The following is a 1,153,433-nucleotide window of genomic DNA, read 5'->3' as shown; positions in this document are numbered from 1 at the left end:
CAGAGCAAGATTGTATCATAGCTACATATTTTGCACCAACGCCAGAATGTTGCAAAGTTAGTTTTAACTAGTGCTAAGCCCGACCAGCAATGCTGAACATTCATCAATTTGTGTGGATTAGATATTTATGTTTAGTTGTGGCCAGGCTGCAGTCAATCACAAATACTAATGAACTGTCCAATCAACAATCCTACCGCCAAGGACACATCAAAATGCATCTGTGTTGTGGGCAGAATTACTGAATCAGAAAGTTTAAGTCTTAAAGGATTCTTTCTACTTGTTGTCAATGTTATTAAAATCGGGCTGCTGGGAAATGGACAGATGCCAGTTTGGGTCAGAATCTTTCTTTTGACTTATGGACAGATAGCTAGTGGAAAGAGGTGAGGGGGAATAGGCAGAGCAAGAGCTGGCAAGTGATATGTGGATCCAGGCTGAGGTATTTTTAGCAGATGATTCGGGGGCGGAGGTGGGGTGGGGGAGAAGGGTGGAGATACCAAACCAGGCTAGAGGGAGAGGAAAAAAGGGAGCAAATAGTGGAATCTGACAACATAGGCAGGTAGGAAGTGAGATATAGAACCTGAGGTGGGAGGGATAAGTGATGAACGAATGGAAGAGAGGAAAGGGACTGAATGGCAGGAGGGGGGCTAGTAGCAAAAGAAAGAATGACGTGTGTGATGGTGAGAATGCTGGAGGGTGGAGAAGAAAGTAGGTGGCGGGTTAGCTGACATTAGAGAATTCAATGTTTGTACTATTGTATTACAGGTGAACCAAGTAGAATATGAGATACAGTTAATTCACTCTGCATGTTGTCTCATTCTGAGAGCGGGGAAGGAAGGCCAAGGATGGACAGCTCGGGATGAGAATGGGAAAATAAACTGAAGGCTTGCAATTGGATGTCTGTCAGCTGGCTCTGGAAGACAGATCCCTGTGTCTACAGTTGGTCTCACTGATGTCCAGGAGGCCAAATTGCAAGCCAAATGCAATAGAGGAGGTTAGAGGAGATGTATATAAATTGTCTCACCTGGAAGAGCTGTTTGGGGTCGCTGAATGGGGAGGGAAGAGGTGGAGAGAGGGGGTGTTACACCTTCTGCGATTGCAGGTGAAAGTGCCTGAAGAGGCAAAGTGTGGGTGTGGAGGGATGAACAAACCAAGAATCACAGAGAGAATTAAGTCTGCAGAAAGCAGAATTGGTTTTAGGGTTTTTCCAGAGATAGTGAGGAAACAGGCCCTTTGGCCCACTGGGACCATGCAGACAACAATACAATACAATACAATACAATACAATTTTATTGTCATTTGAGCCCCAGTGAGGCTCAAACGAAATTCTGTTTCCACAGCCATACAAACAAAGACAATTTCCTAGACATACACACAATTTAATTCACACAAACATCCATCCATGATGGAAGGCAAAGTCTTTTCTCTCCCCTGTTCTCCATGTCTCTCCCGATATCCAAGCCCCAGGTGGGCGATGATAAGTCCCACGGCCATTTTAGGCCGTGCCGGGCGATTTACGGCCCCGCTCCCGGTCTAAATGTCACAAAGTTGGAGCCCCCGGCAGGCGCTGGAATGTCCCACGGCCATGAAGCCGCGCTGGGCGATGTTCGACCCCGCTCCGGGTCGTTCCAACCCCGCGACACGGGCTGGAGAAGTCGCGTTGCGGGAGCTCCGGGAAGCGGTCTCTCTCTCCCCCCGGACCCGCGAGCTCCCGATGTCCCAGTTCACCGGACCTGTGGCTGCGTTGCTGGAGCCTCCGAGCCCCAGGAGTCGAGTCGCAGCAGCGAGTCACCACCGCTCCCCACGCTCCGAGGCCGGCCAGCCCCACGATGGTGAGTAGTCCGCAGCTCCGCAGTCTCCCGAGCCCCCGGGTCGTTCAGGTTGGAGGCCGCTCCACGGTGCTAGGCCCCAACGACAACGGAGACCGACAGGGAAAAGGTCGGGTCTCCCGAACAGGGAAGAGATTTTTAACGGTTTCCCCCTCCCCCCCCCGCCCCCCCACATATACACATTTAAAACTAGTATTAAAAAACACCAACACTACATTTAACTAGACAAAAAATAAAAAAAGACAGAGACAGGCTGCAGGGGCCGCTGCAACTGCAACTGGTGAGTCGCGCCGCCAACCAACCAACCAGAGGGCATCTTGAACAATCACCTTGTCACTTGTTCTATCCTACCTCCCAGGCACAATTTATAGAAGCCATTCAACCTATAAATATCTTTGAAATGTGGGAGGAACCCGGAGCACCAGGAGGAAACCCACATGGTCATAGGGAGAATGTACAAACTCCATACAGCCAGCATAATCAGCATTGAACCAGGGTTTCTGGCAATGTAAGGCAGCAACTCTACCGCTGCACCAATGTGCGACCTGTTGTAGCTTGGAAGGTGACTGGTGGTGGGATCTCATTGAAACTGATGAAAATGTCAGTGATTGATGTGTTGGTTGCAAAGGCTGGGGGAGTGAAAGGAAAGGACCAGGGAACTCTTATCCCTGTTGTGTCTGGGGGGAGATGGAGGGAGAGCAGAATTGTAGGAGACACCAACGAGGGCTCCGTCCACAACTGTGGAAGTAGGGAGTTTGGAATGTTTCCTGAAGAAAGAGGACATCTCGGATGGCATGGAGTGGAAAGCTCACCTTGAGAGCAGGTGGCGAAACTGTGAGAAAGGAATGGCATGCTTGCAACAGAGAGGGTTGTGGAGGTATTGTCAAGCAAGCTGTGGAAGTCAATGGCCTCCTGGTAGATGTTTGTGGATATCTGCTTCCTGAAATGGAGACAGAGAGAATGGCCAGCTCTTACTCCACCCCATACATTCACCTCTTTTGACATTCCATCTGTCCGGTGCCCCATCAATCTGACCCAAAAAGTCGTCTGTCCATTTCTAATTTACGATGCCTTCATCTGTATTTTTAATGATGGCACAGGGAATGCTAAATTAAAATGATAGTTGGTGTTTGCATCTCCCACTATTATTTTCTTCATTACCTTTCTCCCTTCCGTTGGCATGTACCTTGTAACTTAGCATTCTCTGTTAAGATGGCTCCAGCTAATTTTGTCATCACACTGCATGACTTGTTTTGGGACAGCACATGTTTTGTGATATTTCGAGATTGCATGGAACATAACTTTACCGTGACTGATGAATTTTCATTAATTTGTTTCACATGCCTCTACTAGAATTTAGCTGAGGTTGGAAAAACGTAACATTTCTGAGAAATGTTATTCCCTTGTGAGTTTCTTGATGTTTCACAATCACAACCAATCACAATCACAATAATCATGATCATATTTTATTAGCCAGGTATGTTTTGTAACATATACGAGGAATTTCATTTGCCAAATCAGTCATACAAATAAAAAGCAATGGAACATATAAAGTACATTTTAACGCATAAACCACATACAAAGTACATAAACATCCACCACAGAGATTCCTCCACATTCCTCTCTGTGATGGAAGGTGAAAAAAAAGTTCACATCTCTTCCCTTTCCCCTCCCACGGTTGGGGGCCTTGAGCCCTCCGTTGACGGGACGATCTCGACTCCCGCAGCCGGTGGCGTTTGGGCCCTCCGCATCGGTGAGATCAGCTCCTGCATCGGGGGGGATGTCAGCTCCCTCGCTCCGGTGATTGGATCCCAGGATGGGGCTGGTCGAACCTTCCGCGACGTTAGAGCTCCCGACTAGGCCTCTCCCGAGATTGCGAGCTCGCGATGGTAAAGTCCGCAGGCTGTGGTTGGAGCGATCCCAGGCAAGGAATCAACTCCGATGTTAAGTCCATGCCTGCGGTGGGGCTCAAGTTCAGTCCGAGGAGGCCTCCAGCTCCATCGATGGTAGGCCGCAGAGTGACTGGAGATGCGATCGCGAAAATTATCACATCTCCGGCAAGGTCGGAAACTGGAAAAAAAAGTTTCCCCCTCCCCCACCCCCATCCCTCCACATAAACAAAATTGAGAACATTTACACAAACTTAACACACTAAAAATAAAAAATAAATGACGAAAAAATGGACAGACAGTTGGCAGGGCTGTCAATCGTGCCACGCCCCTGTTTCAGTATCTTGGCAAATTATGTGTCCAAATGATGTTCTGTATGTACAGACGCTGGTATTTTGGGCAAACTCAATGGGTTAGGAAGTATCTGTGGAGCGTGGACATTGCTCATATGAAATGTCATCAGTCTATTCCACCATAGATGCTGCCTGACCTGCTGAGCATTTACTATGCTTGTTTGAAAGATGCTTTTACATGTAAAAAAATGTGACGTACTCTGTGGCTCCACGATATTATGGCCAGTATTTGAAACAAATGATCTGATTATTTATTCATCGCCATTTGTCAGACTTTGTGTGCAAATTAGGTGGATCATGAATTACTTCAGAGCTATGTCAATGGTTTGAAAGTACATTCCTGACTGCAAAACAATTTGGGGCAAACTGAGATTGTGAAATACATTATTTTTTTGTAGCTTCTGTTTTACTCAATGATAATACCTGTATTTGTTGTCCTCGGGGAGTTAGAATTAGAAGTTAGAAACCTTTGTTTTGTTTCATGGAATGTCAGGGCATACAAGATTTGTAACTGTAATTAATGGTGACAATCCCACATTATATCCTTGCTTTCTAGTATTCTCTCATATATTCTGTGATACAATATATCACATCAGATCATAATTTACCTAGACATGACCAGCTCTCTGCCTTCCATTTTCCTCTCCTTTGAGTTTAATGTTCAGGGAAAAAAAAAATCAATTTATAGGCCGCTCCTCGACAATTTTCACTTCTGTTTGACACAGCTCCCTTTGTCAGCATTGCAATAATGCTGGTGCTGTTCACTCAGGTCATGACCTTAACAATAGCATACCTTATTCTGCTGTGTGATGTTCAACTAGGTACAATGCTGCAGCATGCTGAACTCATCATACTCTATAATATGCTGTCCACAGCCGCTCAAGGTTACAGCCATTCAATGGGCCAGAGATTCTGATTGCTTTGTGACTTAGTTTGTACCATTCTGCTCGGCCGATCAAACACTCAGGCTCTGTGGTGCCCAACAGACCTACGTTCTGGATGCACCTGATTTGCCCTCGGTGAATCATGTTGTTATTGATGCTGCCTGGGTACTAAGGACCCATGACATTGCTGCACTGAATTCCAATAATAGTGGCCTTTCCTTCACTTGGGATTGGTTGATGCTGATTAAAAAAAAAAAAAAAACCCACTTCATTTCCTTTGACAGTGAAACAGGGAAACAGGAAATACTGGACATAAATAATAACTGTCACCATTTGTGAACAGTAAAAGAGGACTTTAGTTTTCATCGGATTATCTGGAAGAAGGAATGAGCTATAAAAGATGTGTGAGATTTGATTGACCTAAAATGGCTGCTTAATTATTACTCTGTGCAAAATAATTCATGACTGAATGTTTGCCTTGTTAAATTTGGACCTGGAATGCCTGTCCTTAAGTACTTTTGGTTCTGTTGGGTCGCAAAATGACAGTGGTGTGGATGCACACATGTGGCATAAATAGTGTTACACACTATTTTGTTGCAGGTTTCAGCTAACACTTGGGAAACACATTGAAACAAGTATTGAGTCACAGGATGGATAGTCCTATTATACTGTTTATTGAGAGCACACACTATTTACAGCCTAAATGGCAGATGAATTAGTGTGGCATTTGCTGTTATTCTCAAGTACAGAGCCTCACGTACTTAGTGGACTCGGTTCGCACGTCCACTGGAAGAAGAACAACACGAGTCAAAGGATTTGGAGCAGTGCAGTGGCACAGCACATAGACTCCTGTCCCACAGCAGCAGAGACCTGGATTCAGTCCAAACCTCAGGGACTGTCGGAGTGAAATTTGCGTGTTCCCCTCATGATCGTGTGGGTTTCCCTGAGTGGGTTGGTGTCCTCCACATCCCAAGGACATTGGTAGGTTAATTGGCCACTGTATATTGTCTCTCATACATGGACACGTCTTGGAAGTACTCGTGGAATTAATGAGAATGTGGAGGGTTTAATATAGGAATAGTGTAAGTTTCTAAGTCCATAGGTTATGGGAACAGAATTAGGTAATTTGGCCCATCAAGTTTACTCTGCCATTCAATTATGGCTGATCTATCTTTCCCTCTCAAACTCATTCACCTGCCTTCTCCCCATAACCCCGACACCCATACTAATCAAGAATCCATCAATTCCTTTAAAAAATATCCATGAACTTGGCCTCACAACCTCTTGTGACAACAAATTCCACTGATTCACCGCCCTCAGACCAAAGAAAATTCTCCATTTCATTTTCTAAGGATGTGTCCATTTATTCAGAGGCTATGGCCTCTGGTCTTATAGTCTTCCACTAGTGGAAATATCCTCTCCACATCCACTGTATCCGGGTCTTTCACTACTCAGTAAGTTTCAGTGAGATCCCCCACATAAATGGGTGGCTGGTGCTCAGTGAAGATTTGATGGGCCGAAGGGCCTGTTTTTGTGCTGAATCACTCTATGACTGTGATTCTTTGATATTGTGGTTTCCACATGGAGATGCTCTGAGATGTGGGTGCATTGCCAGAAATTCCCTTGATATTCAACAAGACTGGAGTAGCCTCAAACTAGATTTTAGTGAGCGACAATTGAGTTTTGCCTTCTTTAACTAATACTTAATAAAAAATTATGTTTAGTAATTTTATTTCTCCGATTTTTAAATAAGAATCTCTTTGAAGCGAATGAGCAGGGGGGGTGAAAATTTCAAGATACCCAGTTTAGAAAAATCAAACGGATTAAAAAACATTGACTTGGTTTCCATTTCTGTTCCAAGGTGTGTCTGGATGCTAATCCATGTTTAGTTTAGTTTAGAGATACAGTGCGGAAACACGGCCTTTGACTACCGAGTCCGCACCGACCACTGATTCCTGCACATTAACGCTATCCTACACACACTAGGGACAATTTACACACACCAAGCCAATTAACCTACGAACCTGTCTTTGGATTGTGGGAGGAAACCGAAGATCTCAGAGAAAACGGGGAGAACTGCAAGCGCTGTAAAGCAGCAACTCTACCGCTGCACCACCGTGCCACCCTAACTAACATAACTGAGGAACGAACTTTCAGTTTGACTAGGTGCTTTCACAACATTGCTCTTATGAATGATTTCATGACCATTTCCACCAGGAGATACAAAACTGGGCATACATTAAGAATCACAAGATTAATATTGGGTAGAGTTTGTGAGGAGAGTCTGAGTTACTGAGAATTTTTCATCAGGTGTAGACAAAGCTGAAAGACGTCATTGCAGGATTTTATTAACTGTTTTGGAAGAGTAGGAAAGGTTATTCCCTCTGGTAATGGAGTCATTATGATTAACATTTTGCTTTATTAAGAGTGCGAGAGAGTGGGGAAGACAAATGATTTTGTAATTAGGCTTGCTGGTGGAGTGGAAGGCAGAGACTATCACATATCCTTTCTGTGACTCTGTATAATGCACACAAACATGACAGATCGTACCACAGTTCATTGTTCTTTCCTTACCAATTGGATAAACTCATTAAATGGTAGTCACTTTTTCAGGATAATCTATTTCCTAATGTGTTGCGTTCAACCATACACCACTTTTCACTGTTGCCACATAATTAACAGATAGTGTACCTTAGAAAATTTTACTACTTTGTCAGAATTTCAGGTCAGATTTTTGCATATTGGGAATAGCGTAGCTATAATTTGGGGATAGCTAAAAAATTGTCTTTGACCATCTGGAAGAAGCTGGTGGTTATTTGTCTTTCCAGCCCTTTCCATTGTCCTGTCACTGAACAGACGAAGGGACATGACCAAAGAAACTAACATTTATCAGATTAATCCTGGTTGCAATTAATTCAGCATTTTTGTATCTGCTGGAGTTGTTGGGAAACATTCAGATTGTAAACATCAAAAGTTGTCCTCTCATTAATGGCCTTCCACAGAGGTGAGTCATAATTCACACTCATTTATCACCAACTTTTAGTTTATTTCACCGGGACAGACTCAGTTGCCACCCTATTGATGACAATTCTCTTTGTTCTTTCCACTTGTCACCAACCATGGAAAGGGTACAGAGAACATTGACAAGAATGTTGCCAGGACTCGAGGGCCTGAGCCATAGGGAGAGGCTGAGCAGGCTGGGACACGATTCCTTGGAGCGCAGGAGGGTGAGGGATGATCTTATAGAGGTATACAAAAACATGAGAGGAATAGATTGTGTACATGCACAGAGCCTTTTGCCCAGAGTAAGGGAATTGAGAACCAGAGGACATTGGTTTAAGATGAGGGGGGAAAAGATTTAATAGGAACCTGAGGGGTAACTTTTTCACACAAAGGGTGGTGGGTGTATGAAACAAGCTGCTGGGGGAGTTAGGTTACACAAAAAAGCTGGAGAAACTCAGCGGGTGCAGCAGCATCTATGGAGCGAAGGAAATAGGCAACGTTTCGGGCCGAAACCCTTCTTCAGACTGGGGGAGTTAGTTGAGGCAGGTGCTATTGCAACATTTAAAAAACATTTAGACAGGTACATGGATAGGACAGGTTCAGAGGGTTATGGACCTATGCTGGCAGTTTGAACTAATATAGATGGGACAAGTGTGAAAAGGGCCTGTTTCCATGCTGTGTGACTCTGCTGTATGAACCCACCCTCTGCCATCACAGCTTCCAAAAATCGTCTCACATTTCCAGTTTAATGCGGTCCCATCCAATTGTTACATTAATTATCTTTCACCCATGATAAATTTTGCTTGCTTTGTTATTTTCTCCATTTTCCATTTTAATTTCAGATTTCCAGCATCTGCATTTTTTTTTTCATTTTTCAATTTGGAGCAAAGTAATTTGGTGTAACATTTCCATCCGCCCTTTTGTTGATGTTGTTCTCTCTGGAAATCGTTGGAACTGTGAAGTGCTTATAGCATGTCATAATAAATTTGAACAGCGAACAGCAAAGCAAACAGTTTATGTCTGTAACTACAAAGGTGTAAGAAACTTATAATGGATTTGCAATATAAGAAAAAAGAATGGGGTGCATGATTTAATTGTCAAATAAGGCACAAAATAAAGGAAAAAAAGGGAAAAAAATGATATTAGAAGACAAGGAAAAAATAAGCAAGCAGTTAAATAGAATTTTAGATATCAATAAAGTCTCGTTGTCTTTTAAAGGAACATGACGCTATATTTGATTTCTCACACTCTAGCTTGAATGAATTGGCAATAACGAACCATTATGATGTCAGTAAAAAAGATGGTTTGGCTGTTCACTTCTCGTTTGGTTTCAATGATGAATCTGACGGGCAGTTAACCTGCAGAGAGAACAACTTAATGAAATTCATTTGGTGGCTCATGGCCACATGCACAAATGATCGTGAGCTGTGGTCATTCAGAATTCTTGGAGCACCTCATTCTTGCCACAAGTGCCAGCCACTTTGTACATTCATAATGCCGTGCATTACTCAAACAGTGTAATGTTTTCAACAAATTCTCTCAGTCTCACTCTCATTTCAGTGTCACTGCCATAGATTTAGTGGCTGAACTGTGTGCTTTTATTTAAATTCGGCACCTCAGATACAATAATTGGATGTGCAAAAGCATTTATTCCACAAGCTTAGCATCTCCATTTAGTCACCCAACTTTGTAAAATATTTGAGGCAGGGGTTAAACATCGTCCCACTTGTTGCTAACAATTTCAGCTAACATATTCCACTAATATGGACCTCCTCAACTTTGGAGATTGCAAAGGATGTGGTGCTGATGCACTTAAAGACCATTAAGGTGGATAAGTCCCCAGGGTCTTAAGGGAGACAAGAGAGTAGATTATAGGGGCCTTGATGAGGATTGTGTTACAATGGAACTTGTGCCAAATGTTTAAACTGTTTAAACGTAGGTACGTAGAGCAACAATCTGAAATTTACTTATTTTGCCATTGGTTCCTCTAAATTCATCTGGTGGATTGTCCGACCTTCTGCACGATGGCATTGCAGTCCCATTCTCGCTCTCAGACCTGCAAAGTATCACAGAAGATTTAAATACATACTCTTGTTTCCACTCTTTAAAGAATTCCTGTCATTTGCCAGAATTTGCCTTGCCCTCCCTTTATTAGGAATAAATTACCCAGCACCACCTTGGGAGTACCTTCAGCTGAGGGACTTCAGCAGTACCCAACTCCAGTGACCTATGTTTAATACCGACATGTGGTACACTCTGGAGTTCTCAGTTCTACAGTGACTGCTTGGATTTATTCAAGTGCTCTGATTGCTTCCGATATTCCAAAGCTTAATTGATGACTGTAAATTGACTCTAGTGTATTGGTGAGCGTTAGTGTCTGGCAGAAATTGATGGGAATGTGGGGAAAATTATTTACACGGGAAATTAATAGGGGAATGGGATGACCCTGAGCTGCCATGGACTCATTCTATGTCAAAGTAAGGTATGATACATACTGTTCAAGAAAATGATTCAACAACTTCTCCAGAGCAATTGGGGATGGGCAACAAATGCTGGCTTGTCAGTGATGCCCAGGTCTGGCAAAAGAAGACATTTGCAAAAGTAAAGGGCCTGTCCCACTGAACGAGGTAATTCAAGAATTCTCCCAAATTTCCCCTAATTCGAACTCGGAGAATTACGGCAATAGCCGCTCGTAGGTACCCGGGGTTCTCATGGACATTTTTCAACATGTTGAAAAAACTTCACGAGCTTACCGCTTTTCCCGAGTACCTGCCGTTAGCGTTACGGACCACTAAGAGACATCCCGAGCTCCTACGTACCCGCTACGTACATTCTACCTACTTACCACGAGTTTGATTTTTTTTTTAACTCGGGAGAGGTCCTTGGGTAAACTCATATAGTGGGACAGGCCCTTTACTGTGATATTGACTGCTCTGTTCCCAGTAATGTGTGAAGTCAATGCACACTACAGCTGCTGCTGACTCCACACAGACAGCAGTTAAAGCAAAATACATCACGAGTTTAACATGCAGCTCACATCGCTATATAAATATGCCAGGGCTAATTGTGCATTCAAGACCAATACATCTCCCCTCACCATGCGCACATGCCATCTATTTCTGTTTAATTTGTCATAGACCACAGAAAGAATAGTGATCAAAGCCTCTCCACCACAATGAATGTGAAGAGGTTCCCAATTGCAGAGGCAGCCGAACAAATTGCTTATTATTTGTATTCTATGAGGAGGCGACAAACCAAATTGTGCTGACTGAGGCCAGAGCCAACTATCAGCTTTCAGCTGCTCCCAGGTAAGTAAGTGGCAGAATTGTGCTGATTCACCATGAAGTCTAGGCCACGCGGAGTGATGGATGTTGACATGTGTGACACCCTACTACTCCTTTACTGGAGTCCTTGCAGATTCCAGACCTGCAGAATAGGAGGAATAACAGCCATTATTTGCTTTTGTTGCATATTTTCAGGTTGATGATATTTTCTCCATGCTTTTTAACTATTTTTTAAGCTAGTTATTTTAATTGTAATAGTTTTATACATCTCTCAATATCTGAGTAATTTACTATCTTTTAAAAAGACTTCCAATCTGGTTACCTGCAAAAGCAGGCAAAGGCACCTATCCTTTTTCTCCAGAGATGCTACCTGACCCGCTGAGTTACTCCAGCACTTTGTGTCTATCTGGAGGGGTGGGCCTTCGGCAGTGTGTGTGTCCACTACTAAGGCTCACTCACTACTGAGGCCACTCACAACTGAGGTTTGGTTGCAACGTTACCTCGCTGCCTGGGAGAGTCAGTGTATCCATTCAGTGGTATCTGGCTCAGATAAGTACAGGCAGGAGACCCAGTTTAAATCCAGGTTTGTGGCGTCCAGAAATAGTTTAGTTTAGTTTGGAGATACAGGGTGGAAACAGGCCCTTCGGTCTACCGAGTCCACACCGACCAGCAATCCCTGCAAACTAACACTATCCTACACATTAGAGAGAATTTACAATTATACGAAGCCAATTAATCTACAAACCTGTACGTCTTTGGAGTGTGGGAAGAAACCAGTGATCCCTTAGAAACCCCGCACAGGTTACAGGGAGAATGTACAAACTATGTGCAGACAGCACCGGTAGCCAGGATCGAATCCAGGTCCCTGGTGTTCTAAGGTGGCAACTATACCACTGAGCTACCGTGCCACCTCAGAACTTTAGTAATAGGACCTTATTCTCATTTATAACTATTTCTCACTTTCAAACCCCCTCAAACACCTGAATATGCCTAACATTATTATTTTGAAAAGAGAAAAAAAGTAAACCTTTCCTCCAAATTCCTTCCAATAGAAAAACATGACAACATAACACGGTTTTGACAAGCAGATTTATTAAGCGATAAATGAACGTGAGCAGATGACACACTGTAGATACAATATCTGGTTATTGCAAGCTTAACAATCCTCCAACGGATGATTGAAATTGGAGATAATAAATTCAATGTTGCATCTGTTGTGCTGAGCTACAGTGTGAGCTGGGCTTCACCAGCTATTCTTCCATATCATTCCGGTGTGACGCTTTCCTTCTGCGCATTCATGTGGTTGCTCTCGTCAATTTATCATTCCCTGATGGCTTTAAATCTGAACTAGACAGGTTGATAAGTAGTAGCAATATTCAGTCGGAAAATAGGAAGTTTCTTTAACTCAAAAATCAATTCTAATCAAGAGTATAGAGAGAGCAAAGCCTGCCTCATAATTATGTTTGAACTGAATGCTGGCGGTTTTTTTTCCCTTTGCATAATAGAAAATGTTATCAGCTGTGATTTTAACCTGATTGTAAATACTTGGCTGATGTCTCTATTGATGCAAAATGAAACATTTTCTGTACGGGCACGTGCCTTTAATCTCATATGTGTGGAGCTTGAAAGAAACCAGAACATTGATAAGGCATGCATGAAAAAAACATGGAGCTGGAAGACCCTGAGAACAAGCCAGTGGGTGCAAGCAGAGGTGGCAGTGGCTGCATGCAAGGACGCCAGTGGAGGCTTGCAGCGCCATCAGTGGGGGCATGCAGCGCCATCAGTGGGGGCATGCAGCGCCATCAGTGGGGGCATGCAAGGCTGCCAGTTGACACATGCAGAACCACCACCTAGCTGCCAAGCATTCAGCCATGTGACCCTGGGCTTCCACATCTACATGCTGCAGTGCAGAGCGACAGAACTTGTTGAAGCTCAGGCGGTACCATTCCCAAAATCCTGATGTGCACGTGGGACTCTCCAGAGTTGAGGGGCATTGAGTCATGATCTGAGCTGCCCATCGCTACCCATTCACCATGAACCTCAGTCCCCCAGCAACCCTTCATACCTGGTTCTCAGAGTTCACACCAATCATAAAGGCGACACAGTGGCGCAGCTGAGGAGTTGCTGCCTTACATTGCCAGAGACCCGGGTTCGATCCTGACTAGAGGTGCTGTTAAGTTTAGTTTAGTTTAGAGATACAGCACGGAAACAGTCCTTCGGTCCACCGGGTCCTCTCCGACCAGCGATCCCCACATATTAACACTATCGTACACCCACTGAGGACAATTTTACCAAGCCAATTAATCTACAAACTTGTACATCTTTCGAGTGTGGGAGGAAACCGAAGATCTCGGAGAAAATCCATGCAGGTCACGGGGAGAACGTACAAATGCCGTACAGACAGCACCGGTAGTCGGGATCGAACCCGGGTCTCTGGCGCTGCATTCGATATAAGGCAGCAACTCTACCGCTGTGCCACCATGACCGCTGAGCCACCGTGACATCAATTTGTATGATGTATTCAAGAGAGTTAGATATAGCTCTTATGGCTAATGGAATCAAGGGGTAGGGGGAGAAAGCAGGAATGGGGTACTGATTTTGGATGGCCAGCCATGATCATATTGAACGGCAGTGTTGGCTTGAAGGACCAAATGGCCTACTCCTGCACCTATTTTCTATGTTTCCTCCCAGTGAATGCGTGTATTTTCTCCTGATGCTCCTGTTTCATCCCACATCCCACATCGCAAAGACCTATGTGTTTTTAGGTTAATTGACCTGTAAATTGCCCCTAGTGCAGGACAGAACTGATATATGGGTGATCGCTGGTCAGCACGGACTCAGTGGGCCACAGGACCTGCTTCCACGCTGTATCTCTAAACTTCAAACTCTAATGCACTTGTCTCATCTGGGATGGCCATGTTCATTGAATGTGGTCACTGACCTTAGTGACACTTACTTCCACTATGCTAAGTGGAAGTAAGTGTTTTCTTGTAACTTTGCTTGAAGTAGATTAATGTTTTAATTAATTTATGCCAATTCATAGTTTTTGAGAATGTATCCTTTATTGGTAATTCAATACCATTAATTTTAGAATCATAGTCATAGAGCATGGAAACGGGCCCTTCAGCCCAACTTGTCCATGCTGACAAAGACACCACATCTTCACTAGTCCCACCTGCCCGCTTTTGGCCCATATCCCTTTAAACTTTTCCTATCCATGCGCCTGTCCAAATAACTTTTCAACGTTGTGATAGTACCCACTTCAACTGCCTCCTCTGGCTGCTCATTCCATACACCCAACTCCATCTGTGTGGCAAAAGATACCCCTCAGGTTCCTATTGAATCTTTCCCCTTTCACTTTACACCTGTGCTCTCTGGTTCTATTATTTTTGTTTCAATTATTCCCAGACATCATTGCTTCTACAAAACCTCGCATGGGGAGACTGAAGCCACGAAAAACAAGGGAGAGTTCCACCATTGCAAACCTTTATTCAGATATAAAAATGTTTGATGATAATGTTAAATTTGTTACTTAGCTGAACTGCAAGACGTTGGAAGGGAATGCTGTCTAAAGCACTTGGACAAAAGGATCTCAAGGACTTGACTGGTTTTGTGGCAGATACCAGTTGCATATTGTGAAATGTGAATCAGTCGTTCCCTTGCTTTTGCAGATTGGTGGCGTCTGATTGATCACGGTACCTCTCAGACACTCGCGCAAGTAAAATCAAGCAGAGCTAACACCAAATGCTACCAATTAGATTGCACCTCTCAATTTATATATTTCCCACCAGTAAATATTTTTGCAAAAAGTAATAGGCATCTCTAATCTTTTGATCATTCGTATATCTTTGAACACACATCAAGCTTATTCAGGAGCTCGGATATATAGTATGAGTAGCATTCCACTAGCATCAGTTCCTCAGTGGACCGTTGAAGCAACAAAACAAATCATAGTGGAGCATTGCTACTGTGCAGCAATGACACATACGGTCTGAGAATCTAAGCCAGCGTTTCTCAACTTTTTTACCCTTGCAGAACCCTTGAAAATGTTCATGTCTCAGGGAACTCCTACATAGAAATTATTATATCTTTATTAATCTCTTTCTTTCTCTTTCATAAACCTAAAGTTCATAAGGCAAACATAATATATTTGCTGATAACTGGTTTATTTGACAATGCAAAAAAAAAAAAAAACTGAAATCAAACTGCTTGTTCAAAACTGAAGCAAATGAAGGCAAACAGAAGAACTAATGGAGGGGGAGAGGGGGGGGGGGGAGAGAGAGAGAGAGAGAGAGGGAGGGAGAGAGAGAGAGAGAGGAGAGAGAGAGGAGGGAGGAGAGGAGAGAGAGAGAGAGGGGAGAGGGAACCGTGCATAATCTGTTCTCGAGTGAGTCACTTGATGATGCACAAATCCATCACGTACAGCTCCTGTCCACTGACCACTAAAGGCCGTTTCACACTGGTGCCGTACAGACGTTGCTAAATATGATGCCGCTAAATATGTTAAACAGACGTCACTAAATATGCCGTACATGTATAATAAAATTACCAATATGTAATTAAACACAAAAATGACTCAAAAACACATTTACATATGATTAGCCTATTTATCACTATTTCTCTCAGAACCCCGAGTGACCTCTCGTGGAACCCTAGCATTCTGTGAACCCCGGTTGTGAAACGCTGATCTAAGCCGTTACCAAAGAGTATTTAACAAAAAGCATCCTTCACAATTAAGCACCCCAGTCACTTCATTGGGTTCAAAGGCATCGCCCAGATATCAGATAAATATATTTTGAACCATGTCCTCCCTTTCAAGGCAAAACAAAAGTTGGTTTACAGGAGTCCAGATCATAATAATGAAAGCTTGTCTCCTCCTCACAGCTCAGTTAGAATTTTTAAAACCGTACAATTTTCTGGACAAGGAAAGCTACTTCCTTGCATCCTAATTCAATTACACTATTCCTTGATCAAACAGGCAGTTGCAACTGAAGAAGCTGTGATGGCAGCTTCTGAACAATATTAGCAGTTTCTGCAGCCTGGATAAACCATATGATACTTGTTCCTCAATCCACCCGGATAGATATGTGACACCGACTCTTTGTTTCACACTATTTCCAGACAGCAGCAATCTAATTCAGGAGGCAGGGTGCCTGCATCTCATAGTATTAAACAAAACAAGTGTTTTCTTGGAATGCAATGGCGAGGTGCTAAGGTGCCGTCATTGTGATCCACTTTCGACAGAAATAATTCAATCTTATTTCTCTTAAGAAGGAGATGTTTTGTGACTTCAGATGTGGTGGGATTCATTCCACGGTCACTGCAGCTGAGAGTGAGCAAGAAATGTAGAAACATTATTCTAGATGTGTTGCTGGATATGCTGGAGAGGAGAATAGAGGGGCGGAGAGCAAAGTAGAGTCATACCCCTGGTGGTGGAGAGAAGGACAAAGGCCTGTCCTAGTTTGGGTGGAAAGCAATCAAAGCATCAACACAAACGACAGTGAGAGAAAGCAGCAGTTGACATGAATAATTACAAGAACTTTAATACAGTGATAAATGCCCAAATACACACCTGATCAAAGACAGCGAAACACCCTGCACGACTTGTCCCAAATTCTGCACAATGCAACTGGCTCCCATCGACTGCCTGCCAACAATCTCCATCAAGCAGGATCGGAAATAACATTCATACACATAGACATAGAGTTTCAAAAGCTGAGGCCAAAACTCAAAGCTTTGGCATGCAGTCAGCTTTTCATATCTGGCCCATCTTTGGGACACATCGAAAAACACTCATTAAGCTTCTCTCTGTGTGAGACAAGTTTCACACTGGCAATAGCAGACTTTATTTTAGAGATACAATCATAGAACCAGGCCCTTTGGCCCATGGAGTCTACGCCGACCAACGATCACCCGTTGCCCCTACACACAAGGGGCAATTTACAGATCCCAATTAATCTACAAACATGTACGTCTTTAGAGTGTGGGAGGAAACCGGAGCACCCAGTGAAAACACACATATCACAGGGAGAATGTACAAACTCCATACAGGCGGCACCCGTAGGTAGGATCGAGTCCGGGTCTCTGTCGCTGTGAGGCAGCAACTCTACCACTGTTCTGACGTGTTGGATGAAGTGTGCCTCCAGGCTCACCTGGAGGCACACTTCAGTGCCATCCCCCAGGAGGAAAGAGCGCTGGCTAACTAGATTTAATCTCTGTTGAACTCAGCGATCTGAAGCGAGACACAACATGGTTGAGTAACTCAGCGGGTCAGGCAGCATCTCAGCAGAAAAGGAATATCTGAACCAGTGTCTATTTTGCATATGTAGAAGTCACCTTAGTATGGCAGTGTAAATTCACATTTCTGGTGCCATGTCTCTTGCATTGAAAGGAGAATTAGGTGAGTCGCAGCACTTCACCAATCTGAACTTGTAATTGTAAGGATAGCTGAGGCACTGCCTCTTTAGATCCAGAACCACTTAAGGACATCCTGTGAGACTCCCTTGGGTGCAAATCGTTTTCACAGCAGTGCTGCAGGCAGGGCTGATGAGGAAGTTGGGTGGCCATGCTGTAGGAGCAAGAGCGGAACTCGCTATCAAAACATGGAGGGGACGGGGGACACAATTTTTTGGCGGCCACGCGCGCATGCGTACACACACGCACATGCACGCGCGGCTTCGGAGGCTCAATCCTGCGCTAAAAGCGGAGATTTTAAAATCGGGATCAAAAAAACTTGGCGGGGATGTCCCCCACCTCTCAAAACATGGGTCCCCTCTGGCCTCCCCGGGTTTTCCGCCCCTGTGTAGGAACATTCAGACAGCTGAGACATGCAGTAAAAAGGCACTGAAAAGACCCTTCCTCAGTCTCGGCCCAAAACATTCTCTCCAGAGATGCTGCCTGACCCGCTGAGTTACTCCAGCATTTTGTGTCTATCTGCTCAGAAGTCTTGCACAATCTGGACACACTACTGCCTGACCAATTTATCACTCGGTGGAAACCATATTAAAGCATGCAATTGGGTATTATTTAGAATTGGAGGTAGTTCTTGTTGCCATGTTGCAAACAGTCTTGTTGCAATGTTTCAAATTTCCCAGCCATGTAAATGTAAAATTCAGTGATTCCATGCTTTTACGTTAGAGACTTTTCTCAGAGGGAGCCTGCCAAAAAATACAACTCTGCTCCAGTAACCTGTTCTCTGACCCAGATTTCCATCAAGTGATGCTGTTGCCTGTAGTACATGGTACAAATTGTAATCTTTTCCATCTTGTAATCTTTTAAACAGGACTTCAATTTGTCGCCAATATTACTGTCACAAGATTTGCTTTCAGTGATACTTAATAACAAAAGTAGCATTTCCCTGATAATTCTTTTCCAGGGAATCGTAAAGGTTTGCAGTTTGAATGCATGACAGCTGAGTCAGGATTCATTTTGTAATTTCTCGTTGCAGAGATCCTTCACACACTGTTTGAGCTTTCCTAATGTATGAGAACACCTTTTGATTTATTGCTCAAAGCCAAACGCCATCTAAATTTAGCTAAATGAGATACCTGATGAATAATCTGCTTTTAGCCCATCGGATTTACCTGAATCATTTTTTTACATCCTGTTATCTTACCCCAGGGCCTAGTGTTAAATGATCTTCTGTAAACTGTGCAGTTGTTGAGATCATTACGGCAGATCCTTTTCCAAATCCAACAAGCATATACTCTATATGCAATCAGGAGTGCGAAAATGCATCCAGCTCGCAGATTTTACTTTCGGAGATACGGACGTGAGTGTGGTCGACATGTTTGAGATAAATGTACATACATAGAAATACAGTGTGGATACAGGCCCTTCCGCCCTCTGAGTCCATGCTGACCATAGATCACCCGCATGCTTGTTTTGTATCCTACGCACTGGGGGGACTATTTACAGAATTACCTACAAACCTGCATGTCTTCGGCTAGTGGGAGGAAACGGGACCACCTGGAGAAAACGCATGTGGTCATCGATTGAACATCGCACCGGCAGCATCTATAGTCAGTATCGAACCCAGTTCTCCGCCACTATGAGGCAGCAGCTCTTCCACTTTTCTACATCTTCCTGCTCGGTGCATGTAACATGAGTGCAAGGCAGGGAGGTTCACAGTGAGTTAGATAGCATTTGTTGCTGCACAAGCAAATAAATCATTGTGTTGCCTTGCATCGCAACAGTAACTAATTTTTTAATTGTGTAAAATGCTTGTGCAAATTCCAAAAGATCATAAAAGATAATGTCTAAATGTGCAACATATACGGAAAATAGCCAACTTTAGTCTTAGCATGGTGAAATGTTTTACGGTTCACTTTGCCCTTACGGGATACAGGATAGGAGAAGCAGGTCGCTGACGATGTAAGCGCTGTTTGATATCTGTCAGAAACATCCATGCTATTCACTTCTTTGATAGCCACAGAGGGTGTGGGTCAGGGACATTTTATTTCAATTTCACTTTAAAGGAAATAAATGTCTGATTCATTGAGCTTCAGGACTGGCTGGGTGTGTGTCTATCAACATCCAAGCCGTCTGTTACTTTGATGGAGCCTTGATTCATACCTGCTTGAGGATTCCAATTCCCTTTTGGTCCGACACATGATCCATCAAATTTCTATGATAGTTGGTTCTTCACACTTAAAAAATCTCATCTCTTTGTGATCAAGAGATATTTCTTCCCCCTCCCTCCCACCTTTGGATTGACCTCACACACATACTAAATTTTACCATCAAACTGGACCTTGCAAATAGATTAGATACGTAAAACCTTCTTCCAACCACTATCACATTCTCTGAAAGCTCAAGCATTATTAGTCCTGCAAGCTTCAAATGTATTGCTGAAAAATAGCATTTCTTGCACATTTCAGAGCACAGATTATTCCAATTAATGCGCAGTTCATATCTAAAGCAAACCTCTTTGTTCAGCAGTATCTTTAATACGATCAGATTAGTAATTATTCCCCAGGCAAGTTAACATCTGCACACTGTTGATCATCAAATTAGTCCTAAACCTCTCCACGTCTGTTATCTAATATTTCTGTGGATTTTCTTGAGTGTAAAATTTAACTTAATTACATTGCGTATTCTCCTGTTAGCAATAGTGGCAGCAAATTAATATTTGGTATGTGGTGGAGGCACATCTATAAACTAATTGGGGAAGCAGCACATTAGATTTGTGCTTTTCGTCTTTGGATTGATTGAGATGAAAATAATCATTACTACAAGACGAAAGTATTAACCACTGATTTGGCTGAGTCTGGACATGACTTGGGTTAGACACTGAGTTTGATCTTATTGGCTATGTCGTTCACAGTTTCTGAATTGGAAAATTCCCTGTTGGCACTTTAAGCTGATCTTGGATGCTTGTTCATGGATTTCCTATGGTTTGGTATGCTGCCACTGGTGTGCCAGCAACAAAAAAGCTGAAAAGAGGGAGAATATGACACATGAGACTACATGGGAATATCTTCTTCCCTAATCCAGTTACAGTGTTCATACAAAAAGATCACTAATGCCAATAAGAATTAAGTCATAAGGTGAAAGCAATTCTGTTCAGGAGAGCTACAAGGTATTCCCGCTCCTGATCGACATTCCGCACACCAGTGGGTACCATTTGAGGAGCTCTGACCTCTCACTGGCATTTTAACTATTGATCAAGAGAATTTATAAACGCTGTCTTGTTCAGCCTGAATTCCCAACACCATCTTTGTTTGGTTTAACGAATAACATGCTCTAACATTTATGGGGATGTTTTGATCTTGGCTTTTATATTATTCCTGTCATAGCTTTCAACTGGAACCTGGTTCATTGAGATGAGTGATCTTCATAACACTCACCACCAGCGCTTCAAGCTTGGTGCCAGTTTATCGTTGAGATTAGTGATTTTTTTGTGATTGTTTGTAATATACGATTGGCATCTCCAAAATTATTAAAAGCTAGATTTTCAAATGTTTAAAATTATTATTTGATTTTATACTTTTTTAGTTTGTAGTTTAAGTGATTAGAAGTGATTTAGTCACAAAATCAAAACAAAAGAAGAGGGTATATTGATGGAAACAAATTGTTCACGTATGTAGCTTCATTTTTAATTGCTTTACTTAAGATTAGTTTGTTGTCATGTATACCGAGGCACAGTGAAAAACCTTATTGTTGCGTGCTATCCAGTCAGCGGAAAGACTATACATCATTACAATCAAGCCATCCACAGTGTACAGATACAGGAAAAAGAAATTATATTTACTATAAAATAATGTCCAGTAAAGTCCAATTAAAGATAGTCCGAGTGACTCCAATGAGGTAGATGGTAGGTCAGGACTGTTCTCTAGTTGAAGATGGGCATAATTTGTATTCATACCAGTATATTGTTGTCTACTTAAAAAAATATTTGTTAAGATCACTAACTAGGGAGAAAAGGTGGCATTGAGAACAAAAATAAAAGTGTATCTTGTCTACTACCTTTGGCCAGCTGAGTACTGTGCTGGAGTTGAACACAATTCATAGTCCTTTGTCAATAGTGCTGGAAAAGACTGTTTAAGGGTTCAATAACATTATTTAAGTTGTGATTTTAAATTGCATTGCATGGTTGTACACACGCTTTGAAAGACTATACCCTGTGGAAAATATGCAGTTACCTCAAAAGATGTTTAGTGAGCAGGATTTCAACATAGGATCTAATTGATCAGTGTTAGTCAGTAAAAATTGATTATTTATAGAAATTAATGGTATAGGTTGTACTGCCTTGGCCCTAACACCTGGGATTAACCTTGCTAAACTAAATCTGGATGATAATGGATGCCCAGACTCTGCCAGTGATAAATAACAAGATCTTTGGTGAAAAGAGACAATATGCTGGAGTAATTTAGCAGGTTAAGCATCATTTCTGGAGAACATAGAAAGGTGACATATCGGGTTGGGACTGTTCTTCAGGCTGATTGTAAGGTTGGTGAGGGAAAAAAAGCTGTAAGATAAGAGAGGCAGGGCAAAGCATGGCTAGTAATAGGTGGACACAGGAGAGGTGGTGGTAGCCAGATGGTGGGAAAAAACGCCAGAGATTGGAACAAAAGATGTGAGACAAACAAACTGAAGAGTTGCGAATAGTGGAATCAGAGAAAGGAGGGAAGGGGGAGGGGGAGGAGAAAAATAGGTGTGAGTGCAGGTGGGGTGCAGTGGAGGGAATGGGGGAGAAAAAGGTGTAAGCTACCCAAGTAGAATATGAGGTGCTGTTACTCCAGTTTACAAGTGGCCTCGCTATGGCAATGGATGAGACCCAGGGTAGAAAGATCAGTATGGGAAAGGACGGGGTGTTAAATTGGTCAGCAACCAGGAGATCCAGTAAGCATTAGTGGACTGAGTGCAAATCTTCAGTGAAATGGTCTTCAGTGATGTCAGAACTTTATGCAATGTAACTGAGTGATGAATTGAAAGGCTCGAGCCAAGGAGACCTTTGACACATTTTTATGGTTTTCCCACATTCTTTCTGATTGTCCCATCTTTCAGGACTGTAAGTGTCTCTCAATATGTCTGATTTTCCAAAACCTTAAATAGCTGGCAATAAAATAAAAACATAATTTCAGTTTAAAAAATAAACCCAGAACACCCAGAAGTCAATTAGAACAGAATTGGGGTTCTTATTATAAAGGATATAAGTGCATTGATAAAAGGCACAGAATGTCAGAGAAATTCAGCTGATCAGGCAGTATCTGGTGAGGGGCTGAGAATTTTCCATGGCAAGTTTTCGAAAAAAAAGACAAGAGGGAGTTAGATGTGGGCCTTGGGGCTAAAGGGATCAGGGGGTATGGAGAGAAGGCAGGGATGGGATACTGAGTTGGATGATCAGCCATGATCATATCGAATTGCGGTGCAGGCTCGAAGGGCCGAATGGCCTACTTCTGCACCTATTTTCTATGTTTCTATGTTTCTAGTTCTGGTGAACTGGGAAATAATAATGTTTCACTCAGAATTGTTCAAATATGTTATCTGCGAGTTATCACATTACTATAACGTGAATGCGTGCTCTTCATAAATTGCTTGTGGCATTTTACTTCATACAACAGAGGACCAAATTTCTTAAGTATTTCACTGGCTGTCAAACAACTTGGAGAATCCTGAGAGGAACATATAAGCTATTGCATAAATGCAACACTGTTTTCTGGTTACTATTAGTCTAGCTTATTGAATGCAGAGCTTCACTATCAAAGCATTACATTTCCTTGCTGTTTTCTACAGAGCTGCTGTCGCTGCAAAATTCATGGGGCAGAATGAATGAAGCTCTGTATCGCACTTATTCAAAACTTTGAATTATAAATTTAGGCATCTGCAGTGGAACAATGAAATCTCAAGGAGAAATAATCAATGGTTTTGCATCAAATAACTGCATTAAAAACTGAACCACTGCTCAAGGGCATCTGAGAATAAAGAAATTCTGATGTTAGGTCCCGTGCGCTCCTATTTCTCCATTATCCTGGAACATTAATACTCACTAAATACAAGCCAATTGTTCTATTTGGCTTTAATGGTCTCTGTACTTCAGATCACAAATATACCACCACACAATGAGGTATGAAGTCTTGAGTGAAATGTCAAAGCAAAGCAGCTCAGTAGTGATAATGGATCTCTGACTGAAACTCCTGAAAGAGATATTCCTTTTCAACAGGAATGGCTTGATGTTATTTTAAAGCATTCAAGGCTTTGCTGGAAGCACTGGAGGAATAAGGCATGGAGTGAGCATTCTAATTTTCAGATGTAAATTTGGTGCCTTAATACATGAAGTAGAGAGGAAGGCCCACTGAAGTCTATAATACATTGACTGCGGAAGCAGCTCAGGTGAAGTCAACATCAGGAGTATTACATCCAGGTCGGAGATGAATACTAAAAATTATTTAAAGCCCACACTCGGTCAAATTTATTGAAGACAAATGCCATCTTCCAGCAGCTACTCTGCCATCCTCATCCACTGATCTGGATTTTACACCTTTCTTCACCCGATATCAGTCTCCATTATTCGTGACTCCCTGCTCCTATTCACATGACCCACAACGGCCTCTATGTTCAATTTCCCTCCTGGGATAAATAATGTTCTACTGATACTAGAAAACACATCAAGACACCACACAGGCTTGCACATGCACATGGGGCTGATCAACCAGAGTGTACAGGTTACCAGATTAACTTTGCTGTAAATGATGGCAGAAACACCAGTCAAGAGCCAAACTGTGATTAATAGCTCTATGGGCATGACAATGTTGCCCATTATGTCAGGCTGTCTAGGCTGCTCTCGGTCATGACTGACCATGGATGATGCATCCCGGTCGGATGCAAGCCTGGGCGATGTCATATGGAGGACAGGCTGTTCCCATGCAGCACATCCCCCCTCTCCACGTCGCTGATCAATCCAAAGGAACAGCAGGGCCATTACAGTTTGGCACCAGGAGCTGCCAGAGCGAGATTGTAGACAACGCCAAACTGCCTTAGGGGCTCTGACTCCGGATTTTCTTGAGGCTTACTCCTGGGGCCTTTTCCATGATTGCAGGGCCGACCTTAAGCCAATTGGACCAATTGCTCCCAATTGGGCACCGCGCCTAAGGGGTCCCCGCGCTAGAGTAATCTGCTCTCGGCTCGGGTAGATCTACCCGGTGGAGGGGGGAGAGAGGGATGGTGAGGTAGTAGAGGGGGACCCTCTCCTAGATGAACTGCCTTCCCAGGCTGACCAGCCACATCTGCCCGAGACTTGTGGGGGTGGGACCGTCTATCTTCCCGGGCAGGTCTATAGCACCTGCTCAACCATTATGAGAGCAGTCATTACAATCAGAGCACAGAGATCACCATAAGCAATGGAATAGCCACACCCAACATACCTTTGAACAAACATTTTCACCCATCCCACAATCTATTGTGCAAGATGAATATAGTGCCAATTGATGTATTTTGCCCCATTCCTTTATCGTGTTCCTATTCTTGCACCTTCTTTACATTGAATTCTCCAACTTCTATTAAACCCCTCTACCACACTTTCTTCTCCGTACTCCCAGCCCCCATCGTGTTCTCACATTTTTCCCACCATCTCTGGATGCTGCCATTCTTATTCAGTGAGGTCTATATATGAAATAAATTTAATAAACAGATCAATAGATGGTCTTTGATGCAATGAATTAATTGAAGGATGAAAGTGAGGTAATGGAAGATTGCACACAAGGGCCTGTTTGAAGCGAGTTGGCATGAATGTAAAGGATGTAACAACTAATTAATTTGAAGCCCGAAGTGCTCATGAAGAGACAAGGCAAGAGCCGGTGGTTCTTGTGAAGGTGCAGGACAAACATTGAGGACTGATCTGTTTCCGAGTCCCCACTTTCAGCAAAGCCTACCTTTGCTTAATGAGTTATTTTTACGTGTAGAGCCAAATCTCATTTTTAACCACTGCTTTTGGAATTATTCCGCTGGCAAGGTGATGTTCCACTTAGATTGTTCTCGGGATGATAATTGCCATGAATTTGCCAACTAATACATTTTGCCATGCTTATGTTTGAGAGTAGAGACAAAACTATTGAACATAAGACTTATGGGGCTGTCCCACTGTATGAGCTAATTCAAGAGTTCTCCCGAGTTTCCCCTGATTCGAACTCGGAGAATTATGGTAATAGCCGCTTGTAGGTACTCGGGGCTCTCGTGGATATTTTTCAACACGTTGAAAAATCTTCACGAGTATTCCCGAGCTTACCGCGTTTCCCGAGTACCAGCCCTTGGCGTTACGAGCCACTAAGAGATGTCCCGAGCACCGTCGTTGCCGCTACGTACATTCTACGTGCTTACCACGAGTTTGATTTTTCCCACCATCTCCTACCTCTCCTCTCTCTGATTACCCTACTCCTTTCCTCCCCTTTGTACACTAATTTTCCATCCCCAAATCTCCAATTTCCCTTTCCCCCCTCTTCTCCCTCCTCCCTTTCCTTCCACCCATATCCCTCCCTCAAGGTTTACATTTCACTCCTCCTCTGTGCTCCTCTCACTTTTATCACCTCTCACTTTTATCACTTACTCCAACCATCTGCTAATAAAATGCTCCATGCCCGTATTCACCGATCACTTCCCAGGTTTTTTTTCCTCTCCCACCACCTTTGATTTTTAGATTTCTCCTCCTCTCTCAATATTCCAATCCATCTGAAGTAGGATCCCGGCCCAAAATGATGCATGTTCAGTCCCTCCCCAGATACTCCCTGACAAACTGAGTTCCTTCAGCACTTTGTGTTTTGCACAAGGCTCCCGCATATGCAGTTTAAGTGCAATGGAATCAAGTCAGAGAAAGTGAACCAGACTGATACTGTGGTCGGCATGTTGTCTAATGGGCAAATGTTGGATCGGCTCAACTTGTATCTGCTGAAGTTTGGAAGAGTGGGAGGCGATATGCTTGGAGTATGTAAAATCTTGAAGAGTTTTGACAATTTTGGAGCAAATGGTTCCTGACAGGAGAACCTAGAAATCAGATCATTGTTTAAACTTGAGGGGTTATCATTTGAAGTCAGAGAAAAGATGAAACCTTTTTTTCTCAGAGGGTTTTGAGTCTTTGGAACATTCTTCATGGGCATTGGATGCAGAATCCTTGAGTACTTTGTAAGGAAGAGCGGGATAAGTACTTAATAGGCAATAGGGTTGAAAGGTTATAAGGGATAGGTGGAAATGTGAATTTGAGGTTATCGTCATCTTGCATATGGCGTGCACAGCCTAAAGTTGTAAGACAACTTGTTCTGTTTGACCTTCTGTTTGTGCATGCCAGGTTGATTGCATTCGTCAAAACAGGGTGGACCACATGAAGGTTGCAATCTCCCACCCCAGATTTGAGGTTATAATCACCAGTTAACTGAATTACAAAGCAATCTCCAAAGCTTGAATGACCTCTTCCACTCTAATTCATGTATGGTTGGCAAAGAAAACCACGTATAAAAATTGAGGATTTACTCTTTTCCTATACTTTCTTCCCTACAATCTGAATTTATACTAATGGGTTTGTGGATCCTACACCAAATATAATCTGCAACAGATTCACCGTTGGAAAATGCCAGGGCATCTCAGGAGGAATCAGCTGCGCTGCTGGGCTACAGTAGAGGATAGCCAGCCAGGAAATAGACTGTGGAACTTCGAAGAGCACACAACCTGCTTGCATAAATCATCAAAACCTCTCACATGTGCCTTTACTCCAAATTCTTTAGTACTCCTTCCGAAATTGTGATTGCATAGAGAAAAAAAAATCTTCTCTTAAGATGTGAGGGTGGCATTTCAGTCTTACGATGTCAGCTTTCTGTGAACTCCCTCTCAATCCCCATCTGACAGATAAATGTTAACACCAATTAGTCCTGAACTTTGCTTTGGAAATTGGATTCAAACCAGCCAGTTGAAAAGGCAATCTTTGTGGTCTGGCTTTGTAATGTATTATCAATGACAAGGAGGATAGCTGGGCACAACAGTACAAAGCACGCACAGTTTACCCAACAGAATACTCTATCAATTAGTACAGCTGTCAATGTGCCAAGCGCCCATCATCCTTAATGATACTACCTGGTCTATCTCAGCATTGATAAATAAAATGCGCGTTTTGACTGTCTGGTACAGGTGGAGGTAAAGAAAAGGGGAAATGAGCTTGGATTCAGACGGTAATGAATTGACATAAAACTGCATTTACGCAAACAATTGGCTATCTCCTCTCAGCCTGCAACAGTTGATTGATATATGACAGCTCTTTGATGCACTATGCTCAGAGATACAAAGTGTTGGAGTAACTCAGCCGGTCAGGCAGCATCTCTTGCTGCTGTTTACTTCTCAGTTCATTCACTATTCCTTTATTTCAGTCCTGGCCTTTCCTTCAGTTGTGATTGTCATATTTTATCTTTCAGTATAGAATATTCAATTTCTATTTTTTCATCAATAGATAGTTACTTAACCTGATCCCACATAATTCACATTAAATGGTCCAATAATTCTCTTTTACCAAAACAAATACATTACTGTTGAAATACTCATATGGAAAGTTTCATATTTAATTTTTAGTCGACGATTGATGGAAATATATTGTATTGATTCTGCTCTTGATATTATCTGGATGGAATTATTAGATGAAAGGTGAAAGCCTGATGACAAAATCAGACTTGGGTTGGTACCCCAATAGTACAATAGATTCCTGACAGTCATGGTCAGTCACATTGATGAGGAACAGGCTTCTGGTTGAAGCCCCAGCCCTGCCAATGGCTGGAACTAGCCTGACCTGGCACCCACAGTCGGTGACTGAAGGGGTGAAATGCAGGAAAATGGTAAAGCACAGTGAACTAACGTCAGGTATCACGGGTATAATCTATTACTATAGATAATACATATTTTATATGTATCATATGTCCCACCAGCAGATGGGATGGCAGATGGTGAATCTGGAGCAAAAAGCAGACTGCAGGAGGAACTACTGATACATTACCAATTACTCTCATCCCAGAGATTCTGCTCGACCCACTGAGTTCCCCCGGCAGTTTGTTTTGATGTGCATTGCATTGTTTTGAGAACACAATAAAGAGGGTTCACAACTGATTTACCATAATGAAACATCATCTTCATCCATTAAAAAGCACTCTTCTGGAATCAAAAAATAAGAAAAAATGTTTGGCAAATTTCATCGGAACAGGGCATTCCAGATGCCTGTGTGGAATTTATCGTTGCAAAGTACAAAATCCAGATTAATAATTGCAGTTGCACTTTAGTTGCAAATATTATCTTTCCCATAAATACTGCCCAACCCGTTGAGCTACCCCAGCTGTTTGTGTTAGTTTTAGTTTTAGAGATACAGCATTTAGAGGACAGGCCCTTCTGCCCACCTAGTCCATGCCGACCCTTGATTACCCTGCCATACTAGTTCTATGTAATCCAATTTAAACATTCACTCCTTGTGTACTAGGGACAAATTGCAAAGGCCAATTAATCTACAAACCCGCACTGGTCTTTGGGATCTGAAAGGAAACTGGAGCACCTATGCAGATATGATTTACGAGGATGTTGCCAGGAGGATCTGAGATATAGGGAGAGATTTGGCAGGCAAGGACTCTAGATAGATAACAGATCGGGAACAGATAAGGTGAATGCACAGACTTTTACTTAGAGTAGGGAATCAAGAAGCAGAGGTCATACCTTCAAGGAAAGGAGGGAAAGATTTAATAGGAACCTGAGGGGCAACTTTTTCACACAGAGGGGTGGTGAGTATATGGAATGAGTTGCCAGAAGAAATAGTTGAGGCAGGTCATAAGGTCATGTGATAGGAGCAGAATTAGGCCATTCGGCCCATCAAGTCTACTCCACCATTCAATCATGGCTGATCTATCTCTCCCTTCTAACCCCATTCTCCTGCCTTCTCACCATAACCGCTAACACACATAATAATCAAGCCTCTATCTATCACTGCCTTAAAAAATATCCATAGATGGCCACCACAGCCTTCTGCGGCAAAGAATTCCACAGATTCACCACACCACGACTAAATAAATTCCTCCTCTGCCTTCCTAAAGGAACATCCTTTAATTCTGAGGTTATGACTTTGAGTCCTAGACTCTCCCACTACTGGAAGCATCCTCTCCACATCCACTTTATCCAAGCCTTTCACTCTTCGGTACATTTCAATGAGGTGCCCCTCATTTTTCTAAATTTCAGCAAGTGCAGGCCCAGTGCCATCAAATACTCATCATATGTTAACCCACTGATTCTTGGGATCATTCATGTGAACCTCCTCTGGACCCTCATCAGGACCAGCATATCCTTCCTCAAATAAGGTGCCCAAAACTGCTCACAATGCTCCAAATGTGGCCTGACCAGTGCCTCACAGAGCCTCCGCATTACATCCCTCTTTTTGTATTGCACCAGCACTCACAATTCCCTTTGCACCTCCGATTTCTGGATTCTCTCCCTAGTTAGAAAATAGTCTATGCCTTTATTTCTACTGCCAAAACGCATAACTCCACACTTTGCGACACTATATTCCATCTGCCACTTCTCTGCCCACTCTTCCAACCTGTCCAAGTCCCTCTGCAGAGTCCCTGCTTTCTCTGCATGACCTGCCCCTCTACCTTTTTTCGTGTCAATAACAGTTCGTATCAGGTACTATAACAACATTTAAAAGTCATTTGGACAGGTACATAGATTGGAAAGGTGGAGAGGGATATAGGCCAAACATGGGCAGGTGGGACATGTAGTTAGGGCATCTTGGTTAATGTGGACAAGATTCCATGTTGTATGACTCCATGACACCCAGAGGAGACCCATGCAGTCAAAGTGCAAAATCGACACAGATAGCATCCGAGGTCAGGATCGAACCAGGTTCGCTGGTGCAATGAAGCACTGTGCCGCCTATTTTGATATACAACAGTGTTTTGAGAATACTGTAGCGAGGGCTCATAGTTGATTTACCATGATGAAACATCATGTTCTTATATTAGAAAGTGATCTGGAATTGAAAATAAGAAAAAGTATGTCAAATTTCATAGGTAGACGACATTTAAGATGCAAGTGTGAAATCCACCTGTACGAACCAACAGTTTACGTAATTATATCCTTTAAGGATAAAAGAAATGCTGCCATTCTTATTCAGTGAGGTCTATATATGAAATAAATTTAATAAACAGATCAATAGATGGTCTTTGATGCAATGAATTAATTGAAGGATGAAAGTGAGGTAATGGAAGATTGCACACAAGGGCCTGTTTGAAGCGAGTTGGCATGAATGTAAAGGATGTAACAACTAATTAATTTGAAGCCTGAAGTGCTCATGAAGAGACAAGGCAAGAGCCGGTGGTTCTAGTGAATGTGCAGGACAAACATTGAGGACTGATCTGTTTCCGAGTCCCCACTTTCAGCAAAGCCTACCTTTGCTTAATGAGTTCTTTTTACATGTAGAGCCAAATCCTATTTTTAACCACTGCTTTTGGAATTATTCTGCTGGCATGGTGATGTTCCACTTAGATTGTTCTCGGGATGATAATTGCCATGAATTTGCCGACTGATACATTTTGCCATGCTTATGTTTGAGAGTAGGGACAAAACTATTGAACATAAAACTTATGGGGCTGTCCCACTGTATGAGCTAATTCAGGAGTTCTCCTGAGTTTCCCCTGATTCGAACTCGGAGAATTACGGTAATAGCCGCTCGTAGGTACTCGGGGCTCTCGTGGATATTTTTCAACACGTTGAAAAATCTTCACGAGTCTTCCCGAGCTTACCGCGTTTCCCGAGTACCAGCCCTTAGCGTTACGAGCCACTAAGAGATGTCCCGAGCTCCGTCGTTGTCGCTACGTACATTCCACGTGCTTACCACGAGTTTGATTTTTTTTTTTAACTCGGGAGGGCTCTTGTATTAGCTCGTACAGTGGAACAGCCCCTTAAAGAATATATATTTATGTAACTATTGTATCTGTTACACTTCTCTCACAATGTATCCTATTTTTTTACTATTGTACAGCATTGATCCAGCAATATATTCGTTTAAGATTGACCTTGAGACCTGTTAGAATCCTGCAATATGTTTGCCTTTTTATGGTACTCCATGCTTTTAAGATTTATACATTTGCATTATTTCCTTCTGTCTGTTCTATTGTCTGATCCTATTACTGCTGGTTCATTGCAAACATCCGGTGTTCTATTGTGGTGACTAAATATTCAGGAAAAGAAATCTTTTGCACATTTGCAGGGCAAGAAGAGGTAGCAATATTGAAAAAAAAATGATGCCTGTCACCCGGTCAAGTGGTTGGAGTTATTTATGAGGTCAAGAAAATCTTTTATGTATCTAGGATAGCTTGGCCAGGCAATAAAATGTTAATGGCATTAGGTTCTCTGTCAGAACTACTTTGCAGTGTTTTCTCATGCAAAATACACTGTTGTGACAAGCAACCAATGCATGAAAGGGGAATTTAAAACAAAATCGGGAAATAGATTACCAGCTTCCACAATATTTGCTTCTCAATTGAAAGAAATTTGGGGCCTAGTGCTCGAACATAGAACAGCACTGGGACAGGCCCTTTGGCCTGCAATGTTGTGCCAAACATTTTCCAAGTCAAATAATTTCCTGTGGTGCACTTGATCCATATCCCTCCATTTCTTACATATGCACCTATCAAAAAGCCTTCTAATTGCCACAATCGTATTTGCCTCCACCATCGTCCCCCGGCAGCTCATTCAAGGCATCCACCACTCTATGTAAAATAAAACCAGTCCTGCACATTTCCTATCAACTTTGCGCCCTCTCAGCTTAAAACTATGCTTCCTAGTCTTTGACATTTCTACTCTGGGGAAAAAAAGTCTGATTGTCCACCCTATCTATGCCTCTCATAATTTTAACTACTTCTATCAAGTCACCCTCCAACGTTTCCAAAAAAAAACACTTTCCAACTTTGTCCAAACCTCCTTATAGCTAACTAGACCAATTGGGACCTGTTGGGTCCCAGTCACACGGGAAGCCTGGTCCCCCAACGCAACCCATTCCCAAACGCAATATTCCACCCCTCACCCGTTCCCCCAACACAATATTCCACCACTCATCCAAGGCACGGCTCATTTCCCCTAATCCCCTCCCACACCTATTCATGTATGGGAGGGGGGGGGAGGGGAGGGGGGAGGGAAGTGGGGTGGGTGGCGGGCGGATGTGTGTGTGAGGTTGGAGGGGAGGAGGTGGTGTGGGGTGGGGGATGGGGGGGTTGTGGGGGCAGGGGGATGTGGGGGCCAGTGGCGGGGCATGGGGTGGGGCGGTTGTAGGCGTGTGGGGGGTGGGTTTGTGGGGGTGTGACGGTTGTGGGGGCATGCGGGGGTGGTGGGGGCGTGGGGGGTTGTGGGGGGTGTTCTTTTATGTTCTTAATTTTCCTGTGTGGTAATGTTATTTTTATTTCATTTTTTTATTTTTCAAAATATTCAAACAAATTATTTGCAGCAGTGTTTTATAGTGTTGAAATAGCTCTTCAAATTCTTACCTCCCGTGTAAAGATGTCAGGTCATTTTGGAGGAGTTGCGTTACTGGGTTGTGCAGTCTGGGCCAAGTCACTGTTTTGATTTTACTAACCCAGAGTTGCAGATTCAGTTCATCTTGCCCTTTGTCATCAGCCTATGCTGGAGATGAGTCTGGGTGGCAGGGATCAAATCCAGCAAGGTTTGACCCAACATTTGTTGCTTGAAAGAAGCATTGAGATTACGGTGTTAGTTCAACAATCACACCTGAAAAATATATGTTCAGCCGTCGAAAATAAACCTTGTGATAATCAACCAAAATGTCAACTTCTGGCCTGGTTTTCAGCGAAAAATAAACTCATCGATGGTATCATTTGATGCTACTTTGTTTTCCTTGCTGCAAAATGGGTCAGGCACAGCATAAAAGCATAGTCAATGACTATTGTGTTGTTTACTGACAGTAGAATTCTTAAGTCAAGCCCTGGAACTTTCTGTGCTCTTGAAATACTTTATTCTTCGTGGCATTACAACTACTTTCAAATGCCTTATTGATCATTGGTGTCATTTTAAGTCTGGAACTCTTTGTAGAGAGGAAGTCGATTGTGAAGAAGAATGAAGTGAATTACTTGTTGTGAAAGTCCGTTGATCCTTTTATTTTGACACCAGTAATCCATCTATCGTACATTGGCTCAGTCCTGGCCCAATAAAAGGTGAGTATTATAAGCCCCATGTAGTAAACCGTGGATTTTAGGGCTTCTTCCAGACCCTTAACATTGGAAGTTGCAGTTCATCACGTCTGTCAAAACCGAGAGAAGGGGCTTTCATGGAACAAAATCTGCACCACCACTTTACTGGCAAAATTATAGCTTATACTTAAAAATATTTTTTTCAATCGAGATAAAGTTTCTGCATTAAAGAAGCCACTTCTGTACTTCTTCAGCAGCCACTGTTTTCCAAGCATAAAATGCATTTTGCATTAACGTTATTACAAAACAATTAAATGTACAAGCAACATGTTTTTGTGCATAATTGGAAGACTTCTTTCCCCTTTTTTAGTTTTTTAGAGTAGAGGCACAGCACGGAAACAGGCCCTTCGGCCCACTAAACTCCGTACAGGCAAGCATCTGTAGTCATGATCAAACCTGGGTCTCTGGCGCTGTAAGGCAGCAGCTCCACCATTGCTCCACCGTGCTGCCTTATGAAAATTTAACTTTGTGCTTCTTTGCAGCACTGAATGAGTGCTACACAGTCAGACCAATATCTAATTACTAGCTCAGAACGACGTGGAAGATTCAATAACACTATTTCAAGGAGGAGCAAGCAATTTATATTCATGTCCTAAGCAATATTTATACTTCAATTAAATTGCTAAAGTGGATTATCCGGTCATTACCACTGATGCCTGAGGGAGCTTGTGGTAGAGAATTCATTTTGCATGATTTCACTTGCATGTCCAAATTAATAATTTAATTTTGAATTGGGAAAATAGTCTAAAGATGTGTCCCAGTATAACATGAGCACAACCTCTACAGTTGCTTGTATTGTTTGGCGTGTCCCCAGAAACTCTCACCATCATCTGCAGATCCGCTGGAGAAAGTATTTCACCGGGATGCATCACAGCATGATTTGGGGACTGCTCCATCCAAGACCGCAAGAAATTGCAGAGAATTGTGATCGAAGCCCAGACCATCACACAAGCCAACCTCCCTGCCATTTACTCCATGGATGCCTTACACTGCCTTGACAAGGTCACCAGCATAATTAAGGAGGAGTCTCCCCCAGTCATACCCTCTTCTCCTCTCTCCCATCAGGTACAGATGTGTGTACGGATCAACGGACTTTCACAACAAGTAATTCACTTCATTCTTCTTCTTCACAATTCCTCCAGATTCAGAGACAGTTTCGTTCCAGCTATTAAAACGCAACTGAACCATCCAATGAATAGCTAAAGAGCAGTCCTGAGCTGCAATCTACCTCATTGAAGACTCTTGGACTCTCTTTAATTGAACTTTACTGGATTTTATCTTGTATTAAATGTTATTCCTTTTATCATGTATCTCTACACTGTGGGCAGCTCGATTGTAATCATGCATAGTCTTTCCGCTGACTCTTATTAGGCCCCCTTCAGTCATGGCTGACCATGGGTGTCTCTAGGGTTGGAGGATGCCAGTGTGTGACTTTGTTTCACGTGGGGAGACTAGTGCACGGACAGCCACCACACGGTCCTTGACAAATCTGGGTCAGGATCCAGTGGCATGGAGTCCAAGATGACTGGAGACCCTTTTCTGCAGCAGCCTTCATCCGCCTTCCCAGCCATTATGACGCTCCACTAAGGTCAGCCATCGTCCTCGCCCTGTCCCACCATTGAGATCTTGGTTGGATTACTCTTTGTCAGAATCCTCCCCCTCGCCATGACCTTACAGCCATGGGTGGCCCTACCAGGAGCATCGCTCTCAGGACCACACAAGCTTCTCCACCACAACAAGGTGACAATCCATGGAGACTGTTTCCACTGACTGGTTAGCAACAAAAAAGCTTTTCACTATACCTTGGTACACACGACAATAAACTAAACTAAACTAAACTAAACACTGTTCTGGAATGACTATGGAGGATTATTTCACCATCAACATTGAAATCTCATGATGTGTTGTCTATGTGTGGCTTCTCAGAATGCCATATGACAGGTCAGTTTCACATGAAGGCTGTGAAGCCCATGATTAATCTGACTAGAACACAAACACCCAACGGAGAAGGCAATGTAAGTAAACAGGTGATGACTATCCTCCTCGACACCGATCAATTTGTACAAATATTCCCGAAAGCTCACTGTAACAACTCCATCTCCTTCTTGAAGGCAAATGCTGAGGTTCTTCCAGAACCTGGACACATTAAACCACACAACATCCTCCATGAAGTGTCTGGTTAAAACACATTCAATAAACATTCATCATTGTGATTGCACAGACTCAGGGCATTGTAGTGTGCAGGATATCTTTATTAAGCTACTAACTCTCCATTTCAATGCACATTTCAATGAAATGGTTCGGCTATAATGATGTATATAAAACATTTTATTGAACATTAACCTCACAGTAATGATGACTGAGGAAACAATGACTTGACGATGAAACAAACTAATAACATATGTTTTTCCTTGGGTGATAGTTTTCTATGTGTTTGCTGGTTCTATTACACTGTACATTGCACTGTAGCTGCGGCAGGATGATAAAGCACTCCTACCTTAATTGACCAGCCACTTTTAATGCCTCCAAATCTATTCCAACGTAGAAAATTATCTTCTACTTGGCAGCAGTCTTCTTCCAGCAGCAGTAGTCTGCCTCCTATTGTCACCTCCCTGCTCCTTCATAGAACATCAGTCTGCTTTTGGCAGCTCTTTGTTCCTGAAAATCCATATCATTTGATTGAGTGGCCCAAGAACACAGGAGCAACAGATGACTTTGATGGCCTCTGTCTGTTCCTCAATAGAAGCAACATCCTTTTCCAAGAGTCACAGCACCAAGATAAAGTCAACTATGCTTGTCATTGAAACATGCAACACTCTAGGTAACTCTTTACGAGACCTGAGAGGTCAAGTCACTTGTGCTCCTCAATATCTCCTGTATTTCATCAAGAAGGTTGATAGCGTGGCTGGGATTTTTACACAAAATCTCAGCCACTTTCCTCCCCTAGATAATTTCTTACAAGACATGAGAGGTCAAGTCACTTGTGCTCCTTAATATCCCTTGTAGTTCATCAAGAAGGTTGGCAATATGGCAGGGATTTCTACACACACCTTCGGCAGCTTTCCTCACCCTGCACCCAAAATATCATCCTCATTTCACCCGCTGAGTTTCTCCAGCATTTTAGTCTATCTTCGATTTTCCAGCATCTGCAGTTCCTTCTTAAACCTCATTGAACTACTCCAGGCAGGCCCGATATCTAACTTCTCCCTCAGGGAGCTGGACCATAGACTTCCCTATCATTCGACTTAGCTGTAACCTACTCATCCCATGTGCCTCTTAACATGAAACACATGCCCCTAGTTGCACCAGTACTACCCTGAATATGATTCTATCTAAGCTAGTGCATGCTGGCATATGGCACAATAGTATAGATCTTTCTTCACTTACTCATCGTCCTCTGTGAAGTGCTGCTCCTGTGGCAGGGTAAGACTTGTGTAACTAAATGGATCCTTTTCTGAGGTATTGCATTCTGAAGGACAGAAAGAAGATATTGGGAGTGGTGAGTGCATGATGGTATTCTGAAAAGCACCCAGCAGACATGCAGCAATGAATAAGGCATTCAAAGCCATGAGGGAGAGAGGCGCAGTGAAAGGCCAGTGATCAATGTGCACTTGGCACAACTAATACATTCTCAGCACCAGCAGACATGATAGTCATGTGATCCCAGAGCTCAGGTGAAGGAGAATCATCCCTTCCAGGTACAGGAAGGGATCTCCTTCAAAAATGATTTCAATGGATGCCAGCTGCAAGTTATTATATACTGCTAGACAAAGAGGGAAGTTGATAAGAAATTGCTGCAATTACACGGTTGTTGGGGCGGTGTGTGCTTTGAGCTTTGCATTGCTCGGAAGGGCAAAGTTTGTAAAGGATAGAAGAAGTGAACTTGAGAAATGGCTGCTCGATTGAATTATGCATGTGAACGGCTGTCATTATTTCAAGACAGCAGGTGAAATTTAGATCACGGTGTCAAAGCATTAATTGTGATGGATCTTGTAAGGTTGTAGTATTTCTTTCCACAATTCGCCAAGATCCAGGAAGATCTAGACATGGAATGATCTGCGATCACCTCCTGCCTTTAGTCCTGTACTTCTTCTCTAGAAGTAATAATCTGAGAAAAGGAAGATAGTTCTTGCACTCCACTACAATTCCTCTGTGATAGAGATGCAGGTAAGAGAGAAGGAAGGGGTTTACTTTTTCATCAGGGATGACATCATTACAGCGCTAGTGAGGATATTCTTGAGGGGGAATCGTTTAGTGAGGCAATATGAGTAGAAAATAATCGGGAAGGGAATGATCACTTTGATGGGGCTGTCCAAGAGTCAATGGAAATCAGAGGAGCAAATGTGTATGGAGATTGATGATATCTCCAGTGACAATAATTATTTTATTATTAAAGGAATTATGGAGAAGGATATAACTAGTCCACAACTTAAAGTACTAAATTGATGCAAGGCCGATATTGGAGGCTTTGGGTGGGACTTGCAGAGATCAATTGGGTGAGTGTCTTTGTAGGTAAGGGGATGGCTTCCAAAAATGAGATCGCAAGACTACAGTGTCAACATGTTCCTGTTAGGGTGAAGGGCAAGACTGTCAAGGTTAAAGATCTCTGGTTATTTCAAGATGTTGAAGCACTGGTCAGAAAAAGAAGGAGCAAATGAATGTCAGATTTAGATAGTCGGGATCAAGTGAATCCCAAATGGGAACTGTACATGAATGCACAAAAAAGCAACTAGGAGTGCAAAAGAGAAAATAAACTGGAGTTAACAGGCACAGTGCAGGAAAATCCTATGATATTCTACAGATATATGGAGAATAAAAGAATGGGTCGGGAAATAATCGTTGTCTTTAAAGATGAACAATACCATCTTTATGCAGAGCGACGAGATGGGAGAGATATTAAATGAATATTTCTCATCCATTTTTACTGAACAAAAGATTATATACTAATTACCAAAAGAGGAGGTACTGGCTGATTTAAAATGCATTAAATTGGATAAATCCTGCAGGGCCTGACCAAGTGCAGGAGCCCTTGCAGAGATATTTGCATCATCGTTGGTCAATGGTTCAACAGTTCTTTATTGTCACATATACCAAGGTGCAGTGAAATTCTTTTTTTTTTGCATACAGTTCAGTAGATTATTGTTCTACATATCTACAATCCCAGATTAAGTACAGAATGTAGAGAAATAGCCCACAGTCTTTTTTCTATGAAAGAGGATTCTAAAACTAGAGGCCCTAGTCTTAAGGTGAGAGGGGAGAGATTTAATAGTAGTCTCGGCCGCAATAATGGCATTCAGAAGGTAGGCCAAATCTAGAATGAGCCTGAAGAAGGGTCTTGGCCCGAAACGTTGCCTATTTCCTTCGCTCCATAGATGCTGCTGCACCCGCTGAGTTTCTCCAGCATTTTTGTGTACATTCGATTTTCCAGCATCTGCAGTTCCTTCTTAAACACTCTAGAATGGGCTGCCAGAAGAAGCTGTAGAAGCAGATACAATTATGACTTTAAAAATGTATTCGTACAGATATATGAATAGGAAGTGTTTAGAGCGATATGGGCTAAATACAGGCAAATGGGCATCATACACGGGAGGTATGGCGGGGCATACAAGACATTACCAACTACAGAGGCTGTGCCACAAAGTCAGAAGACCTGAGTGCGCCGCTGGCAGAAAAGCTAAATTGCTTCTTCTCCCGCTTTGAAACATCACAACAGCAGCACTCACCTGCTACAGCCCTGTTTCCACCCTCACCTAGCTCCTGTACTACTCCACTCACTGTCAGGGAACACAATGTCAGACGGGTGCTCCTGGCAGTGAACCCCAAGAAGGCTACCGGCCCAGATGGAGTCCCTGGTAAGGTGCTCAAAGCGTGCGCCCACCAGCTCACTGCCATCTTCACCAGAATTTTCAACCTCTCCCTGACCCAGGCAGTTATTCCGTCCTGCCTAAAATCAGCCACAATTGTCCCTGTGCCGAAGAAGTCTACCATCACCAGCCTTAATGACTACCGTCCTGTGGCCCTCACTCCGGTAATCACGAAGTGCTTCGAGAGGTTGGTCCTCCAGCACATCAAGGACTATCTACCACCAGACCTCGACCCCCACCAATTCGCCTATCGCCAAAACAGATCCACAGAAGACGCCATCACCGTAGCTCTCCACTCTCTGCTGAGCCATCTGGAGCAGGGGCAGAGCTACGTCCGGATGCTCTTTGTGGTTCAGCCTTTAATACAATCATTCCGGACATTCTCATTGGTAAACTGGTCACTCTCGGCCTCCCCACTGTCACATGTGCTTGGATAAAGGATTTCCTCACCAACTGGCCCCAGACTGTGAGACTCGGCCCCCACCTCTCCTCCACTCGCAGGTTGAGTACCGGTTCCCCACAGGGCTGTGTGCTAAGCCCCCTCTTATACTGTCTCTACACCTACGACTGTAGTCCGGCCCACAACAACAACCGCATCGTCAAATTTGCTGACGACACTACTGTGGTCGGACTTATTTCGAAGGGAGACGAGGCAGCCTACAGAGAGGAAGTCCTGAAGTTGACAACCTGGTGCTCAGAAAACAATCTGGCTCTGAACACCAGGAAAACAAAAGAGCTCATTGTCGACTTCAGGAGGCACAGCACCGACTTAGCCCCCCTACACATCAACGGCGAGTGTGTGGAGAGGGTCAACACCTTCCGGTTTCTCGGCGTCCATATCGCTGCTGACATCTCCTGGACGGACAACACGACAGCGGTCATCAAGAAGGCTCAGCAGCGGCTGCACTTCCTGAGGGTCCTCAGGAAGCACAACCTGGACTCTAACCTGCTGCTGACCTTCTACCGCTCGTCCATCGAGAGCCTGCTGACATACTGCATTACAGCATGGTACGGCAGCTGCACCATGGCAGACAGGGAGAGGCTTCAGAGGGTAACTAGGACAGCGCAGAGGATCATTGGCTGCCCTCTCCCCTCCCTGATGGACATCTACACCTCCCGCTGCCTTAGCAGGGCAAAGAAGATCATCAAAGACAGCTCCCATCCTGCGTTTGGACTGTTCAACCTGCTGCCCTCTGGAAGGCGCTATAGGTGCATCAAATCCAGGACAAACAGACTCAGGAATAGTTGCTTTCCGAGAATTATATCTACTATAAATTCAAATTCACACATGCACTGACTACACCGCCCAACACGGACTTCCATCTGTATATATTTATATATGTATGTAGCGCCGCAGAATTTGTGCACCTATTCCCCCCCCATCCATCTCCCTTCTGTTTTTTGTTTTTTCTGTTTTCTTGTTTTATGTGCTAAATTGTATGTATGCACTGAGTACGAGCAGCTTTCAGTTTCACTGTACATGTATAGTGACAATAAATGGCATATCATACAGAATGGCAACTTGATCAGTGTGGACAAGGTGGGCCGAAAGGCCTGTTTCCATGCTGCTTGGCTCTATGGTTCGAGATATTTACATGCAGAATATGATTGGATACTGCTTCCGACCTAGACTGGCGTTTATCGGAATGGGTTAACCAAGCAGCACAAGATTTGAGTCCCATTTACGCGCGATCAAATTTCCAGGCACGTCCATTTTGGTCTTTATCTCAGGCTCCTTTGATGGTTCTTTTCTGCAAATTTATAGTCAATAGCATTTCGGATCATTCGTACTTGGCGTGGAAAAAAGTAAATTGTTTATTATCCTTCAAGCAATCAATCCAAATATTAAGTAGGATCAGATTGTGCTCCATCTTTAGTTCATAGAATGAGGAATCAGTTTGTGCATCACAGTAAACTGAGCAATAGATTTTTAAGTCAAATAGGCTTTACTGATATCGCTTTGCAATTATTATTACATCGCATTATACTTGCATGGCCTTCACAATTTCTAAAAGAGGGATTTAACTTGTCCATCGTGTTTCACCACAATTACAGTTCCTGTGAATAAAAGCAGATTTTCTATAGAAATAGATACAAAGTTTGCTGAACGCTTTGACTTCTATCACCAAATCTAAGTTTATGAAAGTACTTAATGTAGTTTAATTTCTGAGACAGCTTTTATCATATTGACCTTCCAAACACTAAATAACTGAGGGATCCTTTTAATGGTATTGCTCATATATATTTGACAGGGGCCGCGGAACATTTTTGAAAGTGGGGGGCTGAGTGTTCACTGATCACCTGCCCCGGGGGTAAGCGGTGAGGGAGCGGAGAGACCGAGCAGGGGGATGGTGTTGGAGGGCGGAACAATTGTAATTTTTTTGTTGTTGCTCGACCTCCAAAAACAGGGGATAATACAGGCCATCCCCCAACTTAAAAAGTAGGGGATATATCCCCTCCCCCCCCCCCCCCCCCCTCTCTCTCTCTCTCCTCTCCTCCCCCTCTCGGGGACAACTCTCTCTCTCTCTCTCTCTCCTTCCCTCCCTCTTGGGGCCGCCTCTCTCTCTCTCCCGGGGCCCTCACTTCCGCTCGGTGGCTAATCACAGCGCTTCGTTCACTGCCCCATAATCTCGACTGTGAACCGCGCTGTGATTGGCCGTTGAGCGGAGGGGAGGGAGGGTTTTGGGGGGGTGGTTGGTTTTCGCCACGACTGGTCGTGGTTTTGCCTCGCTCATTGTGCGCTTGTTCCGAGATTCTGGATGTCGGTGGTCCTCAGAAGAAGAGAAAAATATGCTTGCGGGCCCGATATTTTTGGGTTATGATGCATGTCTCGCCAAAAAAGTGGAGGGGCTGCAGTTCCCCCCCCCTCCCTCCCCTGGTTCCGTGGCCCATGTTTGAGAGAGACATATTCCAGATTTACTGATTACTTGTTATTTGAGTAATGTTGGAGCATAACGTTCCTCACTGTAAAGTCAGTAACTTGGAACATTTGTCAACAGGCAGCTGCTGGTTTTGAAATATATTTCAATATGCAAAATTTTCCAGCATATTAATCTTTTAGCCTTGTTTGCAATAGTTGCGGTTTTTTTTAATCTTCTTTGCCAAATCTTTTATTTTATTATTAAAAGAGTGTGAACATTTTTCACAAAATTCAAGATTTGCATTTTAAATAAACTATAAAGAATGTTTTGTCTCAAACTTATTTGTCATTCATGACGTTCAATTTACGGCAGCTCTTGTTATGTAAAAGTGATTGCAGTTTATCCTTGAATTCTCCTTTCAAATATCAAGGAAAATAAATGTTTTCTCTTAAATTATCTAATTGAGGCATTTTCTGTGAAAAATAGAACATATCCTTCCTCCTGGCTTTGCAATTCAGCCCTCTTCTCTCCTATGACAACCTTTTGTTTCACTTTCACCTCTAGCCTTTCTCACTTACGCTATGCATCTGGCAAACTAACCCCCTCCTAACCCGAATGCTCCTATCAGTTGCCAGGCTTTGTCCGACCCCAACCTCTCTTTTCCAGCTCTCTCCTCCTTACCATAGTCAGTCTGCAGAAGGGTCCTGACCGCAAACGTTGCCTGTCCATTCCCTCCACAGATGCTGCCTGGCCTGTTAAGTTCTCCCAGCACTTTGTGCTTTGCTCAAGATTCCAGAATCCACTGTTCCTTGTATCGTCATTAAAAAAGACAAATAGATATTTGAATTCCAAACATCTTTTAAGGATCATGAGGTTAAATAAACCTTCAGAGATGAGTTAAGATGAGATGAGATGAGATAAGATGTAATCATCTTCTGTCGTGGACTGAATTTGCTGACATGAATTCTAAGTTTTGCTGTGGCTTCATTCTATTAAGGGCCTGTCCCACTAACGCGACTTTTCAGCAACTGTCTTCGACCTTCAAGCTCGAGGGCACTCGCCTGAAAATCCTCGAGCTGGATCGGCCGTAAGTGATGAAACCTCGAGCTGGATCAATCGTCAGCAGCACGCACACACACACACACACACGCACACACACGCACGCACGCACGCACGCACACACGCACGCACACACACACACACACACACACACACACACACACACACACACACACACACACACACACACACACACACACACACACACACACACACACACACACACACACACACACACACACACACACACACACATCGCGAAGGCGGGGGCCAGGAAAAGCGGGGGAGCGCTGTCTGATATTCACACCCACGATGAACAGGAAGGTAAAAGACGTCTGGCACAGTGTACGGTAAGTCCTTTAGAGAGCGGGGGGGGGGGGGGAGGGGGGGAGAGAGGGAGGGAGAAGGGGGGGGAGAAGGGGAGAGAAGGGGGGAGAGTGGGGGAGAGAAGGAGTGGAGACACTTTTAAGAAGCCAGACAACTTTTAATAAAGTTTAGCGGGCATTTAACATTACCGGTTGGTTTCCTTGGTTCTGATAACGCCAATGAGCCAATTAAAAGGCCTGGTCAGCGAAGGAGATTGCCTACGGCAACCTTGACTGCCTATAACTACATGGTGACCCCACTACCACTGCACTACGAATTCAAAAGAAGCATGCCGACCAATTTTTACGCGACCAAACTGAGGCCGCTAATATGCGGGAACTTCTCTCAAGCACGAAGGAGAGTTACAGTGACCTCCTAGGACCACGTGTCAACCATGCTGCAAGTTTGTGGCGAGTGCAAACTCTTCTAAACACACAAAATAGGTCGCCATAGTGGGACAGGCCGTCAACTGCTGCATACTTTGGAGCCTGCATAACTTCCTGGCCACATCAATGATACATCTTTCATTGTTTTGTTACAAAGGAGTAGCCAATTGTTCCTCTCTTTTGACAGAAATAATGTGTCACAATTGGAATCATGTTCTACCAGTTCTCCAAAAGCACATGTAACACAACTTTGTGGAGAAATATTAAGTATTTAGGTTGAATATCTAGGGGCAGCACAGTGGCACAGCAACACAGTTGCTGGCTTGCATTGCCAAAGACCCGGGTTTGATCCTGACTACGGGTGCTGTCTGTACGGAGTTTGTAAGTATTTCCTGTAACTCCGTGAGTTTTCCCCGGGTGTTCCGGTTCAAGGCTACTGAAGTAAAGCTAACTGGTCTATAATTCCCCGTTTTCTCTCTCCCTCCTTTCTTAAAAAGTGGGGTTACATTCGCTACCCTCCAGTCCACGGGAAGTGATCCAGAGTCGAGAGAACATTGAACATGATCACCAATGCATCCATGATTTTATAGGGCCACCTCCTTGAGTACTCTGGGATGCTGGCCATCAAGCCCTGGGAATTCATCTGCCTTCAGTCCCAAAAGGTTACCTAACACCATTTCCTGACTAATGTGGATTCCCTTCAGTTCCTTACTCCCACTAGATCCTCGGTCCCCTAGTATATCCGGGAGATTGTTTGTGCCTTCCTTAGTGAAGAAAGAACCAAAGTACTCGTTTAACTGTTCTGCCATTTCCTTGTTTCCCACTATAAATTCACCTATCTCTCATTGCAGGGGAACTACATTTGTCTTTGCTAATCTTTTCCTTTTTACATATCAAAATAATCTTTTAGTCAATTTTTTAATATTTCCCTTAAGCTCTTTCATGCTCTCCCCCCCTCCCCTTTAATTAACCCCTTTGTCCTCTGTTCAGTTCTAAATTTCTCCCAGTCCTCCGGTTTGCTGGTTTCACTGGCCAATTTATATGCCTTTTCGTTGGATTTATCACCCCTGTTACAATGTAGCAATATTGATTGAGGACAAATTTCTTCATGTCGACTTTTTTCTAATCGCATCAATTTTTTTATGCTTCATGATATAATTTGACGTTTTAAGACAATTTTATAACAATTAAACGTATGCCTGAGATGATGCGCTGAACTGAGAGCTGTATATAATAGCATCTGAAAGTCAAATAATGACACTGAAATAAAGATCATGTTTTTCAGCACTTTAGAGAATGTGAACTGTTTTAAAAAAGCTAAAACTAAGGAGTCTGTCGATTTGAATGTAAATTAAAAAAAATCTATGCAAGCTCTTTAGCTAGAGCAGATGCAGAAAAGATTTTCAAGGATGTTGCCTGAACTGGAGGGTTTGATTGACTGAGAAGATTGGCAAGCAGGGACTGTTTTCCCTGGCACATTGGAGGCTGAAGGTTGACATAATAGACTATTATATAATTACTAGACCAAGTGTGGACCCATTTGGCCCGTCCCCCAACCCAATTTTCCACCGCTCACCCATAGTCACTAACTGCGCCGGCGCGGCTAACGGGGTCACTTTGTGACGTCAGAGATCCATGTTGTTACTCGATTCACGGCTACCCTCCCCCAACTGCGCAGGCGCGGCTGGCAAGTAGTAGCGCGACTGCAACGTTTTTAAAGTTTAAAATGGCAATCACGTAAAATATAAAATCATTGTGAACGCATCTCACTCTCCCTCTTCTGTCCCCATCTCCTCCTCTATTATCCTCCCTCTCCACACCCCCCACCAACCCTCCTCTGCTTCCTCAAATCACTCCCTCTCTCCCCTACTCTTTCTTCCCCTCCCCTCCTCCATTATCTCGCATACTCCCTCCCCCTCCTCTTCACCCTCCCTCTTCTTTCCCCTCTCCTCCTCCTCCCCTACTCCCTCCTTCACCTCTCCCTCCCTCTCCTTTGCATTATTTTTTGCTGGTGCACATGTTAACCACAACCCACACAACTCAGTAAAGGAGTAAACTGCAGATCGGTGGGTGAGGATGGCAGAGTGGTTGCAGGAAGATGGCATTTGCCTTCAGTGAATTTGACCACATGTGTGTGTGGTTTGCAAATATTTATTTAGTACTGTCTCTGTATCCTAGATGTGTTACTTCAGCTGCTGACTTCACTTGATCTGCTTCTGCTTGCGCTTTATTAGTGAGTTCAGTGGCATTTTGGGTCGTCTCTTCTCTATCCTTCATGGTTTAGGCATCCACATTTACATCAAATAATTAGAGCACCCACTCCCTGCCTTATTCCACCATTGCTTTTAGCCTTGAACTCTTCAAAATAACATCAAGCAGCTCTTGTTGAAAAGGAAAACCTGTCTTTCAAGAGTTTCAGTCGGAGCTTCATTATTGCGACTCTACTTTGCTTTGAGTTTTCACACGACTTCAAACCGTAGTGTGTGGTGGTGTATTCACGATGATGCTACAGAGACCAATATAGGCGAACTGAACAATTAGCATGCATGTAGTTAGTATTAATGGTAGCTACCTTCAGAAAGTCTTTATTCTCAGATGCCCTTGAGCAGTAGTTCTGTATTTATGCAGTTATTTAATGCAAAACCATTGATTATTTCTTCTTGAGATTTCGTTGTTCCACTGCAGTTGCCTACATTTATAATACAAAGTTTTGAATAAGTGCTGTACAAAGCAGAACAGTAAGAGTCATTCATTCTGCCCCAAGAATTTTGCAGCGACAGCAGCTCTGAAGAGCACAGCAAGGAAATGTAATGCTTTGATAGTGAAGCTCTGCATTCAATAAACTAGAGTAATAGTAACAAGGAAACGGTGTTGCATTTATGTAATAGCTTGCATGTTCCTCTCAGGATTCTCCAAGTTGCTTTACAGCCAGTGAAATACTCAATAAACCTGGTCCCCTGTTGTAAGAAAGGGAATGTCCCAAATGATTTATGAAGAGCACGCAACCACAGATAGTAATAGGATTACTTGCAGATAACATATCTTAACAAACTTAAGTGAATTATAAATATTGCCCAGGACAGCTGGAATGACTTCTCTGATTTTTTTTTTCAAAATCTAGCCATGGCTATTTTACATCCAACCAAGGGATCAGAATGGCATTGACTTATCAAGCTGAAGATTTTCATAATCAAAGAGAGATACAGAATGGGAATGGGCCCTTTGGCTTACTGAGTCCATGTTGACCATTAATCACCCTTTACACTAATTTTACATTAATCCCATTTTATTTAATCTTCGATCATTCTCATCAACTCCCCCCAGATTCTATCACTTCTTCTTTTGTGTCCTTCATCTATGTTTCAAATGTTTGGCCAGGCTCTTGCACAATGGACAGCCTTCACGTTTGCTATCAATTCTATCACTTACCTCCACAACAGGGACAATTTACAGTGGCCAATTAGTCTACCGATGTTGTACCTGAATGTCTTTTGCAACGTGGGAGGAAATTAGACCACCTGGGGGGAAACCCACACAATCGCAGGGAGAATGTGCAAACACCACACAGACAGCACCTGAGGTCAGGATCAAACTTGGGTTTCCAGCACTGGGAGGCAGTGGCTCCACCAGCCGCCCACTTTTGAACCCATGTTTCTTGAATGAGACTCAAATCTAGTCTTTTGACTCAAAGGTGAGAGTGTCATCAAGTAAGACCTTGCTGATACTGTCTACTATGTTTCATCCTCTCACCTGCACTGGCTGAGGACCTTAAACTGGGCTGCAATACAATATTCAGGACCAAAATCCTCTCCTGAGCTCCACTATTCTTGTAATGTTTTAATGATAGATGCCATTATTGTTCTGTCTTGTTCATTCAAAAAGCATATGAGTGCTCTGGTTTCCCATCTGCAATCTCCTCATTGCAGTTTGCAAATTCACTTAGAGTCCACTTAAAATATTTTACACATTAATTATCCTGCACAGGATGTGAGATTCGTATCTTGAGTGATTATTGAGATTGAATTGGAAACCAAAGAATCATTGTGGAACACATTAAAATAGATTTGTATCCAGCCAATTTGTAAAATACTAAAATGCATCAGTAAGATATAATTCTGGAGGTAATTATTGCCTGGGCATTATAGTTCACATTCACTGAACTTAGTAACAATAAATGAACAAATCTTGTTCCATGTGTAGCTGAGAAGTGTACGATACAACATGATATGAGAGGGAGGGAAATTGATGTCAACAGTCATAAAACACAAGATACATGAAACGCACTCTTAGCTTAAACCTAAGTAACCCATGCAATACGCTGGTCTAAAAAACAAGACAAAATAACAAACAACAAAATAACACACAATGTGCTGGAGGAACTCAGCGGGTCAGGCAGCATCTGTGGAGGGAATAGATAGGCACAATTTTGACCTCTTCTAGATGCTTAACAACAGCAGGAGTTGGCCACTTGATCCCCCAGACTCACCCCACCATCAATATTTATCCTCATGCCTCAACTCGTACCTTTAGAAAGGAGATGAAATGGGAATTTCTTTAGTCAGAGGGTGGTAAATCTGTGGAATTCACGTGGCTGTGGAGGCCAATTCAATGGATAATTTTAAGGCAGAGATTGACAGACTTTTGATTAGTAAGGGCGTCAGGGGTTATGGGGTGAAGGCAGGAGAATGGAGTTGAGAGGGAAAGATGGATCAGCCATGAATGAATGGTGGAGTAGACTTGATGGGCCGAATGGCCTAATTCTGCTCAAAGAGCTCATGAACTACTCTTTTCTGCCCGCATTTCCCATTCCTTTAAAGTATTATCTGTGTAGAAAGGAACTGCAGATGCTGGTTTATACTGAAGATAGACATAAAGTGCTGGAGTAGCCCAGCAGGTCCGGCAGCTTTTCGGGAGAAAAAGGATGGGTGATGTTTCGGTTTGGGATACCTTTTCAGACATTATCTTCCTCCTCTTCAAATAACCCCCAATCTTCTAGCCTCCTAACCCTTTGGGGTGGAGAATGCCAGGAAATCTGGAATGTGCTGAATGAATTCTGAGCGTGTTACATTAATGGATGATAGCAGCTCTCCATTCCCTTTGTAAATGACTGGGCACTCACTTTAGAAAATGAAAGCATATAGATTTTGCAAAACAAATCTGTATGTCTTCCTATCCACCGCCCCTTGGATTTCTAATCAATGATTCAGGGTTATTAATTGCAATAAACTATTCACAGGTAAACATATTTCACGAACCAGAAATTATTTTAATGACCATATAAGAATTTTTAATTGCGAATGCAGTGCCTTTAGTAAGCTGTTTGTTTTCCCTGTGGGGAGATTTCCTTGCCCGTAGCTTTCTCTAGATGCTGCACTAACTCATGAATAAATTGAAATCCTGCACACTTCTTATGCTGTGCTCATAACAACTCCCTGATGTGATATTTTCTCTTACAAGTCTGACCATTTTTCACCCGACTACTGTCAGATAGCCTGTTATAAAATGTACACTTCTGTTCATTATTACTTCTGTTTTGAAAGTGATAAATAATCGCAATATGCAGAAATGGTAAAAACCTCAAATTATTATGTGCTGGTGTGCCATCTTCGTCATGTGCGGTTATTCTTTTTCCCCATCCTACCCTGCCATAAAATTGACTGTTGGCGTATCCAATAATTGCTCTATCAACAATAGCAGTGTCTCCAACTAACGTGATGCACTTTCTATTTCCTTTGAGCTATTTATATCAAATTACCTTGGACACCAGAATCATTTCAGTGACTACATTTACAACAGCTCTGAAAGCAAAGCTTTAGTTTTTGTTTGCAATCATCAAATCTCACATGCCAATCAGATGGCGATTTCAGCCAGTTTTCAGACCGTAGGTTAGGATTTCATCTATAACCCCATCTGTTACAGAAAAGGAAATAATTTTAATAGTTGAGCTGCCTTTTCACCTCTACTCCGAAATATCTTGAACACACAGCTACATAATTCCCTGAAAGTGGTGACACAGGTAGACAGTGTGATGAAGAAGCCGTTGGCAATCTTGCCTTTATTGGTAAGGTCAGGAGCAGGGATGTCACGCTGCAGCATGTTGGTGAGACCACATTTGGAGTAGAACATTGTACATAAAACAGTTGAACATAGGTGCAGGCCCTTCTGCCCACAATGTCAGTGTTGAACATGATACCAGGACCTACTCAAATCTGTTAGCACATTACCTGCAGTTCTGTTGCCCTGCCATAGAAAGGATGTTTAGTTTAGAAATACAGCACAGAAACGGACCTTTCAGCCTACCGAGTCTCCACTGACCAGCGACCCCCAACACTACCCTACACACACAAGGGACAATTTACATGTATACCAAGCCAATTAACCTAGAAATCTTTGGAGTGTGGGAGGAAACCGAAGATCTCGGAGGAAACCCACAAGGTCACGGGGAGAATGTAAAAGCTCCGTATAGACAACACCAGTAGTCAGGATCGAACCCGGGTCTCTGGCGCTGTGAGCACTGCAAGACAACAACTCTACCACTATGCCACCATGCTGTCCTGCCATTAAGCTGGAAAGGGTACAAAAAAAACTCTATGGGTTGAGTTATGAGAGGATCTATAGCCTCGGACTAACTTCATTCCGTTAGCCCTAAGAATATCTAACACTACAATATCTAACACTCAGTGATATTGATAACGCCCAGTTGATCCATTCTTTCATCATATGTCAGTCCCACCATGTGTGGTCTCACCAGGGCCCTGTACAAGTGCAGTAGGACCTCCTTGCTCCTATATTCAAACCTTCTCGCTATGAAGGCCAACATGCCATTTGCTTTCTTCACTGCCTGCTGCACCCACGTGCTTATTTTCAGTGACAGATGTACAAGGACACCCAGGTCTCATTGCACCTCCCATTTTTCCTAATCTGACACCATTCAGATAGTAAGGTTTCAAGGTCAGTTTATTGTCACTTATACCAATTAAGGTACCGTGAAATTTGAATTACCGTACAGCCATACTAAAAAAAAAGCAACAAGACACACAACTACATAAAAGTTAACATAAACATTCACCACAGTGAATTCCCACGTTCCTCACTGTGTTAGAAGGCAATAAGGCCCAATGTCCTTCCTCTTTATTCTCAAACGGCCGGGGCAGTCGAACCATCCACAGTCAGGGCGATGGAAACTCCCGCGTTGGGGCGATTGAAACTCCCACATGGGGGCGGTCAAAACTCCTGCGGCTTGGAGTCTCCGACGTTAGTCTCTAACCAGAGACGGTGGGCTCCATGATGTTAAAGTCCCTCAGGCTCCCATGGTTTGAGCCCCAAAGCCGACCCATGACTGGGATCGCAAATTCAGTGATGGTAAGTCCGCAGGTTCCCGCGATGGAACACCCGGTCGATCTCCAGCAAAGGCCGCCATCTCCACGATGTTAGGCCGCAGTGCGGACGGAGATACAATACGGAAAAAATTGCATCTCCGTCGAGGTAAGAGATTAGAAAAGGTTTCCCCCAACTCCCCCCCAACCCTCCACATAAAACAAGTAAAGAACAACATAATTAACACATACAAAACAGACACAAAGAAGGAAAGGACAGACAGACTGTTGGCAAGAAACGGGCCATTGGTCCACAGTGTCTGCTCCAAACAGCAAGCACCCATCTACTCTAATTCCCATTTTCCCTCTTGTATCCCCATGAAATCTTCCTGCCACCATCCTATTGAGAACAATTTGCAGAAGCCATTTATCTCAACAATAAACAAGTCTTTGTCAGATGTAAAGAGACCAGAACATCTGCAGGAAACCCCAGTCATAGGAAGAATGTGCAAACTCCACAGAGATAGCACCAGAGATCATGATTGAACACTGGTCGCTGTAAGGCAGGACCGATCACTACAATGTCACTGGGCCGTGTAAGGTATTGTATACCTAGAAAGTCATCATCCACCTGAATCATCAAGTAGTTACACAAAAAAGTTTGGAATAACTCAGTGAAACAGGCAGTAGCTCTGGAGAAGTGGAATTGGTGATGGGTCGAGACAGTTATGTGTCTTGTAAGGTCTATAAAAAGATAGATATTGTCCTAACATGCAGAGAGCTCTTCTGGACTTCTTATGATCATGTACCTTTGAGAAATCTGAACCAACAATAACTTTGTCCAATAGATTAGTACTCTGATGTTCTTTTTGTTCTGATGCAATTTCAGCAAAAAAAAAAGTAATGGCAAAATAAAAATAACAAAAACAGCAAAAAAGCCAAGTATGATATTTCTTTGCAATGTAAAACTGGAAAAATATGATACTTTGCTGCTTGCTGGTTTTGGTATCAGTTCTGTTCCGTGACGTTGAATTTGAAAATCCAAATACAATTCTCAAGATAATTCACAGGCTAAGGGTGAAATGTTGGTTTATGAAGCTGAAGGCAAAGCATTGTGAATTGGATAGGAATCTTTGGCTATTCATGTTTACTCATCTCCTTGCCCAGGATGTACCACATACAAATAATACAATTTGCCGTTAGCTTTATTTTCCTCAGCAAATTCTGCTCCTTCATGTTCAAAAGCTAGCAGTCCAAGAATGCAACTACAGTTGAATCCAAAGCAAAGCTTTACCACATTCCTCTCCTACCTTGTTTACATGCTTGAAATTACATTCTTCTGTCAATGCTTGGATGAGATTGCCAATTAGTGTCAAATTGGCATGGGTTTTCTTCATAGTTCATCTAATTAGGGTGAGTTTTCATCACAGAGGCCAGTTGGAAACTCTCTTTTGCATTCTTTCTCATGCCTTCTTTGTCTCTCTCATCTGAATTTGATAGTGTATGTTAGGTCTGTATTCCTGGACTTGAGAGAAACAATTCATCCTGTTGTTGTCCAAGCTAACTTTGAGTATCCAGCAACCATTGATCATTAATTCATTTGTTTGCTGGATGTCACTGCGCAGAATTTAAATTTTGTTTTGGACTGCATATCTGTACTATAACTGCACTTCAAAATAATTCATTATCCCTGAAATGATTCAAGACATTTCTGAAAGCTGAGATAATAGGCTGCATTAATATAAACCTACCTACCTATCTTTCCTATGCCATGAAAGTTCCTGGCAGCTGGAAGAAATAAAGACATTGATTTCATCAATAAGAAATAAGTTCAAACTAGGTCCTAGAGCTAAAATGGTAATGTAACAACCCATTGCACCTCACAGTCTCTTGAAAAATTGCATTTTAATACTTCATTGAAATACGGTAAAAGGAATAATTTATTTTCATATGTCCCAGAGAGAACAATAAAATTCTTACCTGCTGCAGCACAACAGAATATGTAAACGCAGTACAGCTGCCCCTCGACCTTCGATGGGGTTATGATCCGATAAACTCATCGTAAACCATTGTCGAGCGTTTGCCAATCAATGTCAAAATATCGCAAGTCGAATCATCGTAAATCGGGGAGGATCTGTACACTGTAAACAATATGATAAACGAGAGTCTCGTGCTGGAGAACATGCCATGAGAATTATTTGCTATAAATGGCCTTTTAAAATTAAGGTCAGGTTGTTATCTTAGATATCTGTGGTTTTCTTGTAACGTCTGATACAGTTGGTATTGCTTCTGCAAATAGTGGTAACAATTTGTAATTTTGATCTATGACATTTAAGCTTACCATTAGTGTAATTAAGTTGCCATTTAATCAACCTCATTTAAGTTAATAATTAATTAATATATTTGTGTCTTTATGATCTGAATCAGTAGAATGGCAGTTTCGGCGGTTTTCGGAAAGTTAGCTGAACTCCCTTGATGGCTCAGCAATGTTCTCCAGTGCACAGCTGAGTTTAGCAGATTAATCGGCCAAACCTTGCTGGTAGAAGCTGACAGTTCCGTGCTGAATTCTCAGCACAATTGCCACAAAGTTCACAATTCCCATTTCTCTGCAAAATACCTAAGTTGCCGGAAACATGACATTAGTCTTTTCCTAACTGCCCTCAGACCCATGAAGTCCTGAGGTAGAGGGAAAGAAGTCTGATGCAATTAGGAGGCAGTGATGCAAGGGAGTCTATCCATTGCATGAATGCCAAGTTTCCAAATCCATTTGAACAGAGAGGAACATGTTGCACTAAGTTTTAACATACATTTATTTGTCTAGTTACATGGTTTTCACTTTCATTTCTTTGCATATTTTTAATTGTATAAATATTTAATTCATCAATTGTGATTGAACATCATTTTACTGGTTCTGAATGTTGGGTCTGTTCTCAAGCCAACTTCAAACGGTTTTCTGTTGCTCATTGAGTGGGCTTGCAATATTTCACCCACTTGATGATGCTAGACAACACACTTGTCAGCCTTTATGCATTGCTTTGCCATTCAGGGCTGGAATGGTTTTGGGCAGGATATCGACTGGCAGATGGTGCATCATTCCTTGCAGGCCTGCATGACTGGATCACGTTATGACCCAGTTGGTATACAAATTTGATCTTTGGTCTGTATTAATTTAGCTACTTTATTAAGTTCTCCCTCTGCAGTTAAACAAATTATGTAACAGGTCTAACATTGTTTGAAAACATCTTAATTTTTGCTATAAATATTTTTGAAAATGCTGTATTAAAACAGTGTTAAAATGACAAATTGACGTGATGAAACTCGTGCACTTTGAATGGTTTACTGTGGTCACCGTGCAAGGTCCCGAATGTTGTTTGCCATTTTAGTAATTACTAAACATCTGCCCAGCAATTTAGTCAGGTATGCTTACTTATGGGAAAAGACTGAAATGCATGCAAATTGGAAAACTGTAAATCAGTAAAGATTAAATATTAGCTGTTACCAGGCGGCATTTCATTTATATCAAAGCATTGGGCGCTGGTTCCTATTTCGGTTGTAATAAGGCAATTTTATGAAGAAAAGCTTGAGAAATTTAGCAGTTACTAAATTCCACAGCAAGGATTTTCAGGTTAACTCAAGTGTGTGAAAAGATTGTGAGTAACAGGTAATTTTACCATGCTGTATACTTCATTTGACCCGATCCAAATTAAACACACAATCAGTTGAGTTCACTCACATCTACCCAATGCAGAAGCACAGAAGCTATTGTTGTGCCCGAATTTCAAACTGAGATAAGTTCATTTTGCATACAATGGGGTATAAAATATGGTCTGATTATTTATGAGATCATCCTGAGTTACAGAATTGTTACAATATGGTAAAATAAATGAGATCAATTAAATTTGATTTCATTATCAGCCACACCTGGAGTTAGTGGCATTGCCATCATTTGATATTGACAGCCTCCGTTACTGACGCATGTGTTAATCTAATCCAAATTAGAAAATTAATGTAAACTCAGCTACCGATTAATATTTAAGCCTTACATAGCTATAATGCAGAAGTTATACTATAATAGCTGCTGGTTTCGTGTTTTAAAAATCTTTTTTGAAAGACTTGATATTTTTGAAGGGAAGATAGACACAACAAGCTGGAGTAACTCAGCAGGACAGGTACCATCTCTGGAGAGAAGGAACAGGTGGTGTTTTGGGTCGAGACCCTTCTCCAGACTGGGAAGGGTCAGGTTCTGGGGTCTGGTGATATTTATACACATCCTGAAGAGTAGATAAGAAAACATTTGGTTTGTTGAGACTGAGCATTTAAAATGCTGAAGAGATGATGTTGGATTTGGAAGTCTTGTAGGCAGTAAACTCCAGGTAATGATGTGGAATCAGCGTAGGTTGGCCTTCAACCAGCTGGAACATGTATTGTTATGTATCCGGAATATTTAATTGAAGTGTTATACTTACAGCAAATTGGAAATATTTGAAGTCCACTGCATTGCAAACATTTTGCTTCATACCCCATCAGCAACATTTAAACTGATACTTTGGCGGTCTGATAAACGACTCCTGGAGTTTTCAACCAATACTTTATTCAAAAGCTTAAGTTGCAGCATAGACGTTTAACAGACACGTCTGGCCACATTGGTGGTCAGCGCTGAACTAACGCGCTCAGGGAAAAAACAGCCCCTCCCGAGTCATGTGACCGCGGCTTCCGAACGCCGGGTTCTATACCTGCGTGCGCTAGCAGGCGCTGCTACAATACCATGATAAATTCATTAAGTAGGTATGTTACAAAACCTACCTGAATCGTCATTGGGAATCTGCCCACAGCCAGGTCCGTGATTTTGGCGCTGTTTGGAGGGGGCGGGTTTAAAACGCGATTTTTACTAGGCTGTACTAATCGCAGATGTTCAGCCTAGTAAATCATTAACGAAAAATCGCTGCAAGACCCGGTCGCAAAAGGTATTATTAGTTTTATAGGCCTCGATAATATAGTTATAATTGTTTTAAAATTACTGTCTCATTCCGCAACCTCTCGCAGCCCCAGGATTTTATAAAGCAAACAATTAAAGGTATGTACCTTATTTTTACATTAAATGGGGCATATATATAACCCTATATATCAATTTATCTATAGCGAGTAGTTCATTTTGGGCTTTTTATATCCCGCAGTATTTTTCTCGGCATTTGAGGGCACTAATCCAGCCCGATGTCAACGTTCTAAACCAGCGCGTTCACATGAACCCACTAGAAAGCCGATTTAAATGGGCATTTATTTACAGCAATTGAACACTAAATTCCTTCCATTTGGCCTATAAATTAATGTAAATTAGATATAAAAATCATGTTATATTGTGAATTATTTGTGAATAATCTTTGGACACTTAGGCTATTTAAAAATGTTAATCTTTCCTTAAGAAATGGGCTTTTGACTATCCAAGATCACAGCTTTTTTGTAATGTCCATTGAAAATCAATAGGGAACAAGATGCTAATTTCTGAGTATGAAAATGGCCATAACTTTTTTAATACTTGAGATATGAAAGTGAATTTGGTGTCAAATTAAACTTATTGTTATGCTTTATCTGATGGGATAAATTGCAGACTTGATTTTTTAAATCTCAAAATATTGTAACATTGCTACATTAAGGGGTAAATTCACCGATGGAAGAAACAAGTTTCTGAAATCTACACATAAAGTTAACAATTCAATACCAGAAACACATCCGTGAGTTCACTTCTGTATCTGACATTTGAATTCCATTCCCTTCTTGCGATGACTCCCAGAGAATTCAAATACCTTTGATGCAGTCTGTGTGGATGAGCTCAACGAAAAATGAAAGTTGTACTTTTCACCCCTCTGCTTCAGTTGCACACAATGAAAGTGCAATGGGATACAAGGCAGAAACATAGAGATAACATTTAGATACAAGCGGTGGGAAAAAAAATCAACCCAACAAGTAATATTAAAAAAAATCTAAAGCAGGCATATTATCTTGGGATTCAGAGAAAAGACATCACATAGAATAAAGTTTTAGGGTTATTCATGAGAATTGAGCCTTTTCCCCACAAAGATGAAATGGAATGGTTCTGAGTCTCTTTGGTGAATTATTGGAATTTGTATGATGGCATTGTGGTTGAATTACTGGATTAGCAGAAAGAGTTGTAGAATTTTTGCTCCAGGGACAGGAATGTGAATCCCACCATGCAAATGGGAAAATTATATTCTAGTCAAGTCCAGTAAATCTTAAATCAAAGAACACATGTGTGCATGGTGGCGCGGAGGTAGAGTTGCTGCCTTATAGCGCCAGAAACCTGAGTTTGATCCTGACCATGGGTGCTGTATGGAGTCTGTATGTTCTCCCCATGACTTGTGTGTGTTTTCTCCGGGATATCCAGTTTCCTCCCACACGTATGGAGGAACAGCTTTGTAGGTGAATTGGCTTGGTATAATTGTAAAATTTCCCAAATGTGCGTAGGATAGTGTATCTGTGTGGGGATCGCTGGTTGGCATGGACTTGGTAAGCCAAAGGGCCTGTTTCGGCACTGTATTTCTAAACTCTAAACAATAATGCAATTGGGTTGCTCCTTGAATTTCAGCTCCTCTAATATCCTTTAGGGAACAAATCTGCTATCTTTACCCAATCTGGCCCCTATATGATTGCAGACCCACTAACATGGATGACTTTCAACTGACACTTCAGTTTAGAAGCAATTGAGGATGGACGATTGAATTGCAATATGCACACATACATTGAATAAACAAAGCAAAATTCTTGTAATTTTGCCAAATCTGCAATTAATGTTTTAATTCATCTGCTGGTTTAACTCACAAAGCATTTGTTAAAATTAAAATCACTATGTCAAACTATCAAAAGTCTATATTTTGTCAGGGAAACAAAACAAGCTGAGAATAGACCATTTCTGAAACATTGACAACTTGGGCAAGATTAATTGTCACAGAATCAGCTTTGTGTGGTTAGAAGCTGAACCTCGGAACGCCCAACATTTTCCATCCTGCAATACATGAAAGCTTAAAAGGAAATACAAATATAGACGGCACAAAGACAATGATCTATTTCAGATATGGTTCCGTGGAAATTTCTCTTTCACAAATCCATTTTAATTGGACTCGGTTTTACACATCACAGTGAATAAACTTAAATAAAATATGTGGGAAATGCTGAAGCGAGAATTTCTTCTAAAACAATGAGATTTCCTCAAACATTCCACTCTTGCTTCCAACTGGTAAACCTATCAATTGATAATGCTTATCTTATACAAACCTATGCCTTCTCCTAATTCACTTTCGCCTCCACCCCCTTTAAAAGGTTCACATGAACATTTTCTCCCTCCGTGCATTCTCTTTAACTGTTTAATCCAGTTCTTCTCTTCTATCAGTCTCTTCAGTTGAAGCTAAAACCCCTTTTCACACATTGACCTAATTCAATATTTTAAAGCCAATTCTTTTGCTTAGCCATCATAAATCACAGTTCCAAGTGTTTCCTTATATTTCCTGCAATATTACTCCTCAATTAGGTCTTACTGGTATTTTTTCCAACCTCCAGTTACCATCCTGGTCCTTTAATCTTTCATACATTGAACTTTAATTTCCTTGCCTCTTCATGCTAACACTATCCAAGTTTCATTACAGACTGCTGGTGTTTCAGAGAAGTGCCCATTAGCATTCAAACAGTTCCAAAACAACTTTTGTTTCCCCTTTGGAATGACAGTGAGAGACACTAACTTTTGTAAACAACAGCTAATTTGCTGATTAGACCAATAGCCTCTAACAATTCATTCATAAGTTCATGAGTTCTAGGAGCAGAATTAGACCATTCAGCCCATCAAGTCTACTCCGCCATTCATTCATGGTTGATCTATCTTTCCCTCTCAAGCCCATTCTCCTGCCTTCTCCCCATAACCGCTGGCACCCCTTCTAAACAAGAATGCAATAATGTGCAAACAAAGACCAAAATCCTTAAGGGCCTGTCCCACTTGGCGATTTATTTCGGCGACTGCCGGCATCATTGACTGACATATCAGGTCACCGATAAATTTGCGGCGTGACACATGGTGTTTTTTCAAGTGTCGCAACATTTTTTTTGTAGCCGCTGGGTTTTGAAATGTTCAAAATCTTTTGGCGACACTGATTTGACACCGGCAGTCACCGAAAAAAAAAAAGGGCAAGTGGGACAGGCCCTTTAATCCCTTTTTTTCCCATCTTAACAATCAATAGTAACAATTCTGAGTCCGATCAAATGCGATGTAATTGTATTTAAATTTACCATATTTCGTGATTCTTTGAACTCTTGGTAGTTTATACTGTGAAAGTCACTCCAATGCATGAATTGACTGTTCTATTCATCCAGGGCTTTGCACTGATGGGTTGCATGTCAGTTTGACCTCCACTACTCATAGTTCCTTGTGGGTTATTCCTGTCTCAATTTTATTTGGTTTTCTATGATAGTTCACCTTTATTATTTAAAGCTAACACAAGCAGAAATCATATTTAATTCAAATGTTAAATGAAAGTTAATCAAAAGTTAAATATTCATGCATTAATTGCACATTTGCAGTTGATTACTAAAGCACCAGATGATTCGACAATGATTTTTATTTACTGTCATGCATCGAAGGAGAAGTGTTTACCCTTAGAGTGCAGACTTTTGCTCTAAAGTCAAATGTTCAGCCCAGACTGGAAAACAAGGTTGTTGGGAATCTCCAGCTGAAATGAAACAACAAAAAATGTCACCCTGCGCATCAGGGTGGTACTCCAACATCTTCTGTCACATAAACTAGATTTTAAAGAACCATTTCCTTAAAATCTAGTTCATGCGACCGAAACTTCGGCCCACTGAGTCTGCGCTGATCAGTGATCCCCGTACGCTAGCACTATCCTACACACCAGGGACAATTTTTAGCAAAGCCAATTTACCGTAGAAACCTGTATGTCTTTGGAGTGTGGGAGGAAACCAGAGCACCCGGAGAAAACCATTGCAGTCACGGGGAGAGCGTACAAACTCTGTACTCACAGCACCTGTGGTCAGGATCAAAACCGGGTCTCTAGCGCTGTTGGGCAGCAACTCTACCACTGCACCACCATGCAGCCCACTAATTTGGAAGCACACCTGAATATAAGATGGGGGCAATGGTATTCTGTTCAGAATCCTTGCTTCTCTTTGAATCTCTCAGGCATTACTGATGAAAGGAGTAGAAGATATAGATATAGATTGGATTTTATGAAAGGAGAGAAAAGGATGCTGAACCTCTCTCCAGGTATTTTCTAAAATAGGGTTCTATGAGAAGATTTTCACAGATGGAATATATGTGCAGTTCCCAATTCTGCTTCTGTATTCTGAGAAGTTTATTGAAGTAACTTGCTAACTGTATGATGTATGATCAAGGGATGTTGCTGTATTTACCTTCTGGTGATTTGGGCTCCTGTATTCACCAATCATTGTTTCTTGTTGGCAGCATTCAGTGTGGCATGTTTCAGCAACCAAGGCACAACCTATCGGTAGATGAAAAGGGAAGATTAATGGTGTGGGAAAGCTTAAAGAGATGGTGTGAACACTGAAACAGGAGGAAGATGTTGCAGGGGTAAAATAGGAGTTTGAAGAACCTCAATTCCACCAGTATCATAATGTAACAAAATAAAATTGCATTAATAATGGAGGATTTAGAAAGGGTGCAGAAGAGGTTTACCATGATGATACCAGGATTAGATTGTATTAGCTGCAAAATGCGGTTGGACAGACTTGGATTTTATTTTCTCTGGAATGCCAGAAATTGAGGGGAGACCTGATAGAAGTATGTACAATTATTTGAGGCATAGATAGAGTAGACAGTCAAAACCTATTCCCAGGATGGAAATATCAAATACTAGAGGCCATTGATTTAAGGTGAGAGGGAGAAGCTTAAAGGAGATGTGCAGGACAGATATTTTGCACAGAGTATAGGTGGTGGTGAAGGCAGATACGATAGTGGCATTTCAGAAACGTTTAGATAAGTGCATAGATATGCAGAGAATGGAGGTATATGGATCACATGCTGGCATATAAGAGTTTGTTTTGGCATCATCTTTGGCACAGACATTGTGGGCTGGAGAACCTGTCCCTGTGTTGTATTGTTCTATGCAATTGGCGTTGTACGGGAATCTCTACCTCCAGCGATGAGTACTACGTTCTTGTCATTCTCACGCAATAAGCTGAATGATATTCACCCCATGACCATGTGATTGGCAAGGTCTGCTCTGGGTCTCGAGAGGGTCTAGTTTGGGTCTGTTCTGTGTCTAGTTTTATTAAACTTAATCACTCCTGCCATCTTCCAAGATTCTGGCTCTGAACAAAAATGATGAGGTTAAGAACTTTTATGCAAGTTGATGTGCAATTGAACTTCACAACTTGAGCCTCGGTAGAACAGATTGAGCTGGACCGTACAGGGTCATGAGCTGTCCTGACCTCAACTCTAAATTGTTGAACCGCCTGCTGAGCTTGGACTCAATAGAGGAAAGCTTTTATCGAAAAACTGAAATTACATAATGTGAGGGAGTCATTTGGCCCCAGTGGCTCAGTGTTCTCTCTTCTATTTCCATTCCTATTCAAAAAAATCGACTTTCAAATATAGCTTCTGCAATCCAGTTTTAATTTATGCTTCATTTGCATTAAATTAATGTGGTAAAGTATTGCACCCCCTCGGTTTCCTCCCACATCCCAAAGTCGTGCTGGGTTTGGAGGTTAATTGGCCTCGGTAAATTGCCTCTGGTGTGTAGAGAGTGGATAAGAAGGTATTGTAACATAGGACTTGTGATTGACTATGGGGCCAGAACATATTAGTGGGATCAGTGGTATCGTGACTTGTGCACCTTGCCAATCAGTTCCGGTGTAGTTACAACACTGGCATTTAGCTGAGAATACCGAAAACTGCTCGAATAAATGCTGTTCACAAGATGCAGTACAAAGCCAATCCAGATAATTACCAGTCAATCAGTCTACTTCCAATTGTCAGTAGAGATGGAAACTGCCATTGACAAGTGACATTCACTCACTAATAAAGACACACCGTGCTGGACTAACAAGTGGGTTAGACAGTGTCTCTAGAGAACATGGATCGATGACATTTCAGGTCAGGATCCTTCAGAATGAGGCAACATCACCTATCCAAGTTCGCTGGAGATGCTGCCTGACCCGCTGAGTTACTCCAGCACTTTGTATCTCTTTTTGTAAACCAGCATCTGCTATTCCTTTTGTCTACCTTTCACGCACAAATAACCAGCTCACCAATGGCAAGTCTGGGTTTTTCCAAGACCACCTGGCTTCAGAACTGACCACAGAATTGGTCCATGGACTAGTGAGCTGAATTCCAGCAGTGAGGTATGAACAAGAGTGACTTCAACGAGCTCTGGTAAAATGGATTTAAGGATAGTGGCCAGTTAGCTCATCAAGATTAAATTAAAAGGGGCATAAAGCCCTGGTTGGCTTAACACCTTCAGCAATACAACCAGAGAGAAGACTCTGCTGTAATCTGCCTGCTGCTTGCTGTCAAAACTGGAGGATGCAACCATGCTGCTACATCAAGGGAAACATCAGATAAGGTTAATATATTCTTTGTATGTCTCATCTGATCATGTTTTAATTTAGTTTAGAGCTACAGCGCGGAAACAAGCTCCACCGAGTCCACACCGCCCAGAGATCCCGGCACATTAACACTATCCTATTTACATTTATACCAAGCCAATTAACCTACAAACATTTACATCTTGGGAGGAAACCGAAAATCTCGGAGAAAACTCACACGGAGGACGTAAAACTCTGTACAGGCAAGTAGCCGTAGTCAGGATCGAACCCGGGTCTCTGGCGATGTAAGGCAGCAACTCTACCGCTGCGCCACCATACACCCTATGTGTTGTAATAATGACAGAAACTGGTATTTTTATGAACTAATAGACCCCATTATTGTGCAGCCCTGTCAGAATAATCTGCAGTGAGGTAGAATCAAATCTTGTACAATTTTAGGCAGTTTAATCACTTCCAAGTTGAATTGCTTCAACATCGACAACTTTGCCTTCAGCTTCTTTTTTCTTTAAAATCTGCATCTTTGATTATTCTTTGCCCTCATATTTTGGATGCCTTCAGGTCAAATTTTATTAAACATTCCTGGACATAGATTTTGAATGTTGTTAGTGGACAATGTACCCCTAAAACCTTTGGTGTCTTACTTTGTGAGCAGCTGAGACTATGTTCATGAGGTAGACAAATGGCTGTCTCCCAAAGTATGCTGCATGTAGTTAGATGGTGGGATAAAGAACATTATAAGAAGAGCGCCTCACAAGACACAAAATGATGGAGCAACTCAGCAGAACAGGCAGCGTCTCTGGAGAGAAGAAATGGGTGACGTTTCTGGTCGAGACCCTTCTTACATGATGAGTGCAATCAACTGTGGCTTCAGGAGTCACCGCATAATTTGACTCGCACAATGGTACATTAGTCTGCCTACCTGAAGTCACGAGGAACTCTTGAGGACAAGTGGAGGTGTGCTTGAGTGTCAGTGTTGGATGGATTACGAGCGTTGCCAGTGTGTTTGTTCTGTGTGAGTCTTCTGACATGATGCCACACACTTCTCACATATAATAGAAATCCCAGGGAAAAAAACATGAAATCTATGCTGCCAAGAATTTGTGATGAGAAATAACAATGAGGTAATCAGCAATTACTGTCATAACTGGAGAAATCTGACAGGAAATTCTAAAGTATGTTCATCCACATTTAAATGGGAAATCCTGACAGCACTGTTGGGCACACAGGGAGTGCAGTAGCAGCATTCCGCACCATTCTCTGAATAGTCGGCACACTGTTGATAATTTCATACGTTCAAATAAAGAACATCGAACATAGAACAGTATAGCACAGGGACGGACAGTTCAACCCACAATCCTGCCGAACATGATGCCAAGTTAAACTTATCTTATCTGCCTGTACATGGTCCATATCCCTCTATTCCCTGCACTTCCATGTGCCTTTCTTAATTGCCACTGTCGACTACCATCGCAGGCATTGCATTCAAGGCTCCCAACAGTCTTGGTGTAAAAAACATGCCCAGCACATCTCCATTATACTTTCTCCCTCTCACCTGCCGCTAGTGTTGGACATTCCCACTCTGACTGTCTACTCTAACTCTGTCTCGCATAATTTTATATACTTCAGTCAAATCCCCCTTCTCCCCTCGACTTCCGACGTTCCGGAGAAAAGCACCCAAAATTTCCTTACTCAGCCACGTGAAACGCAGCTTGGATTTAGTGATCTACCACACGATGTTTAACAACTCTGAGCCTGAAAATCAACATTTACATGAGTGTATTTTTATTTTTTCAGAAAAATATTTCAAAATCCCAATATATTAACAAATAAAATAAAATATTTGAAGTTGAGGATAATTCAGCTTTTGCTCTAATCTGTCAGAACTTAGTTTTATGCTCCGTAAAATGCGTATAAAGCTATTGAAAATGCTCTTTGTTGTTTTGGATGGCTCTCTGTGAAACTGTTTGGTGTAACTGGCTGCTCAGCCTGATGAAATACATCAATGTTACTGGATGCCAGGGAGTTGATGTCTGCTTGCAGCTAATGTTGGGAAAGTGTAACGCAACCCACAAAGATCATTAGATGTGGGCTGCTGTCTTCAAATTCATTGATGAGCATCGCTGCTTGGTCTGACCACAATATCCATTGTTCAGCCTGGCTTGGCACTTTTCCCTCCTTATTTGATATGATGAATAGTTTCTGCTCTTGATTATAATATTATTTTGACTAGATCCTCTTACTTTATTTCTGAGCATATTAAATTATTTTTGGATGGTCTCATTCATAATAGATGGCATATTTGGGAGAATTTATTTTTATAAATGACCAACCAAATCCTAATGCTATAAGCTGAAGTGGCACTGACAGGAAAATCTATGTTATTTAAGCCAAAATATTCTTTTTTTTTAAGTCTGGATTCATAACCAGCTGACATTTACACAGATAAAGTTATAGATTTGAGATTCTTTCACCATCGTACAGGGCTAATGAAGTCCTGTGGGAATTCGAAATGATTTAAATACATTTAACGCCGGATAAGGCAGGCTCTTCTTTCAACAAATTAATACCCTTGTATTATGTATCATTGTCACAGAATTGCAGAAGCCAGGTCAGTTATCACAGCCACTATTTTAAAGTGGCATGACATTGAGGCTGTATGGTAATGAGAATTCGATATGCTGTAGTAATGCTTAAAATACACTAATTAAGCCAAAATTATTTAGGCAAAATTATTGAGTGCTGTTGGTGTTGAGAGTAAATTTCAACAGATTCTAGCATGAAATCTTACACATTTCACCTTCTGTTTAATGTATAAATTCAGACTGAACAATCTAATTAAAAATAACTCACAGGTACCCTTTACCTCTGTCACCTCAAGATTCAGGGAACGTTTCTTCCCAACCGTCATCAGGCAACTTAACTATTCAATCTACTTCATAGTATGTACTTCATTGGGTGTCCTCCGACGATCTTTTAATCGGACTTCACTGGACTTTATCTTGCACTAAACTATTCCCTTTATCATGTATCTGTACATTGTGGATGGCTTGGTTGTAATCATGTATTGTCTTTCCACTGAATAGTTAGCATGCAGCAAAATGATTTCACTGCACCTCGGTCGGTACACTTGACAATAAACTAAACTACACTAAACTGTCTCTTGGGTGAAATTAGCAAATTCTCATTGTTGGTGTTTCACCAAGTGACTCCTCTTCTCTTGGATGCCTGGGCTGCATCAGCATTATATTGAAACATTTGGAGGAACATATACAGAAGCAGGACCTCCAAAAAAGATAGAAATCGTTGGCGGCACTCAGTAAGTCAAACATCGAAGTTGGGAGAAAAGCAGTTGTAATTTCTCAAAGGCATAAAATAGACATGATGATGATGGAAAACTGACAAACTAGCTTGCAGTCCTTCCAAGATGCACAGTGGAAGGAGGTGTTGACAGAAACGCTGTCAGAGTTAAATGCTTTGAATGTATATTGATCACGAACCTCTCCCAAGTTGGAAATAAAGATGTCCAGACAGAGAAAGATGGAGTCAAATGTAGATATGTGAATGTGGCAGCAGTGTGGAAGAGGGAAGTAAAGGCAATGAAATTGTCAAGTCATGGTATGAGTGAAAGAAGAAGTATCATTTCAATCATCATTGTGCTGGGAAAATAGTTTGGAGTGGGAGCCCGAACATGATTGAAACATGTGCTCTTCCATGTATCCTACGGTGACATCAACATTATTTTTCAGGTTTATTTTTTTAAATAATTGTGGCTAAAATAACAGGCAACAAGAAGCTCAAGTTTGTCCTTGCAAAATGTAGTTTCCCTGCATCTGCACTCCAAACTCGTTTTAACTTCTGAATTTCAACCTTTGCAGTGAAGTCTGAACAAACCAGTCATCACTGTTCAAGTCGGGACAAATTTCCTCTGGACCTTTCCAAGGTCCTGAAATTCATTTGAGGACAGATGTAAAAGACTGATGATGCTGGTGATGCAGAATAAAAAAGAAGAAATGTTTGAAACACTCAAGGGACTGTCCCACTGCGGCAACCTAATTGGCGAGTTTAGAAGAGTTTGCCCTTGACTCATACTCGCAGCATGGTCAACATGAGGTCCTAGGAGGTCTTTGTAACTCTCCTTCATGCTCGACAGTAGTCCCTGTGTACTCAAGGCCTCAGCTAGGTTGCGGCGTATTTTTCAACATGCTGAAAAATGCCCGCGAGTAAAAAAAGATTGCCATGGAAAAAAATCTATGTTTTTTTTTTAATCGTAGGTTTAGTCGAAGTAGGTCGTAGTAGATCGGCATGTAGGTAATCGAAGATAATCGTAGATCGTCTTCAACATAGTCGAAGAGAGGTCGAAGGAGGTCGCCTTCACTCTCCACTATCAGTGTCCAATTTTCCCGAAGCTAGTCTTCAACATTAGTCAAAGGAGGTTGAAGGAGGCCTTCTACATAGTCGAAGGAGTTCTTCAACATGACACTTTTTCAAACTCTCCTAAACTCTTCTAACCTCACCAATTAGGTCGCCGCAGTGGGACAGCCCCTTTACTGAATCAGAGAGAAGTAAGTAACAGGTATGAGTTCAGATTGATGGCCCTGATTGAAAGCTGTTAGATCTGAGAGAGGACTACCTTCTAAGTAAGTGCAGACCAAAGGTGAATAGAAACATAGAAACATAGAAATTAGGTGCAGGAGTAGGCCATTCGGCCCTTCGAGCCTGCACCGCCATTCAATATGATCATGGCTGATCATCCAACTCAGTATCCCGTACCTGCCTTCTCTCCATACCCCCTGATCCCCTTAGCCACAAGGGCCACATCTAACTCCCTCTTAAATATAGCAAATGAACTGGCCTCAACTACCCTCTGTGGCAGAGAATTCCAGAGATTCACCACTCTCTGTGTGAAAAAAGTTCTTCTCATCTCGAAAGGATTTCCCCTTTATCCTTAAGCTGTGACCCCTTGTCCTGGACTTCCCTAACATCGGGAACAATCTTCCTGCATCTAGCCTGTCCAACCCCTTAAGAATTTTGTAAGTTTCTATAAGATCCCCTCTCAATCTTCTAAATTCTAGAGAGTATAAACCAAGTCTATCCAGTCTTCTTCATAAGACAGTCCTGACATCCCAGGAATCAGTCTGGTGAACCGTCTCTGCACTCCCTCTATGGCAATAATGTCCTTCCTCAGATTTGGAGACCAAAACTGTACGCAATACTCCAGGTGTGGTCTCACAAAGACCCTGTACAACTGCAGTAGAACCTCTCTGCTCCTATACTCAAATCCTTTTGCAATAGGACTTTCTCTGTTTGAAAATGGAATATGTCGAGAAAGGAACTGAATTAAGAGACACTCAGAGAGAAAAGGAAAGAGGCAGAAATAGGGAAGCACATGTAAAAAAAAGCACTTGGAAACTGGGACTCCCATAAAGTGAAACAACATAAAATTCATGAATTGTATCGAGTGAGCGCAAGACATAGATGAAAGAAAACAACGAGGAATTAAAGAATAGCAGAAACCAGATTGCCAAATACCACAACACCACAATAAAGCGGGCGCTTGGGTAACAACTTACTAATGTATTTGTCCATTTGTATAGTAATGTGAAACAAAGTGTTGCCAATTGCTTTAATTTTACATTGCTTCATACGTTATGTCACTTTGGTTCAATTAATGTATTCATATGTGAATATTTTCAGTTACATTTATTATTCTGTTTAAAATTTTACCAATAAATGTAATTATTTACTTCAGTTGTAGCAGTTTTAATTGTAATCACAGAAGTATATGAAATTATGACAGGCGTTGATGGGGTATTCTAAGATAACCTTTTTTCCGCAAGGACTAGAGGACAAAGCTTTAAGGTGAGAGGGACAACGTTTAAAGGGGATGTGATGGGCTAGTTACCTTCATACAGAGAGTGGTGGATGCCTGGAACACACTGCCATGGTTGGTGGTGGAGGCAGATATGATGGTAATGATTCTCTCTTTGATAGGCACATGGATATAAAGGGAATGGACGAACATGGATCATATGATACGATGCGATAGAACTTTGTTTATCACAGAAGGGAAATTGGTCTGTCAACAGTCATAAAACACAACAAGATACATGAAACATGAAATTAATGTTACGTGGGAAGTCCAGGATTGGGGATGCAAAGATTGGGGTGGGGGGGAAGGGGGGGGAAGGGGGTGGGGGAGAAGTCTACCCTATGACAGAAGTGGGAGGAGTTGTACTGTTTAATAGCCACTGGGGAAAAGGATCTACTTTCATGTGCATGTGTGGGCAGAGGAGATTAGTTAATCTTGGCATGAAGTTCGGCACAAACATTGTGGGCTCAAGGGCCTGTTCATGCCTTGTATTGTTCTATGATCTATGTTTATAAATGTCAGTAAAAAATTGTTTAAAAGAAATACTCGCAAGTTCAAGTATTGGCAAAACTCGCCCTCCAGTTTTAAATCAGAACTTAAAGGACAATCTTAGGGGTGGGTCATCCTCACTGCAGCACCTGAAGCTCAAGAGCCACTTAGATTGCACTGATGGGCATCAGGATGCATTGATCTGGGGATATCTTCACTCCACATTTGGACTAGATAAGTATGGGTCTGGCAGGCAGGGGAGGAGGACAGGGAGATGTGCTGCTGGTTGGGCTGCGAGGGATGAGGAACTGAGTCCACTTCTTTTGGACTCCTTCTACAATATCCTTCTGATAATATAATTGACATTTTAATTCCTTGTTTTCTGGAAGGGAAGCTTATAGCAACTACTGTATGTTGCCCTCATTACTCTTCTGGTCCTTTGCTTTTCCCCAAATGGTCTTCAGGAATATCATGTACCATCCTAATTCCATCAGGTTGGAGTACCATCATGCCTCTTATGCACTTCATGTTACTCGTCCCAAGAGTAACTATCCTGCATATTAAATAGTGTACACCAGTGGCTGTGAATAAATAACCAATTAGTTTCCCCTCAAAATATCATTCAGGATTTGCATTTCCATAAACCACAGATGAAAGGAAGAAATTGGGCTTGCTTAATATCACAACCTGTTTGGCTTTTCTCTTAAAATGATTGATCACAGTGGCAACAGCCAGAATTACTGAACAAACCCATATTTCACACAGCAGGCTTTGGACAGTTAAAGTGAAATTTGACAGATTGATTGTATTTAATGTTGTGAGCATTCAGACTACATAATTGAAGGAAAGTTGTGCTTGCTTCAGGTTGGGTCAGTGTCTTCGAACAATGCTGAATGTGTTGATAAAGAAGTGCACAGCTGCATTAAAATGCCACGCATGATTTGATCAGAATCTGTCATTTCTCCCATTGGCGGCAGAATATATCTAAAATTCAGAGCATTCTAAAAGTTCTTCCTCGAAGTGAACCACATTTTCATAATCTGATGTCCAGTTAGTAAATCATTTCTTTAATCATTTCTTCCATGGCCAGTTTCGAAGGAAAAAAAGATGTATTATTTTTTTTCTTCACACTTTTCGTGACTTTCGACAAAGATGAAGGGTGGCAGTGGCGCAGTGGTAGAGTTGCAGTCTTATACCGCTAGTGACCTGGGTTTGATCCTGACTACAGGTGCTGCCTGTATGGAGTTTGTATGTTCTCCCTGTGACCGTGTGGGTTTTCTCCAGGTGCTCCGGTTTCCTCCCAAATTCTAAAGACGTACATGTTTGCAGCCATACTAGAAAATGCAAGAAGCCAGACAACTACATAAAAGTTAGCATAACCATCCACCACAGCGGATTCCCCACATTCCTCACTGTGATGGAAGGCAATAAAGTCTAATCTTCTTTGAACCATCTGTAGTTGGGGCGATCAAAGCTCCCATGTCGGGGTGATAGAAGCTCCTGCATCCCGGCGGTCGATGTTCCTGAGGCTTGGAGCTCCCGAAGTTGGTCCCTAACCAGGGACCGCGAGCTCCACGATGTTGTTCACAGGCTCCCGCAGTTGGAGTGTCCAAGGTCGATCCCTGGCAAAGAGATCGCCAGCTCCACAATGTTAAGTCCTGCAGGCTTCCGTAGTGGCCGCCAACTCTACGATATTAAGCCGCTAGGGAAAAGGTCCAATCTCCGTCGAGGTAAGAGATTAGAAAATGTTTCCCCCCACCCACACATAAAACAAGCTAAAGAACACTAAAACATACATTTAACACATACTGAAAAACAACAAAGAAAGAAAAGGACGGGACAGGTGTTGGTGAGGCAGCCATTGCAGGCACCACCCATTGGTGGTACATGGATGGGCAGCTTGGAATGAAACCAGCCAGAGCCATCACAGATCAGTTAGGTTGGTTTACCAGCAAAATGGAAGCATTATTGAGACTGGCCAGCTAATTTTAGGGGGAGAGGGGCATTGATGAGTGTGGTCAAAAGCATTGATGAGGGAGGGTCAGTCCTGGACACTAAGTGATGGGAAGAAACTAGGACAGCATTGTTGGGGGGAGGGTCAATGGCACCAGTGTTGAAGGGAAAGGATGGTTGTGGGGGCTGCACTTTTCTCACTTCTCAAAATCTCTGAGGTCAATTCTATATGGTTAACATAATGTTCTTTTGGGGAAGCTCGAAGGTGGTTGCCCAAGGACAATATGGTCTACGTTCTCCAATAGTGGAAATACAACAAAGGAATGCCAAATAAGGAAAAACGTCATCACATTATATGAAAATTGTGCAGCATTGTAATTGGTGCAACTTGACCCAAATGCTATATATTCTGCATTAAATAATTTACAATCACTTGCCATTTGATAAAGCAAAAGTAATGCATTTAATTTTTCAGGTAACACACTTATATTCCGTCACCAATCATGGCAGTATAGGTAAATAAACTTCCCACAAACAGTTTAGTGACTGAAATAAAAACAGAAAATGTTCAAAGCATTCTGACCAAGCAGAATCTATTGACAGAAAACAATTTAACATTTCAGTTTGAAGACTCTATATCAGAATGAGGTGAATGAAGAGGACATCTGGCTGAAAACATTGCTAGAATTACTTGACTAAATTGATTTTTTTAATAGCCACCAAAATGATTTACACTGCTTTGGTTAAGTGTCTCATTGAAAAGACAATGCAGACATTTGAATGTTTCCAGTGCTGCATGAAGCACAAAGCTCAGGCCGGGGCAACGTTGATGTGCCGGGGTGCTTGCAAACTGTTTACAAAACAACATGCCACTAAATTTCTTGGAAATGTCTCAATAAGTTTTGGAAATAACAAGCTGTTTGTTTGAGCTATGTCAGCTGTCTCACAGCCTGGGCCTGTTTCTGCCAGTTTGCATCTGACCGGCTATAATGCAGGATGAGACAATTCTGCTTGATGAATTCATGCTGGCTCTTTGCACAACAATCCCACTAGTCGCATACCCTCTTGTATTTCCCTGTGACCCATTCTCCCTTATATGTCTGTCATCTCTTCATTGATTCTTCAGCCACTTGCCAACACTGTGTGTAATTTTCAGCTGACAAATAACCTACCAAGAAATGTGAATCTGCGGATTTATCTGCCACAGAAGGCAGTGGAGGCCAATACACTGGATGTTTTCAAGAGATAGTTAAGGGGCTGTCCCATGTGGGAGACCTAATCTGCGAGTTCAGGCGAGTTTGCCCTCGACTCAAACTCGCAGCATGGTCGACATGTTGTCCTAGGAGGTCCTATGAGTTCACTGGAACTTCCCTTCATGCTCGAGGGAAGTTCCCGCATACAGCTAGGTCGCGGAAAAATTTTCATCACGTTGAAAAATTTTCCGCGAGTAAAAATTGGTTGGCATGGTTCTTTTGAACTCGTAGTGCAGTGGAGTGGGGTCGCCGTGTAATTACAGGCAGTCGAGGGCAGCCGTAGGCAATCTCCTTCGCTGACCAGACATTTTAATTGGCTCATTGGAGTTTTCAGGACCAAGGAAAACTGACCGGTAGGTTAAATGCCCGCTAAACTTTATCATACTTCGACTCCACTCCTACTTTTCCCCCCTTCTCCCCCCTTTCCCCCCCTTCTCTCCACATCTCCCCCCTTCCCTCCCCCACTCCCCCTTCCGCTCGCTCGAAAGGACTTACTGTTACTGTGCTTTTAGGAAGGTCTTTAACCTCCTCTTCATCGCGGGTGTGAAAAAAAAAAATATATATATACTTTGTAAATTTAATAATTTCAAATGTTATTATCCATCACAAGTTATTAAAGATTAAGTTTTAAGTTTTTTTTTTACATTAAGAAGTGGGCAAAAATTATATTAACATTCACAAACACTTTATTAATTTGTATCATAGTCTTTTATCTTTGCGCAAACTTGCAACAATGCAGGCATTGTCTTTTTATCCGTTAATAGACAAACCATTGTCTGTTTGGAACAACACTGCGGTTGGACTTCGGAAGAGATATATTTTGCTCTGAGCATTCTCTGTTCCAAGCATTCAGTTACATTTCACCAGTTTTACAACAGTTCTAATCAGCGCCAAACATTCACAGGAGGCAGACAATGTGCATACAAAGCAGAAACCAATCGCATATTTTAAAAGCTGCATGTGATGTCTGGCTCTTAAAAGCTAATTGCAACACATCCTCTCTTTTATGCTACAGCAATTGGGCCTCTGGTTTCAGAAAAATCAAAAAATAGTGTATGAAAAGGCTAAGATACCTTAATACCCAAATATCCATCACAGTAACAGCTCTATGAGACATTTAGTACTTTGAATAGGCACAGCTCCCTGCATAAGCAAAACTGGTCTTTGCAATTGATTCTTGAGAGGTTTGAGTAATGAAGCATGATGCTTCAATGCCCACTATCAAGGCAATTGTTTTCAGTCTGCTGCCAATGGAGTTGACAGATAATCATGGATAGCTTTCTGATTTGTTTTCGGTTTCAAAAGCCAAGACAATAATGATTCATTAGAAAGATGCTTTGTACAATTCATTAAACCAGTGAGACACTTGCATTAAATTAGTTCCATGGGTCCTATCTTGCCTGCGGAGAGCATACCAATATCCTTCACTGAGATCTGAATGCCACTGTGGGCCTTGCCAAGCCATTAAAAAAAAAACTTTAAATAAATAATAAATCAAAGGCAATATTAGTAATTTGGAAATTAAAAGTAATTTGTTACTCTCGATATTAAAAGCGTTGTACACAATAGTTATTGAGGCATTGTACTGTTGAAAATCTGTGGTGATCATGAAGCATTAAGAATTTAAAAAAATCCTTAGACTCAAAATAAAATTGTACAATTTGATTTCTCTGTGGCTGGTTTGTTTCAAGCGGGTTGAATTATTCTGAAGAAAACACTGAGATTTTACTTTGCCAGACATGGTCCCTGTTTTCAAGACGTGGGAGGAACATATTGTTCTGCATGAGAGATGTTCCAGAAAGGAGCTTGACAAATTATGCTGCCACATATGTTACATTTATTGACAGGATGCGAATATTCAGAACTGGCTAATGGGTGTCATGATTACATTTTCCAAAATGTCATTAAGTTTGATAGTGTGAATGATCTATTAATATCTCTGAATTAGGGTTCAGAATTGAACCCAAAATAATGATGGGCACCAAAGACAGTAGATTTATTGAATTCACAGCTGCTGCACCATCACACTTCAACAGCTGTCAACCCGGCAATTACATTTCTTTGCTAATGAGAATAAGAAACAGATTACATGTGAAATACTTTGTGCGTTGCTGTTACTCAAGTCAAGGGTGGAGTGGGGCTGCTAATTGGGAATGTTTACCATTTGTAAATAGCACCGGTGATGAATTCTCAAGATATATTTCTGCATTAGTAAATAAAAATACATTGACAAAAGTCATTAAGTTTACTGTCCAGATTTGGCAACTTACTCTGCAGTTCAGGCCTGTCACTGCAAACAATGTCTTGCTGTGATGCTGACTGATGCCAAGATATAGATACATCATAAAATATTCAAAATACTCAGGAGATCCGCAGGTATATTTTGAAGACGTTATATATCTTCACTCCAAATCCTTTTGCTTCAGCAAAGTGATATCTTTGCCAATAAAATCTTTGCCATAAAAATCATGCGTTATCTACAACCAAAAGTTTCCTTCAACTTCAAAGCTCCTGAGAATTCATCATTGTGTATGTCCATCAATATTGATAGTTGATTCAATTTTGACTAATGTATATATGTCTATTTATGATAATTTTAATGAGCTACATTTCCTGCAAAAAGCCTTGTGTATTCTTTGATCTGACTGTATCCTTAGTCATTTGGCCCCTGTTGAAATTTATAATAGTCTTTTCATTTTGTATCAATCAAGCTCAGTCCACACAAGATAGAACTATTAATAGTACATATGCAATTCTTCTCAGACATTTCATTATGTCACCAGCTTTAGTAATTTCAACACAGAACAACATGAACTAAGCAACACGGTTTCACACAAATTGCTTCTAAAACTAAATTCCGAGATGCATCCTTCTCCTATGCGGAAAATTTATATTGGACACTGTGAACAGAAAGGTTGTGTTTTTCTTGTTGCTGAATAGATAACACTTTTGTGAAAAGATCAGAAAAAAAGGTGATTTTTATTAATTCATATATGTACTATATGGTAGAATCACCTGGAAATTTTACCAGAAAATGACTTTAGCATCATTCTCTGAACTTGAATGTGGAGCGGGAACCTTTTTTTTGGACCTTACTCAAATTGCAGATAGAGGCCTTTTCATCATGTCAGACATACTTAACATGTCTCCTGAATGCTCATGGACTAGACAATATTGGCTATAAGGTTGGGCAAACTATGATTGTTTTCTCTGAGGCATCGGATGCCGAGGGGGATATCTGATAGAAGAAGATAAAATATGAAAGGTGTAGATAGGGTAGACAGACAGAAACTTGGTCCTAGGGTGGAAATGTCAAAATTTAGAGGCCATAGTTTCAAGATGAGAGGGGCAAAGTTTAAAGGAGACACACAAGGAAAATATTTTTTTCACAGAGAGTGGTGGGTGCCTGTAGGCGCAGACATTATGGGATGTAGGTTCTCCAGAGATGCTGCCTGACCCACTGAGTTACTCCAGCATTTTGTGTCTTTTTTTGTAAACTAGCACTTGCAGTTTCATGTGCCTTGGCTTGTTCCTGTGCTTTAACATTTGATGTTCTGTGTTTATGTTCCAATCCACTTTTCTGCTGTCGAACCTCTGACAACCTAATTTAGAGACTTAGGTTCTGTCCCACTGCGGCGACCTAATTGGCGAGTTTAGAAGAGTTTGCCCTTGACTCATACTCGCAGCATGGTCGACGTGAGGTCCTCGGAGGTCTTTATAACTCTCCTTCATGCTCGAGAGTAGTCCACCACATACTTGAGGCCTCAGCTAGGTTGCGGCATATTTTTCAACATGCTGAAAAATGCCCGCGAGTAAAAAAAGGTCGCCATGGAGAAAATTGATATTTTTTTACTCGTAGGTTTAGTCAAAGTAGTTCGTAGTAGATCGGCATGTTATTTGTAGGTAATCAAGGGTAGTCGAAGGTAGTCGTAGATAGTCTTCAACATAGTCGAAGGGAGGTCGAAGGAGATCGAAGGAGGTCGTCTTCACTCTCCACTATTCGGTGTCCAATTTTCCCGAAGCTAGTCGAAGCTAGTCTTCTACATAGTTGAAGGAGGTCTTCAACATGACACTTTTTCAAACTGTCCTAAACTCTTCTAAACTCGCCAATTAGGTCACCGCAGTGGGACAGCCCCTTTATTATAAGAGCTTCCCTTTCCAATCTAATGCTGAATGAATCTCAGCCTTCACACCATCTTCTTAGCATGTTAATTGGGCAAGGCATCTTCACTTACCTTCACTAATACACTCCAACTATTTTTAAAAGGAGAAGCTACCACAGATTAAGAATAAAACAAAAGAATCACGTCAGCATCATTTTGAGAAATATGAATTAGAATTCTTCCAAACCAAAGCAATTTTGGAGCATTAAGGTTTTCTCTTGTTGATCTTTAGTGTTCGGCATGAGATCTACCGTTATTCCTCCATCAACCCAGTGTAGGTTTCCATCAGGAGAAATAGGTTACAGGCTGCAAATACACGCCCTCTCTTTGTCCTTAAAATGCATTGCACCAATGGTGAATTGTACAGATACTGTCCCACTTGCATGCGATTGTATGCGTTTGACACGACCAAACGGAAGCGGAGTTCTCGCTAAGTACGTACGTGATGTCATTTGAATCATACTTACCAATCAGCAGGGCAGGAGGCGGGCCGACTGAATTTGGACGTTGTACGGCGTCGGGCGGTGACGTCATCACGCAATGCCATGCCGGGCGGTGACGTCACCGTGCAACGCCATGTGTTAGGTGTACGCCATCAAGATGCTGCAGATGCCATCAAGACGCTGCGTACACCGTCAAGACGCTGCGTACGACCGCAATGTGCCTGCGTGCCGAAAGGTTGTTGGCGCGCAAAGATTTTGGACACTGTCAGATTTTCGGAGACGCGCACGATGTCGGGACCAGCCCCGCAAAACTCCGCGTTTCTAAGTTGGACCGGCCCCGCGCGGCCATACGGTGCCCATAAGCCTCAAGCGACCACGTTTGGTCGCGCCAAACACATGCTATCGCAAGCAAATGGGACAGGCCCTTACCATTTCTGGCACATATCTAGCAGGACCTTCTGATAAACATTTTTTTACATGGAAAAGCATTTCCCTTAAACAAATCCAGGGACATATATGGGTAGACATTTTATGATTTGAGTGAGGAAGACGGGAACAGAAATTTTAGACATTCATATGATATATTTTGGCAATTCTCCTATTGTCAACAGTCTGCAGTAAAAAGTTTGGACCTCGAATTACTCCATATATTGTTTTGGCACGAAAACAATACGGCATTACTGTTTATGGAAATTGCATCAATGACAAGAAATTCTATTGCAAGGTTCACAGAACATGGCGCTGGGTCTCCCTGCAAAATGCTATGCAGGGAAACTAACAGTGTTCATTTCAGCATGGCATTGTGACAGATGTGTTGCAAGACCTTGCAGTTGCCAACACATAGCCTAACACACACAATTATTCAGCCAGCTTTTAAAGGGGCATCGCATAAAATAAAAATTTTCAGCTACAAGGGAGTTCTGTTACTGAATGAATAGATGTCACAATGATGGAAGGGGGAGGATGTTTCCACTCATGGTAGAGTCTAGGACCAGAGACCTTAGCCTCAGAATAAAAGGACTTTAGAAAGGAGATGAGAAGGAATTTCTTTCGACAGAGGGCGTTGAATCTGTGAAGAAGGCTGTGGAGGCTGTCAATGGATATTTTGAAGGTGGAGATTGATGAGAATGGGTGTTGGGTTATTGGGAGAAGGCTGGAGAATGGGGATGAGAGGGAAAGATAGATCAGCTGTGATTGAATGACAATCAACTTGATGGGTCGAATGACCTAATTCTGCTCCTGCAACATGAGCTTAATGAACTGTTGTAGTAAGGTGGATGGACCTGTGCAGGCTGATGAGGGGCAATGTCCACATGAGGCATGCTCGGGCTTTGTGTAATGGGTCAATAGTGGCCCTCCAAGAGATTGCCAGAAAGGTATCTGTAAGAGCTAGACTACAGTCAATGAAAGCCAACACACTCTGGAAGGGAAACTGCAGCTTGTGGTGCTCCACTCATGGGCTGATAGAAAAATAGATGAAATCGTCTCTCTTTGATTGTGATTTTGGGCAACTTTTGGGATCTAAGTTGTGAAACGCGTTTGAAACAACAGCAGCAGCAGCCTTGAAAGGTCCTGGAGTTTGGAAGCTCAGAGTGAGCTTGACCCTGAATCCCATGAGCAAGACAATCAAGAGTTTGTGCGAGGCTATGTTTGACATTTCATGTGGTTGTAGCTCAGCGTGGGCAAAATAATTCCATTTGTGTTTTGTTTTTTTGAATAATAAAAGTCAGGAATAGTTTCTAAAAGCTGGAGATTTTCTGAGTGTGACTGTCAAAAATCTCCAACCAGTGAAGTGACAAACTTCACTGCAGGAGGATTTTGATTGTTGTACAACTGAGATGTTATTTTGAAGAACTTTACACCAGAATAAAAGTGCAAGGGACTGCCAGAACTAAGAGGAGATAATTGTCTGAGCAGCTTTTAAAATAGCCAGGAATGTTTGAGAAATAGGTCGACTTTACATTAGGCCAATCTTCAACAGCACAATAATTGTTTGTAGACACAAGACACAAGATGCTGGTTTACAAAAAAAAAAATAGCAACACACTGCTGGAGTAACTCAGGGGGTCAGGCAGTACAATTTAGTTTGGAGATTTCAACAAATTGAAAAACCCAGATCCAGTAAAATCACAAAAGACTAATTTATGATTTAACTGCACTGTCATTGCTTAGAAGTATTTATTTAACATAATTCAATGAGCTGAATTACCTGTAAATGGTAAGTGTGTCTTTTCCCACAAAGTTGCTAGAAGATCTGGCACATTAATGCTATTAAGCAAAAATGCTTCACTATCCCATTATTTTTTTTTATGCACTGAGAGGTTAAATTAAATTATTTTGGCTGATCACACAGTAATACATTTAACTTTACAATTTAACTTTACATCTTACTGCAGAAGTTTTTGAAATATTAACAAGGGTATCGGGGGTCATGGGGAGAAGGCAGGAGAATGTGGTTTGGAGGGAGAGATAGATCATCCATGATTGAATGGCGGAGAAGACTTGATGGGCTGAATGGCCTAATTCTGCTGCTAATAATTATGACCTTAAGGCAGATATGATCCCATTCCTGGCAAATTTATTTTAATTTTAAGGCAAGATATTGAAAATCAGTAAAGACACAGGCAAGGTATTGGCATTTTGTTCTGAAGTTGTGCACTGACTGGGCATGGTGAAAGAAAGAAGTCCAGATGTGGTGGAAGAGTGTGCTGGATGTTTAGTTAGGGGGTGCTGTGGCATATGATAGTGGGCTGGCAGGCAATTTCTTGCTGCTGGGGGAAGAGTGCAGTTGAATGTTGGGAGGTAATCCTGCCAATAGTGTTGGCGGCAGAGCACAGCCAGCTGGCAGAAGCGATACACTGTGTAGGAAGTAACTGCAGATGCAGGTTTAAACTGAAGATAGACACAAAATGCTGGAGTAACTCAGAGCAGTGCTGAACTACTAGCTACCTCTTTGATGACCCTCGGACTATCCTTGATCAGAATTTCCTGGCTTTACCTTGCTCTAAACGTTATTCCCTTATCATGTATCTATACAAATGGACTGCCATCGATTTTCAACCTCTCCCTGGCCCAGGCAGTTATTCCGTCCTGCCTAAAATCAGCCACAATCGTCCCTGTAAAGTCATGTATTGTCTTTTCACTCCGGTGACTGGTTAGCATCAAGGACTATCACCCACCAGCAAAAATTCGCCTATCGCCAAAAACAGCTTTTCATTGTGCCTTGGTACACACGAAGAAGGGTCTCGACCCGAAACGTCAGCTATTCCTTCTCTCCAGAGATGCTGCCTGACTTGCTGAGTTACTCCTCCATTTTGTGTCTACCTGACAATAAACTAAACTGAACTGAACTGGATATGCTGTCTACTATCTGTGCCTAGGGTTGATTGTAGGATGGAGTGGCCGGTGGTTAATTGTTGCTATGATCTGAGATCGAGAGGTCATGTGGTGAGTTGATATCATGGAGTCAAGGGTGTTTGGGAGGGAGTCAGGAGCTACATACATGATCTGCAGGGAATTGTGGGGTTTGTTTATCGGCTCCCTCAGATCAGGATTTAGGGAAAATAGACATAAAATGCTGGAGTAACTTAGCCGGACAGGAAGCATCTCTCGAGAGAAGAAATGAGTGACGTTTTGGGTCGAGACTGACATAATCTGACATCATAATTTCCCAGCAACTGCAGTTCCTTCCTACACATTTTGTCTGCTTCACTGCAAAATCTATTCAGGGTTTAAGGGCTCATTCAGGACCCAGAAATGCTGGGGAATAGTTTTACTGCCAGTGGAACAAGGATAGGTCAAGGTACATCAAGGTATGCCTTGCTGGTCCCCCATATTGGGACTGACAAAGTAAGATTATGTTTCTCTCAATGTATCTAATGATGGCCCCTTGTCTAACGTGGTCAATTTGTACTTTCTCAGGCAAAACTCACAGACAAAATCCTTTGGTGTTACAATGGTTGACAATTGGTGGCAAACATTAAACAGCGAGGAAATGGCGGTCATCATATTTCAGTCATGCAAAAATGGATTTTTCCTTTTCTCCAGAGATGCTGTCTGACCTGCTGAGTTACTCCAGCTTTTTGTCTTCTGTATAAACCAGCATCTGCAGTTCCTTGCTACAGAATAGAATTATAATTCTGTTTTAAAAAGTTGATTTCAGTCAGTTTCAAAGCGACTATCAGGGTTTTTCAATGAATTGTTTCTCCCAAACTTAATGAATAATTTGTGGGGGAAGGAACTGCAAATGCTGGTTTACACCGAACATAAACACAAAAAATCTGATGTAAGATCTGTCATTTTTTATATCTTTCGTTAATTTGTTCTCTGTACCTTTTCATATCTCTCGGTTCCCTCTCTCCGTACTCTCAGTCTGAAGAAGGGTCTTGACCCAAAACGTCATCTATTCCTTTTCTCCGGAGATGCTGCCTGACTCGCAGACTTCTCCAGCTTTTTGTGTCCAGTTTAGTAAATAATTTGTTGATCAATGCTTCACTTGAAAATGATGGTAGATCACTTGGTATACACAGAATAGTGTTGGATTCACTGGTGTTTGTTTGTGTCACCCTGCTGAAAATAGATATATTTTATATTCATCATTTGTGAAAATTGTGTGGTAAAAGCAGGACACAGCATACACAAAACATTTTATTTTTATTTTGAAGTAACCCGAAGAAAATTTAATGAAAACAGTTGCTTAAATGCATTCATTTAAATTAGCTACTAACGTCATTATTTGAATTGGAATCATGTAAAATAATGTGTGTAAGTAGCCTTGAACAAAATTCATGATATTTGATTAATTAATATTGCATTTTTTGAAATTATGATTTTAATTGCAAAGGCATAGCAGTCATAATTGCACTGCTTTAACTCAATTAGGTCAAATCCAGTTGATTCAAAAAGCATTCTGACGGCTTGCCTGTCTAATACTTTGATCCATTGTGAATGAACTGTAGAATGTAAAAGTCTTTATACATTCTCCTTTAGTAAAAATGTTAGACTCTTTGTGTAGTCAGCAATAAGTGACGGAAACCAATTAAACATCAAGTAATTAATTTTCTCACTGTTTCTTTCTCTGCGACTTCATTTCCTTCAAAGGGTGCTAATTCACTGAAGTTCTACATAGGCAAAACTTCCATGAAAATTCAGGTTTTGAATCCCTTTGTATTTCATATGGCAAAAGAAAAATACTGCATTTACTGAAACTCTGAAAATAAAAGAAAATGGTAGAAATGTTCAGCATGTTGGACAGCAACCATTGAGGAAAGAAGTAGTGTTAACGTTTCATTCAAGTTAATGTTTCAGGTCAATGTTTTTTCATCAGAATTGGAATATCAAATCTTTTTCTCAACAGATGTTGCCTGAGCTGTTGGGTTTTCCTGATATCTCTTGGCTTATTTTATAATTTATTGACAGGATCTTGACTTTATGGAAGTAGGCTGTTGGTATGGGCTGGTGCAGGTAAGTATGGGTTCATCTATTCATTCAAAGGAAGCAGAAACACCACTATTAGAATTATAATTGTATGGTATTGCAAAGGTGGACACAGAAACGTTAAACAAATTTCTACCCTGAACATTTCTAACAACAGGCAAGTGCTGGCCAAACCTAGTAAACATGGGCATTTCTCCCAGGGAATCAAGTTTCACTTTGCTTACTCTACAAGATTTGCTGGGATGGTGCTGGGAGCTGGGAGTTATTATGGGGAACAAGGAAATGCCAGATGAATTGGACAGGTACTTTGGATCTGTCTTCACTAAGGAGGATACAAACAATCTTCCTGGTGTACTAGTGGAAATGGGAAATGGTGTTGGGTAGACTGATGGGACTGAAGGCTGATGAATCCCCAGGGCCTGATGGTCTGCATTCCAGGGTACTTAAGGTAGTGGCTATAGAAATCGTGGACGCATTGGTGTTAATTTTCCAATGTTCTATAGATTCAGTGTTTAAGAAGGAACTGCAGATGCTGGAAAAATCGAGAGTATACAAAAACTACTGGAGAAACTCAGCGGGTGAGGCAGCATCTATGGAGAAACGGAGTAGGAGACATTTTGGGTCGAGACATCGCCTACTCCTTTTCTCCATAGATGTTGCCTCACCCGCTGAGTTTCTCAAGCATTTTTTGTCTACTTTCTATAGATTCGGGATCAGTTACAGTGGATTGGAGGGGAGCTAATGTTATCCTACTTTTTAAGAAAGACAGGAGAGAGAAAACAGGGAAATATAGACCAGTTAGCCTGACATTGGTGGTGGGGAAGATGCTAGAGTTAGTCATAAAAGATGAAATAGACACATTTTGATAGCAGTAACAGGATCGATCCAAGTCAGCATGGATTTACGAAGGGGAAATCATGCTTGACTAATATTCTGGAATTTTTTGAGGATGTAACTAGGAAAATGGACAAGGGAAAGCCAGTGGATGTAGTGTACCTGGACTTTCAGAAAGCATTTGATAAGGTCCCACAGAGGAGATTAGTGGGCAAAATTAGGACACATGGTATTCGGGGCAGAGTGCTGACATGGATAGAAAATTGGTTGGCAGACAGGAAACAAAGAGTAGGGATTAACGGGTCCCTTTCAGAATGGCAGGCAGTGACCAGTGGGGTACAGCAAGGCTCGGTGCTGGGACTGCAGCTATTTACAATATTCATCAATGATTTAGATGAAGGGATTCAAAGTAACATACGCAAATTTGCAGATGACACAAAGATGGGTGGCAGTGTGGGGCAGTGTGGTCCCAGAACCAGGGGCCACAGTTTAAGAATAAGCAGTAAGGCATTTAGAACGGAGATGAGGAAACACTTTTTCACACAGAGTAATGAGTGTGGAATTCTTTGCCTCAGAGGGCAGTGGAGGCCGCTTCTCCGGATACATTCAAGAGAGAGCTAGATAGGGCTCGTAAAGATAGTGGAGTCAGGGGATATGGGGAGAAGGCAGGAATGGGGCACTGATTGTGGATGATCAGCCATGATCACATTGAATGGCGGTGCTGGCTCAAAGTGCCGAATGGCCTACTCCTGCACCTATTGTCTATTGTCTATTGAGGTGAAAAATCTGCCAATTATTCCATTTCTGATTGCTACACAATTCCGCATACACAAAAAAAAGATGTTTTAAATTGCTGTTGGGTGAGGATAGGAGCAGCTGACTGCAGCAATTGGGTGATGCATCCCACCGTGAAATGTTGAGTTACCTTCCACACCTGACATGGTCACATTAAGAGTAGACTGTCGCATGAAACTGTGACTAGAACCCTGCACTTTTCTAAACACGCTTCAGCGGAATCTAGGGCTAGCATAGTTGTACGAGAACGGGGTTGAGAGGGTAAGATGGATCAGACATGTTTGAAAGCCGGAGTAGACTTGGTGGGTCGAATGGCCTAATTTTGTTCCTATAACTTATCAACATGAATTTATGACTATGACACCTAATAAGTTGGACAATAAAATGTTGTGGAAGGATATGTGTTCAATGTGGCCTTTCAAAGCATATTTTAAAATTCTAGATTTTGTAATGCTGAGTTATCAAAGATATAGTTGTACAACATTACCCTGTATTGTTAAACATTGTTTGGGCATTTTCAAATATTCATGTACAATCTTTAATCTATTTAAATTACTTGTGTTGCAACTAAAGGATGTAATTGCACTTAAATTAACATTGCACAATTTTATTTCAAACTAAAGTCATTGCAGGAAAATCCCTCTGGAAATTCATTCTCCAAAATGTTTCATCTAAGTGGATTATTTGTCAGAATAGTTTGTGGTATGAGTAAAGCATGTCGGCAATCCTCATCTACAAAATAATGACAGCACGAGAGTTCTATCATCACGATTTCTATCTTGATATAGGTTCCACAACAACAGTAGTTTTCAGCGGTCTTATTAAACTAAGAGACGCAAGGAAGGAAATGGAAGATTTGACCATTATTGTTCAATTTCTTGTGCCTGAGAGTGTGGTGCGGGGGGAATGCAGACTACAATGAAATAAATACCATTGTTTGAAACAAGAGAAATGGTTTAGATGAATAACTGCAGGTCAAACAGCAAAATCAGTAGTCAGCATTCTGGAAGGAGAGAAATCATTAGAAGGTCACAGATTAATAATAGAAAGTCAGCAGAGATTTGTTCAGAGAACATAATATTTGACTAACGACTGAACCTTTTGAAGAGGCAGCCAGGAAAGTTGATGAGGCTAATATATTTGATGTTGTCGGCATTGACTTTAGCAAGAGCTTCAATGGTATTTTGCATGTAGACTGCTCGGAAAGGTAAAATCCGAAGGGATGCGAGGGAAAATGGCAAATTGAATCCAAAACTGGCTCTGTATTAGAAAGCAAAATAATAATCGAGTAGTGTTTGAAAGGAGTTTCACGATTTCAAAATTAAATTGGCAGTTATTTTATGGTTAATTTAAACTTAAATACACGATCAAGAAATTTGCAAGTGATACAATGCAATTGAAAGGGACAAATACAATTGTGGACTGCATGGAGATATGGTCAAGTGAAGCAAAAAAAAGATAAGTAGACTTCACTTCAGAAAAATATGAGGAAATGCATTTTGGAAGAACAAAGCAGAATTGTACACAGTAAGGAATAGCAGGGTAAAGGGTAACATGAGAAGGGTAAAGCAACAGATGAACCTTGAAGTACCTGACCACAGATCTCTGAAGATAGCAGGTTGGAGAGGTACGATGGTAAAGAAGGCATATGATTTTGGTCCCTCTCAAAGAATGCTATATTCAGATCACTAAATTTCAGGAAGACTGTGTTGGCACTGGACAGTAAAAATAATGCTTGGGTGAGAATTGTTTTGTTAATTATAATAGGATATGGTGGCAAAATGATTAATTTACTATATCAGTGATCCAAAGGATTGGAACAAGGATTCAGATGCAAGAGTTCAGATTTTACAATCACAATGGAGACATTTAAATTACTAATTAAATAATTTGGAATTTGCATTAAAACTAGTCAGAGTGGGCATGAAACCACCTTATAGTCATTGGAACCTCATTTTAATTCAATGATATCCTCAGGAAAGCAATCCTGGGATCTTTATTTAAACTGGGTCTGATGTGACAGTGACTTGCCGGAATGTGAATGACAAAAATGACCTTGCAGGCTTTTCAAGTATCTAAGCCCACAATGTTTAAACACTGATCTAAAAATATTCTCAGAGCATCTATCAGACCGACTGCAGAAGTTTATGAAACTCACTACCAGTGCCTTCTCAAATGCAATTTGTAAGAAGTGGTGAATAATGATCACAAAGTCATAGAGGATGACAGCACTGAAACAGGTGCTTCAGCCCAACTTGTCCATACTGACCAAGATGTCCCATCTACACTAGTCTCATCTGCATATGTTTGGCCTGCATCGTCTAAAACTTACCTATCCATGTACTTTTCCAAATATTTTTTACATTTTGTTGAATTATCTGCCTCAATTGCCTCCTCATGCAGCTCTTTCCATATACCCACCTACCTCTTTGTGAAAAGGTGCTCCTAAGTTTCCAAGGAAAACCTGCCCTTGTCATCGTAAACCAATGTCCTCTGGTTCTTGATTCACTTACTCTAGTTAATAAAAATCCTTGCATTCACCCTAGCTGTTCCCCTCATGAAGAATGGTTTCGGCCCGAAACGTTGCCTATTTCCTTCGCTCCAAAGATGCTGCTGCACCCGCTGAGTTTCTCCAACATTTTTGTGTACCTTCGATTTTCCAGCATCTGCAGTTCTTTCTTAAACACTGTTCCCCTCATGACTTTATACACCTCTGTAAGATCACCCCTAAGCCTCCACATTCCAATGAATAAAGTCCTATGCTTCATGTAACCATTGCCATTTAACCATGCCAAAGCCAAGCCAAAATCAGGTATACCTATGTAACATAAATATTGAGGAAGAAGGGGAAATATGTCTTGCTTTATTTGCAGTGATGAAATCTGAAGGGAGTTTTAGCTGAGATGCAAAAGTTATAAAGTGGGAAGGAATGACCTATGGAGGAGAATTCAATTTGTATAATTCAATAGCTCTGGAAATGTTGGGGTAATTGTGAGGAAAATAAATAGTTCAGGGAACAGGGGAGACCTTAACCTCCACAGTCTTTAAAGATACTTGAGATGAGTTCTTCATGTAATTTAACCTGTGGACTAAGAAATAAGATGGACCAAGAAATAAGAAGTTTAATTAGTCTACAATTTTACCAAAATTGGCTATCTACCGAACGGCCTCCATTTGTGCTATTTCTACGATACTGTGATTTTATTTATTAGTTTATAGTAGGACAGCTCCATTTGAGGGAGCTTGTGAGAACCTGCAGCAGGTAAGCCGTTTCCACTAGCAGATTGCTGATATAGCTGAGGCATTGCCCCAGCCAAATGGCACATGAAGCTTAAACTGCAGCCTAGCATCCTGACACCCCTGACACCTTAACTGGTCCTTTTCATCCAGCCCGCCAGCCTGTTACTGCCGGTGCCAAAACGGTGCGATCCAGAGCTGGACCATCCTGAGCAGCTCCAGGTTATGCTTCACTAAAGGCAGCAGCCTGCGATGAGCCATGCTGCAGCTGATAGCTTACACCCATGAAAGGACTGGCAAAGCACAAGGAAGGCAGTCGCATGGGGAATGCGCAAAGGCAAGAGTTGAGTGGGTTAGCATATGATGAGCGTTTGATAGCACTGGGCCTGCACTCGCTGGAGTTTAGAAGGTTGAGGGGGACCTCATTGAAACTTACAGAATAATGAAAGGCATAGATAAAGTGGATGTGGGAAGGATGTTTTCACTGGAGGGAGAGTTCAGGACCAGAAGTTATAGCCTCATTGATGCTCTTTCAGAAAGGAGGTGAGGAGGAACTTCTTGTCCGAGGGTAGTTAATCTGTGGAACTCCTTGCTACAGTGGGCTCTGGAGGCCAAGTCAGTGGATATTTTAAGGCAGAGATAGACAAATTATTGATTAGAACGGATGTCAACGGTTATGGGGAGAAGGCAGGAAAATGGGAATAGGAGGCAGAGATCAGTCATGATTGAATGGCAAAGTATGGACTCAATGGGTTGAATCGCCTAATTCTACTGCTGTGATCCTGTACAGAATACACTAAAGATTAATGTATAAATATTTGATTTTGTCTCCCTTTTTATTTTTACACTGTGCCCAGCAGTAACTGTAACAGTGAGCAAAAGAGGGAAAATATGATAATCGAGTCATAGAGCACGGAAATGGGCCCTTCAGTCCAACTTGTCCATGCTGACCAAGATGCCCCATGTCAGCTAGCCCCATTTGGCCACATTTGGCCCATATCCCTCTAAACCTCTCTTGTCCATGTTCCTGTTATGGCATTACATTGAATGGCATACTGAGATCTGAAGTGTGGTTATAAGAATCATATGCGTGATCTCAGACTATGAGTTGATCCCTCCCTTCCTTTTCCTTTTCTACCTTGTGTCTTCACTTTTGCGAGCCAAATGATGTGCCTTTAAGATGATGAGGTAATTCAGTACCTCACAGGCCACATTGGCTCTTTCAAGGTACCATGGTATGGATGTAATGTCTGTGCCTGTGCAGACTGGACATTAGGGTACTGTTAGATAAGTCTCTGGTCCGTATGTTTCACTTCGCAGTATCATATGATTGCTCAGCGGAATGGGTAGCCCATGTTCACAGACCACCTGTTGGTTTATCATGGTGGGTGAAATGCAGTTGGCACCACAGACAGACCCAGAATAAAATCGTTGTGACTGTTATTAGAACAAGGGACATTGACCAATCTGATTTATTATATCATGCAAAACTTCCCATTGTACACTTCACAATTACTGAAGAAAGCAGCCAACATTATCAAGGACCACGCACACCCCAGTCTTTCCCTCTTATTCCCTCTATCATTTTGAAAGCACGTACCACCAGAATGAAGGTCGGCTTCTTCCCTACTGTTTTCAGACTCTTGAACAGATCTCTCAGAAGCTAAGGATGTATTTCTCATCCTACAAACCCCCTTGTTGAGGCTCTTGTACCCTTTATTTTATTTGCACTTTTTCTGTAGCTGTAACACTATATTCTGAATGATTTGGTTGTATTTATGTATGGATGATCTTCATGGATAGCATGCCAAACAAAGTTTTTCGCTCAGTATATTTGACAACAACAAAGCAGTAATCTAATAAGGGTCTTGAAGATCCAAACATGAAAATCAGTCAATAAACCAATACCAATGTTTTCTGCTCATTTTTCAAGTCATGTTGCAATGCAAGGGAATGCCTGGTTATGGCGTCTGTATCTGGCCTCAACTGACTTGTGCAGAGAAATTGATGTCCATCTTTAATATGACACAGTTTCCTGTAGATATCTGCAATATATCAATCAACTATGAAAGCATTAAAGTCATTGAATCATTTGAAGAGCAAGAAATAGTCAGCACTAGGCTGTCAGTAGTTGAAGACCCCTTTAGTTGTGCTGGTGGAATATTAATGTGTTTTCAGGCTTTGCGTTTAAAAGGAGATACTTGTTGAAATATCAGGTAGAGATCCGTCACTTACATTTTGGACGTTGATTGACTCTATGCAATAAATTCTACACAATGTTGTAAGTTGATGTACAATCTGGACTGCCCTCACCAATGTGGCAATCATTGCAGCCAGTTCACACAAGCACAGTGGCTGTTTCATGCATCACCTCAGAAAAAGGGGTGTTACTTTGCATTTTTATCCCTGTTGTACTTAATTAACTACAATATTCTTAATAGTAATTCACATATGTTTTATGCATGTCAGGTGCAGATTAGTTTAGTTTTGTTTAGTTTATTGTCACTTGTACTGAGGTACAGTGAAAAACTAGATCTGAAACTTGCTATCTTTACGGAACTAGCAATGAATGCCAAAGTGTTAACTGCATTATATTTCTGCTTTGAGTGATACCAAATTGAAAAAGGCAAGGGAAGCTGGCAAATCAAGAAAGGATAAAACGTCTTATTTTAATTTGGTCCATTTATCATGAATAGTCTTGCGGAAAGAACCCCACTTAATAAAATTGAAACCTCTGCACAAAATAGTATTTAATGATCAGAATTCATGGAACCAAATACTCTGTGCAAGATGTAATGTGATAGATGATCAATATGAGAAAGAGCTGCCATCAGGGCTGTGAGCAGGATATGCCTGGACAGTAATTTTACTGCAAGTCAAAAATAGAGACAGGCAACTACACAATAATCATAGGACCACTGACAGAAATTGTGTATGCAAACAGTCCTCCATTTAGTCAGCTTTGATGTTTACATCTTGAAACAGTGCCGTGAAGGAAAAATCAATGCTAATTTTTGTAGCTCAATGATTTGTTAAACAAAAACAAATGAAAACCGTAACAGTACTGTGCCTACGTGATCATTTGTAACAATTAACTCAAATAAACTGTGCTCAGTAGCAAGAGCTAAATAGTTTTATCAAACAGTTCCTTTCCTATTTTACAATCTTATGGAACGTTAATTTAAGTGTGGAATTTTCTACCCATATTCTCTCTGAACATTAACAGTGAGAATGTCCACATATTTCTCATGGCTGGCCACTGTAACTTAAGAAGATTCTTCCAGAAAATGTGAACAGCTGAAAAGGAACTTAGGGAGGCATGTTTTCAGTATCAACCAAAAAAAGGAACAATGAACTTCAACCAGATTTTGGCTGAATGTAGAGAGTGGTGAATGTCTGCAGTTTTCTGCCCTGGAGGGTTGTGGGGACCAAATCATTGGGGAAGTAGATATATTTTTGAAAGATCAGGGAGCTGACACAGAATATGGGACAAGACCTTGGGCAGATCAGCCAATGTCAGATTGCATGGTGGGGGCAAGTTTGAGGGGTCAATTGGTATACTCCAGCTCCTATGGTCTGATGTTCTTATACTGGTGGCACCAGAGCTTTGAACAGGGTACTGCTTTGAACCTGGAAAGTTACAACTTATAACTTGGGCTCATTCGTTCTCTGACACATTGACAACTCCATTATAATCATTCCCGCTTTTATGCAGACATTGAACTTTTCGGCACTTTTGTTACCAGTTTCCCCAATAATCCCAGTTCTGCTAGAGACTTAATAGTTGGTACCAACCAATATTAGTGCACTACCAAACAAAATGTTTGGTCTCTAGTTCTCTGTAAGATCAATTAGGTCTTTTAATCTCTGTTTAAAAAAAAAAAACTATTTTCTCATTCTTCTTGTTAGGTAAATGCTTATCAGAAAAATAAATAATAAACTTTGTCAGTCATTATCCAGAATCCAGCCTGAATGAAGCGTCTGGGGTAATATTTTTCAATTTGTACAAATTCTAGTTTATTTCTGTTATATTTTAACTGAATAATTTCAGATTTTTTGCAGTGTAATGTTTGAATATGACAAACTTTTGAAAGCTACAATATATCTTTTTTTGGAAACAGCTTGTAAATATTTCTGTCCTCATGAACGTTCTTATGTTATCAGTACAATTTGGTTCTAAGATAATACACGTTGTGTACAGGTGTTATGAGCAACACTAATGTAACCTGTTTTTAAAAGTTCACTGCTGGATGGTACTCGGAGCATTCCAAGCCTCCATGTTTGATAATAATTCCTCACCATTCAGCTTGCTTGTATTTTTTATTTTTTATTTTAATTTAAACAAACATAATTAAATGATTTTCCTGTTTGGATTTCAAGACCATTGGTTTATCGGTTTATTGTTATCATGTGTATCGATATACAGTGAAAAACTTTGCTTTGCTTACTATCCAAGTAACTCATCCAGACATGAATATAATCAAACCATGCAGTATATAGTGTTAAAGCTAAAGAAAAAGTGTAGCTAAAAGAATGAGTGCAAAGGGTATACTGAGGTAGATAGGGAGATCAGAAATACACCCTTAGCTTATAAGAGGTATTTTTAAACGGGGATGAAGCTGTCCATGAAACTGGTGATACATGGATTCAAGTTTTTGTATCTTCTGCCTGACGGGAGATGGAAGATGATAGGGGTGTGAGTGGCTTTTGATTATGTTTGCTGCGTTTCCAAGGCAGTACAGTGTAGATGAGATATGGGGCTAGCGTGGGAGGCTGGTGTGCATGATGTATTATGCTGCATCAACCACTGTTGGCATGTTGGAAGCTCTCGGATTTCCAAGAAAGTTTCAATGTTATTGAAATCATGTGCAGATCAGCTTAATATTTGCTTCCTGCCAATATCACCAGGAAAATCCACTGGTCTATAATAGGTGCAAAATAAAGTTGTTTTCCATTTACAGCTGTGAACCAAAATTGATCTTTGCCTAACTCCAAATTAAAATAGCTCAGCCCAGACTGTCAATGAAATAAAATGTTTATGCTTGTCATTTAAGATTTGGTTTAATATTGCAAGAGATTCTATATTAGATCACTTCTCAATCCAATCAGTACACATAAATATCTTCAGCACATTGTTAAAGCCTTTTATTTTTGTCCCCTCCATGTTATGTTATGCATTCTTTCTGGCATGTTATATTAGAATATGAATTTCAACTGTTCACTCATTGAAATCTTCCTTCGTATGGCACATACAACATTACCTACATTGTAATTTGGCTATGTCAAAATATCTAATTGGCTGAAAGTGAGTGGAAATGTGAAAAGTGAGATAAATGGAAGTCCTTATTTTTTTAATGAGAAGCAGAGATGAAGTATGGCAAAGGAAGGTCTAGATATGTGCACCTACTGCTTCTGGGATTTTTCCAAATGCACTCATGGAGAAAGGAGAATGTTCAAATTCATGTACATTTTTTGTGGAATCTTTAAAAGTATATTTTGTTCAGAGGCAGAGTTTTGTGCTCGACATATTTTTAATCTGCTATCTTTAAAACCATGAAAACATATGACTGGCTGATTTCCTGTGCATTTATAGTCTTTCTGAAGCTACATTTGGATACTAGGTTCAATTGTAGGCCAGCTGTGAGCTGCAACATATCATGAACCATGGCCTATAACAGCTGTGTTTCTGGTACATGGTTATTCGGCAGGAATAGTCGTTATTATATTTGTTTGACTGCATGTGGATTGTCGTGTGTACTTCTACTTGCCCCACTATAGGAAGGATGTGCGGCTTTGGAGAGGTTCAGGAGATGTTTACCAGGAGGCTGTCTGGATTAGAGGATATTAGTTATAAGGAGAAGTTGGACCAATTTTGATCAATTTCTCTGGAGCGTCAAGGGAGACCTGATAGAAGTTTACAAAATTGCGAGGAGTGTACATAGAAGTGTCGGTATACAGTCAGATCCTTTTTCCAAACCTGGAAATGTCAAATAGCAGAGGGCAAAGCTTTGTGAAAGGGTAACGGTTTAACAGAGCACAGTGGGTAAGTCAAGTTGAGTTCATTGTGATGTGCACAAACTAAGGTGAGGTACAGGTACATTGACACATATGCCTGGAACACATCGCCAAGGGTGGTGGTGCAGGTAAATACAATAGAGGCATTTAAAAGTATTTTAAATAGGCACATGTATATGCAGGGAATGGAGGGATATGGATCACATGCAGGCAGAGAGGATTTGTTATTGTGTTCATCACAAACATCGTGGATTGCAGGACCTGTTCCTTCGCTCCACATTTCCATGCTCCGTGCTCTTACACTGTTCAGGCCAATGTAGTAATTATCAAATCTAAGCTATTCATCAGTTTATTCATTTTTTCAAATTTATTCCAAGCTGATGATTCTAAGGTTGTTTTAAAAATTGGGTGAGATCATTATTTAATGTTAACATTTTATGTAATGTAACATAAACACAATTTTTTTTATTCACAAATACGTAAACTCCTCAAAATGCTGCATATGCTCAGTTGTCAGAGTCTGCAGATGGAAATCACACAGGTCCATACTTTAATGGGGGGAAAGGAAAGCAACTGGGAAAGCAATTGTTAAGCTATGAATTGTTTTCCACTCTATCTTGCCTGGCGATTCTCTTTTGCTTCGAAATTGATTTTCAATGGCAACTCCCTGTTAATCTTGTTTACAAAATACAACCTTATCTCATACAGACCTCTCAGCAGAAACTTGTTCAAGATGCTGGGAGGATTCCAGTCACAAGGCTTCTTCAGCAGCAACCTTTTGCTTTATCAGAAGGACCATTAAGCAGCAGCCAAAAACTGTCTTGCCGACAACACAAAAAACAAACCTGACAGCCAACTATGTCATCTACCCACAGTTAGCCTCCAGATGTCTGAAGCAGGGTCTTGACCCAAAACATAACCTATTCATGTTCTCCAGAGATGCTGCCTCATCTGCTGAGTTACTCCAGCACTTTGTGTTCTTTTATGTATTAATCAGCATCTGCAGTTCATTGTTTATGCATATGGACATAACAATTTAACTGAACATGCCTTGTATCTTTCACCTGGCAAGAGAAGGAAGTGAATTGGGTTTACCTCCTTCTCCTTAGATAGAGAGCAGCAGATGGAATACGCATGGGAACAACCCAAACCCTACTTCCCGAATCCAATTTAAAGGGACACAATTTATTCACACTTTTTTTAGACTCCACTGAAACGTTGAATCTGGCTCAGCACACTCCCCACACTGGTTTACCAAACATCCAACTTACATTATCTCTGATCATCAATCAGCACACCAAATATCAATGCTTAATTTTGGGAACTGCTTCAGGAGATCAGTTTTGCTTGAAGGACACAATTTCCATCTGTACCACAGTGACAGCTACAGCTAGAACCAACAACAGGAAGTACATCTGCGGTTGCAGCATCACTTCCTAAATATAATTTGATAAGCAACAATATAGCTCCCATGACTGAGCGATTGGCACATACAGCGTGGAAACAGGCCCTTCAGCTTACCGAGTCCACGTCGACGTTTGATCACCCGTTTACATGAGTCCTGTTATCCCACTTTCACAACCTTCTTGCACACACCAGGCAATTTATAGAGGCTAATTAACCTACAAACCTGCATGTCTTTGGGATGTGGGAGGAGACCGGAGCAAACCCCACACTGCCACATGGAGAACGTGGAAACCCCATACTGAGCAATACAGATAAACATACAGATTTAGGAAGGAGGTGGGTGACTATTATGGAGTGGGTTCAAAAGGAGCAGTACAAATACTGACTGCAGAGAAGCTGTACAGAGAAAGTCAGGGTTTTTGATCAAAAGCATGGGCTTGATGGAGATGGGAATATTTTTTGATGTTTTTATTCACAGTATCTAATAGAAAATAAAAATTGAAGTTATACCAGAAGCACAGATAGAAACCTCAGGGGGGCAATCCTATTTCATACATTACCAACAATAGGTGGAATATTTTATGCAAACGTATATATGGATTGCTCAGTATTTGATCCTCATATTTTTGGCATTCATGTTCTTATTTATTCACTGCATGGCAAATAAATAAATAGGATGCCAGTGGAAAAGGATATTTTTAACTTTTTTCATGTGTGATTGGTATTGGTGATTGGTCAATTTCACCCATCCTTCATTATTATTAATTGAAACAGTCTCTTCTGTTTTTGAATTTTATGCCTCTCAGCCAATTATTTTGACTTGTTAATACATATAACACGTTTCTGCTGTACATCTTAAAAATGATCTGAGATTTGCATGATGGTCAAGATGCCTCTTTTGGGCCTTGGCATCGAGCAACTAGTTCTTGCCATTAGTTATGACATTATTAACTGTCAATAAGCTTGTTATACTTTTAGGAAACAGTTTCTCAACTGTTTTCTGTATATTTTCAAAAATTAGCAGGAGAGAATAGATATAAAGTCCAACTAACAACCACTGCATGTTCAACTCTGCGTGATCAGGTTATATATATTGTTGAAAACCGTATATAAATACCTACCATATTTGTTGAACCTGTCATGGACATTTTCGAAACTGTCAAGGATGGTGACAGCTCTCCATTAGGCATTGAAACTGTCATTTTACTATTTGAGCTTCCCAGTTTAAGATTACATATATCCACACAAATGCCTCAAATTGGTGTCTTAGTTTAGTTTAGAGATACAGCATGGAAACAGGCCCTTCGGCCCAAGCCAATGTACCTACATACCTGTACGTCTTTGGAGTGTGGGAGCACATCGAAGATCACGGAGAAAACCCACGCAGGTCAAGGAGTGAACGGACAAAGTCTGCACAGACAGCAGCCTTATTCGGGATCGAACCCGGGTCTCCGGCGCTGCATTTGTTTATTTGTCAACAAGAGACTATTTAAACGTTTAAGTGGAATTAAAATGTATATATTTCACGACAACTCTTTATTTAATTGTGCTTTGTGTATGATGACACAAATGTAACTCTCTATTTGAAGAATAATACCTATTCAACATACCCACACTTGAACTTGGTGGCTGAGTCCACAACTGTGAGACAGAGTTCAATTTACCTTGTGCAAACTGAGCATGTGCATTGGTCTGATTTCCCAAAATGCACTGTGTCCATCAGCTGCTCAGATCCATTCACCTCAGTTGCTGACTTCCAGGCTTCCAGAAAATTCCATCTGTATTTCGTCCTATATTTCATCCTAAATTCCATCCCATATTTCAGCATGAGAATCAAGGCAAAGTTTAATTTTTTTTTGAGGTAAACCTTACTTCTCTGGAAGCAATTTCTAAATATGAGCAATAATACCGGCAGTCTTAAGAAAACCTTCAACAATTTTTAGTTTATCCAGAATGAAAACCACGTGAACTAAAGGAGATAGGAGCATTAGCAGTATGATTATTTGTTTCTGGTTATATAGTTTGAAACAGCTAATAATGTTATATTGGCAAGATCTCTGCTAATTACATTACCAGGCAGGAGTTGAGATGCTGAAGGGGTAATAGAGAAAAAGAAACGAGTTATTTCCAAAAAACTTCCAACTTTTTAAATAGTATTTTGAAAGCAAATTAATTAAAAATTAAAGGGATAAGATGGATAGTAGTAGAGGAAACTTGCCAGAAACTTGGCATCAAGTTGGGAAAAGGGGACGTATAACGGGATCTGGGGGTCCTTGTACATCAGTCTATGAAAGTAAGCATGCAGGTACAGCAGGCAGTGAAGAAAGAGAATGGCATGTTGGGCTTTATAACACTTTTTCTCACAGAGAGTGGCGAGTCTGTGGAATTCTCTGCCTCAGAGGGCAGTGGAGGTGGATTCTCTGGATGCTTTTAAGAGAGAGCTAGATAGGGCTCTTAAAAATAGCAGAGTCAGGGGATATGGGGAGAAGGCCAGAACGGGGTACTGATTGGGGATGATCAGCCATGATCACATTGAATGGCAGTGCTGGCTTGAAGGGCCGGATGGCCTACTCCTGCACCTATTGTCTATTGTCTATTGTAAGAGGGCCCATTATTTATTTGCAGCTGGAAGCTGGATAAGGTGCAGAGAAGATTTACAATTGTGGTTGTTGCCAGGACTCGAGGGCCCGAACTACAGTGAGAGGTTGGGCAGGCTAGGAACCTTCCTTGAAGAGCAGGGATGATCTTATAGAAGTCTAAGAACTTATGAGAAGAATAGATCAGGTAGACACAGAGAGTCTCTTGCTCATAGGGGAATCGAGAACTAGAGGACATATGTTTAAGGTGAGGGGAGAAAGATTTTTCACACCAAGGATAGTGGCTGTATGGAATGAGGTGCCAGTGAAGGTGCTATTGCAATGTTCAAGAAACATTTAGACAGGTACATGGATAGGTCAGGTTTAGAGGGATATGGACCAAATGCAGACAGGTGGGACAAGTGTCGATGTGATATATAGGTCGGTGTGGGCAAGTTGTGCAGTAAGACCTGTTTCCATGCTGTATGAGTCCATAACTACTCATGAAGTTGGGATCAGTGAAAAATGAAGGTGATGTAATTGGGTTTGGAAGAAGGGATCAATGCAGGTGTGAAGCATGTTGACAAAGCGGCTAGATTAGATAAATAAGGACTGATAGAAAAATGGCTAGTGGGAAAGTAAGATTATAGTAGTAAGGGATATCCAGGTTAAATTGAGTGGAGATGAGCAGTTAGGCACCTTGTTTTATATCTTTACCATTATCATTGTTGAAAATGCATGGAGAGAAAGAGTGTGGCAGCAAAGAAATGGATTAAAAAATAAAAATAAAAAGATATACGGTGGCACATGTCCCTGGATTGTTCCTGGTGGAATGTGTTTGATCATGGATTATGTATTCAATGCATAGTTGAAGAAATATATAAAGGCCTTCAGCTTCCTTTTGACACAAGTGTATTTTAGATTTTCCATCGATGGATTTTGCCTCAGAATGGCTCGGACCAGCACCGTCTTTGGAAGGTGGGTTGTTAACTGTTGGGGGGGAGGGGGGGTTAAACCAGTTAAACCTGACTCGATGGCTGACCTGTAGAAGCTCACCAGCAGCTGTTGTGGGAGACGTGCCCTCTTCAAGCACCTCAGGAAGTGAAGCCTTTGAAGTCCTTTCTTGGCTGTCACCGTGATGTTGACGGTCCAGGTCAGGTCGTGGCTGATGTTGACCCCGAGGTACCTGATGTTCTGCACAGCCTCCACTGTCTCGCCGTTAATGGTGATGGGCTGGTGGACGAAGGTCTTCGGTCTCCTCCTGAAGTCCAGGATCATCTCCTTTGTTTTTGCTGCGTTGAGGATCAGGTTGTTCTCACGGCTCCAGCTCACCAGGTTCTCTACCTCTGTCCTGTAGGTGGCCTCATTGTTACTCGTGATGCTGCCTACCACGATGGTGTCATCAGCAAACTTTAATATGGTGTTGGCCTCGTGTGTGGATTTGCAGTCGAGAGTGTAGAGAGAGAAGAGGAAGGGGCTCAACATTTGAACATCAATATTACTCAACTTTTACCATTAAAAAAAAAACCTCTGCTTTCCTGTTAAGTGCACAAAAGCAGGATCTCACATTTCTCTACATTATATCCATTTGCCATTTTCTGGTCCACTGGCTCCATGTGTCCATATTATCCACCTCTTGTCCATATCATCCTCTTCCATACTCGCTCTTCTACATAATTTAGCGTCATCAGTAAAAATGAAACTCTGGCATCGGGTCCTCTCTGCCAGGTCACTGATAAATATTGTGAAAAGCTAGGATCCCAAGCTTTCATGCTTGTGGTACGTACTAGTCACATCCTTTCAACATGAGATGATTTTTCATTATTCCCACTCTTAGCTTTCTGTTTTATGGCCAACCTTCAATTTGTGTTAGTGTATTACTTCTATTTCCATGTGCTCTAACCCTGTTGACTAACCCTAATGTAGAACCTTATCAAATGCCCTCCAAAATCCCAATAAACCACACTGACAGCTAACAAATCAATAGTTCCCTGATTTTTCTATACCATAAGGTCACATTATCCACATTTCAACTCGCTCGAAAACTTTGGAAGATAATAACCAGAGCATCCATGATCTCTGAAACAACAATTTTTAATTCATTTGAGTCCTTGACATTTATCAGCACTGACCATTTATTTAGTTATTATTTCCTTCAGTTAATCTTGCTTGTCCATTGATTTTCTTATATATGTGGTAGTTTTAATGTAATTCCTTCTCTGCAGAAATGCTGCCAGTCTCGCTGAGTTACTCCAGCATTCTGTGTCCATCGTAGATTTTTATATATCTTTCATGAAGAAAGATTCAAAATATTTCTCCTATTTTGTTATTCCTCATTGTAAATACTTACCTGTATTTGAGGTGCCCACACTTGCCCTCACTTGTTTTTACCTTTTCATGTGTCTCTAAAAGATCTTGTAGTCCATTTTGATATTTTTTTGTCAGTCCATTCTCATAGTCTGTCTTGCCTTTTACTTGATCCTCCTTTGAGTGCTAATGTACACCCAATCCTCAGGCCCACTCCTTTTCCTGCCAACTTTATAGGCTTCTTCCTTCGATGTAATACTAACTTCGATTTATCTTTTCAGCCACTGACTGTGTCAAAGAATACTTCCCCTTGGCAATAGAGAAGATAGCTGAAGAGTGAAGGAATAAATGTACTGGATCAAATTAATTTGTATCCCATTCAGACTAATACCATCTCCAGTTATTTTCTTCGCAAGGTTACTTAGCAAGCAAGCGAGCGTCCCATAAATGTGAGATGCCATTTCTCTAGTCGAAAGGACGATGCTAATTGCAGGATTTTTTTGCTACAATGGACTGAAAGTTCCTTTTCCAGTAAAATGGGCAAAATACCCCTAAAGAATTTGAAGCATACCCAGATTTTACAGGTGGGGGCAAGCTTTGACTGCCGGTGCATATTAGATGTTCATACTGACAGTCCAGTATCATATTGTTCTTTGAAGGCCACTTTCATCTTCAGCATTAAGCCCCTGAATGACAGATTATAGATTATTCCCCACATGGCTATTTAACCTGAAATGTTCCCCAAATCTTCTTCTTGTCTAGTCGACACACACGATTAGAAGTTGTTCAGCCAGAGCTGAACACACTTCTCGGCATCTGCATACAATGGTGCCTGCTTGCGCTTCTTGTGCTTCTCGTGTGTGGTGATGGAAAGATTGGTTAAAAATAGGGCCGCGATGTGAATGCTCTTTGCTTGACCCCTCCCCAAATCTGGGTCCATGATTATTTGCCATTCTGAAAACTAAATATGGATATATTTTACACTTATTTTTAAATAAGCTTGGAAGTGTAAATAATTGTAACAGACTTTAACTCCCCCTCCTATTCCCACAATGACCTTTCTGTCCTGGGCCTCCTCGAATGTCAGAGTGAGGCCCAGTGCAAATTGGATGAACAGCACCTGATATTTCGCTTGGGCAACTTACACCTCAGTGGTATGAACACTGACTTATCTAACTTCAAGTAAACATTGCTTTCCCTCTCTCTCCACCTCTCCCCTTACCTAGTTCTTTGACCAGTCTGGCTGTCCTCCTGACCACCAGGTGGCGCCGTACAGTGGCAGCCTCGTCAATGGTCTGTTGTTAAATGTATGTTTTAGTGTATCTTTAGTTTTGGATTATGTGGGGGGTGGGGTGGTTGGGGGAAACTTTTTCCTATATCTTTCCTCAACGGATTTGCAACTTTTCCGTATCGTATCTCCGTCCGCGCTGCAGCCTAACATCGAGGAACTGGCCGCCTGTTGCTGGGGATCGACTTCGGGAGCTCCAACCATGGGAGCCTGCGGAATTAACATCGACGAGCTTGCGGTCCCTTGGTTAGCGACCTCAAGAGTCAAGAGTCAATTTAATTGTCATTTGGACCCCTTGAGGTCCAAACGAAATGCCGTTTCTGCAGCCATACATTACAAACAAATAGACCCCAGACACAACATAATTTACATTTTACATAAACATCCATCACATTGCTGTGATGGAAGGCCAAAAAAAACTTATCTCTCCACTGCACTCTCCCCCCCCCCCCCCCCGATGTCAGAGTCAAAGTCAAAGCCCCCGGCTGGCGATGGTGATTGTCCCGCGGCCATTAAAGCCACGCCGGGTGGTGCAAGGTCGCACACCGGGTCTTGATGTTGGAGCCCCCGGCGTGCGCTCGCAGAGTCCCGTGGCCATTCTAAGCCGCGCGGGGCGGTGATGTCAGGCCCCGCTCCAGGAGCTCTTCGACCCCGCAACTCGGGCGGGAGAAGTCGCCGTTGCAGGAGCCCTGAAAAGCGGTCTCCCTCCAGGGACCCGCGGGCTCCCGGTGCCGCCGTCCGCAGACCCGCAGTTGCAGCCTCCGAATCAGCAGCAGCAGCAGCAGCAGCAGCGCTCCACCACCGCTCCACCCGCTCTGGACTCGGCCAGCTCCGCGACGGTGAGGTGAGTCGGCACCAGAGTCCCCGGTCTTCTTCTGTTGGAGGCCGCTCCTCATTGCAGCCCCAACGACAACGGAGACCCGACAAGAAAAGGTTGGGTCTCCCGTGCAGGGAGAGATTTAAAAGTTGCCCCCTCCCTCCCACACCCCCCCCCCCCCCCCACACACATACCCCAACAAAAAAACTAACAAAAACTACATATAAACATAGACAGAAAATAATAAAAACGCAGACGGGCTGCAGAGGCCGCTGCTGACGAGAGTCGCGCCGCCTACCGAACTCCCTGACCTACTTCGGGAGCTCCAAGCCGCTGGAGCTTCGTCCGCCCCGATCGCGGGAACTTCGATCCCCTCGACGTGGGAGCTTCTATCGCTGGCTGTGGGAGCTTCGATCACCCTGACTGCGGATAGTTCGACTGCCCCGTCCGCGGGAGAATAAGGAGGAAAGAAGATGAGACATTGTGACCATGTGGGTTTTTTCGAGGTGCTAATTGGCTTCATTAAACATGTAAGTTGTCTAGTGTGTAGGATAGTGTTTGTGTATGGGAATCACTGGTCGGTGGGAACTCGGTGGGCCGAAGGGCCTGTTTCCGTGCTGTACCTCTAAACTAAACTAAACTAAACTAAAAACTAAACTTTATTTCCTTTCATCACAGTGAGGAATGTGGGGGATGTTAATGGTAACTTTTATGTAGTTGTGTCTTGTTGCTTTTTGGTATGACTATGGCTAATCAAATTCCTTTTATGTTTTTACATCCTTTAGTAATAAATTAATTACAATACAATATAATGCAATTAAGTTTTATCTTGGTATACTTCGTTGTCACCTTCTCCTCGCTATCAATGATCTATTCTACATTAAACTGCAACAACTTTGATGCCTCGTTTTCACACCTTAAACCTCATCTCTATATCTCTCTGGTCCCCTGACTCTCAGTCTGATGAAGGATCTCGACGCGAAACGTCACCCATTCCTTCCGTCCAGTGATGCTGCCTGTCCCGCAGAGTAACTCCAGCATTTTGTGTCTATCTTTGGTGTAAACCAGCTCTTGCAGTTTTTTTCCTACATAAACCAGAAAGGAAGTTGTGAGAGAGAAGACATTTTATTTGGTCCACTGTTTGGTAAAAATACAATATCCTTTGTGATTATTTTGATTGTTTTAAATAATCTGAAACATGCAGATTTTCATTTTCTTCAGAATTATTAAACATGGAGAAAGCAATTTGGTTAATGAGGTTGTAAAGGAAAATTAAATACGTTGGTAGATGAATGATGCATTTATTAGGTATTATCTTGGTTGTTCTGTTGAAGGGAATTTGCACTGGAATAGTTAAATAATGCAAACTAGAGATGGATCCTTTATATACATTTCAAGTAATAGCTCTGAAGGCGTTCCAGGTGGCAGTGTATTGCTGAACCACAGAGAGGAGGTCTGATTTCTTGTTGCAGTAAGTAACTTAATCCCATCCTTGGTGGTGATAGGATTTTAATTCAGCCTCCATCGTTTGGCTTTGGGTGGTGAAATATCAGCCAAGTTCTTACTACTGTCTGGGGACTCCTACAGCATGATGTGCATATTTGGATGTCAGGTGGGGATGTGATTGCTCTAAGTGTAAGGCCCATCAACATTAAGTACCCGAACAGCCCTTCCTGCCAAACTCAATCTTTTGTGAGAGATAGTAAAATATATTGTAGTGGCATGCATAATCTTCTTAAAAGGGCATTATGTGTTTTTCTAATGGCCTTTAAAAGGAAATCATCTCATTATGACAGTGGAATTGCTTCCTACATAAATTAGCAGGGAAATGCCACCTTTCAAAAACATGAGGTACTTCGGAAGAAGCAATGAGTCATTTGATTTTGTGACACACTGATTTTATTGATGTTATTTGGAATAACATTTTATTATTTGTTGAACCAATATTATGAAATATTTTAATGTAGTATGTATCAGGCACAAGATAATACAAATGCAGAATCTGGAATTCTATTTGATTGCATTATTAAATATGACATTGGTTCAAATTGCTCAGAATCTTGTAAAAGCAGCATATGTCTACTAAAACAAGTGACGTTTTGCATAGTTTACCGATGCAATTCAGAAGAAAAATGGTACATTTTAATGGAGACACATGCAGTTGCTATTACTTAAAATATGATTTTCTCAATTGGTTCACAATTATACTGGAAATACATTTTCAAATCTCTCACATAAAGGCAACATTTCTTTCAACCAATATTCCTGGTGAAATCACTTGATGACCAAATGTAAAGGCACATTTGTAAATTAACTTAATGGTGAAAAAAGGAGATTCAAAATAATTTTAAAATACATTAGTTTGACAATATTCCTTTAACATTTTCCATAACAATGCACAAATATCTATTCACATTTCATAACCCATATCCACTGATAAAACAGGAATGAAAGTAATTCAATATTGCATTCCATCATCCTTTTTGAAAGCTAAGTAAAATGATTCTTCTGTCAATCATACTTTGACAGGGTGGAATCAATTTTTTGGGAAAAATCAGTGTGACTACTATAATGATGGTTCTCCCAAGGAATAACGCAGGTGAGCTAACACGGTGAGATTTTTCTTACCGATATGACATTGCAGCCCTGAATAAACTAACTTCTAATACAAGACTCCCACTAAGAGCTGCACTTGAAAGGTTTACTTGAGATTGACTGAAATTTTGGATCGTAGGAACCATTTCATGCCATATGATTGGAAAGTTTACTTACCCCAAGTATTTTTCTGATCTTGGGCCAGAAGTGTAGGCGGGTGGGTCTTCATCAATTTTGCATGGTCAATTTTGTCGCGTTGATAACAGAGCACATCTGAGCAGTGTGTATTCAGGTAGATTTGGCGATGGATTTTGACTAAAGCTTTTTTGCTGTTCAATTGCAGGAAGTGTTGCATATATTTGAAATCTACAAACATAAATAATGCCCACCTTAACATCATCTAGATTGTAAAAAGTTGTGGGAGTAAAAAGGGGCTGTAAATCAACTCTCTCTAAATTTATCTGAATCTCTTCCTTCTCACCCGCTGTGCATGTGACTAGTTTCACCTCATCAAAATGTTATACCAATATATATTCAAAGCCCTTTCCAAAACCTTGAGAACTTTCAAGTAGAAAATGCCAAAAGTCATCCTGCATGTAGAAACACTCAATTAGGCCATTTTCAGATCATGTACTGGAATCGATACGGAAATATTGATATGAATGGACACCAGGGTTTTCTGCTTATAAAACCTGCATATTGATTTATAATCATGTTCAACGAGCCCAAGCACGTGAGCGATGGAATGGTCCAGTGTCTTGGGCCCGCAGCTACCTCCTTTGGCCATGACACATTCTTGTGGACTTCACAAGACAGTTGGTTTCTTCATTGATGTCCACTTCAAACCCAACAACAAGGTGGCATGGGTTAAACCTCTCACTCACTCTCTATTGTATATAACATCAAATTATTTTAATGTGGAAAAGATATCACTTACTGCACATAATGCTGGCTTTGCCAGAACTTAAGATGTTGTCAAATCAAAGTCTATAAATAATACATCTCTTTCAACCTTTCATTGACATTTATATCATAATCAATAATATTTATCCACTATTGCTGACGTATGTCACTACAATGAAATAAAAAAATATCTGCAACTTGTACAAAATAATGACCACAGAATAATTATGTATTGACTCGTGCAGATGAAGTTGTATTATTGATATTCTTTCACTCAGAGGAAAGGCTAGAAGCTTACATCCATTTATAGAGTAGTACAAAAAGTTTTCCAGTCCACTGAAAGTACTGGCACTGTATGTTGTCATATATTTTTCAATTTCATATTTTACTTTATTTTAAATTCCATCACCCATTCACAATGTGGCTGACAGCAGAAGTAATTTATTTTTGTTTTAATTTGTTGCACATAATAGGAATTCATGAAAATTGAACCTTTTCATACCATCAGTGTCCAATTTTCTTTGTAAAGTTGTCTTTCATTGTCATTAAATGCCTTTAATTACTTGTTAAAAATGGCAATTATCTGCATTAAACTGGGTTTTGTGCTATGATTGCATTTTAAAGCAAAAAGCTTAAATATGTAGTATTCCAAAATGATATAGACAATTTGCATAACAAAAGAAAATTACTTGATCACGATAAAGATGAAAGACTAGTAAATGATGAATTGCATATCTTAGTTTCCTATTAGTGCATTGCTGACAGCCACCTGTTCCACCGGTTTGAAGAGGAATCCACAACCGATTGAAAGTAATTAGAAGAAGGATTGGAGGACAATTGACATTCTTTTTATGTAGTTGGTGAGATGTGTTTGAAATTCTTGGCCTGACAGGTGAGGGGGGAACGTTTAAGATGAAGGGGGAGTGATTTAATAGCAACGTGAGGGGTAACTTTTTCACGCAAAAGGTAGTGGATGTTTGGACTGAGCTGCCGGAGGAAGTAGTTGAGGCAGGTACTATCGCAACATTTCAACAGGACAGGAAAGGTTTAGAGGTATTTGAGCCAAAAGCAGGCATGTGGTACCAGTGTACATGGGTCATGTTGGCCGGTGTGTGCAAGTTGGGCCAAAGGACCTGTTTCCATGCTGCAAGACTCTAAGGCAGAAGCACAGCACAATGTAAAAACTGTACAATGAGGCATTTGAAGTGATGTGATCTATAAGGCTGCAGGCCAAGCAGATAAAAGAGGAATTGGTTCTTTGCCTGCTGGTGCAGACTATATGGGCTTTATGACCTCACTCTGTACTGCAATGACAATTTTCAGTTGAGTTATTTAGCGTAAAGTGAATGATACCTTCCTTATGTGCTAGGTTTAAAAAAATATACATACACTATATATCCAGGTATTTTAACCTTCATTCATCTTCCTGCAATCAGTATTTCAAATGTTTGCCATTTGACATTGAAAATTAATGTTCCAGGAATAATACCTCATGATGATACCATTAATGTTCACATCGAAAGCTTGCTGATTATAGTGAGTGCTGTGACTTGTACGTCTATCGCTCGTGTCGTAGATGAGCAACAAGCCTTTTTTTCCGACAAATTTTATGTTCATCAAGATTCAGAATTAAAATGTGCCCTTTTGAACTGGAATGATGATATAAATGCAAATTTTAATTGCTAATCTGCAATTCTATTTTTAGTTATTAGTTCCATCAATTAGATTTACTATGGCCTTTCAACAAACACTGAAGCCATCGAAACATAATTGGCAGTCAGTTGTACTTTGTGTTTGAAATCATTTCCTGACAAGTAGTATTGTCTGCTTTTTGCCACAGAGCCCTCTTGTGCCTGAACCAAGTGGGGGAAACAGTACTTTGAGTGGATGTAAAGGTGGATTATGAAAGCTGCATTTAAATGGAAAATGTATGTTAAATTTAAATTAAAAAAAATTATTTATGAAACAATGGATCGTACTGTATATTTCTCAGCAAGAGATTTCTAATTATTTTGTCTTTCTCATTACAGTGAAGTGCTCGGAATATCATACTGATAGGAACCACTCCTCTCCACCATGTGCATCTTCTCACCAATGCCATAAAAAAGAGCAGGGGTAAGTGCTGGTTTTCTCAATGTTACTAGTGTGGGTCGATTGTAATTATAAAACGTGCCAGGAATTGCATATTCTTGGCACAAGCAGGTTTTATTCACAAGAATCACAATGAAAATGTTCACCCAAGACCTTGTTGTTGATATAAATGCACCTGGATAAAAAAGAACACTTGTTTCTGCAAAGCTGAAGTGGCGTTTGACGTGTAATATACGGCACCTCAAATGCTCTTGCGACTTACTCGAGGTCATTGAGATAGGAACCTATGCCAAAGACTCCAGATAGATTGTAAATGCTGTATTGTCAAAATTGCCCAAATATAACTTTGTATCACAGCCTAAATGGCAAATTGGTTTCCAATCATTGATAAATGTTGGTCGGAAGACCTCCCAGCAAAGTACGTAGAAGGTAAAATATTAACAGAAAATGGTGACAGCATTGAGTAGACCAGGCATCATCTAAGGAGAGAGAAAGGAAGTTAATGTTTCAGGATAATAATCTTTCATCAAAATGAGAAAAAAATAGAAATCATACACATTTTAAGAGAATGATGAAGAGAACAAAGGAAATATCTGTGATCAGATGGAGACCAAGAGAGAATAAACGAGACAAGTGGTGCTGGTTGAAGAATGGTGCTAAATGCTTGAAAATCACAAGTGACGTGACTGGAGGAGTTGGAAGCAGTTGATTCCTCTCCCCACTGAACTTGATGCATCTTCGATTTACCACTTTTCTGGACAAATCAAATCCCATCATCACATATTCAACAGTCCCTGCCCCTCGGCCAATTCCCACCACCACATGTACCATTCAATGTCCTGTACTCTCCATTCATTCAGAGACATTCCCTTTATTCTATACAGGTTGAAACACATCTGATTTCCAACTTTTCTCCGTTCTACTGAAAAATCATTGACCTCAAACACAAGCTATTTCACTCTCCCCAGTTTGTGTCTCACCAGCTGAGTACATCGATATTTTCTCTTTTCATTTCCTATTTATCTTACTTTCCATTACTTGCCTTTCCAGTTTTCTGAATATGGTTCACTAGCAGGCCAACAGGTTTTGATAGATTTTAAAAGAATTTCTCTTGATAAAAATAATTTTAAATTAATTTTTGTTTTCCAAAACATCTAAAAATCAAGACCACACTTAAAAATATTTCAAATGCATGATGCATACCTCACACTGAGTAGACATGATTGAAAAGGAGTGGAATTGAGGGGTGAGAGCTCAAATTGCTAAATACATTTATTTAAATAATCGTGCATGGTGCCTAGACATGGATGAAACATTTCAAAAAACATTCGTAAGAGCAGCACATTCATTGCAAAATCAGCTAAATGGGATATTGTGAGTTCAGAAAATTCAGTGCAATATGTGTTTTGATTCTGCTTCCCTTCCACCTGTGTGGTCTGTGCAAGCACATCAGGCACGAAGTTCTTAAGAGCTTGAGGGCACAGCAGACCCATGCCAATTTTATGCAGGCTGTGGGGAGAGTGATATCCTTCCATGTATGATGTGCAATGAGACATGCATGTAAGTATTGTGGTTTTCTGTGGGACTATGAACAGTAATCACGTGTTACATCCAAAATTGTGTGAAATAACAGAAAAATAAATGTGTGTGTCCTCTCTCGTGGTAGGGATTTACAACGTGGCAGTTCTGAATGGAAGTCATTGCTTCAGATACTGGACCTGATATGAGGCAGTTTTACTTTCTCATGGCTTGCTGGCATTTGGCACTGTATGTCTCTGATGGCTATTTTTAAATCATGAAAGATACCAGGACAGGCTATGTGGCTAGGTTCAGTGAGAACTCCTCAATGTGCCATTTAATAAACTGGAGCATACTTTTTTATCTCATACTTGGGCCTTCACAATTATATGTGACCCACGTGGTTTCTTCCAATGAACGTTTCTACCACATGTATGCAGTTTAAACACAAATGAAAGTTTAAATATCATGGAAGCAACATCTGATTTGCACTGTGATGGACAACATGACTGCACACTCAACAATATTAAGAATCTTTTAAGGTCTTGACCACAGAGAATTGCCAGAGCTGAATCATTGAATATAGTCACGGCTCAGATGACAGATATTTCAGCTCTCGTAAAGTCAAGGGTTTTGGGAATAGGACAGGAAAGTGGAATTGGGGGCAAGATCGGGGTCAATGAACTTATTAAATGACTGAGAGGGCTCTTGCGGCTAATTACTGCTTTTATATTTTTCATGTCATCTTGTGGTGCAAAAAGATCATGTGACTCAAAGTCTAATCGACTGGCTGTTCTTTAAAGTACCATAAAACAACAAATGTAAAAGTATCAAAGAACAATTTTACATAGCGAAAAATTGTTCAGTTAAACTATTTAGTGAGGTTTACATTTTTGATTGATAAAACAATTCAATTTAAAAAGTGACACTTTAAAAAAAAAAAAATGTGTAAAACAACACTTTGCATATCTGTCAACATTCTCCCAGTCTGGGTGTCTGAAGCCTGACCATTTTATGATTTGTTTTAGGGATGATTTCTCTTCATAGTTCCTGGATTTAAATAAATGCATGTCATTTTTCTCAAAAGAAACCTTGTGCTGCTTTCTATGTATATAGATCTTGTGATAAAGATTAATGAAAAATTGAAACGTAACTATGCATGAGCATCTTGAAAAGGTTGTGTGCAATGCATCATATTTCTAAATGATTTAATTTAGAACACACATGACCCCAATTTTCTTTGCCTGCACATGGGAATGGCAAAGCATTCATGTCTGACAATTCCAGATACAAACTGTTTCCCCTGTCTGTCATATGAATACCAAATTTTAAATCATCATCATCATCGTTGTAAACATCAACGGGCACGGTGCCTTACAATGCTATGTACGACAGTGATAGCAACTTCTACTGAAGTGTGGATGGCTGTTGGCTCGCTCGGAGCTCGTCCACCCTTTGACAGGTCTTGTTTTTGGTCCTGCTGTGGGTCCACAGCCCCCTCCTCACCTGGCAAACCACGGGATTACATGGCACCTGTGGCGGGGGGTACTCCTAAATGTGTTTATATTATGATGCAGACCCAGAAAACTGAGCAAAAGTGCAAGCAAACTACTTACTTGAATAAAAAGATATGTTTATGTTTTTTGGTCTTTTCTAAATAAATAAGTTTACTTAAATATTTTGGAGTACATTTTGAATTATCTGTTATTTTCCGTGAAGAGATGCTCAGAAATTATTCTTTGGCTTCATTTTTCAGGTACATTTTCTCCATTATCTTCTCAAACCGTTTTTGTTGAAAATTTCATTCGGCATTCAAACTTGTCCATCAACAGAATTGTAAAGTAAGGCAGATGAGTCATGCAAAGTGTCATGATGAGAAAAGTAATCAGTTCTTACAGTATTAGCCCCATGACATCTGTTATAAGTCTGAGATGGGGAAAAAAACAATACATTTCAGAGTCCATCAATTATTCTGCCATTAATCACGACTTAATTCTTCCATATTTGGAATTAAGTGTTTTTTTACTGAGTTCTGTCAAATAGAGTCCTGAAGATTAATAATTATAAAATCATAATCTTGCAGCTCTAAGGAGAGTTTGATCCAATGTGAATATGCTGGCTATTTTAAAGTACTATCAAATTAGTTCTGTTCTCTGGAACTGTGTTGTCTTGATATTTATGTTTGTTTGAGCATAAATGCTGAATTTTGAAATGAATTACCTACAGTCCTCATGAGATGAATATTGAATGAAGAGACAATCTATGATACTTCATTATGCAACAGCAGAAATTCGGATAACGGATTACGAGACAAGAAAGAGAGAGATGCTGGCAGGCGTTTTTTTCTTTTTTCTTAATAACATTAAGCAAAAACTACACCTCCTACTTGGATATTGCCAGAACAGTCAGTCTATGTACTTCCCTCAGTTTGAGTAAACCATTGCTCAGTCAAGTTTAGATGGCAACAGTGCCTATGTTATGCAATAATTATGTTCTTCAATCAAGGGGCCAAAAGAAAACAATAGCAGCATCATTAGAGTTTCAATCAAACAACTTCCAATTAGACTGCTTTATATGATTGGCTTGACTTCCTTCTGTCTAGGAGCCATCGTCTTTCCTTGCCATGACCTCATTCCAAAGCTATGATGCCTTGTTTGTAACCTTATACTAGGTTAATTCCCGGAATGGCGGGACTGTCATATGCTGAGAAAATCAAGCGGCTGGGCTTGTATACTCTGGAGTTTAGGATGAGAGGAGATCTTATTGAAACATATAAGATTATTAAGGGTTTGGACACACTAGAGGCAGGAAACGTGTTCCCGATTTTGGGGAAGTCCAGAACCAGGGGCCACAGTTTAAGAATAAGTGGGAAGCCATTTAGAACGGAGATGAGGAAACACTTTTTCACAGAGTAATGAGTGTGGAATTCATTGCCTCAGAGGGCAGTGGAGGCCGCTTCTCCGGATACATTCAAGAGAGAGCTAGATAGAGCTCTTAAAGATAGCACAGTCAGAGGATATGGGGAGAAGGCAGGAACGGGGTATGGATTGTGGATGATCAGCCATGATCACATTGAATGGCGGTGCTGGCTCGAAGGGCCGAATGGCCTACTCCTGCACCTATTGTCCATTGTCAGTTGTTTGAACACCATACCTTTCAATCAGCAAAGTCAAACCCTTATTCTACACAATGGCCTGTATCATATTTTTAAAAATCTGTTTTCACACAAAAGTCGAAGTAAACATTGAGTTGGAGATCTTTGTGCTTTCCCTTAACCTACGGAACATACTCAATCTATCCACCTAAACCTAAATCATTATATTAGGACAAAAAAAATAAACTCCTGCAGTTGAGTTGAGATGAGAGGAATTGCCCCTGGATGTAAAGGTAACAATTGACTCTTTGTAGCATTGAGGAACCTGGGTAGAAAAAGCAGAATCTTCAACTCTTTGGAATCACTTCCAGCAGCAGGAGAGTGGTGATGTATTTTGGAGATCAGATATCGTAGGTCCTAGTCATTGTCAAAGTATAGTTGGCTTGTGAATATATACAACTCAGGCTTTCTTTGAGTTATTTTCCAAAGAATAACTGCCCTCACTATTTCTTCTTTCAGAGTGTCACACTATTTACTTTTAAATTCATTTGCTAATTTATTGCTCATTCTTTACGACTATGAAAGTCGTTCTGTTTTGGATGCATTATTGTTCACTGTGAATACTGCTCTCTAATGTGATATCACTCCACAAATCTTGTTACTGCCTGTTTGATTTCCAAAAGAATGCATTTCAGTAAATGGTGAAAATATAATGATTCAGATAGCAGTCTATTTTGAGATCTATTGCTAACTTTCATAAATTTGAGTAACTCACTCTCATCCTATATTTTACAATTGTGATTAACTGGCTGTTCATAACGCTCCCTCTCTCACAAATGCAGATGGCCTGAATGAAGCCATAAGCATTTCCTGAATATAGACCATGTGTATATTGCCTCAAACTTTATTTTAGTGATTACTGTGGAATAAGATCAACCACTCTTTCAAGCAATGCATTCAAATGTTAAGGAATTTGTTAGATTCTGTTGTTTTTTTCATTATCAGCATGTTCACCCCAGGGATTGAAAATGTAGGCTAGCATTTCCAGGTCAACGCTGATGGAGTGCTGCACATTCATTGGTGGGGTAGAAGAGAAGAACTTTAGGTTGAAATATTGAACAAGAAACTCTGTCTGCTCTCTTGGGTTAATGTAAACAACCTCTTTTGTGCTACTTGTGAAGGAAAATCTGGTGCATTCTCCCAGGTGCCTTGGCCAACATTCCTCACTCAACATCAAAATGCTACAAAAGTATTTTTATGAAAACTGGTGAGAATTGCTCAAATGGATGCCCTGTATCATAAAACCAAAATGATAATTTTAAAGTATTTTGTTGGCATCAAAATATTTAGCTTTTTGAGGGACTGAGAAAACTACTTTAGAAATGAGCACTATATTTCAACTCAGGAATTAATATAGCATAGAGTCATAGTCTGAGAGTTGCACAACATGGAAACAGCCCCTTCAGCCCATCTTGTCTTTGCCGATCAAGTTATCAATTTGGGCTGGTTGCCTGCATTTGGCCCCTCGCTATCTAACTTTCTGATCCATATGTTTTCTGTTTCTGTTTCTCCAGCTTCCTTTGACAGTCCATTCCAGATTTGGGCTACTGTCTGAGTGAAAATGTTTCTCCCGGGATCCCTTTTAAATCTCATCCCTCTCACTGTAAACTTATGCCTCCAGGTTTGGAATTCTCTACTCTGGGGGAAAAAAGACTGAATATTAACTTTATCCATGCCTCTTTAGATCTTGTACACTTCAATAAGATCATCCCACGGTTTCCTGCACTCCAACAAAAAGCCCCAAGCTATCCAGCCTCTTCTTATAACTCAAGGATCAAGAGTCCATAGTCAAGAGTGTTTATTGATTTAACAAAGGTATCTGCTATGGTCATGCTTGTGTACTAAAATAAAGTGATCTACAAAGCCATCCCCAATTTGCATTTGCTTTCACCAATGTAACATAAACCACATTGGAAACGCAATACAAAAAGGTGGAAGAAATATACATTAAAGTGGCAGAAAATACAAGTTAATCATATTCTCACCTGCACAATGTCTTTTGGTTCCTGGATAGTGAGACAAAGGAAATATTTCAAAGGGAAAACTTCCTTTGTTCATTCTTCCATCTCGATTGACACTATCCCTTTCTCATGGTGCGTTTTGCATACAACTGCAGAAGGTACAACACCTGCCTCGAAATATGTCCCTTTCTATAAGACACAAACAATCCTTCTGGGCAAAACAGCAATTTGTCTGCACATTTAGTTTAGTGCATTGTTATGCCTCAAATCAGTGTCTCCAATTTGTAGAAATGCTGCTTAAAATCAGCTGATCCTAATATCAGAGAGAGCATTTGGATCATCTTATCTGTATTATCTTTTTAAATTGTGACAATTTTAACATGCCAGTAAAAATTCAGAAAAAATGTGGCAAATTTGTATGGTGTTTCATTTTGAAAATATGTCAGTCACAATTTGTTTTCTCAAATGTAATCGAGAGGTTTTAAATGTAGAGAAGTGATTAATGAAAGAGAATATTCCCTAAATTGAGGAAAGACACAATTGCTGGAGTAACTCAGCGGATCAAGTTCAAGTTCAAGTTCAAGCGAGTTTATTGTCATGTGCCCCTGTATAGGACAATGAAATTCTTGCTTTGCGTCAGCACACAGACCATAGTAGGCATTTACTACAAAACAGATAAGTGTGTCCATATACCATGATATAACTATATACACACATGAATAAATAAACTGATAAAGTGCAAATAACAGAAAATTATTAATAATCAGAGTTTTGTCCGAGCCAGGTTTAATAGCCTGATGGCTATGGGGAAGTATCTATTCCTGAACCTGGTGATTGCAGTCTTCAGGCTCCTGTACCTTTTACCTGAAGGTAGCAGGGAGATGAGTTTGTGGCCAGGATGGTGTGGGTCTTTGATGATACTGCCGGCCTATTTGAGGCAGCGACTGCGATAAATCCCCTCGATGGAAGGAAGGTCAGAGCCGATGATGGACTGGGCAGTGTTTACTACTTGGAGAACACGGATAGGCGACGTATCAGGTCAGGACCAGTCAGTCTGTGGAAGCTTCCCGCCCCAAACCGTCACCTATCCATGTTCCCCAGGGATGCTGCCTGACCTGCGGAGTTGTTTCTTCCATGTTTCTTGTTCCTTGTTTCAACCCACCCCAAATTAAGGTTACTTGTCAATAATTTACAACTGGAAAATATTTGAAAGATGTACCTTTATCTTGGTACAGTTTGTTTGGCGTTAAAATCTTCTAGAGCTCAGATTGTGAGAGCTGAAAAGTATATAACATGTTATTCTTGAGAAGGTCCTTGATTATCATCATTAGCTCTTGCAACAAGACCTGTTGGTTCCACAAATAGGTGTTTATGTATGCTCTGAAATATAGAGTACTTAATTGACATTTGAGTACATGGAACAATTATTTTATCACGACCCATCATTTTATGCATTGTTTATAGACTCCAGCTAGGCGTTCAATACCATCATCCCTTCCAAGCTGGTTACCAAGCTCACGGAACTGGGCCTCTGCGCATCCCTCTGCAATTGGATCCTCAACTTCCTCATCCACAGACCACAATCTGTTCAAATTGGCGGAAACACTTCATCCTCAGTAACAATTAGTACGGGAGCATCTCAAGGCTACGTGCTCAGCCCCCTGCTTTACTCACTCTATACCCATGACTGCGTAGCCAGACATAGTGCGAACTCCATCATCAAGTTCGCCAATGACACCACTGTTGTTGGGCGAATCGTGGATGGGGACGAGTCAGAGTATAGAAGTGAGATCGACCGACTGACCAAATGGTGGCAGCATAACAACCTGGCTCTCAACATCAGCAAGACCAAGGAACTGATTGTGGACTCTGGTAGGGGAAGCATGAGGACCCACAATCCTGTTCACATCAATGGAACAATACCCATTGATCAATACCATTAAATTCCTGGGTGTGCATATTTCCGAAGATCTTTCCTGGACCCAGCACACCGATGCAATTATAGAGAAGGCACATCAGCGACTCTACTTCCTGAGAAGATTACGGTGATTCGGCATGTCGAAGAGGATTCTCCTAAACTTCTACAGGTGCATGGTAGAGAGCATTCTGATTGGCTGCATCGTGGCCTGGTTCGGCAATTTGAATGTCCAGGAGCGAAAAAGACTACAAAAAGTTGTGACCACTGCCCAGTCCATCACCGGCTTTCATAACTGGAGTAAACAGTCACAGATTTGGAAAAGGGGCTGTGCTGATTAACATTCTGGGGGCATGTGCATTTTTGGTTAATTACAAAGTCTGAGTCCTCTAGATTAGAAATTTGTGGGTTTTGATAGAGTAAGAAGAAGCATGCATTTAGACTGAAGAAGGGTCTCGACCCCGAACGTCATTCATTCCTACTCTCCAGAGATGCTGCCTGTCCACTGAGTTACTCCAGCTGTTTGTGTCTACCTTGCATTTTGTTTAATATATATTGCAGCTGAATTCAACAATTTGTTGCGGGGAAGAGGCAGAAACAAAAGTGTGTGTGTACATTATCACTGTTTGATTGACTACTGGTGGAACAAATGTGTTTGAGTCGGCATTTTTTCTCATGGCTTCAAACATTTTGTTTAAGATTCAACATATTCCTCAGGCCACTGCCATCACCTTCCAAACCAGTGCATTGAGCAGAATTATTACTCAACACCATTGAGTATTGCTTTCTCTAGCGAGTTATTTTGTTTGTGAACGTACTAATTCATTAAATTAGGAGCATAATGATGCATAACTGCTTGTCACAAGGAATATTTTGTTTGAGATCGATGCTTTCATCTTTAAATCTTCCACAAGTGATTTTTTTTTTTCAAGATTCTCAATGGAGTGGAAAATGGAATGAAATATATTTCTAATCATTTTCTAATCTTTTTTCATGCTGAGTTGTATTTGAGTTAAATCAAGTTGTATTTTGGCACCTATTTAAGTAATATAAAGATATTCAATAATGCGTTGTTTATCTTATGTGGTGAAGACTAAATTATGCCATGGTGTGCCGTAGTTGACTTTTGTTCTGGGTAAAATGCAGTAATAAAGAGGCTGTTAAATTCTCCCGCTGGGACAAACAGCCCTATTCCGCTTCACTAGGGATGCCTGCGAGAAATCACTCTAGAATCTATCTCGTAGCAAATTGCTGATCCTTTCAAAAGAAGATCATTTTTAGCCTACTCCTTATATTGGACAAGATGTGAGCCTGTTTGTTGGGATGGTTAGTATCTGTGCAATTTCTTGGACACAGCTAAATCAAATTGTAGAGATTTGGGAATGTGTTTGTAAAATTGTTCTCTGAATAACCATCTTCGAATGCTTATAACCCACACTGGATCTGTGTGAAAGCAATCAGCTCGTCCCTCTCCCATCAACCTTACAAATAATTTCCTTTCTCGTACTCATCCTGCTCTCTTTCAAACAGTAAAATATGTCTCCACTATTTTTCCTGGCAGTGGATTTCACGCCATAACCACTTGCTACATAAAAATAGTATTTTCTCCTGTTGCTTTTTAGCCTTTTTGCCATTCACCTTCCTCGATTCAAAACTCCTTTAGGCAATTTCAACCTTACCACTGTCTATTCCTCTTTATGATTTAATAGTAAGATTAAACGAGAACTTACCAGTTTGAAGTTTGATCTGTATTTTATGAAGAGTTACGATGAGGGATTACGTGAAGAAGCCCGCCCCAGGACGCATTGCGGCATAACTTCAAAGCAGCGGTGTGGAATCACAGACAGACACGTATTTGAAGTAACATAGTAAAGAATAAAGAGACATCAATTATCAGTTTGATCCATGTAATGAGGGTGGGAGCGGAGGGCACGTAATCCCTCATCGTAACTCCTCATAAAATACAGATCAAACTTCAAACTGGTAAGTTCTCGTTTAATCTTACTATTTTACTTTCGGTCACGTGAGTGACTTCGTGAAGATTTCAAAGCTCTGTGATTTCAAACCGTGTAACAGCTTATATCACTCGCTGCCGAAGCCTTTGAGGGAGGAAGCGTGTTATCATAATCAACCAATGATTCTGTTTATAGAAAAAACCAATGGTATTTTTACAATAACACTGAAGAATTTTAAATGCTCCCCTTGGCTAATTTGAATATTTGCAGATTGGAATCTTCCTGCAAATAAAAACAGGTTTTGTCAACAGTATATAATTATTTATTTTTCTGAACGTTTTACCCCCACTATTCTGCTGTAGCCAGGATGTGGTTTACAGGCACGTCCATTCTTTTGCCGTTGACGTGGAAGCTTCTCCTGTGGGATGACAACTTTATACATGTTAGTTTATCCCAGGAGCTTTAACCTGCTTGAGCCATTTCAAAAAAGGCTTGTTACCCGACCACAAGGTGTTTTGTGACCAACCCACAAGGCTTTTCATCTCCCTCGCATAATTAGGTTGTGTCTATGTAAGGTAATAGGGTCTTGGCACATACCGTGTTTTCTGGCGGGTAGCCCGGTTTTATGACTGGATAAGGTGTTCCTGGTCTGGTTTGACCATTCCCTGAACAAATGATAGAGATCTGGTCTGAAGCTGTGAGCATGGTGTCCAGTTGAAAATAGGAGTAGTGACTGGACACTCTGTGCTGCTCCATGTGCCTTTAACATATGTTTTAGTGCATAGAAGGTTCAGGTTTAGGACTCTGGCTGGTGGGATCCCCTGAAGTGTGGTTAACCACTGTGACATCCCATATATAGGTGTACCTAGTCTAGGGGTTTAGAGTTTTAATACCCTTCAAATTTACCACCAGCCAGTGACCCCATGGCCTGTTGTCCTGTAGCTGTTTTGAAAAAGAACAGGCAGGGCAATTCTAGCTGTGTTGATGGCACTGTAGCCGAATCCTTCATCATGATGAAGGTTCTCCAGGAATTCCAGTTCGTAGTACCTGTATCGGATGAGTAGGTTCTCCCTGTAGCCTTGCAGTACTTCTCTTGATGCTGGACAAGTGTTGTAGTCCAGTGGATGTTCAAAAGGATGCTGACATGGTGTCGATTATTCAGTATAACAATCCCAGTCCCAGAGGCTTGCGCAGAATCTGCAGCTCAGGAGCTTATTTCTCATGGCACAGTTGATTTGTGCCCGGCTCCGATATTAATAATTCTGGGTACTGGAAAAACACCATCCAAGTTTCAACAGCCATGTCATGGCGTGAAGTGAAACAAGGGCTGCGTAAGTCCGTCAGGTACTATCAAATACCTGAAGCAGAATCCTTTTGTACTGTGCGTTGTTCTCGATTGGTGAGGCAGAAGGGAAAAATACATAAAATTAATTTCACCAATGCAGCGTGAACGCATTTGTCTATCAATATTATAAATACATTCTTGAATGACAACATGACCTATAGGTCAGAAAAGTTAATATATATAGCTGACGATCTTTCTGCTGGAACTATCTGTCCCAGAGAAAATTTTTTAATGAGGATTCCACTGGCCCAGGGTCTGGTTTCCCCCCGCGACATACATAGGACATCCCCAAACACCTGGTGATATAGCGTTAATGCAAATAATCGATATCAGTTTCACATTCCATTTTAATTGTCATTGTCAGTGTACAGTACAGCGACAATGAAATGCATTAATATCTGTTGCATCATATAGCTTAATAGTTTTGTTAACTTTATATGAAAACATCTAATTGATGTAGTCCTTAATATTATGTGACCTGGTGTCTGTCACTGTATTTTCCTTACCGCCCAGGTAAGTTGTTGATAGTCAAATACATCTATGGATATACCATTGCCAAATTGGTTTGACCAACTTCTCATATGATACCGACTTTATGCTGCCATATGGTTAATATAGGCCACCTCCATAGTGTAGTCTATTTATACCCATACATGCAAGTGCTTTAAAACTCATAAAATTCACCCGAACATTTTTTAGATAATTAATGCCCAGTATAAGTGGTAACCCCACCACTGTCTTTCTGATATTACTTCAGTGGGTAACTTCATGAGATGCTCAATGACAACCTATATGTTGTTTTTGATACTAACATCTGAATGATGTAGACAGAAATGGTACCATTTTTTCCCAATTACTCTGTTATTTGTCGAGTAGTTGGTAGTTTGACCATTACTTTGTGCTTGTTTGTGCCAATTCAACTATGTTGTCTCTTGGCATCCTTATAGTTACGTGGACTGAATTAATATGAAAGCCAAGATAGTCCAAGAAAGCGCTCTATATGCTGGTAGGAACCAGACCCACCTACCTCCATGGTTATTGGCGGTTTTGTGTTTTCTGTTTTCTGAGTGCTTTTGTTCTGAGGATGTGCTGGCGACGTTGGGGGGGGGGCACATTTTCCAGGGGGTCCGCGGCGGGCCCTGATCTAAAAGATCTTTGGGGAAAGTGCGGCCCCAAGCTTTCACCAGTCCCATATTCTAGACATAGACTGGTGGATGCCGTGAGGTGCTGCTGTTAGGGTATCGAAAGTCGTGGTTTGCTCGTCCCTTGGCCTGCCCTCATGATGCCGAAGGTTTTTGATACCTCTTCGATCTCCTTGAGCTTTTTGTTCAGATCTCTCCCAAATAGCAGTGAGTCTGCCTCCGCTGCTGGGCTTTGCTCAAGCCTGCATCTTTGAGATTGAGGGCAGGTGTTGTATTTCCCTTCAGAGATTATTTAGTTCGAATCGTGGTACACCTTAATACCAGCACTTTCTGGTGGCATGTGTTGATCTCGTTATCTCCACAGAACAAGCATAGGCTGTGATAGCTGACATCAGAAGCCTTCGGATCCGCTGTAGCTTGAGTTTTTATGCCCGCATAAGGGCCCCCACAACTTCCAGATTTTGCTGTTTTAGGCTTATTCCCCTTAAGGCCTCATAGTTCTCTGGTGCTGTATATTCTTGCTGGCTGCCATTGTTTTGGCTCCGGCGGTGCTCCAGCCCGTGGGGTTGCTACGAAGCGGTCCACGACACCCAACAGCTGTTCCTGATCCTGCACCTCATGCATACTCCCGATTTTGTCCGCCTGCCCCATTTGCAGACCAGCCCTGCCCTGGTCACCAATGCTAGCCTCCTGCTCCAGCCCGTGGTATGAGGGTAGCAAAGGGCAGTGCCTGAACGACACTATGGAGGAGGTGCCTGTCCTGTCTCACCGGGAGCGCTGCTGTTCCCGGTGGACCTTCTCCTCCAGGAGCTGCTAAGTGCAGCTCAGGCGGCTGTCTCTCTCTGCTTTGGTAGAGACATGTCCCCCTCCGACGAATCGGAGACGACCGGCCGTTTGGCTTCCTGGCCGCTTTCCCAGTCCGCCGTGTAGGCTCTGGCGAGACTGGCTTGGCTCGGTCTCAGGGATAGCGAAAACGCTCTGCGAGCGACGCTGCCGCCGGTTGCTGCCCCGCTGGTAGAGTTGGAGCGGGGCAGTTTCTCTTTGCGAGCTTTTTGCGTTGAGTTCCTGAAATCTGTAATAAAACACAACTGCAAACTCACCTTTCCAATGCCCAATTGCCGCTCCTGCAGCTCAGGCGGCTGTCTCTCCCCCTCCTGGGTGGAGAGACGTCCCAGTCCGATGTCAGCTCCACCGCCGGGTTTTACACACATCCAGCCCGCTGCTCAGGTGCTAGCGGGCTGGCTCGGTCGCGGTGTCGGGTTTGTGGACCGCCCGCTAAGCGGTCCACCCCTGTTTGCTGCCCAACGACGTCCTTTCGTCGAGCGGGCAGGTGCAGCATTTCCCCCCCCAAGCCCGCAGCTGATGCTGACGGCTTGGTGCAGTGTCGGGAGCGGGCCGCTGATTAGCGGTCCTTGCTCTCTCTCTCTCTCTCTCTCTCTGCACTCGGGCTGCTGCTCACCTGCACTCGGGCTGCAGCGCACTCCACGCCAGCACTGCACAGTGGGTCCCCTTACCGGCTCCGCAAATGTCGGAAGCCTCCTCCCGCCCGCCTGCCTGCCTCACCTGGACAGTACTCGAGGGCGAGCGAGGACTGAGGGGAACCCCAACGCAGTGCCAGCGCCGTCTTCCTGCGCTCTCTGGATGTCGCCCCTGTGGAGTGTTACCGGCACCGGCACAGCTCCCATCCATGGTCCGCCGGTGAGTGCGGTCCTTGTTGCGTCTTTCCTCCCCTCCCGCGAACGGAAAAAACTCCTCCCGGAGTCCAAGGGGGCCGCTTGCACGCCCTGCGGGGAACAAGCAGACGCAAAGGGGCTGTAACAGTAAAGGTAAGTACTTACCTAAACTTAGATTTTTTCTCGTTTCTTCGGGAGCCCTGGCTCCCGGCTGCCGCTTTGCATGTCTGAAACGTAATGCTGCAATGCGTCCTGGGGCGGGCTTCTTCACGAAGTCACTCACGTGACTCCGAAGTAAAATTACCTCTCTCGGATCCTCTTGTAACCTCCTCTCTTCCAGAGATACTATCCCAACAAAACTAAGTCCTGTAAACTTAGCATCATTTTATTAAAGAATAAAGAAGGGTCTCAACACGAAACGTCACCTATTCCTTCGCTCCATAGATGCTTCCTCAGCCGCTGAGTTTCTCCAGCATTTTTATCTACCTATCATTTTATTAAATCTCGTTTTCACTTGTCCTTTTTCACCCACTTTAAGGCCTTTGTTTTCCTTAATATGTGGTACTCGGAACTGGACATGATACTCCATATGTAGCTATCCTCATCTTTTGCTTGCTCATACTCTCTGTCTACTTTCAATAAATTAAGCACACAAACAAACAGACAATTCTATTGTATACCCTCTTTACAATTGTTTTTTTTATTTTTCTCATTTATCTAAAATGTATAATTTTGCATTTCTCAGCATTACATTTCATTTGTCACCTATCTATCCCCTTATTCCATCAGTCCATCTATATCTGCTTGAATTCTATTACCATTCTTCACACAGTTCACTACACCCACAACTTTTGTGTAATTGCCATATTTACTTTGATTAATTAATAGATTTGCAATGAAAAATATGGTCAGAAATTATGTTGTATTGCTCTGCATTTCAAAGTGTTGTTAGTGCACAGGCAATTTATGCTTGTGGAAATGATTGTGGATTGACGAAGAGTTAGAGATAAGTGTATTGTGAAATAGCAAATGTTGAAAGCATTCATCAAGTCAGGCAACATCTGCAGGAAGAGAAACAGCGATAACATTTCAAGTCAATGACATTTAACCAGAATTAGAAAAAGCTAGACATAGGTGAGGTTGTAAAATGTAGAGGTCATCCACGCTAAATTGACTTGGTCCTCAGTGAATATTTCTCCTCTCTTTTTACCACAGAGGAAGACATAAATACAAGGGGATTTGGGAAAGATAACGGTGAATGTCTTGAGAACAGTTAGTATGATAATCAAATAGTTGCTGAATTTCCAGAGATGAATGAAGATAGATAAATCTCCTAGGCTTTATCAGATATATCAAAGGGCACTGTGGGAAACTAGATAAGAAATTGCAGTCCTGGCTGAGATATCTGAAATCAGTAGACGCAGGTGAGATGCTGGAAGATTGGCTAATATTGTGTTTCCACTTAGGAAGGGCTGCAAAGAAAAACCTGGGAACAATAGATTCAGTTAGCTTTGCATCTATGGCTGTAAGTTACTGCAGAGGATTCTGAAGGATAAGATGTTTTTGCATTTGGATAGACAGAGGCTGATTAGGGATCGTTAGCATTGTTTTGTACATGGGAGATCGTCTCCTACACATTTGATTAAGCTTTTTTGAAGAAGTAACCAAGAAGGCTAACGAGGGCAAGGGACAATGTAGACATTGCCTATGTGGTGATCAGTAGGGCCTTTGAATAGGTTCCACAAGGCAGGCTAATCTCGAAAGTAGATCACATGGCATCCAAGGACAGTTAGCTGCCTGGATACAGATTTGGCTTAATGGATGGAAAGTGGAAGGTTGCTTTTCAAACTGAATCCCCACTCTCTTCTCATTGCACCTCTCCACAAGGCTGCCCATTTATATTTTACTATTCTCTGATCCGAGGACTAGAACAGTCCTTCCAGCTAAAGCAGCAATTCACATGTGCTATTGGTGATATGGTCATGGCTACATCAGCCCGGGGGGAGCATTTGAATGGATTTAGATGTTTACTTCTGGAACACCATATACTCATTTTGGACATCCAGTTCCATGTTACTTCAATTTGTGAACTCACTTATACACATTTGCCTCCGAAACTGTTCCGATGTTGCCAAATGTAAACTTAAGGAACAGTATCTCAGCTTCTAACTTGGAATACTGCACCCTTAAGATTCAACACTGAAGTAAACATATTTCAGAACATGCCTGATTTCTGACCTTTTCAGGTCAGGATAAAAGCATTAACTCAGTTTTTCTCTAAATGAACATTGTGTGACTTCCTGAGTATTTCCAGTATTTTCCACTTTAATTGCAGATATGCAGTATCTGCACGTTGAATGTTTTTATGAGTATTCAAACATAAGCATTTATTTTAGTTAAACTACTCCCAGCTCCATAAAAACACCATTCCAATTTCTATACTGCCTCTCAAAGAGTTAAAACCCAGGACAAAGAAAAGGATAGCATTATAATTGCATCATCTACGTGCTTTCAGTACCTCATCTCCACAGGAAGAAAATGACTATTTCAAAAACTTCAGTCATATATCTCCTACCTCATTGTGAATAAGGAAAAACATGTAATTGTGAGTCATCACAACTCAGTCTGAAGAACAGGCAGCTATTCAGAATTGTCATTTATTTTCAAAGTGATTTTAGAAATAGAACAAATATAACTGATCTACATTCTTTATTTATTCTACTGAGTTTAGAGAGGCAATTCCATAAATGATGATTTATCGAGCCAGCAAAGATTGTAGCAGCAGTTCGCCTACCCTTAAGAGGTGTAATTATTTGTGAACTGCAAAAAAAGTATATGCACACACACACATATATGCACACACGTACACGTGTGCACACACACACTCGCACACACTGCACACGCACAGGTTGATTAGCCAAGCTAAAGTTGAAATAAAGAAATTTCACCAGTCACCAGTTTACCAGAAAAGTCACCAGTTCTGTAGCTCAGATATTTGACATTATATATTTTTATGGACACTCATATTGCATAAAATTGCAAAATGGCAGAGATCAATACAGCTCATGGCAAACTTATCAAATCAAGCATAATTTAACTTTCCCAACCCTCTGCAACAAATGATTTTGGTCTGCCAATGCATATTAAAACATAGAAACAGTACAGCACAGAAAATAGGCCCTTCAAACTCTCAGTGGGGGGGGGGGGGGGGGGGGGGGGGGGGGGGGGGGGGGGGGGGGGGGGGAGTTGCTCTACATGTTTCCTTTAAATGTTGCCCCCTCACCTTAAAGCTTTGCCCTCTAGTCTTTGACATTTCTACAGAGGAAAATAATATTCTGATTGTCTACACTATCTATGCCTCTCAATTTATAATTGTATCCTTGCAGTCTCCAATGTTCCATAGAAAACAATTTATGCCTGTTCCTTACATTTAATATTCTGTAATCCATGCAGCATTCTGGTGCACCTTCTCCGTAGCGTCCAAATCCTTCACGTAATGGGGCAAAGAGAACTGCATGCGATACTCCAAATGTGCCCTAACCTAAATCGTATAAATCTGCAATATGACTTTATGACTCAATCCTTTAACTGTGGAAGGGAAGCATAGATCGGGTAGACGCACAGTCTCTTGCCCAGAGTAGGGGAATGAAGAACCAGATGACATAGGGAGGAAATATTTAATAGGAACCTCAGGGATAACTTTTTCACACAAAGGGTGATGAGTGTATGGAACGAGATGCTGGAGGAGGTAGCTGAGGCAGGTACTATCATGAAAGAAACATGTAGACCGGTACATGGATAGGACAGGTTTAGGTGGATATGGACCAAATGCAGGCAGGTGGGACTAGTGTAGATGGGACATGTTGGCCAGTATGGGCAAGTTGGGCCGAATGGCCTGTTTCCACCCAATAAGACTCTATGACTCTATATGCCTTTATATTAAAACATCGACCAAGTTTTATGGCTTAGAATGGATCTTCTTCTTGCGTTTGAGGCAGCAGAGGTTATGTAACACCCTCCAGGCACTGAAGCCAGTTCAATTGCTGTTGTCGAGGGCCGTGAGGGTTACCCCTCCACCAGGGGGCGTAGGACAGCGCAGTCAAAAATGACGTGCTGGGCTGTTTGCTGGTCTGCTCCATACATGCAGGCTGCTGATGAACTCAGCCCCCAGAGATGCATGTTGGCGTTTCACCGGCTGACCTCTGTACGGAGCCGGTTCAGGGCGACCCATTCCTTGCGGGGCAGGTCCGAGCCGGGTGGGACTGTGGTGTTCAGTGCCACAGTGAATTATGGAATTCATGAGTATGTTCCCAGCTGGTTCTCCATGCTCCTAGTGTGTTGAAACCGGAGCCACAGAGGGTCGCTGCGTGACGGGAGAAGGGGCGACGAGATGACAGGCGTTGAGGTCCTGGGCGAGTTGATGCAAAGGATGTTTGGTGTCTGATGGGGCCTTGCACACCAGCCTGTGGGTGAAGTACTCTCTGTGAAGTTTGGCGGGTGCGATGCCTGCGAGCACCGGCAGAAGATCCGTCGGAGAAGTGCGTAGGCTGCCGGTGATGATCCACATGGTGTCGTGGAGGAAGGCATCTAGCTTGCTAGTATGAGCGCTGCGGCACCGTGCAGGGGCGGCGTACACAGCGGCGCTGTACACGAGTGCAAGAGCACTGGTTCGGTGAGTAGATGTCCTGGTGCCCCATGACGATCCAGCCAAGCAACGAAGGAGGTTGTTCCGCGCCGAGACTTTAGCATGGAGAGCCTCAAGGTGTTGCTTGTAGGTCAGCTGCCGATCTAGTTTCACCCAGAGCTATGTAGGAAATGGGTTATAGTGTAGGGGTAACCCATTGAGGGTGACGGTTAGCTGGCATTGAGCTTCCTTGTTGTTCAGAATGGATTGAAATTGCGAAGTGACCTTGGCTGAGTGTTATTTTCTGTCTCTTTTCCTACTACTTAAAATGCAACACCAGTGCCAATCACTATTGGTTTACACATGTTCCACATTAATGCTCCTAGCAACATGAGAAGTAAATGGATTTCTGGGCTTTTTTTCTTAATGTCATGTCTTTATCCACCACTAGTGAATAATTCCGCTGATCTGCTTTTATTCAAATTTAATGTGTCGCTCTTTATCAAATATTTCACTGTTTTTAATTATTTTCACAGACTAAGAGATCAGGCAAGTGTGAGATCTTTCGTGAGATGAAAACTCAGCAATGCATGGTCTCCAGTGGCGGTCTTGTTTTAGATATATTGTCAAGACCTCATTTTTCCCATCCTGCTCTGCTTGGACAGTAATGTAGATTACAGTTATGAAATGATTCCATAGTTAGAATTTCAGCTTCAATATATATGGCTGATAGAGATGGAAAGAAAAGTGGGACACAGAGACTTGAGAGGCAAAATATTGTTTTAGATAGATTTATTCTTCCGATTTGTTTGACTAGACTGTAAATATTGCCCATATCTGGCCACCCTGAGTGTTGCCACATGATAATGAAGTGCAAGAAGTTGTCCATCCTACCTGTGCAGGTTCTCTGGGCAATTCATGGCCTTGACTGCTCCTCTTTCCTCCACTGTGGTAGAGGGACTGCCAGCTCTATATCCATAACACCACTTTTAAAAGTTTGATTTTGCAAACTCCACTCTTTCTGGCAGTGCACATCATCGCTATTAATTGCTTTGAAAAGAAAGTACCTCTACCATAACATCCGAATGAAAGATGCAGGGCCATAATTTGATGTGGCAGGGCATTTTATGGTGCTTGACATTAATTAGACATTTCCTGTCTAGTTAAGGTCTTGTGTTTATTTGTGGGAATTGTTTAAACATCAAAGATATTGATTCAGTTAGCTAAGCAGAAACTGGGACACGAGTTTGCTTCTTTACCAATTATGTTAAAAGCTTATGAAAGAGTGTAAGGATAAAATGCAGGTGTGAATTAGAGTAAACAAATTCAATGTCAAATCAGATGGATAAAGAGAAACAGAGTGAAGAAAAGGATTGTATGCTTGGATTAGTTTAGATTAGTTTAGTTTAGAGATACAGCGCAGAAACAGGCCATTCGTCCCGCTGGGTCCGTGCTGACCGGTGATCTCCGCATATTAACAGTATCCTACACATACTTGGAACAATTTTTACAATTACCAAGCCAATTTACCCACATACCTGTACGCCTACAGAGTGAGGGAGAAAACCGAAGATCTCGGCAAAAACCCACACAGGCCACGGGGAGAGCGTACAAACTCCGTACAGACCAGCACCAGTAGTCGGGATCGAACCTGGGTCTCTGGCACTGTAAGGCAGCAACTCTACTGCTGCGCCACCGTGCCGCCCCATGGGAGAAAAAACATGGAAGTGTAAATTTAATATTTTAGTAACATTGCTAACAGTTCTTATTTAATCCATTTTCAGGATACGTACATTGCTGGCTAAACCAGTATCTCTTGGCTATCCATCCATTATTTCTAAATTTAAAAGAATAACTTTTTGAAAAAGTGTTGATGAGCTGCCTTCTTGAACCATTACAATCCTTTTGGTGAAAGTGATTTGGGGGAAGGGATTTCCAGATCTGAATTCATCAATGATCAGAAAATAACGATACATTTCCAAATCATTACTGCATTCCTTGGAGGGAACTTATATGTGTTGCTGATCATATGTGCCTGCAGTTCATGTCTTTTTATGTGGGGTGGTAGATGGAGGTGCTGTTGAAGGACCCTGGATGAGTAACCATAGAGTATTTGGTCCATGGTAAACATTGCCATTACTGAAAGAACGAAAATGTCATATTTGCAATAGCAAGAAAGGAACCAGGGAATTATGGAACAGCAATTGTCTGGAGATTACTGGAGCCTATAATTAAAGATAGAGTAACTCGACACTGACAATATTCAATTGGTCAGAGGTTTATAATGTGTAGGTCATGTCTCATGAACTCTACTGATATTTTTAAAGTGACATTTAAGTGAGTGGAAAATGAATATTACATATATGGATTTTTATAAGGTGTATGGCTGTCTCCCGCAATAGACTGTTACCTCAAGTTAAATCGCACAGGGTTAAAGACAATTTATTGACCTGGAAAGGAAATTGCCTCAGCTATTAGAGACAGAGTAGCTACTTAAATGAGTAGAACAAGGCTGCATCTTGGCAGCATATGGCAAGGTTCAACCTTGGGGTTTCACCTAATTATATTTACCATTAATCTAGATGACGAGGTTGGCAGACATTGTCCAAGTTTACCACTGACTGGGAGGACCTCATTGAAACATCGAACAGTGAAAGGTCTGGATAGAGTGGATGTGGAGAGGATGTTTCCACTAGTGGGAGAGTCCAGGACTAGAAGGCATAGCCTCAGAATAGAAGGGCGTACCTTTAGAAAGGAGATGAGCAGGAATTTATTTAGTCAGAGTGTGGTGAATCTGTGGAATTTATTGCCACAGACGGCTGCGGAGGAAAAGTAATTGGGTATTTTAAGGCCCAGATTGACATATTCTTGATTTGTAAGGGTGTCTGGGGTTATGGGGAGAAGGCAGGAGAATGGGGTGGAGAGGGAAAGATAGATCAGCCATGATTGAATGGCAGGGTAGATTTGATGGGCTAAATAGCCTAATTCTGCTTCTATAACTTATGAACATGACTGAAAGAGTCGAGAATGAAATTTCAATGGAGTGGGTATAAATTCAATGGATACAGCTCAGATTCGTGGAATTCAATAGTCATGTCAGAGAGGCAGACCATTTTGGACATAAAGAGGATGGATCAGGTGACTTACAGAGAAGAGATGGAACCAGTGGAAATCTAAACTGACTGGAGAAGGGTAAAAGTAGAATTAATGGGAGCTGGGCCGAGGTCACTATGATGGTATCCAGTTTGCTGGAGAAAGGGGGGGGGGGAATCCATTTTCACAAATCTACAAGTACAGAAAATCAACGGAAAGAATTCTGTAAAGCAAATCTTTACATCTGAAGGACGTGGAAAATATACATCAGTCATGCTGTAGCTGCACACTACATTGGATCAATCTCACCTGGTACAACGAGCAATTATGGGAGAGTATATTGCGCTCAAAAGTTAAATTACCAGAAGGAGATGCAAACATTGCAGATGTATCCACTGAAAGTTAATATGCTAAAAGTGTTTTGATTCATAACCATGATTTTGATGATAATTGGTAATGAAGATAGTGGTAGTCATTTCTTAAATGTTGAGCAGTCAAGGAATGCAAGTAATTGTCCAAAAGATATGATACAATACAATACGACAGAACTTTATTTATCCCAGGAGGGAAAAACCTCCTCTCAGGAATGAAGTAAGAAACAATTTTGTTTGCGTAGGCTGGCAAATGTTTGTACCTCTTACTGTTAAATGGCATTTGATGTTGGGGAAGTTGTTAATTTTACATTTAAGAAGCATATCTATACGTTTTTTACACACAGTAACAAGATGGTCTTTTCAAAATGTAAGTTATGTCAGAATAAAGAAAATTAATTTATCAGCCATCATGATGATTGGTCGTGCAAGCTCATGGAGCAAAATAGTTCAACCCTGTTCGTGTGTGAACTATTTAACAGTCAAGCCCAATGAATTTGATCAACAATCATAAAGCATTTACCATTTTGCTTCATTGTACTTGGAGTGAAGTAGCAAAGAACTAACTTTAAACAATCTGCACAAATTCAACATCTTGTATTTGGTGCAATCTTGAAGAATATCAGTGAACCATTTGGGTGCTATACAGTTTTCTTGGTCAGTAATCTGGTGCAGAACCACAGATTGACAAATAATTTGAACTTCCATTTCAGAACTTGAGTCACTCATGCTCATCAACTTTAGCCTGAGTGCTGACCTCATGCAAAGCAATTTGGTCTTGCTTATGGTTGACATTTTTAGATCTACAAGACTTTAAAGATTATTTGGTGAATCTTATTAGAATTAGAGGATGCTGCACCATCAGATGGAATTTCATGACCTATGTTGCACAAGGAATAACATTTACCTTTTTTTGCACTTTGTTGAAACTCATCACTAAAACCATGTTCATTGTCACTGAGAACTGGTTTTATGCAGTGATTTACTGACAAGGACTTCAAGAGATGAGAGTATTTTCTTCGGTACTTAAGGGAGAATGAATCGCCATGTGATTTTTATCCTTCTATCTGTTGTTGTCAAGCAAAATTGCAACAGATATTCCGGGGAAAAAAGGCATTTATGCCTTCCATCACTTCTGCTTTTCCACGGTTAGTCCTAGTAAATTGATGCAAAAATACCCATAGAAATTCAGAAAATTGGGTTATGCCATGTTTTGTCGCGTGAATATTAAAACCTTAGGAAAAATAAATAAAGGATCAATTGTATTATAGCATGTCATAAAGTTTGGGTTCACCAGTTAGCATAGAGGGCCACTGATATCAAAGTAATCTTCCGACTAAGAAGTAGCGAGCTCTGTGGTGTGGATTTTCCTTTATTTTACAGAAGTAGCTGCCTGGAGTCACCTGTAGATGATCTGTGACAGGCAACAACAGTGAAATGAACATGACAGATCAAAAACCATAACATAAAATAAATCTAAGTTTCACTATTGTGAATGGAGATTGGGATATACAAACAGGACTTCAAGTAGAAGCTGAAATGCATCAAACCAAGAAAATATGTTATTTTGTGTGCTTAAACCATGATGTTTTGAAATGATTATTCAGAGAGAACTGGTATTCGTGAATGCATAATTCAACCTGGCAAGAAATATCAAATGCAATTGAGTTTATTGGAGTTTTATCTTATCTTTAAACATACAAAAGGTGTTATATCTTCAATTTAAATGCACCCTGTATTTTTCAATGGATTAGTGAAAACAACTTTACTTTCAATTTGAATTATCCATAGAGAGAAAAAAATGAAGTCAATGGTTCTGCGAAAGAAAATAACAGAAAAGTGGAGTATTTTTAAATAAGACGAGATGGAAAAAGTGTTATTGTTCACAGTCACCTGGGTGTCTTGTACAAATTGCCAAAAGCAAATATGCATGTGGGGAAGCAATTAAGAAATAATATTGTATGCTGGCATTGATTAAAATATGATTTGAGCACAAGAATAAAGCCATCCCAATGAAATTTTATAAATACCTTGTGAGACCATAATTGCTACAATAGTCCTCCCATCTGACGAAGGGTATAACTGTGATAGAGGGAATGCATTAATGATTCACCAGGTTAATTTCGGAGATGAGAGCATTGCTCCATGCGGGGATGTAAAGCAAAGTGGGGCTGCACTCTCTTTGTAGTTCAGGAGACTTTGACGAAGTCCCACATGAGATAGGTTACTCTGGAAGATTAGGGCTCATGTTATCCAAGGTGAGCTAGTCAATTGGATTCAAAATTAGCTTGGAGGCAGGATAGTAGAGTTTTAGTTTAGTTTAGAAATATAGCATGGGAACAGGCCCTTCGGCCCACCGACTCCGCACCAACCAGTGATCCCCATACATTAATCTAATCCCACACACATTGGGGGCAATTTACAATTATACCGAGCCAATTAACCTACAAACCTGTACATCTTTGGAGTGTGGGAGGAAACCGAAGATCTCCCACGCGGTCACGAGGAGAACGTAAAACTCCGTACATACAGCACCCGTCGGGATCCAGCACTGCAAGCGCTGTAAGGTATTAACTTTACCGCTGCTACCCTAATAATTCATGACTGTGATGAGAAGCTTATTTTATTGCACTTCAAAAGGTACGGAATCTTTGGAATTATCTATTCAAAAAGTCTCTGGAGTATTAGTCATTGAGTTTATTTCTGATGATTATTATGGGAATTGAAGTTTGTGAGTTGATGCAGAGAAAAGGACCTGAGATCCGCAATCAGCCATGATCTCATTGAATGGTGAGGGGAGTATCATAGAATGGAATGACCTACTCTCGCATATGTTTCATATGTTTTTATCTAAGCTGCTTAAAAACTGAATTGCTTTGCTTTTAATAAACACTGCAGCATAGTGGCACAGCAGTAGAATTGCTGTCTTGCAGCATCAGAGATCCAGCCTTGATCCTGACTATAGCTGCTGTCTGTACAAAGTTTGTACGATCTCCCTGTGACCGCATGAGTTTCCTCCAGGTGCTCTAGTTTCCTCCCACATTTCCTCCCATATAGGTTAATTAGATGCTGTAACATGTTTCTAGTGTGTAGGATGCAAAACCGGGATAACAGAATTTTGTGGCATATTGGTCGGCATGGGCAAGATGGGCCAAAGGGTCTGCTTCCACGCTGTATGACTCTATGACTTCAACTACGACACCGATCATAGACTTGATGAGCCGAAGAGCCTGTTTCCACGCTGTATCTCATAACTTAACTAAACAGTATTTAAAATGTTAACAAAGATATATTTTTAATTTCGAACTTTCATCAGATCAGTACTTGCATACCTTTTGCACCAGATAAAATTATACTAATTCTCTGATAGAACAGAGCACCGCTGATTGCAAATTCTGGATTTCCACATTTAAATGTCAATTTGCAGAGGGTGTCACAAATAAGTGACATAAAATACTGATAGTGTTTCCTTGCCATTGTCATTTCATTACTTTGTTTTTTTTTGCAAAAAATCTATTTTTTTTGTTGTTGTTCTGTGAATACTGTCGAGTTATGCTTGTAATAAGGCTCGTACCACGACGTAAACAGAGTATACCTTTAATCTGTACAATAACAACAGCCACTGCAACAGCCTCGTGTAAGCCCAGGCCTCTCTCTCCAACTGCCGACACCCTGGGTTTTCCAGACACAACCGGTTACTGGAGCCTGGCTTCTGGCAGGGTCCTAGTGCCCCTCTGCTCAGCCTTACTCTATTATTGCATAATACCACATCTCCCTTTCTTTGAGAACAAAGGGTGGACTACCTTTGTCTCTGCAGGTCTTAAGGGGTTTATTCTGCCCTTTTGCTGGAAGACCTGTCCCTGATCTAAGCATGCAAAATAGAAATAAAATAACTTACACGTTACCATACTGTGAACTATTCTTTCAGGTTTCAGGTAAATGTAACAGGTTTACAGAACATTTCCACATCACATTTCACTCTCTCTTTTTCTTTATTGTAGAAAACAGATCAATAAATCACAAATCAAGTCTCTGCGGCTTTCTAACCTCTCTCCCACACCTAGTCCGCACAGTCTCTGTGGTGGGGCCCTCTCCGCTGGGTGATGCTGTCACTGGTGGAGCTGGGTCTGGTGGAGCTGGCTCTGGTGGAGCTGGCTCTTCTCCCACCGGTGGCTCATCCGCGTCGACTACCTCACTGTTGGTCTGCAGCGGCACCAAGTGCTGCCGGTTCCTCCTCAGTGTGCCCTGAGGCACCTGGACGATATAAGAGCGAGGTGCATTGTGTGTAGATAGCACTTTGCCCTGGACTCGTGCATCGGTGATCCACACATCCTCCCCAGGTATTAGTGGCTCCAGATTTCTCGCTCCGTGCCTCTTGTCAAAGGATCTTGCGTCGTTCCACCTCTTCTCCCTTTCTTTGGCCCCCAGCGCGTTGTAGTCAGGCAAAACTGGATTCAGCAGGGTTGGAAGGGCAGGAACTGTAGTGCGGAGGCGGCGCCCCATCAACAGCTCGGCCGGGCTATAGCCATTCCGTAGAGGGGTTGCTCTGTAGGCCAGCAATGCAAGATATGGGTCTGACGCCTTTGTTAGCAAGTTTTTCACGGTTTGTACAGCGCGTTCCGCCTCCCCATTGCTCTGAGGAAACCTGGGGCTGCTCGTGATGTGCATAAAGCCATACTCTGCTGCAAAGGATTTAAAGTGGCTACCTGAGAATTGGGGCCCATTGTCACTTTTAAGAAATTCACAAATTCCATGACGAGCAAATATGGATTTCAGGTGCACCACCACATCTGTGGACCTTGTGGGTGATAGTAGCGCAACTTCCACATATCTTGAGAAATAATCTACGACTAGCAGATAAGTCTTGTTTTTCAGCGTGAATAGGTCAGCTCCCAAGGTTTGCCAAGGCCTGTCTGGCATCTCCGTTGGCATCAGCGGCTCTTTGACGTTCCTTCGCTCTTGGATGCAGGTTCTACATTTCAGCACCATGTCATTCAGCTGGCTGCTGAGTCCTGGCCACCATACCGTCTGTTTGGCCCGGCCCCTGCACTTTGTCACCCCCAGGTGTCCTTCGTGTAGTCTCTGCAGCACATCACCTTGTAAGGCTGATGGGATGACGAGCCTCGTGCCCCGCAGCAGCAGCCCATCGTGCACAGTCAGCACTGCTCTATCAGCCCAGTAATGTCTCAGCACTCCCTGCAGTTGGCTTTTGTCGGGCCAGCCGTCTGTGCAGTACTCCATCAGTGCAGAGCATGTGCTGTCTGCCTGTAGGTGCTCACGTAGGCTGCTCAGATAATCTCCACTGACAGGAATGTTGCTGATGACAGAGTCTACATAGATGTTGGTGTCCTCTAGTAGGCTTGTGTCTGTGTGTGTTCTTGCGGCTCTCAGAGGAGCACGAGATAAGGTGTCGGCTGTCCACAGGCTTTTGCCAGGGACATGATCTACTGTATAGCTGTACCTCATGAGTCTCATCCTAAATCTTTGGATTCTTGGTGGGAGGTCATCCAAAGCTTTCCCTCCCAGCAGACTCACCAACGGCTTGTGGTCAGTTTCCAGCTCGAATGGTCTCCCCAGGATGAAACAGCTGAACCTTTCACATGCCCACGTCGCAGCCAATGCCTCCTTTTCTACTTGAGCATAGCGCTGCTCTGTTGGTGTCATTGCCCTGGACGCATATGCCACAGGTGACCACATGGCATCGCTCTTCTGCAGCAAGACTGCCCCCAGGCCAAAGGAAGAGGCATCAGCAGAGATCTTTAGAGCACTGTTTGGGTTATATAATGTGAGCACTGGTGTGGATGACAGCTCTGTTTTTAACTGATCAAAGGCGGCCTGCTGCTCTGTCCCCCAGTACCAGTGGTTCTTCTTGGACAGCAGGTCTCGTAGCACTTTGTCTTTTTCAGCCAGGTTTGGCAAGAAGCGGCCCAGCTGATTGACCATGCCCAGAAAACTCCTGAGTTCGCTGACATTTTTGGGTGCATCCAACTCTTGTACTGCTCTCGTCTTCTCTGGATCTGGCTTCACTCCATCTGCTGAAATCACATGACCCAGGAATCTGACTGTGTGGCGTGTGAGCTCACATTTGTCCATGTTGAGCGTAATGCCGGCCTTTTGTGCCTTCTCTAGCACCGCATGTAGCCGCACATCATGCTCCTCCTGCGTCTGTCCCCAGACCAGGATGTCATCCATATGACACAGTACCCCCTCCAGGCCACCGGTCACTTCTGTCATCATCATCCTTTGAAAGTGCTCGGGGGCTGATGCTATGCCAAAGGGTAGACGGTTAAAATAGTAGCGCCCAAAAGGCGTGATGAAGGTGGTGTATTTGGCAGACTCTTTTGTCAATGGTACTTGCCAAAAGCCCATGTTGGCATCTAATTTGCTGAATACTGTTGCCCCAGCTAGCATGCCCAGAGTGTGCTCTACAGAAGGTAGGATAAACTTTTCTCTGCATACTGATCCATTCATCATTGTGAAGTCCACACAAATGCGAACATCACCTGTTTTTTTCGGCACCACCACCATCCCGGCACACCAATCAGTCGGCTCCTCAATCTTGGTGATTACGCCCATCTTCTCCATACGGTCTATCTCCTCCTTCACTTTTCCCATAAGCGGCAGAGGGACTCTGCGTGGCGTGTGGAGAGAGAAGGGCACAGCCTCTGGCTTCAATTTAATTGAGTATGGCCTCCGAACAAGACCCAAGCCGCTACACAGCTTCGGATATTGTTGTCTCACAGATTCCAAGGTGATGCCGTCAACCCTGCACACAAGCTTAAGCCTTTCTATGGCAGGTCTTCCCAACAGTGCAGTGTGGAGGTCTTTTACTACATAAATGTCCTCTATGGCTGTCTTGTTGCCTCTGCGCAGTGTTTCTCTGGCTACGCCCAGGACAGAGAGTGCATTGCCCCCTGGCCCAAACAATGGGCGTGTCGACACTGCCAGGCACTTCACATCATGCCCCCCTGTAATGTCATGGTACACCTCTGCTGGCATGGCGGTCACATCAGCACCAGTATCTATTTTAAAGCACACTTTTTGTTGTCTCACTTGTAGCTGCACCGTCCATGGGTCTTTTCCAGCATCCACGGATCCCAGGAAAAAGCTCTCTTCTTCCTCTGTAGTGACAGCATTGAGAGATTTAGCACTGTTTCTGCACACTTTGCCATAATGTCCCTTTTTGCCACAGTTGTGACACACAGCATCTTTAGCAGGGCATTCCAATTTTCCATGCGAGGGCATTTTTCCACATCTATAGCAGGCCTTTGAACCTGGCTGTGGCTGTGTATTAAATTTATTTTTGCCTGGTGTTTGTGCTTGTGGCTGAGGCTTTGAGGGAAATTTGGGTTTTCTGTAGCTTTTAGCATGCACAGCATCAACACTTGAGCACTTGCTAGCACCGCTATTTTCTCCTCTTAAGTCAAACCGCTGTCGTCTAACTTCTTCAGACTGCCTTGTCTTTGTTATAGCAGTTTCAAGGGTTAGGTCTCTGTCTAGCTGTAGCTTTTCGGACAATGAGACGTTTCTCAGCCCAACCACTAACCTGTCGCGGATCAGCTCGTTCTGTAACTGTCCATAGTTGCAGTATTCAGCTAATCCGTATAGAGCAGTGATGAAGGAATCCACCGTTTCTCCTGGCAGTTGCACACGCTGATTGAACTTCGCTCTTTTCATAGATAACATTCTTTTTAGGCACAAAAAATGCATCAAAGCCTGTCTTGACATCCGTGTACACCCTCCTCTCATCTGCAGTTAGCGTTAGCCCCTTTAGCACATCTTCTGCATCATCGCCCATGCAATACACTAGCGTGTTCACCTGGTTTTCTGCCGACGTCGCGTTTAAATTGCTTGCAAGCCTGAAGCGGTCGAATCTCCTGATCCAACGCTCCCATTCTTGAGGCTTGGTAAAATCGAATGGCTCTGGAGGTTGTATTGTGAACGTAGCAGTTGGTGTAGGTTGCGCCATATCTGCCAGCTCGTCTCCTATTTCCCGCCAAAACGATACACCGTCCTCTTCTTCTTTAATTATTTTCTTGCTTACAAGTCTCCCAGTTCTGGCACCATGTCGAGTTATGCTTGTAATAAGGCTCGTACCACGACGTAAACAGAGTATACCTTTAATCTGTACAATAACAACAGCAACTGCAACAGCCTCGTGTAAGCCCAGGCCTCTCTCTCCAACTGCCGACACCCTGGGTTTTCCAGACACAACCGGTTACTGGAGCCTGGCTTCTGGCAGGGTCCTAGTGCCCCTCTGCTCAGCCTTACTCTATTATTGCATAATACCACAAATACAACCATCACAATTTGCTTTGAGCAGAGAAATTACAACCATTTTAACATGCCATTTGACCAGAGTCCAAATCTGAATATGAATCTTCTGTTAATGCTTTTGGATCCCCCGAGAAAATAAAAATGGCCCAGTGACAGGTACTTACTTAAAGAGTGCATTCTTGTGTCCACAGATTTTATTCTGAACATTGAAACTGAATGAACAATTTAGAAGCTACATAAATGTTCCGGATACAAAAAGATGGGGATGTTGATAATACTCTGCTGGCAGGTAGCATCTGTGGAGGGAAAAATAAAGTTCAAGTTTTAGGTCGATAAATTCAAAACAAAATAGAAAATATTAAATGCTGCTGCGGCAGATCGATTGGTGTGGATGATGGCCCTAAACACGAAAGGAGTGGCATTCAAGACTGGGGCAGCCTAACAACTTTGAATGTAATTTGATGATGGTTATTGAAGATAGCTAGTCCTGTCTTAATGCCACTTCCTTGCTTTTCTTGCTGCAGTTAAGTGATATCCAACAAGGTGGAGTATAATGCTTAAGGTAAAGAAAGGTATTCAGTGGTAATAGGTAGATGTCCTTGACCTTATTTCATGAGGTTCTAGGCGCTTGCAGACAATGTTAAAGACTCCCAGCTGCTTTCCATCCTTACTGAGCACCACTGTATTACAGTATCTCTGGTGCATCCAGCCTACAGTCACACATAACATGCCCAGGTTAACTGATGGAGGCACCATGGACATTAGCTGAAGTCCGAACATGTCCATGTAGCTCCAAGGCTGGGTGCACCCTCGTCATATTACTTGGTGCTAAGGTCAATGTCAAGTGGGTTGCATGGTTGTTATAGACAATAGGTGCAGGAGTAGGCCATTCGACCCTTTTGAGGCAACACCGCCATTCAATGTGATCATGGCTGATCATCCACAATCAGTACCCCATTCCTGCCTTTCTCCCCATATCCCCTGACTCCGCTATCTTTAAGAGTGCTCTCTGGCTCTCTCTTGAAAGTAACTAGAGAACCGACCTCCACTGCCCTCTGAGGCAGAGAATTCCACAGACTCACAACTCTCTGTGTGAAGAAGTGTTTCCTCGTCTCTGGTCTAAATGGCTTGCCCCTTATTCTTAAACTGTGGGCACCTGGTTCTGGACTCCCCTCAACATCGGGAACATGTTTCCTGCCTTTTTTTAATATTTTTCTATGGATGTACGGAAACGTAATTATTTATTTTATGTAAAGCACTTTGGTTTCAACGCGAGTTGATTTAAACGTGCTATATAAATAAAATTTACTTACTTATTTTAGCGTGTCCAAACTCTTAATAATCTTATATGTTTCATTAAGATCCCCTCATCCTTCTAAACTCCAGAGTATACAAGCCCATCCACTACATTCTCTCAGCATATGACAATCCTGCCATCCCGGGAAGTAACCTTGTAAACCTACGCTGCACTCCCTTCATAGCAAGAATGTCCTTCCTCAAAGTAGGGGACCAAAACTGCACACAATACCCCAGGTGTGGTCTCACTAGGGCCCTATACAACTGCAGAAGGACCTCTTTGCTCGTATATTCAACTCCTCTTGTTATAAAGGCCAACATGCCATTAATTTTCTTGTACATTTTAGTTTGTAACTGAGTGTGTCCCAGTTCACTTGAAAGTAGTTGCAAATCAACACCATGGATGAAACAACAGGTGGATTACATTCGGGTAGTTTGGAAAATTAGATGAAAATAAGTTCCTGAAGACTAATGACAAAAGGAGAAAGTCTGTAATTCTCAATTAGATACTTAGATACATAGATAATAGATGCAGGAGTAGGCCATTCGGTCCTTCGAGCCTGCACCGCCATTCAATGTGATCATGGCTGATCATCCACAATCAGTACCCCTTTCCTGCCTTCTCCCCATAATCCCTTGATTCCTGCTAGCCCGAAGAGCTCTATCTAACTCTTCTTTGAATGCATCCAGTGTATCGACCTCCACTGCCTTCTGTGGCAGAGAATTCCACAAATTCACAACTCTCTGTGTGAAAAGGTTTTTCCTCATCTCAGTTCTAAATGGCCTACCCCTTGTTCTTTAACTGTGGCCCCTGGTTCTGGACTCCCCCAACATCGGGAACATGTTTCCTGCATCTAGCATGTCCACTCACTTAATAATTTTACATGTTTCTATGAGATAATCTCTAAATTCCAGTGAATCCAGTGAATTAATGTTATTATATTATATAAAATAACATGGGAAAAAAATGGATAAATAATGAAAACATTGATAGTCTCCAAGAAATAACGTTTTGCTACCTCCTTTGTATTCAATGGACCGTAGCTGAGTAAACCAGTGTCAACCAAAATTAACATATAATTTACTGAATCGGTCATGTTAAAAGCTGGCTACAATTGGTGGCAGTACCTATGTATTCTGTGTCAAACTGATCATCAACTCTCTCCACAAATTCGTCACACGTTCTGCATGGCACAAGTCACAATTGTGATGAAATAATCTCAAATTCCTGGACAATTGCTGCTCTAACAACTGATACCATTTAGATTTGGTGCTGGAAACATTTAGATTGAAACATCCTGTATGATTGGCACCACATTCACAGACTTAGCAAATCACTTCTTCCATCACCAGTAGACCGTGCTTTAGTTGTGTCAGCTGCAACTTACACAAGAGTAACTTGCATCTTCGATAGGTATCCCCAAATGTATGACCTCCAGCATCAAGATGGTGAAGGACAGTGCCTGAGTGTTCTTCCATTAGTCTCATCAATATTTGTCATTCTGTTAGCTGCATTGGGGCAAAATCAGGGGATTTCCAACAAAAAGAAATATGATTGTCACATGGCCTTCCTCAAAAGTCGACTCAATACAACCTTCAGCATTGCAATTACAGCTGGGCGATGTATGCATTGAAATACATAAAATAAATGTAGAATGAACTGCAGAACATTATATAACAATCTGTGTAGTTGAATGAATTGATTCTGGAAAGAAAATGTTGATTGCGTTTCACTTAACAAATAACTGTGTTAAATATTTTAAGTTAATGCTCCCGACTAATCATCCAACTGCTTGAATATATGAGAAACTTGTATATCACATTGACTGTAAGTCTTTAATAATACAGATATACCCAGAGCTGAGTATAAACTTTGTATCATAATTTGTGGTGGACACATTTTTCACTTTTATTTTATTTTCACTCAAATGCAGTGAGCAAATAATTCACTGTCAAATAAAAACATGAAACTACAGTAATATTATGTTTTTACCTAGATTGCACACCAGTTAACTATGCACAGGATAAAGTCTATTTTGTTAATTCACTGCCACTGATTTGTAGTTTTTCGTACCGCACATGCAGTTGTGTTAAAGGAATAATTTATATTGTCTATTGCTCTTGAATGTACGGGACTGAGAACATGTTCACTGAAGGCCTGACAATGCTTATATTGGAAGTTGATTGCCTTCCTAAGGTAAATTAGAACACCAGTTAAATGATCTCTTATCAAGAATTGGACACAAATCAGTCATGAATTAAGCCATCTTGATTTAGTTATTTAAATACAATAAACATTTCCTTGCTGCACTTTTAATCCAAAATGTGTTCAGATACATTTACACGGTTTGCCAATCATGTTAAATTAATATTTTCCCAATCAGTTGGTTGCAATGTTGTGGTAATTGCACATCCTTTCAACTCTCAGTGGAGTTGGTGAGCTTGGTGGGTAACGCTCCCACCTTTGAGTCAATGGATAGAAGTCTCTTGTCACATCATAAATGCAGCAGGATAGATTATGTATTCAGCACTGAAGCTATAGCATGGGCTGTTCTTTACAATTTTCTGTGGGATTTTGCAAGGTTATTGTCAATCCTCCTATTCAGGAATTACAGAGTTCTCTGCATGGATTTTGGCGCATGTGTGATGAAGGTAACCAGCCGTGTCCTCGCAATCAGTCATACTGAGGAGTAATTTATAAGTTACTATCACAAATGCCAGGTGGGATAATTAAGCCAAATTTAGTTACAGGGAATGGAATAGAGGAGCAAAGATGAGTTGGATCAGAGGAGAATCAGGACAAACATCCGGTGCTAAATTGGGCCTGGATGCTGGGGACTGCTTCGTGATTGATTTCAATGCAGAGGAAGGGATACAAGAGTCTAATCCTGAACAAGTGATTGAGTTTCCAACATCAATTTCTACTTGTTTATATAAATTTTGTTCAGAGATTGGCAGTGGACAAACTTGCCTCCCACTGACCACAAACTCCAAGAAATTGTGTGAATTGAGTTATTTAACCCTTACAGAGCTTGTTTGGGTTAGTTAGTTAAATATTGTTAGTAAATAGCAACATGTAAGGAGTCTGAGCATCATGTTCAGACTGCCTTGAGTCAGTGGACTGGAACATATTCAAGGCCACCTCATCCAGGCTGAGTGAGTACATCTCAGTTATCATCAAACTTATCAATAAATGTGTTGGTAACTAGATAGATAGATATAGATATGCCATTTATTGTCACTATACATGTACAGTGAAACTGAAAGCTGCTCGTACTCAGTGCATACATACAATTTAGCACAAAAAAACAAGAAACAGAAAAAACAAAAAACAGAAGGGAGATGGGGGGGGGGGGGATAGGTGCACAAATTCTGCGGCGCTACATACATATATACATATATACAGATGGAAGTCCGTGTTGGGCGGTGTAGTCAGTGCATGTGTGAATTTGAATTTATAGTAGATATAATTCTCGGAAAGCAACTATTCCTGAGTCTGTTTGTCCTGGATTTGATGCACCTATAGCGCCTTCCAGAGGGCAGCAGGTCGAACAGTCCAAACGCAGGATGGGAGCTGTCTTTGATGATCTTCTTTACCCTGCTAAGGCAGCGGGAGGTGTAGATGTCCATCAGGGAGGGGAGAGGGCAGCCAATGATCCTCTGCGCTGTCCTGGTTACCCTCTGAAGCCTCTCCCTGTCTGCCATGGTGCAGCTGCCATACCATGCTGTAACTGCACTTCAACAAAGACAATCAGGGTCTATACTAATCAGAAACCTTTGAATAAGAAGATTAATTCTCAGTCGGTCCAACCCCCACTGGATCAGTCCCTTATATCTCAGGGGCAGAAGTCAAATCTGCTTTCACATGGGTAAACTCTCAGAAAGTAGCTGGCCCAGATGGAGTACCTAGATACAGTCTAAAATTATGTGCCAATCAGCTGGCCAGTCTTCACCGACATCTCCCTCCTCTCACTTTAACAGTATCTGCACCAGTCAGCTTAAAGGAAACCTCCATCCTTTCAGTCCTCAAGAAATGTCTCATGACCAACTATAATGAACTGCTTTATATGATTGGTAATGTCTCACATTTGTGCTAATTTCTTCGACAATCTAGACCCTTTACACTTTGTGAAAAATAGGTCTATGAAGGATGCCATCTCTCTTGCACTACATTCAGCTCTGGATCACATCAACAATCAGAGCTTCTTTGGCAGGATGCTATGCGTTGACTACAACAGCCTCCATCACCATAATATCAACTCAGCTGATTTCTAAACTCTTCGACCTTGGCCTCAGTGCCTCTATCTGCAGTAGGTTTCTGGACTTCCTGACCAGGAGATCTCTATCAGTAAGATTAAGCATAACGCTTCCTTCACCCTGACCCCCAACACTTTTGCTCCTCAGGGTTGTGCACTCAGTTTCTTACTCTACTCCTTGTAAAAACATGAAATGTGGCCAAGTACGGCAGCAACTACATCTTTAATTTTGCCAATTATACCACTGATGGCAGCCAGACTACAGCAATGATGAAATGGAGTGAAGGGAAGAGATCTAGAACCTGCTATCATGGTGTCAGAACAACAACTAAGCCCTTAACATCTGCATGATGAAATGATTCATTGTTGATCTGAGGAAGCAGGTCAGGAGGGCGGGGTGAACATTCTGTCCTCATCAAAGACGCAAACCTTAATTTAAATAAATGTCAGAGGCCAATTTGTTGCATTGTCTTTACTGTAATAGTGTTTTAACCAAAATTCTACTTTGAATTTCTCTACTCTTGCCAAAGGACAATCCATTCTTGTATAGAAAACGTATCACTTAAATTGTAATTAACATAAATTGTAAATTTTTAGAATAAATCAATGTGCAGAATTTTTTCAAATACATATTTTGCAGTATCAAGGAACATGGAGAAGTCTCTCTGTAGAGAGGGTCGACAGCTTCTAGTTCCTATCCATCCATTTTATGAGCAACCTGACAAGGCCTCTTCACACTGCTGTGCTGCTCAGAAAAGTGCATAGGCATATTTACTTTCGTAGATGTCTGAGAAGATCCAGAATAGTCATGGCGATTCTCTTGAACTTCTACAGATGCGCTGTAGAAAGTATTCGGACTGAATGCATTTCAGCCTGGTGTGGCATGTACTCTGCTCGTGATTGCCGGAGAGTGGTGAGCACAGTAGAGGCTCATCAGTGGCTCATCACTTTCTTCACAGTGCCAGTTCATCTTCATGGTGCATTCCACCAGGAAGGTTGCAGATATTGTCAAGCATGCCTGTCACCTTGGCCATGCCCCTTTCCATCTTATACCTCCCAGAGAAGATACAGGAGCATGAAAGTTCAGATTTCCAGACTCAAGATATGGTTCTTCCATATTGCTTTTCATCTCCTGAACCAATCGCCCCTTTCACATCCCTGTCCTGGAGGTGCTGCCACATACTCTTGGTCTTAACTCTACCTCGTTTGTTTTTTCCATGGTTGCACATTACATTTTTTTTTCACGCTATTTCAGATTGCACTTTATTCATTACACCATTCTGTTGTTTTATCCATGTACATTGGCTCATCTGTGAGCTTCATGCGAACAACCCATTTCATTGCATCCTAGTGTATATGACAAACTAACTTAATCTAATCTGTCATTCACAATAATTGTGGCAAGGCATATTTTTTCTAAGACTGTGACATTGTGCATGCTTCAACCCATATCTTACAAAGGATCACTCCTTCAGAATGGCTTTGGAAGGAATAGAGGATGTGGCTTATTTAGCTGTCGTTTGCCTTTAGCTCACAAGGTCATGGCTTCCTGTCGCACTTTAGAGATCTGAGCAAAAAAAAAAAATCAAAACTGACATCCATTGTTGTGGAATGTTAAAACTTATTTCAAATGGAATGTTAAACCGAGGTATTGTTTGCATTTTGTGGTTGACATAAAATAAATCTAAAGTTCAATTTTGAAGATGAACAACGGAGATATCAGGGCCAATACTTCAATAAGTATCTCTCGGGTTATTAAATGATATGATTATTCTTGCATGGCTACTAATGGGAGCTTGTTGCGTGCAAACTGTTTGCTGCACTTCTTGCGTGAGAGCAATGGCAACATCAACTATACCAATGGCTGCAAAACCCTGCAGTCAAGAAAGGTGCCTATTGCATGCAAAAATGTTTTAGCTTACAAGAATTAAGATGGCTAATTAGCAAGAGTTCAATCTATACCACATGTTAATCTTCTTTAATTAGCACTAAAGGATGTGTTAACATCTCATTGAACACTGCTGACTGAAGTTTTGCCCAAACAAATGTTGCTCTCTGCAATATTGAATAATTTAATAAATCATTGAAGGCTCTAGCTCATTTTACAAAACAAACCAAAATATTGAAAGCTGATTTAGATGCTTCTTCACTCTTTTGGTTGAAATGCTAAGAAAAGGAGATGAAGTGAAAGCCATTTCACTAGCCGAGATCCCACAAAATTTTACTCAATGGAGTATTAGGAGCCAATATTACAAAAGCCATTATAATTAATGCATCATGTGCTGTGTATTTAGAATTGTGATTCAAATTATAATTATGAAGTGATGGGCTGTCCAATATTAGTAGATATAGCTTTTAAACAAAAACATTAAGAGGGCCTGCGGTAAATTACACATACATTGTTAAAGATGACTGAATTTTGTGAGCCTAATGCAGATAGATTTGGGGATCCTCTGCAGCACTAGCCTTCTCTTACTGGGCTCTCCCTGTTAAAATGAATCTTCCCATTCTGTTATATAGCTAATAATATTTATTTCTTCTGTCATCCAGATAGATGTCTTGGGATCATCAACACAAGTGTGGGTTTGTAACTACATTTTCTACCGTCCACTTAGGTCCTGGTACAACTGCATTATAAATCAGTATCTGATTTATTATAAATTCCACTCAGAATTCAATTAACAAGAAATGTTAATCTCATGATTCACCCAGCATAATCATCACCTGCGGAAACACATCAAAACTCCACCACCGTCAGTGTGCAGAAGTATTTCTTAAATTTACTCCTGAAAAAGCTGGCTTCGATTTTTAGACTTTGGCCTCAAATTCGCTTCTTGGCAGATAAGATTAACACTGCCCTTATATCTCAGCATCCCACTAATAGCCTACGGTCTTTCACATTTTAAGTTCTCCAGTTTACATATCTTCTGTCACATCTTAATTTTTCAAGTTCACATGTACTTCTCGTAGCTCTGCACCACATACCCTCGAAATCCAATATACTGTATCTTTATTGTAATGTATTAAGTGTAAAGATACATTTAAGTACTTACTGTGGATGAAGTATGACTTCTGCAAATATTTGCAGCAGCCCATACTGCCAACTGGGAATTAGTTGCCTTCAAAGAATAATATTTTGTTCATTGTTCTACTTCTTTTACTTGCTTTTGCATGCAACAGCACCAAAGACACAGCAGGTGATATACTTCAGATGTGGTACCCAGAACAACTCTCGATATCCAGGACAGGGTGGAACTAGAGTTTATTTAATTCCTATCTCCTTGCACTCTTTTCCATTTAATGTAAAGGGCAGCATTGTATAAACTTTTTTGATTTGTTTTCTATACTGCTCAACCCATTTTGAAGTATGATTTGATTTGTGAACACCCCCCCGCAAACACTTGATATCTCCACCATTGATAACATGCTAGGGCCAAAATCGATGGCATTAAATTTACATTTTCTGAAATCTATTTGCCACTGCATTACCTCATTTATTTTATTGATGTAATGCTTTTATCTATATTGCATATAACGTGAATCTTGGGTATGTAACATTTAATCACATAACAAAGAGCTATGATTTCATATGGAATATCACTTGTCACATCAAACGTATTGGAGTATGTTGACCAGTATCTGCACTTTCTGTCTAATAAGTTTGCTCATCAATTCAATAATTTACCTTCAATTCACGAGCTCACTGTCTGTAATCAAGACTTTATCAAATGCTTCTTGGAAGTGTATTTAAATGAGATCCATAGACATTCACCTGCCCTACCGCTGTCACCTCCTCAAAATATTCAATCAGCTTCAACAGACATGACCTACCCTTTTCAAAGACATGCTGGCTCTCTGTGATTAACTGAAAAATATGCTTCCACTTACTCTGTCTTTAATTAAAGACTCCTTCATTACCTGAGAGCAGATGCTCAGTAACTTTTCAATATTCCATGCATTCCTCCTCACTGAGGTTCAATAGTGATGTGACAATCTAAGGGAATGGTTTCATCAAGATTAATGTAGTGTCATGCGTCTTTATTGTAAATATCAATGCACGGTAACCTTTCAACGCATTTATTATTGCCTGAATTTATTTCCAATATCTTTGCAATTTGTTCTAGGTGACCTATATTGTTTCTGACTCCTAATTTTTTCCCAATATTCTAAATAATATAAACTTTGGTCTCCTTGTAAATTTGTTTTTATTCTCCCTTTTGTAGATTTAACATTTGTTCAGTTAATATTTGTTTTTCTCCACCTCTCCTCACCGCTAGGATCTGCTTCCTTTTGACACTCCTTTTTTGTAAGTTTGTTGTGCCTTAGACCACACACACACACACACACACACACACACACACACACACACACACACACACACACACACACACACACACACACACACACACACACACACACACACACACACACACACACACACACACACACAAGAATTATTACAGCAGAGAAGAGGTCAGTCTTTCCAGCTTTAGCTATGCTTTACCAAAGACAAAAACAAATGCGATCTTGTCTTCCCATCTGCACACCATTATGTTCCACGAATTAGTGGCTTCATAGGACCAGTATGTGAATTTTCGAGATGTTAGTTATCTCAAATTAAGTTTTTTTTAAAACCTTCTTTACTCAGAGAGTGGTGGCTGTGTGGAATGAGCTTCCAGTGAAGGTGGTGGAGGCAGGTTCGTTTTTATCATTTAAAAATAAATTGGATAGTTATATGGAAGGGAATGGAAGGTTATGGTCTGAGCGCAGGTATATGGAACTAGGGGAGAATATGTGTTCGGCACGGACTAGAAGGGTCGAGATGGCCTGTTTCTGTGCTGTAATTGTTTTATGGTTATATGGTTATAATGGAGACACAAGAGTCTGCAGATGGTGGGATCTTGAGCAAAAAGTAAACCACTGGAGGAACTCAATGAGTCAGACAGCATCTAATTCCCTCCACAGATGCTGCCTGGCCTGCAAAGTTCCTCCAGCAGTTTGTTTTTTCAAACATTATTTTTTAATCTATTTTAAATTACTTAATATTCTAACTACAGGCTTCAAACCAACCATCCATTGGGTGTGTTGTGTACAATTCCTCATAATGGGCGGAAATTGCTTTTAAACCAGGGGGGGGTTTATCTAGGACAATGGTCGGCAACCTATGGCCAACTGGCTGGATCCGGCCCGCAGGTGTTATTTTTTTTTTAATTGTTTTTTGCGACCTGGGAACTGTGGGCTGTCCTGGGGCAAGCGAACTGACCTGGGCACTGCAGCCAGACCTGCTAGCCGACCTGAGTGCTACAGCCAGTCCCGGGGTAGGCGAGCCGACCTGGGCGCGCAGGCGACCTGGGAACTGCAGGTCCTTTGGCCCACCGTGTCCGCATCGACCAACAATCACCCCGTACACTAGCACCATCTGAGCACCATCTGACACACTAGAGACAATTTACAATTTACCAAAGTACTTAACCTACAAACCTGCACGTCTTTGGAATGTGGGGCAGGTGAGCTGACCTGGGCACTACAGCCAATCCCGAGGCACGCAGGCAACCTGGGCGCTACAGCCAGACCTGTGGTAAGTGACCGACTTGGGACTGGCTATAACGCCCAGGTCACAAAACATGGGGGGGGGGGGGGGGGGGATTGCCCCCCACCTCTCAAAGCTGCCCCCTCTCCTCTCAAAGCAGTCCCCCCCCCCGTCCACCCCGTCCCTCCGGGAATAATTTACTCTGTGAAACTATCCATTATTACCAACGTATTTTGCTGCTAAAATGGTTCTTATAATTAATAATTTCCTTGATTAATGGAACTAATTTCAATTAATCAAAGGCAATGAGTTCTGAAAACAATTTAGGGTGCAATCCCAGTTGCATCTTACCACAACTACTCCAGCATGAATAATGCAAATATGATATGTAATATATTTACTAAATGTCTTATTTTGACTAATCTCAGTAATTTCTGTTTGTGCTTTCATGAAAATGATCAAAATTTGCACTGTTTATAGTGGAGGAGCTGATGAAAACAGGGATGGGAGTGAGCACGAGGGGAGATGATGTGTGTACGTAATTATTCTGAAGATGATTATCGACATTTCTTTATATCTTAAAGATTAAGTGATGGACTGTTTGTCCAGATGAGGCACTAATAGCTCAATGAATTTTAGTCGATTTTTTCGTACATATAAAGAAAACTGATCACTGAAAATCATAGCCCTTCTGCTGAGCTTGAAATGTGATAATTAGTACTTTCCGATTCCAGTCATGACTCCTTCTTGCTTATGGCGTGCACAGCTTAAAGTTGTAGGACAACTTGTTCTATTTGATCTTATTTGATTGTGCATTTGTCAAATGCACGTGAAGGTTGCAATCTCTCACCCCAGTCATGACTCCTTTGAAAAGTAGAACCTTAAAATTAGAAATATATATTTCGTCCTCTATGCTTTAATTTAATGAATTTGGTTTCAAATTTATTGCAAGTTTGGAGTTTTACATAAGTGCAGCGGATTGTGTGCCTTGTTTAATAAACATGTCTGTTGAAACTAAAAAGACTGCCATAAATAATAATGTTTGGGAAGCAGGAAGTATCAGATATGAATGCTTTTAAGACCTTCCACTACCTGAAACCTGAAGGTAAGAACTTCCACTACCTGCAACCACCTTCAACTAGCATCGCAACCGGCTTCGACTAAAAAATTACCGATTTTTAAAACGGCAACCTATTTTTAGTCGAGGCCGGTTTTGAATTTTTTGAAATAATCGCCGGAACATAGAAGAAGCAGAAACTACTTTCGACCATTAGGGAGACTGACAAAAACCGCACGGAAACCTTGGGTGGGGCACAAAGTCTCCAGAGGTTTCCGTTCAGGTTTCCTAAGTGGGACGGGCATTAGGCTATTACTCTTTTTGTAGTAGCTATCTACCACTTTCCTACCTTTGCCTTCAATGGTTGCAGTGTGACTAGCTCGTCAGGTGTACATTCCACCATATCATCAACATCATAGATGCTCCATAGTGAAGCTACCCATGGTTTCAGCTACAATCTGCCTATTACACTGACATAGTTTGTCTTCTGTACTTCAATGAATCTCACAACCAATTTTACCCCCTCAACTGTACGGAAACACTGGATCATTTCCGCTTTGTTTAAAAATTAAAAAAAACCTCTTCAATTGCCCAATCGAACTTCACAGCAAGAATATTGTAGCCATTCCAGTGCGGGTATAATCGAAGCTGCTTGTACATCTCAGAAATAGACCAGAGATATTCCAAACGATTGAAAGGTCTGACAAAAATTGGAGCAAATAAATCACATTAAAACCACCATTTGTCATTAATATTCTGAGAGCCACAGAACACGTTGAACATTTCTGGGCATTCATATTTTACTGCGGAAGTCCTGAGGTTGCTGCAGTTAGTCAATACACATATCAGTTGCTCTGTTTTGAACTTTTTCCCAATAGAATGAGGGAAATAACCTGTGTGGGATTTAAATTTATGAATTTAAATTGTGAATTTATATGCTTGACCTGCTGCACAATATCCTGAAAATCTTTATATTTTTATGTCTGTGTTATTAATCATTTATGAAGCCATAATTGCTGCTTAGCTAACCATTTTGCTTCAAAAAAATGTTATGTTAGATATGTGTATTGTAATTCAGTCACTTGAATATTTCATAACATACTGTAAAGGATGTATTTTTGAAAGTTCATAATATTATAGCTCGAGTATTAATCGGAGTGCTCTCCTCATATTTTATTCAGGACTCTACCAAATGGTTGAGATTTAGATTTATTATTAGTATTGTTGCGCATCAGTTCCTTAGACAAACTCCAATGTCCTCAATGGGGTAGAGGTGAATCTAACGGTATCCATGCTTACGGTTCAGAAGCCTGATAATGAATGGGAAGAAGCTGTTTCTGAATCCGCTTTCAAGCTTCTCTACCTTCTGCCGGAGGGAAGCAGGGAGAAACAGGAATGACAGGGGTAACTAGTGCATTCTGTTTCCTATTATGCTCTTTGGAAAAACAATTTAATAAAACTAGCTTTTTTGGCAGCCTGATGACACTATAGCTGCAGGACAAAAGAGATCCTTTTTAACATTGATTGAGGCTGGAAAAGTTGAAGTTCTTGTCGTTGCTATTGCTTGATCTTTATTGGATGCTTTCTTCAAAATCAGCAGTCGGTGGTGTTTCTTCACCATTGGTCATGAATTCTAGCTTGTTCAATTTCCAGCAGTGAACAATCTAAAAGGGTGACACATTATGATATACATTTTGGTATTACTTAGCAAGCATTTAAAATATGTCTGCATTTTAGCAGGTTGGGGATTACAATTGCCTAAAATCATTTTCAATCTCGCAAGAGAGCATGGTATTGGGGGTATGGTGTTGACATGGATAGAAAATTGGTTGGCAGACAGGAAGCAAAGAGTAGGAGTGAACGGGTCCTTTTCAGAATGGCAGGCAGTGGCGAGTGGAGTGCCGCAAGGTGTTGGGGCCGCAACTGTTTACCATATATATTAATGATTTGGAAGAGGGAATTAGGAGCAACACTAGCAAGTTTGCGGATGACACAAAGCTGGGTGGCAGTGTGAACTATGAAGAGGATGTTAGGAGGTTGCAGGGTGACCTGAACAGGTTGAGTGAGTGGGCACATGCGTGGCAGATGCAGTATAATATAGATAAATGTGAGGTTATCCACTTTGGCGACAAAAATAAGGGGACAGATTATTGTCTCAATGGGGTTAGGTTAGGCAAGGGGGAGGTGCAGCGAGACCAGGGCATCCTTGTACACCAGTCACTGAAAGTTGGCGTGCAGGTACAGCAGGCAGTGAAGAAAGCTAAAGGAATTTTGGCCTTCATAACAAGAGGATTTCAGTAGAGGAGTAAAGAGGTTCTTCTGCAGTTGTATAGGGCTCTGGTGAGACCACATCTGGAGTATTGTGTACACTTTTGGTCTCCGAATTTGAGGAAGGACATCCTTGTGATTGAGGCAGTGCAGCATAGGTTCACGAGATTGATTCCTGGGATGGTGGGACTGTCATATGAGGAAAGATTGAAAAGACTAGGCTTATATTCACTGGAGTTTAGAAGGATGAAGGGGGTTCTTATAGAAACTTATAAAAGGACTGGACAAGCTAGATGCAGGAAAAATGTTCCCAATGTTGGGTGAGTCCAGAACCAGGGGCCACAGTGTTAGAATAAAGGGGAAGATCATTTAAGACTGAGGTGAGAAAAAACTTTTTCACCCAGAGAGTGAATTTGTGGAATTCCCTGCCACAGAGGGCAGTGGAGGAGAAATCACTGGATGGATTTAAGAGAGAGTTAGATAGAGCTCTAGGGGCTAGTGGAATCAAGGGATATGGGGAGAAGGTAGGCACGGGTTATTGATTGGGGATGATCAGCCATGATCACCATGAATGGCGGTGCTGGCTCGAAGGGCCAAATGGCCTCCTCCTGCACCTATTTTCTATGTTTCTATGTTTCTAATTTATGTATATGCTACTTGTAAGTGTACAATTTAGGACTTTCACAAAAATATATAATAATTGTACGGCACAAGGAAAATGACAAACTGTGTCAATACAAACAAACTATTTGCGATCCATGAAAAAAGATCAGAAATAAACTCAAGTTGCTTAATTTGGTCTGGTGCATATGCCAGTTTTATGTGTAAAACGTTGTACTGCTCAGCATGTTGTATGCTATCTGTTGTTAAAATCATGTGTGTGTTATTTTTGGGGAAACAATAATTCATTGAAACATGTTGAACTAAAGGGGTTTTTTTTTAAAGCACTTTCCTAACTGGCAGGCCTGGGATCTGTATTGCAACCAACATAGTATTACACGCTGTGCCAGATCTGACCTGCCACAGGATCAGAGAGACAATTCCCGAAGGTAATACAAGGGAATCCCAGCAAGAGTGTGCTCTGTCACTGCAGTCTATGTGTTGCCATCTGTTACTCGATAGGTCTTGGACTTTTGTGTTCGGCAGCACGTACATCTAAGTCTCGGAGTTAATGAAGTTACAACAGCTGAAAGCTGACATTTTCAATTGGAACTGTCAATTCCAACCCAGCAAGGCTTACCCTAATGTAGATTGCTTTAACTTTCCTGCTCATAATTTGGTAAACGACTGGTGATTTCTGGAACCGAACAAAACCAGAATTATACTCCCTTGAGAACTATTGATCAACATTTTTCTTAGTGGTTTACTGTTCTTAATTTACTTGTATTGCAATGGTCTCAAAAGTTCCTGACATGATTTAGCCCGTATTTGTGTTCATCATTCTCCAGTTCAGCATAACTTGAATTCAATATAAAAGCACAATGTTAAATGTTATTGTTGAATAGAATCATAGGAGGCTTGAACTTGTCTTTGCTAATTTTATTGTCCAGATTGCTTGGATCACTGGTCTATTGACCAGTATGCCCCTTCAGTGTAATTTGTTCCTTCATAAAAAATATCCCTGAATAACAGGATTGGTATTGTAGCTGTTAACCTTGGTGCCGATAAATTGTTTTTGGTTTATAACTATTGTTGCTCGCTGCTTCTTTGGCCTTTCGTATGATAAGTCTTTGATATTTCCCTGTTTTCTCTCAAGATGATTCTGCTTTCTTCTACTGCATTTGTTACTGCACATGGTTGGCCTTAATTAACTCTGGATATAAAATAGATTGGGGCATATTTTTGCTTGCTGTGAAAGATTGAAGATTTCTGCATTTGATAATCAGCCTTTTACTTGTTCAATTTCAAGATTCAAGATTCAAGGGAATTTATTGTCATGTGTCCCAGATAGGACAATGACATTCTTGCTTTGCTTCAGCTTCTGGGTGTAACTGGCATTGCAATTATTTATTGTTTCATCTTTAATTCTCATACTTAATACTCATGGGTCAGAAGATCCACAATTTACACCCAGGATTGAGAAGGGATGGATTGTATACAATCCTGAGGTGAGTGCATTTGATATTTTCACATCTGCATGAAGCCCTTGTTATTTGGGTGGGGTAGAGGGGAGGGGTTGGGGGGTTTAAAGGCTGCATATTTGGGAGGTACTGTTGAAGTTGTGTTGCTGTGCAGTGCATTTTGTAGATGTCACCAAGCACTGGTCAGGGAGATAATGAATATTTAGTGTTCGGCAGCATGTACATCTAAGTCTCGGAGTTAATGAAGTTACAACAGCTGAAAGCTGACATTTCCAATTGGTGTGTCGTTTGGGTATCAGTCATGAGGACAGCTTAACCTCAGCCATGGATATTCTCGGATATTGCTTGTATGGCACTCGAACAGACAAGTGGAGAGTATTCCATCAGACTCCTAATGTTTGACTTGTTGATGGGTGAAAAGGTCAGGAAGGAGGAGACCCAGCCTCTTAGATCTGCAGTAATTAAGTGGCTGTTCCAGTCATGTTTCTGGTCAATGGCCACTCCCAGGATGTTGATGTTGAGAGATCTCTGCAATGTTGATGTTGTTGAACGACAAGAGTTGGTGATGCGCCATTTTGTCCAATGGTGCTTCAACATCAAGTGCACTCACCTCAGGATTGCAACTCTTTGGTTGAAGTTTAGATCAAGTTATTGATGCGGGGCTCTGCCCAAAATGGACACCAGTGAGCAGATTATTGGTGTAAAAGTACTTTTTCAATGCCCTATGGCCATTTTGCTGGTGATTGATAATAGACATTGGCAGTATTTAGCCCATTTTGGATTTCTCCCATTTTGTTTGGTGTGTGAGCAGGATTTATCCTTGCATATTTCAACATTATTGGGCGGATACCAGTCATGTCTTTGTAATAGTGGTGTAGCTGTAATAGCTCTGTTGTAGCACAAAGCATCAGTATTAGATATGGGATGTCAGACTGTATTGAGTGCTCTCAGTCATTTCTGGAAATCAAATGGGATCAATGAAAATGTCTGCAGACAAGCTTGCACCACGGTAGGTGTCTCGGGAGGAAGCTGAAATAATGATCCACTTGGCATTTTGGGGTGAATATGGATTTGAACACATTGTTATATAAAGTATCTATTCCTGTGGGTGATTATGATTTTCTTATTTCAGAAGTACACTCTTCAATTTGATTGTTAAATTATACCCCTGAGGTGTTTTGATATTTTCTCTGAAGGGATAGTCACAAGCCACATTGTTGGGAAATTAGAAGAAGAAAAGACATTCTCTAGTCAGATTAATATTCATTACATTATACTTTCTGACATATAGAATAGTCATATAGAATAAAAAAACATTCCTTTAAGCTGTCATGTTCATGCCATCCCTTTTGCCCATGAACCCCATCTGCCTGCTTATGTATCCTTAAATGGGGTGAATGTGTTTGGCTTATCATCACCTCTCACTCCGAGTTGCAGATATCAACCACTCTGGGTGTGTCTGTGTATGGAAAAATATTCCCTTCAAATCCTCGTAAAATTCCTTTTTTTCAGTTTAAATTTATGACTTCTTGTTTTTTTGTATTTATTGACAATGTTTAACATTGCAATGTAGGGATGTAAGAATTGTTGCATTCTGCCAAAAGTACAACAGCTGCAAATGCACCAGGTCAAATTTGTAAAGGCTCTCTGCTCTGCTCTTATGGCCATTACGTTGTCAAAACTGTGAGTTAAACTTCTGAGCATTGGTGATGTCCAAGATATCGATTGCAATAAAAATGACAGGTTTACTCTTCGTCAAGACATTCATTACCAAACAATGAGATTGCAAACATTACCTGTAGCTAGGAGCTTCTATCCACTGTCATTCACTTCATTATTGGAAAAGTTTAAACTCACTGGTAAATTGTTATCAAAACACCCAAATTATGGTAAATAAAGATAGGGAAGGTTAGCCGAATTGGTGAGCTGAGGATCTATCCCCAATGAACACTTATAATATGATGATATTGTGGGGCTACAATTTGTTCTGAACATCTGATTTGTGGATTTTCAAACTTCAGTTTTTCTTTGGCTAATTTAGTACAAAACTTGGTCAAAAGATGCACTGAAATTGATAACAGCTGTTCTCACCTCTCCTCTAGGATCCGGCTGTCATGTTCACTCTCCTCTTCATTTCTGGATCAATGCTTAGATGAAGTTGTCACTGAGAGGTTTTGGGATGGAGTCAAATAAAATGATTGTACTGTAGAGCAAGCAGATTGTAAATTATGCTTCCACTCATAAAAGCTGGTTGTTTCTGAAGCCCTGGCTGCTCGATGTTCCACTTCAGTGCTAAGTTGAAAACTGCATATTTGCCATTCTTCTTAATTAGTGTTTTCTTTCAGTTATTTTGTTCTAAATTGTTGGTCTGATTTCAATATTACAAAAGGGTGCAGGAGTATGAGTGAAACAATAAGTATAAAGCAAGAATGCCTCTTTCTACATTTGTAACACTTTCCAGTTATGTAACCCTCCAATATCTCTGTGGTCCACCATTTCTAACCTCATCCCCATTTCTAACCTCATCCCCAGTTGTACTTCCTGCTGCCTCATTGTTAAATTCTAGAATTTCTCCATAAGGTCTCTGCCTCAATCTCGCTTCTCCTTGCATGCACTTTGTGTTGCAGCATTATATAGCATTATAGCATTCCCACCAAAACAGAATTATAGCATTTCCTCCAAGTGCTTTCAATGGTACCATACCAAGGCAATTTGCATAGCATAATTACTTTGTATAATTAAATATGCAATAAAAATGAACTGTAGATGCTGGCTTATACATAAGATAGACACAAAATGCTGGAGTAACTCAGCAAGTCAGGCAGCATCTCTGGAGGAAATGGATAGGTTACATTTCAAGTTGTTTTGAAAAGAACTTCACAATAAGCAAGCAATACTGACTAGGAAGGAGATATTTTGTCAATTGACAGAATTAATTGACCTCAGAAGGTTCTTAAAAATTCTAAAGGATTAAATGTAAGTTGAGATCTTCACACTATTTTTCACAGTGGCACAGCTGGTAGAGCAGCTGCCTGAAAGCGCCAGAGACCCGAGTTCGATACTGACCTCAGATGCTCTCTGTGTGAACTTTGCACATTCTTCCTCCCTTTGACCATGTGCATTTCCTTTGGATGCTCTGGTTTCTTCCCACATCCAACGGACATGTGGGATAATTCACCTCTGTAAATAGACCGAAGTACGTAGGTAGCGGATGTGAAAGTGGGATAACATAGAACTCTGAATGGGTGTTTGATGGTCAACGTGAACTAGGTGGCTTAAAAGGCCTGTTTCAATGCAGTATCTTCCCAGCAATTCAAGAAAAAGGTCAAAGCTATTGAAGATATTCTTGGTATATTTTACAACTTGCAAGAAGACGAGTTCCTTTAAACAAAGAATGAGATGGTCAGAGCTGTGACATTCTGTACAGCTGCCTTGTGACTGACCAATGTTTGATCGTATCTTGATGAATGTCACATTGCTTTTTCGTGAGGAACAATGCCATTTCCCCATCCAGCACTTCACCTGATGTTATGCCGAGAAACTGATACAACTCAACCACTTGAGAATGAGTTGAAGCGACAAGCATACTTGAAACACAAAGTCACAGATCCTTGGTTGGGAGCGAAATCTTCTGACAGCTTGAGCAGCAAGCTGTCTCTCAATCCGATTTTTAATTAAATATTCTGTGATTATATCAGAAACATTGGTGGAAGCGATGTCACCCATGACCTGACACTTCTGTGCTTCTCAGTGAAAAATATACTTTCAGATGCGCGTATTAACAATGATCTAGTGGAAGGAACTGTGGACATGTCATGTTTGAGAATTATGAAGTGCATCAGAGAACCTAACCTCGGTTGTGACAAGGGTTCGACTTTGAAGGATGTTTGTTTGTACTTTCACCATTAGCACTATAGAATTCAAATTTGCCATGCTACTTTCTTTATCTTGCGAGTCGGGCCCAAAGAATCATTCGACTCTATAAAATATAGGGCTGCTCACACCATCTGTTTCAAGTTATTTCAAGTTCTTTATTGTAGTCAGATTCAGTAATGCATGCATTGTTTATTCATGCTGTTGGTAATTGTTCATTGGCCTGAGGTTACTGTCAAATAGAGACTCTTGGACACTTTAATAAAGCAGATATTCACTGCAAAAGCAATATTCAGATTACAGGAAAAAAAAACACTCGTGATCAGTTTGAATTGCTACATGTTAATCATAATCATCATAATCATACTTTATTAGCCAATTATGTTTTGCAACATATAAGGAATTTGATTTGCCGTACAGTCATACCAATAAAAACCAACAAAACCACCAAATACATTTTAACATAAACATTCACCACATTCCTCACTGTGATAGAAGGTGAAAAAAAAGTTCAATCTCTTCCCTTCTTGGTTCTCCGCGTCGGGGAGATCAAGCTCCCGCATCGGGGAGATCTCAGCTCCCCTGCGCCAGGCGATCGGACCCCAGGCCAGGGCTGGTCGAACCTCTTGCGACTTTGGACAACAGTCTCTATCCGAGACTGCGAGCTCCTCGATGGTGAAATCTGCAGGCTGCGGTCGATCCCAGGCAAGCGATTGCAGGCTCCGATGTTAATTCCTTGGCCCCCGCAGTCGGGCTCAAAGTCAGTCTCGAGCAAGGCCTCCGGCTCCATGATGTTAGGCCGCCGAGCGACCGGAGACATGATCCGGAACACAATCGCAAGGTAAGAGAATGGAAAAAAAAGTTTCCCCCAAGCCCCTACCCCACCAAAATAAATTAAATTCACGTTTTTTATTAAGTATATTGGTGCAAATGTACAGGAATGCCCTGCAGAATAATTGTAACATTTACATTGCTTATGCCTGAATATTGTCTAGATCTTCTTGAATGGAACAATGTCCTGCTGCACTTACTGAGAAGTTGCCAATAGAATTGCACATTGTGCAATCATCTGCTAACATCCTCATTCTGACTTTATGATTGTAATAAGCTTATTTTTGAAGTAGGTAAGCATGTTTTGAAGCATGTAAGCATGATCAGCCCAAAGACTCTTTTTCACATGGTTTCTCTTTCCATCCTGTCCAAATCAATTTATCCCTCCAGGGCTGCATCATATCATTAAGCCTTGTGATCTCCTCAGCCTCCTCCATTAAATGCTTCTAGTTCAGTATCCTAGGCATTCCTGGTTTCCTTCAGTGACTATGTGTGACACATGGACAGCAAAGTGGCACATCTAGTAGGGCTGCTGCCTCCCAGCGCCAGAGACCCAAGTTCAATCCAGTACTCAGAAGTTGTCTGTATGTAGTTTATATGTTCTTTCTGTGGCCGCATGTGTTTCCTCCGGGTGCTCCATTTTTCTCCAACATCCCATACATGTGCGGGGTTGTAGGTTATTCAGCTCGGTAATTACCCCGAGTGAGGCGAGAGTTAATGAGAAAGTAAGATAACAGAGAAATAGTGTGATTGGATGATCGATGGTCAGTGTGGATTCTGTGGGCTCCATGCTGTATCTCTAAACTAAACTGAACATGCTTTTGCCCAAATAAAACATAATTGTCACTTGTCTGACTGCATCTGCATAACCACTTTCTGCAACATCTCTGTCAGTCTGCACGTGCACATAAAAATGATAATCTCAAATACCTTGTGATGACTTTGTACATATGCATTTGTAAAACATATCCAAACCAAAGATCACAGCAAGTTAGTTTCTCAACTTATAATCTCCGTGCCGGTCAGACCTCCTCTTATACTAGCTGAGCCACCGTGAAGATCATTTCTTGAAGGCTCTTTTCCAGACCTTGAACATTTGTACAGAAACCATTGAGTCCTTGGTGTTTTTATTTGATCCTTCATCTTCTACCATAATTGAATCACACAGCTCATTGACTCTGAGTCCACATCCATGTATTATCTTGCTTTGGATATATGCTGTGCGTCCAGTTAAGACACTGAATTTTGTACTTGGATTAGCCTGTACATTTGACATCATGTTTCAGTATTTCTCTCTAATATTCTGCAAAATGATCAATGGTTCAAATGAACAAGAGTACTTTGTTGAACAAGAGTGTATTCTGAATAACAGGATCTTTATTATATGTTACTTCCATACAGAGATAAGTTCTATCCTGATCTACAATTATATGTTTTTAAGTAACATTCAAAAGGCATGATTACATGTACTAATATTTAGAGCCACTATCAATATTACATAAGCCATAGACATAAGCTGAAGAAGGGTTCCGACCCGAAATATCTCCCATCGTTTTTCTCCAGAGATGCTGCCTGACCCGCTGAGTTCTGCCAGCACTTTGTGTCTATCTTCGGTATAAACCAGAATCTGCAGTTCCTTCTGGCACAAGCCATTTCTGCTCTAATACCCAAGATCCAGAAAAAGTCCCATTGAGTTGTAAGGTAGTAAATGTCATTAGTCTTCAAGAAAGGGAGTTAGGAAAGAGTACCTATGGCCCAATTATCCTGGCAGCAGCTGTCAAGTAATAAGTAAATCATGATTTGATTAAACAGTCACCCCTGGTTTGCTAAAAGAGGAATCATGTTTGACAACCTTTCCCATTTAGACAATATACTTGGCAGACAGATAATTGTTGAAGGAACTTGGGAAGATGTTGGGTACATCATTGGATGTGACATTTCTGCTTTTGAATAGCTCTTTGAGATACTGCATAAAATGTTGAAGCACAAAATAAGATCACATAGAATTGCAGTAAAACATTTGATTTAGTGGCACAGCTGATAGAGCTGCTGTCTCACAGTGCCAAAGACCCAATTTTGATCCTGACCTCGGGTGCTGTCTGTAGGGAGTTTCAACATTCTCCCTGTGACTACATGGGTTTCCTCCGAACACACGCGTTTTCTACCACGTCCCAAACACGGGTGGGTTTGTAGGTTAATCGGCTTCTGTAAATTGACCTAGTGTGTAGGGAGTGGATGCGAAAGTGGAACAGCATAGAACTAGTGTGAATGAGTGATCGATGGTCAGTGGTAGGTTGAAGGAACTGTTTCAATGCTGTTTCTCTAAACTCAACTGAACTAAACTAAAGGGATTGGTAGAGGGGAGAAAACAATGAAAGGTCATTTTCAGGTTGGCAAACAGTCTTTGGGCCAGGTGTCATCAGTATCTGTGCGGGGGCTTCAGCCAACATGTATTAATGACTTTGATGAGGGGAATGGTTGCAACACATCCAGGTTTGGCAATGATAGAAAGCTAAGAACAGTGAGTATGTAGGTTGTAGTGTGTAGAATGTGTAGGTTGTTTTGTGTGGCTGCCAGCACAGACAAATAGAAGACAGCAATTCCTTACTCGTCGGTGAATCAGCTACCAAACTTCAACATAGTCAGGATCGAACTCGGGGGCTCTTACATTGTCAGAGACCCGAGTTTGATTCTGACTGTGGGTGCTTCTCTGTACGGGGTTTGTACGTTCTTCCCATGATCTGCGTGGGTTTTCTCTGAGATCTTCGGTTTCCTCCCACAATCCAAGACATACAGGTTTGTAGGTTAATTATGTTTTTAAGAAGGAACTGCAGATGCTGGAAAAATCGAAGGTACACAAAATGCTGGAGAAACTCAGCGGGTGCAGCAGCATCTATGGAGCGAAGGAAATAGGCAACGTTTCGGACCAAAATCCTTCTTCAGACTGATGGAGGGTTTTGGCCCGAAACGTTGCCTATTTCCTTCGCTCCATAGATGCTGCTGCACCCGCTGAGTTTCTCCAGCATTTTGTGTACCTTGTAGGTTAATTAGCTTGGTATAAATGTAAATTATCCCAAGTGTGTGTAGGATACTGTTAATATGCGGGGATCGCTGGTCAGTACGGATGCGATGGCCGAAGGGCCTATTTCCATGCTGTATCTCTAATGTTAAAAAAACTTAAACTAACTGTTCTTGGTGCAATAACGTATCGGGCACCACATGATTCAAAGCTGTTCAGAGAGTTATTATACACATGCTTATGACACTGTTATGTCATACGAAATAACAGAAGATGCAACAAAATTCACTGGATTGATTCCTTGATTGAGAGTAGAGATTGACTGGGATTATAGTCTGGAGTCTAGAATGAGAGATGGTCAAATAAGGTCAGAAGTGATAGTAGCCGAATTAAGCCATTCGGCACATCACGTCTACTCTGTCATTCAATCATGGCTGATCTATCTCTCCCAATCTCCTGCCTTCTCCCTATAATTCCTGACACCTATACTAATCAAGAATTTATCTATCGTTGTCTTAAAAATATCCATTGACGGCGTGCACAGCCTTCTCTGGCAAAGAATTCCACAGATTCATCACCCTCTGACTAAAGAAATTTCTCCTCATCTCCTTCCTAAAGGAACGTCCTTTAATTCTGAGGCTATGACCTCTAGTCCTAGACTCTCCCACTGGTGGAAACACCCTCTCCATGTCCACGCTATGCAAGCTTTTCACTATTCGATATATTTCAAAGGTCCCCCCTCATTCTTCTAAATTCCAGCAAGGACAGGCCCAGTTCCATCAAACGCTCACCATATGTTAACCCACTCATTCCTGGGATTAGAGAGATCAAAGGTACAGCTTTACCTGCTGAGTTACTCCAGCACTTTATGTCCTGTAGAGCTGTAATAATGGTAACAATTTGTGCTTCGTTACCTTCACGAATCTTAAATCAAGGACAATAGGCCATATTAATTGGTTATGTACATATTGTTCCAAAGAACACACTGCACTTATAGGCTCTTACAAAAGCATAGGATGGAATTAAACCGAAGATAGACCCAAAAAGCTGGAGCAACTCAGCGGGTCAGGCAGCATCTCTGGAGAAAAGAAATGTTGACATTTTGGGATGAGACCCTTCTTCAGACTGAGAGTCAGGGTAAAGGGATATAGATGGTGATATATAGAGAGTGAGATATGGAACAAATGAAGGCAAAAAAGTATCAATGATCAAGTTAAGCCGGAACCTACAATAGTGCATTGTTGGCGGTGGGCTAGGTAGTAACGAGTTATGCAGACGATGTAAACTCAACAGGATGACGGTGAAACTAGTACGACAGCTAGAGTGGGAGAGGAGACTTAAGGGTTACTTGAAGTTCGCGAAAACAAAATTCATACCACTGGGTTGTTAGTTGCCTAAATGAAATATGAGGTACTGTTCCTCCAATTTGCATTAGGGTTCATTGTGACAATGGAAGAGGCCACAATTTACATTAGGGTTCACTCTGACATTGGAGGAGGCCCAGGACAGAAAAGTGGGAATGGGAAGGGGAATTAAATTGTTTGGCAACCAGCAGATCATGCAGGCCAAGGCAGACTGACGGAAGGTATTCAGCAAAAAACGATCGCCCAGTCTTCGCTTGGTCTCGCCGATACTTAAGGTTATAGGTGCTTATTCTATATATGTAATTCTAAATACCATACACTCTATTGTTATATGTTTGCCTGCTTTATTTCTGTCACAGAACGCAACTATTTTATTTTTGCACAATTACAGTTATTTTATGTTCGTAAAATCTTCAGCAAATTCTCAGCTTACCCTAAACATTAAATTATTGTGGAGGAAAAAAAGCAGATAAATATATTAATAACAATGCATTTTTAGGAAATGAATATGCGACCATGGGATGCCTTAAACCAATATTATCGCTTCTGAACATCTTCATTAAGAATATAGCAGGTGTTTTGTGCCATTGGAACAGAAAGCATATGCTACCATTTAAGAAGATGGCCAGATGAATACATAACCATGTATGATTCAAACCTGTCCAATTTGTTTGTCCAATTTGGTCAAGAGCGTTTTATTCTCATATGTACTGAAATGGAACAATGAAATTCTTACTAGCAGCAGCAGCAGCATTACGGGTTCATTCAACCATCCACTTACTCCCATTGTTTCCCTTGCAACACTTGGAAATCATTTTGTTTTTTAATATGTCAAGTCATTAAGGTATCATTCCGAGTGAGGTTTATTGGATATGGTCAGAATATTCCAGTTTTCTGCCAAAAGTACTAACATATTCTAAAAATGGGCACGAACGAGCAAATGTCATTATCAAGAACTCGGGTTACATAGAAACATGGAAACATAGAAAATAAGTGCAGGAGTAGACCATTCCGCCCTTCAACCATGTTCGTTCAATGAAAACACAGTGCAAATTTCAGTTTTAAGCTGGTAGAATAAAGCTTTAAGATATCAAATCATTCTTAATTCTAATATATCAATTATTCATTCACTAATGTGGATATTCATTCCATGAAAATGCAATCAATGAAACAAATTACAGAGCAGGTCTGAAACAATAATGTAAAACGAACACTTCAATGATTCAAGTTAAACACAAATAAAATGACTTTGTTTCCAACTGTGCTCAACACGCTCACCTTAATTTCTCGTACCTAATTTGAATAAATATTATTGCAGACAATAGTTTATCCTGGGGATGGAGTTGTAATAACAGGCTGAGATGTGGTTGGAAGCTGGGATTGATTGGTTGCATAAAAGAACAAGAAAATGAGGGCATAGTGTAAACAAACACTTAGTTCTATACTGGTAACACTCAGTAAGTTTGCTGTAAATGTGAAACAAGATTATTGATTCAACTCAATGAACTTCCATTGGGACTGATGAAAGATATAGGTGTTAATTGTTACACAACTGAAAATCATTATTCCAAACGTGTATCAAATCTGGCTATTTGCAAAATTTCTCAACATCGGACTTGACACCGTCAGTGTTTTGACATCATCAATGTACATTTCTTATTTAGAGCATTTCCTGAGGAAAATTAATATATTTTCTGCTTTGGATATAATCATCCACTCAGAGCAAAGCTTGTTTTCAAAGCATTTTACTGGTTAACTGATTTAAAGGGCGCTTCGTACAACATACCCACCCTTTTGCAAATCATTGTCTTGCACATTAGAGGCTACCAACCTATTGGGAGGCTGTCATTATTAAAACAACAACTCTGCTTGAGGTGTAGTGACATTTGTGCACATTACCTCCTTGCCATGAATGCTTGCATATTGGAGATAGACACAAAAAGCTGGAGTAACTCAGCAGGTCAGACAGCATCTCTGGAGAAAATGAATTGGTGATGTTTCGGGTCGAGCCCCTTCTTCAGACCATTCAGGTCTCGACCCTGGTTTTCTCCAGAGACGCTGGGTTACTCCAGCTTTTTGTGTCTATCTTTGGTTTAAACCAGCATCTGCAATTCCTTCCTACAATATTTTGTCTGCTTCCATGCTGGCCTTGTTTACCATGCTGCTCAAGATACCCATTCCCGGGTGGAAATGGCTGTGGGTTGAGGAAAGAGGGAAAGAATGTTTAATTCTGGTGGCTGTGGTTCTTCCAGGTCTCTGAGCTTTCACTGAGCCTAATCTGAGAGTGATTGTCAGCTTCCACAACTAAAGCTATAGCCACAGGCTGTGCCGAGATATCACCTTGAACTTTGCAGCCCCCAGGTTATTTCAGATTGTGTCAGCAATCTGGCCCATGTCTCTTTCAGTTTGCTGCACATTGCATTTGCTACACAGTTCAGGACAAGGTTATATACTTAATCCCCCACTCTTACCACAACTTTGCCATCAGGATACAACCTAACTCTGTAGCAGGAGGAGGAGGAACAGATGAAACGGGTTGAAATGCTGGGTGCCATGGCAGACTGAAGAAACAAGGAAGCTAATTTCTGGACATGCTGCTCCGTTGTCTTAGGTTTCTCAAGAAGCTTATTAGGCTCAAGAACCCAGGTCTGCAACCCAGGGAGGGAGATAACAAGCATGTAAATGTTGAGTCCACTTGTAAGACCTTATGTTATATTCAACTGCAATGTTCAGATATTGCTGCCTGAATCTCACTCTTTACACGCTGCAATTGACAATAGCTCTGATCGTTTCCTGAAGTCTCAAACCTTGCCTGCTTGTTGCACAGGTCAGCTCCCTGTAGTTGTTCAATCTCCATTCTCAGACTGGATATTTCCTATGATTATGTGAATGAAGCCACCAAATGAAAACTTTCTTCTCTTCAAAATAATTTGTTTTGTCTCAAACTGGTAATCAATCCCCAATGGTTCATCATTACTGAGAGGTGCAATAATCATGCTGTTATCATCAAAAAATGTGCTCTTTAGAACTTCTCAACATACAAAGAGCAATTAGTTAGAACCATCGGGTAGATGCATCTTAGCGATGAGTGGTGTTATTTGAGCTCTGCAGTCTATGAACTCACGACCAATTGATTGCTTTTATCACTCCCAGTGAAGTCTGGAAGATCTCATTCTGTGATTGTAAAGCTTGATATCTCTGCTGTTAGAATAGTTATTGAACAAAAGTTTTCTATCCAGAGGTAGAGAACAGTGATGGGGGGTTTGGTGATAATCAGTCACCTTTTAATATATTTATTTACTGGGATACAGGCGTCACTGACAAGAGTCGCATCGATCCCACAGCCAAGATACATCCAAGCTCAGTGGCTTGCTGCTCATTTCAGAAAACTTTTAAAGATCAACTTCATGGATGGGTCAAAAGTTACATTTTGGTTAAACGAGTTTTGTAAGTTTGCTGATAATTTTAGACCCTCAGTGATTGAAAGGATGTAGGATCAGGAAAGAAAGTGCATGAGAAGGACAGTCTTAATAAATGCAATGCAGTCTTGAAGGGAAATGTGCCCTACTCCTAATTCTTAAATTCTGAAAGACCGCAGTGAAAAAAAAGTGTTAACTATGTACAGAGAGTGTGGACAAATTACAAAAGGAAAGATACCTAATGATGTATGCTTGGGACACAGGAAATAAAACATGAGAACAATATCAAAGGGAATGAAATTGACAGGGAATCAGTCATAAGGAACAAGGAGAGTGATGGTGTTTGAAGGGAAGACACAAAGCCTCAATGAAAAATGGAAGTCAAATATAGTGGTAAATAAAGGGGGTTTAAGGGAGTGGAGTTATGAAAGTCAAGACATTAGTTGAAGAAATGAAGGAGGACGAAGAAATATTTGAGGGGAATCCCACATTAAAAAAAATACAATTGACTATGCGGACAGTTTTATAAATGTGATGGGTTTCAAAATGTCCAGTCTTCATGGAATTATTGTGAATACTACTGAGCCTAAAACATGTAATTTATTTTAAAGCTTCAATCCTTTGTTAAAATATGTTTAATTTGTAATTATTTTTGTCTGAAACCTTGCAATGTGTTTTGGCTGATACAAGAACAATACAGGGTTACGTGGTGAAATTCTGCACACTTGCGCCTGTGACTAACCAAGTGTATTTTAAGTAATTTCTAGGAGTCTTAAACACTTTAAGATTCATGCTATTACTGTGAATACACTTACAGTCAGTGGCATGGATCCACTCAGACGCGTAAAGATTAAAGAGAAATTGTAAAAGCCTCAGCCATTTATATCAGGAAGCATCAATCATATATTTGCCATGTAACTTTATTACTTTTCAGATAACGCAAATGTTAGTCCTGGTAACAAATCCTCTGCTTTCCAAGGACATATATATCATAGTAATGGTTTCACTACTCAACATATGGGTGACTGATTGATTGGTGGAGTGCAAGACATAAGTTATGGCTAAGTAACTGCAAAATTAACAGGAACCAACCTAACTCAGTTTCCTTAATTTCTTGATATGCTATAATAGGAATTAATATATACAGTTATTAATATCTTGCTGATAGCTCTCAAACAGTACTTCATATTTCAAATCTTTATTGGTATATGGGAAATCACTTAGTTCTGTGGTGTCAAATCAAATTCACACAAATATTGACTGTGGTGCATGAGCTGAAATTCTGAGTTGCATTAGAGTTGCAAGCTTTCCTAAGTGTCATCATATCAGTGTTTCGGAGATAATATTGGCAACAGACTTCACGCTGCACCCATCCAAATGGGGTAAAACTAATTACGGTTCACAAACCAGAACATCCCATTTACCAAGGCACTTTGTACTGAGCAAATGCCACCAAGAATTTACTCCCATTAACTCTTTAGAAGGATGAGGGGAACCTCGTTGAAACTTACTGAATAGTGAAAGCCCTGGTTGGAGTGGTGTGGAAAGGGTGTTTCAACCAGTGGGAGAGTCTGGGACCAGAGATTGTTGCCTCAGACTAAAAGGATGTACAGGTGCACAACCTTTTATCCGGTGTTCCAGAAACCGAAAAGCTCCGAAAACCGGCCATTTTTTCCAGATGTCGTCTGCGCACCAAAGCTCGCGTTTGGCGCCAAACTTGACCCAAAACGACCCACGGTCAACCCAGGTCTGTACTACTGTAGCGGCTGCCTCCTCCCTGGAGACCGGGAGACGCTTAAACATCTGTAAATCATTGCTTAAATGTTAGTCAGTTAGTTTGGAGGGCTTTTATGTGAAGGGGGGTGAAGGGGTAAACTTTAATTCTTAGTCCCCTACCTGGTCGGAGAGGCGGGGAGCGGTCAATGCATTACCGGGTCGCCGTGCAGTAAGCTCCGCAGCGCTGTGGCCGGTGGGGCTGCGGGCGACGCCGGTTGTAGCTCCGACCCCGGCAACTCTACCCCTGGCTGCGTGGCGCTCCAAATCCAGCGCGCCCCAGCTCCACGAATGTTGGGAGTCGGCGGCATCGCAGCGCTGGGATACCAGCGGGGAGCGGGCAATGCCTAACCGGGTCGCCGTGCGGCAAGCTCCGGAGCGCTGTGGCCGCCGACACACAACATCGCGGAGCGTCGCTGGATTTGGAGCCGCGCAGCCAGGGGTAGAGTTGCCGGGGTTGGAGCTCCAACCGGCGCCGCCCGCGGCCGGACGGAGCCCCCAGCTCCGCGGCTCCAAATCCAGCGACGCTCCGCGATGTTGTGTGTCGGCGGCCACAGCGTTCCGGAGCTTGCCGCACGGCGACCCGGTAAGGCATTGCCCGCTCCCCGCTGGTATCCCAGCGCGCGACGCCGCCGACTCCCGACATTCCCGGAGCTGGGACGTCCGACCGCGGGCGGCGCTGGATTTGGAGCGCCTCGCAGCCAGGGGTAGAGTTGCCGGGGTCGGAGCTACAACCGGCGCCGCCCGCGGCCGGACGGAGCCCCCAGCTCCGCGAGGTTGGGAGTCGCCGACCAGGTAGGGGACTAAGAATTAAAGTTTCCCCCTTCACCCCGACTCCACCACCACCACATAAAATCCCTCCAAACTAACTGACTAACATTTATGCAATGATTCTCCCGGTCACCGGGGAGGAGGCAGCAGCTCCAGACTTTTCAAGCCGCCCGCGCTACCTACCTAATCTACGCTAAAAATCTTCCATTCTGAAATCCGAAAATGTCCGAAATCCGACAAGTGTCTGGTCCCAAGGCTTTCGGATAAAAGGTTGTACCATTAAAAAGGAGACGAAGAGGAGTTTCTTTAGTCAGAGGGTAGTGAATCTGTGGAATTCATTGCTTGCTACAGAAGTCTGTGGAGGCCAAGTCATTGGATATTTTTAAGGTGGAGATTGACAGATTCTTGATTTGTATGGGTGTCAGGAGTTATGGGGACAAGGCAGGAGAATGGGGCTGAGAGAAAGATGTCAGCCATGATTTAATGACTGTGTCAACTGAATGGGCCAAATGGCCTAATTCTGCTCTTATAACGTGATCTCATGAACTTAACATCTATTTGATTCTGTTCAAATTATAAACTTCGTCTGCATTTCCTTGACATAATCCTTAAGTTTTGCTGCATGAAGGCACAGGAAACTGCAGATGCTGGAGTCTTCCTGGAGGAACTCACTAGGGTCAGGCAACATCTGTGGAGGTTTTGAGTAAGGGCCTCAACCTGAAAGATTGTCTGTCCATTCGTTCCACAGATGCTGCCTGACCAACTGAATTCCTTGTTGTGTGTGTTTTGTTGAATTATTTTGTCCATTGTTCAATGTGGAACAGCTTCCAGCAAAGTCCTCCCTAAGATCCCTGTTTGTATAATTCATGAGTCACATCTAAAACAATTTGAATGACAGAACAAAAATGCTTTGGTGAGGAAAAGGCCAAAACTTACAAGAATTAAACAGAATCCTCAAGTTTCTCAGTTACCTTGCATTGTCAGGCATTCAGCAAGAATGTATGATCCATGGTGATTCTGCCTCAGCCTCTTCCACACCAAGGATAACAAACCCAGCTCTACACAACCAATATGCTCCATCCCAGATAATATCCTAGTGAATCCGCACTGTGCGCCTTCTCCAGTCGAGTGTTTTATTAAACATACATTCCAAAATGAAAAATGAAATTGTGACTTGCAGCAGCACAACACATATGTAAACATTGTACTCAGCAGACTAAAATGAACGACAAAAATTTCAATATATAAAAACAAACAATATAGTGCAAAGACAAAGGCAAGCCCCAAGTCCCTAACGCAGAGTTGTGCCAGTGTGGAGTACTTCAGGTATTGCATGAGAGAAAATATAAATAGAGTACTGAAGAAAGGGTTACACCTCCACAGTGTGGATAAAAAATAAATGGCTAGGCCACAAAGAGGTAGGTTGGAAGATCGGGTAATTCATCCCTTGCATATGAGAAGTTTGTTGAAGAGTCAGTTAACAACAGGGAAGAAGTTAATCTTTAATCTGGTGGTAGTCACAAAAATCTGGAGTAACTCAGCGGGACAGGCAACATCTCTGGAGAGAAGGAATGGGTGACGTTTCGGGTCATGACCCTTCTTCAGACTGGTTAGGGATAAGGAAAACAAGATATATAGACAATGATGTACAGAGGTAAAGAACAATGAATAGAAATGCTAAAAAGTTACAATGATAAAGGAAACGGGCCATTGTTAGCTGTTTGTAAGGTGAAAACGAGAAGCTAGTGTGACTTGGGTGGTGGAGGGATAGAGAGACCAGCGAATGCTACCTGAAGTGGGAGAAATCAAGATTCATACCACTGGGCTGTAAGCTGCCCAAGCGAAATATGAGATGCTGTTCCTCCCCCATTTTCAAGCTTTTGCATCTTTTTGCCCAACAGAAAACATACATATTTCTTAAAGGATTGGGCTGGCTAGATGCAGGAAAAAAAATCCCCATGTTGGGGGAGTCCAGAACCAGGGGTCACAGTTTAAGAATAAGGGGTAGGCCATTTAGGACTGAGATGAGGAAAAACATCTTCACCCAGAGAGTTGTGAATCTGTGGAATTCTCTGCCACAGAAGGCAGTGGAGGCCAATTCATTGGATGTTTTCCAGAAAGTAAATTTAGCTCTTAGGGCTAAAGGAATCAAGGGATATGGGGAAAAAAACAGGAACGGGTTACTGATTTTTGATGATCAGCCATGATCATATTGAATGGCGGTGCTGGCTTGAAGGGCCGAATGGCCTACTTCTGCATCTATTTTTCTATGTTTAGATATTTCTATGGAATAGAAAGCTGGAAGAGAGATGGGGCAGGACAAAATGCTAGTAATGCCGATTAATTTAATGGATAGATTGATGGAGATAGTCATTGCTGGCACTCCTGTTAAACAAATGATACTTGCCAATTATCAGCCTATGAAGATATATTACCTGCATTTTGTTGGTGTGACGGGACATCAAGTAAAAGTGTTAACATTGTGCTGAATCATTTGTCTATTTGCTTGAAACACTTGACAGTCAGTTTATTGTCTGATAATACTTTAATATGAAAGATAGACACAAAGTGCTGGAGTAACTCTGTGGGTCAGGCAGTGGAGTGGCCATTTGGCTTAATTTTGTGTGTCACAGTTATGGCATTTGCCTTTAAATTTGGTCTGCCTGTAATTATGTGGGTGGAATTTATTACGTAGTCGTAGGTGTGTCTCTGGAGAAAAAGTGTGAATGACGTTTCGGGTCAGGACCCATCTTCAGACCTGAACTAGGGCTTCGACCGGAAAGGTCACCAATCCTTTACCTCCTGAGATGCTGCTGTTGAGTTACTCCAGCACTTTGTGTCTATCTTTGGTATAAACTAGCATCTCCAGGACTTTGTTTTTACAATATTTTTATATGTAGGGCAGATGGACTTTGCTACTATTTGCTCTCCTAGGTTTTGATTACAGATTTTTAAAGATGGCAGTGGCTACATCCCAAGACAGAGTGATATGTAAGAGGAAAATAATCAGTTAGATTGCACTTCTAGAGTGTTGCCTCATTCCTTCCAAGTACCAGTTGGAGAATTGGTTTGATCCTGCAGAATTTCAAATACATTCTGCTGATTAACAAGACTCCATGGAGGGAGTGCATTTTTGCTGAACTTACACTGAGTTTGTGTGCACAATTATGGGACTTTCAAAGGTACGTTCCATCATCAGAGAGGCTCGTATCAAATCACTGAACATTTGATCAAACAAAAATATATTCATAGGTGAACAATATAAGTTCAAGTGAGTTTATTGTCCTGTGTCCCTGATAGGACAATGAAATTCTTGCTTTGCTTCAACACACAGAACATAGTAGGCATTTACTACAAAATGAAGCAACATAAGCAACAATTCATGAATAATAAAACTTTGTTGTAAAATAAACCACTGAAATAAAGTGTAATTATAATTGAGGAAACAAGGAACTGCAGATGCTGGTGTACAAACAGAGACACAAAGTGCTGGAGTAACTCAGAGATTACGGATTTCTTAGTAATCTCTGGAGAACACCACCTCCAGTTTAAATTCCATTTGGAATATTTTGGAGGACCAAGAAACCAAGAACCAAGAACCAAGAACATGGATTGGTGATGCCTTGGGTCGGGTCAAAGAAGGGTCCCGACGCGAAACGTCACCCAGCTATGTTCTCCAGAGATGCTGCCTGTTCCACTGAGTTATTCCAGCACTGTGCATCTTTAGTTATAATTGAGATGATTGATAGACATGTTTGTAATCTTGTATTTTCTATAAATGATGTTGGAGGCACAGGTGCTCAGCCCAGGTATCACCTGTGGGAAGTTAACTCATAAGTAGCCTTGAAAACAAATGATCAGCAAATAAACATCTCCATTGCTCTTCCAATTCAAAATCTTGCTTTATTTCTTCATTTTGAAAAAAAATGGCCAGACAGACAGCAGCACTCTGACATTCAGATAGTTAAATGTATTAAAGTGAAGCAATAAGTAGAATTGAAAACAAAATGTGAAGTTAACTAAAATGCCAAATGCAGAAATAAGTAAAGCAATTTTATTTGAACATGTTCATTTTTAATTTGTGGATTAAGTTTTGTAATGTCCTCTGAAGTCATTTAAGTCTTAGATTCTGTCCCTCTTCAAATATATTACAAGATTTGAGAGGTGATTTCCATGGTATTATGCTTATTTCATTTCCTGCCAATAAATGCATCCTGCCAGAACCACCATCAACAGCCAGCATAATGCAGCTCCATTAAGATTGTAATTCTGCAAATTGAGTTTGGCAGGTAAATTGCATAAAGTATTTACTTTGGATAACTGCGCAATTCCACACATAATTTTCATCCAGATTACTGATTATACCCAAATGTGAAATTCCAATTTCCTTCACTTTTTTAATTACTGATCTGGAATGCCTGCTGGAAATGAACATTTGATCTTGATTTTTGATACCTAGATTTGCTGAAGTTGTCCTTTCTTTATTGCAAGTAACTTGCTGTTTTAAAGCCTTTTCCTCAATCCAAATATCAACACTTTGAAACATGTTTCCTCAATTTTAACCATTTCCCGCTGTGTTTCTCTTCAAGCTTTGGATAAAAACACCAGGGGGTTTGTTGATAAAAACTAAAGGAGGTCATTCGAATCTGGGCAAATTGATGAATTCTCATAATGTTTGGCCAAATATTCTGCTTTGTGAAATTTAAAAGTTTGTTTCCTCTGGTGAGGAAGATGGTGAATGTTTCCAGCTGATACCAATTGATTTAATATTACAAGATCAGCAGTAAAGGAATTACTGATAGGTGTTTCATATATGCATATCTATTGACGTGCGAGAATGTAATTTTTTTTTAATACACTGGAACATCTGAATCATGTAGAAATGTTGGATGTAAAATCCCCAAATCCCAGAATAATCGAAAAAGACAGTGAACATGTGAATCTCTACATCATGCAATGAAGAAAAGCCTTAATTATTTTTGTGTAATTTGTGTCAGCTATATTCACTGATAACGTAACTACTTTGCTTGTGGTTGATTTAGAAACTATTGTGGATGGGGCATGTTAGTTGATCTGTTTCAGAAGATCTATAAGCTATCTCGAATCATGCTTTCAAGTTATAATGTAATTTACAAATTTTAAAATAAGAGGGTACTTACATATGTGAGTTTAATTAGTAATGTATGATTGAAAGCACATTGACAGGAATGGGGTACTGATTGGGGATGATCAGCCATGATCACATTGAATGGCGGTGCTGGCTCAAAGGGCCGAATGGCCTACTCCTGCACCTATTGTCTATTGACTCAACCTGTGCAGTGCAGTGCACCTGGTAATTAGAAACGTGTTTGTAATGAGGAGAATTAAGAATCATGCCTTCAGTTTGCATTAAATTTTAGTTGCTCTTGATTTACTTACACTTAGCTAGTGTTGTGGCCCCAGAGCCCCATTTCCTGAACGTAAGCCATAATGACACCATTTGAGCTCTATCTCGACTACGCATGCTACATTAAAGGTGGCCTGCCCTGAAGTCACCAACTCTTTCTGCTCAGTTGGCCACCACACGGACCGCTGGTTAAGAGAGTGGCGAGAAAAACTAAATGCAGACTGTTCCCCATGCTGTAAACTAAGCTGAGCAGTTTCCCATTTTGCTGTTATGAAAGCCATCTACAATCGTATTCATTCAGAAGCTTCTTTTTATCTGCTACCCGTGGTCGGATGCTTTAACCTATTTCGAGTAGATGTATTCATCTGTGTCAGTATTTTAACGTCCTTTAAAAGCAATTCACAGCAGTGTAACTTTGATCTTTGTTTGTTGCTGACAAAGAAGCACTTCTGACAGTTACTTCATAAAATATTCATATAACATTATTAGACACATGCAGTCATGCAGTCTGGGTTTAGGTAAAATATTTAATTTTGAGTAGAAATTGGATGGACAGGCCAACAGATAAGAAACAGATCCATCTGGCACAGGAGAAGGCATAATGACTTTAAAAGCTTTGGGTACATTAAATGATTTTCGCAATCACTGTCTTTTGAAGCATAGTTTATTTTTCAGTGGGTTTAAGATAACAAATTGCCTCAAATTATGTTTTAAGAGCAGTTCATGGAAAATTGAATGTAATTGGTAGGTGGCAATACTTGAAAAGAGAAAAGCTATTACTAGAAAACACGCATTTGCCTTTCCTTGCCAAGGAGCATTTTAATTTAAAAACACAACAGTAGTATATGATAAGTAAAAATGCTCTATTTATGAGTGTCAAATGCTCGATAACAACATAAGAAAATATATGCAGAGACCAGAAGCATTCATCACGAGGCTGTCCATGCTACTTACCTGGGTCCATAATAGCTTCAAAATTTGATTTGAAACTTGTCTGGGGGTTGGTGTCTCAATGTAAAATGTTGGTATTGATTTTTGTGGTTTTCAATCATTTTAGTCAGAGTTAAAATATTCAGATCCAAATAGCACGATGTTTGTGCTGCATTGCAATGACAGAAGCTGCAGTGATAAAATGATCAAGGAGGTATTTGGAAATTCAGAGGAAGGTGCTCAATAATGAAGATAAACCAGTTCAAAATTTAGAACGTGAAGAGATATTGGGAAGATTTCTACTCATGGTTATGAAATAGCTGCGCATGACAAACTACTTTTTCTCTGATTGATGAAGCGTAGTGCAGTTGGATTTCTGCTAATTTGAGCAAGTTTTAGCAACAGAACCTGTGGAATCACAAAACATTGCAAAATGAAATCAAGCCCATATGTGTAAATTAAATAAATTGTTTTAAAAATAATTTTACCTGCAGTCAATGCACCTTCAGAAAGGAGCAGAATGATGTGTTGTCAGCAATTTGTACCTATTAACAAGTCTTTGAAGAAGTTTTACAATTTGTCCTTAATTACAGCAGAATTAGTGGAGGCATTTTAAAAGTATTTACATATTTAAATATTTTTAATTACTTTAAAAAAAAAGGTGACCACAGTGAAATGAGATTAGTAAATGGTTCAGGGTAAGCTTTGAAGGTAGACAAAAATGCTGGAGAAAATCAGCAGGTGAGGCAGCATCTATGGAGTGAAGGAAATAGGCAATGTTTTGGGTCGAGACCCTTCTTCAAACTGATGTGAGGGTGGGGGGAGCGGGAAGAAGAAAGGAAGAGGCGGAGACAGTGGGCTGAGGGAGAGCTGAGAAGGGGAGGAGAAAGCAGGGACCTGAAATTAGATAAGTCAATGTTCATAGCGCTTTGAAGTCATTTTCAGTTATTTCAAAGTTGGGTTAGCAACTAGTAGACCAGGTCATTGAATAAAATGACATTGTTTACGATTTATAAACCCACTTTGAGCAAAATGTAAACTGGTATCAGGATTTTTTTTTTCTTCATTTGTTGAAGCTTTGTGTTATTTTTGCAAACATGTTTTAGGGGATATTTTTTTCCGTATTTTTCTATGTTCTCTCAACCTCCCTGTTGTGTCTAAACTAGAAACTCTATCCTGGTGGTTAACAACAATTTAATATTTTTGATTATTGTCAAAAATGTAACACAGGTAGTTTGTAAAAGAATAATTGTGTTGCAGAGGTAAAACGTCAAAATACTGTGGCATTACTTGCATGGTTGTCTGACTATCTTGCAAATCTATTAAAATACACCATGCCCATTTGTTAAAACATACTGAAATGAAAGAGAGAGGCAAAAATGTTTTGTGCCTTTCACATTCCTTTCAGAATGTTACAATGTGCTTGAAGGAACTGCAGATGCTGGTTTAAATCGACGATAGACACAAAATGCTGGAGTAACTCAGCATCTCAGTTTCAGGCAGCATCTCTGGAGAGAAGAAATGTGTGACGTTTCGGTTCGAGACTCTTCAGACTGATCTGTTCCAATATGCTTTATATACAATGCAGGACGTTTGAAGTGTGCTCACTGTTTCAAACTGGAAAATATAACAGGAAAAACAACCACAAACAGCAACTTAACGATGACCATATTGGAAGGATAAAGGTTAGCAAGGACACTGGGAACAATTACAATTCATTGAGTTCCATGACAACATTCAGGGGAATATCTGTGTGTATTTCTCTTGAGACTGACAGGTTTTGTTGCTGACTCAATTTTGGCAAAACAAGGAAAATATGCAGTGCAATAGATTGGAAAGTTCCATTTAATTTCTGACATACAGCATCTTATCTGTCCTTTATAAATGAAATAAAGATTTAATCATTGTTGTTGCTGTAAACTGCTTAACTGAAGCTGCTCGTGGATCAGGAGGAATTGTCACTCAATTGGTAATTCATTTAAGGAAATAGTAGGATGACTGATCGGTGGAATGGAAAGAGAATGTTTAACACTATTTGCGTGCATTTCCCAAGTGCTTTCAGTTCCAGCTCCTGTTAGTACACGACCCTTCAACTGACAAAGATGGCAGCTGGCTTTTTCTGTTTCTACATTTCTTTTGTCAGGTACTTTACAGTAAATGAAATGATTGGGTGAGAATCATAACACACTGCAGCTCGAACATGCATAGCATAATTTGTACAGTATAATAAAATACTAAGGTATATAATGGGTCAGAAGTACAAAAACATTGAATTATGCAACTGACCAAAGAGCTTGGCCAAAGAGCAGGATTATATATTGAGTGGTGAGAAATTTTGAAAGGTTTAAAAATGAAAAAATATATATACATTGTGTTAGATCTAGCTGGCTAATGGGACAGCCATTAGTTGTGGGGAAATGTGAAGGCAATTCTTTCAAAGAACAGAACATTTGGTGAGAAGTTATTACACTGCAGGTGTCATACAGGTTAACTTTAAATGAACATCTAATATTTAGATCTTTTAGATTAAAAGTTCTGAATTTCAGTGAGGACGGGCTAAGGGCAAATATCAACAAAGCTGCCCCTCAGTTTCCTATTAAATCTTTCCCATATTCAGCCTGGGAAGATGATTCTGTGGATTCACCCTATTGATCCCCCTCATTATTTTTTAATAGATCTCCATTTGGTCACCCCTCAGTGCTCCAAGGATTAAAGTTCTAACTTGCCCATCATCCCTGTTGCTCATGCCCACCAATCCTAACAACATCTTCATAAAAATTCTCTGCACTTTCCTGCTTAGTGGCATCTTTCCTGTGGCAAGGTAACCAAATTGAACACAATTCTCCAAATGCATCCTTATCAGCACCTTGAACAACTGTAACATAACATTCTAACTTCTACAGTCAATTCCCTGACTGAAGTTCGGTGTGCCAATGGTCGTCTTCACCATCCTACTACTTTCAGGAAACTATATACTGATGTTCCTAGATCCTTCTTTCTCCCCAGGGCCCTACCGTTCACAGTGGAGGTCCTGGCCTGGTTTCATTTCCCAAAAAGCACCATATCTCACTTAACTGAATTGTACAATTCCTTAGCCCATTTGCCCAGCTGATCAAGGTCATGCTGTAGTTCTTGACAACAATCTTCAGTGACTATGACATCATTATTTTACTGATAACTGCAAACTTACTAATCATGCCTTAAACATTCTCATCCAAATTGTTGACAAACAAAAATGGGGGGCAGCACCAATCCTCCACGCGCAGCACGCATAGGCCTCCAGTCCAAAAAAACAACCTTCCAGTATCATCCTCTGCTTCCTATCATGAAGCAAAACCAGTAAACAATTAATTAAATTTGCAAGACATGATCATCCATGCACAAAACCATTCTGACCATCCCTAATCAATCAAGTATCTCTTCAAATACATCTATATGTTATACCTCACAATCCTCTCCTGTAACTTTCCGACCACGGATGTTACACCTACTGGTCAATATTTCCCAGGGTAATCTTTGCAGCCCTTCATGGGCAGGCACAATGTTAGCCATCCTCCAATCTTCCAGGACCTTATTATGAACCTTCTCTGCCTCAGAGTGCGGTGGAGGCAGGTCTCTGGATGCTTTCAAGAGAGAGCTAGATAGGGCTCTTAAAAATAGCAGAGTCAGAGGATATGGGGAGAAGGCAGGAACGGGGTACTGATTGGGGATGATCAGCCATGATCACATTGAATGGCGGTGCTGGCTCGAAGAGCCGAATGGCCTACTCCTGCACCTATTGTCTATCGTCTACTGTCTATTAAATCTGATGATGATTCATATACAGTATCTCAGCCTGGGCTACTGCAGTTTCTTATTTAGCTTTCCACAGTGTCCTTGGATATAACTGGGATATTTATTTAACTTCGTATGCCTTCGAACATTCAGCATGTCCTCAACTCTATTAGGGACTGTCCTCAAAACATCTTCATTAACTTTCCCAAGTAAAAACCATCATATCTTTCTCTGTGGTAAAACATGGGAGAGATATTCATTATAAATTTTAAAATAGATAGTGACTGGATTTCGTTTAAAATACACAAATCACATGGATAACAAAGAGAGAAGTAATAAAACTAAGAATGTCTGATACCACAGCCCTATTGTCCCTGTCACATTTTGAGTAACATCACAATGAGATGTGGTTTAAATGGAACAATTTCTCCAACATCACAATCATTTACCACAATTATGGCGAAAGATAGATAGATAGATAGATAGATAGATAGATAGATAGATAGATAGATAGATAGATAGATAGATAGATAGATAGATAGATAGATAGATAGATAGATAGATAGATAGATAGATAGATAGATAGATAGATAGATAGATAGATAGATAGATAGATAGATAGACAGACAGACAGACAGACAGACAGATAGATAGATAGATAGATAGATAGCCAGCCTTTATTGTCATGGATCCTGCCTAATGTTTACTAATGGATTTGGTGCAACACATCTGCCAGTAAATCCAGAAGATAGACACAGAAAGGTGGAGTACCTTAGAGGGTCAGGCAGCATCTCTGGAGAAAATGAATAGGTGACGTTTCGGGCCAAGACCTTTCATCCTTTTGATCCAGAATGTCACCTATTCATTTTCTACAGAGATGCTGCCTGACCCGCTGAGTTACTCAAGCATTTTACGCCTATCTCTGGTGTAAGACAGCATCTGCAGTTCCTTCCTGCACAGTAAATCCAGAACCTGTGCTTGACAGAACAAATGTTGAAGGCCCAGCCACGCTGCGACTCATAATGACCATTCATAACATCTGACACATTTTTGTTTATTCCCTGTATATTCTCTTTTTGACATATCTATTTTTATGTGTGAAGGGAATAAAGGGATTACAGGGTTTGTGGAGGGAAGTGCATTTCAGGTAAAAGATCAGATCATTTACCTGCATGGTGAAAGCACTAGGACCAGAATGGTGTGCTAGCTGTTTCAATTCTATGCTGTTTTGCCATGATTCAATTTGGACGGCACAGTGGCGCAGCGGTAGAGTTACTATCTTACAGCTCTTACAACACCAGAGACCCAGGTTCGATCCTGACTACGGGTGCTTGTCCGTACGGAGTTTGTACGTGGGTTTTCTCCGAAATTTTTGGTTTCCTCCCACACTTCAAAAATGTACAGGTTTGTAGGTTAATTGGCTTGGTACAAGTGTTAATTGTCCCGAGTGTGTGTAGGATAGTGTCAATGTGCGGGGATCACCTGTCGGTACGCACTCGGTTGTCCAAAGCACCTGTTTCCCTGCTGTGTCTCTAAACTAAATTAAACGAAAGTTTCATAGCTAATGCAGTGCAGTATGAATATGTGTATGCCTGAAGGACCATGCAGCAAAATCGGTTTCAGCATTTTAACTTATTTCCCCATTAATAAAGATTTAATTAATAGACAATAGGTGCAGGAGTAGGCCATTCAGCCCTTCAAGCCAGCACAGCCATTCATTGTGATCATGGCTGATCATTCACATTCAGTACCCCGTTCCTGCCTTTTCATCATATTCCCTGACTCCGCTATATTTAAGAGCTCTACCTTTTGATTTTCTCATTGAAAATGATCCTTTTTGTAAAAATTGCATATTTTCTAAACATATTTCTGAATGAAAAAATAGCCAATGCACTTTGTGCTCTAGAAGTCAGACGGTACATGACTATTGTACAGGAGTTTTATTTTTGCAGCACTATACATGTCTGGGAGAGGAAAGTGAGTGATTGTCAAAGCGCCTTTATAAGATTACTCTGTAACCCTTATGTTGAGAAAATGCAGTGTCAGTTGCAGGAATGCATACTCGTTCAGGTAGTTTTGTTCATGAGTAATTTTGTAAGTACATAGTAGAACATGGTTATTTTATTACACTGTACTTCACTATTATTGATTCTGTAATAGAGTTCACATGAGTCAAATCTCAAAACATAAATTTTCCTTACTTCATTCCTTCACCATAATGCAAATTAATGCAAATTTATACTTGAACAGCAGTGAAAAATTTGAGTTATAGGCAGCGTATTATCAATGTATGAGGTCTGAAAAGGTGCAAATATACCAATGAACAAATTTAATGTTTCAATTATTTGATGACAGTCATCTCTTAAATGTTATAATTTTTTTGTGAGTACAGGTGCACAACCTTTTATCCGAAAGCCTTGGGACTAGACACTTTTCGTAATTCAGAATTTTTCGGCTTTCGGAATGGAAGATTTTTAGCGTAGATTTTAACGGCTGGCTCAGTGGTAAAGTGCTCGGCTCATATCCGCAAGGTCGCGAGTTTGCGCCTCGATCCCGGCAGTTACTCGATCGCGAGTTTGAGTCTTCAATGTAGTTTTTTCTTGCAGAATAGGAGAGAATAGGGAGGGTTAGGCTGGGATCATTCTCTGCGAGATGATCTTAGTGCGGGAGACAAGTGTAGGAGAGGTGTACTGACTGTGTGGGCAGAACTTTGGAAGTGATTGCCCACCATTCTCAAAAGCCGCTGTGTCTCCCTGTCCCTCCAACTCCAGAGGAATCCGCTGCCCGATGGGCCGCTACGGCGACAAGTGGCAGTTCGCCCACAGCCCGAGCTGCGCCCCTTCATCCGCAACCCGGGTTCCTCTGGAGTTGGAGCAGGGCTGGGCTAGAGTTGTTGCTGGCTGTGAGTCTCTGGGATCTCCGTGCTTGCAGTGGGCCTGGGGGTCGGTGTCCCGATGAGGGGGCGCAGCTCGGGCTGTGGGCGAACTGCCACTTGTCGCTGTAGCGGCGCATCGGGGAGCGGCTTCTGGTGGTCCTGACGTCTCTCAGCTCCTGTCCAGAGGGATGGCCGGAGACGTCAGGACCAACAGGAACCCACTCCCCGATGCGCCGCTACAGCGACAAGTGGCAGTTCGCCCACAGCCCGAGCTGCGCCCCCTCATCCGCAACCCGGGTTCCTATGGAGTTGGAGCGGGGCTGGGCTAGAGTTGCTGCTGGCTGTGAGTCTCTGGGATCTCCGTGCTTGCAGTCGGTGTCCCGTTGGTCCTGACGTCTCCGGTCACCCCTCTGGACTGGAGCTGAGACTGGGAACTGTACCGCCCTTGCCCCCTCCCTCTGCAACTGCAAACAACCCCACAGTTCCCAGTCTCAGCTCCTGTACAGGGGGGTGGCCGGAGATGTCACAGCCCGAGCTGCGCCCCCTCATCCGCAACCTCAAGACCAAGAAGCACCTTGCACACCATCAGCTTCGGTCCCTACGGGGAGCGTGTTCCTCTGGAATTGGAACGGGGCTGGGCTGCTGCTGGCTGTGGGTCTCTGGGATCTCCGTGCTTGCAGTGGGCCTGGGGGCCGGTGTCCCGTTGGTCCTGACGTCTCCGGTGATTGGCACTAGCTCCGACGTGAAGACAGTGCAAAGCCCCCGCGCCGGTGCAATGGGCGGGGAGCTGGAGAGGGGAGGGAAGGGGTCACACACATGGCCGGGAAGCAGAGGGGTGTAGGTGGGGTGAAACTTAAGGGAGCGACTATTTGCTGCTGCCTGCCCGCTTAGTTAAAAAGTTCTCATGCAAGACTCACGATACACTGTGTATCGTGAGTCTACCGTGGGAACCTTTTAACTGAGCGGGCAGGCAGCAGCAGATTGTCAATTATTAACCCTCCCGCGCAATATACCCTCACCTTCTCTTTTATGAATGGGGATTTAGTTCCCCTTTCTTCGAGGACCGACCGGAGGTTCCGCTGTCACCTCTGCGGGCCGCCCTCGGTGAACGTTTTCAAGGACCTTTCTTCAAGGACTGAAAAAATGTCGCTATTCGAAGGTTTTCGTTATTTGGAACTTCGGATAAAAGGTTGTGCACCTGTATCACATTTATTTGGTAATGGATTTCAGGATGGTTTAATTTTAGTTTAGTTGAGAGATACAGTGTGGAAACAGGCCCTTTGGCCCACTGAGTCCATACTGACTGGCGATCCCCACACATTAACACACACAAGGGACAATTTTACAATTATATCAAGCCAATTAACGTACAAACCTGTATGTACTTAGAGTTTGAGAGGAAACTGGAGATCCCAGAGAGAACCCACGCAGGGCACGGGGAGAACCTATAAACTCCATACAGGTAGCACCCCTAATCAGGATCAAACTCATGACTGGCGCTGTTAGGCAGCAACTCTACCTCTGCACCATCTTCTTGATGCATTCTTACTGTATCTTTCTGCATACAAAAGTTGGTAGTAAAATAAATACAGTATTTATTCTGGATTTCCATTTATCACATTAAAAGTATTTTATTGAGGCAGTATAAATAGTATATAAAGACTTTTATTTGATGTAATTCTTAAAATTTGACTGGTAAGGTATCTTCATTGCTTGTGTTTTTATCGAGGAACTGGTAAAGTAGTCCATATCAAGGACACCCAACCTCTTCACCAGTAATTCAAGTGGAATAAGAAAGGCAGGGAGCAGGACACCTAATTATGCTGAAAATGAAATTGTGCAATTATTTTATTGCTGGAACCTTCGATATTATGCTACATTATGATTAATATGTGTGCTTAGGTACAGAGGATTCGGTCTCCCAAAATAGTGGAAATTTAAATGGCTTTCTACTCATTATTTTTATGGCTGTTCAAATAACTGCTCTTTGGATAGGTTTCAGAGAAGTTTAATTTTTAGGTTATTATATGAATGAAAACTCATCACTGCAAATCATGGTGAATGATTATGATGTTTTTATTATACACCGTTTTTACATTTTTAAGAAATCTTAAGAGAAATTGCGATGAATAATGACGCGAAACACATCATATCGTACCTTTTGATAGTACATCTAAAATCTGTGCATTTCTTTTGTGAGGTCAGCATCCCTCTTCCCATCAGAACTGCCCCTCCATCGACTCCTAAAACTCATCTCTTCTGTCAAGCCTTTCTTGACGTCCTCTGAGCGAGGACAATATGTATGTATTTATGTATGTATTTAATCTATGAACCACTGTTGTATAACGTTAGTACCTCCACCAATGTAAAGCACTTTGGCCAACGAGAGTTGATTTTTAAATGTGCTATTTAAATAAAAGTAACTTAACTTGACTCAGGTTATTAATATTTCCAGGTAAAATGTACACCAATATATTATTTCAACTTATTCATGTCTTTAGTGGTAGCATTTTAATATAAAAGCCATTTGAATATGAATCAAATTTACTTTATGACTTTAGAAAAATGACATTTACCTCCCCTGAATTGAGAATAATGCTAGACTTTAAATCTTCCCTTTTTTCACTTTAGTTTAGTTTAGTTCAGAGTTACAGTGCGGAAACAGGCCCTTCGGCCCACCGAGTCTGCGCCAACAATTTACATTTATACAAAGCCAATTAACCGATAAACCTGAACGTCTTTGGAGTGTGGGAGAAAACCGAAGATCTTGGAGAAAACCCACGCGGTCACCAGGAGAACGTACAAACTCTATACAGACAGCACCCGTAGTTGGAATCGAACCTGGGTCTCTGGCACTGAAAGCACTGTAAGGCAGCAACTCTACTGTTGCACCACCGTGCTCTGTTTTATACTGTAAAAGTGCATCTCACATATGGAGTACCTGTTCAGAATGTGATTCGAGCAATTTTGAGAGCAATTGAGGATTAAAAAGATGATGTTTATAAAAAAAATCCACTTTAATAGTTTTTCAAGGCATCTGTCTAATTATTTTTGATTCAAATACCATAATAAGAATGATTTGGGGGAAATGAGGTAACATTTCTTGGAGCTAAGGACGGCAGACATCCTTGTGTTGTTGAGCTGGTGTGTCTGCTCAATTCTTTTTGAAAACTGTTCCAGGAAAATGTAGTCAATTGTTGGCACATTTCCATAGCCCAGTAGAAGTTGCTTAAGTAATCTGTGTTGCATCAGTCTACTTTCCATCTGTAGGATTGTTCTCTGAGGGACCAATTTTATTAGTGAAATTTTAATAATTTTGCACAAGTGAACATTTGCAAGTAAGATTGATAAGTTTATGCATGCATTACATGTCCACTGTTTATAGCGTGTTCTTTTGGACTAATTTCAACATATGCATCTTTGCAACAACTTCAGCCCAATCAATAGTCATGTTTGCTCAACTTGAAGGACATTTTCAAAGGGTTCCTTGCCAATTTGCGATCTCCTATCTGTTTGCAAAAGAAAGTTGGATAGTTATCGAGAAAGTGTGTTTGAAGTTCTTGCATCACAATGCCATAAAAACCGCAGCATGATGAAGATATATTGATTACACAACAAACATTCCCCATCCAAGTAAGAATACAATAGACAATAGGTGCAGGAGTAGGTCATTTGGCCCTTCGAACCAGCACCGCCATTCAATGTGATCATGGCTGATCATCCACAATCAGTACCCCGTCCTGCCTTCTCCCCATATCCCTTGACTCCGCTATCTTTAAGAGCTCCATCTAACTTTCTCTTGAAAGCATCCTGTGAATTAGCCTCCACTGCCTTCTGAGGCTAAGAATTCCACAGATTCATAACTCTCTGGGTGAAAAAGTTTTTCCTCATCTCTGTTTTAAATGGCCTACCCCTTATTCTTAAACTGTTGCCCCTGGTTCTGGACTCCCCCAACATCCAGAACATGTTTTCTGCCTTAATAATCTTATATGTTTCAATAAGACCTCTTCTCATCCTTCTAAATTCCAGTGTACACAAGCCCAGTCATTCCATTCTATCAACATATGAGAGTCCCGCCATCCTGGCAATTAACCTTGTGAACCTACGCTGCACTCCCTCAATAGCAACAATGTCCTTCCTTAAATTTGGAGACCAAAACTGCACACAATACTGCACACAATCCTCCAGGTGTGGTCTCACTAGGGCCCTGTACAATTGCAGAGAGACCTCTTTGTTCCTATATTCCTCTTGTTATGAAGACCAACTTGCCATTAGCTGTCTTCGCTGCCTGCATGCTTACTTTCAGTGACTGATGAACAAGGACACCCAGATCTCGTTGTACTTCCTCCTTTCCTAGCTTGACACCATTCAGATAATAATCTGCCTTCCTGTTCTTGACACCAAAGTGGATAACCTCACATTTATCCACATTAAACTGCATCTGCCATGCATCTGCCCACTCGCCCAACCTGTCCAAGTCACCCTGCATCCTCAAAGCATCCTTCTCACAGTTCACACTGCCACCCAGCTTTGTGTCATCTGCAAATTTACTTTTAATCCCTTCATATAAATTATTAATGTATATTGTGAATAGCTGCGGTCCCAACATTGAGCCTTGTGTGACCCCACTAGTCACTGCCTGCCATTTTGAAAGGGTCACGTTAATCCCTACTGTTAATGCCTGTATATGTAGCAGCACATGCAATACATTTATCTGAACTAATCCAACCAGAAACTTTGTTTCACTATTGCTCCCATTACAAATGTCTGATGACAGGATCTGCAGCTAATGTTAAATTAGTGGTTAGAATATTTATAATTTATGACTTGCTTGATAATGCATACAGCATGTACAATTTCCCAGTATAACACCAAAACATTTCCAAGCATTGCTGATCCTTCCAGTCACAATCTTTCATGGTGAATTATATTTGACCTATGCTGCTGTCACTTTGCAGAAAACAATTGCTTGCAACAATAGCTGCTGCTTGGTGCTACTTGTAAAGCAAGTTTGTGGTGCTGAAAAAGTAAAAGAATGTTAAAAATGATAAGTAGTACCTGGCCCTATCATTGAGCAAAATGCTGTGCTTGAAATGTTCTGTGAAACACCAGTAGATTATCTCACCTAAAGATAGTTTAGTCGCATTGTGAGCCACACAAGGTTAAAAATAAAATGAGTTGCATATATTAAAGAAAGTGATGATTATTCTGAAGTGCATTGCAGCGTGTAATATAGCGTGAGGATTATCATGCCACTCAAGCTTTGATTTGGGATAATGCATGGAATTGGTTATGCATCTTGCTGGGGGGTTTTTAGATCTTGGAGTGAACAAATGACAGCCATTTTTATTTGTTGTGGGAGAAACACTGTTAGATATTTCTGAACTCTTGTTAAGCCTCAGTCAAGATGCAAAGTCTTCATCAGAATAACTCATTTGCACTATCTGCTTGAAAACCATTCCAGTCAGTCAGTTTGTAAGCACCTAATTATCACAATGACATTTAAATGAAAGGAAATTAAGTGCCACATTTAGCTTACAGGGCACAGCCTTAAATAAAACTTAAGCATTTGTCGTCTCAACAAGTCATCATTATAATCATAACATTGTTTTGTCTTTGGCCCAGTTATGTTTTTGTTTACCCACATTATTCATTATTAAGGAACTTGGCAGATCCTTAACCTTCAACAAAAATGATTCAGAGTGTACATAAATAGATGGGAGATAAACGGATCTCAACCAAGATGTGCGTTTTTATTGAAGATACCTTTGCAGACTTCCGCTGGAACATTCTGTACACATAGTTGCAACCAAACAAGCAATTGGTCACACTTTCTTATTGGGGGTGGCAGTCTAAAAATAACAATTACTACTTGCAAGGAATATTATACTCCTTTACTTTGATTGTTTTTCCAAAAGAATACTTGACTGACTGAAGAATGTATCTGACTCATGGAATTGAGACCACCTGGGATCATGTCCGTGCTACAGGTTCCACTTGTATCGAGCTTGCAGCTCTCATCTGTATCCACCTATTGTTAAAGTCCGATTCGCTTCAATAGACGACAACACAATAAAGTTAGTAAAGCAGTAAGCCTTTATTACGCCAGGCGGGAGTGGAAAGGACAACGCTGGGTATCTATCCTCAGATACACAGAGCTCCTTGTGTTCCACTCGAAGATGTAATGTTCAATCAGATGTACTTATACCCCTACAGCCAGCAATTCAGCAATTCTTTATCTATAGAACATTCTCGTACAGTCCCACCATGTCCATATATGGTAATATTAAAGCTCTGTAGTCCCTTCCTAATTCAGAAAAGCTATTGTCTATATATGGTTTTGCTCAAAGAAGGAGTATTCCTTAACTCTGCACATTCAAGAGGTCTTGCTTCTGACCTTGATGACTCAATGTATATACATTTCAATCTGGCTGACTATTCAGACTAAAGGGCAAGGTACCCATTTTGTATTCTTCTAAATCTACAAGCAGAGTTTCATTTTTGTAACCTACTAACATCATAATTACTTTAACTCTTTCACTATCACTTGCCAGACTTTGTCTCGCCCCCCAGTTCTCTATCAGCCAGACTTTATCTCCCCCCCCCCTTCACCGATAATCAGTCTGCAGAAGGGTCCTGACCCAAACTCTCGCCTATCCATGTCCCCCAGAGATGCTGCCTGACCCACTGAGTTACTCCAGCATTTTGTATCTTTTTTAAATTGATCCATGTTCTCCACCATGTTGGCCCTTCAGGACTCTCTCGTCAGAAATAATGTGGTTTGCATCTTCTTGAATGATTGTTAGTTTTGCTTCAGATCTTTGATCTCGGAGCCCTCTTTTTATTTCCCTCATCCTGAGATCAAGATGTCTGTGTAGAAATGTATAAATTTCTTACCCAACCTTTGCAAAATATTTCTGAGAACCATGTAATTCAGCTATTTCTCCAATATCCTACCTTCTCTCTGCTGAAGCATCAGCCAGTCTCTGCTGCAGAATTGTGTCACACAGTCTGATCCTTTTCTCACAGCAGTTTATATGATAATGCTCATTCAGGTTGAACAGATTCCTTCATTTCTTATTGCAAATTAGTCTGAATGGGACAGCTTCAATGTGAGACATCTTTGTGTCAGCAATTCCTGCAAGTTTCTATCCTGTTGTGGACATGGCATCATTTTCCAGCCTGAAAAAAAAATGCTAAAATGCTTCACGGTAAAGTCCAATGAACCTTTCATAACTCATTTTATATATATCTCTCCTTTAAACTGCAAACAGGCCTTCCCATTTCATAATCTGAAGCTGGGTGGTGGGGATAAGTATTTTTTTTCCCTGATTACAATTCATAACTTGTTCAACCTGAACCAATCTAAACTGCGGACCATTATTTTCCAGGAGATTGTACAGCAAAGAATGGTCTTTAGTCCATATTGACTGTTTCCAAAGAGTTTTGGACCTGCACAGCACAGAAAAGGCCTTCAGGCCCACCCTGTTCACATCAATCATCAGATACCTGGCTACACTAATCTGCTTTACCAACATTTGGTTTATCACCTCTTCTGCATTTCCAATTCAACTGCTTGTCCATATGTTAAATGCTGTAAGAGAACGTGTCTCCACCATCTTCTTCAGTAGTGCATTGCAGATTGCACCCACTGGAGTAAAAGTATTCTTCAACAGATCCCCTTAAACTCTTACTCCTCACTTTAAACCGATCACTCTGATCGTAGAAAACCTTGCCATGAGAAAACGTTTCTGACTATCTACCCCACCTGCACCTCACATGATTTAGTATTGCTCAGCCTCTGTTGCCCCAATGTAAAACAAACCTTGTTTAACCCAATCTCTCCTCATAACTGGACCAGTCGAAACATCCCAGTGAATGTGTTCTGCATCCTTTCCTGTACAATCACATTGTGAAGTGAAAACAACTGCACACAATATTCCAGCTGCGGTCTTTTTTATATTTTTTTCATAAAAGTTTACCAAGACCTCCCTGCACTCATACTTTCTGCCCCAGCAAATAAAGATGAGTATCAAATATTTCTTATCCATTTCCTTTTCTATCTGTTCTGGCACCTTCTGCGATCTGTGGACTTGTTGTATATAAATGTCCCTTTGTTCCTCAACGCTTCCAAGGGAAATATGTTTGTTGACCTCCATCCCCCAATATGCAGCACCTCACGCCTATTAGGATTATATTTCTTCTGCCACTGCCCTGGCGAATTTAACAGCTGGCCAATGTCATTCTGAGCTCGATATCCTTCGCCTTCCCCTCACCCTCTCATGGTTTCCTTCTATCCACTTCGATCAACACTAAAAACTTGTGCAGACTTTATTTTCTCCAATAACCCATATGGTCAGATTGGAATGGTTCTGCTGCAGCTAATTTCACATCTGGAATGTTCCTTTAGAAAGTTAAGTTAGTTGAATTGAGTTTATTGTCACATGTACCGAGGTACAATGAAAAGCTTTTGTTGCGTGCTAACCAGCCTGCAGAAAGACAATACGTGATTACAATAGAGCCATCCACAGTGTACCACAGTGTACATTATAACATGAATAACGTATAGTGCAAGATGAAGCAAGTAAAATCCGATCAAAGGGAGTCCGAGGGTTTCCAATGAGGGAGATAGTAATTCAGGACTGCTCTCTAGTTGTTGATAGGATGGATCTGTTGCCTGTTAACAGGTGGGAAGAAACTCTCCCTGAATCTGGAGGTATGCATTTTACTAAGTTAAATTTTAGAATCTTGACTGACTGAACACCTTCCCTCTAACTCTTCTATGACTGTGACGGACCAATGGATAAATCCTTCAGTCGCCCTCAAGGTCCCATTAAGCCAAATAGGGACTCGATGTTTGGTTACAGCAAACCTCTGAGTATGGGTTAGTCTGGAGAGTCTATGGGACATGGGGTACTGAGCTCCACCTCATATGTGCTGATCACCCATTCAGGAATCCAGAAATTGCAGGAAAAATGTGAAAACTGCATTCGGAGCTGAACACCGCGTGAACCTGATAAACAAAGGCAAAGGAAAGGTCAATGAACATTTCTTTGTTCGACCTTCTGAACATCCCTCTGTTATTACTCCTAACTCTCAGTGGAAGTAAAAGCAGTGGAGAAAAAGCATTGCTCCCAATTTCAAGCAGTTGAATCTGCACAGCGATTTCTCAGGGATACCCAAAGGTAATAAAGAAATCTTAAAAGATAACGGCTCACCATATACATCCAGCGATGCTGTTAACTCAGCCTTTACTAAGGCCCTCAGGAATACGTGACATGTTGGACTGCATATGCCAGAAGTTGTTCATTTTCGTATCAGTTGGTCAAACGTTCAGTAACCTCATGCAACACTATTACTCATATCCTTTGATTCACTGTTTTCAGTGGATTTAATCATCACCTTGAAATTTACACTTTCTTATTTCAATTTCCTTTCATTCGCTAATCAACCATTTCATATTACCGTGTTGCACACAAGGTAGTGATTATCTCTTTAGTATAATTATCTGTTTTTGTCACAGCTTGATTCCTCTAGGTAAGATTAGATTTTTAGATCTTCAGTATCCTAATAAAGAGAGATTTTTAAGCTGTGTTCGTGTAATGTAATTCTTCTTGATCTTCAGACAAATAATGGATCAGATATTGGACTCGTCCGAAAGTCTAAACTGGACCTTCCACAAGCTCAATATCAAAGGTGTTTTTCAGCAATCAGTTATCTTCATTGTGAATTTTGAATATGCGTTCATAAAGCGTCACAACACAGTTATTAGTTCAAAAGCAATATGATATATTTCAGAAACCTGCCCACATTTACAACCACATTTTTTTTCCATATAAAATGTCATTTATGGTCACTGTGAAAGCCTTTGATAAAGGGCACACTAGACTTATTAACACATTTAATCCAACTATATTTACACGGGAGTATGATGTTGGTGACGAAACAAAGCACAAAACAGCGATGAGTCCATGGAGTTGATATAAGGACAACACTTTCTAATTCACTGGAGGTTTAGACCTGGAGTTGTGGGCATATTTAGTTATCTTGTACAAAAGGTGGAATTGCAATAAATTAGTAAGTGCCTGAAAATGAATGGTTGTGAATTTGATCCTGAATGCATTTTAAAAGTGGCAAATTTTCAAATACCAGATAAATAAGCACAAACTTTATTTACCAAAACGGTGCACATTAGAATCAGTACATCAGCAAATAACAGCATCAAAATTGTATTCTTAATCAGAGAAGATAGTGCAGTTTTAATACCTATGATAAATTTAGGGAAATGTATTTTATTATTTCAAAGTACTTGCAGCTACTAAACATTTCTACCTGTATATGTTACTGACCTAAAACCCTCATCTGTACTTGCTGCCAACTCTTCTCCAATCTCTCCCCAATCTCTCCCCAACAAACTCCTCTGATCTTGTATGTTCAGGTGTTTGTAAGGTTGAACATCCGGGACCTGTCCAAACCCAAACCAATTAGGAGCAGACGAGGGCATGCAATCCAATTTGTGATCCCAGCTACAAAGGCAGATGTACACAGCAATTTGTTCTTCCCACGCACAATTAAAGCATGGAATAATCTCCACCCAACTATAATTACCCAACCAGATGCAACTAAATTTAAAGTAGCTCTTTCTTCCCAATAACCCTTTCTAGTTTAAGCCCTCCCTTCACCACCTCCAGTTTAAATTCCATTTGAAATATTTAGGAGGACCAAGAAACCAAGAACCAAGAATGTCTTGCACACTTGTATGGGAAGCCAAATGTGAACAGTTCTTATATTAACAAATGTCTGTGGTCTCTTGCAAAACACTGCAAATTTGCCAGTAAAAATCCAGGCCAACTATTGTTTCTGGCACTTACTGTAAGATGTGGAATGGCATAAAATGCAAAGCCCTTTTATTGTTGAAATATTGAATTTAAAAATGTTTTCACTCAGTGATTTAGAAAATGCAATACTGCGAGCTGTCAATTTAGCAAGGTGCACCTCTTGTTTCCTAATGTGGGAGAAACTGATTGCTGGCAATGACAGTCATTTAATGTGGTGCTGCATCATATTTCACTTTGTTATTTTGATATTTATTGAAGTACATAATGTGCAATATAAGATACATTTTCTGATACAAAAATCTTGGTCTTGAAACATAACTTCCCAAATCTGTCAGCAAATCCAACTCCAGTCAGTTGTCATTTGCATTTGATTGAACTGTCTCTTGTACAGGAGGGTGAATTACACTGTCAGATTTGCATTAATGCTATGGTAAAGAAATAGTTTATTTGCAGGGGGAAGCATCAGCATGGGAATCCCGCTGCAAATAATCTATGAGCAAAAATAGCAAACTAGTATAATAATCTGACAGGAAAACACTGGCAGTATATTTTGGCACTTGAATTTCATTAAATTGTACTGAGAATCAAAGCAGGCTATAGTCAGTAGATTCACATCCAGCTCACTTGGTTCTGGCCACATATAATTTGGATGGTGCTATAAACGGATGTATCCGTTTCGTTTGTTAAATGCTTGGAATTTTAATGTTGTTTTCTATGTTACAAGATTGACTTCTGCCACATGAATAACCTTTAATATGAAATTACCAGTACACAAGCTTTATATTTAAGTGGTTGGTCAAAAACTGTAACCTTTAAAATAAATGTTATGTTTGACTGATTGAAAGGATACAGCCTGAAAACAGGCCATTTGGCCCACAAAGTTCACACCGCCCATTGTTCCCTCACACAAGATGTAAGTTATCTCACTTTCGTATCCACTTCCTACACACTAGAGGCAATTTACAGAGGCCAATTCACCAATAAAAAGGTGCATCTTTGAGATGTGAGAGGAAACCAGAGCATCTGGAGGAAACCTACATGTCACGTGAAAATGTGCAAACTCCACATGTAAATTGCTCGTTTCTAAGCTTCCCCCAGTCTAGTTTCAGTAAAAACACTGAATCAAGCACTTGAAACAACTAATCTTTATTTTAACAAAAGCGCAATTACAGTTCGACTACTATACCTTTCCCACTGCGGGTTCGATCCTCGTATCTGCCCGATCAAGCCCTCTAGGCCTCGCTCAAACAGAGACACTCCAGAAAGTCATGCAATCCCAAGCACTCTCCCAGAAGATCGACCCTGGACCTCGTGGCAGTGGACATTTATAGGTCCCGGGATCTCGCGGGGCCGAACCATGGGGGTGGTCTCTTAAATCCAATTACAGATATTGATTAACCCCATACATAACAGACATTTCCCTAACTCAATAATACAGCAGCTCAATACATTGTATTCAAACCGGACTTCTCAAGGAAGCCAACTTAGAAACATTTACCCTGATCTGCAAGAAACCTAGACAAGGCTCAATACCTCATCCAATCAACACTCGGCAAAGTTGAACTCTGCAACATTATTTACAAGGTGTATGTCTGGTTTGCATTCCATCCAATCCATTCTATGCATTTTGCACCTAATTGATAGGGTCTGCAGATGTTCTTATTTTTTTTCTTGCAATTTGTATCTAGGCTCTAGTCACACTGGCACCACTCCGCAGTTTGTCCCAGCTCTGCAGAGAGCAATTCCAAATTGACCAAATTTCCTAGAGGCCCTGAAGCTTTTACCCTATTTTGAAGCCCTAGCCTCTCCAATCTAGCCAGGATTAACACACACAGATAGCACTTGAGATCAGGATCCAACCTGGGACACTGACGCTGTGAGGTAGCAGTTCTAGCAGCTATGCCACTGTGCAGGCCGCTGTGACTTGCAAGAACGATTAGCATCACAGGTCAATACTATACTCGCAGTCTAAAATTGTTCATTTGATTGAAAAAGATCTTTCTGATACCTTAAACATAATGTCTAAGAGGTTGTACAAATACATTACAAAATGGCAGAGAATCCACTTATAGTGCCAACATTAGGAAACCTACATAGAAAGTTAAGATGCTCATCAACATCTGATATGTTACCTCACTAATTAAAATGAGTAGCCTGGACAAGAAAGGAATCTTATCACCTCAGATATTCAAAGAGCTTTACAGCCAATTTACAGCTTTTCACTGGTATTTGAAATGTTGCAACATTTCAGCAGAGTTCTCATTTAATGAATAAAGTACTTATATCCAATGTACACAAAAAAAATCTGGAGAAACTCAGTGGGTACAGCAGCATCTATGGAGCGAAGGAAATAGGCAACGTTTCGGGCCGAAACCCTTCTTCATACTGGTGGGGGGAGGCGGGGAGAAGAAAATGGTTATATCCACTTGACCATGAAGATGAATGTTGTCCTGGAAGAGGAAGTAACAGATTTGCCAACTAATCAGACGTATCTGACTTTGATTAAAAGGAACCAATATTGTGATATGGCAGTTTTCTTAAATGAATATATAAAGTCATTATATGAGATTATTGATTGCCGTTTATATATAAATATATCGCAAAGGGGATAATTGTACAAAAACAATATTGCCCTGAATCAACCTTGATCATCTTATTTGACATCAAATAACCATTTTTTTAAATAAGCCAAGATGCATAACGATTTTGACAAAATGCTGACTTGCTTTTCTAGCTGTAGTCTTCCTAACAAAATTCCATGTATTTATTTCTCTGTTTGTGCTGTCCACTGTACCACAATCATAGAGCTGCTGCCTCACAGAGCCTGGGACCTGGGTTTGATCCTGACCTCGGGTCCTGCATGTTCTCCGTATGACCGCATGGGTTTCCTGCGGGTGCTCCGGCTTCCTCCCACACCCCAAAGACGTGCGGGTTTTTTAGGTTAATTGTCCTCTGTAAATTGCCCCTCATGTAGGGAGTGGATGCAAAAGTGGGATTACATCGTGCCTGTGGTGAATACATGATTGTCTACCAGCATGGACTAGGTGGGCCAAAGGGCCTGTTTCCATGCTGTATCTCTAATCTCCTATCTTCACCTTTTCTCACCCAAATTGCTAACTGCTGCACACCAAGACTGTGTCGCGAAATGGCAACAAAATCCCATGAAAGAGAAAGGTAATTGGACAAGAAATTATTATTCCTCGGAAATAAGAAATAGTTTTGTACACATTTATTTAGGATTGATTGCCTTGAAATGTTCTGCTCTGTGGGTCAGCATTGTATGCAATATTCAGGAGCCAGGTTTAGAGATCATTAATTCCAAGAAGACATAAGAATGCATTACTTTTATTCCATAGTCATGTTTTTTCAATGCCAATGTTATCATTCTCAGTTAAACTGCCATTCCCTTGCCCTTTATGAAAATGCTAATTTATTTTTCCTATTAAAAAAGAATGAGCTTGCTCTGCATAAGCACTTTGAAAGGTTTTCTTTCCAAGTTTCCTCGTTGTGCTTTGGTTTTTACTAGTCTAGCATCTGTTTGTGTATACGAACACCTTCACAACTGATTGAGTCGGCAAACTCTGACTCAGCTGTTCCTGCCCCTGTGGCAGGACTATAATTTGGGCATTTACCAGCAAATCTCATTTCTATTAAATGCATTTCAAGAATGTAAGTATTGCCAGAAATCTTACCAAATCCTGCAAAGAAATTATTACATTTTGACAAATATTATAGGTACACCATAATGCTGGAGAAACTAAGTGGGTAAGGCAGCATCTATGGAGCGAAGGAAATAGGGTTGAAACCCTTCTTCAGACTGATGCGAGGGGGGGGGGGGGGGGGGGGGGGGAGAGGAAAGGAAGAGGTGGAACCAGTGGGCTGAGAGAGAGCTGAGAAGGGGAAGAGAAAGTAGGGACTACCTGAAATTAGAGAAGTCAATGTTCATCCCGCTGGGGTGCAAACTGCCCAAGCGAAATATTAGGTGCTGTTCCTCCAATTTACAGTGGTCCTCACTCTGACCAAGGAGGAGGCCCAGGACAGAAAGGTCAGATTTGGAATGGGAGGGGAAGTTAGTGCTGAGCCACCGGGAGATCAGATTGGTTATTGCGAACCGAGCGGAGGTGTTCGGCGAAGCGATCGCCAAGCCTACGCTTGGTCTCACCAATGTAGTTGGTTATTGCAAACCGACAAATATTATGCTTGGGCAAGTTGATTATATTTTGAATTCTCAATTTTGTTTTCTTGATGCTTCTGAGCACTTGGCTCCATTTTTTTCAGTGCAGGTTATTAAATCAAATAGATAATCTCAAGAGTTGTGTACTTCAAAAAGCACAACTGTAACCTGTACAAAAATAGTATAGTTCTGGAGAGAGGCCAAAATGATGTCAACATGTAATATACAGTATTTGTGCATGTATCTTCAATATAGATCGTAATAACAGAAGTCTCTTTTCCCAAGAGATAAATGAACTCAGCTGCTGTGGCTGCACTTTCCCAGAATCGGAAATAAACTTGAACCGGAAATAAACATTTGAAATACGCTTAAATGTTATATATGGGGAATTACGAACCAAAGTAGAAAGTTATTGTATATTTGGAATGCTAGGACAAGTATTGCAAGCCTTAGACATTTTACTCCTTTCCAGTTAAAAAGTTGATCATTACTGTCAGAGATAATGGGTTCAAGTTGGGTATGACCATGAGACAACTTAAGTTGTCGTTATATTTTCTTGTTGGATAATTTTTTCAACCCATTGCACAATGATCTTATTCTGCAATAAGAAATCCCAATCAAATTTCAAAAAGTGTCAAGTAATGGGACTAAACACAATGTCTAGCTGGAATAACTCGGGTCAGGATACATTTCAGAAGAACATTAATAGGCGATGTTTTGGTTCAAGACCCTTCCAATGTAAAGTGTGGAAATGGATACACTAGGAACTACAAAAGATTTATACTAGTAAATGATGCAAGCTTGCATAGAACACAAACTTTGAGCTCGAACAGTGGCCCAACCTGACACATCGCCTATCCATTTCCTCCAGAAATGTTGCTTGACCCACTGAATTAATCCAGCACGTTGTGTGGAAATAGATACAAGCTGTTAAGTGCTTCCGATATCACCTAATTTTCATTTAGATATTGTAAAGTCACATCCACCGCAATTAATTTTAGAATTTATTTTAAGCACATAGTACATAAAAAGCATACACCCAAGAAGTAAAATACCAGGTTGGTATGCAATGCACAAGAGTTCACACCAACCACTTTTACGCATATTCTCTGATGCATTTTGAATAGAATCATTACAGCAGAGAAAGAAATCGACCATGCCTTGAGAATTTCAGAGTAAAAGCAATCCTATTATACCCTTTGCCAGAATGTTCCCACAACTTTGATTGTCTTTTTCCCTCCAAGTTATTTTCTATTTCCTTTTCGAAAAGGCAAATAAAATAGTACTCTTTGTATTCCAAGCAGTAAATTCCATATCATAAACTATTCCGTGACAAAAATGCCTCATCACCTGTGGTTTTTTTCACAATGAATGGGGAAATTTTCCTTATCTTTGATGTATCAATTACTATTTTGGGCATTGTAATTTTTTTGTGATTGATATTTGGGTAAAATGTTACTCCACTTGCAATTTAAAAGTAATTATGGTGGATTTAAATACTAAGAAAGTATTTAAAGGAATAGTTACGAATGACCTACTAGCCATTTTCCCCAAACTGAAATGGGATAGAAATGTTAAATGGTTGACAAATTAATTTTAGTCTTCACCAATTATTGCTCTACTTTTGCCTTGTCCAGATTCTTACTGATTTTGGACTCTTTTGTCAAATTGCTTCTGCACTAAAGATGAAAATACCAATAATGACAACATGAGTCACCGCACTGCAGTAGGAGTATTCTTGACCAATGATTCCACAACAGACAGTTACATTCAGAAATCTGCTGTAATGAAATATCACAATACAGGTGCACAACCTTTTATCCGAAAGCCTTGGGACCAGACACTTTTCGTAATTCAGAATTTGTCGGCCTTCGGAATGGAAATTTTTTAGCATAGATTTTAATGGCTGGCTCAGTGGTAGAGTGCTCGGCTCATATCCGCAAGGTCGCGAGTTTGCGCCTTGATCCCGGCAGTTACTCGGTCGCGAGTTTGAGTCTTCAATGTTGTTTTTTCTTGCAGAATAAATGTCTGTATGAAATGCAGTGTGTTGAATGAATTCCTGAATTTGTAAATGTGCCCGCAGCATTGAATCACCTCTCGCACTCATGTCACCCTAGTGGGGCTACATGCCCTTAGGCGACCTAGCACGGGGATTCTTGAATCCCCGAGCTAGATCGCGAGTTTGCGCCTCGATCCTGGCAGTTACTCGGTCGTGAGTTTGAGTCTTCAATGTAGTTTTTTCTTGCAGAATAAATGTTTGTATGAAATGCAGTGTAGGAGAGGTGTACTGACTGTGTGGGCAGAACTTTGGAAGTGATTGCCCACCAGTCTAAAAAGCCGCTGTGTCTCCCTGTCCCTGGGATAGCAGGGGGCGATCAAACAGCACAATACCCCCCTCCCCCTCCAACTCCAGAGGAATCCGCTCCCCGATGGACCGCTAAGGCGACAAGTGGCAGTTTGCCCACAGCCCGAGCTGCGCCACCCCAAAAACAAGATGTACCTTGCACACCATCAGCTTCTGCCCCTATGTGTTCCTCTGGAGTTGGAGCGGGGCTGGGCTGGAGTTGCTGCTGGCTGTGGGTCTCTGGGATCTCCATGCTTGCAGTGGGCCTGGGGGTCGATATCCCGTTGGTCCTGACGTCTCCGGCCACCCCCCTGGACTGCAGCTGAGACTGGGAACTGTACCACCCTTGTCCCTCCCTCTGCAACTGCAAACAACCCCACTCTCCTGCAAGGGCGGTACAGTTCCCGGAGGATGGCAGGTGGCCGGAGACGCCAGGACCAACAGGAACCCGCTCCCCGATGGGCTCCTACGACGCCCCGAGCTGCTCCCCATCATCCGCAACCCAGGTTCCTCTTTAGTTGGAGCGGGGCTGGGCTGCTGCTGGCTGTGGGTCTCTGGGATCTCCGTGCTTGCAGTGGGCCTGGGGGTCAGTGTCCCATTGGTCCTGACGTCTCCGGTGACTGGCACTGACCTGCTAGCATCACCGACGTGAAGACAGTGCAAAGCTCCCGCGCCGGTGCAATGAGTGGGGAGCTGGAGAGGGGAGGGAAGGGGTCACACACATGGCCGGGAAGCAGAGGGGTGTAGGTGGGGTGAAACTGAAGGGAGCGACAATCTGCTGCTGCCTGCCTGCTGAGTTAAAAAGTTCCCACGCAAGACTCACGATACACTGTGTATCGTGAGTCTACCGTGGGAACTTTTTTAACTCAGCGGGCAGGCAGCAGCATATTGTCAATTATTAACCCTCCCGCGCAATATACCCTCACCTTCTCTTTTATGAATGGGGATTTAGTTCCCCTTTCTTCGAGGACCGACCGGAGGTTCCGCTGTCACCTCTGCGGGCCGCCCTCGGTGAACGTTTTCAAGGACCTTTCTTCAAGGACCGAAAAAAAAAAATGTCCGCTATTCGGAGGTTTTCGTTATTTGGATCTTCGGATAAAAGGTTGTGCACCTGTATACAGATTCAATCTAGTACATGACAACAAAAACCTGCACCATGTACATTTAAGGCATTAGCCATTAGATAAGAGAAATCAACATGTAACTCAACAGGCATCTGGGGCAACAGAATTACTAATACAATATAACAGTGAGGGGAATTTAAAAAATATATAGAAGGAACGTAAGCTAATAAACACGATGAGATGATTAAATTGTTTCACTGATAATTTAGAAGGGAAAAGTATTTTGCAGAAGCGTGTTCGGTAAATTCAAGTGATGAAATACGGAACACTCATTGAAATAGCGGATGAATGGTCGTGTTTTGTTTAAGTTTGCACCAAGATGATTCATATCAGCAATCAAATTAGCAGTGATTTTCATGATAAATCATGATTTTTGCACTGGGCATCCTCCAAAGTCTGTTTGTTGGAGCCTTAATGGCTTTGAACTGGAAAACAGCAGATGCCTTGGGATTCAGATCCACCAACCATTCAAAACGAAAGAAGAATGTTGAACCATTTTTCTTTCTAGATGTGTATTGGATTCCTTGCTTGATAAAACGGGTATAACCAAAATAGAAAACAAATCGTGACTTCACAGAAAATGAATCTCATCGAACCACTAAAAGGTAAGTGAGGCTGAAGAAAAAATATGGGCCTATGGGGAGGGCAGTGGAGGGTTGAGGCAGGGAGAGAGGATACTACAACCAAATGTTTGGAGAGACGAGGATTTGTTGAAAAGTAGAATGCTTTGTCAGATAGTGGTGGGATTAATAACTTAACAATGAGAAGTGAGTAGGTATCGAAAAGAGAACAGCTAACAGCATACAGGTGAAGGTCTTGGAAATAGATTATGGTAGTTGTATCTTTCAAAGCGCATGGATACAGATGCAATGGGCTGAATAGCATAATTGCTGTGCTGCAAATCCATCATCTATTAAATAGAGTTTTTCAAAACAGAGAACATTTGCTAAGTGTCTTTGAATCGAAAGGCTTTAAATCAAAGTAATTTGACTCGGGTAAACGAGTGGAGCATTTAATGTTGCACCATTGATTGAGACTTGCCTGATTTAAGCCACAAATATTGGAAAAGATTCCATGAAGATTTGGTTGTCAGTTGGAACGAGAGAAATGTACGTTGAGCTAACGGTATTTTAATGAGCTACTGTACACTGATCCGACAAAAGTTTTCAATGTCCTGAGACAAGATGACAAAATACTTATCATCTGTGAATTGATTTATCACCCAGCATCAAGAGAAAAATGCACCAGGATGAATCGTATCTGCAGTCAAACACCGTAAAGTTGAATCTTAAAGGAATATTATTCATCATGTTCATTTAATACCAACATTTTGATTACGTTTTTATTCAAGTCAGAAGAAAATGAGAAATCCCAGCCAATAAAACAGAGAAACAATAATTGTATCTGAATGGCATAGACATTTTGAAGTTTAATTCGGATCGTTAAGATTGACAGCATTGCATGGTTTGATTTTCGATCCTTCAAGTAAGATGTGATTGAAAGTCTATGCTTAGTCAGTTGATTTCAGGCAAAATTACAATGATAGTCTGATGATGTGTGACCTCAAGGTCCAGCATATCCCTTTACTGTTACAATCAAGCAAGGAGATTGAGGCTGGTATAATGAAGAGTGCAAAAGAGCAAGTCAGGAACAGCATCAGACATACTTAAAAATAAGACAGTAAACTGGTTAAGTTCCATCACAGGCTGACATGTGTGCCAAATAGTTTGAAGCAGAAAGAGATATTACATTGCAGTCAAAAAATTAAATTAAAACTGCAGTCATGAATGGTGGTAGACAATTAAATAGGTAACAGGAGAGACAGTTCTAAGAACAGCTTTTTTAATAATGGAAAGTAAATACAGTATTATAATCTGGAATGCTTACAACTGCAGTATGTTGAGTCAGATGTACAAACAGAAAAACCTTTCTGCTGTTGGTTGTTTATTGTCACGTTGTACTGAGATAGAGTGAAAAACTGCCTCATGAGATCTCCATTGTCAAAGAAGTTTGGCCTCAGCCAATATACTCTCCACAAAACATCAAAAATAGCGAACATCACTGAATGATCTTCCATGAGTCACTTTAACAAACTGTACCTAAAGCTACACAAAAAAGCTGGAGAAACTCAGCGGGTGCAGCAGCATCTATGGAGCGAAGGAAATAGGCAACGTTTCGGGCCGAAACCCGTACCTAAAGCGCATTCAGGCAGTTATATGAAGGATTTAAACCCCTTCAATCCATGTATCAACCTGTTTTGAAATCTTCAAGGATTTTATTACCTTTAATTGTAGTAAAAAGTGTTTATATTAAGTACATTGTTTATACTTTTGCCAAATCGGTGGTACAGTGGTGCAGCAGTAGAGTTGCTACCTAGCAGCACCAGAGACGTGGGTTCGATCCTGACAATGGGTGTTGTCTGAATGGAGTTTGTACGTTCTCCCTGTGACCACTTGGGTTTTCTCCGTGTGCTCCAGTTTCCTCCCATACTCTAAAGTTGCACACGTTTGTAGGTTAATTGGCTTGGTATAATTGTAAATTGTCCCCAGTGTGTAAGATAGTGCTAGTGTCCGGGGTGAATGCTGATCAGCGCAGACTCGATGGGGCGAACGTTCTGTTTCCGTGCCGTACCTCTCTAGTCTAAATACCTCAATGAGCATATTTGAGCATTTGCTTTTGTTTAGGTACAGAATGACAAACAATACATCCATTTTATGAAACATATGAATCTCACACTGAGACACTTTTCAGTTTGGAGTTCACATTGGGTCAAAGTGAAAAGCATAAAAGGCACCTGTTCCATTCACAGCAAATTGATATCATCCAAGTTGCCTCAACTGGCACAAACTGTTCATTTACTATGCACAAACTGCATTAATTTCAATTCTCGTTACCTTATTCCCTTAAGCCTCAGTGAACACAACCACTAACAGGAATTCACACATCAATGATTCACATCAGGAAAATAGTTCTCGTTCCAACTGGAGGAATGTGGAATCCATTGTGGTGGATGTTTATGTTGACTTTTATGTGGTTGTGTGTCTTGTTGTTTTCACTTACTATGCCTGCATGGTAACCCAAAGTACACTGCACCTAAACTAACCTTGAAACCTTGAAACTAATGAAGGAGAAAGCTAATGCTTGATTTCAATACTTTATACATATGTAAGGTTCCAAAAGATGAACAGTTTATAGTTTTCTGCTGAAATTTTTGTAAATTGTTTTAACATCAAATTTGTTTTTTTTAATTTCAATCTACATAGATTGGTTGTGACATTATGGGGTATTTTCACTGGTCTTGATACTCAGTGGGCATGAGGAAGAAAGGAAGTAGATTTTTTCAAATTATTCCGAAAATACAAAAACTGCAGATGCTGAAAATCTGAAATAAAAAGAGAAAATGCAGTAAAAAGTCAACAGGTTAGGCACCAGCTGTGGAATGATAAAACAGAATGAGTGATTTACATTCAGAACTTTTGATTAAAAGTGATCAGTAACATAAAATAATTAATTATTCCATAACTAAAATGTCCTCTCTTTGTAAATTTGCTGATTATGTTGATTCTTAGCTCTATATCTGATTTCACCTGATCCTCCTAATATTCAGAATAAAAGAGGGGAAATTGTGCTAGCTCCTCATTTAAGATCCAATTGCAAATCTATTTTATTAAACTGTAGGAACTCGAGTTGGAAATTGATGCGGCACCTGCACTTTAACAATGATTACACCTGACTAGCTCATGCAATTACAATAAATTGAATGTTATACATAGTAGTTTGGTTTTCCTATTTTTTCCTAAAGTATCAATTTTTTTTTCCATGCCGACCTTTTTTTTACTTGTGGACATTTTTTATCAGGCTAGAAAAAACGCCGCAACCTACTTGATGCCATGAGTACCTACGACTAGCATCACGATCTGCTATGACCTACCTACGACCTCATGGCGACCATGCTGCGAGTATGAGTCACGGGCAAACTCAGCAGAGGTCGTGAATTAGGTCGTGAAAGTGAGACTCATTCCTCCAGCAGCCTACTTTTTGCCTACGATTTTATCTTTCTGAGAATACTACCAATGCGAGCTGTTGAAGCAAAATTAGTGTGTGTGTTCCGAGAGAAACCACATAAAAATAATTTCTGAACAAATGGAATGAAACGCTTGGTTGAGTGCTGCTGAGATATTTAAATGTTAAAAGGCAAAGATTTATTGCAAGTACAGGCATGTTAATAGCTAAAATCTGTATTTCTGAGCTGTTTGTGGGTGGAATGGAACGGCTCCACTTTGTAAGTGTGTTATCTTTCCAGTACTCTGATTACAGTAGCATCACTGTGTTGTTGCTGCATTTGAAGTCAATTTTCAATCTTTCTCTGTGTAAGTGGATTAGCTTGTTCCTGATGTGGATGTGGTATTCATTCCATATCTGACAAAATTATCAATTCATGCTAAGAGTAATCTTTATTTCTTGTAGCATGGATTGAATAGCTGCTGGAATGGGGCAGATAATTTTTTCAGCCTGATGGCCCCAAGAACAGTGACTGAATTCTGGCACTAGACAGCTTGTGCTTTCCATGTGAGAAATAAATAAATTGATTTTGTTTACTGTACAGTCTGTTTTTCTTTCAGACAAGAGGTTTATAATCTTTTCTTTTTCTGCCACCTCTGGGGCACCAAAGATATGTAAGGCCACTTTCTTGTGGATGAAGTGCAGTTTCAGTGCGTTGACACAGTCATTTTGATATCTTGATTGACTTCTTGTTCCTTTGTGTGCTTTTCCATCATTGCAATAAAAAGTCCCCAGAGGGGCGGCAATTTATTCTGCTTACCAGCCATACAATGACATGCTCAGGCCTACCTTACATTTCAGATGCCATATGTTATCGTCACAAAAAACTTTGCCAAAGGGCATAATGAACAAGCATCATCAGAGACCCACACACCATGGCTATGTATATATACACACATTTAACTTTTTTTTTTCTCGTTTATTATATTGTTTACAGTGTACTATGTTTACATATTCTGTTGTGCTGCTGCAAGTAATACTTTTATTGTTCTATCTAGGACGTATGACAATAAAATACTCTTGACACTTGAATATTGTGGACCCAGCTTTATCCATTTAATCTGGTGATTTTTCTGTCATTATTTGCACAGCCTGCACGGGTATCCCCCGAGTATAAAGGTTGGCCTGGTACGGTTCTGTCAAGAGTCAGCTATCTGTGGTGTAATCTGGTGTCCCAGATTACTTTGCATGTATTTTAGGAGTAAAGCAGATGCAAATCCCTGGGGTAGCTCTCTTGTAAGAGAATTATAAATATGCAAATATCTTCTCACAGACATTGAATCTACATTGTTCCACAGCACAGAAACAAGTGTATTGCCGCCTGATTTACTCGTAGCATTTATGTTCAGCACTTTGTTCATTCTCATTCTTTTCATGTGACCCTATCAGCTTTTGCAATGGCAGATTCACCATTCATCGTCATAGAGTTATAGAGTGGTACAGTTTGGAAACAGGTCCTTCATCCCAACTTGCCCAAAACGGCCAACATGTCCCAGCTACACTAGTCCCACCTGCCTGCACTTGGTCCATATCGCTCCAAAATAGGCCTATCCATGTACCTGTCTAACTCTTTCTTAAATGTTGTGATAGTCCCAGCCTCAACTACCTCATCTAGCAGCTTGTTCCATACACTCACCACCCGCTGTGTGAAAAGGTTGCCCCTCAGATTCCTATTAAATCTTTTCACCTTGAACCTATGTCCTCAGGTCTTCGATTTCCCTACTCTGGGCAAGAGACTGTGCATCTACCCAATCCATTCCTCTCATGATTTTATACACCTCTATAAGATCACCCCTCATCCTCCTGTGCTCTAAGGAATAGAGACCCAGCCTACTCAACCTCTCCCTATAGCACACACACTCTAGTCCTGGCAACATCCTCATAAATCTTCTCTGAACCCTTTCAATCTGACAATATATTTCCTATAACATGTAGCCCAGATCTGAATGCAATCTATACGTGGTCTTATACAACTGCAACATGACCTCCCAACTTCTATATTTTCATACTCTGACTGATGAAGGCCAATGTGCCAAAAACCTTTTTGACCACTTTATCTATCTGCGACTCGACCTTCATGGAACCACGCACATGTACTTCCAGATCCCTCTGCTCCACAACTCTTCCGAGAGGCCGAAAATTCACTTAGGTCTTGACCTTGTTCGACGTCCCTAAATGCAATACCTCACACTTCTTTGTATTATATTCCATCAACCATTCCTCAGCCCACCTGGCCAATCGATCCAGATTCTGCTGCAATCTTCTACAACCATCTTCACTATCTGCAAAACCACCCACTTTTGCATCATTAGCAAACTTGCTTATCTTGCCCTGTATTTTCTCATCCAAATCATTAATGTAGATGACAAACAGTAACGGGCCCAGCATCAAACCCTGAGGCACACCACTAGTCACAGGCCTCCAGTCCGAGAAGCAATCTTCTACCGTGATTCTGAAATAACACCAAAACGGTACATGAGAGTGCTACAATTTTAGGCCCACCTTACTCACCTTTGTCATGAGGTGTGCTGTGGCAAGTTTTGTTTAGATTGTATATTTTACAAGTTATTCACATTTTCATGTAACCTTGAATAATTCACAAGCTTGTTAATTTTATTCAACTGAACTCACCCAACATCTCATAGAGCATTGATCAAAACTCAAATTCTTTATTTTGTGGTTCCATACAAGTTCAAAAACCAAACTGTGGTCAGGCAACATCTGTGGACTGATATGAACACAGAACATTTTGTGTCAGCCTTGTATCACCATACAATCTGTGATGAGTTGATTTTATCTCTGTGCGTATTTTTAATGTGGAGATTGATACATTCTTGATTTGTAAAGGTGTCAAAGGTTATGGGGAGAAGTCAGAAGAATGTGGTTGAATGGGAAAATACATCAGCCGTGATTGAATGGTGGACTAGACTCGATGGGCCGAATAGCCTAATTCTCCAATATCTTTTGGCCTTATGTCATGATGTCCATTCCAAGAAGCAGCATTTACCAGATAACATGGAGCAATAACGTTTACAGTGTACTTTTGATACAGCCATACCATGTCGTGATGGATCCAAATTCTTCAGCTTGTAAGAAAGGATAACGTAGTATTGTGTATATTAGTTATCCTTTTCCAGCTGAGGAAATTGAGGTATTTGGTAACTGTAATATTTGCAATTCCATCTTGTCCAGCGAATGAGCAATTGAAAGTGCTGGAGCTGATTATTGAAAAATATACAAGCACTTCCTCCGAGCATAATAAACCAACCCATTTCGTGTTAACTTGCACGCCAGTGAATTCTTGATCCAGGCTTAGCATTTAAATTTATAATCCTACTCCAAGCATAAAATGTTCACCACTCATCTGTGTTTAAATTACTTTATACTGTGAATCTTGCCAGTCAGCACATATCAGTCATCTTTTATGCACTAATATCTTACTGTAATAAACCTTATTTTGCTTCCCGACCTTGAACTTTAATTTAGATTCAGGATGAATAATTAAATGAGCAAACTACAATATTACGTCATTGATTGAAGGTTTGCATTCAGAGGCAATATGACATTTCCCACTGACATGGGGAGGTGGGAGTTGACAATTTGCTTTGTTCATGTACTTGCTGCTGTTCATTGGTACCCAAGGCACCCAACAGCTATGACGTCATAACACTGGCTGAGCAGCCTGTGCCATTGAAACATTCGCACATCTGGGATATAAAGCACGATGCACTTTCTAAAAGTTGGTGAGAATCTGTCAGGTGTCCTTTACATGAATACATACATTATTCATCAGAAGCCAGCCAGATAAATTAATGGTACAAATAAAAATGAATGGGAATAATGTTCAGTAAATTTCAAATGATCTACTATCAGACTGCTGAGAAATTCCAAAAGGTTCAGCATATGGTTCCTCTGAGCTCACAGAGGTCTTGTTTTACGCACTACCCCTGTCTCCTGTGCTCCCCTGAATCTTCATAACCACTGCAAATGTTCTTGGTTCTTGGTTTCTTGGTCCTCCAAAATATTCCAAATGGAATTTAAATGCGTCTCTGCAACATTTAAAAACAAAAAGTTATTTAATTAGGTGTTGTGCATTAATGGAAATAACATCCAATGGTGCAGAAAAGTTTGGCACCAGCAAAGTCCCAAGGGTGGTGGATAATCAGTTTTACTGTAATATGCATTAAACATTTGCTCAGTGGCCAAGGCTGGGAATTAGATATTCCGGGTCAAGGACCAGAGGGCATATGTATAAGATGAAGGGGAAAAGATTTATCAGGAATCTGACGGGGTAACTATTTCACACAAAGGGTGGTGGGTGTATGAAACAAGCTGCCAGAGGATGTAGTTGAGGCTGGGACTATCCTAACATTTAAGAAACAGACAGGTACATGGATAGGACAAGTTTGGAGAGATATGGACCAAACACAGGTAGCTGGGACACATTTGATGGTGTGGGAAAGTTGGGCCAAATTGCCTGCTTCCACACTGTATCACTATGAATCTAGGTCATTTAACATGCAAAATAGAAAAGTAGGTGAGATATCCCTGATAAAAAACCATGGGTTTAAAGGTAACAGAAAGAAGGATTATAGATTATAAACTGAAAGGGAGTTGAAAAGAAGAAGCAGGGAGGAGAAGTGAATTGGCAAAGGTCATAGTAGATGGAATATAATGTGGCAAAATTTAAGATTATCCACTCTGGTGGAAACAAACAATGTGGGACAATAAAAAAGATGAAAGATGGAAAGTTATTGGTATTTGGAGGGACATTTGTCTTTTTACATGAATCACTGAAAATCAATATGCTAGTACAGCAAGCATTTATGAAAACAAATTGAATGTTGACCTTTTTGTTTGGGGATAAATGCACATGTCATCAAAATGGCATCCTTCTACAATTAAATTGGATATTGCAATGGGGACATTGTGCACAAGTCCAGTGTTGGTCGACAAGAAAGGCTATACTAACATTAAAGGGGGTGCAATCAAGAGTCATCAGATTGACTCCTGTGATGGAGGGTTTGTTGCATGAGGAATCATTATGCAGACTGGGCCTACGATCAGATTAGAAAAGAATTAGAGATAATCTCATTGAAACGTTCAAGATGCTTTTGGGTCTTGATGGAGCAGATAGATGCACCGTCCCAGGTCAAATGACTCGAACTAGGATCCAGTACTCCGAAAGGATTATTGAAGATAGACACAAAATACTGGAATAACTCAGCGAGTGTAAACCAGCATCTGCAGTTCCTTCCTCCACAAAGGTTTATTGAAATTTGGTCCTCAAGATCAAGTGACTTTTAGGATTAAAGGAAAGCAAAAACTATGGGATTAAGACAGAAAATAGCCATGATTTTATTGTATGGCAGAGCGCATCCCGGGAACTGAATAGTTTCCACCTGCTTCTATTCCTTATATTTTGCACTTCTTATTTAAAAATGCCTGTAATTTGAAATATTCCTTTGAGGGAATTTGCATCCAGTCACATAAAATTAAATTATGGGCTAGGCAATTTGCTATGCAGTAATTAAATCTCAAAATGCCATAAACATCTCACATAATCCTTACAGAACTGAGCATCATTTTCACAGCATTTTACAGACAGAGTAAGACTCGTAAGAATCAAAGTCTTGGAGTCTTGCCCTGGTAAGACTCTTTAAAATAAAATGCAGCCTGATAAGGCACACTAAAACACTGACAACAGCTGGTGGATCTCCATATTAGAATGATAATTCTGAAGTTGCTGTCAGATGCATGGATTAATGATGTGTGAACAATGGTAGTTTGGCCATTACATCTACCGCAATATATTCTTAATGTTTGCAATATATTCTCTAGGTTTGGATGAAACATTTTAGCAACAAGTACTTCTGTGTTTGTGCTTCTGCAAAATGAATGACTGTAGTTATTTTCAATTATATTTGGAATTGATGCTTATTATAGCCTTGAGCAATTAGAATTGCCTGAAATGGGGATTGAGACTACATTGGCCTGGAACCTGCATTGCCATTGTCTATGAAACACAGACCAGAATCACCCGTATCTCCCAAGAAAAGGCCTGGTTCCAATACAGGGACAAGTTAAACTTTCACTCTGTCACTGTTGTTTGCCAGCTGCTGCCCTTGTGCTATATCAGTGGAATCCTTGTAAAGTCCAATGGTACGGCACGCACTTGTGCAAGCTTACCAGCTCTCAGGGTGTTAAATGTGCTCACTGTACTTGCATCATGCGTGACTTGGCACAAGTACAGTGGTTCTATTTGGATGAATTGGAAATATCAGCTGCATGAGCAGAAAGGAAAACAGACTCTTTCATTATTTTTTGGTTGGTTTCAATGGTTTTAACTTTTTTATTTATACGAGCATTAAGTGATAAAGCAATATTTTATTTATTAATGTATTAAGTGATAAAGCCATTTCATTTTTTTTTAAACAGTTTTCCAAATGTTATTGAGGTTTGGTCAGTGTCAAAGATGTTGACTAAAATTCAGTGGCCTTGATAACACTGACAGCTGATCAGCCTGGGGGCAGTGTCCCACAGATGGTGAAAGCTGCTCTGTGTTAACACCATTGTCTGCGGTTAAAGACTCTCAATGCTGCACTTTGCCATGCCCCAGTGCTGGGAGCTGGCTCCTAGCTGGAGGCTATTGTGATGGTCAAACTGAAACAGCGACACATGGACAACAAAAACCAGCATCTTACATGTTAATAGTAAGATTGAACGAGAACTTACCAGTTCAAAGTTTGATTGTTATTTTATGAGGAGTACGTTGAGGGAATACGTGAAGAACCCCGCCAGGACGCATGCGTGTCATTCTTCAAAGCAGCGGTGTGAAATCACAGATAACTGTAATGACTGAACATAGTAAGATTAGAGAAGAAGATACCTGTTGATTATATGATCCAGGGTGGGAGTGGAGGGCACGTATTCCCTCAACGTACTCCTCATAAAATAACGATCAAACTTCGAACTGGTAAGTTCTCGTTCAATCTTATTATTTTACTTCGGAGTCACGTGAGTGACTACGTGAAGGTTTCAAAGCTCTGTGATTTCATGCTGTGGAAACGAGTCCATGCATCACATCTGCCTTAATTGACTAAGGGAGGAATTGTGTTAGCATGTTTTAACATGAATTCGACATTGAAATCCATGATAAAGTTATTAACACCAAATTATAGCCCCAATTTCATGGGGTGAATCATATTACAGAACTTAAAATTGATTCTGCAAAAGTTCCAGGTTTAACCACTGGTTTATGGTAGAATTGTTGGAACGTTTTTTCCCTTGACCATCCTGCTGTCTCCAGGATTTGGTCCATCGGTACGTCCAACTCCATAGCTGCAGATGTAACTGCAGCCCTGGTGGAATGAGATTTGAATATGTTAGTATCCAGTCCAGCTGTTGTTAAAACCTGTTTCAGTCATCTGGAAATAGTTTGAACCGACACTTTTTTGTGGGGTTGCTTGTGGCTAATTAGTAGTGCCATCTCATAGCCTCTGATGTTTTTGGTGTTCTCCATATATAACAATGAATGTCTTATTATACAGAGATGATCATCTATAGGGTAAGTCCTAAATTCTATTTTGAGGCCTGATGGTCCCGGTCTGTTCTGTTTGACTAATTCGTGAACATGAAAAGTTATATTTCTTGTTGAAGAAGTCATATTGTCCAGCCTTAACTTATGTAAAGACTGTACCCTTTGTGCTGTGACCAAAGCCATCAGCATGACTGTTTTATGCGTCCGTTTTTGCTGGGACAGAGCTGTTGCTGGAGACCAGTTCCTTAGCAACGTTATGACAATACTCATATCCCATATTTGAGAGTACCTGGTTCTTGGGGATTGATATTAAAAAAATTCCCCTCATAAGTTTGGTTACCAGGGGGTGAGTCCCAACAGAATGACGCTCTGACCCTCGCCATAGATATGCTGAAAGGGCACTTCTGGCACAGTTAATGGCACTGTAACTGAGCTCCTCATCATAATGGAGGCCTGCCAGGAATTCCAGAACAGACGTTTTTGTTCGTCGTACAGTAGTGATGTTGTTCCTAGAACAATATTTTCCACTTCCTGATGTGGACCCAATATAGTTTCTTCGTGGACTGCCTGTGAGCCACTGTATATGTTCTTTGTTCGGTTTGTTAGTCCCAGGTCCGGAAATGGTTACTTAAGATTCTGCTGACAAACACATTTGTTCTATTATGGTAGGGATGATTTTTTCCCCCCATTACGGGATGAACCAACAATTTGGTTATTTCGGAACGGAGAGCCTAGTTTAGTTGTATTTTGCGTGATACCCAACTGATGAGGCAGAAAGGAGGGAATGCATAGAAAGAACAATCCCCCCCCCCCCAATGCAGCGAGAAGGCATCCATTGCTGATGCCCCAGTCTGATTCCCAAGAAACACAGATAGTCAACTGGTGATTAAGCCGAGATGCAATAGATTAATCTCTGGTGTTTCATATCATGCTACAATATCAGCAAACACTTTGCGGTCCAACATCCATTCGATGTTTGTCATGAATTTGCGTGACCTGGTGTCTGCCACTAAATTTGAGGTTACCTGGTAGGTAACTAGCTGATATTAAAATATTTTTCTGAATACATCATTGCCAAATTGTGTTAGCCGGATTATCACATGATACCGATTTGATTCCACCCATGTAGTTAGTATATGTCACCATGGTAGTGTTATCAATCTGTAGTCTAACATGCAGGTGATGCATTTCTGAACAGTATGATTTTAGTCCATAGAACGCACCCAACAATTCCAAGTATTTTATGACATGTATCTGAAGCAATGATGCTTCTTGTGCATCCCATCTATATCCACAACTAGAGATGGGGTTAGTAACACGCCAACCATGAACACTGGCATCAGTTTGTAGCATCACTGAATGGTTGCTGACAATGATAGGGTTTGAACAATGCCCAATATTTCTCCTATCATTGTAATTCCGTGATTGCTTAGATTCGTAGCCTCATTGGTCTCTACACATGACCAGTATTGATTTTAAGTGCTTATACCTTTGTCCTTGGAATTATTGGTAATACAAAGGTCAAACAGTGTGGCTGGAAAGGCCACAGTATTGCCAATTACTCTTGCTACCAGTCGAATAGGTGGTTTACTGATGTCAATGAGGTTATTGGCCTCAGTTAAGTCTGTACCTTCCTTTGATAAGTTACCCACATGTAAACTAAGTCAAAGGTGAATCCCAAGTAGTCCTTAGTGGTGGAAGGTGTTAGCTTAGAATTAATAACTTCTATAATCCTTCCGCATAGGCACCGTATAGTAAGCATCTTTTAATGGATGCAATTCATAAAGTAGCCTATGGAATCAATTGTTTGGCAGTAACAAAGGTTTCCAATTTCGAATGAATTTACTGCACAATGTATTCAGGTTTGTCAGACCTGAATGATTGGTAACCACATCTTTTTGTTTTTCGTAAAGATATTGACACGAATTCCAAAGAGTCGTGTTGGGATTTCCCCATGATTCCCTAGCATCTAGCCTCTCCAGTTCAGCATGCGCTTCCAGTTTTTCTTATCATGAAGGCACGAACATTCAGTTCGGTACATGCTGAACCGGGAAATCTTTTGCACAAATTCAATTGTATATCCCTGAACACTAGGTAGAAAATAAGTGTTAGTAGTTATTGCACTCCATGCCTCCCAAGAAAATGTAATCTACACACCAATTTGTGTTATTTACACCTCCTGTTTTTTGGAAGAGACCAGACCCCCCTACCTCCATGGTGACTCCTCTGCAGTTTAGATTTGATTATTGGAAACTATTCATAAAACTTTTTTAGGCAGCTTTGGCTATGAAACAAAACTGCTATATTTTCTTCCCAATGCAACAGAACGCAGATAATAAAAGCTTTCCTTAGTTGAGTTTCTAATATTCCAAAAATGAATTTGGAAGCAAATCATTTTTCACTTTGATAAATTATAAGGAACATCTACAAGAATTGAAGCTGGAAGCTGGAAATAACGTAGTGCAGTATCTCTGCAGGCACAGCTTGCACTTTAATTCTGAGTCTTATTCTGTATCATCGAGGTTCAAATCTTAACTTTCTTTTGCATATTTCACTCATTCGCCAGAGATTTTAACAACTCACATTCACTAAAATTATGCATTGTAATTACTTGGTCAACTAGTCAGTGCTGTACACAGATACTGAATATTCTCCCATAGCAGACAGCTAACCAATTTATCTTTTTCCTTTCTGCAAGCAAAATTAAATGAGTACAATGTAATGTATTGTCAGTGGAAACACTGCGCTTAATCATCATGTGTCACGAATGTTCTGAAATTTTTAAAAATGTTCAAGTCCGTATTAAAAATCAGTGGCAATTTGTAGATGAAATTATGAATCCATTCTGTGCTCCATAATCAAACCATCTGAGGCCTGTCTGCTACCACTGACTTCAGAGTTTACATTGCTAAAAGAAAAACATGATTTTTTATAGTGTAATAAATTTAGTGCAAATAAGTGGCTGAAAGATCACTGCAATTCTTTATAATAAAATTAAGTGGGAATGAACTTTGGAAACTGGCACCGTTTTGAACGTAAGGTTGTGTAATTGAGATGGAAGAATTAAAGAGTGTCAGTGAAGCAACTAAACTGGCAATAGGTATCTTTGAAAACTAGTGAATGCTTTTTAAGTAGCATTTTGGCTGGTACATATTGCAAAATTTATGTGAACTAAAATAAGGTTGCAATCATTAATGATATGGATAAGTTCCATCTGTTAAATTAAATAAAACTAAACTTGGGATCTACTTGCTGCTTTTAAACCCAATTTTTGATTCTCAGAGCACTGAAGATGTAATTAATTCTACAAAATATGCAAAATGTTACAAAAATGCTGAAATTAGAGATTTTGTCGGCATTGGAGATGGTTCAGTAACGTAAATTGTAATTCAGAATGCCGAAACTGAGTTTTCCCAAATATTGGACTTAACAATAAAGAAAAAACAAATATGAAATCATCCATCATGTCACAACTAGAGAGGGAAGTAATTTGGCCCCATTGTTTCTCTGCTGACTGTGAGCATTTGCATCAATTCTATTCCCACATTAATGTGTATGTCCAATCGGCCAGTTTTTTTTTTCCTGAACCTGCCAAGCATCATTTTCAAAAGTGTATGCTACATACACCCATTTACATTCTGATGATAATTCCTTCATTTCTATTCACTCCCATCATAGTTGCATGTACTTAACAAATCTGTTTTAGTTTGTTAAAATCAAAGTTGGAATCTTCACGCACTTTGCTTAAAAAAAAGATGCTTGTTTGGAAGGCATTGACAAAGATGGATGAAATTTAAAATGAAGAGAAACTGAATGCTGATAAATGTAAAGCACTATACACAGTTGATAAGTAATGTACTATGTTGTCCCATCAACAGTCATTGCATAAGCACAAAGCTGCAAGAAAACTTACGATTTTAGATGGCAGCTCAACCTGTCCAACTGCTGCAGATTGCCAAGCAAGATTGTGACCTTTGTTCACTCTGGTCATTGAGAAACAAGGATGTTTGAAAAGCAGTGCTCAAAGGCTGATCCCTAATGTCAAAGATCTGATTTTGAGAGTAGAGGGACAGAACCTGTGAATGGAATTTCATCACTAGTCAGCTGTGACAAGCATTATCAAAAGTCCTGACCATGTTATGCTTCCAAAGCCTGACTTCATTGAAGTCAATGGGGCCAAGTTGCAAAAGTGTGATAGGACATGCAACTGATACTTTTGATGCACTACTCGGGATTAGAATGTAGGGCTTTGGGAATTGCAGAATGCTACGACATTTAGTTGGGAGAATGGATAAGACCATTTTTTCTGCTTTGGATTAAGGAACAAATTAGCAGAAGGTCAATTTAGCACTCCACTCTCACAATTCTGAGTAAAACTAAAATATTCACCACATGGGATAGTTGTTGAGGAACTGTGTGGCATTAGATCCTTTGGAATCTTGTATTAATGTATTGGAAATGAGATTGGGTTGGTGAATATGGATTTTGTGATTGATTTGCAACATTGAACTATGATGCTTCAAAGAATAATCGTCTGTAATTACAGCATGATGAATCACATTTGCCTGCATGGATTAAGTGGACTTGTGTGCCATTAGTATGTTTGTGCGAGCAAGCATTTTCTCAGTTATTGTTGAGGAAACAGTCACACTCCAAGTTTAATTAACAAGCAATGGGATTTTTACTGGTTAAAACAGAATTAGCTGCTTGAAAAGCAATTAAGGGCGACTTAAAATGTTGTTTTTAGAATCATAAATTTGAAAGGTGTACCATTAGAAAGGTGCAACCTTCAAATCTAAACATCAGTTCACTTTAATGGCACACTCATCAATTACAGTGAAATGTGTCTGCAGCCATTTACATAGGTGAGTATGTTGTCCTCCTGTAGCTCTTGGTATTATCCATTGGTGTTATCTATCTAGGCACGATTGCCCTCCAGGGGTTCAATTCTTATTGGCCCAGTCATAGCCAGAGAATCACTTGCAATGCCTTTTCTTCCTACTTGTGCACAGTAATCTCTGTAGCTGACCATGAGTTTGTCTATTGCTCCATTTTCTTTCTCATCTATTACATGGATAGAAAAGGGTCAGAGGGAAACGGGCCAAATGCAGGCAAATAGGATTAGCTTAGATGGGGCATCTTGGTTGAGTTTGGCTGTTTTGATGCAGTAATTGCTTTTCATGCAGATAATTCTGTTTTAACCTGTAAAAAGACCAGTGTTTGTTAATTAAACTTGGAATGTGACTGTTTCCCAACAATAACTGAGAAAATGCTGGTTTGCCCAAACATACTTAGGCACACAAATCCACAATCCATGCAGGCAAAAGTGATTCATCATGCTGTAATTACAGACAATTATTCAGTGATGCATCATACTTCAATGTTGCAAATCAATCACAACATCCAAATTCACCAACCCAATCTCTATTCCAATACTTTAATACAAGACTCCAAGAGATCAAATATCACACAGTTCCTCAATACATATCCCATGGGATGAATATTTTTGTTTTAATCAGAATTTTCAGAGTGCTGTGCAAAATTGACCTTCTGCTAATTTGTTCCTTAAACCAAAGTAGACTTACTGAGCATTAGTTCCTCCCACACTGTTAAGTGCATTGGGCAGCAAGCTTTCGCCATTCTGTTCGGTTATGTACGACGTCCTCCACCCTCGATAGGCTTCCGTCCCAGGCTTCCAAATTCTCTGGAATGTTTGCCTCCATGTGAGCTTTGGTCGGCCTCTTTTCCTTCTTACGTCAGGTTGCCATGTCATTGCTATCTTAGGTGCACGTTCTGGTGATATTTTAAGTACATGTCGTGCAAATTTCATCCTGCGTACCTCTATGTCCTGACTGAGAGGCTTTGTTGCAACTTCACGGTAGATCTCCTGGTTTGTGATGTGGTCTCTGTAGCTAGTCTTCAGGATCTTCCTCAAGCAGTGTTGTTGGAATGCATCCAATTTCTTTTTCATCTTCACATTGATTTTCCATGTCTCACTGGGAGGACTATGGTCTCGCTGTAGGGAGGACTATGGACTGGAAGAGTATGACTTTTAGCATCTTGGATATCCCACCATATGGCTGTATTCATGTGAAGATTGGTGCAACTTTACAAATTCGGCAGTTGATGTCAACCTCGACATCTCCATCTACTGTGAACATACTGCCAAGGTAGGTAAATCTTGTGGCGTTTTCCACAAGTTCCCCATTGAATATCAGTTGGTCTATTGGCTACTGGTCTCCAGTCTGCATGGTCTTAATCTACCGGCAGCTGATCTTTAATCCAACCTTTGATGCATTCTCCTCCAGAGCAGTTGTCATCTCTTGAAGGGTATGCCTCGACTCTTCTAGTAGTGCAATGCCATCGGCAAAATCTAGGTCTGTGAGGCGTCTACCTGTTCTCCATGCTATTCCAAAGTCAGGTTTGTTCATTATCTTCTGCATGACATAGTCGATCGTGACAATAAACAGTAAGGGGGATAGAAGGCAACCTTGTCTTGTGTCGCATGTAGATGGTTTTAATATGTGCACATGATGGACCCGGGTGAATCCACCACTCTCTGCAGCTTCTTGCATTAGAATTGCGATACCAGGCCATGATGCAACCAGTTAAGATTTACGGTACATCTGCAGAAGTTTGCTGAGGTATTCAGTAACATGCTGAATCTCTTTAAAGGAAAAAAATAGAGGCGCTGACATGGCTTCTCTATGATTTCATTGATGCGCTGGGCCCAGGACATCTGAATTATTACACCTTAGGTTGTGAAGGAGCTGACCCTCTCTACCAAAGATCCATCAAAGAAAACTGGCGAGTGGTCTCCCTACGGCTTCTTTTCAAGGTCATAAACTCATAAGGTCATAATGATATGAGCAGAACTAGGTAATTTGGTCTATCGAATCTACTCTGCCATTCAATCATGGCTGATCTATTTCTCCCTCCTAACCCAATTCTCCTGCCTTTGCCCCATAAGCCCTGACACCCATACTGATCCAGAATCTCGGCCTTAAAAATATCCATTGACTTGGCCTCCATAGCCTTCTGTGGCAAAGAATTCCACAGCTTCACCATCCATTCAACAAGGCCAACAATTAGTTCCTTGGTCTCGTTGACGTCAAGCGAGAGGTGGTTGTTGCAGCGCCACTCGTCAGATGTTCTTTCTCTGTCCTGAATGCTGACTCATCACAACCCATGATTCAGCTAACATCAGAACTCATTGGCAAATTTATAGACGCCCTGGAGATGTGCTTAGCTACACAGTTGTTGCTGTGTAGAGAGTAGAGAAGGGAACTAACAGGCTTCAGGTGCACCTGTGTTGATGGTCTCTGAAGAGGAGATGTTGTTTCCAATCTGCAGTGATTGAGGTCTGCCAATGAGGACATTAAGAATCCAGTTGCAAAGGGAAGTACAGAGGTCCAGGTCTTGGACATTCGAGATGAGCTGGGACAGGCTGATAGAGTTGAATGGCGAGCTGTCATTGATAATTTGCAGCCTGACGTATGTACTCCCATTATCCAGAACCAGAACAGAATGAGTGACTGGAGAAATAGCATCTGTTGTTGAATTATTGTGGCGATAGGCAAATTGAAGCAGATCCAGGTCATTTCTCAGGTCATCTCTGTGCATTTATTATGTGAAATGCTTTTGCAAAGCTCTCTCGGCTGAGCCATTCTCTATCTTACAAAGCATTATCAAATCACTGCTGTTTCGTTTTTGTTATCACCAGATCTTGTTCAACCATTACCTCCTGTGCTTGCTGACTTGCATTATCTCATTGCCCAGAAATACCTCGACATATGTTCTCAATAGTGTTTTCACATTTCTGCAATGCCTTGCCACTTACAATCTCTGTGACCGCCTCACGCATTTGCAATATTTAGTTTAGTTTAGTTGAGAGATACAGCATGGAAACGGGCCCATTGGCCCACCGACACCACGCATTGATCGCAAGTTCGCATTCATTCTCTGTCTTCCCACATTTACATCATATTAGGGCTAAATTAATCAACAAACTTGCATGTCAAACATGCCAGGATACTGGAGGACCCTGAGAAAACATATAAGATCACGGGCAAACTCCAAAGGGACAGCACCCAAGGTAAGAATTGAACAGGGCCTCTACTGCTGTGAGGCAGCAATTCTACCAGTTGTGCCATTGTGTCGCCCTAATAGTTCGGACGTCAATATGTTGCTCCATTTCCAAGTTTAGCTGCTTGAGTTTCTCTTGTTGTTAGCCCCCCAACCTCTTTTTGTAAGCCCTTCAAGCCCACTAGTGGCTGTATCTTTAGATGCCAAGAGCCTTAGCTCTGGATTTCTCTTCCTGAGTCTCTCCACCTTTCCTCTTCCCTTTCTTTTCTTTCCTCATTTAAGGTGCACCTTAAAAGCTCTGGTCAGAATATCTTCTTTCATGGTTGATTATGTTCCTGTAGATGCTTTGTGGTGCCTTCCCAGAAACTCTACATAAATCCAAGTTATTTGGAGTAGGGCCATTTAAATAAGAAAATGCAGATTTTGACTAAAAGCCAAATTAAACAGATTGTACCAGTACCATGCCAATCAACGACTAATATTATTTTTAAAACCATGGTTTAAACTGATTGTATATTTATACTTTCTTAAAAAATTATTGTTGTCATAATGTTGGCATCATCTTGGCATCAATCTGTATTTTGTATTTGAAGTTACACCTCAATTTTAATGACATTTGAAATGAGTGCACTCTATCAATAAATTTTAATTGTGTTGACTAATTTATGACATTCCTGTTGCAAACACAAAATGATTGAGTCCCTAAATCAACATCTAAATTTAATTACCATGTCAGCCCTGACATTTTATGTAAGTTTACAACCAACTAACTAACTCTCGGTAATGCAAACTAAGTACTTGGCATGCATTACTACATTATTGCCAGGAACATGTTTTTTTTGCACATAAAGGAAAAAAAAAAAACCTTTCCACAAATGCTTCATTTTTTATTGTAATATACCATTTTTCATACATCAAAAATATGATCATTCAGCTAGACTTGAACTTGGTTTGCATAAACAGATTGCCGAGTAATCATGCTTGTGGCATTTGAATTCAGGAATTTGATTTTGTTTTCTCATTGTGATAATCATTCAAATGATGAGATAACAGAATGTCTTGTTAAATGGTTGAATGTTGCATTATAACAATAATCTTAGGAAATGCCCTTAGTTATTTATCTCCTGAATATGCCACAATATTTCTTTGAATGTATGTGTTAATAACTGCTGACAATCTTTCAGTCACCAAAACAGTAACTGCTGCCTATACCTAGTCCCATTCTTCAAGTTTGAACATTATTGGCCAGTTTGAAAATGACAAATTAAGTGCTTCCACTTAATTTCTGTTTTTCTGATTTATCTCTTTCTCCACTTTCATTTTCTCTTTGCAGTTGATTTGGCATTGAATGTGTCCATAATTTATTCTTCTCAAAGTATTCTGTTTACTTTGTGATTCTTAAATACTATTTGTTGAGGATGTTGCCTTTAGTTTACAGTATTACAAAAACAACTTGTACTTTGCAGGTCTGGCAGCATCTGTTGTCAGAGAAATAGAGTTAACATTTCAGGTAGAACTTCTCTGATTAAAGGTAGTTAATGATGATTTATTACCAGAACAGCCATGATGAAAACTCAGTGACCCATAGCATTAATTATTCCGCTCTCCACAGATCATGGCTTATCTGATGAGTATTTCTAGTAGACACAAATTAACTTTGTGGCACATTTAGAGGGCAGATAAATCCAACAACGCTTCTTTGAAGCATGTTCTGTTTTTAATTCAGTAATCCAGCATCTGTAGTATCTTGTTCTTGAATTATTATAAGCTGGACATGCTCAATAGGTTCTTAAACTCTCATGAAGTCCTTTGCAAAGTACATGCACTTTTACTCAGAAATCCCAAAGAGCTAATTTATTGAAGGGCTCTTCACATACAACCTCTGGGTCTATCTGAATACATTGAATTCAGATTGAATCTAGTCACATGACACAATTCTTAAAGAGGTAACTTGTTTATCTTTTTTACCCAGGTCTCAAATTTCCATCACTATCAGACCCAGTTTTTACCAACTCCATCAGAAAAATACGTTATAAAAAGCCATGCAGGGAAAAAGCTACGCAATGCGACATTGTGCATTTTTTTTCCAGGCTTGTTAAAATTTGATGTAACTGTATGTTGTGCATCAGTTGACCATGGGATTTATTCCAAGCATATTATTTTTGTCTTCAACCAGGCAATTGTCACGACAACATCATACATGCCACTTGACCAGCATATGTATTCAAGACACAAGACTTCAACCTGCCATCAATCATAAATGTGTGTTGCAATTTCAATTTCTACTTTGATAAAACTCTTCACCTTGCTCCCTATAAGCCCTCAAAGTGTCCTGCTGAGTGGCAGCCAATGAAGCAAAACAAACCAAAGTCAATCAATAGGCAGTGAATACATTCTGACATAGAAATATTGCTCAATTGTACGGTTTGTACAGTAGCAGTCAAGCGGAGAGGAAAATAAATCAATGCAAATTTTCAGTGGAAATTCTGAAATAAATTGAAGTCTGGTGGAATTCCGAGGGGACTGCTGAATAATAAGGCTGTTAGCAAGCCATAACCCTGACTGGCCTTTTTGTGACAGACGTAATAAGAAACAAGTACAGTCTGAAGTCTTCACTGACAAATGCTATGAAAAAGAGGTTGCACCTGTAAGATCATATCCTTCAATGGAGGATAGTCGAGAATAATATTGTCCAAATTTGATTCTGCTGGTTAAAGAAAATAACGAAAGCATTTAAATTTTGAGTATTAATCATCATAAAGTGGCGCTGGTCAGCTTTTCAATTGATTTCATGACATGCAAAAATCTTTTTTTATTAAGCACGGCTGACAATTTTAGGTCTGGCTGTTTTAATAACACAGTGCATCAAGTAACGTACTCTTAGTTACCTTATGAACTAGCTACCCCTAGTACTTAGATAATGGAATTTCTGCACATGATTTGTGTGATCAATAACCAAATGGAGCGCATTGCTTTGTGGCCCCAAAGGCATTCAACATATGATGGGGGGAAAGAAAAGGTCTGAAAAATGACACGGTGTGATGACATGTCGGAACAGCAATGAAAATATTATGTCATCACTTCTGCTTTTTTCACTTTATGTTTTGTAGCTGATCGTATATTTTTTAGATTTGTATAACGACCAATTTCTTGGTTCCTTCATTAATGAACATTCAAATATCTAAATATGTTCCTCATGCAGTGTACTTATATTTGTGTGTCTACAGTGCAGTTCAAGATAAAACAAATAAATGAATAATCCTTCTGCCTATGGATGAAAATTATATACTGTCGATAGGTACTAAAATCTTGCGTGACATTAAAATATTGCTAGCATCTGCTTGTAGTAGTTTGTTGTCTGTTTGATATGATTTCCTATTTTCCTATGTGTAACTCACATATCCCTTAAAGAGTATTTTGTTAGTTTACTTTTGTTATAGTTTTCATCAGTCCCCTTGGCTATTTACAACATTTTATTCTGCAATTAAAAAATCAAATTCTCGCAAAATGCATAACATTCTATTCTCTCTCCTCCTTGTTCAAATGAAAATGACTGGAATACACTTGATGGTGTGACATTCCCTTCTCCACTTAACACGATACAATTATTAGTTTAACTGTGCATGATGAAACATATTAAACAGTTCAGAAGAAGAAAACAAATCTTCGCCACTGCATATTACAGCAATTTCAAAAATCAGATAATTCCTCTCCCCATCCCGATGGGAACCAGGCTCTCAGTGAGGCAATTTTTCTTCAAATCATTCAAGGGATGTGGGCTTTGCAGGCTGAGCATGCATTTAATGATCTATCCCTAATTGTCCTTGGAAAAGATGGTGGTGAGCTGTTGTTTTGAACCGTGACAATTCTTGAGGGGAGGATATGCTCACAATGCTTTCAGGCAGGGAGTTCCAGGATTTCACATCACAGTGATGGAACGGTGGCAGGTGGCGCAGAGATAGAGTTGCTGCCTCACAGCACCAGAGACCCGGGTTTGATACTGACGACGGGTGGTCTGTACGGAGTTTATATGTTCTCCCCGTGACCTGCGTGGGTTTTATTCGGGAACTCGGGTTTCTTCCCACATTCCAAAGACGTACGGGTTTGTAGATTAATTGGCTTTGGTAAAATGGCTTCGGAGATCACCATTTGACGTGGGCCAACTGGCCTGTTTCTGCGTTGTATCTCTAAACTAAACTAAACTAAACTAAACAGAACGGTGATATATTTCCTTGTCTGGTTAATGTGCGGCTTGCAGGGCAACTTGCAGGTTGTGATGTTCCCATCTTTTAATCGGCCTTGTTGTTCCAGCTAGTAGAAGTTATGAGATTGGAAGGTGCTGTCTAAAGAGTCTTGGTGAGTTGCTTCATTGCCTCCTGTGGACAGTACAAACAGCTGCCACTGTGCATCAGCGTTGGTGTGACTGAATGGTTGTGGGCGGGTGCCTATGAAGTGGGCTGATATAGCCTACATGGTGTTAAGCTTCTTGAGTGTTGTTGAATCTGCACTCATCCAGGCAAGTGGAGAGTATTCCTGATTTAAGCCTTGTAGATGGTATACAGGCTTTGGGGAGTTCGGAGGCGAGCTACTGGCCTTGAAATTTCCAGCAATGTGCACATTTGTTTCCAACACTTTAGCCTAGCTCGAAGATTTGAGGCCCAGTGATGTGAATCAAACAACTGCAGAAGCTCTGAAATGAGCAAGAAAACGCACCATTGAACATTGCACATAAAGTGAGTTTCTGTTGCATGTGGATGATGTGACATAGCCAAGGAATCAAACTGCAGATTTCAGATTTGGTTTGTTAGTGTCAAGTCCAGAAATAATCAAGTCACTGTTTCCCTTCTGACAGCACGTTCACTCTGCTCCTCCTTTTGCAATAGTTTCCCCTTAAAACTCCACTAACCACTCTCCATTCTCTGAAACAGAGATATAACTTCAAGTAACACTACACTCCCTCTCTCTCCATCCCGCCCCCACCTGTCAAACCACGTTCTCTTTCTCCCCTAGCAAACAGCTAACAATGGCCTGTTTCCTTTATCATCGTTACTTTTTTGTATATCTTTCATACATTTGTTCTATATCTCTGTACATCACTGTTTATATCTCTCAATTCACTTTTTCCTTGATTAGTCTGAAGAAAGGTTTCAACCCGAAAAGTCGTGCATTCCTTTTCTCGAGAGATACTGCCTGTCCCATTGAGTGACTTCAGCATTTTGTGTACATGATCCAACCAACTCACTCTTTCTGAATGTAAGCACACTTCTGCCCACTCCCCCTTGCACTACCCTGGGAACCACATAATTAAAAAAAGATTAAAAATGGTTTTCAATGCAAACATAGTTATATTAAAGTAAATATTTGGCAATTAGAAAAATATAATAATTGAATTAAGCCTGAAAATAAGTAAGGATTGCAAGGCAAATATTTGGGTGAAACATTTGCAAACAATTGATGTAAGCAAATGCAATACAAATAATGATGGGAATGATGTTAATTATTTTATTGACCTTTATATGCTCATCATCAATAATTAACTTACATGACTGTGATCACGTTGTCCAGACATTGATTTTTTTAAAATTATAAACATACATTTGAAAGAACCAGGTTAATTTATGTTGAAGAAATATTTACATAGAGATTTTTGGATAAGATATGAACAACACATCCATGAAATGATTGGTGACAACAAATCTGGATATGGTAATGGAGGGGAAGTTGGACATTTGGGTTTTATGTCTTGCTTCTGAGTAGTTGCTCTACAGAATAGATACCAGTGAACAGATGGTGCAGGACAGTGGGGAATAAAGGAACTGTTCAGTATATTTATTGATATATGTTTGCTCACCTTCATTTTTCAGAAGGGCAGATAAGCAGCAACAAATATGGCAACTTTACACACGTCTATTGGACACCCCATATTGCACCCCTTCTATAGGTGAGCGGTAGATGAATTAGAGTGAGATGAATCTGGAAGGTGTGGTTTGGAATAGGGGGATGAAGACCAGGTAATCAATTAATCAGTGAGAATATGTGCAGGGAATTAAATGGGGAGGGGGGTGGATTGGGTTGCTCTGAGAGTTGGCATGGATTTAATGCACAAAATATCCTGAAGATATATATGGATGTGAAAGTATTTGATGCTGACCAGTTGTATTTGACGTCCTTGTGAAAAGATTGCCATCCAATAGTCCTTACATTGTGTTCATAATCTCCTATTGTTCTCACCTTCATATTGTAACTATTCTAAACATTGCTGTAAAGTTAGCAATCACAAAGTAACTCACAAGGAATGTACCCGCTGCATGCTTATGTTCCGGAATTAATTCCATGAAAATTGTTTGTTTTCAATAAACAACATAACTGCACCAGTTACCTTAATGGACCTTTTTTCTGTCCAAGCTGTTGACACTATTCACTGGAATGATGTTGTGCTGCAGTTCGCTTTAGTTTAGTGATACTGTGAGGAAACAGACCCTTCGGCAGAACAAATGGTGGGTGAATACTGGTGTGTGGGGTTTTGATTGTCAGATGGGTAGATAAACGCCAAAAATGAGACGGAAACAAAGACTGTGAGATAAGAAGCAGGGAGTTGCAAAATGTGAACCCAGGTGAAATGAAGTGCATGAGTTTAAGACTGATATGTACCTACTTTAAACATGAAAGAAAAAATGTTTATTATTTTTGTTTTTACAGTTTGAAATATTTATCTGAGGGAATTTATAATGTGCACCAAAATCGATCAATTTCTCTTAACTTAAATTAGCAAAGTAATTCAAATTCAGATTCAGATTCAACTTTAATTGTGGCTCACAAGATATCACTTGCACATCAAACAAAGTATATCATTTTCAGAGTCTTTTATCATAATAGTAAATATCTGAAAAGCTTGACAGTTCATGATTTCAAGCGCATACGTTGAATGCAGCTTCAAAGTTGCTCTCTCTGTCAACGTGCTGGGAACTGCTGACAGCAACTTCTAGATTTCTGTAGTGCACTGCATGTGGTCAGATTCTAGAACATGCTGTCAGGTTCATGCTGTGTCAAGGACAATCACTGACATTTTTGTCGTCATTACAACGGCAAAATCTTTAGTAAATTTTGAGAAAGGCAACCAGAACGTGTTACAATTGAGTTGTTTTCTGGATTCTACAGTGGAGTCATGTTAACTCCACGATCCTTACATGTTTTCTGAACGCGATTTTTCTGTTTGTAGCGCTGTGCATTCTTTTTGCGTATGATTTGTGCTTGGATGAGTCATATTTATAAGATAGATTTATAGATAGATAGATATGCCATTTATTGTCACTATACATGTACAGTGAAACTGAAAGCTGCTCGTACTCAGTGCATACATACAATTTTACACAAAAAACAAGAAACAGAAAAACAAAACAGAAGGGAGATGGGGGGGGGGGAATAGGTGCACAAATTCTACGGCGCTACATACATATATACATATATACAGATGGAAGTCCGTGTTGGGCGGTGTAGTCAGTGCATGTGTGGATTTGAATTTATGGTAGATATAATTCTCGGGAAGCAGCTATTCCTGAGTCTGTTTGTCATCTGTCTGACCCTTTATTTTTGTCCTGTATTTGATGCACCTATAGCGCCTTCCAGAGGGCAGCAGGTCGAACAGTCCAAACGCAGGATGGGAGCTGTCTTTGGTGATCTTCTTTGCCCTGCTAAGGCAGCGGGAGGTGTAGATGTCCATCAGGGAGGGGAGAGGGCAACCAATGATCCTCTGCGCTGTCCTGGTTACCCTCTGAAGCCTCTCCCTGTCTGCCATGGTGCAGCTGCCATACCATGCTGTAATGCAGTATGTCAGCAGGCTCTCGATGGACGAGCGGTAGAAGGTCAGCAGCAGGTTAGAGCATTTATTCTTGATTAGTGCATGGGTCAGAGGTTATGGGGAGAAGGCAGGAGAATGGGTTAGGAGGGATCACTCTTGTAAACCTCCTCTGGACCCTCTCCAGAGCCAGCACATCCTTCTTTAGATATGGTGTCCAAAATTACTCACAATATTCCAAATGCAGCTTTACCAGTGCCTAATGGAGCCTCAACATGACATCCCGGTTTTTGTATACAAGCCCTTTTGAAATTAATGCTAGCTTTGAGTTTGCTTTCTTTACTTGCAAATTGTTGATAACTAATTGTTAATATCTTCAATGATATTTTTTTACTGCAAAATAACATTGATGATTAGGTGATCAATAGGAAACACAGTGCATTATTTACGACCTAAAGGGCCTGTCCCACTTGCCGATTTTTTTTTGGCGACTGCCGGCGTCATTGTCTGACATATCAGGGTCGCCGAAAGATTTTGAACATTTCAAAATCCAGCTGCAACAAAAAAATATTTGCGATATTTGAGGAAACACCGTGCGTTAATACGTCATCATGCCGTGTCACCACGGCATCATGCCGCGACTTTTTCGGTGACCTGATACGTTAGTAGCCGAAAAAAATCGGCAAGTGAGACAGGCCCTTTAGACTTCATATTTTGTTATGTACTTTAGCAGTTTGCCTGCTCTATAAATAAGCAATGAGCTGAAAGTTCACAAATATATAACCTCTATCTATTACTGCATTAAATTTAACATTTATCCTTTTGACTTGGTAATTGCTTTACATTTTCATTCCAAACCATACCTTCTATTTACCAAAAGATAAAAATAACTTGAACAATTGCTTTAATGCTCATTACTTAATTAATTACTGATATAGTCCATTCTGAGACTAGCAAATGGCCATTTTGCTTTGGTCCCAATTATCTAATTGACATGCCTGAAAATGCCAATACTCCCATTTGTAGTCAATGGGTAAACAGGGAACGTGTGCTATAATTTCTCTCGAGCAGTCCCATTTCCTCAAATTCCTCATCGGTGAGTGGGAATGAGTCTCAGTGTAGTGAAAGTGAAAATTGTAGTGGATAATTTAACATACTTAAGTGAAAAACAAGCTGGGTGACATTTAGTCTCTTCAATGTTTTTACGTCTGTGAGAAATCCAAATATTCAAAAAAATCAAGAACCGGAGACAGTTCTTGTCAGAAAAAAACGGCTTTAAGTGTCAAGCGACGTCCATTGAGAGGAGACTTGATAGTAGTATATAAAATTGTAAGACATTGTGAGCTGAAGGACCTGTTCCTGTGTTATAATGTTCCACGTTCTATGTTTGTGCTGAATTCTAGATTTTAGAAGATTCTGCCCTTTCAGCAGAAAGTCACTGGATATAACAACCAGAAGGATTAAGTTCACAACATCAGTGAAAAGATTTATGAAGCAAGGATACTGGGTGTTTGTCTCTTCACAAATTAAGGAATGAGAGATGTCCCAATTCTTGAGAATAGACAGGTAGTAATGGTTAAAAATTGATAGCAGACAGATTGCCCATTTTGCATTTTCAAACTGGAATCCCAAATGCTTGCATACACAAGTAACATTTTAAAAACGCTCGATACTCTCAGCCTCAGATACTATAAGATGGAATAATAGGAAGAAGATAAATCTGCCTTCACATTGCAATTTAATAAGCATGCATCATCCAAAAGGGTTACCAGTTAATGAAGTGTTTTTGATGTATAGTAACTCTAGGAGGACACAAAGATGGCAGCTGTGTTGTGCGGTAATGAGATAATGACCAGACAATCTGTTTTTTGTGATGATGTTTGAGAGGTAACAACTCCCCTGCTCTTCAGAATAGCACCACTAGCTTTTTAACATCCATCCAACACCAGATAAAGCCTTGAATTATAACTCAATGGAATCACACCTGGAGTTTTGTGTGCAGTTTTGGTCTCCAAATTTGAGGAAGGACATTCTTGCTATTGAGGGAGTGCAGCATAGGTTCACAAGGTTAATTCCCGGGATGGCTGGACTGTCATATGTTGATGGAATGTTGAGTGACTGGGCTTGTATACACTGGAATTTAAAAGGATGAGAGGGTGTCTTATTCAACCATATAAGACTATTAAGGGATTGGACAAGCTAGAGGCAGGAAATATGTTCACGATGTTGGGGGAGTCCAGAACCAGGGGCCACAGTTTCAGAATAAGGGGTAAGCCATTTAGAACAGAGATGGGGAAACACTTTTTCACCCAGAGAGTTGTAAGTCTGTGGAATTCTCTGCCTCAGAAGGCAGTGGAGGCCAATTCACTGGATGCTTTCAAGAGAGAGTTAGATAGTGATCTTAAAGATAGCAGAGTCAAGGGATATGGGGAGAAAGCATGAACGGGGTACTGATTGTGGATGATCAGCCATGATCACATTGAATGGCGATGCTGGTTTGAAGGGCCAAATGGCCTACTCCTGCACCTACTGTCTATTGTCTATTGTCTATTGTATTCTTACTTGGATGGGGAATGTTTGTTGTGTAATCAATATATCTTCACCATGCTGCGGTTTTGTTGGCATTGTGATGCAAGGACTTCAAACACATTTTCTAGAAACTATCCAACATTCTTGGTCTATGTTCTATTGTCTATTTCACCAATTGAAATAACTTTCCCTCTTGCCTCTTTCTCTTTCCTGTGCCTCCCCTCACCCACTTTGTTGTACCATCTACCTCACCCACTATCTCACCTTTCCTCCCCCCCCCATTCCCTTCCACCCGTATCCCTCCCTCTAGTTTAACATTTAATTCATCTTCTCCCCTTATCTGACACCGTTTGTCTTCTTTTCATCTCTCTCCTTTGTCACATACTCCACCCATCTGTAAATTACCCCTCTTAACTCATATCCACATGTTACTTGCCAGGTTTTGTCCCACCTTCACCTCTTTTCCAGCTTTAACCCCCTACTATAATCAGTGTAAAGAAGGGTTCCAACCAAAAATGCTGCTTGTTCATTCCCTATACTAATGTTATCTGAACCACTGAGATTCCAGCATTTTGTGTTTTCCTTGAATTCATATCTGTACGAAGGAGGATATCACTAGTATCCATTGTTTTTTCAGTGTCACATTGAGGTTTTTGGTCAGATGTCAGAGTGTTGTCCACTGACCCTCAGTTGCCTGGTAATGATTGGTAAATAAATAGGCTGAGATGGCAACAACTTCAGAAATTATAATTGAAGACATGTTCAATCAATAATAGGACAAATATTAATTGAGCCGAGGAATGAAGAAACTGGAGACGCAAATAATTGCAGATCTTGGAATCTTCGTTAGAACTTAAAGTGTTGGAGTAAGGATCCCGGCCTAAATTGTTGCCCAACCTTGTCCTCGGGAGATGCTGCCTGACCCACTAAGTTACTCCAGCACTTTGTGCTCTCTTGAGAAAACTGGGTTGGTTAAGTTTTGGAAAAAAAGTAACAAAGTACAGTGGCACAGTGGTGCAGCAGTTGAGTTGCTGCCTTGCAGTGTCAGAGATCCGGGTTTGATCCTGACTATGGGTGCTGTCTGTGCGGATTTTATACGTTCTCCCTGTGACCATGTGGGCTTTCACCAGGTGCTTCAGTTTCCTCCCACACTCCAAAGACATATAGGTTTGTAGGTTAATTGGCTTCTGTAAATTGTAAATTGTCCTTCGTGTGTAAGATAGTGCTAGTGTTTGGGATGATCGCTGGTCGGCGCGGACTTGGTGGGCTGAAGGACCTGTACCATGCTGTATCTCCAAAGACTAAAGTCAGACACTCAGTGAAGCTCCACAGATAGATGTGTGAGTGGATATCAAGAACCACAGATCACCATCGCACGATAAGGGCTTGACCATTCAGAAGTGAGATGAGCTGGAAAAAAAAAGACATTTTCTTCTGAAAGAAAAGAGGCAGACCCATAGTGTGCATAGTTCATTAAAATTTCATTCAGTCTGATGGCAGGCAAACAGCCTGATTTGCATACTTGTACAACCATTTCTTATTTTGTACATGTTCACTTAAAGACCTTTATGGAAGTGGATTATGAAGGGCTACAAAATGTATATGATCCAGACGATTTTTCTCCTTGGAATTCTAATTTTTAAGTTGAGAAATGAAAACGTGGAATTGAAAGTACACTTCTTCTGATAACTAATAAGCATGTGATTCTGATCTTTCTTTATAAATCCTATCTTTGTAACTGGGGAATGGATGCAGATCTGTTCTCCAAATTATTTTCAAGGATGAAATGCTTGTCAGCCCTTAAACATACTGCTATGGCTGTTGACTTATTGTTGCCAGGTCTTAGTCTACCAAGTATCGAGGATCTTTCAACTATTTAAATATTATTCATGGACTACATAATCTGTCTTATTTATTCTTGAACATGTTCTCCAGAGATGCTGCCTGACCCATTGAGTTACTACAGCACTTTGTGTCTTTCTTTCTAACCCAGCATCTGCCATTCCCTGCATCGATGTTTTAAATGTAATCTTGCTTTGTTGGTCTTATTTTATTATTTTCTACTTTCTGCCATGCCTTCCCTCTTTTGTTGTCCCTCTGTTTTGATGATTTCACTTTCATGTTTGATATCCAAGTTGATCATTGTGTTTAAGACACCAGGTTTTCAGGCACTCCATTCTGTCTGCCCTTGAATCAACCAGACCAGCCATATGAATCCGGTGGCTGCTGCAAGATCTTGGTTTCTTGTAGCAGGGCACTCATCTCGAAAGGCCACAATGCCATTGCACCATATAAGAGATTTATTTGTAGTATAATTAAACACCTGTGTGGATGACAATATCTCCAACTCTGTCAAACATCACGGAGCAGCAGTCTTTATATACTGCAGTGGCCGTAGCATGTACAAGATGCATCACAGTCACTCAGCAAACTCTTCTGGCCACACGTATGACCTTAGCCACCATGAAGAACAAAAGTCAGGAAACACCAGCTCCTGCAAATTCCCCTTCAAATCCATCCACATAAATCACTTTTCCTTTATTTTAGGAATTCCCTACCTATCTAAATTGTGGAAGTATCTTCATTCAAAGAACTGCATAGATTCAAGGACAATAATCTGGTCCTCATTGGTGTTGATGTCGTTTTAATCTCAGTGAGCAGCTCTTGAAATTAGGACATGGATTTTTTTTAAATCCATACGGTACATGGAATAAGATAATTTTATAAGAATGTGGTTGTGTATTTTTTATGCATGTGTTTTTGCATGCATATATTTTTTTTTCAACAAACACATATCTAAATAATCCCTTGGGATATTGAATATTAGGGAAAGGCCAACTGGCTCTTTGAATCGTCAAATTGTGTTTTTTATATGCTTATGAATTGGTAGCTGGAATCATGGTTTAAAAGTTCACCTGGAAAACCTTACCTCTGACATTAATTACATTGCCTCTTAACACTACAAAGAAATGGAATGTATGTGCTGAAGTCCATCACAAACTTCTGCCTCTGAGCGTAATCACTGAGCCAAGTTATTGCACATAAAACTAATTCTTATTGATGATAATAGATAATTAAATTAGAACATTATAATTAAGTACGATTAAATTCAGCTACAGAAATAAATGAGATAGACATTATTTTGTCTATTACATTTCAACATGTCATTTGCACAGTTGATTAATTACCTTGTAACTTCACACTTTTTTCTAAATTTTGCCTGGTTTAGGTAATGCAATCTTGGGTGGGAAAGGCTTTGCATCCTTCGATATTTTTTGAGGTAAAGTGGAAACTTGTTTGTGCAAGCAATTAAAAGGCGTTTCACTGTAACAGAAATAACTTTTCAACGGTCTTTATTTTTATCAAACGCTTTGAGCAAAACTTTCTGTTTTGGACTCAGTTGATAATCTAAGAATAAATGGCGCTACTTTTCAGAAGTGTTTTTTTAACGAGTTCATGATCAAATTAATTAACACATTTTCAAAATTAAAAATATTTCATGAACTTGGGCAATAGATTTTGGAATTGGAATCAAAAATACTTCTGGTATATTTTGAAGTGGTAGTCTGGTGGAGTTTGATCCATTGCATTTGTGTAATTGATGCTAAACAAATAAATGTAACATGTAGAAACATTGTTCAGATTCATTTTCCAAGTTTCTATGAAATGTAATGATTTAATTATTTAGTACATCAAAATAAAACATTATGAAAAGGTGTGTTCTGTCGCTTTTGTGCCAAAGTTTAGCAGTGTGCAAATACTACAAGCAGGCACGATTAACCAAACCTGCTATGGGGATTAAGCCGATCTGGGACCATGGCCAAATTTGTGTGTCAGATGAGCTGTGTCAGAAGTTCTATCTTTTTTAAATGTGTGCAAAAGACTGCAAAGCCCTTGGCGCTTGTAATTCCTTGATCTTTTTGCTATAGTATGTTGAATTTCAATTTAATTGCTTCCAGGCTGACATTGTGGAAATCGAAAACCATTCATTCACTGAGAAAAATACTGTGCTTCTCATCGAAACTGCTGATAAATCATGAGAAAGAGGAAGGATGTGTTTCATCATTGGGACCAACATTCTTGATGCAAATCATAGGATTTATAGTTATGACAGTTAATGCAATATTGTTATTCAGCAGGAATTTGCTATTAATGCACGTCATAATTTAGACTGACTATAAAATATTTAGATTAGTCTCCAACTCGATTTGTTTAATCATGAACATATTCCAGACGCTTTATGATGGTTTAAATCAGGGGTCGGCAACCTTGTCCTGCATAGCGGCCGGGACACATGTCTGTGAGTAGATGGTGGGCCACATCTATCACGTGGCCACATGGATCCCGCCCTCTGGATGGCAGGCATCAAATCACGTGTTCACAGGTAGAAAAAAATGGTGGAGAAACTCAGCGGGTGAGGCAGCCTCATGCAATCCTTGCATGTCTCACCCGTTGAGTTTCTCCAGCATTTTTTGTCTACCTTTGATTTTTCCGGCATCTGGAGTTCTTTCTTAAATGTGTTCACAGAAGGTGCGTGGCCATGCTGGTGGCTTTGCAAGGATATAGTGCAGCCAGAGATCGGCCACTGCTCGGGGATCTCGGCCGCTGCTCGCGGAGCTTGGCCACTGCTCAGGGACCTCGGCCGCTGCTTGGGGGGCTGCTGCTTGGGGCGCTCGGCTGCTGCTCAGGCAGCCTGGCGGGCCGGATAATTGCGGGGAAAAAAAAAATCCTCCTGTGGGCTGGATGATTTTGGGTTACGGGCTGCATTCGGCCCGGGGGCCGTAGGTTGCTGACCCCTGGTTTAAATGATGATCTTCTTCAAATGTTTCTCTGTTAGAATTATCTTATTGCAACGTTTGCTTTCAATAAAATCTCTTGTCACTAATCTGATAATCTGATAATAATAATAATAGAATCTGGCCAAGACTGATGGTAGGTGCGTTTTCCGAATTCCACCTTTTGCAGCAGGTACAGAAAAATAAAATCTCCAAAACAATACCTTTCCATGTCTGTATGATCCAATAATACAAATCATTCACAACATTTTTTTGTTTATTATTCCACAAAGCTCTCCATGCAATATACAGTTAGTAATTTAATATTTGTTCACGACTACTCTGCTTTTCGAAATGGTTTAAAATTAAGGATTAGTTTGCATTTAGAATAATACACAACCAAAATTAAAATAAGAACATAAGAGCATAATTAAAGTGCATCATTTGCTGCCGTCTTATGCCTTTTAAACTTTTTATAACTTTGGAGGGGTAAAGACATGTCGGGATCTATCTCTTTTTATAATGCCATATCGGCAGACACATGCAAGCGCTGATGATCAGCAACAGAATTTGGAGCAATGACTAAGAAGGAACTGCAGATGCTGGAAAATCGAAGGTAGACTGGAGCGAAACATTGCCTGTTTCCTTCATTCCATAGATGCTGCCTCACCCGCTGAGTTTCTCCAGCATTTTACGTCTACCTTGGAGCAATGACTGATGGCATGGTTGAATAATGTGATTTTGAGAACATGTATGAAAATTGAGAGAGGAGTAGTGAGGAGGAGAGAGAGAGAGAGTGAGCCAGGACAAGACAGAGACAGACTCACCAATTGCAAAGAGCAAGTACAAAGAGCTGAGGCAGGTACAATTGTCCATAGTTTTAAGCGAAGATGGACACAAAATGCTGGAGTAACTCAGTGGGTCAGGCAGCATCTCAGTACAAAGAGCAGGGGCAGGCATAATTATCCATAGTTTTAACCAAAGATAGACACAAAATGCTGGTGTAACTCAGTGGGTCAGGCAGCATCTCTGGAATAAAGGAAAAGGCGAAGTTTTGGGTCGAACCCTTCTTCAGACTGACTGAACAGAGTTCCGAACTGAAAAGTCACCTATTCCCTAACGGGAATGAGCAAGCTTGAGCCTCAGTGCCTAATGGACTGTACAGGAAGATTGGGCTGTCAGTGGCGATGAGGTCTCAGGTGTCCTTGCAATTCCCATGCTTCCCTCTCCCTCCCCAACCCCATCACCGTCCACTTATCCTGATCATCTCATGGCAGATTTTTGAACAGATTTAAATGTCTACTAAAGAAATTCATAACCTAAGAAAAGCTGTAAACCCTAACATTGTTAATGTAGAGGGTGGTATCACCAAGCCAAATCTGACCACAACAGGAAAATCTGAAGGATGTAACAGATCCCACATGGAAGAAAGTGTGTAGAAAGGCAGTGTGTAAGAGCCAGCAGGCTCATCTAAAATTTTTGTCAAAATATATTTTTTTCTGTAAATGATAATCAAAAATGATAAGAGCTGATTGGCTGATTAAATGGTTTAAAGGAGATCAGGAAATTACATTTGAAAATACATGTGGGTGAACTGTTTGAAATTGAGTTTAAGAATTGCTCGTTTGAAAGGGTAAAAACATGTCGAGATCAGAGGAGATAGAATCTTCTGAACTGCTGGTTTCACGACAGAGCACGGTGCAAATTAAGTAAATGCTTTTAACGAGACAACACGGGATTGTGAGGAAACTGCGTGGGAAAAAAATGCTATTTCTGTCATCAACTACATTATTTGAATAATAAACTGCATTTGTTTTTGTGGGTTGGATTTCTGACAATTGATTAATAAGCTATCAATTCATTCACTCATAGATGCCAGTTGTGTTTGTTGCTCGTTTGGAATAACATTTCTAAATCCTGCTAAATCGTTGACAACAACATTGGAAATTCTTTGACCACAGGAATAAATTATTTGGAACTAGTGTTTAGTCCACATTAAAATGTTGCAATTTGTGTTCCTCTTTATCTTGCACGAATGAACATGTGACTGGAAAACAGTCAATCAAAATCCCAACCCATATGTCCAATGAGGCACAATTGAAAGTTTCTGTTAATTGACCTTGTTTGTGAGCTGTCTGAGAGGATCCATAATTTATTTTTTGGATGCAAAGATTATGACAATCTAAGCAAGTTTCTAACAATTTTGAAACAGTTCGATCAATGGGAAAATAATGAGAGTATGCGTAAAGAACTGGAAACTGGCTTTCATTTATTTGTAGTTAATTTCAAATGGGAAGCTTGTAGAGATGGTCCAGAGGATCAAAGAAATTGTCAGAATGGTGATCATAGAGTCATACAGCATGAAAATAGGTTATTAGGTCTAACTAATCCATGCCGACCAAGATACCCATCTTGTCCCATTTGCTTTGTTTTTGTGCAAGAACCATGTTCAGCTGCAGTACTGACATTACTGCACCTTTCATTTTTATATGTCAAGGAATATGCTTCTTATGCTTTAAAGGTAAAAAATAAAAATAAACTTTTAAGCAGGTAATTGATTAGGCAATGGAGCCAACACTCCAGGAAGCATTGCATTTGCAGGCATACTCAACAAAGGCTCAGATTGTCAGCAAATTGGGGCCCAGCTCCTTAGCATCTTTGGGAAAACAGATAAACTGCTTGAAGGAGATGTAGCACTGCTGGAGCAGCTTGTGAAAACAGCCCAAGAGTACAGGCAGAAAGCAAGATACAGTCAAGTAGTATGAAGCCAGTTGGGAAAACAAACATTGAAGGGCATTGCAGACATGAAGCCAGTGATGATATATATCAGCAAATATTAAAAAGTTTTGCAACATTAGCTATGATTAGGATATACTGAAGAAAAGAGCATAAATGGGAAAAAAACACTGGTATTGGTGTATCAGTGCTAAATTGGCAATAATATAAGAGGGAATATATGCAGTGTAGATCAAGGAGCTATCTACTTATCTTTGTACCTGCCCTGAGATATGTGTAAGGTTAAAGCGGGAACTGGTGTGATTGAAGCAAATCTCCCTTTTCACAAAAAGAGTAAATGTTTCAGGTCAGTAACCTTTCATTAGAATCGTTCTGATTACGAATCACAGACCTTGAAACATTAAATCTTTCTCTCTCGACAGATGCCATTTGACCTAGAGACTAAAAGTCTTTGGTGCAGCTTGCCTCTGCCGACCAAATTGGCATACTGCCCTAGTTCCAACTACCAGCATTTGGCCCATACCCTTTCAACACTACCTATCCATATATTTGTCCAAATCTCCTTTGAAAGTCATAATTGTAACTACATCCTCCAGTAGCTCATCCAGATATGGACTACCCTCTGAGGTAAAAGTTTGTCCACGAGGTCTCTCCTGTACTGTATGTCCCCTCTTACCTTAAGCCTGTGCCCTCTACTTTTCAAATTATCTACCCTGGGAAAAACATATTTTGTGTGTTCATTCTATCAGTGAAAATCTGCGGAATAATTCCAACATTTTCTATTTTTATCTTAATAACATTTGACAGATGGCTTAGAAACACTCCAGATTGAAAGAACTCTCAAACCTGTCAAAGTTTTTAGACAAATAAAAAGCTGGAGGAACTGAGTGGATCAGACAGCATCTGTGGGGGGGGGGTGGGGGGGGGGGGGGGGGGGGGGGGGGGGGGGGGAGAAATGAACAGATGATATTTTGGACTGGGTATCTACTTCAGACTGCTAGTTTTGAAGATGGTGGCTTGGTGATTGTGGATCAGATCATAGTCAAGGGGTCGGTATGAGGAGGTGTTTGAGAGCTGAGACATGGTCTCAGCACGGTAGAGGTAAGTTTGCCAGACTGCAACGACACCATCCATTATCAGCGGGTTTTGTTGACAATATTAGGATTCGTATTGTGTGAGAGGAGGGCTGCGCAATTGGAGGGGATGAGATTAGCGTAGGTAAGAGGAGTGGAAAAGTCAAGACGATCCATATTGCGGTGGGAGTTGGAAATGAGAAGGTCGAGAGAGGGTGGAAGTTCAACAAGGGGTATCCAGGACGACGAGGAGTGTTGGAGATAAGAGAAAGGGACAATGGTGATTTGCAAGAACTCCTTGCCAAACAAATAACAACAGAGGTGGAGGCAATAGAAGACGAGCTCTATGATATGGTGGGCGCGGAACTCATCAATGTGTCGACACTAAGATTCAAAGGTAAGGCCGCTGCCGTGAGCAGGCTATTCAGCATCGGTGAGGGTAGGTCAGGGGGGTTTGGTGAAGATGCAACAGGATTGGGTTCAGATGCAGGAAAAGAAGAAGAAAGCTGAGGTGGGGAGGTACTGCAGAGGAAGGAGGGAGGCTCATGGGCAAGAGGGGATTTGGGGGGTGGTGTAGGACTGTGGGGTGGGCAGCATCAGAACCTTATGGTTTTGCAATATATATATATATATATATATATATATAAACTGAAAATCTTATTTAACAGTTTAAAGAAAACTCAAATATTTTTTTCAAGAAACTGAAACACAAATACAAATGAACACTTTCAAATAATGAAAGAAAAAGTAAATTAAGTTCATAACATTTTAGTTAGTTAATGAATGGACTCTGTTTTTTGCTAACTTGGTAGATTCAGCTGGCAGACTTCCCGGTGTAACTGCCAGGGAATTGCAGCAAATTAGTGTCCTGCCAATGGTTTCCATGTGGAATTGAATGTTAGAGCAGAGCTGGCAAACAGCAGACAGGAAGCTTGGGACTTGTGTATTCACACAGGAATCCTGGACTTGGTGACACTTGAGAAATGCTGGCACAAAGCTGCCAACGTTTCTCAGCCAGTTCTCCACCATGAGCTTCCTTGTAGCCTGAAGAAGCAATCGCACAATAAGTGCAAGAAATTGTGTTATTATCCACCCAGAATGGTGCTTAGAGTTTTAGATAATCATAGAGTCATAGAGTGATACGGCATGGAAACAGGCCCTTCGGCACAACGTGTTCACACTGGCCAACATGTCTCACCTACACTGGTCCCATCTGCCCTTGTTTGGTCCATATCCCTCCAAACCTGTCCTATCCATGTACCTGTTTAATTGTTTCTTAAGCATTGGGATAGTCTCTGCCTCAACTACCTCCTCTACCTCCTCGCCTTACAAATAAAATATAATTTAATTTATTAAATTAAACAGGTGTGTGAAATCAGGGTTCACCCTTTGAATAAAAGCTTTGAGCAGCACGTATACCCAGTGAGTACCCTGTAAAATATCAAGGAATTGTTGAGAAACCATTAAAAACATTGTTGAGTTTTTCAATCCATAATTGTTAAAATACTGCCTTCATATTTCCTGATGGTATTCTTTGCAGAAACCTGTAGCCGCTGTGCCTTTCTCATACTCACCACAGATTTTCCTGATGGTCTCGGTACTGTGGCACAGAGGCTAGCATGGGTGTTCAGAAAAGCATTGAGGGAGGTGGGGTTGTCAGAGGAAGAAGGTGACGTAATGGTCTAAAATGTGCATGGAAACTCATTCCACGATACTGTAGCTCATTGGTCCCCATGCTGTGTGGCACTCAAGCGACTGAAGCTGCAGGATCAGCAGAAACGATGGCACCTTGCACTCAGATGCATAATGTAGCGATGCATACAAAATATATGACACAGTAGATCATTTGTGTCGATTGATGCCTTTATAATAACAGTAGACTTACACCTTGAAAATGATTCAAAGACTTTATTAACTACATAGCAAGCACAACATATCGCTTGCACGTTCGACTTATACTCAAAGAATGCAGCAAACAGTGATAACTGAAAAGCTAGTGTGCGTAACTACAAGTGCATGACTCATAACATGAGTCACTAATCTACAATTTGGTCCTGCAAGCCTATTCCTCCAGAAGTAAGATTTTACTGAATTGCATGCACCACAAACAAATTCACTGTATCTAGTTGCACGTGACAATAAAGTACCTTTGAACCTTTCAGCTCAATTGTAGCCAAACGCTTATCTATAGGATAGACACAAAATGCTGGAGTAACTCAGCGGGCCAAGCAGTGTCTCTGGAGAAATTGGACAGGTGACGTTTTAGGTCAAAGAAGGGTCCCAACCCGTAACTTCACCTAACCATTTGCTCCAGAGATGTTGCTTGACTCACTGATTTAATTCAGCATTTTGTGTCCATCTTTGGTACAAACCATTGTCTGCAGTTACTTTTCATTATGATTTATCTTAATGGCTTTATTCCTGATCTCTCCATACCCTTTGCTGCCTGTGATCATTGATGTCAGTGGACAAAAATTATTGTGCAGGTTCTGTGGCCAAGATGTCAATGTCCCAAAGGAGCCATATGCTTCCCTGTCATTGCCACCTTGTGAGGCATTTGTTTTGTTGTGAATTAGAAACCGAGGTTGAAGGTGGGACAATTCTGTGTTCTCTTTTTGTAAACCGGCATAGGCAGTTATTTGTTTCTAGTAGTCTCTGTCAGTTTCATGTCATGACCAAGATAACTTCCAATGCCACTATCTCCACAGAAAATCACACTAAGCTTTTTCCCTGATCTTGCAGATTTTTTTAAATTACGCCATTGGGTCATTTATATCCAGTTATCAGACTTGCCTTATGGGCCTGTCCCACTTAGGTGATTTTTTTTAGGCAACTACAGGCGACTAGTTTGCACCACATGTTCGCCGGTGGTCGCCGGGAGTCGTCTCCTCAGTCGCGCAAAAAGTCGTAGCATCTTTCTAGTCGCTGCTAAATTTTCAACATGCTGAACATTTTTCGGACACAGTGGGTTTTACGCCAATGAGCGTAGCTTGACTCCTCCTGACGTAGATGCTGTCGTATGTTGTCGCCAGGATGACGTAGGAGGTCACTGGTTTTTCGGTGACCTGCTACCACTATGACAGTCGCCGGCAGTTGCCTAAAAAATTGCCAAGTGAGACAGGCCCATCAAGCACTAAGAACAATAGTGCCCCCTTGATCATGTACTGAAGTATCAGCACACTTTGTTCCAATTTTGCTCCAGTTACGGTTGAAAAGTGAAATTCACCCCAATAATTTTAAAATAGGGTGAACAAGTTTATGGAATAGAAATTGCAAAATGAGAAAGAATTAAACCGTTACATATGTGGCTCTTTCTCATTTTGTATTATTGATATGGCTTTCGCAAAGTGCTTAATTTAGTTCTTTATTTTCCTTGGTGTGGTCTCACTTTAAAGTGCAGAGGGGAAAATGGCAAGTGGGAAATATGAAAAGTGGCAACACTTACATATATGTAGCGATGTAGAAAGTCTGCAGGGAAAGCCTGATTGTGATCTGAAATCATTGGATTTGTGCTTAAAATATTAAAATTTATTCCATACATCTTCAAAGACTAAACAGCTGTGACAGTTTGAAATGAGATGGGAGAGGAATCCTCACTCTTCATCGGGTTCACTGAATATTACAAATTGGACAATCAAAACCCTATTAGAAGAAAATTGTTATGTACCCTTCAGACCAGGTTTTCTTGAATGGGTGCACTTTAGATTCATAAAGCTGAATGTTGAGGGCCGATTCCAATGAAGTTGTGCTATCGCCAATTGGTTCCGCACATTTTCATGATTACATTGATTGAAATGGGTGCAATCGGAAAATCTTGTGACGTTTAAGGGTAAGTAACAACTTAAAAGAAAATTAAAAGTAATTGTGAACTCTGAACATTTAAGCTTTCTAACTTTAATTGTCATATCTATATTTGTCACATTTGATGGGTTACCCGTATACTGTACAATTTTAAATATATTGTTGTATTATGTAAAATTACATTATGTAAAACACACTTCTACATAACAAACCATGAGAGCAGGTTACAGCAAGATAGTATGAAACAGGGCACCATATTTGCTCTGGTCGGAGGGTGAGAATTTTAGCTTTCATATTTTTATGTAATGATTTAACATTGTATCTAATATTTCCTTTTCTAGTCGTACTCACTTTCCTGAAGGATCGGAAACCTTAATTAAGAGTTTGACAAGTTTTGGATGCAAGTGGGATTTTAAGGGGTTAACATGTATTCATATAAATACGTTTATCTTGCAGTCATACAGCACCAAACAGGCCCTTCTAACCAACTTGTCGATGCCGACCAATCTACACCAGTCCACCTGCTTACGTTTGGCTGATATTCCTCTAAAGCTTTCCTATTAATTTGACAATTCCCTTCACTTACACTGTCTCTCTGTCACACATCAAAGCAGCTTTTTAAATGATACAAGAACACTCCTGATTTATTCAACAGGCAAATAAAACTGTTTTCTGAATGTTTGTTTTGGTGAGGTACTTCTTGCACTCTGTACTCATGGACGTCATCATTATTTGTTTTAGTGTTTTTGATAAGCTTTGGATGGTCTATGAAAACCAGGGAAACTTGTTAAAATTTTGCAAACGCTGGAAATTAATTTTCACAGCTGCAGCGACCAGTCTCCTTGCAACAAACCAGTTAATTTCATTTTTTCTATTTTGGGTCCTGTGAGATATAGATGAGGCACATTAGTCTCCAGTATTTTTCATGTGCCATAATGTTCTTTTATTAGAATTGATATTTGCAATGTCTGAAGTGTTCATATTCTGAGTGAAAATTAAAATGCTTGTGTAATCATTGGGATTATTCTGTCCAAGTCAATTCATTACCTCTCAAATCATAATATATTTCAATTTGGAGCAAAACTACCATAAGCTACCACAAAGAGATATAAGGAATAAAATTCTCGGATAAACGAGGATTTGCAGCGAACTAATGAAAAGCTTCAACAGTGGTATGTGGTATAAAATCCTCAAAAGGGGAAGAGGGATGTGCACTTGTAGTGATGATTGAGGAAAGAATCCGGTGCATTGGTTAGGCTACATTAGGGGTATTACGTGCAGTTCTGGTTACCCCATTACAGCAAGGATGTGGAGGCTTTGGAAAGGGTGCAACGGTTTGCCAGAATTATACCTGGTTCAAGGTGTATGAGCTACAGTGAGCAGTTGGACAGAATCGATTTGATTTCTTTGGAATGCCAGAGGTTGTGGGAAGACCTGATAGAAACATAACATTCTGAGAGGCATGCATTGGGTAGGCAGTCAGATTTATTTCCCAAGAATTCTACAGTGTGTAGCTTTAAGGTGAGACAGACAAATTTTAAACGAGATGCGTATGGCAACTTTTTTACACAGAAGGTGCAAAGTGTCTGGGATGTGCTGCCTGGGGTGATAGTTGAGGCAGATACAGCAATGGCATTTAAGGGGCTTTTGGATAGGCATATTGATATGCAGGGAATAGATGGATATAAATTATGTGCAGACAGTTAAGAGTTAGCCGTTGCATTATGTTCAGCAAAGACATTGTGGGATGAAGGGCCTGGATAGACTCAGCTTGTACTCGCTCGAATTTAGAAGATTGAAGGGGGATCTTATAGAAACTGACAAGATTCTTAAGGGTTTAAGAGGGAACTGCAGATGCTGGAGAATCGAAGGTTACACAGAAAAGCGGGAGAAACTCAGCGGGTGCAGCAGCATCTATGGAGCGAAGGAAATAGGCAAAGTTTCGGGCCGAAACCCTTCTTCAGACTGAAGAAGGGTTTCGGCCCGAAACGTTGCCTATTTCCTTCACTCCATAGATGCTGCTGCACCCGCTGAGTTTCTCCAGCTTTTCTGTGTAACCCAAAATAAAGGGATCAGGGATGGGTATGTTCCCGATGTTGGGGAAGTCCAGGTACAGGGGTAGTCTAAGATAAAGGGATGATCATGGAGAGAAAGCAGGTACAGGATACTGAGTTGGATGATCAGCCATGATCATATTGAATGGTGGTGCAGGCTCGAAGGGCCGAATGGCCTACTCCTGCACCTATTTTCTCTGTTTCTATGTTCTTGTGCTGTACTTTTCTATATTCTATCAGTCTAAGACAACTATTAACAGAGCCAGAAATATTGGGACAAGTTGGTAAAACAACATAAGGACATGCATAAGGTGTGAACAGGTGAGCAATTTGTGCCTGGAAATGGTGATATATCTGGGAGGACATGTTAGACGTGTACAGAAGAGCCCACTTATAACCATCTGGGTCATTGGCACCTATGTAACATACATCAGTTCTTCTTGTGAGACTGTTCCAAGACCATGTTTGGAAGCAACAACTTTTCAAGAGAGAGTTAGATTTAACTTTTAGAGCTAAGGGAATCAAGGGATATGGGGAAAAGTCGGAACGGAGTACAGATTTTGGATGATCAGCCATGATCATATTGAATGGCGGTGCTGGTTCGAAGGGCCGAATGGCCTACTCCTGCACCTATTTTCTATGTTTTTATGTTTCTATGTGAGATCTGTTCAGGCATGTATTCTGGCTGGGTGGACAATCATCGGAGCCTGATAGTAATGGATGATAGCAAGGGAATTGGTGTTTGGAAGTTGCTCGTAGGGCTTTGCCTAGCCAGTGGAATTGAGAGTAATTTCATAGTTGTGGTGTGCCAGATTGGGGGAGATTGAAATTGTGCGTAACTGCACAGTAGAAGATTTGGGTTGGCCGCTTATGTAGAATATTGAGTGATTGGCTGATTGAGCAGTGATGGGAGTGTGAGCTGATGCATTGCTGAAGTGGGTGGGTAGGGGATTCATTTCTCCTCCTCATTTCTCTCATCCTCCTCCTCACTCCCATTCCCTGTCCCAGGACCTACCCAGGTTGTATAGCAATGCCAGGGTCTGGACAGCTTGAGAGCCCATTGTGATTGGTGCACTGTGAGAGGCATTGTGACATCATCACTGACCACTCTCAGAGTAAGTGGTTTGGGCTTTATTTTAACTTTAAATCATGAATAACTTCGGAAATATAGGCCAGAATGCAACGGGAAGATGTTTATCCCTTCGACGGGAAAATATTGAGTAGAATATGTCAAAATGGGAAAGCTGTGGCGTAGCGTTTTGAAGAAGATAGGAAAAAGCAGAGCACAGGGACACATTTCTGGCACAAACAAAGAGTTTTAGTAATATAGATAGTCAAGCTTGAAAGGGTTCAGAGAAGATGATGTTGCCAGGATTAGAGGATGTGAGCTGCTTCCCCAATGCAATATTCCACCACTCACCTGTTCCCCCAACACAACCCATTCCCCAACACAATATTCCACCATTCATTAGCAGGTGTGGTTCATGTCCCCACCTCCCCCACCACTCCCTCCTTACCTCCCCCACTTTCCCCCTCCTCTCCCTCAATCCCATCACCATCCCTCCTCACCTCACCAGGATCTTACCCCTCTCCTCACTTCCCCCAATCCCTCCCTCACCTATTCCCTCCCTCACCTTTCCCCTACCCTCAATCACTCCCTCCCTCCATAAAAAGCAGCATCTGCAGTTCCTTCCTTCCTCTTGTTAGCTGTGGTTTAGATCCTGTTGACTTCAGGATTGGACCAGTTTGCATCATGCGTGAGAGTTAATCTCTCAAAGTCCATAACAAAATGCTCGGCCACCCTGCAACCCGATTCTTCCTCCCTCCTTCTGCCCACTCCGGCTCAGCCGTTGCCCATCCCCGCCCTGTCCACCCGCCTACCTGCCTGCCAGGGGAGTTGTGGGGGGGGACAGTTGTGGGGGGGAGAGGGGTGTGTGGGCGGAGGAGAGTGAGCTCGGAGAAAAGACGGTGTAAGAGCCATGCAGGAGAGGGGGGGGGGAGGCATCACGGCAGAGGGGGGCAGGAGCCAATGAGGGGGACCAGAGGGTTGGTGGCTGGAATTGGTGGTGCGAAGGGGACTCACAGCGGCCGCTGGTCGTTCTTCTCCTCCGGAATCAGAGTCTCCGCTTTTCATTTGGCGACATCGCCGACTCCAGGATAGACTAGGTCTGGGTCTCCGACTCTGCGCTAGGTCTCTGACTCTGGTTCTTGGTTTCTTGGTCTTCCAAAATATTCCAAATGGAATTTAAACTGGAGGTGGTGAAGGGAGGGCTTAAGCCAGAAAGGGTTATTGGGAAGAAAGAGCTACTTTAAATTTAGTTGCATCTGGTTGGGTAATTATAGTTGGGTGGAGATTATTCCATGCTTTAATTGTGCGGGGGAAGAACAAATTGCTGTATACATCTGTCTTTGTAGCTGGGATCACAAATTGGATCGAATGCCCTCGTCTGCTCCTAATTGGTTTGGGTTTGGTGTAGGTCTTGTAGTCTATGTCGAGCTGACCATTTAACATTTTGTAAAAACAGGTCAAATGGTGAGCTTCACGTCTGTCTTGGAGAGGGTTCCACCCCAGAGAATTCAGAAGTTTGATGACACTCACTTCTCTCTCATGGGTGTTAGTAACAAATCGAGCTGCCTGTCTTTGGACACGCTCGATGGAAGAAATGGTCTGGGTCTCCTACTCTGGGCTGGGTCTCCCACATTGGGCTGGGTCATGCCTCCGACGCTGGGCTGCTGCTTGGGGCAGGGGGGGGCTGCTGCTTTGCTTGGGGCGGGGTGGGGGCTGCTGCTGCTGGGGGCGGGGCTGCTGTTTGGGGCGGGGCTGTTCGGGTCCCTCCGAAAGTCCGGTTAGAAACCTCCGCCAGCCACCCTCAGCTCCAGTAAAGACGCGATGGTGCAGGAATGGGCGGATCGTCCCAGGGAGTGACGGGGAAGAGGCTGATCCACGCGGCATCGACTGGCAGGAGAAGAGATTTTTAAATCCCCGCTAACTTTTACGACATTCAACCGATTGGAACAAAACTAGGCGCACTTGCAGCACAGGAGAACGGTGAGTAAACTGGTGAAGAATCGCAGCGCTATCGTGGACCGTTGTTGTGCAAATAGAAACACTGCCAAACCGGAAAATAACAAGATCAGAGTTTTAGTTTGGATAGATAGATAGATAGATAGATAGATAGATAGATAGATAGATAGATAGATAGATAGATAGATAGATAGATAAATAAATATTGAAAGATTCATGATTAGTAAGCGTGTCAAAGGTTACGGGGAGAAGGCAGAAGAATGGGGTTGAGAGGGAAAGATAGATCAATTATGATTGAATGACAGAGTAGACACGTGGGCAGAAAAACCTAATTCTGCTCTTTTGACTTATGAACATATGAAATCCCTTGTTTCTCTTTGGGACATGCAGATTGCTTGAAGGTCAGTGCCAGATTTTAGTGTGAAGTCCTTTACTTCAACAGAAAAACAAATGTTCCTCAGAGTGCAGGCTGCTCTCTGATGACAGTAACTTCAAAACATCCATTTGTGTGCTGTGCAAGTGGACTGAAATTCTGTCAATGAGGAAGGGTCCCGACTTGAAACGTTGCCTATTCATGTTCTTCAGAGAGGCTGCCTGCCCTGCTGAGTTACTCCAACATTTTATGTCCTTTTGTATAAACCAACATCTGCAGTTCTTTGTTTTATATTAGTTTCTGTCTGCTACATGTTGTGACCAAGTTACTCTTCAATGTCACTACCTCCACAGAAAATCAGACCAAACTATTTCCCTGACCTTAATGAAAGAAGGTAGTATAGAGATAGCTAGTTTTTTGAAGTTGTGCCATAGGATCTTTTATATACAAATAACGGGTTTGCCTTCAGCAATCACCAGAACAATACAATGGTGTCCTTCAATACTGTACTGAAGTACAAAGTACTGCACTAAACTTTGTGCTGATCAGTCTGTGGTTGGTTTTCACCTCATTTTTAGTTCAGGCAGATAGACGACTGCCACTGGGCGAAAGCCAGTGACAAAGACAAATCCTCAACTTTTTTTTATAAGTTGTGGGGAAATAGATGCAAATATTTTGCCGTGATTTCATTGTTACTCCACAAGCTAGCAAAAAAATAGCAAAGTAGATCTTGCTGTCAGTGGCAAAGGACAAGCCAACTCCTCGTGGATACCTTGATATAAAATTGCATTCCCAAACCTTACATGTGGCGCTTGCAGGATGACAATACCTTGCACGATTTATATTATATATTGTTTCGAGGGAACTGGGTGACATCGTAAGCCTTGAACACAGAACACATGGAAAGGCTTTGGCATCAAGTTAAGGCTACCTTTCTGAATTAGCCAGCTGCCAAACCTATTAAAATCTTTGAATATTTCAGGAAGTCTCAGGAATTAAGAAACATTTTTTTTAAAACGTATCAAAATTTTTAAAAGGCAATAAAATATTTAAAAAGTGAACACTCTTGAAAACCCAAGCATTTATCACTATTTAGAAATATTGAACTAAACTCAGTTAATTAAAAAAAATGTGAATTGCCTAACACTTATTCCCTCACTGCTATTCCTCACTCTATGCAAGGAATGGAAATATTATTCCCAGAGTAGATGCATCGGGGAATTCTCCAGCACAAGTGCTGGGGACTTGGTGCAAATCTCTCATTTGGAGTCTAACATCAGTTTGCTGATGTGAACTTGGCAGTGAAGAGATTCCAGTAACTTGGAAACATTTTGCATTTAAATCGGAATCGCAAGCTTAGTGAGGCTTCTGCACTAAGATTTTGAAATTTCTCCTTATTAATATTTCACCAAATGAAATAGCCTCAGAAAATCCCATCTTCATAAATTTATGATCTTAATGGAGTGTTTAGTTATGTGCTCTTTCAGTTTTGGCACATCTGAGGTGTAAAAGTTAGTGAACATATAAAACTTGCAGATAGACACAAAAAACTGGTGTAACTCAGCAGGCCAGGCAGCATCTCTGTAGAGAAGGAATGGGTGAAATTTTGGGTCAAGACCCGAAACGTCACCCATTCCTTTTGTCCAGAGATGCTGCCTGACCCGTTGAGTTACTCCGGCTTTTTGTGTCTATCTTCAATTTAAACCAGCATCTGCAGTTCCTTCTTACATATAAAGCTTACAGATTGTTTCAGATGATTTACTCATAAATGAAAAAGACAATATTAGATTTGAAGACCACCTCCATTGAAGTCCCAGTGATTCACAAACAGAAAAGACGTTTTCCTGTTCAGCTATATTGATTATCCAGTTAAGAAATGAGACAGTTTTTCACATCTAAATTACGTAAAATACTATGCCCGATCCACATGATAACTCAATATTATATAGAACCTCTACGAATGTATGGTTTACATGATCTCAAGCAACACATAGCTTTAATAATTCCCACAACTATTTTAAATAATCTGTTTCCACAGGAGTAAATTACTTTACAACTGTAAGCACCCTCTGGGAATATAAAAACCTCCATTAACGGATACCATAGGGTGATTACTCTTGCAAGTAAAACCCACACTTGTGGTTTGAGGCTCTGTGCAAAGTGTCTTATTTTGCTTATGTTAGTCTAACAGTATTCCACTATTATCTAATTAAGCATTATTCCTTGTCTTTACAGTATAACGTTAAATATACCATTGGCTGGTGTTGAATGAAATAATTAGAAGAAAGAGTTCTGATTTGGTGTTGAGGTTTGTGTCATCAACATTTGATACTTTTCCATTCTTTTCTTACCTGGTGGCTTACATTTCCATCTCAATTACAGCAATTTTCATCAGAAGGATGCCAATGTGGGTGGCACAGTGGCATAAAGGTAGAGCTACTACCTTACAGTGCCAGAGAACCGGGTCCAATCCTGACTACGGGTGCAGACTGTATGGAGTTTGTATGTTCTCCCCGTGACCTGCGTGGGTTTTCTCCGAGATCTTCATTTTTTTTTCCGCACTCCAAAGAAGTACAGGTTTGTAGGTTAATTGGATTGGTGTAAATATAAAATTGTCCCTAGTGTGTTGGGTAGTATTAATGTACGGGGATCGCTGGTCGGTGCGGACTCGGTGGACTATAGTGCCCGTTTCCACACTGTCTCTGCACCAAACTGAACTAAACTTAACTAACTGTCTTGCAGATTGCAGAGGTTGATTTTATTCTTATCGTAGCATTTGATAATCCACAATATTCCACATTAAAAGAAAGAAACAGGAAATTGGTTTGCTCAAGAGTTTTTTACTCCAACAAAATAATTTTGCTGAGTACATTTTTCTGAACATGTGAAACTTTCAAATTGTTATAAAAGCATGAATAACAACATTGTTCATTAGTTACAATGATAACTGTCTGTCACTTGCAGTAGTACTAATGTCCAAGAAATCTGCTTTGGTGATCTTGTTTGAGGAATAAATAATAGCCAAGCGTCCATGGAAATATCCCGACATGCATTGAGATATTGCAAAAGGGTCTATCTATCCACGAGAGAAAGTTGACAGTAAATCGGCAGAATGGGTCTCCACTTTTGTCTTGACTTTTGTGCAAGGGTCTATTGATGTGTCTTAAACCAAAGCCTTCTTTCACAGAAGGAATTGTTCTTCCCTAGAGCCACCTCGTGAGGAGGCTATTTTTTATAACGTAAAGCGTGTAGCTATTCCCCTGAAATAAGGTGTATGTGTGAATCACACCCATATAGTTTGTATATTTTAGCGATGGTATCAAAGGAATGAAAGATGGATTATTGATGAATTTGCATCACTTCTAGGCTCAAGTAGATAGAGTGACAAACATATTCTTATGGACCAGGAGTGGGTAAACGTCTCTTCAGTTTTAATGGTTCCTCTCAGGAGATTATGACAGTCAAGCATATTGGCCGTCGTGGTATTCAGTCTATAGTTTCATAAATTCGGTAGAGTTCAATGTTCTGAAGATCATCATTCATCATAATCTCAAAAGAAAATCAAATGAAAGGTTTTCATGATAAATCAGCAACTTTACTGGAATGCTGCAGCATCTTTTTATAACATTTTACATGTATAAAAAAACCTAAAATATTTCATTTTCTAGATTTATAATTTGTTCTTTAATTTTTGATTGGCATTTATTTCGACAGACAAGATGTGACAAGTTGCATGGAAAAAGTGCTGTGTGACTTCATGCACAAAGCTTTTTGGAAATGTAGTCATAAAGTAGCAATTTAAATTCAAATAAATCAAAAGCTTGACTGGTTCACTATTGCAAACTGTGTGCTTTGTTATTCTCAGATTGGATGCATTTTGGTTAATATGACCATTTTGCACCCCTTGGAAAATATATTTGTATAATCCAATATGTTTCAATGTTCGGCTGCAGTCTGGAAATTAAAGATAAGTCCATGGTTTAAAAATCTGTCAATTATATGCTTGCAATTCATTGTTCTTGATGTATATTGACTGGCCAGTGATATATTTTGGGGCAATATACTATACTACATGCAGAGCTTGGCTGAGTTATTCTTTACCTACAGATTTGTTCTTTACAAGTGAAGTCTATGGTCACTATTATAACGTGACAATACAGCAGATAAAATGCAAAGGTTGCAAATGAATTTAAACCTGCCTGACAATAATTCCAAAACGCTGCACCAATAATATTGAAATATCATATTTCAGCCATTGTATTTAAAATCGGTGCAGATTTATTGTGGAAATGTTAATTGAGCCACATTTTGGAATTACAATTACAGTTGTGAGGTTATCACACTCACAGGTATCATAGGGTAGATCTTAGGGTGACCTGGAAGATGGCCAGGCTTCCAGTGATGCTTTGCTCATAAGGTGTTTTGTCAATTATGTTGGTAGACATGAGATTGAAGTCTTGGTGGAAATGAAAAGTTGGGACGCCTACAATTAGTTTGACATTAATTGTTTGGTGTCCCAGAAGTCAAACTTCTTTCAAATTATGTTTTTATTCATTTGATAAATGCTCTATGACTTTTGCAAATGTATTATTCACATAAAAGATACGTTTCCATGAAATTGTGTTTTCACACTGTATTAAATAAAAGTGTCAATGGAGTAAATGTTCCACCCTGGAGACAGAAGTCAAGACTGTTAAATGTGTGGCTTGATCTGAGAGGTGATTTGTGCTGAATAATCCTGGAGCATTCCTACATGGGGATGCTCCATCAGTCAAGCAAATTGATAGATTCACTGAGTCCAGCAAAATTTACAAATGGCATCAGCACTGAAGATGAATTAAACATTTATCAACCTAATAAGGATATCTTGTTTTTTTTTTGTTCAACAAAAGTTTATGAAACAGCATGCATCAAGCCATATAAATACTAGTACTACAAATTGTCAAAGATTTTATGATGTACGATATGACAAACCATTGTATGCTAATCTATATATTACTAAAACTCTCATCTTGTTTGTTTGTATCCGTGCGTGCGTGGATGTGATATGCCAAAACCCTGCCCAAACAGTACATGATAGCGCTACATTTTTGGGCCCATCTTATTCACCATTGTCCTGGGATGTAAATGAAACAAGTTTTGTTCGGATTGATGTTATATTTTACAAATTATTGACATTTTAAACTTTACAAAAACACTTAGCAAACCAATTTTCCACTTGCCCTGCCTGTCTGTTTCATTTAAAAACACAGCATGATTTTCATTGTGGGGGGGGGGATAGGGGAGGTGAGGATAGGGGGAGGTGAGGACTGGGGGAGCAGGGCATAGAGGGAGAGGAGAGGGGTAGGGAGAGGAAGGGAGGGGAAAGTGGGGTAGGTGAGGATGGAGAGGGGGGGAGGGGGATAGAGGGAGAGGGGAAGGGGAGTGGGTGGGGGTAGGGAGTGGGAGATGGAAAAGGCTGGGGTGGGGGAGTGGGATAGGGGGGAGGTGAGGAGTTGGGGAGCAGGGTGATAGAGGGAGGGGAGGGGATAGGGAGGGGAGAGGGGCTATGGAGGGAGGGAATGACTGTGGATAGGGGAAAGGAGAAGAAGGGTGAAGAGGAGGGGGGAATGGAGGAGGGTAGGAGTAGGAATAGGGATGGGCAGGTGCAGTTTGGGGAGGGTTGCCATGACTCGCGTCACAACGGGGATCTCTGGCATCACAATGGAAACCTGTCAGCCACGCCTGTGCAGTTGGGGGCTATGGGTCGGTCGTGGAATATTTTGTAGGGGGATGGGGCCCAATAGGTCCACACTTGGTCTATATATGACAAACCATTGTATGCTAATATTATTTATGGATTTTGTACCTTACGCGGCTTTGATTTACAATCATTACGCATGACAGATTTTCACATATTCCTACCTGTGATTCTGTGCTGGAAATCAACCTGATGTCAGTCGTTTGCACATTATTGAGGTTTGTCATTACCCTCATTATTTGGTAATCTAAAAGTAATACTTGTAACCATTTAACTGGCATGATCTATCCCTTTAAGGTATGGTACAGAATATGTAAGTCATATTGGAATATTACATGGATAGGACAGGTTTAGAGGATGTGAGCCAAACGTGGGCAGGTGGGACAAATGTTGATAGAACATGTTGGCCAGTGTAGGCAATTTGGGTCAAAGGGCTTGCTTGCATGCTGCAAGACTCTATGACTATATTTGTGTGCCATATATTCCCTGATATGAGAACATGACTCATTCATTAAAGCTATGTTAAATCTTTGACCATCAGTGCCACAAAGATAGGAAAATTGCTTTTTCAGCTTTTCAGGATGTTGAAAGGTTGGTGGAAGGGCCTCACTCTAGTGGTCATTCTTATCTAATCAGCACTAATGATTTTTTGGGGACAGAAGCAGACACATCAGCAGCCTTCTTTATTTAGGTGTGGAAGTGAAGCTTTATAACATTACCACACTGTGAGGTAAGCTTGTATTTATCTAAACAAGTTCTTCAGCCAGTTTGAAAAGCTCGGCATAATCCTCTGGATTCCTCACAGCACGCTGGGGTGGACTTTTCAGTCATTATGTGGTCAACATTGTTCGCCATGAGTTGAGCATTTGTGTTACTGTTCATTAACATAAGGATCCTTAAAACTTTGAAAAATCATGAATCAGTGTGGCAGCGGAAGAGTTACTGCTTTACAGTGCCAGAGACGTGGGTTTGATCCTGACTACGGGTGCTGTCTGTACGGAGTTTGTACGTTCTTCATGTGACCGCGTTGGTTTTCTCCAGGTGCTCTGGTTTCCTCCACATTCCAATGATGTGCAGGTTTGATGGCCAATTGGCATCTATAAAGATAATCCTTCTTCTTCTTGCGTATGGCGTGTTGGACAACTTGAGTAATTTTATCTTACTTGATTGTGCATGCCAGGTTGATTGCATTCGTCAAAACAGGGCAGACCACGTGAAGGTTGCAATACCCTACCCCAATATAATCCTGAGTGTGTAGCATATAAACAATGTGTGGGTGGCACAGACTCAGTGGGCTGAAGGGTCTGCTTCCACGCTGCATCTCTAAACTAAACTAATTGAAGGCTACAACCAGAGCAGGAACGTTCAAATGAAAATGAAAGGATTTTTAGGAGAACAGGTTGAAGACCAGAAAATTAGTTAGGTTGGCTACTAGTTGGCTAAGCCGGATAATCCATGATTAGCTTTTCCTTCACTTTGTGCTGATTTATCCAATGCTATACAGGGTGATGCATGCACGATATGGGATCAGTACCCTTGTAGTAGGGAAGGGATAAATAAACCAGATTGATTTGTTCTTCTGATGAAATCAAGATGCTGGCTTAAGGCAGGATTGGACTACTTTAATGTAAAAGGTACGGTTAAAGTTCCCGTACAGATAACGATCAGAGGGCCACCAGAGGTGCAGAGTGCTTGTTAATTTACACTTTAACAAAGTTGAACAACTTTCAGAATAGAATGTGAAATATGCTGGCTAGAATATGGCAATATAAATAAAGCTAGCTTATTTTGTAGTCTGAAGAAGGGTCTCGACCCGAATTGTCACCTAACCACGTTCTCCAAGGAGGCTGCCTGAACCGCTGAGTTACTCCAGCACTTTACATCCCTTTTACCTTATTTTAAAGGTGTGATTGGTAGCAAGGTTGTTCTTGTTTCTGTACTTGCTGACTTCCAAGTACTCCATAAATTAACTTTTTCCCTGTGTTACACCGCCCGTCAGAATTTGTAAATGTAAATACAACTTGGGGCTATTTAAATCCATGATTATCTATTCAAGCTTTAAACTCCAGTCAGAATTTATCAGGTTGATGGAGCTGATGATTTCTTTGGAATAACTGAGAATAAGGATTGTGTCATGATGGCAAATCTCCAGTTTCCCAGCCATTAGCTTAATGTCTACTGAAATGGGAACTAATTTAAGAGCCACATGAAAAAAAACAGTTCGATATGAATCCATTAAATTCTAGTTATTTACTGTGAGCCACTCTATACGTGATTCAATAACAACTCTTACAGAACTGAGGTTTATAATTACCCAGGAGTATACATGTCTGGCAATGTTATGGCACACACACATACCCTATTTTGTTCCTAGCCTTGCAGTCTATCTTAGTTGGGCAATTTATAAAGAGAAAATAGCGGCATTATATTGATTTGACATGTTATGTTTCCAGATAGCATCTTTACTTGCCTTTTTTCTACTTAAGGTCACTGTAAAAATTACCAGATATAAGCTAAATATAAGCAACAGAGAAATTTACAGTCACAAGCTATTGTTTTACTCAATATAATTTAAAAGATGTGATAAACAATACTTTTTTTTAATGAAGATGAGAGTTCATAGCGGCCTTTTTGGTGAAAAAAGTTTCATTTCAACTGACACAAATGGGGTATCATTTTTCTCACAATTAATTTATTACGTAATATAACTTTATATCTTGAGAATGTTACTAAAGTATATCTTGTTGATTTGCATATTGAAGACTGACTTCCACCTCATAGCCTTTGTGAATATCTCACATTGGTCATTGTGATATAACGGATATCTAAGATTGTGCTCGAAAGCAAGCTTTTATCAAAATATAAACACATATTTGTGTCATTTGAGTATTGTTTCAAATATCTTACCAGATTCTCTGCCTTTTTTAATGTACAGAACTGATATAAATATACTATTTGCTAGTTTTATGAAACTTTGCTGAATATAGAATCGCATGGTTTTAATATATTCTGTAAAAGTTTATATTTGGTCTATTCAAGGTTTGCTTTAAAAAAAGTCAGTTGAGAACTGTCACTAAGTACGTCTCAAGTCAATGGATATTTTTAAGGCAGAGATTGACAGATTATTGATTTGTAAGGTTTTATGGGGTGGAAGGCAGGATAATGAGGTTGAGAGGGAAAGATAGATCAGCTATGATTGAATGGTTGAGAAGACTTGATTAGCCAAATGGTCTAATTCTGCTTCGAGAACTGATGAATTTATGAACTCTATGCCACTACCTCATATCTCCCAATCTCTCAGATTGGTGACATAAAAATATGGTACAAGATCTACAATCCTTTCCCTCCAAATTGACTATTTGGCACAGCTACAGAGAAGTGATAGAACAAAAATCGGAGACCAAATAATTAATCAGCATTTATAATGCTGTTGGTAGTTCATTCAATTGATAGCCTATACTGATAACTTTCTACAATATGTTTAATCTTCTTAATTATCACTGAAGTGCAACTGCTAACAGGATGGGATGTTTCTCCCTTCAGCCATTTTCAGCGATATACTGTTCCACCACCCACAGCTATTCTTTAGTTATTTATGTGCATCTTTTAAGATGTTAAATCCTTCAAATGTATCGACCCTTTTCATCATGGAAATGCTCTCCAGCAGGCACATTTTGTGACCAACTTGTCAGTAAGTAGGCAAGGTAAAATGGCATGAAGACCATTTATTGATAATGTTATAGGTGCCAATTCTGTCAGTTTGTTTCTCATCAATTATTTTGCATGGACTTGATAGATGTAAAAATATGCCATGCTTTCAAGACTACTCAATAAGGCAGTAGAACACTGCTGCCTTAAATTATCTTGGCCAAGCTTGTGAGATATTTAAAAGTAGACAAAAGTGCTGGAGAAACTCAGCAGGTGCAGCATCATCTATGGAGTGAAGGAAATAGGCAACATTTCAGGCCAAAACCCTTCTTCAGTCTGAAAAAGGGTTTTGGCCGGAAATATTGCTAATTTCCTTCGCTCCATAGATGCTGCTACACCTGCTGAGTTTCTCCAGCACTTTTGTTTACCTTCGATTTTCCAGCATCTGCAATTCCTTCTTAAACACAGATGTTTAAAAGTCTTCTTGTGCTACCTTGCCCTTCGTCCTGTAGCCTAATTGAGATAGCACTGGCATCTTCAGTTCAAATTACTTTGGGTTCAGTCTCCTAAAAGTTAGTTTTTTGGGGGGAGGAAACACAGAAGTACTGTGGGATTTTACAAAAATTAGGCAGTTTTATGATCACGATTGGTACTAAAACTTTATGTAAACTAACCTCATCAATAATAAACCTTCACAGAATTTTTAATCTATAGTTACAAGGACTCTTGTGCTCACTTTTTCACTCTTTATTTACTGTCTGCCTCTCATGCTCCTTTATCTTATTAGTCAAGATTATTGGTAGGACTGCACTTGGAATTGAGCATGTTTTTGCAATAAATATAAACTGGATTAATTCAAAGCTGTCAAATTGTCTCAAGGAAAGACACCTTAGATTGATTAATTTGCCTGTTTAATTCTTTCATTAATTGATTCAAATCTATATAATGTTATTGCGATAAATTCAGCAACTGGTTATATTTTACTCATGCTGCAAAAAAAAATGAGGTGGAGAAAAAACCCTTGGCTGGGAATTCAGTCTGATTAAAAAAAAAAAAAAAGAAAAAAAAAAGTCTTCAGTAGTTCATCTTTATCTTGCCAAAAAAGTGACATGCAGTTGCAAAAAAAACACCCAATCGATTTATTGTTCATCGCAATTTCTTGTGCTTCAGATCATGCTTCCAATCGGAGTTCTTGTACAAAAATCAGCCAGTAGTTTGTAATGTGTTCGCCGTATCATATTATACTGGACCCAGTTGGCTACATCATTTATTGAGGTTTGTGTGTGTTTTGACACCCATTGCTTCATCATTCTCAGGAGCTCAATTCCACCAAGCTCGTGAGGATTGATATTCAGCACCATCCTGGAAGAGCTGACTTGAGCAATCATCAAAGTTAGACACAAAAAGCTGGAGTAACTCAGTGGGACAGGCAAATCTCTGCAGAGAAGGAGTGGGTGACCCGACAGTCCTTTCAGGTTAGGCAGAGGTTCATTTCCTCCAACCTCATCTACTCTATCCTTTGTTCAACATGTGGACTCTAATATATCGGTGAGACCAAACGCAGACTGGGTGATCGTTTCGCAGAACACCTTCGCTCAGTCCACGTGAACCAACCTGATGTCCCAGTTGCTGGACACTTTACTTCTCCTTCCCATTTCTACACAGACTTTTCTGTCCTTGGTCTCCACCAACTAAATGCAATTTGGAGGAAAAGCATCTCATATTTCGCTTGGGCAGCTTACAGCCCAGTGGTATGAATATTGATTTCTCTCACTTCAGGTAGACCCGGCAATCACTCCCCCACCTAAGTTACACTAGCTTCTCGTTTTCACCCAACAAATAGCTTGCAATGGCTTGTTTCCTTTATCATCGTTACTTTTTTGCATATCTTTCATTCATTGTTCTTTATCTCAACACATCACCGTCTTGTTTCCCTTATCCCTAACCAGTCTGAAGAAGGGTTCTCGACCTGAAACATCACCCATTCCTACTCTCCAGAGATGCTGCCTGACCCACTGAGTTACTCCAGCTTGTTGTGTCTGTCTTCGGTATCAACCAGCATTTGCAGTTCCTTCTTACACATTGAGATATCATCATACTGAATGGGTTGAAATGCAATCAGAATGGTTTTTCTCTTTATGAATTGATTTTGTCAGCAAAGTTAATCTTCTCTTGAGTCACGAACAATAAAAACAATTTCAGTCACGCATGTGGCAAACCAAGAACATTCCTAATTTAAAGTGAATGGCTGGCTTTCTATTGCCAATGTCCATCTCTGGTTACAATGGATTAAATCTGTTTCATCCCTGGAGAAAAATGCACTATGCAAAAACTTGCTTGATAAAAGCTAGCAAGATGATCTACCAAAGCTGACCAATGTGGAAGATTTTAACTGAGAGAACCTTATCGCAGGTTTGATTAAAAATACCCAAGATAACATAAATAGTAGAAAATCTTTCTCTAGCACAGTAATGACTATATGCAAGGGTGCATGAGTTTAGTGTAAAAGTCTTAGATGGGCTCTGAGGAAGAATGGTTTCTTTGAGAGGGGTAGGAATCTGGAATGCAGTAGAAGCTGAGTCTCACAATATATAGGATGTATCTGGACAAGCAAATGAATCATCATTAACATAGAAGGCCCTGGACCAACTCTTGGTAAATGTGACTAGTATGGAAGTATACTTGAAAGTTAGCGTAAACATGATAGGCCAAAGGGTCTGTTTCCATGCTGTAGGACTGAAAAAATACCACACAATTTCTTGAAAATCCAATACCCCTACTGGAAGCAAACTTGCCAATTTCCAACTGCTAACAATCGTAACATCAACCCAGAGCAGCAGTATCAATTGAACAACAATCATGGTCATGACCAGCTCAAAGATTTAGAAAATAAGAAGATTGGAAACAGTTGAAAACATAGACAGTATTCTTCAGTAAGGAAGTCAAGTACACAATCACAAGTCTTACTGGAGGATGCAAGTGCAAAGAGCAAATTCATAAGTGATCAAAAATAGCAGGTTGACAAGCCCTGTTAAGAAATTCCACAGAGAGGTCAGGAGAACCGCAAAACAGCAGAACTCCAGTTCATAGTAGAATTTTATCTCGCAAGCTTATTCATTCAGTTACTTGGAAGATGTCATAGAAACATAGAAACATAGAACATAGGTGCAGGAGTAGGCTGCACCGCCATTCAATATGATCATGGCTGATCATCCAACTCAGTATCCTGTACCTGCCTTCTCTCCATACCCCCTGATCCCTTTAGCCACAAGGGCCACATCTAACTCCCTCTTAAATATGGCCAATGAACTGGCTTCAACTACCTTCTGTGGCAGAGAGTTCCAGAGGTTCACCACTCATTGTGTGAAAAATGTTTTTCTCAAAATTGGGGCTATTAAACTCCACAATGCGGTTGGGTGGGATTATAGCTGCAGAAATTGATGATTAATTTGAGCATCTGACTTACAAACCAATCAATGTGGTTCTTGTCATCGTGTGTACAATGAATCAAAATCAAGTACTGATCTATTTTCTATTTATCACCAGAAAACTGCACCTGAGTAGATAATGCCAATGATTCACAATTACCACTGGAATAGGCAAGGTTTCACAAAAAAACAGATGCATCATTGCTGAAAGAGTAAGTTTTGCTCATGATATTGAGGATACTTTTCAAGATCACAAAAGGCAGGTGTTGTGCAGGTAGGACCAATAACAACATTTGACTTCACTGACCAAAAGGTAATCAGTGTAGATTATTCCATATAATTCCCGACAGGAGAATGGTCATCGTTATCATTATATTAAGCATATACTTCATACGTTAAAATGGGATTACTGTAAATGGTGACCTGGTGAGTTGAAGGGCCTGGTGCCATGTTCTATGACTCAGGAATTTCTCACTCAAGTTATGATCGTTTTGGAATTCTGCACCATCCATAGCTATCATGGAATTCTCACTATATTTAAGCCAGAGATCAATATGTTTTTGGTTCTTAAAGCATAACAGGGGATCATGGTGTAACCTAAGCATGAAGCATAGGATCTTATTTAGTGCTGGAGCGGATTTTTGGTGCCACAATACCCCTGTTACTCATGGTCTTATGTATGCTAGTGATTGTCTAGTTTGAGCCTCTGATCTCTTTAAGTATCATTCTGATGTTTTTCACCATCCCAGTTTCTCAGACTAGTGCATTTTTGGATTTGATGAAAGCTGGTCAGGATTTGAGAGAGCTTTGTCAGAACTATAACATACCTATATGATGCCTTCACTTCTTTCAATGGTCCAGGCAACAAGATCATGAGATGAAGTGGTCAATAATACGTGTCCCGACCGTTAACACTGCTATAACCACATCCCATGTCATTGACATTCTGTAGGTCATTGCTGTCTTTGATTAATTGATTAATCTTGTTTTCCTGCAGTGGGGTAGCTTTTATTGCTCAACTTTTGCATCATCTTTGAGTCGTGATCTATCTTGTTTTCAATCCAATTCATTTCAATCTCTGCACTTTAGACGCTGACCCCTTGATGAGGATGTATTTGTAAACTCACAGATATGTGTCAGATTGTATAAAATATATTGCCATCACATGTTCATCAGTCCTATTGAAATCTCTTGACTTTTAAAAGGAACAAGTTACTTCTAAACATCAACCCACTTCTAGCAATAATTTGGTCTTGTTAATGATGGTGCCAGGTATAAAAATGTAAACGGTTTTTACCTTTTTTAAAGGCATTGTGAGGCCTTGAGGATCCACAGCAAGTATGAAGCTGTAAATTCAGTGATAAAGTCAATGCCACGCAGCCAGCAATTTGTTTCCGTATCTTATGGGGCTGCAGTGGAGCATTAAAGTGTGGACCCTTGGCGTAGAATTTCCCCATCAAAATTTATAGAACGTTTTTTTCATGCGATATTATGCAGTTTAATGTCGCAGCCTTTTGAATGAGCTGTCTTCTTTTTCCGTGCCTCTTCCACTGTCTTGGGAGTTGTTACAACTAACAAGTTTTTTGAGTTGTGCTTTCACTGAATAATCGGAACCGCAGTGTGAAACCTTGAGAGAGAATGGAGTCTTTTGGTTTATGTGGAAACAACTGAATTTTTATGGCATTAATTATCTGCATGCTAATTATGATCACAATAGCTGTTTTGCTTAGGCTTGGAGTTTTGGATGTTGCTGGCAGACACGCACTCTAATAAAGTACTGATTTCCCATGAGGGAGCTTAAAAACACTGGCATTAAAATTTTCACTCCTGTGATGAATTAGAGCTTGGTAATCATTTTCTGTTGTTGGCGGCCATTGGGGACACCAACAGAAAGACCAGATGTGCAAAGTTTTTGAAAGATTATATTTAATTGATTGATAAATATATAAAAATCCATCTTGGGTGGTCCATGTTTTGTTGTAGAATGATGCCAAGTGTGAATCGCTCAATACAATTTCACACTAGATAAACTTTGCAACCACTATTGTAATTTGTTCATTGTTATGTTTACCATAAATGCAGAATCGGTTTGGTGTTGGATATTTTATTTTATCTTTCAATATATCTCACGTCCCTCCTTTCTCTCTAATCCACCCTGTGCACGCATCATTTTTTTTGTGTGGGCAATTATCAGCCTTTTGGTTAATCTGACCTGCTTTTAAAGCAGCTCCACACCTGATGCATGGAGCCTGCGGTTGATTGTCTCAAACTTCCATTTTATTTCCACAATGCATCTGTTCGGAACCTTGCGTAAGGTGTTAGCGAGTTATCGTTATGCAGCGGAATGACAGGGGAGAGAGGGAGAAGCAGAATGCCAATGTCAAACCACTCTGTATTAATGTAACATTGCCATGCACACTGGACAGCCTTAAAGCATTGTTTGATATCATTTTGATATTTCAAGATAAAGCATATCTTATTGGGCACTGATTTTAGTTCCCTGGGGGATTTTTTTCATCAATAATGAACAATGTACTCTTTATCTACTTTGAGCAGAAACATGCATCCACACATTTTCCATTTACCCCCATAAATGCATTTATTTGTTATCAGTGAGAAGGAGTGACATGATTGCAGAAAAGTATAGCAATTCAGATACCTTCAGCAGAAGACCTTTGTTGCTTAAAATCCCCTTTAATCCTGGTTAATGCTAAAAAGACTAGGAGGTAAAAACGCCCAGGGCAAATACACATTTAATTGAGAGTCAGTGATCAAATCCTGAGGGATTAAAAAGATCAGTAAAGGTTACAAATTGGCAAGTCATAAGAATGTGATGGTGTAGAATTGTTTTCACTGGTGCTGCTGATATATCATCTCAAATAACCTGTTGAATGAAACAGTAAATGTGTGTGAGGTAATGAGTGTATTCTATCTATGACAGCCTGGTTTAACAAAATATTTGTACTCGGTCAGTTTACTTGCTAATACGTGTTCCATATTTATTCAGCTTATTTGTGTGTGGCTGCATCTTTTATTGAAATAACTGATCTGTTCTCCTATGCAGTTGCCTGCGTATTAATGCTGACGGATAATCATTTCAGTGCCAGTTGTGGATCAGCCGACGTACTGAGTTTCTCGAGGTTTAATTCCCCTTCAAAGTCTTTTCATATAAGCCCATTTATTTTGTATTAGTTTTGTTATCGCAACACTCCAGTACCGCATATAGTACATTTGTTCAGCTGAAAGATATTAAGCCCTACAGTCTGAACATCCTATCCAGTGGAATATGATGTTAATACTGTTGCCAATATTCTCAACAAACAAAATATTTTGTTGTATTTTGCCTGCACAAATATATTTTACGTTAACCTTGAGGCATTCCAATTTTTCACAGACTAATTCACTGTGTTCACTCAAACTATTTTGCAAAATTAAGAATGAATACATGTAAGTTTAAGTGGCATAAGGCTTATGAAATACAAAATATTTGTTTTAATAATTTTAGATGTTTATCAATTTAACTTTGATAAAGCATTCATAAAATATTTATAAACATTTTTAAATAATATTTCCAGCTGCTTTATTAAATACTATTTATGAACCATGATTGATGCCGGTTTTCAGTAGTTTTGTTTTCCCATACAGATATATAACATACGATATGTTCATGTGCATTTGAAAGAGAACTAGCTAGAGATCACTAAAAAAAGTTAAATTTTTTTAAATAATAATATAAAAAAAACAATTAGCCAGTGGAATATGTATTAATTAATAAAATATTTAATGACCGGGCATATTTTATTAATGGTGGAGCTTTTTCGATGAGGGAGCAGGTGAATAATTACAGTGCAGATGGTATTGTGTTTGAGAAAACACAAATTAAGCTTGTTGTCACTGCTGAATCCCATTGGATAAATGAAGCAAAGGTGCACACATACAAATTTGATTCAGATTGAAAAACAACACCTCTGTAGATAGCTTGTTTTTCAGACTGAAGGGAGGTATATAGTGCAGGTCCCCAATGCTCAGCGCGATGAAAAAGGCTGATTTTGATACAAAGTAATAGCTTGGCCTTGAACGTATTGTTGTAATATTCTGCAAGAATACTTATTCTCATCTGTTCAATGAACACATAGCAGATGAAATGTTATTGTTGCTCCTTTGAAATTGGCAAGGCAGGTTTGTTAACTTCATTGGCCTGATAAAGCATTTGGGATGTGAGACGAGGCAGAGAGGTCAAAAGCTTAGATATTATGTGCAACCTATCTAAAACATGAGTTTGGTCCCTGCTGGACTATTATTGATGCCACGCTTTATGAAAGATAAACACCAGCAAAAGATTTATTACGAAATGTGTTATTACATTGCTTTCAGATACAAGGCGTTTGAATGGATACAGGAATGGGATTATTCTGCTTAGAATGAAACTGATTTAGAAGCAATTAAGAAGTATGTTTAAAACCATGATTACAGTGGTAAAGCAAAGACAAATTGTTCAAGAACCTGAAGGACATTAATACAGGTTTTCATTGATTAGCAAACATTTTTGAAATGCACGGCCTGATTGTGTAAAGCATATAGAATCAAAATAGAAGTGAATAACTACTTGAAGTGCAGAAAATGCAGGTATCTAAGGGTCGAGCAGGGGTGCAGATGAATTAAGAGACACAAGGATCTGCAGATGCTGGTTTACAAAAAAAGACACAAAGTGCTGGAGTAACTCAGTGGGGCAGAAAGAATCTGCAGAGAACATGAAAAGGTGACTTTTCAAGTCAGGACCCTCCTTCAGACTGATGGGTCATCAAGTTCAAATGAGGTGCTATGGTGGATTAAAACAGATCAGTCTGAAGAAACACCCCAACCTGAAATTGTACCTAATTATGTTCTCCAGAGGTGCTGCCTAACCCACTGAGTTACTTCAACGCTCTGTGCAGATGAATTAGACTGTCATTAGCGATTACTTGAGACTGGATGATTTGGAGTCTCGGTGCTGTACTCTTCCATAATTCCATGATAAATTGGTTGAAATAAAACATTTTTTGAAAAGTTCTCAATTAGATTTTAAAGATAGAGTTGCTACCTTACAGCGCCAGAGATCTGGTTTTGATCCTGACGATGGGTGCTGTCTGCACGGAGTTTGTACATTCTCCCTGCGACAGCATGGGTTTTCTCCAGGTGCTCCGGTTTCCGCCCACACTCCAAAGAAGTGCAGGTTTGTAGGTTAATTGTAAGTGATCATTGTAAATTGTACCCACTTTGTAAGATAGAACTAGTGCGTAAGTGATCATTGTTGGCTGTGGACACAAAATGCTGCAGTTTGAAGAAGTTGTTGGATGTGGACTTTGTGGGTGAATGGGGCTGTTTCCGCACTGTATCTCCAAGCAAATAATTATCTGCGTGCATATTGCTCTTCTGTGCCAGACTTCATTTGGTCTCTTATTTTCTTCCCATTTCTTTTTTTTTGTTTTTTTTTGTTGTTTATTTTATTAGAAGTTAATACAGTACAAAACAGTACAGTGGAACCTAATTTTAGGTGCCAACTATGTCATACTGTAATCCATTCTATGTACAACCTCTTGTTTTATGTTTTGAGAAGGAAGTAAGCAAGACAAGAAAAAGAAAACAATAGTAAAGGGAAAGAGAGGAAAAATAGATGGTAGAGAATAGAAAAACGTGAAGTGTGTATATAAAAAAAGAAAAAGTGGAAAGTAGAAATAAAAGAGAAGGCCCCTTAAAAGAGAAATTTTCAAATCTTTATTTGGAGATGTAGATCTATCCGCGGCATGAACTGAAATCAGCAATCTTTACGGTACCGCTGCATCACATGATTCCAAAAAGTCGATGAAAAGAGACCAACTCCTTAAGAATTGGTCATATTTATCTATTAGTTGGAGTCTCATTTCTTCAAGGCGTGTTATGTCCATCATATTCCTAATCCACATTTTAACAGTTGGTATGGCTGTATTTTTCCAAAATTTAAGTATCAATTTCTTTCCAATTATTAACCCATAATTAAAAAAAACATTTTGGTCTTTATTTAAATTGATATCTTCTACTATTATTCCAAATATAATCCATTCCGTTTTAGGTTCTATTCTTGACTTGAAAAGCTTTGTAAATATATCAAATATATCGCTCCAAAATGTATTCAACTTTGTACATCCTTTGTACCTTTTCTTCCCATTTCTAACTGAAATATACACATTGCCGACAATGCCCCACCTGTCAAATCCAATAATTGTCCCAATCTGTTTTAAACAATGTGCATGTGGAAGATCAAAGTGAGGAAGAGTTAAAAAGTTATGCTCTGATATTTAGTTACTGGCCTGCCTTAGAGCTTTTCTGAGAAGCTAGTGGATTTGTTTTGACAGGTCCACTGAGCCTATGCTTTGTCTTTGGGACAGACCAAAAGCTGACCTTATTTCACTCAGTTCAAATGGAGTGCTAAGCTAGATTAAAAGAAGTAATTTTTTTCGAGACAAGAAAAGCAGAGGATTACTCTGATCAAGTTGTGCTGTAAAAAACAGACAGCTGGAATCAATTTTAACTGTAAAATGTAACTTGTTCCAAGGGCCCCCATTCTTAGACACTTTAGAGATACAGCGCGGAAGCAGGTCTTTCGGCCCACCGAGTCTGTGTCAACCAGCGATCGCCCCCTATACTAACGACAGACAATTTACAATTTTTACAGAACCTAATTAGTCTACAAACCTGTACGGTTTTGGAGTGTGGGAGGTAACCGGAGCACCCGGAGAAACCCCACGCGGTCACGGGGAAAATGGACAAACTCCATACAGACAGCACCCATAGTCGGGATCCAACTGTAAGGCAGCAGCTCTACCGCTGCGCCACAATGCCCACACATGATCAACAAAAAGAAACGTAACCAAATTTAGTATATGCAGTGATTCAACAATAATAAAATGAATTAATTTATCACTTGGGTTTGACACCTAGCATCAGGTGCAGAGCTCGTGGAAGGAAAATATAGAAAGCAATAACTGAAAATATAAGCATTTTTTAGTGGTTCGCCCTATCCATTCACTAACCCCCAACCTGCTTCTGAACAATTATACCCTCAAGGGTTATAGTTTGATGTAGTTGCTGCAGTAGTCTTGTCAAAACTGCCTTTTTGTGATAGAACAGCTTTTCCAAATACAGCAGCTTGACCATTTTGAAAGAATTAGAACAAGTTAATACATGAAATGATAATACATTAGTGCCCAGTAGTATGTCTTTAATTCACCATGTTGAGGTAATGGTTGAATGGTACGTTACAGTGAAATCCTTTTTTTGCATACAGTTCAGTGACAATTCTACTATACATTAGGCACAATCATACTAAGTATAAGAGTGTGAGATAGTCAACCCTATAAACTGGACACTATAAATGGTCTTTATTGCTGGCTGGTAGATTCTCGAGTTAGTGAGAGGTAGCTGATGACAGGGAAATTTGATGATGGAAGATTACTTTGGGATCAGCATGAACTGGATAGACTGAATGGTCTCTCTCCATGTTGTTTAAATATTAATCCTCCAAATGCACCCTTTAGTTATTTTGCTATCTTAATGGCCAATGGTTTGAATAGGAAGATCAATTGTAAATGTATGGTTTATGTCCAATTATCTGGTTGATATTCCATAATCTACCACTTTATTTTGTTCAAATTTGATTCAATTGGGAACATACATTTTTGATTAAATTGCAATCTAGAATCAAGACTATAAAACAATGCACAATACACTGACACAAATGGAGATTTACTGAACCAATTTGCTTAGACAATAGCTTTTCTTTTCATTGGACTAACTGGAGTGTGAGCAAAAACTAGCACACACCTCAGAAAATCCTCACTACCCTTGTCATTTTCATAGTCATTCTTGATTTTCTCCCAAAGAATCATCTCCTTACATTTTTTTTCAAAATATCAGAAACCTTGGCTTTTCTTACAGCTCAAATAGCCAATAACTGATTAATTATTTAAATCAACTGCTCATTGTTGTATCCGCAAACTTCATTTAGCCACTGTAAGTTTGCATTTTAATTTAGAAATGGAAATACCGTGAATCACAAAAAAACCTTTTTGTAATGTCATTCTCAAGAAGGTCTGGCGCATGATTAACAACTTGCAAGCCATAGGATGGTTCTATGCCCAACCTGTCATAGTGAGTGATGAGCCATAAATCCACATAGCTGCCTTAAAATCAGGCTATGCTTTCTACAATCCTTGGCGCACAGGAGGATGAGGAGTGAGCTTATAGAAGTGTACAAAATCATGAGAGGAATAGATTGGGTAGACACACAGTCTCTTGCCCAGACTAGGGGAATTGAGAACCTGAGGACATAGGTTTAAGGTGTGGGGGGGTAACATTTAATACGAACCTGAGTAGATTTTTCACGCAAAGGGTGGTATGTGGATGGAACGAGTTCCTGGAGGAGGTTGTTGAGGCAGGTACTGTCGCAACGTTTAAGAAACATTTAGACAGGCACACGGACAGGACAGGTTTAGAGGGATATGGGCCAAATGCAGGCTTATGGGACATGTTGACTGGTATGGGCGGTTTGGCCTGTTTCCACACTGAAGGACACTATTAATCTATGGCTCTATGAACACTCAGTGACCAGCTTCTTTAGTGAACAAAACAGGTGGGGATGGAGCAGGATAATGATGGTAGGAGAAATGTGTGTGCCCCAAGGATAATGTGGGCATTGGTGAAGCCACAGCCAGCATATTCCTGTCACCCTGCATCAACATGAGTTGCATTGCCACCCATTGTCTCTGGGGCAAAGCTTCACTTTCAGTTGTGGTTGTTGATGTTTGGAAAGATTTTTAAATGTCATTAATATTCAGTGATGATTTAAAACTATGGAAATTATTTTTTGGCTCAAAAATAATGATTTAAAAATATAATACACAATAAAACATGGATGCAATAAATAATTTAAAATATTTTCATGAATTAAAATAAATGATATGGAAAAAAAAAAACATAGCAAGCCATTGACTTCCTTATCCCCAGATCAGTCATCCAATTAAATGGTGATAGGGCAGTGTAACTCCAGATTTGCATTTGGCCAGGTTAAAGTCAGAATGGCCAAATTTCCAGTCCCAGGCCACCCTTTCAGAACTGCTGGCTACAAATGCATGTTCAGTCCATCGTTAGCTCTACTTATTAATTCCTGCCATATCTCCAACATAAAATGAATCTACATTTTACACAGCCTCAGAAAAACAGCTCAAAATGTGTTATTCTAACAAATCCATATTGAAAACAGCTCTGTCAGGATAAGGAGTGACACTAAAGCTTTTATCTACCATACTGATCAATTTTATGCCATCCAGAAATGTATTTTTTCTTGTTACTTATTTTAGCTGGCAGCTGTAATGTATTTATAGTACTATTAAACTCGAGCGAGAGCTATCTCTTCCGACTTCAGTCTTGGTTCTTCACTTCAAATCGCCTGTTCATGCCGTGCTGATTTTGATTTTGGATCAGCTTAGTGAGCCTGTGCTGCCATGTGATTATCATAGTGCAGGAACGATGAATAAGGCAACAATTTTCAATAGGTGCACAGATTGCACTGCCACCAAAACTACCGACCATATGGAATGCAACTAGGGTGAAAACCAGAGATAAGAATGCTGAAAGTGGGCATAGCTTTCAGGCCATTACTTGAAATAAAACTGCAGAAGTAGTCAGGAAAAACTTTCATGCTGAATATTTGGTATCTGAGAAAATTAAGAGAATGTGAATAAATAGCACGATACTGTTGCTTTTGCTTTTGAGTGTTTGTGTCTCTTCCACTACAAGCTGAAAAAGATGATGCATGTTCTAAATATATCAGATTGTGGTGATAGTGGAGGTGGAAATGCATGTTTAGGATCATGGATGGGGTGTTTAGATTATGCAGTTGTTTTTCTGCATCCCTATAGTATCTTTCTGAATCCACTTTTTTTTTTAAATATATAGACTGTTCCTCAATTTTCGTTACTCAATTTTCTGACTGTAGCTAAGTCCATCTAATTCCACATCTAGTTATGTTAAAAGTATAAATCACTAATTCACAAGATTAGAAAACAACTGTGCAATATTTTTCTGCCCAATTTTACTTAGATCCTTACTTAGATCCTTTACTTAGACCCATGTGCTGAAGCAAAGCAAGAATTTCATTGCCCTATACAGGGACACATGACAATAAACTCACTTGAACTTGAACTTGATCTTTAGAATCAGTCTCCCTTTGAGAATAAATGATGCATGATAGTTTAAAATAACCATATTTTAGTGTGTTTTGCATTTCTGATTATGTTATTGCACATTTGAACAAAAAAACCCTCAAAAACATGTCATAATTCTATGGCTGTTGCCTTTATTTTGTCAAGTAATGATGTGAACAGGTTCCCCATTGTAAGGCAAAACTGTTTTTTTCATTCACCTGTAAGATATTGCCAATCAAGGTCAGCATTTAATGTTTATTTGTAATTGTACTAATAAAGCTATAGTGAGGTGTCTTCTTGAACAGATCTTCCTCCCTGATGTTGGGATTTAGAAAGAGCAGTAATTGAAACGACTATCTATCTGTCTGTCTGTCTATCTGTCTATCTATCTATCTATCTATCTATCTGTCTATCTATCTATCTGTCTATCTATCTATCTATCTAAAAAACTCTGATCTTGTTATCTTCCGGTTGCGTGGTCTTTCTATTTGTGCAAATATGGTTCGTGATAGCGCTACAATGTTTTACCAGTTCACTCACCGTTCTCCTGTGCTGCAAGTCCACCAAGTTTCGTTCCGATCGGTTGAATGACGTAAAAGTTAGCGAAGTTTAAAAAACAAAAATTAACGTGCGTGCGTAGATCGATCTCTTCTCCTGCCAGTCAGTTTAGTCTCTTCCCCTGTCACTGCCCGGAACGGTCCGCCCCTTCCTGTGCCATCACATCTTTACTGGAGCTGAGGATGGCCGGCGGGGGTTTCCAACCGGACTTTCGGAGGGACCCAAAGCAGCCCCGCCCTGTGCAGCCACACCCCAAGCAGCAGCCCCGCCCCAAGCAGCCCGCCCTGCCCCAAGCAGCAGCCCAGCGTGGGAGACCCAGCCCAGCCCGGAATCGGTGATGATGCCGATGTCACCAAATGGAAAGCGGAGAATCTGAGCCCAGCGGAGGAGAGCGACCAGCGCCCGCTGTGAGGCCCCATCGCACTGCCAATTCCAGCCACTACCTCTCTGGTCCCGCTCGCTGGTTTCTCTCCCCCCCCCCCCCCCCCTCCCCGTGATGCCCCCCTCTCCCCCATGGCTTTTCCCTGATACTCTCTGAGCTCACTCCCCCTGCCCACACACACACCCCCCAAAGCCTGCCGACACCGCCACCATCTGAGCCCAGCGGAGGAGAGCCCACAACCTTGCCCCCGCAACCACCCCCGCAATGACCCCCCCATCGCACTGCCCCCCACCCAGCCACTACCCACCTCTGGTCCCGCTCGCTGGCTCATATCTCTGTTCTCCTTGGACCAGACCTCCCATTTAGTCTAGCATATATTCAATGTGGAAGTTTGTAACTGGAAGGGAATCCTGCACTTGGCTATGTTTCCATATCTCTGTTCTCCTTGCCCTTTTGGGGAGTATTGATGATGTCCTTTGAGTAGCCTTGATAAGTAATTGCAGCAAATTTTACAACCATGTTGTTGTGGAGGCGGAGAAAGGAATGTCTTTGTGGAGTAGTGTATGGGGTGGCATTCAGGTGGATAGTGCCAAGCTTTTTGAGATTTGATAAACCTAGACTCATCCAAACAAATGGAGATAATTCCATGATATTCCTGGTATGCCTTGCGAATGGTGAAACGGCTCTGGAGAGTTCAGACACGAGTTACTCTTTGCTTCATTCCCAGCCGCTGTTCTCCTTATTAATACATTTCCATAGTGGTTATCTGGCTAGTGCAGCAATACATTATTTCTGGACATGGCCATTGCCTGGCTTTGTCAAGAAAATCAATTGAAATTGCTCATATTGCCATGCACCTAAACTAGAAAATATTCAGGCATGGCTGAATGGCGATATGAGCAATTTCAATTTTGAAGGATTTGTAAATGAAATGACATGTTATGCTTCAAACACCAAACATGTTCATGATTGAAATTATGGGATATAAATTAGCTGGATGGGAATTCCTCGGCTTTTTATGAACTTGGTACACCTGGACAATTTTCCACGTTGTATGGTCCACTGGTTCTTTTATTGTCACATGTAACAAGGTACAGTGAAATACATTTAATACAGTATAAGCAGCTGCCAATGTTGTCGCGCTGGAACAACCTGGCTAGAGATGCAGATGATTTTGAAATGCAAGCCTTTAGTCCCAAAATAAGGATGCTGTCTGATCCCACAACCGCTTTACTAACCAGTACTCTGAACTGTTTCTTGATATATGTGGATTATATCACATTATCTGAAGTCCTGCTTTGATGAAGAGTGCCTCAGAAGTTGACTCATCCATCAACACATCCAGCTATAGATGATTGAAAATGTTTCAAATTGATCTTCAGCATTCACTGGATAGTCTCCAACACATTGGGGATCGGGAAATTTGTGGAGTTCCTGCCATCTGTTAGATATTGAATTGTCCACTGCTTTGGCAGCACAGTTGAGCCTTTATCTCAAATGTAAATTATGTAATCAATTAGCAGTGTAGAATATGTTATTTTTATTGTTCATTGTCCAGGTAGTCCTGGTCATGTCTTCGCAAGGTTGGTTTCTCGTTTTTAGATAAGCCCAGATAAAATTAGTGTATCTTCAGTGTGCAGGCTGGACTGCCTCTATACCTAACAATATCCCTGTAGAATGATGCACCTTGGAAAAGTAGATTAGCTTGTTGATAGACATGAAAAGACCCAGTCTGAAGAAGGGTCTCGACCCGAAACGTCAACCATTCCTTCTATCCAGAGATGCTGCCTGTCCCGCTGAGTTACTCCAGCATGTTGTGTTATCTTGGGTGTAAACCAGCATCTGCAGTTCCTTCCGACACATAGATCAGCTTATTTATTATTTTGGTTCTTCCAAGACTTAACATTGGCTCAATCTGGCAGCTACCATTCAGAATTGAATTTGCTTTGACAGTGGTTATGTTATCAAGCAGCACCTTGCAATAAACATTGATGTCCCTTATCCAGATTACATTCTGTGGTTTTACTGCTCTCAGATCTTGTGGATAATATTCAACACGGAGGGGCACTGACTTTCAGCTAAAAGAGGACTTTGAGTGATAATTAACAAGAGATTACCTTGTTTGTTTATGACTTATCATCTTTCAATATTTGCAGAAAGAATCATTGGGCAGTAAGTAAGTGCAGATTGAAATTCAAACAACTTTGCAACATAATTTCAATGGTATTTCAACTTGTAAATGGTATTTCAACTAGCAAATTCAATGATGCTCTATTAATCTGCAATATGGACCCTTAACAGTATTGATGTTTATAGAGTTTTTGGGTCAAAATCCATAACTCCGTTAAAATGGCTGCACAAGGAGACAGAGTGGTGAAGTAGGTGTAAGATATGTTTGCCTTCACTGGTCAGGGCACTGATTATAAGAGTCAGGAAGACATGCTGCAGCTTTATAGGACATTGGTTAAGCTGCATTTAGAATATTGTGTGCAGTTCTCATCCCCACATTTCAGGGAGGATGTGGAGGCTTGGGAGAGGGTACAGAAGAAGTTTACCAAAATACCTTGTGGATTCGAGGGTATGAGTCAAAAATAGCTTGGATAAACTTGGACTGTTTTCTCTTGAATGTCAGAGGGTGAGGGGAGACCGCATAATATTATTATACAGACTGGATACATAACATTATGAGAGGCAGAATTGGGTAAATGGCCAGAACATTTTTCCCAGGGTGGAATTGTCAAAGACGAGTGGGCATAGATTTAAGACAAGAGGGACAAAGTTTAAAGTAGATATGCAACATTTTTTTTTTACGCACTGAGTTATGTGTGCCTGGAATGTGTTTCCAAGCGTGATGGTGAAGGCAGATGTGGTAGAAGCCTTTAGGAGACTTTTAGATTAGCACATGGATATGCAGGGCTGGAGAGATATGGATCACATGCAGGCCGAGGAGGTTAGTTTCACTTTGCATCATTTTCAACAAGTTCTTGTGCTGTATACTTCTCATATTCTATTTTCTATGTTCTTTGCTCTAATTGAATCTTGATTAAAATATGTACACCATGTCAAAGATTTAATATATTCCATGGTCTAACTCTGCACATGCATTTAGAAAATGAAAGTATTTTAGGCAATTTATTTAACTTAATAGTTGGGTGGGAAATGTGAAAGGAGACAGTTCACAGACAGTGCTGAGCTGAAATTAAACTCATTGATGATGTTGATAACTGAGAAGAAGCAATCTCATACATTCAACTTGTGACTATGCCGGTTCTTAGAAGGAAATTATTGTTTTGTGATTTCAAATTTCCCTAAAATTTAACATTTATCACCACATTTTTGCTGTTAAAACAGAATGAATGTAAGAGAATGTGGTTATCTGTATACTTAATGTTCTGTATTAACTCTCTGCTATTGCCTGATGAATTGTTATCCCATCTGCAGCCAATTCCAAACCAGCTGTCGTATTCCTTGCATTATGTTGCCTATAAAATAATGTACAAACTATATAACGCTCAACTCATCCAGACACATACGATTAAAAAATGGACATAAAAGTGAAAATAGGAAATTTACAGACATATTAAAATAAAGGAATAGATTTTGTACACCTTTCTGGTTAAAAAATTAGTGCAAGCTATCAAATGGCACAAGTCTCCGATAACCAATTCACTGATGCCCAATTTTGATTTCACCAGGAGTGCTTTTCACAAAATATCACTGCATCTGTGCCCCAAACGTGGACTAAATAACTGAATTCCAGTGTTGAGAGCTGATTCCCCTTGACTGCAAGATTAGTGTCTCCTGATCACCTATCCTCTGTGGCTTTATTTTCATTGAAAGTGCTATAAGTTCTCAGATGGTCAAGCAGCTTCTGTGGAGATTGGGGTGGGGAAGAGGAATTATTCATGCTTTGGGTCGAGATCCTGCATCAGGGCTTTTAATTCCTTCCCCCTCACAGATTTTGTTTGACCCACTGAGTCCCTCCAGTAGACAGTTGCTGTAAATTGCAGCAATTGCTGCCTCTTGTGCCTCTAGTTTACAGCTGCTGAATTAATGGCTTTCTTTCCACTTGAAGTTCAGAATTGGGATTGGTCACCAATGATTGCACAACATTCAGTTCCATTCTCGGCTCCTCAGCAAATGGAGAAGTAATATGTCAGCATATGTCAGTCCATGCAACATTCAAGCATGGGTGATAAATAACAAGTCACACAAGAAACTGCAGTTGCTTGAATCTTGGGCAAAAAAAAAACTGTTGGAGAAATTCATCAGGTCAGGCATCATCTGCGAAGGGAACTTAACCCTCCATGCTACCTGACCCACCAAGTTTGATCAGTTTGTTTAATAACAGGTTACTATAATAACACTTCAAAGACATTTGGACAGGTACTCGGTTCAGAAATGTTTTGAGGGATACGGGCCAAACACGGGCAGGAGGAAGTCGTGGAAATGACGCAGTTTGGTTGGCATGGAAATGTTGGGCCAATGGGCCTGTTTCCATGCTTCTATGTCAATTACTTTATATTTGTACTACAAAAGTGGCAGGTAATGATTATCTCCAGCATTATGCAGTGTAACCGTCTGCTTTTGACACACAGTGGCATTGCTAGCAGCAGATCACTGTGAGACCAACCCAACAAATATCATGATTAAAGAGCAAGTCAGGTGGTGGGTTTCTTGCAATGAATAACTCGCATCCTGACATCCCAAAGACTTCCCACTATCGATGATGCACAGTTGAGCAATATGCATCACCTGCCTTGAAGAGTGCAGTGCTAACAGCACTCAAGATGCTCGACAGCATCAGGTATAAGGCAGGCCACTGAATGTACACCCTGTTAAACATACTAAACCCTACAATCGTATGCATTGGCTGCAGTTTGTATCACCTACAAAATACACTGTAGATATTTAGTGGATCTTTAAAAGAACACTTCCAAAATCTCCAATCTCAGCTACTAAGTATGAGGAGAGCAAGTGCAAAGAAATACCACTACCTGTATGTTCCCCTCCTATCTATCATTCATCTTTGCCAGAAATATATCACTGGTCCTTCATCATCAACTGATTTAAATCTGGAACTCCCTCCCAACAGCACTCTGGAAGTAACTTCAGCAGAAAGTGTGCAGTGCTTCAATAGGTGACTCACCATCAGTTTCTCAAAGGCAATTAAGGGTAGGTAATAAATGCTCGCCTATCCCTCAAGCAAGTGTATGGATTGAATGGAAGTACATTAAGAAAGAAAGTGACAAATCTTATGACAAATAAAATAAATCAAGAATAGTCTTTTAAGTAATAAAACATATTAAAATGTCATAAATAATTGAGCACTAAACGTTAATATACAACGGATTAATTTGATTGAGTGAAATGGGTTTTTATCAAAGTAAAGGCTGCTCATTATTTTACCATTTTGTCAGAGGAAGGTCTGTGAAAGATGCTTGAGGGGATTATTGATTTGCTTACGTGCAATCTGAATGGACTATTGAGAAAATAATGACGTTTTTAGTAATCAGATGAGCAAGTATAAAATCAGATCCAGATGCTAATCTATATGGAATAAAAGACACCGAGTGCTGGAGGAACTCAGCGGATCAGGCAGCAATCCTGGAGAACATCGATAGATGATATTTCAGGTCAGGACCCTTCTTCAGGGTCCGAAGAAAGTTCCTGAGTTTAGCAATTTGTGTCTATTTTTGTAAACCAGCATCTGCAAATCCTTGTTTCTGCCAATCTATATGCACTGATTAAAAAAAGTGTGTAGTTACATGTTTAAATTATGAAGCTACTTGATTTTGAAGACTCTTTGTAATGGCCAAGGATGATAGAAAGAAGCAAAGGTATAACAATATTCAGAAATAGTTAACTTGGATAGCAGGAATTATTTTTATTTTTTGAAACATTGACTATGATGATCTTTGATTTAGATATATTTATTGTGCCTTCATTATATTTCAAAAATCACACCTGTTATGTGAACCAATGGGGCGGTAATTAGGGCAGCATGGTGGCACAGTGGTTGCTGCCTTACAGCGCAGAGACCCAGGTTCAATTATGACTATAGATGTCATAACGCATCATTAAGACTGCTGAGAGGATCACTGGCACCCAGCTCCCCAGACTGGAGGACATCTACCGGACCTGCTGCATCCGGAGGGTCAAGGGCATCATTAGAGACAGCACACACCCTGGACACTGCCTCTTCACCCCCCTGCCCTCAGGAAGACGATACAGGACACTGAGCGCCCGCACGACAAGACTAAAAAACAGCTTCTACCATAGAGCTGTGACACTACTGAACTCTATCCCCCTCCCACACTGATTCCCCCCTCTCTCTCACACACCCGCCCATACTCCTATATGTTTATAGTCTAATTTTTTAATAGTTATTTTTTAAACGTATTTTTATACTCATATTCCTGTGCAGCTGGAGGACTGCTCCAACAAAATGTTGTTGTCTTATACAATGACAATAAAGATTATTATTATTATTATTATTATTATTAGATGCTATGTGTACGGAGTTTGTATGTTCTCCCAGTGACCGCATGGATTTTCTCTGGGTGTTCTGGTTTCCTCCCACATTTCAAAGACATGCAGGGTTGTAGGTTAATTGGCTTCTATAAATTGTCCTTAGTGTGAAGAATAGAACAAGTTTACAGGTGATCCTTGGTCAGCGTGGCCTCGGTGGGTCGAAGGGCCTGTTTCCATGCTAAACTAAACTACACCACCCTGAGTGACCAACCTCCTGATCTTTTCATTGCCATCATGCAAAGATGTTGGCTAGTCCTGCTTTCAGTTTTTCCTCTTCATTGGCACCTTAAACCTTACCCTGACATCCTGCACAGTTCCTGCAGCTCTGCATTCCACAGCTTTTACATGCCCCTTTGTTATAGTTCTCCCTCTCTCACATACTTCATTAATCTATCATGCAGATGGCTTGATTAACAGCTTATCAACATGGCACCTTTTGCCTCACCCTGGAGATATTCCCGTTCTCCTATCCATCCACCTCCCATTCTCTCTTGATACAAAACCACGCCCAGTTCATACCTGGGTTGCAGGAACTGACAACTGGCAAATAATTAAAGTGCATCCAAATGCACTCCATAAAGTACAGAACAAGATAAAGAGAATGTGATTTCAAAAGAGACATGATGCCACTGTTATTCACGGTGGATCAAGCACCTTAATTGGTGTGTAACAGAGAACTGGTATTAATATTATTAGACAAGTGATATGTGGCAACTGGACTTTCACTACCAGAATCAACATTAACAGCAAATAGTTACTTATATTCACACGTTTACTTCAAACAATTGACTACACGGTGAATAAAGATAATTTGTGATCTAAATTCAGAATTTATTTAAGACTGAATACATTCAGAAGTGAAACTGGTTATTCCTCACTATGATGTTAAACATCCCACATTAGAAGTGTCTTTAAATAAACATAAAAGCACCAAAAGGATGGTCGTGGTTTCATCTGAAAGTGAGCGTACTTTCCTTTGATCAAATCTGAACATATGTTTATCTAATCCCGTATTACTTATTCTTTCCACTTGCTCTCGATGTTGTCAAACAGAGCTGAAACCAAAAACTTATTAACAACCTTTCATGAGCTTTTGGTAAGCTTATAAAATTTAAAAGAGTTGATTGCAATAAAAACGAACATTCATCTCAACTTAATTAGCTTTGTAAAAAAGATAGAAAAATTATCAGCTTTTCATTTTCCTTCCCTTAAATTTCTAGAACTCTTATGAATCCCAGTGGATCTGATCATATAATTGTGCTCATGATTAAATTGTTCCAGGATTCAAATCTCGACTGCTGCTAACCTCCTCAAAGTGCTGTTGGCAAATTAATTGGGGGAAGATTAAAGAAATTGAGCTGAATGAGCATCTTTTGTTCATATAACTAGCAGCCAATAGTTACTTGTGCAGAAGAGGTTTGTGTTTTGCTTCATTGTGTATCCTCGGGTTTGGTGTAGTTTTGCCGCAATCATATTGAATGGTAGGGTATGCGAGAGGGACATGTCCTTGTTCTTATTTTCTTGTGCTCCTGCATTTAATTAGTGGTTGTGCTGATTCATTGGAAATAAGGCAGGGAAAATGGTCCAACTTGTATCGGCGTTAATACTCCATATGAACCAATTTGTATTTCACGTCCCAAGTTAGCCCTTCAGCACTTTTTCTACAACTCTCAGACACTCATCCAATGTCTACAGCCCGGGATCCCTCGTGGGGGACCCGGGGGGAAGAAGAAGCTTCCACCGCCGGCCCGCGGCCAACTTCTACCGCGGGTCCGGTATGGACTTAACATCACCCCTGGAGGGGAGCTTCGACCGCCGGCCCTGCAGACTGCGGTGCTTATGGCTGCGACGTGGAGGGAACTTTAAATCTTCGGCCGCCGGCCTATACCAACTAAAAGCTGCGGTCTCCGGTGGGGATGAGCCGACTCTGGACTTACCTGGACTTGTACCTTGTCCTTACCATCTGGACGCCCGCAGCGACTGCTGCGGAGGGTTGAGGTCCCGACCACGGGGGAAAATGGAGGAGGACTGGCCAAATTGTGTGCCTTCCACCACAGTGATGAATGCTGTGGTGGATGTTTATGTTAAAATTTTATTGTGTTTTTGTGTGTGCCCTTTATCAGTGTATCGCTGCTGACATATCATTTCACTTGCACTTTATGTGCATTGTGACAAATAAACCGTTGTATTGTATTGTATTGTCCTGTATCTGTACTACAGGGTCACAATAGCTTCATCACAGAAAGTTAGGATTTGCCCTTTTTGGTCCATTTACCCTTTACCCTTATCAAATGGCATGTTAATTCTTGTCTGGCAGTGTCTGATGTGAAAATTGGCTTGTGAAAATTGATTGATTGATTGATTGATTAAAAGGGACAGCAAGGACACAGGCCCCTTGGCCACTGAGTCCACGCCAACCATCGATCGCCCATTCACGTCAGTTTTGTGTTATCTCACTTTTGCATCAACTCCCTTCATATAAGAGGCAATTTTACAGAGGCCAATTAGCCTTCAAACTCTTTTTACATCTTTGGGATGAAACCAGAGCACATGGAGAAATCCCATGTGGTCACAGGGAGAACATGTAAACTCAACACCAACAGTACCTGAAGTCACGATTGAACCTAGGTCACTGGTGCTGTGAGGCACCAGCTCCATATTTGCATGTGTCATATCTTACTTCTTCAGCACAAATCTGCCATTTTATATCTGTTTTTCTACTTTTTCAGTCCCACCTTCCTTAAAGAGCCCATGCGTTTCCTGAACATTGCTTCCAAATTAAAATAAAACCGTTTTCCCTGTACATACATGTTCCAGATCTCCTGAAGACATCATGTAGTTGGGTGGCACAGTGACATAGTGGTAGAGCTGCTACCTCAATGCCAGAGACCTGTGTGCAATCCTGATTATGGGTGTTGTCTGTGTTACGTTCTCCCTGTGACCACATGGGCTTTCTCCCTTTGCTCCCGTTTCCTCCCACATTCTAAAGTCGTGCAGGTTTGCAGGTTAATTGGCTTCTATAAATTGCCCCTTAGTGTGCAGGATGTGAATCTGGATAACATAGGTGATCGATGATCAGTGTGGACTCAATGGGCTGAAGGCCCTGTTTCCATTTTGTATATCTAAACTACACTATCTCTAAACTAATCTAGAGTTTAAACTCCAGCACACCAAAACTCGTCATGCAAAGTTTATTGCCATTAAACAAGCACATCTGTTCACCATTTATTTGCTGGCTGCAGTAGATTCTGGCTGTCATGTACTCAATGAATCTGTGCGCAAAGGATTGGATTTTGAAAATTAAATATGCATTCACCTACATGAAGCATACATGAATTAGTCAGATGGCCTCTCTGCATGATGCCGGCACATTGATAAGTAATCAATTATGTGAATATTTCTGTTTTCTCGTATTTGCTGCACTTCTAAAGATGCCACGATATATCTGCGTAATTCCAGACTAAAGTCAAACATGAATAGTGTACATTGTAATATTTTGCAAAGCAGTTGGAACATTGAGACAGATGGTTCCTCATCTTCCCATTTTATTCACTCTTGTGGTGACAACTTTCATTTTTATTATTGTACGATTAAAAGAGATTGTTTTGCAATCACCAATAAAGTCTTAGTTCAGTTTAGAGATACAACGTAGAAATAGACCCTTCGGCTCACCAAGTCCGCACTGAGCAGCAATCATCCATAGACTAGTTCTATCCTCCACACTAGGGACCATTTACAGAAGCCAATTAACCTACAAACCTGTATATCTTGGAATGTGGGAGGAAACCGGACCACCCGGAGAGAATCCACGCTGTCATAGGAGAATGTACAGACTCCGTACAGCCAACACCCATATTCAGGATCAAATCTTTTGGACTCTGCCTCTGCAAGGCACAATCTCTACCACTGTGTCACCCAAATATTTGTTTTTTGTACCTGCTGCATGGAGAATTTATAATAGATTCTGTGCTGTTATGTTTCAGGCAGACTTTTGTTTAATAGAACACTGTTATTTTACTCGTAGATTTTGAATTACATCTGTTAAAAATGTTGTTCAATTGTTCAATTACACATGGATGTAAGACTGACCTGGGGGCATTTCATTCAAACCTGATAAAAGGTTCATGTTTGAGAGAGGTCTCAGGCTTAGTAAATTGAGCACAGGTCTCTGTTTTGTTTTAACCCACAAACATCCATTTATGTCCAAAGCTACTTTTGCGATTGAGTGATTGACCTCGACAATATTAAAACATTTTTTTATTGTTGCGGCCCTTAGCACACAATGCAGTTAAAATTGCACTCATGTGATTCTGGTTGTGGTGTGATCTAGTGTGGCTTGTGGTATATTGTTCAACGTAAGTTGAAACTGACTCAACTGTTTATGAAGAGCAGTACCCATCCTCCTCAAGGCAAGTTAATCATCTTTGCTGTTGTAAAAGCTACTTTCAATTTAAAAAAAGAGCTACATTTAGAAGTTACATTTAGTTATTTACATATTTTCAAGACTCATAACAATTATAAAGCATAACCGATTGCATTTAATGGTTCCTTTCACTTGAATATTTTGTTGGTTTTCATACATTTTGGTGGATTTCCAAGTAATTTATGGTATTATGGAAGAACCTATATTTTCTCACATTTTGCTCACCTCTCTGCTAATCAGCAACTATGTTAAAGCAGTTCAATTAAAATGTATGAATCAGTGGGATCATACATTGCAATTCTCATTCTCCCCATCGTGGGAAGCCCTTTGTAGTGCATGGTTAATTGGTCCAATCATTTAACTCTCCTTTGACAAAAAAAAACACAATTATATTTGAAAACTATTAATTCAGCAATATTTTAATTGGCAATTGTTGTGTGAGATGTGACTCGAGTTCTGTACCTGCCAAGACCGTTCAAATTTTGAGAGACTTACACTTATCGAAAAATGTGTTTATTTTGGCGAATGCAGTTTAAATTTGTCGCATCATTTTGAGGTTTTGAAATTTTGTGATGAAGAAAATGAAATTAGAGGTGAAAAGCAGTAGACATCTTTAATGTTGGCCGTTACTAATGTATTGTGTTTATTTTTATATGCCATGTTTATTGTAGTCTGATGACATAGAATATTGTGCTATTTTGTCATGCAATAGAAATATGTAAGAAATTGTTTGCACAATATAGTCTACAAAATATATTAAGTAGTTATTTCAGCACCATTTCTGAAAGTATTTCAGTTTCACTGTTTTTGTTATTGATGGGAAGAAGGAACTATACTATGAATTGGGCAGACATTTGTAGTTGTAAGGATGCCAACACTGTATTTCTCTCATTACTCTATGATACAAATGGCAACTCCTGTCATCTATATGTGTGCAATTAAGTGCAGTAATTCACTGGTTGCTGTCAGTGCCATCATATTTTTCCTGCTGCATATACCATAGTAATCAGCACTGAGTCAATTAATTGAAAAGAACTTCAACTTCTTGTACAGTTTTCTTGGTGTAAAATATGCTGAAAATATCATGCGTATACTGAGCTAACTGAGCTATGAACAGTATTCTCTAATAGCATTACAGCTAATCAGCTGCTGGCCTAAAACACACACACACACACACACACACACACACACACACACACACACACACACACACCCACACACACACACACACACACACACACACATTTTTTATGTATGGATATAGTTCTCACAGAAAAATAACACAATCTATCTATATTACTAAAACTGATCTTGACCACCTCCTGTTTTTCTATTTCATGATTTTAGAAAAAACTCTGCCATTTACAGCTGTTTTTTTGGGCCATCTTACTCAGAGTACCTCTTCGCTGTGCAGTTCAAGAGGATTTTTCCCATAGATGAAAATTAAAAGAGTTATTAATGTTTTAAAAATGTTGCGATCCTATCTGCTGCCCCTGCTGGTGGGAGGGGGGAGGGACTATAAAACCCGGAAGTGTTGTGCCTCAGTCAGTCTCTGCAAGATGGAGGAAGCGAGAAGGTCACATCTCTCTGAGCTGTGAATAACACTGAACATATAGCTACTCAACTGTGAGTGCCCTTAATGTGGTTTGAAAATGAAAATGTGGTTGCTTTGAAATGCTGCACTGCAAATGGTTGGTGGTGGTGGTGCTGCACTGCAAATGCTTTGAAATGCTGCACTGCAAATGATCGTTGGTGGTGGTTGCTTTGAAACGCTGCACTGCAAATGGTTGTTGGTGGTGGTTGCTTTGAAATGCTGCACTGCAAATGGTTGTTGGTGGTGGTTGCTTTGAAATGCTGCAGTGCAAATGGTTGTTGGTGGTGGTTGCTTTGAAATGCTCTCTGCAAATGGTTGCTTTGGTAAATGCTCTCTGCAAATGGTTGCTGGTAGTGGTTGCTTTGAAATGCTGCACTGCAATGGTTGAAAGTCTAAACTTGACAACTTCCTGTTTGCACTGTATATTGATTTTAGATACAATGCTACCACTTACAGCTGTGATTTTTGGCCATCTTACTCAGCCCCCCCTCCGCTCATCAGGTGTAAAAGATTATTTCCATCGATGAAAACTAAAAGTGTTATAATTTGTGTTTAAAAAAAGTTGAGAATCTCTCTCCTGTCAATCACGCCATGAAGCTCACACCCCTTCTGGTGGGAGGGGGATTATAAAACCCGAAGTGTGGGTGTAGAGTCTTGGCAAGATGGGGGAGGGAGAGGTCACGGCTCTGTCTGACCTGTGAATCAACTGAACACACTGAATGTCTACTTAACTGTGAGTGTGGTGTTTTGTGTGGTTTTACGGTGGTTTCACTCTGCATGAAATGGTATGAAACTGCATTTGATTTTGGTGGCCTTGCACTCTGCATGAAATGGTATGAAACTGCACTTGAATTTTGTGGCCTTGCACTCTGCATGAAATGGTATGAAACTGCACTTGAATTTTGTGGCCTTGCACCCTGCTTGAAGTGGCATGAAACTGCACATGAATTTGGTGGTCTTGCACCCTGCTTGAAATGGCATGAAACCGCACTTGAATTTGATGGCCTTGTTCCCTGCTTGAAATGGCATAAAACTTCACTTGAATTTGGTGGTCTTGCACTCTGCTTGAAGTGACATGAAACTGCACTTGAATTTGGTGGCCTTGCACCCTGCTTGAAGTGGTCGGAAACTGCACTTGAATTCGGTGGCCTTGCATGCTGCTTGAAGTGGTAGGAAACTGCACTTGAATTTGGTGGTCTTGCACTCTGCTTGAAAGGGGAGGAAACTGCATTTGAATTTGGTGGCATTGCACCCTGCTTGAAATATAATTTCAAGGATTAGCCGTGAGTCAACTGCTAGCCCCCCTCCCCACTAGCCACCAATATTGGAATTGGTGGAGAGGTGAAATATTGTGTTGGGGGGCCAGCCCTCTCGTGTGAACATGGGACCCAACAGGTCCTACTTAGTCTAGTAATTTATTGTTTTTAAAATGAAAAGAGATTATATTAGAGCCATTTGATTATATAGTTAATTCATTGTATGATTCTTTAAATCTCACTGTCAAAATGAAAGAAAGATCATAAAAAATGTACTTTTTTACTTCCTCCTTTCTGCTCTGTCAGTAGTTTTCATGATAATTGGCTGTTTGGGCAGAAGTGGTGTTGATGAAGAGGATTTTTCTGGCACAAAGGATACAGCATTTGAACCGTTGTGGCCATTTTTGTATGAGCACTTTCTCCACTAAGCAGAAAACAGGCCAATATATTGTGCCAGACCATCCTGGACCTTGTCCAAAATCACTGGCTCCAACTCTCATGGATGTAATTTCTGCAGATAAGGAAGGCTGAACAACTTTGCTCCTACACCCAACACATATGCTGTTGGGTGAAGCTGGTTCCAAGGGGTGTGCAAGCTCCAGGCAATGTATCCTGAAGTAAAATCACAAAGCTATGGAGTAACTCAGCGGGTCAGGCAGCATCTCTGGAGAAAACGGATGGGTGACGTTTCGGGTCAGAAACTTGCTTCAAAGTTTAGTTGCTGGAATGCCCTGACAAGATTATCAAAGATTTTCAAACTTATTTTTTAATGTCTGGATAATCATTTATCCAACTATTTTTTAAACCCGTCCCTTAATACATTTGACCTGAAATATCAAAAAGCAAGAAAAGTAAATACAAATTTAAACAAGGTAGAATAGGTTCAATACTAAGTACTTGCTATTTTTTCCATGTCACTAATCGCTTTCAATTGAATTAGGTTGCTGATTTTTTGCTATTTCTCCTTATGACATGCCATGGAAGAGCTGCTCAGATTCCAATACGACATTTGGACAAATGAAAAAAAACAAATTATTTCCATTTAAATGATATTCTTGCCTTTCAGGAAAATGCAATGGATTGTTTTTCACAATTGATTGTGTCAAAATGTTACTGTAGGAAGGAACTGCAGATGCTGGTTTACACCAATGATGGATACAAAATGCAAGAGTAACTCAGCGGGACAGGCAGCATCTCTGAAAGCATTCCTTCTATCCTGAGATGCTGCGTATTCCACTAAATTACTCCAGCATTTTGTGTCAAAATGTTAGCGTTTTGCTTTTTTTAAAATTGCTGGTAAATAACCAAAACTTCAGGTTTTGTTCTCAAACATAGATCCCTTTCTATTTACAACAACAGTGTCCAACAGGAGAGTTTGACCCTCTTCTGATTTATATTTAATTTATTTTAGAACTTCATTACACTGGAAAAAAACAATATCCATTAAACAAGTTGTAAATGACTGGCAACATGACCAACTGGTGTGATATTGATTGGAAAGTTTTCTGCCACTTTGACTTTGAAACAATTGCATAATGACAAATAACCTATTGTGAAAGATCAAGAAGAAAATATTGCAAGTTCCATACATATATCATACATGAGAAGTGGATAAGGTATAAATTTATTGTATTAATCTTATTTTGTTTGATAAAATTGGGGAGATGGTTCGATATAAATAAATCGTTAAATTATAGCAGTCGTAAAATTGTGCAGTGTAACGATTTATGTCTCAAGGTACTTAAAAATAGGCTTGTCTGCAATCCTTTGGCCCAGATTGTTTTGCTCTGATTACTAACTCCCACATTTTATGGCAATGATATATAGTATAAATCTATAATAAAATCCAATTGGAAGAATAAAACCAAGGTTATCAGATCTAATGTGCAGCCCTTACAATTAATCATATTTTAATTCTTGTTGGTATGACACCATTTCTAATAATTCCATTAAATTATTTTTGTTTGCAGAATGAAATATTACAATGAAAAAATTTAATACAAACAACATTTTCAGTGCTTTATTCTTTAAGGGAAAATGCTATTTCTGATTTTACCCTGAACAAAATGGTTTTAGATTTAGTTTGTTATTGAATTAGTGAGTTCAGTTCTTGATTGAGTAAATTCCAAAGGCTGCATAACTTAAATAACAGAAGTTCCCACATTAAAAGGTATCCCAGTTTTCAAGATTTGGCACCTGACAAACTCCAATAAAATGAAAATATATATGAAAATGTTTCTAGTTACAAACTAGTTGGGATACTGTCGTCGTGTTATTTCAAATAATCACCCATATTCAAAAAGGTTTATTTTTAATGTGTTAACACTTTTATCATGTAGGTTTTAGCATGTCTTAAATGTGGAGAGTATTCTATTTGACTACTTCAGTCAGGATATGCATCACAGATATAAGGAACAAACCCATGAGAAAAAAAGTTCACCTTAAATTGTGTAATCAGGAAATATTGAGATTATTCTGCTGTAAAATTTGTGTTCTTTAGCTTTATTATCTTACAAAAGTGTCATCAAAATGTCTGGCCTGTTTATTGTCATTGCCTAATTATTCCAAATTTGTATCTATTTGTTTTTTGAAGACAAATCTGCAAACCAAGTCTGAATAAATAATACATCTTGAATGAAACCTAATTTGGGTAGAACTTAAATTCTATTCATTATAGTTAAAATGAATAACTGAGGACTTTTATTGCTTTATTCAAGTTTAACTTGCCCTAAAGTACTTCACTGCCTATTATCTACCATGTTTTATCACTGTTTTGCAAAAAATAGAATTCTCCCACATCTTTTAGTTAGTTTAGTTTATTGTCACATGTACCGAGGTACAGTGAGAAGCTTTTGTTGCATGCCGACCAGCCAGCATAAAGACAATACATGATTACAGTCAAGCCATTTACAGTGTATAGATACATGATAAGGGAAGAACGGTTAGTGCAAGGTAAAGCCAGCAATGTCTGATCAAGGATAGTCCATGGGTCACCAAAGAGGTAGATAGTGGTTCAGCACTGCTCTTGGGTTGTGGTTGGAGGATTTGGTTGCCTGATAACAGCTCGGAATAATCTGTGCCCTTTCCATTTTTAGCACCCTTACAATCCCCTCACCACAGGAATCAGACCAGTAAACGTCAGTCCCACCCTTTCTAAGGGTAAGCATGAATAATTATTTTATAAGGAGGCCAAAATTGTACTTTATTTTATACCATCGGGGACTGGCTTCATGATTGCCATATTTAAGGGACTGTCCCACTTGGGCGTCCTAATCCGCAAGTGCTGGCGAGTTTGCCTTCAGCATACTCGCAGCATGGTCGACACGAGGTCGTAGGAGGTTTTCGTAACTCTCCTTCATACTCGAGAGCACTCAAGTCCTCAGCTAGGTCGCAGCCTTTTCTTCAATATGTTAAAAAATGCCCCCCAGTAAAAAAAGGTCTCCGTGGAAAAAATTGATACTTTCTTTACTCATAGGTTTAGTCATAGTAGGTCATAGTAGGTCGGCATGATAGTCGTAGGTAATCGAGGGTAGTCGAAGGTAGTCGTAGATAGTCTTCATCGTAGTTGAAGGGAGGTCGAATGAGATCGAAGGAGATCGTCTTCACTCTCCACTATTCGGTGTCCAATTTTCCTGAAGTTAGTCGTAGCTAGTCGTAGCTAGTCTTCAATGAGGTCGAAGGAGGTCTTCTACATAGTCGAAGAAGATCTTCAACATGTCATTTTTTCAAACTCTTCTAAACTCGCCAATTAGGTCTCCCAAGTGGGGCAGCCCCTTTAGTGAGAATACAACCACAGATGCCTGTCAGATTTATATGAAGGACAAATAAAACTGTAAATCGAAACAATATAATGATTTTCATTGGATTGGTTGGATTAGCTATAAACCAAGCTTTTGATTGAGAAATGTAGAAGCATGGAGAAAGTTTGGTGCTCCATATACATTTTCACAATAAATATTTACATGAGAAACTAATATTTTATATTCATCTCATTGAAGGTTTTATTTTGATATCATCTCTGAGCTCATTACTTTTTAAGCTACTATTTGAATACTATCTGCATCAGTTCACTATTGTTTATTGTTCACTATTGAATTACTCCCAATTCACTGAGTACAGTATGTGGAGAGGTGATGAGTGATAACTGTCTGGAGGGGGTGCAGGGAGGGTAGAGGATGATCCTCTTTTGGATCCTGGAAATTTAAATGTTTTCAGCTTAGACTAAACCTGATGAAAGAATCTGCAGTGTGAAGTTAACTGGCATTCAAGAAAAGTAAACCAAAGTGTGAAATATCAGAAAAAGTTTAACATACGAGAAGGAGATTATTATTAAGGACAATTAACAAAAGCCGAATTTTATTCTGGAGCCCCAGCCAAATTAAAGATGTGAAAACAATGCTGAATACATCTAAAGTAATTAACAATTAAAGCTAGCAAAGTAAGCAGTTGGAATTAAAGTGTCATGTTCATAGTAAGAAAGAAATGCATTGGAATAAGTCTTGCGGAATATAATAGATACTTTTCTGGATTGCTAGCATAATGCAAACAAATCTTTGTTGTGACAAGTGACTTGCTAATCAGAGTTGAAGTGTGATACACATGATGTTGTTACATGACACTACTTAAAGGAATAATAACCCCACCGACATTAAGTGACTACACATGCCAGCTAGCCAGTAACAGTATATGCTGTATGTGTAATTTGTACCCAACTCCTAATACTAAGGCTAATTGCTTACTGGTTAAATGTTACAGTTTGAATTTTATCCTTTATTCATAGTGTATATCTGAATGGAAATGATGGTGTAATTTACATTGAATAATTTGCTACATGCTCATTTTGGAGCTTTATATCATTGATGACAGGACTTGTGGAACCTTTACTTTCAAGATTAATTGACTTGGACTAAATTGATTTGGGTTTAATCCAGCCATTGAATCTCATCAACTACAGAACTGCATTTAGATTGTTCAACCAGTTCAGTGTATACCAATATTAAAGATATTTATTCATCAAATATTATGGGTATTTCTGCTGCTGTTCAGACTAAAACAACATGTCAAATTGGAAACAAATTTCCCATTTGTGTACTATTATGTGAAGATATATATTTTTTGACATCCATAAATTATAATAATTTACTTTCACTGAACACTTACAGATACTTATTTGTAAATTAATTTAAACAACACCATATTACTTTATTTCTTAAAGATGATGCTTGAAGCACAAAGATGTCAAGTTTTGAAAATCTTTTGCTGGATAAACCAAGAATGATGAAGGGATCTATCGGAACAGTATATTAACCAAGTAATTATTTTATTATTGATATTGTACTTTTAAAAAGGAAACATAAACCTATTTTAATCTTAGCAATTCACCTAATAGGCAGGGTTATTGTTCTATATTAAATGTGTTGTATTCTGGGATCAATAGACCGTGGCAGAGCAGATAAAACAGATCTGTACTCTCTGACTAGGATTCTACTTTGCTGTGTAAATTATTCATGACCAAACTGATACAGCATCAGCTACTAAGAACCCTGTAAAAGGCTTGCACTATCATCCATAATCGCTGAAAAGCAGCTGTGAAATTTGAACCATTAGGACTTGCCACTGTGTCCTAATGTAATATAATATGATATTAAAACGTTTGAATGGACTAATTAAGAGCATATAAAGGAGGCCTGATTTTCTGTTCATCCGATCATTTCTACGTGCACCTAAGAAGAAAGTGGCTATTGATCTTTACAATGTTTCTTATTAAGAGATGGCTGTAACCTCTATTATGCTCTATTATGGTAAGTGTTTGCCAACCGGTTACTGTTTTCATAAATTTGTTGGGGATTTGTGTTGGAATAATGGAAGTTTGTAGTGCATGCATTTGGGATTGCCTCATTTTATAACAATGGATTAATTTGTGCCTTCAAGGTTGGGTGCACAGCACAATGCGTCGTCATTTAACTTTCTCTAACAAGAAACAATGTAGTCGTCAAAATGGACTAATATAAAACATGATACGTAAATGATAATGTAGTTAGTAGCTGCTGACTCTGTTCAGCTGACAATAGGATTTAACCTTGTCGGTGTTCAAATGATTTCGTTTTCTCTCTCCGATAAACCTTTCAGTTCACAAGAAAACTGTTTCAATTTTTACCGAGATCGCCTTTTGTACCTGGGCAGAAATCACTATTATTATACTTCGGTAGTTCACTCACAAAGCTTTGCAATTTTCGGACAGAGGAGTTCATGACAAGGAAGAATGTATACTTAAATTCCTGTAAGTCTTCTATTGTGAAGATTTGAAATGGTCTTCAAATTTGCAGCCAATTCCAGTGGAATCAAGCAATGAAATTCCCTTTCTTCACTCAGGTCTGTGTAGCTGGGCTCTTCTGGCTAACTGTGATTAAATAAACAATTGAAAGTCCATGAAAATAAAATAACCACATGCTAAGAGTCTGAAATCAAGAGAGAAATGTGAGAAGCACAAAGCAGATCAGACAACATCTATGGAAAGTTAAAGAGAGCTAGCATTTCAGGTCAGAGATCATTGACCAGGCTTTCCTTCTGATGAAGGGTCTTTTAACGAAACATTATCACTCTTTTTTTCTTTCCACTGATGTGACCTGACTTGTTGGATGTTTCCTGCATTTCCTGCTGAAATACTTACAGGTGACACTACATTCTGACTGATTCAGTAATGTCATCTGTAAAGTGAACTGGGAAAGATCCTGAAAGGAGAACCACCATTTGATAGCTGATGTAAATGTCTTGAAGAAGTGCTCACTTATTTTGTGAGTTGGTGCAAGATCATCTGAAAAAATGAACATGACGTATTTTCTGCTGGAGGCTATTGCATTGAATTAGTGAAGTTGTTTGATACCACAAAGTATTCATCAAGTCACTGCAAACAGTAACGTGATTAAAATAAGATCTGCATTGTATTTGTGATTTAGTGCAAGTGATTCAAAAATAAAGGTTACATTAATAATTAATTGTAGCGCAAAGTGTCTGATGTTCTCTGCTTTGAATCCTTTTCCTGACAAAGATGGGAAATAGATTTGCTTCATAAAACGGCAGTTGACGTTGTTGCATTCTGCTTTCGCCCTGGTGATTTTTAGCCTTAAGACCTAAAAATCACCAGTTGTCAATAAAATAACTTATTTTTACCTTTATAAAAATTGGAAAGGTATGAGGCGTAGTTTTCCTCACTGGATTTGCCTTTTCATCAGAGTATAAATAATACGGGTTGCAGCAATGCACAAAAAACACACTTGGTTATTTTGAAGTTTAGAGCTTTGGATTGGGAATTTTCTGCATTGATGGACCTACTGGATGGCCCCTGAGAGACCAATTATAAAGGTCTGCAAGGTTTTTCATTTTAGCCTTGGTGCCTTTTTAATGTCAGTTCTTGGTAAACCACTGCTCTGAAACCATCTTCAACTGTTGAATGTCTTGGTTGAATGTTCATTAGTTTAAAAAAAAAAAAGAAAGAAATTCTTATCTTATTTATCATCACAGGAACCATTCCAGGCATCCTGGATTTAATGATGCAAAAACAAGAGTGGTGATTGAATTCAAATAAGGTTTCAATAGGGACCAACATTGTATTAAACAGTAGTGGGGTTATCTATTTTTAGGTATTTAATTTGCACTTTGGTTTCCTATTTTAGAGCAACATGGTGACATGTATTGGAGAGGCTATTAAAAGTAATCAAAACGAATATTAAGTTTCTTTATGTTTCATTCATATGCATTGTGGTAAATAATGCCATCTCCAATTATTGGAGGCAGAAACATGATCTTGGGTAAACATGTGAACTAAACGAGTCACTGAATGGTAGATTATTAAATGGCCGACATGCCTTTATTCCTTATATTCTAATATTGTAGGTAAATACTTAAGACATCAATGACTTGGCCTCTTGTATTGATGTATATTCAGTAAATGTCACAAAAATAATCTGACCTAAATATGCATTTCCCCGTGACTTTCTTTCTGCATCTCTCTGTTTATCTACCTGCCATTTTAACTCACTGTTTCACATTGTAACCTTGCCAAATGAAATTTTGATCAACTTAACTAATTTTGTCAGATTTGTGATAACTGTGGCCTCTCTGACGATGTGTATTTTGAGATGAGATTCAAGATTCAATTTAATTGCCACATGCCCCAATTAAGGTACAGTGAAATTTGAGTTACCATACATCCATAGTAAGTAAAAAGCAACAAGACACACAGCCACATAAAATAAAATTTAACATAAACATCCACCACAGCGGAATCCACATTCCTCATTGTGATGGAAGGTAATACAATTCAATCATCTTCCTCCTTTGTTCACCTATGGTCGGGGCTTTTGAACCCTCCGCAGTTTGCCTCTGCTGATGGTCCAATGTCCAAAGCCCTCTCATTGGGATGATGGAATCTCCGGCGTCAGAACGAATGGAACTCCGCCGCATGAAGCTCCCAAGTTGATATCAGGGAGTATCAATTCATTTCAAATCTAGCATTGACACAATTATGATACTGCACCATCACTTGAATATTCACTGTACCTGTACCTCTTAGTAAGAAGTTGTAAGAACAGTTTCTTCACCACTGTTATCAGACTCTTCAACAAACCGCTCATGGGCTTAGGATAAATCCTGGTCTTCCAATCTACCTTATTGTAATCCTTGCACTTTTTTTATCTGCACTTCCTCTGTATTTTTAACACTATATTCGGCATAGTTTATTTTCTCATTTGTATTCCATGATGTACTTGTGTATGATTTGTGTGGATGATATACAAAACAGTTTGAAAATAACAATACACATGTACCAGTATCATTAGTAGTACTTTGGCATTATGAGCTCACCACCTGCAGTCTTTAATTGCCACAACTTAACTCGACTGAAAACAAAAGACTGATCTTGCTTCCCAGGTTTGCTGAGTGATAACTCTGAATGATGACAAGACTTGTCAGTGATATAATGGAGTGATGTGCACAAACCGGCTCAAATCCTACACACAAAACCCACCATAAAAAACTTTCCATCCCTGGCAAACCCCGACAGTTTGCTGCCTTTCAAAGTTTGGTTAGAGTGTTATATATATCACAAAAGAGACTCTTGAAATCTATTCAAAATGAATTAAATAATTACATTATAAATATTGTTTTAAAAATGTAGACAGCTCAAAAATAATTTCTAATTGTTCAATTGTATTTAACAAACTAGCCTTTAACCAATTGGAATTGAAACCAAGAATTTGAATATTTAATTCAATACAAAACAAATGTACAGAAAATGATACAAAGAGATATTAAGAAAAATGAGGATTATCGTCCAGGAATGCTACCTGACCCACTGAGTTACTCCAATAGTTTGTGTCTTTTTTAAAAAAAAAGAAAATGAGATTGAGCAAGAGAGGAATAAAAATAGTGAGAACAATACACAAAAATTCCTAATAACCAAAATCTAAAGATTGAGACTCCACAATTGTTTAACAAATATTATGGAAGAACAGGGTAATTTGGACAGTCAATTTCTTATGCTTGTGTGAATGGACACCAGCTGTGTAGTCTGATTAATACATTTCCAAAGGTGAGTAATGCTGGCATCACCTTGATTCAAACATCAATCAACTTCTATATGGTCCATCTTTTAATGCTAGCTATATTTGGTTAAGACAGGGAACCAAATTGACACTTCAGCACAGAACTGAGAGAAAGCACATGCAGGAAATTCCATTCTCGGCATGTTACACCATTGTCCAGTCCTCCTCTGGTGATGAGTGATAAGAAAATGTTGGGGACTTCAAAAAAAACTGTAGATGAGTTTCCTGCTATGTCCAAATCACAGCACCAAAACTGATAAATGACATTTTATCCATTTGGTGGGATGTATTATGCCTGTCGTGTGCCCGGTGATTACTGCTAACTTTTTCCAATGGAATAAAATACACATTTTCACAATGGGACAAAATGGACCGTTTTGCTCGCTTTTTTTTAACATTCCATTTATTGCCTTCAATTTATGGCATACTTGAATTAAGAATAAGTATTTCTCTATAAGAATAATTTATTTCATCCTTAAATTAAATAGCTGGATCATATTAATTATTACAATGTTCTTTGAAAGGAGAAATTATACATACTAGTATTTTTTTAATGGAATAGCTTAAGGCAAGGCCATGCCAGCAAGAACAATAACGTTCAAATGAAAATATATGAATTAGAAATCATTATACTTTTTTTAACATTAAAGACAGAAATGTGGAGGGGCTCTAAAAAATGATATGTGGTCATCATATTCAGTAGTCACTCTCTATCTGGCTTTACTGCTTTAACACTATCCATCTTCAGAAGGGTCTCGACCTGAAATATCACCCATTCCTTCTCTCCAGAGATGCTGCCTTCCCCCACTGAGTTACTCCAGCATCTTTGGTGTAAACCAGCATCTGCAGTTCCTTCCTACACCTTAACAATATCCATTATTGCCTGCCCATTGTCTAAGATCACATCCATTGGCATAGATTTCACTCGTTACCAGGTATCTCTCCAGTTTGTTTCCTGAAAGGTTGAAGAAATAATTACATATGGAAGCAGGAAAAATAATCGACAAGTTGTTTTGTATCTAAAATATCTCGCCCTGTAGAATAATGTGTTGTTGTTCATTCTTAATGCTGTTTGATTTAATCCAGCTATTTTTAACTTCCATATTAATAATATTGGAGAAAGATGAATCACGCAAGATGACAGAGTGTATAAATAAAAGTTAATGCCCTTTATGAAGAATCTATACAACAAAATAGACTGCAAACAAGTCATTAGTACTTTTCATTTATTGACCTCGGTCATGAGACAAATGAGCAACAGAAAACATAGAAACATAGAAAATAGGTGCAGGAGTAGGGCATTCGGCCCTTCGAGCCTGCACTGCCATTCAATATGATCATGACTGATCATCTAACAGTATCCCATCCCTGCCTTCTTTCCATACCCCCTGATCCCTTTAGCCACAAGGGCCACATCTAACTCCCTCTTAAATATAGCCAATGAACTGGCCTCAACTACCTAAACATCCTTACATGATCTGTTGTTTTCACACCTTACCCCTCTATACCCCTCTCACCTGACTCTCAGTCGGAATAAGAGTCTTGATCTGAAATGTCACCCATTGCTTCTCTCCAGATATGCTGCTTGTCCCGCTTACTCCAGCTTTTTGTGTTGATTCTGACTTCTTCTTGCGTATGGTGTGCAAAGCCTAAAGTTGTCGGATAACTTGTTCTAATTGATCTTATTTGATTGTGCACACCAGGTTGATTGCATTGGTTGAAACAGGGCGGACCATGTGAAGGTTACAATCTCACGCCCCGATCCTGACATGATGTTCAGAATCATTCAAAATATTCTAACGATCAAATCAAATAGTATATACTTCAATTACCTGTGATCCTATCAGCACATTGCATGGCAAAAGAACTAAGAAGAGGCAAATCATGCTCTCTTTAGTTAATGTAGTTGCAACTCCCTGATCAGTGACAGAGCAGTCCTGAATGGTTTATTTTTCTCCCTAGTGGGTGGATTGCTTCCATGCAGTACTCAGTTCAAAGATTTAGATTCAAACTTTCAAAACTTACTTAATGACAGCACATCAATCTGAAGAAGGGTCTCGACCCGAAACGTCACCTATTCCTTTTCTCCAGAGATACTGCTTGACCTGCTGAGTTACTCCAACATTATGTGTAAAGAGAGATACTGTACTTTAGACTACATGCACTGAGTTAGTATGCAGGTGCCAGCAATCAGATGGAGTTTTTGTAAATTGAGCAGTTCCAGCTTACCAATTAGTGAGACCACATCAATTTGAGTATACTGGATTGTGGATACAAGATTAATTCTAAAAGGTTAAGTAGGCTGGAACTCTACTCTTTGGAGTTTAGAAGAATGAGAGGCGGTCTCATTGAAACATATAGGATCGTGAGGGGCCTTGATCGGGTGGATGCACCGAGGATATTGAACTAAGGGACATAGTTGCAGAATAAGGGGAAATGAGGAAGAACTTCTCTGGTTATTAGGAATTCTCTGCCCCAGAGCAGTGGGCAGAAAACTTTATATATTTAAGCTGGCTGCCAATCATCTATGGGTCTTGACAAGGTTAGTTCTAAACCTCACAAGTTGCGCCTGGATTGATTACCCGAATTGGACTATAAGGCACGAGGTTCTTGGGGTGGAAGGGGTCATATAAGGGGGAGGGTACAGCGTGGTGTCATTTTGTGGGTAAGTGTGTCTGTTTAGTGTTCAGCCATGAGCGAATGGCGGTGCGGGCTCGACGGACCTGGTGGTCTACTCTCGCACCTACTTTCTATGTTTCTATGTTTCTAGATGGGCTAATTATTGCTGGAATCATCTATGCTCGTAACAGAATTACAAACATAAGAGCTGGTGGCGGGCATTGTTTTTCGTGCCTGTTTAACAGAAACAGTTTGTTTTTCAAAATATTATTTGAGTGAATTATACTTGCGGTAATTTTCATTAATGGAAGATTTACAGTTTAAAGAAATTTAATACAAGAACTACAAGACTGTTTCTCAGAAAATATTTAGTTTTACAGCATATTGTAGATTCCAATCAGGAGTTTGTCTTGAAGTAGAACTGTTCTTTTGAGAAGTGCTTGTTTTTATTCCATGATATTATCTTTTTTTAAATAGCATCTCACAACATCAGTGATTACTAATTAATTAATAATTAACACCCTTGAATCATCTGAGCAACAAAGACATACATGGAACTGTTTTGGGGGCTTGGTTTGTAAGTAAAGGGCCTGTCCCACGGGCGTCATTTGCGTGTCACGCAGATGGCGCGCGAAGATTTTGTACATCCCAAAATCCAGGGGCGCCGCGCACGACCGCGTGTCACTGCCTACGTCACCACGCACCATATGCGCCAAATGCGCACCATGCGCACGTCACGATGCGCGTGTCATGCGTTGTGAGGCGTAAATGATGTTGCATAAATGAAGCGCAAATAACACCCAAGCGGGATAGGCCCTTTACTCCCCAAACTCTCAAAGTAAACTGCCATAAAAGTAAATCATATTGTGAAACTCCATAGGACTGGAATCGGCTGATCAGTTGTTGTCTCAGGGTACACTGTGGAAAAGCTGATGTACTTCAGTGAACGGAATCAAGGGATATGGAGAGAAAGCAGGAACGGGGTACTGATTCTGGATGATCAGCCATGATTATATTTGAATGGTGGTGCTGGCTCGAAGGGCCGAATGGCCTACTCCTGTACCTATTTTCGATGTTTCTATGTTTCTACTTCCTGCTTTTTGTTCCATTAACCATGATGAGAAATCAAAGTTTCAATGATTAGAGTTTAATTAGTTTTAACAGCAATAATGAAAACAGGAAATAGCAAGGAATTTCCACTCAATTTATGAAATTGTGATCTTCAATTTTTTTAAACGTTTGCTCTTTTTAAAAACACAAATAGGAGCGTGCATCGGTCAATGTAATGAATCATTCACAAGGTGCACTGTTGTCATTCAATACAGATAATAAACAAACATATTAAATTATTGCGTAGTTTGAAAAGTTAGAGTCGATGTTTATGTTGCTCTTTGCTTTGGTGTCTGGAACCAGGGGTCATGGTATCAATATCAGGGATTGGACATTCAGACTGCCCTGTGGTCAGTACAAATGCCCATGTGGTGAATTACTGATGTGTGCCATTTGGGAATAGTCTGAGGAGGTGTAGTTAAGGCAAAATTGCTTTGCACTCAAAGGCACTTCAGTGAATCGCATGTGCTAATCAGTATTGGGTGGCATTGTAAAAACACCCTCAACCTTTACAATTAATTGGGGGGGGGTCATAGTGGCGCAGCTGCAGAGTTGCTGCCTTACAGCGAATGCAGCACCGGAGACCCAGGTTTGATCCATTTCCATTTCAAGCAGAGTGCAGGCCACCACATTCAATTTCACAGCATTTCAAGCAGAGTGCAGGCCACCACATTCAATTTCACAGCATTTGAAGCAGAGTGCAGACCACCAAATTGTCAAACAACTCATTGCATTGTCATTAAGGGCTAACAAATCATTATTGCAAGTACATTACAGACTCACAGTTCAGTTGATTCACAGCTTAGAATGACAGTTGTGGCTTCTCCCTCATGATCTTCCAGAGTGACTGGCTCACGTCCAGGCATCCGGGGTTTCATAGTCCAGCCCCCCCTTCATCGTGGTGATTGACAGGCGAGAGGACCAATCAGCTGATGTCACGATTTTTTAAACACTCATAACGTTTTTTTATTTTTCATCGATTAGAAAAATCCTCGGGGCTGCCTCAGCGGGGGAGCACTGTTGAGTAAGATGACAAAAAATCATAGCGATACAGGGGACTGTTTTTTTCTAAAATCAATATACAGTACAGACGGTAAGTGGTCGAAATGAGACTTTTTGTTATATAGATGTGAAGGATGTGTGTGGATGAAATATCAGAATTCCTGTTGCTTCTTGTCAGATTTGGAAGAAAGAAATCACCTTTGATAACCAAAGGATAAAAATAATCTTTGCAGTTCATTTGTTTTCAACCTAGTTGGGTTGGCCTCTGGCTTCATGTATTAATTAATTGTAGAATGGATTTGTAGATCGCTACAAGAATTTTGTTCAGGTGCTTAAATTGATTTCCCTGGCTTGTTGTGCGTATGTTTAAATGCACCATAGCCATCATAAACTGTGAGCAGGTTTCAAAGGGATAGAGAAAGAGCATAATGTTTCAGTGCTCTCCTTTGTAGTAAGCTGAAACATGTAGGCACTGATTTAATGTTGCTATCAGAGGAGATGGGCCATGAGGATTGAATGATTCCCCACTGTGTAAATCTTCCCTTTCCTGATATTGTTGGGTTTCAGACATCAGTTTAAAGGGATTTCCAGCATCCTGGAGGTGTGATTTAGAGTTCACCCAGGCAGCAAAATAAGCAAGAAACAAGTTCAATGTCCAGTTAAGCTTTTGTAGTGTTAAAGATGGAAAATGAATTATCAGAGGAAAAATCTAGTTCAACAAACATTTTGCCTAGGATTGTCATTAAAAGTATATTAAGTCATGCTATGATACTTTAAAGGGAAACCCACCCACAGGCACTTAAACTCTGTTCTGTTCAACTGATTTTCAATCAATCATTTTCTGAAATAGCGCAAGGTGAGAAGGTTGAAACAGTGAAGTTTGGATGTAATTTGGGATTCCCCCAAAGGAACTATACATGTGGAGTGCCAAAGTTGTCGTAGTTTCAAGTCAAGTCAAGTCAAGTTTTATTTGTCACATACACACACGAGATGTGTAGTGAAATGAAAGTGGCAATGCTTGCGGACTTTTGTGCAAAAGACAAACAACTAAACAACCAAACAAATTATAAACACAATCATAACACACATATTCTTTTACATAATAAATAATGGAAGGAAAAACGTTCTGTAGAGTTAGTCCCTGGTGAGATAGGCGTTTACAGTCCGAATTGCCTCTGGGAAGAAACTCCTTCTCAACCTCTCCGTTCTCACCGCATGGCAACGGAGGCGTTTGCCTGACCGTAGCAGCTGGAACAGTCCGTTGCAGGGGTGGAAGGGGTCTCCCATGATTTTATTTGCTCTGGAGTTGCACCTCCTGTTGTATAGTTCCTGCAGGGGGGAGAGTGAAGTTCCCATAGTGCATTCGGCCGAACGCACTACTCTCTGCAGAGCCTTCTTGTCCTTGGCAGAGCAATTCCCAAACCAGATGGTAATATTTCCGGACAAGATGCTTTCCACCACCGCTGCGTAGAAGCACTGGAGGATCCTCGGAGACACTCTGAATTTCCTCAATTGCCTGAGGTGGTAAAGGCGCTGCCTTGCCTTACTCACGAGTGCTGAGGCGTGTGATGCCCATGTCATATCCTCGGAGATGTGGACTCCCAGATATTTAAAACAGTTCACCCTATCCATAGGATCCCCATTTATCCTCAATGGAGTGTACGTCCTCGGATGATGTGCCCGTAACATTATAACATTTCTGCTTCAATCCACTTGCAGACAGAATCAGATTACTAGGTAGACACAAAATGCTGGAGTAACTCAGCGGGACAGGCAGAATATGTGGAGAGAAGGAATGGGTGACGTTTCAGACCCGTGTTTACTCTGTAATGAAGATAAGCATAGCTAAGCCACATCACCAAAATATGGTCCATTTTGCTTTTTTGTTGGTGTTCTTTTTTATTAGTTGGTTGATAAATTTGCCAAATTTTCTTAAATGTTAGGATAGTCCCTGCCTCAACTACCCCGTCTGACAGCTTGTTCCTTACACCCACCACCCTATGTGTGATAAAGTTACTGCTCAGATTCCTATTAAATCTTTTCCCCTTCACCTTAAATCTATGGCCTCTGGTCATTGATTCACCTACTCTGGGTAAGAGACTCGGTGCATCTACCCAATCTATTCCTCTCATGATTTTATACACCTCAATAAGATCACCCCTCATCCTCCTGCACTCCAAAGAGGCCCAGCCTTCTCAACCTCTCCCTATAGCTCAGACTGTCTAGCCCTGGCAACATCCTTGTAAATCTTCTCTGTACCATTTCGAGCTTGACAGCATCTTTCCTATAACATGGTGCCCAGAACTGATCACAATACTCTAAATGCGGCCCCACTAACGTCTTGTACAACTGCAACATGGCCTCCCAATTTCTATATTCAATACTCTGGCTGATGAAGGCCAATGTGCCAAAAACCTTTTTGACCACATTATCTACCTGTGATTCCACCTTCAAGGAATCATGCACCTGCACTCCAAGATCGCTCTGCTCTATAACGCTCCCCAGAGCCCTAATTCACCTGGGCCCTGCCCATGTTTGATGTCTCAAAGTGCAACATGTCACATTTCTCTGTATTAAATTCCATCAACCATTCCTCAGTCCAGTTGACCAATCGATCCTGATCCTGCTGCAATTTTTCACGACCATCTTCACTATCTGCAAAACCACCCACTTTTGTATCATCTGCAAACTTGCTCATCTTGCTGTATATGGTCCCATCCAAATCATTGATATAAATGTCAAACAGTAACGGGCCCAGCACCGTACCCTGGGCACACCACTAGTCACAGGCCTCCAGTCTGAGAAGCAACATTTCTTCCATGAAGCCAATTTTCCATCCATTTAGCTATCACTACTTGGATCCCAATCGAATCTTCTATGCCTACCATGCGAATGCTTTGTTGAAGTATCAGTTTATTCAAAGGTGAGATGTATTGTTGCAACTTCATGCAAAACTCAATGGTTGTTTGTGTTTGCATTATATCTGTGCACATAATGTATCCGTTAAAAAAAAATCACCTTATATTCATTTTGCAAAATGTTAAGTTATTGGGTTACAGGTTTGCTGTAATTATTTCCATCTGTCAGGATTCTGCACCAAAACATGCTCTTTGGTTTGTAAACAATTAGCTGGCAAAAGAAAAGAAAACTGGCAAATTTGTTTTCACGCGGAATAATGTAACACCCGATGATTATTACTTTAAAAAAATATTCAAACTGCTGAGATGCAGTCATGCTATTGAGCACTCCATAGAAGACTCCATAATGTTGTTAGCATAAATATGGCATATTAATCCCAAAATAGTCTTTAATAAACCCACCAAGTAATCTTCACAAATGCAACTAGAAATGTAATTAACTTTTTAAATACGTCCTCATGGAATATGTTGTGGCAAATGCTTATCCCACCATGCAACTTGGAATCTAAGCAATAGAGCTTTGTAAATGCATAGGTTTTCATGGAGACCAATCTGCCTATAGACTGATATTAGTTTATTATTGTCACATGTGCCAAGATAGTGAAAAATGTTTTCACGCTATCCAGTCAAATCATACCATCCATGTTTACTATCAAGCCATACATATGTACACCAGATAGTGCAATTAGAAAAAATACCAGAGTGCAGAATACAATGTTGCAGCATTACAGTTACAGAGAAAGTGCAGATTTAAAAAAAGTAAATGTCTGCAATGGGGTAGGTTCAAAGAACGGGACTACAACCTTGCTCATGGGAGGACCGTTCAGTCGCCTGATAACAGCACTGAAAAAGCTGATGGAGTGGATATGTGACAGAGTAATTCACTCCAGTATCAAATATCATGGTGAATGATTTGTTCAAGAGAGATGGCATCAGTAATATGGGGATGGAAGTTGTGATGGGGATCGAAGATAATGCCTGAGATGTTCAGACAATTTACTAAAAGAAAACACAATTTGAGACATTAAAAGGGTGGAAGGTGGTGGTGAAATTGTATTGCATGGGATTTGACTACTTTTGTGGCTTCTGTTGTTGGAATTTCAGCTTGGGTATTATTTTGTCTTGTGGCAGCATATAGGTAAGAAAGTGGGATCACAGTTAGCAGAAAGTTAAATCGATGGCGGTAACTAAAGGGAATGACGTGGAACTGAGGTTGATTCTCTGGCCGTATCTGGCTCAATGTAAATGCAAATGGAGTTTAACGTGCAGATTCACATTATGAGTAGAGAGCTTGATAATTGTGAACTCACGCATCCTAATAGCACAGCCGACCATTGCGGCATAATTATGATGCAAAAATTATGCCTGTTGATACTCATTTTGAAGATTGCGTTCACCTTCGCTTGGAGCCACAGTTTGTTGGATCTGAGGGGAGGGGAGAAATCAGACACTAGAATATATGGATGAAAAAGTGGCCAGGAGTGGACAATGCAGCCCACCATAAATAAGGTGGGCATTGAGACCAACAGATTGGGATGTTTGGATGAGTGGATGTCCTGGAGTTGAGATAAAATTATTATAAAGTATGATAAGTCATCATTAAGTGCCTCAGATTTCTTTGCATTTTATGTGAATCATCAGATTCCAGAATTAATAAGTAATTTGAAAAACTGTTCCCCTGGCACGAGGGCAGATCTTCAACAGTGCTTGATTAAGGACTGACTTCTTGAAAAATTGTTTATTCGTAGGTGAGCCACATGATTGGAAAAAATAGTTAATGAGGCCAACTTGTCACCCAGCCCTCAGACTCAAGTGCATGCTATGCTTGCCTGACAGTGCAATGGAACTGAGACAAGGCTGACTTGTTGTTCAGGAAAAGATTCAGTGCACAGGACATATTGAAATGAGCAATCACTCCCTGCTATAATCGGATTGATCCACTTTCAATGTTTGCACCGAATATTAAATTAATTCTGCTGAACGAGTATGAAGCAAAATAGCAGGGCTGCCCTACAAGCATGAGTCAACTAATATCCTGCAGAGCTTCATGACGACTGTACACACAACGATATACTGTCATCGAAAATCGAAGCTTGTTAACATTATAATTGAGTTTCAGATGGATAGACAACAGATCAAAGTGATTGCTCGAAAGGAAGAGAATGTAGGTTGTTAATTGGAATGGCAGATTGAAAATTGACAACAGATCTCACGGTACTTTTTATTTTTCCAATACAATAATCAGCATCAGTTGAAGCTGGAAGTAGCGGAGCAAATGAGGGGCATGTCTGCATGATGCTGACTGTTTGCAGAAGATAATTTAAAGCACCTACGTATGTGTAGGAAAGATGTAGTCCAATATCTGGTTGATGGATGAGTAATGACAATAGAAAACTACAAGGGCGAAGATGACAGAAATCTGTAAGAGTGTGGGGAAGAGCTATTCTTAAAGAGCCGCAAAGATGAAAGTGTGAAGATTAAATGTGCAGCAAAAAGCGATGGGCTGAATTTTAATCAGTATTTGAGAGACTGAGGCAGAAATGACCTGTGGGAACCTAACGTGCCCTCTGGCTCGCGATCTCCTATTAGTCAATTGGATTTGTAACATAGCCTTGCCCAACCAATAGGTCATTTAAACCACAGAATTGAAGCAGTGAGTTTTTAGATTTGATGGAACAGTCTTTTGGGTTTCTTTAGATTGAAATAAAATAGCAGCTGGTGTCTTAGTTTCACTGCTCGCCCGATAAAGTCATGGTCACCTTCCAGAGGAGCACCAGAGAAAATGCAGATTAAATGAATGGGATCTCTGCCTAAAAAAAAGTGTAAATCACTGAATAAACTGGAATATTATTTTAGGTTTTTCCACAAAAGGCCAGTGGTGCTTTGTTTCACTTTCTGATCAAAAGTGACAATGGTTATTGTGATCGAGATTTATTGGAAGGGCTGGAGGTGAGGAAGGAGATGTAGGGACAGGTATTATATTTCCTGTAGTTGCAGGGGGAAGTACCTGTGGATAATAGACAATAGGTGCAGGAGAAGCCCATTCGGCCCTTCGAGACAGCACTGCCATTCAATGTGATCATGGCTGATCATCCACAATCAATACCCCCTTCCTGCCTTCTCCCCATGTCCCTTGACTCCGCTATCTTTAAGAGCTCTACCTAACTCTTTCTTGAAAGCATCCAGAGAACCGGCCTCCAACACCCTCTGAGGCAGAGAATTCCACTGACTCACAACTCTGTGTGTGAAAAAGTATTTCCTCATCTTCATCCTAAATGGCTTACCCCTTAGTCTTAAACTGTGGCCCCTGGTTCTGGACTCGCCCAACATCGGGAACATGTTTCCTACCTCTAGCTTGTCCAAACCCTTAATAATCTTATATGTTTCAATAAGATCCCTTCTCATCCTAAATTCAAGAGTATACAAGCCCAGCCGCTCCACTCTATCAACGTATGACAGTCCTGCCATCCCGGGAATTAACCTTGTTAACCTACGCTGCACTCCCTCAATAACAAGAATATCCTTCCTCAAATTTGGAGACCAAAACTGCACACAATACTCCAGGTGTGGTCTTACTAGGGCCCTGTATAACTGCAGAAGGACCTCTTTGCTCCTATACTCAACTCCTCTTGTTATGAAGGCCAATATGCCATTCGCTTTCTTCACTGCCTGCATGCTTACTTTCATCGACCCCCAAATCCCTTGTACTTCCCATTTTCCCAACTTGACACCATATAGATAATAATCTGCCTCCATGTTTTTGCCGCCAAAGTGGATAACCTCCTATTTATCCACATTAAACTGCATCTGCCATGCATCTGCCCACTCCCCCAACCTGTCGAAGTCACCCTGCATCCTCATAGCATCCTCCTCGTAGTTCACACTGCCACCCATCTTTGTGTCAGTGGGTTCGGTGGGGATGGATGAGTGGACTCTACTGAAAGCAAAATGGAAGCATTGACAGTGACAAAAATGTCAGAGAATTAGGTTTTAGATGTGGAGGCTGGTGTGGGAAAGGTGTGAGAGAGGAGTGAGAGAAAAACTGCAGGACACAGAGGATATGTAGGTGAGGACACCATCCCCAAAAATATGGGGGAACCAATGTTTCCTAAAGAAAAGAAGACATCTCTGATATCCCATAGTGGAAAGCCTCATCTTGCAAACAGATGCAGTGGAGATAAAATTGAAAGTAAGTGATGGCATCCTTGCAAAAAGCAGTGTGGGAGGAGGTGTAATCAAAGTAACTGTGGGAGTCAGTGGGTTTGCAGTAGGTTTAAACCCTGTCTGTCCCCTGTGATCAAGACAGAAAGATTGAGAAAGATGTAAGAAATTGTCGAAATGCACTCAATGTCAGGGTGGAGGTTAGCAGTAAAATTGATGAAATCAACTGGTTTTGCATTGTTACAGTAGGCAGGCCTGATGCATTCATCAACTTAGCATTAGGGAGTGGTGCTGGGAGGTGGAGCATTCAACGTAACTAATGAATAATCAGGCATAGGTAGGCCTATGCAGGTGCCCATTGCTACACTTTAAATATGAAAAAAGTGCGAGGCGCCCAAAAGTCTGAAGAAGGTTCTCGACCCGAAACGTCACCCATTCCTTCTCTCCAGAGATGCTGCTTGTTCCGCTGAGTTACTCCAGCATTTTGTGTCCAAAAGAGAAGTTTTTAAAGGAGAGGACAAGTTATACCAAATGGAGGAGAGTGTTAGTTAAGGGGAACAGTTTGGATCAATGTTCAAGGAAGATCTAGAGGGCCCGAGGCCTTCCTAGTGGGGAATGGAAGTGTGATTGCTGATCTGTGTGGACTCGGTGGGCTGAAGGGCCTGTTTCTGCGCTCTATCTCTAAAGTCCCAAGTCTAAAGTCAAACGGAGAATGCAATTTTGTGAGAGTGTGTGTGTGTGTGTATATACAATCAAGATACTTGCACAGTTCTATTAACAGCAGAGTTCAAAATAAAGGTGATTAATTATCATCTTGTCTTCTGTAGAAATAATCTGGTACAATTATTCCAGATGATAGCACCTGTTTAAAACAGTCACTTCCCTCGCTATTGCTTTAGCAGTGAATGTCATAACAATACAATGAAGTTATGTAATTTGGCAGTACCCAGATCATTGACAAATGCAACACTTTTGCTGAATAAATTAATTAATATCTTCTCTTTTTGCACATTGTTTTTTCTGGAATGATATATTGCATTAGGAAAGGTGAAAATTAGAAAATTCTATAGGAACAAAGTGCAGGTGTTATTCACTTATATTCAGTGAACCACAGCAAGCAGTTTAACTTCAACTGGTTGCCCAGATAACAATAACAAACTACTGGGAAAGAAGATTCAAGATTCAAGAGAGTTTATTGTCATGTGTCCCAGATAGGACAATTAAATTCTTGCTTTGCTTCAGCACAACAGAATATAGTAGGCATAAATAAATACAGAATATACACACACACATTAATAGACAGATATGAGTTGTTTAATAGCCTGATGACTGTGGGGAAGAGCTATTCCTGAACCTGGATGTTGCAGATTTCAGGCTCCTGTACCTTCTACCTGAAGGCAGCGGGGAGACGAGTGAGTGGCCAGGATGGTGTGGGTCTTTGATCATGCTGGCAGCCATTTTGAGGCAGCGACTGCGATAGATCCCCTCGATGATAGGGAGGTCAGAGCCGAGGGGATCTATCGCAGGAAGATGTGCTTTTTCATCAAACTTAATGATAGAATGATTAACAATAATTTTAAGTAGCTCAATAATTTCTGTTAAAAGCTAGCATTACATAAATTAAGTAACAAAGGGCTTAAAAATAAAATAAATGCAGATGTTGGAAATCCATCTAAATATTTAGCAAAAGACTAGAATGACTATCAAAGGTAGACAAAAATGCTGGAGAAACTCAGTGGGTGAGGCAGCATCTATGGAGAGAAGGAAATGGGCAATGATTCGGGTCGAGACCCTTCTTCAGACTGATGTGAGGGTGGAGGGGGGGGGTGCGGGAAAACGAAAGGAAGAGGCAGAGACAGTGGGCTGAGGGAGAGCTGGGAAAAGGAGGAGAAAGCAGGGACTACCTGAAATTGGAGAAGTCAACGTTCATACCGCTGGGGTGTAAACTGCCCAAGCGAAATATGAGGTGCTGCTCCTCAAATTTACGGTGGGCCTCACTCTGGCCATGGAGGAGGCCCAAGACAAAAAGGTTGGATTCGGAATGGGAGGGGGAATTGAAGTGCTGAGCCACCGGGAGATCAGGTTGGTTATTGCAAACCGAGCGGAGTTGTTGGGCGAAGCGTTCGCCAAGCCTACGCTTGGTCTCACCGAAGTAGAGCAGCTGACACCTAGAGCAGCGGATGCAATAGATGAGGTTGGAGGAGGTGCAGGTGAACCTCTGCCGCACCTGGAATGACTGCTTGGGTCCTTGAATTGAGTCAAGGGGGGAGGTAAAACGACAAGTGTAGCATTTCCTGCGGTTGCAAGGGAAAGAGCCAGGAGAGGGGTGGTTTGGGTGGGAAGGGACGAATTGACCAGGGAGTTATGGAGGGAGCGGTCTCTGTAGAAAGCAGACAGGGGAGGAGATGGGAAGATGTGGGATCCTAATGGAGGTGGCGAAAATGTCGGATAATTATTTGTTGTATGTGACGGCTGGTAGTGTGGAAGGTGAGGACAGGGGGACTCTGCCCTTGTTACGAGTGGGGGGGGATGGGGAATGAGAGCAGAGTTACAGGGTATAGAAGAGACCATGGTGAGAGCCTCATCTATAGTAGAAGAGGGGAACCCCTGTTCCCTGAAGAATGAGGACATCTCCGATGCCCTGGTTTGGAACACCTCATCCTGGGTGCAGATGCGGCGTAGACGGAGGAATTGGGAGTAGGGGATGGAGTCCTTACAGGAAGCAGGTTGGGAAGAAGTGTTGTCCAGATAGCCATGGGAGTCAGTGGGTTTATCGTAGATGTCGGTCAGTAGTCTATCACCTGCGATGGAAATAGTGTGGTCTAGAAATGGTAGGGAAGTGTCGGAAATGGTCCAGGTGTATTTGAGTACTGGATGGAAGTTAGTGGTGAAATGGATTAAGTCAGTGAGTTGAGTGTGTGGGTGCTGGAGGTGGCACCAATGCAGTCGTCGATGTAGCGGAGGTAGAGTTTGTGGCTAGGGCCATGGTACGCCTCGAACAAAGATTGTTCGACGCCTGAAGAAGGGTCTCCATAGATGCTGCCTCACCCGCTGAGTTTCTCCAGCAGTTTTGTCTAGCTTCGATTTTCCAGCATCTGCAGTTCCTTCTTAAACAGAATGACTATCAAAGTAGCTTGGAGATAGTTGACAGCTTGAAAGTTAAGCCAATTGATCAGAGATATATAGATCAGTAAAGTTTATGTTGGATCTAATGTCTATACCGAGCTGCATGATTTCTTGGACCATTATAAATCAAGCTTATTTATTCCCAGTTCAAATACTTTAAGAAAGGAACGATCAAGGCTCTATTTCTTCTGTTCACTGTTTAATGATTCCTGCTGGAAAAGCACAAATTTTTGAATATCAGGTCAGAACAGAATTGTCTTTGTTGGGGTACCTCCATGATCTTGCTGCATGCTGACACATTAATAAATGCTATAGATGAATTAAGACCATTGATTTGAGGTATTATTAGGCAACTAATTCAGTTCAAATGTTCAACAACAAGGACTCAATGTATTTGGGGGCAGGATAGGGAAAATTGTTGGACAGGAATAAAGAACACAGTCTGCACTGGAGAAGCGTGGTTTAGACAATTTACCAATCTTGATGGTTGCTTTAATTTTAAGCCGTTCTTGCTCATGTACTCCATCATCGACCCTGATTTGCCTTCTGTTCACATCAATAAATTAGGAATTGCTCAAGATTTCAGTCTGCAGTGATAGTTAATTGCATAGTTCTAATTAACAGGCTTTGAATTTATGCATTTTTTTCCTTGCTGCCCACTTGTAATCAGTTCAGTTGTCTGCTGCAGCACAATGCACTCATCAGTCATTTCATATTTGAGTTGCCGCCAATAGAAAAATATGATGGCATCCATTCAAAACCAGCTTTACACTTCTGGAGATGACATTGTGTGATGTACATCTGTTAACCTGTAAGGTACAAGGAGTCAGTGCCTTGAACAGAGATTTCCCAATGGACAAACCATTTCCTCCAAGTTTAGAGGCAGGATGTAATTGCAACTATCCAATGTCAATGGTCAGCACCTGCTTCAGAAGTCGTAGATGAGAAGTTGTCAGTTATTAAACAATAACATTCACCACGAGGTGATTATATAGAAACAGTGCAATCTGGACATGGTTCACTTCAGTAATTATCAAGGAGCATCTGGAGATTTTACAGAACGCAGCCATCCTCTAGTTGTTGTTTGTGCTGCTGCATTCTGTCCAAACAATCTGTTATCATTGGAAAGTTATTGATAGTTGAGATGCTGGCAGATGGAAGAATAGAGAAGTATTATCCAACTGTGACAATACATTATGAACCAACATTAAGTGTCAATTATTCCGATAGTGGGTTATTTTATATGTTTTATACTCTGAGAATAGATGGTATCTTTGGAATAGATCGTGCTTTTGTATCTGCCTTACTATCTTGCTTCAGTGCAAGTGAACCTATCTTTCCAATTTTTTTATTGATTGTATTTTTATCTGATAAGGCTTCCTTCAGTGATACTGTGAATGTTGGCACTACATGATCTGTGCATAATCTGGTTCTTCACTGCAGAAAATGAATTGGACAGTGGAAAGAAAGTAATAGGCAACTGTTACATCATTGAATAGATGCCTTTACATTGATTCATGCTGTGCTTATCATGTGATGTACAAAGAAACATACTTTTGAGTCTTTGGCGTTTCTAATCATCTCCCTCAGTTATTATTGTAGTTAATGCACTCCAGTCATCATAAAGTACTATACGGTCATTCTTTAACCAATATGTAGTGCAAATCACTGCAGCATATCATTCCTGTTCAGGCATTCCACACAGGATTGAATAGACAACAGTAGGATACCTAGACCTGAACGGAGAAACTCAAAAATCTGGGTTATAACATTTAATATAGACACGAGGAACTGCAGATGCTGGTTTATGAAAAAAGATACGCAGTGCTGAAGTAAGTCTGTATGTCTGGTAGTATCCCTGCGCAACATGAATAGGTGATGTTTTGGATTGGGACCCTTCAGACTGATTGCAGTGGGGGCGGGGGGAGAAAGCTGGAAGAGAGGTGGGAGTGGAACAGGTGATGCAGGTAAGAGGGGTTTTTGAATGGCAGAAGGTTGGACAAAAGCCAGAAATAAAAAGACAGAACGTGTGAGAGAAGGAATTCAGGTTAGAAGAGGAATGAAATGTAAAGCCAGAGGAAGTAATATGAGTGGAAGGGGATGGGGGGAAGGGTAAAATGAGAAATGGCTGCACATCCACATTTGGGCACAGATAAATGAGGGGAAAGTAGGGTGAAAGAGGGTTTGTTTGAAGGTTAATTATCTTAAATTCAATGTTCATACAGTGAGGTTGTAAACTACCCAAGTGGACTATGATGTGCTGTTCATCCAGTTTGTGTGTGGCCTCACTCGACTCTGACAATGGAGGATGCTCAGGGCAGAAAGGTCAGAAGAGGAAAGGGAAGGAATGTTAAAACAGTTAGCAACTAGGAGATCTAGCATGTCTTGGCAGATCAAGCACAAGTGTTCTGCGAAACAGTCACCTAGTCTACAATTGGTCTCACACATGTAAAGGAGCCACATCGGGAGCATCAAATGCAGTGGATCATCACAGCATTTACTTTTGTGTTCCTTTCTGTTAAAAGGTGGGAAGATATGACCTGTGTTCTCCAATGACCTGTGACCTGTGACCTTCGAGAAAAGTTGACACCCTCTTCACCGACTTGATTCATATCCCAAGTTTATCTCCCAAGCTGTAACATGCCCTTTCTGCCTTCCCTTGTTAAATTAAGAATATTTGAATGTTTAAAATTCTGTTGCCCATGTCCCATCTTACTCTACCGCTGTTATGGCCATTTTGCCTACTCTTGATGTTACATGTTTGGTTTTGGACTTCTTGTTTCTCAAGTTTATTTTGTTAACTTCTTGTTTCAATTAGTTCATATCCTCATCTCTATTTCATTATATTCACTTCCAGCCTATACATATGGCTCTCCAAAATCTTTGGTACTAACCACGTTGCATATTCGAGCTACTCCACATGAGTTCTAGCATTTGTTGTCTTTTAGATTTTTTCTGCATCAGCAGTACTTTGCTTTTTGACTGGAAATAATTTTAGTTTCTCCGAGAGATGATTGAAATGCTTTGAAGATAAAATATCCTTGAATTTATGCGGTACCTTTCATTTAACTCTTACAGACTTTAGGAATTGCAGTCACTTTTATATTGTTAAGAACCTTGTGCAATTTGTAACGAGGTGACCAAAACAGTAATTAAATAGACTAAATATTGTCCTCAACGATAATTGTAATATAATTTGAAGGTAGATATTGACTAAGACATTGGGATGAAATTTCCTGATTCTTATTGTACACTGATCTGGTGCCTGGACTGGCAGGTCCTAGTGTGAAGAGAGATTGAGATGATTGGATTTGTATTTGCTCGAGTTTTGATAAATGAGAGGTGATCGCATTCCAACGTACAAACTTCTGGTAGGACTGGACAAACAAGATATAGGAAAGACGGTCCTGATGCTGGAGATGATTAGATCTCATGGATCACAGCCATTACAAAAGGGATTATTCTTAGTCAAGAATTCAGTGACAGAGAGGGGTGCTGATTTATAGGTCCAGGTTTTTGGAGATGAGTTTGTTTGGGATTATTGTGTTGAAGGCAGACCTATTTTTAATAAATAGGAGTCTAATATAGGTGTCCTTGTAGATGTTCCAGCAACCAGCATCAGACCAGGGAGATAGTGTGAGCCATGGACATCTTGCAATCGTATGCAAATCGCAGTGGATCAAGGCTGTATCGGAGGTTGGATAGGACTAGATAGGCCTGAAATGTCTTATATGCAGAGAATCATCCTCATAGTACTAATCTGGAGACTTTGCTTAGAAGGGTTTTGACCCGAAACGTCACCCACTCCAGGGAGTTACGCCAGCATTTTGTGTCTATAGTCAGCTTAGATTGCTGTTCTTTGGTCCCTGGAACACACCTTAAGCTTACTGATGCTATAAGACTGGCAAATATTATAATTTGGCATCAGGATTTGGTTGACATAATTGAACTATAAATATTTCTCTCTGAATCCCTGCCTGATGCTGCTGAAATACCCAGTAGTTAAAACTGCAGTGACATGATTGCTGTGCGAATATAGTGGGCAGTGCTTGGCTGCCATTTTAATCCCCGGGTTGTCGTTTCCACAGTATGTCCAGAGTTAAAATTACAGCTTTTAATTGTGAGTTGCAACGGTCAGCAGAAAACAGCTTGCAGGAACATTTAATCCAGAGCAAAACTGTGATAATCAAATAAGAAAATTAAAATGTGTATTTTCATGCTGTCAGTCCACACATTATAGAGATCAGCACTGATACAAAATTAAAAACTGGCCTCAAGCAGCATAACTACAGTAAACCCAACCCAAGTCCAAAGATGTATATATATATATATATATATATATACACACATATATTCCCTTCCAGACTAAATCTGGACCTTGGTAAGAACAGCATCCCACCTTTTAACACAGTTTGTACCTGCTGTCTGCACTTGTGTGGACCAGCAGCCTCCAGGTACAACTTTTAAAACTGGGTCACCAAACCTGAATCGATAAAGATGAAAAAAATGCTGATGTATCCGCCGGATCTCATTTGAGCCCAAAGCTGACCCAACCGAACTCTACACACAAAGGCTTGGTTTGCTTAGACAGGCTATAGTATCCATACAATAATAAGAATGCAGACTGAAAAGGACCCACCCTGAAGCATCACCTATCCAGAGACACTGACCTGACCTGCTGTGTTACTCCAACAGGTCTTTTTTTGTCAACCAGTGTCTGCAGTTTCCTGTTTCTCCACTAAAAATGCTCTTCCAAGTTCAGGTCATTCAACATAAAGTCACAGTTGCAGCAGTAAACCCTTCAGCCTCAACATTAATTCAACATGAGGGAACATTTCGTGTTCTGTAACCTTTTGAACTTCAGTGAATACATCACTGAAATCATAGCTGGATCTTGCACAGCAGACTTCCATAATAAACAGGAATTATTTAAGAAGTTGCTGTGATGCAGTGGATATTTTTTCTGAATTGCTTTAAAGAAAAGAATCTCAAATTCCAGAGGAGCCCCTTACCTTAAACATGTTGTTCAAGTAATGAATGATAAAAATTAAAACACAATAAAAAATATAACAGCAATTGTTAAAAACTACTTTCAACAGAAGCACTTAATTTTCAGTAATTGTTGCACTGACTTCATCTGAAATGGAAGTCTATGGCTGAATAGTTTTACTGCGAGACAAAATCTCACAAGTAGCTCTTTACCATGGTTGAGTAAAGCTTGACAGAGACAAGTTTATTGAGCAAGCGGAAGGCAACCTGGCACTCTCTCAGCATTGGATCTGGTTGTACGTTAAAAAAAACCTTTCTCTGATTTTAAAATGCAGTTTCCCATTGGAACAGAACAATTCAAACATTGCGATGCAAATGTTATCTTATTGAATTTCCCTTAGTCATCGGAAAGGCAACCTTTCTAAATACAGTCATCAGCATTCCTTTGGGATCGAGGATGATTCATTGTGACTGCAGTTTTTTTTAAGTTCTGTCATAGTTGATGATGCCCATATTGGGAATGTTGATTCTACATATGAGGCTGGAAGTGGGTGCTGGGGTAGCTGATTGAGTCATGTGTGCAATGGTGCACTCATTCTGCCATTTGCACAAAGCTTCTTTATGCTCCTAATGCATTCAACCAGTGTTCTCAAAACCATCCCAAATGCTGCTTCTCCATTTTGAGGAGTCATGGACTAAGGATTCCAAGAGGTTAGTTGACATCTTGGATCTACTGTCATTATGATCGACTATCTCAATTACACTTTAAACAATTCCCATATTTTTAAAGATGGACACAAGATGCTAGTGAAACTCGGCGGGTCAGGCAACATCTCTGGAGAAAAAGAATAGGCGACGTTTCGGGTCGAGAACCTTCATCAGACTGTGATGAAGGTCCTCGAACCAAAACATCACCTATTCCTTTTCTCCAGAGATGCTGCCTGGCTTGCTGAGTTCCTCCAGCATCTTGGGTCTATCTTCAGTGTAAACCAACATCTGCAGTTACTTCTCCCATATTTTTGACTCGCTTAATCCAAACTTCCTGAACACTCTCCGTGACTAAGTATCCACTGCCCTTGAAGACGAAAAACTCCAAAGATTCAGAACCTGTCAGGGGGAAATATCATCCCGCCCAGGAAAAGGTGAAATGATACATGCTGACAAAACATAGAAATATTCATAATTTTTAAAAAAATGGGATTTCATTTTACATACATACGAATGGAGAGAATTTCTAATTGATGAGGATAACAAAAAAGTTGGCTAAATTAGTGTTCCTGCAGATAAAAACATAACTTTCAAACGCACTCTTTAGTAACAGGCAGGCAGCATTCCAAGATTGCATTTTCTGTGAGGACGTAGAATTATTCTCACATGCTACTGTATATCTGGGTTTGGCACAACTGGCAGATTACAGTTACAAACCACTGATGTCGGAATTTTATAACTGACTCCTAAAGTCTTATAATTCCCAAGATGAAGAATGAGGGCGTCATTGGCAACTCAAGGTCATTTCCCTCACATGATTATAATTTCATCTTATCACATCCTCAAAACTTGTCAATGTATTTTACAAACCTAAATTTGTTTGCATATTCCTACATTGTCTGTAAACATGCTTTGTCATATCAGTGTGTGGGATCATGTCAGCGATAATGGCTGATACAAATTGACAGCAATTTCCATCCTTTGAAAGCTATTAGAAGGATCAGGATATCATGAATATAAATTAATTTTCAGTGTGACAGAGAAACCTAATAACTCGCCTTCTCTGCAATCAACCTGTGATTGTTTGGTGCAAAATTTGAAAATATAGCAGCAGATGTTTCCAGTTGCAGATGGGCCAACAAGAAGCTAAATGTATGATAGTCACGAATAAATTTCAATAAGAAATTCAGGAGAGATTCCTTTCACCAGAGAGTTGCTGGAATATGGAACACCTGCCCATTGAGGTTGAGTACAGATGCCATTGAGGTGAACCTAGGCTGAACATCAGGAAGGAATGATAAATTATGTTGTTAGTTTAGAGATACAGCGCAGATACTGGCCCTTCGGCCCAAGGAGTCCGCACCGGCCAGCGATCCCCGCTCACTAACTATTTCTCTGGGTGTTCTGGTTTCCCCCACACTCGAAAGACGAGGTTAATTGACCGGTAAAATATAAATTATCCTTAGTGTGTATGAGGGTGATAGGAGTGTGGGAGGAAACCAAAGCACCCGGAGAAAACCCACGCAGATCACAAGGAGAATGTATAAACTCCATACAGGCAGCACGACGACGTTCTGGCGGCGGTGTCCAGAGTCCTGGGTTCAGCCGCGGGCTGGCGGCTGCGTGTGCTGGACTGGAGGTGCGGCGGCTTCGACCACCCCGGGCCGCAGTGTTTGAACCGGCCCGTTCTCGGGGTTCGGTGAGCTGCGGGACTGTTTATACCATCGCCCGGTGAGGAATCGCCTCAGCGCAGAGGGAGCAGAGGGAGAGACTGCAACCCTAAGATTTTTGCCTGCACCACAGTGAGGAGGTGTTTGGAGGACTCACTGTGGTGGAAGTTAATTTGTGTTTATTGTTGTTATTATTGTATCATTGTATGTATGACTGCAGGCACAAAATTTCGATCAGACCGTAAGGTCTGAATGACAATAAAGGAAATTCAATTAAAAAAACCTATGGTTAGGATCGAACCCAGGTCTCTGGCGCTGTAAGGCATCACACCTACCACTGTGCTACCGTGCCTCCCGTGAAAAGGTTAAATGAAGAAAAATGTTAAGAGAGTTGTTGGAGGCACACACATGGATCAGTTGTAATTGGTGATCTAATTCAATGCTGTAAACATTTTGTAATGCATCGTAATTTTTGTCTCACCTTGATGCTGGTATGTAAATCATGAATTCTGTCTGAACTTGACATGAAGAGATGTCTACCGTCACGCATTTTATGGTGGTTCATCAATATTCATGGAGAACCTTTAATTTGTTCTAAACACTGAATCTTTCTTTCAAATGTTCCGAGTTTTTTGGCAGAAGATACATCATTTGGGCACCTGTTTTTCTTGATACACAGAAATGTAGGATGGGAAACGATACTTACAGGAGCTGGCCATTCATTCCCTCAGTAATGCTCCATCATTTGTGGTTGGTTTATATCTGGTTCCACATGCCTTGATTCACCTTAATATCTAAAAAAATAATCCCTTTCTCTGTGAACACAGCCAACATGGGTGCACAATTCCAAAGATTCACTGCCCCTTCCTCATTTCAGGCCTAACTGGCTTGCTGTTTACCTTGAGACTCTGATCTTCGATGGAAATACTCAGCAGGTCAGGCAATAACTGTGGAGAAATAAGCAGAGTGAAAGTTCTGGTCTATGACATTTCAGTCAGTTTCAACGTCCAAAGATGCTGCCCGATCTGCTGTGAAATTCCAGCTGTTTGTTCCATTTGCGATTTCAAGCACCTACCTGTGATAGTTTGTGTAAGAAGGAACAGCAGATGCTGGTTTAAACTGAAGATGGACACAATAAGCTGGCGTAACTCTGGCAGCATCAGGCAGCATCTCTGGAGAGAAGGAATGGGTGACGTTTCGGGTAAGGTCTCGACCTGAAATGTCACCCATTCCTTCTCTCCAGAGATGCTGACTGTCCCGCTGAGTTACTCCAGCTTTTTGTGTCTACACGTGATTGTTTGCTTTTATAGTTTCCTATGGTAGAATTGCCTAGCTTAATCATTATTGTGTACACAGTATTTGCAATTCAGAGTCAACAGCAGCATTAAATTAAAATAACCTTATCAAACCTACAACCACAAACATCACTATCTTTTACCAGTATGGAGCTCGGATTCAATGTTGATTTAAAAATAAACGAATATCCCTTGCATTACTTGGATGTTAAATAAGTCAGTTTGATTACTTAATTAAGACAAAAAAAAAATGATTATTATTTTATACTTTCATTCAAGTAGTCTTCTTCTTGCGCATGGCGTGCACAGCCTAAAGTTGTAGGACAACTTGTTCTATTTGATCTTATTTGATTGTGCACACCAGGTTGATTGCATTCGTGGAAACAGGGAATGTAGGATGGGAAACGATAGTTACAGGAGCTGGCCATTCATTCCCTCATGACCACGTGAAGGTTGCACTCCCACCCCATTCAAGTGGTGTTCTTAATTGAGACTTGTTCATCAAATATACTGATATTTGACAAATATATTCTCGATATACTGACATCCTTTGCATGTTCAGCCAATCTGAGTGATTCTGTTTATTGCCTACCATGACCATTTACTCATTGTGAATTGACCAGACCCGAAACATCACTTATCCATTTTCTGCAGAGATGCTGACCGACCCGCTGAGTTATGTTCAGCACTTTATGACCTTTCGTTGTAAACCAACATCTGCAGTTCCTTGTTTCTGCTCATTGTTCTTGTCGGCATTTCAGACGAGAGACAGGTGCCTCCAAACATGAGAAGGGTAAAGTTCCAGGGTTCCAAATTAAACAATAAATATTGAAAAGACTATGTAGTTCAGGAAACACAGACACTGTCTGTACTGTGGAAAGTCTCTCAACCTTTGTGTTTCATTTTCTATTTTCCACCTGATAAGCAGTGAAATTAAACTCAAGTAGGCTGTGATTGCCTAACAAATAACAGCAGGGATTATTAGTATGCTTGTGATGGATGATTCTATGGCATACAACCAACTTGTTTACAGCTTGGGTGCTTAGGGTCCAAGAGACTCTCTGCTCAAAGGGAATCATCATCATCATCATGATTAAGTAAACTAAGTGTTCTCTGGCAATTGGCATTGCTTTATTATTGTGCGATGTACCCGGGATATGGCGAAAAAACGTTTTGTGTGCTATCCAAACAATTCATATCATACATGAAAACAATAAAGCAAAACACAAAGTATACAAATATGCAAGGTATAGAGGTAATACAATAGATAGTCCAGAAATAATGACTGTGCAGAATATAATGATGCAACTACAGAGAAATGTGAAGCATGTACCATCTTTGAACATAGAACAGAGCTACACTGCAACACCCAAGTAAACTGACATCAGTTTCTGAAAAAAAGCAATGGTTGAAGACTCGTATTATTCTAATCTTATTCAACTTATATTTGAGTGGGCTGGCATGGATGAACTGCTGGGTAAATACTATAATTTTAAGGTGGATTACTGAGAAACAAAAAAGATTTGAGTTTTGTCATCAACAATGAAGATATGGTGTGTGCTGCTGACTTTGGAGGTGGGGCTAGAAAATTGCATTGGGATCTTGAAATGCAAACTTCTCTTCTCACGGAACATGAAACGAGGCACATTTTTTGCTGGAGAGCTGGAGTATCCGGCAATAGGGATGGCAATTGACTGTATAATTAATGGGGTGATTGAAGAATACTCACGTGTGATAATGCAGGAAGTTGAAAATCATTTAAATATTGCACAGGAAGCAAATGAAATATTGAACCAACATACATATGAGGTTCAAGGAAGAAATAGATTATCAGCAAATAAGCTAATATAATAATTAATTATAAATGAATCAATTGTGTTAAATTTTCTCATGAATAAATAAGACTCCAAATTGTATTTCCAACCCAGAAATCCTGGTCAGCAGCAATGTTGACGGTAAATTGAAGAGCCTGTCCCACTTGAGCATCATTTGCGCGTCACGCAGGTGGCGCGTGAAGATCTTGCGAATCCTAAAATCCTGGGGCACCGCGCGCGACTGCCTATGTCACTGCCTACGTCACCATGCACCACGCACACGTAATGCACGCCATATGCGCATCACGTGTGCGTCACGACACGCGTGTCATGCATCGTGACGCGTAAATGATGAAGCATAAATGACGCGCAAATGATGCCCGTGGGACAGGCCCTTAAAAAGCACAATCACTCCTTACTGTATTGGGCATTAGTGAAGGTTCTGACTGAGAATATAAGGTAGATTTTGAAACTCAGAAAAGGATGGGGATTTCCAATGAATTTTAATAAAGATTTAACATTGCAGCTTGCACTGAGGCAAAGCCACAACTCATGGGTTTTCACATTTAACTGTGCAGATGCAAGAACTTGCTGCTGGTTTTATACAGTCGTACTGGTAAACATTGTGCCGCACTGTTATTGCAGCACTAAATTCTCGGCTAAGTTTCCTGCCCCATGCCAATAATTCAGGTGTGATGAAATGACAAAGTTCAGCTTTCACAGCTTTCAATTTTATTTTTTAAATAAAAGGCAGCAAATGCAATTTCTCATCTGAGATCTCCAACCCAAAGTTTTGAAAGAAGTGTTTTTTGAAATAGTGGGTGCACTTGGTGTCATCTTCTGAAATTCCATTTATTCTCGAGGAGATGTTAGCAAATTTAGAGGTTAGCAAATATAACCCCGACGTTTGAGAAATGAATGAGAAAGAAAATGGAGAACTACAAACCTGTTAGTCTGACATCTGTGGAAAGGAAAATGCTAGAATGTATTATTAAGGAAGTGAGAATAGGGTTTGTCAGAAAATAATATAGAATTGAGATGGGCATAATGGATTTATGAATGGGAAATCATATTTGAAAAAAAAAGTTTGGCATTTGAGATTGTAGAACAGAAAAGGAGAATAAGTGCTGTGGTGTATTTAGTTAATGTGCCACACAAAATATTCTTTATAAAAAAGAGCAAATAGGATTGGGGGTAATATACTGGCTTGGATTCAATGTTGAATAATAACAGGACAAAGAAAGTTGGAAGTGAAGGGTCATTTTCAGATTTGCAGGTTTGACTTGAATGATGCCGCAGGGAACTGTGTTGAGAGTCCCGGTTGTGCACAGTCTATATCAGTGATTGAGATCACAAATCATTTAGATTAACAGGCATAAATTATTCAAGATTCTGGCGGTGTGACTTGTGTGGAGATTTACGAGCGACTTTAAGGGGATATAGACCGGCTACATTAATGGGTGAGGACGTGATGGATAGAATATATTGTAGAAAAATGTGAAGTTACCAACTCTGGTTAAAAAAAAAAAAGAAAAACAGAGTATTTTGTTTAAATGGTGAGGGATTGAGGGGTGTAAAAGATCAGAGGAGCCTCTGGGTGTTCTTGTACAGAAATCACTAAAAGTTAATGTACAGGAACAGCAAGCTTTTAGGAAGGCACGTGAATTTATTGAGAGAGAATTCAAATACCGATGTAAGGATCGCTTAATTCAATTATGTCGGTCACCAATGAGACAGAATTTGAAATATTGTGTCCAGGACTGGTCTCACTACTGAAGGGTGGATACATATGCAACAGCAGGAATGCAATGAAGGTTCATCAGATTGATTCAAGGGATGAGGTGAATGTTTAATGAGGATTGATGAAGAAGATGAGGCCAATATTATCTGGTTGCTAGGTGATTTCATTGACACATCCAAAGATACTTATGGGCTTGTCATGGTAGATAGAGGGCCGAATCGAAGCTGGGTCGCTATCACAAAATAAGGAGCCAACCTTTTAAGACAAAGATAAGGACCTATTTTTACACCAAAAGGTGAATGTATCGTAGGAATTATCCATACGAGGGCTATGGAGGTTGATAAATTTCAAAAAATAAGGGAATCAATGGATATGGAATTAATACAACAAGAGGCACTGAAGTAAAAAAAAACAGATGCAGGGAGTTGCACAGTGAATTGTGTGACATTCCACTCCATATATTTAATATGGTTACATTAAAGGGGCTGTCCCACTTGGGCGACCTAATCTGCGAGTTAGAAAAGTGTCTTCGACCTTCAAACTCGTAGCATGGTTGACACGTGGTCCTCGGAGGTCCTCTGAGGTCGCTGGAACTCTCCTTCATGCTCGAGGGAAGTTCTCGAATACTCGTGGCCTCAGCTAGATCATGGAAAAATTTTCAGCATGTTGAAAAATTTTCCACAAGTAAAATTTGGTAGGCATGGTTCTTTTGAACTTGTTGTGCAGTGGAGTGGGGTCGCTATTTGGTTACAGGCAGTTGAGGGCAGCCGTAGGCAATCTCCTTCATTGACCGGCCATTTTGATTGGCTCATTGGAGTTTTCAGGACCAAGGAAAACCTACCGGTAGGTAAAATGCCCGCTAAACTTTATTATACTTCTTATAATCGTGAGTTCTTCACATTAGTTTCGCCCCAATAAAGAAAAGACATGATGGAAAGAAATGCTGGACAGTATTGCAGGTTATAGAAGCTTAAGGCGTAATAGCAAAGAATTAAAAAAACAGGGGGCATTGCACTATTGATTAATGTCACTACCGCAATAGTGAGGAACAAATCTCCACAAAGGCACTTCAAATGAGGCTATGTGGGTCGAGTTTAGAAATCAACATAAATAATGATTACTCTGCTGAGTTTACACTGCAGGCCTGCAAAATATCAACAGGCAAAATAGTATGTTATGAAGGCAAATCTTCCAGGAAATTGGAGGAGCCGTAGGGTTATAGTTGGGAATTTAAACTTGCCTGTCAATAACTATGATTGCTTTGCTGTGAAAGACTTAAATGCGGTGGAATTTTGGAAGTGCTTTCAGGAGAGCTTTTTGAACCAGTACTTACAGAAATCTGCAAGAAAAGGGGCAGTGTTAGACTTAATCTTGGAATGAGGCTTAACAAGCAGTTAAACTGCTGCAGAACATTTTGGAGATAATAACCATAAACATATTAAGTTTCAAGGCAGTTCTGGAAAGAGAGAAGGGTCTGGAAATTCTGGTCCTTAATGGAAAATGTTAATGTAATCAGACAGGACCTGACAAGGGTAGGCTTGGAGAAATGACATCCAGGTACATCTGCAAGGGACGTGGCAGTAATTTAAAAATGAAATAGTGAAAATTTAGTGCCAGTGAGTTCCTGAAAGTTAATGGAGGAAGGCAAGAACGGCATGTCCAGTGAGCCTTTGATGTCAAGGGTTTGATAACAAAACTAAAGGAAGTACTAGTTCATAGAGGGTCCTGACATGAAATGTCACCTATCAATTTTCTCCAGATATGCTGTCTGACCCGCTGGGTTACCATATAACCGTATAACCATTTAACAATTACAGCACGGAAACAGGCCATGACGGCCCTACAAGTCCGTGCCGAACAACTTTTCCAGCCGTTACACCAGCACTGTGTATCTATTAAGGGAAGAACATGGCAAGAATGGAGTATTGAAAATGGGAGAGGCCATTTAGGAGCATAGAAAAGAAAAAAGCAACCACAAAACATCAATGGCAGTCTCGATGAAAGAAAATCCCAAGAAAATTATATATCGTATGAGTAATAGGGTAACCAGGGATACTAAAGAGGCAATAAATATGTAGAGCTAGAAGACGTGAGTGTGGTTTTCAATGAATACTTCTCATTCACTATTCACTAAGGAGAATGGCATTGTCCTTGCAGATTTTAAGGATGGGGATGGGAATACTTGAGAGCAGGTTAACATTAAAAAGGAAGTGTATATTTGACATCTAAGTGAGATTAAAGGTGGTTAAGTCCCCGGGGTTTGTTGAGCCATATAGCGGGTTATGAGGGGAGGGGAGGCAAGGAAATAAATTGCTGGGGATGATAACAGAGATTTTTAAACCTCTGCTGGCCACAAGTTAAGTCTCAGATGAGACGAGAACAGCAAATGTGGAATCTTTATTTCGGAAAGGCAGCAGGAATGAGTTAGTAATTGTAGGCTAGTGAGGCTGACCTTAGTCGTTGGAAAGTTATTGGAAAAGGAATTCTGAGTGACAAGATTACTCTACAGAGACACAGGGAACTGTAGATGCTGAAAATGTGTGTAAACCACAAAACACTGGCGTAGCTCACTAGCATCTCTGGAGGACATGGGTAGGCGATGTTCCAGGTTGGGACCTTTATTCAAACTGATTGTCGTGTTTGGGTTCAGATTTTCCAGATTTTTCCTCCCTACTGCAATCAGTGACCGACTGAGTAACTCCAGTACTTTGTGCTTTACTCTGGATTAATCTACACTTGGAACAGCAATGTTAGATCGGAGATCAAGAGAGTCAAGAGTCAATTTAATTGTCATTTGGACCCCTAGAGGTCCAAACGAAATGCCGTTTCTGCAGCCATACATTACACACAAATAGACCCCAGACACAACATAATTACTTTTTACATAAACATCCATCACATAGCTGTGACGGAAGGCCAAAAAAACTTCTCTCTCCCCTGCACTCTCCCCCCCCCCCCCGATGTCAGAGTCAAAGTCAAAGCCCCCGGCTGGCGATGGCGATTGTCCCGCGGCCATTGAAGCCACGCCGGGTGGTGCGAGGTCGCACACCGGGTCTTGGTATTGGAGCCCCCGGTGTGCGCTCGCAAAGTCCCGCGGCCATTCCAGCCGCGCGGGGCGGTGTAGTGAGGTCCCGCTCCAGGAGCTCTTCAACCCCGCAACACGGGCGGGAGAATTCGCCGTTGCAGGAGCCCCGAAAAGCGGTTTCCCTCCAGGGATCCACAAGTTCCCGTCTCAGTCCGCAGACCCGCAGCAGCAGCCTCCGACTCAGCAGCGGCATCGGAAAGGCAGCAGCAGCAGTTAGCAGCAGCAGCAGCGCTCCTCCACCGCTCCACCTTAGTCGTTCGGAAAGTTATTGCGACGGCGAATTCTGAGTGACAAGATTACTCCCCAGGACTTCTTCCTGTGTAGAGCTGCTCCTCGTTGCGGCCACAACGACAACGGAAACCCGACGAGAAAAAGCATCTCTCCAGTGCATGGAGAGGCGATTTAAAAGGTTTCCCCCCCCCCTCAAACCCCATTGTCGTGTTTGGGTTCAGATTTTCCAGAATTTTCCTCCCTACTGCAATCAGTGACCGACTGAGTAACTCCAGTACTTTGTGCTTTACTCTGGATTAATCTACACTTGGAACAGCAATGTTAGATCGGAGATAATCAGCAAGGCATTATTGGTGGAAAATCCTGTTTGAGTGAGCTTTTGACCTCTTCTTCTTGCGTATGGCGTGCACAGTCTAAAGTTGTAGGTCAAAGGTTTTTGATGAAGAAACAGAACATATTAATGAAAGTAGAGTGGGTGATGTAGTTCATTCAGACCTTTAACAAGCTCCATACAAAGCCTAGTCCAAATGGGTCAAGCTGTGGGATCCCAGGGATGTTGGCAAATTGCATCCAAAAGGAGCCAAATGAATGAATGAATGAATAAGTTTATTGGCCAAGTATTCACATACAAGGAATTTGCCTTGGTGCTCCCCCCACAACTGACAACGACATAAAATGACAGTTAGGAATGACACATACAACATTAAACATTAATAATAAAACATTATTGATTAAACATGTGAATTAAGTAAAAGGAGGGTACAGGTTTTTGGTTATTGAGTAGAGCTACTACTCGTGGGAAAAAGCTGTTTTTATGTCTGGCTGTGGCAGCTTTGACAATCCGTGTGGGGACATATGGAATATATATGGAATATATTTGATATATGGAATATATGGAAAGAGCACTAACTTCCACACCATAAAAGGCCATCAACCAGGTTCTAGTAAATAGTGATCTACTAGATAGTTCAAAAGGGTTGTTGCTGTGCTGCATCACTTTCTAATTCTACCACTTCTCTACTTGCCCCCGCTCAAATTAAATTGGAAGAAAATATCATTCCATTTGGAAGCTTTGTCAGTTGTGTAACAGTGACTGCTAGATACTAATAATTCAGTATATTGTGACTCATAATTATGGTGGAGGAAGTTCTGTGCGCCTCCTGCTTAACCGCAAACATTGATATTGAGTGAAAACATTGAAAAGGAATCCATGGTCCATTTTAATTGTTGTTTGCCAGCTCCACATGAAGGAATCTAAGCAACAAAGCTTCCAGTGGAAATCTGCTGCTGATATTTTGTAAAGAAATGGTGACAACACAAACACAATCCAATGGAGCACGCTATTCGAGTAAAAAAGACACAAAGTGCTGGAGTAACTGAGTGGGTCAGGCAATATCTCTGGAGAACATGGGGAGGCCCCTCCTCTCTTCCATCTTTATTTCCAGCTGCCCAACAATCAGTCTGAAGAAACACCCCAACTTGAAATGACACCCATCCATGTTCTTCAGAGATGCTGCCTGACCCGTTGAGTTACTCCAACTCTTTGTGTCTCTATTTGTAAATCAGCATCTGCAGTTCCTTGTTTCTGCATTATTCTAGTACTTCATGAAGACTGGTTAAGAAATAAGTGCATATGTTTTTGCATAGTATAAAATTGAGTGTTCAATACTCTTTGTTCACTGAGCTTAAAATTCTGATTACTGAATCACAAAATTTGATTCTGGCCCCCACTTTTTTAAGATGCAGAAGTTACTAGACTAGGTGGGACCCGTTTGTAAGTGGGACCAGTCATACGGGAGGCCTGGTCCCCCAATGCAGCCCATTCACCAAAGCAATATTCCACCACTCATCCGTTTCCCCAACGTAGTATTCCACCACTCACCCAAAGCCCCTAACTGTGCAGGTGCGGCTCATTTCCCCTCATCTCCCTGCACCCCCTCCCCCTCCGCTTCATTTGTGAGAGGGGAGAAGGGGAGGAAAGGGGGGGTGTAGCAAGGGGGTGTGGGGTGGGAGGGGAGGAAGGTAGTGGGTGTGTGTGTGTGGCAGAGGGGGGGAGAGGGTGTGGGGGGTAGGGGGAGGGGGTGGGGGGGGGGGGGGGGGGAGGCGGGGGCGTGTGAGTCGGGGGTCACTGGACGTTCTCCTCTGCCGGGATAAAAGTATCCGTTTTCTGTCTGGCGACATCAGCGACATCTCCGACTCCACGCCGGGCTGGTCCAGACTAGGCCGGGCTGGGTTGGACTGGGCCGTTTCCAATCCCTCTGAAAATTGTGCCTGGTTGGAGACCAGGCCATCCAGAGCTGGCCATCCGAAGCCCCCATCAGCTCCAATAGAGTCTCCGTTTTCCATTTGGCGACATCTCCGTGCTGGGCTTGGTTGGGCGAGGCCGCTTCCGGCCCCTCCGAAATTTGTGTTAATTTTATACTTTCATTCAAGTAGTCTTCTTCTTGCGTATGGCATGCACAGACTTGTTGTAGGACAATTTGTTCTATTTGATCTTATTTGATTGTGCACGCCAGGTAGATTGCATTTGTTGAAACAGGGCAGACAACGTGAAGGTTGCAATCTCCCACCCCGAGAGCAGGTAGATCTGCGCACGTGCGATTTTTAAACCTCGATAACTTTTACATTAGAACCCCGATCGGAACAAAACTTAGTGCACTCGCAGCAGAGTAGAACAGTGAGTACGCTGGCGGAAAAAAATCGTAACGCTATCACGTACCATTTTTGCGCAAATGGAAAGACCACACAAACTGGAAGATAACAAGATCAGAATTTTAGTTATGTATAGATTTGAAGGTTTCATTGCATACAATTGTTCGTTAGGTTCTTCAGCGGCACAATTATTCAATTATTAAAAGGAAGTGTATGTATAGTTGGATGCACTACCTGCAAGAAACACGAGCAAATGCTCCAACATTTGCAGTTCAAGTGACAACAAATGAAGGAACTTGTCAGCAGTTTCTGACGTCCACCAAGTGCGGTTAAATATAAAAATGCAAACTTAGTTTTGCAATTTCCTGTTCCTTTTACAGGGTGCTTATTTGTGTTGGAAGCAGAATAGAATCAAGGGTTTGATGTGGTTCAATTATTTATACAAGGCACTTATTGCAAGAATCAATGAAAACACTTATCCTTTGGTAGATACATTGTAACGGAGATTTTAAAGGTGTGTTATCATAATTGCTACTGAATGACTTTTCAGACCATGTACAATTTGTTACAAAAGAGTATTCCATGGAAAAAAAATCCATGTTTTTTAATAAATTTAATAGGGATTTATCTTGTTGAGAAACTGAATGCTTTACATTTTTAGTGCATAAAATTACACCAGTGCACAGCCTAATTGTGAGACATTTGATGTTGTACCTGTGATATCTGTGATGTCTTTGCTTGGGTGCAGGATTAGACAGACCTTTCAATGGATCATATAAAATCTTCAGATGTAAATCATCTGCACAGTAAAATGAAATAAAGATTAAGAAATTAACCAGGAATTACCAGAGCACAAGTGAGAAAGACAGATGTAAGAAATAATTTTAATTTGGGTAGACGCAATGAACTGCAGATGTTGGTTTATGTAGACTCGCACCAATTTCTCACCCACCTATATTCCTTTCTCTGGCATTTCACAGCCTCCCCCACCCCCCTCAGATCTGAAGAAGGGTCCCAACCTGATAGGTCACACATTACTTCTCTCCCGAGATGCTGCCTCTCCCTCTGAGTTACTCCAGCAGTTTGTGCCCACCTATCACTCACCAGACCTGTCACTCACCTGTAATATTGAGACAACAACCGCCTTACCATTATTATTACTGAATATCCTAGCCTTACATGATGAACTGGAATGAATTCTGAATGCTCTAGTGATCAGTATTTGAACAGCAGGGGTGGGGGTGTGAAAATTCAAACCAATAGTAAAATGCATATCCTCCCATCTACTGACTCCAAACATTCTGAAGGATCTGGGATAAACTGCTTCATTGCTTGAGGTGAGTAGCAGAGACTTATTGTCTTGAAGCATAGGATGATAATATGTTCATAGAACATGTTTTTCTAGCATAGCTTTGTGTGCTACAGCCTGATTAAATAGTGTGGAATACAATGTCTGCAGAATGTATGATATGTCATATTTACAGTATCATTAAAAGATTTAGCTGATGTGCCGATGTGATATTAAGCACCAAAGCACAACGATATATTGCTGTGCACTTCTGATTGTCAGCGCAGTAAGTGCCGTGGTAACAATAGAGATTCAGAAAATGTGCCAAGTGTCGGGCTGGAACTTTCTCCTTCGGGATTGAGGAAATGTATAAGAAAGCGAAGCAATATGCTGTGATCTCGTGCACCTATGCGGTCGGTGTTGCTAAGCGCAACATAGAGGGGCAAAAAGCATGTTGGCTTTGTCAGACGGAGAATACAAAGAAGTGACAACACTGACCACTTGACCCAGTCAGTCTCATTTAGCTGTGAACTTCCACACAAGGGATTCCCTTCCTTGCATTGGCCTGACCTGTTTTTTTTACCTTTCACCTGTTCAATTCTTCAGTTTAAAATCTTTTATTTAAACTTGTAGCTGTGCCTTTTTTCCTATCAGGCAACTGCAGCAACAATTTACAAAATGTGTGTTATATTTGCAGTTTTTTCACTTCAGGTGTTATCCCATTTTCTCAATTTCTTTCAGACCCTTTCATCACAATCCCAATAGCTTTCCTCTTTAATTTTAATTGGATTCTGTCATTTTCATGAATCGCAAAATCCCATTTATTTTTATTTTTCAAAATATTGTGTTTTCTGTGCCTTTTCAAAAACAAACATAACATTTTTGGAATGGCCCAGTATCCCAACTTGGCCACCATGTACAAGATGGGCCAAAGGTCTTTTTCCGTGCTGTGGAGGTTAATGACTATTTGTATTCAACAAACAGTGCTATTATTTCTTTCAATCCACCTCAGCTAGCTTGCTCATAGCTATCTAAAATATTGGACATAAAATCTGAAACCTATCTTTCCATTCATTTTTGCCATATCTTGCTGCTCTCAATATGCTCAACTGCCTTTTGTATTTTATTAGTCATAACCAGATTTCTCTAAGACAGACACAAAAATCTGGAGTAACTCAGCGGGACAGGCAGCATCTCTGGAGAGAAGGAATGGGTGACGAAGTCTGAAGAGGGGTCTCGAACCGAAACGTCACCCATTCCTTCTCTCCAGAGATGCTGCCTGTCCCACTGAGTTAAACCAGCTTTTTGTGTCTATCTTCATTTTAAACCAGCATCTGCAGTTCTTTCTTACACACCAGATTTCTCTATCTCTTTACTGAAGGTTTACAGCTTGACAAAGGTAAGCAAGGCAGCATTTTAAAAAGCTCTCTTCATTTTTAACTCAGTCTTCCTTCATGCAAGGGGCTGAGATGAAGTAGAATTTGTTTGGTGTATCCAAATGGCTTTCTTGAAACAGTCTATGGATTGTCAAATTAGAGGGTGGACCATGCTAGACCTCGTCATGGGAACCGAGCCTGAACAGGTGACTGGAATTTAAGTGATCACAACTCGTTAAGTTTTAAGATAATCATGAATAAGGATCATTTTGTACCTTGGGGGAAAGCACTCAATTGGGGAGGGCAAATGACAACATTGTTAGATGGGAGCTAACGAGAGTAAAATGGGAGCAGCTGTTATGGAATAAATCCACAATGAACATGTGGGACTCGTTTAAAGAGCAGCTGGTCTGAGCTCAGCGCCATCAGTTTAGTGAGGAGGAGGGACAAGGTTCATAAGGTAAGGAAACTTTGGATGAGGAGAAAGGTTGGAAAATTAGAAGAATATTTGAGGCTCTGGACGATGAAATTAGACAGAGGTTTTGAGGAATATGAATCAAGCAGGAAAAAAAAACTCAAGACCGGAATTGGAAGGTAAAAACGGGGGCTGGAAATGCCAATGGCAAGTTTTACGAAAGAATATTTATATATACATTAAAAACAAGATGGTAGCCAGGGAGAAAGTAGATCTATTCAAGAATAAATGAGGGAATTTTATGTTTGGAGCCTGAGGATGTAGGTGGAACACTAACTGAGTACAAGGTCATCAGCATAATCATGGACCAGTCTTAGTCTCCCATCAGGCAAGAGTTACAGTAATTTGAAAATGCATACCTCCAGATTCAGGGACAATTTCTTCCTGGCTGTTATCAGGTAACTGAACTCGTCTCAAATGTCCTCTGGAGTGCGGTCCCAATCTACCATCTACGTTATTGGAGACTTTCAAACTATCTTTAATCAGACTTTATCTTGCTTTAAATATTGCCCTTTAATCTGTATCTGTACAGTGTGGATGGCTTGATTGTGTTCATATATAGTCCTTGTTGACTGGATAGCACGTAACAAAAAAGCTTTTCACTGTACCTTGGTGTACATATGTTTGTGTGTGTATACACGGGTGAAAGCGTAGATGGGTCAGCTAGTAAGTTCACAAATGATACAAAAATGTGTGTAATTGAAGTGGGCTGTGAAAGGATACAGCAGGGTACAGATATGGATGGAGAAATGGCAGATATATCTGGACAAGTGTGTATTGCACTTGTGGAAGGTCAAATGTGAGGGGGAAGTATAGAGTTAATGGCAGGAAACGTTATGTCATTGATGGACCAGGGAATCTTGGGATATAAATTTGTAGATCCATCAATGTAGTAACACAAGTAGTGAGAGTGGTAATGAAGGTTATGCTATGTTCACTTTTATTGGTCAATAAATGTGAGTATCGGAGTCGAGGAAATCGTGTTTCAGTTTTATAAAACATTGGGTGAGCTATATGTGAAATATTGTTAGCAATTTTGTCCCCCCTTTATAGGAATAATGTGGATGGTTTGGAATGAGTGCAGAAGAGGGTAATCAGAATGCTGACTAGATTCGAGGACAAACTTGGACTGTTTTCTCTGCAATGTCAGAAGCTGAGTGGAGACTTGGTTCAGGTTGATAACATTTATGGTGCCTGGGGTGGTGATAGAAACAATAATGACGTTAAGGGACTTTTGGATGGGCAAATGAATATGCAGGGGTTGGAAGTACATGGATCATGTGCAGGCCAATGGGATTAATTTAATTTGGTATGGTGTTTGACAAAGACAATGGACTGAAGGGCCTGTTCCTGCGCTATTTTACGTTCTGCTTTGTTTTTTCCACCCCTTTCAAAAATTAGGTGAAATAACATTTCCAAGAACAGTAATCCCTTGATACTACACATCCAACTAACCTGACTACTTACTAACACTAGACCCCAGTGCTTCGACCTTGAATGTTGTCTGCATGGAGTTTGCATGTTCTCCCTGTGAATACATGGGTTTCCTTCAGGTGCCCTGGTCTCCTCCCGCATCCCCAGAAGATGTGTGGGTTAATTGGCCACTGTCATTTGCCGCTAGGTGTGGGAAGTTGACGAGAACATGGTTTGAAAAAAAAAATTGGCTTACTGTAGGATTAGTGTCGCTTGTTAGAGATATTGAGGGCCAAAGAGCTTGTTCTTGTCCTGTCTTTTCTATGATCCAAATCCCTTTCTGAAAGTTTACTTCACTTTAGCCACTTAACTCCCCTCTGATTATTCTTATCCTGCCGTTGTGTTTCCTTTGACTCTTTACCCAATCTATAATTAGTCCATTTACTCAACTTCTCCTTGTCCCTCTTTCTAAATTGCTTCCATGGATGGGGTATTATTTCCATCTATTTATCTTCAATATCTTCTCTTATTTAGCTATACTTCCCATAACCTGCTTCAGCATCCATCCACCTCTCCCACCACTCTCCATTTACTGTGGTAGATGCATTGTCAGTTACTTAATCTTTCTGTTGATAAGCACTGTCTATATAGAAGAAGCTGATCTACGTTCATCATTTATGCAACTGGTCCCAATGAAAAGCCACCTTCTTGCCTCTTTGTGTTTTATAGATTTCAGATAATCATAGAGCATGGAAAAAGGATCTTCAACCCATAATATCTACATCAACCATTAAAATTGGTCATCTACACTGGATGACAATTACCATCATCTATACTAATCCCATTCATCCAAAAATAATGGCCATCAACTAATCCCCACCCTCAAGTTCTCCCACAACCCATCTGCATTTGGGCCAGGCCACATATTGGCATATGGAAGGAAATTGGAGCACCTAGGGGAAACTTGCATGGTCACAGCGAAATTTCATTACACAGACAAAATCCTGGATTGAATCGGAGTCTGTGGAGTTGATGTTGTAGCACAAACAGCTTCACTTCCAAACTGAAATTGAAGCACATTCAAAGAGAAATATGAAAACTAATAAGTGAGCTTTCTCCTCTTTAAAAAATCTTTCCCTGTTGAGATACTTGAGCAGCCCGGCTGTAACAAAATATTTGGAAGATTTCAGTCCCAAATTCAAAAAGTCGTGTTATGGATGTTAACTACTGAATTGTTATTCAGTACTACATCTGTAGTTGTGTTCCTTTTTCTAAGCATCAGTTCGTCCTTGATATGTTCTTGCTTTAAATTGAGTCTTCATCCACCCCCCAATGTCTGCAAAGTTTCTATTCTGAGCATTCCTGTGTGACTTTCCCTTTCTGCACAGGTCGTCACATCTGCCTCCTCTGCTCTCTGCAATGTGGCATCTCTGACACAAAGTCTCAATCCAAAAACAGCTTTCTCACCATGATCCATCAAATTGTGTCTTCCTCCAGTTCTGAGATTTAGAGCCTGAGCTTCTATCAATTATGTTTGAGTCAACACCTGGTGCTTAAAACTATGGTATCCTGCAGGGACAGCACATCACTGCCCTCCTTCTGTTGCTGACATTTTCAACTCTTCATTTTAAGTGGAGGATGTACTCGATTTCCTCTACTTACAAAGATATGTTCCAAACATATACATTTTCTCCCCATTTCAAGGTTTAGTTTAGAGATACAGCATGGAAACAGGCCTTTCAGCCCATCGAGTCCACAACGACCAGCAATCCCCACACAGTAACACTATCCTACACACACTTTACACTTATACCAGTCCAATTTACCTACATACCTGTACGTCTTTGGAGTGAAGGAGGTAACTGAAGATCTCAGAGAAAACCTACACGGTCACGAGGAGAACGTACCAGCTCCGCACAGACAACATGTGAAGTACGAACTTGGGTCTCCGGCGCTGTAAGGCAACAACTCTACCTCTGCGCCACTGTGCTGCCCTTGCACTTCCTTTTGACCCTATACAGCAACACAGTTGCACTTTTCCACCTTTACTCTCAAGGTTTTCTGAGCTGATTCTAAGGCCACCTTCCTTTCATATTATTAACATGAGGCACAAACCACTTTCAATTTCAGTCGACCCCAAAGACATTGTTTTAATTAACACCTCCCTTGCCCTACTTGCAGTGACTATCAGTTAATTGCCAATGGATGGGTTATTATGCAAATCCATGTTTAAATAAAAGATGGTGTTGGCATGAAGTAATACTTTATAAAATAATCCATGTTATAAACAGATCAGGCTTTAAGGTTGCTGCAAACCCAGAGTTAATTTAACATAGTTTTGATTTGTTAGGTTTGACAGATTTGAATCTAAAGCCACATGTGAGCTCCATTATCATATTGAGCTTTGAAAACATGTCTTAAGTATGCGATGAAGAAATATATCATCCCCACATTTACTTTTAATCAACTCAGTGTTGTGGGCAATAGGAATATAAGAAAACATTTCAGCAACCATGCTAACCTTGACTAAGGTTTAATGGTAAACAATGCACATCACATAAGACGTATAAAACTCATTCCCAGTTCATCTGACATAAACATGCACTATTAAGAGGTTCTATATTATCAGTATAAATGAATGTGAGTACAGCTAAAAATAAGCACTATCATGATTTTCTTCAAATTCCATTTACATATTTTTTTAGCTGATCATTAACATATTAACTGTCACCTTAATTTCCTCTCTGCATGAAGATATCCAGAAGAATATTAACCTTAGTTTAGTTTAGAGATACAGTATTGAAGCAGGCCCTTTGGCCCACTGAATCTACACCAACTATTGAACTCCCATTCACACTAGTTCTATGTTATCGCACTTGCCGCGTCCACTCTCTACACACTAGGGACAAAGGCCAATGAACCTACAACCCACACATCTTGGGGATGTGGGAAGAATACAGAGCACCCGGAGGAAACCTTCATGGTCACAAGGAGAATGTGCAAACTCCAGCCATGCAGTACCCCAGGTCAGGATTGAACCTGCGTCTCTGACGCTGTGAGGCATCGGCCCTTCCAGTTGCGCCACTTTTCCACCCACTCTTGTCCCAGCCTACCATATTTATTTGTTTCGAATATCTTCATGTATGCTCCAGCCTCCATAAGAATTCATACCTAATCTGCAATAAAGAGAATTTATTGATGTAAGATAGTATTTCTTATTCTGCTGGTGGATGTGTGAGGCGATAATGCCACTGGGAGGGCAAAAGACCATGCAAGCAATGTCTGCCGTGATCCAATAAGACCTAAGGGTTTAGAAGAGGTGCATAGAAAACCATGAATTCTATGTAAAATATTATTTAAGAGGAAAGCAAAGAAAGAAAAACGAGTCTAAGAGAGAAAAAGAAACAATGAGAAAGGAAAAAAACTGCAAAAATATGAAATTATACATATAATCCTTAAATTATACTCTTAAGGAAAATGTTGGATTTAATAGTTATCACAATGTTAAGGGTATTTATATTATTAACATGTTTTGTGATGTCTAATGAGGAAATAATGTGAATGCATTGGCTACATGAAATGCTGTGGTATTGCAGGAGAAAGCGATTTTGCAACCTCTTGTGACTTGATTCAGGCCATTTTACCATCATCAGATTGTATTTGTTAATTAGTACATTGATGAAATTGGAAACCAGTACAAAGCAGGGATGGCTGCATTACCTTTACCGCACACCATTACCTTAGCAGCAAATTCTGGACCAATATTTATATTATGAAAACAGAGTTTATTTTATCTCCGCAGTTCCAAAAACTAAGTAAAAGTAAACTTATCAGAAGGCATTAATCCATCTCACAGTCTAATTTGGTTTCCAAAGTGACATTTTAAGTTTGTAACAAAGGAGAGAGATTGAAGTGGATAAACAAAGTTTCATATTTTTACATCTCCATAAAAGTGCTGAGTTAGAGCAGGATTTTAGCCTGTGAATCTCCATTTTAACACAGTGGTAATGAAGATTGAAAATAGCATGTTTTTATCACAGCATTTTTGAAACTTGAGACTAAGATAATTTTAAGTAGTATTCAAGAGCAGAGAGACTTGTGAGTGTTTGTACACACATCTTTGAAAGTGGCAGCATGGGTCTAACCGGATAGTTAATGGAGCTAATGAGGTACCAGGTTTTATAAATCAAGGGATTTTTTAATTTTGTTTTTCAAAATATAGGAAATGTCTTGTATAGTGCATTCACTATGACTTTCTAAATGTCCTTTAGTGTTATTAAGAATTAAGTACTACGGAGAGGGAAAAGAGCCCGTGTTTTGGCAGAAGCAATCGTGTTTGCAGAAATTTATATTGAGAGTCATTGATGTAATGTGTCATGTGTGCAATTTGTGCTCTACTGCATGAAAATCTGTGATTTTTACGTATGCTTGATGAAATGAAAGATGCAATTCGGTGCATCTTTTCAAAAACAATCCTAAAGCATTGGACTTTTTATAATTGGAGTGAGGATCATTGTATATGGCAAGACATTTTGTGGCATTTCAGTTTTTTAGCAAGTAGGCTAGATGTTACTTTTCTATAGTTCTCTTAACATCCACAATGGTTCATTAACATTAAACTCAATTAGTTTTGTTTGAAACGTATTCGATAAAGCTACATTGTAAGAGGAGGAATTCTGAAGGTTTTGCAAAATAGAAATTAAACCAAATTGAGACTTTTTCGCATTTTGAAATGAAAAAAGTCCTTGCATTTCAATATTTTTCAGGAATCTGGCAGTCACTGAAATGTTAATTACTGCAAGCTGCTTCCTCAAGCTGCAGAGAATACTCATTATAGTCCATTGTGAAGAAGGTTGTTTCAAAGGCATTGATATTGACTATTTACTGGCACCATTGTTCTTTGACAATGCAATATTTTGCCGTGTTATTCAAATTATTTGGAGCAGCTTCTGTTTTGACCAGTTGGTTCGAGCCTCCGCTAAACACAACTATCACAAGTGTCATTTAAATTATGCAATTGACAGCTCTGTTGGCTTAAGATTTTTTTAAATCATTATTCCATGAAGAAATGTGTGAAGCCAGAATGACATGACTCAATCCATCAGTACTTCTGAAATTACGAGAGATAAGAATGGCAGCAAACTATTCCCAGTGAATTTATTCAAGAAGGAACTGCAGATGCTGGAAGATCGTAGGTACACAAAAATGCTGGAGAAACTCAGCGGGTGCAGCAGCAGTCAAGTTTTGACTGATAGGGGGTGGGGGGGAGAAGGAAGGAAAAAGGGAGGAGGAGGAGCCCGAGGGCGGGGGGATGGGAGGAGACAGCTCGAGGGTTAAGGAAGGGGAGGAGACAGCAAGGGCTAGCAAAACTGGGAGAATTCAACATTCATGCCATCCGGACGCAAGCAACCCAGGCGGAATATGAGGGTTTCTGCCCAAAACGTCACCTATTTCCTTCGCTCCATAGATGCTGCTGCACCCGCTGAGTTTCTCCAGCATTTTTGTGTACCCAGTGAATTTATCACAGGTCGAGATTGAATTGAGTATTACCACAAGAAATGCAATTATTATTTTTCAATATTCTTGAGAGGAATGGTGACATTTGTGACATGAAATATTTGCTCTTTGTCTTTCACACTGTCCAGTTGCTGAAAAAATTCATAGAACAGTTGAACTCCAAGAAGCACCTTATAAATTACAGGATTTGCCCATAAGAATTTATCAGTGGTAACCAAAGATGACAGTACCTAACAGGTGGAGTGTGTTTTTAGACATCTGTACCTGAAAGGTTTTATTTGTAAGGTTGCTCTTATATTTTTAAATTGTTAAACCTCTGCGCTCAAAGAATGTAATTGCCATAATCAAATTACAAATACAATACACTGAGACTTGTAGCATTTAGATATTCTGAGATTTTTCCAAATTATAAATCCCTCATGGCTGCATTTCTATTTAAATTAAGCTATCTTGTACCACTGCAAAGCATATTTAATAAAGGAAATGAAATATTGTTATCTCTATTTCTAAATATCCTTCATCTTAAACAGGTGGTGAAAATAAAGACCAGCTAAGCCCACATTCTTAAAATTTAGGTTATTTTAGCTCTGCATGATTGGGGGGGGGAGGGGGATTTGAGAATGAAAAATACTTCACTCTCGGAGAAGCAACTTAATATTTATATCTTTTTCCCAAATATTGTTCTGTGCAATCTTCTGCAGTTCTCGCATCTGACAGAACATTCCTGTCCCGACAATGACGCAAATTTTGAATCGCCTTTCTGTCGATTTTTTTAAATGTTTTAAAACAATCCAAGTTGATGGTCTATTCAGGTGATTTTGATCGAAAGCTGTATAATTTGGCATAACATATCTTGCGCAAATTGAATTTGTGAGTGCTTTTGCCTTATTGGAATGGTTGTGCCAACATCAACCAAATATCTGGTCTTATTTGGGCGGCACGGCGGCGCAGCAGTAGAGTTGTCATACAGCGCTTGCAACGCCCGTGGCCCGGATTTGATCCCGACTGTCTTTACGGAGTTTGTACTTTCTCCCCATGACCGCGTGGGTTTTTTTTTTCCGGGATCTTCGGTTTCCTCCAAACACTCGAAAGACGTACAGGTTTGGAGGTACATTGGCTTGGCATAAGTGTAAATTGTCCCTAGTGTGTGTAGAATAGTGCTCGTGTGTGGGGATCGCTGGTCGGTGTGGACTCGGTGGACTGAAGAGCCTGTTTCTGCAATGTATCTCTAAAACTAAAACTAGAACTTATCCTAAATTAAGTTAATCTCCTTTTCACTTTGTAAATGATTGTACCCTTTGCTGGCTTTTGTAGAGGCTCCAAAAATGAAGGACTTCACTAGTTATGTTTTTAAAATATTCCATAAAAAATTGTTTTAATTCACGAATAAATTGTCAACGAGCATCATTGGTACATGGTTATTTTGGCATTTATTTGCAAGTTATTTTATATCTGACTATTAACTGGAAGGGGGATCAGAGTGGATGTCAAATTTGTATTTAATGTGTGTTTTTGTTATGTTATTATATGTATGACTGCAAGGCACGAAATTTTGTTCAGACCAGAAGGTCTGAATGACAATAAAGGACACTTTACTTTTTCACTTACTTTACAGATGCCTAAAATAGACACAGAATGCTGGAGTAACTCAGTGGGTCAGGAAGCATTTCGAGGGAAAAGGTGATGTTTCGGTTCTGGAGTCTGAAAAAGAGTTTCGACCCGATTCCTTTTCTCCAGAGATACAGCCTGACTCGCCAAGTTACTCCAGCAGTCACCTATACCTTTTCTCCAGAGATGCTGCCTGACTTGCTGAGTTACTCCAGCATTTTGTGTCTAACTTCAGTGTAAACCAGCACCTGCAGTTCTTTCTTACACACAGGGTTAAGATTCTGTTTGAATATAGCGGAATAAGTCCGTAATCCACCACGTTCAAACAGTTCCAAGCTAACACTGAAATTATCAAGGTGGGTTTTTAAAGTAACATTTTTAAGTTAAAATCAGGGGTCTTCTAAAGTGCTGCTTGGTTCATGCCAGATTGTATTTGTGAGAATATGTGATAGGCTCTGAATAAAATTGTAGACTGGAGATGTTTCTCAGATATAGCACTATCAGGTGTACAATTTATGACCTGATGGCCCAACATGACCAAAGTGTAAATTTTGCCCCATTCATTGCAGATAGTATTGTATCCTTGGACGTCATGACCAGTTTAGCATTGCTGTCCTTATTAAATGTTATTACATGTTAAGCCATTATCTTAGCTCCCTGCCACTGGTCAGACCTAAGTAGCTGTGCTGAAGATGAGTAAATGTCATTTCCACCTGCTTGAAAAAAGGCTACAATATTATTGTTTTAAAACCACTGCTTTTGTAGAAAAGTTTAATGATTTGATTTTCATCAGTTTGGCCAAATATAATTCAAAGACTTTGCCTTGATTCTAGCTGTTCAAAATTCCATTCTGGTCCGCCTGTAAAGTTTATGGAGTTAGACTCAAAGTGGGTACTGGGAAACACTTTAACAAAAATCCTTGTTGCATACTGCAGTTCAATAAACATTGGGAAGAATGCACTTGATGTGAATGTGGCACAAGAAAATGATTTCAACTACAGCCAGTAGAGGGCTCAGGTTCTTAGAAAGAGAAGATTCTTGGAAGAGTTTGTTTGAAATGATTTGAAAAGACGAAACAGAAATCAACAGATTATATTATAATCGTAATTAATGATGACTCGTTAATTACAAATAATGAAGAAAATAAGTTAATATTGCAAAATATGTGGTGGGTGTTCCACTGAATTTGTGATTTAAAAAAAATATATTTTAAATCTGTTGTCTGACCTGCAGGTCAATATATATGCCATGCTTTCATGTGAATTTTTTTTTCTGCATTGACATGTATAATAAAAACTTATTGTAGATATACACGTGAACTGCTGTGCCATAATATCATTGTGTTAATCCATCCTCTTCAGTAGATGTGAGAGCATCAATCCATGAATCATTCAAATTTTACTGACCAAGTTTTGAATTTAAAAATATGCATGAAAAATAGACCATAATAGTCCTTGGTAGCACAGCCATCAGTTATGTCATTCAGTGGGTTTTATTGTTAATTATTATTCTGTGTTAATATAGGAAACCTCTCAATTTACAATCAATTTATTTATTCTTCCAGAAAATGCCTGGATCTAGTTAGGACAATAAATCATGCAACTTCCACATCATTAGAAATGCATTTCCCAAGTAACGTTATGAATAAACATTTATTTATTTTTAGTTTAGTTTAGAGATACAGTGTAGAAATGCCACCGGGCCCGCGCCGATCAACGGTCCCCGCACATTAACACCATCCTACACACACTAGGGACAATTTTTACATTTACCAAGTCAAGTAACCTACAACCCTGTATGTCTTTGGAGTGTTGGAGGAAACCGAAGATCACGGAGAAACCCACGCAGGTCACGGGGAGAACGTATAAACTCCGTTCAGGCAGCACCTGATGGAACCCGGGTCTCCGGCGCTGCATTCGCTTTGTCAGCAACTCTATCGCTGTGCCACCGTTTCTAACACTTGCAGCAGACTTGCAGTATTTTTCTTAAAAAGTTGACAGAAATCAGAATTGTTCCCTCAAATATTTGTTTTGAGAAGTGCATTGTCATGTTGAATTTTGAATGTTGAAATGCTGACATAAAGAAAAGGGGCAGGAGAGAGGGATGTATCGTGGGTAACTTATGAAATGGCCTTTATGAGGCACGTTTATTAAATGTAGCAATGATTCTTTTCCATTTTCACGAGATGCACTGACATCTTTTGAACTTTGTTCTTATGGCTGTTGACAGCAGCTTGTTATTCCAGTGGTGTATGTTAATCATGACGAGAAAAATGTTTTCATGTTGTTGAAAAACGAATAAAACTGCATCATCCCTTTATAACGCTGTCGATGTCTTGGGACAGTAATGTTTAAGAAGATTTTAGAAAGTGCAGTATCCTGTTCATGGTTTAGTGTTTCTTCATATAGTTATGGTATCATACGAAACCAAAGGTTAACATTTTGGATCAAATGCAACTGAATAGAAAATACAATTGAGAAACATAATTGCAAATCACGTGGTGAGCCATTGGCAGGCACATATAATCAAAATCTATTGTATTAAAAAAAGACCTAAATGTGCACAAATTTGCTGCAGTAGCTTAGAGATTTGACAGAGGGAGCTGCCTTTTTTTTAAATATTGACACATAACCTGTTGGTTAAAGGCTCTGTCAGTGTTTGCCTTCAAATTCTTCTTCCTCGGATGCTTTGGTACATTAGTTATCAGAAAATGAGATGAGTGCACTTTGTCAACATCATCTTTGCCCCAGCAGGAAATTGTTTTATTGCATTGAAAACCAGAGTAATAAAACTGCCAGTATAGTAAAATAAATTATGCTGTCATGTGTGCCAATAACAATGCTGGTTTGGAGCAGGAGTGCAGTGCAAACCTATTTAATGTATTGCACCAAATAACATCTTCAAACTTTTGAATGTTTAGTGACATTTAATTAAGTGCATATTCACATGAATAGTGTGTTTTGCAATACAAGCGTGGTGAGTTGGCTAAATGTCACTATTACAAGGTGTTGTATTTGATACCAAAATAAATATTAAAAACACAGCAGAGAATAACATTAAAAAAAATAATATTATAATGTGTTAAACACTGCTAATATTAAAGTGGGATTGACAGAACATAATTCTGTCATTTTGTTGGAAGGTTTTAATGCCTTTTATTACAACTGGTTATCTGTTTTCTCATGACTTTGGTGTGATATTTTCATATGATATGAAATATTTAAATTAAATTAATAAAATAGCTATTTAAATATTTATGCATGAACATGTGGAATGCATAATAGGAAGATATACTGTTAGTGAGATTGATGTTTGTGTCAAAATAAAGCAGGCTTGTGCTTTAACATAATGCTTCTGACAATGACAAACTACAAGGAGCTATTAGGATTTTCTAATCTTAATCTCTGTTAGGGTATCCAGTTAAGAACAGCTGAAGATCTTGCTGTGTGTTCATGTGATTCCTGTGCTAATTGTGTAGGTGCTTCGGGAAATGCGTTTGAGAAGCACTGTACTTCCTGATTAGTGCCAGTGAACAGACACACAGCGTACAGTGTATAGCAGTTAAGTGTCTGGTCCCAGCTGAGAAAATGGTTCCATTATCTCCCAGCTGTATAGACAAATCATAAGGGCCTGTTATGCGTGGGTGATCAGTGCAGTGGAGGCAGTGACTTGCTATGAGGCTGAACCTCTGTTTGTTGTAACAGCAAGTGGAGAGGAAACTGATCATTTTCACCATTTAGTTTGGTAAGTACACAGGAACATTTTTTGTACTAGTGCAGCTTTGTAATATTTTAACCTGCTTATGCTACTCTAGTTTGATCATTAAGATGCTGCTTGAGAGTATGAGGGAATCAGATAAGTGTTTGATGTCTGCTTTAAGCAAATGATTATGTTTTTGTGAACTCCAATAACTGTAAATACAAGCTGATATTACTATAAATGTTTTTTTTATAAATAATATTTCTTGTGCACATGTTTGCCAAGGATTCATTTTTCCTCGGTGTTAAGTGACAGATTTTTTGTTGAAAGATATTGTAGATTTCAAGACAAGAGTGAAGGAGAAATATTCTTTCTGACATTCATAGTTATCACAGGCATGAATTGATCTAAGCAAGTGGGTAAAGGTATTCGGAACTGCTCTTTATTTCATGAGTTGTCTGTATGGTGCTGTTCTGTATCTTCAATCATCCTAAAATCCAGATACCTTCAGCGGGATAGTTTTTAAAGGGAATGGGATCTCCCCAAATTGCAAATAAATAATCGGAGCATTTGATGTCAAGAATGTAGTAATGCTGCCAAGTGGCTCGGTAATGGATCTAAGACCTGAAACATGCATGCAGCGTGAAATCTGAGATAACTTGCATGCAAAATGTTAACAAAAGGTATGTATTTAATTATCATTAACAGTTCTATCACTCCTATCATACTGTAATAGTAATTGCATGGATGAATGATACTAAAACAGGATACAAGTACCGATAGGCAAGTTTTTTTTTTTTTGAAATATTAATGCAAGGTGCATTGTAATGCAAGTGCAGATTCAAAGCAGAATTGATTGTCTACATTTGAAGGGACAGACTTTGGGGCAGAAGCTTGCGAAAGCTGTTCAGGAATATTTAAAACGTAAGATAGACTGTCTTGTTTAAATGCAAATACTTACAAAGAGACTAAGGATTCAATATCTGCAACGAGGACAACATTTTCTTAAAGAAGGCCAGTTCATTTATGTTTCTGGTTTATGGGAGACATTATTTTTATGTACATTAATGATTATCATGGTTTAAATTAATAAAAAATAAAAGTAGATTAAAAAAAAAACCCAGTTGATAATGGAGATAATAAAATCATTTGCTGCTCATTTCCAACCTTGTGGTTTAGATCATTTACTGATCCTGACCCCCTGCTAATAGCATCAGCAACTTCCTGCACTATGTTTTACTGTGTCTAACACTGGCGCCATAAATCTGAGATTGCTCCATTAGATGGGTGGTTGGATATCTTGCACATTACTTGTCATCTGTTTTTATTTTCTATCGGAGTGTGTATGTGTTGTGAAGATAGTTATCTGTTGATTTGTCAACTTGAAAGATTTGTCCACCGGATAGTGTCAAAGTTATTTTAAAAAGACAGTTTCAACCAGTTTCATTAGCCACAAAGCCACATAAGAAAAAAGGACAAACAGTTGAAAGGTGTGGTGAAAACATAGCAATACCGTGTATGATAACATGCCTTAGTGTTGAAATTAGAGATGTGATTACTTTGGCTCAGATTTGTAATAAGAATGGTGGTGGCCCTAATACCATCTGTGATATTAAGGGGAGCATCATACAGCAACTTCTGTCATTCACAGAGGTGCAGCTAAGCTGATGTTTAGATTGTCCTGTTCTCTCAAGCTGATCTAAACTTGGAGCGAAGTGACGTTGAAATAGTTTATGGGCAGAATGTTACAGTGCATGACTTTGCCTTTACATCAGAATGAAATTGGGGTGTCGATTCAATGTCAGGATTTTTTTATAAAGTCTAACTTGCGGGTAAGAACCTCTCTGGCACTGAAATTCAATTGTTCATCATTTCCTCCAAATTGAATTAGATAATTTAAAGAAATGTTATTACTCACATTATCTTTTGAGCCTTTCTATGAATAATATCTCCCATTTTTATTTTTCTTCCACATAAAAGAAAACACAAGTATCTATTGATTTATTTTTTAATTGCAGCATAGATTCTGAAGGTATAATCTTTCCACTAACTGGATAGCACACGATAAAGCTTTTCAATGTACCTCATTTCACGTGACAATAAAATACTTGTCACTGTTCGTTTTTAGCCAACTTAGACTTTGGCAATCTCACATTTGATCCTGATCCAATTAACTTTCAGTTTCCAATAGAGATGTCATTTATGTCATTTTTGTGTCATTTATGTATTCTATATGTCACAGACAGTCTTTATTTCCATTTATGTCCAACTCTGGCCAAGCATTTTTCAGGAGTGTTCGGAAATCTGGCAACTAAAGCACGCAAGAAGTGCAATTGGGCTCTGGGACTTCCTTGTGGCCACCAGGACAAGTAAATTCAGTTATTATGTTTTTCACTCTCCCCTCACTTACCGGTTGTGCTTTGGTCTCCCCACAGTAATCTTCCACCACCTCACACTGAGCCACAGAGATATCCACAACTCTCTGTTGGCTTTTTTAACTTTATCTTCCTCTTTATCTTCCTCTTACCTCTCCTCTCTTTATGACCTTTCTGTTACTTCCTTGCCTTGCAACCATCCTCTGAAACTGCTCCTCCCTTCTGCATCAACCCTTTCATTCTCCACTTATCCTTTTCAATCTTTGAGCTCACCAGATCCCTGTAACCCCTCATCCCAAGTATCTGATTGGACTCTTCCTTTTCTCTACTCCCCAATGATTGCACGGAACCAAAGGCCAGCCACCCACCCAACAGCCAATCACACTCTCACAGTGGCTGTCAAATAATTAAAGATAACGTCCATTAAGTTCTGCAGCTAAATTTGCCAGGACCTAACTTGATATTTGAACCTGTCTGCCCTTTTAGGATTGTGATTCTTCCCCTGCATCGGTGTCCCCTCCCCCCCCCCCCTTCCCCCAACTTCCCCCAAGCCCCATTCCCCTGTCTACATCTCAGTTATGTTGGTTCCTGGATGACTGAAAATTCTTCACTCCGATAGCTGGAAGAGACGCAATGGTGTTTGCCCTGTTCACATAATTTCCACACCCTCTGGAGAGGTTAAGCATACTGCAGTGCATTGTGATTCATCTCGGGTTGCTGTGCAGAAGCTGATTAATGTCTGTGGCGGCTGTAATCGTGATGTGTGGTATGACTGTTCCCTTGCTGCTGACTGCAAAATTCAGTCTATTGTGTCATTCACTACATTTCGTGACACCGTTATTATTTTTTGAATTTAGCGTATAAAGCTGTTAATATATTTATTTCTTGATATATACGTCTGGCAAATTTCTTCTTTTTCTTTTATTTTCCTCTTGGCTTTCATTACCTGAAAGTACTGCCTCCTGAGTATGGGAAATAATTTGGGTGTTCGGCAGCAAATGCTCATCCATCATGAGAAATGAAGAGGAGAGATGGGATTTCCAGCACGTTATTTTCACCATCTAGACCTACATTGTTGCAGTAGTCATGGAAGTGGAAACTCTGCATGCTCTTTCTTTGAAAGTAACGTTGCCAAATTTGCCGTTGCAGTGGCCCTACCAATCGCCCGGCCCATGGCATTTAATCCAGAATATAGACACAAATAATACATCACTCATTCCACTTTCCCATGACTTTCAGTCTGAAGAAGGGTCTCGACTCGAAATGTCACCCATTCCTTCTCTCCAGAGATGCTGCCTGTCCCGCTGAGTTACATCTTCGGTTTAAACCAGCATCTGCAGTTCGTTCCTACACATGTAATCCAGAGCAGTTGAACTATTGAGCTGGAGGCACCTTGGCAAGCTATTGATGAGGGAAGCATTATTGAAGATTTAAGGCAGTGTTGCATAAATTTTTATTGTCTTGCTCAAGGCCTCAGCTGCAACTCGGTAGTTCCATTTTTACCTGGAAGCCTGTGAATTATGCGTTCAATTCCTTTCCCAGAGATGGGTGCAAAGTTAGATTTGTGTGTAGGGAGGAGCTGCAGATTCTGGTTTAAACCGAAGACAGACACAAAAAGCTGGAGTAACTTAGTGGGACAGGCAGCATCTCTGGAGAGAAGGAATGGATGACGTTTCGGGAAGAATGGTCTCGACCCAAAACTTCACCCATTCCTTCTCTCCAGAGATGCCGCCTGTCTCGTTGAGTTACTCCAGCTTTTTGTGTCTATCTTAAGTTAGGTTCATGCTCTCTGCACAATACCGAAGGAACAGACATGCCATCCTTCAAATCAGACTTTAAATTGAAGCTCTGTTCCTTTCCCAGCACTGTTCAAAGAAGAGCAGGTTCTCCCAGTGGGCTCAACAAGATCTAACCCACACCCATTGTCATCAGGTCAACAGATTATCAAGTTAGTAATTTTTAGCTGTTTGCAGGATTTGCAATATTCAAATTGAATTGCATGCCCTAACCATCACAACATTAAATGCTGTTCAGAACCATTTAATTGTAAAGATATTTATTGAAGTTTTGCAAGTCACGATGTGTTTTCTCATGCAAACTTAGTTTGCAGCGGAGACCTTGGAAAATGTTTTTGAAATAGATAAACTGTCTCAGAAAATTTATGATGACTTCATAAATACTTTAAACATGGCTCAAATAAAAAATATCTGTTTTGGAATTTGTAAACATCTTGTTTTGAATGAAAGATCCTAAAACAGGATATGTAATCTCAAACATGTAATTATCGTCATTTGAAGAAGACACCGATTTCTTGAATTATGATGCCCCTCCTCTCCCATATGTTAATACCTGTAGCTAGATACAATTTAATGGTTGAAGGATAACATTAAAATTACTTATTTTTAAATTACTGCATGGTGATTGTCTCAAAGAAAACAAGGGAATGAACCTAATTGTCCAGACAGGAATCTGAGAGAAGTAAAAGAAAGCTTTGAAATCAGTCAAATGGATTTATTTTGTTGTTTAAAAAGGAAATTAAATCTTTAAACAAGCCTAGTTTTGGTAGCAAAGTTAATATAATAGAACAACTTAATGCACATATAAAATACAACAAGCTCGTAATGATAAATCAAACTATATTAATAGATTTGGCGACAGTTTTGAATGCGGCACATCAGGGCCATGATTCTTCTTTAATGTCAGAGTATAATACACTTATTCATCTTAAACCAACTTGTGATGTCCAACACCCGGTATATGCAGGAATTCTAAAAGAAAGGGGAAACTTTGCAAACTGGTTTTAAACTTACAGTTTATTAATTTGAAAATAATACAACAATCTGGACAATCATTTAACAAGTATTGCATTTTTGTTAATGTTTCATAAAACAGTTGTCACAGAGTTGGCAGGTGACTAAATTTCCATTGCACAGATCCATGGATCGCACCCCAGTGATAGTAACTTATCAACTGATCTGTGTAATGAGTTTAACCAGTTCTCATGAGAGGAATAGATTGATAAAATGCACTGAATCTTTTGCCCAGAGTAGAGCAATTGGGAAGCAGAGGATGTAGGTTTAAGGAGAGAGGGGGAACCCGAGGGGTAACTTTATTTACACAGGGGGTGGTGTGTGTATGGAATGAGCTGCCGGAGGAGGTAGTTGAGGCAGATACTATCGCAATGATTAAGAAACATTTAGACAGGTACATGGATCGGATAGGTTTAGGGGGATATGGGGCAAAAGTAGGAAGGTGGGACTAGTGTAGATGGGGCATGTTGGATGGCGTGGGCAAGTTGAGGCAAAGGGCCTGTTTCCATGCTGTATGGCTCAATGACAAGGACTCATCAGTTCATTGATGGGGCATCCTCAAAGGGAAATGGCAACATTCTGATTATTGCAGCCTCTAAAGAATTGTCTTTCTTATTGAATGGCAGTGCACATGCCGCAAATAGTGAGATCTGAAAATGCACAGCCTGTGTTTGGTCCCAAATGACAGTGATGTTATAGAGGCTTCAAGAAAAGGGATGCATTCAAGTGTTAATAAACTAAGTGGAAATGTGTGTTTGCTTTAAGACTGTAAACCATCTGTTGTCATCCTCACTGGGCAAGAAAGAAGGAATAGAGAGAGGTAGTCATAGAGTGATACAGTGTGGAAACGGGAAAGACATGGACATATTTTCAATCAGAACAGGATAATCGTGCCTGTTTCTCAAGCAAAAATGACAACCCTAAGAGCATGCTGTGTGGCTGCTGGGGGCAGACTGTTGCAATACATCTCTATATGGACCTCTCACTCTGCAAGGCAAATTGTTTTTCTTTCACTCAAGTTTTATGTATATTACATAATCATTCCAACTTCTGTTGCCTTGGGTTTATTTTGCTTGAGTTTTTGTTAAAATGCAATAATTCCTGTGTTAATATTCCAGTTGAACTCCCCCACTGATCAGTGGCAGAAAGAGAGATCTCTAGCCTCTATGCAGATAAATTAAAAACTGAGACTACCTATGGCCAATACAGTGACAGTCATTTAATCGTGGGATGAGAAATTTATTACCCATATCTACTTTTTCTGCATATATCTGCAAATTTTATTATTTCTTTATAGCATTTTCTGATAGCTAAAGCGAAGCAGAGTGCTCTTATGAAATCAATGCTGATTATGGATCTATCCTTACAACTGGTTAATTATTAAGGGTGGTTAATGGACCAGTAGACAATTAAGTTGAATCAGATACGATACTTGAACTATATGTATGTTAAGTAGCTCATTCTCTATGAAAAACAGACTCTGCACTTGTAACACATGAACATGTATTCCTCCATTATATTTTATGCTGAAGCACAAAATTTGAGCCTATGAATCCCAAGAGACTGTATTATGTTTCTAAAATATTAATGCATTGGCTCTCTGCAAATGCACAGTTAGTGTCTGAAAATAAACAAAGGTGTTTTAACTATTATTACGTAATAGTTAGTGAACTTGGTGGTTTTCTCTTTGAGCTAGCAGTAGCAGAACCTACTTGTATGAATCTTTTTCTACATTTGATCAAAAGTTATTAAATCTTTCAAAGGGAACAAGATCTGATTTTTGACTTGTCACAACCACTGTTCCTTGTCCAAGAATCCACTGCCCATCATTGAACCCAATCCGCCTTTTGTGTGAGACAACCCATTTGCAACATCAATATCTTCTTTGACCTAAAATGAACTTTAAACCCAATGGATTTTGTGGTCGCATTGATGGTAAAGCTATTGGTGTTCAGTATCATTACGCCACAGAACTGACAGCAACTTTCATATTTTGAACTATTATTTTGCAGTATGTATACTGCTCAGAAGATATACTGTATGTACACTGTTTCCCTTGTGAGCCTCGTATGCACAAGGTATTTCTTTGCACCCTGGTGTATATGATAATGAACTCATCTGTAACCTATATCTGTCTGCCCTAATCCTGAAACTTATGTCAATGATTCAGCCCTCTCGAGTCTTTACTGTTTAGGCATTGATCTGCGCTGGAATCAGTTGAATGAAAATTAACTTCATTCATTTATGTACCAATGAAAATGTTTGGGTTATTGCATGAGATGGATGTCAGTTTTTTTACACAATAATTGGGAAAATACTGTCATGCCAACCTTCTCTCACCGCAAAACAATCCAATTTTATACATTTCGACCTCAAAATTGTTCATTTTGTGATATTTGATTTGTTTCCTTTATCATATGCAGAATATAATGGAGTTTTTATTTTTCATTTACTTTTTGTTTGTGCAGTCTGCAGGGAATTGTGTAATGCAATTTGTTGCTCATTCAGTTCCAAGTTCAGAATTTGTTCAGATACAGAACTAATCTGAAATCATTATTTCTATATGCCAGCACTCCTGGTGACAATTGTATTGGGAAAGGGCAAGATCACACCAGAGAGTTCTTCTGCCTCCTTTTTTGATGCCCATCATTTGATAAGAATGACTAAACATGTGAATATGCCAACAATGGATGTATGTAATAATCCCAGAGGTTTTATTGGGATTGGACAAGGTAACACAGGAACACAGGGGGGATTTGAACAATAAGTGAGAGAATGTAAACTCCGGTTATCTCTACATTGATTCCCAATGTCTGTCAAGGAGCACCAGGCTGGTTAATTAATGACACTTTATTCCATTTACTCAGAAGTGATTGAAAGGCATTGGCTCTTCCAAAAGCAGAATGAAGAAGGCTGGAAGACCTGTTGGGAGTCCACTGGATTAGATACTGTAACATGGAGTTATTAATTATTATCAGATATAATCATTATTAATTAATCATGAGTCATTATTAATACATACCAGTAATATCATACAGAGCTCTCATGAACAGTATCTGATCCACCGTTCCCCTGTGATACCAAACAGTATTTGAGGGTGAGTGAAAATACATGTGGAGATTAAACATAGTGTTTGGGATTGTTTATTTTGCAAAGTGCTGTCCAGCCATTTGACCACAGGGAATAATACAGGCAGCTGGCTCGGGTTTATATTGATGATGCAAGGTTAGAAATAACCATTTTGACCTGAAAAACTTTTTACTGGTGCATGTTGAAGAAATTAATAAATTATTTTCTGAAGAAGTTTAGCAGGACCTGTATCCAAAGGGTATTTGACTCATCGAGATAGGAATTTGACTTAATAGGAACTTTATTCTTTTATGATAAGTGAACTGTTATTTGTTCTCTTAATACTAAGCTTTGAGACGGGTGTCTTTCTTGACCACATTCCAAGTGCTTTTATCCTGAACATCCATTGATTGTGACAAGTCAAAAATCAGATCTTGTTCCATATTCTTTGAAAGATTTAATAACTTTTGATCAAATGCAGTGAAAGAGTCATACAAGTAGGTTCTGCTACTGCTAGCTAAAAAGGGAAAACCACCAAACTCACCAACTATTACGTTATAATAGTCAAAACACCTTTGTTTAATTTCAGACACTAATTGTGCATTTGCAGCGAGCCAATACAATGATATTTCAGAAACAAAATACAGTGTCGGGTTCATAGGCTGAAATTTTCTGCTTCAGTATAAAATATATTGGAGGAATACATGTTCATGTGTTACAAGTGCATAGTCTGTTTTTCATTGAGAATGAGTGCTTCACATGTAAATCATATTGATTTTTGTATCCAAACAGAAATCAGTTGTGCAACAAGAAATAATAATTTAATGAGAATAATTGGGTGGCAATAAAGCAAAAGCAGTGACAGTGGCTCATTTGGGATTAAAATGGTTGTTTTTTGGAAACTTAACGTCACACAAAGTGTGTCTGCCCATTCATTACATCACATTTTGCAAAAAGGTAATGGAAGTGTATGTTTCTCCCCTGTTTATGTGTGTGGTTGTGTGTAAATATATACATTGGATTGTGGATCACTGACCATAATTGAGAGAAAATATTGCTTGACTGTTAACCTTGCATGCATTTCTGGACTAATCAAGAGCAAGATTTAATGATAGCTTTTGCAATCTAACTAATTGTTCACTCTCAGACAATGAGAAATGGGCTCTGAGAACCACACTGCCTCATTGTTGGTACCAGTGGAACAGCACCTGTGCATGAGTCACTGTGCTGGGGAGAATAGGGTGTCAACTATTACTAAATGATGATGCCGATTTTTGGCATTTTCATCCCTACACTAATTGTCAAGCACTGCTGCTAAAGCAACAATTAAAGTTGAAGATTCTTTTGCATTGAAATATTGTTTCAAGGTGGTCTGATTGAGCAGAGAGGGGGACGGAGGCATAGAAAAGTACAGCATGGGAACAGGCCCTTCAGTCCACAATGACTGGAAAGATAAACTGATCTCATTGGGTTCTGGAATAAAAAGGTTTCATTTGATCCCGATGTGTTCCAACACCGGGATATTCAAGCCTATTTTACAATAATGTGAAACATTCATTGTGGAAGTTGCAGTTACAGCTTTGTTTTCTAGTTCTCAGATAAAACTGATTCTATTCCCATGGCATCCTTGTGATGGAATGGTAAACTCTAAGTTGAGGCAATTTGAAATGCGGATGAATTCCGATCCATGCCAGTGATATCCATTACTTGCAAAATGCTTAGGACTGGTTTTGTTCTGACTTATTTTAGTAGCTTTTACTTAATAAAGTGAACTTGATGGTTTATTCTCTGAGGAAGATTTGTGCTCATAAAGAAAAGAAATCAGTTCAACGGAATAAAATTTGTCCTCTCATTCGTACTAATGTTCTGATGAAAAGCTCTCATTTATTGTAATATTGAATAAATACAAGATATCACTCTCCACCATATTTCAACAGTGCAAGTTTCCCAGATTGTACAATTGTGACATTGCCTATGCTGATAATCACAGTAACCTTAATGCTATTTGCAAAACAGTCAGATTAATGCTGAATCATGCTTAAATATAAGTTCAGAACCAATGGCACATTTTAACAGCATTTAAATTCATTTAATCCACTCAATGTTGGACAAGAGATAGCAGTACTGATTAAGTACATATTACACAACTCATTACAATATTGATTAATATGTACTTAACCAGACTTTCATTGCACTCGTTCATGCACTGCAGCATGATATTTTGAAGGACTTTCTCTGTTGACAATAATTCAAGAAGATGATAAATTTCCATTGTGTGTCCTACTTTATTTTCCTTCTGATCTTAATAACATAGGAAAAGGATTAGACTTTTTGGCTCCTCCAGTTTATTTTACCATTTAATTAGATCATGGTGATGTGTATCTCACCTTCATCTGCCCTCAGGCCTTAAGCGTTTACATCTTCGCCTGACAAAGTGGATCAGCTTTAATTCCAAAATTATTTTAAGTTTAAAATTTTATAGACCAAGTGGGACCCGTTAGGTCCTGTCTCCTCAACGCGTGGTTACGAGGGGAGGGGCAGGCGGCCGTCACACACGCACTCACACACACACACACCACACCACACACCACACCACACACACACACCACACACTAAACACACACCACACACACATACACACACACACACACACACACTAACCACCCCAACCACCCCCATTGATATTAATATTATTCATTCACTCCTTTTACCCCATGCCCCGTCCTATCCACTCACGCATAGCCCCCAACTCGCAGGCGTGGCTAGAGAGGGAGGGGGATAGAAACATAGAAAATAGGTGCAGGAGTAGGCTATTCGGCCCTTCGAGCCTGCACTGCCATTCAATATGATCATGGCTGATCATCCAACTCGGTATCCTGTACCTGCCTTCTCTCCATACCCCCTGATCCCTTTAGCCACAAGGGCCACATCTAACTCCCTCTTAAATATAGCCAATGAACTGGCCTCTACTACATTCTGTGGCAGAGAATTCCACAGATTCACCACTCTCAGTGTGATTTTATTTTTTCTGGATACAGAGAGAGAGAGAGAGGGACACAGAGGCACCAATATAGGATACAGAGAGGGACACAGCGACACGCAGAGGGAGACGGAGGGACACAGAGGGAGGGGAGCTTGTTGCCTTTTTGGAGCTGGGGTTTCCGATTTGCAGCGTCTTTTGTGCGGGCGGTTAAGATATTGCTAACAAAAAACAATCTAAATGCTTGTCACTGTCACCTTCTCTTGTGAATCCCTATCTGACTTAACTGGAAAAATTCTTGCAACACCTCACAGAACTGCCTAAATATATCCACAGCATCTAACACAATGGATGCCAAATGGAGTTCAGTAAGGTACAGTCAGAAGGTACTAGATGAGCATTTAGGATGGCGTGTACCGAATGGGATCTAGCTAATTGAGAATGCTCAAATATTGAAATATGAACGTTAGAAAGATACAATGAGAATTTCAGCACTTCAGCTCTAACCATAGGTCAGAAAATTACCCAGTAAATAAAATATGAAGATACAGTATATATGGAAATACCACATGGTTGGTATTCTGCAGTGAGAAACTTGCCGCCTGCTTCCACAGTCACCTGAACTAATATCATTTTGTGTAACTTGGTGTCAGATTCTGTTTGGTAACACTCTTGTGCTGCACCTTGGGGAATGTTGACACACCGAATGTGCTGCATAAATACAACTTGTTTGTGGGAGGAGATGTCAAAGAATCATCGACAAATCACTCTTTTGTGCTGAGTCTGTGGTACATTTTGCTAAGAGTGCAATGGAGGTTGAGGGAGTCAATGTTTTAAAGTGACATCCCATCAACCAGGTGATTTGCCTCATATTTTCTAAAAGCAGTATTTGAGCCACATTCATATCGACAAGTAAATTTTCAAAAGTAACAAAATCGAATTGCTTGAGGAACTCAGCGGGTCAAGCAGCATCCATGGAGCCCGAGGGATGGCCAAAGTTTTGGTCCGAGATCGTGCGTCTTGATGCAGGGTCTTGACTACATTGTTGACTCACATCAGTCTGCATGGGTGCTGCCTGGCTCATTGCATTTCCATTTTAGTTTGTGCTTTGCTTCAAACTCCAACATCTGCAGTCTCTTGTGTCTCCATTTTCAACAGCAATTCTGGTGTATCTTGAAATGCATTGGGGGAATTGGGGAGCCATTCTTTGCAGAATACTCAGCCTTTGACTTTTTCTGATCAACGATTCCCTATCCCAGATATTGTTGGTGGGGTGTTTGATGCTGGTAATGCAATTGCAAGTCAGGGAGATGTGATTAGGTGTTATCTTATTGTAAATGCAAATTTTCTGCCAATTAAGTGACACAAATCCGATTGGTCAGTTTTTTGACCTGTCTCAATTATGTTATAATTCTACTGCATTCAGGCACCAATTGTCTAACTACCTGAGGAGAAATGGGAAGAAAAGGTTTGATTTTAAAAATTGCCAGGGATTGGGTTTGCTTTCTGTTTAAGTGCAAATTTTATGTGCCCAAATAGCCTCCTCCTATGTCAACAGGAATTAAGATGTGAAACTAAATTTTATGCAATTATTAGAAAACCTCTTAATCTCATGACACGAATGCTGGTGGGTGATTTCTGCAAAGAAGACGCTATCAAAAGCATATTTTGAGGGGAAAAAAAATCAAACATTTTGTATTTGTATTATTTAATAGTGCTGTTGCAACATTTCAGAATCAAAAGTGATTAGTTGACAGTTGCTTAATAACACCCATTTTCCACTCTGGGAGATCATAGCAATATTATGTTAGTTATACACAGAGCAAGTATCATAGATTTTTCATATAATCTATTCATGACCCTTCTGTTGCTGAAATACATAAATTCAGTCAGTTTGCTCTTTGACGTTAAAAACAATTGCCATGCTTTTTGATCTACCAACACTTCTGAACTAATCTACTTAGCTGTAAACTAAGAAAACATCCATTCTGGAGTAAATTATTAAAAAGCTTACAATAATATGTAAACAATTTGTAAGCTATCTGGTATTACTGTTATGTCATTGCAATATTTATAAAGTTTTAGCTAACAAATTCACATTTTTCCTTGGACACTGCAAACTATATAGCAACATATTGTCCTTCACTGCAATCACTTTCATTCTCATAATTTATCTTTGACTTTGTGACAATAGAATGTGATGTGATGATAAAAATGTGGCTCTAACCATTTGCTGAATAATTGTTAAATGGTGGTTCATGTGCCCAGTGCTCGCAATGAATTTTACTTAATATATATTTTATCTACAGATTGCTAATGATTTTCTCTCTGAAACTCAGTCTAGAATTTCAAACAATTGGCCTCAATGAGATCAGTGATGTTCACAGTCACTAATCTATGCCACTACATCTAGTGAAAATTAGCAGTAAAAAAAAACACTGGTCGTTTTTGACTGATCATGTTTCATTCTGTTTGCTGGTAGTCAAAGAGAAAAGGATGAGAGTGATGTTTTCACAAATAATAGAAAAGATGGCTGTTATATTCTGGATTTTTTTTGCTCACACAGTATTTACAATGTGAACTAATATGAACAATATGCTGTGGATTTGTTTTTATGGTCTCCTCTAACACTTTGTTCTGTTCAAAGACTTGAATTGCACCAATTACTTGGACTTCCGGGCATGAGACTATTTACTCTGCACTTGCGTCTCTTTATTTGCAAACGGGAATGTACTTCTGGTTGACGTACTCTTGCATTGTGCATCCATAACATTTCATTTGGGTCACTTTTCCCCATTGAAATTCAGATCCCTTGACAATTGCTGCACAAAATCAGAACTTATTTAATTGAGAGGGATTTGTAGCTGAAATAGTTGCAACTACGTGTTGTGAGTGGATATAAACATCCTCTATTCTTAAGGTTACTCATATGAGCATGTCTGAATAAATTGTTGCTTTGAATAACTGAGGTGATATTTTTAAATATACAATGCCCAAGATATATTTGTTTTTATGTAGTGCAGAATATAAGTTCACTGAGCTCGGTGATTTAATCAAGAAATTGAGCATTAGCTGTATTTTCTTGTGGGAAAAAAAAAACGCTGCAGCTTATTTCAGTTAAATATTGGGAATAGTGAATTGAATTGTCTCCAGATCGTGTCACAATTTTTTATTTTGCCTGTGACAGGCTCTATGTCCACTACTACTTCTGTCTCCGTAGCATTATCTGTCTCCATCCCAAGGCCACTCCTACTGATATTGCTTCCTATGGGCACAGCTACTTCACTTTGCTTTATTGGATAGCCTTAATAATCATCATATTAAAAGAATCCCATTTGCTACCTGTGGCCAGCTACCCACTGTTAACTACATACGAACGGACCTTTGCCTCATCCTTATCCAAACACAAGACGGGCTCAAAATTCCTTTCTTTATATACAAATCATCTCCCCAATTCGGGAACCTTGTTCTCCAGAACCACATTATCCACACTTTCTCCCCACCTCCACATCAACACCCCCCAGCCTTAAACATTATGTTCTGACCTTACAGTGAATCCCCAAATCATTTCCTTTGCGATCTGATCCCCACATCCAGAAACGAAGGTTGGGCCATTAGCTATTACTGCTCTGTGTTGGAGTTCTATCCCTGAACAAATCCCCCAAGTCCACTGCTGAGAAGGTTCTTCTTCAAACTGGCTCATTGACAAATTGTTTGGTCATCACCCTAAAAATCTAATTCTTTAGCTGGGAACGGGTTTTATTTCCTGACACTTTTGTAGCTGATTCAAAATGGATGGACTTGGATAGTTTTCTACGTCAAATGCACTATCTAAAGCCAAGCTGTTGGTTTTCAGTTCATTTCTGGCTGCACTTGTAAATGTGTCAATAATACAACCTGCTTCCAAACTCTCATTTCTGCTCAATGATATACATCAGCAATGCCAACATTTTTTATGGATTCCCTTCGTGCAATGCAATATTCCAGAATGTCTGCTCTTATTTTTCTCAGTTTAACTTCCCGATTGATTTATGTTCTGAAAAGCATATTGAAAAATTGAACATATGTTGCATGTCATTTAAAATGGGTGATGCATTTGATATATATAATCCACATTTGATACAAAGCAACCAAGTTAAATATTTTCAAAGAAACATGAAGATGAGGAGAGAGAGTGATGGACCTATTATTGTGCCAAATAAGATTGAAAGGCTTTTACCTGGATTTGGTTATTAAAAATTCCTCCTGAACGAATTTTATATTAGAAATACTTTAAAAGGTGTTGCTAAGCAGCCTGTCTACATGCTGTTCGATTCTACATATTAAGGTATTGATGCGACTGCAGACTTGTGATACAACAGGAGTGCCAAATCTTTTGAAATCCTGGTGGGTGTTACAGTCTTCTCTGAGGTAATTGACTTCTGCAAAACCATTCATAAAGGTTTTTGTTGATTGGTCCACATTATCGAGTTTGCAACATATGTCCTAAGCTAAATTCTTGGGTGCCTCATTTCTAATATGGAGAATTAATTTCATTTTTCTGGAAAGCAGAGTTGAATCTGTCCCTGCAAGGATAGTGGCCAAAAATATGACGCAGGTAAAGAGTTTTACTTAATGATTGAAATGACATTGAGACACTTTTTAATAATACTATTTATTTAAATTGTCCCTGTAAAATTGTGCTGAAGCAGGACTAGAATCTACATTTTTGCATTGTTTATTTTAAATTTAAATCTCAACATATTTGCTTTTAAGGATTGTAATTTCAATCAAGTAATTTTACATTGTAATGCTGAAAAAGAAATATGAACAGTGGGGCTTTTAATACTTTGTGGCTTTTATTTCTTATGTTCTGGTCACATCAGCACAATGTCTCCTTTTACGTGCAATATCTAACAGTTTAAAAACAAAATTATTCTTAGCAACAGTTAATAAGGTGGCAAGTCTCGAGTGATTAAGGATTATACACTTGCATTCTGAGGTATAGACTATAATTTCTCAAATCTGTTTAATTTTTCCAATATAACATTTGAACATATTTTCACAAAGAAGAGGAGCCTGTTTCTTTTTTCTTAACTTATTGGCATTTTAGTTTTAGTTTTCATTTGTTTTTACATTTTTGGATTGAAAGATTCAAAGTTCCTTCTATCTGGCAGATTTTTAGTCCTGCTAAAGTTTGAGCATTGGTACAATGTACAGAGAGCTGCTAATATCCACTTTATACCTATTGGATAGTGAGAGATAGGTGCAGAATTAACACTGTCAGTCAGGTTGTTCTTTCTCCTACAGCTCAGAAGGTCCTATTGTATCTATGCCAGTTCCTATTGTATGCATGCTCTTGCAAATGTCAGTATGTGTGGGACTGATGTGGGCAGGTATTGTGCATGTAATTAGGTGAGGACAGCCTTAGTGATTTATTTCAATCCTCTAGGTAAAGTGCGAATTGAAATTGACACTGATGCTAATGGTGGTTGAATGCAGTTTGGACGAACTGTTTGGAGAGGACAGAGATGCAGAATCAACTGAGAAATTAACTCTTCAATAATTTAAAGTTTATGAATGATTCTTTTTGGAAATTTTCCTGGAAGCATTAATTGAAGTCGAACCGTGAGGAAATGTACCAGATGATTTTAATCCTGATCTGTGTGTGTGTCCAGCATCGATATCGTATCTGGAAATAGAGACCTATTGAGCATAACTCTCCAAAAATATATGCACCAAGTCAGATTCTCCAATAAGGCGAAATTGTTAACTGGCTCTTGATGCTCCACCCACTTGTAAAGTATTGAGAATGTACAGGAGAATGTTGTCACTTATATATAACACTGTGAAAATTATCATCTGTTTTTGCACTGCTGACGAACTTCTGACATGGCAATATTTTCTGATTAAGTTATGCTGTCAATACTGTTTGACTTGAAATAATTAGAACAGTAAAATAGACAAATAAGCTTTGTATCAACAAGCTAAATAAAACCTTTGTGGCGTTTTAACTCCACTACCACAGACACTTCCCCCTGGATTGTCCTGGCTTTTAAGTGCTCATGAGTAAAAAATATTGATAAACTATTAATATCCAATGTGCAGTGAGGCTAAAGCATATGATTTTGTAATTAGAAATCCATTTAAACACTTCTCTCTGTCTTTGGAAACTAATATTGATTCAAAGAGTTCGAACAAGAAGTCGGCTAATAATGGTATTCTGTTTTCTTATTGCATGGTTAAACAAGGTATAATCTTTACTAAAAGTAATATTGTCATTTAGCAGCATAGAGCCGTTGTATAGTACTGTACCATAAACTTCAATAGCATTGATGAAAATCATTGGGCAACAAAATGTGAGGATGTTGTGCCTCCTTTACGCAAGTCAAAACACTATTGGCCTCTTTGCGCTGCCCGGTCATTCAATAAAATCCATGTGTCTCATCCACTTGCCCAATCATGACATGCATTGATTCCTTCAGAGTTCAAATATATATATATATACCAAAGGACATAGTGACCATAACATGGTCAGGTTTAATCTACAATTGGAGAGGGAGAAGGGGAGATCGGAGGTGTCAGTGTTACAGTTGAATAAGTTGACTGGAAAGATACACTAGCAGGGATGACAGTGGCACAAAAATGGCAGGTATTTCTCAGAATAATACAGAAGATGCAGGATCAGTTCAATCCTAGGAGTAAGAAAGATTCCAAGGGGAGTAAGGGGCGACCGTGGCTGACAAGGGACGTCAGGGACAGTATAAAAATTAATGCGAAGAAATATAATGTAGCGAAGATGAACGGGAAGCAAGAGGATTGGGTAATGGTTAAAGAACAGAAGATAACTAAAGAGACAATACGGGGAGAAAAGATGAGGTACGAAGGTAAGCTAGCCAATAATATAAAGCAGGATGGTAAAAACTTCTTTAGGTATGTGAAGAAGAAAAAATTAGTTAAGACCAAAGTTGGACCCTTGAAGACCGAAAAAGTTGAATTTATTTTGGGGAACAAGGAAATGGCAGATGAATTGAACAGGTACTTTGGATCTGTCTTCACTAAGGAGGACACAAACAATCTTCCTGATATAGTAGTGGCCAGAGGATCTGGGGTGACGGAGGAGCTGAAGGAAATCCACATTAGGCATGAAATGGTGTTGGATATACTGATGGGACTGAAGGCTGATAAATCCCCAGGCCCTGATGGTCTGCATCCCAGGGTACTTAAGGAAGTGGCTCCAGAAACCGTGGATGCATTGGTGATAATTATCCAATGTTCTATAGACTCGGGTTCAGTTCCTGTGGGTTGGAGGGTAGCTAATGTTATCCCACTTTTTAAGAAAGGTGAGAGAGAGAAAACAGGGAATTATAGTCCAGTTAGCCTGCCATCAGTGCTGGGGAAGATGCTGGAGTCAATTATAAAAGATGAAATAGCTGCACATTTGGATAGCAGTAATAGGATCGGTCCGAGCCAGCATAGATTTACGAAGGGGAAATCATGCTTGACTAATCTTCTTGAATTTTGTGATGATGTAACTAGGAAAATGGACAAGGGAGAGTCAGTGGATGTAGTGTACCTGGACTTTCAGAAAGCATTTGACAAGGTCCCACATAGGAGATTAGTGGGCAAAATTAGGGCACATGGTATTGGGAGTAGAGTGCTGACATGGATAGAAAATTGGTTGGAAGACGGGAAACAAAGAGTTGGGATTAACGGGTCCCTCTCAGAATGGCAGGCAGTGACTAGTGGGGTACCGCGCTCGGTGCTGGGACCGCAGCTATTTACAATATACATCAATGATTTGGATGAAGGGATTCAAAGTAACATTAGCAAATTTGCAGATGACACAAAGCTGGGTGGCAGTGTGAACTGTGAGGAAGATGCTATGAGAATGCAGGGTGACTTGGACAGGTTGGGAGAGTGGGCAGATGCATGGCACATGAAGTTTAATGTGGATAAATGTGAGGTTATGCACTTTGGTAGCAAAAACAGGAAGGCAGATTACTAATATCAAATGGCGTCAAATTGGGAAAAGGGGAAGTACAACAGGATCTGGGGGTCCTTGTTCATCAGTCTATGAAAGTAAGCATGCAGGTACAGCAGGCAGTGAAGAAAGCAAATGGCACGCTGGCCTTTATAACAAGAGGAATCGAATATAGGAGCAAAGAGGTCCTTCTGCAGTTGTACAGAGCCCTAGTGAGTCCTCACCTGGAGTATTGTGTGCAGTTTTGTTCCCCTAATTTGAGGAAGGACATTCTGGCTATTGAGGGAGTGCAGCATAGGTTAATTCCCGGGATGGCGGGACTTTCATATGCTGAGAGAATGAAGCAGCTGGGCTTGTACACTCTGGAGTTTAGAAGGATGAGAGGGAATCTCATTGAAACATAAAAGATGTTTAAGGGTTTGGACACGCTGGAGGCAGGAAACATGTTCCCGATGTTGGGGGAGTCCAGAACCAGGGGCCACAGTTTAAGAATACGGGGTAAGCCGTTTAAAATGAAGACGAGGAAACACTTTCTCATAGAGAGTTGTGAGTCTGTGGAATTCTCTGCCTCAGAGGGCGGTGGAGGCCGGTTCTCTGGATGCTTTCAAGAGAGAGCTAGACAGGGCTCTTAAAAATAGCGGAGTCAGGGGATATGAAGGCAGGAACGGGATACTGATTGGGGATGATCAGCCATGATCACATTGAATGGCCGTGCTGGCTCAAAGGGCCGAATGACCTACTCCTACACCTATTGTCTATTGTCTATCAATATATTGATTGTGGACCTTGGGTTGTTCAATGGCTGATCATTTACATCCCTCAGTGATGAAGAACTCCACATTTTGACTCCACTTTGCATTGAGGAAACCTAATTTAAATCCTTCCATTGAGTTGATATTACTTTAGTTCACGATATTGCAGTTTTAGATGGAAGAGTCTTGACATCTACCCTGTTACCTCTTCTTGGAGTACATGTCATAGGGATTTTATTTTTCCATTCAGTAGTGAATATATGTCAACCTTAATCAAAATCAGAATATACATTGAAAGAGATATCCAAGACCTTACCTAAAATGGACACAAGAAAATAACAGTAAAGAAAATAATTATGATAAATTGTGAAAAATCTCTAGAATTGGATGATATCCAACCCAGAGTTTTAAGAGAAGTTGATCAGAAGTTGGCAGATGTGCTAAACACAAACAATCATAAACATTTAATATTTTCCTCAATAGTATACAGAAAAAATTATGGAAAAATTGTGTACAATCCCTTCAGTAGTTAAATATATTTACTAAGGAAGTTATTGGAGCCTAAAATTAAATGATGTGAATGAACATAGATGGTTTTGAAAATTTCAGTTTATCAGAGAAAACTGCATTGATTTTATAATGGGTAGATTAAGCCTTACTAACCGTGGGGATTTTTTTTGAAGAACAGAAATAAACAATGTGTAGAAGAAAGTCTATGCTCCATCATTAGAAATATAGCTGAAGCTCGTGGGAATAAATGCAAATTATTGAACCTGTTGGGGAATGAGATGAGTAGAAATTGGTTGAGTTGTAAAAGATGGAGATCAGGATTGTTGAATATGTGTTGTAATTAGGAGAATGTGATTTCTGTTGTCGTCTCAGGAATCTGAGTTGGGGATGCACTACAATACACTACATTTATAAATTGTTTAGAGGAAGGGCCAGATGGCCACAATAATGTAAGAGTAAGTGGCATTGTTATGATCAAAAGAAACATTCAATTCCAAAACTAAATTAACAGATTGGCAGAAAAAGGCTGTCTTATGAATGAAGTTCCTAGATGAGCATTGTTCATAATGAAGGGAGGAACATGTAGGAGGGAATAATTGGACCACTCCTGTTCCTATATATTTGGCTTGTCCAAAGGCAAGTTCAAGTCCCTGTTTATTAAATTTTGTTTTACTGTTGTATAGCTGACATTCTGTGACTTTATTAAGGTAAAACAGATCTGTTTTTGGTCTGTAAATAAATTGTTGCATGTTCATGTAAAATAAATATATTTTTGAAAATACTTCAAACGGTGCCAATATTCATAACTTCATGCCAGGTGTTTTCTTCAGGACTGCATGTTAAAAGCAAGCTTAAGCAGTTTCTAAACCATGATCATTTCTCTGGTCTTTAATTAGAATATCAGCTCACTTGGTTACATGACTGAATTTAATATTGCCTTCAACTTCATTATGGTTAATACTGCCTGCATTTCCTAATGTGCTATTTTATATTGATTTCAAAGACTTACAGAGGAGATTATTAAACAATATGTGGAGAGTGAACATTCAGTTTTAAATAGTAATTGATTTTAAGTGCGGCCTAACTTAAATCACTTTTAAACAAAACAATTAAAATGTCACTATAATAGAAAAATGAAGTTTCATCAAAATATTAATTTGACCTATTTTAAAATAAATAAATGGCTTCTCTTTTGTTCCAGTATCTGAGTGGTTAATTATCTTTAAATATGATCAACATGCAATTTGTACTCTTGTAATGTATTTAAATTATTACTGAGCTGAACTGCTTTTGAAGTAATTGAGCAGAATAATGAGCAATTTGGTTCCCAATCAGTGAGCAGCATCCCTTGCCACTTATATTTTTCCAAGATCCATAAAATCAAGTAAATGTGGAGATGGACATATAATTTATCTGAAACAGATATCACAAATACAGACGTGACAATTAGAGATACAACATTAGACGACTATAAAATAATTTGTTTGAAAACAAAACTTTTGGAATTTAGTATCAGATCATAGTCTACTCGAGCAGAACAATGAAGTCCGATGAAGGGCCTCGACCCAGAGGTCACATTTGTTTTCTCCGTAGATGCTACCTGACCAACTGAATTACTCCAGCATTTTGTGTCTATCTTAATGGATGGCATGAAAAGTTGATTGCTTGTGCCCTTACCTGTTCAATAGTGCTGCAAAATGCTCACGTTGCAATCTTGCCACAGAGTGGGGACGTGACTTCCTGACATTTGGCATTTGTGTTCAACCCACTGTACATTTCTGGTACATTTGCAGATTGACAATAAATGTTTCTATTGCCAACAAAACCACTCTTAAGTAAAATTAACTAAATCCTTAACCGATCAGATTATAGGATTATGTAAAGTGAGAAGAAACTGTAAATTAGAGTGAATTCCATGCTAAATAGAGGTTGGCAGGGAAATTAAAGAGGACTGGAAAGGTTTCCTGATCTTAATTAAATAAAAAACAAGCACATGGTAAATAAAATGCATTTAAAATTCCAATTAAAATTTTTCTGGTAACTTAATGCATCTTGGAATGAGTCATCAATTAAAGTTGTTGATTTTCATTGTTCAAGATTAGTTGTACGTAATAAATATAATGTTGTAGCAAGTGTACTTAAAATGAACTGATCAAAGCTATCCCCATGAGTTTAATTTGTACCTGCTACTTAAATATAACAACTTCAAGCCAGTTCTCTGGTGAGTGAGACAAGATACCATTTTTATAAAGCTAATAACAGGGTGAATAATAATTTTGAATGTTTGCACTTAATAATTAATTTATTGCTGACACAAACAAATAAATTACAGCAAATGATGGCACAGCCTTGCACACAAAATCTGTAACATAATCCCAAGCACCCAGGCCAGTGGCTCAAGCAGATAAACTCTTCCTTGACAAAGGTTTAATTTTGGATACGAGCTCTCATTCCAATTCCCTTAATCTGTCATGGATGAGCAGATTCTAAGCATTGTCCTCCAACATGCTTTTCTTATAGTTCTTGCTGGCTATGGAAAGCTTTATTCAGCAATCTACACATTTATTCACTCAGAGCATGTGGAATAGCATCAATACCTGAATATCAACAAGTGTGTTGAATTTATTACATAAATTATAGTTATATTTTTGATTTTAAGCTTTGAGTGTAAAAGAGTGTAGACAGAGATTTTGCGAATAGGATGAGACAACAAAATATCATCATGCAATGGGATCTGGGGTACAGGTGCGTAAACTGCAAGCAGATAGAAAAACTAGTTCAGAATGTTAAGAATATTTTGGCCATTATTACAAGGGATATGGACTATTACAGTGGGGAACTTTTAATATGACTTTTTAGAACATTACTGACTTTTCACCTGGTATATTTTGTATTGATTTGACCCCTATACTTAAGGAAGGATGAGTTTGTGTTGGAGGCACTGCATGTTAAGGTGCCAAGGAATTTCTTCAGAGAACTGTGAAACTTTGCATTTTTCTTTCCCAGAAAGCACAGGATGAAATGTTTTTGAATATATTCAAGGTGGAGATTGACAGACATTTAAAAAGACCACAACACGATAAAAAATAGGTACAGAATAGATAATTTGGGTCCTATAACTGCTATTCTAAGTGTGGCGTATGATCTTCAAGTCGAATGTTTTTGTCCTACCTCCGTAATCTTCATTCCCTGGCTGATTAAAAATATTTTTCTTTCATGGAGATTTTCAACGGCAGATGAGTTGAACAGGTATTTTGGATTTGCCTTCACTAAGGAGGACACAAACAATCTTTCTGACATAGTAGTGGTCAGAAGATCTGGGGTGACGGAGGAACTGAAGGAAATCCACATTAGGCAGGAAATGGCATTGGGTAGACTGATGGGACTGAAGGCTGATAAATCCCCAGGGCCTGATGGTTTGCATCCCAGGATACCTAAGGAAGTGGCTCTAGAAATCATGGAGTGATAATTTTCCAATGTTCTAATGTTATCCCACTTTTTAAGAAAGGCGGGAGAGAGAAAACAAGGAATTATAGACCAGTTAGCCTGTGGGGAAGATGCTGTGTCAATTATAAAAGATGAAATAGTCGCACATTTGGTTAGCAGTCACAGGATCGGTCTGAGTCAGCAAGGATTTACGAAAGGGAAATCATGCTTGAGTAATCTTCTGGAATTTTGTGAGGATGTAACTAGGAAAATGGACAAGGGAGAGTCAGTGGATGTAGTGTACCTGGACTTTCAGAAAGCATTTGACAAGGTCCCACATAGGAGATTAGTGGGCAAAATTAGGGCACATGGTATTGGGGGTAGAGTGCTGACATGGATAGAAAATTGGTTGGCAGACAGGAAACAAAGAGTTGGGATTAACGGGTCCCTTTCAGAATGGCAGGCAGTGACTTGTTGGGGTACCGCAAGGCTTGGTGCTGGGACCGCAGCTATTTACAATATACATCAATGATTTGATTGAAAGGATTCAAAGTAACATTATCAAATTAGCAGATGACACAAAGCTGGGTGGCAGTGTGAACTGTGAGGAGGATGCTATGAGAATGCAGAATGACTTGGACAGGTTAGGGCAGTGGGCAGATGAATGGCAGATGAAATTTAATGTGGATAAATGTGAGGTTGTCCACTTTGGTATAAACAACAGGAAGGCAGATTACCATCTAAATGGCCAAGAAGGAACTGCAGATGCTGGAAAATCAAAGGTAGACAAAAATGCTGGAGAAACTCAGCGGGTGCGGCAGCATCTATGGAGCGAAGGAAATAGGCAGTGTTTTGGGCCAAAACCCTTCTTCAGACTGAAGAAGACTGAAGACCATAGATGCTGCCACACCCGCTGAGTTTCTCCAGCATTTTTGTCTACCTATTATCTAAATGGCGTCAAGTTGGGAAAAGGGGAAGTACAACGGGATCTGGAGGTCCTTGTTCATCAGTCTATAAAAGTAAGCATGCAGGTACAGCAAACAGTGAAGAAAGCAAATGGCATGTTGGCCGTTATTACAAGAGGAGTAGTGTGTAGGAGCAAAGAGGTCCTTCTGCAGTTGTACAGAGCCCTAGTGAGACCACACCTGGAGTATTGTGTGCAGTTTTGTTCCCCTAACTTGAGGAAGGACATTCTTGCTATTGAGGGAGTGCAGCGAGGTTTACAAGGTTAATTATCGTGATGGCGGGACTGTCATATGCTGAGAGAATGGAGCGGCTGGGCTTGTACACTTTGGAGTTTAGAAGGATGAGAGGATATCTCATTGAAACGTATAAGATTTTTAAGGGCTTGGACACGCTAGAGGCAGGAAACATGTTCCCGATGTTGGGGGAGTTCAGAACCAGGGGCCACAGTTTAAGAATATGGGGTAAGCCATTTATAATGGAGACGAGGAAACACTTTTTCTCACAGAGAGTTGTGAGTCTGTGGAATTCTCTGCCTCAGAGGGCGGTGGAGGCCAGTTCTCTGGAAACTTTCAAGAGAGAGCTAGATAGGGCTCTTAAATAAAGCAGAGTCGGGGGATATGGGGAGATGGCATGAACGGGGTATTGATTGGGGATGATCAGCCATGATCACATTGAATGGCGGTGCTGGCTCGAAGGGCTGAATAGCCTACTCCTGCACCTACTGTCTATTGTCTATTGTATTTATGTTGCATGGTTAAATTCAAGTTCACACAGAGATCAGAGTGAGAAGATAGCCAGGGAAATCTATGACATGCACATTCTTAGCGTCATTTAAATAATATTTCATAAATTGAACTTTTTACAGTCTTTTTTAAATTGCCAAGTGTGATGGTGATTGACATGATTAATTCAAAAAAGAATACAGCAAAGAGTATCTCTGACTGGTTTATCTCTATTTAATAGAAGCTGGAAATGTGCGAATATTGTATTTATTTCCTGTTCATTTATAAGCAAGTGTATGTACCCTTGGCAAAGTTTTTCAAAGCTTGCCATGTATGAGCTGGCTTAACGTACTGTGCACAATGACAGGAAGAAGCTATAATTGTCCTCTTGGGAGATGAGCTGTGCAAGGGTAGAGGCGGCTTTTGAAAATAGGAGAGAAGGCAGAAAAGAATTGTAGTTGAGTTGCGATTGGCGTGCAGAACTATGATTAACTGTGCAGGGTTCAAGGTAGGATTGTGTTGGTAAATAATAAAGGAATAGAAATACAAAATGACAAAAGGGTAATTTGTGGAGCAAGGACCAGAATTAAATTCATCAGTACAGGAAAGTAATCGGCCTGAAAGGTTATCCTTGTTTCACATTCTATAGAGGCTTCCTGACCTGCAGAGCATTTACATCACGTTGATTTATTTTAGATTTATAACATCTGCAATTTTTTCCTTTTTAATGTGTTACTTTGTGTAATACATTTATTTAAAGCTATCTCAGAAAGGCAGTTTGCTGACAAGTTTATGTCCTATCTCATGGATTGTCCCTTCATCAATGTACTTCGATGCCTTGAGACCATCAAAGGTGAATACAATCCTTCCTTTCCAACTTGGTCCTCAAACACTGCCATGATTGCGTCTTAAAACCTTCTGATTTTAGTAGAGGTTATCTTGACATAGATTAACACTGAACAGTACAGCACAGGAACAGGACCATCGTCAATTAATATCCATGCTAAATATGACACCAAGTTAAAATAGTCTCCTCTGCCTGCATGTGATCCATATCCTTCCATTAAGGGCTTGGACACGCTAAAGGCAGGAAACATGTTCCCGATGTTGGGGGAGTCCAGAACCAGGGGCCACAGTTTAAGAATAGGGAGTAAGCCATTTAGAACGGAGACGAGGAAACACTTTTTCTCACAGAGAGTGGTGAGTCTGTGGAATTCTCTGCTTCAGAGGGCAGTGGAGGCAGGTTCTCTGGATGCTTTCAAGAGAGAGCTAGATAGGGCTCTTAAAAATAGCAGAGTCAGGGGACATGGGGAGAAGGCAGGAATGGGGTACTGATTGGGGATGATCAGCCATGATCACATTGAATGGCGGTGCTGGCTCGAAGGGCCGAATGGCCTACTCCTGCACCTATTGTCATTCTCTGTATATCTAAAAGCTACAAAAATGCCACAATCATATCTGTTTTCACCAACACCCTTGGCAGCATGTTCCAGGCAACCCTCGCTCTGTGCAAAGAAAAACCTGCCCCATGCATCTCCTTTAAACTTTCCGATTCTGACTTTAAAGTTGTGCTCTCTGGACTTTGTAATTTCCACCCTGGGATAAAGTCTCTGTCATTCCATCTCCTAATCAGTGTATCAGTTTGTAACAGTTCTCTCCTCAACCTCCAACATTCCAGCGAAAATAATGCATGGTCTTTTTAGCTAAAGGGCATGTCCCACTTACGCGATTTTTATTGGCGACTGCCAGCACCCGTCATAGGTCGTTGCAGGTCGCCGAAATGTTTCAACATATTGAAAATCCAGCGGCGACCAGAACAAGGTACGACTCTTTGGGCGACTGCTCATGACCATACAGGCTTCACCCCTCGACATGTCGCCAGTGTGTGGCATGTATGGTCGTGAGTAGTCTCCTTTGTCACCCAAAGAGTCGTACCGCCTTTCTGGTCGCCTCTGAATTTTCAACATGTTGAAAATTTTCGCCGACCTGTAACGACCTACTAAAAAAGTTGCGTAAGTGGGACAGGCCTTTAAAACTCTATACTCTATACTCCAGGCAGTATTCTGGCAAACATTTCCTACGCTCTCCGAAGCCTTCGCATCCTTCCTATAACGGGGTGTTAAGAACTGCTCACAATACTCTAAAACTAACATGTCCTAACCCTTGTACTCAAATACTGACTGACAACGGTATGTATATCATATGCCTTATTTACCACTCTGTCTCCAAATGTTACTACTTTCAGGAAACTATTGATTGGACCCCAAGATCTCTCTGTACATCAATGCCATTAATTATATATTTTCCCCTTGCATTCGATTATTCAAAGTACAAAACCTCGCACTTACTCGGATTAAATTCCATCGGCCATTTCTCTACCCATATCCATAACTGATCTATAATCTGCTGTATCCTTTGACAGCCTTCCTTACTCTGCTATTCCACCAATTTTGATCTTGCCTGAAAACATGCTAATCAATCCATCAACATTCATACTCAGGTAATTTATATGTGACACAAATATTTGCCAGCTACCTTGTTGCCAGATGTTCTTCTTTTGTGAGCTTCTCCACTATTTGCACATCCCCTACTCACAGCAAGGTTTTTTTCAGTTTTTATAAACTCCTTAAAAATATGCACCAGTGGCTAATTTCACCTTTCTAAATTGCAAGTGGGTTATGAAGTTTGACGCTGAGATTAACTCGTGATTTACAAATATGAGTATGCAAATTGAATGAGTTCCTTTGTGACCACTCTGGGCATTCTTCTGTGGCACAACTCTTGTTTCAGCCCTGGAAAGCAGATGTATGCGTGCAATTTAAATGCAAAACCTCAGAAATCTGCATTATTATGAGATGGAGCTTACGTGATCTCCTTCAACCTGGTATTCACACCTTTTTACCTATGCCCTGCTTGCTTTGTTCAGATGGGGAGAGCTAATGTTATTGGTCTTCTCCATCCCAGTATCCAGAGAGCATTCCTGCAGCGGTAGTGAATTGTCATATTTGCATAAAGACCATCAGTGAATCCAAGACATCATATCTGACAAGATATATGGTGCACTCTGGGGAAGGTACAATGTAGGAGGCTGAACACCAGGAGATCTGATCAGCACTTTTGGCTGCAGAGAGAAAGTTCATCCCTATGTTTCTTAAATGTCATATTCTACAGTCGAATTTAAAGCACAAAATGATTCATGTCAGCGTCATAGCATGGATACAGTCACGAGTCATGATATATAATCAATCTGTGTCAAACTTAGTCATGCAGCTGACATTGTTTTAAAAGTGCAAAGAGGGGAGAAATGTATACAATACTAGTTATTACTGAAAATTCATGTTGTATACATTTCACTGCAAAAACATTTTAAATTCTGCAAGTACTCAGCATGCCAGATGTGGTTGCTGCCTCACAGCGTCAGAGATGTGGGTTTGATCCTGACTACGGGTGCTGTCTGTGTGGAGTTTGCATGTTCTCCCTGTGACCTCATGGGTTTCTACCGGGTGCTCCTCTTTTATCCTCCATCCCAAAGACGTACAGGTCTGTAGGTTAATTGGCCTCTGTAAATTGTCCCTAGTGTGTAGCATAGAACTAGTAGTGTATGGGGATCACTGGCTGGTGTGGAGTCTGTGCCGAAATGCCTGTTTCATGTTGTATCTGTAAACTAAACTAAAAACTAAAAACAGTGTGCAGATTCTTTAACCTCCCATCAACATTTTTCAGACTGTTTAACTTGGTCAAATCTCATCATCGAAGCAGATGCTACGCATTATCTGTTGAGGTGCAAATGAATGAAGTCATCCTGAATGCAAGATACAGGCAGATGTGAGATATGTGAAACAAAACAAAACATTTTTTAAATACTCAGCAGCAAGCAGCATTGTAGTGTCATTCAGCACAGAAACAGGTTCTTCAACTCATCATATCCGTGCTGATGATTAATTGCCCATCAACACTCATCCCACTCACCAGCACTTGGTCCATGGACTTCTATTCTTTGGCTATTCAAGTGTTAGTCTAAATACTTATTGAAAGTTCTGACAGTACCCACTACCAACACATATTCCAGATTCAATCAGTTTTTCAGTGAAAAGCATCCCCTCAAAACAGCTTCCCCCTTGCTCTCCATGTAAAATGCACCCTAGCATATGCTCTGACACAGGCCATCAGTGAAACTTGCTTGCCTGCTTCTCTTATAATTGAATGCCCTTTCGTAAAGTTCTCAATATGTTTTCCCTTCCTCCTGTTCAGCAATGCCAAACATGGTGCCACAAATGTTGCTGTTGTTGTTGTTGCTGTTTTTCCCCTGAGTGGGGAGGGAAATTGAGTTCATATTTCAGATCAATGATCTTACATTAGATTATTAGCGAAAGGTCATTAACTGGAAATGCTAGCTCTCGGCCTCTCTCTATTGATGCTACTTGATCTGCTGACTATTTACAAGGTAGCTAAAAATGGTTATTATTTTTCCAGTTTTGGAGCTCTAAAAATATTCATGGTCAACATTAATGGTCAAGGCAAGCAGAATAGTTATTGAAATTGTTCAATATTTTAACTTAGAATAGCATTTCTCTGTAATGGAAAACGTCGAAGTCTTGAGCAACCATTATCCACAAGAGAATATTTCCTACCTAATTTGATTTATGGGTGAGAGAGCAATTCATGTTGCTCTAAACCACTCAGCGAGATTCTGCACTTCACAAAAGCTGCAAAACACTTCTAAGTTGCAGTACGTGCAAATCTAGATTTCAAAAGCAGTGAGATTTAATGTTCGCATCGTGTCACATCAGAAAATAGATACTTTCATCAAAGCATCATACAATAGATTATTTCATATTCTCAGTGAAAGATGCTAATTGCTTGTGGTTTAGGACTAAAAGTATTTGAAATGATGATGTGTTGTCACGTTGTACACTCAGTGCACCACGGTTAGATCATGGAATCTGATCTCATTATCATTAACCATACCATTAAACATTGATTAAAGCTACCTTGATTTAATGCTCTGACCAGCTAAAAGGAACCTGCTGACAAGTGCAAATGAATAGAATTGAGGAGCTGACAACAAACTGTGCGAAATGTTATCTGGAACAAAAATATGAAGAAAGTAAATATTTTGAAATTAATGTTCATTTATTTTGGTAGCAATTTCAAGGGAAGATGTCACAAGAGAGTTTAGCTTATAAACCACCAGGGGTGCCGTACGATTGGCAGCCCTGCCAATAGTCTGTTTGTTTTTTCGTCTTATTTTTAATTTTTAGTGTGTGTTAAAAGTTTGTGTAAATGTTCACTGGTTTATTTTATGTGGGGGGAGGGGAAGGGGCCAGGGGAAATGTTTTTTTCAGTTTCTTACCTTGCTAGAGAAGCAATTAATTTTTGGATTGCATTCTCCGGTCGTTCTGCGGCCTACCATCGATGGAGCTGGAGGCCTCCTTGGACTGACCTTGTGCCCCCCCCCCCCATGGGGTGTGGACTTGCATCAGAGTTGATCCCTTGCCTGGGATCGCTCCATCCACGCCCTGCGGACTTTATATTGGGAGCTCGCAGTCTCGGGAGAGGCTGTGGATGTCAGGAGCTCCAATGTCGCGGAAGGTTCGACCAGCTCTGACACAGGGTTCGATCGTCCGGAGCGGGTGAGCGGACATCCCCCGATGCAGGAGCTGATCACCTCAGCGCAGAAAGCCCTCCACCGGCTACGGGAGTCAAGATCATCCCGTCAACAGATGGCTGGAGGCCCCCGACTGCGGGAGAGCAAAGGGAAGCGATTGAACTATTTTTTGCCTTCTATCACAGTGAGGAATATGGAGTTACTGTGATGGATGTTTATGTTAAAATGTGTTTTGTGTGTTCCGTTGCTTTTTATTTGTATGACTGACTTGGCAAATGAAATTCCTTGTACGTTGCAAAACATACTTGGCTAATAAAGTATTATTGTGATTGTGATTGATATTGTGAAAAAAATATGATTTTGTAAAGTTAGCTGGCACTTCAATAAACCAGAGAAATTTTAATAAATTATAAAGTCTGTGTCTTAGACAAGATGACCCACATTGTCAAATAATGACACCTGCCTTTTAACCATTTCAAACACAATTTCCTGGATGCAATTTTGCATGCACTCATGCGCAGTATAATAAAGTACTGTGCATTTCCATAATTTTTGTACTCTAGTATTATCCACCTTTTTAATTTAACAGAAATTTCAACTCCGATGTAATTAATTACAATGGTGATTCTGGGTGCAATTCTCCCTGGAGATAACCTCAATATGTACACGGTGCTTGGATCTGCCCATTGTTTCTTGGCAAAATTGCCCTGAAAATACCTTTCAGAATACAAAAGAATCAAACCCATTATGTTTGATGTGAACTTGTCCCTTTGTGTTGGCCTTCCATGTGTCTTCGTCAATTCAGTCAATTATGACTGTCTCATCAATTTTCATGGTTCATTTTCTCAGGATGAGCTCAGAATTTAGCGGCTCCTATTCTATTGAAGTTTTGTAAGCAGCCAGACAAACTGATAATGTAAATTGACTGTGTGGATGAATCTTGTTTGTGAATGGAAATAAAATTTCTTCGCAGCTTCCTCAACTCAAAGACTTATTTTTAAATTTGCCTTCAGCACAGATCCCAGGCTCTATCAATGTATTTTTGGATGGAATTTTGGTCAATGTTTAGTCAAAGTTGCTAATCAGCAATTAAGACCATATTTTTTTAAGGTGCTGCTCCTTGTTTCTGCAGGGGCTTGTGGAGAGCCTTCAGACCACAAGCTCCACTCTGGAGGCCATCCACACTTCTCTGATATGGATTGGTGACAATCTCATCACACGACCCCCACTGGACGACAGCTGCCGTGGGTGGCGGAAACAGTTACCACACAATTTAACCATGCAATTAATACAATATAGTTTCTTACAAACTTAAAGCACAAGGCATTGGGGGTTCAGTATTGATGTGGATAGAGAACTGGCTGGCAAACAGGAAGCAAAGAGTAGGAGTAAACGGGTCCTTTTCACAATGGCAGGCAGTGACTAGTGGGGTACCGCAAGGCTCAGTGCTGGGACCCCAGCTATTTACAATATATATTAATGATCTGGATGAAGGAATTGAAGGCAATATCTCCAAGTTTGCGGATGACACTAAGCTGGGGGGCAGTGTTAGCTGTGAGGAGGATGCTAGGAGACTGCAAGGTGCCTTGGATAGGCTGGGTGAGTGGGCAAATGTTTGACAGATGCAGTATAATGTGGATAAATGTGAGGTTATCCATTTTGGTGGCAAAAACGGGAAAAAGCAGACTATTATCTAAATGGTGGCCGATTGGGAAAGGGGGAGATGCAGCGAGACCTGGGTGTCATGGTACACCAGTCATTGAAGGTAGGCATGCAGGTGCAGCAGGCAGTAAAGAAAGCGAATGGTATGTTAGCTTTCATTGCAAAAGGATTTGAGTATAGGAGCAGGGAGGTTCTACTGCAGTTGTACAGGGTCTTGGTGAGACCACATCTGGAGTATTGCGTACAGTTTTGGTCTCCAAATCTGAGGAAGGACATTATTGCCATAGAGGGAGTGCACAGACGGTTCACCAGACTGATTCCTGGGATGTCAGGACTGTCTTATGAAGAAAGACTGGATAGACTTGGTTTATACTCTCTAGAATTTAGGAGATTGAGAGGGGATCTTATAGAAACTTACAAAATTCTTAAGGGGTTGGACAGGCTAGATGCAGGAAGATTGTTCCCGATGTTAGGGAAGTCCAGGACAAGGGGTCACAGCTTAAGGATAAGGGGGAAATCCTTTAAAACTGAGACGAGAAGAACTTTTTTCACACTGAGTGGTGAATCTCTAGAACTCTCTGCCACAGAGGGTAGTTGAGGCCAGTTCATTGGCTATATTTAAGAGGGAGTTAGATGTGGCCCTTGTGGCTAAGGTGATCAGGGGGTATGGAGAGAAGGCAGGTACGGGATACTGAGTTGGATGATCAGCCATGATCATATTGAATGGCGGTGCAGGCTCAAAGGGCATAATGGCCTACTCCTGCACCTAATTTCTATGTTTCTATGTTTAATGTTTCACTGCGAGGTCTGGCCTCTGCCACACAGGATCAGCTTGAAGCTATGAAAGTACAATGACATCCCCATTCTGTGAGCAGTAAGATGCTATTCACAATGAGCTCTTGAGCAGCCAACAGTTCTTCAGGAGCGAAACAATGTTGTACATTAATAGCAGTCTATTTCTCGTGAATTTCTCTTTGGGGAATAGACTGCCATTACTTCTGCAGAAAGCATCTCAGCCGACTGTTCTCCTGCATGAGCAGTCACGTATGAGCAAATTACTTTGTTACAAGAGCAAATACATGGTGTGCGGGAACTCAATTCCCCTCTGCAGGAGCAACAATCTTCCCCCATGCACATGCATGTTCAAGGAATGAGCATGTAAATGGGCACTTTGGCTCAACGAGTCCACACCGACCACCAATCACCCATTCACACTAGTTCTATGTTATCTCTCACATCCAATCCCCACCTATTAGGACAAATTTTACAGAGATCAATTGACCTTCAAACCTGCATGTTTTGGAGGTGTGGGAGGAAACCCATGCTGAAACAGGGAGAATGTGCATACACCACACAGACAGCATCTGAGGTCAGGATCGAACCAGGGTCTCTGGCGTTATGAGGTAGGTGCTCTACCTCCTGTGCAATCGTGTCACCCTTGTTCATCATCTGGAAGATTGAAACAATGGTAGTGTGGCCTGACTGCCAGGGGTTCCTTGCGCCAATATACTCAAGAGGTTAGTTAGGTGTCAATACTCAGGGCATTCATGAGCTCCTCAACAAGGCACCTATTCACTTCCTATCATGGCCTCTCAAGCAGCGCATAGGGCAATAGTCCAGAGTCAACTCTCCAAGGCTGCTCCCTCAGTTGACTTAAGCCGGTCCATCCATGGTGAGGATGGGTTTTTTTTTTTTTAGCTCACAAAAGACATTGGTGTGTCGCAGACTACGCACCAAAGTGATGATGAGAGACCATTCAGCAATCAGACTGCTGCCACACAGGACCCATGCTACATAGCATTGAAACTTTTAGTACATAAATAATTAGTACCAAACAATCCAAATTCTGAGTTTTAATTCCTTAATATATGAAAAGAAATTGCACTGAATTTACAAATGATTCCACATCATCAATTCAAAAAACCTGAGCAGTAACCATGCAGAGAACTCAACGTGACTGAACATAATTGTTTTGTGATAAATCTTCAATACAGTATTTAACTAAACACTCTTGATTCAAACCATTGAAACAGATGTGGCTTTCAGAAATATTATTGAGCATTGAAGTTTGTCAGCAAAAATAAAGTAGCAGATCTTAGATTGCTGTAGATTGCTGCCCCGTAGCTCCTGTGTTGCCCTGTTTTTCAGTATGGCCTCTGTGTAGTCTTCTGCTGACAGCTGCAATCCCTGCAAATTTACTCAATAATGGCTTCAACAGCCAGTGAGACTCAGTGCCTTAGGAGTTAAAGCTGTTGGTACAGTTGAAGCCACTGAATCTTTGCAAGAACCTTCGATGTCTGCAAGCATTCAGTGACAAAGGGAGCCTGTTAAAAAGTAAAATAAATATTCTGGGAACATTAATAATGATATTCCCACATGTCTTAGTGCTGGCATGGCGGATGTCCGTTCCATTGCAATTTATGGGAGTATTTTTCCTCGTTCCTATTAGGGTGCCCGACCAGCGCTATGATTTGCTCCACCATTAAAGAACTGGCTTGAATGTTGTTTCAATATTCACACACCAGCATGTGATGTACCATGCTACCACTCCTTTATCTGTTTAACTTTGGAGTAATTTGACCATAAAAGAATTGACATAATTTGATTCCATGATATTGAACAAGTGTCAAGTTTCATAATCCATTGTCCATGACTCAGAATATTGTTGGTGCTTGCTAAGCACAAGCATGATTCCTTGTTGCAGGGATAGAATATACTGCAGCTTATGACACTCAAGAAGCAATGATTTAATTCATCACAAAAAAGTCGATGTAACTTGCCTGTATTTTTCACTTCCCTGCGACTCAAAGAGAAGCTTCTTCTGTACATGCCTGAAGCATCTGTGGGGTGGAGTGGACTCAAGACTGTGAGCAGATCTTGAACAAAAGCTTTTCCAATTCTACAATTCATTAAAATATCAAAATATAAAAAACAATAAATGTAATTAAAAATGCCATAAAATGCTGGTAAATACGAGCTAAATACATTTTCAGCTATTAAGTGAATCAAAGGTTATTGGATTTGCGAAAAACAAAAGTGGCACCTAAGTAAAAAGTCGACCATGATCTTATTGAATGCTGGAGCATGCACAAGGGTTTGACCAGACTATTCTGGCTTGTGCTTGGTTAAATAAAGTAAACACTCAATCTAACTGGTTCTTAACTTTTCTCGGTGAGTTGACAAGGCTACTCATTTGTCAGTCAAGCCTTTGGATGTGAGTGTAATTGGTCTCTTTCTCCCTTGTGCCAGTGCTACTCTGCTGGCATCTACCATGAATCCGGAGGTGGAATCTGCCAGAGTACAATCTCCAACTCAGCTTGGACTTCTGTACATTTCAGGATGAATGTAGAAGTCTGAGACATGCTGATCAGCAAGAGGCATTTGGTTATTGGTTCCCAGTGGAACAGCTTGCAAAAATTAAGCACATTCCACCCTAATCTTAGTGGCTTGGGCAATGCATACATGTTGAACACGATATGTATGGTGTGCTCCAGTTCCATTGACATCAGCCTCTGCTTCCGATTAACATCGATAGGCACTTTCCACAAAAATTGAGCGATTACTATGGTGAAAACATCTTTTGATGCCATTTCCCATCTGGTGACATTTCAAAGGGTTTCTAGGCATTGGTAGCTGTGATAATTGTTGCCTTTAGAACTATAAACAGTGCAGTTTACTAAAGTTTTCTAAATCACTGACAATACCTTTGCAATTTAAAAATTAAGCTACATATGTTCAAAATCCTGCAAATGTAAATTTTGTGGAGTTGTGACAGGAAGTCGCAGTCTTGTCATTACCACTGCCATATCTTAGGCAATGTTTCTGCACCATAGCTGGAGCTTCATGTTTCAATGCTGCTCTCCTCATTTGTGGATGCCTCATTAGGTTGTTCATGTGGAGCATGAACACATTGGTAGAGTTTTTGGGTGAAATTATATTTTATTGTGTAAAAAATTCAGAGTAATCCCTGGGGACACCTACCTCCAGTGTGGCTTTTAAATCTATGGATTTAAAGCTGCACTTGCACTCCAAACCAAGGTCACCCCGACTCAAATCATCGAACAGCAGTATGTAGACAACAATCGGATATGCATGTTTGGTGTTTGAACTCCAAGTCACCATCACTTGTCTGGTTTGTTTAAAAAAAAAAAATACCCACAGAATAATAGAAAGGATTTTCCACTTAAGCTCCGCACAACAAAATCCTCCAGCAACCGGCTCTTACTGCACAACACCTCCCTCCGATAATAAAGGTCCTTGACTAGATTGTGGGAAACATGGACCATAATCATAGGGGAAGATATAAATGATGAAACGCTTCTATGTACTGGCATAGACTTAGGCCACCAAAGGAAAAAGAAGATCAAGAACTCAAAGCAGTTATCTGGGATAGCAGTGGTATCTGTCTTCCTATCCACCTCTGTCACTGTGATGTAAACTACCCACAGCCGACAGGCCATATCATTGCAACATTGCTGCTCTATAAAATACTTCAACATCTCCAATATCAGCAACCTCTATGAGGCAACCTATGCTCATTTGGTTCCAATATTCAACCCATGATTTTGGCATGCCTGACACTGGAGACTATTCCAAGCTCCACGTAGATAAAGGTAACAATTTGTGAATGTTCTCAAACCTCGTTTAAAAAATGGAAAGTCCCTTTGCCTTGTTGGATTCCTTGGCCGTTCACTGCTCAAAACAAATGATAAGAGAATTCAAGTTGCCATGGATGGCTTGACCCCATTCATTCAGAGTGCATTGAAGTCGAGCAGAGTGTAACAGAAAGAGGATCCCATTCATTTTCAGACCATGATGCTTTCTCAAGCATCACCTGTCCATTCTGTGGGTGAACCGAATAGTCCCAAATAGGCCTCCGCATTCATCTCAGAACCCTCAGGACTGGAGTGAGTGCAACTCATGCTAAACTCTGAGAGGCAACCTATGAAGATGAGTTCTATAATGTTTCATTTTATCTGCCATTTTCACCATGAATATTGAAACAGCCAAAAAATACAACTTGCTAATTATGCACATTTGCAAGCTCTGGGAAGCAGAATGAACAAGCAACTGTGGAATATATTTGCAGTTTAAAAGCCCAAGATGTTGCTTTCCCTGAGTTAGACTCATTACAATCTTGGCGAATGTGGTATTTTTATCGATGAATTTTATTTCATTGGATTGTCTTTGAATCCAAAATATTACGCAATTTGGTGTCCTTATTTTTGTTTCCCTTCAATTGGTTATATTCCAATTAATAAAAATCTTTCAAATTGGTAATTGTCCAGATAGCAATGTTGCACAGTGCCAGTTTTATGAACAATTTACACCCCCTGTAATTTGTAAGTTACACAAAAAATAAATTCATGGAGGACATCATCTCTGCACTTTATTCAACCCTGGAGCATCTTGACAAACATCTATGTCAGGATGCTATTCATTGAATACAGCTCAGTCTTCTCGTGATAATGCTGAATAAAATCATTTCTAAACTTCTGGACCTTAGCCTCGCATCTGCAATTGGCTTCCAATCTTGACTGGCCATCCTCAGTGAGTTAGAATTGGGCATTATCTCCATTCTTTCACTAAACACTAGCGCCACCCAGGGTTGCGTGCTCAGTCCCTTGCTGTACTCCTTGTACACCCATGTACACCCATTTTGCCGATACCACTGTTGCCAGCCAGAATGACGCCAACAATGAGATGATGCACAAGAAAATGATCAAGCTCTATGTCACAGTATCTGGACAATAGCTGAACCCTTAATGTGTGCTTCAAGTTACTAAGCATTCAAATCACTGCAAACTAGCCTGGTTCCTTCACACTGATGTGGTGATCAAGAGAGCACTTTAATGTATGTACTTTCTTCGGCATCTGAGAAGATTCAACATGCCACACAGGGATTCCCTTAAATTTATACAGATGTGCTATTTAAACTAGTCTGACAGGTTACATATCAGCCTGGCATGGTAACTTGACTGCTGATCCTGCAGAGTGTGCTGAATGCAGCCCAGTCCATCAAAGGATTGCCATTTCCTATCCAGTCCATCTTCTTGGTAGTTTGCTTGAGGACGGCAGGAGGTAATGTCAAGGATACTTGCTTCCCCTTTTCTTCTTCAGAGAGAAGATACAAGACCTGGATAGCTTGGAAGTCCAGACTAAGGATAGCTTGGAAGTCCAGACTAAGTATAGCTTCTTCCCTACTGCTATCTGGCTCCTCACCCAAACATCTCTTTCACACCCCTTTCCCGGAAGTGCTATCACATACTCTCATTCTTATCTCTACCACAGTTGTTATTCCATTTGTGGGCTTCAATCTTCATCTGCTCTTCTTGGTTTTTGCATGACAATCTTGAATCATTTTGCAGCCATGCACTTGTATTTATTGTTATTTTTATTACTGTATTATATTGTTTGTGAGCAAGGAATTATATTGCATCCTCGTGTATTTGTCAATAGATAAATACACAAGGATGTTTTTTTTTTGTAATCTATAATCCTTGCAAAGAGTTAAAGCTTGATGAGGCAATTGATGCAACTCAGATGATCGATGATAACAGTGGTGAGAATAGTGGAAGTTTCTGCACCATCAGGCGCCAAAGAACTTGGGAATCTTTGTGTTCTTGATAATGCAGAAAATCAGCTGATTTTCTTTTCGCTACAAACAACAAACGATACAATGTGACATATCTCAGTTACTCACCAAAATAAAGGTGGACAATAAGTCCCAGCAAAGCCACCATTACTGTAATCTACAGCTTTTAGAAGACTTATCAGGAAATAACAGGATTGATGTTGAAACAAAACTTGTTGTAGAATTAATTAATATCTGAAACTGTTGAAGCAACCATATGTTATGAAATGTACAATGCATGACATCCTGCCCGTTTATGTGGAATTTGTCATTTATTGATTCCTCAATTAAAATTAAAATAGAAGATTTTTGCCAAAACTACAACTGTGAATTTCAATATCTATAAATGTTAAATTAATTTGGAAAGATGATTGAAAAATGCAATATATAATTAAGCTAAAATCAATGTATATTCTCAGAAAGTGGATAATATTTGAATGACAAATTATATTTTCATTTCTCGTTGAAGTTGTTTTACTTGTTTAATGTTCCAAGGAAATTATGCTCAGAGGAACATTGACATAATTTAGCCACAAGATCACCAACTATATTGTTAAAAATTATAGTTTCAATAAAAGTGTGGATTTAAAAAGTGTACTTATACAGGAGATGTTTTGCAGTTTCATTTTCTAATAACGGCGTTTCTGTTTAAGCAGTAATAAAAGACAAGTAAAATACAAGTTTGAAATATTATAAAAGTGCTTTCTACGATGGTGTACAGTGCAAATTCATAAGGATATTGCCAGGACTTGAGAGCTTATAGAGGCTTGTAATATCATGAGTTAATAAATAGAGTGAATGCAGAGTCTTTTCACCAGAATGGGGAATCAAGAAGCAGAGATTCTTCATTCCCCATTCTCCAAGATCACAGGTTTAAGGTGAGAGGGGATTGATTTTATAGGAACCTGCGGGACAACCTTTTCACACTTGATGGTGGATGTAACAAACGAGCTGCCAGAGGGGCAGTTGAGACGGGTATTATAACAATGTTTGAAATACATTTGGATAGATACATGGATAGGAAAGGTTGAGAGGAATATTGGCCAAACATGGGCAGGTGAGACTGGCATAGGTAGGACATCTTGCTCAGCATGGGGAAGTTGGGCTGAAGGGCCAGTTTCTGTGTCTTATGCCTCTACGACTTTAAATGATTGTTTCTTGATTGAAAACTTTTTCTAGGTGTTTGTTTAATGTGACTTTCCAGATTTCCAGGAGTAGGTCTTATTTCTTAATTTTTCAAGCCATGTATAGTGGCCACAGTTTAGGGGCATACAATATTCAGAGAATGTATAAATTGAGCAGACACAGTCATTTGCCCAATTTATACACATTTGCTCAAATTGCTAAATAAAATGGAGTTTCTGTTTGGTATCTGAAGTGAATAGACCAGAAGCATAAAGTCTACCAAATATCACTCTTTCATTGTGGATAAGCTCAGCAGGTACAATATTTACTAATATTTTAATTTTGTACTTGCATCTCGATTATTCTTCAGTTGCCCCAATTGTCAGAAAAATAAAGTTCAAACACAAGTAATAAGGATGTCAAACACTGCCTGGAAGGACTTAAATGCTCTTTCAATTCTGCAGGAACTGATTTGCAGTTGCCTCAGTCCATATCATCATTAGCAGGCATTGATGTATTTGCTCAATTCACCTGCAGCTCTTAAAGACTGTATTGAAGAAGTAATGAAACTAAAAGTTGAATCTCTGGTATTTTGGTTTGGATCTTTTGCAGAACACAAATGTGTAAGCATAGGACTGGAAATGCATTTGCTCCAAACTTAGACAGTGTGGCTTTAAAAATAAAATTGTAATCAGAATTTCAGCTTCATTGTCAAATGCAACCTGGAGAGCTGATTCTTGATGAGCCGACTTTATCCCAGGAGTAAGGAGTGCTTAAAATTATGTTTTGCCAGATTCTTTAACACCTCAGTCTGACAGTGTAGCTCATCTTAACAAAATATTCCCAGCGTTGTTCTTTGTTGGTAGTATTGTATGCAAATTCAATGTGCTTAAACTTCCAAATTTTTACACATTTGTTTCAGGTTAACTTGTTACAAAGTGTGATGAGTAATCCGTATAATATTGTCTACTCTCAGGATAATGGAGCACAACAAATTAGTTGAAACTCCTTGGGGAAAGTAGTGCTCATTTCGACAAAAACAGTGAGACAGTTTGAGGATCAGCTACAGCTGCTTCTGCAGTTACAGAAACAGCCATTTGATTCTGTCAAATATGAAACTGGTAACGAAAATGCTTAAATGTGCCTGTTCCAATCTGAAATACTGTTGTTTCTTGCCATTGAGTTGTGTGTGAATTGTGCATGCAAGGGTCATTTCGTGGATTATAACCAACACATCACAAAGTTGCAATTCAGTAAATTAACTGTAACATCGAAGGTAGACAAAAATGTTGGAGAAACTCAGCGGGTGAGGCAGCATCTATGGAGCGAAGGAAATAGGCAACATTTCAGGCCGAAGCCTGAGGAATCAGTTTTGGGCCCATAGCTGTTTGTGGTTTATAACAATGATTTGCATGAGAATATGCAATGCATGATTGGTAAATTTGCAGATTACACTAAAGTAGGTGAGGCAGCATCTATGGAGCGAAGGAAATAGGCGACGTTTCGAGTCGAGACCCTTCTTCGGACTGAAGAAGGGTCTCGACCTGAAACGTCGCCTATTTCCTTCGCTCCATAGATGCTGCCTCACCTGCTGATTTTCTCCAGCATTTTTGTCTACCTTCAATTTTCCAGCATCTGCAGTTCCTCCTTAAACAATTAACTGTAACATGTTCACTTTGCTCCCAAGTCCAATATTTAGGAACATTTTAACTTTGTACTTGCTTCTTGTATAATCTACAGTATGACTTTGTTATGTAAACAAGTAAACAATTATTTGAAGAAGAAAAACCTTGCTCAGATGAACTTTAAAAAAAAGTGAATTGGCCAGGTTACAGACTGGAAGTTTATTTCTTCAGATTAAATAGCTTTTTCTCCATTGTTTTTTGTTGTGATAAAATTGAATCATTTTTATTATGGTGCTAAATTTCAAGGATGCTAATAAACTACTTTATATATTTCACACACTTCTCAACCTTCGAAGATGAAATATCATTATACATGTAAGAACTGGATTGAATTAATTTTCAGCCTTGGAGAAAGGACAATATTGTCTCTTGTGCTCAGCTATTGAATTACAGGTACAAGTGACATTAAACTCGAGAAATTACTTTGTCATTCTGTTTAGTTACCGTTATAACAGACTTTTATTTGATTTCTCAATTTACAGCTCTAGAATAGGCAGAATGAACAGCTGTTCCTATGACAGTAGACCCACCTGGAATTGGACCTGGAACTGCCTCATCATTTTTGTCTATGTCAGCTGCTACATTGGATGAATTATACAAATTTCTTGTGCTGTGTTGTCCCAAAAGTAAATTGAATGAATGTTTTTTCCTGGTGTGTTCGAATGTCACTATCAAAATTGTTCGTCAAGGATTTCGACATGGTCCTCCTCGGTCATCACACTGAGTACCGGCTCCCCTCAGGGCTGTGTCCTGAGTCCGCTGCTCTTTACATTGATGACACATGACTGTGTCACCAGGTCCACTACTAATCATATCATCAAATACGCGGATGACACAACAGTAGTGGGCCTCATCCGCAATAACGACGACCAGGCATATAGAGAGGAGGTGGAACAGCTGGTGAGCTGGTGCAGCAGGAACAACCTTCTCCTAAATGTGAACAAAACCAAGGAGATTGTCGTCGATTTCAGAAGGAAAATTCAGCCCAGTCACACGCCACTTTGCATCAACAACTCAGCAGTGGAGCAGGTGAAAAGCATCAAGTTCCTGGGGGTGCATATAACGGACACCTTAAACTGGTCCACAAACATTACATCTCTGGCAAAACGGGCACAGCAGCGGTTGTACTTCCTCCGCAGGTTGAGAAGTTTACATCTCCACCCTCCCATCCTCGCCACTTTCTACAGAAGCACAATTGAATCGGTCATGACCAGCTGCATCTCTACGTGGTGCGGCAGCTGTATAGCTGCGGACTGGAAGTGCCTTCAGAGAGTGGTGAGGACAGCCGAAAAAATCATTAGGACTTCTCTTCCTTCCATCATGGACATGGGGTACAAGCGCTGTCTGATTAGAGCTAAGGGCATTACCAGAGCCCCCACACACCCACAATTTGGACTGTTCATACTGCTTAACTCTGGGAGGAGGTACCGCAGCATGAAGAGCGGGACAACCAGGTTCTGCAACAGCTTCATCCCTCAGGCCATAAGATTACTGAACAATCAAAAAAACTGAGGCTAGAACTTTTTAAATATCGACACTTTTTAAAAACTTTTTATATATATTTTATTTTACAGAACCATGCACATGAGGCATTTTTATGGACGCACCTAGAACTTTTAACTATTACCTGATTTTGGAGAGTAAAATGCAACGAAATTTCGTTCAAGGTGCACTGTGTCTAGGTGTATATCTGAATGACAATAAAGTTTTCATTCATTCATTCATTCGATTATCGTGGGGGAATTGCATGAAGATAATTTGAATAATACAGGATTAGGATTCTTGAACAGCCAAAATGAAGCAAATTTATGGGCCTGTCCCACTTAGGCAACTTTCGACTGTTGGAGACTATGCCGTTGCCACATGGTCACCACATGTTCGCGGGTGGTTGCTGAGTAGTCGCCTTCATGGTCGTGAGGCGTTCCCGCATTCTGGGAACTAGTTGCGGCCTCATTATGATCGCCGCAAAATTTTCAACGTTGAAAAATTAGCGGCGACCAGAATGAAGCCGCCATGGATAGTAGCGAGAATTCTCGCGCCGTAGGTGGTTTGCCAGGAGGTCCTAGTGGGTTGCCAGGAGGTCAAAGGTTCTCGTAGGTTGGAGCCGGTGCTGACAGGTGAATTTCATTGGCTCATTAGGAAAAAAAACCCTAGCAGTATTTTTCAGAACTAAAGATAACCAACCGGTAATGTTGATGTCCGCCGAGCTTCACAGCCGTGTATCTTTGGCTTCTTAAAAGTTGTCTCCACTCCATCTCACCCCTCTTTTAAAGGACTTGCGTTCATTGCGGTGTGTATCTGTATCACTTGTGTTTTGCACCGCGTGAATTTCACTCAGACAACGCTCCCCCCGCTTGTCCTGTCCCCCGCCTGCATAACGGGCTGGTGAAGGCAGCGATGTGTGTGTGTTCCACTCTGACAATCACCGTTCCAGTTGCCAGTTTTTTGGGCGATTGCCGGCGAATTGACAGTCACCGGCAGTCGCCTGAAAAGTTGCCTAAGTGGGACAGGCCCATTCGGAGTAAATGACCTGTCATCAAATTCCATAAAAAAAGGACACAAAATGCTTGAGTAACTCAATGGGTCAGGCAGTATCTCTGGAGAACATAGATAGGTGGGAACTTTCTTCAGATTGATTGTAGTTTAGGGGAGAAAGCTGGAAGAAAATTGGGAATGGGATAAAGCCTGGCAAGTGATGGGTGGATACAGGTGAGGAGGTTGTTTGATTGGCAGATGAATGAACAATCTCCTGGGTCTGATCAACTCTTTCCAAGAACACCTTGGGAAGCTAGATATGAAATCATAGGACCTCTGATGGAGATGTATGGATCACCGTTAGACATGGTTGAGATGTCGAATGACTATAGGATGGCTAAGGAAGACACAAAATGCTAGAGTAACTCAGCGGGACAGGCATCATCTCTGGAGAGTGGGTGACGTTTCAGGTTGAGACCCTCTTCAGACTTTTTTCCCATAGGATGGCTAATACTGTGCCTCTATTTAAGAAGGGTTGCAAGAAAAAACCTGGGAACTATAGATCAGTGAGCCTAACATCTGTGGTAGGCAACTTAGTGGAGAGGATTTCAAGGGAAAACATATAGCATTTGGATGGATAGAAACTGATTAGGGAAAGTCACATGATTTTGTACATGGGAGATCATATCTTACAAATTTGATTGTGTTTTTGGAAAAACTTACCAAGGTGGTTGACGAGGGCGCAATAGATGTTGTCTGTATGGACTTCAAATTGTTTTGATAAAGTTCCTCATGACCAGTTGCTTTGGAAGGTGAGATTGCACAGCATCCAGGGAGAGATAGCTGCCTTCATGGAATTGGCTTCATGGAAGGAGGCAGCGGGTGACGATGGAAGGTCGTTTTTTAAACTGGAGGCCTGTGACTAATCAGTTTTGGACACATAGTGCCTGAGGAATCCGTTTTGGACCCATAGCTGTTTGTGGTTTATAACAATGATTTTGATGAGAATATGCAATGCATGATTGGTAAATTTGCAGATTACACTGAAGCAGGTGAGGCAGCGCCTATGGAACGAAGGAAATAGGCGACGTTTCGGAGCGCCAAATGCAGTACATGAGTTTTGAGGTGTTGTATGTGAACCTCTGCCTTACCTGGAAGGGTTGCTGTGGTCCCTGAGTGGATGTAAGGGTGAAGGTACAGGGACAGGTGTTGAATCTCCTGAGATTGCAGTGGAAATTAGTTGGGGAGACTTTGATTTGCGTGGTGAGGGATTGGTGAACAAGGAGTTGATGATGGAGAGGTCTCTGTGGAAATTGTAAAGGGGTGGGGTTGGAAAGATGTGTTTGGTGGTGGGAGCATTTTGATGGTGGCAGAAATGTCGGAGAATGATGTGCTGGATACGGTGCTGATGGGGAGAAAGGGAGCAACCAGGGAAACTCTCTCCTTGTTACAACTGGGGGGGGAACGAGAGCAGTACTACAAGAAACAATGGGTGAGCGATCCATCTATAAGGGAAGGGGGAAACCACATTTTCAAAAGAGAGGACAGCTTGGATGACCTGGAGTGGAAAGCCATATTATCATATTAGCATTGAGGAGATCCATTCCAGACTGTCATCTTCCTGCAGTTAAACCAGTTTTTGTGTCACTGCTTCTGAAATGCAAAAGTAATAGTCTTAATAGCATGGTCTTGTTATGATATTTTGCTCCAAGCTGGTGCTTGAATTCTCAGTTATTAAAAGTTCATTACCATTGCAAATATTAAACAACTGACTTTGAGAATCCGTTTGGGATTTTCAGTTTCAATATTTCCACATGTGGAAATGCACAGCGCATTTAGTTTGAGGTGTATTTTCAGAATTTAAATGTTGTGCTCAACCTCACTGTAATCTTTATGTAGCAAATATATCCGAATAGTTCCTGTTCCTGTTGTTCCAATAGCTAAGTTAACTGATGCATAGATGCAAGCATGTCTCAATCCTATTTATTCTGAGGAAATCTACATGGCACCACATAATCTTTTCCTCTCAGAACACCTTTGCCATTTTCAGACTTTTTAATAAACTACTACAGGTACACCATCGATTTTCTGGCACTCTTGGTTCCAGAGCCTTGCCAGATTATCTAGTTTGCTGGACCAACAGAAGCCATGTAATAGTAATTCAACAATGCGCCTCTGACCCACAAATTATTCCTCTCCTGTGTCTCTAAAGCACCATGAACTGCTAGAATCTTACCAATTAACAAAGTGGTAAACAATGAACTCTTTCAGGAGAAGGAGGCACATGTCCCAAAAGAGCATGCACCACACTCAATGCTCTAGTAATTTTGTCCAGATTAAAGACGTGTCAGACCAACAGTTGCCTGAAAATCGGTGGTGTACCTGTAATAGACACTATTATTATCTGGTGCAAATATATTTTTGATATTTCGATTCACCACGACATTCAATTAATGTATTCTTATATTAGGAATATCTTCTAAATTCGGATCCAGGTGGTGCTCACACATCCTTTGTGCGTTGACACTGCAAAACCTTTGCAGCTAGATGGCTTTGCTATTTTCTAATACAGTATGTCCTCAAAGAGCATTAAATCAATTCAATAAACAATTTGTTCAAGTGATTTAATAGTTGCAGGACATGAATGAAATGGTTTGCAGAAACATGAAATTTGACACGGATTGTGAAATATTATTTGCTAGTACTGTATCAAAATACACTCTTTGCTATTTTGACAGGCACTGAGTATTAAATTGGTAGAGAGCAAAACTGTGTTTAAAATGGAAACATTGTATGGGAACATTGCTTACAGCTATTTTCTCTATGTTTACATCAAATGAATCTCAAAATGTCAGGCAAAAGTTTCATGCTCAAAGGAAACCATCCTGGTTTTGGTTATTTGCCCTTGCTTGTTAGTGAGTGCCGTGCTAATTGATCAGCAGAAGCCCATTATATATTAGTATCTCCTGTGTGAATGACATTAAATAGATTACAACTCATTGATTTTTTGACCCAATGGTTCTAAGATTCTTTGATGCAGTCGTTAGGAGTTCCTACACAAAGAAAAATCAATACAGGTTCTCTTTTTGGAAAACGCCTGCTAAGGTTATGCACAAGCATTAAAATTATTTTTGAGATATATAGAAATAGACGGAAATTCATAGCCTGGAATCCAAATGCCATAATCACTTGGCTTGAATGTTATAGCACCTCAGGTGCTTATAAACCATGAGAAATGTTTTTGCCTTCATTCTTTAAGACAATTATTTTGTTTAGTTTTTTCTCTCTATTCCCTCTATTCTCTCTATTCCCTCAGTCATTTAATTTATCTATTTATCAGTTGTGGCATCACATTCTATCAAGAAAATAATAGTGTCTGATCTTGCAGATCTAAATAGCTATAGAAAATCTCCTTCCCCGTACCATAACATACCCTTTCTGTCCTTGGCCTCCTCCATTGCCAGAATGAGGCCACGTGAAAACTGGAAGAACAATGTCATATTCGGCTTGTGTAGCTAACAGCCCAACGATATGAATATTAAATTCTCCAATTTCATGTTATATCCCCCACTATGCCTCCCTCTCTTACACCTTTTCCATCCTATCTTTATTCCACTACGCACACATTTCTCCCACCATCGCCCGCTGCCCTGGACCCTGGTCCTTCTCCTCCATCATACGCTCATCTCCCATCCCCAAGTCCCACTATTCTCTTTTATCCCCTCTTTCCTTCCACCCAAATCACCTGATCCAGCTTTATCCAGCTACACTCCTCTTCTTTCCTTTTATGACCCTCTTTTGTCTCCCGTTCACTTCTAGTCTTTGTCACTTACTCCACCCATCTGCCAATTTTTCCCCTCTCACCTATAACCATGCATTACTTGCTGGGCTTTGTTCCGCCCCACCTCCCACCTGTTCCAGACTCCCGCCCCCTCCCCCAATTAAAATCAATTTGAAGAAAGGTCTCCACCCAAAATGTCACTTGCCCATGCCTTCCAAAGATGCTCCCTGATCTGTTGAGTTCCTGCAGCATTGTTTTTTGAGCAGCAATTCACTGGTCAGTACATTGACACTTTGATCTTGCATCAGCTGATTTGGCACAGTTTCAATGGGGATGATGAGCAAAGAGGGAAACAAATTCTTGAATTATTAGGTTCAATATTAAAATTAAAAAATCTTAACTATCATTGTGGCTAAAGTGGATTGAAGGGGCTTTGTCAGCAGTAAGGGGTATTTTGGGGTTAGAGGCAACCTTACCAGAGTCTTGGAGCAATGTAGTTTAAGCAATGACTCAAACCACTGCAAAACTCCAGGATCGAGGCAGCTAATCTCACTGGCTCATCCAGACACGGTTGAAATACACATGGGTTGAACAGTGGACAGCAATTCAGGGCCAAGGAATTGGCAGATTGGGAAAGGACACATCACAAATCAGTAGCACAAGTGTTTACGAAGGAAAAGCAGATGCTGGAAAATCAAAGGTAGACAAAAGCGCTGGAGAAACTCAGCGGGCGCAGCAGCATGCATGGAGCGAAGGAAATAGGCAATGTTGCCTATTTCCTTCGCTCCATAGATACTGCTGCACCCACTGAGTTTCTCCAGCACTTTTGTCTAAATCAATAGCACAATATTTAAATCAGGGAATTCCACCATGGTATAAAGGTTTGTAATCTTGAATCACATTTATGAAAGGCTAAGCAGCACCACTGGAATTTAAATGCATGCAAGATTGAGAAGCAAGACACAGATCAGATCTGTATGCAGTTACATTTAAAACATAGAGAAGAACTAATATATTCATATGAAAGGCTCCATTGATGTGGAATATGTATTTTCCCCCCCAAAAAGGGTTGGGGTGTCCATTCCACCAATAACCACGAAAAACGTTAAGGATATTTGCAAATGTACATACAGATGTACAGACATGTTTAAAGTATCCCTCCGTTAGTCAGATTTAGATGCTTATGTTCCCATTGATAGGAATGAAGAATCTGAGGAGAATCAGTATTTAGGGATGCACATAAAATATGGTTACTTTATGGTCAGTAGTAAAGTAATGATGTCTAATAAAACTTCCCACAAAGATTCAGCAATCACTGTGGCATGGTTTTCCGTTTCCCCCATGGTTGTTTTTTAGTTTCATTGTACTACCGGCAACAGAGGAGCTCTCGAACAGACCAATCTCACTCAAGAATTGCCAGAGAGCACAAACAGGGAATAAAAGCTGATTTTAATCCAATTTTAATTTGTTTTATAGCCCAAATAAAGATTGGAACATTCACTTAAGATTGTGATAAAAGCTGAAAGAAACTTGGAGATAAATATCCGTATTATGTCAAATTCTTTGTGAAGGAAGGAGATTACCCAGCATTTAACAGTCTGTGTGATGTTAAAAACTCTCCTAACCTCATGAAGCAAAACACTAAATATCTGGGTTGTTCAATGGTTCTATAAAGAAAATAATGCTTGAAGAGCTTAACTCCTCACCAGGTCAATGATTTCTGGAGATTATGTTGCAGAATGCTGTAAAACAGCGCTTAGCGTAAACAAAGAAATGGACAATGGCACTAAATTCCTGAAAGAAAGAGGTAGCAGAGCTGCTTCATACTGAAACAGGCACATCCCTTTAACTAGATGGAATATGGTTCAATGGTTCTTTATTATCAGATGTACCAAGGTACAGTACATACAATTGCATACATATTAGTAAGATTATAGTCATACACAGGACAATCCCCGATAAAGTACAGAATATATAGCAACAGCACATTGAATCCACAAGCAAAAGTCGCTAGGTTTTGGTACCATATAAGAGGGAGATTTGGAAGATACCCTGGGTCCTGTATGAAAAGTTAAATGCATATTTAACATAAGATGACTTGTGAAGATCAATTTGAATGGGTTTTAGATATTTCTGTTATATTATTATTTGGATTTATTCAGTCCTTGTCAATTACATATATATATATGAGTTCAGACTGATGCCATTATGAGTTTGGCTTCCTCTACAGAAATTTGACCACGTTTTGTACAGTAAAGGGCCTGTCCCACTTGGCGATTTTGCCGGCATCATATCAGTGTCGCCAAAAGATTTTGAACATTTCAAAATCCAGCGGTGACAAAAAAATGTTGCGACACTTGAAAGAACACAGCGTGTCATACGTCATCACGCGGCATCACCACCACGTTATACGTCATCACAACGCGTCACGCCGCATCACGGCATCACACCGCATATTTTTTGGTGACCTGACACATCAGTCAATGATGCCGGCAGTCGCCGAAAAAATCGGCAAGTAGGACAGGCCCTTAATTGCTTAGAGCAGAATGCATGAAAAAAGTAGTCCATGAAGACCTTCCCAGAACCACCCTGAATGCATGAAGAACATATGTATTCCAAATGTAGTGGCTTTGGGTTATGTAAGGCTGTAGTTACTGTGGCCAACTGCTGAAATTGATTATTTGTTGAGCTTCAAGAAAGAGTCTCTGGTCTGCTTATCCTTCCATATCTATCTCACCCTGTCCCTTAGTACTTTCTATTGCAAATGTAGGGGGTGCAACACATGTTCATGCGCCAACTACTTTATCATAATCCAGGGAGCTAAACAGGCCTTTCACATGAGGCAGAAATTCACAAGCTCCTCTTCCATCCTTATCGATTGCATTCAGCCCTCACAATGTGGCCTCGTGAATATTAGTGAGATCAAATGTAGATGAGGTGACTGTTTTCCAGAACACCTGTGCTCTGTTGCAACAAGCAATTGGAACTTCCAGATTAATATTATTTCAATTCCCCTTCCCATTCCCAAGCCGACCTTTCTGTCATTGACCTACTCCACTGCCTAGTGAGGCTAAACACAACCTAGAGCAGCAATTTGCGTGCCTCATAGCCAAACGGTGTGAACGTTAAATGTTCCTGTTTCAGGTCACCTACTTTCTTTGTGTTCCTTTCCCACTCCTTCTGGTCAATCTAGGTTCTCTCTCACTTTGTTCACTCCCCCCCCCCTCCACCCCCTACTCCCCATTATCTAGTTCCCACCCCTGACTTCATTTGCCCATCACCCATACATCTATCTACCGGAGTTTCTTCTCCCTTGTGCTTATCCTTCCTGTCCCCTTTCCCACCTGATTTCATCTGCCCATCATCCCTTATCTGCTTTAATTTATCAGCTTGCAACCTCTATCTTTAACCACCCTTCTCAAGATATCTTGTGATATCTTGTAATGATTCTCTTTTTTCTGTTATAGTTATGAAATACAATATATATCTTTTGTATCACATTATTTAATTAACTGTCCATATATTTTCAGTGGTTATAGGGTTGTACACTACAAACATGGGCTCTTCGGCCTACCATGTCCATCCCGACCTTTCCACCCATCAACACTATAAACCCATGTACATGTAGTAGGATCATATCCTTCTATGAGATTTTGTAAATTTAATTTTTTTTATTATTGCCTAATAAACTCTTGCAATCTTTAAAACATTTGGATGCAAAATGAATGGGTAAAATGCTGAACAGGTAAGGCAGCATCTGTGAAGGGAAAAAATAGGGACTTCAAAACATTGTTCAAATTGCTTGATATTATGTGCTCGAGACCTTGATAATTCATCACAGAGCTGAATGAAAAAAATTGTGAAAATAACATGAAAATGAATTGGATCTGATCAATTTTTGCAATGTCAGAATTTATGGCAAAATACTTCATAGTCATGGACTTTGATTGCAGTCCTAAATTAAAAGTTTATTTTGAAATAGTAAATATTAGCTGAATCTGGCAATTACATTTTTGACTTATGTAAAGTTAAAAGCAATTGCTCTTTATTTAATCTTCTACAGTTTATATATCAATCATTTTAATGTGTCATATTCCCCCAAATCAAAAACATGCAGCCAACAAAGGAGAGCAAAAGCAGAGGACACTATGTAGAGTTCATGATTTAATCCCACGCTATGGAGATAATGAAGTGTTTTCTCCTTATAACAATATAAGCATTGTAATCTATGGTTGGAACAGACAACAGCTTCATGGTGCATCTTGTTAAGTATAGCTATGCCATATATTTGGAAACACAATCGTAGTAGCAGAAAGCACCAAATTCCATCACAAAATAATCATTTCACAATTACTATCACCTTCTGTCGATTGACTGTTCATGGTAATAGTTTTTAGACAAACACCATTTGATAGAAAATGTTGGTCATTTTCTTCAATTTTCTCTCAGTTTCTAAGTTTGATAAAGTACTTATGTTGTTCACAAAAAATTGAGTAATCATCATTTACTCCCAGAGAGTTGTGAATTTTTCACCCAGTGAGTTGTGAATCTGTGGAATTCTCTGCTACAGAAGGCAGTGAAGGCCAATTCACTGGATGTTTTCAAGAGATATTTAGAATTGGCTCTTAGGGTTAAGGGAATCAAGGGATATGGGGGAAAAGCCGGAACGGGGTACTGATTTTGGATGATCAGCCGTGATCATATTGAATGGCGGTGCTGGCTCGAAGAGCCGAATGGCCTATTCCTGCGCTTATTTCCTATGTTTCTATGTTTCTGTGAAAATACATGATGTTAGTGGGAAGACAAGATCAGGCCTCTGGAGGCTTTAGCTCTGGTTGCAGTCTGTCTGTTGCTTTGCAGGTCTACTTTTCGAACAAAATGATGGTCACCAAAACAGTAATGTTCGGGCAATGATCAGGCCCCTACGCTGTTAATCTGCAGGTTGCAGTTGGATGAATATATTTATTTAGTGCAAGCTTAGAAATAGAGCAAGTGGACTTGAAGGTTCCCTTGTGCCTTAATTGTTGAGGTGATATTGGAGAATGTAATTTAGTTGTAGGCTGCATTTTCACAGATGTTATGCAGAGCAGCCTGTCTCTACTCTTCCCTGAGGCTATCCTGACATTCAATGATTGATTCTTTCTGTTCTGCTTGCCTGCCAAATAAATGAACTTAACTTTGAAACTTATGGAATCGCAACTAAAAAACTGTTAGTAAATAGAGAGACAGCCCAGTTGACAGCTTGTTGGCGTAATTGTGCCTATATTTTAAGGAAAAGATGCAATGTAATTCTGGAAAATTATGTTCCGGTAGCAATAACGGAAAAAGAAAATGAAAGTGCTGAGAAAAAAAATCATCATGGTGAACTGCTTGAAGGGAATTTAAGTGTTTGCTACCCTGTTGGATTATCTGTTGTAACGGGTAATGGCTCAGATGGTCCTAAACTGTTACCATAAATTAGCAACTACCACATTTCCTGAGGCTATAATCATGTTGTCCTTTTAACATCCCCCAAAAGACTAAGCAGTACTTAAGTCAGTTACTCAGATTTGAGAATTAAAGGAAATGTTTATCAGCATTAAATTTGCTTAAATGTCAGAATTGCCTTTTACTGTTGAGGCAGCTTAAGATGGAAGCTGCAGACCAAAAAGGCCATGAAGATTTCTTTTATGGTCATAACCGTGTCAGTTAGGCTTGTGCAGTAAAATCTTCCATGCTGCAGCAATCAATCTTTTCATCACGGACTGAGTAGTTCAGAAATGCATATTCATCTTTGAGCAGTGTACCCATTTTAATGCTGCAGAACCAGATTGATGATCCTGTTTGTTTATATTCTTGCATTTTCTGATACTTTGGGGAAAAAAAAATTGGTTGCACGTACACATGGAGTTTCAGTTCAAATGAAGGAAAGAAATGTTTTAATTATCATTGTGACCTTCAGTAATAATTGCAGAATAACCACCAAATATTATAAATTTTAAGTCCCATGATTAATGTGCATTGCCTCATGGCTGGCTAAGTCTGCTGTTCATTTATCTTTTTGCACAGCAAATAATGCACAGAGATAAGAGAAGCTAAGGAGAGGGGAAACAACTTTTGGTTTAGACAGGGGTAGGAATTAGTCAGTACACCAGCAGCGAGGCAACCTGCATTCGATCAGTGTGGGTTCGTGTTTTTTACAATATTCCTGTATGATGCAGGGGCGGAAATCCCGGGAGTGGGGGGGGGGGGGGGGGGGGGGGGGGGGGCAGGAGGACACCCCCCCCCCCCCCCCCCCTGTTTTGAGAGGTGGGGGGACAGTCTTCCCCCCCCCCTCATTTTTTGTAATCCGGATTTTAAAACCGGGTCTTCTTCTTTTCGTGTCTTTGAAGCTGGTTGATTATATGACAATTTCCCATTCCTTTACACAGTCCTTTGCGTTTTTATTGAACACTGCAAGATCCTTTGGGCTGCACTGGTTGGGTAGTAGGGGGCAGACAAGGCAGTGCTGCATTGTATGGTCCTCTTCTCCACATTCACAGGTGGTTTGGCCAGTTTCATAGCCCCATCTGGCCATGGCAGCTTTTGATCGCCCTGTTCCTGTTCTCAGGCGGTTGAGCGTCTTCCACTGGACCCATGGTGCTTCTGAGCCCGGAGGGAGGGCTTCAGAAGGAGGGATACCCATGTCAGTAGGAGGGGGGTCGTCCTCAAGTCTTTTTGTCCATAGTTGCAGTCTGGTTTCTTCCCGTGATGCTATTAGGGGCTGGACATGGCTGAGAAAGCTTCTCCTGGACTTCAGCCGTTGGGCCGGGGGTACATGTCCATAGAGGAGGTGGCGTTCATCACTAGTGGCCTTAGTCATCTCTACTCGGCTGGCGACTTCCCCGTCTCACATCGGCTGGGGCAATGCCAGCGAGGAGGTGCAGGTTGTTTATGTTGGTGCGCTTCAAGCAGCCAGTGATTGAGCGGCAGGTGTTATTCAACGCTGGGTCTAGTTTCTTGGCATGGGATGATCTCTCCCAAACAGGACACACATACTCTGCAGAGGAGTAGCACAGGGCCAGAGCAGTAGATCTTAATGTGTGTGCGGTGGCTCCCCATTTGGAGTTGGTCAGCTTCTGGAGAATGTTATTTCAGGAGTTAACTTTCAGTTTGGTGTTTTTGAAGTGTTCCGTACAGGAGAGAGTGCGATCCAGTGTTACACCGAGATAGACAGGGTTAGTGCAGTGCTCAAGAGGTGTTCCAGACCATGTGATGTTAAGGGGTCTGTTTGCTTCCCGGTTCCTGAGATGGAACGAGCAGGCTTGGGTCTTCGCAGGGTTTGCGTGTAGGTGGTTGCGCTCGTAGTAGAGGTGTAGCTCATCTAGGGCTGAGGTGAGATTCGCTTCTACAGCTTCAAATCTACTCTCTTGGGATGTTACACAGAGGTCGTCGGCGTAGATGAACCGCTCAGTGTTCTGGTCCATTGGCTGGTCATTGGTGTAGATGTTATATAGTGGTGGAGCCAGCACACTACTTTGAGGCTTGTTGTTAAGGACAACATAGAACCGCCTATCTTTCAGGAGGGCTCCGGTGAGGTCCGTGAGTGCTAGGTATTCTCCAAGATCTTTTTTTAGGAGGAGGCGGTGATTCACAGTGTCATACGCGGCAGACAGATCAACAAAGACGGCTCCTGTCACCAGCCCTTTCTGGAACCCATCTTCAATGTGCTATGTGAGATTCAGAAGTTGACTTGTTGTGGATTTGCCAGGTCGGAATCCAGCTTGTTGAGGGATGATGGCTGGTTCAGTGACTGGGGCAAGCCTGTTGAGGATCAAGCGCTCAAACAGCTTGTACGGGTGGCATAGCAGGGAGATTGGGCGGAAGCTCTTTGCATATGCTGGATCTTTACCGGGTTTTAGAAGAGCGAAAACCCGGTGACATCTCCGCTTTCCATGCGACAGTGGGGGTGGGGCTGCTGAACGAGGACGCCGATTGGACAAGAGGGACTTCGGTCAGCAGGCAATGGGGGCGGTACAGACCTGCACCTCATCTGCAGCCAGGATCGATCCTGGCTGTCTGGCGCTGTCCCGTACCCACCCGAGTGCCACTGCCCGGGGGTGGCCAGAGACGTCAGGAGTCAGACGGGCACGGTGCCCCCAGGCCCACAGCCAGCGCAGAGAAGCAGCGCTAAACCCAGCTCAACTCTGCCTGTCCCGCCAGGTTAACCTACAGCCCTGCCTGGACTTGCGAGAAATATGGCCCAGGTTTACAGCCTGCGCGGAGAAGCCCCGCTGGTGTCCTGTCAGTCCAGGCAGGGCTGTAGGTTAACCCTGCGAGATAGGCAGAGTTGTGCTGCATTTAGCGCTGGATTGAGCTTCCGAAGCCTTGCATGTGTTGTGTTGCATGCACGCGCAGCCACCAAGAAATTGTGTTCCCCCTGTCCCCTCCATATTTTGATAGCAATTTCTGTGCCTGGTATAATGGCATACAATCTTTTGTGTAGGGGTTAATTATCCTGAGACAACCACCAGGATACACCTCCCCTGACATATCCTTCCTGACCCTGCCTGCACCTATTTATTCTGAATGTGGAAGGCTGAACAAACGGCCACATGCTTTACCACCATCCCATTAGTTCACCACATGGTTGCCTTCACCCAAAAGCAAGCAGGCTCCACGTGGCAAGTAGTTTGGCACCGTATCCTGTAAAAGGCTATTAGATAATTTTGAGACAGTTATAATTATTCAGAAAGAACATAAATCATAAAGATAAACTAAAAGTTCAAATTTTGGCAACTAATTAAAACATTAAAATAGAGTTAAATGTAAACAAAGAAAAGAAGTGGCATGGTAGCATAGTGGTAGAGTTGCTGCCTGACAGAGCTAGAGACCTGGATTTGACCCCGACTATGGGTGCTATCCGTACGGAGTTTGTTCGTTCTTCCCGAGACCGTGTGGTTTTTTTCCAGATGTTCCGGTTTCTTCCCACACTGCAAAGACATGCAGGTTTGCAGGTTAGTTGGGTTCAATAAAAATTGAAAAATAAAATTGTCCCTCGAGTGTGGATAGTGCTAGTGTATGGGGATTGTTGGTCAGCGTGGACTCGGTGGGTCGAAGGGCCTGTTTCTGTGCAGTATCTCTAAGCTAAAACAAAACCTCTGAGCTTTGCATCATAATTCAATTGTAAAAGGGTCCTTCACAAATCAGCCCTTCCTATGTTAAAGCAGAGAGCTAGAAGCAAAACAAATCTTGAGGGAGCCTCTGCTTCATGGCTGGACTTAACAGTCAGTGTACAGTTGTCATGCATGTGTAGCAGTCCAACGCTGATGGCTCACAATCCTTGTGGCACTGCCAGTTATCATACAAGATTCTGAAATAAATTATAGGGCTACTAAAATGTTCCCACAATCATTTATTGTTTATGAAGACTTCTTTTTAGAAAAGCAGACCAACAATTTTTATAGAACACAAAATATTCCCACTGTCTGCGGTATGTTCATGGCTCCAAATGAGTGGAAAGTGATATGTCACTCTTAGGCTAAGTGTAGGCCTGAATACTGAGTTTAGTTTTAGAGTTAAGAGATACACCAGACAAACATGCCTTTTGGACCATAGAATTCATGTCGAACACCGATCACACATTCATACCAGTTGTAAGTTATCTCACCTACTCGTCCATACACACTTGGGACAAATTAGAGGCTAATTAACCTATAAACCCACACTTCTTTGGAAGGAAACTGGAGCACCCACATGGTCACACGGAGAATGTGAAAACTTCACGCACAGACAGCAGCCAAGGTCAGGATCGCACCCATGTGTCTGGCGCTGTGAGGCAGCAACTCCATCAGCTGTGCCACTGCGCTCTCAGTCCAGGCTCTAACATTTCCTCCTTACCCTTATTCTACCTAAGATTAACTCAACCATTGTGGCAAGTCTCTAAATTTCTAAAAGAGTATTGCCAAGATACAGCTGTACTTTATGCTATTGTTGCAATGTAGAAATTGATTCATTCTAATTGGAGCAAGGTAAATTGAACTGTCAATATTATCAAAATAATGAAATGATACTTGGTGCTTCCAAAAAGCAGACATTGGAATTATTTGTCTTATTTCAGGACGGTCTTACATTATGTTAAGTTTATTTTTCTTTCTCTGTAAACCCACATGTTTCTATATGATTTTTCGTACATCAGAATTATTCACCTCTAAATCTGTTGTGTCATGGGGATTAGTAGCTGATACCCAGACCCAAATTCATAATTTATGGTAAATAAGTTGAAAGGATTATGTGATGTATCTAAGTTTCCTGATGGTACAAAGACTGAGTGGTGAACTTACCCTTGAGGCAGAGTAACGTACAAAGTAGAATGAGTGGGCAAATGTTGGAACATGGAGTATGAAGTTTGAAAATATGAGGTTATTTCTTTGGTCAGAAGAATGTAGAAAAGTATAACCATTTAAGATAGAGAAACTAATATGAATCCACTAAAGATAGACAGAAAAGGCTAGAGTAACTCAGCGGGTCAGGCAGCATCTCAGGAGAAAAGGAATAGGTGACATTTCGGGTCGAGACTCTTCATATTGGTTTATTGGTTTGTGAACCAAATAAAATTATTTAACATGCACTCCTCCATGGGAATAAAATTTGAAAGAATCACCATAATTCAATTCACTGCTGTCCTCATGTCCTGAAATGGATGACCCTTTATCCTTAGACTATGGCCACTAGTTCTAGATATTTTACCAGGGAAAGCATCCTCTCAGCCTTCACCCTGTCAAGCAGCTCAGAATCTGATGGATTTTAATGTCCTCTCATTTTTGTAAATGCCAGAGAACATGAATCCAATAGAACATAGAACATTACAGCACAGGAACAACCCAATGGCACACAATATATGTGCAGAAGTTATTCCAAATCAGACCCTTATTTGCCTGCACATAATCCATGTCCTCCATTCCCTACATATCCATGTGCTTATCCAAATGTCTCTTAAATGCCACTAACAGATTTGCCTCCACCACCACACTTGTCAATGTGTACCAGGAAATTGTCATACTCTCTGCAATAACAAAACTTGCCTTGCTCATCTTTAAACTTTGGCCCTCTCAATCAAAGCAATGCCATATAATATTTGATATCTTTACCCTGGGAAATATGTTCTGACTCTCTATCCATTTTGTGTCTCTATCCTATATCCTTCTATTAGGTTTCCCTATAACCTCCTGCATTCCAACAATCCCAGTCTGTTCAATCTCTCCCTGTTTGGAACCATTCACCAGATAGCATGCACTTCATCCCAGGGAATCTCCTTTGCAGTTCCTGTTCTAGTTTATTCTGTAAAGATTGTATGTCAGTACCATGTCTAGCACTGAGTTCTTAGAAACAACCGCATGAATGGAATCAGCGCTATATGGGACCATTGTACCTGGGGATGAGTTAACTAGTTCTATTGCTGTACCAGGAAATTGTTGTGAACTTCTACTGTGCACTGCTCTCCTAGAAACTGGGTGCCTGGAAAGGTTCATTCGTGGTTTAGTATGGTGAGACAGCCTGTGAGTATTAGTATTGAGTGGGCCAGGGAAGGTAGTCTGGCTACTCAGCACTGAGATGTAAGCCATTGCTATGATCTGACAGCATCTGCACAGTGTGTTAAAAGACTACCCACATCATACCAGTGGAGGTGATCACGTCTGATCGCCTCCAGTGGGTGAGATGGAAGCTCTTTTCTCCTCTCTCACTTTTTTTGTTGATTCTGATTTTCTAAATGTTATGTGATTACTTCTTTAATAGTGGATTACAACAATTTACCAAGGTCAAATATTCCCCAAGCATTCCTATTATTCCTCGATTTTTCTCTCTCCCTCTATTGTTACATCAAGTATAGATTAATTCAGAGGATTGTACGTCTTTGAATTCAGCATCTGAGAAAGCTGCACATGCTCTGCCATTGATGTATTCAAGTATATGACACAAAGACTGCTGGAGATTCAGGGGAATCATAGGATATGTTGAATGATCAGAGAAAGCAGGTGTGATATGAGATAAGCCATGACATTGAATGAGTTTGAGAGGGGTATCCACTTGTCCAGATTCTATTTTTTTAACGTTCTTAATTGATACCAGACATTTGCGATATTTGCATTAGAATTGAGATATCTGTGAGTTTTAAATTCAAATATGCCAGGGGTACAAGATAATAAAGATGAAAAGATTCCTTGATTTTAATTTTCTAGATTTTAGGTCCAATTTTTTGCTTGAGTTCTATAGTGCTTCCTGAACTACCAGTACATTTCTTTGTTGCAGCTGTTCGATCCTCTTCTTTTTTGGTGTTAAGTTCATTGCTCCAGTACTTATTGCATATCTTATTGCATTGCACCATTGCATATCTTAGTTTACGGTGACCTGACATTGTACACCAAAAGCACAGTTTGCACAATGCATTATCGTCACTTTTGGAAATTTATGTTTCATTGCACTAGTTTTACATTCTACAATTTGGTTTTCATTCTAAATTGCTTTCCATTATTTTTTTGTAAGTGAAGAGTCAAGTTACATTTGTCAATCCCTATTTTGAACATAATCATGCACGAGACTGAACAACACTCTTGGGAACCAAATTAAAAAATGAACTGGCCTCTTGGTGAAGAAATTTGTTCCTATCCATGTCCTGAATGGCTGACCACTTATTTTGATACTCTGACCTTGGTTGTAGTCTTCCCAGCCAGGGGGAAACAGCAAATCTATCCTATCTCAGACTTGAAATGATGGTTTACTTCAGGGATAATCTTTCTTCAAGAGACCAGAAAATGTAGGCCCAACCTGTTTTATTTTCCCTTATAGGGTCCTGCATATTTTGGTGATAGGAGACAGAGGGTATTGTCAGCAAGTTTATCTAAGAATACAGCAGGAGATAGATCAATTCAGAAGTTGGGTGAAGATTTGGCAGAAGAAGGTCATCCTGACACATGAAGTCATTAATTTTGGAAGTAAAATAGGGGAAGGACATATACAGCGTGATTGTTGATGAACAGAGAGGCATAGAGGTCCAAATTAATAGTTCCGCTAAAGCAGCAATGCAGGCGGATAGGGTGGTAAAAAAGCTGCAGGGCATGCTTGCTGTGAAAGATTGGGGTATAGAATATAGATTTGGCACTTCATGTTGCAACTTCACAAATCAGTAGTTAGGCTGCATTTGGAGTATTGTATGCACATATGGTTGACAGGCTGTAAGAAGGATATGTTTGGAGTGTGAGAGTACAGTGCAGATTCACAGGATGTTGCCTGGATTGGAGTACTTTAATTATGAGGAGAGATTGGAAAGCCTGGGCTTGCTTTCTGTGGAGCAAGGGGGGCTAAGGGGGTGATCTGATAGATGTATATAAAGTGTTTGCGAGTATTGTGAAGAATAAATAGACGATGATATCAAAAAGTAGACGATATAGTCTAATTCTGAGAGGAAAGAGATTTAATGGGGATCTCATGGGTAAGATTTTAAAACAGTGATTGATGTCTGCAACATGCTACTGGAAGAATCAGATGCAATTACTATGTTTAAGAGGCATTATGCACTCTCTTCAGTCAGCACGACAAAGAAGAATATGGTCTTAATGTGGGTAAATGGAATTTCTGTAAATGGGGGAAAAAGTTGACTTGAATGTGTGGTTCAAAGGTGCAGTCTCTGTGCTGTCCAACTATGACTCCACAACCGTCTGGAAGCCCACCATTCTAGGAATCATTTTGGTGAACTTTTGCTGGACCCCCTCCATCCCAAATATATTCTTCTCAAGAGAGGACAAACAGATCAACATTCAAAGAGTTCAAAGGTTTAAAGGGTATTTTATTGTCATGTTTACCAATTAAGGTACAGTGAAACTCGATTTACCATAGTCATACGGAAAAAAAGCAACAAGCCACACGACTTCATAAAAGTTAACATAAACATCCACCACAGCAGATTCCCCACATTCCCCACTGTGATGGAAGGCAATCAAGTCTAATCTTCTTAATTCTTTATTCTCTATTCTACTCAGGATTTTGTCTTAAGTCTTGTTTTCTGCCTTGGATTTCCATGAATTTTAATTAAATTAAATGTCTTCGATTTCAACGATGTATCTAATCAATGTGTATTCAGAAAAAAAAGCATGGAGCTTGACTATTTACTTAAACTGTAACTTCCTTGAAATCGCAATGACTCACGGGTTTTTATTTTGACCTTTCCAGAAAAGTCAAGTTAAATACCATTTAATCATCCTGGGACCCCTCATGTATTGAGTGATAAAGATATACAGATATTCCTTCTCATATTCACTGGCTATGATTCTAATGTTTCATTTTTATCTAGTCATTCTCTGTGATTATTGATTGATAGAAATCAGTCATAATTGCACTGTTATCTCTATATTAACCTTCGCAACTCATCAACCTCACTGATTCAAATCCTTCCCATGAGGTCTTCTTCAGAACCTTATACTTTGCCCTGATGCCTTCTTGTTTGCGAGGGTCAAGGTTGTCTGATTCATTTTGCGGCCTCGCTCATAAAATTAAGACTTTTAATTTATGTAATGGTTGAATATACATGCTTAATCTTTGCAGATTGCATGGGATGAGACTCATAGAAAATCCTTCAATGAAAAGAAGTTAATCCTACTCAAGTAAACTATTAAAATATATGACTAGTTGGAAATGGAGTGCGAAGATAATCCTGAATAAGACTTGCTGAAGGATATCAACTTGTCAACAATAAATTATCCAGGATATTGGGTTAGATCAGCCTTGTGAAGTGCTATCTGTTTCAGCATTATACAGTAAATGGAGTAATTCAGTGGAACATTTCCTGGCGATAAAATAGGTTGAGTAGAGCATAAATTGAACATGCTTTTATAAAGAAATAGGCTTTAAAAAGCAAGTAGCATTGTTTTCATTCCATACTGAAATGTACTTATGACTACCTTTGGGATTTTCAAAGTGATTCATGGCTTTTTAAGCAAAGTTGAAGTCTGATCATTATTATTGAGCTCTGCGTACACTTGCCCGCACTCTCATTATTCATCTAATTGCTCATCTCCATCTCCAATCATGGTCTTTAAAGGAAGTTGACTCTTTCAATTCCAAGTAGTGCCCACCAAAACAAGTGAAAATATTTATACAACTAACTCACAAATATCACTAATGATATGTGCAATATTTAAGACCAATGATACCCAGTCATATCCAGTTTAAGAACATGTTGATCTTTACAACGTCACAAAAAAACGAATGTATATTTTTAATTATTAGACATAATCAAATGAATCATTTAAATGTAATTGTATATGGGAATTCTCAAAAAGGTGAAGATTGGTTCAAAGAAGTGGTAAGTCAATCAATATCTGTTTTTAAGTTCAATGAATGATTCACGTGGTGCAATCGGCTGTTAGTTGTTCAGGTGCTTTATTGGTGAGACATTTAGAAATAAGGATTGGATGGAGTAGGTTTGTAGCTGTTGTCAGTGATACAGATGATCTTTGAATCGGGTAGGTCAGGGTAATATGGAGAGGTGATCAGATCCTTTGGGCATTGCCAGCAATCGGGTGTGAGGAACTGAAATGCTAAATGGCAAAATGAAAAGAACATCCCCTGTAAATGATGGATGTTACGGATTCCCTAGTAATGGATCAGGTAAGATCAGAGTCCCTTGAACATCCAGTTCATCTTTGAATCATACCATTAGGTCTAACATCAATGTGCATGCTTCATATTCTTGTATGTCTTATACGTGGAGGACATTGAACAAATATCTGGAGATACAATATAAGCTATTATTTGAATGGGAAACACACAAATATTGCAGGGCACAATACAATTCTTAAGTCTGAAAGTAAATTCTTACTAAATCTATGTAAAAGATACAATGTAAGTCAATGTAAAATGATCTTAAAGGAGACCCAATCTAAAATAATCAAACTGAACTGCATGTTTGGTTTCATTCACTGAGCACTTCATACTTGATGTTATGTTAATTATCCACTATATGTAGTCATGTATCAGAGGCTACGTATTCACATGATCCATATCATGGCAGCATTTGGATGGTGGATTCTCATCCTCACACATTTGTTGTCCTTTATTTTTACCTCCAGTTCAAGCTGTAGCTGTAGCTGTAGCCAACAGTGCAATTTTAATTGTTCTGATCCATAAAGGGATTGTCTTTGAAAGTGAACTCCCGGCTTCCGGCATTGCTAAGATGCACTATTAATATTCATCTGGCTATAGTTCAAAACAAATAGAGGAAAATTGTCAAAGAAGGATCAGCCCTGAAAGAAATGAATGAAACCAATTGTTTGAAAAGCAAAGAAAAATGTTAGGCAGTTTGCATTTAGTTGGCACACCATAAGCTTTGTAACTAAATGTGCCCATTTCCCACATGCCCATTAAAACATGTTTACAGTAATATCTTTGATCAGGAGAGAAAAAGTGACAAGTTGGACATTTGCCTTTTGAAGCTTTTTGTTTAATTCACCCAGCAATTCATCAATATGTCACAATAACTTCCAGGGTGCTTCTTTTACAACTACTATTGGCTGATTAAGTCCATCTATCTAAGACGACCTAACCTATCTTTTCCTCCCATAATTTTATATACTTTCATCAGTTCTCTCCTCAACTTCCAGTGATCTAGTGATCCAAGTTTGTCCAAATTCTCCTTGTTGCTAATACTTCCTGATCGAATCAGCTAACTTTTTTCTGCACCATCTCTAAAGCCTCCATATCCTTCCTGTAATGGGGCAACCAGAACTGTACAGAATTTAGCCAATATAATTCATGAATATAATGTGCAGCTGTGAGATATTTGCCTCAAGGAGCGTAATATAATGAGTATGAGCGGATTTGGCTCTGATAGAGGCAATGTTTGTCTGGCATAGAGTCTCCCACACAGTGAGGTGTCTCTCGCAATAGCCCAGATGAGTATTCTGTGACCCTAGAGGCTTTGTTCCTGCCATGGAGTGATTTGAGGTTGGTGGGCTACCCATCACACCCTAAACTGTCGACCTCGCTCCCCTCACCCTATGGTACCTCGCCGTTGTTACCCCATAACCTCCTGTGGGAGTGTCGACCTGCCCCCACGAGTTTCGCCACCAAAGGCAAAGTGCACCTGTTTTCAGAGAGAGCTTCAAAGTGCTCCCACCCTTCACAGGGAGACCTCCACCCTTTTATAAAATAACTCTCCCACCCCTTACTGTCACACAGCCACCGGTTCTCGACTCAAAGACTGCCCCTCTTGACACACCACTCTCACCCACCACAACTCCCATCTACTTCTTACTTAAGTCTGGCGCACCCCCCCTCACTTTTCTCTGTCCTCCTTTCCTCGACCTCCCCCTCATGACAATAGCCTTTCACCCTCTCACCACCCCTCCCAGCGTCACCCCACCCCACCCACCCTCGCACTCCCTTTAAATCCCCCCATCCCCACCGATCCCTGCACGCCACCCCATCTCATCACATCCCCTCACCTGCCCGCTTTCCCCCCCTGACCTACCCCCCGAACTTCCTCACTATTCCCCACCATAACTAAGCATCTCACCCGTCCACCTCTCCCTCGAATCACCCCGCCTCCCACAATACCCCTCCGCTCAAAATCTACTCATCCCAGTTTCCTAACCCTTCTGATAGAGCTCCCATGCCCAAGATTCCCTCCATTCACACAAGGAGTATAATCTACACTGCAACTCCACCAACATTGAACCCGCACACCAGTCCTCAGACTCGGAGACCTTGGGCCTGCCTGTCACGATTGGGCTTCCCTCCTGTTCAGACCCCCTCAGTTTTCTAGCCACTTTTTGGGTCTACATCATTACTCATCCTCAACCAACACCCAGTTCTGTTGCCACTCACATTCAGCCCTTTGACAGCCTGACAGACATTTCAATTTGGTTGATGTCAATGAACAGAGTGAAATAGTCATCCCTCACTCACACTTCTAGCCTTCATCAATATCGACCTCACAATCTCGATCGCTGAGTTTGTGAGAGCGCCTGTGACACATAGATTAGCTACAGACCCCCGCCACAGGGGCTAGCTTTTTCACACATCCACACACACGTTCGCCTAGCTCTGTTGTCACAAGTGCCCCAGAGAAAGAACGTGAGGCGGACAATTATCCCAACGTTTCAAGAAACAGTTTAGCCTCAGCGGGTCACTAGGCAGCGGATGAGGTACTTGACACGGCGAGTATACGTACCAACGGGCACCACCAGGCCGGACAACGGTGCCGCTGACTAGCTCTGTCGGACATGTGATGCCAGTGTGGGGCAAGAACTGGGCGCCTGAAGGGTTGTTTTCACACTTTTGGGTGTCCTTTGTACGATATCCTGGTTTTTTCTGTTGCTTACAGCAGTACATGGTTGATTGAGCAATGAGCAGAGTGGATTAGGGCAGTAGGTCCCGTGAATAAGCTTCTGTCTCTCTGTTCTTTGTCGGAGCTGGCCTTAAAGGGGAAAAGGAGACGGGGAAGGGGGGGGAACAATCGGTCCCTCTGGGGGGAAGAGCTTTTCACAATGAAGTGTGGTGGGTGGAAAGGGGCTGCCCAGGGGCCAATACGCAAGCTTTATAACAAGGGATATCGAATTGTATGTGTGAATATAGGAGGCAAAGAGGTCGGGTGAGTGTGGAGGCCCTCGCCCTAGTGGGCCACACCCTGCGGCACCAGGTGTTGAAAGTAGTGCTAGCCCGGCATTTGATGGGGAGTGCATGTGGTATTCGGGAGTGAAGAGCTGTAGTCGCGTATAAAAAGTGAATCCCAGCTATTGTGGGAGACTGCCTGCTTTAGAAGATGCGGCAGCCCTGGGCTGGTAGCACTTCTCCATGAGTGTTGTTAGGATGGTTAGGTGCGGTCCTCAGTGGTCTACATATCATGTTGCACAGGTTGCTTGCGCTAGAGGCAGTGCACCCCTGTTGGGCCCACAGTTGGGGAAAGTCCGAGAACCAGTCGGGGTAGGAGTCAGTAATCAGCCTAGGGGCAGGTATGGGTGGTCATATGTACCACCGACCAGTAGCGTTGAAACCAGTCTTTGCCCTTCCCTGCCTTACAGATCCGGAGTGTCCCTTTGATCGTCAGTGGTCCCTGGGCCCCAGTGGTATGTTACCATGGGGGTGGCATGTCCTTGGCTAATGCTTGTACCGGATTAATGATAGTGGAAAGCTAGTTATTAGGCAGGAATGTTGTGGCAAGTGGGGGCTATGAGAATGGCGTCTCTCGATTGGGGCCGTCATGCTGATACAGACTTCATGTGTCCTTTGCTGGACAGTTTGTTTCCCCTCCAAGGGGTTCAAAGCTCTTGTTTATTCACCTGAAAGTGTTGGTCCCGCATGCCAGACGTCGCACAAGTGCTGCTAAGGTTTAGCTATAGGGCCAGGTGGGTGCATCGATTTTGTCAATGGCTGAGTAGCCATTCCCGATGTGACACCACCAGATGAGGTGGTCAACCATTATGAAATCCTTGGTGTTCAGCCCAATTTCAAGGCCTCCTTGGCTGCCTTCGCCCGCTTCATAGAGTTCGTAAACATAGACGAATCTTCTTTTATGCAACAGACAGCAGAGTAGCTGCCTCGCACTGGATCTTTCAAGTGAATGTTAGATTCCCCTGTGGAGAGGCTTTTAGCACTCATGCGGGAGCAGTTGACTGCAACCGTCTGGAGGATTAGCCTCGAATTAGTAACCACGACCCTATAGTAACAATTACACGCCAAGTGCCAAAGGCTCTAGATAGAGTGCAAATTACGGTGCCATATGAATGCATTCCCCTAGTTGCGAGCAGAGCGATCAACCTTGAATCATGGCCTAATCTTCAAGACTTGCTTTTATCCCTGTATGAGCCTTCACTGAAAGAGTACCCCTCCCCCAAACCACAAGGGCGACATCTAATCAATTCTGCACATAGCGATGCTACAATGATGGTCTAAATCCCGCCCATGCAGAGCAATTCCAGTATTCACACTCTCAGCGTCCCATTGCCCTTCCATCCGTTATAGACCCCGTACTTAACCTGTGAAACCAATGTCCTCACACTCCTGTGAACAGGACCATGAAAAATAGCCAGGTAGGGGCCTTCCTGCCCTATAAGAATCCTGCATGCGAGCCATAAACCATTTGCTACACGTATGATGTGCCCCTTCTTGAGAGTTGTGCGCACCTCCTCTTACTTTCTAATCGCACAAGACACCCCTGACATCCAGGATTCAGTTCTGTTGAACCTCCCTGCACCCTAATATGGACATCATGTCCTTTCAGGATTGGTGACCAAATAGGTGTAGGGGGCCATTTCCCTCGCAGTCGCCGTCTGCTGAGCCTGCACTGCTATCATACGGATCCAGCTGATCATCCCTCAGCTACCCTGTACCTGCCTTCCTCTCCATTACCCCCTGATCCCTTTAAGCCCTGGCCCGACCACACTCCTGCCTTCGGTGGGACTCACACGGACCGGCAGCTCTGTCCTTCTAAATATACCCGGCTGAATCACTGCCTGGCATCGGGACTACCAGATGCCTCGGCTCAGAATTCCCACTCATCAGCGTTCAGCTCCTGTGTGATGGGCTGATGTCCCCCCGCTCCTCGGCGTCCTCGGTCCTAAAAGAATTCCCCCTTATCCGGAACTGTGACCCTTGCTTCTGGAGCTTCCCCAACATCGGCGAACCATAGATTTCCTGCCATACTAGCTGTGCCAACCCCCTGTGAATGTTGTAAGTTTCCTATACGATCCCCGTCCTCCCTCACTCTTCCTAAATTTTAGGCGAGTACAAACGCTGTAGTCTATCCAGATATTTACTTCATTCATTTTTAAAGTCTTTCGACATCCCCCAGGAATCAGTTTTGGTGAACCTACTCTGTAACGGGAACCTCTCCAATTCTACGGCAAGAATGTCCCACACCCCCAGATTAAGAAACAAACAAAATGACTGAAACAATACATCCAAGGTGTGGTCTCACCAAGACCCTGTTACAACTGCAGTAGAACCTCCCTGCTGCCTATACTCCAAATCCTTTTGCTATGAATGCCTAACATACCATTCGCCTTCTTCCTTGCCTCCGCCCCTGCCCATGCATACTTTCCTGCATCTAGCCTGTACCAACTTTATCCACATAACACTGCATCTGCCATGCATTTGCCCACTCACCCAGCCTCTCCAAGTCACCTTGCAGCCTCCCAGCATCCTCCACACAGCTAACACTGCCCCCCAGCTTCGTGTCATCCGCAAACATGGAGATGTTGCGTTCCCTCGTCCAAATCATTAATATATATCGTAAATAGCTGGGGTCCCAGCACTAAGCCTTGCGGTACCCCACTAGTCACTGCCTGCCATTGTGAAAACGACCCATTTACTCCTACTCTTTGTTTCCTGTCTGCCAGCCAGTTCTCTATTCACATCAATACTGAACCCCCAATACCGTGTGTTTTAAGTTTGTATACTAATCTCTTATGTGGGACCTTGTCGAAAGCCTTCTGAAAGTCCAGATATAACACATCCACTGGTTCTCCCTTATCCACTCTACTAGTTACATCCTCGAAAAATTCTATAAGATTTGTCAGACATGATTTACCTTTCATATATCCATGCTGACTTTGTCCAATGATTTCACCACTTTCCAAATGTGCTGCTATCCCACCTTTACTAACTGATTCTAGCAGTTTCCCCACTACCGACGTTAGACTAACTGGTCTGTTATTCCCCGTTTTCTCTCTCCCTCCCTTTTTAAAAAGTGGGGTTACATTAGCTACCCTCCAATCCTCAGTAACTACTCCAGAATCTAAAGAGTTTTGAAAAATTATCACTAATGCATCCACTATTTCTGGGGCTACTTCCTTAAGTACTCTGGGATGCAGCCTATCTGGCCCTGGGGATTTATCAGCCTTTAATCCATTCAATTTACCTAACACCACTTCCCGGCTAACCTGGATTTCACTCAGTTCCTCCATCTCATTTGACCCCCGATCCCCTGCTATTTCCGGCAGATTATTTATGTCTTCCTTAGTGAAGACAGAACCTAAGTAGTTATTCAATTGGTCTGCCATGTCCTTGTTCCCCATGACCAATTCACCTGTTTCTGACTGCAAGGGACCTACATTTGTTTTAACTAAACTTGTTCTCTTCATATATCTATAAAAGCTTTTTCAGTCAGTTTTTATGTTCCCTGCCAGTTTTCTTTCATAATCTATTTTCCCTTTCCTAATTAAGCCCTTTGTTCTCCTCTGTTGGACTCTGAATTTCTCCCAGTCCTCTGGTAGGCTGCTTTTTCTGGCTAATTTGTACGCTTCATCTTTTGTTTTGATACTATCCCTGATTTCCCTTGGTATCCACGGATGCCTAATTTCCCTGATTTATTTTTTGCCAAACTGGGATGAACAATTGTTGTAGTTCATCCATGCAGTCTTTAAATGCCTTCCATTGCATATCCACCGTCAACCCATTAAGAATTAATTGCCAGTCTATCTTGGCCAATTCACGTCTGATACCCTCAAAGTTACCTTTCTTTAAGTTCAGGACCCTTGTTTAACAATGTCACTCTCCATCCTAATGAAGAACTCAACCATATTATGGTCACTCTTGCCCAAGGGGCCACGCACAACAAGACTGCTAACTTACCCTTCCTCATTACTCCATACCCAATCTAGAATAGCCTGCTCTCTCGTTGGTTCCTCTACATGTTGGTTGAGAAAACTATCCCGCATACATTCCAAGAAATCCTCTTGCTCAGCACCCTTGCCAATTTGATTCACCCAATCTATATGTAGATTGAAGTCACCCATTATAACTGTTTTACCTTTGTTGCACGCATTTCTAATTTCCTGTTTGATGCCATCCCCAACTCCACTACTACTGTTAGGTGGCCTGTACACAACTCCCACTAGCGTTTTCTGCCCCTATCGATTCCACATCCTCCAAGCTAATGTCCTTTCTTTCTATTGCGTTAATTTGCTCTCTAACCAGCAACGCTACCCCCACCTCCTTTCCCTTTCTGTCTATCCCTCCTGAATATTGAATATCCCTGGATGTTCAGCTCCCAGCCTTGGTCACCCTTGAGCCATGTCTCCGTGATCCCAACTATATCATAGTCATTAATAGCTAATAATCTGCCTTTCAGGTTGGGACTCTTCGTCAGACTGATTGCAGTGTAGTGTGGGGATTGAGAGAGGCTATCAGCAATAGCTATTCCTTGTGTGTAAGAGTTACAGGAGTTATGCTCATGCAGGAATCGTTCTCCTGTTCAGGAATCTGAATACGGCATGCATCGGCAATCCAGTCAAAACCTTGCAATGCTAATTGTAACATTTCCAAGCTAATTCTGGCTGACTATTCCCATACTGAGATCTGTGACTATGGTGTGAGGCAGACTATGCAATATGTTTTTATTTCATTTTTTATTCCATTCACTGCTTAGATATTCAGTCTACAGAGTATGATATCTTGACAGGGCTGACTTGATAGTGTTAAAACATAACTTTCATGGATTGTCACCAGGGAAGAAGATGGTTAGTAATTAGTTTTACAATCAATCAGGTGAACAATTACACAGAAATTAGATGTCCTGCTGCAACTTGAAAATGGTAATCATTTCCCAATCTATCCAGCCAGCCTACCTGTAAGAATAAGCTTTGTGTACAATGCTGTTGAGAACAGTTAATTCCGCAGACTGAACTAAATTGATCTCTTAAATTTGTTTCTGTGAACGTTCAGGCTGCCAATTCATGATAAATAATGGAAATATAACTGATCAGGCCTTTCCTAGGGCTAAAGTATGCTATCAGAGATGAAATAATCTTACTCCCTATGTCTTTCTTCAACAGATTTGTTTTTTTTTAATCATTTGTTCTTGTGATGTAGTGATATTGACAAGGCTGTGTTTACTGTGCATCCAGCGACTCTAAATATAGCTGGAGAAGTGATTTTTTAAAATAAAGCATTTCATGCGGTGGTTGTCCTTTCACAGTCATGTTTCATTTGGAATATGAAGATAATAACTAATCGTGAATATATGTCCGAAGCATCATGGTGTATAACTTGAAAGGGATTTTAAGGTGGGATTTGAGGATGAGTGGATGAACCATGGATATTGGTGGTGTTGTTCCTATTTTCATGGCATTACTACCTCTTATTCGTGGTAGCCAAAGAGGCGTAAATTACAGCAATTTCACATCATTTTTAAAAATCTGCAATCCATTCTATTGGTGGCTAGCGTGCACATCAGGCAATTGTTGATCTTTGAACTTCATTATCACAGAGGGTTCACATAGATTTTAGGACTCGAAGGGCCAGCATGATATGATTGAACAGTGGAATTGCCTGAAGGGGCCTAACCTAAATTTTATATTGAACTTGTTACTTATATATTGAGGGACTCAGAAGAGTCATTACTTAAGAAAGCTTGTTTTCATTGGAAGATTGGAAGAATGAGAGGTAAATGTTGTCCTGAGGAGTCCAATGCGCTGCAACAGTCAGTCATGGCACATTTAGGCATCAGTTACTTTGAAGAACTGAAGTGTTATATCTGGTGGACAAGAACCACAAGTTTTCTCCGTTAGTGCAGCAATTTAATTTTTTTTCATGATCATTCACTTGATAGCTGTCTGGCTATTTGTGTTCAAATCTCATTTATTTTTGTGCCTACCTCATTTATTTACAAATGTATTCATTACAAAATGAAAATATATCCTCAAATAACCACACAAAGGATCGAATTAAGATTTTGAATTGCCACCATAGATTTGTCTGAGCAAAGTAATCCTGTTAATATCAGTGAAGTTTTTTTTAATTAGACTACCTTGCACTCCTCTGACACTTGGATGTCATAATGTGCATTGCATCTTTGATATAAATTGGGAAAAGTTAAGTATCATTTAAGTAAATAATGGCAGGTGACAGATTTTATTGCAACAATTTTCTTTATTACTTTTCATTTATGGAAGAAAGACAAAATGAATTCCAGACAAACTGTTCATCATAAATTCTTATCATTGCTTTACCACTCATAAAGGAAAAAAACCCAAATAATTTAATACTGAAAATAATACTGCAAATCAGCTGGATGGAAAATCTGCCTGGATTCCCTTTTTTAATGTCATAATTTTGTTGTTTCATCCTCATACTGTTTGTAATTCTGGTATGCAGGTTGCAAATCACAAAGTCAAAGACTTGGTGAATTGCTTTATTGATCTGGGCTATGGTTCAAATGAAGTATAATCACAATTTTCCCCTTTCCCAGATCGTGTGCTGAAAATAGGATTCCACTCCCTGAAACTTCTGTTTTTATTTTGGAATGGAATACTTTACTTCCACATGCGACTAGGCACAGTGAAATTCTTTGCTACATGCCCAACGTGTACATATAGCGGCCACCTGCGGCGCTGACAAAGTTACAAAGTACGCTGGCTCCCCCTTTTGTTCTCCCCCCTGTCACACAGCGGTTCCCCCACGCCAGGTCCTCATTGTCCTTTGTTCTCACACCCAATTGGCCAATGTTCTTCCCCTACCTCCCGCCTCACGGCGATCCCCCCATGCTCTCATCGACCATCGACCACGGGTCGACCGTGATGCCCCGGCCGGGCCCCGACCCGGGCTTCTGCACAGCAATCCAGGAGGCATTGAGAACGCGGTGCCTCGATAAAGACCTCTGACCTCGTTCCCAGTCCACAGCCGCTGGGCCCGTCGGGAAGCCTTCCATACATTTTATTTTACACAGATGTGTATGGAAATGTCACATTTTGGCATCAAACTTTTGTTTAGTTTAGTTTGGAGATATAGCATGGAAACAGGCCCTTTGACCCTCAGAGTCCGCACCAACCAGAGATCCCCACACACTAACACTATGCTGACCACACTAGGGACAATTTTAGAATTTTACCATACCGATTAACCTACAAACCTGAACGTCTTTGGAGAATGGGAGGAAACCAGAGCTCCCGGAGAAAACCCATGCAGGTCACGGGAAGAACGTACAACTAGAGAGTGGGGAAACTTACCATCCAAGGAAAGAAAAATGCACCAATATTTCCAAGTGATTTCATGAAGGGAGTGAATAATTGAAATTAAATTTGAGTAGGCCAATGAGACTTTGGAAGGAAAATAATAAGGGAGCATTTAAATTAAATAGTTTGTACATAAGCCTGCTGAAGCTTTATACAGGAAAGAATGAATTCACTAAAATTTACATTGATGAAAAGAATTGCTTGGGTAAGTGTTTATTTCTGGTCAAAGAGAATAGAAATTAGTGCAGAGCTTAAGTATAAGATATTGACCATTGAGAAAATATTTATACTCCTGGAAAATCAGGAATCTTTGGAATTTGTTACTCCAGATACCTGCAGATGCTCTGTCCTTGAATCTGCCCAATAAGCATGGTTATTGGACTTTGAGTTTTGTTTAGATTTGGTTATTGTCAAGTATAACACGGTACAGTGCAAAGCTTTTGTGCGTGCTAACGAGCCAATGGAAAGACTATACATGATTACAATCGAGCCATTCATTGTGTTCAGATACATGATAATGGGAATAACATTTAGTGAAAGATGAAGTCCAGTAAAGTCTAATTAAAGATAGACAAGGGTCTCTAATGAGGTAGATAGTTGCTCACAACTGCTCTCTAGTTCCTGAATCTGGAGGTGTGCATTTTCACATTTCTGAGTGGGCAGTGAGAGGGCAGTGGAAGGAGTGACCTGAGTAAGACTTATCCTTGATTATGCTGGGCAATGTGTCCTATAAATGGAAAGAAGGTTGGTTTGTTTCATTTTCTTGACTGCGACCACAATTCTCTGCAATTTCTCGTGGTCGTGGATGGAGTTGTTCTCCAACCATGCTATGATGCATCCTGATAGAATGTTTTCTCGGGTGTATCTGTAGAAGTTGGTGAGAGTTGTTGGGGAACTCTTGAACTTCCTAAGCCTTCTAAGGAAGTAGAGGCACTGGTGTGTTTTCTTGGCCATTGCTTTGATATGGGTGGTGCAGGACAAGTTGCTGGTCATATTTACTCCTAGAAACTTGAAGGTTTCAACCATCTCTACTTTGGAGTTATCAATGCATACCAGGGTATGTGTACTGTTTCGCTTCCTGCAGTCGATCACTATCTCCTTTATTGTTCTGACTTTGAGGGGAAGATTCTTGTCTTCATATCAGTAGTTATAGGGATTAAGTAGCAAAATGAAGTTGAAATAAATAACCATGCAGTCATCAACTGACATTTTAGCTCAATGGACATATGATGTACTTCTGCTTCTATTTCCTATGTTTTTTTGCACAAAATACAAAATAATTATGGCTAATTGATGAGCTCCAGTGATATAATGGTAAATGGTAAGTAATTCAGAGTGAAAAGGAACAGTCTGGGACATATGGCTGAAGGAGAGCTCTGAGCTAATGTGTGCCATGGCAATTATTGGAATGCAAAAAGAGACATTTAAACATTTGTATCTCTAATGCAGAGAAACAGAAGAATGACTTCATTTTACAGGACTGAATTTTGAACAAAGAACAGAAAGAGCTTGTCAAAGGATTAAAGATATAGGATAATGTTCTTCATTTCGAAATGACAAATGCTTAACGCTACTTTACTGGAAATTGTATATAGTACAAACATTGTAGGTGATCATTATTACAAGGGCAAATATATACCTCAAAAAAACATATTTTATAATTGTTTGGGATGTCATAATTATGCCATAATTTAGGACGCTTGACACTGTGGATCGTTCATGAAAGCGAACTCAGTACTGCGTAGTTGCTCATGTTCTGTCATATAGAATTAGTTATTAGTGGAAGCAGAGGATGTGGTAAAGGAGGAGGTTGCAGGGAAACAAGGTGAGAGAACAAAAGAAGATGTGTTAGAAAGCAGTTATATAACAAAACCATTTGGGATGTGTCCAAACTCCCAGGCGGAAATATCAGTGTGCTAGGCCACAATTTTCCACTACTATTAACCATATAACCATATAACAATTACAGCACGGAAACAGGCCATCTCAACCCTTCTAGTCCGTGCCGAACACATAATCTCCCCTAGTCCCATATACCTGTGCTCAGATCATAACCTCCATTCCCTTCCCATCCATATAACTATCCAATTTATTTTTAAATGATAAAAACGAACCTGCCTCCACCACCTTCACTGGAAGGTCATTCCACACAGCTACCACTCTCTGAGTAAAGAAGTTCCCCCTCATGTTACCCCTAAACTTCAGTCCCTTAATTCTCATGTCATGTCCCCTTGTTTGAATCTTCCCTACTCTCAGTGGGAAAAGCTTTTCCACGTCAACTCTGTCTATCCCTCTCATCATTTTAAAACCTCTATCAAGTCCCCCCTTAACCTTCTGCGCTCCAAAGAATAAAGCCCTAACTTGTTCAACCTTTCTCTGTAACTTAGTTGCTGAAACCCAGGCAACATTCTAGTAAATCTCCTCTGTACTCTCTCTATTTTGTTGACATCCTTCCTATAATTAGGCGACCAAAATTGTACACCATACTCCAGAAGTGGCCTCACCAATGCCTTGTACAATTTTAACATTACATCCCAACTTCTATACTCAATGCTCTGATTTATAAAGGACCAGCACACCAAAAGCTTTCTTTACCACCCTATCTACATGAGATTCCACTTTCAGGGAACTGTGCACAGTTATTCCCAGATCCCTCTGTTCACCTACATTCTTCAATTCCCTACCATTTACCATGTACGTCCTATTTTGATTTGTCCTGCCAAGATGTAGCACCTCACACTTATCAGCATTAAACTCCATCTGCCATCTTTCAGCCCACTCTTCCAACTGGCATAAATCTCTCTGTAGACTTTGAAACTCTACTTCATTACCCGCAACCCCACCTATCTTAGTATCATCTGCATACTTACTAATCCAATTTACCACATCATCATCCAGATCATTGATGTACATGACAAACAACAGTGGACCCAACACAGATCCCTGTGGCACCCCACTCGTCACTGGCCTCCAACCTGACAAACAACCATCCACCATTACTCTCTGGCATCTCCCATTCAGCCACTGTTGAATCCATCTTGCTACTCCACCATTAATACCCAACCATTGAACCTTCTCAACCAACCTTCCATGAGGAACCTTGTCAAAGGCCTTACTGAAGTCCATATACACAACATCCACTGCTTTACCCTCATCAATTTCCCGAGTAACATCTTCAAAAAATTCAAGAAGATTAGTTAAACATGACCTTCCAGGCACAAATCCATGTTGACTGTTCCTAATCAGACCCTGTTTATCCAGATGCTTATATATATTATCTCTAAGTATTCTTTCCATTAATTTGCCCACCACTGACGTCAAACTAACAGGTCTATAATTGCTAGGTTTACTCTTAGAACTAACAGGTCTATAATTGCTAGGTTTACTATTGAGATGCTGGAGTAATGCTGAAGAATTGAAGAATGTCAGATGCTATGGTCCTCAATAAAGAGGAGATGTCAATGGAATTGCAGGCTCAATCTTGAAATATAAATATTAGGAAGCTTTTTGATTACATGTAAAAGTAATTGACAGCTGGACTAATAAAGCCAGAGCAGATTCACCAAAAGGGCAACTCATTTTTGGCAAACTTGATTGATTTTTCTCAATAATATAAAGGTAGTTGAGGGCAGTGTAATTATTGGGTACATGGACTTTCAGAGGTTGTTCGAGAAAGTGCTGTTCAGAAATTGAAGACCATTAGATAAAAATTGGTGTGTGAGCATGAATGCATGGATCAAAGAGAAAGATGAATGCCCGTCTTTATTGGAGTAAAGGAGTTATATATTTAGGTCCCCTAATTTTCATTACAGGAACATATTGACTTGGATGCACATCATGATTTCACAGTGTGAAGATGAAAAAAATGATTTTGATTTGGTGAATTATAAGGTAGTTGAAGGCAGTGCGAGGTATAAGTCTGCATAAATATACTTTTGGGATTACATTCAAATAGAACTGGAAGAATCCTTTAGATGACACTCATGCCTGCCAACATTTAATCACTGATATTTGAGGTGGGCAGAGATTTCTGCCAATTTCGCGATCCAAACTATTTTAATCATGTGCGCAAGTGTCAGATAACTTAATTAAGAAAATTAATTAAATTTTAAATATTTAGTTGGATCTTGATCACTGTTGATTTGTACCAGCTTTACAGCATTTGCTTCAAAGGCTAATTAATCAAGAATGGCCTCAATATGCTTATCATCCTTGATGATTGTCAACACTGGCAGACATTCAAAATATCAACAAGCTGCAATGCAAAGTCAAAGTTGTAACCTAGGCTCATAAACTGAGTGGGAACAATTCTTTATATGGTTAAATGCCCTTAAACTGGAATTATCTCAAACAGACTTTGGCACATGTGAGCAGAAGTAAAATCAAATATGATTACTTCAAAGAGGCAGAATAAATCTGTGATCTAACGCTTTTTTTTTTTAATGCTCATTGCTCTTTTAGCAATAATATCCAGTGTTACTTTCAATGCTCTCTGAGTTGAAATAATAAATTGAAGAATAACATTGGTAGTTGCACATGCATAATTATACACACCAGTTAACTGATATTTGACTTGCCCTACTGCACTTGAAAGTTTAACGTTACTTGTATCATAGCCAGAAATTTGTCACCGAAACATGAAAGTCTAGATAATAAGGTCAGATATGTCAGCGATGACTGGAGAAAATAAAGAGGAACTTCTAGTAACTGTCATGCATATTTAAAACATAGGTCTAAAAATCGGTATTAGTGATACTCTGTTCCTTCACATAGTACATAAATCCCATATTAGTAAATGGAATGTCAGTCAAGATTGTAGATTGATTGCTCTCAATACTTAATATCGTTGCAACGCAGATGTAGAAAAGTTCCACTTTCAATCAGCAGTATGTGGTTTCAACAACAGTCTTAATTGCTGTCAAATCACCTGTGTGGCACTGAAAATTATCTTTGACAAGGGCAACGTCTCATTCACTTGGTTATTATTTCTTATTAACATTTTAATACCAGCACTTTGTCTCTCTGACTCTATCTCTGTCAGTCTGAGTCTTTTGCTGTCTGTCATTTGTTTACTTTTATTTCACTTTCAGCATGAAGCAACCAAACAAACATTTCTTCCTTTGACTGGAGATTTATTTAATGAGAAGTACAACTGGATAGTTATGGAAATGGATATTTGCTCTCCCAATTCACATAGATTCCCCGTCCTCTGCTGACTGTGCCACACTTAAATAGGTTTATAATTACTTCAAATTCCACCACAAAACCTCAACAAGAATCTCTGTCAAAATTATATGTAGCAATCACAACACTGCTAAATCTCTATCAATTCTACACCAAAGTGGATTTGGTGGGGATTGAAGGGGAAGTTTAAAAATTCTGGTGTAAGTAATTTGTGACATTAACCTCAGTAATTTTATCAGGTTTGAATTTCCCTTACAGTAAGTTTCATCTTTAAGTTTATTGCTTCAATATATTTTGATGACATCTACATTGGTAAATTATAGGAAGATTTATGAAATGGCTAAAATGTGGTGATTAAAAAAAAATTCCGATAAAGGTTAAGTTTGGGAATTCGAACCAGAGCAGATCCTTCACGATGAACATCAGGGCCCGGAGGAGCACTGTAGAGCAGAGGGAACTAGAAGTGCAAGTGCATAGCTTCCTGAAAATGTTTCACATGTAGATGGGGTACTGAAGAAGGCTTTTGACACCCTGGTCTTCATCTGTCAGGGAAATAAGTATAGGGCTGAGGAAATGAGTATAGGTCTGAAGAAGGGCTGGACCCGAAATGTCACCTATTCCTTCGCTCCATACCTGCTCCTCACCCGCTGAGTTTCTCCAGCATTTTTGTCTACCATAGGACTGAGGATGTTATGTTATGGTTGTGCAAGATATTAATGTGGCTGCACTTGGAATATTGTATTCATTTTTGATCACATTCCAATAGGAAAGATGCCATTAAGGTGGAAAAGGTGCTGAGAAGATTTACAAGAATGTTGCCAGGACTCGAAAGCCTGGGCTGTGGAGTGAGATTGAACAAGCTTTGGACTTTATTCCTCAGATTGTAGGAGGCTGAGGGGCGATGTTATAGAATCATGGGAGAAACAGAGTGTGGTTGCACAGTCATTTTCCCAGGGTTGGGAGTCAAGAATTAGAGGGCATCGGTTTAAGGTGAGAAGGGGACCTAAAGGGCAACATTTTCACACAAGAGGGGTGTGGGTATATGGAACGAGCCCCCAGAGGAAGTGGTTGAGCTAGATACAATAACAACATTCAACAGGTGCCTGGATGGACACTTGGATAGGAAAGGTTGATAAAGATATGGGCCAAAGTTCGACAAATGGGACCAGATTAGATGAGGGATCTTGGTTTGAATGATCATGTTGGGTGAGATGACCTCTTACCATGCTGTATGACACCCAACTCTAAAAGCTTTGCTGCAACCCAGCAACTTACATTTTAGTTTCATTACATTGTAGTTGCATTACTTTCAACATAATGGAAGCATGTTCTTCAGAGGTGAAAAACACTCTGGTAAAATATCTAAACAACAATTACTCACGGGTGGGCAAGGGAAGGCTGACAAAGTAGCTCCAGTCTCTCATCAAAGAGGCCGACCTCATCTTGAGAATGGCCCTCAGGGCACTGCTGGTTGGAAAGGAAAGCCTATAATATGTTGGAAGGAACTGCAGATACTGGTTTAATCCGAAGTTAGACACCAAAAGCTCGAGTAACTTAGGCAGCATCTCCAGAAAGAAGGAATGTGTGACATTTCAGGTCGAGACCTTTCTTCAGTCAGAAGAAGGGTCTCGACACGAAACTTCACTGAAAACCTGTAATATGTCCATTTTTACTGAATATCTTTTTTAATGAGGAACACAACCAGATAGTTATGGAGATGGACATTTGCTTGCCCAATTCACATGCATTCCCACTTGGCAGAACTTTACCCACTTGATGTTTTCAGGATGTTGAACAGTCAACTTTGTCAGTGCCATTTAGATTTATGTGCATGTTAAAACAACAAAATCTGAACACAGGAATTTGTTGCTGTTCTATTTTTACCAGGCATCTCTTTCAATGGTATGTTAATTTGCAGATAACATATTCTAAAGGAGGATCAAGTATTTGATTAGCAAACAAATATATTTCATTAAATTACGATTACAGCAATAAATAAGATGCGTTTCATTTTGATAATTCATTTTGCTTAGTCTCAGCTCAATATTCACCTTTTGTTTCCTCTCACACTACTAATAATAGTACAATGAAATGTTAAAATGGCCTAATCTGAGAGAAAGTATGCTTAACATTGTGATTTGTTGTTTATTTAGCTTATTAATAGACAAGGAATCAGCAAAAACATTTGGTAGCAAATAAATATATCACCAAAGGCCGAATATAGGATCAGTCTTCAAAATATTTAATTGGTTGGTATGTAAGGAAATGATTCACAGCATAATATCAGAGAGAAGAATGCATATTTTAATATAAAAAGCTGAATAATATTTCTCTATCCATAAGAGGTCAAAATCATGTGGACAGAGAAAACAGAATATCAGTCCTGCCTGCGCACAGATAGCTCACATTTTTCAGGCAGCATATGGGCCATTGACAAGTAAAATAGGTTGACAATTAGACCTGATGCAGAGCTGGTGAATACGTGTGCAGTATGAAATTAAATGGCTTACACCTTATTCATTTGCATTGCATCTGACTATGCCTTCAAAAGAATCAATACAATGCATGTAACACACTGCGCTGATGTGTTGACAACTGTAGAGGTCATAGGCTAGCAGTCATTATTAACAGTCACAGATTTCCAATCTCTTGGCTTCAGTGTCAAAAAATAACCCGGTGAAGAACTCCTGTGAGTCAGAAGATCCTGAATTTAAGCACTGCATCTGAGACCCAAACACGCAAATATAGTCTAACACATCACTACAGTATATATTGGGTGCTGTACTGTTGAAGATACCATCTTTGGAACGGGATGTTGGCCAAATGCGATTAGCTTTTGCTTAGCATTCATGACTACAAATCATCTGGATGCAGTTGAGCAGGAGGGCTGATGTTCTTAACCATGAAAGACATTTGGCAAGGCATAGTGATGCATATGCAGTGGAGTAGGCTACACCATTGTACTGCTGAGTTTCATCATCTACATCATCATCAGAAGGGGGGCTGGAGCCACCTCCTGTCAAAGCCTTTGAACATCTTTGATATTCAGAGCCATTTAAAAATGATTAGTCACTTCAAATAATTTTCAATAAGATTGCAAAAATAATTCTAATGATAGGGATGCAGTGAACAATTATTTTCCCTTAGTCCCACCTGCCTGCACTCATACCACAACCCTCCATTCTCTTCTCATCCATATGCCTATCCAATTTATTTTTAAATGCTACCAACGAACCTGCCTCCACCAAGTCCACTGGAAGCTCATTCCACACCGCTACCACTCTCTGCGTAAAGAAGTTCCCCCTCATATTACCCCTAAACTTCTGTCCCTTAACACTGCATCTTTCCATTCAAGAGAGTTGCTGTAAACCAGTTTAAAGTGCCAGTTTTTTCTATTACAATGTGTGTTCTTCATCACCATGTTCTATTTCAATTAAGCAATTGCCCAAACAGTGTTAGTTACAGATTTTCTTCCAATCGTGCATGCCAACAGGAAATGTGGTTTCTCAATGTTACTTTGTATGGAATTAACTTTTTTTTTCTGGAAATGCTCTATTGGAGAAGCCTCCGGAAAAACAGAAAACAAATATGCAATAAAAATAAATCATGTTTAATCCATAGATAAGATTCAGTTTTCTTTGACCACATCTCAGCCTTACAGACTCCACCCTCTTGTGTGTGTGGAGAAGAATAGCTGAAGTAGAACATTAATTTGCTGAATTTCTAAACCATGAGTTGGTATGACAACCACTTAACCACTAAAAACAGATTGCTTTCCTGTGGCTTCTTCAAAGTATGTCACCCCTATTGCACTTTTTAACCATATAACCATATAACAATTACAGCACGGAAACAGGCCATCTCGGCCCTACAAGTCCATGCCGAACAATTTTTTTTCCCCTTAGTCCCACCTGCCTGCACTCGTACCATAACCCTCCATTCCCTTCTCATCCATATGCCTATCCAATTTATTTTTAAATGATACCAATGAACCTGCCTCCACCACTTCCACTGGGAGCTCATTCCACACCGCCACCACTCTCTGCGTAAAGAAGTTCCCCCTCATATTACCCCTAAACTTCTGTCCCTTAATTCTGAAGTCATGTCCCCTTGTTTGAATCTTCCCTATTCTCAAAGGGAAAAGCTTGTCCACATCAACTCTGTCTATCCCTCTCATCATTTTAAAGACCTCTATCAGGTCCCCCCTTAACCTTCTGCGCTCCAGAGAATAAAGACCTAACTTATTCAACCTATCTCTGTAACTTAGTTGTTGAAACCCAGGCAACATTCTAGTAAATCTCCTCTGTACTCTCTCTATTTTGTTGACATCCTTCCTATAATTTGGCGACCAAAATTGTACCCCATACTCCAGATTTGGTCTCACCAACGCCTTGTACAATTTTAACATTACATCCCAGCTTCTATACTCAATGCTCTGATTTATAAAGGCTGGCATACCAAAAGCTTTCTTTACCACCCTATCTATATGAGATTCCACCTTCAAGGAACTATGCACGGTTATACCCAGATCCCTCTGTTCAACTGTATTCTTCAATTCCCTACCATTTACCATGTACGTCCTATTTTGATTTGTCCTGCCAAGGTGTAGCACCTCACATTTATCAGCATTAAACTCCATCTGCCATCTTTCAGCTCATTTTTCCAAATGGCCTAAATCACTCTGTAGACTTTGGAAATCCTCTTCATTATCCACAACTATCTTAGTATCATCTGCATACTTACTAATCCAATTTACCACACCTTCATCCAGATCATTGATGTACATGACAAACAACAAAGGACCCAACACAGATCCCTGAGGCACCCCACTAGTCACCTGCCTCCAACCCGATAAACAGCCATCCACCATTACCCTCTGGCTTCTCCCATTCAGCCACTGTTGAATCCATCTTGCTATTCCTGCATTTATACCCAACAGTTGAACCTTCTTAACCAACCTTCCATGAGGAACCTTGTCAAAGGCCTTACTAAAGTCCATATAGACAACATCCACTGCTTTACCCTCGTCAATTCCCCTAGTAACCTCTTCTTTTTAGAGGAATAATAGAAAATAAATGTTAAGACATGGGAAATTTTCTGGAAGAATTACCTTAAGATTTGACCCAAAAGCTATGCATTTGCTTTTGTTTTGTTAACAAAGAACAGAGGTACATGGATCTTGGCAGGTTTAATATACACGTAATAATATATATTATGTACAGTGTCTCTTTTAGAACTGATTATTATGGTATGACTCTGATACAGTGTTTTACCTAAACAAGATGCAGAATCCCCAGCTTCAGTAGAGGATGTTCTGTTTATAACTTTATAACTTTATCTCTGTCTATTAGTTCATGCAAGCAACAACACAAAATAATCAATGACATGTTGCCGTTGAATTTAGCATAGTGTTGCTTCTGGGACTAGCAGGACACTGATCTAATGGGAAGAAAATAAAGTTCTCTATGGAGGGACATAATGGTGTATGTTGGGAGGAGAGGTATCTACAGAATCAGCTATTGCCTTCGGACAGGGAACATACAAGCGTGTTGCTTTAGATGAACAAATTCCCAGAAAACAAGGAGTAGACAATCTTAATAAAAAAGAGCAGTGAAAAGCAATACTCTTGACAGTAGAGGAGATGTGTGAAACATAAGAACATAGAACAGTAGAAGAATGTAGAACCGGCCCTTTGGCCCACAATGTCTGTACTGAACATAATTTCAAGATAAACTAATCTCCTTTGCCTGCACATGATCCATGTGCTTTCATTCCTTGCACATCCATGTGCATATCTAATAGTCCTTTAAAATGCCATTATTGTACCTGCCTTCGGCACCTGCAATGCGCTGAATCACCAAGCAAGGTTCTTCATTGTACCTGTCCCTCACCATACGTCAATATGACAATAATTTGAAGTTGAAATATGATGGGACAGCAAGGATGCATGGAATATTACCCCATGCTATGCTGAGGGGGATCAGGACTGCATTTGCACCTATTTTGTTAGGCTTTATATCAACATCTGGTGGCAGTAGGTGAAAGTTCAGGAAAGAGTTACTAAATGTTGGCATCTCAGGTGAAACAAGGTGGGATCCTGCTGATACATAAGCAAAGAAACAGGGGATTGAAATACAATGGCAGATAGTTAAGTATATCATAAATACTGATCTGTGGTGGATCCCTTTTTATAAATCATGAAGAAAGGATAAATGACCACTGAGTATTTTGCACCCCTGTCTCAAGATACATTCCCCCATCAGTCGTCTCATTACTAAACCTTTCCTCACCACCATGCCCCAGAATGATATTTAACTACTTTTAGTATAGGAAGGAACTGCAGATGCTGGTTTTGCTTTGTGTACAATTTCAATTCTGGTATCAGTGCAAAATTAAAAATCTATCATAATGCAATAGTTGATTCTTCCGAAATCCTGATGCTTTGGCATAATCATCTGGTTCTATTTTTAGTCCAAAGAATTTAGTCAATTCAATTCAACTTTATTGTCATTGCACAGATACAAGTATAGGTACAACAAAATGCAGTTTAGCGTCTGGTCATAGTCATAGTGCAAGATAGGAATTTAAAAAAAAATACAGAACAAGCATACATTAGAGTAAGAAGAGTACTGGTTAACAATGTGGATGGAGAGACCAAAGATATCTAGCGACGGGACTCTTGAGTTCAGCAAAGAAGGGTACAAACTCAAAATGTCACTGATCCATTTTCTCCAGCACTTGGTGTCCTTTTGTGTAAACCAGCATCTGCAGCACCTTGTTTCTAGATTGTATTTCACACTTCCTTTTAAATTTACTGGAAGATTTGTGATAGTTCAGTGTAATATATTTTAAAAGTGGAAGAAAGGAGTGTTTGGGTGTTAACAGTGATGTAATTCAAATGCCTGGAACATCTGTGAGTCTGGCAACACCAAAGGCAAACATCAAAGGAACTGCAGATGCTGGTTAAAACTGAAAATAGACACAAAATGCTGCAGTAACTCAGCGGGACAGGCAACATGTCTGGAGAGAAGGAATGGGTGATATTTTGGGTCGAGACCCTTCCTGAGACTCAATAGTGTTGGATTATTGAGATTTTGTCGAATATTAATGCAGCACCTTTGCCACAGAGGTACAACGAGATTGGGTATGCAGCTTCCATCCGATGTAATAACTTAATTAGCAAAAAATGTAGACACCCAGAGAAACATGATAAAAAATAAATAAGATAAAAATAATGATATTGTGAACTTCACCAAAGTAAAGTGAAAAACACTTTTGTCACAGAGGTTGTTTTTCAACACTTTGATCAAAGTCTGTTTTTTAATAATATGTTTAGTACACAACTTCTAAGTACAAAAAGTTCTAAGTTTTGTTTGTGCCAATTGGAATGAGTACCTCTCTCTGCTTACTTTGTGACTTTTGTTGGTGAACTCCCATATCTCTCTACCTCACACAGTCATTTCGATGTTCAATCAGTATGTGGCCGTCTTATTTTTCCAAGGAAAGTAACCATCTTCCACAGCTTATTCAAGATCATTCGTCAATGATGTGTCCATTATGCTTAGGTTTAAATTCTTATGCAGTTATCAAGGTAAATGCTGCCATTTAGGAGTTCTATGTTTTGTTAAGTCTTTCTCAATTATAGTTTTACTAGCTCCTGCTACAATTTGATGTCATCTGCAAAAGCCGAATTTGTACATTTGATTCTTGAGACCATCATCTATGTCCCAGAGTTAAATATGTTGAGGTAAAACCTATGTCACAGTCAGATTTACTGAGAGAGCGGCTTTGGGTTAAATGTTTCAACAAGCACAAATAATTAAAGAGGAATTGATTTTCTTAACTTTGGTGATCAACACATAAAAATACAAAGATTTTTTTAAACTGAAGCAGTGAGCAATGATAAAACTTAGTACATTCATATAATTGCACTTCTGAACTTGAGAACATGCTGTAAAGGTATTTCATTTAAATTGTCTCAATTAATCTATTTAAAAACTCAAGGGCAGATTTTAAGGGCAAAACGATTTTCACATTTTAAGGAACTATTCTAATTAAGAACCACCTTTCATGAAATAATAACACCAGTGTGCAAATCAAGAAGTACGGTCTGACAGGCCATTGAACAAATATTGGAACAGCCTGTGATATAAATCTAAGATCAGCCAAGATTTCATTGGGTTGCAGTAAAAGCTAAGGCACAAAATGAGTGATATTGATATTCCCATATTCTTCTGAGTGACCACTGCTTGTCAATTTAAGTTGTCCTACTAACCTGCAAAAACTCCAATGGAGTCATTGATATGCAGCAAACCTTCTTTCAATTCTGTTCATTAATCCAATCAACCTGGCTGCTCAACACCTGGCTTGAGATCTAACTATTCCTTTGGTTTATGCTTCATTTGCAAGAAGTAGAAGATTGATCCAAGGCAAACATCTGTTATTTAGCATGAAGCACTTATATGTAAATTTGTACATTCCTTCTGAATGAAATTATGCTTTTGATCATCTTTTTTTCAGATCAAAATACACAGTAGAGGCAGAGACTGTCTTAAGTGGAAGACAGAGGGTTGTGATGGAAATGTGTTATTTTGGTGAGAGGTCTGTGACCAGTATGTTCCATAGGGATCAATGCTGGGACCTCTGTTTGTGATATATATTCAAGGCATTGGTAAAATTGATGATGGGTTTGTTAGTAATTTTGCAGATGAGCAAACATTGCTGGAATTTTGCACAGTAAAGAAGGCTGTGAAAGGATACAGTGGGCTTTAGATCAGCTGCAGATATGGACAAAGAAATAGCAGAACAGAGTTTAATCCAAGCAAGTGTAAGGTGTTGCATTTTGGAGGTCATATGTAAGGAGAAAGTATTGTTAATAGCAAGACCTTAAACAGCATTGATGTACAGAGAGATCTTGGGATCTACGTCCATAACTCTCCAAAAGTGGCAACACAAGTAGATAGAGTGGCAAAGGTGGCATATGGTATGCTTTGGTTTAGGCCTCATTTGGAGTATTGCAGGCAGTTCAGGTTGCTGCATGAGAGGGACGATGTGGGGTCTTTGGAAAGAGTGCAGAAGAGGTTTACCAGAATGATGTTTGGATTAAAGGGTGCTAGCTATAAACTTGGATTGTTTTTGCTGGACCATTGAGGCTGAGGGGAATCATGAGAGGAATAGATAGGCGTAAACAGCCAGAACCTTTTTACCAGAGTGGAAACGTCAAACACAACCGGGTGCGAGGAGCAAAGTTTAAAGGTGCTTTTTAAAAACACAGGGAGTGTTGCATGCCTGGGGCCAGTGCCAGGGGAGGTGGTGGAAGCAGATAGTTACGGCATTTAAAACACTTTCAGGTAGGCACGTGCAGATAAGGAATGGAGGGATATGGCTCACATGCAGATGGAGGAGTTTAGTTTACTTAACTTCATATTCAGCAGATATATTGTGGGCCACAGTGCCCTTTTCCTGTACTCCATTGCTTTCTGCTCTGATAGGGTGAGTGACAAAGTTAATTTCCACATTGTGGAGTTCTTGATGTTAAATTTAATTGCTGGAATAGTATAAAATGGGAATAAAACATAAACCCATTATTGCAATATTGAAGCGATCCTTTGCATGAAAACCCTGCGCACACACCCCTGGAGAACATTGACAACTGTTTTGAAGTAGGCAGCTCAGTTGCAAACTTCAGGCTTCAAAGACATAAAGTAGCAGCGGGAAATGGGGTGAGGAGTGAACTGCAGAAGTAAAAATCTGGCAATTGTGTAAAATATTGGCATTGTAAAATATAATCAATGCATGTCAGTGAAAGGTATATTTTATGAAAAGAATATCCATGGGAGGTTTTCAAAATGTGTTAGCTGGAAGAGTAGTGGGGGTGTGCGAAAAGTACAAAAGGAAACTTGACAGGTGATATGGATGGCAGTAAATAGTGGGTAAATGCACCATGCTGTGATCACAACCGCTCGTTATTAGAATGGCAAATAGTATGTTCACCTAAATTATAGGCGATTTGGAGTGTTTGTGTGGTGAAATATTGCTACAGTTGTACAGTGGGATTGACAAGACACACTAAGAGTACCCTGCATGACTTTGTTCTTGTTACTTAGGGAAAGTTGTACCTATTTTGGATGACGGTGACCAGAATCATGTTTTCTGTAAAAGATCTGATTTGTGACCAAACCCTTGAGTTCAGAAACAATGAGGTAATCTTGTTTGAAGTACATACAGTTTTTAAAAGTGTGTAATCGGAGTAGATGCTAGAAGGTGCCTCCTCTGATTTCTCCTGAGTTATGCATCATTGTCTCAAAAGAGATTGACCATTTAACAAGGTGACATTCTTTCATTCAAAGCATCAACGATCTCTGTATTCCTCCACTAAAAATGCTGGTCAACGGGTCAGGCAGCATCTCTGGAGGAACTGGCCAGGCAATGTTTCTGGTTAGGTCCCTTGTTTAGACTAATTTCTCTACCATGGAAGTGCTCAGTTGAAGAGTAAATTTAAGAAAGGTTAAATGTTTTATGAGGTAGAGGACAATGACAGCATTCATGTAAAAGTCATACATAATCTTGTTATTTCCAGAGTTCGAGCAAGAGCTTATGTTGCTGACGCATTGAATTTATAATGAGAGATACATGATAGACTTTGTAGCCCCTTCAAAAAAGAGAGAAATGTCAAATTTCTTTGTCTTGTCTCTTGTAACCTGTGCATTTTCTGTTTTTCATTTCACTGATCCAAGTCTCTTCTTTGTGAGAAGTCTACATTATATTCAAATTAACCCAAGGATTTGCCTTGGTTCCACGGTATGACCTGGGGCTGTGCTGCATTGAGTGAAAAGGATGAGTATATGGTGAAACTAGACCCAAGAAAGAGATAGCTCAGAATATCACTGGTAAAGTGAGCAGCTTTGCAATAACATTATTGTGGATTTACATTTAATAATCTCTCCAAAGAGAGAAAGAAACAACAGTGTATTTGCCGCAATGTTTATTTTCCTGTGGTAATCTCTCTTGAACAGTGCATATGAAAAAAGGATAGAAATACTGACGAGTATATATTCAAATCAAAAGCTGGTTCCCATGGGCTTATTGCTCCGTGTGCACTGAAATACCCTGATGTGCTCTCTGTTGATATGCTAATGTGTTACTAGGGTGATTGTGAAGTGATTCTGAATTACTTTTCTTTGGAATAACTGAAGAGAAAACACTACAACCAGTCAGTAAACATATTCACAGTGGTTGCTTCTCTCGGACTATAGCCTCTGTTATCTTGCTGTTTTTGAGTTGTCAAAAGACTCAATAGCAGCATGTAAATACTTTCGACAATAAAGAACTGGATACAAACTTAACGGATGCTTTACTTAAAACTCAAGTTCATTGCTGTAAATACCATGCAGCATAAATAATGGTTTTGGTATGAAGCATTTTTTGATTAGTTTGCAATAGTAATTGGAATTCAGGTTTTATGATCTGATACTAATGGTAACCCATTTATTGTCATGGGCAATTGAAAATTATTGCTGTAATTCAGCAAGTTAAGTTTGTGGCGACCAGTGTCCTTCAATATTGACTTTGCTTTCTCTGATGATGAATAACCAGACTAATGGAACTGACCATGACTGAAAGAACTATAAAAATATAAAATCTCAAGCACGATAGTTGTTATGTGTGGAGCAATTCAGATTATACGCAGAGGGATTATACTCAGTTGTTGGTAATGAGAGACAATGGAGAATGTTTATGTAGAAGTGCACAATTACTATAATAATAACCTACTTTTGAAACAGTAATAGCCATGTTACTTAAAATTAACAAGTAATGATGCACATGTTTAAACTTGGAGAATCCAATAAATGAAGAAACATATGTTTTTTCTCTGAAGAAGGGTTTCGACCCGAAACGTTGCCTATTTCCTTCGCTCCATAGATGCTGCCTCACCCGCTGCGTTTCTCCAGCATTTTTGTCTATTTTTGTGTGGCTCATTGGTTTCGTACCATGTGCCTTTAGAAATGTCTGAAATAATTTTTTTTGCAGATACTCTATTAGGTTCAACCTATCTGAAATGATGTGTGGACAACGGCATAAAGAATATGAAGTATTTATTTTCAATAATTTATAATTGAAGCATTTATTTTCAATAATTTAACAATATTAATTTGTCCGTCTACACTTCACACATGCCTCGGCAAGGCCACCAGCATAATCATGGACGTCTCATCCTGGACACTCCCCCTCACTCCCATCAGGCAAGAGGTACAGAAGTGTGAAAACGCACACCTCCAAACTCAGGGACAGTTTCTTCCCAGTTGTTATCAGGCAACTGAACCATCCTATCACCAACTAGAGAGAAGTCCTGACCTGTCATCAACCTTATTGGAGACCTTCAGGCTATTTTTAATCGAACTGGACTTTCTCTTGCACTAAATGTCATTTCCTTTATCTCGTGTCTGCACACTGTGTGTGGCCTGATTGTAATCATGTATAGCTTTTCCGTGACGGGATAGCACGAAACAAACAGCTTTTCACTATATCTTAGTACATGTGACAATAAGAGTGGATAGAGTTTATAGCACAGGTCCAGGAGGGTGCTGGCATTAAACAGTGATTACCATGCCCTCATGAAGAAATGAAAGAGGCAAAAATCAATAAACAATAGACCAGTGAGATTGATGTCTGTTAGTGTTTTAATGCTGGAGTCTTGTCATTTATCAAATCTTAATGCAAACAAAGTCATCAAGGTTTGGGAAGTTTATTGAAATCATGTTTGTCCCTTTTGCTAGAGATCTTTAAAGATTCATCAAGCACGTTGATGAATCTACAGGGCACCTGTGGATGTAATGTGTTTGGATTCCTGGAAGGCAATCAAGCGATGCCGTAATATATGGGAAGTGTAGAAGACTTTATAGGATTGTGGGAAGTGCGTTAACTTGGATGAAAACTGGTTATCACATTGATGCAAGAGAGATGGAATGAATGAATCTTTTTCAGACTTGAAAATGCAATTAGTTGTATCAATCATTGCTCCCCCCCCCACCAATTAGTTGCCATATCAATGACTTGGTCAAGGGGGTAGAACATAAGGTACCTACGTTTGCTGATGACACAAAAGCAGGAGGGAAAGCGTTGCCAAAGGGATATTTAGACTCCACAGCAGTGCAGAGAGGTTAAGTGAGTGGTGAAACTATGGTGCAGTGAGCTGACAGAGCTACAGCCTTCTTCTTCTTCTTTCGTGTGGCGTGCACAGCCTAAAGTTGTTGGACAACTTGTTCTATTTGATCTTCCGTTTGTGCACGTCGAATTGATTATATTAATCGAAACAGGGTGGACCACGCGAAGGTTGCAATCTTCCACCCCAGAGGTACAGCCTCACAGTGCCAGAGACCTGGATTTAATCCCGACCTTGGGTTCTGTTTGTGTGGTATTTGCATGTTCTCCCTGCAACGTCATGGGTTTCCTCTAGCTTCTCTGGTTACCCCGGAGATCCTAATGACATTTTGATTTGTAGATTAGTTGCCCTTTGTAAAACATTGTACCTGGTGTACAGGGAAAGAGATGTGAATGTGAGACAACATATAACTAGCATTAACGGAAGTTGAATGGTCGGTAGCCCAGAGGTCTGCTTCCATGCTATTTCTTTTAATTAATCAAATCAAACACAGCAGATCAATGTTGGAAAGTGTGAGGTCATGCACTTTGTTGGGAAGAATCAATAGACATTCTGTTATCTGAATGGATAGAATGTAAAGAAGTATCTCAATGTTTTCATGAGTGAAACACAAAAGGTTTACTTGCAGATGCAGCAAAAAACACAACATCTGGACAGGTACATGGATAGGATAGGTTTAGCAGGATATGGCCCAAATGCAGGCAGGTGTAATTGGTGTAGATGGGGCATGTTGGTCAACATGGGCAAGCTGGTCCCAAGGGCCTGTTTACACACTGTAGGACTCTCGGTAATAAAGAAATGTCATAGTTCAAGTTCACCTTTATTGTTATATTGGCCATTATTGATGTACATTGTAGTTTAAAATACAAAACTATTATTCTTATTGTACATGATGTTGGTGAGACTTTACCTGGAGTATTTGGTACAGTTTGGTCTCTCTTATTTAAGAAATAATATATTAGATTTAAAGGGTGTCCTGCGATGTTTTTGAAGAATGATTAAAAACTGACCTGTACTGTTTGGAGTCTGCAGTTTCAGCTAAACTTCCTTCCCTTGTATCTTGCACTTATTAAATAAAATATCATATTTGCCTTTTCAACCACTGTGTTGCCTTGTTCTACTAAGTCCATCAAGGACCAGACCTTCAAAACCAAGAACAAACGTTCCCTTTGCTCCAACACATGAATGAAAATCCTTCAATTTCTTTGTATTAACCATATAACCATATAACAATTACAGCACGGAAACAGGCCGTACATCTCGGCCCTACAAGTCCGTGCCAAACAATTATTTTCCCTTAGTCCCACCTGCCTGCACTCATACCATAACCCTCCATTCTCTTCTCATCCATATGCCTATCCAATTTATTTTTAAATGATACCAACGAACCTGCCTCCACCACTACCACTGGAAGCTCATTCCACACCGCTACCACTCTCTGAGTAAAGAAGTTTCCCCCTCATGTTACCCCTAAACTTCTGTCCCTTCATTCTGAAGTCATGTCCTCTTGTTTGAATCTTCCCTATTCTCAAAGGGAAAAGCTTGTCCACATCAACTCTGTCTATCCCTCTCATTATTTTAAAGACCTCTATCAAGTCCCCCCTTAACCTTCTGCGCTCCAGAGAATAAAGACCTAACTTATTCAACCTTTCTCTGTAACTTAGTTGTTGAAACCCAGGCAACATTCTAGTAAATCTCCTCTGTATTCTCTCTATTTTGTTGACATCATTCCTATAATTGGGCGACCAAAATTGTACACCATACTCCAGATTAGGTCTCACCAATGCCTTGTACATTTTAACATTACATCGCAGCTTCTATACTCAATGCTCTGATTTATAAAGCCTAGCATACCAAAAGCTTTCTTTACCACCCTATCTATATGAGATTCCACCTTCAAGGAACTATGCACGGTTATTCCCAGATCCCTCTGTTCAACTGCATTCTTCAATTCCCTACCATTTACCATGTACGTCCTATTTTGATTTGCCCTGCCAAGGTGTAGCACCTCACATTTATCAGCATTAAACTCCATCTGCCATCTTTCAGCCCATTCTTCCAAATGGCCTAAATCACTCTGTAGACTTTGGAAATCCTCTTCATTATCTACAACATCCCCTATCTTCGTATCATCTACATACTTACTAATCCAATTTACCACACCTTCATCCAGATCATTGATGTAATGACAAACAACAAAGGACCCAACACAGATCCCTGAGGCACCCCACTAGTCACCTGCCTCCAACCCGATAAACAGCCATCCACCATTACCCTCTGGCTTCTCCCATTCAGCCACTGTTGAATCCATCTTGCTATTCCTGCATTTATACCCAACAGTTGAACCTTCTTAACCAACCTTCCATGAGGAACCTTGTCAAAGGCCTTACTAAAGTCCATATAGACAACATCCACTGCTTTACCCTCGTCAATTTCCCTAGTAACCTCTTCAAAAAATTCAAGAAGATTAGTCAAACATGACCTTCCAGGCCCAAATCCATGTTGACTGTTCCTTATCAGACCCTGTTTATCCAGATGCTTATATATATTATCTCTAAGTATCTTTTCCATTAATTTGCCCACCACTGAAGTCAAACTAACAGGTCGATAATTGCTAGGTTTACTCTTAGAACCCTTTTTAAACAATGGAACAACATGCGCAGTACGCCAATCCTCGGGGACTATTCCCGTTTCTAATGACATTTGAAATATTCATAGTCACATGACACAGAAACAGGTGCTTCAACCCAATGAGCCCATGCCAAACATGAAATACAATTTATGTTAATCCCATTCTAGTCTTGCAACATCTTCATCAACTCCTCCTAGCTTCTACCACTTGCAAGCAACTGGAATGCTTTATAAATGCCAATTAGCCTACTAACTTTCTTGTTTTGGGGTTTGAGAGGAAACTACAACAGCCAGAGGAAACATACATGATGAAAAAGAATATCCAAAGTCAGTGCCTGATGAGACAGCATCTATGCTATATGTGCCACTGCTGCCCACTCCCTTGCCTCGTTGCCCCATTACTAATTCATGAATTCCCACTTCTCCGGATCACATTTCATTTATTTAGTTAGCCCACTGAATCCATGCTGACGGTCTTTCACTCATGCACACTAACTCACTTCTCATTCACTTCCTGAACATTCGGTCCCACCCTTCTTTACAGCTCAGTTTACCAAACCATACATACCTTCCCCTATCTAAAATTTCCTACAGGTATGATAATTTTGTATATTATTGGCAAGCCTATTCATTTTGATACCCACATTTAAGTCTAAATGATGGCCCAAGGGACCAGGAAATGTGTACTTTGGAATAGTCTAATCATAAAATACCCTTCATGTTGTTGCTTTCTGCCACTGAACTAACTTTGGATCCAATTTGCAAATCTTCTTTGGAACCCGTGAGTTTTTAAATTGTTGGCCAGCTTTCTATGAGGGACCCTGATAAAAAAAGACTTGCTAAAATCCATGTGGACTCCTTCAAATGCACTGTCTTTATCAAATCTCCTGTGTACCTTCTAAAAAAAATCAATCTACTTCAGTCAGGCCTAGCCTCCCTTAACAAGCCCATATTGATGGTACTTGATTAATCTATAGTTTAATAAATGAAAGCTTGTCCTATTCCCCAACAATTGATTCCAATGACATGCCTACCGCTTTAGTTAAAGTAATTGTCTCGTAATTACTCAATGTATTTTTTTTCCTTCCTTTTTAAGCAGTTGTCCAATGTCCACAGTCCATCAATTCTCTGGCATAATGACTCCTATGGCTGAAGAGATTTAAAAATAATATGGTCAGAATCTCTGGAATTTGTTTTCCCCTTCATTTAACTTAATCTGGGCCTGGTATTTTATCCATCCTCAGCAAAGCACAACCCCTTAATAATTAGAAACATAGAAACATAGAAAATAGATGCAGGAATAGGCCATTCGGTCCTTCGAGCCGGCACAACCATTCAGTACCCCATTTCTGCTTTCCCCCCATATCCCTTGATTCCGTTAGCCCGACGAGCTATATCTAATACGTCCAGTGAATTTGCCTTCTGTGACAGATAATTCCATAGATTCACAACTGGGTGAAAATGTTTTTCCTCATCTCAGTCTTAAATGTCCTCCCCCTTATTCTTAAACTGTGACCCCTGTTTCTGGACTCCCCCAACATAGGGAAAATGTTCCTGCATCCAACCTGTCCAATAATTTAAGAATTTTATACAACTATACAATTCCCCATCCTATTATGTTTTACCTGCACAAGATTTCACATGTTTTCTAATTGGACCTTCCTTAGTTTTCTTTCTGTTACTACTGCTGTGCTGAGAAAACATCTTTAATTTTGTTTTATATTTTAAATGTCAGTTTTTATGTTTGCTCTTAACTTTTCTGATGTCTCTTTTAATTGCACTCCACTGTTTTTATATTCTCACTGTGTTCTGCAATATTAAGCTCTGTGTCTGGCATATTCCTCTTTTTATGACATTTTCTTTCTGTATCTTACAGAGAATATTATAGATTAGGAACTCTCGCACTTTTTCTTTGTGGGAACGCGTTTAACATTACCGCCTTGTTCCTCTTTGCTCTGAGACTGATTTATCTTCTAATAGCTATTTCCAGTCTATTTTACCAAAAGTCACTTCACAGTTAAATGAAATTAGCTTTACCCCGAAATGGAACCTTGACTCTTTTATTACCTTTGATCTTTTCCAGAATGATAGAAAATCTAATTTAATTTTTATTACAATGCCAAAAACGTTAACTGATTGGAAATAACATCCACCAATTAACCTGCAGGTTTGATGTCATGCAGATATAATGGATCAGTGTTCAGAAGCTTCCTGGTAAAACATGTCTACACAGTCTATAAAGTTGACATGACTAATGGCTTTGATTTTAAGTTACAGTCCTTTAACTCAGAGGCTGATAATACTCATTCAGCTTTGTTTTAATGACATTAGTTACAAATTAAGGGTTCCACTGAAAGGAAGGCCCATAAGATGGCTGTCATCATCCACCCTGTTGACACGAGTGTGTTAAAAAGGGACAGAGATATCAGATGAAGTTTATATAAGAAGTCATTTTTATATTGATAATTTAAATTATAAGGTGCCATGTTGTGCAATAATTCATTATGTTCTGTAGGAATACTGTCATTCCTATTAATTTATTTTGGCTGATGTACAGGAAAGGGAAATGAAAAATATATATAACTGTATTGCTCATTTTCACCCAGAGTTGTGAATCTGTGGAATTCTCTGCCACACAAGACACACGTGCACTTGCATTTGCTTTATATATTTGCACATTTCAATTTTATATTAACTGACAGTTTGTTTTCCAATTGGGTAATACATATTCATAAATGATTGCTGAGAGTTGTTATCAGTAGGAAATGTTTGCAGTTTTATACAAAACATAAAGAGGAATCAAATTAGAATTAAAAATCATATTTGTTAAAACATTATATTATAACATTAAAAATGAAAGTTAATATTCCTTTGTAAATCCTTCGGCTTATATCCTTTCCAACTTCTTTATGTCCTGTCCTGAAGTTTATTGTTTCTGTTTGTTCAGAGTACCAGCGCATCGAATGCATACTTGGATGATTGAGAATCCACAATATTATCTTGTTGAAGGGAAAAAACACAAGGGGCTGTCCCACTTGGGTGTCCTAATCCGCTAGTTCTGGCGAGTTTTCCCTCGACTCATACTCGCAGCATGGTCGACACAAGGTCGTAGGAGGTCTTTGTAACTCTCCTCCATGCTCGAGACTAGTCCCCGTGTACCCGAGGCCTCAGCTAGGTTGGGGTGTATTTTTCAACTTGTTGAAAAATGCCCGTGAGTAAATAACGGTCGCAATGGAAAAAAATCAAAACGTTTTTTACTCGTAGGTTTAGTCGTAGTAGGTCGTAGTAGGTCGGCATGTTAGTCATAGGTAATCGAGGGTCGTCACAGGGAGGTTGGAGGAGATCGAAGGAGGTTGTCTTCACTCTCCACTAATCGGTGTCCAATTTTCCCGAAGTTAGTCGTAGCTAGTCGACGCTAGTCTTCAACGAGGTCGAAGGAGGTCTTCTACATAGTCGAAGGAGGTCTTCAACATGACATTTTTTCAAACTCTCCTAAACTCTTCTAAACTCCCCAATTAGGTCGCCCAAGTGGGACCGCTCCTTCCGTCTTTTGTATTTCAATTAGTTGGTGTCAATTGGCTCAAGGTTGGCAAAGGTTTTGTTTCTAATTATCTCCCATCAAAAAAGACTTCTGAAAGTCTTGCAACAGTAAATATGACAAGCCAAATGATATGTGAACAATGTTTAATGACAAAAAAATGAAAAGAAAAACAGTTATGGTAAAAATGCTCTTGATTTGGTAAGAAAATGTAAAATAACCACAGCTATTATTTGATCTCACTTGAGTTCCCCAATGTCATCAAAGTTAGCCTCAGTGCCTCTTAATTATGAAAACGAGTAATTGATCTATGAGTTGCTGACAAGAAAGCTTAACTGATTCCTACTCCACATATACTGCTTGACTAATTAAGTTCTTCCAGCATTCCTGTTTACATTTCAGTTCCCATGATCATTAGATTTACTCATTTTCTGATTTGTTGTTTTGGGTGTTTGCTTTTACCTGATAACTCTTGTTAGAAATGTCACATCTTTCTATGTTGTTATGCACAAATCAGTTTAGTCTGTGGTAAGTTACTTAGCTGACATAAGCCTTAATTATGTCTGTTTACCTGTTATGACAAAGAAGGATCCCCTTTGGCCCACTGGGTTGAAGGCACTTGCAAACAGAACGATCACACAAACAGCATACCCCTCTCCTAATTGTCTGGTAGTCCAGTAATTTACTCTCTCCGACATATACATCAAATCGCTCTTAATTACCCCAAAATGTAACTACATGATGAAAGGAATTTACAGTGCTATTTAGATAACTTGTCTGTCTTTGGGATGTGAAAGCAAATTGGCCAGCTACAAACGGGACGTGTAAACACTACTTGAAGGTGATGCCCAAAATCAGGATTGGACTCGAGTTCCTGCAGCTTTACCATGCTACCCAGATTTCATTGTTAGTTGCAAACAAGCAGCATTGGCCAGTCGTTTAACTCAGAGCTGTTCACATGACCATTTTGTGAACTTTTACAGTGTAACAGTGCAGCACACAGTTTATACATTGTTTATAAGATATTCGGCGGAATATATTGGGAGAATGGCCACAACCATCCTACCAGGGTAGGGGAATCTAAAACAAGGTAAAGTTCAAAGTGAGGGTGTAATAATGCAAAAGGATTACGAGGAACAACATTTTCACATAACAGGGAATTAGCTACCAGTGGAAATTGTAGAGGTGAGTACAGCTACGACATTTAAAAGACATTTGGACAGGTACATGAATTGGAAAGGCTTGGAGGTGTATTGTCCAAGTGCAGGCAAATGCGATTAGCTTGGTTAGACAACTTGGCCAGCATGGATGCATCACTTTGAAGGGTCTGTGTCTGTGCGTAGCTCTATGATTCTATGACTCAGATCTCCAAATAATCAGTGGACAAGATGTTTGCATTAAATGCACTCATTTTCAATTGTTTCAGTCGCTTACAGTTCTTCTTAGAGACTCCTCCAAATTCCAACGATATGATCAAAATTCCCTCTTTAATTAAATACTGTCATGAAACCATGAAGTGACAAAATAAAATATACAGTCTTTTTCTTGCGTATGGCGTGCACAGCCTAAAGTTGTGGGGCAACTTGTTCTATTTGATTTTATTTGATTGTGCATGCCAGATAGATTGCATTTGTTGAAACATAGCAGACCATGTGAAGGTTGCAATCACCCACTCCAAAATATACAGTGACTGTAATTAACTACTTTTAAAAAATCCTTTGCAATTGCATATGTTAATATGATATTAATGCTTCCAATTCAAGCTATTTTGTAAGTGTTCTGTGCTTATTGGGTGCTGCAGCTCCTTACCTTTAAGCTTCAACTCTGCGTGTATTGGATGATGAAAGACGCGTCTCGATGTGCATATGTGAAACCATGCTTCATTAGCGGTGATTTGTTTAAAAGCTGAGGAGAATTGACACTGTACCACCCTACTGCCTTCTATAACCAAACTAAATTGAACATTGGTCAGATAATTTCCTGGTCTATTTAGCTGTAACAACTACAGGAAAATATATTTGAGATGAAAACCAAGACATCTTCTTTTGGAGTTAGCAATTTATAGTTCAGGTTTGGTCATTTGAGACCACAATGATATTTTGTGAGCGAACAGCATTATTAGTTGTCTGAGAGGGTGGTATCAACCTCATAATTGAAATTTCACTGTACCTTAATTGGTACACATGACAATAAACCGACCTTGAAATGAAATTGCCTGTTTCAGTGCAATCCTCTAAATCAGTGGTTCCCAACCTTTTTTAGCTCATGGCCCCCTTGGGATCTTTTAATTTTTCTGTGGCCCCCCCTGACATTATTAGCGGAAGAAAAGTACTTCAATATTACAATACCTTCCATAAAAATATCAGTGTATATTAATTGCACATATATTCTCTTTTATTATATTCCACAAACATCAAAAATATTTCAACTACATAGATTTGAATTTATTAGAACTGAAATTTAGGAGGCAACAGGGTGATAGCTCTGTGGCCCCCTAAATCCCAAACATTTTCTGTGGATCCCCTGAAATTTGTCATAGGGCACCAGGTTGGGAATCACTGCTCTAAATCATCACCTTTTTTTTGCTCCCGGGTGTTATTTTGTTAACTGTTAACATTTGTACATTTCACAATTGTTAAACTTTTGCCCACCATGCACGTCAAGAAGATCATGTTTACAATACAAACAGAACTGCCTGCTCTTTCTCTTACACCGGCTTGGAAAGTGTGCTTTTGATTATTCAATGTGTTTTGTTAATTGCATGATTTATTAATCAGCAGATCAATTGTATTTAGCTGGATCAGCCAAGCAAGTGCCAATTTCATTGGTGCATTCTGAGATTGGGCAGAGGACCAAATGCTTGTTTTTAATTCTCTTCTTTTCAAATTGTCTTCTCTCACAGATTAGAGGTTGTACCTTGAAAAGGAAGTCTTCTATTAACTGGTGACTGCACGAGAGGCTTATTTGCCCTTGGCAACTAAAGATGATGTTGCTATGGAAACTGCTGTTACTGCTATCATTCATTGGCTGCCTAGCAGGTAAAATACCATTAATACCTGATTTGTATGTGCGGCAATTTTTAATATTTTTGTTAGGCATAATGTTGTCTTCATTTATTAAAATGCAACATGAAATCACTTGCATGTACATTAGAGTTTGATTTGACAACGACTATTTTTTGGGAAATGATCAGGAGTTGACAAAATGCAAATATATTTGATGTGGTAATGACCTGTTAAATAGCTCAAAAGGTAGGCTGGCTTGCAGCTGTGATGTCCCACACTGACGAGGACATTTCTTGATCTGCAAATCATTCTCGCGTACTTTGCAATGTTCAATCATTTACACCGTATAATGTGAAATGAAACAATCAATTATGATGATTCAAAAGCAGGATATGAATTTAAGTGTGTTATGAATGTTTCACAAGTAATTGCCATTGTATCCTAATAATTATATCTAATGCAGCCAATGGTGAATTTAAAGATGTTGTTTTGACACTCCTAAGATGTGCATTCATCTTCTCAGCTCAAATATGAATTATCTATTTTTATAATTTTAGAAAGAATGCATTTTAAATGCACAATGTTAGAGTAAAACGCCAATCGTTTATAAATTATAGATGTGTATGGATTACTTTATTCCTGATTAATTTAGATTTAGTCATGGCTCCAATCCATAATTTACATGGAGTAATGATTAAATCTGCACTTGCATTGAAGAAGGTTCCAATGAGCACCGTTACTCTTTTGCGGAGTCCAAGGAGACAGTACATTTTATAACAAAAGAGAAGAACAGCTTGCTATGAAAATTGTGATGTGGATACATGCTATTGCTTGTTGCCAAAGTTCACACCACAACAGATGTGAAATCCACTGCTGTACAAACAAATATGATGCATTTTTTTCTGGAGGCCGTGCTAATTATTTTTGAAGTCTCATTTAAGGTTTTGTTTTGGTCAAGGATGCAAGGGTAAATGATGTGTTGATGTTGTGCAAACACCAAAGGAAAGATCCAGTGGAAACGTCAGGTTTTTTGAGGTTAGGTTATCTTTTCTTGATAAATGTCACCCTTTTGGCAGCAAGTGAACTGAAACATTCAGCTTTTTTTTCATCTGTAGTTTTTCATCCCTGCTGTCAGCTTTGTAAAACCAGCTGCATCATCTTGCACTGAAATAAACAGCGAGGGGAAATGATATGTACAACAGCAAATGTATACCGAATATCCAAATCAGAAATAAATGACAGTATGTTTTATTGTATTCCACACAATTGTTAATAATTTAAGGTTGAGTTGTATTTTTCCCTTCTCTTTTTTTTAAGCAACTGAAAGTGTAAGACTTTGAGTTGCACATTCCATTTTCCTTCTGTTCACGTAAACACATTTGACTTAATCTCTGACAAAGAGCTTTGATTGATCTTCCTCTGCTGTATACTTCTAAATGTATTGTGTTTGGTCTGGAACCTGTTGTGTCATATATTCACCATAACTCCTGCTGACAATGAGCTCCAGACATTTGAACCTCACTTTCTTGAACTCTGAGAAACATTATGTGGTATATATAATGTGTCAACTGGGCATTTGGTCACCTGCAAGCAGTTTTTCCGTGCGGGCAAGAGGACAGGCGACAATGCTCTCAGCTGCTACACTATTCGCAATGTCTTTGCTGCTGCAAGCTTGAGAACTAGTTAAATATCAATCTCAGAACAATAGTTTACTGAGGTTGAAAAGATGGCGTCCAGGCCAGGTGATTCATTGTGTGTCAGTCACATGAGTGTATCTGCAATCACGCATTGCAATTGCTTCACTCTTAAATTTCTACTCCAACAGCAGCATTTCTTACATTGTATGTGTACACTGTGAATGGCTCGATTGTAATCATGTATTATCTTTCCGTTGACTGATTAGCGTGCAACAAAAGCTTTTCACTCCCTCGGTGCACATGACAATAAACTAAATGTGTAGGAAGGAACTGCAGATGCTGGTTTAAACCAAAGATAGACACAAAATGCTGGAGTAAGTGCCTCGATCCGAAACGTCTTTCTCTCCAGAGATGCTGCCTGTCCCGCTGTGTTACTGCAGGATTTTGTGTCTATCTTTCACAATAAACTAAACTCGAACTCAACTCAGATGTTTGTCATATCATGGTGATATTGTGTAACCAAATTCTGGGGTGTACACTCAGTTCGCTTTTGGCAAATATTCTCCGTTCAAATCCATTCAGAGGTTTGTTTGATATCCTATCACATTGATTGGGTAGTTTTAAGCAAAGCTGTTCCCCCCCCCCCCCCCCCCCCCCCCCCCCCCCCCCCCCCCCCCCCCCCCCCCTTTATTTATTTATTTTTTTATGAACACTGGTTCAAGATTCAATCCCCTCAGTTTAAAGAAGTCACAAAAGCTGACCAAGTTAAAATGCCTAATTTCAATTTGCTGGAGAAACTCAAGTCGGTCAGGCACTATCTGTGGAAGGAAAGGAATAGATGATGCTTTTGGCAGAGACTGTATTAGGCCTGTGAGTATGGAGGGGACATAACCAGTATAAAAGTTGAGAGGAAGGTGTAAGGCAGCAACTGGCAAGCAATTAATGGAGCTAGATAAGATGCAGATAATGGGCAGATGGAGCCTGGAGAGGGAGGGCTGAAGTTGGGAGATAGTGGCTGATGGATAACATGCAGAGGCAGAAAGATGGTGGCCTTTTACCCACATGTTACATCTTCTGGTTCTCCTCCCCAACTGGTTCCACCTCTCCATTAGCTGGTTTCACATCACCTTTCTTTCTTAACAGATTCCAGCATCTGCAGTCTCTTGTGATTCCATTTACCACTTTCCAGCCTTGGTCTCTCCAGCCTTGGTCTCTCCATCCAACCTCCCCTCTCCCCATCTGATTCCATCTGCCCTCATCTGTCTCTTCCTATCATCCACCAACCCCTGTCTCCCAAATTCACTCTACCCTTCCCCACCTGGCTCCATTTGTCCATCATCTCCATCCTTACCTGGTTCCTCTGGTCACCTGCCTGCCCGTGATTTGCTGCTCCATCTCACCTCTTTATATCAGCCATCTCTCCCGTTCATGTTCAGTCCTCAAGCAGGACCCAAAATGTCTACTACCTCTTTGCCTCCGCCGATGCTCTTTGACCCACAGAATTTCTTCAGCAGATATTTTCTTTTAACCAGATCCCAGTATCTTTAGACACTCTTGTGTTTGAAATTACTAATTACACTGGATCAGGAAAATAATGTGCTTTTTTTTTCTCTTTCTCTCTCCTCTGTGAAACCAATGCTTTAATTGAGGAAGCAGGAACTGACATTGATATGTGTACAATTGGAAAATGCAGAATAATTCTTTTAAGTCAATTTGAGTGATTTTTAAATCAGGTGCCACTTCACCGAGAATTAGACATCATTATTTTTGAAAAAAAGATTTTCAGTGGTAAATCCATTAGTCCATACATCCAAGAACACTTTGTAACAAAGTTGATTAAAATATAATAACACTGCCCAATTATACCGGATAATGGAAGATTTTGCAATAGTGATTATGGAAATGGTTTTCTGATTTTAGCAAAACCGAACTAATTCAATTTCAAGCAGATTTTGTGCACAGATATCTTGATTATGCTAAAATCAGAAATTCTGTTCCTGTGTATTTTTTGAAAGTTGTAGGAACTAAACTAAGGCACTTAACATCTCTTGTCTCTTTGTCATCCAATTAAATCTGAACTGATATGTGGCAAAATGCATTTTCCAGTTTAAGGCTCCAATTAGGAGAAGAATGAACGGGGTACTGATTGGGGATGATCAACCACGATCACATTGAATGGCAGTGCTGGCTCGAAGGGTCAGATGGCCTACTCCTGTACCTATTGTCTATTGTCTACCTTGATAATATCACCCAGCATAAATATTTTGAACTACATCTTGAAAATGGCAATCTTTGCAGCAATTTGTTTGGTGGGACAAACTCCACAGGTAGAAGAATTCTTCCTGATTTCACTTGTACACCATGGTTCTTGACTTATAGAGCATAGAAAACATACAAAATAGGTGCAGGAGTAAGCTATTTGGCCCTTCGAGCCAGCACAGCCATTCAATGCAATCATGGCGGATCATCCAAAATTAGTACCCCATTCTGTCTTTGCCCCCCCATATCCCTTGATTCCCTAAGAGCTAATTAAGATCCCTTGTTCTATCATCCCAAAATTTACTCCATTGAATTGTATAATTGTTTTGAAGACCTGACAAATCATCCAAGATGAACAGAAGGAAATTATGAAACATGTCTGGAGCATTTTGCCTTTTGCATGCTGCTGAATTGTACTAAGAAAGTAGTGCTTAAATCCTGAGATTCATGGTTAAATGTAAGTATTGTAATAACTCTCACATGACCTATTTGAGCTTTTTTTGAGCATTTTATGTATGACCTACAGTGGCTTTGAGTGACGTCCATATAGAGCCTTAAATGTCTGTGGTTCCCGGTCACTCAGCAGTTTGAAAATAAGGAATTTGCTGATTCAATCTGGTAAAGTCTTCCTCTGTCTCATTTTACTCTATTAACCATCATTATCTCCTGAGTTTCTGGCTAAGATGCTTCCTAACTTAGTATTTAGTTAGACAGTTAAACATATTGTTCTTGCCGTACAGAGAAGGTTCACCAGACTGATTCCTGGGAGTCAGGACTTTAATATGAAGAAAGACTGGATAGACTCGGCTTGTACTCGTAGAATTTAGAAGATTGAGGGGGGATCTTACAGAAACTTACAAAATTCTTAAGGGGTTGGACAGGCTAGATGTCGGAAGATTGTTCCCGATGTTGGGGAAGTCCAGAACAAGGGGTCACAGTTTAAGGATAAGGGGGAAATCTTTTAGGACTGAGATGAGGAAAACATTTTTCACACAGAGTGGTGAATCTCTGGAATTCTCTGCCACAGAAGGTAGTTGAGGCCAGTTCATTGGCTATATTTAAGAGGGTTAGATGTGGCCCTTGTGGCTAAAGGGATCAGGGGGTATGGAGAGAAGGCAGGTACAGGATACCGAGTTGGATGATCAGCCATGATCATATTGAATGGCGGTGCAGGCTCGAAGGGCCGAAAGGCCTACTCCTGCACCTATTTTCTATGTTTTTATGTTTCTATCATCATCATCCAGGAATTAAACAAATAATTTTTATCACTTAAGATATTCTGTTTTAATGGGGCGGAATTATAACACATGGAAGGAGGGAATGAGTTAAATGAATCTGCTTTGTTTCCTCCAGTGAACGGCCATTAGGTCTTACTCCATCACATTCTTCTCCATGAAAGATTTATCCAATTATTTTACTGCTATCATATTCATATTCACAACTCAATTCCAAATCCATTCTATTGTGTGACATTCTATCCTCACTAGTATTCTTTTTAGAAATCTCTTTACATCAGTAGCCCCCTGCTGCACAACTCATTATATGTTATCAGAACCATTTACATTTCTATAATATCTGCAAATGTTTTCCCTTCTATAGTATGAAGATCATACAATCCTAAAACCTCATCGGTGATATTATTCTTGTCAAATTCTTCTCTGCCTTTCCCAACTACTTACACCCTGTCCAAATTGGGGAATTAAACGTGTTGAACCAGCTGGGCATGTCCTGCATTTTGTACATTTTAATCCCAACGTTTAAGAAACAGTTAGACAGGTACGTGGATAGGACAAGTTTAGAGTGATATGGGCCAAACACGGGTTGATAGGACTAGTGTAGCTGGGACACATTGGCCGGTGTGGGCAAGTTGAGCTGAAGGGCCCGTTTCCACACTATATCACTCTAACCTCGATGACTCTAATACTGCATCCTGGATTTTGAATGATAATGCTCTATTTATAACATCCAAAACCTTGTCTGAACATAGAAAAACAAGAACATGCATTGGTCATTTTTCCCTTTGAGCATGCTCTATCGAGCTCCTTCTAAAATATATTCAGTGATAGATATCCACCTCAATTCTGTAGGTTCATCAATAACTAAGTGAAGACATTTCTCCTGAATTTTGGACCTGACTGTCCATATCCAGAGACTTGGTTCAAGAGCATCCCATAATTCCATTCAATTTCATGCCATCAGCAAGTTTTGAAATATTCCATTCAGTTCTCCTATGCAAATCATTGATATATATTGTTTACAGTTGGGTCCAAGAACCATTCCAATGATACCCGACCATTCACTGTCTACCAAACTAAAGTCCTATATTCCCCCTCTGTTCCTTATCATCAAACAGCTTTCATTCCATGCCAGTATATATCCCAATTTTATTGTGTTCTACTTTTGCACATTAAACTCTCCAATCTGTTTATAAAGCTTACATATGATATTTTATGAAAAACCTTTTGTAAATGTATATTAAAAAATGCATATTTTCGTAAATGACATTCTCCGGTGACTCGTTAAAAAAATTCAGTCAAATTAGTTAGACATATTTTGTCCTCAGTTTTGCTGCCTCCACTACATTTTTCTACTGTATCCATCCAAGCATTTTTAAATGTCTTTTAATTTATTCCAAGATTATTACTTCTTTTGTCCTTTGTCATTACTCGCATGTTGAAGGACAATTGGGAAAAAAATACAAAATGAATCATGACAACCTCTGATCTTTCCTGCAACAATTAGATAAGAACAGAAAATGCTATAAACGCAGTTAATGTTTCAGATCTGGGTTATTTCCTCAACACCTTCATTGGCACACCAGTCTATTGACATTCCCGACAAGCACATCCAGTCCTCTTTACTGTTAACCTCATCTAATGGTGCAGCAACCTCGTTGATTAACACAATCTACTTCCATGGTAAAGACATCAGTCAACCTCAGGCATGCAGTTTGCCTCCACCAACAGATCACTGCTTTCACTCATAATTGACCCCTTCACTTCTCCAAAGATTCTTTAACTGGTACTATGCTTTAAAAAAAAAAGTACTGTCCTGTTCATTTACAATCTACTCTGGACTTGTGAGTCTTTATTCCTACTTTTTATTTATTTCACCATCAAATTGAATGGGCAGTGCTGGCTTGAAGGGCTGAATGGCCTACTCCTGCACCTATTGTCTAAGTTTGTACTTGCTTCTTGGAATGTATCCAGATTATACACAATCTTTGCCCACATTAAAGGCTACCAATCGTTCCATTGTATTTACTTGGTTATTCACAGGATGCAGTAGTTGTTAACAAAGCTGAAAGTTATCATTGTCTATAGCTTACTGGATTCTGGATGTAGAGCCCTACCAGGCCACTTCAGAAAGCAGATTTCCTGGCTGAAGAATATGTAAACAAAATGAGATTTTGTTTTGTTTTCAGTCAGCATTAAAGATACCAACATTTTGCTCGAGATTTATAAATTAAATAAAGGAGTGTCATGGCCTTGTTGTCAATTCCAACTAAATAAGTTTGTCTTTGATTCTGTGCAAGTGATCACCCTTTCGATTAAAGTAGTTTTTCTTGAACAGGTTGCATATTATTTAATTACTTGGATTTTTATAAACCATTAACTCTAAACTATGAACTATAAACAATACAATACAATACGGGTTTATTCGTCACATTGCACATAAAGTGCAAGTGAAATGAATATGTCAGCAGCGATACAATGAGAAAGAACACACAATACACAATAAAAATTTAACACAAACATCCACCACAGCATTCATCACTGTGGTGGAAGGCACAAAAATTGGCCAGTCCTCGTCCATTTCCCCCCGTGGTCAGGACCAGAGTCCAGAGCCAGTCCATAGTCGGCTCTTCCCCACCGGAGACCGCGGCTTCAGGATGGTGTAGGCCGCAGGCCGGCGGTCGAAGATTTAAAGTCCCCGCCGCGCCGCAGACGGAAGCACCACAGACTACAGGGCCGACAGATGAAGCTCCCCTCCAGGGGTGATGGTAAGTCCACGCCGGGTCCGCGGTAGAAGTTGGCCGCGGGCCGGCGGTGGGAGCTTCTTCTTCCCCCGGGTCCCCCACGAGGGATCCCGGGCTGCAGACGCCGCGCCAGCTGGAACTCTGCAGACCGCGGCTTCAGGCTACCGGCTGCCGCGGGCCAGCGAAACGGAGCGCTCCCCTCTGGCGAGCCCCAGCGAGGGCTCGCCCGCTCCACGCCGAGAGTCCACGCTGCGCCCGCCACTGAAGCCCCGGGCGCGTCTCCGGGAAAGGCCGCGCCTTGTTGTTAGGCCACGGGGGCGACCTGGAAAAATTGCCTCTCCGTGGAGGAGGTGACCGAAGCGGTTTCCCCCTTACCCCCCCCACACCACCCCCACACAAGACACACAAAAAACATACTTTAAAACATACTAAAAAAACAAAAAAAGTTGAAAAAAACAGACACGCTGTTGACAGGGCGCCGGTTTGCAGCGCCCCCACCCCACCGACCCCACCGACAATAAAATAAACACAAACTATAAACTAAATTATAAACTAAACCATAGTCAAGTTGTGACTTCTTCACTTTAGTCTTCATGAACCTCCATCATATCCTCAACTACATCATCAACTTTCCACGTTGCTCAATCTTCATTTGGCCTCATTCCCATCCCACCATCATCCAACCCCATTTTATTTATGCCCCTGCTCCTTTCTTCAGCAACCCTCTGCATTCTCTTGTTCCCTGGCATCTCAACTCTTATCATCTTCTCATTCCACTATCTCCCCAGCACCTCCATTGTCTCCTCAACCTACAGTATTACACTCTCCCTTATTGAATATCCTCATTGATTAATTAGTCCTATAATCAGCTCCTGAACTCTTCAGTTCTTTAATCACCCATCACGTCTTTGGCAAACTCAAAACATATGTTCACCTCTGTCGGCTTCTCAGCCTTAAGGCGTAAATGCTGGGGGGGGGGGGGGGGGGTAGTGTATTCAGAAAATAGTCATAGCCCTTAATTTTTTCAGTTAAACAGCCTTATTCATGGATTAAATACATTTTTTTCTATTATCAGTCTATGCACAATGCCCCATAATAAAAAAGCAAAAACATTGTTTAGAAATTTTTGTAAAGTAATTAAAAAGAAATAACTGAAATATCACATTTACATAAGTCTTCTTGGGTATAACGCTACGTGTATTTGGGTTATTTCTCCCATTCTTCTCTGCAGATCCTCTCAAGCTCTGTCAGGTTTGATGGGGAGCATCAGTGCACAGCTATTTTCAGGTCCCTCCAGAGATGTTCGATTGGGTTCAACTCCAGGCTCTGGCTGAGCCACTCAAGGACATTCACAGACTTGTCACGAAGCCACTCCTGCGTTGTCTTGGCTGTGTGCTTAGGGTCGTTGGCTATGGACCAGGTTTCCATCAAGGATCTCTCTGTACTTTGCTCTGTTCATCTTTCCCTCGATCCTGACTAGTCTCCCAGTTCCTGCCACTGAAAAACATCCCCACAGCATGATGCTGCTACCACCATGCTTCACCGTAGGTATGGTATTGACCAGGTGATGAGCGGTGCCTGATTTCCTCCAGACGTGACGCTTGGCATTCAGGACAAAGAGTTCAATCTTGGTTTTATCAGGAAATCTTGTTTCTCATGGTCTGAGAGTCTGTTAGGCAAAGCGGGCTGTCATGTGCCTTTTACTGAGGTGGCTTCCATCTGGCCACTCTACCATAAAGGCCTGATTGGTAGTGCTGCAGATATATTTGTCTTTCTGGAATATTCGCCCATCTCCACAGAGGAACTCTGGAGCTGTCAGTGATCATCGGGTTCTTGGTCAACTCCCTGACCAAGGCACTTCTCCCCCGATTGCTCAGTTTGGCTGGGTGGCCAGCTCTATGAAGAGTCCTGGTGGTTCCAAAGTTATTCCATTTAAGAATGATGGACACCACTGTGCTCTCCAAGGCCAGCATGCTGCAGAAATTGTTTTATACCCTTCCCCAGATCTGTGTCTCAACACAATCCTGTCTCGGAGGTCTACAGACAATTCCTTTGTCTTCATGGCTTGGTTTTTGCTCTGACATGCACTGTTAACTGTGGGACTTTATATAGACAGGAATGTGCTTTTCCAAATCATGTCCAATCAATTTAATTTACCACTAGTGGACTCCAATCAAGTTGTAGAAACATCTCAAGGATAATCAATGGAAACTGGATGAATCAAAGCTCAATTTTGAGTGTCGTAGCATAGGGTCTGAATACCTGTGTAAATGTGATATTTCAGTTTTTTTTAATTACTTTGCAAAAATTTCTAAACACCTGTTTTTGCTTCTTCATTCTGGGGTATTGTGTGTAGATTGATGATTAAAAAAAAAAGAATGTAATCCATTTTCAAATAGGACTGTAACATAACAAAATGTGAAAAAAAGTGAAGGGGTCTGAATACTTTCTGAATGCACTGTAATCCCACATGGTTAATAGCAATCTGATTATATTCTATAGTTGTATAGCAAAGGTGCTTGGACTACAAAATATGCTGTGTATACTTCATGCAGTCATCTTTACATTCAAGAGTTGTCATACTGAGCAACTTGTATCCTGTCAATTGTAAACCAGTGGCGTCTCAACTAATATTTATCCAAATGGAGACAGTCACACAGGACAAAGAGTCAATTTCTCAGGTAATACATAACTTTATAGCTCTTTGTTTTGAGTAACTACATTCCATAATGAACTTGATCAAATGCTTAAATCAAAAATAGTAGCCAAACTTAATGAAGAGGTAGGGAGTGAGGGAGGTGTGCAAAAATGCAAGTTGTTGTGAGGTACAATATTAAATATGAATTGCATATAATATGTTTGCTTGATTAATTTGGAACGCCTAATTTATATTGGCCCCTATCTCTGAATAAAGCTCAATTAAGCCTCCCTTTGATCTGGTATTTTGTTGGTTCACATGCTTGATCAATGGTGTTTTATCATTAACGTTTTATTATTATTAATGTTTAGTGTTTTCTGAGTCATTCATACCTGTCACTGTATGTCATGTTGTTATTTGTGGGCGGAGCACCAAGGCAAATTCCTTGTATGTGAATACTTGGCCAATAAACTTACTTAATGGAATTTGAAATAAGTAAATATTTCAAAATTGGTGGGGTAACTCAGCAGGTCAGATAGCATCTCTGAAGAACGTGGATAGGTAATGTTTCTTCAGGCAATTGAAAAAGATGAATGTTATAGATAAAATTTTTGCAACCACTAAAGCAGGTTTTTTCAGTAATTGGACCATCCGCAGAAAGATATCTACATAAAAAAATGTTTTTATTGTGTTTAATCACTCCAGCTGTTAGAAACTGTGCTTCGTACAGAAAAGTGACTTATCGTATTGAGATGAAAATTAACGGAAACATTTTGTTTAAGTCTACATAATCAAGCATCAACCTTCAGGAAAAAAGATGGATTAAAAATTCATGATGTCCGGTATTTCATAGATCTTCCTGATAAATGTGTGTTCCATTGCTCAGAAACCTGGAACAAAAATATGAAGATCCCCTGTCAGTATTCAGTACTCAAATTACACTGAATAATTAATCCAATTAATTGATCTACAAAGTTGACGAGTAAAATGGAAAGAATAGTTGACAAAGTCCTTAGCTATTCTGCGTAAATCTAATTGTTGCTGAATCCACAGACAAGTGAATGAAGGTGGGTATATCAGCCATGGGAAGACAACATAGTTGTTAATGCTGGCATACTAGCCTTATTCGGGAGACAACTTGTATCAATGCGGGTAATACCCAGTGTTGCCCTTCCCAGTTTCCATGAGTGACTTGGGAAATTGGAGGAATAGGAAACCCTTGTGAAAATCAATTCTGAGTTTCTTGTTAACTGAAGTATATGAAGCACAAATATATCTGATTTGAAATTATGTTAAACAACTCCTGTATACTACCAATCTGAATTAATTCTGCAACCTAATTAATGCGATTGAATAGTGTTTGATGAAAGAATCAGCTGACCACTGAGCAGCAGTAGTCTCGTTCCTAGTCACCATTTAAATCAACGTCACACTGACTTATTATTTTAAATTGTATATTTAGAGATTATTTCTCATTTCCAGTGTTCATTATGGCGGTAACTGATACTTGGGAAGTCATTTATTTTGTTACAACGGGTGACAGTGCTCCATAATCTTCTGTCAGATATTGGCCCATGATTAAGCTGCAATTACGTTAGATTGTTTCAGTAGCAAAGGCAAGCCACTTCCTCAAATTCACACTGGGGAATTTTCATTATTTGTGTGATGCCTTGTCAATCTTGAGGATGATTCGTATAAACAGTAAAAATTAGGTAAAGCCAATTTATTGGAACTACTTAACATTTATGGCAAAATAATGTTATTCCTTTTCACATGCAAGGGAACAAAGTTAAATCCCAGTAAACAAATTTTGAAGATTCATTACCGCTGAACAATTTGTAACTACATCTCCATTCAAATTTTTATACATTATATAATATAATCCAAACGTGCCTTAATCTAGTATTGTGACACTCGTATATTTGGCACAGTGAGAGTGGCACAATGATGCAGTGGTGGAGTTGCTGCCTTACAGCGCCAGAGACCCGGGATTGATCCTGACTACGGGTGCTGTCTGTATGGAGTTTGTACGTTCTCCCTGTGACATCATGGCTTTTCTGCAGGTTCCCCGGTTTCCTCCCACACTCCAAAGGCGTGCAGGTTTGTAACTTAATTGGTTTCTGTAAATTGTCCCTAGTGTGTAGGATAAAATTAGTGTATGGATGATCGCCAACGGGCCCACTAGTGTATGAGTCAGTGGGCCAACGAGCCTGTTTCCACGCTGTAACTCTAAACTAAACTAAATTCAAATAAATTATCACTGAAGAGAGTTTCTTTGTTTGAATGTTGAATACAATAATATGCTTGCTCCAGTGAAGCACATTGCTGTGTTTTTTTCCAAATTGGGGTACTTTGAACTTTGATTTTCCCATGAAGTCATGTCACATCTTTTGGGGGCAAATCAATTAAAAGATGAGTCCAAATATCGAAAACAAAGTATGAGGTCTTTAAGTTTGTTCCAGCTTTTAATCTTAAGCCACTGGCATCAAAGGGTCATTGTTATACAAGATCCTACTGCTAGTATTTAGTCCTCAGTGGCTAAAATGCTCATGCTGAAGACTTGTTTTTAAACCACTTTTCTTCCCTTGTGGACCTGTTATTTTGTTTATATTCCTCTGTAGATTCACGATTTCCCCGACTGGCAGCGAACTGATCCTCATAATTATAAAGCCTCTTCCAAATAAACCTTTCATCTCGAGTACTTTAATTTCCCAAGTGTTGTTTTGTTCATTTCATTACCGTAATTTTTGCATGTATTACACAGCAACATTTCCATGTAAAACCGCACTCTCCCTGCTGAATCTATACGACCTTTTAATTGCAGCTGTATATTTCAGAAACTTCTCTTTAATTCTTAATGTTCTTCTTTCCTTTCCAACTTTCTTCAAAGTGAGACATGTTTCTACTTCAATCCGCAATGTCACATGCCTTTCTGCAATTCATCTCTCTTCTCCAAATTCTCAGGGTTCTAAACAACACTTCTCAGCTATGTGTAGGAAGGAACTGCAGATGCTGATTTTAACCAAAGATAGACACACAATGCTGGAGTAACTCAGCGGGTCAGGCAACATCTCCGGTGAGAAGGAATGGGTGATGTTTGGGTCAAGACCCATCTCAGCTATTCTTTTCCATGTTTCTTATTGTCAAGATCCTCCAAATGTTTTGTGATGAACTACGGTATTCGTCAGCATCCCTTTAAAAAATTAACATGAAGCCGTTTGTTCAGTATCTTTCAGCTTTATTGCTGAAGTAAGCCCATGCATTTTTTTTGTCTTGTAATTCACATAAAATGCGACCTTTTCTATATCTTAAATCTTTGAAGTCCTAAGCCAGTCCCTTCCATGATGTGTAAATTAAAATATTAATCACTGAGAATGTTGGCTTCAAACTCAAAATGTGAAAGCTATTTACTATACCCCATTTTACAATCTTGGTCATGATCTTCTTTTGCAGCAAATAGGAAAGTGTCACTAGCGTTCACTGTCATAGGTGCACTAAATACAGTGTAGTCTTGACATTCCTGCCAACATTGCACATTTTCACCACATATTTCATGACTACCAGTGCATGATTCCCATGGAAGCTTAAAAAAAAACCATATAACTTAAAACAGTGTGGTTCTCCAGTTTTTCCTGATCGCTCTAATTTATTTCTGGTATTACGCCTAAATCTCATCATGCTCTTAGGAGCTTCTGAATCACGTATAATCCAAGAGAAAAAATGAAAAAAAGTCAATCTCTATGATTTATAGTTAAATTGCAGAAGATGGTGGCCAGACAAAATCGGAACACTTTACCTTAAGAAAAATGACCTTTTTTTACTTTAGGCAGAGATACAGTGCACATGCAGGCCCTTCGGCCCACTGAGTCTGTGCTGACCAACAATCACCCCATACACTAGCACTATCCTACACACTAGGGACAGTTTACGATTTTTACTGAAGCCAATTAACCTACAAATCTGTACGCCTTTGGTGTGTGGGAGAAAATTGGAGAAAGCCGACGTGGTCACAGGGAGAATGAACAAACTCCGAACAGACAGCACCCGCAGTCAGGATTGAACCCAGGTTTCTGGTGCTGTAAGGCAGAAACTCTACCGCCGCACAACTGTGCTGCCCATGCACCACTGTGCTGGCCCCTTGTCCTTTCCTGGTCATTTACCAACAAATGGGAAGTTGCCCGGGCACTGCCAGTGTGGTTTCCATTTAGTTCAGCTGCCACTTGCTCAGCATCAGACAAGTATTTAGTGACATCATCCAGTGTGCAGCAGGGGGATTGTGTGACAGAAACTGGCTATTGAAGATGTGACATATGACCTACTTTTATAAGTCAAAGGGAGCAGATTCTGCAATAGATTTGCAAGAAGATGTAATTAAAGGATGCTCCTTAGATGTAAATCTCACTGCATCTGCTGGCCTCAGATTTTTCATTATTCAGTATATCTCTAACAGACTTGCTTGGGGTCCTAATGCTTTATGTAACCATTGTAGACAATGCAGGGCAGAAAGGCATGCTGCCATCTCTGCCAATATAATCATTTGCACTGGAGAGGCCCCCTGTGGTACCAGTCCGGATGTAGATTGATTGAGGCAGTGGGGCAGAGAGAGGGTACTCACTCACATTTTACCCCTCATCTGCATGGCAGCTGCGACTTGGCTGCACGGTGATAGTTTTATATGGCTCCTTGTAATGCATTGCAGCATCAATGTGGCAGCACGTGGGTCTGGTGAAAACCACTACAATCATTTTCTTAGAGGCAAGGAACTGCAGATGATTGCTCACAAAAAAAGACACAAAGTGCTGGAGTAACTGAAGTGGTTCAGGCAGCATCTCTGGAGAACGGGGTTAGATGATTATTTGTGTCAGGAACTGGGATTTTCAACACTTCATAAAGGATAGCAGTAAAATTAAGCCATTTGGCCCATCAAGTCTACTCTGCCATTCGATCATGGCTGATCTATTTCACCCTCCTATCCCCATTCTCCTGCCTTCTCCCCCAAATTTTCCACATCATTTGTGAGTCACCTGAGTGAACACTAGTGCTTCACAAAGTATGAATCCAATTTCTCGGCACCAATGTGTAATGAGTTCTTTGAAACGTCTATCATTTCTGCCGGGATTACCTCGCTCAAAAGGCTGGGGAAATCTTTGCATATATGATTAAGCAGGTTTCTGTTGTTGTTCAGGTGAAGCAGTGGCAAATGAACTGAAGCAAATCTATGGAATTCCCTCATGAGTGTGACTAAAATTACAACTTTACGTGCTGAGGTAACCTTTGAAGGCAATTCTGTACAGTTCATGCTCCACCAATGTTAGTAGCGGCTGTTAACAATTATGTCAAATATCGCATAAATGTAAAGCCGGGTGGAGGCATGCAAATTAATCCCAGTTGCTGCACAAGGCATTTAACCCTTTTCACCTGCACAGAGACATGGGAGACAGGCAAGCACTCAGTTGCAGAGAGTAAACCGAGATTCACAGTTCCCTCCGGACCAGTAATCGACTCAGAAAACCACATAGTACCAGAGTGCACTGGTTCACATACTATGTACACCAGATTCTGAGGGTTTTTTTAAATCAACAATACATGTGCACATGAACAATAAATATTATTTTCTGAGGGGAATAGACCATGTTGCAAACAGTATTTACACCTGCAATATATAAACATAGAATAGTTATGGTCCAGTACAAGGCCATTTATTCTATCATGTCCTTGCCAGCTCTCCATCCAAGCAATTCTTCCTTTCCACTCCCAAGCCCATTCTCTGCATTCTTAGAAATGCTTTCTCCACTATATTTCCATCTGCAATGCGTTCCAGATTCCACACATGTGAATGTTTTTTGCATTGTTGTGTCACTGTAAATTGTTTTCTCCTTTGTTTTATACCTGTGACCTCTTGCCTTCAACCCCCCACCAAAGGGAGCTTTCCACTCTCTCCGGACCCTCATCATTTTATATCTGTACAACAAATCTCTCCTCGGCCTTCTCTTCAATATAAACATTCACTCCCACCCAATCCATCCATGAAACTGTAGTTCCTCAACCTAAGAACAATTCTCATCACTCTTTCCTGGACCCTCTGTCAAGCCTTTTTCTCCTACGCATAATATGGTAACAAGAGTTGAACACAATGCTCCCAAGTGCGGCTGGATCCATGTTTTACAACGGTTTAGCATACCTTTCCTGCTTTATTGATAAAGTGCAGAACTGTGTACATTATTGACAAATTTCTCAACTCCTTGACTCCACTCTCTGCTCTCTATCTGTGAAGCTTTGGATGCCTACTGCTTCTTCGACAGTTTCACATTCCCTGGTCCTGATTCTGTTCACCATGGATGTTTTATCCCTTTACCTCTCCATCCCACCCAACAGGTTCTAAGAGGGAACTTCCTTAAAAGAACGATCCAATTATTTCCTCTTGACTAGCACACTCAGTTACCGGGCTCAACTGGTCCTTGTATTGAACACTTCTTCAACTCTTCCCGAGGTATAATAATGGGTGAAACGCATGGACTCGAGCTGTGCCTGCCTTTTTGTGAGATATGTGGAGCAGTTTTAGTTTCAGTCCTACTCAGACTGTTTCCCCAGCTCTTTTTTTTGCCATATCAATGAATGCATTGGTACTGTTTTCAACATTGTGCAGAAATCAACATTTCCATCACTTAGCTGGCAAATTGCACCGTGCTCTTGCCTTTACATGGTCTGTACCTGATTTGGCCCTTCTCTTTATGAATCTTTCCACATCATCTCGGCCACATTTATCCAAACTTGCCTTCTGTAAGGATTTTATCCAATGATGAAACATTTGACTTCAAAATGTATTTCTTCATTCTGTGTGTCATCCTCTCTTCCAAAGTGGGCAGAGCCCTTGAGTACATCTCAACTATTTCCCTCTGAGTACCCCTCTGCTTCTCACTGCAAAAAATATCATGGTTTATTTTCGTGTTGGCAGTAATGAAGACTTGTATGGTTACGTGAAAAGTATGATTTATGACAGTACAAAATAGTGCTGGGAGTACAATTTGTCAGAGCCTGAAGATGTAAGGTTTACTAATCAAAGGTTTTGACAAGAAAAAAAATATAGATAAATTGGATGAGGTCCTGTGATGCAAATATGAAAACGTAAGGAACTTCGAGATATCTGATGTTAAATATCCTATTTGCCATGCTATTTTCTATCTTTCTGTATATCCAAAGAGTGACCATACTGCTTTCTAAATTAGATCGAATGCTGTCTTCACAATATTTGTGAAACATCTGTCACTGGTGGAACTATGTTTAACACTGATGGCAATAAGCTTGAATGCTTGTGTAGCAATGATCATCAGAAGCGAACAGATGATTTAAACAGAAGCAAGGGGTTTAGGGTGATCTGATAAGTAGAGTTGTGGGTCAATCTCTTAATAGTGTTAGTGTTATTTCTCTGCAGTATGACATCCAATGGCATAATCTTAATTAATGTTCGATTCAAAGGCTGGATTTCAATGGAAAATAAACAGAGGAATTTAAGGATGTTTTTTTCCAGAGCATGTATCGAGAAAACTGAAACTGCTATTAATATTATTGAATCTAACTGAAGAGAGGCAGATTATACCAAAGGTGAGGAATAACATTTATGGACAATGCAATAGTGGTTGGTGAATTTGTTGATGCAATTGGAGCTGTGCTTAGACGGGCTTGCAAACTGAGGTACCGAGATACAGCTTTTGGAATTTGCTGAGGAGCTTCGAATAAATGATAGTATTGAACGTCAAGCTGCAGATGATGAACTGCAGCTTTCTTTATGTGATCCTATTATCTGGATGGCCCAGAGTAGAGTGGAGAGCCAATGAAACGACATCCGCTCTTGACCTGTTGTGCCAATGAACAAATTGAAGCGGATCCAAGTCCGTGCTGATACAAAAATTGACACACCATAACCAATCTTTTTGAATCATTTCATTATGTTTTATATGTGCTACTGGATGGTAGCCATTGAGGCTTCTATTGTTCCATATGCTGCTTATGGAACTGTTACAATAGATGCCCTTTTGAAGCTGGTGGAAACCTCAGCCTTTAGAAGTAAGAGGTTGAAGATGTCCTTGAGCACTCCAGCCAGAAGACAAATAAAGAAGGTGATAATGAAAATTATTAAGGGGGAACATAAGTGAAAGATGGAACCAGATGGGGGAGGGATGCTGAAGTATGTATGGGTGGTAGCTGAATGGAAGCAGAATGTTGAATGGTATGGAGATGGCTGATGGTTGGTGAGAGGGTAGGATACAATTGTTTTTATTTACTCAACAATGTTGTTGGTCATCTTCTTGCTTTGACAGGGGAAATGTAAGTGTCCAGCATCCACTTATGTCAGTCGGCATCTTTTAAAGAAAGGTGCTTTGCTTTGTGGTAGCTTCCAGGGAGGCCATCCTTGATCAAGCAAAGGAGGAGATGATTGGTAGCAGACAGTAGGAATAAATACGCCGCAGATGACAATGTTTTGAAATGAGAGTCTACCCACCACAATCCACATGTGAAGCACTAATGGAAAGTCATTCACCTATGATTCAGTTAGGCTCCAACTGTTCACTAACTTGGTATGTAGTTACCAGTGCACACCCCTTTCTTTGCCCTCCCCTCCCATCTGCATTACATCTGACTTGCCTTCCCCATTACACCCCACCCATTTGTCAAAACACCTTTCTACCATGATCCACCTGTAAACTTCAGGTTTTATTTAGTAATCCCTGTAGCATTCTGTTAATTTATTTTCATTGTTGTTTCGTCTAAGCCATTTACCAGGCACTGATAGAAAACTGTGCAAGATAATCGAGTGGTTTTTAAAAAAAAAACAAATACAGCTTATGAATCAAAGTAACATATTTATAGTACTCTAAATTTAAACGTTAGTGTACTACTAGACTAAGTGGGACCCGTTGGGTCCCAGCATCACACGGGAGGGCTGGTCACCCAACACAATATTCCACCTCACCACCAATTCCAATATCGCTGGCCAGTGGGGGTGGGCTTTCTGTAGCACGAGTATGGGTGTTGTGGGCTGAAGGGACTGATTGTGGGCTGAATGGATTATTGGGCTGGCAGCTCAGTCACTGAGGCCTGGCAGTACAGTCACTCAGAACTGGCAGGCTGGCAGCTGAGAAACTGCCAGAAATTATGTGCAAAACAGGTGACAAACTTTGTGTGAGAGAGAAGGAGGCGAGGGTGGATTGAATTGATTTTTGGGCTTGCAGTTCAGTGAGTCATGGCTCGTGGGCTGGCAGTTCACTTATGCAGTCAGTCGCAGTTGGTACAATGGTAGTTCACTCAGTCACCCTCCTCCCTTCACCCCCCACTCTGCTCCTTGCCATTCCCCTTCCCCTCATGCATTCAGTCCATCTCCCAACAACCTCACCCCTTTGCACTCTTAGTGGCTCTCCCACACACACACACACACACACACACACACACACACACACACACACACACACACACACACACACACACACACACACACACACACACACACACACACACACACACACACACACACACTCACACACACACTCTCACACACACACACACTCACAAGCACCAATACTAAAATGCCAAGTAACTTCAGAACGTGGTAAGTGTACTGAACCCTATTGCTAACCATATACTCTATGTAAGAAGTTTGAAAATAAGAACACAGGTGTATCTAAACCGAATGATTCAAACGTTTAATGCCATTTTAATTCTGAAATGCTCCTCTACAGCTGCTGCTACAGCAAAAACGTGCTTTAAATAACTTTCAACAAACACACCCCCCATATACATGGCAGTAAACTCGCTTGAATTACTCAAACGGTTCAGGTTGGCGTCTCCACTTTGGGTCTTCCGCACTCAGCGCCACCTCTCCACTTATCGGAAATGATGCAATCAGCGCCACCTCTCCACATCGGAAATGACACACTCAGCGCCACTTCTCCATTAAGCGGAAGTCACAGAATCAGCGGCAATTTTGAAATAAGCCCAATCCTGATCTAATAAAAAGTTTATTCACGGTTTTTCCTTCCCAAAACCGTTGCACACTTTTCAATAAGGCACAGTTAAAAGGCACATTTTCAAAACAAACATTTGGCAAGGCAACTTTAATTTAGCAAGGCAACTTTAATTAGTCAAGGCAACTTTAATTAGGCAAGACAAATTTGGCATTCTCAAACCAACTTTTCAATTAGGCAAGGCAACTGTAGCATTCTCAAACCAAAGGCAACTTTTGCACTCACAGTTTAGTAGACATGTGTTCAGTGTTATTCACAGCTTAGACTGAGAGATGTGACACTCTCGCTCCCCCATCTTGCAGAGACTGACTGAGGCACCCAACACATTCGGGTTTTATAGTCCCTCTGGAAGGGGCGTGGCCTTCAGGAGAGAGAATCTCAACATTTTTAAAACATTACGTCTTTTGTTTTTCATCAAAAAATCTTCTTGTCCTGCTCATCAGAGGGGGACTCAGAGTAAGATGGAAAAAAATCACAGCCGTAAGTGGCAGCGTTTTTTCTAAAATCAATATACAATGCAACAGAAAGTGGTCAAGATGAAACTTTTAGTAATATAGATATCACTAATTCAATGTAACATTCATTCTGTGAACTCTATTAGAGAGGCAATTATTCTTGTGATTTTGTCAACTTTCAAGCAGTCCCTTCTCAAACATTCCTCCTCTTGGACTCCTCTGTTGGCCTTTTACCATCTCTTGACCTTTTCATCTCCAAGTGCCACTGCAACATCATCCATCTTAACTTCTCATTCTCCTTACCTGCTCCAATCTTATCTCCTCCAAACATAGCCCTCTGCTCACTCAGTACTAATCGCAACATTGTCATCAAATCCGCTGACAAGGGAGGTGCTGTTATGGCAGGATAACCTGTGGCCTGGTATTAACTCTTAGACACCTCCTTATACCTACCACTTGATCATGACCCCACTGTCAAACAACAGCCCACCATCACCCAAATCATCACCAATGTTGTTGACCCCACCAACCTCCTCTCCAGAACCTCCAACCTTATAATTTCCCAACCCCGCACAGCCAGCTTCCCCAAATCCACAAAAGGACTGTCCTGGCAGACATTGTTTCTGCCAGCTCCTGCTCCACCAAATTCATTTCCAAATAACTCGATTCTCCCTCACCCCCCCTTGTCCAGGATCATTCGATTTCATCCACAACAGCACACAGATTTTTCACCACCAACAACTTTCAATTCCTTGGCCCTTATCGCCTCATCTTTATCATGGATGTCCAGCCCCTTGTCTCCATTTCCTCAAACAGTCGCAAATAGATCGCTTCTCTGCTGACAGGCGGAAATTGTCCTCATATATAACGACTTCCCTTTTGCCTCCTCTCACTTTGTTCAAGTCAAGGATGTCACCACAAGCACTAGCATGGATCTCAGTTATGCCTGTCTCTTTATTGGTTATGTTGAACACTCCTAGTTCCAACTTTACCACTAACCTGCGTCCTGTCCTCAAATCTGTTTGGTCTATTTCCAACACCTCTATACCTTTCTCGATCTCTCTGTGTCTATCAAAGGGGAAAGACTGCAGACCCACTGACCCACAGCTACCTTGACGCCATCTTCTCCCACCCTACCTCCAATGAGGATGACGTCCCTTGACATGTATTCACCAATCACCTGCCAGGCTTTGTCCCACCCTGCCCCTCTTTTCCAGCTTCCTTATTCCTACTCCAGCAGACTGAAGAAGTGTTCTGACCCGAAACGTTGAATATCCCTTCCCTCCACAGATGCTCCCTGTCCTGCTGAATTCCCCCAGCACTTTGTGCTCAAAATTCCAGCATCTGCTGTTTTCTATGTTTTTATTTATCTACTGTGTTTGCATGACATAGTATTTCATGGACAAAGAAAACCCCACCTGAGACGTGATGCTGTTTGAGTTAAAGATGGACTTTAGTTTAGTTTAGAGATACAGCATGGAAACAGGCTCATCGGCCTACCAGGTCCGTGTCAACTAGTGATCTCTGCACCCGAACGCAATCCTGCACGCACACTAGGGACAATTTTACCGAAGCTAATTAACCTACAAACCTGTACATCTTTGGAGTGTGGGAAGAAACCAAAGCACGTGGAGAAAACCCGTGCAGGTCACGGGGAGAATGTACAAACTGTACAAACAGTACCATTAATCAGGATTGAATCCGTATTTCTGGTACCGTCATGCAGTAACACTCCCGCTGTGCCACTGTGCTGCCCTAGTCTTGCATTCTTTCGAAGTGTGGCTAGGATGCCTGGCATTACATCAGATTCTGCTGCTCCTCCAGAAGTGGTTCTGTTCATCATTGTGTCTCAAGGTGCACTTTCTGTGTTTAGCTGAGTACAGCTTGAACACCCATTGTTCCGTGGGCTTCCCGTGGCTTTCCCTGATTATAACATTTGCTCTTTTTCATTGGTGAATGCATGAGCCACCAGCTGAAATATCAACCATCTTTCAACCATTGATCAGCCATGATCATATTGAATGGCGATGCAGGCTCGAAGGGCCGAATGGCCTACTCCTGCACCTAATTTCTATGTTTCTATGTTTCTAAGATGGCTGGACCCACCTCCTGCTTAGTGTTTTGTTCTGGTGTTCTGTGCTCCTTCCTGAAGGGAAAGATAAGAGAGAACTGTGTAAATGGGCAGATAGTTATGCATGGTGATGATGAAGCAATAACATGGCATACAACAAAGATAAGATAAGGTTAAATGTTTCTATAACTTGCTTTTAATAACCATCTGGGTATTATCTCAGGTTCACAATGATATAGTGCACAAGAATGTCATGTATATATCACCAAAATTAAGAATGAATTCATCTTAAATCATTAATATTTCTGATATGTTCAGACAATTTTCTGTGTTCTTCATTGTAAAATGTCTGTGACCATAATATATTTTATCTTTATTGCCAAAGTGTTCTGTGCACTTAAGCGAAAGAAAGTCACTTGACTTTTTCTACCATATTTCAGTTCACTGATTTTCATTTTTTCCTGCATCTCATTTACTGTAATGTTAATTAACTTTAAAGGACTGTGAAACGTGGAGGTTGTCTGCATCATTAATATCATTAAACCTGAGCTATACAAAGGAGGAAAATACATGCTTCATGATTTCACTAGAACTGCTTTGAAATAAACAAGATAATTTTCACTCTTTTAACCCTACTAACAATGCGCCGCATTGTGTGAAGATCTTGCTGACATGTAGTTCTGGGTGGCAGTATCAGGCAGACCTCCGAGACGTTACTGGTGAAGTATTTGGTCAAGCTTGGTTAACCATATGTATTTTTCCACCTTTACTAATGGCTGTGACATGTAAAATTTTCTATAACTCTACATGCTTAATATTTGACCCATCAGTTGGAATAAAGTCACCACAGGTCCACCACACTATATACATAAGGGCATCTTTTAAAATCATATTCCAACAATATAATTTCCATAGCAATTGAATTTGTGTCAGAAACATAGAAACATAGAAAATATGTGCAGGAGTAGGCCATTTGGTCCTTCGTGCCAGCACCGTCATTCAATATGATCATGGCTGATCATCCAAATTCAGTACCCCGTTCTGGCTTTTTCCCCCCATCCCTTGATTCACTTAGCCCTAAGAGGTAAATTTAATTGCCTTTTGAAAACATCCAGCAAATTGGCCTCCACAGATTCCACAGATTCACAACTCTCCGGGTGAAAATGTTTTTCCACATCTCAGTCCTAAATGGCCTACCCCTTATTCTTAAACTGTGACCACTGGTTCTGGACTCCCCCAACATTGGGAGCATGTTTCCTGCATCTACCCTGTCCAATCCTCGAAGGATTTTATATGTTTCTATAAGATCCCCTCTCATTCTTCTAAATTCCAGCAAATACAAGCCCAGTCGACCCATTCTTTCATTATACATCAGTCCCACCAACTCGGGAATTAACCTGGTGAACCTGTGCTGCACTTCCTTAATAGCAATAATGTCTTTCCTCAAATTAGGAGACCAAAATTGCACACAATGCGCCAGGTACGGTCTCATTAGGGCCCTGTACAACTGCCATAGAACCTCCTTGCACCTACGCTCAAATCCGCTCGCAATGAAGGCCAACATGCCACTGGCTTTCTTCACTGTCTGCTTTACCTGCATGCTTACTTTCAGTAACAATCACCAGGACTACTGGCTCTACTGCCTGCATGGTCACATTTGAACTCCGCTTCCTTTTGAACATTGTTCCTTTGTTACAAGAGCACCCACAAAGAACTGACATCCAGAAGCCAGAATTCTCAACATCAAATGCATCAATAAATTTGCTGCGGGGATGGTGGGTGCTTTATTTAGATTGCACATCAGCAGAAACTCTGCATCATCGTTTGTGAGACTCCTGTAACCATCCAAATGTAACATCAGCAGTCAACAGAGTGCATGCCCATGACAGAATTTATTCGCTAGATAGAACACTGAAATGAATCTCACCACTTCTCATCAACTGCAGAAGATTGTACTGGGAGTGCAAAATGATGGATTGTTCCCCAAGTCGGATTTTGGAATTTGCTGATATCCCAATCACTCGCTCATACAATTTTAATTTCACAAGAGGACAATTTAGTCTCTGAGGATTGTCATGGACTGGGCATTCCTGTGATCTCGTAGATAGTAGAATGATTGCAAAAGTCAAATAAGAAGCTAAGGAATGAAATTGGAAAGGACTTGTGTATTCTGGAATTTATAGTATTTTTCCTCTGCTGATGAGCTCCTTCACATGTGGTATCATAGCAACATGATGGGGAGGTTTTTGTTCATTGCTTGACCACAACTAGCTTTGAAAATATGGTATAGGACCCGTACAGCCCTTGTGGTGAAGATACCCCTCAGTTGATGCGTTGAGGGTGTGCTGGGACTTTGATCCAACCATGTTGAAACATAGAAACATAGAAATTAGGTGCAGGAGTAGGCCATTCAGCCCTTCGAGCCTGCACCGCCATTCAATATGATCATGGCTGATCATCCAACTCAGTATTCCGTACCTGCCTTCTCTCCATACCCCCTGATCCCTTTAGCCACAAGGGCCACATCTAACTCCCTCTTAAATATAGCTAATGAACTCGCCTCAACTACCTTCTGTTCCTTTGAAGGAATGGTAACATGTTTACTGACCAGATTGTTGCTCTTATTATTTCTAGTAGTAGACCTCATAATTTGGATGATGTTCGAGAAGGCGTTTAGTTTAGAGATACACCGTTGAAGCATGCTCTGTGGTCCACTGAGTCTGTGCCGACCAGCAATTAGGCATATTTTAAATCTACCCTACACACGATGGATAATTTACAGAAGTGAATTAACCTACAAACCTGCATGCCTTTGGAATATGGGAGGAAACTGAGCACCAGGAGAAAACCTATGCAGTCACAGGGAGAATGTGCATACTCCGTACAGACAACACCCATAGTCAGGATCAAATCCTGGTCTCTGGTATTGTAAGGCAGCATCTCTACTGTTGTGCCACTATGCCGCTCTTTTTGTTGATGTAGCTGCCGCAAGTTACACTTGTGGTGCACTGTTAGTGAAGAGGATCAAGGTTTCGGATGACGTATGTGGTTCCCATTGATTGTTCAAGTCAAGTTCAAGTTTTCAAGTGAGTTTATTGTCATGTGTCCCTGATAGGACAATGACATTCTTGCTTTGCTTCAGCACACAGAACATAGTAGGCATTTACTACTGTACAGTCCAGTGAGCTGATGTATCATAGAATGCAGAGCGTGGAGTTCTTTAGTAAAGCTGCTGAAGATGGTTTAGTTCAGGACACATACAGAGGAACTCGTGATGGTGTTGTGAGACTGGAGTGATTGAGTTCCTAAAAACAGCAATGAAAACAAATAAAACATAGAAACATCGAAAATAGGTGCAGGTGTAGGCCAGTCCCCTCTTCGAGCCAACACCCCCATTCAATATGATTATGGCTGATCATCCAAAATCAGTACCCAGTCCTCCCCATATCCCTTGATTCCATTAGCCCTAAGTGCGATATCTAACCCTCTCTTGAAAACCTCCAGTGAACTGGCCTCCACTGCCCTGTGGCAGAGAATTCCACAGATTCACACCTCTCTGGGTGAAAAAGTTTTTCCTCATCTTTGTCCAAAATGGCCCACCCCTTAATCTTAAATAGTGATCCCTGGTTCTGGACTCCCCCAGCATCGTGAACATTTTTCGTACAACTAGCCTGTCCAATTCTTTAAGAATTTTATATGTTACTATGAGATCTGATAAAATAGGATAAAACTGGTGGAGTTGCTGCTTTGACTTTCATGTAATTAAATTTTCCTTGGGTTCTTTGTCGCTAATCTTGGTCAAATACTAACCAGCTGCCAAGATCAGACACTCCCACCTGTGCTCAATTTCCAGCACTTCATGCAGATTTAAACGAAGGCTGTATTGATCGCTGGGGGTCTGTGTCTCATTTGTATGCTATTGGTTAACGCCGGTGCCAAAGTGGTACTTTGATACAACTCACTGGACACGGAGGATAGTTTGTCAAGTGACAAACTGAACCAAAGACAGGGAGAGATTACAATTCCAAGGATTGCTTTGCAAGAACAAACAGTGTGCTGGAGTTTTTGTGTTGATCCAGCGGACCTCTCCTGTTCCACTCCTGTTCCACCTATAATATTGGTTAAGCATATCTTTCAATATATTTGCTGAAGTATTCTTTCACAATCTTTTTAAGGATCACTAAAGCTAGTGTTAATGGCTAAAATTTGACAGCACGTTCTTGCCCATTTGGATCTCCACAAGTGCATTAAGATTAGTTATTTCTAACATATAAAAGGCACACTACTCCCATGTCTCATTGCAGAATAATTTCAAATGTAGATGCTCGAGGGTACATCTCAACAAAGCATTAACTGATCCAATATCAGTTTTGGGCCATGATCAATCTTTTCCATAAGGCAGTCACACTTGATGACAAGCCCGCCATTCTCATTATACACTGCCAGTTAAGTCCACTAAGACATAAGCCAGCTTGACAAATCATACTTAACAAATCAAAGGTTTAGTTTAGAGGTATTGTGTGGAAACAGACCTTACAACCTAATGAGTCCATGCCAACCAATGATCACCTATAAACTGGTTCTATCCCACACACTGGGGACAATTTACAGTGGCCAGTTAACCTATCAACTTCTTTGGAAGAAACCAGAGCAGCCGGTGAAAACTCACGCGGTCATAGGGAGAATATGCAAACTTGTACAGTTGGTGTCGGTAGTCAGTATCGAACCGGGTCTCTGGTGCTGCAAGGCAGCAACTGTACCACTGTGCCACCCTGTCTCATTGTCAATTTCTGGTCTTGATGCAGCCATCTGATCATGTCAGGTGTGAGGACTGATCACAGTGAAGAGGGAAACAATCAGCCAGTGGCTTCCACAGATGGTAGATACAAGGAACTGCAGATGCTGGTTTACAAAGCAAAACACAAAGTGCTGAAGTATCTCAGTAGGCCAGGCAGCATCTCTGGAGAACATGGATAGGTTATGTTTTGGGTCAGGGCCCATCTTTAGACTGACTGCTGTCTGATGAAGGGTCTTGACCTGAAACGTTTCCTATACATATTCTCCAGAAATGCTGCCTTACCCATTGAGTTACTCTAGCACTTTGTTTCTTTCTTTGTAAACTAGCATCTGCAATTCCTTGTATCTCCAGTAAAATGTTTACTTGCCTACTCACTATTGGCTCATACTCTGTCAACAAAGTGATAATGTTCAAGTGACAATGTTTAAAAAAAAAAAACGTAATTGTGCGTTAACACAGCATGTGCATGAATATATTATGATTTACTATATGGTTTCTGATAATGTTTGTTGAATATAATCTACAGCAACATGTTTTAAAAATTACCGAGGGAATTTCTGATTATATGGAGGCAGGTTATAGCAGTACCATCAAAAATGTCCATAGCAAACCATTCATTGTTGCAAGTATCATGAGGATTATTTGGAGAATAACTTTTTTTTAATCTCCAAATTGATCTATCTGATCTACAGCTACAGATAAAATAATGCTCTGTGAAGTAAATACTTGGTGCCAACAGTTCAATTTATTGCGATTCATCGACTTAACTTGTCAAGAGTGGATGAGGGGACAAAGCAATGTGGTTCAATGATCTCAATTCAAACTCAAAAGATTGGTTTAGTTACCTTTTAATTTGATGTTCAATGTGTATATGTGTGTGCATATACACATATATGTGCCTTGTTCATTTTATGTATTGTCTGGCATTTTATATTTGGGATTTGTCTTTTATTTTAAAACAATAACGACATATCTCATAATTTCATATTTAAGTTAAATCCCCAGAGGCAAATTCCCAGCAGGGCAAGCTGCTCATGAGAGGTGTTGTTTGGAAAATTGTGGGCCCAATGATCCTTAGTTTCCATTTGTTCACGTACACCCAAGTCTACAAGGCAAACAACTTTCCAACTGCAGGTCCCTGTGAGCATCTGATCACAGACACAGCTGCAGTGTTATGACAGAGAGTTTTTTTGTACTTGAGACCAAATAAATCTGAAGAAGTGTTTGAAGAAGGGTTTTGGCCCAAAACGTTGCCTATTTCCTTCGCTTCATAGATGCTGCCACACCCGCTAAGTTTCTCCAGCAATTTTGTCTACCTTCGATTCTCCACCATCTGCAGTTTCTTCTTGAACAACAAATAAATCAAACTGTGCCCCAGAGTTACTTAATACTTGTGATCAGTTTGAACAAAAGAAGCAGTAGGCTTTTGTGACCTGCCATCATAGAATCATAGTCAAACATGCCTTTCAGCCCAACTGCTCAGGCCAACCAACATGCCCAGGCTACCCACCTGCCTCTGTTTGGTCCATATCCCTCAAAACCTGTCCAGTCCATGTACCTGTCTAATTGTTTCTTAAATGTTGTAAGAATCCGTGCCCCAATACCTCCTCTGGCAGCTCGTTCCATACATGCACCACACTTTGTGTGGAAAAAGTTATCCATCAGATTCCTATTAAATCTTCCCCCCTTCTTCACCTTAAACCTATGTCGTTTGATTCTCGATTCCCCTACTCTGGGCAAGAGACTCTGTATGTCTACCTGATCTATTCCTCTCATGATTTTTATACACCTCTATAAGATCATCCCTCATCCTCCTGCAATCCAAGGAATAAAGTCCCCAGCCTGCTCAAACTCTCCCTATATTTCCGACCCTCCAGTCTTGAGAAATTGGGGTGCTATGGATTTAATCCATTGCATAATGACTTTAATACAGAAACATTCCAATTTTAAATGAAAATTGCGTGCAGTGTTAGAGTGATACTGCACAGAACCAAGCCTTTCGGCCCAATTGGTCTATGCCAACCAAGATGCCCAATCTAAAATAATCTTATTTTCCCCATCTCCCTCCAAACCTTTCTGATCCATGTACCTTTACAAGAGTATTTTAAATATTGTTATTGTACCTGCCTCAACTATCTCCTCTGGCTGATCTTTCCATATACCCACCACCCTCTGAAGAAGCAGTTCCCCTTCACGTTCCTATTAAATCTTGCTCTTCTCACCTTAAACCTATGTCCTTTGATTCCTCTTCTCTGGGTAAAAGACTGTGCATTCACCCTATCTATTCCCCTCATGCTTTTATACACCTCTACAAGATCATCCATCCTCCTGTGCTCCAAGGAATACAGTCATATAGCTTAACCTCTCCCTGAAGCTCAGGCCCTCAATTCCTGGCAACATCCTTGTAAATCTTCCCTGCACTCTTTCCAGTTTAATGAGAGTGACTGTTGAAGTCACTATTGTGTTCTTCAATATGTTTGCAGCCGATCCACTGGAGTTTGTTTTTCACATTTGAAAAATATACGAATATGTGATTTACTTTATAAATTATAAGATTTTTAATAGAAACATGGAACTGCAGATGCTGGTTTGCAAAATAAGATACAAAGAACTGATGTTGCAATTCAGGCAGCATCCCTACAGAACATGAATGGGTTTTGTTTCCAGTCGGGACCCTTCTTCAAACCCAAAGGAATTTTGGTGTTGTATTTCTAGAACAGATTGATCCCTTTGATATTAATCATTGAATCCCTTTGATATTAATCAACTGGAAAAAATTGTCACTGGAAGTTAATTTTCCACAATTATAGTGGAACAATTAAAAATGCTCATTTGATCATATCCCTCAGTAATTAACATAGAAACATATGAAAATAAGTGCAGGAGTTGGTAATTCGGCCCTTGGATCCAGCACCGCCATTCAATATGATCATGGCTGATCATCTAAAATCAGTACCCCTGTTCCTGCTTTTTCCTCATATCCCTTAATTCCTCTAGCCCCAAGAGCTAAATCTAACTCTCTCTTGAAAATATCCAATGAATTGGCCTCCACTGCTTTCTGTGGCAGAGAATTCCATAGATTCACAACTCTTTGGGTGCAGAGGTTTTTCCTCATCTCAGTCCTAAATGGCCTACACCTTATTCTTAAACTGTGCCCCTGGTTCTGGACTCCCCTAACATCGGGAACATTTTCCCTGCATCTAGTTTGTCCAATCCTTTATGTGATTTGGAGCAACTTGAGTGAGAAACCTTGACAAGATTATGCTGGTAGAGAAAGGTATGGTCAGATGGAGAAATCCAATTACTTGTCTGAACATTAAAAAACATGGTACACAAAATTGCTAGATAAAACTCAGCGGGTGCAGCAGCATCTATGGAGTGAAGAAAATATGCGACGTTTCGGGCCGAAACCCTTCTTCAGACTGATGGGGGGTGGGAGGGGAGAAGGAAGGAAAAAGGGGAGGAGGAAGAGCCCGAGGGCGGGGGGATGGGAGGAGACAGCTCAAGGGTTAAGGAAGGGGAGGAGACAGCAAGGGCTAGCAAAATTGAGAGAATTCAACATTCATGCCATCAGGATGCAAGCTGCCCAGGTGGAATATGAGGTTCATATATCCAAAACATGGATTTGATAGATAAATGGTTGCAATGTAATTGGTGCAGGAGCTCTGCTAGATAGATAGTTAATTGATGTTGAATACGAGCCTTATTTGCTGGTGTCTTCATTGATTCTTTCATTCTTGGTGTCTGGATTCAGACCTATTAGTCCTGGCCAAGTACGACTGCTTGCTGTGGTGTATGTCAGTTCAAACTTCACCTGTTGCTCAACACTTTGCAGAGGTAGAATTTCAAAAGGATTGATAACTCTGAATGTAAGAATGAAACAGATGCCAATATTATTTGATTCTGCAGATCTACTTGCTGCTGAGATGTGATATCAAATGATTCGCTGTCAACTTCCTGTCTCTCAGAGGAAGAATAAATGCCATAAAGATGATCTTCCTTCCACAAATCCTGTACTTATTTCAATCAATACCGATTTATCTTCCTAAATTTTTTTTTTATAAACTTGACTCTCTGATCACAAACTTTATTTGGGATTATAAAACACATAGAATCCATAAACGACATCTATGTAAACCCAAAGAAATTGGTGGATTGGCTCTCCCCAATTATTTTATACTATTACTGGGCAACGAATATTAAAAACGTAATCTATTGGATGGACAACACATGCCAACAGATAAAATGGTTAATAATGGAGAGAGAGAGAGGATTGTTCGCTTTTTAATATAGGCACGATTATTCTCTCTCCAATAAATTTGAAGAAAGCACTACATGAGAAAAATCCGATTATCCACAGTACCCTACGAATCTGGAAACAAGTGGTCAACCCTTAAACTGAGAAATTTATCTATTCTCTCACCAATTGCCAACAACCCTTTGTTCAAGCCGACTATTTTAGACAAAACGTTCACATATTGGGAAAGATTAGGAATTTAAAAACTGGGAGATCTTTATGAGATGGGAACACTTCTTTCATTTCAAGAATTACAGTCGAAATATCATCTGAAAGGTAGCCAATATTTTAGATACCTTCAAATACAAGACTATCTGAAATCATATATCCAAGACTATCAATCTATGTTGCCAGACACACTAGACGAATGTATGAATAGAAACTCGGATTCAAACAAGTTAATATCATATCTGTATAACACCCTTTTAAATATACAAACCCCATCGTCAGAAGTAATTAGAAGAGCTTGGGAAGATGAGCTTGGCCTAAAAATTTTAAAAGATAGATGGGAGGAAAACCTATATATACACAACTGTTCTCTTAACGTTAGGCATTTGTTAATTCAATTTAAAATACTGCACAGACTCTATTATTCAAAGTCTAAACTGAATAAGATCTTTCCAAATGTATCTCCTATTTGTGATATAGTGTCTCCTTCAGGAAGCAACTATAACCCATTCCTTTGCCTCTTGTATAAAGTTACATAATTTCTGGAGAGGAATTTTTGAATTTTTTTTCTAAAACACTAAAAATAAAATTGGATCCCGACATGGAACTGATCACTCTTGGTACTTCTGAAGCCTGTCCTGAGCTATCACTATTTCAAAGACGTTTCCTTAATTGTGGCCTGATAACGGCGAAAAAACTAATAATTAAATTTTGGAAACACACATCAGTCCCTACCCTTAAGATGTGGGTTATAAACATGTCCGAGACACTACATTTTGAAATTATTAGAAGGTACACAAAAATGCTGGAGAAACTCAGCGGGTGCAGCAGCATCTATGGAGCGAAGGAAATAGGCAACGTTTTGGGCCAAAACCCTTCTTCAGACGGGTTATATTAGACTTGTCTTGGCAAAAAAACAGATCATTTTTCCAAGACATGGACACTGATTTCTTACAAGGATAGTATGGCGCAACACAACTTTGGATTTAAATCTAATTATGGGTTGGGTGAGGTGGGTGGGGAGGGATGAGAGGCAGGTATACCACCACTTTTCTTTCTCTTTTTCTTTTTGTCCTTTTATTTTTTTCTATTCCTCTTCTTTCTTTCTTTTATTCACTCTTCGGCTACACTACTTTGGTGGCCTAGGGGTCCTATCTGTGCACATCTCACTTTTTCTCTTTCTTGCTTTCTCTCCTTTCTTTTCTTCTAATTCAAAACTAAAAAGTAAAAATTGAAGCTGTGCAATAACTGTATAATTTTATACGCCATTGGTTCTACCCTTGTACATTTGCTTCTAATAAATAAAAATAAAAGTAATAAATCTTCCCGGCCAGACCTTGCTGAGACTCTGGATAGAAGAGTTGAAAGAAAGTTTTCTTCAACAGAGTACTGTAGCAAAAACTAAGAAAAGGAAATGAAAGTCACAATGGAAAAAATATTTGAGAATTATACACCCAGCACAGAGAATATTGTTCTCTTCAATTAACAGGTCCTGCAAAATCATTATGATTTGAGATATTCTATTTTAATATTCTACTCACACGGAGTATCACATTACCAACAGAACTGGTTTATCATGAAAGGTACAAAAGACAAAAATAGAACAGAATATGAAACTCCACCATTAATTTTCATAGCTGCGGCTGATAGTGTGGGTTATATAGAGCCATAATTATTGTCTACTGTGAATAATTTAAGATGGTATGTAAAGTCGTACCACAATTAATTACAGTAGCATTGCCCATGTAACAATGATGCTCAATGAGTTTCAGACTGTGTATGATACAGAAGAGACCATTTGGCCCATTCTGAATCTGAATTTGGCCCATTCTGAGTATCCCCGGTCTGTGCTCAGTTTAACACCATCATCCAGGACTTGTCCACTGTCCTGAAGGACACATGGTTCTTCAAATCTACATAAGTACACATCCATATACTGTTCAAAGTGATGAGTGTTTCAGTCACCGCTAAACTTTCAACCAGTGAATGGGGTTGAGAGGGAAAGATAGATCAGCCATGATTGAGAGGCAGAGTAGACAATGGGCTGAATGGCCTCATTCTGCTCCTGGAACTTATGAACTGTGGATTCCAAATCTCAACAACACTCCAGCTAAAAACCTTTCCCCTCCATTCCTTTCACCAATTGCTTTAAGTGTATTGAGCCCCATTCTAAGAGCAATGTGGCCTTCCACATTACTCTTTCCAGGGGTCTCATAGTTTTATTTGTGTCTCAATCTCCACTATTCCAAAGAAGACAACAGCGACCTATCCCTTTTTCATCGCAGCTGGAATTTATTAACATTCCTGTGAGTCTCTTTTGCACATTCTGTAGTCCAATCACATCTTCCTTGCAATGTGGTGACAAGAACTACAGTATATGCAATACTCAAGCTACAACCTAGAGCAAACTTCCTGATCTTCAATACTAGGGTGGTCATTTTGTGGAATTCTTTGTCATAGAAAGCTGTGGAGGCCAAGTCAATAGATATTTTTAAGGCAAAGATACATAAATTCTTTATTAGTACGGGTGTCAGCGGGAGAAGGAAGGAGAATGGGGTCAGGAGGGAGAGATAGATCAGCTACGATTGAATGGCGGAGTAGACGTGATGGGCCAAATGGCCTAATTCAGCACCTATTACTTATGACCTACCCTGTGGGAGTATAACATTTAAACTGTGCTTCTAATTTTAAAGATCTGAGTATATTCCCACTCTTAAATCATCCTGTTTCTCCATACCACTTGATATCCTCCCATACATTTGTATACCCATGCCTTATTGCAGCTCCCCATGTTCCTTGGACTCCTCCTGATTGAATGTTATTTCCTAGGTATTTATGCATTTATCCATCAATATCCTCATCATCTAAACCTTTGCTCCACGCTACACACCCAATTTTTATCTCGTTTGCAAACCAATTGATTGTTTCTCTCTTCATCAGTTCCCAGAACGGCCTGTTTTATGGGCCGTTAACTATCACATGTGCTTCATTATAGAAAATATTTACAACTGCAGAACTGTATTTCGAAGACCATCAAGCACAAATTACCCCATCAATGATATATTCAAGGTACCCTTATCCAATAACATAACCTTTTCGTCATTAAGTCTTGTGTTAAGCTAAAAGGAAATAGTGATTGAAAAGCTTTAGCCGGTTCATAAATAAGAGAGCTGTTTACCCAGTAGAAAATTTGATTGCAGCTATATAAAAATATTTCAAATCTGCCCCTTGAATTCTAAATGAGATATTTTACATTGCAATAATTTGTTTTCTCTGAAGCGTTGGAGGCTGAAGGGAGATCTGAAATTTAGAAAATTATGAGAGGCATCGATAGCGGAGACTCAAAACCTATTTCCCAGGGTGGAAATGTCAAAGATTCAGGGGAAAAATTTTAAAGAGATTTACGGGGGTAATTATTTTTTACACAGAAGGTGCTAGGTGACTGGAATGCACTGCAAGGGGTGGTGGTGGTGGCGGTCGAGCAGGTACGATAGTGGTATTTAGGAGGCTTTTGGATAGACATGTGAATATGCAGGGAATGGAGGGATATGGATCATAGAAACATAGAAAATAGGTGCAGGAGTAGGCCATTCGGTCCTTCGAGCCTGCACCGCCATTCAATATGATCATGGCTGATCATCCAACTCAGTATCCTGTACCCGCCTTCTCTCCATACCCCCTGATCCCTTTGGCCACAAGGGGCACATCTAACTCCTTCTTAAATATAGCCAATGAACTGGCCTCAACTACCTTCTATGGCAGAGAATTCCAGAGATTCACCACTCTCTGTGTGAAAAATGTTTTTCTCATCTCGGTCCGAAAAGATTTCCCCCTTATCCTTAAACTGTGACCCCTTGTTCTGGACTTCCCCAACATCGGGAACAATCTTCCTGCATCTAGCCTGTCCAACCATCACATGTGGGCAGAAGGATACATAGTTTAATGATATCATGTTCAGTATGGATATTGTGGGTTGAAGGGCCTTATCTTGTGTTGTACTATTTTATGTTCTAAGTCTCGGACCAGAGGGCACAGCCTCAGAATAAAAGGTTGAAGGTGTTTTGGGTATTGTTAATTGGGCAAGTAATTAGGTATTTTTTTAAAGCGGAGATTGCTAGGTTTATTATTATCCGTGTTCTCCAGAGATGCTGCCTGACCCACTGAGTTACCACTTTGTGCCTTGTTTTTTGTAAACCAACATGTGTAATTCAATGTGCTTTTCCAACAACTGTTATGCCTTGCTTGGTCTATTAAAAGCAGGACATGGTTTTTACAAAATTACATACTCCGCATTCATCAAACTCCACATTGGGCTTTGGACTTCATTTATTGTTTTGATTTGGGGGAAAGAAACAATTAAACAGCTCATTCGTCTGCTGTCCAACTGTAATTTGCATATACATTTTTGTGAGTGTGCCGCATTGGAAGACGAGACAATTTAGTGTGGCAACTGGTAAAACAATTAGTACAAAAACATTAAATCAAAAGACAAGTTACATGTTGCAAGTTTGTTCAATGTAACACGCTTAGTGTCAGTCACTAAATCCTGGAATAGACTATATTTTTCATGACAGGATGCATCCATGAGTAAAACAAATGGTTCCAGCTATCAGGAATTTACATCATTTATGGTTGATTGACATGACGATTGTAATAACTAACTAATGATTCTAATTGCAGCAAGAATAATGCAAGGGAGATGTGTAATTGTTGTAATCGGCTTATTCCCATTGGGGCAGTTGAAGCCTGTAACTACAATGCACATTTAGCTAGAATTTCCTGCAGGTGGATTCTATTTGTCCATTTTGCTTTTGCAACTTTGAGTATTTTGAGTATTTTGCTCACGGTGTTGTTTATGATGGGTGAATGGAAGGAATCTGAAACCAGCAATGTGCTGTCAAATAGTGATGGTGGGAAAACCCAATAATTTCTGCAACACAATTATCATTGACATTTTGTGGAAATCCAAAAGAAAATACAGATGCAGAAAGTTTGAAATTAAAAAAATAGAAAATGTGAGAAACAGTCTGCTGGTTATGATGTATCTGTAGAAAGAGAAGCACAGTGAATGTTTCAGGTCAGATACCTTTGTCCAGAACTGATAAAGAGAGAAAACAAGTTAATTTTGATTTGCGTAGAGGGCGTGGAAAAGGATGTAGAGGGCAAAGGGAGTATCTCTGATAGGGGTAAGCCACGGTTGACATTGAGATGAGTTATGGGTGAAGTCATCTCCAAGATGAGGTAAGTTAGAGAGAGAGCATGAACAAAACTAGTAAAAAAAACACATGAAAATGGTTAAATAAACAAACCAACTTAAAAGCCGCGAAATGCAGTGATCAAATAAATAACAACAGATCATAGATACGATTTAGAAAGGTGAAATTTCACCCCATAGCAGCAGGATTTGTGATTGCAACACAGTCAATCTTTCTCCATGTCATTAGAATTCAAATGTACTCTTCTTGCAGGCATGCCCCTCTTTCACTGTCTGCACACTTGCTTACTTTATTTGTCAGAGGGTGCAAGCCATTCTAAGCTCTGCTCAGATGGACGCAGGAACTGTTGAGTTATAGCAAAGAATATTGGATGCACCTAACAAGTGACTTGTCTCCTTGACTGCACATGAAATGGGAAAGTTGTTGCAAGCATCATGGAGTCGCCATTGCAGGCATATCTGACGATTGTTTTTTCTACTGCACAATTGAGCATCTGGAGGGAACATAAAACATGCTGAGCAAATAATACAGATGTGCACGGAGTGCTTGGACTTCATGAATGCCCTCTTTAAACATGATGTATGATACTCCATAGTTAAACATTTATCATTTCATAAATCTGCACTAATGTGCTCAGTAACTTGTTGCAAAGCACAATGTGAGAAAGACGATGAGCTCAACAACAGTGCAGGGACTCGGGGAACCGCAGGGTTTGAAGAAAGAAATGTCAAATTCCTAACCTGCCTCTGCAATCAGTGAACATATCCCTCGCCTTGATTGATAAATAAATCCCTGCCTGGGACTAGATGTAACACCATGGATTCCTTAGACCTGAAAATATTGGGCTGAATCCATTGGTGGTAGACAAAAATGTTGGAGAAACTCAGCGGTGAGGCAACATCTATGGAGTGAAGGAAATAGGCAACGTTTCAGGTCGAAACCCTTCTTCATACTGATGTGAGGGTGGGGGGGCAGGAAGAAGAAAGGAACAGGAGAAGCCAGTTGGCTGAGGGAGAGCTGAGAAGGGGAGGGGAAAATAGGAACTATCTGAAATTAGGAAAGTCAATGTCCATACCGCTGGGGTGCAGACTGCCCAAGCGAAATATGAGGTGCTGCTCCGCCAATTTACGGTGGTCCTCACTCTGGCCATGGAGGAGGTCCAGGACAGAAAGGTTGGATTTGGAATGGGATGGGGAGTTGAAGTGCTGAGCCACTGGGAGATCAGGTTGGTTATTGCGAACCGAGTCGAGGTGTTCGGCAAAGCGATCGCCAAGCCTATGCTTGGTCTCACTGATGTAGAGCAGCAGACATCTAGAGCAGCGGATGCAATAGATGAGGTTGGAGGTGCTGTTGAACCTCTGCCACACCTCAAAAGACTGCTTGGGTCCTTGAATGGAGTCAAGGGGGGAGGTAAAGCAACAAGTGTAGCATTTCTTGCGGTTGCAAGGGAATGTGCCCGGAGAGGGGGCGGTTCGGGTGGGAAGGGACGAATTGACCAGGGAGTTACGGAGGGAGCGGTCTCTGTGGAAAGCAGACAAGAGAGGGGATGGGAAGATGTGGCAACTGGTGGGATCACGTTGGAGGTGGCAAAAATGTCGGAGGATTATTTGTTGTATGTGACGGCTGGTAGGGTGGAAGGTGAGGGCAAGGGGGACTCTGCCCTTGTTACAAGTGGGGGGATGGGGAGTGAGAGCAGAGTCACGGGGTATAGACGAGACCCTGGTGAGAGCCTCATCTATAGTAGAAGAGGGGAACCCTTGTTCCCTGAAGAATGAGGCCATCTCCGATGCTCTGGTGTGGGACACCTCATCCTGGGTGCAGATGCGGCATAGACGGAGGAATTGGGAGTAGGGGATGGAGTCCTTACATGAAGCAGGTTGAGAAGAAGTGTAGTCCAGATAGCCATGGTAGTCAGTGGGTTAAAAGTTGACGTCTGTCAGTAGTCTATTTCCTGGGATGGAGATAATGAGGTCAAGAAATGGTAGGGAAATGTTGGAAATGGTCCAGGTGTATTTGAGTGCCGGATGGAAGTTAATGATGAAATGGATGAAGTCAGTGTGTTGTGTGTGGGTGCAGGAGGTAGCACCAATGCAGTCGTCGATGTAGCGGAGGTAGAGTTCGGGGATAAGGCCACGGTACTCCTCGAACAAGCATTGTTCAACGTACCCTATAAAGAGGCAGGCATAGCTAGGGCCCATGCGCATGCCCATAGCTGCGTCTTGTATTTGGAGAAAATGGGGGGTCAAACGAAAAGTTATGTCATAGATCTGAAAATATTGGGCTGATTCTGTCTCTGCACTCATAGTATCTGTTACGTCTTCCTCCACTTGAAAACAATGCAGAGGCTTTCACTAAAGATAATAGAAAGATTAATGGTTGAACTTAAGTATAAATATGAAGGTTTTATTTGTCTGGTTGGAATGTGAAGCATTTGGGGATGATAGACTGCTGCATGATAGGGGAAGCATAGCAGGAGACATAGAATCTTGAAAATCTATCTGTGGTTATGCACCAAAATATATGGAAACCTTGTAGCTATTGAACACACCTGGCAGATCTAAGATGTTTTAATTGTAGCTGGGGGTTCCCAGCAGATGAGTGCTTGTCCATTCCAATTAGCCTCTTTGAAAGATGTAATTATCAGCCTTGCCAAATGATCTATCAGCTAGATAGCTTATTCACATTCATGTTATCAAGGGCATGATATCCTGCCCTGGAGATCCAGAATCTCCAAAGAAGTCAAGATTGGTTCTCTGAGAATGAATTTGAAAACGATGGTGATAAAACATGGCACCATAGTTGAGAGGCAGCTTGCTTACAAATGCCCGTTACCATGGGACGTGAAAACTGACTGCTCTGCAAATGTTGATGTTCACATACAATTGCCCTGGAAATGTTTAAAGGGCAGCACGGAGGCACAGTTGAAGAGTTACTGCTTTAAACCCCTGTCTCACTGTACGGGTTCATTCCACGAGTTCTCCTGAGTTTGTCCTGATACGAACTCGGAGATTTACGGTAATGGCCACTCGTCGGTACTCGGGGCCCTTGTGGACATTTTTCACCATGTTGAAAAATCTTCACAAATCTTCCCGTGCTTACCTGCCGTTAGCGAGTCTTCCTGAGTACCTGCCGTTAGTGATAAGGGGTATCTTCGAGCTCCGACGTACCCACTATGTTCATTCTCCATGCTTTTACCACGAGTTCGATTTTTTTAAACTCGGGAGAGCTTTTGGAATGAACTTGCACCGCGGGACAGGGCTAATACATCACTGGAGACCCGGGTTCAATCCTGACTACGGGTGTACGGAGTTTGTATGTTCTCCCCGTAACCACATCGGCTTTACCCAGGAAATCCAGTTTCCTCCACACTCCGAAGATGGACAGGTTAATTAGCTTCAGTACAAATTGCAAATTGTTTTTAATGTGGAGGATAGTGCTAGTGTATGGGGATCGGTGGCCAGTGCGGACTCGGTGGGCCAGAGGACCTGGTTTTGTGCTGTATCTCTAAACTAAACTAAACAATCCTGGATGGCAGGACATATTGTATCCCAAAAAGTAGTGATGCTGATGTGGCCATTCAAAGCCATGAAGTGGAATTCATAATTCATCAGCTCCAGAATTTGGATCCTGACTGCAAAGTCAGCTTCGTTGGATATTATATCAGTTCTCAAACGAAATCTGTGAATGTCTTTTCACTAAGTCACTAGAGAAGACAATATTGCCCAAAATGCTGTGATAATCATTTCAGAATTCCAGTCATGTTGTGTGAAAGTAAATTGCAGTGAAAATTTTGCTGATACATTTTTTCTTGTTTACCAATATTCCTTCCAGGTTCGATCTTATTATGTACAAGTTTTATAAGTCAACTACATCTGATTGTAAATCAACGATTACTGATGACCATCTATTTTACAAAGTCAGCGGAGTAATTTGTTTACCTTTTGCAATCAAGATCTTGAGAGACCTTGCATTTTCTTTACTCTTCATAGCCTCAGAATAGCACAAAAGACTTCACAACTATTGAACAAATTCTAAAGTCCAATTATTGTTTGGATATAATTATGGGTCAGAAAGGATACTGATACCCATGTGTTTGGAGAACAAATATCTGGTCCTGGTGTTCTATTTAACTTCTAGTCTGAACCTGTGACCTCCACATGCAGCTTTCAAAATAAGAGTTTCTATTAACTTTTTTCCCATATCATTTACCATCATGTCGACACAGCTTTCAATGAGTAAAGCCTCCAACTTTTCTCAGAATTTTCTGTAAACTTCTTTGAATTGCCCACTTCAGGCAGATGTGATATTTGTGCTCAGCAAGGTCTGGAATCGACTGAGCTTTTAAGCAGATAATCTGTTTCTGTTGCTGTCTCAGGGGAAATAAGTTTAACCAGGACATGGAGAGCTACTGTATCTGATTTGATGCATACAGGGATGTCAGGCCTGTTATCCCATTGACTAGATAAAAGCAAATCTGGATGGTTAGCCTAAAGGTGTTATCTAATATGCAGGCTACATGTGAATCCACGTAATGTGCAAGAAATTGCTTCACTATCTTCTATTTGTGTTTCAACATAACTGTGTGGCACCCATGAATTTGATTATTCGATACTGTACTTAAAGCACAAGGCATTGGGGGTTCAGTATTGATGTGGATAGAGAACTGGCTGGCAAACAGGAAGCAAAGAGTAGGAGTAAACGGGTCCTTTTCACAATGGCAGGCAGTGACTAGTGGGGTACCGCAAGGCTCAGTGCTGGGACCCCAGCTATTTACAATATATATTAATGATCTGGATGAGGGAATTGAAGGCAATATCTCCAAGTTTGCAGATGACACTAAGCTGGGGGGCAGGGTTAGCTGTGAGGAGGATGCTAGGAGACTGCAAGGTGACTTGGATAGGCTGGGTGAGTGGGCAAATGTTTGGCAGATGCAGTATAATGTGGATAAATGTGAGGTTATCCATTTTGGTGACAAAAACGGGAAAGCAGACTATTATCTAAATGGTGGCCGATTGGGAAAGGGGGAGATGCAGCGAGACCTGGGTGTCATGGTACACCAGTCATTGAAGGTAGGCATGCAGGTGCAGCAGGCAGTAAAGAAAGCGAATGGTATGTTAGCTTTCATTGCAAAAGGATTTGAGTATAGGAGCAGGGAGGTTCTACTGCAGTTGTACAGGGTCTTGGTGAGACCACACCTGGAGTATTGCGTACAGTTTTGGTCTCCAAATCTGAGGAAGGACATTATTGCCATAGAGCGAGTGCAGAGACGGTTCACCAGACTGATTCCTGGGATGTCAGGACTGTCTATGAAGAAAGACCGGATAGACTTGGGTTATACTCTCTAGAATTTAGGAGATTTGAGAGGGGATCTTATAGAAACTTACAAAATTCTTAAGGGGTTGGACAGGCTAGATGCAGGAAGATTGTTCCCGATGTTAGGGAAGTCCAGGACAAGGGGTCACAGCTTAAGGATAAGGGGGAAATCCTTTAAAACCGAGATGAGAAGAACTTTTTTCACGCAGAGAGTGGTGAATCTCTGGAACTCTCTGCCACAGAGGGTAGTTGAGGCCAGTTCATTGGCTATATTCAAGAGGGAGTTAGATGTGGCCCTTGTGGCTAAGGGGATCAGGGGGTATGGAGAGAAGGCAGGTACGGGATACTGAGTTGGATGATCAGCCATGATCATATTGAATGGCGGTGCAAGCTCGAAGGGCCGAATGGCCTACTCCTGCACCTAATTTCTATGTTTCTATGTTTCTATGATACATTACTTTTCAAATCGTTTGGGGAATCTTTGCATGGGAATGCGGATGCGGGGACAAACAAAAAAAAACTCCACTCGAGTCAAATGTTTTTGTGAGCATTCTGGAATATTGTTCATATGTGATTTGAACCAAATTTCAACTGCACAGCAGCAAGGAGCAGAAAGGAGTTGAGGGGGAATTTCTTTAGTCAAAGGGTGGTGAGTCTATGGAATTAATTGCCATCAATGGCTGTGGTGGCCAAGACATTGGGTATTTTTAATGTGCATATTGACAGATCTTTGACTAGTAACAGTGTCAAGGTTATGGGGTGAAGGCAGGAAAATGGGGTTGAGAGGGAAATGAATGAATGGCGGAGTAGATTTGATGGACTGAATGGCCTAAGGCTGCTGCTAAAACTTACAAACTTATGAGCATTTTGTCTTAAAGTTGTGTGAAGGAATTTTTAGAAATTAATATTAAATTTGTAGTCGAAGGATCTACTTTGAGAATGATCAGCTTGTTTATGATGAAATAAAACATGCATCTTCTAACCAGGCAGATGCTAGCAGGCTGACTTTGAGTAGTGTCTGAAGTGACCAGAATACTTGATAATATCGTTCTGCTGCATAGATAGGGTGAACAGTCAGAATCCTTTTTTCCTATGAAGAAAATATCAAATACTCAAGGTCATAACTTTAATGCGAGTGGGGCAAATTTTTTAAAGGAGATTTGCAGGGGCTTTTTCACACAAAAGGTAAGGATGGTAGTTGAGGCTGGTATGATAGGAACCATTTAAGCGGCTTCTGGATGAGTAGATACATATGCAGGGAATGGAGGGACATGGATTGGGTGCAGACAGATAAGAGATTATCTTTGGCATAGACTTTGTGAATTGCAGGGGCTGTTTCTGTATTGTACTCTTCTATTTTGTACGGAACCAAACACTGTCGAGCTGGCTGCTTTACATAACATGTTCTCTAGCTTTATTAGTAACACTGCAAAAAAAAATCTACATGCAAAATTACTCAATCTCTGCACTTGTGGGTGTCAACAGACTTGGCTAGGAATCTCTTACCACAAAATACATTGAAATCACATCTCTGGCTCTTGTGCTCAGTCTGATTAAAGCTTGAAAGGTCAACAGCTCATCCTGGGTTACACCACAGGGAGCAAAAACATTATATTAGTACTTGAACTCATGCTGTTGGTAATGGAGCAAAACCAGCACTTGAAATGATGCTTCAAATTGTAGGCAGAAGTAAATTAACTTGAAAGACTGCTGCCAGAATTGTGGTTGCCAGCTGTGGCAATACTTCCAGATATATATGGCATGAAAGGAATATTAGGCCATTGCAAGCAAGCTGACCAGAAAATACACATTGGTAAGTAAGTCATCGTTCCATGACTCAGCCATGTGGAGTACAGTAAGCTGTGAGCATACGTTCATGTTTTTAGTAATTTTGTTTTTGCTTAAATAGCCTTGAAATCTTTGTATGATTTTCAGTTTGTGATTTTCAGCTCCACAGTTCAGCTTCATTGTGTTTTCTTGAATTGTTTTTTTTTTATATCAAGTCTCACGCTGGATGCGATGCCCACATGAGATCACAACCTCCAATCTTGCTGGAACACAATTCTGTTCTGCAAAGATTGGCCATAGCTTTTCTTCTTACAGAGTACATGCTTTGAAGAGTCTTAACTTGATGTGTCACTCAATCATGGAAATATGTATGAAAAACTCTCATGGTCTTATTAGCAAGGTTCAACTTGCAATCTTCCAGTCTCTGTCTGTTGACTATGCTTTCGGGCAACATTTCCTTGAAGGTGGCCCCTCAGATTCATTTCTGTAACATTTTGACACAAAGGGTGGTGGGTGCGTGGAACAAGCTTCCAGAGGAGGTACTTGAGGCAGGGACTAACCCAACATTTAAGAAACAGTTAGACAGGTACATGGATAGGACAGGTTTAGAGGGATATAGACCAAATGCTGGTAGGTGGGGCCAGTGTAGCTGGGACATGTTAGCCAGTGTGGGTAAGTTGGGTGGAAGGGCCTGTTTCCACACTGTATGACTTGATGACTCTATGGGCCGAACCAGTCAAGACATTGTTGGTTTATTGGAGGTGTAGTCTGTAACTGCGTATCCTACCATTACTGTGCCAGGCAGCCATTCAATAAAGGTGTAGAAATGAATAGTTGTATCATGTTTTGTGCTGCTTTTTGCAAATGCACCTTGCTTTGTGCAAGCCTGCTAAAATGCAAGAGACACGTGTAAAGGTGGCTGACCACCCCCTCACCTCCCGCTGCATTCAACATATTTTTCTCTTTACTCTCAGCTGCATCCACCCACAGGCTCTCTCCACCCACAGGAGATTATGCTTCATCTTTCACAGCATGGAAGCCTTTAATTTCTGCCTCATTGTTGTAGAAATCCCACGTTGTATGAAAATTGACATTCTCCCCACTTTCTCCTAACATCTTTTTTTAAAAAAATCTGACTGCTCCTCACAAAAAGATATTATACTATTTAACAACAAGAACAAACTCATCTACTGCAAATGACTGGCTTCATCGCCACAACACGCAACCATGGGAAAAATCAGCGGGATCTGATCCTGCATCTGCCTGCAGTTTTGGACCTGTACGTGTCTAGAGTATGTCTTGTCTTGGAGGTAGACTATTAAAGATTCATAAAGTTGACTACTAGCTTCATGCCAAGATATGTTTCAACAACTGCCCTTCTAAATCTGTCTTTGACATGGAACCATGAGCTGTGTCAGTGTAATTTCCCCAAAGATATGGTGCTTGCATAACTAAGTTCACACCCAAAAAGAACAAACAATATATCTGTCAACTAGCAAAGCTGAATTCAATTATTTTGCATTGGTGCATCAAACAATTTGCTGGAGCTCAATGGGTTGAGCAGGATGTGTAGATGGAACGATATTGTTGACTGGCGTACTTTGTAAAATTGTCAGTGCCGTAGATGGCTGCTACTTGTGTTGCTTGGGTCTGCAAGCAAAGAATTTCACTGTGCCTTGTTACATGTGACAATAAAGCATTCCATTCACATTTCACTCCTGATGCAGGGTATTGACCTAAAATAGCAACCTATATTGACCTAAACCCACTGCTCCTTCAACAGATTGCAGATGCTGGACTCACGAGCATTATGTGGAGTCTTGGAACTCTGCTTTCCATTGATCAGTGGAAAAAAATATTTCCTGTTTCTGCAATTTGAACTTGGTTGTTTTTATGTGTGATGTGAGCTGGTGGCTTACTGCTGCTACCTCGTTGATCTTTAGTTTTCAACATGGACTATTCGACACAGAATTAGTCATTTGGGAGTTAGAACTTGCCACCTGAGGTCAGATTAGTTAAATCTGAAAGGATTCCTGAGAGATTTCTGTGAAACTTGCAGCTGCTTTGTTACAGTTCTCATGCCTTTAAAGTGATATAATTTTTCTGTCACTTTATTAGGTTACTGCCTTTCAAACTTTTCATCTGAAACGGTGAATATTTATTGGGTGACAGTGGTGCAGCTGATACAGCTGCTGCCTCACAGCACCAGCGACCCGGGTTCGATCCTGACCTCGGGTGCTGCTCTGTGTGGAGTTTTCACTTTCTTTCTGTGAGTGCGATGCATAGATTTCTTCCAGATACTCCTGTTTCCTCTCACAGCAAAGACATGCGGGTTTGTAGCTAAATTGGCCTTTACAAACTATCTCCACAGTGGACTCGGAGGGCCGAAGGGCCTTTTACAAATATGCTGTGCCCTTCTTTCTTATCCTGGAATACAGCAGTTTGAAACCTTTGATCGAGATGAGGATTGCATCAATTGCTAACGTTAGAAGTAAATTTCCTGTAACTGAAAATCTATAATTTCAGTGTTAAAATTTCCATTGGTACATGAAGATATTTACTTTGCTTTATAACAATCCATCAATTTTAATTTATTTAAATACAAGTGTAAGTAGTGTTGTTTTTATATCCTCATTACTTAAGTTCTGCTGTTTATTTTCAGTTTGCAAGGTCTCATCTGCTTGAGAGTTTGGGTGTCTCAGCACACGTTTTAATTAAACCATTACTTCATTTACCTGCTAAATACATAGTTCTTCACTGGGCACTCCACAACCTGTATGGTTTAATGCTTGGTTGCTGCAGAAATGTGTGCAACATACCTTCTGGGAAATTTTATGTTGTAGTTTCAGGTTTGGTGAGGTGGGATTTATCTTTATGGACCTTTTCTTCATGCTATTTGATATTATGAAGGAGGTTCTAATATTTGTAGATGATGGGGCACATTTTTCGCACCTAGCCACTTCAAATGTTAAATTTAAGAAAGTCATTTCATTGAAGGCTTCATCTATGGTTTACTGTAACTTTTTAATGTGAAAATGTATGATCTTGAACAGACTATGATGTACATTTTGCTCTGTTGACTTTTACTCTGTTTAAAGGGTTGGTCCTGTTTAAACGGGATCACTTGCCTCTGTTGAATTCACCAATCATCTAGTTGTGTTGATATTGAGAGCAAGGTTGTTGTTCTGGCATGACTCAATCAGGTTATCAATCTCACTCATTGTTACCTCTTATTTATCCAACAACTGAGGTAGCGTTGGCAGCTTCAAATATGACAATGGAGCCGTGTCTGGCTGCACAACCATGGGTATAGAATGAGCAGATCAGGGCACTGAGGTACTCCTGTCTTGATGTCATTGAGGAGGAGGTGCTACTGCCAATTTCTATTGATTGTGGTCTGCCTGTGTGGATGTTGTGGATCCAATCGCTTAAAGGTGAACAGTTCCGAGTTTCAAGAGTCAAGATTTTATTGTCATGTGTCCCAGATAGGACAATGAAATTCTTACTTGTTGCAGCACAACAGAATATGGAAACATAATATAAAACGGAAGATAAAAGTTCAGTGTGTCTATAGACCATATATACACAATAAATGAACAGATATAGTGCAATAATAATAATAGACTGTAATTGTTCAGAGCTTATTTGATGTTGTGTTTAATTGCCTGATGGCTGTGGGGAAGAAGCTGTTCCTGAACCTGGATGTTACAAATTTCATTCTCCTATACCTTCTTCCCGATGGCAACGGTGAAATAAGTGTGTGACCAGGATGGTGTGGGTCTTTGATGATGTTGGCAGCCTTTTTGAGGCAGCAACTATGATAGATCCCTGCGATGGTGGGGAGGTCAGAGCCGGTGATGGACTGGGCAGTGGTCACAACTTTCTGCAGTCTTTTCCGCTCCTGGCCATTCAAGTTGCTGAACCAGGACACGATGCAGCCAGTCAGTATGCTCTCTACTGTGCACCTGTAGAAGTTCGAGAGAGTCATAATAATAATGCATTTTATTTGCTGGCGCCTTTCTGGACACCCAAGGACACCTTACAGAATGTAAATTTATCAATATTAAAATCAAGTTGATTAAAAACAAAAAAAAAACAAACAAAAAAAAATACACAAAACATTTTAAGTCATTAAAATCAGGGTGAACATGGTGGAAGTTTTGTCGGGTATGCTAATCTAAACAGGCGTGTTTTGAGTTGTGATTTGAATTGATCGATAGTGTCTAGGTGACGGATGGGAGGTGGGAGAGTGTTCCAGAGACGTGGGGCCTCTTTGACATACTGACTCTCCATAATCATCTCAGGAAGTAGAGGCGCTAATGTGCCTTCTTTATAATTGCATCAGTGTGCTGGTACCAGGAAAGATCTTTGGAAATATGCACGCCCAGGAATTTAATTTTTTTTTACCCTTTCCAACATCGTCCCATTGATATAAACGGGACTGTGGGTCCCTATCCTTCCCCTGCCAAAGTCCATAATCAATTCCTTGTTTTTACAGGTGTTGAGAGTCAGGTTGTTGTGCTGACACCATTTGGTCAATCAGTTGATCTCACTTCTATACTCTGACTCGTCCCCATCTGTGATTTGTTCGAGAACTTAATGATATGTTTTGAAGGGATGATGGTGTTAAGTGCCGAGCTGTAGTCAATGAACAACATCCTGACATACAGGTTCTTATAGTCCCAGTGGTCACTGCAGAGTGGAGAGCCAGTGAGATTGTATCTACTGTTGATCTGTTGTTATGTATTGCGTCCAGGTCCTTACCAAGGCAGGAATTGATATGCATCATAACCAATTTCTCAAACCACTCCATCACTACAGACATAAATCCCATTAGTCTGTAGTCATTGAGGTATGTCACCTTGCTCTTCTTGGGCACCACCTTTTGGACCTCGGATCTGAGTAGTGAGAAGTTGAAAGTGGCCGCAAAACTCCAGCCAATTTGTCTGTGCATGTTATAAGAACGTGGCCAGGTACACCATTGGGGCCGGACACTTTCCAAAATTTACCCTTGTGAAGAATCTTCTAACTTCGGCCTCAGTAACTGAGATTACAGTGGCTTGAGAGGCTGTGTAGCTCCAGCTCCAGCACATCAATGTTCTCTCTAAAGTGAGCATAGAAAGCATTGAGCTCGTCCAGAAGTGATGCCATGCTATCACTTGAGCTACTACTTGGTTTTGCCTCATAAGAACTGATGGTGTGCAATCCCTGCCGCAGCTGCCGAATGTCTGTCTGATCCTCCAGTTTAAATTGAAACTGGCTCTTTGCTTTCCCTTTGGGCTTATCAAGGTCATACATCAATTTCTTGTATGTCTCTGTATCACTTAATTTGAATCTCCAAAATCTGGTCTTCAGTAGATTGTGAACCTCCTGGTTCATCCAAGGATTCTAGTTAGGGAACACTCAGATGGTTTTGGTGAGAATACACTCCTACACATATTTCCTTATGAATTTAATCACAACCATGGCATATTCATTCAGATCCAGTCCCAGGTGGACAAAAAATGCTGGAGAAACTCAGTGACGTTTCGGGTCGAAACCCTTTCTTCAGGAGAAGGGTCTTGACCTGAAACGTCGCCTATTCCTTCTCTGCATAATTGCTGCCTCACCCGCTGAGGGTGAGGCAGCATCTTTTTGTCTACCATTTTTTGTCTACCTTCGATTTTTCCAGCATTGCAGTACATTCTTAAACAAGCAGTCACAGAGTCATGCCCCTGCCTTCCCTGACTAGTTCTGAGCAATCCTCACCACTGGAACTGTGCTCTACAGTCACTGCTTATTTGCAGGAAGAAGGAGCATAGCCAGGTTGTAGGTTAATTGGCTTCTGTAAAAAATTGTCCCCAATGTGTAGTATAGAACTAGTGTAAGGGTGATCGCTGGTCGGCGCAGACTCGGTGGGCTGAAGAGCTTGTTTCCATGCTATTTCTAAAACTTAAAAACTAAAGACACTGAGTATATTTATGAAGGAGTTGATTGCATTTCTGAATATAAAATATATCAATCAGATATCATGGGGAAGAATGCATGAGTAGAGGTATTGAGATATGGGATCAGCTATGATTGTATTGAATCAGAAGGCTGAAGGCTATCATGATCTAAATCTACTTCTATTGTCCGTGTCTCTGTGTGTAACATTTTACCACATGCTTCCTCAGCTACCAAGTAGCTTGAGCTGAATCGACCAGGAGATCATCTTGAGGAAGTGCAGTTTCATGTGACGACATTGTTGGGATGCGTTTAATGATTGTTTGTTTTCAGACTTGGACCCAGTATGCCAAAATTCACCATTACTGGTTAATGGCATTTATAACATTAATGCCCAAAATGTCTTCAGCACTTGTATAACCGATAATATAACTCATCTTGACAATGTCCTATTACTTGAAACTAAAATGTAACTTAATTGAGGAATCTAAGATTAATAGAAAATAAGATGTTGCATTCTCGTGCAAAACCGACAATATATCAATATTATCCATAGAGTAACATATTACCACCTGTTATAACTAAGTTTAGGTTTATTTCAGCCATTAGAATTTAAATGGATTAGGGTCTTGTAGTAAACTGTTGTAAAACACTATTTTTGACATCTGAATTCTCCATGTCTAATGGTAAACATTTTGTGCAGCAAGTGGATGCAGTGAGGTTATTTATAAAAGTCATTTGAAATCATGTCTGCTGCCCTAGCTTCATGACAATGGTGACTATGCATGTCGTGAGTGGATTTATGTGATGGAAATTACCTGCCAAATACCCTTTTTATGCGCACGTGTTGTTTCAGTTTGAAAGAAGTTCAATGGCACATCTCTGCTAACTGGCTGTCTATTAAATAACTTAAATAACTTGCATCATTTAAATCTTTGCAAGTGCAATGTCAGAGCGGGAAAGAATAGAAGATTGATGCTTCTATAGCATCATTTAGAGTGGTACGGTGGCGCAGCGGTAGAGTTGCTGCCTTACAGAGCTTGCAGCACTCAGAGACCCGGGTTCGATCCCAACTATGAGTGCTGTCTGTACGGAGTTTGTACGTTCTCTCCGTGTCCGCGTGGGTTTTCTCCGAGATCTTCGGTTTCCTCCCACACTGCAAAGACGTACAGGTTTGTCGGTTAATTGGCTTGGTATAAGTGTAAAATTGTCCCTCATGTGTGTAGCATAGTGTTAACGTGTGGAGATCGCTGGTCGGTGTAGACTCGGTGGACCGAAGGGCTTATTTCCACGCTGTATCTCTAAACTAAACTAAAAACAAAATTCTTATTGCAACCAAGTACAAAATGAATTGCAGATATCCATGCTGTACACTTCAGATTGCAAATGCACATTAAGTTATACCACAACTTTATTTTACAGCCCACCTCAAGACAGGTTGTAAATATGCAAATTTCAAAAATAAAAATTTTACTACTGCCTTTTTCATTGCACTTTATTTACAACTGACTCATGCATTTTCTACACCATATTTTAGAATGATTTTGCACAAGAGGGATTCACATTTACTTCACCCATGCTTATTTACATGTTTTAAACCATATTGCCTCCAAAAGAACTATAGATCATTTACTCAAAATGTTTTGGAAATAATATATTCACTGTTATCTATTCATATAGTTAAGGAACGATATGCCAGTTATTGAGGTTCCTAGCAGATGTCTACTGATTGGTTTTGTAGCCCGAGATAATCTAGTGGTTTAATAAAGACTGTAAATGAGGAATTCAGAAATAATACATAATTAATATTTCCTCTCCTTGTGCGAAGAAAAATAGAATGTAAGTAATGTATCCTGATGGGGTATGGATGGTTAAGCAATGGATAAAGTCTGGAGTTGTTTATGCGTTAAGCTACTTGACAGTAAAATGCAACGTTAAATTCTGTGGATTTTATGGATTATTTAAATTGTATTTATGGGTGCTCATTGTACCAGAGCTTGAGATGACAGGATGATTTAAAATTCTCAACTTATGAACTAAGGCACAATGTGTTTTGATAATTTGCACATGACAAATACACAACTTAAAAGTTTGGGGTGTAATTCCAGAATACAAGCACGATACACCCAAATCACCTTTTCCAGTGCAATGGCTCAGCCTGAATGAAAGATATTTAGATACAAAGTTGTTTCAATAGACAATAGACAATAGGGAGACCATTCGGCCCTTTGAGCCAGCACCGCCATTCAATGTGATCATGGCTGATCATCCCCAATCAGTACCCCGTTCCTGCTTTCTCCCCATATCCCCTGTTTCATTGTGTTTTCTTCTTACTGCCTCTTCAAGTTATGGCTAGAATTTTAGGTACGACAAGCGTGTTGTTTGTAATTATCGGGGAATATTTTTCAATCATAATTTTCAAAGCTATTACTGCTGTTTTGATTAAATTTTATGGCCGAATTATATTGCTCATTAAAAATTGAAAAGCTTTCCAAATGCACGTCTTTAATCCTGAAGTGTCAAATATGCGTGAATATTTGTAAATTATTCGAAATAAATGTTCATACATTAAGAATAAATGTGAGTTTTAGGCTTGGCTTTTGCCTTGGATTGGTCACTCTTAATTAGCAGGACTTAACCTCCTAAGATTGGCAAGAAATTCTAATGTATTTGGATCTCAGAAATGGTTAATATTATGGGTGCATTCTCTGCAAGGTTCTGCATATGCCATATTATCTTAATAATTTATTAATCATTAATGCAGGCAGGTAGGGATTACTGTAGATGGGACATGTTGGTCAGTGTGGGCAAGTTGGGCCAAAGGGCGTGTTTTAACACGATGACAATGTGACTCGATTTAAAACTTGAAGTAATTCTTTATCCCTCAATCAAATGATCAGATCGAAGTAGATATTTTCTTTGAACACAATGATTGAGTTAAAGACCACATTTTGCAAGCCTGTCATTTCTAATTTCAGTTGAAGCTTTGTTCATTATATTTTGCTGCTAACTCACCAACATAGGATACTCCACATGGTTATCCACAATGGAGTAATAAATCACATTGGTTATTTGTGTTTTTCCAGATACATTTTAGAATTGCCAAGCCAAAGAATAAAATAATTGCTACAAATTATTTTCAATTGTTTGCATTGACTGTAATTTGAAAAGTGCAGATGCATCTGGATAATTCTTTGTTTGTCACAAGTGCAACATTTTATAAATACCTTGTTTTCATCAATGACAATTGAAATCTGCTTTTCAAAGTGTCACTTCCAGTCTGAAGAAGGGTATCGATCCTGAGCGTCACCTATCAATGTTCTTCAGAGATGCTGCCTGACCAACTGAGTTACTCCTGCACTTTGTGTCTTTTTGTCACTTTCTTTACCTAGTTATTATTCTTCCATTCTTTTACATTTGTATTTTATCCATTCTTCTACATGACCTTATTGTTTCCTTATAAATTTAGCATGTTGTAATTGGTTTCACCTTTTCTTTGATCATTATTATTTCCATGCGATAGATTGTTTGACCTATTATTTTTTTTCAACCATGTCCACCAAGCTTGGCCTGATTAAAAGCAGCTGCCAATAACAGTAGGTATTTGGGGAGAAGATGTGGTGGTCAGCAAAGTAAGTTTCAACCCATGTTATAGAAGAAAAGGCGTACTGTGATATTTATGGAGGGAATTTCAGAGCTTTGAATCTTGACAACCATCAGGAGACAAATGATTAAAATTTGTCAGATCAGGTAGCATCACTGGACAATAGACAAAAGACAATACGCACAAGAGTTGGCCATTTGGCCCTTCAAGCCAGTAATGTGATCATGGCTGATCATCCGCAATCAGTACCCCGTTCTCGCCTTCTCCCTATATCCGCTGACTCCACTATATTTAAGAGCCCTGTCTAAATAAATGGGTGAGACCCCTTCTTCAGACAGCAGTATGAAGTCTGTAGTCTGAAGAAATGGTTCCAACATGAAATGTCACCTATGCCTTTTCTCCAGAGATGCTGCCTGGCGTGCTGTGTTACTCCAGCTTTTTGTGTCTATCATTGGTAAAAAAAAACATCTGCAGTTACTTCCTACACAATGATTAAAATTTGTTTCTGAACAAATTTACTTGGGGCCAGAATTCAAGGACAGCCCTTGGATAAATTTCAAAAGAAGAATAGGAACATTGAAATTAAAGCCCTCACTGGGAACCAGTGCATATCATCAGGCATAGGGATGGATGGTAGAATGTGCTGTGGGATGGCAAATGAACAAATTTTGATTCTCTTTTTTTTTAGAATAAGAGAACAATGGACAGCACCTGCATAGAAACATAGAAACATAAATTAGGTGCAAAAGAAGGCCAATAGGAATTCATTGATCATGGCTGATCATAAAGCCCTGCCTTCTCTCCATACCCCCTGATCACTCAGTATCCCCTTTCTCTCCATACCCCCTGATCCACACATCTAACTCCATACCAGCACTGGCCTCAACTACCCTCTGGGAGAGAGTTCCAGAGATTCACCACTCTCTGTGTGAAAAAAGTTCTTCTCATCTCGGTTTTAAAGGTTTCCCCCTTTATCCTTAAGCTGTGACCCCTTGTCCTGGATGGCAATCTTCCTGCATCTAGCCTGTCCCACCCCTTAAGCATTTTCTATAAGATCCCCTAAATTCTAGAGAGTATAAACCAAGTCTATCCAGATTTTCTTCATAAGACAGTCCTGACTTCCCAGGACTCAGTCTGGTGAACCTTCTCTGCACTCACTCTATGGCAATAATGTCCTTCCTCAGATTTGGAGACCAAAACTGTACGCAATACTCCAGGTGTGGTCTCACCAAGACCCTGTAAAGCGCAATGGAATAATCAAGTCTGCAAGTAATGAGACATGAATGAAGATTTAATAACTAGGGCCCTGAGACAATGGTGGAGTCAGACAAGACTATAAAGATAGAAATAGTCATTTTGATAACTGGGATATGTGTTCAATAGATAACCTTAAAGTAAAAAAATAACACCAAGATGGCAAAGAATTCAGTTCCATTCTGGTTACCTGTGTGGAAGTGGCTGGAGTTAGCGGCGACTGCAAATGTTGGAGAACCAAGTGCATCAGGAACAGAAAAGCATGTTAATGATAAAATAATAAAGTGAAGGATAGCTCCGTGGAGATGTGTTGGGGGCTCGCTTTACCTCTTTATCTTTGCAGTTCTTCAGATATTTTGAATATGCGGTTTGAGGGCATTTGTGTTCATTTAACATTGGACATCAGATATTGTGGAAATGTAGAGATATTTCAGAAGCTGATAGTGATGATGATGAAGATAGACACAAAAAGCTGGAGTAATTCAGCGGGACAGGCAGCAGCTTTGGAGAGAAGGAATGGGTGACGTTTCGGTCCGAGACCCTGGGTCTCGACCTGAAACGTCACCCATTCCTTCTCTCCAGAGATGCTGCCTGTCCTGCTGAGTTACTCCAGCATTTTGTGTCTACCCTAGTTGTGGTAGACTGGTTCCGTTTTCTGATGCATTTTAATCAGAATTCCGAATTCTGTACAGATTTTTCTTGAATATTTCTTAAATATCTCACTTTGCTGAATGCTCCAGAAATAGTAAATGTCAGCAAAGTAATTTTGGCTCGGTGAGGTTCAGCATAGTTGGTTATACATCTTCCCACTCGACCTTCACCATGGTGCACTCCCCTAAAATATCACCTGTAATTCCTCATTCCCCTTGAAATCCAATAATTATTGTTTGGTGTCATTCTATTCCGGCAAACCCACGCTTAAATGTGTGTGCAAGCGCCTCCAGTTATTTTCTTCATATCTGATGCACAACAACAGAAACATTGTTTCTTCCTTGGAGCCTTTACTGTTTCTTATGCTATCTCCATGAATTTATATCTCATAGTTTATTCCATTTGGATTCAGCATTTTAAATCATCGCTAATTAGTCCATTTGCTCTCACTGATGTGTTCCGTACTTGCTAAATCAGTTTGTGTCATTTTCTACTTTTTGTCTGTGTGGTTAACTGGAATAATTAACTTGCATCCTGTGGTGTGAGAGGTTTCCACCCAAATTGACTTGGACCTTGTGTCACCTGAAGTTATTAAATCTGATCAGTGCCGGGTTCTCACTTGCTTATAGTGTTAATCGTATAATCTATTTATTTTCCCTGTCATCTTTAAATAATTTATACCTTGCTGGTTGAAGCCCTTGTCTGCCTTTAGGCTTTGTTAAACCAATTATAGCTACCTTCTCATTACACACATAACCTTCAAGCTTCAGTACCCTGTTTTACTGCTCCAGATGCCACAGAATGTTTTGATTATTATAGCTGTCCCATGATTTCACACTGTTTCACAACTGCTTTCTATAAACTTATATTTCTTTCATACTGGCCTCTATCTCATCACTCTGATTTTGTTATTATGCAGTGTCATAGCTCAGTGTATTAATCACAATAAGTTTTATCACCAGCAGCTTCTGTTTGAACGTTGTCCTTTCTCATGACCCGACATCTTTTTCTGATTGCGACGTCAACCAAATGTTGGCATCAAGCCACATGCGAAGATATCAAAGTGCAGGTGAAAGCTTGGTCAAAGAGAAAATTTAGCAGTGGAGGATGCCATTGAAGATGTGCGCACTAATTTACATCTGTGGAAAAGTATTAACCCAGAATTGAAACTGTGCATAAAGCCACATGGGTTATAGGAACAGACGAGGTTGCATTGATGAAGAGGGTTGAAACCATGGAAGAATTCAAATACAAGGATAAAAATAATAGCGAGTATAATAATGATGAGATGAGAGTGCTGATGAGAGTTGGTTCGGACATTGGGCACCAGAGTTTAAAATGATCAAATGTTTATTGAGTTCAACCTATGAGTATGTTGAATAGCCCAGTCCAGAATTAGTAAATGAATGGCGATTTCATTCATATCGAGTTGTGCACTTACAAGCCGTGCTATGAAGGCAGCAGTGGTCTTGGATAGTATGAATTTATGTTGAGTTTAGAGATACAGCATGGAAACAGATCCTTCAGCCTATTGAGCCCACACCGATTCACATTAGTTATGTTATTACACTTTCTCGTCCATTTCTTACATACGAGGGGAAATTTGCAAAGGTCTGTTAACTTACAAACCCTCATGTCTTTGGGATGTGGGAGGAAACCGGAATACCCAGAGCAAACTCACAGGGAGAACACAGAGAGAAAGCACCCAGTGTCAGAATTGTCAACTGATTTATTAAAAAAAAGCACATCAAATGAAACTGATTTTATTAAAAAGAATGACCAAAAATCAGTTAATCATGACACATGTTATAATGTTCCTCAAAATTATTAACTTGCCTATTAACTAGTTTAATCATTCAGCTACGATGAATTTATTTGCTGTACCTCCAGGGAAGTGGAGATCTTGCTATAATACGTACAAATCACAAGACCTAGATGGACTTCCACTCCATTGTTTTTTAGAAAAGTATTCAGGATGCAGTTTATTTGATTATGAGCAGATGAAGTGTTTTCCTTGATCTGACAGATACAACCAAAAAAGCACATCATCGCTCGTACCTCATCAGAAGACCACGGAAACTCTTATGATTTTTAACCAATGTACCACAGAAAGCAACCTATTGGGTGGGATACATCTCAACTTGGTTTGGCAACTGCTCTGCCCAAGATGGCAAGAATTATGCATGCAGCCCTGTCCATCATGTAAACCAGCCTCCCCCCCCCCCCGCCCTTCACATTGACTCCATCTGCATGTAACGCTGCCTTGGAAAAGCAGCCAACATAATCAATGACCATCTACAACCCAATCATTCTCTCTTCTTCCTTATCCCGTCAGTTTGAAGATGCAAAGGCTTGAACGCACATACCACCAGATTCAAGGTCAGCTTCTTTCCCACTGTCATCAGACTATTCAACCTCTGATAAACTAAGGATGTGGTCCTGATCACACAATTTATATAATTGGGACTCTTGCACTAATTATTTTCCTGCACTTTCTCTGTGGCTGTAACATTATATTCTACACTCTGTTTCCTTTCACTTTCTTGCACACTGTTGTTCCGTATTGTGTTTGTAACCTGTTGTTTCTTGACAAACAGCAGCTTTACTATGTTTGCAATAGTTCATGTGAACAAGACTTTAGCTTGAACTTTAGCCTCTCCTGATGTAACAGAAGATTTACGCAAACTGCCGGTACATGGAAAACTACTTGCATTGCCTGTTTGCATTTTAAAGTTGCTGCTCTCCCTCTGCCTTTGAACAACATGACTAAAATGATCTCCATTTGCACAAATCTTCATAGATTCACCACACAGCACAGATTGCTTCTGCAAATGCTCCTTAGCTGTCATTTCATTCAACTTAAAATCACTGGCCTGGAAATTGTATGTGCAGACAAACACACATTCAAATATCATTTTGGAGATCTCCTGCCAGTTTCATTCACGGATACAGGAGAGGGATTTCTGTGCATGCATGAGGTGTGAAATGTTTCACATATCAACGGTGAATCTTGAGTGCGATTATACATTCAGCTATCAATCTCAAGCACAAAACACATTTTGAGTTGGAAGAGATACGACTCTAGCTGGAGCTCCTCAACTTCCATTAAGTGATGGAACAAATTGTGAACATGCCACCCGTTTATCCAATACTTTCAGAAATCTGGATCCAGTATTGGAGTAGTCAGACGGTACAGTGGCGTAGCGGTAAAGCTGCTGCCTTACAGCGCCAGGGACCCGGGTTTGTTTCTGACTACAGGTGCTGTCTACACAGAGTTTGTATGTTCTCCCTGTGGCCATGTAGGTTTTCTTTGGATGATCTGGATTCCTCCCACACAACAAAGATGTGCAGGTTTCTAGGTTAACTGGCTTTGGTAAAATTGAAAATTGTCCCTAGTGTGTAGGATAGTGCGTGATGATCGCTGATTGGCGCCGACTCCATGGGTCGATGGTCTTGTTTCCACATTGCGTTTCCAAAGTCTAAAGTCCAAAAACCCTCTCCTATTCCACAAAGAAAATAAAACATGCATTTTGCAATACTTTGGGGAGGTGACCCTTCATTCCATTGTCTGTTATAGTAAATTTCAAAGCAAGAGTTATTTTATACTCCAATGCAATAAAGCAGCATTTAAAATGCATGCACTGCGGCATTGAAATTCTTGGACACTGTCCTTTTTAGACTCATGGAGCTGGATAGCATGGACACATGCCCTTTGGCCCAACATGTCCAACTTGATCAAGGTGGCATTCTGGGTTTATTCCATTTGCCCAAATTCAATCCATATCCCTCCGAACTCTTCCTATCCATTCAAGTCTTTGTCCTTCAGTAAACCATTATTCCTTATATAAATAGTCTGATATTTTTCCAGTCGAGTTGAATAATTTTAAACAAGTACAACAATATAAACAATTAGAAAATGTTCCCATTCCCAGTACCCTACACCCTCAATTTAGGTTCAGGTTTCCTCCTCCCTCACAGAATGCCCCCCAACAGGAGCAAAATCTGTTTTTTGTAATTGTGTATTTCCATCTGGAGCTCCAACCGAAAATCATTTTGCATTGTCATTTCCCATCGTTAAGGGGCTGTCCCATTTGGGCGACCTAATTGCCGATTTTAGAAGAGTTTTAAAAAATGACATGTTGAAGCCCTCCTTCGACTATGTTGAAGACCAGCTTCGACTAGCTACGACTAACTTAGGGAAAATTGGACACTGAATAGTGGAGAGTGAAGACGACCTCCTTCGATCTCCTTCCACCTCCCTTCGACTATGATGAAGACTATTTACGACTACCTTCGACTACCCTCGATTACCCAAGACTAACATGCCGACCTACTACGACTAAACCTACGAGTAAAAATGTATCCATTTTTTCCATGCCGACCATTTTTTACTTGCAGGCATTTTTTAGCATATTGAAAAAAACGCCGCGACCTAGCTGAGTCCATGAGTATTCGGAGACCACCCTCGAGCATGAAGGAGAGTTACGAAGACCTCCTACGACCTCGTGTCGACCATGCTGTGAGTATGAGTCGAGGGCAAAGTCGCCAGAACTCGCGGATTAGTTCGCCCAAGTGGGACAGGCCCTTGAGCATAGTTCAGAAGAGCCTCTTGCAACCCCTCTCCCAATCCTCATTTTATCTCCAAATTTTCTTTTTCTGCCACATTCAACGGCCTTCTACATACCGATATAAATACATGTAACCTTCACCTGTCTTCATGCAACATTGTTGAAGAGTGCGTTGCTCTTTTGTAATAAAGATACTGATTTCAAAATTAAGAGGTGATGAACAGAGTGAAATTTTCACTAATATTTATGCCGATGTTGGAATATCTAGGTAAATTATGGCTATGCTGACACTTTTTTTCTTATTCAACCATTCCTTTTAAAGATTGGAAAGAAAACAGCCGTCTAAAATATAAGGATGCTAAGATTAACGACATGACATATTCTAGATTATTACCTGAACAGCTGAGTATATTTGTCAAGGGAATAAAATGATTTTGGAAAGTTACAAACAATTGAAAGCACAGCTGGTGGTAGTTGCTTGTATAAATAATCTCTTGGTATCCTTGAAGAAGATGAAATTTACTCTCTAAAGAAATAGTTATTCCATTTCTATTCTAACTAGACTCAAATCTGAGTCCTTGGGATTAGCTATTTTATTCAATTGCATACCTGATATTTTGACGTCCTAACCTGTTATTACTATATTTTTGTTCAAGCAGCTGATTCTGACCTGACTTGTTATTAAGTCAATGTTTATAACAATTCAATTTAATTCATTTCACATAACCATTTCCAAATTCATTATTTTTATTCTAGGGAGAAATGTTATCACAGTAGGCAGATCAGAATCACGAAAGACTAAACATTTCTGAAGCTGTAGTTGTGCATGCAAATAAGCCCGTAAAGCATCACAGCCACACACTCCTATGTTTTGCTCTGGGCTTTGTTATGAGCACAGGAAAAGACCATGGTATTTTTAAAAGATATAGTTTGGCAACAAGCAGCCAATGCATCTTTCTATTGGGCAAGACAGTGATGCAACTGCTGCCTCACAGCACCAGATACCCAGGTTCAATCCTGATCTAGAGTGCTGTTTGTATGGAGTTTGCTATTACTCGTCACTGCAGCAACAATATGCTGCCTTTTTTTTTGTTGTCTCTGCCTCCTCCAGCCTCCACTGTAATCATTTGCTTTTTATAATCAATCTTTTGTAAGTGCTCTTTGGTCTTACACCAATGAGAAAGTAACACTGCTGATATCTTTCTCTTCCACCCATTCCTCATTTTTATAGAGTGTTTTTCTCACTCTTCCGAAGTATATCCTTTGGCACAGGTGCTTATGCAATTCTTATTTCTCTTTGTTTCTTTAATACCATTTGATTTTGCTTAATTTGCTTTCTGGTACAGAAATGTTGAGACGGTCTGTCTCTCCCAGATCATAATAACAGCATGACTTATTTTTTCCAACTCAAGTTTGATCCTGAGCATTAACATTGGGCAAATTAAACTGTGCATATCCAATATAAATGCTGAGATCAGTCCTTTGAGTAAAGACTCTGAATATGGGATATGTAATCTCATATATCTTGGTAGTTTTCAATGAATATTTCAAGTAAAGATGTAGAATTTCAGAATGAAAAATTTGACCTCTGGGACATATATATTCTGACTTTGTGTGACCAATGTTCATGTAATGGTAGAAGTTGAAGAGACACAGAAAAAAGTCATTTTATGCTTCAATGTCCACAAAAACTGCCAAAGAACTAGAACACTTAATATCTTTTCCCAGCTCTTGACCTACTTTATGGATTTTTGGCACGTAGAGCAGATCTAAATATCTAAACTGATGAAAATTCCTCCCCATTTTAACTTTCCAGGCAGTAACTTTCAAATCCTCACCACTCAATGGGTGCATTATTTAAGACCCAGTTTTCAACCTTAATCTGGTAACACTGGTTAATTGACCAAACTACATTTTTCTCTGACCTTTCAAACTTTAATTCCTTCAATTAAGTCTCACCTGTTACTCCTGTGTTCCAAAACAAAACTTCCCATTCTATCTAATCTTTCCATTTTGGTAACATGCCCAAGTCCTGGATCAATCACAATCCCATTCCATGAGTCGTGTACAAGCTTCATAATGGTGGACTAGAATTGTATTAAACAACATGAGATGAATATTTTATTGCTCCTTCATGCTCTCTGTCTTGCCTAATAGAAAATATATCTTCTGTACCTTATTTTTAAAATCACCATGTTGTAAGGTTTAGGAATCTGTGGATATATGGTCCAAGGCATCTCTACACCTCATGCATACTTGAACATTAATTGTGCATTCCAGTGTTTGGTCTCGCCTGATGTATTACCACACACAATTCCAGATTGAATTCTATTTCCAGCTTTCCCAGCTGATCGCTGCCTGCAGGCAACATTTTTTGCCCTCAAGGTCATTTGCAAACTTTTTAATCACGTCTCCTACATTTAGAACAAAATCATTAATATGTTTACCAGAAATAAAACAGGGAACCTATTTGTGAACTCAACTGGAAACAGGTGTTGAAAATCAACTTTTGTTCCTACCACTTATCTAATTTTAAATTCATGATATCACTTCTCCTTGGAATTCCAGATTTTCAATCATTATCCTGATTACTACCTGGGAAATAGATTCTGTCTATCTATCCTATGATTGCCTCTCACAATTACATATATTTCCATCATTTTACCCCTCACTTTCCTTTGCTCTGGGGACAACACTCAGCCTATCCAATCTCTCATGATGCATTTCGTTGTCCTATCCAATCTCTCATGAGAGAACACCCTTATGAATCTTTGCAGAAGCCTCTCTAACTTAACCATATCTTTCTTGTTGTGTGGCATCCAGAATTGCACACTATACTTCAAATGCAGCGTAACTAATGGTACAACTGTAAAAATGACATTCCAACTCTTGTACTCGGCATCTCAACTGATGTAGATCAGCATTCCATAAACTCTCATCAGCACTCTGTCAACCTATGTTGCCACTTTCAAGTACTTCTATTGCAAGGTGTCTCTGCTCAACAACACTCCCCAGGGACACTGCTATTCACTGTGTATGTCAAGAATCAAGAGTGCTTTATTGTCATACGTCCCAGATAGAACAATAAAATTCTTACTTGCTGCAGCACAACAGAATATGTAAACATAGCACACTGTAAACAATATGATAAACGAGGGAGAGAAAAAAAAAGTTCAGTGTATATACACATTCTCACACGCACGCACACGTACACACACACACACACACACACACACGCGCACACGCGCACACGCACACGCACACACACACACACACACACACATATATATATATTTACTAGACCAAGTGCAGACCCGTTGGGTCTGATCCCCCAACGGGGGGGGGGGGGGGGGGGGGGGAAGAAGGATTTTATTAAAAATGTGTACATAAACACAACAAAATCCACGAGGAGTGGATACTTGGAATGAAAAGTGAAATCTCTACCGAAATTGAAAAAATCAGGGCGTTTGTGTGTCGGGTGTTGGCGTGGCAACGAATCAAAGGCTGGCAGCCACAAGTCAGGCAGAAACACACACAGCCAGCCGGTAGCCACAGACTTTTATATTATAAAATAGAAGATAGATATATATATATATATATATGAAAATGAAATGAAATGAAATGATATATATGTGTTTGTATACTTTTTGCAGTCTTTTCAGCTCCTGGACGTTCAAGTTGCCGAACCAGGCCATGATGCATCCAGCCAATATGTTCTCTACTGTATATCTGTAGAAGTTCAAGATAATCCTCTTTAACATACTGAATCTCCTTAATCTTCTCAGGAAGTAGAGGCATTGATGTGCTTTATTTATAATTGCATCAGTGTGCTGGATCCAGGAAAGAACTTTGGAAATATCCACACCCAGGAATTTGATGTTTTTGACTCTCTCCACCATCGTCCTGTTGATATAAACAGGATTGTGGGTCCTCAGCCTTCCTCTTCCAAAGTTCACAATCAGATCATTGGTTTTACTGATATTCAGAGCCAGGTTGTTGTGCTGGCACCATTTGGTCAATCGGTCGATCTCACTTCTATACTTTGAATCATCACCATTTGTAATTCATCCAACAATGGTGGTGTCATCAGCAAACTTGAAGATGGAGTTCGAACAATGTCCAGCTACAATGTCCAGTCATGAGTATAGATTGAGAAGAGCAGGGGACTGAGCACACAGCCTTGAGGTGCTCCAGTACTGTTTGTTAATGAGAAAGAAGTATTTCTGCCAATTCAAACACACTGCCCTGATTTAACTTTCTAAAATGCATCATGAAAGCTCTTCTGCTGCTATATAATAGGTTCTCGGAGAGATTTGAACACATGGTTGGTCTTGTGTCAAATCAGCTTTGCACGAACAATATGCCAAGTCTGCCTCCTTCGAGCATGTGAGTGTTTCATGCATTGTTGCACTTACCAAAATGGCAGATGGCATGAGTCTTGCTACAAATGTGTGTGCACATATCTAAATTAAACTGAAGTACATGGCATCCACAATAACCAAGCAATGCTGCTCCTGAATTTGTTTCCTGTACAGAACATAATATCTGCATTTGTGAAATATAAAGATTAATTGTCGGCTTTTTACCTCAGGCAGACATAATATAGTCTGTATTCCACGTGAAAGATAACAACTCAGCCCTCTTAATTTTCCAAAGGCCATCAGTAATTCAAAACTAAATTTAACATCTGTGCTTTCCTTCTCACCTTTAGTTGTACCAGCTGTAACCATAGCAACTCTTTATACATCACCACCCCGAAACATTCTGGAGTGTCAACAATACAAGGAAATTACTGGCAATGCACAATGCATTGAAAATAATCCCAAAAAAATAGCTGGCTAATAAACCTGAACCAACCATTTCACAGACATCTGACTCAGATGGACACACTTTTACAGGCTTTCAACCTGATGGTTACTCATGTGTTACAAGTGCAGATAATACAATTCACTCACCCGCTCTGTAGGTCAATGGGCTGGAGAATATAATGCACACTCACCCCACAACAATGTGAAAATCACAGCTGCATGAATCTTTTTTGACCACATGATTGCGAACAATCTTGAGGTCTTTCCTTCTCTCCAGAGATCCTGCTTGTCCCGCTGAGTTACTCCAGCATTTTGTGACTATCTTGAGGTCTTTGATCTCTTTTAGGCAGGCGACCCTCTGAGCAATGCATCCTGTGCCCCTTCTCTGCACAGTTGACACTCTCAAACACCTTTTCAACTGCTTTCAAATGCCTTTGATAATCAAAAGCATTGAAAAATAGTTGTAAATAATTAAAATTGTATCAAAATTTAAAAATATATATTTAAAAGTTCATGCATTTATTTTTAAACATTAAACTACCATTAATTAAACAATCACATGCAAAATAAGGCTGCTCTGAATATTCCAGTGTGCTTTATTAATTTAGATTCATGTTGTCATAGAGTTACACAGCATGGAGTGAGGCCCTTCAGCCCAACTCATCCATGCTAATCAAAGTTCTCAATCCAAGTCAAAGTTCTCAATCTAAGTTGCCCAACAGGGTGTTTAAACTGAGTATTTGGCATCCTGGCTCAGTATGTTCCTGAATGTGTCTCAATTCAGCTGGGGCTCCAGGGAAAGGATCAGAGCTCATGCATGTTCACATTCACACCTATATTTACTATATTTCCACACTGCTATGTATGGGCGTGGATTTCTTGACTTGCAGCCTGTTATCAGCTGGTTCTGCTCCCTGGAACCAATTTCAGCTCAAGTAAATAAGCAAAGAGGGGAAATAAGCATAATAAGAAAATTAGGAAAATCAAATTCTTACAGAGTGCGTAAGAACTACTGCAGTTGTATAGGTTCTACTGCAGTTGTACAGGGTCTTGGTGAGACCACACCTGGAGTATTGCGTGCAGTTTTGGTCTCCAAATCTGAGGAAGGACATTATTGCCATAGAGGGAGTGCAGACAAGGTTCACCAGACTGATTCCTGGGATGTCAGGACTGTCTTATGAAGAAAGACTAGATAGACTTGGTTTATACTCTCTAGAATTTAGGAGATTGAGAGGGGATCTTATAGAAACTTACAAAATTCTTAAGGGGTTGGACAGGCTAGATGCAGGAAGATTGTTCAAAAATAAGGGGGAAATCCTTTAAAACCGAGATGAGGAGAACTTTTTTCACACAGAGAGTGGTGAATCTCTGGAACTCTCTGCCACAGAGGGTAGTTGAGGCCAGTTCATTGGCTATATTTAAGAGGGAGTTAGATGTGGCCCTTGTGGCCAAGGGGATCAGAATGTATGGAGAGAAGGCAGGTACGGGATACTGAGTTGGATGATCAGCCATGATCATATTAAATGGCGGTGCAGGCTCGAAGGGCCGAATGGCCTACTCCTGCACCTAGTTTCTATGTTTCTATGTTTCTATGTAAGCTAACATTAACAACTTGTGGAGAATACTTTTCATTTTGATTATTATCTCATGGATGACTTTTGTGAAGCAAGTTGAAACAAGAACAAAAACTATTGAGCTGTAAAGTCTTCCTCTTAATATCTTCCAGTTCATTCACTATCCCTCTCTGACATACACGTCAAATCATAAATGATTACTTTAATCTTAGCTAGAAATTGGTTGGGAGCAGTTAAAATAAAAAAATGCTCCCTGTGGACTTTTTCTTTCTTTTGAACTTTGTTACGTGAAATCCCAATTTATTGGCAATCAGAATAGGTTTGGATCACTTTACAACTACTCTGACATTTAAAATCTATAAATATTGTACTAGGTTTTATCTAATTGGAATGTTACTCAGCAAGATAATGCTTAATCACGCTTTTCTTTACCTGAACCTTAGTAGCTATGAAATGCAGTTGAAATCATCCCTCATCCCCTGCCATTAGTCAGTTTCCTCATTGCAATATCTCCCGCATGAGTGAAACATCCATCAGCTCCGTATTGGAACGTTTAGATACAGGCAAAATAAAAACTGCATGTTTTAGATGCTGGCTTTGTGGGTTAAACTTAGTGGTGTGCAGCTCTGGTGTCATGTTTCACCATGAGATATTATCAAACCCCAGGTTCAAGGTGCTATTAAAGCCATCTCTTGTCATGTCTAAAATGTTTCCCATCGGCTTTTCTCCCTCGTCACCATCTCCAGACACACTTGCTCCACTGTTATTCATTGATGGTGTCCAGGTTCCTTGTTTCAGAAACTGTAGCTCAATATGCTGCAGACGCAGACAGTGCAACAGAGGGACAATCATTTTATAGCATGTCAAGTTTTGCTACTGTTTGAATTAATTTAGGTTTGCCCTTCAGCCAAGTTACATTGTCTTGCATTTTATGATCTCATCTTGGAAACTACGATTTTTCCCTTTCAATTTTTAATACCCTTCTCTGGTGCATGTTGTGGATACTTTATTTTAGTAAGAAGGCATGTGGCACATCTCAAGTGAGCCAGAGTGTGCTCTTTATCCAGCACATCTGATTTGCAGCAGGAAATGGCTGCCGATAGTGGGCAAAATGCTCAACAATTTATTACATGTAGTAGAAAACTCTTATTGCCTGAAGGCACAGTGAGATGATCCTGATAAAGATATCAGAGTGGTCTGGTATCTTCCAGAAAACTAAAGGAAGCACTTTGAACAAACAAATATTCATTCCTCCCATGTTAACAACTCTACATAATCATTACAAAAACAACAAAGCAAAAATGTAGCAGCAGAGCATGTATTTCATGATTCAATGTTTATAGAACATACTACAACAGTACAGCACAGGAACAGGGCCTTCATCCCACAATGTCTGTACTGAACATGATGCCAAGACAAACGCTTATCTGCCTGTACATAATCCATATGGGTGTTTCCGCAAATAAGGGTACCAACCTGTGAAATGGGTGGCCAAATTTGACAGATATTAAATGATGATATACCACAGCATTAATAACCGGCTGACCTATGATCCCTTTGAGCTAATTTGTGATCAAAACCGACCAAAATTTAACAAACATTGAATACTTTCAAAATTTGATTTAAAAAAAGAGAGATAAAATATATTTGTAAGATGTATAAGACATTTAGAAACATAGAAATTAGGTGCAGGAGTAGGCCATTCGGCCCTTCGAGCCTGCAGCGCCATTCAATATGATCATGGCTGATCTTCCAGTATCCCGTACTCAGTATCCCGTACCTGCCTTCTCTCCATACCCTCTGATCCCCTTAGCCACAAGGGCCACATCTAACTCCCTCTTAAATATAGCCAATGAACTGGCCTCAACTACCCTCTGTGGCAGAGAGTTCCAGAGATTCATCACTCTCTGTGTGAAAAACGTTCTCCTCATCTCGGTTTTAAAGGATTTCCCCCTTATCCTTAAGCTGTGACCCCTTGTCCTGGACTTCCCCAACATCGGGAACAATCTTCCTGCATCTAGCCTGTCCAACCCCTTAAGAATTTTGTAAGTTTCTATAAGATCCCCTCTCAGTCTCCTAAATTCTAGAGAGTATAAACCAAGTCTATCCAGTCTTTCTTCATAAGGCAGTCCTGACATCCCAGGAATCAGTCTGGTGAACCTTCTCTGCACTCCCTCTATGGCAATAATGTCCTTCCTCAGATTTGGAGACCAAAACTGCACGCAATACTCCAGGTGTGGTCTCACCAAGACCCTGTACAACTGCAGGGACACTTACTGATTTCTAAGCTCCCTTACAAAATGTCGGTCCCTAACCCACCACGAGGCCCGTAGTTCACGCCAGGGTCATTATAATCGCGTTGTTTGAAATTTTGTTTTTAATTGCGACGAGTGCAAAAAACCCAGTTATAGCACTATAAATAGTGTTGACAACCTTTGACAATGCTAGGGACTACAGAATTAGACCTCGCTGAAATAGGTGAGCAAACTAGATTTTTATTTCATGATTTTAAGTTTTATTAATTATTAAGTATTTCAATGGTAAGCTAAAACACAAAATATAAGCAATAAAAAATTAAACAATGAATATAAAAACGCCACAACTCTGCTTTTAATTAATTAATTTATTTAATAAAAGATTGAAAAGACTAGGCTTGTATTCACTGAAGTTTAGAAGGATGAGGGGATATCTTATAGAAACATATAAAATTATAAAAGGACTGGACACGCTAGATGCAGGAAAAATTCAATCAAACCACTTGAAACATTTGTTTTGTTACCAAACTTGGATAACCTCATAATTTTCTAATTTAAGTTTGAAATATTATGTCCTTTGCGTGTCTCTCTTTCTCTCCACCTCCTGAAGTCTCTGCTCAACCTCTGCACATTCCACATTGCTGTCCAACTTTGGATCAGTACGTATTTGAATATGTTAGACTTGATCTCCTCAACCAAATCATTGATTCAGGTTGTGAATTGTTGGCACTCCAACCCTCAGGCATCCCACCCACTTGCCACAGCCATCGAATCCAATAATGACCCATTTATACCTATTGCTTCCTGCCTTTTAACCAATCCTCAATCCATGCCAATCTACCTTTCCCAACATGTAGCAGTCTCATTCTGTTTTTGTTTTTTCTGCAGCACGTTCTTAAAACCCTTGTGCACAAGTCTATATACATATCATTCAGCAATTTCGCCTTTTATTTATTCTGCCTGTACAAACACAAAAGCACACTGACAGATATGTCAAACATGGTTTTGTACTCTTAAATCTACTTTCAGTTTGTCCATTTGAGTCATCATTTTCTAGGTATCCTGTTGGGACTTCAACACACATCGATTCCAACATCTTCCTTGATACTAACATCAATTGGTTCACAGTTCCCTGCGCTTTCCCTCCCTTCCCAATAAAGAAGTTACATATGGTACATTCCAACCTACTGCGGTAACTGTCCCAGAATCTATGGAGGTTTTTGGAAGATGACAACCAGTGCATTCACTCATGCACAGACATTGCCTTCAAAACACTGGGATGCAGGTCTTCAGGTCCTGCAATTTTACCCTTGTGGGTATCTGCCATTTTGCTCCATTATTCGTCCGCACAAATTAATTCATGCTAGAGATATTTGTCCCGAGTACCGTCTATATCTCTTGTTCGCCTTCCCCCTGACTCAGTCTGAAGAAAGGGCTCGACACGACACATCACCTGTTTTTTCTAGAGATGCTGCCTGACCCGCTGAGTTACTCCAGCTTTTTTTGTCTGTCTATCTTGCCAATCCTAACCTATTTCATTGACCTTTTCGGTTCATATTTGATCTGAACATCATTTTTCTCGTTTGGCATTTCCTGGAAAGATGTGTTGCTTTCACTCCAGTTACATAGGGTCTGAGGTATTTGAGATGAGCAAAGCAGGACCCATGGACTCTACAAAAGATGGGATTGTTGATGGGGCAGGCGGGTGGAAATAGTTTGGAAAGTGATTTACTCCTTCATCTGTTCAATCTGGGGTTCTGTGTACTATCTCAAATCCTCCTCCACATTGAGAATCATAGTCCAGAGATACCCCTTTGTTGATAGGAATATTCCATTTATTCCTGGAGGCATGACTTAATTATGTCACACATAATATGTACAATATGCTGTGGCATCGCAGACACGGTGATAAACTCTCTTGCCAATTTGTCATCATTAAGCGCGCCAGGAGATAGTCTGATCTGAAATAATTATTTCAGCCCTCTATTTAAACTTGATCAAGCATTTAAATACTTTGGAACGCTGTCAATCCAGGTGTCTACATATCTGAACAATAGTGACTAACTCTTCCGTAAAATATTAAAGGAATATTTTAAATATCTCGTGGACCTGTGGAGCATCCTTTTTTTTTTCAAAACCTGTTGTCGCATAGTCGTACAGCACAGAATCATGCCCTTCGGCCCAACTTGTCCATGCTAACCAAAGTGCTTCATCTGCAGGTAGACACAAAATGCTGGAGTAACTCAGAGGGTCAGGCAGCATCTGTGGAGAGAAGGAAGATGCTCCATCTACATGTTGCCCACCTGCCCGACTTTGGCCCATGTCCCTCTAAACCTTTGCTATCCTTGTATCTGTCCAAATGTCTTTTAATGATGTTGCAGTACCTGCCTCAACTACCTCCTGTCTCAGCTTGCTCCAATACCCCCAAAATGGTTGCCCCTCAGGTTCCTATTAAATCATTCTCTGCTCACCTTAAACCCAAGTCCTCTAGTTCTTGATTATCCTACACAGGGTTAAAGACTGTGCACCAACCCTCTCTATTCCCCAGATCATTTTATACTCCTCTCTATGATCACCTCTATAAGATCACCACTCTGCCTCCTACATTCAAAGGAATAAAGTCCTCGCCTGCTCCACCTCTCACTATAGCTCAGGCCCTCGAGTCCTGGTACTTCCTTGAAAACCTTCTCTGCACTCTTTCCAGCTTAACAACTCCCTTTTTGTGGCAGGGTGACCAAAATTAAGCACAATACTCCAAATGCGGCCTCACCAATGTGCTGTACAACATAACATAACATCCCAACTTCTATACTTAAATTCTATACTAAATAGCCCGACTTTGTTGTCATTGTATGGAAAGCCTTCTTGACCAACCTATCCACCTGTGCTGCCACTTTTATATTCCATGTCTTATGGACAATGTTATCTTGCAAGATTCGGGTTTGGACCTGACTACGGGTGCTGTCTGTATGGAGTTTATACGTTCTCCCCTGACCACGTGGGTTACCTCCAAGATCTTTGGTTTCCTCCACACTCCAAAGATGTACAGGTTTGTAAGTTAATTGGCTTTGTAGAAATGTAAATTGTCCCTAGTGTGTGTAGGATAGTGTTAATATGTGGTGATTGCTGGTTGGTGCGGATTCGGTGGGCCGAAGTACCTGTTTCCACGATGTATCTCTAAACTACCCTAAAATGAATATATGAGATTTTTCCACCTCCTATCTTTGGACGAGGGAATCATACTTTGTAAACGTATCAGTAACTGGACAATTAAATCCAAAGTAATGATACTCAGTTATGTGAGCATTTGGAGCCACAATCAACTTGCCATTAAGCCAAACATTCACATGATTACAGTATGCCCTGCACATCACCTCACTAAATATATACATGCAATCATATCAAATATATAATTACACATGAAAACAAATCCTCCAAAATTCTCTGCAAATACATTTTCATTGAAATACAAATTAAATTTAGCTGACCTAAATGTTGTGTAGTTAATTAACTCGATATCACTTGGTGTATGGCTATTCCTTGGTGATACAAGCTCTGTAAAAATGATCTCTGTGCTTGGGATAGCAATTTAAAGGGGCGTTTTTATTAGTTTGAGTAAATCATGTTTGCCTGCGGCATTTAATCTTTTAAGTTTTTGAACCAAGCAACAAAATTGTTGACATGTAAGCAGGTGCAATTACCTCCATTATTGGGCCCAAAGAAAAGATCTTGTTCACACCGCTGTTTAAGTGATCTGTACCACTCTTTGTACGTGTTTCTTCATTGATTTTGCAGTTTTAATTTCATGCTCATAGCAAGGGGCTACTTCTGTCCACTAGAGGAATGAATGTGATCACTGCAAGAAATCTGATGTGTGAGTGTTCAATGAAGAACAGTATTATTTTGCTCCAGTATAATAAAATATCATAGTGACACAAGGGAGACTGCAGAATCTGAAGGAAAAAAAATCCAAACTATCAGAGGAACTCAATGGGTTAAGCAGCATCTGAAGAGGCTAAGTGATGGACACCATATCAGCTCATTACCCAATGGAGGGTCACAACCCAAGATGTTAATCATCCCTTTACATACATAAACATAGACATAGAGAACATAGAAAATAGGTATAGGAGTAGGTCATTCGGCCCAGTACCGCCATTCAATATGATCATGGCTGATCATCCATAATCGGTAGCCCGTTCTGACTTTTTCCCCATATCCCTTGATTCCCTTCGCCCTCAGAGCTAAATATAAATCTTGAAAACATCCAGTGAATTGGCCTCCATTGCCATCTATAGCAGAGAATTCCACAGATCACAACTCTCTGGGTGAAAAGGTTTTTCCTCATCTCAGTCCTAAATGGCCCACCCCTTATTTTTAAACTGTGACCCCTTCTCCTAATCTGACACCATTCAGATAATAATCTGCCTTCCTGTTCTTGCCACCAAAGTGGATAACTTCACATTTATCCACATTATACTGCATCTGCCATGCTTCTGCTCACTCACCCAACCTATCCAAGTCACCTGCAGCCTCATAGCATCCCCTTCGCAGCTCACACTGCCACCCAGCTTTGTGTCATCGGCAAACTTAGAGATGATACATTTAATTTTATCTTGTCTAAATCGTTAATATATTGTAAACAACTGGGGTCCCAGCACCGAGCCTTGCGGCACTCCACTAGTCACTGCCTGCCATTCGGAAAAAAGATCCTTTAATTTTTACTCTTTGCTTCCTGTTTGCCAACCAGTTCTCTATCCACGTCAATACCCTACCCCCAAAACCAAGTGCTCCAATTTTGCACATTTCTTTCTTGTGTGGGACCTTGTCAAAGGATTTTTGAAAGTCCAGATTCACCACATCCACTGGCTCTCCCTTATCCATTCTACTTGTTGCATCCTTAAAAGATTCCAAAAGATTAGTCATGCATGATTTCCCCTTCATAAATCCATACTCACTTTGACCGATCCTTTCACTGCTTTCCAAATGCACTGCTATAACATCTTTAATAATTGACTCCAGCATCTTCCCCACTACCGATGTAAGGCTAACTGGTCTCTGATTTCCCGTTTACTCTCTTAAACAGTGGAGTTACATTGGATACCCTCCAATCCACAGGAACTGATCCCGAGTCGAGAGAATACTGGGAAATGATCACCAATGCATCCACAATTTCTAGGGCCACCTCCTTGAGTACTCTGGGATGCAGACCATCAGGCCCTGGGGATTTATCTGTCTTCAGTCCGAATAGTTCACCTAATACCATTTTCTGACTATGTGGATTCCCTTCAGTTCCTCCCTCCCACTAGATCCTCAGTCCCCTAGTATTTCTGGGAGATTGTTTGTGTCTTCCTTAGTGAAGACAGAACAACAGTACTTGTTTAACTGTTCTGCCATTTCCTTGTTTCCCATTATAAATTCACATGTCTCTGACTGTAAGGGACCTACATTCATCTTCACTAATCTTTTCCTTTTTACATACCTATAGAAACTTTTACAGTCAGTTTGTATATTTCCCCACAAGCTTTCTTTCATGCTCTTTTTTCCCCCCTCTTAATTAACCCCTTTCCTCTGTTGAGTTCTAAATGTCTCCCAGTCCTCTGGTTTGCTGCTTCTTCTGGCCAATTTATATGTCTCTTCCTTGGCTTTAACACTATCCTAGATTTCCCTCGTCAGCCACGGTTGAGCCGCCTTCCCAGTTTTATTTTATCACCAGACAGGGATGAACAATTTCTGGGGTTCATCCATGCGATCTTTAAATCTTTGCCATTGCATCTCCACTGTCAACCCTTTAAGTATAATGTGCCCGTCTATCTTAGCCAGTTTCCGTCTCATACCTTCAAAGTCTCTTTTATTCAATTTCAGGACCCTGGTCTCTGAATTAACTGTGCCACTCTCCATCCTAATGCTGAATTGCAGCATATTATGGTTTCTGGTGCCCAAGGGACCTTGCACAAAAGATTGCTAACTAATCCTTCCTCATTGCACAATACCCAGTCTAGGATGGTCTAATCGAATGGTCTAGTAGATCAAACTGATTCCGAAAGTGAATTCAATGCAAGCAATCATTTCAGTTTCACAATTCAAGGGTGAATATGTAACTCTCATGAAATGGGGAGATTGAGAACCATGTGGGGAAATGAAAGATTTGCAGATTTCAAGAAAGAAAATGCTTCCATCTGGTTAATGTCTGTTCACCCTGGTGGGAACATGCATCTAATTATAGTTAATACATTTTCATATATCTGGAAGAAAGACTTCTCAGGAGACACCTCCTCTCAACCTGTGGAGAACTGCAACATAAGGAACAGATTAGAAAAATCAGATGATTATGATTACAGAATCATAAAGAAAACTCATCAACGCCTTTACTTCCTTAGAAGATTGAGGAGATTTGGTATGTCAACAAATACTCTTGAACTTCTACAGGTGTAAGTGAGAGAATACATTGACTGGCTGCATTATGGCCTGGTTCAGCAACTCGAACATCCAGGAATGAAGGAGATTACAGAAAGTGATAAACACTGCCCAGTCCATCACGGGTACTGACCTCCTCACCATGGAAGAGATCTATAAGAGGCCTCAATAAGGCAGCCAGCATCCTCAAGATCCACAACACCCTGGCGATGCTCTCATTTCACTCCTGCCATCGGGGAGAAAGGTAGAGGAGTCCGAAAACTATAACAACCAGGTTGAAGAACAGCTCATCCCAATAACCATTGGGCTACTGAACACTACAAATTCCAACTGAACTATGAACTGCCTGGGTTGTAGTGGGGACTTTGAGCTTTGTTTTGTTTGTGCACGATATATATATATATATATTTTTTTCATTTATTGATCTTTTTTGTTGTTTATTATGTTATCTATTGATCACCAAGTTTACAACCTGTTATACTGCTGCCGCAAGTAAGAGTTTCATTGTTCTGTATCGGGACATATGACAATAAAACACTCTTTAACCTTGCCTCTGTTAAATGAACTATCTCGAGGAAGCAATTAGTGACCTGATCATTCTTGTTTGTTCAATGTTTTGCTTTCTATCTTCTTTAACTTATTTTTTCAAAAGAGGGACGTAATACGTATTCCAGATTAATTTATTTTATACTGCCACACCTTTAAGGATTTTCTTGCGACTAACTACGGCTGGTATTGTGACGGCTTGGAGACGTGTTTAAGAAAAACAACTGTAAGGATATTACTGGTTCTCTAGGCTGTTGTTAAATAAAGTATCTCAGGGAGTGAATAAAGGAGCTGTTGAGGCAGTTTTGACAAGCAATAAGCCTGAGGTCAAAACATCTAAGGAAGTATTTGTTTGGTTTGGGTTTGCCATTTGCAGCCGGCTAACCCTTCTCTTCTGAGGTCTGTGTTGGCCTCAGGTTGCCAAAGGAAGGTCTGCTTAGTCCAGTTAACTCTGGACCTATCTTGGGGGGTGATGAATGTGGACAGTTTAGCACTCCCAGGCAATTCCACATTATTTAATCTATTCAAAAGGATGATTTTATTGAGTTGGAGAGGTTAAGTGAGGAAACTGAACTGGATCGCATCCTCTTTAAAAATATGACACACAGGGTGCAGAACTGATACATACCTGTGGAAGTGGTGGAAAAGCGAAATGGCTGTTGTGGACAAGAAAGTAATTATCTAGGAGATGTCAGAAAAATCAATGTTTCTCTTGAAAGCTACTAGAAAGTTATAATATTTGTCTGTTGTGCTAAAATTAGAAAATTATATTTTGTTAAATGTTAAATGCAATATTCAACAGTTAAGAGTGTTTCATTGTCATATGTCCCGGATGGGACAATGACATTCTTACTTGCTGCAGCACAACAGAATATGTAAAAATGTAAAGATAGTACATGGGGGAAGAGAAAGGAAAAAGGTTAATTAAATAACAAATATAATACAATAATAATATAGTCTTTTGCAGTTCAGAGCTTATTCGTTGTTGTGTTTAATAGCCTGATGGCTGTGGGGAAGGAGTTGTTCCTGAACCTGGACGTTACAGTTTTCAGGCTACTGTACCTTCTTCCTGATGGCAATGGTGAAATGAGTGTGTGGCCAGGATGGTGTGGGTCTTTGATGATTTTGACTGCCTTTTTCAGGCAGCGACTACGATAGATCCCTTTGATGGTGGGGAGGTCAAAGCCGGTGATGGACTGAGCAGTGGTCACAACTTTTTGTAGTCTTTGCCACTCCTGGACATTCAAGTTGCCAAACCAGTCCACGATGCAACTAGTCAGAATGCTTTCGACAAGCCGAATCTCCGTAATCTTCTCAGGAAGTAGAGTCGCTGATGTACCTTCTTTATAATTGCTGGGTCCAGGAAAGATCTTCGGAAATATGCATGCCAGGAATTTGAAGTTTCTGACCCTCTCCACCATTGTCCCATTGATATGAACAGGATTGTGGGTCCTCATCCTTCCCCTACCAAAGTCCACAATCAGTTCCTTGGTCTTACTGATGTTGAGAACCAGCTTGTTGTGCTGGCACATATAGTCAGTCGGTCGATCTCACTTCTATAATCTGACATAATAATATTGAACACATCTACAAATGTCTATGCAGATATAGAGATGAAAAGAGAAAAAGTGGAGCCATTGAAGGATCCTTAAACACATGTCAATTGAAAGCCAGCAGAATAAAATAAATCTATAATATCGGAGGAGGAAATCATGGACTAGCTCTTCAGCACAGAAAATAGTAGCTAGAGATGGTGGCAGCTAGCTCCCTTTTTATCAGTACCATCACCATCACCATCATTAATAGAATGGAGTGACTTGTATACTCTGGAATTTAGGATGAGAGGAAGTCTTATTGAAACATATAAGATTATTCAGGGGTTGGACACGCTAGAGGCAGGAAACATGTTTCCAATGTTGGGGGAGTCCAGAACCAGGGGCCACAGTTTAAGAATAAGGGGTAAGCCATTTAGAACGGAGATGCGGAAAAACTTTTTTCACACAGAAGAATTGTGAGTCTGTGGAATTCTCTGCCTCAGATGACTGTGGAGGCCAGTTCTCTGGATACTTTCAAGAGAGATTTGGATAGAGTTCTTAAAGATAGCGGAGTCAGGGGATATGAGGACAAGGCAGGAACGGGGTACTGATTGTGGATGATCAGCCATGATCACATTGAATGGAGGTGCTGGATTGAAGGTCCGAATGGCCTACTCCTGCGTCTATTGTCTATTGTCAAATCACATACTGCAAGCATTGCAAATCACCATTTTAGCATTGCTATATTTTACGGCAGTTTATACAATAATTGGTCAAGGTGTCTTAAAGGAGGAAAGAGGGGGGGGAGGGAGAGAGTTGTATAAAGGACGTTCCGGAACAACTAGATGCATGACTGGCAATGGTTGTTGGCAACCATTGACTGCCAACTTCTCAGGGTAACATGCAATAGACTGAGATGAGGTGAGATTTGTCAGCAGTGTTGGGATGTGAGCCTGTGGAATACTCTGCCACAGAAGGCAGAGGATGCAAAAATTGATGAATTTATTTGAAAAAGATGCAGGGGGATCTCGAGATGCAAAAGACCTCCACCTTGATGGAGCAAGACGGAGAAAGATGCTGACAAAGAGTAATATCTGTGATCACATTGAATGGTGGAACATACTTGTAGGATCAAATGGCATTCTCCTATGTATTTTCTGCATAATATTATATAACCCAATCATGCGTTACTGCAGTATTGAGACACTAGTATATTTGGTGAGGCCGTCTTTCAGACAAGGAATTTTAATGAGACCACACTGGCTCTCTTGGGAAGAAATGCCAGATCCTTGGGTAGGAATTTGAAGAGTTTTGAAGCTCCCTTCAGTGCACTGGTCAATATTGATCTGCCAAACTAGCGAATTGAAAACGGATGGACAGTCATTAATTTCACTTTATTTTCACCATACACAGGAACTGCAGTTCTGATATATTTCAGTTAATCGTGAGTACCTTCAAGTGTCCTAAGAATATTGAAAGGTGCTCTGTAAATATAAATTATTTCTTTCATCTCACCGATGAACTCAAATTTAATTAATTTTATTGACCGACAGGGACAAGAATATAGGCAAAAGGATAGACACAAAATGCTGGAGTAACTCAGCAGGACAGACAGCATCTCTGGAGAAAGGAATTGGTGACATTTCGGGTCAAGACCCTTCTTCAGATTGAGAATCAGGGCAGAGGGAGACAAGAGAAATGGAAGGATGTGTGAAAATGGTTATGGTCGTGTCGATAAATAGGAGTCCAGACAATATAGATAGTTGGATTCGAAAATTTACATCAGAAGCACTGTGTTCAATTTTACTGCAGCCTTAAGCGTTTTACATGCGGAAGCCCCCATCTCCTTGAGACTGGTTATACAAGTAAAAAGAAAGGAGGCATTATTGAGATAGATAGCAAGCACAAGATGCAGATAGATGTTGAGAATTACATCCCAAGAGTTCTCTAAAATCATAATCCAGCTTCAAAAATATAAATCAACGTACTTGAATTGGTGAATTTCCATGACAGAAAAATATGGAGAAGAAACTTTAATGGCTCCATAAGCAAGAATGCTTGAGATGCTGAAGTGAAAACACTCTCTTGGCCCTTGAGACTCCAGATCTAAACTGAACACAAAAAGACAGGATACAGGCATGTCTTAACTCTTGATTTAGTTCAAATAGATCAGATATTGAGTGATTTGTTGCTATGGCACTTTAAACAAACAGTAAAGAATCTGCATGCGCTAGCTCAATTCATCTTCAAAACCAACACTCCGAAGGATATGAAACAAATATGCACATTTTATCTTGTCAAGAGCTTTCTCTGCATTGAAAGAAAATACTGTCATTCGCACTACTTTGTGCTTGTGCTCAAAAGTAAAAGAAAAGTTTCTTGATTATGGAAGGACAAAGTAATTGCAAGCTTTTCAAAAGGAAAGTTGAATTCTGCCAAGCTTTCCAGAGCATGCTTGAGAATATGCTCCTTCAATTAGAATGAGGCTACACTTTGAACAGTTGTGCCTCTTTCCTTCTCAAAATCTTGTAAAGATTTTGTTTACACTGTTCCGAGGATGTTTTTTTAATCCTGATGCAGCGTTTTGCGGTCTTGGAAATCAAACACTTGGTATTTCTTGGCAGCTGTCCAACCAGCTACTGTGATCAGAATTTTCCATTTATAAAAAAAACATCTAAATAATTGCGACAGATCTGCGAATATTAAAACTGTTTATATGCACCTTTCAACTGAGCTCTCAGTATGACACAACACAAAGAGAGTAAGATATAGCAAAAACTGGAGACTTATGTCAGACACTGAAAGCTTAATAGAGCAGAAAAGCTGGAATAATATTCTTGGGAAAAGAATGAAATAGAAACATAGAAGATAGGTGCAGGAGTATACCATTTGGCCCTTTGAGCCAGCTCTGTCATTCAATATGATCACGGCCGATCGTCCAAAATCAGTACACCGTATTTGCTTTTTCCCCATATGCCTTGATTCTGTTAAAAAAGGAAATCGGGAAAAGAGAAGCAAGAAACAGTCAACTGACGTTGCTGAAGTGATTCATGACCAATGACATAACCGTGGGAAAAGTAGGGCCTTTTAAGCAGTAAAAGTTTCCTATCTGTTAAAGAGTATTTGAGTAAGATTCCAAATGAATAGTTTGCAATAGAGTGCATTTAAAGGAGCAACATCAAGAATTTGAAGAGGTAGTTATAGCATCATACACAGAGACATATTAATGACAAATGACACTGTTGTACTGGGAATCTGGTGTAACCTCCTGCCCTGCCCACTGCTGTGCTTTACTTTGCCAGAATCCTGACAAGAATTGATGCTCTCAGCTATTGATAGATCAGTGTGGAGAGAACGCCTGTGAGGGCTGCTGCTGCTGGGCGTACTGACATGCTCAATGCTGTGGTGTGGGATTCAGAATTTCACCCGGACCATCATGGTGACCATAGTTCATGTTGGAGACTGGATGGCACCTGCTGCTTTTGATGACACTGGGCCTGTACTCACTGGCGTTTAGAAGCGTGAGGGGGGGACCTCATTGAAACATACCAAATAGTGAAAGGCTTGGATGGAGTGGATGTGGAGAGGATGTTTCCATGAGTAGTAGAGTCTCAGACTCAATGTCATAGCCTCAGAATTAAAGGATGTTCCTTTAGGAAGGAGATGAAGAGCAATTTATTTAGTCAGAGGGTGGTGAATCTGTGGAATTCTTTGCCACAGAAGGTAGTGGAAGCCAAGTCAATTGATATTTTTAAGGTAGAGATAGATAGATTCTTGATTAGAACGGGTGTCAGGGGTTATGGGGAGAAGAATGAAAAATGGGGTTAGGAGGGAGAGATAGATCAACCACGATTGAATAGCGTCGACATGATGGGCTAAATGGTCTAATTCTGTTCCTATCACTTATGACCTTATGCTGCATGTGTTGATGGACCAACCAGATAATGACTTGAAACTTTAGAGAAATAGCATGGAAGCAGATCCTTCGGCCCACCGAGTCCATGCTGACTTACAATCACCCAGTACACTAGCACTATCCCACACATTAGGAGCAATTTACAGTTCTTTTACTGACGCCAATTAACTTACAAACCAGTACATCTTTGGAATGTGGAGAAAACCGGAGCACTTAGAGAAAACCCATGGGGTCATGGGGAGAATGTACAAACTCCGTGCAGACAGCACTCATTGAATCGAACCTGCTGTAAGGCATCAACTCTTCTGTTGCACCAATGTGCCGCCCTAATATTTGAAAATAGCCTCCATCAAAGTGTATCCTAGCCTGTTTAAGGAAGCAAGGCAGCATTGTGGAGACTCACAGTACAATTCTTCAATTCTCTCTGGCTTCAGGAGTGGTGCCAGAGAACTGGTGAACTGTTAACATTGCACCGTTGCTTAAATGCGAGAAAGGGATATATCAAGTAATTAGAAGCCTAATAGTTTAAAATCAGTGATGGAGAAATTCTTGGAATCCACTCTGAGAGACAGTGTTAGCTTTTGTTTTGAAAGTCAAAGAAAGTCAGCATGATGCTAAACTTAAACATAGGGGCATGATAATGAATTTGGCAGATGATGCAAATGCTGAAAGTGAGGAGAAAAGCTTTAGACTGCAGGAAGATGTTAATAGTCTAATCAGTCAGAAAGAAATTGCAAATTGAATCCCATCCAGAGAAAGGTATAGTAATTAATTTGGAATGGCACAACTGGGCAAGAGAAAATACAATAAATGGAAATATGTTGACTGGTGTCGAGGATAGGCAGGCGCAGATCTTTAAAAGTAGGACGACTGTCAATAATATGAAAAGGCAAATAAAATTATTTGCTAGTCAACTAAATATAGAAAGTAAAAGCAGGGAGGTGATGCAAGCGACTATATGTCACAATGATTAGCCTGCAGCCTGAGATCTACATACAGTTCTGGATATCATGTTACACAAGTGTTTTGTTTTACCTGACAAAGATGCAGAGAAAATATACAAAGATCTTCCAATGTCGAAAAATGGTGGCCATGCTGAAAGATGATGTGAGCTTTGGTTATATTTGTTTGGAACCGATTTGGCTGAGAGGTTTCAATGATGGGTATAAAAGGAACCCAAATATAAAAAAAATAGGAAGGATATAATTCTGGAACTGTCTATTAGAGAAGTTGTGGCAAAGCTTTCATCACATTTAAACATCACTGTAATGTGTTGAATTGAATGGAATTGAAAGATATGGCATGAAAACATGCTGTTCGGCCCATCAATTCCACACTAACCACCAATCACCCATTTAGATTAGTTCTGCGTTATCCCACATTTGCATCCACTCCCTACACTAGGGGAAATTTACAGAGGACAACTAATCTACATACCCACACGCAGCACCTGAAGGAAACCCACATGGTCACAGGGAAAATGTGCAAACTACGCACAGACAGCACCCAAGGTCAGGATTGAAGTCAGGTCTCTGGCACTGTTTGTAAGCTGCTCTACCAGCTGCACTACTGTGCCACCCACTAAGTTATGAACATGAATCTGCAACATGAGTTAGGCCTCTTGCCTCTTGAACCTCTTCTGACATTTAAGTCGCTCATGGCAGCTCTCATTGTACCCTCTCCATTTCGGTCGACCCACAGTAATATTTCCTTTGTTTATCAAATATCTATCTATCTCTGCTTTAAAAATATTCTTGAGGAGCCATGACTTCCCCACAGATGTCGTGGGGAAATGGAAGTTTTTATTGGGCTGTTGTTTTTGGGTAAGCCCAGATTCAATGGGCTGAAGGGCTTTCTGTGTGGTACATTTTCCTTTGATAATCTGCTTAAAAAGTTGTTGCTTTTAATGAAAGCTTGTATTTTCTAGAACAACTCTAAATTTAGATATTTCAACATCATAATGATACTCAAATACTGAATATGATTGAAACAATTTAAAAACCATGCCCCATTCAATTATTTAACACAGCAAATGATGGCACTAATTTATGAACATATGAAATAGCAACAAAAGTAGGTCACTCCGCCTCTTGAGTCTTGCCTACCATTTAATTAGATCACGATAGTTCTCTTTGTAACCTCAAATCTCCATTTCTGTCTACGCATAGTAATATTTCCCTTCTTTATCAAGTACCTATTCATTTCTGCCTTAACAATATTCACTCTGGTACACTGTTCTTTGACAAAGAATGCTCCGAAGACTCATTGTTCATATTTTTGTCTTACATGAGCCATGCTTTATGTTACCCCTACAGTGTATGACAGCGTGGAAACAGGCCCTTCAGCCCAAGTCGTCCATGCAAACCAAAATATCCCATCTAAACTGATCCTATTTGCATGCCTTTGGCCTATATCACTCTAAATCTTTCTTATCCAGGTACCTGTCCACATGTTTGTTTTTAATGTGTTTATTGTACCTGCATCAACTACTTCCTCTGGCAGACTGCTCCATACACTCACCATGCTCTGAGGAAAATAATTGCTTCTTACGTCCCATTAAATCTTTCCCCTCTCACCTTAAACCTATGTATCTAGTTCTTGATTCCCCAACCTTGGCAAAAGGACTACTGTATGTGTATTCACTATCTATTCCCTGCATTGTTCTATAAGATCACCCCTCAGGCTGCTGCGCTCCAAGGAATCTAGTCCGAGCCCAATCTCCCTCTTCAGCTCAGGTCCTTGAGTCCTGGAAACATCCTCGTAATTCCTCTCTGCACTCTTTCAATCTCAATGGCATCTTTCCAATAGCAGGAAACCTAAAACCCAAACTTATCACATTACTCAAAATGCAGCCTGACCAACGTCCTGTACAATTAAAACATTAAGTTCCAACTTTTGTGTTCACTTTAGTTAGTTTAGTTAATTATCACGTGAATTGAGATACGCTGAAAAGCTTTCTCATTCTGAGGAAACTAATCGTGAAAACTTTGGTACCAGCTAACTTCTATTAACAAATGAACATATTCTGGCATGTTTATAATTACTTGCTATACCTGAAAAGTCGCCTTTAGGTGTATTAACACAAGAACACCCTTTTCCATTTATGTTTTCATTTTTCTTGTCAGAAATTCACACTTTTGTATATTAGGCTATTTGTCAGACCCTTCTCCACTCACTTAATTTATCTGAATACTGTGCAGTCCCCTTCTATCCTCTTCATTAATTGCTTACATACTTATCTTTGTGTCATCAACATACTTAACAACCATATCTTTGGTGAATTAATTTGTTCTGTGAAGGAATTAAACAGATTTAAAACAAAAACCTGAAGGAAGATCTATTTACTCATCCAACTTTGGAACATAGCTATACAGCTGCTCCTCGACCTTCGATGGGGTTCCGATAAACCCATCGTAAACCGAAAATATCGCAAGTTGAAAACGCATTTAATACATTGTGATCACATGACCAAAAGTGCCGTGAGGCTCGCTCCCGTTGCGAGCGTTTGCCGATCGTAAAGTTGAAATATCGCAAGTCGAAGCATCGTAAATCGAGGAGCACCTGTACTTCTTAGTCTCTAAACCATGTGACTCTGAAATATATTTAGTCCCATGTAAACCTTTGGTTCTAATCACATTAGAGATACAGCGTGGAATCAGGTCTTTCGGCAACCCACGTCAGCGCCGGCCATCGATCACTCGTTCACATTTGTTTTATGTATCTCACTTTCTTATCCACACCTTACACATTTGGGGCAATGTCACAGAGACTGATTAACCTACAAAAGGCACATGTTTGGGATGTGGAAGGAAACTGGAGTTCCCGGAGGAGACCCATGCTGTCACAAAGATAAGGTGCAAACTCCGCAGAGACATTACTTGAGGTCAGGGTTGTACCTGGGTCACTGGCAATGTGCAGCAGCATCACTACCAGCTGGCCATTGTGACATTGAAAATAACTTGGTGAAATGGAAAACTTAAGCTGTAATAATATCGATATATGCCAAGAACTGGAGTAACTCAGCGGGTCAGGCAGCATCTCTGGAGAAAAGGAATAGGTGACGTTTTGGGTTGAGACTCTTCTTCAAACTGGGAGTCAGGGGAAAGGAAAATGAGAGATATAGACAGTGATATAGAGAGAGAGAGAACACATGAATGAAAGATATGCAAAAAGTAACAATGATCAAGGAAATGTTCCATTGTTGGCTGTGAGAGATGATAATGAGTTATACAACAATTAAACTCAACTGGACGACAGTGAAACTAGTATGACGTCTAGGGTGGGAGAGGGACGGGGAAAGAGAGGATGCAAGGGTTACTTGAAGTTAATATTCATACCGCTGGGTTGTCAGCTGCCCAAGCGAAATATGAGGTATTGTTCCTCCAATTTGCATTAGGTCTCACTATGACAATGGAGGAGGCCCAGGACGAAAGGTCAGTGGGGGAAAGAGAAGGGGAGTTAAAGGGCAATCAGGAAATCATGTTGGGCAAGGCGGACTGATAAAAGGTGATCAGCGAAACGATGGGCCAGTCTATGCTTGGTCTTGCCAATATACAAATCCATACCTGAACAGCAAAGAATGTCAGGCAGGTTGACTGAAGCACAGACTGTTTCAAGATTCTCTGATAAAGCGATTGTTGTTGTTGATAGAAGAGAGAGAAAGGTAACTGAAGGAGAAAAGAAGTAATAATCAGACCTGTATGTGTCAATTTTACCACCACCATTTCCTTGCGATGAACAGTTTTTTGTGACTGACATGACAGATAGTTTCATTAAATTCAATGGGATTCATAATCAGACAGACCCTGTTATTATCTTTGAATTCCCTTGTGAGATTTTTTAAAAAATTGAAACGTGTCATAATGCAGATGAACAAAAAGAAATCATGTCATGAAGAATAACTTCAGAATTCTGACAACTGTATTTGGATTTTGAACAAAAACATTAAAAACCCATAGAACAAAGATTGAACCAAAGCTGGGTCAATGAACAAACAGAATGCCTGTCATACATCTCTGAGGTAGCAACTGCAGTGAATAAAGACCGGTGTTCCAATCTACTGGCATGAAAATTGTTAGTTGTCACTTTTGTCAAGAAGACTGACAAGAGTCTGTCGTCAATAAAATAACTGTTGTGGCTGTAACTGCATGTATATGAAAGGGACAGCGCAATTGAAGCTGAAGCAAGTTTAACAGGTGACGATCTAATGTAAAATTTTGAACTTATTTATCAGTTAAATGATCTCAGACAAGTTGGACGTTGAATTGCTATAATTTAGTGCACTGTACACTTGAATATGATACTTTATATCGGGGGGGGGGGGGGGGGGGGGGGGGGGGGGGGGATGGTTATATCATGATTGAGATCAGTATTCAGATATTTAATTTATTTGTCTGTTGTCAGGCTAGTTATGAAGGGGCTTCCCTAATCCATCCACCCAGATAGACTGGGAACTGCCAACTTGAAAATGAATAACAGAGTGCGACAAATTCCCCAGGGTCCATCCTGTGAGAAAAGGGTTAATAGGGATGGTTGATTTATACTAGAAGTCTGAAAAATATAACTTAGAAAGAAATAAGGTGTCAGCAGAAGCCAGACTGCTGGTAGAAGAAAGTAACAATATACAGAACAGAGAGAAATTCTAGATAAAAAGTAGCAAACAGATAGAAACTTCAGCAGAAGCCTTAGGAGTCTTTGACGTCAGGAGACGTTCCGAGACGTTCTCGTGGGAATATAAACCTTAGTGTTCTGATTGGCAGAAGCTCGATGGGGAGACATGAGGTAGTGACCACAGTGAAGAAAGGTATAAAAGATAGATACAATCTCCATTTTTGTGTGCCTCTAGGGGACATCAGAGGAGAGGCACCTATTCTGCAGAATATGAAATTAATAAAAACACTTCTTTGTCTGGATTTGTCTCAAGAGCATTTGTGATTTTTGAATCTCACAATCCCAACAGAGCTCTTGTGGCATGAAAATGACATATGTTCATTCAAATGGGCATCTTGATCAGGGGCTTTGAACTTGTTTTTGGAATAAAACTGGGTGGTGAGATGACCTACCTGGAACAACGTCTGGAATGATTGTTGGAGCTACACGAAGTAAAAAAATGGATAGCTGCATTCTTGCTTGATTCTGGGTATTCAATGATGTACTGGGTCAGGAGATGTCTAGGCATCTAGCTCAAGGAGCCAGTTTTCAGACCTCCAAATAGTGACCCAGTACTACTTGCTTGGACTGTTATTAATTCAAAAATGTTTTATCTATCTTGTCGCAATTGACCAATGGTGGCAACAATATAATTTACAATGTTTCCGAAGGCCTCTTTCTCCACTGAATACCACTGCATAAATTGAGAATGCTGGATGAGGCAGGCCTATTTGCAGATAAACATATTAAAAGTAAAGAGACCAAGAGAAGGTTTGACATGATATTTTCTGACAGCACACAGATAGGATGCAGATTGGGCAGAAATCCAGGGCCTATTGCCATTTTTTTCAACCTCCATTTATCAGTGGTAATTTTTTTAGGAAGGAACTGTAGATGCTAGTTTAATGTCACCCATTCCTTTTCTCCAGAGATGCTATCTGTCCCGGTGAGTTACTCCAGCATTTTGTGTCTATCTTTAGTGGTAACATGTTAATTGATATGCAATGGTCATTCTCAGTGTGTAAGAATTGTACATTTAGTAGTGTCTTCATTGTCAGACTCATAAGACTGTCACCTGTTAATGATAATTAAACGGTGGTCTGATCTGTGTTACTTTAACAGGGTCGCAGTCATGCAAGCCTCAGTAGTGGCGATCTATGGTTCAAGCCACCATTTCCTTTCAAATTTGGTACAATCATCACATGTTGTGTCAAATAATTCAAGAATATCAATGCACCCTAAAAGTACAATGAGAATATCACTGATTCACAAGTTTAGAATGAGTGTTTAAAACACCATGATTTAATGACAGCTTCAGTCTTCGTATTCTTCCTCTGGTAGCAGTTGCTCTCTGAACATTAGAGTGGCATTCATTTTTTAATCACAAGCACCAGGCTCATGGAATTCTACACAATGTTAAAAATAACCTCATTTTATGACCCCACCACAACTTGTCAGAAACATTCTACAATAGAAAAGACTGATTGTGCAGAACAGATATAAAGAGATTCAATGCAGGTTGATGCAATTAAGCTGAACTGGTGTCGCATCTTGTTTCACGAAGAAGAATGAGACAAATATGTAAGTAGCAAGAAATATCAAAGGAAAGCAGACAAAAAGGTATTTTTACACATGATGCATGGAAGGATCATCTTCAGTTTCAATTAGGATGTTCTCAGCTGAATGCAATCTCCCAGGAGTTTACAACAGCTGCCCAGATTCAGTTCATATGCTGCACGCAGAGTATATTATTACCAGCTCGATGCAAACATTTGCGGTTTTTTTTTCCTTTTCGCAGAAAACAGCAGGAGATTTGCATCAACCTTTTATACATTCTTGATACAAATCTGCTGCCTCACAGCTGAGGTCAACTCTCATGTCAATAATAAGAATTTTGCACTAAGCCATGGCTTGTGGAAATAACTCTGATCCACTAATGCTTTATCATTTGCTGTAAGTGGGATTTGCTTTCAGGGCACCAGATTTGGATTGTAAGAAATAAGGAATAATTAACCAAGAAAAAAGCTATCTTGGCATTTGAAAAACGTCAAAATTATAAAATGGTGCAGCAAACATGTTATCCCAATCCAAATAACAATGCCATAAAATTAAATTTGAAGTCAAGTATTAAAACAGAAAATAACTAGCTCAGTCATCAGGAAACAAGAAATGCAGGGTGAGCAACAGATAGAGTCCAACAAGGTCGGGTCCTGAAATATTAACCCATCTTTAATGGGGGCAGTCATGTATGTCTACAATAAATTTGATCTGGTACCTGAGGGTAGCACAGAAGACCAATCCTCTCTTTTAAAAGAGATTGTAATTTGGAATCCCCACTTTCTTCTTTTACAGTGTGTCTTGGAACTTGCCTTTCAGCATCATGACCAGGGAGATAAACATTCTAAAGTAGGATAAGAAGGACAGACATTTTGGTCATGTTTTCCTGTAATTAATGAAAGCAGGCTTTCAACAACCACTGGTTACGAGGTGACGGGATATCATTACAATATAGTTTTAATACAGGAAATGGAACATTTTCATTCTCTTGATGCAAACTTGAAATTGACTTTTATTCATAGGTCCTCCATCAGAAAGTTTGAAGGTTATAGGTTGCAGGTCTGAAACACCTCAAGCCACCCAGCAGAAAAATGGCGACATGGTGGCGCAGCGGTAGAGTTGCTGTGGGTTCGATCCCGACCACAGGTGCTGTCTGTACGGAGTTTGTACGTTCTCCCCGTGACCTGCATGGGTTTTCTCCGAGATCTTCGGTTTCCTCCCACTTTCCAAAGCTGTACAGGTTTGGAGGTTAATTGGCTTGGTATGTGTAAATTATCCCAAGTGTGCGTAGGATAGTGTTAATTTGTGAGGATCGGTGGTCGGTGTGGACTCGGTGGGATGTACGACTTGTTTCCATGCTCTAACTCTAAACTAAACTGAAATCAAGCAGGATAATTAACTTGCTTGTACTAATCCTTTACTAACATGGACAGTCTTAAACTGTAGGACTCAAAAGGCAGTCAGATATGGATGCTGGCAATTGTCTGGTAGTTTTTACTGGTCAAAGTTTGGAATATGGTGATGACAGAAGATTTTAAGAAGTAACAGATAATTTAAGAAGAGAAAAAGAAATGTCAACAATATAAGCAAATTGAGAGGCAGATGGGTAAGTGGGCAGTTGGCAGTTTACTTGGAGCAGTTGGTTTGGCTCGTGGATGAGATGACGTGGAAGCGGCCAGGAGAGGGAGGCAGGAGAGATATTATAGCAGGGAGAAACGTTGAGGGGAAATAATGAAAAAAAAAAACAGATGATAGTTGCAGACTTGATGACAAGCTGCGTGTTGAAGATAGTGAGGACTAACTATCCAGCTCTTCTCCACCAGTCGGAGAAGGCTCATAATTTTATCTTTGTATTGTTGGATAACTTTGGAATAAAAACGTTTTCATTGCAGCGTACAATACTCAGTGGTGTTTTACTTGGCAGAGTTATGTCTGCTGAGAGTAACATGTTGGGTGCAGGAATACGGAAAAAGTTCTGTCCTTCCATTTCCAAACCAAATCAACTCTTTCCATCCATTCCTCCAGCATCCTGCTCAATCTCCTATGAAACATTGTTCCACATGGTTATTTGTTTGCCATTTGCAAATCCAGCTGCTCAAATTTCCCCTCTCAGTCATTGATGTTCTGTCTATATTATGCTGTGAGGTGACCCATTGAATGTCAATGAGGACCAAGAGTGAAATGCAGAAACGTTGTCCTTAGTGCAATTGTAGATGCTGTCATACATCTGAAAAATATTTTGGGTTAAAACCTGTGACAGAGTCCCAAAGAATTGCATACACATGGACATAAATGCCAATAAAACATGGGATTTGAAAAAGAAACTGAATGGAGGTTTTGTAGCTTGGTCTTCAACAACAAAACTATATTTTACAGTGATAGTGAGGACATTTTGAAAGAATAATGATTGGACGTGCACAGAAATACAATTTGGTGGGTGGGGAGGAAAACACACACAGTAATGGTCTACAGTAATTGTACAAAGGATCATTTATCCATATATATATACATGTTGAAAGATATATTGTCCTTTATGCAAAATCTGTGTGTGTGTGTGTGTGTGTGTGAGAGAAAATATATATTCTCCTTTATGCTATTTTTTTAAATATATTTTGAAATATAATCTGGTTTCTGCCCGTGTTCAGTGGATAGACTATTTACCAAAACAAAAGAAAGACAAAAACAGGTTCTTAACAATCTCCCCAAACTAATGTACAGATATTCAATAAGCATTAAGCATTGTCAATCAAGAGGGTTCCTGAAGCACTCTGCACGCTTCATGTTGTTCGATACATCAATAAATGCAATATAAGTCCAAAAACTATTGTCTGAGGCAATCAACCAACACCTAATATCTTGAACGAATCTGCACCAGCTTATTATCAAAGATATGCCCTGTGCCCACAAGTGGGAAGGATTTTCTCCACAAGTTATCAACCAATCTGTCTGAAATCCATCAGCAGTTGTTTTGGGCAACATGGGAACTTAAAACTATTTAGCTGGTGGACTCGAGAGCTGATAAAAGCATTAGATTACTTATCTGTTTCACAAAGATTAAACATCTGTTTGCCTTTACAACTATGTATGCAATTATTCTGTCTGTTATTTTATGCTATTTCTTGTACTGTTTCTTGAACAGAAGTGGCATCAGATTATGGAAAATAAAAAGCACAAGGTAGTTACAGTGGGTGACCTTAATTCCCTGATATTGACAGAGACTCACTTAGTGCCAGCGGCTTAGATGGTGCAGAATTTGTTAGGTGTTTCCAGTAGGATTTCTTGACACAGTATATAGATAATACCTCGCATGGGAAATATGCCTGGCCTAGTGATCAGAGTTTCAGTGAGAGAGTGTAGGAGAACTCAAGGAAAGGAGGGGATTTCTATCTGGAGCCAGAGGAAATAGGTGAGAGACTAAATATGTGCTTTACATCATTTTTCACCAAGAAGGAGAAGGTGTTGGGTGTCTTAAAGAGCATGAGAGTGGTCAGTCCAGTGCATTGAGCAGACCAAAAAATGTTTTTTAGATCAGTTCAACTGCAAAGCATTGGAATACTCCTTTAGATTTTCTTATTATAATCATGTCGTCAAAAAAGATGAAAATAAAAAAAAAATGCATATGCTGGCAATCAGGTAAACATGGAAAATGCTAGAAACACGTTCTACTGCAAATATCTTGTTTCTCTTTGTCAATGCTGGTGATGTTATTGGACTTGAAACATTAACAGTTTCTCTGAAAAGATATTCCGTGTGAAACTAGTGATACGTATTAAATATCTCTATTGCGCAGGTTTAGTGGCAGGTCATTCGGCCTTGAATGTGGACATGCTGGGAAATGCGTGAGCAAAGAGCCAATTAATATTGGCTCAGATTTCCTGATATTTGAGCATTTTAATCGTATGGATTTGCAGCTTTGTCTTCCGATAAGATGCGTTCCTGTCAGGAATGCATGTAGCTTGCTGGGATACCTGGCACAGTTTAAAACCATGAAGCATCTTTTAAAGGAAAAGTAAAACTCACCTTCAGATACAATGGAAGTTGCAGCAAGGAGAGGAACAGCTGAAACAACAGGTAGGGATGTTCTGAAACTCTTGGATCATGATTTGGAAGCAGTGCTGCAAGTAATGAAAGTAGAGTTTCTTCAGGAGCACAGATGCTTCCAGATTCAATTACTAACAGGGCCGTGTATAAACATGCCAGTAACTTATGATCCAAACCTTAGCTCCAATTCAGATTTAGGTTCAGTGGCTTCACTTCAACTGAAATATCTGTCTGATTCTTGGCATTCTTCTAAATACAAAACAGCCCTTCCACATTTTCCTTTACTCCCCCATACTCATTACACCAGATATACCTTAACCTGACACAAAACCTATCTACATTTTTAGTCTTTTTAAATAAGAAATGCATGCACATCTCAAGACGCCAAACCAGCGTAAGGGATGGCGGTCCCTACAAAGGAAGCATAATTTATGTAAGATTACCCGACTTCCATTGTATACCACATACTGTAAACCTCTCGGCTGAAATATAACCTGCCTCTCTTGGCCCTTTTTCTAGCACCTTGTCTGACAAGTTACTACCACAGTGGACCTTCTGTCTGTATAGCTGCAGGAAATAAGAATTTGATTGATCCATTCCTGAAACATATGACAATCGAACACTCTTGACTCTAATGTTGAACTGCACCTTTCATGAAGCTCTCCAGCTTGGAATCATCCAGGGCCCAAGTTGAATATATCCCCTTGATAAGTGGGATGAGTGAATGGATATCTTGAATGCACACTCGGGATTATATTGGAATCGGTGTGATCTCCATTGTACATGGAGCAGGAACTTGTCCACAGTGGGGAGGAATAAAAATAAAAGAGAGTCATTATGATTGGGTCACAGGGTGATACAATTATGAAGGTGAGAGAACGAAAATTGTGCAAAATGGAGCAAGAGATTGGCCTGGACGTTGATTAACTCGCATCATGGTGAAGGAATCGAGAAAATGTCTGGAAAAATGCATCAGTAAGGAGGGAGAGCAAATAATTGTTGATGACCTCAGGCGAATAAATGGTAATGGAATAATTCTTTGAAGGCAAACAGAAGAGAAGAGAGGGGATTGATTGATTGTCAAAGTCTGTTGTTCAGGTGTATAACCAGCAAAGAGGAAGCTGAAAGATTTAGTACTCACTGGGAGATCGTATTAAGGAATATATGGGTGAAGTGGTATAGAAATAAATATTCAGGGTGTTTGAACCAGATATATACTCTGTAACAAAATGCTGTGAGTATTAGGGGGGAAATCGAAATGTGCAGAAGCAAATTGATTTTGGAGGGTTTGGCAACATGTCCATTATTGAAGCCTGGCCACAAGGCTGTCAGGAGATAGATCCACCAGGTTATAAGGTGTGCATGAGAGATATTGAAAATAGAAAATGAAGAGTCATAGCCTGAGTGATTAAATATAAATCACTTAAATTCTGAGAGTGGATTTATAAGGTGGTTAGCAAACAGTGGAGAATGTATTGCTATAATTAAGAAATAGAAAAGGCTTTAAGATTCCAATGAGAGATTTGTACATTGTAGATACACTGAGCAGTTTGGGTATCACAGCTTAGGAAGTATATATTGACCTTGGGAGTGCAATGAAGATTTGCCAGAATGATAGTATGTCTCTGCTGGTTACATTATTAAATATATTACACAAACTTTAGATTTATTCTGTGGAATTTGTAAAACTAAAGTTGATTAGATTTACCGGTATAAATCTTCACTATATTAAATGAGGTAAGGTTTATTTTGTGGCTTACTGATTCTGCTTTTAAGGCGATAACAATCATCCCTATTGCCAGGGACTGAAGGTCACAATCTGGTCTTTCAGGAATTAAATTAGGAAAGAGTTCACAAATTGTGTTACTATTTCACGAGCAGCACTTCTGTTGATCTCTTAATTAAGCTGCTGTGAAAGTCGATGGGTGCAGTTGGGCCATGGATCAGCCACAGTCACATTTAACGACACAATAGGGTTAATTGGCTTATCAAACCTCTTGTATGTCTATATATTTTTATTCAACTATGCAAGACATTGGTGAGAGTACATTTTGAGCTAGTGTGCATTTCTGGTTGCTTAGCTATAAAAAGGATGTCATTAAGATGGGATGGGTGCTGAAAACATTCATAAGCATGTTTGTGGGGCTGGAAGGTTTGCGTTCTAAGGAGTGAGTGGATATATTGAGACCCATTGTCCCTGGAGCATATGAAGCTTAGGGGTAAACCTTCTGAAGGTACATAAAATAAGTGTGCAGTCTTTTTCTCCAGTGTAGCAGAGCCTAAAATAGAGAGCATAGATTTAATGTGAGAGGGGGAAGATTTAAAAAGGAACCGATGGACAACTTTTTCATACATCAAGTGGTGGGTATGTGGAACAGGAGACATAGTCTAAAGAAGAGTCTCGCCCCGAAATGTCACCCATTCCTTTTCTCCAGAGATGCTGCCTGTCCCAATGAATTACTCCAGCTTTTTGTGTCTATCTTTATGGACATGTATAATTATGTTTAAAGGACAGATTCATGGATAGAGGAGGTTTAAATGGATATGGGCCAAACACGGGCAAATGGAACTAGCTCAGATCTTGTTTGGTGTGATGTTATGGGATGAATGGCCTGTTTCCATGTCGTATAACTCTAAAACTTCATTTGACTTGCATAAAGCACTACAATTATTGGAGACAAGAAGCACCAGCTTTTTCCCCCTCTCTCCCTTCTTGCACTGTTCATCATCAGAAACTCTCAACTTTTTCTGTTTAAAGCTGAATAAAAAAGAGCTGTGTTAGTTTTGCCTTTATGCTTATAGTAAATTTTGGCACAAAGTGACTTGTACATGGAGATCAACAGCTTTTGAAAATAAATAACTTACTTTAAAGAGTGGGAATAATGATGCAGCATGTCTCAAAGCACCTCACCTCACACAATTCAGTTGTTGAACTGACATTTTTTAATCAAACCCTCCAATATTGGCAGGCTTTGTCTAAATGTAGTGTCTGAATCTATACAGATTACAGTGGTTCCAATATACTGGCTTGCTGACAATCTTTTGAACAGACTTCTCTATGGTTGCTCCAGAAATGAATACTGTCTAAAAACATCTTTATAATTTTATAGTTCTTTTTCAATTTTCTGATCAACATGAATACCACATCACGTGTATCGAGCCTCGGCAATAGCCAAGAATGCAAACCCAGCTGATATAAGTGATGAGGAAGGTGCCTTCTACCCAGCAGTAGAACATTTCAAAGCATCTTTCAGTCAAGCCAAGTCAAGAGTCAAGAGAGTTTATTGTCATGTGTCCCAGATAAGACAATGAAACTCTAGCTTTGCTTCAGCACAATATAGTAGGCATGAGTACAGAACATATCAGTGAGTCCATATACCATTATATAAATATATACACACATCAATAAATAAGCAGATAAAGTGCAAATAAACAGATACTGGTCTATTAATGTTCAGAGTTTTGTTCCAGTTGAGTTTAATAGCCTGATGGCTGTGGGGAAGTAGCTATTCCTGAACCTGGATGTTGCAGTCTTCTGGCTCCTGTACCTTCTACCTGAAGGTAGCGGGGAGATTAATGTGTGGCCAGGATGGTGTGGGTCCTTGATGATGCTGCCAGCCTTTTTGAGGTAGTGACTGCGATAGATCCCCTCGATGATGGATTTACTACTTTTTGTAGTCTTTTCCGCTCCTGGGCGCTCAAGTTGCAGAACCAAGCCATGATGCAACTGGTCAGCATGCTCTCTAATGTGCACCTGTAGAAGTTAGAGAGAGTTCTCCTTGACATACCGACTATTAAGAACTTACAAAGTGCAATTACTGTTGTATGGTAGCATAACATAGCTATCTTTCTTGCATATGAAATTAGTCAAATCAAGGTTTTTTAAATGATGTCATGAAGTTAAAGACTACTCTAATGCCCATTCTAAACCATAATGCACAACAATCTATCTCAATGTGAATGCCCAGTTAAATTAACTCATACTACGTTTATCAATATAATTTTTAAATGAAGCTTAAAGTAAGTAAGTTTATTGGCCAAGTATTCACATACAAGGAATTTGCCTTGGTACTCCGCCCACAAGTAACAACATGACATACAATGACAGTTACGAATGACTCATAAAGCACTGAACATTAATAATAATAAGACATTAATGATAAAACACCATTGATCAAGCATGTGAACCAACAAAATACCAGATCAAAGGGAGGCCTCAGATTTTTGGCTGTTGAGTAGAGCAACTACTCGTGGATAAAAATGTTTTTATGTCTGGCTGTGGCAGCTTTGACAATCCGGAGTCACCTTCCGGAGGGAAGTGATTCAAAGAGTTTGTGGCCAGGGTGAGAGGGGTCAGAGATGATCTTGCCCGCTCGCTTCCTGGCCCTTGCAGTGTACAGTTCATCAATGGAGGGAGGGTTGCAGCAAATAATCGTCTCTGCTGATCAGACGATTCGCTGCAACCTCCAGGTGTCGTGCTTGGGTGGCTGAGCCAAACCAGACCATAATGGAGAAGGTGAGAACAGACTCCATGATGGCCGTGTAGAATTGGACCATCATTGCCTGTGGCAGATTGTGCTTCCTCAGTTGCCGCAGGCAATGATGTTGTGCCTTTTTGACTATGGAGTCGATGGTAGTCCCCCACTTAATGTCCTTGGAGATGATGGTTTCCAGGAACTTAAAATACTCCACTGATATGACTGTGGTGTTTTTGATGGTGAGTGAGGGGAGGGGGAGCTCTCCTAAAGTCTACAATCAATTCCACTGTCTTAAGAGCATTGAGCTCTAGGTTGTTGCGATGGCACCAGGATGCCAGCTTTGACAATTCCTGTCTGTAGTCAGATTCCTCCCCATCCTGGATCAGTCCAATCAGGGTTGTGTCATCCGCAAACTTGAGAAGCTTGACAGAGGTATATGTGGAGCTTGGTGTAGAGAGAGTAGAGGAGAGGAGAGAGCACGCAGCCTTGCTGTGCTCCTACGCTGAGCGTTTGCAGGTCCGAGATGTGCTTTCCCAGCCTCACATGCTTCTAAAATGCAAATAGATAAATTATCTTTGAGAAATGCTCTAAATGTATCAATGATGAAGACCCCAAATGAATTACTGAATAATCTCCTTTATTTCTGAAAGAGAATTCTTTATTTATAGCCTTACATTTTCATCTCAGATACCCATCAATGTGATGACTGTGAAAATCCCAAATTAAATTGTAGTTAGTACTTCTGAAATGAAATCATTGCTACAGGATAAAATTATCACATTTATTTGACAGAGTGCCAAAAGTTAACATGCAAGAAAGCAATTTGGATTATGGTAATACTGTCGTTACTGGATCAGAGCTGACATCAAATGTTAAATACTGGCTGGTTACTCCCCATGTCATTCACTGAGGAGAATGTTTCTTTTCACGGCACATTTCATCTTCAGTCACTTCTGTTGCTGAACTAATTAATTTTGTGAAAATGAACACAGCATTTTCCATTATTATAAAGCTTTGTCCTTGTGCAACCATGCACACTGCAGTGATGCTAACATGCTGGCATGCATATACTTTTACTGCAAATACCCTAAAATGAGAAAATGACAGCATGTAGATTCTGTAAAAGGCAGCGAACCCGCAATGTCAATTTAACGCTGTAAAGGATGTTTAACATTGCCACAAAGACATTCAATTCCAAATCGTTGAATGTCATTCTTGTAACTGAGCAATTCTTGGGGAAAAAATTCCAAAACAACATAAAGTCAACAGGTTGCCTTGCAGGTAGATAGGTTGATGAAGAAGGCTTTTGGCATGCTGGCCTTTATTAGGAAGGGAATTCAACATAGAATTTGGGATATTCTATATCCTAGGTGAGGCTGCAGTTAGAGTATTGTGTACAGGTTTGTTCACCTTGGTTTTAGGAAAATGCCATTAAGCCTAAAAGAGTGCATAGTAGATTTGTGAGGACCTGAGGGCCTGAGCTATCGGGAGAGGTTGGGTGGGTGAGGACTTTATTCCTTAGAACAAAGAAGACTGAGGGATTCATCTTATAGAGGTGCATAGAATCATGAGGGGATTAGATGCACAGAGTCCTTTAAGGAAATCATTAAAATCTCAAGTAAATGTTTTAATTGAGAGGAGTAAGATTTAAAAGGACTCTAAGGAGTAACTTTATTAAACATTGACTGGTGGGTAAATGGAGTGACCTGTCAGAGGAGTTGGTTGAGGCAAATACTACATTTAAAAGGCATTTGTATGGGTACTTGGACAGGGAAGATTTAGAGGGATATGGCCAAAAATGAGCAAAAAGGGGCTAGCTTAGATGGGGTATTTTGGTTGGCATTGGAGAAGTTGGGCTGAAGGGCCTATTTCCATGATGTGTGACTTAATGATGGGTATATTTAAGCATCTTAATATGTATTTAAGTGAACAAAATGGCTGAATAAAAATGATTTCAGACTAAGAACATTGTCCACGAGGTTTCCAATGCAAATTGTGCATGAGAAAGCATGACATAAAATCCTGAAATCAGCATGGATTTGAAAATTGGAAAGGCAAAATTGGATTCCTCACCTGAAATGTCTGTGAATATAATAATGATCAGCGTATTAAATAATGAGCTGTACATCTGAAAATAAATTGTGCACACCTTTTAATTCATGCACGTGGGTGGAGGGTGTGTGGAACTGACTCACAGGGGAGGTATTTGAATCAGGTACTATAACAACGGACACGGACATGGATTCAAAAGGTTTCGAGCGATAAGGGGTCAAATGCAGGCATGTAGTAGCAATGTTGATCATAAGGGGCACCTTGATCGGCATGGGCAAGTTGGGCCAAAGGGCCTGTTTCTGTGCTATTTGATTCCATAACTCTGTGGCACATGGTTTGATTCCATAACTATTTGATTCCATAACTCTGTGGCACATGGTTACTGATTCTGGATGGTGATCTTTCCAAACTATATTTTTCAAACACCAGAATGATTTCAAGCTTGACTGTTCACTTTTGATTGAACAATGTGCCTATATTACCATATATTGTGATATTTTGATTAAAGTTACTTGTCCTGACAGTTGATAAACATCAAATATATATCCATTAAATTTCCCTATGTATTAATAGTGGTGTAATGGCAAAAATGAAGTATGTTAATGCTGAAATATGTCATGGGATGATCAGTTAGAAATCATGTTACTTATTCATCTTACATTTATACCACAGAAAGCTTACAGAATGTCTGTTTTGTTTAAACTACATAAAGCTTTTCATTACTTCATGTAATACCATAAATCATTGGGAATGTTCTACCCCGCACCCATTCCAATACCCACTATATATGACCTTTTGATCAAAAGGTCAAAGCAAGCCTCCCCCCCACACTGGACCCCCATCAGTTTGTCTACCGGACCAACAGGTCTACAGAGGACGCCATATCGGCGGCCCTACACTCTGCCCTGACCCACCTGGACAGCAATAACACCTACATCAGGATGCTGTTCATTGATTTCAGCTCTGCCTTTAACACTGTCATCCCCGCCAGCTTGATCACCAAACTCAGCGGACTTGGCATCTCGACCTCCCTCTGCAACTGGACATTGGATTTCCTCACCAACAGACCGCAGTCTGTTAGGGTCAACAACCTCACCTCCTCCACTATAACACTGAACACCAGCGTGCCTCAGGGCTGTGTGCTCAGCCCTCTCCTCTACTCCCTCTTCACCCATGACTGCATCCCTAAGAATGGATCCAACGCCATCATTAAATTTGCCGACGACACCACGGTGGTAGGACTGATCAGTGACAACGACGAGTCAGCCTACAGGGAGGAGGTCCAGCACCTGGCAGCCTGGTGTGCCAACAATAACCTCATCCTCAACTCCAAGAAGACGAAGGAAATTATTGTCGACTTCAGGAAGATCAGAGGAGGCAGTCATACCCCCATCCATATCAACGGGACTGAGATGGAGGGCGTCTTCAACTACAAATTCCTCGGGGTATACATCTCGGAGGATCTGTCCTGGTCCCTCAACACCTCCAAGCTGATCAAAAAGGCGCAGCAGCGCCTTTACTTCCTGAGGAGGCTCAAGAAAGCCCACCTATCCCCCCAGATCCTGACCAACTTTTACCGCTGTACCATCGAAAGCATCCTGACCACCTGCTTCACGGTATGGTACAGCAGTTACACCGTAGTGGACAGGAAGGCACTACAGTGGGTGGTGAAAACCGCGCAGCACATCATCGGTGACCCGCTCCCTGCCATGGATGCCTCCACCGAAAACGGTGTCTGAGACGGGCCAGGAAGATCATTAAAGACCCCTCCCACCCCAACCATGGACTGTTTGCCCTCCTCCCATCAGGGAGGCGGTACAGGAGCCTCAGGTCTCGTACTAGTAGGACGAGGAACAGCTTCTACAATAATACCATCACATTGCTGAACTCGGAGTCCCGCCGATAGGTTTCTCCAGTCTCTCCGTCCCCATTGTCTGATTATTCTGTATTTTTATTTCTGTATTGCACTATACTACGGACTGATGCTAAACTGCATTTCGTTGTACCCACACTTGTATTTGTGCAATGACATTAAAGTTGAGTTGAATTGAATTGAATTGAAAAATGTCTTCACCACATTTCAAAAGTTACCATGCTGCAGAGATGATATTCGTGAGTATTGTACAATACGTATGCGGCACAGTGGCGCAGCGGTAGAGTTGCTGCCTTACAGCGCCAGAGACCCGGGTTTGATCCCGACTACGAGTGCGGTCTGTACGGAGTTTGTACGTTCTCCCCGTGACCTGTGTGGGTTTTCTCCGAGATCTTCGGTTTCATTCCACACTCCAAAGACGTACAGGTATGTAGGTTAATTTTCTTGGTAAATGTAAAAATTGGCCCTCGTGTGTGTAGGATAGTGTTAATATGCAGGGATCACTGGCCGCCATGGACCCGGTGGGCTGAAGGGCCTGTTCCCGCGCTGTATCTCCAAACTAAACTAAACTAAACCTCAGATAATGCTGATCTTTCGAAAAGCATTGCAAACAAAACTTGGAATATGTTGCTTAGTTCCTGTAAAAAAAAAGTGCTGTCAGTGTTCATCTGAAGTACTAGAGGAACCAGAAGTCAAAGCCTAGATAATCAAACTTTCCAAAACAATTATATTTTTTCCACCTAAAAGTAAATTTGTGGATGACTGCTACACAGTTCATGTTCTTTGGTTCTTTCAAGAATATATATCAAACAGAAATTCTGGCCAAATAGTGGGAGATTGAAAAATTCCTTTACAGCAGAACACAGAAATTATAACAGAACAGGGTTGATCATGGAAGAAATTCTAGTGCCCTGCAGAGATTTTTTTGAACTTCTGACTGTTTGGAATAGTTAAAAATATGTATGTACAACTTTTTCATAAATGAAACACAGACATTCAGAATTAGAAAGCTTGCAGGTGGTATGTGGTTATTGAAGCCATCAAAAATATCTAGGCAAATATGTTAAATACTATGCCAAAATGTGTAATAAGAAGTGCATATTAGCGCAGAAAGCATTTACTTAATGAGTGGGTGTAACTTGGCAAAAATGGGAATGAAACATATCCATGACAATTACTAATCATCCACAGAACATATTAACATTAATGTAATTGGTGTAATTAAGACTAATTATGTGCTGAGGTCAGCATAGGGATCAAAAATATGCTTTAAAAAAGTTGTATTAATCCAGTGTATCTCAGAGAAGATTAAATTTAAAATATTCAGTGAATTAATTTCAAAAGAATACTGATGAAATATAAATTTTCCACTCTGCTAACACTACTCAAATTCAAAATTCTAAGTTGTGAATATTACACGTTATTTCTCAGCACAGTAAGAAATAAGTAGATTTCAGCTTGGCAATAAGAGTATTGAACAGAATTAATGATTCACCTATCACTGCCATTCAGTAATACCATGGCTGATTCTGCGCCAAAATAACTCTGCCACCCACTCCTCAGGTCCTCAAATTTACAAGATACAAGATACAAGATACAAGATAAATTTAATTGTCACGTGTGCCAGATGGCACAGTGAAATGAATTCCCATACAGCCATACAATAAAAATAAACAGGACTCAACACACTATAGAATTTAACACAAAACATCCCCACACAGCAGAACCAAAGTTTCCCACTGTGTGGGAAGGCACCAAAGTCAGTCTCTTTCCTCCACTGTTCCCCGTGGTCAGGGTCTCCCCAAGCCCTCCGCAGTTGCAGCTACGGGCGGCCCGATGTCCAGGACCGCACGCCGGGGTGATACCAGTCCGACGTTGGGGCTGCGGGACGTCCTCAGCGGCGTGGACACTAGAGTCAGCGCCCTCCTACCGGAGTCGGCGGCTTCCAAGGTCCGTAGGCCGCACCGGGTGGAGACTGCTGCTGTAGGCCCTCTGCAATGCACCCCAGGACTCCACGATGCCGTTCAGCGCCGCCCGCGTTGGAAGCTCTCCGCACCAGAGCTTCACGATGTTGGAGCAACGGCCCAACGCTCCGGAGGTCCAAACGGCGACCCAGGTAGGCATCGCCCGCTCCGCGGTGACTCCAGCGCTGCGCCGCCGCTGTAGCAGCCCTGGTCCGGATCCCGGTCCCCGGCAGGAAAGGCCGCTCCGATCCAGATGGTAGGCCGTGAGGTGGGGGGCGAGGACGCGACTCGGAGAAATAGTCGCGTCCCCGCCAGGAAGAGACTATTTGCCTCGTATCCGAAAACCTAAGTCTCAGCATTAAATATACTCCATGATCAAACATCTAAGGACCTCTGAGCTCAGAAATCACAAAGATTTATAAACTCTGCATGAAAACACATCTCTTCATTGGTCCTTAACAGCTAAAACCTCAGCCTAAGAATGAGCCCTCTTTATTAAGATAAAATAGTCTCTTGAAATTTATCCCATAAATGTTGCTCAGAATCTCAGTCATACAATTCCTTTGCCTGTCTAACCTTCTTTTTCTCTCTTTTCGCTTCTACTACTTTTTTATTATTAAATTTAAAAACAAGAAGTTGTACATGAAATGTATATATTATTCTTGGTTTATACTACTGTGTATGACTTCTAATAAAAATATTATTAAACAAAAAAATATATTTTGCCTGTCAAATCCTCACTAACCATTAAGCATCAATTCACATTACTCCTATACTAACCCCATTTTATTCTCATTACATTCCCACAAACTCGCCTCATTTTCTTCCACTCACCTACACACTTGGAAAATTTACAACGGTGAATTACCTACCAGTTTGCCCATTTTATTGTTGTGGGATTAAACTGGAACACCGAGATGAAACCCACACTGTTACTGGGAGAATGCGCAAACTCCAACGCGAATGCATCGATGATCAGGATTGAACGTGAATCGCTGGAACTGCGAGGCAGCAGCTCTATCAGCTGCACAACTGTGCTATCAATCTGGTATCTATCACGTGTCCCTCAATCTCCTAAAGGCCTAAGATATGTCTTCACTAATGCAATCTTTGTAATTTATTCTTTAGTTATAGTTTAGATTTAAATTAACGAGTAAACAGGCAATTCAGCCCACCGTCCATGCCGACCAACGATCACCTCCACACATGTTCTATGTTTTTTAGTTTTTGCATCCTACACACTGGGGGCAATTTACAGAAGCAGATTAACCTATAAATTAGGTCTGTGTAATATGGGAAGAAACCGGCGCATCCGGAGAAAACCCACGTGGTCATAGGGAGAACGTACAAGCTCCGTACAGTCCGCACCCATAGTCAAGAAAAAAACAGGGTCTCTGGCTCCATAAGGCAAAACTGTGGCCAGCTCTATATCTTGGAAACAATTTACCCATTAGCATTCTGCCAGTACCTTCACCAGAAAAATTGCAGTGATGTAAGAAAGCTCCCCTCACTATCACTTCTCAAGGGCAGTAGGGATGGTAAATAAATACTGGACTTGCTAGCAAAGTGCACATCCCTTTTAACAAAAAGTGTTCAAAAATGAAAGTGGAATTCATTTGAAGGAGGAGAGATGCTACACTGCTGTTTTATTCAAGTGGAATTGTGAATTTGCATCCTATAGATAATGGTTTGGTGAAAGATTGAGATGCAGAGATAGTTCTTCAGCGGGAGGATTGGTAATCTTTGGTTGATTGCAAATTTTAAAATGGATTAACGCATCTTTGGATGCAAATGTTCTCAAGTGAGCAAATGTTATCAACTGAGTATAGAAGTTGGGAGGTCATGTTACAGTTCTATAAGTCATACGTGAAGCGGCAGTTAGTATTGTGTTCAGTTTTGGCCATCATGTTATAGGAAAGATGTTACCAAGGTTGGAGAGGTTCAGAGAGGATTTACCAGAATATTGCCAGGACTCAAGGGACTGAGTTATAGGGAGAGGTTAAGCAGGCTGGGGCTTAATTCCTTGAAGCACAGGAGGGTGAGGGGTGATCTTATAGAGGTGTTCAAAGTCATGAGAGGAATAAATAATGTAAACGCATTGCCCAGAATAGGGGAATCGAGAATCAGAGGACAAAGGTTTGAGATCAGGGGGGAAAGATTAAATGTGAACCTGAGGGGTAACTTATTTACACAAAGGGTGGTGGTATGAAATTATCTCATGGAGGAGGTAGTTCAAGCATGTACTATTGCAATCTTTAATAAACAATTAACTGGTTTGTGGATAGAGTAGGTTTCAAAGGATATGGACCAAAAGCAGACGTGGGACTAGTGTAGATGGGGCATTTTGGTCAAGTTGGGCCAAAGGGCCTGTTTCCACGCTATATGACTCAGGACTCTAAATGAGAGAAAAGTGAGATCTTAGCAAAAAGCAGAGCAGGGTCCATGTGGCAATCTTCTCCACGGCAGTTTTTTTAATAGACTTATTAGGATTAGTAGTTCATCTGTGATGAAATGTAACTTAATATGCATACTGCTTTATTACAGATTTTTAAGTGTTTTGTTTTTCTTTATAGTTATGTTACCATAGTACCCAGCTAAACCTGATATTTTGTAATGGGACTATAATCCTCCTTCACATGCTCAGCAGGGAAAACTTACAAAATAACTATTTAGAGCATCCTTAAATATGAAAAAGTGGCAAAGGCATACATATTTAATTATACCTTGTTTGGAATTACTGGCATCTGTGCTTCTCATTGGCATCATGGATTTCAATGTGTTCTTAATGCCTGATTAATGAATCTGTGCAGAGACTATTGTTTATTCATTAATATGGAGGGAGTGAATAAGTAATGCAGATTTACACGACAGTTCACAAGAAAAGCTTACTATCTAACTTAAATTAGAAATATAATTAAATATAATACAGCTTTGCAAATGAGTATTAAATTTGGCAGTATGGTGTTGCAGTAAGTTGATAATTCCATGGAAATGAAGCAGCTATATTAATATGATAATTGACCAGCTTTGGTTTTTTGAGAAGATACAGTGGTTTCAATAATAATTTCAAAGTTTTGTGTGACCCGTCTTTCAAAATTAGACTTTCTTGATGTTCCAAAATAACTACAGAACAAAATGGGGTTAGTTCTCCAAATAGAGTTGTCAAATGCAATGTTCATGAGTCGAGAGTGTGTTTTTTTGTCATATGTACTGAAACAGAACAATGAAATTCATATTTGCAGCAGTGCAACTGATTTGTAAACTTAGTACTTAGTAGATAATAAACAAATTAAAAAAGTTAATTGATGTTTAAAATAACAATGTGGAACAAAAACGAAACAAAGGCCAAAGTTCCTCGTGCAACCAAGGCAAATCGTATTTTGTGGTTTGGTTGGAGTTTGTATTGTTCAATACCTTGATGTTGTTGCGGAGAACCTGTTCCGGAATCTGGATGTCACAGTTTTCAGCCTCTTATACCTTCTTCCCGATGGCTGGATTGAAATAAGAGCGTGGCCAGAGTGGTGCGGGTCCTTGATAATGGTGGCTGCTTTTTTGAGGCAGCGCTTCAAAAAGATCCCCTTTGATGGTTGGGAGGTCAGTATCCGTGATGGACTGGGCAGTGTTGAGCACTTTTTATAATCTCTTTAATTTCTGGGCATTTGAGTTGCCAACCCAGGCCACAATGCTACCAGTCAAATATGTTCAATATAAAGATTACATCAAATATAAAGATTACTGTCCACAAATCAAACATGAAACCAAAGTATACCTATATCTATAGTTAAATGTTGTTATTAAATTATTTGCAAGAGCATATGAGTTGACAGAATGTGAGCGAGCAGGCAATTGTGCTCTCTGCTCTCTGAATCTAATCCTTACATATAGGACATAAATCCTTCCTTAAAGATAGCGGAGTCAAGGGATATGGGGAGAAGGCAGGAATGGGGTACTGATTGTGGATGATCAGCCGTTACCACATTGAATGGCAGTGCTGGCTCGAAGGGCTAAATGGCTACTCCTGCACCTATTGTCTATTGACTATTATCTATCCCCACCCTCCATACATAGATGTTTCCCAAATTATGCAGCATTTATGTGGATGTCACCCATGCTAGAAAGCAGCAAAATGCTGGCGTAACTCAGCGGGACAGGCAGCATCTCTGTTGAGAAGGAATGGGTGACGTTTCGGGTCGAGACCCTCCTTCAGACTGAAAGTCACTGGAAAGGGAAACGAGAGATACCTTTGTTGATAGTTAAATTTCCCTATGATTTTCAGTGTCAGGAAGTGTAAATAAAGGAGATGGTAAAACAGGGAATACTGCTAAAATTCAACAGTATTCTTCAAAGGGTAATTGGGTAAATACTTATACTAAACCAGGAATCTCTTGCTCTATTATTGAGAGACCTTGGAAGATAATTTCTGAATTATACCAAATTATGCATAAGCTAAAGATAGACACAAAACGCTGGAACAACTCAGCGGGACAGACAGCATCTCTGGATAGAAGGAATGATTGATGATTCGGGTCGAGACCCTAATTCATAAACTAAATTGAATTATACAGCATCTTTCTTCACATTTGCTTCACAATTATCTAAACATTAATTCCTTCCTTTCAGATTAATTTATATTAATAAGTACTATCCATGTAAACACTATCTTAAATTGTGCATAGGAGCTTTGGGTATTCTTACCACATGCAAAAATATGTTCCATGTGTTGGAAAGTTGGAATGTGTTTGAGTTTAGGAGCAAGGAAGTCCTACTGCAGTTGTACAGAGCCCTGGTCAGACTGCACCTGGAGTATTGTGTGCAATCTTGGTCTCCTAATTTGACAATGGACATTATTGTTATTGAGGGAGTGCAGCGTAGGTTCACCAGGTTAATTCCCGGGATGGCGAGACTCTCATATGAGGAAGGATTGGAAAGACTGGGCTGTATTCACTGGAATTTAGAAGGATGAGAGAGGATCTTATAGAAACGTATAAAATTATAAAAGGACTGGACAAACTAGATGCAGGACAAATGTTCCTGATGTTGGGGGAGTCCAGAACTAGGGGTCACAGTTTAAGAATAACGGGTAGGCCATTTAGGACAGATGAGGACAATTTTTGTTACCCAGAGAGTTGTAAATCTGTGGAATTCTCTGCCACAGAAGGCAGTGGAGGCCAATTCACTGGATGATTTCAAGAGAGAGTTAGATTTAGCTCTTAGAGCTAAAGGAATCAAGGGATATGAGGAAAAATCAGGAACAGGGGGTAGTGAATTTGGATGGCGGTGCTGGCTCGAGGTGCCAAATGGCATACTCCTGCACCTATTACCTATGTTTCTATGTTTCTAAGACCAATACTTAATGAAAAGACAATAAAAACACCCACGTCAGAATGCTATTTACTGGCTACAGTTCAGCCTTCAACACCATAATACTGAATAAGCTCATCTTTAAACTCCCATGCCTTGACCTCAGGGCTTCCATCGGGAAATGGCTTCTGGACTTCCTGACCCATAAACTCAGTTGATTACAAATGGTCAAAGAGGGGACGTGTGTTTAGTCCCCTCTTCCACTCTCTGTGCAAGCGTGACTTAGTGGCTACGTACAGCACCAAATCCATTTTTAAGTTCATCAGTGCGGTCAGCTGGATCAATAACAAAAATGGGACGGATTACAAGATAGAGATCGGGAACCTAGTGTCATGGTGTGAGAACCACAATCGAGACCTTAATGTCAGGACGTCAAAAGAGATGGGTGTTAACCTCAGAAAACGGGTGGTGAACACAACCCTGTTCGCATCATCAAAGCTCCTGTAGAGTTGATCAACAAATTCCTTCAAATCCATGTAACTTGGTTGCTTCTCACTAATGCAGTACAAAGAATGGTGAACACAGAGCAGTCCATCACAGGCTCGTCCCTTCCAGCCAATCCATCTTCACAGTGAGTTGATGGAAAGGCTGGAAGTACTGTTCAGGATGTCTGCCACTCTGGCCATTCCCTTTTTTTCTCTTCTAACTTCTGGGAGAACTTAAAGAATCTTGAAAGCCCAAGATAGCTGGAGTAACACAGTGGGACAGGCAGCATCTCTGGAGAAAAGGAATGGGTGATGTTACGGGTCAAGACCCTTCTTCAGACCCGAAACATCACCCATTCCTTCCCTCCACTGATGATGCCTGTCCCGCTGAGTTACTCCAGCTTTCTGTGTCTATCTTCGATTTAAGCCAGCATCTGCAATTCCTTCTTACACATCTTGAAATCCCAGGTGTCTTTTCCATTGCTATCTGAGTTCTGAACCAATAATATTTTTCATAATGTGCCAAAAGCCTTTTTGACCACCCTATCTACCTATTACGCCACCTTCAAGGAACTCTGTACCTGCACTTCTAGATCCCTCTGCTTTACAGCACTTTCCATTCACTGCGTAGGTCCTGCCCATGTTAGCCTTTCCAAAATGCAACATCTCACATTTCTCTGCAATAAATTTTGTCAACCATTTCTCAGCCCTCCTGGCCAACATTCCTGGTCAAGATTGTTCTTCAATTTTTTACCACCATCTTCACTCTCTACAATACCTCCCACTTTTGTGTCATCTGCTATTTTGTGTCATCTATTGTTGCACTTCAGTTACAGTTTGACCTACTTCAGATTGCACTACATTCTTTGTGTCTCTTTGCTGTTCTGCACTCATTGTTGTATTTATTATATTTATCATTACTGCTTGAGTATGAGCTTCATGCAAGCAAGACATTTCATTGCACTCTGGTGTATATGACAATAAACTAATCTGAATCTGAACAGTTTGTAATAAAAGCACCAGATAAAAATCAACAACCAGAAATTTTAATCCTGTCTTTCCAAAATCGCTCCTGATCCACTTACACCATCGTACAATTTTTTTCTTGCAGCTCCTGTATTATTTTGCTCTTGGAGTGGAAATGTTTTTAATATTTTTCAGTTTGCGGCATGATCGATGAATGTCAATTGCAGGATATTTCTTGTTTAGAGTTTTGTCTTGCTGTAATGTCTTAAAGCCTGATTTGTGTTTATTCATCAGAAGTAATGTTTCATGTTTTGTATCTGTGGGTGTGGGTGTGTGAGAGACATGTAGATAGAGAGATAGATTAACATATTTATAGATAGAGGATAGATAAATAGATTGATAGAAGATAGATGGGTAGAAGATAGCTAAAAAATAGATAATATCTATGCCGGAATTAATCATGAACCTTTTGCATCAGGGGAATGTTGTGGACCAGTTAGGTTCCAAGAATTGGATTCTGTGTAATTCAGTCTCTTAAATCTGGCAGGTCTTTCATAAATGCCAACGTTCCAACTCTGATGTGCTGAATTAAAGGCTGTACGTTCTAAAAATCCATGGGGTCTGATATTCATTATCTGACTCAGAAAAAAGATATATGATAAACTCAGCGGAAAGTGAATGACAGGAATTCAGGGAGTGATTAAGGTTATATTAAGACTTTAATTCTCAATGAGTGCAGTATGCAAATCAGGTTCATATATAAATTATTTATTTAATGTGGAATTTATTCAATGATATTTTTCCTGTACGTGTGGAAAATAAAAAGCTAGCTGACTAACCAAAACCAATCAAAAATTTATATGTTTATCAGCAAGTTGGACACGATGTCCATATTAAATTAGATTTTTTAATAATTGATCATTTTTAACTAAATTTGGCTGAACATTGAAGGTTACAATGAAAAAAAGTCTGAGCTGCCTGTGGTTTAAAAATATATATTATTGATTTTATATCAATTTAATAACCGGCAACAATAAACAGGTAATAACTAATCCCTGTTCAGAATCTTTTAGATTTATATATTTTGGGACCAAAGCTTTGATCCCATGAGACTGCAGATAATCTTCCACCAGGGACAATGTACGATTGGCAGCCCCGCCAACAGTCTGACTGTTTTTTTGGGGTTTTTTTAATTGTTAGTGTGTGTTAAATGTATGTGTAAATGTTCTTTGGATTGTTTTATTTAGGGGGTGGGGGGGGGGAAGGGTTGGGGGAAACTTTTTTTCAGTTTCTCATCTTGTCGGAGATGCGATTAATTTTCGGATTGCATTCTCCGGACGCTCTGCGGCCTACCAACAATGGAGCGGGAGTCCTCCTCGAACTGACCTTGAGGCCCTCCACGGGGCGTGGACTTGCATCTGGGCCAATCCCTTGCCTGGGATCGCTCCAACCGCCATCTGCGGACTTTACATCGAGAGCTCACATTCTCGGGAGAGGCCAAGTCAGGAAGATCTAACGACGCATTGGCTCGACCAGCCTTGACACGGGGTTTGATCGGCCGGTGTGGGGGAGCTGACATACCCCCGATGCAGGAGCAGATCGCCTCAATGCAGAGGGCCTGCAGCCGGCTACGGGAGTCAAGAATGTCCTGTCAACGGAGGGCTTGATGCCGCAGGAGAACAAAGGGAAGAGATTTGAACTTTTTTTCACCCTCCATCACAATGAGGAATGTGGAGGAGTCACTGTGGTGGATATTTATGTTAAAATGTATTTTGTGTGGCCTGGTGCTTTTTATTTGTATGACTGGCTTGGCAAATGAAATTCTTCGTATGTTGCAAAACAAACCTGGCTAATAAAGTATTATTGTCATTGTGATTGTGATTGTGGTTTAAACCGAAGAGAGACACAACATGCTGGAGTAACTAAGCAGGACAGGCAGCACTTCTGGAGGAAAGGGATGGGTGACGTTTTGGGTCAAGACGTTTCTTCAGACGAGAGTCAGTGGAAAGGGAAATGAGAGATATAGACAGTGATGTAGAGAGATATAGAAAAAATGAATTAAAGATATGCTAAACCGTTGTAGAGTCAAAGAGCAGGAGGAATCACAGAGGGGAGCAGCTAGTAAGCAGATGTTGCAGAACTCTCGTTGGGGAGAGGAGGAGAACTTCGTCAATGTAGACAAACCTTGAAGAGATTTTGCAGTGGAGCAGATGAAGCATGTAGGAAGGAATTGCAGATGCTTGTCACCCATTCATGCCTTCCAGAGATGCTGCCAAACGCACTGGGTTGCTCCAGCATAGAAACATAGAAAATAGGTGCAGGAGTAGGCCATTCGGCCCTTCGAGCCTGCACCACCATTCAATATGATCATGGCTGATCATCCAACTCAGTATCCCATACCTGCCTTCTCTCCATACCCCTGATCCCTTTACCCACAAGGGCCACATCTAACTCCCTCTTAAATATATCCAATGAACTGGCCTCAACTACCTTCTGTGGCAGAGAATCCCACAGATTCACCAAGCAAGATAACAGTATCTGCGGTTTCGTCTGTCTACCTGACTTGTTAATCATTTCAAGCATTTCATAATCTCAACTGATTTAAAAAAAATAAACCAACAATGCTGTAAGATAAATATATCCAAGTTGTATGCTGCTAGAGAAATTGAGCCAATTATCTATATGATTGAAAATTACATAGATAGATGTTCTTACTCTAACAACGTTCAATTATTTCCAGGCAGATAATCACATAATGTAAAAAAAGGTTTATAGCTTGTAAATAACAACCAGCCATATGTAGACGACAAATTCTGGAGATGAAAAATATGACTGCATGTCTGTGATTATCTTTGCTTTCCAAACAGCTTTTCAATGTTTTGGGCCGAAACCCTTATTCAGAAGAAGGTTCGGCCCGAAACTTTGCCTATTTCCTTCGCTCCATAGATGCTGCTGTACCCGCTGAGTTTCTCCAGCACTTTTGTCAACTCCTGTATATCGGCAAGACCAAGTGCAGGCTCGGCGATCATTTCGCTGAACACCTCCGTTAGGTCCGCCTTAACCAACCCGATCTCCCGGTTGCTCAGCACTTTAACTTCCCCTCCCATTCCCAATCTGACCTGTCTATACTGGACCTCCGCCATTGTCAGAGTGAGGCCCAGCACAAATTGGACGAACAACACCTCATATTTTGCTTGGGAAGGTTACACCCCAGCATTATGATCATTGACTTCTCCAACTTCAAATTACCCTTGCTTTCCCTCTCTCTCCATCCGCTCCCCCTCCCCCTCCGCAGTTCTCCCACCACTTACTGTCTCCGACTACATTCTCTCTGGAAGTAGATCATTTTTGTGATATTCTTTACTTTGATGTGCAAAAAATTTGTACTTTGACATTATTACGTTCATTAACAAAAACATGACGATAAACTAAACTAAATTAAACTAAGATATTCATGAATTGCTGTGGTTCATGATGCCAGGAACATTATGAACATTTCTCTGTTACTGTTTCACTGGAAATAAGAAAAAGACTAATTCTCCACATAGAAACAAAGATTTTTTAAAATCTCACAGGTCATTTTACAGGTGGTATCTTTGTGATCCTCTCTCCCACAGCAGAAAGCAGTAACAATGGCAGTCAGTGGTGTAGTTACAACTTGCCAATCTTTGCAAATGTGGCCTCCTCTGGAGATGGTTTGGAAATGCAATTATCACATTTAAAAAAGCAAGAAACTGCAGAGGTTGGGAATCTGAAATTAAAAGCAAAATGCTGGAAATACTCAAGATGCCAAGGAGCATATGTGGGGAGAGAGGCTGATTATCCATTTTAGATCAAGCAGACTGCTCCTGAAACCACCGTCAACATTTTGTTGGAACATTAGTAACATGATTTCATGATTAAAGCGGTAACGGTGCTAATGGAACAATAATTGTCCATTGCAGGAGGCACTCTGCACAAAGTGCAGGTGACTCAGCACGTCGGGCAGGGAATGGACCAATGTCACTTTTTGGCGTTGGACTCTTCTTCAGGCTGATGGGAGTAGAGGGAGATAGCTGGAAAAGAGAGGCTGGGGTGAGATAAAATAAATAAAGAATTTGAATGTTGTAAATGTTTAATATTTAAAATCATTCAATCATATTTGAAATGTATTGGGAATTAATCATATTTTTACGTTAAAAAAACATATGAAATATTTAAACCACACAAAAACATTAAAAGCAATTGAACCAGTTTGAGTTAGCTCGATTAATTAAAAAAATGGCATTTACATTTTGCTTCCCATCCTCCCGCTTCTCAGTTGTTTCCTGAGATTGCAGATTGTCTACAGCATCCAATTGGTATTGGTTTTTGTACTGAGATACAAGTAAAATGTTGTTTTGTATGCTATCGGGGTAAATCATTCATGAGTCAAATTAAACCATGCATGAGTCAGTATAACAGGTAGTGCAAATAGAGAAAGAAAACAGTATAGAATATAATGTTGAAGATAGACACAAAAAGCTGGCGTAACTCAGCGGGACAGGCAGTATTTATGGAGAGAAGGAATGGGTGACGTTTCGGGTCAAAACCCTTCTTCAGACTGGTATGGGATAAGGGAAACTAATGTTTCATCTACAAAGAAAATATAGATACCGTTAAAAATTGCAATGGCCACAAATTAGGTGGTAAATTGGGAGAATTGCATTAAATCTTTAGCTAATGAGGTCCATTCAAGAGTCAGATGACATTGGGGAAGAAGCTGTTCTTGAATCTAGTAGTACCTGTTTCAAGCATGTGCATCTTCTCCCTGACAGGAGAGTAGGGAAGAAGGAATGACTGTGATGTGAGTAATCCTGGATTATGCACTGGGATTCCTGAATGTCCTTGCAGTTGGGGAGAAAATGCAGGTAGTTCCTCATGGTGCTTAAAACATTCTGGACAAATATTTGTTTTTTGCAGTTCTGAAAACATTCTCGTAACCTGATGTATTCTGATATTTCTGATATCTGATATCATTGTTAACTCAGAAAAATATATATCTCAGAATACTAGTAGGGCAATAGCATCAACCGCTTCAGAAGCAGCAGGTCCAAAGGTCATTCCCCAAATGGTGATATTTATTTTCTGCATTGATCAATTTCTATCATTGATGTCCTCCTTATATGGTCTACTCTGCCTTCTCTTCCTTGTTCTTATTTAAATCTTCTAATGTAACCTTTCCAAAGACATGGTTCCACAGTCATCACATTGCAGAAGGAGTCCATTCAACCCATTGAGTTCATGGCAGCTTTCTGTAGAATAATCTTCAGTCCCTTACTCTGTTTCCGTAATCCTGTTTCTTTTCCTCTGAGGACCCAATCCAATTACCAAGTGAAAGCTTTGACTGGCTTTATTTTCACCACTCTCCTGGACATCAATGTCCAGTTATCAACATTTGCATTGTAAAAAAATTCTCCCTCATATCCTTCCTGTATCTTTTGCCCAAAATCTTAAATTCATGTCCCTTGCGCCAGAAACTAACATGGACAACTTTTCTTTATCGACCGTGTAACAACCTATAATTGGTTTATTCATATCAGGGAAGGATTTTTCTGTACAGATTGTGTAGAACAAATAAGTCTATGTATCATCTGTCGCCTAAAATCTTTTTCTCCTTTTATATCTTGACTCAAAATTATGACCGTGCCTACACGTCATCCATTTCGGTGCAACGGACAGGAATAATTTCTAAACTGCATGCTTTGAAATGGATTTGTGAAACTAGTAGCTCGTTCACAGATTTTAATCCATGAAATATGTGTATTGCAAAGGAAGTATGCGTTTTATTCAGGTGTGAAAGTAGGTTAAACTAAATATTAGTGACTCCTTATTGGCCTGCACAATCACAAGACACTTATTTAACTTGTTTATGCCAGATCTCTTCATGTGTCTCATAGCAATTTTTCTGAATATTGTCAACTATCTGATTTATAGATTCTGATGTTTTTCTTATATTTGTTTACGTATTCAATATTTATGTGTTTTATTTTCTTAATTCATTCTTGTCTGAATTTGTTATTATTAAAGTTATGTTTCTGCAGAATATCCATTCGTCATGGAAGCAAATTCCAAGCATCTGCTTTTGTATCCAAACACTGTTTGTCTGCTTGAAAATCATTTGAATGTGGTAATTTGAACAAAACACTAAATATCATGACAGCTATGCATTGTGCCTTGCATCTGAATGTTGCTTTCATGAATATTCTACCAAATTGTCTAAATTTCAAGTTTAACCAATATCTGTTTGTTCTTAATTTATTCCCATCAGGGTCAGCCCTCCATCGTAATTGCCTCGCAAAGTTACATTTTTAGTTTAAATGCGTGTTTGTAATTTTCCGTCTCATCTAAACTTAGTTAAAGAAATGTTTATCACAACTCAGTTTCAAGGTTTCAAGCAAATAAAAGGAAGATGAAAATACAAGGGGATTTCTACATTATCAGAGGTGCTTTTTCAGATTTTTAAACATTTATTATCTTTAGAAGCTAGACATAAAATGTTGGAGTAACCCAGCGGGTCCAGCGGCATCTCTGGAGAAAATTAATAGGTGACTTTTTGTATCGGGATCCTTCTTCAGACCTTCTCGTTAGTCTGAAGAAAGGTCTGAATCCAAAAAATTCACCTATTCCTTTTCTCCAGAGATACCGCCTAACGCGTTGAGTTACTACAACATTTTATCTCCATCTTCGGTGTAAACCAGCAAATGCCGTTCCTTCCTACACATTTACTGTATTTACTTTAGCACAGATTGTTCTCTGAAGTAAGCATTAATCTGTTTGAATAAGTTCCTTTTACCCAGCAGACGTCCCATTTAATTTTGTGTAATAAACAACACAGTCATTTTGCTGCAGTCCACATGTCACTTAATTGATGCACATTGTTAATGTTGAAGATTCCAGTCCTGGTTCTCTGGGGACTGTACACATCACCATTGCCTTGCTCAAACTGTTACCATGTATAACAACTTACAGTTTTCCATCGTCAAGAGAATTCACTTTCCAATTTGCAACTTTACTCCTATACCCAAATATTTCCACCTCTGCTATAATTCTATTGAAGATATTTTGAGAAGAAAACTTTGTGAAAATCAGGGAAAAATTAGCAACAGCATCAAATTCAACTACTGATTTAATCACTAACAAAAAAGCCAAGGAAAATGTATTTGACAAATTTCAAGATGATCAATTCAAACCTATTAATTTAAATCATATTTTTACATGACTTTGAGGCTCCTTGCAGTATATTTCTATTCCAAAAACACTGCATAAAACACTGCAGTTCTTTCCTACCTATGAAGAAGGGATTGTTTTTATTAAAAGAGATTAAGCAGCTTGGTTTTATAATTTTTCGGACTCTTAACAGCATTGATGTACAGAGGGACTTAAGGGACAGTTGCCTTTCTTCCTCCTAAGGTGGAAGTATCAAAGACTAGTGGGAATAGCTTTAAGATGAGAAGGACAAAGTTTAAAGAGATGTGTGGGGCAATTATTTTACCAATCGAGCGTGGGGTGCCTGGAGCATGTTACCAGTGGTGGTGGTGGTGGAATTAAATAGGATAGTAGCATTGAAGAGGCTTTTAGAAAGGCACATGGATGTGCAAGAAATAGAGGTACCGTACATGGACCTCTGTCATATGCCAGCAGAGGACATTAGTTTAACTTGGCAGCATTTTTGCACAGACATTATGGGCCAAAGGGCCTGTTCATGTTCTATGCTCCATTTTTCTCCCACATCGGAAAGACAAGTGGGATCATAGACTAATTGGCCTCTGTAAATTGCCTCTCGTGTAGATAGTGGATGTGAAAGTAGGGTAACATAGAATCAATGTGAATGGGTGACCAGTGGTCAGCCTTCTAAAGTAATCCCAGATTTTTAACAACTCATCCACTCGCGGGACATTTACAGAAGCCAATTAACCGACTGACCTGCCTGGATTGGGGTGAATATAGGACATCATTAGGAAAATACACTTTAAAGGATAGGATTGCCATGATCAGTGGTTTAAAAAGTAATTGGAAAATTTGTGGGGAATATTTAGTCAATTTCTTATTTTACAAATGAATTACTTTTTCACAAAGTATTGTAATACTGGGCTTCAATAGAAAATGCTGAAAGTGTAGGGGCAGGCATTTCTCCTCCTTTGGTTGCAAAGACGTGCTCGGTGACAGGGTGGGGTGGGCGGAGGGGGGGGTGGGGGTGGGTGGGGTGGATGAGACTTAGTGCCAAAGTTTTCTTGAGAAAATTATCTTTGCAGATTAACATTAGCAACAATCACCAATCAACAATTCAATGTGTTTACGTCGTGGAATATTCGGTCAGATTTTTATTTTGAGAAAAGAGTGCCAATGAACTGTACCACTGTTTATGTTCCAGACATACACGACAAATTGCAAAGTACTCCAGCACTGTATTTGTTTTCTAGAGTTGCTTCCTGACCTACTGTTACTCCAGCATTTTGTTTTGTTTTTTTTGTAAATCAACATCTGCAGTTCCTTTATTCTCCTGCTTTTTTGTAAATTTACAGAACTGACTAATTTGTATATCTGGTACAGAACTATTTGCTTTCTACAAAAGGCATCTTTCCCTTAGCTTTACAATAATTATAAGAACATGCTGGATGGTCCTATTAATTTCCCATTAAACTTTCTATCGAGGATGATGGCTTATTATGATGAGCCTAAGCACCATATTAAACGATAGTCAATATGCAATGTCAATTAAATACTGTAACCCAAAATGGATAGGGTTTAATGTGCTCATTCACATTCTAGCACTAAGTTAATTGTTGTCAGAGACTTTGAACCTATCACTTTTTATTATTATTTGCTCTTTATTTCTCTTTCAGCATCTAGTTCAACTATCTTCTGCAGCATAGCTCTGGGATAATGATTACTATTTAGTAACATATCTGATGCCATTCCACATTCTTGTTCATAGACATTTGGGCCACATGTTCATAGCTCAAAATATTTAATTTGAAGGTTACAGAAGCCAGCATATGCTCCAGCTCAGCAATGAGATATACAGTTCCACAGTGCAAGTCTGAAATTGGGTAGTCGTAGGTTGAGAAGGAACCTTTTTGTCTTCCCGTGTAGTTTGAGTTTAACTAAGGGCATGCAACTTTTTGTGCCTTGTGCAGAATTTAGGTTGACAGATGGATGGCATGCTTCCCCCTTCTTCTCTTCTCTTACTCCTTTTACCGTTCAAGTCCACTCCCTTCATACAAGAATGGTGCTTTTTGTACTGAATATCCAACAACTGCAATGATACCAATACCACCACCACCATCAGCAGTCCAACAATCCCCTACATCGCAACATGGTTTGCATTTCTCTATAATAATTATCGCTAAACTTTAATCACAATATAATTTGTATTACGTGCAGTACAGAACGATTTCTGAAATTCATCAGTGGAACAGGGGCAGCACTGCTAGTGGAGGTGCTTCCTTAAAGCTCCAGCCACGGTGCTCAGTCCTTACCTCCAGTGCTGTCTGTGTGGAGCTTGCATGTTCTCCCTGTGACCACATGGGTTTCTCCAGCTGCTCACACCATGGGTTTCCTCACACACCATAAGTGCCTTGATAAGTTAATGGACCACTATAAATTGCCCATCGTGTGCAGGTAAGTGGATGGGAATGAGAGGAGAATAAAAAAGAAGGGTTTCGCCCCGAAACATTGCCTATTTCCTTTGCTCCATAGATGCTGCTGCACCCGCTGAGTTTCTCCGGCATTTTTGTGTACCTATAAAATAATGAAAATTGGTGCTGGATGGCTGGCTCAGAATGTGTGGGTTGATCAGCCTTATCTCCTATATGTCTGACTGTCGACTGACTCTCAGTCATTTTTGAGGTATTAAACATAACAGCAGCCATCAGCATTAGCATGTTTGCAATATGATTGTTCTGGAAGTAGCATACATTGTCACGTGTATTGGGAGTTAAGTGTAGAGCCTATCTGTTCAAATGCGGTAAAGGCAATTTTTGAATTAATTATTGGTAATTTATGCTATGGCAATAGAAAAGTATCCATGGTGAGACTTAAGATCTTTAAATTATCAAGCAAATCCTCTGGAGGGAATCAGGTCTGTCATATCCATCGGATATGTCTGATACATGATTCTAACCCCATGCTAAACAGTTAACAGTTAATACCCTTTGAAGTCGACTGACAGATCGCCAACCACATAATTTAGTAAAAAAAGATAATTAAATGAATCTGGCAGCAACAACTGAGGCAATATTTTTTGATAAGCTGAAGGAAATCCCAACTAAATGAGCATGTGATGTTCTTATGTTTTTTTGTGCCATGGTTGGAAATGAAAGCCAGCAGATTAGTCAGCAACAGCCTGGAATAATCATGCTCACGGGATGATATAAAGTCGCAGCATCCTGACACTTCCATCACTATCCCTGGCCGCTTCATTTGTCACCTGCAGAATTGTTCATCAGAGGTGAGAGGACAGTTGTACGGAACTGGAGCTGGGAGTGCTCAACACTGACATGTGAACTCCTTGTGCTCTGAGTGAATTAAACGAGGTTGTGAAAAGACGCTGTGGATGACAAACTACCTATGCTTTCTCAGCTGCTGAATCAGTATACAGCTTTCTGCTGAGCTTTACTCTACAGAAACTCTGAGGAAGATAAAGCTACATCTTCAGTTGAACAACAATGATTTTGTCAAAATCCAAGATGAGTGACTAGTATTGATAGACCAGTACTGGGCTTTTATTCACTGGAATTTAGAAGGATGAGAAGGGATCTTATAGGAACATATAAAATTATAAAAGGACTGCACAAGTTAGATGCAGGAAAAATGTTCCCAATGTTGGGGGAGTCCAGAACCAAGGGCTACAGTCTATGAATAAAGGGGAGGCCATTTCAAACTGAGATGAGAAAAAACTTATTCACCCAGAGAGTTGTGAATTTGTGGAATTCTGTGCCACAAAAGTAAATAGAGACCAATTTACTGGATTAATTTAAAAGAGAGTTAGAAGTCGAAGGGCTAGCGGAATCAAGGGATAGGGGGAGAAGACGGGCACGGTTTAGTGATTGTGGATGATCAGCCATGATCACAATGAATGGCGGTGCAGGCTCGAAGGGCCAAATGGCCTCCCCCTGCACTATTTTCTATGTAATACTTAATGCCATCGCAGCCTTGAAGGCAAAATAAACTGACTTAATTTTTTCCACTAATAGAGTGATTTTCCATTCAGGAGTAACCAACCTCAAATTACATTAATTTCATCATTTGAAAAGACACGAAAGAATTGCAGAAGGATAGAAATATTTTCATTTTAATTGCAAGTCTGATATGTATGTTGTGGTTGCTGCATATATATTTGTGGGCGCATTTTGTGATAGGCAAACCTGATGAGAAGATCTTTTGAATATATCTGTATTTAGAAGTATTAACATTTAATTCAGTCCTATAGATCTATGCTTACATTTTGATTAACTAAATTTGATTGGAAGATTTTTCTTGGTTCATGGAAGTGTTTCTTCTGTGCTACCGGGCAGCATAGTGGCACAGCAGCAGAGTTGCTACCTTACAGCGGCAGGGACCCGGGTTCGAACTTGGCCGTGGGTGCAGTCTGCATGGAGTTTGTACGTTCTCCCCATGACCTGCGTGGGGTTTCTCCGTGAGCTCCGGTTTTCTCTCACATTCCAAAGACATACAGGTTTGTAGGTTAATTGGCTTGGCAAAGTTGTAAATTGTCCCAAGTGTGTGAAGGATAGTATTAATATGTTTGTCGGCACAGATTCAGTGGGCCGAAGGGCCTGATTCCATGCTGTATCTCTAAATTAAACTACTCATGAAGTTGCAAGAATATGTTCACACAGAGAGTGGTGAATCTCTGGAACTCTCTGCCGCAGAGGGTAGTTGAGGCCAGTTCATTGGCTATATTTAAGAGGGAGTTAGATGTGGCCCTTGTGGCTAAGGGGATCAGGGGGTATGGAGAGAAGGCAGGTACGGGATACTGAGTTGGATGATCAGCCATGATCATATTGAATGGCGGTGCAGGCTCGAAGGGCCGAATGGCCTACTCCTGCACCTAATTTCTATGTCTCTATGTTTCTATGTTTAGGAATATAGCCAAGATTTTGACTACCACTGCTTCATTAGAGTTCATTCGTCACTCTGTCAATGGTGACTCGCTGCATGAAACTACCCTGATCAGCAATGGAACAAAGCTGTCAGATGGGTTGAGCAGACCAAACTCGCCAAAAGGAAAGATAGCTCTTTCCCCAACTTCACCACGCTGTCAATTCCCTCAAAGACATCGAATGCTTCTATCCGCCCATAACATTCAGCAACATTCAAAACCAATTAAAAAGTAATGAGGGACTATAAAAATAAAACTGAAAATTGAAAAGGAAATTTAAACACTTATTCTAAATAAGCTAGAAAAAGCTCAAGTAAACCCAATTAAAAAATGAAATAATTGTCTTACAATTCCCTCTCAACCGCAATGAACAAGCTGATTGATTCTGCACCAATTTGGCCTGTCGCAGTTCTTCAAAAAGATTCTCACGACAATAGCTGGAAACTTAAAACAAGTTGACATTCTAAGGCTGGATTCAATGAGCTGTCCAATGTTAGAAAACTGAGTATGTGTCGGGAGGAACTGCAGATGCTGGTTGAAATCGAAGATAGACACAAAATGTTGGGGTAACTCAGCAGGACAGGCAGCCTCTCTGGAGAGAAGGAGAGGGTGACGTTTTGGTTTGAGACCCTTCTTCACACTCAAGATTCAGACAGAATACTGAGTGGCTGGCAACTTCAGCAATCTTCACTTGTAGAGGAATCCCCAAATAGGTTACACTTAGACTGAGAAATGTTGCCTGTTTGGCATGGATACAAAGGGATTTCTGAATAAATTGTGGCTGAACTTGGTGAACTTTGTACTGAGAAAATTACATTTACATTTTTCAGAATTATTGGCATAGAAGAGTTAAAAGTATTTTCCATTCTGGTTGAAACAATTGACTTTAATGACTGCACAATAACAAATTCAGATCGATCTTTCATGCTCACATGAATTTAGTTTAGTTTAGAGATACAACGTGGCAGCTGGCCCTTTGGTCCACCAGCCCAATGCAGACCATCATTCACCCATTCACATTAGTTCTATGTTTTCCCACTACTAAATCTTCACACTGGGGGCAATTTACAGAAGTCAATTGACTGAGAGGAATAGATTGAGTAGATGCACAGAGTCTCTTTCCCAGAGTAGGTGAATCGAGGACCAGAGGACATAGGTTTAAGATGAAGGGGAAAAGATTTAATAGGAATATGTGAGGTAACATTTTCACACAAAGGGTAGTGGATGTATGGAACAAGTTGCCAGAGGAGGTTATTGAGGCAGGGACTATCCCAACATTTAAGAAACTGTCAAACGGATACATGGATAGGGTACACAAAAATGCTGGAGAAACTCAGCGGGTGCAGCAGCGTCTATGGAGCGAAGGAAATAGGCGACGTTTCTGGCCGAAACCCTTCTTCACACTGATGGGGGGTGGGGGGGAGAAGGAAGGAAAAAGGGAGGAGGAGGAGCCCGAGGGCGGGGGTATGGGAGGAGACAGCTCGAGGGTTAAGGAAGGGGAGGAGACAGCAAGGGCTAGCAAAACTGGGAGAATTCAACGTTCAAGCCAACCGGACGCAAGCAACCCAGACCGAATATGAGGTGCTGTTCCTCCAATTTCCGGTGTTGCTCACTCTGACAATGGAGGAGACCCAGGACAGAGAGGTTGGATTGGGAATGGGAGGGGGAGTTGAAGTGCTGAGCCACCGGGAGTTCAGGTAGGTTATTGCGGACTAAGCGGAGGTGTTCGGCGAAACGATCGCCCAATCTCCGCTCAGTCTCCGCGATGTAAATCAGTTGACATCTAGAGCAGCGGATACATGGATAGGACAGGTTTGGAGGGAGATGGACCAAATGCGACTAGTGTAGCTGGGACATGTTGTGGGCAAATTGGGCCGAAGGGCCAGTTTCCACACTGTATCACTCTATGACTCTATGGGCTAAAAGCCTACATGTCTTTGGGATAAGGGAGTAAACCAGAGCATCTGAAGGAAACTTACATGGTCACAGAGAATGTGCAAACTTCACATAGACAGCACCCGAGATCAGGATAAAACTTGGGTCTCAGTTGGGAGAGCTGCTAGCTGTGAGGTGGAAGCTCGACCAACTGCACCACTGTGTCGCCTTAAACTTACACTATACTTTGCATGATTTGTTCCTAATAAAAATGGTGCCAGCACTAGAACCTGTCTATCAGTAAAACCAATGAACTGATTGTGGACTTTGGAAGAGGAAGGATGAGGACCCTGTTTATATCAACGGAACGATGGTGGAGAGAGTCAAAAACTTCAAATTCCTGGGCGTGCATATTTCCAAGGATCTTTCCTGGACCCAGCACACTAATGCAGTTATTAATAAAGCATATCAAAGCTCTACTTCCTGAGAAGATTTCGGAGATTCGGTATGCCAGAGAAGATTCTCTTGAAATTCTACAGGTGTACAGTGGAGAGCATATTGACTGGTTGCATCATGGCCTGGTTTGGCAACTTCAATGCCCAGGTGCGAAAAAGTTGTGACCACTGCCCAGTCCATCACCGGCTCTGGCCTCCCCACCATCGTAGGGATTTATCGGTGTCACTGACTCAAAAAGGCAGCCAGCATCATCAGAGACCCACACCATCCTGGCCACACACTCCTTTCACCCCTGTCATCTGGAAGAAGGTATAGGAGCCTGAAAACTAATGTCCAGGTTCAGAAACAGCTTCTGCCCTACAGCCATCAGCCTATTAAAACTACAACCGCAAATAAGCTCTGAACTAAAAGAGACTACTATTATTATTATTATTATTATTATTATTATTATTATTATTATGATTGCCCTACTATTGTTTGTTTTTTGTGTGTATGTGTATATATATATACATACACACACTGAACTTTTTTTTCTCATAACGAGAGAATACTGTTATATTGTTTACAGTGTTATATGTTTACATATTATGTGGTGCTGCAGCAAGTAAGAATTTCATTGTATCTGGGACATATGCAACATATGACAATAAAACACTCTTGACTCTCTTGGCTCTTCAGATTCAGATTCAATTTTAATTGTCATTGTCAGTGTACAGTCTAGAGACAACGAAATGCATTGGAAGATTGCTAAGGATAATGTTTCCATTTTATACTGCATGATTCTGTGATGCAAGAAGATGTACAGCATCTTGGTCCTGAATAACATTTCCAGGTGTAACATGAAGCCATACATGAATTTCTACTTCAGTTCTATTCTATAGATTAGTTTTGTTATCTTTATTCATACATGCACAAATTTAACATTTATCAATGAAAACCCGCCCACCTGCTAGTTCCACTCATATTTGTGCAGCTGACTGCATTTGAAATATATTGACAATCCTTTGTGGTCGTTGAGAGCAAATCCTGAAACTCCATTCATAGAAAAATAGAAAATAGGTGCAGGAGTAGGCCATTCAGCCCTTCGAGCCTGCACCGCCATTCGATATGATCATGGCTGATCATCCAACTCAGTATCCCATCCCTGCCTTCTCTCCATACCCCCTGATCCCTTTAGCCACAAGGGCCACATCTAACTCCCTCTTTAATATAGCCAATGAACAGGCCTCAACTACCTTCTGTGGCAGAGAATTCCACAGATTCACCAAGCAAGATAACAGTATCTGCGGTTTTGTCTGTCTACCTGACTTGTTAATCATTTCAAGCATTTCATAATCTCATCTTATTTTTAAAAAATCACCACTCTCTGTGTAAAAAATGATTTTCTCATCTCGGTCCTAAAAGACTTCCCTCTTATCCTTAAACTGTGACCCCTAGTTCTGAACTTCCCCAACATCGGGAACAATCTTCCTGCATCTAGCCTGTCCAACCCCTTAAGAATGTTGTAAGTTGCTATAAGACCCCCCCTCAATCTTCTGAATTCCAGTGAGTACAAGCCGAGTCTATCCAGTCTTTCTTCCCAATGGCATTGTAGAAATAATTTCAATGGAAGAACTGTATTAATTCAAGGTGGTGATTTACCTCCTACTGCCCGAGAGGCATTTAGTAATGTGCCATTAATGCCCAGATTGTAAAAAATAAATACAAATAAAACCTGTTGATTGGCGAGTCTTCACACAGGTCAAATAATTCAAGTAATGCACGTGAATGTGAGGATTGTTTGTGGTGCCGTCACCCAATTTGTGAACTTTTCTTTAACCTGGCCTTTTGAAATTTTTAATGAGGTGTCTCTGCCTGAATGTAATGTGTTATTTTATCTTCGTGAATACAATCCATGACAAAGGTATCATGATTCCCAGACAAAGTCCGTCAGATATCAAGCAATTGTATTTTGTTTGCTTTTAATATCATAGATCTTTTAAGGTAGTTTTATTCAAGGTGGGATTTCAAAAAATTCCATTGTGCATAATTTTAGCTTATGGACATATATCATCTTTGTATTGTTTGTGAACTTGTGAAATCAGTGATTTGCTTCATCACTTTGTTTTCTTTGAGGTTGCAGGTTAGTACTCACAAACGTATTATTAAGGCAATGATTACTTTTGGTTTAAAGATAGAAGTGTCTCTGTGGATTTCTGACTGTTTTCAGAAGATGGTTTTTGAGATTGCTATAATCTGGGGTAATATTGTTTCAGTTTTTGTAGCCAATTTTGTTGTCAAGAAATGATGACTGAGTAGCATTCAGTCCAGATGGAATTTTTCCTTAATTCCTATATGTTAGCAGATTGCTACAATTGAACAGCAAGAGGTGTTATACAATCATTGCAGTAGAATATGTTTATTGAGAATGCTGTACAAAGTTCTTTTCTCCAAAATTCTTCAGGGAAAATCACGTAGAAATCTGTGGGTAGTTAAAGCATAATGATGAGTTAGTGTTATTTCTTTAGTACGGGCGACATCACCCAAGCCATAATGTAAATTTAGTTTAGCTTATTATTGTCATATGTACCATTTTACGATTAAAAGCTTTTTTGTTGCGTGCTATCCAGTCAGTGAAAAGACTGTACTTGATTACAATTAAGCCATTCATAGTGTACAGATATAGGATAAAGTGAATGACATCCTGGACTCATCTCCAGAAATGCTGGCACAATTCATCTCTCTATTCCCCAGCAAGTAGTAATCTTGCCTTGCACTGATATTGGCAGGACAATACAAATTGCAGGCCTTAATTTCAAACCCTTCCACCTCACTCTACTATTTTCATAACCAAATACATTCCATTTATTCTGTTCCAAAAAGCACACATTATGCATAGTGGATTGGAAAAAGTCAAGTACATTTAATACCTCCAAATTCTGCTTCATGGCCATGAAATAATTAACTCACAGCAATAGAGATAGCTACAATAAAAGCAATGAACCAAAATCACTTGTTATTATCCAAAAAGGTAGCACTGAGATTTTGTAATTTGACGAGTCTAGTCAATAATTAAAAATCTGATTAATAACAAGATTCATAATGTCAAGGATTGCACAGTCAAATCACCACAATTGACCACGTTGCTTTTCTCATTTCTGGGTGGCACAGTGTCACGGTTGCTGCCTTACTGCACCATGGACATGAGTTTGATCCTGACGACGGGTGCTTGTCTGTACAGGTACTAAGTTTGTACGTTCTCCCTGTGACCTGTGTGGATTTTTCCCGGGATCTTTGGTTTACTCCAAAAACATACAAGTTTGTTAATTGTCTTTTTATTATTGTAAATTGTCCCTAGTGAATGTAGGAGAGTGTTATGGGCCTGTCCCATTTAGGCGATTTTTCAGCGGACTGCTGGCGACTGTTAAGTTGCCAGGGCAAGCGGGGGAACGCTGTCTAAAAAATTCCCTTGGTGCAAAGCCAAGGTGATACATACACACACCGCGATGAACAGGAAGGTTGGCACTGTAATTGACAGCTAAAGCACAGTGTACGGTAAGTCCTTTAAAAGAGGGAGGGGAGAGGGGGGAGAAGGAGTGGAGACAACTTTTAACAAGCCAGAGATACACGACTGTGAAGTTTGGCGGACATTTAACATTACCGGTCGGTTCCTTGGTTCTGAAAACTACTGCTTACCTTTTTTTTCCCCCAATGAGCCAATGAAAATCACTGGTCAGCACCTGCTCCAACCTACGAGAACCTCCGTGAATCTTCGACCTCTTGCCAACCCACGTGGACCTCCTTGCAACCCACCTATAGCTCGAGAATTTGTACTGCGCTCCATGGCGACTTCATTTCACTCGCCGCTAATTTTTCAACATGTTGAAAAATTCTCAGTGACCATAATGAGGCCACGACTCATTCCCAATATGTGGGAACTCCTCATGACCATGAAGGCGACTCCCCGGCAACCACGACCATGTGGCGACTGCAAAGTCTCCTGCAGTCGTCTAAAAAATCGCCTAAGTGGGACAGGCCCATTGGTGTGCCGGGTTCACTAACCGGGGCGGACTCAGTGGGCCGAAGGACCTGTTTCCGCGCTGTGTCTCTCAGCTAAACTAAACTAAAATGATCAATGTTTTATCCTCCTGTCACAAAATTAAAAAGTTTAACACACTCACCACAAAAAAAATGTTAACTGTCCGAACCTTGAAATCATGTTGTTTCTATTCATTTTTGGCCATATTCCCCAATGGTGCTACCACCCCAAAACATACTACCATTTTCCCGCCACTTTATGTCCCAATTACTTTGTTTTCATCCTGAGCATTTATCTCCTTTTGCTGTCTGCTCCTCTCCTTTCCCTTTCCCCCTACTTTGCCCCTTGTTCCTTCAATCTTATCACCCCTTTTTCTCTGTTATCATCTTCCACACTCCTACCATCATTTCACTTCTGTCTCCCTCCCTCCCTGTCCCTTGGCTTGTCTCAATTCACCCACTCAGATTAACATGGACAATGTCCATGATATTGACATCCTACTTCTAAAAGTTGTAAATTGTCCCTATTGTTTAGGATAGTGTTTGTGCATCACTGGTCGGGATGAATTTGGTGGGCCGAAGGGCGTCTCTCTATGGTGTATCTCTAAACACCTAAAACAAATATTACCTTTTACTGTTGAAGTCCAAAGCCCCTTTAAATACGATACGATAAAACTTTATTCATCCACAGAGGGAAATTGGTAAGACAACAGTCACAACACACAAGGTACACGAAAACTTGAAATTAAAAGACGTGACTGTTCGCTGGCTGCCGTGTGTGCAGCGCCTTCACCGAAACAAATGAACAAACAAACAAACGAACACAGACTTATCCCCTGGGCAGAGGATTATAAACTAGGGAGCCCACCGGGTCCCCCTTTGTTCCCCGCCCCCCCTCACGATGGTCCCCCAATGCCGGGTCCCCATTGTCTTCTCCCCCCCTCACGCCCATCGACCGTTGATCACGGGTCGACTATGAGGCCCCACCACCGCCAATGCTCTCGTTGCCGTCGAGGCTCCACCGCCGTCGAGGCACTCACTGCCGCATCCGCCGCCGAGACGCCCATCGCCACAGCCACTCCTTCGGCCCAGACTGGCATAGCCGCCCGGCTTTCCTGGGGTGCGTTCCAGTGCTTCTCGCGTGAAATAACGACTATGCTTTGCACAGTTCTGATTTTCTTCAAAGCTGTTAACTCTCTGCTCATACTGTGCGCATGGCACTGCACTTTACAGTCACGTAACGCTGCCGTCATTAGAGATCAGCATGTATGCTGACTTGCTGTGAGCAACAGCACGATAGATTAATTAGTTTTTATCCATTTTTTGACAGTATCCCTGAACAATCCCCAAAGGCCACCATCATTTTCTTCAGTGGCAGAATCCTTCAGGAGCCACTTTAAGCCTATCCTCATTTGCTGAGGTTGGATCATTTATTTCCCAATCCCAACACACTCAATCATAGTCCCAGTGACAATACCAAGGCGTTCCCCTTTTCCACGTTCCAGTGTGCTGGTGCCTTTTCGATCATCCTTATATTCTTCCCACTCCTGCCTTCGCTCCGCAGCAGTGAAAACTCCAAAATCATTGGGGAGAGGGGGAGAATAATAGGTTTCTGAACAATTGACAGAATAGTTGAATCCAAGTTGAATAAGAAACTAAATGGATCCAGACATGACAGAGCAAGAGGAGGAAAACTGATGGTACAATGCTGAAGCGATAGAGAACAGTGATGTTGCCAGTCATGCACTTTCAGTTTAATGCTCTATGAACAATGATATTCACCTAAGAAAGGAGAAGGATAAAACTGATACGATGGGTTGTTGAGGACAAGGAAGTGCTGGTAATGCTGGTAAGAAATGTGTATTGATATGACCTCAGAAAAGGTAATTCTACTTAGTATTAACTATGAATAATGTCTTTACCATTGACCTTATCAAAAAGTTGGTAAGTTCAGCAAACTAAAAAGTCATGAAATGTGCAAGTAACCAACTTGTTTATAGGTCGATTTGTGCTCGACCGCCAAAAACAGCAAATACAAAATAATGGCAAAATAAGAGTCAAAGTGCTGGAGTAACTCAACAGGTCAAGCTACATCTCTGGAGAATGTTGATAAGTGATGTTTCAGGTTGGGACCAATCTTCAGACTGATTGCAGTGGTGGGGGGAAGCTGGTGTTTGGAGTTTGTGGTGGTGACTGAAGGTAACTTGCTTTGGTCATTTCAAAATGTGGCGTTCTGGTCAACCGCTGCTTAATGCTAATCAAGTGGTCTGATGAATAAAAGACAGTGGTCAGGTTTGGGGGGTGGGGTGGGGGGGAGTGGTGCTGGACAGTGCTCTTGGCATTTCAGATGCTCGTATTTTGTTTTCAGATTTGCAACACAGGAGGAGGATGTTGATGGTAAAACAAAAGGATTCTTAGGGCTTCTATCAGCAATGATTGGCTAAAGGAAATAAACAAAAAAGGAGTTACAGATGGCACTGGAACTAGGTACAAATGATTCTACCCAGACAATGCATGAAGAGAAGGTGTTGAAGGGGAATCTGGTCACATGTCTCAGACTGAGAAAGGTGAAGATAGAAAATTCACCATGGTCACAGCCCCCTAAGATGTCAGAAATGGGAGAGGCTGAGATTGAAGTGGAGACACGATGGGCTGCTTGCGGCTGGCCACATGCAAAGGCAAGCCTCATTCGCCATTGTGAGCAGAAGATAAGATTGTTTGATGAACTTTTTGTAATTTTGTCAGTGCCAGAAATGTTGCGACTTTGTGTACTGTCTAGGTGAGGTCTGCAGTATGATTTTACCAGGTTGTATACAAAACAAAGAATTTCGTAGAGCTTTGCAGGTTAATTGGCTTGGTAAATGTAAAAGTTGTCGTTAGTGGCTTAATGTGCGGAGATCGCTGGTCGGCGCGGACGCGGTGGTCTGAAGGGCCTGGTTCCACGCTGTAACAACGTTGCAACAATGGAAACAATGCTGCCATCTTCACTGTTGTGGTTTTAAAATAATGTTAATAGTCAGAACGATAATTTTCCCCAATAAATACTATTTGCTAACATTGTGCTTGTGGAGCAGGTTAGCCAGCATTTTTGAAGAGAAACGATGTTAATCTTCCACCCATTGGTTCTTTATCGAGGATACAGTGAAGGATACTAAACCAAAGCATTAATATTTCATTTACCGGAGCGCCTGCATTATTACACCTTTCTATTTATAGCAGAGATTTTCAGCAGCTGCATTCATCTTTTTAATATAGTTATATTTCTATAAAGAACATTCTCATCAGTAATGTTACTATTATAAATATCCAACAGATGGTAACTTTGGCTGGCATCCTCCAGTTGCAGAAACACTATGCTCAAGACCACAGTGCTTGTCGGAACACAGTTTTGATCAACAATGAATTTAAACAGGTTTTAGATTTGTATGGAAAAATGAAGTCGGAATTGTTTATTCCAAGAAATACTGCTGTGATTGTTCGAAATTGACACGTTGCAAAGCATTCCCAAGAAACATAAATTAGACTTTATTATCTTTTTTTCTGTGCATCAATACCTTTGCTGCTCCATTGATGTCATAAAAATACTATTCTTTGTTATGACAGCAGCAGATTTCCTCAGAGAATCAATTTTCTCTCCTCTCCACTTCATGAGAGGGAGAATCTCTTCACAACATAAACTACTAGTGTACTGCATTGACAGTACATTGACCTACACTTCGTGATGCCACTTTTGCAAGGTTGCAGTGATGTAAAGATTGCTGCTCTGTGCTAGATGTAGAGTTTGAGTTGCTGTCTGCTAATTTTATCATTTAAGTTGTGCTACAGTGCTGCAGATCGATAATATATTAATGCACAAGTCGTTCTATTCCCATTCTAATCATTCAATCAGGTTGATATTTATCTAGGATTTGGAGAGCATGTAGCGTGAATGTTATTACTCTATTACATTGTGCCACTTGATGTGTTCCAAGTATCCTGCCATGATATTAATTGGCACGGCTGTTACCTTTCCCTATATTGTGAATCATTCAAATAGGCCAGCAGATCAGTCAGCGGCAGAGTGTAATGAGGGCTGTAATAGTTGAATACAGATAACATTATCTCTCAAGATGTATTGGAGCTATTTATAATTGAAATTGTAATGCAAATACTTCCCGTTGGCTGAATTAGACAAACATGCAAATTTTACCAAAAAGGAAATTAAAACTGTTGAAGAATTAAATAATAGTGGGATAGGTGCTGAACTCTGCATAATAATTGGGAAGCCACAAAACTGGTTGGAAATTAAACACCACAGATTTACACTTAATCATTATACGAAATATAATTAAGTTAAAATATTTCATAGGAGTAATTAAACAGAAATAAAGAAGCATATGGACAAAAATTCACATGATATACAAACAATTTTAGAGTAAGCACTTAATGGGTTGCAAATAGATATCACATCCATGAACAGAATTAATTATGACATGGACATCAATGTATATTAGCAATAGCATGATAATTTATTAATTGCTGAATAATTAGTTTGCATCACAGCAAAACAAATTGCAAACTTACGGCAATTAGTGTAGCGTTGAGTTTGAAAGAAAATTGTGACTAATATTCAGACAACATGGGATAGTTCTGTAATATTGATGCATTTGTGTCTGCAGCTTTTGAGTTGATTAACGTTGGTCAGAGATGAAATGTTCATTGTTAAAAGAAATACAGCTGAAGTTTAGAACTGGTAAATAAATCAAATGTCCTGTAAATGTATTCAATTGGAACTCTGTACATTTAATAGATAAAATTAAGATTTGCATTTATATTGATCGATATTTTGAACTTGCCACCATTTCCTAATATTGCATCTTATATACAAAATATAGAACTGGTTTTGCATGCAACTGGTTCACAATCCCAAAAACTCACTGGACCAGCCATATAGATCTTGTGGCCACAACAGCAGGTAAAAGGATGGGTATCCTATAATGTGTAACTCACCCCCTGACACTTCAATCAATTTTCATTATCTACAAGGCACGTTAAGAGTTTGATGGAATACTCTTCACTTCCTGGATGACTTTCACCAACTAAACTCCAGAATCTTAATAACATCCAGGACAAACCAAACTGCTTGATTTGTATCCCATTGATTGACATAAGCACCCTGCAGCTGCAGTGTTTACTACCTAGAAAATGAACTGCAGTTCCTCACCTTGGCTACTGCTGCAGCCCCTCCCAAACCTGTAACTCTATCAAAAAGACTAGGGCACAGAAGCATGGCAATATAACTGTATTTTTTGCCTCCAAAGCGCACACCATTCTGACAGATATGTACATCTAAGTTTCTTCATCATCATGGGATCTAAACTCTAGAACTCCCTAACTGACAGCGTTAGATGAGTACCTTTAGCAAAAAGACTACAGGAGGTTCCAGGTGATGGCTCAACACCATCTTGACAAGAGTGATAAATAAAATCACCCTTTCCCCAGGTACTTTCCCCTGCAACCGCAGGAGATGCAACACCAGTCCCTTTCCTTCCCTCCACGATCATCCAAGGACTCCAACAGTCTTTTCAGGTGAGGCAGAGGTTCACTTGCACCTCCTCCAACCTCATCTACTATATCCGTTCTTCCAGTTGTCAACTCCTGTATATCGGCGAGACCAAGCACAGGCTCGGCGATCGTTTTGCTGTACATGTCTGCCTTAATTCATCTGATCTCTTGGTTGCTCAGCACTTTAACTCCCATTCCCATTCTGACCTTTCTGTCCTGGACCTCCTCCATTGTCAGAATGAGGCCCAGCGCAAATTGGAGGAACAGCACCTTATATTTTGCTTAGGTAGCTTGCACCCTAGCAGTAAGATTATTGACTTCTCTAACTTCAAAGACTGCTTAGGTCCTTGGATGGTCAAGGGGGAAGGTAAAGTGACAAGTGTAGCATTTCCTGCGGTTGCAAGAGAAACTACCAGGGGAGGGGGTGGTTGGGATGGGAAGGGAAGAATTGACCAGGGAGTTACGGAGGGAGCGGTCTCTGCAGAAAGCCGAAAGGGGAGGAGATGGGAAGATGTGGCCAGTGGTGGGATCCTGTTGGAGGTGGCGAAAATGTCAGAGGATTATCTGATGTGTGTGATGGCTGGTAGGGTGGAAGGTGAGGATAAGGGGGAATCTGCCCTTGTTACAAGTGGGGCGATGGGGAGTGAGAGCAGAGCTACGGGGTATAGCAGAGACCCTGGTGAGAGCCTCATCAAAAATCGAGGAGGAGAATCTCCGTTGCCTGAAGAATGAGGACATCTCCGATGCCCTGGGTTTGGAACACCTCATCCTGGGTGCAGATGCGGCATAGATGGAGGAATTGGGAGTAGGGGATAGAGTCCTTACAGGAAGCAGGGTGGGAAGAAGTGTAGTCCAGATAGCCATGGGAGTCAGTGGGTTTATAGTAGATGTTGGTCAGTAGTCTGTTATCTGCGATGGAGATAGTGAGGTCTCGACAAAGGAATTGCTACACATGTCGCTTTACTTCCCTTCTTGACTCCATCCAAGGACCTAAGCAATCTTTCCAGGTGCGGCAGAGGTTCACCTGCACCTCCTCCAACCTCATCTATTGTATCCGCTGCTCTAGGTGTCAGCTGCTCTACATCGGAGACCAAGCGTAGGCTTGGCGATCACTTCGCCCAACACCTCCGCTCAGTTCGCAATAACCAACCTGATCTCCCAGTGGCTCAGCACTTCAACTTCCCTTCACATTCCGAATCGACCTTTCTGTCCTGGGCCTCCTCCATGGCTAGAGTGAGTCCCATCGTTTAATTGGAGGAGCAGCACCTCATATTTCACTAGGGTAGTTTACACCCCAGCGGTATGAACATTGACCTCCAATTTCAGGTAGTCCTTGCTTTCTCCCTCTTTCCCCTCCCCCTCCCAGCGCTCCCTCAGCCCACTATCTCTGCCTCTTACTTTCTTCTTCCCGCCCCTCCCACTCCCCCATCTGTCTGAAGAAGAGTCTCGACCCGAAACGTCACCTATTCCTCCACTCCAGCGACGCTGCCTCACCCTGCTGAGTTTCTCCAACATTTTTGGCTACCTATTTTTCCAGCATCTACAGTTCTTTCTTAAACAAACCTACAATTAATAATTCTTTGTGAGAAATGAAAGGATACTTAATTTACTTTGGTAGACAAAAGTGCTGGAGAAACTCAGCGGGTGCGGCAGCATCTGTAGAGCGAAGGAAATAGGCAACGTTTCGGGCCGAACCCTTCTTCAGAAACCTTCTTCTTCTTCTTAATTTACTATTATTTATGTGGAGTACGCAGTGTAACTTTGTCTGTTGACACCATTGATGTACCTTTGGACTGGATCAGAACTGACGATGGAAACATGTGGCAAAATTAAACAGACAGTAATGAAACAACTCAGACAATTTTACTTGTTATGGAGCAAGGTGGGGGTGAGAGTGAAAGGAGTGAATAAGCACATCACACAATATGTTGCAAAATATGTTCCAAAAATATGCTGGAAATTTCACAATATTCCTATTGAGCAGACTTTAATGATGAGAAACATAAAGCAAAACAAAAACAATACAAAATAACAGGATGAGAACTGAGAACTAGGTCAGCCCACAATAAAAGTAGGGCCTTCATGTACACATGACAATAATAAATTAAACTGAACAAAAATAACAATTGGCCACATCTTCTTTTGACACTGAAAATGGGTAACCATTTGAATCATTTACTTATTTGTGAGATGGCAGGTTGCTTGTTTACAGAAAAACCCTTCCCATTTACTCTATACCATGTCATTTTGTAAAATATAAATGTGTTTGAATGTACTTCTTCTTTTGTAACAAGTGAACTTCTGGGGGAAAAACACCCAATATAATCGAAAGCCATCTCCGTCTTAGAGAAGAGGTATTAGCAGTGGGAATTGGTTAGTTGTACAGGTTTCAGAAGCTGGGTTTGCTAAAATGCTGTTTAACGCCAGGATATCAATCAACCTGGATTTGTGCATGGAAGAGAAATGGCCCTGATCACATTGATATAACAAGCACAGAACACAGCCAGAATTTCTCCCTCATGATTGAATAACTGATACCATCTGCTTAGAGATTTGAAGACAATCATGGCTGTTATGTGGAACTGAGATAACCTAGAATCAATAGTACAAATAGGTAATGTTGTACACAGCCGCAGATCAAATATAGTTTATGTTAATTAGCAGTTAACTATTGTCCAACCTAACCCATATTAACCGTTATATTTGTATCTGAAAATCAGTTTAAAACAGGCATTGCATATGATTTGGGTTTGCATCATTATATCAAAGCAAGGGACAATATAAAGATTGCAACGCTAACAGCAACACCATTCTTGACAACATCCATACCAACATTCCTTCTCATTATCATGAGAGTTACTGTATGTGAATGCACAGAGTCTTCTACCCAGAGTAGGGAAATCGGAAACCAGAAGACATGGGTTTACGGTGAATGGGGAAAGATTGAATAAGAACCTAAGGGGCAACCTTTTCACAGAGTATATGGTGGGTATATGGAACGAGCTGTCCAAGGAGGTAGTTGAGGCAGGTACTTTAACAGCATTTAAAAGACATTTGGCCAGGTACATAGATAGGAAAGGTTTAGAGGACCGGGTGGATGGGACTAGCATTGATGGGGCATTTTGGTCAGCATGGGTATGTTTGGCTGAAGGGCCTGTTTCCGTGCTGTATGACTCTGACTCTCTATGTTGCCCTTACTCATAATTTTGAGTCTCCTTCAACTCATCACCTTAATTGCAAGTTCAAGTTGTTGAATGGTTAACTGAGATAATTGCACTGAAATCAAACTCTTTATTTGTAGATTAACATTTTACAAATTCTTCTAGTAACCGACTGTTCACTCCCATTGCTCCTTTGTGAGTTACTCTTTCCTTGTTAAGTGGTATATTATTTTATTGCACAACCAGTGACCATGCTGTGAATAGATATTTGGCTGCTGATCAACTGGAAATGTTCCTGTAATCTGGTCATTATTAAAGGAAATACCAAAGGGGAAAATATCTGCAATAACTGTCATGATGAAAGAATGATTAGACCCAGCTCCTGCTAACTGGGTTCTTGCAAAAATGAATAGAAGACTCCCATTAAAAAAACATGATGCGCTGAAAATCATTCTTCATTATTGCTGATTGCTTGGTAAATTAATTATACTTCAAATAGAGACAATGCTACTGGGAAAGTTCGAGGCTCATACTTTTGTATTGTGATTGCAATCTGTCGTAGAATGAGACTTGCAAATGTGCTTTCAGTTTAAGAAGAATGTAATCCATTGAGATTTAGGTTACTACAAAGCTTTCATATTTGTTGTATTTTATTTCTGGTGGCGAGAGGGGAATACTAGATAGATGAGGTTTTCCAATTTCAGGTAACTACCCCACCTCATCTTCATCAAAACCACGTGTAAGAAATCTCTGCCTAAGGTGTGTTGTCTCTTGACAGTTCTGTTATTCCTTGGATCTTCCATTTCTCCAGCTCTTTTTTTTAATGTGGTTCGCTTTAGATTATATTTCTGCAGCTAATTTAAGACTTTGTGACTCACCCTATAGTCCATCTTCAATGAAAGTTTCATCATCACTAGCATGAGTTAGGTCGCAAACTATTGCACTACGTAGTTAGGTGTCAAAGAGTTATAGAGTGATACAGTGTTGAAACAGGTCCTTCGGTCCAATTTGCCCACACCAGACAACAATGTACTAGCTGCACTAGTCCCACCTGCCCCCGTTTGGTCAATATCCCTCCAAACCTGTCCTATCCATGTACCTGTCTAACTGGTGCTTAAATGTTGGGATAGTCCCTGCCTCAACTACCTCCTCTGGCAGCTTGTTCCATACACCCATCACCCTTTGTGTGAAAAGGTTACCCCTCAGATTCCTATTAAATATTTTCCCCTTCACCTTAAAGCTATAGAAACATAGGAACATCGAAATTAGGTGCAGGAGTAGGCCATTTGGCCCTTCGAGCCTGCATCGCCATTCAATATGATCATGGCTGATCATCCAACTCAGTATCCTGTACCTGCCTTCTCTCCATACCCCCTGATCCCTTTAGCCACAAGGGCCACATCTAACTCCCTCTTAAATATAGCCAATGAACTGGCCTCAACTACCTTCTGTGGCAGAGAATTCCAGAGATTCACCACTCTCTGTGTGAAAAATGTTTTCCTCATCTCGGTCCTAAAAGATTTCCCCTTTATCTTTAAACTGTGACCCCTTGTACTTTAGTCCTCGATTCACCTCCTCTGAACAAGAGACTTTCTTAAATGCTGTGATGTAACAAAATGAATTTGAACCTGAAAACAAAATTGACAATACATCTACTGACATAAGTACTTTGAAACCAGCCCTGAGAAATTCTGTGAATGACTGACGGCATTTTAAAGAATGATTTGTCATGATTTGTGACTTGACTAAAGTAATAGATGTTCAATTCTGCAAAATTATTTGTGCAGGGTTGAGAAACTATTAAAGTAGTTTTTGCCCAATTTGTGCAAGTACCAATTAGCAATAATTTATAACCACGGCACTAGAGGATAACTGAAATGAACATACATTGCTATAATTTGTATGAGGAACTTAATTATTCATTAAACTCCAATTACGTTGACACTGCAGCGAACAATCATTTGATGTAATTACAGTGGTATTGAACATGATTTTTAGTGAATTGGAGCTAAAACATGCATAGCATAAAATGATATCCTAAAGATATATAATTTTGCATGTAACATTGTCATATCAATCCAACCATTGGTTCCAAAGGAACTTTACATTAACAAACTAAGTAAATGGTTTTGTGAAATAGGGTAAATGCAACTAATAAAATTATTAGACAGGTGAAGGGAATAGATGAGATGAAAGCACAGAGTCTTTTCTCCAGGGTAGGTGAATCAAGAACCAGAGGACATAGGTTTAAGATGCGAGGGGCAATGTTTAATAGGGCCCTGAGGGGCAACCTTTTTCTAAGAGAGTGGTAGATATATGGAACGTGCTGCCCGAGGAGGTAGATGAAGCTGGTGCAATAAAAGACCCATGGACTGGTACATGGATATGAACGGTTCAGAGAGATATAGACCAAATATAGGCAAATAAGACTAGCTCAGATGGGGCATTTTTTTGCCATAGACGAGTTTAGGTTTAGCTGGGCTGAGAGGCGCAAAGTGCTAGAGTAACTTAGCAGGTCAGGCAGCATGTCTGGGCAACATGGGCATTCGATGATTCGGGCGAGACCGTTCTTCCAATGGGTTGAGAGGTTTGTTTCTATTCTGAATGACTGTGATAGAAAGGTATTGTAGAAAATATGAAAAATACATATGCCTACCACTCTGCGAAATATTATAATCAAGCTGTATTGCTTTTTTTGTAAGATAATACTGTAACGTATGTTCCTTTTGTTCAGATTGCATGTCTGATGACTCAATTTCACTCTCTGACCACCGTCTGACTGAGGTGGTGAAATAGGTTGTGATGCAGCTCTTTAAAAGGGCATTGCATATAATTCAACAATGATTTAAGGGCCTGTCCCATGAGCATGCGACTCTATGCGGCAAGCGCGACCTAAAGGGCCGGCCCCACCAGCAAGTGCTTGCATGCGGCAAGTGCAACCAAACCGGAAGCGGGGGCCGTGCGGAGGTCGAGTGAGTGACATGAAGCTTGAGCAAAGTCCGCGGGAAGTTCGCGCATGATGTATGGCGTTGAGGCGGCTGTGGGCCGGCAGGCCGTTGCCGCGCGGAATTTTTAAACATGGTCAGTTTTTCGGAGCCTCGCGCAATGTTGAGACCAGCTCCGCACAACTCCATACGGCTCTGGCGATCGAAGTGGGACCGGCCCCGCGAGGCTGTATGGCTCAAGCGACCACGTTAAGTCACGCTTGCCGCATGCAGGTGCATGCTGGTGGGACCGGCCCTTTAGGTCGCGCTTGCCGCATGGAGTCGCATGCTCGTGGGACAGGCCCTTTAGATTGTTTTTTTCTTTTTTCTGAGGAGGCAACTTCTGAACTTGAAAAGTACAGGTAAAACTGTTAATAGGCCCTGTGGTGAATCATGCTTCTTTCCAAATCACAGACTCTTTCCATATTAGCTAAAATACATTTAAAATATGCCTTTGAAATCATTGCTGTCTTTAAACATTTAAATAAGTACTTTAGAAATTAAAAAAGCTGATGTTCTCATAATCAATCAAGCAATATCTCATTCTGACATTCATAAATCAGATGTGCAATGTAGCCACAAAAAGTCATTTAATTACAAGGCTAGGTATTTAATACATGCAGTCAGATGCAGCCTTGATGAAATGATTCTTGTTGACAGCTTTAAACCATTGCTGCCAACAACCAAATCTGATTGTGTGAGCCAGAAAAAAATGTGGCTGTGCACAAGAATCTCAGTGTGGATTCCGTGGAATTTGCCACTGAGAATCTCTCTCATTGATGCGAATGGATGGGTAGCACAGGACAAGAATTATTCAGATAGATTGACCAAAGGGATGATCGTCTAGGGAGTCTGAAATCCAGAGACTTTGCTATCCTGATATAGCAAATTGGACAGGTATATGTGAACTAACTCAAAAAACCCCACAGTAGATGGAATTCCTATCCACTACAACAATATGAGCTCTTTTTCCAATGTGGCTACCAAACAGATGAACCTTGTTCAGTCTCTTATTCATTTCATGAAACTGATTCAGAGTTCTTCATTTAATGTAAAATATAAATAAATTAAAGAACATCTTTATAATGGAACATATATTATTAACATGTTATTTAATATATTTATATTACTTCAAATGTACTGTATATATATAGTTTTATATATGACTATATATGTTTGCCATTATTAACATATTCTTTGATTTATATTAAGAACTTCATATTTGTGTAGGTATATATACAGTGTGCGTGCATGTGTGTGTGTGTGTACTTGGTTTATTTTTATTTGAGAATACAAAAAAATCTGCAGAAGCAAATGTGGACTTGGAAAAGTTTTGTTGTTTTAGGAACTAATTTAGTTTTTGTGATGATTTATAGTAGTAGTATCCATTTATGGAACTTATTTTAACTAGTTGGAGTATTACAATAATAAACCTGCATAATCAGAAATATTTTCCTCAAACTAATTTCTGCATGTATTTCATGGGGTATTTCTGCCTTGGAATGGAGTTCCTGTGTCATTTGTCCATGTTTAAAAGATAGGCATGTCACACAGAGTGACAGCACAATGTATCACGTGAATGTTTCTGCTGGGAGGATGCTTAACCTGAATATTAAGTCTGGAAGATATTTAAAGGAGCAGTCAACAATTCTTGCTCTCTTCAGCAGAGTAAAGTTGAGTACTTAACATAGCAAGATTGTGCATCAGCAATTGTTGCAAGGGATAGACTGACAGAGAAGTTCCACATACGAGGGCAGAGACGGGTATAAGCACAAACTAGGGAATTCCGAAGAAACATCTCCAACAAATGAATGTTGCATTGAAGAGGAGATATTAGCATATGTGTTAAAAAGAAACATGGAATTATGCCGATTGAATAGTAGAAAAAAATAGTAAGAAAATAGTTTTAAAAATATGCGTTTTCAAGTCAAGTCAAGTCAAGTCAAGTTTATTTGTCACATACATATACGAGATGTGCAGTGAAATGAAAGTGGCAATGCTCGCGGACTTTTGTGCAAAAGACAAACAACCAAACAACCAAACAAACTATAAACACAATCATAACACACATATTCTTTTACATAATAAATAATGGAAGGAAAAACGTTCAGTGGAGTTAGTCCCTGGTGAGATAGGCGTTTACAGTCCGAATGGCCTCTGGGAAGAAACTCCTTCTCAACCTCTCCGTTCTCACCGCCTGGCACATCTATACCACATCTATACCTTTTGCCTGATGGGAGAAAGGAGAAGAGGGAGTGGCCAGGCTGTGACTCATGATTTTGCTGTTGGCCTTGCCGAGGCAGCGTGAGGTATAAATTGAGTCAATAGAAGTTAATTTAATGGTTTGGCCTGCGTAAAGTATTTGCTGCAATTTTTTGCGGTCTTGGATGGAGCTGTTCCCAAACCAAGTTGTGATGCTAGCTGATAAAATGCTTTTCTATGCTGCATCTGTGGAAGTTGGTGAAAGAGGGGGCATGCCAAACTGGAAACTATTTATCTCTTTCAAATAATTAAATGGTGCAAGGTTCCTCTCCTGATCTATCCTTGATCAGGCTTTGCTGGCTTTATTTTGCACAAAAAGTTATTTCCTTATCATGTATCTATACACTGTAAATGGCTCGAATGTAATCATGTATTGTCTTTCTGCTGATTGGTTAGCATGCAACAACAGCGTTTCACTGTACTTGGTGCTTGTGACAGTAAACTAAACTAAAACTGAGTGATCTTTCTCCTGCCCGTTGGAATTTTGGTTGTTTAACTCAACAGCAACTTCAGTGTAAAAAGTGACATTGCAAATGCGCATGTCATTTGTTCCCAAGCTACTGCAAATTCAGTCCCATATTTTTAAATGAGTGGATGGTACTTGCTAAAGTTAAAAGGGTGGCTTCCCACTTAAGTATTGCACAAGCTTTTAGTCATAGGAAGGAACATTTATAAAGAGCAAGGTTAAAGCAAAGCTTCCAAAATAATGTAGTTGGGGAAACAAGCTACAAGAATTTTATTTAAGAAAGAACTGCAGACGGTGGAAAAATCGAAGGTAGACAAAAATGCTGAAGAAACTCAGCGGGTGAGGCAGCATCCATGGAGCGAAGGAATAGGTGATGTTTCGGGTCGAGACCCTTCTTCAGACTGAAGAAGGGTCTCGACCCGAAACGTCATTTATTCCTTCGCTCCATGGATGTTGCCTCACCCGCTGAGTTTCCTCCGGTAATTTTGTCTACCTACAATAATTTTATTGATGAATTTTAACATGATGCCTGGTTGCATTGCACACAATTCAGTGAGAGATTAGATCAATCTATTTTAGTGGTAACACGCGTTGAAGTCTACTGTGGAAAAGAAAGGAAATAAAAATGATGCTTTGTTCTGAGCCACCCTCACAGATTGATTTCTGCAATGCTCATGTTTTTTTCAAACAATGTCAAAATGTCAAATGCAGCCTGGTTATTCTAAGCACTTTTTTAAAACATCTGGTATTGTTTGTCCAATTCGTTTTATGACAAGACGTGCAAAAAAGACAAAACTGAATTTTGGATGTAATAATCTTTAAGAAACTAATGTTACATATTGTACAATGCAAGCGTGGTCTATGACATTAAAAGTTTTTTTTTAACTTTCTGTGAGTCTGACAAAGCCTTGGATCAACAAATTATTATTTCAAAAATAGACTTGCTTTATAATTACTCTATGATTAAGCACCAGGTAGAGCAGCTGCAAGTGATTTAATCTATGTTTGTGCAAAGAAAACATTTTAGAAATAAGTGGCATGAATTTTGTGAACTGCCTTTGTTAATTAGACAATAGTCATCAATTCAGAAAGCATTTAGGCTTATTTGATTTTTATCTCTATTTTTTGACTGCACCTTTTAATTGTGGAATGCAAACCCATACATATCACTCTAATTGATGGTGTTAACATTTGTATTTACAATATTTGGCCAATTGTTTGAGTTTTGAAAGAGATGGTGAATGTTCCTGTTTGCTTCACCCAAAAAATCCTACAGTCCAAAATTGTTCTTGTGAATTGGAGGGTCACTTGTGTGAATCTACTGTTGAAACTAGAGAGAGAAGTTGGGAGGTCAAGTTGCAGTTGCTTAAGACGTTGGTGAGGCCGCATTTAGAGTATTGTGTTCAGTTTGGGCGCTATGTCATAGGAAAGATGTTGGGAGGTCTGTGAACCCTGGTGTTCCTTAGGAATCTGTGGTTAGACCACAGTTGTTTGTGATAAATATAAACAGCATGGATGGGTATGTTAGTAAGTTGGTTGGTTAATAAGAGTTGCGGATAGTGAGGAAGGCTGTCAAAGGAGACAGGAGAAATGGCAGACAGAGGTTAATCTGAGCAAGTGTGCGCTGTTGCACTTTGTGAGGTTGAATATAAGGTGAAATTCGACAGTTTATGGTAAGACCCATAACCGTGTACAGACGATACCACAATTCCCTGAAAGTGGCAACAAAATGCATAAGAAGACAGGTGGTATGCTTGACTTCATCAGTCGAGGCATTGAGTTTAAGAGTCAGGGAGTCAAGTTGCAGCTTTAGAAAACATTTTTGAGGGCACATTTGGAATACTATATCCTGGTCTGGTCACCACATTACAGGAAGGAAGTGGCAGCTCCCTTCAGAGGGCACAGAAAGGTTTGTCAGAATGTGCCTGGATTAGTGGATATTAGCTATCAGTTGAATTATTTTCTTTTGAAGTGTCAGAGGTTGAAGGGAGACCTGATAGAAGTACCTAAAATTATGAGAGACATAGATAGGGTAGAAAATCAGAACCTTTTTTCTTTTAACATTTTTAGAGGGCATAGATTTAAGGTAAAATCGTCTCAGCTTTTCACGATCTATATCGATGATTTGGCTGAGGGAACCAAATGTCATAATCCCATATTTTCTGATGATACAATAGTAAATGGATTGGGAGTACAAAAGAGGATGTAAAGAGGTTTTACGAGGATATTGACATGCAGATCAATGGGAAAATATGACAGACCCTACGATGTGGAAAAAGTCTAGTTATGTACATTGGTACAAAATAGTAAAGCAAAGTGACTTGGGTAGGCAAGAGACAGGGAGGATGAAGTCGAGATGAATGTTCAAAGAAATGGCCCTTTCTTAGTCCATTTCATGCTCAGATGTTGAGAAACATTTTGCCCGCAGAAGCGATTTATCTTTGGAATTCCCCACACCAGTGAATGATGGAGCCTCAGACATTTTCAAAGATCGATAGATGTATCCATAACAAGGAAATCAAGGGGATGAGGGAGAGTGCAGAAAGATGGTATTTTGAAATGTCAGACACGAATCTTGATGAATGATAGAACAGATATGAGTGACAAATGGCCAAATTTTGTCTTATTATGTATTTTTAATGTTAAGCAAAGGATTGGCAAAGCACAAATCAAACCGAATATGTTATTTAAAGAAAAACTGAATTTGATCATTTTTTTAATCTAAAAACTTGCTGGACATTTGCTCCCCACTTCAAGATAAGAAATAAGAACAGCAAAGGTTCTGATGTACAGGAATGACATGTTGATAATCCTGCTCATTATTATTATAATGCACATGACACTTTCAATGCCTTGTAACTGTATCTTTTGACTGTTGGCAGACCAATTTCCCTATGAGATAAATAAAGTTGTATCGTATTGTTTCACGTCTACATGCTTTGAATCTAAGTGATGGGTGTTGGCTGCTTGTGTTCTTTCTTTCTGTTAATGAGTTTACAGTAGTTTTGTGTCTGTTTGTTCAGATGACTGATGATGCCAGTATTCGAACAGTCCTTTTATGCATGGCCTAATGGAAACTGTTTCATTTTATTGGCACAGAGAATGGCAAGCCGCACGGGCCAGTTTTTATCCATGAGCCAGATGACATTGTGTTTCCCGTGGACTCTGAAGAAAGGAAGGCCACGTTAAACTGTGAAGCAAAAGGGAATCCAACACCACATTACAGGTTTGCCAACATTATTTTCTATCAATACCTTCCCTTAGGAAAGACTGGTGGTCTCCTTTTAGACATCCTTTCAAATGTTGTAACAGGAAATAAAGAACATGATTGGAATAGGTGTTTGGCTCTGGATGAGATAAATTAAACAGAGCAGTTGTAACTAATCTTTCCATAAAGATTAAGAATAGCGTCAGTGTTTGTACCTGATTTAACTGTTTTTAATTAACATGGATTGAACAGTTTTTAACTCCGTTGCACTGCACAATATCCATCTTTCCCCATTTGTATTTCCACTATCACTTCTTGTGGCATGATCTTTGAAACTGGGATAAACAGTATTGCAGAGGGATCAATATACCAACCATACAAATTGCAATATTATCATCTGTGTCATCGAAATATAACTTGATGTTGATAGACCCGACTGGAAAAAACAATTTATTTGCCTGGACTCATGTTAGTGTATATCTCACAACAATGTGGCAAGTTAACAGAGCTATTTTGACAGAAATGATTGCAGCTGACCTGTTGTTGTGGTGTGATGTTATCAAAATGACATGTTGATGATAAATACTAATCTCAAAATGTGCACAGAAAATTGTGTTGTTGATCTGGAGATTCTTTTTCCAGATAGAAATCTGGAATTGGCACATTTTTAACAATCCCTTTATGGATTTGGAATGTTATTTAACAGATAGTATGTCAATCTGAGGGCTAAAAACAAACAGAAACCATGAAATATTGTAAAATGTCTTATAGACAAATCCTACAACCTACAGGTATCTGTTCTGTATCAGTACAATCATTCATTTTGAGAGGCTTCTAACATTATTTTTTATATTATGTTACCACATTTCTGTATTGGCATGAAAAATGTGGTCACCCATCAACACAGTGCTTGCTGACATTTAGCAATCCATTGATTTAAAATGTGTTATCCTTTGTGTTCAAACTTCTTAGTTGACTCAGTTATTCTTTATTTGAGGACTTGGAACTGTTGCCTCTAATCTCTATGCTCCTCCAATTATTACCCTTTGTGAGCTCCAAATCTCTAATATTGATGCTCATGCTTTCACCTACCCTCGGAACGTGCTTCAGGCCTTCGCCTCTACCTCGCTCTGCTTTGTCGGCAAGATCCTACTTCCCCAAGTATTTGTTAAATTCCCATCGTATTTCGTGACGCAGCTTGGTGCATTATTCTTTCTGATCTTCTTGCGTTTGAGGCAGCACGTCTGCCATCTGGTTCTACATCGGTAGGTGCCTACCCTAAAGCTGCTGTGCAGTACCCTATGACATTTTGCTGTAATAAAGACAATATATAAATAAATCCAAACTGTAGTTTGTAATAAAGTGCCGCTGCTTAGTTAGTCAGTCTGTGTTTTGGGGCGGAATCTACTACTATCACATCATTTTATAGAATAGACAGATCAGCCATGATTGAATGGCAGTAGACTAGATGGACTGAATGGCCTAATTGTACTATCACTTATGATCTTATGACTTAATTGAGCAGTCAATCACCAAATTCTGTCAGCTTATTGCTTGAGCAATAGAAACTTAATGCCAAGACCTAACGCCCATCTTGTGGGGACATATAATCTTCTGCATCTGTTAATTTCAACTTTTCCTTTCAAAGCTACAGTTTTTATTTTAACTTGATGTTTTTTATCTTAAGAAATTATGCCTAAAGTCCTCAGATTCATTATTATAATTAATCATGGGTGCCCCCTCGTCACTAGATCGCTCTTTGAACAGAATTACTAAATCTTTAAAATCCATGCTTCTTCCAGTTCTACTACCTGCAATTGGCTGTTCACTTCACCATTATCTTTCACCCAGCATTGTCAGTCTTTTGACTTAATTACACCTGCCTGCATCCTCTCAACCCTATTATCCTGCCTTCACCCCATAAGCCCTGACACCTGTACTAATCAAGAATGTATCTAGGTAAGAAGGAACTGCAGATGCTGTTTTAAACCGAAGAGACACAAAAAGCTGGAGTAACTCAGTGGGACAGGCAGCATCTCTCGAGAGAAGGAATGTGTGATGTTTCTGGTCGAGACCCTTCTTCCTGAATCTATCTATCTATGCCTTAAAAATATCCATTGATTTGGCCTCCACAGCCTGCTGTGGCAATGAATTTCACAGATTCACCACACTCTGACTAAAGAAGTTTCTCCTCATCTCCTTCCTAAAGGAACATCCTTTAATTCTGAGACTATGACATCTGGTCCTAGACTCTCCGACCAAAGGAAACACCTTCTCCACATCCACTCTATCCAGGTCATAAAAAAAATCATTAACTTGAAACATCATTCTATTTCTCTTCACAGATACAAACTGAGAATCACTAGGATTTTCTCTCCGACTACCTAAATCATCCTTGCTCATTTTGAGCATTTATTTTAACTTTCTGATCGAGACACTATCGACAATAAGTTTTTAAAGGCAAATGCAGAAATCTAAATTTGGAAAATATAAAAGAGCTAAGAAATGGGATATGATGGATAGATAAGGTAGAATTGGTTAAATCTGTCAATTTGACCATGCTTAAATGATCAAATTAAACTATGTCTCTTTGGCTATAGTTATAAAGCACCAAATAACAATTCTGACATTTTTGCTCTATTTTCCTTTTGAAGAATTCTCATGGTTCTATCTCCGTGTCTCTATTAAGTCCAACTGCTTTCTTCTCACCCCCCACCCCACCCCGTCCTGTCCCGTCCCGTCCCGTCCCGCCCCTCCCTTCCTGCTTGCCCATAATAAAACCAAGTGTGGGCACGGAGTACCAAACTTAAATGTCTTTGTATAAAATAAAAATTGGAACCTGGGAATATTCTTGGACAAAACCCCATTTACTCTTATAAGCAATTTCTTCCAGCATTTGTGCGTGTTTTCAAAGATAACGTTAAACATCCAACCTATTACAGAGTGAGTGTATTACAACAGCCAACCAATACTGCTTCGTGTGATATAGTTACAGGTGGACGTTGTCTACAACTCGGGGCTAATTCACCTTCACATTTCTGAGTAATATTTGTGTCACTGCATAAAATATTATCTATTAAGATATTAATATGTAGTAGCTGGGGGCTTCTTGTCTCAAATAAAGCGTCATGCTTTTCACCATAAATTAACTGTGTATGATTTCAGGAAAAAAAATGCCTCTCTTGCATTAAATGAATGCTTCATAACGAGATCTGTCCTACAATTAAAATGTGTGAGACAGAGATAATTCTCAGATATGAGACATCATTTTCATAAAGTAATATGAAGGAAAATCAGTTGTATAAAGCCATTTGTTGAGGCATTACATTAAACAGAGTGGGATTTTAAGTGGGTTACATGGGAGCACAGCTGATGAGAATTCAACTCATTGATGCTGTAGTTTCAGCTCTGACCCTTACCTCATAGGATGGGAATAGTAAGCTCAGATAGGAGATTGCTCTCAAACATGGACTTCCTTCTCCTTTTGACCCATGGCTCAGTTCTCCTATTTACCACTGTCAAGCTGCTAATCTACGCACTTAACTCTGGTTTCAGTGGACCTATTCCTTCATTCCTGCTGTTATCTCCATGTTTGCATCTGTAATTCAATCGAGCAACTGGGCTTAGGATACCTGACCAGCTCTAAACTATCTCTTAAACAGCAAAAAAAAAAATCTGGATCAATCTGTGTAGCAGAGTCATACAGCATGGAAACCGGCCCTTTGGCCCAACTTGCTCACACCGACCAACATGTCGCATCTATACTAGTCCCACCTGTCTGTTTGGCCCATATTTTCTCAGCTGTGTGACTATAATTTGAAATCTTCTTTTTAAGAATAGATTTATATAAAGTGAAAAGTAAGATCAAATAAATGAATAGAAATCAATGGTTTTAAAATGTATAGCTATCAAGATTATCCAATTGAACGATTTCACTTTGACACACTTCACTCATGCAAACTGAATGAGATTAATTCTTAACTACATTTTGTACGATATGTTGCATTGCTTACTGTTACTTTTGCCATTTATGGTGATTTAATTTAAGTTTCCCAATCATAAATGTTCATTTCTTTAAAGTGCATTAGGCTTGTGACTCCTTGCACTCAAAGTAAACAATGGGCAAACAAGCATGATTACCTGTTTCACACGAGCATGTACTGCTGAGTTTTCCAACAGAATCATATATTTTAGTGATAAACTATTGAACTGCCAAATATATGACTTGTTTTAATAAAATGATTAAGGTTATTAAAATAAAATCTTGATTCATGGCATACTTAAGTAAGGTTTAGTGACGTAGTAAGGATTTAATTTTTTTTTCAGTTTGAAAGGATATTATCAGTGAAATTTAATAATAACTAAATAATTGATATTCAATGTACACCACTCTCACATGCATGTCATTAATACAATTAAGGTTCATAAGCTGCTGTAATTAAAACAAATTATCCTGCTCCTTGATTAAAAAAAACTACATGACATGCATTTTCTCTAAAGGGCAAAAGGCTATATGGGTTTCAAAACCAGTTTGGTGAATTTAATCATGAGTTATGCAGGCGTTATTTTAAGAATACTTTTGAATTAATTTAAGACAAAGTGTAGAGCACACATTTGTAATTTAGTATTAATTGGCATTAGAAAATAGGTGCAGGAGGAGGCCATTTGCCCCTTCGAGCCAGCACCGCCATTCATTCTGATCATGGCTGATCATCCACAATCAGTAACTCGTGCGTGCCATCTCCCCATATCCCTTGACTCCGCTAACCCCTAGAACTCTATCTAATTGGACAATTGGATAAGTTAACTTTGGGAAGCTGAAAGCATGGATGGAATTGGAATATGGGATGTTAAGTTGGCACCATAGTTTTTCGGAAAATGAGCTTTCTGGACATTGTCGGCACAGCTTAAGGACTTTGTGACAGGGCTGTTTGAAATCTAAGTAATCCTCTTGATACAGGATAAATATAAATAATCATCACACTGCTAAAATCAATCATGATGGTGAACTTAAAAATAAACAATGACTCATCCAGAGAGTTTTAACATAAATGTAATACTATTGCACAGAAATTGATCAAAAGACATTTATTGGATAGAATACAATTATACAGAGAAAACAGTGAGTTAATTCTCCTTTGGCAAATTGCTTTTCTTCAGTCACCTCTTTGGAAAGCCGAGCGACTTGCAAAGAAATTGATGCAAGGCAAATAGTTAAGTATTGAATTTAGGATTGATAAACTTTTCTTCACTCAAGGCATTAAAGATATGGGGCAGAGGCAGATATATAGTATTCGATAAAAGATCAACCATGTTCTCATCTCACCAGTCTGCATCTACATTGGAACCTTGTGGGGCAAAACTCGTGCAATCTCATTGTAGAAACAAAGAATTGCAGATGCTGTTTTACACAAAAGTGCTGGATTAACCCTATCCTTACCCCCTTCTCTTACATTTCTTCCTCTGGCTTTACGAATTGCAAATTTTCAATCCTTCTATCTCAACCTTCTTTAATTTCTGGCCTTTGTTCTAACCATCTGCCTATCAAAAAGAAACCCTTACCTGTGTCCACCTATTATCTGCCACGCTATGTCCTGTCTCTCCTCTCTCCCAGTTTTCTTTCCCTCCCTACTACTAGTCTAAAGAAGGGCCTGAACCTGAAATGCCACTGATCCATGCTCTCCAGAGATGCTGCCTGACCTGCTGACTTACTCCAGCACTTGTGTGTCCTTTCATGCAATCTCACTCTCTGGTGAGCTGGGTCCTCTGGCAATCTTTTCACTTGCATGTTTCTAGGCAACTCTTGGCTTGGTATGTCATAAGCAGGCCCCATTCTAAGTCTCTTTAAAATTACACTCATTGTTGGTGTTTCTGGAATGGTGACCGAGCACAAAAGCAGTAGATAGTATGTTTTTTCCTGGTGCCCTTTCTCTGTTTCAAAACTGCCGGAGAGTCCGGATGCGTATATCAGCAACATATGACCTATTCATAATGAACAAGATATACGGTCAAAAACTATGATTGGAATTTAATAGAATGGTAAGTTTCTGAATAAGACGTCATATGAGTTGGAGTATGCATTTGGTGATAAGACTTTTGAAATTGGAAAGAAATAGTCATAAGGTCACAAGGTCAAATGAAATTAATGGCTACAGTTTTTAGATTGATAGAATTGCCAATGTTCAGCAAAAAAATCTTGAAATAGAATAGGTGTAGAAGTGATGTTGGATGCTGTTGAAGCTGTTTTGTGCCAAATTCTGGTGTTAAAGAGGATGGCGGGGGTGAGGAGGGGAACAAGGCCTTCACAGATTTTGGGCGGCACATTGGCGCAGCAGTGGAGTTGCAGCCTTACAGCGCTTGCAGCGCCGGAGACCCGGGTTCAATCCCAACTACGGGTGCTGTCTGTATGGAGTTTGTACATTTTCCCCGCGCCTGTGTGGGTTTTCTCGGAGATCTTTGGTTTCCTCCCACACTCTAAAGACGTACAGATATGTGAATTGGCTTAGTATAAATTGGTATAAATTGCACCTAGCGTGTGTAGGATAGTGTTAGTGTGCGGGGATCGCTGGTCGGCGCGGACTCAGTGGGCCAAAGGGCCTGTTTCCACGCTGTATCTCTAAACTAAACTAATATAATAGTGCAGGGAAAAGCAACAGCAGCTATTGGAGGTAGTGTGGCTGCAGTTAGATATACAGCAAGAAGCAAAATCAAGTGATTGTACTAAATTAAATGGGAACGTGCTCAACCTAAAGACATGGATGAATAATGAACCATAGTCACAAGCTGACACTTGTGACATTAATTAAGTTTGATTAATTGCTATCACTGAGATGGTGAAATTCAAAAACACCATCTTCGTAATGTTATTTTTGTAAAAATTAACCAACTTAGTAATTAGTGTTGTTATCCTCCTCTTTCTGTCGCACCTTGGCTCAAAATGGTGCCTTATCTCCAGGCTAAATAATTCTACATGACACATACCGTACCATTGTAATATTAATCACATATTTTGCACTATGATATTGCTATTCCTGGCATTTAATCATAACAATAAACATCATGAAATAGCCTCAAATATTTTCCCCTGCTGACTATACCTAAGACAGTATTTAAGATGCTAAAAAAAACTCTGATGAGAATCATTAGTGTTATGACAGCAACAGATCCATCACTAATAAACTGGGCTTTCTGCCATTTCCTGTAATTTAGAAATAAATTCACAATCGGGAATTTGACAGTGAATTGCGACATCATATCAAAACCAGCAAAGGTAATTCTCCAATCCTTAATTGTTCTGCAATAAAAGGAATATATGAATAATCCTCAGGATCTTCCGAGTATTGGTCCATGATACCACAGATATCTCTATGTTGGAGATTGTTGGTGGATTCGTCCAAGAATCATAGAGCATGGAAACAGGCCCTTTGGCCAAACTTGCCCAAACTGATCAACATGTCCCATCTACAATAGTCCCAACAATTCAAATTTGGCCCATATCCCTCTCAACCTCTCCTATCCATGTACCTGTCCAAATGTATTTTAAATGTTGTTATAGTACGTGCCTCAACTACTTTTGGCTGCATGTTCTGTATCCCCACCATTCTCTGTGTGAAAAAGTTGTCCCTCAGGTTCCTATTAAATCTTTCTTTTCTCAACTTAAATCTGTGTTTTCTGCTTCTTGATTATCATACTCTTTGAAAAACAATATAAGCATTGAAGTGCTTCTGAATGTTCATCAATCTTATTTGCATTGTCTATAAAATGTAACCGCGAGAGCAGGTTCCCAATATTGAGGAGCAACAATCAGTTCATTAAAGCAGCATTTTGGATATCCGGCAGATGACGTCCAAAGCGTGAGTCAATAAGTGATAAACAGTATATGCCCACAACAAAATGCTTAACAGTGGCCACATTTAATCATGAGTGTCGAGTCACAACATATAGACTGCAGTGGTTCAAGAAAAAAAGCTGTCTGCCAGTTTCTCAATTTGCTAGCTCTTCAGCTGTTCTGATGCCCCAAAGAGTTAATTTTAAAATTTGGGATTACTGCCTGGGTAATACAAGTCATGTCTATGAAAAAAAAATGATAATGTGGTACCAATGTTATTTTTGGACATTGAGACATTAATTGCCCATGAGCAAGAACCTTTGAATGGTATGTACTGCTGATATTCAGTTGCCAATTCCTGGGATATTTAAAGCATAGAACAAATGTACACTGATCTTAATTCTAGTATAAATGATAGAAAAATATGATTTCTTCAGATACTACTTTTATGCATAATGCTCTTGAAGTATAGAACATTACCATGAATATCAAAAGGCATTTCACAATTCTGCTTTCACTTCAAATATAATTTGTTTCTCATATTTGGTTTGCGTACAGTCAGTTATGATAGAAACTGCTTTATAAGTTAATCGGCCTATTATTCGACACAGAAAAACTGACCTTTAACACTAAAACTATATAGCTTCTGAAGCATTTGAAAGTTGCTTTTATACAAATAATCATGCATAAATAGGTTTTCATTATCTAAAGAAACTGCCCTTTTCCTGACTCAATGGTTTTACAATTGCTGCTTGGAATATATTAAAACACCAATTCACCACAGTGTTGCACCATCTATAAAAATGCTGCTTTTGAATAATTTATTCTTGATGTGTCCTCATGAATAAATTGTTGTTATACATTGAAAGTTCTACCTAATGTGCAAGAATTATAATGAATATCCAGTTTTCCTCTGAACAAGCAACATCTTCCCAAAATAGAAACTAATCATCAACTCAGTTGACATCTTGAATAACCAGCAGCTAAGACTGTTAACTCACTGTAAAAATACAACCTTATTTATGGTGGCACCCAGGAATAACTCCAAAAATAATCATCACAACAACTTTAAGATATTACATCTCAAATTGCACTTGGAGTTGGAATGTGCTCTTTCAATCTTCTAAGTGCAAAATAAAGAAATTAAATGTTAGGCAGACATCCAGCTATGTAGCTTTGTGGCTATATAGCCAAATGGAAGCAACTTGTAATAACAAAATTGATATTTAATGATATGTGGCTGCTAAAAACTAAAATATGCTACTGAGATATTGCAGCTAGCTTTACATGGAGGATTGGTCTGTCATGTGGTCTTAATAAGGAATAGCAAGTTATAAAAACAAATTTAAAAAATAAATATTCTACCTACAAATGTTGCTGCCAGTTGTTGCCAAATGTTACTCCACCACTTTGTCTTTTTTTGTAAATCTGCAGCTGTAGTTCCTTGTGTCCACAAAGTTGCGAAATGCATTTCGGTGCCATTCATTTTGCAACACGATGAAAGCCAATAAACTGCAGGAATCTGTATTATATACCAAAGATACAGCAATGTCAAAGGATTGGAGGCAATCCTTGTGATGCAGAGAAAGTTACTATAATATGCTGGTGAAAGGCAGATTATGTTACAGTTCACTGTGCCGATTGACAGGAAAGTACATTTCAATTGAAGCTACTTGCAATAAATACAAACAGTTGACAAACGTTTCACTTTGATTTTAAATGCAAGCCTCACGTTGAAATCTGCAAATACTCTGCAAGTCAGGCCCATCTGTGGGAAGAGACACGGTTAACGTTTCAGATGGTAAAGATTCCGACTTCATACTCCAACTTTAGTGAGGTGATACAGCATGGAAACAGCCCCTGTGCCCTTCAGAGACCCCGCTGACCATTGATCATCTGTTCACACCGGTTCCACGTTATCTCACTTTTTCATCACTCTCCACACTGAAGGCAATTTACAGAGGCTAATTAACATGCAGACCCGCACGTCTTTGGGATGTAGGCGGAAACCTGAGCACCCGGAGAAAACCCACGCAGTCACAGGGCGAACGTGCAAGCTCCACACAGAGAGCACCCAAGGTCAAGTTCGAACCAAGGCCTCTGGCACTGTGAGGCAGCAGCTCCACCAGCTGTGCCAGTGAGACATAGATGCAGCTTGGACTTGCTGAGTATTTGCAGCAGCTTCTGTTTTTGTTATAGATTTCTAGCACCTGAAATTTGTTTATAAGTTTCACATTGAAAATTATTGGCCAGTGACAAGAATACATAGACACAAAGTATGAAACCCTGTTTATTCCAGCAGGCTCCCCCTACCAACTGCTTTCGCCCAACTCCTTCTGCAACCATGCCATCTCCCCCATCGATGCATTTGTCCCAGATGTTTTGCTGCTGGGACCAGTCCACAAAACCTATCTTTGAGCAAACGAGTCCTCCCCACAACTCCCTGATCTCAGAGGCTTTTGAACTATTTTTTAAATATATTTTTCTTTTAACTATATTTTTAAACCATTTTTGAATGACTGATGGTCCAAAATATATATATATTTAAAAAAAACTTGAAATGCATTTGCTTAAATTGTTTTCAATTTTTATTGAAAATTTCAAGACCGAGTAGAGGAAAATTCATTTACCTGCTCAGGTAGGTTGGTGATCTTATTTAAATGAATGACATCTTGTAGTTGGTGCAGAGCAGAGGGACAGGGTACAAAGTGGCCAGGACATTGTGATTTGTCCCAGACTTTGGGCTGATCCGGGTTGCTGGTACCTCACTGCCCACCGATCACTGATGTTCCCAATGCCCTTCTGTGGGTGGGGAGCATCTGGCCATCAGAAAGCAAGCTTCAATGGGGTTTTATGGTCACATGTACCGAGGTTCAGTGAAATTCAATTTTTTAATACATTTCATTTAAAATGTTATTATGCTCAATCATACGCACGTACAAGTGTAGGAACAGTACATTACACTGAGGCAGTACTGAGGAATTCTGGAGTTTGCATGTTTTCCTTGTGATCGTGTGGGTTTCCTTTGGGTGCTCTGCACTGCTGTACAATTAGAACTTTGTCAATTCAAGCCATACCCCATACATTTGTTTTTTTAACTTGAATAATTTAATTCCTGCTTACCTTTAATCACAGCAAAACACTGGGCAGGCAAACAAATAATAGAAACAAGGAACTGCAGATGTTGGTTTAGACAAAAAGACACAAAGTATTGGAGTATGTCAGTGATTCAGGCAGCATCTCTGGAGAAAATGGATAGATGACGTTTCAGGCTGAGACCTATCCTGAAAGATCCCGACCCAAAATATTACCTATCCATATTCTGCAGAGATGTTTCATGACCCACTGAGTTACTCCAACACTTTGCTTCCTTTTCCGGGCAAACAACATTTATATATTTGTCTTTTTTGTCTTGCAGATGGCAAAGAAATGGCACAGATTTTGACATAAGCTTGGATTACCGTTATAATTTGATTGGTGGCAGTCTGGTGATCAATAACCCAGTTAGGACTCAAGATTATGGAACCTACCAATGTTTTGTAACAAATTCGTTTGGCACAATCGTGAGCAGAGAAGTGAAGCTTCAGTTTGCATGTAAGTTGGCACTATTCCTTTCATACAATAAACGACTTCGGAGAATAGCCTTGTGTATTTGTTTAGATACCGTTTAAGTGTTATTTTCTGAATATGTACTGGCAAGAAAGAATATTGCCTGTTACAAATATATATTGTACAAATTCAGACATTTAGCTTGAATTTTTTGTCCAAAAGTTCTGATTGTCCTTTATGTTGATGGTAAGTGACGTTTCTAAACTTTTACTTAGAAAATTCATAAATTATATATGCTGTTTCATAGTGGAAGCTTCAATTGAATCTGTTCAATAAGCAAAGATTTAATTTCGCACTATTTTAGAAACCACAAATACACTGAGAAATTGCCAATCAAAACACTTTGTGAAAATCACATTTAAATGTTCTTTATAGAAATCTCTGTCATGCATTGATTATTGAGAGTTCGTTCCCAGCAGTCCTTTAATTATTTAGAATTTATATTTGATTTGGGTAAGAAAAGTGTGGATTTTTAGTGTGAGCAACTCCTTGAGCCATTAATTTATTTTCATTTATTTATTCTTTGCTTAATAAAATCTATTTCCCAAAGCACGTCAAATCTATCTTTCAAAATGAAGAGTGAGTATTTTGTGTTTGTTCAATGAAGAAATCCCTGTTTTGTGGCTCTGGATGTTTTATGTTGACTCTAAAATAATGCATGGAATTAAAGAAATGTTAAACTACAACTGTTCTTAAATTTCAATAAATACAATGTACAATGTCGGGAAGCTAGCTCAGCTGTGTTTTAACTTCTTTCAAACAAACTGATCTTGCTATTTGATACAAATATGCTACCTTTCACAAAGTAGTGAACATGGGTATTTGTGTACACAGGATTGCTTGCGAAAATGTTTCACTTATTTACTTTTATTTTGGATTTTGCAACTTTGGAAGCCACAAATGTTTAGGTGTTCTGCCAATGCTTATGATTTCAAGAATGGATCAGAAAAGATGATAACTTGATGAGCATGTTCTTTCACAGCTTACAGCCACTCTGTGTGTCTTGACTCTGAGCGAGGTGGCTTTCCTTCTGGGTATCCATATTGATGTAGTTCTGATGATGCCATGTCTCAAGGTTTTAATTTCAATGTAAAGTCAATCAATGAGGAGATGTCTTCATTGGTGAGCACTGCAATGCCAGGTCTTTAGTACAAAATGGCAATGCTGATATTGTTAGTATTTCCTCATGGATTTGTGCTCTTTTATCTGGTATTTAATTCTCACTCAAGTTGGAAAGAAATGGATAAGAGAATGTCATATAAAATAATGTAAAGGATGTTAGATTTATGATTTCTCAAAGTTCAATTAATTTTTGGGAATCTCTAATTGAATCAGTGAATTTGTGAAAAGAGCGATACTTTGTCAGGACAGTTAAAAATGAACAAAGATCATTGTTGGCTTCGTAAATCTCTTCTTTTGCTCAATGTCTTAGTTGTATGTTTTTAAAGATGTGAACTGTCTATAGGATGGATTGGCGATTGTGCAACTGATATTGGGCTTTGAACCTCATTTATACCAAATTGTGAATGAATACATTGGCTCACCCTGCTCCACTGTCATTCAGATTTTTCCATCAATTCCACAGAGGTAGGGGCACAATCAGACAGGCAGTCACAATTTGGAGAACGGAGGTGGAGGAGGCAATTGTGAAAAGTCTGATTACATTAGATAGAGTGGGGGCTCCAAATATTATTGTAAATATTAACCTTGCATTTGTTTTTGGTGAGTCTGAAGGTTCAGGATTCTTGTCACCCTTTCGAAATATAATCAGCAGAATGTATTCTCCAGTGTGGTCCTGGAAGCATTGATGATTTAGTCTTTAGTTGAGGTGTTTAACTGAGATCCCATTAAACAATTTCAAAGTGGAGGAAGACAGTTAAGTTTCAAGTTTATTGTCATTTGCACGAGTTCAGAGAGGCACAGGTACATTGAAAAATCTTGCTTGCAGCAGCATCAAAGGCACATAGATTTGGACAAAATCAAAACACAAATGATGCATAATTTAGATCTCTAGGGGCTAGTGGAATCAAGGGATATGGGGAGAAGGCAGGCACGGGTTATTGATTGGGGATGATCAGCCATGATCAAAATGAATGGTGGTGCTGACTCGAAAGGCCGAATGGCCTCCTTCTGCACCTATTTCCTATGTTTCTATATTTTCTATTATACGCAAAAGTTTTAAAGAAAGAAAATTTATGAAAAGCATGAATAGAAAAGAAAAAAATAACAAGTCCACAGAGTTCTGTTGTCAAGAAAGGGCTCAGGTTGTGCAGAACCCTGTAGTTATAGGTAAGTAGCGGTTACCAAACCGTGTGGTGTGGGACGTCAAGCCTTTAGCCCAACTGTAGCAGCAAGAAAGGGCGTGGACTAGATGGTGGGAAAACTTGATAATAGAAGCAACTATTTTGAAGCAGCATCTTACATTCCACTGCATAGAGTTTACCATACCAGGCTATGATGCAACCAGTTAGGATACTTTCTACTGGGCATCTATAAATGTTTTTTAGAGCATGTTGAATCTCTTCTAAAGAGATAGACAGGCTTGTGAGTCATCTTCATGATAGTATCTATATGCTATGCCTAGGGCATGTCATCTGATATGTTAACATCTGGAAATTAGCAGCTCCTAACTCTCTCCATCATCCACCCACCAATGAATACTGTGGCATGACCTTCAGACTTCCTATTTCTGGACCAATCAGTTCCTTGGTGTTGTTGATATTGAGTGAGATTTTGGAGTTGTGACAATATTTCACCAGATGATCTATCTCTTTCCTGGACTCATCACCATCACTGATATCTTTGGTGAATTTGTAGATGGCTCTGGAGCTGTGGTTAGAGACACAGCCATGGGTGTAAAGATTGTAGAGCAGGGGATTAGTAAGCATGCAACCTTGAGGTGCACCTGTGGTGATGGACAATGATGAGGAGATGCTCCAGATTCATAGTCAACAGCATTTATTTAAAAAATCATAACCTACTTCTTATCCCTTCACCGTTGGACACAATGTTTTTACCCATAGCTTGCATCTTTGCTAAACTGACTGTTTCATTGATAGTAAAATATTTTGGAATATCCTGAAATCATTAAAAGCAATAATTCTTTTTAAATTTGGATTATTTAAATTGTACTATGCCCAATTGTTATTTGCATTGTGATATTTTCCATCATGATATTTAATATTGGTAATATTCAAATACATTAGATTTAGATGATAAATCATCTGATGTAAACAGGGTAGCATAAGGATTTGTTAATTCTCCAGGTCCCGTTGAATTTCTACTTTAGTTAATTTATTTTATGAAAAAATTATGAGGACCTGTATGTTACACCAGCCAATCATCCTAACATATGGGATGTTAACTGCAAACATTAGGGATAAACTATGCTGTCTGTGATTAAATCTGTGAAAATAGTCGAAGAACAACAAATAAATATTTTCAACACAGATCATAAACTAATGATTCCAAAGTTTGTTAGTTATTTGGAATTAATTTTCTTTGGTCATTTAGCTTCTTCTTTGGAGCATTTGAAGTCATGTCAGGATTTTTCCATTCTAATAAGTCATATGACCCATTAGAAGTTCAAATGGTGCATACACAGTCTTGTTGAATCTTAAAATAACAATTCAATATTAACATTTTCCTCATTCATTTTCACAGATCAATTGATGTGGAAGGTTTTTATATACAATAACTACCTTTTAAAATTAGGTTGTTTGACGCTCATGAGTTGTCCTTTGATGCGATCCTCATTACTATACATGATTTGGGTGATTACCAGGCACAGTAATGTGATCATTTATTGCATACCAGTGAGCATGCTAGGCAAATAGGTTTCTCCAAGTGTGAGATGCATATGGTTCAGCAGATTTGATAACTGGACTAAAGAATATGTCTTCACTGGCATTTTTATGATTCCTAATAAAATAATTGGAGGAGCAGATAGTCATAATATGCATCCCCCAGATGTGATCGTGAATCCCAAAAAATATGAATGAATGAATGATGAATGAATGAATGATTGAATGAATGAATGATTGAATGAAAACTTTAAAACTTTATTGTCATTCAGATATACACCTAGACACAGTGCACCTTGAACGAAATTTTGTTGCATTTTACTCTCCAAAATCAGTTAATAGTTAAAAGTTCTAGGTGCGTCCATAAAAATGCCTCATGCGCATGGTTCTGTAAAATAAATATATATAAAAAAGTTTTTAAAAAGTGACGATATTTAAAAAGTTCTAGCCTCGGTTTTTTTGATTGTTCAGTAATCTTATGGCCTGGGGGATGAAGCTGTTGCAGAACCTGGTTGTCCCGCTCTTCATGCTGCGGTACCTCCTCCCAGAGTTAAGCAGTATGAACAGTCCAAATTGTGGGTGTGTGGGGGCTCTGATAATGCCCTTAGCTCTAATCAGACAGCGCTTGTACCCCATGTCCATGATGGAAGGAAGAGAAGTCCCAATGATTTTTTCCGCTGTCCTCACCACTCTTTGAAGGCACTTCCAGTCCGCAGCTGTACAACTGCCGCACCACATAGAGATGCAGCTGGTCATGACCGACTCAATTGTGCTTCTGTAGAAAGTGGCGAGAATGGGAGGGTGGAGGTGTAAACTTCTCAACCTGCGGAGGAAGTACAACCGCTGCTGTGCCCGTTTTGCCAGAGATGTAATGTTTGTGGACCAGGTTAAGGTGTCCGTTATATGCACCCCCAGGAACTTGATGCTTTTCACCTGCTCCACTGCTGAGTTGTTGATGCAAAGTGGAGTGTGACTGGGCTGAATTTTCCTTCTGAAATCGACGACAATCTCCTTGGTTTTGTTCACATTTAGGAGAAGGTTGCCAGCAATCAGAGAAGATGCTGGCAGTCCATTCCTTCAATATACTCAAGAAGGTCAGATTATTTCCAATGTTAAAGAGAGCCACGGGAACTGGAAAAAGGTTGGAACAAGACACTGAAGGAACAAAACACTGTTGGAAAAATTCAGCGGGTCACAGTATAAGAAAAAGGGGTAGGCCATTTAGGACTGAGATAATGCAAAACGTTTTCACCCAGAGAGTTGTGAATCTGTGGAATTCTCTGCCACAGGAGGCAGTGGAGGCCAATTCCCTGGATGTTTTCAAGAGAGAGTTAGATATAGCTCTATGGGCTCACAGAATCAAGGATATGGGGAAAAAGCAGGAATGGGGTAGTGATTTTGGATGATCAGCCATGATCATATTGAATGACGGTGCTGGCTCAAAGGGCCGAATGGCCTACTCCTCCACCTAGTTTCTATGTTTCTATGAGCAGTATCTGTTGAGACAAAGGGATGGTTGACCTTTTGGGTATTGATGCTGCATCAATACCCCTGATGTGGATGATGAGCCATGGTTAAATTTAATGATGGACCAAAGGTGAATAGTCCACTTTTGCTCCTGTTTTCTGGAGGATATTAGGATTTCTGGCTCTAGTGTTTAATAGATTCCTTTGCAAGAATATATTATTAGGTCTTGTTGATGCTGTTAATGTTGAATTTCTATTTCTTCTTGAGCCGGCAGCAATACAGTCAAAACAATGGACCTTGCCCATCCTGTAAAGCCTTGAATAGTTTAACAATCAGCCACACAACGTCAAGTACAAAACGAGCTGTAAGTAGGCCAGACCAGATGGGGATGCGAGGTACCTTGACAAAATAAATGAACACGCAGCAAGATGACAAATTTTATGATTAATTTCTGGTAGGAGCCTGCAGTTACTGTATTATGCTAAAGACTAATCTCCGAATTTGCCATAGTTGACTGGAGAATTGAATATCTGTTGATTACTCATTCAGTCTTATTACTAGACGACAGTACAATCTTTATTACGTACCATTCTGCAATAGCAGGTGGTTAACCCTCAAGTAATTGAGGAGCATGTCTGTTGAAATAGATATGGCAGGAAATTTGAGTGGAATTAATTATCTAGGGCCTGTTGTGCCAAGAAGGAATTGTGCATGTGTGCCATTCATCTCCAAAGACAGTCCAGTGGTGCAGCTGGTACAGCCGCTGCCTCAGAGTATGAACAACCCAGGCTCAATCCTGACTTCCAACGCTGTTTGTATGGGGTTAGCATGTTTTGGTTTGGTTTAGCTCGGATTGTCTTGGCTCAGTTTAGCTCTGATTCGCTCGGTTTAGCTCCGCTTCGCTCAGCTTAGTTTAGTTCAGCGATACAACATTGAAACTGGCCCTTCAACCCATCGAGTCCAAATCGACAATCAATCACCTGTTCACACTACTTCTTTGTTATACCACATTCTCATCCACTCCCGACATAGAAACATAGAAAATAGGTGCAGGAGGACGCCATTTGGCCCTTCGAGCCAGCACCGCCATTCATTGTGATCACGGTTGATCATCCACAATCAGTAACCCGTGCCTGCTAGCCCCTAGAGCTCTATCTAACTCTCTTTTATATTCATCCAGTGAATTGGCCTCTACTGCCTTCTGTGGCAGAGAATTGCATAAATTCACAACTCTCTGGGTTAAAAAGATTTTTCACAATTCAGTTTTAAATGGTTTCCTTTTATTCCTAGACTGTCGCCCCTGGCTCTGGACTCCCCCAACATTGGGAACATTTTTCCTGCATCCAGCTTGGCCAGTCCTTTTATAATCATATATATTTCTATAAGACTGCAGCAGGCACTTGGACAGTGGCCAATTATCCGTCAAACCTGCACTTTGTTGAGAGAGAATGGGAGCACCCAGAAGAAACCTACACAATCACAGGGTTTACGTGCAAACTTCACACAGACGGCACCCGAGGTCAGGATCAAACCTGGGACTAAAGTGCTGTGAGGCAGCACTTCTACCAGCTACAACACGGTGTTCTTTCTCTGACTGCATGTGTTTCCACCATGTGCTGTGATTTCCCCCCTTATCTCAAAGTCTTGAGGGTTATAAAGTTGATTCCTCCTGTATATAGTCCATAGTGTGTAGATGAGAATCTGGGGGATTTAATGGGAACATGGGGAGAAAAAAGTGGGAAGAGTGTAAATTGGTGCTTGATTGGTCAACATGGGTAGTAGGTACCGAAGGGCCTGTTTCTGGACTGTAGGATTTTTTTTTAAATCTTGTGTCTCCAACCAAAGACTTTAGATTTATAGACTCTTTTGTCCATGTGACAAAACATAATGACTGATGACAAATAGTTGATGAAATATCATAACTTATATGTACATAGAAACACCAGACATAAGGTTATTGTGATAGACATTATGTTTATCTCTTTACTGATTTGAACAAAATAAATATTTTCCTGACAATTTCGAATGATGTCAGTGCCCATTCAAAAGTATGTTTTACACTTGAATAAAACATTTTTTTAAATAGCTAGTAATGTTTGGAAAAACTCCAGACAGATTGATTCATAATCATTGTTATCTCTTGAAAACCTCTATTCTTATTTTTTTTAACATTTAAAAAGTGCATATAAGGATTGAACAAAAAGTCCCTTGTGAATTTGACACAGGCGTGATTATATAGACTGAATGATACTGTACAGCTGAATTCAGCTCGGGTAAAAATAATTCAATTCTGACTGTCATCAGTCTTCACGCACATATCCGAATAGGAATGATATGTAGTGCAACCCTTACAATCAATCTGATGTGTGTCAAAGCTGAGGTGGAATGCATAATTCAAACGTTATATTTTTAGAAACAAAGTATTGGCACGCATTAGGATAAAGGGAACTGTTGTTTGACTTGATATTTCCAGCACAATAATAACATCACTTAAAATATTTTATTTTGTTTGTTTTGGGTTAGGTGGCACATTGATGGGAGAATATTAAACAACCTGATATTTGCTGATCGTGGGACAAAAATCTTACTCATTTGCTTCCACGATCCCACTTCAAAGATATAAAGTACATCGTTACCTAGAAGAATTGAAAGTTTATATTTTTACATGATTGTACCTTGCATAAAAAATAGGAAGGACATTCTTGCTATTGAGGGAGTGCAGCGTAGGTTCAGCAGGTTAATCCATGGGATGGCAAGGCTTGCATATGATGAATAAATGGTGCGACTGGGCTTTTATTCGCTGGAATTTAGAAGGATGAGAGGAGATCTTATAAAAACATATAAGATTCTTAAGGGATTGGACAGGCGAGATGCAGGAAAAATGGTCCTGATGTTGGGGTAGTCCAGAATCAGGGTCACATTTTAAGAATAAGGGGTAGGGCATTTAGGACTGAGATGAGGAAAACCTTTTTCACCCAGGGAGTGGTGAATCTGTGGAGTTCTCTGCCACAGGAGGCAGTGGAGGCCAATTCACTAGGTGTTCTCAAGAAAGAGTTAGATTTAGCCTTTTGGGCTAATGGAATCAAGGGATATGGGGGGAAAAGCAGGAACAGGGTAATGATTTTGGATGATCAGCCATGATAATATTGAATTATGCTGGCTCGAAGAGCCGAATGATCTTCCCCAGCATCTATTTTCTATGTTTCTAAAATGCCTATCAGAACATTCCTAAAAACAGTCCATGGAAAAATGGCATAGGCCAATCCAGCTATTCCATTACAGCCTCAGACACCCTAACAACACCGCTTACCCTTCCTTCCATCTTAACTCCCGCAAGGGCCTAATTCCAGTGACGGTCTTGAACCAGAAAGACGGCAACTATCAACATTGACATTAAATGATTGATTACCCCCTCCACAAATATCCCGGGTGTTGGGGAGGAGAGGCCAGGGCAGACATCCCTGTTGACCAGAAATATTGAGGCTACAAGAAGTGACCAGAAGCTGGGTATCCTGTGTTTAATAATATCTTTAGGGTGGCACGGTGACACAGCAGTAGAGTTGTTACCTCACAGCACCAGACATCCAGGTTCGATCCTGACAACAGATGCTCTCTGGGCGGAGTTTGCACGTTCTTCCTGTGATTGCGTGTGTTTCCATCGGGTGCTCCGGTTTCCTCCCACACTCCAAAGACATGTGGGTTTGTAGGTTAATTGGCTTTGGTTAAATTGTAAATTGTCAATTAGTGTAGGATGGTACTACTGTACAAGCTACATCTCTGGAGAACATGTTTCGGGACGGGACCCTTCTTCACAGTCATTGTGGGTGTGAGGAGGAAAGCTGGGAGAGGTCCATTTTCCTAGAAGCAGGGGTGATTAATAGCAGAGACAAGTGATTAAGGTGTACGGATAAGGTAGACTGCAGAAACATTTCTTCATATCAAAGGTGAATAAAACTGGAGTCGATGGGTGAAAGATTTTGAGGGATCTAAGGGGAACCTTTTAGACCCAGAGTGTGGCAAGTGGCTGGAATGCACTGCAAAAAAAAGTAGCTAAGTCAGTGACAGTATTTAAGTGATGTCTAGACAAACACTGAAATTGCTGAGGCAGATAAGGCTGCAGGCCAAGTGATGGAAGGAGGAATTAATATGAATGGATGCCCACTGGTCATTGTGGATGTAGTGAGATGAATGGTCTGTTTCCATGCTGTAGAACTCTATCTCTCAGAGAGAGAGAGAGAGGGAATTAAAGAATTGCTTGTCATCTTGATACTTTAAAATTCCTTTCAGATGTTGCTTGACATGGTGAATATTTTCACTATCCATCATTTTCTGCCTGTATTTCAGATTTACGACTTCTGCATAATTTCTGTTTTGTTTTATTCCTACTAAAACATTCATTGGAATGTGTGGGTAAGAACAATTTGCTAAACACAAAATATGCATTGGTATTTGTTCAAAATTGGGAGTGTGGGTGGTGAAATGAAGGTTAAAAACTGGAAGACAAACCAGTTTCTGGTTCCCTTTTATTAAAAACTCTAATCTTTGCTTTGTGATCAATTTAGCAGCTGAAGATCCTTTCAATTTTACAATGTATTTTTCAAATTTCCACATTGTGGCTACAACTTTAATTGAATTGCTTGAACTCAAGGTCAAAGAAAGCACATTATATTTGAACAGGGTCCTTTAAAAAAAAAGTGATTAATTGTTCACTATGGAAAGAATAACATGAATGAACACAACATCAGAATCCAAGCTGTTTGAGTGGAGGGCAGTAGAAAGGTTGGAACTCAAATTACATTCATTTGGTAACATTTGAACTTGGCCAACTGAAATGAAAAAAAAAAAATACATTTGTCACTTGATGCATTGAACTAATATTTCAATCCACGTTTATTTTTTAGTTTCTAATTACCAGTGCTCGGTATTTTTTTCGAGGCTTGGCTGTTTAATACATGAGAGATTGTAATAACATACTTTAAAGACTGTAATTGAGAGATAACAGTGAATGAGTGCTGCTTTGTTCTTCTCTCTCAAGAATACCAAGACTGGAGAAGTAGCTATTTTAGATTCTATTCAGGTGAAGCAATGATAGAGGAACAATTAGATGCTTGTTAGAAGAGAAGGGAGGGTCGTCTGGGTAAAGCGATGGACTTCATTTGCTTCAAAATTCAAGTGAGGGGAGAGGTGGGGGGGAGAGGGGTGAAGGGGAGATGTTTGAAAGATTATCCATTGGTACATGTGTTCCTGCAGAGTGCTCAATGAGATTTTTCATGCCACTGCTGGAGATCCTCTGTCCATCGATCTTTCTGCTTGGTTGTTAGTGAGGCGGTGAACAAAATAAAGGCGAATGCTAGATATATCAAAAGCATGACTCATTGCACAAAATCAATAACATGTTGAATGACAGCTATGTCAATTTCAAGAGATTTCTGATCCCTTCCAACTCACTGTCAAATTAGTTTCTCTGAAATGTTTGCTCTAAAAACATTCCATCTAATCTTCTTATATTAATTGTTGACTTGAATTCGCAATCAATTTTAAATCAGCTTTTGGCCTGGTTTCATAGAATCAACAAAAATTTATGATACTGGAAGAGACCATTTAGCCCTTTTTGTCAGTACCAGTATAAAAATCCCACATCCAACACTAAGTCAGTAATACTGCAGACCATCTCTTCAAATGCATTTCCCATTGCTGTTTTTAGGTGACAAGGATTGCTGCCTCGATTGGTAAGCACAAGGATCAATTTATCCGAGACCAGATACAAAATAAGTAACTATATGGTCTGGATGGCTCGCCCTACCCCCAATCCACACTCCCACATGTGATCTTCCATCTGAGAAACCTCCTTTCTAAACTGTTTTCTTATTAGAGACCTGTTGCAAATGAACGGAAGGGTGACACGGTGGCCCAGCGGTAGAGTTGCTGCCTTGCAGCGCCGGACGCCCGGGTTTGATGCTGACTACGGGTGCCTTGTGTACGGAGTTTGTACGTTCTCCCCGTGACCTGCGTGGCTTTTACTCCGGGATCTCTGGTTTCCTCCCACGCTCCAAATACGTACAGGTTTGTGGATTGATTGGCTTGGCATAATCATAAATTGTCCCCAGTGTATGTGCGTGGGATGGCTGGTAAGCACGGACTCAATGGGCCGAAAGGCCAGTTTCCATGCTGTGTCTCTAAACTAAACTAAACCAAACTAAATGAATGGTGCTCCTACCATAAATTTGCAGGAAGGAACTTTGATGTTTAAGTTCCTAATACCTCATAATTTCACTGGAGACCAGGACATTTAGAGACCTACCTCTGTGGCCATTAACAGAGATTGGTGACTGGAGATATGCTCAGTGCTACAGCCATCCACTCTCTATTTTAACTTTGTGTTCTTTTAGTCCTAAAAACATCATTGCAATCCACAAATGACAATCCAGGCCTACCGCCAGGGATGCACAATTTCAATCTATGCTGAAATTTGGAACTGAAGAATATTACACAGTAATTGTTCATGCCTCTTGTCTATGCTGTTAGATATTGCCGTTTTATGGTTATCTTGGATCAATAGATGGTTCTGGAGGAAAATCATTTGGAAGAATCCCCCCTTAAACAATGCATTAGTCAAACGCGAGGAGGGGTTGAATATATTTGTGTGATTTTTGCCGAAAAGGTCCTTGAGAGAATCTTGTAAACATTGAGATAAATGCAGCTCAGGGAATTGTTTCTCATGCTTATAACCTTTGCAGTACCTGTATATTTTTGCAGGAGACGTTAGTAAAAATATTATTAAGATATTTACCAGTGGATATTGCATATAACTGCAGCTTTAGTATAGGTTACTCTTAGCCCATGAATGTTCAATTTATCTAATTCTAATCCACTCTGCTTTCTGGAGTTTCCCATTTTATCTGATTGGCAAAACTATCCAACTACTTTAGTCTCCCAAAGATCTTTTGTAGGGGCCACATTCTGATTGTTCCCTTTGTGCGATATTCAGTTGGTAACATGATTGTTGACTCAATGTTGCTTCACCACACCCATCTTCCCAAAAATGCACTATCACCAATAATCCTCATTTAGTTTTTCTTTATTTGAATATTCTTAAAACAGCACCCAGGCCCACGGACTGTTACTCTTTACATTGTGAACATGAACAGTGAAGATTCATCCCTTTTCATTGTAGACTTTAGGAGAGCTCCCACTACCCTCACCCCACTCACCATCAACACCACAGTCACATCTATGGAGTCTTTTAAGATCCTGGGAAGCATCATCTCTAAGGTCCTTAAATGGGAGGTCACCATCGACTCCACAGTCGAAAAGGCACAACAAATGATGTACTTCCTGCGGCAGCTAAGGAAGCACTATCTGCCACAGGCAATGATGGTCCAATTCTAGACGGCCATCACCTTCTGAGGTCTGTCCTCACCTTCTCCATCAAAGTCTGGATTGGCTCAGTCACCAAGTACGACATCCGGAGGCTGCAGCGAATCGTCCGATCAGCTGAGAAGGTTTTTGGCTGCAACCTTCCCTCCATTGTACACTGCAAGGGCCAGGAAGCGAGTGGGTAAGAGCATCTCTGACCACTCTCATCCTGCCCACAAACTCTTTGAATCACTTCCCTCTGGAAGGCGACTCTAGACTGTTAAATCTGCCACAGCCAGACATAGAAACAGCTTTTTTCCACGAGTAGTAGCTCTACTCAATAACCAAAAATCTGTAGCCTTCTTTTGTTCTGGTATTTTATTTAATTCACATGTGTAACCGATAATGTTTTATTATTAATGTTTAATGTTTTATGTGTCATTCCTAACTGTCGCTGTATGTCATTTTGTCACTTGCGGGCGGAGCACCGAGGCAAATTCTTTGTATGTGGATGTACTTGGCTTATTAATTAATTCATTCAATTTCAACACTTACCCAGATTCTCTTTGGATCTCACACAACCAATTTCGAGAGTATTTCATCATGGCAGTTTGGGGAATGCAGTTTACCAGGTGAACTGTTACATTGAGCTTCTCTCCCAGCTTTCTTCAACACCAGACAGCATTTCATATCATCTATATTTCCAAATAACTTTGAAAGAAGAGTGCCTCTCTACTTCAGAATTGAGGCTCCTACCATTGCACTTCCTGCAATTACGCAATCCTATTGCTGTTACAATGTTCCAAAATGAGGATAAGCACAGTAAGTAGAGAGGTGCGCCAACAACATGCAGTCACTACCTAAACTGTCGCGAGGTACTCCAGAAATTGGTTATGTTGGAACTGAAGAAAATCTGGGCAAGTTTTTGCTTTGTGTCACCTTAGAAAGGTAAAAGTTAACTTCAACAAGTGCTTACTTGACTAGAGTAAGATAACCTTCTACCACCTTTGCACAAAACCATTTCCTTCAAATATAACATGTGCTAGCACATCCCAGGTCCTGGGTGTGAGTACCTTGGATGTGAATGGAGAATGGAGCACGATGAACTGATTAATTCTAGATTCATTAACACCTCTCTTAAAATGAAACAATTTGTGCAGGATTTAATTTGCATATTTTACACATGTTTACATCTTAGCCTGAGTTGATTAGCTTCCACTGAGTTATTTTCTTATTTTGTATTTAACTCCCATTGCTTACTTTTGCATTTAAATTACTTTTGTATCAATCCATTTGCAATCAGGATGGGCAAAAGGATATTAGCCTGTTGAAAGAAGAGTTTCTCATTAGTTTGGAAGTAGCTATAAAATTTAAAACTAATTGGAATAATTACTGGCTTGAAGATTAGAGAAATTATTCAAGCAATATGTTATTTTATGGGTTAGCATTATCCACCTGGAGACTTTATTGCTATGCTGAATAATCCTTGGAATGTTATTGGAGAATTCTTTGGATAATGTTTGCATTATAGCCTGTTCCAATTCACCTTTATTGCTCTGTTTTATAAATTGAAGGTAGGGGATTTTAGTATTTTTGGTTCTGGTCTAACAAGCTTTATTTGATTTGAAATGTCAATCTGGGGTTTGAGCAAGGCCATCTTTAATGTTCAAATAGCTTACAAGATATTTTAAAACAATCACTTTTGCTTCACCCTTGTCTTTATTTCCAATATGATTGGCAGATAATACATTTCCTTGTCAGAAGCCTAGTCTTAAAATAATACCGTAACTAATGGATGATTTTCAGTGTGGAGTATTATAGCTAACTTCAATAAATTCCCTAAATCTTTGTCAGATAGGTTTTAAGAATTGCATGGTCAAATAGATATTTCTCACTTTGGTCAGTGATGTGATCAACCAATGAGAATTAATTTGAATTAAATCATGCACAATGAGGGAAATAGAGGACAAGAGACAATTAACTAAGACCGAAATGAAGCTGATGAAGAAAATCAGAAAAAAGTGATGTGTAAGAATACACTTTGCAATTTATTGTCTGTTTAGATATAATTACAAAAGATAAAATATACCAATCAAAAAATTACTTAGGCTATTAAATAGTAGTCTTAACTTTGTGGTGAGTTTAATTGCTTAATTAGGAATACATTTTGCAAGTTTGAAATTCAAAGTAGGGTTAAAATTGGCTTTTTCCCAAAGGCTGATGGAGGAGCAATTCATTCTGTGGTGTGTCAATTCACAATTCATAGGTAATTGCTTTCTCATAACTGACCCTTGCATTAACATCAAGTGCCATCAAACCCTCTGCTATTCTGGCTGCAAAGTCTAAGCTTAATGTGCCTGAGCACCACCAAAGAGCTGTTTTAACATGTGCTACCAGTTGAGCTTAATAGGACTTGGTATTACAATCCCTACTATAATTGGAACCTTCTTAATATCTTGAGTGGGGGTAGGGTTAAAGACTTAATTGGGGTCATCAGGTGGGCACCCTCCTTCCTTGGTGTTTCGTTGATAGGCCCATGACACCTCCAGAGGGCTCAACAGCAACACCTGACATCCCCTCCGTTTTACCCCTCTTGCTGGTCGTTTTGCAGCCCAGTTGGAGTCCTTCCTCTTCAGCCACAGCCAGTTGCTGCTTCGCTCGGCAGCTTCTGACAGTGACCTGACGGCTTGCTGGAAGGCCTGTCCTCGAACTCCCATACCCTTCAGGAGTCTGGTTGTTGACATGGCTACAAACCGTCTACAACCAACCTCTACAAGAAGCACCTGGGTAGGCCAGCGCGTCGTTCTGCCTCGACTGCTCAAACCCTGTCCCACGGTACGAGTTCATTTGCCCTGATTCGAATTCGGAAATTTACGGTAATGGGCACTCGTCGTTACTCGGGGCTCTCGTGGACATTTTTCATTATGTTGAAAAATCTTCACGAGTCTTCCCGTGCTTACCTGCCGTTAGCGAGTCATCCCGAGTACCTGCCGTTCGCGTTACGAGCTGGTAAGAGACGTCCCCGAGCTCCGACGTACCCGCTACTTTCATTCTGTGTCCAAGATGGCTGTCGGAAGGGAGAGTGGACGCTGGCGCGCTTTAGCTGCCGCTGCTCTCTCTTCACATTGTATTTTTTGATTTTTTTTGTCTTTGGAGTGATTTCTGTCTTTAATTTGTGTATTGGTGATGTCCTTATTATTTATTTTACACCGACTATACGTTTTTTTCTCTTCTGTTAATTTTTGTAAGGTGTCCTTGAGACTTTGAAAGGCGCCTGAAAATAAAGTTTATTATTATTATTATTCTCCGTGCTTACCACGAGTTTGATTTTTTTTAACTCGGGAGAGCTCTTGGAATGACCTTGCACCGCGGGACAGGGCTATAAGTCTGAATACTTCAGACATTTGCATTCATGCGCTTCAGCGATTGCAGCCTCCCAAGGCACAGTTAACTCCACGATGTACAGGGACTTCTGTGAGGTTGACCACAAGATGAGGTCCGGCCTGAGATTAGTTGTGATGATCTCTGGTGGAAAGATGAGCGTCTGGTCTAGATCAGCCTGCATTTTCCAGTCCCGGACAGTGTCCAGGAGGGTCGGTTCCTTTCTTGCAAATGGCTTCTCTGGAAGTTTTCCTGCCTTTACAAAAGGGGTGGTGTTCGAGAAACCAGGCGTTGGGGGAGGGAGGGCATTGGTGGGAGTTCTCCTTCCTTCCAAGGTAATCGCCAGTTGACCTGATTGTAACCTCCAGGTGTAACGGCCTTGTGAAAGACTGATTTTGGAGCCAGTGAGGATGTGCCTTAGTGTTGCTGGGGTTTGGCAGAGAGAACATTATGGATTAAGCTGTAATTTAATCTCACTGAAGCAGTGAATTTAAAGAATTTAAGAACTACATCATCTGACACTCCATCACCAAAGATTTCAAATTAGGTATTCATCATGTAAAAACAAAGAACTGTGGATGCTGGTCTATACCGAAGATAGACACAAAGTGCTGCCATTATTCAATGGATGAGGCCGCATCTCTGGATTCACACTTGTCTGAAGAAGGATCCTGACCCGAATGAAACCAGGATCCTTTTTCTCCAGACATGCTGCCTGACCAACTGAATTCATCATGTTATATCACTGTGTGGAGTACCTTCACAGTGTTACAGCGGTAGAGTTGCTGCCTTATAGCGCCGGAGACCTGGGTTCGATCCTGACTACGGGTGCTTGTCCGTACGGAGTGTGTTCGTTCTCCCCGTGGCCTGCGCGGGTTTCCTGGAGAACATGGAGGACATGGATAGGTGACATTTTGAATCGGAGAACCAGGATCTGACCAGCAGTGCAGACTGATCTGCTGAGTTACTCTAGCACTTTGTGTGCTTTTCAGCTAATGAAGATATTTGGATTGGAATCTATTTACATTAGATCGTAGTCAGCCGGGTTTTCCAATGTTCAGCAAAATGAAAGTTTTATAACTATTCAGGGACGATAGCCCTACCCAAATCCTCTTAGGAATAATTTGACCTTACCTCTGTGACCTGGATGAGCGTTTGACGGCACTGAGCTTGTACTCGCTGGAGTTTAAAAATGATGAGGGGGGGGGGGACCTCATTTAAACTTACTGAATAGTGAAGGGCTTGGATGGAGTGGATGTAGCGAGGATGTTTCCACTGGTGGGAGAGTCTAGGACTAGAGGTCATAGCCTCAGAATTAAAGGATGTTCCTTTAGCAAGATGAGGAGGAAGTTCTTTAGTCAGAGGGTGGCGAATCTGTGGAATTATTTGCCACAGAAGGCTGTGGAGGCTAAGTCAATGGATATTTTTAAGGCAGAAATTGATTAGTACGGGTGTCAGGGGTTATGGGGAGAAGGCAGGAGAATGGAGAGAGAGATAGATCCCACATGATTGAATGCTGGATTAGACTTGATGGGCTGAATGGCCTAATTCTGCTCCTATCACGTGACCTTATGACCGAATAGCAGCTTCTCTTGCCACTCACTACTACAATTGGTTCCTTCTCACAAACATGACATGCTAACTTGCTTCCAGTCTCCAAAATGCTGATCTCAATTTGCCCGGAAAATCGTGAATTGTAAGCCATCTTCCTGATTTCTGAGGGCTTTGCCCTTTGCCGCTGTGTCCAGCCACGTGCTGCCGGGATCTACGATGAGTAACCGGTTTTCATGCTTTATACATGGCTGCACTTTGTCCAATTATTAGACATGTAAAATGATAAGAAGAGTCTGGAATTCTGCTGTTCAACTTGGCAGCATTTTCTCATCCTTAGACTTCATGAATTTTCACTGGGTTACCATGTTCTGCATGGTTTCCCCTTGATATAAGACAATGTGTTTCAAAATCTGAGAGTACCAGAATCTGGAGGAACTGAAACCTCTTTAGGCTGGTTATTATGTTGAAGTGTTGTCAGTCATTTATCGTTATAATGAAATAGCCCCCTGTATTGCAGCATTAAATCTACTCACACGCCAGCAGCAGCTTTATACCAGCAACATTGTTGGCTGATTATTACTGAAATAAATACTTGTGATTGCTCTGTCTACCATTGTGTGCCCAATTCCCACTACTCCAACTTCTTTTGTTTTTAATGTATTGCCTTAAAAAACACTAATGCGTTTCACTATATTTACTTGACTATATATTTAAAATATATAAAAATATATTTTAAATATTTTCAATATTTAAATATATCCTTGACTTATTATTCTGATGTCTGCTGGTCACACCATTCATTTTGAAAGTGAGCTTTTATAAACATTTTCATGTCCATCAAAGTTGAAGCTAGGATGATTCTCGTAACCACATCCTAAACACAATCAAACTGAATTGTTGAGTAAGTACAAAATGAAAAGCAGTCATGTTGATTATGTTGTCACTAGCCCTGAATGACAATTAATATCCAAGCTGAATAAGTCAATGATAATCATTATTCTTTTAATTCTCAAGATAGTGCAATGGAAATGGGTGGAAATTATTTCCATATTTTTTCTAACATAGAATGGCCACTTTTAAAATATACTGAATCTTTGAGTATTGTAACATTGTCCAGTAATAACTTGAATATATCAGACACTGTGGCAATCCTCAAGTTGTATCTGTATGTAAATATAGCTCTACAGTTATTTTTATTCAAAGTATAACCCTCATCTGCATGAGTAGTTGGAAAATACATGCATTCTGCTGCATAATATTTCTGCTGGATGTGAAATGTGATGGTTTTGTAATTTGAGAGGTTAATTAGTTTAGCAGAAATGACATGCAGCAAGTGGAATAAAAATTAATGTATTAAAGGGTTGCAGAACTTTGAGCTCACCGTGGACATGAATTACTTCAGTAAAATCAAATTAAAAAATATCTTGTAATTCATCAAAATAAATACACAAAACGCACTGTAGCACAAAGTCTCTGGAACTTTTAAATTACAAAGACCTGTGAGGTAAAGGGCAAAAAAAAATTCATTAAATGAATCATTGGTTGTACACAATTGTCACAGCACAGTATTCTCAATACAAATAATATAATCTGTTCAGTGTGAGTTAAAACAGAGCTCTCTTTGATTTGAACAACTCACTTTTGACAGTCTGCATTCTATGTAAAATGGAACATCTGCAATCTGCCCTAATAAATCAAAGTTCCTGCTTCAGTGGGTGACAGTAAGCAAATGATGTCTGAAATGAATCAGCCTTGCAACCACAAGTTATAAAAGGTGGCCTAGGGCAGTGACCTGAATTTATTTGCATCAATCTTGGCTTTCCTTACGCCAAAACATAAAGAACTAAAAATGTGCTCTTGTGTACAAGGTGATTCACAGTGATTAGTTACTCCACTCCCAAATCCACAATCCACTGCCCAACACTCTACAATTTTTGCAATGGTGGGAAATGGATAAGGACAGATCTTTATGGACATTTTTGGATGTTCAAGGGAAATTCTGATGTGCATGAGCCCAGTAGAGCATTGGCACCTCCAAGTTGGCATGACTTTGCAAAGCAAGAAAATAAATATTTTTAACTCAAAATAGCGATAATTTCAAAAAAGTGAATGGAGTTAAGATTTTTATGCCAATGGACTGAACCAATGCATGAGCACGAATACTAATTCCCAATTCCCATGTAAGCTTGAATTGGATGGAGTAATAGATATGTCAAGGAATTTGTCTTCCTTAGCCATGACCAACACAGAAAATGATTATGTAAGAAAAGGAACTGCAGATGCTGGTTTAAACCAAAGATAGGCAAAAAAATGCTGGCGTGACTAAGCGGGACAGGTAGCAACTCTGGAAAGAAGGGATGGGTGATATTTTGGGACTGAAGAAGGGTCTTGACCCGAAACGTCACCCATTCCTTCTCTCCAGAGATGCTGACTTTGTCTGACTTTGCAACCAAGATAGGTAGACTCCTCAGTTATGAGAAGATCGTTTCCATTCACTCGGATTGTCAAGGGGTTTTGGATGATAAGTGTCATTACTTCAGATTTTTTCTGGTTTATCTTCAGGCCAGTTTGTTGTGCAAAATCACTGAGATGGGATGTTTTTTCCTGCATGTGCTTATGAGTGTGCGAGACCAGAGCCAAGTCATCAGCCAAGTCAAGTCAGCATTTAGTGTGGCTCTTTGCAAAACTGAGGGCATGTTATGAACTAGGTACATGAGCAGTTAATCTGAAAACTAAGAATTCCTGTGATTGATTCTCTGCTATTCGAAATAAAAGGTTGGCTTCTTCAATACAGGTATAATATTTCAGAACTCATTGGATTGTGTGCAATGTAGATATTTATGAATTGTTCACTGATGAACTGTTGTACAGTATCCTGAAAATATTATGCGTGTTATCTGTGATATGAACATGTTATTATCATGCTGAGCCATGACTGACATTGCAAATGAAATTCCTCGTATGTTGCAAAACATACATGGCTAATAAAGTATTGTTGTGATTGTGTTTGTGATTAATGCTGCGCAACTTCTATTGTCTTAAAATTAAACAAGTTTTATAGGATGATTGTAAATCAGATATCCTCTAATCACTTCAAAATATAATGGATATCACCAATCTTAGCAACTAAAATAAAGAGAACTGCAGATGCAGGTTTACAAAAAAACACAATGTGCTGGAGTAACTCAGTGGGTCAGGCAGCTTCTCCAGAGGACATGGAGAGGTGATGTTTCAGATTGTGTCATAAGCAAAATAAAGGTCAGCATTTAATTTTGTACATTTGTATACAAAGTGTAGAAGGAGAACATTTGACCTGTTGAGTCTATGCCAGCTCACATTGCAATCCCATTCCGCTTTTAATTTTCCCTGTCATATAATGTATATCCATATTCTCATTAATTTGCCCACTCACCTACACTGGGGGCAATTTAGAGTGGCTAGTTATCAAACCACAATTATTTTGACATGTGAGAAGTCTTCCATTGGTTTGGATGCACAGCCTGCATGATGTGTTGGATTGTGGTTGATCAAACTGCCTCTTGTGCTCTTGCACAATATTGCACGATATTCCTGCAAATCTATGGGACTTCACACAAATCTGCAAGTATGGCTATCATTGTTGACCATAAGTAGCACCTGGACCTGGGATGATGAAAACAGAAAGTACCAGAGATACTAAAAGGATGAGGTAACATCTATGGACATTTCAAGCCGGAGACCATTGATCAAAACTGGGCAAGAGAGAAAAATTGCAGAGAGAGTGGGGGAAGCATGGCAAGGGCAAAAAGATTACAGTATCTCTGAAAAGCTGATGCTCGGTTTCCATGGAGATAAGCTATGGAGTTACAGCTGCTATCAGGCAACTGAACCATCCTATCAATAAATATTCCTGAGCTACCTCAATGGAGACCCTCAGAATATCTTTAATCAGACTTTACTGGACTTTATCTTGCACTAAACGTCATTCTCTCTATCATGTATCTGTGCACTGTGGATGGCTCGATTGTAATCATGTATTGTCTCTGCATTGACTGATTAACACGCAACAACAACAACATTGTTCCTCGGTACATGTGACAATAAACTAAATAATTTGGTTGATAAGGACAGTTTGAGAGAAAAAAACAGCAAGAGATATAAAAGCTGTGAAATACAGAGCAAGTATGAAATGCCCAGCAGGGTAGGTCATGCCAGTGGAAAGCAATGAAATGAGCCAATGTTACAGCAGGATGAGGTGGCGTTATGATGTGGACAGAGAAAACAAAAATGTTCAAACTAGACCTTCATTCATATCCTGCTGGCTTCTTGATAGCTCACTGCTTCATTTCCCAAAATTTTATTATCAGGGAAAATCAGAGATATTTAAAAACAATTGAGACAGATTTGAACAGTCAAAAAAACTATTAAAAAATAACACATAACTTATGATTTAAACATTTTTATAACCTTAATTACCTGGAAAATGAACAACAAACTAGTCACCCATATTACTTTTCTAATGTAGACAAATGAACGCTATTCTAAAGAATGGGCCTGTATTTGATTCAACACCTGACACTGGTGTAAAGCTGTGGGGCTGGATGCACTTTGCAAAGTGATTCAACTTTGCTTGACAAGGGTCTGCTCAACTCTGAGTCCAGCAATAAAATGAGATGCCAAATGTGTTTGGAAAAATGTGTAGGAAGGAACTGCAGATGCTGGTTTACACTGAAGATAGACACAAAATGCTGGGGTAACTCAACTGGTCAGGCAGCATCTCTGGGAGAGAAGGAATAGGTGATGTTTCAGGTCGAGGCCCTTCTTCAGCCTGAGAGCACTCAGACCCACTTAGTCTGAAGAAGGGTCTCGACCCGAAACGTCACCTATTCTTTGTCTTGAGAGTTGCTGCCTGACCCGCTGAGATACTGCAACATTTTATGTCAATCTGAAATGTATTTGGTTCTTGTTCCCTGGTGCATTCTTGACATGCTCTGCAGGGCACAGACACAAACACCAGGCATCGGCTCCCCAGTGCTCTGCAGTTTGCCAGAATATCTCAATGGAACTGCTAAGTGATGATCAGTATATTTCAACTGCATGGCATAATTATTGTTGCAATCAAGGGATACTGTTAATCTAATGTTTTAAACTACATCGTTGAAAGCAACTTTCTTTCAGGTCACAACCATGTGCTAATTGCAAAGTCCAAGGTATTACACTTTGTTCACATATTTTACAAGCCATTGATTATGATTGTTCCTCTGACCACACTGAAGAATTGCTGAAGGATATTTAAAGAAATACCTAAGCCACAATTTTCCACGTGATGCACAGCCAAGTGAACTCTTTATTCCCTGCCACAAGTTTTATTTTTTTCTCTCTTTGAAAGGGAGTCATGAATGTTTGAAGTATTACGCTTTAACAATTAGTAAATTTATTATTTTAAAAATTGCTTGTTGCAGCTTGTTGATATTTATCCTTGTCCACGGTGACGATGGATGTTAAGAAATCGATGGTCTTATTCTAGACTGTGTAATACAGCCTCTATGTTTTATTTTATTGTGGAGAGATTGTGAGCCCAGCAGAGATTTTTGAGGTGGGGCCATCAGTATTATGATTGCCAAAAATAGTGAGCTTCTGAGCACGGACAGGAGAAAAAGGAAGGGGAAACACTGAAACACGAAGGGGAAAAACATGCACTCGTAAGTTGGGAAAAATCGTGTTCCACGTATTAAATCAGACAGGCCCTTTGATGAATAGGCCCTTCAGACAGGCCCTTTTGGTCTCCTAATCTGAAGTTTTGGTCTCCTAACCTGAGGAAAGACATTCTTGCCATAGAGGGAGTACAGAGAAGGTTCACCAGACTGATGCCTGGGATGTCAGGACTTTCATATGAAGAAAGACTGGATAGAATTGGCTTGTACTCGCTAGAATTTAGTAGATTGTGGGGGGATCTTATAGAAACTTACAAAATTCTTAAGGGGTTGGACAGGCTAGATGCAGGAAGATTGTTCCCGATGTTGGGGAAGTCCAGAACAAGGGGTCACAGTTTAAGGATAAGGGGGAAATCTTTTAGGACCGAGATGAGGAAAACATTTTTCACACAGAGAGTGGTGAATCTCTGGAATTCTCTGCCGCAGAAGGTAGTTGAGGCCAGTTCATTGGCTATATTTAAGAGGGAGTTAGATGTGGCCCTTGTGGCTAAAGGGATCAGGGAGAGAAGGCAGGTACACGATACTGAGTTGGGTGATCAGCCATGATCGTATTGAATGGCAGTGCAGGCTCGAAGGGCTGAATGGCCTACTCCTGCACCTATTTTCTATGTTTCTATGTTTCTATGAATATAAAGAAAACAGTAAAGAGTTCAAACAGGGAATTAGGAGGGGCAGGTGGCATTTGTGGTTGTGCAAAAGTATTTCACTGTGCTGTGCATACGTTACAATTAAAAAAAAAATTGATGAACAAAAGAGATGAATTGCAGATGTGAAGTGCGTATTTAGCTCCTTGTTTCCTCTGACGTCAAGCATAAATTTACTACTTTGTCCTTGGGCCTCTTCCGAGTGAACCTTTATATATTTTTTATGTATCTGTAAAATGCCTCAGGATTCTCTTCAATCTGATGTGCCAATTACATTTCATGGCCACTCCTGCCCCTCTCAATTCTCTGCTTGAGCTCTTTCCTGCTTTCTTTCTTTTCCTCAAAGGGTTTGTGTGATTTCATTTCCCCAAATCTTTAAGGTTGGATTTGAGTCATTTTACACAAGCATAGACAGTTGGGTCTTAATTTCTATTTCATCCATACAATAATATGTTAAAAGGAAATGTTTTGGAAAGATTGAAAACTTTCAACCTTTGCCAACACTTTTCCTTTAAAAAGTTAAATTGAATTAGTATACTGGGAATAAATGAATTGAATTTAAAAAGTGGAATCGTAAAAGCACCATTTCCAGCTGCAACATATACCACTTCCAGTAAAATGTTAAAAAAAATTAAAGCAGTAATGAACTTTTGAATGGAAACTGATAATTATTGTGAGCCAAAGATATAAAAGTTATGTGTTATTTTGCAATTCAAATAACTATGTACAGGAAATCACAGTGAATAAAATTATGGATATTGTGCTATGTTTTCATTTGACATTTGGCTTGCAGAATTAAGTTTGAAGTTTTGGGAACTGTACTTTTCTGCTTTCTTTAGTAAGGGTAACGGTCTGATTAGTGTCAGGGATTATGGGACGAATGCAGGAGAACAGGGCTGAGAGGAAAAGATACATCAGCCATGATTCAATGGCAGAGCAGACTTGATGGGCCAAATTGCCTTATTCTGCTCCTATAACTTATGAACATTAATATTATCTGGGCAATATTGTTGAAAGAGTTTGGCATTTCCTGGAATGGTAGTTGCCAAAATGAATGTTATTGCTTTTTATCTTGTGGATGTTTTTTTTTTCATGTACAAACTCAAAGTGATGATGTAAAGTAGTCTGCATCCCACATAATTTAAAATAGAAGGGTTTGGTGCTGCTCCATTTTCATGCACAATTGTAAATGGATCAGTTGGATGTAATCAAATGGAATATAATATTGAAGCTGGGTGTTTCCACAACATTTACAATAACCTTGTTAATTACAGATGGTACAATCAAATATTTCAGGGTGATAGACTGAAGAATGGGAGAGTATATTGATGGAAAAAAATATTGAAAATCAAAGATAAAAAGAGAAATGTCTAAGATCAAAAACATTAATTCCGGAAAATAAATGGTTGTGTCATAAAGCTGCTGAGATGATCTTGAGGGGTATCTTTTTTACACAAAGGGTGTTAGATGTATGGAATAAGCTGCCGAAGAAGATAGTTCAGGCAGGTACTATCACATTTAAGAAACATTTAGACAGGTGCATGGATAAGATAGGTTTAGGAGAAAATGGGGCAAACGCAGGCAGGTGGGACTAGTGTAAATGAGGCATGTCGGCCAGCATGGATAAGTTGGGCCAAAGGACCTGTTTTCATGCTGTATGACTCTAAGTGGAATAGATGGAGGAGTTGAGAGTAGGGAATAACATCTTTGCAAGAGATAGGGTGAGAGAAAGTGGAGTCTAGATAACTGTGGGGGTCAGTGGGTTTATAATAGATGTTAGTTGATAGTCTGTCTCCTGTGACAGAGACAGAGAGATCAAGAAAGGGAGGCGAGGGGTCCGAGATATAGTATAGTGTTGCAGCTGGTATGTAAGTACAGATAAAAAATAATTATTATAGTAGCATTGTTCATCCTAACCTTTTGGTTCCATAAATTTGCTTTTGAAGAAATGTTGCTGAGGTTGGCTGAGTATTTTGTATTTCATTCCATTTCGTTAATTGTAGTGATGAGGGTTAATTTCGTAGCAAGGGAAATGGAAACAGAGGTACTGTCCCCATTGGGTTCAAGTGTTTGAATGTATGAAAAATAATCACCTCTCGTTAAGAGAGCACACAGGAGGGATTCAAAGCAGCTGCAAGAGGACTGATTTTGACAATGCAGGGAATGTGTGGGAAGATAGGAATAGCACTTGACAAATAACGTTTTTTTAAAAGGCTGCAAAATTATTTCCTTGTTCAAGTTTCATTGACACATCATTATGATTAGGCTAACTTCAAAGGCAAATAAAAAATGTTTCCACAGATTCAGATCCTTTGGACAGCCCAGCACTGCCATGTGACTGACACGTATCTTCAAGCTGAACACATTTCTTTTACCTGGGTCATGGAATTTTCAGTAAAATAATAATCAAATGCTTCTTGGATGTCACAAAGATAATTGTTTGTTCATCAGATGTTAGCTTAGTTTAGTGATACAGCGTGGACACAGGCCCTTTGAGTCCGCACTGACCAGCGATCCTCACACATTAACACTATCCTACACACACTAGGGACAATTTTACATTTATATCAAGCCAATTAACCGACAAACCTGAAAGTCTTTGGAGTGTGGGAGGAAACTAAAGATCTCTGAGAATCCCTACGCAGTTCAGTAATCATTCAAACAATTTGATGAGCCATGACGAAACCAACTAACATTTATCTAAATTAAAACAATATTGGCTGAGATGTTAGTCTGTAAATATTTATCCTATTCGCCTCAAAAAAACATGTGTTACTTGAAGTCAAAACCAGGTTTGGGTTACGTATGGGGCAGTTGATATCCACGTGATGGGATCACTTCAATATTGTTGAAAGCACTGGCTTAAAAGCTAAACCATGAAAAGATTGCAGCCTTTCGTGAACAATTATATATTTGCATTCCCACAGCAGTCAAAATTTCCTTTTTGCTAAAAACAGGAAATGCTGGAAATACTGAGCATGTCAGACGGCAGCTGTGGGAAGGAAGACAGTAAAACTGAATTAGCGTAGTAGGCAACAGTGGACCCAGACAGCCCCCTGTGGACTGGATGTAGATGTTCCGCGAAGAGGCAACCCAGTCTGTGTCAGGTTTCTCCAATGTAGAGGTCACCATAATGTGAACACCAAACACAATACTCTCGATTGGGAGAAGTGTAAGTCAATAGCTGCTTCATCTGGAAAGTTCCTTTGGGACCCTGGATTGGGCAGAGCATCTGCATTCAGCTAATAAGGCCTGGTCTGGTCTTCCTGTTGCCAGCAATTAATTCTCCATCCAATACTAACACAGTCAGTACCAATTGGCAATGACACTTCCTCCTCAACAACCAGTTGCACAGAAGCGCATTAAGGCTGAGTCAACAACCCCTGTTCTACTCACTCTATAACCATGACTGTAATGTTGGAAGCAGTTCCAGTTCCACCTTTCAATTCAACAATGACATCACCATTGCTGGACGATTTGCAGGTAAAGATAACTCAGAGTATAGGAATGCTGCCAGAACTACAACCGTACTCTCAATGTAATTAAAACCAAGGCCACAGATCCTTAAACCAGTCTTCATTGACGGGTTGATGGTCAACAACTTTAAGTTCCTGGGTATGCATATATCTGACAATTGCCCTGAACCCAGCACATTGATTCAGTCATTAAGAAACCCCATCAACGTCACTACTTCCTTGGAAGTTTGAGGAGTTATGGAAGGTCAACGAATGTCAACGAATCATTTCTTGAAGTTCTAATGGTGTATGGTGGAGAGCATATGATTGATTGCATCACGGTCTGGTTAGGCAACTTAATCGTCAAGGAATGAAGGAGATTACAAAAAGTGTTGGATGCTGCCCCAGTCCATCACAGATACCTCCTCAATGTCGAATGGATCTATAGGATGCATTGCCTGAAAAATTGCTTCAATAAAGAGCCACACCACCCGAGCAACACTCTCCATTCACTCATGCTTTTGAGAAGTGGGTGTAGGAGTCTGAAAACCGTGACCATCAAGTTCAGAAATGGCTTTGTCCCACAGGAAGTGTAGCACCTACCCACCTTGACTTGCTGGTCATGCCCTGTTCTTTTAACTTTGCAACTTCCGCATTAATTTGCCTATGTTATTTTGACTATGTTTCACTCTCTATCTGCCTCCATTGACCTGATTACCTAGTTGGCATCTTAACCCCATGGTCACCCTATTGTAGCCATCCCTTCTTCTCTATACTTCCTGCAGCTTAAGGGCCTGTCCCACTTACGTGTCCTTGGCACGCAAATTACACAACCTCGTGGTCGCATTGAAGCGCACAGGCATCGTGTGGCCGGTCCCACTGAGAAGCACAGAGGGCTATGTAGTTGTGCGCAAATCCACCCTCACTTCTACTCCCAGAGCGAGGCCAAGAAAATTGAAGATAGACACAAAATGCTGGAGTAACTCAGCTGGACCGGCAGCATCTCTGGAGAGAAGCAATGGGCGACGTTTCGGGTCAAGACCCTTCTGTCAGACTGAAGAAGAGTCTCAACGTCATCCATTTCTTCTCTCCAGAGACGCTGCCGGTCCTGCTGAGTTACTCTAGCATTTTGTGTCCATCCTCAAATGACGTCACGCGCTCCAGCCGGCTGTGCGGGTGAATGAAGTCGCGCGCAACCTACGCGGGACGGTCGTGCCACAACGCGACCACGAGGTCGAGTAATTAGCGTGCCAAGTACACGTAAGTGGGACAGGGGCTTAAGAAACTTATTTTCTCTTTTTCTCTGCTCTGACGAAGGGTCTTCAACCAGAAACATAGTATCCAATTCTCTTTCCCCAATATGCCCTGATCTGCTAGAATTCCCTGTGTTTATTTTAGATTTTAAACATCTGCAGTTTTTAATATAATTTCCCATTGCTACATGTTTTCTGTGCCCCTACATCATGTTGAAGCAGCAAACAAGAATAATAAGCAGTAATAATACCTTAAAGACCCATTATATATTAAATGTTTAGCTTTTGACTGTATGCTCAGCTAGCTATACTGATGATTTTTTGCAGTCCCAAGCCACTTAAGCTGATTGAATTGAGAACATTTTTTTTCCTTTACATCTTTGTTAATATGCCAAGCCTAAAGTGTTATAAATATTCCGAGAACAGAAATAAAAAGATCTGCTTCACTAAGTTCATGGTAATGGAAAGACATTCCTCCCTGGGAAACAAGGATGAAACATGACAATTTGTTGCTGGTCTCCGTTCATCTGCTTGTCAAGTTAATTTTGTTATGGAAATAGTTCCTGGCTTCTGCTGAGCACAGATATCTGGCACCATACCTTTGCTTGTAATCATGCTTTTAATTGCTCACAGTGTAAGTTTATTTGTGGGTGGCAGTATGACATAATTGTTCCGCCATCATTCCAGGTAAAATAAAGTGGGGATTAGAAAACATGCAGAAACAGTTTCTTCCCAGCTGTTATCAGGCAACTGAACAGTCATTTCATCAGCTAGAGTACGATCCTAACATCCCATTTACCTCATTGGAGACCTTTAAACCTTCTTCAATCAGACTTTATTGGTCCTTGATGTGATATCTTTATGCCAAATGTTCTACCCTTTATCCTTTATCTTTGCACTGTGGACGGCTTGATTGTATTCAAACATAATTTTTTTTTTACTGGATAGCACGCAATCAAAAGCTTTATATTGTATCACAGTACACATTAATAATCCAAATTAATAAAATAACTTTAAATATTTGTCAAAGAAATATGTTTAGTTCTGTATAATTCTGTATATAATAAATATACAAATATGCAGAAAGTGTATAACATGATAAAAGATTATGTTATTGATTGCTGACAAGGAGTGCAACAGGATAATGAACAAGGAATAATGTGTATTTTGGTTTTCCATTCAAGTCCTGCTTTTGTCATGGGAAGAGATGCAGTGATTTGTCATTTCAGTGCTTCTAACTGAACATTTGTAATGTAGCTGAATGCAAGTGCTTTAAAACAGTCGTTTCCAGATGCCTTCTAATTGTGAAAACAAAGTTGAAGATGGCATGGGTCTTGTTGTTTGCCTGCGGGTAGGAGATGGGAAATGAAAAACGGATTAAGTTCTCAGAGTAAAACCATGCAATGATTGAATACATTGACCAAGAGAGCTTTAGTTACAAATCTCTGCTGATGAAGAATTGTTTATAGGCATACTTGTGACTTTAAAGAAAATAAGTAAATGGAGTTTCCTTTCCTCCATCACTTATCACTCACATGGAAATATGTTAAGTTATGGAGCTGCAGTTGTACTTTCTGCACTGCTTATAATATGTTCCCTTTCTGTTGGCATTATAAAACATCTTAATTTTAAGATTATACGATACCTTAAGCTTGCATTCACTATTCTCTCTGTACCTAACAGTGGAGAACAAGGTGCTTTGGTTTTAGATCTAATCAACTGAACGGATTACTCTCAAAACTGATTAAGTGTGTAGTGAAGAGATTAAGTGTGTAGTAGAGCAACACATATGGATGCAAAAAGAGAAATTAAAAGGCAGTATTGGAGAATAATAACATAGTGATGCGGGAGCAGAAACACTGGTAATTGCAACCTTGTTGAGGCTTAAGATGCTACCATTTAATGTGTAGAATAGGTCGAAGCTGGCTTCATTAATGATGGCTGTAACCCATAAATTCAGACCCATTCCTTACATATCACAGGTTTAGTACGCAACAGCAGTTCCCCTCAACAATATCCCCTCAACTATGTAACACATAGAGGAATTCCTTTGTGTAGACATTTGTTCTTGTTGCTTGCACTCAGCACATAGCTTTGTAGTGACTGTCATTGTACATCTTTTTCAATGGTTTCTATAAAAAAAAATTAAGGATGAATTCAGTCAAAAGACATTCTTGAAGTTTTGTCAGACAATTGAGTTTTGTAACCATTATTAATAATAGCGAATGAGTGTCAGAAGGGGGAAACTGCTTTTTTCAAGTCCCTACCTGGTCAGAGAGGCTGCCTTCCTCCGAGCAGCACCTTCGACCTGTCCTCGCGGCCTACCAGCGGGTCCTGGAGCGACGTTTCCTGAGGGGACCTGGCCAGAACCTGGTTTTCTATTTGATAATTGACGTTACAGACTTTATTTTTTAATCATACTGATATGTTGAGAAAAGAATAACAGAACTAATTTAGTCAAAGCCACTGTTTATCAGTATGGAAGACAATAGATGCAGGAGTAGGCCATTCGGCCCTTTGAGCCAGCACCGCCATTCAATGTGATCATGGCTGATCATCCACAATCAGTATCTCGTTACTGCCTTCTCCCCATATCCCCTGACTTCATTATCTTTAAGAGGCCTCTATAGCTCTCTCTTCAAAGTATCCAGAGAACTGGCCTCCACCGGCTTCTGAGGCAGCAAATTCCACAGACTCACAACTCTGTGTGTGAAAAAGTGTTTCCTCATCTCCGTTCTAAATGGCTTACCACGTATTCTTAAACTGTGGTCCTTGTTTCTGGTCTCCCCCAACAATGGGAACACGTTTCCTGCCTACAGCGTGTCCAAATCCTTAATAATCCTATACGTTTCAATAAGATACCCTCTCATCCTTCTAAATTCCAGAGTATACATGCCCAGCCTCTCCATTCTATCAGCATATGACAGTCCCACCATCCCGGGAATTAACCTTGTGAACCTACGCTGAAATATTGCTGAAATAATTTCTTGAAGATATAGTTTTGCAAAGTTAAATTCAAAGCTTTGTGTCATGGGACAGGTTGGAATTGAGCAGAGTTAGTGACAAGTATTGGATACGGTACCATGCTGACGATTGGGAATCAGTGTAAGTGGTAGGAGTGGGGATTGAGCATTTGTGGATTCAGAAATAATCCAGAAATGGTTGTAATGGTTTTCATTTGAGAAAAATATCAATTTTCAGCCACGTAATGCTGGAAACCGTGTGCAATGCAACTGAATTTCTAGGTTTGTTTTCTGGTGCAATTTAACTGAAATAAATGCCATTTAACTGAAATAAATGCAAAATATTGCAGTTTTTGTTGATCCAAATCAACAATCTTCTAAATCTTCTAAATTAATTTGGAATGAGTTGAGAATAGCAGGTCAAGAGCAACGACTTTGGTTGCATTAATCACCTTTGGTGTTGCCACTTATTTTACTCATTTAAGGGCCTGTCCCACTTGGCTGTCATTTGCGCCTCATTTACCTGTCATATGTAAAATAGATCAACACATTGTGACGCATGGGTAGAGTGTGGGTAGCGCGGGACGGGATTTTATCCTGTACGAAGTCCTCGCACGCCACGTGCGTGATGTATCGCGTACGCACGCTGACACATTAGCGTCGCATGCTCCGTCCCGGCATCTCACGTGTATCGCGTGGTGACGCATGGTTACACGGCACGCCGCGGGGTATTCTAATGACGTCACGTGCACATGCATGGCGCGTGATTTGCACGTTGACCTATTTTACACATGACGCGTAAATGAGGCGCAAATGATGGCCAAGTGGGACAGGCTATTTACAGATCTTCAGGAACGCTTTTAAAACTAAATTGGTTCATTTGGAAGCAAAAGCATCAATAAGAACATTTTAAAATAGTTTTCCATAAGAGTTTTGTTTTAACTTAAGAAGGTGATTATTGGAACCTAGTATAACTAACATATATTTCTAGATTTTTAATAAATTACATTCTAGCTGTGGTTTAATTGTGAATTAAACATGCTTTTTTTCTTGTATTTTTTCATGTTGCCAGGTTAAATGTATGATGGAAACATAAACATAGAAACATAGAAATTAGGTGCAGGAGTAGGCCATTCGGCCCTTCGAGCCTGCACCGCCATTCAATATGATCATGGCTGATCATCCAACTCAGTATCCCGTACCTGCCTTCTCTCCATACCCCCTGATCCCCTTAGCCACAAGGGCCATATCTAACTCCCTCTTAAATATAGCCAATGAACTGGCCTCAACTACCCTCTGTGGCAGAGTTCCAGAGATTCACCACCCTCTGTGTGAAAAACATGTGAACATTCATTGATGATGAATGAAGGAAATTATAAAATATTACAATTTAAAGCAATGCACAATAGCACAGAGGCACAAAGAACTGTAGATGCTGGTATACAAAAAAAACACGAAGTGCTGTAGTAACTCAGCAGGTCAGACAGCACCTCAAGAGAACATGGATGGGTGGCATTTCAGGTCAGGACCCATCTTCGTAGTATAGATTTGCCTTCAACAATTCAAAGTGAGTTTCAGTGGAAATTGAGGCTTTTAAGAATAATATAACACTATACCGCTGGAAACTAAGAAGCTTTGCATCCTGCATGGCTTCCTGCCAATGCAAGCTGATGTACTGAACGGCTGCTTCCTGTACCTAATATTGCATTGTTCATCAAGGTAAAATGGGCAGCAGGACTAGGAAACAAAATAGTTCTATTATACTGCCTATTATGTTGACCGGCCAGTTAGCATGTCCGCTGTCAATGTAACTGGGAGAGCAGTAGCCAATGTAGTTCTATTCCCTGATTTGCTTTCCAGAATTTGCTTACAGAAAACCTTTGCACATTAATCAACCATCCTTTCCCCAGTAGACTGATAATGATTCATAGAAGGCATCAATGATGGAGGCTGGACAGTGAACTAGAACAGGAAGAAATGATTTATCAGGTATTGTGGCCAATTAATTGTAACTTGTTACTAGGTGCTGACAAATTATGTCAGGTTCCAATAGAGATTGCAGTGATTGCAAATTCTTTAATATGCAGCTTCAGAAATCCATAGTTTAGTTTTAGTTTAGTTTAGTTTAGAGATACAGCATGGAAACAGGCCCTTCGGCCCACCGAGTCCGCACTGACCACGATCCCCGCACATTAATACTATCCCTACATGCACTAGGAACAATTTACACATAAACCAAGCCAATTAACCTCCAAACCTGTATATCTTTGGAGTGTGGGAGGAAACCCATCTCGGAGAAAACCCACGGGGAGAACGTACAAACTTCATACAGACAGCACCCGTAGTCAGGATTGAATTTCATAAAAGTATAATCATAGTATGGCTGACAAATTATGCATTAAACTTTGCACTACAGACTGTAAATCTTAGCTTTGATAGACAGCAGAGGTTAATACTTAGAATTAATCTCTCCACAGGGATTGAGTTCACCAATCCTCAGTCACTCATGTTGATGTCCAGACACTGAAGGTTGTGGTCTGACTCTGGGAGTAAAAGAGGAGAAAGGTCACCTTCTATTTCAGACTACTTGATTGTGACTTCTGGATTTTTATCTTCTTAACAGATGATAGTGTAACCAAACAGTGAATAGGTCATCAAGACGTGGAAGTAACCCAATATATATGAGAATGAATTCAGTCAAACTGGATGAAAAATGAATGATGAGAAAACATTGGATTGAATGGTATTGTTAAACATGTTTGCACTGGTGAAAAATATTGTTGTCCCAAACTGAGTTGACTGTATTACCCGTGTAGCAAATCAATTGATATGTTAAACAAAATACTCTGAACCAACATTTAATACAGCTTAATCTTTACTCGCAAAGTTACCTCAGTATACTTGCAAACTACTGACTTTTAATAACTTTGCATTTGATTTGCTGTTCTAGCCACGTAACGCGTATATGTTTATTAAATCGCATACCTGCATTTTTTTGGTCTACTAAAATAGCATTAAGTTATTGTTGTGTTATATTCATCTGGACACGACAGCTCCAACCCCAGCACAGTTCAAATAGATACCAGTGATTTCATTCAGTATTACTGGTATTATACAGCATGACAGCATTTCCAGTCTTTTTCACACACCAACCTCAAATAGTTAAAGGAGGTTTTGTTTAAGTTTACATTTGGAGATGCAGCATGGAAACAGACCTCGCAGCCCACTGAGTCCATGCCGATTGATCACCCCTTCACACTAGTTCTTTGTTATCCCATTTTCTCATCCACTTCTTACACTTTAGGGACAACTTTGCAGAGTCCAATTAACCTATAAACCCACATGTCTTTGGGATGTGGGATGAAACCAGTGCACCCAGAGAAAACCCACATAGACACAGGGAGAACATGCAAACTCAACACAGACATTATCTGAGGCCAGGATCAAACCGGGATCTTTGGGACTGTGAGGCAGCAGTTCTACCAGCTATGACTGCTGCTGCGTTGGTCATGAAAGATGGAGAAAAGGGTTTGAAGAGTCAAGAGTGTGTTATTGTCATATGTCCCAGATAGAACAATTAAATCCTTACTTGCTGCAGCACAACAGAATATGTAAACATAGTACACTGGAAACAATATAATAAACAAGGGAGAAACTTATGCATTATTCAGCATTTATGTCCCTAAGTACTTAATCTGATGTAAAGGAGAAATGAAGGTAATGCAGAACAAAATATATTTAATTCTATTGTGTACAGATAGTTGTGGATTTAATTAATGCCACATATATTTGAAATCAAGAAAATGATCAGTTATGGTATTGAACTACATCTACATAGGTAGTAGTACTGACATTCAAATTGTCTTTTAAAGCCTTTGAGATTGAAGGATTGAGAAAACAATAGAAAGAGATGAGAGAGAGAGAATTAATTAGAAATCAGCTCTATGGAAAAAAAGATTGGATTAAGGGGAGCCAGGCAAAGACAAAAGGAAAACTAGAACAAGAATTATATTAACCAGCAATATCTCTCAACATGGAGATGACACTCCATAGGCTGTTAAAATTGTTCACTTTCTCGGCTGGAGAATCGGCAACCATGAACAATTACAACGTTGTAAAATAGGGCCACGTACTCGCTGTTAAGTTATTGATTTAAGTTTCTCGTGTATCCAATTGGTCATTTACGTGCAAATGCAACACTCATGCAAGGTGAAGGGACTTGAAGGTGCAGTCATATCTTGTGATGCAAACCTAACGGCAGAGCTGCTCGAATAGATCACTAATTTTCGGCAAATCTGAATTCCAAGAAAATCCTGTTCTTGGCTGCAATATTTACACAATAATTATGATTGGCTTTTATATACCTTTAGATCTTGCCATTGATGTGCAGGTGCCCTGTCACTCCTTTTGATTCAGGTTAAGCCCCAAATATATGCAAGGTGACTTTGTGAAATGTTTTCAGAAATCGCTGGACTAGTAATAACTCATTTGGTGATACTATTCTGATGTCAAATGGCTGGTAGTTAGTAGTAATTTCTAAAAATGGATTTCTTATAATTTAATAGCAGTCATCTCAGCACACACAATAAAATTAATACAGTTCTGCAGTAACAAATTGCTTCACCTATGACAAAAATAGTTTGACTTCTACTCTTGATATATGTGTAAGATGTGATTGCACTTGCTGTTCTATAACAATGTGGAAATAATACAGGAGTATGCTACCCACATGAATATTCCTATGTCAGTTTATATGTTATTAAATTAAACTTAAAATTAAATGAAACATTAAATTACTTAAACTGCATAGCGGGATCTTGTGGATCGGGAAGATAAGTTAAAGATTAAGTGCTTTAAATAAACCACCAGTCAACGACCATTGCATATTGAGAAATGTACTTCTGACCCAAATACAACCAGTTTAAGCAGTCTTTATGGAAATAAAATCAACAAAAAGATGATTTTTAAAAAATATTTTGAGAGTGGAAGATTTTTTGCTACATTCTTCAATTCTATATTCTTCGGTATTGTACATGATTTAAAACTATAAAAGCAGTTAGTTAGTTAGTTAGTTAGCTATGACCATGCTCATTTAAGCTTTTAATTACCTTTCATAATGCCTGTTGATCTGAGGCAAACCTTGTGTGCAAGTGGCATTCTGTCCAAAGAAAATCTGAGGCCATTTCTCACTTCCAATGAAAGGTGATCGACCAAAAACGTGACCTCCGTTTCTCTCTCAGTACAAAGACCAGCAAGACCACGGTTTGCCTCAGATCAACTGGCATCATGAAAGATAATTAAAAGCTTAAATGAGCACGGTCATAACTAACTAATTGCTTGTATCATTGTACACTAGCTGTAATGATCTTGTAGAGGTGTACAAAATCATGAGAAGAGTAGATTGGGGTAAATACACAGAGTCTCTTGCCCAGAGTATGGGACATCAAGGGCCAGAGGTTTAAATTGAGAGTGGAAAGATTTTTATAGTAATCTGAGGGGTAACTATTTTACACAAAGGATGGTGGGTGTATAGAACGAGCTGCAGGAGGAGGTAGTTGAGGCAGGTACTGTCAGAACATTTAAGAAACATTTAGACAGGCAGATGGATAGGGCAGGTTTAGAGGGATATGCACCAAACGCAGGCAAGTGGGACCAGTGTAGATGGAACATGTTGCTCAGTGTGGGCAAGTTGGGCCGAAGGGGCCATTTCCACACTGTATGACTCTGTGACTGGTAATGTCATACTTGTTGTATCAAAGTGTTGTTGGAATTGTGGAACAAAGTTGAAACAAATAATCCTCTCATAAAAAATCAAGTTGTTACATGCAGGAGTACTTCTATTTGACTTTGCTCAACCTTGGCTAATAGATTCAAGGTAAAGTGACATCACCATTCATCCTTCTGTCAGTCCATTCATAACGGCTAACTGTTGATGGATAGAATCCCAATAGATGGCTCAATCATTACCTGACCAGGTTGGACATTTGTAAGAGGAAGAAGAAGAAAGTGTACCAGATGTTCACTACCCCCAAATTTTCAAATGATCTTTGCCATATATTTATCATTACCTGCTTAAAATTGCATTAAATATAATTTTGAAAATTGAAACAGTTGAAAATTATTTAACCATTGATAAGATGATATGAATGTTTCATAGTTCCATCAATTTATTTGGTCAGATTTCTTTTCTGATGTGCAAGGTTGTTTTCAGATTCTAATTTGCAAGATCACCTGAATGTGATTGTCATGAGAGCATAGCTCTTATGACTTCTGTAATGTACTTTAATATTTAGCAAATGTTAGCCATAAGGTGGTAGATCCACGGCCTGTTCTAGTCATTTAAACACAGACACAGGCTACCATTACATAAGGACTGGAGTAATGAATGGTTGCATCTTTTGTTTAAAGTACGAAACTCAGGATGCAGCTGACTTCTCAGGTGGGTTTACAAGGCATTATATAGAGGATATTCAGAGGGTTTTCCTGACAACCAGACCAATATTTATTTATCAAAAGTTATTAGACCATTACTTTGTCATTATCTCATTGCTGTTTCTGGACTTGGTCATGTGAAGATTGACTTCTCTGCTTCCCATATTTTACATAAAAAACATAGAAAATAGGTGCAGGAGTAGGAGCTTTCTATACATTTACATATACATGTTCATATTATTTATTTTGTAAGAATCAAAAAGCTTTGCAAAATGTATCTTTGATGCAGCAAAATGCTTGGAACTCTTCAGCATCATCTCCTCACATTCCTCTTCAGCCCAGAAAGCTCTTTATTTCCTGCAGCTTTAATTTTTACACATTCATTTGTTTTAGTGTCATTTTGAAATATGTATACCTGCAACTGGTGATCGTCTGAGAATATTCTTACCTGCAGTCCTATAAATTACACTAGCTATTTCAGCAAAAATGTTGAAAATTGCATTTGCTATGCAAGAATATTGTTAATAATAAATGCTGGTATTTGTTTAGTAACTTAACATGCATCAAATTAGACAGAACAATTTATGGCAAGTTTTTTTTTTCCCCTTCATCTTTTATGTGACCTCAAACACATGGAACTTACACACACAGTCGTGATTTTGAGAGTCAATTATGTGAAGTTCACCTTCTTGTTTGCCCTGCAGCACCTTCATAAATCTTGTTCTATGTCATTTATTATTATATATAATTAATTATTGATCTTTAACCTTTATACAAACTATCGCTGATTTGAAACTAATTTCTCAACAGATTAGCTAACATTTTTTAATTTGTTCATAAATTCCACCATAACTGAACATGCAGAACAACATTCAGCATCTTAAAGATAATTGATCACTTGGTTAAACTTTGATTCATGAGCTTCACCACCATCGTTCTTGAAGCTTTCAGAAAAATAAACACCTCTGGTTCCAAGAAAAGTATTAATTTCCATTGACAGATAAAACACTGTAAATGATTATGGTTGTAATGGATTAAATAGGTATTTTTGGTCTGGAATGAATCCAATGACCAAATGTTGTGCCTTTTCACCAGGTAAAAATAACGATCACTACTTTTTTTTGTTGGTATTAGTGTTTAAGAAAATTGAAATGTTCAGAAAGAAGTCACCACTTTAGATTAATTTGTTAATTTCTTATCTAATTCTTAACTCGGCATCAAGAAAAAAGCCCTGATATTTAAATTAAGATTCTCTGTTCGTATGTTAACAAAGAGAATTAATTAACACTTTTGTATGCTACATTCCCTTCAGTTTTCTGCAAATGCATATCAGCGCATAAAGGTCACCAGAAGCAAGCCATAGATAAATGCCTGACATTCAAAATGACAACTGAGATGTTATCATAAAATGATAATGCAGCAGAAGCCTCACTTACATTATTATAAAGCCATTATACAAATTTTCACCATTTGCTGAATGAGAAGGATAATATAAAATAAATTCTCTTGGAAATCCCAAATGTCAGATGAGTACTCCAAATGGTAAACTCATTAGGATTGTCTCCTTTGAGATGAGATATGATTTGCAAATTCTTATAGTGTACAGAAAGCCCATTCATTGAGAAAACCCTCATAAAAATGGGAATAGATATCTCTCGTTCATTGATACCTATACAGTAAATTTTTATTCAACACAGAAAGGAGAAAAAAAAGATTGTGGTTTCTAACCATTCAGAAGTATGATTTAATATTATCAAACCTGAAAAATCGGTTTGCAGCTCATGATACAACAGCTCAATTATTCTATTCCCAAATAATTCTATTTCCAGATAAACACATCCTCAAATCTGTCAACTATTCTAAAAAAAACAACTCAATTTTGATATGTACTTTTATCAATCAAACATAAGTTAAAACATAAGATAATGACTAATATAATAACGAAATAAATACTTTATTCAGAAAAGAGCCACGAGAGTAGCTATACTAGATGGACTTTTATTAACAATGACAGCCTAATTTAATTTAGTTATAGAAATGGGCATAGCGCTCAGTGCTAAGAAGCCTAATAGATTCACTTAACAGCTGAAGTAAAAGGTTGGATACTTGGGGACCTTTGCTTATTCATGATCAAAGACTTAAGCATGATTTGGAGTCAGACTGTCATAAAGGATGGAAACAGGCCCTTCAGCCAAATTGTCGATGCTGACCAAGCTGCCCACAGGGCCGGCCTTAGGAGATGCGGGGTCAATTGGGATCAATTTTGGTGAGCCCCAGGCTCCCAGCCAAGGTCTGTAGAATCATAGAAATACAAATAAAATCTATTATAGACTTTACGTGTGTGTGTGTGTGTGTGTGTGTGTGTGTGTGTGTGTGTGTGTGTGTGTGTGTGTGTGTGTGTGTGTGTGTGTGTGTGTGTGTGTGTGTGTGTGTGTGTGTGTGTGCCCTCTCTCTTCCCCCTCCACCCGGGGTACATCTACCTGAGACGAGAGTAGATTACTCAGGCATGGGGGCCAATTGGGAGCAATTGGTCCAATCGGCTTAAGGCCGGTCCTGACTGCCCACCTATACTAGTCCTACTTGCCTGCATTTGGCCTATATCCCTCTCAACCTTTCCTGTCCATGTACCTGTACAAATGTATTTTAATAAATAAAAACCTTTGTGATTTTAAGTTGTGCGAAAGCAGCATGCCGAGAGAAACTTAGTTTTACCAACAGCAATGCAAGGAATGGCTATAATTTAATCTTAAGTACAAATAAGGAGATTAGCTTTTTCATAATTTTGTTTTTGTGAAGAAGATTTTCATTGATATGACACCATTCACAGTGTTGGAAACAACTCCAATAGCTTTTGAACCAATGAAGTAATTTTAGCACTGTGGTCACTGTCGAGGAGTAGAAAGTTTAATACGCAACAAATAGCCAGCATTGTTCATCGAAGGGGCATTGATCGGCTTCAACAAAGAACGAGTTGAAGTTTCTGTCTGAAAATTAATATCTGATTTATCGGGGTTTTTTTTTAATGCACCAAGGTGATCTTGTGAGAACTCTCAAAAGTAGGCAAGGTGGACAAATGATTTCTGATGTTCTTGTGTGAAAATTGTGTCTTTGCAATTGTTAGCCATGTTTTCATGGAACTAAAAGGAAGAGATGGGAGAGCACCTGGGAATATGCACAAGGATAAGAATATGTGATTAATGTATATTTGTTTGACCCGCTGCAGGCTCCACGCAAGGTTCCAGAATTGCTTGTATTTCATCACTCAACCGGTGGTGTTCATACATTTGCACGTCACCAAGTTGTCAAGTTTTGTGACTGGCGAGCAGCATTCAATCTAGCAAATTTCTATTCAGTGAACTGGTTGAATGCCATCAAGGACTTTTTTGTATTACCGTCCACAATTAATCATATTCGTGGCCATAAACAATCACTTCAAGTAGCATTAATAAATGCATGGGTTAGGAGTTCTTCAATTCATTTAAATCACTTTGTGCCTTAATCTGCCAAGCTAGATTTACATAAATCATTCACAACAGCCACAGTATTTATAAGACACCTTTGACAGCAAAATATGCCTCTCTTCGCAAGAGAGTTATCTAATAAAATGTGGCACCACGCCATGTCAGGAGTTATAAAAATGCGGTTTTATATCTAGAATTTTATTATGGGGAAGCAGTTTCACAACAAAAATTTAAGGAGCATCTTAAAGAAGGAATATGAGATACAAAGTCAGATAGGTTTTAGCTTGCAACCTAGGACAGACTTTTATTGCAGTGGTGATGAAGTGGCTAAAATTGATGGAATGCAGATATCTCAGGGTGTGGAAATTGGAGAGCGACACGTAGGAAGGAAATTTTTTTTTTAAAACAACGATAGTTTTTTTTAAATCAATATTCTGCTTCACCAATATTTCAAACAGCTCCCAAAACACGGGTAATAGTTGACAGAAAATTAATCATCAGGACGCGAGCAGCAGAAATTTGCATGACATCAAGTTTATGGAGAGTGTGAACTTGGAGACCGACCTTATACGTTCGTTGGAATAATCAGGTCTGGTGTTAACAAAGGTGTGGATGCAAATCTCAGCAGCAAGAGAATTGAATCAGTGGTGAAGTCAGAGAGTTCCATGAATGTGATCATTGTTGACTTCAGCAATGGAATACTGATTTCTGTAGGCACAACGCTTAACTGAGTAAAATGTGACACCAAGATTGTGACCAGTTTGCTTTCAAACTATTTCCAGGCAGAAACTGTGGTTAGGGATTGAGATTATATGTGAACTATAAAATAATAATTTAGATTTTCCCCCAAATTTGGTTATAAAATTTAGCTCAGTCACTCCTTGATGTCAAGAACTGGTGTGACAGTTTAATCACAGCTGACAAGACAGGGAAACTTCTTTGGAGAAGACAATTGGGTTACCGTAACACTCCAAGATGACTTTGTTAGTTGTGTTCCAGTACTGACGGTGCAGTGGAATGTCAAAGTAAATTGTTGGCACGGTAGTGTAGCAATAGAGTTGTTGCCTTGCAGGTACCCAGGATCGATCCTGACTACAGGTTTTGTCTGTAGGGGGTTTGTACGGTCTCCCCATGATCTGCGTGGGTTTTCTCCGGGATCTCCAGTTTCCTCCCACATTCCAAAGATGTTCAAGTATGCAGGTTAATTGGCTTGGTAAAATTGTAAATTGTCCCTAGTGTGTGTAGGATAGTGTAAGTGTGCGGGGATCGCTGGTCGACGTGGACTAGATGGGCTGAAGGCCCTGTTCCCGCGTGGTATCTCTAAACTAAACTAAAACTAACATTGGAAAAACTGATTGCTTGCCATATTATTTAAAGTATGTGTAGTTCAGATTTAAAAAGTAGTGACAAGGTTATGCTGGCAGAGTGGCAAGGAAAGTGAATGAGCAAATATATCAGGGAAAACTGGTATGCATGGTGTGGTGAGCACACTAGAGCTGTGGAAAAGTCTTGACAAATGGAGGATCTTCCGCAGATTAAAGTGATAGTGTTTGAGTATAAAGTAAAATATAAGCTGTCACTGGTTTTGAAAAGGGCACTGATTAAAATAAAAATGAAGGCTGAATGTTGCCAAATGGGCACTGTGTGTCGATCTTCAAACTGGCTGCTTCATCTGAGAGCTTAGAGTAGTAATGAGGCTAATATTACAGCAGGAGGGAGATAGTAAGCATTAGAGGAAAGAAGGCTGAGGGATGGATCAAGGATAGCAAGAGGTATCTCAAAACAGTAGAGCCCCTCACTCAGAAGGCATATAAGTGAGGTTTGCCAGTTCTTGGTTTAGTTTAGAGATGCAGCAGGGAAAACAGGTCCTTTGGCTGCCCGGTCCGTGCCAACCAGTGCACTAGCACTATCTTATTCATTAGGGACTATTTACAATTTTTACCAAAGCCAATTACCTACAAACCTTGGAAAGTGTGAGGAAACTGATGCCGCCTGGGGAAATCCACGAGGTCACGGGGAACCTAACAAGCTTTGTACCGACAGCATCTATAATCAGATTGAACCTGGGCCTCTGGCGCTGTAAGGCAGCAACTCTACCGCTGCGCCATCGTGCTGCCCTCGTTCTCTACCAGTGGCGGACTGGCCAGGGTGTCAGCTTGCCCGATGGCAAGTGGGCCCCTGATGAAGTGGGCCCCCTTTGTCTCCTGGTAACCAATATTTTTAGACCCAGTCCGCCACTGTTCTCTACCATTCATTGTTTATTTTTGTTTGGCTTTGCTGATTAGATAATGATACTTCGAATAAGAGTCAATATTTTAGCAGATTATTTTAAACAAGTAGTAAAAATAAAATGCTGCACTACAGATTTTTGTTTTTTTAAATATCTCACTGACAAAAGCCTGTGAGAGTTTCATCATCCCACTTTTATAGGAGGTGCTAAGTGATTCCTCCATATTCTCTATTTTGAGCAAGTTGTTATGCAGCGCTGAAACAGGCCACTATGCCCATGCTGCCCAATGTACCTATTGATACTAAGACATTTACCACAATTTAAGCTGTAGCTTTGCATGCCCTGACAAGTCAAATACTTATCTACATGCTTCTTAAATGTCCTGGGAATATTTTTCGCCATCACCTCTTTGGGTAAAGCATCCCAAACTCCAACCACCTCCTCTGAATGGAAATTAAAATTCCTCTCAGATCACTTACCCAATGCATTAAGCCTATGTCCCTTGTCTTTGATACCTCCATTATGGGAGTGACGGGGGGAGATTTTTTCATGATCTACCCTGAGCATCATTTTCAAAATATATAATTTATAGAAAGCAACTGCAGATGCTAGTTTACACCAAAGATATACACAGTGGGATGGGCTGCATCTCTGGATAGAGGAATGGGTGACGTTTCTTGTGGAGACCCTTCTTAAAACGTCTCATGCTGGCGCCGCGAGCCGGCAGTTGTTAATCCTTTCCACTTTTTTTTGTTTTTAGTATGTCTAAAAGTGTGTTTTAGTGTGTTTTAATGTGGGGGGATGGGGCGGGAATTGGGGGAAACTATTTTTAGTCACTTACCTCGGTGAAATGCGACTTTTCCCCTCGCTGCTTTTCGCCCTCCCTCGCAGCCTGATGCGGCCTCTCCCAGAGTCGGGTCCAGAGCTTCAGCAGCGGGTGCAGTGTGGACTTTCCATCGCGGAGTCGGGCCATCCCTTGCTGAGGGTCGCCAGAAGAAGTGGTCTGATCGCTGGCCCGCAGACTACAACATCCTGAATCCACGGGCTGCAGAGCTTCTAGCCGCGGGCGCGGCATGGACTTTCCATCGTGGAGCAGGCGGGCCCTTGCCGGGGGTCGCCAGGAGAAGTGCTCTGACCGCCAGCCTGCAACCTATAACATACTGAAGCCACGGTCTGCGGAGCTTCTAGCCGCGGCCGCGATGTGAACTATAAGAGCTCCGACCGCCAACCTGCGGCCTATAACATCGTGAAGCCCCGATCTCCAGTGGAAGCAGCCGATTCGGGACCTCCAACCCGCGGAGTGTTCATCCGTTCCGACGTCGGAGTTTTGATCATCCCGACGAGAGGGCCTGTACATCGGGCCAACCGTAGTAGCGACTGCGGAGGTTTCATTGCCCCGACCACGGATGAACAAAGGAGGAGGACTGACAAAGTTATTGCCATCCACCACAATGAAGAATGTTGATTCCACTGTGGTGGATGTTTATGTTATATTCTATTGTGTATTGTGTCCTTTTGTTTGTATGGCTGCATGGTAAGTCAAATTCCACTGTACCTTAATTGGTGCATGTGGCAATAAATGTGAACTTGATCTTGAACTTGGACCCAAAACATCACCCATTCCTTCTATCCAGAGATGCTAGTCGTCCCGCTGAGTTACTCCAGCATTTTGTGTCTAACTTCTATATTATTCAATTTAGTGAAGTCTAGATAAATCATATGCATAGAACTTGAGTTTTTTATGAGTGAATCTTGGACATAGTCCAAAAAATATCAGCTCGTATGCATAAGGTGTGAATTTTTAATGGTATTCCAAGCTATAATTACTGCTTAGCAAATTAACTGGTCCAATAAAAGTAATCTTAAGCATAGATCTTGGAATTTCCTAATTTTTCAGATAATAATGGATGTTATATTGAATTTTCAGCTGTTTTTTTTGCCATGGATGTCCCAGTTTCTATTTAGTATATTCAATAAGTTAATTAAAAATTGGTATATTATGTTTTTTTCATGTGAGAAACTTATGGTAAGACTTACTACTCAGCCAGTTTGATGTGCGCAGCAGTCAGTCCCTTGAACTGATACTTGACAAAAAACAATATCAGAATGGAGGAAGCGTATATCACAGAGGTTTCTGTGAGGAACTGATCAGTGACGAGGTAATTTGTGGAGAAAATGTCCAATTTTATTGAAAAATTATATACATTATGCTATTTCTATTATAACCCTTCAATTATTATTTGACACCAGAATGATAAATGTAGAGTTGACATTTTTTCATAGCAATTCGCAATGTAAATGTGACAGGAAACATTCAAATTACTAATACCAACCCAAATTATTGATATAATATTTTTAGATTGATTGCTCCAACTAACCCATTCCTTCTCTCCAGAGATGCCATCTGTTCCGCTGAGTTACTCCAGCATTTTGTGTCTATTTATTAACCACCCAGTTTAAAGTAGTATTTCTCATAGATAAATACTATCTATGTTGTTTTGATTTAATGTTAAGCTTTAGTTATTAGCAGTAAGCTATGGGGATCAAATGGTATTAAAAGAAAACCCAAATCAGATGAATTAACTACTTAGGCTGTGATTTTCTTTTCCATTTCTTTGCTCACGTGTCCACTTTATTAGTGACATAAGGTTTTGAATAAGAACATAACATAAGAAATGGAAATAGGAGTGAATCATTTGGCCATTTTTGCTTGCATCATCATTCAATAAGATCATCGTTAATCTTCCACCTAAGCCCCAATTTCATGCGTTGATCGATTATCTGTTGATTCCCTTAAGATCAAAAATGCTACCAATCTCTGTATGGAATAAACTAAGTAACTGTGCTCCACAACCCATTTAGGGAATTAATTCCAAAAATTTGGCACTTTCTCAGTCAAAAAAATGTCTTTGAATTTTATTAGCCACTTGGTTCAAGACACTCCTTCCAGGCGAAACATCATCTCTGCATCTTCCCCATCAAGCACTTTAAGAATTTTAAAGTTTCATTTAAGTCACCTCTCATTCAGGTGAACTCATGAACCTATAGTTCTTGTCAGTGCATTCACTCTTCACTACAAATCTACCGTTTCAGGAGAGGGGTCCCGACAGCATATTGGTTAATTATACTGACCACTGGGCTAGATAGGCAAGCACCACCCATGGTGCCCATGCCTAGTCCTCTGAGCCTACAACTGTGGAGCTGCTGGAAGGATTTGTGTGTTTAACCCGTATCCTGATTCTGGCTTTAATGTGGGGTGCAGTCACCCTCATTATAAAGGCTCACATCAGAGCAGTTGTCAAAGAAAATCTTATGCAGCAGTAGTGAGTTTTCTCAAATAAAGTCAATGCATTCAGGCCTTGACTATATGCATTGGGAAGCATTATGATAGAGGACACAAACAGCTTTACTGACATATATATATATATATATATATATATAGGAAAATATACATTATCCCCCTTGTAAAAGTTATACAGATTTTACATTTGTAATATAACCACCAGTAACCAACTTTTCTTTGTAGTCTTTGAACCATGTATTATCTCTGCTGGTGTTGACTCCATCTGTCTGTTAGCTGGGACTTATTCTTTCCCTAAAAGCCATTTCCCATTTACTCTCTGATCAGTTTTATTGCACTCAGCAACTCTTTGCTCCCGCTATCTCTGCTTTGCAAATGAAAGACTTTCCTAAGCTAATTACTGTCTTTTTTAAGTTACCTTCATGATGTTGGTCTAATTTCCCAATATTATTTTCCAGTATGTAAGACTATTGGGTTAATCATATTGCAGACTTGCTAAATTTTATGATAATTTTTAGAAATTCCTCTGTCAGAACCAGAAGTAGACCATATGACCCCTTAACTTTGCTCTTCCATTGAATTATGTCATGGTCGACCTGATTTGTGATTTCAACCCTACATTCTCATCTAGCCGTGGCAATCCTTCACCTCTTCACTTTGCATGACTTTAAAAATGAGGCATCCCCCTGAGGAAGAGTTCCAAAGACTCTGAGAAGAAAGTAAAAGCTGCATCTTTATCTTAAATAACTGATCCCTACTTTTCAAACAATGAGCTTTAGCTCTAGATTCTCCCACAAGAGGGAACAACTTCTGAAAATCCACCCATCAAAACACATGATCTTACTATCTCTTTCTAGGAAATGGCAGTGAACATAAGCTATCCAACTTTTACGCAGAAGACAACCTGTCTATTTCAGATATGAGACCAGTGAACTTTCTCTGAACTGCTATCAATGCATTAACATCCCTCCCATAATTAAAGAGACAGATACTCTACATTTTCCAGATGTGGTCTCACAAATCCTCTTTTTAAATGACCTGCTTTTTGTATTGAATTCCCCTAGCAAATAAAACATTCAGTTAACTTTCCTAGTTATGGCTCGAGCTGTGTACTGAAGTCGTGAATTAGGAAATCTAGATCTTTCCTCATTTTAGTATTGTATTGTCCATTATTGTCATGTATACCGAGATACAGTGAAAGACTTCTTGCATACTCTCCAGTCAAATCAAATCAAATCAAATCAAATCAAATCAAATCATACTATACATTACAATCAAGCCATACACAAATACAACAGGTAGTGTGAAGAGAGAAATTACCAGAGTGCAAAATACAGTGTTATAGCATTACAATAACAGAGAAACTGCAGTTAAAAATAAGTGCAAAGTTGCAATAAGGTAGGTTGGAAGAGTCGGACTACACCCCCGTTATGGGATGACTGTTCAGTAGTTTAATAGCAGTGGGGAAGAAGCTGTTCCAGAATCTGGTGGTAGGTGCTTTCAAGCTGTTGTATCTACTGCCTGACAAGAGGGAAGAGATGCGGGAATGACCAGAGTGAAAATAATCCTTCATTATGTTATCCGATTTCCCGAAACAGCATGAAATATATTTTTTCTCTGCTAAAATTGACAACTTCATATTTTTCCGTATAAGACTTTGCTTGCTTGATTTTTACCTCAACACATTTACAGGGGTGTGTCGGGTCATTATGACCTTTAACACATTGATTTCATGCATATCTTTGCATCAGTGGCAAATTTAACAATCTAACAACAAATGTAATTAATAAATGTAATAAATACATTTTGATTTAATTAATAAATTTAACAATAAAAAATAAATAAATTTAACCTTCATCTATTTATATACATTTCAAAATATCGAAGCCCACAAACAATCCCTATGGGACACATCTTGCCAACCAGAACAAGTCCTGTTCATACTTAATCCATTTCCTGCCAGCAAACAATGTTCTGCTCTTCCCAAATGCATCTGGAGAACAAATTGGACAGACAACACTTCTGGTTAGGACCCTTCAGATTGAAGAAGGATCCCAACTTGAAACATCATCTATCTATTTCCCTCCACAGATGCTGCCGGACCTGCTGAATTCCTCCAGCAGTTCATTTGTTTCCTCCATGGTAAATACTGATGAGATATATTTGAAAACTCACCCATCTGCTGCGACTTACTCTCTTATCTCCTTGGTTAGCCAGTATAAAATGTACTGTCTTTTTGTCATTTAATGTAATTAAAAGAAAAATTGTGAAAACACTCAGCAGGTCTACGAGACAGTTATGCCTTCAGGTTGAAAACCTTCCATTAAACCTGGAAAATGTCAGAGCTAAAACAATTTGAAAGTTCCCGGGGAGAAGAAGATATGGAGGAGAGGGGGAAAGTAAAGGCAGGTGAGTAGGTGGATGGCATAGAGAATTAAATGACAAAAAGGATAGTCATACAGGGCAACAGCGGAGAATAATGCGACAAGCAAAGGAAAAGCTGAAGAGGCCTCCAGGGGAATCGTAAAATCATTATGTAAAATTGCCAAATTCAGTCTCCATTTAAAAACCACAAATATCATGCCGCTACCAGTACTAGACCTCATTTCCTACACACAAGCAACCTCCTGCATATGTCAGCGGCATAATCTCAAAGGGAATTGGATCTAAATTTAAAAAGGCAGAATTTAGAAGGCTTATGTTGAAAATCCAGGTGAGTAGAAGGATAAATAGGATTGGTCCTATAAAACCTGACATGAGTACAAAAGGCTGAATGCCCTCTTCCTGTGTCAAACCTTGACTTTAATGATCTGAACCACTGTGAAGACCAACTTTGTTGCTTATATCTACTGAGCAAATCTGTTTAACGGATTGCAGTTGAAATTTTCATATCAGATTGTGTAAGTCTGTTGGAGTAATGTACACCCATTGTATTTTCATTGGTTTTTATAACTGGCTTTTCATACAGTCTTACAGCAGAGAAGCACGAGCTTTAGCCCATCGAGTCTACATCATCCATCAGGCACCAAGTCTACACCATCCATCATACACTAATATACTAATCCTACACTTATCCAATTTCTATTCTCTCTTCATATTACTGCAAGTCCTTCCCAATTGTAGACTACACCCACAAATAATGTGCAATTTAGATCAGAATAGATTAGATGCACAATACGTAAATACAATCAGGTCAAGCTCAATTACAATAGATAGAAACAAACTTATAGAGTGCAGAATATATTTCTCAGTATTGTAGTGTATCAGTTCCATAGAAAAACTCCAATGTCTTCAAAGGGGTAGAGGTGAATCGAACAGGAACTTAGCTTATGGAAAGTCCAAAAGCCTGATAATGGAGGGAAGAAGCTGTACCTGAGTTTGGTGGTGCATGCTTTCAGTCTTCTGCACATTTTGCTGGATGGCTGCAGGGAGTGAGGCATGTCTTTGATTATGTTGACTGCCTTTCCGAGACAGCGTGAAGTATAGATTAAGTCAAAGGTGGGAAGATTAATCTATGTGATGGACTGGGCTACATCTACAAACTCTCTGCAATTTCTTATTGGCTTAGGCACATCTGTTCCCACACCAAGTTGTGATGTAACCCGACAGTATGCTTTGTATGTTGTATGCTGACTTATCATTACCAATTATTCATTTGGCTATGGTGGTATCGTCTGTGATTTTAAGGATGGTATGTTGATGATGTTGGCACAATAACGTTGAAACAATCCATTTTAGTGGTGTAAATCAAGCAAGAAATTTGAGCCTGACAAGAGGATTTTCCACTCTTTGAAATTATGGCTTTTGATCTAGAGTACAGGATTGTCAGTTTAATTCTTATAACTATAAAAAGAGAATGGTTCTAACAGGGCAGATTAAATCTGGCTGCGGAGAGCTCCTTTGAGAATCATGAAAAGGAGAGAAAATCAATCTTCACCAGAATTCAGACTTATTTTCTCACTTTGCCAGGGTTTAAGGGTATTGTTTAAGGGTATTCTGTTCAGGTGTTTTATTGCCATATGTACCAAAATGGAACAAAGAAATTCTTACTTTCAGCAGCAGCACCTCAGGTTTGTATCCAATAGATAATGGAATAAAGAAACAAAAGAAATCATCAATAATTAAAAAGTTATAATATAGTGCAAGGCGAAAACAAGGCGAAAATAAAGTCCTGGGCAGTTCATAGTTTTGAGTTTAGTTGGAATTTGTTGCGTTCGATAGCCTGATGGGTGTTGGGAAGGAGCTGTTTCTGAAACTGGACATTACAGGTTTCGGACTCCTATACCTTCTTCCCGATGGCAGGAGTGAAACGAGAGCCAAGGTGGTGTGGGTCCTTGATGATGCTGGCTGTCTTTTTGAGAGATCCTTTTGATGGTAGTGAGGTCAGCACCCATGATGAACCGACCGGGCTGTGTTGACCACTTTTGTAATCTTCGTTCTTGGGTTGCCGAACCGGGCCATGATGCAACCAGTCAATACGCTCTCTACTGTATACCTGTTGATGTTCAAGAGGTTACCTTCAACATCACAAATCTCCTCAATTTTCTAAGGAAGTAAATGTGTTGATGGGCTTTCTTTACGATTGCATCAATGTGCTGGGTCCATGACAGATGTTCAGAGATATGGAATTTAAAGTTATTGACTCTTTCCACCACTGACCCATTGATGAAGACTGGTTTGTAATCCTCAGTCTTCCTCTTCTAAAATCAACAGTCTGCTCCTTGGTTTTATTGATGCTGAGAGCACGTTTGTCATTCTGGCACTAGATTGCAATCAGACAACCAATCTTCCTCCTATTCTCTGACTCATCAATATCCATAATTTGTCCAACAATGGTGGTGTTGTAAGCAAATGTAAAGATGGAGTTGGAACTGTGTGTGGCTGCACAGCCATAGGTGTAGAGTGAGTAGAGCAGTCCATCGATCTCTGTTCATAGATGTGGACTAACCTGCGGAGTGTTTCCAGCATTTTTTTGTTTTTATTCAGATTGCGGGCATCAGATTTTCTTTGATTTTTCAAAGTGAATTTGAAGGGCCTGTCCCACTTGGTGATTTTTTTTGGTGACTGCTGGCGTCATTGACTGATGTATCAGGGTCACCGAAAGATCTTGAACATTTCAAATTCCAGCGGCGACAAAATAAACGTTGCGACACTTGTGGAAATACCGCACATCATCACGTCATCACGCCGCGCCGCGCCACGCTGCAACAACTTTTTTTGGAATCCTGAAATGTCAGTCAATGATGACGGCAGTCGCCGAAAAAAATCACCGAGTGGGACAGGCCCTTCATTCTATTGAGCTGTTCCAAACCCCATTCAGGAGCCAGCGTAGCTTCTTATTGATCTTTGTGTCTGAGTATTCAAATTGGGAAAGATTGGCTCAAGGATTGAAGGGTGTATTGAATGAATTAATGTATTCATGGAATGCCCTTTGCAACCAAGCCTGGAAAAGCTTTTAGAAAATTATGCAAAATTTTCCAATGATTTATACATGGGTTTCAAGGAACATAAGGTCCACGCAAGCATTAAGCCAAATCAGTTTACTACAAACCTATATCAGTGCCATGTACTTTGAAAACTCAAGTGGTGGAACAGTTGGACAAGCTTAAGTCTCATGGTGTGTTAATCAAAACCGCACAGTGAGTGGACAGCACCCATTACTGGGTTGCGAAAAGCAAATAAAACTGTCTGACTGCAGACAACAAACAGTACACATTGCCCATGTAAGAGGATCTGTACACTGAGTGAGCAGGAACCAAGATATTTAACTTTGAGCATTCCCTCTTGAAGTTGAATCCAAAAGATTGGGCGAAACGGTGGTGCGGTGGTAGAGTTACTGCCTTCCAGTGCCAGAGACCCATTTTTGATGATGACTACGGGTGATGTCTGTATGGAGTTTGTACGTTCTCCTGGTGACCGCGTGGGTTTTCCCCACGTGTTCCGGTTTCCTCTCACACTCCAAAGACGTACAGGTTTGTAGGTGAATTGGCTTAGGTAAAAATTGTAAATTGTCCTTGGTGTGTAGGATAGTGTTAGAATACGGGGATTGTTGGTTGGTGCAGACTCAATGGTCTGAAGGGCCTGTTTCCACGCTGTATCTCTAAACTAAACTAAAGAATAGGGGCACATTGGATCCACAGATGCTTGGCAGATTGTAATAAAAATTGGCTTGGTTTAGGTATAGATTTATTATTGTCACATGTACTGAGGTACAGTGAAAAGCTTTGTTTTACATGCTATACAAACAGATCAGATACACCATACATAAATACAATCAGTTCAAACAGTACAGTAGATAGAGCAAAGGGGAAGATACAGAGAATAAAATATAGTTTGATCAACGGGGAAGAAACAGGGTGCAGAATACAGTTCTCGTTCTGAATATAATTCTCTCTGGCCACAGAAGATAAAGGCAATTGCGGAGGGGTGATAGTCAGACTGGAGATCAGTGAACTATGATATACCACAGGGATTGGTGATTGGATTGGTATATAATTTAGATGAAAATGTAGGAGGACTAATTAGCAACTTTGCAGATGATACAAAAATTGTGGAGTTGTTGATAGTGAGGAAGGTTGTCAAAGGATAGAACAATATTATAGTTCATTTGTAAATATGGACAAAGTAATGGCAGATGAGTTTCATCTGGACATGTAAGATGCAACACTTTGGGAGACAAATCGAAGAGAAAAGTATACACTAAATGGCAGAATCCGAAGGAGCATTGATATACAGAGAAATCTTGGAGTATATGTGCATAACTCTCTGAAAGTGGCAACACAAGTAGAAAAGGCTTTAAAGAAGACATATGGCATTCTTGCCTTGATCGGTTGGAGTGTTGATGAGTGCAAAAAGTCATATTGTAACATTTTGTTCGGCAACATTTGGAGGAATGTGAACTTTGATCACTGTCTTACAAGAAGTATGTGGAGACTGAGGAGAGAGTGCAAAAGATGTCCACTGGGATGTTGCCTCGATTTGAGAGTATTACTTATGAGGAGTGCTTGTAAAACATTGATTGATTTCTTTGGAGTATCTGGAATGAGCTCTCTGGGGAGGTGGTAGATGTGAAAGCAAGATTTAAGAAGCTTTTAGAAGAGCATAAGAATAAGCAGGGGATGGAGGGATATTGTCTAATGCAGGCAGATGGAATTAGTTTAAATTGACATCATGGTTGGCACAAATATCATGGGCATAATGCCCTGTTCCTTTGTGGTACTTTTCTAAGTTCAATTCCATGTGCTTATGCACCAATAAATGTGCCAAAACAAACTAATAATCAACATACGAAAGAGGATTCGTACCTATACCAAGCAGTCTTAAGGTGTGAAATAATTTCCCATCATATTTTGGCCCCCTTTGAGAAAAATAGTGAAAGGAGTTTAACATTACCCAAGCTACGAAGGTGACATTTTGATTGTGACTCTGAGGAAAAAGATCTCTGAATGCACAGAGTCTTTCAGACGGATTCATAATGTCAGGTTCCAGAAGGTCAGACCTGTTTTTTGTGGAAAAGAGCTGCCTTATTACAGCTGGAGGGTGGAAGAAACTGGCCTTCAACATTCAAGAGAATGGGTTAACTCCATTACAAAGGTTAGAAAACCTACGAATATCACCACGCAATGATCCTTCTTTTGCATGGTCCATATTATGCCTTGTTTCTGAGGGATTTTGCATTACTGTGTTGACATTACTGCATCCATTGTAAGTGAAGGATGAACTCTCATATATATGTACAGTATGTAATGTGATCCCACCACTAGCCATCTCCAACCCTTTCTAATTTCCGCAGGGCTATTCCCTCTGCAACTCTCTGGTTAACTTGTCTCTTCCCACCCAAACCACCCCCTCACCAGGCACGTTCCCCAGCAACCGCAGGAGGTGCAACAACTGTCCCTATACCTCCCCACTTGACTCTGTCTAAATGACCACGACAGTCTTTTCAGGTGAGGTAGAGGTTCACTTGTACCTGCTTCAACCGCATCTGTTGTATCCGCTGTTCCCGGTGTGGGCTTCTATTTATCGGCGAGATCATGCACAGAATCGGCAATCGTTTTACTGAACACCTCCACTCAGTCTGCCTGAACCTACCTGATCTCCCGGTTGCTAAACACTTTAACTCCCCTCCCATTCCCACACTGACTTTTCTGTCCTACATTGTCAGAGTGAGGCCCAGCACAAATTAGAGAAACAACACCTCATATTTTGCTTGGGCAGTTTGCACGTTAGCAGTATGAATATTGACTTTTCTAACTTCAAGTACCCCTTGCTTTCCCTCTCTCTCCATCCACCCCACCTTTCTAGTTCTCCGACCAGTCTGACTGTCCTCGTTTACATTTTATATCTGTTTACTTTGTTGTTATCTTCTCCAAGCTAACAATGATCTATTCTATATTTTTCTTGATCTTTATCCCTGTTGTCTCATTTTCACACCTTACACTTCCATATCTCTCTCTCCGCTGACTCAGTCTAAAGAAGGATCTTGACCCGAAATGTCACCCATTCCTTCTATCCAGAGATGGATGCCTGTCCCGCTGAGTTACTCTAGCATTTTGTGTGTATCTATAGGGTATGGGGTGTGTGTATCCAATTCACCTAACTTTGTGAATAAAGTTGGAAGAAATATTCTCAAAACAAGGAAAACATCATTACATGTCCTTCAGAAGGAATTGATTCTGATTACATGAAAAAATCGTGCTGAATATGGAAGGTAGATTGGAGATGTGAAAATTAGATATTAGAGAGATGGTGTTGCATAGAGCCAAGAAATATTTTGTAAGAGCTGGAAACATGTTTAGAGAAGTTTGTAATCTGAGCACAAAAACATCCATTGGTGAGGAAAATTGAGAGTTTCACCATATGCACAATGAAAGTGGTGACAGAGAAAAATTGAGGTATTAATGGTGAATCTTCAGTAAATCCTGAAATTAATGCAACATCTACAGCATTTCTTAATCTCCAGAAAGAAATCAAGCATCATTGAAACCATTGAGGAGATTGAACAGAATTTAAAAATAAAACAGGGAATCATGAAAGCATGTAAATGTGATTAAGCAAGTTTCACACTTTTTAAATGGAAAAGCAGGATATATTGCAGAATTCCAAACAATGCAGTGAGATAGTACCAGAGATTAAGCATCTGCAAAGGTGAAGCTTATTTTAAGAGGACCATTATTTGCATTGGTCACCTCAGGGTCTGAGCAGGAAGCCATTTGTCTGGTGCCTATCTTTAAAAAAAAAACGAGGATTTTCTGTCAAATGGAGCAATATTTATTACATCATTAAACATACATTCAAACACTAAAATAAAATCACAAATGCTGTGAACTGACCTCGAAACAGGGCGAGCGATATTGAGCAAGAGAATAATGGTGGTGTATTACATTAACAAGATCGCCCTCTGGTGTTTTCTTTAAAAAATGGTAGACACATTGTTTGCAGGTCAGACAGACCGATCATGAATGAACTAAAGTGAATTACTGTGGGGAAAAAAATGGGCAATGTTAGCTTGATTTCATTGCTGGTTCAAAATAAATCATTTACTACTAATACTACACATTAAAAGAAACAAGAACATGGGAGAAGCTCCTTAAACCAAACGTGGATACATAACAAATCAATGAAATAAACTGAGAGATGTTCCACTTTAGGAAACTAAAGTCCAAGTTAATTGAGTCAGTATTTAAACTTTAAACATTACTGCTACAAATCTTGAAATAGAAATGATTTGAAGGGGAGCAGTACAATACCTAAGGGGGGAGAACAGATAACCATGTCAGTTAACATGAGAGACAAGAAGGAAAGTAACGTGGTCACCCGGAGAATGGGACTTTAGGCAAAATTTTACAAGCTAGGTGATTTTAGAATGATTGTGATAGAGGAGAAATAAGCAATACTGTTAGAATTATATTGGTGCTTGGACTAATGTTTCAGATTGGTTATGAATTAGTTTACTACTACTGATTACATTAGTGGATATACTGTAGATTGAATCACTTCCTTAAATGTACTTCAGTCGTCCATTCCTTCCAACCTTTAATCCCATTGTTCATGATGGTTTTGCTCCCATCAAATTACCTCCATTTATTTTTTTCTCAGCAGCACTAATCATTGCCTTACCTTGTTGACACATTGCATGCAAAATAAAGTTTTTAAAAATACCAAAAGAAAGTGAGTCAGGGACAATATGCAATCCCTCTCTCCCTGTGCAATGTTTTAATTACAGGTAGATGACATCCCAAGAAATAGCATAATGGTGCAATGATGCATCTCATCGATCTCCAGTGATCTGGACCTGACCTCCCACACTATCTGTGTAGAGTTTTGCATCTTGTGACCATGTGGATTTGCTCCAGGTGTTCTGGTTTCCTCTCACATCCCAACATCTTGCAGGTTGGCAGGTTAATTGATGGCAGTGTGGGAGAATAAAATAGGATGAATTTCATGTTTGTGCAAATGAGTGCATGATGGTTTTCATAGACTCAGTGGACTGAGTGGTCACTGTCCACACTGTCCACTGTCCACACTGCTCTCTGACCCTTTGAAAATTGCATTTTATCCATTTTTTTTCTGAATGCCAAACTTGAAGTCATCATTGTTTAAAGGATGTAAATCATGACATTGCTTTCTTGAAGGGCTACTTGAACCCAACCTGCGCGCTTCTAACATTCTGCTGTTGCATAGACTTGCAGCAGCATTGATACCCCCACGCTTGGTTGGTGCTATGCAATGGATTTCTCTCTGTAAGTTTCAGATCATCAGCAAGGTGATGTCAAAGGAATTGTGTTTGTGGAGGAGGAATGAAATCATAAAAAAAAAACAGCAGTGTGGGGGAGAGAAGAAAGTAACCTCACGAGTTGCCAGCAGACTGCGGCTTTGAGCATGGATTTGGTCGACCATGCTCTTGGGTTGTAGCCTCCTGAGCCTCTTTATTCAACTGTAGCATCAGCTGACAGATGGAAGCATCTACAATTTCTGAAGCTTTATTCTGCATCCAGGGCTGCCAGTAATGGATTTTAATAGAAGTAAAAATTACACGGAATGAGGTTTAACATAAGAAAACAATACCATAGGGGACAGAACACAATAAACCAACTAATTTTCAATATAATGTGTTTCTTGTTGAACCTTATGATGATTATGTAGGCAGCTAATCAAGGATTTTTTGAGGCGGTTTCTATGTATCAACAGTATGCTCATTGATGGCAGTTCATGAACAAAAATGTCTCGTCGGTGACATTGGCATTCTGCTGAATTCTGATAGGAAATAGTCATGGAATATTCCAGCATGGGAACAGGCCCTTCAGCCCATCATATATACACCGACCAAGATACCTTTTCTAAGCTTGTCCCATTTGCTCTGAACTAGTCCCTAATGACCAGTCCAAATTTCTGATGGAAGACAAAAATGTTGGAGAAACTCAGCGGGTGAGGCAGCATCTATAGAGCGAAGCCTATTTCCTTTGCTCCATAGATGCGGCCTCACCCGCTGAGTTTCTCCAACATTTTTGTCTACCTTTGATTTTCCAGCATCTGCAGTTTCTTCTTAAACACATTTCTGATGGGTAGTGTTTCATCAGAAACTGTATGGAAATTGTGCAAAAGTGCCATAGAAGCACAAAATGTATCCTCAGGCATTGAGATTGTGTACCAAGCAGGTGCAGTAACAAAATAAATGAACCAGGTTCATAATCTTTTATTAAATTTGTATTTCTGAAAATGTGTTGAAGGAAAAAAAATGATTTAGGTCATTATGTTAAAACAATGTGTTTCTGCAGTTTAACTTTCATTCACAGTACTTGTAGCAGGAGCTCCCCTGACTCTTTATTTTTCATGTGTGATATGATACTGAGCCATGTCGGCCCCAGTCAATATATTCAAGGGACACAAAAATTGGCTCTATGTCCACAGGCCATAGATTAAATGATTCATCTAATGTTCCTGCTCTTAATTGGTGCCAAGTGATTTGTGTTCAAAATTAAGCAAGAAGTACACACAAGATCTGATTGCATGAGCTGTGATATTCCCCACTGTCAAGTATTTTGCCAGCATTATTGTCTGACATTGAGTGGAAAATGGGAGAGATGTCATGAGAGTGCACGATTTTAGGTAAGACATAGCTGCCAAGAGAAAAGGGCATTCTTAACATGTTTAAAACATTTTGGGTGCTGAGCATAATTTATACCAAAGAAGGCACCAAGTTTGGTGTTCCTAGCAACATGATATGTTGTAGGAGTGAAAGAAAAAAATATTCTGTCATTTTTCTTATGCTCTCAGCATGATCCTAAGCCAATAATGCACGTTTAAACCTGTAGTTACTTGTATTACAATCTTTGCAGAGAAGGCTCCATTGATCAGAAATGTGGTGATTTTGTAATTTGCTTTAGTGACATTCTCAGCTGTAAACATCATTACAAAGGCATTCACCCAGTCTTTGCTAACTTAATTTTGTGAAAAACCTCTGGAATATATGATACTTTTGTCTTAAAAATTAACAGGTTGTGCATTTTCTTATCTACATGTATCTCTGACAATAAGTATAACAGTTTGACATGATTATTTCAGTTTATTTGAAGATGCATGGAACTATAAATGATATCTCAATTAGGAAATGAAGAAATTATCGTATAGACATTAACTGAGATATTTTAGATTTTTCTTGTCTTTTTGCCAAAGTAAACCAGTTTTATCAAGCAGCTTCCATCTGTCTATTAGGAACTGAGTTAAGACAACCCTAAATCATTGCATTTAAATGCCTCAAATAATTAATGGAAAGGCTAAACTTTAATCTTGCATCCCTCATCTTGTTAGAGTCCAAGATCCAAATAAGAATAATGCTGCGTGTTTAATTTCTCATCTAATCCCCCTGCAATCCCAACCGAAATATTCTCTGCAACGAACACTTATCAGAGTTACTAAAAAACATGGCAACATGGAACATAAAAAGATAGAATCAGTTATTAGTGTGTTTTTGTAATTTACTTATGTGATTAAAGAAAAAAATCCTTCTGATTCACATGAATATGCAAAAGATAAATTGCAGAGAGACCTGATTAGAAGTTGTTGGTGGATTTTACTTGCACTAAAAATTGCCCCACTCCCCCAGCTTTACCGTACCTTAAAACAATTTTTAAATGACTGCTCTGGTTTCCCTCCACCCCTCAAAAACATTGAAGTTGAAAGTTTTAAAAAGTCGCTAAGTACTGGAGCAACTCAGCAGGTCAGGCAGCATCTCTGGAGAAAACGAACAGGCAACGTTTCGTATCAGTACCCATCTTCAGACTGGAATCAGTAAGGAATAATTACTGGAATCAGTAAGGTACAATTCTAAACGACAGAAATAACCTGGAAACAACGATTAAAGTTACAGAATTATATCATTCATGGTTCCCGGTCCGAGGAGAAAAATCATCCCAAGCACTAATCTTGCAGCCGCTTCCACTGTCTCTTCATTTCTGATCTGAAGGCTGAGTGCTAGTGCTGAGAAATTTCCTCCTCTGCTCTAGATCATATATAAAAATGAAATCATTCTGTTAGCAACAGTACATAACAGTAACACATACGTTTCCAGCACTTCTGGGACTTAGTGGTGACTGTCATTTATAGGCATCTGGCTGAGTAATAGGTAAGCTGGTCTGTGTATTCAGCCACTGAGCAGAAGTTAGTAATGCAATATTGTAGTTTTCTGGTGTCTAACCATAGCAATGAGGCAGGGAAAATAAATATTGATTAATTACTTTTGAGGCCTCAGAGAAAAGTCATAAGATGTTTTTATTTCAAAAAGTGTTAGATCCATTGTTCAGGAGCCAGGAAAAGCATTTTCATTTTAATATTTTCTTATCTTAGCTATTGCAGACAAGAGAGATAGTTATTTCATGTGAAGATTCAGATCACCTAACCCATTTTCTTGTCCTATTGAGTTAGAAGTAGGAAATATTGTGTAGTTGTTCTTTGAATTGTTGTCATTGCCTTTGTCTTTTAAGAAGGATAATAACTAAAACCAGTTACAACATCACAACTCTGGTACCATTTCCCAAGATCACATCTCGTGGTGAGTTTGTGTAGCTGAGTATACTTCTTCCTTCAGTATATGAGACAATTATTTGGTTTAATTGTAACCAATATATGTAATCTATACAGCATTGAGTACCAGAAATGTACTTTAACAGCTTTTTTTCTTTAACTGCTGAAGTTGGTTTGATTGCAGAGAAAACCATTTATTCTTTCAAATGCTAGCAAGAACAAAATGGTAATTCGTATTGAAAAATAAATTATTTGTACCTAGATCAAACATTAAAAACAATTTTGAAAGTTAGATATATAGTCTATATTGAACATTGTATACAGAGCAGCAGTATAGAATAAGCAAGGTAAAGAAGAGTAACTCAACGGATCGGGCATCATCTCAGGAGAATGTCCATATGTGATGTCCATATTTTGGGTAACATCCCTTTTTCAAACTGTTTATAGATGGGGGGGTGGGGGGGGGGAAGATGAATGAGAGGAAGGGCAGGACAAAGCCTGACAAGTAAAAGATACAGGTGAGGGGAGTTTATGATAGGCAGATGGTTGGACAAAGGCCAGAAATGAAAGTTGTTGGACAAAAGGATTGAAGTTGCAAATGGTGAAGCTTGAAAGGGGAAGGTGGAAGGGGACGGAGAAGGGAGAAATACTTGCAAGTCCAGGCGTGGAACAGGGGAGAAAGAAAGGAGGCGGGGAGGGGGGAATTATGAGGGAAGATGGGAGAAGGGGAGGTTGTTACCCAAAATTGGAGAATTCTGTGATTATACCGTTCGGCTGTAAACTACCCAAGTAGAATATGAGGTGATATTCCTTCAGTTTGCATATGGCCTCACGGCAATTGAGGAGACTCAGGATGGGACCCAGGTCAGTATGGGAATGGGACGAGAAGTTAAAATGATTTTCAACCGGTGAGATCCAGTAAGCTTTGCTGGACCAAGTGCAAGTGTTTAATGAAACAGTCGCTAAGTTCATGTTTGCTCTCACTGATGTACAAGAGACCATATTGGGAACATCGGATGCAGTAGATGAGGTTAGAGGAAGTGCACGCCAACCTCTGTCTCACCTGGAAGGACTGCTGGGGACCCCAAATGGAGATGAGGGAGGAGGTAGAGGGACAATTGTTTCATCTTCTGTGGTTGCATTGGAAAGTAACTGGGCATGAGCGAACCAAGGAGTTGTGGAGGGAAAAGTCTTTGCAGAAGGTGGAAAGAGGTGGAGATAGAAAGATGTGACTGGTGGTGGGACGGCATTGGAGGTGATGGAAATGTTAGAGGATAATATGTTGGATGTGGATGCTAGTGGGTTGAAAGGTGAGGACAAGGGGAACTCTGTCCTTGCTCTGTGTGGGAGGAGGGCGAGTGAGAGCAGAACTACAGGACACTGAGGAGACATGAATGAGAAATCCATCTATGGTAGCAGGAGGAAGCCACATTGACTAAAGAAAGAGAACATCCCGGATGTGCAGAGGTGCTGCCTGACCCGCTGAGTTACACAAGAACTTTGTGGTTTTTTTTCATAAACCAACACCTGCGGTTCTTTTTGTCTAAAGACATGAGAGTATAGAAATCATTCATATTAACTTCAAGGCCCAACACTTCTCTCTTATGAATGTCTTATGATAAAATTTAAACCATTCAATATCCACATGGTTAGCTGCTGAGATCTTAAATCTGACGTACAAGCGACATTCCATTAATCTTTCCGGGAACTCCATGAGCGGAGGTAATTGTAGCAGAGGTCATCATAATATTCAAAATAGATGTGAGGCATCATGCAGAAAATTAAAGACCAGTCAGCAGTCAGGAAAATGGCTAAACAGCTTTGACAGCCTTCTGTCATCATTCAACCAAAGGGCACAGAAACTATAAGGGAAATTTAGTTGAGCAGCAATGGGTCACGGTTTTAGCAGCATTAGGTCATGCTTCATAAATCCACTGTAAGTGTCTGAGGAGCTAACCAGTAGAGTTAGAGACATGACCTTAGATTAAAATTTAAATAATGTTATGGGTAATGGAAATATTAGGACCGTAGTTCACTGGATTGAACGCTTGCCAAATGGCATGTTTTGTAACAGCACAAAAAATGGATGCCCTCTTTCAGAAGTAACAGGAACGTTGACTTAGGTCACATCTCCCTGTGCCTACAATTCATAATATTTCACACATCAAAATTAAACATGTTCAATGTCTTCAAATATCTGCATGCATGTGTCCTGACTTCCAATCTGCAAACATGAATTAGCTATTAGATTCCTCGGCGATCAAGTCATTTAAAAGGCATGGATTTTCAGGTTTGGCTCAGACATAAAACTCGCCAAAGCCCTCCAATTCTTGCATAGAAATTCACCAGATTCCTGCGTGGATTTTTCATTTCCAGGTGTGAGTTGCTGTTGTTCAACAAGGGGATCCAGAGCAACAACACTGACAATAGAGCTGACTGATCAGCTGAGGTACTCAGTCAGGAAATAAAAAGCTCTTGGGTTTTTTTTTTAACAAACTATAGATAAGTTCTATACTTTTAAACATTCACACAATTATATCTGTAATATACCGAGCATTAAAGTAGATTTAAAATATAATTCATGACTATTAAATAAATAAAAAATTTGCACAATTGGATTTATTTTCACCCTGCAGCAACTTATCAGAGGAGAAATAGTACTCCAGTGCATGCAATAAAACTCACTATATTGTCATAACAGTGGTGAAGAGGCCTCATTTGGTTGGCTATGTTGCTGCTTTGCTTTTGCCTTAACTTCTCATGCTAAAACTATTTATATTGATGGTAAAGAAGTGTTTTCTAAATAAAACTGAAAACTGTATGAAATTTAAAACTTTGAGTTCCAAAAGCAAAACACAAACTGCTGAAGTAACTCAGCAGGTAAGGCAGCACCTGTGGAGGAAAGAAACAGATTATGTTTCTTCTGACTGATTCCAACAATTTCTTATGTGCGTGCCTCTCTCTCTCTCTCTCTCCTTCTCTTTCGCTCTTGTCGTCTCTCACCTTCTCTCACCATCTCCCTCACTCTCACCATCTTTACCTCTCTCTCACTGTCTCCCTCTCCATCTCTCTTGCTGTTTTTCTCTCTCTTGCCTTCACTTTCTCTTTCTCTCGCCTTCTCTCTCTCTCTCTCTCTCTCGCCTTCTCTCTCTCTCTCTCTCTCTCTCTTTGCCTTTCAATCTCCTCAAGACCAGAAACTACCTAGAGTAAAAACTATAGGGCGGCACTGTGGAACCATGTTAGAGTTGCTGCTTTACAGCGCCAGAGATCTGGGAGCTGTCTGTACGGAGTCTCCTACACTCCAAATACATACAGGTTTGTAGGTTAATTGGCTTTAGTAAAATTGTAAATTGTCCCCAGTGTGTAGGGTAATGCTTGTGTATGGCGTGATCACTGGTCAACGGGCCAAAGTGCCTGTCTGTGTGTGTATCTCTAAACTCAGATATAAGGAAGGTAAAGGCTGAGTAGGATTCCACTGGTTACAATGTTAAGTGAGAATCACCACTTTCAGTAATCAACCTGTTTCTTGTTGTAATGTAATGACACAGCATGCATCTTATTGCTTTATCTCATGAACTACAATTCACATCATCTTGCTTTAATTGATGTAGCTGCAGAAATTAGTAGTTATAATTGCAATACTAAAAAAGCATTTTACATTTAAAGATGCATGGCCTATTATATGGCATTAACTAGATTTTGTGATTTGAAATTAGTTCATGACTTAATCAAAACAATTGAGATTGTTTCTTGTGTGTGTGTCTCTCTCCCTCACACAATGGCAGCACAGTGGCACAGCTAGTAGAGACCTGGGTTCGACCCTGACCTCAGCTGTTGTCTGTGTGGAGTTGGCACATTCTCTGTGACCGCATGAGTTTCCTCAGGGTGCTCCTGTTCCTTCCCACATTCCAAACATCTGTGGGTCTATAGGATAATTGGCCTCTGTAAATTGCCCCTTGTGTGTAGTACATGAGAGAGAAGGATAACACACAATTAGTGTGAACAACTGATTGGTGGTAAGAGTGGACTCAAAGGGCCTGTTTCCATGCTGTATCTTTAAACTAATTGTTGAAGAATTTAAAGATGCCCAGAAAAAGACTGCATTTGCTTTTAAATTTGATTCCTGATCAAACTATTTTAATTATATTCTTGCTGCAATTTCATTCAGATAAACATTCATCAGAATTTGGAAGTATTCTTCCAGATTTGGACTATCAAATGGTCCTTTATACTCACAAAGTAGCTTAGGAAAATGCAATTCCTTACTTCTTGTATAAATTTCCCATGGTTTTAACATAGAGAAATACAGAAAATAGAGGCAGGAGTGATCCATTTCACATTTCCAGCTCCCGCTTTCAATATTATCCATGGTTGATCTAGCTTTCTTTTGATTGCCCGTGCCCTGAGAATAAAACGTCCCACTCTTTCTTGAATACATTTCATATATATTTGGCTATGAAAAAGAATGGAAACTGTATAGTGATTTTTCATACTACTTTAAATATGCTGTAAATTATGCATTAAACTATGAATGTCTTCTATTGACAGCAGCATTATTTTCAGTCAAATATATTGGTGCAGAATTTGCAATCTGCCTGTGTCGTCTCTGAGTGGCAAATAAAGTTGCTATTTAATTTGCACAGTTCATTCAATGAGAATACATGGAGAGCTGTCAGCAAACCTTAACAGCAAGGCCCTATCTGAAAACAGGGCCTTGCGTATGCAAGTTCTGTCTCATGGGAGGAGGGTGCCAGAACAAGCCTTATCCTAGGATAGACACAAAATGTTGGAGTAATTCAGCAGGACAGGCAGCATCTCTGGAGAGAAGGAATGGGTGACATTTTGGGTCGATTCAAGATTCAAGATAGATTTAATTGTCACGTGTGCCTGATGGCACAGTGAAATGAATTTCCATACAGCCATACAATAAAAATCAACAGGACACAACACACTATAAAGTTTGACATAAAACATCCCCACACAGCAGAATCAAAGTTCCCCACTGTGTGGGAAGGCACCAAAGTCAGTCTTCTTCCTCCACTATTCCCCGTGGTCAGGGCTTCCCCAACTGCCTTCTTTAGACTATCAGGGGAGAGAGAAGCTGGAAATATGGTATAGTAAGGTGTGAAAATGACAGATCAAAGATGAAGAATTAATTGCTTACAAAATTGCATCTGTTTTTTCTTTTTTAGAAATATCTGAGTGATAAATTAATAAAATGTATTAATACTTTTAATTTTAGAAACATGGAACAAAACACAATTAAAATATTAAAAGCATAATATGCCATTCCTGATCATGCTCATCCAGTAAAATCAACGGAGCAGTTATCGTGGGGGCGGCACAGTGGGGCAACTGGTAGAGCTGCTGCCTCGCAATGCCAGAGAAGTGGGTTCAATCCTGACCTTGGGTGCAGTCTGAGTGGAGTTTGCACGTTCTCTGTGTGACCGCATGGATTTCCTCCGGTGGCTCCAGTTTCCTTCCACGTTGCAAAGGCGTAAGGGTTTGTCGGTTGATTGGTCTCTCTAAAATTGCCCGCTAGTGTGCAAGGAGTGGATGTGATAAGTGAGATGATATAGACCTATTGTAAATGGGTGACCAATTGTCACATGGACCGGAGGGCCAAAGTTCCTGTTTTCATGTTGTAGCTCTAAAATTAAAACTTGGCATGATATTGTCAATCTATTGCAAACACCAGTTGCAATGTAATCATTTCATTCAAATTAGGAACAAAATAAATAAAGCTTCTGCAGGTTCCTTACATGAGCACCTTGTACCATGGTTCATTGTTAGGCAAGCTGATTCTAAAGCTGCACTGAACATCTTTGATTACCCTATGTTTTAGTAGGGTTGAGAACATTTGGCCTAACACTGAAGTTTGCGCTCATTCTCTTTATTTTCTCATACACCAATTTTCATTGAAAATAAGGCTTTTTAAGGTTTGAAGTGGTACTGTCTCTCCAATGTAGTCTCCCCTTACGCAACTTGGTGGCAAAGCCGTATACTGCTCCTCAACAGTTCCAGGAACTGAGGTTCAATCTTGACCTGGGTGCTCCCTGTGGTATTTGCATTTCTGAAGTAAAAGTTGATGGGTTTTTTAAGCAAAAATAATGTACAGAGCTATAAGGAACTAAATAGGGTGGAAGTAGTCTTGCAGGAATGCTCTGCTGGAACCCAGGATGCACTTGATGGGAAGAAAGGCCTGCATAGTAGTAACTAAGTAAAAAGTGAATTACTGCAGATGGCAAAAATCTGAAAAGGAGAAAACATTGGAAACCCTCACCAGCTCCAGCAGCATTTGGAGAGAGAGATAAAATTGATGCCACTAATGAAAAGGCAATCCTAGTTTTGATCAAGTGTCATTGATCTGAAACTTTAATCCTCGCTTATTTTATTGAAAAGACCATCATCAAATGTTTCTGCAGTGTGGTAAATAACATCAGTTGAATTTCTAAATAGTAAATTCTAAAAGCTAATTCATTCATTGTCTGCCATTTAATGAAAATATCTCCAGACTAATGCAGATAAATAGTTTTCCTGCATGTTCTCTTTGCTGAATTAGCAATCGTATTATTATACGGTACTAATGTTATCTTGGTTGGAAAGTATTTCTACTAAATTAGATGCAATTGTTTCAATAAATAGCATACCATAATTGGAATCTAGAGAAGGCCAAAATATTCAAACAAATACCGTGTATTTGAGAACATGGGGAAATTGTACAGGTTACACATGGTTTTTTTAAATCTCTAATTTTGATTTCTTCATGAGTCGTGTAATTAAATCATGGCTGATCTAATGTTTGGTTCAGTTCCACATTCCCATCTGTTTTCCCGCTCAGGTATAGCTTGAGATTAACGTTGCATTAAAACAACGTGACACAATTAGTTATTAATAATGTATAAAATCAATATTGCATTGCATGACATAACTCATAAGCACCCAAGCGCCATCTGGCACCAGGAAATAGGTGAAAAGTTTTTGAAACCTGCATTTGAAGTTTGTCAAAATTTGTTTTGTAATTTCCAATGGTGTCCAATGCACAGATTGGATCTTAATCCTTTGTTCCTTGCATTGGGCTATATCTGGAAAGCATTGCACATCTATAGTTCTATGTTAAAATATTTTCAAGGTTAACGAGCTGTCTTTATGAACTGCATTGCCTTCCATCACAGTGAGGAATGTTGATTCCACTGTGGCGGATGTTTATGTTAAATTTTATTTTATGTGAGTATTGTGTTCTTTTCACTTACTATGGCTATATGGTAATTCAAATTTCACTGTTCCTTAAGTGACAATAAATGCAAACTTAAACTGGAACTGGAACTCATTGATCTTGTACTCCCATCATATTTGTCAATCTGTGTTTTAAAACAAGTTAACAGTAATCACCCTCATGTTGTTAAACATTCAGTTCATCAAACATTTACTTCAGCATCTTTTGGAAGCATCTGCCAGTCTTGTACATTTTCATATATCGTCTCAAATTGCTCCAGATCATCGGACAGAGTTTTAGGTTTTAAAATAAATTGGTTCACAGAAGCAAATGTGGTTATTGCAATAATAGCTTTTTGTTAAGGAAAAATAAATTACATTGACTTTGAACTGATCTTCTGAAATATGAATTGTATTTATATTGGCAAAGCATGTCTGGCATGCTAAACCAAGGAATGTAAAAGTGGAACTACAGCGATTTATAGAACCTTGTGAAGAAGGTAATAATTTCACATAAAAATCGATCCTCATTAAAAATTCCACCTGTTTACCTCAAGATAAATCCCTTTTGAATGCAAAGCTACTCTTCATCTGATTTACTGTAGCAAAATAATCATTTTACATTCCCAGTACAAGTAGTAACTAACGCAATGGAATTTACAAAGAAACAATTTTTTTGTGACCTATTGTGCCGCTGAAATAATTTGTTGCACTTGCCAAGATGGAAATTATTATAAGTAATTGTTTACCAAACATGTCTTCAATTAATAATAGTATCAGAGACATATGTAATATGGAAATATTTTTCTTTGGTTTGAATTTCAAGTATTAATGAGAGCCTCAATGCCCAAGAAGTGCTCATTTAGGTTTTTAAAAGACAATATAAATGAGAAATCTGAACTGTGTGGAAACAAAGAATTGCAGATGCTAGTTCATACTAAAGATAACCACGATGTGCTGGAGTAACTCAACAGGTAAAAGGGATGGGTGACTTTATGGTTCAGGTCTGAAGAAGTGGTTTCAACCCGAAACATCATCCATCCTTTTTCTCCAGAGATGTTGCCTGTCCCGCTGAATTACTTCAGCACTTTGTATCTATCTTTAATCTAAACTGTGTGTTTGATGGTCAACTCAAAAAGTGAATCAATCTTGATAACCTTACCTTCCAATCATTGAAAATAAATTAGTTGACAAGCTGGTTTAGGAAAAAGATGTAGACTGGGGAATAACTATTCAGATGTGCCTGTTTCAAAATTAGATGCAAGTATCAGCATAATTTTATAAATACTTCCACGGTGTGATTTTGAACTCTAAATGATGAATAGTGTTGAGCAACACTAACATCAAAATGTTACTGTTGTAGATGTGCTACGTTCTTCCAAAATAATTTCAGCATATCAGTACTACAGGGTGATCAGCACAACTGCAAATCAATTCCAGTTGGCTAATTTCTCAGTAGTTTCTACGCGCTATTGATAAATGCTCGTCTTGCCAATGTTGCCTCCATCCCATGAGTGAATGAGAAAAAAAAGTGTACGTTTACACGAAGCAAACTCTCCGGCCAGTGTAGCTCTGATTGTTCTGTACCAGACCAATCCCAAATAAATCCCAATGACCTACTTTATGTAAAGCCTCATACATTCCTGTTTCTAATGTTCAATTTTCATTCCAAGGTGCAATTGAACGACTTGAAATAATATCATGGCAAAGCATTACATGTTAAAAAATATATATCTTCTGTTCCTTCATACCAATGTGTGGATTCAGCAGAGATTCATGAGTTGTGGTCCTTATGCCATTTTTTTTTTAATCCATCTAAGCTTATGTTGGGATGGAAATAATTGCATATTTCTGCTGCATGTTATGTGCAAGAATTTCTGCCTGATTTTGCTTCTGGCTCTAATTTTGAGATCACCTCTTAATTCTTGCCTCTCTCCATCAGAGGGTATAGTTAATAGCTTCCCTGATTCCTTTTAACATTTAGACCCTAATTAGATTATCATTTAATCTTATGAATTCAAGCAGCTACAATTGAAAGTTCATTCAAAGCATCCTCATAATTTACACCATAAGCCCATGTATTCTACAGCATCATTGCGACATCCAGTTCATACCTTGAAGTGCTCCAATCAATGCAATATTCCAGCTGGGCTCTGAGTAAGGTATTGTGCATCGAAAGCATAATTCTCTATCCACCATTAGTAATCCAGTGATTTGCATGTATACCAGACAGCATAAGCATGCCCAGAGTTCCCTAAGATCTGATTGAAGACCAGAGTTAATCGAATGCAAAACTTGCTACTATTCAGCCTGCTCTGAAGCCATATGTTGATAAAATTAGTTTATGCAAAGTCTCTTGCATTGGCAAAACTAATTATTTGATTTTGCCTGTCTACTGACTAAAAAGATTTGTAAGTGCACGACTTTAACTATTCCCTGGCAACTAGCCTTTGTGCATAGCAATGTAGTTATATTATATGTGTTAAACTAAGAGTCAAGGGTTTTTAATTGTCATCTATTCCAACAACAGAATAATGAAACTCTTATTATTTCAGGTAACCAGGCCATAACTATGCAAACCAGAAATACATATTGGAACCAAAACAAAGTCCATAGTATATCATAGTTGTTGAGGTAGGGTAGTGGTTAGTATTGTGTGGTGTTCAAGAGCCTGATGGGTGCTGAGAAGAAACTGATCTTGAACCCAGGAGTCCCTGTTCTCAGACCATGGCCTGGGTGCTGTAGGTCTTTGATGATATCAGTTGCCTTCTTGCACCAGAGAATTATTACAATGAGTGTAAAATGTATGATTTTAAAACAAGATGTTGGAACCTTTTATCTAAGCTACTGTTGCAATTACTGCAGAACTATTCAATACATCTGGAGGTAGCAATAAAAGTGGACCAAAGAATCAACAAGCTCATTGCTGAAAGATAATTCCACATGTTTCTTGTGTGAACAAAAAAAACCTATGATCCTTCAGCTGCCTTTGTGGTAAAAAATGTATTCAAGATATTTAGTTTGGCAACCTACAGAGGAACAAAGAGGGACCAGGCGTAGGGGGCCGTTGGGAACAAAGAGGGACCATTGGGACTATATTGAACAATTTGTAACTTTGTCGGTGCCCTATACGTGACGTCCCTTTGCATAGTTGTGTATAGTCTGCAAAGCAAAGAATTTCACTGTGACATCTGATCATAAAGTATTCATTCACAACAGTTGTCAGAGGTTATGGGGAGAAGGCAGGAGAATGGGGTTAGGAGGGAGAGATAGATCAGCCATGATTGAATGGCGGAGTAGGCTTGATGGGCCGAATGGCCTAATTCTACTCTTATCACGTATGGCCTTATGAGAACAGATAGATTGTGGTCATTAAATAAACTCTTTTGTCCATTCTTGTACTCTTCATATTTGGTTGTGTCAGTTAATGTAGAATGGATAGTACCCAATATACAGGTGCACAACCTTTAATCCGGTGTTCCAGAAACCGAAAAGCTCCGAAAACCGGCCATTTTTTCCAGATGTCGTCTGCGCACCAAAACTCGCGTTTGGCGCCAAACTTGACCCAAAACGACCCACGGTCAACCCAGGTCTGTACTACTGTAGCGGCTGCCTCCTCCCTGGAGACCGGGAGACGCTTAAACATATGTAAATCATTGCTTAAATGTTAGTCAGTTAGTTTGGAGGGCTTTTATGTGAAGGGGGTGAAGGGGTAAACTTTAATTCTTAGTCCCCTACCTGGTCGGAGAGGCGGGGAGCGGTCAATGCCTTACCGGGTCGCTGTGCAGTAAACTCCGCAGCGCTGTGGCCGGTGGGGCCGCGGGCGGCGCCGGTTGTAGCTCCGACCCCGGCAACTCTACCCCTGACTGCGAGGCGCTCCAAATCAAGCGCGGCCCGCGGCCGGACGTCCCAGCTCCGAGAATGTCGGGAGTCGGCGGCATCGCAGTGCTGGGATATCAGCGGGGAGCGGGCAATGCCTTACCGGGTCGCCGTGCTGCGCAAGCTCCGGAGCGCTGTGGCCGCCGACACACAACATCGCGGAGCATCGCTGGATTTGGAGCCGCGCAGCCAGGGGTAGAGTTGCCGGGGTCGGAGCTCCAACTGGCGCCGCCCGCGGCCGGACGGAGCCCCCAGCTCCGCGGCTCCAAATCCAGCGACGCTCCGCGAATGTTGGAAGAAGGCGGCCACAGCGCTCCGGAGCTTGCCGCACGGCGACCCGGTAAGGCATTGCTCGCTGTCCCGCTGGTATCCCAGCGCTGCGACGCCGCCGACTCCCGACATTCTCGGAGCTGGGACGTCCGACCGCGGGCCGCGCTGGATTTGGAGCGCCTCGCAGCCAGGGGTAGAGTTGCCGGGGTCGGAGCTACAACCGGCGCCGCCCGCGGCCGGACGGAGCCCCCAGCTCTGCGAGGTTGGGAGTCGCCGACCAGGTAGGTAGGGGACTAAGAATTAAAGTTTCCCCCTTCACCCCTACACCACCACCACACCACCACCACCACATAAAATCCCTCCAAACTAACTGACTAACATTTATGCAATGATTCTCCCGGTCTCCGGGGAGGAGGCAGCTGCTCCAGACTTTTCAAGCCGCCCGCGCTACCTACCTAATCTACGCTAAAAATCTTCCATTCTGAAATCCGAAAATGTCCGAAATCCGACAAGTGTCTGGTCCCAAGGCTTTCGGATAAAAGGTTGTGCACCTGTAGTACCTTTGTCGGTACACAAAATTGCTGGAGAAACTCAGAGGGTGCAGCAGCATCTATGGAGTGAAGGAAATAGGCAACGTTTCGGGCCGAAACCCTTCTTCAGACCTAGTACCTTTGTCGCCAGCTGTTTTGCTCACTTCCCTGTGAACTAGAGTACTGAATGAAGTACAGGACTTAAAAATAACTCTTATGTTTGACATTATATCCCATGACCTTTCCAAAATAAATTATTGGGAGACAATCAAATTTACCAAATCATTCCTTGGCATCCAATTTATCTGTTTCATGATGGCAGAAAGATGAGTGTGAGCCTCCTTTTCTTCTTTGTGCTCAGATCTATTAATGATACTTCCGTAATGTACAGATTAGGGCAGTCAAATGTGTATGATCCATGATCTAATTTAGCTGTTGACATTCAAGAGATTACCACATAAAATTAACTGAGTTTACAACTAGATTGAATCAATTTCAAGACACTATACTTGGGCACATGTTTTGTGTGGAAATATATTTTGTCAGTATCGAAACAATTTTATTGTGCTTTCTACCAAGAGGAATATCTGGACCAAAATCATTTAAGTTAATGTTCACATTCCAGGTTTTACTGTGAAGTGACACCAAACCTTGAAATATTAATGCATTTGTAACAAAGCTTATAGTTTAGTAAAGGGTAACTTATCTTAAATCCCAGCCCAGTCAAGTAAAGTTGCTATATGTTAGTGAATTTTCACAAAATTATTATCTTTAAATAAACTCCGATTTTTGTCCTTCATTAATCGTAGCTGTTACAAACGTCAAGGAAACAGCAAGGATTATTTCCATAATTTTGCAGATATACACCCTGTTTGCATTTTATCCCAGCAGTAGCAACTGATATGAACCTACTGAAAATAACCTTGTTTTTCTTTTGTGATGTTGTTTTAAATGAAAGGAAAACATGGCCAATATCATTTGGGGTGGCATGATGGTGCAGCGGTAGAGTTGCTCCTCCACAGCACCAGAGACCCGGGTTTGATCCTGACTACAGGTGCTGTCTGTATGGCGTTTATATGTTCTCCCCGTGACCATGTGGGTTTTCTCTGGGTACTCTGGTTTCCTCCTACACTACAATGATGTACATGTTTGTTGGTAAATTGGCTTTGGAAAAAATTGGAAATTGTCCCTAACGCATAGGATAATGCTAGTATATGGGGCTCGCTGGTCAGCATGGGCTTGGTGTGCCGAACACCCTGTTTCCATGCTTTATCTCTAAACTAAATTAAAAATCATAACAGAGTACATATGACATCCATAAAAATGGGCTACTTTGGTCAAATCAATGTCTACCAATTCTAAAACAACAAAGTGCATTCCATCTTGGTGAAATTGTTCAATAGTGAGACTACATGAAAGATTTTGCCTTATCCGGCATAATCAAGATTAAGATGCAATTCTGAAACAAACAGTGACCTAGAGTGAATATCTCACATTCTGTGAAATTCTGGCACAGTATCTGCATTCTATTATCACCTTTAGGTACTTAGTCTATTGAACTTCGCTACTTGTGGATTTCTTGTACACAGGGTAAACACCACGTAAGGGTGATCATTGACATTCAGAATTTTTTATTTTCTGTTCAATCAGTATTAGTGATACTTTTCAGCACTTTTGTTTTGCTGATGAAATTCATAGCCCTGTGCTACTGTTCCGTTTTGCATTCATATACATTATTGCCTGATGTGGCCAACTTTTAGCAGCATCTAGTGCTTGCACAAATAGATTGGAAAAATCCATTTAGAAGCATATTTAACCATGTTTCCAGTTGGAGGATGGCCTGATTGGAAAAGTACTGAGCCATTCACGCACTGCTTGCTTGCCAGGGAAGTTGGCTGAATGGCGGGAGGTCTTTCCAGGATCTCTGACTGAATGTCGGGCACACCAGTGTGGAGGAATGGTGTGGAGGGAAGTGGATTTGTATAACATCAACCATATAATTGTTAGTCCAGTATACCAAACATCAAGTGTGTATGAAGGAACTGCAGATGCTGGTTTAAATCGAAGATAAACACAAAATGCTGGAGTAACTCAGCGGGACAGGCAGCATCTCTGGAGAGAAGGAATGGGCGATGTTTTGGGTGATGTTTGCTTTCAAGGGAGAGCTGGATAGGGCTCTTAAAGGTAGCGGAGTCAGGGGATATGGGGAAAAGGCAGGAACGGAGTACTTATTGGGGATGATCAGCTATGATCACATTGAATGGCGGTGCTGGCTCGAAGGGCCGAATGGCCAACTCCTGCACCTATTGTCTATTGTCAAGATCCTTCTTCAGTCTGAAGTCTCAACCCAAAACGTTACCCATTCCTTCACTCCAGAGATGCTGCCTGTCCCGCTGAGTTACTCCAGAATTTTGTGTCTATACCAAACAACAAGGCAGATCTTGTAGAAACAAAGAACTGCAGATATTGGATTATACCAGAGTCTGCATGAAGGCCCAACCCGAAACGACACCTATCCTTTTTCTCCAAAGAGAAGATCCACTTTCTCCAGAGAATCATCCTCTGGAAAAACAGCCCTTAATGGCTACAGTGCCCTCCATAATGTTTGGGACAAAGACCCCTCATTTATTTATTTGCCTCTATACTCCACAATTTGAGGTTTGTAATAGAAAAAAATCACATGTGGTTAAAGTGCACATTTTCAGATTTTAATAAATGCCATTCTGTATACTTTTTGGTTTCACCATGTATAAATTACAGCAGTGTTTATACATAGTCCCCCCCCCATTTCAGGGCACCATAATGTTTGGAACACTGCAATGTCATGTAAATGAAAGTAGTCATGTCTAGTATTTTGTTGCATATCCTTTGCAGGCAATGACTGCTTGAATCTGTGATTCATGGACATCACCAGTTGCTGGGTGTCTTCTCTGGTGATGCTCTGCCAGGCCTGCATTGCAGCCATCTTTAAGCTAATGCTTGTTTTGGGGACTAGTCCCCTTCACTTTTCTCTTCAGCATAAAAAAGGCATGCTCAATTGGGTTCAAATCGGCTTGGCCACACAAGAATTGACCATTTTTTAGCTATGAAAAGCTTTTTTGCTTTATGTTACTTTAAGCAGTATGTTTGGGATAATTGGGATAATGTCTGAAGAAGGGTTTCGGCCCGAAACGTTGCCTATTTCCTTCACTCCATAGACGCTGCTGCACCCGCTGAGTTTCTCCAGCTTTTTTGTGTACCTTCGATTTTCCAGCATCTGCAGTTCCTTCTTAAACACAAATGTTTGGGATAATTGTCTTGCTGTAGAATGAACCACTGGCCAATGGGTTTTGAGGCATTTATTTGAACTTGAGCAGATAGGATGTGTCTATACTCTTCAGAATTCATTATGCTACTACCATCAGCAGTTATATCATCAATGAAGATAATTGAACCAACACGTTCAGCAGCCATACATGCCCAGGTCATAACACCCCCATCACTGTGTTTCACAGATGAGGTGGTATGCTTTGGATCTTGGACAGTTCCTTCTCTCCTCCATACTTTGCTCTTGCCATCACTCTGATATAAGTTCATCTTCGTCTCAGAAGACTTTTTTTGCAGAACTGTGGTTGCTCTTTTAAGCACTTCGTGGCAAACTGTAACCTGGACATTACATTTTTGCGGCTAACCAGTGGTTTGTATCTGCAATGTAGCCTCTGTTTTTCTGTTCATGAAGTCTTCTGCGGACAGTGGTCAAATCCACACCTGACTCCTGAAGAGTGTTTCTTATCTGTCGGACAGGTGTTTGGGGATTTTACTTTATTATAGATAGATTTCTTCTGTCATCAGCTGTGGAGGTCTTCCATGGCTTGCCAGTCCCTTTGCGATTAGTAAGCTCACCAATTCTCTCTTTCTTCGTAATGATGTTCCAAACAGTTGATTTTGGTAAGCCTAATGTTTGGCTGATGTCTCTAACAGTTTTATTCTTGTTTCTCACTCATAATGGCTTTTTTGACTTTCATTGGCACAACTTTGGTCCTCATGGTGATAAACAGCTAAAGGTTTCCAAAGGTGATGGAAAGACTAGGTGCTGAGAGCTCTCTTTTACCTGTATTAAGGAGACAATTAAACACACATGAGCAATTACAAATGCCTGTGAAGCCATGTGTCCCAAACATTATGGTGCCCTGAAATGGGGGTCTATGTATAAACACAGCTTTAATTTCTACATGGTGAAACCAAAATGTTTAAAAATGGCCTTTAATAAAATCTGACAATGTGCATTTTAACCACATGTGATTTTTTTTGCTATTACAAATCTTAAATTGTGGAGTGCAGAGGCAAATAAATAAATTGGCCCAAACATTATGGAGGGCACTGTAAATCACTGGATGGTTGAAAAAGGAGATGTCACGGTGGCACAGCCGGTGGAGCTTCTACCTCACAGCTCCAGTTACCCAGGTTTGATCACAATGTCCAGTGTGGATGTTGTATATCCTGTCTGGATGTTTGTACATTCTCCGTGTGATCACATGGCTTTCCCTCGGTGCACTGGTTACTTCCCACGACATGAAGACGGAGCTGGGGCGGCGGCCTGGAGCTGTGGTGGCGGCCCGGAGCTGGGGCGGCGGCCTGGAGCTGGGGTGGCGGCCCGGAGCAGAGACTGCAGGACCTGGAGCTGGGGCGGCGGCCTGGAGCTTGGGCGGCTGCCCGGAGCTGATGCTGTGGCGGGCCGTCTCGGAACAGAGACGGCGTTCCGGCTTTCGGCGGCAGCGACATCACTACGGAGGTCCGCCGGACTGGAGGGCGGCATCTTCGGCCTGGATCGATCGCCTCAGCGCAGAGGGAGAACAAGGAGGGAAGAGACGGAGACTAAGACTTTGCCTCCATCACAGTGAGGATGTGCTTGGTGAACTCACTGTGGTGGATGTTTAATTTGTGTTTATTGTATGTTTTGTTATTATTGATTCTGTGTATGACTGCAGGCAACATAATTTTGTTCAGACCGAAAGGTCTGAATGACAATAAAGGATCTGTCTGTCTGTCTGTCTGTCTGTCTGTCTGTCTATCTATCTATCTCCGAAGAAGGGCTCTGACCCGAAACATCACCTATTTCTTTTCTCCAGAGATGCTGCCTGACCCGTTGAATTACTCCAGCACTTTATGTCTTTCTTTGGAATAAACCAGCATCTGCAGTTCTTTGTTTCTACAGCAAGATAGACATTTTTGAGTGGTTAAGTGAAGGCAAACGCACACATTTTTTTTAAAGGTTTCTCTGACCAAATTAACACTTCGTCGATCCCCTCCTTTCTCCTGGCTAATTGACACTAAAATCCCAATTACATTTCATAATTGGTGTAGTGGAGCGGTAAGGTAGTAATAAGTATGTGCGTGGGAGAAAGTATGCAACCAACCTTCCAGTCTGCAGGTAAGAGATGTCATAGAGGTCTTCAATCACGTGATATGATTCAGCAGATGCAAAGATTGGTTAAGTGACCACTTATGCATGAAAATGGACATTAAATAACACAGACATGGGATTGATCAAAGCATTTGTCAGTAACGCAAGACCAGTGAGTCATAAGATCTAGCACTGTAGAAGCAAAATATCAATAATATCCCAGGATTATATATGTTTCTAATTCAGTTGCACCTTGTATTATGTGGGCCTGCACTATTTTCCACTGATTATTCTAAGTGTAATTGCCAATCCACTATGACAAGCTGATTCTTGCTGTTGCAGTGATGAACTTTCACGTAACATTTTACATTTTTCACAGAAGTAAACGCAGACCAAAATGACTTAATTGTGAAAACATTATGCATGTTAGAAAGCTGAAGTTGGTTCTATTCATTGCCAGAGTTCCTGTGAGAAGTGTTTCTAAAAATAGACAAAACTTGTTATGATTGGTTCTGAATTACGTAAACATCTGTTTGAAATTGCATTTCATTGTTTAATAATTAGCTGCTCAGATTAACATATTAAATAACTCCCTGCCAAGTCACTGGTAAGATTAGAATAGTAACACCTGTCGGCAAAAGGTTTATTTTACTCTGCTTGGTGTTTCTTAGGTTGTTAATGGATTTGATGGGATTGAGAGGAATCAACGATCACTGCTGGTTGACAAGTCAGTGGTAAAAAGGTCATTGATTTAAAATTATAATGAAGAGAAAAAAGAAATAGAATATCTATTTTTGGAGCATTGCCAGGGGGAACATGTGAGACAGAAATAGTTACTTCCATCAAGAATCAAGCTAAACGTGAGGCAGTACACTCTTGGGGTTGCACAGTGGTACAGCGGTCAAGTCGCTGCCTAAAGCCCCTGTCCCTCTTAGGAAACCTGAACAGAAACCTCTGGAGATTTTGCGCCCCACCCAAGGTTTCCGTGTGATTCCCGGAGGTTGCAGGTGGTTGCCGGAGGTTGCAGGTAATGGAAGCAGGTAGGGAGACTGATAAAAACCTCCAGGAACGCACGGAAACTTGGGTGGGGCGCAAAGACTCCAGAGGTTTCCGTTCAGGTTTCCTAAGTGGGACAGGGGCATTACAGCGCCAGAGACCCGGGTTTGATCCCGACTACAGGTCCTGTCTGTATGGAGTTTGTACGTTCTCCCCATGACCTGAGTGGGTTTTCTCCGAGTGCTCCAATTCCCTTTCACATTCCAAAAATGTACAGGTTTGTAGGTTAATGGCTTTGGTAAAATTGTAAATTGTCCCTTGTGTGTGTAGGATAGTGCTAGTGTGCGGGGATCGCTGGTCAGCACAGGCTTGGTGTGTCAAAGGGCCTGTTTCCAGTCCTTCCCCTTAAGTTCTTCTTCGGTCATGGGCCTAGAACCCCCGTTGACAGGATGATCTTAACACCCGTAGCCAACGGCGTTTGAGCCCTCCGTGTCGAGGCGATCTGCTCCTGCATCGGGGGGATTTCAGCTCCCCCGTGCTGGACGATCGAACCTCGCATCGGGGCTGGTGAACCTTCCGTGACGTTGGAGCTCCCGACTCGGCCTCACCCGAAGACTGCGAGCCTTTGATGGTGATCCGCAGTGGTCATGGTGGGAGCGATCCCAGGCGAGGGATCCGCTCCGATGTTAAGTCCACGCCCCGTAGTGGGGCTCACGACAGTCCGAGGAGGCTCACAGCTCCATCGATGGTAGGCCGCAGAGCCCGGAGAATGTGATCCGAAAATTGATCACATCTCCGGGAAGGTAAGAACCTGAAAATAAGTTTCCCTTGATACCCTCCCCACCTCCCCCCACATAAAACAAACTGAAGAACATTTAAACAAAACTTTTAACAAACTAAAAAATAACAAAAAGAGTGAAAAGACGAACAGACTGCCGGCAGGGCTGCCAGCTCCCCGGCACCCCTGGTGGTATATTATATATACATAATCGAAGAGGAAGGGATAGAATAGTGTGCTGGGATTCAGTAAATGCCAGCACAGGCAGGATGGGCTAAATGGCTTTCATTTGTGCTCTACGATTCTCTGATTAAGATTTTTTTTTAAATTTCTAACCACTTTTAACAAGCCAGGGTCAATGAGAAGAAAAACAGCTGTTTTGTAAACCTTGCCAGGTGGCTGGTTAATTTTAAGTTCATAAATTTTGATGGTGTTGGAGGACGAATATTAAAATCTGTAAGCATGTGAAAGCTTCCATTTAAAAATCTGATCATTTTAAAACCAATTTAATTTAATCCTAATCCCAAGGTATTTGCCTCAGTAATGTTGCCATTTATCAATTCATTAATTATTCTGCAAAATCTGTTATGAAAAAGTATTCTTAAAGTTGCATGACTATTTTCCCTTCAGCTATCCTCATTAAAGTAATGAGCTCCCAGGCTGGTGGATGGATTCACTGTAATTTAGAACAATATATTTATTACTCAAGTTGTATATCTGATATGTAGGCTTGTGCATAAAACCTGTTGCTGCCAGAGTGGAGGTGCAGAGTGTTCCTCTTGGCAATTTAGGAGCAGCAAATACTGTCAAAACTCAGTAGCTGGACAATCCATCAGTATTCCCCTTCAGGGAAATTGTGCATTAATATAAGCAAGCTTCTTGGTCCACTTCCAATAGAATGAAATGCATTTATTTTTTTTGCTGACAGTACCAACTTGCAATGTTACAAGTGACTGACCCAGAGGTCCTGATGAAGATAGGGGAGGAAAGAAACTAAGAGAAGACTTAACAACCAGAATAACAGGAACTAATTGATTTATGTTTCTTGGCAACAAACAACCTGATTGCCTGGATGTCTGGTATTGAGCAGGTAGGCTCAGCAGAAGGGAGCTGTTCTGGAAGGAGATTGGTATGAATGATCATCAAAGATCTGACAGCAAGACATAAATCAGACATGTAAAATCAGAATGAAGTTTAAATTAGATTGTTCTTGTCCGATAGGCGGCAATTGGAACAGGCAAGCCGGATTTTAAAATAAACTGTTTAATTTAGTTGCAAAAAGCATATTAATGAACTGCACCATGGCTTAGTAGGCCAAGCATTTAATTTGTCTTGAGTTTAGTTTATTGTCACATTTACTGAGGTACAGCCAAAAGCTTTTGTTGTATGCAAACCAGTCAGCGGCAATCCAATAGAAGATAACAATCCAGCCATCCACAGTATACAGATACATGATAAAGGGAATAATGTGGATAATGTTGCGAGCAAGAGAAAGTCTAGTAAAGTCCAATCAAAGATTGTCCAAGTTCTTGTCCCATAACAATTGTATTGCAAGGTAAAGACCGTAAAGAAGTCACACTTCACTCTTAACACAACTATATTGCCTGAGAATTTGTCCTTGAAATATTAACACTGAACTGAGACAACGCAATGTACACTTGCCACAACTGAATGCAATTAAGGCTCAGTTTACAATGGAGTGGTGCCGCAATGTAATACATTTAGCACTACCAACAGGATGAATTTCAAGGCCAACATATTTCACTGTTTGAAAACCGAACTGAAATCATGATCCTCAAGGACTTAATGGGCATGGCCAATTTTTTTTGCCAGTTGCATCATTCGTGATATTTTGAATAGGTGCTTCAATTTAAGTTGGATTGGGTAAGTACCAGAGTTATATAATGTACTTTTTGATGTTTCAAAGTTTAAAACAATTAATCTTGAAAATCTTTGAAACATTACCTGTAACTTTGTCATTTACCGTAATTCAAAATCAGCATACAGCCCAGAGAAACATTGAAGTGCTCATTTTGGTGATTAAACTTGATGTCAGTTGTATTGATGACACTGAATTCTGACAATAGATCAAAATAATATATGCAACATGGCAAGCCTTTCTTAAAAACTGCACACTTTAAGTTTACAATTGTACAAAAGAGTTTCAATTGAATTATGAGCCACAATTTCACTTGGAAACATAATTTCCATTTCAGTTGCCTTACTTTCAATGTGTTGGGAAGTGAATTGTACTTCATATGGTAACTAATGGTAGCAAAGCTGATTGGCCTGGAAGCAACTTGAGTCTAGATTATCATGGTTACAATAATGATTTACCTAATGCTGCAATCAGTTAGTTTTTTTGTTCTTTGTAAAATAAAGACAATATGTTTAATGCTTGTTGAATAAAATATATTCATACAAATTTTTTTCCGAATTGCTATTGTGGAAGGTACAGTCGTCCTTGGCAATGGGTTTAAACAGATTAATTTGGCGATTCCATTGTTCCTAACATTGAACAAGGCTACTTGTAAAATTGGAATATAATTGATCATGAGCAAGTTTACTATTTCAGCACTGCCATATACATTCTTTGATCTTTGTGAATTTTATTGCTGTCCACATTCCGACTTCCAGAAAATCACATTCGTTCATTACTCCTGTGCTCTCTGATCTTTATTTATTCCAGGCCAGCATTACAAATGTACAAGTACATCCAATTTTTTTTAATTCCTTAAGTGTCTTTCTGTTGCCATTCAGGTAGCCATCTCAGCCAACTTCCCCTAGATCTCTGCATTCTTCCAATTCCACTGGTCCAACTGTCCACACTTTCGAAATCTCCCTGCTTTTAAAAAAAAAAATCTCCACTCTGTAGATAATCCAGAGATCCTATATCTTCAAGCAGGCTCTCGGGCACTGGCCCTAGCATCATCTTGGGTCATTTTGTGTCAACTGCTATTTCATAATCAGTCATGTGAAACATCTTGTTTGGCATTTTGCTCTGTCAAAGGATCTCCATAAATGCATGATTGTGTATGATATCGATAATAGGGGGATATGTAAAACTTGCAGAGGACTCAGTTAGAATATTGGATTTCTTTATCTGAACTTTAGTTGCAAATTATTTGAAACTTTGCACCAAAATGAATTATAATAAAAAGCAGGCATATAAAACTTCAACAAAATGTTAAGTATTAATTTAAGCCAAAATTAGAAATTGCCTGAAAAAGTCTGCAAACAATTATTATGGTTGTATCCAGGCACAACATCTGTGTATGATCATACATGTCTATATTAGAAAATGTTAAATCAAATATACTTCACTGAGAATTGCCTTTATCAATGTTAACATTATATGCATAAAATTATGGATTCCTTGGAATAGATTTCAAAACTAATTCAATTGAAGGACACTGATAACCACAGAAGATATGATTAATGGTAGGGCAAGCTATAAAATTCTTCAACCAGTTTGAATTTGTGCCTTATCCTTCTCCAATGTTTTTTTTTTGCATAATTTATGCATGAATTTGTATTCACTTTTAATTTCCTTTGTCAGAGTGGCACATCTGTACAGCCGAGGTCAGCCTATGTAATAACTGCAAGGGTTGCTTGTGAAACAACAACCATGTGTGGGAGGAAAAACACTATCAATAACTTTTAGAAGTAAATTCCTGCGTTAGGGAGGTAAACATCTTTTAGGTTGGTGGTGTTATGAGATGCTCGTTGATATAATTTGGTTGCAGTGAGATTCAAATAACAAAGCATATAATTACATTATGAGGCTTGTGAAGGAGATAATTATGACCATAACATGTTTCAGCAGGGTCAATTTTGTTTTTGTGAATTATGAGAATATAAAGTATGATAAATAAATATGATACCCATTGCTGTTCAGTTCAGATGCCTGAAGGCTCCACATTTGTGGCCAATATTTCATTTTTTAATATCTGCATTTTCCTCATGATCAATTTCATTTGAACATCAACAGAAGTCTATGTGGAGATATTCAAGGAACATTAAGTTTATTGTGTAGTTATTGAATTATATCAATTTATGTCCATGGTAATCTATTTCAATGAACTGTAAAAGCCAGATTATCAGATAATATTCAGAGCTGATAATGTTGTAAGCATCATGACTTAAAGTGTTCTTGGAAAGATATTCATTTTTTGATGGAGGCAGAAGAGCAAAAAAATCAGTATGTGAAATTAGTGTCCAAAAATATTCCAACCTTCTGGAGTGTTCGTTGATTATGATCTTGTCAATGAATCTGTCTGAAAAGTAAATATTTTCCAAAGCTGCTAATCTTTCTGCTAAAGCAAAAGTTTGTATTTCCTGGAAATCTAAACGAAAACCAGAACATTCTTGAAATGCTGGTCAAGCAGAAAAAGTGGATGTAAAAACAGTGAAAGTTTCAAGGCAATTACCTTTAAGAGTGTTTGATGTAAAGTTATTGACCTGAAATGTGATTTGTTTCCCTCTCAATAGGTCAGACTAAATCCATGTATTTCCAATCTTTTTATGTACTCTTCTGTCTGACCATACTTGTCTAAATCTTGGAGCTTGTTCACATAATTAAATACCTTTATGGTTGATATAATTTGATTGCCATGCTCTGCACCTTCTGTACGACTTTTATAGTTCTTCATGTTGGTGACTAAACTCAATCCACTTTACACCTAGAGTCAATGCAGTAAAATGCAGCCAATGAAGTTGCCACCAGCCACCCTGCACACTATTACACACCCCAATCCCCAATCCTGCTCTCACTCCTCGCAATCTTTGAACCATCAGGGATCACTAATCTCTATTTGCCATGTGAGAATTAGCCTGCTTTGATCATGAACATTTCTATCTTACCATTCTCAAAGTATTTGCTTTTGCTGGATCCATGTGCATTGATTGTGGGGATTTAATGAGAATCAGATAATTAATATGGCAGAGAAGGAAGCTATTCAGTTTATTAGTAATTAATAAGCCCCTTGTGGTGCAACACTAATCAAGTGTGTAGGAAAGAACTGCAGATGCTGGTTTACACCGAAGATAGGCACAAAGTGCTGGAGTAGTTCATCGGGTCAGGCAGCGTCTCGAGAGAAAAGGAATAAGTGACATTTCAGGTCGGGGACCCTTCTTCAGAAGTATTTCCACAGGACCCTGCAAGTTATTTTCTACAAAGTGCATATCCAGTTGCCTCTGAAAGGCACTGATTGGTTCAGTTTCTGTCATCCTAACAGACAGTAAATTCCAGATGGTGGCTATTCTCTGAGTAAAATCCTTTGCCCTTGACTCCCCCTCTATGTTTATATCTGTTTCTCCACCCTTCTATGTGCCCCATTACTCGAACTCTCTGCTCATGGGAACCACTTAATTCTCTACCAGATGGGAACATGCCATCATTTTTAAGATATGAACATCCCAATCAAATAACTCTCAATCAAATACTTATGCAGCATAACACCACACCTGTCTCTTGCCCTGTAACTGAAGCATGACGCTTGGAGTTAACCCAAATAAGTGCACATTGATACGGTTTTCTGAACTGAAAAAAACACTACCAAACTCAGGTTTATTTATCAAATGCATCTTTATCAGTGTGCAATCTATTTTTCTTACATATCCTAATATATTCCCATGTAACATCCACTTGTGAGCATTTTATTCAAGGCACTGCTCATAAAGATAGCAAAAAGCACCATACACAACTAAACACTCTGTAATACCAAATACAACACTGCTACCACCATTAGCTGCATTTAATTGCCAGGACTAGTGGGTCCGTTGTGAACTCTGCCGTAAGGACAGAGTTTTTTGCTGAAAAATGACTACTGATCCTCAAGGCCGTAATCACATCTGAAAGTTTATCATGTTAAATCCTGACTATTTCCCTATGACTTCATGCAGAACTCATACACTTCAGTGCTGGCCAGCAAGGTAAACCAACTGTTGACATGGACAATCCATGTAGCCCAATACATTACTGTTTTTTCATTTTTCTCCACATAATAAAAAGATGGAGCATTGCTTCCATCAAGGATTGTCACACTGAGAAAAACAGTCACAATGGAAAAATCTGACTGCTGGCTCTAATATCAAGACAACCAATTAACATTGAAAATTGAAATTAAAATTAAAATTGTATGTATTTTAAACTTCTAATAGCTATATACTCAACTCCTTTGAAAGTATTAAGTGTTTTCAAGCATGATGTGTAAGTAAATGATTCCTACTCTTTCTTTAATAGGCTAATGTGCCAAAATAGCAAAGGAAATATTCCACTTGACAATCTTACACTCCTGATAATGTTGAATCTTTTCTGGAGTATCATTTGAAGAGTGTCTACCACCCAAATAACTATCATTCAGGTCTAATCTTTGAAGATTGATATTGGCAGGTCATCTGGAAGTGGTTATAACTCAGCCAAACCTCCTCCTCGATGGAATTGCATTTCCAGCAGGATTTCTAGCAAGAGAATCATGGCAGAGATCTCCGATTTGCTGTCCTTTGAATGAAAAATGCTTTGGCTAAATTTAGTTCATGATTCAAAGCAGCAGCAAAGCAGATGCTGGAGATCAAACCTGGGACCTGTCTGGCACAGGTAGTTCAATGATTCACTGGGTAAACTCCCAGTGCAATCAACATAATTGGACAGCTTCACCAAATATTAGTGTAACGTGCAGGTATTCGGAGTAGTCCTGGGTCATGCACTGGACTGTAAATGAACATCTCTTTTGCTTCCCCTTGAAGAAATACCAATTGGGAGGTTCATCCTGCAATCTCAACGAAGTAAAATCAAAAAAATATATTTCTTCATGTTGTGGAGCACTCCTTGCAATCTGTACATAGCCATCTTCTTTATACAATTGTTTTTCTGTGTTGACTTTCATAAAGTCTGTTTCTGGATTCTGATATTCTGCTCACCTTCTGCATGAGAATGGCTGCATTGGATAATAGATGAGATGGTGAAAAAGGTTGGCATCTTGAAAAGGACCTAGTCCTGTGCAAACATTTCTCCCCTTTTCATTTTTGATTGAGTGCCTCAAGTTCAGTGCATTTCAGATGAATCTTCTAATTATGGAAATTCTACGTATTGGCTTGTAGCTACTATTTTACATGGTGTTGCGAGTGGAGCAGACTGGAATAACTGATGATTGTAAATGCCCAGGTCTCAGGATGTATCACACCCTTGTGTTGTAATTTGGTTAAGTAAGAGATACAATGAAAGAATCACAGGAAAATTGCAACATAGACAGTGTCCATTGAGTCCCTTGATTCATACGCCAGATGCATTCAAGAGCTATTCAGATACTTCCACTCTTTCATCATCTTCCCATAACCTTGTAAAATCTTTTTTCAAATATTTATCGAGTTACCTTTTGTATGTTGCAACTGAATCTGCCTCTACTCTTCCTGGCAGTGCATTCCAGGCCCCAACCACTCACTGCATAAAATAGCTTTCCTGTCTCACTCTTGGAGCTTTTGCCAATGTATCTAACTAATTAATTCTAATTCCTCCAGTGCTTGACCTTTATACAACTAGGAATAGCTCATCTCCAACTACACTATTTAGAGCCTTCATGATTTTAAATACCTCAATCACATTCCAATCTACAACATTGCATCATAGAAAGTGTCCATTCAAATCTATCTGGGGAATGGAAGATCTTTATCCTTGGAATTATTATCGTAATGGATTTCTATTGCATTTTCTGAACCTGGTCACTGGGCTGCATTGGATATAAGACTACCGTAGAGACGTGTCTGAAATTGTCAGTGATTTCAAGGCACATTCATTCACCATTTCCTCAGCTACATCTTTGGACTGTTAACTCCTCTCTGCGGTTGAATTTTTTTCACACATCATGCGCCAGAAAGGCTTGCTCCTTTTATAATGCGATGTCACAATAGGCTGCACTAATGATTTTGACTTGAGACAATAAATCCAACTGAAATGAAACTTGCAGAACTCCCCATGCAACAAAGCGGGAAGATTTTGTGATTGCATTTGGAAGTGAAAGCTCTGTTACCGTGCTCTACATGCAAACGATTCAGTGGTATAGAAACTGATGATAACTTAGTAGTCTGATGGATGTTAAGATAGCAGGTGCAATTTCAAGGCCAAATCCTGAATGCGTTGTGTAGAAAGGAACTGCAGATGCTGGTTTAAACCAAAGATGACACAAAAAGCTGGAGTAACTCAGCAGGACAGGCAGCAACTAGAGAGAAGGAATTGGTGATGTTTTGGGTTGAGATCGTCTCGACCCGAAACATCACCCATTTCTTCTCCCCTGAGATGCTGCCTGTTCCACTGAGTTACTCCAGCTTTCTGTGCCTTTCCTGAATGCTTTGAGAACACGGATTCACAAAGAGAGGAAAATATTTCAGTGAACCGCAGGGATTCCGTGAGCCAGCAACTGTTTCACAATATGGTGTGTTAATGAATGGTGTACCACTGAGCCTTCCTCGTCATTGCTGGGACTTCAACCAGGCTAGCTGGAAGAAGTATCTGCTGAACTACTATCAACACATCATCTTTCCTGCCAGCGGACCCAGCACACTTGGCCACCGCTCCAGCACCACCAGCAATGCCCACCACTCCGTCCCTCGCCCACGCTTTGGAAAATCTGGCTGTGCAGCTTCTTCCTGTGTACAGGCAGAGGTTAAAGTGTGTGGCGTCAGCAACAGAGCACGGAGCGGCTATGGGACCACTTCAAATCAGTGGACTAAGGCTATGTTCACGGTTTCATCGGCGGTTGTTGCTGATTTCATAATGAAATGCCTGGACGAGTGGGTGCCCACAACCACATTCCGAGTATTCCCCACACATAAGGCCCAGATGAACCAGGAGATTTTTAATCTGCAGAAGGCGAGATCCGTGGCGTTTAGAACCCAGCCCATCCTTGTCTCATTATGAATTGAAGCCACACATGTTTGAAATAGAACTGCTACATGGGTATTTGCTATTTTATATTTTTTATTTAGTTTAGAGATACCTTGTGGAAAAAGGCCCTTCAACCCACTGAGTCCACGTAACCAGTGATCCCTGTACACTCGCGCTAGCTGACACTCTAGCGACAATTTACAATTCCATCAAAGCCAATTAACGCAAAAAACGTGTACGTCTTTGAAATGTGGGAGGAAACCAAAGCACCCAGAGAAAACCAACTCCATCAGAGGGAGAACGTACAAACTCCATGCTGGCAGCATCCGTAGTCAGGATCGAACCTGGGTCTCTAGCGCTGTAAGGCAGCAACTCTACCGCTGCACCACCGTGCAACCCGTAATGTTCGATATATTTGATTATAATTTCTAATGAATTAGTTAAGTTATAATGTTTTCTGAATACACGGGTAAAATATTATATAATGTGACATCAGAAGAAAGAAAATCTTTTAAAATATTTTAAATGTTGAAAAAAAGCTCAGTATGTTGCCAATTTAATTACATTAAAGTTTTGGACAAAGTAAAATTTCTCAACTGAAAGTCAATGGATCAGTCTGACTAAATTATTTAAAACCTGCTTCCAAATTGGTAATTTAAACAGCTGCCAGCATTCCTGGAGAAAACCACTGTAGCTTTTGATAAGCTGTGTTTGCTTTTAAGTAATTAACAAATTAAAAAAGCTTCTCTTTGGTTCTCTTATGAGGTTTAGATGATCAGCATATGTCGACAGTGTAATAAAATATTCCATGTATATTTATGAGCATAGATATCACCATCTCTAAAATGTTGAAGCAACATTTTCCGTAATGAAATGAAATGCTTATTTGCAGTCATGTTATAGATTAATATTCATACAGTATTCTGTGCCAATGATCAAAGCTTAGTGCATCAGTACAGAACTCAAAATATCGTTGTTTGACTTGAGTTTCAGAATATGCCCTCTGAATAATTTAGCATTGTTCTATACATTGATTGAATGTTATCTGTGGAATTCTTTGCCACAGAGGGCTGTGGATTCCAAGTCAGTGGATATTTTTAAGGCAGAGATAGATAGATTCTTGATTAGTACAGGTGTCGGAGGTTAAGGGGAAAAGGCAAGAGAATGGGGTTAGGAGGAAGAGATATATTGGCCATTATGGAATGGTGGAGTAGACTTGATGGGCCGAATGGCCTAATTCTACTCCTATTCCTTATGACCTTATACAGTGCATTCAGAAAGTATTCAGACCCCTTCACGTTTTCCACATTTTGTTATGTTACAGCCTTATTTTAAAATGGATTAAATTCTTTTTTTTTATCATCAATCTACATACAATACCCCAGAATGCTGAAGCAAAAACAGCTGTTTAGAAATGTTTGTAAAGTAATAAAAAAGAAATAATAGAAATATCACATTTACACAAGTATTCAGACCCTTTGCTATGACACTCAAAATTGAGCTTAGGTTCATCCTATTTACATTGATTATCCTTGAGATGTTTCTACAACTTGATTGAGTCCACCAGTGGTAAATTAAATTGATTGGACATGATTTGGAAAGGCACCGCCTGTCTATATAAGGTCCCACAGTTGACAATGCATGTCAGAGCAAAAGCCAAGCCATGAAGACAAAGGAATGGTCCGGCGACCTCTGAGACAGAATTGTGTTGAGACACAGATCTGGGGAAGGGTATAAAACCATCTCTGCAGCATTGCAGGTCCCGATGAGCACAGTGGCCTTTATCATTCTTAAATGGAAGAAATTTGGAACCACCAGACTCTTCGTCGAGCTGACTGCCGGACTAAACTAAGCAACTGGGGGAGAAGGGCCTTGGTCAGGGAGGTGATCAAGAACCCAATGGACTCTGGCAGAGCTCCATAATTTCCCTGTGGAGATGGGAGAACTTTCCAGAAGAACAACCATATCTGCAGCACTCCACCAATCAGACCATTATGGTAGAGTGGCCAGATGGAAGCCAATCCTCACATGACAGCCTGCTTGGAGTTTGCCAAAAGGCAAGAGCAACAAGATTCTCTGGTCTGCTGAAACCATGATTGAATTATTTGGCCTGAATGCCAAACGTCACATCTGGAGGAAACCAGGCACCGCTCATTGCCTGGCCAATACCATACCTACGGAGAAGCATGGTGGTGGTAACATCATGCTGAGGGGATGTTTTTTTTCAGCGGCAGGAGCTGGGAGAATAGTCAGGATCGAAGGAAAGATGAATGGAGCAAAGTACAGTAAGATCCTTGATCAAAACCTGCTCCAGAGCCAACGACCCTAAGCACACAGCCAAGACAACGCAGGAGTGGCTTCATGACAAGTCTGTGAATGACCTTGAATGGCCCAGTCAGAGCCCGGACTTGAACCCGATGGAACATCTCTGAGGGACCTGAAAATAGTTGTGAATCAACGCTCCCCATTCAACCTGACCGAGCTTGAGAGGATCTGCCGAAAAGAATGGGAGAAATTACCCAAGTACAGATGTGCCAAGCTTGTAGAAGACTTGAGGCTGTAATCACTGCCAAAGATGCCTCAACAAAATACTGAGTAAAGGGTCCGAGTACTTGTGTGGATGTGATATTTCAGTTATTTCTTTTTAATTACTTTGCATAAATTTCTAACACCTGTTTTTTCTTTTTTATTATGGGGTATTGCATGTAGATTGATAATTAAAAAAATGAATTTAATCCATTTAGAATAAGGCTATAACGTAACAAAATGGGGGAAAAGTGAAGGGGTCTGAATACTTTCTGAATGCACTGTATATTGTGGGCCGAAGGGCCTGTTCCTGTGCTATACTGTTCTATGTTCCATGTTTTAGGTCAACAGGGTCCTGAATAAAATTTAGCTCGTGCATAAAGCAAACTATTGCAGAAAATGAAAATCTGGGGGGAAAAAAGCAGATAATCAGCAAATTAGGCAGCATCCAGGGGAGAGATACACAATGAATGGAAGGTCATTAACCTGAAATTTGAACTCTCCCTTGGCTGAGTATATCCAACATTTTCTATTTTTATGCCTGGCTAGATTAACATCAGAGAAACATGTATTCCAGCACAAAGAAAGATTCCCAGCATAATCACTTTGCACCACTGGATCTCATGATTAATTAAAGACGTACAAACAGCTGAGAAGGACACTCAGCCAAAGTGAGTTCCTGTAAGTCTGTGTTGTGCTTCTCAGCAGCTGTTTGCTGGCTGTTCACTTTGGAGCTACCATGCCAGAACCAGTTTTATTCAGTATCAAATATCTAAAGAAAATGTGCTCTTACTGCAGCAAGTGGGGTAATGTAGGGGATGGGGATGAGAATAACATGAAGGATGTAAAAACATGGAAAATGTGTGATTAAGTGAAAACTCAGGTGGGCACAGAATGGAATACTGAAATTATGAATATTCAGGTTAAATGCTGGAGAATTGTACACAATTATAAAATGTGTATTTCAATTTTCCAATTGCCCAGTGCCATAACTGTTATCAATGTAATAATTGTCATTTATTTAGATTATGTTAGGAAAACTCATTAAATATATTGTATTTTAAAAATATAAATCATTTGTTTAACCTTCTCATTTTGGATTAAACAGTCAATTAAAAAAAATTAGAATGCTACATAATAGGACATGAAGTACAGATGTCCTTTTTTTGCTATTTGAATAATTTTATAAGCATTGCATTCATAATTGTTTCTGGAGTGTTAGATACTATAATCATACGCGTAATATAGTGTCCTCTATCCATTAACGTGATTACCTATCTGTTTATTTATCATGGTGATTAAGCTGAGTGGATGCATGGGTTGTCATTTTACAGCTTTTGCCTCCATCCCCTGAGTTAATAAATGTAAAGCCTTTCTGCTCCCGTACTTTAGCTATTGTGTACCCAGTTCAGGCGCAGGAAATAGTAACATATTCTGGAGACTCTGGACATTAATTTGGGTCCCCAAGTTACATTTTTGACAGTAATGCAAAGGGATAGCGTGAAAAGAGGAAGCACAAAATTCAGCCTTGTTATGAGTCGGGTAACATCATTGTTTGGAATTGACTAAAGAGTTTGTTGTATATCCAGACCTGTATGATTTTATTTTCTGTAATTTCTTTTTTTTTTTTAAATGTAATTAGAATGAAGCCAGACATTGCTTTTGCCTCATATATTTACATGAAGAGGTCATCCATTGAGAGCAGAACATATGAGTATTCTAGCAATTGTGTAGGATGGAACTGCAGATGCTGGTTTACACTAAAGATAAACATGAAATACTGGAATAACTCAGCAGCATCTCTGGAAAGAAGTAATGGGTGACGTTTCGGGACGAGACTCTTCTTTAGACTGAGAGTCAGGGGAGAGGGAGACTAGGGACATGGAAGGGTAAGGTGTGAAAACGACAGATCAAACCAGACGATGATCAAGGAAAATGTAGAATTGTTAATTGTTAGCTGAGGGGAAGGCATACAATCAGTAGAATATAATCTATTTTTCAAGTATTCTCGCAATTGTTCAGGTCCTAGTGAGGAGCAATAGTAGCAATCCCACCATCAGCACCATCCAGCTAAAGAGTTCAATGTGAACCTTCTTCATGAAACATGGTTTATTTTTTGAGGTTTTTTGAAATTGCTGGTTATGCATAGGAATGTGAAAGAAGCAGCACGTATATAATTTTGTTTTTGTCCTTCGTTTTTCACATGTTTATCAGGACAACTGACCATTGCTTTCAAAGGAACATGATCTGACATGAGGTAGTCACCAAATGCCAGAGTAACTCAGCGGGTGAGGCAGCATCTCTGGAGATAAGGAATGGGCGACGTTTCAGGTCGAGACACTTCTTTAGACTGACCTGCTGATTTACTCCAGCATTTTGTGTCTACCTTCGATTTAAACCGGTATCTGCAGTTCTTTCTTACACGTGATCTGATATAATAGCTCTTCTACTTTTCTTTCACACAGATCTTGAAAACTTCAAAGGGAAATCGAGAAATAACGTGTCCGTCCGAGAGGGGCAAGGCGTTGTGTTGCTTTGTGGTGCTCCATCACATTCTACAGGTAGACCTTGTATTTCACTTGCTGACAGATTGTTTTATGTGATGCCACAGAATAAGTCTGACATTTCAGAATTGTTTGTAACATAAGTGCACAGTTCTGAGTTCAGGGATTGGCCTGAAAGTCAGAATGACACTGCTTATAAAATACATTGTAAATTTTATTCAAAGTGCTCTGTGTATTCAAATAATCCAATGTTTTCCCAGCAATTCAACTTGAAGATGTGGGTAAGGTCAAAGCAGAGGATGCTCAAGGAAATGTAGAATGGTTCATTGTTAGTTGAGGGGAAGGTGACAACGAGGCATACAATCAGTAAAATAGACTCTATTTTCTAAATATTCCAGCAATTATTTAGGCCCTAGTAAGGAGCAATAATAGCAACCCCACCATCTTATTGCATTAGAATTTCATTTGATTTAAGTTAAGCTTGTAGATACAATAGTTGTATGGCTTGCTACATCAAGAAGTGGTGAAGTTCACAAGGTCTAATGTTTTCCATGGAAAGTCACCCTTGACTAAACTAATCTGAACACAATCTTTTCTCCCATATGCCACTGAAATTGGGTTTTGACTAATGGTTGAGGACAGTTACAGGGAGAGAATTAATATGTTTCTTATCTATAATGCACCATTGACTACACGATTTATTGATGATGGTCTCAAACATTTCTGGTTCTTGAGGTGGGTCAACACAGCAAATCAAGGATTTCTCAAAGGTGTCCAAGGTTGCAGTGCATCAATAAAGAAGGCAATCAAATGGATTTCTTCAATTTTTACTTATGTTGATGTCAAGGAATTCAAGGAAACATCTTGCCTGGGACCTGTGGTGGAGAATTAGTTCATTTCAGAGCCTTTTGGGATTAAACTACTGATCTCTCTTGAAATAGGAATGCTAAATAAAGTGGTGAGCACAGACACAAATAGCCACTTAGGATTTTTCCATTGTGGTGATAATAGAGATCTTGCTGAAGCCTGGTGCCTAAAAGGTGTTGAGGATAGAAACATGAACATAAGGTAAAAATGATCAATATTGGTTAGGAAAAACATTGGAGAGAAAGGAAGTCTTCGAGATCAAGAACTGAAAAAAAGGAAGTTTATAGTGGACCTCAGGTTGATAATACAAGTAAGAATCAATGTGAATGTAGGAATCTCGGAGCAGGTGAAAAATTAAATACCAAAGGCAAAGTAGACAACTGAAGTGTGGTGCTGCCATCATTACATATAACTCAAAATCTTTCTATTATATTCTATTCATAACAAAAATCCATTGAATGGAAGGCTTGAGAAAAAAGGTCTGAAATAGTCTTGGCCAAATGTGCAGGAGATTTGACTAAGATACCAGATGAGTATTCTACACCTCTTTTCCATGAAAAAAAAACTATTGTCATGGTATTCATTGTACTTAGAAGGCTGCCTGTAAGTAAAGGAGATAAGTCTTTCGATTTTGTTGGAATGTACCGTAGGTTACTGAGCGATTTTAGTATCCCATGATTAAAGGCCACTTAGTTTGGCTTCAGTTTTAAAAAAAAACATCTAGAAATAAGAGAGCTCTGTTTTCCACTGCTGATAGATTTCTAACAATCCCTTAATGCACAAAGACTTCATATTGTAAAGTGGTTTTATCATTTCCTTGTAGGCAGCTTATCTTATCCTGTCATGTATATAGCAGTACTACAATGTGGTTCGTGAAAAGATCCGGGCTGGGGGTATTGTCAGGATCTTTGAAAGTACTGGTCACCAACCAGGATGGACATTTTTGCAAAGCGTCTGGCAAGACCCTCAAAAGACCATTGCAGCTTATAATAATATTGTCTGGACCTTGAGTCTGTAATAAAGTTTATTATTATTTATTATTATTATTATTATTAATAAAACTCATTTATAACAGGAGGTTTGCAGTTTAGAAGCAAACTCTCTCTTTTTATGAAGGAAAGGAATCTGTGACATTTTGGGTTGAGACCTATCTTCAGTCTGACATTATTTATTCCTTTTCTCCAGAGATGCTTCCTGATCTACTGAAATACTAACGTTTTGTATCTATCTTCGGTTTAAACCAACATCTGCAATTCCTTCCTACACACTCTCTCTTTTTATGGTCATATCTACATGAGTGGTAGCTGTCCACAAAGCCACTAAATTCATCTTTGAGAAAGCAAGACAGCAGAAAATTGTGTCCTTACTAAATGATTTACGCTGAGGCCTGGAGTGATTTTACAACCTATGCTATCATGTGTATCCTGAGAGACTTCATTCTGAAGTTCTCAAGGAGTGTTTTCCTTCATTCCCCCACCTTAATGAACATCACCTCATATGCCTCAGTCCTGAGAGTTGGTTGTAAAAATATCATGTGGATGCACCAAACATATGTCTTTCTACCAGGAAAAAATGGCAGCAGTTTTGTGATATTGCTGTTACTCTGATTTATATAATAATATATCTTTGCACCAGTTCTTCCTTACTTATAGGCAGAAGGATTGGTGCTTGTCTTAATCATGAGCCTTATGACAGAGGCCCTTCAATATCATGGGGTTGTTACAGCACACAAAGAAGACAATTAGTGCATTGAGTCCCTGCTTGCACTTTGTGGAGAAATCTTGCTAACCTAACTTCCTTGCTCTTTCTCATGACCTGCAAATAATTTCCCTTATGTACCTATCTACTTCACATACAAAATCCCTGCCTGAATCCTTTCCCATCATCCTTACTATCAGTGAGTTCCAATTCATAATACTCTCTGCATTAAAATATTTCCCCTCACACGTGCCCTGATTTCTTGGCCTTTCTCTTTAAATCTCGATGCTTTGCTCCATAAACCATTTGCTGATGGTATCATTCACTGTCTATGTGTACTCTCTAAAGATATGATAATCTAGTATACATCTATCAATTCTTCTTTTACTCCAAGGAGATGGATCAATGTGCTCTTTTATGAGTAGGATGCTTATGCTATATCCTTTTAGGGCAGTTTCACACAGGCGCTTTAGATGGGACTTGACATCAGCAGGACATTTGCGTCAATATCTGACTTGTGCCATGCGATGATAATGAATGAAGGAGTCCCATAAATACAAAGCACAATAAAATAAGATCAAAACAGGCATCTGTATCCCTTCAGGAAACTAGATGCCTTTCTTAACCTTCCTTTATATCTATGAGCAGCCAAGAAAGTGTTACACACTATGTAATTCTATTAGGTCTCCAACTGTACAGTAAGGATGCAAGCTTCAAAAAAATATATATCTCTTAGGATATTTACAAGGGCATGCAGGTCCCATCTCTTAATGTTCCTTATTGTGATCTGACTGCTTTTCGGACATATTGCTAATCTCTCGTCCCCAATGCATGGGCATTTTTCAGTGGTCTCGCTTTCCTCCAATCATGTGCTGTTTAGGGAACAGCTTCTACAACTTTGCAGGTTTAATTTTAACGCTTCAATTATACATGCAGCACAGGATGATTTACTTTGGCTGTCTAACGCTGAAATTTACTACAATCTGTGTCATGAACTCTGTTTGAACTGCACAAAGGGACCATCTGAATTTCATGCCACCGATTCCTTGCCTCAAACCTATTGTTGCAACAGATTTGGTTGTTTGCTGCAACTTGGGTAGAACTGGGACCTGATCTATTAAATAATTTATGCAGTTCTCATAAATACTTTAGTAATATGCAGTAGTTAAAGAGTGTAGAGGCTGTCTTTTTTTCCCATTGTGGTCTTCAGTAAACTAAATTTTGCTGGAAAATAATGAAGAGCGAGAAAATTATCTTTGTTTTAAAACTGGCCTGTGCTATGAATCTTTCAAAGCCTTCCACAATTATAATTGAACACGTTGAGCTATCCATATATCTTTGGCATGGAAATGTATGCAAATACATGCAACAACTGTGAGATATTGCAATAGCAAGATTTAAATAAAACCTATAAATATCTTTCATTTGTAATATTGGATAGAAAGATTCATGATGTTGACACTCACTTCTATTAATGCTCTATTCATAAAACTTTTAATTCCGGACAATTTTCTTGTATGTTCTTGTTCAACAAAATCACGTGTTTATATTATGTGAGAAGTATATCATCTGATAATGTGCTGTCAAATGCTTTATATTAGCATTTGTTCATTTCAAATTGTAATTAGTTTTGTTATAATTTTGGTTTTCCTCTAACATTATGGTGGACATTTAGATTTTTGAAGGGAAGCTTATGGCTTTGGGTGATATGTTCTCAGTAAAAAGCACGGGCTCCATTATGTTTTTATTTCTAAAGAAATAGACTTTGTGGTATCTGACAGCTTAATGTTACACCTTCGTGCATATCTAAAATTCCAGATTGAAGCCTCACTGGAAAGCTGAGAAAGCTAATTTAAGACGGGGTAAATCGGCAAACGGATTCATTGACCTGGCAGTTCTTGGCTCCTGATGTGAAATTGGCAATCGTTTTGTGACTTAGCAACAATTCACAGACTGCAATGTGCATAGTTAATAAGTCCCAAGATAAGAGACAGCTTCAAATCACTGCAGCAGGGTGAGGAATGGTGTGCCAATGAAGTGCACTTTGATTGAACGTGGATCTGATCTGGTATCGCCAGTCGCCAAATGTGAAATATCAAGTCTCTGGTGCAGGCATTGATGCAATGGGCTTCCTTTGTTGCAGGAACTTGTAAAGAGAAAATTGTTGAAAGTGATCGTTCCTCATGTTCTCATTCAATTTTGACAAATTATATCAGATTCCAACTGTTTATATCTCATGAATACCTCCATGTTACAAAGGGTGGGTATTAGAATAAAGTAGGTGAAGGAAGTAGAAATCGCAGCAGTAAGGGTGGCCTCATGATCTGGAACGAGGTGACCTGCCAGCAGAGAGGAGAGCGAGCAGGGGAATTTAACATGCCGCAAGCATGTCAAGGGGCTTTCATCTTCATCATCTTCACTTAATTCAAGCATCAAGTACCCACTATATTTTTGTTTGTATTTTCAAATACAGCAGCAAAGCGATGGGGAAAATGAGGCGAGATAGTCAGAGCATTCTATTAAATTATACCTTAAATCTATATTATCGTGTTTTGTGCTCTGTCGATGTTTTTCTGAGAGCGTTGGAAGTTTTGTACTAGCTTGGCAGAGGCATTAATCCAATAACATTTTTGAACATGTCTAAAAAGAATAGTTTGTATTGTCGCTAAGAGTATGGAAAATTAAGATGAATGTTTGTATGATTTGAATGCTGCTATTTGCTCATATTGATTGTGCTTGATTATTAATAAAATACAAATAACTGCAGATAGAAACATAGGTGCAGGAGGAGGCAATTCGGCCCATCATGCCAACGGCACCATTCAATACGATCATGGCTGTTCATCCATAATCAGTATCCCATTCCTGCTTTTTCCCCATATCCCTTGATTCCATTCGCCCGAAGAGCTAAATCTAACTCTCTCTTGAATACATCCAGTGAATTGTCCTCCACTGCCTTCAGTGGCAGAGAATTCCACAGATTCACAACTCTCTGGGTGAAAAATATTTTCCTCATCTTAGTCCTAAATGGACTACCCATTATTCTTAAACTGTAACCCCTGGTTCTGGACTCTCCCATCATCGGGAACATTTTTCATTCATCCAGCTTTCCAATCCCTTAATAATTTTATATGTTTCTATGAGATCCCCTCTGGTTTACAAAATAAAAAAGACACAAAGTGCTGGAATAACTCAGCGAATCAGACGGCATCTCTGGATAGGTGATGTTTCTGTTCAGGACCTTACTTTAGTCTGATTGTAGCGGGACAAACCCTGGCAAGTGATACAGTTGATGCAGGTGATGAGAGTTGTGGTTGTCAGATGGCTGGACAAAGGCCAAAGATGAAAATACAAAAGATAGTGAGAAAACAGGTATGAAATGTAAATCCAGTGGAAGGAATATAGGTGGAAGGGGAAAATGAGGTGAGATTGCTGGAGAAATGGGTACAAGTCCAGATGCACAGGGGGAAGAGGCGGGAATAAAAAGTCGGCAATTGTAGGTTGCATCCGAACAATTGCACAAAATAATTAATATTTTATAAATGGGTTATCACCAAATGATTTACAGGTTACAAGCTACTTTTCATAATATGTTTTGCATAAAATACGTTCTTATTTTCTTGGCACCATCTGTGATGCTCTGTTTTGTAGGTAAATGATCATTGGCTTAGTTTGCTCAATCCAATGCTTGTGATTGATTGAATGCAATGCTGAAAAAAACAAATCGTCAGCACCTTTCCTCCCTTTTTAAAATGGAGGAAGAAAAAATGCATCTTCAACCTGATTATTAAAAGAAGGACACCAATTTCATAAGTAATCACTTGCATTCTCTTTACAAAGATTATAGAATCAAGCACTGAAAGTAATTTAATTTGGAAATAATTTCTGTTGCTGTATATTATTGAAATAACTTAACAGATCTAGCAGCACGTGTCAAGGCAAAGGGATGCATCGGGACTTAGAGTACACAGGAAAGATAGCCAGCATATGCAATGAGAGATGAGTGGGAAGTAGGTTGAGATCTTTTTTTTTAAATCCTGTAAGTTAGGCAGATGAAGTCGGGTGGGAGAGGGGAGGTAAAAGTATACAGTCATAAAATGGTAGGTAGTAGAATAAACTAGATAAGGGAAGGTTGATGGGCAAATGGAACCAGGTTGTGGGTTTGGTGATGATGATGAGTGGGGAGTGTGTGGGGATGGACAAGGTAATCAAAAGGAAAGTGACCCTGGGTGGACTGGCATGGATGGGAGTGGAACACAGCAGTAGTGGGTTAATTCGTCTCATGAACAAGAAATGCCTTCTCCCTCCCTCCTGCCCCATTTTAGAAGTTAATATTGAGTTTAACAATTTCAGGTAACTCCTCTTTCTAACTTGGTTCTATCTGCCCATCATTTGTTGCTGATGTGGATCTATCTATCATCCACCAGTGTTTATTTCTATATTTTCCCTTCTCTCCCCAACCTGACTCCATCTGCCTCATTTATTCTTTCTAATGTTTACACCTATCGCTGACCAGCCTCTGGCATGACGCTCCCCTCACCTCTTCCCTTCTCTGGATCTATCTGCTCATCATCCCTTTCTTATCTGGATCTGCCCATCAACCGCCAGTCTCTGCTTCTACCCTTCCCCTTCTTTCCCCTACCTGACTGCATCTGCCGATTATTTTTATTTTTTCCTATGTCTCTTGGTTACACCTGTTGCCTATCATCGATTATCACACACCCTCCTCACCCCCTTCCCATCTGGCTTCATTTGCCCATCATCCCCTTCCTCTCATCTAGTTCTACCTATCACCTAGAAACCTCTGTCTCACCACTTACTTCTGTATCCTGGCTATCTTTCCTCTATATTCTCAATCTTGATGCGAAGGCTCAATTTGAAATGTCAACTATTCCTTTGTCTCCTCAGGTGCTGCTTGACCTGCTGTGTTCTTCTTGTTTAGTTTTCCTTCAGGTTCCAGCATGAGCAGTGTCTTGTATCTCCACACAAACTAGTCACTGGCATCCAAACTGATGTATTTAAAAGAGTGGTGATGAGAGTACTGTATTTCTTTTGTTATGTATACTTCCAAATTGTCTTTGCCAAAGCATCACGTAACTGACATGTTGTTAGCAAAATTGAGGTCCTTGGGATTGAAAGAACAGTGATTGTGTAAACAGGCGGAGAAAGTAGACTGAAGCTTAATGATTGCTTTTCATAGATTGATAGTCTCCTGGGGCTAGTATTTTTCATGGATCGATATTCCTCTGGGGCTGATATCAGAACCATTTCCTGATTTATATTCAGCATATAATTGGGTAAAGGCATAATTCCTTAGTTTGCTTACAGTGTAAAACTTGGAAATATAACTCTCAGCAAAGAGAATAGCTGTCCCATGAATGGATGCACATTAGTGTGATGGGCAGATGTGATAGAGAACATGTAATGCTGAGAAATGTGATATTTTTCGATGGGAAGGCCATTAGCCAATCTGAACAAAATATTACAGTTTTCCAGGAGATAGAGGGATAGGGGGCTATATGTCTATAATTCTGTGACGATGGTAGGATAAATTGATAAAGCTGTTTTAAAAAGGTTTATGGAATTATCTGTTGTGAAGATACAGAGCATTAAAACAATGATGTGAATCTTCATGAAGGCCTACTTCAGTCTCGGATGAAAAATTATGTTGAATTCTAGCTATCATTCATAAGGAAGGATATGAAATTAATGACATGATTTATTAGATTGTTACCAGTATCCATGGCCACGTGTTACTTAACCTGAGATGATTAAGAGGATTTTTCAGTGTTCATATCATACATAGTTATGTAGGTTAAATAACTGTTTCCAGTTACAGTAGTACCAGTAAACAAACAGCACATTTTAAGATGATTGAAAAAAGAACCAATACAGGCACATGATCGATTTTCATTGGCTACGGATGGAAATTTGCTGGATTATTCATATTGCTGGACCAACAGAGGTCATGTAATAATAATTCAACAATACACCTCTGACCCGCTAATTATACCCCTCCCATGTCTCTAAAGCACCATGGACTGCTAGTAACTTAAATAAAGAATTAACAATCAACAAAGAAATAAGCAATTAACTCTTTCAGGACAGAAGCGCTCATCACAAAAGAGCATGCACCACATGCAAGGCTATTGTAATTTTGTCCAGATTAAAGGAAGTGCTGGTCTATCAGTTGCTGGAAAATCGGTGGTGGACCTGTAGTAACAAAAGGTTTTTTTTTTCAAATAGTACAGGATTTTTTGTTCTGGAAGACAAAATGCAAAAGGGTGTTCAAAAAGAACATTGTAAAAGTAAATGGATAAATATTTGAAGAGGAAACATTTTGGGTGGTTTGGGGGATGAGTAAGGAAGTGCTACAGTTGGATAACCGCATGATGCGTCAGATGGTGATTCCCAAGAAGTTGAATTCACTGGACGAAACCGGTAAGGGAATCGGTAGGAAGTTGAGGAAAGGCTTTATGCGTTAAAAGATTCCAAGTGCAGCCATTTTCTCAAATACACATCTTTTCACTTTCCCTGTGACCCACTGGGATAGAATCATTAGGATAAGTTATTTATTAGCCAAGTATGTTTTACAACATTCGAGGAATTTGATTTGCCATACAGTCATACCAATAAAAAGCAACAAAACACACAAAATACATTTTAACATAAACATCCACCACAGTGACTCTGCACTCCTTACTGTGATGGAAGGCAAAAAAAAAGTTCAATCTCTTCCCTTCTTTGTCCTCCTGCGGTCGGGGGTCACCAGCCTTCCGTCGACGGGGGAATCTTGGCTCCCGTAGCCGGTGGTCGGGCCCTCCGTGTCGGAGCGATCAAGCTCCTGCATCAGGGGGGATCTCAGCTCCCCCGTGTCAGGTGATCGGACCCCGGGTTGGGGCTCAAAGTCCGTCTCGAGCAAGGCCGCCAGCTCCATAATGTTAGGCCGCAGAGCGACCGGAGATACGATCTGGAAAACAATCGAATCTCTGGCAAGGTAAGAGATTGAAAAACATTTTAGGAATGTAAAGGGCCAGTCCCACTTGGTAATTTTTTCAGCGATTGCCAGCATCATTGACTGATGTATCAGGTCACCAAAACAGTCGTGGCGTGATCCGGCGGTGACGCTGCGTGATGATGTTTTGACGCAGTGGAACAAGTGCAGGCAAGTGGTGTTTCCTCAAGTGTCGCTGCTGGATTTTGAAATGTTCAAAATCTTTCGGCGACCCTGATACGTCAGTCAATGACGCCGGCAGCCGCTGAAAAAATCACCAAATGGGACAGGCCCTTAACAGCTGCTTTACACGTGTTGAGGAAGACAGGAACAAACAGGAAGGAAGGTCTGCCATCCCTAAAATTCACACAGTTTACAATGCAAGTGTTATTTAAACTAGTTGTTAATTAACAGTTGAACAAAACTCATAATGCTGTTTCCAAGGAAATCACCTGGATGAATACAAACAAAGCTTCCTATCTTTGCAACACCCTGGGCTTGGCTTCTGTGTGAGTTTTGAGAAACACTGGTTCTTCTTGATTGACAAGGTTTGCATCTCCATGTTTTATTGAAAAACATTTTGTTAAGTGTAATTTCATAAATAGTAAAGATTGAGTGAAGAGCTTTACGCGTATATTGGCACGTTGTATTTCCCTGGGCAGAGAGCACCATTCGTCTTGGTGAAAAATAGATACATAGATTGAGGACATATATCCAAAGAATGAATTGTATTTTTTGGAAACCTCTATAAAACAGAACATTTGTAAAATGAGGAATATGTATATGTCAGAAAGCAAGATTTGAGGAAAACTTTTGATATATTAAATTCAAGGTGCATTAAAAAACATATCGTTTGGCACCTCAAGCAGGAATACATCAAGACACTTGGATATGTACAAAGTGTGCAGGAAGGATATGGAGGATTTGGAGAGAGTACAGAAGCTTTATCAGAATGCTGCCTGGATAGAGTGTATTTAGCAAAAAGGAGAAACTCAGGTGCAAACATCTATGGAATTGTTTTCTTCGGGCCGAAGCATTGTCTGAAGAAGGGTATTGGTAAACGTTGCCTACCTGATATAGATGCTGCTACACGATTAAGTTTCAGAGTGTAACATAGGCAGCAGGTCTTAAGCAAAAGTCAAACTTGAATCTTTTTTCCCAGGGTGGAGGCTAATATGATATAAGTAAGACTGGAGGGCATCAACTCTTTTTTCCCAGGGTGAAAATTCTAAGGCAGGGGGCAAAACTTTGTTTTTAGCAGGGGAAAGTTTAAAGAAGCTATGATGGCCATGTTTTTTTACAGTGGGTGGTGATTCCTGGGATGCTTTGCCAGAGGCAATAGTAGAAACAGATATAAAATTGGCATTTAGGAAGCTTTTAGATGGCCACATGGATATGTTAAACATGGAAGGATATGGATTGCATGCAGGCAGAGGAGATTAATTTAGTATGTGTTCAACGCAGACATTGTGCTGTACTGTTCTATGTCCATTTTTGTGCAAGAGAATCAACTTATTTGGCCAAACTGTGCTGACCTGATGCCGAAAGGAATCTTATCCACAACGTCTTTATCTAAGACCAACTATATATCATTGTTTTGTTTTTTTTGAGCTGCATGGATAGACAGGTTTGGAGGGATATGGACCAAGTGCAGGCAAGTGGGACTAGTGCAGCTGGGATATTTGTTGTGGGCGAGATGGGCCGAAGGGCCTGTTTCCACACTGTATCACTTTATGACTCTATCTCTGACTCTTTAGATACATCTAGTTATTTAGCATTGTGCTACTTACTTTGTTCAAACACATCGTGATGAGTTGGTGCTGCTAAATTTCTTTTTGGTGAGATTAATGTTATTTTTGTGTGGAACTTGACAGATTTTGTCAAAATTCAATATTAGCGGAGCAAACACTTGGAGAACTGTAACTTATGCCCATTGTAGTTTGAGATTTTGTGCTTGCACAAGCTTAATGAAGAAGGAGACACCAACCATAAAACTGGTCAGGGCCAATATTGAACATTTCTGTTCACTGCACACATTTTCAGAAGCAGCATTAAAAATGACATTTAGGATGCTAGAAATACATAGAAGTACATAGACACCATCAAAATATGGTGGTGTTAGTTTAAATTGGCAATTAAACTAATTAATATATTCCAATGTAAGTAGAAAACATTCTTAAAAGTGAGTTTCAGTTACTGAACACCTGGTTTCTCAAACTGTATGCATTGGTAACAATTGTTCAAGAGCCATAGTCTAGTCATGCAAATAGGATTAGCTTAGATGGAGCATCTTGGTCAGCATGGATTATTTGGGCCAAAGAGCCTGTTTCCGTGCTGTCTGACTCTATTCCTAAATAGGCCTTTGGACCAATTCGCACATGCTGACCAAGATGTTTAATCTCAGCTAGTCCCATTTCTCCACACCTGGCCAATATCCTTTCCTATTCAAGCACCTGTCCATATGGTTGTATGTTTAAGTGACTTAATTCATTAAAATAAAAGCTATATCCAATGATTTAAAATGGAAATTCTGAAGGGTTATTCAAGAGGAAAACAAAGCTCTTAATAAAAGGATGTCAATTTGTTCCAAAATTATAAAATAATAATAAAATTCCAATTAAAATTATCAATTGTACATGTGTGCTTATGAGGTAGACAAAAATGCAGATGCTGGAATATCGAAGGTAGACGAAAATGCTGGAGAAACTTCAGCGGGCGAGGCAGCATCTATGGAGCGAAGTAAATAGGTGACGTTTCGGGTCGAGACCCTTCTTTAGACTGATGTGGGGGGAGGGGAAGAGAAGAAAGGAAGAGGCGGAGACAGTGGGCTGTTGGAGGGCTGGGAAGGGGAGGGGGAAATAAGGAGAAAGTAGGGACTACCTAATATTGGAGAAGTCAATGTTCATACCGCTGCGGTGCAACCTGGGGCGATCAGGTTAGTTATTGCGAACCGAGCGGAGGTGTTGGGCGAAGCGATCGCCAAGCCTATGCTTGGTCTCACCGATGTAGAGCAGCTGACACCTAGAGCAGCGGATTCCTTTCCATGGAAAAACGCTTTGATACGGAGGCGACTGAAGAAGAGCACATCGTGGCAGATGCGGAACTTGCGGAGGTGATGGCAGAAGAGCGCCACATCGTGGCTGACGCAGAACTATGTGTGCTTATGAGGCTAGGTTAATGTCCTGCCTGTATCTTGAAATTGTTCGTTCAAACTTACATAATCAAACATTTCATTATCTCAAAGACTCCTTTGACAGCTCAACTCATTTCTGGCAAAGTGTTTGTAGCCTAATCAATATTTTCTGAAAAGCACAACTCTCCATTTCTGGGAAACCATGTATTTCCTGCAGTGTTATTTTATAGCATGAGAATCAAGAATCTAAACAAAATGTGGCATGCAGTTTTCCAGCGGTGTTCAAAGTTTTGATACATGTTGACTGCATAGAACAGAACTAGACAGGAACAGGCTCTGCGGTCCACAATGTCCCTGCCGAACAGAATGGCAATGAATCTCCTCACCAGAGAAAACAATCCAAATTTGTCCCACCTTTCCTTTGCCCTCATATCCTCTAATCCAGGCAGCATTCTGGTAAACACATAATGCTGGAATAACTCAGCGGAACTGGCAACATCTCCAGAGATGCTGCCAGTCCAGCTGAGTTCTTCCAGTATTTTGTGTCTACCTTCGATTTAAACCAGCATCTGCAGTTCTTTCAGGTAAATATCTCTGTACCCTCTCCAAAGCCACATTCTTCTTGTAATGGGAACTGCACATAATATTTCTAATAGGGCCTAACCAAAGTCCTGTAAAACTGCAACATGACTTCCTGACTCTTTTACTCAAAACCCCAACCTATGAAGGCAAGCATACATATATCTTCTTTACCACTCTGTCTACTTGTTTTGCCAGTTTCAGGAAGCTGTGGATTTGGAGCCCGAGATCCCTCTGTTCACCAATGCTGTTACGGGTCTTGCCATTAACTGTCTAGTTTCTCCTTACTTTCATAGTCTAAGTTTGAAGAGGGGTCCCAACCCGAAATGTCACCCATCCTTTTTCTCCAGAGATGCTGCCTGACTTGCTGAGTTTCTCCATCTCTTTGCATCTGTACATGTCTATGTTCTATGAAAAAACTGATTTTGACCTCCTGATAATGCCATTACAGGAAGTCAGTAAGATGATTGTAATAGTCATTCTTGGCTTTTGACATCAGGGCCATTCAGAAATATTTTAGGGTTTTGACAGCCAGCAAAGCCTGGGGAAGGTACACAGAAATGCAGGAGAAACTCAGCGGGTGCAGCAGCATCTATGGAGCGAAGGAAATAGGCGACGTTTCGGGCCGAAACCCTTCTTCAGACTGATGGGGGGTGGGGGGGAGAAGGGTGGAAAAAGGGAGGAGGAGGAGCCCGAGGGCGGGGGGATGGGAGGAGACAGCTCGAGGGTTAAGGAAGGGGAGGAGACAGCAAGGGCTAGCAAAACTGGGAGAATTCAACGTTCATGCCATTCGGACGCAGGCAACCCAGGCGGAATATGAGGTGCTGTTCCTCCAATTTCCAGTGTTGCTCACTCTGGCAATGGAGGAGACCCAGGACAGAGAGGTCGGATTGGGAATGGGAGGGGAAGTTGAAGTGCTGAGCCACCGGGAGTTCAGGTAGGTTATTGCGGACTGAGCGGAGGTGTTCGGCGGAACGATCGCCCAACCTCCGCTTAGTCTCCCCAATGTAAATCAGCTGACATCTAGAGTTGCGGATGCAGTAGATGAGGTTGGAGGAGATACAGGTGAACCTTTGTCGCACCTGGAACGACTGTTTGGGTCCTTGAATGGAGTTGAGTGGGGAGGTGAAGGGACAGGTGTTGCATTTCTTGCAGTTGCAACGGAAAGTGCCCGGGGAGGGGGTGGTACGGGAGGGAAGGGATGAATTGACAAGGGAGTTGCGGAGGGAATGGTCTTTGCGGAAGGCAGACATAGGGGGAGATGGGAAGGTGTGGCGAGTGGTGGGGTCATGTTGGAGGTGGCGGAAATGGCGGAGGATTATTTGTTGTAATCAGCCATGATCACAATGAATGGCGGTGCTGGCTCGAAGGGCCGAATGGCCTTCTCCTGCACCTATTTTCTATGTTTCGTCCATCAGGATCTTTCTCCACAGCAACTCAGCATGTAGGGATTTGCAAGTAGTTATTCTGAACTTTTTCCTGCACCTTTTGTCAGGAGGACTTGGCTTATAGGTCACTGAACTATGTCTGATCTGCCGCCCATGCCCTCATCTGCCTACTGGGACAGATGTGGAGGGCCAAATGAATGGGCCCCTCTGCACTTTGGAGACTTAGTGAAACACATTGGTGCATTGCTCCAACGTCGCACAGCTCAGCCCTACCACAGAACAACACGACTGCCATTGACAGGGAACACAACTGGGAGTGGATCCATGCCTTCTGTCGTATGCGGAACTGTAGCTTTGTTATAACTGCATTATATTAAGAGGCAAAGACACTAATGCTGCAAAACACTAGACCAACCCCGTAAATACTCCAGTGCTGATATTGGCCTAAACCGATTCCATTTCTGCCCTGCAGCCACTGATAATGGCTGTCCATGTGCTGTTCCAACATATTCCACCTGGATTTAACACAGCAGCAAGATCTTTCCCGACTTCTCACCCTTCGGGATGGGTTTTGTTTTGAGTAATGGCTGGTGCAAACACATCAATCCCCATTGAAATGAATGGGATACATCAGGACCTGGAAGTATGCTAAATTGCCCCTCTTCATGCCACATGGAGCATAAGAGGTGGATAAAGAATTTTGGGCAAAAGAAAACCTGTCCCATTTCAAAACTATCACAATGCATGTAATGACTTATTCAGATAAAAGGTACTGCAGATGTTTGTTTACAAAAGAAGACACAGAGTGCTGGAGTAACTCAGTGGATCAGACAGCATCTGAGTAGAACAGAAGAATAGTCCGAACATGTTCTAGGAGCAGAATAAGGCCATTTGGTCTATTTCACCATTCAATCGTGGCTGATCTATCCTTCCCTCTCAACCCCACTCTCCTGCCTCTGCCCTATAGCCCCTGACATCCTCACGAATCTGAACCATTGCTGATCCATGTTCTGGGATGCTGCATGACCTGCTGCGCTACTCTAGCACTCTGTGTCTTCTTAAGTGATTTATTTATTGTCTTATCTTTAAAGTGATGAATTAAAGCACTGGGCAATAATTTAAAAAAAAACTTGTAAAAAAACTAATATATTTGAATTAAATAATACCAATGAATTTAAAAACTAATATATATAGGCAGGAAATCAAATTAATGTGATCTGACTGGCACAGGATCATGGAGTTAAAGTTCCCAGTGTAATGTCGGGAAATCTCAGCAAAACAGAGCTCCACCTGGAGTTGAGCAACAGAACAAAGTGGCAGGCGTGCTGGCCTCTGTCATTGAGCACACCTTGGATTAGAGTGGGTCTGTGCAAGCCTGAGACTTGCTGACAGAGGAGCAGCTTACAGCTGCTATTCCTCTCGGCACCAGTGGCCACAACAAGCACAGTTTGCCCCTCTGTGCTAATTCCTGCAGCTGCCACATTATGTCAACATCCTTGCTCTACCTTGGCAAAGCAGAAACATAACGCGGCATCATTTTTTTGTTCCTTTTGAAGGTGCGGTGGAATGCAACGTCAAGGCAGGGTGTGAATTATAGATACAATTTGGGTCCTTAATATTCATTAGCAAAAAATTAACTGAAGGTCATTTGCATCGGAGATCCGTTTGGAATCTGGGGTATTCATGATTCAACATATGCCAGCCTCTGATAATTGTTTCAACCCTGAGAAGAAAGCATCGTACAGGTTTCCAACAAAGAAGTCTTTTCTCTAATGTCTGAGAGCTCATTTCAGTGACCTTTCCTGCAATATCGTTTAGCTGTTGGAACTGTGTGGGCTTTCAGGTTCTGCATGATGAATAAGATGAAAGAGGACAGAAGGCAAATTTATTTTGATGGGTTTTGTAAAACAGCATGTCATAACCAGCAAGAGACTTAGTGCCTGATAACTGACAATGACAGCATGCACAATGTGTTTTTTCACATTTTGAAGGTACTTCATTGAATGATTTATGACGTTTTGTCACTCTGGAACTTTGCCAGAATGGTCTTGTGGAACACAGTTATTTAAGTATGCAAATTAATTCAGAGCGCATTTTAATTCCACTGGTGGACTTGGGTGTAGGTGCAAAACATTAGTTCTCAGCTAGTTTGAATCAAAGAGCACAAAAGAAGTTTTAATGAGAATTGTTCTTGAAATTGATGTTGTTCAATTATTCAGATGATGTAGGCTTTGGTGGTTTTATAATTAATCAGTTGTGTTAATTTCTAATTAAATATTTCTAATTGCATCAATTATTGTTACACAATTTTAAAACAAGAAATGTTATTTCATTGGGATCATTGCCATTTAATCATTAGTACAATGACATGTCAAGACATTTAAATTTCACTCTTGGTAAACATGAATGAAGTTGGACACATATTCTTTATTTGTAAAGTATTCTTTCTTCCAAAGCTACTCTGGCACCACTGTGAACTCCATCTCTGCTACGTCATTGGCTGGATTAATGTTACTTGCTTTATCAATTTAATCTACTCCACCATCAGATTCTGATACCTCACTCTCCTTTCTTGATTCCCTTGTCTCCGTTTCAAGAGACAAATATCCACTGGCATTTACTACAAACTAAGACTGTAGAACACACCTCCTCCTAGCCTTTCTTGGGAGGATGCCATCCCTTTTTTGCCATCTCCACCAGATATGTTTTTCAGATGAGAACTTCTACACGACACACAGAACGTCCTCCTTTTGCAGGGAACATGGTTCCCTCCCACCATCTCCACCCATTGCACTATGGTGAGGGAGCCCTTACCCACATCTCTTCCATTTCCCACACCTCTACTCCCATTCCACCTCTTCCCAGACAAAAAAACGGTGAAGTTCAATCAGTTTTCACCATTCACCTCGCCATCCTTCACATCTAACACACTATTCTTTGACATTTCCACCAGCTACCACATGATGCCAGCAGCAGTCACATCTGCTCCCTATCCTTTCCCTCGTTACGCAAGGAATAGTCTCTGCATGACTTTTTTGTTTACTCATTACCTCCCCCTCATCAGCCCTTTCCCCTGAAATCATAGAAGGTGTAACACTACTCCCTGCACCTCCTCCTTCACCACCATCCATGGCTAAACAGCTCTTCCAGGTGGGACAGAGATTCACTTGCACCTCCTCCACCTTTGCCCATTGCACCCAGTGCTCTCAATGTGGCCTTCAACCATCAGCCTTTCTAAAGCCCCTTTCACCTGTGTCCACCCATCACTTGTCCTGCCCCACCTCCCTTGCAGCTTTATTTTCCCCCAATACCACAATCAGTCTGAAGAAGGATCCTGACCTGAAATATCCATGTTCTCCAGAGATTCAGCCTGATCTGCTGACTTCATCATTTTGTGGGGGTTTTTCCAAGAGCAGATTGCTTAGTTCAGTTTAGTTTAGAGATACAGTGTAGATACAGGCCCTTTAGCCCACTGAGTCTGCACCAACCAGTGATCCCTGCACATTAACACTATCCTGTTATAATGTTGATAAATAGTATTTTTGTTTTCTTCATTTTTGATGTGATTTTCACTCACTGCCCCTGAATAAAAAACATCTATAATATGGTTAAAATGCTGCGATTTTTAGTTAAGAACATGGGTCGAATTTTTTATTAGAACTACTCATTCTCTACCACTGTAATGTCATTGGAAAAGTGCCAGAATTCTCATTTACTGATTTAAGTGGGGTTTCCACTTCACTCATGGTGAAATTATATATAACCAGATCTTGCGAGGTATTTCCATGCTCTGATGCTCACAGATAGATTAATGTGAACTGTTGCATTCTTGTCCTCATGCACCAAATTTATGAATCCTTCTGTGAGTGGGCACAATAATAATGGCTGACTCGGTTGTCATGATTAGCAGCCGGAAATGCTCCCAAGGTTAAAATATGAACACTCCTGTTGTAGTACCTTCAATGTGAATGAAAGGCACTGTTTAGATATAGAGTCACAAGACGGCCAACATCATTCACTTAACCACAGCCGAGTCGGTCAATGAATTGCCTTTGGGTATTTGTCCCTTATTTTGATCTTTTGTCCCTTATTTGGGAGTGAGAAAGTTGGCAACCCTAATACTGCCTGACTCATTGAGTTATTCAAGCACTTTGTGTCTGTTTTTGTAAATCAACATCTTTGTTTCTACTGTTTCAAGCACCCTTACATACATATGGTTTAGCTTGTAATAAAAATGGAAGACTTTATCTACTGGCTGTATCTTACCATCTTTGTGTCATCTTGTTTCTTGAAACATTGATGGTGAAAGTTCTCTCCTTTTATCTTATATAGACTATGATCATCTTGTACACCTTTATCATGTTTCCTCTGAACCTTCTTTGGTCAAGGCTCCTCTTTTCCAACCATGTAGCTGAAATGCCTCGTTTTCGTATTTTTTACAAAAGCCTAGTGAAGGCCTTGAAATTCTTCTGAAAGAACAATAATCAAAATTTAATGCAGAATTCCTGATGTGCTGTGATTGATTAAAATATACATATTCTGTTGAGCTGTGGCAGGTAAGGATGTAATTGTTACTAGACTAAGTGGGACCCGTTGGGTCCCAGCATCACACAGGAGGGCTGGTCACCCAACGCAATATTCCACCTCTCCACCAATTCTAATAGTAGTGGCCAGTTGGGGGGGGGGGGGGGGGGGCTTTTCTGGAGAGCTAGTATGGGTGTTGTGGGCTGAAGGGACTGGTTTCCAGAGGGCTAGTATGCAAATTGTGCGCCAAATGGATTCTTGGGCTGGCGTCTCAGTCAATCAAGCCTGTTGTGCTGGCAACTCACGCACTCACGGCTGGTGGGCTGGTAGTTGAGTCACGGCTAATCCTTGAAATTCTATTTCAAGCAGGGTATAAGGCCACCAAATTCAAGTGCAGTTTCATACCATTTGAAGTAGGGTGCAAAGCCACTAAAGACAGCGAGTCGTGACCTCTCCCTCCCCCATCTTGCAGAGACTGAGCCACACCCACATTTCTGGGTTTTATAAACCCTCCCCCCCCCCACGGAAAAGGTGTGGCTTTCATGGAGTGATTGACAGGAGAGAGATTCTCAACATTTTTAAAAAAACTAATAACACTTTTATTTTTCGTTGATGGGAAGAATTCTCTGCACCTGCTCAGCGGGAGAGGGGGGGGGCTGAGTAAGATGGCCAAAAGTCACAGCCGTAAGTGGTAGCGTTTTATCTAAAATCAATATATAGTGCAAACAGGAAGTAAGTGCATTTACAGTAGTGCCTTTCAACTTCAAGCCAATGCACCCACGCCACCATTTGCAGTAAGTAGTGCATTTCAACCATGCCACCATTTGCAGTAAGTGGTGCCTTTCAACTTCAAGCCAAAGCTCCCAAGCCACCATTTGCAGTAAGTAGTACCTTTCAACTTCATGCCACCATTTGCAGTAAGTAGTGCCTTTCAATTTCAAGACACATCCAAGCCAAGAGAGGGGGGGGGGGGGCTTTCTGGAGCGCTAGTATGAACCATTTTAGAACAAATAGACATTTTTTGCAAGCTTTAGAAACAATAGACATTTTTTAGAACCAATACACATTTTTTGCAAGCTTTAGAACCAATAGACATTGTTTTGCAAGCTTTAGAACCAATAGACATTTTTTGCAAGCTTTAGAACCAATAGAGACACTTTTTTCAAGCTTTAGAACCAATAGACATTTTTTTGCAAGCTTTAGAACCAATAGACATTTTTTTGCAAGCTTTAGAACCAATAGACATTTTTTTGTAAGCTTTAGAACCAATAGACTTTTTTTTGCAAGCTTTAGAACCAATAGACATTTTTTTGCAAGCTTTAGAACCAATAGACATTTTTTTGCAAGCTTTAGAACCAATAGAGACATTTTTTTTGCAAGCTTTAGAACCAATAGACTTTTTTTGCAAGCTTTAGAACCAATAGATACATTCTGCAAGCATTTTAGAACCACTAAGGGCACTTACATTTGAGTAGACATGTGTTCAGTGTTATTCACAGCTCAGAGAAACGTGACCCCCCTGCCTTCCTCCATCTTGAAGAGACTGTGTGGCACACCACTTCCTGGTTTTATAGTCCCTCCCACCTGCCGCCAGCAGGGGCAGCAGAGAGAATGGGGAATTTTGTAAAAATATTCTCCACTCTGTCATTTTTAATCGACGGAAAAAACCCTTCGCACACCTGCGGCAGAGGGTGGCTCTGAGCAAGGTGGCCAAAAATGACGGCCGTAAGTGGCGGCGTTCTCTCGGAAATCGCAGCACAGAAGGCCAAAACCGGTCAAGAACAGACTTTTAGTAATATAGAAGATATCTGGGACATTTGACAATAAAACTATCTTGACTTGATTCAGCATGGAAACAGACCTTTTGTCCTTATGAGTCCATATTGAACATTGATCACCCGTCTACACTTGTTCTGTGTTATTTCACATTATCATCAACTACCTATTCAAGAAAGTTAATTTACAACGTTTAATTAATCTCCAAACTCACGCATCTTTGTGATGTAGGAAGAAACCGGAGCACCTGAAGGAATCCCTTGCAGTCACAGTAATAATGTGCAATCTCCACACTGACAACACCAAGGTCAGGATCAAACCCGTCTCTGGCACTGTAAGATAGTAGCTCTATCAACTGCGCCACTGTACCTTCCTGTTTTATGATTGTTCCAGCTAGTATTTTAAAAAGTTCAGCATGGTATGTACTGGAAATTCTCATAGCAGGTGCAGTTGAGGAAGCAAATGGCATCCGGATGTACTTTGTGCCTTGATTAATGACATCCGGATGCCATTTGCTTCCTCAACTGCACCTGCTATGATCATTTCAGTCCATGGAAGTAATTCCTACTTGCTGATTATCCACAAATCACTTTCAGAGATTCATGTACAGTAACACTGTTACTGCACATCTCACAGATTTGAGTAAATTTACAGATTTTAATTCTCTATCAAAAAATTGATGCGTAATGTGCTCCATCAACCGAGAGCACAATGGGAGAAGGGAACACACGCATTGATAAATTGCTCTCCAAGTCGCACACAACTCTGACTTGAAAATATATCATAATTCCTTCATTGTCACTGAACTAAAATTCCAGAGCACTATTAGCACAGAATTCCTTTGTGGTGCAAGGATAGCTTGCCATCTTCTCTCATTTCTTGACACGGATGTGAATGTTCCATGAACAGCAGGGATTTTGTTTAACTAAGGTTCAGGTGTTAGTTAAAAAGCTGTTAGTTTACAAACTTGATAAAGCTGAAGGTGTATAAACTTGAAGGAGGTAACTAAAGAAAATAGACATAAAATAAACATCAGAGTTCCTAAATAACTGAGGGAGTTGAAAAGCTGTAAGAAATTAAGCTAATTAACCATATAATATATAACCATATAACAATTACAGCACGGAAACAGGCCATCTCGACCCTTCTAGTCCGTGCCGAACACATAATCTCCCCTAGTCCCATATACCTGCGCTCAGACCATAACCCTCCATTCCCTTCCCATCCATATAACTATCCAATTGTTTAATGAAATGACTTTTAATTGAATGTAAAGGTTTTAAATTAAAATCCTATTGCCATATTAATTTATTCAGTTGATGTTTGTCTTTTGCCATCAAAGTAATTTATGTATATTCTTATATTTTATGTTTTGCTGCATGGAGGGCATTTGTATTATGTTGATAAGTCTCTTCAAAGCCACTGTATTGTTGTTCCTTGTAATATACCTTTATTCTGGTTAATTAGAGGCAATATCAGTGAAAGATTTATTTGGATTTACCATTGCAAAGCAACGACTTGGAAGCAAGGCACATTACCCAGGTCAGTCAAGGCAGAAATGATTCGTTTTTATTACCTCCTCCAAAAAAGATTCTTCAGATCATCGAACTTTGACTTTGGCAATGTATACAGTGCCCTCCGTAATGTTTGGGACAAAGACCCATCATTTATTTATTTGCCTCTGCACTCCACAATTTGTGATTTGTAATAGAAAAAAAAATCACATTTGGTTAAAGTGCACATGGTCAGATTTTATTAAAGGCCATTTTTATACATTTTGGTTTCACCATGTAGAAATTACAGCAGTGTTTATACATGGTTCCCCCATTTCAGGGCACCATAATGTTTGGGACACATGGCTTCACAGGCGTTTGTAATTGCTCAGTGTGTTTAAATGCCTCCTTAATGCAGGCATAAGAGACTCAGCACCTATTTACCTGTTTCAACACTAAACAGGTGTCAGTTGATGACACCTGTTTATTGCTGTCATCAACACGAGGACCAAAGTTGTGCCAATGAAAGTCAAATAAGCCAATATGGGACTGAGAAACAAGAATAAAACTGTAAGAGACATCAGCCAAACCTTAGGCTTACCAAAATCAACTGTTTGGAACATCATTAGAAAGAAAGAGAGCACTGGTGAGCTTACTAATCACAAAGGGACTGGCAGGCCAAGGAAGACCTCCACAGCTGATGACAAAAGAATTCTCTCTATAATAAAGAAAAACCCCCATGCTGAAGTCCCGTGATTGAAAATCAAACCATGATACTTGGCCAGACAGAACTTGGGTCTTGGGGTAATCATTTATTCCTACCACTCTGCTGAATCAGGATCCAAGGAGAACAACAACAAAAGATGAGTGATTTTATATGGTATTTGACTTTTGGCTTGTTCTAAAGCCACAAGCTTATGGGCATGGGAGGAAATGTAGAAGTATAGATAGGTCAATATTTAAGAATCAGGGGGGTATTTGCCTAGTCTGGATGTTTAAAATAATATAATTATATAATTGGAAAATTTAGAATTTTTACATTTGGCAAAAGAAGCACAACATTGAAATTGATTGATGATACAAAACCAAAGGTTAGGCACTGAAGAATGCATTCAACTTCAGAAGGACAGTAGACTTGAATCATTTGGCAGAAGCATTTCAATGCAGTGCAATGTTGTACTGAATTTTTGAGGTCAAATAAGACTTCCTTATGATTATGAACAACACATCAGAAACATAAGAATCTGGAACAAGAATAGTTCTTGTGCAGCTATTCAATAAGATTGTTGCTGATCTCACCTTGACTTCACCCACTTTCACAAAGGTCTGAGTATATCGCCTTATAACATGCTTGGTGGAAACACGTGCATTTCTTTTTCTGATCCCCCTTTATCCATCCTGCTAGACACATCCTCAAATAACTCTATAAGCATGCCAAACACAACTTCCCTCGACCTCAAGATGGGGCATCTTGTTTGGCAAAGACTAGTTGGGCCGAAGGGCCTGTTTCCATGAGATAGATAGATATAGATATGCCATTTATTGTCACTATACATGTACAGTGAAACTGAAAGCTGCTCGTACTCAGTGCATACATACAATTTAGCACAAAAAAACAAGAAACAGAAAAAAAACAAAAAAAACAGAAGGGAGATGGGGGGGGGGGGGGGGGAATAGGTGCACAATTTCTGCGGCGCTACATACATATATACATATATACAGATGGAAGTCCGTTGTTGGGCGGTGTAGTCAGTGCATGTGTGAATTTGAATTTATAGTAGATATAATTCTCGGAAAGCAACTATTCCTGAGTCTGTTTGTCCTGGATTTGATGCACCTATAGCGCCTTCCAGAGGGCAGCAGGTCGAACAGTCCAAACGCAGGATAGACTCTATGACTGTAATATAATCTATTATGAAGACAGATGCTAAATATTTGTTCAACATCTCTGCCTTTTGCCTTATTTTTTTGATAATTAATTCCCCCGTGTTATCATCTGATGGGTTGTTTACTTTTAACTATTTTCTTCATTTACATATCAAAAAGATTCTTGCCCGTTTTCATATTTTGTGCTGATATAGTCATGAACTTTTTTTTTTAAGTTGTACTTGCTAGTTTCTGAAATTGTTGTGATTTCGCAGACAGACACTAAGCAACATTTAACGTCTTCTCTTTCAAGCTGATCTCATTTGTTACTTCTGTGGCTTTCAACAGGTGAATTCTCTTTACTATAGTCTTTTAAATATTTTCATTCATTTCAGTTTGTTGATCTACTGCAATATCTTTTACTCTATTTTCCCTGTTCGCATTAACCTTAGTATCTTTTTAAATATCTTTATTTTGGTTTAAGGCTCTAGTTTCAGACTTAAAAGTTCTCACTTTCAGTCTGAACATTAAACTCTAGCTTATCAAGACCATTCCTCTCCAGGGTATCCTTTACTATGATATCATTAATTAATCTTTTCACGCTACACAAGGTCAGATCTCAAATGGTCTGAGCAGTACTACCCAAATAGATTGAGAAAACATACCATGAACTTGTCCTCAAAAGTACTTATGCCAATTTCACATGTCCAGTTTGCAGGAAAATTAAAATCGTCCATATTATTGCAGCGCCTTACATAGAAACACCAATTAGCATTTGATTTTCCGCTTTGTTACTGTTACGAAATTGTTAAGGCATGGACAGACTACTTTTACAAGTGAAATTTTTATCTCCTTTTCACCTTTGCATTGCTTGTAATTACTGGGGTAATTGAGTTTGTTTTGTTTATTGTCATGTATACCGAGATACAGTGAACAGCTTGTGTTGCGTGCTAAACAGTCAGTGGAAAGACAATCAATCAATCAATCAACCTTTATTGTCATCTTGCAAGCAACAGTTGTACAGTGCAAAATGAAAAGACGTTTCCCAGTGAGTAGCGGAGCATCGCACATGAAATTTAAAACATTTCACACATAATAACACTAAAAAACAATCCAGTCCCTGATGGAACAGTATAAATAGTTAAAGCAGGTAAAAACACAATGTTAAAATACAATAAACCAATCATAAAAAAATGTCCGGGGCCGCTGATTTGAGTGGCCAGTGCCAGTTATTAAAGTGTCCGTGCCAGCCGCAGAATCAAGTGACTGTGAGTGCAGAGTGACTGTTTAGCAGCCTCACAGCCTGTGGTAGGAAGCTGTTTAGCAGTCTTGTAGTCCGGGCTTTGATGCTTCGATATCTCTTGCCTGATGGCAGGAGATCCAGGTGTATGTGGAGGGGGTGCAGTTTGTCCTTAGCAATTCTCTGAGCTTTTTTCAGACAGCGGCTCTGGAACAGTTCTTGTACCGAGGGTAGGGAGACGCCAATGATCCTCTCTGCTCCCCTCACTACCCTCTGCAGAGCCTTCCTGTCCGAGCAGTTGCAGGTGCAGTACCACGTATTTATGCAGTACGTGAGTACAGACTCCACCGTGCCCCTGTAGAAAGTCCTGAGGATGTTGGTGGGGAGTGAGGCCTGTTTTAGTTTCCTCAGGAAGTGCAGTCGCTGATGGGCCCGTTTGACGGTCCCAGTGGTGTTCCTGGACCAGGTGAGGCTGTCCGTAATTTGCACACCGAGGAACTTTATGCTCTCCACTCTCTCCACTGCAGTGCCACTGATGTTGAGGGGTGTATGCTTTGGCTGCGCCCTCCTGAAGTCGACAACCATCTCCTTAGTTTTGTCGACATTTAATTCTAGGTTGAATTATAAAAAAATATTACAATCGAGCCATCAACAGTGTACAGATACATGATAAAGGGAATAACATGAATAATGTTTAGTGCAAGATAAAGTTCTGTAAAGTCCAATCAAAGATAGTCATATAGCAAATGCTATGATTCTGTGTCATACACAGAGCCCCAGGACGATTTTAAGCTTCTGAATTCTACCCATTCAGATTTGCTGCCTGGAAAAAAGAAGTCTTATGCCAAAGCCAATATATTGAAGAGATTGGCCATGGGTTCCAGAGGTGAAAGATTTATACAATAGTATTCACACACACATCAAAGCACTGTGCCATATCCTATTCCTTCCATTTGATAGAATCACTGGCCATAAATGTAATTACATAGTGTGATAAATTCAAGATTTGTGACAAATCTCTGGAGAACAGGGATTGGCGATGTTTTAAGTTGGGACCCCGCTTCAGAATCTGAAGAAGGGTCCCGACACAAAATGTCTCCAGAAGTGCCCTCTGAACTGCTGCGATACTCCAGCACTTCAGCAGTGTTTTTTTGGCAAAGGAGCATCTGCAGTTTCTTGCAACTCAATCACTGAAGTATCTGCTAAGAAAGGTAGAGCCATGATTTGTGACAATTTTTGTGTGTGGCAAAATGGGACAGAGAAACAAGTTGCTGTGCCTAAAAACAAAATGGGAATTTGTGGGGAGGTTTGTCAAACTATTTCGAACACCCATGAAATTCTTATGTGTGGAATTTTTTGAAAATTAGTTCAGCCACAATGCTTCGAAACCACTCAAGGGAAAGATTTTTTAAATGAATCGAAATGCCTTGTTCTGGTCAGTATAACTAGGAAATATAGTTAACCATGGTCCAAAATGCTGCATCTGCAAAACAAAATGTGTCAGAAGTGTCTCTCTTACTCCAAGCCACGTTTGGAAGAAACTAGCAAGCAATATTTTTGAATTTATTTAAAATCAATATTTAATCATTGTTTTTATTCTATTTTAGTTAACTAATTAGTGCTCAGTTTTGATCACACTGTCCAATAAATAGTTTGTCAGATAGTGCGGCACTTGGTCAGCATAGCCTGGTTGGGCGAAATGGCTTATCCCATGCTGCACAACTCTGTGACACAATTACACTTGGTCATGGCTGCTCATTTCTTTCAGATAATATTTAGCGCAGAAGAATGCAAATCATTTAGCACATACATGAAAAGCAACCCAGAAAAGGTTGAATAAAGCAGTAACTAGGGAAGTCCAACAATTGCTCCTGGCATGACTAGATAAATCTTGATCATGTCTACTTGAAAAGTTGATGCTTGCTATTTTATTTATTTTTTATTTATTAAAAGAAGTGTACATTACAGTGATATAAGCCAAAAATAACCTAATACATTTCCTGTACCAGTTCATATTTTAAACTTTAAAAAGAAGAAAAGTAAAGAGAGTTAGATAGGATAGTAAGTGCATGAAAGAGTGATCAAGAGAGACCCTTAGAAATGTAAAACTCGAAAAATAGTTAAGAAGAAAGCCAAAGAAAAAGAAAGAGAGAAGAAGAGAACAGAAGATATTTTTTTTAAAAAGTAAAAAAAGATAAAAGGGATATACCTACTTTACTTTACTCACCCCTCACCAGGTCCTGAAACCATTTATTTTCAAAGTTATGTTGCACCCTATACTTGTAATGTCGATAAATGGAGACCAAATCTTTTGGAAATGGTCTAGTTTGCCTGCTAGGAGGAATCTTGCTATTTTCTCATCAGACATGTACATCCATACAGGTCTAGAACCAATTGACTCAACCCGAATCCTATCTGGACAATGAATCACTGCGTGTCCACCACCTCATGTACTACAGGGACTTGTGTTTTTTTCTAATTGTACTTTGCACCGATGTCTTGTTTATTTTTTGCAGTCTTTTTTTCTCTTTTACTGTCTTGCAGAACTTGCATAAATTATGTATCATTCACCTATTTTTGCATGTGTTTGTTTGTGTCTATATGTCTATGATGCTGCTGTAAGCAAGGTTTTCATTGCTCCTGTACCTCACCATTCTTCTGCCATTGAAAAAATACTTAACTCAGTTTATTTGTTCCTAGCATGGATAAAGCATTCTGGGGTTTGTTCATAATTCAATTTCCGCACAGTTGTGCTTTATTGCTGGAATTAGGAATGCTTTCTCCAATTGCCAAACGAAAAAAACACATAGCATCCTCAGACATTTGTATGAAACTCCATCATTTTATTTAGCTTGGTTTAGAGATATAAGATGGAAACAGGCCCTTTGGCCCACGAGTCCATATTGACCGTCGATCACCCATTCACACTCGTTCTACGTCATCCCACTTTTGAATCCACTCCCTATAGACTCTGGTCAATTTACATAGGCCAATTAACCTCCAAACCAGCATGTTTTTGAAATGTGGGAAGAAACTGGAGGAAACCCATGCAGCCACAGAAAGAATGTGCAAACACCACACAGACAGCACCCGATGTCAGGATCGAACCTGGGCCTTTGGCACGGTGAGGCAGCAGCTCTACCAACTATGTCACTGTGCTCCCTGTGGAGTGTGGTTAACATGGGCATTGCAGTGCAACCAAAGTAAGCATTTGAATATAGTTTTCAAGAAAATTACTAATTGTTGCAGAGAGATTTACGCTGCTGGAATTCTTGCTCTGTGAGGTGGCTGCAAGTACTGATTCCTGATGAGTTGTAAAAAATAAAATCTATTTATTGTCCATGGAAGGGACCTTAGCAGCAGGCCAGTTATTATAGTTTTGTGTTTCATAAACAGTGCATTGCTGTATATATACGACAGCAAATTAGATTCATTAACTGATTTCTTAGTGGCAGGTTGGAAGGGGAAAAAAAAAAATCATCAAACAATGTGATCCATGGTTTATTTACTCAGTAATCATATTTTAGCACATCATTTGGCTGCTTTCCTAATTTATTTGTTTAACCCAGCTGGAAGCTTACCCTTAATCAAACAGCTAGCACATTAGCCTTTGGTGGGAGATCATCTTGGCATAAGGATGCACACCAGTGGTGCTGCTGTAATTGTAACATCTGATAATGTCACAATACCGCAGCAACAGCTGCAAAGTTTAGTTTGGCCAATGCAAAGGTACCTTTTTCAAGCTGTCTCGCACATTAAATATTGGCTGCTGCAAGCCTGTGGCTGAGGTCTACGTGATTATTTCAGAGCATATATCTTGTGACAGATATTTACTTCAGACTTCAGAGAAACAGCACGGAAACAGGCCCATCGACCCACCAAGTCCGTGCCAACCAGCAATCACCCCATACACTGGCACTATCCTACACACTAGGGAAAATTTACAATTCTATTGAAGTACATTAACCTACAAACTTGTACATCTTTGAAGTGTGCGAGTAAATTGGAGCACTCTCAGAAAACCCACGCTTTTCACTGGGAGATCGTACAAACTCTGTGCAGACAGCACCCGCAGTCAGGATTGAACCCGGGACTCTGGCACTGTAAGACAGCAACTCTACTGCGACACCACTGTGTCACCCCCACTGTGCCGCCCATATCTATGCAATCTTAGTTGCAATTTGACTCAAAATCTGGGGCAGAAATAATATTGATTTGCTTTGAAAATGAACATGCTGTTCTTTATTTCAATTGAAAAAGAATATTACTCAGCAATCATATTTTGTATTGGAACCTTGTGAAAATAACCTTATATTTTACCCACAGGTCCAATCAGCGTACAGAATATAGGTTAAAAGAACAATGGTGATGGTGACATAACTTGTGCCGAAGTATGAAAATCTATCATTTTGCAAGTGTGAACATGCAGAGCAAAACACTTTAATTGATAGACTGTTATCCATGTTGTTACATGGTGGACAATGCAAACTAGTGGTTGGGGTTGAGTGAAATGCACACAAATGACAAAATATCAAACTTCAAACTGTATTTGACCTGCACACATTTAAGTTTTTTGGAGGTGTGGCACTTAACATTTCAAAGCATTAAACTGAAAAACCAAGAAGCAAAAGTTGGCAAACAAGGAGACTTGGAATTCAGGCATTCACAAATTTGAAATGATGTATAAAATTATTAGGGACATAAAATGTTGCTTCATAATTGCAATATTCATTGTTATATTTAATCCATTCTATTGATTAGCAAAAATAATACTGAATAATTTCTCATGGTAACAATAATTTTAGGTATTGCAGGAAGCATTAAAATGGATGACAATCTCAGGAAACATGTCATGACAAATTAGATTTCTCATCAGACTAAAAGACAGGAAAATATTGCTCAGAAAGCCAAGATAGGGAATTCAAGTGTTTGCTATAGTGCAAGTGAACTTTCCCTTGAATCCCAATTTAAAATGATCTAACTTTGCATCACATTGCCGAGGGGTTTTGGACGTCCACCTTACCCTTATGAGGTACAGAAATGGCTTATGATTGTGAAGTTGGAGACTTATTCTTTGAATAAATTCTCCCTGATGTACAATATTCATTCCACTTATACGTGGATAAATCTGTGCAAGCTTGGACTCCATGTATTTATTCACAGCATCTAAACATTTGAGTGGCAGTCGTTTATTGAGTTTCTTAAGCTTGAAAATATTAAAAACTATCAGCCGCATGTTTCAGGAACACATTTGGCGTGCTTATGAAGGGATTTGGAACTTAAGAAGAAAAATAAAGAATAATTACAAACAATTTGTACTCATCTTTATGTTTGTTGTTAAGGATTAGGGACCAACAGGACAGTTAAGAGGCTGTCCCACTGCGGCGACCTAATCTACAAGTTTAGAAGAGTTTGCCCTCGACTCAAACTTGCAGCATGGTCAACACGTGGTCCTAGGAGGTCTCAACCTGAAATGTCACCCATTGCATCTCTCTAGAGATGCTGCCTATCCTGCTGAGTTACTCCAGCATTTTGTGCTTATCTTCGGTTTAAACCAGCATCTGCAGTTCCTTCCTACACATTTAACTGGATACTGAATTGGTTTCATAGCAGGAAGCAGAGGGTGGTGGTGGGAATTTTGTTTTTTGGAGGCCTGTTACTGATGATGTGCCTCAAAGATATGTCTCATGTCCATTGCTCTACTCTACACAGTAGTGTCAGTCTGAAGAACGGTCTCGACCCGAAACGTCACACATTCCTTCTCTCCAGAGATGCTACCTGTCCCACTGAGTTACTCCAGCATTTTCTGTCTACCTTCGATTTAAACCAGCATCTGCAGTTCTTTTCTACACACAGTGTCCATTGCTGTTCATCATCTATATCAAAAATTTGAACGAGAATGTGTGAGACGTGCTGAATAATTTTGCTTGAGGCCGCATTTGGTGTATTGCTTTCAGTTTTGGTCGCCCTGCGATAGGAACAAGGGAAAACGCAATACCAAGATAATGCTGAGCGTGGAGAGGGAAAGGCTGAGTAGATAACACTCCAGAGAATCACAGAAGATATCTGTCCCAATAATAATCCAGAAAATCCATGCATGAAGATTGCAGCAAAATATATTTGTTTTCATTGCTTTGTGAAGTATGTGCTTAATTTTGTTCACAGTGATCATTTGGGAACTCCATTATCCTGTTCAGCATGTTCTATAAATATCATTGAATGGGAGAAAATGGGAGCTAGAACAATAACGGGGATTTATCTTTACCTTTTAAAGTGAAAGTCAGCCCATTTTGCCAAACAACATTGCTTAAGATATGAATGAAACTCTCAATCATCCTCAGGATTATAGTAAAAATCTCCAACTCACTGATTTTGGAAGCAATTTTGTTTGTAAGTCATCACAGATATTTCATAGACCACACTGACTGAGGCCAAACGACAGACCCACTCTCTGTTCCCGCGGCCCACCAGCATAAAGAAACCATGTCAGCTAATAAGCTGATTGGCATTATTAAAATCATAAAGCTGCTAAGCAAGGCCGTAAAGAAACTCCAGCGTCAGCTAGATTGTATTGATTTTATCATTTCTAAAATAATTGTATTGTAGGCTGGAATAATTGGAATGTGTAATGTCAGTTGAGAATTTGGCAATTGCTGAATATTCTAAATTGCTCTTCTTTCATTATCCTCATCTTCCGCCTTGAGCAATCTTCCAATATATCGGTTGTGGATCTTTTACGGTTAACTTATCATTTCCATTTGTGAAACTGCAGTACTCTCTAGGTCATCAAAGCGTTGCCACGAAATTAGCCACAAAGACGGATTTGAGGTTGACGGGAAAATTTCTCATTAATTTCTCCCCCTCTCATATTTGGATTATTTCCATTAAGGAAATGTAAGGAAAGGTGCTTTGTAACCAAGATTAGCCTTGTGGAAATCTTTCAGTCAACTCATCATTCCCAGACATAACTCACTATATTGCTGGCACTCCTTTGATTGTAGTACTTGAGGATTCAGGTGATGGGGTTCAAATATCTTTATTCACTTTAATGTTTTAGTAGATAACAAGCAACTTTACTTCAGAATTCTCTTCAATTCATTGCTGTTTCATCAGTAGTGATTTCCCTTTTTCAAGGTGGAAATTAAAATCTGTTGAGGTAACATGTTGAAAGCATCTCCCTCATTATGTTCTGTACAGCTTTGAGGTCATATATACCTTCATTCAGGTCAATTCTATGTGTTAATGTGCACATTATATCTGAATTTCCCCAGTGCAATTAATACATTAATAACAAAGTGAATGCTTTGACAAGAACAAGAGAGTTTTGTTTTTGCTTTCTAATTAACCTCGTGGCAATGTAGATGCCAGTTTTAAAGTTAACACATGGTCAAAGTTGAGCATTGATTTGATTATTATCGTCATAGTACTTTTCATAAATGATTTTAGTAAGTTGTTTTTGAGTGGCCTATTCAGACTTGCACATTTTTGAGTAATCACCTTATTATTTATTTTTTTCATGTATAGTACAGAAGATTATTAATACTTAATGATCTATCATGTGACAAGCTGCTCTGGTTATTCTACTGCCAGGCCTAATGCCATGTGATCTCTTATTGCAAGCACCTTATCTCCTTCATAACTAAAATCTTTGCACTGCGATGGTGCTATCCAAGGGGACATAATGGTTTTCATTCAAATTCACACGAGAGATATGTTTGCAGAATTTTGAAATTAAATGAACAAGCAATGTTCAATTATCAAGTTCAAGTGAGTTTATTGACATGTGTCCCTGATAGGACAATGAAATTCTTGCTTTGCTTCAGCACACATAGAAACATGGAAAATAGGTGCAGGAGTAGGCCATTCGGCCCTTTTTGTGTACCTTCGATTTTCCAGCATCTGCAGTTCCTTCTTGAACAACATGTTCCCGATGTTGGGGGAGTCCAGAACCAGGGGCCACAGTTTAAGAATAAGGAGTAAGCCATTTAGAATGGAGACGAGGAAACACTTTTTCTCACAGAGAGTGGTGAGCCTGCGGAATTCTCTGCCTCACAGGTGGACGCAGGTTCTCTGGATGCTTTCAAGAGAGAGCTAGATAGGGCTCTTAAAAATAGCAGTCAGGGAATATGGGGAGAAGGAAGGAACGGGGTACTGACTGGGGATTTAGACTTTATTCCCTGTTTTGCACCTCTTACAGCAACATGAACATTCTCCACTCAACACTGCCTTTGCAGGCTTTCTTCTCATCTCACATTTTTTACATCCTTTAAAAAATGAGTCCCCATTTGGTAATTTTGATCAGACAATCTGGGGCTCTTCAGCAGCCCAGGGCACGACCAGCCACTCAGTTGCTCAGAGCTTTCACCATGGCTGTGAGAGAGACAGCAGCCTAACCGTGTCAACCCACAGTGAAAAGGAGATATGATAGCTGCTTTCAGAGCTGGCATCGAAGAGGGTGGATAGTATGATAGAGCTCGCTTAAAAGTAGAATGCCCCAATATTTTTAGTGGCCCCTGTTTGACGTAAGCATTTTGTGTACCTGACGAAGGAGCAATTTAATTTCTAGATGTCCCCTTCCATGTGCCAAATGTAGAAACAAAGAACTGCAGATGCTGGTTTAAGTGCTGGAGTAAATCAGCGGGTCAGGCAGCATCTCTAGAGAAAACCGATAGGTGACGTTTCGGGTTGGTTAATTCAGGTCTGAAGAAGGGTCCCAACCTGAAATATCATCTAGCCTTTTTCTCCAGAGATGCTTCCTGATCCGCTGATTTACTTCGTGTCCACCTTTTCCGTGTGCTCTTGTTTTGTGGACTTCATCCTCTGTAATTCACGGCTTCCAATATTTATAATTGTCTTGTTTACCCATCAGAAAGGGTGTAATATATTACAATAATTAGTCGAAAGAATTGATTACGTCATTGTTTAGCCAGTGAAACGGAATTCTCGTCCAAATTAACTACTGCAGATGCTGGTTAACACACAATAGGACACAAGGTGCTGGAGTAACTAAACAGGTCAGACAGCATCCCTGGAGAACATACATAGGTGATATTTCAGCTCTGAATAAGGATCTTGACCCAAAACATCATCTATCCTTGTTCTACAGGGATGCCGCCTGACGTGATGAGTTACTCCAGCACTTTGTGTCCTAAAGTGTATTCTTTCAGTCATCATTTGACTAGAGAGATAGATTTAGCTCTAGGGAGAGTTAGAGGGGGGGTGGGGGGGAGGGAAGAAGAAAGGAAGTGGAGCCAGAGGGCTGAGGGAGAGCTGAGAAGGGGAGGAGATAGTAAGGACTACCTCGCATTGGAGAAGTCAATGTTCATACCGCTGGGGTGCAAACAGCCTGAGATAACATTAATGTTTGAAAGCCAAGTGACCATGACCCTGAAGTCCATGCAAAGAACAATCAGGACACACAATGTAGTGTCTGAGATCCCAGATCGCAGCGAGAATAAAGAACATCAAGCAGGGCAAAGCCTGATTTCACAGCAATTTAGGTTGCTGGGTCAGTAAAATGTCAATGCTGTGCTATGCACCGGGAAATGCAATGTTCAAAGACAAACAGAAACTATTATCGTCGAAGTCCCTCACCCTGAGCACAGGATCGCCCCAGGGTTGCGTCCTCAGCCCCCTATTGTACTCCCTGTACACACATGACTGTGTGGCTAGGTTCAGCTCCAATTCAATAATTAAGTTTGCTGATGACACTGTGGTGGTGGGCCTGATCTCAGACAACGATGAGAAGGCCTACCGGGAGGAGGTGGCTGACCTAGCACTCTGGTGCCAGGATAACAGCCTCCTCTTGAACATCAAAAAAACGAAGGAGCTGATCATGGACTTTAGGAGGGCACATCATCCGAGGACGTACACTCCATTGAGTATAAATGGGGATCCTGTGGATAGGGTGAACTGTTTTAAATATCTGGGAGTCCACATCTCTGAGGATATGACATGGTCATCACACGCCTCAGCACTGGTGAGTAAGGCAAGGCAGCGCCTTTACCACCTCAGGCAATTGAGGAAATTCAGAGTGTCTCCGAGGATCCTCCAGTGCTTCTACGCAGCCGCGGTGGAAAGCATCTTGTCCGGGAACATTACCATCTGGTTCGGGAATTGCTCTGCCAAGGACAAGAAGGCTCTGCAGAGAGTAGTGCGTTCGGCCGAACGCACTATGGGAACTTCGCTCACCCCCCTGCAGGAACTATACAACAGGAGGTGCAACTCCAGAGCAAACAAAATCATGAGAGACCTCTTCCACCCCTGCAACGGACTGTTCCAGCCGCTACGGTCGGGCAAACGCCTCCGTTGCCATGCGGTGAGAACGGAGAGGTTGAGAAGGAGTTTCTTCCCAGAAGCAATTCGGACTGTAAACGCCTTTCTCACCAGGGACTAACTGTACAGAACGTTTTTCCTTCTATTATTTATTATGTAAAATAATATGTGTGTTATGATTGTGTTTATAATTTGTTTGGATGTTTTGTTGTTCCGCGAGCATTGCCACTTTCATTTCACTGCACATCTCGTATGTGTATGTGACAAATAAACTTGACTGACTGACTGACTGACTTAAAATGTAAGTAAGCTTAAAAAATATATATACAGCTTTGTTTTAAAAAAAGATATGAAGGCACATAAATAATTTTAACCTTTGCAATAATACTTTTCTTAAACACAATGTTGCTTTCACCATAGGCATACGCAAAGTCGATTCCATAGGTATAGGGTCCTCGAAATAAGTGTGAAATCAGATCTGTTGCAGGATGTGAGAGTCCATGTTCCCAGAGTAACTCTGGTAAAACTAGTGGGATTGGCTCATTGCATCTACTTCCACCCTCCTCTGCATCCTTTACACTTCCTATCAAAATCTAATGTTCTTTCAAGGCCAACATCCTGCTGTCTCGCTTCTTTCAGATAACGAGTTTATTTTCAGCTTTGCATTGATGCACTTGTATTGAACCGTGAAAGTTAATTTTCGCAGAGTTAATAAATCATCAAAGTAGTGTAATTATTGTATTGAAGTCTTGCCACTCCAGTTAGACATGATTATGTAATCAATTGGATACATGCTGTAGTATTTTTACAAACAAGACTACCCAAGGACAGACCACTGCTGTTATGATATTATCCGTCATCTATATTAATCGTGTAGTCTGGTTGGAAAGTAAAGATTTACTTTTACTGAACAGATCTTGTTCCCAGAGCAAGAGACTTCTTTTCACAGTCCATGATCTATGTTAAATCTTTGACATGCAATATCTACATCTTCATACATTTTCACTGAATGGTAAAAATGTCTTCAAGACCCCACTTTGTTTTCAGGCTCTGCATTATGTCTATAATATATTTGCATATAATTTTTGTTCAACCTTCTGAGCAGTTCTGATCAACCTATCAACTGCAGAGAGTCTTCACAAAGTATATCTGGTGACTTTAATGGAAGTTTTATTTCAAATGAAAAATAAATATTTAATAACTTCATCAAACTTAAGAGCTGATAATGCCCAGAATTGCTAAAGCAGTGAATGATCAAAGACACAACAATTTTGTCTATTTGGGGGGGGGATAATTTGACTGATGTTTTCTGATAATTTGACTGATGTTTTCTTAATTAAAGCCTCTGGCCATATGGTATTACATTATTATGTGGAGGATCTCATTCCAAAGTGGTCATTAAATGGATGGTGTCATAAAGCCAATCAATAGTGGAAGACCAATCTCGATGAGATGGAAATTTGATTTGATGCAAGGATACATTTTTATCCATATTATTGTGATTTTATTTAAGCCAAGATGCAAATCTCAATGTGACCTTTCTAACATTCACCACCTTCAGAATTCTATGGTAAAGATAATGCAAATTTCTCTCCCAGAGTCCCGTCCATTTCTTCTCTAGTTTCCTACAATGTCCGATGATATTCTTGGTCAGGCCCTGGGGATTTATCAACCTCAATATTCTCTATGACTCTAATATTCTTTAGGACTGCTAGCACCCACTAATTTGTAATTTGGATATGATGTATCACCACTCATTTCCCTCAGTTCCTTTGCTTCCATGATCTTCCTCTCAGTAAAAACAGATGACAGGTAGTCACTTAAACCTGGCTCAATTCCTGTGGTTTGATGCGTAGGTGATCATGATGATACTTAAGGGAACCTATTCTCTCCTTGTAACCCTTTGTGCCTTTTTTATTAAACCAGCATCTAGAGTTCCTTGTTTCTACAGTAAGCTTATATTACCAAAGCATTAACTCAACGAATGGACCCATGATATTTGAACAAGACCGGAAAACTCTGTAAGTGTACTGGATGGAAAAGTTCTGTTGTCTTTTATGCTGCTACTTCTCATCGTTGTTTAGATTACTTAATGTCTGTCATATTCACCATTACAATACTAAATTAAATCATTTTATAATTATGCTTGAAGAGATTCAGAGAAGACATTGAAGAGTTAATGTGTTAGGTTTGAATGATACCTTGAGGGGAGGTGGATTGATTCGAAAGTTGAATCTCTGGCACTAGAACCAGGATCACTCAACTGCTGAGATGAGGGCCGCAGTGTGGCACCCAGTCATAATACCAGGCAAAATTGAGTAGTATATAGAGCTGTCGGAGATACGGTGATGCAAAGGGTGGAGGGATTTTGTAAATATGAATCAGGATTTAAAGCTTGCTGTAGGATCAAGGAAATGCAGATGCTGGTTTAGAAAATAAAGCACATGGTGCTGGAGTAACTCAATGGGTCAGGTAGCATCCTTGGAGAACATGGATAAGTGATATTTTGGGTCGGGACCCTTCTTTAGATTCTGTTCCCGTCGGAGAGAGGAGAACATCTTCAAACTGGGCATACCTTGGTTTTGTAGTGGAGCACTCAAAATGAGGAAACAAGAATCTGCAGATGCTAGTTTATTTAAAAAAAGACACAATGTGCTGAAGTAACTCATTGGGTCAGACAGCATCACTGGAGAACATAAAGGGGTGACATTTTGGGTTGGCACCCTTCAGAAATTTCTGAAGCTTGCTGCATTTGAACTGGCTTTTAACACATCAAATACAAAGATGATGGGCCTTGAAGATTGAAGGGATACGATTTGGAAAAGACAGTATATTTTAGGCAATTATGAATTATAAGGATAAATGTATTTCTTGTTACTATTATATTTGATACCGGTTGCCAAAAGTTGTGAGGGAAAGAACTTCATAAATCCCTATAGACAAATTCATATCTCCACATTAAACTACACATGTATGGGAAGCCTCCCATTTGTTTCCTTTACAACATTGTACTGACAACAAACACCAATTATTTTGCCGTTATCACTACCAGAAATTCCGAGCCATTCGTGCGAAAAAAAAGTTATTTCAAAAATTCTTAGTCATTCATTATAGAATATATAGTCAATATCAATGTAACCAAAGAAAATCAGGTCAGTGATTTTTGGAATGAAATTGAACCGAAAATTCACTGCATTATTTGCATCCTAGGAAAGAAATACGTGCATAGATCTGCCACCAATGGAATACTCATTGATTTGTATAGGAAGGAACTGCCGATGTTGGTTTAAACCGAAGATAGTCACAAAAAGCTGGAGTTGTTGGCCAATGGAAATGTTTCCAAGCATATATTTAAACTCATTTCAGCGCGTAAGTGATTTGAAATAGACAAAGTTGAACCATTTTGCCTGGGACATTTTCAGTAGATAATAATGCTTGCAATAATGAAAACTTGCACCAAATACCAAGCTTTTATTTTCATTTCTGTGTCTATTGAGCATATTTATTTCTGTTTAGAGTGAAAACGGCAGCTGATATTTTTGATCATAGGACCTTATGAATAGTTAACATACTTAAATGGCATGAAAATGATTCAGCATATTAATTATTCATGGCATAAGCACTCACACTGCTTAAAAAAAATTGAATCTGTTGTGGGAAATAAGAGATCAAATAATCAGACATCTAAAGATGTAATTACATGTTGAAGGAGGTACCACTATTGCTGTTTGAAGCTGGAAAGTGATCTGAAAAGGGAATTTTTAATGGATTTATTGATACTATATAAATAACGATTGCAATTCAAAAAAACTGTTATAATAAACAGTAGTGACCAACTTGGCAGTATCATGATGACAGAGAGTGAGCAGCAATGTAAAGCATTTGAGAGTGATAACCGGCCATTTATTTACTGCAGTAGCATCAGCAACTTCAACACGGCAAAGCTGTGGCACCAAGGATGTAGCATGAGGGAAGTTCTGAATTAAACAATCATCTTTGATGATCTGCAAGAAGAGCTGGTCTCCAAAATGCTGTGAAAAGCGCCAGCTTATTTATGTATTTGAACCCAGAATTGTTCTAGGTACTGAAATAGATCTTTGGAGTGGCTGACTTTGCTGATGTGCAGGTAGATGACATCAGCTTATCTTGGCATCATGTTCAGCACCAACACAGTGGGCCAAAAGGCGTGTTCCTGTGCTGTTCATTTGTATATTATGTGTTCTATATTATTTCATGAAGACCTTAATGAAAGTCGTTCCACCTACTGTTCTGCCCACATGAAGAAAGCTGCATTAGCTGGGTGTTGACAAACTTCAAAATTAGACTTTACTTTATCCTGAAAACTTGAAATTCTCATTGCCTGGTTCTTGAACTGGTCCGTAATTAATGAAATAAATGTTATCGTACAGAAGGAGAGTATTTGATGATTTGTCTTTATGTCAGGTTAACAATTTAAGTCATTTTCACCTACCATCACTTGATCCATAGCCTTGAAAGTCATGGCACTAAACTTCAGTTGTAAGTAAGCTAACTTTGCAAATGACGGCATCTGCCTCCACCACTCTTTTAGCCATGACTTCCAGGCCCAACATCTTTCATAGAAACATAGAAACATAGAAACATAGAAATTAGGTGCAGGAGTAGGCCATTCGGCCCTTCGAGCCTGCACCGCCATTCAATATGATCATGGCTGATCATCCAACTCAGTATCCCGTACCTGCCTTCTCTCCATACCCCCTGATCCCATTAGCCACAAGGGCCACATCTAACTCCCTCTTAAATATAGCCAATGAACTGGCCTCAACTACCCTCTATGGCAGAGAGTTCCAGAGATTCACCACTCTCTGTGTGAAAAAAGTTCTTCTCATCGCGGTTTTAAAGGATTTCCCCCTTATCCTTAAGCTGTGACCCCTTGTCCTGGACTTCCCCAACATCGGGATCAATCTTCCTGCATCTAGCCTGTCCAACCCCTTAAGAATTTTGTAAGTTTCTATAAGATCCCCTCTCAATCTCCTAAATTCTAGAGAGTATAAACCAAGTCTATCCAGTCTTTCTTCATAAGACAGTCCTGACATCCCAGGAATAAGTCTGGTGAACCTTCTCTGCACTCCCTCTATGGCAATAATGTCCTTCTTCAGATTTGGAGACCAAAACTGTACGCAATACTCCAGGTGTGGTCTCACCAAGACCCTGTGCAACTGCAGTAGAGCCTCCCTGCTCCTATACTCAAATCCTTTTGCAATGAAAGCTAACATACCATTCGCTTTCTTTACTGCCTGCTGCACCTGCATGCCTACCTTCAATGACTGGTGTACCATGACACCCAGGTCTCACTGCATCTCCCCCTTTCTCAATCGGCCACCATTTAGATAATAGTCTGCTTTCCCGTTTTTGCCACCAAAATGGATAACCTCACATTTATCCACATTATACTGCATCTCAACTCAAGCTTTCATCTCAACTTCCATTACCAGATGGATATCATGTCCAAATTATTCCTATTTACATCTCAATAAATGCACAACATCTGCCTCTTATCTCTGCCTACAACTTGCAGAGATTTGTTTGGCTTAGTTTTGCAAAACCTTTGTTTTATTCTCGGTATAAATATGATGGTAGGTACCAAGATATAGTGACATTGTTATTTAATTTTTATAACGGTAGGTGTTTATTCATTTATTAGATATACAGGAGCGGAAACAGGCCCTATGGCCCACTATGTTCACACCGATCAGCACTTCCCCGCACACTAACACTATCCTACATACACTAGGGACAATTTACAGTTATACCAACCCAATTAACCAACAAATCTGTACATCTTTAGAGTGTGGGAGGAAATCGGAGATCACGGAGAAAATCCAGGCATGTCATGGGGAGAATGTGCAATGTCAATTGTCTCCAAACTATACAGACAACACCAGTCGTCAGGATTGAACTCGGGTGTTAGGCGCTGTGAGGCAACAACTTTACCACTGTGCCACTCTTTGTTCTTTGTGTACTGTGCTTGTGCTGGCTGTGAATATACTGAATGGTGAACTACGTGTATGAAACATTAATGGGTGAAAGCTTTACAGAACCTGCCGTTGGAAAAGATCAGTTTCCTTTTCCTTGCGATACTCAGGGCTCTCTTAAGTTACACTTAATTGTGCAGCTCACATCATGACATTCACCTAACTGGGACTTTGATAATTCCTGCCTGATATTGCATGTGGCATCTCCTCTGATCGCCCATTCATCTCCATGAGCACAAGCTGTGGGAGTTAGTGTAACTTTAATTCACAAATGTTGAATTGATGTCAGCAATGTTGGAGCTCATGAAATATGCTTTTTGAACCTGTGGCTTAGGAAAGGTTTAAGGTTGGTGTCATCATAATTAAAACATTGTCATCTGTTTCATCAAAGTAAGATGCATCTATTCAGTAATCCACAATCTTCCACAAAAAGAACTAACCTATTTTTCCGTGCATAGAAGCAGAACAACAAAGAGCCTATTTTGATATAAAATGCTTTGGGGACAGAAAACATTTTGGCCCTCATCTCATGAGTCAGTGATGCAGTTTTGCATGAAAATGTTGTTGGTTCTCAACAGAAGTGACTATAAATCAGTGCCCTATTTGTGCACATATTCATGGCATGGGTCAAGCCACACATGATATGTTAGTGAAGGCATTAGTGGGCTCATGTTTATTGCCTGTTAGATATATGACAAGTACCTAGACAATGGCTTTAGCATATATTTTGGAATTCAATCCCCCGGCTAATACTCAATTCTAACCTTTCACAGCTAAACTTGCAAATTAAAAGCTTACCACATTCAGAACATTAGTTTTTATGAATTGATCATCAATTATTTTTAGGTTACTTGCTGATGGATTTGTTTTGGTTGTCACTATGATCTGCAAGAGTTTGGTGTTTTTTAGAACTTGGAACTACGTTTAAAAAAAACTCTGCACGTCATCTTTAAGATTTGCCCTTCTCATCTTAAAGCTATGCATTCCAGTGTTTAATATTTTGACTATAGAAAAAAGCTTCTGATTGTTGACCCTATCTATGCCTCTTCTAATGTTATATACCTATCAGGTCTCACCTCAACCTCCAGTGCTCCCGAGAAAACATTCCACGATTGTCTAACCTTTCATTTTAGCGAACACTCTTTAATCCAGGCCAAGTCCTTGCTAATCTCTTCTGCAAAGTCACCAGATCCTTTCTGTCATGCAGCCACAAGAACGGCACACAATACTCCAAATGTGACCTAACTCAAGATTTACAGAGCTGCAACATGACGTCCTGAATTTTGCATTCAGATTCAGATTCAGATTCAGATTCAATTTTAATTGTCATTGTCAGTGTACAGTACAGAGACAATGAAATGCATTTAGCATCTCCCTTGAAGAGCGCCATAGCAAACGTCTTGAATAAACAATAATAAGTGTCCGGGGGGGGGGGGGGTGGTGATTGGCAGTCACCGAGGTACGTTGTTGAGTAGAGTGACAGCCGCCGGAAAGAAGCTGTTCCTCGACCTGCTGGTTCGGCAACGGAGAGACCTGTAGCGCCTCCCGGATGGTAGGAGGGTAAACAGTCCATGGTTGGGGTGAGAGCAGTCCTTGGCGATGCTGAGCGCCCTCCGCAGACAGCGCTTGCTTTCAAATTCCCAACCGGTGAAGGCAAGCATAAACCATGATTACCATTTTATCTACTTGTGCTACCACTTATGGACGTGCGCCCCAACACTCCTCAGTTCTTCAACACTCCTAAATTCTCTACACCCCCCCCCCTCCTCTTCCCCACTGTATAGGTTTCTGTTATGCATTTGATATTTAACCTCCAAAATGTAGCACTTCACAGGTGTCCAGATTAAACTCCATCTGCCCATAGCCCACATTTCTAACTGGTCTATATCCTGTTGAATCTTTTGACAACCTTCTTTACTATCCACAACACCAAATTCAAAAACATACTAATTAACCCACCTACATTTTCATCTAACATTAATATCCCTCACAAACAACAGCAGTCCTCGTACTGATACTTGTGGAACATCACTTGCCACAAATTCCATTCAGAATAACCCATTTCGCCACTACCCTGTGTTTTCTTTGACCAAACCAGTTTTGAATCCAATCTTCCTAGTCCCAATGGATCCCATGTGCCTTAATCTCTTGGATTAGCTTGCTGTGAGGGACCATCATACTTGGCATTAAGCCATAGCACAAAATTAAAAGCCAACACAATTTTATTCCAGACCAAGTGTTTCTTCTTCTTCTTCTTGCACATGGCGCGCACAGCCTAAACAGGACAACTTGTTCTATTTGATCTCATTTGATTGTGCATGCCGGGTTGATTGCATTCGTTGAAACAAAGGGGACCACATGGAGGTTGCAATCTTCCACCCCACCAAGCGTTTGAGTCAATAATACATTAACAATCTTAGTTTTGTATGGATTTGTCAGTTAATCACCTGGATTTTCTGCCTTTCACAAGCCTTTAATCATCTCCCTGGGAAGTACTTCCCTAGGAACTGTGGTACGGCTAGCAGATGTCTACTAATTCCTTTGTTGAATTTATTTTCCCATTTATCCACAGTAACAATAATTTATTGCATCCATTTAATCTACAACACATGGGAGGAAATGGGAGGTTTCATGATAATTATCCATTATCATGTTGCCAGTATTGATTGTCCATCCCAATAGTCCTTCAACTGAGATCGCATATAAAAGTTAATCAGATTTGGCCAGATAGGTAAGAGTGCAGATTTCTTTACCTGTCAGAGAAATATGACTGAATCATATTTTGAAGATCCAATTGTGGATCTGGACCAACAATGTTAGGTGTGATACAGTGTCTGACCAATTAACTTGAGATTGGAAAGTTCATTGTATCATTCATTAAGATCGTGGTCAGTCCTTCTTGCCAATTCCTCAATTTCTTATCCCTTCAGTGTCTTTTGATCTCAGTCTTAACATAACACTGCATTGTAAAGTAGAGACTTTCAAAGATGTAATACCTTTCAAGAACTATTTCTCCACATTGGTGCTAAGAGGAGGGCTCCTTATCCCGAGGAGATGTCTTCTTTGTTCGAAACTCATCATTCATTCTTCACGTTTTTCTAAACTACAGTGAATTGTAATCGATCTTTCCTCACAGGGGAATCCATTGCTTCCCCGAAATCTGTCTTCTGAATCTATCCCGCCATATTAGTTGCTCTTTGATTATGGAGACCACATTTTAACCCAGTGTACCTGATGTGGTCTCACCAAGTCCTATAGAATTGTAGTAAGACTTCTGTCTTCTTGAACACCAATTGCCACACAGTAAAATTTCAACATACCAATTGCCTTTTTAATTATATGCTATATTTCTTGTTGTTTTGTATTTATTTTTAATAGCACACATAGTATTCCACTGTTTACTAATAATGTATCTACTTTCTATTCGCTAAATAAAAACTCTTTTCACTGTCGCTGTAACATGAAATGCTATAACACAATATTCTGCACTGGTATTTTTTTCTCCTTTGTGGTACTCGTTGTACTTGTGCATGGCTTGATTGTACTCATATGTTGTATGATTTGATGTAATTTGATTGCATATCTTGCAAACAAAGGCATGCTATCCATTCACCGTGACAACAATAAACCTAACCAAATCAAACCAATTTGTGTTGAATACCAGTAATAAGTGTTCCATTAACCGATTGATTGGTTGATTGTTTGTAGTGCTGGCTTGTTGTAAGTCCTGCGAACAATCCACAACATTAGCTTCCCTGATGAAGTGCGCAGTTAATGAGTGGACCATTTAGTCTCAACTGTACGTTTAAATGAACAGATTAACATTAAGTTTGTCTGTTCTTGCTTTGGAATCAATGGGTGGTAACTTCAAAGCAGCTGAATTGGCTCACAAGGCATCTATCATTAATGTTTCATTTCTTATTCTGAACATAAAATTCAGATTTCAATACTCGTGGAAGTGGTAGAAATTGAATATCTTGAAAAGAAGTTGTAGTGTTAACACAATCCAAGCGTGGTGAATCTGATCTAATTGGTTACTCGTTTTTTGTTTTCCATTAAAATCAAAAGAAATTGAAATTAGAGGAGGTGAGGAATAGCATTGCAATAGGTTTCCTGGTTGGCAGTTAGAATCATCCCATAATTTATCAAATATTTTACAAGAAAATATTATATCTGGAATCGTGTTGAATTTCACTGCGTTGAGTTTTTAAAAAGTATTTACATTTCTCTGCAAGGATAATTAAAATGAATAATATTACATTGATGAAACAAACATGCTCAGTTCTTTTTCAGGAAAACATTTGTAATTTTAATATATTTTGTAACCATTGATTGTTTAATTGCTGGAATGGCACCTAATATGCTGTCCAATTGTATGCTGACCATAACAACAAAGATTATGCATGGCCGATTGATATTGTAATCCTTCTTAATCACCCAACAGTCTCAAGTGCTTAAGCATTGTGACCGTTTCTTGCTGATCTTTTGTCTCTGGCACTGCTGTTTCGTTGTCTAATCTATCACTGCCTGTTCCACATATCTAGAGCTGCTTCTCTTATCGCTGGCTCACTGAAAGTGCAAAGACATTTATCTGCAGCTTTGACATAAGTGCACACATTGTTCTCTGCATTCCACCATCTCAGTTCACAATGGATTATTGATCTATGACTTTTTTTTAACTTTTTGATTTGTTTTCCGTCTAACCATCACGAGTCAGACGAAGTGGGACCCGTTGGGTTCCATGTTCACACGGGAGGGCTGGTCCCCCAACACAATATTCCACCTCTCCACCAATTCCAATATTGCTGGCCAGTGGTGGTGGGTGGGTGGGGGGGGGGGGGGGGGGGGTGGGTGGGCTTTCGGGAGGGCTAGTATGGGGGGTATTGGGCAAAGGGACTGGTTTCCAGAGGGCTAGTATGGACATTGTGAGCCGAATGGATTCTTGGGCTGACAGCTCAGTCACTCAGGCCTGGTGGGCTGGCAGCTCAGTCACTCAGGCCTGGTGGGCTGGCATGACCTGCAATGTAGATAGTGAGGTCTAGAAATGGTAGGGAAATGTCGGAAATGGTCCAGCTGTATTTGAGTGCCGAATGGAAGTTAGTGGTGAAATGGATGAAGTCAGTGAGTTGTGTGCAGGTGCAGGAGGTAGCGTTGATGCAGTCGTCGATGTAGCGGAGTTAGAGTTTGGGGATAGTGCCCTGGTATGCCTCGAACAAAGATTGTTCGACGTACACTATAATGAGGCAGGCATAGATAGGGCCCATGTACGTGCTCATAGTTATGGCCTTGGATTTGTAGGAAATGGGAGGAGTCAAATGAAAAGGTATTAAGGGTAAGGACCAGCTCCGCTATGCGGAGGACAGTATCAGTAGACGGGGATTCGTTGGTTCTGCGGTTGAGGAAGAAGCAGAGGGCTTTAAGACCCTCCTGGTGAGGGATGGAGGTGTAGTGTGACTGGACATCCATGGTGAAGATGAGGGAATGGGGACCTAGAAAACGGAAGTCCTGGAGTCGACGAAGAGCATGTGCGGTGTCTTGAACATAGGTAGGGAGGGATTTAACCAGGGGGGATTGGATGGAGTCGAGGTATGTGGAAATATGTTTGGTTGGACACTAACAGGCAGAAACAATGGGTCTGCCAGGGCAGTCAGGTTTGTGGATTTTGTGGAGAAGGTAAAATCGGGCCGTGCGGGGCTGGGGAACGATGAGGTTGGAGGCTTGGGAGGGCAGGGAGCCGGAAGTGATAGTGCTAGAGATAGTGCGCTGGTGCTCGGCTGTGGGGTCATAAGTGCAAGGATAAGGATAACATGATGAGTTGTTCAACTAACTTGATTATATCACACCTACTGGAAGTTAAGATTCTTTTATAAATGTGGAAGCCCTTGCCACAGAGATTATTCAATTTTTATGGAGAGCTTTTATTGTCATGGAGTCATCATCATATGGCACAGAAACAGACCCTTCGACCCAACTCATCCGTGTCGACCAATCTAGTCTCACTGGCCATGTTTTGCCCATATTCTTCTAAACCTTTCCTCTCGTCAGCATTGTTGCTTTGTAATGATGACAATATTTAGCTCAAAGATTGAGATACAAAGTGGCATCAGACAGTAATGGTAAACAATAAACACACATGTCAAAAATTGCAATATATAAGTCAATGATAAGTGGGATCACTGTATAATAAAATATGAATGGGTAGATAATAGACAGAAAGGATGGATAATGGGTAAGCCATTTGAGTGTTCCATCATTTCTACTGCTATACTATACAATCCCCATGTTCCTCAATTCCCTTATTGCCCAAAGGTGTATCAGTCATTCCTGAAAACACTCAGCAACTAAATCCCAATAGCCTGGTCCATCAAATTCCTCAGAGCTACGACACTCTGAATGAAGATACGTATCTTCATTCCCATCCTCCAATATTTTTGCTGAGAACAGTACCTTTTTATAATAATTAGTCAAATCTCTTTATACAGACACCTCCCGACTGAGGTAAGGGTTACGACCTGTGGACCCTTGCGCAAGTCAGATGTTACATAATTCAGACGTGGAAGTATTACTGCACGTCTAAATTTACTATTCACACTGTGCATACCCTATACTGTGCAGGGCAAGTTTTTTAACACACATGGACTGGTGGGCGTCTGAAACAAACTGCCAGGGGTGGTGGTGGAAGCTGATACGATTGTGGCATTGAATAGGCTTTTGGTTAGGGACATGAATATGCAGGGAATGGAGGTTTATGGATCATGTACAGTCAGATGAGATTAGTTTGTCTGGCATCATGTTCGGCACAGACATTGGGGACAGAAAGACATGTTCCTGTGCTGTTCTTTTCTCTGTTCCATGCAAAAACCTGGATCATTTCCTCAGAAAAGGTCAACGATTGAAAGATTTAACAAATTATGTTCGGAAAACTGATCCCAGCTGGATGGCTACAACACTTGATTGATCGGGGAATTGCAGAGTAATCTCCTATCTGCCTGCCAGTCATGTTGACACAGTCGGCAGCATTTAAAAGCAGGTTGTGTTTGCAATCGTTTCAGAGCTGAAGTCAGTTCACTATTATGAAAGCTAAATAACTTTCGAATATAAGTATTAGACACTGGTGAATGCTCTTCCCACAGAACAACAATGGATCATTTCTGTATAGGAAGAAACTGCAGATGCTGCTTTAAACTGGTTTTCTTCTGCGAAGGGTGGAAGCTGGTTCATCTTGTCGCAGGAGTATGTTACAGTGTTGGTAGGTTACCTAACCCAGAAACCTTTGAGTTCAGAATAGTATAAAAATGTTCCAGGGTACACAACACCATCCCCAGCATAGATTTGTGTGAACACTCTTCAGACTGGAAAAGTACTGTGGTGCAAGTCAAGTCAAGTCAAGTCAAGTCAAGTTTATTTGTCACATACACATACGAGATGTGCAGTGAAATGAAAGTGGCAATGCTCGCGGATTTTTTGTGTGCAAAAGACAAACAACAAAACAACCAAACAAATTATAAACACAATCATAACACACATATTCTTTTACATAATAAATAATAGAAGGAAAAACGTTCTGTAGAGTTAGTCCCTGGTGAGATAGGCGTTTACAGTCCGAATTGCCTCTGGGAAGAAACTCCTTCTCAACCTCTCCGTTCTCACCGCATGGCAACGGAGGCGTTTGCCTGACCGTAGCAGCTGGAACAGTCCGTTGCAGGGGTGGAAGGGGTCTCTCATGATTTTGTTTGCTCTGGAGTTGCACCTCCTGTTGTATAGTTCCTGCAGGGGGGTGAGTGAAGTTCCCATAGTGCGTTCGGCCGAACGCACTACTCTCAGCAGAGCCTTCTTGTCCTTGGCAGAGCAATTCCCAAACCAGATGGTAATGTTACCGGACAAGATGCTTTCCACCGCCGCTGCATAGAAGCACTGGAGGATCCTCGGAGACACTCTGAATTTCCTCAATTGCCTGAGGTGGTAAAGGCGCTGCCTTGCCTTCCTCACGAGTGCCGAGGCGTGTGATGACCATGTCATATCCTCAGAGATGTGGACTCCCAGATATTTAAAACAGTTCACCCTATCCACAGGATCCCCATTTATCCTCAATGGAGTGTACGTCCTCGGATGATGTGCCCTCCTAAAGCGGTGCAGCGGTAGAGTTGCTGCCGTACAGTTGCAGATAGCCGGGTTCATTCCTGACCTTGGGTACTGTCTGTGCGGGGTTTGACCACTTCATAAAGGAATGTCTTGGATGATTGGAAGACTTAAAACTCCCGTATTTGGAAGGATCACAGGAATCGCCTACCTCCCCCCCGCTTTCTTCCTCCAATACATCCATTATATCAATTGATGTCCAATCAATGGATAATATAATTGTGCTTCTGCACATTAACATAATGATAACAATTGAAACATCTGAATGTAGTTTTGGACTATAATCATAGTTAGGAGAATGAGATAGAACACCTGGCTAAATGGTGCCACACCACTCAATGTCAACAAGACCTAATTGTTGACTTCAGAAAGGAAAAGTCTGAAGATCATGCACTCGTTTTTGTTGGTAGGTTGGTGGTGGAGAGAGTCCAGTTTGAAGTTCGTAGACGTGCATATCTCGTATGGCCTGTTTTGCACATCTTTTAATCCCAAAGAAGGCCCAAATTGACAAGAACGTAAGGCAATGTTAGATAAAATGTTGGGGGAGCTCGGTCTGATGAGGGAGAGCCTTCCTGCCTTGATAAACAGAAATAAAGTTGGGATAAGAATATATTAATTGTGACATTTAAAAAAAAATCTATTTAAAAAGCAACCCTTTTACACTGCAACTACTGTAAGTACAGAGTTATTTTTCAAAAGATAAACAATCTACAGATTGATTGACATCAACAACAGTGGCAATATATTTCTATGTGGGGTATCTTCATGTTCTTTAGCATAAAATCAGAACTCCTATGGATTCTAACTGCAAGGGAAAAATAAGATTTGCATTTATATGGTGATTTTTACAGCCTCTGGTCATCTCAAAGCTGTTTGCAGCCATCATTTTTTTTTTAAATCTCACTTTAAGAGTGAGATGTCTTTTAGGGATGTCTTCAGAAATTCTTCCACTCACCTTCACACCACAGGTAATTTCAAGCAGGCAATTAACTTGCCGAACTGTGAAGGAAGGAACCACAGATGCTGGTTTATACCAAAGATATTTGCAAAATGCTGATGTAACTCAGCAGGTCAGGCAGCATCTGTGGAGAAAAGGAACCCTTTATCAGACATCTTGCCAACCTGCATATCTTGAAGTTGTGGGAGGGAAATGGAGCATCCAGGGAAAGCCATGTGATCACGGGGAGAATGTACAAACTCAACACAGGATGTACAAACTCCACACTGGAGGTTGTGATCAAACCCAGTCACTGGAGCTGTGAGGAAGCAGCTCCACTAGCTGTGCCACCCTGCCATCCCCTATATCAGTGATTCCCAACCTGGGGCCATATGGCCCCAAACGGGCCATGGCTAATTTCAGGGGGGCCACAGAAAATGTTGGGAATTTAGGGGGCCACAGGTTCAATGAAGGGGGCCACTTTTTTTCCGCTAATAATGTCAGGGGAGGCACAGAAAAATTAAAGAACCCAAGGGGGCCATGAACTAAAAAAGGTTGGGAACCACTGCCCTATAAAACCATTCCTTAGTTCAGCAATTATGGGGTGCTTTTCAGAGGATGATCCGTGAGGTGATATTTTATGGTCCTTATGAAAGGATGGTCAAAATTCATTGTAGGTATCTTAGCTCAGTGAATTTCCAGGGTGGCATGAAAATAAAAAATATATTTGAAAATCGAAAATCTATGTACAAAATGTCTATAGCATTTTGATGGCAATCCTTAAATCAAACATTTGAAAATGTTACCAATTTAACAGCTTATTAATTGGTATATATCTAAAAATACCTATCTCTGCAAGTGTCTTTATCTTTCTATGAAATAGGAGCAGAATTAGGCCATAGAGCCCATTGAGTCTACATTGCCATTCAATCATTGCTGATCTATTTTTCCTCTCAACCCCATTTCCCACACCTTAACTTTTGACACCCTTACTTATCAAGAATCGACCAACCTTTGCTTTAAAATACATAATGATGGCACCCACTGCCATATGTGGCAACAAATTCCACAGATTCCCCATCCTCTAGCTAAAGGCATTCCTCCTCATCTTCATTCTGAAGGTACACTATTTTATTCCGAATGTGACCCCCTGGTTCTAGACTCTCCCATTACTGGAAACATCCTTTCCACATTCCCTCTATCTAAACCTTTCATTATCTGGTAGGTTTCAATGAGATAACCCCATCATCCTTCTAAACTCAAGCGAGAAGAGGCCCAGAGCCTTCAAACCTGTCTAATTTGCTCTTTCTGTTCCCAAATTTAAGATTACAAAAATTAACCTGAAACCTTCCTGCAGGTCTCAACTCCAGTACCTTTGTTTAATGATAGGGGAGGAGAAATGTAACAAAATTAATGTCAATCTTCCATTCTTAATAACCATAGTTTGTTTTTTGCAAGTATTGTATCTTAAATGATTCATATTATTAGCTATGATCACTCTGGTCAATTAGGTTATTCTACCCACCACAGATTTAATCTTTAAATTATTTGAGGATTCCAGGATCAAAATATTAAATTACTGTACCATACAAACGTATATAAAGCATCTTTCACGTCCAGTTACTTGGTTTTACGAGGCATTGAGCCAACCTCATTCCTTGGAAAATAAACATTTTTATATATCTGTGCCCAGGAGAAAGAGATGATATGGCCCTGAATTTCTAAACTGCTTGTTTTGCACATCTGATCTGTTCCATGTATAAGACAAACACTTGTCCGTGCTCCCTGCGTGGCATCTACAAAGTGCTGATGGATCTCAAATGAGGCTCAAAGCTGAATTTGCCTCAAACCTCAGGTGGTACAAATGCTGTTCTGTCAACTGTGTGCCTGCTTTGAGTATAAGCACAATTTCTGAACCATTTGGCCCCAAAAAATGCAATTATCCTGTTTGGTGCCCCTGTGAGAACTCAGTGGGAGTGAACCAGCTAGAAGCTGAGTAATGAGACTCTGCATGTAGCCAGGACCTTCCATTTGTAATACTGGAAAACCAGAAAAACAATTGCCAACCAGCTCAAGCAATATTTAGAAATATCAAAATATATTTTAAAATTGTTACAGATAATCACAATGATGTTTGACCTGCTGAGTTCTCCAGCCGCTAGGCTTTTTTTTTATCGTTAGTATGAGTATTTTAAACTAGAATTCACGTTAATTAACACAATTCTTGACGACTGTTAATTTATATCGCTCTTGGTTGTTTTAGGACCTAAATAAATGTATCCCAATGATAAATTCGTCATAGACTCATACAACATAGAAACAGGTCCTGCGGCCCAACTTGTCCATGCCGGCCAAGAAGCCCTGTTTCCACCAGTTCCACCAACTAACATTTGGAACAAATCCTTCTACACCTTTCCTCTCCATGTACATGTCTGAAATGTATTTTATATGTTGTGATGGTACCTGCCCCAGCTATCTCCTCTGGCAGCTCGTTCCATATACCCACCATCCTATGTGTGAAAATGTTTTTACTTATGTTTCTAATAAATCTTTCTCCCCACACCTTAAACTATGATCACTGCTTCTTGATTCCTCTATGCTGGGTAAAGCACGTGCATTTGCCTTATCTATTCCCCTAATATGCCTTGTACACCTCTATAAGATCACCTCATCCTCCTGTGCTCCAAGGAATAAAGTCCTAGCCTGTTCGACCTCTCCCTATAGCACAGGCCTTGGAGTCCTGGCAACATCTTCATCAATCTTCTCTGCACTCTTTCCAGCTTAACACCATATTTCCTGTAATAGGGTGACCAAAACTGAACACAGTGCAACACATGTGGCCTCACCAATGTCTTGTACAGCAGTAACATAACCATAATATGAAGATAGAAACAAAAAGCTGGAGAAACTCAGCGGGAAGGCAGCATCTCCAGAGAGAAGGAATGGGTGATGTTTCGGGTTGAGACCCTTCTTCAGACTGGATAGGGATAAGGGAAGTGAGAGATATTGATGGTGATGTGGAGAGATAAAGAACAATTAATGAAATATATGCAAAAAAATAATCATGATAAAGGAAACAGGCCATTGTTAGCTGTTTGCAGGGTGAAAATGAGAAGTGTGCAAATTGGGTGGGGGAGGGATAGAGAGAGAAGGAAAATAATACAAAAAAGGACATTGTGTATAAAATGTTATCACTGCATCTGGTTATCGAGGCAGTTAGGTTTGAGTACATGCTCAATGCTCAATTTTCAAAACAACCAAAGCAAATGGAAGAAATTGTGACAGCCCTTTTTAAAAGAAAATATACTTCATGGTGCCGCATGCATAGTCATCAACATATTCTGATAATTAGCCGTTGATTTGTTGATCTGAAAGACACAATTGACAATAAAAAAGCTTGAATTTGTACTTCTGGTTCTCAACAGAGGACCAAAACATATTACCTTTAATTGAGTATGCTGCTTCCTTCTCATTAAAATATGGGTTATGAATGGGACTCAGAGGTGCAGGTAATGGCTGGGACTGTTTTTGTCATGGCCCTGTGCAGTTGCGAGGAGCTTGCGAAATTAAGAAGGCCGCATGAAATTAATCATTTGTAAAAAATGCTGTAAATTAAACTGCAACTGTGCTGAAACCGCCAGCAATGCTGTGATGGAGCCAACAGGGTGCTAACAAATCAATATGTGCGGCGTATGTACCATGGGGTAATTGAAAACAGTTGTGTTCACGGTATTGAGCATCATTAGACACAAGTATAAATTACCCTGTACCAGTATAGTTTACCTTCAAACCTATGGTTCCATTTACTGAAAATCCACAGTGGGAGTTTCACCTCATGAAAAGTCTCCTTGCCTCAACCCAATCTCTGAGTGATACCTGCACCATGAACAAGTCATTAAATGTAATACTTTCTGACCGCGTAAAATGTCAGAGAAACTACTGTCTCGAAATTGGAGTTCACTTTAACGTTTCACTAAATGGAAGTTGCGCTTACTGCAAATGTGCAATCTGAAAACCTTGCCAAAAATAATTACAAAATTAGGAAAATTGGCCTTGACAAGAATGTGGACTCGTGGGCTTTCTCCACGTACTCTGGTTTCCTTCCACATTGTAAAGACATAGAGGTTTGTAGGTTAATTGGCTTCAATAAATTTGTAAATTGTCCCCAGTGTGTAAGATAATGCCAGTGTATGGGGTGATCACTGGTTGGCGTGGACTTGGTGGGCTGAAGGACCTGTACCATGCTGTACCTCTAAAGTCTAAAGAGTAGACCTGTTTCCTTTGAATTCAGAAGAATGAGTGGTGATCCCATTGAAATTTCCAAAATTCCTACATGGCTTATTAGCCTGGATGCTGGAAGGATATTTCCTTTGAATTAGTAATCTAGAACTAGGGGTAGCAATCTGAGATGAAGTATAATTTACTTAGGACTGAAACAAGGACAATTTGTTTGCTTAGGTATGGGGTGAATCTTACGTTTCCGTAAAAAATCATGCTCTTGGTTAATTAAAGATATCAATAGGATTTTTGATATTAAGAAAATCATGGGATTTGAAGATTATCCAAAAAGTGGTGCTGACAATAGAAGATCAGCTATAACATTGGTAAATAATTGAATAGGCTCAGAGGGCCAAATTAACCTATGCTTGCTTCTTGTTCTTATGAAGGGCACGTTGAATGATTTGGCCAGTCAGTGTCTTGATAAAATATCTTCTATTTTAAATAACATTCCTGTTGAATCATTTGGAAATAAATCCAACATAACTATAACTTGAAAACAATGAAGCCTTATGTTACAACATGCATTGTTATTTTGAACGACTATTCACTACTCATTCCAATGTTGTGTGTCAGTTTCAAGGTACCACCATCAAAATGTGTCTATTTCTATCGATACCGAGGAAACTATTTCTAATTGTGTTCTCTGGCTTCTGTTTTGCACATATCTTTTTGCCTTTAAAGGTCATTTAATCTCAAACTATCGAACAGATGTCAATCTTTTGAGGTTCTTTGGATTATAGTTCTGATATCAGTTGACATTTCAAAAATATTGTGCGGGTTCTGCTCTGTAGCATTCATAGCATTTTTTTTTTTAACACAGCAAAAACTGAAATATCATGAAAATGCCCCAGAGATATAAGAACGTGGCCTCCTGAAATGAACTGTTGCCTCAGAGAAATACTGCTTGTCACCTTAACATAATGATGGTTATTAGAAGAAAGACACAAAAGGCTGGAGTAACTCAGCGGGTCAGACAGCATCTCTGGAGAAAAGGAATAGATGACGCTTCGGGTCGAGACTCTTCATCAGACCCGAAACGTCACCTATTCCTTTTCTCCAGAGATGCTGTCTGACCCGCTGAGTTACTCCAGCTTTTTGTGTCTATCTTCGGTTTAAACCAGCATCTGCAGTTCCTTCCTACGCATGGTTAATAGAAAATGTGTGATCAACTGTTAAGCTATCTTTCACCAGAGGTGGACAGGATTATTAACCAAAAAAATCAGAAAACAATATGAACAATGATTCTTCCAAAGTCTGCTATATGTAACATACTTTGGTGTTAAGCTTGCATGGTTTTCATCTTTCCGCTGAGGTAAACATTCAAGCCCTGTTTGGATATTAAGGTCACATGGCAAGATGTCAGAAGTGCCAGACTTTATTAGCGAATCAGGTTGAAACTTTATTCAGGTGACAACTTGTAATGGATTTTATATTTGACTTGATAAATTGTTCAATCTGCTTCCAATTAAGTGGGCATAGGTAAACTTGCAATTTATGCTCCTCATGAGTTTTGTTGTCTTCAGTGAATAAAGTTGATTGACCTATTCATCAAACCCAAGCACAGAAAGTCAATTTAGTTACTACCTCGGTGAAACTGTTCCTGTACATTAATGAACCATGAAGGTTTTTTAATCTCAAAGTACATAGCCAGTTAAATGAATTCGTACATTTAGTGCGTGCACAAGCAAAACTATTTTCTTTCAGTTAGTTTACATTAATTAGGAATTATTTTTAGGTTAAGAAATGCAATGTATTTTTTTATATTATTCAACTTTTGTTCCAAAGGCATTTTGATTTAAAACATTTATTGACAACTTTTATGCAGGAACTTAGCTTTGACAGTTTAATGGAAATAAGATGGCAGAAATTAATTTTTATGAGCAAATAAATCTAAAACTACGAACATCTTAATTCCTCCCAACTATTTTCCTCTACTAAAATCAATTAAAGATGACCTGATCTAACATAGCTTTAGTTCTAACAGCAGATTGTCCAGCATAAGTGGAGAGCAATTGCCAAGTCCTTGTAGTCGAGCAGTCTATTCTATAAGGAATCTGGAATTGGATTGCATTCAGAAGAATTTGTGGCATTTCCCCACAACATCATTACCATGGCATTGAAAGGGCAGGTAGTCAGAAGCATTTACCCAGGGTGGAAATATGAAATACTAGAAAGCATAACTTAATGTGAAAGGGGGAACATTTAAAAGAGCTGGGAGCGGCATATTTTCCACAGAGAGTAGTATATACCTAGAACGAACTGACATGGGTGGTGATGGAAGCAGATACAAAAATGGTGGGTAGATAGGCATATACATCTGCAGGGTCTGTGCTGGACAGCTCTCTGCTCTATATTGGTTATGAAACCTTTTTCATTTTTTCGTTTAGATCTTTTTGAAATAATGTTATTTTGGCTGCCAAGCAATACAGGTGTCAGGATGAGAAAGGATGTAATAGTTACTACTCAAGTGATTGAAGAATTGAAAACATTCATCTGGTTATTGAAGAAAAAGAAAAACACAGTTTTAATCTACTTGAGCATACAGCTTGGAAACTGAAGATTGCTGTTAAATAGCTTGGTGTTGAAAAATAAGAACAATATTACTTTATCATTATTTCTGATAAATACATCTCTCCCTCTGGCTCATATGTGAACGTCTGGCCACTGTCTTCATTGTGTTATCTCTGAATCTTGCAGAACCATTCTATGCAAGGTCAGAGCTTCAGGCAGTACAGTGTGAGAGCCAAGTTAACCTTAATATCCAGCCACGGGGAAAAAAATATTACGAATGATGGGATACTTACTACAGATAAAACACTCCTATTCAATGGGCATGAGGTGAACAATGCTTGCTGAGGGTAAAATTCTACTAAACAGTTTATTTTTCCACATGTTTCTTTTATTTGCTTGACCTGAGAACAGAAAAAAAAGTCTATATGTTTAATACTCTCCTCCACTGAGCGGAGCAGGTCCTTACCCTCAACAACTTTTCTTTTGACTCCTCCCATTTCCTCCAAATCCAAGGCATAGCTATGGGCACGTGCATGGGCCCCAGCTCTGCCTGCCTCTTTGTAGGGTGTGTCGAACAATCCTTGTTCGAGGCATACCGTGGCCCTATCCCCGAACTCTACCTCTGATACATTGACGACTGGATTGGTGCTACCTACTGCACCCATGCAGAACTCACTGACTTCTTCCATCTCAACACTAACCTCCATCCAGCACTCAAATTCACCTGGATCATGTCCGCCATCTCCCTACTGTTTTTTAGGGAACGGGGGTTCCCCTCTTCGACTATAGATGAGGCTCTCACCAGAGTCTCCTCTATAACCTGTGCTCTGCTCTCACTTCCCATCCCCGTAACAAGGGAAGAGTCCCCCTTGTCTTCACCTTCCACCCTACAAGCCGTCACATACACCAGATAATCCTCCGACATTTTCGCCACCTCCAATGGGATCCCACCACTGGACACATCTTCCCATCTCCTCCCCTTTTGGCTTTCCACAGAGACCGCTCCCTCTGTAACTCCCTGGTCAAATTGTCCCTTCCCACCCAAACCACCCCCTCCTCTGGTACTTTCCCTTGCAACTGCAGTAAATGCTACACTTGTCGCTTTTTACCCCCCCCCCCCCCCCCCCCCCCCCCCCCCCCCCCCCCCCCCCCCCCCCATGACTCCATTCAAGGACCCAAGCCGTCTTTCCAGGTGAGGCAGAGGTTCACCTGCACCTTCTCCAACCTCATCTATTGCATCCGCTGCTCTAGGTGTCAACTGCTATACATCGGTGAGACCAAGCGCAGGCTTGGCGATCGCTTCATCCAACACCTCCGCTCAGTTCGAAATTAACCAACCTGATCTCCCGGTGGCTCAGCACTTCAACTCCCCCTCCCATTCTGAATCCGACCTTTCTGTCCTGGGCCTCCATGGCCAGAGTGAATCCCACCACAAGTTTGAGCAGCAGCACCTCATATTTCGCTTGGGTAGTTTATACCCCAGCGGTATGAACATTAACCTCCAATTTCAGGTAGTCCTTGCTTTCTCCTTCCTTCCCCTCCCCTTCCCAGCTCTCCCATAGCCTACTGTCTCTGCCCCTTCCTTTCTTCTTACCGCCCCCATCCCCACATCAGTCTGAAGAAGGGTCTCGACCCAAAACGTCACCTATTCCTTCGCTCCATAGATGCTGCTCACCCGCTGAGTTTCTCCAGCATTTTTATCTACCTTCAACAGGTCAGCAAGATTGGGGTTTTTTTTTAACCCAAGGACTCATGATTTTTGCACATTTTTTTTGTATACAATCATCTGAAAAACATTGTGGAGGTCACAGCTGACATGTTCTTCAAGCAAAAACATTTCAATAGTTTAACCAGCAACCCCTTTGGAAAACAATCATAGTATGCTTCTCAACCATAACTAATTGGATGTAACAATTCTACCGGCTTATTATCCAATTCCCCCCCATATTCCCCCTTCGTCTCCCATATCACCATCCATTTCCTTATCTCCCCTTTGCCCCTCCTGGAAGCGCCCCTTCCCCTCCCCTTCCTACTGCACTCCCTCCTCTAACCTCACAATTTGCAACTCTTGTGTTGTTTCACACCTTCAGCCTTTTCATCTCTGGCCTTTGTCAAACATCTGCCTGTTAAAAATTCCTCCTCACCTCTATCGACCTGCCTGCCAGGCTTTGTCCTGTTCCTCCTCTCTTCCAGCTTTCCATCTTCTCCATTTCCTACATGTTTGTTCTCACCGTCTCTCCTCCCAGCCTGAACTAAGTTTGGCTTTCCCTTCTCTGTCCATTTTACTCCTCCGCTCTCCACATTCATATAAAAACATAGAAACATAGAAAATAAGTGCAGGAGTAAGTAATTTGGCCCTTTGAGCCAGCGCCGTCATTAAATATAGTCATGGCTGATCATCCAAAATCAGTACCCTGTTCCTGCTTTCTCCCCATATCTTTTGATTCCGTTAGCCCCAAGACATATCTAACTCTCTCTTGAAATCATCCGGCGAATTGGTCTCCATTGCATTCTGTGGCAGAGAATTCCAGGTATCTCCAGTGGGTTTTTACCACACAATGCATCTTCCGTTCCCCTCCCATATTATCATTTCAGCTTCATTCCTACATCTATGTGGACAGGAATTGTAGGCAACAAGACTTAGATGGGCACTTAGTTGATGTGGACTGGTTGGAGCGAAGACCCTCGATCTATGTTCTGACTCTATCTAGCTGATCTATAATTCAAATACATTTGCTCAATTTTTGCACTGTGTGTATCCGACCAAAATGTACTTTTATCTCCACAACGCAACCCTTAAATATTTTTAATTGACCAAGCGTTCGTCATCTTTTGTTGAGACATTTTTGTATGCAGCGGGTGTATGTCATGTGGAGCTTGATGCCACCTTACAGTTGAAACAAACAGCACAGATGCAGTTGAAGGAGAGCCAGAGATATATATGAAGGAAAAAGAATGGAGCACCATGATGATAACTGGGAAATTGGCAAGGTGCCACCGTGTGTGCAATGTATGAACCATGTAGAACAGTTGGACAAAATGGTCCATTCTTTTGCTATGATATTCATGGAACAGCATTCTTATTTTGCTCCTGGCATCGGATGAGAGAATTAAGCCCATTGAATCTATGGTGGCTTATAGAAGATATCCTTCAATCCCATTCCCCTGCTTATTTTCCTGCTTATTGTCTCTGACGTTTCCATTAACATTCTGTCATGAATTCCAGATTTCCACCATGCTTTCTGAGTTCTTAAAAAATAGTTCCTGGATCAACTCAAAAGCAGCCAAACTCCATTGTTAAGCTTGTCACTCAGATTAAATAGATTCCTTCTGCCCTGTGGAGTCCATGAGTCACATAAAAAGCTGATCATTTATCAAACTTCAACCTTTCAAAATCAATGGATTGCATTTTACTTTTATGCAACCTGATCTTCTGGAATAATTCATGCAGTGCCGTTGTCATTCTGGCAAATCTGCTCTCTGCCTTTCCATAGCTGAGTGCTCAAATCTGAATGCCATGCCCCAGATGGCATCGATTTAAGACTCTAATCAACAGAACAATAAATTACTCACTTTGGAATTCTAATTCACCTGATATAAAGTTGTAACCATTTCAGCGGCTGTTTAGATTGCTACTTACACTTCTGCTTGAACCTTAAGTGATTATTATGTGTGAATCCCCAATTTACTTTCTCCCATTTCTCAATATAAAGGACATAATGTTTAATTTAATGCATACTCTAGCTAAAATATGCCATGGAAAAGCTGCAGAGTTAACATTAAAAGTCTTGCATGTGGCAGGTGCTCACTGCAAATGATGTTTACTCCCCCTTACAATCTCCTTCCTGTATTTTGTTGAAAACATTTATGTCCCACCGTGTACAATGGTGCTGCTATCTCTCTCTGAAATCTGCTGCTATCTCTCTCCACAGACATATGTTTTGAAAACACACATCATACTTAAGAGCATCATAACTGTTGGGGGAAAAAAGCTTGCACTTCATGCTAATATTTTCTGACCCAAAATAAGAAATGTACCAGCACTTGTTCAAGTTTAATCTTCTTTTACTGCAAGCAGTAATCCCACAAGTGAAAACGATGTTTACTGTTATGGAAGAGGCTGGATTTAACATCATCCATCTTACATTGCAGGAGGATGCAATATTTGTTTTATAAAGCTCCTTTTCCAATAAAAGAGCCGTCATCCAACATACAGTCATCATTGGTACAGGATACCACCTATGATTTAATTACATTGCCAGTTATTTGCAATAAACATGCATTATGGCAGATTATGTCCTCTTTATTATGGTTCCAAACTTCAGTTTAATTGAAACCAACGAAACCTAATTTCAGAACAGTCACGTAATTGTACCTGCATGTGTTGTGCAATTAACTCGATGAATTCCAATTCAATTTTCTATTTTCTCATTTAATGATTGGAGTAATATTAAAAATGACAGAAAATTTAGTTGGGGCAAAAGGTATTCATAATTTTTTCTTGACAAATGACATGGATTTACCATCAGTTTGTGTGGCTTTTGGCATATTGACAAACTGCTCTTCTTCAGACTCTATGTTTGCTAGGGATGCTGCCTGACCTATTAAGTTACTCTGGCACTTTGTGTCCTTTGTTTGTAAACCAGCATCCGCAGTTCCTTGTTTCTACTGCTAGATTAGATGATGCCCGCATTGAATAGCCTGGCAGTATACTTGAATTAAACTTCAAAATCTCTCACAGCTCTGTAGTTGCTTATAAACATGTATACATTAGTTTTAGGACTTTCATCTCTCTTTTCGATTTGTATTGTTTGGATCTTATGGATGCCTGTGATCTATTTTATACGCATCTGCAGTGTTAACCAACTGCATCAAGTTTAGCCTGGAGTCTTTCTAAGCTCTGTCTTAACGAGCAAATTTCTTGTGTAATTGGAAACAAATCTACAGAAACCTCGACATCTCTTGTACGTCTGAGCCTAGTGGAAGTTGTGAGCCGCATAGACTCCATCGTAATGAATGACACTTTGATGTTGAAAGAGTGCAATGCACACAACTTGATTGTCTGAATTGTCTGCATGCATTGCACAGGTCAACACAACACAACGCTGGACTCTTCCTTGCTCTTGTCATTATTACGAATTCCCTGATGAGTTGCACATTCACCCCATATTTCTTGGTTTACGACAATTAGTCTGTTCCTGCAACTTGAGTTCATGGACAGGATTTGTGACGAATAAAATGTGTTTTGGTGCAGTTGTAATATTTCTCAGTGGGTCCGATAGTTATGGTTTCAAATCCCACTCCAGAGACTTTCAGAGATTATTTGTTAAGATTTTAGAGCCAAGGCGCAGAAACAAGCCCTTCGGCCCATCAAGTCCACACCAACCAACAATCACCCCATACTATCCTACACACTAGGAGCTATTTCCAATTTTACATAACCCAATATAATTTATATTGTAAGAAAAAAAAACTTTTCTCTGCTAAAAGAACTCCGCAGCTATGATTGAGCACGTCCAGGAGTGACAGAGGTCACATGCTTATGTTAATATTAATCTTTTTTCACCCAGTTTTATTCCACCAGGGAGGTCTTACCTTCCACTACCTGCAACCTCCGGTAACCACTTTCAACTAGCATCACAACCGGCTTTGATTAAAAAATTACCGATTTTTAAAATGGCAACCAATTTTTAGTCGAGGCAAGTTTTGAATATTTTGAAATAATCGCTGGAACATAGAAGAAGCTCGACTACGCGGAAACCACTTTCGACCATTAGGGAGTGTGACAAAAACCTCCGGGAACCTCACGGAAACCTTGGGTGGGCGCAAGGTCTCCAGAGGTTTCCGTTCAGGTTTCCAAAGTGGGACAGGGGCTTTATTACAACACCAGGGACCCACATTCAATCCTGACTACAGAGGTCAAAAGTCAAAGGTCAAAGTAGCCTTTATTGTCATTCAGACCTTGCGGTCTGAACGAAATGTTGTTGCCTTGCAGTCCTACATATAGTACCAAAATGACAAAAACACACAATAAACACAAATTAACATCCACCACAGTGAGCTCACCAGGCACCTCCTCACTGTGATGGAAGGCAAAAGTCTTAAGTCTTTGTCTCATCCCTTCTTGTTCTCCATCTGCGCCGAGGTGATCCAGGCTTCAGATGTTGTGACCCCGCCGGGTGATGGTAAGTAATGTCAGTCCCGCGGCTGAATCCGAGCTCCGTGAACGGGCCGGTTCAGCTCCGCAGCCCAGGGTGGTCGAAGCTGCCGAAGCTGCCGCCCTCCAGTCCAGCGGACGCAGCTGTTGTTGCGGGAGCTCTGAAGAACAGGTCCGCAACCTGTGACCTGCGAACTCCCGACACTGGGCCCGCGGTCGGGTCGGGTGGCCGCTGTTGCCGGAACATTACCCCATCTCCGAGGCCAGGTCGCTGCTCTGTACAAAGTTTGTACGTTCTTCCTGTGACCGCATGGGTTTTCTCAGGGTACTCCGGTTTCCTCCCACACTCTGAAGATGTACAAGTTTGTAGGTTAATAGGCTTGATAAAATTATAAATTATCTCTGGGCTGTAGGATAGTCCTAGTATATAATGTGATCGCTAATCAATTGGGCTGAAGAGCTTGTTTCTGCGCTGTATCCCTAAAGTCTAAAGTGTTTCCCCTGTCCACCTTTGAGAGAAAACTGATTCTTTTTCTGTGAATAATGAAGGTTATACTTGTCAGCATCCCTGTTAAGAGCTTGTAAAAAGATGGAAAATTCTGACATCAGTTAGTCTTTGAAATGCTAAAGTTGCCATTGGTGATATTCTGCTCCTCCACAGAATAAACTATTGCAGGCGCTGCCAATGCAATCAGTGGAAAACCATTCGCTAACTCCAACAGTGTATTTTCAGTGTAAAATCTACTAAAAGTACTATACTGTTAGAATGGCATGTCACTGAGTATTTAATTAATTCTGAACCACTTTTCCGGTCCTGAAAAATATGGAGGTGTATAAAATCATGAGAGGAATAGAGGTAGATGCACAGAGTCTTTTGCCCAGAGTAGGGGAATCGAGGACAAGAGGGCATACGTTTAAGGTGAAGGGGAAAAGATTTAATGGGAATCTGAGGAGTAACTTTTTCATACAAAAAGTGGTAGGTGAATGGAGCTGCCAGAGGAGGTAGTTGAGGCAGGGTCTATCCCAACGTTTAAGAAACAGTTAGACAGGTACATGCATAGGACAGGTTTGGAGAGATATAGGCCAAATGCTGGCAGGTGTGACGATTGTATTGGCCAGTGTAGGCAAGTTGGTCCGAAGGACCTGTTTCCACGCTATATAACTCTATAACTCTATGACGCTAAATTGCTTCAGAAGAATGATTTCAAAATTTCACTAATACTAAAAAAAACTTACTTGGTGAAAACCATTTTTGTGCACAAATTTTAATTCATTTAATTAAAATGTGTAAATAGTCATAAACTGTCATGTATTATATTTCCTGATTTGTTGTGAGAATTCTTTATTATGTCCATCCGTTGGATGCCATCACTGATGACATCCAGGGAGTTACATGTCCCGCAGTGAAGGCAGCAGTCTATATGTCACATTGGAAAAAGGAACATCTATGCTACTGAGTGCATAAGTTATAGGAACAGAATTAGCCATTCAGCCCGTCAAATCTACTCCGCCATTCACTATATCTTTCCCTCTCAACCCCATTTCCTGCCTTCTCCTCACAACCCCTGATGCCCTTACTAATGAAGAATCTGTCAATCTTTGCCTTAAAAATACCGTTAGGCTTGGTCTCCACAGCCGTCTGCGGCAATGAATTCCACAGATTCACTGCTGAATTTTATGGGAAAACCTTTGTCCAGGTCAATGATAAATGTTAGTGTCTTTACAACTGACTAATAATTGGCCAGTGCGTAAGAATGAAACTCAAATAATTGAATCCATGCAAAATGAGGTTATTCCTTCCCCTTTTCTGATTCACACATAAAAGAAAGCTGAGTTATAGAGTCATACAGCACAGAAACAGGCCCATCTCCCCAACTCATCCATGCCAACCAAGAAGCCCCATCTAAGTTTGTCTCATTTGCCCGCATTTGGCCCATATCTCTCTAAACCCTCTGAGCTATTTAATTATCTTGGGAATGTTCCTATTGTATGTTAGAAGTAACAGAACCTTTAACTAATTAGTAAGTGATTTTATTTTTATTTGACCTGACGCACAGTAACAGTATTATTAAGAAGAAAGTAATTTAGATCTTAAGTTACATTCTAAGCACTTTATCAGAAAGAAGACACTATGATGTGTTGGTTTGTCAATTAATACACCTAAAATGTTTACCCTGTGAGCTAATTAAATATTAAGGTCTTTTGGAATTTGTTGAAAGAAAGATAAATTGTTTTTAGTACAACAAAATGACTTGTGATGGCTTATTATCTCAGTTTATGATCTAACCAAATTTCCATTCCCTATTTATCTTAGTGCATTATTAGAGTTATAAGATGTATCCCTCAACCTTGCATCTTCTAGCATGTTAAATGGTACAATTGTGTCAATGGGGGGTTTTTATTCTGTCCATGTATTGCTGAATTCAGCAAGCTTTTGACCACCTGTGATAAATGATCATACCATGATCGATGGAGAAATTCTCAAAGCACTGGCAGAGGTAACTTCCCTCCTTAAGCATGTTGCATTGGTGTTGAAATGTTTCCAGTTCATATTTTTATAAATATATAATCCACAAAGTAAATGTTGAAAAACGAGAAAAAGAGAACTTGTTCTGTCGTTTAAGTGTTTCCTTCTGAATAGAAATTGCACTGGCCATTATGTAGACGAGTGGCTGTCCATCATGTAGCTATTAACAATCCTAACGAGTGTTACTGTACATTACTGTACATGTATAGTGACAATAAATGGCATATCTATCTATCTATCTAACAAATACCTCTATATCTTTGTAAGCAAATTACCAAAACTTGTATCTGTTTTTGGGCAGGTTTGATACAAAACATGAGTTGCCCTTCTAGCTTTCTTAACCCGAGCCCGACAATCAGTCTGAAAAAGGGTTCCGCCCCGAAACATCACCTACCCAATTTCTGCTGACTGACCTGCTAAGTTACTCCAGCATTTTATGTCTTTGCTTGATACAAAACAAGTTCTGGCCCAAAATTACTTTCAACAAAAGCACATGGAATTTTTGAGGTACCTTACATTTTGTTTCTGCCTCCTGATCAATAATGTAAATCACGAACAATTGAAGGCCACTTCACTGCTTATTTTCTTGTGCAATTCATGATAATTTGAATTGCATAATAGTAGCCTTTCATCATAATCTAAAGGTTCAGTCACTATATTCTGGGCTCACAAACTCCATTATTTGCAATATGTCCATTGCCCGGGTCATTTTCTTTTCCTATGGATACTGCAGCACTGTTGACATACATAAAGCTAAAAGTACGTCATTGTAACTTAGCTACATTGACCACTTGAAAATTAATGCATACGTTGAAAAGTTCAAGGATTTTCTCGGTGCTCTCCATTTTTTTAATTTACAAAGAGTGGAAGAAAAAGGCAAATCTTTAGTGTGTCTCTCGTGTAGAGTCTAGCTGAAACCACAAGGGTGTTTCTCTTGCAAACAGCATCACTAATATTCCAATTAACCTGACAAGCATAAAATAGCCTGCCAAATTTTGTTCTCTGCTGTAGCCCACAAACATTCCATGTACTTCAACACCTGCAACTTCCATCTTAGTAAGTCTAAGATGTTTACATTGTGAAGCACACTTTCCTCAATTTCAAAGGCTTAACACCTTTGTTTCTAGTGGGAACCATTGGTGGAAGTCAGCATGGCTGACTTTCCTGACGATATTCTTTGTTCCTTTTTCATCTTTTTCCATTGTACTGACATTCCACACTTCAAGTGAGGTGATGTTCTCCAGTTACTCTTATTACTATCTTTATGTACAACTGGGGCAAACTTCCAACTAGTTGGTATTCTGGTGAAATTATGTGTAGTTTTGTTGGAACATATCTTCTTATATTTTTATCGAAACATGTAAATCTTATAGAAAATAATATTGGACAGGGACGATGCAGGAAAAAATGTTGCCCGATGTTGGGGGAGTCCAGAACCAGGGTCACAGTTCAAGAATAAGGGGTAGCCCATTTAGGACTGAGATAGGGTAACACTATTGCACCCAGAGAGTTGTGAATCTGTGAAATTCTCTGCCACAGATGGCAATGGAGGCTTATTCACTGGATGTTTTCAGGAGAGTTAGATATAGCTCTAAGGGCTAATGGAATCAAATGATATGGGGAGAAAGCAGGAGCACGGTACTGATTTTGGATGATCAGCCATGATCATAATGGCGGTTCTAGCTCAAAGGGCCGAATGGCCTACCCTTGCACCTATTTTCGATGTGTCTATGTTTCTATGAAACAGAAGTACAGCCTGTATTTGCTTACAATCGCAAACAACGACGGAAAGAAAACATTTGCACATATCTTTCCATCTCTTACACAGTCTCGCTGAATTCCTTTCTGTCATTCCTGTTTATCTCGCTCTTACAACCAGACCATCCTACATGGCAAACACAGCATGGGCATCTTAGCTTCATGAAACATGGGTATTGGTGTTGAGAACTACAGCCCTGATACCCGCCAGTTTTTTTCTCTCAGGAAGAATTCTGAATGATAAATGAGAGAGATATCCCATTTGGGGGGGATTGAATAATTAATGTGCTGTGCTTTAGAGGGATGAATTCTTTATTTGTTTGCCGACCATTCCACTTGTGGAAGGGGTATGCTATAAAATACATGGACTTTGCCGCGACTGTAATGTACTTGTAAATTTATTTAGTATTCCTGAGGTAGTCGGGAACATTCTGTATCTTTCAAGTGGGCAAATTAAGTATGTTTCAGGACTGTCTTGTGTTATTTTCTGAGTTGCTGGTCATTGCCAGAGACCCTGAACATCTTTCATTCAGGAATGTTCAGATGTTGCCCAGATTGAAGCAAAACATTGGGCATGTTGCTTAAAGGATGTAATTTAACAGGAAACTGGAATGGATGCGTGCAAGATTTACGAGAATTTTATCGGGTCTGGAGGGTTTGATTTATTAGGAAAGGCTGGATGAGCTGGATCTTTTTTCCCTGCAGCTTTCGAGGCTGAGGTGTAGCTTTATGGAGGTTTATGGAACGGGCAGCTGAGGTGAATGGTCACGCTGTTTTTCCCAATGTCGGGGAGTCTAAAGGTACAGGGCATTGGTTTATCATGAGAGGGAAAATGTTTAAAAGGGACCTGAGGGGATCTGAGGTTCATACATGGAACAAGCTGAAAAGGAAGTGTTAAAAGCAAATATAATTCTGAGGAGCAATCAACGCACTTGAACAGGTACATGGATAGGATAGGTTTATGGGCCAGGTTTGGGGGGGGGGGCAATTAGGACTAGCTAAATAGGGCAAGTTGGCATGGTCTGCCTGACTGAGTTAGACCTGAAGTCTTATTTCTGTGCTGTATAATTCTACGACTCTGGGTTAAATTTGTAACCTAGGTTTCCCAGTAAAAATATATAAATTTATCTGCTTTTATTCTTGCCACACCAGGGCGAGAGGATCAAGAACAGAAAAGCGCAACCTCTAACTTTCATTATCCAATCATCTCTGGTTATAGGTGCTGGGGCCTGGAAGAAAGTTGGTTCAAAAAAGTTGAAAGGATAAATTGAATAATTACAGACCTGCAAGATTAACACTTGTTACAGAAATATTATTTACAAATATTTAAAAAGAATGGCATAAATCAGCATTTAGAAAAGAATAGCCAGCAGAGATTTGTGAAGCAAATTGAGGTGGTAACAAGAGAAGTTGATGAAGATAGCTCATTTATCAATGGTTCTTGACTCCATTTACCTGTCCTCCTGTCAAAACCTGAACATCAAACATTTTCAGCCCCTTGGATTTTTATTTTACTTTCAGCTTGATTAAAAATGCTTTGTTTGATCCAGATCCTCCTTCTCGACTCCGCAATGTTATGTGCTTTGTCCTGAACCTATGACATAGAAACATAGAAACATATGACTCATAGGTTCAATGCCTCAAATGTTTTGTTTTCCTGTATGCTAATAACAAACCCCACTGCCTGTCATCTGTGGATACATTTATTCTGCCCTTCATGATCGTTTTTTCAAGTGCCATCTTCAAATTTTGACTCATACATTTTGTTTTCCTTTTTGAGACAGCTTGTTATTACAGATGCAAATGTGTGTATTATACTAGTGGTGTGCATAAATCTTTCAAATTGGGATGGATAAATTTGTGGCCCATTATCTGAAACTGATTCTTGCGGCTTTGTTTGGGACAGACCAATTGGCTTGGTGAGAGAGATATTTTACAATGGTTTGGATTGAAGGCCTCATTGACCATTTTGTGGAACATCTTAGTTGAGATACATTGTTCAATGCCAAATTGATTTGTTCCACAAAGATGACAAGAGCCCCTGTGTCTTTTTTGAACATGGCAAGATTTGTTGCTCATAAAGATTTTGATTGTTCTTATTAAAATGTGTGTTCACCAGCCTCAAAGAACAGGACAAGGGAAAATGCAGAGGCGAACATCAACAAAATAAGTTTTCAGAAGGTTGTTTCAAATTAACCTGTTCCAAGTGGGGTTTTTTTTAGACTTCACGACAACACCTTACTTTGTTTCTTGATTGCCTGAATCTGACATAAAACAAATGCACTGATACTGTGGAACATGTACTTTGTTTTTACAGAACTGAAGTATGCTTGGATATTTAATCAATTTCCAACTTTTGTGGAGCAAGACAATCATCGCTTTGTGTCTCAAAAAACCGGTAACTTATACATATCGAAAGTGAAGGTTTCAGACGTGGGTGCTTATATCTGCGAGATAGAGAACACAGTAACTAATAAAAGAGTTCTGAGCCCACCCACTCCCTTGGTACTGCGGACTGATGGTAAGTTTCATTTCAAGTCATAAATATGGTGTAGAATCTGACTGTAATGTAAATGTTGGCGTTTGTCACGATAGTTTCATTTTGTTAACAGAATGGATAAAAGCATAATTTATGCACAATTTATGGTGAAGAGGCCTAAAAAATGTTATAGTCGTATAGTTATGCCTGGGTATATGGCCTTATTTCTATACTGAAACAGAATGGAAATGGACACTTATTTTCCCTCCTTCCACCAAAGGAATAATAAATAATGAATGGCAGAGAACCTCAGATGACTGACAGGCAGCTGGCTTGTGAGCACCACAGTTAACATGGTCACTGGAGACACAAACATGAATCAATGGCTTATTACCACATCATATCATGTAAATACTAGTCTCTTGTTCGGAATGTGAAGAGCTCAAACTAAATGCTCAAATATCTATAATCTTCTTGAAGTGAACAAAATGTCAGCAGATTATAGATATTCATGAGTGCTGAATATCATGACTTCTGTAAACATTATTCAGTCAAAGAAAATGCCCACCTGAGAGAGAACCGTTGGTCGTGTTACATTTATCAATGAATTGTGTGGTCGTGATGTGTGTATTGAATTTGACTCTTTGGGAGACAAGCAGTGCCCATTTTTAATGTGGATTGTTCAATGCAATGCCGATGGGCAACTTTCCAGCTGAACAACTCCAATACATTTGAGAATGGGCACTGGACAGGTGCAACAATGTGACTGTAGCCATAGGCCTCAGTCACAAGGTAATATGCAATTATATGTTTGCTCTTCACAAATGCATTAACCAAACCTCCTCTCCTGGGTGGTTGTTGCTTAAATGATATGGCCTGAGATATATGTAACTGACATTGTATTCTTCGGTTGGGAAGTGGAGGTGGAAGGGGGGGAGGCAGGAGTAGTGTAGAAAACTGTGATGCTTTGCTCCCCTTCAGGATGGGGCAATGGTCCATCGCTTGACAATAAATGCTGACCTTGACACCAATAAAATTAATTGACAAGTAGGAAAGAGGACACGGATCTTTCAAAGTTGGGGGATAAAAAGATGAGTCTGGCATTTGCTTTGTGGTTTGTGGATGGAGAAATGTGAAAATTGGCAGCAGCATGAGGAATGTGAGAATTTGGGAGCCGGGCGTAAGTCTCAGAAGTTAGATTGAGGAGTTGGCATTAGGGTTGGTTGGGGAGATGCCAGGGATGAGCAGCAGCATGTGTGTAGGGACAGTGATTTTCAGGGGTGGACCACTTCAGAGTTGCTCTCCCCAAGGCAATATAGTCCAACTTCTCCTCCAACATCCAAAATGGCAACATCTTGTGGTCAACAGAAACTTAATAATTGGTGCGATTTGACCTCAAAGTATTTGCAAGTTACATTTATTTCATCATCATAATGCTGTAAAAAACGATTGATCCTAATACATATTAGCTATTTTACATTATAGCTACTTTAAAATAGTTATTTCTTACTTTTGTGGAAAGCATGGAAGAAAGTCATTGATTTAGAATAATCACAGACAAAGTTCAAATGGTGTTTTTCATTAATTTTATTGATGTTAGTGCCAAGGTCAGCACTTATTGCCTGTCCCTAAATTACAGAAGGCAATGGTGCACTTTCTTCCTGAACTTCTGCTGTCCAAATCTCAGCAACAACATGCTCTGAAAGCCCAATGCCACATTAAAGGTATACTCCCACTAATGACTTAATTCCTATGAAAATATTGTAATAATCCCTTGACTATGGCATTAAATAAATAATTTTCCGGCGAATCTCTTTATTTGAAAGAAACTTTTGTTTTACTTCTTTGTCTGCATGTTCATTACAAATGCAAGAGGTAATGGTCCATTTGAAAGGTTGCATATGTAACCCATTTACTGGTTGCGTCTAAATGATTAATAAAATGTGGATATTGCTGATTATCTATGACAAAATCATGTTGTTAAGAAGTTGGAACTGCACACGATTCTCATGTCCAGTAGGATAACAATATATAAACAAAAAAAATAAAGGTAGCAGCACATTTATGCTTAAAGAAGAACAACAATGAATAAACCAATGTCTGAAGAAGGGTCTCAACTCGAGACGTTACCTATTCCTTTTCTCCAGAGATGCAGCCTGACCCGCTGAGTTAATCCATTTTTGTGTCTATCTTCGAATTAAACCAGCATCCGCAGTTCCTTCCTACACATCAAAAATGCAGGGTTGATCTGATAACCTTTTTTATTCCACAATTACATTTTTTTAACTTTTTACATTTTATTTGGATAGAGATGGTCTGTTTGTGATTTTTTTTTCCCCAAGGATATTCTGGTGACCAATAATTTATATGTTTATTATTTGATGGTGATGGCAGCCTCTTTGGACCCTTACTGTCCTTGGGTTGATATTGCTCCATCATGATGCTTGAAAGGGTATTCCAAAAGTTTCAAGTTTAGAGTTTGGTTTCGAGGTATGTGAAAAGAGACTCTTCGGCCCACTGAATCCACACTGCCCATCGTTCACCTGTTCGCACTAGTTCCATGTTACCACACTTTCTCATGTGGGAAGAAACCAGAGTAAATCCACACAGGCACAGGGAGAACGTGCAAACACCACACAGACAGCACCCAAGGTTAGATTCGAACCCGGGTCTCTGATGTTGTGAAGTAACAGCTCTACCAGCTGTGCCACTGTGCCATCCATGCAGTATCTGAGAATTAATCCAGGAATGATAAAAGGTTGAGACGCTGTCTGGTCAGAGGGGAATATAAGCAGAGCTTGGAATGAGATCAAACTTTTCATGATAGCATGTTTTTACTCAGTACATCAATGCTTGCTCTATGTTTAATTGCCAAATATTGGAGCATAAGTTGAACAAGATGCTCTCATGTCTAAGCTCGAGCAAATATTGCATTCCTTACTCTGGCAGATTCATGGCCTAAGGCTTTTAAATGTTCTCTTTTTGTTTAACATGCTTCCAATTCATTTATCTCTCTGATTATCTAAGACATTGAATGTAATCTGCTTTTCTATAAGCAGCCAACTTCACGTTTGGGAGTTGGATGTCAATGAACCTGTTAGCTGCTCCAATATTCTGGTGAGAGATCAGTTCCCCATATAAGACGCAGAGCAGCCAATTTCCCATGTGCTGCTTGGACTTTATATCCCAGTGGAGGAACATAGATCCACATTTTGATGGGTATCATGATGTTTTTTAGAAATGGGGAGATGAACCTGTTTCCTCTGAGACAACAGCTTTTAGGATCATGAAGGATTATTGCATCAAAACCAGCTAAGCTTTTTCCAAACCAACAGGCTCCAGTAATGAGTGAAATTGTTGCTTTAAAACACAAAGTCAAATGAATAATATTCACAGCAGTTAGTGCATCAGAAACCAAGGAAAGAAAGGTGAAATACAAGAATTATAAAGAAATCGTTCATATATAGAAATAAAATGTTGCAGTTAGCACAGGAAATGTAGCTTAAGGGCAATTTTCAGGGAGATATTGTAAGGAATCCTGCAGTTTCAATAATTAAATTTGTCTTGATTTTCAGCATCTTTTAAGAACCTTTACATGTGATTGAACACTTCATTCTCCCAAACCCATTTTCTGTTATTGCCATTGAAGAAAGTAATTGGTGCCTGAAGTACATTTTTCATGATAGCACTAATATTCTGAAAATGGAAGGTGAAACTGTTAACACAATTTGTCATTTTAAATGTCCTGCACTCTTATGTGAATTTGTGACATGAAAATCGTGATACAATTGGAGGGAATTAACCAGAAAGTCTAACAATAAAATTATAGAACGAGTGAAGCACTCGTTAAATTGACTATGCTTAAAAATGGGCTGCAATTATGTGCTTACATTGATATTTAATTGAATGATTCGATCTGCTTCACATTTCATTCTTAGACTATTTTTTAGAATTATTAGTCTACTGCAAATTGAAGAAGCATCATTAAGCAACACTGGTATTTCTGCTCATAATTAATTATGCATAAAAACTGCTAGCAAGGACAAAACTAACATTTAATGTGTGTTCAGGAATCGGAAAGGAATGATCATGCCTTGCTTACATTATATCTTCACAGGGGTAATGGGTGAATATGAACCTAAGATTGAAGTCCGTTTTCCAGAAATAGTTTTTGCAGCCAAAGGATCAACAGTGAAACTGGAATGTTTTGCTCTGGGAAAGTAAGTTTTTGGAATCTAACATGGTAAAATGGTCATTTATTTAATGTTGCCAATTATCATCAATGATCCGTTCAAATGGGAAGTATATCTTTGATACCCAAAAAAAACATATTTTTCAGTTTTAATGGCCCATGTAAAACTTGCAGAGGAATCACGTTTTTTGGAGAAACAGAAGAGTGCAGATGTTGGAATTCTCAGCCAAATGCAAAGTGCTGGAGGAACTCAACGGGGTGGGCCAGCATTTGAGGAGGGATTGTGCAGGCAACGATTTGGGTCGGGACCTTTCTTCAGAATTGTTTTTAGACAAATGTCTTGAATATTTTACTCAGTGCCAAGTAGGGCATGGAAGTGTTGCTCAAATGGAAGAGAACTGAATAGTTTCCCAATTTCAGCAATCATTCTAATTTAAGGCTGCAACGGAGAGATGGTGAAATCCATTGGGATACTAATTCCTCTCAGAAATCCACATTTTTGTCCGTGTTGTATTGCCTTCAATTGCAATTGGTCGTAAAGTGTATCCCTTTTCATTCCACTCTTGATTGGTTTCATGCTTAAGGGGGGTGGGCAGGAGGGCAGGAGGGGAATGTCATATTTCACAAAAGTGTTTTTCAGTGGACCTTTGGCAGGGGAATTAGTCGGGCATGAGGCACATCGCACCATATTGTGATATAATTATAAGTCAAATTTGAAAAGTGATTTGGTTCAATACCAAAGTGGAACTTAAATCTAAACAAAGGTAGCAATGAAGATAATATGAGGAACGTTGGCTGTGGTTTATCAGAGGAATACATTGAAATATAAGATGGATAAATGATTAGTATCTAAAAAAATGAAGTACAACTTCTGAATAAAAGGTTTCTTGTCAGGCACTGTAAAATGATTTAGCCATGACTGATGAGAGAATTTAAAGACCATATTCCATCAAAATAAGATGATAAAGATGCCAGAAGTAGCAATAGGTCTGAGAATTGGAGCATTTTGGAACTCATCAAGTTGAGTTTATTATCATCTGGACGACTACAGTGAGGTACAGATACAGAGAAAATCTTGCTTGGAGCAGCATCACAGGCACATTGAATCCGACAAAAACACAAAATCAAATTATGCATAATTTCTACATACATTTCACATAACATTTCAAAATGAAGATTAAAATAAAAAAGACAAAATACAAGACAAAAGAAGGAAATCAGCGAAGGAGGACAAGAAATTGATGAAGAAGAACAAAATCGAATATAAAAGTAAACTGGCGAGAAACATAAAAAACTAATAGTTATGTGAGGTATGTTTAAAATGGAAGAATGGAGTAAATAAAACCCCCTTATAACAGCAATAGGAAACATTTTAAGACTTATACTGTTGGAGAATTTCAGTGGGCGAGCCAGCATCTCTGGAGAATGTGGATAAATGACATGTTGGGTCGGAACTGAAGGAGGGTCCCAACCCAAAATGTCACCTATCCAAGGTAGACAAAAGTGCTGGAGAAACTCAGCGGGTTAGGCAGCATCTATGGAGCGAAGGAAATAGGCAACGTTTGCCTATTCTGAAATGTCACCTATCCATATTCTCCAGATATTTTGTCTGACCTGCTGAGTTACTCCAGCACTTTGCCTTGTTTTGTAAACCAGTATCTGCAGATCCTATTTTCTACAAAGGAATTACAAAGGAATATTCAATTATAGAGCATCTTCAAGGATAGAATTAGTACTGAGCAGTATCCACATATTCATGAATATATTTTCTTTCCATTGCCCCACTCGTTCCCCCCTTGTCCCTTCCATCCATCTACCCAATAATACCTTCCTTCGACTTTGCATTTTGTGCCTCTCTTATTCTTTTCACATTATTTCATATTTTTTGTCTTTTCATTTTTGGCCTTTATCCAAACATTCGCCAATCAAAACCCCTCCTCACCTATCCACCTATCACTTGCCCGGCCTTCCCCTCGCCCCACCTCTGTTCCAGCTACCTACCCCCCAAACCCCCCCCCCCCCCCCCCCCCTCCTACCCCACCCACCGCAATAGTCTGAAGAAGAGTCCCGATCTGAAATGTCATCTATCCATGTTTTTCCATAGATGCTGCCTCATCCACTGAGTTACTCCAAAACTTTGTGGCTTTTTAAAAAATAAACCAGCATCTGCAGTTCCTTGTGTCGATACTCTAAATATACTGTTGCACAGTGAATGATGTCATCCCAATACCCCTATCATAGATACTATGTCAGGGGAACAAGGGTGAACTGTACCCAATCATATTTCCATATTGAGATAAAATAGCCAGTAAGTTATAGTGGCATTTAGAGGCCATTGGAAAGGCATGTGGATATGCAGGGAATGGAGAGATATGGATCACCTGCAGGCAGAGGAGATTAGTTTAACATGACTTCATATTCATCACAAACATTATAGGCTGAAGGGCCTGTTCCTATGCTGTTCTTTTCTACATTTTACGTGGCATGATCACTTTTGCATTTTGGTGCAGAAGAAAATTCATTTAAAATCACATTACACTGAAAAACATTTGTGCAATTGAATGTTGAGCCAATAACCACAAATTTATTTCCACCACTGGGCAACCTTGTATAAGATATTTACTTCAGCCTGATAACAGTGAAGAGTCTGGAAGAATTGTATTTTCCTTATTCTTAAAGTCATTATGGTTGATAACCTGCTATTGATTATTTGCACCTTTCCCATTTCAGTCCAGTTCCCGCAATCAGCTGGAGAAAAATTGGTGGTTCATTTTCTGACAAGGTCAAAGCAAACAAGACATTTGGTGTGCTTGAAATCCCAAACTTTCAGCAGAAGGACTCAGGCACATATGAATGCACTGCTGAAAATTCAAGAGGAAAGAACACGGCAAGAGGACAGCTGGTTTTTTATGGTATGTTTCTAAACTTCATTTTCTTGTGCAGTTGAAATATTTTCTAAAGAGACCCATGTCTGGCAGTATTACTAAAAAAACATCTTGATTAAATATTGCTTTTACTTTTTTTTTAAATGCATCAAGTAGTTTGTGACTGAAAATTACATCTTGGAGAAGACACTTAAACTGAAATCATTAGCCCGTACTACAGTTGAGAATGGTTTGTGGTTGTATTGAATGCATGCATACCTCGTCACTTCTCAATGGCTCATTTAATGTGATTAGTAGAATTTGCATATAATTCTAATTTAGTATATAGCTGGCGTGGAAAATGGGACCATTTATACTGAAGATGGGTATTAAAGCTATTAAATTGGGAACATAGTTCAAAACTCTTTATCGCGCCACTTATAACTGACGTAACCCCTGTAGCAGTTTCTCCACTTCCACTGTAGCTTTCCTACATGCATAGAAAATGAAGAAGAATCATGTCTTTGCAGATACAACATTTCTGTTGTGTCATGTTTCTTTAACTATTTTGTTTTTGTAGAGTCTAAGTTGGGAATAGTAAAGAGAGGTGCTGGGGTTCAGAGATACAAGGAGAAGAATGTTGAGCTATATAGTAATTCACAGGATGCTTATGTGGTGATCAAGATTCTCAATTGATCCAACTTTCAAGAAATATGTTTAGAATTGAAACAATACAGTCAGTACATTTTAAATGTAGTTGGCTCAGCATAGTCATGCAAGGAAACTAACTAATGCACTGAATACATTTTCCCTTGGAAGTTTGGCTGAGTACTCCCGATGACAGGTATTGGGATCAAGTATCTAAATCAGTATAATTCATCCTGTTTGGAACTGCAGATGCTGGTTTAAACCGAACATAGACACAAAAAGCTGGAGGAACTCAGTGGGTCAGATAGCTTCTCTGGAGAAAAGGAACAGGTGACATTTCGGGTCTGAAGAAGGGTCTCGACTCAAAACGTCACCTAATCCTTTTCTCCAGAGATCCTGTCTGACCCGCTGAGTTCCTCCAATTTTTTGTGTCTTTTTAATTCACCTTGTTTATAGAGATTAAAGGTTCACAGATTCCTTATTGTCACATGTACCTAGGTACAGTGAAATGCTTTGTTTTGCATGCAACCCCGATAAAATCATATAGCAGACCACACCAATGCAGTACACACATGTCGCCACATTTTGGCACCAACAGAGTTACAAATGATTAAATAATTGTTTGATTTGGAAATGTATATGTTTTCAAAGTAATACTTTCTGTTGATGACCAGTTTGCCAAATGAATGTTAAAATTGACCAGTTTGAATGTTGAATGATACATTTTTCTGTTAATATTATATAATATAATATTTTCTGTTCATATTATACAATATTATATTTTCTGTCGGTTGCCAGTTTGCTAATTAAGCTGGTGAATGTTGAATGATACATTTTAACCCAGAAACCTGTACGTCTTTGGAGTGTGGGAGGAAACCCATGCAGGTTAGGGGGAGAATGTACAAACTCCATACAGACAGCACCCGTAGCCAGGATTGAACCCGGGTCTCTGGCGCTGTAAGCGCTGTAAGGCATCAACTCTACCGTTGTGCCACCGTGTGTGCCAATGTATGGTTTAATTGTACTTATGTATGGTGTGATTTACCTGAACAGCATGCAAACAAAGTTTCTCACTGTGCCTCGATACACCAGACAATAATAAACCAATACCAATTGTTCATACACGATTGCCATATGTGCCTTAGCCAGTTCAAAGTTAAGAGAACAAAAGTTGAGAGTTAAAACCTTTTGTTTTTGGCATTAATTTTAAATACCTAAAAATAAAACTTAAACTTATTCTTAAAACATAGATTTACCCTTCACTGAGAAGCCGAGCAGAAGCCATGAATTGTAAAATAGCCACACAATTACTGCAGTGACACAGTCAGTAGACCAGCTGCCTTGTAATCCCAGTGACCTGGGTTCATCCTGAACAACAGTGCTTTCTGTGTGGAGTGAGCACATACTCCCTGTAACCAAATGAATTCTGATTCTCTGGTTTCCTGACAAATCTCGAAGATGTGCAGGTTGGTAATTTAACTGACCATTGTAAATTGCTTTAGTGCAGAGCTGAGTGGTAGAATCAAAGGGAAGCTGATGGGAATGTGGGTAGAATAAAATTGGATGGATATAAATGGATACTTGAAAATGATTTAATGGATTTAAGAACTGTTTCCCTGCTGTGCATCTCTCTGATTCTCATTCCACAATATTGGTTACCATCCAAGAACTTGCTCAGGAGATAAACATATAAAATGCAAACAACATCCGCAGATCAGGCGGCAAGTATGGGGAGAAAAACTGTGAGCATTTCTGGTCGAAAACCTTTTCAGAAACCGTCAAGAAGTTAGAATTAAAAGAGTTGCAGGGAACCAGGGGAGGCTGGAGGGAACAGATAGAGTCAGGACTAGGAAGGATTGAATGACATGAATTGTAGAGGTGCTGTCTAAAAAAAGTATTGTGAACAAAGTTACAGCTGGTGGATGTGTAAAGAGGAGAAGATGAAATGTGTGTATACAGTGCATTCAGAAAATATTCAGACCCCTTCACTTTTCCACATTTTGTTACATTACAGCCTTATTCTAAAATGGATTAAATTCATCTTTTTTTTAAATCATCAATCTATATACAATACCACATAATAAAAAAGTAAAAATAGGTGTTTAGAAATTTTTGCAAAGTAATAAAAAAATAAATAACTGAAATATCACATTTACATAAGTGTTCAGACCCTTTACTCAGTACTTCGTTGAGGCACCTTTGGCAGTGATTACAGTTTCAAGTCTTATTGGGTATGACACTACAAGCTTGGTACACCTGTATTTGGGTAATTTCTCCCATTCTCCTCTGCAGATCCTCTAAAGCTCTGTCAGGTTGAATGGGGAGCGTCGATGCACAGCTATTTTCAGGTCCCACCAGAGATATTTGATCGGGTTCAAGTCCGGGCTCTGGCTGGGCCACTCAAGGACATTCACAGACTTGTCACATAGCCACTTTTGTGTTGCCTTGGCTGTGTGCTTCGGGTCATTGTCCTGTTGCTTGGTGAACCTCTGCCCCAGTCTCAGGTTCTGAACGCTCTGGAGCAGGTTTTATCAAGGATCTCTCTGTACTTTGCTCTGTTCATCTTTCCTTCTATCCTGACTAGTCTCCCAGTTCCTGCTGCTGAAAAAACATCCCCACAGCATGAAGCTGCCATCACCATGCTTCACTGTAGGAATGGTATTGGCCAGGTGATGAGCGGTGCCTGGTTTCCTCCAGACGTGACACTTGGCGTTCAGGCCAAAGAGCTCAAACTTGGTTTCTTCAGACCAGAGATTCTTGCTTACGTGCCTTTTGGAAAACTCCAAGCGGGCTGTAATGTGCCTTTTACTGAGGAGTGGCTTCCGTATGGCCACTCTACCATAAAGGCCTGATTGGCGCAGTGCTGCAGATATAGTTGTCCTTCTGGAAGTTTCTCCCATCTCCATAGTGGAACTCTGGAGCTCTGTCAAAGTGGCCATCGGGTTCTTGGTCACCTCCCTGACCACAGCCCTTCTCCCCCGATTGCACAGTTTGACTGGGCGGCCAGCTCTATGAAGAGTCCTGGTGGTTTCAAAGCCTCCATTTAAGAATGATGGAGGCCACTGTGCTCTTTGGGATCTGCAATGCTGCAGAAATTGTTTTATACCCTTCCCCAGAACACAATTGACACAATCCTGTCTCAGAAGTCTACGGACGATTCCTTCGTCTTCATGGCTTGGTTTTTGCTCTGACATACACTGTGGGACCTTATATAGACAGATGTGTGCCTTTCCAAATCATGTACCATCAATTTAATTTAATTCAAGTTGTAGAAACATCTTGAGGATAATCAATGGAAACAGGATGCACCGAAGCTCAATTTTGAGTGTCATAGCAAAGGGTCTGAATACTTATGTAAATGTGACATTTTAGTTATTTCTTTTTAATTAATTTGCAAAGATTTCTAAACACCTGTTTTTCCTTTTTCATTATGAGGTATTGCGTGTAGATTGATGATACAAAAAATGAATTTAATCTATTTTAGAATAAGCTGTAACTAACAAAATGTGGAAAAAGTGAAGGGGTCCGAATACTTTCTAAATGCACTGTATATGTTGGGAACTGATTATCGGAAATGATGGAGTTCAGTGTGTGAGTTTATAATATGTTGAAATAGAAAATATAGTATGATAAGTTATGAGAGGAATAGATTGGGTAAACACACATAGTCTTTTGCCCAGAGTAGGGGAATCGAGAACATAGGTTTAAAGTGAGGGGAAAAAGATTTACCTGACGATTAACTCTTTTACACAAAGGGTGGTGGTGGGTGTTTGGATTGAGCTGCCAGAGGAGATAGTTGAGGCAGGTACTATCACAACATTTAAGAAAGATTTAGAAAGGTACATTGATAGGATGGGTTTAGAGGGATTTGGGCCAAACGCAGAGAGGTGGGACTAGTGTAGATGGGGCATGTTGGTTGGCATGGGCAAATTGGGCCGAAGGAGCTATTTCCGCACTCTATCACTCTATGATTCTGGAAAATGAGACTATGTTTCTATGATTACATTTTGCTTCATTGGAACAGTGCAGAAGCCCAAAGGCCAATGTTAAGGAGTGAAATGGAGTATTAAAGTGACAAGCCGAGGAAAGACTAAATTTGTCAGACAGGTTCTTTCAATGAATCAAACACACTGCTCATTCAAGAATTCACTGAGAGCTAATGAAGGGATCCTTCAATTTTCTAATGCAAGTAGCCAAGTTTACATTGTTCCAAATTATCCTCACTTTTATTGCCAAGCCTCCGAAAAAACCATGACAACTTAGACATCAACTTTCTGATGTTTGTGCTTAACTGCCCATGCGTAATCATGGGAAGGTGCTGTCTGATTTAATTTTGCAATAATGGGGAGCACTGATATCTTCAGGTTTATGTTGAACTGCAAAATCTAGCTATCAACTAAAATTAATAACTCATGAAGCTTTCCATTGAACTTAATGGAATTGTGAAATGGCCACATTCATGACATTATTGAGAATGATTCCCGGCTGCCGCCATTTACAGAAAGTAATTAAATATTATTAATTACCAGATTTATGGTTCTCTCTTGACATTCAACCTTCTTGGTCCATAAAGAGAACCAGTGAAGCTGTAGAATCTCACTCCAGTTGGAAAAGAGTATATATATCCTTTTTTATATCCTTTATTAATCTTTTTTGGCAGTCGTCTTGTGCATGTGTTGCGCTCATATTCCTTTTATTGGCAGCATAGTCATAGTGTCTTACTGCGTAGAAGCAGTCCCTTCGGCACAACTTGCCCACACCGGGCCATCATGTCCCATCTACACTAGTCCCACCTGCCTGTGCCTTGGCCCATATCCATAAAGCTGTCCCATCCATGTACCTGTTCATATTCATTGGCATGTCATAGCATGGAAATAGGCCCATCAGCCTAACTTGTCCATGCCGACAAGGACGCCTACCATGATATTCGCATTTGCCCACATTTGAACCATATCATTCTAGCTTTTCCTATCCATGTAATACCCAAACATTCCTTAAATGTTGTTATTGTACCTAGCTCAACCACTTCCTCTGGCAGCCCTTTCCATATGTACCACCCTATGTGTGGGAAAAGTGCACTTTAGGTTCCTGTTAAATCTTTCCATCCTCATATTAAACCTATGGAATATTGCTTGAAACCTCAACCCTGGGTAACAGTGTGCATTCACCCCGTCTATGCCCCTCGTGATTTTCTGCTCTCTTTCCAGCTTAATGGCATCTTTCCTATAGCAGGATGAGCAAAACTGAAAGCAATATTCCAAGTGCAGCTTCACCACTATCTTGTACAACTGCAACATAATGTCCCAACCTCCCACCCTGCATTGCCCTTACTAAAGAAGGCCAGCATGCCAGAATCCATCGTCACCACCCTACCCACCCGTGAGGTAACTTTCATGGAACCATGCACTTTTACTCTTTGGCCCCTTTGTTCTTTAATACTCGCTTGGGCCCTATCATTCTCTAAGAAATTCCTGCTGTCCTACCTGGTTTTACTTCTCAAACGAAACACTTTGCACTTAGCAGAATTGAATTCAATTTGTCATTCCTTGGCCCATTTACCCAGCTAATCAAAATCCCACTGCAATTTTAGTTTAGTTTAGAGATTTAGCTTGGATATAGGCTCTTCGGCCCACCGCGTCCGCACAAACCACTGATCACCTGTTCACACTAGTTCACCCACTTCATACACATTCAGAGCAATTTCCAATGGCCAATTACCTACAAACTTGCATGTCTTTGGGACATCAAAGAAAACCGCAACACCCAAAGTAAATCCATGTGGTCACAGGGAGAACACACAAACTCTACACAGACCAAACAATGGTTTCTGGCGCTGTGAGACAGCAGCTTTCTCAGCAGCACCACTGATTTATTCTTCTTCATTAATTTTTTTCTTTGCTTTTCTTTCATATTCTCATTCACTTCATCCACTCGCTTTTGATCTTTGGAGATTCCTTAATATTATTTTCAATTTTTATCTTTCTTTTGTCTCGTTAACTGTTTTGTGCATATTCGTACCAAGGTTCAAAAGCAAATTTAGTGCCAAAAGAGTCCTGGCAAAACCCAAACTTGGCATCAGTGAACAGGTTGTTAATGGGTGCTACTTGATAATGCTGCTGATGACAGCTCCACCAGGACTCAGATGACCAGAAAGGTTCCAGGTTCCTGCCATGTAATGAAATTGTTGGTCTCATCCAAAATGCTATCATGAGCATTTCAGTTGCTATTACTCACAAGAGTAAATGCTGTCTCTCCTGCTTGTATCCAGGGATCCCTGCTTGTAAATGAAATTGATGTACATCTGTGATGTAGAGGATTATGGTTAGCACTGATTGAATAGTCAGGTAGAATGGAGACTTCCAGAAACTACTGCAGAGTGATAATGATCTGGGAAACATATTGTGAGACTAAGCTTGCTTTGGAAATCAGTCTAAAGAGACAGTGAAAAATCTCTCTCTTATCTATTTGTGTATGTTTGATTTTTGTTTTATTCCATTTCCGAGTTCTTATCTTCCTCCAATTCTTCACAGCTGTTTCTTCTATTCTTCTAACAGTCTGCCTGTTTGGGAACAGTAACAACAGAAATCTCATTTTGAACTCGAAACATGCAGCCTATTCATATTTCCATCTCATATGCCACTATTTAAATAAAAGGTTTAACGTCAAGGACATTCAGTTGGTGTCTTTATTCACGAACATGCATTGTGTTACCTTTGGTCTACACTTACTCTATTAACATCGCACAGAAATGTGCAAACATTAAGTCACTTCAGTTCCCAAGGCAATGAGGGGACCCAGTCTCACGAACATCAAACACTGTTAACAATGGGACATGTTCCAAGGATTGTGGTGAACAAGCCATCCACCAGCTGAATCTAAGCCTGGAAATGAAGATGTCTTCTTGAACAGGCCACTCGAGTGACTTTAAGGATCCCATTATCTCATCAGCACTCCAAGACTCAAGAGAGGATATCACAAATCTATTGTGAAGGGTTCCAACCCGAAACATCAACTATCCATTTTCTCCAGACATCCTGCCTGACCCGCTGAGTTACACCGACACTTTGTGTCTTTTTTTTTTGTAAACCAGCATATGCAGCTCCATGGTCCCTCAAATCTATTGCTGCCTGCATTTGAAATGTTTTGTGATAAATAAGATAATTTTTCAATAAGAACCAGTCATTGTTAAAATTCATCTCATTCAACCTGACTACCACCCGGCATCAGATTATGCATTATCTGCAGAATTTCAAAATGAAATTTTGATTACAATCCTACTCGCATTCTCAGAAATGTTCCATCCAGTGTGGGTAAAGCTCACATAGATTGGCAAAGGACTGGAAAATATGCAAAAACTGGAATAGACAATGTGTCGTCATCCTTAGCCAAGCCACATCTCCGACACATCAAATCCCATGTTAAATCCACAAAGCAAAAGGTTACGGCTTCAAGGTAAAACTCTGATCGAGATAGGACTTAAAGGCCTAGAAATTCTGTTGCATAATGCATTTGTGTGTGGTATATGATTGGATTTGTCACTGAAACAATTACTTGTGTAATTTGTTAAAATACTAGGCCATGCTCAAATGTACTGTGAGATCCAAAAGCACGCAGGGCATATCTGGACCCAGTTTTACATGATGTTCAATAAAGCACACGTGACCCACATATAGCAAGGCCTTCCACATGGGTTCACGCCTTCACAAGACGCAGGTTTCACTAAAATAGCCTTCCTGAGCACAACCCCTAATCATTACCTACCTCTGCCGCCGACTAGTTACTGCTTCCACCAGAACATCCCCTCCACCCTATTATGTTCACAGCCGCGTGTCAGGGGTTATGGGGAGAAGTCACAAAAATGGGATTGAGACGGAGAGATAGATCAGCCATGATTGAATGACAGAGTAGACGATGGGTTGAATGGCCTAATTCTGCTCCTATCTGCAGGTCCTTGTTTCTCCATAGTGCTAAACTTATTTGTTAATGTGGTATTATATCTATAGTGAGAAATCAAAGTTAAATACGTTATTGAAAGTTCAAAGCTCAGAACTTGCCTCATCACGATCTGTGCTGTAAAAACTATTGACTATTTCTTCACAATTAAAGTTTTGGTTGCTCCTGGCTAATGCTAGGCTCTGTGGGAACAGAAGAGAGGATTTGTTTTGGAATGTACAAACATGAAAGATGTCTTTGCAAGAAATATTCTGTGGAGAAGAAATCTTTAAAACTCTTATGGATTGTCTCACAGTTGTGTCAAGAACTTAAGACACAGAAACAGGAGTTACCATACAACACCTTGAGCCTGTTACACTATCACATAAGAATATGACTGATCATATTATTCACACTTTCCTTTCTTCGATATTACTTTATACTTTGGTGATTCAAATATCTATCAATCCCATTCCTGAAGATAACCCTGAATGAACATCCAGTCCTGATATCAAAAGATTTTAAATGGTATAAAAATGCCTTTGTTTTAATTTCTCGGTCTTGCTCTAATTTGACTTTTTTCTTCCTACATAATTTATGTTTAAACCCATCTCTCTTCCTATCACTGTTTATTATCAACCAAATAGCTGCTTTTCACTTTGGTCTTAACTTTTTTAATCCATATACTTTTGATCACCTCATCATTTCTCAATTGATTAGCTAGTTTAAAACCCTATGTATAACCTTAGTTATCATTTCCCATGGCACTGTTCAATAGTACATAATTTTTACTGATTAAATGCTTTGTTTTGCTGTGGCATATATTTAACTTGAAATAAAACTCACTTGTAGTTTAAGCTTTTAATTGTATAGTATGGTGAGATGATTTAATTGGTCTTGTCAAAGAGAAGATTATTATTTGTGAAACATATCCTGGCTAAAGTCCAAGGTGGATGCTTTATTGGTTAACTGGAGTGATATATATCTCTGGCTTAATGGGAACCATGGAATAATATAATAATATATATCCCATACATACTTTGGCTGTAGACATCAGATCCTCAGTTGCACAACAATGTTCCAGAGGTTTGAGAATAGTTAATAACAAATTTCTCTGATAAATTATAACAGCTTAACGTCTGTTCATTCTTTGTTATGGTGCAGGAGGCTACAAACACCACCACTGTGCTCACAACTCTGGATGATTCAATGTGGAGCTTGCTGTGCCTAATTGCTTAAGACCTATAACCTTCTGCAAAACCCAGCAGGCTGCTTCGGTGGAATTAAAAAAATAAAGAAGTGGCAAGATGCCAGTAAAGTAGGGAGTCAACTGAATGAGGACTGTGTGTTTAGCTTGAGCCTCCATGTATACAGACGTTAATCTACAGAGGTTGATCTTTTCGTGTTGCAAATGCCACTGGGATTCTTTTAAGTGGCAGCTTTTAATTAGATTTGAAAATGCTCGTGGCCATATGTATGTGAATTCTAATTGGCAGTGTTAGAAGTGGGACTCCTGTTTGGCTTGGATGTTTTGTACTAATTGTGTTGTTTTGCCAGAAGTGAAGTAACTTTCACAAGCAAGATGCATAAGATGAGAGTCCAACAAAGTGAGAATGCTCTGGTGTTACAGACTACTAGTCTGGTTGACGTTTGATGCTGAAGGGTAGCTCAAAAACTACATTGTTATTTTAATTTCTAAGTATCTGTGGGTTCTGAAAACTGAAGGTTCTATCAAACATATTTCTTGTTATAAAAAAAGTCATAAAGTGCTGGAGTAACAGTGGGTCATGCAGCACCTCTGGAGAACGTGGATAGGTGATCTTTTGGGTTGGGACCCTTCTTCAAACTGATTATCGGGGGATTTGGGGGAAAGAACGCTTGGAAGAGAGGAGGGCCAGGTCATTGCAAGGCAGGTAATAGTTGAAGGTCAACACAAAATGCTGGAATAACTCAGCAGGACAGGCAGCATCTCTGGAGAGAAGGAATGGGTGACGTTTCGGGTCAACACCCTTCTGGTAATAGTTGAACACGGGTGTTTTTATTGTCATATGTCCGAGACAGAACAATGACATTTTTATTTGCAGCAGTACAACAGTATATGTAAACATTCTGCTCTGTAAACAATATAATAAATGAAAAAACACATATGTACGCATACACAAACACAGACAAACGTGCACACATACTGTATGTACACACAAATAATCATATAATAGCACTACTTGAAATCTTAAAAATGATATGTGTATATCCTTAATACATTTTGCATCTAAATAACAATCCCCCCAATGTTTTCTGGTGGCCTAAACTTCAAAGAGTTTATTGGTCCTGTCTAATTGACATAGCAGATTAAGGCCAGCAGTACTCTGACCAGGTCCCACCATACCAAGCAGTTTCAGGAGCAGCCTACACCAAGCAGTTGCTCATCAAGTTCAAGTTCAAGTTCATATTTATTGTCACATGCACCAATTAAGGTACACTGATATTTGAGTTACCATACAGCCATACAAGTAAAAAGAACACGATACACAATAACATTTAACATAAACATCCACCACAGTGGAATCAACATTCCTCACTGTGATGGAAGGCAATAAAGTTCAGCCATCTTTCCCCTTTGTTCACCCAGTGGTCGGGAGCACTCCGAAGCCCAATTTCCATTGTATTCATAAGGAACAACTTGACGATGTATGTTTGACACAAAAATCATTAAATAAACACAAGCTGGACTCCTGCAGAGAAATGCCTGGTGGAACTACCAGAGTAACATGAAGCTAATCAGGAATAATCGTTACTGCTGTTCACTCCAAGTGCATTCTGCTTTGCAGGGAATCTGAAGTAAGCAACAATGCACAATTGAATTTCAAGACCAAATTTTATAGTCAGATTTCCAACATATTTATTTTTGAGGAAATTGTTTTCCATCAGCACGGTCAGAACAAGTATAATAAAAAAATATTAACCCACCTTAACAAAGTTGAGATGACCAGTTGAAATTGAATTTAAAAAAAAAAGCACATCACATTTCATTGCAGTATGTCATAAAATAAAATGCAAAACCCAGTAATCCAAGGTGATGTTGCAAATTTGAGTTTGCTTTCTCAACATGTAATATTTATTTTGAAGGGCAATGAAAACTCCGTGCAGAAAGCACCCGTAGCCAGGAATGTCAGCACTCAAAGACAGCAACTGTACCGTTGTGCCACCATGCAAATTAAGAGAATTTCCATCCTAACATTCCCGTTTTATCACTTTGAAACAATTATCCAGTTCATCCTTCTCATCTGCATTTATCCCTATAAATATTTATCAGTTCTTATTCAAGTACAGACACCTCACATTTTACGCATGATTGATTCATGCGTTATTGAATCAAAACATTTGAATTATGCTAAATTAATACCAAAACCTAAGTTAACCGCTGTACTTTTTGAAATAATGCACTCAAATTTACTCCTGTTTAAATCTAAATGTTTAATTTACAACTTTTTGAATTACAAGCTGCATTTCAGGAACGTGACCCCTGCATAGAAAGACGAGGTGCCTCTTTATGTTAAAGTATTATAACTTCAGGGAAAGCGATAAAATACCATAGAATTTGGTTGGAGCAGGTATTTAATTCTCATTGCAAATAATTAACTTGGAGAAAACTGGTGCAAAAGGTAAAGTTGTACACTTGCTGGTTGGTGTTAAGTTCGATTAAGTGTTTAGTCCATTGGTAAATGCTTCTAGTAGACAAACAAGCTGATTAGATTGAAAAAAATGAAAATAAATTCAAACCCTGTATCTCTATACTGGGCCAGAATAATTTGAAGGCCCTTCATTTGGTCCTTGAACATTAGCCGAACATATCCATATTCATTGAATATATCCACATTCTTTATTGCATGCTAAGATAATTCTTAGGTTGAACAACTTCACTATCACCTCCATTCAATCAAAGATACAAGATTGGGAACGTGTATGGACCCAAGCTATGCACAATGATTCACTGTTATTGTGGAACAATGCTTATTTGAAGGTGATACAAATGGCTGCAAATACTGGGACATAGAACTAAAGGCAAACTAGAGGAACACAGTGGGTTAATCCACATTTGTCGAGCCAAAGGAATGGGCCACATTTCACATTGAGGCCATGCACCGACTGATAGTGTGGAGGAAGATAGCCAGTATATAAAAGTGAGAGGGAATGGGTGAATGACAGGAAGTTATTGTTGAGACTGAAACTGTAGCAGTGAAGGATTGGCCTGTACAAACAAGAGTATTACATTTAGGCCCTTAAACCTATTTTGTCATTCAGTGAGATTGTGGCTGATTTGCCTCCTTAACTCCATTTATCTGGCACATGTATCCTTTTGTGTCCTTCTATACCAGAAAGCAACCGTATTCACTATGTTTATGGTGAAACACTTGTTTATTTGCACTATGTCAACACATTAAAGGCAGCTCTCCTCTGAAGAAATGAACTTGGCATTGATCACTGGATCCTCCTACTTTGTAACGCTTTAAAAAAAAGAGAATCATAATGAGATTGCTTTAAAACCCTTATGATTTCAATTGGATCAAATCTTTCTTTGAGAGGAGAGACAGATAATACTTTAACATGTATTGGCCTATTCCCTAGCACAGGAGAATTGGAAAGGACAAATGGAGGTTACTTTGCTTTATCTCTAGTTAACTTATCTTCTTCGGCTTGTTATTTGGACTATTGCAAAGATGCCCAGGGGAATCCACTTGACAGACAAACACAGCACTGTTGATACATTGCTACAACAGCAGGGAAGAGCCAAAGAGTTGTGGTTGTGCATTTTAAGTTACACATTCATTTTAATGAACTATTTATATATTGTTCTGGTTTGTTAATTAAGTGGGAAGTATCTGCTGTTTTTTTGCATACTAATTGCCAATTAAACTGTTTTTAATCTCCATTCAAGCTGCTACGTTCATTTTTGTGGAAAAAATTACTATTATTAACTGGATTAATATCTGGCCCCAAAATACATTTTATTACATATACAGTGGCCTCCATAATGTTTGGGACAAAGGCCAATCATTTATTTATTTGCCTCTGTACTACACAATTTGAGATTTGTAACAGAAAAAAACTCACATGTGGTTAAAGTACACATTGTTAGATTTTAATAAAGGCCATTTATATACATTTTGGTTCCACCATGTAGAATTACAGCAGTGTTTATACATAGTCCCCACATTTCGTGGCACCATAATGTTTGGGAGACAGCAATGTCATGTAAATGATAGTAGTCATGTTCAGTATTTTGTTGCATATCCTTTGCATGCAATGACTGCTTGACGTCTGCGATTCATGAACATCACCAGTTTTTTCTTCTCTGTCTTCTCTGGTGATGGTCTGCCAGACCTGCATTGCAGCCATCTTTAACTTTTGTTTGTTTTAGACATAGAAACATAGAAACATAGAAATTAGGTGCAGGAGTAGGCCATTCGGCCCTTCGAGCCTGCACCGCCATTCAATATGATCATGGCTGATCATCCAACTCAGTATCCCGTACCTGCCTTCTCTCCATACCCCCTGATCCCCTTGGCCACAAGGGCCACATCTAACTCCCTCTTAAATATAGCCAATGAACTGGCCTCAACTACCCTCTGTGGCAGAGAGTTCCAGAGATTCACCACTCTCTGCGTGAAAAAAGTTCTTCTCATCTCGGTTTTAAAGGATTTCCCCTTTATCCTTAAGCTGTGACCCCTTGTCCTGGACTTCCCTAACATCGGGAACAATCTTCCTGCATCTAGCCTGTCCAACCCCTTAAGAATTTTGTAAGTTTCTATAAGATCCCCTCTCAATCTTCTAAATTCTAGAGAGTATAAACCAAGTCTATCCAGTCTTTCTTCATAAGACAGTCCTGACATCCCAGGAATCAGTCTGGTGAACCGTCTCTGCACTCCCTCTATGGCAATAATGTCCTTCCTCATTTTAGAGGGCTAGTCCCCTCTAGTTTTCTATTCAGCATATAAAAGCATGCTCAATTTGGTTCAGATCGGGCAATTGACTTGGTCACTCAAGAATTGACAATTTTTTCGCTTTGAGAAACTCCTTTGTTGCTTAAGCAGTATGTTTGGGATCATTGTCTTGCTGTAGAATGAACCGCCACTCAATGTTTTGAGGCATTTGTTTGAACTTGAGCAGATAGGATGTGTCTATACACTTCAGAATTCATTATGATACTACCATCAGCAGTTGTATCATCAATGACGATAAGTGAGCCAGTACCTTCAGCAGCCATACATGCCCAGGTCATAACACCTCCAGCACCATGTTTCAGAGACGAGGTGGTATAACCATATAACAATTACAGCACAGAAACAGGCCATCTCGGTCCTACAATTCCGTGCCGAACAATTATTTTCCCTTAGTCCCACCTGCCTGCACTCATACCATAACCCTCTGCACCAGTCTTTCAGCCACGCATTTATCCTCCACCTCGCTCCATTCCTACTCTCACTGTCGCGTGGCACAGGCAGTAATCCTGAGATTGTTACCTTTTTGGTCCTTTTCCATAACTCTCCTCCCAACTCCCTAAATCCTCCCTTCAGGACCTCTTCCCTTTTTTTACCTATGTCATTGGTACCTATATGTACCATGACCTCAGGCTTCTCTCCCTCTGATTTCAGGATATCTTGGACGCGTTGAGACACGTCCGAGTCCTTGGCACCAGGGAGGCAGACCACCATCCTGGTCTCCCGACTGCGTCCACAGAATCGCCTATCCGACCCCCTAACAATAGAGTCCCCAATTACTATTGCCCTCTTCTTTTTGTCCCTACCTTTCGGAGCAACAGGACCGGTCTCTGTGCTGGAGGCCCGTCCGCTGTCGCTACCCCTGGGTAGGCTGTCACCCCCATCCGTACTCAAACAGGAGTACTTATTTGCAAGGTGTACCGACATTGGAGTACTCACTCGTTCCTGCCTCTGCCCCTTGCCCTTCCTTAGCGTGACCCACATGTCTCTCTCCCGTGGTTTTGGAGTGACCACCTCCCTATAACTCCTCTCTATGACCTCCTCACTCTCCCTGACCAGACAGAGGTCATCGAGCTGCTGCTCCAGGATCCTAATACGGTCCCTTAGGAGCCCCATCTCGATGCACCTGGTGCAGATGTGGACGTCTGGAGGGCCATCCGACACCATGACCTCCCACATCTGACATCCAGAACAGTATACTGCTCTGACTGTCATTCCCCCACCTTACCCTGGATCCGATACAAGTACAATACAATAGAAACTGCTGGGAGAAATCAGCAGGTATCTGACTCACAACAACTGCTCCCTCTTGACCTTTAAACTGTACCTTTATTATATAAACAAAAAGCACTGTACCTTTAGCCCACTGTACCCTTGGCTCACTGTACCTTTACTAAAGCACTGTACCTTTAACCAGAAAGCAGAAATGCTAACCTGAGGTTGCACTCAATCAGTCTGCTTCCACCAATCAGCGGCTTCCACCAGAACCCTCCCTATGGAGTGTGGAACGTTACAGATTTCGATAAAAGCCCTGACCCTCCTCCACTCGCTCCAACAGGTCCCAGGCGTCTGTGAAAGTAAGCCCCGCGCTCGATTTAAATACTCACAGCCCTGACCCTCCTCCACTCGCTCCAACAGTTCCTGGGCCTCTGTGAAAGCAAGCCCATAGTATGCTTTGGATCTTGGGCAGTTCCTTCTCCCCTCCATACTTTGCTCTTGCCGTCACTCTGATATGTTCATGTTAATTTCATCTGTCCACCAAGACCTTTTTCCAGAACTGTGGTTTCTCTTTTAAGTAATTCTTGGCAAACTGTAACGTGGCCTTGGTATTCTTGTGGCCAACCAGTGATTTGCACCTTGCAGTGTAGCCTCTGTATTTCTGTTCATGAAGTCTTCTGCGGACAGTAGTCATTGACAAATCCACACCTGACTCCTGAAGAGGGTTTCTGATCTGTCGGGCAGGAGTTTGGGAATTTTTCTTTATTATAGAGAGAATTCTTCTGTCATCAGCTGTGGAGGTCTTCCTTGGCCTGCCAATCCCTTTGCAATTAGTAAGCTCACCAGTGCTCTCTTTCTTCTTAATGATGTTCCAAACAGTTGATTTTGGTAAGCCTGAGGTTTGGCTGATGTCTCTAACAGTTTTATTCGTGTTCCTCACTCATAATGGCTTCTTTGACTTTCATTGGCACAACTTTGGTCCTCATGTTGACAAACAGCAATAAAAGTTTCCAAAGGTGATGGAAAGACTGAAGAAAACACTATGTGCTGAGAGCTCTATTATATCTGCATTAAGGAGGCAATTAAACACACATGGGCAATCACAAATGCCTGTGAAGCAATGTCTCCCAAACATTATGGTGCCCTGAAATGGGGGACTATGTATACAGCTGTAATTTCTACATGGTGAAACCAAAATGTATAAAAATAGCCTTTAATAAAATCTGACGATGTGATTTTTCTATTACAAATCTCAAATTGTTGACTACGGAGGCAAATAAACAAAGGATGGGTCTTTGTCACAAACATTATGGAGGGCACTGTACATATTAACTGGCCCAAAAATACATTTGATTGCTTCTGAAGTTTGGAATACACTGTATTTATTATTTTAATTGCACAAACCATGTGCTGTAAATCTATTCACTGGGGTTGCGGTTTCTTTCCATAGTAAATTCCATTGTAGTGATAGTGCTGTTGAATCTTAAAAAGCATGCAGATTTGCTGGGAAATGGTATTAGCAATCTTCGACTGTGTTTAAAAATACCTGGTAGACAAAAGTGCTGGAGAAACTCAGCGGGTGTGGCAGCATCTATGGAGCGAAATAAATAGGCAACATTTTGGGCCGAAACCCTTCTTCAGACCTGTTGTGCTGCTACTGCAAGTACGAATTTCATTTTCATGTTAAGGGACAACAACATGCTCTTGACTCTTAGCATTTATTTCAAGAGGGCTATAATACAAAAACAGGGATGTAATGCTGAGTGAGGCTCCATAATAAGGCACTGGTCAGCCTGCATTTGGAGTATTCTGAGCAATTTTGGGCACTATATCTGAGGATGAATGTGCTGGCTCTGGAGAGGGCCCACAGGAGGCTTACAAAAATGATCCCAGGAGTTAGTGTGTTAACATGTGATGAGCATTTGACTGCACTAGGCCTGTAATTGCTAGAGTTTAGAAGGATGAGGGGGAACCTTATTAAAAACTTACCAGATAGTGAAAGATTTGGATAGAGTGGATGTGGAGAGGATGTTTCCACTAGTGGGAGAGTCTACGGCTAGAAGTCATAGCCTCAGAATTAAAGGACGTTCTTTTAGGAAGGAGATGGGGAGGAATTTCTTTCGTCAGAGGGTGGTGAATCTGTGGAATTATTTGCTACAGAAGGCTGTGGAGGCTAAGTCAATGAATGTTATGGAAATCTCCTGTACTCTGATGTCAACTCCTGCACATTGGCGAGACCAAGCGCAGGCTCAGCGACCATTTCGCTGAACACCTCCGCTCAGTCCGCCTTAACCTTCCAGATCTCCCGCATGCTCAGCACTTTAACTCCACCTCCCATTCCCAATCTGACATTTCTGTCCTGTGTCTCCTCCATTGTCAGAGTGAGGCCCAGTGCAAATTGGAGGAACAGCACCTCTTATTTTGCTTGGGTAGCCCACACCCCAGCGGTATGATCATTGACTTCTCTAACTTCATATAGCCCTTGCTTTCCCTCTCTCTCCATCCCCTCCCCCTTCCCAGTTCTCCGACCAATCTCACTGTCTCTGACTACATTCTATCTCTGTCCCGCCCACTCCCCTAACATCAGTCTGAAGAAGGGTCTTGACTTGAAATGTCACCCAATCCTTCTCTCCAGAGATGCTGCCTGTCCCGCTGAGTTACTCTGGCATTTGTTATTATGGATATAAGGCAGGGATAGATAGATTCTTGATTAGTACAGGTGTCAGGGGTTATGGGGAGAAGGCAGGAGAATGGTGTTAGGAAGGAGATATAGATCAGCCATGATTGAATGGCGGAGTAGACTTGATGGGCCGAATGGTCTTAATCTGCTCCTATCACTTATGACCTCTTGACATGATGTGACTTTACAACAACATGAGCTTCAGCCTTGTGTTATTGCAGAGAATGTCATACCCTGCCTCTAAACTCCCTTTAAACTCCAAAACTTCCCACATCACTGCTAGACATTTGTCACTGGGTATTAATGCATCATAATATCGCTGAGATGCTGAGAAAATATACACAATGGAGCCAGAAATCATGCAGTTACTTGAGATCGAGTTGCACTCCCTCTGTTCACTTAAAATGTTTGTGTTTTGTCAACATGTTTGTGTTTTGTTGTACAGAGAAGCGATTACATTTTTGATTTGTTCCTGCAGCATTAATTTAGCCATTGAATTGATCTGATTCATCACTTCAAAGAATCTAGACAGGATTCCTGGAATGGACAAATGCCAATAGCAGCGTTATGTAGAATTCATTTAATCCCGCTGTGAAAACTAGTGGCTCACTGAGTTAACAGAATGATGGCAATCTAATAAGAGGGGATAGAAACTGATTATGTTTTGTGTGTGTTATGTTGCAGGACGATTTTCAAATTTAAATTCTATTTATGTTGAGCGGCGGCAATCCTCCCTCAAAGTCACTGATCATTATACTGTGCTTTGGGCTGAGGCTTCATTGCAATACTGCCTGTTCAGGTGCACGTGGAAGGTGCATTATTCAAACAGGAACATTGGCTCAGCCCAAACTAACATTTCCAGGGCAACACGGTGGCGCAGTGATAGAGTTAGTGTCTTGCAATGCCAGAGACCAAGGTTTGAATCTGACTGCTGGTGCTGTCTGTATGGAGTTTGCATGTTCTCCCTCTGACTACGTGGTTTTCTTTGGGTGATCCGGTTTCCTCCCACCCTCCAAAGATGTACAGGTTTGTAGGTTAATCGGCTTCGGTAAGAATTGTAAATTGTCCCTAGTGTGTAGGATGGTGCTAGTGTGCAGAGTGATCGCTGGGCAGCGCGGACTCAGTGGGCTGAAGGGCCTGTTGCTCTTTATGTATGAACATTGCTCATACATAAAGTCCCTGTTTGTCCAAAGATGTACAACCCAATTACCATTTACACTTTGTGGAGCCAGAGACGAGTCTGATATGATTTCGTCGAGAAGTCTTTATGCAGCAAAGGTTGGTCTTTCTTCTTTTTTTTCTTAAATTTTATCGAGCCATCAAAAAATGGGTACAGATGATGTTGCCAAATCCAAGCTCATTTTTTTCCAAATGTACATATCAAAACAGAACATTTGAGTATTATACAGTCAAGGGAAAAGGAAACTAGAGATATAGACGGTGATGTAGAGAGGTACAGAACAAATTAATGAAGGATATGCAAAAAAGTAACGATGCTAAAGGAAACAGGCCATTGTTAGCTGTGGGCTAGATGAAAATGAGTTTCAGACAATGAGACTTAACAAGACAACTTTAGTACAATGACTTGGGTGGAGAGAGAGGGGATGCAAGGGTTACTTAACATTAAATAAATGAATAGGTAGGAAAGAATGCTGGTTTAAATCGTAGATTGACACAAAATGCTGGAGTAACTCAGTGGGACAGGCAGCATCTCTGGAGAGAAAGAATAGGTGATGTTTCTTGTCGAGACCCTTCTTCAGACCCGATGTGTCTCGACCCGAAATTTCACCCATTCCTTCTCTCCAGAGATACTGCCTGAGTTACTCCAGCATTTTGTGTCTATATTAGAGAAATGAATATTTATACCATTGGGTATACCACAATCTTTTATTAATTTATTCTATATCTCTCTATATCACCGTCTATGTCTCTCGTTTCCCTTTCCCCTGACTCTCAGTCTGAAGAAGGGTCTAGAACCGAAACATCACCTATTCCTTTTCTCCAGTGATACTGTTTGACCCGCTGAGTTACTCCAGATTTTTGTGTCTATCTTCGGTGTAAACCAGCATCTGCAGTTCCTTCCTACACTCTTATCCATCTACTAGTCCTGCCTCAAAAGCAGGTCTATTTATATAGCGTTGACTATTTCCAATGCTGTGATCTTCTATTGCTTGCACATCGTAATTTTCACTTCCTATGCATATCGTGACCTCTTAAGATAGTCTCAATGGGAAATCTGTCATTGCATTTAGATTAAAAAAGTACGAAAACCCAGCTCTGACTTTTTAGTGCTGGAATTATTTGAATAACAGACTGCAACAGGATGGCACCACCAGCCATATCTTCCTCTCCTCCCCCGCCTGCATTCTACATGGACACTCGCTCCATGACTCCTTGGTCCACATATCCATATCCTTAGTAAATAAATTGCTGAGTTTACCTGATATTTGTGAATGTTTTGGGTTTCCAACATTGTTTTGAATTTGAGGGAAATAAAGCTTGCCGCAAGTAAGTTTGAAACCACTGGGCTGTTGTTAAAAACCTATTTAATTTACTAATGTTCTTCAGGGAAGGAAATCAGACATCCTTAGCGCCAGACACAATATCATTGACTTTTAACTTCCACCACTATACAGGGGCAGTTAGGGATGGACAACAGATGCTGACATTGCCAAAGATATCGACATGTTGTCAACAAATAAATTAAAGGAAGCAAACTGTGCAAAGGTTTTTTTAATCCAGTAACTGTGTTGGTGCTATATCAGGGAGTGAAGTGTAAATTTATTAAGTGGAAACTGTCTCTGGCTGTAAACATGAAAAGGGACCAGCGACAACTAAAATTGGATCAATTATGGTTTCTGCCCATTCTCCAAAAATGTCGTTATTTCTCCTGACAATTATAGTCACCTAACGACACTCGGATCTGCTTCCACCGACATTAATGTGATTACAGGGTCAGCAGCTTTTCTTCAACAATATTTCTCCACATATGAAGGAGACATCGCCAATGATTTTTGTAATTTGTAATGGCAGTAATATTTATATGGAAGTGCCATCTTTGGTTCCCTAATTAAAATAAGACAGAACACAGAATAATTCACTACCTCAACGCTGCACCTTTGTCTAAGTTCTGACAAGGTGAAACAGGTCCAGTAAAAGTGTTTCTGCTTCAGCAATGGTGCATTGTACCCTGTGAAGTAAATTGGTACATCTCGCTCCAGAAATTACAGTACGACAGTGTGTTACAATTTAAAACAAAGATTTGACCGTGCATAGATACACAAATCTTAATCTGACTTTGATTAGGCTGCATTTGGAGTACTGCGTGCAGTTCTGGCAGCTCAAATGCAGGAAGGATGTGGAGCAAGGGTGAAGAGGAGGTTTACCAGAATGATGCCTGGATTAGCTGGTATTAGCTACAGGGAGAGGTTGGACAGACTTGGATTTTTTTACTGGTTATGAAAGGCATAGATTTGGAGGATGGTCAGAACCTTTGTTCCAGGATGGAAATATCAAAGAGTGGAGGGCTTAGATTTAAGGTGTGCTGTGCAGGCAAGGTTCTTTTGTGAATGCCTGGAATGTGCTGCAGAGAGTGGTGTTGGAGGTGGATACGATAATAGCATTTAAAATACTTTTGGATAGGTAAATGGATATGTAGGGAATGGAAGAATATGGATTATGTACTGTTCTATGTTTTGAATGATGATACACATGGCTGGTATCAAGAATTATCAAAGTTAATTTTATATTGGCTCAAGAATTATATGAGAGAGGTGGATATTAATAGCCAATTCAAAATGATTGTACCATAAATAAGGAAGAAAGAGGGAGGGCAAAAAGGAGACATGAGATCATTTTGATAGATAAGGTAAAGGAGAATCTAAAGAGATTTTAGTAGATTAAGGGGAAAAGAGTAACTCAGGAGCAAATTGGGCCCCTTTAAGATCAATAAGGCCATCCATGTGTGAAGCTATAGGAGATGGGCAAGGTATTAAATTAATATTTTTCAGCTGCATTTGCGATGGAAAAAGGCATGGATGCTTGGGAACTCGGGGAGAGTGAATAGTGATGTAGTCCACGTTGGAGAAGAGAAAGTGTAGGAAGTCTTTAAATGTATAAAGGTAGATAATCCCTGGTGTTGATTGAGTGCATCCATGGGCACTGTGGAAAATCAAGTCGGGTCATGTTCATTGTCATATGTACAACTACGGTGAGCTTCAGGCACAATGAATATCTTACTTGCAGCAGCATCACAGGGCCGTGGGCTCATAAAATCACACAAATGTTACACATAAAATTTCCATAAAATTGCACGTAAAATTCTGCGAGACGTTAGCGCATGATTAGAAAAAAAACACAAGGAGAAAACAAATCCATGGTCGTGCAAGATGTTCATGCAGCTCTTTGCCAAGGTGGAATTAGGGTTCTGTAGCGGGTTTGAGAGTTAACGAGGTCAGTGTCAGTAGAGCAGCTGCAACCAGGAGCAGGTGAACAGGACATTTAAAAGAGGCACAGATAACGAGGTCATTGTCAACTGAAAGCAGTTAGCAAACCAGATTGACTGCTCCCAGTGGATATATAAAGGCAGGCACTAGCAGAACAACCTGTTGGTAAACAACTATTTGACAGTATATACAGTGGAACGGTACACTATTTTGATGGCAGTTTGGTGGATGGAACAGGTGCAACCATGTAAAGTAGTAATCTGTAGCGACTCATTATCTGCAATCCAGAGTATCGGGTCTGGTGCATCCCATAGGCGGCCTGACTTAGTTTATGAAATCCTGTTACTATTAAGCCAAGTGACAAGGAGGGGCAGTGACGTGACTTTGTTGTGCGTCCCAGCACACATTGGTGTTCTAGGGAATGAAAAGGTGGATAAATTGGCAAAGGAGGCTGTAAAAAAAAGAAACATAGAGGTAAACTTACAACTATCCAAATCTGAAGGAAAACACATTGTGTGGAAGAAAATAAATCAGGAATGGCAACAATACTGGGAACAGGAGACAAAGGGGAGACACCTCTATTCGCTACAAAACAGAGTGGGCATTACAGCAAGAATAGAAGAGGGGGGGGGGACAGGAGGGAACAGGTAGTATTAACAAGATTGAGGATAGGACACACTCACCTGAACAGCACATTAAAAATATTGGGAAAACACCCTACTGGGCTGTGTGAGGAATGCCATCAACCAGAAACAGTTCAGCATGCCCTAGTTGCATGTAGGAGATATGACACAGAAAGAGGATTTATGATCATTGAAATGAGGAAACTTGGATTGACAGAAATATCAGTAAAGAACATTCTAGAGTGTGGAGGGAAAGGAAAAGGAATAAAGTTGTTGTTTGATTTCTTGAGGGCCTCTGGGCTTATAAAAAGGATCTAATATAAAGACATGAGTACTGTGGAATGAAGCCAGAAGGTGGCAGCAATGCAACATTGCGGATGTCGGCTGCCGTAAAACTCCAAAGAAGAAGAAGAAGAAGACAACCTGTTGGCAGTGAGACTGTGTTGACATGCAAGTATTTTGTGGGGGGTAAGAACTGAGGTTTTAGCTTGGGAGGCTTTGATGAAGAGTGTTGAACTTTGATGTTGAGATAAGGCATGCTGAGTGTTTATTTATTTTTCTTTAGTAAATCTTTCTTCGTCTAGTGCAGTAGTGTTGGTCGTTAGGGCAGTGTTATGATCCTCCTTCAGGATGTGGGAGGTCAGGGAGACTTTAAGTGTACCTGAGCACTACACCTGTGTGAGGTGCATCTAGCTGTTTCTCTTTACAGAGCTTGTTAATGAATTGGAACAACAATGGGGTGACCTTGGGATCATGACTCCAAGATGTCAGAAACAGGAGTTGCTGTGAGGTGGTCGTGTCTAGAGTACAGGGAGAAAGTAGATGGGTGACCACCAGGAAAGGGAATAGGCAGAGAGTGCAGGAATCTCCTTTGACAACAGTATGGATGTGTTGGATAATGTTGGGCACAGCTGACTGGACAGGGAAGAGCAGCAACAGTGGTCAGGGCAATTGCACCAATGATCACCAATCGACCCCTGACTCTCTCACATATTTCTAGAGCTAGTCTCCAAGAAGCCAGAAATAGTCTCCCAGAAGACACGATGGGCCGAGATGCAGCGAGAGGCAGGAGCCAGTCTCCCAGTCGCAGCAACAGGCAACGAGACAGGCCCTTTGTTAGAGTTTCTAGAGTTTGAAGTTAAAGTGAAAAACAGCAGCACTCTTAATTGAGTCTAGTGTAAATCCTTATGTGGATATTAGGGGGAGATGTGATGTAATTAAAGTGAAGGGGGAGATGTGATGTATATGTAATATGTAATGTAAATGCCAGTGCCCCTTGAGGCCAAAAGCAGAAGTTGATAAATGTACCTGTGCCTCGTGATTGAGATCAAGTGACCTTCTGGAAGTTTCAGTGGAATGCAGATTAAACATTTCCTACAAGATGTCGGACATGTATTCATTGTACTAGTCACAACAAGGTCATACGGAAGACATTACAATCCCCATGGTTCCCCAAAATGCTTGACTCCTTCTTGATCAATAATCTGTCTGATTCTGTTCTGAATAAACTATCTGATTCAGACTCCATGGCCCTTTGGGATTAAGGAATAAGCTATTGGGACAGAAATATCCAGTACCCATCATCTTCCATTATCTGGCTTCCTTTTGAATTAAAAATGTGCTCCTTGCAGCTTATCTTTTGCTTGTTAATGGTTGAACTTTTATGCAGTGAATATTTCTTTTTATTTCAGTTTTTATAAGTCCACAAATCAAACTGACTTATTCATTTCAAGGTAATATTATATAGCATGGCTCACAAAGGTCCAACAGGGCTTCGGGGAACATAAGGAAACTGCTGAATGCATTGGCTGTGTCCATTTATCAAATAATCATTAAAAAATAAGACCCTCCTTGCAGCAGTAATCTTTCTAAAAGTCATTACATGTTTTAATGCCCAGACAACTGGATGTGAGCTTTAACATTTTGACAAGTAGTAGAATTCTATGCTACTGGCTGAAATAGAATGGATAATTGATGTTAAAAATCATTTAAATTATGTATCCTCCAGTTTGAGTGAAATAACTATATATTCTTACCATTATATTATCAAATATTCCTCGTTCTGAATTGTAATCTTATTTGCATTATTTGTAAATACATGCATAAATACTGTTTAGTTGCAAACATCGGCAAGCAATGCAAAATTAAAATGGACAATTATGAAAATGGTATTTTCCACAGAAAGAAAGAATAAGATACTTGGAGGCCATATTGTATTGGTGTAGCAAGCCAGCATGTGTTCTTCACCCATTTGATCAGATGTACCTCCACTTCCATCTTTGGTCTCTTATTTTTGTTTAGGCACAGTACTCTTTCATTGTTGTGCATCATTTTGCCTGAGCAAAGTTATTGAAAAGCTTTATTGCAGTTCTGATAATCACCTGACGTCTGAACATCTTGTGAGCCGTTTAATATTTTGGACTTCGACTTGGACATCTGTCCGTGCCTCACCCTCCTACCTCTCTATATCCAGTAAAGACAATATGACCATAGTGTTCAATTTCACTGAAGGTTATTTAGCACGTTATTTAGTGTGTCATCCTTGAAAGTGAGACTTTATTTTGCTTTCGGTGATGAGTATTTAACATATTGGTGCAATTTTCCAGCTATGTATCACTGATAACAATCTAAATGTTTTCTGGCTACCAAATGTGTTTCCATTCTTTACAATTGTTGCACTACTCTTGCAAGCATTTACTTCTACTCAATTGTCCAATGCATTATGATACTTTGTTCGGCTTGGGTTCAATAAATGTTTGAACTGAGAAACATTAATTAACTGCAGTATTAATCAATGTCAGCATCAGTATGAACATAAAAATGAATCCCTGTTAAATTGTTCTTATTCAAGGCTTGGATTTATTTTTGAGCCATAAATGTAGGCAGAATCTTTGAGTTTGGTGTCAATTATAGTTTTAATGGTTAATAGAGAATTCAGGCTATGGGTCCCCAACATATAGTTTATTATAAAAACACAAAGTGCTGGAGTAACTAATCAGACGGCATCTCTGGAGAACATGGATGGGTGATGTTTCGGGTTGGGACCCTTCTTCAGAATGTCAGGTTTTTGTAAACCAGCATCTGTGTTTCCTTGTTTCTATATGATTTCTTTTGTTTGCTCAGTTCAGTCTTGGAGCCATCAAGCAGTTTTGGTTTTTTTCAATTTACCCTAGTTTGGTTTTACTCTGCAAACAAATCAGCGCAGCCATATGTTGGCTTCATGTAGAGCACACATTTGGCTTACACCATTAAAAACAACCTAGGGGAAAATCCAAATTGCATATTTAGCTTATAGTCACACATAAATATATGCGTATAGTGGTTCTTTTATTATAATGACTCTTCGACAAGAGATATTCAAATGTTTCTTTCGCCGAACTGCAGCAAACTAAAACATGCATGTTTTAAGATATTTTACTGCTCTTGTGCCCTATTTAAAACAAAAATCACGGAGTACCCTTCAGATTCTTTCTAATATTAAATGCAGAGTATCTATTAAATATGCAGATTTTCTCTTTTATGAAACCATATTTACAATAAATAAATCATTGATCTGCCATTTCTGATCAGTTGGGGAATGGAATGATAACCTTAGCCCACTTTCTCCAATAGTCAAATTATCACTTTATTCATAAGCGAAAGGATCTGTCCATAAAATGATTTGTTAAGATTGAGTGAATTAATATTTTATGATGCTTAATTTTCAGGTCATTGATGTTTCTTCATGTAGGACTCCCTAAATGCACATTTTTAACTCCTGCTTTAGATCATCCTTTGAAGGATGCATTAACTTTGGATAATGATGTAACATAGCTGATATTCGATGGGCTATCATTGAAATCCCCAATTTAATACCCAGTGCAGTCTTTGCTGTTATTTGCTGAAGTCCTCTCCAATCCATCTCAGCCATTTTGTTAATGCGGTGACTGAAACAGAATGTGTAATGCCTAATGTCAAGGCAGCTAAAGATCAAGCGATAGCATTATATTTGGCTCTTTGTTTTTTTTTTAAGCATTTAGACCCTCATAGATCTGGTTACTAAGTAAGCATTTTAAATGTTTCTTCAATTTACTATTGAACAGTTTAATAAAAAGTGTGGTCGCTGTAATTATTGAGGATAAAAACAGTGTGAAGGCAAAAATAAGCACAGCCTCGGTTTTAGTTTTTCAGTACAGCATCAACTCTTGGATCGATAATCACCAAATAGAAATAACATAGCCTCATATCTGTGATTCATAAGTAATTCCAACATGCTCAACCTGAGGAAGAGATATGCAAGATAATCAATGTGAACAAATTCAAAAAGCTCTTGTGCTATCTGCATGAAAGTACTTGGAACACAGCAAAACATTTCATGTGCAAATATATGGCCAAAGTTTATTATTGTCACATGTAGGTACAGTGAAAAGCTTTGTTTTGCATGCCATCCAAGCTGCTCAAATATACCATATGTAGAGACGAATCAGTTCAAACTCAAGTAAAATAGATAGAGCAAATGGAAAAATACAGGTGCAGAATATAGTTCCTTATGGGCCTTTCCCACTTAGGCAATTTGACTGTCAACTTGCCAGCAGTCTCCTAAAAAAAAGGCCACTGTCGGAGTGGAAGGAGAACACACACAGGCACGCACACACAGGCACGCACACACAGGCACGCACACACAGGCACGCACACACAGGCACCACACACAGGCACGCACACATACAGACACAGACACACACACACACGCACAGACACACACACACACAGCACACGCACACACACAGTAGATAGAGCCTCTCTGAATTTTTTGAAAAACGGATTAACTATCTGGCATTTGTGTATTTATGTTTCCATAGTTTTCTGCAAGCAAAACCATTTTCTATAGTTCTGCCAACTAAGTCGCCTCATAATTTAAATAAATTGCATCAAAAAACGTCATCCCCTTTTCCAGATATAGTAGATCCATTCTGTTCAGCTTGATGTATTGTCTCCCTCAGCTTAAATAAATTTATTGTATCACTACAAAAGCACCACCTTGTATGTATGTACTTGTATGTAATACAACATCTTAATAAAAATCTGAAGAAGGGTTTCGACCTGAAACGTTGCCTACTACCTTCGCTCCATAGATGCTGCTGCACCCGCTGAGTTTCTCCAGCATTTTTGTCTACCTTCGATTTTCCAGCATCTGCAGTTCCTTCTTAAACAAATTAAAATAGTTTTGTATTTTGTTGCCAATTTCCTCAGTATTAACAACACATTCCAATACAGCATAATCAAGAATGAGTCGCATCTTGGCTACACCCTCTTCTTCCCTCTCCCATCGGGCAAAATGTATAGAAGTGTGAAAACGCACACCTCCAGATTCTGGGAGAGTTTCTTCCCAGCTGTTATCAGACAATTGAATCATCCTACCGCAACTAGGATGGTGGCTTGGTGGCACAGCGGTAGAGTTGCTGCCTTAGCCAGAGTCGCTGGTTCGATCTCGACTACGGGTGCTGTCTGTATGGAGTTTGTACATTCTCCCCGTTACCACATGGGTTTTCTCCAAGATCTTCGGCTTCCTCCCACACACCAAAGACGTACAGGTTTCTAGGTTAATTGGCTCAGTATTAATGTAAATTGTCTCTAGTGTGTGTAGGGTAGTGTTAATGTGCGGGGGTCGCTGGTCGGTAGGGACTCTGTGTTTCCGTGCTGTATCTCTAAACTAAACGTTATTCCCATGTATCTTTCCACTGTAAATGGCTCGATTGTAATCATGTATTGTCTTTAAGCTGACTGGTTAGCCCGCAATAAAAGCTTTTCACTCTACCTTGGTCCACGTGACAATAAACTGAAATATCCTTACTTAGTTTCACCAGTGAATAACTATTTTGCACACGGTTTCTCACTGTAAATCCTTTGTTTTAATTATGACCAGTAATACTTAATTTGTTGATTCCCATAGAAAATCACTTGCCATTCTTTGCGCATGAAAGTAATCACATATTGCTTCAATTCTCTTGTTTTCTGTTTTGTTCCCACCTTATTATGTTCTCCATTTCTTCAATCTTGACTCCAGATATATCTCTGGTGAAACAAAATGTGACAGGTTTAAAGTGAAAAAATCTGAATTTGCCCATAATAAATAAATCTCATCTGACAGTATTATTAGACAAATTGTTGTACCTTTGTAGCAATAAACTCATAACATGTGGCAGTTTGCCTTTCCAGAGAAACATTATGCTGATTTTCAGAGACTATCTAATACCTCTGAAATTGTACTGGTGATGATGGAGTCTAATCCATCATGTCATGAAAATCTGTACTAACCTACTTTCTGCAGCATGCATTTGGATTTAGAGAATTATACAACACAGTAACAGCCTTTCCTGACCCACCTCATCTACAACGGCCAAGGTGCTTACGTGACCTAATCCCATTTGGCAAGTTTTTTTTTGCCCATATCCCTCTAACCTTTCTTATCCATGTACGTGTTGAAACAGCATTTAACCATTGTAATTTTAGCTGCCTGCAATACTTTTTCTGGCAGCTAATGCAATGCCCTCTTACAGTGAGAAACCGAATACAGATTGGAGGAACACGATGCGAAGCTTTTCATTCAGTCCACAGGCTGATCTTGAGTTTCAGGTCACCTGAATTCCCCAATTCCCTCACACTATGAGTATATATGTATACAGCCACCAGCATTATGAGTCCCAACATAGACTTGAGGAAGAACAACTCATCTGGCATATTGCACTTTTAGGACGCATAATCAAATTCAACATCTTCACTTAACACAATTTCTGTGTTCGAATCAGAACTGGACAATTATGCTGTAAGATTCTCCATCTCAAATATTAACTGTTTTCTCTGAACATAATATCTATATATGAAATAGATGTTACTACTATCAAACAAGGTTAAAGCAATTTTCTGAACATTTCATGTGAATTAAAAGCAAGGGATGCATTTTACAGCTTTACATGTACAGTACCAGTTTTCTTAATCAATTAGCAGGATAGTTTCATAAAATGTATATCACCATGGTAACCATGCCCTCTCCCTATTGCAGATATTTCCACTATCATATCCATATTTCCTCAGTTGGCCATCTGCAACTTAAAAATAACCTGCTTTCTAAAATTCCTAGTTTTGATGAATGGCCTTTGATTTGAAATATAAACTCTGTCTCTCTTTCCCGATGCTGTCTGACGTTGGGTATTTTCAGGATATTCTGTTTTTATTTCAGATTTTCAGCATCTGCTGGTTTTAATTGTCAGTCCCTTCATTATCCTGGTTTGTAGCTCTACCATTGACGTGAGCATCATCTGCCCTGCCCCAGTTATCTCCGTGCTGAGACGCAGGAGCAATACAATCTGCTATGATTTTCGTTAATTGACCCTCTAAACACAGAAAACCATAACCCTAACATGTTCACCTGATTCTGTTCAAATGAACAAGTGCATCCAGCTGTTGGGAGAAAGTAACTGGAGTTTGTTTTAGTTATCAAAGTTATTTTCAATTTAATTAATTTTATCAGTGGGTGGGCAGTTTAGTGCATTAAATGTAAAAACGATTAAATACTTTTCATATTAACAGGAGCTATGTGCACCAGACTGTGACAATTATAGGTGTTCAGAGTGGTGCAGGGGCACAGCATGTAGAGCTGCTGCCTCACAATACCAGAGACTTAGGCTTAATCTGGACCCAGTTTGATTGGTTCATTGTAGAAACCAAGAACTGTAGATGCTGTTTTACAAAAGAAAGCACAGAGTGCTGGAGTAATTCCGTGGGTCAGCCAGCATCCCAGGAGAAATTGGATAGGTGACGTTTTGGATCGGGACCCTTCAGCCTGAGGAAAGATTCCTTTCCCGAAATGTCACTTATCCATGTTGTCCTGAGATGCTGCCTGATCCACTGAGCTACTCTGTCTTCTCAGTTTGGCTACATGGTCACTGTAAATCCCCCCTTGTGCATGTGAGTGTTAAATGTTAGGGGATTTGATGAGAATGTGGGGAGAATAAAGAAGCAGGGGCAATGCAGATAGACAAAAAAGGCTGCAGTAACTCAGTGGATCAGGCAGCATCTCTGAAAAAAGGGTAGAGTTTTTGGGTAGAGACCCTTCTTGAGTCTGAAGAAAGGTCTCGATCCATTCAGTGTCCAAAGAAGGGTCTTGACCCAAAACATCGCCTATTCCTTTTCTCTCGTGATGCTGCCTGACCCACTAAGTTACTCCAAGGTTTTGTGTCTATCTTCGGTGTAAACCAGCATTTACATTTCTTTCCTACACTGGATTTATTGGTGTAGATTTGTGGACTTGTTGGGCCAAAGAGATTCTTCTATGTTATATCATTCTGTGACTCTGTAACCGTGCAAGTTTGATGGATGGTGAAGGAGAGGTTTTGTGGCGATGGACGTTGGTAGAGCATAACTGGTTTCCAAAGCCATCATGTGAGCGCAGCCAATGGATTTAAGTGAGACAACCTCTGCACCATTCTCAGCCATGCCAATGTACCAGGAGCTGGGCTCTCAGCTGGAAACTTTGTTGGCAGGCGGGGTCACATTGGAATAAACAATGTACCCCCAGAGCTGGGAACCACTGGTTCTGGGACAGAGTATGATAGGCCCCATCATCGAATCATTATCAGACGACTGTGCATTGGAGAATGTTGTGAAACCAAATTGCTTGTTGTATTTCCCACGTTGTAGCATTAATGACACTTAAGATTCATTTAATGATTGTTTAACCACCCTGAGTTGCTTTGTAAAGAATGACACTGGATTAGCTCAGCAGGTCAGATAGCATCCCTGAATAACATGGACAGGTGACGCTAGGGATCGGGACCCTTCTTCAACCGAATGTGAGGGGAAAGGAAGCTGGCAGAGAAATGAGTCAGGAAAAAGCATGGCAGGTAATAAGTGAACACAGGTGAGGGGAGGCGGGAGTGTTTGATCGACAGGCACACAAAGGTCAGTGATGAAAAATACAGAAGATGGGAGACAAAAGAATTGAAGAGTTGTGAATTGTGAAGCCTGTGGAAAGAATAGAGAGAAAGGGAAAAATGGGTGTGAATCCAGGTGGGACATAGGGGTGAGCGTGGTGTTAGGAAGAAGGAAGGGGGTTGGGGATGGGGGATGTTTGATAGAGGTTACCTACACCAAGGATCACAACCTTGAACACTCTCCACTATGAGCTGCTTTGCGTTGTCCTGAAGTTATGAAAGACATTGTTTGCGTAATACATATATAATTTTTAATTAAATTGCTGAAGTAAGCTTCTTATTATAACTTCAACATTAGAATAGCTAAGTGGAACAGCTGTGGTAGAAACAAATTGTATTTGTACTCAAAATATAACTTGCAACCAGCGTTTGAAAATAAACCTTTGGCAGTCATGGATCAAATACTATTGGATAATATAGTGGTAATTTATCGCGAACATTGACATTTAGCCATAGTTTTCCCAGTTCATAATGCAGAGTAAATCAGTATTAACAATCTGTAATGGATTTGTGCAAGGAGCATTTTCTTTCAATTAAACTACATATTTCTTCGCATCGCATCAGCAAAATTGAACTGAAACATTGGCAGTCACGTGTTAAAAATATATGACTGTCACAGCAGCTTCCATATTTAATACCATTTTGGTCCTCCAGCAGGATGTTGCCTCGGGCAATGGAAAATGTAAATGAATTGACAATATATTTGAGACAAATTCCAATTTACAAGCTGTGTTTTAGTTCTACACATTTTCTGCTTGGAAGGTTTTATGTGTTCAACTTATTCCCCCCCCCCCCCTTTTGCATACAGCACGGCCTAACTGGAGTCGGAGCATATCAGATGCGTTTGTTCCCATCGAAGAAAGTCTTCAGTGGGTTTGCAAGGCAAATGGGGACCCGAAACCTTCACACAGATGGCTGAACTCACGGTGAACAACCAGCATGAAGGAGGTAATGTTTGCCGATAATATAGTGGTAATTCTATATTGACATTTAGCCATAGTTTTCCCAGTTCATAATGCAGAGTAAATCAGTATTAACAATCTGTAATGGATTTGTGCAAGGGGCATTTTTTCTATTTCAATTAAACTACATATTTGACGCATCGCATCAGCAATGTAAAAAATTGTCACAGCAGCTTCCTTATTTAATACCATTTTGGTCCTCCAGCAGGATGTTGCCTCGGGCAATGGAAAATGTAAATGAATTGACAATATATTTGAGACAAATTCCAATTTACAAGCTGTGTTTTAGTTCTAAATGTGCTTGGAAGGTCTCTGTTCAACTTATTCTGACCCTTGGTAACATTTTCAGATCGAAGAAAGTCTTCAGTGGGTTTGCAAGGCAAATGGGGACCCGAAACCTTCACACAGATGGCTGAAGAACGGTGAACCCCTCATGAAGGAGGTAATGTTGCCGATACACTGACTCTATATTAACGACGTAATGCAATTTAGAGCAAACATGCAGAAGCAGATAAATGTTAATCTCTTCTTCTGACCCTTGGTAACATTTTCAGACAGATACAAGCCTCAAGCAGAGTGTGTCAGTGCTTAAATTACATCCACACCAGCAAGAACCGAAGTGGGGAATAGTGGAGTTATTAGCATGCATGTTCTTTTCTGATATTAAGCTGAACTCATCAAATGTAGCAATACAATTACTGAAATGTCAGAATGAAGTATTACTGGGTTTTAATCAGTGGAATTACAAAAGGTCATCATTATGTTCCACGATACACCCAAGTAACCGCACAAAAAAAACCCTGACATAAATGATTGGAAGACACTGTGTGGAAACCAATCTAATAAAATTAAAGTTATTTACATGAAACTTGTGTATTAAAGATGTTAAGTAATATTATGAATGGATATGTTGAAATAAGGCACTTGCTTGATTTTTAATTAACAGGAGAGAATTCGGGTGGAAAAAGGAGCACTTACTATCCCTGCTGTTAACTTGTCCGATTCTGGCATGTATCAATGCCTGGCTGAAAACAAACATGGAGTAATTTACCTCAGTGCTGAGCTCAGAGTTTTGGGTAAGAATAATTCAATTCACTCATAGATGTATTGATGCTGCAAAGGATGAATGCTAACTGTGCTTGAGTCAATGTTATCGATATTCAAAATGTGTAGGGAGGAACTGCAGATACTAGTTTAAACTGAAAACAGACACTGGGATCAGCGGAATTTGCGGAGGGTTTGGATAGATGAACAAAAGAAAAAGTGTGGGGTGTCGGGCTGCATTTGTTGGTGGACTGACTAGATGATGTTTCAGGTCAGGGTCTATCTTCACAATTGATGGAGTATCAGGGAGAAAGCGGGAAAAGAGGTGGAAATGGAGCAAGCGAGCACGTAGATGTAGAGCATCTCAGATGTAGATCAAAAGGGACTGGAAGGTGGGAAAAGATAGACTAGCGGTATTTGGAGATGTGTTTGGTGGGGCATTAGCAGGCATAGATGATGGGAAGTCATGTTTGTGGATTTTGGGAAGGAAATAGAAGTGGGCAGTGCTAGGTTGGGGAACACATCAATCAACACCATTTTTGTCACCTTCAATATAATCCCACCACTAGTCACATCTTCCCATCCCCTTCACCTTCCATAGAGATCACTCTCTCCACAACTCCTTGGTTTGCCCTTTCCTTCCCACCCAACCTGCTTCCTCCCCAGGCACTTACCCCTGTGGTACTTGCCCCTACACCTCCTCTCCCTCTTCCATCTAATGTGAGCCTCAACCATCCAGTGATCCCAACCCCTTCCAGGCGAGGCAGAGGTTCACATGCTCCTCCTTCAACCTTGTCTATTTATTTGGTGCTCGCAATGTTGCCTCCTTTACATTGGCAAAACAAAGCTTAGTCCAGGCAATTATTTCGCCAAACACATGCATTCTGTCCACCAAGCCCTGCTGGGTCATAAGATCAGGAGCAGAATTAGGCCATTTGGCCTATCAAGTCTACTCCGCCATTCAATCATGGCTGATCTATCTCTTCCTCTGAACCCCATTCTCCTGCCTTCTCCCCATAACCTCTGAAACCTGTACTAATCAAAATCTGCCCATCTCTGCCTTAAATATATCCACTGACTTGAGTCTGCAGCCTTCTGTGGCAAAGAATTCCACAGATTCACAATCCTCTGACTAAAGAAATTCCCCCTCATCTACTTCCTAAAAGAATGTCTTTTAATTCTGAGCCTATGACCTCTAGTCCTAGATTCTCCAACTGGTGGAAACATCCTCTCCACATCCACTCTATTCAAGCCTTTCACTATTTCTGTATGTTTCAATGAGGTCCCCCCTCATTCTTTCAAACTCCAGCGAGTACAGGCCCAGTGCCGTCAAACGCTCATCATATGTTAGCCTACTCATTTCTGGGATCATTCTTGTAACCTCCTTTGGACCTCTCCAGAGCCAGCACATCCTTCCGCAGATATGGTGCCCAAAACTGCTCACAAAATTCCAAATGCGGCCTGACCAGCGCTTTATAGAACCTCAGCATTACGTCCCTGTTTTTGTACACATGCCCCCTCAAAATAAATGCAAGCATTGTGTTTGCTTTCTTTATTACCAATTAATTTGCAGATTAACTTTATGGGAATCCTGCACCAGCCCTTTGCACCGCTGATTTCTGGATTATCTCCCGATTTAGAAAATAATCTACCTACCCCTCCACCTATTTTCGTATAATCCGCAAACGTGCCACAAAGCCTTCAATCCCCTCATCCAAATCATTAACATGAAGAGCAGGGCCCCCAGAACTGAGCCCGAGTCACTGGCAGCCAAACAGAAAAAGACCACTTTATTGTTCAAGAAGGCACTGCAGATACTGGAAGATCGAAGGTACACAAAATTGCTGGAGAAACTCAGCGAGTGCAGCAGCATCTATGGAGCGAAGGAAATAGGCGCCGTTTCGGGCCGAAACCCTTCTTCAGACCACTTTAAAGACCACTTTATTGTCTCTCTTTGCCATCCAGCCAACATGATATCCATGCTAGTATCTACCCTTGATAACAAGGGCTCTCATTTTCCTTAGCAGCCTCCCATGTAAGGTTAATCAAAGGCTTTCTGAAAATCCAGGTAAACAACATCCACTGACTCTCTGTTGTCTGTCCTGCTATTTAATTCTTCAAAGAATTGCAGTAAATTTGTCAGGCAAGGCCACCCCTTTGCAAAGCCATGCTGACTTCAGCCTATTTTATTGTGAACTTCTAAGTATTCCGTAACTTCATCCTTTATAACGGACTCTAAAATCATACCAACCACAGATGTCAGATCAAGCAGATCTCCTGGTTGCTAAATCATTCTAACTCTAATTCCCAATCTGACCTTTTTGTCTTTGCCTCCTCCATTACTTGAGTGAGACCACGTGCAAACTGCGAGAACAGCACCCCATATTCCACGGGCAGCTTAAAATTAATTTCTCCAATTTCAAATACTACATCTACCCCCCTCCCCACCCTTTTTCCACTGTACCCCTCCTATTCTGGTGTGCACCTATTCTCCCATCTCCTAGTCCCATATTTCCTTTTAGCCTCTCTGCCCTCCCCTTATCCACTTCCAACCATATTTCTCTCTCTTGCTTTACACTTTACCTCTCTTTCTTTACCTGACTATTGTTTTCAATACTCTGTCTTTCACTCCCAACCTTTGTCACTACCTCCACACCTTTGCCGATCACCCCTCCCGCACCCTGCTACACTGCATGCACCTATCATTTGCTAGGCATTACCCCACTCTCACCTCTTTTCCAGCTTTCTCCCCACTAGGCCATTAGTCTGACGAAGGTACCATTTTGATTTGGGACCCGAATCAAAATAGTATCATTCTTTACCTCCAGGAATGCTGCCTCACCCACTGAGTTCTTCCAGAGATTGTTTTTCATTCAATATTGCAACATGTGCAGTTTCTCGTGTCTCCCCAAGTGATATTAATTTGATTTAGATTATTGTTTCAGTCCCTGGTGCAGGTACTTCAGTAAACTTCTTGAAACAAAGGAATTGATGAACAAAATAAAATATAGTTGTGAATAAGCTATTGATTTGATGCTGGTTTATAAATTCTGATACAATGGAAATAAAATCAATTCCTGGCATATTTTCTGCACCATTCACCGATGTCACCGACATTTTCAAAACTATAACTAATAGTGTCATACTTCACATGAACAACCAGGCTCTGTGACAGATTTAAAAGAAGCTTTAAGGTCAGTGTTATTTCTGGCTAATTGGTTTCTTGAGAATATAGAAGGATATGTGGTATGGTAGTTCAGTTCATCTGAAGGATCTGTTCAGTGGACAGATAAAATATATGGCATTTAAAGGTGGATGTGGCCCAGCTCACAATACAATTAGAATCTTATCTGTGACTTTGTTGCAGAAATACTGTCATAAAGTTTTCACTGCCAAACAGTATAACAGAAGCTTCTCTTTTGGATTTCTAATAGAGCAGTTTTTTTTCATTGTTGCTAACAAACCTTTCATATGGAATCTAGTAAAAACATCAAACATTATCTCATCTATTTGCAAATATCTACCATTTGCAGAGATTTCTATAATTATGCTAGAGTTTTCTAAATACTAACTGATCTTACATGACACATTTCTATTATTCCAATTCATATGGAAAGCTTTATCATGTGAAATAAATGCATTTTATAAAAGTCAAACACTTCAAATCTTCTCCTAACAATATTTATGCTCTCCGAACATTCATGATTTTTTTTGGCTAAATGGATTAACTCACATATATCTGCGGGTAAAATTAATTATGCATGCATTCATGTGTGTGCAAGTTCGGCCAATGGAGATATGTAATGTTCCAAGCCTTTCAATCATAGATCCTGCAGGAACACATTGATAGCTAGAAACAACACATCCCATGCTCAATCAACTGTCAAAGCTAATAAAGAGCTGGATGCTGCAGATGTTCTATCAACCGGTGGTGGCCAGTGCCATCTTCTTCACTGTCGTGTGCTGGGGTAGTTGGCCATGGACTCCAACAAAATTAACAAGTTCATCTGGAGGGCTGGCTCCTTCCTGGGGGTGAAGTTAGATTCATGGAAGGTGGTCTTGGAGGAGAGGATGCTCCTCAAACTGTGGAGCATCTTAGACAATACAGCTCATCCCCACCCCCCTCCCCGACACACTGGTTAAACTCAGGAGCACTCGTCACTTTAATTTCATGTATCTTGTTGTGTTTTATGACTGTTGGCACACCAATTTCCCTCCTGGGATGAATAAAGTTCTATCGTATCGTAGTTCCATTGTATCATAATTCTATCGTATCGTATGTTTTAACATTCACAAATACTCTAAAATGTATATAAACTGTTAATTTTCTTGAGATATTACACAATACAGCATTTAAATCTAAAAATGTAGTACATATACAACAGTAAAAAATAAATTGTAACCTTTAAATTAACTCAATTAATTAAAAAAATGGCAATTGACTGATTCTTATTCTTCTGCCTCATTGCCATTCCTTTCCATTGAAATTAATGGACTCATTGATCTGTGCCAGGTCAGTTGTTGCAGTTTCAACAGGCATAACTGCTGGAAAAGTCTGAAGTTACTGTCATAAATGTCCTTCCCTGGGAATTGCTTGCAGTATAGGTTGCTTGAATGTGGTTAAGCTGGAAATAGAGTGCAGAGCAGATTTACGTCCTTATGAAGATGCTTCCAGGACTTGAAGGCCTGAGCAATGAGGTGAGATTGAGCAGACTACGACTTTGCTCATTGGAGCACACAAGGCTGAGGGGTGATCGTATAAAATCATAAGGTGAATAGCTGTAGGGGATTTGAAAACCAAAGGTTTAAGGTGAGAGGGGAAAGATTTAATAGGAACCTGAGTGGCGACTTTTTCACACAGAGGTTGGTGGGTATGAGGAATGAACTGCCAAAAGAGGTAGTTGAGGCAGGTGCCTGTCTAAAGGCTGTTAGACAGCTTCAAGGATAGGAAATGTTTAGAGGAATATGGGCCAAACACAGGCAGGTGGGATAGGCTTAGATGGAGCATCTTAGTCAGCATGGGCAAGTTTTGTTGGAGGACCATTTTCTGTACTGTGTGACTGACTCTTTGTCATGAATTATCTGTCAAGATCTTCATGATTTTCAAGAAGTTGACTCATTTAACTAAAAAATTTGCCCCAAATAAAATGTAAATAACATTGATGCTTGTCGGACCTTTTCAAATTCATTCATTTAAAATACCTATGTGTTATCTCTTACACCGATACTACACTTCAAATATTTCCACACAGGACACTCTCTGTTCTCCTACGTACCAAATTTACATTCAGTATCTACAAATCCAGTCTAATTATCTCTGCTCTGTGCCCCTTTCTACACCCACTCCCCCCCCCCCCCCCCCCCCCCCCCCCCCCCCCCCCCCCCCCCCAAAAAAATGAGTTTGATCAAACAGGGCTTTATCCTTGGAAATCCAATTACATTTTTAATTTTAGATGCATCTATATTTTCTCTCTTAGTTGGTGTTCTATTATTTTTCAGACTCAAATGTTAATCTGGTCTTTAATTTTCTTGGCATTTCTATCTTCTTGATTAGACGAGCGTTAGGTTAGCAATCTGCCAGTCCTCTGGCACAGTGTTCTTTTCTAATTAATAATTAAATATCTGTAATAGTGCCTCTGCTATCGCTTGACTAAATTCTTTTAAAATGCTAAGGTGTCATACATCTTGGCCTGGGGCTTAAGCCTCCTTAAATTTGAAAAGTTTATTTGATATGTATCAGATTTATGTTTTAAACATGATTACGTAAATTTCTTCTCATTTCCTGAAACCTAATTTGTGATTCACGGTCAATGTTGAAGCCAAGGAATGTTTCAGTGGAATTCTGCCGCTGCAGAACTAGTGCCTGTCATTTTTATCTGTAGAGTCCTTGGCTGTGGTAATACATGTTGCACGGTAATACGTGTGGTAATGATACCAATGTCTTGGACATAATTAAGATCTTTATTAGTAATATGGTCACATGGGTCCAGCTATTGTCCTCGTCTAGTTTTCCACAACTTCCCCTTCCTTGCAATATTCCAAGTAAAGATTTCACTTCTTCGTTTGATGCCTCTCTGCGAAGTCAACCCTTCGCATCCAGCACATGTCCGTGTGGGTGGGCATGTGGCCAGTTTAGGCAGAGGGTTGGATCTGCTCATTGTTACTCTTTGCTTTTCTAATTGTCTTGTCAATCTCTCTCCTAACTTCTCTGATTCTCCCCTTGGTAGATTCTTAACTTCAAGCCTTAACGTAGAGTATATCACATTCTTACGGGCCTGTCCAACTTAGGCGACTTTTTAGGCGACTACGGGAGACTATGTAGTCACCACATGTTCGCGGGTGGTTGCCGGGGAGTTGCCTTCATGGTCGTGAGTAGTTCCCGTATTCTCGGAACTAGACGCGGCTTCATTCTGGTCAACATTCACATGTTGAAAAATTAGTGGCCACCAGAATTAATCCGCCATGGAGAGTAGTGAGAATTCTCGTGCTGTAGGTGCAGTGGTAGTGGCTCGCCAGGAGGTCGTAGGTTCTCGGAGGTTGTAGCCGGTGCTGATCGGTGAATTCCATTGGCTCATTGGGGGAGAAAAACATAAACAGTCGTTTTCAGAACCAAGGATAACCAACCGGTAATGTTAATGTCCTATGGCTTCCCACAATGTCTTTGCATATATATGATCAGGCCCTGGAGTTTTGGCTGCCTTCATACACGATCGTACCTTCAGCACCTCTTCAACCACAATGCTGACTACTCTAAAGACACTTCCATTGTCTGCCCCAAGTTCCTCCATCCTCCTTTCTTTCATCTCAGTAAATACAGAGTAGAAATACTCATTGAGGACTTTGCCCATCTCCTGTGGCTCCACACAGAGTTGACTGCTTTGATTCCTGAAGGGTCCTACACTCTCTCTAGTTACCCTTTTTCCCTTTATGTATTTATAAAATCTCTTGGGGTTGTCCTTAATGCTATCTATTTCCTGGCCCCTTTTTGCACTTCTGATTTATTTTTTAATTTGCTCCTTAGTTCCCGAAGCTCCTCTAAGGATACACTTGACCCCAGCTGCCTATACCTGGACCACACGTCCTTTTTATTCTTAGCCAATTACTCTATTTCTCTCTTCAGCCAAGCTTCCTTATGAGTTTTTTTCTCAGAACCTCATCTGAATGGAACTGGTGTCATTATTATCAGTAATGCTTCACCGGTGTCCCTGATGAGAGCATCCGATTTCTCTGTTCTCATTTTAGTATAAGATAATTACAAGCAGTTGAATAAGGGGTGGGAATTAAAAAGCTTTGGCTTCTTCCTGCTCCTTTTCGGACACATACGATTTCATTTATTTATAGATATTGTTTATGACACTTTATAAATATTTTTGTTTTGTTTTTTGTATGCTGTTTCACACTTGCTTTTTATTCTTTTATTCTGTTCGAAATAAATAATAAAATAAATAAATAGTGCAGAAAATGGTGGATAAGCAATGGTGACTTTAGGGCTCTCATTTTATTAAAGCATTGAAAGTATCAATGTGGAGTAAGGAAAATGTGTTACAAGTTCGGATGTGCTGCACCTTAGTGAACAAATTGCAATGTTCAGCCATGAGACGTGCCAAAGCCATTTTGCCATGTGTTTCCCAGTGATGTGGTGTGAAATTGTTAGATCTGTGGCAGTTATTCTTTCAGCAGCCATTTAGAGCTGGAAATGGATTATGTTAATGATGCTGTTCATGGTCCTGATATGATACACAGCCTTGAAAAAGAACATTGGTGCATGAAGTTTCACTTTCACAAGTAGTAAATTATTCCAAGAAGTCTTTGTTTCTTAGTTTTCCTTTTTTTTTCAAACTGCAAATCTTGTCGATTATTTCAATGAATGAATGAATAAATACGTTTATTGGGCAAGTATTCACATACAAGGACTTTGCCTTGCTGCTCTGCCCACAAGTGACACCATGACATACAGTGACAGTTACGAATGACACATAAAACACTAAACATTAATAATAAACACTATTGATCAAACATGTGAACCAAACAAAATACCAGAGCAAAAGGAGGCTACATATATTTGGCTATTGAATAGAGCTACTACACGTGGAAAAAAGCTGTTTTTATGTCTGGCTGTGGCAGCTTTGACAGTCCGGAGTCGCCTTCCAGAAGGAAGTGATTCAAAGAGTTTGTGGCCAGGGTGAGAGGGGTCAGAGATGATCTTACCCGCTTGCTTCCTGGCCCTTGCAGTTCATCAATGGAGGGAAGGTTGCCGCCAATAACCTTCTCTGCTGATCGGATGATTCACTGCAGCCTCCGGGTGTCGTGCTTGGTGGCTGAGCCAAACCAGATGGAGAAGGTGAGGACAGACTCTACGATGGCCGTATAGAATTGGACCATCGTTGCCTGTGGCAGATTGTGCTTCCTCAGCTGCCTTAGGCAGTACATCCTCTGTTGTGCCTTTTTGACTGCGGAGTCGATGGTAGCCCCCAACTTAAGGTCCTTGGAGATTATGGTTCCCAAGAACTTAAAACACTCCGCAGATGTGACTGTGGTGTTGTTGATGGTGAGTGGGGTGAGGGGAGTGGGAGCTCTTCTAAAGTCCACTGTCTTAAGAGCATTGAGCTCCAGGTTGATGCGATGGCACCAGTACGCCAGCTGTGACACTTCCTGTCTGTAGGCAGATTCCTCCCCATCCTGGATCAGTCCAATCAGGGTTGTGTCATCCACAAACTTGAGAAGCTTGACAGAGGAGTCTGTGGAGGTGCAGTCATTGGTGTAAAGAGAGTAGAAGAGAGGGGAGAGTACGCAGCCTTGTGGCGCTCCTATGCTGAGGGTTTGCGGGTCCGAGATGTGCTTTCCCAGCCTCGCATGCTGCTTCCTGTCTGTCAGGAAGCTGGTGATCCACCAACAGAGGGGTTCAGACACAGTCAAGTCGATTTTTCTGAAGAGTATCAACGTTGTTTAAATTTTAAGTTCTTTGAGTTCAAATTAGATTCTGCTTGCATCTTTGAGGGTTTAGAAACTAAAGTGTCATTGTGTTATCTTTTGAAGCCTGTTACTTTTTCTGGTTGGCTGCCAGTGACTAACGGAGTTCTGCAGGGTCAGTGCTGGGGCCACTACTCTTCACTTTGTATATTAATGATTTGGACGAGGGGATTGAAGGATTTGTGGCCAAGTTTGCGGATGATACGAAAATAGGTGGAAGGGCGGGTAGTGTAGATAAAGCAGGGACTCTGCAGAAGGAATTGGACAGTTTGGGAGAGTGAGCAGAGGAGTGGCATATGGAATATAGTGTAGCAAAGTGTGGATTCATGCATTTTGGAAGTAAAATATAGGAGCAGACTGTTTTCTAAATGGGGAGAGAATCAAGAAATTGGAGGTGCAAAGGGACTTGGGAGTGCTGGTTTAGAGGGCATAGTCTTAAAATTAAAGGACGTTCATTTAGGATGGAGATGAGAAGAAATGTATTTAGTCAGAGAGTGGTGAACATGTGGAATTCTTTGTCACAGAAGGCTGAAGAGGCCAAATCAGTGGATATTTTTAAGGCAGATGTAAATCATTTTTTGATTAGTATAGGTGTAAGAGGTTATGGGGAGAAGGAAGGAGAATGGGGTTAGGAAGGAGAGATAGATCAGCCATGATTGAATGGCGGAGTAGACTTGTTGGGCCGAATGGCCTAATTCTGCTCCTATTACGTGACATTATGACTTTATTTGTTTGTAACTGTTGGATAAAGTGATTTTATCTGGAAGAAACAGCTGCGAGAAATTTCTAAAAGTACACAACTGCTGGAGTAACCTAGCAGGTTGGGCAGCAGAGCTGAGTTTAGTTTAGTTTATAGATACAGTGCAGAAACAGGCCCTTCGGCCCACTGGCTCCGCACCGATCAGCGATCCCCGCACATTAACATAATCCTACACACACAAGGGACAATTTATATTATTTCTAAGCCAATTAGCTTACCAACATGTATGTCTTTGGAGTGTGGGAGGAAACCAGAGCACCTGGAGAACACCCAGGTCACAGGGAGAATGTACAATCTCCATTCAATCAGCACCCTGAGTCAGGATCGAACCCGGGTCTTTGGCGCTGTAAGCAACTCTACCGCTGCATCAACATGCCACCCTCAGAGCCATGCCGCTGGAGTTACTCCAGCACCTTGTGTCCTTTTGTGTATTAACAAGCGTCTGCAGTTCCTTGTTTCTACAAGATACACAATCTAAGCGCTCAAAGTATAAATGTATCAGAGGAATATTTGGCTTTGTTACAAGTGTCTATCTTTGCTTTCCAGCATCGGCTCCCGATTTCTCAATGAGCCCCTTGAAGAAATTAATAGCTGTTAGCGTGGGTGGTGAGGTCATCATTGAATGTAAACCAAAAGCTTCCCCGAGACCAACCTTCGCTTGGATGAAAGGAAATGTCATTCTGCAAGAAAATGAAAGGTAATTTTGCAAACCAAATTCCTTTGATCTGACAGTTGGAATTGTGGAAATTGATGTCATGGCCTTTATTAACTTAATTTTCCTTTCATTAAATAATTCCCATAGAAACACAATCTATAGCCAGAAACCTGAGGCGGCAAATATTAGTACACAGACCTCTCCATTACTGTGCAGCCTCCCACAAATGAATTTGTGCTTTGTACAAGTGCACACTCATTAAATAAAATATAATTATGAAATAACACATAAGACTTTCCAGCAGCATAACCATTCACCTTCCTCTTTATGTTGGTGCTGGTGCGAAACATATAATGCTGCAAAGTGTGTCTTTGTGTTTTCTAGCAGAAAATTGTAAATAATGAACAGAAAGTTTAGAGACTAGGAAAACATTTTATGTCTTTTCTTCCTCGCAGTTTGTGCCAGTGCTGCCTTCTGTAGTTTTTCCAATCTATTTCCCTTTTGGCCCCATTATATTCTGGCAGGGATTCCCCAGCGAGTTAGAAGATAAGAAGCAAGACAAGACAATAATAAAATAGTGAGCTGGTGATTGATTTGAGCTGTCATAAAACCACATACTGTGGATGTGAAATTGCTTTTAGACTGAGCGTGGATGATTAAGTATACTTTAGCTTGTAATTAAAGAGCAAGTGAAGATGAAGGAACGAGGAATGGAAAAAAAATGTTGCGCTGCTTCTTCAGAGCAATTAGCTTACTGCAGGTGGACAAAAGTTAAATAGAAAAGGGGAAGGAATGCTTTATAGCCTATCTATTGTATGTTTTTGCTTCGGAGTGATGCCAGTTTCACTACTGTTACCCATTATTAGTGGCATTCAATCTGCACAGAGAGCTAAATGATCATTTTTTGGTAGTGGCAACATGCAGTGTCGATCAAGATATATAGATCCATCAGCTGTTTATTAAAAAATAAGCAATCTTTTGGTTCTACAGATTATTTAGTATTATTTACATCAATTACAGAACACAAATTAGCAATATAATGGTGAGGTGCAATTAATATAATTATTCTGTTAAAGAAACATAATAGGCTTTAAAAATCTGAAAACCAATGGAAGAAAATAGATGCGATATTATTACAGGCACTCCCTGTCTTGTGTAAGGATTACATTCCGTGAATCCATACGTAAGTCAGATTTTACACATCGGAATCACCATCCCCATCCCCTGCCCGAAATAATTCACTGAGGGTATTAACTGTCCAAGCGGCGCCTGGGCACCTTCTGGGTACGGCCTTCTGGGTAGGCACGCCGCCATTGTTGGCTTGTTTCCGATGTAAACTTGAATCTTCGTACAGCGTAGTGCAAATTGCAGACTGCCTTGATTGCACTATGGACTGAGTACAGAATTGTTTACGTAAGTGCAAGGTTACTTAAGTTGCCTGTTGTGTATGACACAGAGTGTCTATTTCACAAAGTCACGTTCAGTGGAAATAAAATGCTGCTTTGCTAAAGCTTGTGAGGCAATAGAATTTGTCAGGGTCATTCCAAAGTCTAGTTGTCCATTTGGCTAGTATGCTGCATTGCTTCCATACTCTGCTTTTAGATGGCATTTTAAATGAAACGGAATAACATCAAAAGTCTGACTTGTCCCATTTAAAATTCTCCCCCATTGTGAGGCCCATTAAGTTGAGATAGAAATCAATTAACCAGATTCCCTCTTCATCCTGCCTGAGGGAGATGAGATGGAAAGAAATATCTATCATGGCTCATTTTACAACATTTCCTGTTAAACTAGATGTTTAATGAAAAAGGTCAGTTTTAACAATTGCTAGTCAGATTAATACAGCACAATGTTGGATGAAGCAGTATTGTTAATATGAAAAAGTATTGAGTTGATCTTTTTCTCTTACTCAAGTCTATGATCAGACATCTCCATCAGTGACATTATTTTAACATGAATATTTCATGTTCAAATTTAACAATACTATTCCAGTAAAGTAAATGAAACTAGTGGATTAAACAAAAAACAAACATTAAATGATCATTGCTTTATCAGTTTTCATTTTAAACCCAACATGAGGTTATGTATACACTAAATGTTCGCTGTGAGATATCTAAGGGTGTAAAAGTAATTAGATTGAAATTGCACTGTGTGACACTAGTAACCAAGATGTTGGCAAGGAATTACTTGATCTATTTTTTTTAACAGGGTTAGGATCCTCTTTAATTAGCAGGCAGAATTGTTCCATATTTATGTGCTAATGCATTCTATTAGTGTGATTACCCAGTGCTTGCATGAAACAAAAAAATATTTTCTGCATTCTTACTGGTAATCACCTGTAAGCGGTAAATCTCTAAATGTATGTGAATTACGAAATTAGGAAATGGTGAGAGAAATGTTGGGCAGTATTGTAGCCTCGAAGATCTTTAATATAGAGGAAAAGTTATTATATTGACAGAAAAAAGCAGACTGCAACGGCTTCAGTGCAAAGATGATGCCTACTATTGACCCCTGGGGAAAAATAGCAACAAAGATTCAGCTGGTTCCATGGCATGGATTTATCCTTTTCCAGACTATTATTGGCTAGATCCAAGCAGATCCTTATGCTGCAATGTTATTTGTTTCTTTTTCCACAGTTGCTGCCTGATCTACTGAATGTTTCGGCCTTTTCAGTTTTTAGTTTTAGAATATTTCCAAAATATTTTACTTGGTAGATGAACCTGAGAGCAGTGCTGAACGACTAGCTCCCTCCTTGATGACCCTTGGACTATCCTTGGTTGGACTTTGCTGGCCTTACCTTGCTCTAAATGTTATTTCCTATCTATACACTGTAAATGGATTGATTGTAATCATGTATTGTCTTTCTGCTGACTGGATAGCATGGAACAGAAAGGTTTTCACTGTACCTCGGTACACGTGACAATAAACTAAACTAAACTAAATTTATTGATTCCTTTTGCATGTTGTGCAAAGTTACATGCAATTTTGTTTGCATGAATGGTTATTACTGTGAATTGTGCATTTGTTTTGGCCCTGGCATTAGTATTTAATCTAAGATTATTAAGATGCACTGACATTGAACTGATGAACAATGAAATGGCCAGTTATTAGATTTAAAATAGACACAGAAGAAGAATTAGAAATGCAGTGTATTCTCAACTAATCTAATCTACTGGGAGAGAGAAAGTGGCTTGACTAACAATTCAGTGACAACATCTGAAGCTGCTTCTGTGCATTAAGTTTACAATCTTCTGTAAAATTTCTATTATCTCGCGTGTCTGTTGGATTAATTTTGTTCCACTGTTTTACTTCCTGCTGCAATTTGTTGCCAAGGGGAGAAACAGCAGTTCCATAGCTGGGCTTGTCACTAACCTGATTCATTTAATACTATCAGGCACATGAAACTTTGATCAGTTTCTCTCTTGAAAGCCTGGAAAATGTAACCAGATTGCATTCCATTCTTAGCACACTGAGAAATGTGATCGGGCAGAATGGCTGATTGGTATACGTTCATAAATTTGTGATGGGAGTAGGATTAGGCCATTCAGCCCATCAAGTCTACTTCACCATACAATCATGGTTGAACTACCTCTCCCTCCTAACCCCATTCTCCTGCCTTCTCCCCATAACCCCTGACACCTGTACTAATCAAGAATCTATCTATCTCTGCCTTAAAAATATCCATTGACGGCCTCCACAGCCCTCTGTGGCAAAGAATTCCACAGTTTCTTGGATGTCAGGAGGCATCTATTCATATGTTGAATATTTATCCATTTCCTACTGGTCCACTCTTCTGTAAGCAAAGCTTTCTCCGTATCATAGTCTTTTGGACATCACATACCTGTGCACTACATTTAAGAATGTGACTTTGGATGCATATCTCACTCGCAGGTCTAAAGAAATGATTCATGAGGGATAGAGAGACAGGGAATGCCGGGTCTACCTGAAGAAATCGATACTCATACCACCGGCTGTAAGCTGCCCAAGCGGAATATGAGATGTTGTTCTTCCAATGTGCATTTAGCGTCACTCTGGCAATGGAGGAGACCGAGGACAGAAAGGTCTTTGCAGGAATGGGAAGGAGAATTAAATTGTCCAGCAACCGGGAGATCAGGTTGGTTCATGCGGGCTGAGCGAAGGTGTTCTGTGACACACTCAGTCTGTGTTTGGTCTCGCCGATGTATAAGAGTCCACATCTTGAACAACGGATACAGTAGCTGAGGTTGGAGGGTGTGCAAGTGAACTGCCTAACCTGAAAGGACTGTTGGGGTCCCTGGACACAGTCGGGGGAGGAGGTATAGCGACAGGTGTTGCATCTTCTGCAGTTGGAGGGGAAAGGGATGAGTCCAACCACAGGCAGGACTAGTGTAGATAGGGCATCTTGATCATCATGGGCAAGTTGAGCCAAAGGGGCCTGCTTCACTGTGCCGGTGACCACACACACACACACACACACACACACACACACACACACACACACACACACACACACACACACACACACACACACACACACACACACACACACACACACACACACACACACACTGTGCTTCATGATGACTATGACACAGTCTAAACGGGCAATTGGAAATTAATAGCTCATGGACAGATTAAAGTCATAACTTTTCACAGTATAAACAGATAAACTTGGAAACTTAAATATGAGCAGGCAGATGAACTCGAGGTGGGGAAAGGCCACTCAAAGAAACATTTGCTTAAAGAAATCCATTTCTCAACAGCCTGCAAACGCAGGCATTGAAAACTTTCAAGCAACCCTCAGATAAAATAGGGATTCAAATAAGTCCAGGCAAAGCTCACATTAATTGAAAAATGAAGTCTAAATGTCAGTTGCTTGACATTAAATTTAGTGTGCCAGGTAATTTTAGGTCCAGCTTTGCAGTGAAGATTGCAAAGTATGGTCTTGCACATAAAATGGCATAAATATTTGTGCTCTCAATGCAAGCAGTGACCTGGAGAGAAATTGTGGTCCAATTGTACTAGTTTGTGAATTGAATTTTCTGATTATGTTCAGTCTTATTTGCATATCAATGAGCATAAACTCTTCCATGGTTCAACACAATTGGACTCTTTTTACAATTACTATTACAATTATAATTATTTTTTACAGAGTGTAATTATACTGAAGGTGACCAGTTCTAACTTTATTAGTAAACTTGTTCCGGATTCACAAATAAATCTGTGCAGTTCTTAGTATTATCTGTGCCTGCAGTCCTTTATTAATGTCGGCAATCTTAACTGAATAAAACACCCAGTGGTTCATAAAACTAGAAGCTTTCTTTTAAACCCAACTTTAACACCTCTATCATGACATATTGACCCATCCCCTGTTTTACCTAATGAGTTGCAGTGATCATGTTACCTCCCAGATCCCATATTTGAGCCCCTTCAATTGGGTTAGGTTTCTTCAGAAGTCACAAATAACTTCATCTGCACCTGAGATATTAATACCCCATCATTCCTCATCTTTGACTTTTCTGTAATAACCACATTGTCTTTTCCAAAAGCTGCCTTATCCAACTGTGGGGTTGACATCTGATGGTTCCACTCTTATTGGTTCCCGCCAAAGTCAGAGTATGTCCTGGAATGGGTTATATTTCATTTCTACATTTTGTTATTTCTCAACTTTCCCAGCTCTATAATGTCCCCTTAATGAAGTGATTCAAAGGCACAGTGTTCCATACCGCTGCCAACACTGTCCAGCAGTCTATCACCTTCATTTACTTACTTCCTACATATCCAATGAACTGTTACCTGCAGCTGTTACCAACAGCTGTTTTGTTGTACTGTTCGTCAGGTTAAAAATGAGAATCCCGAAGCCTTTGTATTTGGGTGCCACTGTAAATTCCATTCCCCTACACTTGTTCACACGTTCATAGCCCTTTCTGACTTATTAGTCTCCAACTCAAACTTATTCCTTCAGAGAGGCGATTTATCTTTATCTTCCTAAAACCTTCCCTCTCTTGGCCGAGGTCAATGCTTAGGTTCATTATTGCCACCTGTACTGAGGTACAGTGAAAAGCTTTTGTTTGCAAGCTATCCAATCGTCAGATAACACTATACATGAATACAATCAATCCAACGTAAGTATAACAAGATGAAGCAGAGTGAAATAAAGCAGAGTGGAGAATATAGTTCTCAATACTATTGCATAACAGTTCTAGAGAAACAATCCAGTTGACGAATCGGAACTGTCCCTAACTCATGGAAGGTGCATTCAGAAGCCTAATACATGAGAAGAAGCTATTCTAGAGTCTCGCAGTATGAACTTTCAGGGAATTACCCCAGTCATTCCTCCTCCTGCCTGGTGGGAGTAGGGTGAAGAAGAAATGACCGTGGTGGGAAAGGTTCTTAATCATTGTGTCTGCTGTCAAAATTTTCATCCATACTTGCGTCACCTATACATTTGACCATACCTAAGATCTTCTAGCTGAATTCCCATAATCTTTCTTCCATCAGTCAGGCGATCAAGTTGTATCGAACCATTGTTTATCCCACGATTTATCACCAACCACATCGCAAAACTGACGTAGTTTCCTTGAATGTATCAATCCATCATGTTTGTTGTTTTTTTTTATTGCCATTTCATCAAGCACGATTGGTTGTCATTTGTATTCCGATGTGTGGAAGAAATCATATCCAAAATGTGTTTATTTTCATCCCAGTTTCATGGAAGCATAGCCAGGGTGGTGTGGGCCTTTGATGATACTGACTGCCTTTATGGGGCAGCATCTCCTATAGATGCTTTCAATGGAGGGGAGGTCAGTTTCCGTGCTGGACTGGATGTTGTCCACCATCCTTAGTCATCTCCTTTGATCGTGGCCATTTGGGTTGCTGAATCTAGCTGTGATGCATCCTGTCAATCTGCCCTCCACTACACCTGTAAGTTCAAGAGTGTATTCATTAACGTACCAAATCTCCTTGATCTACTCAGGAAGAAGAGGCATTAATGGGCTTTTCAAGTTGATATGGCAGAGATCATGTCTCCAACAGCTATTTGCTAACAAATGCAGAATAAAATCTCGATTTAATGAATAGAAATAAACATCATATATTCTGATATCAAAAAAGGGGATGTGGGCGAATGCACCATAAACCTAGTATTGCATTGATCCTATATACTAGCAAGATCATTCTTAAAATTCTAAAAAGAAGAATTGAGCAGCTCATAAATAGAAAATTGGCAAGCAACCAAGCAGGATTAAGGAAGTAGCGCAGAAACAACTTGCGTTTTTAATGAATAGAGAAAGGCCAAGTAAACAAGTCAAATTAAGCAGATGGATAAAGCGAATAAAGCTGAACTTTTCATAAAACTGGGAATGCCAAGCAAACCAGGAGCATTAAGGAAGTCGAGATCAGGTAGCCAACATAAAATGGTTTAATGGAAAGACTGAAAACATAGCACCATTTTTCATTAAGAATAGGGCAGCATTTGATGGAATGGGTCATTCAGGATGTAAGTGCATGTGATGTATGAGTGAATTAGGACACCTGACACTACTCAAAGCAGCGTCTGCACCAAACAAGAAGCTACAGTGAAGACAATGACAAACTCACCATTGAGAAAGGAGAGAGGGAGCAATGCATGTTATGGTCATTCGTGTTTGACCATTCTAGGTGACCAAACCACTATTATGGTCCGGTCTCCAATTATCACTGATAATTTATTGAATTTTTGATTATTGTATATTTATTTGCTATGTTGTCGCGTTAATGTGCCTGTAAAGCTGCAGCAAGTGAGAATTGCATTGTTCTATTCTGGGTGCATATGCCGAATAAATAATTTTGATCCTTATACTGGACAGTATGTATATCATGAGGTTGTCTGGAATGGAATAGATGGTTTCAGATTGAAATTTAATATTGGGACACAGACAATGCATGCCCTCTGCTGGCTGAGATATTCTAAAATGTTCCTGCCTATTCCATAAAAAGCAACAATGTTACCTTAATCAACATGTGTAGGAACTGCAGATGCTGGTTTACACAGAAGATAGACGCAGAATGCTGTAGTAACTCGGTGGATCTCATAGCATCTCTGGGGAAAAAGAATAGGTGACATTTCAGGTTGAGACCCTGCTTCATACCTCCTTCTGAGTCTGAAGAAAGGTCTCAACCTAAAACGTCACATATTCCTTTTCCCCAGAGATTCTGTGTTACTCCAGCATTTTGTGTTTACCATAATCCACCACAGACTGCTTTTGGATCCAGATTCACCAATGCCTCAATTTCAACATTTTAATTCCCTTGACAAACATGTCTAACCACTCCTTTACGGTATACTCCACCACATGACCCCAGAACAGATTATGCTTCAGCAGATTGGTCCGCTTTTGCATTTTCTTCTTCCCACACCAATTGGTGGCCTCAGCTGTTTAAACCATAAACCTGGAATTCCCATTATAAACCTCTGCACCTCTTCAGTTGAGCAAAGAGGTCCTTCTGCAGTTGTACAGGGCCCTTGTGAGACCACACCTGGAATATTGTGTGCAGTTTTGGTCTCCAAATTTGAGGAAAGACATTCTTGCCTTGAGGGAGAGCAGCATAGGTTCACGGACCACAGTTTAAGAATAAGGGGTAGACCATTTAGAAGGAGATGAGGAAAAACATTTTCACCCAGAGAGTTGTGAATCTGTGGAATTCTCTGCCTCAGAAGGCAGTGGAGGTCAATTCTCTGGATGCTTTCAAGAGAGTTAGATAGAACTCTTAAAGATAGCAGAGTCAGGGGATATGGTGAGAAGACAGGAACGGGGTACTGGATGTGGTTGATCAGTCATGATCACAGTGAATGGTGGTGCTGGCTGGAAGGGCTGAATGACCTACTCCTGCACCTATTGTCCATTGTCTGTCTCTTTCTCTTTTTTTGCTCCTAAGCAGAATGACTATTTCTTCAACCTAGCCTTTAGCCACTTGAGCTAATGTCCCCTCCCTTGTTTTAATATCAGTTATTGTGCATTCTTTTGGGAGATTTTCAAATGCGCACAACTGTTCGGAAAACTGTCTTCAAACACTGCAAGGTTGTTTTGCGAGCACAGGTGTACTGAAGCAGAACTCTGGCATTCATTTTCCCTTGAACACGGACAATCATTGTGAATTATGGATCATGGGTCTTTTCCATGGTGGAGGTGTGAATTCTGCCCATTGATAAACTTGCCCTTGACTGCAAATTGTGCAGCTGGACAATTACCACAGTGAGGCCATTAAGATGCAGACGACGAACTCTCATTCTTTGTCCTCTGTTCTCTCAACAAGACAGTTTAATTGATCCTTTGTACTGCAAAAAAAATGGTCATTCCACAATTCATAGTTCTTGCTCGTTAAGTTTCCAAAGCTGTACTGATATTTACTCAGGTAAGACGATTAAGTCACCAATTAATCCAGTGCAACAAGAACAGAACTACGAAGAGAAGGTCAGGAGAGGGATATGGGCAATGTTGCCAACTAAAAGTCATGCTCATTAGGCAGATACATGCAGCTTGTAACTGGGAATAACTGAGATATGGCCTTGTTTTGTAAACTAAATATCCCTTTAATCAAATTCTTTGATTACATTGTTCAGTACAGTTAATTAAATTAATCCTCACATGAATGATAACTGTTAGTCATGATTAATTCAAGCTCTGTCTGTTCTACTTGATGTGTAATTGTTATACTGCAGCTGTAGGTGCAATCATAAATACAGCTTGCTTCAATCCCATGACAAAATATTTACCTCCGTCTGTTGATGGCTTTGTTAACGAATAAGGATGCTATAATTAATTTCATTGTCACTTGGTTTCCACACTTGACCAAGAAAATGCACCAACGCCTCTACTTCCTTAGAAGGCTTAGGAAGTCTGGCATGTCCCCAACAACTCTCACCAACTTCTACAGATGGGCAATAGAAGCCAGCTTGGTTTGGGGACAGCTCCATCCAAGACCACAAGAAATTACAGTGACTTGTGAATGCAGCCCAGACCGTCACACAAACCAACCTCCCTTCCATTAACTCCATTCATAATTTGTGCTGCCTCTGCAAGGCCACCAGCATAATAAAGGGCGGGTCGCACACTGGCCACTCCCTCTTCTCCCATCTGGCAAAAGGTATAGAAGTGGGAAAACGCACAACTACAGATTTAGGGAGAGTTTCTTCCCAGCTGTTATCAGGCAACTGAATCATCCTATCACAACCAGAGAGCAGTCCAGAACTACTATCTACCTCATTGGTGACCCTTGGATTATTTTTGATCAGACTTGACTGGCTTTACCTTGCACTAAATGTTATTCCCTTATCATGTACCACCTATACACTGTGAATGGCTTGATTGTAATCATGTATTGTCTTTCCGCTGACTGGTTAGCATGCAGCAAAGGCTTTTCACTTATACCCGCATTACAGAGGCAATTAAACACACCTGAGCAATTACAAACGCCTGTGAAGCCATGTGCCCCAAACATTATGGTGCCCTGAAATGGGTTGGGGGGGGGGGGGGGGGGGGAAGAGGAGGGTGAGGGAGACGGGGAGACATGACCGCGTGGGTTTTTGTCCCGGTTTCCTCCCACATACCAAAGATGTACAGTTATGTCGGCTAATTGCCTTTAGTAAAAATTGTAAATTGTTCCTAGTGTGTAGGACAGTGCTAGTGTACAAGGTGTTGCTGATCGGCGCAGACTTGGTGGGACGAAGAGCCTGTTTCCACGCTGAAAGTCTAAAGTAAAGACTAAAGATATTGACATGCAGCTGCAGCATCTTCAGTTTTCATTTCAGATTTCCTACACCTGCAGTGTTCTGCTTTTGTGTCGCTGAAGTAATAGCATTCTACAGGACTGCAGTTGATGCTGCTGCTGACTGCAGTACCCCAGATATTCACCCCTCCTAATATATTGTCTATTTCTATGGATGAATCACCAGCTCTCTGATTTGTCATTTATGAGTATCATCCATATATCGTGTCTTCATTGTTATCTCAGGCCATAGACCTGGGTTATTAGCTCATTTGAAAATTTTTGTCCTTGACAAATCCACAAGTCCCCAGTTAATCCATTTATACTGTTCTTCACAATATTATGCCAGCCTGCACAATTCACGGTATTTGCTCATTAAGTTTCAAAGCTGTACTGATCTTTACTTTTCCTTTGAGAATTTTATTCCTCCAGTTAACTATTTATATACAGGAAGATAATCTTGTGACTCACCTTATCACTCCAAATTAAGAGTCAAGAGTGTTTTATTGTCATATGCCGGATTGGATGATGAAATTCTTACTTGCTGCAGCCCAACAGAATGTGTGAATATGTAAACATAGTATATAACGGGGAAAGAGAAAAAAAAGAAAAAGACCAATAAATAACAAATATAGTACAAATAATAATATAGTCTTCTGCAGTTCAGAGCTCAGAGCTTATTCGTTGTTGTGTTTAATAGCCTGATGACTGCAGCATTAACTCAGAGTCAAGCAACATCTGCAGAGGAAAATGGACATGGTCAGGACTGGATCTGAATGGTTGACTGTCCATTTCCCTCCACAGATGCTACTTAACTCGCTTTCGGGTGTCTGCATTAAATATTTTCAAGTATGTGATCAATTGCCTTTTGAAAATTGTAGTCTGATTCCAGCGAATCCAAGCATGTGGGTTTTGTCTGGGTGCCGACTGGATTCCTACTCTTTTCTACACTTACAAAATTCTTAAGGTGTTGGACAGGCTAGATGCAGGAAGATTGTTCCCGATGTTGGGGAAGTCCAGAATAAGGGGTCACAGTTTAAGCATAAGGGGGAAATCTTTTAGGACCGAGATGAGAAAAACATTTTTCACACAGAGAGTGGTGAATCTCTGGAATTCTCTGCCACAGAAGGTTGTTGAGGTCAGTTCATTGGCTATATTTAAGTGGGAGTTAGATGTGGCCCTTGTGGCTAAAGGGATCAGGGGGTATGGAGAGAAGGCAGGTACAGGATACTGAGTTGGATGATCAGCCATGATCATATTGAATGGCGGTGCAGGCTCGAAGGGCCGAATGGCCTACTCCTGCACCGATTTTCTATGTTTCTATGTTTCCTGATTATGGCATTTGTTTTTTGGATCAGGACATATTGACGTGGGGCACACTGATCTATAGCTGCTGCCTCACAATGCCGGCGACCCAGGTCTGATCCGATCATATGAAGTTTACTCGTTCTCTGGGTGCTGTGGTTTTTTTCCTACATCCCAAAGAAGTGTGGGTTTGCAGGTTAAAAGGCCTCTGTAAATTGCCCCTAGTGTGTAGGGACTGGATGTGATAGTGGGAGAGCCTGGAATTAGTGTGTTTATGAAGGAACAGCAGATGCTGGAAAATTGAAGGTAGACAAAAATGCTGGAGAAACTCAGGGGGTGCAGCAGCATCTATGAAGCGAAGGAAAAGAAGGGTTTTGGCCCGAAACGTTGCCTATTTCCTTTGCTCCATAGATGTTGCTGCACCCGCTGAGTTTCTCCAGCACATTTGTCTACCTGGAACTAGTGTGGATGGGTGGTCGATGGGCAATGTTGACCTGCTTGAGCCAAAGGGCCTATTTTGACGTTGTATCTTTCAATTAATTGAAACTGCACCCATTGTATACCAGTTTGTGATTGCCAGGTTCTGAAAAGAATAATTTATTTGTATGCATGGGGCGGCATGGTGGAGCAGCGGTAGAGCTACGGCCTTACAGCGCCAGAGACCCGGGTACGATCCTAACTACGGGTGCTGGCTGTACGGAGTTTGTATCTTCTCCCTGTGACCGCGTGGGTTTTCTCCGAGTTCTTTAGTTTCATCCAACACTCTAAAGACGTAGAGGTTTGTAGGTTAATTGGCTTGGTATAACGGTAAAATTGTCCCTAGTGTGTGGTGGGTGGTGTTAATGTGTGGGGATTGCTTGTTGCTGGAGACTTGGTGGGCTGAAGGGCCTGTATCCTTTCTGTCTCTCTAAGCTAAACGAAGCTAAACCCTGCTGCCCGTCAACCATTTTGTGATCTACTTTATCTCGATCTGCAGAGAAATTTGAATTCCCGTTGTACTCTTGCATATTCCTCAAATTCGTGGATAAACTATACCTTCAAAAGGATATGTTTGGAAGAGAGCCTGCTTTGAAGTAAAGTTTTCTCACAGTGGGAGGCCTCATTGTATGTATTGCTTGAGGCATGATTGCATCAAACTACCCAGTAGAATATTGGCGGCTGCTTAACCCCAAAGGCTACATGTGAGCACAGGCATCCTGCAAGGCAAATGCGAGACGCCTGACTAAACTAGTGCACTGTAGAGAGGAGTCATTCAAGAACAAGACAAAAGCATTTGCATCTCTCCAGCTCTCAGGCACGTATTTGGAAGGTCATGGCCTATATCTTGCAGTGTTCATGTTTGCTTCCCTCACCAACCTCAGATGCATCTTATTTGTACTTGATAATTTCTCCATCTAACAGCAAATTATTTTAGCATCTCCTCCATAATCTATGTAGATTCCAGGCATTACTTTTCACTCAGTTCTGGAATGCAGCTCTTGAAAATAAAATTTTCATTGTAAAGAAAAATGCTTGCCAAATAGCAAATCGATATTTTTTTAATAAAATGGTGCACGGTGGCTGCACTGTGTAAATCTACATCCGGAAGATGTGCCAGACCAAAATGAAAGAAAGCTGAGCTGCTTTAATTGAACCAGCTCACACAGGTGGCACGGTGGTGCATTGGTAGAGTTACTGCCTTGTAGCGTCAAAGACCCGGGTTCGATCCTGAGTATGGGTGCTGTCTGTATGGACTTTGTACGTTCTCCCCGTGACCACATGGGTTTCTCTGGGTGCTCTGGTGTCCTCCCATACTCCAAATTTCTGTAAATTGTAAATTGTCCCTGGTGTCTAGGATAGTGTTAGTGCACGAGGGGCTTGCTGGTCGGTGTGGACTCTGTGGTTAAAGGGCCTGTTTCCACGCTGTACTATTCTAAAGTCTCTCCAAAGACTTGCCCACAGTTTCACTGAGAATTGTTGGCTAGATTCAGTGCATGTGTCAGTTTCTTTCAGACTGGCCCGCTCATGTTTGGCAGTGGGGTAGTGCACAATGTGTTGAAGGTCAGATGTGGGTATAACCAACTTCTTGCTCAGCCCCTGCACACACCTAGCCTTTGCAACTATCATCGGCGGTCACTCGAAACGAGTATGACAGTCCTCATCTAACTTTGTTTAATGTGGGGAGACTGGTGCACAGACAGCCACACCCACACGGTCTTTGACAGATCTGGGTCAGGATCCAGTTGCGTGGAGTCTAAGACGACTGGGGACCCTTTTCTGCTGCAGCTTTCATCTGCCTTCCCAGCCGTTGTGACGCTCCACTAAAGTCAGCTATCATCCTCCGCCTGTTCCACCGTTGAGGTCTTGGTTGGATTGCTCTTTGTCAGGGACCTCCCCCTCAACCTTAATGCCATGGGTGGCCCTACTAGGAACATAGCACCAGACGGCATCACTCTCAGGATCTCAGGACCACACAAGCCTCTCCACTACGACAAGTTGACAATCCACGGATCTAATGCCAGCTTTAACTGATAATCTAGCAAGGCCTATTTATTTCAAAGATATTCTTGGATTTCAATAGGAAGGTGAGATATGTGAAGCAAAGGCAGAAAACATTGGAAGCACTCAGCAGATCGGGCAGAATCTTGTGGAAAGAGAAAGAGAATTAATGCTTCAGGTAGAAGTCCCTTTATCAGAACTAGGTAAAAGAGAAAACAAGTTTGCTTTCAGCTACCGAGAATGATTGGGGGATGGTAGGGCAAAGGCAATACATGTGATAGACTGGGTTTGATATAGGCAGTTAGAGATTGACAAACAACTATGAATTGTTCCACAGAGCAGATAAGATTGTGTGTGAGAAACACTGTCTCATCTTCCCCTTGGGCAAGTCTTAGATCTCAGGATTCTATCAAATTCTCCAATTCCTAAATATTTGAATCACAGGCTGTAGTTGCTGTCGATTATCTGTTTGTGATCTTGTCTTTGATTTTTACCACCTCCATTAGAACTGTTTTGTTTTATTTCTTCCCCAGTTCTTTGACCTTGTTTAAATTTTCACAGCTGCTGCCTGCTTTTATTTCAAAATTTTGCAGATTTTAATTTTCAGGTTGAGCCAACCTCTTGCTTGTTTTCCATCATTTGAGCTGAACCGATAGTTTTTTCTTTCCAATAGTTTAGGGATTGCAGTGATTAGAATGCATTCAATAGATGCTTGAAGGTCCTTGAAGCCCATTCCGCACAATGGACATGAATGGACTGGGCTTCAAGGGATGACCGGGCCTTTGTGTTATTGGGAGTTGTGTGACAGACACAGATTAAACTGGTGGTGGATTTAGAACCTATGGTCGTGGGTTGTGATCAAATGTGGAGGTGGAAGAATGGATCAAACAAAGGAAATACTTGTGATGGGATGGTGGGTCAGCACCATCAAATATTCGAGTCGCGTCCTCGCCCCCCCCCCCCCTCACCCCAATATATTCAACATCCTCTCCATCAGGTCAGTTTTCAGGTCAGATTTAAAAAATACATAAATGTATCCAATACTTGGTAATATTTCAGAACTGCTTTTTTATCTGCTGGATTGCAAGCAACGGATCTGTGCAATGTTCCAGTTTGAGCTTCAGAACTATGGAATATCACATGAAACTCTCCCATGTAAATAAAAATAACATTTTACCATACTCTGCATTGCTGTTTATAGCCCTTAGATGGTGCCCATTCTTCAGAATGACTGAAGATCCTCAGGAGGCCAATAGAGTACCATCTGCCGCAGAAGGTGGTGGAGAGTGGTCTGAGTACCTCTCACAATGTTACAACATCTAATTGTGTCACCTTAATCTCAAAAGGCAAACATACAATTTAAGCACGTTTTAATTAATCCAAAGATGTCAACTTCATTTGATTTAGATTCCAATAGCATGAGATCGTAGCAGGCATCGATTGTAGGCTGCTGAACACAATTCCGCTTTTAATAAGATGCTTCCTAAATGTCAGCAGCTCCCTTTTCTGGGTGATGTTGAAACCAAGGCTCCAGCTTTTGAAATATATGGATCTGTCGATCAATGTCACAATCTTTTATGAAGCCCACTTTTATTGTAAAACTTTTGCACTCAACCTTATTGCCTGCTTGTTTGAGCTGATTGCCCAATAGAATGTGATTCCTTATATTGGGAAACAAAACCACTGCTGCATTCCAGCATTCAAATTCCACTCAATCTTCCTAAAATGAACGACCTTCAACACAAAGGATTTATTTTTCATTTCTCAACATCCTTCTTGAAGCGAACACTTCAGATGTTTTTTTTTTAATTGTGTATTCAATGTGCTTATTGCTGGCATGACGAACATTATGAGGCATTCATCATAATCCTCAAGATGTTAATGTTGCCAAATTGAACCACAACAATCTGTGTGGTGAACAAGGAGATGTTCCATTTAGCTGTGTTAGCATTGCATTTAGCATTGCTACAACGTTGATGACAGCGCGTCTTGGTCGGCATGCATATGTTGGGCCAAAGTGCCTGTGTCTTTGCTGGAAGAATCTGCAACTCCATGACGATAGAGCGATTTTGAAGCCAATTCCATATTTCGATGCATCTTGATAATTTTGAGGTTGCCTACAAATGTTCACAATACAAAATAATACAATACCGTTTATTGTCATTTGAACCTCAAATGAAGTTGAAACGAAATTTGGTTTCTGCAGTCATACACCAAGAAAAAAAACCAAGACACACAATTAACATAATTTACACAAATATCCATCACAGTGAATCTCCTCCTCACTGTGATGGAAGGCAAAGTCATAGTCTTTCCCCTATTTTCCATTCTTCTCCCGATGTTAAAGCCCCCGGCGGGCGATGGCAAGTCCCGTGGCCGTTAAGGCCGCGCCAGGCGATGTAAGGCCCTGCTCCAGGTCTTAATGTTGGAGCCCCTGGTGGGCAATGGCAAGTCCCACGGCCATTAAAGCCGTGCCAGGCGATGCAAGGCCCCGCTCCGGGTCATTTTCAACCCCGCAATTCGAGCGGGAGAGGTTGCCATTGCGGGAGCTCCGGAAAGCGGTCTCCCACCAGGGACCCGTGAGCTCCCGATATCACTGTTCAGAGACCTGACAGGGAAAATGTTGGGTCCTCCGTACAGGGAAGAGATTTTAAAGTCCCCCCCCCCCCCTCACATACAGCTAAAAACAATATATAAACTACAACCAAACTATATACTCAACAGGACAGAAATGTTAAAAAAAAAAGACAGACGGACTACAAAGGCTGATGCCACGAGGCACCGCTATCTTACACTTGTCAGAGTACCAACAATCGCCATTTCCAGCAATTTACCATAACAATTAACACCTTTACCATTATTTATTTAACAATCGTCAACATTAGGGGACCAGAAGTTTAACGCAGCCGGCAACAGTACTGCAGTTCTGTGGATGATAGGGCAGGTCATAAATGGGACATTCTATGACACTGCACACCTCCAGACATTTTGCATGATCTCTAGTTCCATCGCCAGAGTAGGGTGGAGTACTCTGCAGTTGCCAGGATGACTGCAGTGCGAATAATATTTACTGCGAAGGGTTAATCCTACAAGTGCAATGATGTGTGTCTTCTCCAAGATACATTTTATCATTTGACCAAGCTTGACCTGCCAACATGTCCCAACGCCCAATATTTCCTCATCTATAAAGGCAATGGCTGCAAAATCTCAAGTTCCGCTCCAGCAGGTCAGGCTGGACATTGTGCTGAACAAGTTCAAGTATCAGTTTCAATAGAAACACAGAAAACTTATTATTTCTTCTAAATCATGATGGTAACAAGAACAAGAAAGAAGATGTTTACCAGGCATATTCCATGCCCTCAAGTTACTGAAACAGCTGCATTGGTAACTTGATTTGGTTTTTCATGTTTTGGGTAAATCAAGCAAGATTTTCTCATGTTCTGAAAGCATAGGCCACACTGTTTCATCAACTATGCTCCTAAATTCAGTAATCCACCTGAGGGCTATCTACCAGCTTATTAACATGACTAGGTCAGTGTCGTGTAGGATAGTGCAGTGCACCACACACCTCATTTCTCAGGTAAGTAGCTTAATGACAGTTTTCATTAGCGGACAATATTTATTTTTTGGAGTCTGCACTTTCTACACTTTGTTATCTCCTGATAACACAATGTAGTGTAGTCGAAGGCACTGCACTGCACAAACTTTCCCAGAGCAAGTAGCAGCTGCTTTCCCAGAAGGTCCTTGACACCCAAACAAAGCCATGGCCTTATGTTCACTAGCTGCCAAAACTGTCACAGAAAACAAATGTTCATTTCTTTGACATTAATGAGGATTCAAATAAAGTGCTAAAGTAATGTTAAATGAATTTTGAGGAAGCTGCTGTACTTCATCAGCAGAGCAAGAGATTTGCCAGCCAAGGAGCAGTAACGTTTCACTGCTCCATTTGGACTGGTGCAGCCAGAGCAGCACGGCAGAAGATAATGGCTGGCACAAAATGTTGGAGTCATTCAGCAGACAGACAGGCAGCATCTCTGGAGAGAAGAAATAGGTGATGTTTTGGGTAGAGACCAGATGGGCTATCTTTGATATAAACCAGCATCTGCAGTTCCTTCCTCCACAGAAGATAATGCTTCTGGCTTGGGATTTTCATGCAGTCTCGGCAGAAGCATTTATGTCACATTATTTAATACATTCACCACAGCGGTGCATCTCCATGAATGACCTCAGGCAGGGTAGTGCCTGGTAGGTTCATTGTTGGAGTAGGTTCATTGGGAAGGTGTGATCTAAGAGAAACAATGTGGAGAACTGGCAAAACACTCAGGGTTGTGATGCAAGAATATTGCTGTTCATTTTACTAAGTTGGTCTCAGTCCTAAAAAAACATGTTGCATTTAGGGACACAAAATAATCAGTCTGAAGGGTCCCAACTCCATTCCATTCCCTCTGCACGTACTGCCTGACCCGCTGAGTTACTCCAGCGCTTTATTTTTTTATCAAAATACTTTTAATATTATTTATTGCTTTATCATGGTTTGGCTTCGAGATACAGCATGGAAGCACGTCCTTTGATCCATCTGGTCCACAATGACCATCTATCACCTGTTCACACTGGTTCTATGTTATCCCACTTTCACATCCACTCTCCACACACGAGGCAATTTACGGAGGTCGATTACCGTACAAACCTGCACATCTTTGGGATGTAGTAGGAAACCAGAGAAATTGGAGGAAACCCACGCAGTCACAGAGATGGGGAGTAGGTGTAAACTATGCACAGACAGCACCCGAAGGTCATGATCAAACCTGGGTCTCTGGCACTTTGAGGCAGTGACCCCAGCAGCTCCACCACTGTGCCACCAACATCTATTGTATATAACTTTGAGAACTGATATTCAATATTTTTATCTGTCTGTAATCTTCAGATTTTTGTGATTCCATTCTACCTTTTGTTCTTCAATGACCAACAGTTGGAGAAAACAACACCTGATTAGTTCTGACAAAAATGCTGGAGAAACTCAATGGGTGGCTGAGATTCTCCAGCATTTTTGTCTACCTTCGATTTTCCAGCATCTGCAGTTCCTTCTTAAACAACAACCTGCTTAGTTCTGGCCATTCCAAATTTCTGTCCTTCAGCCAATCCAGTGCTGATTGCATCTGCTCATGCTTGTCAATCAATCTTTTTAGTTTTGATGGGTTCAAGTCCTAATTTTTGACTAACGCATTATTTTCACCATGTCTCCTGACTAATTTGATTTGTTGATACAAACAATTTATAGTCTCAGTGGAAAACAAATATCTTTTTGCGACAAGGTGCCAGCAGGATGGCACGGTGGTGCAGCGGTTGAATTGCTGCTTTACAGCGTTTGCAGCACCAGAGACCCGGGTTCAATCCCCACCACGGGTGCTCTCTGTACGGAGTTTGGTCATTCTCCCTGTCACCGCGTGGATTTTTTCCCAGATTCCTCCCACACTTCAAAGATGCACAGGTTTGTAGGCTATTTGGGTTGGTACAAGTGTAACGTCCCTAGTGTGTGTAGAATAGTGCTAATGTGCGGGGATTGCTGGTTGGTGCGGACTCGGTTGGCCGAAGGGCCTGTTTCCACGCTGTGTTTCTAAACTAAATGAAGCTTTAATTTCCTCCTGGGGGCTGGGAAAAAATACAAAATAAGACCAACGTTATTCAACACTACTTTCATCATAAATAGCTTGATGGAAAGTCTCATTAGCAGACCATGTTTCTGACAGAGTGTCGTTTCCACTTCCTACACTCTGCTATATCCTGATAACACAGCATGGGTCTACCAATTAACCCCAATAACTCTAAATGGCTCACTGGGGAAAACATAGGATGCATGTTATGTCTCTTGTCAATTTGTAAGGCAGATAATATTTATACTGCTGAGGCATGTTGTAAATAGAGCAAAATATATTGTGAACAGTATATTGTGAACAAATATATTGTGAATAAATATATTGTGAACAGTCAAAATTATAAACAAAATCGCAGTACATGTGTTATTTGTCCATAACCGTTACTTCCGTTGGATAGTCCACAATTTATCTAGTTGCCTCTAACATGCACTTTGCTATTACTGGTAGTAAGTATGCAAGGGTCCAGACATTCTTAAGATCCAAAACGAGCCTTCTGCCTCAATGTTTGGCGTGATAGAGGAAACACCACCTAGGAGGGGGAATGTGGAAATCGACAGGATCAAGAAAAACATAGTGTTATGAGAAGGAACATTCAGATATGCACCGAAGTTGGCTGTTTGTAGCAGTGTGCCTTTTGTTCAGTGGAATTCAGTGCGTAGAGATCAGGTGGCGGTAGGGAGTCAAACGTGATTGGATTTCCAAAGACATTTGGGGAATGAGGGATGGTAGGGGCAAACTCCAAACAAGCATATCAGAAAAATTACACTTTTGGGTTGTGAACCATAAAAAGTTAAAACCCTGTCCCACTGTACGAGTTCATTCAAGTGCTCTCCCGAGTTTAAACTCATGGTAAGCACGTAGAATGAACATAGAGGGTAAGTCGGAGCTCGGGGACGTCTCTTAGCGGCTCGTAACGCTAACGCAGGTACTCGAGAAATGCGGTAAGCTCGGGAAGACTCGTGATGATTTTTCAACATGTTGAAAAATATCCACGAGAGCCCCGGGTACTTACGAGCGGCCATTACCGTAAATCTCCGAGTTCGAGATGTCAGGGCAAACTCGGGAGAACTCTTGAATGAACTCGTACAGTGGGACAGGGCTATAGGTCTACTTTAATTGTTGAAGTTTGTTTGAAGTAAATTTCAAAATATGCTTCATTCATGATATATAAGAAATATATTTTTTTAATTAAATGGCTTTTGTTTTGCATTCATGGTGTGGTTCAGTCAATGCATTCATAGTGTTGGCATCTACTCCAGTTGCAGTCTACTCTGGTGTGAGTGACCTACATTGCTCATGAGCTTCAAATCCCCCTAAGAGTTACTGCATATGCCCAGTGGCCTCTCCATGTGCATGCATCAAATTTTTGAACAAGCTGCCGCAGAGGCAATTAAGTTTTGGATTAAGTTTCTTTGCAGAAAACGAAATCAAACCACAGTAGAATTCTTGCCTCGTGTTACGTTTGGATTTGTATCTCCAGCTGCAAGGCAGCAATGAATGGAGACTAATGAATGCATGATAAGGTCATATTCCCCTTTGAGGCTCAAGTAATTTCTTTGGAAGTGATATCATTGCCAAGTTGAATTGAGCATCAAGGTAACACTAATTTCACCCTTTAGGGAGTAATGTCCATTTCTCACTGCACCTCACAATGGAGATTTGCATGCATAGATGGTTGAAAAAGAATTACAGTAGCTGTTTCCCTTCAGCAGTTAAATCACAGATGTTGCAATATCATTCATGGTAATGTTATTGACACAAATACTCACACTACCACGAAGATTCAGATGACTAACATGACTGTTTGATGACTAGAGTCTAGGTTCAAGACAAGTAAAGAATAGGCTGTATCTTTTGGAAACTCCACTTTCAGTCAAGAGCTATTTCTTGGTTTCGGAGCAGTATATAGAGGCGAAATTGTTCTTTTGCATCAAGGATTTCAATTTGACTAATTTAACGATTAAAATGTTGTAAAGTAGTAACAAAGATAAAGTGGTGGATCCTCTTTAGTGATCCCACCCACCACTGGATGTGGAGTGGATCCAGGAATGAGGCCCATTACTGCACAAGTGGAAGCTGGACACTTTTCCAGGAGACTGCTGGGAGTTAGGGAGCGGTATCTCATTCATACGTTTCAACATTCAAATTGTACTAGCTTGTGCTGTGTTTGGATTTGTATCTCCAGCTGCAATGGAGCAATGAATGAAAGCTCATGAATGCATGATAAGGCTCTCGAACCTGCCAGTCGGTGTCCTTTTCGTGTTTAACACAGCGTTGTGGTCCCTATTGCAGTTATATGGCATTTCCAGGATCTGCATGTGGAATGTACAACTATGTCCCCAAAAGCAATGGCAATAAACCAGCAAGATGAGAATTATGGGTATTGGGAAGGCGAATGGGACTGAAGGATAAATCCCCTGGACCTGATGGTCTGCATCCCAGGGTCCTCAGGGAAGTGGCTCTAGAAATAGTGGACGCATTGGTGATCATTTTCCAATGTTCAATAGATTCAGGATCAGTTTTTGTGGATTGGAGGATAGCTAATGTTATCCCACTTTTCAAGAAAGGAGCGAGCGAGAAAACGGGGAATTATAGACCAGTTAGCCTGACTTCGGTGGTGGGAAAGATGCTGGAGTCAATTATTAAAGAGGTAATAATGGGGCATTTGGATAGCAGTAAAAGGATTAGTCCAAGTCAACATGGATTTATGAAAGGGAAATCATGCTTGACTAATCTTCTGGAATTTTTTGAGGATGTGACAAGTAAAATGGATGAAGGGGTGCCAGTGGATGTAGTGTATCTAGACTTTCAGAAAGCCTTTGATGAGGTCCCGCACGGGAGACTGGTAACTAAAATTAGAGCACATGGTATTGGGGGTAGGGTGTTGACATGGATAGAAAATTGGTTGGCAGACTGGAAGCAAAGAGTAGGAGTGAACGGGTCCTTTTCAGAATGGCAGGCAGTGGCGAGTGGAGTGCCGCAAGGCTCGGTGTTGGGGCCGCAACAGTTTACCATATGTATTAATGATTTGGAAGAGGGAATTAGGAGCAACACTAGCAAGTTTGCGGATGACACAAAGCTGGGTGGCAGAGTGAGCTGTGAAGAGGATGTTAGGATGTTGCAGGGTGACCTGGACAGGTTGAGTGTGTGGGCAGATGCGTGGCAGATGCAGTATAATATAGATAAATGTCAGGTTATCCACTTTGGCAGCAAAAACAAGGGGGCAGATTATTATCTCAATGGGGTTAGGTTAGGTAAGGGGGAGGTACAGCGAGACCTGGGTGTCCGTGTACACCAGTCACTGAAAGTTGGCGTGCAGGTACAGCAGGCAGTGAAAAAAGCTAATGGAATGTTGGCCTTCATAACAAGAGGATGTCAGTATAGGTTCCTCTGCAGTTGTATAGGGCTCTGGTGAGACAGCATCTGGAAAATTGTGTACAGTTTTGGTCTCCTAATTTGAGGAAGGACATCCTTGTGATTGAGGCAGTGCAGCGTAGGTTCACGAGATTGATCCCTGGGATGGCAGGACTGTCATATGAGGAAATAATGAAAAGACTAGGCTTGTCTTCACTGGAGTTTAGAAGAATGAGGGGGGAATCTTATAGAAACATATAAAATTATAAAAGGACTGGACAAGCTAGATGCAGGAAAAATGTTCCCAATGTTGGGCGAGTCTAGAACCAGGGACCACAGTCTTACAATAAAGGGGAGGTCATATAAGACTGAGGTGAGAAAAAACTTTTTCACCCAGAGTTGTGAATTTATGGAATTCCCGCCAAGTCACTGGATGGAGTGAGTTAGATAGAGTTCTTGGGGCTAGTGGAGTCTGTCACGGGTGGGTTATTGATAGGGGACGATCAGCCATAATCACAATGAATGGCGGTGCTGAATCGAAGGGCCGATGGCCTCCTCCTGCACCTATTTTCTATGTTTCTATGGGCCTTTCCCACAAGCAATTTTTTGGGTGATTACAGGCAACTGTCGAAAAATATTTGGCGACAGTGATGACAATTTTTGCTGTCATAGGATGTTGTAGAATTTGTTGTAGGTGAATTCCATTAAAAACTAGTCCATGGCAGTCCCCTAAAGAGTCGCCTAAGTGGGACAGGCCCATAAGGGTCTAGTGCAACACCAATGAATGTTCCAATCCTCAACTGAGGACCTTTCTTCAGACTGAAAGATGTGATTAGTGGTGGGACCACACTGGCGGTGATGGAGGATGATGTAAAAGTTTAAAGTTAGATTATATACAGATTATGGACTAGATGCTCGTTAATATGTGATGAATGAAGGTATATTTGCAAATATTTTTAATAAACTTTTAAATTACATTTCTACGTACTGGTTCATGGCAGATTCAACTTCTGACAACATTATACGCAAACGTGAAAGGGAAAATAAATCCAAAAATCCAGCATAATTTGTTCACTGATTGCACCCGAGGCCGGACTCTCAGTCGATCTGTGTGACGACATCTCCTTGAAGAGTAAATGTGTAGGAAGGAACTGCAGATACTGGTTTACGCCGAAGATGGACACAAAATGCTGGAGTAGCTCAGCGGGTCAGGCAGCATCTCTGGAGAAAAGGAATAGGTGACATTTCGGGTTGAGACCCATTGAAATGTCACCCATGCTTTTTCTCCAGAGAAGCTGCCTGACCCGCTAAGTTACTCCAGCATTTTGTGTCTATCTTCGTTGTGGTTTAAATTGAAGATCTGGTCAACTACGCCACCTACTGCAGGCCAAGAGTCATCAGTTTCAATATGCCCAATTAAAAATAAATCAGTGGGTGTTACTTCCAGTATACTTGGTTATTAATAAATCGACACTTGAGACTGAGGGAGTAATTAATTCCTATTTTCTTGAAATGGTTCCGGCAAATTGCTTTCAGTGGCAGTTGTTATTTCACTTGTCACTCTTTAAGAAGGGAGGGAGAGAGAAAATGGGGAATTACAGACCAGTTAGTCTAACATCGGTAGTGGGGAAACTGCTGGAGTCAGTTATTAAAGATGGGATAGCAGCACATTTGGAAAGTGGTGAAATTATTGGACAAAGTCAGCATGGATTTACGAAAGGTAAATCATGTCTGACGAATCTTATAGAATTTTTCGAGGATGTAACTAGTAGCGTGGATAGGGGAGAACCAGTGGATGTGGTGTATCTGGACTTCCAGAAGGCTTTCGACAAGGTCCCACATAAGAGATTAGTATACAAACTTAAAGCACAAGGCATTGGGGGTTCAGTATTGATGTGGATAGAGAACTGGCAGGCAAACAGGAAGCAAAGAGTAGGAGTAAACGGGTCCTTTTCACAATGGCAGGCAGTGACTAATGGGGTACCCCAAGGCTCAGTACTGGGACCCCAGCTATTTACAATATATATTAATGATCTGGATGAGGGAATTGAAGGCAATATCTCCAAGTTTGCGGATGACACTAAGCTGGGAGGCAGTGTTAGCTGTGAGGAGGATGCTAGGAGACTGCAAGGTGACTTGGATAGGCTGGGTGAGTGGGCAAATGTTTGGCAGATGCAGTATAATGTGGATAAATGTGAGGTTATCCATTTTGGTGGCAAAAACGGGAAAGCAGACTATTATCTAAATGGTGGCCGATTGGGAAAGGGGGAGATGCAGCGAGACCTGGGTGTCATGGTACACCAGTCATTGAAGGTAGGCATGCACGTGCAGCAGGCAGTAAAGAAAGCGAATGGTATGTTAGCTTTCATTGCAAAAGGATTTGAGTATAGGAGCAGGGAGGTTCTACTGCAGTTGTACAGGGTCTTGTGAGACCACACCTGGAGTATTGCGTACAGTTTTGGTCTCCAAATCTGAGGAAGGACATTATTGCCATAGAGGGAGTGCAGAGACGGTTCACCAGACTGATTCCTGGGATGTCAGGACTGTCTTATGAAGAAAGACTGGATAGACTTGGTTTATACTCTCTAGAATTTAGAAGATTGAGAGTGGATCTTATAGAAACTTACAAAATTCTTAAGGGGTTGGACAGGCTAGATGCAGGAAGATTGTTCCCGATGTTGGGGAAGTCCAGGACAAGGGGTCACAGCTTAAGGATAAGGGGGAAATCCTTTAAAACCGAGATGAGAAGAACTTTTTTCACACAGAGAGTGGTGAATCTCTGGAACTCTCTGCCACAGAGGGTAGTTGAGGCCAGTTCATTGGCTATATTTAAGAGGGAGTTAGATGTGGCCCTTGTGGCTAAGTGGATCAGGGGGTATGGAGAGAAGGCAGGTACGGGATACTGAGTTGGATGATCAGCCATGATCATATTGAATGGCGGTGCAGGCTCGAAGGGCCGAATGGCCTACTCCTGCACCTAATTTCTATTTTTCTATGTTGTCACAAAAATTGTTTGTTATTTTTCAAAATTAACAATGATTTTTTTTTCCCAGTTTAGAACAGCTCAATCACTCTAGTTATATGGTGGACAGAAGGTTTTTTTTTCATTGATATAAGAATCACACATTTAAGACAAAACATTGCTTCATGCACTGTGCGATTGAAGTGTCAAGTCCGGCACTCATCCCATTGCCGGAGTATATTGTATATAGATCTGGTGACCGAGTCATTGCCTCTCAAAGCTGCGAAACAGAATGAAGTATTACATTTGATTCATGTTATTGTGGAGACACTTTATCTTCTGTAACTCTGTGACAGGAGTAGTGATTAGAAGCCCCTGTATACATGGGTCAGTGGCATGATGTAAACAGCAGTAATAACATGTTTGCCTGTTCAAATTCTCTATCTTTGGACTGTCAGAATTTGTGGAGATAATCTATGACCTACAGCTCAAATCATATTAGTAGTTGAATCGGTCCAGCACAAAACCAAATAGTTTGTGATTAAATATTATGCTATTGTAAATATGAGAATCAAAGATTACAAACACATTACATTTTGGTTTGTTGGGAATGCTTCAATATTATTATTTTAAACAATGGCTGTATCAGACATGAATGTATTTTTCCAAGCTGGGTAAATCTTATTTTGGAATATGAAATGGTATTGTGTACTATTGGCATTGCCACAGTACTAAAACAGCATTGCCATAGTTTTGTCTAATTTCTGAAGTTAGAATGTTCCCGGTTGGGGGAGTCCAGAACCAGGGGCCACAGTTTCAGAATAAGGGGTAAGCCGTTTAGAACGGAGATGAGGAAACACTTTTTCTCACAGAGAGTTGTGAGTCTGTGGAATTCTCTGCCTCAGAGGGTGGTGGAGGCCAGTTCTCTGGATACTTTCAAGAGAGAGCTAGATAGGGCTCTTAAAAATAGCGGAATCAGGAGATATGGGGAGAAGGCAGCAATGGTATACTGATTGGGGATGATCAGCCATGATCACATTGAATTGCTGTGCTGGCTCGAAGGGCCGAATGGCCTACTCCTGCACATATTGTCTATTGTCTATAAACACTCTTCAGTATCGGAGCCTGACCCAGATTCTTCTCAAGTTTAGTGTTATATTTGACTCTGAGATACATTTCAAGCTGCATTTCCATTTTATCCCCATAACACTATTATATTTTTCTTACTTGAACTATTCTGCAACTGAACCCTTTCTCCTCGAGATGTAACTTCCTTAAAATAAAAGCTGACAGGCCTCAATTGTTCTTTCTTCAATAAACCTAGCTCACCTTAAAGTACTTGCAGATCTGCATTGACTCACCGGTAAACCATGCCTCAGTTTTAAAACTCTCATTCTTATTTTCAGATCGCTCTGTCAGCTTGTCCTCTGTAATTCTGTAACTTGCTCCAGGGACACAACCCTCTGTGTAATCCTGAAGCTTATTCTGGCCTCTCCGTAAATCCCTAAATGGAATTGCTCCTCCATGAACAGCCATGCCTTGAATTGCCAAGCATCTAAATTCTGAAGACACTGGAAATGCTGGAAACTTGCTCAGAACACAACGTGCCAGAGTAACTCAACGGGTCAGGTAGTCTGCAGGCATGGACAAGTGGCGTCAAGAGACCCGACCCAAAATGTTGCCATTCCTTATCTTTCGGAGATGCTACCTGACTCACTGAGTTACTCCAGCACTTTGTGTTCTCATCTAAGTTCTGGAATTCTCCCCTCGATGCTCTCTTGCCCTTTGCTTCCTTTAAGATACACCTTAAAATATGTGTGTTTGAGCAGGCTTCTGGTCATCTCATCTGTATAAGAAGGGTCTCGACCCAAAACGGCACCCATTCCTTAACTCCAGAGATGCTGCCTGTCCGTGAGTTACTCCAGCTTTTTGTGTCTATCTTTTCTCAGTTTTATACTCCTGTGTCGCTTATCGTCAATTCTTGGTTGAGAGTGCTTCTGCAAGTACTTCAGTTTCATGGGTGCAAGTTACAGGTGGGTGGATACTATGTTCAGGTTGCAAAATAAATCTGAATTGCGTCTTTGTTAGTTACTGGAAACATGACTCTCGAAGTCTGAACACTTTCCAAGATATACTATATAGTTCCATTGAATAATGGAGGCTGTCATAAATTGAGGAAGAATTTCATTTTCTTTTATACATTGACAAATATCTGACAGCTGGCTTTAGTTTTATCCACGACTGTGTGGTACCAATTTAGAAACATCAAAAGAACTGACATTTGTGTTCCTGCATCCTACTAAAATAAAAGCTGGTGGTTTGACAGTGAATCATTTTGTGGCATTATCTGTTTGAAATGAACATTACATGGCAGCACAATACTGTGCCAAAGTCCAAACTGTGCATTCATCTGTGTGAAAATATTTCACCTCCAGTCTTTTAGGAGTACTGACCAGACGATTTTCTGACTTAAAGCAATTGTATAGGTAATTTTGACAACACTGTTAAACATAAGTGTATCACTGTGTGCAAATAAACAAAATGCGAGACAGGCAGCATCTCTGGATAGAAGGAATGGGTGATGTTTTGGGTCGAGACCCTTCTTCAGACTGAAAGTCAGGGCAGAGGGAGACACAGAGAGGTAAGGATGTGTAAGGTGTGAAAATGAGACATCAAAGGAGATATGGATTAAGGAAGATGCAGACTAGATCATTGATAGATTGACAACGAAGACATACGGAGATAAAATTTAACCAGGGAGACAATCAGACTGGTCAAAGAACTGGGAAGGGGAAGTGTTGGAGGGAGAGGGAAAGCAAGGGTTAGTTGAAGTCTATAGTCAAACCGCTGGGGTGTAAGCTGCCTGCATTTGCAGTTCTTTCCTACACATTGTGTGCAAGTACGCAGGTTGAGAAGGAACCACCAGCCTCACCTATTAGAGCTTTCCATGGTTTCTCACTGCAGTAACATCTATATAACTAAAAGTCTCATTTGACTACTTCCTGTCAGCGCTGTATATTGATTTTAGAAAAAAAACGCTACCGCATATCGCTATGATTTTTGGTCATCTTACTCACAGTCCTCCTGCGCTGAGGCAGCCCCGATGATTTTTCCGATCGATGAAAAATAAAAACGTTATGAATGTTGATCGGCTGATTGGACCTCTCGCCTGTCAATCACCATGATGAAGATAATGCCCCTTCCGGTGTATAAAGGCATAAAGGCCAGACATGAGTTAGTCACCCTGGAAAACTGTGAGTGAGAGTTCAGTCCAGAACTGTGAATCTACGCCATGAGTGAACTGAACTCTGCTTGAAATGAAATTAATTGGTAGCTTGCACTCTGCTTGAAATTGTATGAAATTAATTTGAATTTGGTGGCCTGCACTCTGCTTGAAATGGTATGACATTGAATTTTGTGGCCTGCACTCTGCTTGAAATGCTATGGAATGAATTTGAATTTGGTGGCCTGCACTCTGCTTGGAATGAAATTGAATTTGAATTTGGTAACCCGCACTCTGCTAGAAATGGAATGAAATTAATTTGAATTTGGTGGCCTGCACTCTGCCTGAAATGGTATGAAATTGAATTTAGTAGCCTGCACTCTGCTTGATATCCTATGAAATGAATTTGAATTTGGTGTCCTGCACCCTGCTTGAAATGGAATTTCAAAGAATAGCCGTGAGTGAACTGTCAGCCCACCAGCCATGAGTCAATCAACTGCCAGCCCTCCAGCTGTGAGTCAACTGCGAGCCCAACAGCCATGAGTGAGTTAACTGCCAGCCCACCAGCTGTGAGTGAGTGAACTGCCAGCCCACCAGCCATGAGTTAGTGAGTGAACTGCCAGCCCACCTTTGGCCTACCTGAAACCACTCATTTCGACCCACATTGCCCCATTAGCCCAGAAACCAGTCCCTTTTGCCCAAAATGTCTGTATTAGCCCAGGAGGAGCATTTTGTCAAAAAAAGGCCCGTGCAAGGCCAGGAAAAGTACACAAAAAGTGATTTTCACTGAGATTTCTCTCATTTTTTAAGTCCCTTCGGCTCATCAGGCATGTACTAGCCCAGGAGGGGTTTCTTTGGCCCATCAGTAAGTATTTCCCCTGTAAGTATTAAACCTCACCCCAGTATTTTTCTCCCTCAGTTCATTGGCTTCCTGTGAGATCCAGGCCAGGATAGACTTTCCTCCTTTATTGCTGTGATCTGTAGAAAAATATGAAAAAAATTTAAAATGTCTCCACCATCTCCCCCTTCTCTCTCACCTGTTATGGGCAGAATTTCTGTCAGTTTCCGAGCTGCCATCCCACCAGCCTTGAGTGTATGATCTGCCAGCCCACCAGTCCTGAGTAATTGAGCAGCCTGCCCACCAGCCCTGAGTAACTGAGCTATCAGCCCTGAGTGACTGAGCTGCCAGCCCACCAGCCCCACGTGACTGAGCTGCCAGCCCACCAGGCCTGAGTGTCTGAGCTGCCAAAACAAGAATCCATTTGGCTAACAATGTCCATACTAGCCCTCTGGAAAACAGTCCCTTCAGTCAACAAAACCCATACTTGTGCTCCAGAAAGCCCCCCCCCCCCCCCCCCCCCCCCCCCCCCCCCACTGGACACCAATATTGGAATTGGTGGAGAGGTGGAATATTGCGTTGGGGAACCGACCCTCCCGTGTCTAGTGCAAAACCAAATATTACTGAGGTCAAGAGAGGAACCCACGATGAGGACAAGAAAAGAACAAAAAGGAATTGCAGCTGCCCAATGCAACAAGCTCCTGAGAAACATTTAGCAACACTAAGTACTTGTTAGATTGATTGAAAAATACAGTATTGAAACAGGCCATCAGTTCATCGATCAACTGTTCACACCAGTTCTATGTTATCCCACTGTTCCAATTCTTCCCTGCACACTCAGGTCAATGAAAATAGGCTAATTAACTTACAAACCCACACGTCTTTGTGATGTGGGAGGAAACCATTGCACCGAAGGAAACTACTGCGGTCACAGAGAGAACATGTAAACTGTACACAGACAGTGTCCAAAGTCAGGATTGAACCTAGGTCTCTGGCACTGTGAGGTAGCAGCTCACTTCACAAGAGAGTCGCAAGAGTCTGGTTCAATTCAATCTGGAAAATAACATGGAAGATATCTGAGGTAAAATAAACACAATGCATGGTATAAAGGAAATAAGACCAGATAATTTGGAATTGTGAAAATGAGATGGTGGATATATACATTTCCAATAATTATTTTAAGAGTTAACAAATTCATGCTGGACACATGATAGTGCAATAAAAAGGAAATGCAGATGCTGGTTTATGCCAAAAATAGATATTGCATATGGCAGTGCAAGATACCCAAGAGAAGGACGAGAAACATATTCCTCATTTATGATCTGGATATACTCCTGAAATGAATTTTGCAATTATTGAAGGAGAGCTAACATAGGGATGATGGGAAAAAAAGTAAAAAAAGTAGCATCTTCAAAGAGTCCAAAGATTGATGCAACGTCAACATCTCTTTGCAGTTCCTTCACACCAACCACCGAATCAGTTCGAGTTATTGCAGGGAATTGCAAGGTCTCCAAGATCAATTCAAACAATACCAGTATAGATACGAAAGTCAAAGAAAATTTAAAACCTACAAATTGATTAAACCTGTATATCTGTGAATAGTGTAAACAAGTTTCCCTCTTTCAAAGGGGAAGCAGAGTGGAATATTTAATTTAGTGTGCTGTCACTGCAAATCCAGTGTGATCGTATGTGACTTGTGTACCTAAGCATAACTCTGAAAAGAAGTCCAAATAAACCAGACATTTAATTTGCTTCCCACAAATTGCTCTTCACAATCTGCATGTTGCTGCATTCAAAACTGGGAACTGACAAAGAGTTTTTGCAATGTGGAAATATTTCTCAACAATATGCAATATGATTTTTAAATTATCTTTAAAATTGCTTGCACCACAACGCAATTAACAGTTGGTTGGGCTTATGTTAAACATCCTCAGAATATGTCTGAATAGTGCTGCCTTAGTCAGTTCAATCAAGCCTTATTAGATTTTTGATATTGCTGATTTTTGTAATTTTCCCACTGAATTAAAATTATAATTTGATATTTAAATACAATCCAGCTCCTGTAAGATATTTTGCAATATCAATATGTGTGGAAAACAGCAACAATATAGTTTTTAAAAATAATTTGAATTTCAGACTAACACCAAAACCAGGTTCTCTGAGAAGAATCTAAGAACTACTATTAGTAAAGCCATGATGAATAGATGAAGCAGCAATAACTGCAGACAAATGGGTGGAAATAGTAGTACAGGTGCACAACCTTTTATCCGAAAGCCTTGGGACCAGACACTTTTCGTAATTCAGAATTTGTCGGTCTTCGGAATGGAAATTTTTTAGCGTAGATTTTAATGGCTGGCTAAATGGTAGAGTGCTCGGCTCATATCCACAAAGGTCGCGAGTTTGCGCCTTGATCCCGGCAGTTACTCGGTCGCGAGTTTGAGTCTTCAAAAAAGAATAAATGTTTGTATGAAATGCTGTAGGAGAGGTGTACTGCTGTGTGGGCAGAACTTTGGAAGTGATCCCACCAGTCATGTGTCTCCCTGGGGGATAGAATCAAAACAGCACAATACCCCCCTCCTCCAAACTCCAGAGGAATCCTCTCCCCGATGGGCCGCTACGGCGACAACTGGCAGTTTGCCCACAGTGGAGCTAAAAGAACAAGAAAGATGTACCTTGCACACATCCGCTTCTGCCCCTACGTGTTCCCCTGGAGTCAGCGGGGCTGGGCTGGAGTTGCTGCTACCTGGGATCTCCGTGTCAGTACCGCTGTTTGGTCCTGACGTCTCCGGCCACCCCCTGGACTGGTGAGAAAACTGTGCCCTTGCCCCCTCCCTCTGCAACTGCAAACAAACCCACTCTCCTGCAAGGGCGGTACGTTCCCGGAGGAAGCTTTAGGGAGACGTCAGGACCAACAGGAACCCGCTCCCCGATGGGCCCCTACGACGCCCCGAGCTGCGCCCCGTAATCCGCAACCCAGGTTCTCTGTAGTTGGAGCGGGGCTGGGCTGGGCTGGTGTTGTTCTCTCGGTTTTCCACAGTTGGTGGTGGGTAACTGAAATCCAATTGGTCCCGAGGCTCCGGTGACTGCACTATGCTGCCATCGGACGTGAAGACAGTTCAAAGCCCCCGCGCCGGTGCATTGAGCGGGGAGCTGGAGAGGGGAGGGATGGGGTCACACACATGGCCGGGGAGCAGAGGGGTGTAGGTGGGGTGAAACTGAAGGGAGCGACAATCTACTGCTGCCTGCACGCTGAGTTGAGAAGTTCCCACGCAAGACTCATGATACACTGTGTATCGTGAGTCTACCGTGGGAACGTTTTAACTCAGCGGGCAGATAGCAGCATATTGTCAATTATTAACCCTCCCGCGCAATATACCCTCACCTTCTCTTTTATGAATGGGGATTTAGTTCCCCTTTCTTCGAGGACTGACCGGAGGATCCGCTGTCACCTCTGCGGGCCGCCCTCGGTGAACGTTTTCAAGGACCTTTCTTCAAGGACCGAAAAAATGTCGCTATTCAGAGGTTTTCGTTATTTGGATCTTCGGATAAAAGGTAGTGCAAGAAATTGTCACATACAATAAAAAAACACTCTTAATACATGCAAATTCAGATCCACTTTACAAGATATTCCAGGTTTAATTTGACATTGGATGAATTGGATCATCTAAATTATCATCGAAGTCTACCTGGGATGGTCAGTACCTTTAATTCCACGGTGAAAATGCGAACAACTAGAGTACGTAACTTTAGGATGAGGAGGGGGAAAGTTTAAAGGCAATGTGTGGGTCAAGTTCTTTTACACAGTTGGTGGTGGGTAACTGAAATGCAGGTGGAAGAGGCAGATACTATTGTGGCATTTCTGAGAAACACGTGTATATGCAGTGAATGTGGGATATGGATCACGTCCGGGCAGAGATCAGTTTAACTTCATGTTCGGCACAGACAAGGTGGACTGAAGGACCCATTCCTATGTGTACTGTTCTATGTTCAATCTGGTAATGTGCGTTCAAAAATTTAAGAGATCTCCTTTGTAATGTTTGACTCCATAGTAGTCTGTGAGCTCACTCTTGAATTCAGTGCAATATTTGTCATTAACTGAGATCATAGATATATTGCACTGATATATGATGTGTACAACTACTTTAAAGCAGTTTTATGAAACCTTTCAATTGACTGGGTCCGCCAGCAATTAACTACAAAATTTGCAAATGTGGCATATACAAGATAGTAGATGGCATTGACTGAGTTATTGGTCCCAATGGTGTCTGTAACAATGGCAAAAACGTTGTTTTTCACAGTTTAGCTGAATTCCTATGTGAGGTAGGTTTTGTGATTCCTTGTAATTCTTTTGTGATTCCCTGTAATGTACAAAACAAAAAATGAAGGGGGGGGACAGAGAAGAAATTGTACTTATTTCTTATTTAATCACATACTTCCCCTTCTGTGTACTTTCAAGAAAGAAGAGGAGAATTGTTGACTAGTTGGTATGAAACATTGGGAGAGGCAGTGAGAATGTAACCCGGGGCTTTCATAGGTCACAATAGTTCTTTCTTGGCCCAATTTCCAAATAGAATGATTCTTCCCACTATTAAATACTTTCATTTCGTTCTCTTGCGTATAGTGCAAGTGTTCTACAAAATGGACGTCTTGTTTGTCTGGACCAATGTAATGCAATAGAACGAGGTTGCTAGAGATGCAAGTGTACCCTGCGGATACGTGGAAGAGTTATTGGGAGACCCGGATGGAAATGAGAGAGGAGATTTTCAGACAGTGTTACACCTCTTGCGGTTGCAAAGGAAGTGCAATAGGAGGGTGGGGAGACTGGTGAGGTGGTTAGGGATGAGCAAACTCCATTCCCCTTTGTGGAATGGAGGGGATGGGAAAATGTGACGTGTAGATTCCCATTGAAGATGGGAGACATATCAGATAATAATTTGTTGGGTGCGGGGGGGGGCAGATGGAATTAAAGATAAGAACTAGGGGAACTTTATCCTTGTTCTGTCTGGAGGGAGGGAGAGCAAGAACTGCAGGGAATAGGGACCACACATGTGAGGGTACCATCCACAACAAGGGAGAGGCCACATTTGCTGAAGAAAGAACACATCTCAGATACCTGAAGAATGGAAAGCCTGGTCTTGGGACCTGAGATGGAGGTGGAAAAACTGATAGTCGGGCATGGAGTCCTTGCAAGAGGTAGTGTAGGAGGAGATATAGTCACGATAGCTGTTGGGATGGTTTGTTGGAGCTGCCAGTGCATAGTCTGCCCTGTGATGGACATGGAGAGATTGGAAAAGGGGAGAGAAGGCACAATTGTGGGGTTTTCTTGAAGATGCCACTCATTCCAGTTCAGACCAGTTTCTCATCTCTGATGTCCAATTTATTTTATATGTTTTTTTATATATCACATCTCTTCCATTGTGACTGGCTACATAATTGCTACAGACAACTCTGTGAGACTTATCTACAATAATACCTGAAGTAGTTTTACCATTGAAAGCAGTCCATCGTTCACTTGTCATTTTGCAACAGTGCGGAGAATAAACATATCTCAAAAAAATATAGGCTAGATTTTTGCTGTAGTCCTGGATTTGTTTGCATATTAGCAGAATGAAAAAATGTGCATCCCATCACTCTACTTTCAGAAGAACTTGATGCAATAGATATAGATCTAACACTGTCCTTCAACTTGGTGAACATGGATGACAGCAGTGTAGAGAAAAATTCAGAGCACATGGCTGTTTACAAGATTTTTGTGCATTAAAGATAATGGAGTCTTTTTTTTAAATAATTCGCCTCCTGAATTTGGTATTTTCATTTCAGTATATAGGACAGAATATTAAAATAAAACTTCAGCTCCGAATTATAAAGGGATATTTCAGCATGACAAAAGCATGGACTATATAATTGGTTTTCTGGTTCTGTTTACTTTTTGTTTAGTTTAGAGATACAGCGCGGAAACAGGTCCTTCGGCCCATCTAGTCCACACCGACCAGCGATTCCCACACATTAACACGATCCTACACACACTAGGGGCAATTTACAATTATACCAAGCCGATTAACCTACAAACCTGTACGTCTTTGGAGTACGGGAGGAAACTGAAGATCTTGGAGAAAATCCACGCGGTCATGGAGAGAATATAGCACCTGTGGTCAGGATTGAATCCGGGTCTCTGGTGCTATAAGCGCTGTAAGGCAGCAACTCTACCGCTGTGCCACCATGCCACCCTTTTGACTCCCCTTTGTCATTTTCTGCGTTCTGATTTTGCAGAATATCATTCCACTTGGCTCAGAAATGTTTGACATGTTCCTCTGGAGAAAGGAGTGTTGATATTTACATGACAGCCGTCTACTCAGGCATTGCACATTGGGAAATAGTTATGCTAAATAGGTTAGCTTTGTTGAGCAAATAAAAAGAATGCATACTTTTCCACAGCTCTCCACCTCAGAGAATAAACGCAACGAGTAAAATGCATGCAGCAAAGACTGCCTTGCTGGGATGCACCCATTAAATAGAGAGCTAAATTAAAAAGCTACATCTTTACAGTATTCACTAATGAAAACATAGACTTCATAACTGCAGTGTTACTCATTATGTTCAAAACAGTGTGACTATTCATAAAAATGAAATAGGTATTATCTACAAAAACTTATCTATAATAATATGAGATTCAACCGCTATTTTCATTTGCTTTGGTCATTTCCATAATGGCTTATATTTTACTGCTCAACTTAAGCATGTGAAATCTGTAAGGATGAATGAATATTTGCTTTCTTGCACGAGTGCACAAGAAACAACCATATTTCAAGACATCTTTGTGCTGCTTATGCAATAAAATTATGTATTCAAGCACGCAAAAGATATTAGAAAATGTGGTTCAGACAAGTCTCTATAGTTTTTAACCTCAGGATAATGTTTAAATGTCAAATGTTCTTGGTAACCCCACTGTGATTCTTTTTGATCTATCTATTACCAGTATAATACAGTTCTTCACATTTTATTGCACATAATTGAAATAATATGAGAATTTTATTTAATCTTTTATCCACAAATGATCAAATTTTCACATTATACAGCATAAATTTATAGTCTTGGCAATTATTTCCATCTTTGCTGATTGGAGTTGTCTACTGCATAAAAACCATTTTTATGAGGCATCAGCGCAGTTAAGGACCTGTCCAACTTGACAATTTTTTTCGGCGACTGTCGGCATCATTGACTGACGTATTGGGTCACCAAAAAAGTTGTGGCGTGATGCTGCGTGACGACGTATTGATGCGCAGTGTTTCCTCAAGTGTCGCAACATTTTTTATGTCGCCGCTGGATTTTGAAATGTTCAACATCTTTCGGCGACACTGATACATCAGTCAACGACGCTGGCAGTTGCCAAAAAAAATCGCCAAGTGGGACACGCCCTTTAAAATTAGCCACAATGTAGAAATAAAGAAACGCAGATGCTAGTTTACCAAGGAAAGTCACAAAATGCTAAAGTAACAGTGGGTCAGGAGCAGCTCTGGAGAATATGGAGGACATGGATAGGTGATGTTTTGGTCGGACCCAAAACGTCACCTGTTCATGTTCTCCAGAGATGCAGCCTGACCTGCTGGGTTACTCCAGCATTTTGTGTATTTCCTAAAGTTAACCACACTCTGACATTCTCACTTGTATGTGGCATGTCCATGCATGAATTGCCATTGTGCCATTATAGGGATACAGCAAATGAGTAGTCTTGCTGCATCCTATTCCAGGCTTGATGCTATTCTGGATGCTGACAATGGGTATCTTAAACTAGCATTTCTTCATCTGAGTGAACAGAAAGAGCAAAATGAAATCTTCCATCAAATCTAAGGGATAAAAATGTACAATTAAAGGCAAGACGCTTCACAGCATTAATGTACAGAGAGATCTTGTGGTCCCAGTCTATAGTTCCCTGAAAATGGCAACACTAATGTATAGAGTGTTTAAGAAGGCATATGGTATGCTTACCTACATTGGTCTGAGCACTGAGTATAAGAGTCAGGAAGTCATGATGCAACTTCATAGGACTTTGGTTGGCTGCGTTTGGAGTTTTTCATGCCCTTCTGATTGCTCCATTACAGGAAAGATATCAGATATATATATATATATATAGAAAGCGGCTTCGGAGAAGGTGCAGAAGAGATTTACCAGAATTATGTCTGAATTAGTGGGTATCAGGAGAGGTTGGTCAGATTTGGATTGTTTAATGTGAAACACCTGAGATTGATGGGAGACCTGATAGACGTATATTAAATTATGAGAGCCATAGATAGGATAGACAGTCAGAACCTTTTTTTCCCCAGTGAAAATATTAAAGACTAGAGGGCATAGCTTTAAGGTGAAAGGGCTAATGTTTAAAAGAGATGTATGGAGCAGGTTTTTACACAGAGGGTGGGTTGGTGCCAAATATTTGCTACCAGGGGTGGTGGTTGAGGCAGATTTGACGGTGGCATTTAAGAGGCTTGCAGATTGATACGTGGATATCCAGGGAATGGTGGGATATGGATCATATGTGGCAGATAAAATTTGTTTATTATGACATCATGTTCGGTGCAACCATTGTGGCCGAAGAGCCTGTTTCTATGCTGTACTTCTTTCTGTACTCAAAATTGGATGACATTTGTCTCCCAGTGCAATTAGGAGACTTTAAAGACATGACACAAATTAATAGACTGTCTCATGGATTGTCGTATGCTGATCGCGAAATTATTTTTGCAGCCACTGATGAGTATTAAAATAACACTAAAACGTATTTTCTTCATGTAACATTGCACTAACAACATTTTGAAGCAGCAATATTTTATTGAAGTATGCTTTGCTAAGCAGATGAAATCGCCACACATTTAGTACATTAAAAGCAGCTTATCATCTGAGGAACCTTTGGAGAGCAATGTTATTATCTTGTAATGCATTCAGGCACAGTGCAATTTAGTTCAGTTCCTATAAAGCACACACATAATGTGTGACATTTTTACTCTGTGTTTCTTCCCTTGTGCCTTGGACTCTTGATTTTAGGTGAAAAGGACTATAAGCTATGTTACTTTAGCAATGGTTCTTGGTAATAACATTTATTGTATAGGATCAACATTTATGTCATCTTCATTTATGTTTTCTTCACTTGTTATTCATAGCATTCTAATTTTACCTCATTAAACCGAGGAAGAATTCCATTTAACACATTTATGCCCATTTTGTAAATCCTACCTGGAGACATGCCTCCTTATCTTTCTTGCAATGGAGCAACCAAAAATGTATGAAATACTCCAGCAGCAGTGTCCTATTTTACTGTCATTAGCATTAAAACCTTGTCTGCAGTAACATATTTTAAAGGAATATAACTGTAAATCAGAGATAGGTTTTGACAAAATGTATCCTTTGTTATTAAGAAGGGCTAGATGTAATTTTAAATGTTTTTTCTTACTATCTATTCCTCTGAGACAACTCATCTGTATAGGCATCTTTTGCCCTGTGAGAACTCGATTCATGGCCACACTTCCAACATGTGATCTGTTCATGTGATAGGTTTTTATTCCCGAGAATTGAAAAACCTATTTCAACCTGACGAGAATCTGTATAGCCTTGCCTTTATTCTCAAATCCTACCACTGATGAGAGAGCCCTTATGCAACTTGCAAAATTGCATTTATCTACTAAAAGGCTTAGCTCCAATAAGAATGTATCAAAGGATTCGCCAGAAATAAAAAAGTGGTGACATTCCACTGTTTCATTTCTAGGCAGGTTGCACTCTGATTGTCATTCATCTAATGAATTCTTCAGGATTTCATTTGCAGACTTTATGGTACAATATAATTCTTTGCAATCATTGCCTATAATAGCATCTTTACTTTTGTCTCTTCTGGTTTATCTGCCTTAGGCAGCGCAGTATATTGTGGAAAGTTTTCTACCCATTATTTAACCAGGTTTGTCCTTGGAAATGTAGCAGCCCAGCTGTATTTCACTTAAATTACACAGCTTGCTGGATCTGAGTGTACATCCACATTTTTATCTTAATTGAGAAAGATCCTGTGAGGGATTCTGCCAATGCTGGTTAATTTATCGCGTCCCAAAACCATGCCCTCTGGTTTAAACCCATGGATCAAAGAAAACTCTTCCATTGCATGCTTTGTAGTTCATAACCATGTTGGAACTGGCTGGACATATATCCCTCAAGATTCTTATGCTAATGAATGTTATGCATTTGTCATGCATACAAGCCACATGTACACATTTGATCATAATTGCAATATGATCCAGAAACTGTCCGAGGCACCTCGGAGTGTTCAATGCCTGTCGTGTATCAATTGTGCAATTCTTGCCATTTTCACACATGCAGTAGACATTTCTCCATTACCAAAATAAATCAATGTATGAGGATGCAACATGTAACTTTCATTTGTTAAGCACAATGGAACAAAACGCAAAATGATAGGAATAAAAATGTCCCAAGTATGATCCTCATGTTTCACTCAGTTCGTCTGCAAAGCTCAGTGTATGAAGTACATTTTATATGCACAACTATCTGCGTGTTCTCACAGTGTTAGGGTCAACTCTGTTTCATACATCTCAGAACAACATGCTGCGCTGTCTGTCAGACTGATCAACCTTAATCATTCATTGACACAAAAAGTTGGTGTAACTCAGCGGGACCTGTAGCATCTCTGCAGAGAAGGATTGGGTGACATTTCGGGTCGAGGCTCTTCTTCAGGCCAGTTGAAGAAGGGTCTCGACCCGAAACGTCACACATTCCTTCTCTCCAGAAATGCTGCCTGTCCCGCTGAGATACTCCAGCTTTTTGTGTCCATCTTAGGTTTAAACCAGCATCTGCAGTTCCTTCCGGCACAACCATAATCAATCAGTGACCTGGGGCTTCTCGGTGCAGGAGAACACTGGGTCACTTTATCGAGAGCAGTTTGGTGGCCAAACACACAGGGGCCACTCCCACCACCTACTCTGTATTCTCCCTTGCTGACAGGGCTGCTTTTTCTTTGCCATTACACCAGTGGTTCTTAACCTTTGTGGCCCCTTGACCCCATCAGACATTCTTGGTCAGTACCGGTCAGTACCGTGACCCCCGAAACAAAAATTGAAAAAAAAAACAATTTATTAAAACATGTCTATTAATACTCAGTCAATGGGATGGTTGAAATCGCTTCGCAGCTATCAGGCGAGCAAAACGAGGATGAATGCTCGACAGGCAGCACCTCATGTCAGCGTCAATCACAAGCCTATTGCGTGCCTTCATTTTCAGAGTTACCATGGTTGAAAATTCAGCCTCACAGTGATAGGATGAGGGGGACTACCAATAGGGTCAGGGTCCTCTTCGAAAGAACAGGACAGTTCTTCACTTTCAGCCAAAACGTGGTGAGCTCTTGTTCCATGAAGTCACTCTTGAGCTGCACATATTCATGAATTCATGTTCATGAACCTTCGCAGCCACGTCAGTTTTGCTGATGGCACCATCCTCAACGGAAAAGTGTCAGACGATCCACTCATCGTGAGAATGATCATCCAGTCCGGGGAAGTAACGTTCGATGGCTTCACTAATTGCCAAAAGGTGGGTTGAGATCCCCTCGTGGAAGTGGCATTCAGCATCTGGCATAGCATCCAGGAGAGTCATCATCTCAGGGCAGATAGTCGTGTCACCGTCCTGGACTCTTCTCTGGTAAAGGTAAATGGCTGCTGCTTTGTCACGAGCCGTGTGTGGCATTGGGAGGTTTCCTTGAAGTGACAGGTTCAAGGAACTCACGTCGGTGAAGAAGTCAGCCAAGTAAGCAACTTTCATCACATACAGTTCGTCTAGCATCTTAACATGATGATGATTCTCCTTTTCAGTACACCCTCGCTCCAAGAACAGCGCTATTTCCTCTGGAAGTTCAATCACGCGATTGAGAACTTTACCACGCGAAAGCCAGCGCACCTCTGTGTGGAATTAACTGTTCTCGTTTGGGTGACCTTGTTTCTGAAGAATACATGAATTTCATTTACTCAAGTGTTGTTGACTGCAACCTGTTAAAGTGTCTCACATTCCCGACATCCCACTTGTCTTACTCATTGTGTGAGTACCCCAGCAAAAGCATTCTCCCTCAGCAGTCTACGCAATCTCCAGGAGTTCTCTATCTAAATAGTCTTGCAACACATCATAACCCTCCAAGGCTTTGCTTCTTCTGAAGATTTCTGCAGTCTCCTTGGATAACATTTTACAATATTCACTTCTGATTTCTGTCAACTGTGCATCACTGCATTTGGTCTTCTGTATCTGGAGTCAGTGAGCTTACAACTTCCATGTTCCTGCATTCAAGAAATCATTTCTTAAATCTTGATCCACCACAACATTTTGAAAAAGCAGCTGTATCTTAATGTATTAATCATTTTCACTCGTGTCCACTGTTTTAAAATCACTTTGCACAGTAATGGGTTTGAATTTCTCAAATGTTAGGACCCTTGCATTGGATTAGAGATGAAAATTAAGACAGAAAATAACACTGACTGTACCTATAAACAACTTGGCAACATTCAACATTCAGACAGACCCAAACCAGTATTAAGGAGGAGTATTCCGTTGTGAGGAATTGTCAAAGTTTGGAAAATAAACAATTTATTAAGATAATTTTCAGCAAATTTTTAAAAGCTATTTTCTAGTTTTAGATTGTATAAAATTGATTACAAAGTGTAACTGATCTACCCTCCTGTTTTATGCTTGCGCTTCCGTTTATATTCATATTCAAAAAAGCACTCGGTTCAAACCTAAACATCTTTTTACTCATTCAACCTTGTTAAAGATAATTCCTAAAATCTGGAGCAGGAGAGTGCAGAAGGAACATAAATTAAAATGATACTGACACGCCTGGCAAACGTGTGCAATGGCAGCTTTTCAAAGTATCACCACAGTGCAGTTAGAAGTGAATCCTGGTGAGTCATTTTTATTGTGTATCACATCATTTTATCAGCCATTTCTGAGTATCTCTGTGCAGCAGAAGCCACGTGCGAAGGCACTGATTAAGCACAGAAAACATAGGGGACAACTCCCTGAGTGAAACAAACCCTTGGCAGCACAGAATACATTGCCAGCAAAAGGCTTAGACTTGAAAAACAAAGGAACTGCAGTTGGTGGGAATCCAAATTAAAAATACTGGAGATATTCAGCAAATCAGGCACCATTTGAGGAGAGTGAGTGTTACTGCGTCAGCCCACTGACCTTTCGTCAGGACCTGGGGAGCAACAGCAAAACTATATTTTAGCTGAGCCGTTGATCAATTGCATGTAAAGGCCTTCATCCGATGTACGCCAGTGGCAATGAAGATCAGGATAAGAACTCAGTCACTCACACATTCTGAGCATTGCCTCTTTGACTTGCATGTGCTCCAAACCCATCAATATTCTAAATTTACAAAATCTTGCCAATTGGCCGAGGAACCTGTTCTTTTGAGGGTAAGGCAAGTGATCTCACTTCTAAATGACTTGGATCTAATTTTGGAGAACAACCTTTTTGTTCTGGCATGCCTCAGGAGATGATTTATCCACCCTGACAAATGTGCTTAATCATTTTGAACGACTATGTTAAATCACCTATAAGGCAATCCAGGTTTCTAATTCCTGCCATGGTACCAACCCTCCCTCATGTAAACCTCTCTCGCCACATGTGCTGCTTGGAGTTCTTTCGATATGTTTTTGAAGATTCACACAAAGGAACAAGCTGCCAGAAGAGATTGTTGTAGCAGGGACTATCCCAACATTTAAGAAGCAGTTTGACAGGAACATGGATCGGACAGGTTGGAGGGACATAAACATAGAAAATAGGTGTAGGAGTAGGCCATTCAGCCCTTCAAGCCTGCACCGCCATTCAATATCAATCAATCATTCAATCAACCTTTATTGTCATCTTGCAAGCAACATTTGTACAGTGCAAAATGAAAAGACGTTTCCCAGGGAATTCCCAGAGCATCGCACATGAAATTTAAAACATTTCACACATAATAACACTAAAAACAATCCAGTCCCTGATGGAACAGTATAAATAGTTAAAAGCAGGTAAAACAACAACGTTAAAATACAGTAAAACCAATCATAAAAATGTCCGGGGCAGCTGATTTGAGTGGCCAGTGCCAGTTATTAAAGTGTCCGTGCCAAGCCGCAGAATCAGGTGACTGCGAGTACAGAGTGACTGTTTAGCAGCCTCACAGCCTGTGGTAGGAAGCTGTTTAGCAGTCTTGTAGTCCGGGCTTTGATGCTGCGATATCCCTTGCCTGATGACAAGAGATCCAGGTGTATGTGGAGGGGGCGCAGTTTGTCCTTAGCAATTCTCTGAGCTATTTTCAGACAGCGGCTCTGGAACAGTTCTTGTACGGAGGGTAGGGAGACGCCAATGATCCTCTCTGCTCCCTTCACTACCCTCTGCAGAGCCTTCCTGTCCGAGCAGTTGCAGGTGGAGTACCACGTATTTATGCAGTACGTGAGTACAGACTCCACCGTACCCCTGTAATCCAACTCAGTAACCTGTACCTGCCTTCTCTCCATACCCCCTGATCCCTTTAGCCACAAGGGCCACATCTAACTTTTTTTTTGTTGGCAAGTGGGACTCGTGTGGCTTTTATTAGGTTAATACAGTGGAAATGTACAGGCGGAAGGGCCGGTTTTTACACGGTATGACTATAATAGACTAAATAACAGCATTCTATGAAAAAACGATCTTAAAAGGAAACTTTTTGAGCACAGCCAAATGTAAGCAAGATGAAACGAGCAAAGAAAACAAGCTGAAGTAGGGGACCTGAAACGTGGAAAATTCCTTGGTCTCCAAGATGCTGCTTGTCGTGAAGCATTTTGTGTCTATCTTCAAAAACCAGCATCTGTGAGAAGTTCCTGCATATAGATGAGAGAGTCCCTTAAAAGGGCAATGTTTCCGAAGGGCCAGTTTCGTTGATGTTTGACTAGCATGTAATATAACAAATATCAACATCTTTACGGATTATAATTAGGGCTATTGAATTATTAAAACATAAATCATGTTTAACCATGCAATTCAAACCCATCACGTTAATTTTAGTTTAATCCTATTGATAAAACTATTGGAAGAACAGTCTCATTTCAGCAAGGCGTGCTATGTCCATCATATTCCTAAGGGATATTTTAACAGTTAAAAGGGGATGGTTGTGGTGGTAAAGCAAAATTTAAGTAGACAATTCGGCCCTTATTAAACCCATAAACAAAATCACAGTTAATTTCCTATCTTTATTTATAATTCTGATATCTTCTACTATTATTATCCAAAAATAATTCATCTCAGTTTTAGTTTCTATTGTGGACAATGTTAAAAATTTTGAGATTTAAAAAACAAGGGCCACATTTATCCCATCTGGCATAACATGCTGGCAATTTGGGACCTAATTCACTTTCGTATGTAATGGCTGATGTTATGGCCATTTGGGCGGAAGGGCCTCTTTTCCCCATTGGTATTTTCTAATAGACATAAAATTACAAAGCTGTGATCGTGGACAGTCAAAAGCCCATAACCTTCTTAAAAATTAAGAGAACTGAATTGCCCGTTATCACAGATTGAATGCATTCTGAAACAAATGAGCAATAATCTTACTTGGATGACCTGAAATTAGGGTTTCGACCTGAAACCCAATCATCCATTCCTTCTCTCCAGAGATGCTGCTTGTCCTGCTGAATTACTCCAGCATTTTGTGTCTATCTTCACTTTAAACCAGCATCTGTAGTTCCTTTCTGCATATAGATGGAGAGTCTTGGTAGCAATTTGGGCCGAAGGGCCAATTTCCGTTTCTAGTGGGTTCCTATGGATGAACGCGCATTAATATCAACATCTTCACACTGCGCTGGAATTGGGCTATTGAATTATTAAAAAATAAATCATGTTTAACCATGCCCAAAACCCACTCGCTATATTTTAGTTTATATTACTATTGATAAAACAATGGAAGAACAGTATATTTCAAGTGTGGAAAGAAAGGTACATTGCCTCTTAATTGTTGGTTTATAAATGAGATAAAGGGTTGCGGATGAGGAGTGATTTTTTAAGCACTAAGAATTACGAGCCATAGTAGACCATAATACCTTTTGCGACGGGGTCTTTCAGCTTGCTCCATTAACAATTCACAGTTGAATTTCCTATAACAGCCTAGTAAACCGCGTTTATACCGCCCCCTCTAAACAGCCCATAATCTTTAACACGGGGTAGGGCAGAAATGGATTTCATCTCAGTTTGTAACATGCAACAATCAGGGACCGAGCCTCCACAATTCCCTTGTTTCTTTAGGTGAATTTATCTTCACTGTGAGTTTGCCTTTACAAATGAGAATGCCTGGGTTAAGACAGTGTGATCTCACTCACTAAAGTTCATTCAGCAGATTATCGTTCGAGAACTGTCACTGTACTTGGGTTATTGTTGGTATAAAACCGCTACATTCACTTGCAGTGGCTTCTTCTTTACATTGTGTTAATGTTTTTATGTGTCATGCATACGCTTTCGGCAAGGGCAACGCAACCTACACTTAAAAAAAGATCCATTCTTGTGCTTCACAGCTCATTGCGATAGTTAAGCTTTGTAGGAGGTGAGCTTCACCATTTCATCGTAAGCTTTCTGCTCTTCACAGATCTTGTTATTTATTCTGTTTACACAGCTTGTTAGCTGCTCGAGCAGCATTCAGGATTATTATTACAGGCATGGTATGAATCATTGATTTTATATTGTCACTCCAGCTAACAAAAGCAGATTGCTTAAAATCACCTGAGAATTGTGTGCACCTATCCACTTGCAAGAAACCTGGGTTCCTGACCCTTTTACTAAAAATAAGTGAAAATTAAACTACAGAATCCACTGCAATGACTAAACTGCAAAACAACATCACACCACCAACCCTCACCCACTCTCCCTCTGCTGTTCGTCAAACTCGTATCCTTCTCTACATACGTTTCTGGTAGCGTTCAAAAAACTCACCTGTGGAGAGTGACCATTTTAATTGCAATCCATATTTAAAAGTCCAATTTTCCTGAAGGCACCTTTTCTCATGTTTGGCTTTTTGATCAATTATAAAATGTTAGTGCGATCATTTTCAGATGATATGGATTAGTTCTTTAATTTTGGATTGAAGAAGCTATATTCAGACTCCATGAATTTTAATGATCAATCTAGGTGTACGTTTTCACAGCCAAAATGCTCCAAAATGAAAATTATCACGTGAAGTCTTTGAATTATCACGTGAAGTATGGTATATTGTGCAATGAAACTTTCTTGTGTCTGCTGCTCTTTTTCCCCCCTATTTTGTTGTTCCTGTTTGTCTGGCATTAACAGTAATCCCTCAGTAGCTACATGATGGTTGACTGTTAGTTTAGTTTATTATTGTCACGTGTACTGTGAAAAGCTTTTTGTTGCGTGCTATCCAGTCAGCGAAAAGAATGACTGATTACAATCAAGCCCCCCACCGTGTACAGATATAAAGGGAATAACGTAAGATAAACTCCAGTAAAATCCAATTATAGATTGTCCAAAGGTCACCAATGAGGTAGATGGTACATCAAGACCATTCCCTAATTGGTGATAGGATGGTTCAATTGCCTGCTAACAGCTGCCCCTGAATGTGGAGGTATGCATCTTCAAACTTCTGTACCTCTTGCCTGATGTGAGAGGGGAGAAGAGGGAGCGACCAGGCTGGGGCGTGTCCTTGATTATGCTGGCGGTCTTGCCGACGCAGCATGAAGTGTAAATGGAGTCACTGGAAGAGAGGTTGGTGTGTGTGATGGTCTAGGCTGCATCCACAATTTTCTGCAATTTCTTACAGTCTTGGGTGCAGCTGTCCCCAAACCGTGCTGTGATGCATCCCAATAAAAAGCTTTCTACGGCACATCTGTAGAAGTCGATGTGAGGTGTTGGGGACATGCCCAACTTCCTAACCCTGCTAAGTAAGGACTTGCGGAAAAGTATAATCACCATTGTTTGGTTTGGACCAAAAGGAATATGCTGTAATATTAATTCAGCCCAAGGTCACCATGGGAACAGCAACTTCCTGGTTTATTAGCATGATACAGGATGCGGTTATGGTGTTGTTCATTTGCATCTCATTTGGGAACACATAACGTAAAAATTAGTGATCAATTATTTGTGACCACTGTATTGCTTAAATGTGAGTAAAGGATGAGTCCAACCGCATTGGACTGGTTCAGAAATAAAAGTACATAGAAAAATAGTAGGACAAATGCCATTCTTTAATGAAAGGTGACAGAAGGACGTGCATGTATAGAGCACCTTTCAGGGTGTTGTAGAGTACTTTACAACCAATAAATTACTTTTAAAATAAGGTCGCCCATGTAATGTAGGTAAAACACTCCTCAGATGAACAATTCTCAGAAAGTTGGCACTTCTCATTATACAGCACACTTCTGTACCAGAGTCAACATAATTTTTGGTGCTTTCGTCTTTTATGCTGGTACTTGAACCCAAAGTCTTAGGACTCAAGACAAAAACACTAATGACTGAAACACAGCACATGCTATGAGCTTGATAAATCAATAGAGCACTCTATATGGTTATTTACAACCGCTCACACTCTCCAGACTTTTTAATTGAATCCAAAGGTCACTTAAATGAATCATTTTAATCTCACCAATTGGGTGGGAAAGAGGCATCTGTTTTTATTACCCCTCCCAATTTTATTGTCCATTGACTTGAAAATTACTCCTGTTGTAATTATATTATTGAAAGTGGAGACATCCATGAACAAGCTATTTGAAATGGTGGAGTTGTAATTACGTTAATTACAGCGTGATCATTATCATTAATTAGCTGTGATCTGTGCATAAATAGGTAGTTCATACAAGGGTGTGGAAGCCAATTTTTTCCCTTAAAACAATTTTAGCTCTCTGTCTTATTTGGTTAGTTGTGGGAGAGCCCTCAACTGACCTGTCCCCTGCATTAAACATAATTTTACACTTGTACTCCACTAGTGCAACAGGAAACTAATTTCGAAAACATGGTCTGTTTGAGTGGGTGGAGAAAGTGAATGATCTCCCACAGGGATTTAATGTTTGTCTATTAGATCTTCAGAGTCAGAGAACATTGTGTAAACACCCGAGTCTGCAGGGCTTTTGTGTTTTTTAGCCAAATTTATAGCATAAAATTGAGAAGACAACGAAGGAAGTCGTCCCCTCTGGAGAGGCAAATGTCTATTTCTATTGAGGTACAGCACAGAGTAATGCTGATATAGTTCAATTAACTCGTATTATGTGAAGGTATATGTAGGAAGGAACTGTAGATGCTGGTTTAAACAGAAGATGGACACAAAATGCTGGAGTAACTCAGCAGGACAGGCAGCATCTCTGGAGAAAAGGAATAGGTCTTCCTTCTCTCCAGAGATGCTGCCTGTCCTGCTGAGTTACTCCAGCATTTTATGTGAACGTATATTGTGCCACAAAACAAAATGGCTTAATGTACTAATCTGATACCTCCATTTAACACTCCACTGGAAACCGAGTTGGTTTACAACCCCTATGATTCCTGAATTGCAGGGGTCCATGATTTGTGATAATGTTCAACCAGCACTATCAAAAATAGATTAACTGGTCTTTCATCTCATTTGCAGTTTGATGGACCTTGCTTCACATAAAGGATGGTTGCATTTGTCAGCATGACATCAGCAACCACACTTTAATAGTAATTCACACATTGAGGAGCACTATGCCGTGTCTCAAGGATGCAATGAGATACTATTTAGAAGCTTGTATTCTTTGCTTTTCATCCTGACTGTTTGCTGAATAATTCTAAATTTAACTGCTGCCATAAAACACGCAAGACTGGAAATGTCAAATGGAAATCCATAGTAAGCATCTGTGAGGAGATAAGACGGGTTAATGTTCAGTACAGCTCGTTTATTCTGAATTGATCCCGAGGAGATACTGATTGGGTTTTTCATTTCTTCATTCAGACAGTTAAACTCAACATCTGTCAGTAACAAAGAGAGAAGTTGAAAATGGAAAGGAAATGGAGATTTTTCTAATTAAATCTCCTACACTTTCTATATGAAGCATTTTTGCACTTTTGTTTTATCAATAACGTGAATTTGGGGAATGTAGTAAATGTTTCACTTTGAAGATCCTTTGACATCATGGGAGAAGGGTCTTCAACCTTAAGCATTAACTAGTTTTCTTCCCACAGATGTAGCCTGACACTGTATACTTCCAGCATTTTCTGTTTTTCTTTTAGATTTCCAGCATCTGTAGTTTTTTGGATTTTCATTGACATAGATTTGATTTCTGTGCGATCAAAAAAGGACTCAAACATTTAAAGCTGCACATATTGCACATATGTTGTATCTTTAACATGAAAACATGACTCAAGGTAACATGACTCTCATTGGAGTTAGGTGGTTGAGGTTGGGAGAGGAGATAATAGAGTCAGAGTCCAAGTATACGTCGAGGATACTCCAAACCCACACAACTGATTTTGCTCTCATTAAGAGTCAAAATACTTTTAACTGTCTTCTGAGTTCATGGTTTGGTTTGGTTTATTATTGTCACGTGTACAGTAAAAAGGTACAATAAAAAGCGTTTTTGTTGCATGCTATCCAGTCAGCGAAAAGACTATATGTAATTACAATCCATCTGTCCACATATAGAATAAAGGCCTTGAATGTTTAGTGCATGAAGCCCAATAAAGTCTGATTAAAGATAGTTCAAAGGTCTCCAATGAGGTAGATGGGAGGTCGGGACTGCACTCGAGCTGTGAGATGTTGGTTCAGTTACCTGATAACAGCTGGGAAGAAATTATCCCTGGATCAGGAGGTTTTCAAACTTCTGTAACTCATGCCGGATGGGATAGAAGAGGGAGTGACTAGGGTGAGACTGGTTCTTGATTATGCCGGTGGCCTTCCTGAAATAGCATGAAGTGCTCTCTGTAGTTTCTTATGGTCTTGGATGGGCTGTTCTCAAACCACGCGGCGATGCATCCCGATAAAATGCTGTAGAGGCTGGTGAGGGTTGTTGGGGACACGCCAAACTTCTTAAACTTTCTAAGGAAGTAGAGGCTTTGGTGTGCTTTCTTGGCCATTGCTTCAAACATTCAATGTATCAAACTATGTGGACACAGTTGGATTGAATCCTCTTCTCTGTTCAACAAGAGTTAAAGATTAAATAATAGCTTAACCAATTGTAGAATATTGTTGATTGTCAATTATCTAATAATCTTGACATAACTGCTTTATAATTTTACATTTGAGTCCGTTGCCTTGAAAGATGGCTCTTGGATTTCCACGGGCTACTTAATGCACACGTATTTTGGTATGGAATATACAGCTGTTAAAAATGACCCTATTATGCTACACATTGTACTTTTTGCGATCTTTGCTAAGAAAATGCTACCCTGTGTTTGCCATGTAAAAGGCTTTGGCTTCATACTTAGCCTCACTGCTGCAGGAGTGACATGCAATTAAGGGTAGGGAGCAAATCTCGGGTTACTTCCTCTATAAAGGGTAGCACAAACTTTGATCAGATAGATGAGAGATTAATGTGCATAAGATGTTTCTACTCTGTTGATCTCAGTCATCAAATATAGCTGGATTGCCAGTCATAGGTCGCTTAGTATGAGCAGAATTGAAGAAACTGACAGGAGCAAAGCGAAAAGTTGACTTTGAATCCATTCATTGTTAGTTATGTTGCTTTTTGCAAAGGAATAACATTGGAAATTGGGGATAAAATGGTTGCTGATGCCTGCAGCTCACAACTAGCTATGTGCCCTAATCTTATAGAATATGAATCAATTGATATATCCAACTGCAATGCAATCAGGGAGGCAATCTGATCCATTTCTGATGGAACATAAATTGCACATTGGTGCACTAAATCAGAAGCCAGAGATGTCTATAAAATGTTGGATTATGTTGTAACACAAAAAGCATATACATGATGGATAAGGAGAAGAATTTTCATCAATAACATTTTACGTAATAGCATTTTGACTTAAAATGTAAAATTCGGAAAATATATTATTGCACTTGGTTGGGATAGGCAAATCTATGCAGACAGTATTTGCAAATATATTGGGGGGGGGATGGGGGTAGATTTGGTCAATAGATTTCTTTGAAGAAGTTCTGCATAATTACTATAAATATAATCCCAAATATCAAGGAGAAAATATTTGGAAAAACAGAGTTATGTGGTAGCTAAAGGTGAAGGCTCTAACTGGGTCCAATCGTCTACCAAATTCTGCATTGGCTTGCTGTGAGACAAAGCTGTAACTGGGCAATCCAGGCCAGACCTGCATCATAACATCAGATTTATGTTGCACAGAGATTCTGTCGCCCAACTGAGGGACGGATGCGTGGATACTGACCAGATCAGAAAAAGACACAAGGCAGAACATCGCATAGCTCTCTCCAAAATGTGCTTTGGGGAGGGAATCCAGAAGTGGATACAACTGTTCCACTACAACATTAGTGGTGCATTCCAAACTATGGAGTGGGAAACTGAAAGCTTCCTGAACAAATCTGGCACCAGGACTCTGGCTTGTTGGTGTGTGTTTTTTGAGTCTTTGGCTGAATCCATAGGAAGGAAATGGGCATGAGAGGCACGACCACGCATCAGAGACACTCGTCAAAGTTGTGAATAGGAGTCATTACTGTCTTCTACAGATTGGTCATCATCTACAATCAACTTGCACAAGCCTCGGGGGCCAGAGTCAATCACAGTTAATGCAAGGCCTTTTTCATTGGCAACTGGTCCGATCAATGCTGTGTTCCCTTCACTGTCACGTCTGATAACTTGAACTTGGGAATCAGGTTTTGAGGAGTTTGGGGATGTGACAAGAATGGTAATTACAATGATAATCCAGAGAAAATATAAATAAAATGAATGTGGCTGTATGTAGAATATAAGAATAGAATCATGAATAATGATGCTCGGAGTGGAAAAAGATGTGAAGAGGAAATAATCCTGAAATCCACAGGTTTTGCTAAAGGCAGTATTTAACTTGCACTTGCCTTGCAGAATATAAAGGAATAGGGCCATAATTAGCAAGAACAAAACTGCTGGAATAAATCAGCAGGCCAGGCAGCACTGGTGGAGGGAAATGGACAGATTACATTTTGGGTCAGGACCCTTGTTCAGGTGCAAGATCCTCTCCATGTGGTGCCTACTTGAAACATCATCTGTCCTTTCTACTCCATGGATGTTGCTCAGCCTGATGACTTCCTGCAGCAGTTAATTCTTGATCAAGGTTCTGGCATCTGCAGTCTCTCTTGTGTTCCCATAATTAACAAGCCTGATGTTGGACCGGAGCTAAGAAACTATTAACCTTATATATGTTTAAGAAAGAACTGCAGATGCTGGAAAAATCAAAGGTAGACAAACCTTATATACTAATAATAATAATGGTGCTATCAGCACCAGCATTATAATTGTGGAAATCAAACTGCAAATTTTGTTGAAAGAACATGCAAGAATCTAAGGATCGCTGTCAGTGATAACCTGATCACAAGATGGCAAAATGCAGTTTTCAATAATCAATATAACTGATGTGAACTTCAACTTTTTATGTGATATTCATGCTTAACGTATAAACCTTCCTTACTCATGCAATCTTCTCTGACTCAACCAAACTAATTTTACTCCTATTGGATCTAAATTATGCAGCAGTACCTGGTGAATTTGCCCTGACTGTTTTGAATGTGGAGAGAATGTTTCCATTAGTAGGAAAGTCGAGGACCAGAGGCTATAGCCTCAGAATAAAAGGACGTACCTTTAAGGAAGGAGATGAAGAGGAATGTCTTCAGTCAGTGGGTGGTGAAGCTATGAAATTCATTGCTACATATAACTATGGAGGCCATTAATGATTATTTTTAAGGCGGAGATTGACAGTTTCTTGATTAGTAAGGGTGGCAAGGGTTATGGGGAGAAGGCAGGCGAATGGGGTTGAGAGGGAAAGATAGATCAGCCATGATTGAATGGTGGAGTAGACTTGATGGGCCGAATGGCCTAATTTTTTTTCCTTGAACCTATGAACCACCAAAGTTACCCATTCAGAGTAAAGTCAACCTGAGACTTAGGCATAGGTGCTGTGGGTTGACTGATGGATTTTTGGTGGCTGTCATTTGTCTTCAGTGCTCTATTCCCCATGGAGTCCAACAGCAAGGCCAAAAAATGCTGGGCTTCTGCAATGTTACACTGGGTCGTCACCACTTGGATTCTGTTCAAGTCACACTTGTGGAACTCCAATTCTAGGTCTGCAGATAAGAAAGTAATTTTTTTAATCTATTTGCTTTAGCTTAAAAAAAAATACAAACCACAGGAGAAACGAAGTAGGTCAAGCAGGAAATGTGGGGGGATTGGAATTGTCAGCGTTTCGGGATGAGACCCTGCATCAGGACTAAGAAAGGAGAGTGTAATCTCAGGAGAGACTTTGCTTTACATTTTGTGGTGGGGTGGAGAACGATTGGAAGAACAGCATTAATGTTCCTTCCTTACTCAGTTGTGTTCTGCTCAGTGAACTCAGTTAACCTGTAAATTGGGGTCAAGGAAAGAGCGTTTATGTCCTGTTTCCTCCAATCTTTCCACCACTACACACAAGAAGCGCAAGATGTCATTGTATGCAGATGCCAAGAAGTGTGTTCAGTTCTGGCTGAACAATTTCTAATCTTCTGATGTGGACACAATAAGAAGACCTGCAAATTGAACAAATGGCTCAATTCAAATACTGGTCTTCTTGAAGTTGCCAGAACACCTCAGTGCATCAAATCCACATGGGTCACTATAATAACTTTGAAGTTAGAGGAACTGTGGTAATAATGAGCTCATACAAATAGAAATGGTTGATATGTGATCTGAAAGCTTCTTGTATTTGGGTTGATTTGACTTATCGACCAGTAATAATGAATAATACTGTGCTCTGAATACAAGATAAACATACTAATTATTTAATCATTAGTTTTGTGTGATTGGAAAATTACTGATGACATTTTCTTCCCTTTTAGAAGAATTATCCTGGAGGATGGTAGTCTCAGAATAGCTAACGTGACAAAGAAAGATGGCGGACACTACGCTTGCATTGCTCGGAATTACTTTGGGTCATCCAACAGCACAGGAACATTGATGGTGAAAGGTATCGATTTAATGAAATGATTTACACATGTGTTTATTGTTATGAGGTTCCGTCGGGCCAGTAGACATGATTCAAGGAAACCATTAAAAAAACTCTAATATTGCATATTGTTTACCAATGGCAATAATTTCATCAAATTCTTGCAAGCAAGTCTGGATATTGTTGAATGCATATAATACAATACAATACAATACAATATTTATTGCTTTAATGACAGTAGTGACTGGATGGGTTTCCTGGACTCTGCTTTAATGAAAAATGGCACTCATTTCATTAAGGCAGCTTGACTTTCTGACAGAGGTTGTCTATAATAGTTTACAATACTAACATAATATTAATTTTATGAAGAGCATGCTATAATTGTATAATAGATAGTGAAGTCAAATCTGTCTGATCAATTTATTTTTAAATATTTGTCACCAAGTTCTAAAATGTTTCGAAAATAAAGTATCGTTATTGCAGTCATTGTGTCAGCACTAAAATTGAACAGAGCAAGATGTTCCCATTTCTGGCCCTCTGTAGTAACTAAACTGTCCTTTGTTTGAGTATCTGCCTTCAGTAATCCATTCTTCTGTGAAGTTGGATGATCACATTAAAAATGTTGCAGGCCTTTGATACTCCCAATCCACCTTGGTAAACAGGGAAATGAAATCCAATCTTGCCTTTACACACAGTCTTCCGAAATGTATATTGTCGACAAGCAAGATAAGCTGAACAGGTCGGCAAAACACCGTCCAGATAAAGAAGTGAGGCTACAGGGAATTACGGTTTGATTTCCCTGTACCATCAAATAGTATCAGAGAAAATATATCAGCACAGATATGTGATTTGGCATACAAAAGAAAAGGGTTAGGTTTAATGGACGTTCGTTGATTTGAGCAAACATTAGAAGAGTTAACTTTGAGTTGATCTCCTTTACTTTTGTTTACATTATGTGGAGCTAATTTGTATTTGGGGAAAAGGATAACAAAATGTGCTGATATCACAAAACACTTGCCCTGGTACTTAAGTTCTGAAGGACGTAACGGACATAAGTGCTATGGAATCCAGGGATATGGGGAGAAAGCAGGAACAGGGTATTGATTCTGGATGATCAGCCATGATCATATTGAATGGTGGTGCTGACTCAAAGTGTCGAATGGCCTGCTCTGGCAAATATTTTCTATGTTTCTCTGTTTCTATAAACTGATTAGTTGAAGCTGTTATAAAGGAGAGAAAATTATTTTTAAGAATAAAAAGAAAAAGAACTGGAGATAGGTTGGGGATCATAAATGAACTGCAAAACAATGAGTTTACATGAATAATTTTCTGAAGCTGAGCGTGTAAGTGGTCAAAATCACTTGGTAAGAACATAAGAAAATAGTAGGAGTAGAAACCTTAAGCCTGTCCAACCATTCAATACACCATGGGTGATTCGTTCCAGGCCTCATCTCTTCTTATCTGCCTGTTTCTTAGAGCCCTCAATTTTCTAATCACTCAAAAATATTTTACTCTCCACTGTAAATACCCCCAAACGTAATATAAAAATAGAAGGGTACATTGGAAAAACAAATCTTTTCATGGTGATTTGAGTACTGTAATATGAACACATTTGATGTCTCTTTCTGGAGAACAAACAATGAAGATTTGAAATGCTGAAAAACATGCAGCAGGTCAGGTGGCATCTGTGGATAGATAAATATTTAATGCTTCCGATCTCAGACTCTTCATCGGAACTCATAGGGAGAGAAATAAGTTGTTTAATTAGCAGAGAAGATGAGTAAGGGCAAGTTTGGAATTGGAAGGCAATAGATGGCAAATGGAAGGCTTTCAAAAGTGAGAGAGCCAACATGTTCCTGTTTGGGTGAAGGACAAAGCTGACAAACTTATGGAACCCTGATTAATAAAAACTGTGGAGGCGCTGGAAAACAAAGGAGGCATACATCAGATTTTGTCAATGTTATAATCTTATGCTATCTCCATGAGTATAATTTTTAAGAGTACACTCTTAAGCATTAGCTTAAGATGAGAGGGGAGAGATTTAAGAGGAACCTCTGGGACAACTAATTCAATCAGAAGGTAGACCTTATCTGGAACAAGCTGGTATATACAATTGCAACTATCAAAAGACATTTGCACAGACATATGGATGGGAAAGGTTTGGAATGATAGCAGCCAAATGCAGGCATATGGGACTAGACCAGAATGCTATGTTGGTAAGCATGGACACGCCTGGCTGAATGGCCTGATTCCATGCTCTATTGCTCTGAAATGAATTTCTCTGATAGGGTGAAATAATGCAGATTTGAAGTGGCAGTTTAACTCCTTGGTGTAGTGAGGATTAAACTCGAGTGTCTGACATTGTGAGGCAGCAGCTCCACTGTTGTGCCACTCATAGAGGAGGCCATATTGTAAGCACCGAATGAACTGGTGCCCTACTTAGAGAAGTTGTTTGTGTCCCTAATTGGTAGGAGAGGAAGAAATGAGAGGACAAGTTTTGCATCAATTGTGATTTCTCTGGGATGATAACAAGGGTCAAAGACCTGAGATACAAGGAGAAATTGGAGATTATATTTAAGAAAAGATGATGTTTAAGTTGATGCTTAAAAGTTTAAGAAGGTATTCACAAAGAATTTGTTCACAGAGAGAGACAAAAATACTCCATCAAAGAATCAGTGGAGACAAATGCAAAAACGACTAAGGAAGCATATAAATATAAAGGACAATAAAAAAGGGAATACATTTTTTTTTTTAAAGGTCCTTGGTGAGGTGTTGTAGCAGGCATGGGCAGAAATCCTGGGGGGGGGGGTAATGGGGGTCACCCCGCCATGTTTTGAGAGGTGGGGGACAATTCCCCCCGCCCCCCATGTTTTGTAATCCGGATTTTGAAATCCGGAGAAAAAAAATCTATTAAAATCTCCACTTTCCACGAGACAGTGCGGGGTGGCACTGTTAAATGCTAAATGTCTCTGTTAACATCGTATTAACAAGATGTGTCACCAATTTTGTTTTGACATTCAAGTATTACTGAAGGTATTCACGGTATACATACTATTGGATGTATTGGTGGATGGGAAAGATTTAAAGGGGTCAGGTCATTAAGGGATCCAGTTGAACGGGTTTCCTGGCTGGTTTGCAGGTAACTCCCTCATTCATGGTCACTCATGTTATTTAATATTTTTTCCATCTCCCTCTCTCCCCCCTCCAAGGTTGGTTCTTCTGTTTGCGTTTATTTGCTTCAGTTTAATTTGTTTCAGTGTTATTTATCACATTGTTGCTTTTGAAAGATTCAAGCGAGTATCAGACGCTTTCTGAGGGCTGAATCGACCTGTTCGCGGGGCCTTTCATCGCCCGGCGCGGCTTAAAATCAAACTGCTGCATCGAGGCTCCCGATGTTGAATCCCCGATTTAAAGTTGGCCGATTTTAAGCTGCGCCGGGCAATTAAAAGCCCCGCAAACGGGCCGATTCAAGCCCCACGATTCGGGGCGGACAAAGTTGCTGTTGCTGGAGTTCGGAGTCGGTTACCAATCAGGTCAGCTCCCGGTTACCGTCCACAGGGCCCATGGCCGAAGCCTCCGAAGCTTCGCGCATGCGTGTGTGTGTGTCACCCATGTTTTGATAGCAATTTCTGCCTTTCGTAAACTTTACGAAAGGCTTGTTTAAGCTTTTGAAGTGTTTGTTGTAAAGAATTGATAATGTAGGGAATTATAAAATAGTTTCTTAATACTAATCTGCTCAAATAACATCAAGGGAATCATTCAATCAGGTTCTGTGTGGTACTGGAAAATACTATGAATCTGTTCTGATGAAATTAGAACGATCTTCGTATATTTAGTTTCTGTTCTGATTTTAAGTTTGTCTAAAACATTGTGTACTCATTGAATAGAGTCTTGTGATATTTTGTGGGCACGAACCACTTGAGTTAATCGTTTACCTGAAAGGTGATACTTCTGATAGTGTAGCTTCTTCTTATTGTGTATGGCGTACACAGCCTAAAGTTGTAGGACAACTTGTTCTATTGGATCTTATTTGATTGTAGCAATCCTTCGGAACTACAATTGAATCCAATCTTGTGCTTGGTTCTTTGGAAATTGTACCCACAAACATACGATTTGTAAGTGCGATTATTTTACTGAACCATGGCTAAAACTTTACCAATGCTTTCTGGTAAAGCATTACATGTGGTATCCCAAACACTGAACCCTTATTGTGTTCAAGAATGGCATTGGTGAGCACACTCTAGGACTTCACACAGATGGAGCAGGAACACTGAATAATCAAGAAACTATTGAAGTTCTGACAATATTGTCGCTGTCAGTGGTACATGTTTCGGGGGAAGGAAGTGCAGATGAAGTGACATCGTAATACATCATGGATATATTCATACTGCTGGCACAATTGCAGTTGTTCCTGCTCCACTGTGTTGTACTTCCGGTGGCGCTGGTGCCAGCAGCCTCCACCTACAGCCCGGTATCTTTTTGTTTTTTTGTTTATTTAGTTATGTAAAAGTGTTTTGTTTTTTTGTGTGTTTTTTTGGTGTTTTTATGTGGGGGAAGAGGGCACGGTGCGGGGGATACCGTCCTTCAGCCGCTTCCTGGTGAGGACGCGACTATTATTCGAGTCGCGTCCTCGCCCCCCCCCCCTCCCCCCACAGCGGCCTACCTACCTGGATTGGCGCGGCCTTTCCTGCCGGGATCGGCCTGCGGACTCAGGAGCTGCAGACTCCGGCAGCGGGAGGCGGCTGATCAGAAGGTCCGGGCCGCTGAGGAGGAGGATGCTCACCATCGGGGTTCGGCGTCGGCGTTTCACCAGCCCGGCGTGAGGGCCTGAACTCACCGTCGGGGTTCGACGTCGGCGTTCCACCAGCCCGGCGTGAGGGCCTGAACATCGGGCCACCCGGGGAGTTGACTGCGGGTGCTCGGAAGGCCCCGACCACGGATGAACACGAGGGGAGGCTGGCTGGACTATGGTGCCATCCTCACCTTGGTGCCAATTATGTTATGTTGTGTCGTGGACTTTCTGTGTTTGTGCTTTTTTATAATTTAATTTCAATTTTATTTTTAATATGTTTTATTATTTATTTATTATTTATTTATTTTTTTATGATTTTATGATACTGCCTGTAAGGGAAATTCATTTCGTTGTCTCAAATTGAGACAATGACAATAAATTTGAATACAATACAATACAATTGAGTCTAGTATATTAAGAACAATCACAAAAACAACCCTGGATGAGTCGCATGAATATTGAAACAACACAAATCCAAATAATAAAGACAAACTCATTCAGCATTGAATCAATGGTGACAATCTTTTGTTAGGCAGAACTTCATGATTCTGGTGATATTTAACATCAAGAGACAGGATTTTCACTTGTTTTCAATAATCATAACATAAAACTTACAGTATTTGTTATGGAAGTTGTTTCTTAGCCCTGTCTTGAGACTTTAGTCTTGGGTTGTTGCATCAACAAAAGTTGTGCTTGATCTGAATGACGGAACGATCTAAACTCATAACTTTCTGATGAATGGAAGGTGATTGATGAAGCAACTGAGAAACTTGGGAGATGTAATGTGTCATGAATCAGTAAGCTTTCTGGTATTCCAGTGCACAGATGTGGGTGTGCAGTTCAACAAGATGTGGTGTTAATTTTGATGCTTATCTACTCTCTTTGAAAGGTTTGAAAAAAATCCATGATACTATGTCAAAAAAATGGTTGGTGCTGTACTCGCAATGCCCTTGACAATATTCATCTATCAATTACTATCACTTGCTGTTTGTGGAATGATTTAGAACTTGCATTAAGCGCTGCATTTCTGATATTAAACTACACTTGAAGATGTCCTGAGGTCATGAAATGCAACATATTATTTTTATTATTTTTGTTGGCAGATATCTATTTCCTGCTTCATTCTTGTCAAGTGGAACTCCAGTAATTTGAGTTGTTTCATTCTCAATGTCATTCTCTATGACATAATAATTCAATGTAAAAAGCACAGGGATGCAGAAATTTAACTTTTGTGACCTATTGGACAGTCGAGGAACTTGTGACAATATTCGAGATGGGTTTTGGTTGATACCAGTATTAGATGAAACATATGTCTGCATGTCTAAACATGTTTAGCCTTTATTTATTTTAACACAGGAGAACATATGTTCCATTTCGCCATCCCAGCTCCTACAGGAGCGATAAAATTGATCCCATTCCTCCCCTCTTTATTTCCTTCTATACCCTGTGACTTATTCTTGTTTACTCATACATATCAATTGCCCTTTTTTTTCCCTTTTGCCATTGAGCAAGACTAAAGAATGATATACAGCAGCAAACTACCTTTGTCTTTGTGAAATGATAGTGTGAGAGGAAATCAGAGCACCAAAAGGAACTTCATACTTTAATGGAGAGAATAAACTCCACCTGATGTCGTTATCAAACCTGGATTCCCAAAACTTTGAAGCTTATGTTTAAATATGGTTAGTGATTATGCTTAGTATTTTGCAGATTTTTTGTTAAAATAATGAGTATTGAGGATTTGGTGTCTTAGTGGTTATATAGTTTGAAGAATTCTGAAGGAAGGCCCTAACTTATCCATGTCTTCCAGCAAGTTACACCATCACTAACCCACTGAGTTACACCATCACTTGTTTTTCTTGTAAACCAGTATCTGCAGTTCCTTGTGCTACTCTCTAGTTACAGAGTTTGGGCAGTTTCTAACTATTGGAGCTTAGGTTTGTTGGCGCTTTATGAAGCAGTGATATGCTAATCTTTGGATTTGTCGGGAATGTTAGTTTTGATCCAATCTGATGATATGCATACTTCCTGATCTTGCAGCCTTGATCCTGGAGAATGTTTCATGCAAACTGAAGCTCGAATTTCCTGGTCTTGCCATTCAGCAGAAATTCCCAGAATGAAGCAGGGATTTTATGTTGATATTGGGCAGAGGTTTTGGAGAAGTCTCTAAATTTGGGGATAAATTGCTTTTTGGGAATGTGGAAGGATTAAGAACGTAAGTGCTTCTGAGGAGAAGATGATTGATTAGTCCGTGAAAGATTGCGAAACCTAAATTTTGCTGTATTATTTTAACCTTGTTACGTTTTCGATTAAAATAAAAATCTACCAATTATGAGCGTCAAAGTTATTTAAATTGACCAGAATTTACTATTTTATTGTGAGCTCTGAATCACTATATAAATCTTGGTGTCCTGAGATTGAGAAGCAATATCTGAAAGGAGTATGCTTAATTTTAAATTTTCTGCTGACAACTTTGTTAGAAACTGACTGCCTTGGGAAATGAAGCATGATTGTGTGAGGCAGTTGGAATTGATATCAGCTGTGTTAATCGGCAGACGAAAGAGCTTCAGTGAACAAGCCATTTTCAGTTGAAACCATTTCAACTGAATGCATTCATTTTCCAACACAAAGTCAAATATGATGACCTAGAAATTTGTCGACACTTTTTCTTTCTGGAATAAAATGTCAATCTAGGTCTCCCTAATTCTATTTTTTAACGCTCTAAAATGATCACAACATAGTACACGGCATTTTTGAAGAAACTGCATAGTCAGGCCCCTTTGTGCAACGCTGCGCTGGATCTTAAACACAGCAAAAAATTACTGAAAAGCCGATGTTCCTTCACACAACTGCTGGCACGCGCATTCAGCCAGTTCTCAAAGGCAGACGTACAGAAGATCACAAGGAACCTCTCAAGGTACTGGAGAATGTTCCCGTTGAAGTGAGTGCCTAGAAATGCCTCCAAAGACATACAGGTTTGCAGGTTGATTGGCATAAAATAAAGGTAAATTGTCCTGAGTGTGTGTGGGATAGTGTTAATGTGTGGGGATCTTTCGTCATTGCCAACTCAGTGGGCCAAAGAGCCTGTTTCCACACTACATCTTTAAACTAAACTAAACTAAATGCGCTCTTTTTTATATTTTGGCACATTTTTTCACGGGGGTTCTTATTGTTTGAACACCCCCATGAGAGAGTGATGGCCTTTGTGATTCACCAGGGAAGCTTGGAGTGCTAGGTCAATGTAGTCTATCAATTCCTGAACATATGGGATGATTATAACCCTTGCTCATCATGGTCTATAGGCAAGGTACATGTGATAAAGTCCCCTCGCTTCAAATGCCCATACAGGGTTGAGCTGTAAACTGTAATAAATGGTTGCTGCTGTCTGGAATAATCTGGAGTCAGAATTGCATATGATAGTAACCTCCACCCCTTGAAGTTGTTTAGTTTAGCGATACAGTGTGGAAACAGGCCCTTCGACCCATCGAGTTTGCTGCGACCTGTGATCACCCGTGCACTACTTCTATCCTGCATACTATGGACAATTTACAGAATCCAATGAACCTACAAACCAGCACATCTTTGGAATGTGGGAGGTAACCACCTGAAGAAAACCCCGCAGGTCACAGGGGGAATGTGCAAACTCCATACAGACAGCACCCGTAGGCAGGATCAAACCTAGGTCTCTGGCGCTGTTGGGCAGCAAAAGTCTTCAGCATGGGTTCATGGCTGATCCTCTCGGTAATTTGTCACCATTGCCTTTGAAATTCGTGGACTCCTCAAAGAATAGAGGCATTAAAAAAAAAAGCTGGAGATATAAGTATGCTTCCTCCTGAGTTATTGGTGGATAAACATTTGTTTATCCCCCAAAACTTTCATTTTCAACCATTTCCTACCATTTGTGATAATTTAGAAAATATGTTGCTTTTATGTTCCTTCTCCATTTTGATAAACCTACAAGAATCCAATCCAACTGACTCCCTGATAAAGATGAATGCAGTTGATACCCCCCTTTTAAACAGCACAGGAGTGCTATTGCAAGTTAGTCACAGAGAAAGATGTCGAGAGGTTTTGAGTGAGAAAGAAATAATACAATTTCAGCAGCAAAGCTGAAGAAAGAGTGCTGCACGAGGCTGCAACCTTGCCCCCATTGACGAACTGTAGGACCACAAGTGCCAGGAAGCGAGCGGGTAAAATCATCTCTGACCCCTCTCATCCTGGCCACAAACTCTTTGAAGCACTTCCCTCTGGAAGGCGACTCCGGACTGTCAAAGCCGCCACAGCCAGACATAAAAACAGCTTTTTTCAAGTGTAGTAGCTTTACTCAATAACCTATAGTTTATAGCCTCATTTTGCTCTGGTATTTCATTTCATTCACATGTTTAAACTGTAATGTTTTATTATTAATGTTTAATGTTTTATGTGTCATTCTTAATTGTTACTGTATGTCGTGTTGTTACTTACGAACGGAGCACAAAAGCAAATTCCTTGCATATGTACATACTTGGCCAAAAAACGTATTCATTCAATCATTCATTCATTCATTTTATATGGTCCATTTCCACAAAACACAAGCATACAAAAACTGACAAGAATTTTTAATTCTATTCTATGTAAAAAGGTTAAATTTGGCCACATTTTGGAAAGGCACATTCTAGAACAGATGTTTCCATTTGGTTGGTTTAGTTTCGAGACACAGAGCAGAAACAGGCCCTTTGGCCCAGCAAGTCTGCACCGACAAGCGATCCTCGCACACTAACACTACACTACACACACTTGGGACAATTTTACATTTACACCAAACCTATTAACCAACAAACCTGTACATCTTTGGAGTGTGAGTGGTAACCAAAGATCTCTGAAAAAACCCACGCAGTCGCGGGGAGAACGTACAAACTCCGAACAGACAGCATCCATAGTCAGGATTGAACCTTGGTCTCTGGCACTGTAAGGCAGTAGCTCTACCGCTACACCACCATGCCACCCATGCTTTGTATTGTGCTTCAAAAAAACAATGCAACCTTATGGAGTTTCTGGTCAATGGTTTGTATAGTGGCTTAGGTCACAAAGCTGGAGAAGTGGCTCTTGGAACATAAAGCTTCTGCATTTCAGGGAAGCGTGAGACAGCATTTCTAAGGTAAGCAAGGACGTTTGCAGGTTAGTCATCCATATAAGGAGCAGCATTAACAGTCCAATTCTAATAGAATGAAATAGCTAATAAGTAGCAGAGTTCTTACAGGATAAGCAATGATAATTCATTACTGTGTAGGTCACAAGGGGAGAATTAACTAATCTGAAAATGTAAAATAATATTGAAGAACCTAGACCCATGAGAATGAGAACAAATTATTAAAATAAAGTATATGTTGGATAATTAAAGCAGAGTTGATAAAATATTTCTTCATTTCATTCCTGAGATGATTGAATATTTAATCTTTACTTTTTTGAAATGGGATAAAGGTGCACTTTATTCCATTGACTGATATGCATTCAAAGGGTGATCTTTGGGATCATTTATATCTTCATTTTAATTACTTGCACATGTGTAATATTGCTGAAAAAAGCTGTTGTAATTTAATAAATGAACTGCTTAAATGTAATTTTCTATAATATTACCCCAACAAAGCTAACATCCCAAATTTCAAATAACTGTAGGTCTTAAATCACTCCATCTGCAACTTTATTTGGGCTCTGCTGTTTAAAAATATATCTATTATAATATAAAACTGATCTTGGATGTGGATGTATTTATTTGTGTGAGTTTGTGTTTGTGTTTGTTTGTTTTCATATGTGATTCACATCTCCTCGAAAACCCGACTCGCTAATGGTGCGATTTTTAAATATTCCGGTAGAGATTTAGCTCATGCTCTCAAAAATCGCCTCATCTGAAAATTTGATTTATTATTTCCCAAGTTTTTTACTAAAATTGTTCACCAATCTATTGCATCCGCTGCTCTAGATGTCAGCAGATCTACATCGGTGAGACCAAACGGAGGCTGGGCGATCGTTTCGCCAAACACCTCCGCTCGGTCCCCAATAACCAACCTGACCTCCCGGTGGCTCAGCACTTCAACTCCCCCTCCCACTCCATATCTGACCTCTCTGTCCTGGGTCTCCTCCATGGCCAGAGCGAGCAACACCGGAAATTGGAGGAACAGCACCTCATACTTGGGGAGTCTGCATCCTGGGGGCATGAACGTTGAATTCTCCCAATTTTGTTAGCCCTTGCTGTCTCCTCCCCTTCCTCAGCCCTCGGGCTGTCTCCTCCCATCCCTAGACCTTTTGGATACTCCCCGTCCTTTTTCTTTTTTCTCCCCCCCCCCCATTTTCCACTCCTCCCCTCTCTCCCCCTGTCCCCCTCTCTCTCCCCCCCTCTTCCCATTTCCCCGCCCCCCTCTGCCCCCCTCCCCCTCCCCCCCCCCCCCCTCTCCCCCTCTCCCTCTCCCTCCTCCCCCCTCTTCCCTCTCTTCCCCTCTCCCCTCCCCTCCCTCCATGTGTGTGTGTGTGTGTGTGTGGGGGGGGGGGGGGGGTGTGGTTAGTGTGTGTGTGTGTGACGCCACAGCCCCCCCCCCCCCCCCCCCAACTACGTGTTGAGGGGACGGGACCTCCTTGGTCTAGTATTTCTATAAAGGTTTCAGTCAATTTTTCATTATATTATACATTCTGACATATATTCAAAATATTTCATGTACATATATTTTTTCTTTATATTTCATGCTTTCTCTTTTGAAAGTGGAAGTATTTTATAATATATTAAAAAGCATGTCATGTTCCTGCAGATTTTTTGTTCACAGTTCTTCTGGGTTAGGATTTCTGGTCTTCTCACAAACATGATCAGAACAATCTTTGGCTCATTTGCATTCAGGCAGGACTCTCAATACCACAGAGAGCCTCTCCATGCCTGATCTTGCAGTGCCTAAAATTAAATATGATCAGCCTTTTTTTTGTTTATTTATTATTATTCAAGAATACTTCAAACCAGACACTTTTCCTTGATATAGATGTCACATTTGCCTGTTGTTTCTGTTGGATACCAGTATATGAGCTGGATAAACAGCTCAGTGCACAAACATAAGGATCCTAATTACATATTGCCTCAAAGCATTGGGATTAGAAATAATAGATCAAATCCCAGTAACACCAGGGCCTGGTATTTCTGCTGCTCTGGATTCTTCATCTACTCCAGAAAAGTGACAAAGGCAGATGCGATCACAACACTTAAAATACATTTTAAACACCACCCATAATAACATTCCATAATGTCAATTTATGACATTGGTCTGATGCTAAGATTCCACACACACAATGAGATAAACACATCCATGACTAAATGTGCATGAGCCATGTGAGGTGCCTGATAAAATACTTCCATTTACTTTGATGTTTGAAACTACAACATATCTCCAGAACCTTAAGATCCTTAATGGCAAAGCACTCCATGTAAGTGGCACATTATCCACCAGAACAGTCATCCGTTGACCTAAACACCTTTGAACAGTCGTGCTGCAGCAACTTGCCAAGAATTCATAAACACATCTCTAACATGACATAAATTGCAGAAAGAAGACAACACAACATAAATAAAGCACAATCATATTTTAGATTATTCTGTTTAGAGATGCTTTGGTGAGTGACTCGAGACTTGAACCACTTACCCCAACTCCTGGACTGGAATCACTTTTAGTAAGCAAAACATTGATTTGGCTAGTCCACTTGAGTTTCAGATTAATGGTGATCCAAGGCGATGATTTAGGAGAAATTGAGTGAGGATAAGGTCTCTAAATGTTAAGAATGTTCATGTTATAATCCAGCGAGATCACACAACTTTATGAGAGATTAACGAGGGTTAGAACAGTGCAAATGCATAGCCACTTTTCAAGAAAGGAGAGAGACAGGAACCAGTTATTAAAGACAATCAAGCAGAGTCAACATGACGTTCAAGAAGTGACCTTGTTTTTGACAGTTTCACGAGTTATTTGAGGATGAAGCAAATAGTGAAACCAGTTGATGAAGTATGTTTGAATCTCTGGAAGCGATTTAATAAGATGTGACATAATTGATTAATTGGATGTTACAACCCCTAAGGTTTTTCACTACAATTGACATTTGGTATTCTTGGGGATGACCACTAGGTGATTTTGCTACCAATCAGATACATCTTCAGTTGTGTATCTCAACGTCACTGGGTGTTTCGGCCTTTTATCACAAGACACCCTCAGTCGAGGCAGGCCCACCGTAGGGAGATCAGACCTGGGTGTGTGTCTTATGGTTAGCCTCTAGATGGTCACGTGGCAGCCCCGACAGCATCGTTTCTCTTCAGCCACAGCCAGTGACTGCTCCATCCAGCTTTTTTCTTTTCATCTTCCTCTCTACCGCTGACTGTGGTTGGTTGGGCTCTGGACTCGTGTCCGTTGGTGGGACAATACTTGGTTGAGCTTCGCCCGGGGTGCAATGTGACATAAAAGATAATTGCGCAAGAGTGCAAGGGTTTGGAGATAAACTATTGGCCTGTTTAGAAGGGTAACTAACGAATAGAAATCAGACATATATGTAAGAGGGGTAAGTTTCAGGTTCGCAATCAGTAACTGCAGGGATCAGTGCTGGGGCCTCAGCGATTTACTATCTACATTAATAACTGAGATGAAGGGACTGAGTGGAAGTAAGTAGGAAGGAAATGGAATGGAAAAGTAGCTTTGTTGCATGGGATATGGAGCATAAAATAGCAAAGCTTTGACGCAATTTGACAGGGCGTTAGTGAATCTGTATCTTTAGTACTCCGTAAAGTTTTGATTCACACAGGTCTATTTGTAACTCCTTTAGTACTGTTGATTGCAGGTAATGGGCAGAGGAAACTTTCATCCTATCTGTCAGAATTAAATAGATGCCATGCTAGGCTGCCGCATAGAAATATCTTGCAGCATTATATGTAATCATTTGGAAGAAAACTTTCGCAAGTAAATTAATATTTAATTCTTTCCGTAGCTACAAAATGTTTTTTTTACCTGTTAAAGTTAAGTCACATTTAAGGATTCAGAACAGGTCCACGTGTAATGTTTTTAATGATTTTAGTCTTCATTTATCTCCTTTAAATTTAACCTGACAGAACAATCATCTTACAAATTTAGACTTCTCATTGCAGCAATTATAGTTTTAATTACATAAGCGACCACAAGAGGTGGGAGTGAAACAATATAATCACTGTTCACAAGAAGGTCAGGGATCACTCTTGCCAATATTGAGGTCATAAATCGACTTTTTCTTGCTTTGTGATAGGTTTTTCTCTAATATTGTGCACCTTCTTTGTGAATCATTTTTCCACTCGAATGATAACCACCTGCAGTAGACCAGACCACAGCATTATTTAAATGCAATCAGGAAAGATACCTGAAGAATATTACTTGAAGATTAATATTCAGTGGAATCAAGCAGATGAAATCATGGAAGGTCCAAAGTCCAATTGCATGCAAGGATTTATTACAAAGATTATGTAGCTGAGAGAGCTAGTACATTAATTTTGATATTTAATTATATTGGATGTTGTGTCAAACTGATCACAAATAAGTTTAGCTCTGTTAAAATTAGCCACATCAAAGATCGCTTACTACTCCATGGTACGTGCACGGCATAGTTAAAGATCTAAGAGGGTACTATGGTACTTAATTGCACACTAAAAATGTTCATTGTTGCATGACTAATCAAAATTCATGGTTGATCTGAAAATCACTGAATCTTATGAACAACTAAAATATTCTACTTTAACATTTTAAGTTAAAAAAATTATATTAATTGTACTCGGCTGTTGTTTTTGTCAATGCACTTACAAGAAACTAGCCTTATTTTAAAGTCAGAAAATTATTTAGTCTTTTTTTTGTTAATTTTAGTACATTTAAAAAGTTTGTGTAAATGTTCTCTGGTTTGTTTTATGTGGGGGAGGGGGTCAGGGGAAACTTTTTTTTCAGTCCCTTACCCTGCCGGAGATGCGATTGGTTTCCGTATGACATCTCGGGTCACTCTGTGGCCTAACAACGTGGAGCTGGAAGCCTCCTCGGTATAACTTTGAGCCCCACAGCGGGGCGTGGACTTAACATTGGAGCTAATCCCTTGCCTGGGATCGCTCCAACCACGGCCTGCGGACTTTACATCGAAAGCTTGCAGTCTCGGGAGAGGCTGAGTCGGGAGCTCCAATGACGCAGAGGTTCGACACCCCGACCCGGGGTCCGATCGCCGGGTGCTGACATCCCCCCCCCGATACGAGAGCTGATCCCCCCCGACGTGGGGGGCCCAAACACCACCGGCTACAGGAGTCGAGATCGTCCCATCATACTCTCTAGAATTTAGAAGATTGAGAGGGGATCTTATAGAAACTTACAAAATTCTTAAGGGGTTGGACAGGCTAGATGCAGGAAGATTGTTCCCGATGTTAGGGAAGTCCAGGACAAGGGGTCACAGCTTAAGGATAAAGGGGAAATCCTTTAAAACCGAGATGAGAAGAACTTTTTTCACGCAGAGAGTGGTGAATCTCTGGAACTCTCTGCCACAGAGGGTAGTTGAGGCCAGTTCATTGGCTATATTTAAGAGGGAGTTAGATGTGGCCCTTGTGGCTAAGGGGATCAGGGGGTATGGAGAGAAGGCAGGTACGGGATACTGAGTTGGATGATCAGCCATGATCATATTGAATGGCGGTGCAGGCAAGCTCGAAGGGCCGAATGGCCTACTCCTGCACCTAATTTCTATGTTTCTATGAAAGGTTCGAAACCCCGACTGCGGTGAACAAAGAAGGGAAGAGATTGAACTTTTTTTTTTTCGCATTCCATCACAGTGCGGAATGTGGAGGAGTCACTGTGGTGGATGTTTATGTTAAAATGTATTTTGTGTGTTCTGTTGCTTTTTATTTGTATGACTGACTTGGCAAATGAAATTCCTCGTATGTTGCAAAACATACTTGGCTAATAAAGTATTATTGTATTGTATTGTATGAAAGGCAGTGCTCTATGGAAGAACTTAGTGTTTTCTTTCTATTTAAACTGATGACAATGCAGAAAACTGTCCAGACGTATCCTGTTCATAGAAACCGGGACATAATTAGTCTGACTACTTATCACTCTGTCATTCTGTTCACAATCACAATTGATTTCATTGCCCTCAACAAGGTTCCACATGGGAGAAAGGTCTAAAAGGTTAGGACCTGTGGGATTCAGGGCAAGTTGCATTCAAAAGTAGTTTGTGATGGGATGCCTATGACTGGTGGTGTTCCAAGAGTCATGAGTGTTTTATTGTCATATGTCCCAGATAGAACAATGAAATTCTTACTTGCTGCAGCACAACAGAATATGTAAACATAGTACACTGTAAACAATATGATAAACTAGAGAGAGAAAAAAAAGTTCTGTGTGTATACATACACATGCTCACATATATAATTCCTCCCTGCACATGAATGTTCTGATGTTTGTTTTCAGTTGGAGGACAAGGTTCTGTTCATCTATGTAACACCAGCATGTAACTTTAATGTTATTGTACCAGCATAGTCATGGCGATAAAAGAATTGGCCTGAATTTGTATAAACTGATAATCATAAATCGAATGACTCGTACCTCAACTCACAGAAAGAAACACGGTCGTTACACATTATTGAACTATTGATTGGAAGTGTTGATTTACATTTCTTTGTATCTGAGCCTGCGATTTAACTTTGAAGTTAATTTCGACCATCCATGTCCTCATCCATCAGTACTTCCAGCTAGTCTGAATATCGATCAGAAGCAATAATTCAGGCGGACTTTCTTCTTGCAAGCGTAGGTACAGAGGGTAATTTCTTTCAGTCCCATTCACTTTTCATGCACTATGATGACCAAAATTGGAAACTGGATTTAACTGTTGATTCAAGAAACTGCAGATGCTGGAATCCTAAGCCAACCACCATCCTAAGTGCTGGAGGAACTCAGCGGGTCAGGCGGCATTTGTGGAGAGAATGGGTCGATGATGATTGGGGTTGGGACCCTCCTTCAGATTGATGAACTAGTGGGGAGAAAGCTGCGAAGGAGAGGTGGGAGTGGGAAAATCCTGACAGGTGACAGGTGAATAGAGGGGAGGAAGGGTGAATTGGCAAATGTGTGAAGGTAGTGACAAAGGCTGGAGGTGAAATGGATACAAAAGAGTGTCGGGTAGGGAAAGAAGGGGAGGAGTCAAATGTAAAGCTGGAGGGAGTGATATAGGTTAGGGGGAAAGAGAGGGGATAGAATGGGGACTTAGTAGGGAGTGGTGGGAAATGAGCAGAAAGAGGAGGGGGAAGGAATATGTTGCTTGGGTAGTGGCTGTGCACATTGACAGAGGGTGGGGACCATATTTCAACAGTAACTTATAACAGAATGCTTAAAAATGGATCTCCCTTCTAATAATTGAGAGTATTTGCTTGGTACACAAAACAAGAAAACACAACATGATGCTAACTAACAGCTTGCTTTAATAGAGTCAATTTGCAGGTTACATTTGTTCTCTCTCCCATCGGAGCTTTTTGGCTGTTTAATTACAGGCCTCATTGCTTCAGTATTATCTTCGATGTAAAATGTCACCAAATTTGAAGAAGCATATCTAATGTGAGCATTTAAATGTAATATCACTCATTATTCTTTATTGGAGAGAAATTATTCATCCTCTCAGTCCTGTGCAGAAAAAATAAAGCTGTTTACTGTTGTCTTTAAGAAACTGCATTTAGATAGTTTGGTTCAGTTCCCCCCAAAAAAGTATGTACTCAGAACTCAACCCTCTGTAGTTAAAGGATAACTAACACAAATAGCTTTTTTTGCAGTTAATTGCAAATCATGGATAACGTTGGATGATTCTTATGTTTATTTTGTTAAATTGAGTGCAGGTAACAATATGACATCTTGTGCAGGAGCTGGTTAACAAAGGGAAGCTGGAGTATTATTATCTCCATTATATTTTCAGTTTATTGTAATGTAGTGTAAAAACTCGCAAGTGGTTGTAAGTTGTGTGCTTTTTACGGTGTTGCCGTAAATTGCATTGGTGACAATCGTTCCATGAAACTGTGGTGCCATCCTGTCAGCTTTGGTTCCACATAGCACGGCCTTTCTAATAGCCTGGTTGTTGTTGTGAAGAAGTTACTCCTGAATCTGGATGTTACCATTGTCAGGCTCCCAATTCCCAATGGCAGGAGTAAAATGAGAGTGAGGCCAAGGTGGTGTGGATCTCTGAGGCAGTGACTCCAGTAAACCCCTTTGATGGTTGAAGGGAGGTTAGTGCTAGTGATGGACTGGGCAGTGTTCACCACCTTTTTGCAATCTTCTTCATTCCTGGGCATTTGAATTTCCAAACCAGGGTGTGATGCAACCATTTGATTTGCTCTCTACTGTACATCTGTAGAGATTCAAGAGAGTATTTGTCAACATACCGTATCTCCTCAATATTCAATGTAGAGGGGAGATGATCTCAGTTTAGAGTATTCACCGTCGTAGTGCTAATTCGCAAGATGCTTTTTGTATTGCATTCTGTACATCCCAAGTCTCTGAAGCCGTCAGAAGAGTGTTTACATTGTCCTCTATTATCTTTCTACTTGTTACTGTATGTTACTCAGACTCTCCTAGATTGACTGCTAATTGGGGCAGTGAATGTATGCTTTATTCAAACAGAAATTAATCATTTCTACAAAAATTAGAATCGCCCCTCTCCACGTGCTCTGCTGCTTAGTGTGTGATTTTCTTTTTCCTTGTTGGATGAGATACTGAAGTTGTAGGCCAAGGTTTATTGATCCAATTTCTGTAAGTTAGCCATTGATTCCATCAATACTTGTGAAATATGACAGGGATATCACACCTAAACCAGGGTGAAATGAAACAAGCAAAGTTCTGTCTAATTTCTTGATGGGTATTATATGGAGGACAGGACATTGGGTGTGACAGCACTCTTCCCTCGGATGCCGCTCTGATTCCTGTCACTGGCAGACTGTCCAGTAGAGGCTAAACCTCAGCATCATTAGGCTGAGGCCACCACTAAATAAGTAACAGCTGGGTTCAATTAGCTCATATTGGATTGACCCAGCTGAACCTCATCACCCTACTCATTATAAACCAGGTGCCCTATAGCCATCGGGGAGGAGGGGGGAGGCTGAGAGAGGCAGAAGAAAAAGAGGAAGAAAAAGAGGAAGAAAAAGAGGAAGAAAAAGAAGAAGAAAAAGGGAAGAAAAAGGGAAGAAAAAGGGAAGCAAATGGGAAGCCTCACTGCCCACAGATATCAAGGTACAACATCCTTGCACAGAGGCAAAGACTGAGCCATCAGGATAAGCCTGAGATGCCAAAGCCTCCTCTTTGAGCCCAAAGCTGAGCTGCCAGGACAAGCCAGTGACTTTCAGCACGTCAAGGCAAGAATGAACTGCAGGGACAAGCTTGAGATCACCGTGCCTCCTTCTTTGAGACCAGGACTGAGTTGCAAGGTCTAGTGCAAATTGGCCAGATCCTCCTCGTATGCGCACTGACAATGAGGGACAGTACCCCCACAGTGACCTGGATTTTCTTGTCACAAAATAAACCATATTACATGGGCTCACACGCCTGTGAGTGCCAGCATAGTCATTGTCAACCCAACACCATCCCGATATCATATGGGTAAGAAATGGGAACATTTTCTTCAAAACAGACGTAAAATGTTTTTCATTAATGATTCACATTTAACAAATGGGTAAATATTTTTCTAATCTAATTCCTACTATGCTTTCTCTGGGGATAATCGATTCAGATTACTGAATTTAGGGGATATTTTCAATGCGGGTTCAGTGTGAATTCTCACATATTTCATTGCCAAAGCCTCTACTGAAATGATGATGTACTTATTTAATCAGAACATTTTGTAGGATATTAAATGGACTTTCCTTTTGTTGTTTCAATTTGTACGTATAGAAAAAGCCCTTCTGTGAAGATTTACTTGAACAGAGGGCTAAAGATTAATTATGTAGGAAGGAACTGCAGATGCTGGTTTAAACCGAAGATAGACACAAAAAGCTGGAGTAACTCAGCAGGACAGACAGCATCTCTGAAGAGAAGGAATGAGTGATGTTTTGGCTCGAGACCCTTCTTCAGACAAGTCTAACTTCAGTCTGAAGAAGGGTCTTGACCAGAAACGTCACCCGTTCCTTCCCACACAAAAGATTAATTGTCAGGTTTTTGGGTTATGAAATCATCCTCTCTTCACAATGTGATAAAGAACATTTGCTGCAGAGATAGTTGTTTGGAACTTTTCTTCAGGCTCCGAGGCTGAGTTTTTTTTCGTTTTTCCATCTTTAAAGTTTGTAAGCTGAAATTTAATTACTTTTCTTATTTACGGAGCTAGCTGTTGATAAGCTGCTCATTTGGTACTTTGAATGTTTTCTGATGACTTTTGTGTGGTACAAATCAAAATAAGTGTTGCCTCTAGCGCATAAAGGTAGTAAGAAGCAGTTGGTTTAGGCTCGTCCCACTGGCTTTGTTTTGTTATTGAAGATAGAGCAGGTGTGAGACATCTTTCCATGCTGTGCATGACCAAGATATAACAGCAGGGTCCCATCTTTCAACACCAGGGTTGACTTTGAAAAATCCATATAACCTGTATTCTATATGTAACATCTCCTTGAGGAAACTACAGGGAGTATTACAGCTTTATGTAAGAAATGCCCAACAGGGGAAAAAAACACAATCAAACCAGCCTAATAGATACGCTCATTTTTAATCAGAAACTGACTCATTTAACATTTTCATTTTGTTTTACCAGTACTTCACATCTATTTAGTGCAAATGTAGGCAAACGGATCAGTGCTTTAATGATTAGTGTTTTGTGTTTGAAATATCAAGTTAGTCTCTATGAAAGTATCAAGATCGCTCCATCATAAACTTGCCATGAATAGAATACTATGTCATCAGGTTAACAATTAACATTTAATCGTAAAATGCATCAGGCTGCATTGCTGATACCACAGGACAGCTAGCAAATTATATTTGGGCTAAAACAAAGTAAAATATTGTTAAAGTATTTACAATCTCTTTAAGCTAAAACAAGAATATGGAGGAATATATCAGTGTTTGAAGACTTTAAATGACAAAGATTTAATCAATACACCAAGAATTAAATAATTCATTCAGAACAGGCTTACTTGTATCCCTACCAACTTTGTCTAATGTATTCGATGCCCCTGGTGTGCGCTCCTCTATATCGATGAGACCAAAAGTAGATTAAGCAAATATATCGCCAAACAGTTGTGCTCTGTCAAGGCCTGCTGAAGCTCTCGGTAACTAGCCATTTCCACTCCACTTCCCATTGCCATAATCCTGAGACTGCTCCACTGACACCACTGTGGAGCCACATACAAACCAGAAAAACAGGACTTCTCAGTTACACTTGGGTAGCTTACACCTCAACAGTATGAACATTGAATTCTCCAATTTCAAGAAAACCTTCTGAACTCTCTTCTCATTCCACTTTTCTCCCACCACCCTTGTCATCCTGTCCCTTCCCCAATTCTTTCTGCTCACCTCCCACCCCGCCTTATTCCGAATCCCCCATTTCCCTTTAATCCCCCCCCAATCTCCATCCCCTTCTAACCCCTTCAACCCATATCACCCCATCTAGCTTCCTTCCTCCTCCTCTTTCTTCCAGCCCTTGTCACTTACTACTCCTCTCTGCCAATCATCCCTTCACACATGTATCTACCTATCACTTGCTTCTCTCCACCGCTCTTTCTAAGCTTTCTGTCCCCTATTCCATCAATCTGAAGGAGGGTATTGACGAAAAATGTTGTCTGCCCATTTCAGTAGCCAGTAGGTGCAGGAGTAGGCCATTCGGCCCTTCGAGCCAGCATCGCCATTCATTGTGATCATGGCTGATCATCCACAATCGGTGCCCCATTTCCCCCCACAGATAGACACCTAAAGCTTGAGTAACTCAGTGGGACAGGCAGCCGCTCTGGAGAGAAGGAATAGGTGACTTTTCGGGTCGAGACTTTCCTTCAGACAACTTAGGGGAAAGGGAAATGAGAGATATAGACAATGAAGTAGAGAGATAAAGAACAATGAATGAAAGATATGCAAAAAAGTAACAATGATAAAGGAAACAGGCCATTGTTAGCTGTTTGCTGGGTGAAAGTGAGAAGCTGGTGCGACTTGGGTGGGGGAAGGATAGAGAGAGATGGAATGCTGAGGTTACTTGAAGTTGGAGAAATCAATATTCATACCACTGGGCTGATGGTGCCTGACCTGTTGAGTTCCTCCAGCATTTCGTGTTTTGCTCATGTTTTTCAGAATATCTTGAAGAGGAAAGTGGCAGCATAGCAGTAATGCAGTTAGTGCAGTTACCGCACAGATTCAGAGACCTATTTTTCATCCTGACCTAGTGCTGAAAATAGGAGTCTGCTTTCTCTTCAGTTGTTTTATATTTTAGCTAAACAATGACACCGTTTTATTCTGCATGTATTTTAACATGCCTATTTGTTAATTAGTATTTGATATCAGGATTCCAAAAGTCACTGGAAAACACACAAGGCTGTTATATGTTAATGTAAGCCTTATCATTTCCTCACATACATAGCCTGCTCTTGACTTAATCAGACAGTGAGCTAATGAATCCTATGATAGCACACAAAACTGACCCATTCAGAAAGATTAAGAGCCAATAATTTAAAAACATCCCCAAACATTTACTTCAGTTTAATTGAAATATTGTTATTTAAATTAAATTTGAAAAACAATAATTCAAACATTTATTATATTGCTTACATGATAAACTCCATTAAATACATTAATTAATTATTCATATCCTTGTGGTTTACATAAACAGGTATTCTTAAAGTTTATTTCTCTAAGATGAACAAATGCTATTGTGTGACTCTTATCTTGCAGTTGGTTGTAGCCAAAAGCAGTCTCGCAATCCATTGTTCAGTAAGGTACAAAAAGCAATAGTTTGAGTAATGTGGAATTGTCTGTGGGAAGGAACAGCAGATGCTGGCTTAAATCGCTGGAGAAAGGGAATAGGTGACATTTCGGTTCGAGAAAAGATACAATTTTCCCTTTTCTCCAGAGATGCTGCCTGACCCAGTGAATTGTTCCAGCTTTTTGTGTCTGTGGCATTGTCTGTGACAGATTTGTAGATCATGTAAACCTGCAGTCCTGCAAGGGCTACAGTTTTAAATGTGTACCATTTCATGTCTGTACAAAAAAGTGGGTTTCAGGCAAAATCCCACCACAACTCCAAACTATCACATCTTTTGCTTGCAAAGCCATCTGATGAAAGATATGTTGCACCTACATTTGTGCAAGGAACGCTCTCTTAAAAAAAAAACTAACTACTTAAAACATTAACATACTCAGTACTGTTTATATACTAACACTTAACAAGTTACCTCAAATTCCTGCTCTTTTAGATAATTTATCTGAGAATATCCTGGTTATGTAATAAATTGTAGTGTAAAATATTTTATTCAGTAAAAGATTAGCTTAACTTTTTTGGGTTCTGAATAAACTGAAGTTTCATGATTCTATACTATACTGGAGGAACTGGGTAATCAGGAAGCCTGCATGTCAAGCTCTTCTGATAGTTCTCCCTGTTATGCCCAAGCAAAAGACCATAAACAATAGTGAGAGAGGATGTGTTTCCTGGGGACTTGGAAATTTCTGTAAACAGAAATCTTCTGCGGTGTTACTGATATTGATGCTTGCATTGTGAAGACGGAATTGCAAATGTTGGGCTTTTGACTAAGTTCTCGTTGTTTAGAAGTTTTGTGATCAACAAATTGTGATTGATATAACCAGAATAGGATAAGTATTGTATTAGTGACAAGTATACTTTGAATGGATACAGTCCGTGATTGATTTGTGTTAAACGTCATTGCTGCAACTCTGTATAAACATGTGACTACGTTTCCAAAATACTATAAAATATACTGTATGTATTGCACTCGATCATGATTGCTGACTCCTCTTCTCATTCCCATACTGACCTTTCTGATCTGGGCTGCCTATTAACAGAGTGAGTCCATATGTAAGCTGGAGGAACTGCACCTTGTATTCCACTTGGGGAGCTTACAACACACTGGTATGAATATTGAGTTTCCAATTTTAGGTAACCTTACAACTTACCCCTCGCCCTTCCAACCCTCTCTCCACTGTGCACCATCTGGTCTTAGAAACATAGAAATTAGGTGCAGGAGTAGGCAATTCGGCCCTTCGAGCCTGCACCGCCATTCAATATGATCATGGCTGATCATCCAACTCAGTATCCTGTACCTGCCTTTTATACATACCCCTGTAGAATGACTAAGTTCTACACAGGATCTTTTTACTATAACTGTTTATTACATTCACTACACACTATGCAATAGCTGTCCGTGGTCATCACTGGAGCTAGAGAGCGAGCTAGAGGTGGGGACACTCCAATTATACTGGAGACAATGGGGAGTGGTTAGTAGTGGTGAGGTCACTGTTAAAGGAACATGCACTGATCTACATCCCTCCTCTTAGAAACAAACGGCTCATACGCTAAGATCACAAACTGCACCGGGAACAGTTAAAAGCTACGCAAACTCCCCGTAACTGACAGGCGGCTTGACCAACCGGCCAGAGCGGGTGCGCAACCCGCATTCCCCCTCAACCGCAGGAGCAGAAGGGACAGATGCAGGGACAGCGGTGGGAAAGCCGGGCGGTGAAAGGACAGGAGCAGGAGGAGAACTGCGAGGGGAGACGGGCACGCTGGCAGGCGAGGCAGGGGAAAGAGACTTGGGAGAGCGGGGCACAGAGAGCTGGGAGGGAAGTTTCCGCGGCATGCGAGGAGTGACCGGGGTCGGCGGGGCGTCGGGCAGAGTGGAAGGGATGGGTGGCTGGAACGGGTCCGCGGGAGGCGGAGTAGGCTCGTTAACGAGCAGGAGGTGCTGGCGAGACCGACGGTAGATAGCGCCCTCGTAATCGACGAGGTAAGACCGGGGAGAGCCGGCATTGCCAACCACTACGGCCAGCCGGTAGTGGCCGGAGGGGGACTGCATACGAACCACCTGTCCCGGGAATAGCCGTGGAAGCGGCCGGGCGGACTTGTCAAAGGAGCGCTTCTGGATGGCTTTCTTTTCGATGATGCGCTCCGTGACAGTGGCAGGGTTCTGGACCGAGGGCTTGAGGGACTGTTGTGAGACAGGGAGCGGGGGTCTAGTGGTGCGGGACATGAGGCGCTGGTCACTATTTTGAATAAGCCTATCCATGTCGCCTCTTCCCGGTTGCAGCGGATGATACTGCAGCACCAGCGTTTCACATTCCGGATTGTGTACTGCAAGGGCAAAGATATGTTCGTGGCCGACACCTTGTCCCGTGCGCCGCTCCCTTCTGTTGCCCGCCACCCATACGAATCGTCTGACCTGATGGTACTGAACGTTAACATTGTTCCTTCCCAGCAGATGCAGTCCCACTTCTGACACCATGTAGAATGACTAAGTTTGACACAGGGTCTTTTTTCTATAACTGTTTATTACATTCACTAATACACACTATGCAATAGCTGTCCGTGGTCATCACTGGAGCTAGAGAGCGAGCTAGAGGTGGGGACACTACAATTATACTGGAGACAATGGGGAGTGGTTAGTAGTGGTGAGGTCACTATGTTAAAGGAACATGCACTGATCTACAACCCCCTGATCCCTTTAGCCACAAGGGCCACATCCTCTTAAATATAGCCAATTAACTGGCCTCAACTACCTTCTGTGGCAGAGAATTCCAGAGATTCACCACTCTCTGTGTGAAAAATGTTTTCCTCATCTCGGTCCTAAAAGATTTCCCCCTTATCCTTAAACTGTTACCCCTTGTTCTGGACTTCCCCAACATTGGGAACAATCTTCCTGCATCTAGCCTGTCCAACCCCTTAAGAATTTTCTAAGTTTCTATAAGAACTCCCCTCAATCGTCTAAATTCTAGCAAGTACAAGCCGAGTCTATCCAGTCTTTCTTCATATGAAAGTCCTGACATCCCAGGAATCAGTCTGGTGAACCTTCTCTGCACTTCCTCTATGGCAAGAATGTATTTTCTCGGATTAGGAGACCAAAACTGTACGCAATACTCCAGGTGTGGTCTCACCAAGACCCTGTGCAACTGCAGTAGAATCTCCCAGCTCCTATACTCAAATCCTTTTGCTATGAATGCTAATGGTATTGGGGGTTCAGTATTGATGTGGATGGAGAACTGGCTGGCAAACAGGAAGCAAAGAGTAGGAGTAAAAGGGTCCTTTTCAGAATGGCAGGCAGTGACTAGTGGGGTACCGCAAGGCTCAGTGCTGTGACCCCAGCTTTTTTCAATATATATTAATGATTTGGACGAGGGAATTGAATGCAACATCTCCAAGTTTGCGGATGACACGAGGCTGGGGGGCAGTGTTAGCTGTGAGGAGGATGCTAGGAGGCTGCAAGGTGACTTGGATAGGCTGGGTGAGTGGGCAAATGTATGGCAGATGCAGTATAATGTGGATAAATGTGAGGTTATCCACTTTGGTGGCAAAAACAGGAAAGCTGACTATTATCTAAATGGTGGCCGATTAGGAAAAGGGAAGATGCAATGAAACCTGGGTGTCATGAAACACCAGTCATTGAAAGTAGGCACGCAGGTGCAGCAGGCAGTAAAGAAAACAAATGGTATGTTGGCATTCATAGCAAAAGGATTTGAGTATAGGAGCAGGGAGGTTCTACTGCAGTTGAACAGGGTCTTGGTGAGACCACACCTGGAGTATTGCGTACAGTTTTGGTCTCCAAATCTGAGGAAGGACATTCTTGCCATAGAGGGAGTGCAGAGAAGGTTCACCAGACTGATTCCTGGGATGTCAGGGCTTTCTTATGAAGAAAGACTGGATAGACTCGGATTGTACTCGCTAGAATTTAGGAGATTGAGGGGGGATCTTATAGAAACTTACAAAATTCTTAAGGGATTGGACAGGCTAGATGCAGGAAGATTGTTCCCGATGTTGGGGAAGTCCAGGACAAGGGGTCACAGTTTAAGGACAAGGGGGAAATCCTTTAGGATTGAGATGAGAAAAACATTTTTCACACAGAGTGGTGAATCTCTGGAACTCTCTGCCACAGAAGGTAGTTGAGGCCAGTTCATTGGCTATATTTAAGAGGGAGTTAGATGTGGCCCTTGTGGCTAGAAGGATCAGGGGGTATGGAGAGAAGGATGGTACGGGATACTGAGTTGGATGATCAGCCATGATCATATTGAATGGCGGTGCAGGCTCGAAGGGCCAAATAGCCTACTCCTGCACCTATTTTCTATGTTTCTATACCATTCGCTTTCTTCACCGCCTGCTGCACCTGCATGCCTACTTTAATGCATCCATTTTTCCTCTCCTCTCCCCTTCCACCTACATTCATTCCTTTAGCTTCACAATTCGATCATCTTTAAACCTTTTGTCACTTTCCTTCTGTATTTTTATTTCAGGCCTTGGTCCAACCATCTGCCTATCAACCCCCCCCCCCCTCACATGTATCAACCAGTTACCTGCCTGGATTTATCTTGCCCCTCTTTCTTACTCCTGCCTTCACAAACAATCTAAAGAAGGGTCCTGACCTGAAAGGTCACCTATCCAACTTCTCCAGAGATGCAGCCTGACCTGTTGAGTTACTCCAGCTTTTTTTGTAAACCAACATCTGCAGTTCCTTGTTTCTGCATATGGATTGAACTGATGTACAATATGTTTCTGTAACAGCTATCAAAATATGAGTTAACACTGGAGCTTGCAAATCAAGATTAATTATTTCTAAATCTAAAGTAGAAAATGGCCTGCTAATTTCTGGCAACATTCTGTTGTTTGTTTTGTTTATAAAAAATATTCAATATCATTTGAAAGACATGCAAAATGCATGATGACTGACATGCCTTCATAAAGCTGTTTCAAATCTTTGATTTCAGCTCCTTTGCTCTGGGTACTCAATACTTCATCGTCACTGATTTCATAAATCTGTTAGTATTCATGTTTTGTGGTTTAATGATTCATACTTTTCTCTTGCTACCTTTTTTGTGTCACAAATCTGATTTTCCAAACACTTTAATTCCATTTGCTTCCATTCTCAACCAATGCCTGAATTCTCTTTGTTCACAGTTTGCTCCCACAGCAATGCTTTTCATTCAGACTTCATACATTACGTCATTAAATATTGACATTTCCTCTGTTTAATTTTTATCACTGAATTAGATGGAAAAATGAGCAGATGGGGTCATTTGTTCAGACTTGGCTGAAGCAGAAAATCAAATAGCTATATATTTTTTTTCTTTCATGGATTCCTGGTCAATATATTTCAGGACTCAACCTGACCATTCCATCTTTTGCAGATTCAATCTCCCAGTCATTTTGTATTGCACAGTATATTGATCTACCCTTCCCCAACCAACCGGAATCTGATTTTCTGATTCCATTCCATGTCAAATTTCTGCAATGCCTAATCTGCCCTGCTTACATACACTATTTTATAAAGAGAAAAAAGTGGGGGGGAAAAAATGAAACCCTTTGAAAATGGCTCGTATGTGCCTAGAAATTCATTTGCAATGAAACATTATAGCTGCAAACCCTTGCAGAAATACATGGTGGTCTACCATCATTTGCACATCTGTCAAAACTCTTCAGGCACTAAAGAATTTCTACACCTCCTGTTGTATTTCAAGGGACTTTGTACTCTGAGGGATTTATTTGAAGATTTAACTTGGTGACTACAATGGCTTCCTTGCAACTACACAGGATGCTGCTGGTGGGCATCATGCTCTAAAATGCCATCATAACCCTCTGAATATACATGAGGTGCTGATTCGCTTTTATTAATCAGGCTTCATTTCTTAAAAGTAATACGGTAAGCAGTGATTCTCATTTTTCAATGCACAAGCAAAAAATAAATTATAGACACTTGTTTTGTATAAGAAATTCATGTGAATCAATCAGTGCAATGTTTACTAAAGGTAACCACCGGGGTCACTTTAAATGACCAGAGCGGAGCTTGCTGCATTACTAGTCTTAATTTTAGACCCTTTTCATTTACTATGCCATACATCTGCTGCAGAACAATTCTTTATTGCGTGCACATCATGACATTGTTTTTGTGTGTTGCTGTGCCAACAGCTGAACAGGAGTAATTGCCTCGTCTGGTTTTATTTTGTGTAATTTTGTTTTATTCTATCTCCAGCTACTTTAGATGTCTGGTGGTTATTGGACTGTGCAGTCTTGTTTCCTTTGCTGTCGAGCACTGTCCCTGTGTAATGCTCTGTTTCATTTATGGTTAAGTGCTCTCTTGGTAGTCCACAACATCCAATTTCTGTGACAGTCCGGTGGTTATCCATCCATAAAGTCTTATTTCCCTGGTGGTTGTGCAGTTATCCAAACTCCAGGTCTTATTCTGCCGTGGAAGCGTGGCTGTCTATTCATGCCATCTCTGGAGATTAACCATCCATATTTTTCTTTAAATTTCCCTCCCGATTTGGTGGCTTTCTATCTGTGATGTCTGTTTTCATCCTTGTCTTGCTGACTCTGTCCTTATTGTTTGTTTTCTGTTGTGGTTTCAACTGGAAGCTATTCAACTCTTGGAGGGCTATTTTCTAATCTTTCAGTGGCTTGTTTATCTTGGCAAATGTTTGGACATGCTAATCATCCACACATACGTGGAAGAAAAATCTCTGTATGAAAGAAGATAGACGCAAAATGCTGCAGTAACTCAGTGGGACAGGCAGCATCTCTGGAGAGAAGGAATGGGTAACGTTTCGGAAAAATCTCTGCTTTCTGTCTTTTTTCTCACTGCTGATTCTTCCTATTTCGAAGGACTGATGTCAATTCTGAGGCACTCATAATTGGTTTAGAACTGAGCATACAACAAGCTTAAGACCAAATGCAAATAGCACATAATGTCCTTGTCTTAGCTAATATGCATAATTATTCACCATAGCAGTTGCAAATCCAGATGTGAATGTGTGAGTGGAAAGAAAAAGTAACCAAAAGGAGTTTGAGGGACCTTTCACTAATATGGCACTTGGCTACCCATTTTTTTGCCTCTAACCCACCTGAAGATTTGAATAGAATTATTGGTATAGTCCTAATGCTGCACTATCCTAAAGTGCTTTAAATTTGTCATATGGAAGTGTTTGATTCTAGTTGCATGGCACAATAGCAGAGCAACTAAAACTGCAGCTTTATGGCTCCAGAGGCTTAGATTGATTCCTGATTCAGATGCTGGACGTGTCCAGTTTGCGTGTTCTCCCTGTAGCTGTATGGGTTGCACAATTTTCTACAGTTTTCTACCTTGGGGATCCATTCATCAGGATAAATATGCATTTTGAATGAGGACCAGATATCAAGGCTCATTTTAGTTTTTTTTTAAAAAGACATGACCTAATTGGTTCTGTATGATGTGCTTAGTTTCTCTTCATTTGTGAATGGCTTTTTGTCTTACTGTGCTCGTCAGCAATATAAGCAAATTCAACAATAGCATTGACAAAATTCATCATGCTGAATAAATTATTCATCTGCTCTCATGAATACATTTTAGTTTATTTTAGAGATACACCACGGAAACAGGCCCTTCTTCCAACCAGGTCCACATTGATCTGCGATTCCCGCATATTAACACTATCCTACATGCACTAGCGGCAATTTAACATTTCTACCAAGCCATTTCTAATTGTACGTCTTTGGAGTGGGAGGAAACTGAAGATCTTTGTGAAAACCCACATGGTCACGGGAAGAACGTACAAACTCCGTACAGACTGCAGTCGTAGTTGGGAAAGAACCCGGGTCTCTGGTGTTTTAAGGCAGGAACTTTATCGCTGCGCCACTGTGTTGCCCTCCAAATAAGTGACACCTTATTGGTCTGTGACAGTGATATTTGTTTCATATCACCTATGAACCTTCAGAAGTACAAATGTTGGATAAAGAATTATTTACAGAATTGTATCCCAGTTGCAGATTTTACTAGAATGCTGCAAAACTGTTCTTCTATGTAATGTGAAACAACAACTGTGTATCAGCACATAAAACATTGATTATCAGAACAAAATTTGTCAGTTTATCACTGCAACAAATTTTTGTGTCTTTATATGAAGTTTTAAATTACTTGGTAGAACAAGAATCGAGCCTATGCCAGGTTGTCATCCTCTGGGGAAGACTTTGAGCTCTGCTGTCTACACAGGCATTCATGTTCAATTTGTCATCCACTCTTCATTCCAAATTATGGAGGGGGTTTGTGAAAGGAGAGCAAACAAATGAAAGGTTTTATGAGTCCTTGCTGACTGACACCATGTCACTTGACTTAACTAAATAGCTTTATCTCTGCTGGAACATAGTGCTTACAAATGTCCAGAAGGTGTGAGAATTGTTTTCAGTATTCATACCTTGCAAGCAGTGTTATTCTGTCCAGACATAATCTCACAAATTTATATTTTCCAACACTTAATTTTGTTGGAATCTCTCCAATCTCATTGCCTGGGTTAGAGCTTGGTGATTAGCCAAGATAATTTCCTTCTGCACATTTATTCCACTCTGCTGCTGTTCCAATGTCTGTTGGCACCCAAATAACTGGAGGTATAATGTTAAAAGCCACAGAAATAAATACAATGACGATGGGCCAAAGGCATCTTGAGCAGTACAGATTCAGATTCAGATTCAGATTCAATTTTAATTGTCATTGTCAGTGTACAGTACAGAGACAACGAAATGCATTTAGCATCTCCTTTGAAGAGCGACATAGCAAACGATTTTGAATAAAAAAAATAAATAATAAGTGTCCGGGGGGGGGGGGGGGGGGGGGGGGGGGGGGTGGGGGGGGGGGGGGGGGGGGGGTGATTGGCAAGGTACGTTGTTTAGTAGAGTGACAGCGGCCGGAAAGAAGCTGTTCCTCGACCTGCTGGTTCGGCAACGGAGAGACCTGTAGCGCCTCCCGGATGGTAGGAGGGTAAACAGTCCATGGTTGGGGTGAGAGCAGTCCTTGGCGATGCTGAGCGCCCTCCGCAGACAGCGCTTGCTTTGGACAGACTCAATGGAGGGGAGCGTGGAACCGGTGATGCGTTGGGCAATTTTCACCACCCTCTGCAATGCCTTCCGGTCGGAGACAGAGCAGTTGCCATACCATACTGTGATGCAGTTGGTAAGGATGCTCTGGATGGTGCAGCGGTAGAAGTTCACCAGGATCTGAGGAGACAGTACTGCAGTACTCAGCAGATGACTGTTATCTTAATAGCATCATGTTTCACAATAATTAATTTTGCCATTTTGGAAACAACTGTTTGCTGCTGCAGTACCTTCTGATGTTCACGAAGCTTCTATTAATTGGCTGAACTGGCATTTCTTTTCAATGATGGTACATGCAAATACTATAATTATTTATCAATTGACCCTATGATTATTGCAGTAGTTAATGCATTGATTATAAAAGTGACGAATCAGCTTTGGATTGATATTGAAAATACACAAAGCTGGAGAAACTCTGTGTCAGGCAGCATCCTTAGAGAACACGGAGAGATGGTGTTTTAGGTTGGAACCCTTCTTTAGACTGAACGGATATACTTTGTATTGAAGAAGTGTTCTGACTTGAAATGTTCTCCAGAGATGCTGCATGGCCTGCTGAGTTACTCAGGCATTTAGTGTCTTTCTTGGCTAAAGTATTGTCTCTTTACAGATACTGCCTGGCCTGTTGATAACTTGCAGTATTTTCTGCATTCATTGTGAGGTTGTATCTTAATCATTGTTGCCACGGCAATCACGAACATGTTACTGAATAATAACGATCCTTGAGCAGAGATTATGCAGGGCTGCTTTTCAGGTCTCAGTTCCATGTGTGGCAGAAGGCTTTATTCACAGTCAATGATCTATTGTCACATATATGGCCTGGGCTAGAAACCTAATCAATTTGATCGTACAAAAATTATTATTCTGTCTCGGTCATCATAAAGTAGATGATTTTTACTGACAGAAATTCAATCAAAATTCAATTTCTGCCTATTTCCAACCGTGTTCATTGTGTGAAAAGGGCAAATATTTCACTACTGTTCTAATGTTGCTTTTACATTTGCATTGCAGGTCATACACATTCAACATTCCATCAAATTACTTTTAAGATAAATATTTTAAATAGTGGATGTCTGAATAAAAGTCATGGGTTAACAATTACAGATCGTGCTTCTAAAAGATTCCTGTACATGAGTCGAAGGTAGACACAAAATGCTGGAGTAACTCAGCGGGCCAGGTAGCAGCTCTGGAGAGAAGGAATGGGTGACGTTTTGGGTTGAGACCCTTCTTCAGACCTTCAATTTAAACCAGCATCTGCAGTTCTTTCCTACACATCCTGTACATGAGTCTCTTAGTTGGTGATATGTAGAAAGAAATTTACTGATTAGTAAACCCATTGAGGTTGGCTGCAGAGGTTTTGCAAGGCAATCGCTCTACAAAGCCTTGATTACACTGGGCATTAACGGAATTGCAAGGAGAAGAGCCATCAAGAACACCACAGAGGCAGCGGAGAAAGCCTTGAGATGGCTCTGGATCAGGAGAGAAGGTCCATGGGGAGGAGCGAATGTCACCTGAACACGTCGTGGTCTGATCATCCATGGCTGGGTCACCTGGGTGAGGGTGTCTGATGTTGATAGACCTGAAACGCCCAATGACCCCAGGTTACATCACTGATGATGTGTTTGGGAGCATCAATAGATGTATTCTTATCAAAACGGTGTCAGGGGTTATGGGGAGAAGGCAGGAGAATGGGGGCAGAGAGGGAAAGATAGATCGGCCATGATTCAATGGTGGAGTAGATTTGATGGGCCAAATGGCCTAATTTCGCTTTAGAACTTATGAACTCATAATGGGAACATGAACATGATTTTGGCAGTTTTTAACACGTTCTTCATCACCTTTTGTATGATGTGATGGTAATGTTTTATTTTAAGCTACAATGTATTCCAGTTGCTTTGGAGAGATTGAGTTTGTAACTGTTTAAATATGTTCCTGACAGCTAAATAAATGTTGATTGACATTGTCAACAGAATATAATTACTCACTGTGCCATCGCAATGTCAAAATCATCCAGTCAGGTGATCTGTGAAACAATATAATTACTGACAACTTTTGCGGTATACTTTGAGAATTCATGACGCTATATGTTATAAATGAATTACAGTAATAATTGGTAGATTTTGTTCAATGTGCTACATTTTACATTGCAAAGACTGGTTTATTAAGCAAATTAATAAGTGGTTTGTTGATGCAGCACGTTGCAAAATCAAATTGACTGGTTCATTAAGTGGAAAAGAACGGCTTATTACCGCTTATCAGAACTTTTAGCATCTTCCAGTATATCATTTTTCCAACCATTAGAAATGACATGTATAACACTGCATATAGCATCCAGCTGACAGTTTGTATCCCAGTCTTGTCTGTCTCCACAATTAGTACCTCAGCCACTATTAAGTGAAAAAAAAGACAATGATCACCTGTGCATCAGCTGATAACTTTTAAAATATATATTTTGCCAATTAAACAGTGAACCGCATAATTTATTGGTATTGATTTGATATTGTCATCTGCATGTAAAGACGGCAAAAAACTTCATTTTGTGTGGTGTACAGGCAAGCCATACTGTACCTGAATTAATCTTGTAATGCAAAAGAGAAAATAAGTTAAGTGTAGAATATAGTGTTAAAGCGATGGAGAAACAGCAGGAACAATATTCCAACGGCCGTAATGAGATAGATTGGGAATTCATCCCTAGTGTGTGAGGTCTATTCAAGAGTCTGATAACCGGTGATTCTTGAATCTGATGATGAGTTCTTTCAAACCTTATATCTTCTGTCTGATATGAATGGGGAGAAGAGAGAATGAAAGGTGTATGAGAGGTACTTTATTATGTTTAGCTTAGAGTTTCGAAATACAGCGTGGAAACAGGCCCTTCGGCCCACTGAGTCCATGCCAACCAATGATCATAAATGCCAACCAACAATCACCCATGGTTCTATCCTACACAATAGGGACAATTTATAGAAGCCAACTAACCTACAAAACTCCATGCCCTAAGAATGTGGAAGGGACCACAGCACCCGGAGAAAATCCATGCAGTCGCAGGGAGAATGTACAAACTCCGTACAGTCAGGATTGATCCTGGGTGTCTGGTGCTATAAGGCAGTAACTCTACTGCCGCACCTGTAATAACCAATTGGTTCATTCAGTTTCACGTTGGCTGCTTCTCCAAGGCTGGATCATGCGATGGACGCGTGATACAGTGTTCATAACTCTGCAATTTCTTGCAATCTTAGATGGAGCAGTTGCCATGCCAAACTGTGATGCTTTCTATGGTGCATTTATAGAAATTGGTAAGAATCATCGCAGACTTGACAAATTTTGTTAGTTTTCAGAGGAAGTATGGGCGTTGAGGTGCTTTATTGGCGATAGCAACAATGTGGTTGGACCAGGACAAATTGTTGGTGATATTTAACATAGAAATCTGAAGTCTCTGTTGTTGATACGGATGGGGCATTTACTCAACTTTGCTTTCTGATCTTATTTCAAATGAATATATGTTGTACATTTGAGATATAAAGCAACTCCATAGCTTTCACTGCCCTCATCCTCACCACCAATAGGTTAATTTAGATTCCTGTGGTCTCAAAAAAAAACCCAGAATGTTGGAAGGACTCCCACATCATAGTTTTGTTCTGGATTTTAGCATCTGTAGTCTTTTTTCTTTGCCCTATGTCTCAAATTAGATTCATTTTCATCTCACCACTCTTCTCCAATAACTTAAAACATGTTTGTTTACCTTTTCTTTGTTATGACAAAAAGCCATCAATCAAAGGAGCCCAAAATGTTTAATTCTCATATGTACCGAAATGGAACCGTGAAAATTCTCACCTGCAGGTCTGTAAACGCGCTACTCAATAGGTAATATAATAAACTAACAAAAAAAGAAGGGCAATCATTGAAAAACCCAATATAGTGCAAACCAAAACAAAGTCCCGAGTGTACACAGATATTTAGGGCTGTCTTATATTTAATGAGTCATCTCGGAGCTGCAGTTTCCACTGTACCTAGAAAACACACTGACGGTGCTTTAACAATGGAAGCCAAGTAATTAGGAGTATTACTAGTTGATTGGCTTATTTCATTATATTTCCCCACCCTGCTTTTTATTCTCCCATCTCCTCTGCTTTTGAATTTGATTCCCTCCTCCAAAGTATTATGCCACTCATTTCTTTGATCCATTGTGAATTTATACTTCTTTGATCCCAAACCTCTGGGTGACTGAACACTCTGGATAAAAAATAAAGGGAGATTTGGAGGGAATGTAAACAATGAATGTAATGGGGGAAAAAAATCACTTTCCCAATCAGATACAGTTAGTCCAGAAACCCTCCGACACCAACTGTGCATTTAGTGCTTGCGGGCAACTGGGAATGCCTAACCCTGCTGAATGGCCACCTTTGCATTCAAATAAAAAGATCTTGAGGATTCATTGCAAATCACCTTTTCTAAATGTTGTTAAATTTCTCCACAAACAACATCAAGTAGATAAAATAGACAATAGGTGCAGGAGTAGGCCTTTGGGCCCTTCGAGACAGCGCTGTCATTCACTGTGATCATAGCTTATCATCCACATTCAGCTCCCTGTTCTCCCCATATCCACTGACTCCGCTATCTTTAAGAGCTCTATCTATTCAGAGAATGCTAAATGGTTAAGAATTTGTTCAGTTGCTACTAAGTTTTCAGCTGATCGTACGCACAGAAATACAAAGCTCATTCTCAGTACGCAACTGCTGTCAAGTTGCATTTGTGATATTACAAGGACTGCATACCAGGTTTTGCAGAATCCATGCCATTTGTACACTCTGCTTTCGAAATGGATTTTATTCAGATTGAAATGTGTCTTAGTATTGCAATGGGAGGGGGACAATTTTAATTTAAGCAATTAAACCTCAACCTCAGTAAAATTCAGCTTTTGAAGTAAATGCACGCAAAAATATTATACATTATAAAGATTATAAATAATTTAAAGCAAAATCTTTTTCATAGATATTTCATGTCCTTCCTCATAAACACTCATGTTCTTTACTTGTATGTTCTCATCACAACTGACAGTGATGTTAATGTTTTTTTATTCTGTAATATGCTTCAGTTCAAGTAAATGCATAGCTGGGTGGACAGGTAAATCTTCTGCCTGGATCTCCACTCCAACGGGATCTCACCACTAGTCACATCTTCCCATCTCCACCCCTTTCCACCTTCCACAGAGACCGTTCCCTCTGCAACTCCCTGGTTAACATCCCTTCCCACCCAAACCACCCCCTCCCCAGGTATCTTCCCCTGCAACTGCACAAGTTGCAACACCTGTCCCCATTCCTCCTCCCTCGACTCTGTGCTGGGACTACGACAGTCCTATCAGGTTAAGCAGAGGTTCACTTGCAGCACCAACCTCATCTACTCAACCGTTGTTCTAGGTTTGGAATCATACATCGGCGAGACCAAACGTAGACTGGGCGATCGTTTTGATGAACAACTTCGCTCAGTCCACCTGGACATACCGATTGTGAAATACTTTCATTCCCATTCCTACACAGACCTTTCTGCCCAGGCCTCCTCCATTGTCAGAGTGAGGCTCATCACAAATTGAAGGAACAGCTTCTCATATTTTGCTTGGGAAACTTACAACCCAGTGTTAAGAGTCAGATTTCTCAAACTTCAAGTAACCCCTGCATTCCCTCTCTCTACATCCCTCCCACACACAAGCCTCACCAGGTTCTCACCCAACAAACAGCTAGCAATGGCCTGTTTCCTTTATCATCATTAAGCCTCATTTCCAGTCTCTGGTAAGGAGGCGGCCATTCCAGGCACCCCGAGCTGCTGAGAGGGCTCTCCCGTGCGCCAGAGCACCATCACCCGGCGAGAGGGCCTGAAACATTGGGCCTCCGTAGTGGCGACTGTGGAGGCCTCAATAGGCCCGAACATGGGTGGACATGAGGATGGGGACTGGACTTTGTGCCTTCCCCCACAGTGGGAACCACTATGGGGGGATGTTTTAATGTTAAACTTCTTCTTTAATGCTATGTTGTATTTTTATTAGTGTGCTGCAAGGAAATCTGAAATTTCCCTGAAAAGGGGATTAATAAAGTATTTATTATTATTATTATTACTTTATTGCACATCGATCATTCATTGTTCCATATCTCTACATCATCGTCGTTTCCCTTCCCCGTGACTTGCCGTCTGAAGAAGGGTCTCGACCTGAAACGTCTCCAATTCCATTTCCCCAGAGATGCTGCCTGACCCGCTGAGTTGCTCCAGTATTTTGTGCCTGCTAACCACCCTAGTACTGTTTTGTGGTGCATTTTGGACAATTTTGGTACAACGTGTACTCAATTAATTCCTGTGCATCCAAAGTAAATATAATCAATCTTTTCGGCAATCGATTATCTTCCTCCTCTTTACCTGCTTAATATTTCCAGCACTCTGTTTTCATGCCTGTTTAAGATGAACTGATTGATTAGCTTTGAAGTTTCAACTTGGTTTGAGTTTAAAGGGCCTGTCCCATTTGGGCGTTATTTGCGCGTCATTTATGCAACCATTTATGCGTCACGACGCACGACGCGACATCATTTACACGTCTCGCTAGCTTTGTGATGTGCGCATGGCGTGTGGTGAGACGTGGTGGCCTGCGTGGGGCGCAAATGACGCCCAAGTGAGATAGGCCCTTAAATGTCAAACTTGTTTCACAATGAGCAACATTTGACCAATATGCATTAAGATATCCCTGTTGCTGGCAAGCTTTCTTAGTCAAGTACCTTGCGCTTCATGTGCTAATTAATCTGAAGCACTATTCATATTTAGTTTAAACTGAAATAAAATAAGCAAAAGGTATTTATAGATTTAAGTTAATTTCTAATTTCTGAGTGTGATAATAGACAAGGGAATGAGAGAAATGTAAGGGGAAAGAAAACAAACAGGTGACCATTGCTTAATTGTACGAATAATTATTGTTTACTCTTGCTTAAGATGATGTATGTGCCATCATCCATGGCTGAACGCCTCGATTGCCGAATGTGAGTTATGATGGATAATTTCAAGAAACTGTGGGGAATGGAGATAGCAATTGAATTTACAAAGGCTAATTGAGAAGAGAATCCATCATTTAGTTGCTTAATCAACCAATAAATGCTGTACTTAATCAGCTAACAAGAATAATATATGGTAAATAAAGTAATGTTTATAAATGTGTGTAACCTTATTGTTTGGACCTTATGGCAAAGTGTACCTATGAAAAAAATTCCTCCCAAGTTATTTCAAATTAAAATAACACTTCCGCAAAAATTCTCAGAGCATTTTATGGGATATGTAGTATTTTGTTAGCATTTCTTTATTCAAAACCTCTCGTCTCCAATCCCTGGGAATACGGGCATGGGGATTGTAACAAAGGCGTTAAAGACATGTTTTCTCTTGGGTGAGAAAGATTTAATGTGACCTAGCTTGGCTGCAGACAAGAAACTAATTATCTTTACTGTTTGCAGAGATAAAGCACGAGGGCAGTGATCTGGCTTGAGGCCAGATATTTAGTGCTGTCTTATATTTAACGAGCCATCTCGGAGCTGCAGTTTCCACTGTACTTAGAAAATACAATGAAAGTGCTTTAACAATGGAAGTCAAATAATTAGGAGTATTACTAGTTGATTGGCTTACTTCATTAATAGTTCCCCACCCTGCTGTTTACCATCTCCTCTGCTTTTGTATTTGATTTCCTTCTTCAAAGTATTATGCCACTCATTACTTGGATCCCTTGTGAATTTATACTTCTTTGATCCCAAATCTCTGGGCAACTGAACACTCTGGATAATAATTAGGAGGGAGGTTTGGAGGGAATGTAAAAAATGAATGTAATGAAAAGAAGTGTATAAGAAGGAACTGCAAATGCTGGAAAATATATGAGGTTGGAGGAGGTGCAGGTGAACCTCTGCCACACCTGGCAAGACTGCATGGGTCCTTGAATGGAGTCAAGGGGGTAGGTAAAGCAACAAGTGTAGCATTTCCTGTGGTTGCAAGGGAAAGTGCCTGGAGATTAGGTGGTTCGGGTGGGAAGGGACAAATTGACCAGGGAGTTGCCGAGGGAGCGGTTTCTGCGGAAAGCAGACAGGGGAGGAGATGGGAAGATGTGGCAGGTGGTGGGATCACGTTGGAGGTGGCGAAAATGTCGGAGGATTATTTGTTTTATGTGACGGCTGGTAGGGTGGAAGGTGAGGACAAAGGGGACTTTGCCCTTGTTACGAGTGGAGGAATGGGGAGTGAGAGCAGAGTCGCGTGGTATAGAAAAGACCCTGGTGAGAGCCTCATCTATAGTAGAAGAGGGGAACCCCTGTTCTCTGAAGAATGAGGACATCACCGATGCCCTGGTGTGGAACACCTCATCCTGGGTGCAGATGCGGCGTAGACGGAGGAATTGGGAGTAGGGGATGGAGTCCTTGCAGGAAGCAGGGTGGGAAGAAGTGTAGTCCAGATAGCCATGGGAGTCAGTGGGTTTATAGTGGATGTCGGTCAGTAGTCTATCACCTGCGGTGGAGTTAGTGAGGTCAAGAAATGGTAGGGAAATGGTCCAGGTGTATTTGAGTACCGGATGGAAGTTAGTGATGAAATGGATGAAGTCAGTGAGTTGTGTGTGTGTGTGCAGGAGGTAGCACCAATGCAGTCGTCGATGTAGCAGAGGTAGAGTTCGGGGATGATGTTCTATAGACCCAGGATCAGTTTCTGTGGATTGGAGGGTAGCTAATGTTATCCCACTTTTTAAGAAAGGCGGGAGAGAGAAAACGGGGAATTATAGACCAGTTAGCCTGACATTGGTGATGGGGAAGATGCTGGAATCAATTATAAAAATGAGATAGCCGCACATTTGGATAGCCGTAACAGGATCGGTCTGAGTCAGCATGGATTTACAAAGGGGAAATCATGCTTGACTCATTTTCTAGAATTTTTTCAAGGTGTAACTCGGTAAATGGACAAGGGAGAGCCAGTGGATGTAGTGTACCTGGACTTTCAGAAAGCATTTGATAAGGTCCCAGATAGGAGATTAGTGGGCAGATTAGGGCAGATGGTATTGGGGTTGAGTGCTGACATGGATAGAGAAGTGTTTGGCAGACATGAAACAAAGTGTAGGGATTAACGGGTCCCTTTCAGAATGACAGGCAGTGAATGGTGGGGTACCGCAAGGCTTCGTGCTGAGACCGCAGCTATTTACAATATACATCAATGATTTGGATGAAGGGATTCAAAGTAACATTAGCAAATTTGCAGATGACACAAACCTGGGTGGCAGTGTGAACTGTGAGGAGGATGCTATGAGAATGCAGGCTGACTAGTACAGGTTGGGGAGTGGGCAGATGCATGGCAGATGAAGTTTAATGCGGATAAATGTGAGGTTATCCACTTTGGTAGCAAAAACAGGAAGACAGATTACTATTTAAATGGCGTCAAGTTGGGAAAAGGGGTAGTACAACGGGATCTGGGGGTCCTTGTACATCAGTCTATGAAAGTAAGCATGCAGGTACAGCAGGCAGTGAAGAAAGCGAATGGCATGTTGGCCTTTATAACAAGAGGAATCGAATATAGGAGCAAAGAGGTCCTTCTGCAGTTGTACAGGGCCCTAGTGAGACCACACCTGGAGTATTGTGTGCAGTTTTGGTCCCCTAATTTGAGGAAGGACATTCTTGCTATTGAGGGAGTGCAGCGTAGGTTTACAAGGTTAATTCCCGGGATGGAGGGACTGTCATATGCTGAGAGAATGGAGCAGCTGGGCTTGTACACTCTGGAGTTTAGAAGGATGAGAGGATATCTCATTGAAACGTATAAGATTGTTAAGGGCTTGGACACACTAGAGGCAGGAAACGTGTTCCCGATGTTGGGGGAGTCCTGAACCAGCAGCCACAGTTTAAGAATAAGGAGTAAGCCATTTAGAACGGAGATGAGGAAGCACTTTTTCGCACAGATAGTGGTGAGTCTGTGGAATTCTCTGCCTTGGAGGGTGGTGGAGGCAGGATCTCTGGGTGCTTTCAAGAGAGAGCTAGATAGGGCTCTTAAAAATAGAGGAGTCGGGGGATATGGGGAGAAGGTAGGAACGGGGACTGATTGGGGATGAGCAGCCATGATCACACTGAATGGCGGTGCTGGCTCGAAGGGCCAAATAGCCTGCTCCTGCACCTATTGTCTAAGAAGGGTCTCGACCTGAAGCATTGCCTATTTCCTTCGCACAATAGATGCTGCCTCACCCGCTGATCCAGAATTTTTGTCTACCTGTAATGAAAATAAAATCACTTTACCAATCAGATAGTCAGTCCTCTGCCACCAACTGTGCATTTAGTGCTTGCGGGCAACTGGGAATGCCTAACCCTGCTAAATGGCCACCTTTGCGTACAAATAAAAAGATCTTGAGGATTCATTACAAATCACCTTATCTAAATGTTGTTAAAATTCTCCACGAACAACGTCGAGTAGATAAAATAGACAATAGGTGCAGGAGTAGGCCATTCGGCCCTTCGAGCCAGCACCATCATTCACTGTGATCATAGCTGATCATCCACATTCAGCTCCCCGTTCTTCCCATATCCCTTGACCGCTATCTTTAAGAGTTCTATCTATTCAGAGAATGTTAAATGGTTAAGAATTTGTTCAGTAGTGACTAAGTTTGCAGCTGATCGTATGCTCATTCTCAGTACACAACTGCTGTCAAGTTGCATTTGTGATATTACAAGGACTGCATACCAGGTTTTGCAGAATCCATGCCATTTATACATTCTGCTTTCGAAATGGATTTTATTCAGATTGAAATATGTCTTAATATTACAATGGGAAGGGGGGCAGTTTTAATTTAAGCAATTAAACCTCAACCTCAGTAAAATTCAGCATTTGAAGTAAATGCACCCAAAAATATTATACATTCTAAAGACTATTAATAATTTAAAGCAAAATCTTTTTCATAGATATTTCATGTCCTTTTTCATAAACACTCATCTTCTTTACTTGTATGTTCTCATCACAACTGACAGTGATGTTAAATTTTTTATTCCGCAATATGCTTCAGTTGAGGTAAATGCATAGCTAGGTTGACAGGTGAATCTTCTGCATGGATCAGGGTTTCAGTGAGCTGTGCTAATGTCACCATTTTCCAGGGATTTGCAGCATGATCATTAAATCATTCACTCTGCAGAGGTAATTTTCACCTTTACTGTTGCTTGAAAAATAGTTGGCAGCAAAATTGACAAACATTTTACACCTCACAGGATATTCTTTTCCACTGTTAGCCACAGTGTCAAATTGGCAAATGTTTTGCTTTTCACTGTGTTTTTTTGTGTGCAGGAATAAAAGATACAAATCAAACCCAGTGACAATACAAATGTTTACTTTGCTGTCTGAAATTTGGAATCGTGACAAAATTTTCTTACAAAAACAAACTTTATTCATCATAAAAAAAGACATGGAAAATACATACAAAGCAAAAGCCATGCAAAATCTCCTAATACGTTCTTTGTGCCTAAATATTCAATGGTGTGATCCTCCATTGTGATACACCACTCTGTCTTTCCCCTAAACACTCATACCATTCATGTGGCCTGCTGGGGTGATATCCCTTATTTGAGGATGCCCTCACCAGACTCTGCCCATTAATGTTCAGCAGCAGAAGGACCTTGGTCTACAGTCCTCCCCCACAATCATGTTTGACTTGATTGTATTTACGTATAGTATATATGATCTGTTTGGAGAGCAGCAAAACAAAGCTTTTTACAGTACTTTGGTACATGTGACATTAGGCCCATCAGATAGATAGATATATAGATATATATATATATATATATATATATAGTCACTATGTATCTCTTCATGTCAGATTTTGCCGCCTTTATCTTGCTTGTTAATTGATTTTGTACTTCATTTTTGTGGTTCTTTTACTCCATTTTTAAATTTCTCATACATGTTCCATTAGCACCTTGGACCTTTATGGTACGATAATACCAAATTGCAATAATCTGTATTTTTCTGTTTTGTGTTAATGTCATCTATCATCCGTAGTCCAGGAAGCTCTGACTTTCACCTCGGAGCGTACTCTGTACCCCAGCATTTCCTCTTTCAAATATTCTCCTCAATTGTTCAAAAGGCAAAGTGCTGGAGTGGCTCAGCGTGTCAGGCAGCATCTCCGGAGGAAATGGACAAGCAACGTTTCAGATCGGGACTTTTCTTCAGTTTAACCAAATACATAGTTTCAGTCTGAAAAAAGGTTCCAAATCAAAACTTTGCATTTCTATTTATTCCAGAAATGCTACTGACCAATTGAGTTACTCCAGCACTTCCTAAAGATTCCAGCATCTGCAGTACCTTGTGTCTCCTCATCTGTTTCTTGTTTTGCCTCCTTATTTTTATTCCAATCCACTTAGGCCAGATTCATTTTTTTAGCACGCTGAAATAAGTTTTGATTAGTAAGGGTGTCGGGGATTATGGGAAGAAGGCGGGAGAGTGGGATTGAGAGGGAAAGATAGATCAGCCATGATTGAATGGCAGAGTAGATTTGATGGGCCTAATGGCCTAATTATGCTCCTATAACTTATGAACTTAAGAGACACTTCTGCACATGATTGTTCCTAGTCCATTATCATAATTGTTTTTTTTTAATCTAATGATATTTTGAGCAGTATTTCCCACAGCAACTGTACCCACTCTGCCAGGTCATTTTCTTAAACTGGATCTAATACAATTCCTTCCTCAAAGGATAGAAAATACTACAAAAAAAGGTGAATTTGTCATCTTTACAATGGAATGAAATGCCTTTTATTGTCATTCAAACAGATTGGTTTGAACAAAATGGTATTTATACAGTCTTAACATTACAAAAAAAACCAAGACCCACACTTAACACAATTTACACAAACATCCATCCCAGTGAATCTCCAACACCTTCTCACTGATGGAAGGCAAAAGTCTTATCTCTTCCCTTTGTTCTTCTCCCGCGGTCCAGCAGTCCAACTACAACGTTGAGGCGACTGGGGCTCCCGATGTTGAAGCCCCCGGCGGGCGATGGTAAGTCCCGCGGCCGTTTTAAGCCGTGCGGGGCGATGTTGGGCCCCGCTCCTAGTCATTTAAACCCCACGATTCCAGCAGGAGAAGTTGCCGTTGCGGGAGCTCCGAAAAGCGGTCTCCCACCAGGGACCTGCGAGCTCCCGATGTTCCTGTCCACCGATGTTCCTGTCCCGATGTTCCTGTCCACTGTTCCTTGCACTTCTATCTCCTTTCCTATCCTCAGAGGCCTACTATGTAAACCTCAAGCTGTTATATGTTCCTCAATTTCCTTTCTAATTCTAACCAAAAAATATATTGTTTTATGTTTTTTGGTGTTCCCCCAGTGTCAACTCCCCCAGACCCAAGTTCAATCCTGACTTTGGCTGCTGTAGTGGAGTTTGTAGATTCTCCCTGTGACTGGATTTTCTCTGAGTGCTCCAGTTTCCTCCCAGATCCAAAAGACAGCAGATTTGTTGGTTAACTGATCTTTGTAAAATTACCCCTGGTGTGCAGGGTGTGGATATAAAAGTGGGATAACATGGAACTATTGTGAACGATGGCCTGCGTGCAATTGGTGAACAAAAGGCCTGTTTCCATGCTGTGTCTTTCAATCAATAATCAAGCAAACAAACTATTTCAAATCTACAGATAGCACAAAGTTAGAAATTAAGTTAACAGTGAGGTGGGTAGTAGTAGAGAATTGTTGGCAAGTCGGACTGGCAGACTGTGTGGCCTTCAATGTTAGAAAATGAAATACTTGGCTTGACTCCTTATCGACAGAAATTATTTTCACTTACTTTCCATTGCTTGCGAGTGCCACCTGCAGTTTGAATTGTGGGCTACAGATTGTGAAGTTACAAAATGAACATTGAAATGTTTGCTCATCAATTGCTGGAAATATCACCTGAAATAAAAATAAACTTTGAATAAATTCAAGCTCATTTATCAATTGCAAATTATATCTATGTTTTCAGACTCTGTAAAGCACGATAAAGCCAGTAAAGTCCAATCAAAGATAGTCCGAGTGTCTCCTATGAGGTAGATGGTAGTTCAGGACTGCTCTTGTTGGTAGGATGCTTCAATTGCCTGATAACAACGTACTGTTATCATGTTATCAATATGATTACTGGGTATTCCATGGTCCCTCGCTGCTGTGCTGTGCTTGATTGCGAGACACAGGACCACAAACAACCACTGACAGTTCCAAGGCCACCAAAGCAAAGAAAATGAGAAATAATCTTCAAGTTATCTAAACCGAAGAGAGCTGCCAGCTAAAAAGTATGAATGTCCACCCTTTAAGCAAAAGAATAACGATGTTGGTCAACTCCCATTATCCCATCTCCTCCATATATCCACCTCGCACCTTTCAAGTTTGACCTCATCCCCACAGTCATGGGCGGAAATCCGGGGGGGGGGGGGGGGGGGGGGAGAGACAGGGGGACACATCCCCCATGTTTTGAGGGGTGGGGGACCATTCCTCCCTTCCCCCCCCCACCCACGTTTTGTAATCCAGATTTTAAAACTCGGTGAAAAAAAAAGCTATTAAAAAATCTCCGCTTTTCGCGAGACAGTGAGGGTGGGACTGATGATCGAGGGCACCGATTGGACGCGAGAGATGCCAAACAGTGGAGGGGGGGGGGACCATGATTATTCAACGTGATGATTGGAGGAGGGAGGTGTCGGTCAGAGACGGATGTAGGGGGATGGAACTGAGGATAGAGCGCGGTGATTGGAGGAGGGTGACGTCTTGTTGCAGCAAAGATCAAAGAGCAGAACTTGAATCGGCCCGTTCACGGGGCTTTTCATCCCCCGGCCCGGCGCAGCTTAAAATCGGCCGCGGGGTCTTCCATCGCCCCACGGTCAAATTGCTGCATCAAGACGATCAAGGTTCTCGACGTTGAAGCCCCCGCCGGGCGTTGAAAGGCCCCGTGAACGGGCTGATTGAAGCCCCACGATTCAGGGCGGACGAAGGTGCTGGTGCTGGAGTTCGGACTCGGTCACTAACTAGGTCAGTTTTCCGATATTACCGTCCACAGGGCCCACGGCCGAAGCCTCGCGTGCGCGCGTGGCCAACAAGAAATTATGTCCGCCCCCCCCCACCCCATGTTTTGATAGCAATCTATATAATACACTTTGTCCTTAATATCGTTCTCTGAGCGTTATATCCGTTTAAATGAAACAAGTAATTTCAATCCAAGCCATTCAGCAGAAACTGTGTGCAAGAAAATTAAATTGGAGCCGTTCAGATACTTGATCTGGTCAACTCTCGGCATTTCCTTTCGTAGTTTTTAACTTGCTGTGTTGTTCAAATGCCAAGGACATCAAAGATTTTTGGTAACATGTCAATCTGAATACTTGGGCTGAGACTTTCACTGACCATTCTGAGTGGGGAGTGAGTTCCATTTAGACGCAGGTCCAATTAACCAAACAACTCTGTTGAAGCCACAAGAGGACTCAAAGACAGCAGCAGAGGACTTTCAAGCATGCACTAGTGCACAAAGATAATCTGCAGTTCAAGCCCATACCATAATATCAAACTACCTCAATACCTCTGCATGTATTCAGGAGATTCTGCAGGGAAATGTGCTTTTCATTCATTAATTATTGATTGAGATTACCACTTGCAGGAGCCTATCCAAGTTAGAATGTGGCTGCCCCTCATCCTGAAACTAAACCTAAAAATGCAGGAGTGTAATTAAGTGGAAAATTCATAAACCAAAGAGAGGCTTAGAACAAATATAGTCGGGTAAAATCGAAGAAATTTCAAATAAGGTGATAAGGAATTGGACTTTGAATCAAAAGAGTAACTTGTGAAAATTAAGGGTTGTGGACAAGGTTCTTAATGAATATCTTGCAATTGTGTTTACAAAGGAGGGGGATGAGTCTGAAGAAGGGTCCTGACCCAAAATGTCACCTTTCCTTTTCCTCCAATGATGCTGCCTGACCTGCTGAGTCACTTGAGATGGTGCCAATGTTGTAGCTAGAGTGTGAAATATCAGATTAGAGAAACAAATTAAAAGGGAGGGGTGGGGGCTTTATTGTATTCAACAAGGCCTGGATGAACTGTTACAGGGCGCAAAGAAGGAAATTGTGAAAAATCTGAGGATAATTCTTCGATCCCATCTGATTACTGCAATGATGTCAAAGGATTGGAGATTTGCTGATGTTAAACTACTTTTTAAAAAAAAGGAAAGTAGAAGTAAATCAAATAATTCCCAGTGAGTTTAGAAAGTTAGAATGATTAAGATTCAGAATGCAAACCAGATCTTCAGATGCTGGGCCCCATGACCTTATCATTATTATTAACCGTGTGGAGAAGCAAACAATAGAAGAGAAAACATTTACAGAGGAGAAATTCAGTGTTTGCGGACTTCTACAATTCTCATGGCTCTATAGTGAATATATCACAGTATGTACATTGCTCAAAGCTGCAAGAATGTATGTACATTTTATGTGAGAAATGACTTTTAAGTCATCTGAATGAATATCCTCAGTTCGAGTGCTTTTAGATGCGTTGTCTTGTTGGGATTCATGAGGAAACTAATAGCAACTTTTTGACTTATTACATTTGATTTTGACTGAAGAAATGTGTTTGCTCTGAATGGTAAAATCTTAATTTCCAAAGATATGTTGTTAGTGGAAAATTCCTTTGATAACGCTTCAGTTTCAGTATGTGACGATTTAAGACAATGGATCAGCTGATCACAGTTGGTCACAGATTAAGGCAGCTAGGACGAGGAGGGCAACACGCATTAGCTGGGGTAAAAGAAGGAAATGCAGATGCTGGTTTACACCAAAGATAGACACAAAATGCTGGAGTAACTCAGCGGGACAGGCAGCATCTCTGGAGAGAAGGAATGGGTGACGTTTTGGATCAAGACCCTTCTTCAGACTGAGCGTCAGGGGAGATGGAGTTACAGAGATGTGGAAGTGGGTAAGAGATCAAAAGAGATGAAGCTCAAGGAAAAGGTAGAATAAACCAAAGCAAACAGATAATATGTAACCAGGGAGATAGTCAGGCTGGTCAGAGAACTGGGAAGGATGGAGATAGAGGGAAAGCAAGGGTTACTTGGTTAGAGGGGTCAATATTCATATCAGGTATAAGCTGTCCAAGTGAATCATGAGGTGCTATACCTCCAATTTGCGCGGGGGTCTTGCACCATATTTACCGTAAAGAAAATGTACAAACCTGAGGACATTTGAACATTTTCCAGCTTGGAAGTATTCCAATCTTGGCTAGGTCCTAAAGGTTTCCAGAGGCAAACACAGTGCTGGAGGAATTTGGTGGGAGGAAAGGAATGGATTTGGGTCACCTATCCATTCCCTCCCCAGATGCTGCCTGAGCTCTTCCAGCACTCTGTGTATTGCTCAAGATTCCAACAACTGCAGTTTCTTGTGTGAGCAAAAGTTTCCTTGTGCTTCATTATGAGTCAGCAGCCTGTTTCAGAAAAGGAGAAAGTCACACAGTGATATATTAATTATTTTTAGAATCTCGACATAACCAAAGGTAACCACTAACTTCATCTTTTAAGACTGCAGGCGATGTTGTGAGCTCAACAGCAATAATGATTTATCTCCCCAGTCTCATCCTTGAGAAAGTGGGAGGAAAACGTCATACTTACATTGGGGTCCAGGCTGCAAGATCTAAATGGACCATTTACTAAGTCTCACCTTTTATGGTGCTTACCATTTCTCATTGCAGCTCCGTTACCACATGACAAATGTGAAAGAGTACAAAAGGTATTTAGAAGGACATACATTGGATAAGTAATTAAATAGACAGATGGCATTTAAAAGGTAATGATGAATAGTGTAAAGTAATACAAAACAATTCAAAATAATATGTCCTCGGTATGAAGTAAATGGAATTATCCTGAGTAAAGTTGGGAATTGGCAGTAATACTGTATTTTAATTTGAATGCAATGAAGTAAATAGTAATATTAGTTGGATTCAAGGTCAGAATAGTACAAATTGCCTGCAAAGTGATTTTTGTTTTTGGGGTAGTTGTTGAAGTTTTGGGTTGGGACCCTTTTTTGGACTGTTTATAGCGGAAGTGGGGGGGGGGGGAAGCTGGGTGAGAGAAGAGACGGGACAAAGTGTGGCATTTAATAGGTAAACACATGGTTTGTTTCTGTTCAACGCACTGAGAGGGTTCTGAAGTGGTTTGTGGACAACTTGTTTCTGCATGAGATCAAGTGCTGTGACAATAGACAATAGGTACAGGAGTAGGCCATTCGGCCCTTCGTGCCAGCACCGCCATTCAATGTGATCATGGCTGATCATCCCCAATCAGCACCCCGTTCCTGCCTTCTCCCCATATCCCCTGTATCCGCTATCTTTAAGAGCCCTCTCTCTTGTGGTCATTCATCTCGTGAGCTGTGGCAAGGTTTATTGTACGTTTTGGGCTTTGGCAGCTTTTCCGCCGTACTGATAATTGACGATTACATGCTTTGCTGTTTCATCAAAAACAAATTGCATCCTTCAAGAGGCGCGTAATGTATTGATTAAATTTATGGATAAGTAAAGGATGGAGTAGTTCCAAATTTATACTCTGGAGGTAGATGGGAATTGAACTTGCATATGTTGCTGAAATATAAAAAATATTAAATGAAGCCATAAATCCAGACTATTTCTTTAAAGTCAAATGGGAAAGCAGCACACCAGGGACGAAAATGTAAATTCATAAACAAGTATCAAAAATTGCATTTCCCCCCAAAGGATGTTTCGAATAAATTGTGAAATTGTTGGAGATAGAGATATTAGAGTTTATAAAATATAGTTAGCACCAATATGGGACAATGGGGCATTACAAGGCTGATTTCCATAGGGCTGAATGGATATCTTTTAGCATTTTACATTCTTGTGTTCAATTTTACAGTACATACAGCATAGAATTGTGCTTGCAAAATAAAATTGCTCTTAATAAAGTTGTGTAAGTGGCCATTATGCAATAATTAATGTAATTTGGCTTTGTGTTAAATTAAACAGCAACAATGCTTTCACAGTGTAATCTTTATTATGGCTGGCACAGCGGTAGAGTTGCTGCCTTACAACGGCAGAGTACCAGGTTCGATCCTGACTATCTGAACGGAGTTTGTATGTTCTTCCCGTGATTGCTTGGGTTTTCTCCAGGCGCTCCGGTTTCCCTCCTACACTCCAAAAATGTACAGGTTTGTTGGTTAAATAAGTTTGGCGAAATTGTAAATTGTCCCTAGCGTGTAGGGCAGTGCTAGTGTACAGGGGTGGCTGGACACGTTGGGCCAAACTAAGCTGAGCTAAACTAAATTCAGGAGAAATGTTTTCCTGCATTGTTGGGATTTAATGTGTAGATCCTCCAGCTGTACTTGCTCTGCAACTAACCCAATGGTTCTGTGGCAGCGTAATTTATAGCCTGATGTTCGCATGAATATCAGCAGGGAAAGTGAACAATATGGATCACATCAAACGGATCTGCAAGCTGGCTCACATCGATCAAAATCAGTATCAGTGTCATGTGAAAAAATACTGCGTGGTTATCCAACATGGAATAAAATAAAACAGGATGAACGTGTTACTTTTTCAGGCCAGATTAGAGGCTTCTTTGTTTAAGCTCTGAAAGTTTACAGAATAATATGTTACAAATTCAGCAACTTTTTCACAAAGCTTACTCGGATGATCCTCTTCCTATGTTTAAAATCCTCAGCACCCTCTTCAAATCATTCAATATTTTCTTCTTCCTTGACTGGCACGCTATGTTTAAAATCTTCATCAGCCTCTTCAAATTATTCAATATTACTGCCCATGCTGCAGAAGTCTTCCTTAAAACTGCACATTTATGTTTAATGCAAAAATATCTCAATGGTCTGCAATGAAAAATAGAAGTATGAAAGCATTGAGCCTTCATAGAAGGTTGAAGGGAACTCACTGGAAATTTGAATTTTATGGGGGAGAAAATGGGGGAAGGAAGATAAGAGAATCTGAGTCATTTACGGAAGGAGTTCCAAAAATAGGATATAGTCAAAAGATCACTGGGCACTGGAGGAGAAACCATCAAGATAGATGATCTGACAGAACTGGGACAGTTACCAATTAAAATCAGACCAGAGGTAAACATAAAAGAACTGGTGTATTTCCAGCATTGCGAAGAAATACAGTAATTTCCAGCCCTGCAACTATAATTCTCTCCCATTATCTTTCCTTGTTCATTGCTATCACACTAGTGACTTCCTCAGATAATTACTTGGGTATTATCTCTTCAACAATCACTTGACACCAACTGAGCAGTCCCTGTCGAGGAAAAGGTTAGAACATAGTTGAATAGGTTCTGCATCGTAGAGCTGTTCTGGAAGGTTAATGCACACTTTCCAGGGAGAGCTAGCTGACTGGATAGAGAATTGACTTCCTGGAAGGAAGCAGAGGGTAATGGTGGAAGGTTGTTTGTCGGATGAGGCCGGTTTCTGGTGGTGTGCCTCAAGGATCAGTCATGGGGCCCATTGCTGTTTATGATTTTATATTGACGATTTGGATGAAAATGTGGAAGACATGATTGGCAAGTTTGCAGATGACACTAGAGTGGATGGTATCATAAATAGTGAAGATGGTTATCAAAAAAGTACAGCAAGATCTTGATCAATTAGGCAAGTGGACTAAAGAATAGGTAATGGAGTTTAATGCAGATACGGGTGAGGTGTTGCATTTGGTGAAGTTAAACTATGGCAGGAACTACACAGTGAATGGCAAAGCCCTGGGGAGTGCTGGAGTAGAGGGATCTTGGAATGAATGCGCATAGTTCCTTGAAAGTGGCATCACAGGTGGATAGGGTGGTCAAAAAGGCTTTCGGTACATTGGCGTTCATCAGTTCACAAAGATTGATGGTGTCTGGAAAGCACTGTCAGAAGCATTGGTGGAAGCAGATATGATTATGGTGTTTGAAGCTTTTAAATAGGCACATGAATATATAGGAAATGGGGGGGATATAAATCCTGTGCAGTCATCAGGGATTTCTTTAATTTGAACGGCACAGACATTGTGGGCCGAAGGCCTGCTGCTGTGCTTACAGTTGCTGCAATGTCTTCTATAAGGGGCAGATATGAGTTTGACATGTTGACTTTGTCCAGCATTCTGTAGTTGTTTTCTGTTCCAGCACCAGCACTCTCTTTTTTAGCCCGAGTATGGAAGGTTACTAAAAATGGCTTTGTAGACACGAGGAACTGCAGATGCGAGTTTACAAAAAAGACACAGAGTTCTGGTGTAACTCAGATCTGACAGTATCTCTGGAGAACATGAATAGGCAACTTTTTGGATTGGGGTTCTTCTTCAGACATTGTAGTAGGGGAGTGAAAAAGGGAAGAGAGGTAGAGATGGGACAAAGTTTCAAATGTATCCTTGATAGTTTTCAGTAAACAATTGCACAAGTGTTCTCCATACATTGAAATTAATGAAATGGAAGAGCAGAGGACCATTGATAATTGATATTTACGCACACATCGATGGCTGGTTACAAAAGCTGAATTTCTCTTAAATTGTGTTGGACAGATTCATCTCAGAAGAAATGTTACCTTGAGGAAGCAGAAAGCATTTGCATGATCTACAATTCCATTCCCCTCCACCTACAAAAATTCTGTAGCTTCTTTGAGCTCATATGATTGCATATCATTGATTGTTTGGTGAAATCGCTCTGAATTGTGCACAAATGGCATTGCCCGATTAGCTGCACAACATTGGCTGTTTTTGATATAATGGATCCAATTGCACAGTCTAATGGTGACAAAATGTACTGAATTACTTTATTGCTCCCTATCAGTGCAGGCTATGTTATCAAGGCTGCGCTATTCAGCTGCTGATTGTACCGAGGCAAACATATGAGGACTTTTGAGATAAGGACTCATTGGGCTGTGACTTGATAATGTCACAGACTGTTGAAAACTATTCTTTAATGTGCAAGAACTGAAGATGTTTTCTGGTTATTTGGAGATTACTTTATTTGCTCATCTGCATCAAAGCTTTCTGACTCTCAGTAAATACCAGTGCAGTCCATTTGCCCAATCTTGCAGGATAAACATTAACTTATTTAGATTCCTTCAAAAGAAAGGGGATTTCTTTCTAAATCTTTTGCCACTCTCTCAATTTGAGTAATTGTTTTCGCATTGCTGATTTTATTTATTTTATTTCATTTTGGGTTCATATCTTTTATTATAATCTAAATTGTTCCTGACAAAATGTTAAGAACTCAGTGACTGAAAACAAGGGAAGTTACAGTTATCCCATAGTACTGTAATTATATTAAATATTTGTTGAATAGGATGGAATTTTTAACTTTTATGGAAGTCATTATGAATAAATGTTGAATAGCAAGGCTCCAGTTTTATGAGGATCATTTGTATATTTTAGAGCCTAATACTATGATGAGATATATTGCAGAAATATCTTTCAACTTATCAATAACTAGCAAAGCAACTACTCCCATTAATGTAGCATATTTATTATAGCCTGGTGCTGAAAGGCACTTTTTGGGAACTTTAACAACAAAATTATTGTTTGGCCACCTTGAGATAAATGAAGTTGAAAACTAGGATAGGATAGGAATACTTTATTGTCACTTGACTAGGCACAGTGAGATTCTTTGCTTGCATACACAATGTATACTTGTCACAGAGTTAGATTTTGAAGACCATTTTAAAGATGGCCAGTAGAACGACCCTTGTGGTTTATTTTAATTATCTTGGTTGAGCTTAGGTTATTTTATGCTTTCCACAACTTTATAGGTTTTGTTACAACTTTGATGAAGCTTGTGATTGAATTGGCATTCCTGAGAAATGATCAGAATATTGAAATGAAAACTGGGCATGATATAAAGCTTTTCTTCAGGTCCCTTTCAATGATGTTGCGATAATATCCAGGAATAATTACTCGTCCATTATCTCCTTGTGTTTGACTGCGCAACAATGACTACCCTTGATAAATCCTTTTATGATTGTGGAAGCTTTGATCTGTCTTAAATATGTGCAGAAAGGGCAAGCTTATTTTTTTAAATTTTGACTTGTAAGCATAAACATAGCTTTTAGCTTGGAGCGACACAGTGGCACAGCGGTAGAGTTGCTGCCTTACTTCACCAGAGACCTATGTTCGATCCTAACTATCACTGCTGTCTGTATGGAGTTTGTATGTTATTCCTGTGATCGTGTGGATTTTCTCTGGTTTCCCCCCACACTCCAGAGACGTACATGTTTGTGTATAAATTACCTCCTATGAATTGTCCGCAATGTGTAGCCTAGTGCTAATGTATCTGCTTAACAGATACATTAATCTAATAACTTAGTACTAATAATAGTGCTAAGTTATCGTGTCGGCGCAGGCTCGTTGGGCAGAAGGGCCTGTTTCCGCACTGTTTCTCTGGTCTAAATGCTAACAGCACTGAAAATTGAAGGATGGTTTCCATAACAGCAGTCGGTGCATAAAGCAAATAGACGTGCAAAGATTCAAAAGATTATGTCCATGCAAACCGTGATTGAGGCGATAATCCTGTTTTCATGCAGTATCTTGAAGAAATTTCTGACTGAAGTATTAACAGATAATAAAGGAGATTTTAGGGCTGCGTGACATGGATATACAGGGAATGGAGGGCTATGAATCACAAGCAGCAGAGGAGATTAGTTTAACCTGGTCTCATGAACTGCGCAGACATTGTGTACTGAAGGGCCTGTTTCTGTAATGTATTATTTTATGTTGTCTGTGAATTGGAGAATCAGAGAGCACTTGACAAATTAGAGGCAACACTGTAGCACACAAACTTCGACCAGCCCCAAGATGCATGATACCTTGAATGACCTTTGTCATTTGCTTTTCTTTGGTTTTAAACATAGTCTCTCTGGAGGTTGTTCTCATTTGCCATGAGCTACAAAGAGTGGCACATAAGCATTTGGTGAGTGTATCCTAAAATGCCAAGTAGGATGAACAAGGTTATTGTCTCCGTCCCACTTTCTATGGGCATAATCTTTCAAATGTAGGTTCATTTTTTTGATGTAATATTGCTGTAATCCAAATCCTCATTCAGCTTCCAGCATCTAAAGGCTCTATTTCTGAAGGTAGGCCAAAAACAAATATAAGAATTAACTTGCATTATATACACATTTTTGGGACATGTGTAGCTGGGTCATGTTGGCCAGTGTGTGCAAGTAGGGCCGAAGGGCTTGTTTCCACGCTCTATCAGCCTATCACTCTGACTATGACATCTCAAATCTCTCACAATGTCCACTCTTTAGGGCCACAATCTAAAAGCTTAAACCATCACTTGACAAACAAATTCCTTTCCTGCCTTTATTTTGGGTTTCCTTTCTTTTGACTTAAATTTACTATTTACTTTCCTCCAAAATTCAAAATTGTGTGAAGTTCATCTTGAAGCTTGTACGATATCTGTTTCTGAATGGAGCTAGATGGCTGCAAACACAGACTTTCTGTCCACGTCGATCTGCGGGGCAGATTTCATGCTTCCCTTCTCTGCATTCTGCACAAGGCTGAAGTGAAGTGAATTGACTGTGGGAAGTTCAAAGCGGTCTGCCACGACATTATCACTGAGCTTTGCTTCAGCTAGATGCAAGAAAAGCTTCAATTATGCTGGTCATGGAAAATCTTCCCCTAAATCCTTCCTGAGATGAGGTGCACAATATTGAACACAGCGTTCCAAATGAGATCTGACTGGCAATCTGTGTAACTATAATTGCATTTGTGCTTTTATATCATGAGCCTCTTGTGATGCAGCCTATCATCTATTAGCCTTTTTCATTCCTTGTCACATCTACATGTCCTTGTTTAATGATTTATGCACTCCCATTAACTGTTATTCAGCCCATGTACTTAATTTTGCTGTGTTCGTTACTTCACAAATTCATTATTCTACCCGATTATGTTAAACCTGCGACATTTGATTTGCTCATCTTTGTTCCTAAATGCAGATAATCTATTTTGAGGGTGACAAGCTGATGACCTGACTCTGATCTATGGTGCACGGGGTCATTGCACTGTTTGAGAATAAATCTATTATCTCAACTCACTCTCCTACTTGCTAATTGGTTTGCTATTGATCTGTGATTCTGGGTGCCTCAGATATGGTTAAGGATCCTCTGTGCTGAGTTTTATCATTTCCCTTCTTAAAATCCATCACACTACTTATGCAATTCAATGTACAATTTCATTCTGCTGACACAAGGTATGCATCAAGAAGATTTAGGATATGGGTGAAATGCAGGCAATTGACACTTGCTCAAAAAGGTACTTTTTGGTCACCATGGAAAGGTTGGGCAAATAGGCCTGTTTCCATGCTTTGTAGCTCCATGATCATATATTGTCTGTAGCTGAATCCCTTAATAATCCCTTAAGCTTGACCGTTCAAATGCTTTCCCAATTGGGCTCTCATACCTTGTGCCCTCGTTCAGATGACCAGGTGCTGAACAAAATGATTGTTTAAATGTATGTTTCTTTTAAATTGGCATCAATGGATCTTTTTTCCAAACCACAGACCCAGTTGCCATTCTGCATGCCTCGCACCTATCTACTTTCTACCTTGTGTCTGGGCCAGCCATATTTAAGAATAAATTAATTCATGGAATGACCTGCTTTTCGAGGTGCATCCTGGCTCGGTGTTTGCTCTGCTTTAAATGGATGAATGATTACAAATTTAGAATACATCATAAGATCATGTGATAGGAGCAGTATTGGGCCATTTGGCCCATGAAATCTACTCTGCCATTCAATCATGGCTAATCTATCCCTCACTCCTAACCCAATGGTCCTGCCTTCTCCCCAGAACCTCTGACACCCCTACCCATTATTTAATGTCCCTTTTGTTTTTAATACTGGATTATAAAAATCAATGTATTATGGAGAGCAGACTTAAAAAAAAGTCGTCGTCCCCCCCCCTCCCACCCCCACGTTTCCCCTACTACAATCAGTCTGAAGTAGGGTCCTATCCATGCTCTCCAGCGATGCGGCCTGACTCCAGCATTTTGTGCCCATCTTTGGTTCAATCCATCGTCTACAGTTCCTTTTTATTACCTTTCCTTGGTAGGAACCATAAATTATCTGTGTTTGTATTTCTAACTCAGAATGTAACAGAAGATCTTTTAGCAAGCAGTGATTTTAATTAACCAGTAAATTGCACATGTTACAATTAATTTGGGAATGTTTGAACAAACAAGTGACCAAAGCAATCACCAACAGATGGATTATTTTAGCTTAGTTGCCTTTCATTATTCAAGAGCTGTAGAATACTGCCTTTATGTCAACTGGTGAAACCTTTAGATGCTCACTTACTTCCAATTGGCAGAAGAGTTTTTTTTGCTGTCATTTTGTTTCTCACTGATCATATTTATTTGATATTAATTTCATCTGATGCACTCAACTGGGCCTGACCTTAATAATGTTGTATGAACATAGACTGAAATAGCATTAAGGGCCTGCCCCACTGTACGAAGTAATTCAATAGTTCTCCCGAGTTTCTCCTGATTTGAACTCGGAGAATTACGGTAATAGCCGCTCGTAGGTACTCTGGGCTCTCGTGGACATTTTTCAACATGTTGAAAAAACTTCACGAGCTTACTGCGTTTCCCGAGTACCTTTTCCCGAGTACCTGCGTTTCCCGAGTACCTTCCCGAGTACCAAGAACCGCTAAGAGACATCCCGAGCTCCGACGTACCCGCTACGTGCATTCTACCTACTTACCACGAGTTTGATTTTGTTTTTTTAACTCGGGAGAGCTCTTGGGTAAACTCGTATAAGTGGGACAGGCCCTTTAGGAAGAGGGTGATACAGTTTTATGTACATTGACCTCAATTGTTAAAATGTAACCATTCAATTTGTCACTTTATTAAATAGATCGGGAACAAAAATAAAAACAGATATATAATTTTCTTTCCCGATAAATTAGAAGTTTGTCAATGACACCAAAGAGGCAAGACAATTGAACGCATCTGAGGCTTAGAGTTACAAAACAACGTGGCATTAAGGGAAATTCAAGGACTTTTACACACGGGCAATGATGTTTATGGAAGAGTAAAATTTTAAAGGCACTGAACTGATTTATTCATTTAAATGGAAGCTGGAACAGTGGGCAATACAATGGATTGCATTTGTTTCCATGACCAGATAAGTTCACAAATCTGCTGTCTACAAGAATTTCACCAATTGATTGAAAGTTACAGCATGGAAATAGGCCCTTCGGCCCACTACGTCGACCATCAATCACCCATTCACACTAGTTCTCTGTTATCCTGCTTTCACATCCACTAGGGAAAATTTACAGAGGCCAATTAACCTACAAACCCGCATGGTTTTGGGGATGTGGAAGGAAACCGGAGGAAACTCAAGTGGTCACAGTGAGAACTGGCAAAATATAAACAGTACCCAAGGTTCGGGTCGAACCCCGATCTCAGATGCTATGAGGAAGTAGCTCTACTGGCTGTGCCACTGTGCCATCCCTTTAAGGACGATTTTTGCTAACTATCACTCAAATCTGAGTGGAAATAGACTCAAGATTATAAAATATCCAGTATGAATGAAGTACAAATCACTTCTAATTTTAAGTTTTGAATTTGTTTTTAAAGTCTGTTGCATAACATAATGTTTTAAAAATGCAATAAACATTTTACAATAGGATTATGGTGTTGCTCCCAGGAATTAAAATCAAGTGAGCATCTGACAATAGCGGGGAAATCAACTACACGTATGCAGCAGAATTCAGTTCCCAATGAGAAGTCACATCATTGGCATTTGCTTTAAAATTACATTTTTGTTAAAAATTAGTTATGGGTAATAAAAATTGTGTAAACTTGAAACAGAAGAGGCATTGGTTGGAGCATTATAGTTTGCCTTTAACAGGCTTATATCAGGGAAGCATTACAGACTATATATTAGCACATAGTATAATTACTGCACGGTGTTGCAAGATAAGAGACTGAAATGTGAGTTTGGGAATTTGTTACAGGAAATGTTGAATAGATGGGTGGACAAGATAGCACAATAGGAAGTGTTAGGTAATATTATTTGTAAATGAACAATTAGTGAACGAATTTGGCATTCATTACTGGTTCTCAGCCAAAGCAATGCAGGATAATTATTTCTCATGTAAATCGTTGCAACATCATCGAATAGACTAAAGGGGCTGTCCCACTGCAGCGACCTAATTGGCGAGTTTAGGAGAGTTTGAAAAAAATGTCAGGTTGAAGACCTTCGACTATGTAGAAGACCTCCTTTGACCTCCTTCAACTACCTTGAAGACTAACTTCGACTAGCTTCGGGAAAATTGGACACCGAATAGTGGAGAGTAAAGTCGATCTCCTTCGACCTCCCTTCAACTATGTTGAAGACTATCTATGACTACCTTCAACTACTCTAGATTACCGATGAATAACATGCCGATCTACTTCGATTAAGCCTACGAGTAAAAAAAGTATCGATTTTTTTTTTTCTTTTCTTTTTTTTTCCATGGCAACCTTTTTTTTACTCGCGGGCATTTTTCAACATTGTGAAAAATATGCCGCGACATAGCTGAGGGCTCGAGTACGCGGGGACTACTCTCAAGCGTGAAGGAGAGTTACAAAGACCTCGTAGGACCTCGTGTCGGCCATGCTGCGAATATGATTTGAGGGCAAACTCGTCTGAACTCGCAGATTAGGTAGCAACAGTGGGACAGCCCCTTAAGTATATATTTTTTAAGTACTCTCAAAAATTAAATATATTTACAAATGTGTAGAGAAATTCTAATTTGCAAACATGAGTATTATTTCATAACTAGTTCATAACTTCCCTGTAGGCTGTGAGATTTCAGTGTTCTTCAGACTACCTATGTTTAATGAGTAGCTTGATTCTGTTAAATCCGAGGGCTGAGCATAGAATTGTGGTGTTCCCCAACAATTCCAGCTACGTCATGGGGCATGTTTCCCTCACCTGGTGAATACTTGAGGCCATTTGAAAAGGCTGCAAAGTCGTCAATGGGTGGAGGCAAAACTTTTCTTCCCATCTCTCAGCAGAAATTTAACAGATGTGTCAATCTGCCTTTCTGTCTCATGTTGTAGACTATTTCAGAATAATATATATATATATATATATATATATATATATACAAGTACAGCTGGAAACTGCTTGCTTGACAGTACTTCCAATCAATAGTGCTGACGTGCAACATTTAATGCTACTAAATAAGTGAGGGGCCCTACCTACGCTCCTAGTTCAAAACACTAATTAAGGTTGTCTTGACTGGATTTGACCCATAATATCCAAGATCCTCGGTCAATGCCCAAAGACCCCACAACTGCTTTGCAGTCTTTAACATTTTAACATTTATTGATTTATTTGTCTTCTGAAAAGCTTTGTGTTTGTTGATACAAAATTATCCACATGCACTTTTTGTAAACCAATAATTGCCAGCTTAGCTGTACAAACATTCTATTTATCTGTTTTTACAGGAATACCATAGATCCCTTGGGGTACGTGTCTTCAATTTTCAAAGCTATTTTTCACCAAAACTAATGCTGCATTGTTCTTTACCCAGAGGTATACACTGCACTCAAACACCCATGATGAATTTCACCCAGCTCAGTGCAACATTTTCCAGGGAACACATCCCTTCTGCATTCATAAATTACAGTGAATATGCAGCACAGAAACAGTGCATTTAGTTTAATCAGACGGGGACAATCCTATCACCAGGGGAGCTTCCACCTGCCTCGAATTACCACTTCTCACAGTATTCTCTCTCTCTCTTTCTCTCGTGTGTGTGTGTGTGTGAGTGTGTGGGCTCACACACAGACACACATAAATTCACACACATGTATATATATTGTTTGAGTACATTTTATATATATGTGTGTGTGTGTGTGTGTGTATATATATATATACCCTTTTGTGTGGGTGTGAGTGTACACACGCATGTGCACACATATACGCACACGCCCCTCCCTCTGTTCCCTGCATAGCCACGTACATATACAAATGCCTCTTTAATATCACTATTGTATCTCCTCCACCAGCACCTCTGGCAGCACATTTACGGGACCTGCCATTTTTCTGGGTGCAAAAAAACATTGCCCCTCCCAACTTAAAGCTATGCCCTCAGGTCTTTGACATTTCTTGGCCTTCCTGAAAAGATGTTTCAGTGCAATCTAAGCAATTGAACCTTTGCATCTTTCAAAACAAATGTCATGGGCAAATAGAGGCAGAAAACTGAAGATGGGTATCCTCTCTGCTGGGAATTTCACTTCAGTGAGTAGGTTGGTATATTTTCCAGCTTTGGAGAAATTCATTCCAGCTAAAGTATGTTTGCCTGCCTCCAGATGGAAGAAATGAGGCACTTGAGAATGACCATGCAAACAGCTTGCACCCTGCATGGAAAATCACTGATCTGTGAGCACAAGCAATATAATGGGGTTGGGAATGAATGGAGATGGACACATCAGCACCAGAACAAAGCTATCATTCTCATGATTTAGAACAGACAGTTCTGGCAGTTCAGGGGACAACCAAGAAGAGAAAAAGTGAGTTCAGGACAACATTGAGTTGCTACATTTACAAACCTGTTGTGTTGTTGCAAGTGAAAAATTTCATTGAAGATAGACACAAAATGCTGGAGTAACTCAGCGGGACAGGCAGCATCTCTGGATAGAAGGAATGGGTGATGTTCTGGGTCGAGACCCTTCTTCAGACTGATTTTTCATTGTTCTATTTTGGTACAAACGACAATAAATCATCCTTGACTCTCTTGCCATTGTGTGACCAAGAAATAACAATCAAGTTTAAGAATTTTGGGAGAGAGTGAGTGGGAATGGATGGCTGAAGATCATTGGAGAGAGGCGATGAATGACAGCATACAAAGATCTGTGGTCAGATGAAAGTTGTGGGAGATTAAAACGAAAACCTGGGATAGATGCAAGGCAAAAGCGTGTGACATCTGAACAAGACAAAAATCAAAAGATAATATTGTGTTGATTGAAATGGGAATTGCAGAAAGATTTTCTGAAATTGTTAAATTCACCATTCCGTCTGAAGAAGGGGCTCGACCCGAAACATCACCCATTCCTTCTCTCCAAAGATGCTGCCTGTTCCGCTGAGTTACTCCAGCTTTTTGTGTCTATTCAGTCTGGAAATTGTAATTTGTCTTAGTGGTAGATGAATTTTCACAAATCTGTTCGAAATAAAATCCAAAAGCACTCTCTTGCATTACTGTTCAATGTAGTGTAGATTATGAAATATGGTCACGCATGTTTTTATACATCAGATGCTCTATAGAGTCAGATCTAATTCAGTATGATTGCTGCTTTTAGTCTCCCAGGTGGCTTCTAAGGTAATGTCAATCTACAGGTACATCCATCACTTCTCCAACGAATGCATACTAGAACAATCCATTAAGCAATAATTTATTTTCCAATGACATTACATCAAGAGCCAAGAGAATATCTGAGAAAGTAATCATGATTTACAATCATATGGCAGGTATATGGTTATGTAATATGGTAAAAATGTCCTATGCCATTTCACAGGAGCAAGCAAGCTTCTTATGGATTTTCAGGCAGTTTTTCCATAGATTACTCAGAATGGCAATCATTCAGGGAGGAAAGCATCAAAAAGCTGAGAGGTTTTTAGGGCACCCCAGGGCTTTCGTCCTTTGCTAAATTAAGGCAGGTTTGCCAATGGTGAAGTGATGAATTTCCGAAATTCATCATGAGGTCATAAGTGGAGAAGCATAGGGAAGTTGGAGGATCACGGGGCTGAAGATTACAGAGAGAGCGAGGAATGAACCCACTGAGGCATATCAAAGCAAAATGAGAATTTTAAAATTTGGCTTTTTTTTTTTAGGTGAAAACTAATATAAGGTACCAAGCACCATGGTGTTAAGTGAATGGAAATAAATTAGAAAACAGCAGAGTAGAACCTGAATTCATGGCCTATGGATCAAGGGACATCAGCCAGGGTTATGTCAGATTGATTAAGCCCAGAGATAATAAAGATGTGATGAGGTTTTCAGCAGCTGGTTTCTGATGCAACGTTATGGAGAAGGACAAGGAGTGGAACTATGAACGATCAAATAGGTAGACATCCTTTTCATGATGGCTTCAATAGCCTGTTTCTGTGCTGTGATCATGTACTGAAGTGAAAACATCCCATCTTAATTGCGGTGTAGGTATCTGGTTTGATATGCATTCTAGAGTTAGATAACCCATTAAGATTGGAAACAATGGAGATCCAATTAATGGGGGCAGTGCCAATGAAACTGTGTCTTTTTAAGGGTGGAACGTATGGCAGAATTGCTGCCATAATGCTCAAGTGACCCAGGTTCAAACTTGACCACTGTTGCTATTTGTGTGGAGAATGCCCATTCTCTCTGTGACCACAGGAATTTCTTCCAGGTGCTTCAGTTCCCTTTCATATCTTATGGAAGTGGTTGGGTTAATTGGCCACAGTAAATTGCTCGTGGTGTACAGGAGAATGGTAGAATCTAGTGGGAGTTGATGAAAAACTGAGAAGAAAAAAAATAGGACTAATGTGTTATGGGTGTTTGGCACAAATTAATTTGGTGAGAGTGTAGGGCCTATCCCACTTGGCTATTTATCGGCGACTGCCGGAGTCAAATTGATTGGATTGGATTGGATTGGATTCAATTTATTATCATTGCACTTTTCAGTGCAACAAAATGGTTTAGCCTGCAGTCATAACATAGAATAAATAACAAAACAAACACGCAACACAGTTTAACGTCCCAAAGTCATTGTCTCTTCCCTCCTTGCTCTCCCTCTGCGCTGAGGCAATCCAAGCCTCCGATGTTGTGACCCCGCCGGGTGATTGTGAGCAAGTCCCGCGGCTGAATCCGTGCTCCGCAAACGGGCCGGTTCAAACTCCGCGGCCCGGGGCGGTCGAAGCTGCCGAAGCTGCCACTCTCCAGTTCAGCGGACGCAGCTGTTGTTGACCTGCGAGCTCCCGACTATGTCGTCTACTGGCCCGCGGCCGAACCTCCGAGGCTCCAAAGTCGGGTCGGAAGTTGGGTCGCACCGCAACCACAGCCCCGAAGTCGGCCAGCCTCGCGTTGGTAAGTCCTGGCTCTGCCTCCGGAGCCTCGAGGTCGGTCGCAGTTGGAGGCCGCCAGCTCCGCGATAGGCCTCAGCGCAGACGGACACGGAGACGGGGGATACGGCAAGAAAGGTCGCATCCCCCCCCCCCCCCCCATGAACGAAGAGTAAAAAAAACATGCCACACCCACCCCGCCACACAGACACAACTAAATAAACCGAAATAAACTGCAACTACGGGACAACAGAAAATAAAAAAAAGAAAAGACAAACGGACTGCAGGCGAGCCGCAGCTGCAAGGCAGCGCCCCCACTTTCGTGGCAGCGTCAGTGTCACCAAAAGTTTTTGAACATATCAAAATCCAGCAGGGACAATAAAAATGTTGCGACACTTGAAAAAACACCAAGCGTCCTACGTCATCATGCCGCGTCACCGCCGCATCACGCCGCAAATTTTTCGGTGACCTTGTACGTCAGTCAATGATGCCGACAGTCGTGGAAAAAATCGCCAAGTGGGACAGGCCCTTGACTGTTTTAAAACAACATGACTTTCGGATTTTATAATTCTAAAATTCCCGTTATGGAGTAAAAAAATTGCCTCAGCCACTGCTGAATGTTGGGGGAGAAATTTGACAGGTTTGAGGCAGTGGAAGGAAGTAGTGCAGTGAAAGGGTTCTTGCATGCAAGGGAAATGGACCATGACATTTCACTCCTGGTTGCTGGGAAGTTGGAAGGGGAGATCCAATAGTAACAATACAGCAGGATTGTCGACACCAGGAACTGCAGGTGCTGGGTTACGTAAAAGAACAAAGTGCTGAAGCAACTCAGTGAGTCAGGCAGCATCTCTGGAAAACATGGATAGCTGACGTTCCAGGTCGGGACCCTTCTAACCAAAGGTTCAAAGGTCAGTTTATTGTCAGGTGCACCAGTTAAAGCACAGTGGGACACAAATTACCATACAGCCATACTTTAAAAAAAAAAGCAACAAGACACACAACTACATAAAAGTTAATGCAAACATCCACCACAGCAGATTGACACCACACCACACCAAGTCTAATCTTCTTCCTCTTTTTTCTCCCGCGGTCGGGGCAGTCGAACCATCCGCATCGGGGCGATCGAAGGTGATCGGGGTGGTCGAAACTCCTGTGAGTTGGAGCTCCCGAAGTGGGTCACTAACCAGGTGCCACGAGCTCCACGATGTTAAAGTACGCAGGCTCCCGCAGTTGGAGCTCCCGGTCGGTCGGCAGCTCCTCGATGTTAGGCTGCAGTGCGGACAGAGATACGATACGGGAAAAGATCGCATCTTCCAACCCCCCACATAAAACGAGCTGAAGAACACTAAAACATACATTTAACACATACTAAAAAACAACAAAGAAGGTAGGGAGGAGACAATGTTGGCGAGGCGGCCATTGCAGCGCCACCCAGTGGTTCAGATGATTCCATGGTGACCACTGGAATGACGATAGTAGAACCTTGCAAATGAGGTTCCAACTCAATGGACAACAGTGGCAACAGGTTGTAGAAAGGTAGTGTGGTATAGTGTGGTGTTGAAGGCTTGTGATAAGTTGACTAGAATAAGAAGAGATTCCCTCTGACATGAATGCATTGGAGGTCATTGACACATATGGAATTTCTCAATCTGTTGTAAACCATAGTTCACTGAGGCAATTGATTGAGGAAAACAAAATGTACATTCAAATCTGTGAAGAAATATTTTCAAAAGAAATGCATTTAAAATGAACAATTTTTTTCCTAGACTAGAAATCCAGAATGTTGGGTATTTATAGTCACACTAATGAAATCAATCTATAATCCAGTACAGATAAGAATGATTCACAGTTTTATAGAACTACATTTTTTTCTTGTATTATCCATATCTAGATTTCTTCAAATTACACAATAAGCTCCTTAAAATCCATTACTTTTATTAATGCAGGTCGAATCAGTGCTGTTTGATATTTTTTTCGTCTTGCTTGGATTTGTTTATGTGAACAGACTTCTTTAATATGATGATTTGCTGAATATCAAATGAAACAGGCTCATCAATAGTTCAATTAAAATAATAATTGACAAAAGATAAAAGCAGACATCATAACTGAATGTTTAACTGGACTCCTGATTAGATGTTTAGGATTGGCTTTGAAATTGTGTGTAGAAATTAGAAAACATGATGACTTCAAGTCATTCTTTCCTGAATAATTAAATCATTTCATGTTTGAATCTGTGAATAGACTGCAAATCACTCTACCATGGATGACACAGTTCCATTTCTAATTTTCTGATTAATGTTCTGACTTGCTCCGCAATACAGGACATTACAACTTTAATAATATTTGATTACCAAGGTTGGTTTCTTCTTGAAATCCTGCACTCCATTGCCCTCAATTGGTTTTGGTACTAAACACTCTTCATTTTATTTTAACTCGGATCATTTGATTGCTCATGTCAGTTTATCATTCACTATTGAAAAAAAAACTGCTTAATAGCACCCTCTGGGAGAATGCAAATTAGCTTAGGGAAGATGTGCATTAATAGCTGTATCAGGGTCAAAATAATAATTCCTGCACCTGATAAGTACTAAAGATAAATCATTTAATACCATTTATGATCTGAATAAACAATGAAATCACTCTTCTGCCTGTGAAGGCAAAGATATAAAAGTTGTTGCAATGTCGTTTAAGGAAATAGATTTTTAAACATGAACGTTATCAAGGGGCAATTGGAGAGGTTAGGGATTTGGTATTGAGAAGGAGGTTCAGTTATGATTGTACTGTAATTATGATGGGCATACAAAATCCATGTATGGGGAGGATAAAGTGAACCATCCTGGTCTTTATTCCCAGGATAGAGGATTCTAAAACTAGCTTAAAGTGAGAGGGAAGAGATTTAAAAGGGACACCAGGGGCAACCTTTTCACTCAGAGGATAGTCCATATCCAGAATGAGCTGCAGTGGAACCAATAGAAGCAGAAACAATTACAACTTTCAAAAGACACAAATAAAATATGGATGATAGGATGGGATAGGGTTGGGGGGGGGGGGGGGGGGGGGGGGGGGGGGGGGGGGGGGGGATATGGGCCAAAGGCTAACTTAGAATGACAAGGGCTTGTTTCCATGCTGTTTCACTCTGTGACACTATGAATGATGGAACAGGCTTAAAGGGCTGACTGATGCTCTTTTTTGTATCAGCATTATAACTTTTAGATTAAAAGCTATGAATACATTACAAATAATTAGCATTGGAGGATAGTTCACTGACAAGATGATACATTGGTGTGTTTGTTGCTTTGTATTATTATGTGAACACAGGTATTGATTAAATTACTGTATACCAGTATGATAATTACCAGTGTTCTTTATGACTGCTACTGTAAAATAAGGCACCTAATGAATTGTACCTGTTCTCGCCTTCCCTGCCGTGTGCTTATATCACATGCAAACAACATGAATATCTGTTTCACATCACAGGGGAGTAATGTACTGTGACTACTGCTGAAGACAAGAGAAATATTATTAGTGAAGGAGGCATGGAAAAGATACAATTGAACATGGCGTAGCCACAAATATGGTCTTATTCATTTTGATTGAGGGGAGGAAATAACAGTACATTATCAAAAGATCTGGTGCAGAAAGTGAAGGTGCAGAAAATGGTATCTAAGTAAACAAAATGTGAGGAATTATAATCAAGAATTCCGTGGTTCGAATGTTTTTAATCATACAATGAATTAATGATATGAATTATATTTTATTGTCATATGTACCTAGTATAGTGAAGTGCTTAGATTTGCATACAACCTAGGCAGTGTACAAGTGTCCCCAAGCGTTGGCACTGACAAAGTCCTCCTCCCCCCCCCGCCAGTTCCCCCTTCCTTCACGGTGGCTCTCTGCCAGCTCCCTCTTTGCTCTTGGTAGACCACCCCCCCACCTCGCACGCCAGGTCCCGCATTTTTCTCGGCAGCACTTCACCAGGTCCCCCCCCCCCCCATTGCTCTCATCGGGAATATGCTCAAGGCGGCGGTGGGTGAGCTGGGCCTACCGGGCGGGGCGTCGGTCTGCGGTGGGTGATATCGTTCCACGGCGGGCGAGTCACCCAGTAGAGATGGGGAGAAGCTTTGCTTGAACCCGGAGGTAATAGTTCTTCAGCTTCTGTATCCTCTTCAGTATGACAGTAGCAAGCTGTGACAGGGTGGTTTGGGAATCTCAGAGATTTTGGAGTGGAAGGACTGGTGCTTTTGTACAAGTTATGGAAAATAAGGGAAGGTTGAATATGAAAGGTTAAAGTTGAAAAAACTGGTCGAGGAATGCAACAATTAAGAATTTTTTTTAAAAACAAGAACAGGAGTAAAACATTCCACAAGTATCATACATCATATGTCTGTAAAGCTTTTATTTGAGCCATATCCCGTCGCCCAAAAAACATACGCCCATTGATGTTTCCATTTATCTCAATTAATAATACTGCATTTTATTTGCCCATTTGATAACTCCTCCATATTTTTAAAAAGTTTGTTGTGCAATGTAGGTGGGGCCCAGTTTCACTACTGGAGGTAAGAGACATTTAGAATGTGGTCTCGGTCATTTAGAGAGTCTTCAGTCATTGTTCAATAGTGTCACTATTCTAGGCAATGCAATTCGTACTGACCTATTCTGTTCTTGAAATGTTTCTTTGACATGGCTTTCTAATAAAAGTTGACACGTTCTGGGATGAGTTTTTAAAATGACTTTTTTTTCCAATGACAGATCCAACAAGAATTACCATTCCACCTTCGGACATGGACGTCACAGTGGGTGAAAGTACAATCTTACCATGCCAAGTCTCTCATGATCCTTCACTGAGTGTTGAATTTGCATGGTCTTTTAATGGACAACTTATAGACTTCAGAAGAGATAGAGATCATTTTGAAAAGGTCGGAGGGGTAAGTGACACACATAGCTTCCTCATCTAATTTTGTGATATTATGATTTTGATGATAAGCTTGACAATTGCATAATTAATTACCAGGTATGAGCCTTATTCAACTAGTCCTAGAAAATTGGTTCCAGTCATACAACATTGAGGGATCTCGAATGAGGTGTCTACTTAAAATCCTGAAGTATTGAAAAGATGGGCACTGACAAAATTAGCCTGAGTTCCGTGTGATTATCACAATGAGCTTTGCACTTCTTGGATGGAATAGGTCTGTCATGCTCTTCCATGGAATCTACTTGTATTAATTGACCAGGTTCATAAGTTAACTTAGTTGAGGTGGCTATAGAATGTTCAGTGCCAACAAAATTAAAATGAAGAAATAGAGAGAGAAAGATATTCAGAAGTGAGGAATGAAAAGTAGAGATTAAAAATACATACAAATATTTGCCTCATACACTGTAACATATGATTTATGTTGAAAGATAAACATTTTCTTCGAACTTCTTTCCTTATGTTAAATTTTGAATAACGGTGGAGTTAATGACTACCTTGTTAGCAAGGAAAAAACAAGAAAAATATTAATTTCTAGAAATGTATACAGTCAGTTTTGCATTTGCTAATGTATCTTAATGGTCCCAGGAGTTGAGGTTACATTACTGATAGAAGCTTATTCTTGTTAGCAAATGAAATCAAAAGTAAGTCTGTTGATATACAGTGGTTTGCAAAAGTATTCGTACCCCTTGAACTTCTCCACATTTTCTCACGTTACAACCACAAACGTAAATGTATTTTATTGGGATTTTATGTGATAGACCAACACAAAGTGCCGCATAATTGTGAAGTGGAAGGAAAATGATACATGGTTTTCAAATTTTTTTACAAATAAAAAACTGAAAAGTGTGGCGTGCAAAAGTATTCAGCCCCCTTTACTCTGATACCCCTAAATAAAATCCAGTGCAACCAATTGCCTTCAGAAGTCACCTATTTATTAAATAGAGTCCACTTGTGTGTAATCTAATCTCAGTATAAATACAGCTGTTCTGTGAAGGCCACAGAGGTTTGTTAGAGAACATTAGTGAACAAACAGCATCATGAAGCCCAAGGAACACACCAGACAGGTCAGGGATAAAGTTGTGGAGAAGTTTAAAGCAGGGTTAGGTTATAAAAAAATATTCCAAGCTTTGAACATCTCACAGAGCACTGTTCAATCCATCATCCGAAAATGGAAAGAGTATGGCACAACTGCAAACTTACCAAAACATGGCCGTCCACCTAAACTGACAGGTCGGGCAAGGAGAGCATTGATCAGAGAAGCAGCCAAGAAGCCCATGGTAACTCTGGAGGAGCTGCAGAGATCCACAGCTCAGGTGGGAGAATCTGTCCACAGGACAACTATTAGTCGTGCACTCCACAAATTGGGCCTTTATGGAAGAGTGGCACGAAGAAAGCCATTGTTGAAAAAAAAGCCATAAAAAGTCCCGTTTGCAGTTTGCCACAAGCCATGTGGAGGACACAGCAAACATGTGGAGGAAGGTGCTCTGGTCAGATGAGACCAAAATTGAAGTTTTTGGCCTAAATGCAAAACGCTATGTGTGGCGGAAAACTAACACTACACATCACCCTGAACACACCATCCCCACTGTGAAACATGGTGGTGGCAGCATCATGCTGTGGGGATGCTTTTCTTCAGCAGGGACAGAGAAGCTGGTCAGAGTTGATGGGAAGATGGATGGAGCCAAATACAGGGCAATCTTGGAAGAAAACCTGTTAGAGTCTGCAAAAGACTTGAGACTGGGGCAGAGGTTCACCTTCCAGCAGGACAACGACCCTAAACATACAGCCAGAGCTACAATGGAATGGTTCAGATCAAAGCACATGCATGTGTTAGAATGGCCCAGTCAAAGTCCAGACCTAAATCCAATTGAGAATCTCTGGCAAGACTTGAAAATTGCTGTTCACAGACGCTCTCCATCCAATCTGACTGAGCTTGAGCTATTTTACAAAGAAGAATGGGCAAAAAATTCAGTCTCTAGATGTGCAAAGCTGGTAGAGACATACCCCAAAAGACTTGCAGCTGTAATTGCAGCGAAAGGTGGTTCTTCAAAGTATTGACTCGGGGGCTGAATACTTTTGCACGCCACACTTTTCAGATTTTTATTTGTAAAAACATTTGAAAACCATGTATCATTTTCCTTTCACTTCACAATTTTGCACCACTTTGTGTTGGTCTATCACATAAAATCCCAATAAAATACATTTACGTTTGTGGTTGTAACGCGAGTCAAAGACTAGAAGGGCTAAGGGGGAATGTTTAATGGAGATGTGTGGAGACATTTTTTTTACAGAGAGAGTGGTAGGTATCTGGAACACTCTGCCAGGAGTGGCCGTGGAAGCAGATATGATAGCATTTGGCTTTTAAAAGGCTTTAAGATAGGCACATGGATATGCAGGGAAAGGAAGGGTATGGATCACATGCAGGCAGAGAAGATCAGTTTAACATGGCACAGAAATTCCTTGTATGTTGCAAACCTACTTGGCGAAAAAAGTCTGATTCTGATTCTGACATTGTGGACCAAAGGACCTGTTCCTGTGCTGTATTATAAATGATTGTACTTCTGGTCAGTCAGGTTGTTCAGTCTCCTGGTCAAACTTTGTTTTCTTACAAAATTATAATAACTGGAATGTGAAAGTGTGTTTGAATAAAATTAAAATATTCATGTTACTTCAATATTTAAGTAACATTAGGTGATTAAATGTTCAGTTAGATTCTGTGATTTACCAAGACTGAGCACGAAGAGAACAAATAAGGTGTTTGTTGAATTACATATTGCGATACTATCCTATGGAAGCTTGATGAAAAATGAACTGCATTTTCTAATATTATTGGAAAGTCAACCTTGTAACAGCTTAACATGTAGAGATTATTACAGTAATAATAATATTGTCAATTACATATTTGCATCACTGGTGATATAATACATACATTCGAAGTATTTGAATGTATTTTCCAGATACCTTTTAATCATTTTCCATTTTCTTCCGTGTACACACTTGAGTGAATATGTGGCCATACCTTAAGCTTTTCTCTTAGACAGTCCCTTGGGATTGAAGATGGCTTACTGCTACTTAGGTTTTAAGTATTGAAATAGCTATGAACACCAACATTTGGGCCATAGTCTCTTTCATGGATGGTATGGAAGTGGGGTGTACAGATGCATAGTTTGTGAAGTTGGGGCCTCCTGCTGATTACTTCTGCAATGCTTCTATGAATGGCCTTGAGGTTCTCAATGCCATCCTGAAGCATCTTCACCACAAAGAGCAGTAATAGACCAGTGTCCCAGGAGCCAATGGGATGTTGTATTTCTGAAAGGATGTTGGGAATTTTCTTGTATGTTTTCTTTCTGTCTCACCCGTAATTTCCCCCAAGATGGAAAAAGGAATAGAGTGTCTGTTTCCGAGTTTGGTAGCAGGCGTTATAATTTTGTGTCTTCCCTGAGATACTGTAGCTATTGAGAGTAACAAAGACCACATTGTTGGATTATTGAGTTGGGAGAGGATAATGATGTTGGGTTGTCCATAGCTGCAATGAATTTGGAGGATTTTTGACAATATCCATTGTACTTTCAATTGCCTTTAGAAGCCTGTGTAGGTCAGGTCACAGAAGCATATAGAAAGGGAGGGATCACTGTGGCTCAGTAGGCAATGAGTCCAGCGGGTCAGGTTGTATTAATCATAGAGTCATACCACACAGAAACAGGTCCTTTGACTCAACTTGTCTATGCTGACTAAGTTGCCCCATCTAAGCTATACTCATTTGTCTGCATTTGGCTTATCTCCTTCTAAACATTTCCTATCCATGTACCAATTTAGAGATAAAAGCTGAGCCAAGATCATAGATGGATTGCTTGGAACAAAAGGATTATTATGATTCAGGCAAAGTTCAGAATTGCGTAAATAGGCCTGCTCCACTTTCAGCGTCATGAAAAAAAAAATTGCCTGCATTACTGTGTCAATACATTGTATAGTGTTGTAGTTCCCTATTCAGGCAGTAGGTGTGCTCAGCGCAGAAAGTTATATCTTGTCATTTCCAATTTAAGTGGCCTTTTAGCACTGTGATAAATGTGAAGTTCTGGCAATCAACCTTCTGGTGCTAAAAATGAACAAACAATGCAAGCAAATGGTTGACATAATTCAAAGACAAACATTGAGGTAATATCCTAAGGCATTACAGTATTATGAAGTGCCAATCACAATATGGAGTTTAATTCTTAAAAACCTGTCCCAAGTATTGTAAGGACAATATTTCTCGAGATGAGCTGGAAACAAGCGCACAAAATAGCAATTTACGCAATAAGACAAATCATTATTGCTTTTATGCGTACTTAGCAAAATAGCTTTTGTTTTTAATTTTTGATTTGCTGTCCTTACTCCTTCTGAATCTATCTGGTTGAGATCAGTTGGAAGCAACAGATGTGGAAGTCTGTTGTGTCTCTTATTGTGGTATTCCATGTGCAGAAAATGGAGCAATGCATGTTTCACAGATTGAAGTGCACAGTTGTCTGCCGAAATGAAATGAAACTCTTGGCAGAGAACATGATTATTTGTCCATTTCCATTTTCTAAAAAAATTGCATGATGTCAGTTTATAGAATCATGATGATAGTAATTCTGTCCTCAGTTATGCAAATTACTGCTCCAGAAAATAATTGCTCACTGTGTTTAATTAGTATTTTAAACCTCTTTCCCATTAATTATCTTGTCAGTGGGCAGTGGAATTATTATTTGTGCCATTAGAACGATTGATAATTCACAATATCCCACCATAGACACTATTCTTCTTTTAATTAATGGCTTCCAGTGTTTGCTTCCACTCCACATAAATATTCTGACTTGAACAGGATATGCTGTTCCAAAGCACCTTGGGGTAAAAGAACTGAGATGATCAGCAATAAAGTATGATTAAAGGTACCATCTGTAATACCTCAAAGTAATATCTCTTTTAAAGGTTTCTACATAACTGATAAATGGAAACTGAATTGTTCTGCCAAAGTGCTTTCACTTAGATGTGGTGGTTCTTGAGAATAAATCCTGAGGTGTAAGTCAAAGGCTAACTTTCCATTTCAACCAAATCCAAATTCATTTTTGCCCCCCTCACCCAACTCCCTCCTCAACACATCAGCTTAGTTTATTGTCACATGTACTGAGGTACAGTGAAAAGCTTTTGTTGCATGCTAACCAGTCAGCAGAAAGACAATACATGATTACAATCGAGCCATTCACAGTGTACCAATACATGATAAGGGAATAATGTTTGGTGCAAGATAAAACCAGTAAAGTCTGATCAAAGATAATTTGAGGGTCACCAATGAGGTAGATAGTAGTTCAAGACTGCTCTCTAGTTGAGGTAGGGTGGTTAATTAACACACAAGCAAAACTGTTTACTAATAATTCCAGGATACATTTCATTAAAATATTTATGCCTTCCACTTATACTCTTCAAATAATTTAAACATAGAAATTAGGTGCAGGAGTAGGCCATTCGGCCCTTCGAGCCTGCACCGCCATTCAATATGATCATGGCTGATCATCCAACTCAGTATCCCGTACCTGCTTTCTCTCCATACCCTCTGATCCCCTTAGCCACAAGGGCCACATCTAACACCCTCTTAAATATAGCCAATGAACTGGCCTCGACTACCCTCTGCGGCAGAGAATTCCAGAGACTCACCACTCATAGACACCCATAAACCAGGGTACCACAGCTTAATTACAAGAATGAAAGTCATTCTTCACAAGTCTAGAGAGTTTTATTTGGAAATGGAGGACAGCATTCATTACATCAACTCGTATAATACTGGGGTTTTGTTGTAGCATTGTCTGTTAAGAGATATAAATATGGAATAATGGTCAAATGGGAATGCATAATAAGGATATGGCTTAATTAAAAGGCTTAAACGGCAACAGATGAACCACGATTTATTGCCCTAATTTCTATCCGGCGATTATGTTGCACAAATGTAATGCAGCCGGGAATCCAACTATCTATTTCCAATTCTAAACGCAATTTGATTATAGAGCTATCTTCAACATAGTAGCATATTGCCAATATTTCTCTTGTGTGCTCCTTTGCAGCATTATTATAGCACATTTATGAGAATAACTTTCTCATTACATTTCACAATATATATATATTTATGCATGTGAGCTGTCAATGGTCATGTTAAATTCATCTGCTCATTCAGTGAAAATAACACTCATGCAAATATTGTGGTAACATCAGCATTGGAATGCAAGCCTCATTATCTCTGATCTAAATAAAATTTTCAATTTTAAAATGTGCACTTGGGATCATGCGCCTGCTTGTCCTTAATTCTGTATATAATGGAAGATTACAACATTTTCAGTTGTCACTTTATAATCTCATGAAATAAAAACCAGTGTAGTAATATCTATTCATTTTTGGATTATAAATATAGAAAAGTGGTCAATAAATAAGGAAGCATCAGGCCCAGTCATGTATAGAATCTTGAATAAGAGTTAAAAGAGATCATTTACTGGTGTAATAATAGAATCTGAGTGTTGCAAAGTGAGTTAATGTTCAAACAGATTTTATCACAAGATTAAATCATGAAATATTTGTGCTTTAACCCTCGTTGTAAACCTACTTGATATAACAACATCCGATGAGTATCTAACAATCAAACATTAAACATGTCTTTCTGCATTTTGTTTTCTTTTCCAAATATCACAAATACCATGTATTATGCAGAACTGGGTCGGAAATCATCAGACATCTTAAGTATTCTCCATCAAAAGATTATATCCACTTATGAGTTCTGGCATTTTTAAATTATTTTTTATGTAATACAGAAAAGAAAAACCAACAGACGTGTGAATTTTGTTTTGCTCTATTGTATACTTTTCCATCTGTTCCATCTGTATTTCACAGTTCTGTGATCACGCAATCAAGTGTGATCTCCCAGAGCACAATTTAAACTGGTTGCCTATAATTAAAGAAATCTAATTTTGGAAAGGACTGAAACCAAGATGCATCCTGTAAGTCCATAACACCCAAGAGCGTCCTCAAAATAAAACAATAACAAATAACAAAAATAAAATAACAACAAAAGTGTGATGTAGTCCATCCTACCCCGAACCACCAGTGTGTTGTATCTCCTGATATTTGTTGTGTAGCTTAAACAATTTTGAAGATTGACACAAAGTTCTGGAGTAACCCAACAGGTCCTGCAGAAAAAGGTTGGGTGATGTTTCAGGTTGAAGTATTTAATTGGCTGTGCTCTAATATTAAGAATGTTGAAAATACTATTGTTCCAAAATATCAGATGTTCAAAAGCAAATAATTATTTTTGGAATGGCAAATTAACTGTACAGCTATGAGGCATATATTTAACGTTGCATCTGGTGTTTGATTTGTTTTGTCATACCATTTTTTTAATGCAGCTCAGTCATTGTTTGCATTTTAATGAAACATATTTTGAATAGCCAGTAAATTATATTTTATTTCTCTGGCCTTTAGGTTACAGTTTCAAAGTCTATCCACATTCATTGTTAATTTTCCAGTGACCAAGCCATTTGCAGTGAAAGCCAGAAAATTCCATCCCACAAGGTTTTAGAATAATAATGCACACATTTATTTATCAAGTTCAATCTAACAAAAGACTTGAGGTACTTAATGCCGAAGACCAAGGGGAATAGATACCAAGACGTTTAGCAGAAATGATCAAAAGATTGGGCAGAGGTGAGTCTTTGGAATTTGTCACAGATAAGAGGAGATAGTGTGCAATCTATAGATAGAGGAGCCAGCACCGCCATTCAATGTGATCATGGCTGATAATCCCCAATCAGTACCCCGTTCCTGCCTCCTAGCTCTCTCTTGAAAGTATCCAGAGAACCGGCCTCCACCGCCCTCTGAGGCAGAGAATTCCACAGACTCGCAACTCTCTGTGTGGAAAAAGTGTCTCCTCATCTCTGTTCTAAATGGCTTACCCCTTATTCTTAAACTGTGGCCCCTAGTTCTAGACTCCCCCAACATCGGGAACTTGCTTCTTGCCTCTAGTGTGTCCAAATCCTTAATAATCTTATATGTTTCAATAAGATCCCCTCTCCTCCTTCTAAATTCCAGAGTACACTAGCCCAGCCACTCCACTCCCTCAGCATATGACAGTCCCGCCATCCCGGGAATTAACCTTGTGAACCTACGCTGCACTCACTCAGTAGCAAGAATGTCCTTCCTAAAATTAGGGGACCAAAGCTGCACACAATACTCCAGGTGTGGTCTCACTAGGGCCCTGCACAACTGCAGAATGACTTATTTGCTCCTATACTCAACTCCTCTTGTTATGAAGGCAGCAGGCCAACATGCCATTCGCTTTCTTCACTGCCTGCTGCAATAGGAATGGATGTGAAAGAGGAGGATCACAGCAGCTGAATGATCTACCAATACGGTAGAATGAAGGATCAAAGAAGACTGGCAAGCATGTAGTTTAAAAGGAACTTTGAACTAGAGGCTAATGTAGAAAGAAGCCAGGAAAGTCCAGGTGGAGTTTATCAATAGGAGCAAAGATATTAAATGTATCATTTTCGAGGATGATGAGCAAGGATCAGAGTTTAAAAATTAGAGATTACAGATAACCATATAACATATAACAATTACAGCACGGAAACAGGCCATCTCGACCCTTCTAGTCCGTGCCGAACACATAATCTCCCCTAGTCCCATATACCTGCGCTCAGACCATAACCCTCCATTCCTTTCCCATCCATATAACTATCCAATTTATTTTTAAATGATAAAAACGAACCTGCCTCCACCACCTTCACTGGAAGCTCATTCCACACAGCTACCACTCTCTGAGTAAAGAAGTTCCCCCTCATGTTACCCCTAAACTTCAGTCCCTTAATTCTCATGTCATGCCCCCTTGTTTGAATCTTCCCTACTCTCAGTGGGAAAAGCTTTTCCACGTCAACTCTGTCTATCCCTCTCATCATTTTAAAAACCTCTATCAAGTCCCCCCCCTTAACCTTCTGCGCTCCAAAGAATAAAGCCCTAACTTGTTCAACCTTTCTCTGTAACTTAGTTGCTGAAACCCAGGCAACATTCTAGTAAATCTCCTCTGTACTCTCTCTATTTTTTTGACATCCTTCCTATAATTAGGCGACCAAAATTGTACACCATACTCCAGAATTGGCCTCACCAATGCCTTGTACAATTTTAACATTACATCCCAACTTCTATACTCGATGCTCTGATTTATAAAGGCCAGCACACCAAAAGCTTTCTTTACCACCCTATCTACATGAGATTCCACTTTCAGGGAACTGTGCACAGTTATTCCCAGATCCCTCTGTTCACCTACATTCTTCAATTCCCTACCATTTACCATGTACGTCCTATTTTGATTTGTCCTGCCAAGATGTAGCACCTCACACTTATCAGCATTAAACTCCATCTGCCATCTTTCAGCCCACTCTTCCAACTGGCATAAATCTCTCTGTAGACTTTGAAACTCTACTTCATTACCCGCAACCCCACCTATCTTAGTATCATCTGCATACTTACTAATCCAATTTACCACACCATCATCCAGATCATTGATGTACATGACAAACAACAGTGGACCCAACACAGATCCCTGTGGCACCCCACTCGTCACTGGCCTCCAACCTGACAAACAACCATCCACCATTACTCTCTGGCATCTCCCATTCAGCCACTGTTGAATCCATCTTGCTACTCCACCATTAATACCCAACCATTGAACTTTCTTAACCAACCTTTCATAGATGATTCCAGATAGATGATTCCAGAACCTTAGTTGTACGTCACAAGGTGATGAAGGTTTAGACTCAGCAGTATGAGAGCTGAAGGAGAGGCAATTTCAGGGAACATTAAAAAAATGCTGGAGTAACACAAAATGCTGGGGTAACTCAGCGGGATAGGTAGCATCTCTGGAGAGAAAGAATGGATGACGTTTCGGATCAAGATCCTTCTTCACACTGAGAGTCATGGGAGAGGGAGTGTAGAAATATGGATGGGTAAGGTATAAAAACAGATGAAAGCAGATGTGATATGGAAATGTAGAACGGTAAATATTTAACAGAGGGGAAGGTGAACATGTGCCTGTTATACTGCTACTAGAAAGATTTTCATTGTGCATGTATGTATTTGGACTTGGGCATATTACAAGAGATACTCGATTCACATTCCCTTGCCAACTATGGGCCTATTAGGGCATCAACCATTGTGACTGGCACTGTGATTTATTTGTGATTGGCACTGTTCTTTTGTCACCATCCCCACCCCCCACTTCCAGTCTGAAGAAGGTTCTCAATTCAAAACATCACTCATCCTTTTTCTCCAGAGGTGCTTGCTTGATCTGCTGAGTTACTCCAGGCCTTTGTGTCTACCTTCAAATTGACTTGATATGACATAAATGAGTGGAAAAGATCAGGGCTTGAATTTATGGTAATTGGCATCGGCCAGCAACACTGAGCATATGGTCAAACTCTGCTTTCTTCTGCGATCCAACCACAAAAGCCATTTTCCAGTTTACATTAATTAAATTTTTTCCTTGTGGTATAGTTTGGATTTTCACAATATGGTTGAGCACTGGATACAGCAAGATGTTTAAAAGTTATTGTCTCATCCTAGTGCTGAAGACAGCTGTTCTCAATCTGAAGAAGGGTCTCAACCTGAAACGTCACCTATTCTTTCCATCCAGTGATGCTGCCTGTCCTGCTAAGTTACTCCAGCATTTTGTGTCTGCTTCAGAATTAGTTAACCCTCTAACCAAGTCATAGCAATGAAGTATACCCAACAAAATGAGCTTCCCTGATTTTTTTCTATCCACAAAAAGCATGACATATCCAAAATGATTAATTACTGCCCCATGAGACGACTCTTATTCTTCAGTAAAGTATTATACAGCCCAATATGCTGTCCAACACCACTTATTCACCACTTGCCAACTTGGCAATGCTCAGTTTGGCTTCTCCTGCACTGGCTTTATACCGTAGCTAATTATAACCTCCGTACAGATAAAGTTAAATAATTCCAAAGAAAAGTTAAGAGTTCCCACTCTTGGTGTCAAGGGAGCATTTGACTGAACATGGCATTGAAAAATGCCTTAAAAAACATAAAATTATTCTTCACCAACTGGAGTCCCACTAATCATAAAGATAGATTTTTGTGGTTGTTGGAGACTATAAACAATATTTGGCTCTCATTTTTTTTTAGGATTGTATCATGTAACTTACTGTTGCCTCGGCTACAACACAGCACAGTGGCACAATGGTGGAACTGCTGCATTACATGCCAGACACCAAGGGTTGATCTTCACAATGGGCGCTGTCTGTACAGAGTTTCTATGTTCTTCCTGTGACTGCATAGATTTTCTCCGGATGCTCTAGTTTCCTCCCACTCTCCAAAGACATACAGGTTTGTAGGTTAATTGGCTGTGCTAAAGTTCTAAATTGTCCCAAGTGTGCAGGATAGTGTTAATGTCATAAGGAATAGGAGTGGAATTAGGCCATTCGGCTCATCAAGTCTACTCTGCCAGTCAATCACAGCTGATCTATCTCTCCCTCCTACACCTGTACTCCTCTGACTGCTGTAACTAATCAAGAATATATGTTTGGTCGCCGGTCGGTGTGAACTCGGTGGGCCAAAGGGCCTGTTTCCATGATGTATCTCTCTAAACTCTCTCTAAGCAACATAAATTGGAAGTTCAGGGACAGTCTATGAAGAATGCTTCAATCATGTTACCACACTTTGAGCTGCTTGGGACTGACGAATAAAAGCCTGCGTATCATACAATGAATTTCTTTCTAAGTTAGGAAATTACTGAGTACGAATATTTTATGCCGCAACAAGAATGGAATGGCAAGGAATCAAATGACAAAGTTGTTGACCATGTACGGAGTGTGTACCTTCTTCCAGTGACCATGTGAGTTTTCACCAGGTGCTCCAGTTTCCTCCCACATTCCAAAGACTTATAGGTTTGTAGGTTAATATGCTTCTGTAAATGGCCTCTAGTGTGTCAGATATGAAACTGAAATAACATAGACTAGTGTACAGATGTCTGCTGGTTAGTGCAGAGTCGGGGCCTGTTTCCATGCTACACTTCGAAAAACTGAATAGACCGACAAAGCCGAGATACAGGCAAAGTAGAAGAGCTAATTATTACTCTGAAATTAAGTTATTATGGAAGAATTCAAATTGCACTTTGTTATTACAATTTCTAGCATAGCCAGACTGGATGAACAATTCATGCTATCTTCTACTTTACCTGTTACTTAGCTTGTACTTCAATTCACAACAATCCTTTTGTCTGACACCTTCTGCCTTTTCATCTCTGGCCTTTCTCCAATCATCTGACAATCAAAAATCCATCCTTACCTACCTCCTTGGCGACCCTTGGACTATCCTTGATCGGAATCATTTTTCTAAACACTGTAAATGGCTCGATTGTAATCATGTATTGCTTTTCTGCTGACTGGGTAGCATGCACCAAAAACTTTTCACTGTACCTCGGGAAAACATGACAATAAATTAAACTGAAACCTATATCAACCGATTACCTGCCTGCCTTTGTACTGTCCCTCCACTCTTCCAGCATTCTTCTTCCCCCCCCCCCCCCCCCCCCCCCCCCCCCGAACAATCAGTCTGATGAAGCATCCTGACCCAAAACATCACCTATGCATGTTCTCCAAAGATACTGCCTGACCCGTTGTGGTACTCCAGCACTTTGTGACTTTTTTTGTCAACCAGTTTCTTCTTTCTAAACTAAACTGATGAGTTTCATAAACACTGTGGGAACAAAGACAGTACATTAATGACTTGCTGAATGACTTGCTTCCTAACCCCTAAAGCATTTCTACCATAAAAAGCATATCATTAAAAAATAATGGGACATAGAACAAAATTAATGTATATTTATAAAAAAAGATAATGCCAATTCCTCTATCAGAAAGTTGTAAAAACTGGGAATTAGCCATGTATATTTGTTCAATTCTACAAGGATAATTGGTTTAACTCTCAGAGAAGGCTCCAACTGAGTTGCCACAAAAGCAATATCTTGCAGGAGATCCAGCAGAGGGTGCAGAAAATACCTTACAGGTTTGGGTGGGAGAGAAAAATTAACATGATTTAATGATCTTTTATCATCGCTGGAGAATTTGTAACGGGTATTAAGCTGGGAGAAAGGAGGAAAGGACAAAGCAAAGGTCTCCCTCTACACGGGTGAGAAATTACAGGGCAAACGTGAAGATGAAACAAGACAAAGGGAATGGCATGAATAAGGAAACAAAATGTGGGTAGAGGCAGATGTTATGTTAACAGCAAAAACAACCTTGCAAGTGCTATTCAAAATTATCAAATTGAATTTTTAGACTTACTCCCAAGAATAATTCAACAATTAAATTATTTTCCTTTCCTCAACCTCTCTTTTCATGCTTAGGGGTCAGCTTTTGACCAGCATCTACATCTAAGCTTAACGTTTAGACTGTTCATCTCACTTTATTTCCTGAAAGCACTCAATTTTATCCTTCCAATGTCCGTGCTTGTACCTACTCTAATACCACCTTCCATAGCAGGGCTTCCATTATATCTCCCATTCACATCCAGTTGGCCAAGGAGGCCTCTCACCATTTGCACCATATCTTTCTCACACATCCACTATCAAATCAGAACCACAACTAAACATTTATGATATCTGCATCTACATTGTTCTTATCGACCTGCATTATTTCTGCTTTTCTCCATGCTACAACAAAATACATTTTCCTCCCCTCCATGTTGGCATTTTGTTTGGACCTATCTTTCTGTGACATACAATCCATTCTACATTCACTCCCCCAAGACAGGGTGTCCCATCCCATGGAAATTTAAAATACATTTGCAAGAGATAAAGCACCCACCCTCTAACTTCTTCCTTTCTCTCCATCTGGGATATGTATACTTTTTGTGGATTAAACAATAATTTACACATGCTTCTTTCAGTTTGATGCCAAGGCTTCTGATATGTCGGCCGTTGACCTCAATTTGGCCGAGAGGGCCTCTGACCATTTGCCCCATGATTAAATAATAGAAAATCACTTTGAAAACAAAACTTATATTCAGGCAATGTGACCATAAGTTCCTCCACACTGATGCTCTCTCCTTTGCCTTTTACATCGTCCTAGTGCAGAAGAGAAAACACATTTTAATCCATTCAGGCATTTTGCAGCCTTCCAGACTCACCACTGCTTTCAGCAATTTCAGATCGTAATGACTGCTATTTTTCAGATAACTTCAACTGGAACAAATCTCCTATTGCCATTTTCTCAGCTGTTGCTCTGCAAGTTTCACTGTCATTTCTGAGTCAGAATATTTAAATTCAAATTCCATTGCTAAAAGACAATGAAAATCAAGGCTGATAATCATGTGTCGTGCAGAGGTCTTCTTTCAGATGATAAACATAGACACCACTTAAATATATCTACCTAGAAATTCATTCCCTGCCACATTGAAATGTAAGAACAGCAAAGTGTTGCCCAAGGATTTTCATTTGTAGTCTCAGTGCAACAGAGCAGACATGGATTCCTCTGAAATGAAGAGCTTTTTTTTTAAGGTGGTACATTCATTAAAAATTTGCACTGAATTATGCATCACTTCCTCGGTGCTCTCTTTGTGAGTTGGAAGTCATAAAGGCTGAGGATTCAAATTCAACTCCTAATATGCATATAAAATCCAGGTTGGAACTCGCAGTGAAGTCTTCTTTCAGATGAGACATTAGATCAAGGTACTTTTTGTTCACGATGAAAGTAAGCATCAATTTTTTGCAAACAAAAAGTTGTGGAACGATGTATAATTTGCTGACCAACACTAATCAATCAATCAATGAATCAGTATTGCTGAATGACATAATCCACTGAAGATCATGACAGCATGAACGATGTAGGAAATTAACTTGCACAAATTATTTAAAAATTGCGCATTTCTCCCAACCCCAAACACCTCTGCCCATTCCCTTCATAGATGCTGTGTTCAAGAAGGAACTGCAGATGCTGAAAGATCGAAGGTACACAAAAATGCTGGAGAAAATCAGCGGGTGCAGCAGCATCTATGGAGGGAAGGAAATAGGCGAGTTTCGGGCTGAAACCCTTCTTCAGACTGATGGGGGGTGGGGGGGGGGGGGAAGGAAGGAAAAAGGGAGGAGGAGGAGCCTGAGGGCGGGGGGATGGGCGGAGACAGCTCGAGGGTTAAGGAAGGGGAGGAGACATCAAGGGCTAGCAAAATTGGGAGAATTCAATGTTCATGCCATCCGGACGCAAGCAACCCAGGCGGAATATGAGGTGCTGTTCCTCCAATTTCCGGTGTTGCTCACTCTGGCAATTGAGGAGACCCAGGACAGAGAGGTCGGATTGGGAATGGGAGGGGGAGTTGAAGTGCTGAGCCATTGGGAGTTCAGGTAGGTTATTGCGGACTGAGCAGAGGTGTTAGGCGAAACGATCGCCCAACTTCCGCTTAGTCTCACCCTTCATAGATGCTGCCTGACCTATTGAGTTCTCCCAGCAGTTTTTATTTTGTAAATTATTCGAGCAAAATACAAGCAACTCAGCAGCTTAGGCAGCATCTGTGGTGAGAATGGACAGATGACGGTTTGGATCAAGACCTTTCTTCAGACCGATGATTTTAAAAATTAGTTAATTGGCTCCAAAATGCATTGGACATACTGTGGTTTTGAAAATAGCTCACAAAGTCAAAGCTTCCTTTATAATTTTGTTTTGTTCTAAACACATCTTTTGATTCATTATTTGTCCCATTATCCAAAATTGTGTCTTGCACCAACATCGCCAAAGCTTTCCTACCTTTTACAGTGTAACACGGTCAGTGTGGGCAAGTTGGGCTGAAGGGCCTGTTTCCACGCTGTTTGACTCTCTGACCCTACTTCTCCCTTGTGTCCTTTCCTCCTTCCTCCCATTCCTGATGCTGCCCTGGGTTAAAACTAGCTACACCTATAGTTGTGCTCCAGTTCTAATGGAGGGACATTGATCTTAGAAGCTAGCTTTATTTTCTATTTCACCGACGATGTCGCCTGAGCTTTTATAGTCTTTTGTTATTTATGTTGAATTTTGAGAAAAACCTTACCTAGTCTGCATCATAAATCTCATGTTTGGATAATCTTACTTGAAGCAGGTAAAATCTGTTGCTTTCCCTTTAAGAATGTATAACGTGCAGCAAATAATCAAAGAGCTGTCTGTGTAATTTGCAGTAGAATATTGATCCCCATTATGTTTTTCTTTAAATATCATCATGTAAGTGGCAATTCATTCCCCATGCCCTTGATTTGTATTCAACAAAAAGACCTCAAAGATCCAAAGTGTTACTGGTTAATTGCTGGAGGTTTTGTGCTGCAAATTGCTGTGCACTGACTATTGACTTTTCACTATGCATTTTAAATCAGGTCATTAAAAGCCATCAGTGTGATTCTGTTTTCATCTTTCCCTATGTTGAAACCTAGACAAAAGATAACTAGAAAAGAGGTGCAATGTAAGGACAGTTAAGAGATAGTATTTCACTGAAACCACAACTGGACAGTATTTCTGCAAAAATCTCAGAAGAAGAACATACAAGAGGTGGATAGACACAAAATACAGGAGTAACTCAGTGGGTCAGGCAGCATTTCTGGAGAAAAGGAATAGGAGCCGTTTCAGATCAAGATTCATCTTCAGTCTTTCCATCTCTCAAGACCCGAAACGTCACCTATTTCTTTTCTCCAGAGGTTCTGCCTGATCCACTGAGTTACTCCAGTATGTTGTGTCTATCTTTGGTGTAAATCAGCATCTGCAGTTCTTTCCTACATATACAAGAGTTTGAAGTAGGAGTGGGGCACATGTTAGTCTGCTCCAACATGACTAATCGTACAGATCAATCCACTTTTCTACTCAATTTGCATATCCCCAGCATCCCTTAGTGTCCAAAATGTATTGATCTCATTCTTCGTCCAACATAGCTGACCCCCTTAACCTGAGATCGAGCCCCAATTTTAGGTTTTCCAGGCAGGAGAGAGAGCCTCAGGGCACCAATCTTGTAAACCCTCTCATGATCATTTATTTCTGTGAGATCATCTCTTATTCTTCCAAAGTTCTTCCAAAAAAAAGGCATTTGGACAGGTACATGGATAGGAAAGGTTTAGAATATAGGCCAAACGCAGTCAAGCATGACTGGCATAGATGGGGTATCTTGGTCGGCATGGTCAAGTTGGGCCAAAGGGGTAGTTTCTGTGCTGTATGACTATCTGACTCTAAATCTCTACAAATGCTATAAGTCCTCATCCCTGGTATCACTCCATAATATTCATGCTGCATTACTTACAAGGCAAGAATATTCTTCCTTAGATGTAGACATCACGGAATATACAATGCTCCAAATTTCACTAAACTCTGAAAAGGTTGAAGAAATAATTGATTTTGAATTCCAAAACCTTGCAAAACAGCCAACATACCATTTTCTACATCATTGCTTGCTGTTGCAATACATTAACTTGCTGCATTACATGAAACATTCTCCCATATTGCACTGGACACCAGGGTCTATGTTTTCAGTCACTTAATTATATCTGCCTAGAAATGTATTTCCTGCCAAATTGAAATGTTAGAACAGCAAAGTACATAGCCCAAAGATTTTTATTTGTAATCTTAGTGCAACAGAGTAGACAAGCATTCTTTTTAAACATAAAGAGCTTTTTTTTTTAAGGGTGGTATCTATCTATCTATACATAACTAAAACTCTGATCTTGTGCTCTTCCAGTTTGCGCGGTCTTTTAATTGCGCAAAAATGGTACGCGATAGCGCTACGATTTTTCGCCAGCTCGCTCACCGTTCTCATGTGCTGCAAGTGCACCAAGTTTTGTTCCGATCAGTGGTCTATTGTAAAAGTTAGCAATGTTTAAAAATCTTCCGGCCCTCTCCCTCTGGTCCGCCTCGCTGGCTCCTGCTCCCTCCCCAGTGATACCTCCCTCTCCCCCACAACCCCCGTCTTTTCTCCAAGCTCTCTTCCCCCTGCCCACCTCTCCCCCCCCCCCCCCCCCCCCACACCAATTTCCACCACAAACCCCTGCCCCCGCAACCCCCCACCCACTCACCCTCCCCCCACCACACCCCCCACCCCGGCTCTCCACAATGATCGCTGCCCCCACTCACCTCACCCATGCACACCCCGTCAACATACACACCCCCTCCCTCCACACCTCCCTGCCCACACACCCCTCCCTCACACCCCCCCACTCACTCCTCTCTCCCACATCCTCCCTCTATCCTCACCCCGCACACCCACATCCCACATCCACCCTCCCCCCGCATCCCTCCTCCCCCCTCCCTCCCACATACACACCTCCCCTCCCACCCCACACATCCACCCACCACATACCCCCACACCATGCTCTCCCCCCCCCCCCCCCTACACCCCCCCAGCCCACACACACCTTCTCCTTCTCCTCCCTTCCCACCCCACACCCACACAAGAAGCGGAGGGGGAGGGTGTGGTGGACGATGAGGGGAAATGAGTCATGTCTGCACAGTTAGGGGCTATGGGTGAGTGGTGGAATATTACGTTGGGGAATGGGTTGCGTTGGTGGACCAGGCCTCCCATGTGACTGGGACCCGACGGGTCCCACTAAGTCTAGTGTTCATTATAAATTTGAACTGAAGTTTGCACAGCTTCTGTTGCTGAGCCATATATTTGTGACAGTGTGGCGCCAGCCCTTAAATGATCTGCACAACTTACAAGTACCACTGCACCAAGCAGCATTTTGGTCAAAGTAGTGGTGTGATGGGTTTAAGACAGGGGTCGGCAACCTTGTTCTGCATGGAGGCCAGGACCCATGTCTATGAGCGGATGGCGAGATTATATCAGTTACAATTATTTGTACCAGCAAGCACGATTGTTTGGAACATTAACGCAAGTCTTTATGTCGTTGGCCAACAGTATTAAACACTAAAATAGTCTAGATGATAAAAAATTAAGCCTGCGGGCTGGATGATTTTGGGTTACGGGCTGGGTCCAGCCCATGGACCGTAGGTTGCCGACCTATGGTTTAAGTTCAAGGAGAAAAGTTTTAATAGGAATCTGTGGGGTAGCTTTGTCACACAAAGGGTGGTGGGTGTATGGAGCAAGCTGCCTGAGGAGGTAGGCGAGGCTGGGACTATCCCAATGTTTAAGAATCAGTGAGATGGGCACATGGATAGGACAGTATTGGAGAGAAAGGGACCAAATGCGGGCAGGTGGCACTAGTTGCTGGTGTGGGCAAGTTGGGTCAAAGGACTGGTTTCCATGCTGTATTACTCTATGACACTATGACACAATGAAGCAAGAGGGGAGGAAGTGTGGCTCCTTTTTGATGTTAGACTTAGAGATTATGGCAGTGAAGATTAACATGAGGAGAGAGGTTCTTTGTAGGGGATTCCAGAAATAATTTTGATCTGCTATCATGAGCATCTGGTGTCTGATTTTATCTCCAAAGACGCCCAAGAATATGGAACATTCAGAAGATATACTATGAGTGAATTAGACAAAGAATTATGAGCATATATCTTACACTTACCATGGAGTTGTGCTGCCTTGGGATGCAGCACCATTACCACTCAAGCACCAGACATCCCTTGTGCACATTCACAAATAGCCGAACAATCAGTTAGTAAGTCAGAGAAATCATGCATGTACCTCACTTATTTGCCCCTGTGTCTTTCATTCTGAGATTTCAAGAAATTGGCATCTGTTCCTGCAGACTAGAGGGTGAGCACTCTTGGGTTCAGAGGCTCTGAAGTCGGTAGGCTCTTTTCCTGATTAGATCAGTGGCTGCCTGACCTATTCTCTAGCATCCCGATAGGAGATGCACAATTTCCATGGCATGCAAATACTGTACATTGCTCTCCTTTCACACCATCCGCTAGCTTATTGCAATGGCTTCACTATCTGATAGATTCTGAGGTTGTGCTGGTCACTTTCCTCAAAGCAACCATATCCGAGGCATTGCCATGTTAATGTCACCTCCAAATGTTGTAGTGATTGGTCATGTTTACTAGTAATAAACTAATGCAGTCTGTGGGATTTCTTGTTATTCAAACCATCAGAATCTCCCTTTCCTCTTTGCACCTTCAACAGTTCATTGAAGATGTGCCCACCCCATGTCTTGTTAATTGGATCTGATTCCGTTGAAACAGCCTGAATGTTTCCACGTTCGAAAAGGAATGTTCAGTCGAGCTTTCTGTTCCTAATCGCTATTCATTCTTAATGTGTGAACTTTAGCCATAGATGAAGAGATAAATGGGTAAGAAATGATATGGGCCCATGACTTGGAGCATTTGTGTGCTGTTGAGGGAATCATGACCAGCTTGAGCAGAGAACAACTGCTGGAAGGACGAGGAGCAAGTAGATCATGAAGTAAATCATTGGGCAAAGAGGGGAAGGTCCTTGCCACTAACTATTTGGGAAGAAGCTATGGCGAGGGAGAGGAATAAAATACATATTAATAGACAGATAGAAGAAAGCATTGCTGTAATACACATCCTCATGCATTCCCTGTGAGTCTGCTTTCTCTGCGCCTTAGCCTACCCTGGTATCCTTTGATAGTGCTAACCCAGCAGCAATCACGAGTCTGATGAAAGGCTACTAACTTTCAGCAAAGGAGACTGTAAAAGTCCTTGAAGGATGAACGGCAGCAACTCTGTTTCTGACTACACGCTCTGGACATGAGCAGCAACAGTCTCGACTAGTTGGTTGACACGATGGATTGATAGCAGTGCTAAGAGAAATGCTGTCATCTTGGAAAGACAACATTCATCTGACTCATGGAGGTACTGCCCTCAGGATTAGCTATGTTTCTGAGGAGACTGCAAGTGAAAACATTGGGGAAGAGGAAAAACAGTTGTATGAAAACAGTTGTGTTTTCTTTAAGAAAATAACTTGAAGATCAGAAGCAATAGTTAATGATCTGTTCAGAATTTGATTTTCTTAGCATTCAGACCGCGTACTGCAGTGGAATAAGTCTGAGAAGTCGCTGGGTGGCGTGTTTCCCCACTGAGTCCAAGGGCAGCTTCAGGCAATGCATTCAGCACTACCACAGCAGCACTGACATTCCCATCAATAGCTGCAGAACCAGATGGAAGTGAGGCATCCAAAAATGAATGAATAATTTATTTGCACAGATCTTTAGCTATAACTTGCCCAAGAGCAGTAGTCACTGTGAATGCATACTACAGAAGGACATGGACAGTTTGGGAGAAAAGTGGCAAAGATGTGGCAGATGGTATACAGTGTCGCAAAGTGTGCACTTTGGTAGTAGGAATAAAAGCATAGACTATTTTCTAAATGGGGAGAGGATTCAGAAATTGGAAGGGCAAGGGGACTTGGCAGTGCTGGTGCAAAGATTAATTTGCAAGTTAAATCAGCAGTAAGGAAGGCAAATGTAATGTAATTTTGAGATGACTAGAATATAAAAGTAGGGATGTAAAGCATTTGGAGTATTATGAGCAGGTTTGGATGCAAAATCTGAGGAGGGATGTGCTGGTGTTGGACAGGGTCCAGAGGAGGTTTAAAAAAATGATCTCTGGGATGATTGTGTCAACATGTAATGAGCATTTGAAGGTTCAGGTCCTATACTCACTGGAGTTTAGAAGGATGAGGGGGAACATTAAAATGTATTGAATAGTGAATGGCCTGCATAAAGAGATGCAGAGAGTGATGCATGGTTCCACGTGGGAGAGTTTAGGACCAGAGGGCACCGCCTCAGAATAAAAGGACATGCCTTTAGAAAGGGGATGATGAGGAATTTCTTTAGCCGGAGGGTGATGAATCTGTGGAATTCATTGCCACAGGCGACTGTGGAGGCCAAGTCTTTTGGTAGTTTAATGCAGAGAGTGACAGGTTCCTGATTAGTAAGGGTGTTAAAGGTTACGGTGAGAAGGTTGGAGAATGGGGTTGAGAGGAAAAATAGATCAGCCATGACTGAAGGGCAGAGTAAACTTGATGGATTGAATGGCTTCATTCTGCTCCTATGACAAAGAAACATGGAAAATAGGTGCAGGAGTAGGCCATTCAGCCCTTCGAGCCAGCACCGCCATTCAATATGATCATGGCTGTTCATCCAATATTAATACCCCGTTCCTGCTTTCCCCCATACCCCTTGATTCTGAATGAATTTATGAATAGCTCTTGATCTTTTCAAAACCTTGACCTATATATGGACATAAGGCCTTAATTCCAGAGATGACCTCAACTAACTATCCTTGACATCAAGTCTATGTGTAGCATTAAGGGAGCCTAGTCAGATTGATGACTGGGTCATTTAGGAGAACATTTCACCAAAGGACCCATTTATACATGGCAAAATGGTCTAGATTTTGGACATAATCACTAGCACATTATTTAGGGATTCCACGGGGCAACGTTCCCTGTTCAACCCGCAGCTGATTCACTCTGCTAGTCTTCCCGACCTCATGAGGTCAGATCCGAGATTTCCAAAGGCTATTTTTGAATTAATGAAGCTCTCTGAGAGACAAGCAGGGTGATGGGTTGTTCATAGAATGTGCAGGTCAGAAACTTAACTGCACTAGCCACTCTAATACTTGGCTAGAAAACCAGGTCAGAGACTTCACTGTGACAAATGATTTACTTCCTTGCCTCAACCTCATCTTGGAACAAGATAGAGTATTGTCCACTTGCCAGGATTAATGAAGCTTAAACACCATTCAAGAAACACAACACCTTTGAGATAAGGCAGTCCACTTATTTGGCTCCTCAGTGCCTACCTTGGTCTTTCAATCAATCTATCGCCAGTGTGCTGAAGTTGAAAATCTACCATCTGCAGCTGGATGAGGATTATTGACAGTGCCTCCCGTTTGTCATTTTGAGGGATAATGCTTTTAGCTTTTTGGAAGCGTGACTAGCTTTGCTTTAGAGATACAGTGTGGAAATAGTCCCTTCTGCCCACCAAATCCACGACGATCCCATATACTAGCATTATCCTACACCACTGCCACTCTACCACTCCAACTACTGCACCACTGTGCCACCCTAAGCTATACTTCCCTCCTCAATACACACCATTATAACTTGGAAATATGTCCTGCCCTTCATTATCACTGCAACAGTTTCTTCCAATTCACAGCCAATTTCATTAAGCAACATTAAAAAAACACAACACCTTTGAGATAAGGCAGTCCACTTGTTTGGCACCTTAGTGCTTACCATGGTCCTTCAATCACTCTATTGCCAGTGTACTGAAGCCGAAACATTTACCTTGTGTAGCTGGATGAGGCGTCTTGACAGTGCCTCCCATCAGTGGCGGTATAATAAAATAGTACCTTCACTATAAACACAGTACTGGTTTGAATGAGTAGAACAATCTACTGTGTAAAAGATAATTGAGCAAAAGCATTAAATAGTCTTCACTGTCATTGGGAGTTCCACTACAATTGGTGCGATCTGAGGTAGTTCTGCAGACAAGGATACAGATAGTCGTTGGAGTTTGACAGCTTATTTGGGACTTTGTGTGCTCCTTTTCCTGTTTGTGTGCAGTTTCATGTGGTCCTAACATTGTGGCTGAAGAGCTCAGTTCCTTCCTGACAGCTCCTTCTCCATTCTGAGGCATTGCCAGGGAGACCCATGACTCAATTAGAATCTTACGTTCCTACAAGAGGCCATTCAGAAATTCACTGGAGTGCTTCCTCTGCTCTCCTGGATATGTCCTGCTTGGTGGAGCGCTGAGTAGAACTATTGTTCCGAGAATCTGGTATCTAGTTACAGTACATTGGTTTGTGGTCAATGTAGCTACCTATCAGAACTGAGTATATGTGATCACACTCTGAAAGTTACGCTCTGAACATACAAACTGTGTACAGAAAGCAGCCGTAGTCAGGATTGAACCCGGATCTCTGGTGCTGTCAGGCATCAACTCTACCGATGCACCACCGTGCTGACCTGCTGAGGTCTTCCAGCAGGTAGACAAAAGTGCTGGAGAAACTCAGCGGGTGCAGCAGCATCTATGGAGTGAAGGAAATAGGCAATGTTTCAGGCCGAAACCCTTCTTCAGACTGATATGCGGGGGGGGGGGGGAGGATGGGAGTTCTAACAGGGTGGGAAGAAGTGTAGTCTAGATAGCCATGGGAGTCAGTGGGTTTATCGTGGATGTCGGTCAGAAGTCTATCACCTGCGATGGAGATAGTGAGGTCAAGAAATGGGAGGGAAGTGTCGGAAATGGTCCAGGTGTATTTGAGTGCCGGATGGAAGTTGGTGGTGAAATGGATGAAGTCAGTGAGTTGTGTGTGGGTGCAGGAGGTAACACCAATGCAGTCGTCGATGTAGCGGAGGTAGAGGTCGGGGCCCTGGCACGTCTTCAACAAGGATTGTTCGACATATCCTACAAAGAGGCAGGCATAGATACGGTCCATGCGCATGCCCATAGCTACGCCTTGTATTTGGAGGAAATGGGAGGACTCAAATGAAAAGTTATTTTGGGTAAGGACCAGCTCTGCTAGGCAGAGGAGAGTATCTGTAGACGGGGATTGGCTATCCTGGGAGACCCATCCATAGATGCTGCCGCACATGCTGAGTTTCTCCAGCACTTTTGTCTTCCTTCGATTTTCCAGCATCTGCAGTTCCTTCTTAAACACAAGGTCTTCCAGCAGTTTGTTTTTTGTTCGGAATTCAGCATCTGCAAATCTCTTGCGTCTTCAGGCTGTTCAGAGTGGTGGATGATACTCATAGATCTGTTACACAATAAAGGTCATGTCAATTGCACTGTTTGATGAGGGCAATTTGCATGCATTAAGACTCTAGGAAGAGCTGTCTGCTAACTGGAAAGATCCAGCTGGGCCATTATTGAAGATTTCGAGGGACCCCTCTATAATTACTGTAATTAGACTTGCCATCTTTCCTTAAAATATTTGCAGTTATATCATCACCGAGGTCCATTATGCACAGATCCCCTTCCCAAAGAAGATTTCGATAATTTACTGTAATTAGTTTGTGTGCTTGGATCTTTCCTTAAAATATTTGCAGTTATATCATCACCTCCCTTGATGCACAGCCCCTTCCCAAGAGAAAGATCTGTTACACAATTCATGTCAATTGCACTGTTTGCAGGGCAATTTGCAGCATTAAGTACTTTTCTAACTGCCAGCTGGGCCATTATTGAAGATTTACGGACCCCTCTATAACTACACTTGCAGTATTTGCATTTCATCACCGAGGTCCCTGTCATGCACTCCCCTTCCCAAAGGAAGATGAGATTATGCATTTGCATCAGAAGTACTTTTCCGCCATGTTTACGTACTACAGCAGGCATTTTCAGTCCCAGAGGCATCATTGTTATCACTGGAACAAAATTCTCGATAACTGTCCTTAATGGCATCATGTTCCTTCACAGACAGACTGCTGGTTCAATAAAACTGAGCAGTTAAATTCGAGCCATTTAAATAAAGGCAATCAGTGCTGGCCTTACCAGAACTGCACACATGCTGTAAAAGAATTAAAAGAAGTCTCTCTCACTTTCTTTTGTGAAGACTGCCACCTCTTGGAACATACTGTCAGCACAGTTTTACCCAATAGAATGATTAACACAGGCAGAATTCCAACACACAATTGTGACCCTGAAAATTAACTTTATTTTTCCTTTTTGATGCGAATTCAATTTCTATCCAGCGCAAAGGATTTTGAGTCCAGGGCAGTATTTAATTTGTGGGTACGTTAAATGCCAATCTAACGCTCTCTCTTTTTTAATGCTCAGGCAGTTTCAGCTGCTGCTTCTTTAGCAGAAGAGAGACACAAAATGCTGGACAGCAGGACAGGTACCATCTCTTGTTAGAAGGAATGGGTGACGTTTCGGGTTGAGACCCTTCTTCAGATTGCTTCTTTAGCAGAGCCTAGTTCTTTGGATGATCAGCCATGATCATATTGAATGGTGGTGCAGGCCCAAATGGCCTACTCCTGCACCTATTTTCTATGTTTCTATGTTTGCACGGTTCACGTACACACATCTGTTCTTCCATCCTAGGGCACAGCACTTGCTTTTTTAACCTATGGACATAAAGAGCATTTATTGATTCCTTCATGTTCCAGTTGAAAGGACCCAATTTGACCATGTTTATCTACCCACTCGCCAAACCAATTCATGTATTAAAGGGGAGCTAAAAATACATACATTTTAATGAAGCATGCTCCAAAATTGCACTGAAGCATTTGACTGAATCTTTCACAGAGTAATGGCCATAAGAGAGAATGGCCACTAGACTCTGGTTTTGCTGTAGTGGATCTACTGAATGGACCATTACAGGATGTTCAGGGGTCAATTCTTATTGTGAGAATAAAAATGAATTCTGGATTACTGTGGTCATGATAATTAATATTAACTCTATTAATATGACTACCTATAAGGTTATTGTTTTGTGATTAAGACTTCATGGTTCAAATCCATCAATGGTATATTTATTTGGAAGACACTCGGTGGTTGAGTGGTATCCACGGGGGTAAGGAATCGCTGACATTATAGGTCAAGGTCCTACGTCAGGATTGACGCAGCGACTCAACACAAAACATCATCAGATACGATAGAGGTCTTTTTGGGCCTTTTAGATCAGCCCATATAATGGAGGAACATGCAGGGAATGGAGGGGCAACTCAAATGTACATTGTGATCAACTATGTTATGATGATATTATTGCAAGAAAAAATGGCAAAATAGGTTACAACTTGAGAATTTATATCATCCAAAAGTTTACACACCATCCTCATTTACCTTATTAAAGGTTAGGGTCCTTTGCATGAATGGCATGAGTCATCATTGTTCTTTCAAGCCTCGAGCAACTGGAGAACAATATTGCCCAGCAATTGGACTGCATGTATTTCTGGTGTGTTATAACATGCCCAACAAAATCCCTTGGCAAATATTTTGAAATTGACCAAAGGCCTTTTTGAAACAATAAGCAGTGCAATAGTTGGTTATATCCAGAAACAAGTGCCATAACAAGACACAATCATTCCACGTGGGAACTCACACTATTTTACATATCATCCTGTAATTTGCTGCACTCTTTTGAGAGATGGACTTTATCCTTTGAAGACCTACTCTCCTTGCCAACCTTAGCAGCAACATATACAATGGATGCCATGGAACCTGCAGGGAAGAAGAACACAGCTTCCACCTTCATTCATGGGAACATACAAATATAAATCATAATGAGTTATATACCAGGAGGAAGGTTATGTGCAATTGGAGAGACTGGAAGCCTGCTGGACCTATCATTAGAAAAGCCTGACATTTGCTCATCTCATCCAGGAGTGGGAATCTCCACACAATGAATGGGCGGCACAGTGGCACAGCAGTAGGGGGCGGCACTATAGAGTTGCTGCCCTACAGCACCAGAGATCCAGGTTTGATTCTGACTACGGGTGCTGTCTCTTGTACATTCTCTCTGTGACCACGTGGGTTTTCACTGGGTGCTCTGGTTTCTGCTCACATCCCAGGGATGAGTGGGTTTGTAGGATATTTGACCTCTGTAAAATTGCTTATGGTGTGTGGGGAATGGATGAGAAAGTGGGAAAACAGAGCATTAGTGTGAACAGGTGATTAATATGGGGTATTCAGCATTTAGGACAGACACATAAAGGAAAAGGAAGTGAAATAATGTTGCCAGAGAAAAGTGCTGATTTGCAAAAGTCTGAAGAAGGATATTAGCTGAGTTGATGTGAAATTTATGTGAGTAAAGCGAAGCAAGGGCGACACAGTAGAATCGCTGCCTAACAGCGCCACAGACCTGCGTTCAATCCTGACTACAGGTACTGCGTGTAAGGAGTTTGTACGTTCTGTCTTTGACCATGTGGGTGTCTCCGGGTGCTCTGGTTTCTTCCCGCATTCCAAAAACATATACATTTGTAGGTTAATTGGCTTCGGTAAAATTGTTCCCAGTGTGCAGGATAGAACTAGTGTGCAGTTGATCGCTGGGTGGCTCGGACTCGGTGGGTCAAAGGGCCTGTTTCCTTGCTATATCTCTAAACTGAAGTTTCATGAGGGACATAAATCTGGTAGGTAGTCAGAACCTTTTTCCCCTTGGTGGAAATGTCAAAGACTAGAAGACATGGGTTCAAGATGAAAGGGAGAAAGTTTAAAGATGTGCAAAACAATTGTTTAAGGAGATGTGATGGGCAATTTTTTGCACAGATAGTGGTGGGTGATTAGAACACGCTGCTAGGGGTGGCAAGTATGATATAGGCATTTAAAAGTGTTTCAGATAGCTACAGGGAATGGATAGATATGGATCACATGCGGGCAGAAGAGATTAGTTTAATGTCATCATGAATGGCTCGGACATTGTGGGTCGAAGGGCATGTTCCTGTGTTGTACTGATCTATGTTCTCTGATAAAGGATTCTTCATGCATGTGTTCTGTTCTACGTAGGTAACAAATTACATACCTTAATGTGTCACCTACTCTTTTTTGTCAGATTATTGATGAACTATATTGGTGTTGAGCTTTGCAGTGCAGATTCTCTTGGTTTGCACATGGAGGATTCTATTTTGCAGATCGCTAATGACAATCATCTCTCCATCATTGAATCTCTTATAACTGTGCTGCCCATGCTTGGCTTCTCCGCCCAGCCACAAGTTGAGCAGGTTGATAGACATGGTAGTCTTTTTCCTCCGACTCCTTAGGTTTCTGCTTCTCGGTCTTCTGTGTCCTAACCACCTGAGCTTCGAGGGACTGGAAATATTTCCTGTTGCTTAAAAAAAGCCTGTAGATTTTTAACTCTCCCCATCCCGAAACATTGCTGTTGTTTAGGGTCTCCCACACGCTTGGAAAGAGCCTGGGTTTATAACACTGAAGTGTTTCCAAATAAAACATATTTAAATTGATACATTTCCAGAGATTGATCATATTTAAGAAAGGGATTATTTATTCTTCTATGTTCATATCAATTACATTTTGAGCAAATATTAAAGAACTAATATAAAACCCAAGAAGTAAGAGAATTTGACAATGCAAGGCCGCGTTTTTATCGCAATCTAGTCTTAATACTTTGTGGTATTAATTTGAAATTTCAGTGACCTGGGGCATGCTGTAAACATGTTTAATGAAGTGTGTTCTGCACATATCCTGCATTGCTTATTCATTTTATAAACAATTAGTTTTCCTGACCTATTAACCCATTCTGAATTAAATTCAACTTGTAATGGAATAAGAATTCAATTCAAATGTATCTATTTAATAACTTTACCCTGTCAGCCTTGGGTCTCACAAATCATTGGAGATTCAAGCCTCATCAGATTCAAATCTTCCCAGCATTTATTTTTTAATCAATGTCTGAGACAAATTGGCTGGTTACTTTTCTCATTGCTAGTCTGTTAGATCTTGCTCTAGTTGCCATGTTTCCTACACTGTATCTATGGCTAAACATTACAAGTATTTAACTTAATGTAAAGTAATTTTGAATTGATGAAATGAAAGATGGGATTTCATTTAAGGTGTTTTTGAGTTATAAAGTTACCAATGAAATTATTCAATTATTTTTAAATAAATACTTACATTACTTAAACTAATATTACTTGAATCGCCAAACAATCTTGAATAAACCAAATTACCATTTCCCATTGTGTGGGAGGGAACTGCAGATGCTGGTTTACACACCAAAGATAGACAAAAATGCTGGAGTAACTCATCGGGTCAGGCAACATCTCTGGCAAAAAGGAAAAGCTGACATTTCGGGTCAAATTTGACCTGAAATGGGTCGGGTCTCAACCCGAAATGCCACCCATTCCTTTTTTTCCAGCTGAGTTACCCAAGCATTTTGTGTCTACCAATTTCCATTAGTTTAGTTTAGAGAATTATTCCACAATGCCAGGAGATTGCCCATCGTGTAAATGTTTGGCTACCACTGCACTGGCCGTCAGCTTGAATGCCAAGGTTTGTATTGATGCAGACCTGACTCTGTTTTAGATCAGCACAAAGAGCGCAGTTTTCATGGGTTATCTGACAGATGTTCACTTCAATTATAGAAGCATTTCGGAATGGTTTTATAATGCATTTAGCAAATAACGTCTAATTAATGAACACTGTCGATTGATTCTTTGATTTATGTATATTTTTCTGGAAATGTTAAATTAAAGTCTCACAGTCATACAACACGGAAACAAGCCCTTCAGCCCAACTCATACTTGCTGACCGAGATGCTGCATCTCAGCTATTCGCATTTGCCTCCATTTGATCCATATCCCTCTAAACCTTTTCTATCCATGTATGTGTGCAAGTGCCTCATAAATGCTGTTTTCTTTCCTGCCTCAACTACCTTCTCCAGCATCTTGTTGCATATACCCACCACCCTTTGAGTGAAACATTTGCACCACAGGTTCCTATTAAATCATGCCACTCTCCTTAAATCTATGGTTTTAGATTCCCCTACCCTGGTAAAAGTCTCTGTGCATTCACGCTAGCTATTCCCCTGATGATTTTATGCACATCTATGGAGATCACCCCTCATCCTTCATTCCAAGGAATACATTCCTAGCCTGCCCAACCTCTCCCTATTGCTCAGGCCCTTGGGTTGAGGCCACACCCTCGTAAATCTTCTCTGCACTTCCTGATTAATGGCATACTTCCTCGAACAACGTAATAATCCAAATGTAGTCTCACCAATGTCGTGTACAACTGTAACTTAGTTGCAGTGACTAGTGGGGTGCTGCAAGGCTCGGTGCTGGGACCCCAGTTATTTACAATATATTTTAACAAGAAAATTAAATGTGACATCTCCAAGTTTGTGGATGACACGAAGCTGGGTGACAGTGTGAGCTGCGATGAGGATGCTATGAGGCTGCAGGGTGACTTGGATAGGCAGATGCATGGCAGATGCAGTATAATGTGGATAAATGTGAGGTTATTCACTTTGGTGACAGAACAGGAAGGCAGATTATTATCTGAATGGTGTCAGATTAAGAAAAGGGGAGGTGCAACGATACGTGCGTGTGCTTGTACATCAGTCACTGAAAGTAAGTATGCAGGTACAGCAGGCAGTGAAGAAAGCTAATGGCATGTTGGCCTTAATTCCTGGGATGGCGGGATTGACCTATGATGAAAGAATGGGTCGACTGGGCTTGTATTCATTGGAATTTAGAAGGATGAGAGTGGATCTTATAGAAACATATAAAATTCTTAAAGGATTGGACAGGCTAGATGCAGGAAAAACGTTCCCAATGTTGGGGGTCTGCAGAACCAGGGTCACAGTTTAAGAATAAGAGGTAGGTCATTTAGGACTGAGATGAGGAAAAATGTCTTCACCCAAAGAGTTGTGAATCTGTGGAATTCTCTGTCACAGAAGGCAGTGGAGGCCAATTCACTAGATGTTTTCAAGAGAGAGTTTGATTTAGTTCTAAGGGCGAAAGGAGTCAAGGGATAGGGGGAAAAAGCAGGAACGGGGTACTGATTTTAGATGATCAGCCATGATCATATTGAATGGCGCCACTGGCTCGAAGGGCCCTACTCCTGCACCTATTTTTCTATAACGTCCCAACTTTTACAAGTCTTGACTGCTGAAGACCAATGTACCAAAAAGCCTTCTTTACCACCCTATCTACCAGTGACAGCACATTAAAGGAACTATAACTCCTAAATCCCTCTGCTCTGCAACACTCCCCAGGGCCCGAACCATTCATGGTGAAAGTCTTGCCCTGGTTTGACTTCCCAAAATGCAAAACGTTGCACTTAAACTCCATTAGCCATTCATCAACCCATTTGTCCAGCTGATCAAGATCATTGCCTATGATAACCTCATATCTATTTTAGTATCATCTGCAAACTTACTGATCATGCCTTGAACGTTCATCACAATCACTGATATATCCCAGAAACAGCAATGGGGCCAGCCCCGATCCCTGAGGCAATTGAATAAACTTTTTTGTTGATTTCCAAATCTTTGCAAAGATATAATTACTTCAATTTAGAAATTCTACGTTTTCAATTCTAATCACTAGGTTTACATTATTTACTCCATGGAAACAGTTGCTTCTGCAACTTGGGGCTACTAATCTGTCCTGATCAACAGAATCTATGTGTCAAAAAAAAACTTTTGTTCAATCAAGTTCAATCAATATAGTCTCCAGTCAGGATTTAATTTACAGTATTTGGATTATTTTGACACCTGAAATTCTTTTTATTCAATAGATCTATCTATCTATCCGTGGAAAATATTTTTTGTCATTTCTGTTTGCAATAATATATTAATGTGTATCCTTCAAGCCTCGCTGTTGCAAGCTTTTTAAGTCTGCAAGAGTTGTTCCTATCAAATGTTCGACAGACTTAACTTTAACTTACCCTATGCCCATTGCAGTTCTCATCAGCAGAGAGGGAAATTCTGCTCCATTGAAGCATATCACTAAACCATGAAAAAATAATAACCTATTCTGATTAGATGGCTTTAGTGAGGGTGGTACAAAATGGGAACAGTAGCACTGATAGCTGTTTAGTTCTCTTGCTTCTAATACAATAGCAAAACTCAATTTCATTATCCAGCAGAATTCAAAGTCCAAATGAATTTAACAACATGAGAAAATAGAACCAAGAATTGTCCCTTTACGCCCGCCTGCAGTTTAATCTGGTGGCTGATCTGCACCAGGCAAGTTCTTCTGTGTATGTTCCCTCTTGCCCTCAATTCCTTGATTTTTTTTTTTCAATTATTGGGATCATTGTTTTGGTGACAAACAAATCAGTTCTGCCTTTGGATAGTCTAGAAAATCACATTACCCACTTAATTTGCACCATAGATGTATGTTCATTTTAACGTTCTATTTGTTTTCTACACCTCCCTGCTTACAAGGATCTGCAGTCATCACATCTCCGAGCTGCTATTCATTTTCTAACTAACGTAAGCAGGCTCTTGATAATATTGAGTACATAGTATGCGGACTAACTACTGACAAACTCTATAACTGGCTAGTATGAAATAGCCCATCTACAAGTGCACAAGGGGTATTTTGTCTCTGTCCACCTCTCCCTCAAATTCTTACAATTCAGATAATAACCCATGTTTGTGTTTTTAACACCAAAGTGGAGATATCCTTGCATTTTTGCACATGATTTGCCATTCATTTATCCATGTTCTCATCCTAGTAAATCACTTTGTAGTTTCTCTGCATCCTCGTCTCATTGCACTCTCCAACCTTTTATCAGGTTTGGGTCGATCATAAACTTGGAGAAATTGTACATCATCTCCTTTTTTAGATAATTTGTATATATTCTAAATAGCTGGGTTTCCAAGCAGTTAAATGTTACTGTGCCTCACTAGTCAAGGCCTATCACTAAGAATAGAACCCATTTATTCCTGTTGTTTCATATTCTTTCTGTCAAACAGTCTCTATAAATTGTATATTAATAATTTTTTGGACGATGGGAATGAAGACTTTGTGACCAGTTTTGCAGATGATACTAAAATAGGTGGAAGGGCAGGTAGTGCAGGGAAAGCATTGACTCTGCAGAAGGACTTGGACAGGTTGGGGGAATGGGCAGAGAAGTGGCAGATGGAATATAGTGTAGCAAAGTGTGGAGTCATGCATTTTGGGAGTAGGAATAAAGGTATAGACTATTTCCTAAACGGGGTGAGAATCCAGAAATCGGGTCCGGAGGAGGTTAACAAGAATGATCCCAGGAATGAGTGGGTTAACATATGATGAGTGTTTGATGGCAATGAGACTGTACTCGCTGAAGTTCAGAAGGAAACTTACTGAATAGTGAAAGGCTTGGATGGAGTTGATGTGGAGAGGATGTTCACATTCCCCAATTCCATTGTCAGGCTAACTAGCCTACAATTCCCTGTATTCTCTCCCCCTACATTTCTTTAATTAAGTTGGCAGGAGTGGGTGAGTCCATCAGCTACTCTATAATCCATAGGAGTTGATCCAAGGTCTAAATGACGTGAAATGATTACCAAGGCATCTATTATTTTCTGAAGTACTTTGTGATACAGGTTCTCTGCCCTGGGGATTTTTGTCTCCTCAATCCCATGAAGTTCCTGCTTTTCATTCTCCTCTAATATTCATTCCCCTTCGCTCTCACTTAACCCTAGGTTTCCCTAGGTTACCTCACATTTCTGGGAAGTTTTCAGAATCAAGCCATGTGGTCTGCTGCAGCCTCGTGCCATTGCAGTTTCCTTTATTTAGATTCAGGATCTTTGGCTCAGAATCGACTCTGCCACACCCATTGCTGAAGAATTCTAACATGTTATTGTCACTCCTATCCTAGGGGTCCCATCAAACAAGATGTTTAGGTGTAGGGACTAAAATATGTTTTTTTCCCCCCTAGTATCTTGTCCTCGTTTACAACACCACTGTGTGACAATCAAGAATTAAGAATGGTGGCATGGGAAGCTGGTTAATATATTGAAAGTTATTATGTGTTGAAAAATGTATGGTATTTGTGGTAGTTTAATAGTTTATTTTTGCCAAATAAATATAAATATTTGCAAACTAAAGAGTTATGCATGAACATCTGATGATGGGATTTTTCCTTTTCCGACTGAGGATCATTTTACATGTTGGCCACCAAGTGGCACTGTGTTGCTACAATTGCTCTTTGAATCTCTAGTGCATCTGGTCCATTTTTTAGTTTTATAATCCACATAAAGCATTCCAGAATGACAACTTGGAGAACAGAAAGATGGTTTCAGTTGCTAAAGATCACATTTTTTTCAAACTGAACAGAATTAATAAAATATATAAATGGCTTTGATCAGCATTTTGATACAGCCTAAATGTTTAGGAAGGAACTGCAGATGCTGGTTTAAACAGAAGATAGACACACAATGTTCGAGTAACTCAGCAGGACAGGCAGAATCTCTGGAGAGAAGGAATGGGTGACTTTTTGGGTCGAGACCGTTCATGCAGCCTGATGGACTCTACCAACAACTAGAGTGGTGGTCCTGAGCTACTAGCTACCTCATGGAAGACCCTCGGGCTATTGTTAATCAGACTTTACTGGACTTTATTTGCACTAAGCTTTAGTGATAAAGGGATAACGTTTAGTGATAAAGGTCACTGAACATTATTCCATTTATCATGTACGTATACACTCTCGATAGCTCGATTATAATCATATATAATTTAGTTTAGTTCCGTTTATTGTCATGTGTGCTGTTGTTGCGTGCTAACCAGTCAGTGGAAAGACAATTCATGATTACAATCGAGCCTTCCACAGTCTTCAGATACACGTTTAGTGCAAGGTAAAGCCAGTAAAATCCGATCAAAGATAGCCTGAGGGTCTCCAATGAGGTAGGCAGTCGTTCAGGACAGCTCTCTATTTGTGGTTGGATGGTTCAGTTGTCATAGTCTTTCCAGTCACCGGTTCCGCAAGCAACAGAAAGCTTTGCAATGTACCTTAGTACACTGGCAATAAACTAAACTAAACCAAAATTGCAGATCGAAAGCCAAGATAGCATGAAAATATCAATTGCAAGCTACAGCATGGAAACAGGCCCATCAGCCGACAGTCCATGCCTACCATCGATCACCTGTTCACATTCGTTTCATGTTATCCCCTGTTGCATCAACTCTATATACACTAGGGGCAATGGTACAGAGGCCAATTAACCTACAAACCCACACATCTTTAGGATGTGGGAGGAAATCGGAGCACCGGGAGGAAACCTGTGTGATCACTGGGAGAACATGCAAACTCCACACAAACAGGTCAGGACAAACCTGATTCTCCAATGCTGTGAGTCGGCAGCTCTACCACCTCCACCACTGTGCCCCCCTATCACCAACCAGGGCCCATTTGAAACATCATTATCAACATTTTGCAATAAAACTCACCATAACAATCACTATTTAGACCAGTACATTAATAGTAAGATTAAACGAGAACTTACCAGTTCGAAGTTTGATCTGTATTTTATGAGGAGTTACGATGAGGGATTACGTGAAGAGCCCGCCTCAGCACGCATGCGCGGCATACTTCAAAGCAGCGGTGTGGAATCACAGATAGACACAGTTATTTGAAGTAAACATAGTAAAGACAAGGAGACATCAGTTTGCTAGTTTGATCTATATAATGAGGGTGGGAGCGGAGGGCACGTAATCCCTCATCGTAACTCCTCATAAAATACAGATCAAACTTCGAACTGGTAAGTTCTCGTTTAATCTTACTATTTTACTTCGGAGTCACGTGAGTGACTACGTGAAGACTTCAAAGTTCTGTGATTTCAAACCGTGTAACAGTTCATACTTCACTCGCTGCCGAAGTCATTCGAGGGAGGAAGTATGTTATCGTAATCAACCATGAATCTGTTTGTAAAACAATAATGGTGTTATTAACAACAACAAGATCAATTGCTCCCCCGGGCTTAAATTATATATTTTTTGCAGATTCCTTTTCTGCAAACGATACAGGTTCTGTCAGTGGTTTGTTAAAAAACGTTTGGAACGTATACTCCCTGGACCAACCTGCAGTAGCCAGGATGAGGTCCATAGGATCTTCCATTCTCTTAGTCACTGACGTGGGAGCCGTCCTGGTGGAATAAGACTTATACACGTCAGTATTTTCTCCAGCAACTCCCAGTACCTGCTTGAGCCACTAGAGATAGTTTAGCTCGTCACCCGACCAAGAGGTTTATTGTGGCTGACCCATAAGGCTTTTTCCTCTCCCTCGGTATTCCTTATTGTGTCGATGCAGATCTCTGAGTGGGTCATGACACATAAAATGTGGTTCAGGTGGGTATGCCCGGAATTTCATGACTGGACCTGATGTTCCTGGTCTGTTCTGTTTGGCCAACCCTTGAATGGGAATGTGACACTATCTGGTGTCATAACCATGTTGTCCCATCACAGTAGATGGGAGAACTGGCTCTTTGTGTTGATGTAAGGCCACCAGCATGTCCATCTTCAGGGTAGGCTGTTCCAGGGTGAGTGACCTGGCTGGTGATCATCCCCTAAGGTACGTCAGGGTTTCACTGACATCCCAATTTGGGTGTACCTATTTCTGGGGAATGGACTGAATATACCTCTCCTGTATCTGATCACCAGTGAGCGGTACCCAAGTTGAGTAGGCTGACAGAACATTTCCTTCATTGTGGTGAAGACCTGCCAGGTGCTCCAGTACAGTTTTGTTGTAGTTGAATGTGTAATTCCTGTTTTGGAAAAACAGTGTCCCATTTCTTGATGCTCCTCAGGTATGTACCTTAGGATATGCGACGGAATGCTGTCATCAGGTTGATAGCCCTGCTGATCCAAACACAGCAGTGGTCTTCCCAATTTTGCAATTCTTTTAATGACCATATCAAGGATCACTGGGAACCATGCCTGTGGACTTGGTCCACTGTAATTTGCGTAGTACCCGACTGATGAAGCCGTAGTAGCTATTGAAGAGGTAGAAGGAAAGGAGAATTTAGAGATTAGACTTCCCCCACCCTTCAATACGTGGGAATGTCTCCATAGCCGCTGCCTTGAAATTGGTTTCATGTGACGTAAGTTAATACGTGGTGATTTGATTGGATATAAGGAATCGATATCTGGTGTCCATATTGCTTAGTAATTTCAGCAAATATTTTTTGGTTTATATGTATGTTTACAGTATTTAGCTCACCTGATAGGTGAGGTTACTGATGGTCAAATATGTTTGACGACATACGGTTACCAATTGTTAATCAATTGTCACCTAATATCGATGTTCCCTGCCCAAGTGGTTTGGTATATGCCACCACTGTGATGTTGTTAACTTATAAATGAACATGCAAATTTGGTGGGTTACTGAGCAAATGCTTCACTAGAATTAAGTAAGTTAATATATAACACGTTTAAGTCAATTTGCATAGGCACTAAGTATTACAAGCTCAGTAACACATCAGGACACATAAGATGTTACTCAAAACAGGTGGCAGAGTACAACCATAATCCTTCCTGCCGATAATTCCATGATAACACTCCAGATTAATCCATATGCCCCCACATCACAGGTATGGATATAGTTTTGAACACTAGTTTCTCAGCTCATATGAAAGGTACAATGTTCAGTAGCTGGTAATGCTGCTACTATCCCAATACTTTGCCACGTAGTTGATTGGTGGTTAATGTTCCCATAACTGATAGTCTTAATGAATACCAGATGACAAAGTTGTGGATGGTCACGTAATATCTGGATATATGGCAATGCCCGCTAAATAAGTTAGTATTTAATGCAGCTAACGCTGTATCACAGGATAGTGTGTCGTTAATATATAGACATGCCATGACGGATGTTTCTTAAGTGTCAGGGCTGGTTGATACTGGATAGCTTTGACTTAAATGCCGCAATGCTCATCATGGTTACTCCATCCAGGTAATTGCGGTATCCGAAACTTATATGAGAAGGTACTGAATAGTATGCATCTTCAAGGTTGATGTCTACCATAGAGTATCCTTGGTCCCATGGTAGTAGTTACAAATCCCATGAATGGGTATACCTGGTGAATACTCAAGTGGTTTATCAATGATGGTGCGACATTCACCATCGCGGGAGGGTAGACCCCTTGGGGTGCTTGCTAAATTGGTGGCAAAATATTGTATATAACTACCAAAGTGATAGCTTCCTAACCAGGTGTGATTCACCCACCCCTTGTTAGTACAACCCTTCACCTTTATGTGGTGGTAGGAACCATACTTATCTGTCTTTATTGCTGTTTTCTTTGGTTTCTGGTTCCTTGTTCTTGTAGGGATGATGTTTGTTGGGGGTGGCACATTTTCCATGGGGCCTGCTCTGGGCCGTGGCCTAAAAACCTACGGGTTTGGCATGCAGGCCCCGAGCTTTCACCAGTACCTTGGGGTAGACGCCCCTGGTGGACGCGGAGAGGTACTGCAGTCTGGTATTCTGTGTGGTGCTCATTCCAGACTCTGCCCTCTTGTGCCGAATAGTTTGAACACTTCGTCCAGTTTTTTAGGACTGGTTTGGTAAATGCCAGGTAGCAGGTTCTGTGCTTGTGAGGTCGGCATTCTCATAATCCTGTTAATTTCTTAGATTGAGGGCAGGTTTGTGACTTCACTAGAGAAGTTATGGGTATACCGTTGAACATTTGGGTCAGGTGTTTTGCCATACTACCCTGCCCTTCTGGAATGAGCAGGTGGACATGATAGCCGACGTCAGGTATCAAATGCATTTTTAAAAACATTTAGTTTAAATGCGCTGCTCAATGTATCCCCCAATAATGGCGGGCACTTTGAGTAAATGCAATTTAGGGGTGGCGTGATAAATCCAATGCCTCATGGCTACCTGTCTTGGAGAGGTTTTTTGGAAAAGACAGGTAGTAGGCTGGCCATCAGTTGAAACTGAAGCCATTTTGCTCGTGGTGAAACCACATAGCGGCCACACCCAGCAGCTCTTCCTGTTCCTGTACCTCATGCGTACTCCCAATGCTGTTCAGCCAGTGCCCCTCTTCTTGACCAGCCCAGCTCTGGTCGCCAAAGCTGTCCTTGTATGAGGAAGAAGCAATGGCCAGTGCATGAGGCACTGTGGAGGGAGTGCCTGAACTCCCTCTGCGAAACTGCTCCCCATAAGCAAGTCTCGCTGGAGCTTATGCTCCACGAGCCACTCCATGTGGCTCAGGCGGCTGTCTCTGCCCTAAACGGGCGGTGAGACGTCCCCGTCCAACGAATCGGATACCACCGGCCGGATTGTTGACATCCAGTCCGCTGCTCCAGCGCTAGTGGAACTGGGCTCGGCTCGGTGTCGGGGATGGCGGAGCGCCGGGTTGGCGGTCCTACCGCCCTCTGTCCCCCTGTGATGCGACGCCTGTCTGCTGGAGCCGAGCTGGGGACAGGTTTCTTGGAGAGTCTTGTTCTGTTCTTTCTTCTTGGCTGTTGGAACAAGCAAAGAACTCCTTTGCCAGTTAAACCGACTTCAGAGTAGACTTACCTGATGGTCCATTCTTTAGTGGGAGCGCCTGACTCCCGTGTTTTCTGGACTGGAACCCGGCACAGATCCCTGTCTGTGGACCGCAGTGTGTGTGGTCCTGGTGGCATATTTCCCCCCCTTCCGCGAACGGAACACTCCTTCCCCGGAGTCCAACGGGGGTCGCTTGCGTCCGGACTGGCAGCGGTGCAGCTCCCTGTCCGTGGACCGCAGCGTGTGTGGTCCTGGTGGCGCTCTCCCCCTTCCGTGAAACGGAAAATGCTCCTTACCCGGAGTCAACGGGGGCCGCTTGCGTCTGGACTGGTACCGGCGCAGCTCTCTGTCCGTGGACCGCAGCGTGTGCGGTCCTGGTGGCGTCTCTTCCCCCTTCCGTGGAACGGAACACTCCTTCCCTGGAGTCCAACGGGGGCCGCTTCTTCTGCTGCTTTGCTCCTCCTGGAGCAACAAACAGACGCGAGTCGCTGTTGACCTGAAGTTAAGACTTACCTAGCTTCCTTTCAGGGTTGTAGCGGGAGAGCCTAACTCCCGCCTGCCGCTGTTGCCTGCTGAAACGTAATGCCGCGCATGCGTGCTGAGGCGGGCTCTTCACGTAGTCACTCACGTGACTCCGAAGTAAAATTGTCCAGCTCTTTATCCTTTCACTGTGATCTGCCAGCCTCATCACAACTTCTCGAAGATCTATACTCCTTCTATTCTCTTGTTTTTAGGAACAAATGTTCCCGATATAAATAAGCCAGCTGTTTTTAATGATAATGAGGAGTCTTAACATTCAGAGTCAAATTTTTTTTTGGATGAGTATCAGAGCTTTGCAGAGTGCTTTTAAATGGATCCAAGTTGGATAGCACCAGCATGGTTAATAAATAGATTTGGCATTGATACCACAAATGAATTTTAAGAGACATCAACTGTAAACCCAGGAGATGAATATATCTGCAGTCTTGTTGATTTATTAATAATCAAATATGTGATGAGAACTCACTGCTGATACTAAAATGAGTTGGCAGGTTGTCAAGAGTGAGAAAACCTTTCCAACCACAGGTAGTCCTACTTTCTAAGTCACGCATATCTGTAGTGACATAAGACTGCTCGTGCCAGTGAAATTGGCAACTTGCGTTGCATATTTCACTGCGTGTCTTGCTGATTTCACTGTAAGTAATTTACCCCTAACTTTCTGCATCAAGGTTGCCACAGCAAGCAATGCCCTGAATCAGATGCTCCATGAGTACTTTCTTGCAGCAATTCAACAAATTTGTTGAATGCAAAGTATTGCACTTAAAAAGGGAGCGGGGGGCTGCATGCTCGGAATAGTGACAGTTATCTCTCAGACCATCTGCGTAAACATGGTTAATGACTGAATAAAAGCACCAGCAGATTGGAGCAACCAGGGATCCTTTGTTTTATATTGTTCAAAAGTGAGTCAAACATGATTAGATTTAAGCTCCATAAACATTTTTGTTTTAATATGGTTTTGTTTGAGGAAGGGTGAGCTTTGCACCACCAGTAAGTTTGTCATTTCGACTTGAGCCACTTTCTGGCTCATCAAATTTCTGGGAACGTTTCTGTCATTGTTACAGAACACAGACTTCAAAGCAGTAATCCATGGAAAAAAGATGCAAAAACTAGTCAGTGCAGTAAAAGATCACAGCTATTAATTTCCACAAATATCCATTGTGGGATGGCTAACAGAATATGGAGTGGTATAATTAATGTTGGAAGTTACTTACTCTGCAATTTGCCTCATTGATGAGTCCTTAACCGTACACTTCCCGTAACAATAATGCAACTTCCTAAGAAAATCGGGTAAATTTAAAGAAACCCAGCAGTTTCCTTCTGCCTTTAATGCAATTTTTTGTGTCAAACAATAGATAGAAATTGTATTTTAGTTTACAAGTTTAGAGATACAGCGCGGAAACAGGCCCTTCAGCCCACCGAGTCCATGCTGACCAGCAATCCCAGCACACTAATACTATCATACAATGATTTGGACAATTTACAATTATACCAAGCCAATTAACCTACAAACCTGAACGTCTTTGCAGTGTGGGAGAAAGTATAAACTCCGTACAGACCAGCACCCGTAGTCAGTATTGAACCCGGGTCTCTGGAGCTGTAAGGCAACAACACTACCGCTCTGCCACCATGCCACTCCGAATGGGGCCAGGTTGAGTGCCAGATTCTAATTCTGCAACAATTGAATTCGTTTTTAACAATTAGTATGGAAGCAGAAGAAAATCTGAAGTATATGTTCACTTTCTATATAAATGGCATTTACAATTTTTGGAATTGTTGAAAAATAAATGCAGATCCAACAAAACTAGTATGTTGGAGTTTGTGATTTGTGTTGGAGCCGGGCTGGATTTTCTAGTATCTCACAATGATTCATTTTCTTGTTCTTATTTTCCCCACTGTGTTTTCCTGATCGGAATTAAGTTCAGCTGTGTGTTTCCTTGGCGCTTAAAATTCTCTCGACTTTAGTTTGCAGCTTGTGCTGTCACTGTTTTATTGACTGAATGGATTAGATCTCCCACAGCTCCACCTATGGTACAGTGTAAATAGCCACTAAATCTGGCCTGCCCTTCTTCACTTCCATCCCCTGGTGACATTGTAAGTGATCTGTGGTCTCAAATGTTCATCTTTTCATTGCATAGATCACCTCATTAATACTCGATGCTATTCACAGCAGTTACCTTATGAATCGGAATTACCTTTGCGCTGTGTAAAAGTATCACCTCACTCCCTTCAGTTTACAACATTTCAAAGTTAGTTATTTAAACACTCCCTACAATAATGGACTCACACTGACAATGGAGGAGGCCCAGGACAGAAAGGTCAGTGAGGGAGTGGGAGTTAAAGTGTTGAGCAACCGGGAGATCAGGTAGGTTTAGACCGACTGAGCTGAGGTGTTCAGCGAAACGATCGCCGAGCTTGCGCTTGGTCTCGCCAATATATAGTAGTCCACACCAGGAACAGCGGATACAGTAGATGAGGTTGGAGGAGGTGCAAGTGATCCTCTGCCTCACCTGAAAAAACTCGGGGTCCTTGGATGGAGTCAAAGGGGGAGGTATAGGGACATGTGTTGCATCTCCTGCGGTTGCAGGGGATAGTACCTGAGGAGGGTGTGGTTTGGGTGGGAACGGACGAGTTGACCAGGGAGCAGTGGAGGGAACGGTCTCTGCGGAAAATGGAAAGGGGTGGAGATGGGACGATGTTGCTAGTAGTGGGATCCCGTTGGAGGTGGTGAAAATGTCAGAAAATTATGTGCTACATGCGACGGCTGATGGGGTGGAAGGTGAGGACAAGGGAGACTCTGTCCTTGTTATGAATGGGGGGAAGGGAAGCAAGAGCTGCAGGGTATCGAGAGCCCCTAGTGAGAGCCTCATCAACAATGGAAGAAGGGAACCCCCGTTCCACAATAGACAATAGGTGCAGAAGTAGGCCATTTGGCCCTTGGCGCCAGCACTGCCATTCAATGTGATCATGGCCGATCATCCACAATCAGTACCCCGTTCCTGCCTTCTCCCCATATCCCCTAACTCCGCTATCTTTAAGAGCCCTATCTGGCTCTCTCTTGAAAGTATCCAGAGAACCGGCCTCCAACGCCCTTTGAAGCAGAGAATTCCACAGACTCACAACTCTCTGTGTGAAAAAGTGTTTCCTCATCTCTGTTCTAAATGACTCACCCCTTATTCTTAAACTGTTGCCCCTGGTTCTGGACTCCCCCAACATGGGAAACGTGTTTCCTGCCTCAAGTGTGTCCAAACCCTTAATAATCTTATATGTTTCAATAAGATATCCTCGCATCCTTCTAAATTCCAGAGTATACAAGCCCAGCCGCTCCATTCTCTTAGCATATGACAGTACCGCCATCCTGAGAATTAACCTTGTGAACCTATGCTCCACTCCCTCAATAGCAAGAATATCCCCTCATATTTTGCTTGGGTAGCTTACACCCCAGCGAAATAAACATTGACATCTAACTTCAAGTAGCCCTTGCTTTCCCTCCATCCCCTCCCCCTTCCCAGTTCTCTGACCAGTCTTACTGTCTCCGACTACATTTTATCTCTGTACCGCCCACTCCCCTGACATCAGTCTGAAGAAGGGTCTCGACCCAAAAAGTCACCCATTCCTTCTCTCCAGAGATGCTGCCTGTCTCACTGTTCCGCCAGCATTTTTGTGTCTATCTTCGATTTAAACCAGCATCTGCAGCTCTTTCCTACACAGAATGAAGTGATAATTCTCGTGTGTACACATTTTTCCGCAATACACTAATCTCCCTGGAATTACTGATTTTTTGATTTTGCAGTTTGATGGACGATTTGCTGTCTGACAAACAAGTTTAAATTCACTGCAAGGTAAGGCTTGTGGATTATGTGTCGTCTCCCAAGAGAAGAGCAATGATGCATCATCAGAATATGACTCGCAAATTATAAATCAGTTGTACTTCTAAAGCAAAGGAAAATCATTTTGTTCAGGAAATGAAATCCAGATTTCACCATTGATCACACACGGCTTGCTGTGAATTAGAATGTAGAACAGTACAGTACAGGAACAGGCCCTTTGGCCCACAATATCTGTGTGGAACATAATACCAAGCTATTCTAATTTCACCTGCCTGCACATGAACCATATCCCTCCATTGCCTGCATATCATAAGGTCGCAAGTGATAGTAGAACTAGACCATTCGGCCCATCGTTTACTCCACCATTTAATCATGGCTGATCTATCTCTCCCTCCTAACCTCATTCTCCTGCCTTCTTCACATAACCTTTGGCACCTGTACTAATCAAGAATCTACCTCTGCCTTAAAAATATCCACTGACAGCCTCCACAGCTTTCTGTGACAAAGAATTCCACAGATTCTGACTAAGGAAATTTCACTTAATCTCCTTTCTAAAAGAGTGTTCTTTAATTTTGAGGCTATGACCCCTAGACCTAGACTCTCCCATTAGTGGAAACATCCTCTCCACATCCACTCTATCCAAGCCTTTTACTATTCTGTATGTTTCAATGAGGTCCCCCCACATTCTTCTGAACTCCAACGAGTACAGGCCCAGTGCCGACAAACACTCATCATAGGTTAACCTACTCATTCCTGGCATCATTCTTGTAAACCTCCTCTGGACCCTCTCCAGAGCCAGCTCATCCTTCCTCAGATATGGTGCCCAATATTGCTCACAATATTCCAAATCCAAGCCTTATAGAGCCTCAACATTACATTCCTGTTTATGTATACAAGATCTCTTGAAATATAAATGCTAGCATTGAGTTTGATTTCTTTATCACTGATTCGACTTGCAGATTAAATTTTTGGAAATCCTGCACCAGCACTCCCAAGTCCCTTTGCACCTCCGATTACTGGATTATCTCCCCATTGAGAAAATAGTCTATGCTTTTATTCCTACTACCAAAATACATTACTTCACACTTTGCTTCACTATATTCTATCTGCCACTTCTCTGCCCACACTCCCAACCTGTCCAAGTCCTTCTGCAGAATCCTTGCTTTCTCTACACTACCTGCCCTTCCACCTATTTCCGTATCATCCGCAAATTTGTCCATGAAGCCTTCAATCCCCTCATCCAAATCATTAATATACAACGTGAAGAGTAGCAGCCCCAGCACTGACCCCTGCGGAACTCCGCTAGTCACTGGGTATATCCATGTCGCTATCTAAAAACCTCCTGAACCCACCCATCATAGATGCCTCCACCACCACTCCTGATAGCACATTCCAGGCAGCCGCTTGTTAAATAAACATACCCCGCTCTACACTTTACCCCTTTCCACCTTAAAGCTACGCCCTCTAGTCTTTGACATTTCCATTTTGAGAAAAAGGTTCTGATTCTCCACCCTATCTGTGCTCTCAGAATTTTACATACTTTGACCTGTCTCCCTTCAACCTCTGGGATTCCATAAAAACAATCCAAGTCTGCCCAGCCTCTCCTAGCAGTACAAGTAGATAGAGTGATAAAGAAGGCATATGATATGCATGCCTTCATCAGCCGGGGCATTGAGAATAAGACTCAGGATGTTATGTTGCAGCTTTATACAACTTTGGAGTATCGTGTGTGGTTCTGTTGCCCCATGATAAGAAGGATGGGTGAGAATGCAATAGAAATTTACGAGTGATGCTGCCTGGATTATTAGTTGTAAAGTGTGATTATACGCAGATTGTATTTTTCTGGAGTGTTGGAGGTTGACCTGATAGAAAGATATAAAATTATGAGAGGCATAGAAAGCATAGTCAAAACTTAATCCCAGTGGAATTCTCAAAGACTAGAGGGCATAGCTTTTAGGTAAGAAAGGAAAAGCTTAAAGGAGATGTGCAGGGCAAGGTTTTACACAGAGAGTGAAGGGTTCCTGGAACATTCTGGCAGGTCGGGTAGTGGAAGCAGATACGATAGTTGCAGGCTTTTACATTGGCATATGGATGTGTCGGGAATAGAGGGATATGGATCATGGACAGGGAGAAGAGATTAATTTAACCTGACATCGTGTTCAGCAGAGACATTGCAGGCCGAAGGGCCTGTTCCTGTGTACCATTCCATTTTCTTATACAGCTGTTTCATTCTGTACTGAGAGTTATCCATCTATCCTCTTTATTAGGAGTGGAGTTCATCAGATTTGGATACAAAGGGATTTCTTGCTATGATTTTTTTACTTTACTCCGATTACGCCAAATGCAGCCTCACCAATGTCTTGTACAACTGTAACATGATATCCCAACTTTTATACTTTATACACTGACTGATGAAGGCCAATGACCCCCAAACCCTTTGTTCTTTAGGCTTGTTAATTCTTAAATTCAGAAAACGGTGCACAGATACCTTTGATCTCTGAGTTTGGATTTAAATTCTTAACATGCTGAGGTGCAGCTTTTTTTTATGCTGATATAAATTCTGCCTGTTGACCCTCTTTCAGCCTTTCATATTTTCAGCATGGAATGATCACAACTGGTAAGGATTTATTTAAGCTGTCAATTTTAGAGGAACTATTATCGTACAGTGCAGTGGATGAGTAAGTTGCCTTTAAACAACATCATGTCCAGGTTCACCTTTGTAACTCTCATAAGTGCTAAAGCAACTAAGAAACATTAGTGAAACTGAATGGTGTTGTGCCCACTAAAAGACCAGTGTGCAGTTTACATGCAAGACCACATTTTAAAATGGATGGTTTCAGATTAAATTGGTATCAATGATGCTCTGATCAATGTGAAATTGGTGTCTCACCACTGAGATACAATTCACAGAAAACTGTAGATACTTTACATTTATGCAGACAATCAATTTACAAGGCTTTTTTTTTTATCAGAGAGAGAGTCATTCAGTAAACATAGAAACATAGAAATTAGGTGCAGGAGTAGGCCATTCGGCCCTTCGAGCCTGCACCGCCATTCAATATGATCATGGCTGATCATCCAACTCAGTATCCCGTACCTGCCTTCTCTCCATACCCCCTGATCCCCTTAGCCACAAGGGCCACATCTAACTCCCTCTTAAATATAGCCAATGAAGTGGCCTCAACTACCCTCTGTGGCAGAGAGTTCCAGAGATTCACCACTCTCTGTGTGAAAAAAGTTCTTCTCATCTCGGTTTTAAAGGATTTCCCCTTTATCCTAGTATGGAGTATGTCCCCTTTATCCTAGTATGGAGAGTCATTAGCCCATTCGGCCTAAATTGCCCATGCCGACCAAAATGCCCCATTTATGCTAGTCCTACCTGTCTGCATTTGGCTTGTATGCCTCTAATCCTTTCCTATCAATGTACCTGTCCAATTGTCTTTGAATATATCTGATCAGGCCCGGGAGATTTACCCACCTTCATACTCCGTGGACAATCTAGCACCTCCTCGACTGTAATACAGACCATCCTCAAGAGATCTCCATTAACTGTCCCAAGTTCCACAGTCTTCATGTTATTCTCCATGGTAAAAACAGAGAAGAAATACTCATTGAGGACTTTAGCCATCTCTTACGACTTCACGCAGAGACGACCGTTTTGGTTTCTGAGGGGCCACTAAACTCTCTCTGGTTACCCCTTTTCCCATCATGAACTTAAATGCCTCTGTGGATTTTCCTTAATATTATCTGTGAGAGCTATCTCCTGTCTCCTTTTTGTACTACCTTCTTAAGTATATGTTCCTCAGTTCCTAAAACTCCTCCAGGGATACACTTGATCCCAGCTGCCTATACCTATTGCATGCCTCCTTTTTCCTGACCAGAGCATCAATGTCTCTCATCATCCCATCATCTGTTCCAGATCATTCACATTCCATTGTCAGTCTTTGGGGAAAATTGTTGGCATTCAGATCAAACTGATGCTTCAACTTTGTAAGGGAAAAATCATATGGATACTATATCTAACATTCTCTTCTTTTTACCTCAGCAAGGCAGGGCTGGTGCTACAGAAGTCAAGTCAACACTTGTAGGCTAGGTGAAAGGCAACCTACCTGCACCAATATGCTTTAGACCGAATTGATATGATTAATCAATAATCTGGAAAATAAAACTCTGAAACAGACCATTCAGCCCATAATCTCTCCGCTAATAACGATGCCAAGTGTCTATTCTCCATTTTCGCTTAATACATATCCCTCCATTCCTTGCACATCTTAAAACCTCTTAAAACGTACTATTGAATTGTACTACTTCCACTACTCGCCACCACTAGTCACTTTGTCCCATTGCACCCCTTTCTGTTTCCCGTAGAGACCACTCTGTCTGCAAGTTTTTGGTTCACTCTTCCTTCCCATACGAACCACCTGGGCATGTTCTCCTGCAAATACAGGGGATGCCCTTGCATTTGACCTCCCGAAGTACAAAATGTCATATTTGCCTGGATTAAACTCCATTTGCTATTTCTCCAACCATATCTGCAACTGATTGAAACAACACTGCATCCTTTGACAGCCTTTCCCCAATGTCTGCATCTCAGGTTTTAGTAACATTTTTTTAAAATTGAACTTCTTTTTTGTTTGTTCATTGTGTTATCTATTGAGTACGGTGCTTACAAACCTGTACTGCTGCTGCAAGTGTGAATTTTATTGTTCCATTTGAGTAAAAATGACAATTAAACACTCTTTGACTCTTGACTCTTGCAACAAGTTTAGTTGGTGCTTTGCAGTGTCCTGGAGCCTGATGGTTATTGGGAAGAAGTTATTCCTGAACCTGGCGGTTACGGTTTTCAGACCCCTGTATCTTTTTCCCGGTGAGAGTTGTGAAATAAGAGGAAGGTCACTCATTCCATTGAATCTGTCCTTGTTCTTTATAGGGAAATTCAATCAGTCTTGTCTTTTCTGTAGACTGCAAATTAATGGAGATAAACTTTGAAGGGTCAGCGTGTAAACATAGAAATATAAAATAAAACCTATTTGAGATTATGTACTGAAAACAAATGATGATGAGAGATGAAATAAAATTGATAAAGAAAAGAAGAACATTAGTTTGTTGCGTCCAACAACAATCAAAATCTCAAGGAATAGGACTCAACGCGTTAAAGTACATTTTCACTGCCAGAGAGGCAGAAATTAAGATTTATCATACTGTTGAAATTTAAACTTAACTTTTTATATTTAAATTTAAATTGAATGCCCAGACCATAGGATTTTCTATTTTTAAATTCTATTTCTATTAAAAACTACGTCTTTCAAATGTCCTCCTGAGTCTCTCAGTGCAGCACTGATGGAGCAAACACTGTGGAAAGAAGAGCTAATGTGGCTTCAGCTTTAAACGTTACAAGGCAGCATGGAAGATATCATAAACTTGCTCGAGGATCGATTGACAGTTTTCTGTGGAACTGTTAACACATGCCTTCGTAAACATACAGATTGATTGAACTATACAACATGGAAACAAGCCTTTGACCCACCCAGTCCACGCTGATGATCACCTGTTTAGTTTATAGATACAGTGCAAAAATAGGTCCCTCGGCCCACCGAGTCTGTGCCGACCAGCGTTTCCCATACACCAATACTGTCCTACACACTAGGGACAATTTACAATCTTCACCGAAGCCAATTAACCTACAAACCTGTGCGTCTTTGAAGTGTGGGAGGAAACCGCAGTATCCGGAGAAAACCCACGCAGGTACGGAGAACGTACAAACTCCGTACAGACAGTCCACGTAGTCAGGATTGAACCCGGGTCCATTACACTGTAAGGCAGCAACTCTACCGCTACGCCACCGTGCAACCCTTTCTATGCAATCCCACTTTTGCATCCACTTCCTACATATTAGGGGCAGTTTTTAGAGGCCAATTAACCGACCCATAATGCATCATTTGGATTTTGAAAGAAACTGGAGCACACAGGAGAAATCCACGCAGTCACAGGGAGAATGTGCAAACTCCACACAGACAACACCCGAGGTCAGGATCCAATCAGGTTCACTGGCATTGTGAGGCAGCAGCTCTACCAGCTGCGACACTGTGCCGTACTGTATTAGGGACTCCTGCGCGAACAAAAGCCACAACCTTCTGCAATGCTGATCAGCAGTAATATCCCAATTGCATGTTTGTAAATGTTTTAATTTGGGATTTAATATTTGTTACATTTTGAATGCTTGTCAATGTCATTGCCAGACATTTAGTCTCTAACAGCTCTTTGCCAATAGATTAAACTGGAGCATGGTTTAACCAGCTCTCAATCTGCAGTTAAGGGGCTGTCCCACTTGGGCGACCTAATTGGCGAGTTTAGAAGAGCTTAGGAGAGTTTGAAAAAATTTCATGTTGAAGATCTCTTTCGACTATGCTGAAGACTAGCTTTGACTAACTACGACTAACTTCGGGAAAATTGGACACCGAATAGTGGAGAGTGAAGACAATCTCCTTCGACCTCCCCTTCGACTATGATGAAGACTATCTACAACTACCTTCAACTACCCTCGATTACCTACAACTAACATGCCGACCTACGACGACCTACTACGACTAAACCTATGAGTAAAAAAAGTATTTATTTTTTCCATGGCAACTTTTGTTCACTCGCGGGCATTTTTCAACATGCTGAAGCCTCGAGTACAAGGAGACTACTCTCGAGCATGAAGGAGGGTTACAAAGACCTCCTACGACCACGTGTCGACCATGCTGCGAGTATGAGTCGAGGGCAAACTCGCCAGGACTAGCGGATTAGGTCGCCCAAATGGGACAGGCCCTTTAGGATTTCTCATTTGCAATCTAAAAAGACCTGCACTGTGCTAGGTCACACCAAACAACTCAGTTGACTTAGCTGAGAAAGTTACACAGATGAACCCACTCCAAAGAGGAGGGCAGTGTGCAGTGAACCATCAAGAGGCCAACTTTTATGTTTGATCATAAACCTGATAGTCCAATTCTAGAAACGAAACCTTGAATGTTTTAGATGATTCTTCAGTGGGATGGATGATGGTATCATGTATCATTGTATCATGATTGAGATGGTGGAAATTGCAAACTCCAGGATGTGGAAAATCGGAGCACCAAATTGTGAGTGGTTTGTGAAACAGAAAATGCATCAGTGCACGTCAGGCTTCTGATATGTCCATAAACTACATTAATAAGATAAATTGATTTAAACAGAAGGAATTGATCTTATTCAGAGTTTAATTGTAATAAGTGGTTCCTCTCATACCAACGTGACCTGAATGTGAGTTGAATGGTTCTCATCTGCATGTCCTTTACTGTTTCATTCATAAGGATAGAATCAGCTGTTTTTTGATGGATGTAACTTCTGGAGTGATGCATTGTATGTAAACAGATCTTTTAAAGAAGATTTGTTTTGCTCACTTTACAGATTTTCATTTCAATCCCACCTATTGCTGATATCCACAGACTTTATGAGAAAATAATGCTGAGCTGTCATGGCTAAGTGATCCTAAGTGCAGTAACTTGCATTCGGTGGAACAGTTGATGCATTATTATATTTTACCAGTTTTTTACGTCCATGCGTAACATATCTTGATCACTTGAGGGTGCACTGCTACAGATGCAATTTTTACTGGAATTGACTAAAAGCCGTATCGCACCCTTATTTACCAATTAAATTCTTGGACCCATTCCTGCCTTTGCCTCCTTTTAAATATGAGATTTTCTTTTGAGGCGGTCCTAACTATAAATACATGCCTAAACATAACAAAACCATAAGTAAACAAAACACTAGATGGTGATGGTGGTTCATTAATTGTAAATGATTTGAACACCAATTGTGAAATATTAGAAGCAAAAGCCTTATCACAGTCAGATTAATATGTTTTTGTAATTATGAAGTGGGAGGACACAATAAATTAATCACAAAAATGTATAAACCAATACATTTTGTTTAGAAGAGAGAGCTATAACCAACATAGTTTCAAAGGGGAAAAATGCTGGAGTAACTCAGCGGGTCAGGCGGCATCTCTGGAGAAAAGGAATAGGTGACACGAATTGTATCTGTTTTAATAAGTCTGATATGATTCAGAAGATGGAATCAGAATGTTGCCAGTTGTGGTGGTGTTGTGGGACAGCTCCCTCCCTAAGACACTGGAGGCACTCTCTCTAGTTTAGTTTGGTTTAGTTTAGTGTAGTGAGTTTGGTTTAGTTTAATGTATTTTAGATTAGTTTAGTTTTGTGATACTGTGTGGAAACAAGCCCATCGGCCCATCAAGTCCACACCAACCATCGATCACCCGTACGCTAGTTCAATGTCATCCCAGTTTTGCACCATACACACGAGGGACAATTTACAGAAGTCAATTAACCTGCAAACTTGCACGCCTTTGTAATGTGGAAGGAAACTGGAGCCCCCGGAGAAACCCGGTCACAGGGAGAACGTACAGAGAGCACCCGCACTCAGGATCAAACCTGAGTCTCTGGCGCTGTAAGGCTGCAACTCCACCACTGCACCGCCACTGCACCACTGTACCTCCTCTACTCAGACCACATTGCTGAGCCCTGGAATGCAGAGGGTTAGTATGTTAGTGTGAGTGTGGTGGTAAATCCAGTTGAAAGGGTGAAAAGCTTGCCAGCAGGAATTGATACAGGGTACATAGTGTTCCTCTGGGCTAATAATCTTTAATTGTGTATGAAGTAACAAATGGCACACACACAAACATGTTAGGGTACTGTCTGACTTTGGACGTTGGATTTGACTACAGAACCAATGCACTACAATGCTGAGAACTGTATTCTGCCCTGTGTATCTTTCCCTTTGCTCTATCTTGATGTTTGACGATTGTATTTATGTACAGTATATCTGGTCTGTTTGGATAGCATGCAAAACAAAGTGTTAGAGGTAACAATAATAAACCTGGAAAATAGTTATACAATTTGAATCAGTACATTTTTGTTTTTCCCCTTTTGATATTCTGCAACTTTAATCCCAGAGGCAGCACAGTGGTGCAGCTGGTAGAGCCGATGCCTCAAAGTGCCAAAGACCTGGGTTCGATCCTGACCTCTGATACTGTCAGTCTGGAGTTTGCACGTTCTCCCTGTGACTGCATGATTTTTGGTCTGGTTTCCGCTCACATCCCAAAGGGTTTGTAGGTTAAATGGGCCTCTGCAGGTTCGCCCCTAGTGTGTAGAGAGTGGATATAAAATTGGCATAACATAAAAATTGCGTGAAGAGGTGATCGATGGTCAGCATGGACCCAGTGGGCAGAAGGGTTTTATACCTGAGGATTTCTAAAAGTCATAAAAGTAAAGTATTTATCACAATACCCTGGTCACAAACTGTATTTCTAAACGAGAGTAAAGATAAAATAATAGTGAAGCTCTTCTATTATAAAACAGAGTGGTTCACATTAACCCACACAGACTTTATTACTGGTTCTATTAATGATGTGCAGTGCCCAGGTGTGTGATAATCTCTAAAAAGCAAGCACGTACAGCTTGTCTGTGCAATGATTATTTCCGTGAGGACAGGTTGATGTGAAACTGATTTTGGAAATGCAAATTGGATTTCTTTCTATTTCATGAGTTGTGAGAAGGTATGTTATTCCCAAATGCTTATCAAACATAAAAATTCACTTCAACATTCACTTCAACTCTTCACATCTTTATTATCAGCCAAATGGGTTATGAAATGAGATTGGCATCAGAACATGCACGTCTAGAAAATAATATGAAATTATGTGCACTAACCCTTTCTATACCTGAGGATTTATATACCATCATAAACGTAACAGTCCTTTCCACAATACACTGATCACAAGCTCTGAAATAGTTATTTGTTTTAGCTCTGTGCAATCTGATGGAAATCAAATGAAATTCAGCTTTAAGGGTTGTTCTGTTTTGCAGTTGGTGCTGCAAGCAGACTTTGTTTGTTCCAACTAGTGTTGGTTACGACTCTCCTGATAGTACCTGGCCTTTGTCTTGGAGTTCCAGGTTCTAATGCTACTCCAAATAGTTGGATGCAAAATGCAGGCTTTGAATCCTGAGGGAGTTGTTGTACCACAGGAGATGCCATATATTTGATGAGATGTTAGACTGAAGCCTAATCTGCTCACTTACGTGGGCAATTGTACTATCTCAAAAACAGGGTAGAGTTCACCCTGATTGTAGTTCAGCACTGAAACAGGCCCTTTGGCCCACCGAGACCGTACCAACCAGTGATCCCCACACATTAACTCTGCCCTACACTCTGGATGGACAATTTTACATTTATATTTATACCAAGCCAATGCACGTCTTTAGAGTGTGGGAGAAAACCTAAGATCTCAGAGAAAACCCATTCAGATCGCGGGGAGAACAAACAAACTCTGTATAGACAAGCACCCGTAGTCAGGATCGAGCCCTGTAAGGCAGTAGCTCTACCATTACACCACCTGATGTCCTTAAAATATTTAGCCCTCAATCACCATTTCTTAAAAAGATCATTTTATTGTTTCCACATAATGGCTAATGCGAAATCCCTGGGGGAAATTGCCTGCAGCATTTTCCAATTGTAAGAATGATTTTACTTCAAAAGTACTGGCCCAGCAGTAAGATCTTTCAGTTTGGTTCTCATTCAGATTAATTTATTGTCAATACATGCTCTAGCGCTAGAAGGCAGCAGCTCTACCGTTGTGCCACTGGGCCCCCCTTGCATGTTCTCATCAGTATTGCATACAGTTTTGGTCTCCTAATCTGAAGAAAGACATTGTTGCCATAGAGGGAGTACAGACAAGGTTCACCAGACTGATTCCTGGGATGGCAGGACTTTCATATGAAGAAAGACTGGATAGGATCGGCTTGTACACGCTGAAATTCAGAAGATTGAGGGGGAATCTTATAGAAACTTACAAAATTCTTAAGGGGTTGCACAGGCTAGATGCAGGAAGATTATTCCCGTTGTTGGGGAAGGCCAGAACTAGGGGTCACAGTTTAAGGATAAGTTGGGAAGTCTTTTAGGACTGAGATGAGAAAATCATTTTTTACACAGAGAGTGGTGAATCTGTGGAATTCTCTGTCACAGAAGGTAGTTGAGGCCAGTTCATTGGCTATATTTAAGAGGGAGTTTGATGTGGCCCTTGTGGCTAAAGAGATCAGGGGGTATGGAGAGAAGGCAGGGATGGGATACTGAGTTGGATGATCAGCCATGATCATATCGAGTGGCGGTGCAGGCTCGAAGGGCCTACTCCTGCACCTATTTTCTATGTTTCTATGTATATGCTATGCCATGATCGCATTGAATGGCGGTGCTGGCTCGAAGGGCCGAATGGCATATTCCTGCACCTATTGTCTATTGTCTATAATTCGGATGCATTTAGTATCTATGGAAAAAATTGTCTACTAATTGAAGGGAGGATTTGTCTCCAAAATGTGTAGGAATGAACTGCAGATGCTGATTTAAATTGAAGATGGACACAAAATGCCGGAGTAACTCAGCAGGACAGGCAGCATCGCTGGAGAGGAATGAGTGATGTTTTGGGTCGAGACCCTTCTTCAGACTGAAAATCATGAGAAAGGGAAATGAGAGATATAGACGAGGATGTAGAGAGATAATGAATGAAAGATGTGCAAAAAAGTAAAGATGATTAAGGAAACAGGCCATTGTTAGTTGTTTGTTGGGTGAGAATGAGAAGCTGGTGAGACTTGGATAGGGGAGAGATGTAGAGAGATGGAATGCAGGGGTTACTTGAAGTTAGAGAAATCAGACTCTTACCACTGTTATTGTAAGCTGCCCAAGCAAAATATGAGATGCTGTTCCTCCAATTTGTGTTTGGCCTCACTCTGGCAATGCAGGAGGCCGAGGACAGAAAGGCAATGTGAGAAGGAGAATTAAAGTTTTTGACAAATGGGAGATCAGATAGATCCAGGCGGACTGAGCAAAAAGAATTCAGCGAAACAATCGCCCAGTCTATGTTTGGTCTCACTGATGTATAAGAGTCACTCTGAATGTGAAAGCATGAATTCTGTTTGTTTTTCGCCTCTGCACAAAACTACATGTGTTTGATTTGGAAACCTTCTCAGTGATTGACATCCGCTTTGCAAGTGTTACTTATTTGTTTTTCTTGTTACTCTTACAACTATTTCAGGCTGTGAGGGAAGGGAATCCAACAATAATAATAGGAGAAAAATCTGTTACCACTTTTACTTGGCCATTTAATAGCACCAATTTTATTGTAAACACCAGCATCTATAGTAAATGAAAATGGTAAGAACTGTACAAAAAAAAAACACCTTATGTTGTTAAAAGCCTTAAACTAGTGTAGCCTTGTGTAGCCATAATTAAATGTTTTTAATTCTACCATCCCAGACCACCGCCAATGCACCAAGTTCACACTTTGCTCAGTGCAAATTTATGGAAGAAATTCATTTTGAGTTCTTCCTAATCATTGTTTAAATGTGCTGATTTGAGGAAATTCTGAAAGCAATCCTGCTTTGCTGGCCTGGGGAAAACATGCCATTGTGCACCAGCTCTGCACCGATGCCTGTAGTAACAACTTAAGTTTGAACTACTGCAGATGGTAGGCCTGGCCAAATCAAAACAGCAAGGGGTACCAACTTTACTTGATATCTGGTCATGCATCCTAGGTGGGTAATGGGTTACATTGAGGGATTAAATCTCAGTCTCAATTTTATTTTCAAGAGGTAGACTCAGCTTTTGTAACCTATTTACTTTATCTTAAAGTAGACAACAGATTCACAGTGCAAAGGAGCTGAAGAATAAAACACCAAAAAAAATGGGTCTCGGCCCAAAACATCACCTATTCCTTTTCTCCAGAGATTGCTGTCTGAGCTGCTGAGATACTCCACCTTTTTGTGTCTGTCTTCACCATAAAAAATGAAGCTTAGATATTTATTGTACATGTCCATGTCACGCTCCAAGTGATTTGAACTGAAGATGGCAATAGAAGTCAGACGTAAACTTGCATTTAAAAGATACCTGTGTAGGAAGGAACTACAGATGCTGGTTTAAACAGAAGATCGACACAAAAAAACTGGAGTAACTCAGTGGGACAGGCAGCATCTCTGGAGAGAAGGGATGGGTGACGTTTCGGATCGAGACGATTCCTTGTTGGAGTCTGAAAAAGGGTCTTGACCCGAAACGTCACCCTTTCCTTCTCTCCAGAGATGTTGCATGTTCCACCGAGTTCCTCCAGCATTTTGTGTCTATTTATTGTACATGTTGACTTTAGCTATTTCTAAGCTTTTGTCTTTTTTCTTTCAGCAGGGATCCTCTGGTGATTTGATGATCAGAAACATTCAGCTTAAGCATGCCGGCAGATTTGTCTGCATGGTCCAGACTACTGTGGACAGTGCATCAGCTGCAGCTGACTTGATTGTCAGAGGCAAGTATACTAATTTACAGGGAAGCGTACTCCCTTGTTTCTAATGCTTGTTAAGTAGCTGAAATACTTTGCTTCAGACCCTACTGCTGCTGTTCCTGAATATCTTAACCATATAGGCACTGAATTATCATAGCTCTTCAGAAAATCGCGCCTTCTCATTGGGAGTCCTCTCTCTCACTTGCTCTGGTGCAATGATGTATTTTGACAATTGTAGTTTTGAATATTTGAAAAATAGTGGCATGGTAACACTGAGGAAACACATCTGAGAAAAATAATTATATCCTGTTTGGTTATTTTTGGTTATTTCTCAAGTGCTACATCTGGTATTGATGGCATGCATGACATGGTGAGGTAAAGGGCCTGTGTGCAACCATAACTTGCAATTTTTCTCATATGGTGTGTTGTTAAGAATATTGGAGGATTAAACACTCTATATACATTTGTCAATTTTTAACGGAAATGTGTATGTAAAATTCAAAATACACATGTGAAATCCATATATGTTTATAACTAACGTGATCACTTTAATTTTCCCCATCCAAGACCAGGTGTCATTTATCAGCTGTTGTGCCAGATTGGACCTTGATGATGGATCTGTTTGAATGACTGAACTATTTAATAATGTAATGGAACATTAGCGAACTTTAAGAAAAAATTGTAATTTGCAAACGTGTATCATGAGTCTGGGTTTACTGCCATGAACTTGTCGGCTGTCCATGTTTGAAGAGCATGTTATCAATTAACCACAGTGACACTCTCAACAAATATCCACTTATGGCCTATTTATTCAATACTTACCACTGATAAGGCCAGGACCTAAGATGGAAGGGAAAATGTTGCATTTTTAATATAATGGCAATGTGCTATTATGTTGAAAGCTTCAACAAATTGTTATTGGCATTACTAAATGTAATTTAATTTAGATTGGACCTACAGTGATGAAACAGTCCTTGTCTCAAAGCATTTGGTATATATTCCTTTATTTGAGAACGAAGGAATGAAGGAATGGAATTTGTTACGGACATGAGTGAATGACACTTGTGAGCAGGAGGCAGGTGACAGCTGTTGGCAGCAGCTGAGAAAAACTGGTGTCATTACTGAAAGCTAATACTCAGCAGTCATTAAAAGACAGGTATTGCTATTTTCTAGAAAATATAAAATCCACAACATACAACTAGCCGTTTCTTACCAGTTATTAATTACTTGATTTGTCCATGAGTGGAATGTGTTCTTCAAGTTTCTGGTTGAGTTATATTATACAATTACATTGCAGCTGCTTTCAAATCTGCTGTCATGCACTGATCCCTGAACGAACTGTGTTTCTAAACATCGGTTCCTCCTCAGTTCGCCTTATGATAGAATTTGCGGATGAGTCGTCTCCAGTTACTGATTGTCACTCCAGTGCGATCTCATTGAAATGCCAATCTGCTAACTCCTCCGAGTTGGCCTGTCCTGATTAAACCGTCAATTCCCAAGTAAGATCGGCTCAAATTTTAACTCCAGCTGGGTCACGGACAGGTGGGCAGCATGGTGATTTGCAAACTCAGCAATGGCTCCAGAAATGAGACATGGCAGTATGAAATTGCACGTGAATATTCAACTGAAAGTAGCAAAGGTTGTTTCGAGTGCTGGACTGAATGGACTTCCGATTATGTAATTTAAACTATATTAGCAAATGTTTAATGAGAACTGTATAAATAAGGATCCTTGGGCCTTTAGCAGGTATCTTTGTACCTGTGCAGTATTGTGACAGCTTCCTATTTTCAATTTCCTGCCCTTGTTTTCTATTATTTCACAAGGTAAGTTTGGATAACTTATCATACAGCCAGCTTATGGTTTGACACAGAAGGAGACCAGTTTATCACACAGAAGGCAGCAATTGACTACCATATAATCCTCGTTTAGCAGTTCTAGCAGGCCATAGAGCTTTACATGCACGTTCAATACATTTTCAAGTGTCGTCAAGAGAGTTTATTGTCATGTGTCCCAGATAGGACAATGAAATTTTTGCATTGCTGCAGCACAACAGGATATTGTAGTCATAAATACAGACCAGATCAGTGTGTCCATATTCCATTGAATATATATATATATACACACATCAACAAACAGATAAAGTGCAATAGGCTGTTATAGTTCAGAAGTGTGAAGTGTGTTTAAAAGTCTGATGGCTGTGGGTCCTTGAAGTAGCTGTTCCCGAACCTGGATGTTGCAGATTTCAGGCTCCTGTACCTTCTACCTGATGAGTGTGTGGCCAGGATGGTGTGGGTCCTTGATGATGCTGGCAGCATTTTTGAGGCAGCGACTGCAATAGATCCTCTCGATGGTAGGGAGGTCAGAGCCGATGATGGACTGGGCAGTGTTTACAACTTTTTGCAGCCTTCAGAGGGGTGAACCCTCGGAAAGCGCCTGGTCCTGATGGTATACCCAGGCGTGTTTTAAAAACATGTGCGGACCAACAGGCTGGAGATCTTCTGACGTCGGCCCCTGTGACCGAAATACCATCACGGCGAATGGGGGCTCGGGAAGGCACATCAATGTTCTCCCTATCAAAGCGTGCGTAAAAAGTGGGCAGAGTGTTTCTGTCTTTACCATCTGACACAGGCACCTCAGTAATTTATACCAGTGGATCCCATACCATTATCACTATAAAATTGTAAAACAATTCTCACCAGTCCCATCTGATCTTTCCACCAATAGTTTTAAATCAGTGCCCCTGGTTTCCCATCGCTCTGATGAGGGAACCAGCACCAATTTACTCTGCCTAGTCCATCATGATTTTATATGTAGTGTCCTATGGTGTAAAAATAGGCCCTTTGGCCCAACTTGTCCAAATCGATCAAAATGCCCCATCTACACTAGTCCCACCTGCCTGCGTTTGACCCATATTCCTCTAAACTTATCCTATCCATGTACCTATCCAAATGTTGTTTAAACATTGTTATTGTACTGGTATAATATTGTCTCGCTCTTGTATCTTATTAAGCCTGCTCTGATCTCCTTCCCACTCCACTATCTCCACCCCAACCCTCGTTGATTGTCCACAATCCTGCCCCATTTGATACTGGCACTACAAGTGCTTGAAAATACTTGTTAAAACTCTCCAAGCCAATTAAATTTGTCATGACATTATACTTTGTTCCGTGCTTGTGAACTTCCCAAATCCTGTCCATGCTCATACACAAGTACTTTGTTACACTGTGATTTTGAACGCCTGCAGAACATGGTGAGGGAGGATTTGGGTTATGAATAAGTGTTTAAGAAGGAACTGCAGATGCTGGAAAATCAAAGGTAGACAAAAATGCTGGAGAAACTCAGTGGGTGAGGAAGCATCTATGGAGCGAAGGAAATAGGCAAAGTTTCGGGTGAGACCTATGCAGGTGAGTACAAGAAACTATGCTTTCTTCAGCGCATCTGTAGAAGTTGGTGAGGGTTGTTGGGGGTATGCTGAACTTCCTAAGCCTTCTAAGGAAGTACAGGTATTGGTGTGCTGTTTTAGACATGGCTTCATATTGGCTGGTCCAGGACAAATTGCTAGTGATATTTACTCCTAAAAACGCTCTACTATGGTGCTGTCAATGTATACTGGAGCGTGTGTTCTGCTTCACTTCCTTAAATCAATCCCAAGCTCCTTTGTCTTAAATGTAGATTAAAATGTAATGAAAAGAAAGTTGAGATGCTGGCGTACTATACCAAAGATAGACACAAAATGCTAGAGTTACTCAGTGGGTCAGGCCGCATCTCTGGAGCAAATAGGTGTTGTTTCAAAAGTCACCTTTCGACAAAATTCACCTATCCACATTCTCCAGAGATGCTGCCTGACCCGCTGAGATACTCCAGCATTTTGTGTCTATTGTTGGGGAGATGCTCTTGTTTCGGCACCAGGTTACGAGGTTCTCCATCTCCTTCTTTACTCCATCTTGTCATTACTTAATAACCGCAATGAGTTGGATTGGTATTTAGCTGCACAGCCATGAATATATAAGGTGTATAATAGGTGGCTGAGAAAACATCCTTGCAGGGCCACAGTGTTGTGGGTTATCTTAGAGGATGATATGTCACCTATCCTCACTGATTGTGGTCTGTTAGTCATAAAGTTGAGGATCCACTTGCAAAAGGGAGTGCTGAATCCAAGTTCCAAAATTTGACGATGAGCTTGGTTGTGATAATGGTATTGAAAGCAGAACTGTGTCAATGGGTTTATCACATTGCTGACATAGTCTATGCCACTGGTCACTGTGCAGCCTCATAGCATTCTCCTTGCAACTCACACTGCCAATCAGCTTTGTGTCATCTGCAAACTTAGAGATGTTACGTTTAATACCCTTGTCTAAATTGTTAATACATATTGTAAATAACCGGGGTCCCAGCACCAAGCCTTGTGGCACCCAACTAGTCAATGCCTGCCATTCTGAAAAGGACCTGTTAATTCCTACTCTTTGCTTCCTGTCTGCCAACCAGTTCTCTATCCATGTCAATAACCTACCCCCAATACCATGTGCTCTAATTTTGCACACTAATCTCTCGTGTGGGACCATGTCAAAGGCTTTTTGAAAGTCCAGATACACCACTCCCACCGGCTCTCCCTTATTTGCCTTCAGTCACAACAGTTTACCTAACACCATTTTCTGACTGTAGTGGATTCCCTTCAGTTCCTCCCTCCCACTAGATCCTCGACCTCCTGGTATTTTCCAGGAGATTATGTGTGTCTTCCTTCGTGAAGACAGAACCAAAGTACTCGTTTAACTGTTCTGCCATTTCCTTGTTTCCCATTATATATTCACCTGTCTCTGACTGTAAGGGACCTACATTCATCTTCACTTATCTTTACATTTTTACATACCTAAAGAAACTTTTATATTCCCCGTAAGCTTTCTTTCATGCTCTTGTCCCCTCTTTTAATTAACCCCTTTGTCCTCCTCTGTTGAGTTCTAAATTTCTCCCAGTCCTCTAGTTTGCCGCTTCCTCTGAACAATTTATATCCCTCTTCCTTGGATTTAACACTAACCTTGATTTCACTCATCAGCTACAGTTGAGCCACCTTCCCAGTTTTATTTTCTCCCCAGACAGGGATGAACAATTCCTGGAGATCATCCATGCAGTCTATAAATCTTTGCCATTGCATCTCCACTGTCAACCCTTTAAGTATAATTAGACTAAGTGGGACCCGTTGGGTCCCAGTCACACGGGAGGCCTGGTCCCCCAACACAACCCATTCCCCAATGCAATATTCCACCACTCACCTATAGCCCCTAACTGCGCAGGCGCGGGTCATTTCCCTTCAACCCCCGAGCACTCCCTCTCCCTCCTCTTCATGTGTGGGAGGGGAGGAGGGGGAGGGAAGTGGGGTGTATGGCAGGGGGGTGTGGGGTGGGAGGGGACGAGGGGTGGGTGTGGGACGGGGACATGTTATGAGGGCGGGGGGTGGTGGGCAGCGGGATGTGCGAGGGGGTGTGTGGGGGGGGGTGGTTGTGGATGGGTCGGTGTGTGTGTGTGGGTGGGGGAGAGTGTGTTTGGGTGGGGGCAGGCAGTGTGTGTGGAGAGAGAGGGGGGGTGTCGGTGAGGGGGAGTTGTGGGGGTAGCAGGGTGTGTGGATGGGGGGGGAGTGAGCTCGGAGAAAAGACAGGAAAGAGCCATGGGGGAGAGGGGGCCATCAAGGGGGAGAGGGGGGAGGAGCCAGCGAGAGGGGACCAGAAGGGTAGTGTCTAGAATTGACAGTGCGATGGGACTCACAATGGGCGCTGGTCGTTCTCCTGCGCAGGGATCAGAGTCTCCGCTTTCCATTTGGCGACATTGGTGACATCTCCGGCCCCGGGCTGGGCTGGGCTGGGTCTCCGACGCTGGGCTGCCTGGGGCTCGGCTGCTTCGGGTCCCTCCGAAAGTCTGGTTGGAAACCTACGTCAGCCATCCTCAGCTCCAGTAAAGACACAATGGCGCAGGAATGGGTGGACCGTCCCGGGGAGTGACGGGGAAGAGATTAATCCGCATGACGCAGACTGGCAAAATATTTAATGTATTTCTTTTTGTTTGTTTCTAACATGACAGACATTCCTTTTTATGGGATTTGCCAGCAGAAGCTGATCGGAGGTTATTAATGAGTTAACCTGTCCTTAGCTATGATTGAGAACACAAATTTTGCTGGCATTTCACCTCATATCGCTCCTGCAAACTAAATTTTATTTCCAATATAATGTTTTTTATTTGAAATGACTGAAGCTGTTTCATATGACCTGCAATTCTCCGAATTATAAGCAGCAGTTGGCAGCTGATTATAGAAAACATTTTCTCAGCAGAAATTGCTTTTAGTCGGAAGTCACTTCCCTACTGTTTCTAACTGATCTAAAGCGTAATGCCTGACTAATGCAGGTTGACATCATAGTCAAGCTGGGTTAGAATTTGTGCAGTGCTTCCTGCTGCTGAAACTCATATTGTAAAGGGCCCCACTTCACGCGACTTTTCAGCAACTGTCTTCGACCATCAAGCTCGAGGGCACTCGCCTGAAAAACCGCGAGCTGGATCAACCGTCAGCGATGAAACTGTGAGCTGGATCGACCATCAGCACACACACACACAAACACATCACAACAGTGCGGGCCAGGGAAAGCAGGGGAGCGTTGTCTGAAATTCACACGATGTAAAGCCAAGGTGATACCTGTAATGAACAGGAAGGTAAAAGACGGCTGGCACATGGTGTATGGAAAGTCCTTTAAAAGAGCGGGGGGGGGGGGGGAGAAGGGGAGAAGGAGTGGAGACGCTTTTAAGAAGCCAGACAACTTTTAATAAAGTTTAGCGGGCATTTAACATTACCGGTCGGTTTTCCTTGGTTCTGAAAACCTGTGCTTATCTTTTTTTCCCACAGTGAGCCAATTAAAATGCCTGGTCAGCAAAGGAGATTGTCTATGGCTTCCTCGACCACCTATAACTACATGGCGACCCCACTACCACTACACTACCAGTTCAAAAGAACCATGCCGACCAATTTTTACTCGCGGAAAAATTTTCAGTATATTGAAAAAATTTTTCCTCGACCAAACTGAGGCCACGAGTATGAGGGAACTTCTCTTGAGCATGAAGGAGAGTTAAGGGCCTGTCCCACTATGGCGACCTAATTTGCGAGTTTAGAAGAGTTTGCACACGCCACAAACTCGCAGCATGGTCGACACGTGGTCCAAGGAGGTCACTGTAACTCTCCTTCATCCTGACCATGGGTGCTGTCTGTAAGGAATTTGTACGCTCTCCCAAGTGGGTTTTCTCCGGGTGCTCCGGTTTCCTGTCACACTCCAAAGACGTTCAGGTTTGTAGGTTAATTGGCTTCAGTAAAATGGTAAATTGTCTCTAGTATGTAGGATAGTGTTAGTGTATGGGGATCGCAGGTTGGCGTTGACTTGGTGGACCAAAGGCCTGTTTCCGCACTGCATCTCTAAATGAAAATAAATTAGCCCCAAAAAAAGAATTACATCCTTACACAGTCGGAAAAGGTTAATTAAAAAATTGTGCATAGAACCAAGAGAGTGATTAAAAAAATGCACAGATGGAAAGTTGGGCAGAGCATTGGCAGATGGAATTTAATCCATCTTTGAATCTTGAGTTCAAGGCTCAAAACTTGAGCAAGTTTGAGGCCATTTGGGGAGTTATAACTGGATAGGACATATCCCGTAAACAGTGGAGCATAAAGGCATGTTGTGGAATAGATGAGAGTCCTTGGAGTTGTGGTCTATTGTTCACTGAAAGTGGGAACACCGGTAGATAGGGCGGTGAGGAAGGCTAATGGCAGGCTTGACTTCATGGGTCAGGATGTTGAATATAAAGGTTGGGACATTATGCTGCAACTTTATAAAATGCTGGTTTGGCTACACTTGGTGCATTGAGTGCAGAACTGCTGGAAGCTGTTAACCACCTCCTGGTAAGCCCTCTGCTTACAAAATAGCAACACGGCTACAACACATTCGATTGTGTTGGTAAGTGCAGGGGAGATTCACCAGGATGTTGCCTGAATTGGAGGACTTTAATTATGGGAAGAGATTGAATAGGTTGAGCTTGTTCTCCCTGGAGCAAAGGAGGCTGAGGAGTAGCCTGAAAGATGTTTTGCAAATTATAAAACACATCTATACAGACAGTTTTGACCATGGATAAATGTTAATTAGTCAGGATCTTTTTCCCCTGAGAATGATATAAAATACAAGAGGGCATGGTTTATGGTGCGTGGGAGAGATTCTGAAGGGGAAAGTTGTTTTTTACACGTCGTGTGGTAGAGATCTGGAACTTGCTATCAGAGGAGGTGGTGAAATCAGATATGATTACTACTTTTAAGGCATTTGAATAAATAAGGTATAGACACAGGCAGAACAGTCTGCAAGGTAAAGGGGGGCTGAAGGGCCTATTTCGAAGCTGTATAAAACTATGATTCTTTGAAATTGAAGATTGCTAATTGAAACTATTTGATGCATAAGCTAATTTCAGGAAGGTTTCTTGGTTCACTGGCAAGCCTAAAGGACATATAATTGAATTATAGTATTGGCATGCCAGTGTATATAAGGAGTTACTGTATGTTGGTCCAATTCCATATTTTCTTATTGAATATGCTGTGAAAGTGGTTTTAAGTTAATTATCCTAAAAGCGCACTGTCATTCCCTGAAGGAAAGATTACAAATTGACTGCATATATTGGAAAAGCCATAATGAAACTGTGAATAAATTGAGATGAAACAATAAAATTCCTCATTATATTTAAGATAAAATGTGTGTGCTATGTACGACAAAAAAGAAAACCAAAAGATTGCATTCAAATGACTATCATTAGCTGATTTTTATACATGTTCGGCTTAAAGATTCTTGTCACCTGGTGACATTTTGGTAGAATAGCACCTTCCTCCTTATGGTCAGCTGGTCTCTAACCTCTGCACCAACAGGAGTAATGTATTCACTGGAGTTTAGAAGGATGAGGGAGGATCTTATAGAAACATGTAAAATTATAAAAGGACTGGACAAGCTAGATGCAGGAAAAATGTTCCCAATGTTGGGCGAGTCCAGAACCAGGGGCCACAGGCTTAGAATAAAGGGGAGGCCATTTAAGACTGAGGTGAGTTGTGAATTTGTGGAATTCCCTGCCACAGAGGGCAGTGGAGGCCAAATCACTGGATGGATTTAAGAGAGAGTTAGATGGAGCTCTAGGGGCTAGTGGAATCAAGGGATATGGGGAGAATGCAGGCACGGGTTATTGATTGGGGACGATTAGCCATGATCACAATGAATGGCGGTGCTGGCTCGAAGGGCTGAATGACCTCCTCCTGCACCTATTTTCTATGTTTCTATGGAAGTGAAAGATGTACAGGAGGTCAAATGCTGGCACTAAGTCTAAGGATGGAGGACAAACATTCTGAGCCAGCTGTCCCCTTAGATCAATGCCAGTGATGGATGGTAAAGGTAGCTTGGCCCACTCATTTGAATTGCATCTCTCATCATCTGCGCTTGGAAAGATAAATGCAGCAAGTGATTGTTCATTTCAAACTATTTTCTTTCATCTTTAAAAATGTATTTATTTTCTAACTCTTCAATATTTTTAGGTAATTTGTTTCATATTTTAAATTTGATTTTTTTTAAAAACATTTAAAATCAATTGTGAGGTATTTGAGAGCAGAAGACTGTCAGAAGAGCAGAGGACTTACCTGGGGGTGGGGTAACAGGTTCCAGCACTTGAGGCCTAGTTACGACTCGTGCCCACTCCACATCACAGTATGGCCACTCTATTGACATCTCCAGTTTGATTAATCCTGCAATGAGAAGTAAATACAGCCTTGTTAATCATGGCTGCAGTGGATGCAGACCAGATCGAATTCTGTAAATCTTACAATTGCTATTGTTTTCAGCATTCATTCTCTTGGCATTTTTACTAACTAAATGAACATTATTTTCAATCTCTCTCCTGATAGGAAAAACTTGAATCAAAAATTCAACAAACGCGATAAAAGTCAAGTGTAGAAAGTAAAGTGCTGAAGTAACTCATCGGGTCAGGCAGCATCTCTGGAAGGCATAAATAAGTGACATGACATTTCAGGTCAGGACCCTTGGCGCAACTGCGTCAACATACAAGTCAGGAATGGGAGCACTATAACATTTTAAATTTAAATTTAAATTCTTACCTTATCCCTTTTGCCCACTTTAGTTCAGGAATCCATATCATCCTTGAATATAATGATTCATCATCTTCATCTCAAAAGTGTACAGTGCAAGAAGAAATTGTTTCCATCGATGGCGGGAGGAATTCAAGTAGACATCTTTGTTGGCATGGAGGAGTTCGGCAGAAGAGCCTGTTTCCGTACTGCATAGCTTTATCATTCTGTGAGTTGAGGTCAGAGATCAAATCAGAGGGATCCTGTTCTTAATTTTATTACTTTGTGTTATTTTTTATTCATGCTTCATAAAGGAAGTTATGCAAGTCATGTCAGTATCTTCATACAGAGCAATCTGCTGTGTTATTTAGTTTAGAGATACAGCACAGAAACAGGCCCTTCAGCCCACTTAGTCAACGCTGACCAGTGAACCCCACACACTAACACTATCCCACACACGCTGGGGACAATTTACAATTATACCAAGCCAATTAACCTGCAAACCTGTACATCTTTGGAGTGTGGGAGGAAACCAAAGATCCCGAAGAAAACTCACGCAGGGAGAACGTACAAACTTTGTACAGACAGCACCCGTAGTCAGGATCGAACCCGGATCTCTGGCACTTTGAGGCAGCAACTCTACCACTGTGCCACTGTGGTGCCCAACTAGCCACTGAGAAGTTAGTAAGTATTGAAATAATCTTCCTACAACAACCTCAGTTGAGGAGGACAAAAGTTGCCATGGAGTGAAAAAAGTATGTGAAGGGGGAGTATGGCACTGTTGCGCCTGCTCTTCCCCAAGCATTGAGTCCCAATGGACTCGTGTGCCGTGAGTGGTTCTGAACCAGTGATTAAGCAGCCACTGAGTGCTGCATGCATTGTTTTAAAGACTGCAATCAATGAATGCATACCCAGCAAATTATTTAATGTCATGTTAGCTATTGAAGAGAGATTGTGTATCTCATTGGAATTTATATCTCTTGAAAGAAGTTTACCCACAGAAATAGTGCAAATGAGGGATTCAGGATAAGCAAAAAGCCTACTTCCTTTAAAAAAAGACAAAACCGATTGTTGTCACCTCACTTTGGATCGTAGCCGAGATGCCCTATTCCAGCAAGGGTGATGTTGTATGGAGAATGTCACCATGAGTTTATTTAACTTCTCATTTCTGAATCCTGCACTATGAGAGTTCACAACAGAGATTGTAGGCTTTCCACAAAAGCTCCAATTTCTGGTAGTAAGCAGTACACTGCCTACTAGATGACAGCATTAGTTGCACCAATGAAGCTGGACAAAGAGTCGCCATGTTGAAATGATTACCCTCATTTGCACATGAGCTGACCTCCCAATGGGTGCTAATTGATTTAGTAATGATCATGGGCATATCAGGCCAGCCAGGGAAAAAGAGCCCAAACTAGTTGAATTTCCAGACAAATCTTCTCAGTCGAATGGTATCATTTTTTGGTAATATGACCCAATTTATAGTTTGCTGTTTCAGGTAATTGCTAACAAAACTTGCAAATGTATGTCTGTAATTTTTACGATAGTTGTGTCAGTAGATTTTCTGCATAATTTATTTTAGCACCAACTCAGTTGAAATGTTTCTGCTTGAAAGCTGATTTTATTTCCTTTACATATTAGCACGCAATCCTTCCCCAGAGGTTTGTTGTTCCTATCAAAGGCCATTTAGCATCCTTTCCCAGAAATGTGAACATTCACATTTGAATTATCCCACTTGTGCAAATGCATCAGGTTAAATCACCATCACCTTGCCATCTGCAGTGTTCAGATCATTTTGCTTTTGTATAACTTACGCAAAGGGGCAGTTTCCAGTCAAAACCAGTTCTGCTCAATGTACCGCCTTTCAATCTGATCACACTGTCATAAACGTTGAAGTGTGATCTGTGAGGTCTGCAGCTTCCGGTTTTGACAGCTTTTGCTCCTTTATTTCCTGGTCTCTCCTCTGGCAAAGTTAGCTTTGTCTTTGAAATGCTGAATCTGCCTTTCATGTCTCAGTTCTGCTTTCATCTCACACATCTCCCAGTGGTTCTGCTTGCCTTTGCCAGTCTGTTTTCTTGTATTCCAGTGTCATAATTGGGGATGTCAACCCTTCTACAGGCTCTGTTGCTTGTTAATCTTTACCTTCTCTTTATTTTTTGCAGCTTTGTACTTTCTCTTCCTGCTCACGCATTAATTTCTATCAATTTCTTTGCCTTGTTCCACACTCACGTTTTACTGGCAGGTATTTATTAGTTACAAGTGCTGGAACACATGCTGATGGAAAGAGATCAAACATTCCCTTTTTTTTTCCTTTAAGCTTCTGAACGATAAGTATGGCACAGGAGATATATTGGGACTGGTCCAAATGTTGAACGAGGAGGTGAGAGGGGTAGCAGCATGCAGACACCGCATGTTTCACAGTTCATAACTCCCGCTATAAATAGAGCTCTTGTTACAGCAACCACTTCTTTACAGTTAAGGGTGATGGTTCACGATGTGAAATTCAGGGCAAATTTAGTTCAAAGCTAAATCAATTGTCCAGGTCAGTAGATTTCCACAATGCCAGGACCACAATTCCACAATGCCACAATTGTTGCCCTCCATACAGTGAACTATAGGGAATGTTCTACCAATATTGAAAAAAATCTGAAGGACCTGCATGTAAAAATAATTATTGAAAGTGTCTTTGAAGTAATTGTATCAGTCAAAGATCTTAATTGGCATTCTCATTGCCAAAGCAGAAACCAGGACAGGTACTCAAAAAAATTGGTACATTTGCACTTTATTTTCCTTTCTGACTTTCGCTGCTGTACATTTTGGCTATAATTCAGCAGGCAGTCACGAAGATCTCATCCTTACCTGGTTGTTTATTTTTTTATCTTTAAACTCAAAGAGCCTGATTTGGCTGTCAGAAGGCATAACAGCTGAACCCAAATCAGACCACTACCATTGCTCAGGCCCTTGCCAGGGTCGATGAATTATGCATAAACCAAGGCCAATTATTATAATTCAATTTGGCACCTTTCAGATCTGTTTAATAATAGAACCAAATTTGACTGTTATATATTCATCTCAGGTTTTCTTCATTATTCCTGATGGCTGGGACATGTTGGAGCCAAGTCACATCATCAGTTACTGTAAATCCACCAACTCTACATCCAGGTTCAGTGGGAGGGCAATCCACCTCATAAGTTTAGTAGGCAGCTTTGCTAGAATCTTGGCTATTATCCAAAGTGCGTTGACAATTGCATGGAAATCAGTGTTTCAATTTTTAGAGGAAATAGGCCGTTTTTTTATCCTGAATCACTCATTTGCACAATTTCGCTGAATAAACTACTTTCAAGAGATACAAATTCCAAAGAGGCTGAAATGCACAAACACCAAACTCAGTGCCTTGATCTTGTAAGAGGTATTTGAATATTTCAGGTTTAAACATCCAGGTACTCGAAAAGTAATTATTGAAGTTGTCTTTGATGTGATTGATTAGTCAAGCATCTTGACTGACACTTAACCATTGATGCACAGACAAGGTCAGATATGTTGATCCCTTTACCCAAAGGGATCGACATATCTGCACTCTGTCTCTATCCAAAAAAAGACTCAAAGTGCTGGAATTGCTGCCTGACCCACTGAGTTCCTCCAGCACTTTGTGTCATTTTTTGTTGTAAATCAGTATCTGCAATCCCCTGTGTTCTTGTTTCTATATCTTTTTCTTTGCTAGTTTTCTCAGCACAGCACAGGTCTCAATATCTCACACTTCATCCAGCATTAAAATGGGCATCAGGAGAGTACAACCTGATATATCTGACACTGATCATCAGGCATTGGTCAGGACAGTGTATATTTGAATTTTGGTGTATGTACATGTTATTCCAATGGACTCCTTCAAAAGGGATAGATATCTTCAGAAGGCTTACTTTCACCTGGAGGGACTTTGATGCCTTTACTTCCCTTACATCACAGAAGCATGTAACATTCCCCAGAGTTGAAACTAGCAAAGTGGAATTACGTAACAGCCTCCCACGTCAGTGTTTTCAAAATGAACTTTTTTTAGAACTTTCTGAAATTCCGATGATATTACTAATGTGCATTTTAGTCATAGAAAGCAATATAAATAAATATCTAAGGCCTAATTTCTTCCTTTACATATAATGAGAGTTTACAGTAAACACAATTACTTTTCAACATATTCTTTTTTTAATTTTAAAAACCATTTTTTACACTATCACCACATATGTGAAAAATGTGTTTTTTAAAGAAAAGATTTATGTAATTTCCCTTTTTAAATTGAAGTAATGTCTACATCTCCTGTAATCATCTATGTCTCATTGGGTTAGCTGAGTACCAGAACGTTTCAGCAAATAAATTCCCATGATATAAATTTCCTTCATTAAAAATGTGAAGAAAGATCCATAGACATTGGGCAGGTTAATGGACCACTCATAACATGAAGGCACAATTCAACAGAAATAATTCTCATATAATTACAACTCATCTGAGGGGTAATTAAGCATGTGAGAATGCATTTCTGGATATATTTAAATGTGTTAACACCATAGGCCAGAGGTGATATTAATTTGTTCGATTATAATAATATAATAATAATAATATTTATTCATATAGCACTTTTCAACAAAACCAATATTTGAACCAAAGTGCTTTACAGAGATTGATTAAATTAATTGAACAGATCAATGCAATAAATCCATACAAATAAAAAAAAAGAGAAAAAAGAGAAAAAGAAAAAAGACACAGAAACAGTACACTATAGAAATCAACATGAAACGTCCCCCCACAGCAGAATTCACTGTGAGGGAAGGCACCAAAAATATCCAGTTCTCCCCCTCATAGTCCACCCGAGGTCGGGGCCTATATCTGGCCTCCTCAGCCAACCCGGTGTTCTCAGGCCCTCTTGCCGTGAAGCTGGATCATCGGCGTCTGGTGAACATCCTTCAGCGGCTCGGACTGAAGCGGCCGCTTCCCGACCCGAAGACTGCAATGACCAAAGTTCACAGGCCGCGCCGGCCGAACCCCCGACTCTGGCGATCTCGGATCCCAGGCTCCACGGTGCTGTTGACGGTCACAGTGCCCCGGAGCTTACCGCAAGGCGACCCGGTAAGGCATCGCCCACTCCTTGTAGGTGTCCCAGCATCTACACCGCCGTCGAAGCTGCAGTCCCGGCAGGAAACGCCGCTCCAGCGCTGCTCCAGTTCGTTCGTAGGCCGCACGGAGAGGACGAAGATGCGGTTCGGAGAAAAACCGCATCTCCGACCAGGTAGGACTGGGGTTAAAATAGTTTCCCCCTTCCCCTCCTCCACCCACCACATAAAAGAAGACCTCCAAGAAACACCTCATATGAACAGGACTAAAAATAAAAATAAATAAGGGTGAAAGGACGGACTGCAGGAGGAGCAGCCATACACAACGGCGCATCACCCCCGCAGTCCGCCATCTTGAAGCGATTAAGCAGATGGATGTCACGAATTTGTCTGCGTAACTGAGGTTGAAATGGACCAAGAGTGTTAATGTACAGATACCCATGAAGATTATGAAACTAGCTGCAAGAATGAAGTTCTGTCCCAAGTGAACGCTGTAGGTAGATTCTAATAACAGAGGAGCGGGGTTTGCCCAACAGGATCTTTCACATTTAGTTTGGTTTCTTCACAATTAAGTTAGAATAATCTAATTAATTAATTAAATTAACAAGCTGCAGTTCCTACAACCACTCAGTTGTGGTTGTAGGAACTGCTTTACCACTTGTGTAAAGGTAAACAAAAATGATATTGGCTTAGATATAACTGTGGTTTTGACGTAGCTCTTTAGCCTTTCAGCGAGAAAGTTGAGAGTTTAATTCCCATTTCATAGAATTTGGCATGAAATCCAGGTTGGTCCTTGGACTAACAATGGCCGAAGGGAAATTTGATAGATGTTTATAAGATCATGACAGTTTATATCCAATCATTAGGAAGAAGCTATTTCCACTAGCAAATGGTTGAAGATCAATATCTGTGCAATTGTGCCACAAATTGATTAGTAAGGGTATTTGATTAGGAAGGGTGACGGGGGTTATGGGGAGAAGGCAGGAGAATGGGGTTGAAAGGGAAAGATAGATCATCCATCATTGAATGGTGGAGTAGACTTGGTGGGCCAAATGGCCTAATTCTGCTCTGAGAATGATAGTGGGAATATCAGCTTTCTAAAAAGAACACAACGCTAATTAAATATGCCACCACAAGTTGTAAGAACACTGAAGAGCCCGTTTCTGTGCTGTATCTCTAAATTAAACTAAACAAAAGGGCCTATGTAGTGCTCCGTCTAGTCGGACATTATAATGTTTTCTTGGATACATTTAACAAATTCTATCTCATCCAATCCCTTTACACTATGAGAGACCCAATCAATATTCGGGAAGTAGAAATCTCCCACCAAAACTACCCTATTATTCTAACAGCTTTCTGTAATTTTCCTACATCTGCTCCTCTAATTTCCGCAGACTATTGGGGTCTATAGTCCTTTCCGTTGACTATTGGGTCTATAATACAGTCCCAAAGTGATTATCCCCTTACTGTCTACCCATATAATTTTACTAGATGATCACCCAAGAATATCCTCTCTCGCCACTGTAGTTATGTACTCACTGATCTAAAAAGCCACCACCCTTCTCACTCACCTGCATCTCCATCATGCTTTGCAGCATCTGTATCTATTTTAAATTGGTGTTGGCAGGTAAACCCTGATTTTGTTTACTGCTTTCCAATAAGGTAGTTAAAATGTGAATATTACTTTGCGATGGTGTGGTGTCCAGCACTAGATACAACGGTCTACATTTGTTTGAAACAATATTTTATAGGGGCAGCATAGTGGTTTTGCTTCTTCACAACATCAGTGGCCCAGATTCAATCCTGACCTCAGGTGCTATCTCTGTGGAGTTTGCAAGTTCTCCTTGCGACTGCGTAGGCTTCTACCAGGTTCTCCAATTTTTCCCCACATCCCAAAGACGCGCAGGTTTGTAGGTTATTGGAATTTGCTCCAAGTGTGTAGATAGTGGATGCAATATTGGGATAACGTAGAACTAGGGCGAATGGGTGATCGATGGTCGGCATGGCTCAATGGGCAGAAGAGATTGCTTCCATACTGTAGCTTTCAATCGATCAATAACAGTTTATCATGAAATCCATGCTCTTGTACTTTGTCACTACAATGCTCACAATTATAGTTCTTTCTTAAGTTGCTCTATGACTTACAGCAAATTATGTAGATCTCTCACCCCCTCCCCCTCCCCACAGCCACTCCGATATCTTTCTTCTTTCAAATTATGTTTTCTTATTTATGTTGCCACCATGCCAGCCATGACAGGCAGCAGCTGAGTAACCAGCAAGATTAGGACATGGGCGGCAATCAAAAGCAAACATGTGTTCAATCAAAAGCTCCTAATGAACATGTGTAGAAATAACAGATTTGCGCATTTTTCAGGCAAGGGTTTGTTATGGTGCTGTTCTTGTTCACTGAGAGAAACGGGCCTCCGCATAAACAAGAATTAGTCTTCCTCAGAGAGAAAACCATAGGACTGCAAATTTATATCTGACACTCCACCCTTTGGGAAAACTGGCAGGATCCAATTCATTTTCATAAAGGGTTGTAACCTGAGTAGACTCCAATTGGCAATGAAACAAGTTTGCAAAAAGAACTGCCATTGTCCTACCGCACATTTCTCTTGTTTTAGAAAACATTTTTAAAAAAAGCATGATCAAGACAGGATTTCAATTTTTACATGAATGCATCGAGGTAGCTTCAGGCAACTGGTCACATGCTGTTTACTATGGGAAGACTACAGAACACAGGCTGCTGCAGACTCTAGATCCCAGCGATAAAAGGTTGAATGAAATACTGATTCCCATTCATATTATAACAAAGTCAATATTCCTCATATTTCAGGATCCAATTTAATAATATTTTTTCACAAACATGTCATTAATTTAAATATACAGGAAGGAAAAATGGCAATATAAAAATGAATATCTATTATATGAACGGCATATTTCAATGAATTTAGATGCCAAACAGGTTTGGGTTTGAATTACTCAATTATGGTTGCCATAAAATTGAAATAGTATTTCCTTATATTTTCTCCTAATTATTCTTGTTTATTTCACCTTCAAGCATAATTTGAATCTTTATAATTACAGTACAATGGAGGAAGCAAGAATAATAAAAGTGTATTAACAGTTTAATGAAGCAGATTTTCTCAGTTATAGCTACTGATGGAATTAAAAGAGCATGTAAACAAAAGAACCATATTTTGGAAGCAAAACACTGCCAGCAGCTACTGTTGCATTTTTTGTTAATTATTGGCATCCAAGGAGCAATTTGTACCCCAGTGTTTTTGAAAGTATTGGTTGTGCTTAGTTGCATATTGTTAGCAGTTCTTTAGTTCAGAAATACAGCAAGGGAACAGGCCCTTCAGCCTTCCATGTCCATGCTATACATCAATCTCCCGCTCACACTAGTTTTATGTTATCCCAATTTCTCGTCCACTCTCTGCACACTAGGGGCAATTTTACACAAGCCCATCAACCTATAAATCTGCATGTCTTTGGGATGTGGGAGGAAACCAAAGCACCCAGAGGAGACCAATGCTGTCACAGGGTGAACGTGCAAACTCCATACAGACAACACCCAAGGTCGGAATCGAACCCTGGTCTATGGCACTGTGAGGCAGAAGCTCTACCAAGTGTACCACTGTGCCACTAGTGTTCTTTATCACTATAAGCATTTCTTCATATTGTTTATCAGTCTGCACGCTACTGATATCTTAATGCATCCCTATCAAGGCACAACCAACTAGGATGTTTAAAACTAACCATGTTGAAGCAGGCAACAATTAGTGGGTTTTGAAAATCAAAAGGATATTGTGGTAGTTTTTGATTCTCTTAAATTGTGTTTTGGGCAAGAATTAATCAATCAAGGTAAATTTCAGTCCAAAGCTGTAGTTAACATTAAATTAAAAGCAGCAAGGAGTCATTCTGAGCAGCGTTTTGGATATTGTTGCCAGGCAAAATGACCAATCTTCCCCACTTCTAGCCTTCACTTCTATAAATCACACAGCTCAACATACACTTCAGAAATTTGGCAAGGATGTATTCTCGTCATTGTTCTGTGTTAATATCAAAATCTTCTGCTGCTGTGAAATTTAATAGAGAACATTTTAAATCTCAACATAGAACTGCTACAATATCGACAGACCAGCCACCTTCCCATGGCTTCTTTCTGAAATATGGATTCAAAATCAGCTCACTGTAGAAGACGGAAGGCAGTGGTGGTGGGGTGTTTCTCAAATTGCACATCTGTGACTACTGTTCACAGGGATCAGTGCTCTGAGATCTGTGATATATTTACAGGAACAAGAATGTACAGGTGATTGGTAAGGTTGCAGATGACACAAACATTAGTAGAGTTGTTCATAGTGATGAAGATTGTCAAAGGATACAACAGGACATATCTGGAGATATGGGTGAGGAAATGATGGGTGGTATTTAATGCAGACAAGTGTGAAGTGTTGCACTTGAGAAGTCAAATTTAAGGAGGAAGTATAAGGTATATGGCAGAACACATTGGAGCATTGATGCAGAGGGATATTAGGTTACAAGTCCATAACCCATCTGAAAATTGCAACAGTAGTAAATAGGGTGGTAAATAAGGCATATGGCATGCTTCCTGTCATTGCCTTATTGGGACACACTCTCTTAAGGTTACGCCATATTGCAGCTTTATTAAACTTTGTTTCGGCCAGATTAGGATTATTATGTGCATTGTTGGTCACCACATTAGCGGAAGGATGTGAAGAGGTTCACTGGGATGTTGCCTGGATTAGCGAGATGTTCGATTGTTTTCTCTGGAGCATCAGAGGCTGAGGAACGACCTGTTAGAGGTTTATAACATGTGAGGTATAGGTAGGGTACATAGGTAGTCAAAGCCCTTTTCTCAGGAAATGTAAAATACTGGAGGCCATTGCTTTAAGGTGAGAGAGGGAAAAGTTTAAAGGAGATATGAAAGATATGTTTTTTTATACATAGAGGTGATGCCTTAAACATTCTGCCAGGGATGGTAGTAGAAGCAGAAATGATAGTGGGATCTAAGAGCATTTATACAGGAACATGACCAAACAGGAAATGGAGTATTATAGATCATGTGCAGATGTAGTTAGTTTAATTTGGTTTCAGGTTGGCACAGACTTTGTGGGCTGAAGGGCCTGTGTCTGAGCTGTACTGTTCTATCTGTTCTATCACTGTTTATAAAACTCTGATCTTGGATGTGTGTGTGTGTGTGTGTATGTGTGTTTGTATGTATGTTTATATAATGACGTCACAATGGATCTGCGTGCCCTTCTACCTCGCGCTGCGAGTGACGTCACCCCCCCCCCCCCCCCCCCCCCCTTCCTCCTCCCCCGTTATTCAAAAGTCGGGCCGTCGACTGAAGACCAAAGATCATAGCTGAAGACTCACAACTCTCTGTGTGAAAAAGTGTTTACTCATCTCCATTCTAAATTCCTTAGAATTTACCTTTATTGTCATTCAGACCTTACGGTCTGAACGAAATTTCGTGCCTGCAGCCATACATACAATAATACAATAATAAACAACAATAAACACAAATTAACATCCACCACAGTGAGTCCTCCAAGCACCTCCTCACTGTGGTGGAGGCAAAAATCTTAGGGCTGCAGTCTCTTCCCTCCTCTTCTCCCTCTGCGCTGAGGCGATTCCCCACCGGGCGATGGCACAGACAGTCCCGCGGCTCACCGAATCCCGCAAACGGGCCGGCTCAAACACCGCGGCCCGGGGCGGTCGAAGCTTCCGCCCTCCAGTCCAGCGGACACAGCCGCTGGCCTGCGGCCGAACCCCAGACTCAGGTCACCGCCGCCAGAACACCGTCCCAGCCACCGGAGCACCGTTCCAGCCCCGAGCCGGATCGCCCTCACGTGAGTGCCGTTCCTCACTCGAGCTGGGCCACTCCGACGGGAGCGCCACAGCCCCTCACGGGAGAGTCTCAGCCCCTCGCCAGGCCGCCCTCATGGGAGCATCACAGCCCCTCACGGGAGCACCGTTCCAGCCCAGAGCTGGGCCGCCCTCACGGGAGCGCCCAGGACAAGTCCTGACTGGCTCTGCCTCTGCCTCCGGAGTCTCGAGCTCGCCAGCTCCGCCATTAGGCCTCAGCACAGACGGAGGCAGAGAAGGGGGATACGACAAAAAAGTCGCATTCCCCCGAAGGGAGAGACAGCAAGCCCCGTTTCAACCCCCCACCCCATAAACGCAACCTAAAAACTAAAAACTTAACTAGACAAAACGAAAAAAACAACACAAAAAAGTAAAAAACAAACGGACTGCAGGCGAGCCACTGCTGCCAGGGCAGCGCCGCCAATTCCGGACTTACCCCTTATTCTTAAACTGTGGCCCCTAGTTCTGGACTCCCCCAACATCGGAAACATGTTTCCTGCCTCTGGTGTGTCCAAACCCTTAATAATTTTATATGTTTCAATAAGATTCCCTCTCATCCTAAATTCCAGGGTATACAAGCCCAGCTGCTCCATTCTCTCAGCATATTACAGTCCCGCCATCCCAGGAATTAATCTTGTGAACCTACGCTGCACTCCCTCAATAGCAAGAATGTCCTTCCTCAAATTAGGGGACCCAAACTGCACACAATACTCCAGCTTTGGTCCTACTAGGGTCCTGTGCAACTGCAGAAGGACCTCTTTGCTCCTATACTCAACTCCTCGTGTTATGAAGGCCAACATGCCATTTGCTTTCTTCACTGCCTGCGCTACCTGCATGCTCACTTTCAATGACTGATGAACAATGACCCCCAGATCCTGTTGTACTTCCCCTTTTCCCAATTTGAAACCATTTAGATAATAATCTGCCTTCCTGTTTTTGCTACCAAAGTGGATAACCTCACATTTACTCTGCCGACAAGCAAAAGACGCTCAGTGGGAATTAAATGTCAAGTTAGATATTGGGCAATAATTAGTTACTATCTAGGTGGGGTGGAGGGGGCATGTCTAAAGCAGGCCAGAGTTCATATTATGAACCTCACGGAGAAGAATTAATTGGGTTCTCAAGCAAGATTTTATGGATCAGTTAGTGCCTAAAATGATTGGCACCAACTGGGTATTTATTTGGAAATAATCTGTAAACAGTTGAGTAACCGATGCTTGGAGCCAAGGTAGGTGGCTGTTGGCACTAGCCTTGAGCTATATGTCTGCTCTGCCATCATTTAAATGCTCTGTCAAAGCTCTGCGGTCCATACGATAGCTCCTTCCCCTCAAAAGTGGAGCCATGTTTTATAGTTATGTTGTTTTCTTGGTAGTTAAAAGTAATAAACTCACCGATGCATTGCCGATCTAACAGAATGTAGCTAATGGTTCACTCTGCTCTGCAGCGCTGCACCAATCATTTTGGGAGTAATTAAATCACAAAACCAGTCTACTGTTTGATACCCGTTGCAGTTGAATAGCCCTGGCTTCAGGTAACCAATACTTCTGAAAGCGATTGGGAAATACTGCTTGTAATCATTAATGAAGCCATCTCTTTTATGAATAAATATTCCGCTACTTTATGATAGTTTTCTTGGGAAGCAATTTATTTATTTTTATGATGATAAAATACTGGAAAAGTGGGGTATTGGTCAAGCAATGTCAACTTTGGAACTGATTATGTTGATGTTGTACAAAATTTGTAGCATGTAATTTCAACAATTATCCTGTGGAATACTCTTGATGTTTTGTGGATCAGCAGATATAAGATTCAATGATACTTTATTGTCACATGTACCTAGGTACAGTGAACTGTTTTGCATACAACCTGGTAAAATCGTACAGCAGACCTCACCTTGGCAGCGCACCAAGGGTCGCCATGTTTCTGGGGCTGACAGAGTTACAAAATGGGACACCAAGAGTGGTGGTGGAGTTCAAGTTTTAATATAATAGTTCTGCCCATTCCCGATGGAGTCTAGCTTCTGCACAAGTTGAAGATGGAGAGCTTCCCTTCTCTCGTTACCATCCTCCAGTCATATGGCTTATTCTGGTCAAGCACCTTGAGTAGAACTTCTTGCCAGTCAACATCCAACCTCTAATGATAACTCATTTATTACCTTAAATGCTCTTTCACTTTGTCCTCCAATGCCAACTGTTAGTTTGTCTAATTGATCTGTCATGGGTGTTGTAATTAAACTGAACTATGAATACTTTCAGGAGTTTCACATGAGCTGTGATTCTGTAGAGTTTTAGAGTCAGTTTTAGGATGAAAGAGCATTTAAGGTAATAAATGAATTGTCATTAGTCAGGATTCTTGGCTGCCCAACATTTGCACATACAGAACTTTTGTGACTGTAGTCAGGAGTCACATAGAATATCATATTATTTTGATATAAGGCACCCTTGTTGCATTGTCAATTTAGCTCTGGTTAAAACAGAAATGACCGATGCTATCTAATATTTTGCTCAAAGTATTTTACAACCAGTGAAGGATTTTTTTTTTAAAGCAAAGTAGAAACTAATAAGCACATTGAAAGTTCCAGCAAACATTAATAAGATCTAAACACCAGTGCTGGAGGAACTCAATGGGTCAGGCAGCATCTGTGGAGGGAATGGACAGGCAATGTTTTTGGTTCCAACCCAAAACATTGCCTGTTCATTCCCTCCACAGATGCTGCTTGACCTAAGTTCCTCCATCATCTGTAATTTTTTGTGTGAACATTGATGAGATACTTTGCTCATATAATCTGTTTTAGGGATACAAGTTGAGAGAAAAATATTGACCGGGACACTGGTGGAACCTTTCTGATCTTGGTATTAGTTGGGATTGATATTGGTTTATTATTGTTGCAGGTATTCAGTTGAAAACTATATTTTGCATGCTATGCAGCGAATCATACCAGAGGCGATACATCAGGTAGTGCAAAAGAGAATATAAACAGAGTGCAGTAGGATCTTTTATATCCAACTGAGAACAAAAGTTGCTTTAATTCAACATCTTATCCACTGCTCACAACATTGTTGTTCAGCATGATGATCCATTTCCCATGATCCAATCGATATTTGTACTTTCATACATAGACACAAAAAGCTGGAGTAACTCAGTGGGTTAGATAGCATCTCTGGAGAAAAGGAATGGGTGACATATATATTTCCATATACTTTTATTAGTTCATCAGTGTAGTGCAGAGGTATGGTTAGTGTCGCTAAATAGGTTTGCTTCATCAATATACGAGTCCAAGGTCTGGAATAGGATGGGAAGAAGGAAAGACATGGAAGCAACTAAAATGGAGGCCAGAAATCCCAAAAGTGGTAGAGAAAGGCGAGGCGAGGTGCATCCGAGACATTCCGATCAGTGCAGATACGAGCTTTGTCCTGAACCATAATTTCTGTCATATCACAGGATTAATAATCCTTATTTCCATTTTAATTTAAAAAATGGGCATAAAGTGTTGGAGCAACTAAGCGGGTCTGGCAGCATCCATTTTAATATTTTCTTATGAAGTTAGAAGGACAATGAGCCGATTGAGTCCATGTTGAGATTCTATTGCTGCACTCATTTTCATTTTAACCTGATTTTTTCCGATGTTCCCATCAATTCCACCATCTACACAAGCGGAATAGTGTTGACAGTTTTGGTCTTCTCCAAATCCTTTTTGAGTAAACCGATCAATAATTCTGCAGTGTGAGATCGAGATGCCACAGACTCGATGGACTCACAAAACTGATTATTCTATTCCCAAGCCAAACAGTATGTTTTGAAGTGGTCAGTCATTAAGCTTAGAAAAACAGAAGTTGTTCAGCATATTCAGTATCATCCACTTTCTTAATCAATCGATCGATTTTCCAATCACTCTCCTGTCCTTCAAAAAGCTGTTGTAAGCTCTGGTGCTGCTGAATCAGGACTTTGATCAATTTTCATTCTGCGTACTTTAATTAAATCGATGTCATGTAATTACATCACAACTTCAGGGACTTCATTTCCGTTGATTCCCTGTCACTATCAATACTCCACTCAAACACTCTCCAATGTGTTTTCTCACACGGTCTCCACCATTCTCTTCTTTTTAGGATGCATCAATTTCCCCCCAAAAGTGATAATGCTATCAGCTCCAACCATGTGGCCCCATAGCTCATGTTCTCCATTCCATGTGTACATTAAACATTGTGAGGAATAAGTTGCCACCTTCTGTATGGTTTGTCTACTGGGTAGACAGTCAACACCTTTCCAGAAATGTCAAGTTCTAGAGGGCATAGCTTTAAGATGAGAGGGGCAAACTTTAAAGGAAATGTGTAGGGCAAATGTTTTTTACTGAGTGGTAGGTACCTTGAATGCTCTTCCAAAGTGGAAGCAGATATGATACTGGCACTTAAGAGGCTTTTAGATAGGCACATAGATATGCAGGGAATTTAGGCAGATGGATCACATGACAGCAGAAGAGATTAGTTTAACGGCATCATTTTCGGTAAAACATTATGGGCCGAAGGGCCTCTTCCTGTGCTGTACTGTTTAATGTTTTTATATATAATTAATAATTCCTTCCCTTCTGGGTTCTCGTTCCCCTTTAATTCATTTTGATTTATTTTCATTGAGATTTCTGTGAGGGTTCCTTGATGTCTCATACTTCTGTAAACATTTTTTTACAATCCATTGTAGCTATACAATTTATCAAGGACATCTGTGGAGAAAAATAGACTCAAATTCCTCGTAGGTTCAACACTGAAAATTTGGCTCTTTGTTATCAATCAAATATACTGAGTTGTATCCATTCAGGAATGTCGAGCAGCTGTTTGTACTCACACCTACTTCATATCGTGGCCTTTCACCTTATTTTAAGGGTTTCCCGATAGTACACAGGTTAGTGTGATTGCATTATAATGTAGCCATATCAGCCAATTACCAGTTTCCTGTGGAAATAAGACATTTCAATTTCCTTTTGTGGCCTTTAAATTCTATTGGATTTCCATGCCAGTTGCAACAAACTATAAAAGCAAAGATTGTTTCAGTAATAATCACGTTTGAAGTAGATTCATAATATATCATTGTACACCCACATACTTCACAGAGTCAATATATTTATTAAATATTGTGGATTTTGTAACGTAATGAATGCCCCAGCAATTCCGTACAATAACACGACAAAACCATGAGGATACATAGTCAGTTCAACATGTTTTTTTAAAGCAGATTTTGTGTCGAGATAAGTATGTGCTCAGAATTCATGAAAATATTTTGCTCTTCAATTGATGTTCTATGATCTATCACATGTGATGTTGCTATCTTATCTTTATCATATTATCCAAAGTGTAATGTTTTCAACAGGTCACAGTTAAGTTCAGCTGAAACTGTGACCTGTTGAAAAGCTATGAAAATGCCAACAACGAACTGGGTTAATCAAGAGTAGAAAAAAAGAATATCAGAGAAAAGTGGCTGGTAATGCCAAAACAATCAACAAGGACTTTTATGTGAAAAAAAATAAAGTGGTAGACGGTAGTTAAGGGTGGGGAGGGGGGGTGTGTGTGTGTGCGTGTGTCATATTTGTCATAACCAAAATACTGATTCAGTTATTACATAACTAACCTAATGGTTACTTAACTACCGTCTACCACTTTATTTTTTTTACATGAAAGCCCTTGTTGATTGTTTTGGCATTACCAGCCACTTTTCTCTGATATTCTTTTTTTCTACTCTTGATTAACCCAGTTGGTTGTTGGCATTTTCATAGCTTTATGAGGAGGTACCTCTTCTCCAAGGATATTTGGAATTCTCTACCCGAGTGCTGTTGTAGCTAAGTCAGTGCATTTGCTCAAGGCTGCTGAGATAGATTTCTATCTAAAGAAGGGTCATGTTATGGGAAGGAGGGCAGTGAAGCTGTCAGGATTAGATGGCCATGGTTTTATTAAATGATGAATCCTTGCAGCCTTGTCCTTCTACACAATATGTTCCTATGTCCTTCATCGTGTCTAAGGTTCTTTTCAATGATTTGACCTTGCTACCATGAACTGTTTGTTCATTTTGCTGTTTGGATCCCCACTTTTCGAGGAATATTTATCCCCTGTTTGTCCTATCTAAAGGTGTAATTTCTTATTTAATCCACTGATGTTCAGTTGCCACATGTACATCCATTTGAGAGAAGTATTTAACACAATTTCTCAGGTCCGCTGGCTTTCTTTGTGAAAGAGCAGTGTTAATTACTGACCTCTTTTGCAAATTTTGAATACTTAATTACCTGCATTGAAACGTAACATCTAAATAAATTATGGATATTTTCAGAGAGAATAAGTGACTTGAACACATGTGATTTGGAAGCAATTTAAAGAGAGAAAGTAAACTCATTAAGAAAACTGCTTGGTCTCCAATGCATGGTGCTCAAAATTTATTCTGGTAAACTGCAGGCATATGTCTTTGATCAGTGTGCTATAAATAATAATTTCATAAGTGGGAATTAATCTTTAATCACTTTCTGAATTGATTCTCCCTTCAGGACTTGAGAGCAGTCTCCCCCATCCACACTCCCCCTCAACAAATTCCTCCTGGGCCAGTTAGCAGGCATCCCTGTCGACTTTTAAGTTCTGTACCTTATCAGACCTGTCGGGATATGCTTTTGAAGGTCTTACAAAAAGACTTCAGATTCATTTCCCAGTTTTTACTGCAGCAGATTAGCTTTGCAAAATTTATGAAGCGGATTATGTTGAGAATTTTTAACCCATCCAAAATGGCAAGACTGAGGCAGTAAGGCCCTTAAAATGTGTTTTCTAATTTCACCAGATGGCATTTCTTTAGATGCCTGAATTTCCACTCCCGCCCATCAATTAATTACATATTTAAGGGCCTGTTCCACTTTCACGACCTAATTCACGACCTCTGCCGAGTTTGCCCTTGACTCATACTCGCAGCATGGTCGTCATGAGGTCGTAGGAGGTCGTAGGTAGGTTGTGATGCTAGTTGTAGGTACTCGTGGCATCAAGTAGAGCGGGGCGTTTTTCTAGCCTGGTGAAAAATGCCCACGAGTAAAAAAGGTTGTGAATTAGGTCGTGAAAGTGGGACAGGCCCTTGAGCCTGCTTCAGATGAACAAGTGACAAACAAATGAAGCTTGTTTGTTTAGATACCTTTAGGTACTGAGTATGGTTATAGTTACTGGTTATAATTGAGAGCACTTCAGGTACGATACATATAGTCTTAAACCCATTGGGTTTGACCTCATGAGCTAAAACATGACAATCCAATGCTGAGAATAGTGAAGGGAAGATCGAGTATGTTCTGAAGTCGGTCTGAGACATCTTGGACCCTGGACTCTCTTATTGATCCATCATGCTCAGATGTGCTTTATCTGTTGAGGTAGTCACAATGCTAAACTTTGAATACTTTATTGTCTCCTCTGGCACTAATATTGGGCGACATGATGGTATTTCTTATGAATGAACCTGCACATGATGAGAACAGGGTCGATCCTTGATGGTCCTCACCTCACTCCAAATCTTTAATATTTCAAATGAGATTGTGATAGTCTATTTGATTCAAGAATGCTTGGGTCTTGTGAAAGCATCTTCCATGAAATCCTGAAATACCTTTTTATCAACTCCATGTGTATAAAATCTTGAGGGGAATAGATAGGGTCTGCAGCCTGTCCGTGTTTTATTATTTTTTGTCTGTGTTTTTACAGAGTATTTTACCCAGGGTAAGGGAATTAAGAACCAGAGCACATGGGTTTAAGGTGAGAGAGTAAAGATTTAATAGGAACCTGAGGTGGCAACTTTTTTAACTCAGTAGGTGGTGAGTATGCCAGAGGAGGTAGTTGTCACAGGTACATAACAACAGATGCGTAGTTTGGAAAGGTTTAGAGGGATATGGGCCAAAAGTGGGACAAATGGAATTCGCTTAGAAGGGGCATCTGGATCTGGTCGCCATGGATAAGTTGGGCCAAAGGGAATGTTGCCATGCCGTATGACTCTCTGAGTCTATACATGCTACACTTGTCAGTCCTCTGTGCTCACTAACTGGGGCATCATCCAGATGAACCTCTCTCAACTTGAAATAAATTAGCTCACTTCTCTGATTCCTTCACACTGGAGAAAACAAATACATTGAGGTGCCTTTGCTGAACATCTCTATTCACACAGCCTGAGCTTCGTTATCAGCATAATTCTCCTTTCCATAGATTGCTCAATCCTTGACCACCTAAAGCCTGGAAATGATATTTAATGCAAGCTCAGGAAACAACGTTTCAGTGTATTAAAACTCAGTGCCATACACTATGCAGTTAACTGGATGGTGACACAGTGGTACAGTTGGTAGAGTTGCTACCTCAGAGCGCCAGAGACCCAGGTTCGAACTGAACTCAGGTGCTATCCGTGTGGAGTTTGTACGTTCTCCATGTGACCTTGTGTGTTTCCTCCAATACTTCAGTTTCTTCCCTCATCCAAAAGTCATGGGGTTTGTAGGTTAATTGGCCACTGTAAATTGCCCCTAGTGTGCAGGCAATGCATGAGAAAGTAGAACAACAAAGAACTAATGTGAATGGGTGATCAATGGTCAGCATGGACTCGGTGGGCCGAAGGGCCTGTTACCATGCTGTATCCCTGAACTAAACTAAACCAGAGTTAGCCTGCATGTGTCCATGCAACTTGGATGCAAGTTTCGATCACGATTCATGTGGATATGTCCAAGGTCGTTTTGAAAACACAATGTTACATTAAACACTGAAATATGCAGATCCTGTGCGTAATGCCTCAATGCTACAAACATGTGGTTCATTCCTGCATTAATTGAAGTCAGATGTCCTGTTCTTAAACAGTACTCCCAGCCAAGCCATAGCAATGCTGGAAGTATGTGTGTTGCTGTTTCAACTGAAATGATTGAAAAAAGGCAGTACAGGGAAAATAGCCTTTGCTAAGATATTTGCATGTATTGAACTGAAGATTTACTTCCATCATATGTTTGTGTCAAGCACATTCGATAAATAAAGGAATAATGAGTGTTACACAACAAGCTCATAGGAGGATGACTCTTCTCCATTGTCAGAAGCTTTTCTGATCAATATCTGCATTTTAATTTAGGTTGTGCTGGTAGGTTAATTAGTAATGATAAATTACCTTGAGTGTGCAGATAAATGCCAAAAGTGCCAAGAGGAGTTGAGGGACTTATGAGAAAGGATAAATAGTAGGACTGTAGATTGAAAGGACAAATTGCAGGACTGTAGACAGTAGAGGACTGATGGGATTTAGTTTAGTTTAGAGATACAGCGCGGAAACAGGCCTTCGGCCCACCGTCTGCGCCAACCCCCGCATATTATCACTATCCAACACACACATGGAACAATTTATACTTATACCAAGCAAATCTATCTACAAACCTGTATGTCTTTGGAGTGTGAGAGGAAACCGAAGATCCCAGAGAAAACCCACACAGGCCACGGGGAGAACGTACAAACTCCGTACAGACAGCACCCATGGGCAGTATCGAACCCGGGTCTCTGGCGTGCGAGCACTGTAAGGCAGCAACTCTACCGCTGCGCCACCGTGCCACCAATGACCGTGCTGGGAGCTAGCTGATTGGCCTCCTGTGTTACAGAAAGTAAGGACACACTTGGCAGTTATCAATTGCTGATGATGAAATCTGCAGCAAGGAGCTGTGTTCAGAAATTGCTTCTTGTAGACCATGCTTTTACCTGGAAAGCACATTGATGTTGTTCTGGGCAATTTTCCTGAGCAAGAAACTGTACAGTTGTTCTATGATCAGGTGTGTCACCTCAAGATTTAGCGGTTCATTCCATAATATCCTTTAGAGATACAGCGACTTAGACTTTAGAGATAGAGTGCGGGAACAGGCCCTTCGGCCCACTGGGTCCGCGCCGACCAGCGATCACCCCGTACACTAACACTATCCATCACACTAGGGGCAATTTAGAATTTTACCTAAGCCAAGTAACCTGCAAACCTATACGCCTTTGGAGCATGAGAGGAAGCCAGAGAAATCCCACGTGGTCACGGTGAATGTACACGCTCCATACAGACAACACCTGCAGTCAGTATCAATGGTCTCAGCACGCTGAAAGACATCGGCTCCACGGCTATGCCCCTGTGCTGTCCTACCTCACAGTGCCGGCCGCCCATACACTGTTCCAAGTCCAACCAATGAAACTGTCCATCTGCACCATGTTGATCAGTTGACAGTGGATATTGTCACTAGTAACCTTTGGAGAGTTGTTTCTTTCCTGCTTGTGTCATCAATGCTCAGGTTTGCTTTTAACATTTCTTCATTGATCTGTATTTTTGAAGTCAATTAACTCCAGTTTCCTCACTTTTCCATTGCATAGCTTTGTTTAATTTTCAGGAATAAAAATGTTGACTAAATGTGACTTACCCCAGTATTGTTACCCCACTTGTTGAATGGATTCTAACAGCTGTTTAGCAGATACATACCCAGTGTTTTTTAACATCTTTCAATTCCACTATTTCTATGTACAAAAGGCACCTCTTTTTCAAAATAAATCTAATCAGGCTGTTTCCTGTTGGGTGCAATTTACTGGTGTGTAAAATGTTTCAGATTCCATCGCAGTAGTTGAAAGGAAAATCCTCCTGGGTATGATTTCACTCCAAAGTGTATTTTCTTTTCTTTGAATTATTTTCATTTTACTCAAGGGGGGTTGTTTTTGACAGCATAAATGGTCTCAATATAAAATCATAGGCCAATGTTGGTAATTAATTTTGGTGTACAATGGACATGGTTCATCCACCATTGTGCATTATATCACAGAGTTAAAACTGCTACAACCTTTTTTTTGACACATGGTTTTTCATCACATGCTTCTAATCATATTTGACTATTTTCCTTCAGATCACTGCTTCAGCAGTGCTACTGCTGGACTCCTGCTTGTTTTCATTAACATTTAAGCAGAGATTTATGACTAAATGTAACTGTGAGCTATGACCACTGTACCAAGGGGAAAGGTCAACATTTGTGCTTTCACAATTCACCAAGGACTTCCTTTTTTTTGTTTTAACTAAACTGAATTAGATCAAATTGTTCAGATTAGAAAGTTTGAAAGCCAACATCCAGTCCCATTAACAATTTGTAAGCAAAATATATTTTCACCATCTATCATTCATGTAGCTAACCCTTTTCTTTAGAATGGCAAAATAATCGATTATTCTTTGGATTGATCTCCAAAAAGCCAGCACAGATGCCATGGCCTAAGTGATCTCATTGCTTGCACTCCTTAAGATTAAGGCAAACGTTAGTTGGTTCATTGTAGTGAGAGGGTGCAGATAATACCATTTTAAACTTGTAAGTGATTCAAATTGATCCTTTCACTATTTCAGGATAACACAGATTTTTGAAAAGTTACTTTGGTATTTGGTAGGTTCTAACAGTTGACAGCCATAGATGCTAACCATTCGATAACCCCTCTTGAACTTGCTAACCAACACCCGCACGCACAGTGTTCATGCTACATTAAAGTAGAAACAAGAACTGCAGATGCTGGCTTACAAAAAAACAACAGAGAGTGCCAGAGTAGCTCAGTGGGTCAGGCAGCATCTCTTCAGATTTTAGATATAGAATGGGAAAACAGGCCCTTCAGCTCACCGAACAGCGATCACCCCGTACACTAACACTATCCTACACACTAGGGACAAGTTAAAATTTTACCGAAGCCAATTAACTGACAAACTTGTATGTTTAAGAGGGAGTTAGATGTGGCCCTTGTGGCTAAAGGGATCAGGGGGTATGGAGAGAAGGCAGGTACGGGATACTGCGTTGGATGATCAGCCATGATCATATTGAATGGCGGTGCAGGCTCGAAGGGCCGAATGGCCTACTCCTGCATCTATTTTCTATGTTTCTATGTTTCTATGTCTTTGGAGAGAGTTAAGGAATGAGAGCACCTGAAGAAAACTCACCCTGTCACAGGGAGAACGTACAGGCAGCACCCATAAATTGCACCCAGGTCTCTATGGCAACAATTCTACCGCTGTGCCACTCTGTCACCCGCCCTGAGTTCAGGAGAACATGGATAGGCAATGTTTCGGGTCAGGACCTTTCTTCAGACTTTCAGACTTTGATCTTAACGATTATTTTCTTTTTATTCATATCTGCATGGAGCTTTACATTTATCATCTCAACAATCTTATTATTTGTATCTATTGTTCACAATCCATAGCCAAGTGAAATTAGTTCCAGCATTAGTTATTGCAAAAGCTCACAAAACTAAAGCTTGTACTTCAGAAATTTCTAAAATTTGTTTTTTGTTGCAGAGATTCAGCATGGAAAACAGGCCCTCTGGCCAACCTAACCCACGCTGACCATTGATCACCCATTACCACTAATTCTAGGTAATCCCAATTTCTCACCCATTTTTTACACACAAGGGAAAGTTTAGAGAAGCCAATTAACCCTTAAAAACCCCACACAACTTTGGGATGTGCCAGGAAACCGGAGCACCCAGAGGAAACCCATGCGGTCACAGTGCAAATTCCACACAGAGAGCACCCAAGGTCAGGATCAAACTGGGGTCTCTGGTGCTGTGAGGCATCAGCTCTACCCACTGCACCACTGCTCCATTTTAATTGGTAGCATTTACTTCAGGAAAATCTGGTATGAATAGTATGGACCTTGCTCGTATATGTTTTTACAATTTATAGGAGTAGAATTAGGCCATTTGGCCCATTGAGTTTGCTCCACCATTTAATCATGGCTGATCTATCTTCCTCTCTCAACCCCATTCTCCTGCCTTCTCCCCATACCCTTTAACACCCTGACTAATCAAGACTTTACCAATCTCCGCTTTAAAAATACCCAATGGCTTGGTGTCATGCCATCTGTGGCAATGAATTCCAAAGATTCACTCCTCTCTGACTAAATAAATTCCTCCTCATTGCCTTTCTAAAGATCTGTCTGTTTCTTAAGAAAAGTGCAAGCAAAATACATTTTATTCATGTGCACCAACGGCATATTACAGAAAGCAACTCTGAGTGATGTGGCATTTACACAAGCCTGCATGCTTCTGGAATTAGATGTCAGGCACCAATGTATTTGGGAGTGTCAGCTGCAAATTCTTTGAAAAATATTGAACAGTAATGTTGTAAACGGTAAATACATGTTGTTACACATTCAGTTTTAACAAGTTAAATGATTAATGCAATATGATATGACAGAGAAATGCATCTATTTTTTTTAAAGCCATGTCTAACCTGTAGAAGGTATGCATGGTACCGAACATGGGATATTTTTGGGGTCTGAGATGATTGAGTTGCAATAGTTTTATATGTTGAAGGCGCAGCTCTTTCTTCACTACCTCCATGAGCCCAACTGGGGGCATGTTCTGTGTCAGCTGTGCAGTCAATCCCAATGTCTTGCGGTGTAGGAATCTATTATTAATATCTATGTTCATCATGAGGTGAAACTTACCCACTGATTAATTAAATTACTTTTTATGGTCAAGATCTCAGACCTGAAAGGCTAAATAACTAAGAACAAACAAAACATAATTAATATTTGACCTGTTGTTTAGTTTAGTTTAGAGATACGACGCAGAAACAGGCCCTTTGGCCCACCCTGTCTGCACCAACCAGCAATCCCCGCACACTAACACAAGCCTACACACACTAGGGACAATTTACACTTCTATCAAGTATACAAACCCAAGCCAATTAACCTACAAACTTGTAAGTCTTTGGAGTGTGGGAGGAAACCGAAGATCTCTGAGAAAACCCACGCAGTCATAGGCAGAACATACAAACTACGTACGGACAGCACCTGTAGTTGGAATCGAACCCGGGTCTCTGGCGTTGCAAGCGCTGGAAGGCAGCAACTCTACCACTGCGCCACCATGCCGGTTACTGTGTAGCATTTGTATGTTCTCCCTATAACCTCGTGAGTTTCCTCCGGTTTCCTCCCACGTCACCACCAACCACTCAAGGGCAATAAGGGATGAGCAGTTAAATGCTGGCTCAACCTGTAAACATTGCATCCCTTGAATAGATAAAAAAATCACCTGGGTGTCACCAGCCTGCCAGAAAAGTTTTGGAGGAGGAAACAGTGACTTGCAGCTGGCTGAGGGGCAATGCAGCTGCTGCCAGATGCACAAGATAGAATTTCTGACATTGACTAATGTGATACCCACAGAAATTAGCTTCTTGTAATTGCTGATAAGGAAAAGGTATTGGGAAATGTGTTATACTCTCATGCCAGTCATCATTGCAAGTTAAAGACAAACTAAATGCACAATAATTTAGTGAGAAAATGCATAATTGCAGAACTTGAATATGTACAATGGTGAATAATTGGTGTCATTTTAAATATAATTAATTTTATGGACAAGTTTTAAAGTTATTAAAACTCAGTTAATCTACCAAAAAACAAACAAACATGGTGCATTGCTAAGAGAGTAATAGGAAGTTATCAAATGTATCAACTCAATTTGATGTAACTTTGGATGTATGCCTTCTAAAGCAAGCAATTTATTTTGTTCTTAAGAAGACTTAGAATCAAATAATCATACAACACAGAGCAAGCCTTTTGACCCTCCCAATGTCAATATTTAGTACCTATTGATATCAAACCCAATGACCAATGACTGGGTCATAGCATTCTACACCTTCCAAGAGTTCATGAACATGCTTCCTAAAGATTCTAAAACAAGTGATATTGTGCACACTGAATGGTAAAATTACCAACTGGATTACAACGATCTTGGAAATAGGAAAGAGAAAATTACATTTGAAAAAATACCCGAAAATGACATACATTATGATTTGTAAAAAAAATAATGGGTGAAGATTTGAGGTCGATTTTAACTTTATACACTTGCCTTCTTTGTTTGATGTCTGAGAATTCATTACTTTGATTGACTCCTCTGTCATCTTGTGGATAGCACAGTTACTGACTGCCAGGAATCTAGTCTCTACCCTCTTGTGCCTCAGTCTCTGGGGAGGTTCAAGACCAGATCTTTGCCTCTCTAAAATTCATGCTCAAAACCTGGCTGAAAATATTCCCTCTTTTCCCATGCATGGCACATATTAAACTGCACAGCCACTTCTTAATGTGTCTTTTAGCTCTCAACCATTTTCTTACAACATTAATCTGAACTCTTGAATAGCTGCACTGCAACCGCTTGAGACATGCCATTTGATCCTTTTCACAGTATGTGTTGAGTAGCAAATACCAAATTCCATACTCACTCATAATAAGAATCACATTCTCCCTTGGTACTTTTATAAAAGAAATCTTGCGTGCGTTTTATCAAAGTATTTTGAAACTTTACCTTGACAAACCAAAGCCATGAAAGAAAACTATCCCACAGGGCACACTGAAATCTGAAGATCATCTTTTGTGTGAGACATAAATCCCTCCTCATCAAGGGAGATGTGCTCTAGATTTTGCAGCACTCTGTGAAAAGCACTATTGTACATGACTGAAATTATGAATTGGGGCACAGGCACACACAGTGGATATATCTAAAACACTGCATTATTTTGCCTGATCATTATTTTGGCTCGGCAGAGAGTAAAATCTATCAACAGATATATTCATTATTTGTACATTAGTACAGGTATCTCATAAAATCACTTTGGCACGTGTTCTTATAGCAGTTGTAAAAATATTAACTCCCATATCGGATCTCACACTTTACCAGAAACCTTCTTCAGTTTGGATTCTGATAGTCAGATTTTTACAATATCAGATTCATCTTGTCCATATTACAATGAATGGGAGGATGAGATATGTGAATAAAATCACATATTTTGCACCATCCCTGGCTTTCGCTGAGTATAGTCTGAAATTAACACATGTGGTATGTTGTATCTCCTGAGAAATCGCTTGCAGAACATGCACAGGTTTTGCGTTGTCACATTGTGTGAGATGGTATCTCTCATCTCATTCAAAAGGAACCAATGTGCCATTTTAACGGTTTTTATTGTCAGATGTACTGATATTGCACTGATATGTACATGTGTGTATATATTTATATTATGGTTGATGGACACACTTATCTGTTTTGTAGTAAATGCCTACTATGTTCTGTGTGCTGAAGCAAAGCAAAAATGTCATTGTCCTATTCAGGGACACATGACAATAAACTCACTTGAACTTGAAATGGAGCAATGAAATTCCTACTTGCAGCAGTACAACAGGTTTGTGAACATAGTAAGCATTAGATCACATAATAAACAAACAAAAAAAAATAAATAAAAAAAACACAATATGGTGCAAAACAAAACAAGACCCCGAAGTCTCTAGTTCAACCAAAGCAGTTTGTCGTTCACAGTGTAGCTGCTGTTTATATTATTCAAAACCTTAATGGTTGTTGGAAAGAAGCTGTTGCTGAATCTGGTAGCCACTGTTTTCAGACTCCTACACCTATTACTGATGGTAGGACTGAAATGAGAGTGTGGCCAGGGTGATGTCCTTAATAATGCTGGCTGCCTTTTTGAGGCAGTGCCTCTTATGGAATATTTTCAATGGTGCAGGTGGTTAGTACTTGTGATGGACCGGGCAGTGTCCATCACTGATTAAAGACGGGATTGTTCTAATCTATATATCTTTCTAGTTCAAATAAAACCTATATAGTTTGAAATTGATTGCATGGAAAATATTGGAAATAGCCTGCAAGATTTCTCACTGTTCACATGCAATCTTGAAATAAAACTGGCGGCTGGTGCTTATTTAATGGATGAGGCACCTTAATTTCTGAGCATGAGGGTAAGGAATGCAATGTTAATAACTTTCCTCAAGTGAACTGGAATAGAGTACTGAAGTCTTATGTTATATAATCGATTTTAGCAGTTGATATCAAGTGATTCTGACTGCTGCTATCACATGCATTTTCAATATCATGAAACATTAGTTTAAAAATAGTTCACACGTGCAATAATGTGGAGGGATAGCAAGGGAAAATCAAATCAAACTGACTGACAGGGAACTGGGAAAGAAGTCAAATGACTGCTGCCATTCTCTTACAGTGTGCTTTGAGCCACTAATCAAGAATTGCTTTTGATACAGTTGAAGTGATGTGTGAATGTATTTTTGCCCAATAATGAAAATACCCCTATTTAATAGCAATTCTTTGGCAATTTTTCATCTGCAAATTGGCAGAGGGTGAAGTCTACAGATATGCAGGTATCCTTGTATATACATGCTTACGGCAAAATGACAATAGGACATTTAATACTAAACAATACTGGCATGCAATCCTTTGTATGTTCACATTGTCTAACATTGAGGATAATTTGGCAAAATGCCTTAAAAATCACCGCAGTGTTTTGATTGGAAGGAAAGTTGGATTGCAGTTGATACATTTAGATTGTAATTATATGCAAAGATCGCTATAAGATAAGATTTGATAATATGATAGTTCTGTGTAATTTCCACGTTTTATATACATTTATTGCCATGAGGCGTTTAAGGAACATATACATATAAAGGTAGACAAAAGTGCTGGAGAAACTCAGCGGGTGCGGCAGCATCTATGGAGCGAAGGAAATAGGCAACGTTTCGGGCCTATTTCTTTAGCTCCACAGATGCTGCCGCACCCGCTGTGTTTCTCCAACACTTTTGTTTACCTTCAACTTTCCAGCATCTGCAGTTCCTTCTTAAACATCTTAAATATACATATAAAGATTTGCTTAAAGAATAGACTCAGCTACTGGCAATGCATAGGAGGAAAAAACAAGCATACAGCTGATTAATTTAATGGAAAGAAAATCAACTGAGCGCATCCATAACTTCCAATATACTTGTTAAAAAGCTAAGTTTATAAAATATTCCTTAATATAAATGTAAGATACTTACTATTTTAGTTATGATAACGTGGCTGTTGTGTAATGAACACTACAATAAAAGTACTGCGAACTGTTTGGAAAATGTTAATGAGAAAACAGTTAATGAGTGAACTGAAGGATTAGTGTAAGCTTTACGATTAATTTGATATAACATGAGTAGCATGCATGGTTTAAATATGAATAAGAGGAACATTTGGTCCTGAATTAAGGTGATGTGGAGTAAAATATACAACCTGCAACCAAAATGAATATTTCACCTTGTGGATAGTGCAAAGTGGTAAGATAATACGCAATGCTAGTGGCTGTATAATGTGAGTGTTGACTGAATTTTGGCTGATATGGAATCTTGTCCTTGCTGAAGCCTCTTACAAAGTTGAATTATAGATGATTAATGATGTTTGGGTCTGATGTATAGCAAAGTTTGCTTCTTGACAAAGCATGCATAAGCCGAGTGTCGCCATGATAACTGTTGCGTACTGTTTGACAAATTACATGAAGGGTCAGAAGTTAGAGGAGGTGATTTATTACACATAAAAGTATTCCGCAACAGTACAAAATTCTATTTTAAATGCAGTTACAAAAAGAACATTCACTTTGATTTTTAATCATATTATAACAATGAAACTTTTCAAAGATGACTAATTATTCAAATGGTGACAATATCTTGTATTTTATTCAACCACCTTCACTATCAATTTTTCTTTTGTCAGCAAAGTTACGACTCAAACTACTTGCATTCTTATCCAAGTCATTTTTACATATTACAAAGATATGAATTGTTTCAAATGCATTTTCGCCCTTTCTTAAATAAAGAGACCAATATTTCAAGTAATCATGATCTGGTCAATGCCCTTTTCAACTGAAGCATAACCCTCATACGTTTTTGTTCAACTGTATTCAAAATCCCTTCAGTAAATGAAAATATTCTATTGGCTTTCATAATTACTTTGCATTGCTGCATTTTGCAAATCCTACATTTGGGCACTCGGTCCTCTCTGCAACTCAGCTCTGAAATCCCTCACCTCTTCGATAACATGTTTATTTTATTATTATTCATTTTCCAGACCTTTGCCCGATCGCCTAACCTGCCGATGTGCCTTTGTAGCTTCTTTATGTCGTCTTCACAACCTACTTCCCTAACCATCTTTGGGTCATCAGCAAAATTTAACTATCATACTGTTGGTGTTGTGGCCACATTTAGGCACACATACCCTGCAAACCAGAAAATGGCCAATGTTTCCTGGTATCAGCTAATCCACTGTCCTTACTGATAGGTTAGCTCAGTTCAGTTTAGTTTATTGCCACGTGTACCGAGGTTACAGTGAAAAGCGTTGGTTGCGTGCTAACCGGTCAGCAGAAGGATTACAATCATTCCATTTACAGTGTATAGATACATGATAAGGAATAACGTTTAGTGCGAGGTGACGCCAGCAAAATCCGATCAAGGATAGTCCAAGGGTCACCAAAGAGGTAGATAGTAGTTCATCACTGCTCTCTGGTTGTGGTATGATGATTCAGTTGCCTGATAGCAGTTGAGAAGAAACTGTCCCTGAATCCGGTGGTGTGCATTTTCAAACTTCCATAACTTTTGCCTGATGGGAGAGTGTAGAGAAGAGGGAGTGGCCCAGTGCAACTCAACCTTGATTATACTGCTGGCCTTGCTGAGGCAGCATGAGGTATAAATTGAGTCAATAGAAGGGAGGTTTGTGTGATGGTCTGGGCTGGATCCACAATTCCTCCAATTTGGCACCTAAAGTCATAGAAAAGTACAGCTCTGAAAAAGACCTTACAGCCAACTGTGCCCATGCCAATCATCCATGTACACTAATCCAATAGTAATCCCATTTTTTCATTTGTCCCCATAATCTCATCAATTCCCTAAAAATTGTACCACTCACCTACACAAAAGTAGTAACTTATATTGGCTAACTAACCCATCGACCTGCCTGTGTTTGGGACCAGAGCACTTGGAGGAAACCTACTTGGCCACACAGACGGTTCCCAAGATCAGTATTGGGCCCCAGGTGTCTGGCGCTGTGAAACCACACCTCAACGAGCTCTCGCTCTGCGCCACATTTGCTGAATGAGGACCCACTATACATGGTCTTCTAGAGATCTTAGTACATCAACCAGCACCCTTATATCCACAGCACAGTAATTTCTACAAAGTACTCCAATAATTTGGTCAAAGATAAATTTCTTTTCACAAAACCATATTGATTCCATGTGTTTACTTTGATCTTTTTTAAGATCCTTAACATTCTTAATAATGCATTCTAAAAATTTCCTGTGATTTCATGTTTTTTTGTTTCCCATTTTGCATTAGCTATTTTGCAATTAAATGGGGGCCTCACTGAATCTTTGGAAAATTAACACCAATACATCGACTTTCATGTACCTCTGCTACATCGACAACTGCATTGGTGCTACCTCCTGCACCCATACAGAACTCACTGACTTCATCCATTTCACTACTGACTTCCATCCGGCACTCAAATACACCTAGACCATTTCTTACATCTTCCTACCATTTCTAGACCTCACTATCTCCATCGCAGGTGACAGACTACTGACCGACATCTACTACAAACCCACTGACTCATGGCTATGACTCCATCCCCTACTCCCAATTCCTCCATTTACGCCACATCTGTTCCCTGGATGAGGTGTTCCAAACCAGGGCATCCAAGATGTCCTCATTCTTCAGGGAACGGGGGTTCCCCTCTTCTACTATAGATGAGGCTCTCACCAGGGTCTCATCTATACCCCGTAACTTTTCTCTCACTCCCAATCCCCCCACTCGTAACAAGGGCAGAGTCCCCCTTCTCCTCACCTTCCACCGTACCAGCCGTCACAAACAACGTAATCCTCCGACATTTTTGCCACCTCCAACAGGATCCCACCACTGGCCATATCATCCCATCTTCTCCCCTTTCGGCTTTCTACAGAGACCGCTCCCTGCATAACTCCCTGGTCAATTCATCCCTTCCCACCCAAACCACCCCCTCTCCTGGCACTTTCCCTTGCAACTGCAGGAAATGCTACACTTTGTCGCTTTACCTCCCCCCTTGACTCCATTCAAGAACCTAAGCAGTCTATCCAGGTGCGGCAGAGGTTCACCTGCACCTCCTCCAACCTCATCTATTGCATCCGCTCCTCTAGGTGTCAGCTGCTCTACATCGGTGAGACCAAGCGTAGGCTTGGCGATCACTTCGCCCAACACCTCCGCTCGGTTCACAATAACCAACCTGATCTCCCGGTGGCACAGCACTTCAACCCCCCTCCCATTCCGAATCCTTCCTTTCTGTTCTGGGCCTCCTCCATGGTCAGAGTGAGGCCCACCATAAATTGGAGGAGCAGCACCTCATATTTCGCTTGGGTAGTTTACACCCCAGCGGTATGAACATTGTCTTCTCCAATTTCAGGTAGTCCCTGCTTTCCCCTTCTTTCCCCTCCCCTTCCGAGTTCTCCCACAGCCCACTGTCGCCGCCTCTTCCTTTCTTCTTCCCGCCCCCCCCCACCCCCACATCAGCCTGAAGAAGGGTCTCGACACGAAACGTCGCCTATTTCCTTCGCTCCATTGATGCAGCCTCACCCGCTGAGTTTCTCCAGCAATTTGTCTACCTTCGATTTTCCAGCATCTGCAGTTCCTTCGTAAACATCAACTCTCATTAGTTACTTTTCTAAAGACAATAGAATGAAGCCCTTTAAGCCCATTAATCAGATGTGTGTCAATAGACAAAGGATAATACGTGCAGGAGTAGGCCATTCAGCCCTTTGAGCCAGCACCGTCATTCAATGTGATCATGGCTGATCATCCCCAATCGGTACGTCGTTCCTGCCTTATCCCCATATCCCCTGACTCCGCTATCTTTAAGTGCCCTATCTAGCTCTCCTGCAGCAAAATGCCCACAATCCAACTTTTACTTGCATTCTGTGCGTTTAAATGATTGGTTGAGTTGTGATGAGCACACAACACCCAAGATGTTAACATCATGGCGAGAAGCCTTCTGTTTGAGATGATTTTTACCTGCCTCTAGTGGAAATTATACTTATCACAATACTTAGCCTGAATATTCACCTGTTTTGTTTTGTTTTTGCATTCAGGTTATCAGTGATAATATCAGCAATGCTAGATGACAGTACTGACAGTACAGTAATGAGGCTATTCCCCCTCCCTCCCCCAGCCGCCACTCTTTTAAGAGGACAATAGTTTGTCATTTATTTTTTCGCGACCATGTAAATTGTTGCTCTCCAAGCCACAATGAAGTAGATTGTAAAGTAGATTGATTCTCCTTCAAACGTTGTCTTTATTGACCACTGACTTAATCTGGTACTTTCTGGGATTTGTGCATAGTATATTTGGAAGCTCAGATATATCAATACTCTTCTCTGTCATAGGGTTTTCATCACTCTCGGCATTCAGAAGTGCCAGATGAATAAGAAACAAATATTATTCTTCTTAGGCAGTCTGTCAGGATCAAGGATGTCTGAAGAAGGGTCTTGACATGAAATTTATTGGAGATGCTGCCAGTCCCACTGAGTTACTCCAGCATGTTATGTTTATCTTGAAGTTCAAGGATGACTTGCATCCACTCTGGTTTTGTGGGTTCTGAGGTTGACAATGTTAAAGGCACACACTTCCCACCGTTGAGCAGGAGGTGGTTGGTTTATGAGGTGGATTGCCCTTTCCATCACTTAGTACCATCCAAAATCTTCCCTCTCTCCATTGTACAGTCATTAGACAGAGGTTTCCATGAGTCAGCGGGATGTTCTGTTTCTTATAGGAACTTTGAGTAAATCTTTTTCACGGTCTGTCTGGTTATCTCTTCCCATGATAGATCTCAGAATAAACAAATTAACGGAAAGTATACAAAGAATTCAGTGCAAATATATAAATCAAATCCAAATGATCCGTTTGTCACAACAGAAGTGATGTTTGAATTTCACTAAATGTACAATAACGGTAATAAATCAAATAAAACAAAGTAAAAAATTGCTTTGTATGGAAGAGAACAAAGAATACCTTGTATTTCATAGGCTGGCTATGACTGATGAATCAACTATTAAATCGGGTTTAAGAATTTAGACAATAATACAGGTATATCATGCAATAACATATGTACAAGCCCCTGACATAACTCCACTGCTAGATCTGATAATGGTATTGGTAATGGTTTATTATTGTTACATGTACTGATATACAGTGAAAGGCTTTGTTTGTTTTCTAATCAGGCACATAATACAGTAAATCAAGCCATCAAGCCATACACAAGTACAATAGGTCGTGCAATGGAAAAAAAAAAACGAGAATGTCAAATATAGTTTTGCAGCATTATAGCATTACAGTTACAGAGAAAGTGCAGAGAATAAAACAAGTACAAGGTGCAAAATGAGGTCGATTTGGAGACTAGGATTACATTCTTAACTTCCGGGAGGATCGTTCGGTAGTCTGATAAGTACAGGAAAGGAACTGTTCCTGAACCTGGTGATACGTGATTTCAAGCTTTTATATCACCTGCCCAACTGGAGTGGGGAGAAGAGGGGTCTTTGATTATGTTGGCTGCTTTCTTGAGCCAGCATGAAGTGTAGATGGAGTTGATGGGAGGGAGGAGGCTGGTTTGTGTATATCCACAGGTCTTTGGATGAGCTGTTGCCAATCCAATATGTGATTTATACTGTTAGGATGCTTTGTCTGCTGCACCTGCAGAAGTTGGTAAGAGAGGATGGAGACATGGTGACCTTGGTTTTCTGAGGAGGTAGAAGTATAGATGTGCTTTCTTGGACATAGCTTCAATTTGACTGATCTGCAACAAATTGTTGGTGATATTTGTGCTGAGGAATCTTCACTCCAGCACCACTGATGCTGACTGGGGAATGTACAACCTCATGTTTCCTGAAGTCAATAACTAGCTCCTTCATCTTGCTCAAATTGAAGGAGAGGTTGTTGCCTTGAGATCATGTTGCTACATTTTCTATCATCTTCCTGTACTCTGCCTCATCATTGTTTGTGATCTGGTGCAGTACAATGGTGTCATCTTCAAACGTGTAAATGGGGATAGAGCAGAAGTTGGCTGTACAGTCATAAGTGCATAGTGAGTGCCATAAGGGGCTGAGAATGCAATTTTGCAATGTTGCAAACTAGCATGGAGGATGTTTGTCGCCCACTGATTGCTTTTGCATTGCTTTAGCTTGCACATGGTTCATTCGTGATCATTCACATTGAAGGCCAATGAGAATCTGATACTTTGTTCTTATCTGGAAATAACTTTCTTGCTGTCATTCTTTTGAATTGGAGCCTGTATCCTCACTGTTCTTGGATAACTTTCCATATACGGAATTACAAACAAGGAGAATAAGCAACCGAGTTATCCACCATGAGCTATTTTCATGCAAAATGGGGAAAAAAGACAAAGATTCAAATTGATTTGTTTGAAGACTTTCTTATGAATTCAAATGTAATATATAAACATTAGAATTTACGATAGTATGATTCAATTTGTGGTTCAGCATGTGTGCTAATCTCTGAATGTACCTGAGCTATTTAAGTTCCTCTCTCCCACTTTGATTAGTACAAATAAACAAGGTGAAGAATGAAGAATCTAAATGCACTATCATCAAATCTAACCAGAAAGGGAGCCATGCAGAAATATTTACCAAGAACTAAGAATCAAATAATGCAAGCTTGCTATTGACGACCACATAGTCAAATTTATAGATCTAACAATATAACCCATTACCATTAGATGTCTGTTCGTGCATTACTTTTAAGATAAACAAACTGAAATTATATGTGATTATATGAAAATAGTGAGTGAGATGAAGCATGAAATTAATATATTTGTGTTTTCTCAAACCTGCATCTGATTTGATTATTTGTTGTGCTTCAATTTTTTAAAATTGGCTAATTTCAAACTGTGCTAATCATTGACATTTGCAAAATGGGATCATGGTTCTGGTTAAATGAGGCAATCTTTCTGTTTCTAAAAGTTCTCAAGGAGCTTTTTGAGAAAAAATGGCTACTATAATACATGAGAAATAAAAACCTTTATGACATTATGCCGGCGAGAATTAAGGGGGACCCAGCAGGGAGTAGCCGAGAATGATGGGGGACTGACGGGGGGCGCCCGAGGGGGGCCGCCTGCTGCCTCGTGAGGCGGCAGGATTGGTTCGTCGCTGCGAGGAAATATAGACCGTTCAATTAACTTTTTGTAACTTTAGTGGCGCCAGAATCGTAGTGACTCTTTGTGTACGGCCTGGGTGAGGTCTGCAGTATGAAGACCTCAAAGAAAAATATTTCACTGTACCTAGGTACATGCATTGTATGGTATTTTATTTGTCACATGGACCGATGTAGAGTGAAATTCATTGTGACAAAGTTTCATTTAATTTAATTGAATAAAGAAATAGGTTCATTTTGCAGTGTACGCATGCTTTGCCTTTTTGCGAGATCCTAATAATCTGAAGACCCGGGTTCTATATTTACAATGGTGAAAGAATCATAGATCTTGCGCAAAAACTATTTGGTTTTATAGCATTCACTTGCCTGGGTTCCTTCCATCCACTTGCCTAGGCACATAAAATTAAAATGTTAATCATCTGTATTATACAGTTTCTTCATAGTAAGAACAAGTCCTGCACATTACATGCTATACAACAGTATCAGAGCAGGTTGCTAAAAGATTAATAATGATATGTGCGGAGAGACATATCTTTCCTCTACATGAATGTAAATTTCTTTGGATTTCTCTTTTCCATCCAATTGTTTGTATGCCTCGCCTTTGTACTCTTTTCCATCCAATTGTTTGAGAATTTTCTGCCTCGCCTTTAATAGTAATTTGTTAAATATTTTTCTGCATTAGTCTTTTGCTTTCATTCTTTTGTCTTCCTCAAGGCTTCAAGTGTGCAATCTTGAAGGCTGGATTATGTATGAAGTAACACCTTTCAATGGATTTTTGTCTAAATATGTTCAATATATATTTATAATGTAATCACTTTGTTTCTTGCAGTCTGTTAATAACTACAGCTGTTCTTCCAAGAGATTTACTGTTTGTGTGCTGCATACATCCACTCAAATGTAAAATGTATCCCAAGTTTAAATCATTGTTTGAATTCGAGAGGTGATTATATAGAGCCAGCATTCGTATGTTGCTGGGAATTACAGTGGTTCATTATTTGTTGAGATCTTGGTGTGGTAGATATTCCTATGTCTTAATTGAGTGTAATTAAAGCAATATAATTTTGCAGAGGCAAAATAATATCTGAGCTGAGGTACTGAACTCACCTATTTGTTTCACATGGTTTCACATTGTATTTTGTAAAGTCGTCATTTCTTGAAGCCTGTCTTTTTACAAAAACTCATTCCTACCCTTTGGTTTGTATATTTTTTAGGTAAATAAAATAACATTTTATTTTTGGTAAATAAAATAACTAATTCAAGAGCATAATGAAAGGCCAATGAAACCTATTTTTGCCAAGATCACTTAATTTCCACCCCCCTATATGCATCCAATATTTATGTTAATTAAATACATTACCGCAGAAATCACATCCTTCTAATGTGTGAGAAAAAGATAAAGAGGATTAGATATTTTCCTTTAGATCTCAGTTGTACTTTTAATTTGCATTGGATCCTACTGCACCTTCGTGGTGGAGTTATTTATTTCTGTCAATGTTGCAATCAAGCCACACTGCCTCCATTGTGCATGTGCAATGTTTGGCTTTGGCCTTTAATAGATTTGATATGCAAGCAGTACAGAATTTCCTCTCTTACATCTATCTAATCCCGTGTTTAATGGCACGCACTGTTGGACGAACAATGTGATTTAGATACTTTCAACATTGATATAACCACCTCACATACCAGCCAAAACAAATTTAAGCGAAACATCTGATTTTTATTATTTATGCACATTGCTGTGCAGAAAATAATGTTTTTTAAAGTCTGTACTAAGATCAAAAGGCAGTTCACCCCACATCTGGTTAGATTTACCCTTCATTGTTCCTGTAGCTTATAGTTTTTTTTCTCTTTTGTCTGGAAAAATCAAAGCAGCTGTTTCTTATCCAAACCTTCAGTCTCCTGCAGTCTGCTGTTAACAAAGATGTGGTTTTTACCTAATGTGCTTTGCTTTAAACAATTGATGTCCTGTTATCCATCATATGACATCCTCTCACGTGTTGCTTGTCCCTCACACAGTTCCACCAGGTCCGCCAGGGGGTGTGATAATGGAGGAGATCACAGATACAACAGCTCAACTCTCTTGGAGCCCCGGTATTGACAACCACAGCCCAATCTCAATGTACACTGTGCAGGCAAGGACTCCCTTTTCAGTGGGTTGGCAAGCTCTCAAAACAGGTAAACGCTGCAGTAAAATGCAAGAAAAGTCAAGATGAAAAGTTGCTTTATCTTACATTGCATGCCTGTTTTGCCATTAACATTGGATTTTTTTTATTATAATGCACAATATGACAAAATATTTATCTTTCAGCATTATGGGAGGAATGATTTTGGAATGTTAACTCTTATAAAGCTCACTTAAAAATATAGTAACCATTTTTCTTATAACAGCTGATGGAACTGCTGCCTCACAATGCCAGAGACCCGGGCTCAATCCTGACCTTGGGCGTTCTCTGTGTGGAGTTTGTACGTTCTCCCGGAGACCATGTGGGTTTCCTCCGGGCGCTCTAGTTTCCTCCCACATCGAAAGACATGTGGGTTTGTAAGTTAATTGGCCACTGTAAATGTCTCCTCGTGTGTAGGGAGTGGATACAAAAGTAGAATAACACAGAACTAATGAACAGGTGATTGAAGGTCAGTGTGAAGCTCAGTGGGCCTAAGGGCCCGTTCCATGAGTATTTTTCAATCAATCATTTGTCATGCCCTTCAGTCACAGATCTCCTGCTAATCCAGCTCATCACTTTAAAAAAAAAGGTCAAATATTCTGTTGTTAATTTTCATGTGATATTCCCAGTACAAATGTTACTACATTGAAGTCTCAGTTGCTCATCGGCATTATATTAATTTAACCATCTGAATATAGATAGGATTATATGTTTAAAGATGAATTTAAATCTCCTTTGTCGTTGATAGGTTTTAAGGAACTGGATCATTCTCAACCTGGACCCACACATGGTATTCCCCTCTCATTGGCCACTTGGCTGCTAGCACCCTGCCAATCCCATGCTCTCACAAGGCTTTTCCCACCCTTTCCGAGTTTCTAACGACCAGAGATCAGAATCATAGTCATACAGCACAGAAACGGGCCCATAGGCCTAATTTACCCATTTCAACCAAGGTCCCATCTACAATATGTGTTGGAAACAATTACAGATGCTGGCTTAAATTGAAGATAGACACAAAATGCTGGAGTAACTCAGCGGGACAGACAGCATTTCTGGAGAGAAGGAATGGGTGACATTTCAGGTTGAGAGATCTTCAGACAATAGTCCCATCTGCCATGGTTTGGCTCATCGCTCCAAATGTTTCCTGTCCGTGTATCTGTTACCAAGGCCTACTGGGCCTCTTGTTGCTAACCATTTTAACTCCCATTCCCATTCCCAAACTGGCCTTTCTGTCTGGACTTCCTCCATTGCCAGGGTGAAGCCACATGCAATACTGGAGGAACAGCATCTCATATTCCTTTTGAGTAGCTAACAACCCAACAGTATGAACCAGTCAGACCCGAAACATTACCCATCCCTTTTCTCCAGAGAAGCTGCCTGACCCACCGAGTTTCTTCAGCACTTTGTGTCTATCTTAAGTATACACTAGCATCTGCAATCCCTTCTTACACAGTATAGAAACATAGAAAATAGGTGCAGGAGTAGGCCATTCGGCCCTTCGAGCCTGCGCCACCATTCAATATGATCATGGCTGATCATCTAACTCAGTATCCCATACCTGCCTTCTCTCCATACCCCCTGATCCCTTTAGCCACAAGGGCCACATCTAACTCCCTCTTAAATATAGCCAATGAACTGGCCTCAACTACCTTCTGTGGCAGAGAATTCCACAGATTCACCACTCTCTGTGTAAAAAAATGATTTTCTCATCTCAGTCCTAAAAGACTTCCATCTTATCCTTAAGCTGTGAACCCTTGTTCTGGACTTCCCCAACACCTGGAATAATCTTCCTGCATCTAGCTGGTCGAACTGGTCAAGGACACAATCTGACTTGACTGTGATATTGCTTGCAGACCAACAGCTCATTAAATACATTGGAGGAATTTTCACTGGAGGGTGACTGCTCTTCTGGGCCTATTTCCCACAGAGAATCAACATTTTGGTAGGAGAACAAATGAAGAACACTATGCATGGACTATCTTCCCATAATATATGTGCAAGGTACTCAGATATTCCAACCAAGATCTCGGGATAAACTTATTTATTTGGAGTAGTGAGAGAATAGATAAAGAAAATAACATGAACCTTTTAAGGGAAGTTGTGTACTGCATAAGAGAGAACAGAAGAAAAGGACACATGAGATGAAACGGGATGAGAGGGGGCTTGCATGGAGAAAGAACCATGGGATAAGATTTTTGCACAAGATATCTTTTTGCTTTGAATTTTATATTACACAAAAATGTTTTTAGATTATGTCCTGCAGATTCACATTCGGATATTAACCCAGTCTTATAAATCCCCTCATAAGTCTCTTTAAAAAATACTTTCCCTGTTGCTCTGATGTCTAATCTATTTAGATCAGCAGCTCATCCCTGGGAAGAAAATCGATACTTGTGACAAAAGTTGTGTAATTCCTTAGCCAGCTGACTTAGTTAGCTCCTCCTCCCATATTGGGTGTATCTAAGGGTAAAAAAGAAAATGTTGAAAACCTTTCACTGCTGAGACTGATATAACAAGTGTTTGCATTTATGTTTTTGTGAACAGATAGATCAATTTCCTTCATTGAGCTATGGGTCAATTTAATACTTTTCCAGATAAATTATTACAATGTACAAAAATTAGCATTTTCATCACAGGAATCCAGGGAGAGCTATCTGGATACAGAATTGGCTTTCTAAAAGGAAATAGTGTGGTGGTAGAAGGTTGTTGTTTGGACTGGAGGCCTGTGTCTCGTAGTGTGCCTGAGGGATCAGTGCTGAGCCAATTGCTTTTTGTCATCCATATCTATGATTAGTAAGTTTGCAGATGGTGCTTATGCAGGTGGTATCATGGAGTGTAAAGATGGATATAATGGAGAATCATAACAGGATTTTGATCAGCTGAGCAAGTGGGCCAAGGAATGGCTAATGGAGTTTAATGCAAATATGTTTGAGGTGGTGTATTTTGTGACACCAAACCAGGACAGGACCTTCATAATGACTGGTAGGACCCTGTGTTGTAGACAGAGGGATCTTCAAGTACAAGCCCATTGTTCTATGAAAGTGGCGTTGCAACTTGTATCGGATGTCTCTGAGAAAGAAAAGTTTATCTTATCAACTTACTTGGTGTCCTTGCAGGTGGCCTTGTGTTTTACTGGATCTTTTGAGTGAGCTAAAGCATTTTCTTAAGCTCCTAATTGTGCATGCATTGATACAGCCATTTTAGCTGCAAAGCCTGTTTAACCCTTACATTACCGGCAGGTACAAAGACAACATTTTGAAGACATTTGGGGTTAGGAAGGAGAGAGAGATCAACCATGATTGAATGACGGTGTTGACCTGATGAGCCAAACGGCCTAATTCTACTCCTATTCCATAAGACTGGTACATGAATAAGAAAGGTTGAGGGATATGGGCCAAATGTGGACAAATGGGACTAGCTTAGATGAGACATTTGGTCGGCATAGAAGAGTTGAGTTGAAGGGCCTAGTTCCGTGCCATACCATTCTAGAACTCTATATGTTAGCTCTCAATTTCATTGCAAGGTTTTAAAGAGAGACAATTGAAGAAGTTAAAGACTTGTAAGTTAGCAAGCAAGTATTTAATGCAGGAAAAGAACATTGGAATTCCTGTGGTGTTAATACCCATTCCTCCTGCTGTGCTGGCAGTCATATCAAGCCTGGACTCCAAATGTTTCTTTATATTTTCTATACAGCTGTTAATCCATAGATACAAATAGAGCTTATTTTTAATTAAGTTAACGTGAATAAAAATCAAATTGTACAGGATCATTGATGCAATCCCTTGTTCTATTCGAAGTGTTTGAATGTATGCTAATTGTTGCACTTACACCCCTCCCCCCCCCATCTTCCCTGTGCCCCACCTGGACTTGCACATAATTCTCCCCTCCCCATCCCCATCCCCTTCCACCCATCTTCCTTCCTCTAGCTTCACAATTCACAACTTTTCAATCTTTTGTCTAACATCTTTTCATCTCAGGCCTTTGTCCAACCATCCTTCTATCAAATAACCCTTCTCACATGTATTGATCTATAACGTTAAGGGCCTGTCCCACGTAAATATCCTTGGCACGCAAATTATGCGACCTCGTGGTCGCGTTGAGGAGCGACGGTCCCTCGAAGGTCGCACGTGATTTCATGCGTATGCGCAGCTGTCTGGAACACGTGATGTCATTTGAAGATGGACAGAAAATGCTGGAGTAAATCAGCGGGACCGGAAGCATCTCTGGGGAGAAGCAATGGGTGACGTTTCGTGTCGAGACCCTTCTTCAGCCTGAAAGAAGGGTCTTGACCCAAAACGTCATCCGTTGCTTCTCTCCAGAGATGCTGCCGGTCCCGCTGAGTTACTCCAGCTTTTTGTGCCTATCTTCAATTTTCTTGGCCCCGTTCTGGGAGTAGGAGTGGGGCCGGTTCCGGATCTGCAATGGCCGTGAGCCCCAGGCCGAGTTCGGCGATCATTTGCCTGCTTCTGCTGAAGGTGAGACGTTGCGTCGCGCTAGGGTCTTGGGCCTGTCCCACTTTGGCCGTCAGTTACCCGACGGACCATTGGCGCGCAAAGATTTTGTTCGCTACAAAAATGTTGGAGCCCCGCGCGATGTCGCGCACAACTCCATACCCCTCCGTGCTTCTCAGTGGGACCGGCCCCGCGCGGCCATACGATGCCCATGTGCCTCAACGCGACCACGAGGTCGCGTAATTTGCATGCCAAGGACACGTAAGTGGGACAGGCCCTTAAGATAGACACAAAATGCTGGAGTAACTCAGCGGGACAGGCAGCATCTCTGGATAGGAATGGATGACGTTTCAGTTCGAGACCCTTCGTCAGACTAAAACTGATCTATAACCTGCTATGTTTTGTCCAGCCTCTCCGCTCATCCAGCTCCCACCCCCTCACCCCAATCCAATCAGTCTGAAGAAAAATCCACACCCGAAATCCATGTTTTCCTGAGAAGCTGCCTGACCCGCTGAGCTACTCCAGCACTCTGTGTCTTCTGTTACACTTCTGTTGTCTTTAACAATCTTGCTTTCAATTGCGGTTCACTGAATCAGCTGGTAATTAGCATCAGATATGGGCTCACATGGGACTGAATGCTAATGCTTCACATACCCGTGTTGATAAGAAGAGATGATAGTATTTTGGCATCTGCTCACAGCTCCTGAATTAATTTGTGGAAAAGATCTGATTATGCCACTGATCTGTCGCATCATGTGCACTTGAGCAGTTTCTCTTTTAGTTTTGACCATGTTTCCTGTCAGCTGCTACTTTTGGAGGAGAATTTCATTCAACACTGTCACTTGGCATTATCTCATCATTTAATCTCTTTTGTCTATTAAATGAAAGTTATTTTCCTGAGACCACACCCTACTTAAGAGCACCAAATTTAAAAGGCAAAAAATAACATACAGCTGCAGATGGGAACGCATCACACCACTATAGATGACACTTAGAAAATACTGCATTTATACAGGAGAAGCTGTGCATTGGCAATGCAGGATGTTTTTGAATAAAGTGTATCCAACAGTTGGTTTCTCTAAGTGATAATATTTATAATGTTGATCTTGTGATTCCAGCAGTCGGCTGTGGTCATAAAAAAAATAAAAAAATTTGTGATACGATTCTTCAGCATTAATTAGGAAAAGATTTTCCTGTTTGTGGCCTTTCTATGAATGGATCGGATATTATATGTTGATGTTAACATCATAAACCTCTCCTTGCAGTTCCTGACATCATTGGTGGTGATGCTGTAACAGCAACTGTGATCGACTTAAGTCCATGGGTGGAATATGAATTCCGAGTTGTTGCTAGCAACAGCATTGGTATTGGGGAACCAAGCTTGCCATCTGAAAAATCCAGGACGGAAGAAGCCCGTAAGTAACAGAATATGATTTCCAAGCACGCCCTCAAATTCTGAAATGTACAAATAATACCAGCACGGACCAGGATTCCTTTACAAGAGACAGGCAGAGACAATCTGAAGAAGGGTCCAGACCCGAAACACCACCTATCCATCTTCTACAGAGATGCTGCCTGGCCTGCTGAGTTACTTTGTGTCCTTTGTAAACCGACATCTGCAGTTGCTTGCTTCTGCAGAGAAAACCTTTCTCCAGTGACACAGATATGTTTGCTGATGGTTCTAAAATATAATCTGAGGAAATCCTTCTTCACGTAGCTTTAAACTTCCTCTTAAACCAATGAAATGCTATCAAATTATGTCAGATGCCTTACAAGAATTTGGAAAGTGTTTTAGCTATCTGTGTAGTTGTGAGTCAGGGTCTGAATATTTCAAATGCCCAAAGAGGCACCTCAGTTTAGAATAAAAGATACATAGTGCTGGAGTAAATCAGTGACTCAGGCAGCCCCTCTGGAGAACATGGATACGTGATGTTTCAGGTCGGGAACCTTCTTCAAACTAATAGTCTCAGGTTATCTCAGTGTGGCATCTCAACTTATTAGTTTTGGACTTTTTAAGTGAAAATGTAATATCTTTAAATGTATTTATTTTTGTTGTTACTTATTTTGAAGTATAATTTTATTAAAAAATATGGCTTTGATTTGCACATTACCATGAGTAATTAAAACCAATGGACACTTTTTAAATCATATACCAACAGGTATTTATTTTCCATTTGAGTTTGTTGAAGGTCAAGTCAATTAGGTACCATGAAAGATTTCAAGTTAATTAAAATTTTAATCCTATAACCTGACCAGATATGCATGGTTCAACCTTTAACACAATAGATGGAGCCATGTAGAATAGAATAGAATAGAATAGAATAGTTTCTTTATTGTCATTGTAACATGAACCATGTACAACAAAATTTAAAATGTCAGCCAGTCAGTGCAGCATTCAAACATTTCTAAAAGCTAATGATACATACAAGGTAAAATATTAAAGATAAACAACTAAATAAATATCACGGACAAAGCACGCATACACACCCAACCCTCCATCCTTCTGTCGATTCCACAGTTACCACAGTCCCTTAGTCTGTATCGCCCCTGCGTTCCTTGGCGGCTACATTTAGTGCTTTTATAGCAGTGGGGTAAAAACTGTTTTTTAGTCTATTTGTCCTTGTCCTTGTAGATCTGTACCGTCTGCCTGACGGCAACAGTTCAAACAGGGAGTGTCCGGGGTGGGAAATGTCCTTTATGATATTCTTGGATTTTTTGGTGCAGCGGGAACTGTGTAAGTCCTCCAAGGTAAGGAGAGGGCAGCCGACAATCCTCTGGGCGTTGTCAATGGCCCTCTGGAGCGCTTTCCTCTGAGCCGCTGTGCAGCTGGTGTACCACACGCATACACAGTATGTTAGTATGCTCTCAATGGAGCACCGATAAAAGGACAGCAGCAGTCTCTGAGTGATGTTATTCTTCCTGAGCACCCTCAGGAAGTGCAGTCTCTGCTGGACCTTTTTCAGCAGCGCAGTGGTGTTCACGCTCCACGTCAGGTCCTCCTCAATATGGATTCCCAGGAAGCGGAAATTCGCCACCCTCTCTACACAGTCCCCTCTGATAGTCAATGGTACCATGTCCGTTTTGTTCTTCATGAAGTCTATTATTACTTCCTTTGTCTTTAAGGTGTTGAGGAGCAGGTTATTTTCTTCACACCACACTGTCAGCTGCTCCACCTCATCCCGGTAGGCGTACTCGTCCCCCCCCGGGGATGAGTCCCACCACCGTAGTGTCATCTGCAAATTTGACAATGGTGTTGCTGTGGTGGGCGGGGGTGCAGTCATGTGTGTAGATGGTGTAGAGCAGGGGGCTCAGTACGCAGCCCTGTGGAGAGCCGGTACTGAGGCTGAGGGCCGTGGATGTATGATGGCCCACTCTGACTCTCTGGCTGCGACCCGACAGGAAGCTATTTATCCACGTACAGGTGGAGTGTGGAAGTCCCAAGTCCCCCAGTTTGTCCACCAGTTTGTGGGGAAGGATGGTATTAAAAGCAGAGCTGTAGTCCACGAAGAGCATCCGCACGTAGCTCCCCCGCTGCTCCAGGTGAGACAGTGCAGCATGGAGAGCTGTGGCTACAGCGTCCTCTGTAGATCTATTTGCTCTGTACGCAAACTGGTGGGGGTCAAAGCTTCGGGGCAGAAGTGATATGACCCCGGACCAGTTTTTCAAAACACTTCATCACCACTGGTGTATCATTTTATTATATAAACTGTGAGGGCTGGGAACAGTAACCTGTCAAAAAGTTTTCTGGTAGTAGACACTGCAGGGTGGTCTGGTGAATACAATCAACAAAAACACACATCACACTTTTGTGGGGTTAAATACACGGTCAGTATTAAAATAATTTTCCTTTGGCCATCTGATAAGCAAAAAATAAGATCTGCAGAATTTCACTGTATTATACTAATATGTGGTAACATGACCTCCGATCATGTAGTACTGTTAGCAGAGCAAAACACACCCCAGGATATTTCAGAGGATCACCATCAAAATTGCTACCAAGCCACATCAGGAGATAATTGGCCAAGTTTAGAAAGAATTTTGAAAAAGGAAAAATAATTAGAAAAGCACAAAGATTTAGAAAAGGTAAGTCCAGCATTTTGATCCTTGGAATGTAAGCCACATCTGGTATGAGGGAATCGATCATGTTGAGGAATGATCAAGAAGGCGGAATAAGATAAGGCCCAGATATAGTGCGAGGCTGGTGGATATTATAGAGGAAGCAAGGATGTGACTATGGAAGGAACTAAAAGTAAGGATAAGAGGGGTAAGACTAACAAATCAGGGTTGGTAAGAATAGGCTGATAGATGAACAGGATTTGGGGAAAGTTAAGAACAAGTACCAGAGTGGTGTACTACCTCAGATTTCTAATGTGGAGAAGGAGGGAACTTCAACGACATTGAAAAAGCTTGTTGAGAGTTTGAGTTAAAGATGAGCTGAGGCAGGAGAGGTCAGGCAACATTATGGAGGTAGAAGTGGGTGATCCAAACAAAGACACTGATAATATGTTCTGAAGCACATTATGGAGCCAGATATGAGATCAGGATTCCAAATAATCTGATATAGCGGGCGTGGAGTTGTCCGTTAAAGAGCGAGGCAGACATGAAGTTTGTCCAAAATACTGGTTCTTTATCTACATTAACTCTCCTCACTCACCAACTCTGTGCACGTGCAATTAACCCTTAAATACTCCCCAGGGGCACCCGTGACCCCCCCATCTCTCCTCTACATCTCGTCACCAGAATACCTGACCCCCCCCCAAAGAGCCGAAGGTTATGTACAGTGCGTGGCCCATCACCCAGTGCTGCCACATTGATTTAGTTTCAGATGGTGACCAGGCATAATGTTAATAGTTATGGGTTGAATGTAATTATGAGGACAGATATCAAGTTATGATTCCCAAAGAGGAGAAACATTGAGGAAGGATCGTTCAAAGCTTGCAGCTGAAATACTTTGCTTGTTACTGGTTTCCACATCCGTCTAAATGGACACCAAAATGAAGCAAAACTTCAAGCTTTTAGAGCTGAGAACCAATCTTACTCAGTTCGTGAAAGAGGCAAAGAATGAGTATCAGAAGTAGAAAAGGCCAGACAAACTGAGTGACAAAACTAAAGATAGGATTATCCATTACTCTGAAACATCGCTTTCAGGGAAATGTAATGAGAAAATGTAATTATTTATGGAAGTAATGCCCTTGTTGAAATAATGCAGACTGTAGACCACAAGGTTGGGAATAAATCAGACTTTTGAACCAGTTTTATTAGTTGTCTTCTGAAGTACATCTGCTGCACAATAACTCATAATAATGATTAGCAGCAAATGGTTAATTATTCCCATTGTGTTAAAATATAATTGGGACAAATCTCCTAAGAATCTAGAAGTTGCAATATCATGATAACTACATACTGAAAAGAACGCATAATGGACATAAAAGATGCAAAATAGTATTTAAGGATAAGTTATTATTTTGGTCAAATAGTTCTACCGGTTTGATTTATTGTACCATATCACAGTGTCTTGTACCAGGATTTACTATATTAATGAGTAGTCAAGCTAATTGATAAAATAAGCAGCACAATTATCTGCATTACTTACCACTGTTGCCTATAGTTTATCTCAGCACCAAACAATAGCTTCATTATTTAAAAATTCCAAGTGAGATGTCTAATTAGCAGTTCACCATAATATGGTTTTCAAACACGTAAACCTACTACACCCTTTACTCTGGTCACACTTCAGTTTCTTTAAAGTTTGATGAACATCCAATTCTTGGTATAAATGAACTCCATTTACAGTCACAATACTTTACCTTCACCACTGCATAGGAGGAGTATTTCGCTGATTCCTGTGTGAGTTACGTTTAAATGTATTTCTGGAGAGGTTGAGAGGTTAAAGAGTTTTGTAAACATTTTTTCAAGACTGCCATGTTGAGCAATAAATTCCACATTTTTTAGCTTTGAACATTAACGTAAGCAAAAGGTACTAAAGGGTCACCAATTGAGTGTCATTTTTCATATTAGCAGAAAAGATGGTGTGGCAAAACAAATTAGCTTTAGGCAATCAAGGGAAATATACAAATGTTACCCATTGGTGTTATGTAACAGCATGAGCAAGTATTTAAAATACAGATTTTAATATTCAGATATGAGAAAATTATGAAAGTATCAACTTTTGTGTTATTTTAATTTATGACCGAGTTAATATTAAGAGTGAAATGTGCAATTAAAAAAAAAAATCAACATCCCTTCTAACTAATAAAAAATTTAAAAAGTTTTGTAAGCCTGACATCAGATGCTTCAAATTCGTAGTATTCTATTGTTGGCATTTTGCCAATATCAACATATGCAGGCGACAAGATTTTTCCAATCCCGAGAAATTTTCTGAAAGTGATACCAGCACTCGTTTGCTTTATACATTTTCACTTTCAGAGTTTACAGGATTTCCTGTCATCACCGCAAATGTAAAAAAATGATTATTCTGCAGAATGAGCCTCCACTTAGACCATGGATGAATGGGGACAGTATGACTGCTGATGGTGTTTTTCAGCAGAGTTGCTATTGGCAAGGGGAAAGATGAGGTATTTCCTGCAACAGATCTACAATAAAAATAATAACAATAATAATTCATGATAATTCAGTGCGAGTAATTGCAAGTGATTGCTTTTGCAAGAGCGTTCAAACCACTCTGCCGACGACATCTCGTCAGGGTTTTTCCCCCATTTTTTAGTTGTTATCCTTATGTGGCTGTATTGCACAATGTTTGACTTTAGTTTCTTGCCATTGAAAATAAGCATCCAGGTGACTGTATAAAAAGGAATATAAAGTTGCAGTGGCGCTGCTTTTCACTTGTTACGTCTGATGTTAATTGGACATATGTATTTCACCAACACTGTTAATGATACAATGCCACCAATACTATTTTGTAAGAGCCTAGAGTCATACGTCAAGATTTACCATGTTTTCAAGGTGGTAGGTAAATTTTAAATGCAAGTTTACGTCTGACCTATTGCCATCTTCAGTTTCAATTACTTGAAGTGTGACCCATCGAAGATCTAATTAGCTTAATGAGCAGTCAAACCAAAGAAACCCACTTCAGGTAAGTTTGGATTATTTTGGGTAGGGTTGAAGGACCTTTGCGATCACAACATATGAATCACACTTTTGGAAAACCATGAGAATTTGGTTCTCTTAAAAGCTCGTTAAATTTTTAGATTTAGAAATACAGAAAGTTACATCAAATCTTTATTAAAATTTAAAAGTCAGTGATCCTAACTTACTTTGAAACATTAAGATTAATTAATATGAAAGCAGCTCCCTTCACTACACTTGCTTTTTCAATCCAGATTCATGAAATTTTCATCCAGATTCATGGCAGAAATGAACTGAACTGAGTTTGTGCAATGTGGACTAGCTGTGGTTAGAAAAGCAAAGTGCATCCAACGTCTCAGTTTAGCACAAGTGAGCCCAGATGGAGAACGGGAGGGCAAAAAGGCTGGCATCTGACTTCCAGCTTGGCTCTGACCTCTGAGCAGTAGTGGAAGTGAGAGATTAGCTGACGCGTGAAGAGCACCTTGCTGCTGGCAGTCGACAGAACTGCTGGTAACACGTAAACACCAAGTCCAGCATGTGGACTGTGCTTTTCCACTCAGTGGTTTTTGAGCCCCTGTCAGGTTAGCACTAGATCATATTTTCCCAAAACACCAAAATTGTGGAACAATTTCTCTTTCAAACATTTGAATAAGGAGAATATAAATGGGACATAAATTAGCAGCTAGAAGAATAATAATCACAAAATCAATGCTAGTTTGTTAATGAAAAGATTCTTTTTTAGCTCTTCAGATTAGAGATGCAGTGTGGGCACAGGCCCTTGGGCCCATCGAGTCCATACTGACCATCAATCATCAGTACACTCATTCTATGTTATCCCACTTTAACATCATAACACTTCTATAATTTACAGAAACCAATTAACCTACAAACCTGCGTGTCTTTGGAAGGTGGTGGGAAACCAGAGCACTCGACAAAACCCATGTAGTCACAGGGGGAACGTACAAACCCCACATTGACAGCACCCGTAGTCAGGATCGAACCCAGGACTCTGGCGCTGTGAGGCAGCAGCTCTATCACTTTGCCACTGTGCCATCCTTGATTACTAGTTCAGTGCTTTATTTTCAATAACCAACAATGCCCTTGAAACTCTCCACAATAGCCCTGAAACACTATTGAAGCTGGTCTGGATCAGGATGCCAGCCTAGTCCTGAAATACCAAAATGATTCCCTAGAGCCAACCTTCTTTTATCGGTTGAGTGATTAGATGAGGGTGAATTGCTAAACTCTACCATATGAACACCTGACTTCGGTATCTCATCTGCAGTCTGTATCCTTGCCCATATTTAGGATTCAAAGCATGGAGTACCATGTAGAGTTTAGTTTCCAAACTGTAAACTTAACATAGATTCCCTTATCCCTTATCATGTATCTATGCACTGTAAATGGATCAATCGTAATCATCTATTGTCTTTCTGCTGACTGGTTGGCACGCAACAAAAGCTTTTCACTGTTCCTGTGACAATAAACTAAACTAAACTAAACGCACTGGAATGCGGAAAGAAGTCCAGTTACACCAGAGCTAGGAGCTTACAACCATTGGCTGTGATGAATGAGGTTGATACTTCGCTTGAGGAGTTTGGATTGACATCTTCACAAATATGAACAAGATGAATGTGAAGAAAATGTTTAGAGATATATGCAAATTCAAAATGGGAGTCCATCAATAAAAGTGTTACTGGTGAATCTAATGCGAAAATAAGGAAACAAAACTCTTTACTCAGAGGGTGGTTAGAATGCAGAGCTTGCTGCTGTCGAGGTGGTTGAAAGAAATGGCATTCTACATTCAGAAAAAGAACTGGAAGAAAGGAAAAAAGAAAAGGCCTGGTGATTAGCTAAGACGAAGTACACACAATGAGGGGATTTGTTTGGAATAGAGATACCAGCCAGGCTGATTGGACCAAATGACTAATATTCCTCTAAACTATTCCTATCCATGTATCTGTCCAAAATAGGTATTTCTGTGTTAAATATTCCATACTTCTTATTGTAGAATACATAGCATGGTTATTTTATAATAAGCCGCCACAGACCCATTGCCAAATTGAACCAGTCCCAAATGGGATTAAATTATCTCTCAATACAGAATGGCTAGTGGTGGTGGTATAATGTCAACTCTCAGCTATCAACAATCACCCATAATATTGGGGTTAGTTTCCAGAATGGCAACACACATGCCTTGTCAATGTAACTTATGTATTCCTGCACAAGGAATTGGCAGATTGAGAAGCAGGGTAAAGAATCCTGGTGCAATGGGTTACTCCCATTTGTAGTATTGTGTTCAGTCTCTTTTCCAGAGTAGGGGAATCAAGAACCAGAGGACATCTGTTTAAAGTGAGGGCGGAAGATTTAATAGGAACCTGAGTTGTAACTTTTTCACAAAAATGGTGGTGGGTTTATGGAGGAGGTAGTTGCTGGAGAAGGTAGTTGAGGTAGATATTATTGCAATGTTTAAGAAACATTTAGACAGTTACATGGATAGGACAGGTTTAGAGGGATATGGGCCAAACATCGGCAGGTGGGACTAGTGCAGAAGGGACATGTTGGCTAGTGTGTGCAAGTTGGGCCGAAGGCCCTGTTTCCATGCTGTAAGACTCTATGACTCTATGACCCTATTTAGGCCATTTCCACCCAGGTCTCTGAGGATTCTGTCCATGAGCTAGGGTACAATCCAATTCTACAATCTACCTCATTGTGGACATGGGGTTATGTCTCTGGGACTGTTACGCTACAATCCTGAGAGTAATATTCTGCAGTCTGTATCTTTTCCTTTGCTCTCTACCTAGCTTGATTGTATTTACGTATAGACTTACCTGTTTTGATTGGAGAGCATGCAAAACTAAGGTTTTCACTGTACCTCGGTACAAATGGCAATAATAAACCTAAACTTCAAGTGTTAATGGAAAGATGCATTTTGGTGATCATTAATTTATTCTTGCATGAGCTGATTAGGTGCACATGCCACACTATTACATGGTCAGCTGAAATTCCTTTCATGTTTTCCTCTGTTGAGTTGTTAAATACCTTTGGCACTAACTTTGCTTTTAATTAATAGAATGAAGTAGGATGGAAGTAGATTCACACTGAGCATAAACCCTAGTTGGACCAAATGGCCTGTTTCTGTGCAAGAAACCCAATGGAGTTTCATTAATTTGATGCTTTCTACAAGCCAATACTCCATGGTTTTTCTGTGAACAGATTTTCATCTTGTATTTTGATTCTGCAGTGTCTGAGCAAGTTACATGAAAGGATACGATGGCTGCTATTAATTATTTAACTAAACTTTTGAGACAGTTTCTCATTTTCAGTTGTGTCAGTTGCAAAATTAATTAATAAAAGCCTTGGTAATTATAAACTTGAAAAGAAAATGGCATGAAATAAATAGACTGGATCGTATGATTTGTTGAATGTTGATCAATTACAAATGCAGGCATTCGGTGGTTTTGTCGTAGAGTATTGGTGTGGTTTAAGATGTTAGGTTGAGGATTCCATCTGTAATATTTTCAACATGTTCCCTGTCTTTTCACTGCGTCCTCTTCTTGCCATTCTGATGATCTTTCACTTTGTGTTGTTGAAATTCTTCTCTTTATTTTTATTCTCAGCTTGTTTTATTTATTGAATTGTTCCACAACATAGAAACATAGAAACATAGAAATTAGGTGCAGGAGTAGGCCATTCGGCCCTTCGAGCCTGCACCGCCATTCAATATGATCATGGCTGATCATCTAACTCAGTATCCCGTACCTGCCTTCTCTCCATACCCTCTGATCCCCTTAGCCACAAGGGCCACATCTAACTCCCTCTTAAATATAGCCAATGAACTGGCCTCAACTACCCTCTGTGGCAGAGAGTTCCAAAGATTCACCACTCTCTGTGTGAAAAAATGTTCTTCTCATCTCGGTTTTAAAGAATTTCCCCCTTATCCTTAAGCTGTGACCCTGTGTCCTGGACTTCCCCAACATCGGGAACAATCTTCCTGCATCTAGCCTGTCCAACCCCTTAAGAATTTTGTAAGTTTCTATAAGATCCCCTCTCAATCTCCTAAATTCTAGAGAGTTATAAACCAAGTCTATCCAGTCTTTCTTCATAAGACAGTCCTGACATCCCAGGAATCAGTCTGGTGAACCTTCTCTGGCACTCCCTCTATGGCAATAATGTCCTTCTTCTGATTTGGAGACCAAAGCTGTAGGCAATACTCCAGGTGTGGTCTCACCAAGACCCTGTACATCTGCAGTAGAACCTCACTGCTCCTATACTCAAATCCATTTGCTATGAAAGCCAACATACCATTCGCTTTCTTTACTGCCTGCTGCACCTGCATGCCTACCTTCAATGACTGGTGTACCATGACATCCAGGTCTCGCTGCATCTCCCCCTTTCCCAATCAGCCACCATTTAGATAATAGACAACCAATTGGACACATTTAAATATAGATGACTTCTTCAGACTAAATCCTAATAATCACCCCGCACCCCTCACCCTTCCCCTTCCCCACAGTGCACTGCTCACATGTCCAACCTACAAACAACTAGTAAGCACAACAACCGTTGAGTACATGGAAAAGCAACCTTCCACCATCTTCCTCTGCCGCCTTGACAAGGTTCTGCATGGCAGGTGGCTGCTCTGGAAGGTTAGATCACATGGGATCCAAGGAGAGATAGTTGAATGTATAGAAAATTGACTTAATGGAAGGAAGGGGAGGGTGATGGATGACGGTTGCTTTTCAGACTGGAGGTCTATGGCAAGTGGCGTGCCTCAGGTTTTTCTGCCAGGAACATTGCTATTTGTCATCTTTATCAACAATTTGGATGAAAAAGGTACAAGGCATGATTTTCAAGTTTGCAGATGCAGTGGGTGGGATTGTAGATGGTGTAGATTGTTATTACAAAATGCAGCATGTTCTTAATCGGTTGGGTAAGTGGGCTGATGATAGGCCGATTGAATTTAATACAGAGAAGTGTGAGGTGTTGAATTTGGGCAGCCTAACGTGGGCAGGACCTACACAGTGAATGGCAGGGCTCTGGGGAGAGAGAGTTGCAGAGCAGAGTGATGTAGGAGTGCAGGTACATTGATCCTTGAAAGTGGCATCACAGGGAGGTCAAGAAGGCTTTTGACACATTGCCCATCATCAGTATTGAGTATAGTAGTTGGGAGATTATTTTACAGTTGTATAAGACATTGGCGAGGCCACATTTCGAGTACTGTGTTCAACTTTGGTCACCGTGTTATAGGAAAGATGTTGGAAAGCTGGAAAAGGTGCTGAAAAGATGCATGAGAATGTTGCCAGGAGTCGGGGCCTGAGCTACAGGGAGAGGTTGAGCGGGCTGGTACTTTATTCCTTGGAGCGCAGAAGGATAAAGAGTGATCTTATATAGAGGTGTACAATATCATGAGAGGACTAGATCGTGTAAATGCCCAGAGTAAGGGAATCGAGAACAAGAGGGCATGTTTAAGGTGAGTGGAGAAAGATTTAATAGGAACCTGAGGGGTAACTTTTTGATGCAATGGGTTGTGGGTATGTGGAACAAACTGCCCGAGGAGGTAGTTGAGGCAGGTACTATCATAACATTTAAGAGACATTGGACAGGTATTTGGCTAGAAAAGGTTTAGAGGGTCATGGGCTAAACATGGGCAGGTGGTACTAGTGTATATGGGACATGTTGGTCCCCATGGTAAAGTTGGGCTGAATGGCTATTTCCACGTTATGTAACCTTTAGAGTTAATAATAATTTGCAAGCAGCCGTAATTCCATGACCCATTTCTAACTGAGACACTATAGATTATCAATATTGAAATCCAGACTAGATTCCATTTTTGAGAAATGCAGATCAGGTTTGTGTTTATGTTGAGCTTATCTTGACTCAGGATTTCTTTATCGTCTCACAGCATTCTTCAATCACATGAAACCAAAGATAAACAAGCATACCACGCACTACTGACTCCTAACAAACCAGTGAAACCAAGGTTTCCCCCAAATCTACAACCTCCCAACATTCCCCCTGTTCTTACTAGATCTGGATGTTTGCCATGACAACATAATTTAGAATTATTTAAAATTATTTTAACACAAGCATGAACTCGTGATCACTTTTGCAAAACCATAAAATGAGGTGAATACAGTTCAAATAATATGATCCAGGTAGTATGTTGGTGGTATTCTTACCAGTGCATACACTTCAAGAGGGCTGATCCAGATCAGACCTTTAATTTTGCATAAAGACTAAGCTTGCATTGGAAAAGTTTAGAAGGGTTCTGGGCCAAATACTGGCAAATGTGATTAGCTTAGAAACTGTTGCAGGAAGGAACTGAAGATGCTGGTTTAAACAGAAGATAGACACAAAATGCTGAAGTAACTCAGCAGGACAGGCAACATCTCTGGATAGAAGGAATAGGTGATATTTCAGGTCGAGACCCATCTTCAGGTGGAGTCGGAAGAACCGGTTCTTCAGACCGACAGCCTGAAGAAGGTTCTCGACCCAAAACTCCAGCATTTTGTGTCTAACTTTAACTTAGAAACTGTATCTAGTCTGGCATTGATGAGTTGGCCAAATGGCCTGTTTCCGCACTCTATTATTCTATTTTGTGCTATGTTGCGTAATTCCAAAAGGGGTGTAGTATTTAAAATGTTACATGTGTGACTTGTGACTTTTAATTACATAGTGGCATGGTAATATATATATAGGAGTAATTCTCCACCTTGACTGGTTGTAAATTTGCCATTGCAATTCAGATATATATACCATGGGAATAATCTGATTTTAATTTCCATAGCTGTGATGTGGTTTTTATAAAGAAAGCTAGCAGACAGCTTGGCAGCAAGCTTAAGGAACCTCCCTGTAATCTTTTTGTATTTATTGTTTTTAGCGGTAATTCAATAACACTTTTCCAACATTAAGTACTTGAGTCATAGAGTCGTACTGCACAGAACTTGCACTTTGGCCCACCATGAGTTTGCTGATCAGCAATTATCCATCTACACTAATCCTGATCGCTTGGTCCACAGCCTTCTATGCTTTGGCAATTTAAGTACTCATCTAGATACTTCTCAACTGTTGTGAGAGTACCTGGTTCCGCTACTCACTCCGGCAATGCATTCCCGATTCAACCACTTTATAGCTTAAAACATTCATCCTCATATCCACTTTAAACCTATTTCCCTTTATCATAAGCCAATGTCCTCTAGTTTGTGAAACCTCTGCTACTAGCTATCCTGTCCAAGCCCCTCATAATTTTCTTTACCTTTATCAGGTCCCCCCTCTGTCTTCTCTACTCCAAGCAAAATGAATGAAGTCCATCCAGTCTCTCCTCACAATTGAAATGGTGGCTGGAAAAGTTGGGTCTTTCTTTCTCTGGAGCTTTGGAGACTGTAGGGTGATCTCACAGAGGTGTATATAATCATGAGTGCCGTAGATAAGGTGAATAGCCACAGTCTGTCCTCTACACTGGAGGACTTGGGTTTAAGGTGAGAGGGGAATTATATTATAAGGCACCTGCGAGGCTTTCCTTGTCGCACAGAGGGCGGTGTACGTGGAACGTGCTGCCAGAGGTACAGGCAGGTACAATTATGACATTTAAAAGCCACTTAAACAGATACAGGGATAGGAAAGACTTGGAGGTATATGGGCCAGGCACAGGCAAGTGGGACTAGCTCAGAGAGGCAATGGTGTGTGATGGGTTGAATGGCCTGTTCCTGTGCTGTAAATCTCACTGGCTCTTGATCCTCTCCACTACAATCATCTTGTTCCCATAGTTTAGTGACTAATACTGCACACAATACTATAATAACATTGTCCCATAACCTCCTTACACTATTTCATTTTGAACTCCTGCTAATGAAGACCAGTATCATTTATGTCCTCTTCACCATCTCATCTACCTGTATTGCCATCTTCAGGGAACCTTGGACTTACTTGTCAAATTACCTAGCATAGAAACAGAGAACTGCCAATGCTGGTTTTTGGGTCAGGACCCGAAATCTCACGAATCTCCAGGGATACTGCCTGACCCGCTGAGTTACTCCAGCATTTTGTGTCTTTCCATGCCAAACTACTTCTTCAATCCTCCCAATAACCTGACCATTTGTTGTGTATGTCTTACCCTAATAAATGCTCCCACAATCCATGTTCTTGTGTTTATCAGGATTAAACTCCACCTGCCAATGTTCTGTCCTTTCCACTGATAACATGTTCCTGCAATCTACCTTGTTCCTCTACAAAAATATCAATATTCACCTTACTGATCATACCTCCTATATTGATATCCAAACCGTTAATGTACATGACAAAGTGTAAGGATCCCAGCATCTATCCAGAGAGTCCTCCAGCCTTCAAACACAAAATGAACATTCACCATCATTTTCTGCCTCCCAGAAGCAAACCTATTTTAGATCCAATTTGTCAACTTGCCTCAGATCACATGGATCTCTTATTTTGGGCTTGTCTCCTCTTTAAGGCCTGGTCCACGGATCTACTTAAGTTCTCTCGATAGACACAAAATGCTGGAATAACTCAGCTGGACAGGCAGCATTCTGGAGAAAAAGGATGGGTGACGTTTTAGGTCGGAACCCTTCTTCAAACTTATTGAGTCTGAGGAAGGGTCCCGACCCGAAACATCACCCATCCTTTTTCTCCAGAATGCTGCCTTACCCACTGAGTTACTCCAGCACTTTGTGTTTACCTTCAGTATAAACCAGCATCTGCATTGCCTTCCTATACTTAAGTTCTGTATTTGGTGTACTTACAGTATTTTGCTATATTAAATCACGAAAGCCAGTGTTGTTGAACTCGATGTACATATTAACATCTATTATTTTATGTTTCCTTACAGTTCCTGAAGTAGGTCCAGCTAACGTAAGTGGGGGAGATGGCAGCCGATCAGAACTGGTAATAACTTGGGAGGTAAGCTCAAAGTGTCATTTCTACATTTTTTTTTTGCAAGTTTAATTTTTCAGGACAATTTTGAACTAAAAGTCTTAATCGCTGGACATAATATGCAAGTTAAACAAAAACACTGGACCAAAATAACAATTGATTTGACCCAATTTCACATGGAGATTGCACAGATAATGACACAACCCGTCTCATAATTTCCATGATGTTTTGCCCATGCAAAGGTGGAATGTTTACAAATTTTTGGAAGGACAGAGAATATCTTATAAACCTCGAAAGCAACTATATTGCAGCTAACCAGCGAGTTATTCTCAATTGCTTTGCAGTTGCACTCAAGTACCTTGAAATCTGTTAATTTCTCAGGAAATGTCCTCATTATAAGATTAGAGTGAATATAAACTTTGAACATACAATATCATGGGTAATTTGTTCCTATGGTGAATTCTCGAAAGAGTCCTGCTAGCATTCGGATTACCAATTTTATAGCCCTAATCTCTTCATGTAAGAGTGGAGAAGTTATAGTTTTGCTTGAAGTCAAGATGGTTTAGGAAGAATAAATAGAAATATACAAGTTTGTGCCTGACTTAGATGTGGTAGAGTAATCTATTCTCCTTAGCAGGTAGTTCCAGAAAAAATGTACACAGATTCAAAGCAATCGGCAAAAGAGCCACAAAGGAGATCTCAGGAAAATCTACACACACAGTTTGTATTGTCTTCACGCACACAGTATTGCTCAAGAATTGGCAGAAATGGCCTTGATGAGTTGAACACTCTCCTTCTGTGCTGTAATAATTCTTCCACTACGCAAAGCACGCAGTAATCCCTAAGGAAATGCAATAAAAAGGATAGGAATAGCCTGGAGATGATTGTTTTTGTCCCCAATGTGAACTGTTGTCCTTTGAGCTTCGGACAGAATGGAAGCGTCCCAAATGACAGAATCAATGTGAATATCTGGTTTAGTAAGTGATTCAGCCAAACCTTATCAATCCCACTACTTTCCATCAAACTCTGAAATTATTATTTTCTGAAGGTAGACAGCTCTCTTTTAGGCTGCCTAATTGTGCATAGTAGGTGGGTGCTTTAAAGTGCAAAACAAGTTTTAAAGTCTTATTCTCAAAGTAGATAGAAGCAAAATGCTGGAGTAACTCAGCAGGTCAAGGCAGCATCTCTGGAGAAAAGGGATGGGTGACGTTTTGGGTTGTAACCCATCTTCAGTGTTATTTGAGTGAAGATTCCTCACCAGGAGAGAAGAATTGTCCTCATATTCAACAAAATGAACAGTGTACCTTGGTCAAGCTTCTGCTTCAATATAATGTTCTTTCAAAATTCACTGCAACTCAAGAAAAGTTTCTGCTGACTTTGAAATGTTTCTGTCTTTCTGCTGACTGGTTGGCAAGAAAAGCTTTTCACTGTACCTCGGCACACGTGACAATAATAAACTAAACTAAATGTTGTATTACTATTGATTTGCACGCTGATGTCTTGGATTGGGACCTGAACCCATAAACTCTCAGGCAGCAATACATGTGCTAACACTGAAATACATTAGTATCTCACAGTGAATCCTGGTTACGATTTGTCTGCCCCCTTTTTTGAGAAAAACACTTTGCTTATTTGGAGCTTCTGCCTGAAGCATGCAAGATTTATGGCTGGGACTTGGAGAGCTTTGTGAGCATGACCTTTCATCTCTACAGTCCAAATGTGAAGAATGTGTAGCAAACCCAGCTGTTCAAGCCATGAGTAATACAAAGTCCTTCAGAAGATTTATCGGAATTATTTTCAAAGCCAACTTGACAGCAAGGACGTTACTTGCAGATCATTAATGTTTACAAAGCATTCTGTTGAGTTGCTGATCAGATCAAGAAAAGGCCGAAGATTATTATTGTGAATAACACAAGCTTATTGGCTTATATGTCCTCCCACTGTGTCATAACAATTCTATGGTGGCCTATCACTTCAATTGAAAAGGGCTCTTGTTTCTTTAACATTTTTTTGTCTGTTTGGTTTCATTTTCAGCCTGTTCCGGAAGAGTTGCAAAATGGTGAGGGCTTTGGATATGTGGTTGCTTTTCGACCGGCTGGAGCCACAAGTTGGATGAAGGCGGCAGTAACATCAGCAGATGCATCGCGATATGTTTTTAGAAACGAAAGTGTCCCACCTTTCTCTCCCTACGAAGTAAAGGTTGGAGTTTACAACAACCAAGGTGAAGGACCTTACAGCTCAGTAATCACTGTGTTTTCAGCAGAGGAGGGTAAGTAAAGAAACTGAGCTCGTGATCTGTTGAAATCACCCCTTATCACATCTCAGTTCCTGGTCCTGCGATCATGTCATATCATGCCAAAGCATTCCATCCATCATTCCCACACCAAAAAACATAATTAAGCAAGTTGCTACCAGAATTCTTCTGATGTCATGAATCACATCAGTCACCGCTTGCAAAGACCCAGGATACCTCACTCAAATGGGGACACAGAGCTTTGTTCATCCAGTTGATATCAGAATATGTGAAAAACAAGTACAAAATAGGTCTGAAACAATAGAGAAGACTCTAGAAACGCGCAGCAGGTAGACAGTCAGCATTCCCAGTACCCCAGCTCCAGAGGAGAGCACCAAAAAACTGGGCTCTCCAAAAAACTGAGCTGACTTAAAAATAACTGCATTTTATTTTTTTGATTGAGATCAACAACCGCGAGAAGAATCCCAAACAGAAATCTGGCTGCTGCAGTGTATTTGTCTAATGTCATGATACTCTAATATCCTGTGCAGATTTAGTCCAATTCATACTTTGTTTAAGGTAGAATTTACATTACTGCTAACCATTCAGATTAGTATCACGCCTAAATGATTTAGTCGTTTTTGTTTTTGAAATTTGTGAAGGACATAATTATTTCCATCCCATAACAGTTATGTCCTTAAATCCACAAACATAACTATATGCAGAGAGGGTTATGTTAGACAAACTGCATTAAGCTGAGATGTACAAAGGTGATATTTAAGTTTAGATGGTACTAAATTATCAGGGTACATGTAAAACACAAAGTACTTGTGCTACAACACCAGGATAAGTGCTTAACCAAGAAAACCCAAGCCCAAAGCTAAAATATTATCTAAACTGAATATACCTACTGATGCTAAGGCCAATAATTAAATCCATATGCAATAAGCAGCAAACTACATGTTAACAAGCTCTTTTTTTTTTAAATGATCGTGTAGATGCAAGTATATCATTGGGGTTTAAGAACGAACTGCAGATGCTGGAAAATCGAAGGTAGACAAAAGTGCTGGAGAAACGCAGCGGGTGCAGCAGCATCTATGGAGCGAAGGAAATAGGCAACGTTTCGGGCTGAAACCCAAGAAGGGTTTTGGCCTGAAACGTTGCCTATTTCCTTCGCTCCATAGATGCTGCTACACCCGCTGAGTTTCTCCAGCACTTTTGTCTACCTATATCATTGAGATTATCAAGTGGGCACTTCCCTTCACCGGTATTTTGTTGAATTAGGCCCACAACACCTCAGGAAGGCTCAACAGTTAGTTCTGGCGTCTCAGAACAACCCCACTCAATACATGCTCTCATCACCTATGCTACTAGTATCTACTAAATAAAGGAAATTACAGGCGGCTGCATCCTATCTTCCACTTATCCTAACCCATTAAACTCGTAATGTCACAAATATAAACGTTAGATGACAATATTAAGGTAAAAATTAAAATTCTACACATACAATTAGAGGTATAAGCTGAATGGAAACGTCTGGGAAAGAGGGTAAAGAAGAGCGAAGGTGAAGAGGAGGGGGAGGGAGTGTTGGGGATGAGGGGGAATGGAGGAGGCTAGGGGTAGGAAGAGGGATGGATGGCGAGGTAATGGAGGAAAGGAGGGGGAAGAGGGAGGAGTGGAGGGAGGGGATGAGGAGAGGAAGCAGAGGGGGGTTGCTGGAAGGTGGGGAGAGGGAGGATAATGGAGGAGGATATAGGGGACTGAAGAGGGAGAGTGAGATGCGTTCACATTGATCTTATATTTTACAGGTTTTTGCCATTTTGAACTTTAAAAACATCGCAATCGCGCTCCCACTTGCCAGTCGCGCCTGCGCAGTTGGGGGAGGGTTGCCGTGACTCACGTCAGCCGCGCCTGCGCAGTTGGGGGAGGGTTGCGTGACTCGCGTCACGACAGGAACCCGTCAGCCACGCCTGCGCAGTTGGGGGCTATGGGTCAGTGGTGGAATATTGCCATGGGGGACGGGCCCAACGTCTAGTGTTAATCAAATTTAAGACAATTGCGGAATCATTCAAACTGAAGTGATAAGATATACACTGTGTTAAGGTGTGCCTTAATTTTGTGGTTTGATTTTGTGTTACTCACCATTAATTGTTTTGGGCAACAGGTGTCCATTATTGGAGTTTGTATCCTGACTAAAATGGAAGTAATTTCTATTGAGGAGTAGTTTATTCTGTAATAATCTCAACACAGTCATGCAAGATCAAAGTGTTGTATAAACAATCAGATGTTAACACCTTATTGAACAGGCATGGGAGTTATATAACAAACTCCTTTCCTACATGCTTATTTTTTTGTATAATCCTTTTCTGGCATTTGGGATGATGGTTGGCCGCGGGTTTCTTTAACCGAGTTTATATAAAAATGTCCACTTTTCTGGAAAAACTGAGCGTGATTTTTTTTTTCTGTGGTAGTGACAAAGTGGACAATTGCAGTTTGATGGCTGTAGTGCATAAAATGGTAACTACCTGTCACATTGATTACCACATGACATGATTTGAGTCATAGAGTCATACAGTGTGGAAACAGGCCTTCAGCCCAACTTACCCACACTGGCCAACATGTCCCAGCTACACTTGTCCCGCCTACCAGCGTTTGGCCCATATCTCTCTAAACCTGTCCTATCCATGAACCTGTCTTAACTGCTTCTTAAACTTTGAGACATTCCCTGCCTCAGCTACCTCCTCTGGCAGCTTGTTCCATACACCCACCATGCTTTGTGTGAAAAAGTTACCCCTCAGATTTCTATGCAATCTTTTCCCCTTGACCTTAAGCCTATGTCCTCTGGTCCTCGATTCCCCTACTCTGGGTAAAAGGCCCTGTGCATCTAGAGGGGTCATATGATATGTTCATATCTTATGAGTCTCGTGGATGTGTGTGTGAGTATGCACAGTGTACTTGTGTAAAATTAAACAAGACCCTCACTGGCATCTGCTAGACTGATACCTGTGTTTGTTTCTGTCTACATGCCACTTCCGTAATATCTTGCAATGGCCAATTTTCCTCCCTACCCAATCAGAACAGTGTAAGGTAGGCATTAATTTATTACTATTTATTATTTCAACCTTCTTCTTATCGAGTCCGCAAACAAGATTAGTTTTTTAGCCAGAGCTGAACACACTTCTCGGCATCTGCATACAATGGTGTCTGTCTTGCACTTCTTGTGCTTCTTGTGTGTGATGGTGGAAAGATTGGTGAGAACAGGGCTGCGACATGAATGCTCTTTCCGTTACCCAATTAATCCCCCACAATCCTCTTTCAATTAAGTCCTACAACTGAAGACTAATCTTATCACTAATTGCAGGTTAAGACTGAAAAGTATGAGTGGAGATGAAGGGAGCTGCCAATGTCCAATGATTTTGGAATGGAGCTTTGACAAGAGGCATGATACATGTGTTTAGAATCAAGATGAATTGGACTGCTGGATGAAAAAAAGTTGTATAAATAAAAAAACAAATGGACTCAAAATTGAAATTCAGTGTAAAATATTTTGAACCAGGGATCAGAAGAGTGCTTAAAACATGTTCAGATGGGAAGTTGAAAGGAAAGTGGAAATGGGATAGAAGAACAGAGAGAAATATGATATTGGCTCAGAACCTTTGGGTATAAAAGCAACAAGTATCTGCATTGTCCATTTTAATGCAAAAATATCCTCATGTGCCAGATAGTGATCCCCCACATCTGCTGCATTGCAGCTCCTGCAGTGAACGCTGAAATGGTGATCAGCTGTGAACTCTTTAACCTCCTAGTAGAAAATATTGAAAATATTGTGTCTTGTTGGAGGAGGTGTAATTGAGCTTCTGGTGGTGTTTAAAGACATAATTGCTGTTAACATTCACGGGCTACATATATATTTTGCATGTAGTTTGAAGTTAAATCAGAATAACATTGTAAAATTCTCTGGCTTTCGGTTAAGCAAACTAGGTGGCTTCTGAAGAAGGGTCCCGACGCAAAACGTCACCTATCCATGTTTTCCATGCCTGACCCGCTGAGTTACTCCAGCAATTTGGGTCCTTTTGTGTAAAGCAGCATCTGCAGTCCCTTGTTTCTTTGATTATAAATTAACTTTCTGGTTCTTTGCAAGATATCTGCTTTGTCTAGTGATATGGTTACAAAAATTCTTACAAAATTCTTAAGGGGTTGGACAGGCTAGATGCAGGAAGATTATTCCCGATGTTGGGGAAGTCCAGAACTGGGGGTCACAGTTTAAGGATAAGAGGGAAGTCTTTTAGGACCGAGATGAGAAAATCATTTTTTACACAGAGAGTGATGAATCTGTGGAATTCTCTGCCACAGAAGGTAGTTGAGGCCAGTTCATTGGCTATATTTAAGAGGGAGTTAGATGTGGCCCTTGTGGCTAAAGGGATCAGGGGGTATGGAGAGAAGGCAGGGATGGGATACTGAGTTGGATGATCAGCCATGATCATATCAAATGGTGGTGCAGGTTCGAAGGGCCGAATGGCCTACTCCTGCACCTATTTTCTATGTTTCTATGTAAGGTGTGGAAAGGTTGACCCACAGATTCCGCCCTGATCAGTGATCACCCCTGCACTAGTTTTATCCTACACACGAGGGACAATTTACAGAAGCCAATAGACCTACAAACCCTGCATGTCTTTGGGATGTGGGAGAAAACCGGAGCAACTGGAGAAAACCCATAGTCACAGGTAGGACATGCAAAATCCATACAGACAGAACCCGTAGTCAGGATCGAACCTGGGTCTGCAGAGCTGTAAAGCAGCACTCCACCATTGCGCCACTGTGTTACCTCTAAATCCATAGTCAGATTGGCTGCTTAGTCTGTTTAGCATCATGGTACTAATATTGGTAGCGGATTGCAGAACAGATTTGAAAAGAGGTAATCCAACTTTTAACTCTGCCTAACCTTTGTGGGAAGTTTCCTGAAGGTTAAAGTCAAGCATCACCAATTTGCAACTGACTAGAGGAAATGTGTAATATGTCTACATCAAAAATAAAGATCAACAAGCACTCGTTGGTGTAAGATTCCTCTTTGTAAGTTGTAATTTCTATGCAGCAATTTGATAACTGTGTGAACACTGGAGCAGATCTTGATCCAACTGTGCAATCCAAGAATAACAAATGATAGCGAGTAATACTCCTGATGAATATAATGGTGAAGGTCATATCAGTTTTAACACTGTCAGTATTTACCCTGCTCAGCTGCAAATGCCCTTCAACTTATATTTTATTATATTCCATGCAATCTCTGGCAAACCAATTGAGCAAATGTGAGATTTGTCATTTTGGTGAAAGTGTTCAAAGAAAGCCAGCTCCAAGATGCTTAGAAAAGTCCCGACTGCGCATAATATGCTTAGCCAGCAAGATACGAACCAGCTCCCCATACAATAACACTTTGACAGAATAATTTGAACATTCACAAATATAAGGAAAATATTAATGATGATATTAAATTATTTATATTTACAAAAAATAGTTTTTAGTTTAGTTTTGGAGATACAGTGTGGAAACAGACCCTTCGGCCCACCGCATCAACATCACCCAGTGATCCACACTCATTAGCACTATCCTACACACACTAGGGAGAATTTTGCATGTATACCAAGCCAATTAACCTACAAATCTGTACGTCTTTGGAGTGTGGGAGGAAACCGAATATCTCGGAGAAAACGCACGTGGTCACTGGGAGAACATACAAACTCCATACAGGCAGCACCCATAGTCGGGATTGAACCCGGGTCTCTGGCGCTGAAAGCGCTGTAAGGCAGCAACTCTACCGCTGCGCCATCGTGCCGCCCAAGTGCGGACTCAGTTGTTTGATAAACTTTAGATTACACAACAATTGGATTAATTCCGGCAATTTACTATTCTTAAATCACCTAAGACCTATTACTCATCCTCTCTGCTATTTCTCTCTGTTAAAAATAATGTAGTTGTTAAACATCCACCTTATACAACCTCGTACAATATCAATATTCCCCATGTTACCTCTTGGGTATTTTGAGAAGATGGTGCTCCAGCAACAGGTATCACATTGGATCACAGAAACTCATCAGTAGGCAACTCTCAGCTTCCATTTTGGGAAACTCTGGCTGTGGTCAAATCTCCTTTCTCCCTGTTAGAAATATGTCTACTTTCGGAGCTGATCATTTACTCTTTGAAACACTTAAGGGAATAAAATTATCCCGCACTCTTCCTATAACAGCTGCGGCTATTCCTTTCATCAGTTAGGAAGCATTTTGGAGCCATCATTGTGAAGAAGACCACATGGCCAGAGGTACAGTCAGGCCTCTGTGTCTGTTATTCTGTTTAATGGAGGAGATCAAAACAATAAAGGGTCAAGAAACTTGCAATGTTGCCTTTTCAAGCAGAAGAATCAAATCAAAATATTTGCTCCAGAAGGAATGGCCCAAGGTTACTCTTGACATTTAGCCTGCGTTAACTCTGCAGATGTTAATGTACATTTAAACATAAATGTTCAAATGTCAACTCTGCTCATACAGAAATTTAAAAAAAAACATGCATGGTGTTTGTGGTATCTCCCTAGGGGCAAAAAGTTTGAATCCAGCGCAGGAGAAAACTGTGCTGGATTTCTCACTAATTACTTTTGGTACTGATTGTGGATGATCAACCATGATCACATTGAATGGTGGTGCTGGCTCGATAGGCCGAATGGCCTACTCCTGCACCTATTGTCTATTGTGTACTTAGTTTTGAAAAACTAATGGAAAATAATCCTTTGCTATTAATACAAGTTTTTCACGTTAAAGTAATCCTAATGTGAGTTTATAATGTTCTCTGTGAGACCCAACAATTCCAGAATCACATTTGTAAACATAATAAAATAACAGAAAGCAAAGAACCCAAACCAGTGTGTTCTAAAACTATTTACACTATACATGCATGCATGCAACTTGCGTAACATTTGCACACTTAAATGTGGTCAGTCACAATGTTTAGCTGGTGATTTCAGAAGTCGCACACAAGAGGTGTAATTAACTTGCTCTGATAAGTATCATGTCTGTGTTAATTTAAGTGAAATTAATCATGAGCATAAAAACCAATGGAAATGATTGTGCAGCTGAGGGAAAAAAATATTTAGTAGCAGAGAAACCCAGTAATAAGAGCAGGGACGTTGTTTCTCCAACACTGTCCTTGAACTGGATAGCAGATAACAGGAGAGATGTGTAGAGGATGCTTCCTCTGGTTGAGAAATCTAGTTTAAGGGGGATCGCCGTCTCAAAATAGGAAGATTATTTAAGAGAGCGATGTAATGAAATTCCTGCACCCTGGGGTTGATGACTACTTAAAAGGAGTTCTCTATCCTTTTAGGCAAAATTAAAACTCCATTATTGATTGCATTCAAACCAGAGATCAATAGATTTTTGGATATTAGTGGAAGTATGGAGATCAGATGAGAAAATTGGTGGTGTGAGGAAGACCAGTCATGATCTTGCTGCTTGGCAGAGCATATGGGGAAGGATATTTCTTATATCCTGATGTGCTTTAAAGACACAACCTGTTCATCGTGTGATTTTGTGTCTCGCAATCGACAGGATGAACTTCAATCCATTCGTTCAGGCTCCTCCTGATAAATGTTATGCTTCACCTTTCACTCAGTGGAAGGGAGCAACCTAGCATATCCAGGCTTGAGCAGGGTTACTGGATAATAATCAGGATACCAACCATTCTAATTTCCCACTTTTTAATTCAGGACACTTATTATTCTTGTACCCCTACTACAGGTACACTGCCGATTTTCTGGCATCTTATGGTCTAGTACCTCTTTTAATCCGGACAACATTATGAAAGCACACTTGAAATTCCCTCCGGAAGTCCGCCCAAAAATGTGGCGCCTAGGCCGGGTGAGGCGGCTGATCTTGATCTGATCTGTACTTGCGCGGCAGGACAGTGCAATTTGCCAACGGCACTGCCAAACCGGAGGTTTGACTAATCGGAACCCCCCGAAAATGTGGCACCTAGGGCAGATGTTGCCCTGGTTTCGTGTTCCCATGGTTCACATTTCCACCCTCCAGGGCTGTAGACCTGCCGAGAAAGCAGTGCCTTGGCCCCATGTGTGGTCAACAATCTGACCCTCATCAGGATTTCCGAGGACAACTCGTTTACCGGCACCCGGGCTGCCCACACAAGAAATGCAAGTTCCCTTGTAAATCTAATACATATAATATTGTTTCATGTAAGTTTCTTGCCAACCCTGTGCTTTAGAGACACAGGAGGGGTAGAAATTAGTGGATTATTTAATTATTATTACATGGCCTCTGTTGGTCCAGCAAAACAAATAATCTGGCTAGGCTCTGGAAGCAAGGGTGAAGCCAGAAATCAGTGGTGGACCTGTATTACTGAGCCACAATTGGGGAACTGTGCACAGAATAAGTGTCAAAACCTACACATTGCAGTCTTGTATTTCATGTGTTCTGTTTCTTAAATCAGTTGATGTTTTCAAGTGAAATGCAGCCTTGTTGGTACGGTTGAAAGCCAGGAAACAAAATCACATTTGGTTTAAGAAATTGCATATGCTGACAATATGAGAATATAATTACGACATTGCTAATTATAGAACTGTGCCAAAATATACACTATGACAAAGTTAAATAAAAACATGTGAAACTTAAGTGTGCCAGCAAATATGGACTAACAAAATGTTAGCACAGAAGGTGCAGGAAAAGGGAAGGGAAGAATGAACACATCATAAGGTCAGCATTGGGGTGGAAGATAGGAGAATGTAATTGAAAAAAAAGTGATTATAATGCCAAAGGGGAATGTAATAGAATAAGTTATGTAGCAATAGTTTTACTTGGAAGATGTTTGCAGGGTTTGTAACAGCATACAGATACAATATTTAAATTTAATATAGGTACAACATTTAAAAAGTCCAGAAGGTCGAGCTGCTGATCTGGAGACGAGTACAAAGTCTATTGAAAATTAATGGTTCATTTTCTTCTCTGTGCTCGTCTAAGAACCATGGGAATTGGTAATTTGGACGTTTCTTTCTACATTATATTTTCTTCCTCATCGTGGCATTTCTGATGTGATTTGTGAACTTCACTTCCATCTTTCTTGCTGCCTGCATGCTAGGTACATTACAACATTATTTGCATTGATATTTTCTTTCATTTCCACACATCTCCTGCCATTCCACATTTTTTCCCTTGAATACTTGTTTAAAAATGAACGGATTTGACAGATTCTTGAGTAGTTGACAACAGATCTATCCTTTCAGTGGCAAATGTTGCCTCTTTAGCATACCATGGCCCATTTTCTGATTGTGATAATCCTCTATAGAAGTTACAACTACATATAAGGCCTAGTGATTTCTATTTGTATTAAGTCGTTAATCACTGGAGCAGATAGATTTGCAGCCTACAGTGCTGAGCAATGTTGATGTATCAAGTTAGTTAAGTGATGGTTCTGCAGTTTAAGGCCGTAAAAGAACCACAGTTCTTATTGGGAAAATTACAGCTCTGTGGTGGATCTTTCCAAATCTGTGTTCCTTGTATTTCTGTGTAATATTGCTAAGGTATGTGGTGTTTCTTTCCTTTTGAGGGGGATAGGGGGACAGTCTGCATGTTTTCTAAATGATTGTGTGATTAAGATTGCAAAAATTAAAATATGGATTTATAATTTCAATTCAGTTTGATAAAGAACTTCTACTTTATTTTTGGTTCTTACCTGAAGAGTTTTATTAAGAAATACTCACAGGGATTTAAACTGTTAAAGCTGAACAAATGCTGCCCCGACAGATTTGCTGAGAAAACTAATTTCTTAACATTTGAACTGATGACCCAAGGTCATCAAGTGGATAATAGTGTCAGGATTAGTTTTGGCCCAAGAGTGTTAATGGGTTCTCCTCCTTATAACCTAGAGCCCACTGTAGCACCGTTCAATGTCTCAGCCAGAAGTCTGTCAGCCTCAGAAGTCCAGGTTTTCTGGGAAGCTATTCCTTGGGAGACAAACAAAGGAAAAGTGCGGGGTTATGAGGTAAGAAAAATGATTTATGTAATTAATTCTGAAGGATGGAAAGAACCCGTGTAATTACAGCTGGAAGTTCATGCAAATCAACAGGATCTTTGGGGAATAGTTCATCCTTTAAAATTAATCTATAATGACTTGTCAATGTTCTCAGGTGTGAGTGGGTAAATAAGATAATTCATTTTATGCGAAGTGTTACGTGTCTGAGGAATATGGAAAATATATATGTACTGTATAATTTGTCTTTCACTGTTAATAATCAGCAAAACACTGACTTGTATCAAGATTAGCTGAGGCGATCTAATTTCAAGTCCATTATAACCCAACAAATGCCCGCACATTCATTAGAATGGATTAATCACTCGGTGATTAGATTCTATGGGCTTTGATTTAAAGAACTAGATACTTAAATAATTTTAAATTCTCCTTTAGAACAGTTTCCAATTTCTATACCATACAGAATTTATACGAATGCAGCCATTGCTTACAAAAAGTTTAGATATGCTTTAAAGGTTTCATATAAAGTAAAAGTCACTCTTCCAATCTTGCTGAACAAAATGTTTGTGATTTTGGTTAGAACATTTGTTTTATGTTCATTCACTCACACTGTTCCTGCAACATTGTAAAATTTTATAAAAGCCACTGCAGATTTGTCCAAATACCACCTCATACATGGTGCACCTAATTATGAAAAATTAAATTTGTCAAGGATGTTAGTTTTATTTAAGCGTCACAAGTGTAATGTCTTGACAATCACCTTTATTAATTAAACTTATCATCTATATTACTTTATGCCCATTTAGCTTTAGCTTTAGAAATACAGTGTGGAAACAGGCCCCTTTGTCCACCGTTTCCACACCAATCAGTGAACACCTGTGCACTAGTTCTATCCTAAACACTAGGGACAATTTACAAAAGCCAATTAATCCTCAAACCTGCACATCTTTGGAATGTGGGAAGAAACCAGAGTACCTGGAGAAAACTCATTTGGTTACAGGGACAACGTACAAATTCCGTGCAGACTGCACCCATAGTCAGGATCGAACCCGGGTCTCTGGCACTGTAAGGCGGCAACTTGACCGCTGTACCCACTGTGCTGCCCATCTGGTATAATAAATTCTGATCAATGTCAATAATTTATAATATAATCTATATTAATAATACAATATATTTTATTGTCATTGCACATAAGCACAACGAGATTTGGTATGCAGCTTCCATCCAATGTCATAACATAAGTAACTAATAAAATTTAGATTTAGATTAGTTATTTATGTTATGACATCGGATGGAAGCTGCATACCAAATCTCGTTGTGCTAATGTGCAATGACAATAAAAGATATTATATTATTATATTATATAATTCTGATCAATGTCAATGTTAAACCAAGAAAATTACAAGCAGAATTGTTTTGTTTCCTTACTAACCGTTTATTTAATGTACACTAGGCCAGTGCTAGATTTTCAATTCGGGTGAGCCAACTAGAATTGAATTTTACCTGTGATATCCAAGGATTAAACATTCATTGCAGTTAGTGACAGTAATTATAACTGGAATTAACTGATGGACATTATTGAACAGAGGTGCCATTTTGCAATAACTTACTTGTTCACTAAAATGATGAAAGAAGTAGAACAGAAGTGCTGTGGCTTTGATAATAATGCTTTCACCATGTGCTATAGTCGTACTCTGAGTTCAGGGAAACATAGAACATTTTGAAAAATCAGGAATAAATGGGCTGGCTTTAAGTACAAACGAAAATCAAATAAACTCTTCAGTCACAGGATCTTCAACCAGAAATGTTAACCCTGTTTCTCTCCCTATATTTGCGGCCTGAACCTTTGAGTAGTTTCTCTGTTTTTAGTTCGTGCTTTAGGTGACATTAGATCTAACACAAATATTCATCTTGCATGACGCATTTATTGCCATAATGTTCTTGGTCGCGATTTCTGTTGTGGTTTTATGAATGTAAATGAATGCTTATCGCATACTGATCAGTTACATCCCCTGTGGAAAACTGAGCAGGTTGGCCATGAAACTGCTCATGCAGAAAACTGATAGAAACCATAGCACCTACTTCATTCACAGCTTTTACCATTTCATAGTTTGGAGTGTACACATTGCACAGGTTATAATTTACAATTTGTTTTACATCTATGATATCATAAGGTTAATTGTAAACAGTAGCGAGTTATTATGCCCTTTGAATGTATTACACTGGTGATCTGATGACATCAGTGCTTTCAGTGGTTTTTTTTCAATCATGTCCTTATTTTGATTATGGTAATTCTGTTCAAATGGGTCAGAGGGAATTACTTTACTAAAGGTTAATTCCTTTTCATTTTGTTTTATCATTTCCATCTTGTTCTTAAGATATGGTACTGGACAGATGATGAAAATGAAGATGTCGCAAGCAAAATGACATCAAAAGGAAACCACACGACGACAAAGGTCACAGGATTGAAAGGCAGCACATTTTATTACATGGTGGTCACAGCATACAGCAGTGCTGGAACTGGGCCTGCCAGTCCTCCCGTTAACGTCACAACGAAGAAACCGCGTGAGTATTTCTTTAATTGAGTCTTGTTGAGTCTCATTGTAACTCGTTTTCATCTAGCTCACAGTTAACAATGGCCTGTTTCTTTTATCATCATTACTTATTTCCATATCTTTCATTCATTTGTTCTATATCGCTCTATATCACCATCTATATCACTTGTTTCCCTTTCCCATGACTCCCAGTCTGAAGAAAGGTCTCCACCTGAAACGTCACCTATTCCTTTTCTCTAGAGATGCTGTCTGTCCCGCTGAGTTGCTCCAGATTTTTGTATCTATCTTCGGTTCAATCCAGCATTTGCAGTTCCTTCCTGCACAATAACTACTGATGTTACTTTCAGTGGCTCTGCCAATATATGCTTCCAGCTGTGAAAAGTGAGATTGTAAAACCCAAAATGTCTTCACTATTTTATAAATAGATTTTTGCACTGTATTTACAAAATAAATTTGAACAAAGCCTCTCCTAACACAATTGTTGTTTCAAGTTCAGTTGTTCAGTTTAGCTTTTTCCCCATTATTCTCTTATTAAGTATAAGCTTAGAGTCAAGCAGCACGGAAACAGGCCCTTCAGCCCAACATGCCCATGCTGACCATCAACACTAGCCCCACCTGCCTATGTTTGACCCATATCCCTTGAAACCCATCCTATCCACATACCTGTCCAAATATATTTTTTTAATGTCCAAATATCTAGGTTTGGTTTATAAATTGAAAAAAAAAGTTTAGAAGTTGCTTTTATACAGTAAGTTGTACGAATCCATCTCAAATGGCAAGGTTGTATCTGGCACCTAAATCCAGCATTATCCCTGCACTTCCACCTCTCACCATCTTAAACTCCTACTGTGTATTTTGTTCTCATTCACTTATGGATTTTACCGACTCATTGTTTTCCAGCACCAAGTCAAGCACCTGGAAAAATAAGGTGGGAATCAGCGAGCTCCAGGGTTGTCCTAAACTGGGACCATGTCAAAGCAATGGAAAATGAATCTGAAGTGACAGGATACAAAGTAAGCAAATGTAATCATCTGTAGGAGTACCTGTTAATTATTGAATGCATATCATTTCCAAAGAAAATTATACTATCTTGACTACACTTCTTCATATCCTGCTTTCTGCATAGACTCGATCCCCTACTCCCAATTCCTCAGTCTACGCCGTATCTGTGCCTAAGATGGGGTGTTCCACACCAGAACATCTGTGATGTCCTCATTCTTTAGGGAATGGGGGTTCGCCTCACCCATCATAGATGAGGGCCTCGGTACCCCACAGCTCTGCCCTTGCTCCCTCTCCCCCTAGTTGCAAAGAGACAGTCCCCCTAGTCCTTACCTTCCACTCCATTAGCCGTCACATACAACACATAATCCTCCAAATTTTCCGTCACCTCCAACGGGATCCCACCACTAGCCACATTTTCCCATCTCCTCCCCTTTTTGCCTTCTGCAGAGACCATTCCCTCCGCAACTCCCTGATTAACTTATCCCTTCCCACCCAAACCACCCTTCCCCAGGTACCTTGCCCTGTACCCGCAGAAGATGCAACACCTGTCGCTATACCTCCTCCCCCGACTCTGAGACAAAACGCAGACTGGGCGATCGTTTCATGGAACACCTTCACTCAGCCCACTCATCAATGTCTATATCTCTCATTTCCTTTATTCCTATCCAGTCTGAAGAAGGGTTTTGGCCATTGTTCCTTCCCCCACTGCCGGATCATATGCTGTCAGGTTAATTGGGCTGTGTGGTGATTAGGTGCTTTTAATTCCCCAGCATGAGTATTCTTCATAATCGTAACGAGATGCAGCACACAACGGCGATCCGACGTGGGGGGGACCACTGTTCGGGGGGGGGGGGGGGGGGGAGAACAAAAGGGGGAGCCGGCATAATTTGTAACTTTGTCCGTAGATGGCCACGATTTGTATACATTAGGTAAAGAATTTCACTGTGCCTTGTCACATGTGACAATAAAGTATACCATTTCTCCCCTTTCTCAACGAATCCTATCCAAACCTCCATCATTCTCCCAACATTCCCATCAGCGTCTTGCAGGTTTTACCACTCAGCTACATATTATTATAGAGTCCCCTAACTGAGCAACTACACATTTTAAGGGATGTAAGAGGAAATCAGAGCATACATTGAAACCACATTGTCAAAGTGAGAACATGCAAACTCCCCAGAGTCTGCACTTGCGATCGAGATTGAACCCCTGAAGCTGAAGCTCTGGGAGAGCAGCTCAACTAGCTGCATAACTGTGTGGCCCCAATTTCAAGAAATATCAAGTTGACTTATCCATTGATTCATTAATTCAATAGAGTATTTTAAGCAAATGTGCACATATTGGAAATGTGCACATTAAATTGAAGGATGCACACATACACTTGTAGTGCTCTGAATTTATCACCATCTGAACAATGCTCTTGTCTCCAGATGTGTAGCAACTAAAATGAGGTGTGCAGTTTATTATTTTTAACAGGAAAACCTGGAATTGTATCTGCTTGTGTCCATTTTTCTTGCACAATCCACACGTAAAAGCAGTTAGATCAGACCACTAATCATTTTGAGGTAAATCATGCCAATTGAGAAAATGGACTTGGTCTTCCTGTATGTAATTCACTTTTACATGCCTGTCAGTTTCCGACATTATGATGCAGAGGTACGATAAATTTAGCAACCAAAAATGGGTAAAATGCAATTACGAGACAAAAGATTTTGAAAATGAGTATTATTCACAATCTTCTCCCTCAAGGATGCTTGGACAATATTTTATACTGTGGTTAATTAAGAATACTCATTGGGCTTCCGTAAGTTAGGGTGAACATTTCCCACTGGAGCTGAAGGAGCAATTAGAAAAATCTCAGGCAGGAAAAATAAATCAGGATAAAAGTGTGTATAGAAGCAAAATGATGATTGGGGAAGACAGGTTGGATTAACAACATTAATTACCTTTAAAGGAATGAAATGCTAAACTTGAAAAATAAACTTTTTCCGAGCCACAGTTGGTCAGCGGTATTTATAACATGACATGCTGTTACAAATTCTCTTTATCCTGAAATCATAAGACTTCTGCTGCTGCCTTTGGTGGGAAATGAATGAATACCTTTTAATGCCTTCAATGCCTGGGTTATCATCCAGGCTCTGCTTTAATGCTCCATATGGAGAACTGGGCTATTCTCAGAAGGACGCACGTTTAACTACACTGTGAATGCCAGAAGTTGCTGTCTAATTTCCTGAATTATAATACTGTTAGCCCATCTATTATCTAGTCAAAATCCAGATCATTTTTATCTGAACAGGGAAGAGTTTTTTATTTCTCGTTGTGCAGCCAACTAATGTTGGTACATTTCGCTCAAATCTGGCTGGAATATTGTATTAGAGGTTTTAGATAGGCACGTGAACTGGCAGGTGCAATCAGCTAACTTGGCATCATCTATCCTGAGCTGAGTAAACCTCAATTAAAATAGCACGTCAAGGGATTTTTTATGAACATATGAGAAAATGTGTTTTTTTTAATTCAACTGCATATGAAGGTTATAAGGAAGAGGAGTAGAATTAGACCATTCGGCCCATCGTCTACTCCGCCATTCAATCATGGCTGATCTATCTCTCCCTCCTAACCCAATTCTCCTGCCTTCTTCCCATAATCTCTGACACCGTACTAATCAAGAATCTAGTTCTGCCTTAAAAATATCCACTGACTTGGCATCCTTCTGTGGCAAAGAATTCTACAGATTTACCACAGATCGTATAAGAAATTTTTGATGCATTGCAAAAGAACTTTGCAATTACCATATAAAGCCAATTTGTATGGAAATAGGGCGCATTGTCATCTAGCAACACAAGACACAGAATTCAAGTCTAGAGGGCATAACTTTACGGAGAAAGGGGCAAAGTTTAAAGGAACTAGCGGAGCAAGTTTTTTTAAACTCATTTTTGGGGTGCCTGGAATGCACAGCCACAGGTGGTGGTGGAGGCAGGTACTTAGTGGCATTTACGAGGCTTTTAGTTTGGCACATGGATATGCGGGGAATGGAGGTGTATGGACCATGTGAAAGCAGAGCAGATTAGTTTAGCTAGAGCATTGTGTTTGGCACAGTCATTGTGGGTCAAAGAGCCTGTTTCTGTGCTGATTCTATCTTCTATATTCATTTTCCAATTTATATTTACATTCATTCAGGAGAAGCAAAACAAATACCTTGTGGGGTTTAGTCTTGTGAATAATTCCTAAACTTTTGCAGGTTTTGTACAGAAACAACAGACAGAGCAGGACAAAGGTGATAGAAACCAATAACACATCTGTGGAGCTTCTACTCCCCGATGATGCTGAATATATCATTGAAGTGAAGACCTTCAGCGATGGAGGAGATGGAATTAGCAGTCCTCAAATCAGGATCCCCAGAATGTCATGTGAGTTACATTTTTCATATCATACAAACTATAATTATTCAATTTAATAGGGAGCAGCTTCTATTCTGTTCAAATGCATCGATTCTTTGTTCTGATGCAGCAGTGTTCATTTTGTGTCAGAGTGCTGCCATTAGAGGGAAGAAAATATCTTGTTGTAGATGGTTTATGCATGCAACCTATAATGTACCTACCTCAATACCACTAACCACGCCCAGCCATATCAGTATAACTGTGATATCCTCCCCTTGTTCCTCCCTGTTTGTTCCAGTACGCCTGAAGACTAGATGCAGTCAGTACTGGGACGTGTGTAACATGTGCCTTGATTAAAGACTCAGTAAAGGTTACAGTGTGTCAGACTCCACGCCTTTACATGGTGTCAGCAAGTTAAACGCGCGCCTCCTGTTTATCGGGTTTTATTTGTCCCTAGTCCAACTAGTGTTTAATTCCCTGTTCATCATGGATGTGTCTTTGGTTAGTCAGATTACAGTTTACAACACAACACTAATTAATGTCAGGTTACTGGCTTCAAACAGAGATTGAGACTGGAAAATGGAAGTGTCAATTTTGTTGGTTTGAACTGATATGGTATTCCATCGCTAAAACCAAAGCACATCAGCGTTAAAATCACACGATGGTGAACAAGTATGCAAGTGTTGCATTTGTTAATGTTTATTTTAAGTGGGTTAAGACCTCCGTTAAAATAGCAGGTCAAGGAGTTTTTTATGAACACACGCGAAGATATGTTTTTTATTCTGCATATTATTAAGAAACTCATGATGCATCCCAAAAGACCATTGAAATTTCCACATCAAGGCAATGTGTATGGAAATAGGGCAGTTTGTAATCAAGCAACAGAGCTGTTGGAGGAACTTAACGGGATGAGATAGCATCTGTGAAGGGAATGGATAGGCGACGTTTTGAGACTAGACGACCCTGTCTGAAGAAGGGCCGTAACCCATAACAACACCTGTCCATTCCCTCCACAGATGCTCACATGATGGTTTGGGTCCAGGCCGTTCTTCAGACTGGATTGACTTCTTCCAGCACTTTGTGTGTTGCATTATATTTTCTGCATGTAAAGTGAACATAAACTGCCAACCAGTGCGTTTTTTTCAACCTCAGGATGCTGCAGAAGTCCAACGAAACAGAACATGATTACAATCTAACAAGTCATTTAGAGTCAACTTCACTCAATGGCACCAAATTCTACAGGGATGTGCCAGAGTACATGCCTCTTATTTACACATCAATGTCTTCCCCATGCTGCACCCGACCACCCAACAGGACATTGAACCCAGAAGTGTGCCTTAGCGTTTGGTGCCAGTTTCAAGCACATAATTTGTTTTACACATTGGTGCTAGAGCATCACTGAGATCATTGGCACCAAACTTCCTGCAGAATAATGCTAATCAACATTCTTACACAAAACAAATGATCTTGTGTCTGAGCTTCGAAATCTGCAGTTGGCAGTTTAGTTCACATCACAACATCCATTGGGTCATTGCATTGGTACTTATTAACCATTTCCTTTTAGATAAAATTAACATTTTCAGCCCATGATCTCTTTTCCCTTCCAGAGTATATTTCTGTATGTAATTTAATTTGCTCAAAATCCACCTAAATTTTGGCAAGACTTTTGAAAACAATACCTCAATTGAGCAATAAAAGTATCCCTTAAACAAAAAACAGACCTTATAAAGCATAATTGTCAAATACTTTTGTAGGTCCAAGGAAATGTGCTTTTGTACATAATTTCTTACAATTATCCTCTGTGTATTTCTACATCCATTGTTACCCTTATTTATTCCACTAAAATATTGCGCTGTTCCCTTCTTCCTAATCAAACACAGTTCCCCACACTGTTTAAGATAGACACACAATGCTGGAGTAACTCAGCTGTTCAGGCAGCATCTCTGGAGAGAAGGAATAGGTGACGATTCGGGTCGAGATCACAATCTTTCTTCATTTAAAACACCTTGCATCATTTGCAAATACCAATGGCACAAAAATAATTATTCGTATTAACATTGTTTTATTGTTGTCACTGGTGCCAAGACGCGGTGAAAAGCTTTGTTTTGCATGTTATTTAGGCATTGCGTCACTCATGAGTACATCGGGTAGTGCAAATGAGAAGGTAAACAGAGTGCAGAATATAATGATACAGCAACAGAATAAGTGCAGATAAAATAACATGCAAGGGCCAGAATAGGGGAGATTGCAAGATCATGGATTCATCTTTAGCACATGAGAGGTGCGGTCAAGTATCTGTCAACAGCAGGGCATATTCTAGAGTTTATTGTCATGTCCCAGATAGGACAATGAAATTCTTGCATTGCTGCAGCACCACAGGCTATTGTAGTCATAAATACAGACCAGATCAGTGTGACCATATATATATATACATATATACACAACAGTAAACGGATAAAGTGCAATAGTCTGTTATAATTCAGAGTTTGTTTGAAGTTGTGTTTAATAGTCTGATGGCTGTGTGGAAGTAGCTGTTCCTGAAACTGGATGTTGCAGATTTCAGGCTCCTGTACCTTCTACCTGATGGCAGCAGGGAGATGAGTGTGTGGCCAGGGTGGTGTGGATCCTTGATGATACTTGCAGCCTCTTTAAAGCAGCGACTGTGATAGATCCCCTCGATGGTAGGGAGGTCAGAGCCAATGATGAACTGGGCTGTGTTTACAACTTTTTGCAGCCTTTTCTGCTCCTGGATGCTCAGGTTGCCGTACCAAGCTGCGATGCAACCGGTCACCATGCTCTCTACTGTGCACCTGTAGAGGTTCGAGAGAGTCCTCCTTGATATACTGACTATCCGTAATATTCTCAAGAAGTAGAGGCGCTGATGTGCTTTCTTTATGATTGCAGTGTTCTGGGACCAGGAGAGAGATCTTCAGAAATATGCACGCCCAGGAATTTAAATTTCTTGACCCTTTCCACCATCGACCCATTGATATAAACAGGACTCTGGGTCCCTTATCAACCCCTTCCAAAGTCCACAATCAGTTCCTTGGTTTTGCTGGAGTTGCGAGCCAGGTTTTTGTGCTGACACCATTTGGTCAATCATTCGATCTCACTTCTATACTCTGACTCGTCCGAAACTGTTCTTGAATTTGGTGGTATGTGGTTTCAAACTTTTGTATTGGCTGCCCAATGAGAGAGAGGAGAAGAGAGAATGACTGGGGTGTGAGTGATCCTTGATCATTTTGGATGCTTTTCAGAGGCAGCACAGATTACAGAAGGAGCTGATTGGGGTGGTGGAGGGAGAGGTGGGTTGAGACAGGTTTACATGTATCACGATGAAGGTAGTACTACCACTGTATACTTTATAAAAATAATTTTAAAAGCATTTTTTTTTAGCTTTAAAATTAAACTGCGCTAATGTTTACTTCCGCACATCTTTGTGATAAAGATGAACAAAAGACAGATGGATGTAGATGGATTGGATAAGCAGACATGATGGATAGTTGGGAGAATGCTGACTTCATGCAAGTCTTCAATTGAATGATAATTTAACTGGATGTGTTCAGGCAAATCTTGTGCCTTTTGGGATTCTGGTCGTGTTAACTTTATAAAATGAACTTAGATTGCCTTGTGAACAGAAAAAGACCACATTTCATCAGCAGATGATAAAGGTAAAAATGAGCGGATGAGCAAGTCTTGGTCCTTTTTCTGTTCTTACACAAAATATAAATATGCAAAGCTTGCATTTATACATCTTCTAGTAACAACATATCTCGGTATCATTAGTATATTATTCATTTTGCAGTACTGCTGCTGCCTCAGTGCCAGAGACCTGAGTTTGATCCTGACTATGAGTGCTCTCAGTGCAGAGTTTATTCACTCTCCTTGTGACTAACGTGGGTTTACTTCGGGTGTTCCGGTTTCCTCCCACATTCCAAATACATCAATTTTTGTAAGTTAATTGGTTTCTGCAAATTGTCCCTAGTGTGTAGGATACGAAACTGGGTTAACATAGAATTAGTGTACGGGTGATCGATGGTCGACCTGAACCCGGTAGGCCAAAGGGCCTGTTTCTACGCTGTATCTATAAATTATAATCTCTAATTCATCTCTTCTAGGCTTTAAATTTATACATTGCATTATACATTGTACAATACATTATTCTCAACTAGTGCAATGATATACGTTACTAGTACAATGCTATACTATGAAGCAAATGGTCTGCTTCACAAATGCCCTTCAGGGAAGAAAATCTGTCATACTTACTGGAAGATCGATGTGGTTAGCCTTTAGTGGTACTCTGATGTAGCCTGGCATGCCCCATGGTTGAAGGGAAATTAGGGATTGTCAATAAATGCCAATCAGGCCTGCAATGATCCTATTAATGAATGAATAAGTGAAATATGGATTTTGATCAGGATGGAAGCACACATAATGATTGCTATGTGTTATGTTGTTCTCTCTCCATTACTCCATACATAATTTAAGGCTAGGGATTTCAACACCTTGTTTGTAACTGACAAGCATTTGGTGATTCGGTAATGTACTGTCAATTAATTAATAAATGGGAAGAAGCCTTGCAATGCCAGTAACTATTGGAACAGTTAGTGATTATTATTGGCAAGCATTTCGCATGCAGTCCCTATTCTGAAATGAAGAGTAAAAAAAACAAAGGGAGTTTAAGGAAAGTGAAGAAGAGTGAGAAAATGGAGATGATGCTTAATGAAATTTAACAAATGGAGATCGTTGATTTTTGATCCAAACAAAGTCAACAGATCTTTAAGAAAAAGGCTGGAGTAAGTGGGTCAGGAGAAAAGGAATAGGTGACATTTCGTGTCGAGACCCTTCTTCAGAAAGAAACATTTTGTGTCTGTCTTCGGTTTAAACCAGCAACTGCAGGCCCTTCCTACAGATCTTTAACAAAACTGTATTTATGTAGATCAAGAGATCATGTGCAGGCAGGAGCAAAAGGATATGGGCTCAAATTAAGAACGGACTTCTATTTTCTTCTGCCAAAAGTTGGGTAAAATCAAACAGCACCATCCTGTATAAAACAAGTATTCAGAATTTATTTCATTCCATTCAGAATCTCTGGTTAAAATTGAATTGAATTGAGTATTATTTGTAATATTAGGGTTTGTTCACCAAATGAGCAATGAAATCTGTGCTACATATTGAATTTAATCCGTAATAGATTAATCTATTCATGTTGCTACTCAACAGACAATATGCTTATGAATGTGATTTTCCTCTGAATAAGGAACACAACATAGGGTACTTGTTTAAGGTGAATGGGAGAAGGTTTTGTATTTGCCTAGGGAGACACTAACTCTCACCACTTTTCCTGCTGATTTATCCAAGTCTATTCAGGCAATGTCCTATTGCTAGTTCTGAAGGGCAAGTGTCTGTTTCATATTCTATTATAGAGAGTTTGTCACTGGAATGGATTACAGTAGTCTTTTGTCTCATTTTATTCTTTCCTCAGAGTTTATCTAAAAGAACTTTGGCAGGCATGCTATGTAAGATTGAGATAGAATTAACATAATTTTAGTAATATTACATGAATTAGAAGAAATTAAGCAAACAAAAATGTTATACATTCCCAATCTAGACAATTGGGCAATAATTCAACAGTTATTGCATCCAAAAATATCCCAAATCTTGTAATGTGCTCATGTCAGTTAAACTGGCATGAGCATTTTATTGGCATAGTTTATTGCTGTTCCCAGGATGTTTTACAAATCAATGAGATCTACATGTACAGACACGTTGCCCTTAAAACCAATAAAAAATTAAAAATAACTAAGGATGCTGCAAATCCAAAAGATTATCAGTTTGAAACGTCAACTCCGTTTCACTCTCCACAGAAGCCTTCTGAGTATCTTTTTGCTTTTATCACATTGCTGTAGATATCTGCTGTGTAGTTAATGAGGAGGGGGTGACGAGAGGAGAGGTGGGATGAGGGTTGTCACTGGAATGAGGAGAGGCACATACATTGGGGAGAAGAAGGGAAAATAAATGCAAAAAGCATTTCCTCTTCCCCATCATGAACACAGCCCTCAACACTAACCACTCTTACTGAAACACTTTCTCAGATTTCACCCTCGGGTTAGTTTACAGAATGTTATGGTATAGTTTCTCGCAACACATGTTCTTATGTTTGGCAAATAGTTGTCAGTGTGAAATATGACAGTGCATGCTCTAAACCTAAATAGAACCTCTAAAATAGGGTATATTTTCCAAAAAGTGATGATTTTAATAAATGTTCCTCAAATTGGGGCCAAATTGCCCACTGGGGACAAATTGCACAAATTGCTGACATCCAATATGTATATAGATTACATTGATTACACCATGTTAATTTATGTAAATTGTGCAGCACAGAAGAAGCCATGGTCCAATCACCCCATTCTTATGTTCTACCTCAACCTTTTTCCTTCAACTGTTAGCATAATCCTTTTTTCTGATTGCTCACGTGTTAATCCTGCAATGTCATAAATGCAGCCATAAAAATGAACTCTGGAAAGATTAATGGAAATAAAATTCATTTTATTTATATCAAATAGTTTTCTAAAAATCTATTGGATTTTATAAAGATGGTCATGAAGATCTCTGTAAATATTTTTTTACTGTAGCTGTGCAGTATGTCAGATCAGAATCCCTGATCTTTCAGCTTTTGCCTCTACTTTGTCTCTAAATTGCCTCTACTTCGAAAACAATCACAAAAGGGGAAGGTTGATCAGCATATGAGACAATGTAAATCGGCAGGGCAAGATGCTGAGGGAGAATGGGACTGGTGGGCTTGGTTCTGGAATGCATTTGATGGATGAGATGGCCTACCTTTGCACTGCAATAATCCTCTCTCATGTGTCCTTTCTCACGTTGGATTTTTTTGTTGTTGTAAAATTGATTTTTTTGAAACGTGGAAATTTTGTGGCGTTAGGGAAATGCAGATATCTATAAATAAATGCCTAAAGTATAACACGGCCTAATATGAAAAATTATACAAGACTAATTCTTGTTGGGAAATGCTGAATGGCTTTCTCTTCTCGACAAAGAAAAGATCAAATGCGTTGATTTTGACATGGCCAGTTGCTTATTTTACAAAAAATTGAAAAGCTCAGTCAGTGTGACTGTATTCTATGCCTGGCAGTAGATTGAAACATGCTGTTTAGTATGATGTTAAGAACTCAATTAAACAGGCAAAATAGAATTAACTTAGACAGTAGTTTATCAGTTGTGTTGTATTCCATTGTGGCACAGTTCTGTGACATTGCATTTTGTTCCAAAGTTTTGATGCAAATACCTTTATGGGCCAAATACAAGCAGGTGGGACTAATGTAGATGGGGCATCTCGGTCAGTAAGTAGGGCCGAAGAGATTGTTTCCATGTTGTATGATTCTTTAATACTATGACTATGACCTTTCATATGCACATATTTTACAAAACTGCAAACAGATAACAGTATGCACAAAATATTCAATTCACCCCAAGTGAATGGAGACATTACCTACAGTGAGATACATTGTCAATATCTGTGTGCAAGGCAGTGACACTGCATGCAATTTGGCATCCATTGTTCAATTCTATTGAAGTCAATGGAACTAAAATCTTCAAGGATTTATAGTAGTCAGGCACTATTAGTTTGTACGGTCAGCACAAGCAAAATGGGGTGAACAGTTTTTTTTTGCTCCTGTTAGTTTTATTATGACTTGATGATCCTCAATATGGAGTAACACAATGCTATTCTAGTTTATTTACTGTTTTTGTGATCCAGTTTACGCTTTAGTTCATGTTTTTACTTTCCAGCAGGAGACTAGACAGGTGGCCTCGCTGTTATTTTCAACCTGAATTTTCGGATCACTGAACTCACCCTCCCCCCAGTAGCATCATTTGAATTCCTCGCCTTCAAAGCCCTTTCCTCCATGACAGTCATCCTCATTTACCGGCCACCTAAACCAAACCCCTCCTTCCTATCTGACTTCACTGAACTCCTCACACTTGCCTCATCCCTCTGCCCACGTCTCCTGCTACTTGGTGACTTAAATATTCACATGGACTCCCCCACCTGCAAGCTCGCATCTGAATTCGCCTTTTTTACTTGACAACTTCTCTGTCACTCAGCACGTCACCTTTCCCACTCATGACATAGGTCACATCCTTCACCTGGTCTGCTCCACAAATCAACCGGTACTCGACCTCCATCCATGCCTCTTCCCCCTCTCTGATCATAAGCTTATACGGTTCACCATCCCTTCTCTGACACCTCGCACCTGCTTCCTCCGAGAAATCACCTTCCATAATCTAAAATCCATTGATCCCCACCATCTCCCTGACCTGCTCTCCACCACTCTCCCCCTGGACTCAACCCATATCTCACCTGATGATCTCACAAATCATCTCAACTCCACCTTGTCTACCTCCCTTAACACTATGGCCCCCCTCAAAACAAGAACTGTAACTTTAAACACATCTTTACCCTGGTACACACCTGCACTTCGTAAACTGAAACAGACTGGTCGCCGACTTGAACGACTCATAAAGAAATCATCTCTCACAGTCCACCTTGAAGCTTACAAACTCCACCTCACTGACTACAAAGATGCCCTCATTGCTGCAAAATCTGCCTACCTCTCTTCCACATTCACCGATCCCTGCCTAAACCACAGAACCCTCTTCTCCACAGTGGGCAACCTCCTCAAGCGTCGAGCCCACACTCTCCCTACCTCTACTCCGGATCTCTGCAACTCATTCCTCCACTTTTTCGCTGATAAAATCAGCACCATCTATCAATCTTTATCCCCCTGTACCCGACTCCCCAGCATCTACTCCACCACCTACCAAGGCCCCTCCTTTCAACATCTCGACTGACCTCCTTACCCCTCCTCCACACTGCTTCCTCTCCCAGTTTGACCTGGTCACCCCTACTGAAATCTCCAAACTCATCAGCTCTTCCAAACCCACTACCTGCTCCCTCGACCCTCTCCCCACTCCCCTGTTGAAGTCCTGCCTCCCCGTTCTCTGCCCCTACCTCACTAATCTCTTCAACTCCTCATTGTCCCAAGGAATTGTCGCCTCCACTTTCAAAACTGCTGCTGTCACACCAATCTTAAAGAAACCTGGTCTTGATCCCTCCTCTCTCATTAACTACCGCCCAATCTCAAACCTCCCCTTTCTTTCAAAAACACTGGAACTTAATTCCCACCTCCTTGCGTATAACCTACTTGAACCCCTCCAATCTGGCTTTCGCCCCCTCCATAGCACAGAAACTGCTCTCCTCAAAGTCCTCAACAACCTCCTCACATCTGCTGACACTGGTTCCCTCAACATCCTCATCCTCCTCGACCTGAGCGCAGCCTTCGATACAGTGAACCATAACATCCTGCTCACCAGACTCAAAGACCTCGGCATTGAAGGCTCTGCACTCAGCTGGCTCCGTTCCTACCTTTCCAACAGATCCCACTTCATCTCTCTCCACAACCACACCTCTGCTACAGCCACAGTCACTCAAGGCGTTCCCCAAGGCTCCGTACACGGCCCCCTCCTCTTCATCATCTACAATCTCCCCCTTGGTCAGATACTCCGCCACTTCAACCTGGACTTCCACTGTTACGCTGACGACACCCAGATCTACCTTGGCACCAAATCCCCCCACAACCCCCCACCCCCCTCTCCCACATCAACTCCTGTTTGTCAGCTATAAAAACCTGGATGCAACATAACTTCCTCAAACTCAACAGCGATAAGACAGAATTCCTCCTCATAGGCTCCAAAGCCACACTCAGCAAGATCAATAACCCCACTCTCACCATCGACGGCACCACTGTCTCCCCATCTCCCCAGGCCCGCAACCTTGGCGTGATCTTTGATTCCACCCTCTCCCTTGAGCCTCACACCCGCCATGTCATTAAAACCTCCTTCTTTCATCTCCGCAACATTGCCAAACTCAGACCCTCTCTCACATCGCCCGCTGCTGAAAGACTCATCCATGCCTTCATCTCCTCCCGACTGGACTATTGCAACTCACTTCTCCTTGGCATCAGCTCTACCTACATCAACCGACTGCAACTGGTCCAGAACGCAGCCGCCCGACTCATCACCCACACCAAATCCTGGCATCACATCACTCCAGTCCTCAAACAACTTCACTGGCTTCCCATCTCCCACCGGATCACTTACAAAATCCTGATCCTCACCTACAAAGCCCTCCACCATCTGCCCCCCCCCATATCTCACTGACCTCCTCTCCCCCTACCAACCCTCACGGTCCCCCAGATCCACATCAGCCGGTCTCCCCTCTATCCACAAGTCCAACCTCCGCAGTTTTGGGGACAGAGCCTTCTCCAGGGCAGCTCCCAGGCTCTGGAACTCCCTCCCCCAACTGATCCGCAATTCCGTGTCCCTCACCATCTTCCAGTCCCGCCTCAAGACCCATCTCTTCACCTCTGCCTATCCTTAGCCCCACGTCTTCCTCCCTTTTCATCTGTGCATTAATTGCCTCATATTGTGTTTTGAATTGAATTCTGTCTTTACTTTGTGTACTAGTCATGTCTCTACTATTTATTTCATCCCCCTTACACGTTTTTCCTCTACCTGCTAAATTTTTGTAACTCTTGATACTTGAAAGGCGCCCATAAATACAATTTATTATTATTATTATTATTATTATTATTGATTATCTTAAGGGAGGATTTGCTCAGATATTGAAGGAATTCTCGACCATTTGTAGAAATCTTGGCATAATATTAACTTGCAAGAATTGCTGAGATAATTGTTTCCAGTTTTCTTGTGTGGTTTCAGAACCTGTGAATAGGGCCATGGAATTTTCAGAAAAGTAATAATTCACAGACTTGCCCCAGATTTGGATGATGTCCCTTAAAATTGTTCGTTATTGTGGAAAAATTGAAAAAATGTTCCATGTGTGAATTACTACTTAAAACACTAAAAAACAAGAATTTCAAAGTGAAATTGTGATGTCTGTAATTTATACTGGTAAAAAAAAAAAAATCAAAATGGAGTTTGTGCCCAGTTAGTTGAGGAGACTTAACAATTTTACACTAAGCAAATGATTTATTGTGTTGTTTTCAGAATCTTCTTCATTGCATGCTTTGAGACTGGATTGGTATGCACATTAATTTGGGTTTTTTTCCGCTATGTAAACGTTCTACATATAAAAACAGTGAACCATTCTTCGTAAGGTTGCTTTTCACGTATAATGAGTATTAGTTTTTCATTGATTACTGATGCATTACAGGCCACAAGGCAAATAGAACTTCTGTTGAATAAAAGACAACCCTATGTCCTGAAAGAACAGTTTAGATTAGACTTTAGAGACACAGAGCAGAAACAGGCCTTCAGGCCCGCCAAGTCCACGTGACCAGTGATCACCCCATACACTAGCACAATCCTGCACACTAGGGATGATTTACAATTTTACCTAAGACAATTAACCTACAAGCCAGCACATCTATGATGTGTGGGGGGAAATTGCTGGTCCCAGAGAAAACCATGAAAATGTCCAAACTCCACATTGAAAACACCCGTAGTCAGGATCAAACCCAGGTCTCTGGCACTGTAAGGCAGCAGCTCTACAACTGTGCCACTGTGCTGCCCTGAATCTGTATTATTATACAGTTTGTCTCTCATTAGTTGTAAGATGGATGAAAGCAAAGATCGCCTGCTATTTTTGCCGAGAAAATGCGTAGATCCCATGTTTTCCTGCAAAAAATTAATATATAAAGTCAAAGGATTGATTTCAATCTGCTTAGTTCCATATCAGTTACACCATTCCAATCCCACATCAGTTACAGTTAGTGGTAGCATGGAAGGAACTGGATCATCAGAGATTCAATGGTCTGAAGCCATGATAGACCAAAGTTCTATCTGCCTGTTCGGGTGGATATTAAATGTGATATAACATTAGAAGTGCACAAAATTCTTCCCATTGTGATGTATTTTCCCATAACCATATAAGCGAATGTTAAATTTGTTATTGGTGTTTGTGAAATCTTGCTGATATAGAATTAAGGCTTGTCACTGCAGTAATTTGTTATGTGAGGTGTATAAATTCAATGACTGCTTTCAATAATATGAATACTGACTTCACAGATCAAGTCATTATCAATGAAATATTATTTATTTGAAGATAGAATATACTTTCACAGATTCATGGTAGAAACATCACATTCAGTAATACCGTGACTTAAAAATATTTGCTCTGGGTGAGCTTTGGAAATCACCTGGACTGCTCCATCAGACTTCAAAGAATAAAAAGATTAAATACATCTGACCAACTGACAACAAAGGCAGTGGACATATATGTGTTGAAATTGTTTTTAATGAAATGCAGCAAGTACAGTTTTCCTTGAAAAAAAAAGGAATAAATCTTGTTCGATATAAAATGCTTTATAGTTTTGAAGGATAAAATGTAATATTTTTGCCGTTAATAGCATTGGAACTAAGAATGTGTTTTTCAATAACAGAGGCCGAATTAAATTTCTGAACTGAAAGCACAGATGAAAGCTCAAGGTCGCAGGCTCGTTGCAAAGTCCTTCAGCCCTGAGAACTATGAGACTGTTCCCTTTTGAAATGGCCATGATAGGATGCATCTGTCCCACACTATATGACCTATTATTTACACATATAATTAACTAACTAATTAACTAATTACACGCAATAAACTCAACTAACGTTAAATGCGTAATGTACTATACTAACACGACTAACTATATAGCAGGAAGGATGGGGGAGGTTAGACATATATTTTAAATACTAATTATGAATTAACTAACATACAGGTTAATGAAAAGTGCAATTATTGACGAGGTACTTTAACCCATAATTACTTTTATTTTAATCCAAATCTTCTAGCTTCCCTTTTATTCTATTTTAAACTGTTCAGCGATTAATTGACCTGATATGATAATTTTGGTTACAACTAGAGGGAACCGACTAACGTTGGGTCATACTTTAATAGGGGGGTAAGGCCCAGTGCATAATTTCATCGATGGAGGTCAATTTAAAAACAATCCTAGCTATCATTGGTGGATTTTTTGTAAGATATCGCTTTTTTGATAAATTACACTCACTTCTTTTGTTTATTCACAATTATGTGTTGTATGACTTAACAATTTTTATGTACACTTTATTTTATGTTTTTCTCTTTCCCTTAATTATGTTTAATAGTGTCAGGAGATGTAAAACTACTGCAGAAATTATGAAGGACAACTCTGGATTCGGGATTCCGAGGTTCTTGGCTGCATCACATGAATCATACAGTCTGGTAATAATAGCCAATGCAAGATAATAGTCGAATAAATATCGGAGGTCTCACTTTCTGTAGTTGGAACATCAGAGGTGCGAATGAGCCAATTAAGAGGGGTAAAATTCTGGCACAATTAAAATCATTAAATATGGATATTGCTTTCCTACAAGAGACACATTTGAAACAACAAACTCAGATCAGATTAAGGGCAAACTGGATAGGTCAAACCTATTACTCCTCATTCACCTCCAAAGCAAGAGGCACGGCCATTATAATTCGGAAGGGTATACCTTTTAAATTAAAGAAATCCATATCTGATAAAGAGGGAAGATATGTTATAGTCACGGGGGAAATTTACAATACACCATTAACTATGATAAATATTTACACGCCTAATTTTGATAACCCACAATTTTTTAAGAAAATAATAGATTTAATCGCAGAGCATAATTATCAAAATATAATAATGGGGGGAGATTTTAACTGTGTTATAGACCCATACTTAGATAAATCAATAAAGGTGGGGAAGCGTCTTGTTAAAACTAAGACCTGTGAATTTTTAAATGCTTATATAAAAAATAACAACATAGTTTGGAGAATAGCAAATCCAAGTGGTAGGGTTTATCATTACCTAACTTTATGTATTACTACTGGGCAGTGCATATTAAGAACATAATGGTTGGATAGTTCCACTCAGCAGTTGGAGTGGATAAGAATGGAGAAAGAGGAGTGCTATCCGCACGATATAGGAACGACCTTGCTCTCACCGATAAAATTGAATAGTATAATATATAAGAAGAACCCAATTATTCACAATACAATAAGAATTTGGAAACAAATAAAAGTATCCTTGAAATTAAATAATCTATCAGTACTAACCCCACTATTGAACAACCCCGCATTCAAACCATCTCTCATCGACAAAACATATCAACAATGGGATAGACTGGGGATTAGGAAAGTAGGGGATATGTATGAATTGGGCAAACTGTTATCATTTCAACATTTAAAATTAAAATTTAAACTGAAGGATAATCAATATTTTAAATATATACAGATATGTGACTTTATGAAGAAATATACACATAGATTTCAAACTATATTTTTAGACCCTTTAGAAGAAGCAATGAATATTAAGGCTGATTCACAAAAACTAATATCATACTTTTATAATAATATATTAAATAGAGAATTACCCTCAACAGAAGCACTAAGAGAAGAGTGGGAACATGAGCTAATGATAAAGATCTCGAAGGATATATGGGAAAAGTATCTGATGAACACACATAATTGTTCTATTAATGCAAGACATAATTTAATTCAATTCAAATTATTACATAGACTATATTATTCAAAAACGAGGTTGAATAAATTTCATCCAAACGTCTCTCCCAGATGCGATAAATGGTTGTTTCAAAACGCTAATATAACACATTCATTTGTAGGATGTACAAAGATGAATAAATTTTGGAGTGATATATTTGATATATTTACAAAGCTTTTCAGGTCCACAATAGAACCTAAAATGGAATGGATTATATTTGGAATAATAGTAGAAGATATCAATTTAAATAAAGACCAAAACATTTTTTTTAATTATGGGTTAATAATTGGAAAGAAATTGATACAACCATACCAACTGTTAAAATGTGTATTAGGAATATGATGGACATAGCACGCCTTGAAGAAGTGAGACTCCGACTAATAGATAAATATGACCAATTCTTAAGGAGTTGGTCTCCTTTCATCGACTTTTTGGAATCATGTGATGCAGCGGTACCGTAAAGATTGCTGATTTCAGTTCATGCTAATCTACATCTCCGAATAAAGATTTGAAAAATTCTCTTTTAAGGGGCCTTCTCTTCTATTTCTACTTCCCACTTTTTCTTTTTTTTATATACACACACTTCACGTTTTTCTATTCTCTACCATCTATTTTTCCACTTTTTCCCCTTTCTATTGTTTTCTTTTTCTTGTCTTGCTTACTTCCTTCTCAAAACATAAAACTAGAGGTTGTACATAGAATGGATTACGGTATGACATAGTTGGCACCTAAAATTAGGTTCCACTGTACTGTTTTGTACTGTATTAACTGCTAATAAAATAAACAAAAAAAAACAAAAACAAAAACAAAAATAGCATTGGAACTGCTAGGTCAAGTCCTATAGACATGCACTTCACTTTCTATGAAGTTGGGTAAGCTATAAAAGAGTCATTATAAATGCTCACATGGCTTAATTCCACCATGAGAATGTAAGTCACAAAATTTGGAGCAGCTCACAGTTACATAAGAACTTGCAAATAAAGGGTGGAATTAGTTCATAAGTGAAAGGAGCAGAATTGGGCCATTCTGCCCATCAAGTGCACTCCACCATTCAAACATGGCTGTTTGCCTCTCAACCCCATTCTCCTTCCTTCTCCCCATAACCTCTGATTAGGTGGAAAATTGTACCAAACTCTTACTGAGGACTTTAGTAAGCGTCTGATCCTATGGGAATTTGCATCTTTTGATGAAAGCTCAGCCTAGTGTGATGAATTGCAGAAGATAGGATGTGGAAAATTTTGCTCATGTCCTGGTTAGAGATAAGTCCTGGTGGAGAGATAAGTTTTTTTGGCCTTCCATCACAGCTATGTGATGGATGTTTATGTAAAATGTAATTGTGTTGTGTCTGGGGTCTATTTGTGTGTAATGTATGGCTGCAGAAACGGCATTTCATTTGGACCTCCAGGGGTCCAAATGACAAATAAATAGACTATTGACTATTGACTATTGACTATTGGTTAGGTCTCGTTGGCATCAGGTTGACAAATTAAATATTCAAGTTGGCAGTGCTTGTTCACCAATCTCTTCCTGCCCATGTTTCTTCTAGATATTGTGTTCCTTTGACCTTTTCAACCAGAGCGATTGGTAACACATGTCAGTAAACTTTGTATATAACTGAGTCAGCAGCCAAACAGAGATGAAGTGTGAAGAAAACTTTCTGTAAACAATTAGAAAAATGCCATTGACTCCCAGTAAAACATGGAAGTGCCAAAAGCTGATGAATTATGTCATTAGTCATCACAGTGTTTGGATAACACTTTGATACAATATTGAAGAAATATTAGAGACACATAGGAAAGCAGGTGTAGGAGTAGGCCATTCGGCCCTTCGAGCCAGCACCGCCATTCAATATGATCATGGCTGATCATCTAAAATCAGTACATGTTCCTGCTATTTCCCCCATATCCCTTGATTCCTTTAGCCCAAAGAGTTAAATCTAACTCTCTCTTGAAACATCCAGTGAATTGTCCTCCACTGCCTTCTGTGGCAGAGAATTCCACAGATTCTCAACTCTTTGGGTTAAGAAATGTGTCCTCCTCTCAGTCCTAAATGGCCTACCCCTTATTCTTAAACTGTGACCTCTGGTTCTGGACTCCCCCAAAATCAGGAACATTTTTCCTGCATTTACCCTGTCCAATCCTTTAAGAATTGTATATGTTTCTATAAGATACCCTCTCATCCTTCTAAATTCCAGTGAATACAAGCCCAGTCGACCCATTCTTTCATCATATGTCAGTCCCGCCATCGCGGGAATTAACCTGGTGAACCTACGCTGCACTCCCTCAATAGGAATAATGTGCTTCCTCAAATTAGGAGACCAAAATTACACACAATACTCCAGGTGCAGTCTCACTAGGGCCTTGTACAACAGCAGTAGGACCTCCTTGCTCCTAAACACAAATCGTCTCGCAATGAAGGCCAACATGCCATTAGCTTTCTTCACTGCCTGCTGTACCTGTATGCAATGACTGATGTACAAGCACGCCCAGATCTCGTTGCACCTCCCCTTTTCCTTGTCTGATACCATTCAGATAATAATCTGCCTTCCTGTTCTTGCTACCAAAGTGGATATCCTCACATTTATCCACATTATACTGCATCTGACATGCATCTGCCCACTCGCCTAACCTATCCAAGTCACCCTGCAGCCTCATCGCAGCTCACACTGCCACTGAGCTTTGTGACATCTGCAATCTTTGAGATGTCACATTTAATTACCTCGTCTAAATCGTTAATATATATTGTAAATAACTGTGGTCCCAGCACCGAGCCAAATAACTGGGGTCCCAACATCCCCAATACCATGTGCTCAGATTTTGCACATTAATCTCTTGTGTGGGACCCTGTCAAAGGCTTTTTGAAAGTCCAGATACACCACATCAACTAGCTCTCCCTTATCCAGTCTACTGGTTACACCCTCAAAAATGTTGAGAAGATTAGTCAAGCATGATTTCCCTTTCATAAATCCATGCTGACTTTGACCGATTCCGTCACTGCTTTCCAAATGCGCTGCTATAATTATCGACTTTAATAATCGACTCCAGCATTTTCCCCACTATCGATGTAAGGCTAACTCGTCTATAATTCCCTGTTTTCTCTCTCCCTCCTTTCTTAAAAAGTGGAGTTACATTCGCTACACTCTAGTCCACAGGAACTAATCCAGAGTCGAGAGAACATTGGAAAATGATCATCTTGGCAGTGAAGCCATTTTCTGAATCTCATAGTGACAAAAAGTTCCTGCTTCATCACCACCTCCAACAGGATCCCACAACTGGCTACATCTTCCCATCTCCACCCCTTTCTGCTTTCTGCTGCTCTCTCCCTCCTGACACGTGATCTCCTGGCCTTTCCTGAAGTCAACAATCAGTTCCTTGGTCTTGTTAACATTGAGCAAAGGTTTGTTGTTATGGCACGACAGAAGCAGTTGTTCTGTCTCTCTCTTTTATGTTAACACATCACCACCAGTGATTAGACCTAGATGGAATTGGAGCTGTGCTTAGCTACACGGTCATGGGTGTAAAGACATTAGAGCAAGGGACTATGCCTGCAGTCTTGAGATGCACTTGTGCTGAGAGTGAGGAGTTATTCACATATTTAGCATGTCACGCAGGTTAGGTTATCACGTTTGATGTTGTGCATCATTGGAGTTATTGGACTTGAGGGAGTTCCCTGCCATTATCCTGACTGCAGTCTATATCCTGCCTCAGGCAAATATCAAGCTGTTCATCATCTACAGCTCAACATTTAACACTATTATCCCCTCCTAACTCATAACCTAGCTGCAAGACCTGGGCCTCTACTTTACTGTGCAACTGGAACCTTGAATTCCTCATAAACCATTGTCATGGCTGATGCATTTATGTTTATTTAATCTGGTGTTCAATTCATGAATGAATTGTATTTCTTGCACAAAATATTTTAAACCAAACTTTCAATCAATCCATTGAACTCAAAGGCTTTTTCCAAACGACTCACCAATCTGCGATGAGTCTTCTATGTCAAGCTTTTGTACAAAGAACTTACTGCATTATCACGTTTAACCCTTTCTAATGGTTTGGCCGTGAAGTAGTTGAGGCAGATATTATTGCAACGTTTAACATTTGAACAGATACATTTATAGGACAGGTTTAGAGGAATATGAGCCATGTGGGACAAGTGTAGATGGGACATGTTGGTTGGTTTGGGCAAGTTGGGCCGATGTGCCTGTTTCCACACTGTATGACTATAGTTACCTGTAAAATAATGAAGAGTAAAATATGTCGGGGAATGAACTATTAAGTAATGTGTTTCAGTTTCCTGTCAAACGTAAACAAAGCCAACTCGTGTAAAACCTGTAAAATAAACATTCCCATTCTCCAGACATTGTGAAGAAGTATATAGGACATGCTTTACACGTCATTTTATACATATGCCCTTAAGTCAGCTTACTATTTGAAAACAGATTAGCTCAAGTAGTTTGAAGTCATCACACAGCATACCATATAAAAGACAAAGCGCTTGACATGTAGAAAGGTCACCATGGCAGTAAAAGACTGACTTACTTCATGAAAGTAGACAGTCTGCTCATATAAGCAGAACATTCACTAAAGCAATCGAAAAAGATGACTGCTTAAAGTACCCTCTGCTTCAAAAGTTATAGCAAGAAAAAAAATGAGCAAATTCAAAAGCCACCATTCCGAAATAATGTAAATTGAAATCTGAAGCAATGCAGTGTTGAGTAACTCTACTGATGTAAAACTTCATTCACTCCGAATAAAAGGATTCACACATTCCAAACCTGAAGAAACTCAGTGACTTTATCAGTCATTATAAAAAAGCAGTTCCTTTGTCACTTTTAATTGTTTACATCACTGAAATCATGAGTAGTATCTGTGCTTTCACTAACTTGTTAAAACTATTCTTGTGTCCTTCCAAATACAATGTTTCACGTTTAGATTAGTTTATTGTCACATGAACCGAGGTATAGTGAAAAGCTTTTGTTGTGTGCTAACCAGTCAGCAGAAAGACAAAATCTCTTTCAGTTCATTTACAAAATCAGAATTATCCTTTTTCAGTGATACATGCATCTATTTAATGAATTGTAAATGAATTAATGATTTAAAACCATTATAGGATGATGATTTTCAATAAATATATCACAAAAATTCAATTCATTTTCCAAATTAGTGCTTTGGTGTTAATTTCAGTGACATTCCATAAAAGCCAGGACAGAAGTTGATTCATCAAAATAACTTGTGTTACTTATAACGTGCTTAATGGAACCACAAAAAAGCTGCGGTATGACAAAGCCAAGCCTTTTTTAATACAAAACTGCTTACATTGCATGAGTTTGATTGATTTTTATCTCATTGCTTTTCCAAGGAAAAGAAAAGTTGTATGATCAATGAGAAGATGAAATTTGGCAGGATGTGTTGGTGCATTTATGACAATGTGCTCATCTAACTCTCACTGCCAAGATAGTTGAAGACTGGAAACTTGAGAGTTGGTCACCACACCCTCTGAGATGTAATCGAAGCTCATGATTTTGTAACTTAGCAATTGTAACCAGGGTATATATCACAGAGCCTCCTCATCCAATGCCTGCAACATCATACCATACATCTATTGTTCTTTCTCCCTTCACTTCTACATGCCAGACACAAATAACACCATTCCCAGATATGGTATTGGTTTTCACCTGTGGATGGATCTCCCATCCACTTCCCCAGATTTACCTCCGCACTGTCAATTTGCTCTTCTCATGTCAACCCTTAGAAGGAATATAGGTAGATGTATACTTTTGAATGGGCATATGGATTATGGAGGGATATGGACTATGTACTTGGCATCATCTTTGGCACAGACATGTGCTGTACTGTTCAATGTTCTGTTCTGAGGCGTGTGCGGATGGAACGTTGAAGGATGAGAAGCCGAACGGACATGATGCCGAAAGGATACAAACCCGAACGGACGCCACGCCGCAAAGACAAGACGCAGAACGGACATGACGCAAAAAGCCTCCAAACGGACATGACGTCACCAGGGGCGGGATTTGTCCAAGACCTTGTCAGTGATTGGTCCAGACCCTTGCGTCCATCACATAACTGGCCAGGAGGTGACGGGAGGGTGGGGGGGGGAGCTTGAGCTTGCATTTGCAAAATGGTGGGAGTGACTCCAAGCTGCTGCGATTGCCACATAAGGACGCCGTGGGAGTCTGGTTCAGCCGCTGACCTTTGTCGATGACTGACAAGGTGTCGGACCAATCCCGTCCCTGGAGACGTCATGCCCGTTCTGCGTCTTGTCTTTGTGGCGTGGTGTCCGTTCTGTTTCATATCCTTTCGGCATGGTGCACTTACGGTATCTTGGCTTTTCGGCGTGATGTACTTTCGGTATCTTGACTTCCACTTCTTGGCTTCGGCTTCTCATCCTTCAACGTCCCGTCCGGGTACCGTCCTGTGGTGTTTTCTTTCACCTACCATTCCAATCCTGATGAAAGGATATTGATGTGAGCTGGAAGTCAACAACATTAAACAGTGTTATCATAACCCAAACAGGCCAACCTGACCTCGAGAACGTCAGTGTAGTTAATGAGATCATGTCATGACTAAGACTTCAGCTAATCGTGATAGATAATATTGAAGAATGATCTAATCATGGCTCTTAAAGCACTGGAAGCCATTCAGTGGTTAAGATTGTGGTGTTTCTCGAAAAGAGCTGCACACTTTGACATGCTACATATTTTTCTCCACTGGCTTGTGAATAAGTTGTCTCCAGATATATGGGCCAATTTGCTTTTGAAACTTACTGTGGAATATAATTACTCTACACTTTCACATCGTATATTCCAAGACATTTATCCTCGTCTGGTTTTTGTTTCTTCTAATAATTATACCTATGACATCTGGTGACAGACCAGTAAAACATTCCTTTTTGGGAAGTTTGGTAACTTACGCTAACAATCTCTACATAATTTTGATTATTGGATCTCTGCTTAGACTTCTTGTGCTGAAATAAGTCAGCTTCCAATTCCAGCTTCTTCATGCTTTCAACATAGTCCTTCATCCCAGTAAATCTTTGTGCACCCGCGAGGTTATTCACTTCCTAAAGTGTGGTGGTCAGAGCCGTGTAAAAATACATCAGCAGTAACTGTACTAGGGAACTACAAGTATGTTTCCTTTCAGTGTTTTCAGATCCCCTCTTGCTTTTCTACACCTAATTGCAGGTGGTGCAGCGGTAGAGTTGCTGCCTTACAGCGCCAGAGACCTGGGTTCGATCCTGACTATGGGTGCTGTCTGTATGGAGTTTGTACACTCTCTCTGTAGCTGTGTGGGTTTTTGCTACGTGTTTCACTTTCCACCCACATCCCGAAGACGTACAGGTTTGTAGGTTAATTTGGCTTCGGTAAAAATCGTATATTGTCCCCAGTGTGTAGAATAGTGTTAGTGTACGGGGATCGCTGGTCGGCGTGGGCTATATGAGCCGAAGGGCCTGTTTCCACGCTCTATCTCTAAACTAAACTAATCAATCCTCAATCACTCTCCACATATCAGTGGTGCCATCCCACAAACTGGTCCAGTCACCCTTTGCTGTACTCCCTCCTTGAGGCGACACATGGCGCAGTGGTAGAGTGTCTGCCTTACAGCGCCTGTATGGAGTTTGAATGTTCTCCCCGTGACCGCGTGGGTTTTCTCCAAGATCTTCGGTTTCCTCCCACACTCTAAAGATGTACAGGTATGTAGGTTAATTGGCTTGGTGTATGTGTAAACCTGTGTATGTGTCCCTAATGGTAGGATAATGTTGATGTGCAAGGATCGCTGGCCGATGTGGACTTGGTGGGCTGAAGGGCCTGTCTCCACGCTGTACCTCTAAAGATACCCCACAAGTTCCTATTGAATCTTTCCCCTCTCACCTTAAACCTGTGTCCTTTGGCTCTTGATTCCCATACTCTGGGTAAAGGACTGTGCATTCACGCTGACTACTGTATTCCCCTATTCTTCTCAGATCTATATTCCTATATAAGATTGCATCACATATGCTCCATGCAGAATATTTTTACCAATAAACTGCAATCAAAATATTAGAAACATAGAAACATAGGTGCAGGAGTAGGCCATTCGGCCCTTAGAGCCTGCACCGCCATTCAATATGATCATGGCTGATCATCCAACTCAGTATCCTGTACCTGCCTTCTCTCCATACTCCATGATCCCTTTAGCCACAAGGGCCACATCTAACTCCCTCTTAAATATAGCAATAAAAATTGATTATTTTTAGCAATAAACAGCTACTTATTAAATTCTAATTTAATAATTGTCAGTTTTTTTGGTAACTTTGTAATCGTATCTCATTTACAATGGTCAGACTTCCTTGAGGTAACATTTGAGCTGTTAGTTACAGCTCATGATCAGGTTGAATTTCTTTGTAATTTAAGTATTGAATTAGTTTTCAATCGGTGGAAATATAAATATTCTGAATCATTGGATGTATAATATGATAGTGTGCAGCCAATTACATTGGTCTGAGGGTTGACATGGACATCTTATTAACATCTTGTCAGGTGAGCGAATAGAATTAATAACAATCTCTGCCCCTGAGACTCCAAAACATTCTGCTTCCCCTCAGGCACAAAGTGTCTTCATAGCTTGCATTCACTCAGAAGTTTTTTTTCAAATAGCTGATGGAATTCCAATCAAAGTAACTGTTGGCACACAGATATGAATCTATTTGCTGTCAGTTCCACCAGAGTCTGATAGAGGAATGCAATATCTGTTTGGACAAGGGTGGCTTTCATCATTTCAACTCAAGCATTGCAATTCTGTTCTTCAATTTTGGACCACTGGTAAGCTAAAGAAGAATTGCTGGGAGGTTTCTTGTTGTTGATCTTTTGCACAGCTGGACATTAATGGGGTTTGACTCGAGCCAGAGATGAAGAAAGAATACAAAGGTGTTCTTCGCTGGCCTTATACAGGTCCTTCAAGCAGATTCAGTTCTGCTCTGAGAAAAAGGGAACCAAATGTGTTTATCTTTAGATGTGGGTACATCGATCACATTGTGCAATGAGACCATTGATTGCAAAGCCTGTAGTGCATCAACCTCATGCTGCCTGTTCAGTTCAATGGGTGTAGTGCCAAGGAATGTTAAATTGGTTGTTGATTGTATGGTCACATCGGCAGAGGAAGAATATTGGGATAGGATTGGAAGGCAAGGAACTGCAGATACTAAATTCTTGAGAAAAACACAAAATGCTTGAATAATGCAATGGGTCAGCCAGTATCTCTGGAATGAATGGATAGGTGATATTTTGGGTCAGGACCCTTCTTCAGATTCCAGCATCTGCATTTCCTTTTGTCAGAGTTTGAAGAAGGGGCCAGACCCAAATTACCGCCTAACCATAGTCTCAGAGCAGCCTACCATGCAGAATCCTATTAAAGTCCATATAGACAACATCTGCTGCCATGCCCCGGTCAAACTTCTTGGTTACTTACTCAAAAAACTCCATCAAATTTGTAAAACACGATCTTCCATGTACAAAAACCATGTTGACTATCCCTAATCAGCCTCTATCTATCCAAATGCATTCATATCTTATCTCTCAGAATCCTCCCTAGCAACTTACCAACCACAGATTACCAACCACTGAAGAAGGGTCTTGACCCGAAATGTTACCTATTCCTTCGTTCCATAGACGTTGCCTCACCTGCTGAGTTTCTCCAGCATTTTTGTCTACCTTCGATTTTTCCAGCATCTGCAGTTCTTTGTTAAACAACCATATATGTAAGATCACTGGTTTATAGTTCCCAGGCCTTTCCTTGGAACCCTTCATGGAGGCACAGTTGGGTAAAAACACTGGAGAAGCCATGATTATTCATTAGTCGATTATAGATGTAGCTAATCTGGTGTTTCTCCAGCAGTTTGATTTCTGTTCCACATCAGCAGGTTCTTGTGTATTCATGATTGTTCTCCTAAGAATAGACAAGCTTGGAGGAGATTTGATGGGGCTGTTATAAAATCATGTTAAAATCTGGAAATAAAGAGGAACGTTATCCCATGGCAGAAGTTTCATTGACCAGATGCCTCAAATTTAAGAAGTACATAAAGAATCAATATTCTCACTGTGGCTTTAGAATGTTTAATGTATTGCCTGATATAGAGTTGTTGAAACAGATTCAGCAGTAACAGTCCATAGGAATTGAGTGAATACTTGAAAGAATTATAAGATCATGGAAAAAATGTAAGGAAATGTCATTCATTAGGCAAACTTATCAAAGAAACATAACTTGCACAATGGGCTGTACCGTGCATGTTCTCACCTATTATGCTACAATATACTTACTCTGAGTGAACATGAAACCAATAGATTGTACAGTGCTTTTGGATAAACTTGGTTTACGTTATGTGGCATTCTGTTCTGGCTTGAATCGGGAGCAGGGGGTTGAGAATCAATGCATTGTCCTGTAATATCGATGCCAGCAATGAGATTTAGCAAAGCATGATGCAAGGATTCTGGAAACTGATATCTGAACAGCACTTTCATCTAGAAGCAAGAAAAGACAGATTTAGATAATGAATAACAGAATGTCAACAAGATCCAGAAATGTTGAGCCATAGTTTACAAAATAGGATCAACCCAATGTTACATAAACACAGTAGGTGGATTAATAAAGGAGATTGCCCCAGGCAATAATTTATTGTTACGTTATTCTTAGGAAATGCACGCAACATCTGGAATTGAGCCTCCAGGAGTTTGGAACAAGATTAAACCATTGTTGGTGTAAGGAAGTGATGGTTTCATTTCAGTGGAGGCAGGGAGGAGGTATGGAATGAAACCCCACAAAAGTTGTCCAGGATACATAATTTACATTAATCCTTCAGGTTTATTGGAAGTTGGCTTGACAGTTCATCCAAGCTGCCTGTAAAATGACAGTTTCCATTAATAAATTCCTTCTGTACATGCATGTGTTATCCATCAAAATTGAAATAAATGAATTATTTGATGAAACGATTTCCATAGGGTGGGGGAACATTTCTGATGTTAAAGTGAGCCAAGTGATCAGATCCAGTTCAAGTGTTTTGCTACATGGATTTTTTTGTGTATAGACACTGCATGAAAATTAATTTCTTACTGTCACTGGGGTGAAAGAATGTGCTGAAATATACTTGGATTTGTGTGAGCTTTCTGACATAGAGAATCACATAACTTTTTAATTTCTGTGACAGAAATTAACTTATTTATTGAAACCATCACAGGATATAAATGCCTTAGGCAAGATCAACATGTTCTGCCCTTTTCCAACTGCCCTTAAAACAATGGCAATTCACCTTCTTGATTTGCTCCAGCCCAAGTGATGGTGGCACTTCCAATCCAATACAAAGGAAGGAGTTCCAAGGCAATGATTATGCAATGCCCATGTAGAGTCATACAGCGTGGAAACAGGCCCTTCAGCCCAACTTGCCCATACCGACCAACATGCCCCATCTACACTAGTCCTACCTGCCTGCTTTTGATCCATATCTTTCTTAACCTACCCTATCCTTGTACCTGTTTAAATGTTTTATTTAATGTTGTGATAGTACCTGCCTCAACTACCTCCTCTGCAGCTTGTTCCATATACCTACCACACTATGTAAAAAAAGTTGGCCCTCAGGGTCCTGTTAAATCTACCCCCCCTCACCTTATACCTATGTCTTCTCGTTCTTTACCCTACTATGGGTTAAAAAAAAACCCTATCTATCACCCCTCAGCCTCCAGCGCTCCAAGGAATAAAGTCCTAACCTGTTCAACATCTCCCTATAACTCACACCCTTGAGCCTGACAACATCCTCATAAATCTTCTCTGCACATTTTCCAGCTTGACGACATCTTTCCTATAACAGGGTGACCAAAACTGAACACAATACTCTACAATATGACCTTTTGAGTCATGTGCCTTCATCAGACTATTTTTCTTGAGTCTAACGAAGGATCCCAACCTGAAATGTTGCCAATTCATTCCCTCCAAAGATGCTGCCTGACCCACTGAATTACTCCAGTGCATTGTGTTTTGCTCAAGATTCCAGCATCTGCTGTCCCTTGTGCCTCCATTGAATCTTCCTTCACTGATTTAGAAGAGTCTCCTTTGGTCCATTAGTTTCCTCCTGATTTTTGGTGAAATTAATAATATTTTCAATAAATTAGAACACAAAATGTGGAGCTATTTGCATCCCACATCAATCAGTGAAGTCCATAAGAAAACTCAATGAGGGTGGGATGATTGGGGAGGATTTCAATGCAAGTCATAAGGCTCTATTGTGCAATCTAACCTGAAGAAATAAATTGACAAGGCCACTACTTCAGCATGATTAAAATGTTGAATGAGCCATAATTTGTAAAAAGAAAAGCACTTTAAAAAAAAATATGGAAGTGGTATAGAGAATTTATTTTATATGTACATCCATTTATCTCCAGAGAAAGAGAATAATGGTACTTTCTGCCAAAAGTAGTGTTGAATTAGTCTTCTTGCAGCACAATTTACGGAATAGCGAGGAAAGATAAAACTGTGTCATACATTTATATATTTTGGTGACAAATAAGCCTGGGATGAAACTAATGAAAGACGCACTCGGGATTGTAGCCAGGAATATTCAACATGTGGAGTAGATTTTGTACATATAATAATGATTTCAAACCTATGGAAGATAGACTGGATGTTATAAAGGAACTGTTAAGTCTTTTGATTTGTTTTTAGTTATCTGATGGTGGAAGTCCCATCTTTTTAATCAGTTTTGATTTCCATCTCTTCATTTTATTGGCTTTCATAAGTAAGCTTTGTATTGTAATTATTTAATTTATTAGCCAAGTATGTAAAAACATACAAGGAATTTGGTTTGTCGTACAGTCATACCAAAAAAGCAACAAGGCACTACATTAAAAATAACATCAACATCCACCACAGTGCATAGTGATGGAAGGCAATAACGTATAATCTTCTTCCCTCCTTTTCATCCACGGTTGTGGCAGTCGAACCATTATCAGTCGGGGTGATCGAAGGTGCCGCAGTTGGCGATCGAAGCTCCCACGATCGGGGTGGTCGAAGCTTTTGTGGCTTGGAGCTCCTGAAGTCGGTCCCTGACAAAGGGATCGCAAGCTCCACGATGTTAAGTCCACAGTGCAGACAGAGATACGATATGGAAAAGTCGTATCTCCGTCGAGGGATGAGATTAATAAAAACATATTTTAATGCCTCAATCAACCTTGCTATCTGCTACAATGAGCACGCAAGAAACTGCAGATGCTGGAATCTTGAGAGAAACACAACATCTGCAAGAACTCAGCAGATTAGGCGGCATCTGTGGAGGGAATGGACAGACGACATTTCAGGTCGAAACCCTTCTTCAGACTGAGCTTTGGTTAGACCATTCCTTCCACAGATGCTGCTTGACATGCTAAGTTCCTCTAGCACATGGGATTTCGCAACAGCATCTGTTTGTTTGTGTCTGAAATATTTCAGTAATAATAACGGCAAAATTGTTGCAATCAATAATTATTCTGGAAATCTGACTGCAACTTTTCCTGCTGACTGGTGAGTACGCAACAAAAAATCTTTTTCACTGTACCTCAGTACACGTGACAATAAATTAAACTAAACTATAACTAATCCTAATCACAAACCCAGAAACTGCTGTCTGCAGTATCTTTCTCCTCCACACGATTCCACATTTGGAATCTGCGCAGAATCAATGATTTGCATTCATTTTTTAATCATGATCAATGCCATAAAAACCATAGAAATGCAAGATTTTGTTACGGGGGTTATTATGACACAGTTGGCATAACTCATGTTGTACACAGTCACTGACAATGGAAAACTAATTTCAAGTTAAACATGTCCAGTAATTCTCACTTCATCTCTCTGTCAGTGAGACTTATATCCTCTAATTGGCTACTCTGACTATTTGCTGTTCCCCACAGATCCCTTTTTAACCCACACTTACAGCAGAAAATGGTGAAGCCCTTGCAAAGGGATTCACATCATCTTTATGGCAGGCCTCTTCCCTTCACAGCACAGTGGAAATTCCAGGGCAAAGTGACTTCAACATATCAAAATGTCTCAGGGTATTTCAAAGGAGAATAATCAGAACGAAAATTGATACCAAACCAGGGAAACAGGTATGAGCTTGGTCAACAAGGTGGATTTGAAAAGAGGTTTGTTACTGAAGAAGGGATGGAAAGTTTCATATAACCGAGATAACAAACTGTTGAACCTTTCTGCTATCTCATACACCTGGGAGAATATTTCCACTTTTTTGAAAGTGTTACATCAAGTTACATTTTTGTTTTTAGGAGCTTAAATACCTGTAATAAATAATAAATGAATAACTATTAAAAACCATATAACAGCATATTTACAGATAGAACTCTAATATTGAACTTCTCAACAGGAACCTCCCGACAGTAGCAGCAGCATTAAGTTAAGCAACTGCAAATATACAGTTCTATGCATCCCAGTAATCATTTTTAAATATATTTCACTTTAACTAAATTTTATTAGCTGTATATATTTTATTGGTCTCACTTTGCTACACAAAGTCAGTTGACACAACAGCACTAATTATTGAAATCCCCTTAAGCTAGATGCTGAGATGCGCATGCAAATACCTGCGATTCAAAGCTAATGTATATGGCCAGATAGTATAGAATATTTCAGCTGGTTCGTGAGGATTGGTATCTCTCTCAAGGCTATAGAGTTAAACAGGTCACAATAATATTTTGTATTGGAAGAATGTAACTCTTCTTTAAACATTCAAGTCAGGGATTTGCAATGTCCCACTCCCTCCCTCCCTGATCCTGTAACAAACCTTACTAGGCAAAGGTGGAAAGTTACTTTGTGTTTTACTGCAGTTTGACCTTCCCACCGTTTTTTCTGTAGCGTGTGAATAATATATACAACGGTACAAGAGGAAAATCTGTACCTATGTATGAACAGCATAGTGATTATATATCAAACAAATGTGCCTCAAATGATGAAGTGGTGGCTGCTTTTACTGCAGTATTCAGAAGTCAGTGATGGGGTCAGATTGAAGATATTAAGAGATGCATTTACAACCTGCGACAGAGCCTAAGCACAAGAGGATAAAAATATATCATTGGGAAAATATTTTTAGTCTATGGCCAGCAAGGTCATAGCCAGCAGCCAGACAGGCTCAAATGTCTGGGTGAAATTATGCAGGATACCGTCCAATGAATGTGACTCGGGGCAGAAAACATTTGCAGGAATCAAGGTAGAGTTTAGAACATAGCTCACTAATCTAGGGAGGAAAACAAACAGCCAAGATCTTTATCTATTCTCCTTGAAGTGCAATAATTACTGTCCAATGTGAAAACGCTTCATTTCGTAATAAACCTTGAATTTTAGTTTGGAGAATATTGTTGTGTTTAACTGATGGTTTCCAATATTGTTGGATGTAAATGTTCCTCACTGATTGCAATTATATAATTGTATAACTGCCTCTAATGCTGACACAAGTGCAATAATCAGTCTCCTGCGCTGGTGTTTTGCAGCAGAGAGATTAGATTTATTTGCAAAATTATAATCAATGATGAAAATTATATTTTATGTATTAACTACCACAATCTTGGCTGCAACTAGGACTACAGAAATTCTAAAGGTCTTTCTCACCATGAACTGTGCAATACATTTCTGATAAAATAAGTTGCAAGGGAGTATATCATTACAGTATAATTTATATGTTAAAGACGGGAAATTAGCAGTGCGGGTTTTAATGGTGAAATATCTGAAAGCAATAATAAAGTTGTTTGGTTTCAGATATAAAGCTGCAGAAATACATCTGATTTAATTAACTTGTGGAAATAATTACACTTCAAGGAGCGGTATCATGTTACAAAAGTCTTGTGAGATAAGCTCATGCGGCTACATCTGGGCTGTCCAATCTGACAGTGGTCGTTGAGTGGAAAGTAATTGTTGCATTGAAAATGCATTATAGATATTAAAATCCTTATTAATGCAAAAAATATGTTGAATGAATACACTGGAGTTCCAAAAGGGTTTCATCATACACGTTCCTTTTCTTGGTTGTCACATAGTTATGAAGCTTCATTTTAAGAAAGCTTGAACAGATTATTATCTATATTAGCCTGCCAAGCTGATCATTGTGAACTATTAAGTCTGCTAACAGCCTAAATGTATTTCACATGTTGGTTTACTGCCGAAAAAGATCAAATTAATTGAAGGAGAAAAACAAGCAGAATTTACATGCAGCTAAATTGAGAAGCTTAAAGAATGTCAATTTACATGTTGTTCTACTTTCATAGTCATTTGTTTTGTCATGTAACACTGGGTACAAGAATTAAATGGACAAGAGTGGAAATTATCATGATGTGCTTTGGGAATGAGGAACATACAGAATAAGTAAAAATGACATTGATTCAGTAGTCATTGGCCATGGAATAAAATTTCAGACCAATGTTTCCTGCTCTGTAGCGCCAATGGTTATGAAGAATTATGTTCTTCTGTTATGTCTTGATGACATTAAATCCTGGATGACCCTAAACTTTCTAGGTTTTAATGAAAAGAAGACAGAGGTGATAGTGTTTGGTCCCAATGGCTGCCGTGAACCGCCCCCTGTTAACTTGGGTCCCCTGGCACGGTATGTGCAGCCAATAGTTTTAAACTTGGGTTTTAAGATGGACAGTGATTTTAAATTAGATCATCAAATAGGCGCGGTAGTTAAGTCCAGCTTCTTTCATTTAAGGCAGCTGGCAAAGGTGAAGCCCATTCTTGAGCAGCAGCATTTTGAAACAGTAATCCATGCCTTCATCACGTCTAGGCTGGATTACTGTAACGCACTCTATTTTGGAGTTACTCGATCTTCCCTGGCTCGTCTCCAATTGGTTTAGAATGCTGCTGCTCGCCTCTTAACTGGAACTCGAAAGAGGGAGCACATAACGCCAATTCTGGCCTCCCCCCACTGGCTGCCTGTGTACTTTCGAGTTCACTTTAAGATTCTTTTATTTGTTTTTAAATCTTTAAATGGTCTCGCCCCGCCTTACCTCTCTGAGCTGCTTCATCCCTACACTCCTGCCTGGTGCCTCAGGTCAGCTGATCAGCTGCTCCTGGAGGTACCGAGGTCTAAGCGGAAGCTCAGAGGGGATAGAGCCTTCTCTGTTGCTGCTCCGACATTATGGAACACTCTGCCGTTGCACATCAGACAGGCCCCCTCACTGTCCATCTTCAAAACCAGTCTTAAAACCCTTTTTCTATTCCTTGGCTTTTGACCCTGCATGAGACTTTGCTCCTGTTTTAGTGTTTTTAATGTTTTTTTATTGTTTTTACTCTCTCTTTTAATGTTTTTATTGTCTTGTAATAATTTTTTTTTGTTCATGATTATTCATGTACAGCACTTCGTTGTTTTTTAAAGAAAGAATTGCAGATGCTGGAAAAATCGAAGGTAGTCAAAACTGCTGGAGAAACTCAGTGGGTGAGGCAGCATCTATGGAGGGAAGGAATAGGTGACGTTTCGCTCGAGACCCTTCTTCATATTCCTTCTCTCCATGCCCCATCAAAATGCAGCTGAGTTGTCTCCTCACCTCCTTTACCAGCGGGGGTAAAAGCTTATTTAAATGTGAAATGTCCAATTTGTAAGCTTGGAGACTAAAAGCAATGTTGAAATGTGGATGTCACAGGCTATTGGCATTGAGAATTACATCATAAAATAAAATGAGCACATTTGGATAATCCTGCTCATTTGAAAGTGGATATTTGTGTTCTGCTGCCTGAATAAACTGGATAATGCAGCAGTTGATGGTGTGGGAATTATCATAGAATCATTCCCCCAAAATCCTCTTTAATTATGCTCAGTTTACAAAGTCATTCCCTTATCACTCTGCAACATCTTTGTTTTGGAAAAGTCATGCAAATGAAAAAACTTAAAATGGGCAATGCTCAGTTCAATCCATGCAATATGCTGAGTTGGTGAATTGTGCACAAGGCTTCAATCCAGTTACATTGCTAACTTCTCAACAGTTCCCTCCCCCCATTTCATCTACTTGGATCTCTCCCAATGTCTTTGAATTGTTTCTTTATCATCTGGATCCCAAAACATTATGGATGTAATATTTAGTGCAAGCAACACATACCTTACATTGACCCTTTGCTAGAATTAAGAATTGGGATTTTAAATCTAACTATTTTCTTTATTTGAAGTTTACATGTATTTGAATTATAGCTTTCAAATGTAATGAAGTCCCAGTTTTATAGATACAATGTCCATGACAAATATTTTTGGTTCTTAATAACATCATGTAAAAGACACTTGAATATGTACATGGTTAGGAAAGATTTAGGAGGATATGGGACCAATGAGGGAGGAGGAAGGGGATGAGTTTGGATGGGGCATCTTTGTCAGAATGGGCAAGATGGGCTGAAGGACCTGTTTCCATGCTGTAAGGCTCTACAACTTTAATTCTTGCATTTTTATTTATAATCTTGTTGCGCTGAAAGGGAAGCCTCCCATCATGTCACTATCGACTTGTTCCATAATGGCCTTGTCATATCTTTCTTGGCAAACATGAGGGCAAGAAGCTCTTTGTCTATGTATGAAGAAACCATGAACTGCAGATGCTGATTTACAGAAAAATACACAAAGTGCTGAAGTAACATAGCAGGTTAAGCAGCATCAGAAGAAGAACGAGTCTGAAGAAGGTGCCAACCGGAAATGCCTCTTATCCATGTTCTCCAGAGATGCCTCATGACCCACGGTTACTCCAGCAGGTAGCCTTTTTTACAATGATAGTTTATCCCTGTTGCACTGACTTGAAATAAAGCAGCTTCTGAAAAATCAACAACATAGAAACATAGAAAATAGGTGCAGGAGTAGGCCATGCAGCCCTTCAAACCGCCATTCAATATGATCATGGCTGATCATCCAAAATCTGTGCCCCAATCCGGCTTTTTCCCCATATTCCTTGATTCCCTTAGCCCCAAGAGCTAAATCTAACTCTCTCTTGAATACATCCAGTGAATTGGCCTCCACTGCCTTCTGTGGCAGAGAATTCCACATATTCCACATTTCACACAGAGAGTGGTGAATCTGTGGAATTCTCTGCCACAGAAGGTAGTTGAGGCCAGTTCATTGGCTATATTTAAGAGGGAGTTAGATGTGGCCCTTGTGGCTAAAGGGATCAGGGGGTATGGAGAGAAGGCAGGTACAGGATACTGAGTTGGATGATCAGCCATGATCATATTGAATGGCGGTGCAGGCTCGGAGGGCCGAATGGCCTACTTCTGCACCTATTTTCTATGTTTCTATTCACAATTATCTGGGTGAAAAGGTTTGTCCTCATCTCAGTCCTAAATGGTCTACCTCCCTTATTCTTAAACTGTGGCCCCTGGTTCTGGACTCCCCCAACATCAGGAACATTTTTACTGCATCTACCCTGTCCAATCCTCTAAGAATTTTATATGTTTCTATAAGATATCTTCTCATCCTTCTAAATTCCAGCGAATATCCAGTGGACCCATTCTTTCATCCAGCTTTGTCAACAATATTTTGGTCATGGCAAACAGTGGGGAAAATGGCCGGACAAACATGAGATACTGTTAATGAAAATCAAATAACTCCAGATGCTGGTAAACTGAAATATAAACAGATACTACAGGAAACACTGAACATGTCAGGCAGCATCTGTCGAAAGAGAACTGAGTCAAGGTATTTGACTTGACACAATAGCACTGATTCTTTTTTCCACAGATGCAGCCTAACTTGAGTACTTCCATTAATATCTGTTGTTCTGAGATATTTTTAAATCTGTTGACAAGAACCAACAAAATATCCTTTCTTGCTATTCAAACTTTTCCTTTTCATGTGCTTTGTGTTTCGATGAGGACATGGAAAATATAATGTAACATTTATAGTCCTCCGCTGCCATTCCCCTCCATCATGACCCCTTGGAATCATTAGTCAATTTGATCTGCAGTTGGGTTAACATGCCTCATTTATCAATTACACATGAGTCGCCTTCTGCTGTTGAAACCCTTGTCTCCTTGTCATCCTGGGCATGAATTCTTCATCAACACTTTATATAATCTCGCTGAATATCTGTAGGTTGTTGAGTGAAGGGAGAAAGTGATTAATAGATTTAGTGAGAGATCACCAGTGTTTCCAAAGATTGGGCATTGAACAAGTCACCGGAGGTGATGGAAAATGTGTGAAGGTTTTGGCAGAGACGGAGACAGGCGATGTAATAGATATAGACATTGGAAGCCTTTGTAAAACAGAAGATACAAGTCAGAGATAGGGCTCATCTGTAAACCCTCAATTAGGTTGGAGGATTTACAGATGATTTATTTGGGCCTGGGTTAGTGGCTGAGAAAAGGGAGGAAATTGATCATGGGGGTATAGAATTTGCAGCAGAACCTAATTTGATGTTAGCTAACATGGGCCAGAGGAGCAAGGGTAGACAAAGAGGGAGGGATGATTCCACAGGTTAAAATAAAATGGGGTTTTTATTTAGAAGGGAATTGGGAATGATCGGTGGTGAGGGCTCTCAGAAATTAGCCTCCGGTTGAGATAATGGGAGTAGGAAGGCTACTTGAGAGAGACTGTTGAGCAAGGATGTCCGTGAAAATATTTTTCAATTAAATAAGAGATGGGACACTGGAACTCAGGTTCAGGTGCAAATCACCCAAGAATGAAAAGTTGCTCAAAGGTGATACCAGGGGGGCAGACATATGGGAGGACATCCTGGTCAAATACTAAGTCTAAGAAAAGGGGTGCAGTAGAAATTGAGATTTTACAAAGAGGTGAGAAGAGAAACATCAGATGTCCTCAAAGGATTGCATTGAATCCATACTTTAATACAGTTTTCTTCACCCCAAATATAAATCGACAGCAGTTAAGTTTATTCATTTTATTTTAATATGAATCTGAACCTCAACAGATCTAGCTGTGTGTGTGCCTGCAGTTTTAATCAGTTCATGAATGGCTGACTTGCTGAAAGTCATAGAGCCATGCAGCGTAAACACATTCTCTTTGGCCCAACTTGCCCATGCTGACCAACATGCCCCATCTACTCCAGTCCCACCTGCCTGTATTTGGCACGTATCCCTCTAAATCTATCCTATCCATGTACGTGTCTAAATGTTTCTTAAATGTTGTGATAGGACCTGCCTCAACTAGCTCCTCTGGCAGCTCGTTTCATGTGACTACCACTCTTTGTGTGATAACATTTCCATTCAGTTTCCTATTAAATCTTTCCCGCTCATCTTAAACCTCGGTCCTCTGGTTCTTGATTCGCTTTTGTGGGTCAAAGACTTTGTGCATTTACCCTATTTATTTCTATGTATTTTTCTCATACAACTCTACAAGATTCAAGCTGGTTCCAGCCCACTGCACATTAAAATTCACTCCTTAGTATGGCTATTTATATATTTTCTTCTTTAAGGTATTTAAAGTAGATCTCTTCACCATGTATAATATTATTTTGTTTATTAATTTTTCAGCATCTGTTCATTGTTGGCAAGGCCAGTGTTTATTGTTCATCTTTCATTGCCTCGAGAAGGTGTTGGAGAGCCACTTGGAACTGCTACATTCCTTCTGCTGCAGGAATTCCCATAGTGTTGCTGGGAGAGGAGTTCTAGGATTTGGACACAGCAATAAAGAAGATCAGGCAATTATATTTTCACATCAAAATGGCATGGAAACTGGAGGAGAATGTGGAGTGGATGTTTCCGCTGGTGGGAGAATCTAGGACCAGCGGTCATAGCCTCAGAATTAAAGGACACTCTTTTAGAAAGGATGTGAGGAGGAATTTCTTTAGTCAGAGGATTGTTAATCAGTGGAACTCATTGCCACAGAGGGAGGCCAAGTCAGTGAATATTTTTAAGGCAGAGATAGAGAAATTCTTGATTAGAACAGGTGTCAAGGGTTATGCAGAGAAGGCAGGAAAATGGGATTAGGAGGCCGAGATTAGCCATGATTGAATTCCGGAGTAGACTCAATGGGCCGAATAGCCTAATTCTACTCCTATAACTTGTGAACCTGTGAGAATCTGGTGCTCCGGTGCATCTGTTAGTCTTGGCCTTGGTATTAGAGGTCACAGTTTGGGAAGTAGTGACTTGAGTAGCCTAGGTACATAACCAAAGTGCATTTTGCAGACTGCGATGGTCACTGGGTAATAGTGTGGAAGGACCATAAGTTCAAGGCAGCGATTGGGCCACAAATCCAGGCGTTGAATGTTGCTGGAACTGCACTCATCCAAATGAGCAGAGAATATTCCTTTATGTGTTCCAACTCATGCTTTGTATATGTGGAAAGGCTTTGGGGCGTCAGAATGTGAGTCATTCATCATAGCATACGCACCCTCAATATTCTGTAAACCCACATTTGGTGAACATTTAGAGAATTGTAGTTTGTCAATTGATTTCTCCATACTTAAAGGACAAACAGCATCTCATTCCTCCCTAGCTTGTAGGCTAAACATGATATAAATCTTGAAGTAAAAATAAGCTATTTCGGTCCAGTCTATTAAAACTATGACCAAGATTTATTAAACATCGTTCGAGCACAGTGAACAGTACCATGAATATACAATTTAAAGTTTCTGTTTAATTTTGGCTAACCATAGTGGTCTTACTGTAATTACGAGCTACTCATGTTTCCAGCTTGTTTCATAGCATGCTGGACAAAGCACAAAGGGAAAGCTTTCTCCCACAGCATCATAGACAGCCTGGTGACTAGAAATCAAATTTTGTAAGCAAGCTGTGCACGGGTCGTAGGTTCAAATTCTGATTGAGATAACACTTGGATTGTCAACAATTACATTGCTTATATCTCAATTTTAAACTTCCTATGAAATGCCCCAAACATCACAATTTTCTTTCTGGAAGGCCATAAAAAAGATGTTAAAAAATATTGAAATCTGCATGTATTCAGTTTATACCCAGAATCTGTAAGGCAGCAATTATTGAGGAACATTGTCTGGATTTTAGAAGGTTTTAGGAACTACAGTGTGTTTGGAAGAGCCATGTAACGTTTCCCTCTACTTTTCCATCGTAATAGAGGCATGCTTCATTTGAACTGTTGCAACCTTTTTGGGATGTACTATTTTATATATTCTTAAATATATTAATTAATTGAATTATATGTCATGTTATGGCAAGGAGCCCGTTCTACATCAACATTTTTTTAGAGAGTTAATTTTAAAAGTTTTTTAAATTGCCATCAAAATGAAATGTCTTTTTCCCCTGGTTGCAATGGCATTTTAAAGTGAATCTCAGTTTTGTTCACGCATGAATGCACAGAGGGCAAATCAGCGCAGATGATCAGTTGTGTCTTCTTGTGTCGTTCTCTGCCTATTCAGCATTCTCCTGCAGTGCAGAAGAAAGTAGGGCAACTGCAGTCAGTTAGAGGGAGACACTGGGGTCAGACAACACTGATCCTCCACTGACAGATTAGATCAGCTGGCAGATTGCTGTCTCTGCAGCTGATCAGGATGCGTGTGTGGAACCTTTTTTTTTGGATGTATATTATGCGTGCGCTGATAAGCTCTGCCGATTGTTTCAGTGTCTCATCTGGACAAGGACAACATAGATTTTGTTTTTAATTTACACCATCCCCTTCTCTGACTGAAATGAACTTGCGTTGAAAATCTCTTTTATAAATGTGAAGTTTGAGGATATGTTTTTTCCAAGGTTTACATTCAGGTTCCTTTGCCAACAGTTTATCTGCAAGGGTAATCAAAGTCAACAACTGAGAAGAAATTGTTTTATGAGCAGCTTTAACTTTTTATGTTTTCATTAAGATTTGATATTGGCTCTGATTTCTTTTTCTCAGAAACCTCTGCATGTTTCTGTCTGAATTGCAAATTCACTGATGTAACACCACAATATATTTTGGGACAAGTTGATCAAGTGACAAAGAAGGCATGTGTTATGCTTGACTTTATCAGTCAGAGCATTGAGCATAAGAGTCAGAAAGTCGTGTTGCAGGTTTACAGAACTTTGGTTAGGCCTCATTTGGAGTATTGTGTGAACTTTTGGTAGCCCCATTAGAGGAATAATTTGGAGGCTCTGGAGAGGGTACAGAAGAGGTTTACCAGGATGTTGCCTGAATTAGAAGATATTAGCAATAAGTAGAGGTTGGACAAACTTAAATTGTTTCCTCTGGAGCATAAAGTTGAGAGGAAGACCTATTGGAAGTTAAACAAATTATGGGAGCTATAGATAGAATCAACAGTCAGAACCTTTTTTCTCAATGCAAAATAGCCAAATACAAGAGGGCACGGCTATGAGAAAGTTTAAAGGAAATATGCAGGGCAAGTTTTTTTTTCCACAGAGAGGGGTGGGTGCCTGGAACATGCTGCTTGGAATAATGTTGGAAGGAAATAAAATAGTGGCATTTAAGAAGCTTATAGATACATGAATTTGCAAAGAATGGAAGGGCAGGCAGAAGGATTAGTTTAAGCAGTCTTGAGATCAACACTGACATTGCAGACTTAAGGGCCTGTTCCTGTGCTATGAGTGTAGGAAGGAACTACAGATGCTGGCCCTATGTTCTATGTAAATGCCAGCAAGTTTTTAATGGGACTATAAGAATTTCTCTGCTTAATCCCGGCCAATTTTGTGTTCCTGCATGAAGGCAGAAAACCACAGGTCTCCAGAAGTTGGAAAATGTTCATTAAACAAATCTTTGCTAAAATGAAGGAATTTATTGAATTAAATTTTCACTTAACCTAAGTTTTGTTCATGATATGAAGGGGCAGAGAACATAGTTGGAAACTATCTTTCAAACCCCGGTCAATGAAAACCAGTAACATTCAACATATGTTGATGGGGTAATTGGAATGAACTCGGTGAAATGAATAATCTGTTTAAAATAGCAGTGGGAAGGAGCCTCTTCAAGCACCTACACTCTTCCATCTGTTAATAATGGTCATTGGATGTGAATGGTCAGCTTGGACGTGTTAGTGCATCAAAACAAGTGTGGTTTGCCTTTTATTTACTGCATCCTTGTTGGGAAGAGAATGACCTCTTTCCTTTCCATCCATGGAAAATGGTACAATCTGTGAAAATAAACTGTTCAAAGCACCTCTACAGATACAAACTCTTGGACAACAAAGAATTATTTTGAAACATAACCTATTTTTGTTTACTGAGGGACATGAGCAACAACTCTAAAGCCAGTAATTTCCAGACTGCACACTGATGCTGCATCCTCATGGAGTCTTACCCTGGTGAGAACACTCACTGGACATACTTTGGGTAAGACCATTACACCAATTCATTCAATTAGAGGTGAATGGCAGGTGGGGAATAAAGTCGGGTCATTTCAATATTTTATCAATTGATTTCACTAAATATTATTTACTTTGTGAAGTTCATAAGCCCAAAGGTATATGGATAGGAGGGATATGGACCAAGCGCAGCCAGATGGGACTCATGTAGCTGGGACATGTTGGCCGGTATGGGCAAGTTGGGCCGAAGGGCCTGCTTCCACACAGCATCACTCTATGACTCTTCCGCACAGTATCACTTAATCGGAGCAGAATTAGGCCATTTGGCCCATTAAGCCTACTCTGCCATTCAATCATGGCTGGTCTTTCTCTCTCAACCCCATTCTCCTGCCTTCACCCCATAACCTCTGGCATGTACTAATCAAGAATCTATCAAGCTCTGCTTTAAAAAAAATCCACAGAAGTGTTTTTATTTGCTTTAATTTTATTTTGTTCAATTTTAACTTTGTTCAATGTTTTTAAGGGTGCAGTAACATAGCATTTAAGTTGCTGCTCTGTTATCCTGAGATCTGGAATGTAGGTCTAGAGATGTGGATTCAAATTCTTGGAGCAATTTGCCTTCGCACAGCCGATATTGCTCAGCATCAGATTCACATCTGATGATGTCAGCCTGTTGCCAGCAGGGATTTATGCATTTACAGGCAGATATTGACTGCTCGGGAATGAGCTGTGACTTGCATTTCTTTCACTTGCACTTAAATAATGAGCTATACTTCAGCAAATTGCAAAGCAGGCCACTTGACAAGCCCCCAATGGGATATTAATTTCATGCCCACCATCTCCTCAGGACTTGTGTTTTCAGCTGAAGATGATCGTATCTCTCTGTTATGTGACATTAGTTTTTGGATGCTGTGCTCACTGCCCCTGTAGTAGCTTAAGGAGCAGTAGCTTCAGGTGATTAAGGGCACCAATGTTGTCACACAGGAAAGTCCTATGTCCTGCCTCCCTCCCTCCCTCCCAAATCACCCCAAACAAAACCCCCTGGCACCACCAAATACAGCCCCTCCCCACTTCCCCCCTTTGATGTAATGACGAGTGTTCTTTAAACCTGACTTGCGTCCTGGCAGAAGATAGACACAAAATGCTAGAGTAAGTCAGCGGGACATGCAGCATCTCTGGAGAGAAGGAAAGGGTGATGTTTCAGGTCGAGGCCTTTCTTGCACCCTGGCAGTCAGCGCAGCTATTGGAAACTTGCAAGTAATGTTTACGCTTGTGCTTCAGGGTGAAAACTGCATTCTTTTTTTTAAACCAGCTTTTTCACCTTTTTTTTACAGATCACCTGATTTGACAGAAGCATTATTGGTTTAGTGCTCTAAAAAAGGTTGAACCAGTTTCTGGGCACATTTACTATTGCTGCAAAGAAGCTTTTATCATAAGCTACACATTCAGGTTATGATGGGCTTGGTTTTGAAACATTTAGTGTAAGCAGGGGGGAATGATTTTGGTGAGATCTTGAACGTGGAAGGTAAAATTGTTTATGTATCCGTGGAAATCAAGCCGTGGAAAATTGGGTAAAAAGAGATTTATACATTTGCAGATGCATAAACATTAACCTCAAACTACACACTGTACCTAAAACCTGGATTAGCTTGGGTGGAATGTCATAAACAAGGGGCACATCTGTCTCTCAAGAAACTGAATGGAACGTGTTATTTTCTGTGAATAGCAACAAACTGATAAATGTGTCGACAATTGTCCTAATAAATGGCCCAAATTGTCAAAAATGCTGATTTAAGCAGCTCTATTTGCTAAACCGATAATTGAATAATGAAGTTTAATTGTAAGCCCAGTTAATGTAAGTGATTCATTTAGTCCAAATTACATTTATGATCCAGTAACTTGGAACTTTCTATGAGTATGGTTTGCAGTTTCAGGGCTCTGCAGAATGTCTGCAGAATATGCAGTACGGTTTGATTTAGTTGCAAGGCCAAAAGATTACTCAAGGGCAGATGAAAATCCGAGATAATTTAATGAAATCCAATAAACTGTTTAAAGTAGATAAAAACAGAGATGGCATACCCCGGATAGTATATTGGTTGGAATAATAATTGATTTAATAATCCTGAGTCTATATTGCTATTTCAAAAAAATCAGAATTCAAGAATTGAAGTGCTGTTAACATTTAAATAATTGTAAAACCCAGCTAGTTCACTGATGTTATGTTTAGAAGGAATCCTTTCACCCCATAGTAAAGGGTCAGGCAAATATGTGACTGGTTTTACACCAACTTGACTAGCCTTGATTTGCTCCTAAGGCATTTGGAGATTGCCAGGAAATGCAAGTTATGGGCACATCCAGGGACTGGACTACAAGTCCTTTCAGCAGAGGGAGAGAAAAGAGGTTCTTGATGGACAAATCCTGTATTTAAAGGATAACTTTATTCCTTCAGTTTAATAGAATTATCTGCTGTGGTAAATTATTTTACCTTTTCTTCATATTCAAGTGATTGATCAAATATTCTTTCCAGATATTATTTATCGCAGGAGATGCATTTCAGTAGCAAAACTGAGGCTAAAGGTTAAGGCGATGCTCCTAAAGACCGTACAAAAAACACTCATGCAGTGTGGAGCATTTTAAATAGATCACTAGGTGGTTCCAAGATTGGTTCAAGCTTTTCAACAAGATCTCTGAGGAAGGTCCTACTGTCTATTCACTGAAAGATTTGATGGTACAAATTTACTGAGATAGTAAATGTCAGAATCTTTATTTTGTACTTTCCTGGGCCCTTTACTGAGGACCTATTTTACTGGTTTCTGGAGCTTGGTGTTCAGCCGCAAGACAGACAGCATCAGGCCTCTGTTGGTATAAAGGCCAGGCCCCAACATCCTGCATCATCTGGCAAGAAAGGGGTGGAACTTGATCAATTCTGAACAGTTGTCAAAAGTTGTATTATTGTAAACTTTTAAATGTCTCTAACATTCAGAAACAGCCTGAAGAACGTTCCCGACCCAAAAGGCCATCTATTGATTCACTGCATAGATGATGCCTAACCTACTGAGTTCCTCCAGCCATCTTGTATATTGCTCAAGGTTTCAGCATCTGCAGTTCTTTGTGTCAAAACATTATCTCACCCTGTTGCTACTTTTTCTCACCAGCTCTTAATGCTCATCTATCATGCTCGTATTTGCCTTTGTAAATTATGAAACATAAATGTCCTATTTTAATTCAGACAGTTTAATTAGTTAATGTTAAGGGACACCTCGTACAGCAGATGATTTAATCATGAAGTCTTTAGTGCACATGTTATGGTTGTCTCATTCAACCTTTCACACTCTGCCACTGGGCAATCAGAAGGCCAAGGACATTGGCACATGAATCACATTTCATATTCACTCTCCCGAGTTGGTATCCTCATTCCAAAAATTCATACTTTTTTTCAGGCTGACAAAATTCACTTGTGAAGCAGGAGGAGTTGGGTGACAGACTGCTCCCAGATAGAAACACTAATGACCTTTTGGTTAAGGGGGGGGGTTCAAAGAGTCAGCTGATCAAACTCCACAGTTCCTGGCTGAGCTTTGTCAAATATAATCTCGTGTTTTCTTACATTTATTTCTCAATGATGAAACTCTTTTTTTCTTTAAAGACTTTGGTTACCACCACCAGGATGCAGCTGAACAGAGTTGTAAATGTTTGTACACCCTTGGAATCCCTCCAGTATATATTAGGAAGTTAATTATATTGATTCATACTGTGTTCCAAGAGAAGTAATTAAAGATCTAACTATCTAAGCAAATCTGTGTGGCTGTTGCCTTGGCGAGGTGACCATTGTTCATAAACAAAAAGGTTTTCATGGGTGAATTCCATTTCCTCTGGACCCACCAAAGTTAAATTTCAGTCATCCCTATCTTCGTGTTGTATAAATATAATTCATGTGAAATACTATAGTTTACTGACACCTTTTATGTGAAGCATATTAGTCCTAAATGAGGCTCTTAGAAGTTAATCATTATTTTGTTTGAGATGAATATTTCATATTGACTTCAAAAAAACAGGAAGTAGCACACTGGGGAACCATATTTCCAAAATGTCTTAAATTGTAAAATGAGATATAGCTCATTTAAAATCTCAAGGGGTTTTGTTTAGTTTTGAGATATAGCATGGATACAGGCCATTCAGCCCTCCGAGTCGATGCTGACCATCGTTCACCCATGCACCAGTTCTATGTTAGAACACTTTTGTATCCTAAACACTAGGGGCAATTTACAGAAGTCAATTAACTTACAACCCCTTTGGAATGTGGGAGGAAACTGGAGCACCCAGAGAAAACTCATGCAGTCATAGGAAGAACGTACAAACTCCACACAGACAGCACCAAACCCGGGCCAATAATGCTGTGAGGCAGCAGCTCGACCGCTGGGCGACTGTGCCGCCCTGTCTAAAGTGTTATTGCAAAAAAATTAATTATTGATTATGCATTTAAGGTGAAAGGTCAGTGGCATTATCTGCTACAATTACTTTCTGAATTAAACAATGTCATATTTCCATGAATAGGGTTTGCCCCCTAACTATTTGTGCGTAAGTTGCTGCGCTTTGCTGCACTCGCAGTGGAGGCGCTGAGCACTGGAACCACCTAAAAAGTCAGGTGAATTTCCCTGGTCTGTTCATGCAGATCCACAGCCCAATTAGGGAGTTGTTCTGGCGTCGGGCAGATTGCTGGGTGATGATTTGGAAGCTGTAATCTGATCTCAGGATGTAGATGATGATTCAAAATTCTTCTTGGAGTTCATTCTATCAGCTGATAGATCACTAACTGATTAGATTAGTAACTGAGTCTCCTGCAGGGTTTCTCCTCTTTGTTGTGTTTGTGGAAGATAAAATCAATTCAGTAAACGAAGAAACCTATGTCAAAAAGGAAACTTTCATCTAACTTTAATGTTATAGCATGAATGTATACTGTTAACCAGCACAGGCTAAAGTTATATCTATATCTATATCTATATATATATATATATTGGCGGGACCAAGCGCAGGCTCGCTCAGTCTGCCTAAACCTACCTGATCTCCCAGTTGCTAAAAACTTTAACACCCCCTCCCTACAGCAATTTTGTGTCTAACTTCGGTTTAAACCAGCATCTGTAGTTTCTTCCTACAACCGGCTGAAGTTTATTGAACTGGAATAGATTCTTGTGTTCCATGTCAGAACAACGAGATGACACAAGAACACAACATCTCGGCTGAATACTATCTCAATTCTTGCAATCATCTGACGTTGAATAACGAAATTGGATTTCCTCTATTTGCAATGATGGAAAATAAATAATCCTGTTCTATAATAAGTGTTTCAGTTACATAATAGAGGAGATGTTGTGAATCATATATATGCTTTGGTTAAGGGAAATTTCATCTGAAAACTGTTACACCAAATAGGCAGTATGATGCTTGACATTAATCTTAAGTGACAGTAATTAGAGATCTTGGTGGGAATGTAACAAATATCATAGTTATTCAGTCAATTGAAGAATATTAATGTTATTATTTAATACTGCAATTGTAAAGCAATTTCTACCTCGATGAAGCACATATCTGAGAAGCATAAAATTGTACTGGGGACAGAAAAAATATCATGTAGAATAATAATTTAACTTGAAATGCTGAGTGAAATTTGATTCAAACATGAAGAGGGGTCTTGACTCGACACATTACCCATTCCTTTTCTCCAGAGATGCTGCCTGACCTGCTGAGTTACTCCAGCCCATTGTGTCTGTCTTTGGTTTAAACCAGCATCAGTTCCTCCGTACACATGAAATAGATCAATTTGGTAACAGATCAATTTGTGTCTGATATTGGACAATTCTGTCACACCAACAGTGCCCAAAATACAAAATGAATTATCATATTAGACAAAATTGGTTGTTGATATGGGAGAAATAGATGTAAGAAAAGCAAATGGATGACGTCCAAAATGAATTTTCATATTAGACAAAATTGGTTGTTGATATGGGAGAAATAGATGTAAGAAAAGCAAATGGATGACGTCCAAAGGGAGAATTATCCTGCTCATTTGTTATGCCCTCGTGGTCTCTGTTAAAGAGACACTGACTAATGCATAATGGTATTGTGCTTTTATGTTTCATACTGCAGTAATAAGTATTCAATATTATTACTCAATTGCTGACTAGTGGTAGATGAGTATTTTAGTCACACATTGTAATACACAATCATTTTATTTTGAGCTAGGACTAGGGAAACAAATAAAAATAAGGCCCAGCAATCTGGAGAAAGGTCTGAAAGCAGTAGATGCATCAGCTCGGAAAATGTGTCTGCAGTGAGATTGCCAATGGCATTGCTCAGAATAACATCTAGAACTGTTCATTCAATGAAGAACCAGCATTCACTGATGCTGAAGGCTACTCAGTAACATATTCACTGTAAAAGGCCAAACACTTTGCTGCTATTTTCACTCAACAATAATGTGTATTTTCTCAAATGTATTTCTTTTTAGTAAGTAGATGAACATAAGGTTGAAAAATGACGAAATAAATCTATAATGCTAGAAGAAATTATTGGTATTTATAAGAAGTCTATAGCGCAGTCTGAAAAAGGGTCACAACCCGAATTGTCACCTATCCATGTTCTCCAGAGATGCTGTCTGACTTGCTGAGTTATTCCAGCACTTTGTGTCCTTTTGTGCATTGACCGGCCTCTGCAGTTCCTTGTTTCTAAATCTGCAGTGCTCCCTGAGTCTGGTAAGATAACAATGAATATTTTTGCAATCTATTCTAACTACTCTTGAGAAAAGAATGGACTATTTACAATGCTTTCATTTTAGTGTATATTTTCCAACATTGTACAAGATTCGTACAATGTGAACTACAAATCGTTTCCGTGTTACTGACAGCTTATATTTTGGTTTTATCCACAGATCCAGACGGTGGAAAAAGTGGAGCCTCAGCATCGAACACTTGTACATTGTCAGCCTTTAGTACGATAGTGCTATCTTTGTCAGCCAGATCAGCATTATGGTGAAAACATACACTGACTTACCTGACATCCTTTAATCAGTCAAAGATCTAAAGACTTGTAATGAGTAAATCTACAAATTTTGCTATTGTGCATTTACTGACCCACCAATGTTATCTTTTCCTATAAATCTTTATGACTGTACATTTTGTCATTTCAAATTTATGTGGACAAACCAGTAATTACCAGTACAATTCATGCAACAGGTTAAATTAAGACATATGTTCTTTGCCTGAGGTTTTGTTTGGGTTTTTCAAATGCACTAAAGTCAACATCTGAAAAACATCAGACACTTGATGTTACCAAAGCGTACAATCTAATGGTTTGCATATAATGTACAGATGGCTATATTTATACATGTGAAATGTTCAGTATTTTGAAATTATTATTTAGCACAATTTTTTTAAGTATCTTGGAATGTGTTGTTGGTTTTAACATTGTAATACAATTTTCAAATTTGTCACCTGTACCAGAAATCATTGTTGCCTGTATGAAAATAGGAGATTTAACCAGATAACATTGGTGCAGTATCTATACCTTAACTGACAAAGATTTCTCTGGAATATCCAGGCGCAGTCATAACAAATGAAAAATAAAATGTATGTACTCACTTCCACATTTCACAACTATTGATGACTTCCTATGATTTGAAATGCATTATATTTTTGTTGCAGCAAGCCAACCTGGATTATCTAGTATATTCTAATGTAGTAACAAGCAATGAAGTTTAATTAAAATATAATGACGAACAAGGCTAAAATTGATTGTTAGGTATGCATTGGTCAAGTGTAATATGCAGCATATTTACAAAGTCTATAGCTGGGGGAGGGGGAGAAGTAAGACAACAGACGATAAAGGTGAAATAAATCAAATCTGTGATGTTGCATGTGAAGGTGCATTTATTTTTCTGTTAAATTAATGTACATAAGTCTTACAGTGCATATTTGTAAATATACATCAGGAGCAACATAATTTTACAATAAGCTGTTACTAGATTAGCTGTAAAGGTGAGCTGGTCAGTTTGATTACCGGATTGAATCTAAATGGTTGTTATAGTCTTTTAAAAGTTTGATCTACTTTCAGAAAAATAATTGTTTACAACTATGTTTTTTAAACTTCAAATCTGTTTTATATTTTTCATTTGTCTGTTATGACTGGCCACTGTTAATGTAGGCAGCAGTATTTACATTTAAATATTGTTTGCTTAATTCTGTAAATAGTAATTTGACAAAAATCCTTTGAAATAAACCTGCCTTGAAACAGTTTCCCCCCATTATCATCCTCTTAATAATCCCCTAGAATACTATTTTCTATCTGTCGTAAATAACAGTTTTTCACGATCCTATCTTTTTGCCAAAGGATCAAGACAAATATTAGAAGCCAAGTTTGGGAGATGTACATTTATAGTTTAGGTACAGGTTCATATTTAGAATTAGGATTGTAATATAAATGGCATTGTATGAACAAGACTCAGTTTAAATATAATGTCCGCATAGGGCTATAAATATGCACATATTTTGAACTCCCGTGGCAATGTTCACAGGTAATTTGGTTTCTGATCTTTGCCATGGCACCACTGAGGCCTAAATGTGAGACCAATTCATTCATCCCTGTCACACATTGGCTCAGACATTCCTATAAAAGTGACAGTGAAGCTAATGTACTATCTGTAACTTGCACTACTTCAGCTGAGGAGGAGGAGGTACAGAGTTGAAGTGAAAAGTTACTGATCCAGTTACAAACATGCATCAGTAGCTCTGCTGAAATGGCGTGTTGCTGTCCGGCTCATCATTGAAATGCATTGAACATTGTAAAATTGCTGCTTTTGTCGTAGTTGCAAATTAAACTTCAGAGAAATTTAAATCTTGTCCACTTTAATCTAAGTTCTCTTTTAATGACAAGATGTTAATTATTGCCAGACAACCCTCTGACTTTGAAAATCAACTGTTACAATTGTGGCCTCACTATTTCATGTTTGAATTCTTTGTAATTTTAAACACTCTTTACTTTGTCCCCTTTATGTCATATTGTTCCCCTTTCTTAATTCATGTTGTCTCTCTTTCAGTGTCTTTGCAATGAATTGGCCCATTTGAATATATTGTTCTTTTTCAGTACTTGTTCTGCTACTTTAACGCTTGTTCAATCTAATTGGATGAGGAGGTTCTTTGTGGCTTGCTTTATTTACTTGCCATTTGTACCCAGTAACTTCACCAAAGATACTGATTGTGGATATCCAGGGAATGGAGGGATATGGATTATGTGCAGGCAGATAAGAGTTGGCCATGGCATCATGTTTGGCACAGGCATTGTTGGCCAACGGGTCTGTTCTTCAGCTGTATTGTTCTAGGTTCTATGTTCCATAAAAGGACCAGTGAAAGATCTTATTAAATTTCCTCCTTTATAAATGTCTCTCCCGGTAAATTCATGGGGCCATTGGAACTGACTTCTGACAAAAGTATTGCATATCTCACAGGAATTAAAAGATGTACATGGATAGGACAAGTTTGGAGGGATATGGACCAAGTGCAGGCAGGTGGGACTAGTGTAGCTGGGACATTTTGGCCAGTGTGGGCAAGTTGGGCCGAAGGGCCTGTTTCCACACTGTCTCACTCTATGACTCTATGTAACACGTGTGAAAATTGACATTAGATTTTACATGCCTCATTTTCTAACATATTTAAGATGAAAGTAGTGTTTTTAATGTTGCTTAAATTTCTCAGTCCTATTTTAAATTTTGCTTCAACCACGCTATTGATTTATGTTACCTACTGAAGAAGGTCTGACTATATTTAATTTTTCTTCCTCCCGACCTACACCAGCCTTTCAACAAGCCACTCAGCTGGTCTCAAAATGATCCATTCCCCTAATTTCCAATGTGTACCTTTGGTCCTTGCTTCGGTTGTCATTGGTGAAGAAGCACTGTGCGGGGAAGCTCTCACTTCACTGTTTATGTCCAATTGGCAAGATATTGATCGTTTGGTAATCGGTTGTGGTAACAATTGGTCTAACCAATTGAATCTTTCATTGTAAACATATACTCTAATTACAACAGTGTGAACCCGCCACGGACCATATTAACACAGATAGTGCAACAGTTAGTTCATGATTTACATTTTAAAGGTATATCCTTTGTTAAGCGCTGTGGAAAAATAGCAGATCTCTAATTTGAATTATTTTTTTTCACGTCACAGAATTTTCATGTGTGTGATTTTTGCCTGAATATCAAAGTTTTGCAGGATTAATTGAAAATGTGTAACATAACGCATTCGTTCTCACATGTATAATAGCTCATGGAATCTTTATACTTGGAAATTGAGAGGAGCTTCTTTTGATACTGAAAAGTCAGCCACTATAACTTTGATGTGTTCAATAATTTTTTAACCTAAAATCAAGAATGTTATATACATGAAAAAATTCTGTTGCATATTCAAGAAGTCTCTAAGGTGTGTCTCTGGAACCTACAGACTAAGTCAACCTATAGAACAGTTGGTCACCTTAGAAAATCCTAAAGGAGTGATAAATGTAAAGTACAAATCATCCTTCCTCATCAATGTTTCATATATTACATGACTTTCCTTTTTAAAGAAACAGTCTGATATCATATATTTCAAATATTAATATAACCAAGCAATCATTTCATACACTGCTAATGTTACTTGAGTTGAGTAATAGATTGATCAGGCAGTGTAGGTCCATCACTCTCTCAGGACAACAAGATTATTTTCACTTCTTGTCAAAAATTGCGTGTTGACTTCTCCTTAGCAAAATCTCCTTTACGGAATACGTTGAGTACTGCAAGCTTCTCTTCTCATCCTCCAGCGACTTGGTTAAAATCAGGAAAGTTTCAAATTTTTATATGTTTTCCCTGGACCTGCATATTTCCGATCCCCTCCACATGCCCAACTCATCCCAGAGTACAATGTCTATCATGCCGGCTCCTCGCAGCTTGTATCATGATGCTGCCCCTGCCTTTACACTTTTCCCTTTCCAATTGAGTTGAGCAAGACTCTACCATGTTCTATTCATTAACATAACGTTCATTCGTCATGTTTTATTCCATTACTTTTCATGAGTTGTTCAAATTCAAATGATTTAAGCTGTGAACCATTATTGGCGAAGACTTATTCAGGAAGTCCATATGAGGCAAAGATAGATCTCAAGTCTGTTCACTGTCACAGTGCACATTCTCATTGTTTTATTTCCTAGCTACTTAGAATAACTCGCAATTAATATTATACAATTCTGGGCTTCACATCCTCACTTTTGCAAACATTGCTCTTTAGTTCCTTGCTATCAAGCATGCACCTCAGTCTTGTTGCAATTCATTGTCTGCCTCTCAGACTCTCCCAACTGATATGGTCATGCAGTGCTTAACAACTTTGTCACTTCTAATCATTGTGGTTCTTCCACATACCAGTGTGAAGTATGAGGATTCAGTGGATTCCTAACCTTAAAGAGAATCCGTTTCTGAATGTGCAGATTTACATGGGTAAGCATGGAAAGAGGAGGTGTGGTTCAGCCCACGAGCAGTGTCTAGAAGCCAGAGAGCAATGAGCAATATATGATGCCTTCCTCAATGTGGTCAACATCCTTAAAGCAATGGTCATTATTCACACCTGATATTGCACCAGGCCAACAAATGTTTTTGAGTTGCCACCACTAGAGTAAAGCTCATGGGGCTGTGTAATTCTGCCCTTGTATAAGTAAAGGCCTCTCCATTGCACATCATGCAAAGAAACATCACTGGGCCCTTGACCAACCATGAAGCCAGGCCTTGAGGATATCAGAGCAGTTGATGTGGTGAAAATGTTTCCAGTAGTTGGAGAGTCTAGGGCCAGAGGGGAGAGCCTCAGAATAAAATAAGGTATCTTTAGAATGAAGATGAGGAGAAATGTCTTTAGCCAGAGAATGGTGAATATGTGGAATTCATTTCCACAGACACCGTGGAGGCCGTCATTGGCCATTAGTAAACCGCAGATTGATAGTTCTTGATTAGTAAGGTGTCAAAGGTTACAGAGTGAAGACAGGAGAATGGGGTTGAGAGGGATAAATAGATCAGCCATGATTGAATGGGGTAGGTGACTCCATGGTCCGCATGGTCTAATTCTGCTCCTAGGTCTTATGGTCTTCTGGAGTGTCATGGATTTGAAGGAAGACTGGGAACCAATCATTAGGCAGTGAAATTGTGGTGAAATTCAGTAGAGAATTTGAGAGTGAGGATTGGCTGACAGGTGGGGTTCAATGGGCATGGATTGGTGGAGATGTGGGGGAATCAAAGGCTGGGGCAGGTCAGTAACCATTGAGGGATCTGATAGAAATGAGTCAATAGTCAGAGTAGTAGGTTGGATTAGGCTGGCAGATTGATTGCATGGAAGTGTTTTATAAGTCTCACAAACTTGCAGAGGTAGGGTTGTCACTATTTAGATGAGAAGGCCGAGAGCAGGGTAAATATATTGTTTGAAAGTACTTTGCTGAAGTGTGTCCCCATCACAGGACTCTGCAGAAGGGGACCTGCTCAGACAAGCTCCTGTAGCTCATGCACTGTGGAGGATTGCTTCTGATGGAGCAGGCTACAAGCAGTGCAGCCACATGTATAGGAAGACAAAGTGTAGAAATCACATTACTCAGAGTAAACCTAAATTTACCATTACATTTTTTCACTCAAAATTAAACAAAGTGGTGTAAAACAAATATGATGCTAAACCATGCTAACCAATCTAGTCTAGTTTCTCCCCCCCCCCCCCCCCCCCCCCCCCCCCCCCCCCCTCCTTATAATGACCTGGGTGAAGAGATGTGAATGTTGATATTAATTTATCCTAATAGATAGCTCAACCAATTTTGCTTTCCACATTCAATTAGCTAACAGCGAAATGTATATTTGATGCATTAATGGTTTTCTGCTTTTTGCCTGTGTGATCCTTGGGAGGTTGGATGCATCCAAGATACGTGACCACAATATGTAGTCATTTAATTGAAAACAGGACGTGTTATGATAATGATGTCAATGGAATTGGCTGTAACACATTCTGTAATTGGTTGGATGCCTTTATTGATCAACAATGCCACTGTTTTCCATGTTGCTAATCATTATTTATCTTTTTTCTTTATTGTGAGACTAGGAAATAATTAAAATATTGTCTGCTTCCTATTATGAAAGTCAAATATGAAGCTGGGTTTTCCATTATATTAGATGGACATTGCTATGCAGACTGCATTCCATCATTGTTTGCATCTTTTTACATTTGAACCAAAATTTCCCTGCATCTCCACAGGCAGAAACAATAATTATGTTTAAAGTTAAATACCTAAAAATGCAATAAAACAGCGTGGAGTTGTGCATGCTGTATGTGTTCTGAATGTTTATCATTTATAGCCAAACCCCACCCTCCCTAGTTAGGGCCATAAATTACGTAGGCTGTATTGTGGTTTTCCGCAATGCATCATCGGTGCATTTATGAAGAAGCGAGAGTTGAAAAAGGAAAGTTATTGTATATTTACTTAACAGATATATTCATTGAGAGTTAAATTTAAACAGTATCAGCTCCTCCATGCAAGAAGGTCTGAGATTCTTCATCAGTAAAGATTCAGGGATGTGCTTAAAAGCTCCATGATGAAATGTAACATCCACACTGTCTCCCGGGAAAATGCTGAGCCATGAAAGTGGAGAAGGGGTATTTGGGATGGCGTTGAGAAGCTCAAGCCCATGAACTGGACGCACATTGAAGTCTGTATAAGCAACGCATCAGCTCACAAACTGTCCACACACTCGCACCAGGTACCCAATGTCAAAGAGTCTGGGCTTCCCATATTGGTCTCAACACTTCAGAACCAACCAAACCACTGTGAAAGTAAGTCATCCTCAATACTCAAAGACTGTCTGAAAAGAGGATGACAATGGGGAAAAATAATAAGTAGAATCTTACCTTGGTGGAGAGAGAGTATGGAACACCTATATGAAAAAATTTGACTGGCTTCATACATGAAACATGGAAACATTGTGCACAGGTGGAGCACATAATATAGAAGAATGTTGGTGTTTAATATACAAGGGACGATAAAATATTGCTACTTCTGGTGATGGTTTGGCGAGACTACACTGGGAGTCTTACACTTAGTTTTGATCTCTTTATTCAAGGAAGGATGTGCCAAAATTGGAGACAATTTGGGAAGTGATTCCTGGGCTGAAGGGATTGTCTTATGCGGAAAGGGCAAGCTTTGGAATTTAGGGGAATGATAGGCAGGTCTCATTGAAGCATCCATGATTGTGAGATGAACTGGACAAGGCAGACAGTGAGAGAGCTGTGGGTGAATTGTGATTTACTGGAAGGGCAAGGGTTTGGCCACATAAGACAAAAATGTGGAGGAATTTCTTCCCTTCAAGCATCATGACTGCTAAGGATTCTTTATCAAAAGCAGTGGAGGCTGAGATACATATTTTAAAGGCTTAGGAAGATGAATGTTTTGACTATGAAAAAGTCACGAGTTATAAGTATTAAGCAAACAAGTGAAGTTAAGGAGAAAGAACAGATCAGCCATCATGTTATTGAATAGCAGAGTAAAATCGGGTATCCAGTGGTCTACACCAAAGAGAAACACAAGTTGCTGGAGTAACTCAGCGGGATAGGCAGCATCTCTGGATAGAAGAAATGGGTGATGTTTCGGGTCAAGACCCATTTTCAGACCGTCTTGATCCGAAATGTCACCCATTCCTTCTATCCAAAGATGCTGCCCGTCCCGCTGAGTTACTCCAGCATTTTGTGTCTATCTTCAGTTTAAACCAGCATCTGCAGTTCCTTCCTACACATCCAGTGGTCGACTCGTGTGCCGATTTCTTATGTTGGCAATGTGTTGCCCTTGCCAGCACCAGAATAGCCAAGAAGGAAAGGAAAAAATATTCCCTTATATACAGCTAGAACTAGGAACAATGCTAAATTTCACATATGTGCAACTCTTCCTGGTCACATACTGTTCTGCATTATTATTTATTGGGTCTCTACCAGAAATTAAACAAACTCTGTTCACTCTTCTCCTATTCTATATCTTCAATAGTCTGCAAGTTCTGATTTTCACAGCACTCCAGCTTGTAAGTATCGTTGATCTCATGAAAATGAAAATGCTCTGCCCTTCAGTTTAGCCTTTAATTTATTTCTTTGTAAGGTTAAAATTGCACTGGGGAATGATAGTAAAATAACTTTAACTGAAACACAGACTTCAAATAGCAATTCATTTTTATATGAAATCAATAAAAATGAACTTAAACCATTGCACCTGTTTTCTGAATTAAGCTGAAGCAAAAAAAAAACTATTTTTGGAATGGTGAGTAAGATCATCCATTATTACATTAAAAGGTCATTTAAAACAATAAACTGATAGATGATGAAATCAAATTGTACTTGGTATTACCATTATTAGAAAAACAATGTCCCTACTGAATTTTTTGTACGATGTAAGTGCTTTAATATTTGTTTTAATATGTCTCGCTAACCCTTTTTAATTTCCTGAGTTGAACCCAGATGTTTACCAAGATTCGTCCTCAATGTAGAAATTTCCAATGTTTGAAAAAACAACAAAAACTAACACCTACTATTCAGGGTTATTTATTGCGAGTATTAGCACATAATTATTCTCAATTTTCATTCTTTTAGGAGCTGTTCAGTACTTATGTCAAATTTACAGCCCAGAAACAGACCATTCATTCCAAGCGGTGTAAGCTCCACTACTTCCTTATTTCGTCCATTCAGCGTGAGGTTCTATTCCATTTTTCCTGCTGTATTTTTCTTGTAAATAGAGAAATATTGTTAATTTAATCTACCAAGTCACGATGCCCCAATTTCCCACTCATTCTTTAGGTAATGGTGTTTCTGCTAACTCACTGTTAGATTTATTGATGACAAACTTATATGTTTATGGTGACCATTTTAGGGTCATTTCACATCTGGAAAAGTAGTTCTATGAGTAATAACATTTTATTGCAGACTAGTTGAGGATATATATGAAATAAAAATCTTGAGCTGAAAGAAGTTATGAATGGCATCTTCTTTTCAATGACTTTAGTTTAACTTTGAATGCAACAATAATCATTCCCTGTTGCAATCTTGCAATACTGGGTCTGGAATTTCCTTTGTGGTTCTGCTCACTGCCAATGTCACTGGAAGTGCAGTGGGAATGCAGAGATAATTGGTAAGAATGTTACATTAAACATGGAAGCATCCATTAGATAGGCACATGGATGTGCAGGGTATGGAGGGAAGATGGACCATGTGCATGCAGATGAGCTTAGTTTAACTTGGCATCGTGGTCAGCACAGACATTGTGGGCCGAAGGGTCTGTTCCTGTGCTTTATTTTGCTACATGCCATTTTCTTAGTACTTTATATTTAAGAAGGACATTGCTGATCAAAACCCAACCAAAACAAAACGATTGGTAGAAAACAATGGCAAAGATTATATGTGCATTAATGCTTATTTTTAATGCATCTATCAGCAGTTCTTGATTGCATGTTTCCATAAAATAATGGAGTTCTTTTAACTGGTCCAAATTCCACCACCCCAGCAATCAACATCCAAACACGAATAACTGGACATCCATCTCATTACAATTGGTGGAATCTTGCAGTGCACACAATGGCATCTGCTTGTACTTCATTACTTAGGGTCATTGTCAGAATGTATTAATTGTACGTGATGTGCTGTGGGATACTTCTGGGAATATAACTTAGAAGGTGCAGTGTTTGTTTGAGCATGGGCATGTCCTCCCTGTAGCCATATGTGTTCATATTGTGATCCGAATAGGGCAGGGGAGTCATGCGGTATTCCTGCTTTGCCACAATGTAACATTGTCGCAGATAGACTGCAATATTCAGTCTGCCACTTAAAGTCCCAACATGTAAATATTGTCGTTTAAGTGTTCTGTCAAACAAATAAATCACTACCTCTTTGGATATTTATATGCTGCATCCCAATGCATTCAGGAAGACATTACATAGATTTGTCTTTCATATTTTAAACTAAAGCAGTCAAAAATGTTCATTATAATTATTTACAACTTTTTAAAATGATCATTGATGATGTCAATCATTCTTCAAGTTCAGGTCCAGTAATCATGTTACCTCTTTGGACATTATCTAGTTTAGTTTGCTTTTCGTCTCAAAGGGCAAATACAGTCAATTACGCAGATGCATAAAAAGTGGTTAACCAATATAAACATGCCAAATGGTTAATTTTTAAAACATAACAGATACTGATTAACACAAAATGTTAATCAGCAGGTCAGGCAGCATCCCATCACAGATACTGATTAACACAGGTTGCAGCAGCCCTTCAGAAGAAATCATACTCCTTTTTGAACTGAAGAAGGACATCAAATCGTGACAATACGTTTCAATCAATTTTCATAAGAGGGTTGAATCATCACAACAGAAGAGGTTGATGTTGCAAATGAAGCAGAATAATGTATTTATCAAAGATTAATGATGTGGAATTATCCTCACTAAAATAGACACAGAATGGGGATATTGAAAATGCAAATACTGAATAAAAGCCTGGAAATTGGATTTACAAATTATGCAAAAAAGTGGTTTTGCACTTATTCTAAGATGTAGTGACCTATTAAATTCCTGTACATTGTAAAATTGGACTGGGTGCTGTTTTTTTTTGTTGCATTGCTTACATTTCTCAAGCGCCATTTACTCATGCAGTAGTGCCTTAATGTACATGATGCTCATTTCTGCCTTACCAACAAAAACGGAAGCCAACGTGTGCACACTGCGATTAGTTTTTCAAAACAAGCTAATCCTACAGCAAGATATAAATTAAACGTTTCTCAGTGGGACAATCTTACTGATTTATGAGCTTTTAATTTTCTCTATATTTCACATATCGTTGCTGTGTCTTATAGTAAAGGTAGTCAAAGCCTAGCCAGTTTTTTTTCTATTTCAACCAAATATGTTGTAAACTATAACTTAAGGTATTAACAATAAAAAAATACCCAAAGTAAATTTGGGTATTAAGACCTTCAACCCTCAAGCATTTGCACCATAATTAATTTGCATACATTTTTGATTTATTTTTTGTTCAAAGATGTTTGTAGCATTATACAGGAAATGTTGTGATATTGCAAAAGTTACGCTCCAAAAATAATCCTTGCATGATAAGATGATTGCATTATGCAAACAATCATGTCTGTGGGGAAAAGATGGTTAGGGGCTGGTTTTTTACTCAAAATAACAAGTTTCTTTCACTGGATTTTCAAAAACAAAGGTCTTTGTAATAGCTATTAGTTTATTTTTATTACTGCAAGCTGAAAATACTGAAGGCTATTTGTTATTTAATAACTATCATTGCATAAGTAACAATAGAAGCAATTGTTTATCAATTCCAATGGCCATTGTGATTTTAAGAGACAATGGCGACTGATTACTGCAGGGATGATACATGGAAATAGTTTTTCCAAAGACTGTTTTTCTACTTTTCAATTTCCAAAGCAACTTAAGTAGTTTTATAGTTCCCAATCAATACCATGTTATAACCATTTCAGCCCACCTAATATAAATAATGTTAATTAATCAAACACGTTATATAACATTTGTATAATCAAAATACTTGTTATACTTCCTGCAGCTATGACCCTGCAATCTCTGCAAAGCCTTGTTGCTATTATCACCACCAGCAGATTAGATTTTAGGGATGGGGTGTGACAAGAAATACATTTAGACCATCTTCATGGTAATTTCCCTCACCTCCAAGGCAGTCCTTTATGATGCTGCACTCCGAGTTCCTTCCCGTGCTCACTAGCACAAAGACATGTAGATGCAAAGTCTTTAAGAAAGAACTGCAGATGCTGGAAAATCGAAGGTAGACAAAAATGCTGGAGAAACTCAGCGGGTGAGGCAGCATCTACGGAGCAAAGGAAATAGGCAACTTTTCGGGTCGAAACCCTTCTTCAGATGCAAAGTCTGCAGGCAACTCCTTTTGGGACAAGCTTTCATGCAGCAAGTAGAAAGGAGACCAGCTTGTTGGTTTTTAAAAAAATGATTTTCCCCTTTTCATAGGTTTATTTAAACTGCATGTTAGCACTAAGTATAGTTCTAAAGAAGGGTCAAAGCAGTAAGATTTTAATATTGTTTTTCACTAAAAGTTCCTTGAATTCCTGAGTAGTGGGGACATTTGTTTTCAAAGTTTTGGAGGGAATTTTAACTCCTGCCAATAATGCAGGAAAATATCTAATCTACTGACATCTACCTTTAACCAGATTATATTTGCAAATGGGAAATGCTGGAGCAATTGGTTTATTATTGTAAAATGTATCAAGGCACTGTGAAAAACTGTGCATGCTATCCAGGCAGACCATACCATACACGAGTACAATGGGTCAAGCAAAAAGAGAAGGAAACAGTGTGAATAATATAGTGATACACCGACTAAGAAAATTCAGGTAAAAGAAAACTGCAAAGGCTGCAACAAGGTAGATTGAAAGATCAGCAATTCGTCCTCAGCTTATGAAGGGCATATTTCAAGAGTCTGATAACCATGAGGAAAAAGCTGGTCTTGAATATGTGGGGCAGTGGTGTGAGTGCACCTTGATTATGTTGGCTGCATTCCTGAGGCAGCGTGAAGTAAGCATGGAGTTGATGGGGTTAGGCTGGTTTGCAACATGGACTGCAAACCTCGACAACAAACTTCTGCAATTTCTTGACAAAACAGTCACCGTATCAAGCTGTGATGCACCCAAAAGGGATGTGTTCTTCCCAATAGTCTGAAGAAGGGTCTCGACCGGTCGGTTTACTTACCTTTTTTTTCTCAACGCGCTTTACTTTCGACTACCCTCGATTTCCTTCGACTACCCTCGATTACCTACGAATAACATACCGACCTACTATGACCTACCTCAACTAAACCTAAGATTGAAAAAAGTATCGATTTTTTTCCATGGCGACCTTATTTTTACTCGCGGGCATTTTTCAGCAAGTTGAAAAATATGCCGCGACCTAGCTGAGGCCTCAAGTACGCGGGGACTACTCTTGAGCTTGAAGGAGAGTTAAGGGCCTGCCCCACTTTCACGACTTAATTCAAAACCTCTGTCGAGTTTAAAGGACCTAAAAAAATAAATCAACATCGTGGTAATCTACGAACTCCTACGGCCTTCCACGACTATGTTCACAAACTCTTACGAATTCCTACGAGTATGTCTACGAATTCCCACGACTATTTTGATGCCCTTCTTACGAGTAAAACTGCAATTTCTTTCATCCCGACCATTTTTTTTAACTCGTGGACATTTTTTTATCAGGCTGGAAATAACGTCCCGACTTACCTGATGTCCTGTGTACCTACGTTTGACTTAACGAGCCGGTACGATATATCTACGAAATCCTACGACCTCCTACGAACTCGTTACGAACATTCTGCGAGTTTGAATCAAAGGGAAAACTCGGGAGAATTTGTGAATAACTCATTAAAGTGGGACATGCCCTTTACAAAGACCTCCTAGGATCTCGTGTCGACCATGCTGCGAGTATGAGTCGAGGGCAAACTCGCCTGAACTCGTGGATTAGGTCGCTGCAGTGGACTTTTTTTATTACAAAATTAATTTTACCCAGTTATTTGCAATAATATTTATACGTCAAGCTATAACAAAACGCCCACCACCATAATACAAAAAAAAGCCAAATATTCCTCACAACCAAGCATCAAATTACCATATTGCAATCCTGATCCAGGATCCACTGGTCCCTGCGCCGTGACTCGTGGATGGCCTGCTTGGCCAGGCCCAGGGGCAAATGATGGGGAATGACTGAGGAAGGGCAGCGGAAATCAAAATGCCACAGTATTATTAGCAGGTGTGAAATGTCATCAAAATGCATACCGTTTATTTAATTTAAGATGTTCCCATCAGAAATGAATGGGGCTGCAAG

At 40.4% G+C, this 1,153,433-nt stretch overlaps 1 protein-coding gene and 1 long non-coding RNA gene across 3 annotated transcripts; one reads left to right on the top strand and one right to left on the bottom strand.

Annotated features, from left to right (window-relative positions):
* Positions 1-345,143: 345,143 nt before the first annotated feature.
* LOC129704532 (contactin-4-like) lies at positions 345,144-1,141,384 on the top strand. 2 transcript variants are annotated; one of them, XM_055647705.1, is made up of 25 exons: positions 345,144-345,634; positions 447,514-447,649; positions 593,662-593,788; positions 605,017-605,192; positions 699,146-699,241; positions 769,659-769,862; positions 773,938-774,040; positions 776,743-776,924; positions 805,432-805,444; positions 808,519-808,558; positions 810,702-810,794; positions 811,299-811,428; positions 821,673-821,823; positions 877,309-877,436; positions 947,021-947,196; positions 1,004,706-1,004,826; positions 1,052,945-1,053,103; positions 1,058,807-1,058,956; positions 1,073,473-1,073,543; positions 1,075,551-1,075,785; positions 1,085,669-1,085,784; positions 1,088,151-1,088,337; positions 1,089,228-1,089,340; positions 1,092,568-1,092,736; positions 1,139,424-1,141,384. In XM_055647705.1, the coding sequence occupies exons 2-25, from the start codon at positions 447,595-447,597 to the stop codon at positions 1,139,525-1,139,527; spliced, it is 3,099 nt and encodes a 1,032-aa protein (XP_055503680.1). In that variant the 5' UTR covers positions 345,144-345,634; positions 447,514-447,594; the 3' UTR covers positions 1,139,528-1,141,384. The 2 variants fall into 2 exon arrangements, with proteins under 2 accessions (XP_055503680.1, XP_055503679.1); XM_055647704.1 differs by lacking the exons at positions 345,144-345,634; positions 447,514-447,649; positions 593,662-593,788; ... (5 more) ...; positions 805,432-805,444; positions 808,519-808,558 and having other exon boundaries at positions 810,700-810,794; positions 1,004,709-1,004,826.
* Positions 810,198-810,840, bottom strand: LOC129704533 (uncharacterized). The gene is made up of 2 exons (XR_008724742.1): positions 810,751-810,840; positions 810,198-810,291 (listed from the first exon to the last, which is right to left on the bottom strand). It is a non-coding gene; the product is annotated as an uncharacterized LOC129704533 (long non-coding RNA).
* Positions 1,141,385-1,153,433: the final 12,049 nt, after the last annotated feature.

Source organism: Leucoraja erinacea, chromosome 16 (assembly GCF_028641065.1).
Source record: "Leucoraja erinacea ecotype New England chromosome 16, Leri_hhj_1, whole genome shotgun sequence".
Taxonomy (NCBI): Eukaryota; Metazoa; Chordata; class Chondrichthyes; order Rajiformes; family Rajidae; genus Leucoraja; species Leucoraja erinaceus.
This window is presented reverse-complemented; position numbering and strand designations above follow the sequence as displayed.

Bases quoted from the DNA above. Each gene is read 5' to 3' on its own strand.
- LOC129704532 (XM_055647705.1), top strand. From the start codon at position 447,595: ATGATGTTGCTATGGAAACTGCTGTTACTGCTATCATTCATTGGCTGC. The intron at 605,193-699,145 runs GTAAGTTGGCAC...TCTTTCACACAG, and splicing joins AGTGAAGCTTCAGTTTGCAT to ATCTTGAAAACTTCAAAGGG. The intron at 769,863-773,937 runs GTAAGTTTCATT...ATATCTTCACAG, and splicing joins CTTGGTACTGCGGACTGATG to GGGTAATGGGTGAATATGAA.